The sequence below is a fragment of the Zootoca vivipara genome, chromosome 9, assembly GCF_963506605.1.
Source record: "Zootoca vivipara chromosome 9, rZooViv1.1, whole genome shotgun sequence".
NCBI lineage: Eukaryota > Metazoa > Chordata > Lepidosauria > Squamata > Lacertidae > Zootoca > Zootoca vivipara.
The window spans coordinates 67,694,223-68,847,655 of NC_083284.1; the positions used below are offsets into that span (position 1 = coordinate 67,694,223).

General features: G+C 43.4%; 5 protein-coding genes across 15 annotated transcripts; 3 read left to right on the top strand and 2 right to left on the bottom strand.

The window, feature by feature from the left end:
- The first annotated feature begins 691 nt into the window (after positions 1 to 691).
- On the top strand, positions 692 to 58,283 carry CCDC149 (coiled-coil domain containing 149). 4 transcript variants are annotated; one of them, XM_060278963.1, is made up of 13 exons: positions 692 to 849; positions 9,922 to 10,083; positions 10,685 to 10,723; positions 15,284 to 15,391; positions 28,699 to 28,815; positions 29,898 to 30,070; positions 31,670 to 31,742; positions 34,409 to 34,493; positions 34,862 to 35,006; positions 36,618 to 36,694; positions 45,969 to 46,073; positions 51,139 to 51,243; positions 51,478 to 58,283. In XM_060278963.1, the coding sequence occupies exons 1-13, from the start codon at positions 799 to 801 to the stop codon at positions 51,717 to 51,719; spliced, it is 1,482 nt and encodes a 493-aa protein (XP_060134946.1). In that variant the 5' UTR covers positions 692 to 798; the 3' UTR covers positions 51,720 to 58,283. The 4 variants fall into 4 exon arrangements, with proteins under 4 accessions (XP_060134946.1, XP_060134942.1, XP_060134944.1 ...); XM_060278959.1 differs by having other exon boundaries at positions 51,139 to 58,283; XM_060278961.1 differs by having other exon boundaries at positions 51,142 to 58,283.
- A 530-nt stretch (positions 58,284 to 58,813) lies between these two features.
- Positions 58,814 to 62,372, bottom strand: SOD3 (superoxide dismutase 3). Of its 2 annotated transcripts, none has more exons than XM_060278966.1 (2): positions 62,217 to 62,372; positions 58,814 to 59,725 (listed from the first exon to the last, which is right to left on the bottom strand). In XM_060278966.1, the coding sequence occupies exon 2, from the start codon at positions 59,691 to 59,693 to the stop codon at positions 58,953 to 58,955; it is 741 nt and encodes a 246-aa protein (XP_060134949.1). In that variant the 5' UTR covers positions 59,694 to 59,725; positions 62,217 to 62,372; the 3' UTR covers positions 58,814 to 58,952. The 2 variants fall into 2 exon arrangements, with proteins under 2 accessions (XP_060134949.1, XP_034969919.2); XM_035114028.2 differs by having other exon boundaries at positions 58,814 to 59,721; positions 62,217 to 62,371.
- A 35,895-nt stretch (positions 62,373 to 98,267) lies between these two features.
- On the bottom strand, positions 98,268 to 98,807 carry LOC118077397 (serine/arginine-rich splicing factor 7-like). Its single transcript, XM_035101019.1, has one exon. It carries the CDS (start codon positions 98,805 to 98,807, stop codon positions 98,268 to 98,270), a length of 540 nt encoding a protein of 179 aa, XP_034956910.1.
- Positions 98,808 to 142,357: 43,550 nt separating this feature from the next.
- DHX15 (DEAH-box helicase 15) lies at positions 142,358 to 188,506 on the top strand. The gene is made up of 14 exons (XM_060278958.1): positions 142,358 to 142,535; positions 152,886 to 153,228; positions 160,311 to 160,504; positions 162,815 to 162,974; positions 163,397 to 163,615; positions 169,980 to 170,147; positions 171,829 to 171,915; positions 172,561 to 172,710; positions 174,395 to 174,503; positions 175,449 to 175,640; positions 179,256 to 179,378; positions 183,773 to 183,963; positions 185,441 to 185,610; positions 187,927 to 188,506. The coding sequence occupies exons 1-14, from the start codon at positions 142,462 to 142,464 to the stop codon at positions 188,042 to 188,044; spliced, it is 2,298 nt and encodes a 765-aa protein (XP_060134941.1). The 5' UTR covers positions 142,358 to 142,461; the 3' UTR covers positions 188,045 to 188,506.
- Positions 185,477 to 789,793, top strand: PPARGC1A (PPARG coactivator 1 alpha). Of its 7 annotated transcripts, none has more exons than XM_060278954.1 (14): positions 185,477 to 185,610; positions 416,669 to 416,728; positions 688,568 to 688,747; positions 744,558 to 744,752; positions 749,555 to 749,680; positions 751,302 to 751,506; positions 760,261 to 760,306; positions 760,416 to 760,489; positions 775,176 to 776,091; positions 776,756 to 776,860; positions 777,013 to 777,133; positions 783,093 to 783,214; positions 783,801 to 783,952; positions 787,390 to 789,793. In XM_060278954.1, the coding sequence occupies exons 1-14, from the start codon at positions 185,608 to 185,610 to the stop codon at positions 787,491 to 787,493; spliced, it is 2,409 nt and encodes an 802-aa protein (XP_060134937.1). In that variant the 5' UTR covers positions 185,477 to 185,607; the 3' UTR covers positions 787,494 to 789,793. The 7 variants fall into 7 exon arrangements, with proteins under 7 accessions (XP_060134937.1, XP_060134935.1, XP_060134934.1 ...); XM_060278951.1 differs by lacking the exon at positions 185,477 to 185,610 and adding an exon at positions 200,884 to 201,599; XM_060278952.1 differs by lacking the exons at positions 185,477 to 185,610; positions 776,756 to 776,860 and adding an exon at positions 200,598 to 201,599.
- The last annotated feature ends 363,640 nt before the right edge of the window (positions 789,794 to 1,153,433 follow it).

Here is a 1,153,433-nt window from a genome sequence, read left to right on the forward strand (position 1 = left end):
GCAGGGTGTGTTGTCCTTCTGTCTGTTTGCTACAGTTTTGGGTTTTGTGCTTTTACGCTGTGAACCATCCTGTGATCTTCAGATGAAGGACGGTACAACAAATATAACAAATAATGATAATAATAATAATAGTTCAGCATTTCCCCCTGATTTTGTTGCTAACATCTACAGTCGCTTTGTCTCAGGCTACAGAAGAAGTGAACGTGAGGGGCGAGCATTTCAAACGTGTTAACGACCAACAGCAGGGCCGGCCCACCTGCCAGGCAAGGTGAGGCAACCGCCTTGGGCGGCAGATCCTGATGTAGATCACAGAATCCTAAAGCTGAAAATGGAACCCGAGGGTCATCTGGTCCACCGCCCTTGTTCCTCCTGACGTCCATCTTCACTCAGCCTTTCTTCCCTCAGAGAGAGGAGGCGGCATTTTGTGGTTCGCCTCAGGCGCCAAAAAGGCCTCGGGGTTCACCTCAGGCACCACCAAAATGCCTCAGGCCGACCTGCCCAACAGGCAAGCACGCCTTAGTTTCCCACACGCGGCTCAGAGGTTCCTTTTCTTCCTTCCTTTTTTTCTAAAGCGCAAAAGAGAGGCGTCGGAGCCCTGGAAAAACAGCAGGTGCAGGCGACGGGCGAGGCCGCCTCAGCGCGGGCCCCGCCTCTACGCGTGGCTCGGCCGCCGGCCTGTGTTCCCCGAAGCCCACGTCGCGCAAAAGCAGCCGGAGGAGGAGGAGCAGAGGCGGCGGCGGCGGCGCTGAGGAGACCCGGCTGCTCGCCGGCAGCTGCTGGAGCCGCCCAGCCGCCGCCATGAACTCCAACAACCGCACCGAGAGCGACTGGCAGGGACTAGTGAGCGAGGTGAGAGGGAGAAGGAACGAGGCCTTCCGCGGACTGGAAGGCGGAGCTGCCCTTTTCCCGCCATTACCCCCCCCCCCAAACAGAAGAAGGCCTGCAAAAACCCGCGTTGCTGGTGCAGTGGGGCTTTCCTGCGAGGGTCTCCCATCCCTCTCCTTCCTGGCGTTTCCGGCAGCCTTCTGTGCATATATGCGATCCGGAGAGGCTTGCTTCCTTTCCTCTCTTTAGTGCAATTAAGGTTTGCAGCCCCGCTTCCCCCAATGCGTGTTTACTGTGCAGCATGTCACTTGTGAATTCAAACCCCCTCCCCAGTTAAGCGTGCATAAGGGTTGCAGTGTGGTGGGTTTTTTTCCGGGGTGGTGGTGGCGGCGGCGTCTGGGGCAAACGGCCTCCCTGGCCCGCCAAAGCAGCTGCGCTAAGCTCAAAACTTGCCTCGGTTTTTTCCAGGTGTGGCCAATGCTAAAAGCTGGGTGGTTGCGTGTCACCGCAGGGATCGTTGGCCCTCCAAAGTGGGCTGTGTCTGTGCGCACACGCACTTGTTGCTTGGAGGGGTATGACGGATGTTACCTGTATGTCACTTATTCCTGTTAAGCTGAAAGCAGCAAACTTTTGCTATTCCCATCTCCCCATTTTAAATTTTTTTTTTAACTTAGTAGAGAGACCTTGTGAGTCAGGTATTCCCAAAACTGAGTTGCCAGGTCTTGGGGTGTGATCAGAGGTTTCTGCAGCGCTATTCACTCAACACAAACTTTTTTGGTGAATCAAAAAAAAAAAATTCCTTCAGTAGCACCTTAAAGACCAACTAAGTTTTTATTTTGGTATGAGCTTTCGTGTGCATGCACACACAGGTGTTCGGTTAAAAGTCTAAATGAAGTCTGTGAATATGCTCTTAGATTCATCAACATATCCAAGTAAATATATGTAGGTTGGGGGTGGACATCCACCACGATCCAGACGGATGCCAAGGGATTTTGCTGTCATTCTCCGCCTGTTACCGGTAAGTTGTCAGGCAATGTCCCCTACTCGGCAGGGAATAAATAAATAAATTATTATTATTATTATTACTGCATGCTAATGGGATCTGTCCATCCCCCATCAGTCTTCGCCGCCTTGATTCTCGCCCTCAAAAGACCTGGCCACTCTGGGCCAAACTAGATTTAATGTCCATTGCATGATTGCAACTACTAATGTGCTGTTGCTGTTGGGTTTTTTTTAAAAAAATGTACTGCTAAGTAGGCAGCTTATGCTATAGCTGCATAGCATATTTGCCCTGTGAAGGCTTTCCTCCTGATGTAAGTTGCAGCTTCAGGGGAATAATTTTCATAGAAACCACAATAGGTGAGACTAATGGGTTAAATTCTCCTCCACCCTCTGTGGTTCTGTTGCTGCTCCCCGCCCCACTCTTTTCTATTTTCCAATTTTAACTTGTGCCTATTAATTCATTCAGTTGTCAACTTACTATTTTTCTTCTGGCTAGGATTCTGTGTGTTTTTAACAGAATCTTTGCTGGTTGAATATGAGCCTATCATTTCCTTGTTAGAGGGAAGGAGAAATGACACATTCACCTGCTAAATTTTGACTACCCTGTGGCTTTTCAATGTACAAGAGGAGAAAAAAAGAAATTTGCAATCCCACTGTAAACTTCATAAAAATATCAGAGGTGATTGAAGTGTTGTTGGAACTAGTCAACTTTGGTAAACACTGTCTAATGCAGGCATCCCTAAACTGCGGCTCTCCAGATGTTTTGGCCTACAACTCCCATGATCCCTAGCTAACAGGACCAGTGGTCGGGGAAGATGGGAATTGTAGTCCAAAACATCTGGAGGGCCGAAGTTTGGGGATGCCTGGTCTAATGTTTGCCACAGTATCTCAAAATGGCTGCTTCTGTAGGTTTCAATTCTCTGCTGATGTTCTCAATAACATCTTCCTTCTGTAGTCATAGAACACTTTGATTCCTATATTATTGTACCAGCATCTTAAACCCACAGCTGAGTAACACAATATAAGATTATAAGAAAGGGTGTCAATCAGAGTGTAAGTAAGCTCTCTAAGCAGCTGTTGGGTCAGCAATGCTTCTATAAAGTGGGTACTGTATTGCCTTTCCATGGTTCTTTTAACTTCCATGATATTCATATTACTGTAATTTGGGCCAGGTTTGGGGTCCTAAAGAAATGCCAGGCAGCTGTGCTTTCTTTCAACCCCAGTCTTACTCCCTGCCCTTCCTCATGCCATGTTGCTTCTGCTCTGAGAAAATCTAAGAAATGACGGGAAATGTTGGCACAGGCAGTTATTGGCAATTATGAATGATTATGGTCACATATGGAGTACCAGCATTCTAATTCTTAGAATCATAGAATTGGAAGGAATCCCAAGGGTCTTTTAGCCCAGCCCCCTGCAATGCAGGAATAAAACAACAACAACAACTAATGATATGGCAAAAAAATGGTAGTGGTATTAAATGTTTTGTGGTGAGAAGGATGGTGACCTTATGAGACCAAGATGAAGACCACCTACAAGAGACTCCCTCCCCTTCCATGTTTTGTGAAGCTTTGTGCCAACCAGGGATGTGCTATGGTCTAAACCACTGAGCTTCTTGGGTGTGCCAATCAGAAGGTTGGCAGTTTGAATCTGTGTGACAGGGTGAGCTCCCGTTGCTCTATTCCAGGTTCTGCCAACCTAGCAGTTCGAAAGCATACCAGTGCAAGTAGATAAAAAGATACAGCTGCGGCAGGAAGGTAAATGTCATTTTCGTGTGCTTTGGCACTCGTCATGGTCCTCTGTGCACCAGTAGTGGTTTAGTCATGCTGCCTACGTGACTGGGAATGCTGTCTGTGGACAAAGGCTGGCTCCCTCGACCTGAAAAGCGAAATGAGTGCCGCACCCTTTGACTGGACTCAACCGTCCAGGGGTCCTGTACCTTTTACCTTCTCACTCTGGTGTGACAGTTCAATGTGCTCTGGTCTCTACATACCAGAGGATGAAGTAGGAAAGCCTTCATGTGTTGACCATGAGGATAGGGTAACTGCTGGTTGGAAGCTAAATATTTAAACATTCTTACATATTTGTAAGAAAAGCAACAATACACAATGAATTTGGATGTGTCTTTTCAAATAGGCCTTGCAATCTTGGCCTATTTGTGTAAGATGCTCTTTTACTTTAAAGGCCCCTAATCTTGAACCTATGCAAAATGTAGAACTAATAACCTGTTCAAGATGTACTTTTGGTTGTGAGGGCTGGAAAATAAATAGAGATAAGTTATTGGCAGCAGGTGATGGAAAGAGAGAAGAAAGGGTCTTTCCCCAACCCTCGCAAATCCACAATATTGTGCTCATCCTCACTTGTGGTGCTAAATTATGTACATTATTATATACATCTAAAGCTACCATATGATCCTGTTTGGTAACCTACCATTAGTTTTTAAGAAAAAGAGAAAACAGTTTCATATTATTAAGCAGAAAATTAGTCAAGTGTAATTATTTGAAAACATAGCAAACAAAAAACACAAAACAAAACTGAGGATAGGAAATGAGATGGAAAACTGGAACTGCACATTTTTATTGGGTTTCTTTGCCTGTTGGAAACTTTAAGGGTTATCATCCATAAAATAAAGACTTAAAACTTACCAATGTTTATTCAGAAGTAAGTCTTGCTGTGTTTAATGGGACATAACACCCAAGTAAGTGTGCACAGGGTTACATGGGAATGAACTCAGTTGTGCTAATTGGGATTTATTCCTGAATAAATGTGCATAAGATCATGCTGCCAGTTTCTTCCCATTACCTGTGTTCCTGTCTATTTGTACTGCTGGTCCAAAGACCTGGCACTTGATGTCACTGTGATAAAGCAAAACTTCCTGGAAACCAGCTCTGAAACTTGTTTTGCACTGGATGATTGGATTTTATGGGCTCTTTGAGGAAATGGTTCTTGTTTAAAGCTTAGATCTGCAGCTGCTTCTTAAGAAAGCGCCACACAAGGTTTCATATGCACTCACCTGTCTGCAGGGTTAGAAGCAATGGTTCAAATGATTCAATATAGTAAACGCTACAGTCCCCCTCTGCTTATGCAGTAGATGTTTATCACAGGCATCTTCTGAGGACTATTTCACACACTATGTTGCATAAAATCCTGGGTTTGCCACTAAATGGCCACTGTCTGTCTGACGAATATTCACATGCGAGACGTGTATGAAAACATTTGCATCTCACATTCAAATGTTACATTTTAAAAGGAGCGTGGGGTTTTTGTTTTGTTTTTTGAAGTGTGATGCAAACCTTATATTGGGTACAAGTGAGGAAAGGGTTGCTTTACAGATGGCTAACGCTCAGCTCTTGTTCTGTGATAACACAAATACAGTACCATATCTGTAATGCTCCCTTGCGGTTTAAAGGGCTGCCCTAAAGGGAATGAATTGGTGCTGGAGGACATCAATGCACACAAGCTGGTTTACACCCACATACCCACACCTTGATCTTCAAAAAAAAATTCCCCATTTATCTACCTATTACCTCATGCCAACAAACATTCAGCACTTCTTAGCTTGCACATTCAACCGCAAGTCACCAAGTGTTAAATGAACATGTGGTGTACGTCCATGTGTGAATCAGTCCTTAGCTATTCTGATATTAAAACTTTGAAAGCGCTGCATTTTTTTTGGCTGTTTAGGATTATTATTACCCAGACATTTTGCATATGAGAATAAAATAGTAACAAACTCACAGTACAAAGCAGGAAATAGATACAACATTTGTAGCCAGGAGTGGCACTGTATTCCACATCCTTCTATCTATCTATCTATCTATCTACAGTATCTATCAATCATCTATCTATCTATCGACTGCCCCGCATCAGAAAATATCAGGGTGGTTCACAGAATAAAATACATAATTAAAAAAAGAAAATAAGTAAAACAAAACAGCAAACAACTGCTGCCTTTGTTAGGTTCTGAGGGTCCTGAAACTTCAGCTTTTCTGTACATTTGATTTCAGACAAGCTGATACAAGGAGAAGGCAGAGACAGGTGACTGTGTGTGTGTGTGTGAGAGAGAAAAGAGTCCACAGGTGACAGAAAAAAGGAGGAATCTGTATGAAAGGGAGAGGATATCATTAGTTAATCTTAATTAAATTAATATGCAAATCCTTTATTTTAATGGGACTTACTCTTAAATAAATATGCCACTTTAATATTTCAGTGTTGATTTGGAATGAAATTTTGCAAACAAAGAAAAAAAACTTGATTTGGAACTAAAACCGTATGGTGCTTGAATGTGGAAGAATCGGGATTTTTTTCAAAGCATTATACTGCCAAGGGGCAAAAAAGAACAACTGCCACCTACAGTATACTAGGTTCGGAGGGTGATAAGTGCTGCTAACTTTGATTTCAGACCTGCTGATGTTAGAAGTGAACAAGAGTCACAGAGAAGTGAATCGAAGGTGGCAGAGAAGGTAAGGTGGAAGAAAGTGAGCAAAGGAAAGTGTGAAGGAGGCAGGCAATAATGAGCAGGTGAAATGAAGTAGTGGGAAGAAAGTATAGAAAAGTTTTAGAAGGTAAAGAGAATTGAGAAGATGGCATGAGCAGAGAGAGAGAAAGGATTGTGAAAGATGGTGAGATGGGAAAAAGTGATAACAGAGGAGGAACTGTGAGGTGCAAGGAGTAGCAAAGAGAATGTGGGAGGTAAAAAGAGAGAAGAGCAAAGGCAAGACAGGTGATGCAGGACCAGAAGGTAGGGAGAGAAAAAGACGGAAGCAGGTGGCAGAGACAGGAGCTGGTAAAATTGATAGGCCTTTTTGGTAACAAAACGCAAGCATAAATAGCGATGGTGACTTGCCCTCTTGTGCAATATCAACCACAGGTTTCAAGGAAGAGAAGAACCCCAGAAATAAAAGAGAAACTATATGTATTAAAAGGGTTCATAAGTTTGCCCAACAGTACATGAAATATTGGTTTACTTGCATTTAGAAAAATTGAATGCCACTACCTCTGTGTAATAGGTGGTGAGACGCTAGTACTATTAAGTATAAATCAAAAGTGAAAATGTAAAAGTGAGTCCTGTGTGCCTGGCAAGGAAGATATGGTGCACCTTGGGTCTAGAGTGGTTGAAGACCACTGCTCTAAATGAAGATGGGCCAAAGCTGATAAGTGACACTGTAATCTGAATTTCCGAGGTTTATAATGGTGTGTCTTTCACTTCTTAGATTTTCCCTCTCCAATAACTTGACAAATGTCCTGGCATTATCAGATTATGAGGTCATTTATGTTCAGGAGTTAATGAGATCAAAGCAGATTTGGCACTAAAAATAGCTATGGACAAATACGGATCATTTGATGGAGAGGAGAGCTGTTTCACCTCTGTAATGTTGTCTTTCTCATTCTGTTTGGTTTAAAGCAGTTAGCAGGTAGTAAGGCAGTTCAAGCAGTAATGTATTATATCAGTCTTTACTTAATATGATCTTGTAGCGATTATAGTCCACTTACAATGGTAAATTAGTGGTAGATAAAAGTCAATAGACAGTCATGAAAAATATTATTTTGAAGGTATTTAGAACAAGAGAAAAGCAGATGAAATTTGAATCAAACGACTATTTTCTCGAAAGCATTAAATGGTTCATTTTGGCAAAACATACATGAAAATGTGTTCAGAAGATTCACTTTAAAAAACAACAACCTGAAAACAAATAGCAGAAGCTATAACCATCTACAGTAAATGGTGGCTCTTTTTTAAAAAAAGAAATATAATAATAATAATTAATAATAATTTATTTACACCCCGCCCATCTGGCTGCAAATGGTTATTTGCATCTAAAAGTAAAAAACACTGTATTTCAGAAGCAGTATACCACAGTAGCACCATTTGCACATCATGGCAAGCCGCAGTTGGCTCCCACTTTATTTGTTTCATACAACTTTTATACCGCTTGATTGTAGAGAACCCTCAAAGCAGTTTTTCCACACTCCTCTCCTAGTGCAAGTGGGAGAAACAAAGCATAAAACCTGTCTTAATGTTTCGAACTTAACTGGGATTCATGCTTGGTTGTGATTTGCTTGGAGCTGAACAAACCACAGTCCTCAGTTTAGATGTAAATCTGAGCCAGGGTTTGTGGTTGTTTCTCCCACTCAATCTAGGGGAACAGTGAAGCCAAGGATTGTTCTTGGCATACCAGTTGTGGTTTGTTTGACTGAAAGAAACCAGGATCCCTGGTTTGGATTCAGCGCTAAGCCAGGGATTGGGGTTTATTTGATCCCACTTGTGCTAGGAGAGAAGTTGGAGCAATCGCCACATACACAGCGAACCATTACTCTTGGAAGTAGTAACAAGGTCTCCACAACCATATTTATTAACTGCCTATCTGCAAGTTTCATTGTTGTGTTTGGTTACTTCAAGTGTGAAATGAGGCTTGTGTTTCCGTTTCCTATTTAGCCCTAACCATAGTTAGTGTTTGCCCTCCAAATCAAAATAAAAAAAACTGTTTGAAATGGGTTTCTGATTTGGTTTTGGAGAACCTTGGATTACAACCATAATCCGTTCCGGAGGTCCGGTTGTAAACCAAAACAGGTTGTAACCCAAACCACGCTTTTGCCAATGGGGCCTCCCCCCCAATTGGTTTTAAACCCGCCCCCCAAAGGGTTGTAATCCAAAAAAGGGACACACATTTCCGGGTTTGATGTGGTTGTAATCCAAAATGGTCGTAATCCAAAGCGGTTGCAAACCAAGGTACCACTGTAAGTGCCAACTGGAGTTTGCCAATCCAAACTTAATGACTAATTGTGTGTAGGGCTAAGGAAACCAAAACAGAATTCCTGGATCTGTTATGTGTAGAATTCCATTTCTCCATGTTAAAGATGGAGGCTGAGGCTGAGAAAACAGTGACTTACTTGCCTAAGGCTACCGTCTAAGCTTGAACTGGGGCCATGTAGCTTAACCGCTCTTGTAGCTCTTAACCGCTTTAGCATATAGCAGCTTCCTATCCAGAGTTCATCATTATTCCAGGTTCCAATGTCATTTCAATGGTGCATAAAAAGGTACAGATTCCAGATGCCTTTTTAATCAGGGAATTGGCCACTCTTAAAGTGTCACTATATGTATAAGAACAATAATGTTGCTTTATTGAGGGTAGTGCCAAGGCATCATAACCCAGAAGGTTTATGGCAGAAATTCAACTTTGCTGCTGTCAGTAATAAAATTAATCCAAGGTGGAGGTGTCCTCTTCAAAGTTCATTACCCTAGAATGATTTCTCCTTCCCTTTAAAGGGCTCTTGAAAGGATGTGTTTGCTACTTTTGGGTAGCACTCAATGCATTATTATTTCTTCATGACCTGCAGGTATATTAATGCACCTTGACCAGTAAAAATAAGGGCTGTAAGGTTCAAGAAAGCCCTTCTCTACACACCCCCCCGTCTTCAAAAAAAGGGCAGAAGGGGTCTTTTGATCGCAGACCAAGTGTGAACAGAACAAATTCTGCAGCTTTTTACACATATGAAACACTAAAGCACATTACATATTTTAGGTGCATATAAATGTCTTTTTTAAAGGGATGTGCCTAAAAACCTCACATGCGAGTAAGATTATATTGCATTTGGAAGGCTGTAATGGAGTTTGTGAGTAGCTAGTAGAAAAAATATTGGGCTTCGTTGGATAAAAGGCTGTCATCAAAATGGAGGGAATATGATAGCTTTTTTTTACTTTTAGAGTAGTGAAAGAAAATGCATCTCTGCTAGCTGAATTAAACACTCTGTGGTTTGATACTTCAATTATGTGTGTGTTTATGAAGAAGGAATTCCCATTATGTTGAGTGGGGCTTCCTCTGAAGTAGGTACACATAGGATCACAGCCTAACTACAATCCTCAGTATGTTTACTTAGAAATAAATCTATTTTCAAGAATGTGGGCACTGGATTACATCCTAAAGGTTGTAATGTTAACCCAGAAACTGACACAGCCCATAGTTCCTTTAAAGCAGCTTAAACGTGTATGCCCCCACCTTTAAAGTAGCACTTTTGCACAACACCTGTCTGGTTTGGTTTGGTTTGGTTTGGTTTTCAAGCAGCATGTACAAACTTTTTGCCTTGATTTTCTTGCAGTATTTGGTGTGTAAAAGGAAGCTGGAAAGTAAGAAGGAAGCACTGCTAATTCTTTCCAAAGAGCTGGACACCTGTCAACAAGAGAGAGACCAGTACAAGCTTATGGCTAATCAGCTACGGGAGAAGCATCAATCACTGAAAAAGAAATACCGGGAACTGATTGTATGTAGCTGGGTTGATAACTGTCTGTTAATATCTGCTTATATTACATCTTTTGCTTCTTGTAATGCATTGTGCATTATGAATCATTTCCTTGTAATCCTTTTAGTTCTGTGTTTATGGTGCTGTTTTTGTTTATTTTTGTTTATTTTAATTTAATTCTTAATTATGTATTCACTATTATTTAAAGCACTAATAGGAACAGCTTCTACGTTACAGTCTAAACTATGGGTGGGCAAACTTAAGGCCCGGGAGCCGGAGCCGGCCCAATCGCCTTCTAAATCCGGCTCGCAGGCGGTCCGGGAGTCAGTGTGTTTTTACATGAGTAGAATATGGCCTTTTATTTAAAATGCATCTCTGGGTTATTTGTGGGGCATAGGAATTCGTTCATATTTTTTTTTCAAAATATAGTCCGGCCCCCCACAAGGTCTGAGGGACAGTAGACTGACCCCCTGCTGAAAAAGTTTGCTGACCCCTCATCTAAACCTCTTAGTGCTTTGATTGCAGTACTGCAGTGCTTCCTGACATTACTTTTTCAAACAAACTAGATTACTTTATAAAGTCCTGTTATTTTTCCAGTGACATGTAAACTCCCTTCTTGTAGGACGGGGACCCATCTCTTCCTCCTGAAAAAAGAAAGCAGGTAGGTTTCATTTCTGCCTGCATGCACATATAACTTATTGCTCTATGTTGTTGGTCTTTTTTTAAAAAAAAATATTGGTAAACTATGTTATTTTGATTCCACTAATTAATTTACTCACTTTATATTTCAAACCTGTATTCTATTGGACCCTCAAGGCAGTTTGGTAAAAATCCATATAAAGCAAAGTAAACCTGCATATCAACAATAAAAGTTCAAACAGATTCCTGTGACACCCGCTATCCAGTCAGTGGCCAGGATTGATTCAGCTTGATCAATCTGACTTGATGGGTGCTCTCTTCACTGCTCTGGTAGTTATGGTGTCCTTACAAACACCCTAGGTCAGGGGTAGGCAACCTAAGGCCCGGGGGCCAGATGCGGCCCAATCACCTTCTCAATCTGGCCGGTGGGCGGTCCGGGAGTCAGTGTGTTTTTACATGAGTAGAATGTGTCCTTTTATTTAAAATGTATCTCTGGGTTTTTTGTGGGGGCTGCCTGGTGTTTTTACATGAGTAGAATGTGACCTTTTATTTAAAAGGCATCTCTGGGTAATTTGTGGGGCATAGGAATTCGTTCATTCCCCCCCCCCCCAAATAGTCTGGACCACCACTGAGGGATGGTAGACTGGCCCACAGCTGAAAAAGGTTGCTGACCCCTGCCCTAGGTGATCCATCAAAGGAGGCCCTGGAGCACGTCATTGTTCCAGGAAGTGGGGAATGCAGAACAATAACTTGGGTCCATCCTCACTTTCATTCCTTTTTTTATTCTAGTCTTAAAACATTCTTAGAAAGTGTTCGGAGCTGGAAACTTGTTTTACAAAACTTTGCCTGGTTCTTCTTACTATGCAGCGCCTCCCTAGTTTTAGGAATACAGTATGTTGTTTGGGCACTTCGTTAAACAAAGTGTTAGTATTTCTTTGGTGAATCATATTTATTATAAAATCCAATGGTGAGCTTACTTTCCCTCCAATACACATCGGCTTGATTGTGCATTTTGTTGGAATTATCCTTGCTAGAGCTCCAAAAGCATTTTATTTGTGTGGAAAGACTGTGACAGGTATCCTTCATCACTTGAAAATTAATGCATGAAAGTTTGTTTCTACAACAAAAATGTAACGCTAGCAGATATCATCAATTTTTGTGGTTAGTGTTGAGCTCTAGGGTCTCTTACTAAGCAAAGCAGGTTTTACTGTATTAAGTTGGGTGCCACAATCATACAAAACCATTGAAGTAGAAATTGCAATAAAAATTGCTATCAATCACACTTCTGAAGTGTACTTGATGTTTCATCAGATTTTTCTACCTGTTCTCCTTTATTCCAGTTGTCTAACTTGAGATGTGAGCTTAAACACTGGAAAATAATTTAAGCTTCTAAGAGACTTGAGCATGGTTTGAACATTTCTGTCTAAATGGCTTTCATACTGTTGTCTCTCACATTTGCCCCTCTTGTTCCCCCCTTCATCCGAAAACCTAGTTTACAGGACACGTCTGTGCGATGGGATAACAACTTATGTGTGCTAACTGCGATTTATCTGCAGAGGACTGAAGGGTGCATTAAGTTTGTTACTATCCACCCTTCAGTAGTCTGAAGCAAAATAACTTGTACCAGGATTTCAAAAGCTGTGTTATGGAAATCGAATTTTAGGGTAGTGGGTGCTTTAGGGAGAATGTTACTTAGGTTACTGGCTTTTTTCCACTTGGGTTGGGTAACGAGAGAATGAATCAAATTGCCATATGGCAAATGTACTTTGGTTTATTTTGGTTTACACCCTCGCCAAAGTCTTCTGTTCATTGTGCTGACCGAAAACCCTTACATTTGAAGCTTTATGTGATGGTAGCCCTGCTTTGGGGGGGGGGCAGATATTGAGGCTGGTTCTGCTTATGTAAAGAGGCTTTCAAAGAGCAGCTGCTGCAGATGGCTCCATAGGTCCTCTTGCTTTTGGCAGCTTTTGTCCTGGTGACATTTTTGTTTGTGTAGGAACCCCTCCCATGTTCATCAGTATACAGTCGTACCTTGGAAGTCGGACGGAATCCATTCCGGAAGTCCGTTCGACTTCCAAAACGTTCGGAAACCAAAGCGCAGCTTCTGATTGGCACCAGGTTCCGAAAATCGTTTGAAAACCAGAACACTCACTTCCAGGTTTCAATCATTTGGGAGCCGATTTGTTCAGGAGCCATGGTGTTTGATCTCCAAGGTACGACTGTACTAACACTTTATACTGTTTCATTGGTAAGAGGAAAAATGACTACTGTATTACTCATACCTAAGTAACATTCTTCCTAAAGCACCCACTACCCTTATACTTAATCTAAACACAACCACAAGGGCTCTTGATTAGACATTTTATCTATGTGATATTAAATGTTACCTGTTAACTTTCTTCTATCCTGTTTCCTCGCTGCTACTGTTTTTATTTAAACAACTCCATGAACCAAGAACTTGTACATTGAATGCTAATAATGAACCATAAGTTGTAGATACTACTGCAAATTTCTTGTGCTATTTTTGAGATGTGCAAAGGATATGCGAATCTCTTGGAATCCCATAGAATTGTAGAGTGGGAAGGGACCCCAAGGGTCATCTAGCCCAACCCCCTGCAATGCAGGAATCCTGCCCACAACTGTCTCTGGTTATCATTTATTACTCCTATGATCCCTGCTTATAAAGCCCAATAAAAAGTTACTTAAATAAGAATAAATAAAAAGTAAAGGAAATGAAGGTTTTGCAGATGTGTCAGTGGAGAGCTGTTTCAGTGCTGCGCAAATCTCATAGTTTAATGTGATGTGCACAAAGTGGAACAAGGCTTGGCAAGCGATGGGTTTGAAATTTTTATTTTCAGGTTTTTTTTTTTTTAGTACAGCTTGTTTCATCTGAATTAACTGACTGGTTAGTAACGATGGTTTGTTTGAAGCAAGCCAACTTGAAGCCATGGTTGAAGTTCCCATTGACTCCTGTGGGTGCTTTCCCCCAAAGTCATATAGCAGATAAAGGCTGCACAAACCAGTTTGGAACCATAGCAGGAATTGTGTCACATTAGGTAGCTCCTTTATCAAAGCAGTTTCCAGGAAGTTATAATAGGCATTCTAAGGGAAAGCAACAGACAAATAGGTATTCCACCATCTATTATTTGTAAGTTGTTGTTGTTTTGTCGTTTAGTCGTGTCCGACTCTTCGTGACCCCATGGACCATAGCACGCCAGGCACTCCTGTCTTGCACTGCCTCCCGCAGTTTGGTCAAACTCATGTTCGTAGCTTTGAGAACACTGTCCAACCATCTCGTCCTCTGTCGTCCTCTTCTCCTAGTGCCCTCCATCTTTCCCAACATCAGGGTCTTTTCCAAGGATTCTTCTCTTCTCATGAGGTGGCCAAAGTATTGGAGCCTCAACTTCACGATCTGTCCTTCCAGTGAGCACTCAGGGCTGATTTCCTTCAGAATGGATAGGTTTGATCTTCTTGCAGTCCATGGGACTCTCAAGAGTCTCCTCCAGCACCATAATTCAAAAGCATCAATTCTTCGGCGATCAGCCTTCTTTATGGTCCAGCTCTCACTGTATTTGTATTTGTAAGTACAGTAGGTGTATGTGATAACTTTTCTAAATAACAGCTTTGTGACTTTCTTGCAAAGTTAATAACAGCTCTTCATACTTACTGCCAGCAATTGTTTATAAATGATAACAGGGTGACTAAATAACTGCAACTGAAAGGAAAATGGCAGTAAATACAACTCCATCCTTTCAGTTCTTGAATGAACACTGGTTAGCATATACGTTCCATTTTTGGTAACCATTGCCAGCTCCAAAGCAATAGAGGTTAGAAGCAGTTTTGCAAACTGCTATATGGGGTTAACCATGGTTAGCAATTCACCAGTGCAGATGGTTCACTCTGAAAATGAGAAAGTGGCTGAGATTTGCATGAGAAGCAAAAAGCTGTATAGTAGTCCTCATATATCCACTTATATAAGAGTTTGCACAAGTTGTTATTTTCTTGCACAATGCTCTAGGAGGCACAAGATGCCTTTTGCATGTAACAAGGCACGTTTGGCTCCAACCCAGTGAGCGAGAGCTGTGCAAGAACATGTTTAATGTTCTTGTGCAGCTCCCATTTACTTCATGGAGCTTTGCCCAGGATAAATTCCCATTGGATTGCACCAGTTGATAAGGTGCACTTGTAAGTGAGTGACGATGTAAATAATATTTCTTTTCATAAACTTCCTCATCTTAATTATGGCCTTGTGATATTTAACCACTGGTCTCAATCCCTTGTAGTAAACAAAGTGTGGCAGGATTTTTTCCCTGTGGTATCAAACGATATTTGTGCTGCCATCTGTCTTTGTTTATGTACAAGGTTTATGTGCACACATGATTGATTTATTTTATTTTTTTGCAGTAATTTTAGTTATAGGAATGGTGCTATTTGGCCTAATGAAGTGTTTGGTTACCCTCGCCACCAGTCAAACTATATACAAATGTCGCACTGCATAAAGCTTAATAATTTTTCTCAGCCACATCTTCATAATCCAGCTTTTGACTCACCCTTGTTTGATGAAACTTTGCAATTTTCCTAGGCTAATCTTGCCCAACTCCTGAGTGATTCTCGGAATCGAAATAAGCATCTGGGAGATGAAATCAAAGAACTTGAGCAGAGGCTGGGAGAAGTCCAAGGGGACAACAAGGTATTGTACAAGTTGCATTTGAAAGTAAAAAGGTTATAGCTTTTGAAATAATCTAGTCTCTCATTCAGTTTGCATAACCGCAACCAAAGACAGTTTTGCCTGCAGTTTTCCAGATTGTGATCTATTGCTATTTAAATTGGAAGTATCCAAAAAGAATTGATAACATCTATGCAACTTTTTGCGCTGTGCTGTGTATGTGTTTGTAGCAGTTGCTCCGTATTCAAAACTCATAAATCCCAGAATAAAAATAGCAGTTCCTTATATTACAAAAGAGGTTTAATATATTATATAATTATTATTCCACTTTTCTCTCAAAAGTGACCCAAAGCAACCTACAAAAACAATACAACTAGTGTGGAAAAAAACAACCAATATAAACTTAAAAACACAACTATACAGATAAAGACAACCCTTCCCCACTAACAGAGGTCACAAATACTTGAAACTCTTCAAATTAAGGGCCAAAAGCCCAGGTTAAAAGGAAAATGTTTGCTGTACTTGAGCTTTGATTCTTTAAGGTAGACCCTTCACATTTTGGTTTGTATGTGCATACGTTTCAGGAAGTCTTAAAACTTCATTCAAAAAATCATTACATTTTTTTCTAGAGTTTTTTCTGTTGACTCTCTTTAACAACTCATATCCAATTTGTAACCAAGTTCTTAATTGGCAGTTTTTCTACCCTAGTACTGTGTAGAATTCTCCCTCTTCAAGCTCCTATTTCCTTTTGCAGAATATCATTTTATAGTTGGAGAATTCAAACAGCAGAGCTAATACTTTTGTATATATGATTCTGTTTCAAATATTAAATGAGGAAAATATTAAAATGCAGTTTGTTCTGAGTGTCACAAACATTTCTGATGATACCTGAGAAAGGGTAATTGGGCTCCCTCCCCGGTTTGTTGTTTTCCTTCTCTCTTGAATGTAAGGAGCATTGGATCCTGGCTCCATCTAAAGCTAATCTAAGAACTGTAAAGTATAAACTCCCCCACCTGCTCCATTAATCCCCTACTGCAATTTGCAAAATAACTTTCTATATATTGTGATTTTAAAGCCAAATATTTAGAAGCTTGACATACCCTTTATGCTGCTGTTTTGAGTTAATCATTGCTGGCTTTCATAGTTTTAATTAGTGTTTCATAATAAATTATCACAAGAAGGAGAGGCAGATCACTTTCTGTTGTGATTTAGTATTTTCTTTTTCTAGAAAATTAGTATTTTCGGTAAGTGCAGACACCATTTTAAAAGGTCCATTATATAAGGAATACATTCACATTTTGCTGCTTAAATAGACAGATGGGAGGGTTCAGATATATACATATATATTACTTTTTTATTTTAAAACATTGCCTGCTAATCACCACTTTATAAATTCATTCCTGAATTTAGCAGTTTATATGGAACATTACTCTAATTCTGGAACTTGGTATTAAACAAATGCCGCTTGTCTGTGTTAACTAATATATATGAACTCAAATGCATTTAATAATCGTAGCTTTATCCATGTGCAAAGCGTTGAAAACCAGGATTTAATAGTGCAATCCAGAAAGTGCAAGACTAAGGAAAAGCAGGATTTTAAAGCAGAACAGCTGCCTTCATGGCTGGACTGACCAGGGCTGATGGGAATTGTAACCTGGAATAGCTGGGGGAAAGGCTTCACTAGTGCATAGGCAACATAAAGTTCAACAGTTTAATGCTCAAGTAGGGAAAGAGGTGAACATTGCTTCCAATCTTTCTGCAGAGGCTTCCCATCTAACCCCCCCCCCCCGGCAATGTTCCCTGAAGCACTATCTTTTAATTACATATATCAGCCACTGTCTCATCACCTTCACATCCATGTGATCAGAGCAGAGGCTTTGGCAGAGTTCTCAGCTGCAGGCTTCTATGCCAGGGAAGCAAATATAAGGCATATGGGACAAAGTACCTGTAAAGAGGAGACCATGCTCAAATTATTTTTTTTGATGCTGAGAAGGAGAAATGTAAAGAGCCCCTTGTGTCTCAACCTGCAGGGTAGAATGTGGCTGCTGAGCTTAGTTGAAAATACCCTCCTGTTTAAAATTCTTTGCTGCCATATATATATATTCCCAACAATATATGGAAGATTAGAGCCTGGTTCACACATAGTGAAACACTATGGTTTGATTCTGATTTGTTGTTTGAACAAAGCACAGTTTCTCATATTCAGTGTAGCAAGAAACCAGTTTGTACCAAACTGCAATAGGATGATTTAAACTTCCGCCCCTCGTGCATAAAGAAGGATGGTACAAGGTGGAGGCTCATTGTGATGCAGTTGCTTATCTCTGTGAGTTGTTTGAGGATAAAATTGCTTGTTTCTGCTGGGACCTCAGCCCCATTGTTATAGCAGATGAATTGCAAGAAGGGTCCAGATCACTGTCTAGTCCTGTTGTGTTTGATGTGAACAAGGCAGTTGGTTTGATCTGGGACACCACGTGTTCTTGATCTTTTCCCTTCCCTTTACGGCTGAATAAAACTAGTAAGGAAGGGATGGCTGGCTGGGCCAGGGAGGTGATGAATGTGTCCTTGCAGGGAGATGAGGTGCCTGTCTGCCTAAAGGAGGCAGTGGTAAGACCATAAGAAACCCTTGCAGAATCAAGAAAACCTAAATAACTATCAGCAGATTGCTAATGACCCTTCTTGAGTTCTTGAGCACTTGATTGTGGGCAGATCCCAGCTTTCTTGGAAAACTGATTTTCTAGATCCATTTCAATCAGGGTTTAGGCCTCGTTTTGTTTCCTCTCCGACTTGGATGACTGTTTTCAGAGGGTAGTGCTTGGGCAGTCTTATTTAGCCATGTGGAGCATTCAGTGTGGGGTGCCACAAGATTCCATTTTATCCCCCATGCTGCTTAACATCTACATGACACTACTGAGTGGAGTCATCAGGAGTTTGGGTGTGTATTATGAGCAATATGTGTGGCAATGGATGTGGTAAACCAACATCTGGCCTCAGCAGTGAGCCAACAAACTGAAGCTTATTCCAGATCAGACTGAGGCACTGATAAGTGGGTTGTTTCCTAGACCACATGGGCAGGGCAGGGCAGGGCCTGCTTTCAATGGGAGCTTATACTCCCTCTGAAGGTGCAGGTGCATAGTTTAGGAGTACTTAGGATTCACTACTATTGCAGTGGTGCAAAGTGCCTTTCATCATTCATTCATTCATTCATTCAGTCATTCATTCTATTTGTATGGTGCTTTTCTGCACAGAAAAAAAATTCTTGCAACAAAGAAAACAGGAATGAATTTCAAATGAACACTACAAAAACAATTTCGTAATAACAACAAAACAATAACGTAATAACAATTTCATAATAACATCCCCAAACAATAGCAAATATAATAATATACAAACAACCACATTTGGATACTATAAATATAACAAGATTGTATAAACAACATGCACCATCCATTAGCAACAATAACAAGGGAGGTTCCCAGTTTCACCTTATTCCTGGAAGCACTCCTCCCATGATGTTGCTGGTGGCCCAGCTATATCTGGACAGAGAGAGCCTAGCTTCTGTTGTTTATGCTCTGTAACCTCTAGTTAGATTATTGCAATGTGTTAAACATGGAGTTGCCTTTGAAGACAGTTTGGAAACAGCAGCTGGTGCAGAATTCAGTGGCCAGGTTGCTGAATGGGACAATACGACAGGAATCTATTGGCACTCAATTCAAAGTGTTGATTTTTACCTATAAAGACTCAAGGACTTTATACCACAAGGACCACCACAGTCCTTGAGAACCAACCCTGAACTTGTGATTCTCATCTGATGCCCTTCTACTTCTCCAAAGAAAGTGTGGAAGTTGGCAACATGAGAATGGTGTTCTCAGGGGTAACTTCCTGCTTGTGAATTGCTTTCCCATGGAGGCATGCCTGACTCACCGTTATCTATTTTTAGGACCCAGGAGAGAAAAAAATTATTCACTTAGGCTTTAGAGCCTTAATTTAGAGGATATTTGGTATATCTGTGGCCTCTTTTTTGCTCATCTTTTTAGTGAGGTAGGTTGAGTTAGATCTGCCCTTTTATATATATTACGAGTGGGCATCTTAGGTTCCTATTATTGTTTTTGTATTTAGTTTTAATGTTGCTTCTGTTTTTTTGTGAAAAAAGCAACTAATAAATAATACAACAACAACAATAGGAAACCACTGTTTCCCAATAGGTCTGAACAAGATTAATGTTTTAGCCTACAGTGGCTACATTTATCGTAGCCCTGGTGTGCAGCACTTTTATAGAATTAAAAGAAACATGTAATGTTCAGTAATGAATTGCTTTGTGTGGTGGTAGTTTTAATATTTGCCAGTATCTCACATGTGTATGATCTGTGCACATTCATATTTCTCTGCAGAGTGTTCTGTTTAGAAAATCTTTCAAACTGGAAGTCTCAGCATGAGTTAAAACCTTGTTTGTTTACACTGGCATTAATCCTCAAGCTGAAACACAGTGATGCCCCATTTGCATTCATGGATTCAACTCTAAGGATTGTAGCTAGGAGCTGGATCTGCACATCACAGTAAGCCATAAACCATGGCACTCATTACTGTGCATGAGTGAAGACTATCCACTTTGCTCCTTCCCACTCCATGATCTGCAGCCAACAAACAACAAACTGTAGCCAAGTTTTGTTCTTGTCTGACTGTACTGCTGATTGTAGTTTGTTGGAGCAAAAGAAATTACAACCCCTGGTTTGGATGTTGTATAACGTAGGGATCATTTCCTCCCAGCATACCAGCAGAGAGGAGACAAAAAGCTCAGATAGAAGTGTTCACAGCAAGCCATAGTTCTGTGCAAACTGGGCTGCATCTTGTTCTTTCTTTTCTGAACTATGTATAAGAACCCGAAGCCAGTAAACTTCAGAGGGGAAAGCAGTGTGGTCTTATGTCTTGGCACAAATCTTTTTATTTATTTACGTGTTTATAGACAGGAGGACAAATGGATGAGAAGCAGCTGTCACATCGGCAGTGCTTGCCCAAGGCAAAACCCACAAAGCTTTTAGACTTCCACAACCTCTGAATACTTGAGTGCTTCCAGCTTGTATAAAACTGCCTGTTTTATTTTCACCTTTAGCTTTTGCTATCTAATCTTAATTCATTTATTTGAGGCTTTGCAGATGAAAAAGTAAAAGGCTTTATTCTTAGTGATGAAATTTGATGTCAGTAGTGTGAAATCCCAGGGAGGGATAGCCTTTTGACTGCTTAAAATAATGATCAATGTGCTCATTTCCTGGGTTGGAAGGGCGCATACAGGCTCCAAAAAAGTAAAAGAATATTAAAGAAAAAAATCTGTTTCAGTGGAGGCCAGATATCTGCCTGAGCAGATGGGAGGCTACTGCCACCAATCTTCACACTCAGGTCAACTTGTTGAGAACCACAAAACAGGGTGCTAAGGTGGTAGAACTGGGCCATTTGCAGATCCACTGGATCCTATGCCATCCCATTGACAGATGAATGCCCAATTTGGACCCCTCTCCTGTGCTAGCCTGAGGTTTCTAGATGATGGCCGCGTTGTGCCTGGGAATTGCAAGTGTTCTGTATGTGAGCTTCCTGTGGACCTCTGGTTGCCCACTGTGAGCAGGATCCTTGACTAGATGGGCCATTGGCCTGATCCAGCAGGCTCTTCTTATGTTCTTACGGGGGAAGGCATTTTAAAATGTGTTCCTTGAACCATTGGGTTCAGCAAAACAAGCCCCGCTGCGCTGGCAGATTGTTAATTTTGTTGGAGTATCAGACAAAAGCACTGTAATAATAATTAAAGCATGCACACTCCCCAAAGAATAATTTCTGTATCGTTTTGATAGTTGTGCTTCTATCTGTTCCAAAGTGAATGCCCAGATGGTCTCTGCCAGTGTCACCTCTGGCAAGAGATGAGCAAGCAGCTGCTTTTGCAGCCTGAAAAGATGTTTATGGATGAACTCTGCCTGGATGTGTGATTCATACAGTTGTTTTTCCCCAAGCAAACTGGGCCATAGGGCCGGGAGGAGGAGGGGAAATATTTCAGCAGACATATCTATCAATAGGAGCAGAGGCATGGTTTTTACAGGGGTTTGGGGGATTTTAAGTTGTGCAGTTGCTTAAAAATACAGTGGAACCTCGGTTTATGAACACCTCGGTTTATGAATTTTCGGTTTATGAACGCTGTGGACCCATCTGGAACGGATTAATTCATTTTCCATTACTTTCAATGGGAAAGTTTGCTTCAGTTTATGAACGCTTCAGTTTATGAACAGACTTCCGGAACCAATTACACCCATGCTTCAGTTTATGAACGCTTCAGTTTAAGTACTCCGTGGACCCGTCTGGAACGGATTAATCCACTTTCCATTACTTTCAATGGGAAAGTTTGCTTCAGTTTATGTTTTTTTTTTTAAAAAAAATATTTTTATTAATTTTCCAATTAAAACCAATTATATCACATTCAATATTTCAAATTATACACATATATATATCAATCAAACCGAATGTTATGCCAAATCATCTAAAGAATTTTTTATTTGGGTTCCCATGCTTCAAGAAATTGGGAATTCCTCGCAACTGTCCACTGCCGTCTTTTTTCTAAAGTTCAAATCGTCCTCCAAGTTCATAATAATCCAGATCTTCCCCTTACAGTCACATAGATGTTTTCCACTTTCATCCGATTGTTTCCCAGCTGCTGAGATAAATATCAAACAAAGTTTCACAGATGTTCTTTCTCCTGTGTGAGTTAATCAGTCCAGCCTCCCCATAAATCTTCTTAATGGAGCTCCCTGTTGCGTCGAAGCAACTCGAAGCAGCACCATCTTAAAAAGCTCAAATCACTTTCGTTTTCTCTCATAGCCATGAAGATTTACGATCATTATAGAATTTACAGCTTTTCCAGGCAGGAGACCCAAACATCAAACCATAAACTCTTGGTAAATTAATGGATCTCCTTGCCCTATAGCTGAACTTAGCTTCAGGTCGCTGCTCCAATTTAAAGTGCGTCACAGCTCATAAATCCTCCGAACGCGTCCAGAACTCCTTCCGTCCGACTAGGGGGGGGCTTTTCTCATCGGCAACTCCACATCTTTAAAAAATATGCTCAGTAACAGCAGTTATAAAGTTCAACTCACACAGTCTTTTGCTTCTCTTTCACTCCAAACAAGCCAGGACATCGCGTCCGGGAAGGTACGAGGCAACAATATGAAGAAAAAAAAATAAAAACTCACTTCCCTTATCGCTCCGTCCCCCATCAATCCTTCTTCCAGATGCAGTACAGTCTTTGACTCCTCTCCCTCAGCAGCATAAATTTCTCAGCAGTAAACAGCACTTCTTCCCCTCCTTCTGAAGTATGTCCATAGATTTAAGCCTAATTATCTTCTTTAACCATGGAAATCCCCGCCATGCAGATTAGCGTCCGGGAGTCCTGGCCCTCGTAAGTGCTCAGCCCAAGCTCCCCCCACTCCAAAAACAGTCGGAGTGGGTCTGGGGGCATCGCGGGCCAGCGGCCCCTCTCCGTAACCCCCGGAGAGGGTAGGGGGTTGCCATTTACTCCCCTAGCAACCGCCAAATTCCTTACGAAGGTCAGAGAGATGGAAAACAGGTCCGCCATTCCTGCAGGCGGAAACCGGAACCTGTGGAAAGTTTGCTTCAGTTTATGAACGCTTACTCCGCGGACCGTCTGGAATGGATTAATTCACTTTCCATTACTTTCAATGGGAAAGTTCGCTTCAGTTTATGAACGCTTCAGTTTATGAACAGACTTCCGGAACCAATTGTGTTCATAAACCGAGGTACCACTGTACATGATAATAATAACTAACTGAGAACTGAGTGAGGAATGAACTTTTTGGTTGTGGCCAAAAAACCCAAGTTCAAGTGGATTAAGTACAAAAGCAAATAAATTACATAATGTTCTTTAAAAAAAACAACCTAGGCTTTTCATTTATTTGGTGATTCTCAAATGTTACAAAGCACCCAAAAACATTTTCTGGCAACCTCTTTGAAGAATTTGCAACAGCAGTTAACAGAATTGTGGTGACACACATACACTGCAGTTTGCAAGTTGAGTTCTAAGGCTGTTTATTTTTGTGACAGATCACAATCTCTTATCAAGCCTGACACACACCACCAGAACTGCTCCCAGGTGCAGCTTGCCTAAGGTTTAAAGGTATCTTTGTTTCATGCCACCACGGTCAATAAATGCCTTTTGGACAATAAATGCAAAATACTAAAGAAATAAAAGTGTTTCCACTATTTCTGGGCTAGAAGATAGGAAAATCTGGAGTTTTCTGGAAGAACTCCTCAATTGTTCTGAGTCACCAGTAGTGAAATATTATTTTGAGTAGGAGTGGCAGATTGGTTTTAGGGAGCGTGTTGTTGTTCCTTGCTTCATGAAGCAATGCTGGAAACATTAAATAATTTATTGTGCTTTAATACAAGAGAACTGCATTTTAGTTTACTTCCCAGCTTCTTTTCTCTGCTTCTAGACATATCTCTTCAGTTCTGGTGATTTTGTTTTTTCCTCTTCCCCATCTCTTAAAGGAGTCTTACCTTCACAGTGAGAGAAAAAGGTAAACAGAAAGCAGTGACCACAGCTTACTGGGGGAAGCTTACAAGGCTTCCCCTTTTAACTAGGATTTAAAACCACATGTTAACGTTGGCTTTTTTAAAAAATCTTGATCCATTTGGAGCCCTACCCCAAAAAGTTTTCTTTATCTGCAGTTAAGATGGACATTCACTTGAGGAAGGTGAAATGTGCAGGTAGGGGTTGCAGAATTCCATGGTTGACTCCTAACATCACCTTTGAAAATAATAGTAATGCTGCTGTGTTATGGACCGGTTGAAGTTTCTGAGTTATCTTCAAAGACACCTCCACGTAGAGCACATTGCAACAATCCAATCTGGAAGTTACTAGAGCAGGGGTCAGCAAACTTTTTCAGCAGGGGGCTGGTCCACTGTCCCTCAGACCTTTTGGGGGGCCGCACTATATTTTGAAAAAAAATATGAACGAATTCTTATGCCCCACAAATAACCCAGAGATGCATTTTAAACAAAAGGACACATTCTGCTCATGTAAAAACACCAGGCAGGCCCCACAAATAACCCAGAGATGCATTTTAAATAAAAAAACATATTCTACTTATGAAAAACATGTTGATTCCCAGACCGTCCGCGGGCCGGATTTAGAAGGTGATTGGGCCACATCCGGCCCCCGGGCCTTAGTTTGGGGACCCCTGTACTAGAGCATGGATTACAGCGACCAAAAGAGGGCCACTTCCCAGATGTGAGAACCTGGGTGCGCATAACACCCTTTGTCTTTTCAGGATTCAGCTTCAGTTTATTTGCCAACATTCAAGCCATCAGTGCCTCCAAGCACTGGTCTAACACCTCACCTGATTCAGATGAAACACACACACAGAGAAAGACCTCTCCCAATAAATGTCATCCAAATAGTCTACAAAGACAGTGCATGTGAGTGCATTGTGGTACTCCAGTCCAGATGTAACCAAGGCATGCAGGAATGTGGCTAGGCCTGTCCTATTCAGGAAAAGGTGCAGCTGGTTTACCAGTCTTGGCTTAGCAAAGACTCTCCTGGCTACACCTGCCACCTTGGAAATCCAGGAGGAGAGTGGGATCCAAAATCCTGGTTGTAGTTGCTTCATTTGTATGTCATTTCCCCACATACCTTACATTCAATCTGTTCACAATCGTGCATAAGAAAAAGAACCAGAAACACAAGTACTGTATCATATCTATAATAATTATGAACTCCATTTTCTGAGTGTTAGTCCATAGCTGAAACAGCACTGTGCATGTTCAGCGTTGGAAGAGCCCCAAGATTCGCATCGGTACAAAAATCTTAGGGAAAAACCCTAAGGGATGGACCGCCATGAGGTGGTAGGCTGTTGAAATGGGGGGGGGGGGTTGGACGTGGAAGAACAACACCAGATCTGATCCACAAACTGCTAAAGATATCACCTCACCAGAATTTCATCTGCAATACCAGCTACTTGTAAGGCTTCTGCTATCTGAAACTCAGGGGCTTCATTCTTTGCCCACCAGCTTCTCTTAGTTCTCTTTCCAAACCATCTTTCATTCATGTCTTTATTAGTAGTAAAAAAAATATTTTTAAAAAAATCGGTGCTTAAAAAAATACACATTTTAACATTTTCCTCCTCTTCCCCATTTTTGCTGGCTGGGAATGTGAAAACAGCCCAATTTGCCAAAATGAAAGCAACATGGGGGTCAATGCCTCATTGAGGCCTGCAAGTCAGTCACCCTGTGGAGCTTGTCAAATGAAGAATAGCAGCCACAGCAGCATGGGCTTAATGGGGCTGAAGCAGAGGATCGCGGGTCATTTGCATCAGCAATATTTTAATTGGCCCATAGGTACTTAAGTGATTGGCATTCTGAAATTGCTTTAGGTAGCCTTAATATGTGATGCTCAATTTCAGAAGAGTGATCTTCTATTTCATGAAATATAATGATGTGCATTAATTCTGTAGCGCAGCTGCAAAATGTTAAGTCATGGGAGTTTTCACTGCAGATTTCTCATGCCTCTGCGTCAATTCTACAAATTGGACCACTGAGATGTACGGTAATTCTTTCTCTCTCCCAGCTATGCAGAATGTGGAGGGGGAGGGTTGGAGTTAAACAGTTGCATACACTATGGCCTCATTTTGTAGGTAACTTGCGCACTTTATTTTGACTCCTCAAAACATTTTTGACGGTAGCTTTGAAAACGGTTGGCTCCGAATTGAGTTCATGCTAGTTTGAATACTTGCTATTGGAGATCACATAAACACTGGTGAAATATTTTGGTTTTTCATATTGGGCACATCTTGCCTAACACGGGCATTGATGAGGTTTTTTTTAACTGCAGTGGTATTTTAGAATTCTCATACTCTCATTGTAAATAAACAGATTGCTGTGTCTGAAGCATTGAACAAAGCTGTACAAAAGGCAATCCCAGATTGAGGACTGAAATTAGGTACTCGGTTCTGAGTTAAGGGTAGCGGGTGGTGCTGTGGTCTAAATCACTAAGCCTCTTGGGCTTGCTGATCGGAAGGTCGGTGGTTCGAATGCGCGCAATGGAGAGAGAGCTCCTGTTGCTCTGTCCCAGCTCCTGCCTAGCAGTTCACAAGCATACCAATGCAAGTGGGTAACTAGGTATCGCTGTGTAAGAAAGGTAAACGACATTTCCATTCTCTCTGGCACTCGTCATGGTGTCCCATTGTGCCAGAAGCGGTTTAGTCATGCTGGCCACATGATTCGGAAAGCCATCTGTGGACAAATGCCAGCTCCCTCGGCCTGAAGCGAGATAACCGTCCAGGGGTCCTTCACTTTTATATTTTAGGCTGTAGGTATTTTTAAAAAGCAGTAGTATGGATAGATTATATTTATTGCTACTATGGATAGGGAAGTTCAAGAAAATAATTATATGATCTAGATATGTGTTTAATTGTTATTCTCATAATTGTCCTCCAGCTAAAACTGAAAGAAAGCCTGAGGGCTATTTGAGACATAACACACTGACAAACACATAAGTGTTGATAAGTGTGTTCTAGATTCAGGTAGGTAGCTGTGTTGGTCTGACGCAGTCAAAATACATTTTTTTTAAAAAAGTCCAGTAGCACACAACTAAGCTTGTTCTTGGTATAAGCTTTCATGTGCATGCACACTTCTTCAGATACAGTGGTACCTCGGGTTATAAACACTTTGGGTTACAGGCTCCGCTAACCCAGAAATAGTACCTTGGGTTAAGAACTTTGCTTCGGGATGAGAACAGAAATTGCGCGGCGGCAGCAGGAGGCCCCATTAGCTAAAGTTGTACCTCAGGTTAAGTACGGTTTCAGGTTAAGAACAGACCTCTGGAACGAATTAAGTTCATAACTAGAGGTACCACTGTACCAGACCCTTATATATAGTGGGAGGGTGGGGTAGGGTTTTTCTCAGGAGGGTAGTAGGAGATGGGTGATTGTTGTTTAGAAACATTTGGAGAGCTGCAGGTTGCCATCTCTAGCCTAACCCTCAAACTGAATGCATTCTCCCCAAGTGCTTTACTTGTAGTCAGGCTTGCTTCGGTTACCATAACCCACCCAAGGGGAAAAGGAGGGGCAGGCAGGTAATATTTGAATAGGGAAGTTGTAAGTGGTGAGAAGATTGGCCCTCACATGTGCACACAGTTGTTATAAAACAGGACTCACCGACATACTGATCTGTATCATCAGCATCATATATTTCTATATCCTGTTCTTCTGTTGATGTACTCACATAACCTAATAGCACAAATAAAAGGAAGTCTAATAATAAAATACAAACTGATTTGTAAAAATGTTACGAGAGACATTGCATATATCTTTCTCAGTCAAGAAAATCTTTAAAATAATAATAATAATAATAATAATAATAATAATAATAAACAATAGAAATAAGTGCTTAAACAAAAACAACAATATTACACATGCTTTGTACATATTGGAGACAGATTTGGGTTTAAACATACGGTTCTGCTTCCACTACAACAGTGAGAAAAAGGAAAATTTAGGGGCAAAACTAAGTAGTTCATGCATGAATGTGCATTGATTCATCACAGTAGAACATATGAACTGTCACAATGGAAAAAGGATTTTGTATGAGACGATATTAAAGCTATTCCTTCGGTCTATGATTGATACTCTGCACATGGAAGCCATTGCTTTATGTTGCCTAATGGGACAGACTTAACCACCTAGCAGTCTTCTTTCTATGGTAGATGAACAGGTGAGCATACTCCTTCAGTATACCATATGCTAATCTATGAAGCTGTACCTGCATACACCTGATTTGCATCTAGGTTCTTCCATTCGAAGTGAGATAACTGCACCCAAGCCTCCACACATCACTTTTAGTGTGTAGTCAAAACAAAATAATTTTCCCCCCAGTAGCACCTTAGAGACCAACTAAGTTTGTCATTGGTATGAGCTTTCGTGTTGGTCTCTAAGGTGCTACTGAAATTTTGTTTTGTTTTGTTTCGACTACACCAGACCAACACGGCTACCTACCTGTAACTTAAGTGTGTAGTACAGTACAGAATTGTGCAATGCTCACTTACTCTTCTACCATCCAAAGAGGATAGCTGGCCAGGTAAATGTATCTGATGGCATATATGGATATTACACAGGTCAAGAGCTCATTTGAGGGGGGGGGCTGCAATTGGCTGCAATTACCTGTTAAATGCATAGTTGGTAAACCTAGGTTTATCTCTGTATATGTGAAGCACCCCTTATACTTCCTTCGTTAATCCCCATTGAACTGCCTCAATTCAAGCACTAACTTGCTGGTGTTCCTTTCAGCTCCTTAGGATGACGATTGCTAAACAAAGACTCGGAGATGAGGAGGTTGGGGCGCGCCACTTCGCACCACATGAACGTGAAGACCTTGTCCAGCAACTGGAGAAAGCACGAGAACAAGTAACTTTCCAATGATCATGGCTCATGGGCGTACCCAGGATCAAAACTAGGGGGGGGGCAAGGGGAGGGGCCACAAAGTGGGGGGGAACGGCGAACAGCGTTCCCGCCTGCCGCGCCGCGCTCTCTGGTTCCCCGCCGCGCTTGGCCTTGCCAGAGGGCGCGACGGGGAGCTGGAGGGAGGGCGCAGCGCGGCGGGCGGGAACGGCGAACTCGCGCTCCGCCGGGCTGTGCCCCTCCCTAGAAGCAGGGCTGGTGGGCGGAGGCGGAGCCCAGCCCAGCGGAGCGCGAGTTCGGCGTTCCCGCCCACCGCGCCGCGCTCTCTGGTTCCCCGCCGCGCTTGGCCTTGCCTGAGGGCCCGCCGGGGAGCTGGAGGGAGGGTGCGGCGCGGCGCGGCGCGGCGGGAATGGCGAACTCGCGCTCCGCCGGGCTGTGCTCCGCCTCTGCCCACCAGCCCTGCTTCTAGAGTAGGGCAGCTGCCCTAACTTGCCCCGTGGTGGGTACGCCCTTGTCATGGCTTATAATTGTGCATCTATTCCTGGTCCCTCCAGAATATATTTTTGGATCTTGAGTTGTTTGTAGGGCAGAAGTAAAAACATATAAAGAGACCTGCTGTATCAGGCTAGGCATCACCTCGTCTGACACTCAGTTACCTTACCTTTAGTTTGATGCTACCCAGAACCCCACAAGCAAAGCATGAAATCCAAAACCCTCTCCAAATTCCTAAGAGAATTTGTCTAGTTCCTTTCTAATGGCCATTGCTACACCCGGGCTTTGAATTTCATAAATAAATAAATAGTGTTGTGTGAAGAAGTATTTTTGGGGGGGACATAATCCAGTTTTAATAGTTAAACGGATATGGGGGTGAAATGCTGCCTAAATTCCCCTCCTGCCTTATTGCTTCTGCTCAGCCTCTTCCCTTGCCTCAGCCAGGCTCCCTACCATAAGGAGAGATGTAATTTGGTTAATTAACATCTCTTTTTTAAAGCTTTGCTTGCAGAAACAGGTTGTTTTGTACATAGGTTAATATAATATTCAACAGAATATAGTAATGCTCATTTGAGTTCTGGGTTTTTTTTTGTCAGATTGAGACTCTGCAGCATGATCTTCAAGCAGCATTGGATGAACTACAGGATGTAAAAGAGGAGCGCTCTTCTTACCAAGATAAGTCCGACAGATTAAACCAGGAGCTTAACCATGTTCTAGGAGGACATGTAAACCGCATTATCGATATTGATGCTCTTTGTATGGAGAACAGGTGAGTTTGTTTAGAAATTGTTACAACTCATCGGGAGAATAGCATTCACAAGGGTCACCTCAAAACCTAAGTCATTGCTAGTATTTTGCAGTTCTAAATTTTAGTTTGAAAGCAATAAGATACTCCATAATAATAATAATAATAAATAAATAAATAAATAAATAAATAAATAAATAAATAAATAATAATAATACTGGCTGGGTTTCCCCAGCCACTCTGGGCGGCTTCCAACAGAAAAATGAAATAAAATAATCTATTAAACATTAAAAGCCTCCCTAAACAGGGCTGCCTTCAGATGTCTTCTAAAAATCTAGTAGCTGTTTTTCTCTTTGACATCTGATGGGAGGGCGTTCCACAGGGCGGGCGCCACTACCGAGAAGGCCCTCTGCCTGGTTCCCTGCAACTTGGCTTCTCGCAACAAGGGAACCGCCAGAAGGCCCTTGGTACTAGACCTCAGTGTCCGGGCATAATGATGGGGGTGGAGATGCTCCTTCAGGTATACTGGGCCAAGGCCATTTAGGGCTTTAAAGGTCAGCACCAACACTTTGAACTGTGCTCGGAAACGTACTGGGAGCCAAAGACTTTGGAGCCAAATTTGCACTACAAAGAATTTTTAAAAATAAAGCCAGTAATATACCATCAAGTTTAAGAAGCTGTTAAATTCTGTCACTGCCCCACCCAGCTGTTTAAGTAAGTGGAAAAGGTGTTTGATAGATACTTTCAGGTTCTACAAAATATGGGGTTAGGTCCGAAGTTTATCTCCAGGATTAAATTGATTGTCACTAATCTGACTCCTTTCAGTTTGGGTCAGTAAAACAAGGCTAGAGAAATGCAGACTCCAGTGCGGTGATTGACAGAGTTTTGTCCACTGTCACCAATTTTAATCAACATTAAATTTTAGGGGGGGGGCTGGTTGGTGGCAAGACCATCATGAACTGAGCCAGGACTCTGGTGGGCTTCTTTTATAATGGGTTTCGCAAGGGGTGGGGTGAATCCTTCAATTCACTATTGCAGCATGAGTCTCCTCATTTTTTGAGCTGCTAATTTGTTCCAAGTTCAAGATGTTGCTTTTAGCGCATAAAACTTTTTAAAGCTTGCGCCCAGTTTACTTGAAGGATGACCTTCCCCCATATATTTCCATTTGGCTGCTTCGCTCTGCAAAACTGGGACTTTTACGAGTGCACTTAGAAGGAATTGATCCCTCCCCATTGATACTGTGCCCTGTATTGTTTCCTGTGTCTGCTAAAAAACATTTTTAGGCAAGCCTACCCATCCATATAAACTTGACATATACTTGATCATGATATTTTATTTTATTATGGTATTTTTTTAAGCTGCTGATTTTACTTACGCTTTGAAAATGTGTTTTTAAAATTTGGTTTTATTGATTTTTTTAATGTATATTTTATGTAAACAATTTAGAGATTGTTGATGCTTAACCAGTACATAAATCCTGCTAATTAATTAAATAAACTACTGTAATTACAAACTTCAGCTTTTTCACTATCTCTGCATTACGTTATGTTGTGAACCTTTTAAAATGGCTCAATGGATAAACAGCTTCATGAAAGTAATATAGTCTGTTTTCTGACTTTCCAGATATCTTCATGAGAGATTAAAGCAAATTCAAGAAGAGGTCAACATTCTCAAATCAAATATTGTAAAGTATAAGGTAGATTTTGTTTTTGTGATATAATATCCAATCAGTTTTGTTCATGTGTTTGTGGTGCGCACCTGCATTTGTTTTACATCTTGTTACACATTCAGAGAATTGATTAGAAAGTAGATTAATTCATTCACAAAAATACAGAGTGCCACGCCTTTTCTGTTTTCATAGAGACCTGCAGGGTGATTTTAGTACTGGTAATTTACCTATTTTCGTTTACATAAAGGTTTTCAACATTATACGTTCTGCTAGTATTGGAAGGCTTAATCACATACCCATAGTGATAAAAACATGTTTTATTTGCTTGTTAGAAAAGATAGATCTCAATTAGCTTTATCCCCCATGAGAATGCAATTGCTACAGAAGAAATTGCTGTAAAAAAATTCTGTACAATTCTTGAGCTGCCCAAATCTTTTTAGATTCCCCCCCCCCCCAACAATAAAATGATTTATCCATCATGTTCAGTTGCAAGGAACTATTAATATTGCTTATGTATTCTGAAAACGACACTTTTATTTATTATTATTTAATTTATATGCCACTCTTCGTCCAAGGATCACAGGGTGTTGTTGTTTAGTCGTTTAGTCGTGTCCGACTCTTCGTGACCCCATGGACCATAGCACGCCAGGCACTCCTGTCTTGCACTGCCTCCCGCAGTTTGGTCAAACTCATGTTCGTAGCTTCGAGAACACTGTCCAACCATCTTGTCCTCTGTCGTCCCCTTCTCCTAGTGCCCTCAATCTTTCCCAACATCAGGGTCTTTTCCAAGGATTCTTCTCTTCGCATGAGGTGGCCAAAGTATTGGAGCCTCAGCTTCACGATCTGTCCTTCCAGTGAGCACTCAGGGCTGATTTCCTTAAGAATGGATAGGTTTGATCTTCTTGCAGTCCATGGGACTCTCAAGAGGAGGAGTCTCCAGCACCATAATTCAAAAGCATCAATTCTTCGGCGATCAGCCTTCTTTATGGTCCAGCTCTCACTTCCATACATCGCTACTGGGAAAACCATAGCTTTAACTATACGGACCTTTGTCGGCAAGGTGATGTCTCTGCTTTTTAAGATGCTGTCTAGGTTTGTCATTGCTTTTCTCCCAAGAAGCAGACGTCTTTTAATTTCGTGACTGCTGTCACCATCTGCAGTGATCAAGGAGCCCAAGAAAGTAAAATCTCTCACTGCCTCCATTTCTTCCCCTTCTATTTGCCAGGAGGTGATCTTGGTTTTTTTGATGTTGAGCTTCAGACCATATTTTGCGCTCTCCTCTTTCACCCTCATTAAAAGGTTCTTTAATTCCTCCTCTCTTTCTGCCATCAAGGTTGTGTCATCTGCATATCTGAGATTGTTGATATTTCTTCCGGCAATCTTAATTCCGGCTTGGGATTCATCTAGTCCAGCCTTTCGCATGATGAATTCTGCATATAAGTTAAATAAGCAGGGAGACAATATACAACCTTGTCGTACTCCTTTCCCAATTTTGAACCAATCAGTTGTTCCATATCCAGTTCTAACTGTAGCTTCTTCTCCCACATAGAGATTTCTCAGGAGACAGATGAGGTGATCAGGCACTCCCATTTCTTTAAGAACTTGCCAAAGTTTGCTGTGGTCGACACAGTCAAAGGCTTTTGCATAGTCAATGAAGCAGAAGTAGACGTTTTTCTGGAACTCTCTAGCTTTCTCCATAATCCAGCGCATGTTTGCTATTTGGTCTCAGGTTCCTCTGCCCTTTCGAAATCCAGCTTGCACTTCTGGGGGTTCTCGGTCCACATACTGCCTAAGCCTGCCTTGTAGAATTTCAAGCATAACCTTGCTAGCGTGTGAAATGAGCGCAATTGTGCGGTAGTTGGAGCATTCTTTGGCACTGCCCTTCTTTGGAATTGGGATGTAGACTGATCTTCTCCAATCCTCTGGCCATTGCTGAGTTTTCCAAACTTGCTGGCATATTGGGTGTAGCACCTTAACAGCATCATCTTTTAAAATTTTAAATAGTTCAGCTGGAATATCATCACTTCCACTGGCCTTGTTATTAGCAGTGCTTTCTAAGGCCCATTTGACTTCACTCTCCAAGATGTCTGGCTCAAGGTCAGCAACCACACTACCTGGGGTGTACGAGACCTCCATATCTTTCTGGTATAATTCCTCTGTGTATTCTTGCCACCTCTTCTTGATGTCTTCTGACATCAAGAGGAAAACAATAGAATGGGGAAAACCAGAGATCTGTTCAAGAAAATTGGAGATATGAAAGGAACATTTCGTACAAAGATTACCATAATCAAGGACAAAAGTGGTAAGGATCACAGGGTAGTTTACAATATAAAAACACCCAAAATACTTTTTATTGTGATATAGTGGGATATTTATTTTAGACTAATATCGAGGATGCCTGAAATCTTTTCCTATGTACCTCTGTTTTCTACTTAAGTTGGGTGTGAATATGTAGCAAAATTACCTTCCATTTGGCGAAACCCTACAGACTACATGGATGCTTTGCTGGTGATTACATATCCACGCACAATTTTTTAAAAATAAATAAATAAATATGGACAGTTTGAGGGACCAAAGTTTGATTTCTTAACCTCTCAGTCTAATCAAAAGTTACGTCAACATTTTCTACTCAGAAAAAAACCTTTTTTTATATAATAAAACAAATTACCATTCTTGATTGCTGTTTGTTTTAGAATGCACTAGAGAGGAGGAAAAATTCCAAGTCTCACAGCAAGTCAAATAGCAGTGCACTAACTGGAGTCCTTTCTGCTAAGCAAGGTACTGCATTGGTTTTTGTCTTGCCTTTTCTCTCCAAAACTAAGAACTGCTATTCTGAGACTTCAGCAAAACAGCGAGAATTGTGTTCATGTACTCATGTAATCACTTTGGGAGACGGCAATAACTTTGAGCAATACAATGAACACCCTCAAAAGTCACCATTTCTGTGAGAGAAGCAAAGAACTGCTGTTCTGGGGCTTCAATGAAAACAGCTAAGATAGTGCTTTTATTTTGGTAGATCAAGGGGTTGCTGTAATAATGAATAGAATTTGATTCTTTCCCCGCCCCTGCTGTCTATTGATGTGTCATTTCCAGGCTTCTATCTCCATAAAACTAAGTTGGTATTTCTTTTGTTTTGATTTTTCCAGTCCAAGAGCTGTTATCAGAGGATCATGGATGCAGCCTACCAGCCACACCACAGTCCATTTATGACCTTAAATCTTTGGCTACTGCTTTACTGGAGACAATCCATGAGAAAAACATGGTCATTCAGCATCAAAGGCAAACCAACAAGTAGGCACTTTCACAGAAACGGAGCTTCATCTAGTCCAGTCCCTTCTGCAATGCAAGAATATGCAGTTGTCCCATACGGGGTTCGAACTTTCAGTTGACTTAGTTCAAAATCTGTTTTGCATTTTGTTTTAAAGGCTTTTATCTTGGGGTATAGAGAAAACACCAGATAATGTGAATGTGGGTGTGCATCTTTATGTAATTGTAAAAATGTAAGAAATTGTAGTTATTTTGCCGTTAACCCAGTGCATCAGTTTTGAGAGATACATATTGCTGACCTCACCAGCATTATTAGCACCATCCACGTCCATGGTGCTTTGCAAAGCACAAGAAGACAGGTCTGCACCCTAAAAAGCTTATGATCTAAAATCCATCATAGAGACACAGGAAGGACTCAGTGGCAGGGTTAATAAAGGAAAGAATATGCTGTTCTTTCAATGGAAGTGCTTAGTTACAGGCTAAGTCAAGAAGGATGCTGAAACTTAAGTGGTTCTGATGCAGCAGCATGGTTTCATAATATGTTACTGAAACCCTTGACGTTTAATTTTTAAAGTTACTCACAATTGTGGCTTGATAAACATGAAATGTGGCTTGATAAACGGCGTTTCCGTGTGCTGCTCTGGTTTGCCAGAAGCGGCTTTGTCATGCTGGCCACATGACCTGGAAGCTATACGCCGGCTCCCTCGGCCAATAATGCGAGATGAGCGCGCAACCCCAGAGTCGTCCGCGACTGGACCTAATGGTCAGGGGTACCTTTACCTTTACCTTTAAACATGAATGTGTACTCCTTCTTTAAGGCATACTGTACAGTTCCATTAGCATTACAGAGGGATTTTCTTTCAAAATACTCATTTTTAAAAACTCTTTTCTTTCAAAATACACAATTTTTAAACTATAGGGTTTTGGTTTTTTACTCTCGAGCTGCATTGAAACAATTTAGGAAGTGTAAAATCATGTTGCAGCGAGAAGTACACATTAGCACGAGAAGTATAGATTAGGTCAGGGCACACTGGAATTCACAAAAATTGAATTCTTCTAAACATCCTTAATTACAGTCACTCGTAAATACATATTGCAATAATACTACATATTCCTTGTTACCTAGTTAAGTCAAGTAAACTGCAGATTCCATAGGATTTGTTCATGCATAGACTGGATGTATGGTAACAAGAGATCAGTGGATTTGAGGCAAATATGGAGGAAGGCATTCTGATTAATTATGAAGGAGAAGTGAACCCATTACAGTAATGCTGCCTGCAAATGTGGTGCAGAATACAAGCAAGTCCTGAGACTGTACACCCATTTCAGGAGTGGGTGGATTGCATGGGCATATTACACACACACACACACACACACACACACACACACATAGTATATTTATAATTTCACAATAATTTATGAAATATTTCAGTATTTCACGTGAATTAATCTATTCCATGCGTTTAAATGTAAATTTGTGTATCACAAGCGGATGTCTTCTCTCACGACACTGAATATCACCTATCATTGGATATCACCCATCAAATATAAACAGGGCACATGCCCATCAGTGGTGTGTTCCCTGCTTACTGTACTTTTAATTACATTTCATGGAATATTTTATCTTTATTTCAGAATCTTAGGCAATCGTGTAGCAGAACTGGAGAAAAAGTTGAGGACTTTAGAAGTCTCTGGTTTGTGGAGTCTTCCAGGTAAGTCAAAATTCATAGTTGTACTTAATTTGGGGGTATCTGAACATAAGGACAATTTAAAATGTGTATTTCATAAGAAATCTGCTGTTTACATTAGAAAATACATTGTTTTCCTCATTTACTGCAGGGTTTGTTTGTTTTTAGTCTCTATAAGAAAAGTTATATCAAAATATTTTTACTGAACAAGAAATCTTTGTTTTCTTTCACACATAACAGTTAGATTTTTCTGAAATGGAAGCATTTTAAAGGTTCTTTGACAACATAATTAATGATGTGTTACATTTATCAATCATATCTTGCCACATATTTTTTTGTGAACATGTAGGCTAGTCAGACTTACGGAAACCTGGGAATGCCACCAGGAGATTTCTCTCTCTCTCTCTCTCTCTCTCTCTCTCTCTCTCTCTCTCTCTCTCTCTCTCTCTCTCTCTCTGTGTGTGTGTGTGTGTGTGTGTGTGTGTGTAGGTTGAAAATCTTGTCCTTCCAATAAAATCTTTCCAAGGATAAGGCCCTTTTTGGCACAGAAGCCTTCAAACATGCAATTTTGTAGGTGTTTAGTTGCAGGAGAGCTGTGAGTTAGGATTTACAGTCATACCTCGGTTTAAGTACACCTCAGTTTGAGTAATTTCAGTTTAAGTACTCCGCGGACCTGTCTGGAACGGATTAATCCACCTTCCATTACTTTCAATGGGAAAGTTCGCTTCAGGTTAAGTACGCTTCAGGTTAAGTACAGACTTCCGGAACCAATTACACTCATACCTCAAGTACGCTTCAGGTTGAGTACTCCGCGGACCCGTCTGGAACAGATTAATCGACTTTCCATTACTTTCCATGGCAAAGTTCGCTTCAGGTTCAGTACACTTCAGGTTAAGTACAGACTTCCGGAACCAATTGTGTTTGTAAACCGAGGTACCACTGTATTTTAATTTCTTAACATACAAATGTGCCTAAAGCATAGTAAGAACATGGGAAATGAAACCTAAAACGATTCTAACAATGCAATCCCTATGCATGTGCATTTAGAACTGAATCTCACTGGGTTGTGTCCCAACTAAGTGATATTCAAAGTAGAGCCATTGTAATCAGTAAGCTTTTCTCACTGAAGTCCATTGATTTCAGTGGCGCTGCTCTTAGGGCGATTTAATTGGACAAAGCCCATTGAGTTCAGTGAGACTTAACTCCCCAGCAGGTATTTACATCCTTGAGAATTGTCACGTCTATGGAGGGCATCGGCATTTTGAGGAGTGGAGTGAGCTGTGCTTAGTTCACATGACGGAACAGTTAACAAACTATTAATGGCTATGCTGAATGTTTGACTCTTGATTTTCAGCACAAAAGCAATGTTGGCAATGTGTGTGCAAATTTCTTCTTGGAAAGATCACACATAATCATTCACCTTTTGTGTTTGTAGCCATTTTCTCTGGTCAGCTACAGGTTCAGTCCATTTCTTTTAAAAAAAGAAAAACTACTTTCTGTTTTTTAGCATGACCCCAACCAACAGGGATCATAGAGAAGATGTGATAACATAACTCTATGTGCTTATCTCAGTGACAAAAGTGGCCTGGTCAGATAGCAATCTCAAACTGGCTGATCACAACTTCCCTCTATCGAGTTCATCGCCATGATGGTTGTCAAGCATAATGAATGGTCTAGAAATTTGCTTATGCACTATCTCAATGGACCTCAAAATCAAGAGCCTTGCTGTAATTGCCTCTTGGTTGACTATGTAAGAACACTCAAATTGATGGAATAGGGCATATAATGTAGCTATAATAAGGTATATAAAATATTATCAGCGTGGAACTGCTGAACTTTTCAGTCTGGAAACTATTGAAACTGACATTTTTCTCCAAGAAAGTGCTTTCACTAAACTGTAGACTCTTTGTAACTCCTAAATAGTTTTATCTGCCTTTATGGTATTTAATATCAAAAGTTAGCATATGACTAAGAATATCTTACCTAGCATATTTTATTGTATGCTTGAATGCATTTTGTTTTGTCCCTGGTCTATTCAGGAGCTCTGACATCCATAAATCCCTTCTGCCGCTTGTTCTCATAAATCCAAAAAAATGAACATTTAGATGAGGTTGAGAAGTGCAGATCCAGTAAATGAATTTTGTTTTACTGGGCTGACTGGTTGTTATCATTTCTGAACTATGTTCTCTCTTTTGCAAGCATAGATGCTCAGAGCAGGAGTAAGATTAAAATTAGGTGTAAGCAGCCTCCCCATAGTTAATTTGATGTGTGTTCAGTCACATAGAAGAAAGCGCAGGAAGCCATAGCAATCCTAAGCAACCTTACCCTGGAACTCAATGATAGGGTTAGCAGTGGCGCACAGCATGCAGTAGCTTGTCAGGCCACATGTTCCTTGGCAGGACCCAGCAGTGCTGCTTTCAACCCAACCAGCCTATTCAGTCTCCTGGCTATGAATTTACCTGGCAGCTGTGGTAATGCTCTAGTTCAAGGGTTGCCAAGGTTTACCTCTCTTGGGCCAGTTCACTCCAGTGGAGATCCCTCTGTGGGCCGGATCACACATGCACCTGAGCGCACTTGCCCACAATTTCCAGCATCTGCGCAGACGCAATTTTCTGCATCTGTGCAGACGTGATTTCCGGCGCCACAGAAGCGAGTTCCCATACTGCGCTGCACCAGTTTAGCGCAGCGCAGGGGGACTCACCAAGTGGGCGACTCGGTTTGGGGGCGGATCGTGGGCTGATTAAACAACCCCTTGGGGCCTTGGGTTGCTTACCCCTGCTCTAGTTTCCATCTGTCATTTTGAATTTCCCACAGTGCCCTGGTGCGGAACATTTTTGGCCTGGTGGACTAGATCTCTTATCTTCCCCGCCTTGGTGGTCCAACCGACAAGTGGGTGGGACCAGCCACCTGTCAAGCATCTGTTGTCATATTGACATTGGGGGATTGATAGGTGTGTGGGGGAGGGGTCCCATCCACCTGACAAAGCTGGACTGCTGGAGTAGAGAGGTGATAACCTACATAAAGCAGCATTGAACTCCCCCCACATCAGCCGATGCACAGGGAGTTCAGTCTCGATTTATGCAGGATTCAGGCACCTAGTTTCCAGCTACTGGATATGTACCCATAGCAAGCAGGATTGAATTGTAGTCTTCTGTGTGCATCTAGGGTACTGTTGCTGACGCTGCTGTTGCTTTAAAAAAAAAGTGAAAGAAACCACAACCAGCAACACCAAAACATAAATTCAGACCACACTCACACCTAAGATCTTCCCCTGAAGACTGAAATATACAGACCAGGAAATTTATATAGCCCACATGATCATTTTGAGTATATATTTCTGCTCTTCATGCTACTCCACTTGCTTTAATTATTTCTTTTCTGCTGCTATACTTCATTTTATAATTGATTACAGGGGGCATTATCTCCCTTCAGTAAACCAGAGTGCCACTCCTCTGGATAGCTTCATCTTTGTTCATAAACTCCATGTTTCCCTTTCTGTAGATTACAGCCCAGGTATTCTTGGTAGAAGCTCCTACAGGCCTTATGAAATTGCATTTCCTTGCAGCCAGAGTCTGGTGCCTTGCCACCTGCATCATCCATACTCTTGTTTCCGTTGCAAGATTGCCAGACTGAGCTTTGTGCATTGTTTGAGGCTTCCAGCTGGGCTAATTAGTGTGGGGTTGTGCTTGAGATTGGGATCAGGGCAATGACAGCCTTGCAATTAGGGCTGTACTTTGACTCGGTTCTAATGGCCACTCCTGCTTGCCCCTTTCTCTGCCCTAAGGCCAACGAAGTTAAGCTGGGCTCCTCTTGGGGAAAGGCAGGGTGCAAATTTAGCCATAACAACAACAGGTCAGGAAAGGGGAACACAGAACTGCTCAGTGACCGCAGCAGATCATCCCTTATTGCTGTGGACCAAGACTACATCCCAGAATGTTCAGCTGAAAACTGGCACTGTGTTTTCATTTCCTTTGGAGTCTTAACCTTGTTGAGACACATGGCATCAGTTTCCTCCTGAGGATTCTGGGATTTGAAGTTGAAATCTCTGGCCAGGAAAAAGATGTCCTGTACAGACTTTGTGAGAACACACCACCACTTTTGCCACCCCTCCCACGTGGTAACTGCCCCCTCTGATTCTGCCCAGACTGCTGCCTGTTTTGATACATGTTTGAACCCTTGTCTATTTTCATCTGCACAGTTGCTTCTGGCTTACTTGGTCTGACAAGTAGCTGACCCTGGGTTGCAGAACCTGTCTTCCTGAAGCTTGACCTTTTCCATGGCCCGACACCATTGTTCCTTGAATCTTGATTAAGATCCCAAACATGGATTGAAATCAAGATTGAGCTTGCTCACCTGCCCTGTTCCCACTGTATGTATAACGGGCAAACCAATGTCATCTTGCAAGCAGACAGGCAGGGGAAATGCCTTAACCATGGTTTGCTTGATAGAGATACAACTCTTAAACATGGTGACTGCAGAGCATGGTATGCAGACCCGCCTCAAACCATGGTTTTTCATCTCTTCTGTTTCAAGTAGCTCATAATCCACTAAATAGAGTGTTTTAGCCTTTAAAACAGAACACTAGCAAAAGACAGAGAATGATTTTAGAATACCTTGTTCTATTACTTCTGTTTAGGCATCAAATTAATATTTATATAATAACTTTTCTTTTCTTCCTTTTTTCCTTGCTGCCTGAAGGCCTGAGCTACAAGGTCTCAGTGGGATTTGGGAGTAGGTTCTGTTTGACATACGTATTTTTAGTAACTAATCTTAGCGGTGCATTAAATATTGTCACTGCATGTAAATAAATGGAAATGTTATCTGAATGTTTTCCTATATCTGTCAGATTAAGATGTTCAACCGAGTAAATTAGATGGCCACAAGAGAAATACAGAACACTGTAAAATTATTTTTAATTGGGAGAAATGGTAATAAGGAAGGATATGAGCTAGGTCTGAATATAATCACGGGTTGTGCAGAACGATGTGATTTTGAAGCTTTTTTTTTAATGACAAGCAGTAAGTTGAGACAACCCCCCCCCCTTTTAACTCAGCAATTATGAGAATGGATATCACTCAGTGTTGCTACTTACATTTTAATTCCACGAGTGTTGCTATCTAGTTTACGCATTCCAGATCCAGGCATCATGGAACACAAAGACGCTGATGGTAAATGGAGAAAGCGGACATGCCAAACCCATTCAGGGTTTCTACATCCCTCACGCATTGAAGGACAGCAGGGATGGTAGAGAACAAGAACAAGCTTTGCATGTAGAAAGTTCCAATATTTATCCCTCACACCCCCAATTAAATAACCAGAGCAGATAGACCAAAGGTGTGGCTCAATATAGTACACATTTTTAATGTACACATTTTTTTAATAGGAGCATTTCAAAACCTGTATAGGGAAGGTGGCAAAGTCACCCTTTTGGGGATGCCATTTTTGACAGTATCCCTGTGACAAGAACTTAATGTACAACAGATCATAGCAAAGATGAGATAAGAGGAACCTAATTTAATTAATACTTGAGTTAAAATGTTTCTTACTTTAGCCATTCAAAATACTGATTCATATATTTGGAGTGTGACACATACTAAGCAAGTATGCAGATAGAAACAAAGAGTCTCCTTTTATCCAAGTGTTTGAATCAAGTCAATTTAACTTTTTTATTTTTAAGATTCATGAGTTGGTTCCTGCTTTTCTCTTTGTTAGATCTTTAATTTTAATTAGGACCAGATTCTTGTATGTTCCTCCATCCAGTTTTGTAAAGGAAATGTGTTATGTAAGGTAAAGGTACCCCTGACCGTTAGGTCCAGTCGCGGATGACTCTGGGGCTGCGCGCTCATCTCACTCTATAGGCTGAGGGAGCTAGTGTTTGTCCGCAGACAGCTTCCGGGTCATGTGGCCAGCATGACTAAGCCACTTCTGGCAAACCAGAGCACACGGAAACACCGTTTACCTTCCTGCCAGAGTGGTACCTATTTATCTACTTGCTCTTTGACATGCTTTCGAACTGCTAGGTGGGCAGGAGCTGGGACCGAACAACGGGAGCTCACCCCATCGCGGGGATTCGAACTGCCGACCTTCTGATCGGCTAGCCCAAGAGGCTCTGTGGTTTAGACCGCAGTGCCACCCGCGTCCCTGTATAATGTGTTACGTAGTAAGGCTGAAAAACCTCCTTGTTAGTCTTTGGAGACCAGGATTAACACCTTCCCACATGCATAGGGAATTTCCCTCTAGATTTCTGATGAAGTTACCAAACTATGTTTCCATGCGCTAAACCACACAGAACAGACACACGTAATGAACGAGGCAACAGAAAAGTAAAGCTGCTCTTATTTTGAGGTGATAAATGAGAAGCCTGTATGACTCTACACCAGGGGTCCCCAGACTTACCGCGCGGCGGGCCGGAGGGTAGGGGAGTGCGCGCGCAGCGGGCCGGAGGGCGGGGGAGTGCGCGCCCGTGCGCATGCGCACACGCACACGGGCGGTAAAAAAATCACCGAAAATCGCTTGTGCGCATGCGTATGGGCCTCCCCCGACCCGGAAGTGCACCAGAAATGACCTCTTCCGGGTCGGGAGAGGCCCGTACGCATGCGCACAAGCGATTTTTGGCGATTTTTTGGCGATTTTTTAGATTGTCGCTGCGCCGCGCGCCGTGAGAGCGGGCGGCGGCAGCGGGCGGCGGGGGTCGTCGCGGGCCGGATTGGAAGGCCGATTGGGCCGCATCCGGCCCGGGGGCCGTAGTTTGGGGACCCCTGCTCTACACCATGCCAACATTGCCCCACTTTCAGGAAGGGGTGACACTTGCGCAGGGAAGGACCCTGGTATAGCAGCACACCCCCTCCCCACTGGAGTCAGTAAACATTGGCGGAGAGAGAGGGGATAATGCATTGTCAGGCAATAGCTCTCCCTAGAATACCTTTGTGGTCACTGTTTAATACCAAAACCGTAGTATAGCTATTCTGAGGGACTAGCTACGTGTTGCATGTAAACACATGAAACAGAGATTGTGCACTTTGTTCCTAAAAAAAAAAAAAGTAGCTTCCGCAGAGGAATGTATTAAAAAAAACCAAAACACTTTTGGCCTCCTAGTACAGTATCATGGTTAGAGGCATATGGAAGCAGGTTTTTTTAATGGTTTAAATCAGGGGTCAGCAAACTTTTCAGCAGGGGGCCGGTCCACTCCCTCAGACTTTCTGGGGGGCTGGACTATATTTTTTGGGGGGTGTGTGTGAACGAATTCCTATGCCCCACACATAACCCAGAGATGCATTTTAAATAAAAGGACACATTCTACTAATGTAAAAACATGCTGTTTCCTGGACCGTCCGTGGGCTGGATTTAGAAGGCGATTGGGCCGGATCCGGCTCCCGGCCCTTAGTTTGCCTACCCATGGTTTAAATGGTGCGTGCTTTAAGGGACCACAAAAGTACTTATTTGCAACATATTGGGAGACACATAGGAACAGTAACATTTTAAACGGTAAAACTGAATGTCATTTTTGGAGGGTCTTGGCAGGCTTCAAAAAGACTCTTGACCCATCCGTCCCAGCTGCATAGGCATTTGCTTGTTTCTCTATCAGAAAGCTTGGGAATGAAACGAGCTGATTTTTAAGAGGGCAAAGGCCAATACAGATTTAATGAAGGACTCATTCAGAATGCTCCAAGATAAAAGCAGAAGAAAACAAATTTTGGTTTTAGAAATCATGTCCTGCAAAAGCAAAAGTCAAACATCCTACAAAAATGAGGAGTTAAAAAGGTCCAAGTAATGCTGTAATAAGAATTTATCATTAATTGGACAGTGGGTCTAAATAAATAGGTGGTAGCAGTAAAATCACAATAGTTTTACAGCACCATTATCTCAGTAATCTCTTCAACAACCCAGAAAATTCATTATTGCCTAAGCCCACCCAGTGAGTTCAAAGGTGATATATTTGTACTCGAAACCCACAGCATATGCTGTTCCCCATCCACCCTCCACCCCTAGCTTGAATTTGCTAATCTATATTGCAGTTGTCAGATATCCATCGTCCGTTAAAATGATTTTTATAAATCCTGATAATATCTAGTATATTTCACCTAAGATTCTTGTATTAGTAGGTGCCGTGGTAGAAGTTTCCCAAAACGCTCTTGCAATATATTCTTACACAGATTGGTATCTTATTCTAATACTTCTGTAAATGCAAGTCTGGTTTTTCAGGCCTCTTCTGATAAACCAGCTTGTGCTCATTGTTTTGCTTTTTCAAAGTAGCCCCCTGGCTGAATACCCATTGAAATATACCCAGTGGAGGTATACCCAGATTACTCCTCCCGATTAAATGTTGCCTATTACCACTTTTTCTATTCCAGAAGGCTACATTTTTGTCCACTTCCCTCCCCCCACCCCATATGAACTATATACAAGCGTCTCAAGATGTGTAAATCATAGGTAGGTCAAAACAGGAGCAACCTCAAAGCAATATCTTTAATTGTCACAGGAAGGTTGCTTTTGCACCAGTTTCCTGTTCCATTTACAGGATGGTTGTAAGAAAATGATCCTAGATATATGTTTGTGTGCATTTGTATATGCGTGCATGAATTCCTGTCCATGGATCTGACTTCAAAAGACATTTGTTTTTCAGGAAAGCCATTCCTCTGTTCCTCTTCTGGCATTCCATAGACATGTTAAGTAAACGTGGGAGGGAGGCATTGAATGAGCACGTGAGCTCTGCCTCCCCAGCACCATTCTGATCAACCTCCAACTCAAGGAGGAACTCAGTGGGAGGAACTTTCTGTTTCTAATGGAGGTTCCCTGCATGCTTTAGAAACCTGGAGAATCAGAGCAGCAACTGAGAAGCAGAACTTGTGTGTTTGTTCCCACTCCCCACCCCCATGTTTACTTATCATGCCTGAAGAGGAATTCTGCGAACCTCAGATCTAAACAGAAATATTATCTGTATTAGTATTACTCTTTACACTGAGGATACTTGCATCATTTCCGATAAGGTTGGATTGCAGTTGAACGCACCTAGCTTGTGATTTATTCCTTTAAATTATTGTCAAATGAGGAAACCACATCTTTTAACCAGATGTGGTCATACAAAATGGTCTCATTGGGTTTAATGCAGTTGAACTCCGTTACATATTTTGGCTCATTGCATAGCTTTTCCTTTTCTATAGAGCAGAGCTACTGAAATATGCCTGTTGGGTGTATACGACGTGTTTATTTAAATGTAGCCTCACTGTTTAAAACGTTGCATTAGTAAACTCTTCAGTTGTGTTGGAGAGTTAATGCTTCCATGCCCTCTTACTCGCAGGTGGCAAGGATACCATTACATTCAGTGACCCCGCTATGCCTGTTATCCAGAGGTCTCAATCACCATTGCTATCTTTCGCAGATAGGCCACAGCAGAAGACAGAAGGTAAGCATCTGGAGTCATTACAAAAGGCTGGCATAGGGCGATTCATCTCTTGTGCCACCAAATTGAATGTGTAGGGGGAAGTAAAGATGAAGCTGTTTAGAGATACCTGCACTGTCTCATTTTTCCACCACCAGGATAGCATGGGAAGCAAGCCCATGGCCAGCCACGGGGCAGGAAACCATACTCAGTGGTGGCTGGTCGCTCTCGTGGCTTCCAATACTGGGTCACTGCCACTTACCAAGAGGGTGAGGTATGGCGCAGCATCTAGCTCCTCTCACCATGCACCACAGTGAGCTTCCCAAACTTTGCCCCTCCCTGTAAGCAGCAGAAAGTCACTGTGTTGGGAAGCTGGGAGAGCAACAGAGGGCCACCTGCGGCACCTCAATTCGCAGCGCTACTGCCCATACGACTTCTACTATCCTCCATCCTAGCATGATCCAATCCAGAATTTGGGTGATCACTTGCAAGAGCAGGAACTGCAGAACAGACTCCTCCCATGTGGGTTGGGGCTTTTCATGTTGCTCTGGTCGTAGCCGTACTGTAGTGTCATGGGCTTTGAAGACACTCGTGCTAAGAGGAAGGCACGCTTGGCAAATCCACACCGTGATCAACTCCCACCTGGAAACCAATGTCCCCACTGTGGAAGGACGTGTGGATCCAGAATTGGCATCCACAGTCACTTACGGACCCATTGTTAAAACCGTGTTTATGGAAGACAAATCTTCCATTTGGGGTAGAATTCTGAGTCATGCTGCTTTAGGCCAGAGGCAGAAAAGTCCCTGCACAAAGTAAGGAAGAAAGGTTTGGCATGGCCCTCCCCCAGATGTGGTAGCTTCTCCCAGAAGAAATTTTCTAATGTTGATAACTGTTAAAAATAATACCAGTAATTGACTCCCCATCTCTGGTCTGAGGTAGTGCAATCCAGAATCGTATCACCTCATTCTGTGCAAAGTGTAAAAGGGATGTGTTAACACAGGCTGAAATCCTATACGTGTTTACCTGGAATTGAGTCCCACTGAACACAGTGGTGCTTGCTTCTGACAAGAAATGTATAGGATGTCTTGCACTAGAAATCCATGTTTGGTCCAAAGGACTGGATTAGGCCAGATTAAAGAACAAGAATTTATCAGATTGTTTGAGGGGTGAGGTATTCTAGCTACTCCAAGTATGTAAATAAAGCAGTTTTTCATCCAACCGTACTTGCAATTTCATTGAATTTAAAATTGGCAATCGAGGAAGTCGAGACACATGGGTGCACATGGGCTCAAACAGGAAAACACTGGCATGGGGGTGATGGTTCCAATTTGACCAGGTTGGGCTCCTTGTCAGTGTTGGCTGATTGGCAGCTCAGCTTTTGTCTGTATGCCCCCTCTTCATGAGTCAAGGGAATGGGCAAGTCTGAATGGGAAAATACAAATATATACGGTATTTATATGTTGCCAACACTATTTAAAGTTCATACGATGTTGGCCTTCCTTTCTAATTCTTATTCACACAGGTCTGATGCACAGCATACAGTTCGTACTAGTTCCTCACAGTAATTAGAACATGGCCTTTCTTTGATTTTTTTTTAATTATTAATCTATTGCAATGTCAGATAAAATCTGACTCCAAGGTTGATTTAGTTCCATGAACCTGGCAAACTGATTTTCTTTTCTCCTCTAGTAGAAAATAAGTGTAATTTGAAGTAGCCTATTAACCATTCCATCATAAAATATTGCAAGCAGACTAACCCCAATTATCTAACAGGCTCCAGGGACAATCATTCCATCAAACTAACAAGTAAGCAAACTTTTCTCCACACCTTACTGCCCTCTCGGAGTCTGATCTGGAGGTCCCCCATGTATCTTAATGCATTTGGATCAGCTATAATCAAGGCTGTTTGTATATTAAGCACACATTTTGCACTAAGAAAATTAGAAATTCAGCAGTTAATATGAGCATGTGGTTACTTTGCATACTGCTATTCAGTTTTGCACAGTCCATTCTGATCACAGTATTGGAATTTGAAATGATATGGCAGGAAAGGTTTGGGATAGAATGCCTTTATATAAATAAATTCTAATTCCTGTTTTGTATGGCTTTATATCACTGCTTTATTTGTTTTAAGATGAATCTTCAAGGATACTTCTTACAGAATATTATACTGTAAACCGCTTAGAGAGTTTTAAAATATTAAGTATATTATGTTGTTGTTTAGTCGTGTCCGAGTCTTCGTGACCCCATGGACCAGAGCATGCTAAACACTCCTATCTTCCACTGCCTCCCACAGTTTGGTCAAACTCATGTTGAGAACACTGTCCAACCATCTCATCCTCTAGCATCCCCTTCTCCTTGTGCCTTCCATCTTTCCCAACATCAGGGTCTTTTCCAGGGAGTCTTCTCTTCTCATGAGGTGGCCAAGGTATTGGAGCCTCAGCTTCAGGATCTGTCCTTCCAGTGAGCACTCAGGACTGATTTCCTTAAGAATGGGTAGGTCTGATTTTCTTGCAGTCCATGGGACTCTCAAGAGTCTCCTCCTGCACCACAATTCAAAAGCATCAATTCTCCAGCGATAAGCCTTCTTTGTGGTCCAGCATAATAAGACTATATGTATAATTATAAGTAGATTGTAAATGTTTTAAAATAAATAGAAGAAACACAGAAATGGGAAGTGATGGTCCACAAGCACATACTTCCTATGCATTTCAGTGGCTGTTCTGATCTGATCAAAGTTACGCTTTTTTATTTTATTTTATTCTGTGAATGAGCTGGATTTTCATCTGAAAAGTGGTTAGGCTTGGCTATTCTTTTGGAGCCAAGTATGTAGTGGAAGACTTGTGGATAAAGAGATGATCCACAAACAGGCCAGCCGGTCAGCCTTTCTTTGCTCTTCCTCACATGATTCTAATCACATTGGGGAATTGAATGCCCAAATCGGTGTCATGTGTGCTGTGATTCTGCCGGAGTCCACAAGAGGTGTTGGATGTTGAATTCAGCTTGCTGAGAATCTCAGCAGCTTTCAGGCATCAGAACTTGTTGAGGGGGAACACGAAACCTGAGGGTTTAGGGATAAGCACAATTCTCATAAGACCTTCCCTGCTTCAGAATTGAGGGGACGGATCAGGTGTCAAAACTCCCCCCCTTCAAAATAGCTCTGCATATGGGAAATTAGAACTCTTCAGAGTTGGAGTTTGTTAGCTTTACACAGAGAGAGAGAGTTAATGCTGTAAGAGGGGGCTCAAAATGCAGGTCCTGCACTTGTTTTCTGTTTTCTTTGTTTCTACAGTGTGTGAGTTGATATCCTATGCCAGTGGTTTTCAGCCAGTGTGCCGTGGCACCCTGGGGTGCCTTGAATGATGGCCAGAGGTGCCACGGGCAACACTGGCCTCTGTCCCTCTTTCTTTCCCTCCCTCATCTGATGCCCTTTCAAGTCTCTGCCTCCCCAAGGTCTGCGCAGCTCTTTATTGCAGCAGCCCAGGCCATAAGCTCTGCAGGCGAACGGTGTCTCTGGGAGGCACCTCTCTTTGAGGGCGGCGGCGGGGGGGCATCTCAGAGAGGGTGTTTGAAAAAAGGTGAGAGGCTACCAGCTCTGCAGGCAAGGGGTGACATAAATGAGTTCCCGAGCCCCGCAGGGGTGCCACAGGAAGACTGTAGTTGGTTTAGGGAGCTGTGGACTCAGAAAGGTTGAAAACCTGTCCTACACTCTTTCTGAATTCTTGAGGTGTTTTGAAGAACAACACACAGAAAGTAGTGGCAGAAATAGAGCCTTCCCAACCACCTCATTACACTGTGGTGTTCTTTGCTATCCTTTGCTTATTATTTATTCAGTTGGTCTGTTCTGCAGCTAGCATTTCCAATGGGAAATAAAACTTTCTTCCCTTAATTTCTCATACTTTTTCTGTCCCTCTACTTTGTTTTTCCTTTTCCTTTTTTCCTCCACACTCCCCTGTTTTATCTGCCCCCAAATATTAAAAATACAGTACTTAAATGGTAGTCATACTAATTAATACTCAAGAGATTCAGACATCTTGACTGTAACTTCAGGCTGTCTCCAGACTCAATGTAATTGGGGTTTGTTTTTTAAAGAGTGTGTTACATGAATTGAAGTCAGTGTCAGTGTTAGTTCACCTCTTGAAAATTTAAGGTCTAGTCTAGTTCCTTCTCTCATCACTTCTTCCCACGCTTCTCGGGAATGGCAAGGCTGGGTATATGCTTCGCTTCCATGGGGTTGGTGTCCCAGCAGGACAGAGATCACAATTTAGTGGGATGAGGCACGAAATCATTGGCACATGTTTTCTATGGAGTACTTTGAAGGAGCCACATAGAAGATGCTTCTGAGAGTAATGTGCAAGTGGGAAAGTGAATTGAATGGGAAATCCTGTTGTGGAACGTGAGCCGCTGGGCTGGGTCAGATGTAGTGATAACTGCTCTAATAAACCATAGAGTCTTAGACTGAGAATTATATGCCCACCCACTTCTTCCTCCTTTCTCTTGCATGTCACAATTTAAAAATCCCTGGAGTTTGTCAAACCACAGTTTGTTAAACTGTTATTTTTGAACTGTGAAACTGTGGTTTAATCTCAAGACTACTTACCAGGATATGAAACCAGATGCTGATGCAGGAGCAGGAAATGAATGAACACAACACTTGTTCTTGTTACATCTGAACCGACCCATTGAGTGAAATAGCAACTAAGGCCTAGGTTAGCAACTAAGTACCGTAACTAACTAAATAGCAACTAAGGCCATGGAGACTTTTTTGGACATTCAAAGGCAGCAATAAGATTGAATAGTGTGTAACCCTCCTCATTCTTCTGAGTATTGTCTTAAGGGAGAGATCTTCAAATCCTCTGTGTTGAGATTTATACTCTTGCCCCTACACCCCATTGTGGATGATACCTTTTCTGCTTAGTTCAAAATATCTAAAGAGGGCTTTCATGAAAAGGGTGTGATGCCTAAGGACAGGCTTCAAGACAATTCACTGCCCTGTGTTATGGAGATGCCTGCTTCTTGTTCCCCTCCAAACCTGCAACTGTGCTTTATATCTACATAAATGTGATGCTTCCCCATTTTTCTCTTCTAGAAGAAACCAGAGAACAAGAGGAAACATGTGCTGTTAAAACAGAATTGACACTTCCAGAGAAAACGGCTGTAGTTTCTGATGATTCCTGCACAAACCAAAACAACGGTAACAAAACCAATCATTTTCATCCATCATTACCCCAGTTTCCTTCTGAGGAAGACGGTGCAAATGGGTTTGGGAATGAAATCATTAAGCTGACAGTGGAGCAGGCAGCTGCAGAGCTGGAAGGGAGCAGAGCAGAATGTTTGACAGAGAGCCAGGCAGCAGGTCAGCCAGAGCTCAGCAGCTCATCCGAAGGCGAATCCCCCTTGCCCAGCCCTCCTCCCTTTGACTCCACAGAGCCCTGCAACCTGGGGGAGAACAAACACGCCAACGAGAACCAGGCCGTGGAAGAAGAGACGGGAACCTCGGAAAGTGACACTGAGAATCTTTGTGACAAAAAGGATGAAAGCAGCGACACAGTGAATGCCGAGGAGGATGAAAAGCAAACTCTCCCAACTCCAGATTTCAGGGACAGTCCAGATAATGTACCTGCAGCTGTGACAGTTATAGACGGTGCTCCTGATCTGGGCTCACCGTGACTCTTTTTGACCGTGGCATTGTTTTCTGAAAGGATGTGTCCCCAGTCTCATCAAGCTTCTCCCAGCCGCCTCCTTGTTTGTCTGTCGAAAGATCCCCTAACACACACACACACACACACACACACACACACACACACACACACACACAATGCACCCAACACTTCGGTATGTTTGTACATACAGATCCTAGAGAAATGTGGGGGGGAAAGGAGCAGGACTAAAATGATGGCTTTCAGAATTTTGCCCTCTGCTATTTGCTGTGATTAACGTTATTTGATAGAGTGACATAATTGAGAATAATGGGACTCAGCACCCCATCATTATGCTTTATCACGTCAGTTACATCTCTGTCTCTTTAGTATGTATAATTTTTGGTGCAGTGCCTGTTTGAATGTATCTTAAGAGCCTGGAACATCAAGAGGGAGGGGGGGGGAGAGTTGCCTTTGGTGAAGCCGACAGAATCAGAAGTGGTAAAACAAAAAGGCTTCAATGAACGAGCTTTTGGTTTCTCAGGGTGGGGGTGGGTGATTATTCCTGGCACACACAGTTTAATACCAAAACAGAAAATTGCCTTGATATAACTGGTGGCTGTACAGACACAGTGTCTGGTCATCGGATTAATTACTTACAAACACATAGCCTATTTTGCTGTTTCTATTTTGAATAAGCTTTTTCCAGTAAGTACTAAGGCACAACAGCGTATTGACAAGGCTGGCCTTGCTGGCCATGTATGCACTAGCACCCCTCCTTCCCCCTGATCCTGTCCCATCTTCCTTGCAAACACCGAGCTCTCCCTCTCTTTCTGTCCCCCACCCCCTTCACTTCTCTCTACTCTGCTGCAACTTCAGTTCTTGACTTCCCGCATCTCTCTCATGGCTCATACTTTGGGTTGTATCAAATGGGAGTTCGTCTGGCCTAGAAATGGAAGTTGAACTCCTTCCATGTCAGAATGACGTCTTTTTGAGCTTAAACCAGGGAAAAGCTGGAAGCCGGATGCCTTCTCTGCTTTCGTTTGAGCAGCGTTTAAACTCCAAGTGTACACCTGTGCAGAAGGGAAGTATATATTTTTCTTTCCCTTCTGATCCATTAGCCTTGTGGATAATAGTTGAAATTACTCTTTTTCCGTAGCCATTTTCTCTCTTCAATTCTTCCCATGGTGGCAATCAATTAGCTTCCAGTGGGAGAGAGTCTTTAGGGCTTCCTGGGCCTGCTGAGCAAAGCTTTCCATAGCCTACTTCCACTGATTCTGAAGTGTTTCCTTGCAGTTCCTGGTAGGACAATGGCTGTGTAATATTTATTGTGGATATTTTGCAGCTGTGGAGCTAAAGGGAGGCCTGATTTTTTGTGTTTTTTGGTTTGCCCTCCCCTCCCCCCCCCAAATAAGAAACAATCTCAGCAGCTGTAGAGCTTGTCTGGGCCTCCAGCCGTAGAGGCAATTTTCCTGCTGGCTTGGGAACCTAATTGCCTGTAAATGTTCATTTCTCACTCCTAGAACTTAAAACCAATTGGAGAGGGGATTAATCCAAATTTAACAATGCTGCTCATAAGAAAGGAGGGAAATCCTTCCTGTATTGAGCCTTAGTTTTACAAAATAAATACCTGCCAGCTGCACATTGTTACTGGTTGCTTGTTAGCAGGTTGGTGCTGGAAGCAGTGGCAGACCCAACCTTTGAAAGTCAGCTGAGCTAGATAGCAAGTGTCGCTTCGACGACATGACTCCAAGTGGACAAGAAGATTGTACCCCAGGCTTGGAACCAAGAGGAACCCTGAAAAGATCTTCCAGATTCAGGATCCTCCAGCCAGCTGGAACAATTACTGGTTCTAACAAATGTTTGGCTGCTAGAGAAACCCCATTTGATCTCTCTCTCTCTCCCTCTCCCTCTTTCTTCTTCCAGTACAGCAAGGGAACAAGGTAGTCATTAGGCGTCTTATCTACAGTACAGTATGTGGAGACTCCTTTTAGGCCAAAGATTGTGGAACGGTTCCACATGGACACAGAACAAATGACAGCATTTTCAAAGCAGGAGAGTTTTGTTTCAATCTTTCTTTACTTTTTCAACCCGTTAGTTTCTCTGTTCCAAAAGGAAAGGGGGGAGGAGGAGGAGAGACTCTGCAGTATTCCTTTAATACTCCCTTGATCTTGGGCATTGCACCACTCTTCTATTTGCATCCCATTCTTTTTGAGCAACACTGGTTTATTCTAAATTAAATGCTTTTGTCTCTTGCATTAATATGAAAAAAAGTTGAACCATTTATTAGTTTGCATAATTTCATTCCTCATAGTGCAGTGGAAGAGAAGGGGGGGGATTACGTTATCTCTTGAATTTGTGGTACTGTTGCTTTTATTGATAGTAGCTGACAATGTTATCGACTCAGCACAGTGTTTGTGCTTTTATTGGTAAAATAACAGATAGCCTTATTGTCTCGATTTGTTGTTATAGGAATGACAAAACTGATGCAGTGGGAAGAGTAATGAATATGCACCAAACTTATGAATATGAAATTCTGGAATTTTGCTCATCATAAATAAGACATTCCACATCCCAATATTCATTTCAAAGATGTATATTTCTTTCTGGTTTTGTCACAGCCTTGATAAGGGCTACAGCTAATGCTGATGAAGTCCTAGTGCAGGAAAAAAAGCTTAACGTAAACAAGTTCACACCATAAATGACCAATGTTTTGCATTGCTTTAAGTTATGGAGTGAGGGCTGCCAGTTGCATTTTTTATGTAGCATCTAGTTTGGAGCCCAGCTGTGCTAGTGGAAATGTTTGCATTTGAGCTCAGTAGCTTCCGGTGAGCTGGAATGATGCTATCATAGGGAGAGATTGAATTAAGGTCATATATGTGTAAAAGCAAAATACAAGCCAGAAGAAGCAAGTCAGTTTTTAAACAATGCATGTAGCTATTAAGGTATTAGTAACAGATAGGCTGCTCCCTAAAAATAAACATTCCTCGGCCCCGTGATCTAAAAACTTCAGTAACCAAAGAGCAGGGGGTGATTCAGAGACTACTTTCGCAGTTGCAAAGAGCCACAGGGGGGTACAGCAGGTTAAGCGATAATTCCCAGACCCAGTCACTATCCAAATCTATGAAGTAGCAAACTTTTACAGCAGGGGGCCGGTCCACTGTCCCTCAGACCTTGTGGGGGGCCGGACTTTATTTTGAAAAATATATATATGAATGAATTCCTATGCCCCACAAATAACCCAGAGATGCATTTTAAATAAAAGGACACATTCTACTCATGTAAAAACATGCTGATTCCCGGACCATCCGCGGGCCGGATTTAGAAGGCGATTGGGCCGTATCCGGCCCCCAGGCCTTAGTTTGGGACCCCTGAAGTAGCCCCACTCTTTGCTTCACTTCCAGTGTTGCCACTCACTGTAACTATGTGTAATCTTATATCTAGACTTCTGGTGATGGCAGATTTTTGGGTTTTTTAAATCAGGCAATGTGTTATAGCTGAATTCTTGTCAATAACACTCTTCCTGGTTTACTTTCTCCCCGTTCTTCTGCTCCTCCAATTCCAATTTTTGATCTGCCAGCTTCCTTAACCATTTAAAGGTCCAGTGGGGCAGACTGATAAAAGTGTTGGTACATCCAATGACATCTAGTTTAGACCTAACTTTCAGTCCCACACATGTTTACTCAAGTAAGTCCCCCTGTGCTCTCTAGGGCTTACTCCCTACTGTGCTTACAGTAGCAGCCTTCAGCCTCAAAGATATTGGCTTGTTTATCTGAGAGCAGCACAGTTGATGCTATTTATTGCAGAGGCTCTTATGAGTATCAGTTGTGCTTCCTTGTTGGGACCTAACTCTTTGCTATCAAAAATCCTAGGGAGCTTTCCTGTTTGTTTTTGATTGCCATTTGCACAGGTTATAGTATTGCAGCTATATTCATTTAGCTCCTGGCTGAAACCAGTACGTGGCCCCATAAATTTGCACTTGCATCTATATATTTTTCAGTTGCAGAAAACAGTGAATGCCAATGGTAATGAAGCCCGGACGTCTGGGTACAAGAGCGCCCATTCCCCTTATCTTGTGGCATATAATTGCAGGTGGTTGGACTAGATGACCCCAGGGGCACCCTTCCAACGCTATGATAATCACCTTTGAACATGGAAGTGCACCACAGTGGATCTACATATTATTTATACATGCCAAGTTCCCAACGTCCCGTTGCAACCTAAGCTCTATTCCGGCATTTGTGCAATGAAGCCCTTCTCATACTGGAAGGGAGAGTTCCTGTACTTGTAAAAACCTCCCTGCACAATTTATAGCTTGCACTGGGAATTACAGCAGGCTCTCTGTTTGCAGGCCTTTGTCCTCCAGTGTGCGGTGTGGATGCAGTGAAGATACTGCATCCAGCTTGTGGGGGGGGGGGAGCTTTAGCCTGCTCCACCTTAACCTTCCTAGTGTGGCTGAATTTCTCCCATAAAATGAGTAGCTGCCATTCTCTTTCATGGGGGGGGATAAGCTCTTCACACGGGGGACATGGATACGATGAAGACTCTGAGAGTGTTCACTCAGTGGGGGCTGTGGGGTGAACACTGCCGTTCATGATAGAAAAAATTAAAATCCAGTTTCAAAGGTTCGGTCCAGTTCGACCAAGAAAGAGACAGAACCCGGCATAGGGTCTGCGATTATCAGGCTTCAGCTGTAAAATGAAATAAGTCTAGTCTTATGATTCTGAACAAGGGATCTGCTCTGTAAAGTTCTTCTTGGCTTTTTGTTTCTTTCTCTCACTAAGACTCGTTTTTCATTTTTATCAGTTCTGGAGGCTCTCAGAAATTAAGACTCCTTTCCTAAGTTCAGCCAGGTGTTTCTTTAAAGCTTTTCTTTTAAGGATTCCCTCGCATCCTTCTGCAAAAGGCAATGAACTCTGTAATGTCGGGGGGGGGACCCAAATGTTACATTTTAAGACTCTTTTATGTTAAAAAGGTGTTTGATAAATGATTCAGTAGTGCAAATTTTCAATGGTCATGGAAACAACCTCTGTTTTTGAAGGAAAAAACAGTCTTTGGGTAGTGGAGGCTAATTTTATGTTGTTGTTGTTGTTTAGTCGTGTCCGACTCTTCGTGACCCCATGGACCATAGCACACCAGGCACTCCTGTCTTCCACTGCCTCCCGCAGTTTGGTCAAACTCATGTTCGTAGCTTCGAGAATTTTATGTACAGGGTGTTTTATATAATGCATCAGAAGTTTTTTTTTTAAGTCAAGAGCTCCCAAGAATGTATTTTAATAAATCAGGTGGAAATGTTTTTTTAAAGAACCTTAAATACATTAATTGCTTTATAAAATTCTGCTGCTGATTAATAGTTTCCTTTAAAAATGTGTATTCTATTTATTTGCAGGCCTTGCTTTCATTGCAATCCTGTCCTCAAGTAATATATATATTTTGTCAATTGTAATAAAGACATTTCCTAATATATTTATCTATATTTTGTGTTGTTTTTAACTTCATTTTTATAACATGACTCACTTGGTCATAAACTCATGTGCAAGGCAGCTGCTGGTGTACTTTTCAAGGGCTTTGTCCAACTTCAGTACAAATAGCAAGGGGAGAGTATTATGAGGTGGGTATACATGTTGTCTTTTGACATTTACTCCACATGCTGAAGCATCAACCCAATTTTTAGTTGCCCTCGGCTCTCACTTGGTATATAGTTTGACTGCAGGATTGTGGCCACAAAAGATCCAGGCAACAGTGGGGTTTTAATTCAGAACCTATCCAAGCATCCTCACATATTTAGAAAATTGTGGTTCTGTTAAAATATATATATAGGAAGAAATGTAAGCCACAATAGCTTAGAACAGGCACGTCCAACAAGTAGATCGTGATCTACCGGTAGATCACTGGACATCTGTGGTAGATCACTGGTAGATCACTGGCTCCCCCAAAGAAGCTCAACAACTTTGGCTCCCCTAATAAAAGCTCAATTCTTTTGCCCTGCACCCCCAAATGACAGGGCTTCCCTTCTCCCTAAAAAATGCTCATCAACAACTTTGACCTGAATGCCTTAAATGGGGGCTTTCCTCCTCCCCAAAAAAGCTCAACAACTTTGACCTGAACCCCCCCCCAAAGGGGTAGATCACTGCCAGTTTTTAACTCTAAGTAGATCAAAGTCTCTTGGGAGTTGGCCACCCCTGGCTTAGAACAAAGTTTAAGAAGTGGTGTGTATTTGTCAGATCAATGGCCAAATGTTTTAAGAGAGAAACACGTACACCAGTACATACTAAAGTTAATATTTTTCCCAGTTTGCTTGTCCTTGAATTTGTCACTGGAAAAACTCGTTGATTTTTTATATATATATAAAAAGAACAAACCTTGATTTTTCCCTCTGAAGGCTTGTCAGAAACTTTTTTTCAGAACTGCAAAAACAACAACTTCTGGAGTGAAAAATATATTTTGCTCTATTTTATTAGTTCAGTACTCTCAACAGCTGCACAAAACTACAATGCTGTGCTTCTGTGGCATATTCATGGCATCTTTTTCACTGTTGAAAGCATGCAGAAAGAGATTCTCTCCCCCCCCCCTTGATTTATCAGCATTGCACAAACAGCATTACACAATTTAACCAGAAGTGATTCAAATCACACTTTCCCAAATATTTATTCAGTTACTAAGAAAAAAGTCAGGAATGTTTTCGGAAACACTTGCTTCAGATATAAACAGTGTGACACAGCTACAGGACTCTGGATAACTCAAACCAGCTAAGAAGCTTAAAAAGAGTTAGGAAGTAAAACCTGCAAATATAAGCAGAATGAAATAATGGATCTGAAGTTTTAAAATAGAAATAACACACAAACTCCTACCTGAGCTCTGGGGGGGAAAGCTGTTATCACTGTTTGCCAGCCCATCCTCAAAACAGTTGAAAGGGAAGTATTTTCTTTATGCGTTTCAGGTATATAGGAAAACAGAGCACATCATCTTAGTTGGAGACATTTATTTTTACCATTTGTTCCTCCAGCTTTCTTGTTCTTGATATTTTCCCCCTAAGAGATATGGCACACAATAAGCAGGGTTGCTCAAGATTTCAGTAGTGAAGCATACAGTCCTCCTTTCTATATCAAGGATAAACTTTAGAGCTTTTGGGGGGGGGGGAAGCAAGCCCGAACCTTTAAACAATATGCTGCTACTTTTTATTATTAATCTGCTTACGGAACGGAGCACTATGGCAGAGCAAAAGGCGTATCTTACACTTTCTCAAAAGAACCAAAAGGCTTTCCTATGGTTTAGCAGCAACGACATGTGAGCTGCTGCTTGCCTCTCTTGTCGTGAGCGTTTTCTTCCTCTTCTCCTTAACCTCGGGGTACTGCCTTTCCCACAGGTTTTTGGTGCACGTTCCGATGACACAGCAAGCCAGGCGCTTGCCCGCGTTGCCGTTCTCCAAACTGGCCTTGTTGTTCCCTTTCCCCAGGTCGTCTTCTTGCTCGTGGATCACAACCGATCTCCCTATGATGCTGTACGGGCCAAACAGAGTGGCCGCGAGATTGGCCTTGTATTTTTTAATCTTGCCTTCCTTAGAGTAGAAGTTCCCAAAGTCCCCAGGGTGACGAGGGTGGTTTTCTTTGAAAGGGTTGTAGTGTCCGCCTGCAGAGTCGCAGCCGTCGCTGAGGTCTCCGTATTGGTGGACATGAATCGCTCTCCCGGATAAGTTGGTGCCTGCCGGAAAGCCGTCCAAGTTGAAAATAGCTTCTGGCTTCCCATTTGGGTAGGCCTGCTTGAACAGAACGTGTCCTGTCACCTGTGGTTTGTCTGCACCTACTTTGGGGCTGGGTTTCACCAAGCAGGAGGCATAAGCAGTCCGGTTGGAGGCGACTATATCCTCGTATAGCTGCGGATAGAGCAAACTCAGCCACAGATCGTTGACTTTTTTCTGAATGTCTTGGAATGCATTTTCTTCATTAGGCTGGGCATCAGTTACACAAAGGGCCACGCCGGTGGCAAGAAACAGCAGCGAGAACATGGCGGAGTCACTCAGAACCTGCAAAGGGCTATCTATGGAGAGAGGCAGAGGAAAGTGGCGTCAATGGCTTTGATAAACGCACCAACACCAAAGGAAAAATAATAATAGCATTTTATAACATTGTTGTGCTGAGGAGGGCAACCCAGATGATCAAGGGTGTGGAAACCAAACCTTTTGAGAAATGGCCGCTAACATATTGAGGTTGAATCCTGACAAGACAGAAGTACTGTTTTTGGGGAACAGGGTGTGGGGGGGGGACTCCTTGGTCTTGAATGGGGCAACTGTGCTTCTGAAGGACCAGGTGCGCAGCCTGGGAGTCATTTTGGACTCACAGCTGTCCATGGAGGCACAGGTTAATTCTGTGTCCAGGGCGGCTGTCTACCCGCTCCATCTGGTACGCAGGCTGAGACCCTACCTGCCCGCAGACTGTCTCACCAGAGTGGTGCATGCTCTAGTTATCTCCCGCTTGGACTACTGCAATGCGCTCTACGTGGGGCTACCTTTGAAGGTTACCCGGAAACTGCAATTAATCCAGAATGTGGCAGCTAGACTGGTGACTGGGAGCGGCTGCCGAGACCACATAACACTGGTCCTAAGAGATCTACATTGGCTCCCAGTCCATTTCCAAGCACAATTCAAAGTGTTGGTGCTGACCTTTAAAGCCCTAAACGGCCTCGGTCCTATATACCTGAAGGAGCGTCTCCACCCCCCCATTGTTCGGCCCGGACACTGAGATCCAGCACCGAGGGCCTTCTGGCGGTTCCCTCACTGCGAGAAGCAAAGCTACAGGGAACCAGGCAGAGGGCCTTCTCGGTAGTGGCGCCCGCCCTGTGGAACGCCCTCCCATCGGAGGTCAAGGAGATAAACAACTACCTGACATTTAGAAAACACCTAAAGGCAGCCCTGTTTAGGGAAGTTTTTAATCTGTGATATTTTAATGTATTTTGGTATTTGTTGGAAGCCGCCAGATGGGCGGAGTATAAATAATAAATAATAATAATGGTGGAGGGAATTGGTCATGTTTAGTGTGGTAAAGAGGAGACGTGATAGCCATCTTCAGATATCTAAAGGGCTGTCGCGTGGAAGATGGAGCAAGCTTGTTTCCCCTTGCTCTGGAGGATAGGACTCAAACCAATAATCTGAAGAAGTGTGCATGCACACGAAAGCTCATACCAATAACAAACTTAGTTGGTCTCTAAGGTGCTACTGGAAGGAATTTTGTTTTGACAATGGAATCAAACTACAAGAAAGGAGATCCCAACGAAGCATTAGGAGGAACTTTCTGTCAGTAAGAGCTGTCTGGCAGTGGAACAGACTCCCACAAGAGTGGGAGTTTGGAGGTTTTTAAGCAGTTGGCCATCTGTCAGGTAGAATCTAGTTGAGATTCCTGCATTGCATGAGGTTGGAACTAGATGACCCTTGGGGTCCCTTCCAACTCTACGATTCTATGGTTCTATGAAACTTTCACATATGTGATCTCTGCACCTTGTTTAGGGAGACCCAGACAAGAATATTAATGACTGAGGTGAGATTTGAACTTGGAAGACTTTCTGGTTCACAGCCCAGCATTTTAGAGCTGTCTTTGGGCAATCTCAACAATGTCATGCTTATGTTAAAGCAACAAGGGGGTCTGGTTTTTAAACAGGGGTGAGGTTTTTTTTTAAAAAAAAAACAATTGTTTCTCCAATTCAAATCCCCCAGCCCCACAGCAGAAAACATATTAGATGGCTGTGTTATTATGCCCATGTCTTTCTGAGGTAATAACAAAAATATTCATTAGACCCAATGTCCATTCTTCCCTCATCTTGCCTGATTGGATCCTTCACCACCTCTCTATAGCAACCTAGTTACAGGAACACACATAGATTTTGTTGTAAAATTTATCACCACCTGATTGATTCCTGCGTTCCGGGGGGGGGGTTGGACTAGATGACCCTCCGAACCCATTCCAACTCTACAATTCTAACTAGGAATGTCCCATATTTTTATTTTATTTTTTAAAAACCACACACACAACCTCTCTTGAATATGGCTGGGAACATGTCACAACACTGGATCACCCCTTTTCCTCAGCATTACCCAAAATGGCATCAGTTTTCCCAAAAGTTGGAAAAAAAGAAGTCAGACTTTCCCAGTGGGATTTAATACTATCACAAGGTGAAGATGAGACAGACAGACCTAAGTGGAGTGGAAGAAGTCTTAACATGTGTTTGCTGCATTCAAAGCTACTTGCCTTTGAAGGCAGAGAATATATGTTCGTTACACTAATGCTGTGTGCATGTTATCGGCTTAAAATACTGCCAGAACCCTCTCTATCTTGATTCAGAATGAAGCTGGTTTTTGTGGGGAAACTCAATAAAAACTCAGTGTTTCATAAGAAATGATAGAATAGAGTCTGGATCGAATGTAAACTGCTTCCCAAACCAGTGGTGGGTGGGATTAAATGGGAGTGTGTACACAGCCTAAGAATGCATGTCTGTCTTCATCCTCAGCTGGTTCTAAAAGTAATTGCAATCGTCCTACCTTCAGCACAGGATTCCTTCTGCAAAGATTTGTTTTCCCGCAAACACTTTCCAGTTGGGTGCAGTCTCTTTGTGCAAAGTGTGACCAGCAAGCAAGTCTAGGTTCCAGGCAACTGTTGAGTTACTGCTTCCGAGCTCTGCTTGTTTATGTAAAAGTTAGGTAATAGTAGCTCAGGGGAGTGGTTAGGAGAAAAAATGAGGAGAGGAGGGGGGAAATGTCGTCTAAAATCAATCTAGAGGCAAAGCCTGCAGATTATTCAAAGAAAAAGAAATGCTTTAAAATTAATATTTCATCGCTTGATGCACTAAAGGAAATAAGATTCAACATGAAGTGACAGAGGAAAAATATTTAAATAAGACTTTGTTTAGTCAATTTGCTGATGAGTTCATTCAGAATCTGTCAACTAGGAGGCAATATTTTTCCTGTTATTAAGCCTCCTCGGAATCTGCTTTTAAGACGCATCTTAGCATTGAAACTTGATTTACCTATCCAAATTGCTGTAATTATATATATAAAAAAAATCAATCAAAGTAACTAGGTTTTGAAAGCTTTATGTGATAACTTCTATTGTTGGAGAGGAGGCGTGTGTTATCATTTGAAGTGAGAATTTTGAACAGTGGGGTGGTTGGTCTGGAAGCTAAAACTTCCCCTCTCCGTCGGTGGTTCTCGGGAGAGTTGCCTTAGTGCCAAGACTGCTCAGAGCGGACAAGCCAGATTGCAGGAAATTTATGGAGATTTGGTGTCCCAGCACACAAAAAAAGGGTAATAGATTCTGTACAGTGACACTTCATGGTGGGCAAAATTCTTGGGCAGTGAAACTCATGGACAGCCTGGCAGCCATAGATTTGCAGCCACTGGCTGAACCTCTCTCACACCTTTTTAGGGTAGCTGCTTGCTATTGAATGAGGTCAGACTCTGTTCCTGCCATTGACAGAGCTGCCTGGATGCTAGAGAGTTGCATCCAGGGAAGGGGTCAGGACAAGAAAGTAGCAGACCAAGGGACCAGGGAAGTCTGGTGTGTCTGAGCTAGGAAAGAAGGAATCCTCCAGAAGGCTCAAGAGAAGAAGAGGGAGAGAACAGAACAGGGGTAGGAAAGCAGGTGCTCAGATGTAAGGAATACAAACTAAAACAACCATTCATCGACATTCGTAAATGATAGCAGGTGAATTTTTAAGGCACTGCTCCACCTATTGTCAGTGGAATTTGCTGCCAAGAAGTGTGGTGGAGTCTCCTTATTTGGAGGTCTTTAAGCAGAGGCTTGACAGGCATATGTCAAGAATGCTTTGATGGTGTTTCCTGCTTGGCAGGGGGTTGCACTGGATGCCCCTTGTGGTCTCTTCCAACTCTATGATTCTATGATTCTATTCTTTTTGTTCACCAACATTCTGCTCCACTGTAAAAAAACTGCTTAACTCTCCTTGCTAACGTTCATCTGTGTTATTTTTTCCTTCCAGTGCTCAGAACCTTCCCTCAGCTTCCCTCTTTCAAAGCAGCAAATCCCTTTTTCTAGAGTGCATCTCCCTCCCTAAATAATGGTTTCTCTATCAGCTGGCATTCAGCATCTATTTTAATTTGAGGTTTCACATAACCCCCCCCCCCCCCGCATACATATAGTCTTCCAAGTATTTGGTGACTTCTTTTCTCTTGCAGCAGATTGCCTTGTTTCATTCTTGGGTTCCATTAGAACCCTTCGGAACATGTATAGCCTCTCCCCCCCCCTCTGTGGATCCTTTTAAAATGCAAAAACTAGACATGTTAACTGCAAATTAATCTGGCATCTAGTTTGGCTGCATTGGAATGTGCTGTTGTGGTGGCAAAGTGGGGAATTGTGTGAGCGGTGCATCGATCTTTGCAGATGCTTGCATGTAAAACATACACGAGTGCATATCTAGGGTTGCCACATTTCAAAAAGTGAAAATCCAGACACAAATGTTTCCCCAGCTTTGGGGGGCAAAGTTGTTGAGCTTTGAAGTTTTTGAGCTATTTCTAAGGAATTTCGCCCTAATCTACACTGTCGTCATGGGCTGCCAATATGTTTGGATTTTCCCAGACATCATCATCATTTATTATTTATACCCCGCTCCCAATCGAGTTTTAAAAACAATACAGTACATCATTAAATATTAAAAACTTCCCTAAACAAGCCTGCCTTCAGATGTCTTTCAAAAATAGGATAGCTGCTTATTTCCTTGACATCTGATGAGAGGGCATTTCACAGGGCAGGTGCCACTACCGAGAAGGCCCTCTGCCTAGTTCCCTGTAACCTCACATCTCGCAATGAGGGAAACACCAAAAGGCCCTCGGAACTGGATCTCAGTGTCCAGGCTGAACGATGGGGGTGGAGACGCTCCTTCAGGTATACAGGACTAAGGCTATTTAGGGCTTTAAAGGTGAGCACCAACACTTTGAATTGTACTCAGAAATGGACTGGGAGTCCCGGCGGCCGCCCCCAGTCACCAGTCTAGCTGCCGCAGAGTGCCGCAGTCTGGATTAATTGCAGTTTCCGGATCACCTTCAAAGGTAGCCCCATGTAGAGTGCATTGCAGTAGTCCAAGCAGGAGATAACTAGAGCATGCACCACTCTGGCGAGACAGTCTGCGGGCAGGTAGGGTATCAGCTTGTGTACCAGATGTAGCTGGTAGACAGCCACCCTGGACACAGAATTGACCTGCACCTCCATGGACAGATGTGAGTCCAAAATGACTCCCAGGCTGCACACCTGGTCCTTCATTCGCCATTCTAGCGATTTCCTCCCAGATGCTGTTGCTGATGACCGAATCCTGGCTATGCCTGGGAAATTCCAAACACATGGCAACTCAGAATGTGAACAGGGAATGTACTGTAGAGAAAAGGCACTTCTGGATTACTGAGGGTCTTCACTTACCATTTATGTAGGTGCCTAAAATGCTTGCTCAATAGTCCTCGCAACAATACCTTGTAAGACAGGTGAAGTGGACAGAGAGACAGAAACCTGTTTGGAATGGGAGACTTTATAGCTCAGAGTTCACATTCTTTTCGAATAGAAAAAGTCTGAGCAGTCCAGTTCAAAACATTCTTGAAATTCCTCTGCTTGGTAATGTAATTATAGGAACGGGAAAACTTTATTAACTACGAACCCCAAACTTTGAGATCCCCTCCAAACCTTTTGTAGGGCTTTCAACTGCAACACTACAAAAGGTTTGGAGGGCACCCCAGATTTCGATATTTTGTAGATCGTGGCGGCTCTAATATTTCCCTAGTCAACTACAGCCTAGTGCAAGCAAAGTTCAGTGTAAGTTCAGATTGACTTTGACTTCTATATCAGGGAACAAACTTTCACAGCCCAAAAATTATATTAGGAAAACATTAGATTTGCCGTAATACTGATTATCAAAAAGAGGTTTTTTTCCTCATACTGCACTGCCTTTCTCGAAAGCCAGTTTTCCTTTCTCTCTCTCTCCTAATGCTGAAAACTGAAAGGCCACTCTTTTGGTCCAACTCTGCTCCTATTTATTCAGAAGTAGTTATCAATGAAATTAACTGGATTGGTGGCGCTGTGGGTTAAAACAAAGAGCCTAAGGCATACCCTCCAAGATTTCTCTGATGAAAATAGGGACATCCTATTCTATAATCATAATTTTATTATTTGTACCCTGCCCATCTAACTCAGTTGCCCCAGCTTCCAAAAAAAACACAATACAAACATTAAAAAAACTTCCCTATACAGGGCTGCCTTCAGATGTCTTCTAAAAGTTGTATAGTTACTTATCTCCTTGGTTCAGGAGTCGTGTAATCCAATACCTTCCTCTGATGAAAATAAGGACATCCTAAAGAAAAGAGGGACATTCCAGGATCAAATAAGAAACCGGGATGGCTTCTGTAAATCCAGGACTCTCACTGGAAAATAGGGACATTTGGAGGTGTGTAAGTGGTGCGCAGAAAACACTATAACAGTATTATCAATATGCAGGTAACTTTCAGTCCAATTTAAAAACAGATACGCATAACTGTGTGATACATCCAGACTAGGCCTCACTTTATCAGATGCATGAAATGTTAGCCTGAGCTGAATGAAATACATTTAGCATAAAGAATGAGAGAGAGAAATTATTGCAAACAGTAGGTCCCCAAAACTCTGGAACGCAAGGGCAATACTCTGTGACATTCTGTCGATGATTAACTCATTGTTATCTCACATCCATCCGCATTCCTAACCCTTTTGCTTCCCTTTGAAGTTTATGTCCCTTTAATTCAACCTTTACCCATTAGAGAAATACTGGGCTGCCCTTTCTCACAAAGTAATTTTGGTGATACCTGCCGTACCAAACGGTTGCTGTTAACATTTTTCTCTCTCCCCCTTTCATCTCTGCTCAGCTATGTGTGTGATGTTTTATAACATAAGATTAGGGGGTAGTAGTCAAGATTGCATAGCTCAGTTAAAGGGGGCACCCGTCAGAGTAGGTGTTATAGAGACGTACATCTTTCATGAGTTACCTACTGTGATCGCATGGAAAGGGAACCCCTCCCTGCCCGCCCTCGCCCAGTGGCAGTCGTGCCCAACAGTTCCACATTAACAGACTATTGCCCTGAGATGCCTCACCCGGCATCTTCCTGACTCTCCTCACTCTCTGCTTTGGGCAAGGAGAAAGCCAGGGCAGCCACTACCATTGGTTTGCCCCCCGGTGTAGCACAGTGCCTTGCTGTTTCTTGCCAGAGAGAGAGAACAATAGGTGCACTATTTAAACTGCAGGATCTAAATGCTCAAGTGGGGAAAAAATAAACAAGGAAATCCTTGTTCCAATCCTCAAATCTGCCACATGCCACAAATGCTTCCATAGAGTAAGTCCCAACAGGAACATAGGAAGCTGCCATATCTCAATCAGGACCGAGTCTAGCTCAGTATTTGTCAACACTGAGCGCCTCTCCTAGCTTCCAGGCATCAGTCTCTCCTGGCTCTGCATGGAGATGCCAGAGGTTGGATCTGGGACCTGTTGCATGAACTACTTCCAAAGGTGGTGAAAAGTTCCAGGGGGCAGTTCTTACCTCGCTTTGATGTCCTTTAGAAGGATGGATTAGCAGAGGCTTATGGCATTGGGAAAGGGTAATATTTGGTTTTTTTTACAAATCTACAAGTTGAGCGTAAGTAGGAATGGTCTTCCTCGGGAGGTTGTGGACCAGGCTTCCTCAACCTCGGCCCTCCAGATGTTTTTGGCCTACAACTCCCATGATGCCTAGCTAGCAGGACCAGTGGTCAGGGACTTACCTTCCAAGTCCCGGACTGCAGAATCCGGGACCGGCAGCCGTGTGACACCGGAAGTTGCGTTGACGTAACTTCTGGTGTCGCTTTGCCCTTCTATGGGCACAAAAATGGCCGCCACCAGCTTCAAAAGTAGCTTCTACACATGACCGGAAGTGCGTCGATGCAACTTCCGGTGCCGCCCCGCCCATCTATGGGCACAAAAAATGGCCACCGCTGACACCGGAAGTCGCGTCTACGCACTTCCGGTCATGCATAGATGTGACTTTTGAAGCCGGCGGCGGCCATTTTTTGTGCCCATAGAAGGGCAAATCAGAAAAAAAAAGTCCACCGGCAGGACAAAATAACGACGAAAAACCAGAGACAAAGTGATACGGGGGACCACCAGGAAAAAGTAAGTAAAAATGGGGGTTTCCCGGGGAAAACGGGGTACTTGGCAGCTATGGTCAGGGATGATGGGAATTGTAGTCTCAAAATATCTGGAGGGCCAAGGTTGAGGAAGCCTGTTGTGGACTTTCCTTCATTGGAGATTTTTAGGCTCGATGATTAACTCATTGTTATCTCACATCCATCCGCATTCCTAACCCTTTTGCTTCCCTTTGAAGTTGATGTCCCTTTAATTCAACCTTTACCCATTAGAGAAATACTGGACTGCCCTTTCTCACAAAGTAATTTTGGTGATACCTGTCGTACCAAATGGTTGCTGTTTATATTTCTCTCTCTCCCCCTTTCATCTCTGCTCAGCTATGTGTGTGATGTTTTATAACATAAAATTAGGGGGTAATAGTCAAGATTCCATAGCTCAGTGTAAAGGGGGCACCCGTCAGAGTAGGTGTTACAGAGATTTTAAACCTCCAGCTGTTTTTGGACTATAACTCCCATCATCCCTAGCTAACATCAGGGATGATGGGAATTGTAGTCCCAAAACAGCTGGAGGGCCAAGTTTGGCCATCACTGCCCTAGGCCAACCCCAACCTCTCTCACCACCAAAGGAACACAAGCAAATAGCAAAGAGAACCAGCACAAGTGACGCTAACACAAAACCCCACACATACATCACGTAAAATCGAAACACCGCCAATCGACCCCACCCCCACTTACCATTCCCCCTTCCACCTCATTCCCCCTTTTCTTCCTAAGGTAACAGTAATGTCTCAGCAAATTAAACTGATCTGTAGAAAATGTAACTGGAATAAACAGGCATTGCTCATACTTTTGTAAGCCAAGAAATCTTTTAATAAAAATACATTAAAAAAGAAGGGAGTGGTGATCTGTAATTGTATAGGGACTATGTATATTGTCATCAGATTCTGTTTGATAACACTCTATTGTGCATAGTTTTGTATAACATTTATACAAAATTATGCACAATAATTTTGTATAAATGCAGAATCAATCTGCAATTAACTCCCCCCCCCCCCTAGAATGAAACCAGTTTCTTAACAAGTGTTTTTTCAGCGGTAAAAAACCCAAAATAAATAAAAATGCAGTAAATCTAGATTGCATGCAGACCACATAGGGAAAAAACCCTCTCCATTGATTCCAGACTGAAAAGGTGTTGTTTTTTTATGTAGCTGCAGACAAATGTGTACATTAATGTCTGAAGAAACTTTCAATGGGAGTTCTGCTATCAGAACAATATTCACTAGATATATCTTGAAGGCAATTATGCAGTAAGAAAGGGGCATTGTTCCCAGTGTGGAAGAAAACAAATTTTCATAGCAAAGTGGCTTCCCACCTTTTCAAACAGTATTCACTCTAATGTGTTGATGTTGCAAGCATAATTTAAACCCTGGGAGACTAATGAAGTTTAGCACTATGCGTTAATTATTTTTTGTTGTCTTGGTTAACGCAAGGTCTTAAATCCTATTTACAGCCTGAAACTTCAGAGGGTCCAGACCTCTCGTGCAACTTTAACATCTTTCGGCTTCACGTGGCTTTTTTCAAAGCCTTGGAACGTTTATTTAAATTCCCTTCCCCCCCCCCTTGCGTCCGCTTTTTTTAGATCCAAGGTGCAAAGATTCTAAACTGAAGACATTGCACGTAGCTGATTTTTTAAAACTTTTAAATAACATAACCAACCTTTGGAAAGGCATTGACGGATACATTAGATTTTATGGGCAGTTCAGTAATTGCATCTGTGTCACACTGTCTCAGTTGGCGCAAGAGCTGAAAACTTGCTGCATGCCCCCTTCCTTTCTTCCGCTGAAATGAGATCTGCAGGAGTTCAAGGCTGCTTTGTTATAGCACCCAGCCTTTTGAATTCCCTGCTCAGGGCAGCATGCCTGGCTAGCTCACGGCTGACCATTACGAGAATGGCAGGACTCTGAATTTAAGAAAGCTTATCCATGCAGCTGATTTTTATTTTTACACGTCATGTAGCTGGTGCAGTGGCTGCAACTATGGTATGTGAGATGGATTGCTTTGTTCTTTAGATTATCCTCTTGTTTTAGATTGTGTCTGGCTATAGATACAGTGGTACCTTGGTTCTCAAATGCCTTGGTACTCAAACATCTTGGAACCCAAACACTGCAAACCCGGAAGTAAGTGTTCCAGTTTGTGAACTTTTTTCGGAAGCCAAACATGCTCTATTTTGATTGTTACGCTTCCAATTTGAGTGCCACACTTCCGTTTTGACTGTTACACTGAGGTTTGTCTGTTTTTGCTATTTATTTTGTGGTTTTGTTTTTGCAGCTCATTTTTGTTGTTTTTGTGACTGTGTGGAACCCATTTCAGCTACTGATTGATTGATTGATTGATTGTGTGACTGCATTGTTTATTGCTTTCATTTTATGGCCTCGTTAGATAGTAAAATTCATGTTAAATTGCTGTTTTAGGGATTGTTTTTAAAAGTCTGGAATGGATTAATCCAGTTTGCGTGCCTTGGTTTTGGAACACTTTGGTTTTGGAACGGACTTCCGGAACGGATTAAGTTTGAGAACCAAGGTACCACTGTACAGTATATGGCTTTGCAATTGTACATTGTGTTAAGTGTCTGGGAGGAGGGCAATTCACATATATATATATATATATATATAATCTAAACTTCATGGATTTTGAAATGTCATTGAACAGTATCCCTCCTGTTACCTAGAGAAATGTTCTGCACAGAGAGACTTACTACAGTGCAACCATAACACAGGAAAAGCTTCGACTGGCCGGCAAACTATGTGAGGGTGGCTGATGGGTCTCAAACCTTTGGTGAGTTAGGAACTTCCCCTGCTTGCGAAGACAGACTCTGGTGGATTGAGCGGATGAGACCAGTAGTGGGTCCAACAGTAAAGAAGGCAAAATAAAAAAAATTCCTTCAGTAGCACCTTAAAGACCAACTAAGTTTATATTTTGGTATGAACTTTCATGTGCATGCACAAAAAAAGGCAGTTTCTGCACATGCTGCAGAGGGAAGTGAGGGGCAGGTGGGGCTCATCAACCTGGGTAAGGTCGCTCATCTAGGAGAAGGAAAATTCTGATCCTAAACCTCCAATACCTTGCGGCTATACTCATTCATGAGAATGGTTTGGGGGTTAAACCCCAAGGAACAATCCATACCTGCTGGCTTGTGGGACATCTTCAGAAGAGGAAAAGGCTAAGGAGTAAACCCTACACAAACCCTGAGTGGAGTCCCTAAGATTGAAGGGGGAGATTTGCCAATTGTGTTATTGAGATAAATCTGATCATATAGTTTGCATTGTATAATTCTGATTGCATGGCTTAGCCCCCCCCCCCAATATCCCTGGGATGCTTTCCTCCTAAAATGCTTTTTAAAATGCTTTCCTCTTTGCCTCTCTGTGTGCCAAAGTGTAATGTAAGTGAGACAGCTTCCTATCAAGGCCGAATAAACTGGCCTTGTCTGGAACACAGAGAAAGGCTTATCAGTGAATGAGCTTAACGCTGGAAGTTGCTAGCTTGACGCATAAACCAGTCTTACTGAAGGCTTTGTTGAGTCGGCATGTGTTTACAAGAAGGACCGGACACAGGAAGATCCTTATATGTACTTGTGACCCCCTTGCGTGCGCACATTTACAGAGGAGGGGGAAGGAGCCCAAGAAGTGCATAAGAATGTTTGCAAATTTGTGTTTCTTTACTCTTGTCGTGAGCTGATCACCAAGAGTCTCTTAAATTTAAGAATTAAGCTCTTTCTCTGAATGGAACTCAACCCCGGTGTCGTTATTGACTGTCTCTGTCCCTGCCTGGGCGCAACTTAAGAACCCTTATCAGCTAATAAGGCTACAAGATGGTCGGATAGCGTTTTGCACGCCTCTTTCTGGCAAACTCCTGCAGCCAAGCGTATTGCTCTGCTTTCCTTTGGACCACATCAGCGAGGCTGAGTCTTGTCGTAAGGCCAGCCCAGGACCTCCATACACACTGCCCAGGGTTGCCCCAAAGAGTTGTTTTGATGCTGCTAACAAAGTGGCCTGTCCTTGCCCCCAAAGGGGCACACTCCATTGTCTCCATTGTCTTTCTAATGAAAGGCACAAATACAGGATGGGTGACACCTGGCTTGAGAGCAGTACATGTGAAAAGGATCTAGGAGTCTTGGTAGACCACAAACTTGACATGAGTCAACAGTGTGATGCAGCAGCTAAAAAAGCCAATGCAATTCTGGGCTGCATCAATAGGAGTATAGCATCTAAATCAAGGGAAGTAATAGTACCACTGTAGTGTGCTCTGGTCAGACCTCACCAGGAGTACTGTGTCCAGTTCTGGGCACCACAGTTCAAGGAGGATACTGACAAGCTGGAACGTGTCCAGAAGAGGGCAACCAAAATGGTCAAAGGCCTGTAAACGATGCCTTATGAGGAACGGCTTAGCTGGGTATGTTTAGCCTGGAGAAGAGAAGGTTAAGGGGTGATATGATAGCCATGTTCAAATATATAAAAGAATGCCATATAGAGGAGGGAGAAAGGTTGTTTTCTGCTGCTCCAGAGAAGCGGACACGGAGCAATGGATTCAAACTACAAGAAAGAAGATTCCACCTAAACATTAGGAAGAACTTCTTGACAGCAGGAGCTGTTTGACAGTGGAATTTGCTGCCAAGGAGTGTGGTGGAGTCGCCTTCTTTGGAGGTCTTTAAGCAGAGGCTTGATAGGCATATGTCAGGAATGCTTTGATGGTGTTTCCTGCTTGGCAGGGGGTTGGACTGGATGGCCCTCCAACTCTATGATTCTATGTCTCTAGAGATAGATGAATGCCAACAAAAACAGTACGGCCTTATATCAACATCATCCTCACCTGAACTACTTAAACAGTTTACAGTTCTTGTACTTGCAAAGGTTATTGCTGAAAGTATCTCATTAGATACAGTGAGATCTGAAGGACTGCCACATTTCATCGGAACTGAACACACCTGCTTTTAGGAAACTGGGTTAATGCTGTGGTTTCTGCAAGTGCAGGGTTTTTTTTGGGGGGGGCACATTGTCTGCAAGTCTGGTTAAATAGGATGAAATGAGCTGTTCTGGAAAGCACACAGGAAAGAAGACTGGGACCATCTGCTACCAGGGACTTGTTACTGGAATGCCGGTGACAGAGAAAGTCGGCGAAGTGGGAGGTAGGCAGTAGCATAAGATCACAGGAGGGGGTGTTCTAATGAATCTGCAGAAGTTAAGGCCTTCGGCTTAGAATGCAGCCTAAAAATAGCTACAAAGAAGAATAAAAGCACTATCTTTTGAAGCTGTACTCTTGTTGGCTAGTAACAAAGTGAAATTTCATCCCCAACGTACACAGTTCTTTCTCTCCCATGAGCTGTCATGTATTTGTCACTCACTGGTTTGATACCCAAAAGCCTACTGATATTATTAAAACTGGGGATTATAAGGTTATAAAGTGCTCTGTAGAAACCAGATACGGATTGGATGTTTTTTATTAGAGGATTATTATTCATCTTTCCTCCCCTGTTTTGTCAACAGGAATGTGTCTGAATAATTCTTGCTGGAAGCTTCACTTGCACTAGTTACGCGATATTAAGGAAGCTAAAAAGCCTGCCTTTTCAAAGCCATGCCACTGAATGGGTGGCCATGTTTCCGGCGCGCATGAAGGTGAAATTCTGGTAAGCTGTTCCGTCTTGACCTCAAGCAGCAGAACATTATTTCCATGAAAGCTGGAGACCGGGTACTTCTTTTTAAAAAGGGCCTGTTCGTGGGACCCACCTCTTTTGTTGTATTTATGCTGTTCTGTTCCATTTGGAATGGTTTTTGACTTCTTGTTATAATTGCAGCGCTCGCTTTGGATAAAATCAGAGGCCCCTTCAAAAGCTAATAGAAAAGCTTTGACCTTGCACATCCTTAAATTTCATCCTTTGTTTGAAAAGCAAGCAAAACACAAAAAATTTAGACAGCTCTCAAGCTGAATGGAAAAGGAACAATTTCTGATGAGGAAGCCGTGATTTAATTTGTGCACAAGAATCTCGTAAAGAAACAGAAGGCATGCCATGTGGAGAAAGATGTATGGGAGAAAGGATGAGTTGGAGTTTGCATAAATCTGAGGGCAATCTCCTGATAGCTCCAGCCTTGGTACTTTCTTTCCTTTTGAGTTGCCATGATGGGAATATAAGTCTGGAATTAGTATAAAATTTGCACAGAGTAGAAAACAAATCATTTTTTTTCCTAGGCACTATTGAAAACTTGCCGGCCGGAACAAAATAAGAGTGCACATTATACGTGATCTATCCTTCAGGTACATTCATTACACGTTCCATTATTATAAGCATATAATATCTTCCAGACAAGCTAAACAATGTGTGCAATGTATTCTGAATGTTTAGCATTTGGTATGTCATTCTCATATTTTGAAAGCTACTATTAGTGGTTTCAGTAAAATGTTTTTATAGATTAAAAAAACAACAACCCAGAAGAGACCATTATAAAAAACTAGCACGATCTGCGGCAGAATGAAGCCCACTGACTTTTATCCAACATTTCTTTAACAAATCCAGAATGTTTGCTGAAGCTGTAGTGTATACCGCTATATAGATATTAGCTATATCAGTGTTTCCCAACCAGTGTGCCTCAAGATGTTTTGGGACTACCACTCCCATCATTCCTGACCACTGGTCTTGCTAGCTAGGGATGATGGGAGTTGTAGTCCCAAAACATCTGGAGGCACACTGGTTGGGAAACACTGAGCTATATGCTCAAGTGAGAGAGATTTGACTTGCTCTTGTGATTACTTTATTTGTAAGATTTGCATCTCATTTCTGATTTGTATTGGTCTATAGAATCATAGAGCTGGAAGGGATCCCGAGGGTCATCTAGTCCAACCCCCTGCAATGTAGGAATCTCAGCTAGATCATACATGACAAGTGGCCATTCAACCTCTGCTTAGAAACCTCCAAGGAAGGAGAGTCCACAACGTCCCGAGGGAGACCGTTCCGCTGTTGAACAGTTCTTACTGTGAGAAGGTTCTTCCTGATGTTTAGTCACAATCTCCTTTCTTGTAACTTGAATCTACTGCCTACTGCAGATTGGATCGTCTAAGCCAGAATTCTATTTCCCTAGATGACCATCATTTCATACAATGCCCCCAGAAACTCACAAGCATGGTAAAAAAATCACGACCACCCCCCTTTGATTTGCCTTTACTTATCCTCATGCTTTGCATACCAAGTTTTGTAGCTGCTATAAGTAATAGACACTGATACAACTGTCCTCTAAACCACTGAGCCTCTCGGGCTTGCCGATTGGAAGGTTGGTGGTTCGAATCCCCAAAAGTGTGAACTACCGTTGTTCTGCCCCAGCTCCTGCCAACCTAGCAGTTCAAAAGCACGCCAGTGCAAGTAGAGAAATAGGTATCCCTGCGGTGGAAAGGTAAATGGTGTTTCCGTGCACTCTGGTTTCCATCACGGTGTTCCATTGTGCCAGAAGCGGCTTAGTCATGCTGGCCACATGACCCAGAAGCTGTACACCGGCTCCCTCAGCCAGTAAAGTGAGATGAGCGCCGCAATCCCAGAGTCTTTCGCAACTGGACTTAACAGTCAGGGGTCCTTTAAAGGTGAAGGGAGCCCTGACCGTTAGGTCCAGTTGCAGATGACTCTGGGGTTGCGGCGCTCATCTCGCTTTACTGGCCGAGGGAGCCGGCATACAGCTTCTGGGTCATGTAGCCAGCATAACGAAGCTGCTTCTGGCGAAACCAGAGCAGCACACAGAAACGCCGTTTACCTTCCCGCTGTAGCGGCACCTATTAATCTACTTGCACTTTGACGTGCTTTCGAACTGCTAGGTTGGCAGGAGCCAGGACCAAGCAATGGGAGCTCACCCTGTCATGGAGATTCGAACCACCGACCTTCTGATCGGCAAGCCCTAGGCTCTGTGGTTTAGACAACCGCGCCACCCGTGTCCCACAGTGCCACCTGCACCCAGGGGTCCTTTACCTTTACCTTTATACCCAACCAAATCTACAGCTTTAAACTAATGCTTTTCCAAATGTGCTTGGATGCATGCCCATTTTTAAATGCCTTTGACATAATAAGGTGATTAATTTTCAACAAAAACAAGTTTAGCCACTGAAAGTAAAACATAAGGTTGAGTACAGGGGAGGGGGGAACATGGCCAGTCAGGTTTAGAACTTTGATAATTTGATAAACTTGACCCGTCATGCTTAAAGCTTTATTAATCCTGAGCAGAACAGAGAACCTTGTGAAAACAATAAACAACTTCTTCTCCCGATACGTTTGTTTGCCATTTCTATGCTGCATGGGATGTTTACAGTAGCTTGCTATCTCATTCTGGTACAACATATTCCAAAGCACCTCCCCCCCCCAATTTCCACACAGAATCCTTTCAGAGCGAGACAGTCATATCAGCAATATAATGCCATGTCTTTGTACACTAGAACAAAACAAAAATTATCTACCAACTGAACACTGTTTTTCTTGCTAGTTCTGTCAATAGAGGTCCCTAAAACATCAGTGCCTCAAACTTTAACGCAGACAATGGAAGAGGAGGAGGACAAACTAGACTCCTGTCTTTCTCAAACAAGCAAGGGGACAGAACACAAGTTATTAGTAAATCCCAGGGCTTAGTTTAGATTGAGTAAAAGCAGCAATCCAACAAATAAATGAACCATCAAGTTTGAATTTATGTAGCATAGAAAACACATTAAACCTGTTTGACCAAGACAAAGGCCTTTTCTGCTATGAATAATGAAGGCTACACATTGTAACGTTCCCTCAGATGAGACATTAAACCCAAGGTCCTTTCTGTTTGCCTCTGGTGGCTACCCAGGTGGAAGTTAAAGACTCCGTGGCATTTTACTCAGCAAGCACGCAAATTCTCCGGTGTCATGGTGAGGTTTAAAAAACAAGCCTCAAAGCTAAATGGCAACTGAACTCTTGATGAATACTAAATACCTGCTGGGTAACCTGTATGAAAGTTCTGGGGGCCTAGCACTGTTACAATTAAAATCAAGAGAAAATAAAATTCTGCCAACTAACAGCAAGTCCAGATGGCTGGAATTGCAGGGATCAGGTGTAATGGTTTAATACTTTCTGTCTAGGGAAGCCAGGTTTTGATTTAGAAAATACAGGCCCTCTGGGAGGGTTGGGGAGTGGGGACAGAGCAGGCCAAAACAGGGAAGGCCATAGGCAGTGTCAAGGCACACAATGGTAAGACAAGTTTGTGGGCCATGGGTGGAGCCTGGTTGTTGTTGTTTAGTCGTTTGGTCGTGTCCGACTCTTCGTGACCCCATGGACCATAGCACGCCAGACACTGCTGTCTTGCACTGCCTCCCGCAGTTTGGTCAAACTCATGTTCGTAGCTTCAGGAACACTGTCCAACCATCTCGTCCTCTGTCGTCCCCTTCTCCTAGTGCCCTCAAACTTTCCCAACATCAGGGTCTTTTCCAAGGATTCTTCTCTTCTCATGAGGTGGCCAAAGTATTGGAGCCTCAGCTTCAGGATCTGTCCTTCCAGTGAGCACTCAGGGCTGATTTCCTTAAGAATGGATAGGTTTGATCTTCTTGCAGTCCATGGGACTCTCAAGAGTCTCCTCCAGCACCATAATTCAGAAGCATAAATTCTTTGGCGATCAGCCTTCTTTATGGTCCAGCTCTCACTTCCATACATCACTACTGGAGCCTGCTAGAATCTACCAGATTCACCGCTAGAATCAGCAACAACACAGAGTGATTTTGAAGGACTTAAAAATCTACAAAACCTGAGAAAGTGCAAATGATATCCTCTGAGCAGACCCTTGAAATCAATGGATTTAAGAAACATTTTCATTGATTTTAGTTGAATTGCTGGCATCGGTCTGTCTCAAGAGTCAATGGAGTGCACCTCCAAGGGTGAAGTCAAACAGCTGTGTTAGTAGCACCAAAGTGACCTCTCCGGGGCGCAAACCTGGGAAGTGTATATGGAGGTTCTGGGCTGCTGCTGATGTCCAAAGGAAAGCAGAGCAATACGTTTGGCAACAGCTTGGCTGCAGGAGTTGCCAGAAGGAGGCGTACAAGGCGCCATCCAACTGCCTTAGGGACTTCCGGATTTGTGTAGGGTTTACTCCTGAGCCTTTTCTACTGTTGAAGATATCCCACAAGGCAGCAGAGGTTTAGGAACAGTTCTCCTTCCCCTAAATGAGTGATCTACCCAGGTCGATAAGTCCCATCTGCCCCTCACTTCCCTCTACAGCACGTGCAGAAACCGCCTTGAATGTTGGAGCCACTGGTCTCATCCGCTCAATCCACCAGAGCCTGTCTTCGCATGCAGGGGAAGTCCCTAACTCACCAAGGGTTTGAGACCCATCGGCTACCCTCACCTGGCTTAGCTGGCCAGTCGAAGCCATTTCCTGGGGCAACTGTGCCCCTGAAGGAGTAGGTGTGCAGCCTGGGAGTCATTTTGGACTCACAGCTGTCCATGGAGGCACAGGCCAATTCTGTGTCCAGGGCGGCTGTCTACCAGCTCCATCTGGTACGCAGGCTGAGACCCTACTTGCCTGCAAACTGTTTTGCCAGAGTGGTGCATGTTCTAGCTCAGGCATCGCCAAACTTCGGCCCTCCAGATGTTTTGGACCACAATTCCCATCATCCCTGACCACTGGTCCTCTTAGCTAGGGATCATGGGAGTTGTAGGCCAAAACATCTGGAGGGCCGCAGTTTGGGGGTGCCTGCTCTAGCTATTTCCCACTTGTTATCTACTGCAATGCACTCTATGTGGGGCTACCTTTGAAGGTGACCCAGAAACTACAACTAATTCAGAATGCAGCAGCTAAACTGGTGACTGGGAGCGGCTGCCGAGACCACATAACTCTGGTCTTGAAAGACCTACAATGGCTCCCGGTCCATTCTGAGCACAATTCAAAGTGTTGGTGCTGACCTTTAAAGCCCTAAACCGCCTCGGCACAGTATACTTGAAGGAGCGGCTCCTCCCCCCCCCATCATTCAGCCCGGACACTGAGGTCCAGCACCAAGGGCTTTCTGGTGGTTCCCTCACTGCAATAAGTGAAGTTACAGGGAACCAGGCAGAGGGCCTTCTCAGTAGTGGCGCCCACCCTGTGGAATGCCCTCCCATCGGATGTCAAGGAGATAAACAACTATCTGACGTTTAGAAGACATCTGAAGGCAGCCCTGGCTAGGGAAGTTTTTAATGACTGATGTTTTAATGTACTTTTAATCTTTTGTTGGAAGCCGCCCAGAGTGGTGTGGGAAACCAAGCCAGATGGGCAGGGTATAAATTTATTATTATTATTATTATTATTATTATTATTATTATTATTATTATGGCTGCTGACAGCTTCTTGGAGCCATAGGTAAGGAGTTGAGTGCAGGGTGGGAATGAAAGGTGGACAAACTGCCCCAGAAGGAGCACGATGTGTTCCACACCAGAGGTACTAAGTACCCTTTCCCCTAACACCCCATATACCACTATATATATATATATATATATATATATATATATATATATATGCCTGTTGTCTTTGTCCATGGAGTTTTCTTGGCAGGGATACTGGAGTGGCTTGCCAGTTCCTTCTCCAGGTGGATAACGTTTAGTCAAAACTCTCCACTATGACCTGTCCATCTTGGGTGGCCCTGCATGGCATAGCTCATAGCTTCTCTGAGTTATTCAAGCCCCTTCACCACGACAAGGCATTGATCCATGAAGGGGATGGCTCCCTGTCGGGGAATCGAACCCCGTTCTCCTGCGTGACAGGCGGGGATACTCACCACTGTACTAGGGCACTAGGAGAAGGGGACGACATAGGACGAGATGGTTGGACAGTGTTCTCGAAGCTACCAACATGAGTTTGACCAAACTGCGGGAGGCAGTGGAAGACAGGAGTGCCTGGCGTGCTATGGTCCATGGGGTCACAAAGAGTCGGACACGACTAAACGACTAAACAACAACAACCACATTTTTACCCCACATACGGTATATCTGAAATTTCTTTTCTACCCTTTCGCTGCCTGATGCACTTACTGCTCAGGGCAGCTTATAACAATTTAAAATCACAATACAATAAAAAAGATACTAAACTACAAAAAACAAAGTAAAGAATTAGAATAAGAAGCTAAGAAACACATTAGAAATAAAGGGCAACGATGGCCATCACACCAACTTCATACAAGTCCCTGAAAAACTATTGCTTGTAATAATAAAGGCATGCTTTGGACATAAATTTCCATGTATAATTTTAAACTGTCCAAGGGTCTTAGGGGGGGAAGACAGGCTTCTTCTACAACTGGCCACTGCTCTATATGCAGAAATTGATAGATGATTTTAAGAGCATGGAGCGACACAGCAAAGAAGAATGATTCCTCCCAAACAGAGACAGCTGGCTCCCTAGACAAGGACACACAACGGTCATGTTGATCTGCCAACCAAAAAGACTGATATAATAGCATCAGGGGTGGTGTGTACATTTCTCACTCCCCTTAATTGCAAGTTAATATGAAGGCTAATTATGGATGCTTTGTATATGTTAACTGCTTCATAGCTGAAGAGATACATCTTGACGCATTAAGTGGGCATGCTTGGCAATGCTAAGCTGCAGTTTATCTTGACTTGTGCATAATGATAACAATCCAGGTGTTATACAGGATTGGACCATCTGCATTATATTAATAACTTTCCCTAAGTGGTGGAGTTTGATTATTGCAGCCATCGTTGAGAGAATTAAAATAAAGGCAATAAAGTGCATTTTCTCTCTATTTAAGGCTGAATCTTTTTGCCACAGTATTTTCTTGTATTTTGTCACCAGCCTACCATCATTGCTACGGATGAGCCTTCGGTCGTTTTTGGCCAAGGAACCTGGGGTTCTGCTGTTTCCTATATATTCATAATCCCCATTTCTGGACTCTGCTGTTGGCACTGTTCAGAAAATCACTCCATTACGGTACATGCAACGTATTTTCCAGAAAACCCATGAAATAATTTGGACCGTGTTGCGCACCTGGTGAGGTCATTAAGTGCGCAATAAGATCCAAACTCCTTGTCCCAAACCCCATGAACCTCCAGTCTGCCCATGAGACCCTGGCACCTTGCCTTGCCTTCAGGACCAGCCTGGCCATCAGGTACACTGAATAAAGCTTCAGCTGCCAGGATAAGATCATCCTGATAAGATCTTCTTATTTACAGGACCACCTCTCCAGTTATGCCCCGCAGAGGACCTTAAGGTCCATGAATAACCATAGTTTAGAGGTCCCAAGCCCTAAGGAAGTCAGACTATCCTCCACCAGGGCCAGGGCCTTTTCAGTGATGGCTCTGACCTGGTGGAATGCTCTGTCCCCTGAGACTAGGGCCCTACAGGATTTAGCCTCCTGCCAGGCCTGTAAGACAGAGCTATTCCGCCTGGCCTTTAATTTGAACTCATCCTGATCTTTTATTTCCCTTCTCTTCACCCCCCCCCTTTTATTAAGATTACCCGCTCTGGGACCCCACAGCTAATTCTCCCCTGGCCACCTCGCTGGCCCAAGTAGGACTAATTTAGCCAGCTAGCCCTGGTGACTATCAAATCATGTTTATTGGATGGATTTCCCCCAAATTGATTTTTGAATTTTATTGTTATTCATGCTTTTATACTGTATTTTATGCTGCTTTTATGTTGTATTACAATTAAGTGTTTAAAATTTGTTGTTAGCCACCCTGAGCCCAAGTTTCTGAACCGGGAAGGGCGGGGTATAAATAAAAATTATTATTATTATTATTATTATTATTATTATTATTATTATCTCCAAGGAAGAGTGATAGGCTGAATAGCAAAAACAAAACAACACCCCCCCAATGTGTTTGATGATATTCTGCAGTATGTAATTGCTTCTTCTTCTTCTTTGCTGCTGTGCCTTCTAATACCTGGAAACATAGAGGAATAATGACATGGAGTCCAAAACAGATGGGATACCTGTTCCCTTGCTAACTGGAGCCCCTGTTTGTGTCTGCAAGTATTTTTTCTTGTTATTGTTATTAACAAGAAAATGTACAGACGTAAAACCAAGCAGTCCTTTATGAAGGAAACAAATTAGAATAATATCCAGACACCACAATAACGGGAATAACCGTCCGGGTGACCATAGTTCAGTGACTATTGTCCTTTCTCATTTTGGCTGCTTTCCTCCACAGAATGATCATGCTGAGAGAAGAAATGGGTCTAAAAATCAGAAGATGATTGTATCTGGAGACAGATCAGTTAAGACTGGTTTGCAAAATAACACAAAGGTGCGGGGAGACTCTGCCAAGGTTGTGGGTTTGATTCCCCATATGGGCCACCTGTATATTATTGCATTGCAGGGGGTTGGACTAGATGACCCACGGGTACCTTCCAACTCTACAATTCAAGGGGGAAAGAGAGAGTGCAGGAAGGATCTGACATAATAAGCAATGCATAAAACCCACTGAAAGTAGGTAGCTTTCAGGAAATGAGCTCCATATCTTTTCATAAGTTCCCAGAATGATGTTGTGCTCGAGTAGACTTTGAAACGATGGCTGTTGCAGTGTTTTCCCAGACAATGCTTAAATTGGCTTTTGCATTCCATTGGTTTTGATAAGGGGTGTTAAACTTTTGTCCTAGTCAGAAAGCCGAGGGAAAGCACCGCTTGTAGAATTTGTCAGAAATAAGAGAGATTCCAAACATTGCAATGTTAGGGTTTTTGCTGAAATACATAATGACAATTACTTGGATAACAGCTGCTCGGAGTTTTTCTGGAGGATACAGTTGTAACATTAAAAGAAGACTCAAAGTATATTCTTTCAAGACACAGTGTCAGCCTGTCTTCTCAGCTGACATGACAGACATACTGTACCATAAAATCAAATGCATGCTTGACTTGGCTCCGTATAAACGCAGAACTATACGAACCCAACATACTGAGTCAAGTACATCCCCTCTGCAGTGTGCATTAAAACTTACCTGTGCTGTACCATCACCATTCAGTGCATCAAACAATATTGTTTGGCCAATTGTACTTGTCAGGTGTACTTCTGGCCCAAGGCAGCTGCATCTGTTCGCAGAGGAAAATATGCTTAAGCCTCATTGATTTCAATTGAACCTAACATGTGCATAACTGGGAAAGTTGATAGTGGCCCTTTGCATGTGCTGTAGAAAAGCTGCGCATTGTCTATGGTTTCAGTCAATATTTCACTTTTCATGATCATTAAAGGAAACCGGGGCGGGGGGGGGGAGAGGAGAGAGAGAAGCAAGGGTGGGCCGGGGAGAAGACAAAACACAAACCCAATCCTGCCTATGCAATCAAAATAACTTTGATCAATAGGTCTATTCACAGCCTCACTTTATTTTGTTAGTTGCTTTTGAACAAATAAAGAATTGCTCTGTGATTTCTTTCCGAAGCTGAAACCCACCTTCCGAGAGCAAGATGAAAAGCTGGGACTGGTGCTGGAGCAGGAGCTGGGACTGGTGCTGGGCCAGGGGAAGACGTTTAAATTACAAAGCAAGACAAGATGGCGTTAAGAGTACTTTCATGGAATGTGAATGGACTAAATTCAAGCGTTAAAAGAAGGAAGATTTACCATGTAGTTAAAAAACAGAATTTGGATATTATTTGTTTACAAGAGACTCATGTAATTAGAACTCATAGAAAAATTCTGCAAAATAAGTTTTTGGGCCAAGAATTTATATCTGCTGATAAAGTTAAGAAGAGAGGGGTAGTCATCTATGTAAAGGAAAAATACAATCCTAAATTGTTGTTTAAGGATGAAACAGGGAGATATATTGCAGTGGAAATATCTTTGCAAGGCGAAAAATGTTTGATACTCGGAATTTATGCACCAAATGAAGCTAAATCAGACTTTTTCAAAAATATACATACTGCGTTGTTGGGTTATTTGGACTATAAGATCATAATGATGGGAGATTTTAATGGGGCTGTATCGACTATGATGGACAGAACTCAAAGACAAAAAATATCTAATGAGGGCAAACTTCCAAAAACATTTTTTGATTTGGTGGAGAATCTGGACTTAGTAGATGTTTGGAGGCTAAGAAACCCATTGGAAAAAGAGTTCACTTTTTTCTCGGACTCGCAAAAGTCAGGAAGTAGATTGGACTACATTTGGATTACAAAGGACTTATGTCCAAAAGTGACAAAAAGCGAGATATGCCCCAGAACTTATTCAGACCACAACGCAGTGTTAATGGAATTGAAACAGTATCTGCAGGGTTCTTTTAGATGGAGAATGAATGACTCTTTATTGAGAAATGAGCAGATAAATAATAAGGCCCAGAAGATGTTGAAAGATTATTTCGAATTAAATTTGAATAAAGGACAGAATATTACAGTGGTTTGGGATGCCAGCAAAGCAGTAATGAGAGGATTTTTGATTCAGCAGAATACAATTTGGAAGAAGAGGAGAAATGAAAAGAAGGAAAATATTTTGGACAAATTGAAAGAGAAGGGAAAAAAATTGAGAGATAATCCGAAAAGTCAGGAAGTTCAAAAAGAGATAAAAGCTTTGCAGGTGCAGTACTCCCAAATAATAAATGAAGAAATTGAATGGAAAATTAGAAGAATGAAGCAAAGATCGTTCGAATCGGCTAATAAATGTGGGAAATTGTTGGCCTGGCAATTGAAGAAAAGACAAAAAGAGAATACAATTATAAAGATCATGGATGAAGGAAAATCTATTGAGAACCCTGCAGAGATAAGGAAATGTTTTACAAAATATTACAAACAGTTATATAAAAGAGAAAAAGAAGATTTAGATGGAATAGAGAAGTTTATAAAAGAAAATGGACTGCAGAAAATTCCAGTACAACAAAAGAACCTACTGAATCGATTGATTACAAGACAAGAGGTTGAAATGGCAATTCAAGAACTGAAAAATGACAAAGCCCCAGGACCTGATGGACTTACCTCCAAGTATTATAAAACATTAAAAAACTGGTTGATACAACCATTAATGGAGGTAGCAAATGAGATTTTAGGGGGGGGGCAAAGCACCAGAGACTTGGAAAGAAGCTTTTATCTCTCTGATACCAAAACCGGATGTGGATAAGACTCAGGTTAAGAATTATAGACCAATCTCCTTATTAAATGTGGACTATAAGATATTTGCTAGTATTTTGGCGTCAAGACTGAAAAGGGTGTTGAAAGACTTAATTCATAAGGATCAGGCAGGATTTCTGCCTGGTAGACATATGAAAGACAATATAAGAATTATAATAGATATTTTGGAGAGGTTGGAAGTGAAAATAAACACCAAAGCAATGTTAATTTTTGTGGATGCCGAAAAAGCTTTTGATAATATTTCTTGGACTTTTATGAAAAGAAATTTTGAAAAAATGGAGGTTGGCCAAAATTTTGTTAATGGGATTAATGGTATTTACTCTGAGCAAAGAGCTAAGATCATTGTGAATAATGTGGTCTCAGAAGAGATAAGAATTGAGAAAGGAACAAGACAAGGGTGCCCACTCTCCCCCCTGCTATTTATTTCAGTTCTGGAGGTTTTGCTGAATATGATAAGGAGCGATGAAGGTGTCAAAGGAATTACAGTGGGTACAAAACAATATAAGTTAAAAGCCTTTGCAGACGATTTAGTATTGACTTTGCAGAACCCTGAACAGAGTGCGGTGAGAGCACTGCAGATAATTCAAGAATTTGGCAGGGTGGCAGGCTTTAAGTTAAATAAAGGGAAAACTAAAGTATTAGATAAGAACTTGACATTGCAAGAGAGACAGAATATAGAGGATTGCACAGGACTGAAGTGTGCAAAAAAGGTGAAATATCTGGGAGTTAATATGACGTCAAAAAATTTGAATTTGTATAAAGACAATTATGAGAAACTATGGAAAGAAATCCAAAGAGACTTGGAAGTATGGACAAGGTTGAACTTATCTTTAATGGGTAGAATAGCAACTGTTAAAATGAATGTATTGCCGAGAATGTTGTTTTTATTTCAGGCCCTACCGATAGTTGATAAAATGAAATGCTTTCAAGAGTGGCAGAAGACATTGTCTAAATTTGTCTGGCAGGGGAAGAAGCCAAGAATTAAATATAAACTTTTGACTGATGTAAAAGAAAGAGAAGGATTCTCCTTGCCAGACTTAAAGATTTATTTTGAAGCCGCAGCTTTTTGTTGGTTGAAGGAATGGTTCTTGTTGGATAATGATGATTTGCTGGATCTAGAGGGCCATGACAATGCATTTGGTTGGCATGCATATTTATGGTATGACAAAGTGAAATTGCATAAAGGTTTTAAAAGTCATATAATTAGGAAATCATTGTTCAATGTTTGGATGAGATATAAAGATTTGTTGGAAAGAAAAACTCCTAGGTGGATTTCACCACTTGAGGCAAAGAAACCTAAAAGGACAAATATGGATGAGAATAGGTTGAAATACAAAGATATTTTGATGGAGGTGGGAAACCACTTCAAGTTAAGACCATATGAACAACTGAAAGATAGGTTGAGCGATTGGTTTCAGTATGTGCAGATAAATGAAGCATTCAAGTTAGATAAAAAAATAGGATTTCAATCAGAAAAATCGAAATTAGAAACGGAATTATTAGAGACAGACCACAAGAATTTGTCCAGAATGTACAACTTGTTGTTAGAATGGCATTTGAAAGATGAGCAAACGAAATCAGTTATGATTGAATGGGCCAAGGATCTGGGTCATAATGTGATGATGTCGGAGTGGGAAAAATTGTGGAAGAAGGGTATGAAATTTACGGCTTGTATGGTGTTGAAGGAAAACTTGATGAAAATGATGTATAGATGGTATCTGACGCCGGTCAAGTTAGCTAAAATGTACCACAAAAGTGATAATAAATGTTGGAAATGTAAGCAGGATGTTGGCTCATTCTACCATATGTGGTGGACATGCCCAAAGATAAAAGGCTTCTGGGAAATGATTTATAATGAATTGAAAAAGATGTTTAAAAACACATTTTTGAAAAAACCGGAAGCCTTTTTGCTTGGAATAATTGGGGAAGAAATTCCCAAGGATGATGTTAATCTGTTTATGTATGCCACCACAGCTGCTAGGATTCTAATAGCAAAATATTGGAAAAAAGAGGAATTGCCTTCGATACAGGAATGGCAAATGAAAATGATGGACTATATGGAATTGGCAGAATTGACAGGAAGACTCCGGGACCAGACAAATGACAAAGTTTTAAAAGATTGGAAGAAATTTAAAAAGTATATAGGGAATGTATTTGACAATTAGAGTTTGAATATCCAGGAAAATAAAGAGGTTAAGGCATTAGGGAGATAATAGAAGATTGAAAGTTAGAAATTAGGGTAGATGATATGAAGATGAATTAACTTTGAAGTGTTAAAGGGATTACATGATGGATAAGGAAGATGATTTAGAAACTGCTATAGAAGTTTATAAAAATGAAAATCAGATAGTAGGGAATTGGGGAAGCCGGAAGACAATGAATATCAAAATGGTTGAGAAATGATATATATATTTTTGTTATATATTGTTTGATGTGTGTATTTTTGTATTTTGTATTTTGATGTTTTTTGTATGTTTGTATTTAGTATTTTGTATGTTTGTTGATAAAATTAATAAAAAATATATTAAAAAAAAAAGATGAAAAGCTAATTTTCTTGTAGTTTAACATATTTGTGTAAGCGTGTCAGGTAAAATAAATGACATTGATATTCAGCGAGAAGGTAGGTGGCACCAGCTCCCAAACTCTCTTTTTCATCTTACTGGAACATTAACTTAGGCTCCTGAGGGCTGTGCAGCATGCAAAAAAAGGAAAGCACAAAACGTATAGATGATTTATCATGGCTTTCACCCCATGTATCATGCTCTTTCCCCCCAAATTTTCCGTACCGAGGAATAAGCCAAAATAATTTCCCCTTTCCCCCTTTACTTTTACAAACTGTGCTTACTCTGAGCCATTTATTCAAATGGTCTAGGTACAACATTAGACCCTCCCCCGACTATGCAGCTTGGCTTGCTTTTTTGAGTCCTCTGGAATGATTTTATCTGTACAGCTTAAGGCACATTTCCATTCAGTTTTGAGTCAGATGGGCCTGCGGCATGGGCGTGGCCAAGGGGGGGCAGGGAGGGACAGCTGCTCCCCCCCAAAAATAAAAATAAATAGCTAACTGAGATTCTGCCCCCCCAACAAAAGGCCTACACCCATGGCCTGAGGAACGTGTTAAATTGTACAGTACAGTGGTACCTCGGTTTACAAACACAATGGTTCCAGAAGTCTGTATTTAACCTGAAGCGTACTTAACCTGAAGCGAACTTTCCCATTGAAAGTAATGGAAAGTGGATTAATCTGTTCCAGACAGGTCCACGGAGTACTTAAACTGAAAATACTCAAACCGAGGTGTACTTAAACCAAGGTATGACTGTATATGAAAAAGGGTGGGATATTTTGTTCCAGTTACTATTTTATACAATATTCTGAACAGTAGCTATGTTCTGAATAGCCTCCTGTTTTGAGTTTTGTTTTGTTGCTAGAAACTAGTGATTTTGTTGTAATTCTTCCACAAAATGCTGGGATGTACAAATATTTGCCTTTTCTTTCTGTTCTGTTTAGAGCTACTGTTCTCACTAATTACCACTGCATTTGCTGCTAGTGAGCCACTGAGTGCAATTCATTGTGTTAGTAGTAGCATGCAAGGCCCTAAATGGCTTGGTGCCCAAGGCCCTGAGGTAGTGCTTCTCTCAGAATCAACCATCTCTGGCCCTACCATCAGCAGGGGAAGCCTCGTTGGTGCCACTGCCTCTGGCTTCTGGTTGGCACTGACGCATGACAGAGCCTTTTTGGTGGTGGTACCCTAGTTTGTGGAATGCCCTTTCTGGAAATTTTTTAAAAACAATCCTGTGTTATCCAGGCATTTGATGATTAATACATACTGTCCATAGCAACTGTGAAAAAATTGTGAGGGTATGCAATTGCTTTTAAATTCAAAGTGCTGGTTTTGACCTATAAAGCCTTAAACTGCTCAGGACCGCAATACACCAAGCACTGCCTCTTTCCATATGAACCTACCCGAATCCTGATATCTTCTGAGGCCTTCCTTCATGTCCCTCCTCCTTGAGAGGTGAGGAGGGTGGCAACACGAGAACAGGGCCTTCTCTACATTGGCTCCCCGTCTGTGGAATGCTCTCCCCAGGGAAGATCGCCTGGCGCCTTCATTATACACCTTTAGGTGTCAGGCAAAAATGTTCCTTTTTAACCAGACCTTTGGTTGACCTGATCAACATCCTATACCCTTTTAAAATGTATTTTTTGGGGGGTGGGGGGCTCCTGGGTTGTTGTTTTTATTTTTATTATGTATTTTGTGGTTTTATATCTTGATTTTATTCTGTGAACCACCCTGAGATCCCCAGGTATAGGGCGGTATATCAATCAATCAATCAATCAATCAATCAATCAATCAATGTGTTGTTAATGGCTTGAAATTGCATTTAAATGTTTCAAAGTTCATTTTTAAATTGCACTCTTTTACCATTTCAATGTTTGCTGGCCTGGGCTCCTTTAGAAGGAATGGCAGGATACAACATTCAACAAACAAATAAAATGTCACTCCCAACTGGGGATTGGCCTAGTTGGCCTTTCAGGAATGCCCAGGCGCTCAGTCCTAGAAAAAGTAATAATAATAATAATAATAATAATAATAATAATAATAATAATAATAAGTATGCTTGTAGTACCAGTGCTAAACAGATGACTAGGCATCTTTTCACATGAAGGGCTGAGTGGGAAGGTTTAATAAATGGATTTCGGAACAGCGTTAAGCTTGAAAACAGAACAGAAAAATGTCTCCCAGCAGAAAGACATTTGACCTGGCAAACATTCGACGCTGCTGGCTTAATTATTCATGGAAAGGCAAAAGGCACTGATTCAAAATCTGACCTTAAAAAAAAAACCAACCAAAAAACAATGCAGGTAGGCAACATTTCTATTGGCTGCAATCCCCACAATGCATATATTTCAGAGAGGAGTTCCATTAAAGTTACTGGGGCTGCTGTGGAGTAAACGGACTGCAGTCAGTACCCATCAAGATCCACAATCTTTCCTTGCAAAGATCATCATATTTTGCTCTCATGCAGCACCTTTCACCTAAGCATTGAAAATCACACTAATTGGTTAAGCAACAATTATTGTGCCATGTTCTCAAGAACAACTTGTGCCCAGGGACAGAATGAACAGTTGGAGAAAGGAGGAAAGCGTTTGTCTTGCTTCACAGGGCAGGGCAGAGTTCTTTTCTGTCCTCAAGTAATATATTTTTTTACTCATTGAAATCAATGGGCTTCCACCTGTTTAGTGTTCCACTGGTGTTATAAAAGATGTTCTGAGGGCCCAGGGCCAGTGTGACTACTGCCTTTATCTGGGGTTGCTGTGGGTGCAATCTTGCCCGAGGCACCTGGGCCTGCTGTTAAAGAAAAGGAAAAGGAAAAATTGGAAGCTCGGCTGGGCACTGTGGCTGGCACGCCATTTTCACATAACTTCCTATGGAACGAATCGTCATCATGGCTTTTCATCAGCAACTAAAGTCAAGTGTCAGTTCATCAGTCTCAACTCCTCCTCAAGCTTGGAGGATGGCGTGGAAGGAGAGGTGGAACTTCTTGCTGCCAGATCTTACAAGATGGAATATATTGCTTTGTTGGACTCTTCAGACTCTGATGACACACATCACCCCCACTCTGTAGGAGCTAATGGCACAGAATTGGCTGATGTCCTTTAAAGAGCAAATATAGGTCCTTGAGGGTGAACCCTAGGTGGTGTCTGCAAGCTGCTGAGGCAACAGCTCTCCTTGTGTGGGTGAAAACTTGCCAGCCTACCCTTTTCATAGTGCTCTGTCCAGGGTCCTGAAAAGATTCTGGGCTTGTCACAATTGTGCGTTATTTAGCCTATTTGAATTAAACTGAAACAGTCCACATCTGCACATATTTGAATCTATATATGAGGAGCACCTTTCGCTTTCCCCATTCATTCACTTTTGCATTTGCCTTCTAATTTGCTGAGTCAATTACACCAATTAAGTACCGATGGGTCAGGTGGGCAAATAGCAAAAGCACAGTGTCAGGGAATTGTGTATGTGCCTGTGTAGCTTAAACGTTTCTTCGTAAATCTAAGGGATCAGATATAATATTTATTTATTTATACCCCACTTTGGCAGGGACTTTCCTCTCTAGCCTCTCACCCTGGAGACGGCGATGTGGGATTGAGCTCCCCTTCTGGGCCTGTCTGGCCTGTTGCTTGGCAACATGTAGGACTCTCTTAGAGTGGGGTGTGGGAGGAGGAGAGCCAGCAGGAATGAGACTGTCCTGGTGTGTGATGGCAAGTGTATCCTCTGATTCCTCTGTCTGCACTTACACAGACACTCAGCCTCCAGCCCAGTCCTGGAAGGGCCTCTTTCTTCTGACCCCCCCCCCCCCGATCTCTCCAACCTCCTGCTTCCAGCACCACCCAGCTTGTCCCTTCCCCAGCCTCTTCCCTGGTGTCCCACCATCAGGACCCCGGGGTCTAAGTGCTCATCTTCCCTGTCCTTCCTAGGGGACTCCTGGGTGGGAGGTCCTCACCACTCCTCCTCATCCAGCCAGTCCTTGACATAGAGACATAGGATTGGTGGACATGCTCTTTTCTAAGTGTACTTTGACATTAAAGAGTTAATTCCTCACTCTGGACATTCCTTACCTGACAGTGCAGTGAAACAAGCAATTGTCCCTAATTTTCATTCACGCTGCAACAAGGTTGACCTTGGCCACGGGGTCCAAGTTCACACCCCTTATTTGATCACTGCATGTTGCCAGAATTGCCTTGCTCTTCCGATGCAATTACTTACTCCAGATTATCCCAATTTCAAGTGTGGAGGTATTTATCAACACCTTGGTCCACGCCAGGATGGCAGAGGGATTACCTCGCTGGATGCCACGGGGGAGCATCGGTCCATGGAAAGCACCATTCTGTTCATGAACAGAAGGCAGTTGGCAACGTTTGTGGCAGGGAGATAGATGACTCCGAGTGTGGATTCAAAGGGATGCCAAGGAATATGGCTCGGTATCAAAAGTTGGCCATTTCCATCTGGAACTTTTTAGGAAGGGGGTCCTTTTGCCAGCTTGCACATTAAGGCCAAAAATATCAGCAAATCAACCTGTAGACAGCAGAACAATACAGACAATTGCTATTATATATGCACCTATAGGCTCTCAGGCTGGCGATCCATCCCTGACCTGCTTCGTGAGAGTGCTTCGCCAGAAGTCCCCTCTACTACTGAGATCTTGCTCTCTGTCTCTCTTCTGTTGGTGGGTCTTTCACCAAGGGGCCGAATACTGGAGATAGTGATGTCTGTCTCCTTTCTAGTGCTCTGGCCTGTTTCAGCCACATCCCAGGTATTACAAGCCTGTGTATGTTCCAAGAATAAATCGGCATCACTCTTTTCTGGAGAGTGGCCTGGAGTTCCACTCAGCCCACCAATCAGGAGATCATTCCCATACTTTGCTATTGCAGCAGCTGCCAGCTGCCAGATCTTCTCCCGGTACATCTGGGGTAATATACTTGGCACTGGCATCTGTCAATCATCATACTCTTCCCACCTCTCCGGGACATACCCGTGGGGCAGGTTCAGGGGGTGATTTTGGGGGGGAGGGGGCAGGTTCAGGGAAGGTATTTTATAGGGAAGGCTCAGAGGGCAAGGGGGCATGGTATTGAGACGTTTAAGGGAGGGACGGGGCACTTTTGGGGAGGGATTTGGAGGGGGAGGGGGCAGGTTCAGGGAGGGATTTGGAGGGGGAGGGGGTTGGTTCAGGGAGGGGTTTGGAGGGGGAGGGGGCGGGTTCAGGGAGGGGTTTGGAGGGGGAGGGGGCGGGTTCAGGGAGGGATTTGGAGGGGGAGGGGGTGGGTTCAGGGAGGGATTTGGAGGGGGAGGGGGCGGGTTCAGGGAGGGATTTGGAGGGGGCAGGTTCATGGAGGGTATTTTATAGGGAGGGCTCAGAGGGCAAGGGGGCATGACATTGCGACGTTTAAGGGAGGGACGGGGCACTTTTGGGGAGGGATTTGGAGGGGGAGGGGGCAGGTTCAGGGAGGGATTTGGAGGGGGAGGAGGCAGGTTCAGGGAGGGATTTGGAGGGGGAGGGGGTGGGTTCAGGGAGGGATTTGGAGGGGGAGGGGGTGGGTTCAGGGAGGGATTTGGAGGGGGAGGGGGTGGGTTCAGGGAGGGATTTGGAGGGGGAGGGGGCGGGTTCAGGGAGGGATTTGGAGGGGGAGGGGGCAAGGTGGAGGAGGGATTAAGTGAGAGGGAGCAGAGGAGGGGGATAAGTTCGGACGGGGAGTATGGGCGGAGGGGGGTGTTAGGGGGGAGGGGTGGGAGGTGCTGGCACTGGGAGGTGCTGGCAATTTCCTGTGAAAACAAAAGAACAAAGAAAAATTAAGGCCTCTTATATCGGTATTGGAGGTTTAGATGCCTGGGGGACCGCTCCCTTCTTGGCCTGCACCCACCAACACAGCTATAAAGCCTGCCTGCCTGCGGAGAGGCCTGGGACACGGCTGTTGTTCCTGCATATACTCTCAGCAGCAAGAAATGTTTTAAAATGCCTCATATGTTTGAATGTGTTTAATTTGGGTTTGTTTAATTTTACTTTGTAACTTTTTGTTTTTGGTTTGTATTGTTTTATTGTATTTGTATATATATAGGTTTTATTTTGTTTTTAAGGGGAGGGGTCAGACCATGTCATTACCGAGGAGGCAGGCTTAGTCGTTGTTTGAAGACTATCCCTGCCTCCGGGTCTGGTCCTGACCGGATGTATACTAGAATCAGCAAGGGATACCCACATGATCTGAAGGTGCTGCTGTGCAATGCCAGGTCAATGATGAATAAGACCACTGCCATCCATGACCTGATTGTGGATGGAGGATTTGACCTGGCATGTGTGACAGAGACCTGGTTGGATGAAGCCGATGGGCCCGTTCTTGGCGCTGCTTGTCCACCAGGTTTCTCTTACGCACAGCAACCCAGGCCATCTGGGCGGGGAGGGGGGGATTGCAGTGATTTTTAGGAAGTCATTAGTTTGCACCAGGCGTCCTATTGGTAAGACTGAGTTTTCTGAGTGCATGTTCTGGAAGTTGGGCAATAGGGGCAGTACAGGATTCCTTTTGGTGTACCGACCTCCCCGCTGCACCAAGGATTCCCTGCCCGAGCTGCTTCAGGTTGTGGCGGATGTGCTCCTGGAGACACCTAGCTTGGTTGTCTTAGGGGATTTTAACATCCATGCCGACACGACCTTACAAGGAGCCGCTCGGGACTTCGTGGAAAGCATGGCCACCATGGGGCTGTCCCTGAATAAGTCAGGCCCAACTCATAGCCGTGGACATACCTTGGACCTGGTGTTTACCTCTATGGATGTTGGTGATCTGACACTAAGTAAAAGCGAAACTAACGAAGTGCCATGGTCAGATCACTACCTGGTGCAACTGGACTTCTCTGCGACCCTTCCCCTCTGCAGGGAGGTGGGACCTATTCGGATGGTCCGCCCTCGCCAAGTGGTTTCCAGAGAGTGGTAGGGGATGCTTTATCCCATGTTGATGGCCTCTCAGCCGATTCCCTGGTGGCCCGCTGGAATGTGGAGTTAACCAGGGCTATTGACTGTTTGGCTCCGAAGCGCCCTCTCCGATTGCATGGAGCCCGGACAGCCCCGTGGTTTTCCCCGGAGCTGAGGGCAATGAAACAGTCGCTGAGACGGCTAGAGCGCCGGTGGCGGAAAACTCATTTTGAATCCGACCAAACACGGGCTAGAGCTCAACTTCGAGCCTACCAAGTGGCAATGGCGACGGCGAAGAGGACCTTATTCACCGTTTCTATCGCATCTGCAGAAAACAGCAGCAGGAGACAGTTCCAGGTGGTTTGCAATCTATCCGAACCACCTTCGTCATCGGGGCCTGATAGGGATCCCAATATCTCCTGCAATGCTTTTGCAAAGTTTTTTGCAGATAAAGTCGCTCAGATTCGGAGTGAGGTAGACTCCACCGTGGGAGCAGGGCCGGGGCGGGAGAGTGATGGAGCCCTGTCTAGTCATGTTTCATGGGATCAATTTCAATCTGTTACCTCTGAGGAAGTGGACAGGCTGCTTGGACGAGTGAAACCAACCACCTGTCTCCTTGACCCTTGCCCATCCTGGCTAATAAAAGCGAGCCGGGAAGGGCTGGGTGATGGGCTCCGCGGGGTGGTACATGCTTCCCTCTATGAGGGAGTATTCCCAGACCCACTGAAAGAGGCGGTCATTAAACCGCTTCTGAAAAAAACCATCTTTAGATGCGGCTAATATGGCCAACTATCGCCCAGTCTCAAATCTTCCATTCTTGGGCAAGGTGATTGAGCGAGTGGTTGCTGAACAACTCCAGGCACGCCTGGAAGAAGCAGACCATTTGGATCCCTTCCAGTCGGGATTCAGGCCTCATCATGGGACTGAAACTGCCCTAGTTGCACTGGTTGATGATCTCCGGTGGGTTAGGGACAAAGGTGAGAGCTGTTTCCTAGTCCTGCTGGATCTCTCAGCGGTTTTTGACACCATCGACCATAACATCCTTCTGGACCGTCTAGAGCAGGGGTCCCCAGACTTACCCGCCTTCGGCTGGAGGGTGGGGGAGTGCGCGCGCAGTGGGCCGGAGGGTGGGGGAGTGCGCACCAGTGGGCTCCATCAGGTATACTGGAGCGAGGCCGTTTAGGGCTTTAAAAGTCAGCACCAACACTTTGAATTGTGCTCAGAAACGTACTGGGAGCCAATGTAGATTTTCAAGACCGGTGTTATGTGGTCTCGGCGGCTGATCCCAGTCACCAGTCTAGCTGCCGCATTCTGGATTAGTTGTAGTTTCGGAGTCACCTTCAAAGGTACCCCCACACATAGAGCGCATTGCAGTAGTCCAAGCGGGAGATAACTAGAGCATGCACCACTCTGGCTAGACAGTCTGCAGGCAGGTAGGGTCTCAGCCTGCGTACCAGATGGAGCTGATAGACAGCTTCCCTGGACACAGAATTGACCTGCGCCTCCATGGACAGCTGTGAGTCCAAAATGACTCCCAGGCTGCGCACCTGGTCCTTCAGGGGCACAGTTACCCCATTCAGGACCAGGGAGTCCTCCACACCTGCCCGCCTCCTGTCCCCCACGAACAGTATTTCTGTCTTGTCAGGATTCAACCTCAATCTGTTAGCCACCATCCATCCTCCAACCGCCTCCAGGCACTCACACAGGACCTTCACCGCCTTCACTGGTTCTGATTTGAAAGAGAGGTAGAGCTGGGTATCACCTGCATATTTATGAACACCCAGCCCAAATCCCCTGATGATCTCTCCCAGCGGCTGCATATACATGTTAAAAAGCATGGGGGAGAGGACAGACCCCTGAGGCACCCCACAAGTGAGAGCCCAGGGGTCTGAACACTCATCCCCCACCACCACTTTCTGAACACGGCCCAAGAGGAAGGAGTGGAACCACTGTATAACAGTGCCCCCAGCTCCCAACCCCTCTAGACGGTCCAGAAGGATGTTATGGTCGATGGTGTCAAAAGTCGCTGAGAAATCCAGCAGGACTAGGAAACAGCTCTCACCTTTGTCTCTAGCCTGCCGGAGATCATCAACCAGTGCGACCAAGGCAGTTTCAGTCCCATCATGAGGCCTGAATCCCGACTGGAAGGGATCCAAATGGTTGGGCTAGATGACCGATGCAGCTGTTTGTGTGTTTGTGTGCGTGCACCTTGTGGGTCTCTAGTCCTCCCAGAGAACTTTGGAACTCACTGCCAAGGAAGCTAGCTGGGCTCCCTCCTTGCTGGCAGATGGGAACTGACTGTGTTTTGAGGAAAGAACAACAACAACGCCGTCGTTATGAAACAAAACCTCTCTCTGGCTATTTCCCTCTCAACCCCTTCTCCCTCCCTCCCTCCCTCCCTCCCTCCCTCCCTCCCTCCCTCCCTCCCTCCCTCCCCCCCCCTCCACCTTTGAAGGGCCACCTTTGCAAGGAAACACTTGCCCCAGCCCCTAACAGGACCCCCCAAGGCTCCTGCTTCAGCTCTTCCGCCCCCCAACTAGGGAAGTTAGCTGGGCTCCCTCCTTGCTGGCAGATGGGAACTGACTGCATTTTGAGGAAAGAACAACAACAACAACAACAACGTCGTCGTTATGAAACAAAACCTGCAGGCAGCCTCTAGGACTAGGTGGTTTCTGTGACATGCGCCCAGCGCCTGTGTACCTGTCAAGTCCTTCCCAGCTGCTGAGTGAAGGGAAGGTTGTGATTGATGGCTGAGCTGCTTGGACATCAGACTAGAGGGCTCTGGTGGCAGTGCAAACATGCCCAGAAATACTGGGAGGTGGCCTATGATGAGCTCAAAAGAATTCTTAAAATCACCTTTCAAAAAAAACAACAACCTAAAGCCTTTCTGTTAGCGATAATTGGTGAGGGGATCCCTATGAATCCCTATGAACAACTTATTTCTTTCTGCAACAGCAGTGGCCAAAATAGCATAAATTGGATAGAAAGAGAAAGCCCAACCAAAGAGAAACAACGGCTGCACAAATTGACAGAATTCACAGAATTTGCAAATATGGCAGCCCAAATAAGGAATCAGAATGGGGGGAAAGACAAAGGGGAAATAGTTACAGGTAGCTTGCTGTGTTGGTCTGTGGTATGAGCTTTCGTGTGCATGCACACTTCTTCAGGTACACGGGTGAGGAGGATAGTTTTGGGGAATATTTTAAAAAATATACTAAAATCAATTTACAAGCAGGGATATTCCTATGAACAACAGTTAAATACAGGGAGGGATTAGAAGAGGGAAAGTAGGGTGGACTAATAAACTTTATATGATGCAGCCACGCTAAAAATACCATGGAAGGTCAGGTTGGGAAGTCTGCACAGATAGCCCTTAAAAAAATGTCTATGAATTTTCCATTTTTCTTATTTACACCTTCTGCCCCCCCAATCATATTTCAAACACAGATGTATTTCACATCCAACCTGTTCCTTGTAACCATGATCTCTGCTACATGTTCCAAAACATGTCTCCCTCCCTCCCTCTCTTTTTCATCCCTTCCTTCCTTGTCTTCCTTCTCTCTCTCTTCCCCCTCCCTCCCCACCCTGCACTAATAATTCTGTGGTAGCAGGACTGCCACTGCTTTGGAACATGTAGCAGAGATCATGGTTACAAGGAACAGGTTGGATGTGAAATACATCTGTGTCTGAAATATGATTGGGGGGGGCAGAAGGTGATCTCGCCTAGGGCGCAAAAAACCCTCGCACCGGCCCTGGGCGCTCTTTCCGTGCCACTGAAAATGGCTGTGCGTGGTCACTGCTGACACAAGTGTCATAGGTTCGCCATCAGGGCCCTAAATCCTTACATTTGTCAATAACACCAAAGAAATCCCTTAAAATAACATAATCAAAATTCTTCCTATCATGTTCTTTGCAATTCTAATCCAGTCTTTCAAGACTCACACTCCTTCGTGGGCTTCCTGGTGGCAAACGACTCCGAGGGGAGAGTGATCTTGATGTCCTAGCAGAGACAGACCTGGATCTTTGGGCACGACTTCGGCTACGTGCGCGCGAATCTCTCCTTCCTCTGGATCTTGAATAAAATCGAGAGCGCGACCTGCTTTTTCTCTGACGCCTATAGCAATGCCAGTCATATGCATAATGGTATTTCTTGTCAAACTCATGGCATCTATTATTCGGATCAAATGGCCGGCGTGCTGGGGCTCTGTCATGGCGAAACTCCACTCTAACCCTAGAGCCACAGAACACTTTTCCATCTAGCCCACGAACTGCTTCTTCAGCATCTTTTGGGTCTTCAAAGTTAACAAATGCAAATCCTGGAGGATTTCGCGCAATCCATACTTTTTGTAATGGTCCGTAGTAGCTGAAAGCTCTCTCAAGTTCAGCTTTACCAGCACCAGTTCCTAGATTACCAACAAAAACTTTGGTTTCTCCACTGTAAAAGCCAGAATGCGGCATCTTTGCCTGACTGGGTGGAAAGCCCAACCGTCTTCCAACAGCTTGGCTTTTAAAGCATCACATCGGAATTCTCTGGCGTCTCCAGGGGTACCGGAACCCAGGCATTGTGACACACATGGCTGCAAATCCCAGGCAACCAAATGGGGATCCTTCAATTTGTGGGTCAAAGTAAATCTCTCCAGCGGTCTGTTTAACTTTGGCCCACAAGGCCATTTTCCCACCATCACACTCACCTGGTCCATGGGAGATGATGAATTGGGCAGGAGTTTTGGATCCCTCTTCATTTAGCTGCTTAGACTCAGTATCCGATCACTGTGTGCTTTCTCCAACTCCACTGATTCCCTCATAGATTTGGGGGCATTTGGGGATAGCACTCCAATGGTTCTCTTCCTCGGCCTTCATTTGTTCATTAGTTGAAATGTCAATTTGCTCAGAGCTCCCCACTCCACCCCCTTTTAAATCCTTTCCCCCCTGGATGCGAAAGGACAGAAGGGGGGGGGTGCTATCTCAACAAGAAGTCCCATTCCTTCCAAATGGAAGCAAAACAACCACCCCAGTTCCAAGGCTTCCTGTGCATACTGGTGGAACCAAAGCCTTTTGCTTCCACCCCTGGCAATCCCCCAGAATGGCTCCTTTATGCCCTCACTGCTAGCTGGGCAGCCAGAGCAAGAGGCCCTCTACCTTCAAGAGAGGGTCTCCATAGCAGGTGTCCCTCTTTGCAGGTCAACGTCCCTCTCCTGATAGGCTGGAGGAAGCAGATGCTACCTATTTTAAGGCCTGCCCTATTCTTCCGACTGTAAATTGTTCTAACTTATTTCAAGGCTGCGTTTTAATATTGTTGTAACCTCCCCTCGGACCACGTGGTGAAGGAAATAAATTTAACAAAGGTTGCCAAAATAAGAACAGAAAGAATCCTTCTACCCTGTTCTGTAAAATATAGTACAGGTAATGTGAAGTTATGTTTCCACCTCCATCGTTAAGGAGTTGGAATTGGAGTGCAAAGTAAACACAGGAGTTTTGAATAAGGAAATGGTGCTCATTTGAGGAGTATCAGAGATGTACGGTATGTGAGAGGAAGGTGAGAGAACAGCAGGGCTGGTCCTATCATTAGGTAGAGTGAAGCAATTGCCTCAGGCTGGCCCCGACATCAAAACACTTTGGGTAAGTCCTACTTTTTTTGTCCTTAAGTAGGCCTGCCCTGTGCTTGCAGCAAACTAATCATCTGAATATATGCAGTGGAATCTTTCAGTTTATACATTTAGTAGACTCATGGGTTTTCCTGGGTTCTCCCACTTCTGGGTACTGTTAAGGCTTTGTACATTTATGTACCCCTCCCCCCAATCTATCCTTCCCTGCAAATTCTTTCAACATGAAAAGAATAATACAGCTGAGAGAAAGTTCAATCCTATTCCCCTGCCCCCTCTCCCAACATTCAACTCTGGTTGCTGGAAGGTCTTGAGGAACTGTGTATGTATTTACACGCCTCGTCCTATTCTGCATGGGAAAGCAGGAAGGTGGCAAAATTTTAATAAATAGACCTCTTATTAAAACACGGCACCAATTTGTGTGCTTGCTCACCTGCAACTAAAGTGGGAAAAGGGGGGGATTCCTTCCAGCAGCACATGGAAGGATTTTTTTTATTTTGTTTTGACTACATCAGACCAACACGGCTATCTACCTGTAACCAGAACTACGGGCAAAAGGATGAGCTATGAAGAGTCGGACACGACTAAACAAGAAGTCCTGTTCTGCAGCTACCTTTCAGTGTGGCAATGAAGGATTCATAGCTGCCAAGTTTTCCCTTTTCTCACGAGGAAGCCTATTCAGCATAAGGGAATTTCCCTTAAAAAAGGGGAGAACTTGGCAGCTATGGAAGGATTGTGTGCCAAGGCTATGTCCTTACCCACAAAGTGGATAGCTATCTGCCACTCCTTCCACATATATAGTGAATTAGAAACTGACCAGAAGGTCTTCATCCCTCTCATCTCCACTCCCTCTGATGCTTCTGCAGCCACTTCTTGCTCTAAGGACCACAAATTGTGATCAGTACCGTACCGCCGCAGCAAAAAGAACACTCCTCCTTCGACTTTTTTTTTTTGGTAGGAGAGTACACACGGTCTTCCCTGTTCCCCTGGGGTCCCCCTCCCTCCAGATGCCAAGAGGTTGGATTTTAATACGATAGGACTAGGAGTCTTTAAGTCTGAGCCTAAAAGCTCTCAAGCCCTTCACAGGGGGGTCTTAACAGGCTTGTGCCTTTCAAATAAGAAGTGGATCTAGGCTTAAGTCGCTGCCCTCTAGGAAGTGCTGAGACAGTCCTAATTATAGCTGTGCAAATAGCATTGATATAATATCTGAAATAAATGGATACAGCAAAAAAAGAAAAGTCCTGAGATCTGTATTTCCTTACAACCATGTGATTATGAGCCGTCTGCGTCGGGAGGGTGGGGGAGGATAAAGCACTTGGATTATACAGCATGTGGTGGGGAAAGTCTTTGCTGACATTGGCAGAGTATATTGTGTTGCGCCAGCATTGTTAGGAGGAGCGTCTGAGAGTGAGAACATTGCAAAGTAATGAACTTTGGAGCACCGTGGAAAAAAAAGATTACATGCAGGTATGCATAAAGAGGGGAGGGTGGCAGAAAGACTATAGCTGTGTGCTGCGAAATTAATGTGCACTTAATAATAATAATAATAATCAACTCTCTTTTTAAAATGCTCTTCCTGTGCTTTCCAAGAGCAAAGCAGCTGGCAGAACATAAAAGCCTGGCAATATTCCATTGGGGCAAAAAAAAAAAAAATGGCATAGCCGCCCCATAGCATGGTGGAACTGCAACAATAGCCTGTGAATACTGTCTAATTGGCTGAAAGACCTCATCATAATGCTAGTTGAATCCATATCACCATTTGCTAAAGTCAAAACCAGTTATGGGTGATCTTTTAGGGCAATTACTGGGGCTGCAGAGAGACATATCAGGTTCTCCAATCAGCACTCCAATCCTAAGCACTCCTGGGAATAAGTCTCACTGGAATAAGTACTCACCTGGAGTTCTGGGCACCACAGTTCAAGAAGGATACTGACAAACTGGAACATGTCCAGAAGAGGGCAACCAAAATGGTCAAAGGCCTGGAAACGATGCCTTATGAGGAACGGCTTAGGGAGCTGGTTGTGTTTAGCCCGGAGAAGAGAAGGTTAAGGGGTGATATGATAGCCATGTTCAAATATATAAAAGGATGTCATATAGAGGAGGGTGAAAGGTTGTTTTCTGCTGCTCCAGAGAAGCGGACACGGAGCAATGGATTCAAACTACAAGAAAGAAGATTCCACCTAAACATTAGGAAGAACTTCCTGACACTAAGAGCTGTTCGACAGTGGAATTTGCTGCCAAGAAGTGTGATGGAGTCTCCTTCTTTGGAGGTCTTTAAGCAGAGGCTTGACAGCCATATGTCAAGAATGCTTTGATGGTGTTTCCTGCTTGGCAGGGGGTTGGACTGGATGGCCCTTGTGGTCTCTTCCAACTCTATGATTCTATGATTCTATGACTCACTGGGAATTATTCATAGGACTGTGCTGTGAAGCACAGAAAGAGATACACAGGGGGAAATATATAACTCTGACAAATTTCCTCAAAAATCAGATTGGGGGGTGGGCGGGAAGCTGAGGTAGAAGCAGGGTGTCTTTCAAGCTTCCATAGCTATTAACTGTATGTGACTAGAGCAGTGTTTCCCAACCAGTGTGCCTCCAGATGTTTTGGGACTACAACTCCCATCATTCCTGACCCCTGGTCTTGCTAGCTAGGGATGATGGGAGTTGTAGTCCCAAAACATCTGGAGGCACACTGGTTGGGAAACACTGGACTAGAGCACTTCAGGTGACCATGAAGATGGATAAGAGGCACTTAAGAGACTGTCTCCTTAGGTCCGATGCAGAAAGGGATCTAACCATGATTGCTTCTACCAAGAGCTCACCACGGTTCCCACTTACCAAAACGGAGCATGTCTGAGCCAGATAACTGACAAAGCTCCCACTTGCCGTACTAAGAATCGCTTTTACAGAACTACGGCAAAGTACCTTACGAAGAGAGACTCTGTCTGTGTGGACAACCCTGCGCCGAGGACCTGTGCCATTATTTATCGCAGTGCCCGTTATATACAGACCCATGAAACCGATTTATAAAACCCCTGTTTACGAATGGAACACATCTGAATAGGGTGGAAAGGGTCAAATGGCTGCTGAGCGACACCGACGACTTTGTTACTTATAAAGTCGCACTCTATGCGCTGGCAGCTAAAAAAATATCAGGAGGAAGGAACTAGACAAAATAGCGGTCAACTGCAAAGGGGATTCGGATATTTAATTTGGCACATCTTACCTGAGAATCTTTTGCTATTCTATTCTATTTAATGCAACAAATAATTTTAGTAGCCGTGACTGTTGTTTTATTGTATGTGTGGTGCCCGATGATTTTTATGCTTATTGGTTTTTGGGTTTTTTTGTTCTCCTTCTGAATGATGCCATGGCCTATGGCTAGTGCAATAAAAAGTTTAATTGGTCAAAATTGGACTAGAGTAGACTGAAATGAGCACTTTCCTAGCAACTGGTTGATGTTGCGGAATGTTTATCAACATTCCAGCTGCTCAGGAGTTGTGTGTGTGTGTGTGTGTGTGTGTGTGTGTGTGTGTGTGGAGAGAGAGAGGTTTGTGAATGGCATGCACAATGATGAAAGCAGGGAGACGCTTAGAGCACCCCAACTGTCACTGCAAGCATCACTTTTGTTAACACCACTCCTTCCACTTTTATATTGCTGCAGGCTCTAAAACTTCCTGGCTGTGTGCTATATCTGTTTGCTCTGCAATACCTCAGCAGCTTTCATGTGTCAACTGACAGTCTGCATTCTGCACGTCGGCTTAGTATTAATGCACATGCATTTACTTGCATGTGGGCTGAAAGCAAGAGGCATTCCTCAGTCTACTCAGATTTAACTTCTAGAAGACACCCTAGTGGGGAAGAAGCTGAATCATGAGAGCTGGCAATGCTAACACCTCACACTAACAACTTCCAATAAAAACAACAAAGAGTCCCGTGGCACCGTAAGACTAATATGTTTCATGGACCAAACCTAACTTGATCGGTTGCATCAGATGCAACCATTTAGTAAGGCATTCACCAAGTGCAAAACTAGGACAAAGACTGATATAAGAAGTCCTGGGAGCCATATAATCATATAATGAAGGGGTTCCATTAGATTCATTTAGGTGGGTCCATAGCATGTCCATATTACATAGTGACATTTATTTCTACCCCTTCATGGATGGATAGCTTGTCGTGGCGAAGGGGCTTGAATAACTCAGAGAAGCTATGAGCTATGCCATGCAGAGCCACCCAAGATGGACAGGTCATAGTGGAGAGTTTTGACTAAACGTGATCCACCTGGAGAAGGAACTGGCAAGCCACTCCTGTATCCCTGCCAAGAAAACTCCAGGCATATAAAAGTTATGACGCTGGAAGATGAGCCCCCTCAGGTCGGAAGGCATCCAACATGCTACTGAGGAAGAGCGGAGGACAAGTACAAGTAGATTCAGAGCTGATGAAGCGGCTGGGCCAAAGCCGAAAGGTCGCTCAGTTGCGGATATACCTGGAAGCAAAAGGAAAGTCCGATGCTGTAAAGAAAAATATTGCATAGGAACCTGGAATGTAAGAACCATGGATGGAGGTAAGCTGGATGTGGTCAAAAATGAGATGGCAAGAATAAATATTGACATCCTGGGCATCAGTGAACTAAAATGGAAGGGAATGGGCAAATTCAGTTCAGATGACTATCATAAGCCAAGGCTCCAATACTTTGGCCACCTCATGAGAAGAGAAGACTCCCTGGAAAAGACCCTGATGTTGGGAAAGATGGAGGGCACAAGGAGAAGGGGACGACAGAGGACGAGATGGTTGGACAGTGTTCTCGAAGCTACGAACATGAGTTTGACCAAGCTGTGGGAAGCAGTGGAAGACAGGAGTGCCTGGTGTGCTCTGGTCCATGGGGGTCACGAAGAGTTGGACACAACTAAACGACTAAACAACAACATCATTTATTTCTAATTGTATTTTATTGCTTCTTTTATTTCTTATACTGTCTTTTATTGTATTGCAAATTGAATTGCATGGAATGGAAATAGTAATGCAACAAATTGCACAATGGTCTGAGGACCTCACTGGCCTGGCTACTTTTGAACATATTTCATACGGGCGTCAAATTCATGCGGGCATCTGGAGAACTTACATTAACTTATATGTCTAACCTAAGACGTACTTGTCAAGGTTTATTGCACTGTGAACTGGTGGTGGCCTTTTTGTTACTATTGGCATTATTCACGTACTATTTTAAATTTTTTATTATCTTTAATTTTTCTCCCCGTTTTTTCCTTTGTGATAAATCTGCAAATAAAGAAATTATGAACTCAAGCGTAGAATTAAAAGAAGCAATTAAAATCATACAGCATCTAGCTCAGTGCATTACGATTGCTACAACAGGTAGAAAAAATAATTAATTGGTCTGAAAAGACCATCAACAATTTTCAGGTGCTGCATGTGTTGTTGCGGGACGGGGTGGGGGGGGGTGGGGAGGTTTCGGAACCACTGGGATAATGTGTGTGGATGTGCAAGTGGATGGATGTGTACACAACCATTTCAATGGAGAAGGCATGAGAAAGTTAAAGAGTGAATGCCCAATAGATCACTCACATTCAACCCCTACATATACCTGCTAATTTACTCCGCTGGTATTATGCATTCGACTCTTTATCTTGCAGATGTGCCAGAATCCTCTTCACAGAGGGGAACTTTCCATTGGTGCACTGAGATGATAAATGCAAAGAAGAGGTGTCTAACCGAGTGTGTGTGCTTTTATACACAATAAAATACTCCCCTTATGATGCTAATAGATCTTTTAAAAAATGAATAGCTCCGAGAAGCTAGAGCTTTAATATACAGATGCAAAATTATGTCCTCAAAAATGTATAAATCACTAAGACGCTGTAGCGCAATTAATTTTCATTGCTGCATTTGTGACCTACTTAGTCAGACCACAAACACTAATCTTGCTGGGTAATTAAAAGAGAGTAAATATCATTTGTTCAGGCCCCCAGTGATTTGTTTTAGATGCTGAACAAATTCTCTGCTGTAAGTTTGTCGATAAGAATTCCTTGGCTATGTACAGACTTTAATTTGCAGTTGCTACTAATGAACCTTAATATCTGGTTCTTCCGCACACATCTGGAAGATAGCTAACTGTACGTTAATGTGCAGTGGGAATATTTTACTCAGACGTAGTTCTTCAGTTTTTGGTTTTTATGAATGCATTATTCCAATTTCAATAAGGATTGGATGTATTGTACCAAAATGGCAAGCTTGTTGCAAGCTTTTATTTATAGCTGCGGCTAAACAAAATGCTCCACGCCACCCCCTCGCAGGCTGCAATCGCTTCAGTTGCTCACACCATAACAAACTCCTTTGCTTCAGTTTCATCCCACCTAAAGGAAGGTGAGCTGGGTAGAAGGAGGAGGGGAACTCTAAGTTAGTGCAATTAAAGTGAATTAAAGTGTTCTGGTGCAACAGATCACACACTCACCCCTTTAACACAGATTTCTTGGGGTTAGGAAACGCACTGAAAATTGTGGAATCAATGAATGATTAATAAGAAAATCTGTAAGCACCCCTCAAGAAAACCGGGATGAATGCAGGATGAATGTTCATTGGGGTATAACTGCCCTGTAAACAAATGAGAACGAATACTCAGTAATTACAAGATATAATCCAACCTCCACTTAAGCTTTGTGCGAGCAAATCAGGACGGATGCTGAATAGGGTGGAAGGATCTGTTGATTTGTTTTCTTAGTTTCTATTTTTTTAAAAAATCTTTAATTTGGTTATCCACATTTTGAAGCAATTTGCAATTTAAAAAAAATCCTCACAAAAATTAGCCAGAATTTTACTGTGAATTTCTCCCAATAAGCACATTTTTATATGCAGTTTTGACTAAGGTACATATTTTCTGCAATCAATTTTCCCTAATATAATCCATTTTTGGGGGATGCTTCATTTTTGCACAAACTTTCCCCTAATCTATGCACATTGTTTGGTTGGGAAACTGCATCACAGAATTTGGATATGTTCAAATTTCAAATGCTTATCTGTGTTTTGGTTTGCATATTGTGTTTTGGTTGGCTTATTGGCTTTGGAAAGTAGGGATTTGATTTAAATGCATACTGAATTTAGCTTTAAATGCATACTGAATCAAATTTCCTTGTTCCTTATTCTGAATAAACAGGTCACCTGGCAAAGCCCTAAGTGTTCTGATGAGCTGGGAAGAGCCACACCTCAATGGTATATACCAGGCATCCCCAAACTTCGGCCCTCCAGATGTTTTGAACTACAATTCCCATCTTCCCCGACCACTGGTCCTGTTAGCTAGGGATCATGGGAGTTGTAGGCCAAAACATCTGGAGGGCCGCATATTGGGGATGCCTGGTATAGACCATGGGTAGGCAAACTAAGGCCAGATCCGGCCCAATTGCCTTCTAAATCCGGCCCACGGACGGTCCGGGAATCAGCATGTTTTTACATGAGTAGAATGTGTGCTTTTATTTAAAATGCATCTCTGGGTTATTTGTGGGGCATAGGAATTTGTTCAACCCCCCCCCCCCCAATATAGTCCAGTCCCCCACAAGGTCTGAGGGACAGTGGACCGGCCCCCTGCTGAAAAAGTTTGCTGACCCCTGGTATAGACAGAGCAAATGCTTTTGTACTGACGCATCTCCAGTTAGAGGATCGCAAGTCGCAGGACTAGGGAAGATTGAAGCCCTGGAGGGTCATAGAAATTTGTACAGTACTGGGTGAAATGTGGGCCAGAGTTTTGATTCAATATGTTGGCTTCATATGTGGATTATATTCATGGAAGATAAATGACGGATTCATCACAATGGCTAAATGGAGCCTCTATTGGTGGTGCTGTGGTCTAAACCACATAGCCTAGAGCAGGCATGTCAAACATGCGGCCCTCCAGATGTTTTGGCCTACAACTCCCATGATCCCTAGCTAGCAGGACCAGTGGTTGGGGAAGATGGGAATTGTAGTCCAAAACATCTGGAGGGCCGCATGTTTGACATGCCTGGCCTAGAACTTGTCGATCAGAAGGTCGGCGGTTCGAATCCCTGCGACGGGGTGAGCTCCTGTTGCTCGGTCCCAGCTCCTGCCAACCTAACAGTTCGAAAGCACGTCAAAGTGCAAGTAGATAAATAGGTACCGCTCTGGCGGGAAGGTAAACGGTGTAAATGCCGGCTCCCTCGGCCAGTAAAGTGAGATGAGTGCCGCAACCCCAGAGTTGTCTGTGACTGGAGAGAGAGAGAACACTCTGAGGTCTACCAATTCATTTTACAGTGTGTGTAGGCCAGGCCTGAGTACTAGTTGCTGTAGGGGCAAAGAGGCCACTGCCTCCATGCCCTTCTTGTGGGCTTCTCAGAAACACTTACTGTCCACAGCTGGAAGCAGAATCAGGGCTAAATGGACTTTTAATCTGATCCGGAAACACACAAATTTGTTATGCGTATGTGAGTGCCAGATCACTATAATCCCTGGATCTAACTAGTGTTAGAATTTAATTAAGGTTTTGGGTGCTAAAATGTGTGCTAGGCACTTCTAATCCCTGGGTGCAGCAAAGTGTTTAAAGCTAATTAAACCAGGGCAGTTTCCTCTGGGTGACGGGTCATTAAGAGAACAAAGGATCAAACGGACTTAGTAAAAGGTAAAGGACCCCTGACCGTTAGGTCCAGTCGCGAACGACTCTGGGGTTGCAGCGCTCATCTCGCTTTACTGGCCGAGGGAGCCGGCGTACAGCTTCCAGGTCATGTGACCAGCATGACTAAGCCGCTTCTGGCGAACCAGAGCAGCACATGGAAACGCCATTTACCTTCCCTCCGGAGCGGTACCCCTACCCCTCAACAGATAAAGCCAGAGCTTAGAGCAGAGAGTTAGGAAAGCAGTAACGTGATCTATGAGAGTGAGGAGGAATTAAAGAACCTTTTAATGAGGGTGAAAGAGGAGAGCGCAAAATATGGTCTGAAGCTCAACATCAAAAAAAAAAAAAAACCAAGATCATGGCCACTGGTCCCATCACCTCCTGGCAAATAGAAGGGGAAGAAATGGAGGCAGTGAGAGATTTTACTTTCTTGTGTTCCATGATCACTGCAGATGGTGACAGCAGTCATGAAATTAAAAGACGCCTGCTTCTTGGGAGAAAAGCAATGACAAACCTAGACAGCATCTTAAAAAGCAGAGACATTACCTTGCCAACAAAGGTCTGTATAATTAAAACTATGGTTTTCCCAGTAGTGATGTATGGAAGTGAGAGCTGGACCATAAAGAAGGCTGATCACCAAAGAATTGATGCTTTTGAATTATGGTGCTGGAGGAGACTCTTGCGAGTCCCATGGACTGCAAGAAGATCAAACCTATCCATTCTGAAGGAAATCAGCCCTGAGTGCTCACTGGAAGGACAGATCCTGAAGCTGAGGCTCCCATACTTTGGCCACCTCATGAGAAGAGAAGACTCCCTGGAAAAGACCCTGATGTTGGGAAAGATGGAGGGCACAAGGAGAAGGGGATGACAGAGGATGAGATGGTTGGACAGCGTTCTCGAAGCTACCAACATGGGTCTGACCAAACTGTGGGAGGCAGCGGAAGACAGGAGTGCCTGGCGTGCTCTGGTCCATGGGGTCATGAAGAGTCGGACACAACTAAATGACTAAACAACAAACAACAACGTGATCTAGAGGTAAAGCAGGAAGCAGGAGAGGCAGAGAAGTCTGTGAGAGCAACATTTTATGTCTGTGTGAATCCAAGGCTGCAGCTATAGGAGAATCAATACCCTTTTTGGGTGCTGAATCTGTGAACTCCTCCATCTTAGTCTCAGGTTACATATATGTGTAAATAAACCATATATCATAAAGACACCACAATCGCCACTGTGCCTCACTCCCAAAGGAAACATGAACCCTGGGTAAGCACCTGAAATCTCACACCACTTGGAGATTGGGGTGGCATGCAACAATATTATAGCCAGAATTGCTTGCAAATACTGCTTGGAAGGAGACAAATTCTACAGATCTCTTGAAGAGCATTATCAGAGAGTTTGCCTCCTTGTGCTGTATCTTTAAAACATATTGAGCATGTTAGGAACTGACTCCCTTACTATTATAGCTGGACATAAATAAAACTGTGCTTTGTTCTTGTTTTGCCATTCTGATTAGCCATTTTGGGAACCACAAAGAAAGTACCTTGAAAACTGACTCTGTGCTTAAAAGAAAAGAAAAGAAAATGTTGGTTTAACGTGTATAGATGGTCTTTTGAAATATTTTGCCTGTTAAAATATGCAGATCCGGAATTATGCATTTGCCCACAACTTTTATTGCCTCCATAAATATATTTACACATTAAAGGTGCACAGAGGTAGCGCTGAAATTGTGAAGGAGAAAACACACACACACTAAAAGCTAGGAAATGGAAATTTAAGGGTGAACAGCACCATGGGGCTTTAATATGTAGTCACCATGGGAGCCATAAGGCAAGAGCGAATGTGTGGTCCTTCCATGCTGTGATTCGTTATTGAAAGACATGTAGCACATTTTAGTCCTTACTGGTACATTTTCATTCATTATAATTAGTGAAGCCACAGAATTAGAGAAAAACAAGTTGAGACTTGTGGGGGTGGTTGAAAGAGGCACTACGAGCAGTGGGGTTGCAACAGTGCTTGTTAAGCCTGGCACAATTGGCCTCTTCTGTTCGCTTTAGAAGGGAGCTGAAGCTAGGATTGCAACCTGGAGAGCCTACCTTTACTTTTCAGCTCTGCCAAACACTCATTAATTTTGACAATCACTTTCAAACTGGTATACTGACTGCAGCCAAACTAAATATATATTTTTTAAAAAACAAACCTGCTAATCTTACCAAATGTTTGTACCGTTTGGCACCTTTCCATTTCCCTTGGTGGAAGCTGTTGTCATTTGAGTTCCTTTTTGCCCTCACTGCCGCTTAATCCAATGGTTTGTGGCCCCCATGATGGTGTCAGTGACATCACAGCACCACATCTGATGTCACAGGTGCCTATCCACTAAAACACATGGGCCAATCAGATTTCTTTCTTCTTTCTTTCTTTGGCGATCACTCGTAGCCGAGTAAGATTGTCTTCCATAAACAGTTTTAACAGATCCACACGTCCTTCCACAGTGGGGACATTGGTTTCTGGGCGGGAGTTGATCACGGTGTGGATTTGCCAAGCATGTCTTCCTCTTAGCACGTTTCTCCCTTGCGTCCTGAGTTCCAGTGTCTTCAAAGCCCATGATACCTTTGGTGAAGGCTGTTCTCCAATTGGAGCGCTCGCAGGCCAGTGTTTCCCAATTGTTGGTGTTTATACTACCTTTTTAAAAAATGCATTGAAAGAGTCTTTTAAACCTCTTTTGTTGACCACCAGCATTACGCTTTCCATTTTAAAGTTCAGAATAGAGTACAGTGGTACCTCGGGTTATAAACGCTTCAGGTTACAAATGCTTCAGGTTACAAATGCTTCAGGTTACAAACTCTGCTAACCCAGAAATAGCACATCAGGTTAAGCACTTTGCTTCAGGATGAGAACAGAAATCGTAGGAAGGATGTTACTTTCTTTTTGTATGCCACAACAGCTGCAAGAATTCTACTTGCAAAGAACTGGAAGAATGAAGAATTACCAACAGTGGATGAATGGCAGAAGAAGCTGATAGAATTCATGGAACTGTCTGAGTTGACCAGGAGACTCCGGGATCGGAGTGAAGCAGCAGTGAAAGAAGATTGGAAGAAATTTAAAATATAAGCATATAATAGACTAGAATTAGTGGAAGTGAGGGAGATAAAATAGAGGTTGTAGTTAATATAATGGTGTGAAATCGGTATTGTTAGAAGTTAATGATACCGTAATTTAATTAAGAAGTAAGATATAGATAGAATATAAAGGGATAAGATGTAAAAGATAGAGAAATAAGGTAATATTAAACTAATAATTAGAAATTATATAAGATTTAGAGTTTACTACAGATGATATGTAAAGAATCGCAGAAGGAGGAGGAATGAGGAAGCCAATAGATTAGAAATAAGGGTTATAAATTAGAATTTTTGTTTTTATATTTTTTGTATTTTGTATTTTTTGTGTTTTGTATTTTTGTATGTTTTTGTTGTTTGAAAATCTTTAATAAATACATTTTAAAAAAGAAATTGTGCTCCAGTGGCGCAGCAGCAGCAGGAGCCCCCATTAGCTAAAGTGGTGCTTCAGGTTAAGAACAGTTTCAGGTTAAGAACGTACCTCCAGAATGAATTAAGTTCTATACCAGAGGTACCACTGTAGTTGCTTTGGAAAGTAGTGAGGACAAATGAGAACGAGGACGGCAAGGGCAGATAAGAAGGAAAATATGGAGAGAAGTGCAGAGAAGAAATATTAACAGGTGGGGTGGGGATGGGGATGGGGAGTGCTGAACATAATTGCAACAATGCAAATACGCTCACAGCGAGCATTGAAAAATCGCCCCAAACAGGAGGCATTCTTCAGCATTCATGAGAAGGAACCCAGAGCTAAACAGCCAGCTTCCACTCAGCCCTACCTTCAACTGTTCTGAAGCGGGGAGAGAGGTTGGCGCTGCTGTGCCTCCTGTTCCATTTCCCCCTGCCCGGTTCCATCACTCACCAAGCTCCTCCATCTGTTGCAAGGCAAAATTAAAAGTCCCTCTTGCATCGGTACGCGGGAGAGGAGGGTGAGTGATGTCAGCCATGGAAGACTGGGGTGGAGAAGCAGCTGCTGCTGCTGCTGTAGTTCTTTCTCTAGTCTTCTCTTGCTGCCATTTTATTGGTTTGACATATGTGTCTTGTTTTTGGTATGTGTGTGAGATCTTTAGGGACCCTTTTCAGACAGAATGGTGTTGGATGCTACTAGCCCAGAGATGGAAGGAAGAAACAGCCCTGACCAGAGAAGAATGGCAAACCAAGTTGATGGACTATGCTGAAATGGCAAAATTAACTGGGAAGCTCAGAAATCGAGAGGACATAGACTTTAAAAAAGAATGGGAAAAGTTTATACTCTATTTACGAGACCAATGTAAACAGGTTAAAACATTAGCAGGATTTTAATCCCTCTTGTAAAATAATGGAAAGTATGGATCGTTTGGATGGATAAAAATTTGGACAAGTATTGTAAATGTTATCATTAGGACCCATGGAAGGGATGGGGGGGGGGAAATCAGGTGATTCAGAGCAATCTCGATATTTGTATCTTGAATTGTTTTTTGCTATATGTTTATATTTTTAAAAATCAAATAAAAACGTATTTTTTTAAAATAGACAGAATGGTGTTATGGGAATTAAAAGGGGTGTGTGTGTGTCAATAGCCAACGAAGTCATGCACAGAGTAAACCCACTGAAATCAATAGGTCTGCTCTGAGTAGTACTCAGTTCAATGACGCCCAAGCTCCAGAATGAGCCCCTAGCTACATCATAAATGTTATGCAACTAAGAAGTTGTCAAGAAACTTCATAAGGGAACTTTCTCTTTGTGCCCGTCTGATACTCTTAGTAAGACAACACAGAGGCCCAAGTCTGCCATCATATTTTTCCTTCCTTCCCTTTTTTTGGCCTTAAAAGGAATCTGTGAATGCTTTCTCACCGCAGTGGTCCCAAAGCCACACATCCAGCTGGGCATGCTATCTGCTTAATCTCACCTTCTCCTGTTACCCAGAGTGACTCCTGAGGAAATGTATTTCAGCGGGTTATGTAGCCCTTTCATCCCCATCAAAGAGCTAAAGACGGTGGGCACCTCTTCCAAGGAGCACAGGTGTAGTGTGAGAAGAGCCCAACTGTCAGCAGTCAGAAAGGAGGCCGGCAATTTGTGGTTCCCCCCCCCCACTTGTTTGGATCTAAAAATTAGGAATTTTTTTAAAATACGTTGGGTGACCTGACAGCTCATCTTCAGTATGAAAGCATACAGCTATAGAGGGAATGGGAAACAATGTTTGTCCAATTCTTGACGGACAAACAATAATGTTAGGAATGAAACATAAGGAAACAAAATATATCAGACTAGAAGTAGCAAGTCAGACTAGAAGTTTTAGTTTGTTATTCTCCAGCCAAAGATAATCTCCTATAAAGTTTCACCGACTCCTGTGAGAGAGTGCTTAACTTTGGGAACATGTTGGATCACGCCCCTCCAAATTGAGATCGGAATTTGTAACAGAATTCTCAGTGCCCTTGCCAAGTCATGCACTCCTACAGCCTTAATTTACCAGGGATAGTCTCTGTTTGGCGATAATCACTGCCCCTAATTCTGCCTTTGATGGAGACTGGGGTGTATGCATTTTTTAATTACGTGCGCACCCATTGGAAGAGTTGCTGTTTAAGCATCCTGCCTCCGTGTCGTCTGAAGATAAATCTCCGAGTAGGGGGTGGATATACCGTGTGCTTGTGAAAACGCATGTACATTACAGGCACATGAGCACTACAGCACCACCTATGGCCTGACATTTCACGTGTTGGAGCTGGTGAACTGTTAAGTATGATAACAAACAAACAAACAAACAAATTGATCTTCTGCTTCTGTTCCTGCCTTTATCTAGAAAATAAAGGATGCTGAATGTTTGGGTTTCAGGTTCATTGTAAGTACTATTAGATCCACTGAAAAATTAGATGCTCTATTGCACATGGTTATTTTATTTTATTTTTTAAAGGAAACTGTTATGTGGGCAGGAAGGAGAAGCACATCACACACCCTCCACGTGATGGGCAGAAACAGGGGAAATGGGCAGCCGCTTGCTGCCCCACAGTAAATGAACACAGCATGCAGCAAGCGAAAAGAGATTCCAGCACTGTGCAAGAGAATGTTTGATGTAGCATACCTGCCAAGTTCCAGCCTGAGAAATAAGGGACCGGACCGGAAGTAGCAGACCGGAAGTCGTGCTGCGGCCATTTTGGAACTGGGCGGAGCATGCTCAGAAGTGACTTTTGATGCTGCTGTGCCCAGTTCCAAAATGGCCGCCGCACCAGAAGTCACGCTGCAGCCATTTTGGAACTGGGCAGAGCAGCATCAAAAGTCGCTTTTGAGCATGCTCCGGCCAGTTCCAAAATGGCCACCGCGCCAGAATAAACCGGGGGAAAACAAAAAAAATCCATTTTTTCGGCTGGGAACAGCTGGAAAAACGGGGGTTTCCCGGGGAATATGGGAAACTTAGCAGCTATGTGAGGTGGTGATGTGAGAATGGACATGTAACAAATATACAAGAGTTTCCCTATTTTCACATCTGAAGATGTGACGTTTATAACTAAAATACATTCCCAAGGATTGTTTGGGGCAGAAGCCATCACTGGTATAAGACCATATGCACTCAGGCTTGGAATTCTGCCCATACCTTTTTCTTTTTCTTTTGCCAACCTGGTTCCCAAACAGAATATTCCCTCCTTCCATAAATCAGCCAGACAATCCCATTCTCATTTTCATTCACGAAAAGTGGAATAGCAATGGAAACGCCACATGTATGGACTGCTGTTTTCCACCTAGGTGGTTTTTTCCATATAATATATATATATATATTCTGTCTTCTGCCATTCTGCTGTTACTACATTGTTGATTTCCCCCCATATTGTTGGGTTTTTTCATACATACACACACATGGAAAAACCCAACAATATAGGAGCAGCAGAATGGCAGAAGACAGAAGCCACTTTAGCCAGTGCCCTACAGTCTCAGGAAGGCAGACGAAAGATGAAGACTCAGTGCTAAAATAGCTCAGTCGGTAGAGCATGGGACTCTTAATCTCAGGGTCGTGGGTTCAAGTCCCAAGTTAGGCAAAAGGTTCTTGCTTTGCAGGGTGTTGGACTAGATGACCCTCGTGGGTCCCCTTCCAACTCTACAATTCTATGATTCTATGTCCTTTAACATATTCCATGAGTGGGCTCCTCCTGGTTTACACCTGATTAATTATATCCTCTTTCCATCACTGCTAATCTATTTGAACACCATATCAGAGAGAGTCTGTTCTCTCTCTCTCTCTCTCTCTCTCTCTCTCTCTCTCTCTCTCTCTCTCTCTCCTCTCTCTCTCTCTCTCTCTCTCTGTGTGTGTGTGTGTGTGTGTGGTGTGTGTGTGTGTGTGTGAGGAGAGAGAGAGAGAGAGAGAGAGAGAGAGAGAGAGAGAGAGACTAACTGTCTGAGACTACTCTGGCTTTAAAGAGGGAAGGAACTGCCGTTTCTGAAAGGGGGAACAGAATTTGAAAAATTATTTTTTCTCACAAAGAATGCACAGCCAGAGGAAAGTCACTCTACTGTCTCATGTTGGGAGGAGGGAACAACTTCTGGAAATGATAAGCAGCAACACAAGCAATCTGCTTCAATTAAAATTAGGCGACAAATTGAAGATATATGCAATAATTAGAAATGATTAAGCAGCCCCGAGGGCTTGGAAGAAAGAATGTAAGAAGAGAGCCGCTGGATCAGGCCAAAGGCTCACGTAGTCCAGCTTTCTCGTCTCACAGGGGCCAAAACAGTTGCCACTATGGAAAGGTCAGAAGCAGGGCCTGAGAGCAACAGCAGCAACTGTGGGGACAGAACACAAGCAGGGTGTGTATGAAAATGTATGAGGTACATGAGGACAACAGCACTCGTATTGCAGTATAAAATGGAAAGCAAGAGTCAGAGCTCACTCCGTCTGAAAAGCACCTTCTGGAAATTGCTGCTGAGGTGGGAGGGTTGAGGCTTACAGATGTATCAGCACCCTTACCAAACTACCATTCCCAGAATTCTTTGGGCATGGGGAGCCATTGCAGCAAAGTTATGAGTGAGGGGGGGCAGGTAAGTTGTATGCCCTGAAATCCTTCTAATTCCTGGATCCAGCACTGATTCAATTCCTAGAATAGCAAGGCTAGCTTCCTGGCGAGGTGATGGCCTTCTAAGTACAGGACATTAAGGTAACAAAGGATGTGACTCTGTGCCAGATAACAACTAGGTTAGGGCTAGAAAGACAAAGGCCAGAGTTGGGAGTGGGGAGAGAGAGGGAGAGAGGGAGAGAGGGAGAGGGAGAGGGAGAGGGAGAGAGAGAGAGAGAGAGAGAGAGAGAGAGAGAGAGAGAGAGAGAGAGAGAGAGAGCTGGAAGTGGGCAGGCTAGGATCTGTTGGAATCTAAGCAGAAACAAGACCCTCTTGGGGTGTTAATACTGTGAACCCTCCATTTTAGACTCAGGTTGCATATATGTGTGAATAAACCATATATCCTAAAGACACCAGTGTCTCCGTTGTGCCTTATTCCAATGAAACTGAACCATGGGTAAGCGCCTGAAATTTTGGAGATTGGGGAGGTGTGCAACGATAGCCATCTCTTTTAAGTTTAATGAGGCAAAGCCGTCTGGACCACCATTGTGCTAAAAGCTGGAGGGGGGGGGTTAAGGGAGAAAGCTCCTGTCCAACAAAGCTGTCATGTATAAGTTACACCTACAGGGTTAAGATTTGTTCCCCAAGTTCACCTTGTTCATATTGATGACAGTGAAGATGCATGCATATTCGATCCTCGAGCAGGATTTTTAAATGTATGTGTTTGCAGTCAATGTATCTTGCTGTACGGTAGTTTATGGACTTTAATATGCTATATATATCCACATAAAAAGTCGCAGGCACTGCTGCACCCATGTGATAAGTTTGCTTCTAAATGTTCCGAAGATTAGCATTTTTAGGATTGTTTACAGTTCAGCTGCAGGAATGCTGTAATTCATATTATATATAGTCAACTGTTTATCCATAATTTAAAACTGCAAACTCCAGTACAGTATTTCCACATACTGGGATTCTCTCCCCCCCCCAACCCCCCCCCACACATTCATTTGCCGCCAGATGGCACAGAGAAAATTATTCCAGCACTCACAGCAACTGAATTTTAAGCAGACAAATGTAACAGTCTGTAGCTATAAGTGTGCCTTGCTCGCTTTTATCAATGGCTGTAGTGCTGGCCTGTTTGATCACACGCAACAGAACAAACATGGCTCATTAATCAGCGCTTTGCCTCTTTTCATTCAGAGGCCCCTCTGAAAATTTATTTGGCACAGCCCTTGCTGTACAAAGAACGAAAATTTGTATAATGGCGAGGGGGAGTTATGTTCTGTAATTTAAGATAAGTTAGCTCTAGTAAAATGTGTCATGCAGCTACTCTGCAAAAAGAGTACTGTAGTTAGCTGTCTCTCAGTCCCAACTGGGGTGCTGTGGTAGCCAAGAGCACTGGGGGGTGGGGCAGCTTTTTACTGGGCTGAGCAGTACAACTGCGTCTTGTTAGGTATCCTGTGTTGAAGTCCAATAAGCTCTTAAAAATGTAGAAACTTCATAAATATAGTTGTTAATAAAGATCTTTCCTAAAAATTAATGTAACGAAAGTGAACTTTAAATTCTGCATAATTTGAGAAGGGCTTTGGATAACGTGTGGCAGAGTCTCTCTCTCTCTCTCTCTCTCTCTCTCTCTCTCTCTCACACACACACACACACACACACACACACACACACACACAAATAGGCAGTGGACATGAACACTTTCAAGCAACAAACAGCACACTCTGTTAATTTGACCCAGGAATGGAAGCTTGGCCATTAGAGCATTAGGAAATTTACTTCCAAGTTAACATGCACAGGATGGCACAGGGAGTAACTCAAGAATTTGAAGGTACCAAAATGGGATAAAAACAAAGAATTGCGTCCAAATCAGATGCGATGTTTGCCATGTTTGTCTTCCATTGCACACCTGGTTTTTGTTAAACACATAGCTTATATCCCATGGCAAGTTGGAGAAAACAGCTTTAACTCTTTGCCCCTGCTGCATTTCTCCCGATGCAAATAGCAGATGCAGAGGGGACAATTTTGGACTAGGGTGTGGGCAAAGGGTTTTAAAAAACCCAAGCCCTCTAACATACACCACAATCCCAATCCTGTTTAGGCTATTTGACAAAAAATAATAATCAATGCAATACCAAACTGCACACACAAAAATTACATCTAGTTTGGCCCTTACGTATACAGGGTCAGCCTCAGAGTCAGCTTGACCATTAGGCGGAGTGAGGCGGTTGCTTCAGGCGGCAGATTTTTGGGTGTCATGAAACTGCATAAACGCTTACTTTATTTATTACAGTTGTATTTTTACAATTGCTAGGGAGGGGAACTTGTGGGTTTTTATAACTTGTTCAGCAGGAGGAGGGATGGCATTTTACAGCTCTGCCTCAGGCAGCAAAATGTCTTGGATAGGTCCTGTATACTCTTCAGCATTTCTCAAAAGATACAGTATATGAATTTGAAATGCTGTTGCAATGCAGACTTCCTAATGCATGTTTCGCTATGCGGATGGTGGTTGTGGGTACTGTATATGCAATATTTATTAAGGAAAGAGATGTTGCACAATGATCTTTGCTGTTTTGGTTAATGTACTTTAAAGCAGAACTTTCAAATTTAACATATAAAATGAAAAAAATAAAAATAAAGAGATACTAAGGAAATTATAAGGAGCTATCCCAGACACGATGGAGAACCGATTCATAAAAATGTAGTCAGGGCCATAGCTGCCAAGTTATCCCTTTTTTAAAGGGATTTTCCCTTATGCTGAATAGGCTTTCTCGCGAGAAAAGGGAAAACTTGGCAGCTATGGTCAGGGCTGTGGGTGCTGTATACATGGCACCAATAAGAACCAGAGGGTTCCAGTAGGTAATTACCAGATCTGTATGGGAAAACATTCCCCTGTTCCATTACAAACACTACTTCTAGAATTACCAAGCAATTGTTAATTTCCCCCTTCCCAACACACCAACACACACACACACACACTGTTAACAGAGAAACTTGATGTTGCAATGAGTATGGTGTGTGGGTTGCCCAGGCATTTTTGAACATCGTCTATTCCTAATGCTCAGTGCAGGCTTCCCAGCTGAATCTAAGATGCCAGGTTAAAATGCATTAAGACAGCACATCTTTCCTCAATGTTTGCAATTCGTCTTTTTTGCAAAGATGGGTATTTTTCATATGTTTGGCAGGTCACGAGCCAAAAAAGCTCTGCACTGTTGACGTTCTTATTTATGCTCTGCAGCAACATTATCAATGATGTTGTCAGTGCCACTTTAGCATAAGGAACTGTTTAAAATTGTGTTGATATTGTTGACTGAATGAGTAACCCTATTGGACAAAACAGCACTGAAAATTCTTAGAAGAAATTTAGATGTTGGATCTACATTTCCTTAGCAGAGTTTGGATTTTAGCTATGTTCCGAGTTGCGAGTAACAGCAGAAGTAACTCAGGAAAGGAGTAGAACTCTAGCCTAAGATATAGCAGCAATTTAATCCTTTTAAAAAAGCATGTTCACTTCATCAAATCTGGCCCTCTTTGAAAAAAGTTTGGGCATTCCTAAAGGTCCTTCTCTTCACCACTGATGCCCTCACCTCTGCAAACATGGGCAGATGAGCTCAAAAAGTAACTTTTAACTTGCACTCACACATATGGCACTAATTGTAAAAAGTAAAATGTCACAGGTGGGAGGCAACCCTCAATATTGCAATGATCAGCTGTGCTGCTTTGCAAGGAGTTGTCATGACTACTGGTAATCTTTGGCATTTGAGGTAGAAAATCCAAATGGCACCCTCACTACTACTAATTAACTTCAGGACCAATGCACAAAGATGTTGCCTTGCACCTTCCTCCATGAAATGCATGTGAAGTGTTTGAGAGCATTACTTGAGCTTGATATAGGAGACCCTTCAGTAAGTATTAATTTATTAATTTAAGATTGTTTGTGTAATGCCCTTCCACTAAAAAAAAACACATGCCACTAAAGGCAGCTATTAACACCCAATAAAAATAGTAATCACAGTAGAATAAGCAGATCCACGCCATATATTGGAAACACATTCAACACATGTTTAAAGCACATGAGCCTCCCCCCCCCCACGAATCCTGGGAACTGTGGTTTCCCCCCTCCCCTCCCCTCACAGAACTACAGTTCTCAGCACCTTACAAAACTGAGCCAGAGTTATGGGTGGCACAAGAAAGCTGCTAGCAAAATAATAATAATAATAATAATAATAATAATAATAATAATAATAATAATTTTTTATTTATACCCCGCCCTCCCCAGTCAAAAACCGGGCTCAGGGCTGCTCACACAAACAATTACAATAAAACATAAAAACAATTAATTAAAATACAGATTAAAATACAGTATTAAAATTTAAAATGCAGCCTCATTTCAATATAGAAGAGACTGGACGCTGTAAATTGTGTTAGGATTTTGCATTTTCCCAATCGGTTGACGCTGGAGGCAGGAAATTCTGCATTGGATGTGATGGAATAACTCAGTCCTTCCAATGTTGATACGTGAAAGAATTACCTGCCCTCAGAAGAGGTAGGCCATTTTGCATTTGCTTACTACCCCTCAGAACAGTGATTCGCACAGAATCACAAAGGGGTGGGCACCCCAGAGAATTGTAGAGAAGTGCTATCTAGTCCGATATCCTTTTTCACCAGATGACCAGCCAGATGCTTCTGGGAAGGCCCTGAGCAGGACAGGAAGACAATAGACCTAGTCAATTGCTTGCAAGGATATGCAACATTGCACACAGTTCTCAACTATGGATGTAGGTAAAGGTAAAGGGACCCCTGACCATTAGGTCCAGTCATGATCGACTCTGGGGTTGCGGCGCTCATCTCGCTTTATTGGCCGAGGGAGCCAGCGTACAGCTTCCGGGTCATGTGGCCAGCATGACAAAGCCGCTTCTAGCGAACCAGAGCAGCACATGGAAACACCGTTTACCTTCCCGCTGTAGCGGTTCCTATTTATCTACTTGCATTTTGACGTGCTTTCGAACTGCTAGGTGGGCAGGAGCTGGGACCGAGCAACGGGAGCTCACCCCGTCGCAGGGATTTGAACCGCCGACGGGGTTCAAATCAGCAAGCCCTAGGCTCAGTGGTTTAACCACAGCGCCACCTGGGTCCCTTGGATGTAGAGAAGCAAATTAGCCATGAATCTGAAGTCTAGCAAACAATATTTATTTTCCCTTCATAAACTAATGGAGCGATTAGCCAATTACCAAGTATAACAATGAATAAAGGACAAGGAAAAAAAACAAATGCCTCGACCCAAACCGCAGCTGAGTATGTGGTAAGGTAGTAAACTGTTGTGAAAAAACTGAGTTTCAATCGTTCCTGTTGCTTGTGCGCCTCCTCTTCCTTAGTCCAAGTGTCTTCTGCCCTCTTTTTTCTTCAAGTATTTCTTCAGCACCTTCTCTTCACCTGCCCCCCTCACTCTAGCTGTCACCAACTGACTTCACTTGAACTGCATCCTCTGACCTCATAGGAGTCGGCATCGCAAAACTGTCTTTGCATACAGAATTCATTCAGCTAGCATGGCTGTCAACAATTCAGTCCTCTCTGAATCACCCACATCTTGGGGAGTGTGAATTCGACAAGTTTGTTACTGAGAAGTAAGGAGTGGGTTTTTTTTTCTTCTTCATCATGAATCTGCTGCCTACTGATGCGATTCTAGTTTTAGCATTAGTAGTTTATGAATTAGAAGGCGGGAGGAAAATTATCTTCATTTCCACGGCATTCACAATTTTGCAAAATCTCGATCATGCCTCACCCCTAGGTGATTTCAATTTAGAAAAAAAGACAACTAACATCCATCTCACTCTACAAAAATAGTTCTTGTTGTGGATGAGCAAATTGCATGGGGCAGGATTCTTCCCCCTTCCCATGTTATTTGCTCTGCCTAAGAACCAATGCTGGATCAGCTTTCAATTTATTTTTATTCCCCACTAGAGTATTTTCTTTTGAGCCATCATCCTGATCTGCGTTTTGTCCCACTGCTCTTCTTAAGCAACAGATTGTAAAGAGGTGCTTTTAATTCACTCCAGCAATCCAGACCTCAGAGGGCTAGATCCATTCAGCACATAGTAAGCAGAGCTCCTTCCTGGGTTACCTGCTTTGAGAAAGCAGGCACTGCTGTCGGTCCTCCAAAAGAGGGCAGGCTCCCTCCTCAGCTGGCAGCTTGACCTGCTGCTACAGATTAGGCACCGGAGAATGAATCTTCCTGCCAAGTTTTAAAAATAGCAACAGGCCACAGTACTGTACTGGGAAAGTGCCACTTTCTGGGGAAAGTTAGCTACCTGATTTTCCTGTCCTTTTGAGGTGCTCTAGGAAAAAGTATGCGATGAAAATGAACTTGCCGAAGACTGGGCTTATAAGGTAGAGGTTTTGCACGGCTTTTCTCATCAATTCAGACTTGTTTCATTTACTTGGTTTTAATCTGCGCGTACAGGAGACTGTGGCCTGGTTCTCATAAACAGTAAATGTATGTCTGGAGAGAACTACTCAGATTGCGAGTGTCTCTGTTCAAATGTCTCAGTGCTCCTCCATTCAACACCAAAGCAAACCAAAACCCTGCATATACTGTAGAAGAGTACCGGTACTAACCTTGGGGAGATGTTCTGTCCTTACCTTTTTCTTGACAGGTTAGTTTTCTATGTGCAGTTAATACTTTGGTTAAAAAAAGCATTAAATGTGAGTCTCCACTTGCAGTTTGAAATGAGTGGTACCAGGGCCGTCTTAAGCGCCCCTGGCGCTGTGGAGCGACGGATCCCTCCGGCGCCCCCCCACTCCATTTCCCAGCGCGGTGGGTGGGCGCCGCGCGCCGCGTGGCTGCCACAGGCGCTGCTGCGCGGTGGGCAGGCACAGCACGGTTGCTGTGGGCGCAGCTGCGCGCCGAACTGTTCTCCACATTTTCTCCACATTTTGCAGCAATTTACAGATTTATTTTTTTTAATCCCATGAAATTTCATCAGCATTTTAGTGCAAATTTTTCCGAATAAACACGTTTTTGCATGCCAAATGTATACATTTTTGCAAGCAACATTCCTTAATATAATGCATTTTTCTGTGTTACTTTCACCAATATCTTCATTTTTATGCACACTCCCCCCCCCCATATATTATTTTTGTAAATATTGTTTGGCCAAAGAACTGCACTGCAAAATTCCGGTAGGTTCCAATTTCAAAGGATAGCTGTTTTTCAGTTCACATACTGTGTGAATGTGATAGATTCGGCTTTAAACGCGTACCAAATCAGATTTCTCCTCCATCCCTAGTTTCCACGATGCTCACTTTTGTAAAATTATATTGTCAGTATCCTTTTAAGGCTACAGTGTCCAGAACTACACACAGCAGTCCAGGTGAGGTCTTACTAGATGTTGGAGCCCAGAGTCAGGGGTAGGTCAGCAATGAAACACCTAGTGAACTTAACTCTTTATTCAAAGAAACCAAAACAGCACACGCCTAGTGGTCACAGCAACTCTTCCCAGTAGATCTTTCCCCAATGAGGCAGCTGTGAGGGCTGAAGGTCCCCACCTTCTCATGGTTCTCTAAGACTCCTCCTGGTCCTTCCCCAGCAATTTTGTCTCCCTTTTCTCCACCCTCTTCATTCATCTTTGTGTTCTAGGAGACCAGGGGAAGGGGAGCTAGGAGACCAGGGGAAGGAGAGCAGAAGGGGGATATTCCTTGGCTTCTTTAGCAGCCTGCCTCCACTTGTCTCTTGACCTCCCTTTGCTTCTGTCTCTGTTTCTGCACTGCTCTCCACCACAGGCTCTCCCTGCTCACTAAACCCTGTTGCCTCTTCAGCTTCTGACTCCTCCTCCTCCTCCTCGCAGTCTGCTCCCTTTTCGTCCTCTGACACTCAGCGTTGTCCCACTACCAACCTCTTGGGCTCTGAGCCTCCTTCCTCTGGGGGTTCCCTTGGGGTGGGTGGGTTCTCCAGCTGTTGCCTCCCATCACTCCTCTGTATCCATCCAACCAGTCCATGACACTAAAACAGATAGAATGGCTTCTCAGGATGTGGGGATTGGATTTAGCCTTTTTTTAGCCACTGCATTGCACTGCTGACTCACATTGAGGTAATGTTCTACTAAAAGACCTACATTCTTTACTTATATTTATGCGTTCGATTTCCCCCCCTGCCTAAATGCTTAATTCACTGTTTAAATTTATTTTGTTTGGCTGAATCCATCCCCATTAAGGTAATACCGAATCATGTTTCTCAGGTATTAGCTATCTCTCCCAGTTTGGTGCCATCTGCAAATTTGATGAGCATTCTTCTTCCGTAACAAAGCTGAAAGACTACATTTCTATCTAAGAGGTATTTTAGCGGCTCAAAAGAGAAATTAGTTTATTTAATCGTTCTAAATAAATTCTTTTCTCCCCTTCCTCTTAGCTGCATCTCATTGTTTTTAAAGAGAGAGAGAGAGAGACTTGAGGCAGAAAAATGGCTGTAGTTCTCTTGAACCTGTTCAGAGGGTGGAGGAAAAACTTACACACCTATTTCTCTCTCTTTCTTATGGAGAAGGAAGAAGAGAAGGGGCAGGAGAGGCAGGGAGAGAAAGATAAAGGGAATGAGGTGCATATGCAAGAACAGGGCCGTCTTAAGCAGCGGCGCCCCTGGTGGCCTGGTGCCCTGGTGCCCCGCGCCACCGGACCCGGGCCTAGAGACGGCCCTGTGCAAGAATATGTTTATCTGTCATTTTTAGGGGACAGCTAGAGTTGTTAAGAGTTCCATGTATGATTTTGAGTAAGGCATCTGAGTACTGTACAGTCGAACCTTGGTTTTTGAACAGCTTAGTTCTCAAACATTTTGGCTCCTGAACACCGCAAACCCGGAAGTGACTGTTCCGGTTTGCAAACTATTTTTGGAAGCCAAACATCCGATGGGGCTTCCACAGCTTCCGATTGGCTGCAGGAGCTTCCTGCAGCCAATCAGAGGCTGCACTTTGGTTTACGAATGTTTTGGAAGTCAAACAGACTTCTGGAACGGATTCCTTCGATCTCCAGGGTACAACTGTATTTACAACAAGACCACACTTGCTGAGGTAGTTAAGAATGCTTTTTAGGTTTATACATTTAGCAAACTGGGACATTTATAATAACTTCACATATGACTTTCCTAAGTACAGCTGTTTTGTTTATTTATTTGTGAGATTTCTTATCTGCCCTTCAGGTCCAAGGGTGGGAAACAGCAATGCCGTTAGGGGAGCAGAATGGTGCCAAATCCAAATAATTCCTAAACCACTTTGGGGTCTTGAGCTACAGTGGGGAGTTGAGTAAAATTTTCAGAGATGCTTCTGCAGAAGAACGAGGTAAGGAGTGGCTTAGAGACTCTGTCCCATGATGCAGTGGGAGATAACTTGGCATGTTTTCAGTAGGTATGAGGCCAAGAGCTGGAACAAAATTTATCCTAAAATACCAGAGTGTAGAAGGCAGGGTAAAAGGCTTCGTTTTATCCCTGCTGCATATATGCTTGGAAATGCACCCATTTCCTGTAAGTCAGAGCAGCTACACAGTATTTTTGAAGGCAAAAAGCTGGTCAGTTGTATGCCTACAGCTTTATTGTCCATGCTTTGACAATGCTTTAAAGATTATATCAGTTGAATATCCCAGGGTTTTCCAACCCAAGGGTAGAACCCTATTATTAATTCACAGTGAGGGTGAGTCAGGGAAGGAATTTTACCCAGGACTAGTGACAGACTAAGGCAGGCTTCCTCAACCTCAGCCCTCCAGATGTTTTGAAACTACAATTCCCACCAACCCTGACCACTGGTCCTGCTAGCTAGGGATCATGGGAGTTGTAGGCCAAAAACATCTGGAGGCTCAAGGTTGAGGAAGCCTAGACCAGGCACCCCCAAACTTCAGCGCTCCAGATGTCTTGGACTACAATTCCCATCTTCCCCAACCACTAGTCCTGTTAGGTAGGGATCATGGGAGTTGTAGGCCAAAACATCTGGAGGGCCACGGTTTGGGGATGCCTGGCCTAGACTAAGGATACCCCCATTATAAAAAATGATGCAGTGTCTGTTTGCAAACAAGCAGCACCAGACCAGAAGTGACATTAGAAATATGAACAGGTTTAGTAAAACAAACCCATATGGCTTAAGCAATCATTTCCCCAGACACTGTGTTTGTAAATATCTGAATTCCTTCAGTAGCACCTTAAAGACCAACTAAGTTTATATTTTGGTATGAGCTTTCGTGTGCATGCACACTTCTTCAGATCACATGCACACGAAAGCTCATACCAAAATATAAACTTAGTTGGTCTTTAAGGTGCTACTGAAGGAATTTTTTTATTTTGCTTCGACTCAGACCAACACGGCTACCTACCTGTAACTGTAAATATCTGGTTTGTGATGAAATCTGTTCCCTTGCTCAAACTATATGATATTCAAAACCAAAGTATCGCCAGTGACTAGTTTGGAGCAAAGACTGCTATCTTTAAAAAGCCCGAGCTTTTCATATGCCTAGATTGATCTAACAACCTTTCCAAACTCATAAGTAAATAGCAGGTAGCTGCTATTGATGTAATATGCAAGAGTGGTTCCAGCTGATGCAGTGAGCCACTACCTGACACCAGGTGACAGGACCAGAATGCCCCCCCCTGCTACCCCTCCCCCCTTCTTCCCCAACCCTATGCTGTATACAACACTAATGTCTCATATCAAATGTAACTGATTTGTAGAAAATGCTTCATAATCTGAAAAAATGACACAATGCACATACTTTTGTAAACCAAGAAAACTTTTAATAAAAATTATTTTAAAAACTAAAAAAACAAAATAAAACCTGTGTATGGGGTCAGATCTTAGTTGGAAAATGCATGTATTTCATGCAAAAGAGTCTAGGTTCAGCCCTGGCATCTCCCAGGGTTGCTCTTAAGAAGACTTCTGTCCAAAATCCTAGAAAGCCACAGCTGACTGACAGCATTTGGGCTTTGCAGGCAGAAAGCCCCTGCAATAATATGGTTATTTTTTTTAACCAACTAGTATCTATTGATGTTTCCTTGATGTTTTCAATTACGGGTTTTTTAATACTTTTATTGTTTGTTTGTTTTTTGTATTTTGTATTATACCACCTTGATATACTTTAATGAACATGTGGATTATAAACATATGCAAACAAACAAACATGATGTTAGGCTCTGTCTTAGTTCCCCCCTTTCACCTGCTATTAAAAAACAACTCATAAATGTTAATTGCAATTAACATCACATTTAGTTTGGCCCTGACTTGCAACTATAGTACGGTATGTTTAATTTGTGTTTTAAGTTCTTGGATGTTCCAGAAGCAGAACTAAGTTATTTCCCGGAACAACCAATGTCTCAATCAGTTAAGAAGGCAGGGCAAGAGTGTTAAAATAAACAAACAACAATTACCAGTATAATGTAATATAAAATATAATATGGCTTAAAGCTGCTAATACTTCCATTTAGTTGAAATCTAACAAAGCACAGAGATTTCTTGTTATATGGGAGCCTGCTCCAGGCTTCTTATGATCACCCTCTGTTTTCCGCTGTTTCCTTCCTGAAATCACTACTTGTAAACAACAACAAGATGAGGCTCTGTTGCAGCAAGTCCCAGTCAATTAATTAAGCCGGAGACAACTTGAGAGAGGCCATAGGGAATCCAGAGCATCTCTTGTGCCGGATAAGTAGGAGACGGCAAGGGAGATGTGTTTGTTTCTCTAGTGCTGGCCCTCCCAAGGATAGGTTGCAAAACAACATCTCTTTTCTAAAAAAAATGGCCTTCTGTTTCGGTTTGTGTCAGATGCCATTTCGTTGCTGACTACCTCCCTACATGCTCCCTCCTTATGCTCTGTGTCTCTGTAATCCATGCTGCAGTCACAGTTTGTACTGAAAATAAACTAATTATGCCCATGTTTGCCAGTATAGGCACTTTAACTTGCAGGTATGTGCATGGGCGTAGGCAGGGGGCAGGAGGGGGCAATTGCCCCCCCTAGAAGCAGGGCCGCTGGCCAGCCTGCCCCGCTGCCCACCCGGTGCCGTCTCCCTTCTCCCTGGCTGGCTGTGGAGCGGGCGGAGGGAAAGCCAGGCAACTGCTTTGCGCGGCTCTGGGAGTTTCCCTCCACCTGCCCCGGCGATTGCAGAGGGGGAGGAGGGGATCGGAGCAGCCCGATTTCGGGCTGATCCTGGCTCCCCCTCGCCCCTGCCGATCGTGGAGGGGGAGAAGGGAGTCGGAGCAGCCTGTAGGCCAAAACATCTGGAGGGCTGCAGCTTGGGGATGCCTTCTCTAGGGCTTGCCGATCAGAAGGTCGGCAGCTCGAATCCCCGTGACGGGGTGAGCTCCTGTTGCTCAGTCCCGGCTCCTGGCAACCTATCAGTTCGAAAGCACGCCAAAAAGTGCAAGTAGATAAATAGGTGCTGCTCTGGCGGGGAGGCAAACAGCGTTTCTGTGCACTGCTCTGGTTCACCAGAAGCAGCTTAGTCATGCTGGCCACATGACCCGGAAGCTGTCTGTGGACAAACACCTGCTCCCTCGGCCAGTAAAATGAGATGAGCGCTGCAACCCCAGAGTCATCCGCAACTGGACTTAATGGTCAGGGGTCCCTTTACCTTTATACCTTGCCCATCTGGCTGGGTTCCCCCAGCCACTCTGGGCGGCTCCAAACAGAATATTAAAAGCACAATAAAATGTCAAAACATTAAAAACTTCCCTGAACAGGGCTGCCTTCAGATGTCTTCTAAAAGTCAGATAGTTGTTTTATTTCCTTGATATCTGATGGGAGGGCATTCCACAGGGCAGGCGCCACTACCGAGAAGGCCCTCTGCCTGGTTCTCTGTAACCTCACGTTCCGAAGTGAGGGAACTGCCAGAAGGCCCTCAGCGCTGGACCTCAGTGTCCAGGCTGAACGATGGGGGTGGAGATGCTCCTTCAGGTATACAGGGCCGAACCGTTTAGGACTTTAAAGGTCAGCACCAACCCTTTGAATTGTGCTCAGAAACGTACTGGGAGCCAACACTGGGACTGGTGTTATATGGTCCCAGTGGCCTCTCCCAGTCACCAGTCTAGCTGCCACTTTTTGGATTAGTTGTAGTTTCCAGGTTACCTTCAAAGGTAGCCCCACATTGCAGTAGTACAAGTGGGAGATAACTAGAGCATGCACCACCCTGGCGAGGCAGTCTGCAGGCAGGTAGGGTCTCAGCCTGCGTACCAGATGGAGCTCCATCTCCAATTGGAGAACAGCCTTTACCAAAGGTGTCATGGGCTTTGAAGAAACTCCATCTCAGGACGCAAGGGAGAAACGTGCTAAGAGGAAGGCACCCTTGGCAAATCCACACCGTGATCAACTCCCACCCAGAAACCAATGTCCCCACTGTGGAAGGACGTGTGGATCCAGAATTGGCTTCCACAGTCACTTACGGACCCATTGTTAAAACCGTGTTTATGGAAGACAATCTTACTCAGCTAGGAGTGATCACCAAAGAGAGAGAGGGAGGTACAGTAATAACTCTCAGTATCGTGTAAATGTTTTTGTCTATATATCAGCGTTGCATTTACTCAAGAATATTTGAGTTTTGATATTAATCTTTTTTTATTACTGCAATTCAGGTTGTATCAATTCTAGTGCAACTGTGGTCCATGGGTCAACTAAGACAACCTCCCCCATATTTCCATTGATATGGGGGTGACAGTGGGTTCCACCTCCATCGATGCTTAACCTGCATATTGGTAAATAAACTAAACTATTGCAAACTGCAGATATGCTTCCAGCGACCACCTCCTAAAAGAAGCCAAACCTGGCTAAGGAATCCATCTCTGGAACTTTTTGCTACTTGAGGGGTTTATGTAACAATACATTGCAGTCTTCCAGATCTTAATTGCTCTAAGAATGGAAGAAACCATTACATAAATTAGTCCCTTCCCCACAACCTGCAGAATATCTAGGACAAGTTATCAGATGTCCTCTAACATATATGTGTTACATTCCTTGCTGCTGGCCAGCGGCGTAGCGAGGCGCCGCGACACCCGGGGCAGCAAATTGGTTGCACCGGGGGGGGGGCCACGGCGTCACTACGCAACAACGCATGCGGGTTATGTGGCGGGGTAAAAAGCCTTCCTGCGCATGCGTGTTACGTAGCGGGGTATTGTCGCCCCCCCCACGCCTCCAAAGCCGCATGCCTCCAACTACAAAACTCCAGGTAGAAAGCCCGCTCAGCGTGGCGGGCTTTCTACCCAGAGTTTGTAGCTGGAGGCGCGCGGCTTTGGAGGCGCAGGGGAGCGATACCCCCGCCACCTAACGACGCATGTGTAGCATCCCGCTGCACATGCGTGTTACGTAGCAGGGTATCACCGCCCCCCCTGGCGACTCCAATCCGTGCGGTGCGGCGGGGGGGTGTCACGGTCCGGTCGGCGGGCGTCAGGACCAGAGGCAAGATGGTGGTGAAGAAGCAGGGTCGAAAGCAGAGGCGAAGGTCCACGGGGCACGAAGCAAGGCGAAGGCAAAGCGAGGGTCCAGGAACAAGAAGCAAAGCGAAGGTCCACGGGGCAGGAGCAAGGCAAAGGCGAGGCAGGGGTCCAAGAAGCACGGCAGCAACAAGGCAAGGGTCCAAGGAACAGGAGGCCAGATGCAACCAGGCAGGGATAGCGTTGCTGTGGCAAAGAGCTGAAGGGAAATGCTGGGCTTTTATCCCTCCCAGCTCCTGCCACCAGGTGCAGTGAGATCTCAAGTGGCCTCACCTGGGTGATTACTCCTTGCTTCTCCAGCACAAGCTGAGGACTTCACCTGTGTGGCCACGCCTTGCTTCTCCAGCACAAGTTGAGGCATGCCCCAGTCCTGCAAAGCACTACAGGCCCCAGAGCCTGACTCCTGCCCATACTCCTGACAGGGGGTGCCACTTGGCGCCCCCACCCCTGCGACTCCCAAGCCAAGCCTCCAGCCTCCCGGTAAAAAGTCTGCTGGAGGCTCGGCTTGGGAGTCGCGGGGGTGGGGGCGCCAAGTGGCACCCCCCCCAAGTGGAACCTGGGGTGTACCGCCCCCATCGCCCCCTCATTGTGGCGCCCCTGCTGCTGGCAAGGAAGTGCAAAGTGTAATGATGTCAGAACATGAGATAACTTGGGCTTGGTCTGTGCTAGAATGGTGCCAGAATGGGCTGCATCATTTCAGATGGGGATGACATTTCTGAATAACCGACTAGGTTATAAATTCCACGCAAGCAGAAAATCAACACAGTAGGCAAGGAGCTGCACTAGAACCTTTCCTCCTGACAATGTTAGTTTCCTGTTTGCAGGGTGATGTTTTGCTAGGGGAACGTTCAGAAATTATATCCCTCACCTGTGGTCTTTAAGTCCATTATATTGCCTCTGCATTCCTTGTTATTCTGCTGTATATGCAGAATTGGCCTACTATTAGATGTCAGGGGTGGTGAGCTGTTTTCAATAGCAGTCCCATGTTTCTTGTAGCATTTAATTCAGCCTTGGCCACTTATTAGCACTGATGAGTGTATGCTAATCTTCTCTCTTTGCGGTTTTTCGAGACCTTCAAAAATAAACCAGAGAGGAAGAGAATTTAAATGAAGGGTGGTTGCTATGAGCCAGTGCAATTTCCACTGAAAGCCTGTGGGAAAATAAGCCTATTTTTTTTAAGTGTCCAGAAAAAGCATATTTGCATGATAAATGGCTTCATATAAATGGTTGGCATTATTGATAGGTGTTGACCCTGCCCAAAATTAGGAACCATTAGTGTAAAACCAGCAGTCAGCTGAAAATACATTGTGTGAAGAAAGTATTGTGTTGGGATGAAAGATCTCGATTTTACATGAACTCCAGAAATGAGAATTCATCTCTCTGAAGTAAATCATTGGCCACTTACTCTGGGGTCACCCCACTGAAATTGTTGATATATGGAAATATTCTGTTACTGTATCTGTCACCTAGGATTCAGACTCAGAAGTGCAGCCTTATCTTATGGGTGCCTCTCCAGAGTGAATTCAGTGGGATTTACCCCTAGGTAACTCTGCATAGGTGTAGATTTACTTCAGCAAACAGCCCTACTCAGGATAATGGGACTACTTATATGGTAGAAAAATGAGGTCAAGTCTATGGCTGTGATCCAGATAATTGTGCGTTCCGCAGAAGGCTTTTCAATTGCTGCTGCATTTGCAGTTTTCAAAGTGTGATCAGGACTGGGAGAGCTGGAGCAAGCAGATAGGCTGGGAGCCTCCTTCCCCCTATTCATTTTTATTTTTTACTGATTTAGTAGAACACACACAAAAGCCTAAACATTTGTAGATTGGCCAGATCTCTCGAGGATCAAACCCTGAGATGCAGAAGGGTGGATTCTGGGAACTAAGAAGTGGCACCTGACAGAAGAAGGAGAGAATGGGCTTTGGTGAGACGGGGCCGATTCCAGTTTCTTGGGTCAGAGACTGCGGTTCAGGGAATAAGCCTGACTGTGCCAGGTTCCTGAGGCCAAAGCAGATGTCCCATGGGAGTTGCAAGATCTCTCAACGTTTTCTGTAACATTTAAAAGTAGTTGTAGGGGACCAAAAACTCAATCAGGCTGTGCGCCTAGAGAGAAGGACAGACCCCAATGTCTTTTCCATGACTCAAATTGCTTTTCCCAGGTGCTATTTGCTTTGCTTAAGGGGAAAAAAGACACACAACTTTTCCTTCTAGGCCAGGGCAGTCCAACACACAGGCCAAGGACCGCATGCAGCCCTCAAGGCCTTTTGGGGTGGCCCTCGGCAACATTTCACACACCCCACAGCCCTTGAGCTGCCTTCCTAGATAAGTCAGAGGCTAGGCTTTGGCGCTGTGGGTTAAACCACTGAGCCTAGGGCTTGCTGATCAGAAGGTCAGCGGTTTGAATCCCTGTGACAGGGTGAGCTCCCGTTGCTTGGTCCCAGCTCCTGCCAACCTAGCAGTTCGAAAGCACGTCAAAATGCAAGCAGATAAATAGGAACCGCTACAGCGGGAAGGTAAACGGCATTTCCATGTGCTGCTCTGGTTTGCCAGAAGCGGCTTTGTCATGCTGGCCACATGGCCTGGAAGCTATACGCCGGCTCCCTCGGCCAATAATGCGAGATGAGCGCGCAACCCCAGAGTCGGTCACGACTGGACCTAATGGTCAGGGGGCCCTTTACCTTTTTACCTAGGCTTTGGGAAGGAGGTATGGGGGCTCTGACAGGGTCCTAGAGTCCTCTTGCCTCCTCCCCAAAGCCTAATTAGCTCTTCCCCAGCTTTGGGAAGGAGGTGGGAGGATTCTAAGACCCTACCAGAGCCTCGCCCTTCCTCCCTAAAGCCCAGCACCTCACTTTGGTGGCTTTGGAAAGGCATCACGATGGCTGGGTGGGAGTAGCCTCGTCATGCCTCCGCACATGACAAGGCAGTGTGCGGCCCACAGGTACTGTGTCAAAGTACTCTTGCAGCCCACTTGTTATTGTTACAAAAATTGGGTGCCTCTCCCTCTCCCTCTCCCTTGCAAGTGGTAGAAACAGCCCATGGGTTTCCAAGCATTCGCTGTGTTCCTTTGGAGAATTGAGACATGGTGAAGACTGCCATCGTTTTAAGGAATATGGTTTAGTCATTTATTTACACCTTCTGTCTGCATGGGGGGAGTCCAGATCTTACAGCATGGTTGTTTCAAGAGGTGCTTATACCCCACAGCTGTGCAGCCATGGAGTCCAAGGCATCTCTCCCATCCAGCCTTCAGCCAGCCTGCCCAAGATGGATCCAAGTCTTTCTTCTCCCTCCTAGAACACATTGCTAAAAGGCTCCCTTCTCCTGTCACCTCACACCCAATTACTCTGGCAGACTTCCAGATCTGCAAATCTGCAGTCTCTGTTCACACTTCAGGGCAAGGAGGGTAGGATAGTTCTCTTGCATTTCCAATGGCTCTCAATGGCCCTGTATTGTTTCTTAATGGCCCTAGCTTGGCCAGGTCATTTTGCATAGGCTAGCCCAAGAATTCCTCTGTACTGTAGCTTGTATTCTCCCTTCATATTCCAAATATTAAAAATCCTACCATTTATTAATTTCTAAGGTTTAGGGGTGGTAGTAGTTTGGATGTAAACATTTTTATGTATACACATCATCCCTGGAATGTAAACCCTGCACAAGAAGTGATCGAACTGTATCCACTCCGACGAAGTGATCGAAATGTATCCACTCCGACAAGTAGAAGTGATCTGCATTCTAGTTTGATTGTCCATTAAATAGCACCCTTGTCCCTAGAAGCCAAGCTAACAAATTAACTTTGAAGATCAGTACATTACGCATAACACAGAGAGAATATTTCATATCATGTTAGTATATTGTTGAATTTATAGAATGATGCCACAGCGAACAAACATTGTCAAGCTTGCAGATGAAGCACTCAAAAGAGGGAGAGGCCAGAAAAAAAGCTAATCCTACCCAGTTGGGGGTATCTGTGATACATGAGCTTTATGATCTATAATTACAAGCAACGGAAAAAGCCGTTGCTTTATTTACACAGACGATTCTCTGTTGGGAGCTGTGCTGTAGGAGACTAGAGAATGATTGTTAACTGTTTTGTGCTGACATGAACAGCCTGGGCTTTTGAAAAACGCTGAAGCCGAACACTTACAGCTCCCATTGACTTTAATAGCAAAGGTATGGTTACTCAGCACCTGTGAAAACTAGGCCAATGGAATAGCATCGTATGCCTTGATGCTTGAAATAGAGAGCAGCATTCTTCATGAGCCACTTTCTACTTGAATCTATTCCCACAAATTAATAGCGAGGAAACTATCCCAAGGCTAATTGCACGATCCAAACCGTAGGGGAAACTGATAGCGGGAGTGATCGAGGACCAGTTGGGTAGAGTGAATTAAGGGCTGGACTTGTACTGGAGAGACTTGGGTTCAAATTCTCACCCACTACATTTTTTTAACGGGGTGTACCCCCCCTCAAAAAAAGCCATCCCCTCTCACCTTTCCCAGCTATTCTGCTAGCAAATAGGAAATATACACACTGCAAATGTATGAGCGGTGTTAGATTAGTTTTTCAGAAGGGTCGCCAAGTAATTAGGAGTGGCCTCCCCCTGTGCTTTTAATTAGCAACTTGATCTGAAGAAGCCAGGACATAAAACAGGGGTGTGGCTAGTGAAGGGCCCAAGGCACAGGACCATGACACAAATGTGCATTTATTTGTATTAGGGTGATGACTTTTTTACAACCTCATTTCCCTGTATCATAATTTGATGAGCTTTCATTAAAGATTAGATAAAATCTTACTTTCAAAGAGATTTGATAAAAAACCTCATGCACAAAATGATTTGAAAAATTTTATTTATCAGTTTTTTGACCATTTTTGAAGTCACTGTAAGCAGATAAGCTTTAGAGTCACATATATACAACATTATATAGGGTCATCAAACACACAAGGAAGCTTTTTTTAGCTGCAGTAACAGTATAGACGCCGCTAGAGGACGATGTTTTGCTACCTCTCCTGTAGGTTATTTTCCCAGCATGCCCGGCAGGGTCTGCTGGCTGAGTTTTGAGGTCCCAAAAAGGGGCTTTTACCTTGCGCAGGTGTGACATTTGTATACCCTATGTTGCTAAGAACACTCCCCATCGTGGAATGTGGTGTTGTGTCCAAATTTGATACGAAATATATATAGAATTGTTAATACAATCTTATGAAATGGTAAAATGGCATACAAAAAAAATTTAAAAACGGTTTGCGCGTCACCTTTTAAAAAATATTTCAATGGAATATACCTCATTTTAGTCATTAATAGGCAAAAGTTCATCCATTTGTGCTACAGGAAAAAATTCCTGAGGAAAAATATATGAAAAAGTCATCACCCTGATCTGTATACAGTATGTAGTTGTCTGTGGGCAAATTAAGATGGTGTGTGGTTTGCCAGCATTATGCCTTGCTCTGTAAGCAAAGTGGGTATGGAGGGAAAGGGGCAACAGATCTGGGAGTTGTGCGCAGTGTACACAGGAGCAAGGTCCCAGGAAGGCTTGTGGCAGGGAAATTATACTTCATAGAATCATAGGCTTATAGGGTTGGAAGGGACCCTGAGGATCATCTAGTCCAGGCACCCCCAAACTTCAGCCCTCCAGATGTTTTGGAGTACAATTCCCATCTTCCCCGACCACTGGTCCTGTTAGCTAGGGATCATGGGAGTTGTAGGCTAAAACATCTGGAGGGCCGCAGTTTGGGGGTGCCTGATCTAGTCCAACCCCCCCTGCAACGCAGGAATGAATATGCAGCTGAGCTGTCCCAAATGGGGATCAAACTTGCATCCTTGGCGTTATCAGCAGCATGCTGTAACTAACGGAGCCAGGCACACCCAAACTTCGGCCCTCCAGATGTTTTGGACTACAATTCCCATCATCCCTGACCACTGGTCTTCTTAGCTAGGGATCATGGGAGTTGTAGGCCAAAACATCTGGAGGGCCGCAGTTTGGGGGTGCCTGAACTGAGCTGTGCAAATCTAACTGAGCTACCTCTCTTCCAAAACACGTGTGTCAGGTTTCGGGACTAGTCACATGCCATAGCTTTTCCCGGTCCAGTTCAGGTACCAGCACTGTTAGCAATTTTTCTGGAGCAACCCTTCCCCTCCCTGCGCTGATGATGCTTCTGCAGATTGTGACCTGTTTCCTAGGACAGAGATAAGCATCATGACTTTCAAGTCAAACTGATATCATAAAGTATCTGAAGAAGTGTGCACACACACGAAAGCTGACAAACTTAGTTGGTCTCTAAGGTGCTACTGGAAGGAATTTTTTTATGTTGTTTTGATATTATAATGTCACAGAAGACTTTAATAAAAAAGTAAAGGATCCCCGGCAGTTAAGTCCAGTCGCAAACGACTCTGGGGTTGCGGCGCTCATCTCGCTTTACTGGCTGAGGGAGCCGATGTTTGCCCGCAGACAGTTTTTCTTGGTCATGTGGCCAGCATGACTAAGCCACTTCTGGTGAAACCAGAGCAGCGCATGGAAACGCTGTTTACCTTCCCGCCGGAGCAGTACCTATTTATCTACTTGCACTATGATGTGCTTTTGAACTGCTAGGTTGGCAGGAGCAGGGACCGAGCAACGGGAGCTCACCCCGTCACGGGGATTCGAACTGCCAACCTTCCGGTTGGCAATCCCAAGGCTCAGTGGCCACCCGCTATATAGAGTGAAGACACAGCTTTTTCTCTGGGCCTGTTGTGTTCAAGCTGTGTTTTAATTAAGCTTTGGGTTCCTCCATTAGATCAGAAATGTAAAGGAAAATATTATCTGAAAGACAGCTTGCCTACCAGTACTGGAATTCCTCTGCAATAAGAAGATGCTGGAGTACTGAGTGTGTAGGGGGATTTTATCTGTGATGGCATGGCTCAGGAAATAAGGTCAGGTCCATGCATTAACTGAGGTCATAGCCATGCCATATATTTCAAGAATCCCGAGAACTAGTTTGTTACTGTTGCTCTGTGAGGGATAAACGGATTCTAGCACTCGCTTAGGGATTATTTCCTGTTATGGTCAGTATCAGCTAATTAGTCACTCTTCCTGCATCAGAAAGATACCGACCAGCCTCCAGCACATTTGGCTTCATTAATCTACCAGGTGTTTCTAATTAGGTCACCTATTTGGCACTGTCTTAGTGTCACAACATACACACAGTGGTTACTAGCCAAGCAAGAAACCAAAGGACAGTTCAAATGAAACTTAATTTTAAGCCTGCCAGCAGGCTTAACATATTGGAGTCAAAGTACTCGTTCTTGCATTTGCAAAAAAACCACAAAACCAGGTTAATCACCTTAAACCACGGGTGACCAATCTCTGGCAGGGGATTGCAGAATACCTGTATGAGGTCCTTGCGGCATAGAGACACTCCTGCATGCCTCTGCTATGCTGTCTGTGCAAAAATCTAGCAGGGCATGAGAATCTGCATATACACTTTTGAGTGCATTGCTGTAGCACCGTCTCATAGTTTGGACCTGGCCTATGGCACATGCCCCAAAATAGTTACCTTTGCAGATTTCAGCAGTGGAATAGATGCTATACTAGGTTAAAAAAAAGGTAAAGGTAAATGACCCCTGGAGGGTTAAGTCCAGTCAAAGGCGATTATGGGGTTGCGGTGCTCATCTCGCTTTTCAGGCCAAGGGAGCCGGCGATTGTCCACAGACAGCTTTCCGGGTCATGTGACCAGCAGGACTTAAACCGCTCCTGGCACAACGTGACACCGTGATGAGTGCCAGATCGCACAGAAACACAATTTACCTTCCCACCTCAGCAGTACCTATATATCTACGTGCACTGGTGTGCTTGCGAACTGCTAGGTTGGCAGAATCTGGGACAGAGCAACGGGAGCTCACCCCGTCACCCGGATTTGAACCGCCGACCTTCCAATCCACAAGCCCAAGAGGCTCAGTGGTTTAGACCACAGCGTCACCCACATCCCTTTCTGACGAAGTGCGCATGCACACGAAAGTTCATACCAAAATAAAAACTTATTTGGTCTTTAAGGTGCTACTGAAGGAATTTTTTTATTATCCCTTTACCAAGCTACCGGTATACTAATTGTACTGCTAAAGACATAGTCAAATAACAGCCTGAGGAGTCATGTATTGTGTGCTTGGAGTAATTCTGTTTATAGTCTCTTTTCTCAGCCCTTGGTCATCATGACTAATTGCATTTTGCTGGGAAGATTGGCTGTCTGGTCATGGAGATAGTTAATCCCTGCCTAAGGGAATGGACAGTGTTCTTGAAGCCACGAACATGAGTTTGACCAAGCTGCGGGAGGAGTGCCTGGTGTGCTATGGTCCATGGGGTCACAACAACAAGGGAATGGGGGCATCTCAAAGAAGGCAATTTTGAAGCCACTCCTGGAGGGAGAATCATTAGTCTATCAGATGGTCAATATTATCTTTTTGGGTGTGTGATGGTCAATCAGCTCCAGGCATTCTCTAATTAATCTGATTATCTAAACCTCTTCAATCCAGTTTTTAGCTTGGAATTGAAACCAAAAGAGCCTACTTTGCCCTTTGTTCCCATAGATTACTTTGGTCAGGAAATGGACTAGGTCTTGTGTCCTTGCTTGTTCCGCTGGATTTCTTATATCTCATAACCAGTGGTTTTCTTCTAGAAAAAAAGGTGACAGTACTCAACATGAAATTGTTACAGTAAAAAAAATTCCTTCCAGTAGCACCTTAGAGACCAACTAAGTTTGTCATTGGTATGAGCTTTCATGTGCATGCACACTTCTTCAGATACACTGAAACCATGCACACGAAAGCTCATACCTATGACAAACTTAGTTGGTCTCTAAGCTGCTACTGGAAGGAATTTTTTTATTTTGTTTTGACTACATCAGACCAACACGGCTACCTACCTGTAACTTGTTACAGTAAGTGCCACATTTTTAACCAGTGCTTTTCTTCTAGAAAAAAAGGGCGCTGGTACTGCGTACACTTGAGTATCACCAGAAAAAAAGCACTGATCCTATCAAACTTCTTGTTTGCAATGGTAACTCAAGTGACTGCTCTGGAGTGGCTTGGTGCCTATCTCACTGCTCTATAGAGCTAGGAAAGTTCATTTTTTAACAGGAACTAGTTCTATTCAAGTTCAAGATGTCGAAAAAGTTCATGTTTCTCCCTTCACAAAACAGAATAGGAGATGAAGTAGTCTGGTTCATAATTCCGTTCAAGTTCATCCAAAGGATCCTCAGCAATTTCATTTTCAACAATCAGAATATTACAAGCTCCTTTGTGGACGTATAAAACATACTTATACTTAAGAAGACTAAGAAAACATCAAGCCACACACGCAGTGAATGTGAATTGTTTATTTTTCCTAACAATTATCATAGTTAAGCTTCAAGGCCAAAAGAGTCTAAGGAGTAAAAAATACATGCAAGAGAATGAAGCTGAAGCTGAACTAGAAAGCATTCAAAATTTTACCTCAAAATGAACTTAATTTACTTTCCATTCAGTTAGTAATTATGGAAAGCAGTTTTAGGTGAAGTTCAGATATTTTTGAACTAATTCAGTGAACTTCATTGAACTGAACTAGTTCATTCGAAGCACTGCTGCTCATTTCCAGCTGTCGCTCTGCTCTTTGGCCAGTCGGAAATGGACAATTTTGGTAACAACACCTCTTCTTTAGAACACTCTCCAGCTGTTCATTTTCCAGCCCTCTGCTGCTAACTTCCAGAGAGAATTTGAAGATGTCGTCCGTCTCTTTCGCTTGAATTTATAGTTTCTGAATTGTTTGTTGATTGTTTTATCTGTTGCTGCTTTAATATTTTATATTTGTCATCAACCTCGTGAATGCTTGCGATTAGCAGAGATATCAATATTTTAAATAAATATGATGACGTGGGAAGGCAATTCTATAAGAAATAGGTGCCACAAGATGCTTTCGCCTTTTTGGGCTGTTCCCAGAGATTAGAACTCCATCCCTAGAGAAGCTAGTCTGGCTTCCTCCTTGCTGTCCTTCCATCAGCAGGTGAAGACTTCCTTTTCCCAACAGGCTTTTTGGGAACAGACTGCTCTTTGTGAGGGGGCTGGTACCGTTTTATTTTTTATTGTAAATATATGTATGATTTGAATAGATTATGTATTCATAGAATCATAGCGTTGGAAGAGACCCTGATGATCATTTAGTCCACCCCCTGCAATGCAGTAAAATGCAGCTGTCCCATATGGGGATCGAACCTGCAACCTCGGTGTTATCAGCACCATGCTCTAACCAACTGAGCTATGCTGAAACATATATATAGTTTTAATTCTGTCTGTGTTTAATTGTTCAATTTTTTTATTTGTAAGCCGCCTTAAGTCCCTGTCAAAGTAAAAATTGGGTTATAAATAAACAAAATAATACTAATACTAATACTACTACTACTAATAATAATAATAATGGATACTTTCTATTTGTAGGTTAGATAAATGCCCCAGTTCTGGGGGCTTATCTGCTCCGCGAACATTGCCCATTAGACAAGACTATTACTCAGCAGCAGCAATTTGAAATACTGAACAGTAAGAGGTTTGCCCACAGCCTTTCCATTTAAGTCGTTGCCTGAGGTTTCATCTTTTGCCCAACGTGGCTCTCGAACCCACGACCCTGAGAGATGGAGAATCTGAAGGCAGCCCTGTTTAGGGGAGTTTTTAAATGTTTGGTGCTTTATCGTGTTTCTGATATTCTGTTGGGAGCTGCCCAGAGTGGCTGGGGAAACCCAGCCAGATGGGCGGCGTAGCCTATAAATAAGATGGTGGTGGTGGTGATGATGATGCCTCAACGGAGGCCTTGAGAGTTTTAAAAAATCCTGGACTTGAGAAGAATCTAACAATGAACCTAATATGGCACGAGGCGCGCAGCAAATAACAATTTTGAGGCGCCTCCAGGGTCCCCCCCTATTGCGCGCCCCTAGGCTTGGATGCGAACGCACAAGTATCTGCCTCGCGAATAAACGGAAAGTCATAGAGGGCTGGAGGATGGGGTTGGAGAAATGAAATAAAATGATGGTGATGATGCCTGTGTTAAGGACGCACCCCCCTTCATTCTATAGCGTCCTTTTATTTTATTTATTTGTTTAGAAAAAGGGAACCAATGCGCATACCGGAACCCCGGTGCTGCGGGGTGAGGTTTCCGGCCGGAGCTTTAGCCCCAGCCGTACCTCCTCCTCCTTTCCTCGCGGCTGCCGAGGCCGCTTCCTTCCTGACGCCATTTTAGCTTGATCTTTCCCTTGCCTCTCTCCCCGTCTCTCTCTCCGCGGCCTCCTCGCGGCCGCCTGCCCTCCCGCCCCCGGCCATGTCCAAGCGCCACCGCCTCGACCTCGGGGAGGACTACGGCTCCAACAAGAAGCGGCTCGCCGCCCCCGATGGGTAAGGAGGAGGAGGAGAAGAAACGGCGGAGGCGGAGGCGTCCCGCTCGTCGCCCGGAGAGCACATTCCTGCTCTCCGGCTCCCTCGGCGCCGTTGTTCGGCGAGGAGGCCGCGCTGGGCGGAGGGAGGGAAGGAAGCAGGAGGGGAGCCGGCGGCGCCGAAGGCAGGCGGGCCCTTTCTCCCACGCCGGACGCGCTTCGGCCTCCCTGGAGGAGGCTGGCCCGTAGCCAGGCCGGGCGGCCCCTTTGTGTCCCTCGGCCTCGGTCCTGCCAAGCCTCCTTTTCCGCGCGGGCTCCGAGCGCGCCCCCGGCGGCTCCCTGCCTGCTCGCTCTTAAAACCGCCAGTTCTTCGTTGCGTCTGCTGCCGCCGCTATTATTATTATTATTATTATTATTATTATTATTATTATTATTATTATCTCCCTCACGACGAAAAAATGCAAATGAGAATCGGCTAAAATATTGGGGGTGGGGGGGGAGAGACATAATCGATCTCAAGACTCTGCACACGCGCACCGTCTGAATGACCATCCACTTTAGGAGCACCCAGCCTCCTTAAATATTTTAATTTTTTTGGTGGGGGTGGGGTGGGGAAAGAAAGGGACCTCGGCCCTTAGGAGTTGGCTCTTATGATGAGAATATGAAATGCATAATAAAACGAAAGTTTTGTGTTCCCCACATTACCCCCCCCTCCACTGCCATATCTGCTTCAAGCACCAACGGCCAATTAAGACACCAGCAGGGTTTAAAAAAGCACATGGTTTTGTGTTTCTCTGTTGTGGGACTACAATTCCCATCATCCCTAACCAAGCAAGATCAGTGGTCGGGGGTGGGGTGGGGGGAGTTGTAGTCCCCACAACAGCTGGGCGTGGGCAAGTTTGAGATATAATGAATTGTAGGGGGTGTTGCGTACAGATTGCGCAAGTTTTATGGAGGAAGGCTGTCGTGGGAAGACCAGGGTTCAGCCTCTATTCCATATGCAGCTGGGAAATGTTTAAAAATCTGGAGAGCCACTTCCGTTTCAGTGGACACAACACTGACCGGGGTGGGGAATAGATTATTGTTCTAATAAAGGGTAGCTTTGTTTGGCTTTGTTTTTCTTTTTTGTGCTTTGGAGACAAGCACATTTTGTAGATAGGAGCCCACTTCACCCAGTATTTTAAGTTACGTTGTTGGGAGTGCAGCCATCATCGTCCCTGACCATTGGGCCATACTTGAATGGGTCTGATGGGAGCTGCTACCGTGTTTCCCCTTTTTAAAGACACCGTCTTATAACTTTTTTTTCATCAAAATACACAGGGTGGCTTATTTTCAGTGGGTGTCTTATTTTTTATTACCGGTACTTTTTATTACCTTATGGTCTCCTCGGCCGGGCCACGCCGCTGACTCGGGGCGCTGCTGGGCGCTGTGTGCAGCACTACTGGGCTCTGTGAGCACTCGGCGCTGCCTGCCTTGCCTGTCTCCCTGTTTCTGTTTAGGGCTGGAGGAGGGTGCCAGGTTTCTTCCACCAGCCCCATCTCTTCCAGATGTTGCGGCAGATGTGCCCGCAGCCAGGCTCTGTGGGCAAGCCAGTTTTGCGTGTGTGTGGGTATTTTAATGTGAAACGCAAACACAGTACAGTATGTCAGTAATTGCAGAGTCCTTTTATTGAAGGGGGGTGCAGGACTGCTGCTGCTGTTCCCCAAAAGCTGGGGGTGGGTGGGTGGAGACTCGGATTATAGCCTTGGGTTGCTTTTGAACTGGAGAGCCGTTTCTGGTGCAAAGCATTTGCCCTGCTGTGGGCAGTGCCTGGGTCTATTTCTTGCGTGCTGGGGGTGGGGCGGGGGTAGGCATAGGATTTTTGGGGAGCTGGCAGGGGGTAGGTTATGGGTACCTATAGGGCCAAGAAATAACAACAGCAACAGCCATCTTTTTTTGCCTGGGGCTTGCAACTCCCTTCCCCCATCCGCTCCAGGCGAAAGGATTTCTAGATGAAAGAATCAGGCTTATTTTAGAAAAAATATATCATATATCATATATCTATATCTATATATATATATAAGATTTCGTTTTTTCAAAAAAGTGGACATGGGCAAGAAATGTGTCTTTCGCTTGTATCCTCCCAAAAAGGTCGTTTCTTGACAAGACCTCAAGGAGCTCTAGTGCAGGTTAAGGCAGCTGGCCTGGGAGCGTTTTGCGCGAGGCGTCTCCTGCTTCCGCGCGATCCTCAAGCCAAGCCTTCCGTTCCAGCTGATCTTCTGGGCGGTCGCAGATCCACTATTTACACCCGGTCGGCCCTTTCGTCTCCTGCTCAAGAGCCTTATACCAGTAAATTAAGTCCCGGGGTTGGGGGCAGAGAGCAGCCCGTCAGGTTTTCGCGTAGCCTCCTAGAGAGAGGCGCTGGCGGCAGCCGCCGTCTCCGCGCGTTCCAGCAGCCGGCGCTGCGGGGTGCTCCTGAGCGCTCGCCGCGCTCCAGCAGTCGGTTCCAGGCGGCGGGGAGGCAGGCCTCCTCGGCCGGGCCAGGCGAAGGCCGCTGGCTCAGGTAGTCCGCCCGGCCCGGCAGGGCGCTCCAAGCGCTCGACGCTGCAGAGCGCTCTGCGCGCTCCACACTGCAGCCGCCAGTTCCGGGCGGCGGGGAGGCAGGCCTCCTCGGCCAGGCCAGGTGGAGGCCGCTGGCTCAGCTGTTCCGGCCAGCTTGGCAAGGCGCTCCAAGCGCTTGGCACTGCGGAGCGCTCGGAATGCTCCATGCTGCAGCTGCCGGTTCTGGGCGGTGGGCGGCAGGCCGCCTCGGCTGGGCCAGGCGGAGGCAAGACCGCTGGCTCGGGCGCTCTGCGCGCTTGCCGCTGCAGCAGCAGCCGGCTCCAGGCACCGAGCTGGCAGGCCTCCTGCTGCTGCCGCAGCCGGTGTTCTGAGTCCCACTGGCTGGCTGGGGCGCTCGGCGGTCTCGCTCCACACGGCATGGAGGTACGTCTTATTTTCGGGGTGTGTCTTATATTCGCAAATCTTTAAAAATCCTGCCATGGCTTACTTTATGACTACGTCTTAAAAAAGGGGAAACACGGTAATAGCTGCTATTACTGCTAAGTTCACTCAGGAACCTTTGGTGAGGGACTTTGTTGAAGTACTGTACAGGCTATGACTTTTATGTGCGTTCTCATGGTGGGCTTACATGTGGGCTCACCCGTGGGGGAGGGGGTCAGGATCGTTGCCTGTATTTAATGTCCACTGGATAACATCTGCAACACCGCCAGGATATGGATGTTATGTTGTTTTGTGTAGGTTTGTACGGCATATACTGGGCATTTTCCTTTTGAAGGTCACTTTATTCATGAACAGAAACATTTTCATATGTTGCAAAGCATTTGTTGCACAGATTTTGCACAGGACCATGGTTATGTCTGACACTGAAGTTTGATGTTGACGCCAGTCATCAGGGCTCTATGAATTCTTTTGAGGGAGGCTAGTAACACTGTGTCCTGGAAGCGTTGGGGGCAACCTTTAATAATAATAATTCTGCAAAGATCTTTTCATAAATGGAGAAAAGCTAGGGCAATGCCAATACAGATGGGGGTCTTTGTATTTCAACAGTGTGAGTATTCCATAACACTACTGCCCCCCCCAAAAGCTCACCTCTGCATCACCACAAGCCAAAAATCATTAGGTTGTGGCAAGGCTAATTGGGAACCATTTGATCTTAAACTTAATGTCCCTGACAAGCTATTGGGGGAGGAGGAGGATTCAGTCATTCAGGTAACCTGGTCCAGAATTGTTTAGGGCTTTTTAAGTATATAATATGATCTTGAAATCAGCTTAATGGCTAATAAGTAGTCATTCAGATCCCTGAGGACAAACATGATATATTTTCATAAGGACCATCTTTCAGACCCTGGCATTCTGGATCAGCTGCAGCCTGTGGATCATCCATAAGGAAAGCCCCATAAGGCTTTCACGGTAGTCTAAACATGGGGCATCCAGTAAATGTGTCCAGCAAAATGACACAGTTTATATACTGGGGGAAGCTGGCAATAGGCACTCTTTGCAATGGTGATCACTGTGTGTTTGTTCCATCAGAGGGAGTGCAATCCCATCTAGAACAGCCAAAATGCCTCATTCTCTGACCTGAGAACCACCACCGTGACTCTGACTTAGCAGTATTCAATTTCAGTTTATTAACATAAGTTGGATTGTCAGCTATTGTTCTTGAGTTGGGATAGCCTGGCTTCAGTTGTTCATGCTCTTGTGACCTCCCATCAGGACTGTTGCAGTGTGCTGCTAAGTTGGTAAGACCATGGGTCACCAATCTTGAAAGCGCTGCACTGGTTGCCATTGTGCTACCAGACCCAATTCTAGGTACTTAGCACTAAGGTAAAGGTAAAGGGCCCCCTGACCATCAGGTCCAGTCGTGTCCGACTCGGGTTGCGGCGCTCATCTCGCTCTATAGGCCGAAGGAGCCAGCGTTTGTCCGCAGACAACTTCCGGGTTTAACCCACCTGGGTCCCTAGCACTTGGGTAAAGGTAAAGGTAAAGGGGCCCCTGACCATCAGGTCCAGTCGTGTCTGACTCTGGGGTTGCAGCGCTCATCTCGCTCTATAGGCCGAGGGAGCCGGCGTTTGTCCACAGACAGCTTCCGGGTCATGTGCCAGCATGACTAAGCCGCTTCTGGCGAACCAGAGCAGCACATGGAAACGCCGTTTACCTTCCCGCCGGAGCGGTCCCTATTTATCTACTTGCACTTTGATGTGCTTTCGAACTGCTAGGTTGGCAGGAGCTGGGACCGAGCAACAGGAGCTCACCCTGTTGCAGGGATTCGAACCCCCGACCTTCTGATCAGCAAGCCCTAGACTCTGCGGATTAACCCACAGCGCCACCTGGGTCCCTAGCACTTGGGTACTAAGCCTTAGATGGGTCCAAGTACCTAAAAGAAACCCCCCCTGGAATTACTCGCATGAAATACATGCCCAACAGACTCTGCTGGAGCATATTCCATCCCCCATTGAAATATGGTTGATAATATGCTTGAGAATGTTGAGAGGCAGGTGGAATTTAAAATTCCATCTTGAACACTGATCGTATAGGTCTGCACAGTTTCAGTGATGTAGCTTAAATGTTGAGTTGTGTGTGTGAACTAGGTTGCCTGCCAGCCAGGTTCCTATTATAACTAGGATTGGTGTTTGTTTGGTAAAAAAAAAAAAAACTTGGTTAATGGACCAGTCATATATTCTGAAATATTTTTTTGACGGGGGGACAAGAAGCGTGAGTGGGGTGGGGTGGGGAAGCTGCCAGAGGGTGGTGCCCATGATACCCTCTTAAAATTCCTAGTGACCCGCAGCCCCCAAAGGATTGGGAATCCTTGCTTTTGTACACATACGTGTGTGCTGTGACATCAGAAGTGGTTTGGCTGGAACATTTTAGGCATTTCATCTTCCACTTCAGGCAACTGTCCAAGAGGGTAAAATTTTGACTGGCTAGTACAGGACATGCTGGGTAGCTGACTTGCCTAGACTTGCACCAGTTTGATGGCGGGTTGTATATGTTTTATGCTTCTCTGAATTTTGTATTGTTATTCCTGTTCAGAAATACATGTAGTGTTTGTTTTTTGCTATATTTTTATCCTTCTCCGCCCCCCCCCCGAGGTCAGGTGATAAATGAGCATTTGTCACAGGAAAGTCAGGGAATGTGGGCACATTAATGAGAAACTTATAAAGTTCTGAATGGTGCAGGGCTTGGGAACAAGGGGCTTTCCATTGTACTGTAGCTACCAGATGATACCACAAAAATGTTACTGGCCACTTAGCAAGGACATTCTTAATTTCAGGGAATATTTGATAGTACATACATGTGGCCATATAATAGATGGTTGATTGAATATTGACAACTGATCAGTTCCAACCATTCCACCATGCTATACGGGAGGGAGATGGAACCACAGGGCCTCTCTATCCACTGCTGAAAGACCAGCAGCTTTAGGTTCTTACCAAATAATTCTATTTCAGCTGGTCAGTACAAAAGTTGGTGCCTGAGCATGCTTCCCTCCCTCCCTCCCTCCCTCCCTCCCTCCCTCCCTCCCTCCCTCCCTCCCTCCCAATCCCTTTTCCATTTGTTTGGTGTCTTTTAGTAAGCCTTGGGACAGAGATGAGCAAATGGGCTATTTTGAGGATGCTACTTTCAGACCCACAAGCGGGGGGCAGAGAAAGGAAGAAAAGATGACCCCATCCACTTTTTATTCTGGTCTTGCACCCACTTCTACCTTGAGAGAATGCAGACCTCGACAGAAAAGTGTTTCCTCTCCCTAGTTTAGTGGCTAGCGAAAAGAGGCCAAAATCAAAGTGTGGTGTCAAATCCTCGTTTGGTCTCCAACCATAGTTTAAAAGAATCACACTTCCCCAAAGCTCACAGCTGTTCTTTGTGTTACTGAGAAACCATGATTTCCTATTCTGTTTCAACAGAACCAGTGGGTATGTAGAGGTGGGTAATTGACTCTTCACCTGCTTGTATTGCATGCGGCAATGCCATAGTTTTTGCAGTAGTTCATACTGATGTGGTAATGTTGATGTGCTGCTGTACTAATAGAACAGGGTTCCCAACCTGCGGCCCATGGGCCAGAAGCAGCCCACGGAGGCCGTTTAACTGGCCCATGAGCCGCTCCCGAACCGAGCTGCCTACTTGGCGAGTCCCCGCGCGCTGCGCTAAACTGATGCAGTGCGGGGACTCGTTTCCGTGGCACCGGAAATCGCGTCTGCTCATGCCCAGATGCCAAAAGCAATTTTCGGTGCTGCGGACATGCACAGATGCGATTTCTGGCATTGTGCTGCGCTGGCCTGGCCCACGGAGGATTTCCGCAGGAGTGATCCGGCCCATGCCCGGTAAGCCTTGCCAACCCCTTGTAATAGAACATCCTGAGTCTACTCATTTGAGTTGCACACAACCATACATACATAAACTGGTATAGGTGAAGCAGTTTCTGCAATTGGTCCTATATAGTTTGCTTATTTAAAATATTTCTATACCACTTGGCAGGTGGATCTCACAAAGTCGTTTTGTTTCCTACCAGTGGGGTCCCTTCTTGGACCCACAAGTCCAAATGTGCTTGGCATAGTGACCCATTGTTTTGTTGTCACATGAATTTTTGACCATCGGTCTTCAGCAGCCATTGATTGTGTGCATTTTAACTACAAGGTTGCCTACGGTATTTTATAACCATTACTTGAGGCATCCAAGAAAAAAAAAATACTGAACACCCTTATTAATGTGGAATTTTTTGAAATATTTATAGTGCTTACAAAATTATTCAGTTTTTTATAGGCGTGTAAGAACACCAAGCATCTGATAGCAAGATAATGCTTCATAAGCTTTAAAATATTCTTAAAACATACAGCTCCACAGGCAGTGCTAGATATAGCAAACTTAGAATAAACAGTTTTATTCACTATAAAGTCCATTTTGGCAAGTGTAAGTGGTATGGCTGTGCTTTCATTTTGCCAACAAGTAGGTCAGTGTGGGGTTTGATGATTGTGAGACATAGTCTCAGATCATTATTAATGTACTAAGATAAAGATATTATTTCTTATTTCAACTAAGCAAACTTCAGATTACCCTTGGCTTAACTATTGGCTAATCCTGGCAGTAGATCCAGTGACAGTTTGCCACAAGGTGCTTGTAGAGGGAGTTGTTTTGAGTGACAATAACAGCTTGCCTCTTACGGTGTGAGTATCTTGTGATGAATTGTTACTAGATCTGCTGCCAGTCACCAAGTATTAAAATATAAGACTCAAGCCTTTCTGCTGCACAGTTACAAGTGTTAACACAGCGTTATAATATGCCTTTACCTTTTTAAAAATAATATGCCAAGAAGCTATAAGAGGTATTCATCATACCAGATAAGGATTAAAAGCCATAATTATCTGGCTTATGCTTGTAAAGACTGCAACCCATTTGGAGAGGCATTGCAACCAGCTAGCAGGTTGTGACATACAGGTTGGAAATACTGCTTTAAATGGCTTCAGCAAACAGCTAGAGTGGACTTCATACTTCACATTTGTAACTGCGCACCACCTAAAAAGTAAGGAATAGCACTAACAATATTTTTATGTATGTATGTATGTATGTTATAGCATAAATCAAGGGAAGTTACAGCATCAGTTGATCAATAATATCAAGACTATACTATCACCAGTGTGATACACACTTGTATTTAAAGCAGGGTGGTCATCTTAGTCAGTTGGTTGAATTTGCATAGCAATATAAGCAGAATCTTGCCTTTAGATCATGTATATGTGAGTCTTGTAGTAGCATAATCTTAGGTAATTCCCTCTTTTGTCTGAGAGAATAGTAAAAGCCTCTTTTAAGAAGAAACTTCCCAAGAGAGAAGTTAAAACACCTGCTACCTAATTAATCAGATCAACTTTTTGGTTGGTCAAAATACTTGTGGTAAATTAAATGTTCCCATCTAAATTTAAAGGCATTTTCCTGGAAGTTAATGCCACATATAATATGCATCAGTGGTTTGAAGGAGGTGGGTTGAACTAGGTTGTGCCTCCATCATAGTTAGTTAACAGCAACCGATTCTTTGTTTCATCTACAGTACTTTGTTGAGCTTTTCTCACTTCCTGGCTCTCATTAAACATCTATGGAAAGAACTAAAAGTAGCCCTATTTGGAAAGATGAGGATAAAAACGTCCCCAGGTCTGACTGCTAAGATACACAGTGATATACTCACCACTCGTATTCAATTGCTGTTGATAATATGCTGGTCTATTATGGTGTACAGACTCCTAGTAAGATTTAACAACTTCTTTGTTTCTACCACTAGTCTGCTGTCAAAAACTGGTTGCTTATATGAATACTGTAGTATTTTTGCTTAGAAGCAGATACTCTTTTCCCCATTAGCAGAGAATACACAATACTACCATATACATAGAACATGGGGTTGTTGCAGAAGATGCTATCCCATATCCAGTTGATCTCCCTTGTTCCCATAGCTGGTAGGATTCCTTTTTCTGTGGCATTGTCATATTGTGTCTTCCCCTGACATCTTTGGCTTGAAGTGGGGACAGAGCCAAACACAAATCCTTAGTTTTACAGTTGCTCCCGTGTCTTTAAGCAAATCTGAGTGCAAAAGGCAGGTGGTATTCATTACGAGAATTCTTGGATTGTGGTGCTAGGTAGTATATAGGCTGTATGTCGTTGGATGTGGATGTTCTATTATAACAAATTTAGTATGCAGGAGTGTTCAAGAGATCTATGAATTGGAAAAAAATATCAAACTTGATTTATATCAATAATCTACATATCCACATGACAAGCTTGAATGCTTTTCAGTAGTTTTTCCAGTGATTGTAGACAGTTTCCCTTAAACACAAGACCACTGCAGATTGCCTCTTGAAACAGCCAATTTTGGGTGCATTATAGATGTGTGCTCCATTCATGTGGAGCAATGGTGAAGCCCAAGAACATGGCCAGTGCCCTGGTTGTGCACCCTAGAACACCTGTAGGAATCATGTGCCTTACCAAGGGGTTCAGTTGTAGGTATATGGAGGTTCCTTGGCAGATGTCAGTGTGGAAGGAATTTCCTGGGGTTGGGGAGTTTGAAACCCTGGAACTTACGGTAATTCCTTAGTGCTTATCTGCTTCAAATAAAAAGCTTTCATGCCCTGCATTGGCATTTTCAGACTTGCAAAGCAAGCCAGAACAGAAATTGAATACAATGGAACCTTGGTTTATGAACACCTCGGTTTACAAATTTTCGGTTTACGAACGCCGCAGACCCACCTGGAACGGATTAATTCACTTTCCATTACTTTCAATGGGAAAGTTCGCTTCAGTTTATGAACGCTTCAGTTTATGAACAGACTTCTGGAACCAATTACACCCATGCTTCGGGTTAAGTACGCTTCAGGTTGAGTACTCCGCGGACCCGTCTGGAACGGATTAATCCACTTTCCATTACTTTCAATGGGAAAGTTCGCTTCAGTTTATGAACGCTTCAGTTTAAGTACTCCGCGGACCGTCTGGAACAAATTAATCCACTTTCCATTACTTTCAATGGGAAAATTCGCTTCAGTTTATGAACGCTTCAGTTTATGAACAGACTTCCGGAACCAATTGTGTTCATAAACCGAGGTACCACTGTATCCTAATTTTTATTGGCTTAGTTCATGACAAAGCTGTTCTGAAAACCCAAAATGACTTGTCTGTCCTTGGTTATCATTATCATGGCCAGTCATTCTAGAATATCTTACATAGAGGGAAAGGTAATCTAGAACCAATAGAAACATGGGCTTGCTTATTTCCAATAAGGAAATTTTGTAATAGAGAGCCTTTACTGTGGTTATTTCAATATAACTTATCTTTCTTTGTCCTGGAAATCATTTAGGAAGGATCGAGATCGTGAACGGGATCGCGATGACCGGTCCAAAGACCGTGACAGGGATCGAGATAGAGACCGTGACAGGGAAAGAGATAAGGAAAAGGATTTACGCCCATCAACCAATTCTGCACTCCTTCCTGGTGTTGGGTTGCCACCTTTAAAGCCAGCTGTTCTTCCACAGGGTATTAACCCATTTACAAATCTACCACATACACCTCGTTACTATGAAATCTTAAAGAAACGACTTCAGCTCCCTGTCTGGGAATATAAGGAAAGATTTACTGATATTCTGATCAGACACCAGTCTTTCGTACTTGTTGGTGAGACAGGTTCTGGCAAAACAACACAGGTAAGTTATTTTTCCAACCTTTATTCATCTGTAAAGATTTTGTGGTGTGCGGCAAGTGTTAAATGTTTGGAAGGATTCTGTGAAAGTATTAAGTGTACTAGCAATATTTCAGTGTCCTTAACGAAATTCGTTGTGCAGTGACACATCACTGGTCTTACCCTTTTGAGCAAGATCTGTTTAATGAACCTTTCAGTTGCTTAATGACTAGAAAATGATGTAATGAGATTTCACTTTCCTCCCCCACCTCTGGTAGTCTGTCTGTCTCTTCAGGGTCTGTTACCTTTTCATAAAAGGTTCAGTGATGTTTGAATTGCTCAATACAAGCCTGTGTTAATCTACATATAACCGCTATTCTGGTTACTTGGATGTGGTGGACTTGTTACTGGTAAAGTATGGGAAGGCACTTATTCAAACCGTATTTTTATGAAACTGGCTACTGGCTTAATGGAAAAAACCAATGTATTCCAATTCTTATTCATTGATAGCAACTATATTGCTTTGTTTTATCTCCTTTGAACTTATAAAATGATTGTTCGTTGCCTATGTAGATTGCCATTTGGTTTGTAGTAGTGTTAGAACTAATCCTCTAGAAAGAATTATGTCACTGATACAGGTGTGGAGAACATATTGCTCTCAAAAGTCATAGGTGCAGGGCTCATTGTTCTCTGAGAATTCACATAAAGGACAGTATTTTAAATGCTACACAGAAACAGACTTGTTATAAGAACAAAATATTCTGGTGTATTTGCTCTTAATTTGCAGTGTGTGTGTGTGTGTGTGTGTGTCTCTGTGTGTATCCTCATTTCATCACCTTTGCAACCATTAGTCCTATAGGTATCAGTGAGTGAAGAATTTTCTGTGCTTGGGCCCTTTGTATGTCAAAGGGGGATATTAAGAATCAATGAATTGTAGAGTTGGAAGGAACTAAGAGGGTTATCTAGTCCAAATCTCTGCAAGGCAGGAATCTTAAGAAAACATCCTCATATGCTGGTAAAGGAATGCTTCAGTACTTCATATTCAGTACATTCAGAACTATCAGTTTTGGGGCATAGCCGTGAAGGAAAGAATATGGCCGCTTAAACTTTAAGCTCTACTCCAAGGCCCGGAAAAACAGCTTGGAGCAAGAGCCTGTTGTCCAAAAACACCAAACCTTGAAGAAAGGAGAGAGGAATGCAAAATGATTCAGAAAAGCCGAAAATGAAAGACCTCACTCAATTTTTTCTGCACATAGATAGGAAGCTCACTTCCCCAAGGACACTAATGCAGGCCGAAGCCAATATGGCACCTCCCTCGAAAGAGGTGTGCTCCTCACTGGAGAAAGAAAATGGTAACAATGTCTTAAGAGAAGAATTTGCAGCCCGACAAGAAGGCATAAAGGAGCTTACTAAAAATACTGTACAGTACTTAGAAATAACTAACGCTTCCAATGGAAACGAAACTGACAGAATGTAACAAGAGGCTTTACTCCTTAACAGAAACAACTGCAGCAACAAAATAAGGCAAATCTATGGTAAAAAGTTCAAAGAATTGCAAAAAGAAAATATAGATCTATGAAGGTGCAGAAAATCAAAATAGGAGAATTAATTCTTCTGAAGAGGGAGTGGAAGAGAATGCCTCTTGGCCTAAATCACTGCTTACAGACCTCATAATCTCTGCTGATTATTTTGAACGGGTACACAGAGCACTCGAACCGAAACTGAGAGAGGGAGCTCCCCTCATGATATAATTGTCTGCTTTGCACATTACAAGAAGGAGGAAATGTGGAATAAATTGAGGAACCTAATACCCATCACATATAAAAACAGCCCAGTTGCGGTGATGGAGGAACTGTATTTTGAAACACCCAAGAAAAGGAAAAACTCTCTGTGCTTGCACGATTAAACAAGAAGCTCGAATTAAATAATGCTTGGGCTTTTGAAAGGATCAGCACAGCGCACAGCAACAAATAGACTCGAAGCAACAGATCTCAACACTCTTAGAATCAACCTGCTTATGGAGTGGCAGCTAGGAGAGGCTGTGGAGGAAGAACACTCTGACCTTTCCAATGGAGGTTGGGAGGATGCAAACAGGAGAAAAAGATCTTGCAGAAGCCGGACACATAACAGCCGAGGAGACCACTACAACACACCAAGCAGATTCCTATGTCCTGCTTCCTGAGACAGACAGATGCCAACAACACTAACCGCTATCAGACCAAGAAATATGGACTAAACTAGCAAACTCACAACAATATTGGCTGCTCCACCACCAAATCTGCACTGTTTTGCCAAACCCAATTATCAGTACTGGCCACGAGACCAGTAGCCACATTTGAAAGACTTCTAAAGTCTTTCTGAGGATAAGGCCCATATGTAACACCCCCAATCTGTAAAGAATTCTACTCAATGCATTGGTGGGTTCACTTGACCCAATTAAACATCAATGTGAATGTTATATCGGCTATGAATTTGACCCAGGTCAGTGGAATAGACTTTGGACAAAAAAGCATTTAAGTCTCTTTTGGCAAGCTATGAGAATTAACCCTAAAACTCATATAGGTAGTACTAAACCCCTAGGAAACTGACAGTGATCCATCCCAGCGCCTCACCACGTAACTGCAGGGGCTGCCCCACACCCAGTATATATCCCCACATGTTGTGGGAATATACAGAAGTTCAACCTTTCTGGAATTTGATAATTCAATAAATTAATAAAATGACAAAAATAGAAGTTGAACTAGAATTATCTTTATTAAATGCATTTGAAGACAACAATCTGGATTTACATAATCAAGAATTAATAAGTCATTTATTATAAGTGGTGAGATGCAACATAACCAGATACTGGAAAGATATTTCTAGTAGAACGATAGACAATTGGTACAAAACAGTTTGGCAAAGAACCCTCCTTGAGACATTAAAAAATGAAATACAGTTGACATGTGGACAGATCAAGAAAGACGGCTTTCCTCTTATGTGGTTTAAAATTTCATAACATATGCTAGTATTTCAGAAAACGAACAATCCCCCTCATCAGCATTTGGCTCAATCTGGTTGATCTAAATTTAAATTTAAGCATAAATTACTGTATTATCTTAACTTTGAGTCAATATACCAGCACTTTATACTGTTTCATTGGTAACATATAGGAAAATGACTATTACTCATACTTAATTCCTCATGGGCATTTTAGCTACGTGGTATTGAATGTTACCTGTTCTATCTTGTTTCCCCCTTTGTTTTTTATTTTTATTTTAAACTGTTCACAAACCAATAACTTGGACATGGACTTTTTGAAACATATATTGTAGATATTACTGCAAATTTATTATGCTATTTTTGTGATATACAAATGTCTTTTTATTTGGATCTTTTATTATTCCTATGCTCCTTGCTTATGAATGCCAATAAAAAGTTATTCCAAAAAAAGTGAAGAATCAGTTTTGTAGGAAAGAACTCTGCTCTAAAACAAAGAGGAAAAGAATGATACAGTAAATATTTGTGTTCTTGTTAAAGAGTCATCAGGGGCTAACATCTTGGGTATCTAAAACACAGTACATATTTTATTATAGGCTAGGATGTTATGACTATCAATGTGACTATCAAAGCTATTACCAGTAGTCTTCTGCATTCTTTGATGAATTCAGAACAAATTAGCCTTTTTTTTTTCTTGTGGAGGCATCTAGCTCCCATGAAATAGAAATACAGCAAATAATCAGGGTCCAGATCAGGCATCCCCAAACTGTGGCCCTCCAGATGTTTTGGCCTACAACTCCCATGATTCTTATCTAACAGGACCAGTGGTCGGGGAAGATGGGAATTGAAGTCCAAAACATCTGGAGGGCCAAAGTTTGGGGGTGCCTGATCTGGACCCTGATTATTTGCTGTATTTCTATTTCATGGGAGCTAGATCCAGATGATGGTTTGCTGAGTGGTAACATGTGATGCAGGTTTTGTTAAGAGCGTGGGACGAAAAAATCTTAATGATCTTCATGGCAGAGTGAGGATTTGGGCCTGTTCCCCTGATCCTAGCCCAATACTCTTCTCACTAGACTGATGTTTTCTAGTGATGCTAAGTTTTGTGAGTAATTCCTTATGCTTGTCATATTTTTGTTTCAAGACTCATTGTGTGAGGATCGTGCCAGCTGCCTAGGCTGCCTCCAATGGGTGGCTACCAGAAGTATGCACTTTTTCAGTGTGTACATCACACTGTATGTTCTGTCCACACCATGACATTCTGCTGTAGAGCAGAACGTGCATGCTGGGTGCCACCCTCCCCCCTTTAATCAGTAATTAAATTGATTAAGTGTTCTTGCATCATAAATTACCATTATAGCAGCAGGGTATCATAGAACTGTACTTCTCTTTCATAAAGTGTTTTAGCAGAAATTTAAAAACTGTTTTTTAAAAAATAAAATGGCATGTTCTGAGCTAGATTCAGGTAGGTAGCCGTGTTGGTCTGACACAGTAGAAATATATTAAATATATATATATAAAATTGTCCAGTAGCACCTTAGACACCAACTACGTTTGTTCTTGCTATGAGCTTTCATGTGCATGCACACTTCTTCAGAGCTGTGATAGGTTTATTTCCGGAAATGTTACTTCCCACCTTCTAAACAGCCCCTTTGGAAAAGACAGAAGAGTAGCACTTAAAGGCATCTAGTGGAGATTGAAGTACTCTTCCATTCTTCTAAAAAAAGTCAGGCTTTCTTACAGTCTGAAAAAAGATAGAAGAACCTCGGGGGCAATACAGAATGACAGTGATTAGATAATACTGTTGTGTGGATATACAGTAAAAAGTGAATGAAGCTTGGGAATTCCACACAATAGATGCCTAAAGTGAAAGTAGTGTGGTAAGGTATATGATACCTTATGTGAAGTGCTTAGCAAGGTCTGGCTGAAAAGTGATGTATAAATTCTGTAAATTACAACAACAACAACAACAACAACAACAACAATTACAACAACAACAACAGCAGCAGCAGCAGCAGCAGCAATAATAGTTGGGATCCTTACACCATTATTTGGATTTTATTTTGACATATTAGTTTGACAGGGTATCTGTCCTAAAGTAATCTTCATGCAGTTCTGCGAAAACTCTTGCATAATTGCGCTAGACTAAACCGTTGCCGAAAACATATTCCTAATTGATATGATAGCTTTTGTTCTGGCTTGCTGTTTGTAGCTATGTCTTAAATAGCCAGCCTGTTGGTTTTAGGAACACACACCGCCTCAGTGAACTGACAGAGTATAACACCTTCTTTCATAATAGCCACATTTAAAGTTATTTTCAAATGCACAAACAACAAATATTGCAGATAGATCTTCCCCACAGGCCCTCATTCTTCTTTGTCACAGGTCAGGACTTCATTTTGTCAATAGTGCTTGCCTTATCCTTATCCAGGAGCATATAAGTACCGGTAATAAGACTAGAGTAATTCAGTCTCCTTCCTTAATCTTTATATGGGATAAGATTGTTTTTCCTCTCGAAAGAATCTAGAGGAAATGTGTGGAAAGTTGCATAGCTGAAAGTTCTCCTTAGCTTGCTAGGAAGAGGCTATAGCAGATTCCCCCCCCCCCCACTAGGGAAGATCCTGTTAATCAAAGGGTGGTAGCCAGGATGTTCTTAATGGTAAGATTAAGCATTCATTGGAATCCTCTTCAGTTTAACCAGGACATTTTCCAAGTACTTGCCAGCTGATTGAGTACCCAAGTTGCATTAAGTTACAGTGGTTCCTCTGGATACGAAAGGGATCCGTTCCGGAGCCCCATACACATCCAGAGCAGTACTTACCCTGAAACGCTGAATCTGCGCATGCTCCCCGCGCAATTTGGCACTTCTGCGCATGCACGAATAGTTGAACTCAGAAGTAACCCGTTCCGTTACTTCCATGTTCAGCGCATATGTATCCCATGTCGTTCGCAACCTGAAGCATACGTAACTAGAGGTGTGACTGTATTTTAGTTCACATTTTTCATCTTCCTTGCTCATGTATTGAAGCATTAGGAGTCATAAAAGGAAAATGTGTACCTTCTCTTCTTGAAGCACTTAAAGATCATGCCAGTTTATCTTTAGTTGTTGGTCCCTGTGGTTTAAGGCTACTTTGCTTAGTCCCCGCAGTACATCAATATGAACTCCATTGTTCTACTGTTTTATTAAACAGCTTAATTCAGGTAAAGCCTCAGATTCCTATCCCTGCATTTTTGCATAGTCAGGATAGATACAAGGTAGTTTATATGAAATTAGGGAATATGTCGTCTTCTTTTATTGCTGCTGCTCCTTTGGCTGTCTTAAATTGGAACTTAGCCCTGCATGCAGTCCTCTGCCTCTCGCCCCTCAGTTCAACAGCCTGTCTCAAAGATGAATGTATAATACTCTGTTTCTAAAAGCAGCTTTCAGAATGGCATTAAACATAACTTTCGCACCCCAAAACCTGCAGATTTTTGAGCCACATTGAGTTGAACCCATTATATTCCATTTGTATGTGAGAGAAGTTATGTGTTTTACATGCTGAAGCGTTGCATTCAATGGTTGGAAGATAAACAAAGTAGACACTGGAAAAAAATTAGTACTTTGCTTTTGAGTTCATTCAATTTGGTTAAAAAAAAATCTATGTCCCTTTTGCTACTGTGTAACGTAGTTTATCTCTTGCTAGGCTGTACTAAACCAGTTACCTTACTATTTTTTAAAATGTCTTATCTTTTGCCCTTTTACAGAAGCACTTCTTTTCATATTAGTGTACAACTTTTCACTGTAATATAATCCAAATTTTAAGCTATTGGAGTTGCAAATGGAATGCTTTGTCATAGATTTATACTTTCTTTGAATAGTAGCTGTCTGAAAGACTGATGTTTATCTTCAGTAAATATGGAGGCTAAGTGAAACACTTCAGCACTTAGTTTCATAGTCATTGGTGGCTATTGTATTTGGTCATTTTAATGTGCATTGAACACAAGTTCCTATGACTTTTGTCCCTTTCTTCCCTGCTTGTGTCAGTTTAATACAAGCTTCTTGAATAAGGGCCTATTTGTATTTATCATGTAAACAACTCTGATACATTTTAGAAATATAAATAATACAGTGAAGATTTTTCCTGATAGATTCCTCAGTGGTGCGTCGATTATATGCGGTCACTGCCAGGGCCAAAGAGAGGTGTTGCTTGTACCCAGCCCAGAAGAGTTGCCGCAATGAGTGTGGCCCAGCGTGTTGCTGATGAGATGGATGTCATGTTAGGACAAGAAGTTGGGTACTCTATTCGATTTGAAGACTGCAGTAGTGCAAAAACTATTCTGAAGTAAGTACTGAATCCCATCATTTCCTAAAATCAACCATCTTGGGAGGAGAGGCTTTGGAAATTGCTTGCTCGCTCGCTAGCTTATATTCCAGGGAGACATCTCAGCTTGGGAAGAGCTTTGAGCATTCATATGTCTGTTTCTACTATGCTGTAGTGTATATCACATTTATTTGACCATGGTGTCTTTCAGACAACCCAGTCTGTCTGTGGAAAGATAGGAATGTTTTATTTGGGTGATATGGGAGATACATGCAGTTCTTTTGTTACTTTCTCCCTGGGTTAATGTGGAGGAGCATGCAAATGCCTACATGTGTAATAGGTTATTTATTAGTTAAAAAATACATACTACTTTATTTTAGCAAAAGCTCTAAGTGGTTTACAAGAGAAATTTCTTCTTGGAATGTAATATGGACAAGTCCCTGAAGAGGAAACTGTGTAGTGTACCAAGTTTAACTTTGCTTAATTTCTTCATCCAAACAATCTTTTCAGAGGAGACTATTAATCAGGTGGTGTCACTAATAACATCACTGCAAATGGATCTAAAAGTACAAATCTGCTTCTTCTGCAGCTTAAGAATAATTAGAGAGTATGGTTGCCTTTAAAAATAACATGCAAGCTTGAATGGGTGTGACTATATTTTGTAAGGGTTTGAGCAGAGCTGTTATGGATCTCTAGTGTACTGCATTGCTAATAGGACAATGTATGCCAAGCAGTGTAGTATATACAGGGCTGAATGCATAATTATTTTGAATTTGAAAAAACCCATTTCAACTCACCAGATGAGAGTTACTGTTGTTGAATATTCTAAACGTGTGTTACAAATATGAAGCACTTAGCATAGCTGCCAAGTTATCCCTTTTTTTAAGGGATTTTCCCTTATGCTGAATAGGCTTCCTCGCGAGAAAAGGGATAACTTGGCAGCTATGGCACTTAGTTGTCCTTACATATGTTTATGTTTTTAGGGGCATCTCACTGATTCAATTTATGCAGATTTGAGCCCCCACTGAGTATCTAAATATGGAGTGAAAAACTGAATCCAATCAGTGGGCTGGACTGGTTGATAGCTGAACAATGCTGTCCACCTGTCAGTCACCCGCTTAACCCATTTTTGAAATCAAACTGTGTGGGCAAAGGCACTGCCTGCAAAGCACAGCTGAACATTGGGGTCTTGGAAAACAGTGTGTGGCTTTTGTAAGACCTGACAATCAGCTGGTTGTTGGCCCTTGCAGAGTGCTTCCCAAGTGTCTGCAAATCATACATGAGATCAGGTGTAGGGCAGCCCTGCTGCATCAGACCAAAGGCCCACGTAGCCTGGCACCCCGTTGTTCCTGCAGCCAACTAAAGTTCTATGAAGCTCTCAAGCAGAATGTGAGCACAGCAGCACTCTTCCCCACTTGTGCTCCACAGCATACTGCCTTGGTTCCTGGAGGTTCTCTGAACCTGTTCTCTGCTTCCATGGCTTTTATAGGGGAAAAGCTGCATTCAAAACCTGCATGTGTCCTTGTGTGAATGCAAAGAGATGAGGGTTATAAAAATAAAGAAATAAAGAAATGAGGCTAGAGTAGCAGTTCCCAAACACTGCGCTATGAGAGAACGGTGGGAGTGCAGTGAGGAAAAAACAAATTAGAGGTTTCTTTTGCGACCAATGTACCTATCCACAAAGGGAACTACTTGCTACATCTCTGTATGACTCATTGTTCTGGCCCAGAACAGATACACTTGCTGCAGCACAAGCAGGTAGGTTCCACTCAGCATAGATAATTTTACATTCTCCAAAAGCAGACAAGTATTGCCTGTCAGGCAAGTATTGCCCATTTTTGAGGGGTGCAGGGCAAAAGTGTTGAGCTTCTTTTAGGGGAGTCAAACTTGTTGAGCTTCTCTGGAGGGAGCCAGTGATCTACCACAGATGTCCAGTGATCTACCGGTAGATCACGATCTACCTGTTGGACGTGCCTGGTATATATACCAGAAATATGGTCGTGATGGAGAGGGATCTGTGTGGTATTTCTTGCTTTCATCACTCAAATAAACAGGAAAGCTGGGAATGACATTGCACTTCCCCTAAGCAGCTAGACATACCTTGCTGCCATTATTAACATTATTAACTCATGACTATAACAACCAGGATTTCAAGGGAAACGGAGTAAGTGTGGTGCCAACAGTGACAAATACATTGGACTGTGTACAGTTTAATCCTTCCAAGTTCAGGAAGAAGCAGATAGGAGAAAGTTAAGAGCATTTTCTGTATGAAGTAAGGGAAGAAGAAAAAACACCCAGTATCTGGGATTAAAATATTGCTTTCCTGTTCAGGTACATGACTGATGGTATGTTACTACGTGAAGCTATGAATGACCCTTTGCTGGAACGTTATGGAGTAATAATTCTTGACGAAGCCCATGAAAGAACACTGGCTACCGATATTTTGATGGGAGTTCTGAAGGAGGTTGTAAGGCAAAGATCTGATTTAAAGGTCAGTAGTATATATCAAATGTAGAATGTTGGAAAGCGCATTTGTAGAAGATGTTCTCACTACTGGATGGCTTTGCACATGGTTAAATAAGGTTTGCATTTGTATGTGTGCTTGAAATTTGTTCATAGTGGGAACTTTTATAATTCATGGAAAACCTTAGGTTCTAAGTAATATTTTAGCAACTTTGTTCACCCCTTTCTTCCCCAATGTTTGCTTTATTAAATACACAGTACAATCCTGTGTGTATTTATTCAAAAGCAAGTCTCAATGAATTCCCAAGTGAGTGTACATAGGATAGTAACAAGCAAATGTGAATGTGACGGTGTGATCGTATTGGTTTTGATATTCACGTTGCATTTTACCTGAGAATTGGTATGTGGGAGCCAACTTCCAAATAACACCTTTTCCCTTTAATATTGCAGGTTATAGTTATGAGTGCAACTCTTGATGCTGGCAAGTTTCAGATTTATTTTGACAACTGTCCTCTCCTCACTATTCCTGGCCGTACGCATCCTGTGGAGATCTTTTATACCCCAGAACCGGAAAGGGATTACCTTGAGGCAGCCATTCGTACAGTAATCCAGATTCATATGTGTGAAGAGGAGGAAGGAGATCTTCTACTTTTTCTTACTGGGCAAGAGGTATTTTTGAGATTTTTTTTTCTCATAAAGGTTGCACATGAGGTTATTGCACTATATTAAAAAAATATTTTCTCTTAGGAGTTCCTAACTGCTTATTTTTCAACAGTGGCAGAGTTTCATAAGAAAAGCTCTGTGTGGATTACAGTTGAAATACACTAAATGGACAAACAGTAGTTAAAATGTAGACTGAGAAAAATAGTACTTGCATCTCAAGGAGAATGCTTTCTCTTTATTAATTTTTGCATAATCTCATAGCTGGCACCTGTTCAGGACTTTATAATCAAGAGGGTTTTTAAAAATTATTTTAAAGGTTTCATTTAAAAAGGTTGCATTTACTGGAATCAAAGTCATAAGAGGCTATCTATGAATACCGCGTTTCCCCAAAAAGAAGACACGGTCTTATATTTATTTTTTTCTCAAGAAGACACACTATGGCTTATTTTCAGGGGATGTCTTATTTTTTTTATTACGCATCCAGCCTCGCCTCTTCCTTGGCGCCCTCCAGAACTGCACCTATCACTATGTCTTATTTTTGGGGTATGGCTTACCGTATTTTTCGCTCTATAAGACGCACCTGACCAAAAGACCCACCTAATTTTTAGAGGAGGAAAGGGGGAAAGCCCTTGTGTTTTTTGGATCAGCTCACAGTTGTGCAGCTTTTTTGCAAAGGGGGAAAGCTCCATTTTTTTGAGCATCAGCTCAAAGTTGTGCAGCTTCTTTTGCAAATGGGAAACGCCCCATTTTGGGGGGGATCAGCTCACAGTTGTGCAGTTTTTTTTTTTTGCAAAGGGGGAGAGCTCCATTTTTTACAGTTTTAACTGTGTGCTCAAATCTATAATGAAATTCCTTTTTCTTTCTGTTCCAACGAATACCAACTTAATACTTGAGGAATTCAAGTTGCTACTGTCTCTGCAACAAGATAGTAGGATGCAATTTAAGTGGGAAAACCTGTATGTTTTCTGCTTGACAAAATACCGTATATACTCAAGTATAAGCCAACCCAAACATAACCCGAGGCACCTAATTTTACCACAAAAAACTGGGAAGCCTTATTAACTCGAGTATAAGCCGGGTCACCACACCACAAATCGGAGGAGGAAGGAGCAGCCCGAAAGGGCTGTTTTCGGGCTGCTCGCTCCTCTGCCGACAGTGGCAAAGGCGGCGGAGGAGGAAGGAGCAGCCCAAAAGGGCTGCTTTAAGGTTGCTCGTTCCTCCTCCGCTTCTGTCAGAAATGCACTCAGGTGGGACCCTCACTCGAGTATAAGCCGAGGGGGGCTTTTTCAGCATAAAAATGCTGAAAAAGTCTGCTTATACACGAGTATATACCAGGCATCGCCAAACTGCGGCCCTCCAGATGTTTTGGCCTACAACTCCCATGATCCCTAGCTAAGAGGACCAGTGGTCTGGGAAGATGGAAATTGTAGTCCAAAACATCTGGAGGGTCGAAGTTTGGGGGTGCCCGGTATATACGGTATCTGTAATCCCTATCCACAGTCTTGGAATATTGAGGGGGGAGGTAGAGTGCTTTATGGTGGCAGTTGCTGGGTTTCTGTGGTTCACTGTGTGATTGTAGATAGTAGTGAATGTGCTGAGGTGTCCCTCCCCTACGGCTTTAATTAACTTAAGTCTCTTGCTGCATGCTGGCACATCTGGGAGCAGTCACCAGTGCCCTTAGTCATTTGATTCAGCAGTATGGTCCCCCCAGTTAAAAAACCTGTGTTCCTGACTGGCTGGACACATGAAACAGCAATTCAATTGCTCTCTCCGTGTGAGGTGAGCTGTATGCTTCTTTGTATATTCTTTTCATGTGAAAGAAGCTAAAGGGATAAAGAGCCTGGTGTGTGGAACTCCCATTTCTCTAACGTTTCAGGGATTGCAGAAACTAACGGGGACAAGGTGTAAAAGAAGATGTTGTTTTGGGGACTTGCATTCAGTACAGTATTAGTATTTCCCTCCCTGACTTGCCACCTTCTGCAGTTGTAGTTGCTGAAGAAGTTCTTGATCTGTTGTAGCCATTTCTTTTTGATTAGGAGGCTGTGCTCACCTTGATATAAAATGTCAGAAGGAATGAACAGATCCCTAGATCTTGTAGTCTGTTGCAGCTATTTCTGACCTAACTGTGCTAGAGATACGCAGTATAAAAAGCCGCACTAGCCTTTAATGTCCTGCAGATACTGGAAGAGCCCATGGAGCCGGTTTGGCTAGGGCCTTGGTTTGGAGCAATATCTGTAAACGTGCTAGTCTACATTTGAGAACCACATTTCTTTCTCCTGGATGAAATGGAACAGATTTACCTTAGCACAGTCAGCTGTATGATAGTAAAAATAAATTTCAATATACCGGTAACAGGTTGTACTTTGCCGGTAATACTTCACGACACAACCTGGAGGTGCAAGAAAATAGCTTTATTTTGTGTATTCTGCTGATTTTTGAATTAATAGACAGGATTGCTCTAATGTGCTACTGATAAAAACATATGCCCATGAGACATGTTGGCTTTGCTGCTTCAAACTTTAGGTGTGCAGTTGCCTCATTTGTCAAACATTGTAAGCATATATGTCAGAAGAGACTTTCAGAAAGACAGTTTAAAATTTGTAACATTTTTCTAAATTGCATGTGACTAGCAGCAAGACAAGAAACATCCTGCACAAACAACTACAGCAAAGACAAAGTAGGACCTGAGGAATAAATCTTTTTGTAAAAACATGTGTAGAAAGTGAATTGACCGTACAGCTTATGCACTGCTCTTTGATGTAAACCGCAAGAGAGATGGATATAATGCGAAGATTTCTTCCGTTGCTTTAAATTGCCTAGCAAATGACTTGCTTTCCATACTGCACCCTTGTGTACTCATTACAACTAGACACATAAGCAAGCCATTTCAGTTGTCCAAATGTTCAGTTGCATCTTCTCTTTTTTCAACTTTCCAAGGAAGCACCTGTACTAACACGGTAGCCCTAAGTATGTTTAGGACTAACACTAATGTGTTCTGACAGTTAACTAATGTATTCTGCTGCAGCTGAAGACAAAAGGCATTTGTTTGATGGCAGTTTGAAGTATCTATAGAAACCTTAACTATATTTCCATCCTTTGTGGAGTTGAAACCCAAGGAATTGCATATACACTACATAATAATTAATTCTCCATTGATTTTATGATCGATTTAGAGGTTAGGAGAGGCTAATTACTGTTATTAAAAGTAACCTTTAGTCCAGATAGTCTTAATCTTTTTATTATATTCTGAACCATTTTCCTATATAGATATTCTTTTATGTTATGACTGTCCTGTGGGAAGACAGCAGGAAAAAAAATCGGAATTAAAATTTGACTGTTTCTGCACTGTGGTATAGCTGGTATTATGTGTTTCAGCCAAAAGACAGAGCTCACAGTATGAAGAGAGGGAAGGCATTGTTAGATATCGTGTAGCAGTCAAATTACTACTAGTCCATTGATTCTTAAACTGCAACAGCCACGTGGTAGGTTGCTTCAAAGACCTTTGTGGCGGCCATTACATGAGACAGTTGCTCACAGTGTTAATTGCTCTGGTGGTGCCTTTTCAAAGACTTTACCCCCCAAAAAAACAACCCTGCTTTTCTGCATGTTCTTTCAGGTGGTTGGTAAGACAAGAGTATTATACTGCTTGTGGTCACTTGGGCTGCAGTTTAGGAAACACTGCTCTAGTTGTACTTGTTGTATTCTGTTACCTGTTAGGGGGCTTCTGCAGCAACACTTTCCACCTGGCTATACATATTCAAATGTATGCACATCGTGTCAGCTATGAAAGGCTATTATGTGTACATTTGCAACTTGTGCCTTTTACATGTGTGGAATTGGGATTTCTGTCACTGTTTCCATGCCTATCCTCAGGTGTATATCCAAGTACAGAATGTTGCATTAGAAACTATTCTTGATTAGCCAAATCCCTTTGGCAAAATGAATCTGGACAAAAAAATTAATGATATTTCGAAGGACTTCCAAAGATCTCCTTGTGAGAAACACCTTAGCTTTTTTAAAAAATAAGTCTCATATCCTACTGTGGTTTGTTGTTACTGCTTTGGTTTCTTAACATTTCCTGTCTTCCCATCCAATATAGTTGATAATATCTACTTCCGGGGTTGGAATTTTGAGCTACTATAGACTGGTGCTGCATATGTAAATGGGCCTTTTATTTATATGTCAGATACAAACCAACTATGTTCACATGTTGATGTGGAATAATGTGAATTACTTCAAGGCTGGGACTTCCTCAGCCTTGCTCTCCATAGTTGAGGGGTCGTGGAATTGGAAACTTTGTGGTTGCTGGTCAGCAGAGTAGAAGTACAGAGGCTCCTCAAAGTGGCACACAGGCAGAAAAGGCTGCTGAGCAAAATACTTCCCTTCCATTCTCCTTGGGGAGCCAACGCTTCAGCTCATTGGTGTGCCCAGAAGAAACAAATATCTTAAGAGTCTGTCACTGTTGCCTAGCAACCTTTCTTGGAAGTGCAGAGAGTCCTATCTCATAGCTTTGGTGGCCCTGTTTTCCACTCTGTGCTGTGGAAGAAAGATGCTTGTTCATAGAAGCACTTGCTATTCCAATAGTGCCTTTGCTCTTTTCTGTAGCAGCAATGGCAGGACCCAACCCTGGCAGTAATTGAGGGGGCTTGCTGTGACCTCTTATTTTTGTTTCCAAGCAGATTCTATGGCTATCCAAAAAACCAAACTGTAGAATCTTACTCTGATTCTAGCACATATTTGGAGAACTGAACTTACTATAAGATCATCTGGTCATTAACCACGAAACTACCTCCCTGCCCATTTTGAATTCATATTTTGTGTTCTTTTAATCTGACATATATAGGTTTTACAAACCTACTATGGTGATTTCCACATTCTAAAATGGAAAGTTCAAATTCTTCCGTTTTAATATTTTAAGTATTGACCATGTCTATTGAGTGAGCGCTTTTATAGAGAGTCTTGGGTTCCACGAAATAATCTTAACCACATTGTCTGATGCTTTTGAACTAATATGGTCACAGTATGCATTCACTGCAATTAGAACACACAATATACTCATTGTGAATATAAGCAGGAGATATTAGAATGCATGGTATTGTTTCTGATCTATAGCAAATTACTATGAGGCTAACAAACTTTGCATGTTACTGGATATATATCATAGGTTGGGTTTTGGCTTCACCTGTTTTGAAACTATTTTTGTGACATAACTAGAAAGTTGCCTGAACTTTTTAAACATCTCAGCAGCTCAAAATACCTAAATCATAGCTTTACAAAGTAAGTGTATATTTTTTGTTTCTAGTTTAGTAGACCAGTAGGGGGCATGCTAACCCAGAGTGATAGAGGTATTTCTTTTTACATTGAAATCATTTTTTCAAGAAAGCACTAAGAAACTAAAAACAAACAAAAAACCGTTTCTGATTTCAAAAAGATATTCATGCCGTTCCAGTTCCCCTCTTAATATTTGAGACTTTTTTGTAGCAAGTTCTATTGAAGTATAAAGTGATCAGTAGGTGGTGTGATACTAGATTGTTGAATAGAACTCGAAACAAAAGACAACTACATCTTCATTGAAGTCTGGATTAGAAAAGAAGTGGTAGAAGCATAATTTCTGTAGCAGCTCTCTGTATAAAGTGCATGGTTCATGCCTTCATCTGTTTTAGAATTAAATAAAGTGGTAATAATGTTGCAATTCATGTTATTCTGTATTTTCCACCATAGGATAAGTTAATGGGTGAGACTTGCTCAGAACTTTAGCAATACAGTATCTTAGCTTGTTGATAAATACCTTGAAGTTCAATAATACTGTAGCCTTCTACATAAGAAGATACAAAACAGTTTTTAGTAAGAGTTCTGAGGTCTTTCATAAACCGTGTTAACTTGGACTGAGAGGAGGCTGCTTCTTGAGCATCTATGTTTATACTGTAAAGGTGTTTGTTCTCATTAGATACAATGAAGCAAATCTTCCATATAATTGCATTAGTGATACGTGACATTAAAGCTTAATTGGCTTATTTAAAATATCTTGCACATCAATTTCTTTTAGATTCTGAAAATTGAAAAGGTCATGAGTGCAGTTTAATATTCCTGGGTGAGAGATTTCAATTTTAGTACAATTTGTAGAGAATTAATTAGGAAATACGACTAAAAGAAAAAGGGTGTTGAATGCAAATAAGGCTGTTATGCTCATTGGAGTAAAGACTATGAGGCATCTTGTAACTGCTGTGGAAGTCCCATTGAAAATTCAACAAATGTCCAAATTAGTTTAAAAATAACTTGTTTTGTAGCGAGTCTTCTTTTCCCCCAAAAGCCTTCACAGCCATTAAGCTGGAAAAAAGTTTAAAGTTTTCATGGACTCTTGTTTCTGTAGGAAATAGATGAAGCCTGTAAGAGGATAAAGCGTGAAATCGATGATCTGGGCCCTGAAGTTGGTGACATTAAAATCATTCCATTATATTCTACACTTCCGCCACAGCAGCAACAGAGGATTTTTGAGCCTCCCCCTCCCAAAAAAACAAATGGTGCAATAGGACGAAAGGTAAAGTTATTGACACTATTATCCTTATACCTGCTTACGTGAGAGTCACATTGAAATCAGTGAAACTTATTTCAGAGTAGACATGTATGGAATTACACTGTAAATATTTTATAGCTTGGCATATATTGCCGTAATCTGGTTACTGTGCATCGCAAAAGAACTTAACTTTGAGCTTCACATGTTCTACCGTAATGTTTGGGGAAAGACTTAACTTTGAGCTTCACACGTTCTACCATAATATTTGGGAAATATTCTTTCTCATCTCTCACCCTTTGTGTCTTTCCAGTTGATTTTAGGGTGCTGTGATGTTTAAGTTCATCATTTGTGATTTCTGCAATGTTCTTTTCTTCCACATGGAAATCAGAGCGTTTAGCTTTGTCCTGTAAACAGAAATGAATCATGTTGTTTAATTTTAAAAATAAAGAAATCAATGAACTTAATTTGTAATCATTAATGTATTAACTTTAAATGTATGATTTAAAAGATTTCAGTGAAATAGAATTTTAGAAAAATTTCAATAGAGGGGTGGGAAAAGGAGAATCTTAGTATGCAGTTTGAGAACTGGATCGACGTGTTATTTCTCAAACTGATGTTTCAAGGCACCATATGGTACCAAAGCAGCCTTGAGGTGATTTGGCAGACTTATAGTTGTGAGTGTTATAATTATAATGACACTTTATAGTTCTCTCTTAAGTTCAAAGTAGCCAGAAGCCAGAAACCTAACATTTTTTTAATATGATTAATCACCTGGTATGGTGATCTAGAACTGGTTTCTTCAACCTTTTCCGATCTGGGACCTGCTTTTAATCCAAACATGCTTTGGGGAACCCATTTCTTAATTGTTGACCATGGTGGTAGTGTTCCTGTTGTGACCCACCTTGGATCAGGGCTTGACCCACTAGTGGTTCCAGCAGCACCATTTGAAGACCTGTTATCTAGAATAAAGATATGAGATGTTCATATTTCTGAGCTGCATTCTTTCAAGGCCCTGCTTTGTCCTCCCAGCTTCAGCTGTTAGAAAGAGTGTGGGGCTTGGGATAACAACTAACAGAGTGGTCACAACTATAATTCTGCTCATGTTGGCATGCCCCAGATTGTTGTTCAGCAGTGGGCTGAAGGAAAGGTCTCCCTGAAAATAAGGTATGCTTGCTTGTGTTTGGAGACCTCACCCACGTTGAATGATGCAGCTGGGTTACATAATGTGGCAGTGCTTATATTGCAGGTGGCAACAGAATAACAGTGAAAGCTATTTTTGTTTGCAAGCAGAAACCCTTGTAGCATGACCTATTTGCATTGGCTTTCCCATTCAGGCTGCCAGGCCATTCTGGGGAAGCCACACACACTCTATAACTGATGTAATACATGGCATCAGAGGTGCGGCAATGGCAGAGGAAGGGAAGGGAGGGGGAGGAAAGGAGGATGATTCAGGCAAGAGCAGAAGAGGGGGGAGGGTGAAGCTGCGAATCACCTCTCCCCACCCTAGAGCTCTACTAAGGTACACACTGCTTGTTTAAACCTCTGAGGTTTGAAGGAGGTTACAATGAGCAGTGTGGGTGGGAAATCCTTTGCAGAGCTGATTGCAATGGGCTTTCAAGCAGCCCATGCTGGCTTTGAAATCCTGACAAAAAGGCTTCAAATTATATCGTTCAACAGGTATTATATCTATTATATCGTTCAACAGGTAGTTGTGTCAACCAATATTGCTGAGACATCATTGACAATAGATGGCGTTGTGTTTGTCATTGATCCTGGATTTGCCAAGCAAAAGGTAAACATAGATTCTTTCATACATGATAGATTATTTCCCCTGAAGTTAAGATGGAATTATTTAGAATTGACCTGTCTCTGGTGTTCTTTTCTACTTTTTATGGTTAATGGGGTTAATTGCGTGGATCCGTAAGTGGAAGGAAAAAGTAGGTACAAGTGCTGTGCAACAAGTAGACCAGTGCTATAAGAGTTCATGTTGTAGCAGCCCTCAGTTTCTGGAATAATATTTTTGATAGCACATGGTACTCATAACGCCAAGATTGCAGGTTTGTGTCCGGTGTGAGATAGCTGCATATTCCTGCACTGCAGTGGGTTGGACTGCTACATGATTTGCAGGGTCCCTTCGAGCTCTAAGATTCTCTGAGTCAATGAGGATTCAGTTACACTTAGTTACAAAACTCCAGTGCAGCATGTGGAAAGCCATTCTCTCTTGCTTTAAAAACCAACTGTGACACCAACCTGCTTAGTAGATTCTACTTCAAAAGTGAACAAAATAGTAGTAGATATTGGCAATAGATATGGCTTAGTTTCATTCCTTGTTTTAAAAGCCACCTATTGGAATGGATTTCTTCTTACATATTTCATGTTTTAACTTTGTGTGCAGTACTCATGCTAGTTTTCTGTACTTAACTCTTCCGTCAAATAGGTATACAATCCTCGTATAAGAGTAGAGTCTCTTTTGGTGACTGCAATAAGTAAAGCTTCTGCTCAGCAAAGAGCTGGTCGTGCTGGTCGTACTAGGCCAGGCAAGTGCTTCCGACTATATACGGAGAAGGCTTACAAAACCGAGATGCAGGTGCGTAAATTCCTTTTTTAAAGATTTGTTTTAGAAGCCAATTATTACACTAGAGTTTAATACAGGATGTCCAAAAATAAATGCATCATCAAAAGACGTAATAATAGTTTCCCTTTTGAGCTGCGAACTATGTATCATGCTAGAAGACTTGACTGTCAGCCTTGTTAGATTATTTTGGTTGTGGAAGGTTGTTGAGTGTGATATTACTCTTCTGATACTACTTCTGCTTCTCGGATTGAAGATGTTCAACATTTTCATTTGCCTTGATCTCAAGTACAGTGTAATTCTGAGTGCGTCTCAGGTGGGGACAAGGAAGCAAGTCAACTCCCACTGCCAAAGTCCTGCTAGTTTGTGCCAGCTGAGGTAGGAGGTTCAGGGAGGGACCCTGACTTGCCTCCCGCCTCCTTCTCCCATAGGGATACTTTTTGTGTGTGCAATTCTATCCCTTGGTTTTCAGTATGAGAAAGCTCCATGCTGGTATGAATGAGGGGCTTGATCCTGGGGCCTCCCCGATGAACCAGTCCCTGTCCTTCTGTCCCTAGAATACCCAATTCTGGTTTGAGGTATTTTAAGTTAAATGCTGGCTGCTGCTAATGGGAACATCACTGGTGGTAGATTTATGCCCATGGAACTTTACCATTGAATACTTAACCATTGCATACACACATACACAGATCTTTGCATAAACAATTGTGGCCATTGTTGTCAAGCAAGGTAGAAGTGCCTCTTTATGGATTTTGTAAATAGGAATATTAATAACAGTATAAAAGGGTCTTTATTCTTGATTGCCCTGTTAGACCAGTATTTCTTAGCAAAAGAACAAGCCAGCATAAATTGAAATAAAGTTCCCATTTCTTTTCTTCACATTTCCAGTATAGAATAACTTAAGTATGCATAATTTTGCATGGTTTTTGAGACGTGCTATGTAGTTTTGTCATTTTACTTCCAGATACTTTTCTAAAGATTAATTTTTTAAAAATGACCTAGGTCTTGTATCCATTTCATTGTAAAGTTTAACTTGCTCTGTTTTACAATGATATTCCAATCTTTTTAGCAGATATTGAACACAAAATGTTTTGCATTGCCAGATGTTATGTTTCTCTCCCCAATACACCCAGTACTTCAAAGGGAAATACTGTTTTGTAATTTCTTTATGTAATCTTGCGGGTTGATAAATTTGACATCATTGTCGTAACAATATAGATTAAATCTATTTTGACTTCTTTTTAAAGGGGTGCTTATTGTGTTTATATCTTCAGCATGATGGGTATACTTTTGTGTCATACAGTTTTCATTGCATCTATTATTATTTTAAATACCGGTATATAATTAAATTTCTATAATGCCCTTCATCTGAGAATTACAGAATAGTTTACAATTTAAAAACATAAAACTGCATAATTTAATAACAAGCAACAACAACGCCCTCTCCCCCCCCCCCCAGTCTAAGTCCTGTTCAATAAATGAACGTAAGTATATTAATGGACAGAGATCTATAGTTTAATTGTGTCTTGGGCCATTGGGACAGGTAAAACTACCACATTTACAACCCCGGGTATGGCCAACTGAGGCTGTCGTCTTCTGTGCCAGCTGTGGATGCAGTCTTCATGCTTTCTGATAATGGGAAAAATTACAGATACAATACTAAAGTGAAACCAAAATTAATAAAATATTTGTTTTCCAGGACAACACCTATCCTGAAATTCTAAGGTCCAACTTGGGTTCTGTGGTATTACAGCTGAAGAAACTAGGCATAGATGATTTGGTTCATTTTGATTTTATGGACCCACCAGGTATGTTTTTTTTTGTAAAAACTTAACATGCAGTAATATAATAAGCAATATCTAGATCGTTGTTTTGTCAGGAGCTTTGCTGTAGCCTGAAATAAATTCGTTCCCTAAAGAGAATATACCATATTATCAGTCTAAACAGAAAGATGAGTAGGAAGTCCAATAGTAACTAATCAGTATTCTTTTGTCACGCGTAAAAAATGGAAGCCACAATGCCTTTGCTAGCTTCCTGCTGAACTTGTGAATGTATGGCACATAAAATGCAAGATAGGTGTTCTGATGATGAACAGCATGAGGCAATGGTCACCATAATTTGCTTGGGCTGCAGCTTGTTTTGGAATGCAGTGTTGATCCTGTGTTACAAGGTATTGTAACAATTTGGCTTTTAAAGTGTTTAGGGAAGGGCCACATCTCAGTAGTAGAGCATATGGCATCAGGTTCAATCCCGAGATATGGCTGGAAGGGTCTCTAATCTGAAATCGTGGAGAGCCACTGCATTGCCAGACAGTGCATGCAATCTAGACGTAAATGGATTAATGGTCTAACTCAGTAAAAGGCAACTTCCTGTGTTCCTGTTGAGTAATGACTGAAGAAGGCTTGCGAGTGTTTTTTTATATATATATATAAAAAAGAAAGAAAGATAAGAACTTGCCATAGGTTTTGGCAAGTATTTTATGCCAAATACAATTTCATCAATATCCCTACTTAGAGAAATGGCTAATCCGAAAACAGATCTGATTCTTGTTGAACACAACCCTAAAGCAGATTTGAGTTTTATTTGATTCATTGGTGGCTAAATCTCAGTGACTTAATTTTCTGGTAGATTGTATTCTGGATTTTGTCAGCTACAAAAATGGAAAATGAGATTGCTTATAAAAGTGTACTTACATTTTTGCTTCCTAAAGGCAGATTAATTTATAAGAGTATATTGGTGTGTTTTTTTTGCAGCTCCAGAGACCTTGATGAGAGCACTTGAGCTTTTGAATTACCTAGCTGCTTTAAATGATGATGGAGACTTGACTGAACTGGGATCCATGATGGCAGAATTTCCTCTCGATCCACAGCTGGCTAAAATGGTTATAGCAAGTTGCGACTACAACTGTTCTAATGAGATTCTATCTATTACTGCCATGCTGTCAGGTAATAGCAGGGACAGAGATGCCAATCAAAACACAGATCTCCAGTTAGGGGAAGCTTGTATTATTGTTCCTGCAACAGGACTTATAACTTCTAAAAAGTTTGAACTGTGCCTTTCAAAGTTATTGTATAGTGTGATACATAATGGAGTAAAGTTTATAAATGAAATCAACACTGAAGCTAAAGAAGTCATTGTGTGTGAAATGGTCTAACTTCTCTCATGGCAGCAAAAAAAGTATACCTGCTAAGGATTCCAGATCATAGGAGTTCATTTCTGTCTCTTAAATTTTTAACTTATGCCCATTTTTTTTGTTACCAAGTGATTGATAGTAATAACAATCCACTTTATCTTCAGCCCTTTAACTTGTGGTCGCCACTTACATAGCTAGTATGTACCAGTTTTTCTGTAGAAGAATCCTAGCATAAACGTCTCAGGTTTTCATTGATAAAAGGGAATGCTAGGCAGAGAAAACATTTTCTTAGCATTAATGTGTCACAGTTTTTTTAAAAGGTGGCAGATGCAGAAATTGTAGTGTGGACTTGTCTGAACAGCAGTCTTTTGTTACAGTGGACAAGTTTTCATTAGGGCTGGAATCCAAAGAGTTGCCTGGATGGATCTGAGGACTTGGGCCTGCCTAGTGGGATTTTTAAAACTTTGAGAAGCATCCCCAGCCATATCGCATGCTGCTTTTGAAAGTTGACTTCAGTTTCAAAAGTGGTTTGCACAGGGATGCTGCTGTTTGAGAAGCTCAAGCCCGGAGCCCTGTTTGACATGTGGAACTAGTATTTTCTTTGGGTACCAGCCTAAATCTTTTTTAAAAACCTGCTCAGAATCTGTGCAGGTAAGGCAAGAAATACATATTTTGTATGTGCTTAAACCCTTCCCATAGTAACTTCTCACCGTATTGTACATTCAACAAGATCTCAACAAGATGGCAAGTAAGATAAAAGGTTTTGAGTAAGACAATCCATCACTTTATTATTGCAGCATATTAACAATATTTTTCGAAAAGCAAGCTACAATGTTTATTGCAGAATTTTGACAGTTCAGACTCAGAGCAGCTGGGCAGGGCAGAATCTAATTGTTTCATGTAAATTGTTGTCTTCTCTGCGGAGGTGGTGGTAGGTTGATGCCTGCCTTTTTATGCCATACATTTCCATCAAAGACTTGATGCGAGCTCTTGCTTCCAACTGCATAGTATTAATTTCTTTAACTGCATATGTCAGTATTTTGAAGGAAGACATTTTACTTTAACCTTGCCCTCTACAAATACTTTTCAAAATATTTATACCTTCATGCTTTTAAAATTAAGAACGGGTGCATTCATTATTTGTTACAGTATTTTATTACTAGCACACAATCTTAAAAAAAATTAATCTTATTCTGAGGGATAGCTATTTCCTTGGATGCAGTTAAGGTGCAGTATTCTAAAATCATGTTGCTTTCTAAAGTGTCACCAACAGAATCAATAAACATATTTGTGAAGGGAGCCATGACACCCTGGGTTTAGAGTACAGGACTATACCAGTCTACTCAGAAGTAAGTCTCCCTGAGTTTCAGGTGTGTGGGTATAGATGTGTGCAAAAAATTAAATGGACATAAATGTTAGATAAAATGAAAGAGGAAATAGTACTGCTTACCAAAGCTACCCAAACTGAAGTAATTTTGAATTTTTAAACTAAAGCCATAATAAGATGCCTTTAAGCAAATTATAAAAAGTACAGCTTTTCATTCTACAACTTACAGTAATAACACAACTAATTTTTATATGTAAATACTAGTTATTACACCAATGAATTAATGGATTTTTGCCATAATGATGAATGCTTTTTATTAGCCTTAGAGCCAAATAATTCAAAGAATTTCCTGTCTTTGGACTACTCTGTTTTGTAGAATGGACTTTGGTTCATTTTTTAAATTATGCACTGTAAACAGTGTGGTTCTTGCAGTACTTCTGTTGACATATTGCAGTTGTGCAGAATATTCAATTTTCATATTGTTATCAATCTTTTCCCAGTGTGTCTGTGCAGTTAGGAGGCTAAAAGACCAATGTAAAAGTTGTCTGTACAGTGGTAACTCGGGTTACGAACGCGATCTGTTCCAGGTCGCAGTTCGTAACCCGAAAAGGGCCCGAACCGCCGTTATGTGCAAAGCGCTATTTTCGCGCTTTGCGCATGCGCACGGGGCGAAAATACTTCCGTGTTTGCGAAGTTCGTAACCCGGGTTGTTCGTAACCCGAGGTGTTCGCAACCCGAGGTACGACTGTATTACTTATTTTTTAAAAATAGTGATAGGAGCCTCTTTAAACTTTGGTTGTGACCAAAGCAAAAATACCATGAAGTTTAAATGGCAGGTAGACATTCATTCTGTTCTTTCATCATCCATTATGTTTGGTTTTAGTTAAACACGTGTAGGTTTTAAGTGGAATATTTGCACAAAATTTCTAGGGGAAAGACTTAGAAGCATGTATGAAAGACATACACATAATTTCTATAAGTCAGAGAAGCTTGTGCTAGCATCAAATGAGCTGCTTTATGGAGTGTTTACCTACCATAAATAGTAAAATCACTACTTGTGGTTATTAATTATCCTTCAATTTGACATTTTTAATTAAATCAGGAAAAAATGCATTGTTTAAAGAGTTCAATGTGTAAAGAGCACTAGTAGAGTCAACAATGCACTAAATTCAGATTTGCTTGTTAAGGACTGAAAAAGCTGCTGAGCAGTCTACCTTCCACCACTGCCGCTAACTTCAGAGCCCTGGACTGCTATACACACGTACACACGTTTATATCTAAATATGCTTATTCACCTATGTTTCTGTCTGCCAGTGCTGATAGCAATGCCCGCTGTTGGTGACGGAGGAATAATGCATCTTAATATTCTCTATGATTAGATTAGGTGTTGGCATAACATTTTACAAGGGTTGCTGTGTATCTTGGTCATTTGCCATAGACTGCTTATTTAAATGTTCATTGGGTTGGATCCAGAGTTCCCATGGGACATTCCTGCTAGAAGGGTGGGAAGCAGTTTTCTCCCGTTCTTCCTTCTCCCTGCAGTCCTCTGTGACCACGGAAAAACCTTCTCCAGAGGCTTGGTGTTGGGGGCGGAGGGGGGCGGTGTCCTCTGGAACATGTGGGAACTGAAGGAGGTTGCAGAGAGAAGGGGGAATCAGTGAAAACCCTATCCCCCTTCCTCCATCTGGTACCAGTCCCTTCCACAAGTAGAAGCAGCTCTTCCATTTGAGGGAGGGGCGCTGGATCTAATTCACTGTCTCCACTGCAAGGCAGAGCTATCAGCACTTGGTTTTGTACGGGGGTCACATGATCTTTCCATTACCTAACTGGAGCTTTGATGGCCTTCAGATTTTCTTTTGATGCCTACTTCTAGTCAAAATAATCAGGCATTCTGTAGCTTTGAAACCCTCTTGTCTTGCAGATGTGGTTAGGTGTTGATGTACCAAATCAAGGTAGTAGACAGTCCAAGATGCAGTTGGAGGCCATCCTGCCCTGCCCTATGCTCTGTGAACTGACCTAGCTAGGCCTTATTCCTCTATCTGTGAATGCGTGACTCATCGATATGGGCGTTTGTGTTGGGCCCATACCAACCTTGTTTAGTCCCACAGTGTTTTGTTCGCCCCACGGAAGCCAAGAAAGCGGCGGATGAGGCCAAGATGAGGTTCGCCCACATAGATGGAGATCATTTGACGTTGCTGAATGTCTACCATGCTTTCAAACAAAGTAAGTATAAACTGGCTGGGCTGCTTGTATTATTTGCTGATATAGAGTGTTGACAATCTGATAGGTCGGTATTCACTCCTGCTGTAGATCTTCCTCTACTGCAGGCATCCCCAAACTGCGGCCCTCCAGATGTTTTGGCCTACAACTCCCATGATCCCTAGCTAACAGGACCAGTAGTCGGGGAAGATGGAAATTGTAGTCCAAAATATCTGGAGGGCCGAAGTTTGGGCATGCCTGCTCTACTGCATTGTTACACGCTACTGCTTATAAGAGAGATTATCTGTAAGATGAAATACTTTTAGCCAGTGTGGCATAGCACTGTGTACAAATCAGGAAGGCCATGATTATGATAAATAATAATAAATAATTCATAATAATAATAATAATAATAATAATAATAATAATAATGGTAGTTAGCAGTAGATTGTTGTTGTTGTTGTTGTTGTTGTTATTTATATGCCACCCATTTTACTGGGTTGCCCCAGCCACTTCGGCAGCTTCCAGAATACAGTAAAGCACCACACATTAAAAACTTCCCTCTGTCTCACAGTTTCAGCATAAGCTTTCCCTCTGCGCCAAAGGAATAACAAAACTTGAAAATAAGGCAAAACCTTAAAGTAATTGTAAAATATACCAGGTTGTTTGTGTGGTGACCAGGGTCCTAAATAATTGCTAAGTAAAAGTCGAAGGGACCTTGGCTCCTAGGAGTTTGAGTCAGGCACTTCTCTTTCACTGGCTCTGAGGCCTCTGTTAAACACGTGGCTTTTGAAGATGAACTGTGATGCCTGGAGCGATAGTTTTTCTATTCTCTATAATAAGGCCAATATGATAACTGGGGTTGGGAAAGAAACACTTTGCGCTGGGTTGGACATTACAACTTTTAGAGTATCTTGTGTGTGTGGCTTCGACTGCTTCAAAAAAATCTATTTCACACTTATTCTAAAGTTTTCATATACAGTGAGGGGGGAAAGTATTTGATCCCCTGCTAAATATTGCCAAGCAGCTTGGTGAGAAGGTGACAACAGTTGGTGCAATAATTCGCAAATGGAAGAAAGACAAAATAACTGCCCACCTCCCTCAGTCTGGGGCTCCATGCAAGATCTCATCTCGCGGAGTTGCAATGATCATGAGAACGGTGATGAAGCAGCCCAGAACTACACGGGGGGAACTTGTCAAGGATCTCAGGGCAGTTGGGACCATAGTCACCATGAAAACAGTTGGTAACACATTACGCTGTGAAGAACTGAGATCTTGCAGAGCCCGCAAGGTCCCCTTGCTCAAGACAGCCCATGTACAGGCCCATCTGCAGTTTGCCAATGCACATCTGAATGACCCAGAGGAGAACTGGGTGAAAGTGTTGTGGTCAGATGAGACCAAAATTGAGCTCTTTGGTATCAACTCAACTCACCGTGTTTGGAGGAGGAGGAATGCTGCCTATAACCCCAAGAACACCACCCCCACTGTCAAACATGGAGGCAGACATATTATGCTTTGGGGGTGTTTTTCTGCTAAGGGGACAGGACACCTTCACCGCATCGAAGGGGCGATGGACGGGACCATGTTTCATCAAATCTTGGGTGAGCACCTCCTTCCCTCAGCCAGTGCATTGAAAATGAGTCGAGGATGGGTATTCCAGCAAGACAATGACCCAAAACACACGGCCAAGGCAACAAAGGAGTGGCTCAAGAAGAAGCACATTAAGGTCCTGGAGTGGCCTAGCTAGTCTCCAGACCTTAATCCCATCGAAAAATCTGTGGAGGGCGCTGAAGGTTCGAGTAGCTACACATCAGCCTCGAAATCTTACTGACTTGGAGAGGATCTGCAAAGAGGAGTGGGACAAAATACCTCCTGAGATGTGTGCAAACCTGGTGGCCACCTACAAGAAACGTCTGACCTCTGTAATTGTCAACAAGGGTTTTGCCACCAAGTACTAAGTCATCTTTTGCAAAGGGATCAAATACTTATTTCACTCATTATAATGCACATCAATCTCTGACTTTTGTCTTCTGGGTTTCTGGGGGTTTTCCTGTTGTTATTCCATCTCTCACAGCTACAATAAACCTACCATTAAAATTATTGACTGGTCATTTCTTCGTCAGAGGGCAAACAGGCAAATTTAGCAGGGGATCAAATACTTATTCCCCTCACTGTAAATCCCATGTTTAACCCTAACTTCACTCTGGATAAATTGATACTTGTTTTGAAAATGCATATAAAACTGCTGTAATATCATAGTGTGATAGGACATCACATCTAGACAGTAGAAAATAAAATTTTGGCTGCCAGGGCCTGCCAGAATTTGAGGACCCCTGGCTATACTTGAAAGGAAATATTTAATGTATTTTTCTGCTCATGACTGAAATGAAATTAAGTCTGAGTGTTCTGTTAATAAGAGACCAATCAATCTCCATTATTTAGAGATCCTGGGTGCTAAATTGGTGAGGACATTAATGACTCAAAGTTGGAATTTTTGTTAGGGACATTCTGAAAATTTCTCAGTGGGGAGGGGGAAGGTGAACTGGAATTCTAGATTAAAATGCAGGCTCAAAACGTATTGCACTCCTGAATATGAGACCAGTCACAGCTAGCTGAAGTGCCTGAGTTTTGGAATGCTACAATTATTCTGAATGACACTGAGTAATGGGTAGATAGGTGTTCATTCAGAAGACAGAGTATTTGTGATAACTTTGTCACAGGGATATTGTTTGCTTCTTGAGTGTTGTCTGTACTAATGCATTCAATCTTCCAATAACATCACTCTTTAGTCAAGTCTATGTAAGAAGTAAGACCAAGATCACAGTGACAAGAGAAGATAAACCAATTCTCTCTTCCAAAGAATTACTTTGAATGACACCCTAGCTTTCAATTCTTATTTTCTATCAATAGCTTTCATGTCAAAACTGATCCCTATCTCTATGAAATAGTAAATTACTCTGCTTCCTGACACAGAATTTACCTGACACAGAGGTTGCACTTCCTTGCATAATCTGTAAATTAAAATTTGAAAATAGTGGCTTGGCAGATGGGAAAATAGCTCGAAATAGATTCGCTCTTCTCCCAAGTAGTTGAAATAAGCAAAGCAAAGAGCGTTTAATGTTAAAATGGAAGATCAGAAGTGTAATGGCAGGTACTAGTTGGCTGTGAGAATTCTGTGGTAGAAAATGTGTTCCTTATGGTTTGAAGTTTTATCGTTACAGGCTGCCTATTTTATTCATTTGTATCACAGCTGTTATGCACATTCTTCATCTATAGTTTGAATATCCCTATGTGCTCTCTGAAGAGCTCATAGATGGTCTTCAGGTTTCTTCAGCAGGGCAAATCTGTTCTATTTGGTAACACCAGCACATTTCCACATTGAAAGAATGTGAATGGCTGGTAAAATTGCAGCATTCCTCAGGCTTCATGGTACTTAGTGCTTGTGTTTCCTTCTGTGGGATCTTCCTCTTTGTGCATTCAAACGTTGTGCGATTAGAGTGAGAGGGGGAACATGAGAGTTGGCCCTCCTTCTCTGGCATATGCCCATCACCAGCTTCATTCATTGCCTTCCATGTTTTGGAAAGTGAAATTCTCCACATGAAAGGTTCTAAATTGTGTAGGGAGTCGGCAGGAATGCAGCAGACCCATCAAACAGGCTCATCTCTGCTCTCACTGTAATGCAATGGTGTGTGCTTGTTTCTAAAAGAATATCTGAAGAGGGATATTGTCCCATGTAATTCCACTGGTCAATCCAAGAGCCAAGGTTGTGTGCATGTAGCCCTCTTTAGAAAGTTGAAACAATACTAACTGGGTGTTTGTGTGCATTTGTGAATGCACGTTTTCCCAAGCTTCCTTTAGAAAGGACTAGGATTGCATAATTCCAGCTGCTGCACCTATGTGCTAATGGATCAGAATAAATGTTCTTTAGGAAAAAAAATTCCTAGAAAGTAGCAGCTGTCCATAGCCTGAAAACAGCTAGTTTGTTCATATATGGTACGACAAAATCATTTCTAGATGTATAGAACTTGTAAAAAAATAACCCATTGGTTGTACTACCCTATAATGACTTCCTACTGTTTACCTTTTCTCCCATCAGATTTCCTATTATCTCCTTGAGCTAATTTTTTTTTGAAAAACTTAGCAATTCAGTATTTTTTATTTTCTTTGTGCCCCCCCTAATTTCTAGCCACTTCAGTTCTTGTCCACTTGTCGTTGTAATCTTATTTACCGACAGCAGACGCAAATTAAGAGCAGCTGAAAAGGTGTAGCAGTTGCTGTTTAAATAAAACAGTGTCATTCGGTTTTTTTAATCGGTTCAGTGGGTTGACCATTCAGCTGGTTTCTCTTTGTGTACTTGTTTTAATTTGGTAAAATGTTCATTTTTAGATGATTCATGACTTTTTTTTTTAACATTGCAGATCATGAATCGGTTCAGTGGTGTTATGACAACTTCATTAACTACAGGTCCCTGATGTCTGCAGACAATGTACGCCAACAGCTGTCACGAATCATGGACAGATTTAATTTGCCGCGTAGAAGCACAGACTTCACAAGCAGGGACTATTACATCAATATTAGGAAGGCTTTGGTTACTGGTTACTTCATGCAGGTATGTTGCATATAAAATACATGGAAATCTGTAATTCTGCACCCCTTCGAAATGATTAAAAATGTGTTTAGTATTTAGCTATGATTTATACAACCTGATTATTGGGCAACTCTGACAGACAGGCAAATAGCATAGGGGAATTCTAACACGGCACATTTTGAAAAGTGCTCCTCTCTCTGTCTCTCCATCTGTTAAAATAGAGACACTGAGGCTCCTTAGGATTGGGACCTGTCTCTTTTCTCATGCAATTCTTTACATTGGTGGCACCATGCTGGTTAGTTTTTGCCTCTGGTAGTTGCCTCCTTGCAGAGTAGATACTCATTTTTTAAAAAATAAACATACATACTTTGTTTAATGAAAGATTTAAGAGATTATAAAAAACAGGCTGTCTTTTAAACTGCATAATTTTAGATATGTGACCTACCGGGGGTGGAGTGGGGGACTTCCAATTATATGTTATATATGGGTAAATTATTATAGCTGGGTGCTTTGTTTTAATGTTTGCTTACGTTTTGACCTATACTCTACAACTGAACTGTTGTGGAATAGCCAGGTCCCTCCTTTATTAAGTACAGGTTGGGCCATAGTGAATGAGAGCAGATTGTATTTTGAAAGTGGTCACTCGAGAACATAAGAACAGCCCTTCTGGATCAGACCAAAGCCCCAAAAGTCCACATTCCTGTTCTCACAGTGTCCAACCAAGACATCCATGGGAAGCCTACAAGTGGTTTATAATTAGTTTAATCCATGGTATGAGCTGCCGTTTTAATAGAATGCAGATTATCTAACCCAGTTACAGGGAGTTTAAAAGCAAGGGACTGTCCCATTTGCACAAGGACTTCTTCTGTTCCTGGGGGATCACACTTAATCCCCCAGAACAGAGTTAGGTGGAGACATGGTGAGGAGAGGAACTCTGCTGTACAAGCAAAAGCCATTGTATGAACGGGACACATTTTATAGATACAACCCTTAAGAATATACCTGAGATTTCTGGATTGGGGCAACTGGCAGATCTGCCTTGCACGGAATTGGTTACCAGTAACTCTTTTGGCTGATTACAAGGGTTGCATCTCTGTTTTCTAATGCTTAATTCTATTGCTCATATTTTCACACACCCCCCCCCACTTTTAATTGTTATTATAAATATGTGCCGCAGCGCTGCTTTGGGCTCTAAATAGCATTACATTTCAGATGATCTTCATATTATAATTTCACATTTCCAATTATTTTAGGAGATTTTTAATTTGTCCAGAATTCGAACCTGTGTTCCGAGTGTGGGAAATGCCCCTGTTGCCATGTATGGGTTTGAAGGTTGTTGCTCAGTTGGGGTTTGAGGTGGCTAAGCTTTGATAATAGAATAACTGGCGTAAGAACAGCCAAGTGCTGTTTTTCCATATTTTCCAAGAGGTTTAGTATCTTGGGAGAAGCACAGCAGGGCACCACATTTCTGATGTGAATGTGAATGTTGTCAATATAGGTGGCACATTTGGAACGGACAGGACACTATCTAACAGTGAAGGACAACCAGGTAGTGCAATTGCATCCTTCCACAGTTCTTGATCACAAGCCTGAGTGGGTACTTTACAACGAATTTGTTCTTACCACAAAGAACTACATCCGCACTTGTACAGACATCAAGCCAGAATGGTAAGCCGCCTTCTTCAAAACTCTCTCTTATTATGTGTCTTTTTCTCTCTCAACACATTACTGATTTTAAAAGTACATTTCATGTTTGTTTTTTATGAAAGTTTCCTGAGAGTTGTAAGGAAAAATTAAAAGGATTCTGGAGCCCTAGACCACCAACAAACATCTCCTTTCTGGACCTTTCTGCTTGAAACATCTCCTTTCTGGACCTTCAGTTTCAATTATTCTTATAAAAAAAACCTGTGTTGTCTCATTTTCCTTGTTCAAATGGCTGGTTTTATACATTTGCCAACCTGGAAGTTGGAAAGCATGGCCTTTATGCTGTAAACAGAAGTTAGGTTCCTTCTGTTTTGTTTTGATTTGTTTTGCAGCAGAAGCAAGCAAGCAGATTTTAAAAAAGAAACTTTTATTGAGGAGTGCTTGTATTATACTCTTGTTGCTACAGATAATGTGAGCTGGGGAGAGTTTCTGAATTTCAGAGCTTGATTTAAAACACTGCCAGCTTTTCTCACAGTGGTTAAGGGTATTTATTTGAGACACTAAGCAAATCATGCTGAAAGTGGTGGTGGTGTTACAAGAGAGCAAGTGTGCAATTGTGCAGTCCACTGCTTTACTTCTAGTTAAGGGACAAGCTCGCATTACACCCGCAAGTGCCCCTCCCCTCCTTTTTTTACATTTACAAATGTTTCCATGTTGCTGTTTTCCTATTTGTTTAATGTTTTGTCAGCAGCCACATGCATGCTACCTTTTGCACATGCAATTTTGAATTGGGTTGGCAATTAATACTTGAATACATATGGAATTTCAACTAACAATTGAATAGCGGCCAAATCTCAATGGAAAAAAGCAATTGTAACAAGACGTGTGTTCTGCTTTGATAGATAGTCTGGTCCCCGTGGAAGAGATCATGTTGCAGAAAGATCCAGAAGGGAATGAAAGCTTTGAAATAGGACTCACTTGTCACTTCTGCACCTGCTTCTTTAAATAATGCCACCTTCATTTCCCCCCATTTATTATCCTCGTTTCTTTCGTAGCTGCACCTAGGATGTGGCCTTAGATTGGGTCAGACCACTGGTCCATCTTTCTCAGTATTGCCTGTATTCACTGGCAGCAACTTTACTGGGTTTCTTGTAGGAATCTTTTCCAGCTCTGTTTGGAGATTCCAGGGACTTAAACCTGGAAACATTCGCATGCAAAGCATGTGCTCCACCATCAGCTATGGTCTTTTTCCTTAGGCGAGAAATAGCAGAAATGACCTCTGCTATTAGATTCACTGAGAGGTTATCATCATCAGCTTGGGCTTGCAGTTACCCATCCTGTTTACATCTGAATTGTACAAATGGTAGTTTGCCTGCAAACCAGAACTGGAAATTAATTGTGGTTTCTACATGGTTCCCAGTTATCCATATGTTCAGTTCATATGTAATGGCAGATTATAAAACCAGGAAAACAGGGTGGAAATTTGAGGGTTTGACAGAAGGGAGCATGAACGCTTGAGCCGCATTCTCAGTTCTCCAGCTGTATTTTCAAGGGTCGGCAATATTGCATCTAAACCAGCTCATAGAATTAGGCAATATTGAGACTTTTTGATAAATCACCTTTAAGGTTGATGCTCATAATTTTAGCCCCAAATGTGAAAAAATGGATAGAAAGAAGTGTATATTCCATTAAAGGCCCTGCGACAAGCCCCTTTTGCTTTTTAGTGAAGCCATAATGTTTGTTCCTATCAGTTCTAAAACATCTGAATGCAGTGTCATTGTTCCTGTATATTTTCGTCATGCATTTGTATTATTGCCTGGAACTTGACTTACAATCAGAGATTCCTCCTGTGATGCTGTACTCTTATCTATTATTTAATCTAGCTGTTGGTAACTAATGTCTACACTGTTTACAACTACATAATTGACTTTTGGTTGAAGTATCCAAATATTGTCTCCAACTTGCATATTATTCCGAGTCAATAAACGTTGACTTTTATTTTAATGCATGGTAAAAACGGCTTTCTTCGTATTATATATACACAAGATTTTTAAAAACCCTCCTGACAATCACTGCGTGTTTCAAGCTTTTTCTTTTGATTGTTTGAATTTTGTAAGTTTCAGAGTAGTAAGTATATTTACTGCTTGGAGATGCCTTTTATTTTGAATTGGTCCTTTCAGTAGCATTTTTTAAATACATAAACTGGATTTCCATATTTCCAGGCATTATTAAGGAGATTGATAATCTAATTATCATAAGTAGATACTAATTGGGCCACTGCTATCGCCTGCATGATATTCAGATCTGTGCACAAGTGACAAACCTTTCTTTCTTTGGCAGGTTGGTGAAAATTGCCCCTCAATATTATGACATGAGCAATTTCCCACAGTGTGAAGCAAAGAGACAGTTGGACCGCATCATTGCCAAACTTCAGTCCAAGGAATACTCGCAGTACTGAATTTATTATTTGAATTGAAGTTGTTCAAGAGGACAGCTTTAAACAATAAATGAACTCTTAAGTTCCAAGTTGTGCTCTTTGCTTTGGTTCAATAATGGCCTTTATTTGAAAGCTTTTTAATTTTTCTTTACAGTAAATATTTCATTCTGATTTCATAAATTAAACGCGTATGCCTCTCTTTTGTGTTCACACTGTAGCTCATACTGGAAAAGCTGATCAATGTTTTGCAGTTTATTGAAAGTAGTTCTCTATATAAATATAAATATATAACAATGTTATAAGCATTTCTTTAGAAATGGTTGAAAATGCTTCTAAAATGTGATTATCGACCATGGCATGCATGATCGTTGTAATTGTTGACATTCCTTTTAGAAGTTGTGAAATGTTACAACATGCTTATGTAGACACAATCTCCAGCTTCAGTACAGAGGTACTGACTTCAATAAAGTCTATTTATACTAACGTTTTGGCAAAGTAACTTCCTGTTTCTGTGCCCTTGGTGAAGAAATGTTGTTGACACATTCGGGTTGAAATCTTTCAATCTATTGAACATAGTTTTCAGATACGTCTGATAAGTAAGATTTGTTCTTATGTATAGAGAAGGCAAAGGCAACCTTGGCTCACCAGATGTTTTTGAACTACAACTCCCATGATCCCTAGCTAACAGGGCCAGTGGTCAGGGATGATGGGAGTTGTAGTTCCAAAACATCTGGAGAGCCAAGGTTGCCTGTGCCTGGTATAGAGCAATGCTAGTCAGCTCGTGCATATTGCTATTGTGCAGGCACCCCCAACCTTTGGCCCTCCAGATGTTTTGGACTACAATTCCCATCATCCCTGACCACTGGCCCTGTTCGCTAGGGATCATGGGAGTTGTAGGCCAAAACGTCTGGAGGGCCAAAGGTTGGGGGTGCCTGCTATTGTGTATCATATGTTATCCCATGCCAACTGCCCGAGTATTTGAAAAAGAACTCTAAACTTTCAACCAGTGTTAGAAACTCAGAAATATAAGCTAGGCACCAAATGGTCGCCAAAACGGAATGCCTAGCTGCCTTTTGGGGGCCAGGCTGCTCAAAAGTAGTATTTTTCAGGACAACTTTTTTGATCCTAAAATTCATTCTGATTGTGCAGATAAAACATAACGGATAGAATTCTACAGGATGTGTTGCTAGTGTGTGAAAATAGTCAAGATTCAAGGATTCCCCCGGGATGCACCTCCAGATGGTGGAGATGTCAGGCAGTATCCTAGTGCCTGGGCATCTTCACTAGTCACTCTTAGGCAATGTTTCAGTGCATTCTTTAGGAACATATCTGTAAAAGCTATTTTTGGGAGCCTCTTTCATGACCAAAGCACATACCAGTTGTGCTTCAGAAATTCAGATTTTGTTCAAAACTGGCTGTCGCTTTTAATAAGAAGTTTGGATTTTAACTGTCAGTGGACAAGGTTGTCTAATAATAAAAATCTGGGCTTCCTCTTCTGAAATGCCTATGGAAATACGTTCTATGCATAAAACAGTTTCCTCTCTTCAAATAAGTGTTACGTGTTCTAGTATCTGATGATGAAAGGGGGCTGATCCTTGGACTTAGGTGCATGATCCAGATGGCTTTGATTCTCCACTTCCTTTTGCAATGGACTGAACTTGGAAAAGATGCAAAGAAGGTCTCACCTTCTTTCCTTCTGTATAAACAATTAATTATGAGTAATTGCTTGCCCCCAGCAATATGAGTGTTTTAACATATTAATGTATTATATTTGAAATAGTATATAAAATATTTCGGTTTTGCTTAGGTAGAGCAGGTATAGGGAACTGAATTTTTGAAATGTGGGTTTATGAAATTGGGTGCTTTTGCTGTTGTTTTTAAACATTTTCGGTGTTAAAGTCTAGAAGAGCCACATTGTATGATAAACTTTTCATATTACCAGGCTAGCCAATAGGCTATATCTGACTTTGTTCCAACTTTCCCATTGGTTTTCAACATTTCTGTATGGAGAACGTTGCAGAGCCTTGACCGAGCCATTGGTTCACAAAGAGGAATGAGACAACCAGAGAGGGCCCCGTTGAGCACATCTAGTGGCCTTCCAGGGAGAGAACTCACTAATAAGGGGCAAACCTGTCTACTATTAAAGAGTCTCTAGTACAGGCATCCCCAAACTTTGGCCCTCCAGATGTTTTGGACTACAATTCCCATCTTTCCCAACCACTGGTCCTGTTAGCTAGGGATCATGGGAGTGGGCTTCAGGGCTGAAAGCCTGGTTTTTGAAATTGTTCTTTAGATTAGATTGGACGAAATTTAAGGAGACTCGAAAGGTTAGGAAAAGTTTTGTAAACCAACATTTCCTCCTTTGAACATCTCAGTCATATATTTAATAGCTTGCGTCCTCAGCTGTTTCTCACTCATGCATCTAATTTTTGTTTGTTTCTAGTGGGAATGTGACTTTTAGCGTCCATGGCTTGGAAAACTAAGGATTATAATTGTCCATGCTATAAATAATTACCAATTTTGATTGCATACAGTGCAACTGTGTGCAATTCTGTCCACAGCTTTCAGGTCTTTTTTTCCTTGGGAGAGCACTTTCTATGATGTGTGTTTATGTTCTCAGTTCAAAGTAAAAAAAAAAATGACTTCACAATAATGCATATGCAACAAGTGCCTCGCTAGAGATGCAAATGGCGAAACATCTGATTAATGCTAGTAATAAATATTTAAAGCTGTCAACCAGGTTTTAAAAAGTTGAATATTGATCTGCCTTTTAACCAGTTGAGACTGCAACCGTACATTGCCTGGGATCCTCCTTCCAAATTAGGATCGCACTGAATATTATCCCAACCTTGATAATAGGTGTGCTTGAGATGCTGAAGTAGGAGGTGTGAAAACATAACCTTTAATACATGGAAGATACTACTTTTGGATAGAAGGCTACCTATGATACTTGTAAAATTCATTCTCTTATTACAGCAGTACAGTGGAACTGTGAAATAGTTTCAGTAAGTGTTCACTCTTAAGATCCAGCAATTAAGTTTTAGCTGATTAATCTAATTAAACCAATTCATTTGTACCCTGGACTACCTCTTGTGGTTCTCTACTTGCCTGTTTTTGTGTTAATGCTTTTATGTAAAGCATGCATGCCTTTGCTATACATTTGAATTCTGTTTCTGTTCTTGTGTTCCTCTTCCTAACCTCATTGCTCGAAGCAGCACAAATACACACTTTAAACATCCTGCAATTACTAGGCTTTATGCAGTAAAGAGGTCCCTGTGTACCTGCCTATTTCATAAACGCTTTCGTCAATTCACATTTTCAACTGAGTGATATAAACAGCTTCTCATTTTATATTTGTAAATGGGTTTTACCTTCTTGCATGTCAACCTTTCCGGCTCTCCAGAGATTCTTGTTTTCAACATCCAAATTCATCAAAAGCAGTTTAAAATGCTACAACTTGAAACTAGGTTTTTGACATTCAGACCTCAGAATGATCTCGTTCACATAAAGTTGTTTTCCCTTTTCATGGGCCCTTCAGATATGTTAAGATCTCATGGCACAAGGTTAAAAGCTGGTGGATACACATATGTTTGTAGGTTATATCATAGGGCACTTTTTAAAAACCCTGAATAAATTAGGTTGCATCCACCGAAGTTAGTTGTCTATATAATTGATGCTTTTAGATACTTGTCATTTGATCACAATTTGGAGGACTAACAGGCTGGGGCCACTAATGGAAATCCAGAGAACCAGCATACCTTGCGAGTGTGCATGCAGACCAAAAATACTTCTGTATATGTCTGTTGCCCTGGGCAGCAGGAGCTACATTTTCCATGATGTACATTCAAGGCTGTGGACATGAATGAAAGCATGTAGGTCTCCCATGCATGCTGTAGTCTGCATGGCATGAGTTGAGTCTTGTCCATCATCCCATGCTCCTCCGATGATCCCATTCCTACCATGGAGGGTGTAGTCTCCAGCAGTCCCATATATTTTTGGTGAACGCCTGACAAGGGTGGTGATGAGTCTCATTAAAATGAAAGGCCACTGCAGTACCATCCTGCTTTCTATAACATTCCTGCCACAACTGAACCACAAAATGTAAGCAGAGTGGCTGGGGCAACCCAGTCAGATGGATGGCATATTATTAATATTATTATTATGCAATTTGGCAGCAAACCCCACTGGTGAGACCTCTGCTATCTTTTAGTAGTTTCAGTAGTTGCTTAGGCAAATGACAAATTGATTCGTGGATCACCATAATCAAGCAATTAACCAGGGTTTTATGTTAATAGTTATTACCGTTAAATAGAAAGCTGGCCATCACATTAATGTGATGGGTTCACTAAGACTCTTGGGCTATAGGTTTTGTAGCTCCAGGTGGTAGCTGCAATACTGCACAATCAATATGATTACTCCTGCTACTACCACCACTACTAGAAAGTTAATATGAAAGGCCTTTTGTGTGCTGACGGAGCAATCTTGGACCATACTGTTAACCTTCCCCTATCACAGCCCAATCCATTTGCAGAGCCCCAGGACAGCGGTGCCTCGCAAGACGAATTTAATTTGTTCCACGAGTCAATTCGTTTTGCAAAATAATTCGTCTTGCAAATCGCGGTTTCCCATAGGAATGCATTGAAATTTCTTTTCTTTTTTTTTTGCCCATAGGAACGCATTAATTAAATTTCAATGCATTCCTATGGGAAACTGCGATTCGCAATGCGTCTTGCGAAAAATTCGTCTTGCAGGGCATTCGTCTGGCGAGGTACCACTGTATAGAAAGTCCATTTGGATGGTGGTCTGAGAAGGAACAATGGTCTTGGGGAGGTAGGAAAATTAGGGGACTCGGGTGCTGTGCATCTTACATTTCTTGGTAAGGTGAACTTTTACATATGTTTGGGGGCGCTACTTCCTCATATAATGTCACCCAAAAATATACACACTTTCCCATTATCCCACCTTGCTTATTTTAACAGGAACTTTAGTGTGGGTGTAGACTTCCGATATACCTGTTTGGAGGGCACTTTAATACAAATTTCTAACAGTAAAGTATGCTATTTTGCTACCATATAAAGGGCTGCTGCTTAAGTAATGCGATTCGAGGCTTTGACTGCAAGTCTGCTTTAATGGCATAATTGTTCATTTTTGCCATTTATTGGGGTGCAAAGACTAACCATCAATTACGCTGATGGAGAAGAGCTGTTGAAAGGCCTGAGGAGGGCATTCAATTATCACTTCATTTTAATAACCACAGTAATGTTGAAAGTTTCTTATTACGGGTAGGTTGTTAGACTCATAATGTTTGCTTCCACTTGAACAGACAAGACGTTTATCCAGCTGCACACTTGATCATGTAGAATCCAAAGAGATCTTTATGTACCTTGAAAGAACGACGACAACAACAAAATCCATTTATCTTGTTCTCTTATCTCTTGGCAGTTTTCAATTTGCTTTCTAAGAATGTTTCCGTTACTTGTTTGCTTCCCACCACCTTAATTTTCAGTCAAGAGCAATTCATATGCTGCTATTCAGCTGAATAGTGAGTATTGATCAGCTGCTTTCAACAACACATCGGTGACATTTGGTATTAGATACAAATGCATGTTTCCATTTCTCCTGCAACACTTAAGATTCTGATATTTGAAGAGCACCAGATTTATACTAAAGGCTAAATATGTTTCTCTGCGCTCAGCAGGGTTGGAGAAAATGAAAGATCTTAGCTTTTATGTTAAATAATAGACATACCCTTTGAGAGAAACATGCCTTAGATGAGTAGAATCCCTATGAGAACAGTGCTTGCACAGATTTTAATAGATTTGTCTTCTAAATATGGCCTTGGGTTGTATCCAGTGAAGTTTTTCTGTTCACACAGCGACTTCTTGTACAACAGAATTTTCCCTCCTTTGCCATCTTCTCCAGAAGGTTGAGACAGGGCCAGCCCTACCATGAGGCATAATGAGGCAGCTGCCTAGGGCGTCAAATCCTGAAGGGCAGAGAAGGGCTGGAAAGGCATGCCATGTAGTCTGCCCTGCAGTCCCCAAGCTAGCTTGCTGCCCTAGCGTGGCCAGCACATCAATGAGGCAGCGTGAGGCGATCCACCTCAGGCGGCAGGCTCCAATAGGGCGAGAGATCCTGATATGGACTTCGCTGAAGGAGCGTCTCCACCCCCACCATTCAGCCCGGACACTGAGATGCAGCACCGAGGACCTTCTGGTGGTTCCCTCGTTGCGAGAAGCCAAGTTGCAGGGAACCAGACGGGGCCTTCTCGGTAGTGGCACCCACCCTGTGGAACGCCCTCCCAGGAGATGTCAAGGCAATAAGTAACTATTTTACTTTTAGAAGACAACTGAAGGCGGCCCTGATTAGGGAAGTTTTTAATGTTTGATGCTGTACTGTTTTTAATATTCGGTTGGAAGCCGCCCAAAGTGGCTGGGGAAACCCAGCCAGATGGGCGGGGTATAAATAAAAAAGTATTATTATTATTATTTGGGTTAGCCAAAGATGCAGCCAAAAACTGAAGATGGCGGAGAGCACTGGAAGCACCCCATTTCCACCTAAAATATTGACAAATAAGGGGGCACCCCTGCAGAGTGGCTGTGTTGTCACTGGTCTCTCGCCCTGCCAGGGCATGGGTCTGGATCAGGAAAAAGGAGCATTGGTTGCACACCTTGCCTCAGATGCTAAATGGAGTCAGGCTGGCCCTGGTCTGGGCGAACACAGAACAGATTTGGGGGGTGCACAGAGGAAGGAGAAGAAAGGAAACTTCAACTGCAGAAGCATGGCTACAAAACCTAGCCTTTCCAGTGAGTTCTTATCTCTTTTCTGTTCCCATTCAGAATATCACAAAATCATTTCCCCCTTAACTCTTTTAACTTAGAATATCTCAGCCAGAAGAGTTTGTCCTAACCTAGTTGATACACTGATCACACCTTAAACGTTATGTGGTAACTGGACTTCTCCGCTAAAACATAGTCATGGACATAGCAGGTGGACAGCTGTCCCCCCAATCAAGTAAATAAATAAAAATACTTAACTAAGTGTCCAATCGCCTTGCAGATAACTCTGTTCTGCCAACTTAAATCCTGCCTCCCAACACAAATACTGGTTAGGCCCATGAACATAGTCCACACTTAATTAGATGATTCCACAAGTTTCGAAATGCCTGGCCTAAAATATTTAGGTCCCAAGTCTTATAACGAACACCTGGAAATTGGTGGGAGGTGATGTTCCGAGCTCCTGTGTCCGTAAGCAAAAAATCACGAAATTGGGAAGCGGCATCTAAAAACTTCTAAATGCCTGCTTTTTCCTGCTCTCCAATCTCCTGCTCTCTCCACACTGCTCTTCAACAGTAGCTGAAACTTTGGGGCTGGCTGGAAGCTATTTCACCACTGCATTCTGTATGAGCTGCAACTTCCATGTCATCTTTAAGGGAAGCGCTCCCACTTAATTGCATTGAAGTAATCTAACCGGGAGGTTATTAGGGCATGGACTATTATGGTCTACCAGGAATGGTCACAGCTATCAAGTCAGCTGAAACTGGCCGAAAGCATTCTGAACCACAGGCACCAAACAAGGCTAGTTAAGCCTGTTCTCTTTGGTCACTTTTCATCTCTTGAGTCATCCTTCCATGCTTCTTTTTTTATGGGGACCCAATTAAGCAACTTCAGTAATTTTGTATAAGGGAAAGGGCTAAGCCAGGCACCCCCAAACTTCAGCCCTCCAGATGTTTTGGACTACAATTCCCATCTTCCCCGACCACTGGTCCTGTTAGCTGGGGATCATGGGAGTTACAGGCCAAAACATCTGGAGGGCCGCAGTTTGGGGATGCCTGGGCTAAGCTGACTTTCCCCTGACAACCAACCTGCAAAATCTACTTGTAAAATAATAATAATAAATAATAATAATAATAATAATAATAATAATAATAATAATAATAATAATAATATGGGGAGAGAACCACACAGCATGTAACACAGAGAGCTTTTGTTTGTTCCTCAGCTGTAAAATCTATTGCTATACAGAGGAACACGCAATGAAGAAAATAAAAATGGAATTGCAAACATTCTTAGGTAGGAATGTTCTTCAGTGGCACAGATGGTGCATGTACCTGTGGGCAAAAGACAAGAGTAAAATTTGCATGGTTAAGCAGAGATGTACTCAAGTTCATTAGGGATTGGAAGGAGGATAAAGGAGTATAAAGGCACATACGTCTCCAGCATATTTAAAAGCAAATTCTGCTTGGACGATGTAAACTAGAACATGCCCTATCCTAGAGGTACAAACAGAAAACCAAATAGAGGAAGACAGGATATGCAGATAAGATCATGCAACAATATCAAAAAGCATTAGCTTGAATATGTGCTGGAAGCATCAAGGGTACGAACTTGGCTGTTTCTCTTGCCCACAAATATCCAGTGTTCTGGTCTTCCAAGCTGTGTGTCCGAAAGATAACCCAGGGATTTGTGTGTGCATTTTTTTTGGGCGGGGGGGAGACTGAAAATGATTCAGGGTGCTGTTGAAACTCTGAGTGTGCATGGAGAGAATTTTGGTGGGGTAATGAAGCAGTGAAAGGGGTGTGAAAATTGCAGGAAGATGAATGGTTTATCATGGAAATTTAGAAGGGAGTGTGTCTAAGGCTGCAGTCCTTGTACTTAGAAGTCTAAATAAAATCGGATAGGACGGGACTGCATTTTTTTAGAAATCGTGGTTATGAGTTCTGCTTTGGTGTTTCCATTATATGCATATATTCAAATAAGCTTGGTGCCTTTGAATAAGCTGGGTGCTTTCAGAGGTTTTAAAGCATGGCCATCTGCCATGGACGCTGTAGTTGATATTTCTGCATTGTAGGGGGTTGTCCTAGATCAGGGGTCCCCAAACTTACCCGGCTTTGGGCCGGATGCCTGTCGTGCCGATTGCGTGGTGGGTCGGAGGGTGGGGGAGACCACGCGGCGGCGCGGGAGCGTGTGGCTGTGCGCACCCATGCACAAACGCTCTTTCTGGCACACTCCCGACCTGGAAAGCGCCGGAAATAGCTTGTGCGTATGTGCAGAAGCCTCCGCCGACCCGGAAGTACTCAGGAAATGACGTGCATGCGCACAAGCTATTTCCATCGCTTTTCTGGGTTGGAAGTCGGCAATAATAATAATAATAATAATAATAATAATAATAATAATAATAATAATGTATTTATACCCTGCCCATCTGGCTGGGTTTCCCCAGACACTCTGGGCGGCTTACAACAGAAAAATGAAATAAAACAATTAAACATTAAAAGCCTCCCTAAACAGGGCTGCCTTCAGATGTCTTCTAAAAATCTGGTAGCTGTTTTTCTCTTTGACATCTGATGGGAGGGCATTCCACAGGACAGGCGCCACCACCGAGAAGGCCCTCTGCCTGGTTCCCTGCCACGCTGCACCGCGCCAATAAGAGCGGCCTCGGGGGCCATATGTGGTCCCCGGGCCATAGTCTGGGGACCCCTGTACTAGATGACCCTGTGGGGTCATCAATTTTATGAATTGTAAATTTGAGATGCCCTTCTTGGTATCCTCTCATTCCTCACCCTCTTTTTCTTTAATTCTTAGAATTTATTAGGGCTCAGATTTAGCCATCACCTTTGCTCAGCTGCTGTTTCTCAGCTGCAGCTGGTACAGGGGCTGGGTGCTGCTGTTCATGTTGGCTGTCATTTTAAAATGCTGTGCTTTTAAAACCATAATGAAAAAATAAAAATAAAAAAGTTGGAAGTGACTTTTTGTCAGGGAACTTTCAAAAATTACAACACACAGCAAAGAAATACACTTTATTTTGCCTCTACGTGGAAATAGGAATGTATACAGGACAGCACATGGGGCTTAATGGAGAAGTGGAACAGATTATCATTTTCTTGGGAGAAAAGCAATGACAAACCTAGACAGCATCTTAAAAAGCAGAGACATCACCTTGCCTACAAAGGTCCGTATAGTTAAAGCTATGGTTTTCCCAGTAGTGATCTATGGAAGTGAGAGCTGGACCATAAAGAAGGCTGATCGCCAAAGAATTGATGCTTTTGAATTATGGTGCTGGAGGAGACTCTTGAGAGTCCCATGGACTGCAAGAAGATCAAACCTCTCCATTCTTAAGGAAATCAGCCCTGAGTGCTCACTGGAAGGACAGATCGTGAAGCTGAGGCTACAATACTTTGGCCACCTCATGAGAAGAGAAGTCTCCCTGGAAAAGACCTTGATGTTGGGAAAGATGGAGGGTACAAGGAGAAGGGGACGACAGAGGACGAGATGGCTGGACAGTGTTCTTGAAGCTACAAACATGAGTTTGACCAAACTGCAGGAGACAGTGGAAGACAGGAGTGCCTGGCGTGCTGTGGTCCATGGGGTCACGAAGAGTCGGACACGACCAAACGACTAAACAACAACAACAACAATCTACTCAGAAGCCAACCCCCCCCCCCAATTGAGTTTAATCAGAGTTAAGGTAAAGGTAAAGGGACCCCCAACCATTAGGTCCAGTCGTGACCGACTGGAGTTGCGCGCTCATCTCGCATTATTGGCTGAGGGAGCCGGCGTATAGCTTCCAGGTCATGTGGCCAGCATGACAAAGCCACTTCTGGCAAACCAGAGCAGCAGATCGAAACGCCGTTTACCTTCCCGCTGTAGCGGTTCCTATTTATCTACTTGCATTTTGACGTGCTTTCGAACTGCTAGGTTGGCAGGAGCTGGGACCAAGCAACGGGAGCTCACCCCGTCACAGGGATTCGAACCGCCGACCTTCTAATCAGCAAGCCCTAGGCTCAGTGGTTTAACCACAGCACCATCTGGGTCCCTTAATCAGAGTTATCTCAGCATAAATGTGGATAGGACTGCAGTCCTAGTTAGTGTGAGATAAGCCCCTATTCACCATTTGATCAAACCACCTCTTTCTCCAGCTGCATCTTAAGGTGAATAATCAGGCCGCCTTTATTCTTTTAGGTTTTCGTATAACAATTATTGCCTTTTACATTTACATGCAACATTTCTTATTATATGCTATATTTACTTGTGTCGTTATAATAATGTCCTTTATTTAGACCTTTCACCTTTAAAAAGTGCATCAAAGCAACGGTGGAGAACCACAAGGTTGTAAGCAGGATTTGTGACCTTAGTGCATGCTTGCAAGAAAACAGACGCATTGTGTGCCAAGTAAAAAGGTAGGCACCCGCTTTTCTATGGAGAGAGCTCTGAAGCAACCTAAGAAGAGTGCTCCATCTTTGGGCAATTGTGATTTGGCGTGGGGGAAAAGAACAAGGGCCATGCTATATACCGGTATGCAACAAGCAGCTCATTTTGAATGTCCCCTTTCCCGGGAGCCTACAGCTGCCTGTCGTGACCGCAATGAACTGCCTGCCAGGTGCTATCAATAAAGACGAGAAAGCCGGCTTGCAAACCAAATGTTTCTTATGATAACAGGTTGCAGGGAGGCTCTAAGCTTGACCTCTTGCTCTATTATTATAATATTTTAAGGGGGGGCGTGTCGCGCGAGGAAAACACGTACTCTGCCTTTGGAGGCTAAGTTCTTCTTTTGATGTACGTGTTTATCCTTGGAAAGGAACTCTGCCCCGAAGAGAATACCTGCCACTGACGCTGCGATCCTATTGTTGTTGTTTAGTCGTTTAGTCGTGTCCGACTCTTCGTGACCCCATGGACCATAGCACGCCAGGCACTCCTGTCTTCCACTGCCTCCCGCAGTTTGGTCAAACTCATGTTGGTAGCTTCGAGAACACTGTCCAACCATCTTGTCCTCTGACGTCCCCTTCTCCTAGTGCCCTCAATCTTTCCCAACATCAGGGTCTTTTCCAGGGAGTCTTCTCTTCTCATGAGGTGGCCAAAGTATTGGAGCCTCAGCTTCACGATCCTATTAGAAACGATAAAATCCACTGAACGCACTGGAACCTGCTTCTGAACGTCCATGCATAGGATTGTGCGCTATTAGCTTTGACAGAGAAGCAGCGTAAAGCCCTCCTTCCCAAACCTCTGGCTATTTTAAAATACATGTTTTCTTTAGCAGCTGCACATAGGTCCCACGGGCGTGGGATGGACCTCCCCACCCCTCGCTCCAGCCCTTTGCTGGACGTCCACGTCTGAGTCCCCCTTAAATCCCTCGATGGCGAGATGAAGGGGATCAGAGACGAGAAACGCGCAGAGAACATGCTCAGAATGCTCTCAGAGTCAGAACACGTTGCTCTTGGGGCGGAGAAGGGTTTTCTGGCTGTTGGCTTCAGACATCTATCCCGCGAAACCACCCGCCGAGCGTCACCCTCGGCTCTGGCCTTTCCTAGAATCGGAAGGAACCCGCAGGGTCATCTAGTCCAACCCCCTACAATGCAGGAATCTTTTTGCCCAACATGCGGCTCGAATTGGGTGAAGACTCCAGAGCAGCGCCATTGAGGCTCCCAGCAGATGCGCTCGCTTTTGTGTGTGTGTGTGCCAAACTGGGTATTTTATCCAGGTGAAATAAAGCCCAGTGTTTTATGGATGGTTCCCCCCCCTTTTTGGTTCCATTGTCTTAAATTATGCCAATAAAGAATGAATGAACGAAGCCTCGTTTCGCTCCTGAGGATGGCACCCTGTGCATGCTCAGGAAACCGCGTGGAGCCAGGTGGGCTGGGCCTAAGCTGCCCTGATGGCGCAAAATCAACTCAGCCCATGCTCAGACGGCTCTCTCTCTCAGAGCTCAGTCATTTGGTGGCGGTGGTGGTCGGGGGAAGAAGCGGGACCAGGCACTTTCGCGTGTGAGAGTGAGATGCACTTTGCACATGCACAGAAGTTCCCAGCAGCAGCGCCAAGTTGCAACCTGATGTTTTTTTTTGGGGGGGGGGTAAAGAAACACACCGGGCGCTCGGGCTGAAAACCTGCCAGCTGGCGGCAATTTCTCCAACTTGAGCTTGTGTCCTTCCTCTCTCTCTCTCTCTCTCCACCCCTCGTGGGCACCCCGACCCTCGGCAAGTCCGCCTCCCTCCTTCCCTCTCCCCAGTCCAAGCGCGCATCCCCAGCCCTTGGCGCAGTTGGGGCCAGCCGGCTCCTTTTTGCGCATCGCGCTCGCCCGGAAAGGAGGGAGCCCGGCTCGGCGGCGGGAACCGAGCACGGGGCGCTTCTCCGTGTCGCTTTCGCAGCGCCGGGCTGTTGGTCACACGCAGCCTGTGTGTGTCCCCAGCAGCGGCGGCGGAGTGAGCGCGCCCACGTGATTCCGGCGGTGGCTCCTGACGGCGCCTCTCCAAAGAGCCGCACACCAGAAGGAGAGCGTCCAGAGAGAGCCCCGCCGTTGCCGCTGCCGCTGCGCTCGCTCGCCAGCCTCTCCCTGCGCCTCCAGGACGCCGACGCCGCCGAAGAGTTTCGCCCAGGCTCTCCCGCGTCTCAATCTCTCCGTCTCTCTCTCGCTCTCTCTCTCTCACCGTGGGCAGCGAGAGGGAGGCATGGCTGGCTGCGGGCTCTCCGAAGATGCCGCCTTCTCCCTCTCCTCCTCCTCCACTGCCGCCGCCGCCGCCACCACCTCCTGCTCCTCCTTCTGCAACCTCGCCGCCTCTTGGGAAGCCCCCTTCAGCCACCAGGTAAAAGAAAGGGAGGGAAGGGAAACGCTCTCCTCCTGGGGTCGGAGGGCGGCGTGTGAAGGGGTGGGGGGAATAATGCCCGTGTTGCGCCTCGACTCGACGCCTGTTGGTCTCGCTCTCGGCGAAGCTCGGCTGGCTTCTTTTCCTTGGGTGGGCAGTTTCGTGCGCGTTTCCAAAGGGGGGGGCACGGGAGATCTTTTGGGGCGGTTTCACGCCCCCTTTTCCCCTCCAAGGTGCGCGAGAGAGGGAGAGCGCGCGCCCTTTCCCGAGGTAAAGGTGCGTTCGCCAGAAGCAACTCCAGAGCACACCAGGGGAACTCGAGCAGAACCTTCCCCAAATCTCTCTCTCTCTCTCTCTCTCTCTCTCTCTCTCTCTCTCTCTCTCTCTCTCTCTCTCTCTCTCTCTCTCTCTCTCTCTCTCTCTCCCTCCCTCCCTCCCTCCCTCCCTCCCTCCCTCTCTCCCTCCCTCCCCCCCAGTCTTTCCCCTTCAGAGTGGCCCAGGTGAATTTGCTGCTTGGGAGGTCCTCGACACTTTCTGCCCTTTCCTCCAAGGGGGGGGAGAAGTGCCCCCTTCCTCAGTTTCCTTCATCAATTTCGGCTTCCAGTGCTTTCTCTCCTGCAACTTCCCTAGGAAGGCTGAAGATGCCCACCACTTCCACATAAGAAGGCTGGGCCTCACTCTGATATCAAAAGCACCCCCATTCCCGTCTCTCTCTTTCCCCATCTCCCTTCTCCAACCCTCACACTTAACTTTGATGACTGTGCAATGCAGAGCTTGCAGCTAAACAAAGCCCTTTCCAGTTTCTTCTTTATCCCTACTCTGGTTTCTGAAGCGACAGAGTGTCCTTTTTAAAAACAACAACAACACAGCACTGGAGAGGAGGGAATAGTAATAATAGTATCATTTCTGTGGGAAATCTTGAATATTGGTAAAAGAGCTCCTCCAACGTCTCTGGAATTAGCTGATGTGGTGGGCTTTTGCTGCCCCTACTGCTTGTTTGGTGAAAGTCTTTGGGCGACCGAGTCATGTCAGAAACTATCGTGCAAGTGAGCTGGACCATTTTTTTTGGGTTGTGGAGGTTTGTCTGATGATGGGAGAAAAGTTGACTTGGTAGAGGGAGAGGCTTCTGGAGAAGGTGAGATGCCCCAGCAGGCAGAGGAGACAAAGCAATATCAGAGAGGGAACGGCATACAGACAACTCCTTCCGCCCCTTTTCCTTCCCTAGCCTAGTGGAAAGGATGGAACGGGGTGGAATCTCCTTGGCACTGTGCCCGCCTGTCAGGTGGTGGTGGTGATGGTGACCGGCTAGGCTTGTGCACTCCCTTTCCTTCTCTACTGGGGGCAGAAGTGTTGCTTAGCTCATGGAAAAACGGGCAGCTTGCAGCCCTGGTTTCCAGGAAACTAAAATCCCCAAACTAGCAGTTGCCAGTTTAAGGTTACATTTCACAGCGCAGGATCAAGAGACTGCACATTTCTCTCTCTCTCTCTGCCTCCAGGAGTTGTTAATACGGAAGGCTCCTTCTTCTGCAGCCAGTCTGAGAGCTTTAGACGTTGAGAGAGAGAGAGAGAGAGAGAGAGAAGGAAAAGGGAGCTCAGGGACACAGAGTATTATTATTGATGGGGGCTTTTGGAGCCCTGACAACTGTGTTGTGTTTCCCAGTAAGCAGTGGAATAAGTATCGAACTCTTTAGTGTGTCTCTGAGTGGGAGGAAATATTTATCAGCACCCAATGAAGAAGGCACCTGGTGTCAGGTCAGAGTGATGGATGACTGTTCAAGTCCACACTGGGGGGAAAAGGAAGGAGGGTTTCTAGGATGGGGATGGCAATCGCTATTGCTGATGTGTTTTACCTTCTATTTCCACTGGCCTGGCATTCAAAGCAAACGTTTTAAAAATGAACAGAAACCTAGCTGATTTCATGAAGTTAGCTTTTGCAACGATGGATGCATCGTACAAGTGAGCAGAACAATATAGTCCCTGCCCGTGAAAAGGGGTGGGGAAGGAATCCGTTCTGTGGGTCACACTGCCATCTTTTTGCTTTCTCAGGTTTGCCCCCATTGAAAGGGCTAAAATTGGCATTATTTAGCTGCCAAATACAAATGCTTACTACGGGCACTATTATTTGTATCTGTAATACAGTGTGATTTGTTGAGCACGTCTCAACATGTCTGTGCAGCAACAGTGTAGTTTATGAGAGACTTACTTGTGGTTTGTGCAAACAGAAAAAAAAATCATTAAGCTTGGAAAGGTGTTGGCAAAAATGGTTTCCCTAAATAGTTCCAAACTTACAGAAGTGGATAAATGTGAGATGTTATGTCCTCTCTAATGTGTATCTTTTTAAAGGATTTTCAGCTGTAAACGAGGAAAATTGCTGATAAATCTATAGCTGCTCACTTCATAGAACATCTGACTAATGCTGCATTTTATTTCGGGCAAGAATCAGAGAGATAATTTGGGAAGAGGATCTATTTTAGTAGGCCTGTAAACTCTTGAAATGCAGTATAGAAACTACAATTAAATATGTATAATGCAGGAAGTTGTCCCCTATTCTTCACAATCATATTATCTCATACCGGTATGGTCAGTTGCTGTATTTCATCCAGTAGAGAATAGCAGTGTGATGTTCACTAGCAATTTGCAATCAGAAACTAATTGTGAAAAGGTGCAAAATTACTTTTTGTATAAGTGATGTTTTTTCTGGCTGAAATATAGCACTAAATGTCAGACATGGTTTAGAATTAAATGTCAGACATCACTTTTTGCTTAAAGTGATGCTAAGAGTATACAAGCTATTATCTCTCCTCTCTAAATATAACAGCAGCAGTTACCCAGGAAAAAAAATGTCTTGTGTAGTAGTACAATTTTGTGTAGGGGAGGAAATCCTCAAATTTCAATATACCACAAAAAGGGCAGGCAAGCTATAGTGGGGGGAAACAGCTTTTTATTCCTGGATCAATATGATGCACTCTGTGAACATCTAATACCATATAAAAGCATCCTTTGTAAATATCAATAGAAGTTCAACAAGGACTTGCTAAATCTGTTCCTGGCATAGCAGGATATATATTGTAATAAAACTGTGCATAAACAAAAGCAACACTTGTGTTGTATAAACTCCCAAGTAGAAAGAATGAAGAGAAAATACTGTGCGGCTTTGAAGCCTTGCAACACAGAATAAATTGTTGTTCTGATTTCTAGCTGCTAATATCACACTATATGTTTATTTTTTGTTGTTGTTGTTGTTGTTGTTGTTGTTGTTGTTGTTGTTGTTGTTGTTATTTTGCATTTCCATGACATGAAAACTTCCTGTATCTTTCAGCATCCAGATGTAGAGCATGATTTGTTGAGAGTCTTCTTCAAGGAAACTACTCTTTGTAGTGTCACAGAAGAGCTGTAACTGGGAAATGGCATTTGATAATACAAGTGTCAAGCTGACTGTTCTAAATTAAAATCCTGGGCACCCAGCACTAAGAAAACCTCCTGTTGAACCTAGTCAGGATCAAAAGCACTTCTCTGGATATGCACAACAAGAACTTTCAGTTACCCAGTGAGGATTTTTAAGGCTCCCCTATCCCTGCCTTTCAGGGTGACTGAGGGGATTATAAGTGTACTTGATGGACTGAGCTTAAGCGCAGAATAAATTTCTTTTCTTTTTTTAAAAAGTGTCAATCCGTTGTAGAACAGGCAAGACAAAGCAAAATGTGCAGGGTACCAGTCTAACCAATCAGTTTGTGAGAAATCAGCTGACTCCTCCCTTTCAGTGATGTCACAGCTGTTTACAGAAGCTGTGCTGTAGAGGAAAAAATAGAATTGCGCCGGCACCTATTGTGGGGGGGCGGGGCGGTATTTTTGGAAAGCAGTTTCTCAGGTAATTCTTTCTGAGAAATCCAGGATTTTAGTGTAGCTATCATTTGGCAGTTTCATACCCACACCAAAGCCAAAGGCAGCTCTTTCTAATCCAAGTTTAATTTTATGCAGAAATGTTAGTTTTTGAGAGTTTGTAAACCTTTAAAAAATTCGCCCTTCTACTTTTTCATTTGCAAAGATCAAATAAGTCCATTGTTAGCATATGACTGCAGTGGGAAGAATGTTGTGATTGAAACAGTTATGTGAAGCAACTCGTTTTGCTGGGGAGTCAAAAAGTAGTTTACAACAGCCCTGTAGTGTAGTCCAGTGTTGTGATCTATTCTCTTGCAGGTATTTTTTTTCTTTAAGGGAAATGTAATGAGGGACTGTTGATTGTATCAGCAAAAACAGGGATGGGATGATTACCGTAATTGCATTCCCACCCATGGGGTGGGGTTCTTAATGTACAGGATGTTACTTCTGGAATAAATGTGCAGATTCTTTTTTTCTCAAAAATGAAAAGAAAAGGGTAGCTATTTGGCCTGTGTTAATAACAATGACTATAGTTAAAGCCTGAGCCCCTGTTCACTTTGCTTGCTAACCCTACCTATGCCCCACACCCAGCCCCTGGCTGGATTATTTTAGTTCATTGCAAGATGCCTGGAGTTAATAGAAAATGGTTACGGAAAGACTTCTTGAAATAGGAGCAGAGTCCCCATGCCCCCAGTGAATCCTCAGGGTCTTCACCCTCATCAACCTCTTTGCCTCCAAATTGAGTGTCTATCAAACTGGAAGTGGACTGGTGTCACCCAAAAGATTCGATGGATTCCCTAGGGGGAATGGGAATACATAAGTTTCTAAAAGAAGAGAGGTTTTATTTAAAAATTGAACAGCCTGTCAAGGACCTGTGAGCTTCAGGGATCTGAGTAATGTTGAAGATGTGAGTTGGGGAGGGGGCAAGTAATTTTGTGGTTTAAGCCCATGCCTACAAGTCCCTCCCCCAATTACATGGTTTAAATGTGTTAGGATTTCTTTTTCTTGCAAGGCCACACCCGCTCCCTCCAGGAAAATTCTCTACAGTGGTACCTCTACTTACATGCCCCTCTTGTTACGTATCCTTCAGGATACGCATGCGGCATACCTGGAAGTATATTTCCGGGTTTTGCCGTGTGCGCATGTGCAGAAGCGCTCTATCGCGCTGCGTGCGTGTGCAGAACAGGTGCCTCCGGTTGCGGAAACCTCGGGATCTGACTGGAGCTCTGGAACGGATCCCGCCCGCAACCGGAGGTACCACTGTGTTGCATTTTAAAACCCTGTGAGTAGTTATCGTGTCTGAGAACTAGTTGCCTACCATGTATGGGGTTGCACTCTGCCTGAATCATAGAATCATAGAGTTGGAAGAGACCACAAGGGCCATCCAGCCCAACCCCCTGCCAAGCAGGAAACACCAACAAAGCATTCCTGACAGATGGCTGTCAGGCCTCTGCTTAAAGACCTCCAAAGAAGGAGACTCCACCACACTCCTTGGCAGCAAATTCCACTGTCGAACAACTCTTACTGTCAGGAAGTTCTTCCTAATGTTTAGGTGGAATCTTCTTTCTTGTAGCTTGAATCCATTGCTCCATGTCTGCTTCTCTGGAGCAGCAGAATACAACCTTTCTCCCTCCTCTATATGACATCCTTTTATATATTTGAACATGGCTATCATATCACCCCTTAACCTTCTCTTCTCCAGGCTAAACATGCCCAGCTCCCTAAGCCAATCCTCATAAGGCATCATTTTCAGACCTTTGACCATTTTGGTTGCCCTCTTCTGGACACGTTCCAGCTTGTCAGTATCCTTCTTGAACTGTGGTGCCCAGAACTGCACACAGTACTCCAGGTGAGGTCTGACCAGAGCAGAATACAGTAGTACTATTACTTCCCTTGATCTAGATGCTATACTCCTGTTGATGCAGGCCAGAATTGCATTGTCTTTTTTAGCTGCTGCATCACACTGTTGACTCATGTCAAGTTTGTGGTCTACCAAGACTCCTAGATCCTTTCCCCGTGTACTGCTCTCAAGCCAGGTGTCTCCCATCCTGTATTTGTGCCTTTCATTTTTTTTTGCCCAAGTGTAGTACTTTACATTTCTCCCTGTTAAAATTCATCTTGTTTGCTTTACATTTCTCCCTGTTAAAATTCATCTTGTTTGCTTTGGCCCAGTTCTCTAATCTGTTAAGGTCATTTTGAAGTGTGATCCTGTCCTCTGGGGTATTAGCCACTCCTCCCAATTTGGTGTCATCTGCAAACTTGATCAGGATGCCCTCAAGCCCATCATCCAAGTCATTGATAAAGATGTTGAATAAGATTGGGCCCAAGACAGAAAACCCTGTGGCACCCCACTAGTCACTTCTCTCCAGGATGAAGAGGAGCCATTGATGAGCACCCTTTGGGTTCGGTCAGCCAGCCAGTTACAAATCCATTGGATGGTAGCATTGTCTAGCCCGCATTTTACTAGCTTCTTTACAAGAATATCATGGGGCACCTTGTCAAAGGCCTTGCTGAAATCAAGATATGCTACATCCACAGCGTTCCCTTCATCTACCAGGCTTGTGACTCTGTCAAAAAATGAGATCAGATTAGTCTGACATGACCTATTTTTCAGAAAACCCATGCTGACTTTTAGTGATCACAGCGTTCCTTTCTAGGTGCTCACAGACCGTTTGCTTAATGATCTGCCCTAGATCTTTCCTGGTATTGATGTCAGGCTGACTGGGCGGTAATTGTTTGGGTCCTCCCTTTCTCCCCTTTTGAATATAGGGACAACATTTGCCCTCCTCCAGTCTGCTGGGACTTCGCCTGTTCTCCAGGAATTCTCAAAGATAACTGCCAGTGGTTCTGAAATCACCTCTGCCAGTTCTTTTAATACTCTTGGATGTAGTTCATCTGGCCCTGGAGACCCGAATACATCTAAACTAGCCAAGTATTCTTGTACTACCTCCTTACAGGTAGTAAACCTCTATGGCCATTCCTGAACTGGGAAAGCCTTGCCACAGTACTTCATGCACTGCTTACCTCAGGACTGGATTACTGCAATGTGCTCTATGAGGGGAGCCTCCCTTGTGCTTGATCCGGAGGCTGTTAGACAGGAGTGAGGCCTTGTCGGCATGTAACACCTCTTTGCTCAGAGAGCTGCACTAGTTGCTGATCTGCTACTGGGTCAGGTTAGGTGTGTTGCGATTAGTATACAAAGCCCTTAATAACTTTGGTCCCAGCTTACTTACGAGATCAACTTGCCCCGAATGTCATGTGCCCAATCAGCCATTTTGATCCGCAGAATTGGCGGTACGACAGGTGCCACATAACATCTGCGCCACAACTGTATGTAAGAACTTGATTGATTAGTGTGGCAGCACTGAAACTTTGGAACTCCCTGCCTATTGATATCAAGCAGGTGGCTTCACTGTACAATTTTTGGCGCTTGCTAAAAGCATTCTTTTTTTTAGACAAGGCTACTCAGATGCTTAGAAAGTTGAGATAATTTTAATCTGTTTTAATTGAATCAGGGAACTGTAGAGTTGGAAAGGGACCCCGAGGATTTTCCAACCCCCTGCAATGCAGGAACATGCAGCTGTTGTAACATTTTAACTTTTATATGTTTAATTTAAAGGATGGTTGTGAATTTTTCTTGATTTTACTGTTGTATCTTTTGTAAACTGCTTTGGTTTTTTTAAAAAAACAAACAAACAGTGCATGAATGTTATGGAATAAATAAACTTTGTTGAGTTCGAGTAACACTCTGCCACACAGCAAGGGAATCCTATAAGTAACTGCACTGGAATTATTATTATTATTTAATTATTTTTAAAATTCATCTTTATTTCTTATTAAAAATAAAATCACAAATCCACACGAATCAACAGAACACAATATAACATAAGGTAACATAATCAAACATCTATAATCAACACGTAAAGAAAAAGAAAAGAACAAAAATGAAAAAATAAAGCAAAAGGAAAACAAAATAAAAAACAAAAATACAGGTTAAAATTTTTACTTCCAAACATTTAATATCAGTTCCCTTCTCATATGAAACTTCTACCAGGCTTCTCCCTTATCATTTTAATTCTGTACCATATCTTAATTTCCTTATATTATTTAATTGCTTTATCAACTTGTGCATTTTAATCTAAGCAAATCACCCACTTCGAGCTTATACCTTTATAAAAATAATCCTCCACATAACTCCACTCTGCTTTAATTTTTTGTTTGGGGACTCTCCTAATTATCACCGTCAATTTTGCTAAATTCATATATTCCGCCAATTTGATATACCATTCCTGTATAGATGGGACTTTTATCTCCTTTCCAATTTTGGGCTACCAACATTCTGGCCGCTGCACACGCGTATAAGAGGATCTTCCTTCTATCACTCGGCATACTTTCCGGGATCAGACTTAATAATAAAATTTCTGGGTTTTCCCCAAACGTACATCTTAGCATCTTTTTCATTTCATCATATACCTCAGACCAGAATGTGCTAATCTTTTTGCAACTCCACCAGCAATGAAAACTCCACTGGAATTGACAAGGGTCCTGCCGCCCATGGTTTGAGATCAATTTAGCATTAAAATGATAGTCAGGAATGGTTGCCCAGGTCAGGATTCCCAAGCCAGAGCACTGTCCCACCCCCCACCCCCAGTTCATCTGGGGCTTTGGTATATAATATCTTGTGTAGGTGCTGTGCAGTGCTAAATAGCAGCATTTTCATCCCAGCGCTCTCACAGGTGGGGAACTGGGTCGGTCTTTTGCCATTAGCATTGCCCCATGAAAAGAAATGCAGTGCAAAGGTGTTTTCTTCCCTGATTTCTGGTCTTCATCAGAAGACATGGAAGCAGCTGAGATGGGCTAGAGTGCCTCTAGAGCAGGCACCCCCAGACTTCGGCCCTCCAGATGTTTTGGACTACAATTCCCATCATCCCTGACCACTGGTCCTATTAGCTAGGGATCGTGGGAGTTGTAGGCTAAAACATCTGGAGGGCCACAGTTTGGGGATGCCTGCTCTAGAGTTAATGTTTGTGGCCAGGACACCCAGTCTCTTTGTTAGAGGGCAATTCTTCTGCTGTGTTTGTTGTTTCAGTAACGAGAGATTCCTTGGTCTCCTACAAGCAAATTTTACTTAGGTGAATATTAAATTAAGCCTAGGTCTAAAATTACTGAGACAAGAAAGCTAAGTTGCACAGGTCATAAAGGCTTTCTAGAAATATAATTTTGACCCTATGTCCCTATAAGAACTACCGGTATGTTTGAATGCTGCTATTAATTGTGTTAAGTGTGTTAGTTTGCCAGAGTTTCATACTGTATAGGAAGAGGTGGTGAGTGGTTTTTGTGTGTGTTTTGTTTTAGTGTTCATTCCTTATTGAGAATAGATCCACTGAAGTTTACTAGACAGCATAAATGTCTTGTGCCAATAGCCTGAAATGAAGCAAATACATAGAAAAGCTTGCATGTCTGGTAGCTTGGAGGTGATATTTTGTTGCCCTAGGCAATCAGGCAAACTACTATTTACAGGTCTGTGTGGGTTGTTCATTTCAATAAAACAATCCACATCTAGAACAGGATATGCATCTTTAAACTTAAGTGTAGAAAATGTATCTACGCTCCAGAAGAAACACTGGAAAGGTAATGCTGTATAAGAATACAATGCTGATTCACAATAAATATTTCAGTTTACTAAATTAAAAAGTAGCACCTCTCTTCCCACCAGTAGATGAATGCATTCTACACTACATACATACACAAATATATTTATTTGTATTCCACTTTTCCGAAGTTCGAACCATCTCAAGGAGGCTTACAACAGGGGGAAAAAATGCATAACCACAACATAACAAGTGAAGTCATAAACAATAAATAAAACATTAAAAACCTACACAACCAAACAGAACAATTTCCACACAAAGAAGAAGAGGAGTTTGGATTTGATATCCCGCTGTATCACTACCCAGAGGAGTCTCAAAGTGGCTAAGAATCTCCTTTCCCTTCCTCCCCCACAACAAACACTCTGTGAGGTGAGTGGGGCTGAGAGACTTCAGAGAAGTGTGACTAGCCCAAGGTCACCCAGCAGCTGCATGTGGAGGAGCGGAGACGCGAACCCAGTTCACCAGATTATGAGTTCACGGCTCTTAACCACTACACCACACTGGCTCTCAAAGCACAAGAAGATCTAAAATAAAGATACAAAAGGGCAGCAGCAGCAACAACAACCCTTCCCCAGACCGAGTCTGTTCAACAACACCAGCTTTTGTAGCTGGAGTCAGTCAGGGCCTCGCTCTCCCAAACCAGATGAAAAGGGCCTGCAAGGCAACAGAATTTCAGCGAGGCTTACTCCTTACTCCTTGAGTGGATTGGATACTTTTTGTACATAAGTAGAAATTCTAAGTTGAAATATGATGGTCTAAAAATGTTTTCATTATTTTATGTAGGCTAGAATCCAGAATTTTACATGCACGAGAAGGAAGGAATGTTAGTCGTAACAGTTATGTAACTAAATGAAGAGGGCAGAGATTTCTTAACTGGTCAAATGTTTAGGTGGGTTAGCAGAAATGTAAAAGTGCAGGTTTTGCATTGCAGTGAGAATGGGGTCACCCACCCTTTGTTCTCATCATCAGGGAAGCAGAACATTCTTCCAGCTTGACCATAGGAAATCAATGAGTATACTATGCTAGTGTAGAGATAAATGTGTACTGTTGAAAGGTATTAAATATAAAAGGGCAGGAGTGGAGTGATTTACTTACATTGTGGCAGAATGATTTGTTTTTGGTCAGCTGAGAGGATTTTTTTAAAGTTTTGGACCACAGTCATTATATTCCAAATATTTCAATGTTATGTCTCATTTTAAATGTAACTTGTTTACAGCTTAAGTCTCTGTGTTGATTATCAGTGGGAAAGAGTCTTTTGAAAATACAAAATGTATATGAGGAGTGATTGCTTCAATGGAAACAGTTGCCCATATTGTGTGTGTGTGTCCCCCCAACCACTTTGGTTTACTGTAGCATGATCTTTAGATTTGAAACATTTGCTATAAAGTGGCTGATAACAGAAAGTTAAGTTTCTCTGCGCAGTTTATAGGAAATGGACGCCAATGTTCTGAATATTATCCATGGTTTACAGGCAAAAACTGTGGTACCATGATCTATGATTCTGCTACTGTGTATAATGGGATATTCTTGATGGCTTTCAGTATTGCAGCAAGGGAGATCAAGAACGGTTTTTTATGCACCCATTCTTCATACAGTTTAATTAATATTTGGTGCTAAATTATGTTTATACCCCTACCAATCTTTTAAGTTAACCTTGCAAACTATTTGCTAACAAGCTTGAATTGGCACATTCATACGTTTGATAACTGAGTGCAATGCTTTCTTTCTGGGGGGACGCATACCCCTAAACATTTTGTGAATCTAAGTATGACTTCATTGAGGGACAGTATTTCAATATGAGTAGGAAAATGAGACATTTTTTTAAGGGGAAAAAAACAAAACACTGACCGAGGAATCTGATCAACTTACTTTGTTGTTGTTGCTTAGCAGAATCTAGGTGTCCGGGCCCCCTGCTGACTGTGGGCCCACGACATCTTTAGCCCAACCGCCTCTTGGGGGCCTTGATTGTGTGAGTGAGAGAGATGTTACCTGACTCTATTTATTAAAACACTGAGGACTACTTTGGCTCTAGATGCCAGGACTGGCCCCCACACAAATAAGAGTATTGCTGTAAGCATTTATTAACTGGTTCCCCAAATACTTCTGAGATGTAACTGTAAGTTTTGTTGTTGTTTAGTCGTTTAGTCATGTCCAACTCTTCGTGACCCCATGGACCAGAGCTCGCCAGGCACTCCTGTCTTCCACTGCCTCCTGCAGTTTGGTCAAACTCATGTTAGTAGCTTTCAGAACACTGTCCAACCACCTCGTCCTCTGTCGTCCCCTTCTCCTTGTGCTCTCAATCTCAGCGTCTTTTCCAGGGAGTCTTCTCTTCTCTTCGAGAGCCAGTGTGGTGTAGTGGTTAAGAGCGGTAGACTCGTAATCTGGGGAACCGGGTTCGCGTCTCCGCTTCTCCACATGCAGCTGCTGGGTGACCTTGGGCTAGTCACACTTCTTTGAAGTCTCTCAGCCCCACTCACCTCACAGAGTGTTTGTTGTGGGGGAGGAAGGGAAAGGAGAATGTTAGCCGCTTTGAGACTCCTTCGGGTAGTGCTAAAGCGGGATATCAAATCCAAACTCCTCCTCCTCCTCCTCCTCCTCCTCCTCCTCCTCCTCCTCCTCCTCCTCCTCCTCCTCCTCCTCCTCCTCCTCTTCTTCTTCTTCTTCTTCTTCTTCTTCTTCTTCTTCTTCTTCTTCTTCTTCTTCTTCTTCTTCTTCTTCTTCTTCTTCTTCTTCTTCTTCTTCTTCTTCTTCCCATGAGGTGGCCAAAGTATTGGAGCCTCAGCTTCAGGATCTGTCCTTCCAGTGAGCACTCGGGGCTGATTTCCTTCAGAATGGATAGGTTTGATCTTCTTTTATGTTTATTTTGTCTAAATGCAGAGATATATGTAGACCATGATTACTTCACACATCAGGGAAAGTAATAGTTTGAAGTGGGTCTGAGGCAACCTGGTTTATGTACAGCAGGCTTCCTCAAACTCGGCCCTCCAGATGTTTTGAGACTACAATTCCCATCATCCCTGACCACTGGTCCTGCTAGCTAGGGATCATGGGAGTTGTAGGCCAAAAACATCTGGAGGGCCAAGTTTGAGGAAGCCTGATGTACAGTATAGTTTGCATTAGTGCACTGTATTTTAGAAATTGGAGGCCCCTAGGCAGACCAGTGATACGCCCTCATATGAAATTCACTATTTAGGGCTGAGAATTCTAAGCACCTTAGGAAACCATGTCCCATTTCCTTTTTCAATTGGGAAACTGGAATTTGTATGTTTTTATTCATTGCATGTTTGGAAGATCCATGGGAGCACAAATAATAGAACAAAAGTCCTACGTACAGTACTTTACTCTTAAAAACTTTTCTTCCATCCCTCTCCTTGGCTTCATGAAAAACCAGTTTATTTCCTCACTTCTCAGATAACTCTTGTCTCATGCTTTTGCAATCTCCCCCCCCCCTTATTTAATCTATTTTATTATTTATTTGCAAGAGCAGTTTTAGTCCTTAATGTTAACAATGAATGATTATGATTCTCTATTTCCGTTTACAGCATAAATTAGCATTTTTGTTTTCCATTACAGCTTTTGAATGAGGAATTATAATGTATAATTTGCTGCAAATAGATGTTATCATCGTGCTGGAAGAGAACAGCCACATAAACTGGTACAAGTGATAAAAATGGAATCAATTACTTCTCAGATAGGAAGCAGTTTACAAACCTCCACATAGAAAAGTGGCAGTGATAGTGGTTGTATTGTGACAAATAATTAGATTTTTTAAAAACAACATTTATTGAATTCTGTTGACACTTCTAAAATTGTTCATAGGAGTCTGGAATCCTCCCCTTGATATAAAGAAATGAAACAGAGAAGATTTGCATTAGTTACCTCCAGGTTGAATTAATTTGAATTTATATTTATTTAAATGCATGGCCCTTTTAAAATACAGGGGTGCACAGAGCAGAATTTGCCCTAAGAATAGTTATTAGAAAAACTAATGATTCATGAGACATGTGTCCAGTTGAAACAGTTCGCTCAGAACAGTGGGAATCGTTCTGTTGGCTTGGCCTGTTACGTACGGTAAAGAACATGGGTAGGCAAACTAAGGCCCAGGGGCCGTATCCAGCTCAATCGCCTTTTACATGAGTAGAATGTGTGCCAGGGCCCGCTCTAGGCCCGCCCCCGGTGGTGCGAGGCGTCAGGGCGCCAGGCCACAAGGGGTGCCACTGTGTCCGCTGAAAGGCGCGGCTGAGGCTGCCCCAGGCACGCCTCTCAGCTGTTCAGCGGCTTCAGGCCACTCTCCGGAGGCGCACGCCTGGGGCCGCCTCCTCCGCAAGCAGGGGCGTCGCAACAGGGGGCGGGCAGCGCCCCCTGGCCCAGGGCCGGCCCTACAACAGGCTGGGAAACGGGGCGGGGCGCCAGAGGGATCTGTCGCACCACGGCACCAGGGTGCTGGGCATGCTTAAGACGGCCCTGTTTTGTGCTTTTATTTAAAATGCATCTCTGGGTTTTTTGTGGGGCATAGGAATTAATTCATCCCCCCCAAAAAATATAGTCTAGCCCCCCAAAAGGTCTGAGGGACAGTGGACTAGCCCCCTGCTGAAAAAGTTTGCTGACCCCTGGTAAAGAATATCCCAGAAGGGTGCAGTTCATCTTGATCATGTTAATTAGATTTATAGGCAAGTATAACATTTAGGCACTGACAATAAATAAAATAGAAACCTAGGTGGGTGTAAGGTCACTAACCTTAATATGCAGTTGTAAAGAATTAAGTCTCTGTTATGCTTGCTTGGGGAGCAGGAGAATTTTGAACACTCGAATGGCAGGATTAGCTGCTACTTTGAGCATCCTCTTATTAGCCTTGATTAGCTGATGCTTTTGAATGAAAACTGTTAACAGCATCAATTATGCACATTCATGGCACTGTGCAAATAAAGTTTGCATAACTGTGTAGTTTCTTTTAGTGGCCTGTCCAGGCCTCCCATATCCTCATTCAGCCCTCTGTGTATTGTTCAAATAACTCACGTTCCAGAGTTGTGTTGACCATGGAGAAACTCCTTTGTATACAGCCAGGGTGCCCACATTTGGCTGGGTTGAACCCTTATTATATATTGCCAGTCTTTCCTATAAATAGGGCAGGAGGAGGAGAAAGTAAAAGAGGCATTCAAGACAAAAAGCTTTAAATGTTGACGGTGGTATACTTTACTAATGAATATGCAGGAAGATGTTCAGAATTTCAGGATGACTTTATCTCCATCGGCGTGTGGTCCAGGTGATGAGATCAACAAAACAGCTCTGCACAGCTTCAGAAGCACAGCCTTAATGGCTTCACCATACAGCAAGGTTGGCCCTTAGCACTAAGGCAACTTACAGAATTTTGTCCTGATAAGCTCTGCCTCTTGTTAAGCCCTAACTGATGGGCATGGAAGATATTAAGAGACCAGGAATGTTTCCCTTGTGAAACTTCCATGGAGTTCTTCACTCTGTAGCATGAAATTAGACTTCTTGTGCATTTTTGCTTTACTAAATGTGCTAAAAAGCAATTAAACGGGGTTTTCACACATTGTATTTCTAAAGATATTGGGTGAGGTCCAATACAGTGACAGCAGATGTCTTCCCCCTCCCCTGTAATCTATCGGTGCCCCCCAAATCTGCTTCAGAGGGTGGAGGACTTCCAGTGTGCAAACGGGAGGGAAGACATACCTGTAATTGAATGTCGACTCTCAAGTGAGATAGCACAAACTATTGAAACTATTACAGTGGTACCTCTACTTACAAATAACTCTACTTACGAATGTTTCTACTTACGAATGGAGCTCCGCCCGCCATCTTGGATGCGGTTTAGATAGGATTTTTTCTACTTACAAATTTTTAGATAGGGTTGCTTCGACTTACGAATTTTTTCTCCCAATGCATTCCTATGGGATTCGACTTACATTTTTTTTCGACTTACAAATGTGCGTTCAGAATGCATTAAATTAGTAAGTAGAGGTACCACTGTATTGGTATTGGCTCTCTCTGTGTGTGTACTGTCAAAACAGTGAACGTGTGTGTGTGTACACACACACTGTCAGAGGGTTGTTGCGGCTGCTCCCGAGAAAAGAGGCTCCAGCCCCTTCTGTCTTTACAGGTTTTATTGTGCATGCTATTTACAGTGCAGAGATAGCAGAAAACATGACCTCCTAGTCACTTGCAGAATCTGGCAATGGCGCCCATCTGCTTTGGGGCCAGCATAATAACCTGGGCACCCTGAAACGCCGCCCTTAGCCCTGCTTTTGGGTGCGTGCCTCAATTCAGGTGCCGGAAGGAGCTGTGCCCCTTCTTCCCCTCGCTGGCTGGGGCAGTGCCTGGGCTCCGACGCCTCCCTGAGCAGTCCCTCCTCCACTTGTTGGTCAGAGTGGTGCAGCAGCTCTGATGCCTCGCTGAGCCTTCCGTCCTCCATTCCGCTTCCCCCTGACCCGCTGCTAGCGCTGTCACTGAACGAAGTGCTGGTCAGGATGATGGGGGGGGGGGAAGGCCCCTGGCACATAGATACATACATGAACGCACACACACACACAAAACACATATGCACTGTGATTTGTATGGATGAGCTCTAGCATTTACCGGTAGGTTGGTAGCCATAGTTTTGATCACATGCATTTGATACTATCCATTCTGTCTGGCCTCCGGTCATTTTTACACCTTTATATCCTTGCAGCTTTCTTCACTAAATGCTCTTTTATACTTTGTGGGCATAGCACAATGTGCACAATTGATATTCTCAGCACTGTGCAAATTTAATAATCTGACATGAAGGTATGATTGGTTTTGGAGTTGAGCAAATGGAGTTGAGTTGTGTGTTTTATTGTTGCTGTTTTTTAAAGGGAGGAGGGGGATAAAATATGTCTCTTGTGTTATGGGGTGCATCACTAATTTCCATCGTACATGAAGTGGTTTTTATTGTGGTTTCACCCTTTTATGTATGTTGCCGTAGGTACTTTGAGTTGGAAGGGAAATTAACAAAATAAATTCTTAAGCTTTGAACAGGAGAAGCAGTCAGGGGGTTATTTCCAAACCTGCTCATATGTGACTGGAATGGACTTCCATTTGCACAATGGGTTTTCTTCTTTTTTTCAGCCCCCCCTTCAGGATTAGGGGAATGGAAGGTTATATGAAGTAGTGTTGTGCAAATGGCAGTCTGCTTGCGTAATGCCGGTTATCTTTTAATGATGTATCTTGGGATAGTCTAGTCTAGATGAAAATGTATTTTTTTGCTTTGCTAATGAAAAGTGTAATTAGTAGAATTTCATTCTTGTAGATTACAGTGGTACCTCGGTTTATGAACACAATTGGTTCCGGAAGTCTGTTCATAAACTGAAGCGTTCATAAACTGAAGCGAACTTTCCCATTGAAAGTAATGGAAAGTGGATTAATCCGTTCCAGACAGTCCGCGGAGTACTTAAACTGAAGCGTTCATAAACTGAAGCAAACTTTCCCATTGAAAGTAATGGAAAGTGGATTAATCCGTTCCAGACAGGTCCGCGGAGTACTTAAACTGAAATGTTCATAAACTGAAGCATGGGTGTAATTGGTTCTGGAAGTCTGTTCATAAACTGAAGCGTTCATAAACTGAAGCGAACTTTCCCATTGAAAGTAATGGAAAATGAATTAATCCATTCCAGATGGGTCCGCAGCGTTCATAAACCGAAAATTCATAAACTGAGGTGTTCATAAACCGAGGTTCCACTGTATTTTGCTTTTTAAATAAATCTTGCAATGGCATTGTTGTGACGTGGGGTTCGTGATTTCAGCTCTCTTGACATAATATACTGGAGACAGTTCTTTATTGAAGCAAACAAAACTGAGCTCTGAGGAGAGGAAAGCTACATTTATAGGGACAGGGGACTAGCTAGAAAGGGGTACATTTTGGAGGGAACAATATCAGGCAATCACAGTGCTGCATTTTGGAGGAAACCAATAAGACAGAGGATCGAAATACAGCAGCTTAAATGAACCAATAGTAGCTGTACTTTCTGGAACCAAAATGCAGGTACTTTCCCCTAATGCATGAATACAGACAATAGTAATACAGATATAAAATCCTTTGACTCAATACACAACAGACATAATGTGTGGTTATTGATTTCAGGAAAACTTTAAAGGAGTGGAAGTTTTAAAAAGTGGTTCTTTCTCATTCCAGTCTTTTAGGCAGTATACTGCCCCTTGTTAAAAATGTTCATGTTCTTTTAAAACTCAAAACATTGGGTTTTTTAAGGAGCATAAGTAAGGTAATGCAAAATGCATCACTTTGTGGATTGTTCCTTATTTCTTGAAACCAAATTTGGTTGCTACATGGTCTACAAGCATGTTTAAATTTTAAGGGGAAAGGCCTGTATATAATTGCCACCAATAAAGAGAACTTTAATATGTCACATAATTAAATATTGTGTCTGTTTAGAACAATGAAGCCGTGAATTCCTTGCCAAATCCATTAGGCAAAACAAAAGTAACACTGCATTTGCTGTTATTTTTTTAAATTGGAGTCCAAAGGGTTTATAAATCTTTGAGGATTAAAACTTATATGGAAATGTACCCTAGCGATAAATAGGACCCACAGTATAGTGGAAAATTGGCTGTGGTTAAAAAGTGCTGTGAGACACACACACACACGTTGCTGGTCTTCGATGCTACTTTTGGATTTAAACAATATGCTGTATCACACACACACACAGACACTTTTTAGGAGTTATTAAAGGCCTTTTCTCTCTCTCTAAAGAGCCTTGGCAACTTTATTAATTGATTTCCTGACACTCATAGTAACAGTTGCACTGCAAATAAATTTATAAAGAGACTTTTATTATCAGAAGCAGAACCCCTGCAGAATTTGTTGTGAAGAAGTGGATAGAGAATGGATTAATTCTACATAAGCATTCTTAGAGAATTATAATCCCCTTGATTGGTAAAACTGCTCCTCTGCTCCTTTGTATATTTTTTTTAACTGTGCACTAATACCATCTCTATGTTGTGGCTTCTTTGTGCTATAAATAACTCTGGCTTTCCTCAGATGTTGCTGGGGCATATTTGGTCATGTTCCAGTTGTGATTGTGTAGTCTACATCTTTCAGAACTTTGTGCTGCCAGCCAGCGGGGAAGCCCCCTCTAGCTGTGAGTGCAGATGTGGTAATAGGGCAAATTTGTAAAATACTCCGCTGTTTAGAAGTTTTACTGGGGAATGAAGCAAATACTTGGAAGGCAGAGAAATAGGCTTGCAAATGAAAACATTGGGAGACAGCCTTGTTGATAAGACTGACTACTCTTGCCAGGAACTAGCAGCCCCCCCCGAACCCCCCCCCCAAGGTGCTTGCCTCCCTACTCACCCAAGTTGCTGGACTGTGTAATTAACATCTACTGTTATTTTTCTTTCAGAGATCTTAACATGCGGGACACAACTCACCCACCTAGAAATATATTTTGCCCCTTCTGTGCCTCCCCCCCCCCCAATGATATTTTTTCCTGGTGCAGCCACTCAACACTTCACACAGAGCTGTAGTAATCATGTTTGCAGTTGCCATTGCATCCAATAATAATAACAATAACAACAACAACAACAACAATATATTATTATTATTATTATTATTTATTTATACCCCGCCCATCTGGCTGGGTTTCCCCAGGCACTCTGGGCGGCTTCCAACAGAAAAATGAAATAAAATAATCTATTAAACATTAAAAGCCTCCCTAAACAGTAATTCACACAGTTGAAAATAATAATAATAATAATAATAATAATATTAATAATAAATTGATACCTCGCCCTTCCCGGTTTAAAAACTGGGCTCAGGGTGGCTAACAGCAAGTATGTGGTTTATTAAAAAGTACAGGTAATAGGGCAGATTTGTAAAATTTGTAAAACGGATTAAACTTCAAGAAAGAAGATTCCACCTAAACATTAGGAAGAACTTTCTGACAGTAAGAGCTGTTTGGCAGTGGAATTTGCTACCAAGGAGTGTGGTGGAGTCTCCTTCTTTGGAGGTCTTTAAGCAGAGGCTTGACAGGCATATGTCAAGAATGCTTTAATGGTGTTTCCTGCTTGGCAGGGGGTTGGACTGGATGGCCCTTGTGGTCTCTTCCAACTCTACGATTCTATGATTCTAAAACTGAATCTGCAGAAAGATAAGAAGAACTGCAAATCACTAAAGCACTGCTGGGAGGAAGAAAAAGAAGACTATAGTAGCAAGGAATACTTTAAAAGAAAATATGGGAGCAGGGTGAAATAAATGGATAATGGGGTCACATATTGTTTTTGAGGCAATGGGAGCTGCTAGTCATAAACTCATAATGGTATTAGTGTTAGATACTACTGGAACTGTTTCAAGTGTCTGATGCTGCGAATGATTTCCCTGCTGGGGTAAGTGAGTCATACTGTCCCTGTGGAGAGAAATGTATTAAAAATGTGGAAACTGGTAAATTATGCTGTTTGGGGTGAAATGCTGAAATATATCTTATCTTCCGTCTGCATTGTTGCATTTCAAGTAGATGCCTACCTGCAGCCTAAATAAATATGAGAGCAGAGTGATTTTCTTTCTAGATGTAGCTGGAGTGTGTAATCGGACATTTTCAGAAGATGGAGTGTGCAAGCAATAAAGGATAGAGGAGGGAAATGGGTAAATGATAAATTAAGCCTGCGCCTTCAGAAGTGATGTCATCCCTACAAGCTCAGGAAAGGGGAAGGGTATTATCTTCTCCCGCACTTTAGAAATGAGAATTGCAAAGCACGGGGTGGCAGGGGGGGGGCAATCATCTCAGTGCTCTAATACACCTGAGACCTTGAAGAGCGCCAGTACACTTCACTTCCAGAGTGCATGTTCGCTAAGGAAAGTTGTTTGTGCCAGAGAACATTTAAAGTTTCAATGTAGGCAAAGGTTGAAGGCTTGTGAGGTTCTGTTCTGTTGCAGATGGGAGGAATGAGTTGGTCTGTGATTAAGGTTCACAATTTGATGGTGCGCAAGGGCCTACAACCACTGAGCCTAGGGCTTGCTGATCAGAAGGTCGGCGGTTCGAATCCCTGTGACGGGGTGAGCTCCTGTTGCTTGGTCCCAGCTCCTGCCAACCTAGCAGTTCGAAAGCACGTCAAAATGCAAGTAGATAAATAGGAACTGCTACAGTGGGAAGGTAAAAGGCGTTTCCACGTGCTGCTCTGGTTCGCCAGAAGCAGCATTGTCATGCTGGCCACATGACCTGGAAGCTATACGCTGGCTCCCTCGGCCAATAATGCGAGATGAGCGCGCAACCCCAGAGTCGGTCATGACTGGACCTAATGGTCAGGGGTCCCTTTACCTTTTAAGGGCCTACAAATGATGGCTTTCAAAACTTTCCAACATTTTCGGACTATTTCCACACCCCAAAAGTTTTATATAAGCTCAGGTGTTAAATAATGTTTACACCTCTCTTTTTTAAAAATGCAAAATGTGTGAAAACGTGGATTTTGGCTAGTAAGATTCATATTCTCTCTCTCTCTCTCTCTCTCTCTCTCTCTCTCTCTCTCTCTCTCTCTCTCTCTCTCTCTCTGTGTGTGTGTGTGTGTGTGTGTGTGTGCCTACAATTGTACTACTAAAATAAATGAATGGCCAGCTTTTCAAGAATGAATGAGTTGTCCCAAGCCAGGGATCAGCAAACCTTTTCAGCAGGGGGCTGGTCCACTGTCCCTCAGACCTTGTGGGGGGCTGGACTATATTTTTTTGGGGGGGGGGAATGAATGAATTCCTATGCCCCACAAATAACCCAGAGATGCGTTTTAAATAAAAGCACACATTCTACTTATGTAAAAACATGCTGTTTCCCGGACCATCTGCAGGCCGGATTGAGAAGGCGATTGGGCCAGATCCGGACCCCTGGCCTTAGTTTGCCTACGCATGTCCCAAGCCTATTGCTTATATCAGTAACTGGCAGGATAGGTTAAACAATGGAAGATGGGACTATCCTCTGCTGTAATATTCGCAGTGCTGGGGCCAGGCTGTTTTGTGCCCTAGGCAAGGCTAACTACTTGTACCCACCCCCATTTTCCCTAACTTCAGTTTTCAAAAGCAGGTGTCTTGCAGAAATGATAAAATTATTCGTAATATAGAACAAAAGTGAAATATTATCAATCTGTATAAAATTGTGCCCCTTCAAAGGTCAGTACGGTCCCCCTCTGGGGTCTGTACCCTAGGCGGTTTCCTAGTTGGCCTAATGATAGCACCGGCCCTGAATGGTAGTGGGAGTAGCAGCCTGAGAATGTAGACAGGAAGTTTGTGTTGATGATGCTGACATCTTGTCCTCTCAATCCCTTCCTGTTGTAGCTGGTAAAATCTAGTAGGAGGGGACTGACTGGATGGGTCCTGGACCTGGTCAATGCTTCATCACGGGAGGGAGTTGTACCCACTGCCTTGAAAGAGGTGGAGGTTTGGCCGTCCTTGAAGAGGTCCTCACTGGATCCAGTGGTTTTAGAAAACCCATGTCCAGTCTTAAATGTTCCCTTCCTGGGCAAGGCAATTGAGAGTTGCAGCCAGCCAGCTGCAGGTATGCATGGAGGAAGGATAATAATAATAATAATAATAATAATAATAATAATAATGTAATAATAATTTATTATTTATACCCCACCCATCTGGCTGCGTTTCCCCAGCCACTCTGGGCGGCTTCCAACAAAATATTAAAATACAATAGTCTATTAAACATTAAAAGCTTCCCTAAACAGGGCTGCCTTCTCTTTGACATCTGGTGGGAGGGTGTTCCACAGGACGGGTGTCCTGATTATCTAGATTCATTCCAGCCTGGATTTCAAGCCCGGTTTTGGCCCTGAAACAGCCATGGTTGCCCTGATTGGGAGAGAAATGGGGAACGTGACACTGCTAGTTCTCCTTGATCTGTCAAAGGCTTTTGATACCGTTGACCATGACATCCTCCTGGAACAACTAAAGAAGGTGGGAGTTGGAAGTACTGCATTACAGTGGTTCTGCTCTCTTGGGAGAAAGGGCAGGACACACATTCTAAAACATGGCATAGGATGTGGTGCATGTGCAACCATGGCAATCGACGATTGCCCCACTTCTGAAGAATGTCAAAGCAAGTTTGGAAACAACCCGCCTATTTGATAGCTTGCAAAAAGGCAGCATGATAAGGTGCATCACGGCAGTGAGGAGGTGCTGAACTTAACTGATTTCAAGGATAAATTAGTTGCTTAATTATTTATATTTCAGTGCATTTGTAGGCCAGCGCATCCTCTTCTCTAAAAGGCATCCACAGAGACTTCGGCTGCATTCAGACAGCACTTTGTTGTGCTTTCCCGACCTTTAGTTACCTTGTATTTTTTGCTGTTCATGTGATCTTTTGCATGACTTAAAAGCCACTTCAGGAGTCTGGTGGAAGTTGAGCACTCCTAGGGTTTTCTGTTGCCTCCTTCCCCACCCCTTTCATTTAAAACTGTTTATCCAAACTGCCCATAGCCTGAGCGGCTGGTGTGTGATACCTGTTGCTGATGCGTAACGTGAATGAACATACAGTAGAACAAGCCCCCCTGGGAGCAATGGGGTTTGATGCTGGTCCCCAGTGCCATTTTTCTAGAAAAATGAGGTGCCGGAACTCACTGTGGTGAGATACACCGGTAAAGGGTCCCCGGATGTTTGACGGTCTATTGACCCAATACCTCCCTCGCCTATTTCTTCCCCTTGCTGCCACCAACCAGTAAATCTGTGTACTGGTACACAATTGATTTGAACTCAGTCAGATGAACAGTGAACCAAACAATTAAGTTTATTTGATGTGAAGATCTTACAAGCATATCAATTCTTATTGGTTTCTCAATTATGTTTACTTTAAGCTTAACAACCTTTAGTCTTAGTTCCCCCCCTTGTCCTCCCTGACTGAAATTCTCTTCTTAACGCTTATAGATTCTGCCCCACCGCTCACCTCACTAGCTTCTCTAACCCTCTATTTCAAAATCCTCTCTACCTCTTTCATCAAATCCACCTCAACTCAACTCCTTTTTCTCCCCCTCCTGTCTGCCTGCTTCTCCTTATATACCCCTGCTTCTGCCTGGAGAGCTCCCATTGGCCGTTTACCTCCCTGGCAACTTAACTCTTTCTAGACCCCTAGAGGTGAAACGCCACACTCACCACGAACACCCCCCTCGTTCTCCTAAAATGGAACTCACCTGAGAGGTACCAAAACTGGTGAATTCCCCCTGAAAAAAAAACCCTGACAAGTTTCCCTCAGCCAGGCACTGATCCTGGGAGGTAAACCGCGACTGGGTGAATGGTTCAACACTCTTCACTTTTGTATATCTTTAGCTCCTTTAACTGTAGCTGATTCTGATTGGTTGTCTTATTAGCCCTAATTGCAAGCTTGAAGAACACTTAAAAAGTATGATACAGGAAATGCCCCATATTAAATCTGTTTGGTTGCGATACATTTTAAAGATGCTGATTTACATGCTGTGATGGGAAAAAAGTTGGGTAGCTCACATAATGTATTTCAGCAGACACTAGAAGTCTGTGCAATTTGTTGTCAATGAATGGTAGCAATCAGAATAATCATGACTAAACTGCCTACTTCTTATCAAGTGAAGTGTTTTCTGCACACAGTGAACACACACAGTAAGAATTTTTTAAAAATGGCTGCCTCATATTAAGGAATTAAAAGTGTTTAGGGTTGGGAAAGGAAGCAGGAGAGGACTTGGAAACCAACAGGAAGAAAGCATGTAGTTAAGACTGGGTGATATGTCAATATATCGTCCAAAATTGGTTTGAAGTCCATATCGTGATATCAATTTCATAGTTTTTGACCTGGCATTATATTGTGAATCATGATGCGTGTGTGTGTGTGCAATGTAAAAATCACAGTGTGGGGAAATCCAGGAAGCCAGCCAATGCCGTCTCTACATATCTCTCGATCCTTATTTCAGACTTTGCGATGTATTACTATAAGCACGTCAAAGTGCAAGTAGATAAATAGGTACCACTCCGGCAGGAAGGTAAACGGCGTTTCCGTGCACTGCTCTGGTTTCGCCAGAAGCGGCTTAGTCATGCTGGCCACATGACCCGGAAGCTGTCTGCGGACAAACGGCGGCTCCCTTGGCCTATAGAACGAGATGAGCTCCGCAACCCCAGAGTTGTTCGTGACTGGACCTAATGGTCAGGGGTCCCTTTAACTTTACCTTGTTATGTTTAGCTGGTGATGTATCACAATGTTGAAAACCAGACACCGCCCAGCCCTAGTCAAGCGATGAGGGCCTCATAACTGCTTGCCCATGCACAACACTGTTACTAGGAGGCAGGGTGGATAAAATGCAAAAGATATACTGTCTATATAAAAGATTGTTAAAATTTAAATATAATCGCTGCGGACTAGATTATATAAACGTATGAGGGACAATGCACATGTGCTTAGTTTACCATTTGTGTGGCCCAGAGAAAAAAAGTTTTAGAACTACTGTTCTACCGGTAATATGTCAGAGGAAATAATCTCAGGACTTAGCTGCAACCCTAAAATGAATAATAATGGCTGTCTGAATCAGATATAAGACATAATTCCAGCACCCATCTATGTCAGCACTAATTTGGTAAGCATCATAGTAAGCCAAATAAACTCCGAAGGAGGTCATGGCACAGAGAGGGTAATAAGTGCTTCAGTTATACAAGAGAGTATAACTCTGGCAGTTGAAATGAATGTTGTGACTTGTAGTTACTGGCTACATTCTCTGGTGCAGAATAAGAGGCTCAAAGCAGTTGAATGCCAATGTGGTTTTGGTTTGTTTGACCTGCCACTTTGTAGCTTTAGCTTTCACACTCTTTTATGGATGCTGGCCTGAGCTTTATAAGGGTGCAGAAAATGAACTTGTTTGCTGAAGACACACTCCTTGTACCCAAGAAACACTCAATGGTCACACTTAGGGTCCAATGGCAACAGTGTCACTTGAAAGAATTTATTTACCCTAGAAGGCAAATATACCTATACAGTACTGTATCTACAATGCTTACTTCTATATCTACGTGTGTGTGTGTGTGTGTGTGTGTGTGTGTGTGTGACACACACTATAGCGCAGAATCAGAAGCATCATCTCTCTAAGGGGAGGGCCCTCATCTTACTGGTGGTTTCTCAGGAATATCTGGTTGGCCATGATGGGAAAGAGCCTCAAGGCTCTGTTTATTTCCTCTGTACTCCCTTGGAAGGTGATGGACTCTCCTTCATTGGCAGTTTCTAAACAGAGCTCGGATAAGATACTGCACAGACATACATTTACCATATATGCTGCCTGCTAGAGTTCACATTATTAACAATTGTTATGAATTCCAGACTAAAATATGATACCTTTCTTCAAACAAACAAACAAACAAACAAACAAACAAACAAACAGGCAAGTCAGTAAACATTTGGCATGGTTCTTGGCTAGTTGATACTTGCTGCTTCACAGTAACAAATGTCCACAATTCTTCAGCACCTTTGTATCTTCTACCGTGTACAGTTGGGTGCTTGTGCTGTCTTGCCCCTGTTGATACTGGTTAGACTTAAATGATTTCTGCGACCCCTTGCCAATATCCACAATGGAGTTTGTCCCTTATTCTGAGACATAGACTTATAGGGACAAGCAATAGCTCTAGTTACACTCTTTCTCTCATGCTCCTGTTCTGTATACAAGATTTGTTTGTACATTCAATGTACAGATTGGCAATTTAACTACTTTGAAATTACCAGAAAATTACTGTATTTGGACTTGATATTTTACACCAGGTTTAGTGAGCTCCCGTTGCTCGGTCCCTGCTCCTGCCAACCTAGCCAGTTCAAAAGCACGTCAAAGTGCAAGTAGATAAATAGGTACCGCTCCGGCGGGAAGGTCAACGGCGTTTCCGTGCGCTGCTCTGGTTCGCCAGAAGCGGCTTAGTCATGCTGGCCACATGACCCAGAAGCTGTATGCCGGCTCCCTCAGCCAATAAAGCGAGATGAGCTCTGCAACCCCAGAGTCGTCCGCGACTGGACCCAACTGTCAGGGGTCTCTTTACCTTTAAATGAGCCTTGGGCACAGCTGTGAGGATAAGGAAAGAAGCTTTTGCAACTTTCAAAAAGTAATCATTGTCAAATATGCCTTGTCCAGGCATCCCCAAACTGCGGCCCTCCAGATGTTTTGGCCTACAACTCCCATGATCCCTAGCTAAGAGGACCAGTGGTCAGGGATGATGGGAATTGTAGTCCAAAACTTCTGGAGGGCCGAAGTTTGGGGATGCCTGCCTTAGTCAAATATCTGCTATAGGGGTTGGCCATTTGGATATTGCAACACAAGCAATATCCTTCATAACTTTTGTTGACTCTTCTGTCTTTGTTTCTTGTTGGGTATCTATTGTAACTGAAACCTGACAGATCAACCATACCTGCTGATTGACTTGACAATACCTGCTGATTGACTTGACATATACCTGGAGAACTGCCATTTTAAAAGTTTTATTTTATTAAACATAGAATCCGCCCTTCCTCCAAAAGGAGTCCAGGGCAGCTTTCTTTGCTGGCTCAATTTTTCACTACGATATACCTGTTCAGAACCCAACCTGCTTCCTCTATATGGTTGACAAAGCATCGGAACTCATGGTACTAAAGCCTACTTTATATATTACTGGAACAGAGTGGCTGCTTCTTGTCCAGCAACATCTGTAGAGAGGATCATTGTAGGATAGCCCGGTTTATTAATTTATGTAATTTATCCATAGCCAACATTTTGCAGTCTGAATGAACTTGGTACCTCATATAAGGTGGCCCCTGCTCAGAACACAAGGGATGGCAGAAGAACCCACCAGGACCTGCTTATAAAATGGATGGAAATATAAGGGTAGCAGAATGGTGTGTGTGTGGGGGGGGGTGCAGAAGCTGGACCCCCTGACCCCCCTCTGTTTCTCTCCCTAAATAGCTTTTTAAAACCATTTTTGTTTGTGTGTGGTTGCTTCTAATCATGGAGACAACTTCAAAACTTTAAAACAAGGGGTTAGGTGATAAAAGCATTTGCTGGAGAAGGGTTGTGCTTCTACACCTTCCCATACGACATTTTAATTTTTTCTCCCTTTACCACATGCTAAAACATCGTTTCTTCAAATAATTCAATCTTCCTTCTCCAAGAATAATTATATAATTGGAAAGGGGGCAAAGTACTTCAGTCTGCGTTGCAGGATCAACTCCCCATATGGCTTCGTATGAATTTTACTTGACATCTGTGTCTTTGCAAATATTGTCTGCAGGTCTGGGAGATCTATTTCTTTCTTTCTTTTCATACTAGAACAGCAAGATTCATGAAACGGAGCCTTATGAAAAACAAACACACTTGGAAATAAAGAACCCAGGAATTGGTTCTGAGTACCAGAACCGCAGTTCATCATCCTTCCACACAAATCTCCCCTCCAGCTCTCCCAGCAGAGGGGCTGGGTTAATTTTGTTGTTGCCACTGCTAAACAATTGGGAGTCAGATTGACTGTTATTTCTGTCTTCTGCCCACCCTTGATTATGAGCACATACAGTACCAAGAGGTTCCTGCACATCCCATAGCTACAGATGGCACACAAATAATGTGGGCCAGGCAAGCGCCCTGCTTTTTCTTTTCAAGCTCATTCCCTGTCTGCTTTTGAAATGAGAGTTCAGACCCTTGACATTCCAGATTGGAGGCCGTGTTGCAAGGACTATAGTGGTGTCATTGCCATGCAGGTTCTCAGATTCCTTGGCCCTTGAGTGTTGTGCAGTTTTAGAATGACACAAGAAAGGCACAGATAGTTGGGGGTTGCCAAAAACTGGCATCTGACATCATCAAAAACTTTGTGTGGATAAAAATGTTAAAAAAAACAAAAACTGATACACTGCAATTTCTACACCCAAAGAAATAGAATTGGAATATCACATAGAAAAAGATAGCCATTTAATTAATGTGTGTTAAAGTGTCATTTAACAATAAAAAATTAAACATCACAGCATCCTTTAAACCGGTCGTGCCAGCAGACAAAAAAAATCACAGCTAGATGTCTGTCGCTTTACAGCTCTTAAAGCAGAGATTGACAATCTTATCCGAGGATGGGCCAGTCGATGCTCTGTCCGTCGGAGGATGGACCACAGTGTGTGTGCAAGCACGCTCTTCCAGCGCTCCTCCGACCCGGAAGTGCGCCAGAAATAGCATGTGCACATGCGCTTCTCTGTCCCGCATGCTATTTCCGGTGCACATCCAGGTCGGAGGAGCGCCCGTGCGCTGTTGATGATTCATTCCCCGTGTTTGCATTCATGGGATTGTTGTCTATCACATGACGGTGTATGTTTTCATTCCACAGAGTTGGACGTGACGGAAACAGGATGTTTGTGTTACTGTGTTTCCTGAAGTGGAACTATTGTCCTTTGTTCATTCTCTTTGCTGCCTGTTGCTAGAGAGAGAGGGAGCCATGTTGCAGTGCTCCGTGTGTGTTTATATGTAAATAAAATAGATTAACCAAATGCTGAGTTGCTGAGGTCTGTTACGCAGTTGCGCAAATTCTGCGGATCCGTAAGTGTGCTGATGTCAGTTGGCATCAGTCGCTGTGATGTTCGGGCTGGAGAAAGCTTTTGAAGCTCCCGAATGATCGACCAGGAGGGAGGGGACATGCCAGTTGGGCATGTGTCTCTGCCAGGGTCCTACTTGTGAGTAAGAGATCCTAAAGAGATGCGCACAGGTGCCACCAACCTGGAAGTCTGTTCCCATGCCGAGCTGGTAAGAGCGGGGGGCAGGGGTCACCATGGGCCAGTTAGATAAGCCTCGTGGGCCGCTACCGGCCCATGGGCCTTAGGTTGCCGACCCCTGTCTTAAAGCAAGGGAGCAAGAGAGACAAGCAGCTGCTGACCTCACCTGAAACTCATTCTGTGTCTTGGGGCCACTGAAGCAAGTACTCTGCTCTATGCCACTGATGCTTCTACTTCATACATGTAAAAGTTTAGGACTAATTCAAGCATGTAAAAATAGCCTATGGTGCATTTCTTCCTAGAGTATGCCATTTTAGATTGCAGCCATTTTGAATGCTTCCATGCTTCCATGGAAAACCCCACTTCCTGCATATGTAAAAGCGGCATGCCGATGAAATATGTTTTATTCTAGTCTTCTTCCTAATGCCTTTCCATGTGCAGCACACATTTTTGCCTTTTGTTTGTTTTAAACATATAACATTAAAAGATGCAGTTCCTCGCTTGCATGCCAAAGCTTTGCTATTTTGACTGTCCAGCTCCTCCTTTAGCTGTGCCTTTTCTTCATGTTGCAGTAGTCTCTAAGTTATAACTGGGAGGACAGAAAGGAAAGCACTTATCTTCAGCATTGTAGGATTTTCACCTACCTGAGCTTTTTTTTTGAGTATTGCATTCAAATCTTGCCTGAATGCCGTGATGGTTGCTTGAGGCAATGACAACAATAGACACTGACCTTAGTCATAAAGTGACCCAGTTAGGCCTTGAAGGGAATAAAAGTACTGAAGCAAGAATAAAAAGGTTGGGAATGGCAATGAGATTTCAAGAGAGCTTAGGTGGTACGATAGAGGCTTCATTGCTCATTTCCTTTGCCCCGTTATTGTTTCTGGTCAGTGTCTCTGAAGCAGTGCAAATCCTGTGAACGAAGATAACAGTGAGGTGATTCTGAAACCCACAGGCAACAATGCCTCTATCATACCACTTCCAAGTCTTTGGGAGGAAAAAAAATTGTATCATCTGTCTCTAGCCAAAGTTTCAGCTACAACAGATTGTGAGATCTGATGCCTGTTGTCTTAAGACGAGTATTTCTTGATGTGGGAAGCTGAATCAGCGAAAGCAGCAGCTGGCAAGACAAAATAGCAAGCATGCATCAATGCATTTGTCTTGTTTGTTTGGAAGAACGAGAAGAAAGCCACCATGTGAGGTCAGAATGGATGCAGCTATCCCCAAGAAATTCAGGAGCTGGCAACGAAGGCTTTCATTAAGAGAATAAAAATCATACACATTTGCATCCAGAGTGTGGCTGGCTCTGGTAGCGATCATGTGAAAGAGCTGAATACCTCTCCCTTGTGGAGGCTGTAGTGGTGGGGTGGTTCTAGAATCTACAGGCTTCCCCAAACTAAGGCCCGGGCCCCCAATGTGGCCCACAAGGCTCTTTTATGCGGCCCCCAGCGACCCCTGCCGCCCGCTGCTGCTGCCCGCTCTTAACTGCGCGGCATGGAACAGCTGCCCACTTCCGGGCCACCAGAGTGTCAGAAATAGCTTGTGCACATGCGAAAGCGTCATTTCCAGCGCACTTCTGGGCCAGAGGAAGCCCATGCACATGTGCACAAGCTATTTCCGGTGTTCCAGTGACCTGGAAGTGCGCCGGAAATTGCATGTGTGCACACATATGGGCGCGCATTCCCACGTGCTCTGGCCCACAACGCAATCTGCGCTGGCGGCACCGGCCCTCAGCGGCGGAAGTTTGGGGACCCCTGTTCTAGAAGCTATGGAGGGTTTCCGTGAGAAAGCAGCTTGCTCACCATTCTTTTCTTTTCCGGAATGCAAAGCCACAGGTGTATGTTGGGTGTATTTTACTTAGTTTATGCAAGGTGACAATAATAATAATAATAATACTGTAATAATAATAATAATAATAATAATAATAATAATAATAATAAATTTATTATTTATACCCCGCCCATCTGGCCGGGTTCCCCCAGCCACTCTGGGCGGCTTCCAACAAAATACTAAAATACAGAAATCCATCAAACATTAAAAGCTTCCCTAAACAGGGCTGCCTTGAGATGCCTTCTAAAGGTCTGGGAATTGTTGTTCTCTTTGACCTCTGGCGAGAGGGCATTCCACAGGGTGGGTGCCACTACCGAGAAGGCCCTCTGTTTGGTTCCCTGTAATTTGGCTTCTCGTAGTGAGGGAACCACCAGAAGGCCCTCGGTGCTGGATCTCAGTGTCCGAGCTGAACAGTGGGGGTGGAGACGCTTCTTCAGGTATACAGGACGGTATAGTTCAACAGGCCTGCCATTGCCCTGTGTGAAGTGCATGCTGGTGTGTTTGTGTGTCCTACAATCCTCTGCCAAGGCACATGGGAAATCTTCAGAAGAAAAGCCAATGCTTTGTTCCCACAATGAGATTAGGAACTTCTGCTTCCATTTTGGATTAACCACAGTTTTGCATTTAATATGTTGCCTGAACCCTAAACTGTGGCTAATGCTGTTGTTCATGGAAACAAGACAACTCCCAAAATCCTGGTTTGAGTAAGTGTATTCCTTGTTCAAAAGGAATAGACCTAACTGGAAGGTGGAGTAGAGTATGCAAAGGGTGTGCACACTGTGAATCTGAAAGTGGGAGCCCTGTTGAAAGCATCTGGAAATAGACAGGAGGAGAGGTAACAAATGTGATATTGTTGTGGCAGTCAGTTGAAATAGATCACAAAGCCTACACTAACATGAACATAGTAGTAAGGGGGAGAGGGGTTCAGCTGTCCTAACAATGCTGGAAAACTTACTTGTGCCAAGAAGCTACACACCAGTCATAGATACCTATCAATGTACTGATCAACAGATGTTGTTGATCTATAACCATCTTAAAAATAATGCTTTGATTCCTAGGAGAAAGCATGAATTTATCAATAAGGTCATCCCAGACCAACCTTACCCCCACCCCCTCTTTTAGTTACTAGTCTGGTAGATCATGGGACTGCCCTGAACATAGTATACCTTGATTTCAACAAACATTTGACAAGGTCTCCCATGTTATCCTTGTTGTGTTGACAATATTTTTAAAAAAGTGACATTGGACAATACTACTGTTAGGTGGTTCCACAGCTGGTTGAGCAACCCAGCCCAATTTGTGCTCATTAATGGCCCTATATCAAACTAGAGGGAGGTCTTGTGTGGAGAGTCACACTCCTAGGCCCCATATTCTTCAACATTTAACAATTTGTTTATATTTATTTCATGAAATTTATACACCGCTTGATTGTAGAAAAACCCCTCAAAATGGTCTTGACTTAGATGAGGGTTTAAAGGAGATGCATATTTACATAGAATCGTAGAGTTGGAAGAGACCACAAGGGCCATCCATTCCAACCCCCTGCCAAGCAGGAAACATCATCAAAGCATTATTGACATATGGCTGTCAAGCCTCTGCTTAAAGACCTCCAAAGAAGGTCTTTCAGATGACATAAAGCTGGAAGCAGTGGCGTGCAGTTCATGGACTAATGGGACTAGCATAGTCCCCTTAATGTTCCCAGCAGGACCTTTCCATGTACAGTGGTACCTTGGTTTGCATACGTCTTGGTTTGCATATGTTTTGGATTACAAACACGTCAAACCCAGAAGTGTGTGTCCTGGTTTGCAACCTTTTTTTGGATTACAACCCCCCCTTTTTTTTTGGATCGTGAACAATTTTTGGGGGGAGGCCCCATTGGCGAAAGCACGCCTTGGATTACAACCTGTTTTGTTTTACAAACGGACCTCTGGAACAGATTGTGGTTGTAAACCAAGGTACCACTGTACTTGCTTAGCCAGTGTCTCCAGGCTCTGTGTATGTGTGTGCATGCATGCACGTCTCTCTGTCTCTGTCTCTTTCTCTGTCTGTCTGATTACCTTGGTAAAAGCTGCAAAACTGCATGGCCATGCAGAACAATACACACGCAGGAGCAGGAAGTGGCTGACTGAAACAGAACTGCAGCCCCTTCTCCTTCATTTTTTAAGGAAGAGCAGTCGGAAAGCCTGACATGCCAATGGGGTCGGAGACAAGGTCCTTGCAACCTTAATACCTCACCTCCTCCTTCCTCACCTTCAGCCACTGTGTGTGTGTATGTGTTTGTTTTGAAAGCATTGGGTTTTAATAAAACAAACCCCCAGCCCCAATCTGCCAGAACCTGAAGGATCAGCAACAACATGCAACAACCGACAACATCACGATCATAGAAAGGGAGATGATGAACAAAGGGTGTGTGCGTTAAAAATTGGTTTTTTTCCGGGGGGTGGAATCCGCCCTTGCGCTTGGGGTTGTCTTTTTCAAAAAACAAACTTTTCTTCTTTTTGCAAGCTGCAGTAGGAATTGGCAAATTGATCTGCCGGGGAATGGACTTCATTGGGGGGCTGTGGACTCTCCTTCATTGAAGGTTTTTTGGCATCTGCCAGGGATGCTTGAATGGAGATTCCTGCCTTGGACTCGATGACCCTTGTGCTCCCCAACTCTAACTGTTCCCCTACGGAAAATTTCACCGCACGCCACTGGCTGGAAGGAAATAGCTAACATCGAAGAAGACAGAATCGAGTCCACAGTGATCTTGAGAGGCTTGAATGGTGGGTTGAAAACAACAATCAACAGGAAAAAAAAGTCTTGCATTTAGGTACCCAAATAAAAGAAAAGAGATCAAAGGCACAAGTACTGTATGGACAAGACCTGGTTTGGCAGCAATACAAAAGTGCACGAGCCTGCAAGCTTCTTGGAGTTGGTTCTTTTAAAGCTAAATCATATTTTAGTTTAGTGTTGTGTCTGAAGTGGTCAAATGTAGAAAGAATTATCTTGGAAAACTACTGTGCAAGTATATAGAAACAGGTTGGCTGACTAGGCTGGAGGAGACTCTTGGAATTCAGCTGACTACCTGCTGAGTCAGCTGGGACCCAGGTGGCACTGTGGGTTAAACCACAGAGTCTAGGGCTTGCTGATCAGAAGGTCGGCGGTTCGAATCCCCGCGACGGGATGAGCTCCCGTTGCTCGGTCCCAGCTCCTGCTCACCTAGCAGTTCGAAAGCACATCAAAGTGCAAGTAGATAAATAGGGACCGCTCCGGCGGGAAGGTAAACGCCGTTTCCGTGCGCTGCTCTGGTTCGCCAGAAGCAGCTTTGCCATGCTGGCCACATGACCCGGAAGCTGACTGCGGAAAAACGCTGGCTCCCTCGGCCTATAGAGCGAGATGAGCGCCGCAACCCCAGAGTCGGACACAACTGGACCTGATGGTCAGGGGCCCCTTTACCTGCTGAGTCAGCTGATAACTACCCATATGACTATATGACATACAGTAGTTAAAAAAGACGCAGCCTAATGCCTTGCTCCTGGAAACCCAGTTGAAGCACACTTTTCTGTGTCCACAGCAATAGAGCTGTTCTCCAATACCTGCTTGTAGCAGCCTTCATCTGGGAGCCTTTGGAGTTCCTACATCTCTTGGTGTAATTGCCAGAAGGGATATAACCATGGCAACTCTTCCTTTGGTGGGGTTATTCCCCCCATGTGGTGCTAGAGGGTAGCCCGGAGCATATCTTTGCTTGTACAATCCACACAGATCACCGAAGATGAGGCAGTAGTGAGAGGTAGATCAGAAGTTTAGAACGTGGGATAAATAAAATAAAATAAAATGCTTATTTTTTTCCACTATCATTTTGGAAAGCATTTATTTATTTATTTATTGGTAACCCTTGCCTTTCAGATTAATTAAAATAGAAACGTATTTGGTAGCTTGATGCAGCCAGCTTAAGTTTTCCAACAGTGTCCCACTTCTGCTTTCAGTAGCATGACAAAAATTTGTTCTGGAAAACGCTGCTGTTCCCTGCAGCAACTTAGTGAGCTCCTGGCTGAGTCAGATTTTGAATCAAAAGTGTCTTGGGTTACAGCTCACAGTCTTTATCCACAATTCTATCCCAGTTGTCAAGAAGATCAGGCAAGCCCATTTTTTAGTGGAATATTGTCTGGACAAAGGTATCTATCATATTAGTTTCTCTTGATTTCACAATGCCATATGCCGGTGTTCGTACTCCCACCCCAAGTGATCTGCACGTGTTCAAGTCATGTGTCGAGATAGAGATATCTATCTATCTCTATATATCTATATCTATTGATCTATCTATGATTTGTGATGATAGCAACAGAGTGGTTGGTTTTCATAGCACTTAATTTGCTGCGTGCAACATGCTTCAAACGTTACTGCGGATTTTATGCTTCATGCCTCAGAGGCAAAGGGAAGATATTGACAAGAAAATGCATTATTTTAATCTCCAGACAGTAGGCAGTTTATAGCACACAGCCTTTTATTCTTTTGCTGTGTTTCATTCAGCAAGAGAGTGAAAACAAATAGTTTTTAAAACATAGGAAGGTGACAGTGTACGCAGATCTAATTGAATAATTAACCTGCCATGCCTGAAAACAAAACTAAACTAAACAAAATGTGACTGATGTTCAAAGCTACATTGCCTACGATGCAGTGATCTCTGTAGATTCTGAACTGCATCACATGGAAACTGCTTTGATGGGATGACTTCTCCCCATCCTGGCTATAACGTGTCACCACTAGCTATCTTCAAGTACCTGGCAGAAAGAGAATAAATGTCAGCCTCCCTCACCTTTCGGAACTGGCAGTGTTGATGTGAAACCTTTCTGTACCAAGGCAGCAGAAGGAAAAGATGCCCTGTGCTTACACATTATGATAGCGGCCAGGAGAAGTCATCGCGTGGAGGCTGTTTTCAGCAATCTCCACAGGATGCAAGTAATGTGTTCTCTGGCCCTAAATGTCCATAATTGGACAGGAAAATGTCCTGGTGTTGCGGAACACTTTAAAAAGCCATCTGCGGCGCTCTATTTTTGGACTAACCTTTCTTGCATGTATAGCAAGAAACACAGCAATCTCTGTTTAAAATATATGTTCTTTTTTTCTGCGGCATATAGAAGCTTTCCGATTCCAGGACATGGTAGTGCTGGAATAGGTAGTGCTGGAATATTGCTAATTACTGTCATTATTCAGCACCGCCGTACGCTGACCACAACATTCGTATCGCAAACGTTAGTAAAGTTCTGTTGACTTCAGTGTTGCTAGTTTCATAGTAAGAATATCTAGGTATGCAGCTCAGGCTTAGTTCTCAAAAGCAGAAAATATATTCAGGGGTTCCCTATTCCTCAATCTGGAAACATTTCATCATGTGCAGGTCAACAGCACTTTTACTACCCCTTTGCTGTTAGTGTGGTAAGGTAAAGGTAAAGGGACCCCTGACCATTAGGTCCAGTCGTGACCGACTCTGGGGTTGTGCGCTCATCTCGCATTATTGGCCGAGGGAGCCGGCGTACAGCTTCCAGGTCATGTGGCCAGCATGACAAAGCCGCTTCTGGCGAACCAGAGCAGCACATGGAAACGCCGTTTACCTTCCCACTTGGAGCGGTACCTATTTATCTACTTGCACTTTGACGTGCTTTCGAACTGCTAGGTTGGCAGGAGCTGGGACCAAGCAACAGGAGCTCACCCCGTCACAGGGATTCAAACCGCCGACCTTCTGATCAGCAAGCCCTAGGCTCAGTGGTTTAACCACAGCGCCACCTGGGTCCCACTAGGTCCAAATTTCAAACACCTTTCTGAAAGGCAGACCTCCAGCTCTTCCTTTGTGACATACACCCAGGTGGTTTGTTCTTCTCATTCCTGCTCCTGCTTGGTTTGTTCCATGTGTGTCTCCTATTTTTTCATCCCTTCCTTTCTCTGCCCAGCTACAAGGTTTCACGCTCCTTTAATACAGGGGAAAAGCTGCCTCTGCTAAGTCCCTTTACCAAAAATAAATGTTCCTCTCTGTCCCCTGCTTGGTGCTTGTTTCAGGCTCCACCTGCTGTTGAGGAGCTGAAATGTTGCAAGTGGATTCTAGATGGAATAACTCTCATTTCTGGACCTCATTTCTGGACCTCAAGTCCTGGTAGAGACAGGACTTAGCCAGTTGAGGAGCAATGGACAGGGGTTCTAGTGCAAAAGTGAGGGAAAGAACTATAGCAAAGGCTAGATAGTTAATCAGAACTAGATCAGCTAGCTGTTGAAGTTGAACTTTATTAATTTGTTTATTCCAGCTGTAGAAATGAGTCTTGATATAAGTGACTTGCACAATACAAAAAAAAGGAAAGTCAAATATTTGAAATGAGCAGGGCCAATCTTGTTTTGTAGAATCATAACTTCTTTCCATATTTGCCACTCAGTGTAGGGGTTAGAGTGTTTGACAAGGAGCTGGGGGACCAGGGTTCAAACCCTCTGCCATGAAGCTCACACTGTCTCTTAAACTAACCTGCCTCATATGTTTGTTCTGATGATAAATTGGGAGGGAGATGAAACATGGGAAAGTGATCTACACCATCCTGAGCTCATTGGGTGAGAGGTGGGAGATATATCTAGTAATCTAGTGGGAGATATAGATAGTAAATAGACTTGTTTGAGTTATGAAGAGGTGTGTAAATAAACTAAACAATAAAATAATGAATAGTAAGATTTTTAAATGAATGGAAAATATGAATGATTAACACTTGCCCAGATCAGGACAGCAGCTTTCTTCAACTGCTCTCCGACACGCCACTTAGCAGCTCATTGGCACTTCAACATAGTGTCTTCTTCCTCCTCCCCTCAAAAACACACACACAATATATATAGCTTGTAGCAATCAATTAGATATTTTCATCCTTGTATGACTTCCATACAGTTGCTTAGCAGTGTGAGTCTTTGCAGCAGGGAAGAAAGAAAGCTTTTATTTCCCCCCCCCAATAGAAAATAAATATCACATTCACATACCATTTTAAGTATATTTAATTGGTGAGGAGGAGAGGAGAATGCAGCCAGTCAAGAGGCTCGATGCAGTGTTTGAAAGGTAAAATACAGCAACGTGTAAGACCAAACTAAAATAATTGCAACAGATTAAACTGAAAACAAAGCTGTAGTGCAGTTAACTATATATGGAGATTTTAATTACCGCCCTATAAAGGCAGGACTAAACACACACAGAGTGAGTTTATAATAGGCTCCAACATAGATGATAGTGAGAAAAGTAAAAATTAGATTTATTAGGGGAAGTCAGCTGAAAAAAATAGCACTGATTCAAAAGGAAAGCATAGTTAGCTTCATGCATACACAGTTAGATGTTCTAGCTGGTGGGTATTTAGTGCTTGATTGCAAAGAAAATTATCCAAAATGTAAGCCGTAAAATAAAATAAAATAAAATATGATAAAAGGTAAAGGAGAGACAGGCTGTCTACCATAAGCCCTTAGTGTTCTCACCCAAGACAAACAGAGGGCCCCTGACAGATCTCTCTTCTAAAAGATAACCAATTAAAAGACATTACTTCTATCCACAAATAAGGTTCCCTAGGAAAAGAAGGTGAGATAATCTTCATATACATTCATAAACCTGTGAAGAACCAGGAGTTATTACCAAGGCTACAGAGAGCTAGGATTTGCACTTGGCCATCAAGGGAAGTAAGCAGCCATTATGAAATTGCTAAACAGAACTTAACACAACAAAGCAAGGAATTTGGAGAGTTCTGCCAAGTAACATCCTCCCAAATATACAGATACGAGAGATTTGAGCTAATGCATGCACTTCGTGTCTGAATGAATGGCCCTTCAAAAAATTGGAGTCTTTTCAAACAAGCTTAGAAAAGATGTAAACCTGTGATAGAAAAGGTCGCCCCATTGAATTCAGGTGCCATACAGAGTTGATGATATATAAAATTTTGCCAACTAGAAAATCATTAAAGGAGTGCTCTGGAATGGGAATGCATAAGGCTGTGTGGAGATGGAGTAGGGTAACACTTGAGGATACAACGAAATGACAGATAAATATTCTTTGTGAAGGTGGATGCAGGAAGCACCAAATGGAATTGGTGGAGCTGCTTGGTAGCCAAAGAAGTCATGGAGGTGTGGCAAAGTTTTGTTTTTCTCCCCATCTTCCTCCCCTGTAGAGATACTGTATAATTCTTAATCATTGAAACTGTTTGCAAAATTATTTTATGCAGTAACAAGTGTCCCATTAGGTCCTTTGTACCATGCCATCCCCAATGATATATAAATATAGAATTAGTGGCCATGTTTGTTTGTTTATTTACCAAAAATGAAACCAGATCCAATGGTCTTCTTCTTCTTTGGTGATCACTTGTAGCCGAGTAGGATTGTCTTCTGGATCCACACGTCCTTCCACAGTGGGGACATAGGTTTCCAGGCAGGATTTGATCACGGTGAGGGTTTGCCAAGTGTGCTTTCCTCTTAGCTCATTCCTCCCTTTCGTCCTGAGTTCGAACGTCTTCAAAGTCCATGACACCTTTGGTAAAGGCTGTTCTGTAATTGGAGCACTTGTAGACCAGTCTTTCCCAATTGTCGGTGTTTATATTACATTTTTTAAAGATTTGCCTTGAGAGAGTCTTTAAGCCTCTTTTGTTGACCACCAGCATTACGCTTTTCATTTATAAGTTTGGAATAGAGTAGTTGCTTTGGAAGATGATCATCAGGCAACCTAAGGAGGATAAAATTATCCTCCTGGGTGATTTTAATGCAAGAGTTGGGCGAGATTTTGATCTGTGGCCTGGGACAACTGGGAAAGAAGGAATTGGCAACAGCAACCAGAACAGAATCTTACTTTTGCCTATATGTGCAGCACACAACCTTGTTATTACCAACACACTCTTTTGATAATACTGTAATAATAATAATATTAATAATAATAATCTTCCAATGGTAATACAACAGCAGCACTAAGCAACTGAAAACTAATGTATATGTGACCAGGAACATACCAGGTGGCACAGGCACACATTCCTGCTGCAATCCTGTAAACATTAATTGAGAGTAAGCCACATTGAACATAGTGGGATTTGCTTTTGAATAAACATTCATATGATCTGGTAGTAGTGATGGAAAAAGTTTTATCTGATCAATTTTTACTTACACAAGAGCAGTGTGTGTGTGTGTGTGTGTGTGTGTGTGTGTGTAGAAAGCAAACAGAAAGCAAATGAGGAGACTCTCCATTACTGGGAACCATGAAGCATAAGCTAAAATGCTTTCCTGTACTAATGTTCAAATGCATGAAGAGTAATCCTTAAAAGCTGACTGAGCAGCAGCAGCAGCAGCCAGGAGGAGCATGGCAGCCCGAAACACACACATAAGCTATTCACAGTCCTCCATTTATCCTCTCAATCCTTCTATAACCTGCTATAACACAGCCTATTCACAAAAACAAATGCAAATAATTTTAAATGTGAAAAATAGATAAATATTATAGAAAGAGGCTCCCACTGTGTCCACCATCCCTTACCCAACCAATAATTAGAGGAGAAGAAGCTGCTGAAACTTAACAACCACTTCCACCCGCCTGCCTACCAAAGAGCATGTGTAGGGAAGGAAAGCATGTGGCTTTGATGTTGGGGGGGAGGGGCTTAATCTTGGGCACCTCACTTTTGGTAGGGCTGAGTCCTGGTTGCCCTAATGGGCAAGCCTCAGTGGCATAGGCCAGTGTTTCCCAACCTTGTGCCTCCAGCTGTTTTCGGACTACAATTCCCATCATTCCTGACCACTGGTCTTGCTAGCTAGGGATGATGGGAATTGTAGTCCCAAAACATCTGGAGGCACAAGGTTGGGAAACACTGGCATAGGCCATATTCCCTAACGTGGATTGCCAGCTGTTTTTAGACTACAACTCACATCATCCCTAAGCTAACAGGACCAGCGGTCAGGGATGATGGGAATTGTAGTCCAAAAACAGCTGGAGACCCAAGTTTGCAAAAACCCTGCCTTAGAGTTTGAGGAGCACAGTGTCAGAGCAGAGTTATAAGCATCTATAACTCTTCTTCAACCTCGCCCCTCCAGATGTTTTGAGACTGCAATTCCCATCATCCCTGACCGCTGGTCCTGCTAGCTAGGGATCATGGGAGTTGTAGGCCAAAAACATCTGGAGGGCCGAGGTTGAGGAAGCCTGATCTAGAACAAGCTGCCCGAGACTTCTCACAACTCAGAGATTTTATTTCACTTCCTTCTGTGTTCAGGAAGTGTTGACCTGTTTATGGTGGTAGGAAGAAATCCAGCACTTGTGATTACCCTCGTGCTTCCAAATGTGGACCCCTTCCTACTAGCTCTGAACTGAGGCACCACTCAATTCCAGACTTCACACAGGTACATTGAATAGATGTGGCATAAAAACACATCTAAAGTTGCTTGTTGCTTGGTTCTTGGCTTGAACTACTGACCTAGAAGTGAAACACTTCATATTTCATTACTCTTCTCCTAAGCCAGCTGCTCCACTGATATAGCCGTTGATGTTGATAGCAATGAGTGGCATGCGGTGTCATTTCAAGATGACAGGCTACAGTGAACTGAAAAATAATCCCCTGGACATGAATTCCATGACACCAGAGCAGCAATTAACAGTCCTGTCTTTCGTCACCAGGAGATGATTAATGTTTAAATTATAGGCAAAGAATTGTGTTAAAAAGGGGGGGGGAGTAGCCGAACTGGGAAGGGTTCTTGGCAGTTTTGCATTATCTTCCTCCTTAGGTTTAGCACATGGAGGGTGTTTTTGGATAAAGAGAATAAAAATTTTCATTCTAGAAGGGCCAGAGATAACACTGAGAGGTGACCACGAGATGCAGAAATTTCCGCTTCCATCCATCAGCGAGATATTAAACCAGCATTTGACTGGCCACGTTTCTCATTGAGGATATGTCAATGGCTGGATGGGAGAGTCCTTACACAGATTACCTAGATTCTTTGTCATTTCGTCAATAAGAACTGTATAACAAAAAACAGTAGGAAGCCACCAGGACCTGGGATTTTCTAGGCTAAAGAGACACTTGTTGTTGTTTAGTCGTGTCCGACTCTTCGTGACCCCACTCTTAAGAGACACTTAATAGCGTATTAATAGACACTTAATAGCGTATTAAAATTTATCAGCAGTGTGGCAGGGGACTCAGCCATTTGCTCAGGAATCGTGGGTTTTCGGAGGCGGACTGAGGTGAAGAAGCCGCCCATTCTTTAGAGTTGGATTTTATGGATTTGACAAAGAATTTTCTGTGTATTGGCATTGTAGAATTGTTTTATTATATTTAAGTATATTGTATTGTTTTACAGTGGTACCTCTGGTTACAAACTGAATTCATTCCAGAGGTCTGTTCTTAACCTGAAACGGTTCTTAACCTGAGGTACCACTTCAGCTAATGGGGCCTCCCGCTGCCGCCGTGACGCTGGAACACGATTTCTGTTTTCATCCTGAGGTAAGGTTCTTAACCCGAGGTACTACTCCTAGGTTAGCGGAGTCTGTAACCCGAGGTGTTTGTAACCCGAGGTGTTTGTAACCCGAGGTACCACTGTATATTTTAATTGATGTAAACTGTTCTGGGGTCTGATTCTGAAGCAGTATATAGACTCTTAAATAAAACCTCTTAAACATCAAAATATTTTTGTGTTGCATATAAGGTACAATAAATGTGCATGGTTCTCAGGACATACTCATGATGGGGTCTGAGAAATTATTGCTGCTACGGATTCATCTGCAAGAAGAATGGTCAACTGGTGTGATGCTAGGACAGATGTAGTTCCAAGTCAATTTTTGTCTGCCACTCTACATATTATGCCAGTGGGATTTTTTTTTTTTGCAACAATATTCTTGTTGTTGTTTAGTCGTTTAGTCGTGTCCGACTCTTCGTGACCCCATGGACCATAGCACGCCAGGCACTCCTGTCTTCCACTGCCTCCCGCAGTTTGGTCAAACTCATGTTCGTAGCTTCGAGAACACTATCCAACCATCTCGTCCTCTGTCGTCCCCTTCTCCTTGTGCCCTCCATCTTTCCCAACATCAGGGTCTTTTCCAGGGAGTTTTCTCTTCTCATGAGGTGGCCAAAGTATTGAAGCCTCAGCTTCAAAATCTGTCCTTCCAGTGAGCACTCAGGGCTGATTTCCTTCAGAATGGATAGGTTTGATCTTCTAGCAGTCCATGGGACTCTCAAGTGTCTCCTCCAGCACCATAATTCAAAAGCATCAACTCTTCGGCGATCAGCCTTCTTTATGGTCCAGCTCTCACTTCCATACAACACTACTGGGAAAACCATAGCTTTAATTATATGGACCTTTGTGGGTCCCTTCTTACCCTCTGGTAAAAGAGAAGATGCTTGAAGGTTTGTTTCTGATCTTAAAAATCATGGTTTTGAAGTTGAAAAAAGTTACATATGAATGCAGCTGCATGGTCCATCTTTCAAACTTTAGATCTAACATATTCAGGTACTCCGCCACTGTATCATCTCCGGAGCAAGGTAACCATAGCTGCCAAGTTATCCCTTTTTTAAAGGGATTTTCCCTTATGCTGAATAGGCTTCCTCGCGAGAAAAGGGAAAACTTGGCAGCTATGAAGGTAACTCCTATCTTTCAACCATACTTTTAAACAGGGTTTCCCAAACTTAGGTCCCCAGCTGTTTTTGGACTACAGTTCCCATCATCCCTAGCTAACTGGACCAGTGGTCAGAGATGATGGGAGTCGTAGTTCAAAAACAGCTGGAGACTCAAATTTGGGAAACACGGCTTTAAAATACACAAAAGTTAAAATACTGAAGCAGATTAAAATTACTTCAACTTCCTAAGCATCTGGGTAAGCTTGTCTAAACGATAATGTTTTTAAGCAGGCCCCATTTCATGTTTATTCCATGGCTATCCCACTAAAATGGTAACCAGCATAATGGTAAGGGGAACATGCTCTTCAGCAACATTTTCAGCTTAATATGGCAAACTGATATAAGATGCACTCCACTTGCAGTTATAGCCAGTCTTATAATCTCTCTTAGCAGTGGTCATATTCTTGTCTTGTAAATGAGAAACACACTTATGGAATCCTTATTTTTGGTGTGAAAATGAACTATGCACAACCATGCAATAGCTTTTTATTTTGCCTGGAAAGAAAATGGCCGGCTATGCTTTCCTGAGGTCAGTTTCTACCTAGGCACCTGATTGAAACGATCAGACTTTGAAAATTGCTCAAGATCCAGCTGCTTTCATCATTCACAGTGGCCACAAAGCACTGTTTAAAAAACTCTGCCTTTATTATTTTAGCAGCTTTGATTAAGAGTCTGAGTGGTCTACTACAATGTTCTTAACAGGATGGCTTATAGGGAGATTATGAAACCATGGTGCTAAGTTAATACAAAAAAATTCAAGATTCATACCATGCCATGTAATAAAATACAGAGCACTTGAATATCTGGGTATTTAATACAGTTGCTCCCTTCTGCTGTGAAGGGAGATCCAGTAGAGAGTTGAGCAGATTCCACTACAGTGGAACCTCGGTTTATGAACACCTCGGTATACGAATCTTCGGTTTACAAATGCCGCGGACCCATCTGGAACGGATTAATTCACTTTCCATTACTTTCAATGGGAAAGTTCGCTTCAGTTTATGAACGCTTCAGTTTATGAACAGACTTTTGGAACCAATTACACCCATGCTTCGGGTTAAGTATGCTTCAGGTTGAGTACTCCGCGGACCCATCTGGAACGGATTAATCCATTTTCCAATACTTTCAATGGGAAAGTTCGCTTCAGTTTATGAACGCTTTAGTTTATGAACAGACTTCCGGAACCAATTGTGTTCATAAACCGAGGTACCACTGTAATTCAACTCTGAAGTGTTGATAGGCATACCATAGACTTCAGAAATCTTTCTTCCTCTGTGTTTTTAAAAATATCCTGATATGTTCACTCCTCACAGATTGTAATGGAAAGAAGAGAAAGACCCCATAAAACTTTGTTTTTGAGGTCTAACACTATACAAAAATCATGTAAAGTTCCTTATAAATGTTGCTGTTACCACACAGTGTTGGTCTTTTGGGTGGGAGTTGAGAGAATTTACTGCAAATTACTCTCTCGTATGAAAATGGACATAATGAAATCATAAAAGGAGGCTAAGAATATGAGATAAGCACTGAGAGAAACTGGCACCGTAATGTTATTATCATTGTTATTATCATTGCCTTATCTCAAGGCAAGTGTACAAAACACAATAAAAACAGAAGTAAAACAAAAACAACAATATATAAATTTTGACAAGAAGTACTAAGTAGACAGTAATGGAAGAGACCTATTCACCCCTCTGGGTAACTTCTATAAAGAAAAAAAAAGTGGGTGGGGGGAGGAAGCAAACATCAAGATTGCCCAAGCAACACTTCTAGAAGAAAACTGTGAAAAGTTAAAAGATGCAATGGAACACTGTTTTCAGTGAGCCAACAAAGATGTAAATATCTTGGAATAAAACAGACTTTGAAAACTTGGTGTGTTCACATGGAAAGAAATGACTATCAACATTTATATATGATTTTCAGAACATTCCAATTCAAATATAAATTTAATATGTCACTAAATAGAATAGATATACGGTGCGCTGAGTTCGCTTTTTTTCTGAAGAAATGCTTTTCAATGGCAATAAATTGTAAAGAAAATTGTTTTAAAATGGTCACATAGTGGTACTTAACTGTTTGGAAGAAATATAGAAAAGGGGAGGGACAGCACTGGGTGTACTGTACCAAGAATATAGAAAGACTTTATGCATATGCAGTGTGTGTGTGTGTGTGTGTGTGCGCGCGCGTCGGGGTGGGGTGGGGTTTAGAACAGCAGAAAAATACTGGTGTATGATGGTGCTGTTGATTTACAGAATTTGTCAGCTGAATTCGACACAAGATACAAATATGTGTTAATTAGATTTGTTCAAAATTTTGTATCTTCCAGAATACAACCTCCGGTTTTATATATTCTCACAACTGTGAGAACTGAGTAAAAAAAACTTGGAAAAGCCATTTTAAAAAAAGGTAAAAGACAATTAACAAGGCTGCAGTCTCATTCAGTCATACCTTGGTTTACAACCGCCTCCGTTTGCGAACACCGCGGACCCATTTGGAACGGATTAATCCACTTTCCATTACTTTCAATGGGAAAGTTCGCTTCAGGTTAAGTATGCTTCAGTTTAAGTACAGACTTCCGGAACCAATTGTGGTTGTAAACTGAGGTACCACTGTACTGTACTCGGTTACCCCAGAGTCCTACCATGTATAGAACACTGTAAGGAAACTGGGAACATATACAAATGGCTACCAGCTCTTGAGAAATGTTTACAGATACAGAATTAGACTGTGATATGTTTGAACCCGCATCTTGCTTTTTCTTTAGAATTGTCACATTTGTTTACTCACTTTTTACTCCCTGGTTCCTCACATGACTCGTGGTTTTGACCGATGATCAGTGCGGATGACCTAAATAAATAAAGTGATCAGTTATTTTAATTATGTTTCCCCCTTGTTTAGGGGGCAGCTACAGACATATCTGGCATGAAATGCCAATGTTTATAACATGACTGGGCTAAAAAAAAAAATAAATCTCTTAGCTGTTTCATCCATATTGGTCTGGATATTTTCCTTTGAAGTACAGTGCTATTACACAATTTCCCAGATAATTTTAGAAGATACCTGGTGGGATAACGCTGGAAAAACTAGAAGAAAGTGCATGCTGGTCTGCATTGTAACAGTTTGATCATTTATGGCGAGAGCACATTATTGACTTCGCAGCCACACACCAGCTGTTAGCACCAAACCATGCTTAACCTGTAATATGGGTTTTTAAGCTCACTGCTGGTCATTATCTGTTTGGTAATGCCTTAAGAAAAAAAACCTATATTTTATGGCTGTTATGAACAGTTCTTGTCCTATTTTCAAGTTCCTATTTTATAGAGTGGCCACTGACATTGTCAGCAAAGGATTATAGTGCTTGACAGGGCAATTTTGAGGGTGGGTGGGTGAGCACACAAGTATTTTGTGCGGCTTTGCATTGCTGTTTTGAAGACTGCCATCCCTTGTTTCTTGCATGGTGGCAAAAATAAAAATCGGTTATATTAAGAAATGATATGTTCTCTTACTTACGCCTTAAACCAGGAAGTCCCCTTTTTCTTTTTGTTTGTCTTTCATAATTTATTAGGGTTGTTATTTTTTTCTTGAATGAAGCTTTACTTTCAGTGACAGACAGTTTGGATTAATGTGGCTAAATTTTAACAGCACTTTTATTGTTTTGAATCAATGGAAACAATTTTGGTCTCTGTGAAAAAATACAGTAGTCAGGAATTGCAGAAGGCCTTTCTTCTGGCAACGGGGAACATAATTTATTTGCTACGTTTTACACCTAGTTCGATATCGAAAAAATGAAACCAATAAGCCAATATATGTTGAGGTTCTGGACCAGTCTGGAGATAATAATCCTGGCTTTATAAGCCCTGACAAAGCTAGAAAAAAGGATTTTGCCAGTTCTCATCCTTTCCTTGCTTGCTAGCTTCAATGCTTGTATTGTGACTTGTTCAACCCACAGTTTCCAAACTTTGCTTTAATCCTGGGCTCCAAACGATGATAAGAAATCAGGATGGCATTATGCAAAAGATAGAGGTTGCCACCTGCATTGTGCAGTTCTCCAGATGTAGGAACTTTTATAACAGAGCACCTTTATATTGTAAACCGCCCTGTGAGCTTTGAATGAAGGGCGGTTTTTATAGCCTTTGGGGTCTAAGTATAAAGCTTTGATAAGTATATCAAATGTTGATATATTTTAAGTGAACTGTCAATGTTTGTTGTTGTGATATTTTTTTGGAGCATATATTTATTGTACTAGTATTGTCTTTCATATTTTTTATTTTCCATGAACTGCTTTGATTTGAGCTCAAATAATTTGTAGAAAATGTAGCCCATACGTAGTGCAGATGGAAAGGGGAGGGATCGGAATTCCTGCAGCATAATGATTTGCTTCTAGATGGGACTCCCTTTCCTTCTAAAGGTGTAGAGATGCTATAGAACAGCAGAATAAAGAGCTCATGTTATGAAAAGTGGACTCCACATATAGCTGGACAATCTGCATTTTGGTTTGAGGTTTTCATTAGTATGTTAACACTCCTTGGAATCAATTAGGGAGATACCTGTATAAACACAATAAATCTCCTGCCAACTTAGCAGTTCGAAAGCACGAAGTGCAAGTAGATAAATAGGTACCACTCTGGCGGGAAGGTAAACGGTGTTTCCGTGTGCTGCTTTGGTTCGCCAGAAGCAGCTTAGTCATGCTGGCCACATGACCCAGAAGCTGTATGCCGGCTCCCTCAGTCAGTAAAACGAGATGAGTGCCGCAACCCCAGAGTCGTCCACGACTGGACCTAATGGTCAGGGGTCCCTTTACCTTTACCTTTAAACACAATAAATAGCCCTGCTGTATGAGACTAAAGATCTATCTACTGTTTCCCACCAAGGCAAATCAGCTGACTTTCGAAGCCTCTCTCCTGTTGCTGTTCTCCTGCAACTAGCATTAATAGGTATTAATAGGTAACATACAACCATCATGACTAATTGCCATTGATGGCCTTATATTCCATAAATTTGTAAATCCCCTTTTGAATGCTTTTGGTGGTAAATTCTGTTGTGTAACTATTTGCTGTGTAAAGAAGTCCTTCCTTTTGTCTGTCCAAAATCTCAAGTCCTGCGGGGTTATTGGATGATTCTGAGTTCTAGTTCTCTGAGAGATGTTCTGAAATGAGCTGCAGTCCTTCTGCAGGAACAGGTACATAGACTGGGTTTGCTCCTGGGGTCCTCCCCTTCTGGCAACAAGTGAAGTACTCTTTAGCAGCTAATAGGTGCGATTGTTGTTGTTGTTGTTTAGTCGTTTAGTCGTGTCTGACTCTTCGTGACCCCATGGACGAGAGCACGCCAGGCACTCCTGTCTTCCACTGCCTCCCGCAGTTTGGTCAAACTCATGTTCGTAGCTTCGAGAACACTGTCCAACCATCTCGTCCTCTGTCGTCCCCTTCTCCTAGTGCCCTCAATCTTTCCCAACATCAGGGTCTTTTCCAGGGAGTCTTCTCTTCTCATGAGGTGGCCAAAATATTGGAGCCTCAGCTTCACGATCTGTCCTTCCAGTGAGCACTCAGGGCTGATTTCCTTCAGAATGGTTACAGGTAGGTAGCCGTGTTGGTCTGGATCGAAGTAAAATAAAAAAATTCCTTCAGTAGCACCTTAAAGACCAACTAAGTTTTTATTTTGGTATGAGCTTTCGTGTGCATGCACACTTCTTCAGATACAGTGAAATGGAAGTTTCCAGGCACTTATGTAGAGAAGGGGTGGGGAGGGGTGGGGATGGGGAGGGGGGATCACTCAGAAGGGTGGTGGAAATGGGTGATTGACTGACTGATAGCTGTTGATGACCGCAAACGACTGCAAATGGTTTTGCATGAAAAAGCAAGGGTTGAGATGGCTGAAGATCGCTTATCATGTATAATGAGATAAGAACCCGATATCTCTGTTCAAACCAGGTCCCTCCATGGTTTTGAGCTTGGTGATAAGTTGCAATTCAGCAACTTCTCTTTCCAGTCTATTTCTGAAATTCTTTTGTAGTAAGACAGCTACTTTGAGATCTTGTATAGAATGTCCTGGGAGATTGAAGTGTTCTCCTACTGGTTTTTCTGTCTTCTGGTTCCTGATGTCAGATTTATGTCCATTTATCCTTTGGCGTAGGGTTTGGCCTGTTTGTCCAATATAGAGAGCTGAAGGGCACTGTTGGCATTTGATGGCATACACAATGTTATGCCAGTTATGAGCAATTAAATAGTCCTGAGATGGTATGTTGGATGTTGTTGGGGCCAGTAATGATGTTGTCCGGGTGTATGTGGCAGCAAAGTTGGCATCTGGGTTTATTGCAGGCTCTGGTACCAGTGTCCATGTTAAGTCTGGTGGTTTTTGTGTCACCCACAATAACACAACCACCAGACTTAACATGGACACTGGTACCAGAGCCTGCAATAAACCCAGATGCCAACTTTGCTGCCACATACACCCAGACAACACCATTACTGGCCCCAACAACATCCAACATACCATCTCAGGACTATTTAATTGCTCATCCTCTAACATTGTGTATGCCATCAAATGCCAACAGTGCCCTTCAGCTCTCTATATTGGACAAACAGGCCAAACCCTACGCCAAAGGATAAATGGACATAAATCTGACATCAGGAACCAGAAGACAGAAAAACCAGTAGGAGAACACTTCAATCTCCCAGGACATTCTATACAAGATCTCAAAGTAGCTGTCTTACTACAAAAGAATTTCAGAAATAGACTGGAAAGAGAAGTTGCTGAATTGCAACTTATCACCAAGCTCAAAACCATGGAGGGACCTGGTTTGAACAGAGATATCGGGTTCTTATCTCATTATACATGATAAGCGATCTTCAGCCATCTCAACCCTTGCTTTTTCATGCAAAACCATTTGCAGTCGTTTGCGGTCATCAACAGCTATCAGTCAGTCAATCACCCATTTCCACCACCCTTCTGAGTGATCCCCCCTCCCCATCCCCACCCCTCCCCACCCCTTCTCTACATAAGCGCCTGGAAACTTCCATTTCACTGTATCTGAAGAAGTGTGCATGCACACGAAAGCTCATACCAAAATAAAAACTTAGTTGGTCTTTAAGGTGCTACTGAAGGAATTTTTTTATTTTACTTCCTTCAGAATGGATAGGTTTGATCTTCTTGCAGTCCATGTGATTACTGCTTTTTAAAGAGGGCACTGCAAGCTAGATCAGGAAAAGCAATCTGATGAGAAGTGACTATTAAGATACTGGGGTTTGTTATCTAGTTGGAGATACGTGTTGGGAAGGAAAGACCACCTCCTCCACCTCTTCTTCTTCTTCTTCTTCTTCTTCTTCTTCTTCTTCTTCTTCTTCTTCTTCTTCTTCTTCTTCTTCTTCTTCTTCTTCTTCTTCTTCTTCTTCTTCTTCTATGGCTCCTAGCTATAGGTACAAGAATAGCACATAAATAATTATGCTTCTTGTTATGGAACATCCAACAATCTCTGTTATCATCCTGACATTTTTTTCTTCAGGAGAAAAATTAGACAGGAGATATGGCCATGGTGCTTTCTTAAGGAAATGTTAAATAAATGTTTGAAAGATGGCTGAATTTATTTACTTTACAATTAAGTACATAATCCCAGGGAAGTATTTTTAATGTATGTGTTAATTGGGAAGTGACATTATAATTATATGTATAACTGAGGAAATGTATAATCTACTTTATTTACTTGCTCTCAGGAAATTAATCTACAGAGATCATATATTAGATTGCCTGTTCATTAAATGGGACCTCCTGTAGTTAACGAACAACTGAATTAGGTATAAGCTGAACAAAACTGCCTTGTGATATCTCAGGTGTCAACAGTTCAAATCTTTGAGTGCTTATTGATCTGGATTCAAACACTTCATTAATCTAAGCACACATTATATGGATTTTTCAATGTGATTTTGAAAAGGTTGAAAAACTGTATTGAGGGATGAGAGGTGATAGTCAAATTATATCTTTATAGCATATCTCTCTTGGGTTTCTGACACATCTGTGTGGGAACAGTTTGCAAAGAATGACTGTGTAGATAGCATTTCCCCACCCCCCCTATTTGTACAGTATACCAATAAGATTTGTTAGTGTGAAAACCCTAAGGTATATTTTGAATGCTTTGTGAATCAAAAATTCAGAAAAAAGGGACAGGTTGTAAGTTTCTGAATTCAATCTGAAGAGAAAAGAGGACCTCACAGTATATCTGGAACCGTTAATTCTGGGGAGGAAGGATTTATAGCTCAGCATTCATCATGGTCATCTTTAGATATTGGCAGGAAGGAAAATGTATTGTAGAAGTGGACTTGGACAGAAGATAGATGATCAAAGGTTTAGGGTGGTTGAAGAGATGTGGAAACCACATAAAGATAGCAATTTCAGGTGCTGTATAAATAATAAATAAACTCATGGCCCACAAGACTTTGGAGAGATTGGCTCCCTGCCAGTTTCAAAGTGCAATTCAAAGAGCTGGTTTTAATAAGGAAAGATCAAGACAGCTTTGGACCAGGGGTGCTCAAGGGAATGTATTCTTTTGTAGGAATCTCCTTTAGTACTTCAAATTAGGCGCTGCTTTGCATACCTTAGACAACTGAAGCTGTGAAAAGCAGGGCCTTTTTACTCGTTGCATCCATTTTGTGAGAGTCTTTTATCAAGGAAGCCAAATTAACTCCCTCTTTGATTCCTCTCAGAAGATTGATACAAATGTTTTTATTCTGAAGAACCCGGATGGATGCTCCTTTTTCTCTCTCCTTTTTAAAATTTTTGTTGTTGTTTAGTCATTTAGTCGTGTCCGACTCTTCGTGACCCCATGGACCAGAGCATGCCAGGCACTCCTGTCTTCCACTGCCTCCCGCAGTTTGGTCAAACTCATGTTTGTAGCTTCAAGAACTTAGCTTAAAATATAAATATATGATCTTTATTAGTTTTACATACTTCATACTTCAAATACATATTACATTACATTATACATTTATAGTTTGCTCCTACGAGCTGACTTGCCTCCTTCCTCCTTCTGGCTTCTTTATGTCACTTCTAATTTTTCCCATTGTATTTATCCCTTCTATATATTGTTGTTCTGATTACACAATTGTCCATGAATTGTCTGTGAATATATAAACCCTTTTATGCATACAATTCTTATTTTTATATTGTTGTTGTCTGAACTGTTTGTAAATACAGTTCGTTACTTTAGTTACATTGTACTTATTATTATTCCAATACAAATATTTGTATTACACATTATGAGGTTTATTTCTATTCTGCTGGTTTCTCTATTTCATACAAATCTTTCCTATGTACAACATAAATTTCTTCCATTCTTTTTGAAATGTTTCATCGCCCTGTTGTCCGATTTCCCCAGTTAATTTAGCTATTTCTGAGTACTCCATTACCTTCTGTTGCCAATATTCCACTGTCGGCAGTTGCTGTTGTTTCCAAACCTGTGCTAACAATAGTGTCGCCGCTGTTGTTGCATGTAGGAAAAATTTCTGATCACTCTTTGCAATATCTTCTCCAACCAGAATGCTTTCGGGTTTTTTCTGAAACGTGTATCTAAAGATCTTCTTTAATTTGTTATATATGTTATCCCAGTAAGTTTTCACCTTTGGATACGTTAGACAACTGAAGCTGTGAAAAGCAGGGCCTTTTTACTCGTTGCATCCATTTTGTGAGAGTCTTTCATCATGGAAGCCAAATTAACTCCCTCTTTGATTCCTCTCAGAAGATTGATACAAATATTTTTGTTCTGAAGAGCCCTGGTGGATGCTCCTTCTTACTGTTCTAGTTTTTGTTTGTTATTCTTTTTGTGATTTTAGGTTTTACCGTATTTTTCGCTCCATAGGATGCACCTGACCATAGGACACACCAAGTTTTTAGAGGAGGAAAACAAGGAAAAAAATACTTTGCTTTCTTGAATTGTCCTAGGCATAGCAGCCAACTCCTAGAGGCCTGGGTGCCTTTGCCCCCCCATTAAATATTTGAGGAAGCTTCTTTTGCAAAGGGGGAAAGCTCCATTTTATAGGATCAGCTCAAAGTTGCTGAGTTTCCTTGCAAAGGGAAAAAAATCCTTTTTTATGGGGTTCAACTCACAGTTCTGCAGCTTCTTCTATGGGAAAGGAAAGGGACCCATTCCTACAGTTTCCAGACAGATAATCTAACCAGCCAGTCACATGTCTCCCTCTGCAGACAATTGAGGACTAGGCAAGGTGCAAGGAAGAGAGCTAGCTCTCTTATCACCCTCCCAGATCTCTTGCAATCAGCTGCTGAGCGGGTTCCTTTCAAAGGGCTCATTCCCTCTTGTTAGCCTTTAGTTCTTTCTTTCTTTCTTTTTTAAAAAGCACATCTGCCTTTAGCCCCTGGGCAATTTGGCTCCAGGGACCACACATTCGCTCCATAAGACACACAGCCATTTCCTCTTACTTTTTAGGATGCAAAAAGTGTGTCTTATGGAACAAAAAATAATATTAAATAAAATAAAATAAATACAATAGTAGCTGAATACGTGAAAATAGTTGAAAAGCACACAATTCAACAACAAGAGACAATTGGTTGAAAGGGTAGCAATCAAATGAGTATTTCCCAATAATTTTGACAATTAAGGCTTATGCCTCTACCACCCAGTATGATTCCAACTGTTTTGTACACAAACATGCAGATATTGCCATGTGCATTCGTATATGCTTATCATATGTGAAGGACTAGCTTGGGACATGACCTGTGCCAAAATTGACATGAGAAGAACAGAACAGTACCAATATGACATCATCAGAGCAAAGCAACACACTGCTTCCTTCAGGATTCCTGCTTCCCCAGTTATATATTACATGCCCAGCCTGTGATTTGAGAACCTGGGAAGCAGATAGCTTTTTGCTCTCTAACCTCTTGAAGAAATTTGCTACCCCAAATTGAAGCTACAAAGGCCCTGAAATTTGTGAACTGCTTACTCATATCTTTTAAATGTCATGCAAATCGCTTTGTCCTTGTTTTTATGCACATTCTATCCCAACAAATATATTTGTATGTTTCTGGTTTGGTTAGCAACCACTTTTATGAAATGAAAACTCTGAAAGTTCAAACTACATAAAACAAAGGGAATAAAGAGCAAAACTGTTTGAAGTGGCTTTTGAATTAGGGCATAGGTTTTTCAAGAAGGCTCAACTTGGCTCTCAGGATAATACAGATGGAATTTTATACATCTGCAGCAGAACACAAAATTTATTATGAATGAATTTGACACTGTTCATTATTTGCGCAATTTTATGATGCTTCAGTACTCCGGGAAAAATCAAATCAAATAAGTTGCCGTCCCAAATTCAATTTGTAACTGCATTTCATCTAGAAATACTAATGTATGTTAAATATCAATTAGAATGGAAATACTTTATAGCATAATCCGACTTTAGAATAAAGTTCAAGTGAGATAGAATGGTGATTGGAAATAATACCTCGGGTTGCAAACACTGTGGGTTGTGCGTTTTTGGGTTGCGGACCGCTCCAAACCTGGAAGTACAGGTACGGGTTACTTCCAGGTTTCGGTGCTCGCACATGCGCAGAAGTGCAAAATGACGTCACATGCATGCGCAGAAGCACTGAATTGCATCATGTGTATGCTTCTATGTGAGCACTCTTTTGTTATTTTGCTACCTACATTCCTAGCATGTTTGCACTCCTGTCCCAGCGGCATCTACACTGGCCTGGCCACGTCTACAGAATGGAAGATGGCAGGCTCCCCAAGGATGTGCTCTATGGGGAGCTGTCTTCAGGCACCAGGCCCGTTGGCTGACCAACTAACTCCATGTTACAAAGAAGCCTGCAAGCGAGACATGAAGGCTGGCAACATCAGTTCTGCTGTATGGGAATCCCTTATAGACGGCTGCAGTGCCTGGAGACAGGGTTGTATACCCAGAGTGACCAGAGGAGGAATGACCGCTGGGAGGAGGAGCACAGTGAGAAGAAACACCGTGGTGCATTTGCAACAGCACAACCGGATGCCTTCATCTGCCCCAGCTGCAACAAAACATGTCTTTCCTGTATCGGTCTCTACAGCCGCAGCAGGTTCTGTAACCTTCATACTGTTTGAGTTGGACTTCAGTTGGAAAGGCACACTTCTCCATTGTCTCCTGAGACAGATGGATGCCAACCAACTTTATAGCCAATGATAAGTCTCTCTTGCCTTAGTCATTTGTTTGAAGCATCTCTCCCTTGTTCTCTAGCACCATCCTCGCTCAGTGTTTGAAACTCCCATTGTTCTAGGCGCATTTTGCAACAGGGAATTTCATTACCGTGAGCAGTTTCTGAGCTCTGGGCGCAGTACTGCGCCTAAGATTTCAGATTAAAACTGCAGAGTGGAAGGAAAGGAGGGCCTTTTTCTGCCTCTCCACTTCCAGCTACTCTCTGAAGACTGGAGAAGAGACCCTCTTAAGAATATTAGGGGGGTGGGGCAGGGGAAGGACTAGACCATACGAAAAACAAACATAATATTTTAGCTGCAGTTCATTCATTTTCAGCTTTGTATTCTTGTTATTTAAAAAAGCGCACCTAGACTTTGCGTTGTTGGTGCTCATAACCTAGACTTAAGGTGCCATTTAGCTCCTAGCTTTCATTTCTCAGTTTCTAACACTGTCAATCGCTCCTTCATCTGCTTTCTCCTTCCCAATAATAAAACCCCCGATTTCTCCTCCACATATACCTTCAGCCTTTTTCATTGCCTAGTTATTCCTCTGAATGCATTGCAGGGGTTTGGCCTAGATGGCCTTTGGGCGTCTCTTCCAACTCTATGATTCTATGACATTTATTTCCTTTGAGGCCCATTTACTGCTCTTTCCTGTGTCTCCTTTTCTAGAATGTCACCACCCTCTTGTAGCAGGTCTTCTCCTAGCTGTTAGGAATGCTTGCTGAGTTTCCTTGTTTGCACTCTGCCTCCCCCACCCCACTCCTTTACTCTAACCGTTTTAAGGGCTGGCAGAGGCAAATGTTTTCAATGTCTGAAAAATTGCTTATGCCAAAATAGCCTGCATTTGCCTGGAGACAGATGTGCATGTGCATGAATAAAACTTGCAACATTTATTCCTCCTTTGGTGAGCATGCAGAACCTGGTTTTCTTAGTCACGGAACTGCATGGTTTGATACAGGGATGGTTGAGACATACCTGCCTATATGCTACTGTCAGAGTAGCACACTAGCTATATAAGTAGTACTGGAGCTAGGCAGCCGCAGGAAGTTCAATCCTGCAGCCCTTCCCTGTTCAATGTAGAGGGGGCAGCAGAACCCCCCCCTAGAGCCACAGGAGAGAACCAGGTGGACTTCCACTCCCACAGCTCCAGCCAATATCTCCAGTGAACAATATCTGGAGGTCCACCTGTGACCCTGAGTCTAATGCTCAAATAGCTGAGAACTAGTGCAGTCCATTGGGACCCAGGTGGCGCTGTGGTTAAACCACTGAGCCTAGGGCTTGCTGATCAGAAGGTCGGCGGTTCGAATCCCTGTGACGGGGTGAGCTCCCGTTGCTCGGTCCCAGCTCCTGCCAACCTAGCAGTTCGAAAGCACGTCAAAATGCAAGTAGATAAATAGGAACCGCAACAGCGGGAAGGTAAACGGTGTTTCCGTGTGCTGCTCTGGTTCACCAGAAGTGGCTTTGTCATGCTGGCCACATAACCTGGAAGCTGTACGTCGGCTCCCTCGGCCAATAATGCGAGATGAGCGCGCAACCCCAGAGTCGGTCATGACTGGACCTAATGGTCAGGGGTCCCTTTACCTTTACCTTAGTGCAGTCCATAGGCAAGCAAAGAGTCCAACCCAAAAAATTTGTCCATAAGTGAATGATACAGGTAGATGAGTGAGTTTAATGAGTAAGAGGGTTGTGAAGATTCCAACCATCTCTTGATATTTAGTAGGAAAAGAGCAGAGGGATGGTCTGATTTGTCATTTGGCTCCTTGGCTGGTGAGGTTCCCCCCGACAAATTTATGCTAGTTGCCCATATTTAGTTTCTCCCTCTCACTAGGTATGATGTAAGAAAGTAATCTGATCTTGACTCCCAAGGCCCAAGTTTGAGTACTGCAGCATTTGACACACTCTAAAAGCATCAGAATTAGGCCCGCAATATCCAGCCATTTAGATGAATCAATTAACCTTTTGATCAACTAGAAAGGTGCCCCCAATTAATTGGGCAGAACGTTTTTTTTTTGAAAATTATTATTAAGCAACAACTCATGCGTGCATCGTCTAAAACAAAGTGCATTTTGGTTACAAAGTTATTGTGTTATTAATATGCAAATTTATGCAAATTGAATTAATTGTTGAGTTGGCTGAACTTCATACAATGAACTGGCTGAGACTGCCGCCATGGGTTCATTTGCCTCATTGAGACTTTTCTTGTGATGTACCTGAATTTGTACTACAGTGCGTACTTCATTCTGGAATGAGCTAATGTGTGCGTTCCGTGTTTTGCAGCATTTGAGTTTATTTGAAAATATACAAATGTGAAGGCACAGCTTAAACAAAGGATGGGGGAACCACTGGTCTCTGGGCAGGATCCAGACTGTGGAGCCTTTTATCTGACCCTTGACCTCTCATCTAACAAAGAAATACCCAATAACTACTACCCTTTGCTTATGGAAAGTTCTGGATTCTTGTTAAGGTTTAGCATGAAGGTGCCTACATTGTGCCTCTCTCCCTCCTGGCGACGCAGCTGACAGAAGACCAGATGAGTGGCAGCAGCCCCTCTGCATTGCCCTGCTGTTAGGCAACCCTCCCCCTGTACTGGCACATTCCAAACCTGGCTGGTGCCCAAAGTGAATGCAAAGTGTGCACTTAGCATATGGCAGTGTTTCTCAACTGCTGTTCCGCGGCACACTAGTGTGCCGCGAGACGCTGGCTGGTGTGCCGCGACGTGCGGCGATGAGAAGGGCAATTTGCATTGTCATTGAATTGCATTGAAAGGAAGCCGGCCGGGTCACGACGCGGAGCGAGCGCAGCTCTCAACAGCCACCACCACAGGAGGGTGGTTTTAGACAAACTTAAAGAAGCTGGCTGGATGAGCTCAACCTGAAACTTGCTGAGCAAAGGATTGTGCTAGCAGAGAAATCAGCGGCTTGTGAAGCCTTATTACAGGAGATTGCAACCAACACAGCAATTGGCAAGTGTTTCTTACAGTCATAATTATATAGTCAATATAGGGCGGCACAGAGTTAAATTTTTTAACTTTTTTAATGGTGGTGTGCCTCGTGATTTTTTTCATGGAACAAGTGTGCCTTGGCCCAAAAAAGGTTGAGAAACACTGGCATATGGTCTAGGTTCCTTGAAAGAAAGACCAATGTGGAAAATATGCCCTAAAAGTAGGAGATCTGCTTCACAATACATTCCCTCAATATTCATTTGACACTTCCTTCTCATAGTTGTGTTGGATCTGGTTATGTAAGGGCTATCTTACTTCAGCTTAGACCAGGCATCCCCAAACTTCGGCCCTCCAGATGTTTTGGATTACAATTCCCAGCTTCCCCAACCACTGGTCCTGTTAGCTAAGGATCACGGGAGTTGTAGGCCAAAACATCTGGAGGGCCACAGTTTGGGGATGCCTGGCTTGGACTATATTTGCTACTAGATGCCACTCTTGTCCCACAGAAGAACTGACATGCTTCCATGCTTTAGTTCGTAGTATTAAACATGCACATTTCATTTTGTTAAGAGCATCCCTAGTGGTTTCTGAACTGTGAACCATAAACATATAAATGGCTGAAAATGAGGTATGGAGTAATTTAGGAGTTTAGGAACATTGTTAATGAGCCTGAGAGTACTGCATTTGTAACCATTCTAGAACAGAAGAATGTGTAATAATGTTTGTTTTGATGATCCGTAGAAGAGAAAGAAACAGAAGCATCTGGGCCAGCACCTGCAGAAAGCAGATAGGCAAACTTCATTGTACTCTGAAGGCTGATCTCATGAAAGTTGCTTAATACTATAACTTGAACTTCCCAACTTGGTGTTTCTTTTTTTGAACAAGTTTCCTGATGCTTTCTTAAGAACCACTTTGCAAACTATGTTGTGAGAATCATCTTCATCTTGGTATTACGATTTTATCTTGTGTAATAATAATAATAATAATAATAATAATAATAATAATAATAATAATAATAATAATGTATTATTTATACCCAGCCCATCTGGCTGGGTTTCCCCAGCCACTCTGGGCGACTTCCAACAGAAATATTAAAATACACTAATTTCTTAAAGATTAAAAGCTTCCCTAAACAGGGCTGCCTTCAGATGTCCTCTAAAAGTCTGGTAGTGGTTTTTCTTTTTGACGTCTGGTGGGAGGGCGTTCCACAGGGCGGGTGCCACTACCGAGAAGGCCCTCTGCCTGGTTCCCTGTAGCTTTGCTTCTCGCAGTGAGGGAACCGCCAGAAGGCCCTCGGCACTGGACCTCAGTGTCCGGGCAGAGCGATGGAGGTGGAGACGCTCCTTCATGTATACTGGACCGAGGCCATGTAAGCTGTGTACAGCTTAGAATTACTTTATAGATTTATAAACTGCGTAGAAGTTTTATTTACAATTTAGCCATATATAATTTTTGTTACTTTTTTGGATGTTTACTTGAAAATATTTCCCACTTTGTTGTAAGGGACTTATTCTCAACCAACCGTGCATAAGATTGCAGATGTCTAGCACATTTAGTCCCATTGAGTGCAATGAAATTTGTTCTCAGGTAAGTGTGTTTAGGATTACAGCCTTAGGTTGAAGTACTGAACCCACTTAAGGGACACGGGTGGCGCTGTGGTCTAAACCACTGAGCCTCTTGGACTTGCCGATCAGAAGGTTGCTGGTTTGAATCCCCGCGACAGGGTGAGCTCCCGTTGCTCTGTCCCAGCTCCTGCCAACCTAGCAGTTCAAAAGCACACCAGTGCAAGTAGATAAATAGGTTACCACTGTGGCAGGAAGGGGAACGGCATTTCCGTGCGCTCTGGTTTCCGTCACGCCAGAAGTGGTTTAGTCATGCTGGCCACATGACCCGGAAAGCTGCCTGTGGACGAACATCGTCTCCATCGGCCTGAAAGCGAGATGAGCGCCGCAACCCCATAGTCGCCTTTAACTAGATTTAACTGTCCAGGGGTCCTTTACCTCTCCCCCCCCTTGAACCCACTTACTTGGGAGTAAGTCCCATTTAAGTCAATGGGGCTTGTATTAGTATATAGCATTGTCCATTGAGAAGCATTGGTAAGAGGAAAAGGTAGGTAGACATTTCTAAATGGAATTGCCCACATGATTTCCCACCCGCAGAGAAGCAATTTAAGCCTATACAAAATGTGTGGGGCATTGCAATCAGAAATAATAATTCAATCTTACTTTGAGTTGCAGACAGATGTACCATTTTTAAGATGTACCTCAGGTAGCAAGTGCTGGGTCAGTAGTGATAGTCCCCACTGCCATTTCACATTCGATAGTCCCCTGGCCATTCCTTCAGCACCCAGCTGTTCTCATCCTCCAGAGCTGAGGGAAACAATGCCTGTTTGCTGCTGACCTATGCTATCAAGCCCTCTCGACTAGCTGAGATGGGCTTCCTCAGGAAATGGTGGACTCTCCTTCCTTGGAGGTTTGGAAGCAGAGTTTGGGTAGCCACATGCCATGGATGCTTCAGCTGAGATTCCAGCTTTGCAGGGGTTTGGACTAGATGACCCTTTGGGTCCCTTCCAACTCTACAATACTATGTTTCTGTGGTGGGGCCAGGATACCAGGGGAGGACCCCAGTGTCAGGGTTGAGACAGACGAGGAGGGGTGGTGGCTAGCTCCCCCTGACAAGCCCCCACAGAAGCAAGCCCCCACAGAGGAATCTGAGGAATTCACACCTGGGGAAGACTGGTGGCAGCACTCGGAAGAAGAGCAATCTGACAGGGAGGGGGGAAGATCAGAACTGCAGCAACAAGTCAATACAGAACCAGGCCCCAGTCAGGCAGGTTATCAGATGGCCCCTTCCCTCCTCCCTTCTCTTCAAAGGAACGCAGAGCTGAAAAACGCCGGCTGCAATTAGAAACAGCTGCAGCTCATAAAAAGCGGGGGAGGGAACCTGCTACTTAAGAGAGAGGTCGGCTGGCCACTCCTCAGCGTCTGCAACGTTGTACTGAAGTGCCTGGTTGCCTCGCTCATCTTGTCCTTGGTTCCTGTAATCTTGATCTGGCTTCCCTGACCCCGGCTTTTGGACTACTGGCTTTAACTGACCTTGGCTACTCTTGACTCCCACGTAACTCTCTGACTTCAACTGGCTCTGACCAGACTGTTGACCTTGGCTTATCCGACCCTGTCTGCTGCTCTTCAGTGTGCCTACTTGCTGGCGCCCTAACACCCAGGATGATAGTCCTAAGTGACTTCCGTTTCCACTGGGAGGCTGCTGCATGGCCTCCATGACAACTATGGGGCTGTCTCAGATGGTCAACAGTCCAGCACATCGAGCAGGATTCAGCCATGTTAAGAGATCCCTGTTTCCTTCACAAAGCTACATTTCTCTGTGGTCCCTGGAAGCAGGATGGACTGTAAAGCCCACTCTGGGAACTGTAGCTCTGTGAGGGAAATAGGGGTCTCCTCACAACTCCCTTAACAAACAACAACCACCAGGATTCTTTGAGGGGAAGCCATAGCTGTTTAATGCCTGTTGTCTTTGCCCATGGAGTTTTCTTGGCAGGGATACTGGAGTGGCTTGCCAGTTCCTTCTCCAGGTGGATCATGTTTAGTCAAAACTCTCCACTATGACCTGTCCATCTTGGGTGGCCCTGCATGGCATAGCTCATAGCTTCTCTGAGTTATTCAAGCCCCTTCGCCATGACAAGACATTGATCCATGAAGGGGATCAATGGACAGCATCTTAAAAAGCAGAGACATCACCTTGCCTCAAAGGTCCGTATAGTTAAAGCTATGGTTTTCCCAGTAGTGATGTATGGAAGTGAGAGCTGGACCATAAAGAAGGCTGATCGCCGAAGAATTGATGCTCTTGAATTATGGTGCTGGAGGAGACTCTTGAGAGTCCCATGGACTGCAAGAAGATCAAACCTATCCATTCTGAAGGAAATTAGCCCTGAGTGCTCACTGGAAGGACAGATCGTGAAGCTGAGGCTCCAATACTTTAGCCACCTCATGAGAAGAGAAGAATCCTTGGAAAAGACCCTGATGTTGAGAAAGATTGAGGGCACTAGGAGAAGGGGACGACAGAGGACAAGATGGTTGGACACTGTTCTCGAAGCTACGAACATGAGTCTGACCAAACTGCGGGAGGCAGTGCAAGACAGGAGTGCCTGGCGTGCTATGGTCCATGGGGTCACGAAGAGTCGGACACGACTAAACGACTAAACAACAACAACATAGCTGTTTAAAGTAGTACGATACTGCTTTAAATGTGTAGTGCTGATGTATCAAAGCACAGTCTTCTGCATGTATACTTGGAAGTAAGTCCCACTCAATTTAGTGAGGCTTACTCCCAGGTAAGTGTGCATAGGAATGCAGCCTCAGATTTTGTGCTTGAACCCTTGAATAACTTGAGTTCTTTTAGAGTAGAGTCTCCTGCTGCACTCGACTGGACTGAAATGTTAGCATTTGGTTTTTACATTTAGATTGTAAAACCTCCTCTGTGATTGTTAAACTGACACTAAAGTGGGCTTGGAACCCTTTTATGGTCTCTGGAAAGGGGCCACACGGGTGGCGGTGTCATAAATTATGTCTCCTTTTTAGCAAGATACTGCCTGCCAGCTGAGAAGGGTAGGAATAACTTGTTTTTATTTTTCAAATGTAATTTACAATTTGCCCAAGGAGAGAAATGGAAGCAGCTGTCTCTTAAATTAACCCCATAGAGCCACTGGGCTCAGAGCTCTCATTGAAGTGATAATGCATTTAGCATTATCTTTCCACGTCAGGAGATCCCAACTCTTTCAGGCATCTTTGGGTTAGGGGATGAGAAGTCTATGTGGATGTGCAGGTCACCATAGTGACAAACTCCTGAAAGAAAACAATGGCATAGCTCCTGGGGCAGCAACTCAGGAGGTGAATCAACTTGTTTTCACACTGCAGGGCTCCACTTGGTAAGGAAAAAAAGTGCACTTTTACAGAAGCGCTTACAAAATCAAATGCCTTTGTTTTTGAAGGTCTGATGTTTTGCCATGTGCAACCAACTTAAATTTTTGCTTTAAAACGTGTAACTTTAGTACAGTGGAACCTCGGTTTATGAACACCTCAGTTTACGAATTTTCGGTTTACGAACGCCGCGGACCCATCAATTTACTTTCCATTACTTTCAATGGGAAAGTTCGCTTCAGTTTATGAACGCTTCAGTTTATGAACAGACTTCCGGAACCAGTTACACCCATGCTTCGGGATAAGTACGCTTCAGGTTGAGTACTCCGCGGACCTGTCTGGAACGGATTAATCCACTTTCCATTACTTTCAATGGGAAAGTTCGCTTCAGTTTATGAACGCTTCAGTTTAAGTACTCTGCGGACCGTCTGGAACAGATTAATCCACTTTCCATTACTTTCAGTGGGAAAGTTTGCTTTAGTTTATGAATGCTTCAGTTTATGAACAGACTTTTGGAACCAATTGTGTTCATAAACTGAGGTACCGTTGTAATTGTTGGGAGCAGTGCTACAAAGTGTCTCCCAGCAGCTCCATTTTCTGCCTTGACCAAAAATGAAGAAAGAATGGTGGGGTGTTACCAGAGTAGAGCTGGCACTGGCTAGACTCATAGCTCCACTGCAAAGCGGGGCAAAGAGTTAGACCCCGTCTCCTGGTGCTTGGCCTTGATCTTCTATGGTTGCTTTTTTGGAAACAAAAATGCCACAGGGATTCCCAAATGCAGAGTAGAGCAGCCACATCTCCTCTAGCTTGATCCTTGAACATCTCATGCTTGAAGTATCTCATGCTTCCTCCTGAAACCAGCTTCTACTGTTTTTGTAGTTCTCATGGCTTCAGCACCTCTGTTGCTAAAAAGAAAATGTGTCTAGCTGCTGGAATCTTTCTTTCCCACTGGAATTCTCCCTTCTCCCTCCCTTGCCTTCCCCTTTTTTTGGCCATAACTTACTTCCAGTCACCATTTGAAAACTCTAAGTTCTAGCATTATTTTGGGGGCAGCGCGGCGGGGAGACAGTTCTGTCTTCCCCACATGGCATGAATAAGTCTACATTCCCTGTAATTATGTATGATTTTTGTTTTTTAAAATTGCGAGTTTTCATGTACAGTGGTGCCTCGCTTAACAAATGCCCTGCTTAACGAAATTTCAGTTTAACGAAAGGATTTTTCGAGCGGAGCTTGCCTCGCTAGACAAATGCGTTTTACGAAAAATTCGTCTAGCGAATTGCAGTTTCCCATAGGAATGCATTGAAATTCAATTAATGCGTTCCTATGGGCAAAAAAAAAGTTGGAAAAAATTCAGTGCATTCCTATGGGATTCGCTAGACGAATTTTTCACTATAAGAAAAGACCCGTGGAATGAATTAATTTTGTCTAGCGAGGCACCACTGTACTTAAATTTTCAAACCCATCACTCACACAGAAACTGACTACAAGGCATAGGACGCAGGAGACGGAATACTATACATATGAATAAATGAGGACGGGTAGTTTGGAAAACACTTGTCAGATGTAACGAGGAATCAGTCTTGCGCCTGTAAATTATTGTTTATTTACAGTATTGTTTCCTTTGATATAACAGCGGCAGAGGTGACTGTAAAACATTTTTGTTTTTAAGAAATGCAAACCTGTTCCGGCATACATGCAATTTCCCCTTTAATCCGCAGCTGCCTCATTAAAAGGCTGATGACATTTTACATGAAGAACTGCCGTGGTTGCTTACTTCTTAAAATACTTCTCTGAAGCATGTGCCTGTTTAATGTACGGAGAAAGCTCATATAACATTTCCGATGCCGGTGTCTTGTGACCTGGGAGCTGAGCCTGAAATGCAGCAGCAAGCAAAAACAAACACACTAAAACCCCACCTTGTGTAGCCTGAGAGGGTGTGTTCATTTAAAGCATAGTTGGCTAAATCTAACTGAATTGAGGTTTTTCTCCTCCCCCCTCCCTTATGGTCCTTGACTGCCGAAGGTTCTTAAAATTGGGGAATCATTGGAGCCAGTTAATTATCTCTATGCACATTAGTGATACAAGCCACGTGCTTAGGAAAGCAATACTAGTGATGTAATGGGAGTTTCTACCTCATGCTTGTATGTCATTCACCTGAAGAGAGCATCGTAGGAGCTGGCTGAGATTGATGTCCTCTCTAAGAATAGCACTGATTATAGAACAGATTTCCCCATATACAGAGCCATTTTTAATTCACTGCCTACTGCAGCTGCCAGCCTGCGGAGATAATTCCTTCTAGGAGAATAGCTCTAGATTATTATAGGGAAATCAAATTTGCATAAAAGCGTTTTATTTCTCTCCCCCCCCCCAACATTTTTTCCTTGTCATAAGTCTCGAAACATTCACTGTCAGTTACTTTTCAATCGGAGGAACTTTGTTGAATTGTATTACGTCTTAAAAAGGTAAAGGGACCCCTGACCATTAGGTCCAGTCATGACCGACTCTGGGGTTGCGCGCTCATCTCGCATTATTGGCCGAGGGAGCCGGCGTATAGCTTCAAGGTCATGTGGCCAGCATGACAAAGCCGCTTCTGGCAAACCAGAGCAGCACATGGAAACGCCGTTTACCTTCCTGCTGTAGCGGTTCCTATTTATCTACTTGCATTTTGACGTGCTTTCGAACTGCTAGGTTGGCAGGAGCTGGGACCGAGCAACGGGAGCTCACCCCGTCACAGGGATTCGAACCGCCGACCTTCTGATCAGCAAGCCCTAGGCTCAGTGGTTTAACCCACAGCGCCACCTGGGTCCCTTGTATTACGTCTTAGGCAAATGCTGTTTTGAGACCTCTCCTGTACTTTGTTGTTCTGTGGAGTAAGAAATCACATCTGAATGAGAATAAATATAACACTCCACTGCCAAACAGCTCTTATGATCAGAAAGTCCTTCCTGATGTTTAGTTGGGCACGGTACTCTAGGTGTGGTCTGAGCAAGGCAGAATAGAGTGGTACTGTGGATTCCTTTGATCTGCACACTATACTTCTGTTGATGCAGCCTAGAATTAGCTCCCCACCCCACCCCCGCTACATCACATTGTTGACTAATAATAAGCTTCTGGTCTACAGTCGTACCTTGTTTTGGGACTGGGATCCGTTCCGGAGCTCCGGCCGCTACCTGAAAAGGCCGCAGGGCAAAGCACACAGAGTAGTTTGCGCTTCTGCGCATGCGTGAGCAGCAAACCCGGAAGTAACCCTTTCCAGTACTTCCAGGTTTGCTGTGGACGTTCGCTGGAATGGACGCTAGATGAGGTAGATGTTGCGGAGGTATCACTGTACCAAGATAATTAGATCCTTTTCAGATGTTTTACTGGCAAGCCATGTGTCCCCCATCTTATATTTGTGCAGCTGCTTCTTCCTGCCTAAGTGTAGAGTCTGAAATTTGTCCCTATTGAACTTTATTTTGTTAGTTTGAGCCCAATTCTCCAATCTGTTAATCATCTTGAATCCCGATTCTGTCTGCTGTGGCATTAGCTACCCACCCACCCCCACAGTTTAGTGTCATCTGCAAATTTGATGAACTTTTCCTTAAGTCCTTCATGTTCCTTGGAATGTAATGCTAACATCACTTGACTTCAAAATAATATTTAAAGCTACTTATTGTTGCAATCACAAGTATGTGATTGGCTCGTTATTTAAAATTAAAATACAAAACTGGCAAACAATTATGCTGAATAAAAATTAGATGGAAGGATTAATTTAACTTCAATAGATTAAAAATCAAAAGTAATTATAAAATTACTCAGGATAAAATTGAATTGAAGTGTAAGCAAACTTCTTTGAAAACTTGATTAACATACTTGAAACACATTTTTATAATATCTAATAAAGGTGTATTATGATTTGGTGCAGATTTATATTGTGTTCCGTCCAATTTCCCTGTAGAACAGAAATGGGTAAGGCCGAGTAAAGCAGTAGGTTTCATGGCTGAACAGGTATCTGAATCTGTATCCTGTTTAGTATCCTGAACCATACCAAACCATAGATGGTATATAAATAGACTGTACTGCTCAACACCAAGTGAGGATCAGGTCAGGACTGTTAAGGCCACCAAATTATTATCATGTCTCCTCATTCCATACATTTATATTACAGTGGACGCTCGGGTTGCGAACGTGATGCGTGCGGGAGGCACGTTCGCAACCTGCAGTGCCACTGTGCACGCGCAGGTTGCGATTCGGTACTTCTGCGCATGCGCGAGTGCCGAAACCCAGAAGTAACCCGTTTGGGTACTTCTGGGTTCGGTGCGGGACGCAACCTGAAAAGACGCAACCTGAAGCGTCTGTAACCCGAGGTATGACTGTATTGAACAATCTGTGTATAAATAGGGAGAAGAATATGCTTTTCAGTGTTTTCATGTTACTTTTTTCAGAATTGGTTCCAGTTTAGCAATCTTAGACTTTGCTTTATGAGAGGAGCCTCAGTTTAGGAAATGTATCTTGCCATATAAGGGTTATAAACATTGGGCGATTATATCTAGTGTTAGTGTTACTTAAGTCCATTAAGTACTTAAGTCCATTAATTTCACTGGGTCTACTCTTGAGTATAGCTTAGTAAGATATCGCCACATTTGTTGTTTCAGGAGTAGTCTGTATTCTGGGCCAGGAGTTTTTTCAGAACCTGTTCTGGCAGGGTTGGAAGGTAGGTACCTTAGGTAGGCTGAGGCACATGGCCAGCAGGTTGGGAAAAAGTAAAATAAATGAACGATGAAAGGGTATTTAAATAGTGCTTTACAGAATTCCAGAAGCAAAATCCGCACATACATATATACCACCAACCTCCACCTCTTTAGAGTTTACAATCTAAATTTCTCTAGTAGGGGAAACAACAGAGGAATGTAACAGGAAGAGAATTCGTCACCTATGAACTTCCGCAGATGCAGTTCAACATACAATGGTTACAGCTGGGGGAAAGGTTTAAGGCAAAGGCTTGATGGTTGGAAAAGTAAATTTTACAGAAGGGTCTGAAAGATGTAGAAACAGGAGCCACCATGTATGTATTTACAGAGAGATTTGGGGGCATAAGGGGTAGCAAGAAAGAAACAGCTAGAAAAACAAGTTCCCGGTAATATTGCTCTCATCCTCAGGTTTTAGAGAAGGTGTGTATGTTCTTCCTGGTTTCTGTTAGAGCTTGCCGTTATCAGCAATTTACTGAAGCAGCTGCAGAAAGCACAAAAAAACGTTCTTCTGAATAAGCATTTTGTACAGTAAGGTTACAGGATCACCGATAGCCACTCAAAAGGAAACTAACCTTAGGCTAAGCAAAAGTGAGACTAGAAGTCTGTTATTTTTTTATTGATGATGCCCTAATCCATTGGGTTTCCAACTGCACTTTCTGGATGAATACTTTCCCCATTTGAAACTAGGAGGGGAACAAAACCTTCCTGGCCAAACATAGGCCACAACCACACCATTCATTTAATGCACATCGCTTCCCACGGAGAATGCTGGGATCTGTAGCTTAACCCTTCACAGAGCTACAACTCCCAGCACCCTTAACAAACTACAGTTATTTGGAGGAAGCCATGTATTTTAAGGAAATCAGCCCTGAGTGCTCACTGGAAGGACAGATCGTGAAGCTGAGGCGCCAATACTTTGGCCACCTCATGAGAAGAGAAGAATCCTTGGAAAAGACCTTGATGTTGGGAAAGATGGAGGGCACTAGGAGAAGGGGACGACAGAGGACGAGATGGTTGGACAGTGTTCTTGAAGCTACGAACATGAGTTTGACCAAACTGCGGGAGGCAGTGGAAGACAGGAGTGCCTGGCGTGCTATGGTCCATGGGGTCACGAAGAGTCGGACACGACTAAACAACTAAACAACAACAACAAATGTATTTTAAAGGTATGGTGTGGAAATGACCACAATGGCCATTAAAGCAGGAAGAGAGAATAAAAGATACATAGTTATTCATACTTGGAGACATTAGTTTTAAGGCTTGTTTGAGGGCCAAAGCAGACATGACCTGTGATTGGAGCTCTCACATTTTTAAAAAAATGTATCGGAGCCATAATGCTCAGGGCAGAGGAGGGGGCAACCATTTTCCTTGTGCAATTTCCACCTTCAAGTTTCTGTATTCATCAGCATAAGTACAACTTAAGGGTAAAGGTAAAGGGGACCCCTGACCATTAGGTCCAGTCGTGACCGACTCTGGGGTTGCGCGCTCATCTCGCATTATTGGCCGAGGGAGCCGGCATATAGCTTCCAGATCATGTGGCCAGCATGACAAAGCCGCTTCTGGCAAACCAGAGCAGCACACGGAAACCCCATTTACCTTCCCGTTTACCTTCCCCTATTTATCTACTTGCATTTTGACATGCTTTCGAACTGCTAGGTTGGCAGGAGCTGGGACCAAGCAATGGGAGCTCACCCCGCCACAGGGATTCAAACCACCGACCTTCTGATCAGCAAGCCCTAGGCTCAGTGGTTTAACCACAGCGCCACCTGGGTCCCATATACAACTTAAGGGTACAAGTTGGCAAAAAGTGACTGTGTTGTGGGGATGTTGGATTGGGACAACGGAACAATAAAAGAGTAACGCCCCCCCCCATTGCCCTGAAGCACTTCAGTCAAATCACACCATCACTCCTTCTACAGCAGGTTTTATCTTTTGAATGAAATGCAGGAGATCAACAGTATACTTTAGCTCTCTTAATTTGTACCGTGTACATTCTTGTTTTCGCTTTTTCTTACTGCCCGATGGCTTGAAGCGACGCGTGGCATTAATTCGTTCATTCAAAAACCAAAGAGCTGATGCTGGCCTTGGATGAGGAATGTTGCCCATTAAGCATCGCGACTGAAGGCTGGAGGAGCCTGCAGGATGGAGTACTTTTGTTTGAGCAAGAAATCAAACTTCTCCAGGTGTTGAACAATACGAATGGATCGAAAGTTGCAAAGCATCCATTTCAGTTGGTTTAATAGCATTCCAACTTGTTATTAATAAAGCAAACTAATTTGCTAATCATATCTCTTGTAAACAGAAAGGAAATTGAAGTGTACAATAAAATGCCCACTGAAGCACAACCAGCAGCTCAGAACATAAAATAGCCAATTTAGTCTCCTAGAGTTTTCTGCTCTCTGACCCTGTACATGCTTGGTACAGACATGGATGCCAATTTAAGGTACAGACTCCACAGAATCACTATCTGTTCGAACATCCCACAGACTATGAGGAAGAAAGGCATGATACTGCAAGGACAGAACATGAGAGAACAGGAGACTATAAAGCACCTTTTTGTATTCCTCTCCACCTTTTCATTTGAACACGTAACCGAATGATTTTAAATAACGATGAGCATGCATAACCAAAGCCTTGTAATGACCATGTCCACATGTAACACTAAACTATGGTCAGTGGTATGTGGTCAGTGGTATGTTGTTAGCTTCAACAAACGTGAGCAAAGTATTATGTTTTCATGCTTACCCAGGCATCCCCAAACTGCGGCTCTCCAGATGTTTTGGCCTACAACTCCCATGATCCCTAGCTAACAGGACCAGTGGTTGGGGAAGATGGGAATTGCAGTCCAAAACATCTGGAGGGCCGAAGTTTGGGGACGCCTGTGCTTACCCCTCCTTTAGTTTAATGTTTACAGAATTGTAGATCAATGTGTTGTTCAAACCAGTGATCTTGGGCTTTGGTTCATTTCAACTTATCCACATAGCACCAAACCATAGTTTTAGTATTACATGTGAACTCACATATGCGCTCTCTCTCTCTCTCTCTCTCTCTCTCTCTCTCTCTCTCACACACACACACACACACACACACACACAGAGTCTTAATATGTATCCATTTACTAAGAAGCACATCAGATATCTTTGAAAATGTACAAAAATTAGTATCATGACAACCAGGAAGAAACAGAAATCAAATGTAAGAATATAGACCTATCCTTTCACGCGTTTAGGCTATGTGTGGCGTAGAGAACAGAATTTTCCCCAAGGCCACCTAATACCATAGTTTGTCTGCTTTAGGCCTTTTCAGGAACCCCAATGGTGTGGTCACATTGAGGGTGGGTGCTGCAGGGTGGCTTGAGCACAATACAGTCTTGCCCCCCACCCCCACCCCAATATCTAGACTAAATGTATGGAGAGAGCTACTGAAAAGTCACAAATTATTATTCAAGGCCTGGTTTAATTTCTTGTGTTTTTAACCCGGGCCTAAATGGAAGCTTGCAAGCCCTTATTGCTATTGGAAATGCCCATTTTGTTCACATTGTAGAAAGCACCGTTTTGTCCTGGAAGGAGGCACAGCCCATGAATACTTTTTCAAGTTCATATTAATCTCAGCAAGGGGTTGCAGAGAATGCATTCATGGTGGTTTTTTCCCATTGTCATCAAATTTATCAGTTTTACACCCTACTACTAAAATGAGACACTGACTTAATTGATTGGGTTTTCATGCACAATTATTATTTTTTTGCAATCCCTACCTTCCATTTATTTTGCCTAGAAGTGGGCCTTCACCTACAGATTGGTTGAAGAATGTACATCTTATCTGTCTTGAAGTTCCCATAGAAAAATAATAATCTGTTATTCATTTGTTTAAATCCAGGGGCAGTTGGTTTCTGTCTTTGTGTACTGTTATTACATTGTCTGTGAAATAATTTTCTCTGATGAAAATGGGAAAAAGTTAAAATACGACAATTTACTGCTTCAGTCTACAGGGCAGCTGTTTTCTGCCTCTATCAGTATTCCAAAAAGTCTTTTAAATGAAGAGATTTATGAGATTATTTTAATTTTGATGTCCGTTTAATGCTTCATGCATTTTAAATACAACCTTTTAATAGTTTTTTTTTTGAGATTGAAAAATTTTATTTTATTTTATACTGCAGAAATAAATGTATACTCAGGAGACTGCACCATTATTAGGGCTTTTTGAAATTCAGCAGTTCTGCAATACACAGCACAAGTAATTCAGTTGCATGTGTATCAAGCAGATGAGCAGCAAAATGGCGTGCTGGAACACTGCACCTCTTGCAGAGTTTGCTGAGAAAGGGGGGCATTCTGTAAGACCTTGATTCTCTTCTTCTACACCCCAGGGATGGAGAGCACAACAGACTGAAACACTTTGAGCAACACCACACACTGGAACATTTCCGCCAGTGGCGGAAGCCACGGGGCACTGCCTCTCATACTTTCCTGCCTGAGGCAGCTGATTCACCCCGCCTCATGTGTGGGCCGGCTCTGCTTACCAGCTTTCCTGAGATCAGAACCAGAATTTCAGAGGGGAGAGAGTCTAGGAGACAAAGACTGGTGGTGAAGGGGCAGAGTTTACTAAAGTAGGGGACGTACTTGTTGGATTGGAAGCAGAGCATAATGACTCAGGGATTTGGAGCCTGATGGATTCTGGGAAAGACTAATAGCAACAGTCACTTAAGCCAAGCAGAAAATAGCATGCTTACTTGCATGTATCTCAGGCATCCCCAAACTTTGGCCCTCCAGATGTTTTGGACTACAATTCCCATCTTCCCCGACCACTGGTCCTGTTAGCTAGGGATCATGGGAGTTGTAGGCCAAAACATCTGGAGGGCCGCAGTTTGGGGATGCCTGCTCTATCTGATCACTGTTCTCTTTTCCTCCCAATTCTCTGAGAAAGAGACTGAAACTCCGAAAATTCATTCTGAAACCTGGGCAACTTTAGTTGTAACAGCCCAAGGAAAGATGCAAAAGGGATCTTCTCAGTCTGGGTCTTTCAATAGAGTATGTTCCGTAGGAAGCTAGTAGGGGAAAGATTAAGGATGAGGAAATGGGGAGTAAGAAGGATCAAGAAGGATTGGAGGAACATTTGGTGCTAGGTACATTTCAGCATAGCTGCCAAGTCTCCCGTATTCCCCGGGAAATCCCCGTTTTTCCAGCTGTTCCTAGCTGAAAAAACGGATTTTTTCCCCCTGGTTTATTCTGGCGTGGTGGCCATTTTGGAACTGGGCGGAGCATGCTCAGAAGCGACTTTTGATGCTGCTCTGCCCAGTTCCAAAATGGCGGCAGCGCTACTTCCGGTCTGTTACTTCCGCCCGGTCCCTTATTTCTCCGACAGCAACTTGGCAGGTATGACATTTCAGTGACAGACCAACTCTGTCCCTTTAGGTGCTTGTGATTGTGGTTCTACTGTATGATCAAATCATGCACTTCAGAGGATGAAATAATTGAGTGCAGAGGTGAATTCCTTTGGACCGCAGGGTGGTGTTTTTTTTTTAACCCATGTGCTTTTTTAACCACTATTGCTTATCTGAGAAGATTTCCCCTCCAAAGCAACTGAAACAACATGCCATGTGATTTATAGGTCCAAACACAAATGTGGTACGGTATAATTTTAGTGGGTATCTAAGCACAGGGCTAATGGTGATAGCCTTATTATATTAACTAACTAACTATAGAAATGCTGCTGTTATCACAGCTTGTATAGGATGGGGCTCTGCATATTGCAGAAATCTTGGGGACAGCGCAGATATATGACACCAGCCCAAAGGGTAATAAGAGATACCGGCATATGCACTGAGCCTGAAGCAATTTTTGCAGAGGCAATGCTGTTTCGGATAGACACTGCACAATGCAGTAGCAATTTGGGGGAAATGGAGAAGGTGAGGAGGGGAACTTTTCCTCTGCCTTACTGTAACCAATGCAAACAACAAAATGGAAGATTTTAAGATTGCAGTTCTGTGTGGATTACAAAGCATCAGAATCAAACAGCAACAGGCAGAATGTGCGTCGTCTTCTAACCAAGAAAATCTAAGCAGAATCCCTGTCTTCAAAGAGTACAGTAGAACATTGGTTCTTGAACTTAATATGTTCCGGGAGTCTGTTCGACTCCCGAAACCATTCGAAAACCAAGGCGCGGTTTCTGATTGGCTGCAGGAGCTTCCTGCACTCAAGCAGGAGCCACGTCGGACATTCAGCTTCTGAAAAACATTTGCAGACTGGAACACTTGCTTCCGGGTTTGCGCCGTTCAGGAGCCAATTTGTTCATCAACTAAGCTGAACCAAGGTACCACTGTTTTGTGAACCCAGGGAAAGCCCTGTGTTTGAACGTCACCTGTTTGGAGAGCTTAAATTTACTGATGCAGATGGAATTGATAGCTTTCTTACACAGCTAAGAAGCAAAGCTCAGGAATGTAAACTTAGAATCATAGAATCATAGAGTTGGAAGAGACCACAAGGGCCATCCTGTCCAACCCCCTGCCAAGCAGGAAAAACCATCAAAGCATTCCTGACAGATGGCTGTCAAGCCTCTGCTTAGAGACCTCCAAAGAAGAAGACTCCACCACACTCCTTGGTAGCAAATTCCACTGCCGAACAGCTCTTACTGTCAGGAAGTTCTTCCTAATGTTTAGGTGGAATCTTCTTTCTTCTTTCCGTGTCTGCTTCTATGGAGCAGCAGAAAACAACCTTTCACCCTCCTCTATATGACATCCTTTTATATATTTGAACATGGCTATCATATCACCCCTTAACCTTCTCTTCTCCAGGCTAAACATACCCAGCTCCCTAAGCCGTTCCTCATAAGGCGTCGTTTCCAGACTTTTGACCATTTTGGTTGCCCTCTTCTGGACACGTTCCAGCTTGTCAGTATCCTTCTTGAACTGTGGTGCCCAGAACTGGACACAGTACTCCAGGTGAAGTCTGACCAGAGCAGAATACAGTGGTACTATTACTTCCCTTGATCTAGATGCTATACTCCTATTGATGCAGCCCAGAATTGCATTGGCTTTTTTAGCTGCTGCATCACACTGCTGACTCATGACTTGGTGCTTCAGAAGATGTTTCCCCCTTGCTCCCATCACTATTTTCTTGCTTAGAGAGGCTATAGGTTTCCTCGGTTTGCTATGGAGTCCAGTGTTGGGTCTTGGCAGATGCCCAGTGATGCCCACTTTGAACACCTGCCCTGAGGGCCGGTCTCTTGCTTTGCACTGGTTTTTTGAGAAGTTCAGAAGTTGCACAAGCTTCTCAACACTTCTGTTCTTCTTCAATATCTGCTGTGAAGCAAGGTCCTGTTAACTGCATTTGTCAGAGGATTCACAAGGGAGGGGTGTTGGCCTCTCTGTCCCAGCATAAAATGTGAGATGAGTTCCCCACTGCATGTTCTTGTAGGTTGAGCTATAATGTTTAGCAAAATTGTTTAGCTTAAATCATTAAGGCTGCAATCCTACTCACATATAGGGAGTAACCCCACTGAACACAACAGGATTTATTTCCAATAAATATGCATAGTGTTTTGCAGTAAAACAGGGAACATGAACAGGCCAACCATATAAACAGTGAACAGTACTGTATAATTACACCATCCTTTGCCTATTTTCAACCTCCTTTTTCCGATATACCTTTTTCAATACCTTTCCTGATATCCTTTTTCAAGCTAAAGCAATGGTACTTCTCTGCATGCCTGTTAGATTTCAAGTATCACACTTTAGGTTTCTAATTAAGAAATTAATTAAAATACTACACAGTTTACTGCACAGTCTATCAAGAGTAGGGCAGTTTACAAGATTTTTCATGTTAGGTGTACTATAAACGCTACAGATGTACATAATCATATTCACACTGATATTAAAAGTTCTCCTTCAGGAACATATCTAAAAATTATTGAGAGGCATAAGTCGTGAAAGTAATTGTTTGAGCAGGAAACCTAGTGATAAGAAACTGAAATTTTAAGCACCAAAGACTGACAGTAAATCTGATATGAGCATAGAAAATGCCTACATAGAAAGGAGCAGATTAGAAAAGGTGATGTGCTAAATTTGCATGGAAGTTAAATAGGTTTCAAAGTACCTTTATCACTGGGGGGGGGGGAACCCTTTCTTTTTAAGCCTCAAAATGGCAACATCTGAGAACTCTAAAGAGCAGCCTGGACATTTTTCTTTAGTGCTCCGGTAGTTGATTAATGAGCTAAAATATTGGACCACAGGCAACTCCAGCGAGGCAGATTTAAGCAGATATAGATAAAAGTTGAGTTTTACTCAAAATATTTTTAAAGTACATTTTTTGCTAGAATTTGAACTAGGTTATGCATTCGCCGTCACACGAGATCCTATTTAACACTGTGGTCTTTCAATAGTCATGCAATGGGAGCTGCTTGTGTGCTGACTCTTTGGAAAGTTTGTACCCCAGGGTGGCAGAACATTTTCAATAGAGCCCCTTCTACATGCTCAGCCTATGTGAGAACAATTAGCATTGTGATGTAGCAGCGGCCTCCTTATCTGTTGAAATCTAGGACAGGATGGAAAAGATGACTAATTCTCCAGGGGGAGAATTCTATGGGGCATTTCCTCACATGTTATGTACTTGTTCAAGATCAATTGAAACATCACATCCCCCCCCATAGCCACTGTTGGGCCTACACATGTTGGACTCTATAAACAAACATGCCAATTATATCTCTGTCTTCTGAGTGGTAACGAGGTTGTTGTATGCATAGCCTCACTGCTGAACTAGTAAAGGTACCCCTGACCGTTAGGTCCAGTCGCGGACAACTCTGGGTTTGCGGCGCTCATCTCGCTTTACTAGCCGAGGGAGCCGGCATACAGCTTCCAGGTCATGTGGCCAGCATGACTAAGTTGCTTCTGGTGAACCAGAGCAGCACACGGAAACGGCGTTTACCTTCCCGCCAGAGCGGTACCTATTTATCTACTCGCATTGATTATTCTAAATTTCCCAGACCTGTTTGTGTTTTAGTCATTTCTGTGTGCCCACATTCTGACCCCAGTTGAATGTAGCACAGTATATTAATTAATTATATGAAGACTCTGACACATTGTTTTCCAATGTATCAACTGGAAATATTTTATTTATATCGTGCTTATGGCAACAAAGTCTCTAATATTGGTTGGTGGAGCTGGTTTGGCTTTGCGTGACCAGTCACTCAGGGGACTAAACGGTTTGTAGTTTAGCATCAGAGAACATGGAGAAGGTAGTTTGCTTGATTTGGATTAAAACAACACACAGGGACAGGCTTAGGCAGGCATCCCCAAACTGTGGCCCTCCAGATGTTTTGGCCTACAACTCCCATGATCCCTAGCTAACAGGACCCAGTGGTCAGGGATGATGGGAATTGTAGTCCAAAACACCTGGAGGGCCGAAGTTTGGGGATGCCTGGGCTTAGGGCTTGGAAGAGGGAGAGGGAGAGGGGAAGCTAAGGGATTAGGTACCTAAGAACTGATAAGATTGGTTAAGAGACAGGATGGATGAAAGGCAAATTAGACAATGGGCTGAAAAAGAAGAAACCTGAGTGAAAAAAAGGATGGTGAAATATGGAGTCAGTGGTGTAGCATTTGGAGGGGGCACAGGGGCTGTTGCCCCGGACGCAAAATTGTTAGGGGCGCAAAATTTCAACACCCAGTGCTGCTTCAATACAGCTGCACACTTCCATTGCTGCTCTCCATTGAAAATGGCTTATCCATGCGAACCAAGAAGTGACCTCTCCAGACAATGGAACGACTCTTATTTTCTTATTTCTGCAGCTGCCCTTCCTGGGTGACGCAGATAATGTTAGGCAGTTTAATACACATGCGTAGCCTGTCCCTTCCTTCCCTGCAGTGGCCTCGGGCTCTGGCAACCCATGCAACACTACTACATGGAGTTGGAGAAAGTAAATAATAATAATAATAATAATAATAATAATAATAATAATAATAATAATAATAGGACTGGAGCTATGTAATATTGCCAGGAAGAGAAATCTGCCAGTTCTGTCTTCTGCTGCCATTGCACCCCTCTGGCCTGGTGTGTGGATAATGCCATTATATAGTTTAGTCACTAGGTGGCACTGAAGTTAATTGCATCTGGGTGGAGTCAGGAGCTTCTTGCTATTCTGTGAGAAAGAGCAGTATGCGAGAGTTGAAAGGATGTTTTCTGCATGTGAGTGAGTGCATTTTTTTTACATGCACTATTCTAACATCAGTGGAGAAGAGGTACGTACATGGAACAGTAACTATATGAAATTTAGACAAACTCTTCTGTCATATTTGGTTTTATACCACCATGTCTGTGGTTGACTAAACAGGGCGGGTGACTCCTGTGGAAACAGGCTGTCTTGAGCAAAATATGAGAGAGAAAGCTAACAGATTGCTTTGGGAAATTTATGGGGTTTAAATCAGTTGTCAAAGATCTGTGTTGACATGCAGTTGGGAATCACACTGCACTCTGTATTTTTGTGACGTGGTTCGATGCTGCTCAGTTTCTGAAAAAGATCCACCATTGTGCTTGAAGAGCACATTACTTCCCCAACAGTTTCACATTCAGCAAGAGTAGAAGGTGCTGATAGGACTGGAGTATTACCTTTGTGCATTATTTTGCTGTTGAGATTAGAATGATATTTTTTTTTTTAAAAAAAACTCCTTTCATTGACATGTGATCTACCTTGATTTGCCAGTGCTCAAGGGTGATGGGAGTTGGGAAGGTCCACAGTTCCCCCAGCCCCCAATGTAAACAATATTCTGGGCCTGAATTTCCCATCCAACTTCCAGATAAATATTTTGACTAAATAGAGAACATTTGGTGTATAGCCCCATTTGGAATGACAATGAATATTTCTTTTTCTTGCTGTTCTGTGAGCAGCTTTTCCACACCATGTTGGGTGACCAGGAGGTCGCAAGATGTTTGTGGCCCATTTCAGATGTCCTACCTAAAACATGCAGGAGGGCAGCAGGAGCGAGCATGCTAGCTGCCCCAACCCCAGCAGCATTATTGTCACCCTCCACATGTTGTACTAATGAAGGCTCTCGTTTTGCTTTAGAACCCTGGAAAAAATCAGGGTTCCAACACTCATGGAGAGCCTCCAGAAGCATAGAAGGCTCCCCATTTGACAATTTTGCCCTCCATGAAGACTGGTGTATTTCGTGCAGCACAGCGCCCCCTCACGTGTTTTCTAAACCACATAGAATGCCTGGAGAGGGCTTACGTTGCTGCATATCTGGATATATTTGGATATATTTATAATGTTTATGGAAGATAAACCATTGCCCATGATAGCTAAATGACTAAACAAAATTTCCTCATTTGGAAGAATTATACATTTGAATACCTGTCAGAGGGTCGTCGTGGCTACTTGAGAGTAACTCCGCGTGAGTCCAGTTTGTCTTTATAGACTTTTATTGTGCAAAGTGTTTACAGTGCAGAGACAGCTTAAAACATGACCTCTCATTCCGAATCAGAATCCGGCAATGGTGTACGTCTGTTCTTACGCCAGCAAAGTAGTCAGGGCACCCCAAAACGCCTCCCCCTTGACCTGCGTGGTGGTGCTCTCCTTAACTCTTGCGCCGGAAGGAGCGATGCCCTCTCAGTCTCCTCCCTGTCAGGGCAGTGGAAGGGCTCTCCAGCATCATTGAGCCCTTGCCTGCATCTCTCCTCCCCTAAGCCTTCCCATTGTTCCTCACGCTGGTTTCTCTCTCCCTCTGAGTCTTTCCCCTCCCCCCCTGGCTGCTTCAGACCCACTGCTGCTCCCTGTGCTTGGCGAGGTGGACGTTAGGATGATGGGGGCTGGCTCCCTGTAGGGAGTCACCCTTACAATACCTTTGTATTACTGTTGCTCCTCAAGGTGCCTTTCTTTCTTCACATGATGTTGGGAAGAGACAAACAGTAGGGTAAAATAGATGCCTCCCATGATAACTACACAACCTTCCTGTGTTTTTCCTAGAAGCATCTGGCTGGCCAATGTAGGATGCTGGACTATATGGGCCTCCTGTTTTTTATTATTAAATTATTATTAAATTTTATTTATACCCCGCCCTCCCCAGCCAAGGCCGGGCTCAGGGCGGCTAACACTAGATATAAAACCACTGATTAAAATACAACTTAAGAACAAGATTAAATACATTAAAATTAAAATTCAGCCTCATATGGTAGGGAAAGGAAAATGAAAAATGGTGGAGGGGTAGTTCTACAACATATGAAATTCAAATACTTTCAAGCATGAAAGCTGTACACAGCATCACCTGGGACGAAAGTTTGTTGCTTTGATTTAGTGTGTCTGGCGATGTTACTTAGGGGTTATGCATGGTTTAAAACAGGGGTGTCCAACAGGTCGATCGCGATACCCACACCCACCCCAAAAAGAAAAAGCTCAACAGCTTTGGTAGATGACTGAAAGTTTTTTTTTTAGTGGGAGTAGATTGCTGCCTCTTGAAAGTTGGACATGCCTGGTTTAAAACATGAGAAAAACTTTGGCTTTAATTCTTCAGGTTTAATAGTCAGTGACTAATAGCAGCTCTTGCTGCAGATGTAAGTTGAATCCCCCCTTTTGCCCAAGTGATTTAGAGCAGAGGAAAGATTACTGCATTGTAATCTAATAGGTATGAAAGCTATATAATGGCAAGTTTCTCAATAGTGTAACTTATTGTTACTTACATTGGTATCAGAAGAGGGGTCTGGTTGATTGACGTAATATGAATGAATGGGTTTTGAAATGGTTAAGTATATTTAAAGCAGCACTTTGCACCTGAACATACACTTTTTGTGAAGGGAATTGCCATTTCAAATGTTATGCATGCAGCAGTTTACAAATCACGGCAGCGAGGAGATAGGGCAATTCACGCTGAGAGAACCTGTGTTCATGCAGATGCGTGTTAGTGTCTGTCTATTACAAATTTGAGTAATGAACATAGCATGGATGCAGAAATGCATAGACTTGTTCTGGAGATGTTTCTATTTGAAGCTTAATCTTATAAGAAAATCTTTAGCCAAGTCAGGTTTTTAATCACTATGTTAGTCATCCCAGTGATTACATAAGGAATACTGTAGGAGCATTTCAAATACCACCAGCCTTTGGCACTGGAATAGCAATGAGGATGAAGTATTAAAAATATGTACTCATAAAGACAAACTTGGCTAGGCTGTTGCACAGAGAGATCGTTTCTCTGTTCCTGAACCTATCTTTACATTAATTCAACTTGTTTCTGAGACAGTGCAACGGAAAAAGAGCTAATTTGTATTAATTATTTGCACATATGGTGTGCGGCTGATGTTAGCTAATGCTACACTAAGGATAGACAAGCTGGGCTGACATTAAATAATAGTATAAATATTTGCATTGTTTATGACAAACTGATTCCTCCTCCACATCTTCGTCAACTCTGCCACTGCTGGATTCATTTGGTATGTCTCGTGGGGTGCTATATGTCTAGAATTATAAAAGTGCCCCCTTAAATCTAAAGCCCTAATTTGTTTCAAGAGCAATTGAATATTTAGTAACACTTAAAAATAATAGCCAAATCATCATCATCATCATCATCATCATTATCACAGCAGAATGTCCTGTTCAATATTAATCATGAGAGCTTATTCTGTGTCAGAAATGCTCTAAAGGATTTCCACAGCAGTTCACGAGGAATGAACTGTTTTAAAGGTATTTACAAATATTTATAAACATGAAATGGGTTTTAAGCAAAACTATTTGCTTCCAAGGGACGCGGGTGGCGCTGTGGGTTAAACCACAGAACCTAGGGCTTGCCGATCAGAAGGTTGGCGGTTCGAATCCCTGCGACGGGGTGAGCTCCCATTGCTCGGTCCCAGCTCCTGCCAACCTAGCAGTTCGAAAGCACCTCAAAGTGCAAGTAGATAAATAGGTACTGCTACAGCGGGAAGGTAAACGGCGTTTCCATGCACTGCTCTGGTTCACCAGAAGTGGCTTAGTCATGCTGGCCACATGACCTGGAAGTTGTACGTCAGATCCCTCGGCCAATAAAGCGAGATGAGCGCTGCAACCCCAGAGTCGTCCTCGACTAGACCTAATGGGCAGGGTTCCCTTTACCTTTATCTATTTGCTTCCAAACAAAATTAAAAAAATCATTCCAGTCGCACCTTAGAGACCAACTAAGTTTGTCATTGGTATGCGCTTTCGTGTGCATGCACACTTATTCAGATATAGTGGTACCTCGGGTTAATAACTTAATTCGTTCTGGAGGTCTGTTCTTAACCTGCAACTGTTCTTAACCTGAGGTACAAGTTTAGCTAATGGGGGCCTCCTGCTGCTGCCGCACCACCAGAGCACGATTTCTGTTCTCATCCTGAAGCAAAGTTCTTAACCCGAGGTACTACTTCTGGGTTAGCGGAGTTTGTAACCTGAAGCGTCTGTAACCTGAGGTCCCACTGTACACTGAAATAGAAGTCATCAGACTTCCGAGGTGAGCTAACCTTGTTCAACAAATAGAAGGCAAAAAGACTGCAATAGGATTGAAGTCCCTCTGTGGGAATTTAAAGTTCCTCTGCTAGGAATAACAAAATTATAGGCATGAAGTGAAGGGTGGCCCCAGGGACCATTCTTTTTAATTCACAACTGAGCCACTGTATCTAAATATTCCTTGGCAGATGCTTGTCCAGTCTCCTTTCCAAAGACTTCCAACAAAGTATGAAACACTTCTTTTTCTAAGGCATTACTTCTTCGGTTGCTTTTTTCCATTTACTTAACCTCTCAGTGGCAACTGTATATACAGGGTGTTCAAGTATGTGGCTGCACAGTGGCCCAAAGGTTTTAGGGATCTGCCAAACCTATAAATTAATATTACATATAAACATGCGCCTATAATTTATATAACATTCTGCAGATACGTGCTTCATTTTTAATTAAATTTCCTCTTCTCGCCATAATGTTTCCTCTCCGTTCAGAAGGTATATAATTGGATACTGGTGTATCGTCACATTAAAGTGGGAGAGCCCCTCGGAATATTTTTGCACAAGGGTCTCTCTCACTTTAGTTTGATGACTTAACCAATGCAACTTATGCAAACCACATTGTCCTTTCGTGGATAAATAATAAAACACAATATTAGAAAATGTGTTTTCAAAGCACAGTAATAAGAAAAGCGAGGATATTCAGTACATAAGCTGCAAGTGACAGGAGTCTTTTCTTTCTTTCTTTCTTTCTTTCTTTCTTTCTTTCTTTCTTTCTTTCTTTCTTTCTTTCTTTCTTTCTTTCTTTTATTTTATTAAAGGTTCTCTTGGTTTACAAAGATATGCCCAGTGTCTCTCATAACATTTTCACAAATCAGTTTCATTTGTTGAGACATTGGGAAGAAAAGGGGAAGAGAGGTAGATGGGGGGGGTGGGGTCGGGTGACGATGTTTGCTTAATATGTGTGGGTTTTTTTGTCAGCGTCGCAAACAGTATGGGAAACAGCCTTACTAGGAAAATTAACCAATAAGTTGAAACTGGTAAAGGTAAAGGGGCCCCTGACCATCAGGTCCAGTCGTGTCCGACTCTGGGGTTGCGGTGCTCACCTCGCTCTATAGGCCGAGGGAGCCGGCGTTTGTCTGCAGACAGCTTCCGGGTCATGTGGCCAGCATGACAAAGCTGCTTCTAGCAAACCAGAGCAGCGCATGGAAACGCCGTTTACCTTCCCGCCGGAGCGGTCCCTATTTATCTACTTGCACTTTGATGTGCTTTCGAAATGCTAGGTGGGCAGGAGCTGGGACCGAGCAACGGGAGCTCACCCCGTCGCAGGGATCCGAACTGCCGACCTTCTGATCAGCAAGCCCTAGACTCTGTGGTTTAACCCACAGTGCCACCTGGGTCCAAGTTGAAACAGACACGGGGACAAATAGAAGAAGACGGCTTCACCCCGTTATGGTTCCCCTTCATCACATACACAGCCCAACAAGACAATGACAAAAATCCACCAACAGCATACAAATCAATATGGCTAACCTGATCCAAATCATGCACCCACCCCACTCACACACAAAACAAAGACCACCACAGCCAACCACCAAGGAACAACCATATCCGAGGCCAACCCCAACATCTCTCACCACCAAAGGAACACAAGCGGACAGGAGTCCTTTCTGAGATAATACAATGGTGGGGTTTTACAGCCAGAGATAACAAACCGTATCAGGCCTTCACTGTGGGGGTGGGGGTGGAACGTGGAAGAACAGCTGGGGATAGTTCACAGTAGGTCTCTCATAGCCAGGAGTTGCAGGATCTGTTGTTTCCTAAGATAGAGGAATCACAGAATCATAGAGTTGGAAGAGACCACAAGGGCCATCCAGTCCAACCCCCTGCCAAGCAGGAAACACCATCAAAACATTCTTGACATATGCCTGTCAAGCCTCTGCTTAAAGACCTCCAAAGAAGGAGGCTCCACCACACTCCTTGGTAGCAAATTCCACTGCCGAACAGCTCTTACTGTCAGGAAGTTCTTCCTAATGTTTAGGTGGAATCTTCTTTCTTGTAGTTTGAATCCATTGCTCCGTGTCCACTTCTCTGGAGCAGCAGAAAACAATCTTTCTCCCTCCTCCATATGACATGCTTTCATATATTTGAACATGGCTATCATATCACCCCTTAACCTTCTCTTCTCCAGGCTAAACATACCCAGCTCCCTAAGCCGTTCCTCATAAGGCATCATTTCCAGGCCTTTGACCATTTTGGTTGCCCTCTTCTGGACACGTTCCAGCTTGTCAGTATCCTTCTTGAACTGTGGTGCCCAGAACTGGACACAGTACTCCAGGTGAGGTCTGACCAGAGCAGAATACAGTGGTACTATTACTTCCCTTGATCTAGATGCTATACTCCTATTGATGCAGCCCAGAATTGCATTGGCTTTTTTAGCTGCTGCATCACACTGTTGACTCATGTCAAGTTTGTGGTCTACCAAAATGCCTTCCTTCCAATCCACATTCTGACTCCAGTCAGAGCCATAGTTGAATCTTACTTCAAGATTGGCAGTGGGGCAGCATCACCCACTGCATCCGAAGGCAAAAGGCTAGTTTAGGGGGTGCAGGGCAGCTCTCCTGGCACACAATAGCTCTGTCTCCCAATCCTTCATTGCCCCATTCCATGTCCCAACATTTGCTGCCTGAGGCAGCTGTCTATTTCATGGTAAAGCTGGCCCTGCTTGCAGAAGGCAAAAAGAACATGCTGAGAGACTAGCCATTCTTCCGTTTCGGGATGAAATGCTAAAATGCTGCACACCCAGTTATGAGTAGGAGGGCAGGTGCTGTGGGGAATGGCCTTGCTCATGAACTTACATTTTCCCAAGAGAAACATCCTGTCTAAAATGCTCTCCCGGCACATTCATGTCCTTTACTTGGATCTCTCTACCTAGGGAAGTCATGGGACAGCAGAATCTTGGTCAACATCAAAAGAATTTGCTTAAGTGATGGAGCTTTAGCTGCTTGTCGTCTCTCAGTTGCTCAATGATTATTTGCTTTAGTTTTATTGATGTCTATGGTAATATTCCGACTGACTTGAATGGACTCAGATTTTCAGCTTCATGATGTACAACATCCTATTTCAACTTGAGTGCTTGTGTTTGCATCTCCAGGAGGAAGCTGTCCAGGGGAACTGAATAAAGAATTGACTATTCAGCTTGTTAGGTAGTTCTACGGCCTCAATGTCTCTCATGTCTCCCGAGGTAAATCATATCACTGGATATTGGTAGAAGCTTGGTCAATTCCTTTGATTTCCAAGTCTGTTTGTAACAAAGGGAGATTTAACTTTTGAGCTTGAAAGGGAAACAATGCTTAGTATTTTTATACCACAATGTCTGAACATTCAAATAAATCATCAGGCAAATAAGGGAGTATTCTGAAATGTAAAAACCAGCTCAGGGCATTTCTACTTCTCATAACAAAAACTCTGTAGTATTGGTCTGCAAGGGCAATAAATATGTCAATGTGCTGATTCACTTGATAAAGCACTAGTGGCTATTGCCTCTGGTTTCTGATTTGGTTCACAGGCAGTTAGACACTGATTTAACTGTACAACTCCCTAGATCTGTTCCTTAATATTGCTCGCTAATCAGGAACATGGCATAGCCTGCAGAAGCAACACTTGAATCAGTTTGTAAAGTAATCTCTAGTTTGTTATTAGCAGAAGGGAGAGTAAACAAGATTTTTTGGTAATATATTGTCATTTTGGAAGAGTTTATGTACTGCAGACATTTGTTTGGATTTTTGGATTAGGTGTCTCAAGCAAGCTGCTTAAGCGTGCACAGGATTGTGTAATAAGTAGATGTTGGATTTGATTGATTGATTGATTGCATTTATATCCCCACCTTTTGTTGCAAGGAGCTCAAAGTGGTATGCGCAGTTTTCTCCTTCTTCATTTAATTCCTACAACAACCCTTTGAAGTAGGTTAGGCTGAGAGGCAATGACTGGCTCCCGAAGTCACCCTGTGAGCTTCATGGCCAAGTGGGGATCTGAACCCCAGTCTCCAAGGTAATAGTCTGACACTTTAAACACCAAACCACACTGGCTGAAGTAAAAATGCATGGTCTTGCAGAACACAGGAGTGTCATTTGCAACAATACGGTTTACTCATTGGCTCTTGGAGTTACAGGTAGGTACCGGTAGCTGTGTTGGTCTGCCATAGTCGAAACAAACAAACAAACAAAATCGTTCCAGTAGGACCTTAGAGCTCATACCAATGACAAGCTTAGTTGGTCTCTAAGGTGCTACTGGAAGGAATTCATTAGGCTCTTGGAGTGTTTATGATTGCATATTCTAGTTATCTTGCTGTAGATTTGCTGTTGTTGCACAAGATTCTAATAACTTTAAACTCATCAACTGCTCCTAAAGAGGTTCTGTACCTCTCTCTGAGCAGCATGCAGGTTAACCACTCAAGAAAATTGTGAAATAGTCATCAGGTACCATGCACCAAAGACAGAGCTGTCATATCGACTAATGTCGTTTCCTGCACAGGGCTTTTCAGCGCAGACAGTTCCCAGGTTCAGCTGTGAGCCGTATGTGACAGATTCAGAAGCTGCAAAAGGCTCCATGCGGCATGTCTCCCGTAGCCTCACGGAGGAGATCTGATATGATGCAGCCGCAGTGGCAGGGAGCAGCTTCCTGGGGGCCATTAGCTGAGCATGGCAGGCAAGAAATAATAAGAGCAGCTCCCACATTCAGGCAGCTTCCTGCTAGGAAGTGGTGCCTGTTTGCATGGTCGTGCTGAGTGAAAACATTTCTTCTTCCACATGCTAATGTAGACACAGACTCACAGTTGGCAGGATTTTAAAGCATCTGAACTGGGCACCTTGACCAATGTACATGTCTGTGTGGACCAAGTACTTTAATTAAAGAATTTTTCACATTTTGTGGCAATAGGCAACTTACCTACCTTGCTTAAAATGTATGGTTAAAAATGTTGTCAATATATTTCCTTGTTAAAGAACAAAGGAATCAATAATGGAAGTCTCACCTTTCTTTCTTTCTGAAATTCCATTATATCAGATGAGTTACTAGTCTTTGAAAGAACATAGGTTTGTACCCACCAGTTAATTTGCCTTAGTAGAAAGCGCTTCTACTCAAGTGTGTTGGAGCACCCAGTTTTTGCAAAACACCCCCCTGCCTACTCAGTCCTCCACACAGGGCCGGCCCACCCATGATTCAAGGTGAGGTGATTGCCCCAGGTGGCAGGATTTACAGGGGCAGCAAATCTGGCCTGCAATGAATGTTGATTTGGTTCCTGTGGAGATGCCTAGAGCATCATCTAGCCATGTCCTTTTATCACTTGCAACTGATTCATCAGCTGCATCAACAGGAGGAACTAGACTAGGCTACAGTCATTCATGCATTGGTTACATCCAGACTAGACTACTGTAACACACTATATGTGGGTTTGCCTTTAAAGACAGTTTGGAAAATTCAGCTGCTGCCAAATGCAGCAGTCCAGTTGCTTGCCAGAGGCTAGGATTACCTGAACCCATTTCTGTCCGCGTTCAGACCCATGTTTGGCATTGAGATGGTACCGGTCACCCTTAAGGATGACCTCTGACAGGAGACAAGGGGGATTGTGACCTTGTTGATTCTCACTGATCTCTCAGAGACTCTTGATGCCATCCGTCAAGGTATGTGACTGCATCAACTTGTGGGATGGAAGCTGGGGTTAGGGTGATATGGTGGTTCTGCTGCTACCAGCAGATCAGTTTCAGAAAGTGGTATGGGGACGGCAGTTCTGCTCAGCTCCATAGCATTTGTGTTGTGTGCCAAGACCCCCCCAGAAAATTCCCCCCAATAACTCAGACAGACACATTATTTTAGGTTTTGTTTTTGGCATAATTTTGGCCACAACTTTATTCAAAATTACAAATTAATTTGAGTGTTGGCCTTAGGCTTTGGTTATTCTTCTGCCCCACGGTGGGACAGGACCAGCTCTGACTACAGTAGGAAAGTCAAGTAAACACCCCATGGTGGAGGAGATAGCTGAGTCCAGGCCATCTCCCCCACCAGAAATGTTCCCCAAGGCTTGTGCTCTGTATTGGCCCCAGCCCCGCACCATTGCAGGGGTGTAAGGACTAGAGCCCCGGAGCCCCAGGATTCCTTTAACGGAATACTTCTATAAGAACAACAATGAGGGGCATGCACCTCCATGTGATGCCCCTCCCAAACTCATCAACCAAAGCCTAACCTGCCAACCTAACAAGTTGTGACTATTGCTAAGCAGTAGGCGAAAAACCAAATGGCAACCGCCAATCTTCCAAATGGGAAAAATTCCTACTGGCCCCTGAATACAGGCGGCGCCATAGCAAGGTCACTCTAAACCTGCGAAGAAAAGGAGGTGGGCGGGAGGGAGATTCAAATCACTAGCCAGGAATGAGCTTAACACAAAAAATGCTGAGTACTTAAGCACTCGCCCTGTCAATCAAAGAATGGATACATGCACTTTACCCCAGCAACACTCAGCCCTCCAATCATCTTCTCTCTTTGAGCTTAGACCCACCCCTTAACACACACACACACACACACACACAGTCTTTTCTGCTAGGTCCGGCCGCAACACTCATTATTCCCTATGGGGTTAATGAGCTTTGTGGATTAACACAGTGTTCCATCCTGTCCTCCCATGCTCTGCAACACCTGCATATGAAGCCACTGGGCACCAGAGGGTTCGAAGTGAGGGGGAGATATCAGTATGCTGATGACACCTACCTCTATTTCTCTTAGTCATCTGATGATATCTAGGTGTTAGGACAGTGCCTGGATTTCATAATGGGCCGAATAATTTGAATCCTGATAAGATGACAGTGTTGCAGGCAGGTGTGTCTGGGAACTTGGCGTATTGCCTGCTTTGTCCTTGAAAGAGTAGACACTCCTGGATGCTCCTGGATCCAGCATAGCCGCTAGAGACTCAGACACAGTAGTGTGAACTGCCTTTTTTTCTAGCATTGTCTGGCATGGACCATTCCTGGCAGCGATAGTCTTGCCACAGCGACCCACACTCTCAATTGGAATACTGCAATTCATTGTACGTGGGGCTGCCCTTGAAGATGACTTCTATTGGGGCAAAAATGCAGGTGGCTGAATTTTACTGGTTCAGCCAGATGGAATTTTATCATGTGGGTTCTGAAAGAGTTACATTGACTGCTTGTTTGCTTCTGAGCCTAATTCATGGCTTTAAATGGCTTGGGGCCCAAATATCCAAAGGAACACCTCTTCCCATACCATCCTGCCCATGCCTTAAGACCCCTATAGGGGACTCTTCTGCATGCCCCAATGATGGGGGAAGTTCACTACGTTGTGATGCCTGCAAGAGAGTCTTCTGTGTAGTGTCACTCTGTGGAATGTCATTCTCTTGGAAGTTTGCGTGGCACTGGAATTGTTACTCTGTCAGAGCTAGGTCAAGACTTGTTTGTTTTTTCCGCTTCCTTTATCTGTTTAGAGGAAGTGTTTTATTGCTCTGTAATTGATTGATGTGTTGTATTGTTTGTTTTAGCCTTACTCTGCCATGGTATATCTGTAGAGGAAGGGTGAGTTATAAATACTTTCCCACAAATAAATAACTAAGAGAATCAGCAAAGTTTGGGTCTCCTGATGTGGGCAAGTGAAAGTGCTTTCCACAAAGGCAAAATCACAATTACACGAGTGGCCTGTGAATTCTTTGCTGTAAGGTTTTCTGCAGACGGACTTAAAGCTGGCAATTTTATTAACTAGTTTATTATTATTATTGCTAGTTTTGTTTATTGCCAGTTGTTTATTATTATTATTATTATTGCTAGTTTATTATAATTATTGCTAGTTTACAGTATTGAATCCACACTGACTTCTTAGATTTTTGCAATAGGAAAAAACCCTAATCTTGCTCAGTAATTATATACCATAGTTAATTAATCATATAATGTAATAAAGTGAGACCATTATTTATTTTTTTTAAAAAGAGATGTGCCAAATGATCGTGATAATTCTCAGTAATTATGTTTAATAAGATTGATTAAAAATGACTTTCGCTTGGGTTTTAGGAATGCAATACATGTGATGGAGATAATGCCTGACCCCTCAACTAGTTCCATAATGATCCGGTCAACATGTGGGAGAAATCATACCCACTGGGGATATAATCTGTTGCCACCAAAGAGCTTTCCCCAGATTTTGGAGACTATTCTAACCACTGAGTCATTACTGCATGCATTGTGCACCCAAGGAACCAGCCTAGTTATTTTCAATGGTTATTTATTAAATTTTTATACCGCCCGTCATTTGGAGATCACAGGACAGTTAAGAACATTTAGGTGCACTGAGTTGAGAGGAGGAGGCACATGCTACCAGCAGATTTAATTTCAGTTGTAGAATTTAATTGCTGCAAGATGTTTGGTGTATTCTGGTGGGCATATCTCTATTAGATAAGACATAAAGAGCAAAGGGAAAGAGTTTGAAGTAGTATCATGTCTGTCGTCTGTCAGTCTTGCAAATAATGAAAGGCCCATACTGCATTTTTATTAGTCTACATGACCCCCTCAACGCCTATGTTACTTGTTTGTGTCACATTGTCAGGGTGAAAATAAATGCAAAATTCTTTGCCCTGTGACCAGGTAAGCAGTTATTATGGCAAGCCTGTTATGCTGACAATGTATTCTTAATAGGGAAGGGGGCATAACACAGCGATAAAGGTAAAGGTGAAGGGACCTCTGACCATTAGGTCCAGTCGTGACCGACTCTGGGATTGCGGCACTCATCTCGCGTTATTGGCCGAGGGAGCTGGTGTACAGCTTCCAGGTCATGTGGCCAGCATGACAAAGCCACTTCTGGTGAACCAGAGCAGCACATGGAAACGCCGTTTACCTTCCCGCTATAGCGGTCCCTATTTATCTACTTGCACTTTGATGTGCTTTTGAACTGCTAGGTTAGCAGGAGCTGGGACCGAACAACGGGAGCTCACCCTGTCGCAGGGATTCGAACCGCCACCCTTCTGATCAGCAAGCCCTAGGCTCTGTGGTTTAACCCACAGCGCCACCTGCGTCCCACAGCGATAGAGCACATTATTTCCATGACAAAGGCTTCAGTTTCAGGCCTTGGTATTTCCAATGTACAGGATCTTGGATAGCAGGATCTCAAAATACATCTTGCTTAAGACTTTGGGGAGGTTTTCCAGTGAGACAATATAGCTACAATGCAACCATCGGTTCAGCAACGCCCCACAATAGCAAGGACAACACTTATAAGAATGTTTATAAACATTTTTAAATCAATGGATTCAGTTACTGGTATAAAGTTGATTGATTAATCTTAAGGCTTCAATTAAAACATTTAAGCCAAATTCCATGGCAATTTGTATCTTTAAATGAATTTATAAACTACACTTAAGCTTATATTTCTTTTGGTCTTTTGACATTAAAGGTGATTTTCTTTGGGGCGCGTGCAGAATAATAGCTATCGGAAGGATTTGTCTTGTTTGTCATGTTATTTAATCTTTATAATGGTATTGGTCACCTAGTATGAAAATCCTTGGTCCTCTTGTAAGATCATTACTCAGAAACAGACGTAGCTCTTTCTACCTGGTGCTGGCTTCTTGCTTTACAACTGTGAAGTCATTCAAAACATTTAGGTAAAAGATGGAATGGAAAGGAAACTCTACCTGCTTCGGAAGCACCCTATTTTTCATGTTTATATAAAATTCTATCTGCCACAAGGATTGTGTGCACATAATATTCTCACTCTTGGTTTGGTGGACCACCTTGATTGTTCATCTCCCAATTTTTTTGTACTTAATTTTCATATGTACCACTGCTTTAAAGAAAAGCTGCTGCTATGCATAATCTTGTTGGAAGAGGACTCAATAAAATCAAGTTTGTAATACTAATTTTGTCACCTTAGGCTTTATTAGTGAATGTAATAGTCATTTTAAAAATCTTTGCAGCCGTAAGTGTTTTATCTCTCTTACAGTCTCATATGCTGTGTTTAATAAGTGTCATTAAGGAAAGATAATTAAATTTAGCACCACTTACTTTTTTGAATCTCAGCCCTCATTAATAAGTTTGGAAAAAACCTGTATCCAAACACATCTTACAGACAGAACCCACAATCTACCCCAACTTTCTTTAGAAACAGTTACCGTATATTCCACAAAGTACACCTTCTGGTTTAGTGTGACATGCATGAACACTGGGCCAGCCAAAATTAGATTACCCTTGCTTGCAGTAATTAATTGTAGCCTAAAAGAAGAAAAAGAAAACATTTTAATTTTTATTTGTTGATAGAGCTTTCCTGGCCTGTTGACTAGAGGCCAGTCTTACCATCTCTAGATGACCAGACAACTGGTTACAATCCTAGCAACATTATTTCGATCAGCTGCTTGTGCCCATAGGAAATTTGTTCAGGGTTACACACACAATGAAATACTCTTAACCACTCCATGTGGTCATTGAATAATCTCATTAATTCACCAAGCTTGAAACTAGTTTCTGCCACAAAAGCCTTTCACTTAGTAGGGGCTAGCATGTGGCACACTACTTCAAAGAGCTTTCTGCAGAAAAACCTAGCACTCTATTAATAATATTTATGTTTCATTTTTATTATTTTCAATTACTCCATTAAAAGAAATAATATTCAATCACCTTAAATAATTACACAGTCATTTCTGTGCAGATCGTTTTCCTTGATCACATATTAGAAAAGGAATGTCTAATGAGCATGTCTAAAATCATTTGCCGAAGTATGTGACTAAACACACTTCTTACCAAATCAATCAACAGATTTCTTAAGATGGAGGCCTCTTGAGTATTTTGGGTTCGCTTGTCATAACTAAGATATCAGTCAAGCTTTCAATCTCGACAAATGTTTCTTAATTAACTTTTTATGCTTTAAGTAGAAGGGAAGTATATTAATCCAGAGCATTAGTGCTGAGTAAAACTGACACTAACCCTATATCTATCAATTTCAGAATGTCTCCAGTAAGGCAGCTGGGTTCATGGTTATGTATTAGTTCAGGTATGTACCTGTCACCTTGAGATGAAGTGTCCTCCTGCTGGACCAGGCCAATGGCCCATCTAGCCTAGTATTCTGTTCTCAAAGTGCCAACAAGATGCCCATGGGAAGCCCAAAAGCAGGATCAGAGCACAACAGCATTCTCCCCAACTGCAGTGAGTGCCACACCCCATAGTCGCCTTTGACTGGACTTAACCATCAAGGGGTCCTTTTACCTTTAGCTCTCAAAGTGTGCATGGTTAGAGTCAGGGAGTGATGTCCCCTATCACCTGAGTAACTGGCAATCTGTTAGCGATTGCTGTGACTGGATGCAGAGGTAAGAGTTACATCCATTGACTTCTGTTGGCATCCGTCTGTCTTGGGAGACAATGGAGGTGTGTGCCTTTATGGGTGAAGTCAAACAGCTGGAGAGTTACAGCGCCTGCTGTGGCTGTAGAAACCAATGCAGTGCATGTTTTGTTGCAGTTGGAGCAGATGAAGGTGTCTGGTTGTGCTGCTGCAGGTGCACCAAGGCATTTCTTCTCTCTGTGCTCCTCCCTGTTGTCATTCCTCCTCTGGTCACTGCTGTGGATACACACACCTGTTTCCAGGCACTGCAGTCACCTGCAAGGGATTCCCACACGGGGGCAGGGGGAGGTTTAATGTTGCCAGCCTTCATGTCCCGCAGACATCCTTGTAACACAAAATCAGTCTGCCAACAGGCCTGGTGCCTGAAGCCAGCTCCCCGTAGAGCACATCCTTGGGGAATCTGCCATCTTCCATTCTGTTGACGTGACCAAGCCAGCGTAGATGTCGCAGAGACAGGAGTGTGAGCATGCTAGGAATGTTGGCTTGGGAGAGCACATCTTTGTTTGAGACTCTGTCCTGCCATGTGATGCCCAAAATCTTCCCAAGGCATTGACTTCAGTGCTTCAATTTACATCACTTATTTTGCTGGCATAGTGAGGAGCAGAGGGAATTTAGGAGGCAGACTAAGCCTACTTCAATCACGGCAGACACCCAACACTACTCATTTCTTGCTTCTATGCTGGTAAACTTGTGTTGGCAGTGGAAATATGCTGGCATAATGTTCTTCTGGCATCACATCCCAGTGGTAGTGGAGCTCCAAGATTTTCCCACACAGGAAGACTTCCATAGAATCATTAATTTTTCCAGCCAGTACAACTTGAGTGTACGAATTTGTGCCTTAGAATTAATTATTGGACATTCTATACAGTGGAACCTCAGTTTATGAACACCTCGGTTTACGAATTTTCGGTTTACGAACGCTGCGGACCCATCTGGAACGGATTAATTCACTTTCCATTACTTTCAATCGGAAAGTTCGCTTCAGTTTATGAACGCTTCAATTTATGAACAGACTTCCGGAACCAATTACACCCATGCTTCGGGTTAAGTACGCTTCAGTTTGAGTACTCCGTGGACCCGTCTGGAACGGATTAATCCACTTTCCATTACTTTCAATGGGAAAGTTCGCTTCAGTTTAGGAACGCTTCAGTTTAAGTACTCCGCGGACCATCTGGAACAGATTAATCCACTTTCCATTACTTTCAATGGGAAAGTTCGCTTCAGTTTATGAACGCTTCAATTTATGAACAGACTTCCAGAACCAATTGTGTTCATAAACCGAGGTACCACTGTACAATATTCAGGACTTGTTTAAGGCTTGGGAACTGTATCTTCTGAGGTTATTCTGTGGGCCTGTACTATAAATGGGTATATTCAAAATATATTTCTGGGAGCTTTGTGTGATGATACATATATAGATATAGTTCTCTCTCTCTCTCTCTCTCTCTCTCTCTCTCTCTCTCTCTCTCTCTCTCTCTCTCTCTCTCACACACACACACACACACACACCACTTTTAAAAATGGGTCCAGAATTTTTTTGATACAACCATCTGAATAAAAAGTATTTTCAGGCTCAAGTTAGTTTTGGATTTCCACTTGGGAGGAAATTGTAGCTCCTATTAGAATACTTGCCTCTGGTTATACCTGGGAGAGAAATGAATCAATTCATTGTGCAATCACTATATTTGTCATCATGGAGCTTATGTGTTACATTGGGACACAGACTCCATAAGGCAGTGGATTGACAAATCAAATACTAGTTGCCTTTTCTTTTAGAAACGTTACAAATTCCAGACTCAAATACTTCTTAAAGTAGTTTCTATCAACCCTGCTGCACTGCTCATATTTCTTCTCCTTCTTCTTCTATGGTAATTTTCTCCAAATGTGTGTATTTTTATATTTGGAAGATTTGCTTCATTGCTGTCAAACCTGGCCTTCAGAATTTAGGATTGCATTCATCCAAACTTTGTGTGCAGACTGATGCAACATTTTAAAGCCATAGTTTTGTTTGCTCCTACCGTACCTGACAGCACACTCCATTATATAAAGAGATATTTACTTCTGAGTAAACTTACATAATATTGCATTACATGAACAGCATAGCTGATTTGAAAATGCCCTCACCACATTCTGTGCAAATGCACATTTTCCCCCCTGCCCCAGCTGAGCTTTGGAAATCAAGAATTCAAGTTTATATCACGATTATTATATGAACAGGGGAAAGCTGGCGCTTTGACAAATACCATGGCATAAACAACCATCACCCCAAGTTGCAACTTTCCCTACATTTTTCAACCATATAAAAGGTTGAATATATTTGTGTGTGAATACGTTTATACACCTCTAAACTTGTGTATACTCTTTTCAAATAATAATAAAAGAAAAAAAGGTGAACCACTTGCCTGAAGCATGGAGGGAGGAGTAATATTGATGGCTAAAGCACTGTTCTACATGTTAGGATGTGTTGTGTGAGAAGCATGTTCTGAAGGCTGAATCACAAAAACCTGCTCTGAAATCAGAATCATAGTGACCACTCTTAAAACACTATGGGATTACTCTAGAAGGCAGTTGCGTATCATCTTCCATTCTTTAATTTCAAAGGAAAAATTGCTATTAAGATCTACATTGGCTCCCAGTACGTTTCCGAGCACAGTTCAAAGTGTTGGTGCTGAGCTTTAAAGCCCTAAATGGCCTCAGTCCAGTATACCTGAAGGAGCGTCTCCACCTCCATCGTTCTGCCCGGACACTGAGGTCCAGTACCGAGGGCCTTCTGGCGGTTCCCTCGTTGCGAGGAGCCAAGTTGCAGGGAACCAGGCAGAGGGCCTTCTTGGTGGTGGTGCCCGCGCTGTGGAACGCCCTTCCATCAGATGTCAAAGAGAAAAACAGCTACCAGATTTTTAGAAGACATCTGAAGGCAGCCCTGTTTAGGGAGGCTTTTAATGTTTAATAAATTATTTTATTTCATTTTTCTGTTGGAAGCCACCCAGAGTGGCTGGGGAAACCCAGCCAGATGGGCGGGGTATAAATAATAAATTATTATTATTAATATTATTATTAATTATTATTATTATGAATTAAATGTCCTGTAGTTTGATTTGCTGCTTTACAAATACATGTAGAGGTTTGTGAACGGACAAAGGTCTGTATAGTTAAAGCTATGGTTTTCCCAGTAATGATGTATGGAAGTGAGAGCTGGACGATAAAGAAGGCTGATCGCCGAAGAATTGATGCTTTTGAATTTTGGTGCTGGAGGAGACTCTTGAGAGTCCCATGGACTGCAAGAAGATCAAACCTATCCATTCTGCAGGAAATCAGCCCCGAGTGCTCACTGGAAGGACAGATCGTGAAGCTGAGGCAACAATACTTTGGCCACCTCATGAGAAGAAAAGTCTCCCTGGAAAAGACCTTGATGTTGGGAAAGATGGAGGGTACAAGGAGAAGGGGATGACAGAGGACAAGATGGCTGGACAGTGTTCTTGAAGCTACAAACATGAGTTTGACCAAACTGCGGGAGGCAGTGGAAGACAGGAGTGCCTGGCGTGCTCTGGTCCATGGGGTCACGAAGAGTCGGACACGACTAAACGACTAAACAACAACAAATGTTTGTTTGTATAGATGCTTCACATATAATGATGACGCCCAAAGGCAATATTTTTTATTTCATGATTATTTATTATTACATTGAAATGAGATACATGTCTGAGAGTATTTTCAGTCTTAGGATTTGAAGGATAGCATGGGGAGGAAGAGAGGGGAGAGAACATGGAATGAACGATGTGAAAGAGGATAATAAAAGGAAATTGAGAGGGGGGGGACTAGAAAATGCTGAATTTACCCAAACAGTGCATTTCCCCGTTGGATGATACTGAATGTAACCTTATAACACAGAAAATGGAGAACAAGAATCATCTACATAATCCCGTTGAGGACTAAGAAAAGGGACTCAGCTATTTGTTTTTAAATGACCTTTAGTTAATATACAAAGTCAGCAATTAGGTTTAACCTCCTCTTCAGTCCTTGTGCTGAACTCACATTCATGATATTTTTTCCTGTATACTTGAAGTTGAAAATAAAACTCCACTATGAAAGTTCCTCCTTGGAAAAGACCCTGATGTTGGGAAAGATTGAGGGCACTAGGAGAAGGGGACGACAGAGGACAAGATGGTTGGACAGTGTTCTCGAAGCTACGAACATGAGTTTGACCAAACTGCGGGAGGCAGTGCAAGACAGGAGTGCCTGGCGTGCTATGGTCCATGGGGTCACGAAGAGTCGGACACGACTAAACGACTAAACAACAACAACATGAAAGTTCCACTGTGAAAATAGTAATGTGTTGTTTACAAAGTCTTCCTTTCTATTTTCTAGGCTTTTTTTCTGACTGAAACACAAATATAGTTATGCATGTACAGTATCTTCCCATTGTCAGCAACATCATTACTATGTCGGAGAGTTTTCTAAATGTTCAGAGGATTTTCAAGAAGAAGAAGAAAAACATTCATCGAACAGTAATACTTGCTTGTCCACTTGTCCTCTCCTACGGCGAGTAACAAAAAGGCGCAGCCAGCTTAAAACGGAAGTTGCATCCTAACTTCTGCTAACAGCAGAAGTGTAACAGCTTCCTCACACTTTAGCACCTTCCAGATTAATAATAATAATAATAATAATAATAATAATAATAATAATTTTATTTATACCCCACCCCCCAGTCAAAACCAGGCTCAGGGCGGCTAACACCAATAAAATTACAATAAGACATAAAAGAAAAGAAAACAATTAATTAAAATACAGATTAAAATACAATATTAAAATGTAAAATGCAGCCTCATTTTAAGTAGTCCATAAATCCAAACCATGAGGGAGGAAAACATAGCGGTCAGACTGAATCCAACCCAAAGGCCAGGCAGAACAGCTCTGTCTTGCAGACCCTGCGGAAAGATGACAAATCCCTGTGATGTTGGGCGAAATGGACGCAAGCGGAGGTGGACAAATCTCCTGTGAAAGAGCGTTCCACCAAGTTGGGGCCAATACTGAAAAGGCCCCATCCCTAGTTGAGGCCAATCTAGCCACCTTATGGCTCGGGATCTCCAGAATATTGTTGTTTGTGGACGTTAAGGTCCTCCGCGGGGCATACCAGGAGAGGCGGTCCCGTAGGTACGAGGGTTCCAAGCCGCAATTTTCACAGGATAGAATGTGTGTGTGTGAAAGAGTAACCGGGGCAGCTAAAAAGCTGACTGGAAGACAATCTCCAGCCCTGCCATACTGTTCCCATTCTCTCCTGACATGTGATATTACAACTGTTCCACTAACACACATTGGTATTCTCCCTGCAGTTTATTTGAAAGTGGAATACAGAAAATGCTACAGATGAATTGTGTTGCTTGGCATTTTCAGCAATAACTAGAGTTTCAAGGTTCCTGAATTTTGAGTTGTTTTACAGATGTGGCTGGTTTTTAGAGACTGTCCAGATAAGTTACAGTAAGGCACAGGTAGGCAATGCGATTCCCTTCCAGATGTTGCAACTCTCATCAGCTCCGGCTAGCACAGCCGATGGTTAGAGACGATGGGTGAGTTGTGGTCTGGAGGGCACTATGTTGGCTAGCCCTGCAGTAAGGCGATACCTAAATCAGGTCTATCTGCATTCTTGCCACATAGAGAGAATGCTTTCAAGTTCTTTTGGCTGGATATTAAGCAGAAAGCAAGCAGCCACTCCGAAACAAAATGAAACAGAACACAAGCAAAAACAGGGATGGGAGAAAAAGGCAGAACGTGGCGATAAAGCCCAAAGTCTGCAGATCCTAGATGCCCCATGAAGCAGAGACTCCTCTTGGGTGGCTCACAAAAGGCAAGCAAGCAAGCAAGCAAGCAAGCAAGCAAACAAACAAACAAACAAACAAACAAGGGATTTAAAGGTTTAGGTCTAAGTGAAAAAAGATCTTTATTTAGAACCAAGGAGCCCATAAGGATGGCACCATACAAGGCTTTTAACTTTTGTACACATAAAACAGTTTTAAGTTTCATACACAAAACATCTCTCTTTTTTGCAATAATTTTAATTAAATTTTCCATTTCTATGTTCATTACATTATATTCATTACATCTATCATGGCTTTAAATTCTTAAATTTCCAATCAGATAGAAAGAAAAGAAAAGGAGAAAAGAAAAGACAGGGAAGGAGAAACATAAAGCTAGAAACAAAAACCAAAAATATTATTAAGTCCTATTTCTATTCAACTTTATATGTTGGACTTCCATTCTTCTTTCTTCTGTCTTCATTCTGTCATCTTTCCCTTTTTCGCAGATATTTTCACAGTTCGTTTTAATTTTCTTCTCTCTTTCACAAATTATAAACATAACATTGAATATACATACAGTATATACTGTAACTGACTTTTAATCAATCATGTATTTACTATACCAAATTAATGAATTGTGTCCTATGTTATGTTTTAATATTCATACCCTGTTATCTTATTGTAATAAAGTATTTTATAACATCTAGTTATGAGATTGAATTCATTTTGCTAGTATTAATACGTTCAACACATCTTAGTGATATATTTTTACATATTTCTTTTCATAGTGTTTCTTCGCCCTACTGTCAAGTTTTTGCTGCTGATTTTGCTTTTTCCTTGTATCCAATTTTTACTATCACCATTCATCCACTAATAAAATTTGCTACAATTTCCAAACCTAAAAACAACAACAACAAAACAAACAAACAAACAACAAAACTAAACTAACCATTTCAATAAAGGGACCCCGTTAGAGTCTCCCATCGTTGGTATTTATTGTCCATATAATCTATTAATTTTTTTTCTAATTTTCAAGGAGTTTCCACTTTCTTCTCAATCTTGGCATGAGTACCTGCTAAGCTTAATTTTCCATCTTAAATTTTTCATCCTTGTAATAAAATAATACACCTTCAGGGTACATACACAAAACATCTCAATGAACAGGTTATGCCTCCCATGAATCAGTGGGTACCATTCCCCTTTCTCTTCCTTCTCTCTCTCTGAAGTAGGCATTTGCCCATACAACCAGTATATATGCAGTTTTAATTGGCCAGACATCTTTTCTTAATCTGGTCTGTTCTCAATACAGTGGAACCTCTACCTGCGACCATAATCCGTTCCGGAGGTCCTCCCGGAGGTCGGAACGGGTCTCTGGGAGAGGCGCCGTTGTGCGCAGGCGCTGCGGCGAGTGTCCACTTCTGTGCAGGCGCAAACGGCGGCAAACCCGCCGGTTACTTCCGGGTTTGCCGCAGACGTTGGGCGAAATGGACGCAAGCGGAGGTGGACATAAGAAGAGGTTTGACTGTAATTTTGTTCAAGCTATTTTCAAGTTTTCTCTTAAGACAAAAGGAAGAAAAACTTTGAAGCCCGTGTATTCTCTTAGCTGGATAGCTGCTTCAGCTAGACTAGTATCTTACACCTAAGAGTAGCCAGTAAAAGCTGAATGAGTGAATGGTGCATAAACTCTGCAGAAAGCAATTACAAAATAAGCTGCCCAAAGGAGAATGTACTCCTAGTCCTCATTGCTCAAGGGGCTGGCTCATCGCCTGAAGACATGAGGGTTTATATCTTTTTTCTTCATTGGACACACACACACTCTCTCTCTGTTTAATTTCCTCAGTGTCCTTCCTCAGATAAGGTGAAAACCTAAACAGACATTCAAGGTGAGGATGTACCAATTACATGTATAAATGGCAATGCAAGCAGATATTCTGCAAATGCTCACATTCCCTTCTTAGTATAACCTAATGCAGTGTCACACTTCACACCTACAGAGCTCTGATCCCACAGCATTTTGTCTGCCAAAGACCAACTGCACATCTGTCATGGAACTCCTACATATCACAAAGGATTCTGGGGTGTGTTCAGGTTTTTAGAAGCATCAGGTGCACTAGTATTTGCTTGGACATTGAGAAGGCCTGCTAAATAACCAGAACATCCAAGCAATCTGCCTAAGTTCTAAATGATCAGGAAGAAAGTGCTTCAGAGTGTTGAAGCACCTCACACACATATATTAACTTGTCTTCATTAAATGTTCAGCTACACGGTACAATAGTATTGTTATGCATTCCCTGCTTCTGTTCCATGGACTTCTTAAATGGGTTTGTTTAATTATTTTTAATGTTGCCCTGTTTCTCAGTCCAAGAATTCCCAGAGTAATTTGCCATAAAAAATAGTTTACAATAAGTAGACTGAAGCAGCTTAACCAATGGAGGTAGTGTTAGAATTAACAGACCCAAAAGCCCTGGGAGAATAAAGTAAAAAAGGCTGTCATTTTATAGGGAACCAGGCAGAGGGCCTTCTCAGTAGTGGCACCCGCCCTCCCACCAGATGTCAAGGAAACAAACAATTATCTGACTTTTAGAAGACATCTGAAGGCAGCCCTGTTTGACGGACTATTGTATTTTAAAATTCTGTTGGAAGCCGCCCAGAGTGGCTGGGGAACAAACAAACAAACAAACAAACAAACAATTTCCTTTCCTTTCCATGTGTATTTGATTTATTTTAAAATACTACGGGCTCCATTCCTCCTCAGCAGTCTTGCCCCCGGACAAACTACCTGTCATAAGAAGCACACCTCCTAGACCTCAGCAGCTCCCCCTCACTTTCTTGGCTCCCACCCACTGGGGTAACATTTATAGGTGGGTAGGACAACTGGTGTGTCAGTCACAAGACGTAACTGTGATGTTACGTGATTGGCAGGTGGGTTACGCCACTGACTTGTCCAAATCCCAACATCGGGGTGGGTGGGTGCAGGAAGTGTTACAAAGGCCGCCTTGTGCTGATCCTGTCAGCTTTTTGTGATCCTCCCTTGACTTTCCTTTGGCCCCTGATGCCAGAGGTACAAAGGAAGGCCAGCCCGCCTACCTTTCCACCGACTTGCCAAAGTCCCCACAATCCCCTAGACCTCACCAGACCCTCTCACCTTCCTCCTGGATGGTCCCATACCTGCCAAGTTGCTGTCAGAGAAATAAGGGACCAGGCCGGAAATAGCAGACCGGAAGTAGCACTGCCGCCATTTTGGAACTGGGCGGAGCATGCTCAGAAGTGACTTTTGATGCTGCTTTGCCCAGTTCCAAAATGGCCGCCGCGCCAGAAGTCGCACTGCAGCCATTTTGGAACTGGGCAGAGCAGCATCAAAAGTTGCTTCTGAGCATGCTCCACCCAGTTCCAAAATGGCCGCCGTGCCAGAATAAACCGGGGAAAAACAAAAAAAATCTGTTTTTTCAGCTAGGAACAGCTGGAAAAACGGGGATTTCCCGGGGAAAATGGGAGACTTGGCAGCTATGCAGCCTAGACCTTGGCAAACCCTCTCCTCATCACCCCAGACCTCACCAAGCCCCCCCACTCCCCATAGCTGCCAAGTTTTCCCTTTTCTCGCGAGGAAGCCTATTCAGTATAATGAAAAATCCCTTTAAAAAAGGGATAACTTGGCAGCTATGCCACTCCCTTCAAACATTCCATCCAGCTTAGATCTTTTCCTGCAGAGACGAGGTAGCAGGAAGCCCAGGGGTGCTAGGGAGCAACAGCCACAACAGGCTGGGCAGCTCCCCATCCTGCTCTCCCAGTGCTTCCTCCTTGTTTTCTACTGCTAAGGCTGAAACCTTAGTGAAGTGGGCAGCAGTGGTGGTAGCCGAGTAGTTGTTGAGACGTTGTTCCGGCCTGTCGTGGCTGTTCCTCCCTAGCTTGCCTGAGTGGCTGACTGTCGGTGGCCACCACTGCCCTCCAACACTGCTGCCATGGCCCGAGCTGCTGCCAGAAGACTAATCACACTGTAGTTTGCAGCACCATCTTTTGGCAGCTAAGTGAACTGACGCATGATGTAAGCCTTAAGCTAATATATAATGGGGGAGATATAACAAGTCAAACATATTGGAGGCAGGCAGGTACTCCTTCAGCAAGAGGGACTCTTCTGTGTGCTCCTCATCTTGAATGCATTCCCAATGCCACCTAGAAATTCTATGTCTTTGCCCAATTCAAAAACTCTAAAATGCCTACACTCCTCACTCTCAGGAGTACAGTGGTGCCTCGCTAGACAAATTTAATTCATTCCACAGGTCTTTTCTTATAATGAAAAATTCGTCTAGCAAATCCCATAGGAATGCATTGAATTTTTTTTGAAATTTTTTTTTGCCCATAGGAACGCATTAATTGAATTTCAATGCATTCCTATGGGAAACCGTGATTCGCTAGACGAATTTTTCGTAAAATGAATTCGTCTAGCGAGGCAACCTCCACTAGAAAAAAACCTTTCGTTAAGCGGAAATTTCGTTAAGCAGGGCATTCGTTAAGCGAGGCACCACTGTATCCTGATATGAATTGCTCATTCAGGAAACATCTGAAACCATTAAAGGAGCATGAAGGTTCTTTCGTGAAACCCCTGACTGCCATCAGGTTACACATCTCATCGAGTACAATACACTTCTCACACCACTGTTACGTTCCCCATATTTCAAACACGGACCTGAAACAGTGTGTGTGTGTGCGGCTTTGCTAAGGTCACCTGGGGAATTTATAGCAAAGGTGATATTGAAACTGGAGGTTTCCTGATCCGTGGCTCGGTCTCTTAACCACTATACTGCACAGGCTCTCTAACCAAAGCAAAGAGTCAACAGATCTTGACATTAACATTTTAGGTTCTCTGCATGCTGATTCCCTATTTTGTTTTGTTGCCCTGTTGTGGTGGCCTGATGAGCACCCATTTGGCACTGTTGCCTCTTTTACTTCATTCAAGTTTAATTAAAGAAGCTCTTAACTGCCTTGATAAATTTAACTGGGCTTTTTTTTTTTTAAAAAAAAGGTTTTCTACTTAGTCACCACAGTTTCCCTTTTGTCTTTCTGCTAATGTCAGTTTGTTTGTTTTTTCAGCTAGTGTCAAATAAAGTAGGTTTCCATTTGTAAAGGTCAAATCGCTGGCCCGAATAAAGTCTTGTACTTTTTGTTATTTAATCATTCTGTTTTACTTACTATTTTTGTTCTGAGGTATTCAAACCTGCTGTGACTCTAATAAGGTATTATTTTAGCTGCTTCCATGCTGTTTTGCATGGATTTTAATTTCTTAACCACCCCTTCAGGCTGTATAACTACATTCTGCATTTAGAACAATAACAACAGCATAGCTCTGAAAAAGAATTTCTAGTCTCTAATAATTGTCAACTTTCTGTAGACATAACAATGAACTCTCTCATGCCTGTTTTTCTTGTGACCCCTTCACAATTTGAAACATGGGTGTACAGTTAAAACGTAAGGTGTGAACGTAATAAATACATGTATCATACAACTACATTTGCCAAGAAAATGTGGTGATGGACTGCAGGTACTGCTTGACTGGCAAACATGAGTGGTTGACTCGGATCAAGCCTGGCAAGTTTATCCTTCTGATCCACCTCCTGAAGTTTTATCATAACTTCCTTTTTATTCCTTTCATCTCCTCTCCAAGTCTTGACTTGGCCTTGAATAAGACTGATTATGCTTTAGGTGGGTTTGAACTTCTTTCTCTATAGTGTGCTTTCAGACACTGGTTTCTTGTTTTCAGAGGAGTGTTTTTGTAGCTTTGTACGATCACGCAAAACATAGTCCCTTTGATTTTAAATGCATTACTAGATTGACAGTGGCGTGAAGCAAAAATAAAGCTCATTTTTTTGAAGTTGTTGCTTTTAAGGTAAAGGTAAAGGGGCCCCTGACCATCAGGTCCAGTCGTGTCCGACTCTGGGGTTGCGGCACTCATCTCGCTCTATAGGCCGAGGGAGCCAGCGTTTGTCCACAGACAGCTTCCAGGTCATGTGGCCAGCATGACAAAGCTGCTTCTGGCGAACCAGAGCAGTGCACGGAAATGCCGTTTACCTTCCCGCCGGAGCGGTCCCTATTTATCTACTTGCACTTTGATGTGCTTTCGAACTGCTAGGTGGGCAGGAGCTGGGTCCGAGCAATGGGAGCTCACCCCGTTGTAGGGATTCGAACCGCCGACCTTCTGATCAGCAAGCCCTAGACTCTGTGGTTTAACCCACAGTGCCACCTGGGTCTCATTTTTTGAAGTTGTTGCTTTTAATGGCTTCTTATTCCCACTTTCTAATGTTGTTTTGCTAAACTAATAACGCAAGGGAAAGCTGAAAGATGGAAAACACAGGTAGATAGATATCTTCAACCTCCACCTTAAAATTATAATAATAATAATAATAATAATAATAATAATAATAATAATAATAATAAAACCCAGCCATCACTAGTGTCGTATTTGCTTCCTTGCATCAGGTCTGCACAATGTCTGGCCTACGAAAGCCAAAAACTGCCAATAAGGGGTTGATATTACCTCATTAGGAATGAATAACTGAGTTTTTCAAGTCCCTGGCAGGCCGCAATACATGGCCTGTAAGTAGCATTTTGACCATGATGGTCACAACTTGTGCAGACTTGCACAATAGAATATACAAAGTTGGGTAGTATATTTGGAAATGCAGTTTCTTTCTTTCTTTCTTTCCAAAATCCAAAAGGGAAGAATTGTGATTACAGTTGATTTTTTGTTGGAGAGCTGCTAATGCAAATGGTTACCTGCTCATTTGTGAAACAGATTTTTAGACTGTTGACATGATGGAGGCTTGTTTGAAAAGTAATTGAATTTCTGTTACCTAATGGAAAGTGACAGTTAACAGTATTTATTTTCCATTTACGTCTCAGCAGATAACATAATACAATTTTGATTTGTCATTAGCTTTGGAATCTGATATTCTTCTTTTGCTGTAATTTAAGAGTTGGGAGGGCGATGGCATAATAACAATAGCTTTCTGTTTTCATACAAGTAAACCAGTCATTTGCAGGCTGAATGGATTCTGTTCTATTATAGTCAGATGTTATTGTTTGCATTGTTTTTCTTAGGCTCTCACATATAATAGCCCTGAATTGTTACTTTTTACATTTTTACCACAAAAACTTGGCAAATAATCATTTTCCACTGTCTTCCTTGTTCTCTTTCAGGAAGCATATTTGTTATTCTTTAAAGTTTACTTCTCAGATTTGTATCCTTCCTTAATTCCTCCTTCTGAGGTAATGCAGGGCAGCATACATGCTGGGATTCCTATTGCCACCTCACCCAAAGTGGCTGCTGCAGGGATTATACTTTCAAAAGGAAACCATCTTTCTGGCCTACATTCAGGTACTGCTGGCTGCTGTTTGCAGTCCAGTAGGTGGGGTTTTTTTTGCCCCTCAGCTGATTGGCCTTGCTAGCTGGGTCCCTGCCCCTCTTTGTCTACCCATGGGCAGGCAAACTAAGGCTCGGGGGCAGGATCTGGCCCAATTGCCTTCTAAAACCGGCCCACGGACGGTCTGGGAATCAGCGTGTTTTTACATGAGTAGAATGCGCCCTTTTATTTAAAATGCATCTCTGGGTTATTTGTGGGGCCTGCCTGGTGTTTTTACATGAGTAGAATGTGTGCTTTATTAAAAATGCATCTCTGGGTTATTTGTGGGGCCTGCCTGGTGTTTTTACATGAGTAGAATGTGTGCTTTTATTTAAAATGCATCTCTGGGTTATTTGTGGGGCCTGCCTGGTGTTTTTACATGAGTAGAATGTGTGCTTTATTTAAAATGCATCTCTGGGTTACGTATTTGTGGGGCCTGCCTGGTGTTTTTACATTAGTAGAATGTGCCCTTTTATTTAAGATGCATCTCTGGGTTATTTGTGGGGCCTGCCCGGTGTTTTTACATGAGTAGAATGTGTCTTTTTATTAAAAATACATCTCTGGGTTATTTGTGGGGCCTGCCTGGTGCTTTTACATGAGTAGAATGTGTGCTTTTATTTAAAATGCATCTCTGGGTTATTTGTGGGGCAGAGGAATTCCTTCTTCTTCTTCTTCTTCTTCTTCTTCTTCTTCTTCTTCTTCTTCTTCTTCTTCTTCTTCTTCTTCTTCTTCTTCTTCTTTCAAAATATAGTATGGCCCGGCCCCCCACAAGGTCTGCAGGACAGTGGACCGGCCCCCTGCTGAAAAAGTTTGCTGACCCCACTCTGTACTGCTTTGGTGGTTGGTTGGTACATAGCATGAGGTAGCCATTAAATAGGTTAAATGACCACAATGGCAGGAAGCTGTGGCAAGATAACAGGTAGTTAAGGTTTGGTGAGCACTCATGTCACCTTTAAGGGTGAAGAATGTAGCCCTGAGACTTATGTATTCTGTTTGTGAGTTGCTTTATACAAAAAAAGAGCCTTAAAGTGACATAACAAGATAAAATACAAACAGTAAAAAACAGTGAAAAGATGGAGAATTAAAAACCAGTATATTTCCTGTCCAGTGCCGTAGCACTCAGTCCATGATAACTTGGAATAAATACAGGCTTTGCTGTTTTCAGAAGTAAACAGAGAGGATGCTCTTTATTTTCACTTAAAAAGAGAGAGCTAAGAGTCGGGAGCCTTGCTGGCATTTACCCACATCAGCAGCCCTAATCTGGAGCAAGAGGCCTTTTTTTTAAAAAAAAATTACTATCGGTATGTTTGCACCCGGTGTTTCAATTTGACATTCCACAAGGCAGCTATTAAAAGACATTAAAGGAACACATTGCATATTTTAAAACATTATCAAATACACCAGCAAAATGAAAGCAGTAGGAAGTGCTCTGCCCTTGAAGACGATCCAAAAAGAGCAGCTGGGGTCAGAATATGGCAGGCAAGTGGGACCTGCTCTTAAGGATTAGTGCAGGTTGCCTGTTTGCTTCTGAGCCCACTTTAAAGTGCTGGCCTTGTTTAGGCATTTAAGATCCAAGTATCTGAAAAAATGACTTCCCTATTACCTGCCACCCCATGCCTTAAAATACGCAAGGGAAGCCCTCCTCATACATAGCTCACACAGCAGAGCCTTCTGTGTTGTGGCACCTCAGATGTAGAACTCCCCAGAGAAATCCATCTAACCGCTATATGATTAAGAAGCATTGATATTCCCAGGTTTAGGGCTTTGACTGATGTCAGAGAGATCGCTGCTGGATTTTTTTAAATTTCAGAGATTGCAGAAAAGGCTGAACAGATATTCACACCTTAAATGATTGTATTCACGGAGGGTGCATGGAGAAATGAGTCAGATAAGATGTGGCAAGAAAGGAAGAAGACCTATGGCTAATTTACAGCTTCAAAATTAACAAGCCACCAGGTGGTCTACACCTGAGAGGTCTTGTGAGGTCTTAAGGAATTCAGATATGAAATTGCAGACCTCCTAACAAAAATATGTAAGGTCATTAAAACTTGCCTCCTTATCAGATGATTGGAAAGTTGCCAACAGGATTCTATTAAAAAAATTGATTGGGGGGGTCCAGTTCAGATAGTCTAATGTCTGTTTCAGGTAATTTTGTAGAAAGCATGATTAAAGAGAGAATGATTAAAAACAAGTTTTCCTTAGGAAGAACAGGCAAAGGGAAGACCTGCCCCATAAAACTTTCAGAGCTCATTGAGAATGACAGCATTCAGTAGGGATAAATCAGTAGACATACCTACTTGAACTTCCAATTGACTTTTGACAAATGAGAAAATTTTGGGATAAAATGATGGGTCCTTATAAATCAAGAATGCTATTATAATGGAATGACGTGATTAATCGGATCCCCTAAGGATCTATATTGGAGCCGGTGCTACTTGGATGGTTCATAAAAATTATCTGGAGTTGGGATTAGCAGTGAGGTGGCCAAGTGTAGATGGCACCAAATTATTCAGGATTCTGAAAACCTGAATGGAATGCGAAGAGCTCTAAAAGGATATTTCCAAGCTGGGTGAATGGGCAACAAAATGGTAAATGAAATTCAGTGTCGGTAAATGTAAAGCGATGTATATTTGGAATAAAACATCCAAACACACCATATGCCCTGGTGGTATATGAACTGACAGTGACTGTCCAAGAGAGAAACTCTATAAAACACACACTCAGCGTGTCACAGCAACCAAAAAATATATAGATTCTATGCTAGGGATTATCAGGAAAGAGACTGAAAGGTACTTTACAGATAGTATCATAAAATCTTTGAGTATTATGTGCAGTTTTGGTTGCCCCATCTCAAAAAGTATATCATAGAACTGTAAAAGAGCAATAAAATGCAGAAAGAGAAATAAAATACTACTAATAATGAATGCCCACTAACTTAATGTAAAATGAGTGGGTATTAGGCATGGATGTGTGGGCAAGGGGTGTGAGTATTCTGATTTTATTGTGCCAGTTCTATATGATTTGCCTTGGCTGCTTATTAGTTTCCAGTGTCTGTTCAAGGTGTTGGTCTTCAAAACGTTAATTACTTGGTATCTGAGTGCTTTAGGAATACAGTAATCATTGTCTATATCAGGCATCCCCAAACTGCGGCCCTCCAGATGTTTTTGCCTACAACTCCCATGATCCCTAGCTAACAGGACCAGTGGTCGGGGAAGATGGGAACTGTAGTCCAAAGCATCTGGAGGGCCGAAGTTTGGGGATGCCTGGTCTATATGTTCCTTCTTGATTTGAGGTCCTGGTCCAAACCCTTCAACTTCAGGAAAAGAAGTTGCCATCCATTGGGGCAGGGCCTTTTCTGGTGCTGCACCTTCTCTATGGAATGCTTTGCAGATTGAGGCCAATTAGGCTCCATCACTTTACTTTTTCAGGTGGTTGATGATAAAGTTCATTTTGAAAACAAAAATGGCCTTGGATTAATTGTGTAGGTTTGTGTATTAGTTCTATTGTGTATTGTGTATTAGTTTTATATTGCTTTGTGCTGCTGGGACTTTATTTAACGGGCTGAATATTGGCAACTTATTTCTCTAAATGCATTTTGGATTGTCATTTTTTTGAGGCATTTTGTTTGTTTTACTCTGTTTTATTACTACTTCTTAGGTACCTTTAGTCTCTTTGAAGAAATAGGCAGCATAGATATTTGTAAAGTGAAGTGAAGGTTCGGAAGGAAGAATTGTTTGTTGCCCACAAATGTCAGATGCCCATGACATCCTATGCTTCTTATGGATTTCCTGAAGGCACCTAGATATCTATTGTGGATCGTTCATCTTATCCAGCAGGGCTCTTTGGATACTCTTAGTAGTGACGAAACTAAAAACCCAATTAACATTGTGGATTATAGCGAACAAAGGGTAATTCAGTAACAACAAAACCAGTGCAAAGCAATATGTTGATTTGGTATGTGTGCACAATAGGGAAGGACGGGGGACCTGGTGTAGTGATTTTTAAAGCAACAGAACAGAACACTAGCAGCTGGACCCTTGGATTTTTGCAAGTCTGTTGAATATACACAGTAGAATTTCTTCATTTGAGGCCATTTTTCCATCGCCTAAATCAGCACACAGGTTCTTATAACTGCCCTGCCACCAGTTTATACTGCTAGTCTCAAGAGCTACCATTTTAAATTACCTAGTCATTATGCTGTAGCAAGAGAACAGCTATTATATCGAACACATTTTTAGCAATTCTTACAGTTATGAGCTCATGAAATGGAGCTTTTTATACTGCATCAAATATCATAACTATTAATTATTCTAGCATTAGAGCTTCGTATGGCTCATGCTAATGAGTGAATCAGCAGGAAGTGAGATTTATATGAGCTGGTCTGGCTCCTGAATGATGGAGGAATATTTTCTCATACACAGAAATTGCGGTGAATGCAATAGTTTGAGCAAATCTAAGACGTAGGTCAATGTAACCATTTAACAGACGGAAATTATGTTTTTTGTATTGTTATGCTATGGTATTTTGTAACTAGAAGGGGTGTAACATAGATTCTAAAGAAATAAAACTCACTTATATAAACTCTCAGTAATTTTCTATATGACATCCCACCCACCCCTGCTTTTAGCATCATTTGTTTTGGAAGCTTAGCGTGTGGTTCAAGTTTGAGAAGTACAAAAAATATTTAGGGAGGAAAACAAACACAACATTAATTTCAGTGGGTCTATGGTGACTAAAACTTAGTTAAATACCACCCTCTGGTGAGATAGGGAGTGTAATACTCTTAAGTTTTTATCAGCCTGGCTGAAACCAACTTTTAGGTTTTGGTGTATTTCTATATCTATATATCTATATCTAATCTATATCTATATATCTGGGAAGGTCATAGCTGCCAAGTACCCCGTTTCCCCCGGGAAACCCCCATTTTTACTTACCTTTTCCCAGTGGTCCCCCGTATCACTTCGTCTCCCGTTTTTCTCCGTTATTTTCTCCTGCTGGCGGCCATTTTTTTCTTTCCGATTTGCCCTTCTATGGGCACCAAAAATGGCCGCCGCCGGCTTCAAAAGTCGCATCTACGCATGTCCGGATGTGCATAGACGCGACTTCTGGTGTCGGCGGCGGCCATTTTTGGTGCCCATAGATGGGCGAAGCAACACCGGAAGTTGCGTCGACGCACTTCCTGACATGCGTTCAAGCGACTTTCGAAGCCAGTGGCGGCCATTTTTGGTGCCCATAGAAGGGCAAAGCGACACCGGAAGTTACTTCGACGCAACTTCCGGTGTCACACGGCTGCCAGTCCCGGATTCTGCAGTCCGGGACTTGGAAGGTAAGGGGAAGGTCCCTCATCTAGGAGAAGGAAAACTCTGACCCTAAACCTCCACTGCTTTGCTAAGGATCCTACAAAAATCCGGGCTGGAGTCCCTAAGATGGTTGGGTGGTGCCTTGTACACTGCCTTCCAGCAATTCCAGTGTATTTGCTTTGCTTTCCTTTGGACCACATCAGTGAAGCCGAGAGACGGGTCTTGTCAATTGGGCAGCCCAGGACCTCCATACACACTGCCCAGGCTTGCACTTTGGGGAGGTCACTTCGGTGCTGCTAATGTAGTGGTTTGACTTCACCCCCTGAGGCACACTCCTTTGTCTCTCGAGACAGATGGATGCTAAGAACATCAGCCTACCAAAAACAGCAAGTAAAAAATGCAATGTTAAAATCACTGAAGCATTAAGAAAATATAACAGTACAGTATCATATCATTAAAGGTAAAGGTAAAAGGTACCCCTGACCATTAGGTCCAGTCGCGTTTGTCCGCAGACAGCTTCCGAGTCATGTGGTCAGCATGACTAAGCCGCTTCTGGAGAAACCAGAGCAGCGCACGGAAACACCGTTTACCTTGGAGCGGTACCTATGTATCTACTTGCACTTGACGTGCATTCAAACTGCTAGGTTGGCAGGAGCTGGGACTGAACAATGGGAGCTCACCCCATTGCAGGGATTCAAACTGCTGACCTTCTGATCGGCAAGCCCTAGGCCAATCCCTAAGCCACCCATGTCCCCTCATATCATTAGAACTGCACAAATGCCTGAGAGAACAAAACCGTCAGCCTGGCACTGAAATGATGATGAGGTCTACTTGGGAAGAGCATTCCATAAACTGGGGAACAGTGTATTGTCTACCACAGAAAAGGCCTGTTTTCTCATCATCATCATCATCATTCTCCAGTGCTTCTTTTGAAGGTGGCATGCAGAGAAGCCCTTCAGATAACGATCTCAACATCTGGGGGCAGTTTCATATGGGTAAATGCAGTTCCTTAGGTATAGTGGTGAATTGTTTTAGATGTTTCTGGATTGTGTCCATTCTTTGTCAATATAGGGACACAGTGCGATGTCCAGTATTAGTTGCAGGGTACTTCAGTTGAAATAATTGGGAGTTAACATAAGTCCATTGGTTTCAGTAGGCCTACTCTGAGTATGATTTAGCTGAATATCACCCACAGAACTGTTTAATTGTACTGTTTAATTTAAGAAGGCGATATTAATAAGAGAAGACATATTGATGATATGTGGAACAATGAATCTTGAAGATACCATTTTCCCTTTTGTCTCTTGCTGTTCTCATCACACAAACTCTGCTGGATTCTCTGTAGCTAGTTCATTGATTTAGACAGAATATAAGCATCCATCAGTTTTTGTATTGTTTAGATTTATTCTAAAACACTTCCCTACATTACAGCAATTAATTAAACGGATGCGACTTCTAAGGCAGTAATAACTGTGTGGCAATTCTGCAATCTTCAAAATAATGTAAAAATAAAGTAAAAACTGCAAATTTACAGGATTCTGAGCTGAACAGACTCTTGTCAACTAGTTGTGAATTTAGATCAGGCATCCCCAAACTGTGGTCCTCCAGATGTTTTGGCCTACAACTCCCATGATCCCTAGCTAAAAGGACCAATGGTCGGGGAAGATGGGAATTGTAGTCCAAAACATCTGGAGGGCCGAAGTTTGGGGATGCCTGATGTAGATGGTTACGATAACAGAGCACTGTTAAGTGGTTCCATTATGAAGATGACTGGAATTCAACTTGTGATGGAGTAGGTCTCACTCTGTTTCAAATATCAACTATGTTTGTGGGTGTTCTTGGATCAATCAATATCATTAGAGGCTCAAGTGATATTAGCTTAGACTGGCTTCCCAGCTACGACCCCACCTGCAGGTATATAACCTAGTTGCAGTGATCTATGCTTTGCAACGTCCAGTTCAGGTTAATATCATGTTTTGCACCTGAGCAAACTACAAAAAGGATGCCTCACTCCCAGCCAGGGAAGAAGGGTTGAGTGAAGATCTCCATCAAGACCAAGGTGGGAATAAAGATTCATATTGGGGACAAGTGGGTTAGTGAAGATCTGCATCGGACCTGGGGTGGGGTGGGGTGGGGATTACATGCGAAAAGGATCTAGGAGTCCTGGTAGACCACAAACTTGACATGAGTCAGCAGTGTGATGCAGCAGCTAAAAAAGCCAATGCAATTCTGGGCTGCATCAATAGGAGTATAGTGTCTAGATCAAGGGAAGTAATAGTACCACTGTATTCTGCTCTGGTCAGACCTCACCTGGAGTACTGTGTCCAGTTCTTCTACTGACAAGCTGGAATGTGTCCAGAAGAGGGCAACCAAAATGGTCAAAGGCCTGGAAACGACGCCTTATGAGGAACGGCTTAGGGAGCTGGGTATGTTTAGCCTGGAGAAGAGAAGGTTAAGGGGTGATATGATAGCCATGTTGAAATATATAAAAGGATGTCATATAGAGGAGGGAGAAAGGTTGTTTTCTGCTGCTCCATAGAAGCGGACATGGAGCAATGGATTCAAACTACAAGAAAGAACATTCCACCTAAACATTAGGAAGAACTTCCTGACAGTAAGAGCTGTTTGGCAGTGGAATTTGCTACCAAGGAGTGTAGTGGAGTCTCCTTCTTTGGAGGTCTTTAAGCAGAGGCTTGACAGGCATATGGCAGGAATGCTTTGATGGTGTTTCCTGCTCGGCAGGGGGTTGGACTGGATGGCCCTTGTGGTCTCTTCCAACTCTATGATTCTAACCTTATCTGCTGGGAGAAGTGGGAATCAAAGGCCACTGTGGGGGTGGGCATTCTGAATCACGCCGAGCAGGTGAAGAGCAGTCACCCCACCTTACCTCATTGGTGGGCCAGGTGAATTTTACTTCAACATTGGCAGTTGCATAGTCTCCTGCAGTGTACCTGAGTGGCCTCCACCGAATCTTCTAAATAGGTCTAGAGAAGGGGTTGCCAACACGGTGCTTCTGCTCATGCCCTCAAAGACTTTGAGCCCCCACTTACTGCCTTGTTGGCTAGGAGGTGCTGCGAGTGGTTCTGTTTCCCCTCCCCCCCTCAAAAGTACATCTAGCTCAGGCATCCCCAAACTGCGGCCCTCCAGATGTTTTTGCCTACAACTCCCATGATCCCTAGCTAACAGGACCAGTGGTCGTGGAAGATGGGAACTGTAGTCCAAAGCATCTGGAGGGCTGAAGTTTGGGGATGCCTGATCTAGCTGAAGAAGACTTGGAAGACTGATGCTCTTTCCCACTTCCTCTTTCAGCTCAATGCACTTTTCAAGGCTCAGAGTAATTCTTGCAAAGCGGCCAGAGGGGATGGGTTCCCACGGTACTTGGTCAAAAATCTAAATGTGCCCACAGTCCTGGCTTGGAGGGCAAAGGGCAGACTGTGGGCATACAGCAATGTCTTCCAACATCTCACTGCTGCTTAAAGATAGGACTGGCCCTGCTTGAGAAAAAGAGACATTGATCAAAGACAACAACAAACAAACCCTGCTCACATACCTTGAACGATAACTGGGTTGTTCTCTTGCAACGCATCATGCACGTACAAGACAAATGAAGAAAAGTCATTAGCGATGTGAGAGAGGGCAGATAATGCAAATGAAAGCACCCCATAAGCAATACAACACAAACATGCACAAAATTATACCTAGTATGCCTTGCAGTCACAGTCGGACTGGGGCACCCAGCCTTGAGATGTAGATGTTTTAATGAGCCAAAGAAATAAATGGAACTGATAAAAGAAGGGCTGTTAAGATCAGATTCACCTTTCCATCAGATCCCTTCTGCTTGGCATCCTGGTGTTGGGATGAGTGATTATTCCAAGGTTTAGAGTCATTATAATAATAAAATTTCTAATCTCCCCCCACCTCTTCTGTATCTACCATTACTTCTTATGCCAAAGGAAGCAGATGGAGAATGCCCGTGAAAAACAACTGTCTTACATCACAGCCTGTGCTGGTTCTCTGCACTTGCTGCCCACGCTGGCTTCCTAGCTATATTTCAGTAAATAATAGTAGGAAATGGCTCCTCATGTACCGTAAGCCCCTCTGTTTAATATTCACACCTTCTCCTCCTCTAGAACATCTTCAGGATATTTTCCAGGAATCAAAGTTTCAGGCCAGTGATCAGTAGGATATCAAGCTAGAGTGAAATGCAGATAGCTAATTTCTGTCTTGTAGCAGGGGTGGCCAACTTCCAAGAGACTGTGATCTACTCAGAGTTAAAAACTGGTAGTGATCTACCCCCTTTTGGGGGGGTTCAGGTCAAACTTGTTGAGCTTTTTTTATGAAGGAAAGCCCTGTTTTTTTGGGTTCATGTAAAAGTTGTTGAGCTTCTTTAGTTTAGGAAGGAAGCAACACTGAGCTTTTTTTAGGAAGAAAAGCCCTGTTTTTGGTGGTTCAGGTCATTTTAGGGGTGCAGGGCAAAGTTGTTGAGGTTTTTTTAGGGGAGCCAAAGTTGTTTAGCTTCTTTGGGGGGGGGAGCCACTGATCTACTGGTGATCTACCACAGACATCCAGTGATCTACCGGTAGATCACGATCTACCTGTTGTACATGCCTGTCTTATAGTAACAGTCCTGTGTTTCATCCTGTGTTTGAATCCAGGGGGCTACTTGCAAATTGGTGCAGGGGTCAACTGCTAAGGCTGATAGGAGGAATAGGACCAAGGGCTTGTTCACCACTAGGTTGATGGGAGTTAAAGGCAAAACATCTGGACAGCACCAGGTTGGTGAAGGCTGGTGTATAGGTCTATATTTTGAATGAATATGGAACAGACTGAAGGTAATCCGCAGAAAAATGCGCCGCTGTTCGTCGTTCTTCTTTTCTTGGTGTAGTCTAAATGAAGTGCAAGTTCTGTTAGTAGACCAAGGGTGCTCATGGCAAACTGCTTTTAAAACTACCCTCATTTTCAAAAGCAGTTTGTAATATGGCAAGTGGGCCAGGGTAAGACCAGACAAACCCAACAACCACTTGGCTAGCTCAAGTCCCTTTGCGTGACCCCAAGCAGCTTTCGAATTCCTGACTAAATATGTAACTGCCATGCTAAATATATAACATGATTGCTGGCATGCAAGAATGGAAATTAGTAGAGCATGAAAATTATAAATATCTCATGAAATGCATATGTCTTAGGGGTTCAGGGAGCCGTATAGAAATGCACTTTGAGGGGATATTTCAGTGCAATCATGACTTCATACCAAAATAAAAACTTAGTTGGTCTTTAAGGTGCTACTGAAGGAATTTTTTTATTTTACTTCGATCCAGACCAACACGGCTACCTACCTGTAATCATGACTTCAGTTTGCAATAGAAACCATTTGCTCTCCTGCTTAGAAGGGGAGACATTCCCATGCCTTTCCCTGTTCCTGCATAAATGCATCATATCACTTCTGATATGAGTCCTGAGCTGCAGGTGTGCAGCAAGTGAGAGTATAATAAATGTAGGCTACACAAGCAATATGTGTGGGAGATCTTAGCATAGATGCTAGTTAGTACATGAAGGGGTTAAGGACCACAGAATTCTAATTGCTAGATAGGCTTGGTGAGGTCACAGCCCTTCTTCTCCTGAGAGGCAGGAAATAAAGCCTATTTCTTGTTCATTTCCCTCCCTCCACACTGCACACAATGAGGGCAGACATGCCTTGACTTAGCTCCCAGACTGAGGCTGCTTTGCTGTATTTCAACTAAGAATATTTTGCATGCATTATTTTATTGCTGTTGCATAACAAAAACGCCAAGTCTGAGACTTAGTAATTGTAAGTAAATCATTTTAAAAGTTACTTTGTAGTCTGTGGTCTGTTTCACTGAAAAAGTAGTGGGGCAGCTGCTTCATGCAGCTGAACATATTAATAAGGTTTAATAGCCTATTCCTATCTTCATTAATATGCCTAACGATGGGACAATACTCTGCTGCTGGAACTCGCTGTGTGCTAGCCGCACCTTTTACAAACAGGCACCAGCTTTCCCCCTCCCCTTTGTTTGTTAACCCACACACATTGGTGTGTAGAGGATTAAATACAATCAATACTAATTCCCATCAAGATGAACAAAAATTGGTTTTATCTCTTGGTTTCCATTGTACAACTTGTACTCTTGCATCCATCTTGGAACCACTCCCAAGAACAAAGGTCAGGAGCGTGCTCAGTTCCAATAATTTTCTCAAGAGAACACTTTTGCTTTTTGGCCACTGGGTGGCAACCACATAAACATATATTTCTGGGAGAACTGTGCATCATCTCAAAGAACAGGAAGGCAGAGGAAATTCTATACAGCCAAAAGAATATTGACAATCTCTTCACTCAGTTTTCAAAATAAATTCAAAATGTGGGGAACACCCACTCATGTAACAGCAATTTACATGACCTGGAAGCTATACGCCGGCTCCCTCGGCCAATAATGCGAGATGAGCGCGCAACCCCAGAGTTGGTCATGACTGGACCTAATGGTTAGGGGTCCCTTTACCTTTAACCTATAGGTAGCCAGAGCATAGACAACAGTAGTTAGGTTGTCCCTGTCCAGATGGTGCGGCCGGGCCACTAGCCAAAGCTAATGGGAGGCACTCCACACCACCGAGGCCATTTAGCCTCAAGTGACAGCAATGGATTCAGAATTACCCAAAAGCTGCCACCTGCTCCTTCAGAGGGAGTGTAACTAGAATCGACTGGTGCAACCCAATGTAGAGCAGGGCACATTCCACTCATCCAATCTTGGGAACCATCCCATTAGCAATGCCTCAGTCTTGTCTGGATTGAGCTTCAGTTTATTCTCCCATTCTCCCATTACCCAGGCAAACTACCCCACCTGTGGATGTAATTGAAAAGTAGAACTGTGTGTCATCAGCATAAGAGTAGGTTCTCTTGGCTAGATTTATCTTCTTTGCCCTTTGAGAGGAAGGTATATGTTGAAAGCATATGTATACAGTATGTTGAAAGTCGTTCCATTGTCCGGAGAGGTCACTGGAGCCCAGGGATGGAAGTGCGCAGCTGCATTGGGGCAGCACTTGGTGTTGAAATTTTGTGCCTGTGACAATTTTGCCCCATTGGCAACTGCCACTGTGCCGCCCCCCCCCCGGCACAGCGTCATTGTCTGAAAGCGTGTGTTATGGAAATTAGCTCAACTAAACATGACTGAAGTTGAGAATCTGTTCTCTGGACAACAGACAGCTCAACTCCCCCCCCCCCAAAAGAAAGACTCAATAACTTTTGTGTCCGGATTTTCACTTTTTGAAATATGGCAGCCTTAGTTGATTGAAATATCAGGTTTACTGTTGCAAGCGCAGTTAATAATTAACAGATAGACGTCTAACTCTGTGTTGCTTTATCCAGAATTGCCCAACATTTTGCAGTTGTTTTCTGAAGTTGTAGAGCTTTAGCACAACAGAAAGACTGCCTGAGTCATCAAAGTCATTGTGGGGGCCAGGAATTGCCCATGTTAAAAAGAATCTGGCTTCTGGGAGACCTTGATTATATGCTCTGTTTCCATCTCTCCTACTGTTAGAGTGGTGCTATGTACCATTGCGCATATGCTGAAGAACTGATTTATAATTGGGAGCATCTGGCCATTCTGCTGTCTAGAGTAATTTTCCTTGTGTCCTAAACAAAGCATAAGTTTGAAGGCAGTTCTTACCAAGTACGCATAGGGAAAGGCAATATATCAGGGATGTTCTGCTGGCCTAGTAAAATCAGAGTTGCCTAATTTTTTCAGTTTACAACTGTGACCAGGGGCGTCTTGCCCATAGAGGCAAGTGGCACAATGCGCCAGAGGTGCCAAGTTCTGGAGGGCGCCAGGGAAGAGATGGAGGCTGTGCGCGGCACCTCCCGGCATCAGCTTGCTGCCCTCACCTGCCTTGCTGAAGCAGCGCCGCGCCCGGAGCCTCCACCTCTTCCCCGCCAGAGGAGCCACCCTCCAGCTGCTCCCCACCTCCTCCAGCCCCGCAAAAAGGTTGGCAACTCTGGGAAACGGGGTGGGTGGGTGTGTGCACCGGAGGGATCTTTGCACCACGGCGCCGGATATACTTAAGACGGCCCCGAATGTCACCATCAGTTTAGATGACTAACCTTACCAACGTTGATGCAACTGAACTATACAATGGTTAGGAAACAAGACAAATAGTCTCAGTTTTGCCCATGTTAACTTTAAGATGTCACTGAGACATTTACATGCATCATAAGACGTTAACCCCTTAAGAGTTCCATGGGAATGGTCGCAGAATTATCTATAAACGGACTAAGCATGACTGAGCATCAAACTGACTTGTAATTCACCTGTCTTCTTGCCACGAGACTACCGTATTTTTCGCTCCATAAGACGCACTTTTCTCTCCCAAAAAGGAAGGGGGAAAAGTCTGTGTGTCCTATGGAGCGAATGCGAGAGCCAGAGCCCGTACAGAGCCAGAGCCCTGCCAAAAGCCAGAGCCCGCCCAGAGCCAGAGCCCGCACAAAACCAGAGCCCGAGCCCGAGCCCGAGCCACACCTAGGACAATTAAAGAAAGCAAAATATTTTTTCTTGTTTTCCTCCTCTCAAAACTAGGTGTGTCCTATGGTCAGGTGCGTCCTATGGAGCGAAAAAATACGGTAGTTTGCTGCTGTTGTTATTTTAAAGAAATGTTTCAAATATGACAACTGTTTGTTCCAGTAAGATATAATCATTTACCACCAGAATCAGCATTTGATCTTAACTGTCTGCAAACTGGGTGCAGCTGAAATGTGTATGCACTTTAACTTCTACCTCATTGATTCACTGCTGAGGGGATTATGTTAGCCATTAACCACTCTGGGCGGCTTCCAACAAGTACCAAAATACATTAAAATATCACAGATTAAAAACTTCCCTAAACAGGGCTGCCTTTAGGTGTTTTCTAAATGCCAGGTAGCTGTTTATCTCCTTGACCTCCGGTGGAAGGGCGTTCCACAGGGCGGGCGCCACTACCGAGAAGGCCCTCTGCCTGGTTCCCTGTAGCTTTGCTTCTCGCAGTGAGGGAACCACCAGAAGGCCCTCGGCGCTGGATCTCTCATATGAATCTGCCTGGGCTCTGAGATCTTTTGGGAGAGACCTGGGGAAAAGGTGGGATGTAACATCAACAGCAACAACAACAACAGGTCTTTAGGTTGGGATGGAATAATAAATGCACAACAACTGAATTGTAGAATGTAGTTTTTATTTATTTATTTCAGGGGACTCATCTCAACTATTCGAAGGTACCTAAGACCTTTATGAAAGTTGAACAAGTGTATAATGAGTTTGAATGATAGATGTTTTCTGGGTGACCTCTAGCAATAGCCAAAGGATCTTGGTCTGAAGCTATCTTTGGTTTCCTGGATGGCAGGTGCAGACTGAAAATGGTCAAGCAATAAGGTTAAGCATTTAATGTAACATGATTTACACTGAGCCTCTAAGGTGGCAATGAAGTTGGCTAGGAACTGGAGCGGTTCCGTTTTCTGGGCACCGAGCTCTGCCATATAAATAGGCAGTTGCCGTCTGCTGAATTTTTATAAAATGCCATCTCTCTGCCAACTGGCTAAGTAGGCTTATCAAACAGTGACACTTCAATTACATTTCTCCTATGTATTTTGTGATGATTTTAGTCAATTTTCTGTTGTCGTTCTGGCATTACGTTGTAAATAACAGTATATATATCACTTTGTGAAGATAAGCAAAACCATAGGTAAAATTTCATATTTAGTGGAATGGCCCGCTTCATTAAATTGGAATTTAAGAATATACATATATAGCTGCATCTGTATTGCAGACACGTCCTTGCAAAAATGGTATAAAGCACTGTTCTTCAATCTAAGAGGAAAATCGAGTTGTTAGACATTTGATGGGACAACATCTGTTTGGCACATAGTCTTATGTGCCCGCAGCTTGGAGCAGATAGCATTAATACGAAAAGCATTTCAAAGTTGTAAATTTAATGTAAAATAAGAAATTCATCAATAATTGAATTATAAATCAAACAGTTCTGTTATAAAGGGATTGTAGTTTGGGTAGCAGAAGGAATCTTCTATTGTAACCTGCCCCAAACAATTATTACTGTGTTTATTTATATTATACTTTTCTTCTCCTGCTACTCTCCCCTCCTCTTTTTAAGCAACTGCATTATGATGTGACATATCTTTTCTGGGTATTTTGCTTGAATAAATAAATAGGATATTGTATTCAACTGGGATATTAGTATATAAATTAGTTCTGTAACAGACATCATAATGTTATTTAGATTTTTGGTTTACACAGACATGGTAGGAACTCCCCAGAGCTATAGCACAGAATTAGAAGAAGATGCGAGTTGATGTAGGAAAATTGCTTTTTGCAATGCGCCAATGTCAGTAGGCTCTTGCTGTGTGGAAACTGGAAACATATTTAAATTAAAGCTTCTGCTTGCTCTGTCATAGGGACTAAAGATTAGTAATGGTTTCAGATTACTTACTGGCTGGTATGTGGGCTTGGCCTACAATGACAATAGATGCCTCTTCCTTTGTCAGGATCTATTTATACAAAGAGAGCAACAAAAGAAAGACACATCCCAAGTGTGCAGAAATTTCACCTCCTGTCACTGAATTTATGTTTTACACATTTAACTGAGAAGTGTCCCTATGCATTTGTAGTCTTAGTGCTTGATCACCGTCCGGCTGGTGCACAGCCTTGGAATGAGAAGGGGAAGAGAAAACTGGACTGTAATAAATGTCCTGTGTGGATCATCTGTGAAATACAAGTCTGCTTGGTGAATGCTGCTGTGGTGGATGATCGTCTCATGCACTTGCTAATCATCCACCAAGCATCATTTACACCAAGCAACTGCCCCCTCTAGCAGTTGCCAGCAATGCAGAAAGAGTGGGGAGACCCGTTAGGCATTGATTCCAGTTTTATCAGTGCGTACAGCGATGCTTTGCTTTATAGCTGGAGTGCTGGTGCCTTCTAGATGTTTTGCACCAAAACACCTGTAATTCCTGACTTTCACCATACTGGTTATGGCTGGTGGGGGTTATACCGCGTTGGCTAAAGGTAAAGGACCCCTGACCATTAGGTCCAATCATGACCGACCCTGGGGTTGTGGCGCTCATCTCACATTATTGGCCGAGGGAGCCGCCGTACAGCTTCCAGGTCATGTGGCCAGCATGACAAAGCCGCTTCTGGTGAACCAGAGCAGCACACGGAAACATCGTTTACCTTCCCGCTGTAGCGGTCCCTATTTATCTACTTGCACTTTGACATGCTTTCGAACTGCTAGGTTGGCAGGAGCTGGAACCGAGCAACGGGAGCTCACCCCGTCGCGGGGATTCAAACCGCTCTGTGGTTTAACCCACAGCACCACCTGCATCCCTTTTGTGTTGGTTACTCCTGTTCTGTTGTCTCTCTGCTACTCCACCCCAAGTCTGTCACCTTCCCTGACTGCTTGACTTCTTTTCTGTTTGCTCACACCCTTGTTTCAGTTTCAGTTTCTGGATGGATGGATATTTTCAGTTCAGAGCCTGGCAAACCTGATTCTATTCCGTACTAATCCTTTTGAGCAGGTAGCTTTGGCCCTGTAGATGTTGCTGAATTACAGCCCACGACAACATCTGGAAGGCCAAAGGCTCCTCATACCTGTTTTTGAGGACCTGCCCCAGTGGTTCATCCAGCTCCAGCCCCAGACCTACTTTGACTTGTACTTCATATCCCACATACACTGGTATCTCTAGAGCGTCCACATTAGAATTATGTAGAAGATGCTAGGCTAGTTTCCACGAAGATTGACCTTTGCAAGGATTGGATGTCTATGTTAAAAATAAATAAATCCCTTGGAATTTGCCAAAAGATAAATTGGAACACAACTTCATTTAGGAAGAAATAAATGTTATACCTTCTTTTAATTTATTTTTTAATTGATTTAACATACACTTTCACTTGGTTAATAAGGAATAGTATATCTGAGGCAATGTAATCACTCATCCAAGTTAGATCTGCAGCATTTAAGAACATTCCTTTATCCGACAGAAACTAATTTCATGAAGGGGCTGTCCTTGTTTACTGGACTGCTTCAGATAATGTGTCCTGAATATTTTCTGATTAGTTTTGCAGTGTTCCTTGCAGATAAATATAGATTATTAGATAAATTGAATGTAATAACATGCGCCTTGATTGCACGCTGTAACAACTTTCAATTTCATGTGTTAAACTCCATCAGGTCTACTTGTAGCTGGTAAGTAAATAGGGTGGGGATAAAGCAAAAGCTGCAAAACAGGGGGACTGGAAGTTATATACAAATAACTTCAGCAATGAGGACATCCCATTCTCTAGGCAAAGATAGGTAATACACTAAAGGGTTTTTGTTATGATGGTAGTGAAACATCTGGCAACTGTTGGGATTTATGAACATACCGCATTCCATTCTGATATTCACTTTCACTTTCACCTGATATTTTCTGTTCTAGTGTCATTGTTATATTTTGCACAAGTCCTTCCGTTTTGCAAACAGTATTTTTTATTTTATGTGTATATCGGAGTGCTTGAATATCTCAGCCATCACCAGAGATTTACAAATCAGTTACCTTGCATTTCAAAGTTGGTGAATTTCCAGAGGGGTAGCCCTGTTTATCTTCTGCAACAGAAAAAAAACAAAAACAAATAACACTGAGCAGTCTTAAAGGCAAGTCAAAGAAGTGCCTAATGTTGTTGTTGTTTAGTCATTTAGTCGTGTCCGACTCTTCGTGACCCCATGGACCATAGCACGCCAGGCACTCCTGTCTTGCACTGCCTCCCGCAGTTTGGTCAAACTCATGTTCGTAGCTTCGAGAACACTGTCCAACCATCTTGTCCTCTGTCGTCCCCTTCTCCTAGTGCCCTCAATCTTTCCCAACATCAGGGTCTTTTCCAAGGATTCTTCTCTTCTCATGAGAAGAGAAGAATCATGAGAAGTGCTTAATGGCCCCTCCCAAGGCCTTCTATGGCTGCAACCCTATCTTGATTTTGCAGTTCAGTATATAGTTTACTATTTTTCCTCACTTGGGCACCAGGGAAGGGCAGTTTAGATTTCTGTTGATATTTTGCTCTTCGTGCCCTGGATTATATGAATTCTGTGGGAATAAATATTAAAATATTTAACAGACACTCGCCTTTGCTCAGTGTAATGCCACTTATGCAAGTCCTCTTTATAATGCGACGTTCTATGTCATAAATGCACATTTTCATATACAGAAAAGAGTCATGTGCTTGCAACCGCTGAAACATAATGCTCAAAGTAATGCATGTTTAAAATGCTTGTAGTAAACATTTTTTTGTTTGACAGCTTGCAATCCTCAAACTTTAACTGAGGAGCACAGAGAACGTCAGCAGGTAACAATAGAGACCACAGATTTTCACGTGAAAACAGCAATAATGAATTATTCATTTGATCAGTTTTTAAAATCTGCAGTGGAAAACAGATTAAGGCTATATAGTTATAACTCTGTTTACTAGGAAGTATGCCCCATTGGATTCAATTTACTTCTAAATATACATGGTTAGGATTTCAGCCTTAGTGCTTATGAGCTTCCTTCAGAAACAAACAACTCATTTACACACAGTGTCAACAATCAACACTTCAGGAAAAATAAAAGCCACGAGGTCTGCAAATTTACATATAATGTTTTTGTTTTAAAAAACTTTTGTTGTAGAGAACTAAGACGAAAAGTGTTTATAGCAAGATGGGGGTTAAATATGTAGGTGGATGAAAGGAAATCTTGACAGTCCATTTTCAATTAATCCTTTCGACACCTCTTGTTGTAGCTGTGAGGTCCTATTGGTAGTCATTAGCTGAACTGTTCAGACCCTAAATGGGGCTGGGCAGAGAGAAGAGCTGAGGGAAGGATGATAATAGAATCATGGGTCTAGGGAAGTAGCATGTTGTAGAGGCTATGAGAAGTCAAGGAGGTCAAGGAAAGGAAGGTGGAAAAAGAGAGTGGTATTGAGGAGGAGAGAGAGCAGGGGCATACCCAGGATCAAAACTAGAAGGGGCAAGGGGCGGGGCCAAGGCATGGGAGGGGCACAAAGTGGGAACGTGGGCGGGGCTACGGAGCCCAGGTGAAACTGACTCCGGTCCCACCTAGGCGCTGCGAAGCGGTGGCCGCAGCACACCCCCAAAAGCACATGTTATTACCTAAGCATTTCTATATGTTCAAGTATGCATATCACCGCCATCCCCACCCCAGTGAGGGCTTCCGTGCTCTGGGCAACTGCGCGGCAGGCAGGCATTCAAGAGGTATAGCCTTGGCTCAGCCTAGCGGTGCTGCGACAAGAAACGCTTCGCCCATCATCTGGCCAGCTCATGGAGGGTCCATGAAACCTTCCCTGGCAGAAAAGAGGCAACCTGATCCTAAGACAGGAACCGTCGCTGGATCAAAGCGCCCCCTTACAATAAAGCCCCGGCAAGACTGGGGCAAGTGTCCCTCCCTCCCCTCCAACATCGCACCTTCCCAAGCCCGCCTGGCCCGCCTCTCAGCCCTTCTTAAACAGCAGGTCGCCGGAGGTCGCGAAAGAGCAGCTGCGCGGGACCGAGAAGGTCGGGGATCTGCAGCACCGCCCACCGCACCTACCTTCGCCACTCAGCAGGCCGCTGGCACCATCTGCGCTTGAAGCCGCTCTAGGAGCGCCTTCCGAGGCTCCTCCTCCTCCTCCTGCTGCTTCTTCTCGGTGCGCCGGGTGGCTGGCTGCAAGTTGCGCTACTGCTCCGCCTTGGAGAGAGAGCCGCTTGTCGTCATTCACTGGGCTCTCCCGTGCGCAGCAGAGAGTTCCGGGCCGGCTTCCTGGGGGGCAGCTGCCCCCCTGCCCCGCGTTGGGTACGCCTATGGGAGAGAGGCCAGAGGGAGGAACTTGTAAAGGAAAGCAAATCTGGGAGAGAGAATGAATAAAGTGAAGAGGGTACAACAAGACCAAGAGATGCTAACTTAACTCCTGCAGAAGTTCACATACTGATAGTGAAATAAACAGCTAAAGGTCTATAATTTTGATTGCATTTTTTACTAGCCTTTCACCGTGAGATATGACCTTGCCAGAGTAGAGTTTTATATGGTGGCAACATTCCCTGGCAGAACCATGTGAACACTGAATGCATTATTGTTGAACGAGTTTACAAAAACGATATGGACAAATGGCACCGTTGACTGCCACAGGAGGGTTAGAGAACACACCAGTCAGGAAATTACTCAAAGAACTGTAAGAACAGAGCAGGACTGGTGAGGTGTGTGGCCTTGGAAGAGTCATAGAATTGCAGAATTGGAAGGGACATGGGTCACCTCATCCAACTCCTGCAATGCAGGAATCCTTTGCCCAACATGGGGCTCGAACCCAAGACTCTGAGAGTAAGAGTCTGCTGCTCTACCACCTGAGCTGAGGGCCAGGTGGAAAGGCCTTGAAGGCTGCTTTTGGCCCCAAGGCCTGAGGTTTCGTTTTCATACAAGGTGGTTGATATATTACTATTTTAATATTCTTTAATAGTGCTTTGAATTTTTTAAGCAAAATAAAAAAAATTCCTTCAGTAGCACCTTAAAGACCAACTAAGTTTTTATTTTGGTATGAGCTTTCGTGTGCATGCACACTTCTTCAGATACACTTGAGACAGAAGAGTCAGACCCTTATGTATATACAGAGGGTGGTGGGGGTGGGTGGGAATGGGTGATGGGCTGATGGGAGTGGTAAACCTGTAGATGGCTGTTAATGACTGCTGATGACTGCAATTGGTCCTGCAGGAAAAAAGCAAGGGCTGAGGCGCTAAAGAAAGCTTGATCATGCATAATGAGATAAGAATCCTACATCTTTGTTCATCCCAGGTGGCTCCATGGTTTTAAGCTTGGTATGAGTTCCAATTCAGCAACTTCTCTTTCCAGTCTGTTCCTGAAATTTTTCTGTAATAAAACAGCTGCTTTGAGATCTTCTATAGAATGTCCTGGGAGATTGAAGTGTTCTCCTACTGGTTTCTCTGACTTGTGATTCCTGATGTCAGATTTATGTCCATTTATCCTTTGGCGTAGGGTTTGGCCTGTTTGTCCAATATAGAGAGCTGAAGGGCACTGTTGGAATTTGATGGCATACACAATTTTAGGAGATGAGCAATTAAATAGTCCTGAGATGGTATGTCGGATGTTGTTGGGGCCAGTAATGGTGTTTTCCGGGTGTATGTGGCAGCAAAGTTGGCATCTGGGTTTATTGCCGGCTCTGGTACCAGTGTCCATGTTAAGTCTGGTGGTTGTGTTATTGTGTGTGAGGAGTTGTTTAAGATTGGGTGAATTCTTAAAGTAAAAGTAGTTAACAAACGACAGATCTGGGATCTGAAAGTCACCAGGCTGCTGATGCAGCTTCCATTGCCAATGAATGTGATTTCAATAACTGCTCACCAACCATTGTTGGAACCGGGGAGGTGGGCCTCCCCAGGTCTTCAAGGAACACGGAACCCAGGCCATTAATGGTAAAAACTTGGGTACCTTGCATTGGGCCTGGAAGGCTGTGCATTTCAGCAAGAAATGGGGGCAGGCTGTAAAATGGGGTATGGCCAAGTGTAAGCATCCCCAAACTGCGGCCCTCCAGATATTTTAGCCTACAACTCCCATGATCCTTAGCTAACAGGACCAGTGATCAGGGAAGATGGGAAATGTAGTCCAAAACATCTGGAGGGCTGAAGTTTGGGGATGCCTGGCCAAGAGGCATAAAGCCACATTCTGTTGTAACTTCTGTACTTATAAATGATCAAAAGCAGAACGATTAGCAAAGGATATGGTTCTTATTGTTAATTTATTAATTTGAGTGTATATTGGCATGCTTTTGTTTTGTTTTAATGCTGTATGTACTACTGTTTGTTAGCCACCTTGAGACTCTTTGGAGTGACAGGCAGGATATTATTTTCTATAGATAGATAGATAGATAGATAGATAGATAGATAGATAGATAGATAGATAGATAGATAGATAGATGATAGATAGATGATAGGAGCATCCCCATGAGGATCAGATTGCATTAATCCAAGGTTGAGATAACCAGTGCATGCAAGCGGTGCTCCTAAATCCCACTAAGAAGACAATACGGGAAGCTTCTGTGAGTCCCAAGGGTTGGCTTCCTTCCTTCCTTCCTACTTGAAGTGAAAGATTCAAAAGTCTCACTGCCATACCACCAAATCATTGTATGGCAAATATTTGCATAATTTTAATTATCGCACATTACAATTATTTCTAATTTATTTCAGCATACAAATCACTATTTTATATATGTAATGTTGTTAATGTTTACAAGTATAATTACTAATTTGCTATACGAGGCAGCAATTTAATAGTTATTGAGTTACATATAATTATTATGTCAAATAGGAGATGGCAATTAACACCAAAATATATTACAAATTATTGAACCAAAATTATTCTGCATATATTTGAAACTTAATTGTCATATAAATATAAGCCTCTATTTATTTCCTGTCCTTTTGCTTTGCTTTGTGGTGTTTAGGAAATAATCTTCAAAAGAGCTTCCTATTAAGATATCTCCCCCAAAAGCAGTAAGTTGGACTAATGCATAGAGATTCAAGAGTTGTTCCTGTACAGCAGCTAAAAATCGGGGGGATGAAAGTTGAATATGCAGGAGTAAGTGGACATGCCCCTGGCTGTACTGTTACTTCTTGACTCTCTATGAATCATGTAATTCCTCTGTTCTTCAGTTTTCAGTCTCTGTAAAAGTCCTGCTAAAGACAGGAAGTTGTGTGATTGAATACAATAACAAATAAGGGTGCAATTTTATGTACGCTTGCATGGAAATAGGGTAAACCACATCGAAATCAGTAGAAATCCTAGGTAAAAAGCCATAGGAGAAGATGGTCAAGACTGTTGGCATCAGTCCGTCTCAAGAGACAATGGGGTGCACCTTCAGGGGTGAACTCCTACTGCTGTGTTAGCAGCCCCTAAACCTGAGCAGTCCTGGGTTGCCGAGATGCCAAGATCCCACCCCCCATCATCCTCGCTGATGTAGTCCAAAGGAAAGCAGAGCAATATGTTTGGCACCAGCTTGGCTGTGGGAGTTGCCAGAAGGAGGCATGCAAGGCACCACCCAACCGTTTTAGGGACTCCACTCCAGATTTGCGTATGGTGACTATATTTTGTGGTTTTTCCCCTTTCAGCCCTCCATCTCTCCTACATTATGCAATATACCTGGAGTGGCTGTGTGGTGGAGCCATCAGTTGGGAACCACTATGAGCTAAGCTTAACCACTGAGAATTGCCATCAGGTTCACCCAATCAACAGTTGGTTTAGACCACACTCAATTTAGGAAGCATGCAACCTCAAGATGTGATGATCTTTTGAAAGCATCACAAAATTTGAATTTTGAAAGACTGAGACACAACTCGCGGAGGATGGGTCTGTTATTGGTTATTGGCCATAGTGGCAAAGTGGAACCTTCACGTTCAGGGGAAGTGGTTTTCTGAGTCCCAAATTCTACAGGCAAACGTTTTGGAGAGATTGTTTCCCTCCTGCACTTCTGGTAGGTTTCCAGATGTAGCTGGTTGGACACTGTGGGAGTGCTGCTCCAGATGGACCTTGAATCAAATTTTAAGAATCCTTAGGTCCTTGTGTGCAAGTAGATTCACAAGTACAGTATATAGCAATAAAATCAGAAAATACTGTATCTCAACAACAATATGTCACAAAAGCACACTGGAAAAATAGCCTGGACCATTGGTACTACAGAGGCACGTCACGTGGTAACAAATGGGATAGAACTTTCTCCATTGTCAGGCCCTGATTATGGAATACCCTCACTCAGAAGTATGACTGGACATGATATCTGTATGCCTAGACCTTTGCTGGATGCCAGGATTGGGTGCTGCTGCAATTGAGTATGGTGGGTTTTTGTTTTTTGGCATAGATTATAATTTGTAATTATTTGACTTAAAAGTAAAGGTAAAGGGACCCCTGACCATTAGGTCCAGTCGTGACCGACTGGGGTTGCGGCGCTCATCTCGCGTTAATTGGCCGAGGGAGCCGGCATGCAGCTTCCAGGTCATGTGGCCAGCATGACAAAGCCGCTTCTGGTGAACCAGAGCAGCTCACGGAAACACCGTTTACCTTCCCACTTGGAGCGGTACCTATTTATCTACTTGCACTTTGACGTGCTTTCGAACTGCTAGGTTGGCAGGAGCTGGGACCGAGCAACGGATGCTCACCCCGTCGCGGGGATTCGAACCGCCGACCTTCTGATCTGCAAGCCCTAGGCTCTGTGGTTTAACCCACAGCGCCACCTGCGTCCCTGCAATTATTTGACTTCCTACTTTTAATTTATGCTTTTATTTGTATGCTTGGGGGCATTTTTTTTTAATGGTGCCTTAGCATCCTGTGATGAAGGGCAGGAAAAGGTACCCAAACAGGACTATCTTCCTGCCCTGCTTATGACTGGGAGGGCAGGCAGTTGGGTTGGCGTGTAAAACATCTGAAGGGCAGGAGGTTTAAAATGCTCCGTAAGAGAAGGTGACAGCCTTTAATGTTTGTTTGTTTGTTTGAAATTTGTGAGGCAATAAAACTCCTTTCCACCATAAATGTGTGTGGCAGCTCATCTTAATTAATCTAAGTACTTTTAATATTGGGCTACATAAGGCATACTTTCCTGTATGTGCAAAGCTGAGATAAGTTCATCCTGCACTGGAAGATGTGAGCCAGAGTCTGCCTTGTGTTAACATAAGCATGTTGACTTATATCAGTCCTTTTGCCTGGTTTAAAATTGATCCCATAAGAAAAAGTTAAATATCACCTATGTTTGTACATTGCTCGACAGCTATTAAGATAATTCTTTTATAAATACAGATGGTGCCCTTATCAAAATTACATGGCAGTAAATAGATGCCAGGAGAAGCAATATGACACTTGATTAGCTAATAAAATGGAGCGCAAAGGAAACCGGGATGCTAAGTTGCTCTGACAGTTCGCGTGCTGTCTTATTTATTGCTCATGTAAATGTTTCTAAAGTGCCATCGCTGTTTCTGTTTAACTGGTTTTCGTGGTTTAATTTTTTTAAAAAAGATCACCTGCTCATTAGATCTGAGATGTAAAATACTCATTACCAATAAAGCCTTCATCCTGACAGCAATTGATTTTTCATTCTTCTGGTGTGTGTTTTTTTTTAAAAGCACTGAATTGATGAAAGAAATAGCATGCCAGACATCGTGAAAACAAAAGGGACGATGTGTGCCAATTAATACGTTATGTGAACATTATCGATTTGAGCAAATAATTGCCAGGAATTTGCCAAGTTACCATTTGTTCATTCATGAGGCTACAGTTCTCTAGTCTTGAAAGAATGGCTGATCATTAGTTTTGCACAAACGAGAGAGAGAGAGAGAGAGAGAGAGAGAGAGAGAGAGAGAGAGAGAGAGAGAGAGAGAGAGAAATATGCAAGTGGATATTTATATTTTATTGAAGAAAATACCTAAATATAATCCATATAATTAGCATAGGCTGACTAGCCTTTTGTCAGCAAGAATCAAAGGGTAGGCTGGGATGAAAATATAGCTGTTTGGTTTTTTCCTCGCTAGAGATAGCAATGTGATCCAAGAGATCCGTTTGGGCTTTTTATTGGCGTGTAACAAAGATTCACTTGCAATCCTTAAAGCAGGCCACTGTAGAAATATTACAAGTTCTAAACATTATAGCCGAAGTACTCTAGAATTGTAAGATTTGTAAAGTGCCTGAAAGAAGCTCAGTACATCTTTTATGGACTCTGTAAGCTTCTAGTTAAAATCTCAGTTACAACAAATCATAGTAGGCAACGTTATGTACTTTAAATTTGAACTTGTTAAATTTAACTACAGCATGTTCCTTTAAATTTAAACATAAACTACCTAGAGATCCTGCCCTATAGAGCCATCCTATTGATTTGATGTTCTGTCTAAGGCATGCTTGGTGCATAGCCTACTCATTGGCAGTTGACTGGAGCAAAACATCTCCATCCCTTCTTCTAGTGGCAGCAGATGAAGTGCCCTCAGTTCAGTTTGCAAAGCAGTCACTCATTAGAAGCTGTTGTTCTAAGCGATTCTGCTTCTGTTGTTTAGTGGGCTAGGACGCTTCTCCAGAGCTCAGTGCGACAAACGCTGGGGACTGCGTAGATCTTTTTCTGGGAGTCTCTTTTCGCATTCAGAGCTGAAGAATAACTTTGAGGGCATGTTTTTCTCGTCTTCTTTCATAGCATTATGGGACCAGACAAATTAAGGCCGCCCACCCATGAGACAAGGAGAGGTGCCCCCCTCAAGTAGTGCAAGCCCATGAGATGGCACCCCAATGAGCATCTTGGGGCCCAGCAGAGAAGCAGCTTTGGGAGCAGCCCCATATTCAACGTGCACCGATCTACACACATAAAACAAATTCACGCACAGGCGACTTCCCAAAACCCAACCCACGTGTTTATGGAAGACAATCTTACTCGGCTGCGAGTGATCACCAAAGAAGAAGAAGAAGGATATTCTGTTGACCTTGTCAAAATCTCACAGAGTACAAGGGATCTGGTGGGATCTCGGTGAGATCTTGCTGAAATTCAGGCAAGGCTTGGGCGGTGGTGACAGAAGAGTGAGGCGTTCCCTTAAGCAATGAAACACTATGCGCCAACTCCGAGACAAATAAATATGTCAAATGAAGTAACGGGAGCCTGCCTGTAATGACAAACTTGCCCAACATCTTTAGTCCCATGTCTAGAAGTCAACATTGTTCATGGCAAATCACGCCTTGCTTTAGGTGTGCTTGACCCCTGCTTGCTGAGCTTGGGTTAAAACAAGCAAACAAAATTGGATTTAATTTGACCTCCAGGCTCCTTTTGCTGTGTTATAAAACACATGGATACATGGTTTTATTAGCATGAGTAGAGGAAGTGGGGGTGCTGATCTGAACCTTAAACCCCTGTATATTGTACATCTGTATGGGGATTGAGTAGATTTCCCCCAAAGGGTTAGTGAGGAAGTTTAATCCTTCTGTTGTAAACTGCTGACTATTACTATAGCTAACACAGATAGGTCAGTTACTTCCCTTCAACAATAGCTGAGAAGATAAGGTGAATTTTTCTTTATTTTATTATATGGATATCATAAAACCCAAGGCAGTGTACTTATTTACACCTTTAAATTACTTAAAATTAAAAACATTCTTCTTTTGAAAAAAGCAGCCACCACTAAGCCCTAGAAGCACATTCTGATTTCCAATCCTCTGTGACTACAGTGTCAACGTGATGCATGAGACTTTAGCTGTATAAATCCTTTTAATGCTAGTGAAAATTGTACAGCTAAAACCTTGCACACTACTTCAAGATAATATTCCTTCACCTTTTATTTTTTTAAGCCCTTTTATTGATTTTACCCATTTTCTCTTTTTGCTTTTTTAATGAAAATGCAGACTAACTTAATGCTTTTGTCAGATAGCACAAAGGCCTGAACATTTGGGAGTTTCTGTTTCTTAGCACATTGTTAGATGGCCCTATTCGAAGGAAGTCCTTCCAATAGTTAATAGAGTACTAATTAAGGATGAAGAACCTATGGCTTGCAATTGTGCCTCTGGATATGAATGTAGCACAACTGATGATTGTACTTGAAGTGACAAGCTGTTTTTGATTGCGGTTTATTTTGCTTTTCCTGTGTGCAGCTGAATTTTCCTTCTCTCAGAAATGGTGCGTTTGACTTGACCAAATATATACAGTATACAGAATCCCAGGTATAGATGACTGGACATAATTTTAATTATATTTTTGTGTGTGAGCTAGAAGCATAATTCAAATGTTCCAAGTAACACGCACCATGTTGCTTGTGCTTTTCAATTGAACACGTAGCTTTAAAGGTAAACAATGCATTCAGTCTCAGTGGGCAACAATCAAGCTATACCTGAGTTCTTTAGGTCTGTAAAAAAAAATAATGAACATGTTTATATATATATATATATATATATATATATATATATATATATGTGTGTGTGTGTGTGTGTGTGTGTGTGTGTGTGTGTGTCTTTCTCTCCCCAAGTGTCCTGGTGGCGCTGTGGTTAAACCACTGAGCCTAGGGCTTGCTGATCAGAAGGTCAGCGGTTCAAATCCCTGTGACGGGGTGAGCTCCCGTTGCTTGGTCCCAGCTCCTGCCAACCAAGCAGTTCGAAAGCACATCAAAATGCAAGTAGATAAATAGGAACCGCTACAGTGAGAAGGTAAACGGTGTTTCCATGTGCCTCTCTGGTTTGCCAGAAGTGGCTTTGTCATGCTGGCCACATGACCTGGAAGCTATACGCCGGCTCCCTTGGCCAATAATGCAAGATGAGTGCGCAACCCCAGAGTCGGTCACGACTGGACTTAATGGTCAGGGGTCCCTTTACCTTTACGTTTACTTTCTCTCCCCAAGTGTCCTGTTAGACAATTTTCAGGGCTGCTTACTAAACTACCGTAATCATGAAGACTAGAAGTAGAAAACGTTTATTTCATTTTTATTATTTATTAAATTTGTATACCATCCTATTCCTTGTAGTTCTCAGGGTGGTTCACAACATAAAATCACAATATTAAAAACAGACATGAAAATTATGACAGAGTTTTCCTCCTTTCCTGGTATAAGTTACGTGACGTGATCTCATCCCAATGTGCGCTTTCTTCCCCATATCTTATGGTAAGGTAGGGGAAGGCACTGTTGTTGTTACACTAATAAATAGCTATTAACGAGAATAGTCGTGTCAGCTCAATGTATCTTGTAACATCTAGTACTGACTGGCGGTTTTGTGTTGGTTCTTCCTTGTGCTGTTGGTCACGTAGGGGAAGGGCCTTTGCCTGCAGATGGTCTTTGGTTTAATCTCCAAGTTGGATCAGGAAAGACGTTCTGCCTGAAACCCTGGAAAGCTGCTGCCTGTCAGTGTAGAACAGGCACCCCCAAACTTCGGCCCTCCAGATGTTTTGGACTACAATTTCCATCTTCCCCAACCACTGGTCCTGTTAGCTAGGGATCGTGGGAGTTGTAGGCCAAAACATCTGGAGGGCCGCAGTTTGGGGATGCTGGTGTAGAAGAAGGATTTCCAATGTGCCCTCCAGGTTGTTGCTGTTCTCCAGATCCTTTCAGCTCCAACCAACATGGCTCATGGCAAGGGTTGATGGCAGCCGTAGTCCGCAATGTCTGGAGGGCGCCATGTTGGCCAGTCCTGTTGTAGACAGTCGTATGCCAACTGGACCAATGGTTTTACTTCATATAAGTTAGCTTCCTATGTTCCCAGGCAGTCAGATTTGCATTCTTTGATGTTCGAGACCAATAAGAGTTTTATAGGAATTTGAAGGTGGTATGATACAGACATTGTCTTCCATGATGTATACGTTTGTTTCTTTTACCCCACTTATTCTCTCTGCTAAAACAAGTTTTATAGTTTTTTGAAGGACTAAACCAGGCCTTTGGCTGTTTTTTTTTTAAAAAAATACATTATTTTAATGCATTTTTGTTTTGATGTCTCTATGTGGGCTTTAGTTTATTTGGTTGTAAGTCCCTTTGAGTTGCCTTTGGCACAAAAAAGTAACCAATAAACCAACAAATAAAATGCTGCAAATGATATTTTCTTAAATGGTTTGGCAAACTTGAAAATAATAATTCTTAATCCAACATTCTCTTGTTGTTCTGCATGTCATCTGATATATCTGTGCAAATTTGCCAACTTTTCAATTTAGTGGGCAGACTCATATATAGAAATGATGGTTATGTTGATGTGACAGCAGCCATGGGTTCAGCTATTGGAAACAGACCATTACTCTCCCTCTGCAGAATTAACACCATAACCTTGTGTCAGTAGCTCTCTATTACCATAATATCTGATTTTGGATTCTGTCCAGTCCCATTAGATATCCCCATGTTGATTGCTCTGTTACTGGTGAATGTTAATTGCCTCCAAATCTCTTTGGAGTTCAAATGCTTGTGAATAGAAAAAACAACAACACACAAAACTCACTGCTTAGTAAAGCTGCCACTTTTACTGACAATCATTCTGTTTAGGGAAGAGATTTGAGTGAAGTGCTAGAGACCAGAGACAGAAACACTGAATCTTGCATTTCTTTAAGTGTCTCTCATCCCATGCAAGCAGGTAGAAGAAAGAGTCGTGTTTATATTTAGCATTAACATAAATGATACCACTGTTCTCATGCATAAACACAACAGTGGTGCCTTAAAGACTTGTTGTTGCATCTGTTTTCATCGACGTATGCCATAATAAACATATTAGCTGCCAAGGTACCACAGTAATTTTGTTGCTTTGCTGCAATAAACATGGCTGCTCCTCTAGAAACTGCATGAAAGCAAAGTACTTTGGTGGGTTTTGCTTTGAGTGGGGTGAATAATATGAAGTGGGGCTACTTTTAGGATGAGCAGAAGTTTATCGGACTAATCAAATAGTGAGATTTATTGGGTTTTAATTTTATTTCAAAGGCTGTCATCCCTTACACTGACAATGAAGGCCCCCATCCACAGTCCAGTGTCACGCTACTCTCTGTCTACTGCATCATATCCCAGCTATGCATGTAAAATAATTTCTATATCACCTTTCGTTTCCAAAAGAAATACCAAGATGGTTCACAAACAACCAAAACAACCAAAATAAAACTAGCTCTGTAAAACAAAGTTAAAACATTAGTCGGTAACAAGGAATAAAAGGAATTGATTGAGCTCTAAATAATCTCCAATGATTTAATATAATAAATAAATAAATTTAAATTGTGGAACAGCCTATATAGTAGCATCAGGGTGATCTAGTTTTGTCTTTCCCCCTAAACCTAGTGCTAATCAAAGCCTATCTGTTCTCATATAAGCTTATGTATAATGGAATGAAAAGTATAATCTCTCTATCTCTCTATTTGGTTGGATTTAAGTACCACCAGGTCATCAATTAATCCTGAAGCTTTCCTACTTATCTGAGTATTTTCGGCAATGTAAACACATCTTTATTTATTTTCTTATACTTACCCATCATGGAGTCTAGCAACCCATTGATATCTTCCTGTCACAAAAATTATCCTTTGGAAAAGAAAGTGAGAATCTTGAGGAAGTATTTCTGATGCACCTTCTCCTGCCCTCCACTAGGGAATAAACTGTTCTTAAAGTAACTTTGGCAAAGATCCCATCTGCTAGCAGCAGAAAACCACCCTCTGAGTCTTATCAATTGTTCTTCAATTTCCACCCTAAATGAACAGCAGTGTTTGCGTCTTTTGCCACCATATGCCAAATGCATTTCATATCGTTTTTTATTTCCTAAATGTTTTACATATTCTCTGGTAACATTTTACTTATGTCCCTCTGTTTCTTTTAAATAAGCTCAGAAAATTATATTTACTGTCAGACGTTTAATTGTAACCATTTGAGAGGAGAGGGAGAAGCCCTCTTTTATTCAGCTACTTCATTTAATTTTCTCCATCCTTTCTTGATGGGATCTACAGTGGTACCTCTGGTTACGTACTTAATTCATTCCGGAGGTCCGTTCTTAACCCGAAACCATTCTTAACCTGAGGTACCACTTTAGCTAATGGGGCCTCCCGCTGCTGCTGTGCGATTTTTGAAGCTTTTATCGTGGGGGAAAATTCTTAACCTGAGGTACTACTTCCGGGTTAGCGGAGTTTGTAACCCGAAGTGTTTGTAACCTGAGGTGTTTGTAACCCAAGGTTCCACTGTACAATGTCCTTTCTGTTGTAATTTCCCCCCAGTTTTTTCTTCCTATCTTTTCAATCTTTCTATATTATTTCTGCTAGCTCTAAACACTCTTCCAGTGCCTGAACCAAAATCGTTTTCCTCTTAAAGTCACAAATAATTTAAAAGGAAATCCCTACTGATAAGTAATTCTCTGTTCTTGTAGTTGCTTCGTATATAGCTTAAGATTTCTGAAGACCTAAGTGTAAGACTTCAGGATATCTTTATCTTTTTTCTCATTCTGCCATGGTGTATTTTATACTATCTGTTGTATCCTAAAACTAGAAGACCTTAGAATAACATCACCGACATCACAATCCTATGTATGTTCAGTCCATGCAAGTAAATCCTCCTGTTGTTCTGTAGAGCTTACTTCCTGGTACGTATGTTAAGGGTTGCAGCCTTACAAAGCAATCTTATACATTTCTATTTAGTAGAAACACCCATTGAGTTCAATGGGACTTATTTCTAGGTAAATGCTTATAGGACTGCAGCTTAAGTCCTGGCTTATAGGACTGCAGCAAGATGAATTTTTCTCAAGACGAATGCATTTTGCGATCTGATGGTGACTCGCAAGACGAATTCGTTTTGTGAAAAATTCGTCTTGCGAATTGCGGTTTCCCATAGGAATGCATTGAAATTTAATTAATGCATTCCTATGGGCAAATAATAATAATAATAATAAATCAATGCATTCCTATGGGTAACTGTGATTCGCAAGACAAATTTTTCGCAAAACTCGTGGAACAAATTAAATTCGTCTTGCGAGGCACCACTGTATGTAATATAATTTATGAAAAATCCAGTCCTAATAGGGTTTTATTATATTTATTATTTCTCGTGTATACGCCAACAAATCTTTATCTGTTATGTTTGGGATTCTTTGCAAAATTAAATTACCCCCCCCTTTACATTTTCTACATGTCTTTCTGCTTGCTTATTCATCTCTTCCCTTCTTCTGTTGTAAATCTTCTACTTTTTGTTTGCGCCTCTTAACTTCTTCCTTTAGCTTGTTTTCTTGGCCTGTGGCACATCCGTCTCCCTTTCCAAACTGAATAACTCTTCGCTGGCATACATTAAAGCAGGCACCCCCAAACTTTGGCCCTCCAGCTGTTTTGGACTACGATTCCCATCTTCCCCGACCACTGGTCCTGTTAGCTTGGGATCATGGGAGTTGTAGGCCAAAACATCTGGAGGGCCGCAATTTGGGGATGCCTGCATTAAAGTTATAGGAAATTCCTTCTTGTGCTCCCTATCACCCAGTTGCCTTCACCAGAACTGATGGTAGCATTTATGTAATATAGAAATTAATATAACATAGTGGTTTGATTTGCATGTCACACCAAACCAAACCAAACCAAACCAACCCAACCAAACCAAACCATGGCTTAGTATAAATGCATGAGCATGGGCTTTGGGAGAAGAGATTGCAGGAACTTCTCTACTCCCCAGTCATTTGGCTGTTGCACTGTGCTGAGCGAAGCCATGGTTTCCCATGGCATGTTGTCCAAAACTGTACTAATGGTTTCACTTTCCCAAGCAATCTATGAGCTGTAAACCATAGGACAAACCTCAGTTGCAGCTTGTGGTCAGTCCAGGTTTAGATGTTTGCTCATTCATACAAACCACAAATCAGGCTTAGTTCACCATCAGCACGGGTGTATAGTGTCACAGAAGGCTTGCAGATGCCTTAACAGCCCAGAAGATGAGGGGGAAAAGGTCTACATATTTGTGAGGGGTGGGGCAACTTGAGGATCTAATCACTAAGCCATCTTTCTGGTCAGTTTAAGGATATGCTTGCTTCATGGGTAGCTTTTTCTATGATCATGGATGCTTTCCATTTGCCTGTTTGTATTTATTTCTTAAAATCTTCTGATCTTGTCGGCCTTGTAAATAAGCAAAAAAAGAGGCAAACGTATGTACTAGCCAACTTGGAGCTATCAGGAGAGGCATAGGGAGTTCTGTCTCTCCTGCAGCAGCCTGCTGGGTTCCTCTGCTGGGTAGAATTTTCAGTTTGTCCCAATGGTGCTACCATGTGTGCATACCCACCCACTTGTGGGAGCCAGGTTTTCCCTGGCCTAGCACACATGACACACCACTCTGTGTCCAGGGCAGCTGTTTACCAGCTCCATTTGGTACGCAGGCTGAGACCCTACCTGTCTGCAGACTGTCTCGCCAGAGTGGTGCATGCTCTAGTTATCTTCCGCTTGGACTACTGCAACACGCTCTACGTGGGGCCACCTTTGAAGGTGACCCAGAAACTACAACTAATCCAGAATGCAGCAGCTAGACTGGTGACTGGGAGCAGCTGCCAAGACCAGATAACACTGGTCTTGAAAGACCTACATTGGCTCCCAGTACGTTTCCGAGTACAGTTCAAAGTGTTGGTGCTGACCTTTAAAGCCCTAAACGGCCTCGGCCCAGTATACCTGAAGGAGCGTCTCCACCCCCATCATTCTGCCCGGACACTGAGTTCCAGCGCCGAGGGCCTTCTGGAGGTTCCCTCGCTACGAGAAGCCAAGTTACAGGCAACCAGGCAGAGAGCCTCTCGGTAGTGGCTCCTGCCCTGTGGAATGCCCTCCCACCAGATGTCAAAGAGAAAAACAACTACCAGACTTTTAGAAGACATCTGAAGGCAGCCCCGTTTAGGGAAGCTTTTAATGTTTAACAGACAATTGTATTTTAATATTTTGTTGGAAGCCGCCGAGAGAGGCTGGGGAAACTAGCCAGATGGGCGGGGTATAAATAATACATTATTATTATTATTATTATTATTATTATTATTATTATTATTATTAAAAAGTGGGCAGAAGCAAGAAAACCAACTTTTGCTCATTCGCCCAGCAATGTGAGGTGGTAGAGGTGTGTGTGTGTGTGTAGAACTGCCAGGTGTAATCATGCTGGTAGCTGATAGTGAGGGAACAAAAAAGCAGGATGGTGATTAGAGAGGAACATGATGCTGGATGGAAACCAATGAGGACGGATGAATTTTGCATCCTGATTCAAAAACACCCAACCAGAATGCATTTCAAAAACAAAAAACCAGACTGCCTAGGTTTCCAATACACCAAATAATCAAGAGTTCTCTACTAATCTTTTATTAATATTTTGAAAATCTTGGCCAAGGCTGTCTATAGGCAGCACATTATGAAGACGCCCTAATCAAGACTATTCTGTTCCTTTTCTACATGGCTATTCACATTTATGAGCCAAGCAGAAATGCTTTTGCATGTTAAATTCCAGAAACAGTCTTACATTTCCTTTTTTTTCATTTTAGAATTCACGATAACACAAATCAGATGCAACCATCAAATAAAGCGAGGGGATGAATAAAAGATGGTTTATGTTTATTTGGCTTTATGAGGTTTGAATTTTCCCCGTGATATCTCTGTTAAATGTATTCATGATTTATTGCAATGAAATGAATTTGGATTTACAGCCTTGTCCCACAATGTTTCCACTTTCCACATAAAAGTGTCTTGGGGTGCTTTTGTAACCAAGCTCTGTAGCATCTGGTTAGAGTAGCTTGTGCTACAAGAGCAAAGTTAAGTGGTGCAGATCAGTTTACTCCAAGCACTCCCTGTGAGTCAGAGGAGGGTTCTCAATAACCCAGTTGCTTCTTTTAGGTCATCATTTTGCCAAACTGGCATAGACACCAGGATCATGATCTTCCATTGGCTGCTATTGTGTATACTTGCTATGCTTACCCTGATAAACTTTCTGATACTACTCATGGCACTCCAACTGAGATCACCTAGATCAGGGGTTCACCTGGTCCTTACTGCCCACTAGTGGGCATTTCAGGATTCTAGGTGGGCGGTAGGGGGTTCTACGGCACAAGCTGAATCCTCCTTCCACCCAGCACTGGTGGGTGGTAAGGAAATCTTACCATCAAGAAAGATGCATTAGTGGGCAGTAGGTATAAAAAGGTTGACTACCCCTGACCTCTGGGGACCCAGGTGGCGCTGTGGTTAAACCACTGAGCCTAGGGCTTGCTGATCAGAAGGTTGGCGGTTCGAATCCCTGTGACGGGATGAGCTCCCGTTGCTTGGTCCCAGCTCCTGCCAACCTAGCAGTTTGAAAGCACGTCAAAATGCAAGTAGATAAATAGGAATCGCTACAGCGCGGAAGGTAAACGGCATTTCCATGTGCTGCTCTGGTTTGCCAGAAGCGGCTTTGTCATGCTGGCCACATGACCTGGAAGCTATACGCTGGCTACCTCGGCCAATAATGCGAGATGAGCGCGCAACCCCAGAGTCGGTCACGACTGGACCAAATGGTCAGGGGTCCCTTTACCTTTACCTTTACCCCTGACCTAGATGCAGATGGCAGAAAATGCATAGGTTGTAGACGTTTTCAATCATCTGTTCACAGCTATTTGATTTGCTGAGTAGCGTAATGTCAAAGAGAGAGACAAAGTGGGCAGTGTTGTGGCAAGTCCCCAACCCCAGCTCAGCCAATAATGTGCCAGCTGACTGAGATGAAGCCAGTGTAAGTCCCCAAAAAGGGATGGGGTGGACCAGAGATGAGATACTTAAGATGGTTCATCTCAGTTATGTGTCCTGGCACTCCCTTGTCTCTGGAGACAGATGGGTGGCAACAGCATTAAAAATCCCATGGCAGTTTACTACACATGAACATCGATATAGGGCTTGCAGATCAGAAGGTCGGCAGTTCAAATCCCCGCAATGGGGTGAGCTCCCATTGTTTGGTCCCAGCTCCTGCCCACCTAGCAGTTTGAAAGCATGTCAAAGTGCAAGTAGATAAATAGGAACCATTCTGGTAAATGACATTTCCGTGTGCTGCCCTGGTTCACCAGAAGCGGCTTAGTCATGCTGGCCACATGACCCGGAAGCTGTCTGCAGACAAACGCCTGCTGCCACGGCCTATAAAGCAAGATGAGCACAACTCCAGAGTTGTCCATGACTGGACCTAACAGTCAGGGGTACCTTTAAAATCCAATAAATACGGTAACTACAGCAACAAGAGCTGTAGCTGGACAATTATCGGTAATTTAGTTAGTAGGGCCGCCATACACCTGGATTTTCCTGGACATATTTGGAAGACCGCAGTCGGCAGCAGTGTATGGGCGGAAATTGGGAAGATGTCCTGGAAAATCTGGACATACGGCAGCCCACGTTGGCAGTTCCGTTTTTCCATAAAAATATGGCAGCCCTAGTTTCAGTGAGCAGCAAAGTCCATACCCATGAGTACTGGAACAATGTTGGTGGAAGTTTTGGAGCATTCTAAAATGCTATATAAGTATTGTTGTAGTTGCTAAATGTTTTTTTTCAAATGTTTGTTTTATGTTTAAAATAGTGTTAAGGTAATCAACTAACATGAATGGTGCTGACCTTTTCCATTTTATGTTGGTATTTTATTATAACCCACCCTGCAAGCTGTATGATGAAGGGCATATTTATAAATGGAAGTAAGTTATTGTTGTTGATTTGCTTTCACCATGATTTTTCAGTAAAAGACTCCATGGTATGTAATATCACAGAGTAGTCAGTTATTGAAAATGTAATCACAGGCCATGTGTTTTAGTGCCCTTGTGAATAGTTAGCTAGCTCCCTTTAGGTACATGTGCTAGAAATAGGGTGCATGCTTTGAGCTGAATTCTTCCCTGTCATTGAGGTAGCACAAGCTTCCTCACATTGACATATTCTTGTTTCTGAAATGCACATAAGATCCAGTTTACCCCTGTTCCCAATAACAACAGCATTGGCCAGGTGTGGAGACTGTGATAAAGAGCCATACAATCTGCTGGAAGAACATTGTTAGCAATCTTGCACATGACAGAAGCAGCAGGAGAATAACCACACTACTCATGTAGCTGAGTCAAGATGAAACAAGCAGAGAATCTCAAGGGAACTAATTGCATATAAATGCTAAAATTCATAGTGAGCAATGTAAGTGAAGTTAATGCTAGGTTTGTGAGCAAAAAGTGCTATTCTTTAAAACAGGCATCCCCAAACTGCAGCCCTCCAGATGTTTTGGCCTACAACTCCCATGATCCCTAGCTAACAGGACCAGTTGTCGGGGAAGATGGGAATTGTAGTCCAAAACATCTGGAGGTCCAAAGTTTGGGGATGCCTGCTCTAAAACATTGAAAATAGCTCTGAGGAGGTGATGAAAGTTCTGTCTGTTGTATTTGATCTGTGATCATGGGTGGAAATCACTGCGTTGGTCAAGTCATGACCATGTACATATGGACCTCCTCAAAGGGAATCCTAAGCACATTTACAAGGAAGCGAGTTCCAGTAACTCAAAGAGGCTTACTTATGAGTAAACATATTTGGAATTAGGCTGAGAAGCTGACTCCTTGAAAGCTGAACTCAATATTTGTGTGGCCTCTTACATTGCAATTTTAGGCGAACATTCAGCAGGAGGAAATCGTACAGAGCCGTTTACAAATGTTGACTAGAGATGAGGGGAAAATTCAATTTAAACCCGAAGTCACACTTTCTGAAACAACATGCAAGCAAAAGACAGCTATTTTTTTCAAAATTCACACGTATCTGAATTTTGCTATGCAGTTCTCCAACCAAACACCTTTTACGAAAATGCATATATTAGGGGAAAGTGTGCATAAAATTGAATATATTTGTGTAAATAACACACAAATGCATTATATTAAGGGAAATTGCTTGCAAAAAGTGTGCACAGTCTAAACTGCATATAAAATTGTGTTTACGAAGAGAAATTCTCACTAAAATGCTGATAGATTTAGAGAGTGGAATTATAGATTCGAAGAAATAGAAACAGAGAACCAACATTGACAGATCCTTTCCACCCCTAGTTGCCACCAGCTCGGTAGTTGCTTTGGTGTAAGTTTTCGTATGTGCAAAGTCTTCTGCCCTGCTGGTTCCTCCTGACAGAATGCTCTCATAACATGTAAGTGGCACATCAGCCAAATAGTTTGAGGTCTTTGCATTATCTCAGACTGGTATGGAAGCAACTACACAAAAGGCAGTGCTTACACTTGTAAATAGGTCATAGTACCAAGCTTATTGACTGCAAATGCAAATGAAACAGATTGTCCTGTATAAATAAAGGACATATTTGAAGTGGCATATGTAGTTCAAGGTTGCTGTTGGGCTTCCTCTTTACAGTATTTTAAAGGAATGCTGTGGATTTGAATTTTCAATAACATAATCAGATTTGATTAGAATATGAGGTTGAGGAATAAGCAAACCACAGCTGTTAAACAGTGTTAAAACTCCTCTTGAAACCAGTAGAAGGTTCCCCCTACCAATTATTTGACATATAATGGAAATGAAAGAATGACTGGAATGAAAAAAATATGGCTTTTAATATGGACATGCAATGCTTAAAGTGTCCTGCATACTCAGGAATAAAATATCAAGCTTCAGAAGGACGTTGCTCTACTGGTGATATTCTCGCAGTTGTCCGTGACAGTCATAAAAAGTCCCTTCCGCCGTAGAAGGAGGGGAGATTGTGGGCATCGCGAGCCCGAGCACGTGCTGGGGGGATGGTTGCCATCCTCCCAGCCCATTGGCTGGCTCCCAGACGCGGCGCTCCCTTGGCGCGTCCAATCCGGACGCTCCAGGGGGGGGCGTGGCTCGCCGATTTAATCGAGCACGCGGCCGGGGGTTAAGCCTTTCTTCCCTGAACCCAGCCGCTTCAGTTCCTCCACCCACCCTCCCTTTAGGGAGGGTTCTCCTCTTGACATTGCTATGGACCTTGGTTGGTTGCCGTTGAGGGGCCTGGTAGGAATTTTCCCACTTGGCAAATTGGCTCCGGCCTGGTGGTTTTCACCTACCTCGAAGCAACTCGTCACAACTTTGGTTTTTGGTGGTAGGCATTGGATTATATCTGAAAGGGTACAGGTGGAGGGGGGAGGTTGCTGCCATCACCTCCCCCAAAATGCTGAAGGGTACTCCCTTAAGGAGTCCAGGGGCGTGGCCATGTCTGAAGCCGTGGTAGGTGAGGGCCTAAGGCACGCCCCTAGTGGTGGCCCCAGGGTGAGTTCCTAGTTGATCTGCATCGCAGGGCTCACCCAACGGTGGTTAACCCTTCACAGACTGCCAGCACAACGGGCTAGAGTCGGATATAGACGGTTAGATCCAATTCCTAAGCCAATACCTCTCTACATCCGTAATCAATAAAGTTGTGGCCTTCTACGCCCATTAACCTTATGCAATGTGTCCTGTGTCTTTATTTATTCTGGGAGGGATCGGGGTATCGCCACACAAAAGCTCTCCCATCCCCTATCTACTTCGTTTTCCCTCTTTCTTCTTAGTGTCTTAACAAATGAAACTCTTTTGCAACAATGATACATGTTAAAATATGAGCGACACTGCACACACCTTTGTAATTCAAGAAATCTTTAATAAAAAATATTTTTTTAAAAAAAGGTAATCAAGCTTGCATTGCTATATATTTCATAGGCAAACTTTCATTATTATTATTATTAATTTTAAAATTATCTTTATTTAATATTAAACATATTAACCATAAAATCAACATAATTCAACATAAATCAATAGAAATCAACATAACACAAATACAAACTTTCATTATTAAGATTACTCCCCAAATTCTACTAATATTTACCCAGCCGTAGCTTCCCAAAGTTTAGTCTTGGAACTGACAAACTATAATATGGATTAGAAAATTGGAGGTGGCTTACCTTTCTTTCTCACCAGCATGTTTTCTAGGGAGCTTCTGGGTGAGTGACAGTATGATTGCTGCCTGTCAAATGTGACAAGCAAAAAATCTAGCTGTTATTCTCTCCCGTATATTCCCCAAAGGTTATTTAAATCCCACAGGTCACTATTGGGATTTATTTTTAGGAAGGAAGCACTTCAGGAGGGGTTTAGAGGCACAGCTGCAGCGCTCTGACAGGCCCTAGGTAAAGCTGTACGGATTTCAGATACACAGAAACGCAGGTTGTTCTGTGATGGGCATTTCTGAACTTCTTATGACATGGATTTACAGCTTTCTCGGAGATTTCCTTGTGGCTGTCAGTGATACCACGTGCCTGCCAATAATAGTCCTGATGCTGTATCTTTTTCAGGTGTGGAACACACTCTTTCGTTGAGTAATGCCCAAGAAAGGGATAAGGCAGTAGGCACCCAGCTGCCAGCAGATATGGGTGCAACAGGAGGTTTGCACGGGGGAATTCAGCCTCAAATTCAGTGAGTGTGTGCTTCAGGATCAGTAATATGCATCAGGTTCAGAGCACTTGTATCTCTGCAGCAATATTTATTCTCAAGGGCTTGGGCTGTAACATCACCTTATGTTGATGAAGGCTGTTTTATGCACTGTTGTGTATCAGTCTGAAAAAAAGATCCTAAAACTAAATAGCTTTTTATAAGTGACAGTGGTAATACCCCTCCCCACCCTCTCACTATATATAAGGACCTGGTGACTTCTGTTTCAGTGTATCTGAAGAAGTGTGCATGCACACGAAAGCTCATACCAATGACAAACCTTAGTTGGTCTCTAAGGTGCTACTGGAAGGAATTTTTTCATTTTGTTTCGACTACGCAAGACCAACACGGCTACCTACCTGTAACTAGAATTAAAGGCTTTGCTTTCACATAAACTCCAGGCAAGGACAAGCTTCATGGTCCCCAAGATCACCCTCCATATCTGAGGACTGGAAGTTGACCGCTGTAAAAAAAAGGAGCTGGGATTATCTGGCAAATTGCATTATGGTAAGCTTAAGGTCTGTTCTAAGAAAAACGAATTGCCAAGCATGTAGAACAAGTCTTGCTGAAGCAGACCCAGCACAGTTTCAGTGTGGGTATGTCCTGTCTCACTGTTCTTGTTGAGGGGTTCAACAAGCATACCGATACAGGTGCTCCAGTCAACATTGTGTACTTAAGATTTTTTAAAAAATGCTTTTGATAAAGTTCCTCACCAAAGACTCCTGAATATGTTTAGTGGTGGTGAGAAAAAAAGGTCCTCTTATCCTGCCAACCTAGCAGTTCGAAAGCACGTCAAAATGCAAGTAGATAAATAGGAACCGCTACAGCGGGAAGGTAAACGACATTTCCATGTGCTGCTCTGGTTTGCCAGAAGCGGCTTTGTCATGCTGGCCACATGACCTGGAAGCTATACGCCGGCTCCCTCGGCCAATAATGCGAGATGAGCGCGCAACCCCAGAGTCGGTCACGACTGGACTTAATGGTCAGGGGTCCCTTTACCTTTACCTTTTATGCGTCAGTAACTAGTTAAGGAACAGAGAGCAGGACAGTATAGATAAACAGACTGTTCTGCAAATGGGGGAATGTGGACTCCCCCAACGATTGGTATCAACTTGTTCATAAAGTTAGGGGTGAGAAATGAGATAGCCAAGTTTTCTGCTGATACCCAATTGCCACAGGACTCATATTCTTATACCTCCCCCCTCCCCCAGCAAGGGGAAAGACATTTACCATTCCAGGTATAATGCTAACTAATATAACTAAGCTTATTATAGAAAATGAGAATGTGATAGCTCTTGCTCATAGCAGAGATTCCTGCTCCTCCCCCCCCCCGAGATACAGTGCAAAGTCTTCTTTTCCTTAATGGTAAAGTTGTTTGAACTATTGCTGCTTGTGGCCATCAGGGAGCACTGCACAAGCGTGGTTCCAAGTTGCTGCCCCACTGCCCCCTTGTTCTACAGCGCAACATCACGTTTCTTGCCACATAACCTTGTTAAGGTCACGCTTAAGAGCTCCAAAATAAAAGGCTTAGCAAATATGCCCTGAAAACACTTGCCTGGGTGGAAACCTCACTTTGCATAATTTGAAACCCAATCTCCACGACATGCTTCCATTGCAACAGCTGAGTCGAAGGAGATGGAAAACGAAAAGAGATTGGATCAGGAGGAGGCCCTCGCCGGCTTCGAACTCGGTGTGCTTGTGTGAGTGAAATGTCACATTCCAGAAGGTCCTGGAATTAATAGTCTTGGTGTCGCATCACACATGACAGACTCTGGTCACATGATGCACTGCCCTGCTTCCCTGCTGGACAGGGCCTAAAATAAGAAAGGCATATGCTTCGTTTAGGAGCATTGTGGCGCAGTTGCCAAGATGTGCATAACCTTGGGGGAGTGCTATAATATGTTCAGTTTGGATTCACACCCAACTATCTGCTTCTAAATAGGAAGAGGAAAGTGGTTCCCCCCCCCCCCCAGGGTGCTGTGTTATTCTTGAGGAAACAAAAAGAAGGCTGTTGTCCTGTCTGTGGGCTACATAACACATAATGCAATCTTGGTGTCGAACTTTTCTGTTTTTCTGTTTCTAAAAGTAAGAGGTTTTCTTCTTTGTCAAAGGAAGGAAGGAAGGAAGGAAGGAAGGAAGGAAGGAAGGAAGGAAGGAAGGAAGGAAGGAAGGAAGGAAGGAAGGAAGGAAGGAAGGAAGGAAGGAAACATATGTCTGTAATAGGTAGTTTGAATTTTTTCCTGGAAGCTAGGCATGCAAAGATACTCCTACTTTGAGCATTGTAGAAATTCTCATAATGTGATTACCCAATTGTATAGTACTTTTCAGAATTGCAGTTCTCAGAATTGTCCCCATTGTGACTGCAGGTAAGGCCATGAAATAATCGCATTCCACATTTAGAAATTTCTGGTGGCTTCATATGCGACCAAATTAGCCACATTTGGAAATCCCTACATTATATGAATTTTTTTTAAAGGTTTGGGAGGTGAAACGACTGAAGATGTTGTTTTTATGCTCTGCCTTGTAATTTTTTTAAAAAAATCAACACCTCTAGGGATGACATCCAGCTTCAACATGCACAAAGGGATTTCCCCCTTCTCTCCTCCCCCTGAACCCCCTGCCTGCTACCCAAATCTGCTCTGAGGAGTTGAGGGATGACATGCTGGGGAGCTGCAGGGGGCAGGAAAATAAGAAGTCCTATTGCATGAGCAGAAGTCTGTTTGTGTGACATTGGAGTTCACCCTAGCAGTAGTTCCAACAGGATTAGAAATACATTTCAAGTAGAAGTGATTTTGCATAGCTGAATTTCTGATTGCCATCTGGACACAGGAATCTACCTATTCTGATTCAGGCCAGTCGTCATCTAGTTCAATATGGTCTAATGTCAACTCTGACTGGCAGGAACTACTCAGGATTTCCCAGAGAGGTTTCCCCACGACCTGCTTACTATATGACCATTGAACTGATGATGCGGAGGGTGAAACTTACTTGTTAACTTGCGAACCATATGCTCCACTACTGAGTTATAGCCCTTCGGTTAATGAATTGAAGTTGGCATATTATATTTACTTTGTGGCAAAACAAGCATAAATACCTTGCATAATTGGTCAGCATGTTCTACATTTTTATAAACCATAATATTAGAAGTGCTGAGAGACTTTCAGATAACCCTGTTAATTGACTTACAGAAAATATATATTTATCTCTCCTTCTCTTTGTTTCCATTTTGTCTCTGATTATTCATTCAGATTTACTACTGCTGTGAAGCTCTTTGCTTTATTTTTATAATGCATTTAGAAGTAAAACTTGCAGAGAGATCTCCCCCCCCCCCACTGCCCAGAGAGTTTAGGAAGTAACAGCACATCAGGAGGCAAACATTTGTATTTATTTATTAATTTTTAAAAACACAAATTTATATACTGCTGTATCATGCAGCTTTTGAATCCAATGATGAGCTACAAATATAGGCTATAAATATAGATTTAGTCCTACTTTCAAAGAATCTCAGCTTACTGCTACGCAGGAGTCAGGAACTCTAGGTCGGGGTTGCCAAACTAAGGCCCGGGGGCTGGATGAGGCCCAATTGCCTTCTAAATCCAGCCCGCGGACGGTCCGGGAATCAGCATTTTTTTTTTTTTTTACATTAGTAGAATGTGTTCTTTTATTTACAATGCATCTCTGGGTTATTTGTGGGGCATAGGAATTCATTCATATTTCCCCCCCAAAATATAGTCCGGCCCCCCACAAGGTCTGAGGGACAGTGGACCGGGCCCCTGCTGAAAAAGTTTGCTGACCCCTGCCCTAGGTTAAAGGAAACGAAAAGCTAAATGGCTTGAAGTTGCCTTATTTAGACACTAAATGGCTAATGGTGCTGAACACTGAGCTCCTATCTGTTACTGTTTGTTTACGGGAAAGTAAGAGCTGTAGACTTCTTTTTGTGAATGGAACCTTCATCTCTCTGTATAATTTTCTTAAAAATAATTAAATAATAATTAAATAAATTTAGATATAACCCACACTACAAGATACGCACCTGGGCAGAACCGAGTAATAATTCCAGTACTTTTACATTTCTCTTGCATCTGGGATTTCGGCTTCCGTCACTGTACTGCGATCTTATACTTTTTGTGTTGCTAAATCAAGATGAGTTATGTCACTTACAGCTTGCTTTTTGTATTTTCACAAAATTATAGTTCAAGGCTTGTGATTAAGTTATTACCAGATCCATACGTCTTTGGCAGTATATTCAGATCGACTTTTAATGGGATTCAGATAGAAATTATTGAGCTTTCTTTGTTGAGCTTTCAGAGAGAGAGAGGGAGGGGGAGGGGGAGGAGGGGGAGAAAATAACTTTGAACTAGCTCAGGAAATAAAGCTATACTGTCCATTAAGCTTAAATGGATAATCCCCCCCCCCCAAAAAATCCTAGTTTGTCAACAACCATCCTATTTAGAAAATGAACAGCAATTTGATTAATAAAAAAAATGCAATAGCTTATTAGAAGGCCATTATATTATATATTTTACAATATATAAAGCATCGATGGGACAAGTGAACAGTTCTTTGTTACTTTTATTACTACTGACCTATGTTCGTAGGTGGCACTGTGGTTAAACCACTGAGCCTAGGGCTTGCTGATCAGAAGGTCAGCGGTTCAAATCCCTGTGGCGGGGTGAGCTCCCGTTGCTCGGTCCCAGCTCCTGCCAACCTAGCAGTTCGAAAGCACGTCAAAATGCAAGTAGATAAATAGGAACCGCTACAGCGGGAAGGTAAATGGCGTTTCCATGTGCTGCTCTGGTTTGCCAGAAGTGGCTTTGTCATGCTGGCCACATGACCTGGAAGCTATACGCCGGCTCCCTTGGCCAATAATGCGAGATGAGCGTGCAACCCCAGAGTCGGTCACGACTGGACCTAATGGTCAGGGGTCCCTTTACCTTTACCTTTTATGTTCGTAAAGCAGTTTGTTAACTTCTGAAGGCTTATCCACACTTTGCCTTGTCCCATCCCTTTCTCCTGGGGAAAACTATTCTTTTGTGCTTAGTTTTTGCAATTGCGAAGGACGGTCGGGTTTTCTGCATATTGCCTTTTGTTCTGATTTAAAGCTAGCTGTTTTTGGGTGATGGCATATCGCTGAGCACCTCCTGTAGCTTTTTAGATAGCAAGAGGGGAAATAGTCCCAAATTAATAAGCCTGCCTGTATGTATGTATGTATTTTGATGCCAGTTTTTTTTAGATTTAGAGACCACCGGCCTTTCCAAGTGGGAACATTTTGGATTTAGAGACATTGCTGTGGGCACTAGTAATAAAATTCTAGCCATGGGGAGCTATGGGGAGAAGTCATTGCTACGTCTCCCCAAGCAAGACAACCTAATGTTTACCATGGGAGTTCAGCTACCGTATGTCCTGCTGTTGCTGATTACAGTACTGTGATGGAGCTGTTAAAAGGCACAAGAACCCCATTTCCACCAGCGCCAACCCTAAACTAAAGCCTAGGCTGCCACACCTTGCCCGGTTACCTGGGAGTAAGTTCCATTAAACACAAATACTTACGGGTGGCGCCCGCCCTGTGGAACGCCCTCCCCTCAAATGTCAAAGAGAAAAACAGCTACCAGATTTTTAGAAGACATCTGAAGGCAGCCCTGTTTAGGGAGGCTTTTAATGTTTAATCGATTATTTTATTTTATTTTTCTGTTGGAAGCCGCCCAGAGTGGCTGGGGAAACCCAGCCAGATGGGTGGGGTATAAATAATAATAAATTATTTGTCTCCTTTCCATTTTTGAGACAAATTACTGACCATCCAGGCTTGGCATATCAGATTGGTAGAGTTTATGAACCTGGCGAGACTAACAGCGATAGTCAGGAAAGTCCCTAAACAAAAATGGGGAAAAGAATGGAAATATGTAAAAGATTACCTTTGTAATGAAGGAATAGATTCCAGATGGGTGATCTGCTTCGAATAAGTCCGTACAAGTCTATTGGATTTATTATGTGTATAGGAAAAATTGAATTATGTTACTTTTGTTGCTTTGTATTTTACGTTTGGTATTAAATAAAGATATTTTTAAAATTTAAAATAATAATAAATTTATTATTATTATTATTATTATTATTATTATTATTATTATTATTGTCTGAGCAGACACTTATATTGTTGCATGGTAAGTTAACCATATAAAGGTAAAGGTACCCCTGACCATTTGGTCCAGTCGCGGATGACTCTGGGGTTGTGGCGCTCATCTCGGTTTACTGGCTGAGGAAGCTGGCGTTTGTCCACAGACAGCTTCCGGAGGTCATGTGGCCAGCATGACTAAGCTGCTTCTGGTGAACCAGAGCAGCACACGGAAATGCTGTTTACCTTCCCACTATAGCGGTACCTATTTATCTACTTGCACTTTGATGTGCTTTCGAACTGCTAGGTGGGCAGGAGCTGGGACCAAACAACGGGAGCTCACCCCGTTGCGGGGATTCGAACCGCCGACCCTCTGACTGGCAAGCCCTAGGCTCTGTGGCTTAGACCACAGCGCCACCCGCGTCCCTTTTAAGTGAATTCTTAATGATCGCTTGGACATTCATTAAGCCTCTTAGCAAAGTTTTCACATTCCGCAAGGGGGTTCGTTAACGCCCACCTGCACTTATTGTGGCATCCAACTTTTTGACTCAAAATAGACCTTGTACAAGCAATGGACCCGGCTTAATCACACACTTTCATTTCAGTGGGTCTGCTCAGAGTCAAGCTTAGTTGAATGCCACCCAATAACTTAGAGGGAGTACCTGATCTCAGATGAAAGGTGCTATGTGCCGAAAGAGAGTGTTGGTGGGGTAAACTCTGAGGGATTCTGAAGTACCTGGACTATCAAGAACAAAACATCGAAAGTGAAAACTTGATGAAACACATTGTTCTTTAATTGGATGGACGAAAGAAGTGAAATGTACCTATTCCAACATTATCTTAAAGTGCAGAGACAATATTCAATTGGAGTAGAGGAGTGGTGGGACAGTGGCTGAGATGAGTGAAATAAGTTGAGATGAGTTGCTTGAATCAGGCAGTTGGCCTTTGTGCCTCAGTCTCATCTGCTGAAAATTTTGCTGTTTTTCCAGTTCTACAGGCAGGAGTCTTTTCCAGCCCTGCTACCTGGGGTTGTTTCAAATGGAGATTTCTTTTCTTTTTTTATTAAAGACTAGCTGGCCCTTCACGCGTTGCTGTGTGTTAGTCTGTCAAATGGAGGGTAATAGCCCCCCTTCAGATCCCCCTGAGTCTCAGAGTCCCCCTGTTTCACAGGATCTTGTGGCGGAGGCGGGGTTTGTGGGTGTGGGCTAGACTCCATGGGGAGGGAGGAGGAGGTGGAGGAGGAGGAGCTGTGGGAATAACGCCACTTGAGGGAGCTGCATGGGCGTAGGCAGGGGGGCAGGAGGGGGCAGCTGCCCCCCTAGAAGCAAAAAAATTAATGTATTTTACAGACCATAACCAGCACTTTTCCCCTCCAAAAACTGAAGTGGAAAGGGCTTTGCTTTAGCAAGAGCAGCTAAGTCTCCGCTTGCTGGGGGGGGGGGGGGCGGGGGACACAGCAGTAACAAAAACACATCAAATAAATAAAGCAAAGTGGCTACCAGTAGTTAAGCAGTTAAGACAATGGAGCATATATCCCCAGGCAAGATTCGATAGCTGACCATTTCACCCTATTGTTCTTAAGTGGGAGTTGTTAATGAGCATTCAGGAGCATTAAGAGTTCTATTGGCGATTTAATGAGGGTGCAGACTCAGAGGATTCAATTTGACTAAGGTGGCTCTGCAAGGCTAAAAAGAAGTGAATAAGAAAGGGGGGAGGCTGTAGCTTTGACAGACACAGTGATGTTTCTAAAAAGCATTGGTGTTCCAGTCTGCCCCTCCTCCTGCATCTGTATACTGTAAATCAGGGGTGGCCACCTCCCAAGAGACTCTGATCTACTCAGAGTTTAAAACTGGGGGTGATCTACCCCCTTTTGGGGGGTTCAGGTCAAAGCTGTTGAGTTTTTTTTAAAGGAAGGGAAGCCCTGTTTTTTGGGGTTTAGGTCAAACTTGTTGAGCTTCTTTTAGGAGGGAGGGAGGCCCATTTTTGTTTAGGGCTTCAGGTCATAGTTCAACTTTTTTGAGGGAGGAGGAAAATTTTGGGTGAGCTTTTTTAGGGGTGCCAGTGACCTACCAGTGATCTACCACAGACATCCAGTGATCTACTGGTAGATCACAATCTACCTGTTGGACGTGCCTGCTGTAAATCAAGCAGAGAGAAAGCTGCTTACAAGGCTCCTGTACATGCAGAGTTCCAGCATCACAGCGTCACCAAGAGGCACCCACAAATATGAGTTATCCCTCTCTCTATTTCTTCCTTCCTTCCCTCCCTCTTCCATCCTTAATAAAATAGGGGGGGCAGATAAGCCCCACATAGAAAGCCCATCAACATGGGGGGATGACTCTTTCAAATACGGTATTTACCAGTAATTGGGGGGGGGGGAGAGGCACCTAGGCCTCTAGGAGTTGGCTGCTATGCCTAGGAGTAGGACAATTCAAGAAAGCAGAATGATGCATATGCTATGGTAATATATCAATAGAATCATAGAATTGTAGTCGGAAGGGACCACAAGGGTCATCTAGTCCAACCCCCTGCAATGCAGGATTTTTTCCCTAAGGTGGGGCTTGAACCATGGTTGAAATATTATGCTGATATGCAGCAACGCCTCAGAGCCGTCGTGGCTGCGGCCGTGTCTTGCCTCGCCCTCGCCCGCCCTGCCACCCCCTCTCGCCTGCCCGACCCTCCCGTCCTCTCCAGCCAAGCAGGGTAGCCGCCAACGCTACCAGCCCCAGAAGCACAAGGTGGCCGCTGCTGCCACCGCCACAATGTCATCAGGCCCGCTGGCCCTTTAGCCCCACCCACTTTGTGGCCCCTCCCCTTCCGTGCCTTGGCCCCGCCCCTGAACGACCATGGCTTGCCCCCCCCCCTAGTTTTGATCCTGGCTACGCCCCTGGGGAGCTGTTTTAGTTTGTGGAAAAGTAGGTTTTTACCTGCGCAGGTATTAGATATGAGCAATCTGAGGTTGTGCAAACACTCGGGAAGTGGCAGGGATCATTGGGTCCAAATTTCAGGGCGATCGGTCAAGCGGTTACTGAGAAAAGTGGAGCCCACACTTTCACCATTTTTACATATATATATATATATATATATATATATATATATATATATATTCGACTTCCTGCATGCAATGCCTGTGATCTGCCACCGAGTTCCGGCTCCTTTAGGTATGAACTCGCAAACAGTGGCTGGAACAGACAACTAAACTGTGCTCATGAAAAGTCATGAATGTGCCTTGCTGGGAGCTTAAAAAAATTGAATGCCTGTCACCTCATAGTCTTTAATCAATCAATGCAAAATTGCTTTATTTCCATTTTTGATGAAATTAGCAAATAACTTGTAAACAGAAAATGAAATTAATAGTGTGCTGTTCAATAATAATAATAATAAAACCCCCATCATGCTTACCTCAGCCTTGTAGCTATTTTGCCCTCCTGCAGGGGCTATTTTAATTAGCAGCGTGAGTTTTTGGATAGTTTAATTTATTTTATGATTGTGCTTCTTTCTTTTTTTGTTACATAAAAAAAATTCTCTTATGGAAGGGGAGTTTATAAGCTGCCTGGGGAATCAGCAATAATATTTCAACAATGGCTGTTAAAGCAGGATGTCCTGTGTGATGTATCATATCACACTTTTAGCAGGATGGTTCCCCTCCCCCACTTCCATATTGCTTTCTGCTGAAAACAGCAAAGGTGGACATTATGAAGACCAGGTCATTAAAAGAGTAAACAAACATTTAATTAATCCCCCACTCTTTTATGATTTCGTAGATCTCATGAAATCCAAGGTTATTAAAGGACCCTCTGATTACAGTAACTGGGATGCTCCATTTGCATAAGGGAGACCAAGCTCCATTTTATAAAAGCCTAAGCTAAGCAGTGATGCTTTTCCTGGTCTGCAGTCTTGAGCAGGGCTTGGGAACCTCGGTCCCAGGGACCAAATAAGCTATGGCTGGTGGCTGATGCAAATAAAGATTCATTCATTCATTCATTCATTCATTCAAATAAGGTCTGCCAAGTTTCTCTTTCTGGCCTTTAGGGCTCTTCCCAGGCCATGTCCCTCCTGGCAGTGCTCTGCACCAACCTTTGATGACTTTATGTAGCTGGAATGTGACCTTGAACTATGTTAATGCCCCCTTGCTTGCCTGTATGGAGAATGGTCTGCATCTGGCCACACCCACTTCTACCATTTCCACCATTGGTATGCAGCCCCCCAGCTCATGAGGAAGTGTAGTCCTTGGGCTGCTTAAGAGGTTCCCATCCGCTACACTTGAACATGCAGGTATGTGTGTGAGAGAGCATAGGAGCACGAGTATTGGAAGCACATTTGAAAGCTTCCTCAGGAAAAACCCCATCCATGCATGTGACTGGGTCACTCACCTCTTTAAAAACTTCAGAACACTTCCCACTCTGTGGAATGAAAAACATACACCATCATGTGATAGACAACAATCCCATGACTGCAGACACTGGGAATGAATCCCCAACACAAACATCAATGAAAGACCTTCATGCCCAGTTTATGGGCTTCCCAGACTTCCTGGACTTAGCTAGCGAGAAACAGAATGCCTAGAGTAGATTGGCCCTTGGTTTGACACTTAACATTTATTACATTAAATATACAGCACAAATGGTGCTCAAGTGAAATGTTGCCACGAGCTTATTTATTTAATTAAATGTTGTGTTTGTTTTTAAATTGTATTTGGACCCATCTGACGCAGTGACTTATATTCGCCTCTTCTTCTGTCGTCGTGTGTTTAGAGTGTCTTGTATTACTCATATCCATTTTTAAGAAGCCCGTATCTGTAAATGTTAATGCAGGGTTTGCACGCCTCGCTGTGCATCTGTGAGAGTGCAGAGGATGCTAATGTAGCATATTGCAGTTGCTTTGACCTAAGCACCAACCACGAAAGTTTAATGTAATCTTCTCTAGTGCAACCCGACAGTCACACAGGTGTAAGCAAAAGTCAGTGTTCACACAGTGACCTGTGCAAAATGGATGCAGATATATTTTATCTGACACTGAGGCGTCATTTTACAGAGGCAGCCCAGCTGAATAATAAGTAAGATACTTCTTTATTCCTGAAAACAGTAGTCAGTGAAAGACAGTGTTTTAGCATTACGGCATCAAAGCTAAATTAGAGTTCTGCAGCCAAACACATTTGACACAAAACATGTTCATTCCTAGTACCCAGGTCTGTGCAGTTTCTGCCTGGCACCTTTTCTCCCTGTCCTCTTTTTGACAGACTCACTCAGCCTCTCAAATCACTGGATGAGAGTGCAGATCTTTCACCTCTGTTTTCTCCCCTTATTGTGACATTGTAATGGATATGGAAAAACAAGAAGCTTAGAATGTTGCAAATGTTAGCAGTGACATTTATGAATGGTGACAATCATGGCGCTTAACTTCCAGATGCAAAGTTGAGACCTGTTAGTTGTTGCCAGTTATGTGTGTATGATAAGGGAACACCTAGCTACTTTAAATGAATTCAAATTTCCAGGGCCTGATGAGCTGCACCCAGAGTACCAAAGAAGCTTGTGGGTGTAATCACAAAGGCTCTGTCTATGCTATTTGATAATCTGTGGTTGAACAGGTGAGGTTCCTGCAGACTGGAGATGGGCAAATATTGTCCCCATCTTCAAAAAGGGGGGGGGGAGAAGACCCAGGTAACTACCAGCCAGTCAGCTTGATGTCGGTACCAGGAAAGATCCTAGAACAGATATTTAACAGTTGGTCTGTGAATTGCTGTGATTACCAAGACATAGCATTGGTTTCTCAAAAACAAGTCATGCCAGAAAAAACACTTTTTTTTCTTTTTTCTTTTTGATAAAGTTACAATTGGTGGATGAGGGGAATGCTATGGATGAAGTGTATGTTGGCTTTTGACATAGTCCCCCATGATAGTCAGTAGAGGACTTCTTGCGGAGAAGCTGGTAAAATATGGGTTGGACAAGGTAACTGTTAGGTGGATTAGCATCTGGTTGTCTGACCAAACCTAAAAAGTACTCACTAATGGTTCCTCATATGACAAATGAGGTGCTGCAGGGTTCTGTCTTGGGCCATTGTTGTTTGACCTCTTTATAAATGACTTGGGTGAAGGAATTGAGGGGATGTTAATCAACTTTGCATATGACACCAAACTGGGAGGGGTAGCTAATGCTGTAAAGTATAGAATTGGGATTCAAGATGACTTTAACACAGGCATCCCCAAACTGCAGCCCCCAAACTCCAGATGTTTTGGCCTACAACTCCCATGATCCCTAGCTAACAGGACCAGTGGTCAGGGATGTTGGGAATTGTAGTCCAAAACATCTGGAGGGCTGAAGTTTGGGGATGCCTGCTTTAACAGACTGGAGAACTGGTCCCAAACTAACAAAATGAATTTCAATAGAGATGAATGTAAGGTTCTGCACTTAGGCAGGAAGAGTTGTGAATTTCAAAGCATGACTGTATTTCAGTTCACATATTACTTTGGAAAGTGCAAGTTAGGTACACTTGTCTTTAAATGCAAACTAAATCAAAATTCTTCCCCATCCCTACCCTGACATTTATAGCTACACTGAGCATGTAAGTTTAACATGCGCAGTAGAGTAGTCATTGCAGACCTATACACCATGACTTTTTCTTGTTACCATCTAAAAGCAACTAAGCCAGTGCCCATCACCATATCTTATGGCAGTGAATTCCATAAGTTACTAAAGAGAGGAGTTGCCTTGCACTCTCGGTGGTCCTAAAGTTAATTCCAATCAGTTTCATTGTACAGTACTACTTTGAGTTCTATTGCCACACCATCAACCATTAAAATAGTGGTTAGAAACCGGCAGCCTCTGGGGCAAATTCAGCTCCCAAAGAATGCTATGTTGTCCACAGAGAAAGTTGAAAATAAAGTGGTACCTGTGTCAACAGAGCTTGGAGGCAACCTAATTTGGATGTTGTTTATTAAGATACAGCACACCTAGCTCCTCAAAGTGCTCCCCCTGAAAATCTAGTTGCTGACTAGGATTTTAGCACTATCTCTAGTTAAGAGAGACTTGTTGTTTAGTCGTTTAGTCGTGTCCGACTCTTCGTGACCCCATGGACCAGAGCACGCCAGACACTCCTGTCTTCCACTGCCTCCTGCAGTTTGGTCAAACTCATGTTCATAGCTTCGAGAACACTGTCCAACCATCTCGTCCTCTGTCGTCCCCTTCTCCTAGTGCCCTCAATCTTTCCCAACATCAGGGTCTTTTCCAGGGAGTCTTCTCTTCTCATGAGGTGGCCAAAGTATTGGAGCCTCAGCTTCACGATCTGTCCTTCCAATGAGCGCTCAGGGCTGAATGATAGGTTTGATCTTCTTGCAGTCCATGGGACTCTCAAGAGTCTCCTCCAGCACCATAATTCAAAAGCATCAATTCTTCGGCGATCAGCCTTCTTTATGGTCCAGCTCTCACTGGGCCAAAGCCGAAAGGTCGCTCAGTTGCGGATATGCCTGGAAGTAATTAAGAGAGACTTACTGGATGTTTTAGGTCACCCAGTTATGCCCTAATGTGGACGACTGCAAGCAGTGCTATTTTTCTAGAAAAAGAGGTGCTGGAACTTACCATGAACACTTGCCCCATTCTCTTAAAATGGCAGTGGTGTTGGAACCTACCTGAGAGGTGCTGGAATGGAGTTCCTGTGAGTTCCCCCTGAAAAAAGCCCTGCCAACAAGGTTTAAGATGGAATAACGTATCTCTTCTGCTACCCCAGATAATGAAATCTAAGCTTAGTCTGCTTTAGTATATCCAGATTCTCAACACCTAGTTTCCATTTCTCTTTTTGGCTACCTCTACCTCTCCAGTGATTGAAGGTATGGAGCCTTGTAATTCACTTTGTTCCACCATTATTGATTTGGTGGCACTGGTCCAAATGCTGAAAAAAATATTTCCTAGCGTCTTGTTGCCCTTCGCCTACATTGTGTCAAGTGAAGAGTGAAGCTGAAGTATCAGTAGCAGCAGAGGGGCTTTTGAAGGTTCATTTTCCATTGTGAAAGCAGCTTATGTTTAATTATAGGTATTTCCAAGGGCACTGTGCTCTTCTGTGGCGTCTCTTTTTCTTATCTGAAAATGTTTTGCCAACACCTTCGCATACACATATCCAGAATTTATTCCCCTGCAAACAGAATGTTTCATGTGTTTTGCTGAAGATTTGTATTAAATGCTTAAGTACATCTTTATCCCCTCCATTCTACTTGAGCATTTACTTTCTGCTTCTTGAGAATCTTGCTACACCACAAGCTTAGGATTACTTAGCATCACTAGCAACCATATTATTAAGGCATTTGGCTTTTTCTATAGTTTTTGTAGTATTGGATTGAGAGGATGTAAGAGACCCTGGCCAGGAGGACATTTCTGTACTAGGTATAAGAGGGAAGAGAGACTGTGTTCTTGAGGGAGGATAATTTTGAATTTAATACAGTGGTAAAAGGTAAAGGTACCCCTGACCGTTAGGTCCATTCGTGGACGACTCGGGGGTTGCGTTTTCATCTCGCTCTATAGGCCGAGGGAGCCGGCGTTTGTCTGCAGACAGATTCCAGGTCATGTGGTCAGCATGACTAAGTTGCTTCTGGCGAACCAGAGCAGCGCACGGAAACGCCATTTACCTTCCCTCTGTAGCGGTACCTATTTATCTACTTGCACTTTGGCGTGCTTTCGAACTGCTAGGTGGGCAGGAGCTGGGACTGAACAACAGGAGCTCACCCCGTCGCAGGGATTTGAACTGCCCACCTTCCGTTCGGAAAGCCCTAGGCTCAGTGGTTTAGACCACAGCGCCACCTGCATCCCTAATACAGGGGTACCTTGATTTAAGAGCAGCTTAGTTTATAAACAACTTGGATTAAGAACACTGCAAACCCGGAAGTAGGTGTTTTGGTTTGTGAACTTTGCCTTGGAATAAAAACATGTTTCGCTTCCTGTTGAGTGTGTTCCATTTGTAAATTGAGTCCCCCGCTGCTATGGGAAAGCACGCCTTGGTTTAAGAACGCGTTGGTTTAAGAATGGACTTCCGGAACGGATTAAGTTCGTAAACCAAGGTACCACTGTATTGGATATGTTTAATATCAGGTCTTTGAAGCTTGCATTTTTAAAATCTCTTCTAGGGAGATATTGTTACTTCCCTAACAAAACCTGAAATATAACTTGATTACTCAGGTATATAGTAATATTCAGACTTGGCTGTCAGAGGAGGGATCAAGTTTTTCCTCAACCCTCTTCCCATGCATTCCTGTTTGTTCTAATCCTTGATAGTCTTATACAACCCTGAGTGTTCATCAGGCCACCATAGATGCACTTTAACGCCACTCCTTCTAATAGTGAACCAAAGTGATAGGTGCCAAAATTGCAAAACCTGCTTTCAAATCCCTGCTCTGTCATGAAGCTCATTGAGTGAACTTGAGTGAACACTTCCAGCCTAATGAACCTCACAGGGTTGTTCTGAAGAAGAAGAAGAAGAAGAAGAAGAAGAAGAAGAAGAAGAAGAAGAAGAAGAAGATTGCCACTGTGACATTATTAATGGAGGAAGAATGAAATTTCAGATGTAGTAGATATATTTACCACTTTTTGTATTAGATCTACAGTGGATGTTCACATCTAATGCCAAGGTTCTTCAGTGGAAACGCTGAGGTTTCTCACTTCGACTTTAACAACAACAACCCTTAAAATATTTTAATTTGCAACTCTGCACTGTACTATTATATGCTTGACATTTGCAAATACTGACTTCTATAGAAACATCTTCTGCGATATCTTAATGCCCTTGACATCACTTTCTTTAATGGAACAGTGTGGCTGGTGTATTCTTGGTAATAAGCCAAGCCACTGCTCCCCATCCCATCCCAAGATCAGGTAGTGTGAAAACAGAGTACTTGTGAACACCAAATGGTTGCACGAATATTTTTCAAGTCATTTCAGGGAGAAAAATGCTATATTATATAAGTGCTAGCTTACTTATACCTGAATACAGAAAAGGCCCTTAGGTATGTGAATAACCCACAGGGGAGAGGACATTTTCTGTAGTAGTATCATGACTTTGGGATGTCTTCCCAAAGCATTTGTCTAGGCATTTTAGATGATTTTTTGGGGGGAATCTTTTGCTTTTCAGGTTTCTCAGGTTTGCCTCTTGTTTTTATTGTATTTTCCTGTGTTTATTTATTGGTTCTATTCACACTTTCGTGCACCACCCTGTAAACTTCTGATGAATGCTTTAAACAAATAAGAGTAAAATGAAAACAACCCATAATTCTGAAATTTATGATCCTTCATGTTATTTCTGCTCCTGCATGTTATTGTTTCATAAACTAATTAATTTCTCAATGCCTCACTTGAAGTTTTCTTGCAATAGATGTCAATAGATTTATTTTCCTGCTTACTAAGTTGAAATACAATATTTCTGGTGTGTGTGTAAATGCATCCCTGCGCTCCTTTGATTCAACTCCCACATCTCGTACCACAACATTGCCAACCTTATGGATGCCATTCATAAAGCAGAATGAAGCTGTTCTATAGAGCTCCAGGAGCAGTTTCTCCAGTGCCCCTTAAAACAAGGCTTATATCTGCAGAGTTATATGTGCATATACACACACAGCCTTCGTGTATTTGCACTAAGCAAGTTTTGTTACTCAAACATTCCTTTTTGCTTCAGCTTTACCGTGGACCAGATTTGTCATGTTTGTGTTCGGGTTCAGCTGCTTTCGGTTGTGAGACCAGGCAGCATGTCCGAAATGGGTTTAAGGTGTTAACAGTGGAGGAGCAATACACCACATCATTTCTTAGCCAAGCATTGTTTCCCATCTGAATCTATCAAAGTGGATCTGCCGAGTGGTCTATTGATTATTGCAGCTGCTGAATTTTTATAGGCCGTTTATGCATGTTCACGTAGTCAAGCGTTCAAGGATAATTTGGCTAATTTTCTTTCTTTCTTTCTTTCTTTCTTTCTTTCTTTCTTTCTTTCTTTCTTTCTTTCTTTCTTTCTTTCTTTCTTTCTTTCTTTCTTTTTGTTTTTTGAAAAAGCCAGTGGATGCTTTTGCTGTCCTGCAGTGAAATCATCCTAAGAGACTTTCTTTTGTGGACTGAAGAGAGAGAATGGTGGTGATGAAATGCCAGTAGGGGGTCACGTATGTGGCACTGGCAACTGGAAGACCCCAAAGACAGATGGACAATTCCACTGTTTTCATTACTTGTCAATCACACCAGCGCCTTTGCTTGCACTTGACAGTTTAGCTCTTACTAGAATTTTTCATCCCTCCTTCCTCACCCCCCGCCCACCCCCACATTTTGAAATTCACTGGCTTTAAACTAAAGGTCAAAAACAGCTCTTTGAATTATGCCTAGAAGCAAAAAGGCAGCCTGTGCAGTTAAAACAGATTAAGGAGTTGCATTTTCTGTGACTCAGGAGGCTAAGGCTGCATTCTGCACCAGCTGCAACTTCTGTGTGATCTTCCTAGATAACCCTTCGTTGTGTACATTGCAGTAGTCCAAATGGGACATTACTGTAGCATCTCCCCCCACTCCATAGCCACAGATTATGCTGATAACTACCATTTTTTTTCTGGCTCTACATGGATAAAAGTCTTCTTAGGCTTTGTAGGTGTGTTCATCACCTGGCATTTAAAATGAATTTCAGTAAATTGAGTTAGATGTTCAGTGGCCAATTGTGTTAAAAGGTAAAGGTAAAGGACCCCTGACAGTTAAGTCCAGTCGCGAACGACTCTGGGGTTGCGGCACTCATCTTGCTTTACTGGCCGAGGGAGCCGACGTTTGTCTGCAGACAGTTTTTCCGGGTCATGTGGCCAGCATGACTAAGCCGCTTCTGGCAAAACCAGAGCAGCGCACGGAAACGCCATTTACCTTCCCGCCGGAGTGGTACCTATCTATCTACTTGCACTTTGACGTGCTTTCAAATTGCTAGGTTGGCAGGAGCTGGGACTGAGCAACGGGAGCTCACCCCGTCACGGGGATTTGAACCACCGATCTTCCAATCGGCAAGCCCTAGGCTCAGTGGTTTAGACCACAGCGCCACCCGTGTCCCAGCCCATTGTGTTAGTCCTTACCTAATCCCCAACCTCCATGCCCTTTGTTTACTATTTCCCTTTCTTTCAACTTGCTTATTCCTATGCAAGTCTTTGCAAACAATCGTAAATTCTTTGAAACCCTTAATTTAGGAAGCAGATTGAATTATGCAAAGTAAGTGGATACATGCAAATTATTTATCTTGCCTTGTTTATTCAGGATGTTCCGGAGGCTGTTGACTGAGGATTGTAATCCTGAATCAACAAGCCCTGTTCTATGCAGATAAGAAACTGTAGGGTGTTTCAGATACATTCCGTTGCTCTCTTTCTTGTCACTTTGTGCTTACAAATAATTTAGTATTTTATACACCTTTGATACCAGCAACAACACTGCTGCTATTGTTTACAGTGGAGATGACCACCATCTGTATTCTGCGGGGACCACTCCTTTCCCCATACACTGTGCTTGCTGCACAACTGGGCTCCTTATGAGTTGGCTCAGTATAACCTGCAGTAAAGAATGTATGTGTTAAATGCGTGCATTTGGAAACTAGGAAATCATCGATGATGATCCGCAGCAGAGGAAAAAACAAATATGGTTCCCAACAGGTCCCTGTCATGCATAGCTGCCAAGTACCCCGTTTTCCCCGGGAAACCCCTGTTTTTACTTACCTTTTCCCGGTGGTCCCCCGTATCACTCTGTCTCCTGTTTTTCTCCATTATTTTCTCCTGCTGGCGGCCATTTTTTCTGATTTGCCCTTCTATGGGCACCAAAAATGGCCGCTGCCGGCTTCAAAAGTCACATCTACGCATGTCCGGAAGTGCATAACGCGACTTCCAGTGTCGGCGGCAGCCATTTTTGGTGCCCATAGATGGGCAGAGCGATACCGGAAGTTGCGTCGACGCACTTCCTGACATGCGTAGAAGTGACTTTCGAAGCCGGCGGCAGCCATTTTTGGTGCCCATAGAAGGGCAAAGCGACACCGGAAGTTACGTTGATGCAACTTCTGATGTCACACGGCTGCCGGTCCCGGATTCTGCAGTCCGGGACTTGGAAGGTAAGCTGTCATGAGACAGATGGCCTAGTAGTTATTTGCCTTTCTGGAATGCACAAGAGGCAGCAATATCAGCAGCACCTGGTTCCTCTCTTCCTGTTCTCTCCAGACTCTGGTTCACATACTGAATCTATGAACAAGCCAGAGCTTCAGATAACTGATAATGATGCAGCTGTATTGGTGAAGCTAAGCATGTTTCACCTTGTAAGCTTCCCCAATGGGAAACCCACCTCAAGACCAAATGTAAGCTGCTCAGAAATTTTCAAAGGGAGGTTGGGCAGGGTATAAATGTGATGAATGAATAGAATAATATTAATACAATGAGCGTGGGGAGAGGACAGCAAACTGAGGACTTGGGAAAGTCCTTACGTCACTGGTAGATAATGTGTTTTGCATACATATTCACATTTTTCAATCTTCAGGTTTTGTATCTAGTAAAGGTAAAGGGACCCCTGACCATAAGGTCCAGTTGTAGACGACTCTGGGGTTGCGGCGCTCATCTCGCTCTATAGGCCGAGGGAGCCGGCGTTTGTCTGCAGACAGCTTCCGGGTCATGTGGCCAGCATGACAAAGCCGCTTCTGGTGAACCAGAGCAGCGCATGGAAACGCCGTTTACCTTCCCACTGTAGCGGTACCTGTTCATCTACTTGCACTTTGATGTGCTTTCGAACTGCTAGGTTGGCAGGAGCAGAGACCGAGCAACGGGAGCTCACCCCGTTGCGGGGATTCAAACCACCGACCTTCTGATCGGCAAGCCCTAGGCTCTGTGGTTTAGACCACAGCGCCACCCGCGTCCCTTTGTATCTAGTAAAGACTCATAAAAACCTCCTTCATGAAGCCCTGAGTAATCAGAGTGAGATGGATCAACGGAGTGACTATGAATAAGGTGGCTTCTATATTGATTTCTAGGTGCCATTTGTCCACTGTTAAATTGGCATTACTGTGTTTCCTTATTGTCCTGTGAATATTTAAAAATTGTGACTTGAAAGCTAGATACTCCAAATTTTAAAATTTGATATTGAAATAAGATAGCCAATGCCAATTAGCAACTGCCTTAAAAAATAGTACAGTTGACTAGCCTGTCTTTATGAATTTTTATTTCTGGTATCATTTGAAAATAGAATGGCAGTTATTTTTTTTGTGTGTGTCTTTTGTAGTTACCAAAATGTAACCTTTTGGATATATTTTTATTTGTTCCAAAACATTTCGCACCATAGCTAAGTATCACTAACCTTTAAATAATGGCTTCAGTTGTTTTCAAGGTTTAATACATTGTTGGCTATGTATGAATCACAATAAGGAACAGTAAATGTCTATACTAAAAATCTTTGAACCACACTAAGCATTACAAAAACCTCTCTCATGAACAAAGACATGGGTTATTAAGGAGTTTGACATCAAGTCATTATACTTTTATTTTAATTTAATCCATGCTTCCTTTCTAGTGTTACGTACTAATTGAAATGGCTGAGCTTGCCCATAAGCAGGTAGTCATGCAAGAATGACCAAGGGTGATAAAAGTGGAATAAGTGATGCTAAGTGCAACATTGCAGTCAATAGGGCTGCAATAGCAATAACCTGAGTAGATCTAGCTAAAGAGATTTAAATCGATCATAATCTGAATGAAGGTTAGAACCACAGAGATGTAAGCTGCTTCTAGCTCAGAAGTAAACCTAATATATCTGAACCTTCTCAGAGCCGTGGCACATATTTAGCTGTCTCAAAACATCCTTGGCATTTGGGAGCTGCATCTACCCTGTTTCCCCGAAAATAAGACATACCCATAAAATAAGCCGTAGCAGGATTTCTACGCATTTCCGCAATATAAGCCATACCCCGAAAATAAGACATGGATGCGGCACCTCCTGGCAGCAGCTCAGCCATGCAGAGCCCTTCCCGCTGGAATAAGATCCCCCCTGAAAATAAGCCATAGTGTGTCTTCTTGTCAGGAGTATGGGCAGGAGTCAGGCTCTGGGGCCTGTAGTGCTTTGCAGGACTGGGGCCTGCCTCAGCTTGTGCTGGAGAAGCAAGGAGTGGCCACTCAGGTGAGGCCTCAGCTTGTGCTGGAGAAGCAAGGAGTGACCACTCAGGTGAGGCCTCAGCTTGTGCTGGAGAAGCAAGGAGTGGTCACTCAGGTGAGGCCATTTGATACCTCACTGCACCTGGTGGCAGGAGCTGGGAGGGATAAAAGCTCAGCATTTCCCTTCAGCTCTTTGCCACAGCAACGCTATCCCTGCCTGGTTGCATCTGGCCTCTTGCTCCCTTGCCTTGCTCCTTGCAAAGTGTGGCTGACTAGTGAGTGATGGGAGAACTTCACTTGGCCCACCTTGGAAAAGCATTTCATTTTTTGTGCTTTCCTTAGAAATAAAGCATTTGGCAGCAAAAAAACCTCAAAAACATGTATGTGTGCCATGAAGTTCTGATTGTTTGTGGGTGCCTGGTTTGTGTATATGCCGCATGTTTAATGGCATGTACCTGCCTCTTGCACTTTTATGTATTTCCTGTGGGAAACACCAGTGTAACACCGTTCTAGCAGCAACATTAAAAAAAGAATCTTCATAATAAAGTTGTTTTTGCATAGGTTTTGTGCATATTAAGCTTTGGAGTTCTGTATTAGAATGCAATACTTTCACTTTTCGGATTGCTTAGAAATATAATTACACTAAATATACTGCAAAGTGTGAACTATTGTAGTCCAATATTTGGGAAGCAGTAACCTTTAAGAGACGAATAAGCAAGCTCAGCTTCAACCCCCAAAACGGCATTGACAAATATTTGAACATTTGGAATGTGTGGCTTTTAATGGAGACCCTTTTAAACGATTAGCAATTGTCGGTGTAGGTTCCCCCCCAAAACAAATTAAAATAAAATCTAGAGTGTTATGTCGCTTCCTTGTATCGAGGGCCAATTCATATGTTTTTAGCCACTGATACGAACATTTGAGAACTTGCAAAAGTGTGCTTAAGCACAAAGAGGAAAACACTGGTGCAATATTGTAACAGGAGCTTACATCTGTAGGGGGCGGGTAAGCGCCTGAAAAATGGTCTCCCCTACTTATGAAAGTTAACTGAATATATTGGTAGGGTTGCCAGACTCAGTAGAGGGCAGGACTTCTGTGCCTTTAATTGCCCTGCTCTCTTTTGAGTCTGGAAACCTTAAAGAGAAACCAGCAGACCCTTTGCTTGGAAATTAAACTTGGAAATAGAACTTTCAGTGGCTGTATCCAAACCAAGACTAGAACAGCTGTAGGGTGAGTTTTTCTGCTCCAGAGTCCCCAACATCGGTTTCTTAAGCTGAAGACTTTAAAAGCTACTCAGAAAAAAAGCTTGAACCTGAATTGCAACATGTAAATAAAGTGTTGCTTTTTTTACCAGGAAGTAGCAAGAAGTTAATACTCTGGACAACATAGAAGCTTCATTCAGTAATACCTTTCATGTTGGTTGGCAAGGAAAAAACACACAAACATGTATATAAAGGAGATTTTTTGGATGCCAAGTTCCAGGTTTGGGGCAAGTTCTCTTTTGTGAGAACATCCCAGCAGAGATTTAAAATCGCAAAACAAGCAGCAAAGTAAAGTGTGGAAATATAGGCTATTAGACCTTTAAAATATGCTCTTGTGAGTTCCTTACGAAGTTTCCTACTTCCACGAGCATAGAAGAAAGGCCACACATTTAGTAAGTTAAAAATGGTTCCCCACCCCACCCCAGGTCAGATTCATGTGCTTTTCCATATAGCAGTAAGAAAACACAGGCAGTGAAACTTGGCTTAGTAACAGTGGCAAAAGTTCTTAAATGATTGGTATAGGAACACAAGAATGGCTTGTAAAAGCCATGTGGCCCGAGCTTCTTATGGGGAAAAGCAACACTGTGGCAATATTTCAGCATTTTACATGTAAATCCTATTCTTACAAGCTCTTGTTTGGTGGTATTGCATTTTAGGTATAGGTATAGGTATAGGGGCGCAGGTGGCGCTGTGGGTTAAACCACTGAGCCTAGGGCTTGCTGATCAGAAGGTCAGTGGTTCAAGTCCCTGGGACGGGGTGAGCTCCCATTGCTCGGTCCCAGCTCCTGCCAACCTAGCAGTTCGAAAGCACGTCAAAATGCAAGTAGATAAACAGCGTTTCCATGTGCTGCTCTGGTTTGCCAGAAGCCGCGTTGTCATGCTGGCCACATGACCTGGAAGCTGTACGCCGGCTCCCTCGGCCAATAATGCGAGATGAGCGCGCAACCCCAGAGTCAGTCACGACTGGACCTAATGGTCAGGGGTCCCTTTACCGTTACTTTATCCTAAGAGGAGGTGTGGTCGGTTGCTGGAGAAATTCATGTTGCAACATTTTGTCAAGATGAGCGCGCAACCCCAGAGTCAGTCATGACTGGACTTAATGGTCTTTACCTTTACCTTTACATATCCTTGGGCTCAGGGGCCAAATGCAATCCTCCCAGCCTCACTATCTGGCTGTAGAGACTCACAGTCTTCCCCCAGGCAAATTCCCATTTAACTGATAAGGAAATCAATCCATTGAAACTTCAAAGCAATTGCCATCATTATATTCTGAATAAACCACATCAGAGAAATATATAAGAAAACGAAACTGGGGAAGCTCTTCAAGAAAATGTAACCCCTTCCTGACACTGTCCTTTTAAAAAAAAGCCACACACACACACACACATTCTGATTTGTGTTTTGTTTGTTATAAGAATTGCATAATTTCCTTCTGGGGATTTAAAATATTTAACTTCCATATATAAAGTGGGGTGCTTGGTGAATATGGAGATTCAGCCCACCCTTCCAGCAATGTGCTATAGCCTCACAGCAAAGTGGCAGAAGTCAAGTATCACCACTTTGCTTAGTCAAGTGTGGTCTAAAACACTGAGCCTCTTAGGCTTGCTGATCAACAGTTCGAATCCGCACGATGAATCATAGAATCATAGAGTTGGAAGAGACCACAAGGGCCATCCAGTCCAAACCCCTGCCAAGCAGGAAACACCATCAAAGCATTCCTGATATATGGCTGTCAAGCCTCTGCTTAAAGACCTCCAAAGAAGGAGACCCCACCACACGCCTTGGCAGCAAATTCCACTGCCAAACAGCTCTTACTGTCAGGAAGATCTTCCTAATGTTTAGGTGGAATCTTCTTTCTTGTAGTTTGAATCCATTGTTCCATGTCCGCTTCTCTGGAGCAGCAGAAAACAACCTTTCTCCCTCCTCTATATGACATCCTTTTATATATTTGAACATGGCTATCATATCACCCCTTAACCTTCTCTTCTCCAGGCTAAACATACCCAGCTCCTGAGGTGAGCGCCTGTTGCTCTTGGCAAGTGGGGCACTTTGTACCCTTCAAACCCTCAATTTCACTCCAAATATTTGGGTGGACAGTGCTTTGACCCATCATAAATGGATAACATTACATGGGAGTGCTGATCAAGCAGCCAAGCTCTTGATATTCACACTGATATGGAGAGCCAGAACAATCAGAACAATATGGAACTGAGTTTTCTCCCTTCACACCATGGTCAATTTGTTCAGTTTCTGTTAATTGGTTCTCATGGGAAACTTACAGATTCTTGCTTCATACAATTAACTCAAGGCAGTGTCAATTTACTCTTGGCAGAAAGCCAAGGTCTGCCTGACCTGGAAACTACTCTCTGATTGGTTAACGACCAGCACTGAACTCTGTTATCTAGGAATGCTAGCACAGTTGTTTCTTGTTGGGTGTTAGGAGTAGGAGTGCTGTGTATGGTTGGAGAGAGAGAGACAGAGAGGATTTATTTTGCTTTGCTTTGTATGGAGAAACTCTGCTGCTTTTATTTTCTTTTAATAAATCCTGTAAATAGTTATTCTGCATCTAGCCGACTAGTCATTTCCACCTCAACTAGCTTCTGCGCTGTGCAGGAAAACTCTGCTACGTTTGGGCTAAAGCTACTAGAGCTATGCCTGACACTTCAAAATTCTAAGACAATTTACTTACCTTCTTGGGGTATTTATACCTGTTATGTTACCTAAACTGTGGAATTATTATTATTAGCTGTATTTGTGGAATTTTTCATGTTGACCTTTTTGTCGAGTTATGTAAATTCCACAGAGAATTCTGATGAAACATGAAGCAGTAGCCTATATAAGTCAAATAAATAGGTGCTAAGCAATCAGGAGGAAACATAAGGAAGAACTTTCTGACAGTAAGAGCTGTTCAACAGTAGAACAGAATCTCTTGGGAGGTTATGGACTAACCTTTCTTGGAGGTTGGATGGCTGTCTGCCATGGATGTTTTGAGGGAAATTCCTCCATTGCCAGGGGTTGGACAAGATGAGGCTTGGGGTCCCTTCCAACTCTACAATTCTCTGAATATAGCAAAAGAAAAACGTTGAGATCGTGGAACTCAGTGATACAGGGGCAATTGTATCACAGAGCACATAACCTGCTTGCTTTTATTTGTGAGCTCTCAACCATGAATGCAGAAATACCACACAGTGATCATTGATCAGCTTTGTCCTGTGATATTTTGCCATTAGAAAGAGCTTCACTTAAACTACTGCCAGAGAAACAACATCCAAAGTTGATGCTTCAGGAAACATGGCTTATGTATTACATGCTCAGTGAGGTAGAATATTGTATTTTTCTTTGCAAGTCCTCTTATATCTCACAAATTATAAGTAAGGCAAATGCAAAAATCTGCGGCTTGACAGGCTTACTGTGTAACAGCTATTTTATGCTATCTGCATGGGGAAACTTGATAGCAAACTCGGAATCTCATTTTGACTCTTAAGAAAAACAACGCAAGCCATTATGTTAATTGCCCGCAGGAAATGTCTACCTGTAGACGATGTTTTATTTCCCCTCCCCCCTTAGTTATGGTTTAGCATCACTCCTGGTACAACTTGCTTTGAAGTTATTAAAGCTTCCCAAGTGTAACAATAAGGGATTGCTGGGTTGCCATGTGAAGATACATTGCATTTGCAAGCAAGGTGCAGAGCTGTGAGAGGCAAGGTATAGCTGTGGTTGCTTCTGCCCTGTTCCCCAGTAGGTTGCTGAACCTCACCCATTAACTCACCTCTGCTGCATGTGAATCTTCCAGCTGTGCCCTGCAGCAGGTGTCAAGAGGAGGTGCAAGGGTACTGATGAAGGTGGCTAATATTTTTTGGCCCAATCCCCTTTGGAATCCAGGGGCACATCGGATGAAATCATGGTTGTTGGCCCCTCTCTGCTCATCCATCTGAGAACCAGGGACTGGGGCGATTTGCATTCCCACCAGGGTGTTGCGTTTAGCACTGTGTCATGGAATCATAGAGTTGGAAGAGACCATGAGGGCCATCCAGTCCAACCCCCTGCCAAGCAGGCAACACCATCAAAGCATTCTTGACATATGCCTGTCAAGCCTCTGCTTAAAGACCTCCAAAGAAGGAGACTCCACCACACTCCTTGGTAGCAAATTCCACTGCCGAACAGCTCTTACTGTCAGGAAGTTCTTCCCAATGTTTAGGTGGAATCTTCTTTCTTGTAGTTTGAATCCATTGCTCCGTGTCTGCTTCTCTGGAGCAGCAGAAAACAACCTTTCTTCCTCCTCTATATGACTTCCTTTTATATATTTGAACATGGCTATCATATCACCCCTTAACCTTCTCATCTCCAGGCTACTTTACCTCCCTCTCCTTTTGCCAAAAATGGTTGGGTGGGGTTGGGCTGGGTGGGAGGGCAAACCAGCCTCTCAATATTCAAAGCACACACCCCCAAAGAATCATGGGAACTGTAGTTTGCTAAGGGTGCTGGGAGTTGTAGCTCCATGAAGAATAAACTCCTAGGATTTTTACAAAAATTCGCTGGTGTTTTTGGGTGGGGGGTTGGGGAACGAATTTAATGCGTTCCGAACGCACATTCGTAAGTCGGAAAAAATTGTAGGTCGAATCCCATAGGAATGCATTGGGAGAAAAAATTTGTAAGTCAAAGCAACCCTATCTATAAATATGTAAAGTAGAAAAAATCTAAGAAAAGAAAAATCCAAGATGGTGGACGGAGCTCTGTTCGTAAGTAGAAACATTCGTAAGTAGAGGTACCTGTATGGTGTGCAAGCAGCCTTTGACTGTGGTATCTGTCATGACCTTGTAACTTTCTAAGATGAAAGTTGCAACCCGACAACCCAGCCATGAACTGGTCCATAATACCTCTTAAACCCCCCCCTTTGCCCCTCACCCCAGCTGAAACCAAGCGTAACTATACGTAACTCCGTTTGTGCATACTAAAAGGTAAAGGGACCCCTGACCATTAGGTCCAGTCGTGACCGACTCTGGGGTTGCGCGCTCATCTCGCATTATTGGCCGAGGGAGACGGCGTATAGCTTCCAGGTCATGTGGCCAGCATGACAAAGCCGCTTCTGGCAAACCAGAGCAGCACATGGAAACGCCGTTTACCTTCCCGCTGTAGTGGTTCCTATTTATCTACTTGCACTTTGACGTGCTTTCGAACTGCTAGGTTGGCAGGAGCTGGGACCGAGCAACGGGAGCTCACCCCGTCACAGGGATTCGAACCGCTGACCTTCTGATCAGCAAGCCCTAGGCTCAGTGGTTTAACCACAGCGCAACCTGGGTCCCTTTGTGCATACTAATTCCCCCCTTAACTCTTACCACAAAGGTCCTTGGTGATCTTGCCAACATTTAGAGCACAATCTCCTCTTGTGGACCTGCACGTGAGTGTTTTTGTGTTTCTTTTTGTAAGGCATCATATACATTAATGTTACTATACCAATGAACAAGACCCAAGTTACAGGTTGCTCTCACCCCATGAGAGTTCATTCTAGTTGAGGATTGAGGGTTATGTAGGGAAGGCTTCTATAGCGATAGGCATAGAAAATTCTGGGTGTTTGGCGTAAAAAGTTTAGGGAAGCAGGAGTTTGCTCCCTTTCCTTTCCTTGGTGCCTAACTTTTATTGCTCTTCTCCTTCCCAGCTCATAGGGGAAATGAGTCACTAAGGAGAGAGATAGGTGAAGATAAGGAGATCAGCCATCAGCTCTCTGTTCTCTCCTGCCGTGAGCATACTGTGTAGGCTCAGTTAAAGAGATACAATCTTCCTTTACAGTCAGGACTGTTGAAATAGCTTGTTTCTGTTTTTCTCTTAATTGCCACCTCAATAACTCTAAACAGATGTTTAAATTAGAGTTGCCTAACTGCTGCAGCAATGCTAACTGTTTGATGCGGCCATACGGGCCTCCAGCACCACTGCCACATGCTTGCAATGCTAGCAATGCGATGCCGTCGTGTTTCGGTGGCACAACAGTTGGTGCAACCCATTTTAAGCACGTACTGCATCTGCAGTCTCAGCAAATCTGGAGTGGCCGTAAGCCCAGCGGTTTGCGAGCAGTGCATGCCTCAGAGGTCACCAATGCATGTCGAGCCTTTGCAGCAGCCTTTATATATTTCTAAAAGCTGAGCATAACTCCATTTTAAAGCCTCCTCTCTCTGCATAGTAGTCAGTATGTCCCCGTCTTCAGAGAAATCGGAATAATGCCGTTGTTTTCTGACAAGCATGTCATTTGTTTTACCGGTCTGCAGTTGATTAATTTGCAAATGATATTCCAATAAAGTACTTAGAAGTAGATAATTACAACTATATTAACAGTTACCGGAGAAGCAGATGGTATTCTGAGGAGCTGCCATGTAGAATTAGTGCTGATGCTCCGCTGTAATGTACCATATACCCCAGCAGCCCACAAACAATGAACTAAAATCCTGCTGATACTCCAGATTGCAACAAAACTGTGCTATTTTGCTTCATGCTCAGCCTTATCTGAATTGCTATGTGCCTTTTCTACTGCTCAGCAAGTTGGCACTTTTTATGGCCAGCTCCGTAACTCTGGAGTCCAGTACTTCTCAGTATTGAAAACACACTTTTCACATAGCAGCCAGGTGCCATTTCTGCGCCAATTCATCCCATATAAACATGGCCGTTCTAAACTATTTCACACTCCACAATGAGACAAATCTGTGCTTGTTGGAAAGTGTACAGTCAACTGAAAGCTGCAGCCAGTCATGGCTCTTTGAAAAGAGTAGCAATAAGTGGAGTTCCGTGATTCTTTCCTCCATTTTTTAAACCCAAAGCAGTTTGTGCAAGAGTGGAGAAAGAGCACTGGGCAGAGGCTGCTTTAACACTTATTCTCCGGTTCTGTTTCAACTAAAAATCACCCTCCACAAGTTGATTTTCCACTGTGTGTGTATGTGTAGAAATTGGTGCCTTGTATCTTTCCTTGCTGCATATAGATTAAATAGAATTTGTCTGTGTTAGCAGTGCAAAAAGCAGGAGGATTTCAGTAGGAGCAAATGTAAGGTTCTACAGTCACTTAGGCAGGAATAACCAGGAATGCACACATATAAGATTGGGGACACCTGTCTTACTAGCAGTACATGTGAAAAGGATCTAGGGGTCTTAGTAGACCACAAGCTTAACATGAGTCGACAGTGTGGTGCAGCAGTAAAAATGAAATTAAAAATGAATGCTATTCTAGGCTGCACCGACAGAAGTATAGTGTCCAGATCAAGGGAAGTAATAGCACCACTCTGTGACGTTGTGGGTTAAACTACAGAGTCTAGGGCTTGCTGATCAGAAGGTCGGCGGTTCGAATCCCTGCGACGGGGTGAGCTCCCGTTGCTCGGTCCCAGCTCCTGCCAACCTAGCAGTTCGAAAGCACGTCAAAGTGCAAGTAGATAAATAGGGACTGCTACAGCGGGAAGGTAAACGGTGTTTCCGTGTGCTGCTCTGGTTTGCCAGAAGCGGCTTTGTCATGCTGGCCACATGACCTGGAAGCTGTATGCCGGCTCCCTCGGCCAATAATGCGAGATGAGCGTGCAACCCCAGAGTCGGTCACGACTGGACCTAATGGTCAGGGGTCCCTTTACCTTTTTAATTCCGCCTTAGTCAGACCACACCTGGAATACTGTGTCCAGTTCTGGGCACCACAGTTTAATAAGGATATTGACAAGCTAGAATGTGTACAGATGAGGGTGACCAAGATGATCAAAGGCCTGGAAACCAAGCCCAATGAGGAACAGTTGAAGGAGCTGGGTATGTTTCGCTTGGAAAAGAGGAGAGTGAGAGGAGATTTTATGATAACCATCTTCAAATATATCAAGGGCCTGGAAGATGGCCCTTCCAACATGGAAGATGGAGCAAGCTTGGTTTCTCCTGCTCTGGGTGGTAGGGCCTGAACCAACGGCTTCAAGTTACAAGAAAAGAGATTCTGACTGAACATCAGAAAGATCTTTCTGACAGTAAGAGCTGTTTGATAGTGGAATGGACTCCCTCAGAAAGTGGCAGGGTCCCCTTCCCTGGAGTTTTTAAAGCAGAGGTTGAATGGCCATCTGCCATGGATGCTTTAGTTGAGATTCCTGTTTTCCAGAGGGTGGAACTAGATGACCCTTCCAACTCTACAGTCCTGTGATGGAGAGTGATATCATTCTTTGGTATTATGGATAACAGTGTGTCAAGCCTGGAAGGAAAATTGGATAGGTGGGTACATTTAGAAAGCATGGCACCTGCTTTTTGGTGCCGCACTGTTACTGAGGGGTCACTACAGTTTTGTCAATCTGCATGCATCCATCAATGATATTTCCATAGAGTTGTAGAATTGGAAGGGACCCTCAGGATCATCTAGTCCAAAAGGCTGCAATGCATTTTGTAGCTGGTAGGTCAGAAGGTCAGAAAGAGGGATTTGCTTGGGCCCTAGAAAAGCTGAGTGTAACATTAATGCTGATGCAGAAGGATTTTTGCACACCTTTAGAACTGAACTGGGCAATTTTATAAGATAAAGGCATAGAAGATTTATTATTATTATTATTTTCAAATAATACTTTTAATGGGCTTTTCTTTGTAATATGTAGAAAGCACATTTGAAACTATTTTAGGTAGATCAGACTAATATTACTGAAAAACAAACAGAGCAAGATAAATGTTCAATCATGCCAGGTGGACAAATCCCTCAGACGAACAGCATCCTGAGATTTGCTTTCTGAGTTTAACCACAATACTAAGCACTATTCTGCTAGTACATCTTCTCTCCTTTTCTGCATGAACCACAAGTGTGAGAGGTTGTCTAGCAGAATATTTGGATCTATAATTGTAGTAGTAGCAATATAATGATGATGATGATGATGTAAATAAGAGCTTCTCTATTTTATCTGAGAATTTACACTACCTTTCCACTATTAGTAATTGCTTTCCTTAATTTTCCTTAATTTCCTTAATTTTCTGCTGCTTAAAAATAATAATCTCATTGTTCCCTAAGAAGCCGGAAGAATTTTATTAGGTATGGTGGAAAAAGAGCTAAACAAAAAGGATCAAAGATTTTTCTTATATGCTACCACAGCAGCCAGAATAATGTTAGCACAGAAATGGAAAACAATGATTGAGGAATGGAGAATGAAATTAATAGAATATATGGAGTTAGCAAAATTGACCGCAAGGATAAGAGATCAAAAGTTTTGGATGGACTGGAGTAAATTGATTGAATATGTAAAAAAGTATGGTAAAGATTTGAAAATACTGACAGGTTGTACATAATGCCGGCAATCATCAACATAAAAAATTCTCTGACCATAATAATTATAGGGAGAGTATAAGGCAAAAGGAACAGAGGTAAACGTAGGAAAGCAAAACAAAGAGGATATAGAAAAAAAACCAATGTAGAGAAGGAAAGAAGTCACAGGCTCGGCAGAGCATCAGTCTAGGTTGACAAACTGTAAAAATATAAGCTGTATATATGTATTTCTGTATTTATTTTGTTTTTTTCTTTGTTTATGTCTGTTATTTTTCTTTCTTTTCCCCCTTTTATCTATTGTTTTGTCCCTATATTATTGCAAAATAAAAATATTTTTTAAAAATAATAATAATCTCATATTCTTTTTAAAAAAAGCATATGGGTAACAATATTTTTCATGCATCTTAAAAATGTTATTGGAATCCAACTGTGCTATAGTGCTTTGGTGTTTCCATCTTTGGAGCTTAATTCTTTCAGTTAAATGGCAGTGGAATCCAGAAACCAAGCTGCATCTGTGCAAACTTTGCTGGCGCAGTGTGTTTAGAGCACATTACAGCACCAGCGGGACCTTTTCCATGCAAATAAAAATCAAATACACAGAGAAACGGATCTCTGGATTGGTTGTTTGGGTGTTTACATTTGGTCTAATAAATAACACTCAGGAAAAGCTGAGCTATAAAAAACAATTGTTAGAAATGTCTTTGAATTTTCTCTCGTGACTGGAGACTTTGTAATTTCTGCTTTTCTGATCCCGATTGGTCCGTGCAGCCAAAAGTGCTGCAAAGGAACAATTATTTCTTTTTTTTCTTTTTATAATAATTTTTTATTGATTTTAATATAAACAAAGACAAAACACAACATGATATATATATTCCATCCCTCCATCCTCCCTCCCCCCACCAGTCCACTTCTGCCACCACTAGGACCCGTAGGTGTTGGGAGCCAAAGGCGGTCCATTTTAGGGCTGAGTTTGTCCTCCCCCCCCCTCCACTCCAGGAGGTCAGGGGTGGAGTAGTAGTAAGGTTTGGATTTCCCCCAGCTGCTCCTTCAACACACACACATAAAACAAACAAATAAATTTTTCAATTCTTATTTCTTAACATTGTATTTGTGACTTCCTCGAATCTCTTCTTCCTGGTTTTCTTAGTATCTTATATGATTATGGCGGATTTTCTGATCTTAACTCAAAGTCTTTTCCTTCAAATATTCACTTTATCCTCCTCCTTCTTCATGCCACGAGAGGAACCCGTGAGGTGCGGCCTTCCAATTATTTCTATGGAAGCAGCACAATGTAGGTGCACAGAACAGCAGTGGACCGTGTAGATCTTTTGTTAAATAGTGGTAGTTGCACACAACTGAATGCCTTGCAAATAGTCTTATGAGATCAGAGACTGAAATATACTCAGAGTCAAGTAGTAATTTCATGCTCTTTATTTCAGCTCATAGGAACAGTGATTGAATTCCCCCCCGAACCTCAGAGCCAGTGTGGTGTAGTGGTTAAGAGCGGTAGCCTTGTAATCTGGTGAACCAGGTTCGCGTCTCCGCTCCTCCACTTGCAACTGCTGGGTGACCTTGGGCTAGTCACACTTCTCTGAAGTCTCTCAGCCTCACTCACCTCACAGAATGTTTGCTGTGGGGGAGGAAGAGAAAGGAGAATGTTAGCCACATTGAGACTCCTTAAAAGGTAAAGGACCCCTGATAGTTAAGTCCAGTCATGAACGACTCTGGGGTTGCGGCGCTCATCTCACTTTACTGGCCGAGGGAGCCAATATTTGTCCACAGACAGTTTTTCCAGGTCATGTGGCCAGCATGACTAAGCCACTTCTGGCGAACCAGAGCAGCGCACGGAAGCGCCGTTTACCTTCCCGCCAGAGCGGTACCTGTTTATCTACTTGCACTTTGATATGCTTTCGAACTGGTAGGTTGGCAGGAGCAGGGTCCGAGCAACAGGAGCTCACCCCATCATGGGGATTCGAACCGCCGACCTTCCGATCGGCAAGCCCTAGGCTCAGTGGTTTAGACCACAGCGCCTCCCGCATCCCTACTCCTTAGGGATAAAGCGGGATATCAAATCCAAACTCCTCTTCCTCCTCCTCCTCTTCTCAGGCTTTATATACATTATTTACACAATGAGTACTGTCTGATTGGTTGATTATGTTTCTCTCCTGGAGCCTGATTGGGCTGCTGCTGCACTGTGCACTGTGGTTTGCAGGCTGTGGTGACTGGTGAAAATTGGGTGCCCCCACCTTGGTCTGGCATAAACACTTTCTGCTAGTATAAAGGAACTGATGGGTGCAGCCCAGTGTGAGGAGATACCATTGAACATACACATATATTATTCCATAGGGGAAGAAATACATCACATATACTGCATTTTTGTTGTTGTTCCTGCTTTAAAACAGCTACCCAGGAGATTTTCAGTTACTTTAGAATACTGAACGCAAGTGTTAGAGCTATTGCTGCTTCAAGAATTGAAATTTGTATTCCTCATTTTTGTACTTCCTTTTATTTGAACATCCTGACCATGCGCCTTGTGATCCAATTTGTATTTTTGGAAAATTCTGCTGGAAGCAAAGCTGTAGTTATCTCCTGAAGTTCTTAGCTACGCATTGCTCCAGCTGTTTTGTGATGATAGCTGACTTTTGATGCATCATACAAGTATGTAGATCGTTGCTAATTTTATCTCTGTGCGGTTTGTGAAAGTTGGACTGTTGGCAGCTGTATAAAACAGTTGATAGCTTGAATGTTCTGCTTGTATGTTTTTTCTCTTGTATCAAATGCAATTCCACCTGTTGTTTCCCCTGGTTCTGCTGATACGTTTAACAAACAGAAAGTTAAAAAAAAGCACACACAGCAAAAAAGCTCATCAGAGCAATAACATTATTTATACACAGGAAAATTTGTTGGAGAAGGAACCCCAAAAACGATTTAATGGGGCCAAACACTGTGGTCTTCTGATATTTCTATTGGTAAGTTGAAATTTGAGGTGTATGGGGTGTTAGAGGAGGAAAGGTGAGGGACATGCCATGCTCCTTCTGTGTTAGTTTGTCCACCTTTGGTCCCTACCCTGCACTCAACTCTCACCTGTGGCTCCTAGAAGCTTTCAGCATGTGAAGGCAGTCACACCCTGAGGGGGGTGGGACTTTGACTGGCTGGCTAATACAGGTGAGGATAGCCAATACGGTAGGTCTTAAATCCTTGGTGAGTTAGGGACTTCTGCTGCATGCAAAGACTGGCTTGGGCGTATGAGACCAATAGTGGGTCCAGCAGTCAAGGAGGTGGTTGCAGCACATGCCATAGAGCAGGCACCCCCAAACTGCGCCCCTCCAGATGTTTTGGCCTACAACTCCCATGATCCCTCGCTAACAGGACCAGTGATCAGGGAATATCTGGAGGGCCGAAGTTTGGGGATGCCTGCCGTAGAGGAAAGTGAGCGGAAGATGGTGTTCCGCTGTCTTTTGGGGTTGTTGTTGTTTAGTCGTTTAATCGTGTCTGACTCTTCGTGACCCCATGGACCAGAGCACGCCAGGCACTCCTGTCTTCCACTGCCTCCCGCAGTTTGGTCAAACTCATGTTCGTAGCTTCGAGAACACTGTCCAACCACCTCGTCCTCTGTCGTCCCCTTCTCCTAGTGCCCTCAATCTTTCCCAACATCAGGGTCTTTTCCAGGGAGTCTTCTCTTCTCATGAGGTGGCCAAAGTATTGGAGCCTCAGCTTCACGATCTGTCCTTCCAGTGAGCCTTTTGGGGTTATCCTCAGGCTAAAGAGTAAAACCCACACAAAGCTGGAGTGGAGTTCCTCCCTGGGGAGGTTACTGCTACTACAGTTTGACTTCACCCCCAGAGGTGTACTCCATTGTCTCTTGAGACAGAAGGATGCCAACAAAACTGAATTTCCTTGTTTTTATTGAGCCTTCCAATCCACACCCCTAAGTGCTTTCAGGAAGTAGGGGAAATTTTCCAGTCTTTTTCTGAACAGGAGGTGGGTTCAGCACTGCTTGCTTTGGTTAAAACATTACAAGTGTCTTTTATTTTCCTTTCTAAGCCTCAACTGCTCATACTCTCCTGAGGCAAGACTACATTTCCTGGGGGCTGAGCTACAATGTGGGGATGGACGGCAGTTCCCAGGGGCAGTTTAAAAGCATTCTTCTGACTTCTATTGAACTTCCCACATGCAGCTATAGATAGGGATTGCTATCCCCATCCAGTGAATTTGACTGCTGACTCTATGCTATCTACCCTTAGCATTTATTTTCAGTGCCAAAGCTCAAAGCAGTTTTCACATGCTTGCCATAAATGACACGGCTACTTAGACCAAATCTGGATCTGGCAAACCTGGAGCAGGATAGTAATTTATACAGTACTTCCCAGTGATACTTCCTTGTTTATTTCCTAGGACAGTGTTTCTCAACCTTTTTTGGGCCAAGGCACACTTGTTCCATGAAAAAATTCACGAGGCACACCACCATTAAAAAAGTTAAAAAATTTAACTCTGTGCCGCCCTATATTGATTATATAATTATGACTGTAAGAAACACTTGCCCATTGCTGTGTTGGTTGCAATCTCCTGTAATAAGGCTTCACAAGCCGCTGATTTCTCTGCCAGCACAATCCTTTGCTCAGCAAGTTTCAGGTTGAGCTCATCCAGCCAGCTTCTTTAAGTTTGTCTAAAACCACCCTCCCGTGGTGGTGGCTGTTGAGAGCTGTGCTCGCCCCGCGTCGTGACCTGGCCGGCTTCCTTTCCGGCGGGTTAGTGCTGTTTATTGGCGGTCGCCAGACACGTGACAATGCAAATCGCCCTTCTCGTCGCCGCACGTCGCGACACACCAGCCAGCGTCTCGCGGCACACTAGTGTGCCGCGGAACAGCGGTTGAGAAACGCTGTCCTAGGACACAATTTCTGAAACGCTACATGGATATATTCTGTGTGTGTTACGCTTTTCCTGTATCCCAATATACCTCTCCTTCCAATAGTACTCTGCGGAGTTATGTTCCATAGACAGTTCCTGTTTAACAAGATTATTTTCTCTTGTGCTCTGAAAATCCAGCAAACCTTGCAAAACCGTCTGATCCTTAGCACCATTCCTCCTCCAGGGACTTTACAAAAAACTCCTCTCTTCATTGTACCTCTACAGGAGACTAGTTCAGTCTCCAAAGGATTTAGACTGAAAATGGGCCTGCTGAGAATAGAAGGTGCAGCAGAGAAATGTCTTGCTCTCTGTGATGATGTTTAGTTTAGAAATCTTCACTTCAAAAGCATCAGGTCCTTTACAGCCTTCTGCGTAATTGAGCCTGAATGGCATGAAGGAGACGAGTTAAGCAATAAAGAGGAAATGCCCTGTGTGAGGTCTCTGGGACCAAAATCTCTTGATGCTGCTATGAAAATAAACCCAGAGTCTGAAATAAATGCAAAGTACGACACTACAGAGAACGTGCATTTATTCCGTTTGGCCTGGCTGAATTAGGGATCCTTGCCTTTTCTTTTTAACATCTTTTGTATTCTTCCAGTGTTAGTTTACGTGCTGCGAGAATGAATTAGGATTTTGTTACATAGAGTTGGAAGAAGAATGTACTAATTCATAGAATCATAGACTTGGAAGAGACCACAAGGGCCATCCAGCCCAACCCCCTGCCAAGCAGGAAACACCATCAAAGCATTCTTGACATATGCCTGTCAAGCCTCTGCTTAAAGACCTCCAAAGAAGGAGACTCCACCACACTCCTTGGTAGCAAATTCCACTGCCGAACAGCTCTTACTGTCAGGAAATTCTTCCTAATGTTAGGTGGAATCATCTTTCTTGTAGTTTGAATCCATTGCTCCATGTCCGCTTCTCTGGAGCAGCAGAAAATAACCTTTCTCCCTCCTCTATATGACATCCTTTTATATATTTGAACATGGCTATCATATCACCCCTTAACCTTCTCTTCTCCAGGCTAAACATACCCAGCTCCCTAAGCTGTTCCTCATAAGGCATTGTTTCCAGGCCTTTGACCATTTTGGTTGCCCTCCTCTGGACACGTTCCAGCTTGTCAGTATCCTTCTTGAGCTGTGGTGCCCAGAACTGGACACAGTACTCCAGGTGAGGTCTGACCAGAGCAGAATACAGTCACGATTCACAAATGAGCACACTGGCATGTCCCAGGAGAGGAGGCAGGGGCTGCTTTCTCTTTCCTGGTCATTTTGCTGCTTCACTGAGCTTAGTGTGGTACCCAAACCTGGGGTCATGGATTAGCGCTCTCCGGACAAAACATGTACTGCAACCAACATGTGTCCTATGGTTTACAGGTAATGGTTTGTCTGGATTCAAATGACATGCTAAGCCAGTGATGGGCAACCTTTTGAGCTTGGTGTGTCAAAATTTGCCAAAAAAACTGAGCATAACTCAGGTGGTGTGTCACTTCGAGAGAAAAAACCCATAATTTCACGATATTTATAGTTTAAATAACAAAAATGTATAATTGTAATATATAACTGTATGCTGACCAAAGTTTTGAAGGTTTTTTTTGGGGGGGTGCAAAATTTGCTTTGTTTTTTTTTGGGGGGGATGCCCCAAAGCTGCTGCGCTTTTTGGGGGGAAAGAGAACATAAATAAAGGACAAATAATACCTTTGCTGGAACTAACACGCAGCACCGACATAGTCTGCCAAAACGCCAAAAAACCCAGCACAGAACAGGTTAAAAAATGAACGCTGTTACACCCAATCATAGTCTGCCAAAGCGCCAGAAAAAACAGCACAGAAAGGGTTAAAAAAACCAATCTCTGGCTACCAGCAGCAACAACAACAACAAAAAGGATTTGGGTTTTAACAGCGGAGACAAGCTGTAGCGTGAGGAGGAGCAGGAGAACAAATTGGGGGGGGGGGGACAACAGCGCGAATGGGCCGATGGGGCGTGTGCCAGCAGTGAGAGCTCTGCGTGTCACAACTGACATGCGTGTCATAGGTTCGCCATCACTGTGCTAAGCCATGGGTAGGCAAACTAGGGCCCGGATGTGGCTCAATCGCCTTCTAAATCTGGCCCACGGACAGTCCGGGAATCAGCGTGTTTTTACATGAGTAGAATGTGGCCTTTAATTTAAAATGCATCTCTGGGTTATTTGTGGGGCATAGGAATTTGTTCATCCCCCCCCCCCCAAAAAAATAGTCCGGCCCTCCACAATGTCTAAGGGACAGTGGACCAGCCCCCTGCTGAAAAAGTTTGCCGACCCCTGTGCTAAGCAAAGCCACGGCTTACTGCATTACAGAAGAACAAAGCCGCTGCAATCTCCTCTGTGAGATCCTGTTCATGTGCTCATGTGCACTAAGCCATGGTTTGCCTCCGTGCTACACGTGGATGAGCGTGTTAAGAGCTTGCTGTGCTCATAAAGCAGGAGTTGCCCTCCAGATATTGTCTGCCATCTTGGCTGGAGCTGGTGGGAGTTGGAGCCCAATATTTGCAAGTCCCCTACTCCTGACGCGAGGGCTGGAAGCTGGTACACTTATTATTAAAATAAAGAAAGTAATTCTTGGAAGTATTAAAAGTTTTATTATTTCTTTTTAATTTATACAGTGCCACTTTCCTTTGATTAATCTCTCTTTCTGCTCTTTCTGGGGCTCTGCATTACTTTGATACCAGCCTCTCATTTAAAGCCGAGATTGCATCTGTTGTCTCATTCCTCTGCCCTTATCATTTCGAAATTAATTGCCCTCGGACATTTATACAGTCGAGTCCATCCCTGAAGAAGTGCCTTAAGTCATATTTATGTTGCTGTGCCTTGTCTAATTAATTGAAGTATGTGTGCTACTTCTTGTTCCCTTCCCCTTCTCCTTTCGTTCTCCTTGTTTACTTTATTTTACTGTTTACTTTATTTTACTCCTTGTGTGTCCGTTTACTGCAGGAGAAACTTTTGTTGTGCTCATTCCATTGTATCAAATCTTCTCTGGTTGCTTCTGATGCCTCATTGGGCTTGCATACTACCTTGAAATCTCCCCCCACCCACCCACTGAGCTTTCTTCCTGAGACCCTTTCACCTTCCCAGACACACCTCAGTCTCTTCCCCCTTCCTCCTCCTCCACCCCAGTTCCTGCATTCCCTTTCTCCCATTAAGGCTTCATCTCCATTTTGAAGGCACTGGGTCCTCTTCAGTCCTTGGGAACTTTCTTTTAGTGAATTGCAGGTCACATGGAAACCCTGATTTCTTGTCCAAAAGGTATAAAAGTCCCCCCCCCTTCATTCCAGTTGGTGCATTGTCCCTCCTCCATTCCTCCCCTCCCCCAGTTTGTGAAAATTGTGTATTCTCCCAATTAATACCAGTCTGGATTTACTGGGTTTTTTAATAATTGTAATAATAATAATAATAATAATAATAATAATAATAATAATAAATATATTATTTATACCCCGCCCATCTGGCTGGGCTTCCCCTGCCACTCTGGGCGGCTTCCAACAAACATTAAAATACATCAAATATCACAGATTAAAAACTTCCCTAAACAGGGCTGCCTTTAGGTATTTTCTAAATTTCAGGTAGTTGTTTATCTCTCTGACCTCTGATGGGAGGGTGTTCCACAGGGCGGGTGCCACTACCGAGAAGGCCCTCTGCCTGGTTCCCTGTAGCTTTGCTTCCCTCAGTGAGGGAACCGCCAGAAGGCCCTCGGTGATGGACCTCAGTGTCCGGGCAGAACGATGGGGGTGGAGACGCTCCTTCAGGTATACTGGACCGAGGCCGTTTAGGGCTTTAAAGGTCAGCACCAACACTTTGAACTGTGCTCGGAAACGTACTGGGAGCCAATGTAGGTCTTTCAAGACCGGTGTTATGTGGTCTCGGCGGCTACTCCCAGTCACCAGTCTAGCTGCCGCATTCTGGATCAGTTGTAGTTTCCGAGTCACCTTCAAGGGTAGCCCCACATAGAGCGCATTGCAGTAGTCCAAGCGGGAGATAACCAGAGCATGCACCACACTGGTGAGACAGTCTGCAGGCAGGTAGGGTCTCAGCCTGCGTACCAGATGGAGCTGCCCTGGACACAGAATTGACCTGAGTCTTTCAGGGGCACAGTTACCCCGTTTAGGACCAGGGAGTCCTCCACACCTGCCCGCCTCCTGTCCCCCACAAACAGTACTTCTGTCTTGTTGGGATTCAACCTCAATCTGTTAGCTGCCATCCATCCTCCATATAGTGTAGTTGCTCTTGCTGTAATGTTTATACCACTTTGTGGATTTTAAATGAAAAGTGGTGTAAAATTATTTTTGAACAAACAAGACAAACCACGAATGATGCCGTTTTTATCATGAAGTAGAAGTAATGACTCTCTAGCCTTGTTTTCAAAATCTTTCTTTTATTGATGCTTCCTTCTTAAACAAAGCGTATAACTTGGTTACCGCAACAGCAGCAGCATAATCCTGACTTCCGCTTCTCCCTCTGTGGTTTGTGCAATTCATGCTGAGAACTACAGAGCTGTTCGATGTCTGCTAGGGCAATGATAGCAATGAAAGGTTGAGCAGACATGTTATAAGGCTGGTTGATTTGAGGAAGTTCCTGCACCCCCAGTAAACTTTGCAACTGCCTTATCTCTTTTTGTGGGAAAAGGTGGAGTTATCCTGTCAGGATCACTGCCACACAACAAGAGGCTGAGGGACAGGCCAAGCACAGATTGCTCTAAGAGTGCTTATATCCCTTGTTCAATAGTTCCTTATCTCTCCAATAGTCCCTTCACAGCTGACTAACCATTTCCACAGATCTGTGCATTTGTCCCTGGTATCTTTTCTCTTCTATATGTCTCCCGACTTTGAGGAACAAAACTGATAATTGGTGGCATAATCCATCTATATATTTATGTAACACTGTTCATACACATGGCATGTTATGAAAGAAGGCAGGGCCCTCTTCCAATGAAGCTTGTGTTCTTAACATTTCGACAGTAGGAGAAGCAGCAAAAAGAGGGAAAGGAGTGATGAGGTTTTTGCACATATTCAGGCTTCATATTAGGTGGGTGGGGGGTGAGGGGTAAGGGCTTGAGCCTAAGGATTCATGGCAAACAAGGGTTTTGAAGATGGCTGCTTGTAGACCCTCCAACATTTATCTGATGAAAATAGGGACATCCTATTCTCCATCAGGAAGCTTCTCCTGCATTTGATCTCACTGCACACATAGACATCATATACACATCTACATCAGTCACCTTCAGCTAATTACAACAACTCTGCTGAACCAACCAATAATAATAGAAACATAAATCCTATTGAACTCAGTGGGACGTAGTTATGAGTAAAAAGCTTCAGATCACAGTGGAAGGCTGTCCAGTCTTTACCCAGTTACCTGGGAGTAAGCTCCATTGAATACTATGGGATTTACTTCTGAGTAGACGCTGGGTGGGTGGCGCTGTGGTCTAAACCACAGAGCCTAGGGTTTGCCGTTCAGAAGGTCAGCGGTTTGAATCCCTGCAATGTGGTGAGCTCTCTTTGTTTGGTCCCAGCTCCTGCCCAGGGACCCTAGTGGTGTAGGGCGCGAGGGTGCTGAGGGGTGCTGAGGGGCACCCCAGCAAGTGGGGGAGCTGCGCAGCGGCCTCCCTTTCCCTCCTCCTGGACGCCCGCCAGCCGCGCCGCTCGGAGGAGAGAGGTAAACGAGCGGAGCAGAGGCACTAGGACCCTGTTCCGCTCTGCAGCGGAGCTTTCCTTTTTTTTTTAAGAGGGGAGGGCACCTGAGGGATCTGCACCAGGGTGCCTGATGACCTTAAGATGCTACTGCTCCTGCCCACCTAGTAGTTTGAAAGCACGTCAAAGTGCAAGTAGATAAATAGGTACTGCTCCTGCGGGAAGGTAAACAGCGTTTCCGTGCGCTGCTCTGGTTCGCCAGAAGCGGTTTAGTCATGCTGGCCACATGACCCGGAAGCTGTCTGTGGACAAACACCTGCTCCCTCGGTCTATAGAGCGAGATGAGCGCCGGCAACCCCAGAGTCGTCCGCGACTGGACCTAACGGTCAGGGGTCTCTTGACCTTTACCTTTAGACAAGTTTCAGGCTCCATTTACAGTAAATGAATCAACACTCCCCATGCTTGTTAAGAAATTGCTGGCTGCTGAAGCATTGGAATTAAATAATTTAAAGTGGATTGGTGACCTTTTCCTTCAAAATTACAGAAAGGGCTTCGTATGACAGCATCACCATTTCCTTCACTTGGTGCAGGTATTTTATTTTCAGGATAAACAGGGCTCAGTTTATGCAGCTACACACATCACTTTTAATTGTTCTCCAAGAAGTGAAGGGGAGGAAAAGGGAAAATCAGGACATTCTGGGATGAAATCAGAACCTGGGACGGCTTCTGTAACTCCAGAACTCTCCATGGGAAATTGGGACACTAGGAAGATATGCACTTTCTTGTCTTTTAGATATCTGCCAGCATAGGTTAATCTCCCTTACTGGTGAGGGTTCATGTGGACATGCTGGAAACATGCGCGTACGAAAACAGATACCCATGGTATATGCTTTGTCCCTGGCTAGAGGTAGTAAATAAAAGTGGAAGTAAAATAGATTAGGAGGACAGATGTTCCTCTTACAACCCATATGCCCCGTACACAATAGTAATAAAGAAATATATTCACTGTTGTTCTCGCCGGTGCTAAATTTCCTCCAGTGGGGCAATGCGCTCTAATAATAAAAACACATTTTCTTAAGCAAGGGAGCCTAAGATTTACATTGGCAGTAAGTCACTACTTCCAAACGCCGTCAGGCGGAATGTCAAAGATAACTGGGAGTCTCCCTAGGATGGCTGACTCTGCACGTAAACTGTAGCCAGGTGGAACCTATGTGCTATTCATCTTCATTTTCTATTTCCGTTGAAGCATTTGTATTAATGGCAATGCGATCTTTTATTTCAAGGACTTGTTTTATATAAGCAGACTGCAGAGAAACTTTACAGCATTTTAGTTATTTCTCCCCTTCTTCAGTGAAATAGCAGGTGCTCTGTATACAGTTCTTTGCTATTATTGCATCACTATTTCTTCAGTCTCCATGCCGGTGTGTGTTTTTTTATTTTGATATCATCCTCTTTGTTCTAGGATCACACTTCGCAAGCAGGGGGACAACTCGAAGCATATTCACACATGCATGCTTATCACATGGTGACATGCACGTATGAATGAGGATATAGACATGCAGAAGAATGGAATGGGAAACTGGGAATGAAGTGATTGAAGTCTTGAGGGTCTACAGTGGTATATACAGGGCTGCTGGTCACCTTCTTGCGAGGTAGGGTGTGACGGATTGGGCTGGCTTGGATAGAACTCCAGGGTGTTAAGTGTTAAACCCAGCCTCTTAGTTGATTGACACATTCCATTCCTGAGGGACGGGACTGCCACGAGTTTAAAGGGGATGGGGAGCAGTTTATTCAGTTGAGAGAGGAGAGAGTTGAGAGAGGGTTTGGGGAGCGGGAGCGTGTGGGTGGTAGTGGAGAGTAGAGTGTTTTGAGAAGTTTAATGGAACTATATTAACTAGCCTGATTTATTTGTAACTAAGATAATGAACTAAGAGTTTATACGAATGAAACCATACAGACTTTTACATGTCCTCCAGTTAAATAAAGCTTTCTTAAATGTTGTGTTAAAATCGGATGTTCCTCCTGATTCCAGCAACGTATCTGAACTCAAAAGGGTGGTGACTGAAGAGAGGAGGCAAAACTAAACCTGAGGAGCAGGAGAATAGTTTATACCTCAAGGTCACGCACAGGGGAGGCGAGTGCCAGGGAAAGGGTGTCACAAAGTAGTAAGGGTTGCTAGGGCAAACAGCTGCTGAGGTGAACCTGAGGTGAAAGGGAATCCTTATTGTGGACACAAGTTTGTTCCTGTAACACTTGCCTGGAGTTATTAAGGATACTGAGCCACGTTATTGTGAGAGCTGGAACTGCACTTCATTTACTAGCAAACCCCATATATAAACAGGGAGTTTATTTGGGAGGAAGAAGGAATAGTGGGTTGTTTGTAAAATAACTGAATTTCTTCGACACACTGCTAGTGATAGATAAGGCAGGTACATCGCTAATTTGGTGGGATCCGCACATTTTCGGTGGGACCGTCGCAAATTTAGTGATAGCGGCAGCGGGATCGTTGCATAGGGCTTCCTGTAAGACAGCAGGGAGAGAGCTGGGCTAGAACATTTCTCTCTGATGTGTTAGCTTTCTTCTTGCAATGAATTTTCATGGGTCACCTTTCCAAAATGACATACGCCACCTGCTGTATGAAGTAGTATGGTTTTAATCACATCGAAATTCTGTTGCCTCATTCTGGTAGGAACTCAAGAAGAACCTCCTGGATTAGGCCTGTGGCCCATCTAGTTAATCACCCTGCTCTCAACAGTGGCTGGCCTGTGGGGGACCTGAAAGCAGGACTCTCCTTTCATGAACTTTCCACCAAATGGTATTTGGCAGCACTGCCACATCCAGCTATGGAGGCAGAACATAGCCATCATAGCTGGTAGCCATTGATAGCCTGATCCTCTGTGAATTTGTCTAATCCTCTTTTAGCCTCATCCCACTTGATGGCCATCGCTGCCTCCTGTAGGAGCGAGTTCTATAGTATAACTATGTGCTGCAGGAAGAAGCAGTATCTTATATCTGCCCTGAATCTCCCAACATTCAAGTTTCATTGAGTCCCCATGAGTTCCAGTGTTAAGGAAGCAGGAGAAAAAAAAACTTTTCTCCATGCAGTGCATAATTTCACAAACTTCTATCATATTGCCACTTACTCGCCTTTTCTCTTAAACTAAGAAGTCCCTGATGCCACAACCTTTCCTGATAAGGGGGTTGCTCCTTTTCATGGATCATTTGGGTTGCCACAGATGGGAATTCCAAATCAGTTCATTGAATGACGGTGCTTTTTAATGGAATTTAGTGGTGAACATTTAGCAATTTCAGAAGTCCTGGGGAGAGCTCCCATGCAGCGGTCCCAGTTCTCACAAATGAGAGAAGGCTGTTGGGCTGCAAACCTTATGGCTGCCCTGCATGGTCCCATTGTGATAGGCTGGGGGTTGCTGTTATCTCTGAACTGGAAATGACAAGGTCAAAAAGGGGAGTACTTGGAATATGGAACTTTACTTCCCTCTATTTGACTCTATATTTGCCTTTATGTGCCAACATACCATATGAAGTAGCATATAAAGTCTTCTTCCTTTATTAACTACCTTGGGTCACTCCTTTCAAGAGCATGCTGATGGACTCGGCTCCATTGCCATGTGCTAGTCTCAGGAATCAAATGCAAAGTAACTCCAATTAAATTCCAGGAAGTCCAGGCAATAGGGTTGCCAGACTCAATAGAGGACAGGACTTCTGTGCCTTTAATTGCCCTGCTCTCTTTTGAGTCTGGAAACCTTAAAGAGAAACCAGCAGACCCTTTGCTTGGAAATTAAACAAAGGGTTTCTCTTTAAGGTTTCCAGACTCAAAAGAGAGCAGGGCAATTAAAGGCACAGAAGTCCTGTCCTCTATTGAGTCTGGCAACCCTACCAGGCAACCAAACAAAACCAGGGCTGTGGGGAGCAATGAGATGGATGCTACTACAGTGCATAGCTGCCAAGTTTTCCCTTTTCTCACGAGGAAGCCTATTCAGCATAAGGGAAAATCCCTTTAAAAAAGGGATAACTTGGCAGCTATGCTACAGTGGGACCTCGGTTTATGAACACAATTGGTTCCGGAAGTCTGTTCATAAACTGAAGCGAACTTTCCCATTGAAAGTAATGGAAAGTGGATTAATCTGTTCCAGACGGTCCGCGGAGTACTTAAACTGAAGCGTTCATAAACTGAAGCAAACTTTCCCATTGAAAGTAATGGAAAGTGAATTAATCCGTTCCAGACGGGTACACGGAGTACTCAACCTGAAGCGTATTTAACCCTAAGCATGGGTGTAATTGGTTCCGGAAGTCTGTTCATAAACTGAAGCGTTCACAGACTGAAGCGAACTTTCCCATTGAAAGTAATGGAAAGTGAATTAATCCGTTCCAGATGGGTCCGCGGCGTTCATAAACCGAAAATTCATAAACCGAGGTGTTCATAAACCAAGGCTCCACTGTATAGTTCTATCACAGGTGAGCAGCACAAGCCACAAGTTCTGGCACCTGGCTCTCTGTGCCACTGAGACAACTTGTAGGATAATTGGACTAATCTCTGCTGCAATGTCCATCTTGCAGATTGTCAGACTGAGTACTGTAGCCTCAAAGAGTCAGGAGACCTAAGACGCCATTTGGCCTTATATAAATGCTGACTCTGGACTGGCACTCGAGCACAAGACAAATAGAATAGTCGGGCAGGGAGGCAGGTGGATGGATGGAGTTGGAAGAAGGAAGGAGCATTAAAGAGCCGGACAAACAAAAGCAGCCAGGAGGGCTAAATAGAAGCCCCAGCATTTGAGAAACACAATTCCTACACAAAGCCTGCCTGGCTGTATTTGCCAAGAGGCTTGTTAAAAAGCCAGAGCAACTTGTGGCGGTGGTGGTAAGAAATCTCATTAGCTATGTAGGGCCAAAAAAGGCCAACCTGAGGACTCGATCCTGATAAAACCTAAGCTACCGCGTTCCCTTATGGAAACTGTAAACTCCAAAGATGAAAGCACAGCTCTTGTTACATGATTATGTACATGTTTATATGTTCATTCCTGACCTGGAGAGTTTATGAAAAGAAATAAAATGACCCACAAAAGGTAGGCGGCGATTTGTTAATTCATCTGCTAATTTAATCGGTCATATGAGAAAATCTGCTGACGTATTTGCCTCTATCGATCTTAATTGCTAAATTAAAAATTAGCCTTTCAGAAGGCAGGGAAAGAATGACACATTGGATGCAATGAAAAATGTGAAGAGATCTATACCTGCACTAACTCTGCATGGGTTTGGTATTCTACCAGGTGTATCCCATTCATCCAGCCAATCTGCCTTGAATTTATCATCAGCAGAGCAGCTGGAAGATGGAGGTCAAACTTCATTTTGGCCTGCAACTTGTTAAAGACAACTTGTGCAAAAGGTAGCTGACAGGTTGTTATTTTTATGCATTGGAAAACAGAAAAGATAAGGTGCTCTCCTCAATATGTTCTCTGCCCCCCACCTGTTGCTGCGGGTCTGACATGAGTACCGTACTCTGCTTTGGTTGTGTTTAGGTTTTTAGAAGGCTCATTAAAGCTAAAAACAAGATAGATTTTCTTCAGATGGGCAGCTTCAGTTCAGCACGGTCTGCTGAGAATCTTCTTTCAGCATCTGAGGTTCCAAATTTATCACTAACTATTCATTTCTTTTGGAAAGGGGGGGGGGAAGCCCCACCTGCAAACACGACATTTTTGACATGCTCTTTCTTTTGATTTTAGTTCAACTTATCTTGAAAGTCATCTGTTAATGGGGATTAATGATTCTTCAAGAATTTTGATAGTTCAACAACTTTGGGGAGATAGGAAGAAATCCTTTTTTTTAATGCTAAATTTTATTTTATTTTATTAAAGGAAAATATTGAAAAGTTAATACACAATTTATAATTTTAATTATTTTATTTTATTTTACTCCTATCTCCTTCCTCTATTCTTCCTGCTTTGTTATTTTTTTAAAAAATGACATTAGTTTTTTTTTAATCTACCTTACTCATCTTATATGTTTAAGAAAAATGAAAACCATAACAACTATAGTGTAAAAATATCCATAGAGAATGAAATTTGTTCTCTAGTTACATCCCTCTGTGGTCACATACACTTTGTTAAGAAAGATTTCCACCTTGTCTTCCTCCAAAGAGCAGACATCCAGAATGAAGATCAGAGATTTTCTCCTCAGCCCACGAGAAAATCCACGAGCAGTCTCCCACTGACTTGTGTGAGGCAAATCTAGTGTAGCACACTGCATGCCTGCTGCTTGAAGTAAATCTGAATTTTCAGGGTAACACACAGGCAGGAGGGCAACATCTATAGCTGTGTCACAATCCATTCCGACAATAGTCACTTGATAGTATTCATAAGGACAGGCATACTCAGTTTGAGCTTCTCCAGTTGGTACATCTTTGTATTTGGCTGCTTGGAGACTGTACAGTTGCATGAGAAAATCTGAATTTTCATAATTAAATTTCAAAGGAAAGCTTTCCGGGAAAACGCTGCTGTAATGCAAGTGCTGCTCCAAGTTGTTTTTTTATTCTAGCCCAGAGGCTATTTTCCCAATAACTTGGTGGAAGATTTGCAGACTCACAGTACTTCTTTTTGTTTTTTGTTTTTTTTTATAATATTTTTATTAATTTTACAATTAGAGAAATAACAAAAACATACAGAAAATACATTGAATAACAGAAAAATAGAAAAATAGAAAAAAATAAAAGGATAAAAAACAAAAAGGATCCAAATATAAATCCTCATTTCTTTAACAATGTATATAGGGACCTCCTCGGGTTCCATCAGTCTGCGTTTCATTTCATTTTTATCTTTAGCAATTTCTTATACATTTTTATATAAATTTCATAATACTCCAATTCTATCGTCCCTCTAACTACTTTACATATTCTCTGAATCCACAGCTTCTAGACAATCTTTTTTATTATTAAAAAGCTTTATTTAAATTATTACATAATGATACAAACACATATTGTTATTATTAAAAAGAAGATACAACTATAACAATGTTGTTACAGTTATCTCATTTTACAGTCCATCTTACTTCCCCCCCGCCCCCACCTCCCCTTTCCCTCCTTATGTGACTTCTCAGCTGGTACTGTGTTTCTCCCTTCTTGATCTTTATACAACCTCTACGTGCTTTCCCCCCCTCCTTACTTCTAAATATAATTTATTGTTTACATTACTTAAATCTATAAAATAATTCAAATTACTTTTCCTATTTGTAACTCTCGCAGCTGCGACAGCATAGCTTACACAACATCTGTCTTGGGGCTTAATGTCCTCTGGCATCATTCCTAATAAAAAAAAGCTCCGGGGATTTATTAAACGAATATTTCAGCATTTTCTTTAGCTCCTTATAGATTGTTTCCCAATACATCTTGGTTTTATTGCAATTCCACCACATGTGTATGAAAGTACCAACTTCCTTGTTACATTTCCAGCATAAATTGTTTTCATCCAGAATGAAGATCAGATATTTTCTCCTCAGCCCACGAGAAAATCCACGAGCAGTCTCCCGCTGACTTGTGTGAGGCAAATCCAGTGTAGCACACTGCATGCCTGCTGCTTGAAGTAAATCTTAATTTTCAGGGTAACACGCAGGAAGGAGGGCAACATCTATAGCTGTGTCATAATCCATTCCGACAATAGTCACTTGATAGTATTCATAAGGACAGGCATACTCAGTTTGAGCTTCTCCAGTTGCTACATCTTTGTATTTGGCTGCTTGGAGATTGTACAGTTGCATGAGAAATCTGAATTTTCATAATTAAATTTCAAAGGAAAGCTTTCTGGGAAAACGCTGCTGTAATGCAAGTGCTGCTCCAAGTTGTTTTTTATTCTAGCCCAGAGGCTATTTTCCCAATAACTTGGTGGAAGATTTGCAGACTCACAGTACTTCTTTTTGTTTTTTTATAATAATTTTTATTAATTTTACAATTAGAGAAATAACAAAAACATACAGAAAATACATTGAATACAGTAATACCTCGGGTTACGAACGCGATCCGTTCCGGATCGCAGTTCGTAACCCGAATAGTTCGTAAACCGAACGCGATGGGCGCCGCCATTTTGCGCATGCGCAAAGCGCAATTTTTGCGATTTTCGCGCTTTGCGCATGCGCAGATTGCGTGATCGCGCGCGCGCCGCTTCTGCGCACGCACGGCGAAAACACTTCCGGGTTTGCGCAGTTCGTAACCCGAACTGTTCGCAAACCGAGGTGGTCGTAACCCGAGGTACAACTGTAACAGAAAAATAGAAAAAAAGGAAAAAATAGAAAAAAGGATAAAAAACAAAAAAGATCCAAATATAAATCCTCATTCCTTTAACAATGTATATAGGGACCTCCTCGGGTTCCATCAGTCTGCGTTTCATTTCATTTTTATCTTTAGCAATTTCTTATACATTTTTATATAAATTTCATAATACTTCAATTCTCTCGTCCCTCTAACTACTTCACATATTCTCCGAATCCACAGCTTCTAGTCAATCTTAAATCTTAATATAAAGCATATTTTTTCAAATATATTTTAAATTCTTTCCAATCTTCTTCAATCGCTTCTTCTCCCCGGTCACGGATTCTCCCGCTCATCTCAGCCATCTCCATATACTCCATCATCTTCATTTGCGAATCGTCAATTGTTGGTAGTTCCTGAGACTTCCAGTTCTTAGCTAGTAGTACTCTTGCCGCTGTTGTAGCATACATAAAGAAATTTACATTTTTCTTAGAAATCTCTCTTCCGACTATACCCAATAGAAAGGATTCTGGTTTCTTAATAAATGTGTTTTTCTTTTTCATGAAAAACCAAGAAATGTTGTCAAAGGCTTTCTCAGCATCTATAAACATTAATATAACTTTTGTATTTATCTTCTGTTCCAACATCTCCAAAATATCCACCACATTCCTAATATTATCTTTCATATGTCTCCCGGGTAGAAAGCCCACTTGGTCGTGGTGAATAATGTCTTTAAGAACTCTTTTCAATCTAGAAGCCAAAATGTTTGCAAATATTTTGTAATCCACATTTAATAAGGAAATTGGACGATAGTTCTTGACTTGAGTTTTATCCGTATCTGGTTTGGGTATCAGAGTGATGTAGGCCTCTTTCCAAGACTCCGGTGCCTCCCCACCATTCAATATTTGGTTGCTTAAATCCATTAATGGCTGAATCAGCCAATCTTTCATCACTCTATAATATTTAGCTGTTAATCCATCAGGTCCTGGTGCTTTACCCAATTGCATTTGCATTATTGCTTGTTCAACTTCTTGTCTCGAAATTTGTTGACTGAGTAGGGATTTTTTATCTTCGGGGATTTTCTGCAAACCATTTTTGTCCAGGAATTGCTCTATATTATCCTTATCTTCCTTTTCTCTTTTGTACAACTGCTTATAATACTTTTGAAAACATTTCCTGATCTCAGTCAGGTGTTCCAGATTTTTCCCTTCTTGAACGAGATTTGTGATGGTATTCTGTTTCTGTCTCTTTCTCAATTGCCAAGCAAGTAATTTCCCACATTTATTTGCCGCATCAAACGATTTTTGTTTCATCCATTTAATTTTCCATTCAATCTCTTGGTTAACCAATTGGGAGAACTGTACTTGTAATGCTTTAATTTCTTTTTGTACCTGCTTGTTCTTAGGATTACTTCTTAATTTCTTTTCTTTTTCTTTATTTGGTTTAAAATGTTCTCTTTCTTTGCATTTTGTTCTTTTTTCTTGATTGCATTTTGTTGAATCAAAAATCCTCTCATAACAGCTTTACTTGCACCCCAAATTGTCTTTCTTTTAAGTGTCGTTTTCAAGTTTATCTCAAAGTAGTCTTTCAGAGTTTTTTGAGCTTTCTCCACGATTTTCTCATTTCTAAACAATGCATCGTTCCTTCTCCATCTGAAAGTACCCTGCAGAGATGTTTTCAAATCCAGTAATACTGCATTGTGATCCGAGCAAGTTCTTGGACATATTTCCACATTGTTTATCCTTGGGGCTAACTCTCTTGTAATCCAGATGTAATCGAAGCGACTCCAAGATTATTTTGCATCAGAGAAAAAAGTTTGGTCTTTTTCCAATGGGTTTTTCAACCTCCAAGTATCAATTAAGTCCAAATTGTCGATCAATTAAAAAAAAAGACTTTGGAAGTCTTCCTTCGTTTGTGTTTTTCTGTCTTTGTGATCTGTCCATTAATGTTGAAATAACCCCATTCAAGTCCCCCAACAAGCATAATTTGTAATCCAAATAGTCCCAAAGGACCTCCTGGAGTCTTTGAAAAAAGTCCGATTTTCCATCATTTGGTGCATAAATTCCCAGAATTAGGATTTTTTCGCCTTGTGATGTTATTTGTACAGCAACATATCTCCCTTCTTCATCTTTGAAGACTAGTTTTGGATTCAACTTCTCTTTGGCATAAATTACTACTCTGCGCTTTTTGACTTCATCTGATGATATAAATTCTTCTCCCAGTTTTTTATTTTGTAGAATTCTTCTATGTAATCTTGTGACATGGGTCTCTTGTAGGCAAATTATGTCCAATTTTTGTTTCGATAAAATATGGTAAACCTGATTTCTCTTACGCCGAGAGTTCAAACCGTTGGAATTCCACGATAAGATTCTTAATGACATCTTGATTTACTTGGCAGCACCTGCACCCTCTCCCAAATCTGAATCCGAATCAAGGTCTATTGGTTCCTTAGATAGGAAGAAATCCTATCACTAAATGAGTGCTATGTGATTGTGTAAATCCCGAAACATGCAGGAGATAGAATTCAAACATCCAAACAAATGTTCTTCTAACACTCAGTGTATTATGAAATGCAAGATCAAATAGAAAAATGAAAAGGATTAGTCTAGGATTAAGAATCCTTTAAACATATGAAGTGCATAACCTTCAGCATGTCCGCTCCTTTCAGTGTTTGTAATTTTAGTCCCATCACTTCTGGTAGCACATTGATAACTGCTGCATTGCAGCCTTCTTCACGTTTGGTCTTTTACGATTCAATGCTACTTTTGGTTTGGTTCGTGAATATTGCTATGAGACCTTATCTTGTCTAATTGTTATTACTGCCATCTGCATTACAGTATAATTACTTTTCAAAAAGAGCATCTCTCTCCAGCTAACAGTTAAAGACACTTCCTAAGCCACTGAATTGCAAGCTTATAGCACAAGTCAAAACATAAGCTTATAAATATGAGCTAATATTGTAGCCTATATTTCTTGTATTTAACCCCCCATAAAAATATTAAAGGAAGATTCATATTTCAGTCTTTTCCTCCCTCCCTTCAGTGGACCAGTCTGGTATAGACATAGGCCCCATGAATGCTCTCCAGGGCAAATTCCCCCTCAATTCTGTTGTCACCCGAAGCAACTTCATTTAACACTTTGCTTGCAGATATAACAATACCAGAATTCCCATCTTTAGCATCAGTTGCAAATCAACTTCAAACCTGGATAAGATATGAACAAAAAGGTATTTGACTGGTACTGATCAGACAACAAAGTAGGTGCCAAGCAGTTTCTCTGGGGAGCGTATTCTATAACACATAAGCACAGATAGAGAAAGCAGTCCTTCCGCTACTCACCAAGGGGATTTGAAAGTAAAATCAAGTATTTTGAACTGGGCCTAGGACCTTGGATTTTATAATGCAGGTGGCCTTTTACTTAGCTTTCTGATTTGTTCTTGATTCTCTTCTGTTAATGTATTCTGATCAAATGGCTAAATAGACACACCAGGTTTCTTTGAAGCTATGTTATGTTAAATAGAGGTGTGAAGAAACAATATTCAACTCAATGACAAGCTGGCATGAAGAATAAGTAAAAAGAAGAAGATAAATATTGACGCAACCTTGTGAACATAATCAGTTAACTAAGCTTAGAAGACTTTGAAAAAAATATTTTAGAATATCTAGGTATCTAACGTTCTGTTTTGAAGACATAGAATGCCCTTAGGGTCATGCTCAAGTGCAATAATATCTTTAAGCTTTCCAGTAATTATGTATCACAAATTAGAGCTGTTCTAGTTATTCTCTAGTTACATATGTATGATTTTGAGGGGCAGAGGGATCAAGATGTTCTTGTCAAATCCTATATTACCTTAAAGAGTAAAATAACAGAGAGAAGGATGTTAAAAAGGCACCCAGAAAATGCAGATGACAGGGAGGGAAAATGGAAAGCAACAGAGGGGAAGTACCATGGCTAAAATGATAAGGCAATGTAGTAAAGCATGACAAAACTATGATGGTTTGCATAAGTAATGAGAATAGGATTTGTGGTTTATAAATTGCTGTTAAAAATCCTATTTGCATGTTTATCAGAAATCTCATTTGCTTAAATAAAGTTAGCTTATATAAGCATACATTTTAATCTATGTACATCACTTATTTAGCATAGATGTGTGATCATAGTTATACTGATTCAAGATACTGCTGCGCTGTAAAGCCAGTTAGAGGATGCTGTACATTGCCCAGGGCCAGTCCTACCATTAGGCAGAATGAGACAGCAGCTTCAAGCAGCTGGCTTTGAATGTCATGAAAGGGCAGTAAATATTTATTCATTTATAATTGTATTTTTACTATCTGGGAGGGGTGGAGCTCCTGTGGAACTTTTTACTATGGTACTATGCAAGTTGACTTGGTGTGTGTGATTTGCTGTTTTGTTTCAGGCAACGAAACATGTTAGGCCATCCATTACGCTTCTTTTAGAAGACTTTATCAAGTACTGTACGGAGGACTGGACCAAAACTAGCAAAACAAATTTCAGCAGAGATGAATGTAAAATTGTGCATTGAGATAGGAATAATAAGATGCGCAGATACAGGATGGCTGGCACCTAGCTTGACAGTACTACATGTCAAAAGAGTCTAGGGGCTTCAGCAGACAAAAAGCTAAATAGAAGTCAGCACTGTGATGTAGTGGCTAAAAAGACTGTTTCAATTCTAGGTTGCGTCGACCACCTAGTGTCTAGATCACAAGAAGGAATGGCGCCACTCTGTAATTTAAAAAGGCAATACAATAGCGATCTTCAAATATTTTAAAGGCTGTTACATAGATGATGGAGCAATGTGGTGCATTTCAGATGTTGTTGGACTATAGCTGTCGTCAATGTAAGCCAGCATGGCTCATAGGGATGATGAGATTTGCATTCCAACGGTACAGAGAGGGTATCGTGTTGGCTGCCCTTTCTCTGGAGGGTGGGACCTGAACCAACAGCTTCAAATTGCAAGAAAAGGGATTTAGACAAAAGATCAGGAAGAACATTTTATTGGTATGTATGGGAAGGGCCCTAGCTTAGTGGCATAGCATATGCCTTACATGTAGGAGCTCCCAACTTCAATCTAGGCAGGGCTAGGAATGTCTCTCTGTCTGAAACCCTGGAAAGCCACTTTCAAGCAATGTTGGCAATAGTGAGTTTCCTATCCTAGGTACACAGCATCAACCAGAACAGAAACATGTTGGATCTTAAGTGAAATAGATTAGTGGCTTTGCTTTAGTGGTGATTAGCCATCACGAAAGGTGAACATCCATAGGCAAATTAGTACATAGGCATATTGATGGCTGTCTGTAACGTTAGGTCATGTGGCACAGTCAGACATAAAGGTTTGAAAGTGACTCAGTCTAAGTGAGAACACCTTTAGCTCAACATCTCCTTGAAGAGTTTGCTTTATATGTACAGGGAAATTTAATAGGGGAGTAGGGTGGAGTTGCTCTCATACAATTTATCTCCCATTGCAGATCTGTGGTGGCACAGATCCTTTGCCTAGCTGAAATCTGGATTTGCTCTTCTGTTACGGTTTTGGGGTATAATGTTCCTAAGATAAAAAAAGCAATAGCCTTTAGTGATTTCTGTTATAAACTTACTTTTCTTAATACGTGGGAGCACATTTGCATGATAGAAACTAGCCAAATGTGCTTGAATTTCTATCTCTGCAGGAAACACCTATTGCATTTTCAAATTAACAATCACTGCAATTAATCTAAACAATCGCTCCTACACATTGGTACTATTGAAAGTCATATTTCTAATTTACATGTCCAAATTAGTTTCAACTTACTTATATTGAAGGATAATAGATTTCTTTTTCATATAATTAATGTAGTCTGCAAATGTACTGTGGATTAAATTTATCATTGTAAGGATCTTAAGATTCTAATATTTTTGCAGAGGCATAAAAAAGAGTAGCTATAATTATTTCATTATGTATGTATAAAAATAGGATGCGGGGAAGAGTGCATGCTTTCCTTCACTGATTACTCTTAATGTCTCCCAAATTTCCTGATTTACAGTATTCTCCAAGGATGCAGGTTTTTCTAATTGAAGTGCAGCAATTTGCATATTTTTAGACCTTGTGAAACAGTTAATTGATATATCATACTTATACAGTACTTAATATATTTTATGCATTTTCAGTAGGGGGAGATGACTTCTATAAGGCTATCACGTTTTGCAAATAATCTTAAATTTACAAATATGAGATTTCCCCCCCCCATTTGTCCTTTCCTCTTAGAATGAAGTAAAAATGTGATGAGGAAGCAATTGGTACAGCACAAAATTTAATCCTATCGGTACCTTGACTTGTTCTGTGCTGGCAGCAGTCCTCAATTATGCAGAGGTGGTCAGGCTGTTCTAGCGATCAGGGTGTGTTGCACTATTCCTGCACCAAATTCCAGCTCTTTTTCTGTTGCAGACATACCCTTTACCATTCTGATGTGTGTGTGCCAATTCTTCAAGTATACATACACCTTCCTAGCTGGTCCTAGCAGTCTCCTTTCCTTGGATAATAGTCTGGCAGAAGCATATAGGGAGGCAGCAGAACTCCCCAAAGAATGCCACAAGCACTGATATGCTGTGGGCATATTGATATGCTGTGGCCAACATGTTGACGATTATCAACATTTTGAAAATCCTGTTTTTGGATTTTCTTGGTAGTCTGGATTTTCTGGAACTATGCATGCACCAGACTAGGTCAGCTTCCTAGTTGATATGGGAGTGTGTTGGCTCCTTGTTTCTGTGAAGAGACTTGCATGCGTCCTGCAGCCCAAGCAAGTAGTGTGTGTGTGTGTGTGTGTGTGTGTGTGTGTACACGCGCACAGCACACTTTTGCCTGCCTTGCCTGCTCCTTTCCTGCTTCTGATCAGATGGCAGTGCACTCCCAGTTCTGCATGTTGGCATCATTGAGAAGAGAGCACTACCAGTCCGATCATCTAGACCAGGCACCCCCAAACTGCGGCCCTCCAGATGTTTTGGCCTACAACTCCCATGATCCCTAGCTAACAGGACCAGTGGTCAGGGATGATGGGAATTGTAGTCCAGAACATCTGGAGGGCCGAAGTTTGGGGGTGCCTGACTTAATCCCTTAGCTCTGGTACTGGAACTGATAGTGGGTGGGACAGCTAAGACTTGCCATAGAGATTATTTAGCATCATCCATCTAGTTCTAGTGTAATACTTCACAGGTAAAAGCACTGTGATAAGGACCTTTTAGAAGCAAACATCACAGAGAGATATGGCTCTGCCCAGCTTTCCAGGCAGCTTCAGCCGTTGCAGTATAAGCTATGCCTTGCTCCATGACAGCTAAAATGACTGCACATACGTTTTGATTCGGAGGATTATGACTGAATGTTAAGATGCATTGTTTCAGGGGTCAGCAAACTTTTTCAGCAGGGAGCCGGTCCACTGTCCCTCAGACTATATTTTGAAAATAAAAACGAACAAATTCCTATGCCCCACAAATAACCCAGAGAGATGCATTTTAAATAAAAGGACACATTCTACAGTACTCATGTAAAAATACGCTGATTCCCGAACCGTCCGTGGGCCGGATTTAGAAGGCGATTGGGCCCCATCCAACCCCTGGGCCTTAGTTTGTCTACCCATGCATTGTTTGAATAAATGACAGAAAAGCTGGGAGGAAACGGGCTAAGAATAATGATGAATGAGAATGCTGAACCGATTCTCCATGGCAGGACTGGCTGAAGACATTGAGCAGCTTGAGGTGAAGCTGATCAATTGAATTTTACTTTAGCACTGGTGACAGGACAGAGTTTTTCACACCTGAGGGCAGAAGGCTAGCATGGAAGGCACACGGCAAACATGTGGCGCAAGCAGCTCTGTCTCCCAGCACCTTGCAATTTTCCACCCCCAGCATCTTCTGCCTGGTGTGCCCACTCCATTCTGCCTAATTAAGGGTTGCCAACTTGGCACTTGCAGATGCCATGGTGCCCGTGAAGGCTTTTACTGGTGCCGCAGACTCTGAGCTTTCGTTTTCTTTCTATACTGAGTCAGAGGGGTGACTCAGTATAGAAAAAGCCTAGGATTGGGAGGTTGATGTAGTACGCTCCAAAGATGCTCTGACATATCTCCAGAGGCAAGCTCACTTAGCGTGGAGTGTAGCATCCTGGTATTTCAGGTGTTGGATACAGTGGAGATCTTGCCTATGTCATTGGTGTGCTGCTGAAGAAAAGAATTCATCATTGATCTGGCTGAGTTGGTCCTGGAAAGTGGTTTTTCCAAGTGGCTGGGGGCACTGGAGACAGACTACTGCTGGCACATAACACTGTTGCTTAAAGTTTACATTGGTGCCCATATGTTACCAGCTTGTATTAATTCACAAGCCACTAAACAACTTGGGTCCAGGATACCGTGGGTCCAGGATATCTTAAGGATTGGCTGATATATTGGTCTGATCACTGATATCTTTGGGGGAGTCGTTGTTAGTGGCTCAGATGCACAACTCATAAATGCTAGAAGAGCAGGAGGAGGAGGAGGAGAGAAGGAGAAGAAGAAATAGCAGAGTAGGAGGAGTAGGAGTAGGAGTTTGGATTTGATATTCCGCTTTATCACTATCCTAAGGAGTCTCAAAGCAGCTAACAATCTCCTTTCCCTTCCTCCCCCACAACAAACACTCTGTGAGGTGAGTGGGGCTGAGAGACTTCAGAGAAGTGTGAGTAGCCCAAGGTCACCCAGCAGCTGCATGTGGAAGAGCGGGGAAGCGAACCCGGTTCACCAGATTACGAGTCCACTGCTCTTAACCACTACACCACACTGGCTCAGAAACCCTGCGTTCTGTGTAGTGGGCCCAAGATTAGGAAGTCAGCCGCCGTTCTGAACTTCCAGCTCTTGATGAAAATGTTATTGTTCCTTCAGGCATTCTAATGCTGCAGCTTTATTGTTTAATTTTGGGTGGACTGTTTTTATGTACATCATTTAGAAATACTAACGATTGAGCAGTATATAAACAAAACAAAACAAAACAAACAAACAAACAATGTTGCACATTGTCCAAGATCCTTTATAGATACTGAACATGAATAATTTCTCTTTGGAGCACCTTTGGAGCTGAATGATGTTCAGGCGGGTTATCTTGTACCCACATCTCAGTGAATAAAGGCTTATTGTCAGCAGGTGTTCGGAAGTGTTTTTTGAGAAATTTATTCTTCCATTCATTTTTGAAGCTTCTGCCTCTTATAATGAAAGGGGGAGCAGACAATTATAAGTTGTAAATGTAGATATTAGGTTACCTGATTGCCTTTTAAAAATAAAACAAAAGAATTATAAATGCCAAGTGAGTCAATTTTAAGATGAGTCCTATATTGCATGAGCTTTTAGAATGATCTATCTTACTTCATGTGGGATAACCAGCTTCATCTAACCAACATGCTTAAGTCTAATTAATGCATGAAGGGGTTAAGACCATAGAGTAAGCTGTCTTAGCAATGTCCCTTCCCTTCACCTTGGAAGGAAAGTAATCAAGCCTATTGTTGTACCTCAGTCTACCTAAGAACCTCAAAGTGTGAAGAGGAATTTAGCAACTTTCACCACTGTATCTAAGCCAAGTTTGACTGCCTGTGCAACCTTTTCTGAATGCTTTATGGAAAAGCACATGAACCTAACCTTTGGAGAGTTTGTAAGGAAACCATTTTAAACTTACCAAACTTGTGGTCTTTTACTAGGCTAGGGGAAGAGGGAACTTTGGAACTAACAATGACATTTTAAAGATCTAACAGCCTATATGTCCACACTTTGCTACTTTGTGATATTATATCTCCACTGGGATTCTCTCACCAAAGAGTACTTGCCCCAAGCCTGAATCTCGGCACCCCAAAATTCTTCCTTTATATAGCTATTTTTTCATTGCACCAACACTTTTTTCATTGCACCAACACAAAGCTTTCAGATTTGTTCCTGAACTATTTATCTGTTATCAGACATCAGTTTTATACCAGGTTTACTTTCCAGTGGACAGGTTAGGAAGTCCACCTGGCTCTCTTAGCCTGGGAATTTCCCCAGTCTCCCTTACAGAGACGTACGTGTGTGTGTGTGTGTGTGTGTGTGTGTGTGCGCGCGTGTGTGCGTGTGTGCGTGTGTGTGTGTGCATATATGTGCATTTCAGCAAAGGAGTAAAAGACTATACCAATTATCTCACACCCTGCAGCTGCGCCAGCAGCCATCTCAAGAGAATAGTCGTCTGTTAGGGGTTAACTTGAAATCCTGATATTGAAGGATTTGGAATATCTTGGTGTAAAGCAGTGTAATCACAGTGCTGTAATTTGAAGCTTGATCATATATAGAGAACTAAGATACTTTTTCCTAATCAGTTCTTACTGACTTGATGTGAAGGAAATGTTTATTGCGGGGAGAAGAATAGCCATGAAAACAAGAACATCATTTTTTTAAAAACTGTAATATGTAGATCAGAGCCTTGAAATGTATTTTTCCCAATCTTTTTTTAAATACCAACCACTAACGCTACATTTCTTTGGTATCTAATAGTCATTAGTTTTGTAATTTGCTTTCAGATGGGCCGTTCACTAATCATTAAAATATATAGTTAACTATAAAACTGGATATTGAAAAGGATTAGACAAAATCATTAGATTTGCAGTCCTTGGAAGTTTTTATCTCATATCATCAGGGGTTGCAATGGCCTGCTTGCAATGTCCAAGCGTCATTTCTCTTGAACCAGTAGAAATTTGTGACTCTAAGGGTTAAAAAAAAATAAACTTCTGCAAGGTTTGAAGAACATGAATGGCGAAAGCTTTCATTTCATATCTCCTTCAAACAAATACTGAGATCCCCAAATCCTTAACTAAGCAAAACTCCTGCTGGCAAGACTCTGAGTTTAGTCACTCCAAGTAAAGCTGAAGAAGATTCATTTTTATCTTCAAACACACAAAGGTTTATACAATCTGCTAAGATTCTGAATTCTGGATTACAGCTAAATCTACATTCCTGTTCATCTACAAATATGTGCACAACCACAATGGCTTTCTGGACAAACATGTTTCTTGCATATCCATGAAATATATGCCAGAATAGTCATCAGATTATCAAAGAAATAAAAGAATGTGTACAGACTCTCCAAATGCCCCTATTTTCCAGGGATAGTCCCGGATATACAGAAGCCATCCCGGTTTCTGATTTGATTCTGGAATGTCCTACTTTTCCTCAGGACATCCCTACATAGCTGCCAAGTACCCCGTTTTCCCCGGAAACCCCTCGTATTTTCTTACCATTTCCTGCAGGTGTCCCGAATGGCAAAATACCCCGTATTTCCCCAGATTACGGAGCTCCTGCCGGCGGCCATTTTGTTCTGGTGCCACGCTGGCACCAGAAGTTGCTTCTACGCACTTCTGGACATGCGTAGAAGCAAATTCCGATGCTGCTGTGCCCATTTCCAAAATGTCCGTAGCGCCAGAGGTCGCTTCTACGCATGTCCAGAAGTACATAGAAGCGACTTCCGGTGCAGCGGCACTGCTGATCCCGGATTTTTCAATCCGGAACTTGGCACCTATGCATCCCTATTTTCATCAGAGAAATGTTGGAAGGTATGTAATCACATAAACTGCACGACCTTCACCTGGGTGTTTTCCTTTGCCTATTCCAGAGGCAAAAACACGTTACCTATTTTAGGAAAGAGAGCCAAGAGTTCAGGCCATGGGCCACCCCCTGGGTAATAAAGACACAATGACACATGAATTAAGTTTAAATGTTAATGGGCAAATTTTGGCCACAACTTTATTGAATACAGAATGTGAGCGGCATTGGCTTAGGCATTGGAATCCAAAACTATAACTGACTCCTGTCTGCCTTGCAGGGAGTCTGGTAAGAGTAACCACACGAAGAGGGAGCTCGGTCAATGGCAGTCAACTCGAGCTCTACCCCGGGGCTCCCGGTGGGTCTTGGCATGGCCCTCACCCCTCTGCGGGCTTTGGACGAAATCCAACCCCCCCGGATTCCTTTAATGGAATACCCTAGATTGTGGAGGGGCAGGTGAGGACTGCACATTCCCCCCCCCCCACATCACTAGTCCAGTGCCTAACCACCAAACCTTGCAAAGTTGTGACGATGGCTATGAGGTAGGTGAAAACCAAGAGGCCAGTGCCAATCTGCCAAATGGAAAAAATTCCTACCATGCCCCCGATCCAAAACGGGCGACCAACCAAAGTCCATAGCAAGGCCAAAGACACACTTAAAAAAGAGGGCGGGCGGGCGGGTGTGCCGCAACTCGAGGCAAAGAAGGCTCCCAGCGTCGGGCCTTGGTTTAAATTGGTCCCACCGCCACACACCCTGCACTCCCATTGGAGCACCTCCTTGGGGTGACCGTGGTGCCATACCCCAGCGCGGAACAGAGCACTGCTCCGTGTTAAAGAGGGGGTTTTGTGCTCCCAGCGCACAACCCAGTTCCTCAGTTAAGAGCAGGCATCCCCAAACTTTGGCCCTCCAGATGCTTTGGACTACAATTCCCATCTTCCCCAACCACTGGTCCTGTTAGCTAGGGATCATGGGAGTTGTAGGCCAAAACATCTGGCGGGCCACAGTTTGGGGATGCCTGGTTAAGAGGATCCGATTTGCACCTTAAATACTAACAAAGATTTTGTGAAAGGCAATAGTGTAAGTGGGGGAGGAGCTCATCATGACCACCTAAAGATAGCCTAAACATGCAGGCAGTTGGGTTGGTCCATTATTTATATCTGTCTACACACATGGACCTCTTCAAGAGCATAGCAACTTGTTAGGATCAGCAGACAGTCACAGAATAGTGAGCTGGCAAAGGATGGTATTCACATTAGTCTTTTTTGTTGCCTGTTACATACCAGAGCCTTGTTAAACACAACAAACAAACAATTGTGCCCTAACCCTCAGTGTTCAAAATAGGCTCCTACCAATAAATCAATGAAACATGTTTAGTCAGAAGTAAGTCCCACCAGGTCCAGTTAGAATTGTTCCTTAGTATTGCAGCCTTAGGGACGTGGGTGGCACTGTGGTGTAAACCACTGAGCCTAGGGCTGGCCGGTTGGAAGGTTCGGCAGTTCGAGTCCCTGCGATGGGGTGAGCTCCCATTGTTCAGTCCCAGCTCCTGCCAACCTAGCAGTTCGAAAGCACACAAAAAGTGCAAGAAGATAAATAGAAGATCCGGCGGGAAGGGAAACTGTGTTTCCGTGCGCTGCTCTGGTTTCGCCAGAAGCGGCTTAGTCATGCTGGCCACATGACCCAGAAAAACTGTCTGCGGACAAACGCCGGCTCCCTCGGCCTGTAAAGCGAGATGAGCGCTGCAACCCAAGTGTCATCTGCGACTGGACTTAACTGTCAGGGGTCATTTACCTTTACCTTTTTGTATTTTGAGGAACCAGAGACACAAAGTGGTTGTTGCGTTAGGTATGAGGAAGGGAAAGGAGATTGTTAGCCGCTTTGAGACCCCTTAGGGTAGTGATAAAGCGGGGTATCAAATCCAAACTCCTCCTCCTCCTCCTCCTCCTCCTCCTCCTCCTCCTCCTCCTCCTCCTCCTCCTCCTAGCATATTTTGTATCTTGCTGTAGTGCTGCCAAGAGCGGGGACAATCTCAGAGTAAAATGGTCCAGTTTGTGCTTCTCTCCTGTATTGTGGGGCAGGCTGGAGATTGTGCTGGATGAGTAGCTTTTATAGGTTATGTTTCAACTTATTAATTGAGGACATCTCAAACTTTATTGAAAAATGAACTCAATAAACATATCGATCTTACAGAGGATTGCATTTATAGATAAATGTGCATTGTAACTGACAAAAACTAATCAACTGAGTCACTTTAGTGTTTTGCCAGCCTGTTTGCCTGCATACTAAGGGGAATAATATTTATAGTGTACCGCTTGGAGGTATAACGCTAAAGGGGCAGACCAGATTAAGTGCAATCAGGGAGAAGGGAGGCAACTTCCAGAATCCCCTCCCCAGCCACTGGCAACTATTTCTGTGCACAGTAACAGCTGTGTGAACGAATACCTCTGCATTTTATTCCATGTGAAATTAAGTCTCATTGATTTCAGTGGGTCTCATGGCCACGTAAAGTGCTTTCAGATTGAAGGTGATGGATTGAGGATACTGGAATTTCACGGGCTTGCTTCTTTTGAAGATACATGGCTAATAGTTCATATTGCACACTCTCTGTAGCTCTGCTATGCTGAGTCTAGCTCATGTCCTAGATCTTTGCAGAACTGGAGCTGTTTCTTATTAACTGACACATTTCCATGTATCCTTTTGTTCTTTGTTACCAGCATATATTGCTTCTTGTGAGGAGCAATCTTCTACATATTTTATATGTGTTATTTTTTTTCCCTTTTAAAATAACCTGCTATGCTTTTTTGATGCAGAGTTACATTATTACAAAAAGTTCAAGTGTAGCTAACACCACAATCCTTTTTGTGTCTACTCAGAAGTAAACCCCATTGTGTTGAGTGAGATAGGTACCGGTAAGTGTGTACCTTGGATCCCGAACACCTTGGTACTCAGATGTTTTGGCTCTCGAATGCCGCAAACCTGGAAGTGAATGTTCTGGTTTGCGAACGTTCTTTCGAACCCGAATGTCCAATAGGGCTTCCACGGCTTCCAATTGGCTGCAGGAGTTTCCTGCAGCCAATCAGAAGTTGTGCTTTGGTTTCCAAATGTCTTGGAAGTTGAACGGACTTCTGGAATAGATTCCGTTCGACTTCCAAGGTAGGACTGTATAAGACTTCAGTCTAGAACTGCAATCTTAAACAAGCTTATTAGAAAGTAAGTCCCACTGAATTTCTGGGTGAATGTGAAATTGGATTGTGAGCTGAACCACAGTGCTCCCATTATGAAGACTGGGGCTGTTCCAGCTTAGGCTTAGCTGAGATCATGGAAGTAGCACTAAACCATGGTTTAGCATTACATGTGAACAAAATCTTTAACTCTAGAAGAGAATCATAGAGTTGGAAGAGACCACAAGGGCCATCCAGTGCAACCCCTTGCCAAGCAGGAAACACCATCAAAGCATTCTTGACATATGCCTGTCAAGCTTCTGCTTAAAGACCTCCAAAGAAGGAGACTCCACCACACTCCTTGGCAGCAAATTCCACTGTCGAACAGTTCTTACTGTCAGGAAGTTCTTCCTAAGGTTTAGGTAGAATCTTCTTTCTTGTAGTTTGAATCCATTGCTCTGTGTCCGCTTCTCTGGAGCAGCAGAAAACAACCTTTCACCCTTGGAGAAACATCCAAGCTCCTTCACCTTTGCTTGATCTTCATGAGGATTCCACAGCTATCTAACAGAATTCAAGAAAATTGTGCACATGCTGGTTACCTCAATTAAGACATTTTTCAAGATAGCAAACAAAGATCTTCATGAGAAAGTAGACATAGGGTAGGTGCAAATTTAGATCACAAAATGGATTGGGCGTAAGGGTTTTAAACTTCGCTAAGAGTACATTTCCCATCATCTTCAAAGCCCTTAGGACTGCTAAGTAGTAAGAAGAGAATCCTAATCTTGCAACCTATGTCATGTCTAATTTGGTCTTAAGACAAAGATCCATAGGTACCTCAGTGAACAACCTTCAGTGGCCCTAAACAACAGGTATCTCTGCCACATTGATTTATAACAAAATATTTGTATATTACTATTCATTAAAAAAAATCAGAGGGGCAGTTTATGTCAGTCGTACAATGCAATACAATAAAACCATATTTAAAAGTTAAGATCAGAAATCAGTTCAGTATTGTGGAAAGGTATATTCTTAATTGCCTGAATAAGCCTGGCAGAATAGAGACGTTTTCAGCAGGTGTTTAAAAGTTGAAACAGAAGGCACCGGCTGAATCTCTGTTGGTGGAGTATTCCAGGTTCCAACATTTCAGACTCAAGTTCAAATCTGTTAATGCTAGCTGTCATTCAGTTGATATACCTTTGTCCTGATTTTTTGCTTTTGTTTTTTGCAGGCTCTTTCCAGTGCTGATCTCCCGATGAAGGAATGCAACATTCTTTTCAACAGTGCACAGGTAAAAAAAAAAAAAAACCACCTTTAAATTGCTGGATAATTTATGAACGCAATACAGCTAGAACAGTGGGTACGTAGAAAAACTTGGTTAAAGAATTAGAGCTGCACCTGTGTGTGTTGGGTAATATGCATAAGCAGATTTCTGTTGGCAGATTGTAGGAAGTGCCTCCACAGACTTTGTCCCTAAAGCACACTTCAGAGGCTACAGCCCTGGTCTGACCAAGGAGCCTCTAGGGACCCAGATATGTTTGCTATGGAAGCAAGTACTCTGCTCACCACTGGTGTGGATATAACAATGTCTGCTTGTTCCAAGTTCTAGTTTTCTGGCACTGACTTGGAGTGAAGCTGAATGTCTCAGTAAGGAAGGCAAGGGTCTTCTCTATCGGAGATCCTTCAGAGTAGTGGGTCAGATTGCAGGAGAAATTGTTTGACAGACTTTGAGGTTTTTTGTTTTTTGTTTAGTTGAACCTCTGCATCCCCCACTCTTGCTTCCGGTGTCCACTCTTGTAAGGGAGTTGCCAGGTGTTCCACAACTGTGTGGAACCTCATGTAGATATTCAATCTGTTGGTCACTTTTCCAGTGTGGCCGCTTCTAAAAGGAAACATTTGCAAAATACTTAAAAGACATGAAATGGGTTTCTTCCCTCATTGGGTTTTCTTAAAAAAATTACTCATGTATTCAATAAATTTCTTTACTGCCCTTTGTCATAAGTTACTCCAGGGCAGTTTTAAGTAGAGATGTCAGACTTTTAGGGTAATTCCAAGGGCCACCACACTTAACATATTTGAGGTGGACATTTTAAGATGCTTTAAATGTACATAAAGAATGGAAAGTGGGAATGTTGACAAAGATGTGTCCAGGTGGTATATACTCATCACAGAGTTCTGATTAACTGCAGTGCCTATTGAGTATATTTTCAGTGACAAATCCAGATTTGTCTCTGTGTAGTGTGTGAAATGGTCCTAACTATGTTTGATCAAAGGCATTGAAATCAAAATACTTTGCCAGCTGGATGAATTTTTGTGGAGCAGAATGCAAAATGTCCATGGTATTGTTGATCCTTCTTGTGTGTTGTGTTTATTGCATATAATCTTGGGGGGGGGCAATCCAGGTTTCTAACCGAGTGTACTCTCAAACGCTCAGTAGATCATTGAACATTTAGCACAGCACTGGACAGCTCAGCTGATGGGAAGCATTTGTGCTGTGTTTGTGTTTTTCGTTTGAATGCATTGACTTCAGCTTCCTAAGGCACCTTTACAGGTTCTATCAGAAGTATTGAAATATTTAGTGCATGTCTCAGCCTCAATTCCTTATGGCGCTAAGTTGCTTACTTTTTAATGCATTTGAAGAAGACTTTCTCTGACGAGTTTTTCCTGTTAAAACACACACACACAAACCTCCCCCTTATGATGTGCTGCTGAGCAAAATTCACAGCCCTGCAACCTGTGCTCTTGGTGTGGCACTGTTGCTGAGTTGCACAGGAGATCCCAATGGCGAATGAGATAGTTATGTTTATCTGTCCTATGTACAGTTCGGCTCGTGCTAGTATATTAAACTCCATGATCCAGCCTATGGCTGACAAACCAATTGACCTACAGCTTGCCTGGGTTCTTCAAGATGTGGATCCTTATATTACTCTACAGGTTGCTAAATTCCTAACAGCCATCCTCTCGTACAAGAGACGGAATGGGATGTTAGCTGATTATTTATAGTTATAAGAATTTTCTATAATGACACCAGATATTGATTTTAGCGTAGTGTCTAAATTGTTAATCATAATCTTAAACTTTTCTTTTTGAATTGTTAATATTTGTCCTTGTGAGCTGTGAATTGTGTTATATTATTTGTGGCTTGTACGAGTCCGCTGTTTTATTTGATTTATTTTGTTGTGTTGTGTTTTATGATGGGCGTAAAGCCAAATAAACATCTTTTGGAGATCCCAATGGAAAAGCTATGGTTGCATGTAGTAAATGTAGTATGAAATGCAAAATCCTTTCTTACCTGGGGCACAGATAGCAAAGATGGAGAGAAAAATTGCCTTCTGAACTGCTATTAGCTGGGATTTTAGGTTCAAGGGGGAAAAATACTCCAGAACTGAAGACTATATATCCTCTCCCCCCCCCCCCCCGCTGCCATTGCTGCCCAGACATGCATATATACCCTCTCTTACTGCTGAGTATGTTTTGCTACCAAAATTGGCTGGCTGGAAAACTCAGCTGTTGTCTGTCTGACTGGACTTTTAAAAAAGCAACCGCTATGTTTCATATCAGCTACAGCACCTGCTCGAATCTATTTATCTTTTCTTTTAATTAAGAGATAATGTCAATGGGAGGAAAATAAAACCTGACAAGATGAAAATCTTTCACCGTACCATTAAAAACAGAACAACAACAACAAAAGTGAACCAGCTTTTTTTTGTTTTGAAAGTGAGAGAAGAGGAAATCTTCATTAGGTTGCAACATCCTCTTACATATAGCGTGCTGTGCTATACTAATGAATTAGAAATACGAACAATGAAAGGAAGAATAGGAGATCTGATCAGACAGACCAAAACCAAAGCTATCCACTGAGACCAGTGTAACAGAGTTTAATGCTTCTCTGCTATTTTTAAACAACCCGATTCAGTTTGGCTCAGAGATACTTTTGCTGATTGACTCACGGAAAGAGGACAGTGAATCCTGATCACTAATGCTGTTGTGTGTGTGTTTGAATCTCCGAAGTGCTGTACATCTCACCAATCCTTTCACATATGGAAAGGATTTTGATGTATATGAGGCTGTTACGTGCTAAAAATCATGTCACTGTCTGAAAATCATGAAATATTATTTGTAAGGGACATTGATGGTGGATTGGTTGGTAGGTTTGTAGCATGAGTTCTAAGGTCACATTTTGACCATGGCTTTGCTGTTCCCCTTTCTCCTGCAAATATGTGGTTTGGAAACTTAAAGCAAGGCATCATTGTTTGTGGGAAAGACTTGTGGATGTAAGACAGGCATAGGCAAACTCGGCCCTCCAGATGTTTTGGGACTACAACTCCCATCATCCCTAGCTAACAGGACCGGTGGTCAGGGATGATGTGAGTTGTAGTCCCAAAACATCTGGAGGGCCGAGTTTGCCTATGTCTGATGTAAGATGTTCAGATAATTGGAATGAAACTATTGGTAGCGTTTGAGTCCCATAGAATAAAAAAACTCCTTCAGTAGCACCTTAAAGACCAACTAAGTTTATATTTTGGTATGAGCTTTCGTGTGCATGCACACTTCTTCAGAGTCCCATAGAGAGAGGCTATTTCTTGAAGTGACGTTACCTCTTTCGATGTGCACTTCCCATAGGCAAATGCAGCGCATTTAATTAGAGTGTGCCAGGGGGCCAGGTATGCTCAAGACGGCCCTGCTGGCATGTGTAGGTATAAGCCAGTATTGCACCAAAATCTGCCCAATGTCTTGGAAAAGAGGCTTCCATTCTTCTGCCTCATTCTCATTTTATAATGTATTGGTGAATGCTGGGATTTGAGTTTGTAGTAGTAGTAGTAGTAGTAGCAGCAGCAGCAGCAGCAGCAGCAGCAGCAGCAGCAGCAGCAGCAATAGTAGTTAAAAAGCTGGAGGTATGTTGGTAAGCCCATGGCAAATGCTAATAATTATGACATCCCCAGATCATTGGTGTATCTCCTAAGAACTTTGTTGCACTGTTGCTTTGCATAATATTGCTGAATTTTTATTATTGGATAACCAAAGTAATACAGTCTCATATTGGCATGGCTAATCACTCTTCTGTTTGCAAATAACTAGCACCACATTTTTGTCATTTTACATACAGGTTAGCATCCCTCACCCCCTGCCCAATGGATGCTTAGACCGATTCCTTTTAATGTCAGTCCGGTTTTGTGAATACATGCTATTATAATATAGAAGTGCTGATATTTGAAATGCAGCCAGTCACTCCCAATCACAGCATAATTGTTTGTGCTTTCTTCTTCCACAAGGCCGGATTAGTCATTCGGTACTAATGTTGAATTTTTGTTGTCTGATTCCTGCCAGCAACTGAAACCTGACAACTAATTCTGGATAAGCACGATCAAAATTGATAAACCCTGCTCTACATAGGAGCCAAAAATTGGAAGTGGCTGTTATTTCAAATACAATCTCTTATCTCATATGGCACAGTGGCATTTAGTGGAAACATACAAACAAATCTAGTCTTGGATTGCCCTGGAGATAGAGGTTTGGATGCAATTCAAATAAGTAGTTCTTTATTCTGCATAACTTTGGGATGTACTAAGACATTTCAGCTGCACCTGATATCATTAAATTTGGCAGCCACCGCCTAAGCTTCCTGCTTTTCATTTGTACAAAACGCCACATTAAGGAGTGGAAATATGAGAAAATTCGTGTTTGTCCTCCTTTTGCATATGCTCACAGTGACACTGTAAATTATAAGAGCTGAAAGGAGTCTAAAAGCTAATCTGTATCCCACATTTTTATGATGGATGGCATGCAGTAGAGGAAAGGACCGCTGGATTTAAAAATAAACAAAATCCATTGCAAGTTTATTTGAAAGCAAATGTGGCCCAAGCATGACAGCTTTCTTCAGAATACTTATGTCATGGGAATATATTTGAAGCAAGCATTTAAGAGATAATTTTATTAGGAGAGGTTGATGGTCTCCGGACTGGTTCTTCTCTTCAGATGGAATTATTGTTTCTCTACAATTAAATTAGAAAGTATGTATAAGGCAGCTTCCAAGGTTTAATGGGAAGGGGAGTAGCCCTTTATTATCATAGTCATATTTTTGAGTAGGCCTTGACCTATATATCGTCAAATAACTAACAAGTGCCTTCCTGTACGGTTAAGGTATTTTTTATCAACCAAAGCATGGAACACAATGGCTACTTTTGTGTATGCTCCAACATTCCTCAGATGAGAATAGAGATATTTCTCAACCCCCCAACTGACCTTACCCCATTTCCTGACCCCCTCCCTAAGCATTTCCTGTCGTAAGAAGATTGAGTGCCGCCGCCACTACACTAAAGCCCTCAATCCCGATTTTATTTTTATTTCATTCTTTGGTAGATTTACAAAAAGGAAAACACACACCAATAAATGAATTTTACAAAGGGGCAATATTAGACACCTCACCTGCTCTCCGGCAGCTGCTATGAGCTGCCCAAGGGAGGAGGCTGGAAGCAGCGGCCATGGAGAGGCCACCACAGCCTCACAGCCCCTACTCCAATGCCGCCATCGCTCAGGGCAAGCGCCAACTTATCCTCTTCCCCGAGCTCAGTGGTGGCGAGGGAAATAGAGACATTCTGGAATCAAGTCAGAAGCTGGGATGGCATTCAAAATTCTGGGACTGTCCCTGGAAAATAGGGACACTTGGAGGGTATGTTTCTTCTGCCAAATATCTACTTCTTTGGGTTAGCCTTTAATAAAGTTTATCTCACACACACACACACACACACACACAGAGAGAGAGAGAGAGAGAGAGAGAGAGAGAGAGAGAGAGAGAGAGAGAGAGAGAGACAGAGAGACAGAGAGACAGAGAGAGAGACAGAGACAACTTTGTGATCCTTTCTGGTGCCAACTTGTCATCTGGAAGGGGTGGGCTTCCTGTCCAGAAACGTCTTTCATAACTTTCAGTTTAGTAGGCCAATCTGTTTACACTCTGAATAAACCTAAAAAGTTCATTAAGAGCTGAACATTCAAAGTAATCTCCTGCTGCTTTATCTCACCTTTGCTGTTTTGGTTATATCCACTCCTCAACTATGTATACATTCAACGGTCCCTCAATTCATATTCATAATAATAAAAAATCTATTTTGTCCCTTTCAGACTCTTAGCAATGACTAATCTCGGTGGGATTTGTTGTTGTTGTTTAGTCGTTTAATCGTGTCCGACTCTTCGTGACCCCATGCACCAGAGCATGCCAGGCACTCCTGTCTTCCACTGCCTCCCGCAGTTTGGTCAAACTCATGTTCGTGGTTTCAAGAACACTGTCTAACCATCTCGTACTCTGTTGTCCCCTTCTCCTTGTGCCCTCAATCTTTCCCAACATCAGGGTCTTTTCCAGGGAGTCTTCTCTCCTCATGAGGTGGCCAAAGTACTGGAGCCTCAGCTTCAGGATCTGTCCTTCCAGTGAGCACTCAGGGCTGATTTACTGGGATTTACTTCTACATAAACATGCACAGCCCTAACTAAGCCTAGACACACACTTACCGAAGAATACCAATGAATTCAGTGGTATTTAATTTCAAGCTGAACTTGTCTAGAATTCCTGTTTAATTTTCATTCCTCGCCACAAATTTCTTCCAGTGTTTAGAATTTTCTTCATTGATTGCATCATCAGTTCCTGCCTGTGCTTCAATCCTGGCCTGCTTTGACTACCACAACTATTCTGATCTTGTATCCTCCTCTTATGTTGCCCTTCCTCCTGAAGGGCTCAGCAGGAAGACAGGAAAACTGAGAATGAATTTATTGGGTTATGAAGTACAACCTAAGCACACCAAATTTTTTATCTTCATGTCAGGCATTTGCATCACAATTCCATCTCGCAGAAAATGTCAAATGTGAAGCCACATTTTCACCCCTTCTGTGAGTCTTTCCAAAAGTGTATAGTGGAAACAGCCTCTCTCACAATAGACCTTTCTCACAATATAGAATTGTCTTTACTATTGATTAGAGGTACTGATTAGCTGCAAACTGTGAAGGCAGACCACCTATAGTTTCAAATCCTGACTTTTTAAAGTTGTTGCCTTCCGCCTGCTACGTCTGTCACCCATGCCAGCTTTGTTGCTTTTGCCAACAATCACGACTTGCCTTTCAGGATTTATGCATTTAAAAAGCAGAGGTAATTTGTTTACTGTGTCCTTGTACAATGCCTAGCTCAGCGTAATCTGGTTGAGTTAAAGTACCAAGTTCATTGCAATGATTAAGAACAATAATCAGCCCTCTTTCGCACCACACACTAAGGGGGCCGCTTGGAAGACCTTGGCGCTCAGTGTGGTATATCCCATCATTCCTGGCATTTCAATGAAGATTAATATTTATTAACAAATTAACACATTTTATATCTACCCACCTATGAGCTCATACATGCAAAAGAGCAAGGAAACCTTCATAAGTCTCCACTGTTAACTCTTCAAAATAAAAGCGATGGACATGCCTATTGTTATCATTACTTCTTAAATATATTAGTTGCTTTTTTGCCATGACAACTCAAAGCCACTTAAAACATTGTAAGCAAAAAACCCCAGACACATATATACATTAAAACCAGAATATTTTATCCCAACATTGAGAGTTTTCCACAAGCAGGGAGATGTTGACACAAGGGGACATTAAATAATGCAGTCCCCCATCTGAAATGGCATGTGCAAAAAGACAAATGCATTGCAACGGAAAAGTAAAAAGATGACCATTAGGTCCAGTTGTGGACAACTCTGGGGTTGTGGCGCTCATCTCGCTCTATAGGCCGAGGGAGCTGGCGTTTGTCTGCAGACATGTGGCCAGCATGAATAAGCCACTTCTGGCGAACCAGAGCAATGCACAGAAATGTCATTTCCCTTCCCGCCTATTTATCTACTTGCACTTTGATGTGCTTTTGAACCGCTAGGTTGGCAGGAGCTGGGACCGAGCAACAGGAGTTCACCCCATCGCGGGGATTCAAACCGCCAACCTTCTGATCGGCAAGCCCTAGGCTCTGTGGTTTAGACCACAGCGCCACCCGCGTCCCTAATGGAAAAGTGCCCAACAAGTATTGGCATGTATCTTCTTCAGGGACAATTGTAAATGTCAGCAAAATAAAGTTTGCCTCCGAGTAACCCAATATCCTTTTGCATGACATTTTGTTCTCCCATGTAATAATTGCCCATCACTTTACTCTGTAGACAGGATTCAACTTCATGCCCTTTAAAATCTTTGCCCCGTCCTAGTAAGTATTGTGTGTGCCAAACATGTGAGCAGAAGTGCCACTGGAAGGATCCCCACTGGCGGTAGCCAGCACCCTGAAATGGATGTTTTGGGCAGCGGCTCAGGCAACCCAGGACGGCTTTGGCTCCAACTACAGTGGTACCTCTACTTACGAATTTAATGCGTTCCGAACACACATTTGTAAGTCGAAAAAAATTGTAAGTTGAATCCCATAGGAATGCATTGGGAGAAAAAATTCGTAAGTCGAAGCAACCCTATCTAAAAATTCGTAAGTAGAAAAAATCCTATCTGAACCGCATCTAAGATGTCGGACGGAGCTCCATTCGTAAGTAGAAACATTCGTAAGTAGAGTTATTCGTAAGTAGAGGTGCCACTGTACTGAACTGGCTAACTAGGCTCCCAGACTAACTTGTGGATAGGAACTGAAAAAATTCAAACGTCATTTTTAGCAAAATATCAAAATACACTTAGACATGCTATACTGAGGATCAAGATAGTCGGCTTCCTTTGAACACGTCTGAAGAATGGGTGAATATGAGGAGTGAACATGCATGAAAGGAATACACCATAAATAGACTGATGTCCTGGCCCCAGATTGGTCCTTGCCTATAGAAAAACCAGGGGTAGCTAGCTGTATGTCCTGTGATCAGAGGCGGAGCGAGCTATGAGCGTCCCGGGGGTGGGGCAGTGATGTCACCCCCCTCAGGGATGACACCTAGGGAAGACTGCACCCATCGCACCCCCTTCCTCCGCCAGTGCCTGTGATGTCACATATTTTTAGTAGACTGGGCAAGACAGGATTGGGTGCATAAGTGAAGAGTTCAAGTTTCATTTTCAGCTTCACTTTCCCTGCTTCAGTCATTCTCTTTCGTTCTCTCTCTGTCCTCCCCGCCCCAAGCAATTGCCAAGGTTCTGCCCCAGAGTAAATTTTTATAGCTCAGTCACAAAAGCCTTCACAATTTGGGATTCATACTGGGCCTGACAACAGCCCTAACAAGAGCCGTGCAAATGGCAGAGTTTTGGAAACAAAAGGTTATCAAGCCTGTAATTTATTTGTTTAGACCACTTGCTGTACAAAAGAGTCCTCTTATCTTTTCGGTTCCCTGAGTATATAGCAACGAGCGTGGGTTCTTCCAGAGCAATGTCTCACTTTCTCTGTCAGTCCTTTTCTGCAACGTTTTGCAAGGAGTTGATATATCAGGCAGGTGGATATTATTTTTCAAGAAGAGAGTTTTGCTTGCCGTCTCCCCTTCTTCCTTCTCATCCTCACATTCTGTACCAGATAACTGTTTCTTCCGTTCTCTTTCAGGTTGCAGAGGACAAAAAATAATAATAGATGGGCAGTGAATTCTATTCACATCTTATTAGGCAAAAAGATCTTGAACTAGCAAAGTGGCAAACTTAATCTGATAAAGCGGTGAAGGAAGGGGAGCTCATGGAAAGCACTTAAATAAGAATCTTTGTATTAATGTACCTCTTGGATTTTTAGAAAATTGATGCCACTGCTTGTTCAAAAGATGGAATCTACTTGTCATCCCTTTAGAATTATACTTTAATGGTGTGCTGAATAATGTGTACCATTTTTTGTGAGACCATTTTTATTGAGCCACTGTCAGCAGTTATTTATTTATTACATCATATTCAGCCCCCCCCCAAAAAAAACTCTTGGTGGTGTGAATAGCATGTCCAGCGGCCTCTGCTAGGAGCTGACTAGATAGACCTGGACATAATTAGCTTTGATAAGGCTGCTACACTATTTAGCTCCAGACCAGACCTTTGGATGGATGAATATCTGTCCGTTGTTCCCAAATATCCACTCATACAAGATGTTCATGCTGTCTTGTATTTAGTGAAGCTTCCAGTTGCAATTCCAGTGACCCGCTTGCAAGAGTGGGCATTTGTGGCTGTGGGTCCTTGAGGATAAATTTCAGAGCTCCGCTTGCACATGGATCCACACAAAGAATGATACATTTCAGAAGTTTCATTGATGAACTACAGAAGAAAGCTGTCCTGGTTTATGTAGGTTTCCGCATTTCTGCATAAATTCTCAGGAGGAGGTTTCCCATCTCTACTTAGATCAATCTGAGATGGTTGGAGAATTTGATTGCTATTCCAGTTATTCTCTGATGAGGCTAAGTTACTTTTTCTGGAAACATTAGGCAAAATGGGTCTCTTATGCTTGGCTGATTCAACTTTGTTACTAATACTTTTCCCCACAGTACCTTCCTCTGAAATGGAATGCGTGTCCTGTACTGACACCTTCTTATAACAGTTGAATATTGAAATAACCAAGCCTAATTTCTCCCTTATTACTCCTAATTCCTCACAGATAGACTGCACTATACTGTCAATCAGAAAAGCCTAGTCTCCTGCAAAGTTAGAAATTTACTCATGGAGAAATGTGGCTGGGTTTTATTGGGGAGGGGCTGTGTTACTAATAGTTTCTCCCCCCCCCCAAAAAAAATCCAAGCCATCAGGATCTAGGGCACCACATCTGTTTGAGACATTATATATTATATTTCCTCTCCTCCTTATTTTTTTTAAAGAAAACCATCAATTTTAATCTGCATGCCCTATTGCTTACCCACTCCCTTGGTTGCTTTCTACCACCCAGTTAGGGTGGTTAGGATACAAAAAAAAAACTTCTTAAAAAATGTTACTGTAACCAGCAATAAAACCAGCAGGGTAAAACAAACAGTCGGGGTCAGGAATCAGAATGGCCACTGCTCAGTTGTCTCTTGGAGTAGTATCCAACAAAGTTTCACTCAGTTGAAATTAATGGACCCAACTCAAGGTCCTAACTCTGGATCTGCCAGGATGAGAGAAACAACAACAATATTCCTTCCAGTAGCACCTTAGAGACCAACTAAGTTTGTCATAGGTATGAGCTTTCGTGTGCATGCACACTTCTTCAGATACTTTGAGTACCATGTATAGGGAACAAACCTTTTTTGCGAAGCAGTATTTCTTTTTCTCTGTCCTGACTCTCCCAACATTCAGCATCATTGCATGACCTTAATGGGATCTGGCATTGTGAGAGAGGGACAAAAAGCTTCTCCCTCCCTATCCACATTTTCCCACATCATGGAATGGTTTCTATGACTCCCACGGGTATTATAGTATAATGATGCAAGGTACTCCATTTAATCAGTTGTTATAATTGTTGCTACATTATTATCCTGTTCTTCCTCCAAGGAAATGTGTGCTCCTTGCAATCCCATTTCATTCTCAGCAACCATGAGGGAAAAGTTAGGCTGGGAGATGGCAACTAGCTTAGGGCCAATCATTAGGAAGAACTTCCTGACAGTAAGAGCTTGTTCGACAGTGGAATTTGCTGCCAAGGAATGTGGTGGAGTCTCCTTCTTTGGAGGTCTTTAAGCGGAGGCTTGACAGCCATATGTCAAGAATGCTTTGATGGTGTTTCCTGCTTGGCAGGGGGTTGGACAGGATGGCCTTTGTGGTCTCTTCCAACTCTATGATTCTATGTGCTGAACATCACAGCTAACATGCGGTTTCTACCTGGTTTTCCCTGGGCCTCGTCTGATCACTGCATTACACTGGCTCACTTAAGATGCATTCAGCATTCCTCATTACCAATGTTATTAATGATATCACACAAGGATATCAATACTATAATACTAGGGGCTGCACCCCTGTTCACCAGCCCCACCACTCATCCCACATTATGCACCCCTCATTTTCACCATCACTCCCTTTCCCTTCATCCCTCCTCCTTCCTTTTCTCAGTCCCCACTTTGCACACATTCCCACGCCGCCTCCTCCCTCCCATTGCGCAACACCTTTTGGGTGTTCATGAACATGTGCACACATGCATTGACAATATATGTTACTGTCAGTTAGCTTGCCAGATTTCTCCATTCATCTTTACCTTAAATAAACAACAACATTTTGAAACACTTACACAACTATCCTGGTGACTGAGGACGTAGTATGTCCCTGACGTCACAGGTGATAGTCAACTGGTGCCCTCCATGACCAGCTTTCCCCTCAGTTCAAACTGAATTTCTTTTTCAGAGCTTTCCATGGGAAGAGTTACTGAATGAGGTATGGACCCTTCTAAAGAGAGAGCCAGTGTGGTGTAGTGGTTAAGAGCAGTAGACTCGTAATCTGGTGAACCGGGTTCGCTTCCCCGCTCCTCCACATGCAGCTGCTGGGTGACCTTGGGCTAGTCACACTTCTCTGAAGTCTCTCAGCCTCACTCACCTCACAGAGTGTTTGTTGTGGGGGAGGAAGGGAAAGGAGAATGTTAGCCGCTTTGAGACTCCTTCGGGTAGTGATAAAGCGGGATATCAAATCCAAACTCTTCTTCTAAAGCACCCCCATGAACTGAAATCACATTGCAGTGTGATGTTGGCCAGTCGTGTACCATAGAACTCGTTCTTTTTGTGGCTTGCATAGTGCTTAAATATTTCAGTCCACTGTTTTCTTTATTGATTAAAGTCAAGAAAGTGCAGGATTCAAGAGTCTGTTTAAATCAAGAGTGCAATTTGTACTGTTTCCTATGGCTGAGGCTTAGGGGGTCTAGCAGAAGAATTTGGTTTCCAAATCCTCCTGCAGCACAGTTGCCCATCAAAATATAGCCAATTGATTCCCCCCCCCCCCCGGTTTTGAACAAACACTGCTTCATCTTTCCTAAAAATTGAGTTCCAAGCCTTCTCTTTAACTTGCAGATCCACATTTCTGTAGGCATATAACCTGAAAAAAGTATGAAATGCAAAGACCAAATAAGCTTCCCTTCATTCCCATATCTCTCATGTCACATCTTGTTTTATCTAGCATAAACTGCAAGTGGCTTGAGGCAGAGACTGTGCTTTCTACTTATCTACAGATCTCTCTATAACAAAACACTAAATTCTGATAGCCTTACTCGGAATGAGTGCTGTTTCATTCTGCTAAGAAGTTCTGAGTGATCGTTCTCACACACAATACACAGGCTAGGCAAGGATGGAATAAATCAATGTTGCCGCAGGTTTCTGACGTGAACCAGAATGTAAGAAGAATTCTGCTAGATTGGACCAGCTTCAGAAATGGATATGACCCTGAGATTGCCTCTTCTTTTTTAGGGTTAAATGATCTCACCATTCCCTTACCTTTAAGTTGTGCATTAAAATGTCCCAATGCCCAAATCACTGTGCTATGCAGTGGCATGGAAAATACTCAATTCTGCTAATATTAAAGAGCCTCCAAACATAGGCATGGAGATGCAGCAGGAGGTGGAGGAAGAGAGCGGGGGCATGGTAATTCATTTTTCCTATGTGCCTGAGGACAAAGGGGCATAGGAAAAATGGATCATTCTGCAAGGCTTTGAGTGTAAGGGTGCTGAAACAGACTTGGGAGCTTGTGCGTGTGTGTTGTCCAACTGAGGTCAGTTGAGCACACAGCAGTACCTCTGGTTAAGAACTTCATTCATTCTGGAGGCCCGTTCTTAACCTGAAACTGTTCTTAACCCGAGGTTCCACTTTAGCTAATGGGGCCTCCCGCTGCCGCCGCAGGATTTCTGTTCTCACCCTGAAGCAAAGTTCTTAACCCGAGGTACTGTTTCTGGGTTAGCGGAGTCTGTAACCTAAAGCGTCTGTAAACTGAAGTGTCTGTAACCCGAGGTACCACTGTACATTGTACCTGAGCTATGGGTAAGTTGCCCATGTTAATCCCCTTCTAGCAGGTGTGTACCTGTGCCATCATCGTGTGTGTGTGTGTACACACACACACAGGTAACCTTGGCCATATAGACTGGCACCAGTCCCAACGCCCTGGCAGGAGTTAGTGTCCCTTTAACTGGCAGAAATTCAGCAGTTCAGATCCAGCATTTTCAGTGCTATTCTTTGGAAGCCTATGGGATTCATGTTTCCACTTTTAACAGTTTAAAACGGTTGCCGATCTTTTTGGGTGCTCTCACTGACATGACTGGGGCAACACGTGCATAATATTTGAGACTTGAACGCACTCATATTTGAACTTAGTGGAGCTTCTTGTAACCTGCTCTGGGACCTTTGGGTTAATAATAAGTTTCTAGTGTTTTTAAAATAAACGTTATATGCTATCTAAATATATACGCTGTCTATGCCAATTGTTTGCTTTCAGTGTAAAAGTGCATTTTCTAGGGAAATGAATAGGTTTGTTTTAAACCTAGGAAACTGTTGCTATGCGAATCTGGTAGCAGAATGTTGCTCAAGCCGTGTGCACTCCAAAATCTACTTTTTTTTTCAAGCAGACGCACAACTACCACTACTAGTTTCCATTTAGAATATGGGTACATTGGCCTTATCGACCAAGTGGCTTATTGCTATGTGTCAAAACGCTTGACACATACACAAACACTCCTACACAAACTACATTAATAATAAAAGGGGCTTTTAAAAACCCTCAACACTTTTAGAAAAATGGGAACATTTGAAATATGACAAGTACCAGCCACTTATTTTTCCCCCCTAACAGAATGACAAATGTGTCTAGTTTAAAAGGGCAATTGGGGAATGTAGAGTACAATAATATCCGAGCTCCCTCCCATTTTCCTTAAATGAAGTACTTGTAGCAGGCAATTGTGCTCATTAAAACTACAAATACGGATTCTAAGCATATTTGCAGCCAGTTCCCTGTTCCTAGTTCCCAGTTATGGGTGGGTGTTTGTGGGTGGGGCATAAATTTGGCTAACTAAAAAAAAAAAGCCCTAATCTTAGTAGAGTGGTTTTTGTGAAGAAAACAGGTCATGATGGCTACATATCTATGTTTATGTAGAAATAATCAGAGTTCTGTAAGATCTTTTATGATGGTGAATAAGATTGCTGCAAGTATAGTTGCTGGTGTTGAGACCTTATGAGGATTTGTGCTTGACTTAATATATGCATGGATACAAGGAGCCAGCAAGCAAAATGCAGTCCATGGGACTCTCAAGAGTCTCCTCCAGCACCATAATTCCAGAGCATCACATTATACTCATGTAAAAACACGCTGATTCCTGGACTGTACACAGGCTGGATTTAGAAGGCGATTGGGCCAGATCAGCCCTCCGGGCCTTAGTTTCCTACCCATGACCTAAACATTTGGGCTTTAATTTTTTGCTTATCTTTTATTGGGGTGGGGTTGACTTTGATCTACTCTTTTTGTGGGATGTTAAACAGGTGCAGTCAAATCACAACTGTTCCTAGAGTGTCCACTTGGAGGACTACATGGAGGAACACCTGTGGAGGAACACCTGACTAGCTTGGTTTCCTGTTCCTCCACATGCAAATGAGATGGGGGAAGGCGGCAGATAAATTCACTAGCCAGTGAATTTCCCTCTCTTGGACCACTTCACTTCAAGGACTCAACATCTAGTGAGGATTCTCTCTCTAGGCTTCCAGCCAGGAGAGAGAGCTGAGATGGAGTCTCACTTCCTATAAGTGAACTTCACATGTATATATTACCTTTACCTAAGCCAGTCTACCTCTTGAGTGTGCTGTATCTCGAGATGCCTGTAACTAAACTACTTTTATACTTTTAAGAGCATTGTGTCGTGTCTTTTCTTTTAAGAGCGACAAAAGGGATTAAACCAGGAAAATACACTTTATTTTTACAGGCTTAAATCAAGCCTGCGCAAACGCTTTTCTGCTGTGCATTTGCAAAAGGGAATGTTACTCTGCTAACTTTTGGAGCTTGCTAGCACAAGCTGGGATAGGATATAGTTAACAATATTTCCTCATCCACATTCCTGAACATTCCCACACTTTTATTATTGCTGAGCATTTTAGATTGTTTTTACTCTTGTTTTTAATGTTCGTATTTGTAAGTCACTTTGAGTTCACCTTTCTGAAAAAGTTGCTGATAAAGATAGATGATCATAATTGCCCTGACATACATCCTACATTCCTAGATTTGTTGTATGAGAAGGAATGGTGTCTAGGGATACTGACTGGGATGGGGAATTGCAGTGGCAGGTCTTGTAGCACGGACAAATCTTATGGTCTTCTCTAGTGTTATGCCTGAAGGTTCTCTAGGAGGTGTGCTGGTGGAAAAGCAGGTTTGGGTGAAAGGAGGACCTTGGCTTAATGCTTCAAGAAATGCTCCCATAAAACACAATTCTACAGTCACCAGGTTAAAGCGGTTGTTGCAAAAAGATAATGTCTCATTTGCCAACAGTGTTGTTCAGGGCTCATTTCAGTAGTTCAATCAATGCTAAATCTGTAAAAAAAACACCTGACCATTTGTTTAGGATTAATGACTAATACATTTAATTGTGCGTATGTGATATAATGGTACACCCACTCCCTAAATTTGCTAGCAGAAGGCAGTTACAACTGTGCATCAGGGTGGCCATAGAAATTTATTTTTGCTTAATATATTTTCTTTTATGTCTCAGCCAAAGGAAGTGTAGCATGGATGCTTGAATGCACCTCGAGCTCTTATGTGTTTTGGTCTTGCTCAGGTGAGCTGAAATTAATGCCAGTTTTCTTCCTCACAACTTTAGGTTCCAAAGGAAGATATAGGCCCTAAGAGCTCAGGTGCAGCAACAGATTTTGCCTCTGAGGAAGAAAGAGATACTATTAAGCAAACAGGGATGTTTCCGGACTGCTAGTTAACTTAACGTTTTCTTTTTGTGTGATGGTCATTAAAATAAAGTTCTCCCAAGGGATTACTTCCTTCCTCCCTTTCCATGAGTTTGTCCACTTTAGCGAAGTTTAGCCATGCTAAGAATTCCGACATCCATAGCATCTGGTTAGCTGGTGCTGGTAAGAGAACGCTGAAGCAGGTGGGTCTGGCCCTTGGCAGCTCCAGCTCCAGAGGGTGGTGGCAGCTGGCATTTGCTGAGTCGCCAAGAATGGTGAAAAGCCCCTCCACTCTCTTTGCCTGCCATTCCCACATAGCATTGGGCATCCAGGAAGCTGAGAGGTAGCATTGGAGACTTTTGGCTTTGCACGTGCTGCTTATTTCAGATGAAGGTGTCTTTCCTAAAGGTAAAGGGACCCCTGACCATTAGGTCCAGTCGTGACCGACTCTGGGGTTGCGCACTCATCTCGCATTATTGGCCGAGGGAGCCGGCGTGTAGCTTCCAGGTCATGTGGCCAGCATGACAAAGCCACTTCTGGCAAACCAGAGCAGCACACGGAAACGCCGTTTACCTTCCCGCTGTAGCGGTTCCTATTTATCTACTTGCATTTTGACGTGCTTTCGAACTGCTAGGTGGGCAGGAGCTGGGACCGAGCAACAGGAGCTCACCCCATCGCTGGGATTCGAACCGCCGACCTTCTGATCAGCAAGCCCTAGACTCTGTGGTTTTCCTAAGGGCTCCCAAAATCCTAGAGCCAGCACGGGACCTTGGTTTGATGGACATACAAATGCTCTGAGTCTATCTGGATGAGCATCTATGCTGCCTGGTTCTTGTTCTTGCTTTCCAGAGTTTCAAACCAGGTTCTTTCCCAGCCCTAATTGGTAATCCAAGGGTTCTGAACCTGGGATCACCTGTACACAAAGCATCCAGTGCAATTCTTTTTGGGTTTAGCTTCCTGGAGTTTCTCTCTTGTTTCCCTTAGATGTGGCAGAAGCCTCCTGAACCAAGAGCACAATTTGATTATGTTGGCCAAATCGCATTGCCATTGACTTGAGCTACTTTGACATTGACCACTTTGGGCCACTTTTGCCTAACCATGAGCCAAGTTGAACCAAGGGATTTTGGGTTCTGTAGTTGCTTTCCAGTTCCAGTGAAAGTGGAAACCCATTTTTAAAGTGCCATCTTGGTATAATATAAAATAATATAATATAATAATATAAAATATACAAAACCGTAGAGCACTGTCAGAGAGTTAATTCAAGAATGAGCATCTTAATAAAAATCTATAGCAAGGGTGGACAGTTCAAAATAACAGCAAGAACTATGTTTTCTAAGTCAATGAGGTCATATCTCTCTCTCTCTCTCTCTCTCTCTCTCTCTCTCTCTCTCTCTCTCTCTCTCTCTCTCTGTGCACTTTTTACTCCAAGTCACCTATTTTGTCTTTCTCCTCCTCTCTGCTCAATTCTCTTTCCCCCAGTACATCTCTCTTTCAATTACTCCTCTACTCTCTTTACTTCAGGGCTTGCTCTTTCTCTTTCTGCACTGCCACAGATCTTTGCCCCATCTGTTCCTCCCATTTCTCAGTTTCCCTGCCCATAGATCTTTTTGTAAGCTTATTATTATTATTATTATTCTATTTATTAATACCCCGCCCATCTGGCTGGGTTTCCCCTACCACTCTGGGCGGCTTCCAACAACACATTAAAATATCACAGATTAAAAACTTCCCTAAAAAGGGCTGCCTTTAGGTGTTTTCTAAATGTCAGGTAGTTGTTTATCTCCTTGACCTCCGATGGGAGGGCGTTCCACAGGGCGGGCATCACTACCGAAAAGGCCCTCTGCCTGGTTCCCTGTAGCTTTGCTTCTCGCAGTGAGGGAACCGCCAGAAGGCCCTCGGCGCTGGATCTCAGTGTCCGGGCTAAACGATGGGGGTGGAGACACTCCTTCAGGTATACAGGACCGAGGCCGTTTAGGGCTTTAAAGGTCAGCACCAACACTTTGAATTGTGCTCAGAAACATACTGGGAGCCAATGAAGGTCTCTTAGGACCGGTGTTATGTGGTCTCGGCGGCCGCTCCCAGTCACCAGTCTAGCTGCCGCTTTCTGGATTAGTTGTAGTTTCCGGGTCACCTTCAAAGGTAACCCCACATAGGTAGCCCCACATTGCAGTAGTCCAAGCGGGAGATAACTAGAGCATGCACCGCTCTGGTGAGACAGTCTGCAGGCAGGTAGGGTCTCAGCCTGCGTACCAGATGTAGCTGGTAGACAGCCGCCCTGGACACAGAACTGACCTCCGCCTCCATGGACAGCTGTGAGTCCAAAATGACTCCCAGGCTGCGCACCTGGTCCTTCAGGGGCACAGTGACCCCATTCAGGACCAGGGAGTCCCCCACACCCGCCCGCCCCATCCCCCCAAACAGTACTTCATTCCTACCCCACCACCCTCCTCAGCTTGCACTACCACAGATCCCTCTGCAACCCAATTTCTCTGATTCCCAACTCTGCAACAGAGTTCTTTCTTTGCTGTTTTCCAACCATCACATCACTCCTCAGACACAGGTAAAGGTAAAGGTAAAGGGGCCCTTGACCATCAGGTCCAGTTGTGTCCGACTCTGGGGTTGCGGCAATCATCTCGCTCTATATTCCGAGGGAGCCGGCGTTTGTCCGCAGACAGCTTCCAGGTCATGTGGCCAGCATGACAAAGCTGCTTCTGGCGAACCAGAGCAGCACACGGAAACGCCGTTTACCTTCCTGCTGGAGCGGCACCTATTTATCTACTTGCACTTTGACGTGGTTTCGAACTGCTAGGTGGGCAGGAGCTGGGACCAAGCAACGGGAGCTCACCCCGTTGCAGGGATTCGAACCACCGACCTTCTGATCAGCAAGCCCTAGGCTCTGTGGTTTAACCCACAGCGCCACCTGGGTCCCTCCTCAGACACAGACACACCCTTTAAAAAATATCTCTCTTTCCGCATCACCATAGGTCTCTTTGTACTTCCTTGCCCCATTTCTGCTATTCCCTTTTGGGAGCAGGTCTTGGAGATTTCTACAAAAGTGTGGGGAAAAGCGCACAGTGGATAGTAGGAATTCGTATTATGTAATCTGTGAGCCTCAGGTTGTGCAGGCCCGACGCCCTACAAATGCACCACCCCTCTCTTTAACACCCCCCCACACACACCCGGCCCAACACGTACCATCATCCAAACTGAATTTCTTCAAAGAAGATAGAATTCCATTGAGTATGAGCTCTGGCTCTCATAATTCTCAAAAGTTAACTTTGGAACAAGTCAGATATTTCCCCGAGCAGGGCCAAGAGAGCTCCCAGGAACATTAAAGATAATGCTAGACAAAGGTCATGGAGTACCTTGTAGGTTTAAAGAGCAGTTGTAAAATTGGTACTTTGGTTTAATTGACAGACATAGCAGCCATTGTGGAATATGTTAAATTAAATCAGGCCTCTTTTCAACTAAGAACATCCTGGTTGTGTAACCTTTCTTGTGCGATATTATGCAGTTAAGCACGTAAGTAACTATAGACTTGCAAATAATCTAATCTTGATGCTACAAAAGCATGAATAATCATCTTGAAAACCTGGCAGAGATTGAACTAGCTGTAATTTAGCGATTTACAATTTACAAAAAAAGATAGTTTTCCTCTCACTATTTGAAAAATGAAAATAACATCTTACTCAGATTTTAACTTCTGAACACCACGGGGCTCATTTTCAGACTAAATGAAGACGCTAAACATGATGGATCCTGAATACAAAAAAGAGCAAGTTTAGATAGCTGTGTGTGTGAAAGAGAGATTAGGAAGTAATCCTACACACACTTACCTAGGAGTAAGTCTCACTGAACTCATAGAGTTGCACAGTTTGTCAAGTAAAATCCAGTTGAACACTTAAAGAGCATTTAACAATAGAATGCTAACTATTAGGAATGAATGGATCAGTTTGGTGCAATGAACCGCGAAGCCAAGTGATGAAGTTTCCGTGAAGACACCTACGCAATGAAAATACCCACCACCGGATTTCCCACATGCAGAAGTCCCCAGGCTAAACCATTAATAAACCTTGGTTACAGCTCATGTTAGCTGGGAGAGAGCCAAGTCATGGGCCTGGGTTTAGATGACATGATAAGCCAAACTTGGACATAGAACAGCATGGCACTGCAGTATAAAGAACCAAGTACAGTGGTACCTCGGTTTACAAACACAATTGGTTCCGGAAGTCTGTACTTGACCTGAAGCGTACTTAACCTGAAGCGAACTTTCCCATTGAAAGTAATGGAAAGTGGATTAATCTGTTCCAGATGGGTCCGCGGGGTACTCAACCTGAAGCGTACTTAACCCGAGGTATGAGTGTAATTGGTTCCGGAAGTCCTTACTTAACCTGAAGCGTACTTAACCTGAAGCGAACTTTCCCATTGAAAGTAATGGAAAGTGGATTAATCCGTTCCAGACAGGTCCGCGGAGTACTTAAACTGAAAATACTCAAACCGAGGCATACTTAAACCGAGGTATGACTGTAGGGACAAAGTAGGCGTGAGTTCCTCTCCAGGAACCTGCATGCTTGCAAATTCACACTAAACCATGTTTTGCCTGACATGCAGACCAGGCCAGTGTGTGGCTCAGTTCCCTAGGGGGCAGAGGAGTCACATTAACACCATGCCTCACGCTGAGCAAAGGTCAGGCTACTTAAACTGGTCTTACCACCTCCCAGCCCAAATCCAGTACTCAGTTCCACCTTGCCCTAAGCTCCATTGAGTTGCCTAAGTCCATGGTGTGCCTTTGCCTCAAGCAACAATGCCCTGTTCTTACCTCCAAAGTGCCCCCATTCAAAATCTGTGCAAATGAGACTCTGCAGGCTCATAGCTGCATGTAACTTCATGGACTTTATCTTGATCACTGTGCACACAGTCTTTGTTAGTTCTCCTTTTAAATTTGTTGCGCTCAACCACCTAGTTCCTTTCACAAACATTTGGCATTCTGGAGGTAAACCAATTTGACAAAATATTCAGTGAGCACCAGAAAATGCTGGTTGAGACTTGCTTTCTGCATTTGTGGCTTGAGATTGTATCGTGGGTGACTGAATCTTAGGTAGGCTTCCGTTGTTTTTTAATATTTATTTTCTATGACTTTGTTGGAAGGTTATCCTAGGGGTTTGTTTAAGACAGCGAGGTATAGGCCCAAGAAATAATTGCCTCGAATCCTTTTCCTTTTTGTCTGTTTTGTAAGCCTCCCCAAATTTACCTCCATTCTCTCGGCTCAGCTCTGCTGTCAATGCCCAGGATTGCTACTTAGCTCACAAGTTATTTACAGTAATAGGAAACTGCAAAATGCTGTGACTCTTTCCCAGAAAAAACCCGAGCATAGACTTAAATCACTTACATGGACAATCAGCCCATCATTTTGGCCAGTGTTTACCATGTTCAGATGTCATAATACCCACTCATGCAATTTCTTTGCTTGGGTGATTCTTTGTCCTTGTTACCTTGAGCTCAGTTACCTTTACCTTTTTCCTTCTGTTTGCACAAGAGGCCTATGAGGCAAAGGCCAGTACTCTGCCCCCCAGCTGAAGTTTGGTAAGCTTACATTATATCTGAGGCCTACCTCAGAACCTGTTCAGAATTTATCCCAGCACCTACCAGTTTCCACAGTCTTAGATATGAGATGAAAAATTAGAGTTTCTAACCATTTCTTTATAAAACCCCAGCCACACTTCAGACATGATAACAAAAGATATATATATATATATATATATATATATATATATATATATATATATATATTTGAACAAATTTAACCAACCAGATTATCAATCAATATAACCAATTGCATTTCCCCCCTTTTCATACCCTCCCTCTCCCACCCTCCAGAGACTTCCCTCAGCTGCCCCCCTCTGATTTGTTTACACATGTTATTCTCTGCATGCTACAAAAGATCAATATATGAATCCTTTGTAAAAAAAATTCCTTCAGTAGCACCTTAAAGACCAACTAAGTTTTTATTTTGGTATGAGCTTTCATGTGCATGCACACTTCATCAGATCATTAATCCTTTGTGTTATACTAAACTTAAAATGCTAAATCCAAACACTGAAGATAAATTTACTAGAAACTTAGAATCACAGAATCACAGAATTTTGGAGTTGGAAGGGATCATGATCCTTTGCCCAACATGGGGCTTGAAAAAGTCCAGATACAAACACCCAACAAAACAAAGGCAAGACACCCCATGCTGGTGAGCAAAGCATTGTGGTGCTCAAAGGGAGGGTACCGTGCTTCATTGAATTACACCCACCTAGGGTTTAACTCAAAACTACCAAAATGAGTTTGACCAAACTGTGGCAGGCAGTGGAAGACAGGAGTGCCTGGCATGCTCTGATCCATGGCGTCACAAAGAGTCGGACACGACTAAATGACTAAACAACAAGGGTTTAACTAGGGGAAGAAATGGAGGCAGTGAGAGATTTTACTTTCTTGGGCTCCATGATCACTGCAGATGGTGACAGCAGTCACGAAATTCAAAGACGCCTGCTTCTTGGGAGAAAAGCAATGACAAACCTAGACAGCATCTTAAAAAGCAGAGACATCACCTTGCCGACAAAGGTCCGTATAGTTAAAGCTATGGTTTTCCCAGTACAGTGGTATCTCTAGTTACGAACTTACTTAGTTCCGGAGGTCCGTTCTTAACCTGAAACTGTTCTTAACTAGAGGCATGCTTTCGCTAATGGGGCATCTTGCTGCTGCTGCGCCGCCAGCACACGATTTCCATTCTCATCCTGGGACAAAGTTCTCAACTCGAGGTAACTCTTCCAGGTTAGTGGAGTTTGTAACCTGAGGTGTTTGCAACTCGAAGTACCACTGTAGTGATGTATGGAAGTGAGAGCTGGATCATAAAGAAGGCTGATCGCTGAAGAATTGATGCTTTTGAATTATGGTGCTGGAGGAGACTCTTGAGAGTCCCATGGACTGCAAGAAGATCAAACCTATCCATTCTGAAGAAAATCAGCCCTGAGTGCTCACTGGAAGGACAGATCCTGAAGCTGAGGCTCCAATACTTTGGCCACCTCATGAGAAGGGAAGACTCCCTGGAAAAGACCCTGATGTTGGGAAAGATGGAGGGCACAAGGAGAAGGGGACGACAGAGGACGAGATGGTTGGACAGTGTTCTTGAAACCACGAACATGATTTTGACCAAACTACGGGAGGCAGTGGAAGACAGGAGTGCCTGGCGTGCTCTCGTTCATGGGGTCACATGGAGTCGGACACAACTAAACAACAACAACAACAACAACAAGGGCTTAACTGCACGTTTTGTTAAATCTGAAGGCAGCCCTGTTTAGGGAGGCTTTTAATGTTTAATCAATTATTTTATTTTATTTTTCTGCTGGAAGCCGGCCAGAGTGGCTGGGGAAACCCAGCCAGATGGGCGGGGTATAAATAATAAATTATTATTATTATTATTATTATTATTATTATTATTATTATTATTATTATTATATCTACAGCATGTCATCTGAAGGTTTAAGTTTCTAAAATAGCAAGAGTAGGAGCCTTCCATTCATTTCAGGAATGCAGCAAGTGGGGAGGGCAGCATCTTGCCTTGGAAGGCAGAGGCAGAGAGAGAGATGAGGGCAATGTGAAGTTGACTAGGTGACAGCATTTTGCCTCTCCATCGGTTGCTCACAAACACCTAATTGTTTATGTCCCTGCATCTGTCTTGCCCTCCACAGACAACCCCCCAAACAGCTGTAGAGGCAAGGACATTCACCACTTGCTGTGCCATGCAGAACACAAGTCAGGCTTACAGCAAGACCAGGAGCAATCAACAGTGAGAAGTATCAACAGTGAGAAGTTTACAATGAGAAGTAAAATGCAGGCCATTTTACTTCTCATTGTACAAGCTCCTTGACTGACAGTTCATGTAACAAAAGCAGTCATACCCAGCATGGTAAAAGAACACAGGGATAAACGCTGGTTACTCTGTTGTCTGCTGTGCAACTTTCGAAGGCAAACGAACCCTGCTGGGGCATCCCTCCCCTCATCTTTCTTTAAGAAACACCTTCATCTCTGATGCTGTTCAACGGAATCTCTCATTTATTTACAGCTGCTGATACATGGTTAATGGGGGTGGCTCCCTTTCTGCTTTTCACAGGCCTCTGGCTGAGACTGTTGCAGCAATAGTCAACAGGCCGAGGCTGTCAAGCAGATGACTAGGCGTGACTGATACAACTTTACAATTCTGCCACTATTCTACCCGAAAGGGGTCCCAACGAACTATCCTTTCAGGATACAACTTTACCCGAAAGGTAAAATTACCCGCCACAATTCTACCCGAAAGGGGTCCCAACGAACTATCCTTTCAGGAAATAGACAGGGCTTAGCAGAATATCCAAATGAACACGACCATAGTGTGAGCTTATAACCCTTGATAGCTTCACCCTTGTCCTTTTAATTCTTCCGGTTACTTGAAATGTTTTATACTGTGATGCCAATAAAGGTATTTGATTGAGTGAGTGATTGATTGATTGATATACAAGACAACCTGGACTACGTGACAGGCAGGCAGTTAGCTAATTGGGGAAGCTCTGCCAGGATGGCTGGTAGAGCACTCTTGGGTGGATCTCCAACCCTTGCCTTTTGTGTGAAACCTGTCCTGTCCTGTCCTTTGTGGCTAGGCTTCTGTTTGAAACCTGTGCAGTCGCAGTGTTTGTGTGTGGGCAGCTGTCTCCTGTCTCTTGCTATGCATAGTGTCACGGTCCGGTCGGCGGGCGGTTGAAGCCCTGACTGAGGACGTCAGGACCAGAGGCAAGATGGTGATGTAGAAGCAGGAACAGGTGCAGGGCTGAGGGTCCAGCAGCAGGCAGTTGCAGGGTCAAGGAGCAAGGCAGAGGCGAAGGTCTGGGAGTCAAGGAGCAAGGCGTCGGCAAGGCAAGGGTCCAAGGAGCAAGGTGTCGGCAAGGCAAGGGTCCAAGGAGCCAGAGGCAACCAGGCAGGAATAGTGTTGCTGTGGCAAAGAGCTGAAGGGAAATGCTGAGCTTTTATCCCTCCCAGCTCCTGCCACCAAGTGCAGTGAGGTATCAAGTGGCCTCACCTGAATGACCACTCCTTGCCTCTCCAGCACAAGCTGAGGTCTTCACCTGAGTGGCCACTCCTTGCTTCTCCAGCACAAGCTGAGGCAGGCCCCAGTCCTGCAAAGCACTACAGGCCCCAGAGCCTGACTCCTGCCCATACTCCTGACACATAGTTTGCAGCAATGGTGAGCTCTGATCCTCCTGCCTGCTTCATTTCTTTTGCCTTTTGACATGGCTCTTGCTGGCCACGTAGGCAAAAGATGAGTGGAGGCTTTCTTTCTATCATTTCCTAAGGCTGGCTATGAGCTTGCCTATCCTCTTTCCTATCTCCATGTTCTTTGTAGTGCCTTAGCTTCCCTTGTTGCTTGTCTTAATGCCCCTCTCTGTCAAAAGCTTCCTTCTCCGCTTCAGATGAGTTTCTCTCCTGCAGTGGGCCTTGGACCCTGGTCCCAACAAGGCCTGTGTGTATGCTTACTATATGACTCCTCCGAAGGACAGCTATTTAGGTATTCTGCTGGACTGAATGACCTTCAACCCCCTTGCAGCTAAACAGAAGCACTGGCAGACTTCGTGAGATACCTTCTCCTCCCTGCACCAGCTTGGCTACCCTCCTGGTAGGGCTGGCATATTGACTAGTTGGCAGGATTTTACCTGGCTTCTAACCATAAAGGGGGGTGGTGGAACCAAGGCAAGAGAGAACTTGCCCTCTCCTGTCTCTCACAAGCAGCTAGACCAATCTTCCCTCTCCAAGGCATTTACATGACAAGGTGTTGGATGTGTGAGATTGAGGGCAAGCTGAAGATGTAACTAGAGCTGTGTCTGTGACAAACTAATTTGTGCAACACAAAGAGTGCAGAATACAATGGTTGGGCACAGAACACATATTCTGGAAAACCCAAGGCAAATTTCAATGAAAAGCAAGTTTCTTCCTGCTCTTTTGGTTATGCTTAATGGTCTGTAGTGGCCAATGCTAAAGTGAGACTTCTGTTGCTGCATAGAAGGCAAGTGTTGTTGAGCCACAACTCTCATCATCATCTCTGTTCATCGGCCAAGAAGCTGATGGGAGCTACAGCACCATAGCAACTCAAGGGCCACAGTTTTTCCATCCTTAATGCATAAGGTTTCTTTTTAAGTAGACGGGGTGGAGCCTCACATAGCAGAAGCCGAATATTTTATGCAAAACAAGGGAAATTGTCTAATATACCGTACTTAACTTGCTTAATTTACACAGGTGGCAGAAATGAGCTTTTCTTGAAACAAAACAGTGAAAAACTGTTTCACTGGGTTTGAAGAAACCTTGCATAATATGATGGCGCTCTCCCCCCCCTCTCTTTAATGAGTTCATATAAACCTGAATATAGTTCAGTTTTTTAGTACTAACGTATCTCCAAAATTTCATCTTGGTGTATGCTGAAGTGTCCCTGTTTTCTTGCCAGTGCATATTGGGTGGGGAGGAGAAACATTATCTAACCTTGCAACAGCTGGAATATGGTTATCTAATTGTTGTTTGAATAGCATTGCAATAACAGAAATGTCAAATTCACTGTCGGAATGTCAAAAAGGCAGCTACCAAAGTGAGCCCTCGTCTTTTTCCAAACGAAGAAACAATAAACCAATTTGTAAGCATCTCTTTTTAAGAGCATTCGGTCTCCCTGCCCCTCTTTACTAACAAGAGGGTGAGAGGGGGTTGGTGGAGAGAGGATTTAATGCAATGTGATGAATCTGTCTACATAAAATAGGAGCTGGAAGGATAGGAAGATTGTATTGCCTATAAAATCCACTTAAGATGCATCATGGGTTCATTCAAAATATTTATGATGCCATTGTAAAAATAAAAATAAAAATGTATTTGTTTTCAAGGATCAGAAAGTGGCAAGTCCTTCTTTTGAGTCTCGCCGCAAAACTTTAAACCGGAACATTCACAGAGCACAGGCATATGGTGGCCCGTGAAGCGGTGCTTGCTTTCATTTACAAGCCTATGCTTTTTCCTACTGCTGCAGTTTATATACGGTGTTGTCAGTTTCAATGCCTGTGTTTACTCTTGCTGCCGTTATTGACCACAGCCCTGTTGAAGTCTCCGTTCTAGGGGTTATCAAGATTTAGACTGAGTGACCTGGCAGTCCTGTACAATTCTAAGAACTAATTCGTTCGAGGGGAAAGTGTTTGTTCAGCCTGATTGTGTTCTGAAAGAACAAATTATAATTTAAAGGTACAATTTGAAACCCCTTCTTTTATCATCCCTGGTGCTCCAGCTGACTATTAACTAGCTAAGAGGTGCTGGAAACCCAGATGCCCAGTATTAGCTTGATTTGATCATAATTCAACTGCACACTGGTTTTGTCTACCCACTGTGTACAATGAAGTTCCTATATATATGCTATATCAATAAAATCATTAAGATCTTCTGAGACATAGCACAATACTTTCTTCTCTCCTGTAGCACACACAAACTTCTGCATGTCCAAATCTGTGTTCCTGCTTCCAGAAGGTCATACAGATAGCACGATCTGCTCGTTTTCAATGGATGTGGGACCATTTTCACATAGACCTCCCATTCCATGAAATAGTCTGTTGTGATGCTGTGCCCATGCCCATCCACAAATGCCAGGCAGAAGGAAACAGGACTCCCGTCTCTTTTCACCTGAGTAACCCATAAGATGTTAATATGCAAGGCTGTAGGATAAAACCCCAGCTGTTGAAAGTGTGCTTAAGTGATATGGTGCCACGGAAAGTAATAGGACTTGCTTGCGAGTAAAGGTATTCAGGATCCATTAAATGCTAGGCCAGGTAGGAAATGTGGCACTGTGGGTTAAACCACTGAGCCTAGGGCTTGCTGATCAGAAGGTCAGCGGTTCGAATCCCTGTGACGGGGTGAGCTCCCGTTGCTCGGTCCCAGCTCCTGCCAACCTAGCAGTTTAAAAGCATGTCAAAAATGCAAGTAGATGAATAGGAACCGCTACAGCGGGAAGGTAAATGGCGTTTCCGTGTGCTGCTCTGGCTCACCAGAAGCGGCTTAGTCATGCTGGTCACATGACCTGGAAGCTGTACGCCGGCTCCCTCGGCCAATAATGCGAGATGAGCGCGCAACCCCAGAGTCGGTCACGACTGGACCTAACGGTCAGGGGTCCCTTTACCTTTACCTAAAGGTATCCAGGATCCATTAAATGCTAGGCCAGGTAGGAAATGTACCAAATTCTGCCTGTTGCGCGCAATGGCAAACCCTCTAATCAGGATTTCTGATGAAGAAATTTATTTGTTTGAGAAGGAACTTCACTTTTCACCAAGCCGATATATTTGTAAGAATTTTTACTATACTGTGCTTGCAAATAACGTTCATTTCTGTTGTGTAAATATGCAATGGTTCATTTTAATAAAATGTAAGCCCTAAAATAAGATAAACCCCATGACTAGAAGTGCATTGAAGATTTAAAGTGCATTCTTCTGCTCTTTTTCTATATAAATATTCATTGGTTCAGTGTTCTCAGGTGCTGGAACTTTTAATCTGCATTCAGATGGAGGTGCTTTAATCAGGGAGTTCATAAAAATCTAACTTTTTCCATAAAAAAACATAGTAAGGTATATCACAGGGTCACTAGAGCTTAAAAAAAAAGAAATAAAATGGGTAAACTGCATCTTGAAAAGGAGGGAAATGCAAGCAGCGATGGCATTCTGCACCATAATATCAATATTCTATTAAAAATAAATCTCTCACTGTTATACTGAAGTGCCTCAAACAGCCTGTCACTTTACTGCAGTCTTCAAAGATGACTGATAATGGGTGGAAAGAAATATAAAAATAAAAATCCCATAGCATCTGTTTACCATGCACTCTCAGAAACAGTTAAGATTTTTTTTTTTTAATGTCAGCAGTAATATGTGCATGTATTAGCTATCATAGAGAGATCAGCTGAACGAAGACAGGCTCACTACATGCTGGGAATGGGGCAGGGAACTGTTATAAATTAGGAGGGTCAAGCACTGGGAGGCAAGGGGAGTAATTTAAAAAGGCACCTTGCCTTTGTTTCATATTTTTTTGTTTCTACATTTTGTTTATTAATTATTTATTAAGGGCTGGGACAGAACTATTTAGTTGGAGTTATATATTTGCCACATAGCTCCGCAGAGCCTTCTGGGCAGCTTGCCTTGTTTTGCAGTTTGTTTTTAGTGTTTAACTCCCCCTCTCATTTTCAGCCTTTTTTTCAGGGGGGAGGTGCATTTCTTGCTAACACATTTGCACTATTTCGTCGTTGTCTTCCTCTTGCTTTACCTTCTCAGTCACTGGCCTCATTCATTTGCCCACAATGCCATTGAATCTTTTGGCTGAGGCAGCCCATGCAATCTTGTTGATATTGTCTTGATCATACATATGATATGATGATTTCAACAAAAAAATGTGGAGGTCAGGCTTTATCTCAGGCATCCCCAAACTTCGGCCCTCCAGATGTTTTGGACAACAATTCCCATCATCCCTGACCACTGGTCCTGTTAGCTAGGGATCATGGGAGTTGTAGGCAAAAACATCTGGAGGGCCGCAGTTCGGGGATGCCTGAGATAAAGCAACACTTTATAACATGGAGGTCCAACGCCCAATAGACTGCGATCTACTCACAGTATTAAAAAACTGCCAGTGATCTACCCATTGTTGTTGAATGAACCAAAGTTTTTGAGCTTTTTTAAGGAAGCCACTTGTCCCCACTTTTTTTTGGGGGGGGAAGAGATCACTGAGGTGCCAAAGATCTACCAGGATCACCAGGAATACCCCATGATCTACCAGTAGATCAAGATCTACCTGTTGGACATGCCTGCTTTATAACACAGATTCCTTTCCTCACCTCTCAACCCGGGCTGAAAACCATATGTTTCTTCCCCCCGCCCCTGCTATACCTTTAACAGTTCTAAATTTGATCTATTCACTTCTAAATGACTGCAATATCCTTGGATGTCAAATGAATTTAAGTCAAGGTTGGTCATGATAAGGTCCATTGAAATCAACGTGACTGAAGTTAGATGTGGCAGAATCCCATTCCGTTGCTTTCAGTGGGACTGTGTTGCAGCTAATTGCAACGTCCTTCGTGCCCAGTGCACAACTGATGACGACGACAGGTGGAGGTGAGTGTGTTTTAATTTTTAGCGATGCAGATTTTAACAGCAAGGAGTAAGTAAACGATCTCTGTGAAAGAGAATAGCAGCTCCTATCCTTTATTCAGCAGCGTAGGTTGCTAGGCTTTGGGCATGCCCTGGAATTGAACTGAGAAGCTGAAAGTGGCAAATGTTCCAGTTGTAGGAAGGTTAACCACAAAAGGCACTATGTTTGAGGTCAGTAGAAAGGAGGGGAGGGAAGCAATGCGTACATGACTTAGACTGGATTTTGCATTAGCCAAGCCATTTGGTAACCTGAGCATTCATCAAGTACAGAAAGTCATATAGGTGCAACTGCTGACTACACAAAGTTTGCTTGACAGCCTTGTTAGCAACTGCTATATTACTTGACAATTCTGCACTATTTAAGTACTTAGATATGAAACAGGGTATGTTGTCCTGGCAAAGTCATTGTATTACAAGCCACTTTTCAAACTCAAATTCATAAATCAGCGAGGGATTCCCCCCACCTTCCCTCTCAGAAGCACTGTGTTTAAAAGGCGACCTGCTTCCTCCGCCTGCTTCCCCGCTCCCTTTTATATGGATAAAAAAAGGGGGGGGGAATACTGAACCAAGAGTTAAGAAATGATACTGTAATATTCAGTGCTTCATTTCTCTATTTTTGAAACAGCTTAATTATTTCCCTACAAGGGTATTTAGTATCAAGGGTATATTGGCAGAAAATATATCTGACAGTTTCAGCAGAAAAAAAAATTCAAATTACTGGTACACAGCAAAGGAAAATCCCTAAAGTCCATGGAGAAGATTGTATTGATTTTTTTATGGAAGTAGAAGTCAGGACAGGACCAGCACAACTACAGATTGTCCACGGCATCAGTTGCACAGCTCGAGCCATAGAATGGGAGTTTATGTGTTCAGATTGCTAGCATCCATCACCATTTGGTGAGTTATTACAGATCATTGCCTCCCAACACCTCCAAGCTTGGATCCCATAATGGTTGAGGTCAGTGGAAACAGTTAAAAGCTTCTAGCATGCCCATTAACATCTCAATCTTTTCATTTAATTTAAAAGTTTATAAGTTGTAGGATCCTGAGACAGGGAGTGGGATTCAAATGTGTATATGAACACAGTAGCAGTAGCTCAAAATAAAATAAGAGGAATCTGGAACATAGGTAAGGTCTGCTTCATACTTTTTGTGGCTGTTCCTAAGCGTGCAACACCCACCCACCTGGGTTTAGCTAGGGAATGGAGAAAGCTGATGAATCAGAGAGGAAAAAATGGGATATAATTATCCAGGAGTATAGATGGACAGAGTGGTGCATGCTCTAGTTATCTCTCGCTTGGACTACTGCAACACGCTCTATGTGGGGCTACCTTTGAAGGTGACCCGGAAACTACAATTAATCCAGAATGCAGCAGCTAGACTGGTGACTGGGAGTGGCCGCCGAGACCACATAACACTGGTCTTGAAAGACCTACATTGGGTCCCAGTATGTTTCCGAGCACAATTCAAAGTGTTGGTGCTGACCTTTAAAGCCCTAAACGGCCTCGGTCCAGTATACCTGAAGGAGCGTCTTCACCTCCATCGCTCTGCCCGGACACTGAGGTCCAGTGCCGAGGGCCTTCTCGCAGTTCCCTCACTGTGAGAAGCCAAGTTACAGGCAGGGCCATTTCAAGCAGGTCGGGCGCCCCCGCCCCGGCAGCATGGTTTCTGCACGGCTTCGACGCACAGCGCCCCCTGCCAGCCCGGCGCCCTGGCACCCCACGCCACCGGGGCCACACCTAGAGCCGGGCCTGGTTACAGGGGGCCAGGCAGAAGGCCTTCTCGGTAGTGGCACCTGCCCTGTGGAACGCCCACCCACCAGATGTCAAAAAGAAAAATAACTACCAGACTTTTAGAGGACATCTGAAGGCAGCCCTGTTTAGGGGAGCTTTTAATCTTTAAGAAATTAGTGTATTCTAATATTTCTGTTGGAAGCCGCCAGAGTGATTGGGGAAACCCAGCCAGATTGGCGGGGTATAAATAATAAATTATTATTATTATTGTAAACCTTTAAAAGTGTACAGTATTTCTCGGTTAATCAAATGTTCTTCTGCATAGAAACCACTTGGTTAGGTATTATTATTATAACTATTATTATTATTGCTGCTATTACTATTTATTGAATTTGTATGCAGTTGTCTAAAATGTCCTTAGAGTAATAAGTCATTTTAATGGTTGCTTTGTATGGCCTTTAAAAGTCTGTATGTTGTACACCACCCTGATGTTTTGCAAGAGGGCAGTATATTCTTTTATGAAGAAATACATAGATGAAGTCTAGCAGTGTATGCCCTGATTATGGCACTTAACATCAGTGAATAATTGTAGCATAGTATTTGCAAAGAAATAGTCCCATGTCTAGTCCCATGGGTTGTGGGGCCTTTCGGAACATTGGCTGGGAATGAAATTAGCAACTTAAATTAGTTCGCCCCCTAGAAGCCAATTGGGCTGGTGCACCAAATTACCCCCCCCTTTTCTTCTAAATATCTCATCTTGCTCATAGTGCACCAATTCTAAAAGATCTCCTTTGGTTATTTATCCACTTATGAGCCCAGGTCAAGATGCTAACTTGTGCTTGTCTTCAAATTACTTGAGACCCAAGAACCTGAAGGGGTGTCTACTCCCATATCAACCTGTCCATACCTCAGAATCATTTGCTATAACGTTTCTCCGTGTGTATTTTCCATCTGAGGCGAGGCTGACATTGATGAGAAGGAGTGTTTTTTTCATGTGTTTTGGGCAAGTGTCTCAAAGCTTGTAACTTGGCTTGTCTAAGATTTTGAGAAAAAGAAGATAATTTTTTTTGGGGGGGGGAGGTGTCACTGGATGTGTGGTTTGTTTTTCTTGATTTCATTTTAACACAACCAGTCTATAATGGAAAGGCTAATTTATTAGATCCATAAATATTTTATATTTAATCATGAAATATATACTTTTGGGGGCTATCTGGCATGAAATATACAGCCTTTTATCATAAAACAAGCAATTGTGGACTGCAAAAAGCAAATATTCCCTATTGCCACGATACAGGCCATTAGTGAAGCTGTATTTTCTTTATTTATTACAGTAAACATTTTCTTGATAATAAATAAGTTGCATATTTTACAGCATGCAATAATCCCTGTTGTTTTGTGACATGATTTCCATTTACTCTGAGTTCTGTGATTGCACTTTGTCAGGATTAGTTCTTTTTTTAATGCTTCGTTCTAGTACTTTAAAGTGATTCAAAAGCAATTTAACTTCAATCAGATAATTGTGGCATGGTTGTAGTGTAAAGGACTTCCCTGCAAGTAGATAACAGGTGGGGGGAATTTAAAGTGAAAAAGCGGTGAGGGGAAGGCATGCTTAACCCATTTCCCTGCCTGCCAGTTCTATATTCCTAGTTGCCCGCTTCCAACAACAAATGCAAAACCCACGTTTGAGTACTATGGGATAAAAAATTCCTCTTGGGATGGGGACAGGGCCAGCCCACCCATGAGGCAAGGTGAGGCAACCGCCGCAGATGGCAGGATCCACAGGAGCAGCAGATCCCAGCCTAGAGCTTTATTGCCCCCTTGTTTCTGATATAGGTCTTGACTCACCCCTTCTTTTCCTGGTGGGCAAGGAGGTGACATTTTGTAGTTTGCCCCAGGTGCCAAAATGTCTTGGATTGCCCCTGAATGGGCACAACGTCAAGTGAAGAAAGTGTTAAGTGTGTGTGTGTGTGTGTGTGTGCACGCACGCACGCACAAACACACACATCACTCCAAATGATCTATTCTTGAAATTGATCTATTCTTGAAATTGGTAAAGGATCCCTGAGAGTTAAGTCCAGTCGCAGACGACTCTGGGGTTGCTGTGCTCATCTCGCTTTACAGGCCGATGTTTACAGCCAGTGTTTGTCCACGGACAGTTTTCCCGGGTCATGTGGCCAGCATGACTAAGCCGCTCCTGGCAAAACCAGAGCAGTGCATGGAAATGCCGTTTCCCTTCCCGCCGGAGTGGTACCTATTTATCTACTTGCACTTTGACGTGCTTTCGGACTGCTAGGTTGGCAAGAGCTGGGACAGAGCAACGGGAGCTCACCCCATCGCGGGTATTCGAACTGCCGACCTTCTGATCGGCAAGCCCAAGAGGCTCAGTGGTTTAGGCCACAGCGCCACCTGCATCCCTATTCACTTGCATTAGCTTGTAATAAATAGTAATATCTCCAAATTGAATGCCTCATTATGGGCCTGTTCAGCCATTGCTTAGCTCAGGCATCCCCAAACTTCGGCCCTCCAGATGTTTTGGACTACAATTCCCAGCTTCCCCAACCACTGGTCCTGTTAGCTAAGGATCATGGGAGTTGTAGGCCAAAACATCTGGAGGGCCACAGTTTGGGGATGCCTGGCTTAGCTCTTTGTGGTTCCGTCTCTCAGCATGAGGGACATCCCACATTCAAAAGACTTTCTTTCCTTTTAAAAACATTTGTACTTTACCTTTCCATTTCAAACATCAATGCTCCAGGTAGTTTGCATTAAAAAGAGAGTCACACATCTGTTGCGCTGAAGACCTTCAATGGAATTCCATTTCCACTGGGGCCAAATGGAATTCCTTGGTCAACCAGGAAGTCAATTACTTGAACTCTGCTCTTCCCGGTTCTGTTCCAGCAGTCTTCTCTATTAGGCCGCATTGGCTAATTGACTAGGACCAAGCTTTCCCAGGGGTCAAGTGACATATAATTTGAGATGTTTGTGCTTGTGGGAATAAAAGGTATTTACAGGCAATACTAAGTTCCCATCTTCTGGAAATCAAGTTGTTTTAAAGAGACCAAAGGCAGGTCACAAATATGAGATAGACTCTTCTGAAACGGGTCAGCAACCTCATCTTTAGAGCACTGCACCAATTTAATCCGGATTGAAATGTGAAATGAATGGAGCTTGAAGTTGGTGCATATATATAGTTTTCAGTGCTCTTGAGACATTGGCACTCCTAAATTCCTGGAGCACTTTGGAAAATGAGATTCAGAGCATCGGGTTTCGCCCCAAGTAAAAGGACAGGCAATTCAAGGGCAATCTGTGCCTTTAATTTTTCTCTCTCCGATAGCTCCTATCATTGTACTATCTAATCATTGATCTCACATTGTCAGTTGCTGAGACTCAGAGCGGAGTCCACCATTCATCTGTTTTCTCCTTCAGGATAAGCATGATCTTCAGAATTGAGCCTCTGGCTTCACCTTCTTTCCCCTGCTGCTCTGGAGGTAGAATTGTTACAAGAAAATATGAAGACAAATCTCTTATCTGCTTTTTGGTATCATGTGATACATCTGATCATGAAAGGTTGGATGAGAACAACCATTCAAAATAAAAAGGAGCCAAAGAATGCCCTTGAAGGTGTGAGCAATGTACCAATTTACACAAAATATCTCCTAAACTAGAGAGAAAATGCATTCAAAATACGGAGACGGGGCTGTTTCACACATTACACAAGCAACAAAACTAGGTGTGTACTCCACAGAGAACTTTCCAATATCATATGTGTAAGGGTGACTCCCTACAGGGAGCCAGCTCCCATCATCCTGACGTCCACCTTGTCATATACAGAGAGCACCAGTGGTCCTGAAGCAGCCAGAGGAGGAGGGAGAGACTCGGAGGAGGAGAGAAATCAGAGGGAGGAACAATGGGAAAGCTCGGGGGCCGAGGGATGCAGGCAGACGCTTAGGGATGCTGCAGAGCCAGGGCACTGACCACTGAGGGAGGAAGCTGAAAGGGCATCACTCCTTCCGGCACCCGAAGTAAGGAGAGCGCCACAACGCAGGTCAAGGGGGCAGCGTTTGGGGGTGCCCAGACTACTTTGCTGGCGTAGGAACAGATGTACGCCATTGCCGGATTCTGATTCGGGATGAGAGGTCATGTTTTAAGCTGCCTCTACACTGTAAATAAATAGCACAATAAACGTATTTGAAGACAAACTGGACTCAGGCGGAGTTACTCTAGAGTAGCCACGACGACCCTCGGTGACAATATGCATGCTTCCAAACCCTTGCTCATTGTTTTAAGATTATCAACCTTAACAATTTTAGCGACACAACAACGAAGATTTTATATATGCTCATTGTTTTAAGATTTTATATTTTTGGATTAACCTTAACAATTTTAGAGACACAACGACGACAAGGCCCTAAGAGAGTGCAAGGTTTAACAGATAGGCATTTGCTTTCTTGCTTCAGAGCACCCGAGGCAAATCATGATATTTTCCTCGTTCAGTTACTTTACTGTTTTGGAATTTAGCTCCCCCCCCGCTTAATTCCAATTTTAAATAGGGATGATGGGGAAGAGTGAAAGTTGGGAAAGGCTGTTCTATTTCCTCTGTTTACCAGCTCAGAGAGTTGTACATCAGGTTATCACATTGCATCATCCTAAGAACCCAATGAGGTCAGTGAAATGAAGAGAGTCCTAAAGAGGCTTTTGACCTGTTCAGTTATATTCAAGGAGCTCCATAGAACAGCAGGGTTTCTTGGTCCAATCAGAGCATCTGGTCCAAAGTGCATCACAAGCGCCGTTCCTGACTCAGAACTGTTGGAACTGCTGCAGTCAGTCACAGGAGCAGATTTCACCTGGCCACCTGACCTTGCAGTGTCTGCAGGATTTTAAGCATGACTTTGGTTTGCTGCACTTGGCTTCCTGCAAGAGTGGGCGGTGAGGAGTGGGTTAGACACACCAGCGTAGCAGGTTGGATTGGTGGACTGTGCCCACCAATCTGTAACTCTGAAAGAACTATTTCTGTTTGCATGCTTGGCTAAATAGCCTGTGTACCAATCCAAAATGCTCGTTTTGTGCATTTCTTTAAAGGGCTAAAGGAGAAGGTTCAGGTGGAACAATATTCCTCCTACAATAATAATAATGAACTCCTGCTAGGTTCTGTATACCACTTTATTCAACTACGTTTTAATCAGAGTAGACCTGCTGAAATGACTAATTCCAGTAGGTCTTGTCTAACTAAAACTTAGCTGCATATGGCCATAATTTTGTACAGCTCCTCCTGCACTCCACCTTAAACCTGATACACACTTCAAAACATGGTGCTTTAACACAGTGCCTTATTTCTCCCTCTTTTCTGCCTTCCTACTCTCTCTGTCTTGTTTGACTTCCAGCCAGAAGCAGACTTCTATAGAACTCTAAAGCAGGCATCCCCAAACTTCGGCCCTCCAGATGTTTTGGACTACAATTCCCATCTTCCCCGACCACTGGTCCTGTTAGCTAGGGATCATGGGAATTGTAGGCCAAAACATCTGGAGGGCTGCAGTTTTGGGATGCCTGCTCTAAAGCTTGCTCACCAGTTTGTGACATTTTCCTTGGCTCCAATAATGCAATATTGCCATACTGCAGCTTTAAGACTTTTTGCCTGATTGACTTTACAATGATGGAACAGAGTACTGTGGATTTTTTGTTTGTTAGGGTTCTAAAGGCATAACTTTTAAAGAACATCATTTCAACTAACCTTTACTTGGAGTAGACTCATTGAAACAAATGGCTGTTATTACATAGGTCTACTAGTTTCAGTGGGTCTATTCTAAGTAAAATTACTTGACTACAACCCTAGGGCTGTGAATATTGAAGTTTCCTATGGTCATCTATGGAGAGGAAAATATCAACTCAGGGTCTTCAGAAGTGCAGGCAATATTGGCTTCAAAGAGCAGTGGGTCTAGAAATGGATCTGCTTATGTTTCTGTCTGTATATCGTAGCTTAATAGCTTAAAGTTTAGCTAACACTCAAGATCATTAATTTAAGAGAGGCGCTGGCTGCAGTCCACCTGCTGGGATCAATGAATACAAGCCAGACCTACTGTTGGTTATGAACAGGAAAACTATGAACTATGTATTTCTGGAGTTCCATCTACCAACACCACAAGGATTCTGGGGACAAGGGCGGGGAGAAAATTAATCAGTTTGCATTTGAAGGTGAACCAAGCTATGTTGCACTTCCAAGAACATGAGAAGCAAAACATAGCTATCTCTTGAAATTTGCATTTCCCTGAATTTTGCGATGTGTACAAAAATGCATATACTGAGATAAATGTGCCAAAAAATGCATACATTGGTGAAAAGAGCATACAAGCTTCACTTTGCAAAAATGTATATATTAGGCAAAATTGCACACAGGAGAATTTACTCTAAACTGATGATGAATTTTCTCAAGGACTTAAAAAAAAATACTGGTGTGGAAATGTGGGTAACTGAACTTAAAACTTGAAAAATTGAGAGAAACCAAAATTGACAGAGAATTTAGGGCATCATTTGGTCTGATTTGGACATCATGCTAAACTATGGTTTAGACTAGGTTTTGTGCATGAGCAGCAATGAGTCATTTGATCCTGACTTGCAGAACAAACTAGGGTTTAAACTAGCCAGTTCCCCCCAGTATGGATATGATGAGAAGCTCTGGTTAGCGTAAAAGTGACAGTGAATGCTATGGATTTCCTCATAGCCACAATGAGGGATGGTGTGTGCGTGGAGAGGGAGCCTGAGGGTCACTGCAATTTTATGTTGTGAATCACTCTGTCTTTATCTTCGGAGGAAGGGCAGTATACAAAACACAAACAAACAAACAAAATGCTAGTTTTGCTGCCTTTTTATATGAGAAAACAAGGCAAATCCAGCAGGAAATAGCACATTAATTATGGGGGGATGCTAGGTGGGCCTTTAATAAAACCCACAAACTCTCCACAATTCTTGCCAAATCATAACATGCACCCCTCTAAAAACAATAGCTAAGGTAGTTGGGGCCTCTTTCCCCCTCTGCAATTTTAGCACTGCCAGGAAGTTCTCCTGAAGTTCTCCTGAACAAGCCCTTTTTGCTTGTGTCCACCCCCTTTGATTAAATGTAAATGTAAGTTGCTGTTTTTCCGTAACTGTTGTATTATTTGCATAGAAGATGGCTGTTCTTAATTGGATTGCCTTGCCCATCTTGTGCAGGAAACATTACTTTGTTTTTTAGCTTCTCCAGTCCCCCCCCCCCCCGCCTTGTAATCCTCGGTGCTGAATTCTACTGAACAGTGATTTACAGTTTATAAATGTCTCCCTTAATTCCACATTATTTATAAATCAATACTTAATTTGAATTGATTATGTTTCTGGGCCCTTAGATCTTTTATTAAGAAAAGGGCTGACTCTGTTCCTGGCAGCTGAACATCAAGTTTCTCTCCTTAACGACGACTAAAGAAATAAATAAAAAAGTCTTGGAAGTCATTCTGTTAATTGGAATGCACAGTCTTTGCCTTGTTGTAAAATATGAGTGTTTCTCCTAATTACTACCAGAGAATCCCATCTGATTTCATTGAAACAGGTTTAACACTTACATGTAAGAAAGAAAAATCAGAGGAAAGCAACAGTGTCAAAAATTTTATGAATCCCTAAATGCTTAGACTCACATATTTAAAATGCAAGGAGAACGAAGTGCTTCTTTGGAAACATAAATCAGTTGCTAGCTCCAACACTGACTTTGACCGAGTTGCTTAGGTTCCTTGCCTTAGCTTCCCAGTTTTGCATAATAAAAGTGATACAATTATGATTGCTATGGTAGAAAGATGACAAGATGGGATAATATTTGTAGTAGAACGCATGTTGTATAAGCAGAAGATCTCAGATTCAATCCTCAGCCTCTCCACGTACGGCTAGTAGGGACTTCTGTCGGAGATCCAGGAGAGCTGCAGCTCGTCCTTGGAGACAGCACTGAGATAGATGGACCGATGGTCCAACTCAGTCTAACTCCTTTTATTCACAATTGCAGTTCATTTTTCCTTGGAGCTCAGAATATGTGTGTATGTCACAATCCCTCACAAAAAAATCCAAGGTTTAGGGATGCTCGAGGAATTTGATCTTTGTGAATTTTAATATGAACTGACCTCATCCTCACCTTCTGGACTAACATGATTTTGCACTTCCCAAATGTTCAGTCACAGGTCTCGGCTCAAAAATACAGTGCTACCTCTGGTTATGAACTTAATTCGTTCCGGAGGTCCATTCTTAAGCTGACACTGTTGTTTTATTATTATTATTATTATTATTATTAAATTTTTATTCACTTTTCTTTTTCTATCATTACATGCATCTCATATCAATAACATTTATGTTACATCGCCTCTCCTCTCCCCTCCCCTCCTGGGCTCCCCCCAACTTCCACTTTTGGTTTGTTTCCCCCTTATTGCAGGGACCCAGGTGGCGCTGTGGGTTAAACTACAGAGTCTAGGGCTTGCTGATCAGAAGGTCGGTGGTTCGAATCCCTGCAACGGGGTGAGCTCCCGTTGTTCGGTCCCAGCTCCTGCCAACCTAGCAGTTTGAAAGCACATCAAAGTGCAAGTAGATAAATAGGGACCGCTCCGGCGGGAAGGTAAACGGCGTTTCCGTGTGCTGCTCTGGTTCGCCAGAAGCAGCTTTGTCATGCTGGCCACATGACCCGGAAGCTGTCTGCGGACAAACGGCGGCTCCCATGGCCTATAGAGCGAGATGAGCGCCGCAACCCCAGAGTCGGACACGACTGGACCTGATGGTCAGGGGCCCCTATTGCATACTGCTGTTTCTTAAAAATCCACTATATCCTTTCTTTGTCATTCTAAATGTTCTTTGTTAATAACAATGTCAGTGTTTACCGCTGAAACTGTTCTTACACTAATGGGGTCTCCCGCTGCATGCTCATGCCTCTGGCATGCAATTTCCATTCGCATCCTGGGGCAAAGTTCATAACCAGGAGCAGCTAGTTCCGGGTTAGCGGAGCTCGTAACCTGAAGCGTTCGTAACCAGAGGTACCACTGTAGTAAAGGTAAAGGTAAAGGGACCCCTGACCATTAGGTCCAGTCGTGCACGACTCTGGGGTTGCGCGCTCATCTCGCATTATTGGCCGAGGGAGCCGGCGCATAGCTTCCAGGTCATCTGGCCAGCATGACAAAGCCGCTTCTGGCAAACCAGAGCAGCACATGGAAACGCTGTTTACCTTCCCGCTGTAGTGGTTCCTATTTATCTACTTGCATTTTGACGTGCTTTCGAACTGCTAGGTTGGCAGGAGCTGGGACCAAGCAACGGGAGCTCACCCCGTCATAGGGATTCGAACCGCCGACCTTCTGATCAGCAAGCCCTAGGCTCAGTGGTTTAACCACAGTGCCACCTGGGTCCCTAAGGTGTACTGTAGTACCCAAAGGCTATTAGAAATGCTTATTTCCAAAAGAAAACATGTTTACAAGCGTGTATGATTACATCAAAGTTTTTTCAAAACGGATGCTTACATGCAGTTTATATATATATATTTTAAAAATTCAGATCAGAGGGGAAATGGGAAAGTACAGTCATGGGTGAACACATGCAAAATCAACACAAACTGGAAATAGTGCAGTTTGCTGAACTGCAGATAACTTATATTAGAGGGAGAGAAAAAATGAACTAACCTATTGACTCATTGTGAGCTCTGTGGCAAGACTTTGAGCCCAGGTCTCTGTGCTCTAAATTTTGCATTTGTTACACCATGCTGATGCATGAAGTATTGAATTCAGCTGAATTCAGCTCAGCTTGTAATATGATACTCTTCACTATAAAACAGGAATAAAATAATGTACTTCTTTCAAATTGCTAAAATATTTTTAATATAGCAAAAAAAGTCTAATAGAGGACATAATTCAGGCTAACGTGCAAAATATATATTAAAAAGGAAGGAAATTCAGAATGCAGCAAACTGGTTAGAAGTGCACATGCGCAAAATACACATATAAAAGATTCTCACCTCACTAGTTTCAAACATTATCAGAAATATTTTGTATGGCCATAGGTTGAGAGAGAGGGGGGGGGCGGAACCTCTGTAATCTATATGTTTGCATCTGAGTTAATTTTGGGTGCAGGCTTGTCATCTGAATTTGACTCTTACACAGCTACACAGGAGAATTTTCCAGTTTGTTCCCTTTGTGGTTCTGCATTTCCCATGGTTTTCTCTTATATGACATGAGTTTCTTTCTAGTGTTTATCTCCACAATTAAAATGTAAACATTGGGAAGTCTAGATTACATTTTAGGAATAATCTCAACATTTTTTAAGTATAATGCTACTTGGATCCCCCCCTCCAATATGAGAGAAATCAGTTATCTGATTTTGCCTTTTCTGTCCACAAGGAGCTATCTATATTAGGGATTTTCAATATTAATTTGGCTACACTGTATAAGAAAGTAACTGTCGGAGAAAGCATACAGTATATTGCTTCATACAAATTTTAACTTGGAATGTAGCTCATGTGTCCTGTCATTTCCTACTCGTTTATACTTTTTTAACACCCTTGAAAAGTGTGCAAAAATACAATCTGTTTGTGACAGTGTTACCCCCTGATTTCCCCCTTGCATTTAGCCTACAACAAAATTAGAATCCGAAAGGCCCTAAGGTATACTGCTTTTTACTTCCACCGGCCTCATATTTATACACTTCAAGGTTACGGTTGTGCTCAAATACTTCAGGAAAAACTGATCTTCCGGTATTTCCTGCTTGAATGAAAGCTGTAAGTGTCAAATATTTTACAAGATCGCAATTATTATGGAATTTCCAGAAAGTTTTTGCTGATTTGCAGGGCTTGGTTTGTTCAGAGAGGTAGGCACACTTTGGTATTGCGAAAAGCATGATGACGTCTCACTTGATAAAATATAAGGATTACTATTGCAGATTTTCTGTTCCCTTATTCCAAATGCTGTTCCTGTATTTGGAATGTTTTGAATACCCCAGTACATTCTTGAGGCATTAGTGAAGGAGGCAGGCAGCGGCAGATTTTGCTGAGATGCGGATGGGTTTTACCTGGTTATTATACCAGCCTACAAGTGTATTTGGGAGAAAAGTGTATCTTCAGAGAAAAGCAATGACAAACCTAGACAGCATCTTAAAAAGCAAAGACATCACCTTGCCTACAAAGGTCCGTATAGTTAAAGCTATGGTTTTCCCAGTAGTGATGTATGGAAGTGAGAGCTGGACCATAAAGAAGGCTGATCGCCGAAGAATTGATGCTTTTGAATTATGGTGCTGGAGGAGACTCTTGAGAGTCCCATGGACTGCAAGAAGATCAAACCTATCCATTCTGAAGGAAATCAGCCCTGAGTGCTCCCTGGAAGGACAGATCGTGAAGCTGAGGCTCCAATACTTGGGCCACCTCATGAGAAGGGAAGACTCCCTGGAAAAGACCCTGATGCTGGGAAAGATGGAGGGCACTAGGAGAAGGGGACGACAGAGGATGAGATGGTTGAACAGTGTTCTCGAAGCTACGAACATGAGTTTGACCAAACTGCGGGAGGCAGTGGAAGACAGGAGTGCCTGGCGTGCTATGGTCCATGGGGTCACGAAGAGTCGGACACGACTAAACAACTAAACAACAACAACAACAAGTGTATTTACTGTCTCATGTGTCTTCATATATTGGTACATTTACCGGTATGTCCTAAACAAAAGCTAAAAAAGGTTTCTCTTCTGCTTCACAAGACCTCTTCTGCATGATCACCTTGAGATGGTTTTTACATACCACTGGTGTGTGATTTATTTACGAGGCTCAGCTTACAATGAGCTCCTTGGCCATTTCATTGCTGAGGCCAAACATAGCCACGCCTGCATTTCTTATGTTTCACTGGGCTTGGAAACAACAAGGTATGTACGGTATACCAGGAAGACAGTGTGAGATGTCTTGGAGCAGGCATCCCCAAACTTCGGCCCTCCAGATGTTTTGGACTACAATCCCCATCATCCCTGACCACTGGTCCTGTTAGCTAGGGATCATGGTAGTTGTAGGCCAAAACATCTGGAGGGCCACAGTTTGGGGATGCCTGTCTTGGTGTTTCAAATACAGTATTAGAGCAGGGGGATTGAGGCAAAGTCACTCTTTGAAGCCTGCTAAATGAGGGACCCAGGTGGCGCTGTGGTTAAACCAAAGAGCCTAGGGCTTGCTGATCAGAAGGTCAGCGGTTTGAATCCCTGTGACGGGGTGAGCTCCCGTTGCTTGGTCCCAGCTCCTGCCAACCTAGCAGTTCGAAAGCACATCAAAATGCAAGTAGATAAATAGGAACCGCTCCAGTGGGAAGGTAAACGGCATTTCCATGTGCTGTTCCGGTTCGCCAGAAGTGGCTTTGTCATGCTGGCCACATGACCTGGAAGCTATACGCCGGCTCCCTCGGCCAATAATGCGAGATGAGCGCACTACCCCAGAGTCGGTCACGACTGGACCTAATGGTCAGGGGTCTCTTTATCTTTACCTTTAAATCTCCGTTCTGAGATGGACTTCTCAGTTGAAGTGATGTGTGCAGCATCAGATACTTGCTGCACTTGAATTTTCAGCCCTGATGGGAAAAGATGCTTTCCCCATGACCTGAAAGTATCCACAGCGGCCTCTCCTACCTTACTTACTCAAGGTGCAAGGAGAAGAGGAAGGGACCGACAACAATGTCATATCACCAAAGAGCTGGTTCTGAGCACTGTGTACCGATGATGTAATCAGCTAGTGCTTGCAGTGGGAATTGAAGGGTAGGGATGACTTCCCAACAAAGGAACAAAAGTGAAAATGTGCTGCAGTGCACCTGTTTATGCTCAAGTGGCATGCCCAAATACCTCATAAAGGAATAAATTGACTGTACAAGGTTATGCTCTTGACAGGTCACTGCTGTTGCCACATTAGAGATGCCTTGTATTAAGTATGGGATCAGGGTGAATACGTCCATGGGAGCTACCAGAGCTATTCCAAAGTAGAGCTGGAAAGGGCTTCTCATCCCTCTTCCTTTCTGCTGCAATGAAATTGGATGATACAAAAGGGGAGAGCATAGCTATTCATTTCATTTCTGTCTTACTACCCTCTTACTGCCTTGAACTTAGAGAATGCCTCATTCCTGTATTCCTTGAAATAATTTACGAATACATTTTCCCTCTATGAAACACTCTTCCCCTCCAGTGGATGCAAAGCAGAAGGAGCCATAACTACGTGTTCTTGCATTATCCAATTCTTTCTTTCTTCCTTACTGTCAAACTTATTGGTTTATCCTGCAGGACAGAAATTTAATAAGTAAGTAGGTGATAGACCAGGCATCCCCAAACTGCGGCCCTCCAGATGTTTTAGCCTACAACTCCCATGATCCCTAGCTAACAGGACCAGTGGTTGGGGAAGATGGGAATTGTAGTCCAAAACATCTGGAGGACTGAAGTTTGGGAATGCCTGTGATAGACAGATGATTCATGAGCCTATTAATTATCAAACATAATGTTATCAATGCACATCTGCATTTTTAAAACAACAAACAACAACAGAATATATAACACTTTCCAAAGCATTTTACTGGCAGAGCAATCCAAAAGTGGTGTTGGCAGAAAGATTCCCTGGCAGAGAAACTTCCGATTCCAAAGGCTTGCTGGCTCTCAACAATTAGGCAGAGAGGTAGCATACGTATGCACAGGGGGTGTGCTGAGGCACACCCTAACGGTTAAGAAAAACACGAGGGATCAAGGAATGCAGAAAGAAAAAGGCTGGAATGGATCTGCAGATTCGGCTTGTGTCTGTCTCTGGAAGTGGTGGTGGAGTGATTGGCTCAAAAAGAAGCTGCAGATCACTTCCAGCCTTTTTTCTCCTGCCTGCTTCTGTCTCATGGCTCCATTTCTGTCCCAATCCTGCTGGCAACCTTTTGTGGAGAAAGATATGCTTTTGTAGTGCACAAGCAAGAAGGGGAAGGACCTGCCTGTCACTCCAGATTTGTCCTGCCTTTGATCAGCCTGGCATTAGACTTTTTCTTTGCGGGGGGGGGGGGACACAAAACCTCATGTTTTGGCTCCTTGACCACTCCTGTTATGGTTATTTTGTCAGGTTTTTACCTCTTTTTTGTCCTTATTTGTTTGTCTTGTCATCTCTCCCCACCTCCTCCTTTCTCTGAAATAAATAAAAAAATAAGCCCTGGGTGCACACTCTAGAGAAATGTGCTGCGCAAGCCTGCACATTTTCATTTGCTATTTTTCTTATCCTCGTTCTTCTCCCAGAATTTCCCTTTTTCCAGGCCAACCTCTGGCATAGCTGCCAAGTACCCCATTTCCCCCGGGAAACCCCCATTTTTACTTACCTTTTCCTGGTGGTCCCCCGTATCACTTCGTCTCCCGTTTTTCTCCATTATTTTCTCCTGCCGGCGGCCATTTTTTTCTTTCCGATTTGCCCTTCTATGGGCACCAAAAATGGCTGCCGCCAAAAGTCGCATCTACGCATGCCCGGAAGTGCATAGACGCGACTTCCGGTGTCGGTGGCGGCCATTTTTGGTGCCCATAGATTGGCGGAGCGACACCGGAAGTTACGTCGACGCAACTTCCGGTGTCACACGGCTGCCGGTCCCGGATTCTGCAGTCTGGGACTTGGAAGGTAAGACCTCTGGTGGTACAGGATAACAGCAGAGCTTTCTTCTGCTATACCAGGAAGGCCCATAGCACCCAACAACCCCTCAGTTGCCCTCCTGAGAAATCAAGATTTCTCCTTTAATATGTTTACTTTGAACACAAAAATGTGAACATGTGTATCAGTTTAAAAACCTAATAATGAAATAGCCACCTTTCATAATCTTAGGTGGGATTTTCAGCTTCAACATTGCCCTTAAATACACACAACACAGCGGCCACACATACTTCTTCCATTTAAAAAGTATTTATTTAATCTCACTCTTCATTTTACTTAGCCAAGTGTCACATTTGAATTAGTGAAAGTTTGCTATCTGCAGTGCCTGGTGGATTGTGTCCATTTCACAAAAGAAATAAACCCAACTTCCACTACATTAGCAGATGCAAAATTTACCTAGGGATAAATTGTTCCTTTGCATCACTCTTAGCCACAATGATGTTTGTTTAAATATTATCTCATTTCCTCAGCACTTTATTATTTACCGATTCAAAAAAGGCATAATTACTTTTCTTCTGATTTTTCTCTCTCTCCAAATGACAATAGTGCAATTAAATTACTGAATTCATTTATATTTAATTGTGTGCTTGGTTTTTATATTTAATTGTGTGCTTGGTTTTTAATGTGCCATTGGAAGGCATTTCTGGTGACTGCTTGTTTTCTACACAACATGAGAAAATCTAAAGCTATATTAGGGAAATATATTATATGGGCAACACTGGGTCTCATTAATGTTATTTATTGTACGGTGAAACCTCATTAGAAGGTATCCTGGATTCAAAAACGCATTACCAGGAATGCTCATTCCCTCTCTCTTTTTAATTTTTCTTGTAAGAGAGAAATTGCTTTTATTGTGTTTCTTTATCACACACAAAATGGCTACTGCGTTTTTTTTAAAAGGTATTAAATAAATTAGGGGAGGAGAGAACAATTAATCTGCTAACAAGTACAACCCTATTACAACATGTGATCAAAAAGGGATTTTGTGTTTACTATTCACCTTCGTATCTCAGCTAACCATTAATTCTTAACTTCTTTCACCAGAGTTAAGAACCACTATTTTTCAGTGCAGCTGTTTGCATCTTAAGCACCAATAATGTGCTTTTAGTGCATTTGAGATCAGGGTTGAGTGAAACCTGAGGTGCAGAGCCACAAATAGCCCAATTTAGGAAGTAGTATTTGCTCTAATGAGAGCAATATATCCAGTCCTGCGTAAATATTGTTTGGTAAGCCATACAAAGAACCATTATTTGCAAGGAAACGAGAACAAAGCGGAGTCCCTGAATTGTCAGTCCTGGAGAGGGAAGTCGTTTTCAGAAGGCAAATATCCTTTGCCAAGTTTGTGTTGCAGCCATTACTTAACTTACACTGACTACTGCAAACTGCTCTTTATTTCCCCCAAAAAATAAATGAATAAAAAATAAAGATAAAAAATAAATTCCTCTACCCTGCCAGACCTTGATCCTTGATGCTGCCGGTACAAAAACAACTGCAAATGCTTCATTCTCCCTTTCATTTTGCTTCCCACTGCAGTTGGTCACTGTCAACAGTGCTCCACAGCTGACAAACTCTTTTGCATTAGTGCTTCACAAGGCTGCCTCCTGACAGCGCTGCTACCTGGTAGCTGCATTCATTGTTTTGACTTATTGTGCCGCATCCACTTTGTGCTAACTCGACACACAACTGCTTTGATGGCGCTTGCATGCATCAGAACCTTGTGCTAAAATGCTTGGTCCCCGTTGATCAAGGAAATGCTGCTGACCACCGCAACTTCCTTGTGGTCAGCACTCCAGATGCGACCTCCATGGTTGCTGCTGTAACCTTTATGGGTGAAATACTCTGTGAGTTTATAATGGACGTCAAAGGATACAGATGAAAAACTAACTGTTGGGTTTCTTCAACGGAAAAACAAACTGACTCTAAAGGCTTTAAACTAAAGATAAATACTTTCTCCCACATCAAAAACCTCCCACAAAAACCCTCATTAAACTACCCGAGAACTATCAGCAAACAAAGTAATTATACTAAGGTTTTACTAAAGGGATCTCTTAAACTAAGAACAAACAGAGAGTGATCCATAACGAGATGTATCAAACTGCAAGATCTAGCAAAGAGATGAGGAAGGCTTTCTGGCAGAGCCTTATATACAAAAAACAGAGCCCACGCCTGTGAGCAATTAAGAGAAACGCTTGCACCTGTTTCTCTTAAACAGACAGTGTTTACATTAGACCGGCACTAAAGTAATGACTATTCAAAACAAAATCCAACAGGAGGAAGGGAGATTGTTAGCCACTTTGAGACTCCTTCGGGTAGTGATAAAGCGGAATATCAAATCCAAACTCTTCTTAAGCAGGAATATCAAGGATCAGGCATAAGGTGACCAAGATCCAAGTTCTTAAGAGCCTTATAAATTAATACCAGAACTCTGAACCTGCCCTAGTAACACATATGCAATCAGTAGATGCTTTTAAGCATTGGTGTTATGTTTTGGTCTGTCTCCATTGACGGTCAGACTGCAAGTTACTAGTGAGTACTTAGCAAGAAACTTTCCCTAAAGGCAAAGAAATATTTTATGGCACTTCAACTTTAAAAGAAGGAAGAGAGGGAGGGTTTGGGTTTTTGTTTTGTTTTAAAAAAGGACAATGGATCTGATTACTTCCCCTTTCATTAAATGGTTCTCACTCCTACTTAAATATCAAAGGAGTTAGAAGAGCTTCCATCTGTCACTATCTAATCTGTCTGGCACTCCAGTATAATATATTACTTTAAAGATTTATGCCATTCTCCCTCTCTCTCCATCCTCAACACTACTGTGTTGTACATTGTTAGTGTTACTAATCTGCTAACATGGGAGATAGAGCAGACAATTTGTTGCTCAAGCACCCGTGATGATTTGTGAGAAATTAAACTAAAGGCATTTAAGTTCTCTACCACTTGATAATATGGAGAAGCTAAAATATTATTCATTTGCAAGGATGTTGGCTTTTCACTCTATACAGGAGCAGGAGAGAGAGAGAGAAAGAAAGAAAGAGAGAGAGGGAATGTTACCGAAAACATACAAGAATAAAAAATGCTTTCTTATTATTAGGGACCCAGGTGGCGCTGTGGTTAAACCATTGAGCCTAGGGCTTGCTGATCAGAAGGTCGGCAGTTCGAATCCCTGTGACGGGGTGAGCTCCCGTTGCTCGGTCCCAGCTCCTGCCAACCTAGCAGTTCGAAAGCACGTCAAAGTGCAAGTAGATAAATAGGAACCGCTACAGCGGGAAGGTAAATGGCATTTCCATGTGCTGCTCTGGTTTGCCAGAAGCGGCTTTGTCATGCTGGCCACATGACCTGGAAGCTATACACCAGCTCCCTCGTCCAATAATGCGAGATGAGCGCGCAACCCCAGAGTCGGTCACAACTGGACCTAATGGTCAGGGGTCCCTTTACCTTTTATTATAAGCTTGAAATAGGAGCATAACAGGACTCAAGCTTGATAACATGCTTCAGCATCTTAAACAGTGCATATTGTCTTAGAGGTTTGGTAGTATGAATAACTGTGATGGAGGTCAGGTGCCATTTCTTATATCCATCATTATTTTAATGGAATCGTAAGGAGTTCCAGTATTTGCAAGACATAGTGCAGTATACCCCTGTTCATAGCCTTTTCCTCCATTATTCCAGTGTCTCACACAAACCTGGTTAATTGTTTGAACCACTGACCAGTTCTGTGTCTGAAATCCAGAGATCCAGGGCACACTTTCTGGGAAAAGTTTAAAGTCCCGTACTTTTGTTGCAGGGTGGGTGGGTTGCAGTTTTCACTAGAGAGTGTGTCAGCTGTGTAACCTACAATAGTCTTTTTCTTCTTCTGATTGTGAGCACTAGTGGAAACTGGCCTAGGTTGAACTAACTTGTGCATGCACGTCGCAAGGTAACGGAATGACTCACTTTCTCAGAATGATTGTTCTTGACGGTGCCTTTATAGATTTTACTTATATAGCATAGCGGCTAAAAGTGGGGGCAGTGAGGTTTGAAGTGTCTACTTGAAGCCTTACCACTGCTATGCATTCACTAGGCAACCTTTGGTGAGGCACCATTATCCATAGCTGCCAAGTCTCCCGTATTCCCCAGGAAATCCCCGTTTTTCTAGCTACTCCTAGCTGAAAAAACTGATTTTTTTGTTTCCCCCCGGTTTATTCTGGTGCGGCGGCCATTTTGGAACTGGGCGGAGCATGCTCAGAAGCGACTTTTGATGCTGCTCTGCCCAGTTCCAAAATGGCTGCAGTGCGACTTCTGGCGCGACAGCCATTTTGGAACTGGGCAAAGCAGCATCAAAAGTCACTTCTGAGCATGCTCCACCCAGTTCCAAAATGGCGGCAGCGCTACTTCTGGTCTGCTACTTCCGGCCTGGTCCCTTATTTCTCCGACAGCAACTTGGCAGGTATGCCATTATCTCTGCCTCAGTCTACAAGATTACTAAAAAATTTGCTACGCTGATGCACATGGCATGATTTGAACATTCTAAAGTGCGACAAAGGTGCGTTGATTACATGTAAACGTTGATTACATGTGAAACTCCTCCCCAATGTATTTTTCCACGATCCCATAATTGTTATGTGTGCCCATAATGAACTCACAATATCATATTCAATATGGAAAGTATTCTGAACTAAATGCTCGTTCTAAGCGTCGCTCCCACATTTCATTGTGCGCACTTTTCACAACATATGGATTGTGTCGGAAAACCTAACCTAAGACGACAACTCTCCATACTGATTCTGTTTTGCTTTAAGTTTGGGAAGTCAGCCTGCCCTATCTCCTCCTAATGTATGCCCAACACTGAAATTCAGTTCCAAGCTGAAGGATTGGTCCAAACTAAACTCCCTGTAGGTCCCAGGTGGTTGAAGACAGGGAGTTGAACATCTCACATGAAAGAGATTGCCAAGGGTTTCCCAAAAACTGTATGTCTGGGTCCAGGATTTTTGTTTCTTTTATGAAACGCAGAATTTAAGCCTCAGATCGGCTTCCAAGCGGAGGGAAAATGTACCAGGTAGATCATTCAACAGGATTTATGTGTGTTTTATTTTTTCTGAAGAAGTTAAAACCATGAAGTAAAAATACCCTTTGTGGTGTTAAGCTTCTAATCCTTAATTACTTGGCTAGCAAGATGGCAGAGTGAAAATCCACTAGCAGTATGAAGACACAAGACTACGTCTCTGCAGACACTTCAGTTTTCTTGGAATAATTAGTATCAGGAATTGTATATGTTAGCTCTTCCTCCAGTAAAAGCAGTATCTCTTAATTTAGGACTTTGGGGGACAACAGCAGTGAAATAAACCAGGGTTGGTCAACTGGCAGCCCCTGGGCGTGATCCAGTCCCCGTCAAATTCTAATCAAGGTGTGTGTTAAAAAAGAGGGGGCACTTCCTCTAGATGGACTGATTACAGCATGACAACAGTCTGAAGTGGTGTGGCCTGGGCTTGGGAATTTGCCCAAATGTAGGACTGAGGGAGATGAAACAAAGTGGGCTTGAAAGATGGGGCTGGGGTGATTTAGGGCTGTTGAGAAGAAAAGTGGGAGATCAGGTTGAGGTGATGCTTGGAGTTTGAGGTGAAGATGGGGGTTGGTGAGCAGAGTGAAGAGGAGGGCACTCCCTGGCAAGGGGTATGAGCATGCCACTTCATGTGCATTTCATATATAAGTGCTATTGTATTGTTCTCTTTTCCTTTAGAAACCCAAAGGATAATTGCTAACCTGCAGTTTTGAGGGTATTTTTCAGGAAGTGTATTGAGTTCCGATGGATATTGGGGTAGCTGAAGTCTCTCCTTTTTGAAAATTTTGTAATTTGCTCTAGGAAGGCATCATCCAAGTCCTCAGCCTGGCTTGGAGGTCTATAGCAGACACCCACACAGGCCCGTCCTAGCCATAGAGGCTAGCGGCGCGGAAAACCATGGCACCGGGTGCTGGAGGGCGCTGGAGGGCGCTGGAAGGGCGCCAAGTGAACACAGGATTCCGGCGATCTGGCCAGGACTGCGCTCCTTCTCCAAGGACTCCGCGCTGTGCCTCCTTGTTTCCCCAGCACCGGGTTCCGCTCAGTCAAGCTTCGCCACCAGCGCGTGCACAGCACCCAAGCAGTTCTTGCTGGTCCTGCGGTGCGTGCGCTGGTGGCGAAGCTTGACTGAGCGGAACCCAGCGCTGGGGAAACGAGAAGGAGGCGCAGCGCGGAGTCCTCTGAGGTGGCCTCCCGCTGCTGCCGCGGTCCGCTTGACACTCCCGGGCCCTTGGAGAGGCTCTGAAGGGGGGCGCTGGAGGGACCTAGCGTCAGGGCGCTGGATGGGCTTAAGACGGCCCTGCACCCACGGTAAGGTCGCTGATGTTTTCCCACTCCTACAGTTTTTACCCATATACTTTCAATTGGTCTTCCAGGCCATGGGTATCTTCACAAGTGTATACATAAGCTGTTAGGTTTTATCTGCATGTGTTTGTGCTCTTTCAAGCACCATGTAGCTGTACCATTGCTACTAATGCCACCAGTTCTGCTATTATAATAAAAGGAGGTATGTTAGGTAATTCCATTTTTAGCTGGATCAACAAAGTCAAACTGACTTGTGTTGAAGGCTGGCATTCAAGTGCCGGGGGGATTGTGTTATATTTCTCCAGACTTGGGTCTGCAGTAGGTCAGCAGACCTGGTTGCCGTAACACTGAGTATTTTACCCAGGGAAGTCACACTATTTCCCTGGATTCTTTTGTGTAAACTTGACCTGCCTTTGCTGTATGAAATGTGAAAGTCAGTGTTTGAATTTTCTCAACGCCATAGGATTTTAAATACATGTTGTGGCGGGTGGGAGGGGGAATCACTTGCAAGATCTATGGGTTTGCAAAATCTGATGCTTAAGCAGTTGTTAGTAATGTGTTAAATCTTCTTTTCACAGCCTTTGGCTTACTAAAATGTGCAAACATCTGTTTAGCATTAGTTAATAGATGTTACTGCGATAAATAAAATTGCTCAGGTACCAAGTTCTAAAAGCAATTTCTGAAGCTTTTCATTAGCCAAATGCCATGTTTATATAAATAATTATTCTGTTGACTGGGTGATGTGCTAACTGACTTTATCTGCAAATCTGGTCGTAAACATATTCTGAAGAGACTATTTGCATATGCGAAGATCTGATCACACTTGCAGAAGCTAGCTTGGACAGCTGAGGCAAAATCTGACATTTGACATTGCAGGTCATGGAGTGGTTGAGACCCAAAGACAGAGGAGACAACACAATTTGATATTTACATAACTACTTGAGATTTACCACATTTGTTTATGAATAAGTATGAGGACCTTTAATACAAAGTACTGTATTTATGTAAATACTTCTTCAGATAACCTATCGCACAATGATATTTTTTCAGTTGTGGTGCTGTGGTCTAAACCACTGAGCCTCTTGGGCTTGCCAATGGGAAGGTCAGCAGTTCGAATCCCCGCGACGGGGTGAGCTCCCATTGTTTGGTCCCTGCTCCTGCCAACCTAGCAGTTCGAATGCACGTCAAAGTGCAAGTAGATAAATAGGTACCGCTCCGGCAGGAAGGTAAACAGTGTTTCCGTGCGCTGCTCTGGTTTCGCCAGAAGTGGCTTAGTCATGCTGGCCACATGACCTGGAAAAACTGTCTGTGGACAAACGTTGGCTCCCTTGGCCAGTAAAGCAAGATGAGCACCACAACCCTAGAGAACTGTCAGGGGTTCTTTACCTTTACCTTTTATTGTGGGTGGTAGTCAACTACTGCTATTATTAATTGATTACCAACTTATACTGATTCCATAGGGAAAGCCCTGATAATATTTGGCTAGGCCACTGTTTTCCAGACGTCTGATAGCTAACATCCACTTTTTTCCTGAACTAAAATTGGAATTGCATTGTACTACTTTTAGAGTAGAGGTAATTTGTAACTTGCACACATTTAAGGTGTGCATTCAGCTTTACGTGCTTGGCCAGATAAAGAAATAAATAGGAGGAAAGTTGTATAAAAACTCCATTTCCCAAGAACATATGTAATGCAGAACGCTACTTAGTTTAAAACCCAAAGTGGACATATTTAATATCTCAGGCACAAAGAGGAAAATGAGGAAGGGGGAGCAAGTGATCTGAATCATGCAATCTCAGTTTCCATTTGCATCTGGACCAGCCATGTAAGTTAATTATATATTATGTGGATCATATGGCTTATCACAGGGATAGGTACTCAGATGTTGTGGTCCTAGGGCAAATATTGGGTATTTCTTCAAACAAGGGATATGCACGTGCGTGTGTGCTGTCTAGTTTATCTAACTGGTAAGGAATATTAATCACTCCCTTAATTCAAAGGGTATTTATTGATTCTTTTCCCCTCATTTGATATTTTCTGACATTTTATAACACTCAGTATTGATTTATACAAAATCCGTAGCCTGCTTTATTCACTTGTCATTTTTTGTTTTCTTCCTTAATAAATATAAGAACCATGCATACGCACTCTGTTAAGATCTTGAGGCTCTGCTCTCAAAGAAATGACAATCTGCCACTAAGAAATGTGAAATTCATTGAGAAGCTTCGAAGTTGCAGGAAATAGAGAAAAAGGCTACTTTTTCTGATGACTTGCTGGAAAGACAGAGAAAGGACTTCATGTTGGTAAAGGCCAGCTGGGTTGAGACAGGAGAAATGTAGCTCAGGTGTAACCACTCTTTCCTCTATTGGAGAAAACCGATTTTCCAGATCCATTTCAATCAGGATTTATGCCTGGTTTTGGCACAGAAACTGCTTCGATCTCGCCTCTGCTGGGAAAGACACAGGGGAAATGCGTCCCTCTTAATTCTCACCAACCTCGCCGCAGCTTTAGATACCATTGGCCATGGTGTCCTTTTGGAGTGGTTGTCTGAGTTAAGGGTGTGTGTGTGGCACCACTTTGTGATGGTTCTGTTCCTACTTGAATGGTTCTTTCCAGAGGATGATGCTTGAGGAGTGCTTTTCAGCGCCATAGAGCCTTCTATGAGGTGTTCCCCAGGGTTTTATCTTCTCCGCCATGCTGTGTAACATCGACATGAAACTGCTGAGTGGGGTCATCTGGAGTTTTGGAGTACGCTATCAGCAGTATGGTTTTCCCAGTAGTGATGTATGGAAGTGAGAGCTGGACCATAAAGAAGGCTGATCGCCAAAGAATTGATGCTTTTGAATTATGGTGCTGGAGGAGCCTCTTGAGCAGGCATCCCCAAACTTTGGCCCTCCAGGTGTTTTGGACTACAATTCCCATCATCCCTGACCACTGGTCCTGTTAGCTAGGGATCATGGGAGTTGTAGGCCAAAACATCTGGAGGGCCGCAATTTGGGGATGCCTGCTTTTGAGAGTCCCATGGACTGCAAGAAGATCAACCCTATCCATTCTGAAGGAAATCAGCCCTGAGGGCTCACTGGAAGGACAGATCGTGAAGCCGAGGCTCCAATACTTTGGCCGCCTCATGAGAAGAGAAGACTCCCTGGAAAAGACCCTGATGTTGGGAAAGATGGAGGGCACAAGGAGAAGGGGACGACAGAGGACGAGATGGTTGGACAGTGTTCTCGAAGCTACGTACTTGAGTCTGACCAAACTGTGGGAGGCAGTGGAAGACAGGAGTACCTGGCGTGCTCTGGTCCATGGGGTCATGAAGAGTCGGACACGACTACATGACTAAACAATCAGCAGTATGCTGATGACACACAACTCTACTTCTCTTTTATGTCTGCAGGTGTGACAGTGGTTATGCTGGACCGTTGTCTTACCTCAATAATGGACTGGTTGGGAGCCAATATACCAAAGCTCAATTCAGATAAGATTGAGGCACTGTTAGTGGGTGGTTCCTGAGACCCCCTGGATGGGAGGCTGCCCACTCTTGATAAGCGGTAGTACTTGTAGATCCATCGCTGTTTGCTTGAGGCTCAGGTGGCCTTGATGGTGTGCAGTACCTTCTATTGGCTTTGACTGGTGACTCAGCTATACCCATAGCTGGACAGGGATAGCCTCACTTGTGTTGTCTATGCTCTGATGACTTCAAGGTTAGATTGCTGCAATGATTATATGTGGGGCTCTCTCTGAAGATAGTTTGGAAACTTAAGCTAGTGCAGAATTCAGTAGACAGTGCACTCATTGGGGCAAGATGGCTTGAGCATGGAACACCAATCCTGGCCTGATTGCATTGTCTGCCAATTTATTTCTGGGTCCAATTCAAAGTCTCTCCCCATATGAGCTGACTTGGACCCTGCAATCATCTTCTAAGGGCCTTCTTTGTGTGCCCCACTTCATGAAAGGTCATGGGATGGCAACACGAGAATGGGCCTTTTCTGTGCTGGCACCCCATTGGTGAAATGCTCTCCCTTGGAAGGCTCACCTGGCATCTTTATCACATAAGCATTCCTCTTAAACCAGGCCTTTAGTGATCAAACAATCGGTAGCAGGGATGCCAACTTGAATAAAATAATGGGGGGGGGAGTAAGTCCCACCCTGCATAATTGATAGTGTGGAGCATGCACACCATTTGTTTTTTTGTTTGTTTTTTAATATATTTATTGAGATTTTTATAATAAAAAATAAAGTGCAGAAAATACAAAAACAAAGAAAAAATCCAAAGACAAAAAAGAAAAAGACAAAAAAGAGAAAAATACATAAAATAAAAACATATAGTTAACTAAAACTTGTTAATATCTTACCATCGACTTCCTCGTCCCTCCCTTTCCCGATTCTTATCCTTAACTTATTCGCAGCAATCTTATTACATGTAAAAATTACTCAACAATTTCATATTCTTCATAGAATCCTATTTCTTTTAAACTTTAAGCTTTAAATTCCTTTTAACTTCTTCCAATTAGATCCTTTAGCCTCTATTTACTCCCTAAAGAATATCCTCTATTTACTCCCTAAAGAATATCCTTATTTCACATAAATTTTCACAGATCATTCTTTTATTTTTCCCCTCCCTCTCCTGGGTAACAATTCCCTCACCACCACCACCAGGTCCGTAATCCTTAATCCTTAATCTTTAATCCTTGCCATTTCTCAAACGTCAAAAACCGTCCTTTAGTTGGTATTTTATAAAAAGTTTTCACCCCACTCCCACCCTTGCACACTCTATCCCATGCCATTCCCCCCTTCTCTCCTTTTGTTGCACACCATTTGAATGACGATGCCCATCAACTTTGACCCCCCCTGGAACCCTCAAATATTTTATTGGGGAGGGGGGCTGAAGGGACCTCAACCCCCAAGAGTTTGCTCCTATGATCTATAGCCTTTTAAATGTGCCTCTGGGGGGGGGGCATATTGTTTTTAAATATTATGTTACGTATTTTGTGTTGCTATGCTGTAAATGGTCCTGTGATCTTTGGATGAAGGGCAGTATATTTATTTATTTAAATGTAATAACCTCCTGAGTGCCACACTGTACTAAGTAAAAATTATAACTCGAGTGCATATAAAATGCCTCAAAGTAGTCTGAAACTTGGGACAAGCTTTCTGCCAAGTCATATGTGGAGTAACCTATAGTAACCTAGAGGCTAAAGCCCTAAGCAGGCAACATTTCTCTTTATTTAGATATATTTATCCTGCCTTTCCTCTTCAGAGTGAAGCACTCAAGGTGGCTATCATCATAAATTCAGAAAGCCAGTTGTGTAATGTAATACTTTAAAAACACAACAAAACAGGCAGCCATAAATTCACAATACTACATTTCTGCCTCTAGAATTGAAGCAAAAATGTATTTAAATGGTAATAGAAAACTAATGCTGAAGGAGATAAATGAGGTTCGTGTTTTGCGCGCTGCAACAGAGAAGGCCCTTATCCTTTCTCCACCAACTTCTGATGTTGCTTGGGCTTTCAGAAGGGTCTTCCTGCCTCAAAAGATGAGCCAGAAGTTCTAGGTGCCAGTCCTAAATAAGTTAGGACTTAGAAGATAATATGAATCCAGTAATTTGAGTTCCCCTTGAAAATGAACTGCTAGGCAGTGACCTTGGTTAACAATGGAGTAAAGTGATTAAAACACTCACTCTTGTTAGGAATCTTGCCACTGCATTCTGAAATACATGAAGATTTGTTCAAAACGGAATTAAGAAATTTGGAGAGAGTTGTCATCAATAAGCTGCTGATACCTAATCTCCGTAACATCTGAATTGGAAATGGCTGAAATGGCCCTGGAATGGTGTCTGGACGCAATGGTGGGCTGGATGAGGGATGATAAACTGAGATTGAATACTGGCAAGATGAAGGGTTGTGAAGGAGTGGTACCCGGGTCTGATAAGTCGTGAAGTTGCCTGCCTTTAAAAGGGTTGCACTCTGCCTGAATATGCCATCTGATGGAGCTCCTAGTTCCAGCTCTCTCATTGGAGGTGCACTTCTTTTGGTGGCAAGACAACGACAGCCATTCCTGGATCAGAATAGTTTGGCCACAGTTGTCCATACATTGGATTATTGCAGTGCACTCTATGTTGTTGTTTAGTCATTTAGTCGTGTCCAACTCTTCGTGACCCCATGGACCATAGCACGCCAGGCACTCCTGTCTTCCACTGCCTCTTGCAGTTTGGTCAAACTCCTGTTCGTAGCTTCGAGAATAATAATAATAATAATTTATTATTTATACCCCACCCATCTGGCCGGGTTCCCCCAGCCACTCTGGGCAGCTTCCAACAGAATATTAAAATACAGAAATCCATCAAACATTAAAAGCTTCCCTAAACAGGGCTGCCTTGAGATGCTTACTAAAGGTATGGTAATTTTTATTCTCTTTGACCTCTGATGGGAGGGCATTCCACAGGGTGGGTGCCACTACTGAGAAGGCCCTCTGCCTGGTTCCCTGTCATTTGGCTTCTCGTAGCGAGGGAACCGCCAGAAGGCTCTCGGCGCTGGACCTCAGTGTCCGGGCAGAACGATGGGGGAGGAGACGCTCCTTCGGGTATACTGGATACTGTCCAACCATCTCATCCTCTGTCGTCCCCTTCTCCTTGTGCCCTCCATCTTTCCCAACATCAGGGTCTTTTCCAGGGAGTCTTCACTTCTCATGAGGTGGCCAAAGTATTGGAGCCTCAGCTTCAGGATCTGTCCTTCCAGTGAGCGCGCTCTATGTAGAGCTGCCATTGAGATTGGTCCAGAGCCTGCGAATAGTGCATTGACATCTTGTTTATAGGACTCTCACTGACTGCCTTTCTGCCCCGTACAGCTCATTGTCAGATTACTTATCTCTTATATACCCAGTAGCTCACTGCTTTCTGCAGAAGAGCTATCTGAAGCCCACTCCACGAACACTGAACATGGCTTTTAATATGGCTCCCCCTTTTCTGTGGAACAGCATTCCCGTAGAGATATGACCAACACCTAGTATTAGTACTTTCTGGAGGCAATTGAAGGCTTTTTTTTTTTGTTTGACAAGCTTTTCCAGCTGGCTGTTCATTTTGTATTGTTTTTTAACCCACTGCCTGTTATTTCTGCACTATTTTAAAACTATGTTTAACTGTTTTATTATATGTTTGCAAATTGGCTTCATAAATAAAATAACATATCTTATTCATTACTCATACCTTCCTCTGAGCAGCAGCTTTTATATCACTCTCCAGCAACCCTGTTCCAATAAGTTTGTAGGGCTCACCAACCTGGGTATCTTTAGTGATTGTGATTATTAAACTGTATTATATAACTTCAGACTGTCCGCAAAGAACAACTGCTAAGCAGATCTGTTTTCCTTGGGTGTGTACGCACACATTTGAGTGATATATGAAACCTCTTTAACTGCGTTGAATTAGATTTGATTCTTGGCAAATAAGTGACAGCTTCGAAAGAGGGAAATTGCTGTTTCCCTTCATATGATGTTTTTTAATGTGTTTTCTTTGCTTCGGGCTCTCACATTTCAAAATAATTCAAGCACTCTTTGAGTGAAAAAGTTTGCTGATTTCCATCAATAAATGTTTTCATATTCGGCACAATTTGCACAGCACCTTTGTTGAGAGAGAGAGAGAGAGAGAGAGAGAGCATGAAATAATTACATGAAAATATTTGAAGTCCAGTGTGCCATAGATTTAAACAATTGCTGAAACCTATGGCCCCAACTTAAGTGTTCCCCTTCTGTTCAGTTTGTCATTTGGCTTGGATAACCCTCATTCAGTCAAGATGTATCAGATGTACTGTCATGCTACACAGACGTGAGCCTGGGTTTGCCACTAAGTGTACACTCACCAGGAAATTGCAACCCGTCATCATTCCCTGAGACTTTAGCTTTACACTTAAAATTGTCGTTGTTGGCACCTGTCCATCTTGAGAGACAATGGAGTGCACCTCCGGGGTGGAAGTCAAAACACTAACTCATAACTTCTGCCTCCTGCATTGTTTGTTGTGACCTCTCTGGGTGGTATGTTTGGAGGTCCTGGGCTGCCCAGACAACAAGACTCCACCCCCTCACCCAGTCTTGCTGGTGTGCTCCAAAGGAAGCAATACGTTTGGCACCAGCCTGAATGCAGGAGTTGCTGGCAGGAGGCATACAAGAAGCCATCCAAGCAAACTTGTGTAGGATTTACTTCTTTGCCTTTTCTTCTCCTGTCTGGTCTTTGACCACAATAAAATTTGATTCATACCTGCCAAGTTGCTGTCGGAGAAATAAGGGACCAGGCCGGAAGTAGCAGACCAGAAGTAGCGCTGCCGCCATTTTGGAATTGGGCGGAGCATGCTCAGAAGTGACTTTTGATGCTGCTTTGCCCAGTTCCAAAATGGCCGCCACGCAAGAAGTTGCACTGCAGCCATTTTGGAACTGGGCAGAGCAGCATCAAAAGTCGCTTCTGAGCATGCTCCGCCCAGTTCCAAAATGGCCGCCGCACCAGAATAAACCGGGAAAAAACAAAAAAATCCGTTTTTTTCAGCTAGGAACAGCTGGAAAAATGGGGATTTCCTGGGGAATACGGGAGACTTGGCAGCTATGGTTTGGTTTGATTTGACTTTTCTTTTCCTGAAGATGTCTCTCAAGGCAGTGGGTACGGAGTTTTCCTCGGTGTTTACTTCTGAAGCCTTTCTCATGAATGAGTATAGCTGCAAGGCAGCAGAGGTTTATGATCAGAGTTTTTCTTCTCCTACGTGGGCTACCTTCCCAGGTTGACGAGCCCTATCTGCCTCGTTTCCTTCTACAACACATGCAGTAAACTGCCTTCTTGACCACTGGACCCACCATTGGTCTTGTCTGTTCAATCGGCTGGAGCTTTAAAATTAGAGGACATTTAAAAACATAATCTGTGAAGTGGCCTGCAGTAGAGGTGGCCAAGTTCCTCAATTCAACTTGGATTCATCAAATGAGTGAAACTGGAGGATCCTAGGGGGGGGGGAGTACTGGGTAATCAGTTTATAATTGCAGTTCTAAATCTGTAGTTGTTGGCCCTTTCTCCTGTGAACACTATATTGTTATTTTTATTCCAGTGGTGGAGGCCTCTGTCTAATCTTCTCTGTTGTGGTTGCTATGGCCACAGCAGGATTGTGGGAGGTTGGGGTCCCTTCCTCTTCTTTCCTCCTCTTCACTTGCTATCCCACTTTATTTCTATTCCCAGTGCCTGGAGTAGTAGTAATCTGGATGCCAGGAGCCTTGGAAACTGTAATTGTTTCAGGTTATCTGAAGATAATGATGGGAGAGAAATTTTCCTCTCTGCTTCCACAATAAGCACTGCAGCAACCACCTGTGTGACTGGGATAAGTTCTTCTCCGGCTTAGATTAAAAAAAAACTGAGCTGGAAAAGAGCTTAAGGGAAGGTTGAAGGTGAGCATTACAAATCTAGGAATCATGAATGTCAAAAACATGACTAGTTTTCAATAGGATTGTTTGTATCCATCTGTATTTATCATATAGATTGGAAAGCAACAATGATGGCCCTATTCATGTATTAGTGTCCTGTCGCCCATATATGCACAAAAGTTACTTTCCTAAGCTTTTCATTGTTAGGCTATGGCGGTATATAAGCCCCTTACACACTTCAGGCAATACACGTTGCTAATCCCTTATTCATTACTATACAATGCAGACGTCCCATTTAACTCAGAGCCGTAAGTACATAAGTAGAGAAGGGTCTGCGTGGTGGGCACTTCTGCAGGCACTCATTATACTGCACATGCTGTACCCTCTCTGTGCTTTTCTCTTCTGGCTCCTCCTGGACCTGGGAGGCAGAGAGGGAGGTGTCTCCAACTCTTGCAAAGAGAGTGGCCCCTCCCCTTGTTGGGTGCCAGAACCACTGCCAGCCCCTTTCTGCATCAGGACATTTTCGCTCACCTTTCCATTCAGGAGGAGGATGTAGGGGCCAGGCGGGTTCGCTATGAGGAAGACAGGGATGGAGGAGCAGATTGGACACCTTCTGCTCTGGGGACCACCCACCCACCCCGCCTCCAGATCTCTGCTGGCCAATTCCCTCACTTTTTGTGGTGGTGGGGACAACAACAACAACAACAATAATATAATTTATTATTTGTACCCCACCCATCTGGCCGGGTTTCCCCAGCCACTCTGGGCGGCTTCCAACAAAACATTAAAATACAGAAATCAAACATTAAAAGCTTCCCTAAACAGGCCTGCCTTGAGATGCCTTCTAAAGGTCTGGTAATTGCTGTTCTCTTTGACCTCTGGTGGGAGGGCATTCCACAGGGTGGGTGCCACTACCGAGAAAGCCCTCTGCCTGGTTCCCTGTAACTTGGCTTCTCGTAGCGAGGGAACCGCCAGAAGGCCCTCGGCGCTGGACCTCAGTGTCCGGGCAGAACGACGGGGGTGGAGACACTCCTTCGCTGGAGTCCTCCCTGGGATTGTCCTCATTCTGACTCAACCAGCCCCTTGCAAGTATGGATAAGAGAGAGCAAAGCCACTCCAACACAGACATCATTCCTGTTAGATCAGGCTTCCTCAACCTCGGCCCTCCAGGTGTTTTTGGCCTACAACTCCCATGATCCCTAGCTAATAGGACCAGTGGTCAGGGGTGATGGGAACTGTAGTCTCAAAACATCTGGAGGGCCGAGGTTGAGGAAGCCTGTGTTAGATGAAGGTTTGCAGCGGGAGTTGGCTGCAGGCGTCTCCCCGTGATTAGGAACCCTGATTTTGCAGGGCTTCCAGCTGTGCAGTGCCCAGATCCCCCTTCACATCTTTGCCTAATAATCAGAGGGAGGGAGGGAGGGAGGGGCAGAGCCAGGTGGGTATGCAGCACATTGGGCACGATCTTTCTGGCAGGGGTGGAGGAAGGGGATATGGTGGGGGCGGGTCACCCCTGGGTGTCACCCCTGGGGTGTCACTTCCTGCGGGGCCTGCAGTGTGGTCACACCACTTTTTTCCACATCTATGTATTTGCCTTCCATGTGGAGGAATAATGTATGCTGGGGGCTGATACGCTGGCACAATCCAGCCCAAGTAAAACTGTGAACCTACCTAATTGGAACTTAAGGCCCATTAACACTAGTTGTATAAATTTTTCATCAAAGTGCTGCTAATTCTAGTAAAAGGGGTTTAAACATTTTTTTAAAAAGCTATTGGACTTCATTTTGTTGAGAATGTTTATTCTATCATTGGCTTCATTAACACAAATCCAGCCCTATACTATCAACTCTAGATAGTTTATTCTGCACGATGAGCAATGGAGAAACCAACAATTCTCTCGTTCGATTTATTTCTATTTATTCTCCATATTGCCGTGTAACAAAGTCTGCAGGCTGGCTTACAGTGAGGAAGAACTCCACTTTTGAAACATCATTACCAAGTTAGCATATCTGGAAAACAGCTAACGTGATCACAAACTTTCTTATCTCTTTCTGTTGCTTGCTTGTCTGGTGTGTCTCATTGTGTCTGTCTGTCTGTCTGTCTGTCTATCGTCTGTCTATCGTCTGTCTATCTATCATCTATCTATCTATCTATCTATCATCTATCTATCTATCTATCTATCTATCTATCTATCTATCTATCTATCTATCTATCATCATCTATCTATCGTATTCTTCCTGTGTTCATATTGGTGTACTGCTTGCTCTCTTGATCTAAAAATAAAGTACCCCATACAGTACGTGTATCAGATTATCATGTTCCTGAGATCTAAAGTCAAACCATGCTCTGGCAGAGGGAAAATTTGCTTTTTAGACCACATTATGCATTGTTTCAGGAACCTATTTATTTATTTTGAAGCTGTGGTTGGTCGTGATATGTGTCACACGATGCAGATGTGCTTTTGCCAAAAGCAAAGCCCCAGAAGAGCCCAAAGTGCAGAGCTTTAATTTGTCTCACATCTAAAATTGCCAATGGTTGTAGTTCTGAGGACTCCTCGGCGACAGATTCCATCCAATCCTTGGTTTTGACCCTAACTCACTCCATTATTACTTGCCCTTCTCAGATATAGGATCAGGTTCTACCTCTCACCCCTGCTTACTTCCCTTTGCCTGACCTCAATTAGTTCAGATTTCTATTTAACCCTCCTCCTTCTTCTGTGTGTATTCACTTCTTTTGTCCTGTACTTTTACTCCACATACCGAAATTGTGCATTTGTATTCCATGTAAAAGGGACCCAGGTGGCGCTGTGGGTTAAACCACTGAGCCTAGGGGTTGCCAATCAGAAGGTCGGCGGTTCGAATCCCTGTGACGGGGTGAGCTCCCGTTGCTTGGTCCCAGCTCCTGCCAACCTAGCAGTTCGAAAGCACATCAAAATGCAAGTAGATAAATAGGAACCGCTACAGCGGGAAGGTAAACGATGTTTCCATGTGCTGCTCTGGTTTGCCAGAAGCGGCTTTGTCATGCTGGCCACATGACCTGGAAGCTGTACGCCGGCTCCCTCGGCCAATAATGCGAGATGAGCGCCGCAACCCCAGAGTTGGTCACGACTGGACCTAATGGTCAGGGGTCCCTTTACCTTTTATTCCATGTAAATAAATGGAAATCACTCCTGATTGATGCGCATGCACTGAAACCCTTGTATATGTGTGCTGAGGAATTCACCACTTTCCTCATATACTTACTGTATTTATTAATAATAGGGGGAAAGGTCATTTACTGTACTTTTTATTTATTGTATTTATTAGTCACCCAACAACGGACGTTACATACACTGGGTGACATGCAGCATATAATAAAAACCATCAAAACACAAAATGAAGTTCAAAATTGCAGTATTAAAATTGCTATTGCTTCCCCACCTCTCCCCACAAATGGATGGCAGCCATATACTTTGCGCAAAACAGAAAAAGTGTGGCTGGGGGAACAACTAGACCTTCCAAGTGTTCCTATTTCCCAGGGACAGTCCCAGATTTACAGAAGCCGCTTCGGTTTCTGATTTGATTCTAGAATGTCCCACTTTCCCTTAGGATGTCCCTATTTTCATCTAAGAAATGTTGGACGGTGTGGAGTTATGCGACCCATAAGGCAAAGAGATAAGCAACTATGCAATGTTTAGAAGACAACTGAAGGCAGCCCTGGATAGGGAAGGTTTTTTTTAATGTTTAATGTTTCATTATGTTTTATACATGTTTGAAGCTGTCCAGAGTGGCTAGGGCAACCCATTCAGTTGGGCAGGGTATAAAATTATTATTATTATTATTATTATTATTATTATTATTATTATTATTATTATTATTTCTACTACTACTATGGCATAGGATGTCCCTATGTTCAAATCCCCGTGACGGGGTGAGCTCCCGTTACTCTGTCCCTGCTCCTGCCAACCCAGCAGTTCTAAAGCACCCCCAAAAGTGCAAGTACATAAATATATACTTCTCCGGCAGGAAGGTTAACAGCATTTCCGTGCGCTGCTCTGGTTCCCCAGAAGCGGCTTAGTCATGCTGGCCACATGACCTGGAAAAACTCTCTGCAGACAAATGTTGGCTCCTTCGGCCAGTAAAGTGAGATGAGTGCCGCAACCCCAGAGTCATTTGCGACTGGACTTAACTGTCAGGAGATCCGTTACCTTTTTTTATTTCCATTGGAGAAATGTTGGAGGCTATCAACAACTGGGGTGGAGGGTAAACTTTGGTGATTCCAAAAATAAAAAAAATTCCTTCAGTAGCACCTTAAAGACCAACTAAGTTTTTATTTTGGTATGCAAATATTTTGGGGGAAAAAACAAGGGCTGAGGCGCTAAAGAAAGCTTTTCCCCCCAGGACCAATTGCAGCCATCAGCAGTCGTTAACAGCCATCTACAGGTTTACCACTCCCATCACCCATTCCCATCACCCCCACCCTCTGAATATATATAAGGGTTTGGTGGATTCTGTTTCAGTGTATCTGACGAAGTGTGCATGCACACGAAAGCTCATACCAAAATAAAAACTTAGTTGGTCTTTAAGGTGCTACTGAAGGAATTTTTTTATTTTTGCTTCGACTCAGACCAACACGGCTACCTACCTGCAACTAGAACTTTGGTGATTCCAGTCATCAGAATATAGCCTGCTCCTATCTGAATAGCCATATTCTGTGTATTGTTTCTTGTAAAGTGCGACAGAATGATGGGATCATGTATACTTGTCAAAACTGAGTATCCTATAAGCGGATTCTGTAGTTATTTATGGATTATTTATTGACTCCCTTCTCTCTCCCACCCCCATCGTATTTTATTAAGAATCTGGGGCAGGGGAAATGCTTTGAAATTATTTTGTTAGCATCACATTCTCCTTTTGCATCCACATGGGTTTTTTTAATTTATAAATTTGCCATATAATCTCTCTCCCCCCCCCCCCGCTAAGCTGTCATGAACTCCCTAGCTATAGATCTGGCACACTTGTGGGGCCTTTCAGCACATGTTGGAGAGCACTCCCACGTTTTTGCGATGTGGCTCTCCCCACCCCCCCCCCCCACCCCCCAGAAAGCAGGCTCTTCATGTCAAAAGGAGAAGGGAAAAAAAACCATTTTGAGGCATGACATTTTCCTCATGACAGCCTGCCTCCGAACTGCACTTTGCTGCTGCGGTGGTTAAAAGGCTTACAAAGAGAGCCTAACAGCCAGTGGCCAATCGAGATTGTTCAAGCCACATCTGCTATGGATGAAACACGCACGAGGGAGAATAAGGACTTGGAGGAAGACTGGATAAAAGGGCTACGACGGGAGCCTAGCTGGCAGGTCAGTGATATTAAAGGTGTCTGTGAATGCTTGAAAGTATGCTGTTATGTCTTAAGCGCCAGTAATCTCTAAACTTTGCCGGCTAAGTACAAATGAAATATGCTTCCTTGATTTGCAGCTCAGCAGTTTGCGGAAGCAGATTCGCAGGGAATCAGCGATCATTATGTTTTCATTGTCTTGGGAAGAATGGCTAGGCGATTCCAAATCTGTTTAGTTCAAATTGCAAGGGGGGTGGGGTGAGAATAAGCAAGGTTTTGAAAATCTGTAGATATTTCTAAATTTATACTTCCCTGAATAATGGTACTTGCATTAACAAGCTGCAGGTGTGCTCTCTGCACTGTTAAAGGAAATGCACGGGGCTTTTTCCTCTCTCTTCTTGTGTAGATGCAAGTTTATTGCATTATAAAAACAGAAAGCAACACCTGTCACCCTTTTGCTCCCATGGTGTCACAGTAATTTGTAACAATGAGTTTTGTTTTGTTTTCTTTTAACCTCATTTAATGATGTGACCCTTCCTTTTAAAGCATGCTACATGCCTGCCTTATTATACTGGGCTAATAGCAGGTTTGCATACATTCATTCCCTCCCTCAAGGCAAAGGCAGTTTTCATTTAGGCGAGCATTGCAAGGCAGTACTGTTTGCACTCTGAAATACCTGTTTTTCGATTTTGCGGAATTAGATATTTCCATTTTGTAAGCCGATAAATGAAATCCTCTGCTAAGCGCCACTGAGTGGCTTTTGATTGCTCTTTACATTACATCCTACACAGCATATCTGCACTTTCCCCCCCCCCCTGCTCTGATGCATTTTAATTAGACAATCAACAATATTGAAGAGATATGTCACACGGTAGTTTCTCCCTCCTTTTGGCACTCCTCACAAGCTGTGTTTTGGGGGGGTTGCTGTTGTTAACGGATTCTGATAAAGTGCTAACACAATCTCTTTCTGTCACGAGAAATTGCTCAAAAGTACAGGGCTAGTAAAGATTGCCACACACGACAAAATACTCCCCCTTCCCCACGTGAAGGAAATGTATATATTTCAAATGTACCAGATCTCTCCCCCCCCCCGATTTCACACTGAGAAAGAGAACCATAACAGTAATCGGTGCTACTGCAGAATGACCTTGGTTGTACTGGGGCGGGTCATCCAACACTTTGGTATGATTCAGAGAACAGAACTTAACGTTCATATAGTGCTGTGAGAGAAATGCTTGGTGGATTTTAGCTACTTGGAGATTTGGATAATCAAAAATATATATATGAATGTTTTGATTTCACTTTATATAAGGTCATGCACCAGTGTCCTAGAGGTCAAGGGCACATCTTCTGAGAATTGTTGAGAGAGTGCTCTTTAGTGCTGTGCTGAAAATGTATCCTGTCCTCTCCCCCCCCCCCCAACCATTCTCCATCCATTAATGAAAAAAGAAATGGTGTTTTAAAATGATCAGATTTGGTGAAATTCTTGTGGGTGGGTTCAGGGTTGATGTTACACTTGCTCTACTTTAGAGGTGCTTGTGAGTGCCATGACTTCCACAGAACATTTCACCAGTAGTCTGAACTGCATTCCACCAGTTGGGTTTTAATACCCAAGAGGAAGACATCCCCTGGGCCTTTTTCTGGTCAGGGTGAACAGGCAAGGAGGTTGCAGAGCACTAAATAGATGTTTACTGGATAGGAATAAAGAAGCACCTCTCTTACGACCTAATCCCTGCACCAGCCAACCATAATTCTAAAGACACTCTCGGGTGCCCCCCAAATGAGGCAGAGAAAAAATGGAAACCTTTCACAAAGCAATAAAACTTTTGCAAAATTGGAGGGCAGGTTTCAGCACAGCACGTGCATTGCAAGAATTCTCTAAATACAGAGATTTTTTAAAAAAACTTACTGGAGCATGATAATTGCCTCTCACTGGTGGTTTTATCTCACGACAATCCTGTACCATCTAAATCCACTAACCAACATATCACTGATGGGGACCAGGCTGGCATTTGCCAGCATTTTATTTTATTATATTTTTATTTATTAAATTGGTCTACTGCCCTTCATCTGAAGATCTCGGGGCAGTTCACGGTACGTCTCATGTGATCAGTCTATGCCATGTGAGCACTGGATTTGGGCATTACTGGAGCATTATGGGATGACACATGGGGATGTCATGTAGCAGTTAAGATCAGGAGCTGGGAAGTTTTCTTTTTAAAAAAACATGCTTCTTCTATTATCTTATTTGATAGCCCCAAGCAACCTTAGGCCACCACACCATCTTTCACACCCCCACACGCAACTGAAATAGTATTGATTCACCATACCAGCTTGTTAAAATAATGTATAAGAAGCACCCTAAGAGCACTATCTCTTAGTGGGGATAGGAGTGGCCAGTTGTGGGAATGTTAGGGATGTGGATTAGGATATATTATTAGATAGATCCTATCCAAGCTTGTGTTAGCAAGCTTCCAATATCAGCAGAGTGACATTCCCCTTTTTGTGCGCAGCAAAGCGTGTGCGCTCAGGTTTGCTAAAACCTGTACAATATTATACTTCCCGGCAAAGTCCCCTTTGTCCCTCTTAAAAGAAATACACAACACAGTGTTTATAAAATAGCATAGAGTTTACTCACAGTTTGATCCTGGGTTAACAGCATAATCTCAGAAAGGCAGGCTTGCTTAGAAAAGTTACAGTTATATACATGTGGAGACTACTTGGTAAAGTAAGGCTCCATTTGGTCTCTGTCTTGGCTGCAGGCCAAGATGGAGAACCATCCTAACTGGAGATTCTCTGGAGATGTGTTCCCATCGAAGGAGAGAAGGCTAAGAGAGAGAAAATGACTGCTGGCTAGGGGCTTTTGTCCCAGCTAGTCCATCTCATTTGCATGTCTTTAGGAACAGGAACTTAATCAGGTGTCCCTCCAGGTAAGTTCCTGTTAGTGGACACTCTAGGAACTGTTGTGACTTGTCTGCCCCAGTGTTCCATCCCACACCAGTGAGGAGGGGTGGAGCTGCAAAGCTAGCCTTGCGACAACAGAGTTACTACTGTTTACAGTGGGGTGAGTGGCAGGTAGGTCAGCACTGCCATTGCTTTCACAGCACTGACCTCCTCTCTCCCTTGGTAAGCAGCAGTGATTCCTCAGCCAGGAGCATCCCTCCTCATCGACTGCTCCTGGTGATACTATTGCTATTGTTGCAGTTCTTGTTATTATCTGATGCGTATGGGGTGTTAGGGGAAGGGTAGTACTTGTTGGGGGGCACATCATACTCCTCCTGGGGTCGTTTTTCCACCTTTGGTCCCCACCCTGCACTCATCACTCCCTTGTGGCCCCTAGATGTGGCCTCTAGACAGCAGCCACATCCTGGGAAACAGCTTTGAATGGCCAGCTAAACCAAGTTAGGGTAGCCAATGGGTCTCAAACCCTTGCTGAGTTAGGGACTTCCCCTGCATGCAAAGACAGTCTTCGGCAGATTGAGCAGACAAGACCAATAGTGGGTCCAGTGGTCAATAAGATGGTTTCTACATGTGCTCTAGAGAGAGAAGGAAAACTCTGATCCTAAACCTCCACTGCCCTGCGGATATCTCTGGGAGAAGGAAAGGACAATGAGTAAACGCTAGACACATCCAGAGTTGGTGTCCCTAAGACGGTTGGGTGGCACCTTGTATGCCTCCTTCCGGCAACACCTGCAGCCAAGCTGGTGCCAAACCTATTGCTCTGCTTTCCTTTGGACAACATCAGCGAGGCCGAGAGGGTGGTCTTGTCATCTGGGCATCCCAGGATCTCTATGTACACTGCCCAGGCTTTGCTCCAGAGAGGCCACTTTGGAGCTTCTACTGCAGTGGTTTGACTTCACAAGCTGACACAAAACAACTCTTATTGGGCCAATATTTTTAGTCTGTCTGTCTGTCTGTCTGTCTGTCTGTCTGTCTGTCTGTCTGTCTGTCTGTCTATCATCTATCTATCTATCTATCTATCTATCTATCTATCTATCATCTATCTATCTATCTATCTATCTATCATCTATCTATCATCTATCTATCATCTATCTATCATATCTCTCTCTCTCTCTCTCTCTCTCTCTCTCTCATCTCTCTCTCTCTCTCTCTCTCTCTCTCTCTCTCTCTCTCTCTCTCTCTCTCTCTCTCTCTATCATCTCTATGTGTGTCTTTTTCAGGTGGCAAAAAAGGCAGAATATATTTTTCTTCCCACCTTGCACATACAAGGTCAATTTCTGTTAAAAGTCCCCAAATATGTCAGTCTGACTCTAGATGATGCAAAATGTGAGAATCACTTACCTAAATAGGATTGGAAAATATATAGGTCAAAAAGTCCCAAGAGATGAGAAACATCCTAATCGCAGTGGCTTGTCAGTGCAGCAATTTCTCCTGCTGACATGCTGGGATCTCGAATACTTGCAGTTTTCTTCCCAGGTCATGTTTCAGTTTGTTATCTGCTTCTGGACCACTTGTGCCCTTGGTTCATTTCTTAGTTTCTGTGTAACTCTAAAAATGGTTTCCATAGAGAATGACAGAAACAAATGAAATCTAAAATATTAATTATACATTTTGGATAATTAATTACAGCACGAACACACTGGATAAACTTTTGTTTTGTAGGTTTCAGCCATTCAGTTATTTTGAAAAGTTGCTTTTCCCTTTTACAGTTGTTGTTGTTGTTGTTTAGTCATTTAGTGTCCGACTCTTCGTGACCCCATGGACCAGAGCACGCCAGCACTCCCATCTTCCTCTGCCTCCCGCAGTTTGGTCAAACTCATGTTCATAGCTTTGAGAACACTGTCCAACCATCTCGTCCTCTGTCATCCCCTTCTCCTTGTGCCCTCCATCTTTCCCAACATCAGGGTCTTTTCCTCTTCTCATGAGGTGGCAAAGTATTGTAGCCTCAGCTTCACGATCTGTCCTTCCAGTAACTATGCTGTATTTGAAATTAATTAATCACCCTTACATTATATTTAGTGTTGCGCTGAACCTGCCCCATTCCCAAGAAATCTCACCAGTTTTGTTGTGCTTTCTCTTGAAATTTCCCAGATATTTAAAATGAGAAGGAGCCCTCAGATTCACCTCAAATTTCAATTCCTGAATTTTTTTTTACCACAGATCCTAACTGGAAAGTTTTGTGACCAAAAAGAGCTGAGATAGAATCCTGTGAGCATCAAGGATGTTTAAATCCAATTTACCTCAGTGGGATTTAAAACAGTCCAAGCCTATGCTGTGTTGCAGCCCTTACATGTCAAAGATGAAATTAGTTGGCTCCCAGCTCGCTGGCAACCTTTTATCTTATGTGAAAAAGTACTAATTTGATAGTACTACAAATATGTTTGCTTATATATGTGAAATTATCCTGTTATACAACACTATCATTTTTTATATAGAAGTTATATAAACCATTCAACTAAAGTAATGTGTAAACTCACTGGTTCTGTCGTCTTCATAATCTCTCCTAAAGCTTATAAAATTTCTGTTCTTAAATTAATAAGCATTTAGACTAAAGGAACTCTTCTGCCGTATTAAGCATGATTAAACAAATAAACGCAAAAAAACTTTAAGCTACTAAAGTTTGAATTTAAGACAAGTTGGTTTTCTTTCCCTCAAGAAAGCAAATGGCACTTTCATTTGAAAGAAATGAAAGCAACGAATGAAGAAACTCTGTAAACAATTCAGTCTAAGGTGAAGCACTTTTAAGTAGAACTGAATTCAGTGGAATAATATACTAAACTCTCCTTGAAATGAATGGGATTTTAGATCATTACCTATCAAGTTTGTTAGCAATAACCGTATACTTTAAGAACAAATTCAGTCTTCCTGGTAGTTCAACAGGTTGCTTCGTAGTCAATATTTCATATATGTAATACTGTACAGATATTCACATAATATATTTTACCTTACCATATAACCAAAGGATTCAAAATTCAGATTATTATTAGTAGAGCATCACATTTTGGTGGGTGCACAGGAGGAGGAAGGGAAGAGGAAATCCCATTGCACAGGTAGAAGTCCTTGCACTAATGCAGCCTTTCTCAAACTTGGGCCCCCAGATGTTGTTGGACTACAACTCCCATCATCCTTGACCACTGGTCCTGGTAGCTAAGGAGGATGGGAATTGTAGTCCAACAACCTGGGGGGGGGGAGTTTGAGGAAGCCTGCACCCATGGGATGACTTGGTGAGATACAACCATAGGTTAGTTTCAGTTGAAATAAATAGGACTTAACTCACCTAACTTGTTCCATGGATTTCAATAGGACCCAAGTTCCCGCTAACTTAACTCTGGTTGCAACCAAATATGTCTTATACTCCTTCTTGGCCTAAACCAAATCTTGTTAGAATTGTCATCCATCCCCATCTACTCTTCTACAGTATTTCCCCCACCCACACATCTCATTACATGGTTCATTAGCTTAATGCGCCTGCCGTTTCTGCAATCTTGGATATCCCCATTGTTCTTAAAAAGTGAGACTACAGAAATAGCTTCTCAATGTGCCTGGCGTCCTTTGCATAGCTGCCAAGTTATCCCTTTTTTTAAGGGATTTTCCATTATGCTGAATAGGCTTCCTCGCGAGAAAAGGGAAAACTTGGCAGCTATGGTCCTTTGTTAGGGCTGGATTCTGGTTTTCTATATCAGCTAGTTAAAATATAAGAGCTCCATCCTTAAATGAACAAAAATGATGGGCATCCTCTAGAACACTGAAACTCTCTTCACCACCAGCCCAAACCATATGAATACTGAAGGAAGGAAGTAACTGCAGAATTACTTACATGCGTATTTTTGTATGTCTTTCAATATATTCATTTCTCTTTTCATTTTCCGTCAAATGGGAGTTGCATCTGTTTAATGCAACTCAGATAACAATATGGCATCACATGCTCCCTGATGAAGATGTAAAAAAACCCCCTACCCTATTGCTATAAGATGTGTCACAGATGTTTTCATCTTTAGTGCGGTGACGAGACATTTGATAATAAGGGTACATTCAGACAGCATTTCCTTCCATTTTCCTGCTGCTTCCTTACCTGATAATTTCTGCTCTTTCACACGATGTAAAAGCCAGTTCTGGAAATCTAGTGGAAGTTTAGCACTTATTTCCCTGGAAAAAACCCTGTTTGCAGCCCCATTCACCCCTCAAATCATGGAGGTTTGGGGGTGGCATCCGGACATACAGTTTTTTCCTGCCATTTTCATGAGGAGAATCATGGGGGAACAGAGTCACACATATGCGTTAAAAGGTGGCAACATGTCTAGTGATGTTGTCTGTGGTTGTTTCACACCACGCCCACTGATGCAAATGAAATTTAGCATGAAAATGGCAGCATATCAATAAGAAAGCCACAGTTCCTTAACACAACAGGTAATGAAACCGGGATATAAGTGTTCACATAACCAGGAAAATGAATGCAACAATCCACACATCTGAATATACCCTAAGAGATGTAGATAATTCAGTACTGGTAAAGTGGGGTGGTACAAAATGGCATGAACAAGTTTTCTCTTATGATCCCTGTTTTTGGGAGGTTTTCATTGGTTTGTTTTTCGTTTTAAAGCAAAACCCCGGGACAGCCTTGTGAATCGCACAATCCTTGCTCTGTGCTCTCAAGCCTGTTGTAGCAGTTGTGATCTAAATATATTTATTCTTTTGAAAGGGACAAGGTCAATTATTCTTAATATATTGCCAGCTGCAGAAGCATTTGTGCAGTTTTTATTTATGCTATTGATTTATAAGGTGGGTTTTTAGTTAAACTAGTAGAGAAGTCAGATTGGGGTCTTTTATTTTGAAATGTCTTACGCTGGGACTTGGCTATAAAACATCACTTTACTCTCATATGAACATATACATACAACCACCCCAGCCCTCAGAGCAATTCATTTCATCACATCATTTTCAAAAGTGATCACAGTTGACTGTCTTTGGGAATGCTCAGGGCTTTTGCTATGTAGTCACATTTTTTTATATTAGCAAAAATACACAATATTAAAATGATTTTCCAATCCTTCCAAACAGGGCTGTGTTAAGCGGGTCTGGCGCCGTGGTGCGCGGATTGCTCCGATGCCCCCGCCCCGCCCTGTTTCTTCCCGCGGCTGGTGGGCGGGTGCAGCGTGGTTTCCACGCGGCTTCGCCGTGCAGTGCCCCCCTGCCGACCCGGCGCCCCGCGCCACCCAGCCTACCCCTAGAGCCAGCCCTGCCCTGCCCTGCTTCCAAACCAAGTTCCATTTAAGAGTCAGATGGTTATTACAATTAATTGCAACCAACCAGATAGGTAATAATTTGTGAGTCTAACAGGTGGCAGTTCATTTTGATGTTTTCACCAGGACCTTATGTGAGCTACATATGGGCGCACTGTTCCACGTGCAACATCTTCTTTGGAGGTTACAAAGTGTGTTGCCAGCAGAATGCACACGATGCTGGATATTTGGTTGATAGGGTTTGTTTGTGAGGTTTAAGTGAGACTTGGAGTGCTGTGAGACATCGGCTGCTAATCTGCAGTGGAACAATCTTTCCTATTAGGCTACCTTTCTGTCTTGATAAATTGCACTCCGGATAGCAGCATTTACTGTAAGCATGTACTAGCAACAGAACTGGGCACATAGTTATTTAAGGAGAAGTCCCTGTTATAATGCAGTTGAAAGTTAAGGGCACTCAGGCCCAATTTCACTTTCATTACTTGCTCAGGCACCACATATTCACACTTCCTCAATTATCATCTTGACTTCTTTTGCCTTCCATAGGACTGTGTTGTCAGGGGCAGGCATGTATTCCAGGGAACAAGAGGGCTCCCAAATGGACCTTTATTGGGTGGAATTGGTGTTGCTGCATGCAATTTTTTTCATCCTGCCCACCTGATACCATCATTATCATCATCATCAAAATGTGCGCCTATACTTTTTAAAAATGTTTAATTCAGATTTTCTCTGGATTTTTATTTTTTTTATAAATGATTTTTATTGGTTTTATATATGCATCAACATCACTTATACAACAAATATTACAAAAAATTAAAAAAAAACAAATAACAGAAAAGAGAAAAGAAAAAAAGGTAGAGAAAGTACAAAAATACATGAAAACAAGAAAACATTCAAACAAATATCAACTTATTTCTACTTTTACAACCATTATTTCTTGAACTTCCCCAGATCCCTTCTAACTGATTTTCCTTTTCAAATCATCTTTAGCAGTTTCTTACTCATTACTTCAATTATTAACCATCATATTATTATTCCTTCCATTTTTACCTCAATCCTTTAAGTTTAATTCATTTGTCTATTTTCCTCCCATCTTTTTCTTCCCTAATGCCTTAACAACAAAATATTCCCATAGATATTCAGTCTTTTATGTTCTAAAATATTTCCCTAAATATACTTTGAATTTTTTCCAAGCTTCCTCCACCATCTCATCTGCTTGGTCCTGGAGTCTTCCTGTCAGTTCTGCGAGCTCCATAAAGTCCATCATCTTCATTTGCCATTCTTCCATAGTAGGCAATTCATTTTTCTTCCAGTATTTCACAATTAGGATCCTTGCTGCCGTAGTAGCATACATAAAGAAATTAACATCTTTTCTTGGGATTTCATCCCTTTCCCTGGATTTTTAAAGGTGTAGCCCAGAGGTGCAGAAATCCCTGCAACATGCCCAGAATGGGCAGAAAGGTACCAGAGGGCAGGGCACTTGTGACTGAGCAGAGGGGACCGAAAACATAAAATGGGATGGTTCCATCAAAGCCGATCACCTGTGTCCCGGAAACAGCAGGGTGCTGTGTGGGTGGTCATGTTCCAGCTGTGACATGGAAAGGATCTGCTTCCACTTCTTTCTATCAGATTCCCCTCCTGCTCCCCCCACCAACACATTCTAGGTTCATGTGAGAACAGGACACTTGCAACAAGTCTCTTTCTCCCTTTCCCCATGCCACTACTTCCAATATTAGTTAGGTACAAGGGTGTTGTAGGTAGGACAAAACACTGTCACGTCGTTCGCAAAATGAATGGAAAAACATAACAGCAACGCAAACGGCATAATTTCACCACAGCAGACAGTGAGATTAACAGCATAGTTTTGGGTTGTAAGAGGAGATGCAGTGAAGCAGAAACAGTGTTGCGTACAGGGAACTCAAGCAAAATGGAAAGTGATGCCTCCTTGCACCCATAGCCACAAGAGAGAAGGCCCTGCTCCTTGCCTTTCTTACCATTGGTACACCTTTTCCATTTAGAGGGTTGTGAATAAACTCCAGGGGAAGTGATGCTTAGGTTCTCTCGTTCCATATGCAATACTGTCACCTGCCTAACGCTTGCGATCCCTAGGATCTCTTGGAAAGAGCCAGGGCCGGCCCTACGGCCAGGCTGGGCGGCGCAGGGTGCCATGGCGCCAGCCCGCCAGGGGGGCGCATCGCAGCTGTGCCCGCCCGCCAGCCGCTCTTCCGCACAGCAGTGCCCTCGGCAGTAGCGCTGCGTGCTGAGCCCGCCCACCCGTTGCGTAGCAGCGCCCTCAGCAGCCGTGCTGTGCCTGCCTGCCCATCGCACTGGGAAACGGGGCAGGGGGGCGCCGGAGGAATCCGTCGCACCACGGCGCCAGGGCGCCAGAGGTGCTGAAGACGGCCCTGGAAAGAGCACATGCAGGGGCGTAGCAAGGGGGTGCGTTGGGGGCGGTCCTCCCCAGGTGCCACCCTTGAGGGGGGGGTGAGACTCAGCGCCCCCGTGACTCCCAAGCCAAGCCCTGCCGCCCGGTAAAAAGCCTCGCTCCGCAGCTTGCTCGCTCACCTGCTTGGCATGCGCTTTGCTTGTTCCTGCTTGGGCGAAGGCGAGGGGTGGGCCAAGGAGGGGCGTCAGGGACAAGCAAAGCGCGTGCCAAGCAGGTGAGCGAACAAGCTGCGGAGCGAGGCTTTTTACTGGGCGGCAGGGCAACAGCGGCTCCCAAGCCACCTGGTAAAAAACCTTGTTCTGTGGCTTGCTCGTAGTTTGCCGGTGGCGGCACTCCAGCGCCGTAGGGACAGTGCCAGGATCCTCTGCTTGCAGCTGCAGCCGTGAGCAGAGGATCACGGCACTGGCGCACCACCACTGGCAATCCGCTACGCAGTGCGCATGCGCAGTGTCGCTACGTAGTGACGCATGCATCGTACGTAGTGACGCTGCGCATGTGTGCTACATACAATGCCCGCCCCCGGCTGCACATCAGAGCGGCTTCCTACGCCAGTGAGCATGAGCTGCACTCCAGACTTTCAGCAGGTTTGGTTTTTGTGTGTCAATTTTTATATCCTGCTTTAAAGCCCATATATAGTTTTCCTGTTATAACAGGATAACGACACAAGAATTACAACAAGCAATAGGGAGAATGAAACAAGGTAAAGCTCCAGGACCAGATGGTTTAACGGCGAAATATTATAAAGTACTGAATGAACTGTTGGTTCCAGTTTTAGAGGAAATGATGAATGATATTCTGTTGGGGGGAAAGATCCCAAATACATGGAAAGAGGCATATATAACATTGATCCCAAAGCCGGATACGGATGGCTTAGAAGTCAAAAATTATAGACCAATCTCATTATTGAATAATGATTATAAACTTTTCGCAGATATAATGTCCAAGAGATTGAAAGAAGTTTTAAATCAAATAATACATAAGGATCAGGCTGGTTTTCTTCCTGGTAGACAGTTAAAGGATAATGTAAGACACATAATAGACGTAATAGAATATCTGGAGACCAAGATAGATAAACCAGCTGTTTTGATGTTTGTAGATGCTGAGAAAGCTTTTGACAATATATCTTGGCAATTTATGAAGAGGAATTTGGAATCAATGGTTGGGAAGAATACATTCGTGAATGGGATCGAGGCAATTTATTCAGAGCAAAAGGCAAGATTGATAATTAATAACACCCTAACAGAATATTTTGAAATCACAAAAGGAACTAGACAGGGCTGCCCTTTATCACCGTTATTGTTCATCATGGTCCTGGAAATATTATTGATCAGATTAAGAGACCTATCTACAATTAGAGGTATTAAGGTAGGTGCAAAGCAATTTAAAGTGAAAGCCTTTGCAGACGATTTAGTTTTAACATTGGAAAATCCAAAGGAAAGTGTTGCAGAAGCTATAGAAGTAATGGAGAAATTTGGCCAATTGGCAGGATTCAAATTAAATAGACAAAAAACCAAGGTTATGGCAATGAATATGACGAAAGAAGAAAAACAGGAATTACAGTTAAAACATGGACTCGACGTGGCTAAAAAGGTAAAATATCTGGGAATATGGATGACAGCAAAGAATATTAATCTTTATAGTGATAATTACGAACAAGTATGGAAGGAAATAAAGAAAGACCTGGAAAGATGGACTAATATGAAAATGTCATTCTTAGGAAGAATCGCAACAATAAAGATGAATGTATTACCTAAGATGTTATTCCTATTTCAAACTATACCTGTGGTTAAAGGTACGAGGCAATTCCAAGAGTGGCAAAAGATTTTATCAAGATTTGTCTGGCAGGGGAAAAAACCTAGAATAAAACATAAAATTTTGGTAGATAAGAAAGAAAGAGGTGGATTCGCCCTGCCAGACTTGAGACTTTATTATGAAGCGTCTTGTATCTGTTGGATAAAAGAATGGATAACTCTAGAGAATACGGACTTGTTAGATTTAGAAGGTTTTAACAATAGATTTGGATGGCATGCATATTTATGTTATGACAAAAAGAAATCACATACCGGGTTTACGAATCATGTGATAAGAAGATCTCTGTACGAGGTGTGGGAAAGAAATAAAAGGCTGTTAGAGACTAAAACACCCTGGTGGGTCTCACCAGCAGAGGTATTAACAGTTAAGAAAGTAAATATGGAGAAGAGGCGGGCCACGTATGAGGAAATCTTGACGAAAACTGAAAAAGGATGGAGTTTAAAACCTTTTGAGGACATTAAAGGAGTGTTAACAGGATGGATAGAATACCATCAAATAAATGATGTGCTTAAAGAAGATAGAAAAATAGGTTTTGAGGATAAAAGATCCAAATTCCAAATAGAAGTGCTAGAAGGCAAAACAAAGCTTTTGGCAAAGATGTATGATTTGTTGTTGGAGTGGTATACAAAAGATGAGTTGACAAAAGAAGTGATGATTAAATGGGCAAAAGATTTGGGGCATAATATTGAATATGATGCGTGGTTGAAATTATGGAATCAAACTTTAAGATTTACAGCATGTACTGCCTTGAAAGAAAATGTATATAAGATGATGTACAGATGGTATTTAACTCCAGTTAAATTAGCTAAAATGTATAGAATGAGTGACAAAAGTTGCTGGAAATGTAAAGAGAAAGATGGTGAATTTTATCATATGTGGTGGACATGCGAAAAAGTTAAAAGATTTTGGGAAAGTTTATATAACGAATTGAAAAAGATGTTTAGATATACTTTTCCAAAAAAACCAGAAGCATTTTTGTTAGGAATAATGGGAGGAGAGATTAGAAAGAAGATCAAACACTGTTTATGTATGCAACAACCGCGGCTAGGACTTTGTTAGCCCAAAAATGGAAATTACAGGAATTACCTACAATTGTGGAGTGGCAGATAAAAATGATGGACTATGCTGAACTTGCTAGATTGACATGCAAGATTCGTGACCAGGGGGAGACAAGGTTTCAAAAGGACTGGAGTAAATATGTGGACTATATGGAGAAAAACTGTAGATCATTAAAAACTCTCGCAGGATTAAAATAAACCTTACGAATTGACCAATATGTCAAAAAAGGAACTGCAAAAAAGGGAATTAACAAGAAACCCGCATGAAGGGAGGGGGGGAAGTCATAGCTCGGCGGAGCAAGGTAAAAGATGTGAATATAAGATTTTGTATAAAAGATTGGTTTTGTTAATTTGTTGAATTTGGAAAATTGGAATAAAATGTATTTTTTTAAAAAAAATTAAAGCCCATATATAGTTTTCCTGTTTTTTAAAAAATCCCCACAGTAAAATTAAATTCATAAGACCAATGGCAGGAAAAGAAGCAACATAGCTTTCACAAGGCACCTTCATCAAAAAGCCCTGCTCTTGTCCTTGCACATCCTTTGGTATCACTCATAGGCCAAGGCAGCAGTTCTTCTTGAGAAGATCTGGGGATAGGGTGCGAGGGATGAGGAGGGTGTTTTCCCAATTTTTCTGGGATCTGCATTTCCCCCCAAAAGAAATGTAAACAAGCCTGTAAAATGAAAGCAGGTTGGATTCCCTGATTGCTGCAGATGCTTTATTACTAATCTGGTTTTGTGTGTGTGTGTGTGTGTGTGTGTGTGTGTGTGTGTGTGTGTGTGTGTGTTTGTTATAATTGATCATATAGGCACATTCATGTATTGCATCTACTCCAAAAAACGTTATATGTATATATCAAATGTTCCGCCTCTTTGTAGCTTGATTTAGAAATGGCCCTAAAATGAATATTTGTTTGTTTGTTTTTTAATTGAGGCACTTCTTTCCATATAATATATTTGCTTTTCTTATCATATTAAAACAATATTTGAGGAAAATTGATTTTTAAACTTAATAGCATGGATTGTAGGAACTGATAAATCTAAAATTAATAGCTAAGAAAGCAGTCGCTTCAGATGGGATAATTTAGATTTTTTTTATCATTTATTAATCATAAAAAGTAAACCTGCTGTATTGCTAATTTTAGTTTTTATCAAGAAGATGAATTGTTTGGGCTAATGAATGTATAGATATTCAATGCCAAAGGCATTTGTGGGAATCTGTTAATCATTTAACTGTGTCAAGGCATATGCTTTGTCTTCATAAACCAATTAAAAGACAAAACTTCATCCACTAAAATATCTGCTGGTCTTTGTTGCCTAAAGCAAATTAAAACAGCATTTGTTTCAGAATGTGCTCCAATCCAGAGTTAATATCTTTAGGTAAATAATTAAAATGGAGATAGTAATATACAATATATATTTTTTTACATCAAGATTTACAATGTATGCGAGCTTTGGAACTGCATAGAACTCTTCCTAAACTAAGAATGAATTGATTTCTGTCTTTGCTTTATGTTTGTTATAATCATTCAGAGTGATCCATTAACCTGTTTACTCAGAATAAAAGTTTTGTGTACAATGGGATTTATTCTCCAGGAAGTGCTATTTGGATTTCAGCCTTAAAATGGTAATAGAAGAAGCCCTTTCTAGTTAGAACTCAGCAAACATTTCAGGGTCAGAGAGAGGAATGCTAGGTTTGGGGAAGCAATAGCAGCTCTCCCTTTGAAAATGCAAAACAAAAACAAAAAACCCCAAAACAATAACAGACAGTTATGCAGCCGAGTCTCTCTCTCTGGCACTAATTGGAACTCACATGTACAGGACTTTTTCAGATAAAGAAAAACTAATATGGCATCTCCATTCTCACTTAAATATAAGGGAAAGTAGAAGATCAGTTTCCCCTTTCCCCCCTCGCAGTGTGGGAGTTTCAAATTTAAAGTTCTAGACCTGACAACGGGGGTGCATATTTGCCTCTTAAAAGATTAGCAGCCTTTTGAAAGTGGAGGTGAAATATGCAAGAGTATAGGGGAAAGTCTAGAAATGCCTCAGGCACCCAAATGAGCTAGAAAATCTCCCTGAGTCTTATAAACATCATCACACATGGTTCTGTGATACTCTTCCTGCATTGGGAGCAGGTGTAAGAGAGGTAGTGGTGAGGTGTTTTGGAGATGGAAGTCTTGTATTGTGTTCCTGCGCCTGTAAAGTTTAGATGTAAAGGAGGAAGTGGTGAGATTTTTCTTCCTGTTCAGGAGTTGCTTTTGTCCATTGTTATAGAACAATAGAGTTGGTACGAGACCCTAGACAACATGGGAGAGAAGGAAGGGATCTGGAATGATTAAGAAAGTTTCTCCTGCAATTAAAACCTGTGGTTATTTAGATCAGTAGTTTAGATTAGACCCGGGATCCACTTTTAACCAAAACTTGCATCTCTTAATCTTTTACGCCAAAGAATTGATGCTTTTGAATTATGGTGCTGGAGGAGACTCTTGAGAGTCCCATGGACTGCAAGAAGATCAAACCTATCCATTCTGAAGGAAATCAGCCCTGAGTGCTCACTGGAAGGACAGGTCATGAAGCTGAGGCTCCAATACTTTGGCCAGCTCCTGAGAAGAGAAGACTCCCTGGAAAAGACCCTGATGTTGGGAAAGATGGAGGGCACTAGGAGAAGGGGATGATAGAGGACGAGATGGTTGGACAGTGTTCTCAAAGCTATGAACATGAGTTTGACCAAACTGCGGGAGGCAGTGGAAGACGGGAGTGCCTGGCGTGCTCTGGTCCATGGGGTCACAAAGAGTCTGACACGACTAAACTAAACAACAACAATCTTTTACCATATATGTGCATGGTGGTAGTGCTCCTGCTGCGACCCATCTTGGATCAGGCCATGGCCCACTGATGGGTCCTCACCTACCAGTTGAAGACCAATGGTTTAGATGTGTCACCTAGATAAGGGATGGGGAACTTGTGCTCCCATCAGACCTACCTACCATGGACAGTAGTCAGGGATGATGTGAACTGTTGTCCAACAACACCTAGAGAGGACAGTTTCCACATCCCTAATCCAGATTTAACTAAAGTCAATATTAGCGATCAGCAGCTGGAGTAGTATGTCCTCTGCAGGCTGCCACCTGCCACCACAGTATCTAATCCAGAGGGTGGATGTGGAAGGCATAGTCTACATAGTACTGTCATTCCGTGATCCCCAGCTCTCTAAAATTGCTGCCTATTAGAAGATGCTGAAGAAAAGACAGCAGAGACTTGCAATCTAAATGAGGGGTTGTTGCTGTTGGACTCTGAACTCCCACCAGCTGCAGCCAGCATAGTCAGTGGTCAGGGATAACTGGTGTTGTAGTCCAACAACATTGTGTGGAATGGCAAAGGTTTCCCCATCTCTGGTCTATATGACAAAACTAGTCAGCAGACCACCAGAGGAGGAGGGGGGCAGAAGTGAGGTGATTGGCCTACTGCCCAGCACTCTTGTAATGTCAAAGCCTGATTGGTGATCAGGATTCAATACATGCCTTATGTTTTGTCTCTATACTGGATGCTCTAATATCTCATTCCAGTCATCCTTGTGCATTACAATCTTTTTTGGTATTTGAATATGTGGGAAATAATTGTTTTTCAAATAAGGAGCTGACAATAAAAGCTCTAAAACCTTCTAGCAACAAAATAAACATTTCTTAAATATTTGTGGGAATTTCCCATCTATAAGTTAGCTGTATAAGTGGTATCAAAAGAGCAAAAACATTTGAAGCGATGTACAGTCATACCTCAGTTTAAGTACGCCTCGATTTGAGTATTTTCAGTTTAAGTGCTCCGTGGACCCGTCTGGAACGGATTAATCCACTTTCCATTACTTTTAATGGGAAAGTTTGCTTCAGGTTAAGTACACTTCAGGTTAAGTACGGACTTCCAGAACCAATTACACTCATACTTCGGGTTAAATACGCTTCAGGTTGAGTACTCCGCGGACCCGTCTGGAACGGATTAATCCACTTTCCATTACTTTCAATGGGAAAGTTCACTTCAGGTTAAGTACGCTTCAGTTTAAGTACTCCACGGACCGTCTGGAACAGATTAATCCACTTTCCATTACTTTCAATGGGAAAGTTCACTTCAGGTTAAGTACGCTTCAGTTTAAGTACTCCACGGTCTGTCTGGAACAGATTAATCCACTTTCCATTACTTTCAATGGGAAAGTTTGCTTCAGGTTAAGTACAGACTTCCAGAACCAATTGTGTTTGTAAACCGAGGTACCACTGCAATGGTTACCATTGTGAAGAAAACAGCCATCTGCAATGGCAAATCACATTTGGAGCATTTTTTAAAAAAATTATTTTAAAGTCACATCCGCTTTTCACCTGCATGTTTTCTTAGAAAAGAACAGTCTTATCAGATTCAGATTTTTTGGAGTTTGGAGTCTTGTGGGACTTGATGCTTCATGTTAGGTCAAGAGTTTTGTCTTTCCAAAAGTGTTCTTGGGTGTATAAAACAACCATAAGGAATAGGAGCGTGTCTTGTAACAAGTTACGCTCCCAGTGCTGGCTTGAGCTATCACTCTCTTCTAAAGAGAAAAACACAAAAGCTTTAGGGTTGTGTTTTTTTCTGGGACTTAAATAATTTTTCAGGACATATTGCCCTAGATTTAACTCACTTCTGGGAATAAGGAAGGGGGAATGGATCCTTCTAACGGCTGTGAGAATGCTGTTGATGTGGAGAGAAGGGAACCAGGTCGTTATGGAGCAATGAACTTGGTTCTAAATGGAGTGTGGAAATTTAAGCCATGGTATACTTCTAAATATGGGAGTCTGGTTGTACACAGAAAGCTTGAAAAGAGAGAACAGCATGCAAGGGCAGAGAAATCACAAACTTTGCTCAAAGTCAGGCTTCCCAAGTAAAGAGCGAAACTATCTAAACATGTCCAAAAGTTGGCAAAGTAACTTAAAGGTCATGTTTTTATTATACTTAAAAAGAGGGAAAGGAGTGGAGTTAGAGAGGTGGGAAATTAGATTCCTGAGATGAAAGTTCACAAAGGAACACTTTTTGCTCAAATCTGAGAGTGTGTCCCCCAAAATAGGAGTCCCTGAAATAGAAGCCTCTTCTCCAGACCTTTTTTAATATATAAAGGGGACATGGTATTCACCATAAGGAAGGGTGGTATTCAACTGCTACCCCTTCACCAGTTCCTGAAGCATAATGTGACTGTAACTGAGGAATCCTGCAGGGAACAAAATTGCAAAATGCTAAAGGAAGAGCTCCCAAGTTACTGCAAGGGGTTAATCCCTTTGTTCAATTTGGGCTGAGCACAAATGCATGATACAAATACAGTGTGTGGGCGTGGGCGCGCGTACATGTTCAAAATAGCAACTGCCAGGGGAGGGGAGTGGCCTGGACTGGGATCATGGTGTAGGGAAAAAAATGGCTGAACTCTCCATGTCATTTCCTTGCCCCAAAGCCCCCTGAAGTTTCTATTTGCTCCTGAAGCTGCCATTAGCTGCAGTGAGCTCTTTGGGGCATAATCAGTTTTAATTGGGGACATGATCCAGGCCTTATCTACTCTAAGCTTTTGCCCCACTCTTTCAACGCAAAGGTCTACACTTTAAAGATCTGTGTCCACGTGCTCCCCGCCCTCTTTTTATTTTGCCCTGGAGCTTTCCTTGCGAAAACCTGTTCTTTAAAGCTGAATTGGAGCAAATGGACATTTGGGTTTTCTGTGGGTTGCCGTTTTCTCCGATTGAGCTGTAAAGAGTGAGTTTTCGTGGGGAAAGTTCAGAAGCAAAAGAAAGGGTGCTTGGACATGGAGTTATAAAGCACAGACCATGCCTGAAAAGAGCAGAGGAAAGGTAAGTGTGGGTTAGCCCTCGTGGAAGGGGTTAACTGGTTCTCCTGACCTTGATTAGCTCTGCCTGGGCCTGTTAAGTAAAACAAAAAAAGAATTATGGGAGAGATGATTATGTGATTAACATTGCATCTAGTTTGAGGTGTAGAATAAGGACTGCGTACGAGGCACGTAATGAGGGACCAATCCTTCTGTTTCTTGGCAACACTGGAAGCCACTTGGGAAGTCTCAGAGGAACAGATTGAATTCCCATGGCTGCCAGTTGCCTATCCTTATCTTTCTGATTAGTTGGACTGCCTTCAGTGCACGCAGAGTGATGAATAGTGCCATGGAGAACAGTAGTGAGAAATCCAAAAGAAACAGTGGGTTATAGAGAATAAATGAAATCACCTTTTGCTCTCCTGAACAGAACGCCCGCTCCACACCTTGTTCCATATCAGCAAGCAGCAACGCCTTGAAACATCTCTGCTTTGTGTTTATATTAACATTTAAGAACAACTCCTTCCTTTTTTGGTCAGAGCAATGCATTCACAGATAGCTTTTCATCACTCCGTGGAGAACCTTTAGCAACCCAGGCCCTCCCCACTCCCCCCAAGATACTTTGTATAAATTCTGAGTGAATACCTATATACCACGAATAAGGTTAGGAGATCTGCAGCTACTTAAAGGTCAGGAAAACATTGAATTAAGCGGCACATTTTATGCTCCCAGACACGTAGCCATGATAAATTTTCTGCAGTACATTCCTGCAACTTCAATAGACCCCATTTCTTCAATAATTCACTACCCTTTAAAAGCTTTATTTTTCTTCTGGTTTTGACAGTCTTTTGCAGGACCTGCGCTGGACTTCCAAGATCAGTTGAATTGAAGAACAAATGGTGCTAAAGCTTTTATGAAAGCCAAGAAGGAAGCTGTTTTCAGGATTTCACCTTTCCTGAAGCCTGTGGCATACAGGCTGGCTCTTAGTATCATTCTGGCCTTTAGCTCTTTGCTTGTCTCATTTTTATCCAAGGTTTCCCGTGCCCACCCACCCACCCTTAAACCCCTTCAAATCAAATGTTTAAGTGTGAAACCAACGTGGAGAGATTCTCAACCTTTATTAGCCCGAGTATTCACTGAGAAAATGTCATCCGTACCACGTGGCTCCTCATCACACATTGACCTCCCAGCTTTTGTTTGTTGGAGCAAAGTCGGCAGAAGCAAATTGGCTGGCACTTTTCAATGGAGACTTGTTTCCAGTGGCTTCTGCCAGATATTGTGTGGGTTGCCAAATTAGAATTGATTTCTCAATAAAATGGACTTCAACATTCCCCAGCATAATCTGAGGCAGAAATGACAAAACCTTCCTCATTCAGTTTTTCACTCTGTTTTGGTCTTGGATATTTTTCTGTGGCTGTTTGGTGCTCTCTTCCTAGTATCACTACCCTACTCCACAGGGTGGGAAATTGCTGTTGCTCCCTATTACTATCATCTCTCCTGTAAACAGGCCAGCTCCCAGAGTAAAAATAAATGGCAGGAACCTCTCGTGAGGAACTTACAGTCTAAAATTCGACAGTATTTGTTGGCTTGTTTTATTAGATCTCTTACCCACCCTTTATGATATGGTTCCAGGGCAGGATACAACAGTTTTTTTAAAAAATACAATTATAAAACAAATGAAGCAGTTTCAACAACAGATTTTTTAAATAAATAAATAAATAAATACATTCCTATATAGAAAAACCATACAAATATTTAAAACCTATTCCACATATAACAGTTAAAACAGTTCCAATAGAGAAAAGTGGGAGCAGGAGAAGCCAGTATAACAAGATATGAATATCTTGCCTGCAGACTGTATCGCCAGAGTGGTGCATGCTCTAGTTATCTCCCGCTTGGACTACTGCAATGCGCTCTACGTGGGGCTACCTTTGAAGGTGACTTGAAAACTACAACTAATCCAGAATGCGGCAGCTAGACTGGTGACTGGGAGCGGCCGCCGAGACCACATAACACCGGTCTTGAAAGATCTACATTGGCTCCCAGTACGTTTCCGAACACAATTCAAAGTGTTGGTGCTGACCTATAAAGCCCTAAAGGGCCTCGGCCCAGTATACCTGAAGGAGCGTCTCCACCACTGAGGTCCAGCTCCGAGGGCCTTCTGGCGGTTCCCTCGTTGCGAGAAGCCAAGTTGCAGGGAACTAGGCAGAGGGCCTTCTCGGTGGTGGCGCCTACCCTTTGGAATGCCCTCCCAATAGATGTCAAAAAGGTAAACAACTACCAGACTTTTAGAACACATCTGAAGGCAGCCCTGTTCAGGGAGGCTTTTAATGTTTAATAGATTACTGTGTTTTATTTTTCTGTTGGAAGCCGCCCAGAGTGGCTGGGGAAACCCAGCCAGATGGTCGGGGTATAAATAATAAATTATTATTATATTATTATTATACGTGTTTTCATGTACTTGAGCGTAGCTTTATTTCTTATGGACTTTCTCCTTCCTCACAACCAGGCCACGCTACAACCCTGTGAGGTGCATTAAACTGAGAGGTGGCTGTTTCCTGGCCCAGTGCATTTTGTGTCTTAGTGATGGGGATTTGAACATGAGTCAGATTCACTCTGTTGTACTGGGTTTCTAGTGAGGATTATGGGTTTAATGCAATAGCTTCGCAGAGAATGTGGTTTTGACAAAGAAAAGAGTTGTAGAAAGACAAACGATTAAACTGCAAAGCTAATTCTGAGTTTAGGGTGCAGCAAGGATGGGTAGCAAGAGTCACGTAATGGAATAAGAAATATTTGGGGAACTGAGGATGGTGGAGTTGGAGGAGTAAGCAGGTAGAAAAGTTCTTCTTTTGTTTCTAGAGTTTTGTTCGTAGAATTCCAGGTTGTTATAGGGAATGGGAGATTCATGCACATTCCCTGTGCCGCCATCCAGCTCTATTTGAGTGATGTGTGCCAAGGGGTAGAATAGGGAAAAAAGACCCCATTTACTTTCTACTAGAGATGTAAAACTGATGTGAAGCAAACTATACAACTTTCATTGATTTCTCACTTTAATTTCACATTGATCATGTTCATGTTTCTCTTCAATTCTTTCCCGTTTCCCCATTAGTTTCATATAAGAGGCCTTTCCTTTGCAAATTGATACTTTTCTGGACCACATTACACAAAGTCCAAAGGGAAGGGAAAACTGGAAGAGGTGGTAAAGGGGTAAAGGGACCCCTGACCATTAGGTCCAGTCGTGACCGACTGTGGGGTTGCGGCTCTCATCTCGTGTTATTGGCTGAGGGAGCCGGCGTATAGCTTCCAGGTCATGTGGCCAGCATGACAAAGCCATTTCTGGCAAACCAGAGCAGCACACAGAAACGCTGTTTTATCAGACCCCTGATAAAAAGCAAAGTTATAGGCAGCGGAAGATAGGCTATGTTTCTATTGAAATCAATGTGAAAACTAAAAAGTGGAACCAAAACAAAGGGACAGCAACAAATGTGAAACTAAATTAATGCCAATGAAACAAAAAGAAAGGTGACATTTAGAAGCTGAACTGAAACCTCCCAGCCCAGACGTACATTCCTTCCCTATGCTGAGCCTTCAATGTCCAGATGGCTGCGCCAGAGTCAAGATGAATTGTTCCTTATTTTGAAGAGAGGAGGCCCTGTCACAGGCTCACAACTGAGGAAGAGGCAAAGCATAAAAAAGAACTTTACTTGCTTGTTGCCATATGTCATGGTGAATTCTTAATTTAGCTTAAGTTCCTTTGACATCTGATTCTATGGTACAAGTTCATTATCTGCACATCCAACTTTCTCTCTCAACCTTCCAACTCTTCCCACACAACACATTGCTTTGGGAGCTACCAACCACCCTAATTAGAATCCCCTTCTTTTCCTTTCTGCAGTAATGGAAGTAATTCTGCTGCGCTCTACTTTATTGGGTGTTATGCTATCTCCGTCAATTTCCAAACATGAGATTAAAACCCCGTGAAGCTATTGAATTGAAAACGTTCCCGTCCAGTAAATGATAGCTGGTGGGGCTGCTTTGGGGGCCAGAAAGGTCACACAGATGAGGCCAGATAAGTCTAGTCCTCCACCTCTGCCCATCTTCTTCCCTTGCGCAGAATCAGTGGACACGTAAATATTGTGATTGTACAAATACTTTGTTTTGGTCGATGGTATAATTTAGACTGGTAGCTCAATCTGCTACCCTGTGCACCTTTACTTTGGAGCATGTTCCACTGAACTGATTGGTGCTTACTTATGAGTAGACATGGCTGTCATGCATTAATATAATCTAGAAAATGCATGTCTCAAAAGTAAACCACCAGAATAAATGTTAGCCTGTCTCCTGCGGTCAGAACTATAATATCATTTCTATGCATTGCAACAAAGAAGAGCTATTTGTGGAACCTTTAAGACCATCATATTAGATTAACACATAACTCCCTTACCCCCTACCCACATTGTTTCAGAATTTCCAGAAAAGTATATTTCTCTATGTCTGACAGCACATTCCTTTCGGAGGTAGAATTTAATCTGCAGTTGTATACACTTACCCATTTAACTCAATGAGATTTAATTTTGAGTAGACATGTATAGAGTTACACTCCACTAGAAAATACTACACCAGGGACTGAACTTCTGTCTATTAAAGCTACACTAACTGCAACAACAAACAAACACATATATTGTAATATTATATGTGCAGCAGTGGGTTGATGCCACAGTAATTGAACACTCCTTTCCATGTCCACTCTGAAGTAACCCCCACTGAATTCTCCGGGGCTTACTCCCTGACACTGGTAAGCATGTATAAGATTACATCTCCAAAGGGCAGTTAACCGGGAGACCAGCCCTAGGGAAGAAGATTATCCCTTACTGTTGTCCTCTATTACAACATGGAGTAAGGTAGAAAGATATGAAGTTGACCAGGACCTGGGAGACCGGGGTTCAAATCCCTACTCATCCTTGAAGCTCACTAGGTGACCTTGGGCAAGTCACTGTTTCTCAGCCTAACCCACCTCTCTGCATTGTGGTGGGGATAAAATGGATAAGAGGAGAATCAGAAATGCTACCTTTTGCTCCTCGGAGCAATGGTGGGATATAAATGCAATATTAAATAAAAGTTCTATCTCCAGCCTGTCTGACCCTTACTGAATGCGTGTTGTGCATGCATGTTGTGCGGCTTGTGTGTGCAGATGGCTGGGTTTGGAATGAGGAAAGGAATAGATATTGCTAACACTAGTAGAATGCCAATTTTTCAGTTGGTTCTTCAGCCTGGATATGGTTCAAAGGGACCTGCTGACCATAACCATAATTTTGGATTAGGATTGGCTGTAAGGTGATTGGCCGGAGAATGGGAGATTGACGGAGATGCCTCCAGGGGTCTCTGCAGTTTGAAATGGGAGGATATGATGGTGCTTGGGACACAATGTGGTTTTGACATTTTGGAGTGAACTTTTCAATTTTTTTACTTTCAATGTACAAGTCTCCGCTGAACCCAAGGCAAGAATCACAACCATGCTTAGTTTGCTAAGTAGCATGGTTTACTAGCTACATGGCAAAAGTCTGTTAAAATAATAATCATCTCTAATTCTTTTGGTTACGTTTAAGGTTCCCCCTTGCTGTTCTGGGTGATATTGATGCCAATGTCATGTCAAAAGTTCTCCATGACGGGATCCATAACAGTTGCCCTCTCCCTCCTCTCTTTGAAGCTTCAGCCTGAATGTCTGATACTGCCAAGGCTACTGAGAACTCTGTGGCCAGTATGCAGTCTGGCCTTAGAAAAGAGTGATAGGCTCAGTTTACAAGGGGGTGGGGGGGTGGGAAGTTTCAAAAGCGTAGTTGTGAAATGCAATACCTCACTATTACAGACCGGAGCTCCAGCTGTTTTAAATTGGCACTTGCCACAAGTTGACATAAAGTTGTCCCAGCAGACACTCTGACCCTATGTTTTCATTAGTACTAAAATACCTCCTTCGCCACCTCCATCCTGCTCTGCGACATACTCTAGTGCAATTTGTCCCTTCCTTTACTCATCTAAGGTGAAGAGAAGCATAGGAAAGCTTTCGAAACAGCACAACTGAAGCTTTTAAAGGCCATCTGTTTGTAGCTGTTCTTGAGAAGGTTTATCTATTTAGCCCATGATGTTGGAACTAAACACATGAAAACAGTTTACATGGCACGGCATCATTATTTTGAACAACACAGTCCTTATGCTTGCATAAGGTAAGCATAAGGTAGTACACACCACATAACTCTTTCCTCCCATTTCAAAACTACAACACAATCCCCTTACAACTGGGGATCCGTGCTTTGGTCTCCTACTCAGATTGCCTCCCCCAATGAAAGCTTTCCTTTCAGCCCTTTGCTTGACAGCTTCATGTACTAAAATGTCACCATGCTTTTTTGCCAGTTCATATGCTCGTCCAGTTCAGGAGTGAATCACAGGCTCACATATTCTACTCTCTCACCTATTGATTGTGTTGTATGATTAGATGCAGGCATCCTTGTGTGTGTACATCTCACCTAACCACTCTGCCCACCCCCCTTTTTTGAAAAAGAAGATTATGTGAGCGGAGTGTGCCCATCTCTTTATATGTTTTATTGATGGGGTGGGCAAAGGAGACACGTGGCTCAAGTCTTGCCCTTGCGTTCCCTAATGTGTGCACTGCGGTGCTACCCTGGTCAGCTCCATGCTCTGCTCACCCTTCTCTCCAACCTTAGGTTCTCAGGGTGTATATAGATCAGAATGGCAGAGGATGCACTTTCTGTGCAGAATGTCTCAGGTCCAATCCCTGGTGTCTTCACAGGAAGGAAGGAAGGAAGGAAGGAAGGAAGGAAGGAAGGAAGGAAGGAAGGAAGGAAGGAAGGAAGGAAGGAAGGATCAGGTTATAATAAATGATCTTTACCTAAGATCCTGGAGAACTTCATGATCCAGTCAGACTACGTGATACTGGGCTTGATGAGCTGTATTTACAATTTCCTGTGATCTCATTTCCAGGATCTCCCCTGCTCCTCTGTATCAAATAACTTCCCCCATAATCTTTAATAATTGGATATTTGACCTTTCCCATTGTGCTGTGCCCATGGACAGCCTTTTGCTGGTTTTCAGAAGAGATGGGTGTGCCTTGCTTCCACTCCACTTCAGGATTTACTGAAAGTATTCAGACAGCTTCCCTGCCCCTCCCATTTCTTCTAGATTTCGTGCATTGATACATGTAGAAGAGATGCCAAAGTAGAAGAGATGGGCAGTTTTCTGATCCAAGGTATCCTTCTCAAAGTGGGTGTGCCCACCTGATCTGCATGTGCACGCCATATGGCTGGGGTTTTGCCATCAATCTCTGATCCTTATCATAAATTGCCTCGTGTATTACTTACCTTCCATTCTCCTTTGCCTGAAGCCAGGCTGACAACTCAGCATAGGAGCTGTCTCAGCACCTGGAAGCCAGCCAGGAACTGGGAAGGACCTTGTCAGTAGCCCTGCCTGGCACCCTTGGAAGTTGACTAAGAACTTCCACAACTCCTGAGCTTATTGGTACAGCCTGACATCATTGATAGGCTGCATCGTTCTATACGTGTCTCGAGTTTGCGAGATTCCCTCTCAGGCAATTGAGGATAGGACTGCAGCCTGAGATGCTGAAAAGTGACGTGGAATGAAACACATAAAACGTAATAATAATTGAATAGTCACTGTTCTGAAGGCTTTCACTGCAGTCACAGCAGAGTGATCTCTATCATTGTCGCTGTTATTCTATGAACTGAAATTAGCCATGTTGTCATCTGGCTTGAGTTTCATTGGTCACGAGAGCTTGGGAACATTATCTTTCTGCGTTAAAGGACTGCCTTGCATGTCTTTTGAGGGTGTTTATTAGGGGCATGTGGGGGGGGGGATTGAAACATAGAAACTGGAGAATGATAAGTCATCTTGCTGCCTTCTTTCCATAATCCTAGGTCATCTGGTGCATTCCACTGACAGTGCAGATTCCATGCCTTCAAAACATATACAACACAAAATCATGGGCATTTCATACAGAATAGTGGCGCTGTGGGCTAAACCACTGAGCCTAGGGCTTGCTGATCAGAAGGTCGGCGGTTCGAATCCCTGTGATGGGGTGAGCTCCCGTTGCTTGGTCCCAGCTCCTGCCAACCTAGCAGTTCGAAAGCACGTCAAAATGCAAGTAGATAAATAGGAACCGCTACAGCGAGAAGGTAAACAGCGTTTCCATGTGCTGCTCTGGTTTGCCAGAAGTGGCTTTGTCATGCTGGCCACATGACCTGGAAGCTATACGCCGGCTCCCTCGGCCAATAATGCGAGATGAGCGCGCAACCCCAGAGTCAGTCACGACTGGACCTAATGGTCAGGGGTCCCTTTACCTTTACCTTAGTCTGATCTTCATGCACAGCAATTAATATTGAGAGCTGACTTGGAAATTCACTTTGTATAATATGTTGCATTACTTAGTTCTTTATTATTTTAAAGCAATAAAACTCTTACTATGGAAGGTCGTTCTATAGCGTTTATTGACATTCTGCAACCCCCCCTCCCTTTATTTTTAATCGCCACTCGTTACTTCTACTTATGACTCTGTGTTCTGCAATTATAAATGGCTCAGCATCAATTTAGAAGATAATCAATGGGGAAGGGGTGTCACCGGAGTCGGCCCTGGTCACAGTGCTGCATAATGTATTTCTCTTCCCTAAATAATATACACCCAATGATGAAATTTGCAGATGATACCAAATTAGGAGGGATCATAAAACCATGGAAGACAGAGAGAGAGATAACAAAAGGATCTGGAGAGTTTAAAGAACTGTGTGAAAATTAACAAGATGAGATTTAATTTAGATAAAATGCAAGGTCGTAAACTAAGAGCAAAAATTCCAAGTACAAATGAGAGGAGGCTAGTTAGGAAAACAGACATAATAGTGATGTATTTTGCAGTTTATACAGCAGCTTATTTTCCCAAGGGATGCCAGACTGTTTCGCTGATCAAAATTACGGCGCATTGAAATGCAGCAACCTCTATTGCAGAACACGGACACTGCTGGAATGGCACAAAGTGTCAGAACTAGGGCAGTGAAACCGCCAGAGGCAAACTCTAGTTTCAGGCCTCATCCTTTATTTCCCTTCTGCTGTTCACTCTCAGGCACACAGCTCACAAGCCACAATCTCCTGAGTTTCATCAAGGTAATCTTTATTAGAATGGATTCCAAAGTACTTCAGTTTTGTATGTCTCCGAGTCAAGGAACCCCTTTATTTGTGGATGGTTCCACCTTTTTGCATGCTGGCATTACATGTTCAGAACACTGTTTGAACTATTGGTGCAGCTCACTTGCACATCATTCTCCTCAGTTGACTTTGTTGTGCCCATGTTCACTATTCAAAAGCACACACAGCAGTATAATGCAGAATTGAATCATTGGCATGCATCACTCATACAAATTGCTATAATTTTGCAACAGCATGCCATCCAGAGATATCAGCTGAGGCAGTCATAATCCTTTGCAACAAATTCAGGAGTATTTTCTATTGGGGGGGGGATGCATATTTTGAACAAAGTCAGCCTTGCTAACCGTGGGCCCTTTCATTTACCATTGCAGTTCACCACGCAAATGTATTTATCAGGAATAGCATCTGGGGAATTATGGTTCGGTCAGTAGACTTTTGCAACTTTCTCTTCCTACTAGAATGCCTGTTTCGTATTCGAGTGCCTAAACGAATATCTTAAAAGTGAAGGTTCGAGGAAAGAAATCTGACTGAGTCTGCAATAACCTTGTGAAGTGAAAGGATAAGAAAAAGGGATGTATATCTAGATGTTAGGATTGAGATGATAAGGAAAACAGGAAGATGCAATGAGAGGTAAAGGAGGTGCTGTGGGAATGGTGGAAGTCAAGGTTTGTTTTCTTCTTAAGTGTTTATGTTATTAATTTGTAAGACTTTGGATTTGTTTTTCATATGTGTGTTTTTGTATTTTGTGTATTGTTATTTTTTGCTTTTTATGTGGAAAATATTAATATTTTTTAAAAATATTATTCTAAAGGCATAGTGGCAAAAGGAAATACAATATGAAGACCCAAGCATTATGGTGATCGAAGTAAAGGAGCAAAGCTTTTAGAGGGGCGGGGGAATGGGGTGCCAAGTGCTTTAGCTATTTCTTCCACTCTTTCCCCCCCACCCCAACCCCCAACCCTTTATTTGCTATGTTCCTCAACCATATTTTGGGAGCTACTCAGATAAGGAGGATTGGAGATTCCTCCAAATGGGATTTGGGTTCTTTTGATCATCCTTGCTTTCCTGAGGCAGCTGCCAGCTGACATTGAAGCTACCGCAAGGATAGTATCACAGCAGGAAGCCCATGCCATGATGAGAGGGCAGGTGGTCATCCCTGGCTGGATGTTATTGCATAGGTGTAAAATCTTTTCTAATATTTGTAATATTGCATCCCATATTTTTAATATCTCAAGTTTTGTGTTTTGAAATTGTTACTATTCACCCTGAAACTGAAGGAAGGGTTGGAAGTGAAATGTAGAATGTGATATTGTAATACAGTGGTACCTCGGTTTATGAACACAATTGGTTCCAGAAGTCTGCTCATAAACTGAAGCGTTCATAAACTGAAGCGAACTTTCCCATTGAAAGTAATGGAAAGTGGATTAATCCGTTCCAGACGGGTCCGCGGAGTACTCAACCTGAAGCGTACTTAACCCGAAGCATGGGTGTAATTGGTTCCAGAAGTCTGTTCATAAACTGAAGCGTTCATAAACTGAAGCGAACTTTCCCATTGAAAGTAATGGAAAGTGAATTAATTCGTTCCAGATGGGTCTGCGGCGTTCATAAACCGAAAATTCGTAAACCGAGGTGTTCATAAACCGAGGTTCCACTGTACTATATAAAGGTAAAGGTAAAGGACCCCTGGCAGTTAAGTCCAGTCGTGAACGACTCTGGGGTTGCGGCACTCATCTCACTTTACTGGCCGAGGGAGCTGGCGTTTGACCGCAGACAGTTTTCCCGGGTCATGTGGCCAGCATGACTAAGCCGCTTCTGGCAAAACCAGAGCAGCGCACGGAAACGTCATTTACCTTCCCGCCGGGGCGGTACCTATTTATCTACTTGCACTTTGACGTGCTTCCGAACTGCTAGGTTGGCAGGAGCTGGGACCGAGCAATGGGAGCTCACCCTGTCATGGGGATTTGAACCGCCAACCTTCCGATTGCCAAGCCCAAGGCTCAGTGGTTTACACCGCAGCGCCACCCGCGTCCCATATATATATAAACAAGATTGGCATATGCGATTTTTCTGTTTGAATGACAGCAGGCTGAAGGAGATATCCTATACTATGGGAGAACATGCTTTTTGCAGCAACACTGTCAGCTGTGATTCTGTGGTTACATGCTAGTGGGAAATACTCAGAGGAGATTCATTGTGTGGTTTAAAGAACTTAGCCCCAAGCAATAAAATGTTCACTGGACTCGCTCAGTAAGTATCCTAATAATGAAAAGAAGCTGCAGCATAGTAGCAGTGGAGCAATGTGCTTGTTAAAGATTTTTCTGTTCTCACCCGTGCCCTTGAAGATGAATGGTTGTTACTAGAAAGGAGAGGTTAAAGGCTGGCTCTCAGAGACCACAACCTCACTGTTTTATCATGGCTAGAAAGAGAGAGAGAGAGAGAGAGAGAGAGAGAGAGAGAGAGAGAGAGAGAGAGAGAGAGAGAGAGAACACCAGGCACTGGAGAACACATTTAATAGAGTGACTGGTTAGTCACTTATCTGTTGTTCAGGAACCCATTTATGGTCTATCCAGGTGTTTATAGACCCTGACATCATGATAACATCAGGATATGCTTGGTCTATGAACAACTGTTGTGCCAGCCTAAAAGTCTGGGTATAAATCATAATATAAAAATCATCTCACTACACAGTGGGCACTTCAGACAATTGTTGTTGTTTAGTCGTTTAGTCATGTCCGACTCTTCGTGACCCCATGGACCATAGCACGCCAGGCACTCCTGTCTTGCACCGCCTCCCGCAGTTTGGTCAGACTCATGTTCGTAGCTTCGAGAACACTGTCCAACCATCTTGTCCTCTGTCATCCCCTTCTCCTAGTGCCCTCAATCTTTCCCAACATCAGGGTCTTTTCCAAGGATTCTTCTCTTCTCATGAGGTGGCCAAAGTATTGGAGCCTCAGCTTCACGATCTGTCCTTCCAGTGAGCGCACTCTATGTAGAGCTGCCATTGACATTGGTCCAGAGCCTGCTGATTTCCTTAAGAATGGATAGGTTTGATCTTCTTGCAGTCCATGTATTAGCAATACATGTTGCTAATTCATTACTACACAATGTAGATGCCCTCATAAGCTAAAAGTAATAGAAGCCGATCCGATCCTTGGCAAACATTCTTTCTGGCTTAAGTGGAGAAGGGGCTGGGTGGGAGGTGATTCTGCGGGCACTCACTTTTCCTAACAGGTTGCATTCCCTGTTCTCATCTCTTCTGGCTCCTCCTCAACCTGGGAGGGATGTGTGTGGGTCCACAACTCCTGCGAAGAGGGCAGAGTTGGAAACCCTCCCCTTGTGGACTGACAGCATTTGGCACCTGAAGGCAGCCCTGTTTAGGGAAGTTTTTAATGACTGATGTTTTAATGTATTTTTAATCTTTTGCTGGAAGCTGCCCAGAGTGGCTGGAGATGGGCGGGGTAGAAATAATAATAATAAGTTGTTGTTGTTGTTATTTGGCTGTGCCAGGGCAAACTCACCCGTGCGCAACTCATCCCTGTTGGGAGGATCTGCCAGCGGCTGAGGAGATGATGGGGATAGAGGGACTTATTGGGCCTCTCCCAGGAGCTTCCTAGCCCAGATTTCTGCTGGCTGACCCCTTCACCTCTGGCAGAGGGGCCCCCCAATCTACTGGGGCCCTCCCCTGCGTTGTCGTTAGCCTCACTCAGCCCATAGCTATCAAGTTCTCCCTTTTTTAAAGGAAAATTCCCCTATGCTGAATAGGCTTCCTCGCGAGAAAAGGGAAAACTTGACAGCTATGACTCAGCCCCTGACACCAGAGCCCTCGTCTCCAGGTCAGCCCAGCACCACAGACAATGTAGTTGGTGGGGAAGAGTGCTAGTCTCCAAGACAGAGGCCTGTCCCTTTAAGGCCCTCCATTTCATCCTGGGCAGGGGACCTGTGTTGGATTTTTTAAATAGTCAAGTTACTTTTGAGCCGGTCTAATGTAAATACTGTCTGTTTAAGAGAAACAGGTGCAGGTGATTTCTGTTAATTGCCCACAGGCGTGGGCTCTGCTCCTTGTATATAAGGCTCTGCCAGAAAGCCTTCTGTATCTCTTAGTTAGATCTTTCAGTTTGAGTCATCTCGTACTAGATCACTCTCTCAGTTGTTCTCAGTTTAAGTGATTCCTTAGTTGAATCTTAGTATGAGAGTTGCTTAGTTATAAAGCTAGCTTGCTGTTAATTCTTGGGTAGTTTAATGGGAGTTATGTGGGAGTTTGTGGGAGGTTTGGAATGGGTTGAAGGTTGGAATGTTGCTAAGAAAGAAAGCATTTATCTTTACTTTAAAGTCTCTTTAGAGTCAGTTTGTATTTCAGTTAAAGAAACCCAATCGTTTATATTTTCATCTGCATACTTTTACAAGTGTGCAGCTAGTAAGGGGTTTCATATAAGGGAGATAATTCCCTACGCTCTTGGTGGTGTTTTCTTAGCCAGGTCAACTTCTGACTGCGTATACTCTGCGTGAAGCGTACTTTAAAGGGCCGCTGTAAAACTGGGATATATGATTTAGGTTAAGCAGGTTTCAATATCCAGTTTTCTCCAATATTATTCTTATCATATATATATATAGGCTATTTTCCAATAAGCTGGCCCCGGAAGCAGAAAAAGGCTTCAGTCCACGCTAAGGCTTTGTTGGAACAAGTTGATTCTAGGTGCTGCAATGGCGCCTGGGCCCGTTTTGACACATGTTCTCCGTCCGCGTCAAAGCCAGGCCAGACAAGGCCAAGTATATACTGCCTGGATCCGGCTGCCATCTTGCTTGAAAGAGATTGAATTATGGTGACATCTATTAGAATTCCATTAGCAGTAGCTCAGTGACCCAAATGAATATTCTTTGTTAATTCAAGCCAATGTTCTAGGCATTCTGTTCTCTGGCCAAACAAACCTGCATGAATCTCAGGCTCCTGGAAAAGCCTCTGCAACTGGCTTCAGAGCTCAAAGCTTATATAATAAAGGGCACACTGCTTTGATCCGGCTAATATTAATGCACATATGGCACATGGTTAAAACAGTTTAGATTTTGAATAGGAAATGAGAAAAGGAACAGAGCAGGAGATATCATGAAGTCTTTGGGGGGGGGTATTTTCTCTTCTTTGAACTATGGTGGCTGCAGTCAGTTGTTTAAATAAATATAATCCACATTTCTGAGGATCTTCCTCATTTTTCCTGGGTGGGAAAATAACACTCCACAACCTAGTTATTTAAAATAGAGAAATGGGGTTCTTTGTAGCAAAACATAACAACCGGTACATCTGTAGGCAGAACCTGACATGAAGGTAATTTTACCACTCTTTCTTGGAAGTAAGTGTAAGTGTGTTCTTTTGAGGAATTTGAAAAGAACCATTGAAAAACCAAAGGAGAATCAGAAAACAGAAGCAACATTTTACTCTGTTTTGAGGATGCAAGTAACGAAGGAGAAATTATTATTGAGGATTCAAGCAGTATTTTCAATATAATTCTTTCTCCTTTAAAAGTGAGCTTGTATTTCTTGCTTCATAAATTACTAGTTTTGAGTGTTTGCTAATTTCTTGTGCTACTTCAGTAATGGTTGATGGACATAATCCCACGGGTATTATTTCTGCCTATGCCCCTTTAAAGGCCGCACAACATTTTTCTTTTGTTATTCTTGTGAAATATTAGCCTATGCCAGGCACCCCCAAACTTCGGCCCTCCAGATGTTTTGGACTACAATTCCCATCATCCCTGACCACTGGTCCTGTTAGCTAGGGATCATGGGAGCTGTAGTTCCAAAACATCTGGAGGGCTGCAGTTTGGGGATGCCTGGCCTATGCATACAATAAAAAGTCATAGTCATAGGTACCAACATCAGACTAGGTCCACTTTCAGTTTAAATTGATGAATCAAATTCATACAGGGCAGGTGTTGCACGTTGCTTATACTTGAAATATTTCTTCATTTGTGCAGGTTTCCCAAATAGCATCTCAGTTAAATGTTCATACACTAATTTAACAAGTTTAATATCCTAGCATTTACAGAAGGGGGAAAAGTTGGCCTGAACACATCTTAACAACCACAAAGGATATATATTTTGATGCTGACTGTGCCTGGTGGAAGGAAAGCCTCAAAAAATCTGTTTCCAACATACTTGCACACATTTACTTATCAGCAGCACAGATGGTACTTGAAATGCTGAATAATGATTGTAAGCAGCTGAGGGAAATGGCAATAAGAAGTTAAGCATGGCCACTGGAGTTATAAGATCCTGCACTTGTAGGGGGAAAAAAGTGATAAGAGTTAATAAATGTTGAAGCACATATCATAAGCAGCAGGCCTTTTTTTAACATACTTGCCAATTACTGTGGATATTGGGCAGAGAACAGCAGTAAAGGATTTGATTCATTGTCAGTGAAGTAAAGTAAAGGCAAACTAGTGACTATTTACTGTCTTTGATGCAAAATTAATACTCACCACGGCTTTAACAGGGTCTATAATAGTGTCCCAGTTAGTATCACCCACCTGATCATAGGCTTTATGGGATACACATATTTTGGGTGCTGTATCATAAACGTATTACTGATAGGATTTGTTCAAACCTTTTGTGAAGGAGGCAGAATTGCATTCCTGTGCAAGTCTGCGTCATAAAAGGGTATATAAGCGAAAGCCGCTTCTGAAGACAGCAAAGAGCAAGTCTGCTTTAAAATAATAATTTAAAAACTAATAAGGGTAAGATGGTTTGCAGAAATATAATGTAAACTATTACTCAGTTTGAAAACAGAAATTGCTGTGTAGGCTAATGAGAGGCTATAATGATTAGGCATCAGTGTCTGGCTTCCCACCTCTATATTTAAGAATGGAAATTATGTGACTCAATAGCTGTGATTATATTGTGGTCCCAATAACCTCCTTTATATCTTTCTAGTTTTGCTCCACTGATGCGATGAATGGGTAGGTTTTCCATCATTTGCCACTCAAACATGGCAGCACTAGGTCCCCCCCCCCACACCCAGTGATGAAGTGGTAAATTCAACCTCCCATACCCTCAAGCAGAGTCCAAAAAATGCAGGCATGTTATTGTTCCAATGCACACATGTTCCAATGCACACGAAGAACAGCAGTACTTAGCAAAATGCCTTGCCTTCCTTCAATGCTCTGCACAGGTTTGTCAGAGAAAACTCAGTGGTACTTAATTCTGACTGCATAGGTTCCACATGTGAAACACAGTGGACTTTACCAAACCTTTTAATTATAAAAAAATTAATATACCTGAAGGAGCGTCTCCACCTGCATCATTCTGCCCGGACACTGAGGTCCAGCTCCAAGGGCCTTCAGGCGATTCCCTCATTGTGAGAAGCAAAGTTACAGGGAAGTGAAGTTACAGGGAACCAGGCAGAAGGCCTTCTCAGTAGTGCATAGCTGCCAAGTTATCCCTTTTTTAAAGGGATTTTCCCTTATGCTGAATAGGCTTCCTCGCGAGAAAAGGGAAAACTTGGCAGCTATGGTAGTGGCGCCTCCCCTGTGGAATGCCCTCCCATCAGAAGTCAAGTCAATAAGCAACTATCTGACTTTTAGAAGACATCTGAAGGCAGCCCTGTTTAGGGAAGTTGGTAATGTTTGATGAATTGTTGCATTTTAATCTTTTGTTGGAAGCCACCCAGAGTGGCTGGGGAAACCCAGGCAGATGGGCGGGGTATAAATAATAATAAAATTATTATTATTATTAGTGCAAACAATCCTCCAAAAAAGTGTTACCACTTAACTGTAAACATGACATAGGAATACCCATAAAAAAAACTGAAAGAAGTCCAGCCTCTGTTTTATTCCTGCTCCACCCCCATCCCTTTCTAGCATGTAGCACCTTTTTTTGTCTGGCTACTGCCAGGTTCTACAGAGTACTGAGAAACTCAGAATTCAAGCCATCTGTTCCACCAAGGCAAACCCCACAATAGATGCCTGAATTTGAGGATGGGGTGGCTTTTTGGAATCAGTCATGAGGTCATTTGATTTCCCCGCCATCCTTAGACCTTGTTAAGCTTTAGCAGAGACTTCTTGCTGCCAGGATCACAGTATCTGAAGAAGTGTGCATGCACACGAAAGCTCAGACCTCTGACAAACTTAGTTGGTCTCTAAGGTGCTACTGGAAGGATTTTTTAAATTTTGTTTTGACTGCGTCAGACCAACACGGCTACCTACCTGTAACTAGGATCGCAGATGACAGTGCAGTAGAGTATAAGATCTTGTTTGACATACTGTATTGTACTTGTGTACACTGACAAAGCTCTATTACCGGTAGCTTGTGCTGTCACCTCCAGGCCTTTTGGATATGGTTGCTTCTAGAATCGGTTAGTTCTCTCCATTTTGGGGAACAGTCCAGCCAGAAACCCATTCCCTAAATTGGGACCAGAGACAAATTTATCTATACCCTCTGACACTCACCAAAGTCACCTACACATCCCAATTATTTATACACTATTAATAAATGTTATTTTTTTGGGGGGGGGTGTTTGATTGGAGGGGGTTTCCTATTTGGGGGGGCAACATCACTTGCTTGTTTGTTTTTCATGTGTCCGGGGCAGGGGCAGCGTAGGAGTTTGGCTATTGAGGGCATCACCGGTTTTCTTCTGTTGCAGTGGACATTATTTTTTTTTGTTTCTTAGATTTCCAAATGTTTTGTGGATTCCATACATTGTAAGCACTCCGTGGTTCCCTTCATATAGTGAAGGAGCAAATGGAAATCTGTGGAAAATCCAAATTGACATTTGCTCCAACTGAGTGCTAAAGAGTGAGGGTTTGTGGGGAAAGCTCCAGTGAAAGAAAGAAAGGAAGGAAGGAAGATGCTTGAATATTCGGTTTTTAAGCATGGAAAGTACAGAACAATAGGGAAGTATTGATAAGCTCTCACAGTTGACTGGTATTCAGAGGCATTAATAGCATCTAAGCCAATGGTCCTCACCACATGTTGCGGCAGTGAAGTCCATAAATTAATTTTGCCCCGTGTGAGGAAGTATATTCTGGTGTGTGTCCTGAACCAACCAGCTTCATTGGATGCAAACAGCTGCTTTTAGTTTCCTGAAGTATAGAAGTATCCACATAGAAGTATTGTGACCTGTTTTGAGCATAGCTGCCAAGTCTCCCGTATTCCCCGGGAAACCCCCGTTTTTCCAGCCGTTTCCCGCTGGCAGCCCGGATTTTTTTTTAAAAAAACCCGTAAATCCCTCAGATTCTTTCCGGCCTGGGGAGGCTCCTTCTGCGCATGTCTGGAGTCTCTGGACAGGCACAGAAGCAATTGCTGGCACTGCAGCCATTTTGGAAATGGGCAGAGCATGCGTAGAAGTGACTTCTGGTGCTACTCTGCCCAGTTCCAAAATGGCCGCAGCGCGACTTCCGGCGCTGTGGCCATTTTGGAAATGGGCAGAGCATGCGTAGAAGCAACTTCAGGTGCTACTCTGCCCAGTTCCAAAATGGCCACAGCGCGACTTCCAGTCGCAGCGCGACTCCCGATCCTGGATTTTTCAATCTGGGAGTTGGCACCTATGGCTTTGAGGGACCAGTTTAGCCAAAAAGTGACTATAAATCTAAAACTAAATAAATGCACACATATTTGGAAATAGATGGTAGCTGAATATCCAACATATGCTAAACAAGAGCTATTTCACCATACAATGTCTCCTTTATGAAACTAAAACCTGCTTTCTCCCTCAATAGTTTCAAGTATTGGCCCGATTTGCTAGCACAACTATTTTCGGAATATTGGAATTGTGAAGGGCTGGCTAATACAAAGAAGAGAGAGCGAAATAGAGAGAATTGATGTTTGTATCAAATTCAATAATATATAAAATAGCCCAAGGAGGGTTTGTTTAAGTTTTATATTAAATTCAATAAAACAACGACAACAGCCCGACTCTCTTTTTGTTTTGAAGCAATTGCAGAAATGTCAGAGTGCCATGGAGTTCACTTCTGCCGGTCTACTGAAATCAAAGGGACATGTTGAGAAAAACAACAACCCCCAAATTTTCCTTTCTGCAGGGAGCCACCCAGAGTGGCTGGGGAAACCCAGCCAGATGAGCAGGGTATAAATAAGATGATGATGATGATGATGATGATGATGATGATGGTGATGTACACAAGGTATCTAGTTTAGGGGTGAAATTCACCACTTTGCAGTCAGCCAAAAGCTACTGTCATTTTGTCCTCCTTGGGTGGATATAAAATGCATTTAGAGCTTTTAAGATCAAATGTCTATGTTGGAGTAACCATAATTGTGCCCCAAGAAATGCCAAACTCTGCAATTTGCATTCATCATTAAAACTTAGGTAAATTTCTTTATTTAAAAATAAATAAATTATTTTGACTCCCGCCAGCGAAAAGAACTTAAATCACTGACACCCCACTCCCTGGCATATGGCAGTCTTGTTCAGCAAGGTCTCTGGATCCTGAGATTTGTGCAGGTTAATATGAATGTTGGAGCTGAATGTTGGAAGATTTGGGACGGATTTGTGACTTCAAAAGAGGATTGGACAAATTCATGGAGGAGAGGGCTATTGATGGCTACTAGCCATGGTGGTTGTCCTCTGCTTCCTCGGTTGGAGGCAGTATTGCTTCCGAATATCAGTTTCTGGAAAGCATGGGAGGGGAGAGTGCTCTTGCACTCATGTTCTGTTCCGTGGTTTCCCACAGGCACCTGGCTGGCCACTGTGAGAACAGGATGGCCCGATCCATTGGCCTGATCCAGCAGTCAAGGCTTCTGTTCTTATGAAAGAGCCACTAGATTCAGTCTGAGTGTGTCGGGGTTCCTGGAAGGTACCAGAAACTGTTGGGCAACAGCCATTTCTTGGGGAACCGTAAAGTGAGATCTGTAAAGCTGAGCTTGGTAAAACCTATAAGTGGACACGATTCCACTCCTCACCCCTCCCCATGCATTCAGTTCCTGCAATTTAGAAGGTGAGAAAGGGGCTACAGTCTTGTGTATTGATGCATACCTGTGAGCTCTACTGATATAGTTATGACAATACCCAAATTAGGATGGGGTAGACCACATAGGGTCCTTGTGTTATGCTGAATCCACACTACTTAGTCTTAGAGATTTGCATCAAAATTTTCAGTAAAAAGATAAGCAATAAGATTTCTATAAAATTTCAGATTTTTAAAATAGGCTTACTACTTAACTGTGTTACAGGTAGGTAGCCGTGTTGGTATCTGAAGAAGTGTGCATGCACACGAAATCTATCTTTGTGATGAAACATGCACACTTGGTTAGCGATATTATTCTTATGTGTCTGTTTTGCTAGAGGGGCACAGAAATCCTTCCAGGGAATGCATCCAGCAGAGAGAGGATTCTCATTGCCACATGGTTTTTAGAGCAGAAAATGGAGGGAGGGAATTGGGAAATTTGTGATGTAAAATAAAGGGTGAGTGCTTTAAGGTCCACCAGAAGGTGAACCAGAAGGGTGAAGGGAGCAAGCTGTGATATGAAATGTGTGACTGTTGCAAGCTGGGCCTCCCAAGGAAGAATCAGGGTAGAAATTGCACACAGGTTCCTGGTAGGAGCTAATTTTTAATAATGAACATCTCTGCTTCAAAGAGATACCTCCTACTATTACCTTTTGGAGACGTAGAGAAGGATTAGGTTGGTGGTGTTAGTTGACCCAGTTGATCCTCATTGGACAGACCCCAAGGGAATATGATCACATTGGCACTTATAACATCTAACTGTTTCTCCCATCTATTTCTCAACACAAAGTATATAAAGGTTTTAAGGGGGTAAAGTGACCCCAGCAAATGGAACTGGATATTTGCCATTTCCTACAAAATGTGGCTGCCTTATACGCTTCAACAAATCTCCTGTATCATAGCTCAGAAATAGTAGTCTTGTGTGCAGAGTCAATGTTGGTATGGTGTAGGTGTGGTAGGCAGCCAACTTTACATGCCCAAGCTCCACAGGTTTGAGGCTCACATGCATATATATACACCTCTGTGCCTGATCTCTCTCATGGTCCTAGCAAAATGGAAGGCACAGATTTGTGTAGAGAACCTATGTGCTTCTATGGATATCTGACCTTGAGTGTATGCAGGGTGGGAGAACCAAAACAATAGGGGCACTAGTCATTTGTGTAACTTTAGTTCCAAATTATTTCTCATAAATTCAACCCAAATCCAAATATTTGTACTTAAGATACAGTATCCTGGATCAGACAATACTGTTTTACATCACCATGCAAGTCAGAAAATAACTGCGAGTGTTTCGAGATGGTCTCCGGAGACAAAAAAGAGGTAACAGCTTTTAGAAAATAAGCTGCATTAGCATTATACTTTAATGCATGGCTGTTACTAGCATCTGTTACAACGCACCCCCCTCCCCAAATTAAATAGTTGAAACTAGCAACTTGGAAATGGAAGTTTGGCTTCTTTGTATCTTAATCGTTTGTAAAGTACCGTGTTTCTCATATTATAAGACATGTCTTATATTTATTTTTTCCTCAAAAAAACACACTATGGCTTATTTTCAGGGGATGTCTTATATTTTTCCTCCTCCTCCTGCCATGGCCGGCATTGCTGCTGCGCCTATCACTATGTCTTATTTTCGGGGGTGTGGCTTATATTCCTTGAATGCTTAAAAATCCTGCTATGGCTTATTTTATGGGTATGTCTTAAAATATGAGAAACAGGGTATATGCATGTTGCCTCTTCCATATTGTACTTCAGAAAGGTTCATCCATCTGTGTGCTCTGTTGAAAAAACTATGCTGCACCCGCTTTGAAATGGAATATGGTACTTCGCTGGTTGCATTGCCTTTAGAGATCAGTGCAGAATGACATTTGTTCTATCATGCAGGAAATGATCCATCAAGCACAAGGGGAATGCTACAGGCATCTGTAACCTACACAGCCAAAAAATAAGAAGGCAAGGAAAGTCCATCTGACTAGCAAAGAGGTGTTTTTGTGCAGCACTTGGTGAGGACACCCAATAAGAAAGGAATTGGAAATGAGACAACTCTAACATGAAGTTAAAGAGGGCTGCCTGGTGCCTGGATAGGACATTTCCTGGGAGTCCTTGTGAGAACTGAGCCAATTTTTTTTCCAGAGTCTATGTTATCCTCACCCTCTTAGAAAAATAAGGATGCCACAGAAGTTTCTCCCAATATTCTGCACCATTTTTTTGGTGGCAGCCCACCGCCCTGAATAATTATGGAGGATGCAAAATGGTGACTGTGCAGTTGCTCCTGTTGCCAGTTGCACTAGCAGCGCACACAAAGGAGGGGAAAAAAGCTTAGGAAAAAGAAAGAAGCTGAGTAGCTCCCAAAATATGGTTGAAGAACTTTCTCTCTTCCTGGAGAAATTCGGTGAAATGGTATCTGCCCACAGAGCAGTTGCGAAACTTCCAGAAGCTATTTCTACACAGCTGTATTGAAGCTTTTTTTCTGAGCTTGCTGGAGGAAAACACAGGTTGAGAGAGAGATAGAAGGGAAAACTAGGTTTTGGAAAGTGAAGTTAGTTGTAAAGACTTCATTTTCTCACTCTTACTTTTAAGGAGTGTTCTCTGATGCATAGAAGCCCCTGAATTTGCAGGGCTCTTATGGTTGTAAAAATGTGGTGCTATGCAACCAGAAAGCAGCTAATCCCCCTTTAATACAGACTTGGCAAGCGGTGTTGAGCTGATATGACAAGGGTACTAATACTTCTCAATAAAAGAGAGAAGCAAAATCTCGACAAGGAAATATGGGGCTCATTCCTTTAGTATGTTGGATGAAACTGCACTTTCCACAGTGCCCTTAGTATTTTCCCATATGCACACACACACTTTTTAATTTTGTTTTTATTTTTAGCACAATCTGACCATAGTTAACGCAATATAAGTCTCATTGATTTTGGCTGGAGTGTTCCTCACATGCCAGAATCTCCACCATTTGTACAAGTAGAATTTGAAAGGGTATTAGCTTTCACTAGATCTTGCCCCATCTGTACTATTTTTTAAAAAACCATTTTCTTGCTTCCCCTGGTAGAAGATATCTGAGTTTCACTTTGTGCAGCCAGATGTGTGAAAAGTGGGAGCAGGGATTAGATAGACTCACCGGTGCACTGAGAATGTAACTTCCTTCTATATAAAAAAAATGAAAATGAAAGTGGAGGTTAATGCGAATGGGGGAAATAGTCTGGGATTGAGATTTGTCCCATTGTATGATAGTATTAGGACTAAATTCCCAGGTCACAACATCACATTAATGCTGTGTATTGAACTCATTAAAGTAATTAGAGTGTATTTTAAGTTTATTAGTGAACTGACTAATGTACTCTTAAAAAGGTTGATTTGGAAGGAAGTCAATAGATAAAGCCAATAGCGCTCTTGAGAGTTTGTGCCACATGCAAACTCTCTCACAGAAAATCGTGTTATCAATTTTCATGTGGCTTTTAATCAATTACAGTGACAAAGAGATGATTTGAAGCCAATCTTCTGTTGGCTGGTTGCAAATTTAGCTTTTGCTTGCGCATATGCTTGTGATGGGTTTGTTTTGTTTTTGTTTTTAAGAAGAGTGCATGGTTAGCTTGCAGTGGTTGGCAACCTCATGAAGATCTGACAGCAGTTTTTGGTTTTGGTATGTTCTGTGACCTGACTCCACTGGGAAGATTTTTCTTGGAAAGATGTGAGGTGAAAATATGTGTTGTGAGGGAAGGAGGCTTGCTGTGCACCTTAGTAGGCCACAGCCTGAGTGGGGTCCCAGGGTATTGCAGTATAGGTAAAGGGCCCCCTGACCATCAGGTCCAGTCGTGTCTGACTCTGGGGTTGCGGCGCTCATCTCACTCTATAGGCCGAGGGAGCCAGCGTTTGTCCGCAGACAGCTTCCGGGTCATGTGGCCAGCATGACAAAGCTGCTTCTGGCGAACCAGAGCAGCACACAGAAACGCCGTTTACCTTCCCGCTGGAGCGGTCCCTATTTATCTACTTGCACTTTTGATGTGCTTTCAAACTGCTAGGTGGGCAGGAGCTGGGACCGAGCAACGGGAGGTCACCCCGTTGCAGGGATTCGAACCGCCGACCTTCTGATCAGCAAGCCCTAGGCTCCACTTGGGGGGGGGGGTTGCCTGCTGTTTTACCACAGGTGAATTCATGCATTCATTTTATTTGTTTGCCACTATCGCACAAAAGAAATCATGCTCGAGGCGGCTTACAACAAAGAAAACAGGAAAATGTTTCAAGCAAACACTGCAAAAGCAATTTCATAATAACATATCAAAACAAACAACAATTATAATAATGTACAAAAAACCACATTTAAATACTAGAAATATAACAAGATTATTTAAAGAACATGCAGCATCCAGTAGCAAAAGTAACAAGGCAACTTCACAGATACCCCTTAGTCCTCAAAACATCATCCCCCCCCCAATGACGATGCTCAACAGCCACTGCCCTGCAGCATCTTATGGAGGAGAGGGCTATCGAAGGCTACTGGCCATGATGACTATGTTTGCCTTCGCTGGTAGTACTGCTTCTGAATAACTTATAAGACTTCCAAGGGCAAAGGGTGCAGTACAGTGGCTGGAAGCACCCCTCCCATTGATGTTCCTCCACCCCATGTTGTTGTTGACTCTTTGCTTGATATTTTGTCACAAGCAAGTCTCTACTGCCCAAAGGTAATGCTGGTTGTCTTTTTGTGATCATGAACTACAACGAAAAGACATCAAACCACACTTTGTCTACCACTTTGTGAGTTTCTCATCCCCATTACACCTTGCTGTTTCTCTGCCTCATGTCCTACATATGTCTGTACAATTGAAATTGTGATCGGTCAGGCTGGCCTTCATTGATTATCATAAGGAAAAGGGAACCTTTAAAATAAACTGGTTTTGTTTTATTTTCACTATAAATATATATATAGGAGTGACCCAGGTGGCACTGTGGGTTAAACCACTGAGCCTAGGGCTTGCTGATCAGAAGGTCGGCGGTTCGAATTCCTGTGACGGGGTGAGCTCCCGTTGCTCGGTCCCAGCTCCTGCCAACCTAGCAGTTCGAAAGCACGTCAAAATGCAAGTAGATAAATAGGAACCGCTACAGCGGGAAGGTAAACGGCGTTTCCGTGTGCTGCTCTGGTTTGCCAGAAGCGGCTTTGTCATGCTGGCCACATGACCTGGAAGCTATACGCCGGCTCCCTCGGCCAATAATGTGAGATGAGCGCGCAACCCCAGAGTCGGTCACGACTGGACCTAATGGTCAGGGGTCCCTTTACCTTTACCTATATATATATATACAACCACACATTTGAAGGGGATGTGTTCCTAGATAGCTGAGCAAAAGTTTCTAAGATTTCAAATACACACCAGCAAATTATTTATGAGGCTGCAGTACCTCAGAAAAAAAAGAAATTGTGTATGGTGTTCTGACTCCAACTTTTTAGATAACTTCAAATTGGGTAGCTTTTACTATTTACCACAAATGAAGCTCTGCGTAAATGGTTCCCTTATTCTGTGCCATCTGCCCTCGATTTTCTTGCTGCGTCGCCTACAAAGATGTGCAGCAGGAAAATGCCCATCTGCTGAGGGCTGAGGTATTAGACAGAGGTGACAGCACTAAATAGGTATTAGAGACATGTCAAACTGAGTTAAACAGAAAAAGATTAAGAGGTAGATGTCCCAGGAAGATGTGGGTAGTGAGCAAAAGCATTTTATCCATCATAATATTGTGCAGGGAGGGAGGAAGAAGAAGAAGAAATTGCGCGGAGAGGAGAGGGCTTTCAACTTCACAAAGATGCCTTGGTTTGTTGTACTTCTTCGATATCTTTGAAATGTAATGCTGGGACTATGGCAGGCATCCCCAAACTTCGGCCCTCCAGGTGTTTTGGACTACAATTCCCATCATCCCTGACCACTGGTCCTGTTAGCTAGGGATTATTGCATTAAGACAATGCTGAGCACTGGGCAGTATCCATTAGTACTGTCCAAGTTGTTTATAGTTGCTAAGGGTTTGTGCAAAAGTTGCTGTTGGGGGTGAAGTGAAGTTGACAATGAAATATAAGCCACTCCTAGCAAAAAACAAATATTTATTATTATTATTATTATTATTATTACTATTATTACTGGAGTAAACAATGCATAATGTGATGCCTAACCTTTCCTTGTAAAATGATGCAAGTATTTTCACCCATCCTTACCCATCCTTTTCAAGAGGAGTTGAAGGTTTTCACAAAACCGAGTCTACTGGTTTGCATTGACTCCTCCTGAGAGCCAATGTGTCAGAGGCTAGCTAGGTCAGGTGAAGCCAGTATTGTCCCTAGATATTGCTGACCTATGACTTCCATCAGCTCAAATCAATATGGCCAATAGTCAGAGATGATGACAGATGTAGTACAGCAACACTTGCCTGGCACCACATGGGCCATCCCTCACTTAGATAGGCAGACTACATTTGAAAAGACCCATGTTCAAAGACCCATGTTCAAAGACCCATGTTTTCCAGGTAGGAAATTCATTGAGTGAATGGGGCAGGCACTATCTCTTGGGGTTGTTTGGGGGGTACAGCTGGGTGTGGGAGACACAGTGTAGGCCTCCTTGAATTCCTTGGAAGAGAGGCAGGATATATCCAAAGGCCTGTATATTTTGAGTGCATTGCTAATGAAATTCACAGCCACATTCACTGCCTCCCACCATTCTAAGCCTCAGCTGTCATAATACTTTCTGCTGAACCTGACCATTATTGTGCATACATTGGCGATTGCCAGATTAAGCCACAGTAATGTGTTCAATGTTGTCCTCCTTTTGAAATTGTTCAGAAATGTCAGCAGATGAAGAACATGGTTTCAGCTAATTTGCTGCAGTGGGTGAATCAGTGTTCTCATAGTTCATCTATTTTGAGACAGGTACATTGGCCTCCAATTCATCCATGCTGAAGTGTTGGTTTTTAATACATGATCACAAGACCAAACCTCAAAAGCCCTACATGTCTGCTCCTATATGACGCCCCTGCCCTAGTAATTGAGATCATCTGAAGAACTCATATAACGGAAAGGCAACTTTAGTCTCTAAAACAGGTAAGGGACCTTTGGCCCTCCAGATGTTGCTAAACTACACCTCCCATCACCCCTGGGCATTGGCCATCTTTGCTGGGGCTGATGGGAGTTGAAGTTCAGCAACATCTGGAAGGCAGAAGAGGAAGAGGAGGAGGAGGAATAATAATAATAATAATAATAATAATAATAAGTAGTAGTAGTAGAAGTAGAAGTAGAAGTGGTGGATAGTTGGAGAATGGTGTAATGGGAAGGGAACATGCACACAACCGCTTTGCACCAATTAAGTAACCTCAGTTCCCACCCATGGTGTAAGGAATTATAAAGAAAATGTAAAGCATCCTGAGAAAGAGGCAGAAAAATGGAAGCACCTTTCACAATTAAATAAACCGGTTGAAAAATTGAGGTGGGGGAGGTTTTGGCATAGGATTTGTGGTAGCAACCCAAGGTTTCAGGCAAAGGTTGTTCCTGATCTTTGGTTTACCTTGAGAGGCCATGGGTTGAAGTTGAACCGTGGGGCTGCTGCACACAGAGCTTGAACTCTACCATTGAGCTAAAGGTGAGCAGGGGACCTGCTGTTGTTCAAGAAACGTCATATGGATATGTGGAACAAGTGGCTTGGTCCTGGGCCTCTATTTCCGAGAGTCTATTCTGGGCCTCCCTTTTTGAGAGTCCATTCCAGAGCATTCATTCCATGGAAGCATAACTTTAAAAGGTTAAATGACCATTTTGGCCTTGGGAAAGAGCAGAGGGGAGAAACTTTCATGCATATCCGTAGTCTGATAGATTAAACTTTTCTGTTGCAAAGGGCTGAATTCATCATGATTATAAATACTAAGAAATATGTCATTACCCTTGCAGCAGTAGGAGTTAATTGCATGCTGCTTGCTTCAAGGAAACAAATGAGAGGGGGAAGACTGTTTATAATAAGACCATGTATAGATGCACTACCTCTGACCTTCTTAAACAATGACGCTAGGCAAATGCATGCAGAAATACATTGACGTGATTTTGGTCCTTTGCTGTGTCCATGTCTCTGCTTGAGTGAGATTCTGTGGGCCTTTCCAGGTGGTATCTTTTAAAAGCAATAATTGCAGAGTTGCCTCAGTTACTGCTTGACATCCAGATGCATATCCTGAGGGCAGATTTCCTGTTGCGGGGTGGGTGGGTTATGGTTAAAACTCAGCCATTTTTCGTTGAACTTTTTCTAAACTTAGGAAAGGTTCTTTGATTCGGCTGGTTGTTGACAGCTAAACTAGCAGAGGAGTATGGGTTGAACATATTGCATTTATCAATTTTAATTGTTATTTTATACATGTCTTTATTGAGAATGGGAAAATACTACTTATCGGCACTTCCCCGCAGGCACACCATTCAAGCAAGTACGAGACTCAGATTTGTAATTCAGGGAATAGGCAAATCCAAGGGCTCGTTCTGAAGGGTCAGAATCCAAGTGGGAAATGGACAGGATCAGGCCTTTTTAAAGTCATCATCAGGACATATTAACGGTGGCCTGCCAGGAAAGGATAGGCAGAGGAAAGAGAAGAAAGTGGCAGAGGGGTGTAGTGTCTGTCACCCACTAAGCAGGATGGAGTTGAGACACCTTTTCTGCAAGACAGAATCCAGAGCAAAGAGTTCCCGCCCACCTTTGGAAAGCAATCATGTTCACTTGAACGTGCATCCTGGTGAACTTTGACGTGCACCACAATTTTACCGCAAACTACTAATCACCCTACTACTTAGGGACCCAGGTGGCTCTGTGGGTTAAACCACTGAGCCTAGGGCTTGCTGATCAGAAGGTCAGCAGTTCGAATCCCTGTAGCGGGGTGAGCTCCCGTTGCTCGGTCCCAGCTCCTGCCAACCTAGCAGTTCGAAAGCACGTCAAAATGCAAGTAGATAAATAGGAACCGCTACAGCGGGAAGGTAAACGGCGTTTCCATGTGCTGCTCTGGTTCGCCAGAAGTGGCTTTGTCATGCTGGCCACATGACCTGGAAACTATACGCTGGCTCCCTCGGCCAATAATGCGAGATGAGCGCGCAACCCCAGAGTCGGTCACGACTGGACCTAATGGTCAGGGGTCCCTTTACCTTTACCTTCATCCAACAAACAACTAATGAAAACAGCTTTCCGATTCAGCAGAATTTGCACACACGTAATCCTGCTTGCCAGCGTTGACCTCCTTAGCTGGATCAAGGTACAAGTGGCTTCTCTTTTAAAAGTTCATTTGTAAGGAAAACAAACACGACTTGACAAGTAGCATATAAATAAGTGCTATAGATAATTAAAGGGCTTTCTTTGAGCGATGCCGTTTGAAGGTTTCAGCATGTGTCCATATATCATGCCATAGCTGCTGACACTATTATGCAGTGGCAGAGCTGTTGAAGTGGTTGGTATTTTTCAGTGTTCTATCGTTAGAAGGACTGAGCATTCTACTTGTTATGAAATGGTTTGTCTTATCAGTATTAAATTCAGCATGGAGAATCTTAGAAGAGTTATAATCAGGCTTGATTAAAAATACAGGTTTTTTTTTAAAATGAATGGTGAATTTTATCATAGAATTGAAGAGTTGGAAGGGACTCTGAGGGTCATCTGGTATAGTAATAAAGTCCTGCCACACTGTCTCCTAGTTGAAGACTAGTAAAATGCTTGAGCAGAGGATCTGAAAATTGCAGAACCCAATCCCCGACCCTGTCCCTGGATTGTAGGCAGGGCCAGTGCTAGGGGTTTTTGCGCCCTAGGTGAGATCACCACCTGGACCACCCCCCGGGCGTCTGCCTCCTCCCTGCAGGCCTGGCCCAGCCTTCACCCCCTTCCCAGTGCCCCTCCTGCTTACCTGCAACGTCGATGGCTGGGTTGCTCTGGCCGCCCTTGGGCTTCAGCCACGGACCCCCGGGCGCAACAGCAGCTGCTCCCATCTGCCCGAGAAGTAGAGCGCAGTGACGGCGGCAGGAGCCGAAGGCCCAGCTATGGCGCGCGTGCACCATGGGAGGGGGCTGCTCTCGCCCCACGTGTCCTTCACACGCTGCTGCCCTCGGCGCTCCGGGCATGCCTGGGCTGCACTGGCACCGCTGCTGCTGCCCGCCCTGGACACGGGTAGGTGGCGTCAGGGTGCAGCGGCAACGCGGCAGAGCGAGTCCTGCGAAGCCAGCAGCGCTCCCCATCTTGCCAGTGCCCCCTCCATTTGGGCACCCTAGGCAACTGCCTAATTCGCCTTAATGGACGCGCCGGCCCTGAGTGTAGGCCTCCTTGTAGCAGAGGTTTGTTTCAGGTTCACACAAATGCACACATGTGCAGACAAAGCGATGGGGTGGATGGCTGCATTCTGTTACCACCTGCCACAAAAAATGATGACAGCCATCTGCTTCTGACCCTCCTTCATCTCATCATTTACTTAAGATAGCATTCTCGTCCTCCTCCTCCTTTTCCAGTAGTATAGTTTTTGTTTTTTTTAAAAAAAAGCACAACTGTGCACAAAGTGGGTATATCACTTTGGGCAGGGTTATTCATTCCATGGTTGTTTCATTAGCTGTCAAAATGCGTTGTCCTCTCCCTTTCATTGTAGTAGCCAATTTTTGTAGTTTGGAATAAGGACCTGCACCACGATCTTCTGAGAGAGAGAGAGAGAGAGAGAGAGAGAGAGAGAGAGAGAGAGAGGAAATAAAATACCCTTTGAAGCCATTGTAAACATATTTTGATGGTGCTTTCATTGGGATTTGAAAACTGACAGTTTGGTGCATTTGACTGAATTAAATTACCCTTATAGTTGTGTTATATGCTGTGGAGAGAGGGATACACACATCCAGAGGTACTTGTGTTCTTCCACTGCCTCAAAGGAAACAGAAACATGAGGAAACAAATGACAGTGAAAAATTTAGCTACCGAGGCATGAAACGAGAGGGTGGAGGTAAAATGCTGTTAGTCTGGTAAGCAAACTTGCGGGAATACTGACATTGTGGCCTTTCCTCACTGCATCATGAACCTGCCAAAGGACATAGCCCAGAAACTTCCTTGTAAGCGTTGACAATTCCATCATACAATAAGTGGCTCAGTTAAACCTGCTAAAAGAGATTTTGCAAGGTCAAAGATCACCGAGCATTTTAAACGTTTTATCATAAAAGTTTTTTAAAAATGTAATTAAGAGTTCACAACTTAAGTAATCTTGTTTACTCAAGATTAGTGAATAAATTCAAGGGGATTTCAAAAGGTAAGCTTGTGTAAGCTTGCTGCTAGGCTTTCCTGCTTGCGTTGCCCCAATGAAATATACAGAGACACTATTGGTTTTTAGATGTTATGCCCAGTGATCTTAGGCAAAAATTCTCACCCCCTCCCTTTAAAAAAGAACAATGTGATGTCTCTTTTCCCAGCCTAGTATTGAGCCCTATTCCGCTTCCCTCAAAATAGCACAGAGTACTCTACAGAAAAAAGCATTTCCTTACCTGTGCTAATGGCAAAGTGTGATAAAGATCTTTGAATAATAGGGCTTAGAAATATCTGCTGCTGGGGCCTTACAGTAAGAGTTCCTAGTCAATACAGCAGCTTTCCTTTCGAGAGGAAGCAAGCTGGCTCTGGCGTGTGCAAGGAGTACATGTTATCCAATATTTCCAACAGAATACTTTTGCATCTCAGATGAATTATTAAATGCAAATTCAGCAATGTGAGGGAGGAAAAAACAGATTATTTTTCCTTTTGAGTTTGCTGATTAGTCAATTGCTTAGTTCATGGAGGATGCCACTTGTGTCAAGTTTCTGTACACTTTCATAGAACTGGAGCATGATACTTACCATATCTCAAGTGAATGATTTTTCAATTAGTCTGCAGTTCCTTGGCTGCATTTCCTTTGCAGTCCCACACGAGTGATGTAGAGCAAAGGTTTAAGAGGTTTTGGACAATTTATGGCATTGGGAGAGACAATTTGTCAAGAAACAATATCTGCAGCAACTTTTTTCCATCTTGGGTCTTCTATTTATTTTCATAGCACACTTTTCTGAGGTGTTAAAACTAGCTTTAAGGTATTGCTAAAATGTGGAGTGGAGACGGGGACTTAGTGCAATGGGATCGAGATATTACGAGGCAAACAACGGTTCTGCAATGTAAGTGGGAACACACTTGGAATTTGTTTTATTTTACCCTGCTAGGTGTTAGAGAAAGGAAGGAAAGATCAGAAACATTTGAAAATGAGATCATACAGTATGTGAACTATACAGACATCTTGCCCATGTTTTTTTTATGAGAAGTCTTTCTGACATTTGAAAAGCAGAGCCCCGTTCCATAGTCTTAAGGTTGACTGACATTTAAGGGCAGCAGAAGGCTTGGTTTTCTCTCCACTCCTTTTAAATTGAAGTTTTCATAAATCAGTGCAAGGGGAGAGAACTGGTTACATCTTACAAAATGCGACTATCTGGATAGGAATATGAAAATGTCACCTGTGACATTTTAAAGACATTGCTGACTCTCGATACATCTTATATACTGTGCCTAGCAAAAGAAGAAGAAGAAAGGAAGGGGGGGGAGAGAAAAAAATATATATGAAAGAATAGAAAATGGTATCATTTCAAGTCTTTGTCTTTAAAGCTTGGGCTCTCTCCTAAAGAGTTTCCTAATTAGAATTGAAATACCTTGGGGTAGGATAGAGAGATCACAAGAAAAGGTGCTATATTGTGAGGCTTAGCCTCTGGTAGGTTATCATCAGTTTAACATCCCACCGCACAGAAGAGCAGGAGATTCGGAAACAATCTACTCTCTTCTCACCATGTAGTGTTATTAGGCTCCAAGAACCGATAATGTCGCAAATAGTTCCAGCAGTGGACCGATAAAGACTTCCAATTCTCTTGGCCTGTGAATTAAACACGTATTGTGTCTTTCACATATGCACATTTTGTTGCTCCCTCCAAATAGTAAAGCAGGAATCACAATGCTGTCCCCAGTAACACAAGACGGGGAAGGACACTGTGATATAGGATTACGGATTCCTCCTGAATCCTCCGGAGATTTTCCAATCAGTATCGCTCCTGTCAAGGCCCATGTCTCTTTTTTTTGATTGATTGATTGATATTTATTACGGCCATTGGCCCATCACACAACAATTCCCATACCAACATATATGTACTTAAACCTCCAAATTTAAAACAGCCAAAAACAAAACAAAAACAAAACAAAAACAAAAACAAAAAACCAACAACATACAATACAATAAATTTGCAACTTAACCATCGCCCTCTGCTCATAAATTAATAAAAGACATCAATGATGATATCACCTAATTACATCCTAAAACATAAATCATGGTTTAAAAGGGTTATCCGAGCTGCACAGGAGTCCGTTTTTCTTCTTTAGGGGTAGGACGTTGATCAAGAATCTGGCAACCGTGAGTGATCTTGAGGGGTCTTCATCATTTAGTAGATATCTCAGTTTGGCTTCATTCGAATAATCGGCGATGCCCTTTAGATATGGAGCAAGGAATTGCTCCTGGCCGATGAGTGAAGAGGACAATCAAGAATTATGTGACGCAACGATTCCGGTGCCCCACAATTACAATCACATAAGAGTGATATCTGTCCATTGGAAAATCTATTTCTCAGCACGTTCGATGGGAAGGTGTTGGATCTTGCCTTTATAAAGGCATATCTATGAGCTGAAGTAGTTAAGGAATTCAAATAATTTGGGCAAGGCCCATGTCTCATTATGGAATGGTGAGATGGTGACCGTTGACATGACTGTTCCCGGGTGCCCTCTTCAGGTCCATGGAGTCCAGAAAGCTCCTTCGTTTTCCAACAAACGTCAGGCTGTGAAACAGATTGGAAGATAGCTGGAGTGCAGGTGGTGCAAAACTAGGAGCAAATACAACTAACAGAGCAGCTGTGTTGCAGCGAAGAAGGCTCACAATGCTCCCACCATTTTGTCCTTGATGAACCACGCAGTAGAGCTCTCCTAGATAGTGAAGAGGTTGATGAACTCAGGCTCTGAGTTTTGTGAAGAATTTTGAATTCAAAGTTGCTTGTACAGTGGAACCTCTACTCGCGACCATAATCTGTTCCGGAGGCCCGTCCGGAAGTCGAAATGGGTCGCTGGGAAAGGTGCCGTTGTGCACAGGCATGGGCGGCAATTGCCTGCTTCTGCGCATGTGCAAACGGTGATCGCCGCTCCTGCGCATGCATGAACGGCGGCAAACCCGTCGGTTACTTCTGGGTTTGCCACAGACCTTGGGCGAAATGGACGCGAGCGGAGGCAGGCGTAAGAAGAGGTTTGACTGTATATGGTCTGAATTGGAGGTCACAGTTGGAGCAAATCTGAAGAAGATTTTCAGAGCACCATCTGGTCAAATATTATGGGATCCATTTCAATTTGCTCTAGCCTGATGATTTGGACAAGACACTTGCAGGGATCAGGCTATGTGCCATCTTGACCCTTGTCCATCCTGGCTAATAATAATAATAATAATAATAATAATAATAATAATAATAATAATAAATATATTATTTATACCCCGCCCATCTGGCTGGGTTTCCCCAGCCACTCTGGGCGGCTTCCAACAGAAACATTAAAATACACTAATTTCTTAAACATTATAAGCCTCCCTAAGCATGGCTGCCTTCAGATGTCTTCTAAAAATCTGGTACTGTAGTTGTTTTTCTCTTTGACATCTGGTGGGAGGGCGTTCCACAGGGCAGGTGCCACTACCAAAATCAAGCAAAATATCAGAGAAATTTTGAGGGAAAGAAAGAGACTTTTGATCAGACCAGAACATTTATTGAGGATTGTTGTTTAGTCGTGTCCGACTCTTCGTGACCCCATGGACCATAGCACGCCAGGTATTCCTGTCTTCCATTGCCTCCCGCAGTTTGGTCAAACTCATGTTCGTAGCTTCGAGAACACTGTCCAACCATCTCATCCTCTGTTGTCCCCTTCTCCTAGTGCCCTCAATCTTTCCCAGCATCAGGGTCTTTTCCAGGGAGTCTTCTCTTCTCATGAGGTGGCCAAAGTATTGGAGCCCCAGCTTCAGGATCTGTCCTTCCAGTGAGCACTCAGGGCTGATTTCCTTCAGAATGGATAGGTTTGATCTTCTTGCAGTCCATGGGACTCTCAAGAGGAGGAGACTCCAGCACCACAATTCAAAAGCATCAATTCTTCGGCGATCAGCCTTCTTTATGGTCCAGCTCTCACTTCCATACATCACTACTGGGAAAGCATAGCTTTAACTATACGGACCTTTTTCGCAAGGTGATGTCTCTGCTTTGCAAACCTCTTGGCTGAGAAGGAATTAATTCAAATCCCTACTCAGTCAAGTTCATTGGGTGGCTTTTGATCTCTCATGAGAGGATAATATTCAAGGATCCCACCTTCTCATCTCTGGGCAGCCTGGGAAGAAAGCATGTCAAAATATTCTAGCTGCTTCTTAGATGGCCTCCGCTGATAAGGAGGCGTGTTGCTGGTAGGGTGGAGGCCCCAGTTGTGTCCAAGCAGGCATAAATCATGTGCCAGTCCTGCAATGGGGCAGTTCAGGGCAGGTTGTGGGCAGGTCAACAGCAGCTTTAGATCAACTGAATCCAAAGCCATGAGGATCTCCCAAGGAGCCACAAAGCTACATTACCTGGGGGGGGGGGGAGGACGAACATCTACCACCCATCTTCTACTCTGGCCAGTTCAAGTCAGCAGGGACTGGAATTTGGTGAGGGATCTGCTGTTCCCCTTTAGCCTGTATCTATTAGGATAGTTCTGCACGGCAGGCTTTAAGGTATTCAGTCCTTCACAGTAGCTAGATGCACTATGAAGCTGATGTAGCTTGAAAAATTGCATCTGCAAAGTAGAGCCTGTCCTTTGAAAATTCATGCCACGAAAGAGTTGTTAGTCTTTTAAGTGCCATAGGACTCCTGCTTCATGAAAACTTGTCATTATTTCTTCACTTTTTGTAATAGAATGCTTTGGACAGGAAATAAAATAGAAGCCCTAGTAGCTAAAACTCACAGCTTCCCTGCATTTTGGATTTTGTACTAAAAAAAAATGCAAATGTTCTTCAACAATAAAAATAATGCATTTGCAAAGGGAAGGTCAGCTTTAAAAATCGGAAATAAAAAAGATCAAAGGTCAGAAAATGAATCTTATATACATATATATATTTAAGATCATGTGTATGTTAACCTAGACAAAGCTGGAGATCAAGCCAAACTTTATATAGTCTGATGAAACTAAGCTCTGTTGAAGAAGCATACACTATTGCTGCAGTATTCTGACTGGATTAGACTTAACAGCCAGGTAATGAAAAATAAGGACTGGCTACTTTGGCTAGCAAGTATGTATATCACTGGCTGCAACTGCAAAGCGAGGCTGTTGATCCTCACTTACATCTAGCTCACAGTATGGATTTGCTTAGGTAGCAATTGTTTTGTTGGTTGGCATCCATCTGTCTCAAGAGACAATGGAGGAGTGTGCCTTTTGGGTTGAATTCAAACCATTGGTGAGTTAAAGCAGTTGCCTATACAGTACCAACTTACTATGCCAAGATCTTAATGGAATAGCTCACTTGAGAATCACTTGCGATTTAAAACCGACATTCACCCAAAGTGGTGACAAAACTATTGCCAGAACCATGTGCCCTGAAGTTCATTTTAAATCTGGTCTCTCACTATAGCTTCAGTCGGGGGGGGGGGATAGTGGAGGATTCTACACCTACAGTTTTCATTCATAAATGTAATTTTACACTGCCAGGACTTCGTTTGTGGGAGCCATTGCTAATCACATGCTGATCAACATCCCTCCCACTTCAAAGCCTACACGGCAAACCCTTTCTTGCGTGATGTTTACAAAGCCATTTTTTAAAGCAAATATGGAGGGCAAGATCTTAAAAGGATCCCAGTGTCTTGGGAAGCGTATGTTGCCAACCCCAGTGCTTGGTTTATTTGCTGGATAACTCATCACCTTAAAAACAGAATACGAATGCAAATTATAACCTTTGTTATTACCGCAGTTCGGATGCTAACTTGGCAGTTTACCCACAGTTCTTTTATAAACCACTAACCTGAAGAATAAATTATAAATGATACATAATTGTCTTTTTTTAAAAAAAGCAACCATTGTTCTAAATTTCTAAAAGGCGGGCTTGGCTTTATTTCTCTTGAGATGTGTCCGCTACTAAGCTGGAAACTTTTATCCATGCTCGCCTCTCTGAGGTATTGTAGATGCCTGGTCAGGGCTGATAAAGGTACCACTTCCAAAAAGGAACTCCCTGCCCGCTGCCCCCGCCCTTGAGGTGCCATGGCTCTCTTGCAAAGGACATGCTTTGCATGTGTAAGACCTCTGAGACAACCCCTGGCATCTCCAGTTAAAAGGTTCCTTGGTAGCAGACTTGGGAGATACATTGGCTGACGTCTTTGATGTCCCCACGGTGGAAGGACGTGTGGATCCAGAATTGGCTTCCACAGTCACTTACGGACCCACTGTTAAAACCGTGTTTATGGAAGACCATCTTACTCGGATACGAGTGACTGCCAAAGAAGAAGAAGAAGAAGAAGAAGAAGAAGAAGAAGAAGAAGAAGAAGAAGAAGAAGAAGAAGAAGAAGAAGAAGAAGACCGGTAGATACAACACGCATGGCGTTTCCATCCAGACACCCTCTCCTCCCTGCAGATGTTGATGGCAGTTTATGGAGGAGATGGGCACACACATACCTTTCTGTGTCTCTTCTTTCTCACCTGCACATGTTGCCTTGTTATTTCCTTCCACTGGGATTCAAGCCTGGAAGCAGACCTAGCTGGGAAAGAACATCAGCAAAACAAACAATTGAAACACTTTCATACATGGAACAATTAAAACAATTTCACATATAAAAACAATTTCTCTTAACAACAGAGATGGCTCCTGTCTGGTATATAATGGGAGGGAGTTTCAAAGGGTGTGTAGCACCACTCTAAAGCTGGGTTAAGCATACTATTCCTGTGTGTGACTGTCAGGGTGGATTTGATTTAAATCAAATCGATATAATTAAATCACAATTTAAGTCACAGTTTAAATCACTAGTCAGTAAGACTTGATTTAAATCACTAGTCAGTAAGACTTGATTTAAATCTCTCCCCCCCCCCCCCGAAAAAAATTGCTGGTATAATCTCAGAATTTACAACCAGATGAAGGTTTCATTTTTGGAATAATAAATTTTCAGAGTTGTTTTTACAGTTACATCAAAAATTACTGATTTGGTTATACTATTAGAAATACATTGACAGATAATTATGAAATTATTGTGAGGTTTAATAAGTTAAACAATTTATTTAACTAAAACAATAACATTATAGCATATGTATCCATGTTTGTTAACTGATGGGTTAAACAATTTTTTTTTAAAAAAAACCACAACAACAACCTTAGACTGAGTTTTAGCACACATGGGAAACTTAAAACAAATCCTCATTTCCTGATGATTAGCCTTTGGAGTATAATGTAACTTAAATAGAAAAGTATCTTTAGAAAGATTTTTCCTCCAAAAGCATTTTATTTTAAAAATCTGATTTAAATAAAAAAATCTGATTTAAATAAATAATAGTACAGTGGAACCTCGGTTTATGAACACCTCGGTTTACGAATTTTCGGTTTACGAACACCGCGGACCCATCTGGAACGGATTAATTTACTTTCCATTAATTTCAATGGGAAAGTTTGCTTCAGTTTATGAACGCTTCAGTTTATGAACAGATTTTCAGAACCAATTACACCCATGCTTCGGGTTAAGTACGCTTCAGGTTGAGTACTCCGCAGACCCGTCTGGAACTGATTAATCCACTTTCCATTACTTTCAATGGGAAAGTTCGCTTCAGTTTATGAACGCTTCAGTTTATGAACAGACTTCCAGAACCAATTGTGTTCATGAACCGAGGTACCACTGTAATGCATTTTTTTTCATTTTTTTTTAAAAATCAACCCTGATGATTGTTCTCTCTCTCCTTGCAAGGGAAAAGGTGCAGGAAGCTCTCTCTCTCTCTCTCTCTCTCTCTCTCTCTCTCTCTCTCTCTCTCTCTCTCTCTCTCGTACATTTTGTGTAATTTAGAAGAGAAAAATGGCAGAAGGGAGGGGTTGGTTCTTTTTTTTCATTCCAAGTTGCCCTCATGCATTCAAAAACAACTTGAGGTGTGGGTGTCTGTGTGATTTTGAACAGAAAAAAATGTCACAAGGGGGGAAAAAATGTCACAAGGGAAGGGATTAATCTTCCTCTCTCTTTTCTCCACAGCTCCTCTAATGCTGCTTTTCAGTTTGGAAAGAGTTCCTTTGGAATTCATTTCACTTGTGTTTCACATATCATCTAATTTGCCCCCCCCCCCGATATGCCTATTCTCAAGAGAGCGTTTCTGTATCGGGACACTGCAGTTTCCCAGTACTGAAACAGCAGTCTTTTTCCCACCCTTGTGGCCACAGACAAAATGTGATTCTTCCTCCCAGGAAGCACATGTATTACTATTGCGCGTGCCCTGTGGATTCACGAATGTCCTGGAAGTTGGGCTGCGACATCAACCATCAGAGATTAGAAGGTGCTCTCTCTCTCTCTCTCTCTCTCTCTCTCTCTCTCTCTCTCTCTCTCTCTCTCTCTCTCTCTCTCTCTCTCCATCCTCCCTCCCCCCCCACATATTTTCCCCAATATGGTGTACCTTTCTGTGGATTGTAATTGTTGGCCTCCTTGGCTAAGAAAGAAGGTATGAATAAAGAGGTCGCTAATGGATCATGCTTGTGACATTAGAGGGATTACATTTCCACATTCTCTCAGTTTTGTAAAAGTATGCTGCTTGTAAAAAAATAACTTCCTTCCCTTATCTTTGTTGAGGACCACCATTTTATCTGGCCACTGTGTTCTGTACAGAAAACCTTATTGTTTCCCTGTGTGACAGAGTGCAGTTAAGCAGTTGATTGGTTCACCAGTGACCTTCGTGATAATGCTATGGAGCTTTGACTCCCTGTGGCTCAATTTTTTTAACAGAGCAAAGCATTGTGGGTGGGTCATCAGTTCTGACACATCCTTCCTCCCGTGGGTCATTCCTGGGATGCCAAGCATTCATTCCCGCTTCTACCCTCCAGCAAGATCAATTGAGTTCCATGTAGTTTATTCTTTTAGAAGATCTTTTTGGAGAAAACTTCTCACTCCTGTTTGCTTTGCATGAACATGAAGCGTATGGCAACACTATCCTTGGCAGAAATAAAATGTACCTGCTTGTTCGCATTCAGGATAGTGCATAGTGTTCCATGTTGTGCACATCCCTCCAAAGCAAAAAAATATTCTTAGAATTAAAAGTATTGTGTACACTTTAAAAACTGCTGGTATGATTATATACCGTGTTTCCCACATTTTAAGACACCGTCTTATATTAATTTTACTCAAGAAAATAAGCCTATGGCTTATTTTCGGGTGTGTGTGTGTGTCTTTTTATTATTATTACTGTAAGTACCTCCTTACGACTAGTAAGAACTGTACACTGCTTTAAGAAAGCAGCGCTACAAATGAAGGCAGGAAAGAGGAAAGGCTTTTCTCCCGCCCTGCTTTCTCCCTCTTTGGCTCCCCTCCTTCCCTTTCAGGCGTGCTGACCCAGACACGAGAAACCCACTCACACAAGCCGCCCGCAGCAACGAGCTGAGCCAGGTGGCGAGCGGAGCAGCGCCTTGCCTTGGACTGCATCCACCGCCTCCTCCTGGCGCCGTTAATGCTGCCACCACCACGGTTGCCCCTGCCATTTTTCTGCCAGAAAGGGGCCTGCGGGAACCAGGGCGAACCAACACGCAAGTGTTGAGCTCTTTTGCCCGGCTCTGCCCTTTACTTCCCGCTTCCTCCCACCGCCGCTCTGCCTTGGGCCATGCGGCCCCAGAACGTTTCGGCGGCGTGGCTCCTCCCGCCGCCTGTCACCCGCCGCCGCTCTGCTTCGGGCCATGCGGCCCCAGAACGTTTCGGCAGCACGACTCCTCCCGCCGCCTGTCACCCGCCGCCGCTCTCCTTCGGACCATGCGGCCCCAGAACTTTTCGGCGGCGCGGCTCCTCCCGCCGCCTGTCACCCGCCGCCGCTCTCCTTCGGACCATGCGGCCCCAGAACTTTTCGGCGGAGCGGCTCCTCCCGCCGCCTGTCACCCGCCGCCGCTCTGCTTCGGGCCATGCGGCCCCAGAACGTTTCGGCAGCACGACTCCTCCCGCCGCCTGTCACCCGCCGCCGCTCTCCTTCGGGCCATGCGGCCCCAGAACGTTTCGGCAGCACGACTCCTCCCGCCGCCTGTCACCCGCCGCCGCTCTCCTTCGGACCATGCGGCCCCAGAACTTTTCGGCGGCGCGGCTCCTCCCGCTGCCTGTCACCCGCCGCCGCTCTCCTTCGGGCCATGCGGCCCCAGAATGTTTCGGCGGCGTGGCTCCTCCCGCCGCCTGTCACCCGCCGCCGCTCTCCTTCGGACCATGCGGCCCCAGAACTTTTCGGCGGAGCGGCTCCTCCCGCTGCCTGTCACCCGCCGCCGCTCTCCTTCGGACCATGCGGCCCCAGAATGTTTCGGCGGCGCGGCTCCTCCCGCCGCCTGTCACCCGCCGCCGCTCTCCTTCGGACCATGCGGCCCCAGAATGTTTCGGCGGCGTGGCTCCTCCCGCCGCCTGTCACCCGCCGCCGCTCTCCTTCGGGCCATGCGGCCCCAGAACTTTTCGGCAGCACGACTCCTCCCGCCGCCTGTCACCCGCCGCCGCTCTCCTTCGGACCATGCGGCCCCAGAACTTTTCGGCGGAGCGGCTCCTCCCGCTGCCTGTCACCCGCTGCCGCTCTCCTTCGGGCCATGCGGCCCCAGAATGTTTCGGCGGCGTGGCTCCTCCCGCCGCCTGTCACCCGCCGCCGCTCTCCTTCGGACCATGCGGCCCCAGAACTTTTCGGCGGAGCGGCTCCTCCCGCTGCCTGTCACCCGCCGTCGCTCTCCTTCGGACCATGCGGCCCCAGAATGTTTCGGCGGCGCGGCTCCTCCCGCCGCCTGTCACCCGCCGCCGCTCTCCTTCGGACCATGCGACCCCAGAATGTTTCGGCGGCGTGGCTCCTCCCGCCGCCTGTCACCCGCCGCCGCTCTCCTTCGGGCCATGCGGCCCCAGAACTTTTCGGCAGCACGACTCCTCCCGCCGCCTGTCACCCGCCGCCGCTCTCCTTCGGACCATGCGGCCCCAGAACTTTTCGGCGGAGCGGCTCCTCCCGCTGCCTGTCACCCGCCGCCGCTCTCCTTCGGACCATGCGGCCCCAGAATGTTTCGGCGGCGTGGCTCCTCCCGCCGCCTGTCACCCGCCGCCGCTCTCCTTCGGACCATGCTGCCCCAGAACTTTTCGGCGGAGCGGCTCCTCCCGCTGCCTGTCACCCGCCGCCGCTCTCCTTCGGACCATGCGGCCCCAGAATGTTTCGGCGGCGCGGCTCCTCCCGCCGCCTGTCACCCGCCGCCGCTCTCCTTCGGACCATGCGGCCCCAGAATGTTTCGGCGGCGTGGCTCCTCCCGCCGCCTGTCACCCGCCGCCGCTCTCCTTCGGGCCATGCGGCCCCAGAACTTTTCGGCGGCGCGGCTCCTGCCGCTGCCTGTCACCCGCCGCCGCTCTGCTTCGGGCCATGCGGCCCCACAACATTCCGGCGGCGCGGAAGGGGCCAGCAGGGCTCCCGACGCCAAGGGGTTTTCCCGTCCGGGCGCTCGGCCCAAGTGGGAAAAAAGTCCTGGGAAGAGCGGGAAGGCTCCCAGCGTGGCTCGCCTGGTGACGCGCTCAATTCATGCACCCCCTCCCAACTGGTTTCAAGCCTCTCGAGGCTCTAAAGGAAAGCAAGAAGGTACGTCTTATTTTCGGGGTATGTCTTATATTTCGCGAATGCATAAAAACCCTGCCATGGCTTACTTTATGACTACGTATTAAAAAAGGGGAAACACGGTACATGTTTATTTAAGTGCACTTGTTTAAAAAGATTTCTGTATTTTTTCCTCTTTAATGAGCTGATTAGGTATTCATTTCTTTTGATTTAGAACTATGTAATTTTGCTGTCACTCAGATGGCACTTCATAACTAATACTCAATACATGTACATTTTGCTCAGAATATGTTGCGCAAGCAGGATCTGCCCTTCCACCATCACCACCTGCAAAGACACTTTGAGCTGCCACTCTCCCAAATCATAGAATCATAGAATCGTAGTTGGAAGAGACCACAAGGGCCATCCAGTCCAACCCCCTGCCGAGCAGGAAACACCATCAAAGCATTCTTGACATATGCCTGTCAAGCCTTTTATATTTGAACATGGCTATCACCCCTTAACTTTCTCTTCTCCAGGCTAAACATACCCAGCTCCCTAAGCCGTTCCTCATAAGACATCGTTTCCAGGCCTTTGACCATTTTGGTTGCCCTCTTCTGGACACGTTCCAGCTTGTCAGTATCCTTCTTGAACTGTGGTGCCCAGAACTGGACACAGTACTCCAGGTGAGGTCTGACCAGAGCAGAATACAGTGGTACTATTACTTCCCTTGATCTAGATACTATACTCCTATTGATGCAGCCCAGAATTGCATTGGCTTTTTTAGCTGCCAATGATTACTACAGGAATGATTATTTCCTCCCCCCATTACTGGGTAACTTTTCTCATACCTGTTTTTTTTTTTAAATAAATATTAATAGTAGCTCCTTACAGCAAGGCTGACTATCAGAGTCCTTGTACGCCCAACCCCGTGCCCCCAGCCAGACTCTCAATTAATTTTGTTTGCTTGTTAGATACCCTTGTAAAGTGGACAGCATAAATGTTAGACATACTTTGTCTTCTGTGTCCTTTTTTCTTCTGGCTTGCGAGATACATTGCAGAAAACATTTCACACGGGAATGTATGTGTCACTATAATAATTGATACTAGAAAGTTATGTGAAGGTCTTTTCATTATTAAATAAAATAGCCTTTTCTAACAATGGAAAGATAGATGGTGGGAGAGTGAGGAAGAAAGTGGCTCTAAAAATGACCCGAGAGTTAAGATATATAAACTACAGGGGAAAAACTCACATGTTTTTATCCCGGGCTCAGAAAGGTCACTATTTTTCTACAGCGGTAACAGAATAATGACATCTTCAGTTAACAAATAATTGCACAACAGCACAATCTCAAGCGCCGATAGATGTTGCAAGTAAAGTGCAGCGAAGTCTGTACTTCCAGTCTTTGTTTGCTGCTCTTCCAGTGATTAGAGACTGTCAGTCAAAAAGCTGGATTCCTATATAAAAGCTAAATAGGAGCAAGATCTTTTGTATTTCTGAAGGGTAACCATACCTGAATGCCAGCACCAGCAAGACAGTGGTTGCTTTCATACTCTTGACGTTTTACAGCGTCAATACTGCATCTGATGCAGCAATTCAACTGCAAAGTGTCTCAGATGAGATTTTAAAATGAAATTTACCCTTAAGAATATTGTGGCAAGAATTGGAAATTCGATGTGCACTTTTTAGACTTCTTTTCTAGTACTTGTGCATGGTGCCCTGTCTGCCTTATCATTTTTGATTTAATGTTTCGGTGAACAAACATGATTCCCCCCCCCCTTAAAATAAAAATAAATCTAATGCTTCCTGCTTAAAGTGAGCAGTAAAATGAAGTCACAGGATGGCTTATCAATTGTACTGTGCATGAAATGAGCCTGACTGGAAGGAGTGTGCTTTTTATGGTGCCAGGATTGGACTTGTATGTTTGGGCAAGTTCTGTGGTATTCTGGCCTTGGTATATAGCAGGCATCCCCAAACTTCGGCCCTCCAGATGTTTTGGACTACAATTCCCATCTTCCCCGACCACTGGTCCCGTTAGCTAGGGATGATGGGAGTTGTAGGCCAAAGCATCTGGAGGGCCGCAGTTTGGGGATGCCTGGTATATAGCCTAGTGCTCTCTGTGTTTTATTTGGCTGTGTGGCACAAGATATATATTGCAATGCCAAGCAGAACATTATTGTTACGTGTTTGTGGGGGGTTCAGATCCCCCTAAGTCTCTGGATTCAAGGAAGGGTTAGAATTTAAGCAACCCCCTAAATTCCTGGATCTAGCAATGGCTGGAAATAAGATAGGCCAGCTTCTTCATGAGGTAATCCCTTGATAATGGCAAAGTTGCTGACCTAACCAAAGGTTGACAGTTGGGCCATTGGGAGATTCAGTACCAGATAGCCCAGGCTTCCTCAAACTCGGCCCTCCAGATGTTTTGAGACTACAATTCCCATCATCCCTCACCACTGATCCTGCTAGCTACGGATCATGGAAGTTGTAGGTCAAAAACATCTGGAGGGCTGAGTTTGAGGAAGCCTGAGTTAGCCCAATGGGTAAAGCCACTTCCCGAGTCCTGTTTTTAGTTAGTAAGACAAAATGTCAGCACGGGTGGGTTTATTTTTAGCATTGCCGTTAGTAGTGATGTGCTAGCAAAGCTGTGACAGGTTGGAAAAGAAGACAGAGAGCATGGAGACACGATAGACCCTTTTTGGGTGTTAGCGATGTGAACCCCTCCATCGCAGGTTCAGGTTGTGTGTGTGTGTGTGTGTGTGTGTAAAGAAACCATATGTCACAAAGATACCACAGTCTCCGCTGTGCCTCATTTGCAAAAGGAAACATGAACCTTGTGTAAATGCCTGGAACCCTGGACCCTCACATTGCTGGGAGATTGAGGCGGTGTGTAACATTGTACAGGAGGAAATGACAGAGGCTGTGTTCCGAATGCTATAAAATGTGCCAATTTCTGATGTATTCATTGTCACCAAACAAAGCTAGCGCTACTGCCAAACACCTTGGTCCGCCTCCAAACTTATAAAGACGATATTGACTTCTGAGTGCATATAAAAAGAACCATAATGTCGTAGCTGTGGTTATGATTTAGTTGAAGAGCCCTGGATTGCTTCTTCTAGGAAGGCAAGGGATCTTATTAGATGATCTTAGTGTCCTTTCTGATGCAAAAATGGACGACTCTGTGGGCTTAGTTAGACATTACTTTAACTGGAAAACAGGTCCTGCTTCTCAGAACAGGATGTTGGACTAGATGGGCCTTTGGCCTAATCCCAGCAGGCTCTTCTTAAATTCTTAAGGAGGGAGAAATTGGAGCAATTAGCAGGTGTTCCAGCACCCTCCTTGCATCCTTCTTACCATGCATAGGAAGGCAATTTTAGGGATGGATCCTTGCATAGCTGCCAAGTTATCCCTTTTTTAAAGGGATTTTCCATTATGCTGAATAGGCTTCCTCGCGAGAAAAGGGAAAACTTGGCAGCTATGGATCCTTGCCAGAATTACCTAGGGAGGAGAATATTGCTTCTTCCCTCTTCCTTCTTTATCTTGGAATGATACAAACACACACACAGAGCCAAGGTATCAAGCCAACAGCATGCAAGTTCTTGGGTCATGTCTGGCTCTGTTGGGCTGATGGTTCTCAGCACATCAATTCCCTTTCAACAGACTCCAGGGGAACATTTATTTTTATTTTTGCTTATGGTAGGGATAACCGGTGTAGTGCCATCCAGATGTTAGTGACCAGTGGGTATTCTGGCCTGGGGCAGATGAGAGTTGCGAGTCCAGCAACATCTGTTGTTGGCTACCCCTGGCTTGTAAGGATCTGCTGACAATTCCGAATGGGGAAATTCCTTTTTCTGTTGACATCCATCTGTCTTGGAAGACATTGGAATAATGTGCCTCTGGGGATGAAGCCAAGCCACTGGAGAGTTACATCACCTGGTGTTGCTGTAGAGACATGTTTTATTGCAGGTGGGGCAGATGAAAGCATCTGGTTTTGCTGCTTTGGGTACACCATGGCATTTCTTCTCTCTTCACTCCTTCCAGCAGTCTGGTCACTGCTCCTACCAGCTCCTCCTATCCGTTAATGTTACAATCAGGGAGTTTTACAGCCAGAACTCCCTGAAAGGCAGTTCTGACTGGCACCTCTCAAGTGGGTGCCATTGCCACTATCATAGCTGCCAAGTCTCCCGTTTTCCTCGGGAAATCCCCGTTTTTCCAGCTGTTCCTAGCTGGAAAAAAACGGATTTTTTTTGTTTTTCCCCAGCTTATTTTGGCGCGGCGGCCATTTTGGAACTGGGCGGAGCATGTTCAGAAGCGACTTGATGCTGCTCTGCCCAGTTCCAAAATGGCTGCAGTGCGACTTCTGGCACGGCGGCCATTTTGGAACTGGGCAAAGCAGCATCAAAAGTCACTTCTGAGCATGCTCTGCCCAGTTCCAAAATGGCGGCAGCTACTTCCGGTCTGCTATTTCCGGCCCGGTCCCTTATTTCTCTGACAGCATCTTGGCAGGTATGCACTATAAGAGAACCAGGGGAGCGTTCATGGTGAGTTCTGGCATCTCTTTTTCTAGAAAAATAGCACTAGCTACAATTAATATATGAATAAATATATATATATATATATTTGCTCAAGAATTTAACTTTTTATGCTTTCCTCTCCTTTCTAATTACTGAAGAGTTCAAACTGCTCACCCAGCAAACCTGAAGGTAAAAAGTGCTTTCATTTCCCCCGGTAAGGCTCTTGTAAGCTTAAGAATTCAGAAAAAGTTTTAATTCAGGTGGAGGCTGTCCCAGTACTTGGAGCAAGATAAACATGAAACAATTCTCAATTTGAGTGAATGAGGACTCATGGATTCTTATTGTGCGAGGAATCCCAATATAACAGGGAAAAGTTACGAGGTGTATGAGCTGTTCTTTTGTTTGTGTTCTACTTTATGTGGAGAACTTGCCAACTCGATATTACAACAGTTCCTTTCTGCTTTTGTGGGAAATGAAACTCGGGATGGTGTGTATTTGTGTGCAGGGGGTGGGGGAAGAGTCATGGGTGTTGGAAATAAGAAGTGTTTACGATCTAAACTGGAACATGCCAGATTTCCCCACTTCCTTTGACTTTACCATACTTTTTCCTTGGAGTAAACTGTGTAGAATAAAGTTTAGACTTAGAAAGAAATAGGGTTATTTGGAGACACATCTCCAGAATGAAAACAGAGATGTGTTAAGGCAGTCGAACGGACTCCCGGAAGGGATTACGCTCGAGAACCAAGGTACCACTGTATACCAGGAGGAGAGGTGGTGTTCAATCTTGTCTTCTTCAGTGGCTTCAAAACTGGTTTTATTGATAGCTCTGGCCATTCCTACAGAATTGGTTTCAGAAGGTTGTGCTGTGGACTTCTGTCCCACCACTTTGGCCTATGGGATGCCAAGAAGGTTCAGTTCTGTCCTACATACTGTTTAACAGCTACATGGAGTCACTTGGAGAAGCGAATGTGTAATTATCATTCAATCAATCAATCAATCCGTAAACGTGTATTGTTTTAGCCTTAGGAACAAAGAGCAAAAATAGAGTGAGGGCATTAATGCAGTGTGATAACCTTTGCACTTTTAGATCAACATGGCAATCAAAAGTATTAGTTTTGTCAGAAGCTGTCCTTCACGTTGGCCAACTTCCCATTACAACCGAAGACGAGCATTAGTTTTTATAAGAGCTGAAGGTGGTACAACAGAGCCAAAGATAGCTGAGTTTTTGACATTCTTTTGTTTATTCCCACTAATATTTCTAGTCAAACAAGTTTTGCAGATTTTTGAATGGCTCGGGATGAGGGTACACATCACATGTACCTTCAACTCATAGCTGTTGTCAGTTTCTAGCCTAAGTAAAAACTAGAACAGGGAGCAAAATTTCATCCCTGACACTTCTGTAAAATAAGGTTATCTGCTAAACTATATACACATAAACTTCTAGTTCAACATTATTTTCCTAGTCCTCTGAAACCAAAAATAGTGTGTGTCCCCCCCCCCCCCGAACATTAGCATGAAAAATGCCTTCCTTGGATTAGTAGAGCCTAACAGGTTTTTTTAAAAATATGTTTCCCTTTTATGTGGATATTTATAAATATACAAAAAGAAGACAAAACTTACCAGGATGAATCGTCAAGTCATCTATATTTTTAAATGTGTATTTCTCATTTTAATCTGGGAATGCTTCATTTCTGCAAATTTATTCATCGCAGATAGAACGTAATAAAACCAGCTAAAACTGATTTGAAGCTTTCAACAAATAATACATTATTCCATAAGCTGCTTCCTTTCTAATCTTTTTGTTACCCAAGGTGAATGAAAAGGTCTCCATCAGCCTATAAATAATTGCAAGTGAGCCAGGTTGACAAGCTGTTTCCAGCAAGCTGTCTTCAACGTGGTGAGGGTGGTCCTAAGTGGAAAGCCCTGCAACTCATAGTAACATGCTTACTCTCTGACAGTGGTGCACTTGGAGCAGGATCTCACCAAATGTTCATGGATCACATAGCAGAACATGGGACAAGGCCTTCCTTTGAAGTATTCCATAGAGTTCAATGTAACATCCATGGTGTTACTCATAGCCTTGTAAGGTTAGCCAAAGGGTGAAGCCCGTCCCAGAGTTTTGATTTGAACCTATGGCTGTGTCATCACTTTCATTTGCTGTGCTCTCACTGGGTTTTTAATCCCTGTTCACATGACATTATCCATAATAATAATAATAATAATAATAACCCATCTGGCTGGGTTTCCCCAGCCAATCTGGACAGCTTCCAACAGAATATTAAAACACAATAATTTATTAAACATTAAAAGCTTCCCTAAACAGGGCTGCCTTCAGATGTCGCCTAAAAGTCTGGTAGTTTATTTTTCTCTTTGACATCTGGTGGGAGGGCGTTCCACAGGGCGGGTGCCACTACCGAGAAGGCCCTCTGCCTGGTTCCCTGTAACTTGGCTTCTCGCAGCGAGGGAACAGCCAGAAGGCCCTCGGCGCTGGACCTCAGTGTCCGGGCAGAACTATGAGGGTGGAGATGCTCCTTCAAGTATACTGGGCCGAGGCCGGTATATGCATACATATATATCGTACTTTGCGATAAGATACTACTGCTTGATGTGTAAGCCAGCTTCATAACCATTGGAGTCCTTAAGCTATTCTTAATTTGTCTCTAGGCAAAGTGTCGACAACTTTACAGGTCAATGCCCCCTGGTGTCACAAGCAGAAACTAATATGACACTATTGAAGCTATGCTGATGTGAACAGCTGGGGTGGGGGAAAGATCTGTGAAATGCATGATTGGGTGGGGGCCACACTCAGGCGGTAATGTTCACACATCCAGCACCCTAAGTTTCCTCAGTTCAAGTCCAACACACTGTGGCACCACATCAGTCCTCCTACTTCACATGGGGTACGATCCTCTCTTCCAGATAAACCCATGGAGGGCCATATGGGATTGAGTCCTCCTCTAAATTTGCCTAAAACCCATTATACATACAACAGCATCAAGAAAAACATGCAGGCAGCATTTCATTTTCCTTGTTTAGGGACAGATTGTTGAGCAATTGACTTTTTCTGAACTGAAAACAGCTTTCATAGACGTCAAACAAACCGACACTTTCTGTTTTACTTAACATCTTATTTATGATTAAATTAAATTAAGTGAATGTAAGCAGATTATACAACTCCTGTGCAGGATTCTGGTGTTTTAATGTGGGTTTAAGGTGCCCCTCAACCAAGGTATCTTGAGAGTTGGCACCCTTAACTTTAGTAACTTACCTCTTCCCACCAGATTCTGTATTAATCTTTGCAGGACATTAGTTTTATTGGTCTATTTTTCTCTTATAACCACCTTCCACTTTTTTGCTGTTAAAATCAATACCTTTAAGGCTATCTCCCTCCTCCAAGGAAACATTACTGCTTCTGCCTTGTGGCTTCAAGATAGCTTCTCTTTGTATTAAAGAGTCCAGCTTTACAGATTATATCTCTCCCTTCTTAGACTAATAGATTTATTATATCTTTTTCCCTGTTACATGAAGATGCCTATGTTTGTGCACTACACTCTAATTAAGGGCTGATATCCAGCTGTAGTGGTTTACATTTCTCTAACAGCTTTTATGGTGTTGTCACATGGAGTTAGCTCCATCTGAAGACAGCCAGATTTTACAGCAGTTAAAGGTTTTGAAGGAGATTACCATAATTACAAGTGATCAACATTCAGTGCTTTTGTGCCCTTCCTTTTCCAGCACCCCCTTCGCCCTTTGCACAGCTTATCACATTGCAAGGAAACGTAGAAAGGAAATTCACTGAAAGGGACTTCCTAGGGGATAATGCTTTGTTAGAGTGGAATTTTAAGATTTATGGAATGAGTTTTAAAAGATGCTGCTCTGTTTAATTTTAATAGTTCCCTGCTACTCTTTCACTGTGTCATGGAAAAATGGGTTTCATCTTTTTGGCATTGGCTTTGCCTTCCGATGGCTTGCCACCTGCCCCCTCCTCTGCTGTGGTTCCCATCCACCTCTTTTTCCTACATTCTCTAGGGTTGCCGGACTCAATAGAGGACAGGACCTCTGTGCCTTTAATTGCCCTGCTCTCTAAACCAGCAGACCCTTTGCTTGGAAATTAGAGGCACAGAAGTCCTGTCCTCTATTGAGTCTGGCAACCCTAACATTCTCACAAACTTAACTTAGGTAGAAGGGGTAGACAGAAACCATCATCTGAGGCTAAAAAAAGGCTTCAAGGTTGAATGGAACTCTTTGGATTTTATTCCTCTGAATATAAACCCCACCCAAGTGTACAAAGGTAACCTGAGGTCTGTTTCTCAGGCTTTTACCCTGCTTTATAGCAAGGGTGTGGAAGCTTTCTGAGCCTAAGAGACAAGTTAGCTTATTGCTAACCCACCCACCCCCACCCCCGTCAAGGCCCAGATACAAGCAGTAGGTGGGGGCAAATTTGGCAGTGGGTGGAACCACTCACACACATTCATGCACTGTATACACAAACCACAAACATGCATGGCCCATTCACACATGCAGACAGAAAAGTCACTCTCCTCTCCAGTTCTTCAATTGATCTGTGCAGTTCTTCTAAGAAGATGGGGCAGGTATTTTAATTCCCATGGCAGCATTGGGATCGCCCCACACGCTGCCCAGCCCAGTGCCATTATGCATAGCTGCCAAGTACCCTGTTTTCCCCGGGAAACCCCCGTTTTTACTTACCTTTTCCCAGTGGTCCCCTGTATCACTTAGTCTCCCATTTTTCTCCATTATTTTCTCCTGCCAGTGACATTTTTTTCTTCCTGATTTGCCCTTCTATGGGCATCAACAATGGCCGCCGGTGGCTTCAAAATTCGCATCTACGCATGTCTGGAAGTACATAGACGCTACTTCCGGCGACGGCCATTTTTTGGTGCCCATAGATGGGCAGAGCGACACCGGAAGTTGCGTCAATGCACTTCTGGACATGCGTAGAAGCGACTTTCGAAGCCGACGGCGGCCATTTTTGGTGCCCAAAGAAGGGCAAAGCGACACCGGAAGTTACATCGACGCAACTTCCGGTGTCACACAGCTGCCAGTCCCGGATTCTGCAGTCCGGGACTTGGAAGGTAAGCCATTATGAGGATGAAAACCACACTCATTGTTCAGATAATTTGAAGAGCAGGGAGGGAGCAGTTGGGGGCACTGAGGTGGGTTGGGAGATATAAGCCTTTTCTGCCCAGACTAGGTCCACAGTGGGGAAGAACTGCCTATGGCAGTAGCAGGAGGAAACTGCAAAGCAGCTGTAGAACTAGGAGGACACTGTTCCTCCTCCTCCCTGTAGAAAGCACTCTGTTGCATGTGGAGACCATGTAACCCAAGCCTAGAAATATATTCAGACATGACTCATATTTTTGGTTTGGCTTTTGGCAGAATTTGGGACACAACTTTATTGATTACAAATCAAGTGAGTGGCTGCATAGGCTCTGGTTCCAAAAGCTACCTACGGTAGCGCTGACTTAGGATGCACCTAGAGTCAGCAAGAGGTCCACACCTGAGATGGGGGTCCTGATTGATGCTTGCCAGCCAGGCCCTGATTCCCCCAAGTGTGCCCAGAACCGTGGAGAGGGCAACTCTGCTTGGGGGAATACCAACCAGAAGTCCAATGGATTCTTTTAGGAGGAATACCTGTGGATAGGGTGGTAAGGGCTCATTCCTCCCCTATCAGTGTAAACCAGAACCTATCCGCCAACCTTACAAGTTGTGCCGAATTGCTACGCGGCACACGAAACCCAAGTGGCAACAGCCAATCAGCCAAGTGGGGAAAATTCCTGCCGTGCCCCTGCAACAACGGCAGACGACACACGACGGCATAGCAAGGTCAGGTGCAAGCCCTAAAATTAGGGAGAGGTGGGCGGGTGTTCCAATGCACTGTGTCGGAGAAGGAAGCTATCTATGGCACGTGCAGCGCTTATAAATAGTGGTCCATCTGACTCCTTGATTGGCATGCCCTCAGCCCAATTGCACCCCGTCAGATGGACCACAAATAGGGTGTTGTGGCTGCTCCAATTGTCCCCACCCCAACACCTAGACCTGGTTGTCAAGACCCACCGCAGCGTGTGCCCTCTCTTGCATGGAGGACCCGATTAACTGCAGAAGCAGTTCTAATTGCGTGTCCAGACCTTTAAAAGGTAAAGGGACCCCTGATCATTAGGTCCAGTCATGACTGACTCTGGGGTTGCGGCGCTCATCTTGCTCTATTGGCCGAGCGAGCTGGCGTACAGCCTCCAGGTCATGTGCCAGCATGACAAAGCCGCTTCTGGCAAACCAGAGCAGCACATGGAAATGGTACCTATTTATCTACTTGCACTGGTGTACCTTCGAACTGCTAGGTGGGCAGGAGCTAGAAGCAGCTTTGTCATGACCTGGAAGCTGTCTGCGGACAAACTCTGGCTCCCTCGGCCTATAGAGCGAGATGAGCGCTGCAACCCCAGAGTCGGACACGACTGGACCTGATGGTCAGGGGCCCCTTTACCTTTACCATAGGCACAACACTTGAAGAATGAAATTAATACTAATAATAAACAACTTTTTGGGGCTGAGCTGATTCATGGTGAGCAATGACAACAACAAACTTCCTTTAATTAAGCTTGCTGTTAAGCTCCCATTCCTGGTTGTATTATGGCTTTTATTTTTAAGAAATTATATACAAGTAGATCGTTTAAGATCTGCTGTCCCCATTCAATTGCACCATAGTTTTTGGCCGGGAAAATTTTGATTTAAAAAGGGTTAAAAAGCCAGCCATAACAAGAACATCTTGGATAGATGAATCCATTTATCCACTAATTAATAGCATACTTCTAACAATGGAAAGCCATTAAAACGTGAAATCATGTTTTCTGAGTCACATTTATCAAACACTGAACATACTGAAGTCCTATTATTTATTTGGTTTTTTTTTTACGGATCATATGGATTTTTTCATTCACTATAAAAGCAGCAACAAAAACATATTTTTATCTCCTTTTTTGATTTTTTTAAAGGTAGCCAAGCTAAAATATTAAATAAGGCTGGAATGTTTTATGTCAACAGTAACCTTTATTCTATGCTCTTTAGATAAAACTATGAATATTGGGGAATGGGGGAGGGGAGATAAGTACCTCCCTTATTCATCTTAGTCCAAAATCTATTTTACCCGCTGCTGCTTGCTGGCATTGTTTGATGATATGACACGGTAGTAGAGTATCAGATTATAAGTAAAGGAGATTCCCAATTTAATACTTACTCACAGAAATCAAAGTATTTTCCCCCCTTTTATCTCAGCATCTCCCCCAAAAGTAGCTGTTAAATTTCAAATTATGCAGTCCTCCCGATTTATCATCATATCATGGTTACACTTAGCTGTCTAGCATCAGGAAATCCAATAAGTCCTGTCATATAAGAAGAAAAGAGAAAACCCTATTGGATAATGGTTTGCATTCTTTTCCTACAGTGATTTATTTCTGTCGCAAGGCTTAATTTTATCACAAGGCAGATGCTCCGTCTATATCAATGCAATGCCAGCTCTGCATCCATTTATTTTGCATGATACCTGATGTTATTTTCAGATACTTTTTGTTGCTGTTGCTCTTTCAGTGTGTGGAGTGATTAGCTGGTGTTTAATCGCATATGTAATTTTCGGTTTTCCTAATTCTCCAGCATGATAAAGGAAGCCGGCTGAAAAGAGGCATAATATTAGATTAAATTGCACACAGTAGCAGTTACAGATGCGGCTGGTGTCAACATTTTTCGATCTCTGGTCCTTGTCAGGGCGGAGCATGTCAGATAGAATAAGGAGAGCGTGCTCAGGTTATCAGGTGACCCCACTGGTACGAACACACTCAACTTTGCCTGAAATAAGTTACCATTGATATTATCGCGTAATAAAAAGTGTGGTGGTTTTGTTTCATTGCATAGCATGTAATATGTTTCACTTTCTTTCTTTCTTTCTTTTTTGGAAAACACTTAAAAACAAAATCCAGCCAAATTGGAGCTATAATGATCATCTTGCACCCCGTGAACATTTCCCTCCCTTCAGTCTGGCATTTAATACAGATTATACTCTTCTGAATAATCGCCTTTATTCAGTCGGGCAGCCGAGGTCCACAGGTTGAGATGCTCCGCCAACTGTCATTAGACTGTGGGAGCATACTGCATCTGTTTATACTCAATGCTTCTATGTAGATGCTCTCCAGTGGCGCTGTGTGTGTGTGTGTGTGTGTGTGTGTGTGTGTGAGGGAGAGAGAGAGAGACTGTATTTTCCTTCGTATGTAAAAAGAGCTCTCAGTGAAAGACTTGTCAGCTTGCTCAACTTTTCAATCAGCTCAGGATATTTGTGATTTCCATTTTGACGTTCTGCCTGGAGGAGTATCTATTGTCAGCTGCCATTGACAAGTGACAGAGGAGCTGTGACTTCTAGGAAGTTTATTTTCTTCTGCTGATGCTTCTTCTTTCCTCTAAATCTCCTATATTATTTTCCATTTCTGTTTCTTCATTTGTTTGTTTGTTTGTTTGTTTTTAAAAAACAACCTGTCCTTGACCAGCTATTTCGGTATGGAGTATGAGCAAGGAAAGGTAGGTCTGCAACAGAACCTTCCCAAAGTTGCAATTTGGAGCTATTTCTACAAGTAAGTTAATAGACAGGAAAGGAGACCAAGTTAATGACAATTCTCTAAACAGCTGTTGTATGATTCAGCTCCACTACCTCAGTTAATTAATCAGCACCTTGCTGGCAACTCTAGGGGAGATACTCGTTAGATACTGGTAGCAAACAGACAATGCTTTCATATCGAATCTGTTCAGCAACATCTAATACAGTGATAACTTCCTTAGAACAGGGCAGGGGATACTGTAAGTCATAAAGGTGCTGAAGAGGAGGCGTTTGATATTCTACTATATAGAGGAGCAGTTCGCGAATTACATACGTTGTTTTCTCTATCATCTCTTTAAATCTGGTTTACTAAAACGGGAGCTTGAAAAGCAGCTCAGAGCTGTTTTCTTAGGCATGCATGTAGTTTTATTACTCCTCTGGGGACAAATGCCTAGGTCTGTATCCAAACGCATTTCTTTCAGTGGGTCTACTCTTAGTATGGTGGGCAATCAGATACAAACCATAAAAGAGAGAGAATCATAGCATTGTAGAGTTGCAAGGGGCCCTGAGGATCGTGCTGGTGCATTGTTAAATTTCTCAATATGGAATAAATTAAAGCCTTCATTTTTCTTATTCCAGGAAGCATAATTGGCAGCTGTTACTTTTTAAAATGATGTCACTGTAGGTAATGCATGCAGTGACAACATAATTTGCTTCTGATAGCAGGCCCTTTAGAGAGAGGAGAGCTACCACAATGCCCCCCCCTCTTCGGTTTTTAAACAGGAGATGCTTCGAATCGCACCTAGTGGTTCAATAAAGCATCAATGTTTTATGAGCAATAATGCATAGAAACCTTAAACCAATGAAATTACATCTGGATATTTTCAGTATAGGGTATATTTTGGTACTGCTCTCAGATGGATGTTGGTTTCAAATTCAAAGCAAAGCTTGCTTTTTCAACATATCTCCATTTGCTAAGATTATATACCCCAGCTTCCTATTATCATCGTCTTGCTCTTTATTTGCTTTTCAGATTTAACCCTGTTCTTGTACAGCTAGAAAACTGTAATTAAGTTAGGCTTTGGAATGCATTTCCCATCAAGTTGGTCTATGGTTATTCAATTCGAAATATGGCTTTTTAAATGTGTTTGTGGGAAGGGGAGGTTATTGGTTTGTTTTATTATGTATTTTGTATTCTCATTTTGCATTTTTTTTGTTGTGAATTGCCCTGGGCTCTTTGGATGAAGGGTGGTCTACAAATTTAATAAATAGAATAAAACAATAAAACAATAAAAATAAGTCCATTGTTAATATCATTTTACTCACAAATTAAGAATGAAAAAGCCTCCATAATAATTTTTACATGCATTTGACATACTTTGTGTATCATAGTCCCATTGGATAATGTTTACAACTTGGTGTCCATGAAGTTTAGAGAGTATGGGTGAGATCCAGCATAGTGTATGTGGACATTCATGCAATGGTGTTTCTCCTTCTCTCTTCCCTGCTTGCAGTCTTCTGCACCTCCAAAAAGAATATGTTCTGGAGATTTGGGAACTCTCTGGAGCAGTTTTGACAGGTCCTGGAGAGGGGAGAAAAATAAGTCTTCTTGTGGCAAGCTGTTGTGCAGCCATTGTGAAATGCACATTTAAGGCACATCCAGTGTATATTTAAAACACATTACTCCTCCCAAATAATCATGGGATCTGTAGTTTGTTAAGGGTGATGGACATTTGTGGATCTGTGAGGAGGAAACTGCAGTTCCCAGGATCCTTTGGGGGAAGTTACCGTATTTTTCCGTGTATAACACGCCCCCATGTATAAAATGCCCCCCTTTTTGTGGGACTCAAAATTAAGAATATGGGGGGAATTGCCCACAGTTGTTGAGTTTTTTAAAGGGGAGATTTCCGAAAACCGCTCAGCATAGCTGACAAGTCTCCTGTATTCCCCGGGAAACCCCCGTTTTTCCAGCTGCCCCCAGCCGAAAAAACGGATTTTTTTGTTCCCCCCCCCCCCCGGTTTATTCTGGCGTGATGGCCATTTTGGAACTGGGCAGAGCATGCTCAGAAGCGACTTTTGATGCTGCTTTGCCCAGTTCAAAAATGGCCGCAGCGCGACTTCTGGTGCGGTGGCCATTTTGGAACAGGGCAGAGCAGCATCAAAAGTAGCTTCTGAGCATGTTCCGCCCAGTTCCAAAATGGCAGCAGCGCTACTTCCGGTCTGCTACTTCCGGTCCAGTCCCTTATTTCTCAGGCCGGAACTTGGCAGCTATGCTCAGCCGCCTGACCAACGCTGCCGCTCACGCGCATCACAGAAGCCAACAATCGCAAGCACGATTGACGCAGTGACATAGATGTCAAGTTCTCTCCCCCCCTTTTAAAGGGCAATTCCCTTATGCTGAATAGGCTTCCTCGCGAGAAAATGGAAAACTTGACAGCTATGTGCAGCGACAGCCAATCAGCACCAGCCCTTGACGCAGCCACCAAAAACACACCCAATAGCCACTGACAATCTCTGGCTCGTGGCAAAAAAAAAACTGCACGTCGACACCACACACTATCCATGTATAAGATGACCCCCCTATTTTTAACATACTTTTAGAATAAAAAAAGGCCGTCTTATACACTGAAAACTATGGTACTGTATTTGCTTTAAATGTGCTTTTGATATGCTTGAAATATGTGGTGTGGATCATGCTATTGATTGATCATCTGTGATATACAGCATCTTGCTGTGATAATATTGGTATTGTGCAAGTCTATGATAACTGACACGCCTTCTGCACTTGGGATTCTACCAGACACTGTCTGACTGGGTCAGCAGGTTGCCATTTAAAGTTGGCAGATGGACAGCAATCCAAATGGTGCCAATCCAGAACACTGTTTATTGCTGTATGAGAATAAAATGCTGCTGTACTGGTTTCTAACCAGTAAGAAGTGGAAGAATAGTCTCTTACTACCATCTTAGATTCTTGATTCCAACAGAGTTAGATCCCATTTTGTGGACTGACAGTGGTCCATTAATTAACACAATGAGTTAGTTACCTAGGGACCTGGAATTCTAGAGGTCAGGATGATGCCCTATTGAATCTAATTTCTGTACAAATTTATGCCAGCATCTGTTGTAGACAATGTTAGCATCAGCTCTGCAAAGAAAGAAAGTATCATAGTATCTGGGAAAGAACATAATAAATTAAATTAAATTGAATAAAATAAAATAAAATAAATTGAACTTTCTAACACTGTGGTTTTATGTGGTTACTTACAATTGTATACTTGTTTTGAATATCACTGGTATTACATGTATGTTTGTGTGTGTCATTTTTAAAATAAAAATGTTGTTATACAGTAATTACATGTTAACAGAACCGGCCTTAAACTGCAATTTTGTAGTTGTTCATGTTATACATTCTCAATCCTGCTTAATCTGCAGCTCTCCCACCCCTTTTAAACAAACGTTGAGATAAAAATGACTTGCTACTCCGAGCAACCCACAATCTGAAATTTGACTCTGTTTCAGATTTGCACCATTTAAAATCCCCCCCCTGCCTTTCTTCTTCCAAAATATATGTTGTTGAAAAGAAAGCATGGGTTCATTCTTGACCAAAAAAAATATATGTATGTGTAATTTAGAAGACAGAAAAGAGGTATAAAATCTTTTTCATGCTTCCTGTATTCAAGAAAAAAAGTCACCCAGTGCTATAATTCTGCATATAATTCTAAAATGCATTTAAGTCTAGAAGTATGGAATGTCCACTGCTGCTTTGTGGCACAACAGTCTAAATTGAAAGGCATTCCAGCATCTGTTTTCAGGGAGTTAAGACATAATGTGCTGGCATTTTTTCCTGATAGATCAGGGAATAAAGAGGTCTGTAAGACTTGCTTGTGAAGGTGTGTATTGCAGATAAGGAGGACCTTCTTTTCCCAAGAATTTATACGCTTTTAAATCCCCCCTTCTCATCCCTCCTTTGCCTTTTTGTTCCTGAGATACATGGGTATATATGCCTCCAAAAAATCCCCACTAGCTGCTCTGTTGCAAATTGAAAAGTCCTGTTGTTGCTATTTCTGGAAGTTTTCCCACTATGTTTAGATGGGGAGATGAGGATAAACAGGTAATTTGGGAAATATAATTTGCTCTCTCTTGATACCCTGTGTTTTATGTAGGGATAGAAGAGAAGAGGAGAATTATGGTTAGAGTTGGTGCCTGTTGTACACACCACACATTGAAAACACATTATTTCCCCCAAAGAATCTTGGGAGTTTACACAGCTGCAATCCTCAGCACCCTTAACAAACTACAGTCCCCAGGATTCTTTGCGAGAAATAATGTGCTTTCAAAGTTTGTTGTGTGTGTTGCCATAGTTTGTCTCTGCATGTGTATTCTTCCCTATTTGAAATAGCAACTACAAGGTGGCCTGATCAGGATCGGGACCATGGCATGCACTGAAGGTTATTTTCCTCCCTGCCCATGGTCCTGGGAAAACACACACACACACACACACACACACACACACACACACCCCAAATTTTAAAGCTGAAATTTCCCTTGGGTGGGTAGCTGCTATTTGTGTTTCTCTCCCAAGGCAAATTACAACCTGAGAAAGGTGTTGTTGTTTGTGCTGTTGTTGAGACTGTAGGGGAGAGGAAAGGATTAAATGCCCAGGATAGGGATACTTCAGTAAATTATAGAATCATAGAGTTGGAAGAGACCACAAGGGCCATCCAGTCCAACACCCTGCCAAGCAGGAAACACCATCAAAGCATTATTGACATATGGCTGTCAAGCCTCTGCTTAAAGACCTCCAAAGAAGGAGACTCCACCACACTCCTTGCTAGCAAATTCCACTGCCGAACAGCTCTTACTGTCAGGAAGTTCTTCCTAATGTTTAGGTGGAATCTTCTTTCTTGAAGTTTGAATCCATTGCTCCGTGTCCGCTTCTCTGGAGCAGCAGAAAACAACCTTTCTCCCTCCTCTATATGACATCCTTTTATATATTTGAACATGGCTATCATATCACCCCTTAACCTTCTCTTCTCCAGGCTAAACATACCCAGCTCCCTAAGCCGTTCCTCATAAGGCATCGTTTCCAGGCCTTTGACCATTTTGGTTGCCCTCTTCTGGACACATTCCAGCTTGTCAGTATCCTTCTTGAACTGTGGTGCCCAGAATACCTTCAAACCTTCCATTGAGCGCTCTGTGAGGTCTTGGCCCAAGAAGCAAGTTTTGTAATTGCAATGTGTTGGGCTTGTTTAGTTGTGGCACTTGTCTCTTTCAAGTGAGGTCTGCTAGGTTCAATAGTTTTACCTCATTTGCTTTTGTTACCAATCTGCAGCCGGTGTTATTTTGCTCTTCTTATAGTTTTAGACTGATAAATGTAAACTTGCACTTAATGAATTATGCAGATGTGGTGGTTATTGTGTTGTGTCCCACTTAGCTCTTCAACTAAACGCCGTTCCCCCAAGATGACATACACGCTATATAAATATATAGCAAAAACAAAATCTGCAGCACTGTGCAAATACACCCAGCTTGTGCTTTAAAGGTCACCTCTCTAGGTAAAAAGTGCATCAGTTTATTTCCCCTTTCAAACGCGTCTACTCAATTGAGATGAATAGCAATAATATTTACTTGCTTCCATTGTGTGAGGTCATTGTACATAATAGGCCCATTTTCTGCTTCCTATGGAATTGCCAATATTCATGTGCTAGAGAACGTCTGCACCAGAAACAGAGAACCAGGTATTATTGGTCTACAAATCCCATCACTCACAGCCAACATGGTCATGGGTGATGGGAGTTACAGTTGAACAACTTATGGAAAGCCTTGTGTTCCCCATCACCACAAGCATGGTCTGCTTCCACAATGGGCATTTAGCTTGGAAAAGCTCTATTTTGCTCACTCCTTAAAGAGTATCTGTGCATCGTCTCTCATGTTTCTGCTGTTCAGCTTCCACTTTTTTTTCAGAACTCAGAAAACCCACCTTTTAAAAATTCCGTGAAAGACATAGCTGCCAAGTTATCCCTTTTTAAAAGGGATTTTCCCTTATGCTGAATAGGCTTCCTCGCGAGAAAAGGGAAAACTTGGCAGCTATGGTGAAAGAGCTGCACAGTTTCCCTAGATGTAGATGGCCTGCCATACTGTTGTATTGGCTGGTTATGGCCTGTATAGGTGATTCAACTCTTTTCTTCTCTATGGGTGTGTGTTTCTTCCTTAGGAATCAATTATATCACTTTAATTCCCCCCCTTCTAAACAGCACTGCCTGTATATCCACACCCACACCCATTTTGCAGAGGTGGAAAGCAGTCAATGATTGAGAGTACGGTGAGAGGAGAAGCATGTAATCTTTTAGCAATGTACAATAATTCTGGTGAAATTGCCTCTCCTCCAACATTTGGGCCTGGGAAAAGAATGGCTGTCCACTTGGCTCTAGTTTTAGATGTCTGGAAGCAGAATTGCTGCTTTGCTTCCCCTTAAAGTAGACAGCAATGATTGGGCACTGCCAAGTTGTCCACATCCGAAAGCATCTTTAAACTTGATTAAGTGTAAATCCCTTTCACCTGGAATCTCTGGGAACTGCAATTCTCCGAAGAATCCTAAGGATCTCAAACAGAGAAGTCCCAGACCCGTGCTTTGGGGGGGAAGTCACGGCAATTACATTAGTAGAAAACTGATATAAGTTTGTAGAGTAGACATGTCTTGAGGCTTTTGAACTTTTAGAGATTAGTTTTGCTTGTATTCGGACTGGATGTTATCAATTTCAAGAGATTGCAGGAAAGGTAATTGTTCTTTGGGTGGAAGTACATATTCGGTAATTCTTTTCCTTGAGGACTCTCTTTTATCAGGTCAAGCAGATGCTGGTGGCTTCAAATTGAGTGGGGAACCATTGGAGGGAGAAAGAGAAGTACTGCTTAACCTTCTCCTTCCCAGCAATTTGTCCACTTACAATTCTTCTCCCTCAGCTACTTTTCACCTTAAGTGACAAATGATAGAGCTTCCTGTACATTCTGTCTCTCAAGGAGTTGGAGAAAGACAATGTTGAGAAGACAACAGTCCTCAATTCAGGCAGGACCACCCATATCTGCTTTATCTTAGGGGGAAAGAATGAAGAAATGATGTATAATTTGTAGCTTTGCCCTTTGTCTTTGAGACAATTATATTAAGAAACTTCCTCGTTTGCAATATTGACACTTCTGGCACATTCCTGCTTCACATCTCCCTACCATCTTTTCTTAGTCAGAAAGAAAAGTGCATTGTAAATTGCATTGGATCCTTAATGGAACTAGGGCAATTTAGACAGATTTGGGATCTGTGTGAGCCAAATCCGAATCTCTCTTAGGGACCGTGAAGCAAAGAGGGGCATCTGAAGTGATTTGGGGTGTTTCAGAGATTCAGACATTAAAGTGCCAACAGTGTGTCTGCAAAAATTTATCCCAAAGATCAACATACAGTGGAACCTCAGTTTACGAATTTTCGGTTTACGAACACCGCAGACCCATCTGGAACGGATTAATTCACTTTCCATTACTTTCAATGGGAAAGTTCGCTTCAGTTTATGAACGCTTCAGTTTATGAACAGACTTCCGGAACCAATTACACCCATGCTTTGGGTTAAGTACGTTTCAGGTTGAGTACTCCGCGGACCCGTCTGGAATGGATTAATCCACTTTCCATTACTTTCAATGGGAAAGTTCGCTTCAGTTTATGAACGCTTCAGTTTATGAACAGACTTCTGGAACCAATTGTGTTAATAAACCGAGGTAGCAAAATGCTGAGGGGTGGGGCTCTTTTGTGGCAGACAGGTCTTGCTTCCAATCGGAGGGAATTATTTTATCATAGCTTTTTGCCCGCCTTTTTTCCTACCAGTATGTGCTTGTAAATGCTGGACATTCAAGTCCTTCTACACATCCACTTTTGACAAATCAACTTTACAGTTAGGTTCTGCAATTTTGGGTGCCAATGGAGTAGAACACAACCCAGAAGCTTCCCCCCCTCCATTCACCACAATTCCCTAGCCTCTGCACACATCTTTCTGAAATGAGTTATTTTTTTCTAAGGGCACCTCTATGATGCATGCCATTTTAATAATAAACTCATTGCACACTACACCACAGGGAGGGAAACAAATCCCTTCTAGTTTTCTACCCTCCAAAACATCTTTGAAGGTGCTAATACAATTAATAAGTAAATCCCTGACTCTATTTGTCTGTAATTAACAAGGTTTCTTATCAAGGGGATCCTCTATCATGTGTTCTGTTTTGATATAAATTGTCCATAAAACAATACAGAAGACAAAATGAATCCCTTTTTAACTACCACGTCTGCAAATTTTATCCAGTTCTCCTCAGAACAGTAAGTTATATATGGTTCCTATTGGGGGCGGACGGACTTTAAAGTGCCCTATACAAAAACCCTGGACCATAAAGAAGGCTGATCGCTGAATAATTGATGCTTTTTAATTATGGTGCTGGAGGAGACTCTTGAGAGTCCCATGGACTGCAAGAAGATCAAACCTATCCATTCTGAAGGAAATCAGCCCTGAGTGCTCACTGGAAGGACAGATCGTGAAGCTGAGGCTCCAATACTTTGGCCACCTCACGAGAAGAGAAGACTCCCTGGAAAAGACCCTGATGTTGGGAAAGATTGAGGGCACTAGGAGAAGGGGACGACAGAGGATGAGATGGTTGGACAGTGTTCTCGAAGCTACGGACATGAGTTTGACCAAACTGCGGGAGGCAGTGCAAGACAGGAGTGCCTGGCGTGCTATGGTCCATGGGGTCGTGAAGAGTCGGACACGACTAAATGACTAAACAACAACAATACAAAAACCCTAGACCTCTTTGTTTATAATTGGGGGAGCTTTGTCCACTCCACAGGAGCTACCATGCCTATAAATTTCACCCTCTTCTGTCAAAAGGAGGGAAAAGGTATAGCCACTTAAAAAGTTATACATATCAGTGCATGTGCAAGACATAAAACTTTGTTTTCCAAATCTGGATTTGGCTAAGTACTTTGAATTGAATCAGAGAGCTTCCTAAGCAGGCTATTTGCCAAAGTGCTGAACTGGGGTACAAATAAATCTTGTGGTTGAGACTATCTATTGTCATACTTATATGTTTTTCCAATTCTGCTGCTTCCTTGAATCAACTTTCTCCTTAATATGGTTAAATGCTGTGACAGAAAGTTACATTGGGTAAACTTTGGATGCCTGAGGAGTTATATTTTTGATAAATCCTATATGAACTGAACTGATCCTCATCTTGCAAACTAATATGCAGATTGGAAATTAGCTATCCACTGCTTTTTAACTTTCTGACTGTACAGATGCGGTTCTCAGCTCAAAAAGCATATAACAAGACCTTTTTAAAAATGTAAAGAATCTTAAGGCATCTTCAACAAATTTTAATTTCCATTCTTTATAGTATATCAGACTGGAATGTCTATCATTTAGGAAATCAAATCAAAAATGCATATTTTGAGATAATAAGGGTTGTAACCAATGTTAGTCACACTCAGGTTAAACCCACTAAAATTAAATTATTGCAAGTAAAAGTTAGGATGGATCTAATCCATAGTGCTTAAAATGCATATTTAAATATGTGTTTAATGATAATTTCCATGTGGGTTAAAATGCACAGGGAAATGCAGAAATGGAACAGAAGGTGCTTGTTATGTACTGAGCTGAATCATAGAACAATAGGATCCAGAATCAGCAGTCTGATTGGTCCGCAGGAGCCACCCAATCCAACTCCAGGGGGAAGTGAATCCACAACCTGATTGGCCTGCAGGAGCAGCCAATCAGGCGGATTTCAGTGCTCATGGATTGACATATGCAAAAGTAGTATGAACCAGAAGTAGAACGATTTGGTCATCCTTATGCTAAGCGCATGCCCAGTTGAAGAGTGCGAAGGTGAAGGAAAAGTTTAGGCTTCCACAGATCTGATATTTTCCTTCATCCTCCAGGTTGTGTTGGGCATCAGTATTGCATGAATATATTTCCTTGTGGAAAACTGTGGCTCACAAGCTATGTAAGTTGCAGTCTAGAAAAGAGCCATAATAACCAGATGGCTGGAATCTACAAATCCACATTACATCATGGCAGCTCTGCACTGCACCTGCTTTGCTTTTTGTTTGTTGCAAATCCCCATTTCCAGCAGAGAATGTTGGTTTTGGACACGGTTTCAGAACCTCAAGAGAAGCGCATAAATGTTACCATGGTGGAATGATTTACCAAGCCCACCTGTGTTCCACTTTATCTTCAAGCTTCTGTTCCATGTGGAGTTCAAAGCCTAAGAACCAGGTTTAGATGGATGGGCAAATCTGTATTTGAGCAACCTTCCTCATTTGGTCCATCACCATAATTTTGCAGTTGTTGGGTACTGAGTCGTCATTACTAAGACATCCTTCTCCTGCATTGCTCTGATTGCCATTTTGCAGCATGGGAAGATGCTTCCTCCGATTATGCCAGCAGAGAGAATTGTCAATAATGTGCTTGGCTGAATCCTGCTGAAGAAGAAAGCTCTCACTTCATTCTCCCTGTGAAGACAGCTCACAGATGGTGTCCTGACCTAGTCTCCTTAGGATAATCCTCGGCATCTGGATATTTTGACTCCTTTTTGCCAAAGTCACTTTTCTCTTTCCGTGGCACGAATTTCGGGAAATGCCGCCCTCCTGTAACAAACCAAAAGGAAACCAGGTCTAGTGTAGGGCTGCCATAGTGTTAAAATGATGATGTTTGTACACATATGGTGTTTGCTCGGAATCTGCTTCCCTAAACGAGACTTTTAGAACAATTCTGAATTATAAGAAATGAAGCGCACATCTCTTTGTCTGTGCAGTTTTTTTTTATCCTGCTGCATAACTGACCACAAAGGGAACTAAAAATGTAAGTAAATCTTTCCCCTCTAACCTATACCACTTTATACTCCATGTATTTATATAATAAAAGGCTTGAATTTTTCCATGATTCTGCGTCCCCCTCCCCCAAACGAGTGCTCTCAATTGTAGTCTGTCTCAGTGTTTCCGATTGACACAGTGGGCTTTGCTTGATAAGATAGATTCACACTATGTATTGTCCCCTCCACTCAATTAGTAGCTCCTCACCCGCCCTGAGTTCTGGAAACCTGAAGGCTTTTGTGGTTGTGTATGCAGGCATTTGTTTATCTATGCATGTGCCCTTTTTATTTTTGACATAAAAGTTTCTGACATACCAGATTTCCACAAAGCAGCAAATAATAAAGTGTGTGTGTGTGTGTGTGTGTGTGTGTGTGTGTGTGTGTGTTGCCCCACCCCACCAGCAGCCCACTGAGGCATGTCTCATCAACGGAAGTAAGGATTGTAGTAATAGATGCTTATCACTTTGGTGGCTGAGAAGGTGGGGCAGGAGTGGTACCTTAAATGTTCACTTGGTTCAAGTGATGGGGTGGGATGGTTAAAGTGGCTAAAGCCTATTAGCATAGCTGCCAAGTTATCCCTTTTTTTAAGGGAAATTCCCTTATGCTGAATAGGCTTCCTCTTGAGAAAAGGGAAAACTTGGCAGCTATGATGCCACCCAGCAAAACATAGAATCATAGAATCATAGAGTTGGAAGAGACCACAAGGGCCATCCAGTCCAACCCCCTGCCAAGCAGGAAACACCATCAAAGCATTCTTGGCAGATGGCTGTCAAGTCTCTGCTTAAAGACCTCCAAAGAAGGAGACTCCACCACACTTCTTGACAGAAAATTCCACTGTCGAACAGCTCTTACTCTCAGGAGGTTCTTCCTAATGTTTAGGTGGAATCTTCTTTCTTGTAGTTTGAATCCATTGCTCTGTGTCTGCTTCTCTGGAGCAGCAGAAAACAACCTTTCACCCTCCTCTATATGACATCCTTTTATATATTTGAACATGGCTATCATATCACCCTTTAACCTTCTCTTCTCCAGGCTAAACATACCCAGCTCCCTAAGCCGTTCCTCATAAGGCATCGTTTCCAGGCCTTTGACCATTTTGGTTGCCCTCCTCTGGACACGTTCCAGCTTGTCAGTATCCTTCTTGAACTGTGGTGCCCAGAACTGGACACAGTACTCCAGGTGAGGTCTGACCAGAGCAGAATACAGTAGTACTATTACTTCCCTTGATCTAGACGCTATACTCCTATTGATGCAGCCCAGAATTGCATAGGCTTTTTTAGCTGCTGCATCGCACTGTTGACTCATGTCAAGTTTGTGGTCTACCAAGACTCTTAGATCCTTTTTCACATGTACTGCTCTCAAGCCAGGTGTCTCCCATCCAACATCACACACAGCCCCCCCCCATTCACAAAATAAAGCTCAGCATGCCCGCAATCAGGGAACATGCAGGATTTATGTAGTGTGTGTGTGTGTGTGTTAGAAAAAATATATGCACATTTGAAGTATTGGGGATCAAAACAGCGCAGGTTTTTACAGACCCCCTGGACACCATCCTTGTATAGTTGTACATTAGTGTGATGAAAAAAAATCTTTAATACAATTTATTATTTTTGCATTAAACTAGAGCGGCTGATGAATCTCTCTTTAGAAATGCTACAGCCGATGATTTCACTTGGATCTGTCTGACAGAGATATGAGATTAGTAAACTGCTTTTTTTTTAGAAAGGGTTGGAAGGCTGACATGCATGACTGTACCTCACACCTGCAGGAAATCTGTTCTTCCTTTTTTTTTTTTTGCGGACTCCTCTGTCCCTGAGACTCTAACTAATTATGGCAACATTAGTTGAATGAGACCCAGTGTCTTCTCGCACAGTGTAAGTATTCAAAGGCACTGTCTCAGCTCAGAGGTGTGTGCTTCAAAGGAGGTTATACATATGTACTTATATTCTGACTGGAAACTAATCACAACGAGTGCACAGTTAAATCTGCAATTTTGTGCACTTATTTAGGCAGAGGCTGCATTGAAATAAGCGGGTTGTGCTTCTGAGTGAGCCCGTGAAAGATTGTGCTGTAAGTTTCATTGATTTCTATGGGACACCTTGCTTCCTCTACACTGCTTCTTTAACAGACTATTCAAACACAATGTAACTGAGTTCTAACTTTGTTTAAATAAAAAGTTTCTCGAGGAGAGGGGAATTCAGAGTGGAGAAATAGCAAAAGAGTTCCTAATCTTTTCTGCTGTTTCTTCATGTTAAATTGCCCTCTCAAGTAGCATTTTCCTCTTTCGAGTTCCAAAGGCATATTTACAATGTCTTCATTCATCTTCTTTCCCCAGAATTACATTATAAATGTCCCAATCTCAGCACCCAAGGCTGTTTCAACCATAGATGTTTCCTGCAGGGGAAGAAAAAAAAAACCAATTTCCACGCACATCAAATTAAATTTCAAAATGCTTACGTGATAAATCAGGTCACATATCTCTTGTCCTTGTGGGTATATTTTAGTCAGGAATGTGGGAAGGAATTGCTCGGACTTAGTGTGCTTACTAGCGTAATTGATTAGGAGCATCCCAATGTAGGTGGGCTGCCATGAACCCAGTGGGTGAGACTACACCAAGTGCCACGACAAGGCAAAGCAGGAGTTAAAAAGTACGAGTCTTCAGTAGCCAGAAATAAATGCAGAAAGAAAAGGGGCCTGTTGGATCAATGGTGGAATAGCGTTCCAGGCATATAGTATTTTCCTGGTGGGTGTGCTTTATCAGAAAATGAAGTGCTTCCAGCAGCAAACAGTTAAAACTGTAACTAAAATGAACAGCTCCAAATCTTGTTAAAAGTATTTCCTTCCAAAACTTGCCCAGAGTAGCACATTTGTTTGCGGCTACCTGTTGTTGTTTAGTCGTTTAGTCGTGTCCGACTCTTCGTGACCCCATGGACCATAGCACGCCAGGCACTCCTGTCTTCCACTGCCTCCCGCAGTTTGGTCAAACTCATGTTTGTAGCTTCGAGAACACTGTCCAACCGTCTCGTCCTCTGTCGTCCCCTTCTCCTTGTGCCCTCCATCTTTCCCAACATCAGGGTCTTTTCCAGGGAGTCTTCTCTTCTCATGAGGTGGCCCAAGTATTGGAGCCTCAGCTTCACGATCTGTCCTTAAAGTGAGCATTCAGGGCTGATTTCCTTAAGAATGGATAGGTTTGATCTTCTTGCAGTCCATTGGACTCTCAAGAGTCTCCTCCAGCACCATAATTCAATTCACACAATTCAGCACCATAATTTTTACACACTGGCTACCTACCAGTGTGTAAAAAGGTGGTTCAGTTATGCTTCCCCCCCCCATAGGAAGGGCAGCAGCTCTTTGCATATTTAGTATCTTTAAAACTTCTCTGCAACCATGTAATTGGGGGGTCATAGGTGAGGAGGGCTGTAAAAGAAAATCAGCCTGAGATCCGGGAAAGGTAGATTTGAAATCCAATGATAGATAACCATAAGCAAAGGTAATAATTTTTTCACACACCTTTGTGAGAAATGTCACTACTAACATTTTGAGAAATCTCCATGTTAGCGTGGTATTAAAAACTGGTAGCTGCTTCTGTTACATGCCAAGAGAAACAGTATGGAAATGGTACGTTGGAGACTCACACGGAGCAGTATTTGGGTGAAAAAAAGAAGTTTATTATTGTATGACTGCAGCAACTTTTCATGTCACGAACATTTCTGTCTCCAAGCACTCAAAAAGGCTAGTGTTGTAATATAAATCACTAGTGTCCATGATACGTGTTGTGGTTCTCAGCAGGAGTTTCATCTTAAAAGACATTGGCTGCGTTCTTAGTGCTTTGAAACAGCAAATAGATGGTATTATTTATATTTCTTGAAGGCAGATGGCAGTTTCTTATGGTTAACATAGTATTGTAGTAATTACTGCTGGAACACAATCTAACCTAATGTGTATTAGTTTTGCTCTCTATAATCTAATATGCATTAATACTTCAGCGGGCTGTGCTTACTAATGACTGCATTAATACATACCATGTGCATATTATAGTACATTGTTTTATTTATACTGAGGAATTTTTTTTTGCAATGTGTACAGTGCTGGCAATCGAAACCCATGGTAAATTATGAAACAAAGTGGACTGGCTTCATGCTGGAGCAAATGGTATATTTCCTGGCCCACCATAAATGAACTGAAAGGTTGCTGTATAAAGTTATTTATGTAGCTTAAGATTATCAACACAAGCTTTATGAATAATAAAAATTAATGCTGATGTTTCATGTGTGAAGTCACTGAAAGAATATTAGGCTTATGGCTCTTTATTTGTTAACACACTGAAGTGGACACTGGCGATTTAAATGAAGGGGGGGGAAACCATGCATAATGTTTATTATAAATCACATTGTCCAGGAGTGGCCAACTCCCAAGAGACTCCGATCTACTCACAGAGTAGTGGCAGTGATCTGCTCCCCCTTTTTTAGGAAGGAGGAAGGCCCTTTTTTCAGGGGTTGGGGTCAAAGTTGTTGAGTTTTTTCAGGGAGGAGGTAAAATGTCGAGCTTTTTTTAGGGGAGCCACAGTTGTTCAGCTTCTTTTGGGGGGAGCCAGTGATCTACCAGTGATCTACCGGTAGATCACGATCTACCTGTTGGACGTGCCTGATCATAGTCCATGATCACATTGTCACCAAATGTTACCTAGAGTGTTATTAGAGGTGGATATGTAAGTTCAAGCTTCAGCAAAAGGTCTACAGAATTTAGAAGGAAAGCAAAATAATTTAAATTTAAATCAGACTAGTGGAACATGAAGGAGGCACATCCCTAGTTAAGGCATAGACATTTTGATGGGGCCCACATTGGCTGGAACTGCACATTTTTTGAAGCATGCAGCTGCCAGAGAAAACTGCCACTGCACGCCTCCCTCTCCTTGGCTCCCCTTTCATATTTAGTACAAGACATGTGATGGCGGTGGATGTTTCTGTGCACCTGCTCCACATCATATGCTGGTGTCGGGCAGTGAAATACATAGCATTGTCAAATCACTACATGGAATAAGTTGCACAAGACATTACAAAGCAGACTGGGGCGGGGAGAGACCTGTGGCTGTTGCTTTTGTCAGTAATCACATGTTCCTCTTTTAGGCAGTGGTTCCCAACAGGTGGTCCGCGGACCACAGGGGTCCGCGAGCTATGCCAGAGGGGTCCGCAAGATGCTATTAGAATAAAAAATATATTAAATATATTTCGTATGATAACAGATTTTTTGTTTTGGCCGCTTCCTGCATGAGCAGAGTCTAGCGCAAAACTAGAATTAGATAGAGGCAGTAGTTCTGCTGTATGCTGTTAGGTGACGCTTTACAAACACTACTGTTTTGCAAAGAGGCAGTGCGCGCATTCTACTAACGCTCACCTCCCCAAGATGCTTTGCGCACGTCGGCTTCATTAGTGCGCTACTGCGCAGGTACCCTGTCTTCTCCATTCCCCTCCCTCCTCCCAGGCGCGTGCTGCCTCTTTGCAAAACAGTAGTGTTTGTAAACAAAGCGTTGTTTTTCGCAGAAGCTACAGTTCGCGTAGTTAAAAATGGACCATTGGTTAAAAAGTGGTTCGTTAAAACGACAATGGCCTACAGATGAAGAGGAAGATAATGCATTTGATGTTCAACCAAGTAAGTCAGTGACTCTCGAACCGATCTTGTCAGTGTCCATTGAACCTAAATCGTCGGCGTCCCTTGAACCTAACCCTTCCAAGATCAGTGTTAAGCTTACTGGAAAAAATAGATTAGGAATTAGGAATTAGATTTAGGATTAGGAATTAATGGGGGTCTTGTCACAATTGCGGCTCTATGAGGGGTCCTTGAGAAAATTTTGTTGGGAACCCCTGAGCTATGGTATTGTTCCAGCAGTAGGATCTGTGGTTATTCCATACCATGGGTCCGCTTTTACAGTTGCAAGGAGAAGGAGAAGGCATCTAGTATGAGAGACAGTCATAGAATCATGGAACCATAAAATTGTAGAGTTGGGAGGGAATTGGAGGGTCATTTAACCCAGCCCCTGCAATGCAACAACCTCGACTAAAGCACCCATGACAGATGGCCAGCCAACCTCTGCTTAAAAACCTGCAAGGAAGGAAAGTCCACCAAGACTTGTGGGAGTCTGTTCCACTGTTGAACATTTTTCACTGTCAGAAAGTTCTTCCTGGTGATTATTCGTAATCTCCATTCTCGTAACTTGAATCCATTGGCTGGGATCCTAGCCTCTGGAGCAGGAGAAAGCTAGCTTGTTCCCTCTTCCATGTGGCAGCCCTTTAGATATTTGAAGGTGTCTATCATATCTCCTCTCAGTCTCCTCTTCTCAGGGCTAAACATGCCCAACTCCCTCAACCATTCTTCATAAGGCATTCCAGACCCTTGATCACCTTGGTTGCACTTTTCTGCACACTTCCAGCATAGGAGCCAACTCCTAGTGGCTGAGGTCCCTTCGCCCCCCCCCAAAAAAATATTTCAGGGGCCAGACCTAAGAGCCATTTTCAAGGGGGAATCTGTTGGTCAGAAACAGGTCAAGCAGATCTCTTCCTGCTAACTCTCTCCTAACACGCCCTGCCTATTTGCACATTCATGTTATTTTTTGGGCATATATGGCTTTGGAAACTCATACTTGCTTAGCCAACATGCCGTTCCTTCCTCTGGGTTTTGTTTTGCTTCAAAACGGGTGTTTTCTGGTGCAATCTAGCATCCACGGCTTTTATTTGTGGGTATCATTCAGCTGATTCTTGTCTGCTTTTCAGCAGCCAGTGTGGAATTTCGGCCAGTGTTCCAAACGTAAACTAAGGAACTGGGAAACCCAGCCAGATGGGTGGTGTATGAATTTATTATTGTTGTTGTTTAGTCGTTTAGTCGTGTCCGACTCTTCGTGACCCCATGGACCATAGCACGCCAGGCACTCCTGTCTTGCACTGCCTCCCGCAGTTTGGTCAAACTCATGTTCGTAGCTTCAAGAACACTGTCCAACCATCTCGTCCTCTGTCGTCCCCTTCTCCTTGTGCCCTCCATCTTTCCCAACATCAAGGTCTTTTCCAAGGATTCTTCTCTTCTCATGAGGTGGCCAAAGTATTGGAGCCTCAGCTTCAGGATCTGTCCTTCCAGTGAGCACCCAGGGCTGATTTCCTTCAGAATGGATAGGTTTGATCTTCTTGCAGTCCATGGGACTCTCAAGAGTCTCCTCCAGCACCACAACTAAAAAAATTATTATTATTATTATTATTATTATTATTATTATTATTATTATTATTACCCTACTTTATTTTGAAAGGATGGGTAACTGAGAAGTACTTATAAGAGCTTTGCAAGGAAAAGTATGATGCAGTGTGATGAATGAAATATATTAATCAGCATTCTGGTCATCTTTAACAACCTTGAAGTCATCCATAAACAAATTAACCTTGATTTATCTTTGTCGAGCATTATTTACACATTAATGTAAAGAGAAAAGAGGGAAAGGTAATACTGCCAAGACTAGTAGGAGCTACGTACAGTTGAATGGTGAAAAAAAAGAGAGCTTCTTTATTTCAGGGAGAACTTAAGTAGTGTTTGAAAGCAATATTTTATTTCAAGTTCTTGCTGGTAGCAGCCATTTTTGACACAGTGGGTCTGCCCTATTAAAAAAACCCTCCATCATGCTTGTTCGCGATTTAGCACTCATAAAAAGCAGCACATCAGGAGGAATCACATCCATCCATTATTGTTATTGCACTTTCCTGATCTCTCATTTTATATTTCCCCCCTCTCTTATCTAGGACTATATTGCTTATTTCAAGCCATAAGACTGATGAGATCAGCTTAAAAACAATTAAAATGCAAAATTTAAGGTTCCAAAAGAACATAATTTTACATGATTTACTGTTTGGCTTTTTCCTAAGCACTCCACAATACCACTCATAACATTTGGTAAATAACTGAATTGGAAGGTTTCGTTCTTTTTATGCAAGCCAATATAGCTCTTTCCCTCCTTCCTTCTTTCCTTGTTCTGAATGTTGAGCGCGATTTTTTTGTTGTTACTAAACTGAATGCTACCAACCACTTTTTCTGTTTAAAAATTAAACGTTTTGTTTAGATATTAAACATTTAGAGTTTTCTACTAATTGCTAAATATATTATATGAAATTTGAAACTGTTTAAACATACATTGGCAGAAAAAAACCCAGCAGAATTAAAATGGAATTGGAAAGCCTTAAATGGTTTCATGCTATGTAGCCATGTGGGGATATACTAGCCAACATATGAAAGGCACATCACCAATATCACTTCTCACCCCATCTTCAGTGGTATTTGTGAGCAATTCCAGCATAGGTAAAGGTAAAGGGACCCCTGACCATTAGGTCCAGTCGTGACCGACTCTGGGGTTGCGCGCTCATCTCTCATTATTGGCTGAGGGAGCCGGCGTATAGCTTCCAGGTCATGTGGCCAGCATGACAAAGCCGCTTCTGGAAAACCAGAGCAGCACATGGAAACGCTGTTTACCTTCTCGCTGTAGCGGTTCCTATTTATCTACTTGCATTTTGACGTGCTTTCGAACTGCTAGGTTGGCAGGAGCTGGGACAGAGCAACGGGAGCTCACCCCGTCACAGGGATTCGAACATAGCCAAGGTGATGGATGGATATGCCTATTCCTGACCCTTGCAGGTTTACCATGTACTCAGTCCGTTCTGTTCCGCTCTCTTTTCCCCAGATTAAATAAAATCCATACAAAATTTCAAATGTAAATAGCACTTATTTTATAGATGTTTTATGCATTATATATATATATATATATATATATATATATATATATATATATATATATATATCATAAAATGCAGATTTTGCATGTTTTCCAATGCATTTTCCTCCTAAAAACACATTTGGAACCAAACTCCATTTTGAAATGAAACTCTGTCAAAATATTCAGACAAATATGCCCTCCAATTGACAGATGATGTAATTCTTATATAAGGCAAGGATTGGCCAATTAGGTCAGTTTGTCTTAAAATGTAGACCAAACTAATTTTGCCTCCATTCCTAGTGAAAGCCAGAAATTCTTAAACTAGACCCTAGTGTGACATGAGAGAACCGCTGATGCGCTATAAGAAATACAATAAAGTTTCTGTGAGCTCGTAGTATCCACTCAGTTGTTATAGTGGGTGTAAACAGACCAGTTAAAAGAGTCTGCTGTGATTTAAGGGGAGTGGATGTAGATACTTTGCTGCTTCAAGAAATTCACATTAACCAACAACATGGACATTTTAAAAAGTCACTTATATGAGCTAAGATATATTTTGCACAATGTTCATTGAAAGCTGGGTTTTCTGCTCTGGTTAATGGCTCAAGTAGGCTGTGTGTGGCATGGCATTCAGCAATTTATAAGCCCAGATTTATAAATTTATAAGCCCAGACTGAGCCTTAAATAAGGCTGTGGCTTAGTCTGAATGGGATAGGGCTTTGATCATTTTGGCAGCTACAGTGTCCCATGACATAGGTAATGGTGGTTCTGTTGGAGCTTCTACTGGAGGTCTCAGAAACTGGGGATGGTGGACTCCTGTGCTCTGTGGCAGTGGAGAGTATTATAACCACCTCCCATCTATTGATTTTCCCAGTAGTGATGTATGGAAGTGAGAGCTGGACCACAATTAAGGCTGATCGCTGAAGAATTGATGCTTTTGAATTATGGTGCTGGAGGAGACTCTTGAGAGTCCCATGGACTGCAAGAAGATCAAACCTCTCCATTCTGAAGGAAATCAGCCCTGCGTGCTCACTGGAAGGACAGATCGTGAAGCTGAGGCTCCAATACTTTGGCCACCTCATGAGAAGAGAAGACTCCCTGGAAAAGACCTTGATGTTGGGAAAGATTGAGGGCACTAGGAGAAGGGGACGACATTTGGTTCCCTGGCCCAAGTGGTTTTAGAGCTCTGGTGTCAGAAGGGACAGAAAGTGTTCATGTTGGGGAAAAGTTAGACAGGAAGCAGCTTGGATCAGAACATGTCCCCAAACCTAGGAGAGATTATTTATATCAGCCCAGGAATTGGTTTCTATCTCTCCCTCTTCTTCCCCTCTTATTGTTCCCAGTAGTGTAAAAATGCAAAATGAATAGATGAGTTCAAGAGCTCCCTTCTGCCTTCATTGCTAGCAAGAGTCTGGAAGGACTTAGAATAAGGCAGTTGGAATATATTCAGTTCCACCTCCCCTTCCCACTTTAGGACTGCAGCATAAATGCATGCAAAGGCTTGAGCAAGGTAATTCTAGGGTACAAGGAATGGCCACTTCTCAAACCCTGCACCAGCCAAGCCAGAAGATGAGGTGTGTTTTCCTTCTTTGACTCCAAGGCCTTCCCTGATCAGCCTCAATATGCTCACCCCTTTCAAGCTCTGTTCTTTCAGAGCACCTATGACAAAGGAGCGACAGTGGTGAAGCTTCCTGCTGGTACAATGAGAAGGCCTCTAGCAGCAGACCGTACTCCACAACATCCAAAGGTTGTGGAGAAATCTCGAAGGAAGATTGTGGTAGTGGGTTTGTGGGATGGTAGGGAGGGAGAGGGTAGCCTGAACGCCATCTGATGAGGTTCTCAGGCTCATAGGTTCAAGAAGCAGAGACCAAGGGCAGCTCTAAGCCACATCCCATAGCATAAGAGGGTCTGAGTGTTATGTATTAAGTTAACTGCAGTACTCCTTCTGGCCACCGTGGCTGCAGTTCTTACCCTGCTCACTGTGGCTGCAGTTCTCACTCAGGTCCACAATGGGTGTTATGTATTAAGTTAACTGCAGTACTCCTTCTGCCCACTGTGGCTGCAGTTCTCACTCAGGTCCACAACATGCAAATGAAGGATTGAGAGTGCTGTTCACGGATTGGGTAGCTAGGGGAAATTTGTTACTGTTGCAAGTTACTGAGTACTATATAAGCCAGTTGGCTAAGTTACTGTTCAGTCTGGACTCAGAGCTAGAATAAAGAGCTGGTTGTTTTGAGAGCTGTGTCTTCATCCTTCTTACCCCACTATTCAACACTGAGAACACATTGTGGTTTTGTAAAGAATACCATATCCTCATCCCCCTTCGTGGATCAATGCCTTGTTTTCAAGTGTCTTTCCGATCATTTTGTCTTCTCTAAAAAGTTGTGAAGGAATTGGGAAACTTTTGGGCCATGAATGAATCCCAAATAGAATGTAAACCTTGAAGATGAAATGTTTGTTTGTTGCTGTGAGATACAGAAGTGGCTGCAGCTATGTTTGATGAAAATAGCACCAAAGATCCAAGATTAGCGTCAGCGTTGGAGGCAGGAAATGGCAGTGATGAGGGGCCACTTCATTAGTGTAGCATCACTGCAGAAATGAACAAAGAAAAGATCAAAGTGCCTAAAATTATAAGATCTGGAAAGGGAACATAAAAACCTTAAAGCTAAAGAATCCTCTGATGGATTAGAAGTAGCTACGGGTAGGTTAATGTTGACAGAAGCATATAAAATTGAACAATTATACGTTTTTTTTTTGGGGGGGGAGGTCAGAATCATTTTGAGAAAACGTGCTGCTAACCCGATCAATTGCTGGTCTCCTGTGAAGATTCAAAAAGAATTTGCTTCCTGTTTTAAAGAGTTTGCCTTTGGAAGACAAACTAAAAAAACCACACACACACACAAAACCAAAAAACCAAATAGCAAGATGGTACAAAATACAGATTTTGTGGGCGGGGGTGAGCAGCCTTAATCAAATGTTCCTGTCTAAATTAATGAAGGATGGGTCATATTGGTTTTGAAATTGTTATTAATTAATTAATTAAGGATATTTACATTCCACCCTTCAATAAGTTACGGAAAAGCTAACAATGAAATATCAACAGTTAAAAGATACAAAAGTTGCAGAATACAAGATACTCCTCCATAAAATACATGGTTAAATTAAACACCCACCAATTATATGTTTTACAATGAAAGCTTTGTAAACAATACATGCTGGCAATATAGTTCAGCTGTGTGTTGTTGCATCTACCTTGGGGGACTTTGCAAAAGCCTTTTTATTTTGAGATTCAGACTCGGGGAGTCATTGTGTAGTAGTAGATAGCCAAGAAGCTACCCGGTGAAGAGCCTCTTCCATCCTTGTCCTCTGTGTCCTACTCTACTTATCTCATTTAAATGTATCATAAGTATTTAAACTCTTGCCTTAGGCTATTCAGTTAATGCTCAGATCCATTCCTGTAGAAGGCTTACCTTCTGGTTGTTTGCTTGGAATTCTACTGTCCTCGGCGATGCGGCAAAAAGGATATCAATAAGTAGCGAAAAAACAAAACCCTAACCTAAAAAAGTAAGCAAAAATATTTTATTCTCCCTTGACAGATTTTCCCATTTCACACTTTGTTTAAGGTGGCTGTGCTCCTTCCAGGAAATGTATTGCTAACCAAGAAAAGTCTCTGTTGCCGGAGACTTAACAGGTTTAACCACAAGAGTATTGCCCTGCCTGGAGTTTGCTTGTGGTTATTCCCAGACTGAAGTCTATGTTTTTAGTGACATGGTAGTTCTCAGCAGCAAGCTAAAGGACAGCATTATTCTTTACAGTGGTACCTTGGTTTATGAACACAATTGGTTCCGGAAGTCTGTTCATAAACTGAAGCGTTCATAAACTGAAGCGAACTTTCCCATTGAAAGTAATGGAAAGTGGATTAATCCGTTCCAGACGGGTCCGTGGAGTACTTAAACTTAAGCGTTCATAAATTGAAACATGGGTGTAATTGGTTCCGGAAGTCTGTTCATAAACTGAAGCGTTCATAAACTGAAGCGAACTTTCCCATTAAAAGTAATGGAAAGTGAATTAATCCGTTCCAGATGGGTCCGCGGCGTTCATAAACCGAAAATTCATAAACCGAGGTGTTCATAAACCGAGGTTCCACTGTACTTGCTACTGTTTTCCTGTGTTGGTACAGGTCTAAAATGTTCGTGAATATGTATTGGGAATGTGGAAGTATGCGGCCTTTATATTCCACCATTGCCACAGAACTGGAGGTTCTGGCTTATCAATTCTACCTCAGAAAATATTTCTTAAATATACTGCAATTCTCTCCCTCTCTCTCTCTCTCTCTCTCCCCTTAAAATTTCTGCTGCCACCAGAGACATTCTAATAAAACCTTATCCCCTTAGTGACACAATAGTGGGGTATTGGTTTTATAGGTATGGAATGAGAAGACACAAATAATTATTTAAGGAATAAATAAATATATTTACATTGATTTAAAAAACTTAGTTAAATATAATGTATATTAATAATGTATGTTCAGAAGTTAATCAATATGCTTCAATAGTTACTTAAATTTGTGCTGCTTTTTTAAAGGAGGCTGTTCTATCCATATCAAGTTCATTTCCCTAATTAACCCCCCCCCATCAATTACCCTTTCCCCAACTCCACCCTAGTTAGCTGTCCCAGAATGACTCACAGGACAAAACCTGGAGTTTTCCCCCTGGGCAGAGATACACAGGGTGCAGGATTGGACAGTGTCTCAGCTGTCAGTCACAACGAATTCAGCTTCCTGAGAAGACAGTCTTTATCTGGCAGGCTCACTTGAGCGACTGCAGCAAAGGAGATGCCTTACCGTAGTTGACTCCTCTGAAGTCTTCATGTTTTCTGAGGCCAGCTGCTTTCTGTTGCCTCTCCGGCCAGAATCTTTCCTGGAGAACAGTCTCCGGAGTCTTCCTCCCTTTCTAGCTGTCACAGATCCTCTTACAGTGATTTCAGCCAATATTCAGCTTGAGCTTCTGATTCCCGTAAGGCTGCATGCACACCAAACATTTAAAGCACACCAAACATTTAAAGCACATGCGCGAAGAATCCTGGGAGTTGGAATTTGTTATGGTTGCTGGGAATTCTAGTTCTGTGATGGTAAACTGCAGTTTGCGGGATTCATTTCGTGTGGGATAAGAGGGGATGTGCTTAAAAAGTCTGGCAGACTTTTCCCTGCTAGAACTGCTACCGACAACGGCCTACACAGACAACACGTTCCTGGACCAAACGGTGACTGTCTTTTTATACAATCTCAGTCAGGACCCTCCTGCCATTTACCTTCAGTCACTTCTGTATCCACTTGTTGACATCTGTCTGTCTGGAGTGACAATGGAGTGCGCCTCTGGGGTTGAAGTCAGTGCACTGGAGAATCGCAGCACCTCCTGTGGCTGCAGAAACCAGTAAACTGTAACTACTGCTTCCTATGTTGTTTTTGCTGCGCTAGCAGCACTGAAGTGACTTCTCCAAGGCGCAAGCCTGGGCAGCATGTATGGATGTCCTGGGCTGCCCAGATGACAAGGCTCCATATCTTGGCCTTGCTGATGTGGCCCAGCTGCTCCTAGAGGCCGTTAGCGGCATGTGACAGTAGCCACACCCCAGGAATAGCTTTGAGTGGCTGGGCAAATCAGGTGAAGGTAACCGGAGGATCTCAAACCCTCGGTGAGTTAGGGACTTCCCCTGCATGCAAAGACAGGCTTCAGCAGGTGGTTACTGCATGTGCTGTAGGGGGAAGTGAGGGGCAAATGGGGCTTGTCAACCTATTTTGATGTGTGTTTGGTTCATCAAGTAAAGTCAATAGGCACCACAGAGCCTAGGGCTTGCCGATCAGAAGGTCGGCGGTTCGAATCCCCGCGACGGGATGAGCTCCCGTTGCTGTGTTCCAGCTCCTGGCAACCTAGCAGTTCGAAAGCACGTCAAAGTGCAAGTAGATAAATAGGTACCGCTTCAGCGGGAAGGTAAACAGTGTTTCCGTGCGCTGCTCTGGTTCTCCAGAAGCGGCTTAGTCATGCTAGCCACATGACCCGGAAGCTGTACGCCGGCTCTCTTGGCCAGTAAAGCGAGATGAGCGCCGCAACCCCAGAGTCGTCTGCGACTGGACCTAATGGTAAGGGGTCCCTTTACCTTTAATAGCATAGCTGCCAAGTTTTCGCTTTTCTCGCGAGGAAGCCTATTCAGCATAAGGGAAAATCCCTGTAAAAAAGGGATAACTTGGCAGCTATGTTAATAGACAGGTAAATTTTCTGAGAAATCATAAGGTGGTGGGGAGAGAGATTCTGTTAGTTGAGGAATTATGACTTCTTAAGGCCTGCTGACTCACTCCAGCCAGGGTTGCATGAGGTTGTTTTTTTAATTTGCCTCAGTTTTGCTTCCCCACCTCATTTTCCCTCATTTTCCCATGGAATGCTCAGTGCAGGACTTGACTCATTGTGCAACGGAGTAAAATAAAGCATAATGTTATGTTGCTTAATAAGTTAAATAACACTGAATTTACAGTAATTATATAAATTCACAGTTCGCCACCAGTTCATACGGTAGTATAGCTTAACCCTTAGATAGTTCAGTTTTCTAAAGAAATTGACAAATGCTCTTTAACTGCAGTTTGATTTTCTGGGTTGACCTTCTTACTTTGCCAACTTAATTTCTTGATCTCACAATGCAGTGCATAGAAGGAACTCCCACTCAGGACTTGGGTTGCTTTTCAAATGTCGGCCGTGTGGCCAAAGGCAGGATTGTATTTTGCCAAAATGGAAGCATGTTCTTTTTTGTAGCAAGGTGATGACAGAACTCGCCTCCTTAGAAGCTAACTGAAAATATTGGGCTTATTTGCTTTGCAAATAAAATATTTATTTTTTTGAAATGGAAACACGCTCAGAAGACAGAAACAGAGTTACTGTACTGTTCTGTGAGTTTCGTAATACAAGAACAAGGAGACATTCAACAAACTTGAAAGGCGTCCAGTTAGACCTTATTGCTGAAAGGAAATAACATTTTAACACAATGGATTGTCACACAGACCGGCAGTGGAAGTCATTGCCACAGAATATGCCTGAGGCGAGGTGTCTGGCAGGAATGAAGGGGAGAATGGAAAGTCTTTTTGGATGGGTTTATTAAGTGCAGTAGTTAATGACAGAGAATATTTCTACTACTGAGCCAAAGCCAATCTACAAATAGATGGTTTTGGAATAAAAATTTCCACAGCACAAGTGTTTCCATACTTATGCTGCCTTTATCCTCTCAGAGTTGTGACCTCCATCAGTGACAGATTGCTAGATCTGATATGTTACTAATTTGGCCCTTGTTTTGAGAAGTGAGTTTAGGTTAGCATTTATTTTTTATTTATTAAGTTTGTATACCACCCTGCATTTGTACATCTCATGGCAGTTCACAACATACAAATACAGAATAAAACCACAAAGTACATAATAACAACAAGAACAGAAGCAAAACAAACACATTTAAAAGGCCATAGACTGTTAATCAGCCAAGGTCTGGTTAAAGAGGAACATTTTCACCTGGTCCCTAACGATGTATAATGAAGGCACCTGGCGAGCCTCTCTGGGGAGAGGATTCCACAAATGGGGAGCCACTGCGGAAAAGGCCCATTCTCATGTTGACACCCTCCAGACCTCTTGAGGAAGAGGCACACAAAGAAGGTCTGCAGAAGATGATCTCAGGATCCAGGTAGGTTCATCGAGAGAGAGAGAGGCGTTCCTTGAGGTATGAGCTGTTTAAGCCTTTGTAGATCAAAACCAGCACTTTGAATTGGGCAGAAAGAGGGGAAATGAATTGGGTTTCAGTAGCTCTTGTTCATCAAGTATGTGACTGTGAGGTACTGTATAATTTCAACATATTGTTTATCTCTCTTCCTTGCTTAAACTCTCCTTTGCAGAATTGCAACAGACTTTGTAGGAATGAGCAAGAGAGTATAGTCCACAAACCCCTCCCTCTCCTCTTTGTAGCTACCAGACCTGCCAAGTTGCTGTCGGAGAAATAAGGGACCGGGCCAGAAGTAGCAGACCGGAAGTAGCGCTGCCGCCATTTTGGAACTGGGCAGAGCATGCTCAAAAGTGACTTTTGATGCTGCTTTGCCCAGTTCCAAAATGGCCACCGTGCCAGAAGTCGCACTGCAGCCATTTTGGAACTGGGCAGAGCAGAATCAAAAGTCGCTTCTGAACATGCTCCGCCCAGTTCCAAAATGGCTGCCACACCAGAATAAACCTGGAAAAAACAAAAAAAACCCATTTTTTTCAGCTAGGGACAGCTGGAAAAACAGGGATTTCCCAGGGAATACGGGAGACTTGGCAGCTATAGTAGCTACCGTATGTCAGAGGCTTCCAGCTGGACACTCTTGGAAATAGATGGTTGGACTAGAACAGCCTTTGCAAACATCTGGCACTCTCCAAATATTTTGGACTACAACCCCCATCAAGCGCAAGCTAGGAATCCAGTCTACTAGAAAGATCCTTAGTCTGATTTGGCAAGGCAGTTTGGGGTGTGCAGTTCCACATGGCAGATGAGTAGGAGATCATTGTCAAGATGTTGTTATGAGTGGAAAGTCAATGGACCAGTTGCTTGTATTATTACATCAGACACTGTTTCAGGCACCTTTGAAAGTGCTTAATTTGCGTAACTTTGCTTTAGTCCCCTTTTCCTTTTTGAGGCACGTTTTGGAAGAGCAAAGTGGAATTATGTAGATGCAGAAACCATTAAGGTTTCTGGTGCCCTGTGGTAGGAAGAAATATATTAAAAATTGATTTTGGGTTTTGCCTTTGTCTTGGTAACATTTATAATAAGGAACACAGTGGAAAGTATCATTTGAAATTGACATTCAAAGCTTTTTAGTGTTAAAATATGCTACACTAAAATGTTTATGTAGCTAAGTAAAATGGTCAGCATCTGAGTAAGATGTTTTAAATGGTCCATTAAAAAGTGACATTAGCGTTCTTGAATTATTTAAATAAGAACCAAGATATTTGCCACTTACATTAGGATATAGTAAGCATTACCATTGGAAGTAGTTTAGAAAATACAATCCCATATGATTCTAACTTGGAAACAATGCAAGGAAATTGGTAGCATTAATTCTCTCTTTTCTTTTGGCCTAGTAGTGCTCTATCCTGTTGCAATATAAGTCTACCTTGCATGAGGTTGGTACTGAGATGTAACTATACATTTTGTTCTTTTGTTGCTTGGATTTAGTATGTTACCACTTCTACAATTAGAGGAGCCACTGTTCTTCCTTGAATAATGAACTGTGCTTCTGATTCAGTAAATGCTGTACTATATCAAGCAACCCATACTGAACATCAACGTTCTTCATAAAAACCCTCATACCGGTAGCTCAGGTCTAGTTCTTAGAATCATAGAGTTGCCTCCCACTGTGTTTCAGTTCTTCAAAGGAACACACACCCTGGGTGAATGTCTGGAAGCCCGTAGGTTGTTTCAAATGCTTGGCAGAGAGAGGGGCAGGCACCCAACTTTTGTAACCACCTGATGTGGATCGGGGGATCTATAAGTGTGTGTCTGGTATTTTTCAGTAGTGGGTGATCCAAAGGTGATTCCTCTACCTTATCTGTCAAGTGTAGGTGACAGAATTCCCTCCCTTCTTTTAAAGAAAGCGAATAGCTGTAGCTTCTTCCTCGGCATTAAGTTCCATGTCATCATCATACTGCCTCCCCATCCTGGCTACTACTTATATTAATTTAACTGAAGGACTGTTTAGTTTGCAGTCCATTTATTATAAATATTTCGTTTGCATGTAAGATTTACAGTGTTTATTAATCCATCACCCAACTCTCTAAAATATGATGGATTATGCTGCACAAAATGACATTCTTTATACACTTTAGGTGGTTTGGCAATTAACACTTCAAACCATCAGAGCTATATTGAATCAAATGGTTTTCTTTTCCTTTTTGCCGTTTTTTTTTTAAAATACTAGTCTAGGTCCCTGAAGACTTCTGTTGAATTTTAAAATGCATGATAAATCTAAACATGTTGACAGCATTATTCTATCAAGCTGTTTCAAAAGTTCTTTATTTGCAAAGTTACAAAACGAGAAATCAAAGAAAACAAAACGTCTGATTTACAAAATTGTAGTAGAAGCTGCACCGTGCCATTTCCCCCCCACTACAAGTCACATCCTATCCAGATTCATTTGCAGTCTAAAGGACACTTGTAACTGTAATCCGAAGAACTTGATCCTGAACTCATGGATCTAATTCAAAAACAAAGTGAGCAGCTCTCTGCTATGAATGAGACTGTGCACACAGGTTGCCTACTGCATACGAGGACATTTATATGCTGAAAACAGTAACACCCTGGGTGCCCAACGCTCCAGCTACAAAGAGGTGCTGCTGGATTGCAGCCTTCAAGGATGTGTCAATCCAAGTTACGGTATTTCAATGGGCCTTATTTCTACAGGAATATTTGGAGTCAACTCTTCATGAGCTTTGCCTTAGCTAGATAATGGAGCATGTCTAAGCACATAAGGGAAGCCCAGCTAGATCAGATGAAGAAACCCTTTCGTCCAGCATCCCATTGCTAACATTAGCCAACCAGATGCCTACAATTGAGCCACCAACAGGGCACAAAAGCAATAACCTTTGTTTGCCCCTCAGAACATTGAGGTTTAGGCTGTTATTCGGCAATGAACTGCACTGAAATTAACACAACTTAGCTCATGTAATTGGTATTTTCTGGGCTTCCACATTTGTGGGTTTAAGGCTGCGGTCTAATTCTTCCTGAGGGTAAGCCTGTATGAGAGAGCTATGGAACTTTATACTGCAGATAAGAGACTGGATGTTCATCTGAATAAAACTTTAAGAAATTCTTGCACACAAAACACTCTATTCTCAGGAAAATGGGCTAGAACCCTTCTTGCAGACATGTCAGTTTTCAGTGTTCAATGAAGGTTTTTGTCCCCCCATAACAAAACATTCCGTCTTGTGAGGCCTACCTTCAGTTTAAAGTGGTACAACCCAGACACTGGTTTACCACCCCAGTAGGCTACTGTCTCCAGTTCTGGGCACCACAGTTCAAGAAGGATACTGACAAGCTGGAACATGTCCAGAGGAGGGCAACCAAAATGGTCCATTAGGTCCAGTCGTGACCGACTCTGGGGTTGCGGCGCTCATCTCGCGTTATTGGCCGAGGGAGCCGGCGTACAGCTTCCAGGTTATGTGGCCAGCATGACAAAGCTGCTTCTGGATAACCAGAGCAGCACACGGAAATGCCATTTACCTTCCCGCCAGAGCGGTCCCTATTTATCTACTTGCACTTTGATGTGCTTTCGAACTGCTAGGTGGGCAGGAGCTGGGACCGAGCAACGGGAGCTCAACCCGTCACGGGGATTCGAACCGCCGACCTTCTGATCAGCAAGCCCTAGGCTCAGTGGTTTAACCCACAGCGCCACCTGGGCCCCAATCAGGTGCAATGGTCCACAGTATAGTGGAGAGAGGGTAATTTGCTAAGTGTTTTGTCTGGTAAACGTAAGGTTGGATACCTTTTTTCTGGGCATCCATGTGTCATGATGGGAACTTTTAATACACTGAAACACTTCAGACATCTACTACTTTTGACCTTTGTAAGCTCTCAATCAATGTGTCAAGCCCTGGGTGAGCCACTGGGATACCTAGAGAAGCTCATTGGTGTGGAAAGTGGACTTCATCTATTCAAAACCAGGCAGGACCCAACGCAAGTACACTGCATCTGCTCCTCTTTTGTTTTCATCTCTAATCATTCCGATAGAAGATCGCCCCCCCCCATCAATTCCAAGACTTTTGCGGTGCCACTCCATTATGTAACACTGAACTTTTAAAAGTCACCACACGTTTCATTTTCGTGAAGTGCATGAGTGCATTGGTGGTGGTACTACTGCTTAGAATTCAATTAGCCCAGAATATTTTATGCTTATGAGTGGCTATTTTTCATCCAGGTGGTGTGACTGAAACCCTAAATTGCATAGGAATGAAGACTGCGTAGTGCGAACCTCCTTGTGCTAAACATAGAAAGAGATGCATGAAATCCTAGTGCGCAAAGTTTGCTTTATCTTTAAGGAACATTAAAATTGGACATCAAATAATGTAGCACTGTCGTGAAGGATGTTTATTTTAATTCGGCAAGAAGCAAGCAAATTTGTGTGACAACCAATTTCAAAGCGGAAACTTTGCAAGGGGAAAAAATATGTATGTCCAACACTGATAAGACATTGTGCATTTGCAAGTTTGGAGGCATCTTTCTATTAGTGTTCCCCTGCAACACAATACACTTTCTTCAGCAGCTAGTCCATACTCACAATTTCCTGGTTCACGTATGTTTTTTTTCTGTGCAGATGTACTCAGGGCAGCTGGGAATGCCCACAGAGAGAGAAAATAATAATGGTGTAAGCCAGGGTCTAGAAGAACATCTAACGTTCTGAAAAACTCTGTATGTAGCCTATAATAAGCCTGTCTCAGATTGATACCACTTCAGAGTGCAGGTGGGACTCTTATAAACAAACAACAGATTCCCTACATGTAGAAGATTAGCATGTCTCAGAAACGACTACAATAAATGCCTTCATCTGGCACCTAATTTCCTCTGTGCATTTCACAGAAGAACATTCCATTGCATGAGCCACAATTGTTGTCTGAAGTGGTACAGTCTCCTCTATCTGGTGTTTTTCCACCTTTGTTGGGGACAGGGCCCCTGAAAGCATTGCGTTCATTAACTTAGAACCAAACATTTCAGAACTCTATATTTGAGCAGGGATGTGCAAAAATAGCCGACAATTTTTTTATTTTTTTGCATATATTTCAACCTGCTTGGATTCTATACTGCATTGTTACCAAGGAGCACTTCATTCATGGTTACTCAGAAATAAGTCTAAATGTATGACAGATGGGTGTGCAGAGGACTTTAAAATGTCAGCTGGATGCCCAAGGGAAGGAGCCTTGAAAATCCCAGAAGGGAGCACCCCATTCGATCCTTGGAGCTAATGGCTCTGCAGTGCACACAATCCTTATGCCTATTTGTGAGGATAAAAAGTACGTGGATTGGCATTTTCTGGTATTTGCTCGAGTGCCTTCCCCTTTTGCTTCTGCCTCTTTCCATGCATGCAGGTGCATCTGAATCAATTTGTGTGTGGGTCTGTGTGCTTGCACACTGGTTAGCGTTGCCCAGCACTGTGTGACTGCAGTCTCTTGCTCAAGACTCTAGACTTTTTTAAGTCTGAGAGTTTGTCACTTGCTCTCCCTATCTTCACACTTTCCCCATCTTCACACACTGGGTACGCTTGCAGCAAGAGGAGCAATGATAACAAATGGTCTAGAGCAGACACATCCAACTTCCAAGAGACTGCGATCTACTCCCACTATATATATATAAAAAAAACTGGCAGTAATCTACCCATTGGAAAGACCAGTGTTGTTGAGTTTTTTGGGGGAGGGAAGCTTCATCAAAGTTGTTGAGCTTTGGGGGGGATTCCTTTTTTGGGGGGAATCAGTCGGGATGCAGTGATCGACCAGGGACACCCCACAATCGGCCGGTAGATCACGATCCACCGGTTGGACATCACTGGTCTACAGCTTCTAGAGGAGCCCAACACTACTTGAACTTCTTCCATCTTAGAGCTTTCTCTGACATGGGTTGAAATGCAGCTCAGCTCCGCCAAGCTCCAACAGTAGGTTGGGTGGTTGAGGTGCGAGTGGTGATTTGGGATGAATGACCATCCAGGAGAGGCAACAGCTGCAAGGCACAGCTCAGCAGTGGTGGCTGGGAGGATAAGCAGGGGTCCAGTGGCAGTGGCAAACCCTTGTGTGCTCAATCTTCCATCCTCAAAACCTGCTGCCTGAGACAAAAGCTTTAGTTAAACTCCAGTGCCAAAGATGTGACTGGCAGGACTAAGCAGATAACAGCAGCAGCGATACAACCAAGTCTGAAAAAAACCCATTTATGGTCATGTTCAGCTACCTTCTGATGATGGGGTATTCTAAGCATGAGTAAATCTGGAGGGGTTGATGAAACTCAGGGGTGCTAACACTGCCAAGCCCAAATGCTCAAGCATTCATTGGTCACATTTTCTACCCCTTCAGCTACCACAATATTGCCTTAAAAACGAATGAAATTTAAACTAAGCAGATGCAATTTTCTAAAATGTTATTAAGCTGTTCTCCACAAAGATATAGGGACCCAGGTGGCGCTGTGGTTAAACCACTGAGCCTAGGGCTTGCTGATCAGAAGGTCGGCGGTTCGAATCCCTGTGACGGGGTGAGCTCCCGTTGCTTGGTCCCAGCTCCTGCCAACCTAGCAGTTCGAAAGCACGTCAAAATGCAAGTAGATAAATAGGAACCGCTACAGCGGGAAGGTAAACGGTGTTTCCATGTGCTGCTCTGGTTTGCCAGAAGCGGCTTTGTCATGCTGGCCACATGACCTGGAAGCTATACGCCGGCTCCCTCGGCCAATAATGCGAGATGAGTGCGCAACCCCAGAGTCGGTCACGACTGGACCTAATGGTCAGGGGTCCCTTTACCTTTACCACAAAGATGTAACTTGGAGTTTTGCATGTACCATTTAAAGCCTTTACAACTGGCATACTTTACAGTGGTATGAGATTTAAAAATATATATATAATAGTTTAATGACTGGGCAAGTTATGTGTTCTTTCTCCCTGGAACAGTTATTTGACTTGTATGTGTGTGAACAGGTTTTTGCCATTGTGCTGGAACTAAATAATGTTTCTGTGAAAAAGCCACCATATTGTGGTACCAACAGCCACAATGTTAGTAGTTTCTAGCTAAAACCTTCCACAATGAGTTTTTGTTGTGTATTGCTTCAGTTCCTGAAAAACAAGGCAAAAGGAGTATAACACCAAGATGACTTTCCCTGTTCCAAGTACTCTAGTATTCTCTTGGGCCTTGGCAAAAGAAGGTGAAGGCATTTATTACCTGTGTGTAGATGTAATATTTGCTGTAAACTTTGTAAAAATGATGTCACAGGAGACTGAAGCGTGGAACAAACTTTACACTGTGCAACAATTATAATAAAATAAAAATGCTCAGTTTAATGGAAGAAGACACTTAGAAATTCATTCATGCATCGAAACGCATGAAAATTGTAAGTTAATACACCTGTCACCCAGCTTGACCTCTGTGCCATGTAAGCAGTAAACACATTTTACAGTCTCATATATTGCACTCTCTTACAACTTAGCTTCCATAACCCTCGTTTCCCATGGTCTTTGAACCCCAATTCAGTTTTGTTGCTTTCAGTGGGATGTAGTTACAACTTTCTTTTGCTGGATTGTTTTTTCCCCCAACACACTTCCGTATTTTAATGAAAAGCTCTTCTTTGAATTCTACTTTAACTAAGATGAGAGTTTATGAGCAACTGGCATTCACTATAGAACCTCATTGACTGGGAAGCGGATGGCTTTAGCATTCACAGCACCACTTACAGCTTTTAAATTTCCCCCGCCATAGAATTAGCTGTGATATTTTGTTTTATGAGGACGAAGAAGTATTGCATTGCTTGAGAAGCACTTTCAACAATGCTAAGCGGCATAATTAAGAGATCTTGTTGTCCATGAAAGGATGTCATATAGAGGAGGGTGAAAGGTTGTTTTCTGCTGCTCCAGAGAAGCGGACACGGAGCAATGGATTCAAACTACAAGAAAGAAGATTCCACCTAAACATTAGGAAGAACTTCCTGACAGTAGGAGCTGTTTGACAGTGGAATTTGCTGCCAAGAAGTGTGGTAGAATCTCCTTCTTTGGAGGTCTTTAAGCAGAGGCTTGACAGCCATCTGTCAAGAATGCTCTGATGGTGTTTCCTGCTTGGCAGGGGGTTGGACTGGATGGCCTTGTGGTCTCTTCCAACTCTATGATTCTATTATTTCTGTTTCTTTAGTGTGTGTTTTTTAAATGTGGAAAGATTTCCAGTGCCTGGCATATATGCAAGTTGTCCTCTTGTCCAAAACCATTTCAGTCTATACTGTCAATAATCTGCAGATTTAAAAAAATGTAACAAACAGTTGGATATTTTTTTTAAAAACAAAACAAAACAAAAACAAATACCCTACACTTCCAATTCACATCCCTGCTTCCAGGCCTTTCTGCTTTTGTGCTGGGAAAGAGGCATGCTGAGAGGCTCTGGTCCCCCAAGGGAATTGTGACACATTTTCTTATGCCTCTAACCATACTGAGTTTGCCTAGTCAGATTACATTTGCAGAGCTAGATTGTGTAGGCAGCCGAGATTTAAAATCGAAAGGTGGAAAAGAAAGCACCGTGGTGGATTTAAATCAGCAGACACAGTTCAATTCATTTATATACTTCCCTTCTCCCCACCCACTCAAATACACCCAAGCTCTTTGTGTAAAGAGATTTATTTCCCCTTCCCTCTCCAAAAAAATACCCAGGACCTCGACATCACAGGGGCAGCACCGTTTTAAAGTTCAGTGGGAAAGAGGCAAAATGTTCTGCAAAGTCTAAAGGGCAGTTCTTCATGATTAAAAAGAAAAGCAGTGCATTTTAAAAGTACCTGAGGACGAGATGGTTGGACAGTGTTCTCAAAGCTACGAACATGAGTCTAACCAAACTGCGGGAGGCAGTGGAAGACAGGAGTGCCTGGCGTGCTCTGGTCCATGGGGTCACAAAGAGTCAGACACGACTAAACGACTAAGCAACAATGCTTATCGGTTTATAGCAATGGTCACTCAGTGTATAGAAGCAGTGAGAAAAAGAGTTCCTTCTGAGAAATAAGCACATTCTTGAAACCAAGAAGAGGGTGGTCATTGCACTTTGGAAAGGCATGAAGGAGCGTCTCCACCCCCATCGTTCTGCCTGGACACTGAGGTCCAGTACCGAGGGCCTTCTGGCGGTTCCCCCGTTGCGAGAAGCCAAGTTGCAGGGAACCAGGCAGAGGGCCTTCTCGGTGGTGGCGCCCGCCCTGTGGAACGCCCTCCCATCAGATGTCAAAGAGAAAAACAGCTACCAGATTTTTAGAAGACATCTAAAGGCAGCCCTGTTTAGGGAGGCTTTTAATGTTTAATAGATTATTTTATTTCATTTTTCTGTTGGAAGCCGCCCAGAGTGGCTGGGGAAACCCAGCCAGATGGGCGGGGTATAAATAAATTATTATTATTATTATTATTATTATTATTATTATTATTATTATTATTTAATGCATATTTTCCTATAAAGTGTGCAACTTGGAGGCACAGCAGTACTGCCAGAAAGGACTCCTACCAAATCCTCAGCATCATTTCTGTATCATCCTAACATGTTCCAGGCCAGTGTTTCTCAAATTCTGAGCAGCCGAGGCACACTTTTTTTCCTGAAGAATTGGAGGCATGCCTCACTTTGAGGAGTATTTCTAAACCTCCAACATGTTAAGAAGATTGTGGTAGTGTACAATAAAAGCATTAAAAGTTCATAAAATGCAGAACAAATCACCAAAAGTGAATCAAATTCAATATCTGAATATGCTTGGCAGGGCAGAAATCTTTTTAGCAAAAATATCAAAACTGAAGGTGCTTGTCTGGTTTCAGTAGGAAGAGTGTTCTAAATTATTGGCAGTACGTATGTGGTAGTTGTTGTTGTTTAGTCGTTTAGTCGTGTCCGACTCTTCATGACCCCATGGACCAGAACACGCCAGGCACTCCTGTCTTGCACTGCCTCCCACAGTTTGGTCAAACTCATGTTCGTAGCTTCGAGAACACTGTCCAACCATCTCGTCCTCTGTCGTCCCCTTCTCCTAGTGCCCTCCATCTTTCCCAACATCAGGGTCTTTTCCAGGGAGTCTTCTCTTCTCATGAGGTGGCCAAAGTATTGGAGCCTCAGCTTCACGATCTGTCCTTCCAGGGAGCACTCAGGGCTGATTTCCTTCAGAATGGATAGGTTTGATCTTCTTGCAGTCCATGGGACTCTCAAGAGTCTCCTCCAGCACCATAATTCAAAAGCATCAATTCTTCGGCGATCAGCCTTCTTTATGGTCCATGTAGTAGTTAGTGATAGTTAAAGAAGGGGCATTCTCTGCATGGTTCCTGATTGGCTACGAGTGCTCTGGGAAGAAATACAGAGGTAGCTGTATAAGCATGTTGCAGCAAAAATAACAAATACTCCTGTAGTACATTAAAGACTAATAAAGATATGATATCATAAGCGTTTGGGGGCCAGAGCCCACTTCATCAGATGCCCAAAGTATTATCTTCTATTGGCAGGTTTATGTGCATATGAGTAAAGTGGGGTGGGATATGCAAATGATAAGGTTAGACGGTAATGAAAAGCAAAAATACAGCCTGTGACAATTCAATTAGAGCTTAAATGTATGCAGAATAACCCCAGTAACCATTTGCAACAGCAGTAACTGGTAGCTGAGCATATCAACACCTGTAGCGGGACAGGAAACCATTGAGTCTATTTGTTGTGCGTATTCAGAATCAAACTGATAGCATCAAACTTTGTTGTTGGTTCTAATTCAGCTAATTCATGCTAGAGTCCCCCTTTCAAATTCCTTCGTGGCAGAATGCCAGCAGAGCCGAAACGCGTCATTTAAACTCCTTTTTCAGTCCAAGAATCAAAACGGGCAAGGATCTGATGCAATCCTTAGTACTGTACCTTCTCTGGGTAGTTCCCTATTGGAGCAGCATGGGAAGAGGACTCCCCTTATTGTGAATGGACATAGCCACGAGCTGATCTATTTTTCATACATTTGTATGCTGTTTACTACATATATTGTCTATTTTCCATATTGTACCTCCAGATTCAGTATCACATACCGTCCAACTTTTTAAGCCCCAAACCCAAGATCTGCCTCTTCCAGGATGTGTCCCCTGGGGAGTCATGTTACCCGCGCTGCGATCTCACACTGAAAAAAGTGGGGTTTTTTGAGGGTGAGATCAAAATAGCTGCTCTGCGATCTCTCACAAAAAAGAGTTGTCCCGTTTTCTCTGGGACACTCGGCGGGTATGGAGTCACCATCGCTTTTGTATTTCCCAGTGCCAACTGACTGGCTACTTGCAATACAGGGCATATTTGACTTGTTAGACTTTTAGGGCTATTCTATATAAACATACCTTGCATTTTGTACAATTTATGGGGGGGGGAATATTGTGTCTAAAATTATATGAATCTTGTCTATAGTAAGCGGTAAAAACAAGCAAGTCAACACCCGATGTTGCAGCCATCGAATGATAAACATTTATGTGTGAGCAGTACTTGGACTGTTCTCCCCAGGGCGGCTCACCTGGCACCATTATTATATATCTTCAGGTTCCAGGCAAAAACTTTTCTCTATAACCAGGGCTTTGGCCTTTAAATATCTGTGTGGCCTTTTAGTAGTGGGTGGGATGCTTTAATGTATTTCCTTTTCCTCTGGGTTTTAATGTATCTATGTGGGATTTTTGGCTATTGGTTGTTTGGTTGTAAGTCACTTTGTATTGCCCTGTGCAAGATAAAGCAAGTAACTAATTCAATCAACATCATCATCATCAACAACAGCAACAACCACCTAGTTTGATAAATAAGGGTTGTCCATCTCCTCAGGGAACCAGACAGAGGGCCTTCTCGGTAGTGGCACCCGCCCTCCCAGCAGATGTCAAGGCAATAAGCAACTATATTACTTTTAGAAGACAACTGAAGGCGGCCCTGTTTAGGGAAGTTTTTAATGTTTGATGCTGTACTGTTTTTAATATTCGGTTGAAAGCCGCCCAGAGCGGCTGGGGAGACTCAGCCAGATGGGCCAGGTACAAATAAATTATTATTATTATTATAATAATAATAATTATCATTATCATTATCATTCTCTATAGTGGCATTCCTGTCTATACAATGCCCTCCTGTCACAATTTCAGCTAGTTTTAGTCCCCTCGCAAAAAAACATTTTGTTTATTTCGGCCTGTAGTTCTCAACCAGTGTGCTGTGGCACCCTGGGGTAACTTGAATGATGGCCGGGGGTATCGCGGGCACCACTGGCCTCTGTCCCCTTTCCTTCCCTCCCATCTCTGATGCCCTCTCAGATCTCTGCCTCCCAAAGGCTTGCACAGCTGTTTCTTGCAGCAGCCCTGGCTACAAGCTTCCCAGGCAAATGGTGCCTGTGGGGCTGGCCAGGGGGTGTTTTTCCCAGGTCCCCGGGGGCAGTGGGAGGAGCACTTCTCCTTGGGGCGGGAGGGGGGAGCAGCTTAGAGGCCAGAGGACTCCCAAGGAGAGGGGAGGGGAGAGGAGGCTGAGGGATGGTGTTCGGGGAAAAAAAAGGGGTGAGAGGCTGCCAGCTCTGCAGGCAATGGGTGACATAAGTGGGTTCCCGAGTCCCTCCGGGGTGCCGCAAAAAGAATGCAGTTGGTCAAGCCATTTGGTTAGTTGACTGAAGAAGATGTTTTATCGTTCTTTCACTGCTGAGATGTAAGTTTGATTTATTGTTGATTTTTAAAGGTTGTTTTAGTTTATTATGTATTGCATATAGGCTGTACCCTGCCCTTGGATTGATTTTTAATGAAGAGCAGGTTATAAATTACCTAAATAAATAAGCAATTAACACCATGCAGCCTCAGTGGGGTGAAGTACCAATATTTTCAGTGTGTTTCCCCTGTTTTGCTTTGATGGTGTTTCCTGCTTGGCAGGGGGTTGGACTGGATGGCCAGTGTGGTCTCTTCCAACTCTATGATTCTATGATTCTTTCTAACACCTCACTCCAGGCATGGTGCTGCTAATTGCACAATTAAAAGTAGCATCTAATTTGTGGTGGAATCTCTTCCTCTGTATCCTTCCTTACGGCCTTTCTTTGGAGTACAGTAGAGCCATTTGAGGACTAAGAGCTCTCTCCTCTGTAACTGTTGCAGTAGCCATTTTAGGTTCAGTTTGAGGTGAAAGACTAGCTTGCTCGCCAATGACAAAAGATAATATTTTAGTGTTTTTGCCTTACCTGCAGTGGCGGAAGTTCATGCTCTGGCACCAGGGGGCGTGGGGCAGGTGGGTTTGGGGCTGGCGCGCATCCCGGGGATCACGCTGCCAGGGGCAGGGAGCTCCCCCCCCCACTCCTTCCTCCACCAGTGCTCACCTGCCGGCACCTTGGCACTTAAAGGGCTTGGTCTTGCCTTTTGAGCCCAGAAAATTGCTCTTTAGGATGTGGTCTAGTGTAAGGTTACCAGATTTTTTTTCAATGAACCGGGAACAATGAATCTTTTTTCAATGAAAAGGGGACACTTTTCAACTTCGATGGATTTTGTATGGGGACTGGTTTGTAAATCCGGGGACTGTCCCCGGGAAACGGGGACATCTGGTAACCTTAGTCTAGTGCGCATCCTGCCAGAATACAGCACTTAAACAGCCATCCTAGTTGAAAACATCATTGATGAATGCCCCCCCTGCCCCCTGTCTTTTTAAACAAAAACTCTCCTTCCTATTATCACAGGTAGTTAGAAATGACCATATGGTGTATAATACCTCGCCTTCAATCTGGCACAATACCTTTTGCTTTTATTTTCTGATCAGGCATTGACAGAATATTCATCTTGTAAATCTTGTTTTCCTATAGGCTGTCATATTTGAACCATATGGTAATTTTTGTGTGTTGGACAGTATCTTTTCCTGGGTATAATTTCAACTCAGTTACACATGTTAGTTTCTGTGCATCAAGATAAGACTTAGTACTAGATTGGCATTTCACAGCCAATATTGGCTCTTTCCTAAAACATATTTGAAGTAGTCCAACGTAAGTTAACATCTTTCTTATAAATACTTATATATCAAACCACGCCTCTCTCACCTTTTAAAGTCAAGTGTAAATGTATTGCTTCAGCTTCAAAGGGGAAAACTCAGCATGATAGACTACCTATTAATTATGGGGATTATGTTTAGGCTGCAGCTTTTGGGGTTTATCTTTGAACTAGAAATCTCTCTTCTTTTCTTTGGGATTTTTTAAAAATAAAAAACCCCTCTCTATATATTTAAATGATAGGCTTCATCCATAGTGACCTTGATTTCCCCCCCCCCATGGTCCTACTGATACATTTTTAAAATCATATTATTTGAATGGCTGTGAATTGCACCCGCTGTGTAATGGCAAGGTGGAACCAAAAACCTGTTTAAATTAATGGAACAATTCCCACCAACTTCCAAGTGCTCTTAAGCAAGCCTAATGAATGAAAATGTGAACAGTTTTATTTTTCCTTACAGCACGACTATTTATGTAGTAATAATAATGACTATTAACCTACATTATTTTTTCGATAGCTCCGTGAGCTTTAATAAAATACTGGTTGTAATTTGGTTTGATATTTTTATGCCACCATAATGAATTTGTTTGTTATTCATTGTAGCACCACTCTCTGCACATAAATCAATTTTGCTTAGTATTCAGCTCAGATAACACACATGTATTTCTAGAGGTTTTCTGGGGGGTAGGGGAGAGTTGCATATATTAATAAAACATAAGCAAAACCCAGTGTTTTAGATGCAATTAGAAAATACCAGACAATCTTTCTCTAGAATTTGTTTCTTGTTTCGAACAGCTCCTGTTGAAGACTTAGAATCTGGCTTCTACTGAACTTTCTTGATAATAATACTAGGGAGATGACTGCAATTTATGACAGACAAGACCAGCTCTGCACACAGTGTCATGTTGCACCCAGGGCCGGCATGTCCATTTAGGCGAACTAGGCAGCTGCCTAGGGCGCCAAAATGGAGGGGGCGCTGGCCAGCCTGCCTGCCTGCCGCCGCCGCCCGGTCCTGCCTAGGGCCATTTCCACTGCGCCTGTCACCTGTTGAGCGGCTTTAGGCCGCTATCCCGAGGCGTGTGCGTGCCTCCGGAGAGCGGCACCCTCATGGGGACCAAGGTGGTGTACACACTGCAATGTTGTTTCCAAGTGTGCATGTGTGAGCAGAAGCCCTTCCTTTAATGAGTGCACTGGGGACACCACTGGATTGTGGTCCCATCTGCCTTCATCCTCAGTCACCTCGATATCTTGAATGAAGGGCATGTCCCTAATTGTTTATGCTGTTCTTTGGAACATTTGACCTTTTTGGTGTTGACCTTTAAAGCCCTGAAGTTTAAACAGTTCAGGACTGCCGGAGCTAAAGAACAGTCTCTTCCCATATGAACCTGTCCAGTCATTTATAATCTGAGGTCCTTCTCTGTGTCCCACCTCCAAAAGAAGCACAGAAAGTGACCATCAGAGAACGGCCCTCCTCTGTAAAAGCCCCCTTGAAACACTCCCCTGTGTCACCTTTTCTGTCATTTTGGCACCAGATAAAAATTTCTTTATTCTCCCAAGTATACCAATAGGGCAGTTACTCAATCTGTGTGTTTCTATAGTTGTTACTTCATTGATACTGTGCATGGCCCAACAGGTTATTATTATGCTTTCTTGTATTATGAACATTGTAAATTGCTTAGAGCCTTTTTTTTTGTTGTTGTTGAAAAGTGTAAAGCGATATACAAGTCTAAATCACATCAAAATGGATAGGAGCTATTGAGAACCAAACTAGGCCCCATTTGTGTGGCCTCATCTCTTCATCTGCGTATTCTTAACCTGGGTATAGTTTCTTCATTTGAATACCACAGAATGCTTGGGCCCTGGGAGACTGGGGAGGATTGAACCCTGTGTGTTTGTGAGAGTGTGTGCGTGCATAAGAGAGGCACACAGAGAGCATTTGCTTTATGGTTACAGGTTGCAATGATGGCTGAACCTTTTCTCACACTGTGGGAAGAAAAGAACTATTACATTCCAGAGCATATGCCACCATTTCCCCCTTGTTAGCTGTGCTCTTATTTCCACTTGTAGCTAACGCTGATCTACAGTGACACTTAGTGAAAGCAGCACGATGGCATCAAAACTGTAATCTTCTTTGACGCTGATGCCTCTTTGTTGGGAATACAACTCATGGCTTTCTTGGCACGTTAACCAAATACTGAAGTGGTTTTAAGAATCACAAAGACTGCTAGGATTTTAATGGTAAAAAAAAAAAAAGTCTGTGATTAACTGAACTTTAAAAGCCCCGACAAGCACAACCTGATCTTGAAATCCTGTTACTCACAGGCCTTAAACCATCTTCATGTGCGGATAGATCCCCAATATTCAAAGTGAAAGTAGAGCAAAATTCAGCTTTGCTGGAAGACCTCACTAATTAGAAAGAAGCATAATTATTCTATGTACTAAGCGTGGAATTTCTGTCCCCCCCCCCCATCCTAGCCGCCTTCTCTAGACTTTTTTCTGTACAGGTTGTGTCCATGTTCTCTGACATACTCAACAAGGGTTAATGTATAATTAGGAGGACTGTATGTGCTCAATATGAAAAAGCAAACAAATTAAATACCTGCACAAGGCAGTTCATAAAGGTAAAGGTAAAGGGACCCCTGACCATTGGGTCCAGTCGTGACCGACTCTGGGGTTGCGCACTCATCTCGCATTATTGGCCGAGGGAGCCGGCGTATAGCTTCCAGGTCATGTGGCCAGCTTCTGGCGAACCAGAGCAGCACACGGAAATGCTGTTTACCTTCCCGCTGTAGCGGTTCCTATTTATCTACTTGCATTTTGACGTGCTTTTGAACTGCTAGGTTGGCAGGAGCTGGGACCGAGCAACGAGAGCTCACCCCGTTGCAGGGATTCGAACTGCTGACCTTCTGATCAGCAAGCCCTAGACTCTGTGGTTTAACCCACAGCGCCACCTGGTTCCCTTTAAGGCAGTTCATATTCTTCATCAAAAAAAGAACCCCCCCCCCCGCTTCCATGATTTCTTCTGTTCTTGTGATGTCTATTGCAAGCTTTATAATTAGAATGATTATTTTCTGTCCCGGCAGTTATGGAGAAGGGCACAATGGACATATCATTAAGGCCTGGCCAAAAATCTACCCCATTTTTTTTTTACACGAATACTCATCCTATGCAAAGATCAGGGCGGGGCACATGTGGAATATTGGTGACTTTCAGGGTGTGAGCAAATTATCAGCGCTTCCAATGGAAGGAGAGGCCTTACCTTTAAAGATGAGGAGCCTGAGTTTCCCCCTCTATTTTTTCCTCCTTAGTAGATGCACACACACACACACAAAGATTTGCTTTTGCACCAAGCAATGGCTAGACTGCCCTGATAAGCCAAAACAGCATTCCCTTCTAATTTCAAACAAAACGCTTCATGGGGACAATGCTACGTAATGACAAAGGCTTAGTTCCTGTCGGGGTGTTGTACTCTGAATGCGGAAGGAATATTGCTGGGCCACTCCTCTGCTTCTTCAAGTATCTGCAATGTCTTTATGCTGAAAAAAGAGGGGTGAACCCTGACACACTCCTTTCCAGAATGGTTTTGCACCCCACCTGGAAAGTATGCAATTTTAGCAAGACTCGCCCTTTAAAGATTGCAGACCCCTACCCTTTGGGGATAAAGGAACCTGTGATGGGGGAGATGTTTGTTACTCCTCTCATCTCATATCATCTCTGTCTCTTTCTCTCACTCCTGGAAAAAAAAACTGTATCAGCGGTATGGACAGACTACCCTACAGATGGCTGTCTCAGACCCACAGACCAGCTTGACTAGCAGACGTGTTTGCTCAGCGTAATTCTTCATTGTTGCTATTGGCATCTTTCCCTGCCACAGTAAATGCCGTAAATAATGCACCAGCACAAAAAAAAGACAACCCTCCAGAGTTTTAAAACGGGAAAATATGGTAGATGTATTAAGTGAAAATTGCAAATGTGACACAATTAGTAAAAAAAAAAAGTCATTAAAGAAATTACTAATACTAAAAACAAATATGCATTATGGTATACTAGCATATGCCTGGGACCACCCTATTAACAGAAGTACAATACATGAAAATTGTTTTTAAAAATCCCCATACATAACTAAACTGCTAGAGTGGAAAAAAAAATTAAACTTCCTTCTTCCCCTGACCATAAACAGTCAGTTAACTTGCCTCCTTTCCTCCTTTTTCCCTGTATAGTACTAACAGCTTGCAGAATGCAATCCAAAAATGCACATATTGTCTCTGTTACTCTAGTAGTAAACAGACCATTGCCATGGGGGAAATAACACACAGTGTTTAGTAATGAGGTCCATGTTTATTTCTATTGATCCGACACAGTGTTCCTTATAGTATAAAAGTAGGGAACTGGTGTTGTTTAGTCCCGTTCCCCCCAATGTTTGTTTTTAGGAATTGAGTTTGCCCAGGGTCCTACTGCTGGGAGCTGAGGGATATCAGCAGCCTGATATGCTTTAGCTGCCTAAAGCAGAATTCAAATGGTTCCACCCAACACAGATGGTCATTTGTTCTGATTTAGGGCAAAAGAGCAGGTTTTCCTTGGAAAAGGAGTGTGGCAAACTGAAAACCGCGCAGACCTACTGTTTCTAGGTGTGGGAGAAGTGGAAGTGTGTACGAGAGCCAACCAATACTCTAAACAGTCTTGCTGCATCTTTCAGATGCCAATTTCTGGATTCATGTTGTTGTTGTTGTTGTTTAGTCGTCTAGTCGTGTCCGACTCTTCGTGACCCCATGGACCATAGCACGCCAGGCACTCCTGTCTTCCACTGCCTCCCGCAGTTTGGTCAAACTCATGTTGGTAGCTTCAAGAACACTGTCCAACCATCTCATCCTCTGCCGTCCCCTTCTCCTTGTGCCCCTCCATCTTTCCCAACATCAGGGTCTTTTCCAGGGAGTCTACTCTTCTCATGAGGTGGCCAAAGTATTGGAGCCTCAGCTTCAGGATCTGTCCTTCCAGTGAGTACTCAGGGCTGATATCCTTCAGAATGGATAGGTTTGATCTTCTTGCAGTCCATGGGACTCTCAAGAGTCTCCTCCAGCACCATAATTCAAAAGCATCAATTCTTCGGCAATCAGCCTTCTTTATGGTCCAGCTCTATGGATTCGTCTATCCCTCTCTTATTAATTGCATTTGAAACAGGCTGATTCACCTTGTTGCATGGCAGGGCTACCCCTGGATGTCAGGTGCAGATCAGCCTTTGCACTGCCAACCAGTTCTGGCCAAAGAAGGGAAGGCTGCCAGACTGGCAAGCTGGCCTTATAGCAACAGGTTGTGCGATACCTCTGGGTCAGGTTCATTCCTTAATGGGGACAGGAAGAGGATTCTACTGCCATGTTGTGATATATTGCCTCCTCTTCTGGGTCTGACCTCTGTAAACACAAAAATGTAACTCTAAATGAATCTTCAGCTATGACACTCAGGTCATATAGTGCACATCAGATACAACAAACAGCTATCAGAGGGAAGAAATGTCATTTATTGTAATATTCTCTCTCTCTCTCTCCCCCCCCCTCTCTCTCTGTGTGTGTGTGTGTGTGTACCAAAGGATATTGACGAGGAGTTACAGTACATTTTCCCTTTTAAATCCAGCACTGTTGTGGTTTGATGAAGTCTCCTTTGAATACGATCTGTTGTAGAGTCATGAAAGTCTGTCTCCTGGGTTTCTCTGTTGGTTGGCCATTGTGGCCTTCATGGATGGTATATTTATGGTGTTGAGAATGCCGTGTCAGCAAACCTGCTGCATAATGATCCCCATTTCATTGTTATACTGTAAGTGGTTAATGCCAAGTGTATATGAATATGTAATGTCCTCCTCCAGCTCCGTAGCCTCGAAATGCATTATACTGGTGAGCTGCGGAGGCATTTATTCCAAAGCAAGTTCAGGGAGTGATTTAGAAATGCCAATAGCAATAATGCAATTACAGTTGCAAAACATCTCAGTTGACCAAACAAATCTTTTCTAAAATGCACCTGCAATATTTCTTTAGCACATTTTAATTAAGCATATATTCAGCATATTTAGTTTGAGACTCAATTAAGCACCAGCAGCATCAAGGAATGAAATACGGCACTTGGTACTTGGTAATTCTTGTTTAAATTCAGCAGTGGTTTTGTTCAGAGCTGCTGCAGAGGTACTTAGAAGTCTGGGGCCATATTGGTAAATGCCATTGGTTCCCTTCAATAGCAGTTACGGTCCTTCAGGCTGCAGCTACGAAACAGAAGAATTTGTAATGTTAGAAGTTTATACCTTTACAACATGCTTTCAAGCACATTATTATGCCACTTTCTTTTCTCTGTTGATGTCTTAGTTGCCCATTTCCTTTTTTCTCATGTGTGTGTACACACACACTACCATGTTATATTCTTTTGATCTATTTAGAAACAGATCACTGTGTGGTATTTACAGCTCTGCTTTAGTCTCCATTGTAGTTTATATATCAAGGTGTCAACATATCTCCCAGCCAAGCAGCAGAACACATACAGTGAAAGTGACAGTGAGATGAGGTTACAGCGTTCCAACCAGTAAATCACAATGCTGCAGAGAAGCCATAAGACATTGACAACAAGGGGTAGACAGGAGACCATTTTAACCTGCAGCATGCTAGATTAATGACTAGGATAACAGTTTCAGTTATCAGTAGTTAAAACAACTCTCCGGCTGATATTATTTGTCTAAATAGTTACATACAAAGCAGATAAATACATTCTGCCACAGGCATACCGGTACTAAAGGAGGCAGAACCAGGGAAACTTATTATGTAAGATGCAAACAATGCTTAGTATATAGGGCCACTTGAGAAGGCTTTTCCGGAAACTTATTTTGCAGATCAATTTCATTTGTAAAAGTGGAATAACAAGGTATAGGCAGTTTTAACACATCAGGGCTTGACAGGGTGAAGCCTGCAAGAGGTGAGCAGGAGATCCAGAATAATATGAATCCAAATCAGGTCAAACCTAGGATCCAGGGTACTGAATGAAGATCAAAAAGTCCAGAAGTCGATAGGTAGCCACTATTAAAAGAGGTTGATCAGATTGAGGAAGCAGGCCTGAAGCGATGATTTATACAAGGCAAGACCAGCCCCTACTTACTGGCTTTCCTGCGCATGTGGTCAAGTTGTGCTGATAAACTGCAGAGTCCCTCTCTGGCCGTTATCTGTGTGGCACTGTAGTACAACAGAGACCAAGCCAATAGCTTCCTCTGCCTGAGAGTTGCCTCAGCAAGGAGTACTACACGAATACAGGATGGGTGACACCTGGCTTGAGAGCAGTACATGTGAAAAGGATCTAGGAGTCTTGGTAGACCACAAACTTGACATGAGTCAGCAGTGTGATGCAGCAGCTAAAAAAGCCAATGCAATTCTGGGCTGCATCAATGGAGTATAGTGTCTAGATCAAGGGAAGTAATAGTACCACTGTATTCTGCTCTGGTCAGACCTCACCTGGAGTACTGTGTCCAGTTCTGGGCACCACAGTTCAAGAAGGATACTGACAAGCTGGAACGTGTCCAGAAGATGGCAACCAAAATGGTCAAAGGCCTGGAAACGATGCCTTATGAGGAATGGCTTAGGGAGCTGGGTATGTTTAGCCTGGAGAAGAGAAGGTTAAGGGGTGATATGATAGCCATGTTCAAATATATAAAAGGATGTCATATAGAGGAGAGAGAAAGGTTGTTTTCTGCTGCTCCAGAGAAGCAGACCCAGAGCAATGGATTCAAACTACAAGAAAGAAGATTCCACCTAAACATTAGGAAGAACTTCCTGACAGTAAGAGCTGTTCGACAGTGGAATTTGCTACCAAGGAGTGTGGTGGAGTCTCCTTCTTTGGAGGTCTTTAAGCAGAGGCTTGACAGGCATATGTCAAGAATGCTTTGATGGTGTTTCCTGCTCGGCAGGGGGTTGGACTGGATGGCCCTTGTGGTCTCTTCCAACTCTACGATTCTATGGTTCTAAGGGCAAAACTACATGTTACACTTAATGCGCTTATGACTCCACACAACCAAAAAGAGAGAGAATTAGGTGACTCGAGGAATGAGAGTTGTTATGGAGATCACAGTGATAGAAAGAGGTGGTTTATCCCTTTCCTTCTCAGTCACAGCTACTGGGAACACATGGACTTGATGGTGTAATCCAGTGGATTGGGCAGTGTTTAAGGTAAAATGAACCAAAGTCTCGTAGGCTGATATATATTTACTGAGTCCCATTGAACTCAGAATAGTTTATTTCTGGGCAGACTTGTATAGGATTTCATTACTACTATAGACCAAAACCTACACCCCTCACTCCATGCTCCCCCCCCCTTTGTAGTCCTGCTTTACTCTTCCATCTTCTTTCTGTGCCCACTTGGAATTAATATATCTCAGCCACTACTGATCTCATACTTTGCTATGCTAATGCCCTGTTCTGGTGTTCATTGTCCTTGGATGAGAGTAGAGAGTTGCAAGCTGTGCTCCTCATCTATGCACATTCGGTCATATATATGTAAGGGTCCCCTGCATGACTATGTGACGGGCTCTTAATGTGTGATTAAGATGGAACCCTCTGTACATACAGATGCATCAATAGGAGAATAGCATCTAGATCAAGGGAAGTAATAGTACCACTGTATTCTGCTCTGGTCAGACCTCACCTGGAGTACTGTGTCCAGTGTCCAGTTCTGGGCACCACAGTTCAAGAAGGATACTGACAAGCTGGAACGTGTCCAGAAGAGGGCAACCAAAATGGTCAAAGGCCTGGAAACGATGCCTTATGAGGAACGGCTTAGGGAGCTGGGTATGTTTAGCCCGGAGAAGAGAAGGTTAAGGGGTGATATGATAGCCATGTTCACATATATAAAAGGATGTCATATGGAGGAGGGAGAAAGATTGTTTTCTGCTGCTCCAGAGAAGCGGACACGGAGCAATGGATTCAAACTTCAAGAAAGAAGATTCCACCTAAACATTAGGAAGAACTTCCTGACAGTAAGAGCTGTTCTGCAGTGGAATTTGCTACCAAGTAGTGTGGCGGAGTCTCCTTCTTTGGAGGTCTTTAAGCAGAGGCTTGACAGGCATATGCCAAGAATGTTTTGACGGTGTTTCCTGCTTGGCAGGGGGTTGGACTGGATGGCCCTTGTGGTCTCTTCCAACTCTATGATTCTATGATTCTATATTCCTGGGAGCTACATTCAGGCAGATCTTGGCACCCTTGCTCTGTGCATGTTTGCAGATACTGAAGGCCTAAATCAGAGTACAGTGGTACCTCTGGTTATGAACTTAATTCGTTCCAGAGGTCTGTGCTTAACCTGAAACCGTTCTTAACCTGAGATACCACTTTAGCTAATGGGGCCTCCTGCTGCCACCGCGCCGCTGGCGTGCGATTTCTGTTCTCATCCTGAGGTAAAGTTCTTAACCCGAGGTACTACTTCTGGCTTAGCGGACTCTGTAACCTGAAGTGTTTGTAACCCGAGGTGTTTGTAACCTGAGACACCACTGTACTTATTCCCATCCATGCTTAGGTTGCCCAGAGCCAGCTATGTACCCATATTGGTCTTCTTTGTATGCTTTCAAGAACTCTGAAAAGGTGTCCATGTGGTAAGCAGAAGCATGAAAACCACTGGTAGGTAATACTTCTTGAATGCTGACATCTGGTAGCTTGTCATGAAGACGTTCTTCTGAGGGCACATTGCTCCTCTTTGCGCTTTGGAATAATTCAGCATCTTGGTTTCCATGCCACAAGGGAAATTGCGTGTGGTTCTCGAGCGTTCTCATAAGGATGTGTTTTCAAAAGTTAGCTCAGCAAGCATTGTTGTGAAGATAGTTTCCTTGGGAAGGGCATGTCTTGAAGTAACAGCATATGTGTCAGGACTGGGAGTGTAAATTAGGGGAAAGAATGAATCCAGGCCAAAGGATGAGAGGAGAGGGAATCCTTCTGTTGTGTGTTTCCTTGCCCTTGAAAAAGTGCTGGGCTGTTCATCTAGTTTTTGTGGCGGTGCTTCCAAGTACAGATGGAACACCTGAGACACATGAGTGATGGGCTGGGGCTGCTGCAAAATAAGTATCTTCTTCTTCAACGTGGTGTCTTGTAAATGTACTGGATTAACCTTGGAATATTCTGATAACAGATGGAATAAAAGATCACATGGCACCGTTTAAATAGTCAAAGCCTGACCCCCAATGTCCTGGTCAGTGTTCCTTCTCCAGTTTAATGACATTGCTAATTAATTGGCACAAGTGTTGCTAGCTAGCCTTATGTGGGTTGCTGCTGAAAGCCTGCTGGGGACTGGCATTCATATATGCTGCAATCACTATCTGGCCAGAATGCCACAGTTTGACCCCACCCCCACCCCCATCTAATTGCGGCAACAAGAGGGATGAATGCAAACTTTGGAAAGTTGTTTCCATGATTGCCTGTTTTTTTAATATATTTTCATCTCTCTTTATAAATCAGTAGAGGAGATTGCTTCTTCAGAAGGTTAGCATATAGGTCTGACTGAAGGGTTTGCAGACAGGCACCAGTGGATTCCATCTTAGCAAACTTGCCAGTGATACATAGGTAAAGGGTAAAGGGATCCCTGACCATTAGGTCCAGTCGTGACCGACTCTGGGGTTGTGGTGCTCATCTCGCATTATTGGCCGAGGGAGCCGGCGTATAGCTTCCAGGTCATGTGGCCAGCATGACAAAGCCACTTCTGGCGAACCAGAGCAGCGCACAGAAAAGCCGTTTACCTTCCCGCTGTAGCGGTTCCTATTTATCTAACTTGCATTTTGACGTGCTTTCGAACTGCTAGGTTGGCAGGAGCTGGGACTGAGCAACGGGAGCTCACCCCGTCACAGGGATTTGAACCGCTGACCTTCTGATCAGCAAGCCCTAAGCTCAGTGGTTTAACCCACAGCGCCACCTGGGTCCCTGATACATAAGGTAGTAATGGCAAATATCTGGTGTAGCAGCTAGTATGGGGAGACTGAGGCTCTCATAACCATTTAGTCCTGAAGCTCACAATGTGTTTTATCTAAAATGATTGTTGTAAGGATTAGAGTGGGATAACTATGTAAAAAGATCTATCCCTCTCTCCCTCTCTCTCCTATATTTTCCCTATATTGATACCACACAGCGCCCATTGGAGCATTTGTAGTCCTGCGTCACAATTCTGGATTTGCATGAAGTCAAGGCAGGATAGGGGAGCAAACGAGAAGACAGGTTGCACAACAGCAGTAGCTGCAGCATAGGAGTGAAAAAATGAGGAGCATTGAGAGAGAGTGAAAAATGCAAGAGCAAGCTGGGAGTGGGGGAAAACAGAGGAGGAGGAGGGGGTAGTAGAAAAGGAATGGAGATGAAAAGAGGGTGCAAAGATGGAGACTTGCAAAAAGAAGAAGAAGAAGAAGAAGAAGAAGAAGAAGAAGAAGAAGAAGAAGAAGAAGAAGAAGAAGAAGAAGAAGAAGAAGAAGAAGAAGAAGAAGGGGGAATTGAAGGCATGGGAATGGGGGCGAAGATGAAAAAGTTGCTTGTGAGTTGCAATGTTTGGGAGTGGGAAGATGCATTGGGGGTGCAGGGGGAGGGGTGCAGAAAAGGAGGAAGAGGCATGGACATGGGGGTGAAGGTGAAAACAGGGTTGTTAAGTGTGCCTGTAGAACAGAAGAGAGAAGGTGGGATGATTTCTTGGTTGGTCAGACAATTTAGCAGGTAGAGTGCCTTATATGGGGTTGGTTAGGGGGTAGAGTGAGCGGGGGGGGGAAAGGGGCGCAGAGCCCCCATAATATATGATGCACACACTATATACTGTATTTTCCACACACTGGTTAGAATGCAGAACTGACCTAAAAGTTGCAAACGAAATAAAATGGTTCAATTTGTATCCTCTCAACTGCTCGCAAAGTTTATCCTCTAAACGTGGGGATTTCACAAAGAATTCTAGATGTTCCTCATGAAAGCAATATCAGTGTTGGATCTCTGTGATAAGGAGATGCGGGACTATTGCCAAAGCTACCAGCTCATATCTCCTCCTCTCTCTTCTGACAATGTCTAGTAAGCCATAACTACACATTCTGACTCGTTTCCTCACTCTGTATGCAGCAGTCAATGAAGCAGAGCAGGGACAGCAAAATTTGGAGTGTGGTGGCATTGCATCCTATCTTTTTGTATTACTAGATATTACTGGGGGCTGCTCCTTTTGCTTGCCTCTATAATCTCATTCTGATATCACTGCTGAATAAATGGAAAACAGTTTTTTGGAAATGTTCTGCATAGTGGTTTTGAAAGATACCTGTGCGCTGCAATCGCATGCATATATTCAGAGGTTCTGCTCTGCTCGATGGGGCTTACAGCCTTGTAAGTGTGCAGCGTAGGTTTGTAACCCTAAATGCTCTTACCAGGGAGTAAGTGACTGAACATAGCGGGGCTTAAAAGGTAAAGGTAAAGGCGCCCCTGACCATCAGGTCCAGTCGTGTCCGACTCTGGGGTTGCGGCGCTCATCTCACTCTATAGGCCGAGGGAGCCGGCGTTTGTCCACAGACAGCTTCCGGGTCATGTGGCCAGCATGACTAAGCTGCTTCTGGCAAACCAGAGCAGCACACGGAAACGCTGTTTACCTTCCCGCCGGAGCGGTCCCTATTTATCTACTTGCACTTTGATATGCTTTTGAACTGCTAGGTTGGCAGGAGCTGGGACCGAGCAATGGGAGCTCACCCCATTGCAGGGATTCGAACCACCAACCTTCTGATCAGCAAGCCCCAGGCTCTGTGGTTTAACCCACAGCGCCACCTGGGCTTACATCTGAGTAAATGTGCATAGATTGCACCGGTGCCACATTTGTTATGTAGCTCTTTACTCTGCTAGTTTTCTGGGTGGAATCCATTTACTAACTAGTAGACAGGGGTGCCAACTTGAATTTTAAAAAATGGGGGGGGAGGGCAGGTAAGGCCAGCCCTGCATAATCACAAGGTTGGTGCGCACACACCATTGAATGGCAATGCCCACTGACTGGGGTTGGCCCCCTCAAATTTTTAATGGGGGGGGGGGCGACAAAGGGATCTTGGATCCTGGGAGTTGGCTCCTGAGCTAGTAGTTCTTGTAGTTCTTCCTTCATTTTTCACACCTATGTGATTTCACGTGGATCTGGAGTGGGAAAGGGGAAGAGCTGTCAAAATTTTGTGAAACCGAGGTCTTGTTTTTTCCCTCCTCTTCTCTCTTTTTTGCTCATCCTCCCCCATCTAGATTAACCCAAATTAAATTTCCCACAGTCATGCCAGAGGCAGTTAACGATTCATTTGCTTGTAAGGGATTTGGGCTGATTGTGGGGGAAAATGATGATTGCCTTCATTGCAAAATGTGTGAAATCTAGGAGAATAATTGTGGAGCAAAAATACCAACATTTATTGTACAATTAAACCTGTGCAAAATAATAACCAACAGAATTACTGAAATTGCAGGGTAAAAGTAATCATGAATGAAAGGGAATACAATTGTGCCAGAGAATTGAGTACACACTTCATTCGTGTGTTGAAACCATAGTGACTGTACAGGAGGGGGGGAAGGGGGGGGAGAATAGCAACAATGTAGGAGGATAAAATGATTAAGTAAACCAAGTGGTTCCGCTCCTTCCTCCTGGGCCGTATTCAGAAAGTGGTGGGGGGGATGAGTGTTCAGACCCCTGGGCTCTCACTTGTGGGGTGCCTCGGGGTTCCGTTCTCTCCCCCGTGCTTTTTAACATCTACATGCAGCCGCTGGGAGAGATCATCAGGGAGTTTGGGCTGGGTGTTCATCAGTATGCGGATGATACCCAGCTCTACCTCTCTTTCAAATCAGAACCAGTGAAGGCGGTGAAGGTCCTGTGTAAGTGCCTGGAGGCGGTTGGAGGATGGATGGCGGCTAACAGATTGAGGTTGAATCCTGACAAGACAGAAGTACTGTTTGTGGGGGACAGGAGGCGGGCAGGAGTGGAGGACTCCCTGGTCCTGAATGGGGTAACTGTGCCCCTGAAGGACCAGGTGTGCAGCCTGGGAGTCATTTTGGACTCACAGCTGTCCATGGAGGCGCAGGTCAATTCTGTGTCCAGGGCAGCTATCAGCTCCATCTGGTACGCAAGCTGAGACCCTACCTGCCTGCAGATTGTCTCGCCAGAGTGGTGCATGCTCTAGTTATCTCCCGCTTGGACTACTGCAATGCGCTCTACGTGGGGCTACCTTTGAAGGTGACCCGGAAACTACAACTAATCCAGAATGCGGCAGCTAGACTGGTGACTGGGAGCGGCCGCCGAGACCACATAACACCAGTCTTGAAAGATCTGCATTGGCTCCCAGTACGTTTCCGAGCACAGTTCAAAGTGTTGGTGCTGACCTTTAAAGCCCTAAACGGCCTCGGTTCAGTATACCTAAAGGAGTGTCTCCACCCCCATCGTTTAGCCCGGACACTGAGGTCCAGCTCCGAGGGCCTTCTGGCGGTTCCCCCATTGCAAGAAGCCAAGTTGCAGGGAACCAGGCAGAGGGCCTTCTCGGTGGTGGCGCCTACCCTGTGGAACGCCCTCCCATCAGATGTCAAAGAGAAAAACAGCTACCAGATTTTTAGAAGACATCTGAAAGCAGCCCTGTTTAGGGAGGCTTTTAATGTTTAAGAAATTAGTGTATTTTAATGTTTCTGTTGGAAGCCGCCCAGAGTGGCTGGGGAAACCCAGCCAGATGGGTGGGGTATAAATAATAAATTATTATTATTATTATTATTATTATTAGATTACAAGATAGACACAACCTAAGCGCAAGAACTCTGTACAGTCATACCTCGGTTTAAGTAAGCCTCGGTTTGAGTATTTTCAGTTTAAGTACTCCGTGAACCCATCTGGAACGGATTAATCCACTTTCCATTACTTTCAGTGGGAAAGTTCGCTTCAGGTTAAGTGTGCTTCAGGTTAAGTACAGACTTCCGGAACCAATTGTGTTTGTATACCGAGGTTTCACTTTACATTCTGAACTTAACTGAGGTGGCAGAAAACCCAAACAAATTATACAGTTGTGTAGTTCTATTGAGCAAATGAACATACATTTCAAGCTGTCTTAAGGCTCGTCAGACATGCCAACTCTAAGACCATTGGTCTATTTAGCTTAGTGCACGCATCCCCAAACTGCGGCCCTCCAGATGTTTTGGCCTACAGCTCCCATGATCCCTAGCTAACAAGACCAGTGGTCAGGGATGATGGGAACTGTAGTCCAAAACATCTGGAGGGCCGAAGTTTCGGGATGCCTGGCTTAGTGCCATCTTTTCAACTAGTAAAAGGTCTTTTCCATCCAGGAAGCTACCTGGCTTATATTCTAACACTTGCTAGTTGCCAGGTTAGAACAGCCTACTCTCCCCCCTCCCACCCACTGCTTCAAGCTCATATATCCATTTCAACTAGGTTTTTGGCACAGAAACTGTTTTGGTCACCCTGTATGACGACCTCTGTCAGGAGAGGAATAGGGGAAATGTGTCCCTGTTAATTCTCCTTGACCTCTCAGTGGCTTTCAATACCATTGACAATGGTATCCTTCTGGAGCAGCTTCTCTCTGCTGTGGTTCCAGAACTACTTGGACAGATGTTTCCAGAGGATGATGCTTGGAGAATGTTCTTGAGCCCCATGTGGGTTCAATTTTATGCTCTATGCTGTTTAACATCTACATGAAACTGTTGAGTGAGAATGAAGAGTGGCATACAAATTTAATAATAATAATAATAATAATAATAATAATAATAATAATAATAATATGCATTTATATTTGGCTATTTGGATGGCATGATCTAGTGAGCCAACTTGTGTAGGCTTCCCATAGCACCCACAAGTTTGATATTTGAATAATTGATTGAACATGTGGCTTCCACAAGCTTGTGGCAGGTAATAGTATGCTAATGAGTCTACCATATCCTTGGCAACAACAAAAATAACATTTGAAAATAATTTACTCCGCTTACAGAATATGTTTTTGTAAGTCTCCCGGAGAGAAGAATTCTGAAGGTGAGAGAATGCACCTCTCTGCAACTCTGAATTCTTCATTCGCTCAGAGATATTTAACAAAATTCCTGGTTGATCTTAAAAGCACAGTATCACACAAGGGTGGAGGAGGTCTAAATGTTATGGTTATAAGCTGTTTGGAGCTTTAATGGTGGAAACCAGTAAGCTTAGGAGGCAACAGAAATCCAACGAAGACCCTGGAACACTGTGGCAGTACACTGTCAATGACTTACCTGCATCAAAAAGTAGACCACTATGTCCTATAGATTTGTTGTTGTTTAGTCGTTTAGTCGTGTCCAACTCTTCGTGACCCCATGGACCAGAGCACGCCAGGCACTCCTGTCTTCCACTGCCTCCCGCAGTTTGGTCAAACTCATGTCCTATAGATACTGGGAGTTAAATGTTACTGAGTTACTGAGTTAAATTCCCTTCTGTTTGATGCTATCATTGTCATTGCCATCCTCATAATTCCATCTATCTTAGTTCATACACCATACAAACAAGATAGCTACCCCAGAACCATTTTGAAAGATAGCCTTTGGCTTTCATGTAAAGTGTTGCATTATTTTTCTCTGTATCTTAAATCACTTCTAAGTGGTTTTCAGGCTGACCTGCTGGGGCTCTTGTGCAGAAAATTGTACAGATTACCTGAAGTGAAAACTGTAACACACAAATGTATTCAACTTTATTGCCTGTGACTTAAAAGAACTTCATCTGTTGAAAGGGTTATATGAGCTTGAATGGACTTGCACTCCAGACATAAATTGTTTATGTAAATACTAGATTCTCACAGTAAATCTTCACTGAGTAATGCTCCCTTTTTGGAGTTCAAAGAACAAAATAAGAGGCGATCATGACAGAATTGTGGTTTTCAACTGGTATTATTATATATGCTTAAGTCTGGGATTCCCAACGGGACCAATTTGCAAACACTAAACATGCTCATTTCAAATAGGATGCAGTGAATCCATAGTTGTCCCGTCCCCCTCCCCCCCCCCCCAGTTTACAGCTTAATTTCCTGTCTCTCTTAGTAGCCCTGGAGTTCCAAATTAGTGGAACTTTCCCCTAACCCTCTTATTAATTAGGAATTATCCGAAGGTGAAATATCGACATTAGCTTGCCAGAGGCGGAATAAAGATTGATGTATTGTGGTACCCGAAAGCTCGTGGTGGTGATAACGCAGAGCAGAAAACTTATAATAAACTAGGAATGACTTTGATGAACTTGACAACAGACAATTAATGTAAATCCTCTTTCCCAGGAGATGCTTTTTGCTGTCTTTCTTTCTTTCTTTTTTGTTAGTACCGTTGCTGGGGATTCTCCTTTTCCTGTTGGTTTCATGCATCAACCAATAATAGAGTATATATAGCATTAACTGGTCGGTTGCCTCTTTAAAAAGAGATTATTTTTGGATGGGGAACAGAATTGCAGGTAAAATTGCCAGCTTTGGATTTCAAAAAAATACTGTTCTCCCGAGTGTGGTCAGCTGACAGACCTGGGACAAAGAGAAGTAGGAAAGAATTAGAATGAGTCAGAAGAAGGAATAGAAAACTCCTTGAGTGTGCTGAAGGCTGAAATGTCCTTAGGGATTCAGGGTCTCTCTCTTCCTCTGAAAATCTGATGCAGGGTTTGTGAATTTCCTGCTTTCTAAAGAAGTCACTATTTGTTTCCAATATGCTCTGCTCACATCTTTGTAAAAAAAAGCAAAACAAATTCACATCAGTTTCCAATGCTCTTTCATTCAATGAAAACTAGACATTTTAGTTATTCCCTTTGGAACTTCTCACTTCATGGAGAAATGGAGATGTTCTCAAATATGTTTTTATTGTTCTATCGCTTTTGGGTTGACGCCCTGCATGCCTTTGAAAGTAAGGCTGGGCTATAAATCAAATAAATAAACAAACAGCATTATCTGCATAAGTGTATGGTTCTTTAGAGAACAGCATATTCCTCCCTATTGTTTTAAGAGCAGGTGCAGAAGGGACATCAATCTGTGAGTTTAAAATGTGTGAGTATTCAAGCCAGAACAGCTTCATTTCCCAGAAAGCCTTGTCAGGGAACATCACTACTCAGATGTGAACACCAGAATGCCTGCTGAGTCCAGCTCACAAATATCTCTCTTCAAAAAGGGCACAGATAACATAACACTTTTTTAATATGGTTAAAAGCAGCTGCTACTTTGCACACTTAACAAGGATCATGTCCATTACTGTGATACAAGATGGAGGCATTATTTGTATATGGTTTATTGGTTCCAAAAATGGTGGCCATCCTTTTCTGATGGGCTTATATTTCTCCTCCCTGAAAAGATCAGGCTTTTTTAGCTGCTGCATCACACAGTGTGTTAACATTCTCCTCAACACCTGACAGGAGGCCACAAAGGACCAAGCCACTACATACAGAGCAAACTCTTTCATTCTGAATGGTTTGGCCATCTGCATGAACTCTGTTTTGTTTCCAATTGAGGGCTAAATGATTTCAGATTTAAAATATCTCTGTCACAACCAACTCTCACCCTCCTTCCCCTCATGGTTTTTCTCTTCTCACTTACCCATCCTTGTTCCTGGCATCTTCTCTCTTCAGACACACCTATAGGACTGTGCCATTTGCCTGTGTTTGAATTCACTGCCTTTTATTTGAGAAATGCAAGTTCTATTAAAATTCATGGGTGGCTGTCACCATTGATTTTAGTAGTAAAAATAATGGACAGTCATATTTTGTTTTATTATATGATATAACATTACATGCGAACATAAAGCAGTCAGTTGCCCTGACTTGTATGTGATATGTGGGTGTGATAAAATCATTGCTATGCTTCTACAGGCATCTGAGATGCTGCGCTTCACCTTGGCTCCCAGCATCTCTGAGTGTAGTCAGAGTGGGTGACTTCCTTTTCTCTGGATATACAGTGGTACCTCTAGTTACGAACTTAATTTGTTCTGGAGGTCCGTTCTTAACCTGAAACTGTTCTTAACTAGAGGCGTGCCTTCACTAATGGGGCCTCTTGCTGCCGTTGCGCCGCTGGCACACAATTTCTGTTCTCATCCTGGGGCAAAGTTCTCAATTCGAGGTAACTCTTCCAGGTTAGCAGAGTTTGTAATCTGAGGCGTTTGTAACTCGAGGTACCACTGTAATCTCACTGTCCTATCACCCCTCGCCCCAAGCTGAGGACTAGGCCCCAGCCCAACTCTTGTTCGTTCACGCAGGTCGTGAGTGTAGTCAACATTGGGTGAATATAAGCAGACACTTGAATGGATAATGCAAGTGGTTTGAATACACCCTTTCTTCATTCTGAAGCATTAGTTTTCTAGGCAAAGATCTTGGATGATCTAGCAGTACCCAATCACTGCTGTTTTAAGCTGGATGTGGAATGACAATTCTGCTTACATAATTCTGGAATCCAAATGGTATTCTGTTGCCAAGTGGACAGCTGCTCTTTCCCCAACTTTAACATTGGGGCTGGGGGTGGGTTTTCATTGGAACCATTGTGTGGTGAGAAAGGATTAAATAGTCCTTCCATCACCATGGGAGTCCCAGTCAAGATTGCCATCCTGCTGCAATTTGAGGGAAAACAAACTGCTATTCTAGAAGATCATAGACAAGTGGGAATTTCTGCACCTATCGTTTACCATGCGAGCTATACTCCTGAAATTTCCTCTTCTACACAGCTGTAAAAGATGCAGGAGCCCTGCCTATTAAGTAACATCAGGTGCAACCCCAGTGCGAGAGTCTTCAGTGGGGTCAGCAAAGGATGTGTAGGGCAGAGCAGCACCTTCCGGTTTCACATCAGGCGACCAGCAGGTGTCCACAGATTGTGGCTTTGATAGCCAACCCCCTCCCCTGAGTCCTCTGGAAAAGAGCAGGAGCTTTGTTGGGAGAGTTTGGGGGGGTGGGCTCTGTCACTTTGCACCATTCTTTATAAAAAGAAAGAAGCAGAAGGAATATCTCTCATTCTTTCCCTACTCCCCAGGACAGGTAGGTGTGAAGTGAGAGTGAATCACTTTTTTTTTTCTTTAAACACACCATGAAATTGAAGAGGTCATCTCTAAATGGGCATGGTTAATGAAGGCGGCCACAAGACCAAGATTCAGCGGCCCTTGCAAGAGTTTTCCTTTCCGCTTATGCAGTGAACTTTTTTTTAACAGTCACTCTGGGGTTAGTGGTCTTCTGAAACCTCCCATTATTTGGACAGATGCTATTCGAGCTCATCTGACGTTGTGTTCCATGCTGCAGCTGCCTCTTCTTACTTCAGCCCACTGCCTTTTGGTTTGAAATTGAAATTCACGGTGTATCGGGTATCAGTTTGTTGGTGTGGGCTGTTGCCACCAACCTCTTTTCTGCTAAGGCCCTGAATAGTCAGAATCTGAATGCCAACTTCCACTGATAAAGAGCTAAATTATGAACTGCTAATCTCCCCTATGCACCAAACATCATAAAGTATGTAAGAATGCCCACTGTTCTGAGACCCCCTAATAGCCCAAGCCTTTAATGTTATTTTTACATTTTTTAAAAAAAATTAATCTTGTATGCTCTAGTTGAGTTACATGAATGGATTAGTATACAGCATCAGCCAAGGCGAATTCCAGTACAATAGATCGAGGGTTGGGTGGACAGACAGACAGATGCAAGTTTAAAGCACCAGAGGATTTGCATATTTAGTTCTACTTTTACAGCCTGTTTTAGAAGAGTGGGATTAATGATCTGCTAAATTATCAGAGTCCTCTTCACTGGTATGAATTTCTACCCGGCTTCTTTCTGCAGGGCCCATTTTGCAACTTCCTTTGAATGAAAGCAGAAACCGAACTCAGGCACGATGGCTGATAACATTGCAAGAGCAGGTTCTCATCATTAGAAGCTATTGCATTCATCCCTGCTTCTTATGACCAGTTGCCAAACACATTGGCTAAGAGAGCTCCCAGGCTTGTCCTGACTAATGAGATTACTCTGAAGGTTAAGGAGATTCTGGGCAGTGCAAGCTTGGAAAACTCTTTGAGGCTGCTCATAGCTCCCAGCCTCATGCAGCCTAATGAGGCTTCCCATGAAACAGCATTGCTGTGAATTGCTCCTTGGAGCAGGTCTCAACCTCTGAACTCAGATGTTTGGGTATCCACGTTTAGAAGGCTCAGTAAAGCTTCTGAGGAGAGGGAGCTGTCCATGAAGCATTTCCCAAATAACGTGGCCCTCTCTGGCACCCTATTTTGTATACAGTGGGCCATTTTGATGTTGACCTGTAAGACAGTGTACAATGAGGCAATTTCAGACTGGGGTACTCAGATAAAGCCACTTGGTTTAGGGAGGATATCTGTTCATTCCTGATTTTCGCTGGACGGCCTAACTTGGCTGGCCCCTGTTCCTCAGCCTAGTTCCTAGATTATCACATATTTGTGAGGATAGAGTGGGGAAACCCCCTTGCATGTTGCCTTAAACTCTGGGAGATGGATGGAATACAAATGCAATATGTTTTTCCAAGGATGGGCCTACGAGCAATCCTTGAATTCCTGTTGAGTCCGTCTGTCTCATCAAAAATTACATAGGTAACAACGATAGCACTTTTAAATGTCATTTAAAAGCAGGTGTTACATTGCAGCTGCAGTACTATATACACTTAACTGGGAGTGTGTCCAACAGAACTTAGTGGAGCTTATTTTTGAGTAGGCATGCAAAGATTTTCACTACAAACTTTCAGTTAACAATACATGCATTTCCCCAGCACCTCATCCTCGAACCAGTGGTGATGATACAAAATTGACATTTGGCATGCTTCTCAAGGTTGCAGAAAGGTGTTATAGGAGCAGTCATTGTAGTCCTGGCTTCAGGAGCTGCTCGCTGCCATGGTGCCTGCCATTTTGCCTCGTCGAAAGTCCCCATATGATATGTCTTGTGCCGTTGAACAATCACACAACAATCACTCCCTATTAATAAATCTACAACACTTAAAATATAAATCCGGGGACATTTAATGAAATCCGGGGACATTCCGGGGACGGATTTTGTCCGGGGACAGATTTGTCAAATCGGGGATCTGAAGAAAAGGGAGAAAATGCCCTCAGTAGAGCATAGTGAGGTGGCTCCTGTATCTACAGAGGTTGTTTTTACACCCGTTTCACTGCACTTCTCTTCTATCCTATGCTATAAACAAAATGCAGTCTCTCAGTACACCGTACCTGCCAGCCATCACAGGAGAAAGCGATCCCTTTTAGCTGTGCCAATGGCCTACCAGGTTTTCAGGATTTTGTTCCCCACCTGTAGACCTTGAGATCCTCATTCGGTGATCAGGTCCCAAGTACCAAAATGAAAAGCTGGCAAGTCAAAGTAGAAATACACTTGTTCTGCTTGGTCTGAATAAGGGCTGTAGCGGATGCTTCATCTTACCGGGGTTCGCCTCCCAATCACAGATGCACATTCGCATCCAGACTCTGCCTGGTCTTCCCAAACCAGCAAGGAAATCCACATGTGCAAGCTTCCGAGGGCAGAAAAGGCATTTTCTGCAACGTGCCAGACTTTGTTCACTTTTTTTCCATTGCTTTTCATTTTTTAACTGCAATTTGTGAATTAATTTTCTTATCTCCACTCTACAGTTAGTTCCCTTCTTTGGAGTTATTCTCTAAACAGTGTGCCTCAATTTCTCTCTCTCTCTCTCTCTCTCTCTCTCTCTCTCTGACTCTCTCTCTCTCTCATTTCACAAATATATATATTCATTGATTTCACCACTGTCCCCTCCTTAATTCTTTCCAGGGTTACCTGGGAGGGAGAAACTCCTCTTCCCCTGCCCCCCCTTCCCAACTGCATGTAACTATTCCTCATGTCATGCTATAAGCTATGAAAGGAAAGTTGGGATAATATGTATTCTCTCATGAACAGGCCTGCTTTTTAATTGACCACTGGCCAAAGGTGAGTCAATTAAAGGTGAGTCAGTGAAAGGACTTAACCTTAAGGCTTAGTTGGGCATGCTCTGGAAGACCTTTCATGTTGGGGTGCATAGGAATTGTAGTTTCAAAGACCGGCTAGTTGGAGGGGGAAACACTGAATACGCAAGCTGGCAAGACAGGGGAGTTGGGCACACTCTGCAAAGCCTCCTCTATTAGCAGGCAGCCATTCCCACGACTAGTTCATCTTGCTTCAGAGAGGTATATTTGCTTGGGAAATGAGGGACTAGCAAGGGTGAATGGGTTGTGGCGGCGGGGGCTGCCCTAGGCTTGAACTGTAGCCAATTACAAGCCACAGGGGTTAGGGGAAATCACTAATATAAAGAAGTCAATGGACCTAATCTATAATATTTGCCAAAGGCAGGGCACCTTCATTTTGAAAGTGACTCTTTTTTGAGTTGTGTCTCTGGGAGTTTTCATCCACCACCTGAACATTCAGTAAATGTGTGATGAGGGAGGGGGATTATTTCTGCTCTTTGCACCACTAAACCTGCTAGCAACGCACCCACACTTCATACCCCCAGCAGGCACACATCCATCCTTTAGCAGGTAGAGGGTCTACCTTCTGGGATAGCTCAGTCAATAGACGGTGAGGCTCAGGGTTGCTGGGTTTAAGCCCCATGTTGGGCAAAAGATTCCTGCATCGCAGGGGGTTGGACTAGATGAGCCTTGTGGTCCCGTCCAACTGTTCCATTCTGTGATTCTATGAGATCTACATGCGTGGGGTTTTTCCATGCAAGTGGAAGCCCTGCTCAGTCAGAAGCCCTGGCTATTTGAGGGCACAACAGGCATGTTGTCATCAGGAGGCATGACTTGCAGGACTCCTTCCTATGGGCATCACCAAGACTGCCTTTTATCATCTCCAGGCAGATGTTGAAGACATGTTATTCTGCAAGTTACTTTATGAGTACAGTGGTACTTAATTCGTTCCAGAAGACCGTTCTTAGCCTGAAACTGTTCTTAACCAGAGGCATGCTTTTGCTCATGGGGCTTCTTGGCTGCCGCTGTGTCGCCAGCACACAATTTCCGTTCTCATCCTGGGGCAAAGTTCTCAACTCAAGGTAACTCTTCCAGGTTGGCAGAGTTTGTAACTTGAAGCGTTTGTAACTCGAGGTACCACTGTAAATGTTGTGCTGGTTTTATGTATTTTTATGCCGAGGTATATTAAAAAAGGGTATTTTAAAAAGGGGATGCAGGTGGCGGTGTGGTCTAAACCACAGAGCCTCTTGGGCTTGCCGATCAGAAGGTAGGTGGTTCGAATCCCCGCCATGGGGTGAGCTCCCGTTGCTCGGTCCCAGCTCCTGCCCACCTAGCAGTTTGAAAGCATGTCAAAGTGGAAGTAGATAAATACGTACCGCCCTGGCGGGAAGGTAAACAGCATTTCCGTGTGCTGCTCTGGTTCGCCAGAAGCAGCTTAATCATGCTGGCCACATGACCCTTAAGAGAGATGAGCGCCGCAACCACAGAGTCGTCCGCGACTGGACCTAACAGTCCAGGGTCCCTTTACCTTTAACTTTACTATTTTACAAAAAACATTGGGTGGGGTAGATTTTGTTTGCATTATTATTGTGTTGGTTGTGTGTTTTTTTTTTTTTTTTAAATATATTGTAAGCCACTCTGGACAAATGTTTTATTCTGAAAGACTGGATACTGGTGACTTAACCAAAATAATCTCCACTCACCTCTCCATGAAATCTCATTCCCTTTCCTATCTAAAATTCTTTTGCTCACCGCATCTAAGCTGGGACTTAGCGGCAGCTTTGTGTTACTACTGGAATGTGGATGTACCGATGCACTAAAGACAGCTGAGGTCCTGCTATGGTGTTTACAGCTCCCATTCTCTTGCCGTTGGGGACTAGGTATAAAAGATGTCACACTATGAAAGCAAAGTTGGGACAATCTGTATTCTCTCATGAGCTGGAGTGCCTTTTGATCGACCGATGCCAAAGCTGGCAAAGCTACATACACTCTCATCCTATTTCACAGGGAATATTTACTCATAATTCTCCTAATGTCTTACAGTCTCACATGACTCCAATGTGCTCTGCTGTATTCCTTCCATTGGCATTCAACGCTCCTTATCCGTTTCCAGAGCTGTTTTGAACAGCAGTCATTGAATGACAGAAGTCATGATATCCTTTTCAGATTCCACCATTACCTTATGAAATTATGGGTGCTTCCAAAAGGAAACCTTAAAGGACATAAATTATGTCTCTCATTTCAGAGTTCACAGTGTCTTCAAACATGCAGCTTTGTTATTATAGTTTATTATTACTGCCATTTATATAGCATTTTGTATAGTGGTTTTGTTTTGTTTTTACTATTTTCTTGTCTTGTCTGCACAACTTCCTGGTGCAAAAAAAGCCATTGTCATCTACCTTTGGCATATGGTGAAGGGAGGCAAAGAGAAAGTAATTTGGCCAAGGTAAAAAAATTAGTCAACTTCAGAGGTGGATCCAGATCGCAACATAGCTCTTACTGCAGTGGGCCGTATCTGCTAGATTGAGGGTAATTTTCCCCCCTGCCCCCACTTCTGTGTATCTTTTCTGATACTCTGTTCCTGCCTCTGAGTTGGTTCACACCTGCAATACTTGCTTGTTTGCTTCACGTTACTAGATATATGTGAATTGGGTAGCACATGGGACTGCAGTGATCCCCTACAAACAGAGGTCAATGGATTCCAGCTGTCTTCTTATATTGTCCGGCCATTTCCAGACTATCTCTGTTTTGGGGTCTGATTCTGTCACATACTGGCAAATTCAGGGTCCGCTATTAAAGTTGATTTGGGACTTTGGTGCAAAGTTCCCCCTTTCCCCCACGAAACCTGACTCTGCAAACCTCCCCTCCCTGCAAACCTTGTGCGAGCAAATCAGGGCGAATGCTCAATTGGCAGAACATGTGCAAGAAACCTCAGGTCATATTTCTCAACGTGACCTGTGTATAGCTGCAGTTTGTGCAAATATTCACCTCCCTCAAAGTTTGCATCAATGCCACTTCCCTCCCTTGCTCCCCCCCCCTTCCTGGCCTTCATCTTTCTCTTGAGTGACACCAGTGGATATATACCTTCATTATGGCAAGCCTGGAGTGTTATTCAGTGGCGTAGCAAGGGGGGGTGTTGGGGGCAGTCCGCCCCAGGTGGAATGTGGAGGGGGGTGACACTCCGCACACACCCCGTGACTCCCAAGCTGAGCCCCGCCACCTGGTAAAAAGCCTCGCCCAGCGCAGCGGCGGCCGGCTTGCTTGCTTGCTTGCTTGCTCACCTGCTTGACTTCTTCCTTCCTGCTGGGCAGAGCCGTGGAGGCGAGGCCTCCCTGGCCCACCCCTCGCCTCCGCGGCTCCGCCCAGCAGGAAGGAAGAAGCAAAGCATGCGCCAGCCAAGCAGGTGAGTGAGCAAGTCAGCCGCTGCCGCGCCAAGTGAGGCTTTTTACCGGGATGCTGGAGGCTGGTGGGGAGAAGCGTCCCCTCCCACTTACCCACTGCTTCCAGCTCCGTCTTTTGGGGGGGCAGCGTGAACGCCGCCGCCGGCACCTCGCTATGTAGCACGGCCTCGGTCCTATATACCTGAAGGAGCGTCTCCACCCCCATCATTCAGCCCGGACACTGAGGTCCAGCGCCGAGGGCCTTCTGGCGGTTCCCTCACTGCGAGAAGCCAAGTTACAGGGAACCAGGCAGAGGGCCTTCTCGGTAGTGGCGCCCGCCCTTTGGAATGCCCTTCCATTGGAGGTCAAGGAGATAAACAGCTACCTGGCATTTAGAAAACACCTAAAGGCAGCCCTGTTTAGGGAAGTTTTTAATCTGTGATGTTTTAATGTATTTTGGTATTTGTTGGAAGCCGCCCAGAGTGGCAGGGGAAACCCAGCCAGATGGGCGGGGTATAAATAATAAAGAATAATGCGCAGCATCGCTATGTAGTGATGCATGAGTCATACGTAGCGACACATGCATTGACACGTTGTATGTAGCGACGCTGTGCATGCGCGCTATGTAGCGACACCCCGCCCCCAGGTGCGTGTCATGTTTGCCACTCCGGGTGCCCGAGCGACTTCCTACGCCAGTGGTGTTATTTCATTATTTCTCTCCCCCCCCAACCCACAATTGAACAGCAAAAATCAAAGGCCTGCTCTTGGGTAAATTCAAGTTTAAATAATAACAACAACAACAACAACAACAACAACGTCCCAGCATGCTTTACTTGTGTTTGTTGTTGTTGTGTATATGTTCCATAAAGAAAACCCAAAGCATGCTCTCCAGGAATAATCCCATGTTGTCTGAAACACTGTGCATATGTGCCACGATAGCATCCTTGTGCCACTCTGTTGCCTTTTCTGCTTCACGCTAGTCTCTGTTATAAAGGCACACATTATTCTCTGGAATCGTGGAGGAGTGAAGAGTTGGTATTCAGAAAACAGGGATTTCTCTATGATAATCCCTGCTCCTGCATCTTTTCTTAAAGCTGGATCTCATTTCATTGCCTGAAGGAAACTTTCTCTCCCCCCCCCCCCGCGCCAACTACTGTTATGTTTCATCATCAGTAAGTGGGAGTTGCCAATAAGGGCAGGGCCTTTGGGTTCCTGCATTTAGTTTAAGACCATCTACGAATATCTAAGCCAAAGTTCAGATGAAGGGCAGAGTTTCAGCCAGAAAGTCATGCAGCTCACATGTTGGTTAGTATGTCACTTTGAACAGCCCTTATCTGATATTATTATGACTAACCCTGTGCTGACAGCATGGAACAGATTGCAGAAGCCATGTGATGATTATTTAAGGCCTCGCTGGGTACGTGTTGCTAATATTAACCCATTCTTTCCGGAATAGCTTTATGTGTAAATTACACCCTCGGAGGGAGACTGCAGTAAGGGAACACTGGGCAATTACACCAAGGTTTTTTTTTCCCCCTATGAAAACTAATTGCCAGCAGTAATATATTTATAGCCTGACTCTTCTGGCCTGCCCTACACATTACAGCTTAAAGCAGGGAATAAAGGTTTGCAGATTGCAGCTATGGGTCTAAGGTTTGCTTTTTGCTTCTTCTTTTTTTAAAAAAGAAAAATTAAAAAAAGAAAAAGAAATAGGAAACTATTACTTCTGGTGGATGTAGGACTTTTTTCCAAACACTGCATGCCAATAAAATGTGGACTTTGGTTTGGTCCTTTTGATGGCTGATCTTTAAAGTTTATTGCAAAGTGCGTCGAAGTCACAGGCTGCAGAAACAGTCTCTCAGCGCAGTACAGAAATGTCACAGTAAGAAGGCAATACAAACAACAGAGGTAATGATTTGTGCATAGTGTGAGGTCATGGGGCAAGCACACATATTGAACCCTTAATAAAGTCTCCTACCAGTACATGGGCATTTCAAAACACCACCAGATGTAATGTTATATGAAGTGTAAATAATGGTCGGAAAGAACAGAGTTGGGACAAGAGGAGATGCTGATCTTCACCTCATTGCACCCCCTTTTTTTGGAGATGCATTTGGGAAAGAGGCTGTCCTCGTGGAAGGAGGCCACTCGCACAACAATTTGGGAGAGGGGCAAAGCAAAATGTCAAAAAGTGCTTCCATTGATGCTGGAAAGAAGTTTGGGGGAAGTGTCCTCACGTGGGAGGCATAGGAATAAAAGCAAGTTGTTATGTACTGAGCTTGGATCCTAGAACAATAGGCAAGCAGGATCCTAGGAGACAGCAACCTGATTGGCTTGCAGGAGCCGCCCAATCCGGCTCCAGGAGGAAGTGAATCAGCAACCTGATTGGCCTGCAGGAACAGTCCAATCAGGCTCCAGGAGGGGAGTTGAATCAGCCAAGACCGTTGTGTAAATAATGTATATATAGCCAGAGGTTTTGGGGGAAAGCACTCACTCCCTGTTTACCATGAGCTGAAGTATACTCTGAGTATATTTCATAAGTAATTGCAGCAAATGGTTTGGGGACAATAAGAAGAGAAGCCTCTATCTCCTAGGATTGTCTGTGGCACTCTGGGTGCTGTGTAGTCGGTGCTGCTCCTGAAGTCTCAGGCCACAAAGTGCCGTGCTGAGAGGGCATGATGGGTTTTCTCTATTTAGCCCCTGCCCCCCCTCCGCCTTTTAACCATGCCCATTCATTTAGTCAAGGGGTGGAAGGTCACACTGCCCTCAGATTGATGTCCTTGTCCCAAGGCAACGTCTGGCCTTTTAAATATTCTACCACTAAACTGTGCATATTCCACGAGGCACTTTCCCGTGGTGTGAGAGAGATTATATTCTCACTGGAGAGTTCGGTGGTGTTGCTTTTTGGAACAGCTGCTGAGTCAGGTCTACAGGCACCCTGTGAATCGAAACCACATCATTCTTCCTTCATGGTCTTTTCGGTGGTAGTGCCCTGGCTTTGGAATCGCCTCCTGAATAAAATAGGACTATATTCTTTTTGGCACCTGGTTAATAATGGTAATTTTTATTTTGGGGGGGGGGGACCCCACCCTGTCCAGCCAGAGCCAGGCTCAGAGCGGCTAACATCATATAAGTAATACAATATGCATAAAAGCAATCAATCAATCAATTAAAATGCATCCCAGGCCTTTAAATTTTACTTACTGTATTTTCTTAGCTGACTTAGATTTTTTTTTAAATGGTTGCTATAACATTGTATTGATGTTTCAATTTTATGTACATTGTCCTGGAATCCATATTTTGAATGAGGGTGCTACAAACAAATTCAAAATGCATATGGTATATACACTAATGGCATGCTATAAATCAGGTATATCCAACAGGTAGATCGTGATCTACCGGTAGATCACTGGATGTCTGTGGTAGACCACTGGTTCCCCCCAAAGAAGCTCAACAACTTTGGCTCCCTTTAAAAATGCTCAACATTTTAGCCCTTCAGCCCCCCAAAACAGGGCTTTCCTCCCGTCTCAGAAAAGCTCAACAACTCTGACCACAACCCCTAAAAATGGGCCTTCCTCCTTCCTAAAAAAATCTCAACAACTTTGACCTGAACCCCTGAAAAACGGGGCTTTCCTCCTCCCTAAAAAAGCTTAACAACTTTTACCTGAAACCCCCCCCCCCCAAAAAAGGTGGTAGATCACTGCCAGTTTTTACCTCTGTAAGTAGATCACAGACTCTTCAGAGTTGGGCACCCCTGCTATAAATAAATTGATGCTAATGCTTTGCATGGTTACCCTTAGAGACAGTCGATTGACTTGTGCTGCATAAGCACTATGATGGACAGGGGCCATTCATAGCACTGAAGAGATGGTGTTGCCATCTACCAGAACACACAAAGTCTGTGTGCTGTACCTACTTCAGAGGTTGCCTACGGTATGGGGGGGGGGGAGGCATTTCCAATGTGAAGAGACGGCCGGGCTGCTTCTGCGGCATTTCTACCTCCTGCAGACCAGAATGGAGAAAATTAATTGGATTCCTACTAGCATGGAGAGGAGTAGCTCTTCAAAGGAATGAGGCAGTTTAAGCCTTTTTGTGTTCAGATTATTTTTATTCCTGCTATGACATTGTAGTCTGAACTCTCATCGCACCATGCAAGAGAAGTTCAAAATTCTTTCTTGCTACTTATCCAAATGTCCTTATACCGCACACCATTTAAGCATAAATCTATGTAAATAATAAGAGCAGTGGCCATTTCAGAATTGACCCTTCCTTTACTTTGCACAGGGACGCGGGTGGAGCTGAGGTCTAAACCACTGAGCCTAGGGCTTGCTGATCAGAAGGTCGGCGGTTCAAATCCCCGCGAAGGGGTGAGCTCCCGTTGCTCGGTCCCAGCTCCTGCCAACCTAGCAGTTTAAAAGCACGTCAAAGTGCAAGTAGATAAATAGGTACTGCTGCGGCGGGAAGGTAAACGGCGTTTCCATGTGCTGCTCTGGTTCGCCAGAAGCGGTTTAGTCCTGCTGGCCACATGACCCAGAAGCTGTCTGCGGACAAACGCTGGCTCCCTCGGCCTGTAGAGCCAGATGAGCGCCGCAACCCCAGAGTCATCCACGACTGGACCTAACGGTCAGAGGTACCTTTACCTTTATGTCTCATTGAAAACCAAACTCTTTAAATGTGCACATAATCATCAGCTTCCAAAACATGCTAGGTCACAGATTGTTCACCTCTGGAGTAGACTCTATGCATAAAGTTTATGTAATGATAAATCTGCTAAGTTTTTAAGGTTCCACAACATGGGCGTAGCCAAGGGGGGCCGGGGGTAGCTGCCCCCCTAAATCAAGTAAATCAATAAAAACACTTAACTAACTGAGGTTCTTCTCCCCCCCCCAACATGAAGCCTGCTCCCCTAACATAAATCCTGTCAATGCCCATGTTCCACAAGACTCTCACTTGTTTGTTTGTTTTGTTTTTGCTGCAACGGAGTAACATAATTATCCCTCTTGAATATGAATGTAGTTTAGTTACTCCTTGAGTTGCTTTACTGGGGGAGGGCGTTCTATGCTCTATTCGCAGGCAGGGATTTCTTCCTCTCACCCTTTCAATGCATGCTTTTGGGTGAAGTGGGGATTCTTTTTTAATATGTACTAGGTGATTGTCAGTGTGTGACCAGCTGTGTATGTTAATTATTCTGGATTAATTAAATTGATTGTATAGTTTTTTTGCTTTTTTACGGATTGGCAAGCAAAATTATTTTGGCACAAGTAGTGTAGCAGGGTAGAAATTTCTTTCCTGATAAAGAAGAAGAAGAGTTTGGCCTTTCACTACCCTAAGTAGTCTCAAAGGGCTAACAATCTCCTTTCGCTTCCTCCCCCACAACAAACACTCTGTGAGGTGAGTGAGGCTGAGAGACTTCAGAGAAGTGTGACTGGTCCAAGGTCACCCAGAAGCTGCATGTGGAGGAGCGGGGAAGTGAACCCGGTTCACCAGATTACGAGTCCACCGCTCTTAACCACTACAGCAGGCATCCCCAACCTGCGGCCCTCCAGATGTTTTGGCCCTCAACTCCCATGATCCCTAGCTAACAGGACCAGTGGTTGGGGAAGATGGGAATTGTAGTCCAGAACATCTGGAGAGCCGAAGTTTGGGGATGCCTGCACTACACCATGCTGGATGAGCAAAACCTGCCTCTTTCTTTTTGAGAATTTTTCCACTTTCCCTAGCACTGGAATTGCATGGTAGGGACATGTTTCAGAAGCCTTGCTGTGTATCGCATACATATTCACGCCCACAATATTGAACTATTGCTTATTATTTCTCTTTGTGTTTCCTCTTCTCATCTCCGAGTTCCCTCTTTTTACCTTCTCTGTTGGAAAAGAAAGTGTATAAGCAGCACTCCCCTTCTCTCCTGATTTCTAGAGCGGGGCTTGGTATTCTAGTCCTGTGTGCCCCTTGGTTTGTGTGCTTCCTCTTTCCTTCCTGGCTCGTACAATTGAGCATCCTCTGTGGCAAGGCGACAGCTGGACCTTCCTTTTGCTTCCATCGGGATGTCCTGCCAAGTTGGAGTATTTGTGTAGTTCCCCTGGGGCTGTGGTGCCTGAGCTGAGGCGTTTTCCTAGAAGTGCTTGGACACCCTGGTGTTTGTGTCCCATCCCCGTGATCTCCTTTTTCGGTTCTCTTATTCAGAGTTGTTGTGGGATTGTTGTCCGCTGCGCTGTTTCTCTTTTCTTTGACGGACTGAGTCTGTGTCTGCCTGTCGGTTAATGATGAGTAGCTCTCTGGTGCAGGTATAGTTATGCCAGTGTATTGCTGTGACCCAGGCTGCTTGTTATAATTATTTCTCCCCCATCCCAACAGATCCCAGTTTTTGTCACTGCTTGGAGACAGAGAGTCAGGTCGTGTGTCCACAGCAGTGACTACTACAGGTAGGGTTGCCAGACTCAATAGAGGACAGGACTTCTGTGCCTTTAATTGCCCTGCTCTCTTTTTGAGTCTGGAAACCTCAAAGAGAAACCAGCAGACCCTTTGCTAGGAAATTAAACAAAGTGTCTGCTGGTTTCTCTTTAAGGTTTCCAGACTCAAAAGAGAGCAGGGCAATTAAAGGCACAGAGGTCCTGTCTTCTACTGAGTCTGGCAACCCTAACTACAGGGCAAATGACCACTGTGAGGAACGCAGAGAGAAGAAATGCTACGCTGCACCTGTAGCAGCAAAATTAGAAGCCTTCATCTGCCCCAACTGCAATAAAACATGTCTGTCCTGCATCGGTCTCTACAGCCACAGCAGGCGCTGTAACTCTCCAGTGGTTTGACTTTACCCCCCAAGGGGGCACTCCTCTATTGTCTCCCAAAAAGACTGCCAAACATATATTTTGTGCATGGCTCCCCCAATAGAGGTTATTATCTTTATATCTTAACCGTGGGTGCTGAATTGTTCGCTCCCATAACAGGTGTATCCCACTTTCCCCTTTTTCAAACTGTTGACTTAAGAGCACACGGCCTGCAGCGACTCTTGAGCAGCCAATTTACTGTTTTAAAGATTTATGCTTATATTGCTGTTTTCCGCCTTTGGTACAAGAATTTGCAGAGTACAAGACACGATGGGAAGCAGCACTGGATTAGTAAAAAAGAAACCAGCCTGCTGATAAGTTTCATTTATTTATTTTATACTGCCTAGAGATTAAAATACCGGCAGACACTTCCCCACTTGAGTGAGGGACAATGGGGCTTTTGGATGGAAACTTGTGGTGCCTTTGTAGTATTTGCCGCTTTTGCAAATGCACAAGGAGAGCATCGTGGAGACCACAGGCAAAGCATCTGCCAACACTGTGCCTGATTCCCAAAGAGAACCTTACCTTTCTCAGTCCCAAGGTGCTTCACATTTAGGCAGCACTCAGACCTGGGGGTTCTTGCATTAGTTTTACTAGTTATAATGCTAGCACCCCGTCCCGCTTTATAATATTCCTTTTTCACTGCGGTACCCTGTGCGGCTTGGGACCCTCGTACCTATGGGACCGCCTCTCCTGGTATGCCCCGCGGAGGACCTTAAGGTCCACAAACAGCAATACTCTGGAGATCCCAAGCCATAAGGTGGCTAGATTGGCCTCTACTAGGGCCAGGGCCTTTTCAGTATTGGCCCCAACTTGGTGGAATGCTCTTTCACAGAAGACCAGGCCCTGCGGGATTTGTCATCTTTCCGCAGGGCCTGCAAGACAGAGTTGTTCCGCCTGGCCTTTGGGTTGGACTTAGTCTGACCCCTGTGTTTTCCTCCCTCATGGCTTGGATTTATGGACTACTTAAAATGAGGCTGCATTTTAAAATTTTAATGCTGTATTTTAATCACTTGCTTTTCATGTTTTATTGTAATTTTATTGGTGTGAGCCGCCCTGAGCCCGGTTTTGACTGGGGAGGGCAGGGTATAAATAAATAAATTATTATTATTATTATTATTATTATTATTATTATTATTATTATTACCTGTTGCACTATGGAACTGCGGCTTTTTACTGATATACTACCATGTCATGTGGAATTTTAAGGGGTGGGAAAGAACTGAATGCCATAATACCACCCCAAAGTTTATCGTGTGAATGGCATGATTTAAAAAAACAACCAACAGCCATGAAGGAATTATAATGCAAATCTCCTGCGGTTTTCTGAGATAAGAAAGTTGCAAATGGGTATTTTTCTGGAAACGAGTACTAAACATCTGCTAGATCTGCTATACTTCCAGGAGTGGCTTTTGCATCATAGGAAAGATATAAAACACAAAAATGATCAGGTAAGGGAATGTCGAGAAGATGGAATAAAGTGCCGTCTGAAGGCAGCCTTAGCATAGTTGCAGCTCCCTACCCTCTTCCGTCTACCAACTCAGCCTGCAAAATGTCTGGAACCTGCTTCTGTCCCTGCTCCCAAACTGTGATGGACATTGCCCTGTAAGGGTCAAACCATAAAGGAGCCTTAGGACTTTCCTATTGGTGCTTCTGGTGCTGCTGTCAAAGCCCTGGTCATGTGATGCCGTGCTAAACTGACCCAACCTGCTTTCCAGAATATTCCTAAACCAGGGGTAGGCAACTTAAGGCCCGTGGGCCAGATGCGGCCCAATCACCTTCTAAATCCGGCCCGCGGACGGTCGGGGAATCAGCGTGTTTTTACATGAGTAGAATGTGCCCTTTTATTTAAAATGCATCTCTGGGTTATTTGTGGGGCCTGCCTGGTGTTTTTACATGAGTAGAATGTGTGCTTTTATTTAATATGCATCTCTGGGTTATTTGTGGGGCATAGGAATTCATTCATTTTTTTCCCAAAATACAATCCGGCCCACCACATGGTCTGAGGGACAGTGGACTGGCCCACGGCTGAGAAAGGTTGCTGACCCCTGCTCCTAAGCACCCTTTCCAGACTAAAAGCACCAGACTTTTAGAAGACATCTGAAGGCAGCCCTGTTTAGGGAAGCTTTTAATGTTTAATAGATTATCGTATTTTAATATCCTGTTGGAAGCCGCCCAGAGTGGCTGGGGAAACCCAGCCAGATGGGCGGGGTATAAATATTAATAATAATAATAATAATAATAATAATAATAATAATAATAATAATAATTCCCCCTCAACAGAAACCGCACACTTACCGAATATATCCAGGCAATGGACACTGCGAAGTAGCAGGGATGATGGCTAGAACACCAGTGGAGGAAGGCTCTGTCTGAATATGACAGAACATAAGTTTACAGCTCTTGTCTGAGCCTGCTGAGTGGCATTAATGGCCCAAAGGAGGGATGCTTTTCTGTAACCCCTGTGTCCACTTAATGCTGTTCAACAAAGTGCTGTTTTGAATAGTTCGGGGATTCCTTTAGTCAGGTCACCAGGGTGAACTCAGAGAATTCGTAGGCCTGCTGTGATACATTTGCAAAGCACTTTGATAAAATCACTCATATCCATTTCAATTTGGAGTCCACAGTTAAAGCAGTTCAGTCGCCGAGTGTGTCTAGGGAACCGCAGCTGGCAACCTAAGTATTTAGAGGGGGGTCCGAAGGGGTTTAGTCTACTATCTCTTTATTTGCCACCTGTCTATCTTGGCTAAACATCTGTCAGGGGGCTGACTGGATAGATCTGTGAAGTGATAAATTAAGAGGTCCTGGCTGCTGGCCTGAAGAAGGTGGCCATGCAGCCACTTTTAATTTTTTTTTAAAAAAAGAAGAAGTATTCCCTCGACCCAGAGGATTGCTTCAACCATCACTTGGTTGCAGATATATTTCCTTCCTAAGCATGTTGCTTAAGGATCTGTTAGCTAGGAAACTCCAGTCATTTTTGGATGGCATCGATTTTTGGATCTATTTCCATTTGGCTTCAGTCCTGGATTTTGCCAGAAACTGCTTTGGTCACCCTGATGGATGACCTCTTCCTGGGGAAGGATAGGGCTTGGAACATGTCCTCAGGAGGGTGACAAAGGTAGACCAGTTCCTATGAGAAACGATTGAAAGATTTGGATATGTTGAAGGAAGTTATTAAGAGGCAACATGGTAGTCATCTTCAAATATTTGGAGGGCTGTCACATAGACGAAGGAGAATGTTTGCTTCCTGTTTCTCCCAAGGGAAAGACCTAATCCAACGAGTTTAAATTACAAGGAAAATGATTCAGGCTAAACATTAGGAAGAACTTCCTGCTTGTATGGGTCATTTGACAGATTGCCTTAGAAGGCAGTGGAGTCTCCATTACTGGTAGTTTTAAACAGAGGCTGGATGGGCACATATCTGGAACGCTGTATTAGTGGGTTTCCAGCATTGGTAGAGAATTAGATGGCATTTGATTCTGAATCCTGAACCAGTGTCTGTGGGTGGTAAAGGACTGGATGAAAGCCAATCAATCAATGCTCAATTCAGACAAGATGCAAGTGCTGTTAGCTGATGGGTCTGTCTGACCAACCTGTTCTGAACAAGGATATGCCCCCCCTCCCTTAAGGATCAGAGTAACAGTTTGGTTTTTACTTCGAATGCCTAAAAGAGGTGTCGGTGGTATGTCACGCTTTCCACTGCCAGGTTGGTGCACCAGAATTCCTCCTGGACAGAGAGAGGCTGAGAGCAGTTATCCAAATCTAAGTGATCCATGCCCAAATAATATGCAGTATTGACTACTGCAGTGTGTTGTGTGTTGGAGGGTTCCTTTGAAAACCTCTCTGAAGCTACAGTGGATGGGCAAAGCTGCAGCAATCCTACTAACTTAGGCAGAGCATGTCTCCCCAGTTTTAAAACAGCTGCACTTGGTTTCTGTGTGTTCCCCTGCACAATTCAGAGTGTTTTAATCAATGAAGCTTCAAACAGCTTGACACTGGGGGAATCTCAAGGATGTCCTGTTCCCATACAAAACTGATTGAGGTCATCAGGTGAGGCATTGCTGCAGGTACCCATTCAGACCCGGTGTATGGTGGTTGAGACTGGGCCTTCTCAGTAGTGACACCATTGCAAGGGAACTTGTACTCAGTTTCCTTATAATCAGAGTCCAGCAAGGGTTTTAGGTGTTAGGAAAATATGGCTTCATTTGCCCAGGCTTATAAATCCCCCCCTGCTGCTACATTGAGTTTTTTATTTGAGTTTTATATGCTCCTTCAAGGGTTTTTATGGTGAGTGCACTGTATTTTATTGCCATATGCTTTGACGGTCTGCTACTATTTTCCCATCTTCTTATTTTGTTTTTACACTTATTTATGTATTTTAAAATGTTGATGATGAGAAGCTGCCTTGAAAGATATTACATGATGTAAGGAGCATTGTTGTTGTTTAGTTGTTAGTCGTGTCCGACTCTTCGTGACCCCATGGACCAGAGCACGCCAGGCACTCCTGTCTTCCACTGCCTCCTACAGTTTGGTCAAACTCATGTTCGTAGCTTCGAGAACACTGTCCGACCATCTCATCCTCTGTCGTCCCCTTCTCCTAGTGCCCTCCATCTTTCCCAACATCAGGGTCTTTTCCAGGGAGTCTTCTCTTCTCATGAGGTGGCCAAAGTATTGGAGCCTCAGCTTCAGGATCTGTCCTTCCAGTGAGCACTCAGGGCTGATTTCCTTCAGAATGGAGAGGTTTGATCTTCTTGCAGTCCATGGGACTCTCAAGAGTCTCCTCCAGCACCATAATTCAAAAGCATAAATTCTTTGGCGATCAGCCTTAATTGTGGTCCAGCTCTCACTTCCATACATCACTACTGGGAAAACCATAGCTTTAACTATACGGACCTTTGTTGGCAAGGTGATGTCTCTGCTTTTTAAGATGCTGTCTAGGTTTGTCATCACTTTTCTCCCAAGAAGCAGGCATCTTTTAATTTCGTGACTGCTGTCACTTCTGCAGTGATCATGGAACCCAAGAAAGTAAAATCTCTCACTGCCTCCATTTCTTCCCCTTCTATTTGCCAGGAGGTGATGGGACCAGTGGCCATGATCTTAGGTTTTTTTTTTATGTTGAGCTTCATATAAACAAACAAACAAACATTCTGTATGGGGTGGGGTTGTGCTCTTCTGAAGCAGCAGGTGTGTAGTTTGTGGGTGCTGCTACAGAATGATAGAATTGTAGGGTTGGAAGGGACCCCAAGGGTCATGTAGTCCAACTTCCTGCAATTCAGGAACATAGGAGTTTTGACAATCAAGTATATGACTCACAATTGTTTTCACTGCCACTTTCACAGTTTATAGCAGGACTATCCAACTTCTAAGAGACTGCGATCTACAACCACTATTTTTTTTAAAAAAAAAACTGGCAGTGATCTACCCATTGGATTGATCAGAGTGGTTGAGCTTTTGGGGTGAAAGCTTCATCAAACTTCTTAAGCTTTTTTTTTAGGGAACCCAAAGTTCTTGAGCTTTTTCTTTTTTATAGCAATGCTTCACAGCAGAAAGAACCGCCTTTTGCACTGATTTTCCTATTGGGGCTGACATTAAGACTGATCCCTTTTAAAGAGCAAGTCAGGTTACTTATTCCAATGTGCACATGTTGCATAATTCTAAGGCTCTGCTTAAAAACCTGAGTTGTATTTCCAGAAGCATTGGATGTGTCGTTGTCATTGGAGGCATAGCTGGCCTGTTTCTAACTAGGACTGGCTCACCAGCTAGAGCCACACCTGGGCCAAGATAGAACAGGATCAGTCGCTCATGCTCTGGTGACCCCACATTTGGATTATTGCAATGTACTCTACATGGGGCTACCCTTGAGAATGGTCTAGAAACTGCAGCTAGTGCAGAATGCAGCTTCCATAGTGTTAGCTTGGCCAACAAGATGGAAGAACGCAATGCCACTCCTTAAAACACTATACCTGGCTACTTGTAAACTACTGGACCCAATTCAAGGTTATTAATTCTGTGTCCAGGGCGGCTGTCTATCAGCTCCATCTGGTACGCAGGCTGAGACCCTACCTGCCCGCGGACTGTCTCGTCAGAGTGGTGCATGCTCTGGTTATCTCCCGCTTGGACTACTGCAATGCACTCTACGTGGGGCTACCTTTGAAGGTGACCCGGAAACTGCAACTCATCCAGAATGCGGCAGCTAGACTGGTGACTGGGAGTGGCCGCCGGGACCACATAACACCGGTCCTCAGAGATCTACACTGGCTCCCAGTACGTTTCCGAGCACAATTCAAAGTGTTGGTACTGACCTTTAAAGCCCTAAATGGCTTTGGTCCTGTATACCTGAAGGAGCGTCTCCACCCCCACCATTCAGCCCAGACACTGAAATCCAGCACCTAGGGCCTTCTGGCGGTTCCCTCATTGCGAGAAGTGAGGTTACAGGGAACCAGACAGAGGGCCTTCTCGGTAGTGGCACCCGCCCTGTGGAACGCCCTCCCAGCAGATGTCAAGGCAATAAGTAACTATTCTACTTTCAGAAGACAACTGAAGGCAGCCCTGTTTAGTGAAGTTTTTAATGTTTGATGCTGTACTGTTTTTAATATTCGGATGGAAGCTGCCCAGAGTGGCTGGGGAAACCCAGCCAGATGGGCGGGGTATAAATAATAAATTATTATTATTATTATTGATAATGGTCTGTAAAACTCTAAATGGCTTAGGGATCAAGTATCTGCAGGAGTGCCTCTTCCACTTGAACCTTAAGTGGCAGGTGGGGAGATCTGCTTGTAGTCCCTATAAGAGAACTTGTACAAGCAATTTCAGCTCTGGAATGATCTGTCCTTGTCACTGTTTAAATGTTGACTAAATATTTTTCACCCACATCTTTGCAGTCTGATAGGTTAGTTAGTATGTGTCATGAACAGCAGCGTGTGGACTTGTGTTTCGAATCACTGTAGCTTCTGTATATTTTAGTCCTATATTTGTTTTTACAGTATTCCTTGATTTGTTGTACAAGACCCTTGGCTCTGTTGTAGGAAATGCAATTAAGTAACAGCACATTTGTGTGATTTCTCAAATCTTGGAACAGCCATACTCCTTTAAAAAAGAAAAAAGAAAATCTTTGCATAATGTATTCTGCTTCTGGACTATGCAGGGCACTGAAGCCCATCCAGGACCACTGGCAATCTATTCAAGCACAGCCCCTCTAGCTTCCGAGATTTCACCAGGCGTACTTGCAAGCTGAGTTTTAAAAAACAGGAAGGCCGGGATTCTCAGAAAGGCCCATTCTGTGTCCAGTATTAGTATTATTGTATTAAATTTGTATACTGACCTACATCCATGGATCTCAGGGAGGTTCACAAGATAAAATCATAACAGAAAAACTAAAAACACACAATCAAAATAGAAACAATAGGAAACCAATAACCGCCCCCCTCTTCTTAAGAGGGCATTGGATTTTACTCAGCCAAAGGCCTGGTTAAAAAGGAACGTTTTTGCCTGGCGCCTAAAGGTGTATAGCGAAGAATCCCTGGGGAGAGCATTCCACAAACCTCCCTGGGGAGCCACCACAGAAAAGACCTGTTCTCGTTTTGCTACCCTACGGACCTCTTGTGGAGGAGGCACACAAAGAAGGGCCTCGGAGGATGATCTGAGGGTCCAAGTAGGTTCATATGGAGAGAAACGGTCCTTGAGGTATTGCACTCTACTTTGTGTTGCATCCTAGCATACAGAGAGAACCCTGGGAACTCCCACAAAAAGATTTTGTGGGAGAAGCTCTTAGGAAATGGTAGCCAGGGGGACATCTTCCTGCCCTCCTGTGGTCACAGACTTAATTTTCATGAAAGCCTTACAGTAGGACTGGCCTGTAACACTTCAGACTTCAAGCAGAGAATCACAAGATCCAATGTTTCTCCATTCAGAAACAACACACCCCTCCACAAAAAGGCTTATTGACAGGTTGAAATTGCTTGACTGAAGGGAAAGTATTATTCTTTATTTTTAAAAAATGCGGAAAATGCTTGTTGCTTTTTGTGTTGTTTTTGTACAGATGTGTATTCAGACATATGAACTTCAACCTGCAATCTGAAGTGCTAGACTGCAGGCATCCCCAAACTGCGGCCCTCCAGATTGTTTTGGCCTACAACTCCCATGATCCCTAGCTAACAGGACCAGTGGTCAGGGATGATGGGAATTGTAGTCCAAAACATCTGGAGGGCCGAAGTTTGGGGATGCCTGTGCTAGAGGTCACACAACTTTGGTGACAACAGTGCCTGATGCGTAGTATTTCTCCCCCCTTTTCTCTTCTTCCAAAAACTGTTATGCATCACCCTCCCCTCTCCTCAACAAGTTATCTTGAAATGTGTGATCTTCTAAGGCATTAGATTCCTCTCAAATATAGACCCATTGCAAAAACTCCACACATGGCACTCTCTTCAACCACAAACTCTGCGCTGCCTGGCAAGCCAACAGCCGGAGCCAGCAGAAGCTCAGCCACTTGAATGTAGGTTGTGTAATTGCTAGAATATAAATGGCAACAGCCTTGCGAACTCCCTTTTATGTTGGTAGAAGGGCAAAGAATTCCTGTGGGCAGCCGTGTGACCGGGTCCTGCATGAATGAGAAGCCAACACCTCCCTTTCCCCATTGTGCTGCCACACAGAAACTTGGGTAACCAAGAGGAGGTAAATTCTTCCAGTGCCTTGTGACTCAATCCCTAACTGGGGGGAGCAGCAGCATAAAGAGCTATTATTTGAGCACTGGTTTGCAATCAGCAGGCTGTGTGAATGTCAGAACGAAGATTTTCTCACTAGCAAACTGCCTCTCCTTACGATGGGAGTGTGTGTGTGTGAGAGAGAGAGAGTGTGCGTGCGCACACGCGCTGTTGTAAGGACCCTGGGGTTAGAGGGGAGGTGCATCTCTCACATAGCGACACATTGAAAACATACCCTGTGAAATCCCTGCCAGCAAAACGCCAGCCTCCTAGTATCAGATTTTGCCTTACCACAACATACTCCCTACAGGAGAAAAGAAAAGGGGTGTCAGAGTGGCTATCTGCAGAGCTCCGTCGAGGGTTTGGTCAAGGATTTGCTGGGAACTGAGATAGATAAACAATGGACCACGGAACAGAGTAGAAAAACTGATATTTTAAATATTGCGTCCACTATTGAAAAAGGCTGTGTTGGACCTTCAGCTTGAAATTTATGAAGGCAAGATATTCAGAGTCTGTAAGGACTAGTTCATGGGTAGGCAAACTAAGGCCTGGAGGCCAGATCCGGCACACGGACGGTCTGGGAATCAGTGTGTTTTTACATGAGTAGAATGTGACCTTTTATTTAAAATGCATCTCTGGGTTATTTGTGGGGCATAGGAATTCATTCACCCCCCCCCAAAAAAAATATAGTCCGTCCGTCCCCACAAGGTCTGAGGGACAGTGGACCGACCCCCTGCTGAAAAATTTGCTGACTCCTGGACTAGTTAATGACAGTAAGAATCGAGGGCAGGTATACAGGTTTCACAAGTAAATCCATATACTATTGTCAGTGTGGGTGACATTCTCCTCAAATCTGTTTTGGAGTCCAGCTGGGTTGCTGCATGAAAAAGAGCTTGATGGTGTTGGGTCAATCCCTTGTGAATTATTCTCAACGTAAAGTGGTTTGTCAGTGATTCACCATGTCCTGGTATTATTTTCATGCTGAACCCAGGAGGGGCCAGAAATGACCTAGCATGAAAACAGAATTGAGTTTGCTTCCTTCCCTTGTCCTACCCTAAACGGTCAGGGTTAAGGTCATGAACAAATTCCATGAGTGAGAAGGTTACTACACCTTCCCTTTACACGTTGAATAATAAGGCAATGCCACAAAGTTATATTCGTGTTTTAATCCTATAAGTGATTGCTTTTATTTTTGAGTAATTCTGAGCTACCCCCTTCAAGATGTAAGTGCTTATCGGCAAACTGCCAAATACATTAAACTTCTGTAGGAGTTAGGTGGGTGTTTTTTTTATTGTCCCCTGCCTCTTATCAGGGTGTTCATACTGAGTATTTCTTCTGAAATTCATCATGGTGAAAGCAAAGTTTGAGCTCATCCTCTCGTTTTTGACCTGCTCCTTTCTCGGGTACACTCCTTAACTCTGTACTAGGACATGAATGAGTGTGATTGCTCATGCAAGAGAGAGAGAGAAGAGAGAGACAGAAGAAGAAGAAGAAGAAGAAGAAGAAGAAGAAGAAGAAGAAGAAGAAGAAGAAGAAGAAGAAGAAGAAGAAGAAGAAGAAGAAGCAGCTGCTACAACCTGAGTGTTGTAGCCACAGTTCATTCAGAAGCCTGGGGTAGTTCAAATGACCTTCCTTTTGCATTTACAAAGACAGGTGGTGGGGAGTAATTATTATTATTATTATTATTATTATTATTATTATTTATTCCCCACCCATCTGGCTGGGTTTCCCCAGCCACTCTGGGCGGCTTCCAACCGAATATTAAAAACAGTACAGCATCAAACATTAAAAACTTCCCTAAACAGCTGTCTTCTGAAACTAGAATAGTTACTTATTGCCTTGACATCTGCTGGGAGGGCGTTCCACAGGGCGGGTGCCACTACCGAGTGCCATTGGAGTGCCATTGCCAGCTGGCTACCTCCTTGCACCCTCATGACTCACCACGTAATAGGTCTCTTGAGCACAAGAGGAGATCCTGGGATAATCAGGGTCCTCCTCTCTTTCATCACGGAATCCTATGTGTGTCCAGCCCATTCACACTGATGCAGAATGTGTGGCCTGCAAGGGACATCGTCAGCACACAGGTGGCCTTCTCTCCTGTATTAATAAGCACGTGAGTTGGGCGGTGTGAATCCGTCTCCAGGTGGAAAGGAGATGCTGACACAATCTGTTCATTCTGCAAGTTTCTAGCTCTCCCTCAGTTTTGCCAGCCCTCCCACTCAAGGGGGTTTGGAACTTGCTCGGGGTTTAACTCATGTGCGCATTGAAACTTGTGTGGGATAGTTCCTACTCCACATTGTTCCTTTCGCATCATTCCCATTTTTAGCCTATTATTTCTCCCAATAATTCGTGAGGTTTGAGGCTCACGGCACGTGGGAGAAGCCATTTCAAATCCCCAAATGGCTAGGGACTAAGAATGGAAGAGAATGGGTGCATTTTAAGTGGTCTGACCTATTGCACATTTTGTGGTCCGATACACAGCTTGGAACATAGTTATCCTTCTCAGCTCAGAAACATGCGGGAAAAGGTAGATATGATGAATAAAATACATTTAGAAATACATACTGAAATAGGTATTTAGTGATTAAATATGTTTTGAACATTACATAATACATTTTTCTTTAAAATGAGTTCACATATTGATGCACAGATTGACAGAATGCATTTGCGAACAAGCATATGCAATATTGTATTGACATGGTCTTGAAATAGGTTGATCCATCCATGGATACTTGAGACCAGTGAACCTTGAGGTCTATTAACCATTAATTCCATATGAACCTGCCCAGATTTAAGACCCGGCCCTTCTTAGGATCCTCCTGCTTTCAGAGACAAGCCAAGTGGTGACCTGAGAGAGGGCCTTTTTGGTGGTGGCGCCCTCTCTCTGGAATGCCCTCTCCAGGGAGGCTCCCTTGAAACCAGCTGAATAGCTTTTCATTTTATTTTTTTCAGTTCCTTTTGATTGTCTGCTTAATTGGTCTTTTAAATCCCAGTACTGCTCAGGTTTTATAATAGTTTAATTCCTCTTCTGCTGTTCTGGTAATCCCTTTTGGTGTTTATGAGAGGGATAGAACTTGTTCAAAGGAAGGAAGGAATGAAAGGAATGGGCATTTAAAAATACCGTACTGTTTTCCACTTTATATGTGTTACTGCTGAATTTGAGGTGGGTATAGCTCTTCTCTAGCAAGGCAACCATTTTGTCTCTTGTGGTTTCATTCTGCTGACTCAATACCTACAACATAAGCTTTTATGCTATCTCTGTGTGTATGTTTTATTTATTTATTTATTTAAAAAACTGTTCCTCTGTGAGTATGAAGAGTCTGCGAAATAGCTTCATCAGCACCACAAGAAAAAGGTGAAAACCTGTTGTCAATCGCTAGACATTTAATCTAGTAGGATCCCAGCAAATTACTGTTATCAGTCAATTCTAATTTTTTTTATTGTGTGCAAACATCAGTGGGTGTGTTTTTATTACTAGTTGTGGTACATACAGAGATGATCCATTTATTTATAGGATTAGGGAGTTATAGGTGATTGTGAAATAAGCTTGCCCCTCTGTCAAATTCTGCTCTCAGTTGGAAGATTTCCCCATTTTTACAGGGTGAGATGCAGTTCATCTTGTCTAGTACATGACATTCTTCCCTTTCTTACTTAATACCACTTTTGTGTCATATCGCTCTAATTACCCGGCTTGTGTCAGCTTGGCAAATTTAGAAATTAAATTGCATTGATCTCTTGATATAGTGTGACTCCAAAATACTTTACACTGAGAGGTTAATAGTGAACTTTCGGAGGTCAAGAGCCCATGCTTTATCCAGCAAAGCACCTTGTCTACTCCGAAACTATTTCAAAGAGTCCTTCTGCCGTATGTCTCAATGAACAGAACTATTGTATTCAGTGAGATTCTTATCAGCGGGGTCCTCTGTTTCCTACCATGCACATTTGCTCTGAGTCACAAAATTAATTAATGGAGAAAAATTTATTTCAAAATGAAGCAGAGAAGCTGATTGAGTGCTCTTCTCTTCATTTATAAATGTCTCTACCCCTATGGCTACGAGTTACATTAGTTATTTTTCTTTTCTCTTCAATCTATGTACAATGTGGTGTAATGAGTTGAGATATCAAGGCGCTTGCAAAGAGCCATGTGCATTCCTTCAAACGCAGTTCATTTTAGTTTTATAGTTGTCTTTTTCCCCTTCATTAATAGCTTCGTCAAGACAGCATGCCAAGATAACAGAGTGGCCTGGTAGGTGCAACTCTTCTGGGCATGGAGGTGTGTGGTGGCGAAGAAAGGATGAACTCTTGGGGCATCTGCCTGTCAAACAGTTGTTTAAAAACAAAGGAACTAAGGACTGGATTAACATGAATGAATTTGTTGTTGTTTAGTCGTGTCCGACTCTTCGTGACCCCATGGACTCTGGTCTTCCTGTCTTCCACTGCCTCTCACAGTTTGGTCAGACTCATGTTGGTAGCTTCGAGAACACTGTCCGACCATCTCGTCCTCTGTCATCCCCTTCTCCTTGTGCCCTCCATCTTTCCCAACATCAGGGTCTTTTCCAGGGAGTCTTCTCTTCTCATGAGGTGGCCAAAGTATTGGAGCCTCAGCTTCAGGATTTGTCCTTCCAGTGAGCACTGAGGGCTGATTTCCTTCAAAATGGATAGGTTTGATCTTCTTGCAATCCATGGGACTCTCAAGAGTCTCCTCCAGCACCATAATTCAAAAGCATCAATTCTTTGTTGATCAGCCTTCTTTATGGTCCAGCTCTCACTTCAATACATCACTACAGTCATACCTCCGTTTACGACCACAATTGGTTCTGGGGAGCCGGGTGTTCCCAAATTTGTCACTGCAGAACTCAGATGTAAACCCTTCTGCGTCCGCGGTGGTTGGAAACCGAAGTGGTCACAAACGGAGGCAGTCACAAACCAAGGTTTGACTGTACTGGGGAAAACCATAGCTTTAACTATACGGTCCTTTGTCGGCAAGATGATGTCTCTGCTTTTTAAGGTGCTGTCTAGGTTTGTCATTGCTTTTCTCCCAAGAAGCAGGCGTCTTTTAATTTTGTGACTGCTGTCACTATTTGCAGTGATCATGGAACACAAGGAAGTAAAATCTCTCACTTCCTCCATTTCTTCCCCTTCTATTGGCCAGGAGGTGATGGGACCAGTGGCCATGATCTTAGTTTAACATGAATGATACTGGAACACTATTACTTAGGAAGCTGCCATATCCTGAATAAGATCACTGGCCCATCTATCTCAGAGCTCTCTCCAAGATTTCAGACTGTGGACAGTTCCTCCTGTAAATGCCAGGGGTTGAAGCTGAGGCCATCTGTATGAAATGTAGAAGCTCCACCAATGAGCTATTGCTCTTCCTTCCTCTTGGATGTCTAGCACTCTTCTCATAATTGCCTCTGCTCTTGGTAAAGAAAAATGTCTCCCCCGTTATTATTATTTTTAAAATGTGTTTTGCAAATAAAAGCTAGAATGTCATTTCAGACATAGTAGCGGTCTGTTTACTAGGGTGACACTTTGGGTTCTGTACTGCAGGGTCAAGTGTTCAAGTAAACTTGCTGGTTTCTTCCTGCCTGCCAGATAGCAGCAGAACTGCCAAATTTGTGTGCCTCCAGCTCCCGTTCTGGACAGGCAATCCCGATTCCAAGATGCATTGGTTGATGGAGCTGAAGGCAATTTCAACCTCCCCGCCTCCACTCTCTACTCTAGCCCTGAAACTGCACTCTTGAAGGTTGTCTAGGATGGCATGTGATGTCACATGGAGGGCTGGTGGTCAAGGTGAGGGAGTTTACAGAAATCCATGGCCCTCATGTCCAAGTGGAAGATCCTTTAGGTTCAAGCACATATATCTGTCTGTCATTGGATTAGGAATGCCCAATGGCCACAAGTGATTCATACTTAGCCATTGTATACGGTCCTCACTTGATACCTTTTGTGTTGACCACTGGTACAGCTTTTTGGCAGCTAGGGTATCAGATTTATCCATGTATTTTTGCGTGGACAGGCGGAGTCCCCCCCCCCAACCCCAGGCGACCCCTGAGTGGAATAATGACTCAAGACAACGTGCTATGGGATTAAAATTGGCCACAACTTTATTAAGTTTCAGGTGTAGGGAGGCCTTGGCTCAGGCATTGGGCAGTTATCCTTCCCTGTCCCCAGTTGGGGATCCGGGGGACATCAGTGTTATTCAGAATGTGTGGGGATTGGGCTGGCTCTGGAGAACATATGTTCAAGCAGAGAGCACGTTCCCCATTTCACCGCCATCACAGGGGAGAGCAATGACAACCTCTCCGTGTATGGCCTCCCCTCAAGACCCCTTTAACGGGGAACCCTGGGATCACCGCCGCAAGGGGGTGTGGGTCACCACTTCAACCCCCCCCCTTTAGGGAAGATAAACTAAAGGATTCTGCCCAAGGCCTGAAACCACCAAAGTTGTGACGTTTTGCTACAGGAAAGGCAAAACCTGCCAATGTAGGAAAATTCATTTCCAGCCGTTCAACAGTAACCATGACGTAGCAGCCCCCACGTACCTGTGGAGAAGAGGTTAACCTGCAAAAGAAGGCTTAACTGAGGGAGGGCAAGGTGGGAGAAGCTCTGGAGCCGACTGTCGCTTCGCAGGTAAGATTCACCTTCTGTTGTGTGGGCAGGGCGGTCCCTCCCCCTACCTGGCCGATCCCCTGGCAACGCCTCCCCAGGCAGGATTGGGCGATTGGCTGAGGTAGGCGGAGACCTCCAGGTATCCAGCCTGGGGAGGGCGACACCACCCTGTACTACCAGGAGCCGCTTTGGATCCAGGGGTCTGCGCGCGACCACACAAAAGACGCCCCCCATTTGATGTGGGGAGCGGTCATTTTCGATGTAGCTGCATCTTGTATTGTGGATCCCAGTCTAATGACCTCCAAGGTTGCTTCCAAAGTTATCACACAAGCGGAATTTGGATGGGGGAATGGGGAAGCCAGGAAGACACTGAATTGCTGTGATAGCTCCCTTACCTTTCATAGTACACCAGAACAGCAGCTTATACAGTAGGTCTTGCAATAAAGAACCTGCAGCTCCCATTCTCAATGTTCATACTTCATCATGGAGGCTTATTGCCCCAGTCCAATCTAGTCACACTTTGAAAAGGCATTTACTGTATGTACTACTGGTTGCACTAGAATGCATATTTCAATGCAGAAGCAATGTATTTCAATGCAGTTCCTGATCTTGCTATGTAAATGAGTCTTAGAAATAAATGTGATCCTTGGTTTCAATGTGAATTTTCTTCCAAGGTTTTCCAAATGCTTAACAGATATTTGTGCCGGATAACAGCTGGCATTTAAACTTGCATATCGGAAATGATTTTTGTATGTATTTGGTAGTTTATAGCTGACAATGTTTGATAGACAGCCTGCAGTGGTATTTGGGTTTTTGACAGCATTTGACAGCTGATATTTGGCGTTTGTTACTTGATACCTTCGCACAAACCAAAGAAGCGAGAGTTTGGAGTGGTCAGGTTTGTCTGTTTGCCAAAGTGACATATTCTGTCCCTTGCATATTATGAGCTGAGAGGCTGGAGTGGAAATAAAGGATGAAAGCAAGCAAATCAAGTATAGAGGGACCCAAAAAATAACAACACAAAAACACAAAACAAAAAGGCCCCCGAACCCTAACCTGGCGGTCTAAATGCATATAGTCCATTGTCCTTGGGATTAATGGAAAACTTGATCATCCAGTTATAAAGACTGTAACTGTAAACCCTGTGAATGATCCCACTGTTTCATGTGCAGTTAGTTACCTGCTTGTATGTTTTGTGCTGAGGGACCATGGGAGGATTATCTCTGTTCTATTTGTTTTATTAAACTAATTAAAGTATTTCAGACTTGGAAGTACTTTTCCAGTTATTATGAAAACACTCAAGGGATAAACAACGAAGAAACAGGAAAGGGTGCTGTATAGGTTTTGCAAATGCACAATTAATGCAGTGTTGTAAAATCCTCTGAAAATTAACAGCATCATCCAGCCAAAGTTAAGATTTTTTTTTTTAATTTCCATTGATTTCAGCGGGAGAGGGAAGCATGTACTTAACTTTGTGAAACTGGCCATGACTTAACAGGCTGATCTGCTTCACTGTGAATTTACAGCTAAATCTCTGGGTATTTGTGAGCAGGAGAGAAATAAGAGAGCTCTACCCTTTTACTGCTTCGTAATGCTACAGTGCCGTCATAATAACTATAAGAAAGGGAGCGAGATTTTGTTCTGGCTCATGCATAGCCAATAAAATTGCTAATTAAGGGACAGATTCTGCCCTCTGGTACTTGGGTGAAACTCTCATTAGTGTGAAATAATGGTGTTGTGTGTTTTAATTCAGGTCAGAATCTGAATCTGATGTGCCAATCTGTTAAGATGTATTCTCTGGGTTGAAAGGGGGGGGGGGTATCAGTGGAACAAATTTTGTCGAAAGTGGCTAAAAACAAGACTGCAAAATAGTTATTAAAATGTCCATTTATTTGAAGGCTGTGTGTTCACCTTTCAGTTGGAAACCAATAGAATATTTGCAGTATTGAGACAGCTCCTCTCTTCCACTATAAACTAAGTGAGATTGATTGCTTAATGGCACCTGAAAATCCCAGTTCTGCCGCACTGGGGATGTCCCACGTAAGCCTCCCATGTGGAGGGAGACACAGCTCCTTGGTAGAGCACGTTCCTTGCACATAGATGGTCCCAGCCTTAATAATTTAATTATTCCAATTAAAAGGCGTCTGCCAGTCAGAGTAAGCAGTCTTGTATGAGAAGGATCCGTGATCTGACTTGGTAGAAGACATTCCATATGCTGACATATGTTGCGAGCGCAACAGGCACCCTACAATGTGATTGTGCCCCACACCAATTTTGAGGTCTTCCCGTCACCCGTCTGCTCTTGAGTGTTTCTGTGTGGAACCATTCGTAGCCAACATCTTCCTCATTGGTTCCTCTACAGAAAAGTTGTGCCAAGTGATCACTGACATATGCCAGCCTAAAAACCTGAATATCCACTTTGGAGATGGACTTGTTGCTAAGGATGCCCAAATTGCCATAGCTAGTTTACATATGGGCCCATCCTAAATAATAACCGCTCCACCCAAGACACCTGATGTGACACATTTGATGTTTTTCACTGCTCTTGGAACAGGTAACTTTAGTAAGCTTTCTGACAGTCTCGTGGCTCAATAATAATAATAATAATAATTTATTATTTATACCCCGCCCATCTGGCTGGGTTTCCCCAGCCACTCTGGGCAGCTTCCAACAGAAAAATAAAATAATTGATTAAACATTAAAAGCCTCCCTAAACAGGGCTGCCTTCAGATGTCCTCTAAAAGTCTGGTAGTTATTTTTCTTTTTGGCATCTGGTGGGAGGGCGTTCCACAGGGCGGGTGCCACCACCGAGAAGGCCCTCTGCCTGGGTCACTGTAACTTGGCTTCTCGCAGCGAGGGAACCGCCAGAAGGCCCTTGGCACTGGACCTCAGTGTCCAGGCAGAGCGATGGAGGTGGAGAAGCTCCTTCAGGTATACTGGACTGAGGCCGTTTAGGGCTTTAAAGGTCAGCACCAACACTTTGAATTGTGCTCGGAAACGTACTGGGAGCCAATGCAGGTCTTTCAAGACCGGTGTTATGTGGTTTCGGCGGCTGCTCCCAGTCACCAGTCTAGCTGCCGCATTCTGGATTAGTTGTAGTTTCCGGGTCACCTTCAAAGGTAGCCCCACATAGAGTGCATTGCAGTAGTCTAAGCGATAGATAACTAGAGCATGCAGCACTCTGGCGAGACAGTCCGCGGGCAGGTAGGGACTCAGCCTGCGTACCAGATGGAGCTGATAAACAGCTGCCCTGGATACAGAATTAACCTATGCCTCCATGGACAGCTGTAAGTCCAAAATGACTCCCAGGCTGCGCACCTGGTCCTTCAGGGGCACAGTTACCCCATTCAGGACCAGGGAGTCCCCCACACCTGCCCGCCTCCTGTCCCCCACGAACCGTACTTCTGTCTTGTCAGGATTCACCCTCAATCTGTTAGCCGCCATCCATCCTCCAATCGCCTCCAGACACTCACACAACAAATGTGGACTCCTGTGCTTCCACCACAGTTGCCTTTGAATGCCTGAGTACACCTTGCAATTCGCCAGGCTAAACACATCATTACAGCTATGTCTGGTAGCCTACCCAGGAGACACTTATTCATTCATTCATTCTACCCTGGGGTAACTCAAATCTGTGCCAAGAGAAGCTAAATTCTCCTTTGCAACCTATATAAAATACACGTTTGCATATTGTACCTTAATTAGCGTAGATTGCACTTCTGTTACTCAGGAGGAGGGACAGGAAGTTCCGCACAGTTCCTGATGCTCTCTGCCCCTGACCACTGCATGATCCCCCTTCTGGTTTAAATGATTTCAGTGGGCACTTCTCTTGTAATTGTTTAAATGCTGTATTATCTTCATAGTTTACAAAATGAAAACCAAGATTGTCAGGATGCCAAATTCTCCAGCTTTGGCCCAATATGCACAGCTTCAGTTCTTTTTCATTCTGGTGGCAGCCCTCTAGTATTCTTCCTTAGCCAAATCACGTGTGAAAGCACTACCACCAACACACACACACACATGCACGCACCTTCCCTAGAAGAGATTTCTTAGGTAACCCCTGACAGTTAAGTCCATTCGCGAATGACTCTGGGGTTATGGCGCTCATCTTGCTTTACAGGCCGAGGGAGCCAGCGTTTGTCCGCTTCTGCAGACAGTTTTTCCAAGTCATGTGGCCAGCATGACTAAGCCGCTTCTGGCAAAGCCAGAGCAGCGCACGGAAACTTATTTATCTACTTGCACTTTGACATGCTTTCGAACTGCTAGGTTGGCAGGAGCAGGGACTGAACAATGGGAGCTCACCCCACCACGGGGCCTCGAACCGCCGACCTTCCGATCGGCAAGTCCAAGCAGCGCAGTGGTTTAAACCACAGCACCACCCACGTCCCAGAATAGATTTCTTATTAGGCATTAAATATTAGCTTCTTTTTATGTTAGTGCTTTCAGGTTTAGATGCAAGCGGTATCTAGCCTTTGTCATCCCACAAACCCTTCCTTTTTCATTCAGTGTGTTTTGTGTTAAGTGCACAATAGGGACATGAAGAACTCAAGGTAAGAAACATGGTGTATTTATTATTATTATTATTATTATTATTATTATTATTATTATTATTATTATTTACAAAGGACGGTGGCTCTCAAGTATAGCAGCAGACAGGTTGGAAGTGAGTTTTCCCCCTTCTTCCATGTTCTGACCTCCTTTCTCGCCACCTACTGTGAATTAAATCTGTGAGTGAGAACCAGTTTGGGCATGTGAAGCAGCGCTCGCATCCATTGCTGCCCAATAATAAGATTTATGTTTCCAAGGAACTGCGGCAAAGAAAAACGGGGGTAAGAGGGAGGGGTTAAGAGCCAGTCGCTGTCACTGCGTAGAAGTATGTATGTTTGGATAGGGAGCTGGGGCGAAGCTTGGATTAGATCATCTCGTATCCTGTTTGCCGTGTGCTCCCCTTTCTGAAAGTTCAGAATGAAACAGCTGTGAGTGTGTGTGTGGGGGGGGGGTTAGCACATCTCATGCCATTATAGCTTTCAAAAGTCAAATGGGATAAAATCAGTTGTGACCTGCTCAAGACATGTGATTGCGCGAATGGCATGACTGTTGTTTGTTGTTCCCTTGGGAATGATTAGTAACGGCAAACTAACTCGTGAAAGGGATACACTGAAGGCAGAAAAAGAAAGATCTCCCCCACCACCACCCGCCTTCTTCATAGCTTCAAACATGCATAACTTTTCATCCACACTGAGCCCAGCTCTGCCAAACAGTGTAATCCACGCCCCCCGCAACCTTTAGGTTATAAATAACTTTGGAAGGAGGCACAGGCATACCCACAGTTGTAGCAAGGATGTCATGAAAAGGATTGTTTGTGCAACAAAGCATCTTCAAGGGACGAAGAGGCATAGACTGAAACCCCAAAGGAAACATTTAATAATTGAAACATTTCTTTTTCCTCTCCCTTCACACCTTGGACAGGGAGCCTACCTATCCCTGCTTGCTGCTATCTAACACCCAGGGGATCTAAATCTCTTGGGAAAGTCCATAGAACCGTATGTGCATTTTCTCCACCTCTCTCCCCAATTAGAACCCACGAGTTCATAGGAAAGAATCGAGCCTTAAAGACTATATATAAAACAGCATTTGCTCTCCTGGGCTGGCACCCACTTTGTCAGATGGAAGCCCATGAAACACATGCTTCAACTTAAGCTTGGAAAGTGTGTGATCCGATGATAGGCACCTTCTTTTATGCAATAGCTAACAGATCAGTCCCCAAGCCTTCCTCCGTGCAAATGCCAGAGAAAGCTGCCTTTCATATTAAGGAGAGGAATGTCCTCTGTAACAAGCTCCTGTTTTTAAAATAACCAATATTTGTATGTATCTCAAATTGCCCAGAAGATATTTTTGTCTGCTTATTTGCATGATATGGAAACAATTTTCGGCAGCGAGTGTTTTAAGCTATTTTGGTGTTGCTTTTTCTTTTGGAGCGATCAGAAGGGTATACATTTAGGAACGTGTTTCTCTCTCTTCCCTTTTGAAGTCAGCAAAGTGTCTAATTTGCAGCAGAAGAGAGGGAAAGTTGGAAATAGTACATAGACGTACGTTTGAACTTGGGAAAAACTTTAAGGAGTTTTGAGAACCCATGTTTGAAAACAGTTGCTTGCAAATTCTCTCCCCCCCCCCAGCTTTTCTTCTTCTTTTGGAGGAACTTGAATAGCTCTGAGCTGAGCATTCATTTCCCCATGTACAATCTAGAATGCTGCCCATTCCACTTCCTGCCAAGTTGGGTGGTGTGAAAGGGGAAAGGAAAGCAGGCTGCAGCCAGGTAAGGCAGAGGCAAAGCTGAAGGAAGCCTGTCACTGGGAGCAGCAAGAGTAAATGCGGAAGCAGCCTCCCCTGTTCTTCAAAACAGTCAGCAGGCTTGATAGAGAGGCCTTTATATGGGGTCGGGCAATTGCATATACCTATTGTGATCCGCTCTACTAAGAGGCATTGATTCTGGTCTGGTCAGGTCTTGCTGATCAGAAGGTCGGCGGTTCGAATCCCTGTGACGGGGTGAGCTCCCGTTGCTTGGTCCCAGCTCCTGCCAACCTAGCAGTTTGAAAGCACATCAAAATGCAAGTAGATAAATAGCGGGAAGGTAAACGACGTTTCCATGTGCTGCTCTGGTTTGCCAGAAGCGGCTTTGTCATGCTGGCCACATGACCTGGAAGCTGTACGCCGGCTCCCTCGGCCAATAATGCGAGATGAGCGCGCAACCCCAGAGTCGGTCACGACTGGACCTAATGGTCAGGGGTCCCTTTACCCTTTACCTTTATTGTGATCCGCTCTACTAAGAGGCATTGATTCTGGTCTGGTCAGGTCCCCTCCAGCCTTTGGCCAGAAATAGATTGATGGTTCAGAAGCTGATTCGCCACCTTAGGTAAAACCAGAGTCAGGATCCGGCGCCGTCTCGTGTCCACAAATGTAGAATCCAGGAGAAATTTCCACATGGGAAGAGAATAACACATTGAATGTATTTCTGCTTGCGGCATCACTTTTCAGGAGACACAGATAGCAATATTAGCATGTAAATAGTGCACACAGCAAGTTGTTTCGGATACACTGATCTCCATAATCCTTATGAAACCACACACAAACACCTTCCCTGTGATAGATCATCTCATTTGTCCTCATATTCTTTATGTGCTCCCTAATTCTTCAAGCAGCGTAATTTTCCAGGGGTGCAGTGCTCACCTGGGTTTGGTTCCCACCGGGAGGTCACGGGAGGTTTGCGTAATGTGTGCAACTATTTACAAATGTAGTGCAAATATTGAAAATAAATAAGTGAAAAAGTAAATACTGGTTGAACACAGTTGAAAAATATCTATTTGAACACTCAAAGAGACAATAAGAACCCACAGCTCCCACGCCAGATTTTGAGGGAGGCTGCCAGGCGCTCAAAAATGCTGTTAGCTTTTTCAGCGCCCCCCCCCCCCAAACTCAGCTCCCTGACTCTGTCTGGCTCAAAGGTGCAGTCTGCACACACACAGCTTCACCTATTGGCTCCCATGGCAACCTGTCACCCATTGAAAATAACATAAGAGATGTGATGGGCTTGACTTTAGCTGTCCTCATCTAGTCCTTACCCCAATATCTTTATTCAGTGTTGTATATCGGGGACAAAGAGCATGTCTCCATTTGCATGTCCCACCCCCCAAGATCCCAGGCATACAAGCTACCCTTTAGATCTTGGTTTCAGTAGTGAGAAAGCCTATAGAAAGTTCTGAGCATGTTTGGTTGACTTTTAGGTTGGGCAAATTTGTCAGCTTTGGTTTCTCTCCGTTTCTCGTTTTCCAAATTTTCAGGGTGGCTCCCCACCTTTCCACATGAGCCTGCAAAATGTTGGGGTTTTTTTCATGAAAATTGACCCCTCCCCCTCCCCACCCCTCCCCCCACCTACCTCTCTCCCCCTTTCCTCCCCAATGTCTCAACAAAGGAAACGGATTTGTAAAAATGTTATGAGAGACATTGCACATATCTTTGTAAACCAAGAAAACCTTTAATAATAAAAAAATCCACCAGCATTTTAGTGATACATTTTTGCATTCTATTTTAACGAACACACACACTTTTTTGCAATGAAATTTGCCTTAATACAATGCATTTTTTGGTATGTTATTCTCATGAATATATGTATTTTTGTGCATGGTTCACTCTACCAGAAAACTGAAAAGTTAGGAGAACTGTGAATGGCAAAGGATGGCTGAGTTTTGGTTCATGTGTTTCAAAGAAGCAAGGAGGATAGGAAAAAAAGTCATTCGTGTTTCCTTGCGAATGTTTCTTATGCTCTTCCACAAGCCATAGTGTTTGAAGACATTCTCAGTGTAATACTTACTAGGTTGTAAGGCCCACTGAACACAGTATGACTTGCTTCTAAGAAAACATACATACGATTGTGCTGGCTGAAGAGGGATTCAAATTTGAATCTTAAGCATTCATATTCTAATATATATCCATTACACTAGCCTGGAGTTTTGAGGGAACTAGACATTCATGTCGAGAGACAAATCCTGCCAACTTCCCTGTGTTGTGTACTAGATGCACTTTATTTTCCTTTGTGTGAACATTCACCCTGTAACCCCCAACATGCTGTGTGGGATTTTGGATCGGGTTCAAGGAAACACTGTTCATCGATGGCACTGATCAGACCTGTTGGGCTTCATAGGAACCTTGCTTGAACTTTGTCTCCTGGAACATATTCAACATTCTTCAGCTTCACATTGCGGCAGCAGGTCAGTTGGCTTTCAAGGAAGCATGCCTGCCATTTCAGATCATATCTCTGAGGTATCTCTCTTATAAATATCGAATGAACCATAGGGTACCTGGGGGAAATAATTTGAAAATGACCATGGAGGGTTCATAGGCCCCAGCCCCTAAAAAGAGCAAAGGGTGTTGACTAATTGACAACTGGCAAGTTGACTGTAAGGGGGACTCCCTACAGGGAACCAGCCCCCATCATTCTAACGTCCACCTCATCAAGTACAGAGAGCACCAGTGGTTCTGAAGCAGCCAGAGGGGGGAGGAAGAGACTCGGAGGGGGAGAGAAATCAGAGTGAGGAACAATAGGAAAGCTCGGAGGCGGAGGGATGCAGGCAGACTCTTGGGGATACTGCAGAGCCGGGGAACCGACTGCTGAGGGAGGAAACTGAAAGGGCATCGCTCCTTCCGGCACCAGAAATGAGGAGAGCACCGCAACGAAGCTCAGGGGGTGGTGTTTTGGGGTGCCCAGACTACTTTGCTGGTGTAGGAACAGACGTACGCCATTGCCAGATTCTGATTAGGGATGAGAGGTCATGTTTTAAGCTGTCTCTACACTGTAAATATAAGGGACCCAGGTGGTGCTGTGGGTTAAACCACTGAGCCTAGGGCTTGCTGATCAGAAGGTCGGCGGTTCGAATCCCTGTGACGGGGTAAGCTCCCATTGCTTGGTCCCAGCTCCTGCCAACCTAGCAGTTCGAAAGCACGTCAAAATGCAAGCAGATAAATGGGAACCGCTACAGCGGGAAGGTAAATGCCGTTTCCATGTGCTGCTCTGGTTTGCCAGAAGCAGCTTTGTCATGCTGGCCACATGACCTGGAAGCTATACGCCGGCTCCCTCGGCCAATAATGCGAGATGAGCGCGCAACCCCAGAGTCGGTCATGACTGGACCTAATGGTCAGGGGTCCCTTTACCTTTTACACTGTAAATAGATAGCACAATAAACTTCTTTGAAGACAAACTGGACACAGGCGGAGTTACTCTAGAGTAGCCACGATGACCCTCTGACATTGACAAATGCCTTTTTTCCCCAACTTTCTTCACATCACATGCAGAAACCACCAGCTCCCAGCTCCACACACCAGGGGGCGGGATTCCTTGCATGCTCAAGCCCTCCATATTGTAATGTATGATTGATATTAATTAGGTTTTTGCAAAGTACCATGCTCCTCAACTTGAGCTGAACCAGAAATAAATAGGTAGCCATATATTAAAGCTTTATTAGTTGAAGAGAAGGAGACGGTGAAGGCACCTATATGAAACTCAAGGTATGTTGGCTTCTGCTTGTATTAATGTTGGCAGCGCCTTGAGATTAATTTGGTGACCACCATGGGTAAAGAATAAGAAACAGCACACCGTAATATAACTATGTTTACTGATTCATTTCTGGGATTAAAACTTATTGCCGCATTATATATGCAAGAGCAGACTCCCCTCCCCTGCCCATTCCTTTGGGAGATGAAGGGAGGCACATTTTGGTAATTAAAGTGAATGTTGCCCTCTAAAGAGTCAGACATAGAAAACTTGTCGTTCAGGCTCTCATTACACGAGATTGGGGAGCAAATCTTTGGGATATCAGCATTCTGTACCCTCTTGTTTCTGTTTTGTGATGTGATAACATCTATTTAATATGCCATTCAACAGCGCAGGTCAAATGTCATTTTCTAACATCATGTTACTTCCTGTCTCATCAGTATGTACAAGACAGGACGAGCCTTGCATCTTAAAACATTAGAAAGCAAGGGTCATAATGAAATAACACAACAGAAATATCGCATGGATCCTAAAAGCAATTATATTAAAGGGCTTTCCATTTTGACACATTTAGATTAAGAAGTCTTTCCTGTTTCATGCGCCTGCTGTCAAGAACGTTGTTAAAACAAGGAAACTACCTCCAAAGAGAATAACTTTTATACACCAAAATGCAAAAGGGATAAGCACTAAATATATGGGCAGATATATTATGCTGTAACGTCGATTTGTGGTGTTCTTAATACAAAGCACAGTAGGGCTTAATTAAAAAGTGATTGTACCGATCTATCACAAACCTGCATTAAGGATATAGATGCCAAGAAAATTAAGTTGAATAGGTGGTAGTAATGAAATTGATTTTTTATTGAATAGTTTTTATTTCTCCAGCTTTGTTTTCTAATCCGGCCTCTTCATCAGTTAAGTGTGAGACATTCTTCAGCCAGATTCTTTTTAACTTCAGCATGCAGCTGGTTTTTGATACCAGAATTTGCATTTCCATTAATCCTTTGTATTTTTATTTTATTTTTTAATGTTTGAAACTGCTGATAAAGACTTGAAGACTTAATCATGGCAGTAAATGAAGAAGAACAAACCCTTTCAGCCTTTTTCATTCCCTTCTGCTTCCTTCAGCCGAATGCTCAGGTTGCTACCAGAGCAAAGCTGTTTTGCTGGATTTTTTTTATTTCATGTAAGCAAAAGTCTGAGACACGCTAAGAAGGCTCCAGGCAGTCCCATAACTGTACTTTATTCCTTCATAGACAAATCCCCAGCAAACAGCCACGTGTTTTCTGAACCCAATATGTTTAATGTTCCACTGATATAACACTGCACAGGAGACAAAATGGACACAACTCACTAACTACTTCTTGTGTGTAAAGGTAAAGGGGCCCCTGGCCATTAGGTCCAGTCGTGACCGACTCGGGTTGCGCGCTCATCTCGCTTTATTGGCCAAGGGAGCCGGCGTACAGCTTCCGGGTCATGTGGCCAGCATGACTAAGCCGCTTCTGGCAAACCAGAGCAGCACACGGAAACGCCGTTTACCTTCCCGCTTGGAGCGGTACCTATTTATCTACTTGCACTTTGACGTGCTTTCGAACTGCTAGGTTGGCAGGAGCTGGGACCGAGCAACGGGAGCTCATCCCGTTGCAGGGATTTGAACCACTGACCTTCTGATCAGCAAGCCCTAGGCTCTGTGGTTTAACCCACAGCGCCACCTTTAAATAACTGTGAGCACGTTCTGCAAATCCATGAGCACAATCCAGCCACGGTTAAGCACACAGAAGGGGAAGGGATTTTAAAACGCTGAAATTTGCCCACCTGTTCTCCTTCTCCCCCCCCCCCCCGTCTTTTTTGCCCTCAAGAAAAAATAACCGAAGGAGGGTTCTGTGGCTACCTTGACACTCTCTTGACTGCTACTTTTAAAGGCAAACACATACTTTGTAGGCTGAAGTCTGGTAATTCTACCCCCAAAGAAACAGGTACATAATGCCATTCATAATGAGAGTCTACAGAAAGCAAAGCCAGAGGCGTTACACTGAGAAAGGCCAAGCAGAGTTACCCTATAAAGAATGAAATGCTTGGACACTGTGCTTAGGAAACCCTTCCCCCAACTCCCAACATGGAAACATCCTTGATATAACCCACTAGCAGCCCTCCGTTGTAGCCTGCAGGAGCATTTGATCAGGGGCGTAGCGAGCCTCTGCGACACCCGGGGCGGCAAATTGCCATGCACCCGGGGGGGGGGAGTCGCTATGTGAGTGCATGCAAACACTTCTCACTGCCTTCAGCCTTTTCTTCAGTTGATTGATAGACTTCTTGTAATAGGTGTTTACCTTTAAACATACACACCCCACTAACACCACCAGGGCACACAAAGGAGACTGGGTATTATTATTTTAAAAAAAAATATGTTCCATGGCTGATGTTTAGTGAAGGAAGGGTTAGGGGAAGCTGGATCCACCGCACATAGGAAGAAATTCAAAAGGAGAATGTGTTTACCTCTGTTGGTGAGCGGCAAATCTATTCACAACGGGAGAAATTAACAAAAGGAAAGCATAGCTGTCAAGTTATCCCTTTTTTAAAGGGATTTTCCCTTATGCTGAATAGGCTTCCTCGCGAGAAAAGGGAAAACTTGGCAGCTATGAAGGAAAGATTTTCTACATAGGGGGGAAAGGGTTCGGGGAGTGAGTATAAATTTGGCCTTCCAAATTGCTCCAAAGGCAACCTGTCTGGGAACTGGGATAAGCACAACTTCAATGTTATGTGCAATTACCTGCAAATAGCATGCCCCACAGAACTTAGTGGACTTATGGCTGGGGAAACACGCATAGGATCAGTGTGCACAAGAGAATTTTTACCACTTGGCAGCAGATTGCAGAAGGGCAGCAGAAATACAAAGGGGAAAGAAAGTGGGTCGCCCCCCCCCAATCCTCTTAGGTGTATATAGTGTGTGCAAAACCTGAATAGAACAGCATGGGAATGGGGGCAAGCTAGAAGCAGGTGCAAGATACTGAACCGAGAAGCAAGGCCTACACTCAACTGTTGGGCCTGATTTGGAAGCATTTATAGCTAAGCACAGATCAGAGCCAAGAATTTGCTGGTTGGGGTGGACAACACCCTGAGCTGAAGAGAACATTATCTCTTGTGAGAGTTATTTGGATCCTGTGCAGAGTCTGAACCAATAAGCTCTCTGCACTGAGAGAGAGTCACAACATGTTATTTTTAATAATAATGATTAATAATAATAATAATAATAATAATAATAATAATAATTTATTATTTATACCCCGCCCATCTGGCTGGGTTTCCCCAGCCACTTTGGGCGGCTTCCAACCGAATATTAAAAACAGTACAGCATCAAACATTAAAAACTTCCCTAAACAGGGCCGCCTTCAGTTGTCTTCTAAATTTTATTTACTTATTTATTGAATTGGTATTCTGCCCTATACCCACAGGTCTCCGGGCAGTTTACAGAGTAACTGCAAACGGCCTTTAAACTTGTTACAAAAAAGGTTGTAAATACAAATCAACACATTGCTTTTAAACAACTTAGCAAGGCTGCCCAGTTCTCTGAGGTCCTCACAGTACTTGTTAATATTGTCTGGTAGCTATTCTCTTTGGTTCCAGAGAGAGAGAGAGAGAGAGAGAGAGAGAGAGAGAGAGAGAGAGAGAGAGAGAGAGAGAGAGAGAGAGAGAGAGAGTCAGATAAGCAAGTTGCTTCCTCAATAAGCTGGAAGATTCTGAGAGAGACCCAGACTCCAAAGAATGAGGTAGGTAGCTGTGTTGGTCTGAGTCGAAACCAAATAAAATTTAAAAATTCCTTCAGTAGCACCTTAAAGACCAACTACTGTAAGTTTTTATTTTGGTATGAGCTTTCGTGTGCATGCATGGGTATCTGAAGAAGTGTGCATGCAAATGAAAGCTCATACCAAAATAAAAACTTAGTTGGTCTTTAAGGTGCTACTGAAGGATTTTTTGTTATTTTATTTGGTTCCAAAGAATGAGTTATCGATTAACATATGCATTGAAATAAAAACCACTCCATTCCCTTGTTCAGCTTTAGCCACAAAAGCACCTTTTGCACTTGCTGCAGTCATTGGCAAAACATACATTCTGCAAATGAAAACTTCTACTAAGTTCTATACACCATAGCTATCAAGTTCTCCCTTTTTTTAAAGGGAAATTCCCTTATGCTGAATAGGCTTCCTCGCGAGAAAAGGGAAAACTTGACAGCTATGCATACACAATGAACACTCCCCACTGCACCTGCAACTTGTTGGTCCTGGCTGGTTCTTTTTAGTTGAGCTAGTTGAAAGCCTTGGATTTCTTCAGTTTAATGTGAAACCAGGGAGAGGGCACAGAGGATGGAGAGACTTGGTAGGGCACAGCCCTGCCTTTCCACGTTAAGATTAGCATTTGAACAAGTGTGTATTCAGTTGTTCCTGGGTGATTGGGCAATCTATCCATTAATCAAGATGTTGTGTAGCTCCCAGAGTTTCTTTGTGCTCATAGCTACAAATCTTATTTGCAGTTGGTTAGAGATTGGTGCTGATAATGCCAAGTTTGTAGGTTTGATCCCCCCGTATGGGACAGCTGCGTATTCTTGCACTGCAGGAGGTTGGACTAGATGATCCTCAGGGTCCCTTCCAACTCTACAATTCTATGTTTCTGAGATCTGTGGCTCCACCCCTGTCAATATGCAACCATAGAAAATATAATCCCAGGGCTCACCCCACAAATTCACAAGGTGGATGTTCTCCTATGTGGCGGTATAATATTTGAAAGAAATGCTGGTAGTTATAGCTTGGGACTGGTCATCAAAAAAGGGTGATGGGTAAATCATTGATATGTTAGGAATTCTGAGCACCAACAGTAAAAGATCGTGTTTTCTATCAGCGTGTCATTTTTCAAAAGTGCCTCTGTATTTATGAGGCGGACCTTGTTCTCAATGATTAAAATGTTTTCAAGTTGTTTGTGTCTTTTCTATATCAGCATTTTTGGGTTTTAGAAAAAGTTGTAAGAACTATGACTTTCCTACTTGCTGTTTGGGAAGATTTACTCATTTATATAATTTTTTTTTAAAGGAAATGAATTTGGCAATACCTTTCTCCCCCATATAAAAATGTCTGGCAGTAGATTGTCATTTGGTAGTTTAACAATCAGCTGCCATTAAATGACCCAAATGTTTGCCATTTGCTCCCTTGCACACATTTTGCAGGAGACAAAATGTAAATACTGTATATTTACCGGACAAGAATTAATATCCACTACAGTATAGTTTATGGCATAAGAACTAATAAAGGATTACCATTTACCATCGTTTTTCCATCTACCTTAAGGCTATCTCACTACTCTGCCCCCAACGAATATGTCTGCAGTTTGCACTGCATACTCCCATTCAGTGTTAAAAGGAAATCTGCAAACAATGTAATATTATATTGAGCTGGAGCGCAAACACCATTTTCATTTTCTTTGTAAACAGGGACACGTGAGAATGAAACAGCTGGAGATATACCTCCAGAAGATCCCCTGGGGTATTTCACAGTCATTTCTTTTTTGTATGCAGCCTTGGTGTAATAAATTGATAATAATATGATGATGATGAAGTGTTCTCGTTTTCTCTTTGTTTGCTGGGTTGTTATTTTTGATATTATTATCTTAAGAACTGGAGCCTTGCAGGGTGTGCCTGAAATTTCAGAAGCTGAAACAATCAAAAAGTGAAGTTTCCTGTGAGTAAGAACCAGCCCATCTACTGCACCAGGCCAGCAACCCATCTGATGATTCTTGTGCAATGCTGGCTGGCAATAGCATTTCAAAGTCTCAGGCAGAGATCTTTCCAGCCCTGTTCCCTGAGATCAAATCAACCAAACATGCTGGAAACTGAACTCGAGATCATCTATCTGCATGGAAAGCCGAAGCAGTTTCACTGAGTTATGGCATGGCATGAACTATTTTGTACCTCTAGCTCACACCGGTGTGGTGTCTGAATGAGAATGTTATGACAGCTTGCAACGTCTGTACACTGGTTTTATTGGCATTTGGAAAGAATGCCACACACATGCCATTACAGCAAATGGCACGTAAAATAATATTGCATCCTTGGTCATCTCCTGCTTTTGCTAATATTGGTAAGGTGGTGAACTGCTTGAATCAAATCAAGGAGGAATGAGTGTAGGAGAGGTTTTCAGCAGGACAGGTAGCATGTGGATTCCCTTGCTGTTCAGACTAGTGAAGAAGCCTGACTTGCAAGCTTTTGTAGGGGCCAGGCCTTATCTCATAATCTGTTCCGACCTGTCATTGTTCATGAGGATCCCCCTACCCCCCCCCGCCCCAGGTCTAGCTTCTGCAATTCCATCTTTTGGCCAAGTCATGATGGCCAAATCTCTCAGGCTAGGAGTTGCGACCAGCTGGTGATTTAAATAAAATAAAATAAAATTCAGTGACATTCAACTGCTCCCAGTTCTTTCCTCACAATCACAAACGAATCTTCCATGCTCAACCATCCCTGTGCACTTTTAAAAGTGGAGAAGTTGGCGGAAAGCCTACATCCTGCCATTTTTCCCAGTCGCCTTGATTTTGAATATGTTTATCTCAGGGGTAGCCAAAGTGGTGCGCTCTACATTTTCATAGAATCATAGAATTGTAGAGTTGGAAGGGACTGCTAGGATCATCTGGTTCATCTTTTGCCCAACATGGGACTTGAACCCACAACCCTCAGTTGCTCTACCAACTGAGCTGTAGCCCAACAACTGTAGCCAACATGGCCAGGGACAAGACATGATGGGAGTTTCAGTGCAACCTTGTCAGTATTGTAATGTCTCATTCTCACATTGCACAATGTTTCGGGTTACCTTTAATTACTTAATTGATGTATGAGTATGGGAACTATTTAAATGTCTCCTCCCTCTCTCTGTTCCTCTGCTGAAGAAGATGGATGTGAGCGTTGTCTTGCTGTTTTGTTATTTGCTTTATAAATAAAACCTTTGATGTTACTATTCCAACCACAGTTGCTTCTGCTGCATTCTGCTGTAAAGGACTTAGTTTACTATCTGCAAAAGGGCGTTTAACGCTCACACAACCATGGTAACAGGGCACCACATTGGCGAGTTGAAAAGTGTTCATGGAATATGTGCCCTAAAATAATGGATTAGTTCTGGCATTATTATGAGGTTCCTTTTCCTGCAAATAAATCCTGTGACTAAGCTGTTGTTTCGGGTCTGGGGTTTTCCTCAACGGGGGTCTGCAGATATTCTTAAATTGCATCAGATTGCCTGAGAGTTTTGGTTGTGGGTTGCAGAAAGAGCAAGCATATTTGGCAATCTAATTTCAATTGTAGCCTGACATAACATTTAACCTGGAGGTACAATTGCCCTTAGAAGCTAGGATTCTTTAAAATGATTGTCTTTGAAATGATGCTAATTCACTCACAGCTGCATTCCAGAAAGACTTGGGTGTGCTGCCCCCCCTCTCTCTGTGTGTTTGTTTGTTTGTAAAGCAACTGTTAAAATTCACTTTGAGAATAACCAGTTTTTATGGATGAGAAAAAGTTTTGGAAGTTGAGCAATAAATATTACTAGATAGAAAAATAATTACAGGTGTTATAGGGGGGGAACCCTTTTCACATGTTCACTGAGAGTTGGCAACAGGATTGTGTGGGCTTTGTTCAGTCAAAGGTTAGAGCAGAATCTCTCTCGGGGGGGGGGGGTTTCTCAGCACAATCTGGAATCCATGATCACTTGACAAACTTAGTTGGTCTCTAAGGAATCAAACAGGGCACAATCCACTAAAACGTACACCTATGCCAACCTCACCGACACGACTAGAAGTTTGGCAGGACCGGAACATAGTTCCTATTATTTCAGTGTCCAGTAGAACATCCCAGAGGATTGCACTTAAAGTTTGGGAAAGCCTTATGCTATTTGAAATATTTTATTGCATTTTTTTAAAAAAAGTTGCTTGCTGTTCATTTGGCTACTCAGAGAATACAAGCCAGTCAAAGATCTTAAACAAAAATGGGCCTCTTTCTAGTAAACAGAAAATTTATGTCATGCATCAGACTGCTTTAATATGAGAAAAGCCAAGCACAGGGGCCAAGTTCAAAAGAGAACAGGCTGATTCAAATAAAGTGAAGATCTATCAATGGGCAGATTTCATTTGAAGATGAGAAATGCTTTGCTAAGGCTGGCTGTCGGCTACCACTAGTTCATTTAAAACGAAATTCTCCCAGGCAATACAGTTGCCTATTGTCTTTTCCCTCTGTTCCTTTATTCAAAGGCACTTTGTTCAGGTGGGAGTTACCATACAGTGTGTGTTTAAAATAAATGGTATCATTTAAGGGATATAGTACTTAAATTTCAGTACCGCGTTGCTGACTATGTACCATCGGCCACATTGTGAATAACGATGAAGTAATGTGATTCCTTTGTGATCCCCTTCTCCCAATAGCTTTTGTTGCACCCACACTCTACTTTAAAAGGTTCTGTTAGAGAAAATGTATCCTAGTAATAAAATCAGGGTAGCTGAAGTGGATGTTTTCATACTGATCATTTCTTCCCCAACAGGTGATAATGAGGCCAGATGTGATTTATTCCTTGGTGTCGGCTTGCATAAGAACCTGTGAAGGAGACTTTGCATCCTCCAGTTGGTTATAGTGATTATTGGCTGCGGCAGCAGCTACAGACAGTCGGAGAGCTTTGTTGTAGTCCTCTTTTGGCAGCACTTTTTATTGCTGCTTCAGAGGGTAGAATGGAAGGACAAGGAAGTTGTAGTGAACGACAAGTAATGGCAGCCGTTCTACTAAACAGGGCTAGAGTGGAACAATGGTTAGTCATTGCTCTCCCTTGTTCGAATACAATTTTCTTTCACAAAGTAATCTTCTTGGGTTGGTTCAGACATGATGTTCTCAGACGTAAAAAAAAATATATACTTTGGAGAACTGGGAATGTGTCAAAGATCCTGTCACCTTCCCCTCTGTGATGTGCTCCCTGCTTCCCTCATTTCAGCAAACCAATGTTGGAATATTTGTGAATATTCCAACATGCCAGGGAAAGCTTCATTTGCTCAGATTTCTGCATGTGCTTCCAGGCAATCTCTTTATTGAGCAGGGAGATTAGATGATGTTGGCTATTACCTCTGGGTATAGGGCGGTATATAAATTCAATAAATAATGAGAAGAAATAATGACCACTCTTTCTGTTTGCAGGAAGGTTAGATGGTTGTTACATTGTTACACAGGGCTATCTTAAGCATATGTGGCACCGGGGTGCAAATATCCGCCCGACACCCGCCCTCCAGGTTGCCCAGTCCCAGGCACACAGGAGGGCGGAGCCGGCTGGCCCCCTCAGCGTCTCGCTGGCTTGGTCGCCCCAAACCCGCTGCGCAGAAGAGCCCGCTCTGACTGACAGGCGGGCTCTTCCCCAGACTCAACTCTCAGGCCCCAGACTCTTGGCCTGGCGCCCCTGTAGAGCCCAGTGCCTGGGTGCCCCGCACCCCTAGCCTTGCACCTATGGGTAAAACGGCCCTGTTGTTACATTGGTGCATGTTTTCCAGTGGTTTTGCTATCAGTGTCTTTGTTCCAAAAAGTCTGATCTTTTATTGCACAGGAGCTCCCAATCAACTTGAATTCCGCGCTCTGAACTTGCCAGTATATGACTGAATCCCACTTGAAATTAGTGACTGTCTGTAAGTTTCCCGTGTTTGGCTGTTGCCTGAAACAAAAATGGAAGAAGAAATGCACAAAAAAAGTTACACCCCTAAAAACTGTTGTAAATGACTAATATAATATGACAATTCCTCTCTTACCTGATCCTCTTTCAATCAGATTATTCTTTTACTAGTAAGAGAAAATAAAATAAAATCCACTTCTACGTGGATTAATAGAAGATCAAATATACAAACCTGAAAGTTTGGGTTTTCTCTCCTATTTATAGGAAACTTAAAAGAAGGAGAACATGTGTTGGCAAAATATGATGAGCAAATATTAATGTAACATTGTGGGCTGCAAATGCAAGTTTTAATACTGTTTATTAATAACAATAATAGGAGGATTGCATTTTTTTAAAAAAAATAAGGGATGGACCAAAACACATTTAGAAAAACAACCACCACAATGAATTCTTTGAAAAATAACAAGACCCACTCTGAAGGTTTTGTGCAGGTTGATGATTCCAACCCAGGGATCCCCAAACTTCAGCCCTCCAGATGTTTTGGACTACAGTTCCCATCATCCCTGACCACTGGTCCTGTTAGCTAGGGATCATGGGAGTTGTAGGCCAAAACATCTGGAGGGCTGCAGTTTGGGGATGCCTGTTCCAACCCATCATGCTGTTTCATATATTTTATTCTTGCTGAGAGATGAAGTATGTGCCTTAACGAGGTGCTTACATGTGTCTCAAGACTGCAAGAATTTTGCAGGATGGATTCAAGCATATAGTAAAAAAGTTAGGTTTGTGCAATTAAAGTGGATTAAAGAGCTCTGTCACCTTAGCATAATAAATCCACTTTAAAAAAAAAAGGGGGGGGGAAACATATTTTTGTGGTTAGTAAAGTGATGGGAGGGAAAGCATTGAAAAGTGTGGAATGATTAAACACCCAGTAAGCAAGTAAGGATGAATGCTCATTCTCCATACAACAAGAGACTCACATTACTGTTTTGAAAATACACCGTGCTGTCACCAGTCAAATCCCAACATTGCATGAACCACCTTCCACTTGCACAATGGAACGTTGCCTTCGTTTCCTTCCCTCTCCAGCTCCCCAAGCATTCCTGGAATCTGCCCCTCAACTTTCCAGATTAGATCTCGAGAGTGGGAAGAGGGTTGCAAAGGGGAAATGAAGCCCCGTTGTGCAACTGGAAGTCTGTTCTGCTGGCACACAGACAATATTGAAAACAACATTGGCCAGCCCAACGTAGCAGTCTTATCCTCTCTGATTTGGGAATAGATCTACAACCTGCTCCTATTTCAAGGAACAGTTCCTTATTTGGTAACCTTGAAATAAGGAATGGATAGGAAACCTCACTGGGAGTCCTGCCAATGAACACTTACTACTGAGTTCAGATGATCTAGGATCACAATGCACGGATACGTACCATGTGACCATTCATGTACTGTACTGATTTGGTGTTGATTTCATTTCACTTTCTCATCTTTCTGTCATTTTTGGTTTGTCCATGGTTGGACGTCTAAGAAAAAAGGAGTGCACTTTGATCATGGAAAGTCTGTTTTTTAAAGAAAATGCCAATTTCAGCTTGCTTAATCAATGATACCTAATCAAGCTCTTTTCTCGACAATGTTAAGGAAGTCAAACCAATTGAATTAAATGAATGCCAGGCTATTATATAAACACTCTAAAGGTGTTAAATTGAATGTGATGGTTTGTTAATGGAAACAAAGAATAGCTTTCAATTTGTTTCAGTATTTCTTCTAATCTATATTATGGCAGTAAACGCCTGAAAAATATGGTAAAGGCAGGAGGAAGCATTATAACAGTGCTTTCATGAAAACCAGTATCATTTTAGTAAGTGTTAACTGACATTGGCCAGGATCCAAAGTATCACAGATCCAGTTCCTTGCACCCAAGGAGGCTTTGAGCTTGTTTCTTGACTATCACAGCTCTGTTGTCCCCATGCTATAGGGCAAACCACTTTTGCTAACAAGAGTTTCAAAAACAGTTTGGCTGGTAGCTGTTGTCCAAGTGAAATTCCCACTAGGCATGCCCAATTCCTTGGATATTCCCATGGAAGTTCCTGGGAGCCTAGCCCATGTATCCCTCTCAAAGCCCTGCAGTTTTTGAATCTGCATTTTTGCACAGCATGAACACAAAATGGTACTGGACTATACCAAACGGTACTTGCCAAAAAGGAGGACAAAAGATGGACACAGCTCTGCATAAAATGTGCATGTGCTAATTGCTATGTATAGATGCACATCTAGAAACGATTGCTGCAATTTAATTTAAAAATATTGCCCATTTCGCTATAGTGGGGAACACTGTAACCGGATGACCCACACATGTCTGCTAATGGCCAGCTTCAAGCCTCTTATTATGGTAGTTTTTTATCTTAAAATTGGACTCGGACCAGGCCACCCGTCAAAGAGTTGTACAGAATGGCACTTGACCACATTACAAAGCAATTTCAAAATTTCCATGGGCTACAGTTTGAAATTAGAAAGCCATAGCCATACAGAGCAAAAAGGTGTCTAAGGAGGAGGCAATGTGTTTTGAGTAGTTTTCTCTTCTGTTTTGTGATAGCAGCCGTGGGGCTTTAACAACTAACTGTGGGACTTTCAGAAATCTAACAGGTACAGTTCTCACCAGAATGGGGGAAACTTCATTTGCTGAATTTCTACTTAATACACTAAGCACCAGCAGAAGGGGGAAGTGGAAATGGCGGTGGTTATAGCCTCAGGGAGAGACGCAGGTGGTGCTGTGGTCTAAACCACTGAGCCTTGGGCGGCGGTTTGAATCCCCACGACGGAATGAGCTACCGTTGCTCGGTCCCTGTTCCTGCCAGCCAAGCAGTTCAAAAGCAAGTAGATCAATAGGTACCGCTCCGGCGGGAAGGTAAATGGCGTTTCCATGCACTGCTCTGGTTCACCAGAAGCGGCTTAGTCTTGCTGGCCACATGACCCGGAAGCTGTCTGCGGACAAACGCCGGCACCCTTGGCCTATAGAGCGAGATGAGTGCCGCAACCCCAGAGTCGTTTGTGACTGGACCTAACAGTCAGGTACCTTTACCTTTACCTTTATAGCCTCAGGGCATTACTGATGTTAGAAAATATTCCATCAGTAAGAACATTTGGAAAAACCACTGAAGTATTCTTTAGGCCTTCAGTTAGTGGCATTGCTTATAGCATAGAGAATTGCAAGTGTTTTTTGTTGTTAATGGTAACATTTAGATTACCGGTATTAGTATTATTTATTAAATGTGTTAATTGCTTTATCAACACAAAGCAACTTGCAACCAAGCAAGCAAGCAAAAACAATGCATTAAAACCACAAGGATTACTTAAGTAATTGATTTCTATACTTGTTGGCATCAATGGCATTGGGAAATGTAGACCTGAAATCCAGAAAGCAAACGATAGATGGCTAGATATGAAGCTGAAAGACTGGACGTTTTCTCTGAAATACCAGTAGAATGGAACCAACCAGATTGCCATTAAAATTCAAAAGATGACAGAGCAGCTTTGAAACTGATTGGCAAGGGAAAGCTAATAAGAGCTGAGGGGCATCTAGTTTGGGGCAAATCATCTCTAAGAGATGAGCATGAAAATATTCAAGGTTGTCCAGATGGGCGCAGGCTAGAACTAGGCAATGAAACTACAGTGGGACATGGTGGCGATTCCTAGTGCCATAGAGAAAAACAAAGTTAACAAACATATGTGGAGAGGCACTGGGTATAGACTTTTACTGTATATGTAAATGCAAAGCCTTGAAGCCAAGATGAGTAACACCGCAGACCCATCTGGAACGGATTAATTCACTTTCCATTACTTTCAATGGGAAAGTTCGCTTCAGTTTATGAACGCTTCAGTTTAAGTACAGACTTCCAGAACCAATTACACTCATACTTCGGGTTAAGTACGCTTCAGGTTGAGTACTCCGCGGACCCATCTGGAACGGATTAATCCACTTTCCATTACTTTCAATGGGAAAGTTCGCTTCAGGTTAAGTACGCTTCAGGTTAAGTACAGACTTCCGGAACCAATTGTGGTTGTAAACCGAGGTGCCACTGTATTGATACACTAAAATGACTGTTTCCTAGAACTACTGGTCAAAGAACGGACATGAGGGAAAGTGAGTGTGGATGTAATCCTAAGTGTCACATAGGATGTGGTGCAAGACTTAAGTTTTCTTGAGCCAGTTGGAAACACTGTGTTGTTGGCTTCAACATATACTTAAGTGAACAATTGCCAAGGAAGTCAAAAACAGCCACGTTTGACTTCAGAAGATGAAACTTAAAAAATTGGGGGGTGGGGTGGATTTTGTAGAAAGGAAGTTGAAAGGGAAAGTCAAGAGGTCAAATCTCTCCAGAATGCTGGAGGGCTATTCAAAACCACGGTAATAGAAGCTCAGCTCGAATGTATACTGCCGATCAGGAAAGGTTAACAAGCAGAGTCAGGGAAGCTATTGGAGGCAAAAAGGCTTCTTTTGGAAAATGAAAGTCTTGTCCAAATGAGGAGAACAAAAAGGAACACAAACTTTGGCAAAATAAATTTGAGAAAACAATAAGGCAGGCATAGGCAAACTCCGGCCTTCCAGATGTTTGGGACTACAATTCCCATCATCCCTAGCTAACAGGACCAGTGGTCAGGGGTGATGGGAATTGTAGTCCTAAACATCTGGAGGGCCAGAGTTTGCCTATGCCTGCAATAAGGGATGTGGGTGCGGGGTATAGGTAACCAAAAAATATCAAAAGATATGCTATGGTCCATGGGGTCACGAAGAGTTGGACACGACTAAACGACTAAACAACAATACATTATTGGCAGAATTAGAATGATATCTGGAAAGATAAAGAACCAAAAAGGAAAAAAGTGAAGAAATACAGTAATCAAAATCAATAATAAGAAACCTGTGAGAAGCAACAGTAAAAAAAACCCAGATATAATGGAAAAGGTTGGAAGTGCTATTTATTAGTGGAACTTAGAACATCTTTTAAGACATCATTTGGAGGTATATGATTTCAGTTTTGTTTTGTACATTCCATTATGTTTGTGTTTGTGAAGACTTGATGTAATTTTTAAAATTTTGAAATAAAGATTTTGTATAAAATAAAAAATAAAAAAAGAAAATGCAATGCTCCTCTCTTGCCATCTTCATGTCTCAGTTTTCTACTCAGACCTTCTGTTGTGTCTCTGAGCTCTTCCCGCCCCCCACATCCCAGTCAGGCACAACCAGGCACCATACCTCCTCTGGCCAAACCACCGTCTTTGCACTCCCTCCCACTCACGCAGAACATGAGCCTGTGCTTTGCAGTGCTGGCCAGGCTGAGATGCATAAAGCTGCCTGCACAGTTTGTCAGCATTGGAGAAACAAAATGCTGCTGGCTGCCACATGCAATATTTTCTCCCCCTTACACCAGTATCTCAAGCTGTAACATAAACCAAATGGTTTGAGTAGCAGACTCCAGATGCAACTCATATCCTTTCTGTGGTATATGAGCATCATGATATTTGCAGTTTTATTTTCAAACCCTCTCCTAACAATCTCCAATATGGGATTCACCCTTTCATAACTGCCACACACAAGGTTGGCATTTTCATCAAGCTATTCCGCACGACTCCAAGATCTCTTTGGTGACCAGTCACCAACGGTTCAGAGCCCGTTTGCATGCATTTGAAGGTAAGGCTTCTTGCCTTACAATCACCAGTTTTGTAACTACTGTATAGCGATTTTAAAGGTCCCTGCATGTGGGAGATATGCTGGCATTGGCTGGAGAAACAGGAGCTGGAGAGAAATTGACCTTAGCTGGATGGAAAAGACAGCAGCGGATATTTCCACACTAGCCTGTGAGTCATGTGAACATGGCAAGATCCCTTCTGTGTCAAATACAGCATGAGAAGGAGTAAGCTGCAATGATTTAATCAGGGACCTGCTTAATAAATGGGATAAAAATTGTTCTTTTCCCATTATTGGCTAAGTTCCTATAGTAGCTAGGCACTGCACAAAATAGTTTTTAAAACCCATGCCCCGACCTGAAAACTTATTGTATAGCAGGGAAAGTAAAGGCAGAGGTAAATTAAAAGAGCGACTGCCCCATTAGTTGGGTCTTTTACAAGTATGGAAATTCCTTTTGCTGTTCTTTTAATCGGATCGCCTATCATATTGCAGAGTTACATAAAAGCAACAGTGCCACCTCATGGACAGTTAAAGAACAAGTGCATAATGTACTGCAGTGTAGTCAAATGATGCTCAGTTAATTTTCATAGTCTTTTAGTGGCGAAGAAGCTGCTATCTGAAAGGAAGTAGGTCCTAATGGTTTCTGCAAGGGCACTGCAATGTGGAGTGGAAAAGCAGAGGGGCACAATAAGCCTTCCTTTCCCTGACACATGAATTGCTCTGTATACTTGTTCCTCACTGGTATCACAAGTGTTGGGACACTTCCAAAAACGTTTAGCTATGCCTGTATAAATGCTGCGCAGATTATTGACAGGATATTTCTGTTTATTGAAAGACCTAGTAGGCTCTGGAAAAGAGAGGCTGGGAAGTGGGAACAGAGAGGCGAGGCTGCAGAAATGTGCCTCGGAACAGCAAATAATTCAGCATTACAAACAACCTCCCTTTTGAAAGTTCTGAACTAGGGAGGCAGTTACTCTTGAAGTAAGAAACAGAGGAGCATTGTTATATGCTGTGTGCATTTAACTTTAATTTACAGCAATGTTTTAATACCACCCACATAAAAGTGAAGACTCCTAATCCCTAGGTAGATCTCCCCCTGGCAAGCACTCTGCTACTTCCATAAATTGACATTCTTACCCGTGTGTGTGTGTGTGTGTGTGTGTGTGTGTGTAGGTGTGTAGCCTGTATCTATTCTTGTTTATACATCAGGTTTTCCTCACATGCATTTTCATCACTCTGTGAGTCAAGATCAAGTAATGGTTTGTATGTATGAATGGGTCATCTCCAATAGAATATAAAATACGTACCACATACAGTGGAACCTCGGTTTATGAACACCTCGGTTTACGAATTTTCAGTTTACGAACGCCGCGGACCCATCTGGAACGGATTAATTCACTTTCCATTACTTTCAATGGGAAAGTTCGCTTCAGTTTATGAACGCTTCAGTTTATGAACAGACTTCCGGAACCAATTACACCCATGCTTCAGGTTAAGTACGGTTCAGGTTGAGTACTCCGCGGACCCGTCTGGAATGGATTAATCCACTTTCCATTACTTTCAATGGGAAATTTCGCTTCAGTTTATGAACGCTTCAGTTTATGAACAGACTTCCGGAACCAATTGTGTTCATAAACCAAGATACCACTGTACTGTACTGAACTTTCATATCAAAATGTAATGTTTTTAATGTGATTATATCTACCCCCGATCATTTTGTTCGCTGCTGTTGTGTAGATGTTTTATTGTTTTGCTTGTTTTTTAATGAGTTGTAAACTTACTGTTTTATTGACTAATTGCAAACTGCCTGGGGGTGTATGTAACTAATCCCGAAAGGCAGCTTAAAAATACATCAAACACATAAATGAGATTCACCCCAAAGAGGAGCTACTGCGCTGTAGTGGTTAGAATAGGGTATGTGAGAGAGACCAACCCTTTGGGGGGAATAAGCACATTTTCTAACTGGAGAAACTCTTAATCATAGAATTGCAGAGTTGCGGGGGACTCTGCAGATCATCTAGTCCAACCCCTTGAAAAGCAGGAATAGGCAGCTGTCCCATAGGGGAATCGAACTTCCTACCTTGGTGTGATCAGCACCATGCTCTAACCAACTGAGCTATGTGAGCTGTTGTGGGCTGTGCACTGGCATCACTTTTCTCTCTCATTCCCTCCATTCCTTCCTGCTTTTTATTATTAGATCTACAAGTGTTACAAACTACATTTAGGAAGTGTGATAAAGTAAAGGTAAAGGGACCCCTGACCATGAGGTCCAGTCGTGACCGACTCTGGGGTTGCGCGCTCATCTCGCATTATTGGCCGAGGGAGCCGGCGTATAGCTTCCAGGTCATGCGGCCAGCATGACAAAGCCACTTCTGGCGAACCAGAGCAGCACATGGAAACGCCGTTTACCTTCCCGCTGTAGCGGTTCCTATTTATCTACTTGCACTTTGACGTGCTTTCGAACTGCTAGGTTGGCAGGAGCTGGGACTGAGCAATGGGAGCTCACCCCGTCACGGGGATTCGAACCACTGACCTTCTGATCGGCAAGCCCTAGGCTCTGTGGTTTAACCCACAGTGCCACCCGCGTTCCAGGAAGTGTGATAGAAACTCCCTAATGAAGCTATTTATAGTAATCACTTATGAGCCAGGCAGTTGTTAAAAACCGTGGTGGGGGTGGGAGGAGGTGGAAGCCTTTCTTTTGGAAACCCTTGCTGGAGTGAGTTCACTGATATTTCTAGAAGTATAAGGTACTTTTTGATGTAAATTCTCATAAACTACTGTTGCAAATGCAGTTCTGTAGGCCTGTCTCAGTAGAAAAATTCCCCAATACTTTCAACCATTGTTCCATGTAGGAAGACTTCGAAATGCATGTGCCAGGAAAGCCCCCCCCCCAAATCATTTCTGAACCGCTGCTTAAGTTCGTAGTTATCTATTTGTCAGTTAACTTGCTAATTTGACAGAAAAGCAGTGAAATGGAATTGTAGAAAATACAAACAATGCGGGCAGGTTGAAATATGCTTCTCCTTCCCTCTGCAGTCTAAGATGTTGCAGTATAAATATGATTCTATAAAAGGTGTGAATGGAACATAAACATAAAAGTGATGGATTTGGTACAGTCAGTGAACGCAATTATAAGTAGGTATGGCAGAAGACTATTTCATCAAGCATGGATCCACTGATTAATACAAATCTACTCCATTTCTGCCAGTCAGCCGCTGTACTTCACAGATGAGTTTTCTAAGGGCAGAGGTAAATAACCTTTGCCCCTTGTCCCAATAATTTGCTGTCATTCCCCCCCCCCAATTAAATTAGCATATATTTTGGAAGAAGTTCACTCTGTGGTTTTCTCTCTCTTCATGGTAAGAGCAAAATCGTACCATCCAATCCTTTATGAATGGCTTCTTTCAATTCGCGGTGCATTTTGCTTTAAAGAAATGAGTAAAATGCAATCTGTGGGTGATACACAACTTGGTTTTATTCAGAGAAGACTCATTGAAAGTAGTGGACATGAGTTCCTACTGAAGTCCATAGATTTCATTGGGTCTGTACCCTTTTTATCATTTAGAGGGTTTGGGGAGTGGGAGTTTGCTATGTAAAACAAAAGCAATAGGCTTTTTACATTGCCTAACTTCCTTTCTACATTTGTCAGCAAAGTGAGAGAGGCAAGAAATAGTTAAACATTTACTTGCAGCTTGATTCATATTTTGAATGGACGTAGAATCCGGGGGAAAATGACTGTTTCAAGAATCGCCGCTTCCTGTCTGTCAATTCAATTCTGTCTCTGGATAATAATTGTATTCATTTAGCATTTAGAATACTCAAATTTGCAAATGACAACCCAAATGAATATTTCATAACAAAGAGGCATGATCCATTATGGTAGTGTGACTCTAACTAGTAGCGCAGCATGACTGATCTCACATTTAGAATTTGTGTGAGAGGCTGTGGCACACGGCTAATTAAAAGTACAGCTTTTAATCTTTTTTAAAAAAACAAAGACAAGAAAAGAAATTTAAGACTCGGTTGGAGGGGAAAGTCCTGTTTTTCCCGTTGTGGGAGAGGTGTGCTGGGTTTGTTGTGAGTTCGTTCCGTTGTGTTGTCATAAAACAGATGCACCTGTAAAAGTCTGGAAAGGGAAAACAGTCGTCGGAGTTGCCATCTGGGAGTATGTTTTGTGCCCTCCCAAGAAAACACATAGCCTAGGCCAGCAACAGGGTTAGTGTGCAATTTGGTTTATACAAAAATATGCCCCAAGGCAACAGTGGAGAACCTTTCCTGATCATGGAATTTGTGCAAACAGGAATTTGAGTTGTTTGGGTTAAAAACAACAGCAGCAACAACCCACTACGGTAGTTGTGTATCACAATATTGCATAAAACAGACACACAAAGGTTCAGGGCCTGCTTTCTTCCTTTCAGTTAGTTCAGCCTGTGCAATTTAACATAGCATAAATGTCGAAAAAGTTGTTTTAGAAATATTGATATTCTTAGTAGCAATGGGTTTTTTTTTGTTTTTGTTTCTTTAAATCATGCTTAGGAGGTTCAGAGCCACCGAATGAGTCATAGAGGATCTATGGCTATCAGTAGCTGTTAGCTGTGATGGTTAAATGGAGTCTCCATGTATGATTGCAATGCACCTGACCAATGGGAAAAACAGTACAGGAAGGCAGTGCGTTTCCAGAGCTGCCTTCCTACTCGAGAGTAAGCTTTTGTGGGAGTTGGGCTTCCCTAAACATGTACATGATTATAGAGCTTTCTGCTTGAGGTATCCGGCTGGAAAGAGAATACGCCTACAGTTCCCCCCCCCCCTTGCTTGCACAAATCTACAGCCCTGCAAATCGTTCAGCACCAACCTTCAAAAGTTTAGGATTTTAAAAGGCAAGCGGCCTCCAAATCAAGGCTCTTATTTCTGCCTTCTTCCAAACTTCGAAAACCAACAGCCTTGGTTTGGAAACGGGGGGAAAAAACAGAACGAAAAAGCTTGGTGGACAAGAAGAGAAAGGATTTTATTTTTTTTAAGCCCATGGCAAATGGATTGAGTTTATTGGATATCGGCACAGCACAGTTCTGGAGGTGTGGCACGGGGTGTGTGTGTGTGTGGAGCGGGAGGGAATCTGCTTTTTAAAAAAATAAATAAATCCCAACCCCGCCGCCAGTGCAATGTTTTCGCCTGGGAGAGATGCGCGCGCGCGCGCGCGTGTGTGTGTGTGTGCGCGCCCGCGCGCGTGTACACTGGGCTTGACTCCGCTCCAGCCTGGGTCTGCCTCTGAGCGTGACGTCACTTGGCTTTAGCACACAGCGGCACAAGAGCAGGCGGCTGGGTGAGTGACAGGCCAGCCTACTTTTTAATAGCTTTGTCATGTGACTGGAACAGTAGTAAGACAGGTGCCTTCGGTTCACTCTCAGTAAGGGGCTGCTTGGCTGCGCGCGAGTATATTTGCTCTCTCTATCTCTCTCCCTCTCTCGCCCTGGCTGTGGATTGTAGTTTCAAAGCTTTGCTGCCGTCATTCAGGAGCTGGATGGCGTGGGACATGTGCAATCAGGACTCTGTTTGGAGTGACATCGAGGTGAGCTTTTCGGGGACGGTGTCTCTCTCCTTTTTTTTTGCGTGCAAATTCTCCCAGCTGGAGGGCTTCTTTCCTTGTATGCTGTTCTTTCTTTCCCTCTTTTTCCCCCTCCTCCCTTTTTATTTTCCGCTTGTGCTTTGAACCTTTTCCACCCCTCCCTTACCGGAAAGTAGCTAGAAGAAGAACCCTTTTGGAATGGAAGCAAGGGGGCATCTTATCTTTAATCCTGTAAGTTTTTCTTTTCTCTTAGCCGCCTCCCGCCCCCCCCCGCCGGTTTTCTATTTTAAGATTACGCTCCGGTTCCTTGAGCAAATTTTTTTAAAAAGCAAGTGGCTCCTGTCATCGGGATCTCCTGCAGTTGGAAACTATTTTTATGTGCCTTTGACTCCCTTTCCAGTCATATGCAATATTTATGCACAGAGATATTGATATGAATCGATGTCTGAAGTCTTTCCATGGGCATTTAGTGGCATCTGGTTTGGGGGGGGGGGGGCTACCTCTTTTTCTGTGTGCGTGAGGCAGATAAAATGCTGTTGTTCACCTTTTAAAACTTGTTTTTAAAAAAAGTAGTTTTATTTTATATGGGGTTATCGGCTGCAGAGCAGAGATGTTTGTGCATGGAGAGAGACGAGCTTCATATTGGTTGCTGTGTTGTGGGAATGTGGCTTCTGCTCTGTACTGTGGTTTTTTGGGAAGAGATGCCCTGTCGCTTCTGCTGGAATGCTTGGGCTAAGGAGTCTTGTTCCTTTAGATGGTTCTGCGCCGCTGAGACAACAGGATGGAGCGTGAGAATAGAGTTTATGCAGGATCTCGCTGATGCTGCCTCCACTGCTTGAGTAAAAATAGATGGCAATACATCAAACTCGCAGCTTCTTCTGGCTACAATTCATAAAGGGGAGGGGGGAACGGAGGCAGGGGTGGGGGAAGAAAATAAGCAGCAAATTGGGAGTCTCTGGAGTATAGGAACAGAGGCTTGAGGGTGTCTAAATGCTTGCAATCAGGAAAAGCAAACCAAAATAAATATCCAAGTTCAAAATGGTGTAGTGTCTGAAAGTTCCTGCAACTTGGGGAAAACTTTCCCCCTCCCCAGTTATCCCAAAACAGAAGCCTCAAATGATAGCTACTTTTACAGGCCATTCCTTATGCATCTCCATTCAGTCTTTTGATGGGGATTCCAGGATTCCAGCCTTAAATGCTTCCTTTGGCAGGAGAGAAAGCTACTGGTGATTCCCTTCTCCGCAACCCCCCCCCTTTAAAAAAACAAACCTGAAGATGTTGTTTTAGTGCATGGACACATATTACAGTATTGGGTACAACCCTTTAATGCTTTCTACATATATGTATTCCTGGCAGGAAGCAAATATAATAGCATATTCCCATTATTACTAATAATTATCAACATCAAAAATCATGTTTAGAATATTTGCATCTGCCAACTTCTGTTTGCATATCGTAATTTTTCATCTCTTGTTTTGACTCAGTAAAGTGGAAGAGATATGGATAATTCATATGTCCTGTAGCTATTATGAGTCAAAGTGGTAAGCGAGTGACTTGCTGGCTCCAGAAGTCCTAATTTGTTTCTGAGCAGCTGGAAGCATCCAGTGGATTAGAATCAGAGATTGCCGTCTTGGTTTTTGTTGCACGGGTCTCGGCTGCTGCCGTGGCTTCGTTTTTTCCATCATGCATTATTCCTAACGCTGCTAGGAGCTTATTTGAGGAACCAATGTCTGTGGAAATGGCGATGATCTATTTTAATCACCAGTGTTCCTGCAGAAATTTCAGGCTGGTAACAAGAAAATATAATTTATGCCAGTGAGCCATTTATTTGCTTTTGGGCTTGGGTTCCTCTTCTTGTTGTTTTTACTTGTTTAGAGGAAGGGAAGGGGTCTGTGTGAGTTGTATCACAGATAAGGTGGCTTCTTAGTTCCACCTTTCAAAGTGGCATGCGCTTTGACCCTATGTGCAGACAGTTTGGTTACTGGCTATAAACTCTTCCTGCTCCTCTGGGGAATCGCCTTTCCTCTTAAAAGTATCAAGTACGATAGGCAGCTCTCCCCCCCTTCTTTTTTTTTTTTTGAGGCCCTCCAAATTCACTTCTGATATAAAATACTTGAGATCCCCTTGCTCATAACCAGGCGATTCCCTGCTCTTTAATAAAGGCCTGTGCATCCCAGTAGCTGATCAGCGTCCCACAGCATTTCTCTGTTTAATGAAGGTAATGTACGACGAGGCTGCAAAGATTGATAAAGAGGATGCACATGGCGTATGTTTGCTTTAAGCATATAGTCCGTGTTTGGGATTTTTTCTCTCTCTCTCTCCTCCCTCTCCCTCCCTCGACTCTCTTTAACAACCTTGTTAAATACAGATTATTGTTTTCACTAATGCAATTTAAATGGCACACATCCAGCCCTACACCACCACCCCCCCTCACACACACTGGCCATCATTTAGTTTTAAAAATTACCTTCGAAAAGCACACGAGCCTCCAAAAAGGTTAACGGAGAATGATGCTTAATTATGATGATTCATTATCATTGATGCAGTTACGCTAATTTATTGTTTGCTCTTTAACTAAGCGTTTGGAGGGTTGGGCGAGAATGATCTGGGGGCAAAAGAAAGGCACAATAATTAGCCTTTGTGTTTAGTGACTGCTTTATCCTCTTAAAGCTTATTACAGAACTAAGGGTATAGTTGTGTAATAAGTGCCGTAAGCTGTTGGCTGTATTTTTTTTAAAAAAAGGGGGGGTGGAGAGACATTGCTTGTAAGGTGCACCTGTTAGAGATATATAGACAAACGCCAGATATCTGCGATGAGGACAGTCAGATGAGGACAGTTGCAGGACTCAGAGTGTTAAACCTGGCATCATTCAAAGGCCAAATATAAATTAATAACAGGAACACTTGCTACTAATGTGTCTCAGATTAGAAGTGTGGTGCCATATCTAGAAGCATTGATTTTATTATCAGGTCAACATTGGCAAGAGTCGGCGTACTTCAGATATTCCATTTGTTTTTGTTTTTTTAAAAAGTGACACTCCAGTCATTAGAGATAAATGAAAACTGCGAAAAGAAGACTTTCTTTGTTTTAACCCCCCCTCCCCCGCCCCAAATAGAACAGTTATTTCTTATATTGCTTCAAAATGGCCACCGCAGGCCTTTTTGAAAAATGTGTACCTATTGAGAGAACCCATCCAGTTTTAACTAGGCAGTGCAGAGGGATGGCGGAGAGAATGAGAATCTATTTTTACAAATGAAAAGTAGTAAAGCGATCAGCACGGTACCTTGGAAGTCTGTGGCATCAGTTTTAAGCCACTGACCTCCACAACACAAAACTGGGGTTGGGGGGGTGGGGTGATGCTGAGAATCTACCTTTTCAGGCAAAGACCTAGATTATCCTTTAATGAGATCACAGATTTCATTTGGGCATCAAGAAAAGGTCATTTCTGCATTATAACATTTGCCAACTTTAGAGGGTGGGGGAGCTTTTTCCCCCCTAAGGGGGGCAGTTTTTATTGCCACTCTTGCTGTGCAGTTTTCTTTGTGTGTTCCTTCCACCTTTTCTTCAAGTTTGTCATATACTACATATGTGTATGTATAACTCAGGTAGGCCTCGAACTGCTACAGCTTTGTACTCGTTCAAAGAATAGTAATAAAGAACAGAGACTCTCCCTCCAGCCCTTAAGTTTCCTTTTCTATGCACCTTTTGTCTGATTCCCTGCATCGTCCTGCTTGACCAGTGAAAGTGGGATGGTAAATTGTAGCCTTTGCCAGCTGCTCCAAGTCTATTGACCCTGTTTCTCTATTCCAAAGCATGCCTTGCAATTAGGTTGCCCCACGTAAAGACAGAATATACAGTGCTGGAATTGCTCTTTCAGGGATTGCCTGTCAAATGTTTCAGGAAGTTTATTTTTCTGAAGTCCAACTTTAGCAAGAAGCCTGCACTTAGCTGTTGAAGTGTGACAAGACATGCATTGAATTCCTATGTTTGCTGGGGGAAGGGTGCCTTGAGGTTACTGATAAATTCACCTTAATTGACCTCATTCAAGCAAGATTATAAATAAGGAAAACTATGCCATCTTTGAGGGTGATTGACAGGCCGTGGCATCTGAAATCCACGTGCATTTTTCACAGGGGTTTTGGGCTGCTGCATTTGAAACAGATAAATCCAGGGAATGGAAAGTGGGAGGCTGGAAACCTTCATTCTTAAACTGACTACCTTTTGTCACCTTTTAACAACATAATCAGAAGATCAAACCTATCAATTCTTAAGGAAATCAGCCCTGAGTGCTCCCTGGAAGGACAGATCGTGAAGCTGAGGCTCCAATACTTTGGCCACCTCATGAGAAGAGAAGAATCCTTGGAAAAGACCCTGATGTTGGGAAAGATTGAGGGCACTAGGAGAAGGGGACGACAGAGGACAAGATGGTTGGACAGTGTTCTCGAAGCTACGAACATGAGTTTGACCAAACTACGGGAGGCAGTGCAAGACAGGAGTGCCTGGCGTGCTATGGTCCATGGGGTCACGAAGAGTCGGACACGACTAAACGACTAAACAACAACAACAACAACATAATTGGTAATTCATATAGGTGCCAACACAGGGGAGTTCCGGCTTATGCAGGAGAAAAAAATATAAAAGCTGAAGATACTATGGACACAATGCAGCAAAAGTTAAGCACTATAGAGTCACAACTAGTTCAGTTGCAAAGTTTAGCACCATGTTTAGTTTTGTGCCATTAAACTCTGTAGGATTTGTGTTTGTGGCTATGTAGTTAAAAACAAATTTTCACAAGGCTGGAGCTGTAGCCTTACCCACATTGTAACTGCTGTACAATTGTGGATACGTTGTAAAAAGACATGTATCTTCGGTTAGCCTGATACCTAAATTAAATGATGCTGAGACGTCTACAGAATATACGCTGCCTAAACGTATTAGTGGGATGTGCTGTAATATTAGTAAAAGGTTTGCTTTGCAATGATTCTCCATATGTAACAGTTACCTAGCAAAACTTGCCAGAGCCAAATGTCAGTCCCTACAAGATCAGAATGGAAGTGATAAGAATATTTTAAAAATACAATTGCACGTTCAGGCATCTCTCTGAAACGGAGTTCTAACAGTTTAGCAATATGTTCTCAGAACAAGAATGAGTTTCATGCGTAGTGAAATCAATCCATGATCCCGGGGTAGATTTCAGCATAAACTATCAATATTGTAAAACCCAAAACAATTGAATCAATGAAATCATACATATGCCTTACATTGAGCCGTCACTGGTCCACCTTGCTCCTTCTTGTCCAGTTTGGTGGCCCCTCTCCAGGTCTCATACAGAGGTCTTTCCTAGCTCTCTGGACTCTTCATGTCAGGGAATGTATGTATGCAGCACATACACACTACAACCAAGCTATGGGCTAGGTAACATTAAACATCCTTTTCCACACTGCAGCTCAAACACGGGCTGTTGATTCCATGTTGCAGAAGTTGTGCTACTGTCATCTCATGGTTGCTCCTGCATAATCCCAGTGACATTTGCAACTGTCACGCACTAAGACAACATACAGTGACAACTACACTAGCCTCCAGTGGCAATGCTTTCCCTTGTATGGTAAATAATGGCACCATGTTCATTTAACAGAAGATGCGTACATTGCTGGAAGTGTTGCGGGCGCAACCGTTAGATGATTATCTGATAGCCAGCACCACTTCAAGTAATGTATGACACAGCCATTGCAGGATTGGCTGGCCCAGCTTTTGGACAAATGGGATACATGCCACAGGATCCTATCCTGCATAGGACACCCTGGTGTTCTTAGTATCATTGCCAGGACACATAGCTACTCAGTCCTGGCCAGGACTAGCTGGATTACCATAGCAACAAAAATGATTGCTTGAGATGGTAATGGTTCTAGGGGTGTTGAAGAAGCTGTTTGCAACCCCTACATTGTCCCTTACCACATGGCAAGAAGCCAGTTCATATTTTTGGGGGGGGGGAGCAAAGGGGCAAATGCAGTTCACAGCAAATGTACAGGCCCACTCGTGGATACATCCATGATCAAAATTTCAGAAGAAGTGGTGCATTTTAGAAATCTTTTTGAGGTTGATTATGTGAATATGGGGTGCACATACAGGCCTCTCTAAATAGTGCCCTGTTTGCATTTCAATAATCCTGGATGCAGAACACTCTCTTGACTTAGTGTGAATAAGTAGCTGTATGTCCCAGAAGGAAAGAGGCATATCAATGGTGTGCAATGGGTGTGGATCTAGTAGAGGTAGGAGTTCAAATAATGGAGGGGAAAGGTGTCATCCTTGCTTGCAGGCTTGCAAATGGGCAAGGCGGAGTTGGGTTGCCATCTCCCAAACCTGGGGGTAGTCTTATTAGTCTCATTGTCATTTCCCTATTCTGGTTCTCAGTCCTCAAAAGAGGACGACCTACCTCCCAAGACTGTTGTGAAGATGAGGCTATGTTTTTCCTATCTCTGGCATGGGATACACTATGAAAAGCCAATTAGTGGTGCTGTTAAGTTTGGCCTGTGAATTGCAGGATGTTAGCCAATGAGACTGTGCTCGTAGCCGGAAAGCGAAGCTATAGATTGGGAGACTCCATAAATGGAATGTGACATTTATAGATATTTGGTCATTACTTGGCAGGTGCCTGGCTTTTTTTTGTGTGTGTCATGAGAAATATTTCAAAATCTGCTTATTATGAGGCTGTTGTAGCTTAGCTTATAGTAGTTTACCCAGAGTTTTGTTACGGCTAATAATTCTGGAACCATTTGGCAGGTTGATGCGTGAGAGGCCAACAGAGATGGGTAATTTCACGTTGCTGTCTTTCCTGCTGGTTTTTGCATCATAGTTTCTGCTGCGGATTCTACGATTTCTGGGCCTTCCGTATGCTAAGTCCAGAGCTTGCTGGAATGGCATGTCTGCTGCTGGAAATGGCAGCCCCAGATCTCTCCTCCTTTCCTGGTGGATACTGTATGTAGTTTAAAGAGGAACAAATGCATGACAGCCAGCTCCTTGCTCTCTTCATTGCCTTCCTTGTATAGGGGTGGGGAACCTCAGAATTCAACATGTTTACTCCTAGGTAAGTCCAACTGAATTCCATGGGGCTTACCTCCGAGCCAACATCCGTAGCATGGCCCTGTCAGTGTGCAATGTTATACCTTAAGAATAAACTAGGAGTTACCAAGGGAGAGAGGCACGGGTTTACTATTTTCGGTTGCTGCTGTGAATCTTCTAATACAGTAATGCCTCATTCTGGCTTAACTGAGAGATCAGAAATCGTGGCCTCCCCTCTTTGCTTTTTAAACGACTTCTGCACTGGGGGCTGTGAATAAAGAGACAGTGGCTGTTCCCAGCGCGCAGGGGGGGGGGGATGGTTTAGAAGGCAAAGGTCAGCCTTTCTCCAACAAGCAAGCCGGCACACACACGAACACGCTCTGTTGCTCACCTGTGCCAAGCTCCTTGATACAAGTCAGCATTTTCTCCCCCAAAATGAAGTTAACTCCAGTGACCTGCTGGGTGGTATAAGTGAGTTAACGGAGATATAATTCTTCTCATGTGCTGCTGTTCTTCACAGTTTCCTCTAATTAATGAAAGCATTTCTGTATCTTTCCTTCCCCTCTTTTTTCAGTGTGCTGCTCTGGTTGGTGAAGACCAGCCTCTTTGCCCAGATCTTCCAGAACTTGACCTCTCTGAATTAGATGTGAATGACTTGGATGCCGACAGCTTTCTGGGAGGGCTCAAGTGGTACAGTGACCAATCGGAAATCATTTCCAATCAGTATGCCAATGAGTCATCAAACATATTTGAGGTAAGGAAGAGCTGTGCCATGTAAGCATCTCTTTTTTTTAATGACACGGATGGTGGTCTTTATCTGCTCTGATTTCTAATGTTTTCAAGCTGCAGTGCTTGCAGCTATTTTTCCCGATTCCTTGGATATGGCTTCGGATTAGTGGGCACTAATCCTGTAAGGAAATGGCAAAAATACCAAGATATTTAGGTGCCAGTATGAGTATTTCAAATGCCCAAACCAAGGGTCTTAGGGATGACATTTTGGATTTCTAAAATTCTGGATCACTGGATTGAAGCTGGGGAATAACTCAGGGGTGAAATTTTGTGGCTTAGGGGTGGAGCCAGAACGGAATCTGGCATATTTTGGCAAAATGCTGGCAAAGTCTAGGAGGCGATTGTCAGAGTAGGACAAAAGGGGAAGTTTTCTGACCCTGCTAGTGGTGGTATATTGGTTTTGTTTATCAGACTGGTAAAACACTGGTTGGATGGCAACTCTAGGGTGAAATGCAGATCAGGAGTGCTTGAGCTGCAAAGTTTGTTTACAAGGCTGTTCAGGGGGCCAGGGTGTAGCCCTGCCTAGATCCTGTCTGCCCCCACCCCATGAAGTTAACCTGAGCATGAAATTGCAGCACATTCAGCAACACAGTATACAACAGTCCTGCCAGCTATTCCCTAACAGCACCCACTGACTCCCACAAATCGTGGAGTGCTGTATTGGCAAAGAAGGAGCAAACAGAAGTGTGTGGCAAGTGGGCACCCTCTTGCATTGTCACCCTGCCTCACAGATGCAGTAGGCCTGCTGTGGTGACTTCAAGCACTCGAGCATCTGTGGTGAAGGCGGGAAGAGTACAGAAGTCAATATGCCCCGTGGATCTACAAACATTGCCAATCAACACTCCTTTGACTGGCCAATTCCCAGATGGAGGACCTAGAAAGCTTGTAGTTTTATCGTTAGGAGGCTCGCCAAGGGAACCCACGGGCCACCTTCCCCATGATTACCCTCCCTTCCTGTTTTTTGTTCTTTCACTGGCAGAATTATGTCAGAAGCAGAGCTATGCCAGCATAAAATAATATGGGTAGGAGACCTGGATCTACGTAAATCCAAAAGCAGAGGTAGAGTTGGAGCTGTTAATTTTGAAAGTTCCCCACCACCCCTTTTTTCTGCATTCTGGTGCAACTAGTCATGTGGAAATTCCTCCACCTTCTTTATAAAAATTGCAACCAGCACCGGAGTAGCATGTTCTATATCATCTGGCAGTGCGACGTGAAATAGACAAATTTTATTTATTTGCTTGAAACACTTTCTGTCCTGCTCTTTGGCCAAAAAAGGCTCCCAGAGCAGCTTCCATGCAATTAATAAAAACGAGACAGCCCTTGCCTGCGAGCTTTTCATTTGTGTCTTTGTCTTTTAGACTGTAAAAGACACAGGGGGAAAGAAGAAAACTGGAAAACTCAGACAGCAGTTCTGGGTTACATAATAGTTCTTATGACCAGCTAGAATGGAAACAGTTTAGGGAGGGGAAGGATCCATATGGAACTAGCCTTGCAGGAGATGCAATGGACTGCTCCTGCTTCTCATCTTTCCCTCTGCCGCCGACTGATGGAAGGGCTGCTGCCAGGTGAGAAGCCAGATGGAGAAGGTCTTTCAGCAGAGCCAATGGAGTCATCCTGCTTCCACCCGCATACCTCTACGACTAAACAAAGAAAAGCAAGCCCGATATGAACCAATGGAGTTAAGACCCTCTTTTTTTTGGGGGGGGGGTGGAAAGAAAACAAATCCCAAAGTACCCCAATATCCTTTCATGTCATGGTACTGTTGGCGTATTGCTCATTCAGTGGCGTGGTGGTCTGTTCCTGAGCTGGTGGACATTGTCTTGGGTATATGTTGAGGACCTATCGTTTTCCTGACTGATTTCAATCATCCTTTGATCTAGTTAAGAAGAGGGGTAGACTTTAGTTCTTTTGGCAAATCCTTACCTGGTGGCTGGGGTTACAGGGCTTCCAAAAATCTCCAAGACTTGTTAGAATGGCTTCCCAGAGGCTGGCTAAATGGGTTCCTGATTTTTTTGGGGGGGGGATTTTTGTCAAAGCCTTGCCTGCCCCCTGGAATGCGGAAATGGCTTATTTGGTTGACATGATGTTTTCTAGGGACTCTTTGATGCTGACTAGGGCATCAGTGGAGAAAGACTCAGGTTAATGCAATAGGACAGGATGTAGAACATGCTTTGGAGCCGCCTTTGTCACCCTGCCTGCAACATGGTATGTGTTTCCCCACCATTCTTGTGTCGGTACAGTGCTGGCCAGTGGAGGCTTTCTGGGTGGTGATGGGACTTATATATTATGGCAACCAAGGTGTGCCATTGGTAGCCAGTTTGCAAAGTGCTTCGCAGATTGTTTGCATTTTGACTTTACATTAATTGCAGATAGGGTTCTGGATGTTCTTGCGCTGGTCACTTGCGCTGGTCACTTCCAATTTCTGCAGCCTGAGGATGTGGACACGTTGCCTGGTGTGTGTTTGCCTCTCCTGGCTGTGGGGTCCTGGCAAGTGGAGATTGTTTGTGCCACCTTGAAGAAAGGGGAATTCCCTGTGGCTTTGGGAGTGGTTGTGGCAGGCGCCCTTCAGATTCCACTGAGAACTTTTGCCCAGTCTCTGAAGTGTTGTCTTTTGGCAAAGTGATCCAGTGTGTGGCAGCCCAACTTCAAGCCGTCATTGCTAACTATGATAATCTAGGATCCTGTATCAGTCTGGTTTATAACCTGTTTGCAACAGATGTTTGCACTGCACTTGGTAGTTGACCTCCATTGCAAGATAATCATGGTCCCCTCTATGGCATTTAGTATCATGAACCGTGGTATCCTTCTAATCTATCTTGCTGACTTGCGACTAGGGAGTCTCTATCTATCTATCTATCTATCTATCTATCTCTTTTCTGGTCCTTTTTTGGTCTCACTTTTCTGGCCCCAACCTGGTGGAACGCTCTGTTGCAATATACCAGGGCCCTGCAGGATCTGACATCTTTCCACAGTGCCTGCAAGATGGAGCTGTTCTGCCAGGACTTTGGTCCGGGCCCAGTCTGGCCACCTTCTTTCTTTCCTCTTTCTATGGGACCCTGTATGTAAGTGGCCTCTTGGCTCCTTCTGTCGGCCCACATGGGACCAGCACAGGTGGTTGGGCCTGGTGAACATTTAATATTCCTTACCCCTACGGTTGTGATTCGTGGGTTCCCACCTAATTTTATTTTGATTTTAAATGTGATTTTGAACTGTATTTTAATCAATTGTTTGATTTTGTGTTTTTAATGTATTATATATTTGGTGTTAGCCACCCTGAGGGGAGGGTGGGGTATAAATTTATTATTATTATTATTATTATTATTATTATGGAGCATTGGTCTTGGAAGGTGGTACTCAAACTGTTGCTCTACCCCAGGCATCCCCAAACTGCGGCCCTCCAGATGTTTTGGCCTACAACTCCCATGATCCCTAGCTAACAGGACCAGTGGCTGGGGAATTGTAGTCCAAAACATCTGGAGGGCCGAAGTCTGGGGATGCCTGCTCTACCCTGTAGTCATTGCTGTAAGGCAGGCATCCCCAAACTTCGGCCCTCCAGATGTTTTGGACTACAGTTCCCATCTTCCCCGACCACTGGTCCTGTTAGCTAGGGATCATGGGAGTTGTAGGCCAAAACATCTGGAGGCCAAAACTGGGGTGCAGTTTGGGGTGCCTGCTGTAAGGCTTCACCTTGCATCTTTTGCTATTTAACAGCTATGCAGAACCAGGAGGTGAGATAATCTCTGGCTTTTTGGTACCGTTGATGGCACCTAGTTCTATTTCTGCTTTTCATCAAGCACCATGGTGACAGGCAGAGGGTTGAGAATGAGTGTTTGGAATTAGAAGCAGTTTGCTGGATGTGGCGAACAGGTATTCCTGGTTAGGATGCCAGGTGGTCCAGGAACAAGCATACAACCTTTCCTAGGTGGGGTTGCATTCTGTCAACCTCAACTAGCATGGGCAATGGTCAGGGATATTGGGACTTGTAGGCCAGGAACTTTGAGAGGGCAATAGATTCCCCACCCCTGTTCTAAAGGAAATATTTATTTATTTGTCCTTCCTACTTAGGTAGGGCTGGGTAAAAAACCCCGCCCCACAAAGTTTGCAACCTTTTTTTGTGGGCTGTGATGCTGGGGTTCCCTTTGGTTAGTTTTGTTGTTGTTGGGGGAGGCTGTGGACATGGGGAAGTTTGCCCATTGTGATGAGTGAGAAGGGGAGGTGTAGCTATGGTTTCCCTGCATAATATGGACAAGCCTGATTTTTCCACTGCTGTGCTGGGACCCACAGGAATAGCGGCAGCTTGCTTTAGCTCCCTTGGTCCTTTAGAAGTAAAACTCGGCTAAAGTCTTGGGTCTATTTTTAACACCTCGTATTGAGTCAACTTGAATTAATTTATACGGAGACAACTGAAAAATGATGATTTATTATATTATTTTATTATATTTTATTTAGTAATCAGGATGTCATTTGAGTTTATATTTTATTTGATGATCACTGGAGATGCCTATTTAACTATACAGAATTGGGAGTGCAGTACTAGAGAATAACACTTAAAGAAATCTGAGATAGAGATAAGTGGAAGTCTTTTGTGGGAGAAGTATAGGTAGGGGATCGGGATTACGGAACTGTCTGATAGGATATAGTTACAGGTAGGTAGCCGTGTTGGTCTGAGTCAAAGCAAAATAAAAAAATTCCTTCAGTAGCACCTTAAAGACCAACTAAGTTTTTATTTTGGTATGAGCTTTCGTGTGCATGCACACTTCGTCAGATACACTGAAACAGAATCCACCAAACCCTTATGTATATTCAGAGGGTGGGGGTGATGGGAATGGGTGATGGGCTGATGGGAGTGGTAAACCTGTAGATGGCTGTTAATGACTGCTGATGACTGCAATTGGTCCTGGGGGGAAAAGCAAGGGCTGAGGCGCCCTGATAGGATATAGTTGTTGTTTCTTTGGGTACGAATGACGAGTCGAATGTATGCTTCCTCCCCCCCCCCTTTCTTTTCTCTTTTTTTCTCTTTTTTCATTCTTTATTGTTTATGCACCATTGGTAATTTTTATGTTTATGAATATTATGATTATTAATATTTATATTACATTATGAAGTTATAGATTATTTTATTATTATTTCTATATTATTTTGTATATTATTTTGTATATTATTATTTTTATATTATTGTTTGTTTGGTATGCTTGTGTTTTTGAACATGTGTTGAATGTATTTTAACCCAGATTTAAATAAAGCTTATTTTAAAATTAAAAAAAGAAAAATAGAAGAAGTAAAACTCAGCTACCTTTTGGGAAGCATTTTGTTCCCCATTCCCAAATTTGTGCCTTAATGATACTTTGGCTGTGCGAGTGAGAGAGAAGGGGCAGGGAGAGAATGGCAGCTCAGCGAGGTGTTCAAATGAAGGGATGTGTCTGTTCCTGTATTGCTTATTTTGGTTGCCTTCCTGATCAGTTGATTCCTTTCTTTTCTGACCCAGGAGGCAAGATGCTGCAGCCTCAGCAATTTTGGGCATATGCTCCCTCCAAATTGTTCCTCCAGCAAATATTAGGGGGCTGGCAAGCAAATTCCCTTTCGGCTGGGGTGAAATCTCTGTGCCTTGCTTGTGCCACGTTACCATCAGTATGTGGCAAAGCTGTTTTGAAAGAATCCCTTATTTATTCAAAATAATTTATATCCTGATCTTCCTCCCTCAGGAGTCCAGAGCAGTGTACACTAAACACAGCAAAACTATATGAAAAACAGTAGCACAACAATAAAACGAAGAGCAGCCAAAATCTCCAGATGGACTCAAACTAATTTAAAAAATTGTGTGTGTGTGTGTAAGTAATTGACTTAAGCACAAGCACTGAAAGAGCCAAATGAATATCCACTGGAGGTGGAGGGGGCACTACTGGAAAGTCCCTCTTGGACATTGTCACCTTATAAATACCTGAAGCCCTTTCGGTGGTTTCCAGACTTCCTAAATTCAGGATGTTGTGCTGTGTGTGTGTGTGTGTTTGTGTGTGTGTGTCCAGGACTTGAAGCAGGAAGTCTTTGATCTGATGCTGAGGCTGTATTTTGCTCATCCCTCAGAGCCCTCATTAAACGCCAAGGGAGTTATTGACTTTCTGTTAGGGTTCTGATGAAAATTTGGACCCTTGAAGTGGATCAAAGCAGAGGTGAATCTAGAAGTGGCTCTTCTATGCAAACCTCTGGATTCTGTTGGATCAAAGGTAAAGGTAAAGGACCCCTGGACTGTTAAGTCCAGTCAAAGGTGACTATGGGGGTGTCGCGCTCATATCGCTTTCAGGCTGAGGGAGCCAGCGTTTGTCCACAGACAGCTTTCCAGGTCATGTGGCCAGAATGACTAAACCGTTTCTGGTGCAATGGGATACTGTGATGGAAAACAGAGTGCCGTTTACCTTCCTGCCGCAATGGTACCTATTTATCTACTTGCACTGGCATGCTTTTGAACTGTTAGGTTGGCAGGAGCTGGGACAGAGCAACGGGAGCTCACTCCGTCTGGGGGATTCGAACTGCCGACCTTCTAATTGGCAAGCCCAAGAGGCTCAGAGGTTTAGACCACAGTGATGACCATATTGCCTCCACAGAACCAATCTATGCAGGCAGGTGAATCATGTGGTAATACTCGCACCATTTTTGATTGCAGAACAGGGATCACTTGTTTGAGGTTTTGGGACTTGTCTACCCCCCCCCATTGCAATCTAACACCACCCTGCGTAGGTTGATATTTTTTTGGGAGGGGGGAGTTTTATTTTTTAAAGCAACCCAACCCTGATCAAATTTGCATGCTGCTTCAAAGTTAAAAGTGCAACAAAAACCATTGGGAGGTGCAATCATAGATGGCTTGCATCATAATGCACTTTGGCACCTCGGCTAAGCAGACTGATCCCACTCGGCTCCCATCCGTTCTCCCAAAGCATCAGCTCTCCAAAAGCAAACAGCATGCCTTTGGGAAGCCCCCCCCCCTCCCTCAGCCCCTGCTTGCCTCCTCCTTATTGCCAGTCAGCTGTGAAGCTCCCACTTTCCTTCTTTCTCCATGCCAAGCTTTCCCTCTCACAGCACCTCCTTGGGATGGGAGCTGTGTCCAGAAGCTCATTGCTGCTGGTAGAGTGCAATTGGATTTACTTCCCGGTAAGTGTGATTACAGTTTCAGACTTAATCTTCTTCTAACGATTAAGAGTCTGGCCAAAGAACCTTTTTTTTTTTTTACTGTTGAGCAGGGGAAAAGTTCAGCCATTCCCGAAAGGTTCTGTTTAGGAATTGGGTGCATATGGGAAATCGAGCAGCCAACATGAAGCGATGTGTGTGTTCTTGACCACCAGGTTTATCCTCTATCTAGCGCCTTGTGACGTACACTGTCACTGTTTTGCCAGCTTTTCTTTTAAATTAAGGTACAATTAAGCCTTGTCATTTCATTAGAGAAATTTATAGAGATGGATGTATGCAGTAGCTACGCAAGCTACTACTGTTCGTGTCTTTGAACAGAGATGCATATTCTGTATTCTCATACTTGGCAGATTTAGATTGCGGGAGTGGGGGAATCAAATGCTTCAAAGCTCCTACTTTTTTTTTTTTTAAAAAAATACTTCTGCATAATTGAAAGAGGGATTTACCTTGACATGCTTCTAAATGGAGTGAATCCTCTATTTTAAAAATTATGTCCTATTTTAAATTTACATAAATACCATGTAAACATTATCTGTCTCAAACTTAAGGCCATCAGAATTACCAATACACCTGTTCTGTACTGATTCTAATACAAGACAGACAGTGCCCAGATTTGTTTAAAAGTCATATTGGCTGGGTTATAATTGTTCCTACCTAGCAGTTTTGTGCATGACTATTATCTTCCAGAACCTCTGCTTGAAGATATGAGCGAATAAAAGTATTTGATGGATCAGCTTACTGCAGGAAGGCATCTTTGTTTAGCCATAGAACATGACCACCATTTTGTAAAAAAACAAAACAAAACAAAACCTACCAAGAATATAGCAGAATATCCTGTCTCTGTATCACCATAAGTAGTGGAGTCCAAGCGGAGCCAAGTGGAGTCCACTATAGAAATCAAAACAGTATTTTAAAACGTTTGCCATTGTATAAAACAACAATATATGAAATACTGATAAATGTAGGTCATACAAAATCTGGCCATATCATTGCATAATGCCAAACAACATTCTAAATTGCCTCTGACATTGGAGGAATCCAAGTCATGTTATTTATTGATGATCTATTTATTTTATTTAACAAATTTATATACTACTTGGTGGTAGAGAAAACCCTCAAAGCAGTTTACAAGGAAGATAAAACCATGAAATAATCATGAAACGTTTTACAACCATAATTTAAAACGTACAAGAGCTTAGAACGGCAATAGAATAGACTAAAACAAATTACAAATTCCTACAGACTCTCTGGGTAAGCTTGTCTAAATCAGAATGTCTTCAGCAGGCACCGAACAGAGTATAGTGAGGGCACCTGCCTGATATCAATTTTAACGTTTAACATAACATTGATGATCATGATAATACACACTGCCTACGGTCTGAAGTGTTTGACTCGCAGCAACTGATACATTGTGCAAGTCTGCTGGTCATCCAGTTTGGTTCCAAGAGTGGAATTTGCCTGTTAAAAAGTAGAGAGGCTACATTTTTTTCTCCACAATGTGTGGGTTTGTTGAGCTGTAGCTGTTTCTGTCCAGTGTGGATTGTGAAATATTGCTTGAAGCACTGGTAGATACTTTGCATCCTATTTGAGGCAAAACAAGCACACATTCTTCTTTGCCCTCGTGCAGGTAACTCCAGAGCCAACAGTTTATACGTTCCTGCCTCACCTCTGAATTTGTGACCAGACAGGGTTAGTTTGATCTGGCATGGATATTAGAGAAACAGGATGATATTCCTCTAGATTCTGGCCACATGCTCTAAGGTCTCTCAAGATTTGATAACTTGGCTAACTTTTGGAGGACTGAAGGAAGGAAAATAAACCAACAGCTCTCTTAAAACACAAGTTTATGTATGGCTGCCGGTGATGCTGTAAGTTGCATTCCCCGCTCCGATCTTCACAATTTCCCTCCATGTTTTCTTTGTCTTAACACTTTCACTGCATGCAGGTAAAAAAAGGTAAAGGTAAAGGTCCCCTGGACGGTTACATCCAGTCAAAGGCATCTATGGGGTTGCGGTGCTCATCTCACTTTCAGGCCAAGGGGGCTGGCATTTGTCCACAGACAGCTTTCCGGGTCATGTGGACTAAACTGCTTCTGGCCTGGCACAACGGAACACCGTAACAGAAGCCAGAGCGCACGGAAATGCCGTTTACCTTCCCACCACAGCAGTGCCTGTTTATTGACTTGCACTGGCATGCTTTCGAACTGCTAGGTTGGCAGAAGCTGGGACAGAGCAACAGGAGCTCACCCCGTCACATGAATTCCAACTGCCGACCTTCCAATTGGCAAGTCCAAGAGGCTCAGTGGTTTACACAGCGCCACCTTTCCATGTATGCAACTGTTGCTTTTTATGACTAGGGGTGGGGTGGGGGCTCAAGAACCAGATTCCCCAAATGCTGGATTATTCCTCCATGCTGCTTTCAAGAGAGATTTTGCCACAAGGTTTCACCTTTGTTAAATTTTATGTTCTTTTCCTGCATATTGATTAAATACCTCAGGTTTTATAGTTTACCCAGAGCTGGCCAAAGACACCTTGCTGCTTAAGGCAGGGAATCCACTCCCCTGTCCCCCAGGCCTTTGGGAATTTAGGTATTCTGCAATGGTAATGAGGGAGGGGACCTGCAGCAATAAATGACAAGTAGTCTCTGATGTACCACAATTAGGGTTGCCAGACTCAATAGAGGACAGGACTTCTGTGCCTTTAATTGCCCTGCTCTCTTTTGCGTCTGGAAACCTTAAAGAGAAACCAGCAGACCCTTTGCTTGGAAATTAAACAAAGGGTCTGCTGGTTTCTCTTTAAGGTTTCCAGACGCAAAAGAGAGCAGGGCAATTAAAGGCACAGAAGTCCTGTCCTCTATTGAGTCTGGCAACCCTAACCACAATTTATAACTGGCAATATCTGTCTGATCAGAGCTAAATTGTGTATTGTGTCTCAGCCCCCCCCATCTGTTTTCATGGCAAAACAACATACCACGTTGAGTAAAGAGCGCAGGAAAAGAGCATTTCTTTGCCACTATAGTCTGTCCCCTGCATGCACATGACCCTCAGGTGGGCTTGCTTTAATAGAGTTGCCTTTTTACTTCTGCCGTGAGGCAGTGTTTGCTGTTTTATACCTTTTGTGTAGGGAGAAACATCGAGTCACATGAGCTTCTACCTGCAGTCTGAAGTTGTGCAGTCTAGATGCAGGTTTCCCATCTCGATGAGAGCTAGGCCAAAGTATTTGAGCAACTTACCTGTATAGAGCAGTCAAGAACCATTCTGTCCTAGCTGGGTGGCGGGTGGGACTATTCTATGCTTCTCGGAAATCTTGGATTGCCTTCCTGTCTACCTAACTGTGCACCTATTTGCAATAATATTTAAAGCCAGGAAAAGATGTGATAAACACCTGGTGTCCTATGGAGCTAGCTTTGGATACTAATATATGCATGGATGTTTTATATACGTATACGCATAGGGACCCAGGTGGCACTGTGGGTTAAACCACAGAGTCTAGGGCTTGCTGATCAAAAGGTCGGCGGTTTGAATCCCTGCAACGGGGTGAGCTCCCGTTGCTTGGTCCCAGCTCCTGCCCACCTAGCAGTTCGAAAGCACATCAAAGTGCAAGTAGATAAATAGGGACCGCTCCGGCGGGAAGGTAAACAGCGTTTCCGTGTGCTGCTCTGGTTCACCAGAAGCAGCTTTGTCATGCTGGCCACATGACCCGGAAGCTGTCTGCGGATAAACGCCGGCTCCCTCGGCCTATAGAGCGAGATGAGCGCCGCAACCCCAGAGTCGGACACGACTGGACCTGATGGTCAGGGGCCCCTTTACCTTTACCTTTACACGCATACAATCAATGTTGAGGTGAAAATATCATTTATATTTTCTTCTTAAAAAGAGAAGCCAATATGGTTCCCCTTCATCACTTATACAGCCCAACAGGACAATGACAAAATCTTACCGTCAGCATACAAATCAATATGGCTAACCTAATCAAAACACCCTCCCTCCCCACTCACACAAGAAACTAAGGATCATCACAGCCAACCACAAATGAACAATCACATCCAAAGACAAATCCTGACCTCTCTCACCAACAAAGAAGCACAAACAAACAACAGAGAACCCGCACAAACGACGCTGACGCCGAACCCCTAGACATATCAAGAAAAACAGAAACATTGGCAATCCGCCACACCCAACTCCCCATCCCACCCACCTCTTTCCCCCCTTCCTCATAATGTCTCAACAAGTAAAAATGATGTGTAAAAATGATACATGGGAGGGGAAAAAATGAGACATTGCACTACCTTTGTAACCCAAGAAAATCCTTAATAAAAAATAATTACAAAAAGAGAGAGAGAGAGAGAAGGCATATGCTTGCTGATCAGGAATAAGTCCCATTGAGATGAGTGGGACTTACACAAGAGCGATTTAAGGGGGTGACAACCGCCAGTCTCCAGCAATGCTAGAAACAGTGATGACATTTGCAAAAGTAGCATACATTGATGGGGTGCAAATTTTACCTATTTAAAAAGACTTTCCCCTGAATTTCTTCCCTATTCTTTCAGTGAACCGAGATTTCAGCTGCCACACTGTCATTATTATTGCAGTGAACAATCGTGTGTGTGTGTGTGTGTGTGTGTGTGTGTGTGTGTGTGTGTGTGTGTGTTCAGCTCAGTCCGAGGTACTTCCAGGACTGTGGTGCATGTAAGGTATTTGGAAAACAAAATATAAGCTACTGTGCTTCTCTGTGGGCAGCCAAAGAAGTTTATTACAAGCCGTAAGGATGAGGGGGGAACAAAAGGGATTCACAATGGAAGCATACACAGTGTGTCGTTCTTGGCAAAGAGGAAATTTTACAAAGATAAATGACTTCGTATCCATTTGGAATGGTTTTGCATGGCGAAGGCGATGGGGGCTTTTTATAGTCATCTGGGTAATTTGCATAGATTCATACCATAAAGCTCCAATATTCTGTTGGGGGCTCTGCTACTCCTGCAAAGTTATTCATTCAATGTTTGCAGCCAGATTGATTAATGAATTACCAGATCTTGCATAAAACGACTTGGCCTGACTTTTAAACAGCCCCTGATGTTTTCTTTGCAGAGTCTTGTGACTGGCGTCAATGGGTTTCTAGGGGTCTAAGCCTCCTGTGGAGCTTTCTAAACTGGTCTATTCCGGTATATATGGATAGATATGTATACGTGTGTGTGCATGCACGTGTTTTTTAATTCCACTTTTCGATTTTCTCCAAAACGAGTAGCCCAAGGCAGGCTGCTTAAGCAGATAAAATCTTGTGGGAGGGGGGGCTCGTAGTAACGCCCTCCACGGCTGCTACCCTTCAGTGCCAACTTGGCATGATTTATCATAGCCATCTATTCGGCACCATAGTCTGTAAGGTGAGTTGCCTGGTGTTAGTAGCACAAAAATGTGTTGCCGGCTCTCTGAACTTTGAAGGAAAGCCTCTGAGCTATTTGCAAAGTGCTGGTGCTTAGTGAATACTAAATTACATTTAGGAAATAGTCTAGAGCCACCAGTTATACTTCATTTTTATTCTTGACACAGACACCTAAATCAGAGAACAGTAACATTTCAGAGATTATGGAAGCAGTTTGGGTATGTTCCAACGCTATAATAGGATCAGAATTTTAAGGCCCTTTTTTATTATTACCAATAGTCACTTAGTTTCTACTGCAGTGTACTTTGTAGGGAATTACAGCTTTTACTAAAAAGATTAAAATGCTATTATGCAAATGATTGCAGTATGTTATTATGTTTACAAATTAACATCCATGGCTCAACACACAAATTAACTAACTATTCTATCTATATTATTAAGGATTTAATAAAGTAAGTGTTGATAAAAAGGGAGAGACGCTTCAGATTGTTAATAGGAGCTGATTGTGATTTAACGGTGGACTTAAAAAACTCACACACTTTGTGCTTAATGTTCTAGATGGGGCAATGGCCGAATGAAGCTCATCATTGTACTTAAAGGAGCTGAGGGTGGAATGAAGAGCAAGTCTAAATGCCCTGAGGTCTTGGCGAACATAAAATAGATTTCTCAAGGCCATATGACAAAACAGGCAGCGTATCTGTAAATCTGAGGGAGACATAAGTGGCTATCCCCAACAAACCCACAAGTTTGTTGAACTTTATAAGTAGGTTATTGGAATTCTAATGACTCCGTGTTTAAATGTTTTATATGTCTTTCAAAATGCACCCCACGTACCTAACAGCTTGCATCCCTCCAAAAATGCACCTTTTATTATGGAATTTTTGTTACAGCAAATGGGATTTGGCGTGCATGGTATTGCAGTGAGACGAAAGAGGATGTGGTCGAGTTTAGACCGAGATGGCTTTTCCAAGAGCCCCTGCAAAATGGCTTGTTCCGGCATTTCAGCGGAGATTGTAAAAAACAAAAAGGCAACCAGTTAATAGCCACAGAGGTCCTAGAGAAATGAATGCATGGAATGTGGCTTTTGGATAGACTTTGAGAAGCGCAGACAGTGCTGTGGGTTTAGGGTGCAGATTTCGGATAAGGCAGTTCAGAAGAATAAGCAACTGTAATATTGTTGTGACTTATTCAGTTTGTTCTTTATTGATAAGAGCATTATTATCTGTGAGGTGCTCCATCCTCTCCCCCCATGCTTTTAACATCTATATTAAACCACTGGGAGAGATCATCAGGGGGTTTGGGCTGGATGTTCTTCAGTATGTGGACGATACCCAGCTCTATCTCTCTTTCAAATCAGAACCAGTGAAGGCGGTGAATGTCTGTGTGAGTATCTGGAGGCAGTTGGAGGATGGATGGTGGTTAATGGATTGAGGTTGAATCCTGACAAGACAGAAGCACTCTTTCTTGGGGGGGGGCAGTGGGTGGGTGGGCAGGTGTGGGGGACTCCCTGGTCCTGAATGGAGTATATGTGTCCCTAAAGGACCAAGTGTGCAGCCTCGGGGTCATTTTGGACTCACAGCTGACCATGGAGGCCCAGGTCAACTCTGTGCCCAAGGCAACTGTTTACCAGCTCCATCTGGAATGCCAGCTGAGACGCTACTTGCCTGCTCGCTATCTCAACAGAGTGGTACATGCTCTGTTTATCTCATGCTTAGACTACTGCAATGTTCCCTATGTGGGACTCCCTTTGACTCGGAAACTACAATTAATCTAGAATGTGACTGCTGGTCTGGTCACTAGGAGCAGCTTCCAGGACCATATAACACCACTCCTGAAAGATCTGCATTGGCTCCCAGGATGTTTCCAAGCACAATTCAAAGTGTTGGTGTTGACCTTTAAAGCCCTAACAGCTTTAAGGAGGAGCATCTCCGTCCCCATCCTTTGGCCCAGACCCTGAGGTCAAGCTCTGAGGGCCCTCTGGTGGTTCCCTCACTGCGAGAAGTGAAGTTACAGGTAACAAGGCAGAGGGCCTTCTCGGTAGTGGTGTCCAACTGTGGAACATCTTCCTATCAGGTGTTGAAGAGATAAATAACTACAGTGGTACCTCTACTTACGCATTTAATGCGTTCCAAATGCACATTTGTAAGTAGAAAAAATTTGTAAGTCGAATCCCATAGGAATGCATTGGGAGAAAAAATTCGTAAGTAGAAAAAATCCTATCTAAAAATTCGTAAGTAGAAAAAATCCTATCTAAACCGCATCCAAGATGGCGGGCGGAGCTCCATTCGTAAGTAGAAACATTCGTAAGTAGAGTTATTCGTAAGTAGAGGTACCACTGTATACAACTTTTAGAAGACATCTGGAGGCAGCCCTGTATAGGGAAGTTTTTAAAATGTTTTATTGTGTTGGAAGCCACCTAGAGTAACTGGGGAACCCTGTCTGATGGGTGGGGGTACCAACAACAACAACAACAACAACAACAACAACAACAAGCAAGCAAGCAAGCAAACAAACAAACAATTTCATTAAAGAAAAAGAGGCAGTTGGGATCTCTGAGACTAACTGATTTAGATTTGGGTGGTGTGGGTTGGTGTGGCATAGTGAGGTCCCTGAATCTAATCTCATGTCTTCCAAGAACTCACAAGATGGGCCCTTGGACATGCCACAATATCTCGTCTCTCACCTGTACTATAGATGTCATCCCCATTTGCAGATCTGGCAGTTGAGAGAAAAGTGGCTGGGTTAGGTCACCAAATGAGTTCATCACTGACTTATTTGAACTAGAGTCTTACTGCCTTACACACGTAGCTGACCTAGAAGGGGAGTAGGGTAAGCGGCATCTTTTGGCAACGCGAGTTGCAGACCAGACAGTGTTGGACAGTAGTCCATTTCCCATGGATTCTCTATGACAGAATTCATAAGGAGGTCTTGCTCAGAGGCACAATTCCTTGCCTAACTAAGATCACGCTGTTCTGTATCAAGGTATCTCTAGAGCAAGGTATCTTCCAGATCAGTTGTATAAATCAGCTAAGCTGTATATCCTAAGGGAAACCAAACAATATACGTATTTCTTTTCCATCAACTGGAGAAATTCTATTCCGTGAGGTAACGGCCAACTCTTGCTTCCAGTCATTCCTGGACAAATTTCACCCTAATCTTTGCATGTTTTCTAATGAATTTGAGCTCCAGTTTCCTCTTTAAGCTTCCAGTTAGGCTCTTACTGTGTATACATACATGTATGTCTGTAGAAGCAAGTAGATATCTCTACTCAGATATAATTAATTCAGTACTGCATATAGGATAATGCTTCTAAACTGAAAAGGGATTCTTTTGTTGTAGCAATCAGTTAGCATACATGCTTGATCAGGAAATACCTCAATTTCAGAATGGGAAACTTGTTTAACTTGGTCTATTTGTGATTTAAATAAATGATTGAAATGGCCTTCCTTTAAGTTAAATCAAACCAATTTGCCCCATTAATGTGATGTTGGGGTAAAATGCACTTTGTGCCCCAAATCTAGCATTTAGCTATAGTAATTCTGTGTATGCGACAAGCCCCACATAATCATATGTTTAGCTGCAACGACTGTTCTGTTGTGTACTTTGAAGCATCAAGGTTTACTAAATAAAGGGGATGGGTGGAGATACTGTGTCTCCAAAAACATTGTTAAAAAAATATGCAGGGGCAGCTGTGCCTAAACTCTTGTGCCATCAAGTTAGATCTGCACATTGCTGAAACCATTCTCAAGCAACTGCTCGCTATGTTTCGAGCCAGGAATGTACAGTGTGGAAATATTTATACATTTTCCCCCCTATCTAGCTTTTGCAAGGTGTGTTTTGTTTCTTCATTCTGTTTCCCGAATTGGAGGAAAGGTGCAATTCAGTGTTAGACTGAATCTGTTGAAGCGAGTCCATGAAAGTTGTTCTCTTTCCATTCACCCCCTGACATTTCTCAGCCAAGTGAGCTTGATGTGGCTTCTTTCGAAGCTTATGGTGGGGTGGGGCGTGTCTGGTTCACAGATAAAAAGATGCTGCAGTGCAGTGATGGGCAACCTTTTGAGCTTGGTGTGTCAAAATTTGCCAAAATACTGAGCATAACTCGGGTGGTGTGTCACTTCGAGAAAAAATACCATAATTTCATAATATTTATAGTCTAAATAACAAAAATGTATAATTGCAATCTGTAACTGTATTTAATAAACCAAAACCTAATTATTTAACCAAACCAAACCAAAAAAACCCTTATTTATCACAAAGTGCCCAGAGGTGTTGAGCTTTTTGGGGGGAGCTGCTGACCAAAGTTTTGGAGGTTTTTTTTGGGGGGGTGCAAAAGTTGCTTTGCTTTTTCTGAGGGGATGCCCCAAAGCTACTGCGCTTTTTTTGGGGGGGGGGGAAGAGAACAGAAATAAATGACAAATAATACCTTCGCTGGAACTAACACGCAGCACCAACATAGTCTGCCAAAGCGACAAAAAACCCAGCACAGAACAGGTTAAAAAACCGAACGCTGTTACACCCAATCATAGTCTGCCAAAGCGCCAGGAAAACAGCACAGAAAGGGTTAAAAAACCAATCTCTGGCTACCAACAACAACAACAACAACAAAGGATCCGGGTTTTAACAGCGGAGGCAAGCTGTAGTGGAGACAAGCTCTAGCTCCGGTGGAGGTGTGGCACAGGTATTAATGCTCGTTTCAGTTGAGACCACGCCAATCTCCAGTGAAATCTCATCAAAATGGTGTGAGATCTCACGTGCGCCACAAGATCTAGCGCCATTTCGGTGAGATGTTGCTAGAAATCAATGAGATCTCACCTGAAGTTACTGCTGGTGCTTGTTCCACTTTTCCACCAGAAGTGGTGGGGGAGGCAGTGAGCTTCCCTGAAATATACTCGGAGTCAAGAGTGAATTTCATGCTCTTTATTCAGCTCGTAGTCATCAAAGGAAAAGAAGAGATGAATGGCTCTTTTCCAAAAAAAAATCTGCTTATATACATTATTTACACCAGGGGTTCCCAACAAAATTTTCTTGAGGACCCCTCATCGAGCCGCTATTGTGACAAGGACCCCCATTTATTCCTAATCCTAAATCTTAATTAATTCCTAATCCTAAATCTTTGTTTTGCAAAGAGGCAGCACGCGCCAGGGAGGAGGGAGGGGAATGAAGAAGACAGGGTACCTGCGCAGTAGCGCACAAATGAAGCCGACGCGCGCAAAGCATCTTGGGGAGGTGAGCATTAGTAGAATACGTGCGCTGCCTCTTTGCAAAACAGTAGTGTTTGTAAAGCGCCACCTAATGGCATACAGCAGAACTACTGCCTTTATCTAATTCTAGTTTTGCGCTAGACTCTGCTCATGCAGGAAGCGGCCAAAACAAAAAAATCTGTTATCATATGAAATATATTTAATATATTTTTTATTCTAATAGCATCTTGCGGACCAATCTGGCATAGCTCGCGGACCCCTGGGGGTCCGCGGACCACCTGTTGGGAACCACTGATTTACACAATGGGCCTTGCGTGATTGGGCCAATCAGTTTGTGGATTGACTTCTGCCAGCAGCCTGATTGGCTGCTCGTGCAGGCCAATCAAGTTGCGGATTCACTTCCACCTGGAGTTGGATTGGGTGGCTCCTGCGGACCAATCAGACTGCTGATTCTGGATCCTATTGTTCTAGGATTCAGCTCAGTACATAACATTCCACCTTCCTAATGGCTATGCCGACCCTGCACAGTCATAACTTATCATCCAACACGATCCTGTCAAACATGGGCATTGTTGAAGGTGTTCTGGGGAAATATGTGTATTTGCGAGCCCACGCGCTAAACCCTGTCTCTGGATGAGACTTGACAACAATGTATGGGTTTAAATTAGGCCACAACTTTATTGAATTTCAGGTGCAGGAACCTTGGCATCTGGTACGCAGGCTGAGACCCTACCTGCCCGCAGGCTGTCTTGCCAGAGTGGTGCTTGCTCTGGTTATTTCTCGCTTAGACTACTGCAATGCGCTCTACGTGGGGCTACTTTTGAAGGTGACCCAGAAACTACAACTAATCCAGAATGTGGCAGCTAGACTGGTGGCTGGGAGTGGCCGCCGAGACCACATAACACCGGTCTTGAAAGACCGACATTGGCTTCCAGTATGTTTCCAAGCACAATTCAAAGTGTTGGTGCTGACCTTTAAAGCCCTAAGTGGCCTCGGCCCAGTATATCGGAAGGAGCGTCTCCACCCCCATCATTCTACCCAGACACTGAAATCCAGCGCCGAGGGCCTTCTGGCGGTTCCCCTGCTGCGAGAAGCCAAGTTACAGGGAACCAGACAGAGGGCCTTTTCTTGGTAGTGTTACCCTCCTTTGGAACGCCCTTCCACCAGATGTCAAAGAGAACAACAACTACCAGACTTTTAGAAGACATCTGAAGGCAGCCCTGTTTAGGGAAGCTTTTAATGGATTACTGTATTTTAATATTTTCATGGAAGCTGCCCAGAGTGGCTGGGGAAGCCCAGCCAGATGGGCGGGGTATAAATAATAAATAAATAAATAAATAAATAAATAAATAAATAAAATAAATAAAATAATTGGCACATGCCTTGGAAGGCATCCCTCTCAACCCAGCAGGGTCTGAGGATGTGCAGGGCAGTCAGGTGCAGTGGGAGGGGACCATAAAGTGTGAACTTACACAGCGTACCCTCCCACTTCACCAAAGCCGGAAGTTTGACCTATATGCCGCCGCTCTAGGGCCAGTGAATCCCGTGACCAACCCTTTAATGGGCCCTGCAAACGCCGCTGCTTGGGGGTGCATGAAGATGTTACCCCCCCACTCAAAGATAGACGTAGGGGTGGCCAGCTCCCAAGAGACTGTGATCTACTCACACAGTTAAAAACTGGCAGTGATCTACCCCCTTTTGCGGGGTTCAGGTCAAAGTTGAGCTTTATTTTTAGGAAGGAAAGGCCTTTTTTTAAGGGGTTCGGGTCAAAGTTGTTGAGATTTTTTTAGGGGTGATGGGGAAAGTTGTTGAGCTTTTTTTTTAGGGGAGCCAAAGTTGATGAGTTTCTTTGGGGAGAGCCAGTGATCTACTGGTGATCTACCAAAGACGTCCAGTAATCTACCGGTAGATCACGATCTACCTGTTGGACGTGCCTGGACTATAGGATACCGACCAAGGCCTAAAACCACCAAAGTTGTGACAAATTGCTACAGGGAAGGCAAAACCTGCCAAAGTAGGGAGATTCCTTCCTGGTTCTGAATACAGCAACCATCTTACGACCATCGCAGTGCCCGCTGACCAAGGAAGCAAGTGGTTAGCCTGCAAATGAAGACCATGTTATATTTTAGGGAGGGGTGGGTGGGTGAATCTAGCAGGAAAACAAAGTGACCTGGGCCGAAGAGCATTGGCCCTTTTCCTAGCCCTCACAGCTCTTTGTCCTGCCGAGATGGGGGCAAGGGGACAACCACCCTGTAGCAAGATGGGTGGCACCTGGCCAGGTAAGCCCGCATGGTGTCGCAAGCCCCACCCACCTCTTGGAGGGGGTGAGCGGAAATTGTGTGTGCAAGCAATTATGTGTGGGAAGTGTCGGAGACCATAGTCCCAAGTTCTGCTGAGGACCATGTTCCCTGGCCACAGATGTGACAGGTACGAGGCATGGCAGCACTCTGAAAATTCAGAAGGCTCACCTAGTAGGTTCCTCCATGGCAATAGCCGAGACCAGCCATCCCCAAACTCGGCCCTCCGGCTGTTTTGGGACTACAACTCCCATCATCCCTTGCTAACAGGACCAGTGGTCAGGGATGATGGGAGTTGTAGTCCCAAAACAACTGGAGGACCGAGTTTGGGGGGGAGGCCTGGCCCAGACTGAGAAAGTTCAGCAGGTCTTGCAGCTTCACAGGGCAATGTGGCCAGGGATTGCCTTGTGGCTCAGGATTACATCATGCTGAGAATGATTTTGACCTGCATTCATATCCTGGCTTGAACCTCCTGCAGTTCTGCCTTCCAGCCACAGTGCTGTTCATAGCTGCCAAGTTATCCCTTTTTTACAGGGATTTTCCCTTATGCTGAATAGGCTTCCTCGCGAGAAAAGCGAAAACTTGGCAGCTATGGTGCTGTTGTTTCAGGGAGTCAGGAATCCGTTCATGACCTGCACTGTTCCTGGTTCAAGACCCGTGCGTGACAGCTAGAAGAGAAATGTTCATCCAGGACAAGGCAGCTAAGCTAAAGTAAATGGGTGAACATAATGTCTTGGCTCATGTGTTTAAAACAAACCCCTTGAGGACACTGTGTTCTTGCAAGTCAGATATCTAAATACAAACTGGAGTCAGCTGCCATACAAGCAAAAAAATGTATTAGCCTCCCTCCTCATAGGTCATTGCAAATCCACTTCGGTCACCGTCGCTCTGCACATCTGTTTTAGTGAGATGCAGCTCCTTAGGTGGCGTTTGGGACTTCACAAGCACACAAACAACCCAGCTATAAATTGCTGCTGCTGGAGTTATTTTGAATAAGTGTATACTGTTTCATATTTATAATGGCGAAGCTTCATAATATTCACAGTGAATATGTAACACAGATCAGTTCAACAAGCATGAAATTGTATGTTGTCAGGTTGTCACATAAATAGAGCCATATTCCATGTTACAATAATATTGGACTAAATATTTTTCTTCTCCTTAGAAACTCTACACAGAGCCATGCAAAGGAAGAGGGGGGCAAGCTGCTGCTTTTTCTCAAGATTAATGCTATTTTAAAAAGAAACAATTCCTGGTTGTTTTTAAAAAGGATTCCCTCCCCCAGCCCATTTGTAGGGGAGAAAATATTTACTTGGACAAATGCTAATTGGTTAAAATGCCTACATTTTTCTTTTTTTGCTCCCTAATGCTTCATTTCTGAAGTATCCATTTTTAAAGGATTGTTTCCATTTTTGAATTTCACATCGGTACTAATTGCTAATAAATGCTGCAACTGAACCCAGGCATGCGGTCTCCCTCCTGACCCATCCCACTTAGCACTAATTTATGGCAATGCCATTATGGAATGATAAAAGATCACAGTCAAGTCTAATTTAACGCTCTCCACCACTCTTGTTTTGCTTGCATATTGTGTAGGGTGGTATGGATCAGGAGGAAGTAATGTTGCTTATATGCAAAACAAAATCCACAGTAAGTGCTCCATATTCATCAAGTTTCGTGCTGTGGTTAGAATGTCAGGTCAGAGCCAGCTTCAACTCTCTACCCAGCCATGATGTGTTACTTGACAAGAGGTCAAATGGGGAGGAGAACCACACTGCCTTGTACTTGTTGGAGGAATAACTGATTTATAAATATCACAAGTCTGGCTAGTACCTGGATAGCTCAGTTGGTTAGAACATGGTGCTAATGATGGCAAGGTTGCAGGTTTGACCCCCCCCCATATAAGGCTTCTGCATATTTCTGCATTGCAGGAGGTTGGATTTAAACGATCCTCGCGGTCCCTTCCAACTCCACGATTCCATGATTCTGAAATTCCCATTCAGGTAAAAAACTGAGATTGCCACCAAGCAATGCTATCCACAAATTATTCTGCCTATGCTCCCACAGAACGCCACATGATCGAAACTACAACTGTGCCACAGTCAAAGTAGGATAGACTTTTTAAAAAAGATAAGTGAAGTGACATAGCCCAAGCCAAGAATATGGCCGAGAAATTAACCTAGCTGCTATCTTTCATCCTATGGCAGTGGACGGAGAATGCAAGATAGTTTCAGGACTTTTCAGAACAGGAGCAATAACAGCCTTCGCACATGGTAGTTGACATCCCCTTGCTTGAGCGAATGAATGAGATGAAAAGTGTGTTTGTGAAAGATTAGCCTAAAGAAAAACTGAGAATGAGGGAAATAATCGAGCAGAGGCTGGATACATATTTCCTTTTCTTAAATGGAGTTCCTACTTCATGCTAGCAGTTTAAACAGTTAAACTTCTTTGCAAGATCATTTGCATTACTCAGCGAAAGCTCAAAGTTGCCTTTTGTCTGGCTGAAGATCTTTTGTTAAAGCTCAATGTGTTTTCCAAGTTGAATCTATGTGTTCAAAAGAAAGTACTACTGAGTTCAGTGGAGCTTGCTACCAAGAAACTATCCCTAGGATTGCAGTTATGCTAATCCTAATAACTGGATAGTCTTCTATTGTACCACTGCTCTTTAGTATGCATGGATGAGAAACCCACGCGGGTGGCGCTGTGGGTTAAACCACTGAGCCTAGGGCTTGCTGATCAGAAGGTCGGCAGTTTGAATCCCCACGACGGGGTGAGCTTCCGTTGCTCGGTTCCTACTCCTGCCAACCTAGCAGTCTGAAAGCACGTCAAAGTGCAAGTAGATAAATAGGTATAGCTCTGGCGGGAAGGTAAACGGTGTTTCCGTGCACTGCTCTGGTTCGCCAGAAGCGGCTTAGTCATCCTGGCCACATGACCCAGAAGCTGTATGCCGGCTCCCTCGGCCAGTCAAGCGAGTTGAGCGCTACAACCCCAGAGTCGTCCGCGACTGGACCTAATGGTCAGGGGTCCCTTTACCTTTATGAGAAATATATAATGGGTCACTGCTACTGCCCACATTTTCCTTCAGGTTTTGGTTATGGGGGCTGTCACGATCAGCTCCTGCACTTCAAGATTTGCCACAACACCACTGATCCTGTGTGCACACTTATAGGAAATAAGACCTATTATTCCCTCTCGGTGTTGCTCCTCTCCCGCTTTACGCAAACTCCGACTGTCGTTTAAAGCAGCCACTTTTCTCTTTCAGTGGTTCTTCCTTCCCGCTGTACTTTGACTTCTTCCTCTTCTGTTCCTCAGCTGCCTCATGCGAAAGAGAGAGAGCAGATATTTCATTAAGAAGCAAACTTACATGCATGTACAACACTCAACGACTGAACTTAACCTTCTGTAACTGAACAAGCCAACTGGCAAATTTGCTCTTAAGGTTCTATTCACCTCAAAGATACAATAGCATATATCGCCATGGGACATGTATGCAAAGAGAACTGCAGAATTTCAGAAAGAGGAAAAGGCATGGAAATGGAGGAGAGCTGAAAAAAAAGGAGGAAGTAGGGGAAAGGTTGTGGAGTTAATGTGTGTTTGCAAAGGCGGTTGCACAATAGGCATTAACTTGGGGAGATATGTGGGAAGGGAGAGTTGAGAAAAGGGGAATATTATGATAATGATAATATATTTATAGTTCACATTTTTATCTGACAGGGACTCAAAGCAGTTTACAGATGAATTTAAGGACAGCTTAAAAGGGAACAAAACAAAACATTCATAGAATTGTAGAGTTGGAAGGGACCATGATGGCACGAATATTTCAAAAAAAGTAGGTTAACATTGATAGACTTATATAGACTTATGAAGAAGAAAAGGGGGAAGGGAAAAAAAGAAAAGGAGAAAAGGTGAGAAGGAAAAAGGAAAGAAAAGGAAAAAAGAAAAGGGGGGGGAGAAGAAAACCACTTCCTATTGTTTGAATACCGCTTTCCTTTAAATAATTTCTTTTATCTCGCTTTAGCTCAACTGTTATTTACACATATTCTCCAACTTTCCCTTTATATCTTTCAATCTAGACAAATAACCAAATCTACATTCATCCCTTCTCTCTTCAAAAAGTCTCTCTTCAAAAAGGTGAACTTGCAGGTTTAGGAATTGCAATGTGTGGCAGGAGGTTACCAAGGGGTGTTTCGTGTGCAGGGGGAGGATTGTACAGAAGGATGGGAAAGAAGGTGAAGGTGAAGAAGGGTGCAAAGTTTGCTGCAGAACACAAGAAAGAACTGGCTTTGGAAATGGGGACAGGAAAGTGGAAAGCTAGTTACTGGCTGTAGCGGAAGCTCTAGGATGATAGTGTGGGAGGAATGGCAGCAGGAGCAAGCCAGGATGCAGCCCTATGTTTTCCCATAAGTCTTGCTGTGGTCCATGAGCTTCCCTGGGAATGCTATACTGGAGTTTCTGCCAGTTAGTGTGAAAGTGGTACCTTCCTGCCTCCAAATTGCTGCCTTTAGCTGTAAGTTTCTATGTCCATGGAAGTTTTACAAATCATTCAGGAGACATTCTCTCTTGCACAGCCCTGATTTGAGAGAAGCCCCATTGACGTCAGCTGGTTACAGTTGCTCCCTCTCAACATAGTTAAATGGATGCTGGTAGTATTGTGGTATTCTATGGTTCTTTTTTTCCACAATGTACTTTGCTTTTTGTATACTACTGCTTTAAGTATTATATTGAAGGTTCCAACACTCCAACGAAAAAATACAGCAAATCCATGATCTCTTCCTGGTGTCCTTTTTTCTTTAAATCTTTGTAAATATAAAAGCCCTCAGTTAGGGATTAGGGTGCATGTACTATATTCTCAGTATAGCGCCAAGCCCATACATTAATAAGCTTTTTCAAGGGGCAAGCTGAAGAGAACCAAGGTTATATTTAGCCAGTTTGGTCTCTTTGGGCAATAGGGAGTGATAAAGCCAGTTCTATTCTTATTGGAGTGCTTCTTTTTTAATGCAGTCGATTTGGATGTTGTGATTATCTCAGGTTTCCTGTAAACCTTGAAGAGTGTTAATAAGATTTAGTCACTCTTTTATCTGTATAAACTCGGACTGCTAGGATTTATTATGGATATCCTAGAACGGGGTTTTAGTAGTGTGCTAAAGTGAAAGGGAAGAAGAAGTAATTTTTAAAATCTAAGCAAAATAAAAAAATTCCTTCAGTAGCACCTTAAAGACCAACTAAGTTTATATTTTGGTATGAGCTTTCGTGTGCATGCACACTTCTTCAGACGTAGAAGCTGTGCTGTTTTTGCTGATGTCTGTCTATAGGAATTGGAATACATCTGTGCAGAAGTCCTGAGGCCCAGTTAATATGTCGTCTTCTTTGACGATCACTCGTAGCTGAGTAAGATTGTCTTCCATAAACACGGTTTTAACAGTGAGTCCGTAAGTGACTGTGGAGGCCAAGTCTGGATCCACACGTCCTTCCACAGTGGGGACATAGGTTTCCGGGTGGGAGTTGATCACGGTAAGGATTTGCCAAGCATGCCTTCCTCTTAGCACGTTTCTCCCTTGCGTCCTGAGTTCGAGCGTCTTCAAAGCCCATGACACCTTTGGTAAAGGCTGTTCTCCAATTGGAGCATTCGCCGGCCAGTGTTTCCCAGTTGTTGGTGTTTATACTACATTTTTTAAGATTTGCCTTGAGACAGTCTTTAAACCTCTTTTGTTGACCACCAGCATTAAGCTTTCAATTTTTAAGTTCGGAATAGAGTAGTTGCTTTGGAAGATGATAATCGGGCATCCACACAACATGACCAGTCCAACAAAGTTGATGTTGAAGAATCATTGCTTTGACACTGGTGATCTTTGCTTCTTCCAGTACACTGGCAATAGTTCGCCTGTCTTCCCAAGTCATGTGTAAAAAAAATTCGGAGACACCATTGATGGAATCTTTCGAGGAGTTAACATGTAACACCAAGCCAAACCTTTACTTAATGTGAATGAGCAAATGTGTGGATTCCTGGAGAGAAGACAGGCCATGGCTTGGTTTAGCATTGCATCTGAACCTGGGCTTGTGGTTTGTACAGTATTTTATTTTTCTTCTTTCCCTTTGCCAGTGATTTGTTGGTTCATTATCCCTAACTTGCCTTTGGTTAGTTAATTTGCTCTACAGAGGTGTGAAAGTGCCTGGTTCCAGGGGTGGGGTGGGGGCAAACACTGCTAACAAATTGAAATGGAAGCTTGGAGATTCCTTAGCCATATCAGAAATGGTAAGAAATAATCTCTGATTCACAGTTTGTATGGGATGTTGTTGTTGTTTTTCTTGATTAGAATACCATTGGTGAAATACGAGTTCTCTTTGGGGATGTAGCATTTATAGCTCTATAGTTGCAATTTGTTCCTAATGTTTTGGAGCAAAATTGTAGTGGACTGTCCACACCGTTTGGTTGCATATCACTGTTTTTCAGAGAGTGACTTCACTTTTCCCCATCCACACAAATGATGGAATGTTTTCTGTTTGAGAAAAGTTATCCATCTTTAGTCACACCTCTTCAGTTTTCCTGTTCCTCCAACCAGTAAATGTTGGAATTCTGATAGCCCCTCGGTGGGGCGTCTCCACATTGGTATTTAACACCTGGTAATTTGGAATTCTGGTTGTGAGGGAGATTAGTTGGCAGGAACTTCCCATTTTAATAATACAAAACGCAATCTGTGATTGTATAGCACTTAAACATCTTCAGAGAAATTAGAATGATAAGGTAAAAACACTATTTCACCTTATTATTTTAACTTTGATTTTGGTACCGAAACATTTTCTGTCTCTTTAACGGATATTTAAGTTGCACCTATGATTCTGATTGCTTTCAGTCTCCGTTGATGTACTGATTGCCACTCTTGAGAGCATTAACACTATAGCTCTGTTTTTGAGAACAAGGGTTCAGCAATAGTAATAATAATAGTCACTGTTACACTATCCTTAGCCCCACCCCACCCCCACCCCCAATCCATGCTCTGAAGCAGGGTTGACTGCCCCCGTCACAAAAGCCATTTGTGGTTTTTGGGGCTTTTTCTCCCCATTTCCACCCTGCACTAAAACTGCTTTGCATTATTTGCTCAAGCTAAGAACACCTCCCTCCCCAAAAATATGCTCTTGCTCACATTGACGCCCAAACAGATTTCCTTTTTTTAGATGCACTTGGATGCTGCCTGTACCTGACTGATACCTGGGCACATTTGCAGAGTGATCCATGCCCTTTTAAGATTTGCCTTTGAGTGACAAACGTGAATCTCCACTGAGTCAGCAAAAGAGAGATGATCTCCTGCAAGAGCGGTCCTAGACTTCTCATCGGAGACAGCCAAGTGGGCTGGCCTTGAGTCATTGCCTCATCTCTTAAAATAGTATTTGGAAGCCAAATTAAGATAAGCATAGCTGAGACACTTATGTGTGCTTGTCTAGGGTTGCTGGGTGATCAAGGATTGGCTATATCCCACTCACACACACACACACCCAAAAAAACCCCAAGCTGGTTTATCTCCGTGAACCATGATGAACTCTCAACAGTGGCGAAACCCTGATAATTCTGCAGTAACAAGTGCAATGGGTAACTATTACAGCTTGTGTACAGTCTTAGCTCATATCTTCCTGCACTCTTGCTAGAAGACCCTCAACTAGCAAACCCCCCCCCAAAAAAAACACCTTTTCCCTCATATTGCCCTAAACTTGCAGAATGCTTTTAAATAAAGATCTGGGTTTTTTCCTCCCAGGGTGCCTTCTGGTTTTTGAGGTTTATGGACACTAGAATGATGACTTTTTCATTTTGTTTTCTCAAAAATTATTTCCTGTAGCACAAATGGGTGAACTTTTGCCTATTAATGACTAAAATGAGGTATATTCCATTGAAATATTTAAAAAGGTAATGCACAAACCGTTTTTTAAAAAATTGTATGCCATTTTACCATTTCATAAAATTGTATTAACAATTCTATATATATTTCGTATCAAATTTGGACACAACACCACATTCCACAATGGGGAGTGTTCTTAGCAACATAGGGTATACAAATGTCACACCTGCGCAATTTAAAAGCCCCTTTTTGGGACCTCAAAACTCAGCCAGCAGACCCTGCCGGGCATGCTGGGAAAAGAACGTACAGGAGAGGTAGCAAAACATCATCCTCTAGCGGCGTCTATGCTGTTATTGCAGCTAAAAAAAGCTTCCTTGTGTGTTTGATGGCCCTATATAATGTTGTATATACAGTGGTACCTCGGTTTATAAACACAATTGGTTCTGGAAGTCTGTTCATAAACTGAAGCGTTCATAAACTGAAGCAAACTTTCCCATTGAAAGTAATGGAAAGTGGATTCATCCGTTCCAGACGGGTCCGCGGAGTACTTAAACTGAAGCGTTCATAAACTGAAGCGAACTGTCCCATTGAAAGTAATGGAAAGTGGATTCATCCGTTCCAGATGGGTCCGCGGAGTACTCAGCCTGAAGCGTACTTAACCCGAAGCATGGGTGTAATTGGTTCCGGAAGCCTGTTCCTAAACTGAAGCCTTCATAAACTGAAGCGAACTTTCCCATTGAAAGTAATGGAAAGTGAATTAATCCATTCCAGATGGATCCGCGGCGTTCGTAAACTGAAAATTCGTAAACCGAGGTGTTCATAAACCGAGGTTCCACTGTATGTGACTCTAAAGCTTGGGTTCAATTTTATATCTGCTTACAGTGACTTCAGAAATGGTAAAAAAAACTGATATTTTTTTTAAAATCGTTTTGTGTGTGAGGTTTTTCTATCAAATCTCTTTGAAAGTAAGATTTTATCTAATCTTTAATGAAAGCTCATCAAGTTATGATACAGGGAAATGAGGTTGTAAAAAAGTCATCACCCTACTGGACACACTGCCATCACATTTTCAAGAAAGAGGCCAAGCTGTTTATCCCGTTAAGAGGGTTTCCCTTTTAAAGTCCAGTCACTGCACCAATCGTGATGGTGGTGATGGTTATTGCATAGCACCCTTAATGCGCCATTCCTCACTTGTGGGGGAAATGCTAATGATTGTATGTCTCTAAAAGAACCCGGGGCACGTGTTGTATTTTTGCAATTAGAGCTTTTGTGCAAAATTTTGTCAAACCCCCAGTCCTTGTCAAGTTGAGGAAAATACGAGGTTGGACTGAGGTGAGATAGCTGTGTAGCGTAAATTGCTGTGTTGTTTAGACCAGCCAGCCTTTAAGTGGAGCAGGGGACAGCCTCCCGCATTGCTTGCTGCGACCTACTGCTTTCTGCTCTGATTCAGCATCCATCCAAGCCCAAATCCTGATACATTTCTTTTTAGGAACTCCTTCCTGCTGCTTTAAACATATTCACTTTATATTTAGCAGCATATTGATCTTTATGGGACGTGCTGGTGACATCTAAGAAGCAATGCAGTTTGAGAATTGGGGACGAAGAGTAAAGTTGCAGTGATTAGTTAAGCACGTTAAGAATTCTTGAAATAATACTCAGTAGTTATTACTGAATGTTTGGCACAAATTAAAATTATGGGTTTTTTTGGGTGTGTGTGTGTGTGTGTGTGTGTGTGTGTGCTAACGAATTATTCAAATAATCAAATGCTGTAGCCCATTTCATCTCATTTTAATTGTTTTTCTTATAGTCCAAGATAGAAAAAAATTAAGAATCTGGGCTTGCTGAAATCTGTGAATCCTTCACTTCCAGCAGCCGTAACCCTGAGCATCTCCCCCAATTGCAATCTATGATTCACCTAGATTGCATCTTATCTCTCATTTTCTTGCTCCAATAAACACTAAGTATCTAGTCTGTCTTCTGACTTCCTCTTGCCAACAGGATTCAATCTGCTGTCTGTACTTGTAGCATTATTCCTATAATGTTCAACATTGGCAGCAAGTTGTTTGTTGCAAGTTTTCACCTTCTGGATAAAAGGCTGTGGCCGAGTTGCTGTAATTTAGGATGGCTTCTGTTTTCTTTTCCAGTTGTGGTCCCTAGTTGCATCTTGAGGAAGTAATCTGTATTTCAAGGCAGTGCTAAAATACAGTGTTTGGTTTCCCTGGACTGGATACTTAATACTATTTAAAGATAAATAACAGAGCTGTTAAGAACTGTGGGATTTTATATAAAATACTCTTTCTTTTGGCTGAGTTCATGAGTGCCTCTATAGACATTTCTGCTGCTGCATACGCCCTTGCTGCATATTTGGTGTCTGTTTTCTTTTCACTTTTAATTATTGGCTGCTTCATGAATGGTGAGCCAGCATATTGATAGTCCACAGTATGACACTGACACTCAAGGCTAGCCCACTGATAGTCCAGCCAAGGCAGTGTTGTATGCACACTGCCTTAAAATATAAAATAACATTATGTGCTTGGCAAGCCAAATTGTGTATCCAAGAAAAGCTGGATTTTGTAACCTGTTTAAACGGAACAGATTTGCATGATGTTACCTTACTTTGCACAATTTAATGTGTTTTTCACCCCTGTAGTTCTTGCTACAAAGTGTTTCCATTCATTTCTGAATTGTAGGGTGCTTTCTCAAGTGCACAAATACTTTTTACGAGGACAAATAGGCTGAAAAGAAGCATGCGAACCAGCCCTTAAAACCCAAACCATTGTTCCTCTGCTGTTGCGTGATACTATTACAGCTTTTTTTCACTTTTCATCTTGTACCACACATTTTCTCCCATTGTTTTGAGTAAGTTCATGTGTACCTTTGTGTTTATTAGAGTAAAGCTAAGCAGTGCCATTTATGTGGTCTCATAGAAGTCCCGGCCAGGTTGTTTTGCAGTGAGCTTGACAGGTAGAAAAGAATTATTGACTTGCTAGAGGCCTTCCACACAGATCAGGAAGTAGCAGTTGGGACTCTTGAATGTGAAACAGCCATGACAACATTCCTTCCATCTTTGTATCGGAATCCACAGTGCGTAAACCAGGGGTAGGCAAACTAAGGCCCGGGGGCTGGATCAGGCCCAATCACCTTCTAAATCCGGCCCACGGACGGTCCGGGAATCAGCGTGGTTTTACATGAGTAGAATGTGTCCTTTTATTCAAAATGCATCTCTGAGTTATTTGTGGGGCATAGGAATTCATTCATTTTTTCCCTCCAGAATATAGTCCAGCCAACCACATGGTCTGAGGGATGGTGGACCGGCCCACGACTGACAGAGGTTGCTGACCCCTGGTGTAAACACAGAACACTACTTAATTTTGTTGTTGTAACTCCTTATTGGTCTTGAAGCAATTTCCTTTCACCCAGGGACGTAGTGGGGAGGGGGGCATGTCCCCGGGTGCACAATTTTGATGGGTCATGAATCAGGCATCCTCACGCACAGGGCCGGCTCGCCCATTGACTCCAGTGGCGCGGGGCGCCTGGGCGCTCAGGGGGGTGCTGAGGGGCGCCCCAGCAAGTGGAGGAGCTGCGCGGCGGGCTCCCTTTTCCCTCCGCCAGCCGCTCCGCTCAGGTTCTCCGCTCAGGGAGGTAAGCGAGTGGAGCAGGGGCACTAGGACCCTGTTCCGCTCTGCAGCGCCAGGGTCATCCCTCACCCCGGTGCTGCGTTTCATTGGCGTTCCTGTTGGTGGGAAGGCTCGGATGCCTTCCCACAGTCTAGGACTCTCCCCGCTGCCCTGCTGGCTCCGCGGGGCCGGGACGCCGGGCCTCTCTGCAGGCCGCACTCTCCCTTGTGGCTCTTGGCTCAGCCGAGGCATCGCCCCAAGGCCTTCCGGCTTGGGGGAGAAGGCGCGCTCCTCCAGGGAAGGTAAGAGCTTTCCTTTTTTTTAAAATGGAGGGGAAGAGCTGGAGGTGCAGAGTTTTTTTTTTAAAAAAAAAGAGTGGGGGTGGGGGGTGCCCGAGGGATCCCTGCACCAGGGCGCCTGATGTGCTAAAGATGGCCCTGCTCACGCAGGTGCCAACTTCTGTGGCACCTGTCCCAATCAGGTGTGCCTTACGGACCCCGCCCCTGGCTCTCCATCCTTCCTTGCCTGCCACTGAGGGGCTCTTGGCCCCAGAATCCAGCCTAGCTTTGCCACTGCATCCCTGGCCCCCTTGCTGAATGGCCACCCAGCCAGCACTTGCTCACTCCTTGTTTGGTGCGCTCCCCAGACAATGAACGGGCATGGATTGAGGGAGGCGGGCAAGGAGCGAGCACAACACTGCCCAGTGTTCCTCTCTCAGGCATTGGTGGAATTTGCCTTCCAAGGACTGAGTTGGCCAGTTGGGCTACCCACTGCACAAGCAGGCAGGCAGCACAGTGTGGCTCTGCTTGGCTGTGGGGGGCGGGGTGGGGAATTGCTCCATCAGTGGCAAGAGCTGGGCTGGTGCGGGAGGCTCCTTTCACCCTCTGCCCCCCACCTCAGGTGCTGCCAAACCACAATAGGCCACTGCTTTCACCTCTTAACATACAAATTTTGGGGGAAGGTGTACTGGTGTAAACAACTGGCATGCTTGCCCAGACTAATGGTAGTTCAGAAGTGATATAATATAATAATAATAATAATAATAATAATAATAATAATAATAATAATAATAATGGTAAAGAGACTCCTGAGCATTAGGTCCAGTCGTGACAGACTCTGGGGTTGCACGCTCATCTCGCATTATTGGCTGAGGGAGCCGGCGTACAGCTTCCAGGTCATGTGTCCAGCATGACAAAGCCGCTTCTGGCAAACCAGAGCAGCACATGGAAACGCCGTTTACCTTCCCGCTGTAGCGGTTCCTATTTATCTACTTGCATTTTTGACATGCTTTCGAACTGCTAGGTTGGCAGGAGCTGGGACCAAGCAACGGGAGCTCACCCCATCACAGGGATTCAAACCGCCGACCTTCTGATCAGCAAGCCCTAGGCTCAGTGGTTTAACCCACAGCGCCACCTGGATCCCTAATAATAATAATAATAATAATAAATAATTTATTTATACCCTGCCCATCTGGCTGAGTCTCCCCAGCCACTCTGGGTGGCTCCCAATCGGATATTAAAACAATACAGCATTAAATATTGAAAAATTCCCTAAACAGGGCTGTCTACTTGTGATATCAAATTGATGTCTCCCCACCCCCACCCCCACCCCAAAGGCTGTTAAAATTGTTGGCATCTCATGAAAATGTGTTCTATGGGTTAACCTTGAAGAAATTCTGTATCTGTTGGCTTTCAATTTGTAGCCAAACATTCAATAGTGAATTAACCCAAGAGTTTGACGTTAGAGAGTGATGCTTCACGCATATGAGTCATGATTGTAAAGTGGTCTCAATATAATGAGTGTGAATCATTTCCATCGAAGGATGGTGGGGTTTGACTAGGTGTCTCTTAGACTTTCCATTTTCTCAAGCACTGGGTTTGTTCAGCATCCCCAGAGCAATGAACATTGTGTTTGTTTTTTCAAAGCAGGGCTGTGAATTTCTGGTTGGCTAAGGAAAGGCACTTTCCAAATGAAGACATATGGAGGATTTTAATGGCAATTGTGAAACATGTGGCCCTGTTACGGCATTGTGCTTTTTAGCATAGAGAGGCAGGGGAGATATATCTCTTCTGAAGAATCTGTGATTTCTAGTACTGCTTAAGATTGCATTCTTCACCCTTAGAGGTGAGCAAAGGACAAGTGAGATCTTAGCTAGTGGAAGTGCAATGAATGACACAAGGTGCATGATGAAAAGGAGCATATATGGTTCCTTCCAGGGGGGAGGGGAAACCCTTCCACAGCTCCCAGGACAACAGAACTTCTTTTAACTTTGCATAGTTAACCTTTTTGGATCATTTAGCTCCTGGGCACAATTAAGAGTGCCCTTTGGCCCAAGGACATCATATGCACAAGGGCAACACTACTAGTATTTTGAAGAAACCCTGTTGCATGGTCCATCTACAGGGAAGATGCATTCACTGACTGTCAATAGAGGGCCTTCTTAGTGCCTCTATCAAAACTCTGGAATTCCCTTGCTAAGGGACTCTGGCCACCACATCCGCCTCTTGATTGGGTTTTGCAGGCAAGAAGAGGCATGTTCATGTTTATTCCGCCAAGTACCCGATGCTGTCTGTGTGACAAAGCTTGAATTTTGTCTGGATTCCCTGCTATACTCTGGTAGTTTGTAGCCTCCTATGAGGGGACCCAGGTGGCGCTGTGGGTTAAACCACAGAGCCTAGGGCTTGCTGATCAGAAGGTCGGCGGTTCGAATCCCTGTGACGGGGTAAGCTCCCATTGCTTGGTCCCAGCTCCTGCCAACCTAGCAGTTCGAAAGCACGTCAAAATGCAAGTAGATAAATGGGAACCGCTACAGCGGGAAGATAAATGGCGTTTCCATGTGCTGCTCTGGTTTGCCAGAAACAGCTTTGTCATGCTGGCCACATGACCTGGAAGCTATACGCTGGCTCCCTCAGCCAATAATGCGAGATGAGCGCGCAACCCCAGAGTCGGTCACGACTGGACGTAATGGTCAGGGGTCCCTTTACCTTTACCTTTACCCGATGCTGTCTGTGTGACAAAGCTTGAATTTTGTCTGGATTCCCTGCTATACTCTGGTAATTTGTAGCCGCCTATGAGGGGAATGTACCTGCTTCAAATCTTACCTGTGCCATGACTTTTCTAGGTGATAAGTTCCTATCTCTCAGATGCTGTCTCTCATTCTGCAATACTGGGAGTACAGTACTGACCTTCATGGGTTCTTTGCAAGGACTACTGAGAAAGTTTGTAGCAATCCTTGCCTGCCCTAAAGCCATATAAGAATAACAATTATTATGATATAGCCTTTTAAAACTGTAGCCATATAGACTCTTTGGAATCTTTGTATTCGTTCTGTATCCTTTTTTAAAAAAAGAAAGAAAGAAATGCAGTTGGTGAGTGATATTTTCTGAAAAAGGAAATAACATTTTTTTTTTAAAAAAGCATAATGTTAAAATTTTAATATGTAAGTAGAAAATCCATCAAAAAGGCAAATGTACCCTGCCGTTGCAATTACACTAGTTTAGCCCTCTACAAGCAAAGCATGGTAAAATACATGTTTGAATGGGGATCCACAGTAATCACTATGGTGCTGTCTCTCTGTTTTAAGACCTGAAAGCTCCAGGGGAAGAAAAAGAATAGATGGAAGTATCTTGCAGAGACTAGAGTCTTGATTTGCTCATGTGCCATGACTGCTAATGACACTTGGGTGTAGAACTATGTCCAGAGGTGTTGAAAGGTGGTACAACAACAGGAGAGATTCTGAGCCATTAAATTCTGCCCACCTTCTGTGTGTTTTGATTAATAACTCTGAGGCTTTCTGTGGTTATGAGCTAAATGGACTAGGATTTCAGGCAGCTGACACGGTCGCTCATGTTACACGATTTTTAAAAGTCAGTTGCAGTCTTTGGAGCTAAAAGTAAGAGAACGGCTTTCTCAGAAACATTGGACTGTGTCGCCACAGACTACAAGTGTGGGTGCCATTTTTGAATGCTTTTTTCTATAATAGGAACTCTTTCGGTGAAAAGGAAATGCTAGGCATTATTTCTAAATTTTCAGGTATGCATATGATCTTTGTGTCCTCCTCTCTCCATTTTCCAGGTGTGCCTCTTCTCTCTTTTTTGGCATTGTGCAAGTGGCTACCCTCTATTTCTTTTCTTTTTTTGAACTTTCTTTGGTTTCGTGCCAGGTTTTGAACTATTCTGGCTTCCCCCAAAGAATCATGGGAAATTGGTCTTGCTGCAGTGGTGGCTGGTGCCCACTGGAACTGGTAGGGCAGAGAGGTGAGCCGCCGGTGGAGCCCAGTGGCAGGGAAACCTGACCAGTTGTCCCATTCCTCCTTCCTGCAGAGTTGTCCAATGGCACTAGTCAGATTCGGGAAGAGGAGACTGAGAGCCAGTGCCACTTGGACTGGATGTAAGTAAGAAGGCGGATAGGTGGAAGCTTGCTGAGGTTGGCAGGGCAGTGTCCCATGTGCCCTAATGGGTCAGTCTCCACTGGGTTGCTGAGGCATTCACTATTGGCAATCCATACACTTTCTCCAACCAAAGACATATTGTTCCTTTGGGTAGGGTGGGGCAGTGATAGCTTTGTAGAGTAGATAAACCTTTAGACATTAAATATGGGAAATAAGCCATGAGATTCTCCACAAAAAACATGGATAGTTGTTTTTAAATTCCCAGTGCATAGTACTGAATGATTTGAAATTGTACAGTTGACAGGTGGCCATCCAACCTCTGCTGTAGAAGTCTCCAAAATTGAGAATGCACAATGCACAACGGCCTCGGTCCTATATACCTGAAGGAGCGTCTCCACCCCCCATTGTTCGGCCCGGACACAGAGATCCAGCGCCGAGGGCCTTCTGGCTGTTCCCTCACTGCGAGAAGCAAAGCTACAGGGAACCAGGCAGAGGGCCTTCTCGGTAGTGGCGCCCGCCCTGTGGAACACCCTTCCATAGGAGGTCAAGGAGATAAACAACTACTTGACATTTAGAAAACACCTAAAGGCAGCCCTGTGTTTAGGGAAGTTTTTAATCTGTGATGTTTTAATGTATTTTGGTATTTGTTGGAAGCCGCCCAGAGTGGCGGGGGAGACCCAGCCAGATGGGCGGGGTATAAATAAATAAATAAATAAATAAATAAATAAATAATAACCTCCGAAGAGAATCCATTCCACTGTCCAACAGCTTTTACCGTCAGAAAGTTCTTCCTGGTGTTTAGTCGGAATCTCCTTTCTTGTAACGTGAAGCCATTGGTTTAAGTCAGGCATCCCCAAACTTCGACCCTCCAGGTGTTTTGGACTACAGTCCCCATCATCCCTGACCACTGGTCCTGTTAGCTAGGGATCATGGGAGTTGTAGGCCAAAACATCTGGAGGGCTGCAGTTTGGGGATGCCTGGTTTAAGTCCTACCCTCCAGAGCAGGAGAAAACAAGCTTGCTCCATCTTCCATGTGACAACCCTTTAGACCAGGCATAGGCAAACTCGGCCCTCCAGATATTTTGGGACTACAATTCCCATCATCCTTGACCACTGTTCCTGTTAGCTAGGGATAATGGGAGTTGTAGTCCCAAAACACCTGGAGGGCCGAGTTTGCCTATTGCCTACATTAAATATTTGAAGATGGCTATCATATCTCCTCCCAGTCTCCTCTTTTCCAGGCTAAACATACCCAGCACTTCAACTGTTCCTCATAACTGTTGCCCTCCTCTGCACACTTTTCACCTTGTCAATATCCTTCCTAAATTGTGACACACAGAACTGGACACAGTACTCCATGTGTGGTTTGACTAACAAACCAGTAACCTCAAAGTCTTGAGACTGAGACCTAACTCTGTGAGGTAATGTGGACTCTGCTCAGATTTCTAGGCACAGAGCAAAATAGAGGCAGAAAATAATAATAATAATAAAATTATTATTTGTACGCCACCCATCTGGCTGGGTTTCCCCAGCTACTCTGGGTGGCTTCTCACAGAACATTAAAATACAATAATCTATTAAACATTAAAAGCTTCCCTAAACAGGGCTGCCTTCAGATGTCTTCTAAAAGTCTGGTAGTTGTTTTTCTCTTTGACATCTGGTGAGAGGGTGTTCCACAGGGTGGGTGCCACTGCCGAGAAGGCTCTCTGCTGGTTCCCTGTAATTTGGCTTCTCACAGCGAGGGAACCGCCAGAAGGCCCTCAGGACTGGTCTTCAGCATTCAGGCAGAACGATGGGGGTGGAGATGCTCCTTCAGGTATACTGGACCGAGGCCATTTAGGGATTTAAAGGTCAACACCAACAGTTTGAATTGTGCTTGGAAACATACTGGGAGCCAATGTAGGTCTTTCATGAATCCCTCAGATTGGTCAGGCATGATAGAAATACTAGGAGTCTGGCAATCTATCTCTTGTTCAATAGAACAGCACATTATGTACTTCAGGTTCCAGTTTCAAGTTTGGACCACTGACCTCGCATGCTCTGAGCTAAGGGCATACCTTCCAAGGTTTAGCTTTAGGTACTCAGGGCCTTGGCAAAACAGAAAAAGCTAGTTTCCTAAATCCTGCTATTAGTAGAGGGGAGAACAAGAGAAGGGAAAGCCAGTCTTTGCTGCAGGCTGCTTTTGACATTAATATTCCAGAGGGACTCTTGCCTAACCTGAGTGTTTGGAGGTCTAACAGCTCATTAGAATATTAACAGTAGGACCAAGCTAAATAAGAAGGGTTTTGTGGGTGGGTGTCCTCTGGCTGTGTTTTTTGAAAGGTGGGGTGGGGGGGAAGTGGCAAACAGAATCAGAAACTAATTAAACAGTCGGCTAAAGCAAGCATATTTAAAAAGCTCCGAAAACTTCCAAAAAAGGAAACATATTACAGTTATCTGCATTCACAGCACAGAACAAGTTTGGTAGTATTTAAGATAATTCTCTAGTGCTTGCTATTTTTAGCCTAGGAGTAAGCTTCTGTAAGAGCTTTTTCAGCAATGCATCCCTTTAACCTGGCCTAACAAGCTAAGCGAATAAGCTGTCTGATTTCCGTCTTACATGAGGAAGAGAGATAGCTGAAACAAACCATTTGCGGTGAAAATGTTCCAGCCTATCTTTGTATTAAGAGAGTCCCACCCCCTCCCACCCCTGCTATGGATTTCCCCCCCAAGCATCCTAATATTAAGTGTAGCTTGTCAGAGACCAAAATGTCAAGCTCCAGTGTTTTGAAATTGTAGAAGCAGATAAATAAAAACAGTAGGATTTTTATAGAAGCAGCATAATATGGGGGGCAAGGATAGGGGAGGGGGGTCACAGGCAGGCATTACAACTTCATAGCTGGCAAAACAGAACCTCTGTTCTTTCAGCTGCTATTAGTGATTTGTAGAGATTCGTAACTTTTTGCAGAATTCTGGTGTGTGTGTGTGTGTGTTTGTGTGCACAGAAGAGGCCAGTCTAAAAGTAAAAGAGTAATTTCAGTTGTACTGCAAATAATATATTTACCATACTCCCTCTTCCCTTACTTGCAACATGAGTTACAAACCAAAAGTTGCAACTTTGTTTTTCAGTTGTTTGATTCCTTTGCAATTTTTTTTTGTATCAGATGAAAATTAATAAACATTTAAATAAACAAAACAAAAAAACAGTAGCCTGGCTGCCCATTTTATAACATGGCAGAGGAAGGAAGGAACGCTTGATTCGTTGCTTGCATGCTGTTTCTCCTCTTCTCTCCCGAGTTTCAAATGCATGCCATGAAAAGGCTCCATAGCTGCTGCTGAATACATTTTTGGGGAGCTGCAGATTTTCAATGGTGAGCATTGAGAAACTGATCCCCAATCCACCCACTTCCATTGTATCATTATAATGTGGATATGCTGCGGCTCCTGGGACAGGGCTGGAGAATCACCAGTTATTGGATTCCAGTTCCCATCAGCCTTGGTCATCATGACTGCTATAGTCAGTGGATGATAGGAGATGTGGCCCTTCAGAGTTGATGGACTAGGGATGCTACATCCCTGATTGGGAGCCAGTGTTTTTTAGTCTGCCACCAGTTTCCCCAATCCCTCATTATAGGGGCCATTCACCTTCTGATGCAAGTGGGTCTGCTACATTTCTAGTGGAGTATTCCGCACCTCCATTTACTGTTTGATGAAAAACTAAAATACGGTGGTCCCACAAGGATATCGCATACACTGAGATGTGTCGCACTTCAATTTCAGGAATTCAAAAGAGCAGTTTATAGTCATGTTTGCCATCAGTCTGCAACCTTCAGTTGGTGCTAAAGCTGAAGATAAACTTTCATGCGCCTCTTTTGCACTGAGTGGCGGTGAGCAAATGGCACTCGATTTTTAAAAGGCTATCAGAGAATGAGCAGTCTGTTCAGTTTTGTCCATAAATGTAATCTCTGAATGCAAGGAATGCAGCTCTGCCATGTCTCCCAACACTGCGCTGCTACATCAAGCGCTCCAGTCCTGTTGTCACTGAAAGAACAGCAGGAGCAAACCAGCAAAACTCTGGTTAGTACCAAGGCGAATTTCATCAACCGTGATTGTAAAGCCTAAAAACGTTACAGAGAAATGGGATAAGACTGTGCAGATGGGCTGCACTCAAGGAATCTTTGTTAAGTGAGAACTTTGTATGTCACACCCTCCAAGTGTCCCAGTTTTCCAGAGGCAGTCCTGGATTTATGAAAGCCATATGAAAGAATGATGGCTTCTGATTTGATCCTGGAATGCCCCTATTTTTCCCACCAGTTGTGCCACTGCTGCTGAATTTGGGGAAGAGGATGAGCTAGAGCTTGTTTAACAAAGAAACGTTTTCTGTGTCCGCATCGAATCTTGCCCCTTTCTAAAGCGTATTTATCGGTGTGTGCTTTTCTGTTTGTAAAATGTACCAAATAATAAACTAAAATGAAATCGGGATTAAGGGGTTTTCTGAAGAAAACTTCCCTAAACAGGGCTGCCCTTCTCATAGGAAATGCTCTGGGTGTGTGTTGAATGGGGGGCAGGGCCATCTCAAACCCATCCAGCGCCCTGGAGCTAGATCCCTCCAGCACCCCCCTTCAGAGCATCTCCAAGGGCCCGGGAGTGCCAAGCGGACCGCGGCAGCAGTGGGAGGCCACCTCCGAGGACTCCGCGCTGCACCTCCTTCTCGTTTCCCCAGCGCTGGGTTCCGCTCAGTCAAGCTTCGCCACCAGCATGCGCACCGCGGGACCAGGAAGAGCTGCTTGGGCGCTGTGCACGCGCTAGTGGCGAAGCTCGACTGAGAGGAACCCAGCGCTGGGGAAACAAGGAGGCACAGCGTGGAGTCCTCGGAGAAGGAGTGCAGTCCTGGCCAGATCGCCGGAACCCTGCGCTCACTTGGCGCCCTTCCAGCGCCCTCCAGCGCCTGGCGTCGTGGTTCTCCACGCCACTAGCCTCTATGGCTTTGACGGGCCTGATGTGGGGGTCAGAAAGGATCAGTTGCGGTGAGGGGAGAGTGAGAAATGCCCCTGTTTTCATCTGAGGAATGTTGGAGGTTATGGTATGTTACTCTGTATACTTCTACATGTGTTGCTATTTATAATCCTTGGTCTGTCTCTCTTCCACCTCCTCACTGCTGGCGTGTGACCCAGGCCCACGAAACATGTGACCCACCAGCCTTCCAGTACTTGGCAGCTTTCCTTGCAGATGCAGGCAGGTGGCAAAATCAGGAGAGGTTGTGTTGTTAGGTTGTTAGGTTGTGTTTTATCTTGGTATGTCACAAATCCTGTAGGTTTGGTGGTTGCGTGCAAATCAAGTACACTTGCTTGAGTCGTGTGAAAGCAGACCCACCTATTAGTCAAGGGGCAAGCTAACCAACTGAGGGGCTGTATATACAAAATTGTTATGTGGCAGCTTGAACTGTGGTTTTTTATGATATTGTTTTGTTTTGTTTTGTTTTGTTTGGGGTGAAGGCAGGGATAGTCCTCAGACAGCGACAACTGAGAGATCTACACTGGCTCCCAGTACATTTCCGAGCACAATTCAAAGTGTTGGTGCTGACCTTTAAAGCCCTAAACGGCCTCGGTCCTGTATACCTGAAGGAGCGTCTCCACTCCCACCATTCAGCCCGGACACTGAGATCCAGCACCGAGGGCCTTCTGGCGGTTCCCTCATTGCGAGAAGTGAGGTTACAGGGAACTAGACAGAGGGCCTTCTCGGTAGTGGCACCCGTCCTGTGGAATGCCCTCCCAGCAGATGTCAAGGCAAAAAGTAACTATTTTACTTTTAGATGACAACTGAAGGCGGCCCTGTTTAGGGAAGTTTTTAATGTTTAATGCTGTACTGTTTTAATATTCGGTTGGAAGCCACCCAGAGTGGCTGGGGAAACCCAGCCAGATGGGCGGGGTATAAATAATATATTATTATTATTATTATTATTATTATTATTATTATTGGATCGTTCATTTTGGCTTGAACATTTGCACAGCTTTCTTTGGAAGGAGGCTTTCGATTAGTGTAGTTAAATAATAAAAATAATACCAAACACTTAAACGGCATCACTATGTGATCAAAGCACTTTGCATATGTTTCCTTGGACTATTTATAGCATTGGTGGGAATTCTGCAGCCTGTGGGCCTCGTTGACGTCAGGTGTGAGGCGGGTAAAGATGCAGCTGCAAAGGAACAACCAGGAGTTTTAAAATCCCCTTCTGATCCATGTCAAGCAGGGCTTCTATTTGGCACCACATGCAAGGCCCAGTTTAATTGGTTCCACTTGGAAGCTTCCAATCAGAGCTCCTCTAAGTGTAGCCAATCCCTGCAGAAAGCAGGACTCAGAAGTCCATGCCACTCGTGCGATTGATGGCGATGTCAAGCCCTGCTGGGATTGGCTACTCTCTGGCATTTCCGATCAAGCTGTGGCTGATCCATGCAGAAAGCGAGGCTTGGAGACAGGGCTGATCAACAGTTATTTGCAAGCCCTACTTGGATTGGCTGGGATCTCCTTTGAAGTACAGCTTGAGTTCAAACTGTGCCGCAAAGGAAATTGGGCTTCCTGCAGAAATCAAGGGTAGATTTGGAGGTGTGCCTGCATTTGCAGAGGTAGCTGCCTTTTATTTTATTCTGTAAACCAAATCAATCGTTTTTAATGAAAGTGAATATATAAATATGTTTAAAAGGGAATAGTTTAAACAGAGTAGAAATGGTGCAGAAGCTAAGCAGGGTCGGTCTGGTATGGTTTCAAATTGGGTGGGAGACTGTGTGTTGAGATTCCTGCATTGCAGGGGATTAGATGACCCTTAGAGTCCCTTCCAGCTCTACAATTCTATTATTCTGTGGTCAGGTGATTGACAGGTTGGCTGCTCCATCTATCTGCCTATGGGTGGGTGAGCTCAGCATCTGGCCGGACGTACAGAAAAGCTGTTCCTGATCTAGAAGATCTGTGTACATTTGCTTACAGCTCTGGCCGATCCCTGATAACATGTAAAAATGATAGGTGTTGAATTGAGTACAACTCAGGGTAGACCCACTGAAATTATTATTATTATTATTATTATTATTATTATTATTATTATTATTATTATTAATTTATTGTTTATACCCCACCCATCTGGCTGGGTTTCCCACAGAAAAATGAAATAAAATAATCTGTTAAATATTAAAAGCCTCCCTAAACAGGGCTGCCTTCAGATGTGTTCTAAAAATCTGGTAGCTGTTTTTCTCTTTGACATCTGAAGGGAGGGCGTTCCACAGGGCGGGCGCCACCACCGAAAAGGCCCTCTGCCTGGTTCCCTGCAACTTGGCTTCTCGTAACGAGGGAACCGCCAGAAGGCCCTCGGTGCTGGACCTCGGTGTCCGGGCAGAACGATGGGGGTGGAGACGCTCCTTCAGTTATACTGGACCAAGGCCATTTAGGGCTTTAAAGGTCAGCACCAACACTTTGAACTGTGCTCGGAAACATACTGGGAGCCAATGTAGATCCTTCAAGACCGGTGTTATGTGGTCTCGGTGGCCGCTCCCAGTCACCAGTCTAGCTGCCGCATTCTGGATTAGTTGTAGTTTCCAGGTCACCTTCAAAGGTAGCCCCACGTAGAGCGCATTGCAGTAGTCCAAGTGGGAGATAACCAGAGCATGCACCACTCTGGCGAGACAGTCTGCAGGCAGGCAGGGTCTCAGCCTGCGTACCAGATGGAGCTAATAGACAGCTGCCCTGGACACAGAATTGACCTGTGCCTCCATGGACAGCTGTGAGTCCAGATGCACCCAAGTTGTGACTATTAACTTCAGTGGGCCTGCCCATGAGTTGAATACTACCTAAAATGTTTCACAGCTACCACAGCACATTTGCCCATTCAATGTGTGGAGGACTGAGTTCAGGAGATACAACTGGCTGAGGTGTGGCATGTGCTGGTTGTTCCTCGGTTGTAACCCAGCAAAAACAGTTGTTGCAGATGTGCCCAAAGAGATTTTCTCTTCCCTTGTGTCTCATTGATAGCTTAGTGTAGGGAACCCTTTTCAGCCAAAGGAATATATTCCCTAGTGAGCAGAACTTTGGGGAGTTGCATCCCAGGGTTGGTGAGGCCGCAGGCCAAAAGTGCAGGAGACCGCAGGTGAACTCCACTCTGTGATTGAGCCCGTTATGTAGTTAAATAAGAGCAACTGAAATGGCCTTTAAAAAGAGGGAGGGTGGAAATAGCCCCCATTATTCTACACAAATTGAGGCACACCTGAACCCACAAGCATTCAGCAACTTGTAGGCATGTGAGAGTGATATCTGTGCAGTTCATTTCTATTTTAGTCTTCTGGCTGGGCAAGGCATGACACCGGCCGGCCTATGAGGAAGGAAATATGGCAAGGCCCCAGAACCTAGAGAGGAAGAAGCTACCCTGCAGCGTTGATATCTGTGTGCGTAATAAGAATAGTACTTGGCACATTTAAAGTGTTCAGTGTGCTACACAGTGCGTTTCCCGCAGTAATCCTTAATAACAACTCTGTGCACTAGGTGCTACACAATATGCAGAGATACCATCCGATTCTAACACCTTTTTACGAGTAGCTGAATATTTGCAGGTTCTTGAGTTTCATGGAGCTCTAACCTGGGCAGACTGAGCCAGAGTTTAATGGTACCTATTTGAGGACTGCGTGTGAACTGTTTTGGTCCCAGGTGACTGGAGAAGAGCAAATGGAGTACAAAATAGGGAACAGAGACCCAGGGATATACAGACCTATGAGCCTGACCCTTTTTAACTTGATAGTGTTAAATTGTGTACTAAAACAATACCGTCCTAAGCACCTGTAGGGGGGAAAGGGGGCAAAGAAAGGAAGGACAGGCTGACCTCACAAAAGAGAGAGTGTTGCTAAATATTATTGAGTTGAAATAGAAAGATTTAAAAAGCCCAAGTCTTCATTGAGAGCATTGAGTGACTCCAGTCATTTCTTAATTAAGCATATCAACATGTTTCCACAAGGCATTTTGGATTATCTTAAGTAATTAAAGTCATTCCTTGGTGTGGTAAACAATGGTTGAGTCTTGCTAGGCCTCTGGCATCAACACAAGCTGGCTGTGTAATTGGATTGCCTTGGAGACTTGATAGCCAGATGGATTTATGGAAGGACCATAGGAGGAAGAATGCTGCCCATATCCCTTCTTGTTTGTGGCGATGACAGAGTGCTAGGCCTTTCTGGGGCTGGGCAATGTCCTCAAGGATTAGCTTGGGTTGTTGATGTCACTGTTCCAAGTAACCAGGCTTTTAGCTTCAGTCACAGGAGAATGGGGCTGGAATGCTTGGTTTGCTGTTCTTCTTTTTTGCAGAGCATCCCCAGCTTGCAAGAACCATCTCAAGAAGAGTAAAAATTAGACTCAGAATGTAAAATTCACTTTCCAAGAACAACCAGCTGCTAAACGCCTGGGGAAACAAACCCATTTCAACTTGCCTATATGACAGAGTAGTGGATGTTTCTGTGGAGATAATTCTGTAATGAGGTTTGTTGTTGTTTAGTCGTTTAGTCGTGTCCGACTCTTCGTGACCCCATGGACGAGAGCACGCCAGGCACTCCTGTCTTGCACTGCCTCCCACAGTTTGGTCAAACTCATGTTCGTAGCTTCGAGAACACTGTCCAACCATCTTGTCCTCTGTCGTCCCCTTCTCCTAGTGCCCTCAATCTTTCCCAACATCAGGGTCTTTTCCAAGGATTCTTCTCTTTTCATGAGGTGGCCAAAGTATTGGAGCCTCAGCTTCACGATCTGTCCTTCCAGGGAGCACTCAGGGCTGATTTCCTTAAGAATGGATAGGTTTGATCTTCTAGCAGTCCATGGGACTCTCAAGAGTCTCCTCCAGCACCATAATTCAAAAGCATCAATTCTTCGGCGATCAGCCTTCTTTATGGTCCAGCTCTCACTTCCATACATCACTACTGGGAAAACCATAGCTTTAACTATACGGACCTTTGTAGGCAAGGTGATGTCTCTGCTTTTTAAAATGCTGTCTAGGTTTGATATTGCTTTTCTCCCAAGAAGCAGGCGTCTTTTAATTTCGTGACTGCTGTCACCATCTGCAGTGATCAAGGAGCCCAAGAAAGTAAAATCTCTCACTGCCTCCATTTCTTCCCCTTCTGTTTGCCAGGAGGTGATGGGACCAGTGGCCATGATCTTGGTTTTTTTGATGTTGAGCTTCAGACCATATTTTGCGCTCTCCTCTTTCACCACAGAGAAGGCCCTATTTCCACTTACCACCTGTTTATCATTTGAATCCAAGGTTGGAAGAGTGTTACATTTCCAACCATTTGCTTCTTTTTAAATAATAAAGTTTTATTTCCTGATGTTAGCTACCTAGGTTGAGCTGCGGGATTGTGTGGCAGTATGGTCAGAAGACTTGAATGCCACAAAATGACAGGCTAGCTCCCTCCTACTTCTTCCCACTACCATTTTTCCACGGACCTTCACATTTCCACTTTTTCAGCTGAGTAGCTGAAGTGGTATGTGTGTAGCACATAAGTGCTGATGGACTGGCAGCCCGAAGTGCTGTGGTGATGGATAGAGACTGATGAGCCATAGAGTTCCTTACAGCTACAGGAGTATCAGAATCTGAAGTGGGCAAAGATCTGGTGCTCCTCAGGTAGCAGAGTCTGTGTAACAGGACTCCTTGAGCTAAAGTCAAAGATAATTACAGAGACCAGGTGAGGGTGCAAGTGGCCTGGTTTCCTCTGACATGTTAAAACACCGTCTGCCGTAGCAACCATCCTACACCCTGTGTGAGTGTTTTGGTCATTTCCCCCTCTAGTGGGTTTGCCCTGCTATGTACAAAAGAGAGCCTTCCTTGTTCTTGCCCCGTCAGCCCAATTGTGGAATTCCCTTCTTCATGAGACACAGGTAATAAAAATTCTAAGGGGTTTCCACTGCCGAGTGAAAACATTTTTATTCTCCTAGCCTTTCGGTGTAAATCAGTGATTTCCGCTTACTCGGTTTTATATTTTCATGCTGTGTTTTAATGATTGGGTCTCAATAAACTGCTCTCAAGTAATGTGTACATCGTAGGTTTGTTTGTACGTTTTGTAACACGTTGGAAACAACCCTGGGATCAGAATGATCCAAATTGGGAAAATAAAAGCGTGAACAGATTTGTTTTGGGAGCATCCTGCTTTCACCTAAGACACCAAGTTTTGCAATCCTACAAGATTGCTTACAACAACAATCTAAAGGTCTGCTTGTTCTCCAGTGATGGCCTGAGGATGTCTCTAGGTAAGATTATTTGTCAGCAGAATGACAGTATCCAAAGTAATAGTTTTCTTGCTGTAGTTGCCATCCCCTGCTTCTGACTACGGCCAAACTAAGGGCCAAACTAGATGTGGCATTTTACTTTGTAGCTTGCCCCAGAGTATAAGCTTTGGATCCCCCCCCCAAAAAGGGGGGAAGCCAAGCTGGTGCCCCTGGTCCAGATGAAGAAGATGAAGATTATAATAAGGGGGAGAGGTAGTGGCATAGCATGGGGCTGTTGCACCAGGGGCAACATTTTTAGGGATGCAAAATTTCAATCCCCAGTGCTGCTTCAGTACAGCTGCATGCTTCCATTGCTGGGCTCCATTGAAAGCAGCTTCTCCATGCAAACCAGGAAATGACCTCTCCAGACACTGAAATGACTCTTCTTATCTCTGAGGCTGTGATCTCCTGGGTGATGCTGGTGCCATCAGGCAGTTGAATGTGCATGCATACTCTGCCCGTTTCCCTCCCTCCCACCCCCTTGCGAGGCACCGGCAACCCATGCTATGCCACTGGGGAGAGGAAGACATTAATCCACTGTGGATCTGATTTACACAGAGAGAGAGAGATCAAGACCACAGTGGGTCTGCAATAAACTTTCATTTTACCATCATGTTTAGCTTGACCCTGCGGCAGCAATTGTTTGCTGCAGAGTGGTGCGTTGAGTGTGTTCTCATGCCCACTTCACAGAAGGAGCTTCATCCAGGCTTCCTCCTTTTTCTGCTCACTTTGCACATGGACAAATGTGCTGGGATCATCCCTATTCATAAGTCAGGCCCAGTGTAAGGTGTTGCCCTGATTTGTGTTGCGTGATGAGGATTGATTTTGCAGAGACTGGAAGGGGAACCCACCATGTTTCTTGGCATTATAAAAATGCACTTAATATGCTAATGGTAAGGTAGCTGGCAATGAATCTGCCACCATCAAGTTCTGGACACATTTAAACATCCCTCGTGTGCAAAACACAGTTAATGCATTTATTTAGTAATCAGCATATTATCTCATGTAGTCAGTAAACGTTGAGGCCCAAACTGCTGATAAGATCGTTTGCTTTCAGGTGTTTTTCAATATTGTGCTCAGCGTCAACTATAAATTGAGTTGAGTGACCTTTTGGTTCTGAATCAAATAAGACTGCATTTCTGTGGTTTCAATTACACACACATATATATAATAGGGACCACAACAATTGCACCAGTATCTTATCGTTCTGGTTCTGTTAGCGCAGTCAAGAGTCTGATAGCTCATTGTCCTTTTCATTCTCTGCATTCAAAATCAAAGCCTTGGTGCCAACGAGAGGGAAGATAGGCAGTTTACACAACTGAAATCTAATCATTTAGCAGCTTGCAACAACTGTGAATGATTTCTGGTCAAAGGATGTAAAATGTGTCGCTACAGGTTGCTAGCAAGGTAGTGTATTTGTGAGACAAGTCAATTAGTAGCTCCCCCATTTATTAGAAACTTAATTGTCAGCTCGGAATGGAAACTTCTGAACTGCAACAGCTCATTAGAAGCAAGAAAACATGCAAGAGTATTCCCCCTCAGCTTTTAGTAGAGTTTTGGAAATGTGTTAATGCCAGAAAAGCTTGAATTTATACCGAAACAATGCATCAGCTTGAGGAGGGTGGAGGGTATTTTGTGAAAATTTACTTACGGTAGTTGTTGGCGTTTATACTACTTTTTTTAGATTTGCCTTGAGACAGTCTTTAAACCTCTTTTGCTGACCCCCAGCATTACGCTTTCCATTTTTAAGTTCGGAATAGAGTAGTTGCTTTGGAAGACGATCATCAGGCATCCACACAACGTGACCAGTCCAACGAAGTTGATGTTGAAAAATCATTGCTTCAACACTGGAAATCTTTGCTTCTTCCAGTACAGTGGTATTAGTTTGCCTGATCCAGCGAGTAGGATACATTTGGCACCGAATGTAGGAGTTACAGCTGAAAGGAGTTACTGGTTTGTCTGAAGGAGGCTAAACTTCAGTTTGGATGAAAACACTAAGTGGAACTTACAGCTTCTCAGGTAAAGGTAAAGGGACCCCTGACCATTAGGTCCAGTCGTGACCTACTCTGGGGTTGCGCGCTCATCTTGCATTATTGGCCAAGGGAGCCGGCGTATAGCTTCCAGGTCATGTGGCCAGCATGACAAAGCCGCTTCTGGCAAACCAGAGCAGCACATGGAAACGCCGTTTACCTTCCCGCTGTAGCGGTTCCTATTTATCTACTTGCATTTTTGACGTGCTTTCAAACTGCTAGGTTGGCAGGAGCTGGGACCAAGCAACGGGAGCTCACCCCATCACAGGGATTCAAACCGCCGACCTTCTGATCAGCAAGCCCTAGGCTCAGTGGTTTAACCACAGCGCCACCTGGGTCCCTTCTCAGAGCAGCAGCAAAATGATGGGGAAGGAACAAAGTGACTGTGATCTCTGCTCCACGAGCCCAAGCATTTGCTTGTTCACAAAAAAGCCATGGTTTGTCTTGCAGAAGGTGATTGCAGCAGGGAGCCTTTTGTATCTGTGGCGGTTTCCATGCTTTTTAGAACCCTGCTTATGCAGCGTTCTAAAATGGGAAAGGAATCTCCATGGAAGCATGTCTGCCTGCTGCAGACCGTCACTTCCTGTAAGCTGGACTGCAGTGGAATGGGCAGAGTGCTTGTTCCTGCCGCCGCCTCCTCACATGCTAATTAACGCTTCAGAAGTAATATCTGACTAAGGTTATTGATGCAATGAATTTAGAGAGGCACCTTTGTACTTAACTGACCAAGAATGCAGCCATAAGCACCATCTGTAGCTTATGCTTCCAAAAGTGATTCCCATATCCATAACGTATTGTCAGTATTTTGTGATCGTGTCCGAGGAAGATAATTGGGTGATACTGTTCCTTTCTAGCCTATTTCCTACATAAACCATAGCTGCCAAGTTTTCCCTTTTCTCGCGAGGAAGCCCATTCAGCATAAGAGAATTTCCCTTTTAAAAAGGGAGAACTCGGCAGCTATGCATAAACACCCTTTCTCGCTGAAATGCTACCTTCGGTTTGAGTTCTGCATAGATCTTGTCACAAAATACTCAGTTTATTTTAATATTTTGGGGTCAAATGTTCTGACAGTGCCAAAGAACAGTACTGGGATTTCTAATTGAGTGGGCTTCATTGAAAGAATTAAAGCATAGTGTGGTTGTATAGTATTTCAAACAATTTTGTTTGGGGGTTTCTTCCGTTACATAGAAAACGGGAAAGGCAGGTCGTGTTGAAAAATGACCATGAAAACAGAAGGGGAAGTAAACTTTGAGCTGACACTGGATAGAGAAAAAACTGAACAAAAAATGCTCAGGGAACTTGACAAACAAGGAGAGTCCTCTTCATGAACAGGAGCTGTATGTTCTTTTTCAAAAAGAGTCTAGGTTCTAAAAAATAAAATAAAAAATTCATCTGGTGCCAGTTTGAGGTTCTTTTTGGTTAATTATTATCCATGATGATAACTATTAGCTGTAATAATAAGTTTTACATCAATGAATAATGTGCCTCCTCTGTTTTTCATACTAGACAACACTAGGTGTGAGACTGCCGCACGACTTGTGTTGTGAATCAATGTAGGGGGAAACTTGAGATTTTTAATACTAATTAATGTAATTTTTTTACTGTTGAAAATATGGACAAATTCATTTTGGCAAAAAAAACACCACTGCTTGGAAAGTTGTTGTTGTTTTCTGCTCAAGTATTTAGGAAATCTCTATATGGCACACATTCACAGTGCCATCCAGACTATTTATGGGATCGTTTCAGCAGGGTGCTGAGTGCGGCGCTCTCGCTCATTGATCCTCCTGCTCAGCACCTGTCTGGAACTGCTCAGCCCTCTTCAGGATGAGGCCACCTCATATAATTGCTGGAATGTCCCATGTGGAAGATGAGCTTCATAAGTAGCAATGCTGGAATAGTGAAATTTACAGCTTTTGGCTGCAGCAAAGCTTTCTCCCTGCGCTGTCAACACCAGCGCTCACACCACAAGCACAAAGCAGGGAGCCGACACTTTAATGAACGTTACTCGGAGACGGATCTGTTACGATAATAATTGCAATCACACTTTTTGGTTATGCAAAATGACCTTCTCTGAGTTTCTTTTGCTAGCTGAAATTATCGTCTTTGATGTGCTGTGGGTACTAGCTACTGGATTTTGGTGACATATTTTGGGATAGTAGCTGGGGAAAAACTGATTTGCTGTTGGATTGGGTTGAGCAAAAGTGATGATGCGGGACAAGAACTGATATGGTTTTAAAGACAACTCCTTTTAGTCAGGTGAGCAAGTCTCACATTCCACCTGTGCAGTCCCTTAAACCTGGGGTAGGCCAGCCCACCTGATGCAGCAGATCCAGCTTCAAATCCACTTCCCCACAAATTCCTTAGCACAATCCCTTAGTTTCCAAGCTCCATATGCTACTGTAACCAAGCAACAAATGCATTTTCTCTCCCCGCCTCCCTTCCCTTCCTCTGTTGTCTCCCCGTGCCTAATAATAGATTGTAAGTTCCTCAAGGCAGAGACTTCTACACACAGCAAGAAATGCTTCCACTGGCTAGAATGGGGAATCTCTCTCTCTCCATTTTACTTGCATGAGTGAGGACACTACAGAATAGATAATAATAATGATGATGATAATTTATTACTTATACCGGGTCTCCCCAACCACCTTGGCCGGCTCCCAACAGAATATTAAAAACACAATAAAACTTCAGACATTAAAAAACTTATCTAAACAGGGCTGCCTTCAGATGGCTTCTAAAAGTCAGATAGTTGTTTATTTCCTTGACATCTGATGGGAGGCGAGGAGGCATGAGCCTGAGGAGGCATCAGCGTAATGGCTATGGCTATTTAACGCCCCTTCCCGCTCTTATTTCTATACTTGTAAATACACCCATTTCACAGACCATCAATACACTCATTTCTCAAGAGAATGAATGGACCCTGTAAAAGGCTGGCCCTGCAACTTCCTATTGCTCTGGGAGAAGGAGAGCAAAACAAGACCCTTTCCTTCTTACTACCTTTTCTCAGCGCTGCTTTGGCTACTAATAAAAATGTTTCCGTATAAAACAGTGTTTTCGGCGCCAGCAACATGGCGAAGCTTCGCAAAGGTTATCTCCCGACGTCATTTGTGAACAGACATGTGTTGGCTGGGTAGCGTACCACCGTCTGTGGTGACTTTGATTTATTTGCTCTGTAAATTGGGACTGGAGCAATAATGGAAAGTGACATTAATTGTTCTAACAGAGTCCTCTTTGTCACATCATTTGCTTTCCTCTGAGGGGTGTTTGATTGTTTGAAACTTGTACAAAAAACTAATGGAAATTGCTATGATGAGGGCCAGTGTCCACTCCACACTCCGACTTTGAATGTCGGGGCGCTTCAGTGTCTGTTTGAAAGCGCAGATGCCAAGCGCTGGGACAGCAAATGCTGGAGTTTCTGCGAGGGTCCGTATTATCAAAGAAAGAATGCTGACCTGGAAAGGATTTTTTTTAAAGACAAAGTTCTGCTGTGGGGGCTGGAAAGCAGCTGGCTGAGGGGAGGACACAGCAGAAGTGGATCCACTCCAGTCATACATGCCCAAGATATTCTGCTTGTAGAACGAGTGGCATGAAGGACTCCCATAGTTCTTTAAGTTGTAGTTCTTGGTTATGGTTCTCTCCTTTAGGGGAGTTGGACCACCCAGGGCCAGCCCACTCATGAGGTAAACTGGGGCGACTGCCTCTGGCAGCGGGATCCACAGGGGCAGCAGATTCCGATGTAGAACTTTCCATCCGCCTTGTTCCTGATGTCGATCTTTCCCCATCCCTTCTTCCCTGGTGGCGGTGGGTACCATTTTGTGGTTTGCCTTAGGGGCCAAAATGTCTTGGGCTGGTCCTGTGATCACTATCCCAGATAGAATTAGGCATACAAATCATTCATAAAGGCTTCTTCCTATTTAGTTCTTCTAATTCCTTGTTTATGTGCAGAGTCTTCCAAGAGAGGTTTGCGCTTCCTTTTAAATTCCACAAATGTTTCTGGACGAGGCGGGACCGTTTCATCTGATGGCAACCTAATGATGTGTGGAAACTTCCCACTGGGTCATTTCATTAGGCTCTTAACAAAACTTGCCTCGAAATCCTCACAGCTTATTTTTACTTGAGGAGGAACCTCAACATTTGCTTCACATTTCATCTTTATGCTAAATTCTGGTGCCTACTTGAAACCCCCAAGGGGTTGAGAATCATTTGCCTTGCATATACAATACATTGCTAGAGTTTGGGGCCCTGGCAAAATCCCATAAATGGCCCCTGACCAGAGTGGATACAACTGTGAAGGCCGTGGCAACCATCCCAGTGAAGCCAGAGTGGGTCTTAGGGAAGGAATCTGATTATAAGCCCCATTTAGACATCATGAAAAGTGTATAGTATAACTGTGGGCTGAATTAGCAGAGTCACACACCACTAGGCCCTCGCGTCACTGACTTCATGTGTGTGTGCTGTATGTGCATGTGCTGTAATTAGCAATGTGTGAATTGGGATGGGGGAGGGAAGTCTCTTACTCCTTGTTACTTATCAAACTGTCTTAACAATTTAGTCCTGGTTTTCTGATGTACCGGTAGTCCCCATTGCCTTAACAGCAAGGGAGACCATAGGATAAGAGAGGGGCAGAGAGAATGGGGAAAATTCAAGTTTATTGGGTATATTATTATTATTGCTATTATTGTTGTTGTTAAAATTAAGATTTGTATACCACTCTTCATCCATAGATCTTAGGGTGGTTTATTGAAAGAATGATATAACATCTTCAAAGAAGTATATGTTGTTTTATTTGTTGAAACTTTACTCATCCCCAATAAAGAGCAAAATGTCCAGGGCTGAAGTTTTTTTGTGATCAGACCCAACATGCGTTGGATTTTAGGTGCACTTAAACCGATTAAGTGTTGCGTCCAGCACACGCCGGTGGGACACCCATTTATTCTGCACACTTGGGTGATGGAAATAGGGCTGTAAACTCTACTTTGTCTTGAAATAACAAAACGATCAAACGTTATAATTGTATGCATGTGTAATTGTTTCCTGTACTGCTCTGTTGCCAAAAGGAAGATTTAACTGAACAGGAGTTAATTCGGTTAAGATCAATCTAAGCTAATCTCTATGGAGAAAAACCTTTATTTTGAGGTTTGCCCTGTGATTCAGGTACTACGCCTTTGCCCGTTCCTGGGTGGTATTAAACTACTTAAGTGTGACATCTGTGGAGAATATCTAGCCTGCTTCCCTTTTCTATCTCGTACTGAGAATTGTATTTGGCTGCCAGCAAAGTCTTTGCATGGGCTCCACAGGGAGTTTTCCCAAGCCCTAAGTCATTAATAATTGCTGCGACAAATCTCTAAAATATAATAAGTGCTTTTATTTTTTTCCCCACCCTGCCTTCCAAATATATGGATGATAATTAGAACATGTTGCATTGAGAAATGCAAGGATATTAAATATATTTGATTTGACACAAACAAGTCGCTGGTACTGAAATAAGATATCTAGTACAAATTAACGTTGCAGCCACATCTGATTAGGAATTAATCTACTTTTTTATAATTGCAGCCTGAATTAGATAAATGCATACAGTAGTTGTATTGAGCACTCAAACTACATAACAGGAAAGGACAACTTCAAAGGCAACCTGCGGAATACATTTATTTTAAAAAGAAACCAGGAGTTTTCCATTAATAATAAGAGCATTGATTGCTTTTCTTCGAAAAGCATATAAATGAGAAGTTTCCCATTTCTGCTAGTGGGAGAAGGCATCTAGAGAACCATAATGCTGTTTGACTTTCCTCCTTGTACAGCTCTCCTCATTAGCTGTCTTGCTTCATCATCCTTGTAGTTTTGTTAGATCAGTTAGTTTCAGTGGTGGTGAGTTGTTGCAGCGACATCTTGGGTGTAGTTCATAGGAAACACAGGTATCGACTGAGCTAAATATATTCATGTTGGATTAAGAATAGGGAAAGGGATGAGGAAATGTTGCAAAGCATAATGTGGAGCACCGGTTGCAAAAAGTGCGTGCTACCCCGAAATTCAAACTGAGTTACCGTACTTTTCCGTGTTTAAGACGAGGATTTTTTAATTCAAAAATTATGTCTAAAATTGGGCATTGTCTTATACATGGATAGTGCATAGGGAGGACGTGGGGTTGGTTCTTGCTGCAAGCCGGAGATTGTCAGCGGTTATGCACCGTGTTATTGGTGGCTGCGGCACGGGCTGTTGTTGATTGGCTGCCGCTGCTGCAAATGGGCGGGTGATTGGCTGCTTCTGCTGGCAGACAATAGGTGGCTTTTGTGACGCGTGTGAGAGGCAGTGGGGGATTTTCGGCAGTTCCCCCCCCAAAATAGCTCAACAACCTCCCTCACAAAAGCTCAACAACTCTGGGCAATCTCCCTCCATTTTCTAAATTTGGAGTCCCCCAAAATAGGGGGCATTTTATACACGGGGGCATGTTACACACAGAAAAGTACGGTAGTTAGTTAGCACTCTGCGCCCTCAAAAATCAATTGGGCCGAAACATGTGTTATAATAAGGCTATGTAAGTCCTACAACCCCTTTCCCGACTCACCTTTTTTCCTCCCCTGTTTTCCTGCTTCCGCAGAAGATAGACGAAGAGAATGAGGCAAATTTGCTAGCCGTTCTCACGGAGACATTGGACAGTATTCCTGTGGATGAGGATGGACTGCCTTCATTTGATGCACTGACGGATGCAGATGTGACCAACGAAAATGATGCCAGCCCTTCACCGATGCCCGACGGCACCCCTCCACCTCTGGAGGCAGAAGAGCCGTCTCTAGTAAGAATCTACCTTCCTAGTCTTTAACGGGAAATGGAGGTGCTCTCTCACTATCCACTGCATGGGTATGATGTAGTCACAGTAAGGTTTGGTCTTTTCGTTTTTAGACTGGAAACCCAAAGAAAGCTTAATCGCACCTGGGCGTTTCAGACAGAAAGCCCAGGATAAACATGTTTGTTGGAGAAACTAGGGTATTGCCTGAATGTTTTTCTTCCAATAATGCACAAACTTGCTGATTCAGAAAGGGAATATTTTGAATATGTGTTTTCTCATTAGGAGATCTCTGGTATGTGTGTACAAGTTTCACTTTTAATAATGTGTTACCAAGGTAGCTCATTGATAATGGCTGGATCAGGCATCCCCATAACTGCGGCCCTCCAGACGTTTTGGCCTACAATTCCCATGATCCCTAGCTAACAGGACCAGTGGTCAGGGATGATGGGATTGGTAGTCCAAAACATCTGGAGGGCCGAAGTTTGGGGATGCCTGGGCTGGATTCACGTTTGGCTCACATCAGTTAACAACTCTTTGGATTGTGTTAGTAAGCAGATGAAAGGAAGAGAATTCTTTTCATATGGGAATCGGCAACTGAAAACGCCTGTGCCAAATCTGAGGGATAAGAGTTGGCTCTCCGTTTGCCAAGCCGGAAAGAAGATGAAGTGGTGGCTCCTCAGAATGGGCCTCCTATAAAACTAGCCGCAGACTAGGACCCTATCAAATGGCCAGCCTCTTGCTCAATGAACTGAAAAGATTTACTGATACTCAGTAAAACGCCTCCAAATTTCTAAGGCCACAGCTACGCTACCAACTTTTAACAGGTTCAGGTTATTGTAATAAATAAGCTACATCTCTGTTAGGGTGCCCAGAGTTTATAGTGTTTAACACTGCTGTCAAACTACAGTTCTCTAAAGTCTTTGAGGGAAACCACGACAGTGTTTATGCTTTGCATTTTTAGACACAAGTTAGATGTGCAGCTAAAAAATGTAATGTGTGAAGGAGCCCATGGCAGCAATATCATAGTTCCAGATCAGTATTCTGCAGCAGAAGCAAGGGTTAGAAGGAGAAGGGAGAGGAGAAAAAATGAAGTCCCAGAATCTTTCTTTTTTTGGCACACACAGGGTCCAGTGTGATGCCTCCTCATGCTCCCTTTCAGATGTGCTAAGGGCCCCTCAAGAAATGTGTTAGGACAAACCCTATAGTTTGCTTTGTATAGGCGGAGACCTCCAGGTATCCAGCCTGGGGAGGATGAGGCCAGCCCAAACTACCAGGAGTCGCATTGGGATCTGGGGGGCTGCGCACGACCATGCAAAAGGCGCCCCCCCATTTGATGTGGGGCGCGGTCATTGTCTTGAGAGAATAGTACCCTCATTAATAGCAAATACCCATTGCTGTCAGAACTGTCACTTCAAAAGTGACTGCTAAGATTTTCAAAAACAAACAAACACCAACACCTAACTTTACAAAAACCAATTCTGCTGCCAGAGGACTCTTTTATCTTTTAGTCATAATGGAATCGAGAAGTTCAGCATCTTATAGTTTTGACTATCAAGATGGCTTGCAATGTACATTTCCTGAACGATTTTATCAGCTACCAAGAAGATTTGTGTTACTTCACTCTGCCTGGCAGAAAAACTAGCTAGTTGTCAGGCATTGTTTACATTGAGATGTAGTATTGTCCTTCATATTGTGCATTTGTATCCCTATGATAGAGTTTCCCCTGCTGTAGGCAAAAGTTGTCTTTTGACAAGTGAATTCCACTTTGTCGGAATAGAAGATGTCAGAACCATGCAAAAAACAATCACTTCAGTCAAATCACTTTACATTTTACTTCTCTTTGTTCATCTGTGGTCCATGTTAATGTGCACCACCTTTGCAAGGTGTGTTGCAAAGAAGGCTTGGCTCCAGGGATGGCTAGATTTTGTTGGCACCTGAGCACCATTCTGTACATGGGTCCTTGAGCTTGCCATCCCTGCTCAGGTAAAAGCAAGTGGCTGGCAGTCATGCTTATGACTGATGTTCTGCAGCCTTGTTCATGTGTCAGAGCATTCATATAAAGCTTTTTTTATTAAAAAATGGTTGAGTTTGACTTGAATTTCAAGGACTCGGGTTGGCTGTGGATGCTGATAGGTGTTTACTACTGACTCTTGGTATGCTTGGCTCAAGTGAATTTCTCACATGGAAGGAAGACATTGTGGAGAACTGGAATCTCCTTTCCCCTCTCTGCTTCCTATATTTTCCTTCCGCTTCATACTTCTCTCCATTCCCTGGTTCCAGCCAAACAGGTTGTGATGAAGGAGAGAATGTGCATCCCTGTGCAGATGCATATAAAATAAAGTGCGTAGTTATGTCCCTGTGTGATATGGCAACATACGGTCATGACTCTTATGAATCTGAAAGTCTTTGCCTATGTTCTTGGGCACAATCTGCATTGGAAATTGGTTGTGTAGTTGGTTCCCCAGGCAAAACAGTGCCCACCCCCCAGGCTGTTGTTTGTAAAATCATGAATGTAATGCAGCATACCTTTTTTGGGGAAAAACAACCATCATTTTTGACCTAGGGATAAGTACTAATATATCACTTATTAGTGTGTAAAATGATTTTGTAAATCTTGCGTTGCTCGTATTTTTGACAACTCTGTGAAGCAGGCTTTTTATCTTTTCCATTCCGTGGTATCTAAGGCTAGAAGCACAGAAGCCAGATTCCTTCCATTTACTGTAGGAACTAATGCAGAACTCTTGTGTCGCTCATTATGCTTGACAATCCTGGTAAAGGTTCAGGGTGAGAGTAGAAGTGCCCTTCCCCTTAAAAAGCTCATGAAACAACTGGTGACTCAACTCTAGTTTTGAGGAGCCAGGTGGGCAATTTTGAATCATAGAATCAAAGAATTGTGGAGTTGGAAGGGACCCTGAGGATCATCTAGTCTAATGCCCTGCAATGCAGACCTCACCTGGAGTATTGTGTCCAGTTCTGGGCACCACAGTTCAAGAAGGATACTGACAAGCTGGAACGTGTCCAAAAGGGGGCAATGGCTTAGGGAGGTGGGTATGTTTAGCCTGGAGAAGAGAAGGTTAAGGGGTGACATGATAGCCATGTTCAAATATATAAAAGGATGTCATATAGAGGAGGGTGAAAGCTTGTTTTCTGCTGCTCCAGAGAAGTGGACACGGAGCAATGGATTCAAACTACAAGAAAGAAGATTCCACCTAAACATTAGGAAGAACTTCCTGACAGTAAGAGCTGTTCAACGGTGGAATTTGCTGCCAAGAAGTGTGGTGGAGTCTCCTTCTTTGGAGGTCTTTAAGCGGAGGCTTGACAGCCATATGTCAAGAGTGCTTTGATGGTGTTTCCTGCTTGGCAGGGGGTTGGACTGGATGGCCCTTGTGGTCTCTTCCAACTCTATGATTCTATGAATGCAGGAATATGTGTTCTGTCCCACAAGGGGATCAAACCTGTAACCTTGGTGTTACCAGCACCACACTCTAACCAACTGAGCTATGCAACTTCTCATATGATCCTCACAATATATAAAGTCAGGGTACTTCTGCCTGTGCTTTGGACCCTGTCAGCCCACTTAGCCAACTACATCCAGTGTGTACTGTGCAGTTTGCATGACTGACTTCTGCCTTGATTGCAGGGGATGGCCTGGGCCATGGGCCATGCCCAGCGATGCTTTCTGCACTTCTGGTTGCACTACAGTGCACAAGTGGGAGCATGCAGGAGCCATGATTTTTTAGCACTGTAATTAATGCCTCCAGAACCACCTCTCCCCAAGAATAGGCCTTTCCTGCAATGGTTCCCCATTTCTGGAATGCTTTCCCCAGGGAGGGCTTCCTGGTGCCTTCAGTACACATCTTTAGGCACCAGGTGAAAGCATTTCTCTCCAACCAGGCCCTTGGCTGATTGGGGGGGGGGTTATTGGTGGAGTTTTTTGTTTGTTTATTAAATATTTTGTGTTCTCAGTGTGCATTTCTAGACTCTAGGCCTGCAGGACATTTATGTATGAAGCAGAATGTGTTAGGCATAGACAGGAATAGTCCGGCGTTTATAGGCTTAAACCAGGGGTTCCCAAACTAAGGCCCGGGGGCCAGATGTGGCCCAATCGTCTTCTCAATCCGGCCCGTGGACGGTCCGGGAATCAGCATGTTTTTACATGAGTAGAATGTGTCCTTTTATTTAAAATGCATCTCTGGGTTATTTGTGGGGCCTGCCTGGTGTTTTTACATGAGTAGAATGTGTCCTTATATTTAAAATGCATCTCTGGGTTATTTGTGGGGCATAGGAATTCATTCGTATTTTTTTTTTCAAAATATAGTCCAGCCCACCACAAGGTCTGAGGGACAGTGGACCGGCCCCCTGCTGAAAAAGTTTAATGCATCTCTGGGTTATTTGTGGGGCATAGGAATTCATTCGTATTTTTTGTTCAAAATATAGTCCGGCCCCCCACAAGGTCTGAGGGACAGTGGACCGGCCCCCTGCTGAAAAAGTTTGCCGACCCCTGGCTTAAACCATATGAGCATTTCCCAGATTTTACTGGCTTGAATGACTTTATGGTTTTGCCACCTATGGAGGCCCTGTACAAATGTTTCTTCCACGTGTGGACTTCCAGGAGTCATGGGGCAAGGCAGGCTGTTCAAAGTCCTACTTTTCCGTCTTGCATAGCCTCTATACATGTTGATATTTGTCTGAACTGGACCTGAGACTCATCAATTCAGATGAAACCTGAGGGACGGAGATGCATAACCTTATTTCTTTTTCTTCCCAACCTTTCCCCTTCCCAACCTTTCCCCTTGTTATCCTTGCAGCTTAAGAAACTCCTGTTGGCTCCAGCTAACACCCAGCTAAATTACAATGAATGCAGTGGCCTCAGCACACACAACCACACAAACCATGCCAATCACAGGATCAGAACAAGCCCTGTGGTGGTTAAGGTACAGTGCAATGCATATAAAGATGGTTTTAAATGGTTTCCTTTTCCCCCACTACTGCTCAGACATTTACCCGGCCAGTGCACAAAGAGTGGGATATGTCTCAAAGTTTCGCCTGACTCCGCAAGCAGTGTTGGATGAGGGCACTCTCTGCAGAGGTCCATATGCACAATGGCCCAGTTTCCATGATCACACGCGCCCTTTGTGAGAAAGCAAAGAATCTTAAAACTGGGCCATTGCACATAAGACCTGCGGAGAGAGAAAAGGAGAGATGTGCATCTACTCCTTCTGAATGGTCAACTCAATAACTGCACCCAGGGCCGGTGCGTCCATTTAGGCAGACTAGGCAGTCGCCTAGGGCGCGTAAATGGAGGGGGCGCTGGCCAGCCTGCCCCGCAAACCCCTGCGCCGCCGCCACCCTCCCACGGCGCGCGCTCGCGCTCCTCCTGCCTATGGAGGGGACGCTGTGAGCTCCTCAGCGGCTGCAGCAAGTGAGCGGCGGCAGCACCCATAGCTGAAGCCTTCAGCTATGGGTGCTGCTGTTGCCACCGCTGCCCGCTCGCTGCAGCCGCTGAGGAGCTCACAGCGTCCCTTCCATAGGTGGGAGGGCGCTGAGCTCTCCTTTTGGCTTGCGCTCCTCCCGCCTATGGAGGGGACGCAGGGGCGTCAGCGGCGTTGTGCGTGGGGCAGGACGCATGTGTCATGACACATGTGCCGGGGGGCGCCAGAAGGTGATTTTGCCTAGGGTGCAAAAGGCCCTAGCACTGGCCCTGACTGCACCAACATCCCCACAACATCTCAAATTGTGGGGCTGGGGCAGAAGCGGTGGGGTTTTGTTCATATGTGGGGGTGAGGGGGATATCCTAAACATAAAGAGAAGCTGCTTCTGTTCATTTTTTCATTCTGAATAATTCATGTTATGCCCCCCCCCCCAATTCTTGGCAGCATTAACACATTTTCACAGTCTGCTCTGCTTTCCCCATCCACAGAATTGTAGGCAGTGCCATTAAAATATTACTGATGGGCTGATGTGTTGACGTGCAACTCCAGGCCACCACTTCACTTGCGGCCCAACTTAGAAAAAGATTATGCTGGAACCTCAGTAGAAAGGTCTATGTCAGCCATTAATTGGCTCCGATGCTGGCAGTGGTGTAATTCTGTTAGCAGGCTGTATTAAACAATGTTTGTCTTGCCATTGACTGTAACCGAAAACAGAGCGTTTAGGGGTACTTAAGAGAGTTGTGAGCGCTGGGCTTGAGCAATCAGCAGCAAATTAAGGTTTAAGCCAGCTTATTCCCCCCCCCCCGGTTCATAGTAAAGGCGCTGTTGGGTCTTGTTAGTTATATGTTGCTGAGTAGGAACATTGAAACATAAGAGAAATGAAATAAAAGAGCCGCATAAATGTCATTTAGGAATTTTAAATGTAATTTTCTTTCCTTGTTCTGCAAACAATTATTCACAGCTCATAGATCTAGTGCTCTTATAAGGAACACTTCACTGAAAATCTCATCTCTTCAGAAATCCTATATCCATTCTGATAAGGTTCGCTTCACTAATTTCAGCTTTCTTTTTCTTCCTTCCTTCCTTTTATTACTTTTCCTTTTATTGTGACTTGTTTCTTAAGACTGAAAATTCATGGAGCAATAAAGCGAAGAGCATTTGTCAACCACAAAAGCCACAAAGACGTCCCTGCTCAGAGCTTCTCAAGTATCTGACTACAAACGATGACCCTCCTCAGACCAAACCAACAGAGAACAGGAGCAGCAACAGAGACAAATTCACCTCTAAAAAGAAGGCGCTTTTGCACTCTCAGGCGCATCATTTGCAAGGTAGGCTTGGGATCAAAGAATAGGTTTTGGCCAATGATTGTCATTGTTGGAAGTGATCAGACCCTGGTTGGGGTGTGTGTGTGTGAAGGGAACCTGTAGCTTCCTGGAGAACATTTCCTAGCAGCTCAGACCATCTCTAAAAGTTTCCAGGAGCCAGGAAGCATTGGCTGACCCTCTCTGGGTCAGCCAAAATCCTCCACAGCAGCTTCTCTTCTTTTGTGGGCAACTTGCCTGAACATGACGTACAGTGCAGAGGGGTCCCTATGGAAGTTACCTGCAAAATTTTGGAAGGATAGGTGCAGAAGATACAATGAATGAAACATTGTTTGAGTAGGGCGTATTGAATTTTTCAACTTTCCAATTGCGTAGGAATTATTTAAAATGATTGCCAAGCACTTGCAGTTCAGTAATAATAATAATAATAATAATCTGACATTTTCAGAAAGTTGAATTCAAAATTCTTTGGTTTTCTGAACCAGTTTATTTCCTTCTTAATCAAATGTAGACTTAGCAAGCTAAAAGTTGACCAATCACAAAAATAAAAAACCAGATTTGAACTCCTCACACCCCCAAACCCATATTTTTAATGCCCCCTCACTGAAGAAATTTGCAAAAAAAATTAAATTTCACCTCCTAAAACAACAAGCTCTACTGTTTGAGACTTTTTGATCCTTGCTCAGCACACCTCTGTACCCTTGGCAAAGTGAATGGGTGGCACTTCATTGAGAAGGATGCTTCTTTGACAAAATATGTGACAGTACCTTATGTAGTTTGTGTTTGTGTGTGTGTGTGTGTGTGTGTGTGTGTGTGTGTGTGACCACAAACACAGAGTCAGTCAGCCAGCCAGATACTATATTCCGTATCCACATGTCAGTCAGTTGTACACGGGCCTTATGAATAACTGGGGCCCCAGCATCACTGCTGTTTACCAGGTGAGGTCAGGGTGGCTACCCCCCCCCCAATATTGCCCCACTATGCATCAGTTTAACAGTGGCCCTCCTCTCCTCCGGCGACTCCTGATAACACTGAAACAAAATCAAATGCTACTGTGGCCACAATGGAGTGACATGCCTGGTAGTAACTGAAAACAGTCACAAGCAGAACAGCAAAACAGCAACCAGTGTAAGTTTTTATAGGAAGCATACAATAAATGGGATTTCAGGAAAGAATTAGCCTAGGTTGGAATAAGGGAAGACTTGGGTCACATAGTGAAAGCACAACTATCCACAATGCCATTCTTTCAGTGTTTCTGCCCCTAAGAGAGTCGGTTTGCAAAAAAAACTTCTGATGTGCTTCTTCAGAGACCTTTTTGAAAGCACTGATTGGAGAGACCTGTTAAATCCATTCTCTGATTGGAACCTGGAGCTGCCAGTCACAAAACTACACTCTCTTCCTGTAACCCCCCCCCTTGGTTATTTTCCTTTTATGGAGAACTTGCCTGAGGGAAGTCTGTAATGTTATTAATTTGGGGCTTACAAAGCTGAAACTAAAAGCCACTCTCTCAGGTAGAAGCTTCTGGGAGGACCCACCGCACTTCAGACAAGAGCTACTTTGCTTCAGAATGCCTTTAAAATTTGTAGCTTCCGTTCGGCATTCTGACGACGTGTGAGCTATGCTCACATCAACAGCTCGGACATTTTCTCTTTGTGAGTGTGGCAAGGCAACCTTGTCATAATGTTCAAAGCCACACTTAATCATGTTGGAAACCTGATTTCCAACCAGAAGCTGGTGCATAAGAATGCATCCATTCTAGGCCAAGTCTCACAGTATCCCAGGAAGTGGAACACAGGTGAGAGCATAGCTGTGGGGGCATGTGTTTAACCCTGTCCTTCAGGGTTGTGTGGTTCCTTTGTGCCCCTTGTGTGATTATAGTGAACTTCTATAGAGGGGATTCTTAATTTTATTTGTTGCATTCTTATCCAACTTTTTTCCACAATGCTCAAGGTGGCTTCCACAGCTCTCCCACTCCTCATTTAATCCCAGCAACAACCCTGTGAGGTAGATTAGGCTGAGAGGTAGTGACTGGCCCAGAGTCACCCAGTGAGCTTCATGGGGAATCAAACCCTGGTTTCCCAGGTCCTAGTACAAAACTCTAACCACTGCACCACTGCTGGCTGTATGGCGCAACTGTGTTTCCTTGGAGGCTCACCAGCCTAGAGGAGTCGTGCTTCTTGAGGCTAAACCCATGTAGCTCTCAGCCCAGCTCTGCCTGGGCTCCCTGTTAATTGCTTAGCATAAATTGGAACATGAGCTGTGCACGTTTGTGCATGCACACAGATGCAAAGATGCATTTTTAACTAGCATAGCTCCTCTTCCTCTTGTTGTTGTTAATAACAACATGCATTTAGAACACATTCTGTGTGCAAAGAGCTTAGGGGCAAAGGGTTTAAGATTTCTCAAGTAAAGAGTCTCTTCACACACAATGGTTTTTAAGCGAGCACCTAAGGGCTGTTAAGAATATGTGAGAATACACTCAGCCTCTTGGGCTCGCCGATCAGAAGGTCGGCGGTTCGAATCCCCACAACGGAGTGAGCTCCCATTGCTCTGTTCCAGCTCCTGCCAACCTAGCATTTCTAAAGCATACCAGTGCAAGTAGATAAATAGGTACTGCTGCGGTGGGAAGGTAAATGGTGTTTCTGTGCGCTCTGGCACTCGTCACAGTGTTCCGTTGTGCCTGAAGCGGTCTAGTCCTGCTGGCCACATGCCCCGGAAAGCTGTCTGTGGACAAACACCGGCTCCCTTGGCTTGAAAAGTGAGATGAGCGGCGTAACCCCATAGTCACCTTTGAGTGGACTTAACCATCCATGGGTCCTTTACCTTAACCTTTTCCTTCCAAGGCCTAATGTGAATGTGGTATGTGTGTGCTTGCAAATGTAGGCCCTTGAAAGAGGAGTCGTAAGGGAGCCAGGACTGGCTGTGTTTCTGACATACATTGGGGAATGCCACCCATGGCCCATATGTAATACAGTGGTACCTCGGTTTATGAACACAATTTGTTCTGGAAGTCTGTTCATAAACTGAAGCGAACTTTCCCATTGAAAGTAATGGAAAGTGGATTAATCCATTCCAGACGGGTCCGCAGAGTACTCAATGTGAAGCGTACTTAACCCAAAGCATGGGTGTAATTGGTTCCGGAAGTCTGTTCATAAACTGAAGTGTTCATAAACTGAAGCGAACTTTCCCATTGAAAGAAATGGAAAGTGAATTAATCCGTTCCAGATGGGTCCGCAGCGTTCATAAACCGAAAATTCGTAAACTGAGGTGTTCATAAACCGAGATTCCACTGTAGTCCTAAGGTGAAGATAAAGACAATTGGGAAGAAGGAACCTCAGTATGGATTTGTAGCCATGGGCGAGTTGAGGGTTAACTGGATTCCAACAGCACAAAAGTAGTGATGCGTTCCTGGGAAATAATTACTGTCTGGACAAGCTGGGCTAGCCAGTTCATTAGGGAGCCTCTTTTATTTTCACCCGACTAAAATGAAGACATTGTTAACTTGCAATATATTCCTTAAGAGACAATAAAAACAGCTTTCTTGCAGCTTCTGAATAGGCAATAAATGTGTCAGCCCTATTATATCTTTAAAAAAAAACACCCCACCATTTTATTGTTTTATTCTCTAAACAGTGTCAAGTGTAGGAACCATCCTGACCCCTCTTGCTCACTTACCAAACAAGAAACTTTATGGCCAACTAAGCATCCGTAATGACGTTTAGCATCCTCCAGTGTATTAAGAGAGGATTTTGGTCCTATACTAACTGCTACAGCTGGGTTGGAAAAATGCAAATGCCCTTCTCTTTCTCAGCTGAGTTGTTCCTTTTCTTGCTTTCTCCTGGTGCCACTTTTGAAAGGCTTATAGGCCCAAGTCGGCTTTATTTAAAGATCCTGCTATTTTTTTTAAAAAAAAGTCATCTACTGCCTTTGTCTCCAAAGGTAAGAAACCAAGACTCGGTTACATCAGCAAGCATCTGTAGCTGCAATGTCAATGAGCGAGAGAATTCGGTTGTAGAACTTGGTTATAAGCAGAGTTGGAAACAAGCATTAATTTCTCCCCCCTACCCCAAGTTTTTTTGTTCCCAAATGGTAATGCCAGTTGAGCAGCCCAGGAAAGAGGGCTGCCTTCTCTTATCTGCAGTGCAAGAAGCAATTAAATGTTGTGAATTGTACGTTTCCGAGCACAATTCAAAGTGTTGGTGCTGACCGTTAAAGCCCTAAATGGCCTCGGCCCAGTATGCCTGCATCTCCACCCCCATCGTTCTGCCCGGACACTGAGGTCCAGTACCGAGGGCCTTCTGGCGGTTCCCTCGTTGCGAGAAGCCAAGTTGCAGGGAACCAGGCAGAGGGCCTTCTCGGTAGTGGCGCCCTCCCTGTGGAACGCCCTCCCATCAGATGTCAAAGAGAAAAACAGCTACCAGATTTTTAGAAGACATCTGAAGGCAGCCCTGTTTAGGGAGGCTTTTAATCTTTAATCGATTAAGTTATTCTTCTGTTGGAAGCCGCCCAGAGTGGCTGGAGAAACCCAGACGGATGGGCGGAGTATAAATAATAAATTTTGTTGTTGTTGTTGTTGTTGTTGTTGTTGTTCTGCCATGCTAAGGCTCAGTTAAGCCACTGCCACCTTTGTCCCTGCCTCCTGCAGTGAGCACTTGTATCTACTTGTGGTCTGGCCAAGTGGCACTCCTTGTTTTATCTACTTGAAGGCAATTTTTGAGCACAGAAGCAGGGCTTGAATTTTTAGGGAGCTGCTGTAAGCAGAGTCCCAGGCCCCTTTAACTGGTTATTGTCTATAGCAGGCACCTTTGGCCCTCCAGAAAGGACTATAACGCCCATCACTCCTGACTATCGGCCATGCTGGCTGGGGTTGATGGGAGATGTAGTTCAGCAACATCTGGAAGGCCAAAGGTTCCCCACCCCGATCCACAATGTAGACTCTACACTACTGGAAGCAACTCTTCCAAGGTTTCCGGCAGTGGCTTTTCCCAGCCCAGCCTGGAGATGTTGTGGATGGAAGTAAAGACCTTCTGCATGCAAAGCAGGGGTGAAGGGTGAAATCTGCAATCCCTACTCCCCGATCCCCTCCAAACGCAGCCAAATCTTGTAGATATTCTTGCATCATGCAGCTCCTTTCTGTTGCTGAAAATGCAGATAGGATGCACCTGGGGAAAACCGAAAGATGCTTCATGCAGGCAGTGTTTTTACTATTGCCTCTATTGTAGAAAATGCTGCAGCATTTCACACATCCCAAAGCCAGTGATTGAGAAAAAGCCAAGCTAGGTGAGATGATCTCCCATCTGTGATCAGATATCCTGGCCCTTTGAATGTTGGCCAGTCAGAGGTGTGTTTGTGGATCTAGATTGGGACCATGTTGTCGGGGGAAAGGCCATTAACGCTTTCCCACCGCACTATTTCCCCCTGTGAATTCAGCTGCTGTTTGCCCTGCTAGAGGCAATTAAACAGCACGCAAATAGCAAGGAAACAGTCCCAGGTCCCAATCCAGATCCACACCAGCTCACCTGAGGGAGATGTGGGAGGGGAAGGGTTTAAAGGCAACGGTGGTGGATCAGGGGCCGAGTGCTGGTAGGATAAAGCTTGGGTCTGGTGATGGCAAAGAGTGGCACCTGGCAGGTCAGGAGAAAAGCGAGTCCTTGGCAGTTGACTCAAGGGATAGAACCTAATGGATATTGCTTGGTGTGAACTGCACAACCTCTCAAGCCAAGCAAAAAATTGCCTGCTGGCAAAATTAAACTCCTGCTTCTGGAAACCCTGAAAAAAAAACAGGCTGAAGTCCAGAGACAGTACAACCCCAATTCAGGATCACACATAAGGTGGAGCAGGCATTTTCCCTGTTACTCCAGAGAGCAGGACTAGAACCAGTGGGTGGAAATTTCAGGTACACAACAGTAGAATAGTCTGCTTGGTGGTAGACTCTCCCTTCCTGGCAGTCCTTAAGCGGAGGCTGGGTAGCCATCTGCTGTAGTTGCCTTCTGCATTGAGCAGGGTCTAGATCAGGCACCACCAAACTGCGGCCCTCCAGATGTTTTGGCCTACAACTACCATGATCCCTAGCTAACAGGATCAGTGGTTGGGGAAGATGGGAAATGCAGTCCAAAACTTCTGGAGGGCCAAAGTTTGGGGATGCCTGCTCTATGATACCTGAGATCCCTCCCAACTCTATTTATTATTACTTTCCCTGGCCAAGTAAAGGCTGCTCCATGGTGAGGAGTTTGTGTGTGTGTGTGTGTGTGTGTGTGTGTGTGTGTGTGTGTGTGTGTGTGTGGAGGGGCAGCAAAAGATTGGTCTCACAATTGTTTTCTATCAAAAGGGCTGCAGAAGGTTTAACTGCTAAAAGTGCTGTTGTTCATTCATGTCAGGGTTTTAGCATGGAGGAGTTAAGCCCCAATTTAAGCCATCTGCGACTCTCTTCCCCCCTATTTGCAGAATAATTTGCAAGCGCTTGGATCATATTTGCTTGGGTCTTGGCCTCACAGAAACAACCTATTTTCCGAGTGCTGTATATAAAACTGTATATTGTACAAGTGAAATCAACTGAATATTCATAGAGTTCTGTTGCTTTGTGTCATATCCAAGTGAAACGTGAACTGTAGTCTAAATTAAATGTGAGGGAAGCACATTTTCACACTCTGTTCTGTGCATTTTGGGTGTGTGTTTCTGTAGTTTTCTAAGGTCTCAGGTCTGTATTGCAGGTGTAGAGCAGTTGGCATAAATCAATCGTGCAACCTGTTTAAGGTTCCAGAGGAGTTTAGATCTCTTTATCTATAAAATATGTGTGGCTGCTGGAATTAAACATAATGCGTGATGTGTGGTTGCTGCTGCAAACAGCCTTGCATCCCTTCTCCTTCTTCCACAGTAGCTGGTACTATAAAGTACAAGTCAGAACTAGGGTGGAGAAGAATGTCATTGGTCTGCATTTTAAAGCAGGCTTACCTAATGTGTGCCTTTCAGACTAATATATTGATTGGGACATAGGTAATTATCCTGTGGATTTTGCACTTCTCCAAATGTTGTGATACAGGTCTTGGCTTAAGAAAAAAGTACCAAAATGCATCTTTAGAGACCAAGTGCCCAAACTGCAAACCAAAACCCACTTATTTATCACAAATTGCCCAAACTTTTTGAGCTTTTTTTGGGGGGGGGGGGCTCACCAAAGTTGTTGAGCTTTTTTTGGAGATTCAGAGCAGAAAAATCGCCGCGGTTCTCGCCATCTCCCTCCCTCTTCACCGCTCCCACCAGGCCGCTCCCCAGCTAGCTGGCTGGCTGGCTCGCTCTTGGGCTCCTGCAATGGAGAGGATGGAGCAGTCCTGAGGCCAGGTGATTGGTGGCGACCAGGAGGAGAGGGAGAGCCCCCACCCCAGCCAGCCAGCCCAACAGCCGCGCCTGCCTGCTTCCCGCCCTCGATCCCGGTGTGGTCTTCCCCATCTTCCTCTCTCCCTCCGGCAACGTCGCCATGGCAAAGGGGTGAGGATGGGTTGGGCCAGGTGTGCAGAGAGGCGGCGGGCGCAGGTGTCCTCCTAGCCCAGGCAGGTCAGGGTCACGGGAGGCAAGGGGCCTGCGGAGGATTGGAGCTGGTGGGTGGGCAGAAGGGAATGGGCAAGGCCTGGCTTGGAGGAGGAAGCTGGGAATTACCACGCAGCACCAAAAAATGTGCAGGGGAAAAATCATGAGGGTCAAATAACAAACGCTGTTACGCCCAATCAGAAACAGCCGCTGCCACAGCCAATTGAAAAACAGACCAATTGCTGAACACAATCACCTGCTACCAGCCAAAAAAAAAAATGTTCTGGGTTTAAGCAGTGGATGCACGCGGTAACGTGGGGAGGATCGGGAGCACAGGTGGAAGAAACAACAAAACAACAGTGTGGATGGGCCAATGGCACGCATGCCAGCAGTGTGGGCTTTGCGTGCCCACTCTGGCACGCCTGCCATAGGTTCGCCACTGCTGTTTTAGGATAAAATGTGCTTAGAAATGTGTATGTTATTTAACACGCATTTAAATATACATGATTAAATACATATCTCCATACATGTTTATCTTTTGGGGGGGGGAATCCCAGAGTAATGCTGAAACAGGACACAACATTCTGATGAATAAACACATGTGAAACTAGCATGACTGGATATTCCTAGTCGGCGTAAGAACAGCTGTGAATTTCTCTGCTCCCACAAGTAGCAGCCTATATATAGTAGGGAAATTGACAGTTGGGGTGGCACAAAGGTAAAGGTACCCCTGACCGTTAGGTCCAGTCGCAGATGACTCTGGGGTTGCAGCGCTCATCTTGCTCTATAGGCCGTGGGAGCCAGCGTTTGTCCGCAGACAGCTTCCGGGTCATGTGGCCAGCATGACTAAGCCGCTTCTGGAAACACCATTTACCTTCCCGCCAGAGCGGTACCTATTTATCTACTTGCACTTGACGTGCTTTTGAACTGCTATGTGGGCAGGAGCTGGGATCGAACAACGGGAGCTCACCCCGTCACAGGGATTCGAACTGCTGACCTTCCAATTGGCAGGCCCTAGGTTTAGACCACAGCACCACCTGCGTCCCTGGGGTGGCATCAAAGTATTTGCTTAATGCAAAGTTTTAGGAATGAAGAAGTTATGGGGCTGTTTTTCAAAAAGCAGCCGTGCATTTTCTATCAGGTCTGTTTCCAAACTAATTCAAGACAGCACAGAGTTCTCAATTTCTTTCACCATATTTTACACCTGGTTTTCCTTCTTTTTCGCCCTCCCTTTTTCAGCCAAACCAATGAGTTTATCGCTTCCTTTGACGCCCGAGTCACCAAAGTAAGTATCAAGAACTGTAAATATTTACAACAGGGAAGGGGTTTTAAATACATTTTGGCTACAGCAACTCCATTTCAGCTTGTTTTTATAAATGTGCCCTGTCTTCCAGTGATCCCAAGGGTTCCCCATTTGAGAACAAGACTATTGAACAAACTTTAAGTGTGGAACTCTCTGGAACTGCAGGTGAGAAGTGCATTGTCAGATATGTATATAGATATAGATGTTTTGTGTGGGTTTTTTTATTGCTAGCTTGACATTATGAAGTGCACAGCAATATGTTACTGTGGTCTCTTAAGAGATTAATTGTAATGTACTTTTAACAACAATTTCCCCCCACACGGTTCCTGAAGATGAGATTTGCTTTAGAATTATGATTCCACCGTTACACAGCTTAGTATAATGTCTGGGGAGGAAAGAAGAATGAAATAATTTATCTGGAATAAATTCCCAGTCCCCTGACGTATATATTGCTAAATTTCAGTTGCATTTCCCTTTCTCCCACCTTCTCTTACCTGAAAGGACTGATTCACACATGGCTGGCTGTTCATTACTTGATGACTGCAGCCATCAGTTGATGGCTTGCATTTATACAAAAATAATCAGGAAGAGCTTTTATATTATCTCAAACTTGATGCTTTCCATTTGAAATATTTTGCACATTTAGGTGGAAGTAATTGAAGACTTGAGTGTTCAAGGGTTGTAAACGTATATGTGAACTGGTGCACAACAGAAGATTTATACCATCTGATCAGTGTTTTAGAATTTGGTTCCTTCCTGTTTAAATTAGAGGATAAAACTTTGGCAAACAACATTTTTTGCTGGGTAACAGGAAAGGGACCATCTAGCCTAGTATTGGATTGCAGTCGGTGACCTTCTCTTGATGACGTTTGCAGACCACAGAGCAGTAATGGAATAATCAATTCCCTTGTTTTTCTCTAACTTTAGAAAGTATGAGCTTTGAGGATAGCTTGAGTATATGTAGACCTCGGCAGCCTTGCCTGAAAGCCATAGTATTGCACCTGCCATGAACTTGTCCTCTCTCAAGTTAAGGGCACTCCACAACTTAAAAAAAAATACCACTTATAATGAAATCTAGTCTTATTATGGCCCTCTGCCTTGTACCTTCATTTTACACTCCTAACCTATTCTTGATCCTTTCATGCTTCAAATGCTAGTGCATTTTTTTAAATGTAGCTTTCCGTAGCTTGATTAAATTATACTTATTGAAAACGTCTGACTATTGGGTAGTTAACAGATCAGTCCTATCTATGTTTACCTGCAAGAATGTTTACTTCCAAAGAAAATGCACCTAAATGTGTTGTTTTCCTTTGAGATATCTTCTGCTCGCTCCTGGAGTCCGCAAAGGGTGAAAGGAGTGGTTTCACTGACTCTTCACAGGTTAATATTCTTTAGTGCAGAATAAATTAGGCCTATGTGGACACATTTAAAGCATATGACTTACCCCCCACCCCCAGAGAATCCTGGCATATTTACTGGGTTCCATGTACAGTGGTACCTCTACTTACGAATAACTCTACTCACAAATGTTTCTACTTACGAATGGAGCTCCGTCCACCATCTTGGATGCGGTTTAGATAGGATATTTTCTACTTACGAATTTTTAGATAGGGTTGCTTCGACTTACGAATTTTTTCTCCCAATGCATTCCTATGGGATTCGACTTACAATTTTTTTCTACTTACGAATGTGTGTTCGGAACACATTAAATTCGTAAGTAGAGGTACCACTGTAATAACTTTTAAACAAGTGATGTTCTGATTTTATATACATTTGTTTGTTATATATTTTTTAAATCTTAATAAAGCATTTGGGGGAAAAAACCTTTTAAACAAGTGACAAGCGGGGTGCCACAGGGTTCTGTCCAGGGCCCCTTGTTGTTCAACGTCTCTATAAATGACTTGGATGAAGGAATTGAGGAGACGCTCATCAAATTTGCAGATGGCACCAAACTGAGATGTCCCCTCCAGCATTTCTCCAATGACAATAGGGACGTCCTTTTCCATACTGTCAGAGATGGCTGCGGCTACTCTTGAGTAAAGACGCTCCACGCCGTCTTGTCTTTCAGAGTTTTATTGTGCATACTATTTACAGTGCAAGAACATCAGCAAACATGACTGCTCAGTCCGTGTCAGAACCCCGTGTCAGAACTTCTTGCGGGTTTTCTCCCAGCATAAAAGCCTGGGCACCCCAAAGCGCTGCCTCCTGGCCCTGGTGGGCGTGTGCCTCAATTCGGGCGTCAGAGGGAAGGGCTGCCTTCCTGGCTGCCCTGTGTCCGAAAGCTCTCCGTGCTCCTCCTCCCCTATCCCTCTTTTAGCTGGGGCTCTGGTACATGAGATAGCCCTCTCTCCACTCCTCATTCCTTTCTCCTGACTCGCTACTTGTGCTGACGCTGGGCAAGGAGCTGGTGAGGATGACTGGTGGGGGCTCTCTGTAGAGAGAGACCCTGACACATACCCTCCAACATTTCTCCAATGGAAATAGGGACGTCCTAAGGAAAAGCGGGACATTCTGGAATCAAATCAGAAACCAGAAGATCCTTTGTAAATCTGGGACTGTCCCGGAAAAATAGGGACACTTACGGTCTCTGGTGGTATAGAAATAGTAGTAGTAGTAGTAGTAGTAGTAGTAGTAATTTTGTCATTAACAGAGATGGGCCCATTTAATTCCAACCTATAGTAGACAGCACTGTTGTGTCTTCTGCCTGGATGCTGTCTTTAATGTTACCCTGGCATTGTTTATAACAGTTAATAGTGGTTGCAATGATCCCATCATGGCAAAAGATGCAAAATAGGCAGTGTAAGCATGCATGGAATAAATCCTGTTTTTCAGGTTTTCCTTAAGGGGGGAAAATAGCCTCTAGAGCCTCCATTTACCTTGCTGCAGAAGCTATGCAGCAATCAGACAACGCAATACGAGATTAGAATTGTTAGGGCAAAACATAACCTGCCCCCACTTTGTACTACCAGTGGCAATATTCACACGATATGTTGTGTGCATGCTGCATTTTTCACTCAATTTTCGTCTCCCATATAAAGCAGAGTCAGTCCATGGACATTTCAGAATAATTTATTTAAGAATGATGGCTACTGCATGTTTGTTTGTTTTTCCCTGTGAGGAAAATCATCGTATTTTCCTTGTTTAGCAGCATTAAAGAAATTTTGTGTACACAAAGCTAATGAAAACAAATTTAACTTGTCCAAACTGTCTAACAGGGCAGAGGTATCCATGAGGATAGTTTCACTGAGGATAAATCATCCAGGAAAAATGCAATGCTTGCAATGTATATAGCTTTTTTTACATTTTAGCTTATATTTTAATAAATATTCCCTGAAAGAAAATCTGTTTTAATTCCACCATATTAAAATCAGAACATCCTAGTCAAAGTCAGGCTCTTTGGTCTCAGTTGCATAATTATACAACTTTTGCTCATTGTTCCTACATTGGTGGCATGTATGCCAATCGGGGGCGAGGCAAGGCAGGAACAATAAAATCCCTTTCTTCCTGCTTGTTTCCCCCTTGATTTTCTTAGCTTTTTTAGTATTTTCACCTCTTTCTATGTAGTTTCAGAACAAATAGAACAGAATTGTTTTGATGAAGATAAATTGATGTTGGCCTTTAAAACGGTTTCCCCATCATATTTCCTTTCTCCCCAGCTGTCTGAAAACAAATGGGTGTGTTTCTGTTGTGTGTATAGCATACTAAAGTCAGAAAGGAGTTGCTTTCATTTGCTTTTCTGAGCTGTATTGGTCAGTTGTATTATTATTTTTCAATAAATATTTATATACTTATTTGACAGTAACCCCATAACACCTACAGTGGTGCCTTGCTAGACGAATTTAATTCATTCCATGGGTCTTTTCTTATAACAAAAAATTCATCTAGCGAATCCCATAGGAATGCATTGAAAATTTTTTGAATTTTTTTTTTGCCCATAGGAACGCATTAATTGAATTTCAATGCATTCCTATGGGAAACCGCGGTTTGCTAGATGAATTTTTCGTAAAATGAATTCGTCTAGTGAGGCAACCTCCACTAGAAAAAGCCTTTCATTAAGCGGAAATTTCGTTAAGCAGGGCATTTGTTAAGCGAGGCACCACTGTATTAGATATTACTTCTGAGTAGATTGGCCTTTGATTGGAAATTTTAATCTAAGGAAATGGTCACAGTTAAATTTGAAGCAAGGCGGTCTTTGTTCTCATTTACTTAAGCCTCTGGGCTCCACCTCCCATAGACCCTAGCTGTGCCCACCACTGACATACAGTTCCAGTAGATTATCCTTGAGGAAATATGGTCCCTGACAGAATAAAGCTTGATTAAGAAGTAGCTTCCCAAATGCACCTTTCCACCAAAGATGGATCAAAAAAGTAAAGGAGCATTCATCTTGTGAAATGTCAAACACTTCATTAAAGCATCTTGATAGTTCGCACTTCTGTTCTGCTGGTGTGAGATGTTCTGGTGGCATATTCTGCTCAAGAAATTAGATGATGCTTTTCTGAGTATCCTTCATGAGACATCATTAATATTTGTTGATGAAGCTTGGTCATATAGGTGACACAGAAATTATTCAAGCACAAGACAGATGGATTTATTGTAGTATGAAGTCTTTCTCAGGATCAAGAAAATGCTCATCCTCACATGCCACAGCAGAAGCTTCCCCAACCGCCCCCTTTCCTTTACCACTTGTTGAATCACACCTTTTAAATGTATGGAACCCCGTGAGAGATGGGTATACTTTGTGGACCAGAACTACAGTGGCATTTTGCAAATCATGGCTTCTTGCATCTGCAGTGGAAAAGTAGCAACTGTGACTTGGGACCAGTGAGTGCTAGTCAACACTAGTCCTATTCAGAGCAGAGCCACTGAAGTTAATGGACACAACTAACTTGGGCAGCATAAAAAGAACATATTGCATCAAGTGGGCAGTGTGCTATTGTACTTGAGCCATTTCCACAGACCTCTGGTTGGCCACTGTGAGAACAGGATGCTGGACTAGGTAAACCACTGGCCTGATCCAGTAGGCTCCATATTGTCCTTTATTTCTTTTGTTTTCTGAAAAATTTGCCATCTAAAAAAGAAGCTCCAACCCTGAGATGGGTGTACATTTGTTTCCTTCCCACCCCAGTCCCACTCCTTCAGTACTGCATGTTGCCTCAAAGCTGAAGGGAGTAGTGGACTGTGAAAATGCTAGTTCCCCCAAAAGTGCATATCAATTCAACTTTGCCTCATATTGAAATCTTATCAGGCAGGGAAGTATTCATTAATTTATTTGACGTGGTTCTAAAGCTTGCGTCCTGCCTTCAAAAAAGAAAGGAAGGGGCTGTTTTAGAGTTGTTTCTTGGTTCTCTTTTGTAGGCTATCTTGACAATCTAGATTCATAAAATTATGTTTTTTAAAAAAGGAAAGAAGAGAAAGAGGCACACAAGGTTCTAACACAGTGCATGATACATGTAAGCAGGTATCACTGACTGTTTTGGAAATGCTGGAAAAAAGTAAACTGGGATTTCCTCATTCTTGGGCCATATTTTAAGCAGTTACCAAGAGTCACTGGTATACAGTGGTGCCTCGCAAGATGAATTTAATTCGTTACGTGAGTCAATTCGTTTTGCGAAAAATTCGTCTTGCGAATCGAGGTTTCCCATAGGAATGCTTTGAAATTTCTTTTTTGCCCATAGGAATGCATTAATTAAATTTCAATGCATTCCTATGGGAAACTGCGATTCGCAAGATGAATTTTTCGCAAAACGAATTCGTTTTGCGAGTCACCATCAGATTGCAAGACGCATTAATCTTGCAGGGCATTCGTCTCGCGAGGTACCACTGTATTGCTTAGCTTTTCAAACGTACCCAAACCTGGTCTGGGTTTGTTAGTATTCACATGTGAATGTTGACAGTCACCAAATTCCACATGTTCAATGTAGTAACACACACACACACACACACACACACACAAAACAAGCACAAGTCCCAGTATCTGAAGTGTCCCCTACCCCCTGTTGCCACTCTGAATTGCAGCCTGGCCACCCCTGTGCCTGGTGTTTGGGTTGTCTACCCACAAAGCGATAAAGTGATATGAGCAAGAATGGGTGGCGGAAGGTTCGACTGGGGGAATGCCATCTAGTAAATTATTAGATCTTTCCAGAGGTCTATATTTATCCTCTGCTGCACTGACAACAAGATTAAACTGACTGCTCAACAGACATGTAGCCCTTTATTATATGATGGCTATTTAATTTTATTATCCATTCCCAGCTTCTGCCGTTTTGTGTCGTACAGAAGCCCTGCTGATTCTTTTACTGAATCAGGCCATTATCTTGTGTTCAGTGCCTTAAGTGGCTTTAAATAATGTTTCCCTTGATAATCCCATTTCCAAACTCATAAGATGTAAAAGAATCTGTGTGTGTGTGTGTGTGTGTGTGTGTGTGTGTGTGTGTGTGTGTTTTTAATAATGCTGATACTCACAGCATGTCTCCAGGAAGGTTCAGCTCTCTACAGCCCGCCAATATGCATCCACAAACGAGACGCATTATCAGATGTTTGTACGTTAACACTGAAGTACTCTCAGTCACGTTAAATTTTGACAGGAAAATTGCCATCAGTGTAAACCTGTGTTGTAAAGGGGTAAGAGTTTTAGAATAAATTTCAAAAGCACATTGACATTAATCTTAGGTGGGAGCTGGCGTTCTGCAATGGCTAAAGCGGGCCTGCACAATTTGTGGCCGACCTCAGTGGACACAGCCCACTAGCCAGGTAGTGTTGCCTTCCAGGTGGAAGCGACAATAAACACCTTGTGGTTTGGATTCAGTTTGGTGGGTTGAAATATGCGCAAGCCTAGGCTAAAATGGTTACATTCAGGTCTAGGTGAATCTAACCCATTTTGGTCAAATCTGTGAGGGAGCAGACTGAATTTCCACAAGCTGCTAAGAGCAGTTATATTTACTCAAGCTTTCCTTGGCCTCAAATACCAGTCGAACGATTCCTGATTCCTGTAAATGTGGTAAGTTGCTTTTATTGGCTTTTTAAAATTGTACATTGAATTATTTGTATTGGATTGTTTTATTGAATAGTATGCTATTGTATAATACAATACAATACAATACACAGTATTGTATATACAGTGGTACCTCAACTAATGAACGACTCAACAACCGAATTTTTCGACCTACGAATGGGGGTAATGGTCGCGCACTTACGAATGTCTAGACATCCGGGGGGGGGGAACTGCAGCAGTTTTAGATAGGGATTTTCGACTTACGAAATTTTAGATAGGGTTGTTTCGACTTGCGAATTTTTCCGTTTCCAATGCATTCCTATGGGAAATCGCGTTTCCAATGGCGTTTTTCGGCTCTACGAATTTTTCGACTTACGTTGGTGCCTTCGGAACGGATTAAATTCATAAGTTGAGGCGCCATTGTAGTACAATACTATCACAGTACAGTATCGCAGTACAGCCTATAGTAGAGTGCAGTAGATTGACTTATTTATTTATATCTACTTTGAGGACCTTATTTTGGATCAAATGTAGAAGCATGTATAGAATTCTTCTAGATTGGTCAGAGCAGTTCACATACATACATACATACATACATACATACATACATACATACACTAAGTGCATGGGTAGGCAAACTAAGGCCTGGGGGCCAGATCCAGTCCAATCGCCTTCTAAATCCGGCTCGCAGACGGTCCGGGAATCAGCGTGTTTTTACATGACTGGAATGTGTCCTTTTATTTAAAATACATCTCTGGGTTATTTGTGGGGCATAGGAATTCATTCATTACACCACCACCCCCAAAAATAGTCTGACCCCCCACAAGGTCTGTGGGACAGCAGACTGGTCCCCTGTTGGAAAAGTTTGCTGAGCCCTGGCTAAGTGCATTCCATGGAACATTTGATTTCTCTTTCCATTCCAAAAATGGAAAAACACTTCCGCATCCCATGGAGGTGGTGTTGTGGGCTTGCCCCGACCGAACTCTCGTGATGGGGGCTGAGAGCTCAGCCCCCTTGCAAGGTGGGAGTTCCCGCCTCCATCAGACCCGGGCCGACCAATAGGGTCGGCCGGGAGGCGGGGCTTCATTTCTTTTAAAAAAGCTGGAGGCGGGAACTCAGCCTCTTTGCCCCCTTGCTACCATTCCAAAACACCTAATGAGTTTGTGGCTAAAGTGGTTTTTGGATGAAGGACCTTCAGGCTCACACAAATTTTCCTATTCAAATGACTGTCCAAGAGGGGCGTCTACACATGGATAACTTCTTTTTAAAAACAAAACATAACTGTGCTAAATGTTTGTACTAGTGATGCATGCAGTACTCGATTGTGCCATGTGCATGTTTTCCAGGAGTGCAGGGAAAAGGTGGTGCGTTTTAAAATGGGAAATATCAAGGCAGAGAGGGGAAGGCAGTTTAAGCAGCCCTTGCATGCCAAGACGGCACTGCAGTTGGGGGGATCCTTCTCGGGGAGCAGAGGTAGAAGCAGGGAGAGGAGGAGACAGAGCTAGAGCTATTGGATTGTCCTTGTAACATTTGCAAAGGCCATTCAATTTAAGGGAAGACCTTTTAAAGAAAACTTTAAAAAAGGTGGCCTTGAAAGTTTGCTTTAGGCAAAACTTGGTTGCAAATTAGAGGTGCGACTTGACCTGCGACCTCCATATTTATTCGGATGCTTTCCATTATACAGAAGAGTTCTGTGGCATTGCAGCCGAGGACGAGGTTGTGGGGAAGGGAAGGGATATCGTCAAAGCAAAACAAAACAAAATTTAAAAGGCTGGTGTTTGAAGGGAAGCATTGTTGTGGAGCATGTACCACTTCTGCTGTGCAGAAGTACATAAGTGTGAGTGATGTAGAGGTACTTGTTTATTATAGAGCACATTTCAATGCAGTAATCATAAATATTGCTAAGGTTGTGCTCTGTTGAAATATGACCTACATACTCTTGATTGTTTGTGTTACGTGATTTGTCTGACACCCATTACATCCCGGGTAATGGCAGCCATTTGTTGCTGTGCACAGCAGGCGCTTTTGACAAAGGAAAATAGGCAGCAATAAAAAAGCTATAGTCTGAATTACATTCTGCACAGTGCCGCACTGCTGAGAGTTTGTGCAAGTGTGTTAACAATGCTCTGAACTGCCTCTTGTCAGCCTTCAGCCTGTAATGGCCATCTGTCCTCACATAAATCTGTCAAAACCTGCTAAGTTCAAGAGAGAGCACGGAATATACCTTGCACTGTCAACGCGAAAATGTACACATTTGGCAGAGAGAAAATCAGCCGGCGTGAAATAATCCAAAAGGGTGCAGAATGTTTTAGCACTATTGATTTAGGATCATGGCATGAGATGGAACTCAGATCACTGTGATTAGAGGAAAGGCAAAGCAGACGGGATACTCGCTGTGAATAAATATGGCGCTAATTTTTCTCAAAGTTTATATACAGGGGAAAGTAGGCAGAGTTTGGTCCTGGGTAGAAAAGAAGAAGAACCAATGCAAAACTTTTCTCCTCCTTACTTAAATAAATATTGCACCTCCCCCCTCTTCGCTGGTGACATTTAAAAGTCTTTTCTCTTGTTACAGTGCTTGTTGAAAGAGGTGTTCCTAGGGGTTGGTGAAACCAGTCCCCCCGCCACGGGGGATACAAAATTCACGCTAGAAATTTATCTATGTAAATGTATGTAAAGTCCCTTGGAGGCAGGTCTAATTTTGAATGCTCCCCTATGTGAAAAGTTTCCTGCAAACAGAAAACCAGCACAGCCGGCAAAACCTTATGCTAGCTTTCTGTCAGAAAGGGACAAGCTCTCAAAAGTGTTATTCCCCACATGCACATTCTGTTTCCTCAGAACCATATGATTTCATACCCATCTTATTTTCTTGTTGAGGGTGGGTGGGGATTAATTTGTTTAGCTTTCATTTTGCTTATGTGTGCATTTATAACTTCATTTCAACTTAAAAGGCGTCTAATATACATGAGTTGTTTAGTTTCTGTGCTTAGTTCCTAGTCCTTATTTTTAAGGCTCCCCAACTCTCTCACACTCTCTCTCTCCTTAAACATACAATAGTGCTTCTCATCTCATCTTATTCCTTTTTGCACATTTTACTAATGATATGGAAGTATTTTTATTTTAGGAGAAATTCAGTGGTGATTGATTTTTTTTAAAAAAAAAAATCAGACACTTGCAAGCCCTTTTGTGCAGCAGCCTCGCCAACTTTACCATACATACCCTTCTATACTCCATTGGCTAGAACAGGTAGTCATTATCATTTGGGGTGAATAAATGAGGCAGCCTTTTTTTTTTCATAAAGCTTATGACTCTAATAAAATTATTGGCCATATTGGCCTTCATCAACAAGTAGCTTTCCCCCAAACACCACATTACCTATGTAAAAGAAAAAAAAAGCCAAATAAACAAAAATATACCAGGAAAGATTCTAGAGCAGATCATTAAGCAAACGGTCTGTGAGCACCTAGAAAGGAATGCTGTGATCACTAAAAGTCGGCATGGGTGTCTAAAAAATAAGTCATGTCAGACTAATCTGATCTCATTTTTTGGCAGAATTACAAGCCTGGTAGATGAAGGGAATGCTGTGGATGTAGCCTATCTTGATTTCAGCAAGGCCTTAGCCAAGGTGCCCCATGATATTCTTGTAAAGAAGCTGGTAAAGTGTCGGCTAGACAATGCTACCATTCAGTGGTTTTGTAACTGGCTGACTGACCGAACCCAACGGGTGCTCATCAGTGGCTCCATCCTGGAGAGAAGTGACTAGTGGGGTGCCACAGGGTTCTGTCTTGGGCCCACTCTTATTAAACATCTTTATCAATGACTTGGATGATGGGCTTGAGGGCATCCTGATCAAGTTAGCAGATGACACCAAATTGGGAGGGGTGGCTAATACCCCAGAGGAAAGGATCACACTTCTAATTGACCTTAACAGATTAGAGAACTGGGCCAAAGCAAACAAGATGAATTTTAACAAGGAGAAATGTAAAGTACTACACTTGGGCAAAAAAATAAAATAAAAATAAAAATGGAAGGCACAAATACAGGATGCGTGACACCTGGCTTGAGAGCAGTACATGTAAAAAGGATCTAAGAGTCAACAGTGTGATGCAGCAGCTAAAAAAAGCCAATGCAATTATGGGCTGCATCAATAGGAGTATAGTATCTAGATTAAGTAATAGTACCACTGTATTCTGCTCTGGTCAGACCTCACCTGGAGTACTGTGTCCAGTTCTGGGCACCACAGTTCAAGAAGGATACTGGCAAGCTGGAACGTGTCCAGAGGAGGGCAACCAAAATGGTCAAAGGCCTGGAAATCATGCCTTATGAGGAACGGTTTAGGGAGCTGGGTATGTTTAGCCTGGAGAAGAGAAGGTTAAGGGGTGATATGATAGCCATGTTCAAATATATTAAAGGATGTCATATAGATGAGGGAGAAAGGTTGTTTTCTGCTGCTCCAGAGAAGCGGACACGGAGCAATGGATTCAAACTACAAGAAAGAAGATTCCACCTAAACATTAGGAAGAACTTCCTGACAGTAAGAGCTGTTCGACAGTGGAATTTGCTGCCAAGAAGTGTGGTGGAGTCTCCTTCTTTGGAGGTCTTTAAGTGGAGGCTTGACAGCCGTATGTCAGGAATGCTTTGATGATGTTTCCTGCTTGGCAGGGGGTTGGACTGGATGGCCCTTGTGGTCTCTTCCAACTCTATGATTCTATGTAATCATATTGCAGGAGCTATAGGTTTCACATATTTTGCCCAGTTCCCAGTTTGGCTCAAACTGACCAGCAAAAACATCTATAATATATTTAAATGTTTTGGGGGAGTATCGGCAAAAAAATTAGAAAAAGAAGAACCAGTTCTTTCACTGAAGGATAAAAGAGTTCCTTTGGAGTGAAGAGTGCTCTTCTGCAGATTATACACATTTCTCGCCGTCTCTCTTTTGGCCTGACACTGATCAATGGTTGATCATACCTCTGTTGAGGTAACATTCCTGATGCAATACAATATTGTTCCCTCCATTTGTCAGCACAGTTCCTTTTGCAGACCTTAAAATTGCATCTTGAGGGATTAAACTAGACCCCCTTGTCCCTGATGTAGGACATAAGTCCCCACTTCTTTTGTGGCAGGGGGACTCCATTTTGTGGTTTGCCTCAGGTGCCAAAATGTCTTCCGCTGGTCACACTACCTGCATCAGTGACAACATGGCTGTGCAGTTTGCTGGATTATTGTTAGGGACCCATAAAGGCCTTGGGCTGTTACGTGGTGGCTTGGTGTATTGAGACACACCTTGGATGCCTCTGGTGAGATGCTTATGTGTTGTTCCTTAAGCGGAACATTTCTAAGAGCTGGGCTGTGTGTTACTGGCCATTGGAATGCTGTAGGTTATGGTTGAGGTCTGTCCGGTTTTTGTCGTCTTGTTTTTCCAAAGTAACACCTCCGTTCCTCTTTGAATTGGCTTGTCTGGCATAGAGATCTTCAGTTTCCACATTGTAAAACTAAAACAGCAGAGTTAAATACAATTCTGCACAGCTTTATTTAAGCCAGTCCTGTGCTGTTGGTAGAAAGAACCAGACTTAAATCACCCCTGAACAATATTTGACTGTTCAGTGAAGATTTCCACCCATGCAAATTTCTGAACCTCCTTTAAAAAGAAAGAAAAACAACTTGTTTCATTACCTGGCTTAGCTCTCGGTTAACTTGCCTCTCAGCTAGGAAGATGTACTTCCCAACATTTTGGTTTTTTAAAAAATCATTCGATTAACATAATCTTTTATAGAACCTGAAAGAAACTCAAAAAGAGTTGCAGACATCCACTACACAAAACTATCAACAGTGGGATGAAAGCTTTGCCTTCTTTCATTCTAGGTAGTTCAGCGTGGCTGTGTGTGATCTTCCATCTCTGCAAAGAGATCTGGCATAGTAAATGCACATCATAGTGTGTGGGGAGAGAGCGGGGGAACCTGGTAGTTATTGATCTGACATTTGTCTCCTCTTTATTTACTTAATCCTCTATTTGCTCAACACAAAGTAAATTTCAGTCTCTCCTTTGTAATGTTCATTTGTAATGTTCATTTGCCCTTTCAGTTTCACTATTGTTCTGTTCCTCCCATCTCTCTCTCCCCCCCCCCCCCCGGCAAAAAACAATGTTATAGAACAGGCATCCCCAAACTGCGGCCCTCCAGATGTTTTGGCCTGCAACTCCCATGATCCCTAGCTAACAGGACCAGTGGTCAGGGGTTGATGGGAATTGTAGTCCAAAACATCTGGAGGGCCGAAGTTTGGGGATGCCTGTTTTAGAAGAACCTTGTTGTTTTGTTTTCAATATTTTTTTGTTTGTTTGTATATTAGCAAGGGTTTCTTGAATTATTGAGCTCTGCAGACCTGAATCATTGCTACAAATTGTATGCTAATTTTAGGTCTTGCATCTCTTTGTGTTGTCTGTTACTGAAGTACTGCACGTTTCTGTCATCTAGATTGTTTTAGCTTTAAAAATAGTTGGATTGGGTGGAGATGACTGTGACAGTGTTTTCAATTTACAGTCTAAATCTACCATTTTCAGTATCAGCTTTGTATAATGAATGCCACCGAAATTAGTTCAAACTCCCTAGCTATTGAGAGGACACCCAAATAGTCCAAAAACCTGATAAGAAAATAAATTCATAAAATCAAAATCCCCCCCCTGCCAATAGTGTTTGATGTTTGAAGGAATAAACATTCCTTTAGACGTTATTTTAGTTGTGTGGTTACCAATCACATCTGCTGTTGTTTTCTTAAATAATACTATGCGTGTGGGCCCCAATTCTCAGTGCATCTGTGTCATACAGAGAAGAGAGGGTTGCCCCTTCACCCCCAACCACAATCTTGATGAAAATTGATTTCCCCTATGTGGCAATAAGGGGGGAAAGCTTCCATTGATACCCATGTTAGGTTTTTTGAAGGTTTTGATTTTTTGGAGGGTGTTATTTGCAGTATTGGGGTGATTTTCATTGTGATTGAGGCTGGGGGAGGGAAGAGTTAAGGATCTCTTCCCCATGTGCAGTTAAAGAAGCTTCTGGTTTGTCCTGTGCTGATATACACCCAGAAGCCCTTTTTAGAGCACTTCTTTTAGCAGCTTTGGAGCCGTAGGAATGCATGCCCCTCCCACATCACTGTGGTAGTATTGAAGACCAAGGCCAAGTGGGAGGAGCCCATGATTTGGTTCTTCTCATGCCAGTATTTATCCAATTACTTGGGGGTACAATGCTGGTGTGGAAAGGAACCACAACATTCGCTTCTGCCTTGTGATCTAGGACTTCGTGACATTACCAAGTGGTGCAAACAGGATCCATGCTGCAGCTATTCCACACCACTAAAGGTAATAACAGAAGGGACTTTTAGTAACATCAGCATCACTTTTTATGTTGCAAGGGGTAAATAAAAACATTGTTTCATTTTTAGGGGTTTTTTTTGTGTGTGTGTGTTTCTTTGCTTGCTTCATTCATTCATTCATTTCAATTAACATGATTTCTTTATGTATATAGCACCCTCAATGTTCATAACACATTATAGAGTAGCAACAAGAAGATAAATCTTTTCCTCTGAGATCCTGAGCATCTAAATTTCAACTTGGGGAAGTCGATGGCGGGAGGTGAGAAAGATGGATGCCAGTGTGAACTAGAGAAGACTGTGTGTTCGGTTTAGATGCATGCACATAAAATAGGTGAATAAAGGTTTTGGCAAAGGTTTTGTGGAAAAGATGGGTTTTGAGGATATATTTCAGGGAAGCGACAGAAGGGGGCCTCATGAAGGTGTTTGGGGGAAAAGTTAGGGTAGAACCCACATGCTAACCAACTTGGGTTGGTTTTTGCTTTGCTTTCCTCTTAGGCCTAACTCCGCCTACAACCCCTCCTCACAAAGCCAACCAAGACAACCCTTTTCGGACTTCACCAAAGCCAAAGTCGCCATGCAAGACTGTTATGCCACCTTCCAAAAAACCGCGCTGCAGTGAGTCTTCCAGCTCTCAAGGACATAACTTAGTTCGGAAGGGTCCAGAACGGTCAGAGCTGTATGCGCAGCTTAGTAAAACAACTGTGCTGTCTGCCGGTCATGAGGAGAGGAAGACAAAGCGGCCCGGTTTGCGGCTGTTTGGTGACCATGACTACTGTCAGTCTGTTAATTCGAAAACAGAAATACACATCAACCTATCCCAGGAGCTTGAGGAGTCCAGACAAGTCCAATTGAAAGGCTGCTTGCCTGAGCGGTGGTGCCATATCTGTTCTTCTTTCGAACAAAGTGACCAGTATAAGAGAGAAATTTCACAGGCGAACAGGCAGGATTTGCAATGCAACGGCCGGAAACAGCTCCAAGACCAGGAAATCCGGGCCGAACTCAATAAGCATTTTGGTCCCCCTAGCCAAGCTGTTTTTGAGGAGGAGACCACTAAAACCAGTGCACTGAGGGACAACGGTAATTATAGTGACGAACAATTCTCCAAGCTACCTATGTTTATAAATTCAGGACTAACAATGGAAGGTCTTTTCGATGACAGCGAAGATGAAAGTGACAAACTGTGCTGGTCGTGGGATGGGACGCAAGCCTACTCCTTGTTTGACCTGTCGGCTTCTTGCTCATCTCTTAACTCTCCATGCAGAGATTCAGCGTCTCCACCCAAATCCTTCCTTTCTCAAAGATTCCAAAGGATGCGTTCTCGATCAAGGTCCTTTCCTCAGCACCGGTCTTGTTCCCGCTCTCCATATTCCCGATCGAGATCAAGGTCGCCGTGCAGTAGATCCTCCTCAAGGTACTGTACTGGAAGAAAGATGCTGAGCAGTAACAAGCGGCATGATGGGATGTGACTGCCCGCTTGCAGGAAGTTGCTGTGCTAACCTTTTATCAGCAACCTCTCCGATGCAAAGCTAGTTACAGTTCATATGAAACGAGGCCGACAGTCGCTAACTCAGTCATCTATTCTTATCTCAGTAAAGAATTTGCAGAGAGAAAATAAATCACTTGGGCAGACAAAAGGAAACACTTTCCCACACAACACACAATTATGGAATTCATTCCCGTAACATGTGCTGATGGCCAACTAACTTAGAGGTTGTTGGGTTATTATTATTTTTTAAAGGATCAGTTGAAATTTGTGGAAGTGAAGCCTCTTAAAGGATAGGAGCTCTGATAAACTAAGTGGAGTCCCCATGATCTCTCAATATGCAGAGCCTGACTTGTACGTCAAAATGGAGCCACATAGCTTGCCATTGCTGGAGTCAGAATCCTAGACAAGTTGGACCCTTGAGCCAGCAAGGCAATGCATCTTTTGTTGTTAGGTGGCTAAGAAATGCACATATTATGACAAAACCTTATCAGCAGATAGAAAGAAGCTATAGATGTGAGCCGTAGGAAGCAGGGGGATAACTCATCCTTTACAATCAGTGACAAATGTTCTTTTTTATTTCTTCTAACAGATCTTCCTACTATCATGAGTCCAGTCACTGTAGACCCCTGGCATATAGAAGTTCTCCCTTGTATTCAAGATCCCGATCCCGATCGCCATATAGCCATAGACCCAGGTAGTGTAGCATCCCCTATTTATACGTCTCACATTTTTAACATATATTTCTTTATGCATGTGTCAAAGGAACAACACACCCAATCTTTATTATTCATTGTTCCTCTGGGAAATTCAGGCACTTGATTTTAATGATTAAGTTATCTCTCCTAGATATGACAGCTATGAGGAATATCAGCATGAAAGGCTGAAGAGGGAAGAATATCGCAAAGAGTATGAAAAACGGGAAACTGAAAGGGCCAAACAAAGAGAGAGACAGAGGCAGAAAGCAATTGTAAGCACTATGCAGATAACTTTCATTTTGGAAGAGATTTGTTTTATACTCCTTTTCTCTGTCTTTTTTCTCCTTAAAGGGAACAAACAAAACACACCCATGCTAATCTCTTCACATGCATTTCTCAGTAATTCTGATCTCCTGTGCTCCAGTGTGCTTTCATTTCAATGCTCACTTTGCCTTTAAAATGTAATATTTTAAAGCTACTGTAAATCATCACTTTCTACATTCGGTAGCCACTAGAAGACGTATTAGAAAAGGGCTTTGTCATGGATAGTAAGCAGCAAAGTAGCTTAAATTTTCGTAGCATATGGGATGTATAGAAATATATAAATCTGCCATAGAAGCAGGAACTTCAGTGATGCAGACAAAAATGTGCTTTGTCCTAAAATGTCCGTCTTGGAGCATATGTGTGCTACAAAGTTAAGGCAATTGTGCTCTGATTTCAATGCCATTGCATCTCCTGAAGAATCAGTGACTCTTAACTTTGTTACAGACCCTTTGCTCCCTCGCAGAACTAAAGTTCCCCAAGAAAAGGAATAACTTTTTCAACCAGTTTCAGTCTTTGTGTAAATTTGCCCCCGCCAGTGAAAGTAATTGGATAAATGCAGAGTATTGGCATACGGTTTAGTGGTGACACAAAAGCTATACATTAGTTTTAAAACAGGACTTGTTAGGGGTATGTGTGTGCTGGGACTTGTTATTGCTGAAAATAGTTGGCTGACTGCGTGAGGCCAGAGAAATATCACTCTAAAGAGTTACAACATGCCCTTGTATGACCTCTTGTCCCATACGCTCCCCCACCGAGATGTTGACATTCCTGCAATGACCTTGTGTTCCTTTTTCAAGCAATAGTACAATAGCTCTGATTTTTCCTAATGGCTTGAGCAAAGCCTGGGTCCATTTATTTCTGGTCAGAAGTTTTGGGAATACTCAATTTGAGCTACATTGTTGGGCTATGGGGTCAAATCCCCATATTTCCACATGCAAGGGATTGGACTAGATGATCCTTGGGGTCCCTTCCAGCTCTGCATTTCTATGATTCTAAGAAATAATACAAGTCACCTAGGCACTGGCAGATAGACTATAGCAGCAACATGCAGATTGTGAAAGCTTTCACATATACGCCTTCAAAAATGTGTTCGAAAAATATTTCAACTGTCATTCCATGTGTAAAGTAAGGTCTAAGGTATTCAGACAGAGAGCATATGCCGTTGTTTTAATTTTCTTTTGGCAATTTAACATTACCCTATAAAAGAATGAATCCCCAGGCATCCCCAAACTTCTGCCCTCCAGATGTTTTGGAATACAGTTCCCATCTTCCCCGACCACTGGTCCTGTTAGCTAGGGTTCATGGGAGTTGTAGGCCAAAACATCTGGAGGGCCGCAGTTTGGGGGTGCCTGATCAAGACCATTTCCAACTCCAGACAGTGTGCTCACTGCTCGTTATCAGGAGGGAGAGGTGGAGATGTGAAGTGGCGAGCTCAGCGCAGGGCAAACACACCAGCAGGAGCAATGGACTGGCTGCACCAATGCCTTTGCACTGCGCTGACCTTCCTGCCACTTTCCCCTCTCTGGATAAGCATCAGTGGCTCAGCTCTTGGGAAGTCAGGTGAGCAGGAAGGACTGTAGCTCACAGGCAGAGAATCTCCTTTGTGTAGAGGAGGTCCCAGGTTCAATCCCTGGAATCTCCAGGTAGAGATTTGCCTGAAGCCCTGGACAGCTACTGTCAATCTTTGTAGGCAGTGCTTTGACTCAGTATAAGACAGCATTCTATGTTCCTCTGCCTCACACTACTGACTTCAGCTGAAGGTTGACCGAAACAGCATTAGGCAGTCAAAAATGTTTTGGGAAATAACAGAATTGCTATGATTAAATTCCTTCCAGCAGCACCTTAGAGACCAACTAAGTTTGTCATTGGTATGAGCTTTCGTGTGCATGCACACTTCTTCAGATAACTAGGATTGCTATGCTTATTCACTAACGAATGAAACAGAAATTGGTAGATTCTTAAGCATAAAGACAAACCCCAAAATTTTGCCTACATCCCTTTCTTCCTGGTTACTTCCCGTACTCATATCCCTGCATGCAGGCATGGAAACATTACTTGTCCCTCCTGCACAATTCCTCCCCCCTCCCACTCCAGCATTACTCCACAGTAACTTAAAGCAGGACTTTGAGTGTGGCAGCCCCTGTTCTGTGGAACAGAATTACTGCCAAGATACGACAGGCTCCTACAGCTTACACCAGGCATAGGCAAACTCAGCCCTTCAGATGTTTTGGAACTACAACTCCCATCACCCCTAGCTAACAGGGCCAGTGGTAAGGGATGATGGGAGTTGTAGTCCCAAAACATCTGGAGGGCAAAGTTTGCCTATGCCTGACCTACACTTTCTGGAAACAATTGAAGACGTTTTTGTTCTGACAAACCTTCCCAGCTTAGATAAACAGGTCTTTGCCACAAGTGTCTAATTTGTGTGGTTTTTGTTTTGTTGTAAATGTATCTGCATTTTTAACTATTTGTGTGTATGTGATTTTGTATAAGGCAATTAATAGATTCGTGATGATGATGATTACCAGAGCAGGGTGATGTGGACCAATGCAGAGTGAGACCATACTTCTCCTACTGTTAGAATTATGTTACCAGCTCTTCAGAGTATGCACTCTTAAGAGCCCAGATAAGAGGTGCCTGCATTTTTTCATTTGCTAAAAGCAGCAGTGTGTGGATGCTGGGATAGGGGGTCTGGATAATCTCTTGGAAACATGCATGGCCATCAAACATTGGCAGATGCATGCAAGATAACCTTAAAACTTGTTTGAAGTTGGAAAGAGAGCTTCTTTGCTGAAAAATAGGATCGCCCCCTGCATTTACAATTTTTTAACAATAATTTCTAGAACAACTACAAAAGAGAGCATGATATTGAAGTGACACAATGCAGCAACTTTGTTGAAGCTAAGATACAGTGGTACCTCGGGTTACAAACTTAATTTGTTCTAGAGGTCCTTTCTTAACCCGAAACGGTTCTTAACCTGAGGTGCGCTTTCGCTAATGCCCCCCCCTACCGCCGGCACGCGATATCCATTCTCATCCTGGGGCAAAGTTCTCAACCTGAGGTACTACTTCCGGGTTAGCAGAGTTTGCAAAGTGTTTGTAACCCGAGGTACCACTGTACTTTCATCTGAACAGTGCCTGGACAGGAAACGTCCTGGAAACTCTATGCACATTACCTTGATTTCTTGGGGTTTTTTTGGGGGGCGGGCAGGAATGTTCACAGCCACTATATGTTATGATGTTATGATATTATGTGGCCTTAAAAGAGAGTCAGACATATTCATGGACGATAGGGCTACCAAAGGCTATTAGCTAGGAATTAAATGGAACCTCCATCGTCAGCTAGCGTATATTACTAGTTTACTAAGAACAAGCAGTGGGGCCACACTGTTTGCTGCTTAACCATGTATTGCTTCTATTCACCCTTGCACATTTATGGCCCCGTATCAGAGAAACTGCAAAGAAAGCTACTGTATCGCTCTTGGAATTATGAAAAAGCCATGTAAGCCTGTACCCAATCTGTGGACACAATGGCATGCCGTTTAAGGGAATAGTTAGTGGAATCTTTTGCCGCTCTTGCATACTGGAGGACATATGGTACATTTCAGTTTCAAATTTGAATTTCTGTGCCTTGGTCGTTTTTACTTATTCCCTTAATTGTACTTCACCAAGCCTTTTTTTTTTTAATGGTTCAGTTTTAGCAGGGTTATCTCTCGCAGCCTAAATAAAGAGAAGAAGGGGAAATAGAAGCCAAGAATAATCACACTCGTGACAAATCTCGTGGAGCATATGCAGTATTTATTCCCATCACATAGCTCTATTACGTTTTCAATGTTGGTGCATGAAACATTATGGTTCCCCCCCCCCTCCCCTTCCAATCCAGATATATTATCTGAAATGAAGTGTATTAGAAAGTCTGCTCCATGTTATGCTCCATCTGGTCAGTCATTTTGGTTCAATAGCTAGTGTCAACCAAATTGTTTCTTATCAAGTGGTTCAGCGCAGTTAAGTTTTGTTTTGTTAAGACATTTGCGTGTGATGGGGGGAGGAATATTGCAGAGCATGTGCAAATCTTTACTGTTCCCAGATTTATGAGCTGAATCCTCCTATTCCAAGGCAAGGCCATTAGGAGCAAACACAACCTAAAATAAAGTCAAGGAGTATGAAATGGAAATAGAGACCATGCTTACATGTTCCTGACACATTATACCATACGTTGGTAATTCTTCTGAGACTTACCCCTCAATATGATGTCGCCATTGTTGCCTCTCTCCATGAATTCTACACATGGACTGAGTGCACTGTTGCGCTCCGTGAACTGGGAAGTGGAGACTCCTTGTGCTATCTAGAACCTTAGAACAGGTTTTCTCAAACTTGGGTCTCCAGATGTTGTTGGACTACAGCTCCCATAAGGCTTGGCCACTGGTCCCGATAGCTAGGGGATGATCAGAGTTCTAAATTAGTGAACACTTGCACATAGATTTTCTGATACCCCACACCCCATGGGGTTTGTTTTACTTCACACTGCGTCGGGAAGGTTTTGGCATCACATGGCACAGCAGAGTCTCAAACAAAGATGGGTTCTCCCAAGCCCACATTCCCATCATGTTTGAAGTCCCAATGACATCTATGCTGGCTTCGTCATGTCCACAGACTGGAAGATGGCAGGATCCCCAAAGATATTCTCTATGGGGAGCTGGCTTCAGGAACCAGGCTGGCCTGTTGGCAGGCCAACTCTGCATTACAAAATTATCTGCAAGTGTGACTTGAGGCTGGCAATATCAACTACATTGTGTGGGAACCCCTTGCAGAAAAACACAGCGTCTGGAGACAATCAGGTTGTGTATCCACAGCAGTGACAAGAGGAGGAATGACCATTAGAAGGAATTCAGATAGAACAAACACCACCTGCAGTAAAACAGGTGTCTGTCCTGTACAGTCTCTACAGCCGCTGGAGGAGCTGTAAAACTCTCCAGCAGTTTGACTTCACCCCTGAAGGCACACTCTTCCATTGTCTCCTGAGACAGAAGGATGCCAACAAAACATGTCCATGGAGCGTTAAAGTCAGACCAAACTTGCTCAACGTACAGTTCATTCCATTTCTTAGGAGTGTACAAATCTGCTACAATTTCTGCAGCCCATTTTTTTTCTAGACAAAGGGATTTAGCACTTTAAAATTTATATATTATTTAATTTTTATATAAGAAGAATTTATACACAGCCTTTCAGTGTCTTGCAGCACAGATAAAAGTTGGTTAAAAAATGCAAAATCGCTAAAAATCAAAGAGAGATAAGTGGGAGTCTTTAATGGGAGGAATATAGGTACGAGATCATGATCTTTGATGAATTTAGAGGATACTGTTATTGGTTGTTTTTGGACGTGAATGATGAGATAAATGTATGTTTTCTCTTTCTTTCTTTTTTATTCTTTTTTTCTTTCTCTTTTTCTTTTTTTCTTTATGCTCTGGAATATTATGTTTATCATTACTTTCAATGCACCATGATTGTCTTAATTATTATTATTTAGAGATGAAAGTTTCAGTTTCTTTTTAGTAGTATTTTTTTCTTTTTATTATTATTATATGATTTATATGATTTTGTATATTATGATTTATATATGAATTTGGTTTGGTTTGGTATGACTGTGGTCTTCGAGTATGTATGGATTGTATTTTAATCTAAATCTAAAGTTTATTTTAAAAAAAAAAATCAAAGACCTGATCCCTACAAAAAATAATAAAGACAACAGAGAATTTAGTGCTATTGCCAAACCACCCCAAAACAGATAAAAGGTGGACCTGCTCTTTCAAATTAGGTGGTCTTAAACTAAAGTATTAGAATTATATAACACCTCAATTTTATATATGTATTTTCAAATAAGCTATTTCATGTGCTCCTCTCCAACAGGAAGAACGACGTGTAATTTATGTGGGCAAAATTGGGCCTGACACGACCCGAACAGAACTGAGAGACCGGTTTGAAGTTTTTGGTGAAATTGAGGAGTGCACCGTAAATCTACAGGATGATGGGTGAGATTAGCCTTTAAGATTATTTCTTGTTAGGAAGTGTGTACAGTGGTACGTCAGGTTAAGAACTTAATTAGTTCTGGAGGTCCGTTCATAACCTGAAACCGTTCTTAACCCAAGGTACCACTTTAGCTAATGGAGCCTCCCGCCGCCGCCGCCGCACGATTCCTGTTCTCATCCTGAAGCAAAGTTCTTAACCCGAGGTACTATTTCTGGGTTAGGGGAGTCTGCAACCTGAAGCGTCTGTAACCCGAGGTACCACTGTACACTTAAAAAGAAAGAAAGATGCCCATAGGTTTGTGGCAACAAGAAAGTACTGTGTCAGAAGTCAAGCTAAAGTTTTAAAAAAACCTTCCCCCCACTTTCTCCCTTATTTATTAATCCCGCTATAGTTGAGATTTCATGTCCCAGAAAAAAGTATTTAGCTGGCTGACAGGACAATTGTGCTGATGAATGGACGCAGTGGTGTTGGCATTTACGCTAGGTGAGCCCCCGTAGAGTTCTTGCTTCTTAGGAAATGGTGACGTTGGGCGTGCATTAATACTTTTTAATTGCAATTCTCAACAGCATGTTTTCTTTTCAATTACAGAGATAGCTATGGTTTCATCACTTACCGCTACACTTGTGATGCCTTTGCCGCTCTAGAAAATGGGTACACGCTGCGCAGAGCCAACGAACCTGACTTCGAACTGTATTTTTGTGGACAAAAGCAATTTTGCAAGTCAAACTATGCAGACCTAGGTATGGCATTTACTTGGGGGGGGGGTTGGCGGGGAGGGGCTGAATGTAGGGTCTGCAATTTCAGTTTACCCGAGGTCTTTCTATTATTTTTCAAGCTGGAACGAACAATAAAAATTAAATTTAGAGCACCTTGTTTGAAAAGTAGCTGCAGTTGTTTCATAAGTGCTTTCTAAACCAAATTCAGGTCTGTTTTTGCCAATGTGGAAAATTGCCATTTCGACGTTCTCCGCATGTGGGAACAGCAAAGGGAGCCCTGCTCTGCTTGTGGTAAAGTGTTGTGAAGTTGCTTCCTTGCCACCACAGATTTCAGTTGTGCCTGCATTCTATGTGCCTCTGCAGAACTGCACTTGGGCAGTTAGTGGACTTCAGAAAGCAGCATTGCACTAGGGATGAAACACATGTGCTAATCCTCACTCCCTCTGCTCATATTCTCACCACCTTCAAATTGTGATAAAGCCACTTTTTTTAAAATTAATTAAAGCATGTCTGTTCCAGCTCCTGCCAACCTAGCAGTTCGAAAGCACACCAGTGCAAGTAGATAAATAGGTACCGCTGCGGCAGGAAGGTAAACAGTGTTTCTGTGTGCTCTGGTTTCTGTCACAGTGTCCCATTGCACCAGAAACTGTTTAGTCATGCTGGCCAGCCACCCAGAAAGCTGTCTGTGGACAAACGCCGGCTCCCTCAGCCTGAAAGCGAGATGAGCGCCAGAACCCCATAGTCGCCTTTGACTGGACCTAACCATCCAGGGGTCCCTCACCCTTTACCTACCTAGCATCCTGGACCTTAGCCATTTTATACATCACCACAGCAGCACCCATACATAAGGCAGCTAGGACTTTCATGATAAATGGCTTCGGTGTTTATCCAAAGACCCTTTTTCTTATAATGAATTCTCTTAACTATATATTTGAATATTAAAGGTTAAGCAGGAGGACAGGAAATGTTTCTCTTTTACCAAAAATAGGATTAAGTGTGATGACACTTGTAGCTGTCCTTAGTAGTCTAATTATGTGGGGATTTTTTTAAATATTAAATTAATGACTGAGATCATTAAGATTTCAGCATACTGCTATTCCTCTGTCTGAAATCTTGTACACCCTCCCTCTGCTTTGTGTAATGCGGGAAGTGAATACAAAACAATATTTCCCCATGCCAATTGATGTCTTCTCCGAGTCTAAATGATAAAGGCGATATGCATTGTTCAAAGTGAATATGCTATAATTCACTTCACTGGCTAAATAGATAGTGTAAAGCCGCAGAAAGGCAGCTGACTGCTGGAGAGATAGAGGCCCAGTGATGAAAATATAAAAGGTGGCAAATCATTTGTTCAAACACTGGCTGATAAAACCAGTAAAGACAGATTGAAGTCTTGTCTTGACTTATTTTCCACATTGATGAAGTCAGGGGTGTTTTTTAGTATCGCAAAACATCTAGGGTATAAAATAAGCTGCCTTAAAGAGACCTCCTTGAACATTATCCATCACTGGGGGGTGAGTTCTGGAAGAGCTATCATGTTTTCAGTGTGTCCTCAAATCTTTTCCTCATCAGAACTCCAGTATGCCTCTCCGAGGTTTTTGTTTTAAAGATTGCTGTCTTTTCCTTTAAGGGGGGGGGGGAGAGAATGAGTCAAATGTAGAATTGCAAAACCCTGAACACGAATAACTAATTTATTATCTATTTTAAACTAATCTGTTTTCTAAAAGGTGGTTGTAGTCAGGGGAACTACCGGAATAGTGCATCCCACAATGTGTGTTCAAAATGGCTTGTAACATTCTGCAAGGAATAACTGGGACCCATTAAGAAGTGGGAAACAGCCTAATATGTTGGGAAATAAATGCAGCACTAAAGCTAAGAGGGTTTTTTGGTTTTTTGTTTTAAAAAGGGGGCTTGTAGTAAGCATTTGCTTACATATCCAGAACCCATCTCACTAGGGTAAGAGCCCTTTATGAGTAGCCCTGGAGAGAGAGAGAGAGAGAGAGAGAGAGAGAGAGAGAGAGAGAGAGAGAGAGAGAGAGAGAGAGAGAGAGAGAGTAAAAATAGCCCCTTCTAATGCTTCTTGTAGTGGTAGTGGAGTCTCCTTCCATTGGCCTCTGTGTCATTACAGGGGTCAGCAAACCTTTTCAGCAGGGGGCCGGTCCACTGTCCCTCAGACCTTGTGGGGGGCCGGACTATATTTTGGGGTGGGAAATGAATGAATTCCTATGCCACACAAATAACCCAGAGATGCATTCTAATTAAAAGAACACATTCTACTCATGTAAAAACACGCTGATTCCTGAACCAGCTGTGGGCCGGATTTAGAAGGCGATTGGGCCACATCCAGCCCCCAGGCCTTAGTTTGCCTACCCATGGACTAGAAGATTGAGGTAATAAGGGAGAACTGGATGCTGCCCCCCTCCCATAGCAGTGTCACCCCTTCTGGGAACTGGTACCAAATGGTCCCCTGCAAAATGGCTTTAATGTCAAGTGATGTGGAAGGAGCCACCTTCCACACAGCAGTGAAGATAAGGTTGGAAGGAAGCCATGTCACTAAAAATAATGTTGGCTGGACCTGTGGATAAGTAGCATGAAGAATGCAAATGGAAGGGGGTAATTTTTAAAAAATCAAGATGGAAAACTATGACAAATACAACAGGAAATGGAAACGGAAGATATGGAACTGGATGCGAATTAATGAATGCATAATTTTTAAAAAAACAATTATGGAGTATCATTTAATATATCATCACAGAGAGACTCTAGTATAGACAGAGGTGGAAATATTAGTGCTTAATATGGAGGAATGGTTGTGGAAGTAACTGGAGATAACGTTGATATGTTTGATTAGAGGAAAGCTGTTGTTGAAATTTATCAATAACCATAACTAGAGAACCCCTTTTGGATTTTTTTGTGTAAAACGGAAAACAATTTAAGCTGAATTATTTGGTTTGGAAGACTGGGAAAATATTTCCTAACAAAAAAGTAGATCAATGGGATGTCATTCTAGAGTGAATATTTTGAATAATTTATTTTATGTAACTGACAGACAATCAGATATCCTTTTTATTTTCCCTCTTTTTTTCCTTTTCATCTATTTTTCCCCTTTGCTGTTTTGTTTGTTTTTATTTAGATTAGTTTATTATGTCTTATTGTATTATGAAAAATATTTAATAAAATCTTTTAAAAAACAAAACAAACAAACAAACAAACAGATAAATAGCATGAAGAATGTGTGATAGTGGCGTGGCTACTACTCAAATAGGTAGCCAAATTAGTTATTGTTATCCATTGCAGATTGGACTCTAGTCTTGATTAATCCTAGTGCAATTTGCATTCCCAAAGTTGCATGCAAACCAGCCAGTACTATCACGTCAAGGAGACTCTCTCTCTCTATATATATATATATAAAACCATAGTCACAATAGTCAAGACTCTAACCTACCTATCTCTTCTTCTAGATTCAAACTCAGACGATTTTGATCCTGCTTCTACGAAGAGCAAGTATGACTCCATGGATTTTGACAGCTTACTCAAAGAGGCACAGCGAAGCTTGCGGAGGTAACGTGCATCATGGCCAAGGAAAATGGAGGGATGGCGAATACCTCATGGACGGCAAGTCCTTCAATAATGAACAATGAAGAAGTCATGCTTACAAATTTCTCCCTAACTCCACACACTCTCCATATACAAAAAAAACATAGTTTACATGGACAGCTGCTTAAGGAATGAAGAGGCAAAATGGGTCTGGTGTGAGCGTTTGTGTACCCCCTGAGTCTCAACTTTGCTTTTCCAGGGTGAAGAGGGCGAGGGTTTCGATCTTTGTAGAGTGCCAAGTGAGAACCATTTGACATGGCAGCAGTTCCATAGAGATACGTTTTAAAATATATATATATATATATATATATATATATATATATATATATATATATATGCGAACTCCAAAATTGTGTACATAGGACATTTTCAAAATGAAGCAAATTCAAACTTCCGCTGCTGACACCTGAGACACACTGCAGGTTTGGGGATTTTGTTTGTTTGTTTGTTTCATTAAAGAAGCTTCTTCTCACGCCATGTTGTTTTAAAATGACGACAATCCTGAAGAAATCTACAGGTCCACAAAGCCCGCCATCTTTCATTGTGCTTCTCTCATGAAGGCAAGGGAAGGGCAGAAAATGGTGGAAGGATTAACAACTTCCATAGCGTTTTAAAGTTCTGTCTTTTTAATTGTGACATCCAAAACATTTATCTTACATAGAGAAATTTTGAGACCCTCATTAACAGCCAGCTTCTTGGGTGTTTTTTCCCCCCTTCGATGAGCCGACATGGTGTTACGCTACAAAAACATTGAGGGCAAATCTTCAGAGGGGGGGGGTTGGAGGGGGGTGTACAGTTAGATTATTTACTACATTCATGAATGTAGTTAAGTATTTACAGATGCTAAATGGAGTATTTTTATTTTGTGTACATACCGTATGACAAGACGATGCTCTTTTTTTGTTACAGCTATGCACTGTAAATGCAGCGTTCTTTTAAGAAGGAGAAAAAAAAACCCGCTGAAATTTTTCTTAATCAAGAATATTCAAATGTAATTATATGGGGCAAAACAATATTGTACACTAACATATTTAGAAAGCTGAACTTAATGCTTATATATATTTGATTGTAAAAGAAAAAGAAAAAGTGTGTGTGGGTGCGTGTTGAGTGCAAAAATATTGATGCTATACGCACATCATCCATCCCTTCTTTGAGTAGCTTATCAAATAACATTGACCAGAATTCAGCCAAAGTTAAAAACAAAAGTTATTGATTAGCTAGACTGGCGTAATTGTGTCTAATCCTTTGCCATGCCACAAAATGTCTACCCGCGGTATTTCACAGTATGCCAGTGTAGGGATCTGGATATATATATTTCCATATATTTGTATTACATTTGATATTAAAGTCCTGGGCCCTCCAGATGGATGTCCTATTTAGGACATAAAGTCAAGAGGAGGTTGCAACGTTTAGCAGAGAAGCAACCGGCAGGAGTTTGCCTCTCTGCATCTCTTAAGTCCTATTCATTTCATTGGAGGAGTTAGGCACATACTTAAATTTCTCAGTTGAGTTTGGTTGAGACTGCAGTACTATCCATACTTAATTGCACTGCAAAAAGTACTTAACTTTGGCTGGATCATACCTTTGTCAAGAACTTACCTTGGGCAACAAGGCATTAACCTCCTTTGCAATATTTTTTCCCACATTTTTGGGGGGTGCCTCTTTCTTTAGCTGTTTTATATAAACAAAATTTATTAATGGGGGGGGCGGGATATTTTTCTCATTTAAAAGTTTTTTCTAGAAGATGCCATAATTTTATGTGAAGCTTCTCAAATGGGAAATCATTAAGAAGTGTTTTTATTTTATGTATCGATGATAGCTTTGGAACTAGAAGTCACAAATCTTTTTAAAAATGATACTTTGTTTTAATCGTTGTGACTTTAATTTGATAAAGAAAATTTGCTGTGGTACAGAGCGCAGTTATGGTTTTTACAATAATCCCGTGTGTCTGAACACTGTTCTTGAAGCCAGTAATCTGTTCATTGGCAGAGTTCAATGATTATCTATGATTTTGAAATGTACGCATCCTCTGTATAAACACTAATTCTTCATTCCTTTGTTTACTTAAAGATGCATATTTATCGGTTGTGATTAACCTATTTATTATAAATTATGAGGTGACTAAAATAATAAAAAGGCCAGTGGACATTTTTATGTAGGATGCACACCGGTTGTCAGGTTGCTAAATGTATTATTTTCATTTGGTGGAGGGGGAAATCTAGCTCTTTTTTTCTTCAGAAGCAGTGATTCTTCTTCCTTCTTCTTCTTCTTCTTTTCTTCTTCTTCTTCTTCTTCTTCTTCTTCTTCTTCTTCTTCTTCTTCTTCTTCTTCTTCTTCTTCTTCTCTTTTCTTTAACTATGCACTAATATGGCCTTAGAGGTGCCCATGACATTGTGGGAGCCTTCAGATCGTATCAGGATCGTAGAATCCATTTGCAAGTTTATGGGCTGGCACAATGCAAGGAGCTAAAATAGACTAACTTGTGCAGCCGTCATATGACTGATGTCTTGTCCATTCAAGTCATTCCTGTCAATTATCCTATTGGATTTCAAGTCAAACCCCCCATCGCAAGGTTGTTACTCCTGTTAAGTTTCCTCTTTAGGGCATTCACTGCTTGTTTACAGAATAAACGAAAGTTTCCCCAGAGAGTTTATGGCTCTAAGAATGTATACAGACCTGCCCAAACCATTGGGCCAACACACGAGTGCACACAGAGGATCCCAATATGGTTCAGTAGATCCCTGTTTTCCGTTTAGAGATCCATAGGCAACCCAAGGGGCTACCGTGGTGGATGGAAGGCATTGTGTGCCCGCCCAGCCCTAAGAAAATGAGTAACTTCACCAAGTGAAGAGAATGGATTCAGTGGGGATTTGAGAGTCGTGCGCAGACCTCCCATTGACTCAAGTGGCTCATTGTGCCAACCTGCAGTCGATTATAGAGGCAGGCAAAAGGGAAAGCCGTGCTCAGTTGAATTTTATCTAGATCGTGTGCACCTGGCTGCTGCAACCACAGAGCCCTTGAACATCCCCACTCCATAGTGTGGTGGCAGTGAGATGGTGGGCAGCCATTTGCCTGCTTGAGCCACCTAGTAGGCATACATTAACTAGGGTCCTTTGGCAAGATGTTTAGCACTTGGGTATGAGGAGGTCCTACAGTTGGAAGGGACCACGAGGGTCATCTAGTCCAACCCCCTACAATGCAGGAATCTTTTGCCCGATGCGGGGCTCGAACCCACGGCCATGATAATTAAGAGCCCCATGCTCTACCAACCCAGTTCCTGTTCACATGCATATTCAAGTGGGAAAAGGCACATTGAAACATATCCCATGTTTTTCAGTACTGAGATATTAACACCTCAGCACCAAAAATATGGTAATAACTGGTTGTTACTTAATCTTGGAAGTGGAAGTGGTTTCTGAATTTTAACCAACTGTGCCCACTTCCTACGTGCACACAGCATAGGGGAGCCACTTCCGCTCCATGTGACCTGACACGTACGATAGACATGTGAATGGAACCATTTGGGTCAGGTTCCTCCCTTGATTGTCCCCAAGGGAGGCGGGGCAGCCTTGCTTTGGGGGGGAGGGGCCCTAGGTGGCAAAACAGAACAGGTTCTTTGGTTGCAAATAGGCATCATTTCCTGCTGTGGATCATGAAACTTGATTCCAAGCCTCATTATCCCTAGTGCAAAAGTGTGGGATCTCATTTGTCCTGGAGGAATGAATGGGAGAGTGGTGGAGGCAAAATATTTTGAAAGGGTAGGTTGAGCATTTTGGCTGTTCAAAAGCATTTGATTTGATCTGAACATTTAAAAAGTCAACTGATGGAGGGGAGAGAGCTGGATAAAACTCTCCCATCCTTATGTTCTACACCAGGCACCCCCAAACTTTGGCCCTCCAGATGTTTTGGACTACAGTTCCCATCTTCCCCGACCACTGGTCCTGTTAGCTAGGGATCATGGGAGTTGTAGGCCAAAACATCTGGAGGGACGCAGTTTGGGGGTGCCTGCTCTACACTCTGAACCTGGAGGCATCATTTAATTACCATGGACAGTAGCCACTGATAGGGTACTGACTAAGGACCTAGGACCCCTGCTGTATCAGAGAGAAGCCTTGCCTAGTTCAGCTTGGATCCTGCTTGCCACAACCATTAAAAAAGAATCCTGCAAGGAGGATGTGAAAGCAATAGCTGCCTTCTGCCCTTGTCCTCCAGTGACTGGTATGCTATCACAGATAGCAATTGATAGCCTTAAGTTCCTTCAATTTGTCCCCCTTTAAAGCTGTCTGGGTTCGCGGCCAGCACCACACCTTTCAGTAACCAGTTTCATAGTTTTAACTATGCACTATGTGGCATAGTGACATGGGGTAGGAAATATCCATGGGCGAGGCTCTTGCCTACACCGTTCCCTGTCACCCCTATATACATTTAAAACAGGGATTGGTCTCAGTGGAGCACTTAACCATTGTTTAGCAGTGACTGCTTCTGAAGATACAACATACCTACCTATTTATTCCCCCCCCTTCCCTAAAGTGCAGGGGAAACGATTTTGTCCCATGATTAGTGCAGCTGAGTCTGACAGCTGTCCTCATTTTTATCACCAGCATATTGTTTTCCAGTAGATTCCACTGTGTCCTGTTCTATGCCTGCCCTTTTTCGTCTTTGTATTCCTCAGTAGGTAGATAGCAATAAAAAGAGAACTTTCTCACATGTTCTGTTTTGCACCCTGTCAATCTGCGTAATCCTTGCCATCCATTGCTTTGTAGGTTGAAGATACAGGTATTTTAACTTTTGATTGTGTGAATGCCAAACTAAACGTTTACAGCTTTTTTTTCTTTCTGGATTTTGAGTGTCTTCTGTTGTAAAGGAAAAAAAATTAAAGCAATAAATTATTTTTTAAGAAATCAATATTTAGTATATCATGTGTTCAAGGACGAGACGCATTGCCGATTTTTGCCTTTCAATTTTAGGGATTCAATTTTTAAATACATTCTGTTTGGCCCTGGATTGCTGACATAAAGAAAAACGTGTGTGTGTGTGCTTATGTTTCCAGGTAGCTGCTATGTCAACAGTTCAGGGTTTCCTTTCTTTCTGGCCTGATAAATAACTTGTTCTTGAAGATGGTTCTTCCTTTGCCGGTATCAAAGCACATATGGAATTAATGCGATTGTGTGGTTGAAGAGCAATCTAGTCCAATCTCTGCATAGGAAGCACGCTGCCATACACAAATATCTTGTTGAACAGGGAACTGCAGGTGCCTATCTCAATTCAGATGCCATCTATCCTCATTGCATCGCATCCACATCCACATTTGTGGCACAAATAGTCATGCATTACTGCAAGCAACTACAGGCCGGGACATATATTGTTGTACAATCTCTGTGGGTAGCCCATCAAGTGCGTCTTCCAAAAGGCGTTTCATATTTGCACATGTCCTACGTTGCCAAATTGTAGCATAGATCTGTATGTCTTTTAGATGAAGATGTTTTGCCTCTGCTTCCATGCTGTGGTAAGTACCGTATCTGGTAAGAGAACCAGTACTTAGAAACAATGGCCTTTCTAAGCGATATAACAAAGTAATTCCTCCGTAACACAAAAATGATCAGAATCCAAACAGAGGGAGTCCAAAATCGGGGGAGAAAAATAGCAATTGGTGCAAAATGGCTCCAAACCACTGCTGTCCTGCCATCAAAGATCATAATGCGGGAGGGGTGGTTTTTGCTGTTAGTGTGTAATGAGCTGGGTCAGTTTGGAAAAAAATAAAATAAAGCCTTTTTATATCCCTTTAGATGTGAGCTTCCAGTAGGCAATGATTATGTGTCCTTTTAGGATGGCTGTAATGGAACTTCAATCACTGTAGTATAAGATCTGATCTATCAATGACCTAGACTAGCCATGTAATGTGATGATTCTAAATTTGTACCTATGTGACAGACATTTTCAATAATGTGAAAACTACTGATCTGATGCAACTACTGTAAAATGTGTACAGTAGGAAGAAAGTGGTAAAAACTATACTGAACAAAGGAGAGCGAGCTATTAGATGGGCCCTCCTTGGGCACCCCCTTGTTCTCTATATGTACTGTTGTAGTTTTTAAACTTGCTGTATGACAATTTCCTGTGATGTCCCAATCCCACCCACCCCTTTAAAAACAAAAACAAAACATGCAGTACAAGCAGCCTCAATGAGCAAAATAAAGGGAATTGAATGTTTCAACCCCACTTGTTGATTTTTCCCTTATTTGTCCTGGGCAAGCAAGGTCTGTCTTTCCAAGCTAGCTTTGGACAGGATTCTGAATGTATGGATCAGGGTGGGAGTGGGGGGTGACACAGACTTTGGAGCACGAAATTGGACAGAATTTCTGCTTTCGTCTGAAAGTTTTCTTAATCTTCTGGTTTGAATCTGTGCAAAGGAATGGCTCTTGAAATAGACGCTAGTTTGGGGCAGAGGCGAGGTTCTGGGTGTCTGCATTGCGTTCCCCAGAATAAATTGTATAAATAATTTAATTGTATTTGTGTAATTGGCACAGGTAATGGAACTCGCCTCTTCTTGTTAGAGGGTTTAGATTATTTTGGATGTTCAGTCCATTTCCTTAGGGGGAAAGTGCCACTGGGCTTACTGCCCTCACTCCCCGTCGCATCCCCATCAGCCTGTCCTTGTTGCAGTCCTCACGTTGAGAGTAGCATTGAACTGCAGAGCCTCCCGTATACATGTAGACTCCCTGTGTCATGTAGCAAGGAGCTCATGTACCTTCAGCAGGTTCCCAACTTCAAAATGGCAGCAAGGAGGAGAGGTGGGGAGGCTCTTCCTGGCCACACATTTGTAACTGCATGGGCCTCTTAGAATTTTGAAGTGTCAGGCATAGCTCTAGTGGCTTTAGCCCAAACGTAGCAGAGTTTTCCTGCACAGCGCAGAAGCTAGTTGAGGTGGAAATGACTAGTCGGCTAGACGCAGAATAACTATTTACAGGATTTATTAAAAGAAAATAAAAGCAGCAGAGTTTCTGCATACAAAGCAAAGCAAAATAAATCCTCTCTGTCTCTCTCTCTCTCCAACCATACACAGTACTCCTACTCCTAACACCCAACAAGAAACAACTGTGCTAGCATTCCTAGATAACAGAGTTCAGTGCTGGTCATTAACCAATCAGAGAGCTGTTGCCAGGTCAGGCAGGCCTTGGCTTTCTGCCAAGAGTAAATCGACACTGCCTTGAGTTAATTGTGTGAAGCAAGAATCTGTAAGTTTCCCATGAGAACCAATTATCAGAAACCGAACAGGACCACAGTATCTAAAGAGGGCTAGAGCATCAGGTACATTTTGTAGCCAAGTGTGCGCAGCAATGGCATGCAGTTCTTTTCTTGGTTTTAATAGCAATTTGCATCTCCAAGATGGCTCTATTTTTTCTGAACCTAAAGGGCAAGCGTTAGAAATAAAATGTGTCAAAGGAAAGCTAGTATGGTTACAGAGATTTTTTTTTGCATTTAATATATAAAATCACACAGCTAGTGTGGTGGCCTCCAGAAGTTCTAGGCTACAATGTCCATCAATTGGATGGCCAAGGGAACTCCCAGGGGAAGAAGGCTCAGATCCAGGGTATTGGTGGTGGGATGACGATAAGAGGGCGGAGGGATCAGACTAGGAGGTGGTGTCGGAAACTGAAGAGGTAGCAGGGTTTAGTGAGCAAGAAGAGGCTGTGGCAGAGAGCAGTCCAGACTCGGAGACAGGAGAGGGGTGGGGCCAAGAGATGAGATGAGGCAGATTGTGGAGGAATCCAGGGGGTCTCCCCCTCCTGCTATGACCAGCTCCTCTCCCTCCTTTACTTCTCTGCATGTTCTGGAAGACTGGAGGGTGGAGCAATGAGAGAGAAGATGGTGGAGCCTTAGGCAGGGGCGTAGCCAGGATCAAAACTAGGGGGGGGGCAAGCCATGGTCGTTCAGGGGCGGGGCCAAGGCACGGAAGGGGAGGGGCCACAAAGTGGGCGGGGCTAAAGGGCCAACGGGCCTGATGACATCGTGGCGGTGGCAGCAGCGGCCACCTTGTGCTTCTGGGGCTGGTAGCGTTGGCGGCTACCCTGCTTGGCTGGAGAGGACGGGAGGGTCGGGCAGGCGAGAGGGGGTGGCAGGGCGGGCGAGGGCGAGGCAAGACACGGCCGCAGCCACGACGGCTCCGAGGCGTTGCTGCATATCAGCATAATATTTCAACCATGGTTCAAGCCCCACCTTAGGAAAAAAATCCTGCATTGCAGGGGGTTGGACTAGATGACCCTTGTGGTCCCTTCCGACTACAATTCTATGATTCTATTGATATATTACCATAGCATATGCATCATTCTGCTTTCTTGAATTGTCCTACTCCTAGGCATAGCATCCAACTCCTAGAGGCCTAGGTGCCCCCCCCCAATTACTGGTAAATACCGTATTTGAAAGAGTCATCCCCCCATGTTGATGGGCTTTCTATGTGGGGCTTATCTGCCCCCCCCTATTTTATTAAGGATGGAAGAGGGAGGGAAGGAAGGAAGAAATAGAGAGAGAGATAACTCATATTTGTGGGTGTCTCTGGATGACGCTGTGATGCTGGAACTCTGCAGCAAGATGACAGGAGGGTCGGGCAGGCGAGAGGGGGTGGAAGGGCGGGCGAGGGCGGGGCAAGGCATGGCCGCAGCCACGATGGTTCCGAGGCGTTGCAGCATATCAGCATAATATTTCAACCATGGTTCAAGCCCCACCTTAGGAAAAAAATCCTGCATTGCAGCGGGTTGGACTAGATGACCCTTGTGGTCCCTTCCGACTACAATTCTACGATTCTATTGATATATTACCATACCATATGCATCGTTCTGCTTTCTTGAATTGTCCTACTCCTAGGCATAGCAGCCAACTCCTAGAGGCCTAGGTGCCTCCCCCCCCCAATTACTGGTAAATACCGTATTTGAAAGAGTCATCCCCCCATGTTGATGGGCTTTCTATGTGGGGCTTATCTGCCCCCCCCCGTATTTTATTAAGGATGGAAGAGGGAGGGAAGGAAGGAAGAAATAGAGAGAGGGATAACTCATATTTGTGGGTGCCTCTGGGTGACGCTGTGATGCTGGGTGACGCTGTGATGCATGTACAGGAGCCTTGTAAGCAGCTTTCTCTCTGCTTAATTTACAGCAGGCACGTCCAACAGGTAGATTGTGATCTACCAGTAGATCACTGGATGTCTGTGGTAGATCACTGGTAGGTCACTGGCACCCCTAAAAAAAGCTCACCCAAAATTTTCCTCCTCCCTCAAAAAAGTTGAACTATGACCTGAAGCCCTAAACAAAAATGGGCCTCCCTCCCTCCTAAAAGAAGCTCAACAAGTTTGACCTAAACCCCCAAAAAAGGGCTTTCCTTCCTTTAAAAAAAACTCAACAGCTTTGACCTGAACCCCCCAAAAGGGGGTAGATCACCCCCAGTTTTAAACTCTGAGTAGATCAGAGTCTCTTGGGAGGTGGCCACCCCTGATTTACAGTATACAGATGCAGGAGGAGGGGCAGACTGGAACACCAATGCTTTTTATAAACATCACTGTCAAAGCTACAGCCTCCCCCCTTTCTTATTCACTTCTTTTTAGCCTTGCAGAGCCACCTTAGTCAAATTGAATCCTCTGAGTCTGCACCCTCATTAAATCGCCAATAGAACTCTTAATGCTCCTGAATGCTCATTAACAACTCCCACTTAAGAACAATAGGGTGAAATGGTCAGCTATCGAATCTTGCCTGGGGATATATGCTCCATTGTCTTAACTGCTTAACTACTGGTAGCCACTTTGCTTTATTTATTTGATGTGTTTTTGTTACTACTGTGTCCCCCCCCCCCCCAGCAAGCGGAGACTTAGCTGCTCTTGCTAAAGCAAAGCCCTTTCCACTTCAGTTTTTGGAGGGGAAAAGTGCTGGTTATGGTCTGTAAAATACATTAATTTTTTTGCTTCTAGGGGGTGGCAGCTGCCCCCTCCTGCCCCCCTGCCTACGCCCATGGCCTTAGGATGTTGGAGAAAGAACTGGAGGAAGAGAGAGCAGTGGGAAGGCCTTCAGTTCTCACAACAGCTTCATTGGGGCAAGACCTACTGGGAATGGTTGCTGCGACTGTGTTGTTTTGTTTCTTGAAATAAAAAGAGTTAGCTTCATTGACATCGGGTGCTCTGTGGTTTTTTTATTTGCTGATCTACGCCTGACTCCAGCTCCTAACATCAAGAGTAAAAATCCACCCTTTAAAGAATTGCATTGGAGAAGCAGGTAAGGAGGGGGGAAATCACTTTCACTTCCTAATGTACCTGATCAGGTTATAGAACATCATCGCCATCTGAGTGGCTAAGACCCTCAACCCATTTCTTGGTGGGCGCCATTGGACTTGGCAGGAGCGCCTCCAAAAGAGAAGAGCGATGAGAAATGATGCAACCTGGATCCAGTAAAATTTTAATTGGAACATTGCCATTGTCAAAAAAATGAAGAGGGGGAGGCAGGCTTGAATTCACAAGGGAAATTCTGACAGCTGAAGGTTTTGTTGTCATTTGGGCATTGTGACCTGGCAATCTAAGATGGGAAGAAGAACTAAGAAGTATAAGCATTTGTTGATGGGGATGATTCCACATATTGATTTCAGCTAATTAGCCAATTATGTGATTGTAAGCTTCTATGGAACATAAACAGGAACTATTGAAATTAATATTCCATTGCAATTTGTCCCACAGCATGGTTCCTAGATATTATGCTAGGCAAATAGCCAATATTCTTATATATTATCAACAATTGGGGGGGGGTACTTAACATTACCACCTACTACATTCTTGTTGGCTGAAATTAGTTGGCTGAAATTAGACACAGTATCTGAGCTCAGAATACATTATGGATTGGGATCTATGCTGCATTGTTAATTTGTTTTTTTAAGGAATTATAAGACTCTGTATTTTATCCTATTGTTCAAAAAGCAATCTCTTAATACTGTTATTACTATTTACATGTACTGTATCTAGTGTGACCAGATATTACAGAAGTTAGGGTGTGCTCAACTCTCACTGTAACTGAATTATGTATGACATAGCTTACATTCTGCCCACTTTTTAAAAAAGATGTTCGTGGGGATATCCCCACGAACATCTTTTTAAAAAGTGGGCAGAATGCAAGCTACGTTGAGGCTTAATTGCAGATTTAACATTAAGAAGCACAATTGTCATAATTTCTTAGCATTAATTAATTTTCCTGCATTGCATTCTATGGATGCAAGCTGATATTGTCAACTTGTACTCAACATTGATATTCTAGGTTCACAAGCACCACTGCGCAGTGTTACAAATCAATTTTCTCTACTTTATCAAACAGCAGAAAGTAATAAAGAAGGTCACAAACAGTACACTAGTTCCTTGGAGGTTTGTAACTTCATGATTTAATTTAAACCTCACAAGATTGAATCAAAAGTTGAATTAATCCCTTAGGGGAATGGTTCTATACAGATTCTGTTGATAGACACCAAGTAACCCATCCTCACTGGGATGTAGCATATCTGTTAATACGCCGCGACAAAGGGAATACGCCTCCAGGGAAAAGAAACAGCAAAGATCCTGTGCAGTCATATCCCACCTTCGGAATCTGCTTGCTGTCCTTTTTCACTGGGGAAAAAATGCTTGGCATGCCAGGTTTCCTCTTGAAATGCATGTGTTTTCTAAAGATAAAGTCAACATTAGGGGGACCCCAGGGTGGGATGGGGCTGCAAGCAAGGCTAGGGTTACCAGGCATCCCCAGTTCCCGGGGACAGTCCCTGGATTTCATAGCTGCCAAGTCTCCTGTATTCCCCGGGAAACCCGTTTTTCCAGCTGTTCCCAGCCGGAAAAAACCCCGGATTGTTTTGTTTTTTCCTGGTTTATTCTGGTGTGGCGGCCATTTTGGAACTGGGCGGAGCATGCTCAGAAGCGACTTTTGATGCTGCTCTGCCCAGTTCCAAAATGGCTGCAGCGCGACTTCTGGTGCGGCGGCCACTTTGGAACTGGGCAGAGCAGCATCAAAAGTCACTTCTGAGCATGCTCCGCCCAGTTCCAAAATGGCGGCAGTGCTACTTCCGGTCTGCTACTTCCGGTCCGACCCCTTATTTTTCAGGCAGGAACTTGGCAGATATGCCGGATTTGCACATTTGTCCCCAGGAAACGTGGCAGCGGTAGCCTCAGCAGCCCGGAGCCAGCCTGGTAGTGCAGTTGGCTCTGGCTGGCTCCAGGCTGCTGACTTCTGGTGCCACTGCCAAAGAAGAACTGGGGATGTCCGGCGGCACAGATCTCCTGCCCCCCTTCCCTTCTTTGGGGGAGGCTCAGGAGTTGTGGGCAGACGGCCGTTGCCCAGGCACGCGGTTTCTCTGCCGGGCAAGGTGCAAAGCCCTTCTTTCGCACCCTGTGAAACATAATGCGCAGAGTTTTATAAAAACTGGGCAACGGCGCATGGCCCGTCCGTGACTCCTGAACCTCCCCCGATCTCCTGCCGTCTTCCCCCTTTGTTTTGACAGATCAAGGGAGGCTCAGGAGCCATGGGTGGGCAGCCATTGCCCAGTGTTTTTTTTAAAAAAAACCACTGCATTTATGTTTCACAGGGTGCTAAAGAAGGGCTTTGCACCTTTATACAATGTGCATGTGTGCTTGGGCCCAGGGTCTTTTGGCTCACCATCATAGCTGCCAAGTCTCCCGTTTTTCCCGGGAAATCCCCGTTTTTCCAGCTGTTCCTAGCTGAAACAACAGATTTTTTTTGTTTTTCCCCGCTTTATTCTGGTGCGGCGGCCATTTTGGAACTGGGCAAAGCAGCATCAAAAGTCACTTCTGAGCATGCTCCGCCCAGTTCCAAAATGGCGGCAGCGCTACTTCCGGTCTGCTATTTCCGGCCCGGTCTCTTATTTCTCTGACAGCAACTTGGCAGGTATGCTCACCATCCCCACTACTGATCCCCTGTTGCTACTCAGCTTCAAAAAAAAAAAAAAGTTCCCGGATTCATTGGGGGGAAATCTGATAACCATAAGCAAGGGGTCTGTATGCTCTGCTGTACACACAGCAAGGGAACCCCCTCACACACTGAAAGAACTTGGGTGAGAGCTTTGCAGACCCATTCACACTGCAGACATGTGCACCAGCCAGTCCGCAGCATATTTGGCAGCTGCATGAAGGAGCCCTGTGGAAACACAGATCTACATCTTCCCAGACAATAATGCCCACTTCACATCACAAAGAGCACAAAGCCCACCTACTCTCAGCAGCTAGAAGTATCATGGTCAGACACTGGAGAGACCAGTCAGGAGTAAACATAGACCAATGGTACCAAATAGTATGGGAATAGTAAAGAGAACCCACAAAGTGATGCTGATGCAAAACGCCATACACTAAGTAGAATAGAAGCATTTCCACCTGACCCCCCTCCACCTCTTTCCCCCTTTTCTTCCTAATGCAACACTAATGTCTCACAACAAATGAAACTGATCTGTAGAAAACGCAACTTGGAAAAAAAGACATTGCAATACTTTTGTAAACTAAGAAATTTTACAGAGAGAGAGAGAGAGAGAGAGAGAGAGAGAGAGAGAGAGAGAGAGAGAGAGAGCTGTAGGGCTCCCCTCATGCTGACAGTGCACATGGATGTGCGATGGCCAAGGCCACAGAATGTGACCCTTTTGCTCATTCAGCACATGAGGGTGGTTGCACCCCCAATGTCAGGAGTGATGGGCAGGTTGTATTCCAACAACATTGCCTGAAGTTTAGCACTTATTCTCATGGCAGTGAAGCTTGCAGAAGATAAACAAGTGTGCATGTATCTGAAGAAATGTGCATGTATCTGAAGAAGTGTGCATGCACACGAAAGCTCATACCAATGACAAACTTAGTTGTTCTCTAAGGTGCTGCTGGAAGGATTTTTTTCATTTTGTTTCGACTACGTCAGACCAACACGGCTACCTACCTGTAAAGATAAACATCTAACCCTTCCACGTGTGACTCTGGTGTCTTGAGCCAGGAAGAGGTTTTGCCTTATCTCAACTGAGTCTCAGCATTTGTTCCATAGAGTTCAGTGGGAAATGGTGGGTACTGAGCCAGCCCATCTCTGTAACATTCCCCCAATCGCTTCGCCCAGGTATTCCAGGTTGTCGGTGTGATGCTAGAATGGGAACAAGGTTTTCTATTCACAGGTGATTTCTGTAGTCCTTCCTGGTTTGCAAATGCATAATGACTCCACTTGCAGACAAGAAAGACACTGTGACAATAGTGGAGACCCCCTAACAGAACCACAACTCATTATTTGTTGCCTATTCATTTATCTGCCGGAGCCAGTCCAAATAAATGCCCAGGTTAAATAAATACTCTTCCAAAGAAGGTAGGGTTAATGGGTGTAATCATCTGTCTATTTGCTGATTTATAGGTCTTAGGAGACTTGTTTTGGCCACTGAACAGCCCGTCTCATTTGGATTCATAAGAGACCTATGCATCTGTTTGGGGCTACCTAAATGGTTGCATTTGTTTAAGTCTGGCTGTGCTAAAACTCACTGTGCAAAAGAAGAAGAAGAAAAGTTTGGATTTGATATCCCGCTTTATCACTACCCTAAGGAGTCTCAAAGCGGCTAACAATCTCATTTCCCTTCCTCCCCCACAACAAACACTCTGTGAGGTGAGTGAGGCTGAGAAACTTCAGAGAAGTGTGACTAGCCCAAGGTCACCCAGCAGCTGCATGTGGAGGAACAGAGACATGAACCCAGTTCCCCAAATTACGAGTCTACCACTCTTTACCACTACACCATACTGGCTCTACAAGGGAGAAACACAATGTCACAGTCATAACCTGCAGTGCTGTGAGCCTGGCGAGCCATGCATGGCCAAGGTTCTCTACCATAGGCACTGCATATGTCTTTAAAAAGATGTGGTGTGCGAAGACATATTTTATGGGATGTGGCTGCAAAGGGCAGCCTCACGCATTTACATGTATCTTACAGAAAAATAGCAAGCACTCTTATTACTGTCTTCGTTTGACTAACTTTAGCATCAAGAGAATGGCATTTCAAAGGAACGCATTTCAGTTTTCAGGAGGAGGTGATAAATAGACTGCAGCAGAGATGGGCAGTGCGTGCAAAAAACAGCAAGACCTGAAGCCTGTGCTCGGTTGCCTATACAGCAGAGTGTTGTGAGCCTATTGAGTAGTTCTTTTTCGGTTTAAAATTTGGAAGAAGCATGGTAACGTCAGTCACATGGGGCCTTGAAGAGAGGGCTTTAGTGCCTTTCCCTGTTGAGTTCTTGGGCATTGCAATAGGGAAATAGGTTAGGATCTCTCACACAGGGCATGAAGAGGTAAACTTGTGTTGGCAGGCATGGCTATTGGCAGTTGGGACCCAGATGCTCAAATGCTATTCTGTACAGAAGGACACATTCTGTATCCCTTGGTGCCAAGGAAGCATTTCCCTCTGACACATCCATGAAGGATTCCCCTGCTGACTTTCTTTCATGGGGAAACTCTCACTTCATTTCATTTCACTTTTAATTTGTATGCCACTTTTCAATATTACTCTACACAAGGCGGCTCACAAGCTGAAGAATCAACAAAAATAGACAGCAAAGATCACACAAGTCATAACAATCTGAACAAATGTGACAAAAAAGTCACATTTAAAATAAACTACTTGTATCAAATAAAGCAATATTCAACAATCCATTAGAATGCAATGGTAAACACCAAAATTAAACACCAGCAAATCATAATTAAGCAGTTTACCCTTATCAGTTACAATCAATCAATAAAAATAAAAAGAAGTCACAAATACCAGGTAAAATGATCAAATTGAGAAACAAGGACACACAACTTCTAGAAATATCTGTTGTTGTTTTTTTAAAAAAACACCCCTGAACTCCTCTCTTCCCAGCTGCTTCTGCTGTTCTCAAAGTCATGGTCTGGGAAAAGCTCCTAGGGCTGGAGGGCGGAGCAAGGCAGGTGGGAAAAGCCATTCCATCATGTGAGCATCCCTTTCAGTCCAAGACAGTGCAACTGAAACACAGCTTTTGCAACTCATCCGCCAAATGCATGCACAAGGCCTCAGTGTGTGGAACCAGTGAGCTTACCAGAACTAGAGGTGCACCTGAGGACCAGTGAAAAACAGGGAGATGGGAACTTGTCCCCGATGCCTTCCGTAAGTGCTGCCTGCTTCGATCCCCTCCTAATGCAGCCTTTTGACCTTTGCCACTAAGTCCTCTGTTTGCCTATGGGCAACGAGAACACCAACCACTTGCCTGAAAAAAGGGGGGGGGTCCTTTCCTTTTCCAAGAGACCTTGCCATTGTAACTGTAGCTTTCTGTGGCATGAATAATGTACCATATTAGTTAGACATGCTCTCGGTTGTGCACTCCAGCCAGCAAGTAGCGGAGGGTAGAAGCTATCACTGAATAATGATTAATTACTCTCCCTTCTGGCCAATCTCAGCTTAGTAAACTGGTCACACAGCATGTTACATGGGCTGTGTCAGCTCCATATGAGATTACTCCCTCAACGATGCACATCGCAACCATTGTTTGCTTCCAGTTTGTGCTGAATGAGAGTTTAGATGGAAACTCATTTATCTACTTATCTCGGCTGCCAGTCAGAACTACTAAACCCAGCGGTCCCTACTGCAAACTAAGCATAGGCAGGCTATATAGAACAGTACCTGCTCCAAGAGATTCTGTTTGTGTCCTCTGTAAGGAGGGTGGGGCAAACAGTTCAGCACTCTTGAGCAATAGTTTTCAAACTGCGCCAGAGACTAGTCGTGGAGGGTGAGAGCCCGTAAAAGGCAACTTACCCTTCTGCCGCTGCAAAATGCAGCGGCAGAAGGGTGTCGGGCACGTTCTGGAACCAGGAAGGCTTGGAGACTAGAGTGTGCCCTTTAAAAGGTAAAGGGACCCCTGACCATTAGGTCCAGTCATGACCGACTCTGGGGTTGCGGCGCTCATCTCACGTTATTGGCCGAGGGAGCCGGCATACAGCTTCCAGGTCATGTGGCCAGCATGACAAAGCTGCTTCTGGCAAACCAGAGCAGCACACGGAAACGCCGTTTACCTTCCCGCTGTAGCAGTATCTATTTATCTACTTGCACTTTGACTTGCTTTCGAACTGCTAGGTTGGCAGGAGCAGGGACCGAGCAACGGGAGCTCACCCCATCGCAGGGATTCGAACCTCTGACCTTCTGATCGGCAAGCCCTAGGCTCTGTGGTTTAACCCACAGCGCCACCTGCATCCCACAGTGTACCCTTTACCATTCTCCAAATCTGCTGACATCCCTATTTTCGTCAGAAAATGTTGGGAGTACTGTATTTTTTGTGTGTGTATAATATGCCCCCATGTATAATACGCAAATGGGAGACGATCGCCCAGAGTTGTTGGGCTATTTTTTAAGGAGGATATGCTGAAAATTGCTCACCCACCTGACCTACAAAGCCACTTGCACGCATCACATATGCCACCAATCCACTGTCCACAGAAGACGCCAAACACCCACCCAATTGCCGCAGCAACAGCTGATCAAGCCCAGACCTTGACGCTGCCACCAATAACACGCCCAATAGCTATGGACTCTTGCTGGGTCCCGGTACCAACATATAACATGTCCCCCTGATGAACTACCTGTGTATAAGACGAGCCCCAAATTTTTACATGATATTTTAATTTTTTTAAAAAATAAAACCTCGTCTTATACACGGTACAGTGGTACGTCGGGTTACAAACACCTTGGGTTACAAACGCTTCAGGTTACAGACTCTGCTAACCCAGAAGTAGTACCTTGGGTTAATAATTTTACCTTAGAAAATTGTACTGGGAAATGATATACAATGAATTGAAGAAAATGTTGAAAATAACATTTGTTAAACAACCAGAAACTTTCTTGTTAGGCTTTTAAGGCCAAGATATACCAAAAGAGAAGAGGACGCTATTTATGTACAGCGGCGAGAATCTTGATAGCACAAAATTGGAAGACTGGAGAAGTACCAACTAATGAACAAAGGCAGGAAAAAACTGATGAACTATGCAGAAATGGCAAAATTGACAGACAGACTTCGGGGAAAAGACAACAGTGACTCTGAAAGAGACTGGGAACCATTTATGATATACTTGCAGAAACAGAGGAAGACTATTGACTTGATGGCAGGATTTAAATAAACACTCACACTTTTATCGCAAAAATATGTAGAAAATAAAGAAATAATATAGTGGATTTATTTTTTTTTAGAAACAGCAGTGTGTAATAGGTGAAAAATAAATCAGAAGTGGAAGTTGAGGGAAGCCCAAGAGGGGTAGGAAGAGGGAATGTAATATGAATGTTATGGATATGTGATGTTTGTAATAATTGAAAAAGAAAATTGTGTCTGATCCAGAAGAGAGAGAAAAAGAAACACCAGCTTTTGGAAGGAGTTGTGTGTGCATGCACACAAACCAAAGCAACAGCTGAGAAAAGCCCCATCACATGGTATTTTGAGGAAAATATTGCTGTCTTCCAAATTCACCGTATTTGACCTGAAAATCTGAACTGGGGCTGAAAGATCCTACTTCAAATTGCTGATGTTGACAATGAAATTATGTTGGATGCCTTTCCACATGTGCTTCATTTGCTTGACTAGCTTTTAGTGTTTTGTTTTGCCATTTTTTCATTGTCCCTGTCTATTATTAAAGCAGGCCTCCCCCCCCCTTTCTGATTTTGTTTTCCTTCATTATTATGTCCAGCACAGGTAGGCTGCAATCTTATACCTGGGATGAACCCCATTGAATTTAATGAATTTAATTCTGAGAAGACAGAAAAGGACTGCACTGTTAAGTTGGTCATAGTTTGATTTGTTGTAATAGGTTTTCTCCAGAATAAGGTGTAATCATTGTTTTCAGGAATTGGGTTGGAACTGTATCTGTAGTTAAGACGGACGGGGCTGATTTTGAAGTGCTCAGTTGACGCAGCAGAGTCCAGGTGATGGCAAATGATTTTATCAATGTGATTGTGTTTGGCAAGACTTTCTTTGCTGCGTGAGATGGAGCAGTCAGCTCTTGCATGTTTTATGTAATATATTTTCTCGCTCTCAAAGTCCCCAATACAAGAAAGTGCAAGTCCATTACTTCCTAAATCAACACACAGTCTGTGACATGATGTCTCATAGGAAAATGGTGGTCAGACACTATGTTATCTCGGAGAGAGGGAGGAACAGTTGGCATGGTTGTATATAACTCACCTGTCTGCTGTTCGCTCAAAAAGTGGACAATGATGGGGAAATGATGAGACATGAGATATGAACCCAAATAAACAATTCTTGCTTCAGCCTGTGTACATAGCTGCCTATCCTCTGACAGATTCCCTCAATTTCCATTATACATTGGGCAACAGCTCTATCACTTTTTATCTCTGATTGGAGATGGAAAATTATGAAGCCACAGATGAGAGCAGCTACAACAAAGACTACAAAAAGCAGAGGAAGAGAAATGGGTTTGTCCTAGGATAGCGTCAACCAATCACAAACAAACAACCACACCCTAGGCCAACCCCAACCTCTCTCACCACCAAAGGAACACAAGCCAATAGTAAAGAGAACCCGCACAAGCGACACTGACACAAAACCCCACACATACATCAAGTAGAATAGAAACATTTCTACCCAACCCCAACCCCCATGCCCCTTTCCCCCTTTTTGTCCTAATGCAACACTAATGTCTCAACAAATGAAACTGATCTGTAGAAAATGCAACTTGAAAAAAGAGACACTGTGCATACTTTTGTAATCCAAGAAATCTAATTAAAAAAATAATTTTTTTAAAAAAGCCCATGCTGGTCAGAGCTAAATTCAGATCTGTTTGCTGGTACCACATTTGCACAAACCTGCCTATTTTCCTTTTCCAGTCTTATCAGAAGCATTTCTCTCTCTGGGTTGCTTCAAATGAAACCTCCCCCCCCCCCAACCACCAGTGGGTTTTGCAGTGTAATGAGTTATGTGAAGGCAGGTTAAGAATACAATAAACGACTTACTAGATTAGACCAGATTCAGTACATGGTGTTGACTCCAACTGTTGGCCAAACCAGTTGCCTGAAGTGGTTCTTCATATTGTGTTTTAGACCCTTTTCACCACCACTCCCTTGTTCAAATTGGTTTGTGTAATCTTGCTCAACAAGCCACAGCTGCAGACACTGTGATTATTGAAGGCCTGTTTCCTTTGATTTTGCCTGGTGATGGCAAAGGGAAGAAGTGTGCTGTCTGAATCTACTCATGATTGGGGCAGGGGGCAGATGCTGTAGCATGGCTAGTCATTAGCCGGACATGTTTTGAAAATCTATCTTGTTTAATGTGAGAAAATGGAATGTTATGTGGTATTGGCTTAATTTAAGGGATAAGGGAGTAATGTGTTTGGTTTGCATTGGGATGTGAACCTACCTACCAACTTCACACTTCCTGAATCAAGGTTGAAACTGAAGTGCAGCTATCATTTGATTTTTGCCCACCCCCAAATGCAGATCCCCAAGCAAGAAAATGTTTACCAAAATACAAAAAATTATATGGAAAGTGTGGACAAGCATACAGGAAAAGATTGTGCCTATTTTTTAAAAAAGGCTAGTCTGAATGAACAGTGAAAGAGATAATAATTTCCCCCTCCCTATACCATTTCTGGGGACCCAGGTGGTGTTGTGGGTTAAACCACAGAGTCTAGGGCTTGCCGATCAGAAGGTCGGTGGTTCGAATCCCTGCGACGGGGTGAGCTCCCATTGCTCAGTCCCAGCTCCTGCCCACCTGGCAGTTCGAAAGCACATCAAAGTGCAAGTGGATAAATAGGGACCGCTCCGGCGGGAAGGTAAACAGCGTTTCCGTGCGCTGCTCTGGTTCGCCAGAAGCAGCTTTGTCATGCTGGCCACATGACCTGGAAGCTGTCTGCGGACAAACACCGGCTCCCTCAGCCTATAGAGTGAGATGAGCGCCGCAACCCCAGAGTCGGACACAACTGGACCTGATGGTCAGGGGCCCCTTTACTTTTATACCACTTCTATGGGACGCGGGTGGCTTGCTGTGGTCTAAACCAATGGCTTGCTGATCTGAAGGTTGGTGGTTCAAATCCCCGCAATAGGGTGAGCTACCGTTGGTTGGTCCCAGCTCCTGCCCACCTAGCAGTTTGAATGCACATCAAGTGCAAGTAGATAAACAGGTACCGCTCCAGTGGGAAGGTAAACGCCATTTCTGTGCGCTGCTCTGTTTTTGCCAGAAGCGACTTAGCCATGCTGGCCACATAACCCGGAAGCTGTCCGCGGTACGAACGCCGGCTCCCTCGGCCTATAGAGCGAGATGAGTGCGCAACCCCAGAGTTGTCTGCAAGTGGACCTAAGGGTCAGGGGTACCCTTATACCACTTCTGACTGCAAGTAGGGAGATCACATGACTGGATGCTCCTCAGTGTCATTAAAGAAACCAACAGCTTTCACTTTGTAGGCAACTAGAGATGTAAGGGAGAAGCATTGTAGAGGTCTTCTTCACAATGTCCCATGGCAGAGCCATGTAAACCCAAATGTGCTGTCTATGTTGATACAGCCCACGATCAGTTTTACTACCTCACCAGTTCTTACCTTGGTAGTTTGTTCTTCATTGGGATTTCTTTGGTTTGGCTGCCATTTCTTCTCTCTGCTAAATCTCTCTCAGTGAAACTATACAGACCTGCATTTTAGGAGAAGAACATTCATTGAGCACAAAGACCCCAGCCTACTGCATAGGACTGAACTAAATAATGCAGTGTCTATGGGGATGCAGTGATAGATACTGGGAAGTTGACAGCCTGGGAAGACAGAATGAGATCTTTGGATTGCCTTCTAATGAATGTGGACAGAGAATGTGCTCTGAGCGTGAACCCAGCTCTTTTATAAAATAGTGCAGAGTTTTGAAAATCAGAAACGAATCGCCTGCAAGAGTCTTAGGTAGCTTGACTAATCATACAGAGCAAGCATAACAGTGCTAAATACGGTAGTGGGTCTACCAAGTTGTGGTTTTTTTTTAAAGCAAGATTCAACCTTCCTTGTAACAGATATAGCTTCCTTCAGGAAGGGGAGTTGAGACTGGGCAGAGAACAGATATTTGTGCACTGATGTCCACCTGTCTTATTCTGTGAGATTCCTTTTTAAATCTCAACATGGAGGGGGGAAGTTGCAACAACAGATAATTATAGTAAAATGGGGCATTTGTAGCAAAGTTTCAAGTCACATGAAAAACCCCTTACAGCAAAGGTCTAAATGGGCAAATGTTTTCTTTGTAAATATTAAAACTAGTTATAAGGTGTGAATTTCCCTCTATCTGGATCTCTTTAGAAGCATTTGTCTGTAGGAGGAGAAGGGGGATGATGACGATGATGACGATGATGATGATGATAAAACTTTCCCCAGCCACTCTGGGCAGCTTCCAACAAAATATTAAAATACAATAGTCCTTCAGATATTAAAAGCTTCCCTAAACAGGGCTGCCTTCAGATGCCTTCAGGATGACAAAAAGGTCACCCTTGCTTTGCCCACCCCATTCATTAGGGGAGGATATGGGGCAGCCATGTTGTTTTCATTCCAAAGGGTCCAATTCCCCACCCAACAGCTTTAAAAACATTTAAAATTCCAAAGGGGGACTTCCAAAGAGAGAAAACAAAAAGTGGGACACCCGCCTGCAATGATAGACCCACACCGTGAATCATTTCACCCCTGTTACCTGTTACTTGTATTTCGTTTCAGGGGATTGATTCAAAGTTGCTGTGTTGGAGAGTGCCAAAGGACAGCAGGAACCGACTTTGATCGATAGATAAACCGAACATGGAATAAGCAGCACGACACTGTGGCAAGACAAGCACAAAGGCCCTTTTAAGACTGTATAAATTCTAGAACACCAGCCATAACTCACGAGGAGAAAAGTGAAGGTGCATAGAGAATTGCTAACCACTATCAGATATGTCAGGTAGTGAGGACGGAAAAGAGCAATTGATCACTTTCCAATGATTGGGGCAGTAGGTTTAAATTACCCAAAGGTTGCCTTTTTAAACTTTTTGTAAGACTGTGCCCGTAACAACCTATCCAGATACTAAATTGTTGCTGAATGTGTCGGAGTTGCAACTATTCTGTAATACATCCAGCCGGTTTCTAAGCATTCTGAAACCACTATGGGATAGGATGTTGCAAGGTGATGGCAGATGGCAAGCCAAGAAGAGCTTTGTGTATGTGTGTGTTTGTGTACGTGTGTGTGCAGTTATCCTGGGTTTAGAATAATCTAAAAGAGAGAAGTGACCCTATTTTCCTTTGTGGCGTGTTGGATACAAGTGATGTCAACAAGCTACCTTGCTCTCAATGGCCGAATAGGTGAAACTTCAGTTTTGCAGATTTATTCAGTGAGTGGTCTTAAAAATAGGTTCTTGGGGGATGTGAGAAATTCAAATCTGCTGGTATGGTTTTTGTGATTGGCCAACATATTGCTTGGGGTGTCTATGTTTGATGAAAAAGTGCATAAACTGCTTTTGGAAAAGCAAAGAATTTTAATTTTTTTTCCTTCAGAAAATGTCCGGTAATGCTAAATAATCATAACAATAGATATTAATATCAATATATAACATAACGGCAAGTGCTTTGCGATCATTTTTAATGGTTTATGTGCCGTTTTAGGCACATTTCACTTACCAAGCAAAACTAAATTATATTAACTTAACCAAAATACCTTTTGAATTCCCAAGTCATGTTACAACTTTAGAGTACCCCCTCATTTTGCAAATTTGAAAGTTGGAAAAAAATTAACATGCTCTAATATCCAAATGCTTAGAACAAGTGTAGATGTTGACTCAACACCAACCAGGGGCGTAGGAAGAGGGGTGTGGGGTGTGTGTGTGTTTGCAGCTCATGCCAGGTGTCATCCTTGAGGGAGGTGACAAATGGCACATCGCGGGGCCTGGCCTGCAGCACGCCCAAGCCACGCGTCTCTCCTGGGAGTGATGCGGTGGCTTGGGGCCCCGCATTGCCCGAAATGCATAGCTGCCAAGTCTCCCATATTCCCCGGGAAACCCCTGTTTTTCCAGCTGTTCCCAGCTGAAAAAACGGATTTTTTTGTTTTTTCCCGGCGCGGTGGCCATTTTGGAACTGGGCGGAGCATGCTCAGAAGCGACTTTTGATGCTGTTTTGCCCAGTTCCAAAATGGCTGCAGCACGACTTCTGGTGCGGCGGCCATTTTGGAACAGGGCAGAGCAGCATCAAAAGTAGCTTCTGAGCATGCTCCGCCCAGTTCCAAAATGGCGGCAGCGCTACTTCCGGCCTGCTACTTCCGGTCCAGTCCCTTATTTCTCAGGCCAGAACTTGGCAGCTATGCCGAAATGGCAGCGTGGGGCTTGTATCTGCCAGGCAGACTCTGTGGGCAGCTCCCCGTGCCGCCACCATGCACGGATCGCTGTGGCACCCCGGTGGGTGACTCGCCCTGCCCTGCCGCTCCAAGTGTCAGGGCAGCTAGCTACACCCCTGACCCCAACCTACTTAGATGAAGATCATGCAAAACGTCTTACACATTCAGATGCCGCTCATGGGGAACATCAACTTTAACAGCTTCCGAACATGTGTGCTTCACTTCCAATGCACACATTGCTTGCAAACCAGCACCAGCGCTGTCAAGAACACATAGTATTGCATGCATATTTGCTTCCAAGTTGGGAAGGGCTGAGGAAGTGCATGGGGCCCCAAGGTGCTCTTACACATCTCAGCATGAGTAAAGGAATGATGGGAGCCTTGACTGATATGTTCCCTTGCTTTCCCCATGGGACAGGATGGGTCCTAGTTTGTCTGTTTCCATGAAAGGAGAAGCAGACATGGAAGCCAGCTCCAAGCTTCTTTCCTAATTAATGGGGCTGATTCTTTGGTACTGCTAGTTTTAAAGGGGACAGATATGCATATATGTACCTTTCAGCTGCGGGGAGTAGATAATAGAAAGCTGGCGACTAGTTTCAAAACTGGAAGCAATGCACAAGTCAGGTCCATGCGTTTGAATGGAGAATCATGTGCAATTTTGCTAAGATCTGAAAACACACCCATGGCAATCCCATCCCACCCTCACAAACACTGCATATCCACTTTTAAGGTTAGGTTAGGTGACCTGAAAAAAAGGATGCAATGTTTTGGTGTAGTGGAGCTATTCACTGTAATAAGTGGGAAAATTTCACACAACCCCAAGCTAGGGTCTGCTTGCTCTCTGTTGGCTCTCTCCCCCCCCCCTGTTTTGGCAGCTTTTTATACTGGATTGCCTGATGAAAACTCGCATTTGGCTATAGTCCTGTAGATGTCATTTCCAATCCCCCATCATAAAACAGACATCTTGGCTCATTCTGTTCATTCCCTTCACGCTGTTGACATTGCAAGGATTTACTCCAGCTTATAGATTTATTCCATTAATTCCATTTATTTATTTATTTTGGACATTTATCTAGCCTCACTCACCATTATGTCTGGGCACATGTACTTTAAATGATAAGCAAAACAAGTTAAGGACAGGTGCCAAAAACTCCTCAGACCATTAGGGGGGGGGGAGAGACGCCTTTGCTTATAGGTTGAATATTATTATAATTATGTAGCTAAACCCTAAATAGAATGGATTTTATAATGATGAGGTTTCTATTTGGGAAAAAATCAATGTTGTTTATTAGCCTTCAACAGTTTTCTGTAATTCCTCTCGCTAAAGTGTATTATTTTTCAGAACTGTAAGCATGTGCGGTATGCAACTGGGGTTGCTGTGTTGCATCAACATCTGACAAGGAGAACTGATACAGCTGTGAGGGTGGAAACATTCAAAGCAGGGGGGCTCAATTTGTCTCATACCCATTTGCACCTACCTGCCACATCCCCATACCACCTTCCCATTGCTGAGGGAGGAAAAACTGACCCCGGGGAAGGAAAAGGAGGTAGAAGCACCATCATTCCTGGTGAGATCTGATGCACTGATCTTCAGTTCCAGTAAATCCCGATTCACTTCCAGCTTTTCATTGGTTGGAACTGAATCTCAGAATATCAAAGTTCCCAATAAGGATTGTGTGTGTGTTGTACACTGGCTTCATCATGCCCTGTGGGAAAAGGAGCAGCAGTTCCCACTGGAAGAGAGGCCCTCTGCCACCACAAAAGAGCTCTTCCACCCCCTACCTATTTCCCCTACACTTTCCTTGGGGAGGACGGTGGGCATTGTAGTGGCAACTGGGACATTTTGACTTGGAGGTTCAAAGAGCCCCTCCAGGTTCCATGCCTTTGCTGAAGAAGTCTCCACTGTTTTCGTGACAGTAGCTTCAGCTTTCCATTTCAGGCTGCATCTTCTGGGGACACAGGAAAGTGCTTCATGGTCCAGGCCCAGGCATAGGCAAACTTCCGCCCTGCAGATGTTTGGGACTACAATTCCCATCATCCCTGACCACTGGTCCTGTTAGCTAGGGAAGATGGGAATTGTAGTCCCAAACACCTGGAAGGCCAGAGTTTGCCTGTGCCTGGTCCAGACCATTGCTTCATCTAAGCCCAGCATTTTCTGCCACCACCACCAGAGTCTCTCCAGTGTCTTGGGCAAGCGCATCTCCCACCAGAAAGACATCCTTTCAGCCGGAAATGCCTGGGATGTCCCTGGAGCTTCTGCATGCAAAGCCTTTGATCTCCTGCTGAACGAAGCCCCTCCCTTTTCTCATTCATGCATGCCCCTCCACATTAGAAGAAACTCCCTGTGCATAAAAACAAGCATGTCAAGGAGAGAGCGAGGCTAGAATCCTCCTCCCGAAAATGATATTTTTGTATGCACAGTTATTTGGGAAGCATGCAATCCCCCACCTGCCGTTTGAAGTGGTACAGCAAAGCAAGAGATAATATCATGTGAGGCTGCTGATTACATTGTAAAAACAGCATTGTAAGAGCAGCAAAACACTCTGGAGACACTTCTGTGATAAGCCAATGAGAACTGGGTGTTGCAATTAAAATCCTGCCCAGGCATTTCCTTCCACATATTTTCTACCCACAACACCCTTGAATGGGAAACGATGAAGGGAGAATTGTCACATTTCTGGTGGTTGCCTGCAACTGTAATAACTTGTAGATCCAGTCAGAGAGAGGGGTGAAAATTTCTTGTCTCAGTACAGTTCCTAATGATATTGGCTCTCCATCATGTTTCCCCTTAGTTGTTTTTGGTGGTTAAACTGAAACAGTGCAAATCCTTTTCAGAAGGGACTATTTTCATGGCAGCAGTATGACCTCAGGGCATTTGTTGCATATGTGAATGCAGGGACATGCATTCTCCAAAGCGAGCTCTCGGTAGCTGTTGGCATTTGGGGGTTGTGTAGGGCATTTGTTGAATACTCTCCTTGTAACAGTAACAGATTAAACGAGCTCCTACGAAAGAGGCATGTTTCAGCACTTAAGTTAATTGAAGTGTTACAAACTAAATATGATTCTCAATTGCTTCTGTATTCCAGATCACTTCATGCATGCAGATAAAAACGACAAAAATTACCAAATGGCTTTGGAAATGTGCAAATCGGGCGTACAATAGTGACATTTAGATCTGTGACCTGATTGCCGTCTTTGCAAGAGTACTTTGAAAAACTTTGGGTTTCCTTAAAGCTGTCATGCCAAACCTTTGAACTGTAGATTAATGCAGGTCAAGGCAGGGAAGTCGAGCTCCATTCAAATGGCAGAAGCTATTTGAATGCACCAAGAGGCTTACACCTAAATTATTTTCCCCCTGATTATTTTCATGGGCCGCAGAAGAAGGTATTTGCTTTTATTTATACAGTGGTACCTTGGTTTAAGAACAGCTTAGTTTATGAACAACTTGGATTAAGAATGCTGCAAACCCGGAAGTAGGTGTTTTGGTTTGTGAACTTTGCCTTAGAATAAAAACATGTGTGCTCCATTTGTAAATTGAGTCCCCCCCGCTGCTATGGGAAAGCACGCCTTGGTTTTTAGAACTCTTTGGTTTAAGAACGGACTTCCGGAACGGATTAAGTTTGTAAACCAAGGTACCACTGTACTTGCTATTGAATAGGTTTTAGGTTTCATAACCCACTTCACAATACTTACTAATAAAATTTCAGTAATAATTAAACAAAATTCCCTCCTCTTGGATGTTATGCAGCCCCTCATTGCGAGAAGTGAGGTTACAGGGAACCAGACAGAGGGCCTTCTCGGTAGTGGCACCTGCCCTGTGGAACGCCCTCCCAGCAGATGTCAAGGCAATAAGTAACTATTCTACTTTCAGAAGACAGCTGAAGGCAGCCCTGTTTAGGGAAGTTTTTAATGTTTGATGCTGTACTGTTTTTAATATTTGGTTGGAAGCCCCCCAGAGTGGCTGGGGAAACCCAGCCAGATGGGCGGGGTATAAATAATATATTATTATTATTATTATTATTATTATTATTATTATCATCATCATCATCATTATTATTATTATCATTATCATCATCATCCCTGTTGTCTTTTTGGCACCCAAGGAAGACCTTCTTTTTTTCAAATAGACTTTTAAGATGAGATCTCACCCTGTCTGCATTTGTTTTGGGCTTGTCACATTGTTTGCCGTCTTGGGCTACTTTGGGAGGAAGGGTGGGATATTAATCTAATTAATAAATAAAAGTGTGGTGGGACAAGGAAAGGGTGCTGGGCAGTTAATAGGCAAGGAAACCGGGGTGGGGGTGGGGCTGTGGCACCCAGTTCCTGCTCACCATCAAGAGGGAGGTGTTTTTCTAGCTCTGTTTTTACCTGTCATAATAAAGGGTACAAAAGTATTTCCACCCTTGTTGAAATGTCTTTGGCTATTTTCAGTCCCAAGTATTCAGTCATTATTTGTCATCTCGAATAAAAGGCCTGTGAGGAATTAGTCCTATAAGAATCAATTCTGATCCCCCCCCAATTTGCAGAATATCCAGAAAACTGTCAAAATTATTTGATCAAAGCAGGTAGCGATTGATCAGGTTAACCAAAGAATAGGGGGGTATCACCTGCATACATACCCATTGTCTGCAACACAAGGCCTTCTTTGTGGATGGTAGGGATTTAGTTTGAGTTCATTATTGGCTTAACTAAAATGAGCAGTTCATTTCTCAGTGAATAGCAGTCTATGCTGTTCAACCATCTTGTACAATTACATAGAATTGGCTGCCTCTCCGTAAAAGAAGTAGAAGTCTCAATTTAGCATGGGCGCTAATCACTTCTCTCAGCTATAAAGAAAGATAGACCTTCCTGGGACTGGCTGACAAATAATAAACATAGTTTATTTTCAGCAAGTCCCTGGGACAAGGTAAATAAGAAATGGCAAAATGCATATTCTCTCATAACATAAAAGCCAGATGGCACCTCTAGCTTGCAATTATTTCTTTTGATTAAGAAGCTACCAAGAACCATAACAGGCAAACAGTATTTTTCTGTAGAAATTACAAAAAAATGGAAACTGTGGGGCACTGGCAGAACAAATATCATTTTTTCAGAGCAAGCCAGTTGCATATCCCTGGTTTACAACCTTTCTAACGCCCAGCAAGTTTCACTTTCACTGCCATTCTCTGTTCATCTCTCGGCATGGATGTAGTGGCATTTGAGGAGCACTGGCCGCAGCAGACAGTGAATTAAAAGGAGCAATAATGTTAATGGACCCCATAACTGAGGGATGGGTAAGCTGGAGGTGGTGAGAGATGAAAAGCCAAAGATGACTTCTTTCAGGTGAAAGGAGGAGATGGATTTGAGAGGCACCCCCAAACCAGTGCAGAACTCTGTTGTTGGGCCTGGTCATACAATATTTATAAATGACAGTGTATGGAGCAATAAAATGGACATTTGACCCATGAACTGTTTGCCGTGATTAATAGTTCATACATTCCCCTGAAGTGGTCTTTATTGCAGATACTAATATTGTGCAGCTTGAAGGAATTGGGTGCATAAACCTGACTCGTCTTGAAATAAAAATTCCCCAGACCCATCAATATGATCCAAAGCTTTACTAACCAGAACTTCTCCAAAACAGGTACAAAAATAAATCAATGATACATCCAAATAAGACATATGCTTGCCAAAGCATAGACATAGCATCTTCTTAGAAATACTATAATTCTAAACAGAACTAGAATCAAAGGTCTCTCTCTCTCTCTTCCTACACAAACTCCATTAGCCTGCATTCCAGCCTGAGGCAGTCCCTCCTGCAGAGGCATCAATAGCACACCCTTCACTGAATGTGCTTGGGAACAAAAGACCAAAAGGCAACTCCCTTCAAAATGACCTTTTGCAACTGAATACCTTAATGTCATGATGTAAGGTTAAACACTCAGGTGAAAGAGCAGACAACACCAACACTTAATTATTAACCCAGCTAAAAGTTCAGAAAGTTCTCTTCTAGTTTTCGTATACCACATTTTCCAATGTTAAACCTTTCAGCAATATACATGCAGGCATTCTCAATTCCAGAGTACAATTAAACGATTATAGTTAACAGTCTCTTCACGGGCATGGTGGGAAAGTGTCAACACTCAAGTCCTCCTGCCACACTTACAACATAGTGTGTAATGTAGCTATACCCACTGACAATTCTCCACCGCCCCCTCCAAAACCGTTTGGGATATTATGTGAATTACATCCACTTACAGCCATTGCACACATTATTTATATTGTAGGCATGCTTGCAATGTGTTTAGGGTGACAGCTTCTTCCTTGGTCTGCACCTTGGGAAGAGTAGAGTGCTCTAGTGCTCCCTGGAAGAGGATGTTTGAGGTAGGAAGGAAAAGGAACGGAATCTGAACTGCAGTGGATCGCTAAAAGGTAAAGGTAAAAGACCCCTGACAGTTAAGTCCAGTCACAGATGACTCTGGGGTTGTGGCGCTCATCTCGCTTTACAGGCCGAGGGAGCCGGCGTTTGTCCCCAGACAGTTTTTCCGGGTCATGTGGTCAGCATGACTAGGCCGCTTCTGGTGCAAAGGAACACCGAAACCAGAGCAGCGCACAGAAACGCTTCCCGCTGGAGCGGTACCTATTTATCTACTTGCACTTTTTGGGGTGCTTTCAAACTGCTAGGTGGGCAGGAGCAGGGACAGAGCAACAGGAGTTCACCCCGTCGCAGTGATTCGAACCACCAACCTTCTGATCAGCAAGCCCAAGAAGCTCAGTGGTTTAGACCACAGCGCCATCGCTAGGAGTGGTTGAAAGTGAAAACCTATTTTCAGTGCTTGAAAAGATCCTGAGGAAAGAGGAGACAATAAGTCTACAGGTGCAATTGTCTGCATACTCACTCAGGTGTAAGTCCTCTTTATTTAAACTTGGCTTAAGCCCAAGTCAATGCGTCAATATTCAGTATGCCAGATGCAAGGAACCTATATCAGTGAAATGAAGCAAGTATGAAATTGCAGGGACATTGTTGCCATTTGACTCAGGGTAGTCCAGATAGGATGTTCCTCACTGAGAAAATGTCCTGACAGGGGTATGTTTGATTCACAGTTTCTTCCTGTGAATCAAATAGATCAATAGCAGACTGTGTAACTTTTCAAGGCAAGGAAAGCTTAGAGACCCCTACCCTAATTCTATGTACATTCCATGTACATTTCCCCATGTGGGAAAGAAAAAGAATATTTAGAAGACTGTTTTTAGCGGGCAAATGACACTTCTCCCTGAACCTTCTGTGACATTGATGTTTATTTTATTTAAAAACACTCACTACATCTGGAGACACTTCACATGATTCCTGCACCATGTCTTGTTTTCACCTGAAAATATCCTACCGGTAAGTGTTCAGTTCCACATTAACATCCTGAAGGGGACTAAAAAAAATAAATTAAACAAACAGGAGAGGAATATTCTCTCTCTTTTTTAATGGTCAACCACACTGCCCTTTTTTTCTTTTTTGCAGTCACTCCACAAAATGTCAAATGTGTGGCAGGGGAGACACAGAAATAAAAAAGAGAGGTGAAATTAGATTTAAATTACTCATTTAGAATTGCTAGTTTCAATCAATGACAATTTTAAGACATTAAATACATTCCAGAGCAACTTGTCAAAAGGGGGGGGGAATATTGCAGTAGCTGGCATTCCTTGAGGTTTTTTAATAAGATCAGGGTCAGCGATGGGAAATAAGCAGGAAGATGAATAGGATGTCAGAATTAAATTGAGTTCCAGAAGAGTTATCTCAAGTTCCGTAACAAAAAGATCTCACAGAACTTTGCCTCAGACGGGATGGTTAGCACATGATTCAGCGTTGCAGGGCAGTTGGAAGGCTGACAATCCTCCCCAGAAGAATTAGCCAGCTGATTTTTTTTTTATCAGCTTGAAAAACACCTTGTTCCTTTGAATTCTGAGGAAAGGGAAGGTGCTTCTCGTTTGCAGTCTTAATGATTTCTGATGCACCAAGTGCTTTCCTTCTTTCTTTTCCTTTTTTTTAAATACAAGAAACCAGATTAATTGTCTGAGCCATCTGACTAACCATTACTATCTTGCTCAAGTTTTAGAACTGTGGTGGAAAACAAAGTTTTAACAAACCATATGTCTCTTTCTTTCCCTTTTTTGTTGTAAAATATTCAAATGTGTTTATCTCCTACAGTAAGGACTGAAATGTATTAAACACACTGTTCTTTCTGTGACTAATGACCACAATCCAAAGCTTCACTAGGGCTGTGTGTGAACAGCGTTGCTGACATTTTGCTAGTCTTTGCCATTTTGGTTTTCTTTGAATTCTTCAGATGCTCTACCTAAGATGTTACCTCCACATTTGCTTCAGGAAAAACCTAGGGATGTCCCTACCTGTTCCAAGAAATTTTGTTCTTAGCCAATCTCTACCATCTTCCAGCCAAATTCAATTCAACTTGACTTTAGGCCAAATTTTGACAGCAACTCCAACAAAGGGTCTAATGCAGGCACCCCCAAACTGCGGCCCTCCAGATGTTTTGGCCTACAACTCCCATGACCCCGAGCTAACAGGACCAGTGGTCAGGGAAGATGGGAATTGTAGTCCAAAACATCTGGAGGGCCAAGGTTTGGGGATGCCTGGTCTAATGCAAGTAGGAATTTTTGTGCAGGCAGAGGGTGCTTCACCAAGTTCAGTGCTGGGGCTGGATGATGTTCCCCAACAGTGCAAAATTGAGTCTGCAGACTGGACAATCTACACATGGCTCAGTCGCCTGGGCATGAGACAAAAAAACTTTTTCATTGCTATGAAAAATGGCTCAAGAAAAGGCCACAATGAAAGACTTCCAAATAGCTGGGATTGCCTCTGGCTTCTGCCCCACATGCTCAGGCATCCACACAGCCACTTGGGCTGGTATAATTACTGGTGCAACAAAGCACCATGCCAGACACTGCAAAGAACCCCGAGTGTACCTCTCGGGTACCTCCTGGATGTAATCAGAATTTGTAAAAAAAGCAATTCTGGAAGCCATGAAAGATTCAAATATCTTACAGGGATGAAAATGCACTTCTGACCAGAAACAGGAAAAGAAGCATGAGTCACATTTTGTGGTTCTTCAAAATATCCCCTTCCCCCTTTTTTTTCCTTTTGAGACTGGCACTTGAAGGTGGGAAATAGTTGCCTGATTAATGACTTTTGATGGCAGGTGGCTATTCCAATCCACTGTAATTTGCATCATATTCGACCTGCAAGAATGGGAGCTTTAAGAGCAGCTTTTGCATTCTTAAATTTGGCCAGAGGGAGGGAAAGAATCTGAGATTTGGAGTTGGCTGGGAAAGGGTGCTAAGGCTGCAGTCCTAAGGGCTGCTTGTGTGCTTGTGTGTGGTCCTTTCTGATATATCCTGTGGTCCCTGGGAAGGCGTCCCAGGGACAACTGAATAGCCCTCTAAGAGCTCTTACAATACTTTAGTGCTGGACTGATGTTGCCCGCAGACTAGTACTACATGTACGTGCTATGAATTGCTAATAAGTCAACCTCTCAGTGGTGTTGTTGTTGTTTAGTCATTTAGTCGTGTCCAACTCTTCATGACCCCATGGACCAGAACACACCAGGCACTCCTGTCTTCCACTGCCTCCCACAGTTTGGTCAAACTCGTGTTGGTAGCTTCAAGAACACTGTCCAACCATCTCGTCCTCTGTCGTCCCCTTCTCCTTGTGCCCTCAATCTTTCCCAACATCAGGGTCCTTTCTAGGGAGTCTTCTCTTCTCATGTGGTGGCCAAAGTATTGGAGCCTCAGCTTCAGGATCTGTCCTTCCAGTGAGCACTCAGGGCTGATTTCCTTCAGAATGGATAGGTTTGATCTTCTTGCAGTCCATGGGACTCTCAAGAGTCTCCTCCAGCACCATATTTCAAAAGCATCAAATCTTCGGCGATCAGCCTTCTTTATGGTCCAGCCTTCTTTATGGTGATCAGCCTTCTTTATGGTCCAACCTCTCAATAAATGGCTTATTTCAAAAGGCAGGCACCAGACATTGCTGGCACTGCCTTCTTCACAAGGAAACTGACCTTGTAACATGGTCCTTTGTAACCTCTTACCACTTAGGGAGGTAAAGTAGCCAAATGGCCCGAACCTCGTATTGCAGATAGGCTTCTCCCAGATAATGGGATGACGGTGGCCGCTGCTTGGCTTACGTACGTTGCCCAAACTGCATGACCCTGACAGAACCAAGTCTATCAGTTCAACCCACTGAACTGGAGACTGAACTATCGAGGGCGGTAATTAGTCCGGGGCCTGTTGGAATCATGCATTGCTAACTGCTGATAAATGTTCCTGTGTTAACAAGATTTCAAGAAAAGTCAGATATTCTGCGTGGCTGCTCAGGAAGTTTGTTATTTACTCTGGCAATTTAAAATCTAATCACTCTCATGGGTAATCCTGTTTCCTTTGGAGCCGCTTTATCTCTTTTGATAATAATGTAAGCTGCACATGTGATAAGTAAACTTGGATCTAAGTGTGAAGGGCATATGGGTATATCTAGAAAATTGCTAGTAGTAGGATCCTCTATGGCTGAGCTGAAGCCTGCATGATCAAAAAGACCTCAATCTGAGAGCATTTGCGCCTCCTATTTCAAAACCGCAAGATTATCGTTTCCAGAAATAAACAGGGTTTCTTTCTAGTCACCTCTAGCACTTCAGGACAGCAATTTCATGGGGGCAGAGAGGATCCATTGCACATGCCCAGTTCCCTCATCCTTAAGGGCTTCTGCCTTTACTTTAATGGAGCTCAGGGATGCCTAGAGATGTGTGCCTGGGAAACTGGTTCCTCCACTGAACTGACGGGAGATTCTTCCTCACATAATATCTTCCAGATTGAACTACAAGGCTTCCTTTTCTTGAGGCTATAGGTAAAGAGGTGTGAAACACATCTTAAGGTATTTCATGAATCAGTTCTTTTGCCTTTGCTTCGACTTCCTACAGACGTCTCCTCTTTGCAGGACTTTCTAAATTTGCTTCAAATTTTATTTTTTGATGAAATTTGGTGCCAAAAAAACAGCTTTCCAAGTAATTTGCCTCCTTGATTCTATGATCACAGCTGAAAATCCCTTTTAACCCTCTGTCCATCATTTGTTGGGGCAGGGAGAAGGCTCATGGCTGACAACTAATGTGTCTGTTGAGTTTGGCTGAAATGCCTCTCTAAATATTATTTCTCAGGTGCTAATGCTTGATTTATACAAAATCCAAAAGGAATTGCAAGCTCCAGTGTTATGGAAGGCCCTCTCTATGGAACTACAAGAGGCACCAACTGTTTGCTCAGGCAGTCCATTGATTTCTCGACCCAAATCTCCTGTCTTTTAATTGCTTTATTTTTTATGTTTACTGGGTTTTTTTGGGGGGGGGTCTGGGTATTTCAGCTATATTTTAAAAGCTTTGTGTATCTTGATTTCATTGATCTTCTGTCCCATGAGAAATAAAATTGTAGAGTTGGAAGGGACCCTGAGGGTCATCTAGTCCAACCCCCTGCATTGCTGGAATGTGTAGTTGTCTCATACAAGCATCAAACCTGCAACCTTGGCATTATCAGCACCATGCTCTTGCCAACTGAGCTCTGCTTAAAACTGCTCAGAACTCAGAGCTGCTCAGATTAAGCAGTATCTATTAATGAAACAAATAATGATTATGGAGTGGATAAAGATGGTCTGAACCTGGAAAGTTTTAAGGAGCTAGCTGAAATCTCTGGAGAACCGATTCCAAGGGAAGGGGGGTTGAATTAGGCTAAAGATGGGATCAAAGAAGAAGATATAGAAAAGGATGTATGGATATTTTGGGGTAGCGAATAATGATTTTGAATTGTATAAAAGTTAAGAGAATGATGTAATATAGGAATGGGAATTAAAAGAGGATAAATGCTTAAGATTAGTAAGGATAAATATTTAAGGTTAGGATTAAGTGATAAATCAGGATGTAAAATTAAGATATATGAATACTGCAAATCTAGTTATCAGGACGAACTCAAGAGGGGGAAGCGGGGAAGTCCATAATGCTAAGAATCAGTATTGGATAATGGAGATTGAAATTTTTCTCTTTTTCTTTTTGTTCTGTTTTCTTTTTTGTATTTTTTTATAAAATAAAAAAAAATTATTTCAAAAAAAATTATATACTGCTTGATTATTTTTTATGATTTTTTTTTTAAATAAGAAAACAAGCCTCTCTAATAATCTCTTGTGTCACCACTTTGAGACAACGCAGCCACCTGTGGCAGAGGATGCTGTAATAGTAAGGCAGGCTATGGATCACATCCCAGCTGAATGTAGCCAGTCAGCAATCAAACAAACAGTCCCACTCACTGCAATCAGCATAAACACTCTCTTACCTGTAGGCCCATATATCACAGGAGACACAAACCAATGCAGACAAAAAACATGCATGCACTCTTGCTGCCTGGGGGAGCCAACCAGGATGCTGCTAAGCAGCCCTTCCCTGCTTAGTCCTCTCCCTATGACAATAGAAAGGAAATTCTAGTTATTTTGGGCACTCAAGACAAGGACAAGGACCCCTGGCAGTTAAATCCGGTCACGAATGACTCTGGGGTTGTGGCACTCATCTCGCTTTACTGGCCGAGGGAGCCGACGTTTGTCCGCAAACAGTTTCCCCGGGTCATGTGGCCAGCATGACTAAGCCGCTTCTGGCGAAACCAGAGCAGCGCATGGAAATGCCGTTTACCTTCCCACCAGGGCATTTATTTATCTACTTGCACTTTGACGTGCTTTTGAACTGCTAGGTGGGCAGGAGCTGGGACCGAGCAATGGGAGCTCACCCCGTCGCGGGGATTCGAAAACGCCGACCTTCTGATCGGCAAGCCCAAGAGGCTCAGTGGTTTAGACCACAGCGCTACCTGCGTCCCCCTCAGGTGCCCTCAAATGTATCTGAGAACCATTCACTGCCTTCTTGTGGCCCAAATGTATGGTCGTTCTTGACTGATTGTGAATGAACAATGGAGCAGAACCGACAAAACCAAAACACAATACATCACTATTCACATCAAGTTAATATTCTCTCTCTCTCTCTCTCTCTCTCTCATGCATCACATGAGTGGAATTACAAACAGAGAAAGACAAATCGCAGCTGCAGTAAATACTGAAACTTCCAAATTTCTGTAGAAAGCTAAAGAGAGAGAAGTCTCATTTCCCCATCTGCTTAATAACTAACATGCAAATGAATAGAGTGCCATTTTTTCCCTTTGCATTCTCTATTGAATTAAATCTTCCTTCGTTCTAAAAGACTCATCTTATTCTGTCAGCCTTTTCAGTAGGCTATTCAGCAGCCGATCAACACAACTGTTTGCCTAGATGCTGCTTGTTCTTTCTTCATCTCGCTTCTCCCTCACCCTTTTCCAATGCACCCCCTTATCTTTTTATAGTCTTTCTGCCAGCATAGCTTTAGGCAGGTGCATGCTCTAAAACCTGTTTTATTGTTAACATATTTATAACCAGGCTTTTCTAATAGAGACAATTAGAAAGGAGCTAGAAATAATCTCTAAACTGATCCCTCCCTGCAACTATTTCCTAAAAACGTGTCTCAGTTCAGTAAGGGTCATGCAAACGTATTGGGGTCCCAGTCATAGCATCCCCCATCCCCGTGCAGTGACTCTAGCTAAGGTGTAGTGAACAAACTCAGACAGACAATGATCTGGGATAAAAAGGGCCACAACTTTATTGATTCCAGATCAGGGGCGCCGACTATGCACGGCCCTGGCTGCCCCAGCACCCACCATTTTTAAATGAAACTCCCCCCCCCACCCGATTCCACTTGCACACACTATCATCTGTGAGTGACATCAGCACACCCACGAGATGTGCAAGAATTATGTCAGCAGGCTGTGGGCACCCAATGGTTGATCAATCGATGGGCACAATCCATCCCAAATGAAGTAAAACATGCGGAACACATTTACTTGGGGCAAAGCACCATTTTGTTGTAGAAAAGGATAATAATTATTTTAAGTAGCAATGACCAAATGAGCTGGTTGGCTGCTCTCCTTTAAAATGTAAAATAATAATACGATGATAGGAGGAAGAGGAGGAGGGGGGAGGGGAGGGGGAGGAGGAGTTTGAACTTGATATCCCACCTTTCACTCCCCATAAGGAGTCTCAAAGCGGCTAACATTCTCCTTTCCCGTCCTCTCCCACAACAAACACTCTGTGAGGTGAATGAGGCTGAGAGACTTCAGAGAAGTGTGACTAGCCCAAGGTCACCCAGCAGCTGCATGTGGAGGAGTGGGAAAGTGAACCCTGCTCACCAGATTACAAGTCCACTGCTCTTAACCACTACACCACGCTGGCTGGAGAAGAAGAAGAAGAAGAAGAAGAAGAAGAAGAAGAAGAAGAAGAAGAAGAAGAAGAAGAAGAAGAAGAAGAAGAAGAAGAAGAAGAATGGATGCTGTGGTGACTAGCAGGTCACCAGCATTGGCCTTCACTGACCTAGGTGGTGATGTAGATCGTGTTTGCCACTAGCTATCATCTGTCACTTTCCATGTGGTCACTTGGAGGGGGGGCTGGGCTGTGGGGCCCAGGACTTGGCCCAGAAGTCCAGGCTTAGCTGTACCACTTCTTAGATCAACACTAGTGTTTGTGTCTTCATCCTCCACACAGCAGCAAGTTAACTGTCACCCCCATAATTTCATCAATAGGTGGCAGTTCAGGATCCAGTTCAACCAGGGTCCGGAATAGTTATTCCCATTAGAATGATCTCAGTTGTAAGGATATCTGAGCAGATTTGAAGCTGATCAATCAAATTGGATCACTATTAGTCTCTTTTTCTTCCGTTGGACTAATTGACTTAAACCTAAATACAGTAGCTTAATTGATTCATGGAGTGCAGCCTTTGATACTCAAGAATCCAATGCAGTGATTAAGTATCATCTTGGCAAGATTGCCGTTCTTATTTATTTTTACATATATCACTATTTCCATTTATGTCCCATACATCATTTTTAATATTCAGTGTATGGATAAATCCTGTATTTCAATGAGCTACATTTTCTGCTCCACGTTAATAGCCAACACTGTTTTACATTAGCTGTTCCTGTTTCTTACCACTTGGTAATGTTCATCAATCAAGATCTTTCTCCATTGTCTACCTTTTTTAGTTGGCACCAGTGAAAAATGGTATGAGGCTGGAGCTCACAATGTATTTTTATTTATTTATATTCAACATCTTGAAATTTAACTCTGTGATGGAATACATCCGGTTTTACATGGCAGATTGTACAACCAAATGGCGTGAGCCAGCCAATATTCGTAATTTCTTATTCATGTTGAAAGCAGTGGGATGAAATTTACAATCTCACGTAGTAAACATGTTTCTGGGCTGTACCACTTCAGACATAGGGATAGAGCCCTTTTTAAAAATCTGAGAGGGTCAGGGGAAGAACGTTCAATTCAGTCACCTTATCACCTTCAGTAAAGGGACCCAGGTGGCGCTGTGGTTAAACCACTGAGCCTAGGGCTTGCTGATCAGAAGGTCGGCGGTTCGAATCCCTGTGACGGGGTGAGCTCCCGTTGCTTGGTCCCAGCTCCTGCCAACCTAGCAGTTCGAAAGCACGTCAAAATGCAAGTAGATAAATGGGAACCGCTACAGTGGGAAGGTAAACGGTGTTTCCATGTGCTGCTCTGGTTTGCCAGAAGTGGCTTTGTCATGCTGGCCACATGACCTGGAAGCTACACACCGGCTCCCTCGGCCAATAGTGCGAGATGAGCATCACAACCCCAGACTCGGTCATGAATGGACCTAATGGTGAAGGGTCCCTTTACCTTTTATCATCTTCAGTATAGCATGCCACATAAGAATGCTATTTATCCCCCGTCCGAACAAACTAATTATGCATATAATCATTTCCAAAAGCATCTATATCGGAAACAGAACCTTAAGGTTTTATGTCTCTAAAACTCAAAGACAAAAAAGTATATTTCATTTGCAATGTTTTTTCTTCAGTCCTTCTGCATATGGATTTCACGTTTCATCAATTAATATAAAAAATAAACGAAGAAAATATTTACACATAACACCAAGATACTTCCATATTAATGCAAAAGTTATGCAGTTATATAAGTTATATCTTATATCTACATTTCTTGGCAGCAAATTCAAAAATTAGATTATCAAAGACATTTCCCTCATTAGATCGTATTCTGTAGAGAGAAGAGATAATGGTGATAGTCTTGACTGCAGCATTGTTGACCATAATTTATTTTTAATAAAAGATAATTTGGAGAATCCTCTTTCTCCTTCACAATTTGAAATGGGCAGAGTGAGATAAAGGAGGAAAGCTATGGTAACATTTGGAAAAAGGCTTCTGCTGGGTCTTTACTGTAAATTATCTTCAAACCCCGCTGTGCTGTAGTCTCAGATCCATCACATTCTTCTGCAGCATCTAGGAAATGAGTGAAATGTTTTAGCTCAGAGAGCAGAAGAAATTAGAAGCCATCCCCAAAGCTTCTGCATCCCTTTCTGTGGGAATGTGCAGGGTGGCAGTAGAGGGTATATTGCTTATTAATATCCTTCCTAAATTTCACTAGCAAGTTCCTTTACTTAGCAGAGTGCATTCCCCTTTACACAGCAGAAATCTAGTTGCAAACTCGTGTGAGTTTCTTAAGACAATATGCAATTCAATCGGGCTTGTCCAGATTGAAATGTGTTCTAATATTTTCCTGGTAAGACCCCTTGTATCCCTCCTAAAAGAATAAAGACACCACAGTCTTATTCATAAGCAATACAGTGGTACCTCGGGTTAAGAACTTAATTCGTTCTGCAGGTCCGTTCTTAATCTGAAACTTTTCTTAACCTGAGGTACCACTTTAGCTAATGGGGCCTCCTGCTACCGCTGCACCGCCGTCACGCAATTTCTATTCCCGTCCTGAAGCAAAGTTCTTAACCTGAGGTACTATTTCTGGGTTAGCGGAGTCTGTAACCTGAAGCGTCTGTAACCCGAAGCATCTGTAACCACTGTAAAAAGAAAATTTACTCACGATCAGGCAGAGCACAGTGTGATCCCTGAAGGCAGGCTTTAGGCTTAAAGTTTCAAGTATATACAAGCAGGTTTACCCCATATGTGGGTTGACCTAATGTCTGCAGATAGCAGTCTGGGAAGTTCGCAGGACAAAAGGAAGATGTTAAAGAGAGAGAGAGTAGCAGCATGCCTTGGCCTTTTACCAGGTCTGAAAAGGTCACGCCCACCCGCTAGTCACATGCAAGGAAGGATGCTCCAGGCCAGGAGGAACAGGAAGTTTCGACTGACTGGACCAAACATTTCCTTGCATGTCCACTCTAGCAAAACAAGGAATGTTGTATTTGACTGCTCCCAGTGGATTAGATTCCACACTTTCCGGTGCACCATGATTTTGCAGAAGAATGGTCCAAACGTACCAGGAATCCAAATAAATCCACAACATCTGGGTAAATGCATGAGTACCTCTCTAGTTCCATTTGCAACTTATCTAAAATATTGTAGTATGTTTCCACGCTCAATTAGCTTGCAATAACTTTTTGTTTTCCATTTGGGAAAACTGATTTGTGTATCCATGATGTTGATCTTTCATCTGAGTATATGGCTTCCACTTGTCGCTTCTTTTCTTTGTATCTTCTTCAGTTCTTCAAAGTTGTCCCACACACGATCTGAACAGAAACCAGAGTTGTCCTACATGTTATTGACAAAGATGATGAGGGAATAATACAAATTTCCTCTGGACATAGCATTCTTGTTGGATTTTTGATTACAGAGGCAAATCTGCGGGGATCTTATGCCTTAATGTCCTTAAAACATATATATATTTCAAATGATTTCAGCATTTTTATTTTATTTAACCAAAGAATGTGCTTCTTACTTAACCACCGCTTTCTCTTTGGAATCAATGGCAATCTTTATTAAGGTGTCCAAAATACTACAGTGGTACCTCGGTTTATGAACACAATTGGTTCCGGAAGTCTGTTCATAAACTGAAGCGTTCATAAACTGAAGCGAACTTTCCCATTGAAAGTAATGGAAAGTGGATTAATCCATTCCAGATGGGTCCGCGGAGTACTTAAACTGAAGCGTTCATAAACTGAAGCATGGGTGTAATTGGTTCCGGAAGTCTGTTCATAAACTGAAGCGTTCATAAACTGAAGCGAACTGTCCCATTGAAAGTAATGGAAAGTGGATTAATCCATTCCAGATGGGTCCGCGGAGTACTTAAACTGAAGCGTTCATAAACTGAAGCATGGGTGTAATTGGTTCCGGAAGTTTGTTCATAAACTGAAGCGTTCATAAACTGAAGTGAACTTTCCCATTGAAAGTAATGGAAAATGAATTAATCCGTTCCAGATGGGTCCGCGGTGTTCATAAACCGAAAATTCATAAACCGAGGTGTTCATAAACCGAGGTTCCACTGTACAATAATTAAGAACAAGCGTTTGTGTGGCATTGTCTCAAAAGGCCTACCTTGATGGTGACATGTTTTTCAAGGTTTTCTTTTGTGTATTATTTGGGAAGGCCAGTGATCAATATCAGTTTGAAACAATTTCAATCTATTGGTAGGTCTGACTGTGGGAAACAGCCTGTAGGTCTGATTATGATTGAGTTTACAACACAGGTTGGCAAATTTTTTTAGCCGTGGGCTGGTCCACTGTCCCTCAGACCTTGTGGTGGGCTGGAGAAGCAGCACTGGGGGGGGGGGGAGCTGGAAGAAGAGGTGAGGGAGGCAAGTAGTGGTGTAGTGGTTTAGAGCAGCAGACTCGTAATCTGGTGAACCGGGTTTGCTTCCCCACTCCTCCACATGCAGCTGCTGGGTGACCTTGGGCTAGTCACACTTCTCTGAAGTCTCTCAGCCCCACCCACCTCACAGAGTGTTTGTTGTAGGGGAGGAAGCGAAAGGAGATTGTTAGCTGCTTTGAAACTTCTTAGGGTAGTGATGAAGCAGGATATCAAATCCAAAATCATCATCTTCCTCCTCCTCCTCCCACCCCCAGCCGCTGCGCTTACCTTCCCAGGGGCTGCCACCGCTGCCACCACCACTGCCCTCTGGCCCACAGGAGCACCAGGGCAGTGGTGGTGGGAAGATGAGTGGCGTGAAAGGGCTGGCTCCGGAGAGGGGCTGCTTTCTCCTCTAGGCAAAGCGGGGAGAAGCCAGGAGGAGGCACCGCCACTGTGTGTGTGAGGTAGAGGGGGGAAATGGAATGGCGCAGGGGAGGAAATGGTGCAGCCTGAACAAACAGAATCCCCACGCTGATCCACAGACCGTCTACGGGCCGGATCCTGAAGGCAATTGGGCCTGATTCAGCCCCCAGGCCTTAGTTTGCCGACCCCTGGTTTACAACCTCATAAAGAACTAGGAACACGTTGCAACTAACTTTTGTGGATTGTGCCCTTTAAGGAGTTTTTCCTCTCATTTCCTTCACCACTCTGATTTCATAGAAATAAAAGAAAAGGAGGTGAGTTGATTATCATACAATTATAGAAATGGAAATGAAACACCTAATCAAGGATGAATAGCTTGTGTAACTATTAACCAGTGCATGACAAACCTTTATGTTGCTCCGCATTAAATGATCCACCAGGAGTATCATGGCAGCTACTTGGCTAATGTTTTAAACCATTCCACAGCAATTTTAACTTGAAGTTAATGGCAGTCTTTTAACTATACATTCACATTCAGGGGCTTTCCCAAATGACAGGGCTATTTGCATAATAAGTACACCACTGTCACTAATTGGTTGTTGGGAATCTGGATGCCCTCCTTTAACAGCAATAGCCAAAACAACAACCAATCATACCTCTCGGAATGAGGCATTATGCAAAATCTAAAGTGATAAAACTTTGAAGGACTCTGGTAAGTTTTTCCCCACCCTACCCCACCCTGAAAAAATCACACTCTCCACCTCCAAGAAACTGAAAGGAGAAAAGTGTTTTTGCAATCTCAGGATTTGGCAAATTCAGAAAAGAATGCAGAGGATCCTGGGATGGCCAAAGATCTGGGGACTAGCAAAATTATTGCAGGGAGAACTTGCACTGAATTTCATTTAAAGCCCCCTTTGAAGCATTCTGCTTGGGCAAAACCTGGGCAATTTTTTTGAGAGAAGCTCAAATAATTTTGATAAGAGAAGAAACGTGTTTCCATGCTTGGCTTGGGACACATGTCTTTAAACAAATTTGTAATGTATATAGAGATGTGTCTCTGAACACATCTGCAAACTACTGCTCTGCAACATGAATGACAGGGGAGGGCAAGATGAGTTAGCTTAATGCAGACCTTTCCCCATTAGAGCAGGCAATGCTATGCCAAAACCCACCTCCCAAGTTCTCAAAAGTTTTCTTCTGCTGTGAAAGAGACTTCCTTTTTTATGCCTCATTTTCAGGGCACTTTAGAGAGTTTTGTTTAGTTAAGGGGTATCACTGCGGTGTGTGTGTTTATTTCCAGTAAATATTCATTCAGCATTTTGCAAGTTCACTGGCTACCTGCTGTCTTTGATTTGAAACCCCCCCCCCGGAGATGTTACATCATGCTGTCTTTCCCTGGGCTTTCGTTGAAGCATGGGCACCTAGAACACTGCAGAGTGCAGACCCCCGCCCCATGGTATGGTTTGGGCACCTCAGCAGTGAGGCAAATGCAACAAAAACCCTGTGCTGCACCTCTCAGAATTTAACTGAAAACTTCTCTCCTGTTCAATAATATTCGAATGCAATTTCTTCTCCCATTGACTGATAGAGAATGCTGGGGGGGGGGGGGGGCGCAGGAGGCCATAGCTGCCAAGTCTCCCGTTTTTCACAGGAAACCCCTGTATTTTGTTACCGTTTCCCGCTGTTATCCCGAATGGGTTTATATCCTGTAAATCCCCGGATTTGGAATGCAGCTCCTGGACATGTGTAGAAGCGACTTCCGGTGCCACTCTGCCCATGTCTGGGCACCGGAAACATAGCTGCCAAGTTATCCCTTTTTAAAAGGGATTTTCCCTTATGCTGAATAGGCTTCCTCGCGAGAAAAGGGAAAAATTGGCAGCTATGACCGGAAACCGGGCAGCGCCGGCACTGGAAGCCGCTTCTACGCATGTCTGGACATGCGTAGAAGCGACTTCCGGTGCCGCGCCACTGCTGATCCCGTATTTTTCAATCCGGAAGTTGGCAGCTATGCAGGAGGCATTTCAACACAGCACCCGCTGCAGGGAAAGGGAGACCACAGTTTTCCTGCTTAATAAAAAAGGTGTGTGTGTGTGTGTGTGTTTCACTTTTGATGGCTTGTATAGCACTCCTTATAATGGTACTCAAAATTTCAATAGCCAATTGATAGGGGATACAGTATTTGGGTCAAATTAGGGAACTAGAAGGAGATTCAGCATGAATGATCTCAGGTTTTGTTCCATAAAGAAAACATTGCCATGCTGTGCAGCTTGCATTGGCTTGCCACTGCCTCACTATTACCGGCATCTAGGAGTTGATCTGCAAATTGCCCTTTCTCTTACATTCTCAATAAAATCGCAAATGTATGCTGTCCTAGCTTAAAACACACACACACACACCAGCTAACACAGTGGGTCTGTTCAGAATTTTGAGAAAGTGCTGTGGGCACCAGTCACAAAATGGCTACTATGGGCATATACGTTGGCTGCCATGGGGGTGTTTAGAGTGTGAGAGACAATGGAAACCAGAAGTGCTTTGTGGCTTTAAGGGGATAAAGGCTTTCATGGGTGCCATAGGTTCTACTGGTGGGTGGTCGTGGGCTCTGTGTTGGCAATCACTGAGATAACCTTTCCAGACAAAATGGAATGCTGTGCACCTGGGGGCGGGGCTAGCCACCCACGGGGGCACTGCCCATGATGAGTGTCCCAGGGGGGTGTTGCAGCAATGTCACACACACACATCCCCAGGGATAACACCTCCGCCACCTCCAAGATAGGGTGGGGACACAAAATGGATGTAAGATTGTTTTTTTCTGGCAACAAACAGTTAAGGTGGGGAGCTCATCCTTACTCTTCCTGCCATTCCATCACCAATGAATTACAGAATATTGCAGAAAAAAGTATCTTACTTTTAGCAAAGCTGCTAGGCGTCACAGCTGTTGTTATCCTTCAAAGCCTTATCATTAAGCATTCATCGATGGCTTTAGCATACATATTTACAAATGACAAGCAGAAATATTATTGCACTTATTAGGAGCATTGCCATTGATTTTGATGGAGGCAAAACCTCGCCTTATCCCACCCACCCACCCACCCCACCCCCGGGTAAAAACAGAGGCTGTCATGGAAAATATGTACCAAACAATGGAAAGGATCCAACTAAATTCTCCATTCTTTAAGAATGCTTACTATCAAAGGGATTTGCTAATTAGCTTTTTTATGGTAGATAGCAGGCTATTGTTTGTGCTAGTCAATTTCAATCCGTGGACTATGTTTTCAGATCCTGAAAGAGACTTTCCATATTGTTTGCTTTAATACTATTATTTTCTCCTTGCCTACACTGTTCCAATAATTGTGAAATTGGAAATACACTAGAAGGTGTAAGTGAACTGGATCTAATAGCTCTTATTAATGAACTCTTCTAGGAAATACATGAGGGTTATGACCTCTCTCAGAATGGGAATGATGTTTTTATGAAGAGCATATATTTGAACAATACTAGCCTGGCAATTTGATTGAATGAAGAGAGGTTACAGAAATGGAGCACTGGAAAAGTTGATGATGAAACCTTAGGAGGGTACTTCTTGGCGTTCCTTCATTTTCTGAAATCATAAAACAGTATTGTAATGGGTTTTAAATTGTCGACTGCCCCCAAATTAAGAGGATTTGGGGGGTAAGAAAATAGGCATAGAAAAGTCAATTGCATTTTCTACCCTTTTTTGATAACCTCTTGATGCCTAGATGGAATTATGCAAAGGCAAACAGTGTTTCTGCCTATAAGATGAATAAACTCATTATTTTATTTTTTTGCTGCTGAATATTTTCTTATGTTTTATCAACTGCAATGCTAGATGTGCATCAGTAATATGATTTTCTGTTCAGAGAGATGAACTTCTATTATTCAGTTTTATACCACACAAAGAATGCAGAAAATTAAGCAAAATCTTATTTAATAGTCATAGAGTGGATAATCGTGGTGGCTCTTTGGTAAACAAAACATATATAGATTTCCCCCCTTCATAGGCATCATCTTGTTCTAATATAATTTTGTATGTTTCTGTTATTTTTTTTCTGGGTGATTTCAGAATTTCAAGAGTGGGGGGAACAAACCAAAGGAGTGCCATGCTTCTTGTACAGTGTGTGGAATGGGATGAGCAGAGGACTCTTAGGGCCCTCTTATGCTATTGCAACATCCATGTATCTTAGTTGGGATTCTGTACACTCCCAGCAGAGCATGAATTGCTTTGTGCAACCTGAATCGGGGCACATGACACACAACCAGTTTTTGGTCCTTGCTTGAGTGCCTCATTCCCTCTTTCCCATATGTCAAGATGATTGCCTTGTTCATCAGGGTAGAAATGACTGATCAACCATAATCTATGACAAGTTCCTCTGACTGAGGCGCAAGTGGCCAGAGGATGGAGATGATGGAGACCCTGAGTTCGGGTAGCAGGGAAGTCCCTTGAGCACCCCACTCCCCCAGCCCATACTAAGGCTTGCTGAGGTCAGTCAGATGCAAGGTAAGAAATCCATCTGACATTCCTGTTCATCAAGGAATTGCCGCAGAAAAGTGAAAACTTCAACTAGGTGGTATCAAAGATGGAGAAGGCCCTGGAAGAATGTTTGGTGATAATGGCTGGAGTGGAGGGCTTGGTCTTCACAAGAGAGAGAGATGGTGCTTCATGGGCACCAGTCACTGATATTCTTCATCCTACATACTTACACTGTGTCTCCTCTTTGAATCTGCAGACGCTGCTACTAGATGTTGATGAATGGTTGGCTAGCCAACAGAGCAGCCCTTCCCCAACCCAACGCCTTAGATGTTTTGAGTATGACATAAGAACGTAAGGAGATCCTGCTGGATCAAGCCAATGGCCCATCTAGTCCAGCTTCCTGCTCTCACTCTGGCCAAGCCAGATGCCTGAAGGAATCCAGAAGAGCACTGTCTCTTCCTGTGGTTCCCAGCACCAAGGTAATCAAAAGCATATTGCCTACAACAGTGGAGGTAGATCATAGCCATCAGGATTAGTAGGCACTGATAGCCTTATCCTCCGTGCATTTGTCAGATGATGATGATGGCATGGAGACAATGGAGTGCACCTCCCAGGATTAAGTCAAACCACTGCATCAGCAGCACCGAAATGACCTCCCTTTTTAAAGCCATCCAAGTTGGCGGCCATCCTACCTGGAACTGATGCTGACTTGGTCCAACATCTGGAGGGCACCAGGCTGAAGATAGGTGCAGCACAGTTTAGCCAAGAGCAATTTGACAATACTCAAGGACAGGCAGAAGGAGACATAGGACATATTTTCTGGGGTATTGGAAAGTGCATATGTAAAATAAGGGAAAGGGGTACAGAGTGGTTTTCAACACACACACACACACACACACACACAGAGAGAGAGAGAGAGAGAGAGAGAGAGAGAGAGAGACAGACAGACACAGACAGACAGACAGACAGACAGACAGACAGACAGACAGACAGACCTTCTGTACCATTATTCCTTACTTGTTTCACACACTTCCGTGCCAATGTTACATGCAGAGAGAGATTAACACAATTCTAACAATAATATTGGCAGATGTATAATGAAGCTTAATTTCTCGGAATTAAAAAGCTCTTTCCCCAGTGGTGAACCAATACTATTTTCACTTAAAATGGCAGTTTGCAAATCAACAAACACATACGCATCGAACAGAAGCAACGTAATGTGACAGTTCTGTTTTTCACCTATCTGTCCAGTCTGCTTTGCCTAAATATGTACAAATGATTGCTCAAGCTCCTGCCTTTTCAAGTTTCTTTTCTTTTCTTTTTAAAGTTCCACATCCGAGGCGACTCCACGGTGTGTTTTATAGGAGAGATGTCTGCTCTGTGAATTGCAAGAAAAACACAAAATTTCGACTTCCAGATGGAAAGGTCCTTCCGGCCATCCCAGAAGTTTCTACTAGTGCTGCAGTACTAATGAGATGTGCAGTGATATCCCAAACCTCTGCATCACAGAAAAAGACTGGGCTTAGCATTGCTGCCTGACCATAACCTTGCTAGGGTCAGGGGAAAAAGCTTTTTGTTACATGTTGAAGACAAAAGGCTTGGATAAGCATTTAAAAATGAATGGAAAATATAGGTTTGGGACAGGGTAATGGCTCTCTAGCCTCTCATTTTCAGAACAGTGCATATAGGCAGGAGAAGGAGCTGTGAATGTACTTTTATGAATAGAGTACCACAGAGTGAGGGTCCAAGCCTCAGGTCTAGGGTCCGTATGTGTAATGTTGCTGGTTGCTTCCTCATGAGTAATCCGCTCCAAACTCTGGGCCCAGTCTTATTCAACATCTTCATCAATGACTTGGATGATGGGCTTGAGGGCATCCTGAGCAAGTTTGCAGATGGCACCAAAGTGGGAGGGGTGGCTAATACCCCAGAGGACAGAATCACACTCCAGAATGACCTTAACAGATTAGACAACTGGGCCAAAGCAAACAAGATGAATTTTAACAAGGAGAAGTGTAAAGTACTACACTTGGGCAAAAAAAAAAAAAATGAAAGGCACAAATACAGGATGGGAGACACCTGGCTTGAGAGCAGTACATGTGAAAAGGATCTAGGAGTCCTGGTAGACCACAAACTTGACATGAGTCAACAGTGTGATGCAGCAGCTAAAAAAGCCAATGCAATTCTGGGCTGCATCAATAGGAGTATAGTGTTTAGATCAAGGGAAGTAATAGTACCACTGTATTCTCCTCTGGTCAGACCTCACCTGGAGTACTGTGTCTAGTTCTGGGCACCACAGTTCAAGAAGGATACTGACAAGCTGGAACGTGTCCAGAAGAGGGCAACCAAAATGGTCAAAGGCTTGGAAACAATGCCTTATGAGGAACGGCTTAGGGAGCTGGGTATGTTTAGCCTGGAGAAGAGAAGGTTAAGGGGTGATATGATAGCCATGTTCAAATATATAAAAGGATGTCATATAGAGGAGGGTGAAAGATTGTTTTCTGCTGCTCCAGAGAAGGGGACACAGAGCAATGGATTCAAACTACAAGAAAGAAGATTCCACCTAAACATTAGGAAGAACTTCCTGACAGTAAGAGCTGTTCGGCAGTGGAATTTGCTGCTAAGAAGTGTGGTGGAGTCTCCTTCTTTGGAGGTCTTTAAGCAGAGGCTTGACAGGCATATGTCAAGAATGCTTTGGGGAAGGGAGGAAGGCGGAAAAGGGGGGACAGAGAGAGGGCCCCCTCAGGGAGTCTTTCGTGCCTGCACACTGGCAGCTTACTGGGCCATGGCATGGCTAACTAGCCTTGGACCTGCCATTCGATCATGAGCCCCATCCTAGCATGTTACATGAGGGCGCATTCATAGAGATAGGAAAAGGTTAAGAGTGATCCACGCATGCACACTTCCTGGCCGTGTTTGCAAAACCCCGGACATTTTGGCAAATTCAAAATACCATCCGGAGTGAAATTTTACCCCTGAAAAAGAGGACGGGTCCAGGAAAATCCAGACATAGGCTCACAAATTCATTGGGAAGTCCTCACCCAGGCTCACATAGGCTCAAATATGGTTCCCTTCTAAAGCAATTTAAGTGTGAATTCTCCTGGAGACAATTCATGGGCCTGATCCTCTGCATGTTTACTCTGAATTAAGTCCTATTATATTCAGTAGTGCTTACTCCCTAGTAAGTGTGATTGGAGTTGCAGCCTTAGTGCCCTATGTAAACTAGAAAGATTGTCAAATTTAGGTATGTCTCACATGCAGGAACAGACGATTGACAGAAAAAGGAACAGGATATTGAAAATCAGGATAGTTTTGACTGTGCAATTCATTCAATAATAAGTGTTTGAAGCAAGTCAAATACTTCTAAGCAGTTGTTCTATACTGAGTCATGTAGGAGAGAAAAAGAACAAAAACAAAAAAACACCAGGCACATTTCTAATCAGTATCCAACCAATTTCCCAGGTGTGACAATTTCCTCCAAAGACTCAGAGAACATCCTGAATCATTCTTCCTCCTGTGCTAGAAATATTAACTTCATCTACCCTTTGTTGCCCTAAATGGGTACACATTTTCTGCAAGACTGACACTCAACAGTGTTTCCTGGTAGGACATACTTACAGTGGCGAGTTCACACATCTATGACTCATGATTAAGGTGTAATTCCAAAATGGCTGAATTACTTCCCTGCCACAGAGTGAGGAGGACTGTGGTAGATATAAAACAATTGACTTTGGGCCTCTGTGAGAACCTAGGCTTGCCATATTTCAAACAGTGACAATCCGGACAGAAAAGTTGTTGAGCTTTTATGGCAAAATTGAAAAAAAGAAGACTTTTTTGAGCCATTTTTATGGAAAATTGGCAAAAAAACCGACTACTGCTGACATGTTTTGCCATACGTCTGCATTTTCCTGGACACTTTGCCGATTTTGGCCTGGACACTGCTGCCAACTGCAGTATTCTGGATGCATTCTGACCCTATGAGAACCACATACAGTGGTAGCTCGGTTGCCGAACGTAATCCGTTCCGGAAGACCTTTCGACTTCTGAAATGTTCAACAACCAATGCACAAAGGGCGGTCAGCAAAGTCTATAGAGAAAATAGGAAAAAACTCAGCAGAAGCTGTTTGACTTCCAAGGTGCATTTGAAAACAGAGGCATTTAATTCCGGGTTTTCAACTTTCAAAAACTGAAATGTTTGGCAATGGAGATGTCCGAAAACCGAGGTACAACTGTATATGAATTTTAGAGCTGTAGGCATTCATATGTGTCCTTGGTACCTCGGGTACATCGGGTTACGTATCCCTCTGGATAAGTAATCTTCGGGTTGCGAACACTGCAAACCCAGAAGTGTATACTTCTGGGTTTCAGTGCGCACACATGCGCAGAACCAGTCTGCATGCAGCGCGCAGAAGTGCTCAATCGCGCTGTGCGTGTGCATAGAAGGACACCTCCGTTTGCGGACTTTTCGGGATACGGCTGGGCCTCCAGAACGGATCCTGTCCGTAACCAGAGGTACCACTGTATTCCAGCCTGATTCCACCCCTACACAGTTTTCTCAAAATATCTGCAGCATGATTTACTTCCATACCTTTCCTCCATACCTTTTCTTTCCTCTCTACTTCAGAAGGATACTTCTGACTCTTGCTTAACCAGCCTCTGGAGACAAAGTGATGGCCATAATGTCAGTGGGTCAACTCAGACAGTATGCCAAACCAGAGTTAGCACAAACTAAGTAACTTAACAACTGTTAGCTATCCCCCTGTGTTTTAAAAGCCTGACTAACTCAAATTAGAAGATGGGCATTTAGCGTTGCTGCTTCCATGCTGTGAGAAATTCTTCCATCAGAGATTCAACAGGTTCCCTCAATGCTAACCTTCAAAGCTGGTGCAAATACTTTGATCACAACAGTTAAACTTGTTTAACTTCTTTTAAGATGAGCCAGTCATTTTTACGATTATTCTGCTTTTTGTAAATTTTAGCTGTGCCCTCCCCTGATATTTTATATTGGGGCAGTCTATTAATATTTTTATACCTAAAAATTAATAAATCCATTTCTGGTTCCCATTTGTCTGTTGATCGCAAACCATGATTTGTCCATTCAGACATTGCACCAAACTTATCTAAGTTCCTTAATCATGAGTTTGCTATGATGACTGACCTGCTATATCAGACAGTTGCTGGTGTAAGAAAAAAAGGGGGGGAATTAAATGAAACAATTAAACTCATTTAATTTCTGTAATTCTTAAGGGGAAATAAATGTGTGCGTGTGTGGTCTGGAAGAGAGAGGAAATCTGTATTCTGTGCTTTAGTCTGATGCAATTTTGCACAAGTTGTTAAACACTGAAAATCAGGGTTCATGAGGGAAATGCCTACTAAGCTGATTGCAGTGCAACTGGTGCAGCTATAATGAGCTCCAGACACTCTTAGATTAGCAGATCTCCATGTATGTCTACAAAGGAGTAGACAAGAAAGACAAGCCAGATGGTGTACTTAGCTGCACTTAAAATCTGATTGCTAGTGTCAATAATGAGTGTTCAGATAGGATGATCCATAAAAGCTAAAAACGCATAAACAAAACTTGAACAAATCCAACCCTTACAGGGGGAAAAGGAGGGCTGGGTTGGTATCCTGGCCTTCCATGATAATTTTACTGTAATCAATTTCTTTGTGGTTTCATCAGGTGCATTTACAATATATAAACAACGCTAGCAGTGATGGGAAAGTTTGCATTTCTTTGCAATGCAGGTGGTTACATTTCTTGTCCATACAGCCTGCGATACTCCAAGCCAAAACTCCCAGGTGCTTAACATTCTGCCTCCCCACACCAATTTTTGAGGGACCCACCAGGGGTTTGAAAATTGCCCAATTTTTTCCTGCATGTTTGGGACTGGGTGTGCAAATAGTTGATTAAGCACCTTGAGAGTCATAGAGTCTACTTGCGCCTTATTAGGTGAAAGCTACGAAGACCTTTAGCTATATGGTTCCCTTTAGTTATATGGTTCCATGGGCGTAGGCAGGGGGGGCAGGAGGGCCCTAGAAGCAGGGCCGCTGGCCAGCCTGCCCCGCTGCCCGCCCGGTGCCGTCTCCCTTCTCCCTGGCTGGCTGTGGAGCGGGCGGAGGGGAAGCCAGGCAACCGCTTTCGGGCTGATCCTGGCTCCCCCTCGCCCCTGCTGATCGCAGAGGGGGAGAAGGGAGTCGGAGCAGCCCAATTTCGGGCTGATCCTGGCTCCTCCTCGCCCCTGCCGATCGTGGAGGGGGAGGAGGGAGTCGGAGCAGCCCGATTTCGGGCTGATCCTGGCGCCCCCTCGCCCCTGCCGATCGCGGAGGGGGAGGAGGGAGTCAGAGCAGCCCGAAATCGGGCTGATCCTGGCTCCCCCTCGTGCCTGCCGATCGCGGAGGGGGAGGAGGGAGTCAGAGCAGCCCGATTTCGGGCTGCTCCGATCCCCTCCTCCCCCTCCGCGATCGCCGGGGCAGGAGGAGAGAAAGCTGGCAAGGGAGAAGGGAGCTTTCCTTGCCCCGCTGTGGCCCCTCCCCCGCCCCTTGGCCCCTCCCCTTGCCCCACCCCTTGCCCCCTGATTTTCATCCTGGCTACGCCCCTGTATGGTTCCCATATAGGTCCACAGAGTTGTATGCAGGAGCACAGGCCATTCTCTCACAAAAACTCTTCTTGACATATACCTGCCCCCTCAGGCATGTAGGTATAGGTTCAAACAAGCTGTGACATTGTTCAAGGTGCTCCTATAGTTGTCAGTTCTGGAGGATTCGGTCCTGCACATCCTAGTATGTGGAAATAGGGGCTGGATATTTCTTGACTCTATTGACCTAGCCAAATCTTTCCCAGTTCTGCTTGCTTACCTGCCTCTTTCCCACTATGCTCTTGGTTTGGTCAAGTTATGTCCTGCAGTGAATCAGAAGCTGTGCACACGCCATATGTTTAAAGAACCCTCAAGAATTCTGAGAATTGTTTTGTTGCGTTCGGGGAATTGCAACTCTGAGAGAGGTAGCTCTGAGATTCTTGGGGGTGGGGTGCTTTAACTGAAGGAAGAATCGGTCATGGACTGGCTGGATGGTTGGAGGAACCAGCTGGACAACCAACAAGGGAAGAAGGCTCAGAGTCCAGAAAGTGATGGTGGGACAATGACGAGTGGTCACAGGAAGAAGAGGGAGAAGACTGGGAAGAGGGTGTTGGAAGCTTACAGGATATAACATGGTTTAGTGAGTTGGGAGAGTCTATGGCTGAGAGCAGTTCAGAATCAGAGGTATAAGCTGAAGCAGGAGAGTGGGAGACCAAGAGGCAGAGAGAAATCAGGCTGGTGAATAGCCATGGGTGTCTCCAGCCCTGCTGTGACAAGTTCCCCTTCTCCCTCGTGTCCCAGAACCAGAAGAGGCATGAAGCTGGAGGAGCAACGAGACACACCCAGGCACAGTCTCTGATTGCTTGGGGAAGCCCTGAAGAAGAGGGGACTTAGGCAGCTGTGAGGAGGGGGTCCTCAGCAACTGCTTCATGGGGGGGGGCAAGACCAACCAAGTCTGAGTTGCTGCGCTCATCAGGCCTGTCACTCCACCAGGTCCTTGCAGATGATGATTTTGCTAATAAAGAGTTAACTCCAATGTGTGTGGTGTGATTTACTGCTGGCTTGCTTCTGAAAGTTATCTGCCTAGTGAGCAGTTGTGCCATTGCATTTCACACCAGCTTCAACTTCCAGACCAGCTTCAAGGGCAGCCCCACATGCAGCAGCGGGTGGGTGGAGAGACTCCATGTGATTAACCAGAAGCGGAGTCATGCTGTTGCCCTCTGCCTGATGTTTTGTGGCATTCCTACCCCTAGCATCCATGTCTTGAGTATGGATACCTAATGCAGGAAAGCCATGCATGTAGATGCCTATGCACATAGTCTTCCACCTGAGCTGGAAGCCTCACAGCCCTGGGTTCTAGCTCACATGGAAGTCTGTGCCTGTAGAAGTCTATGCACAGACGCTCACCTGTTGCTTGAAATCCACCTGTTCAATGTGTGGATGTTGAGGCAGGAGCTAGGAAAGCTCAGTGACACTGTGGCTGGGGACAGAGGCAAGGTTCCATTTCCTTCCATTTGTGTGAAGCTGATTAATATATAACAGAGACAGGGGACACTCACTATAGGGCATTTGTCACATGGGTATAATTAATATATAAAAATGCCATATACACGCACACCAATAAAGCAGGCTGAAAGCCAAAGAGCTTAAACAAAAGTGCATTAAGGACACAGATCAGCCCTCTGATTTATCAAAACAGCCATGGCCCTTTCACAAGGAAGGGGCCTGTGTTGCAGGTTTTTGCTTGGAGCAGAGGAGTGATGCCCAGGCACTTGGTTAAAGAAACACGTATATCTCACATACAAGAACGCCATGGGAACAGACAGGAAGTACCCCAAAGATGAGAGTGAGCTCTGAAGACAAAGTCCCCATCGATCAGCAAGCCATAAGTAAATTGGACCTGGCACCTTAAGTGCCTTAAACATTAGAAGTTAAGCCTTAAATGGTATCCTGATTCTTAAAGGAAGCTAGCAAATTGCTTGCCGAACAAATAGGTGACATGATCAACATGAGCCACGCTGCTGACTCCTGAACAGAGGGCAGAACTGTAAGAAGAGGAAGTGGGAAGCAGGGGACCTGCATTTCTGAGCAATAGGTTGCTCAACACGGAGGGATGATTCACACATACACGATGGTTGCCGTAAGGAGAGCCCTGATGGAATAGGACATTTAAAAGCATGTGGCTTCCTGCAAAGAATCTGGGAACTGCAGCAACTACAGGAGCCAGGATCCCGGTGTGATGGCCTGGGACTCGGGCTCGGAACCAGAGGAGTCTCATTCTGCACCGGATCCTCTGCCTCGGACATCAGTTGAACCAAGTCTGGGGCCTGATTCTGAGGAGCCTCAGCCTGCATAGATTCCCCTGCGACAAGCACCAGTTGAGGCGAGTCAGGGGCCTGAGCCTGTCCTGGCTCCAGATGCGGGGAATACCTTGTTGCCGTCAGTTAGGTCATCACTGACAGCTGACCCACTACCTGAGGCTGAGGTGGCACCTGGGTCTAGTAACCCATTGGCGTTTTCTGAGCTGCAGAGACTCGGGACTGAGAGAAGGAGAGACCTGAGTACTCGCAGGCGGAGTGCTCGTCTTCAGGCAAGACAGGGTGGTGAGTCGTCAGGGGATTGGGACTAGCCATTACCCCGTCAGAGATAAAAAGGCGGTCAGACCGTGCCCCAGGTTGCGGGAGCAACATTGCTGTTTGCCAGATTCTGCCTGTGTTCCTGTTCCTGCCCTGCTTTGGCTACATTGGACTGATTCTGCGTTGGCTTTTTGGACTGTGGACCTTGCTTCTTGGATTACGCATGGGACCAGCACACCCTCATGGGAAACCATATGCTTTAAATGTATGCTGTGGATGTGAAACTTTCTGAAAAACTATTTGAAAACCTTCTTAGGGTCTGGAAACCGAGCCTTATGAGGAATAGTTGAGGCAGGAAAAGAGGAGGCTGAGATGAGATATGGTAGCCATCTTCAAATATCCCAAGGGCTGTCACATGGAAGAGGGAACAAGCTTGTTTTCCCCTGCTCTGGAGTGTAAGACTCGAACCAATGACTTCAAGTTACAAGAAAGGAGATTCTGACTAAACATCTGGAAGAACCTTCTGACAGTTAAGAGCTGATTGGCAGTGGAATGACAGTGGGAGGTTGTGGACTCTCCTTCCATAGAAGTTTCTAAGCAGAGGTTGGATGGCCATCTGTCATGGATGCTTTAGTTAAGATTCCTGCATTTCACGGGGGTTGGACTAGATGACCCTCAGGGTCTCTTCCAACTCTACAGTTCTATGATCTATAGGTCAGCAACCTTGCTTTCAAGAGAACAATTTTCAAGTGTGAGGAGCAAATTACACCACACTCACATGTGACAGTGACATACTGCAAAATTCACTGCATAGTCTAGGCCAGGCTTCCTCAACCTCAGCTCTCCAGAGGTTTTGAGACTACAATTCCCATCATCCCTGACTGCTGGTCCTGCTAGCTAGGGATCATGGGAGTTGTAGGCCAAAAACATTTGGAGGGCTGAGGCTGAGGAAGCCTAGTCTAGGCACCCTCGCTGGCTTTCTACCTGCACACCTACTATTGCTGTTTGAGTTAATTTATTTGGAAGATGGAATTTGCTAGATTCAAAAGTTGGGTTAGTGCCCTAGCCTTCTTTCCCTGATGCTGAACTCATGCAACTGCCTAACTTGCTTGCTGCATTGTCACTGGAGCCAAGATGCTACATCCGCGAAGGTTCCCTTGCTAGGTTGCCCTACATTTATTGCGGCGACTGGATTTTCTACAGGTGCTGTGTAAGCCAATTAGATCAGAAGGGCCTTGTTTGAAAAGCACAAAGGGGTGAGTAGAAATTTGAAACAGGGATGGATCTAGGTCAATTTATCCCCCTGTGAATTGAGGTTTTTGTCAGGGGAGTGGAAAACGGGTAGTAATTAAGTGGGGATTTAAGGTGAGGATGTGGGAAGTTAAAGCCCCTCAAGGGATGTGTGAGTCTGACTCCTAGTGGAAGGTTGCAAACTAGACTAGTTTTTAAATGATTTTGAAACTAAATAAAGCACTGAGATTTAACTTGGACTGTGACAAAAAGAAATTTAGCCTCATCCTTCTGTTTATATGCTGCATTTAATTAATCTTAAACCCATCTTTAACCAAGGTTTGTTAACATGCAAGTTAGCTTCTAGTTTTAATAACTCAACCAGATGTAGCCAGATTTAGCCAACTGAACTGAAAGTTGAAACTTTTAAATTGGACTGAGGTTTATCCTAACACATAGCTTTTAGCTCAAGTTCAGTGTAATATTCAGTTTAGATTGTAAAGGACAGCACATAGGCTAAGTCCACACTTCATTTTAAGTTGCCTTTTCTACTAGCTAGGTCAGTGGTATGTCAAACTATATTTTAGGGTGGTGGGTTTCTTTTAACCTCCTCTCCAAAAATGGGATATTGTCTAAGGTTCTGGTTGCCGTTTACTGTCACGTCTCAAGAGTGCCTGGCTAGGGCAGAGCTGAAAACCAAGTTTCTGCTGCTAAGCTATCAGTTTTTAAAAGGATTTGCCCAACTGAGATTTAGTTTCTGGTACACAATGCTTTGGGTGTCCTTTACCTTTACTTTGCTTTTGGTGTCCCACTGTTAAAGTTTTAGCTAATGCTTAAATGAAAGAAATAAAGTTTCTTACAGAGCTGCCTAGTGCCTAACTTGCTTGTAACCTTGGCATTTTGTCACTGGGGCAGAAATGCTTTGTCAATTGGAGTTGCCCTCTTGCCTGACGATACAACCATGTTGCAGTTCTTGCTTGGTTCTTCCACAGCATACAGTGCCGGATTTACGTATAAGCTAAACAAGCTATAAATCAAAGGGAAAAAAACCTGGATGTACATTTCCAAGTTATAAGATTAAAAGCAAATAAAATAAAAACTACGTTAAGCAACAGTGTTTTGTGTTGTATTGGCTCCTATGATGTAAGTCATGGGCCTTGCCTGCTAGCCTGCTCCCTAAAATATCACTGGTTTGCCCATTTCTATATACAGTATAGGGTGCCTACGCTATTAATCTACTTCTTCTTAATGGTATTTCAGTTCAACAATTACTTTCATAAAATCCACATTTATGGATACCTATTAGGTCCATAAATTACCATATAGCATATATTCAACACAAAAAAACAGCGACAATTTGTTGTCGACAAAGGACAACTGGATATATAAAGGGCCCCATTACCTTCAGTAGTTTAGGGCCTCATCAAACCTAAATCTGGCCCTAATAACATACTTCATTTGTGAGGAAGCATGTGTAAATGCTCCTGAACACATTTTGGGGTGTGTGGAACATATTGTGCATCAAACAAGCATGACAGGGAGAAGTATGTCTGTACCTCATCCCCTGGAACTCCTGGAACTTTTTTTTTTTAACTCATAGGAGTATTAGAACTGTTTTACTGTATAGGACCAGAGGACCACCCTGAATTCTGTCCCCATCAGTGATCAGTCAATACGTTTGGCATTTGACTTCCCTTCTCCCCAATAAGCAATTGCACATAATTTCCTTCTTCTCCCCAGACTCTGATCCTCTTTCTTCTCCTACATTTTCACTTCTGGTAGGTACAGCATTTAAGAATTAATACATTTCATTATTGATCTATGCAGCTATATCTGGCATACGCAATGGTGAAGTGAAAGGTGTTCTCCATTTTTTTTTTTATTACCCTCCCCTGCTTTGCATCTAAATTCTCCTCTTACACGTATTTTTAGATACTAGTATGATGTGAAATATTATTGCTTTGGAAATGACAGGCAGGTCTATTTTGCTCGTTCGAGTGATGCACCAAGACAGAGAACCTGCTCTGTCATCCAACTTTGGCAGAGTACAAATACAGGATGGCAGAGCATGTATTTTAAGGTTTAAACAAAAGTGCTGAGAGCTGACTTTGCTAATTTATCAAAAGTGTCTCCTGCCCCCTCTTGGGATTTTTGTGGCTGGCAGTGCCTTTTCTGATACAAGCAGAAGTTTTGGGACCCAGACCATTTCATCATTTTGAAGTCCGCATTCGAGATGGTTCCAACTCTGCCTGCAGAGGCACACCACTTTAGGTTTCAGTAGTGGGGAGGAGGGAATTGGTTTCATTGTGGGACGGACAAAACTCACAGCAAGATTCTAAGGGGTGCGGTGCTCTTGAATAATTAAAATTAGTCTCCTCCCACCCCCTGGAGGTTATTTTAGCTGTTTTTGCTATAATTATTTTTATGTTACCAACAACGATTCCCTACGAACGCATGTAGTCTAAAACACTGAATGTGCTTAGATAGCAAGATTCTCTATTGGGAGCAGGAAGCTTTCCCAAAAACACAGGGAACACAATAGGCTAGAACCCTTCTCCCTAACTAGAGATGGGTGAATTTGTTTGTTTAGGTTCTCTCAGTTTCTCATTTTTCCAATTTCAAGTTCAGTTCTCCACATCTCCATATCGGTTTGAGGGTTCTTCTTTTTAAAAGTCCTCGCGAAAATTCATTAGCCTTTTAGTGCGAATTTCCCCTGATCCTCATATTTTCCTATTCAGTTTTGTTTAACATATACACTTTTGCAAAGTGTTTTCCCTAAATATATGCATCTGTGCATGCAATTTTCATTCATACTTTACCATGGTATGTGCATTTTTTTGGAGAGCTGCATTGCAAAATTCAAAAAAGAGTGAATTTTGAGGCTGTCTGAATTTCAGTACATATCTTGTTTCGGGAAGTGTAAGGTAAATTTCACTAAAATGTAACCTCAAATAAATTCATTCCCCCCCCCCACCTACCTCTAACATATATTATATTTTTATGTGTGGAGAGAAACTTTGTTTATGCATGGAGGAACATTCACATCTACCTGCAGTCTGATTTGGTACTGCCCAGAGACCTCTTCAGCTTCATTAGCACTGCATTAGGCCACAGGGGCCAAAATGGTGCGGGAACCACTTCCCTAAGAGTCCACTTCTCTTAGCCTCTTCTGAAGCAGTGTACAGGACCACCATGCAATAAACCCAATCCTTCTAAAAACCCCTGTACAACAGCAGGTCTGAACTAGCATGTGGTCATCGCTTGGCAAATGCCTCTGTGCTAAGTTTAGCTTCATATTGATTGCAATTTGCCTTGGGATGTTTTGCATGGAGAAAGAGCCTGGAAATGGAAGATTATAATGTATTATTGCATTTGCAGCATTGATAATATTGAAAATCATTTCCTAATTTCCACAGGAATATTTTGGACACATTTTTCTGAGCTAAATGGAAATATTAAGACGGGCACATTGGTTCCATTACAAGGGGGAAAGTGAAGGATGTCGGTGTATCGGTATTGCAAAATAGTCAATTTGCTTCTTAAATTGGAAACTGTGAAGGCTCTGTAGAAATTAAACTTGTTTTTAGCTAGATTTTAAGATTAGATTAGTCCTCACTGCCTGCATACTTGAAGTAAAATCATAAATGAATGCTGGATATAAACTGAAGATGATATATAAGAGCACCCACTTCAAGTTGTTTGCTAAAGTGTTTAACTTTTTATTAAATGAAGAACAAAGTTTCCAAGGTGCAGCAAAGAGAGGGGGGGGGGAGAAAACAACTGGTTAAGTGCTTCCAGAGAGCTCTCCATCTAGAAGACTGTGACACAGCTCTCTCTTTGCACAGAGGAAAGAGCATCACTGCTCAAACAGTGCAGTGTGACCTATATAAAGTCTAGGGTGGTAATCTAGCTCCCTCAGAATTAACTGGGGTTTTGCCATGGTAGGTAGAAAATGGGTGGTGTGGGAAACAAATCAGCCTGAAACAAAAGAGAAGGTCTGATCCCACTTCATCCTAAACACATTTGGGCACAATCCAATGTAAGTTAAGCACTAAGGTAAAGGTAAAGGGACCCCTGACCATTAGGTCCAGTCGTGTCTGACTCTGGGGTTGCACGCTCATCTCGCATTATTGCCTGAGGGAGCCGGCGTATAGCTTCCAGGTCATGTGGCCAGCATGACAAAGCCGCTTCTGGCAAACCAGAGCAGCACACGGAAACGCCATTTACCTTCCTGCTATAAAGGTAAAGGTAAAGGGACCCCTGACCATTAGGTCCAGTCGTGACCGACTCTGGGGTTGCGCGCTCATCTCGCATTATTGGCCGAGGGAGCCGGCGTATAGCTTCCAGGTCATGTGGCCAGCATGACAAAGCTGCTTCTGGCAAACCAGAGCAGCACATGGAAATGCCATTTACCTTCCCGCTATAGCGGTTCCTATTTATCTACTTTCATTTTGATGTGCTTTCGAACTGCTAGGTGGGCAGGAGCTGGGACCAAGCAACAGGAGCTCACCCCATTGCATGGATTCGAAACGCCGACCTTCTGATCAGCAAGCCCTAGGCTCAGTGGTTTAGACCACAGCGCCACCTGGGTCCCTAAGTTAAGCACTAGGGTCAGTGAAAACTCTCACCTGAAGCCCTGAACAGCCACTGACAGTCAGAGTAGACATTACTGAGCTGGGCAGCCAATTGTCTGACACAGCATGAGTCATGGGCGTAGCCAGGATTTATGTTAGTGGGGCAGGAAACCGAGCTATCTGCCAGATGATTGGTCAGTTAGTTAAGTTTTTTTATTGATTTACTTGATTGGGGGGTAGCTGCCCCCTGCCCCCCCCCGGCTATGCTATAAATCTCAGGAGCAGAGGAAGTTGCCTTTTTACTGGTTCAAACCTTGGTGAATCTAGCTCTATGCTGGCTGTCATAGGCTCTCCAAGATTCTCTCCATTAGGGTTCTCTCTCAAGACTGAGGGGGTTTGGCGTTTGCCCCCAAGCTCCCCCCTGGAAAACACACTTTTATACCGCTGAATCGCAGCAAATGGCGACGTGTGGAAAATCCGATGGCTCTTTTGTCTGATTCAGCCCTGAATGAAAGGTTGATACCAAACCGTGCATTTAAAAAAACAACAGCACAGGGAGGTAGGGTAATTATTTTGCATTGGAAAGCAATCTGGAGTAGAATGTTGCAGTTTGATAGATCCCATCCTTGAGCTCCCAGGTTTTGCTGCCACTATCACCACCTGAGTGTTAGGAGAAAGTGGCAACACTATATTATGGATAGGCATGAAGAAAGGGAATCTGTGGTGCAATGGGTTAGTGTGTCTGGCTGCCGACCGAAAGGTTGGTGGTTCAAGCCCACCCAGGGACGGCTGTGGGCTGGATTCCTGCATCCACAGGGGTTTAGAGTAGATGGCCCTCGAGGTCCCTTCCAACTCTACAATTCTCCGATTCTTTGATCCCACCAGCATTAACTTGGATGAAGTCTGGACAAATGCTGTCTTTGCCTACAGCATATGGCGTGGCTTGATGCTTAAACTGCTGATTGTAAAGATCTGAGCTGTCAGGTGTCAAGGCTAGAATTCTCGGAGTGCCTCTGCATCAAAGTCAATAATCAGTGAACGGAAGCAAGTCTGGGGGAGGTGAAGCAAAGCAGGCACTGGGCAGGTGGACAGGTATGTCCAGAAGCAGGGATAAGCAACTGCAGGTCAGGTTTAGACTTCAGCCCAAGGAAGCAAGCACTGGTCTAAGGCTTTAATTTAGTGGGCAGTATATAATGTTGCATACATGGAGTTCCACTCAAGCAATGTGACTTGCTCTCCCCCTCCCTGAGCCCTCTCTGCGCCAACCCCCTGAAATGGATATTGAGGGTGTGCATGAGGTTTCAGGGTTGAGGAAATGCATTTTCCGTTTTGGAAGTTTGCTGGGCTGGATGCAGCCCTATGTGTCTATACAAGACTGTCCCAACTAGGCCTCACTGCATGTGTTTTATGACTGTGAAGCCTTTGCTGCTGTGTGGTACCAGCTTTGATATGGAGCCTTGAGATTATGAGGTTCCAGTCATTCCTTCTGTATCTGGAGCATAGCTGCCAAGTCTCCCGTTTTCCCCGGGAAACCCCCGTTTTTCCGGCAGTCCCCAGCCGAAAAAACGTATTTTTTTTTTTTTGTTTTCCCCCGGTTTATTCTGGCACGGCGGCCATTTTGGAACTGGGCGGAGCATGCTCAGAAGCGACTTTTGATGCTGCTCTGCCCAGTTCCAAAATGGCTGCAGCGCGACTTCTGGTGCGGCAGCCATTTTGGAACTGGGCACAGCAGCGGGTTCCGGTTTCCGCCTGCAGGAATGGCGGACCTGTTTTCCATCTCTCTGACCTTCGTAAGGAATTTGGCGGTTGCTAGGGGAGTAAATGGCAACCCCCTACCCTCTCCGGGGGTTACGGAGAGGGGCCGCTGGCCCGCGATGCCCCCAGACCCACTTCGACTGTTTTTGGAGTGGGGGGAGCTTGGGCTGAGCACTTACGACGGCCAGGACTCCCGGACGCTAATCTGCATGGCGGGGATTTCCATGGTTAAAGAAGATAATTAGGCTTAAATCTATGGACATACTTCAGAAGGAGGGGAAGAAGCGCTGTTTACTGCTGAGAATTTTATGCTGCTGAGCGAGAGGAGTCAAAGAATGTACGGCATCTGGAAGAAGGATTGATGGGGACGGAGCGATAAGGGAAGCAAGTTTTTATTTTTTCTTCATATTGTTGCCTCGTATCTTCCCGGACGCGATGTCCTGGCTTGTTTGGAGTGAAAGAGAAGCAAAAGACTGTGTGAGTTGAACTTTATAGCTGTTGTTACTGAGCATATTTCTTAAAGATGTGAAGTTGCCGATGAGAAAAGCCCCCCCCTAGTCAGACGGAAGGAGTTCTGGACGCGTTCGGAGGATTTATGAGCTGTGACGCACTTTAAATTGGAGCAGCGACCTGAAGCTAAGTTCAGCTATAGGGCAAGGAGATCCATTAATTTACCAAGAGTTCATGGTTGGATGTTTGGGTCTCCTGCCTGAAAAAGCTGTAAATTCTATAAAGATAAATAAATCGTAAATCTTCATGGCTATGAGAGAAAATGAAAGTGATTTGAGCCTTTTAAGATGGCGCTGCTACTCCGTCGCAACAGGGAGCTCCACTAAGAAGATTTATGGGGAGGCTGGACTGATTAACTCACACAGGAGAAAGAACATCTGTGAAACTTCGTTTGACATTTATCTCAGCAGCTGGAACAATCGGATGAAAGTGGAAAACATCTAGGTGACTGTAAGGGGAAGATTTGGAATATTATGAGCTTGGAGGACGATTTGAACTTTAGAAATAAGACGGCAGTGGACAGTTGCGAGGAATTCCCAATTTCTTGAAGCATGGGAACCCAAAAATAAATTATTTAGACGATTTGGCATAACATTCGGTTTGATTGATATATATATGTGTATAATTTGAAATATTGAATGTGATATAATTGGTTTTAATTGGAAAATTAATAAAAATATTTAAAAAAAAAAAAAAAAAAAGGAACTGGGCACAGCAGCATCAAAAGTCACTTCTGAGCATGCTCCGCCCAGTTCCGAAATGGCCGCCGCACTACTTCCGGTATGCTACTTTTGATCCGGTCCCTTATTTTTCAGAGAGGAATTTGGCAGGTATGATCTGGAGAGCGGGGCTGCCCCCCACCGAGGAGAACAGTTGACCCTGGTTTACAGCAGCGGGTTTTTCCCGAGGAAACTTGAGACTTCCTCGAAGCTTATTTCATACCGTCCAACATTTCTCTGATGAAAATAGGGATGTCCTCTTCCACACCCTGCAACGTTTCTCCAATGAAAATAGGGGCACCCTAAGGAAAAGCGGGACATTCCAGGATCAAATCAGAAACTGGGACAGCTTCTGTAATTCCGGGACTGTCCCTGGAAAGTAGGGACACTTGGAAGGCCTGTCATTGAGGTGCTTTAGTGTGAGGGTTTATAATGCCGGACCAACTTTCCTGAAATATAGCTCACTCATTACGACCAGTGAAACATGCTGAGGCTTCTCTGTGCCCTGTGTGACATGAAAGTGACCCCAGAATCATCTGCAGTGCATCAGGCAAAAATGTCAATGGAGAAATGGGGTTCCTTCAAAATTTTAAGCGGATTCTGTGGGTTGGTTCCCAGGCAGGGTTACATGTCTTAGGGTGGATGAAAGAGCCAAGAGTCCCTCATTTTGCCTGAGATTGCAGATCTCTCATTTCCATCCTCTGTAAATCACTCCTTGAATATGGAAACAAAGATGAATGAGTGAATCAAGGAGCTGTTATCCCAACATACTTGATTGTGTAGATTGTCCAAAATAACACACAGTTCTGCTCATTACAGAGAAAGCAGGACATAATCGCCAGGCATCAAAATCAAATCACGTGTAATAAGATCACAATCCTATGCCTATTTACCTGGGGGTAAACACCACTGAACCCAGTGGGATTTACTTCTGAGTAGAAGTGTAGAGGGCTGCGCTATTAAAATATCTAATTGTCTTAAGAAAAATTATAATTATTTGAATAACCCCCCACCCCCCAAGGCAGGTTTCTGCTGCCTCCTTGCAGTATCTGACAGCACAAAAAAGAGAAGAAAACACAAATCCGGCCACATAATGTAAATGCTTTAAGGTACAATTCTCTCATCTTTTAGAAGATTATTAGCTTATATGAAAGGGGCCATAGCAATATACATACAGAGTGATATTGAAAAGACAATGATGTGATTTGAGGGAGTGAGAGAGAGGGGAGGGGGGAGCCCAACCCTCTGATCTCAAAAGCAGCCGATGAGACAGATAAAGTGCAGACCTTAATGGCAAACCTAGCAGGGAACTTTTATGCATATATAAAAGCAATTATAAAGGTGTTTGATATATTTGGGGGGCATTAAAGCAAGCCAATTAGTCTAGTTTTTCTTTTCTTTTCTTTTCAAAAATCCTATACATAACACTGAGCAAACGACCTAAAATGAAGTTCAGGGAAAGCAAGCAAGCAAGCAAACAAAAACAGGGCAAAGTGGGAGGGTGAGTGTGTGTATCTCCTTTAAAATGTGCTGGAGCAGGATAGCTGAGATGGCAAAAAACCCAAGCTTCCCTCTCGATTCTTTCACAACTTGTGACAGCTTTCGAATGCAGTTGACACAGACACCCAGCGCTGGAAAATTCCTTGAGGGCCTAGGGTAGAAGCTGAGCTTGTATCTCATTGTAAGGCCAAGGCACAGGCTCGTTGGGCTGCTGTTAAGGGATGGGGTGTCAGTCCTGGATGCATCCCCGTGCTTTAGGGTTACAGCTGAGCTATGCTGTTTGTTTGGACTAGACATTTGTTTCTGTCCGGAACCAGGAGAGTTCAAGGGAACACAAACATACCAGAGGATGTTAGACTCTCTTTAGTTTGCCCTGTTGCTGTCATGCACACATGACAGACAACAGGCTCCCCACCCCATAACTGCCTTTGCTGTCGTCACCCCCTCCCCCTTAAACCTTGCCTCAGAGGGCAGTTTGCACTCTTGGTTCCATTCAGAACATCCATTAAATCTGGATGTTTTCCTGTCACTGTTTAAATCCGGAACCCCCTTTAAAAATATGGGCTGATTTCCATACATGCTTATCTGATCTTTCTGCCCCGCCTTGGTCTCAGCTTCATTCTGAACCATATGAGGTAAAGGAAGAGGAAAGCATATTTTTTCAGGAGGTGCAATGTGAATTTCACCACTAACTCGTTAAATTAAACAATTGATCTCAGGGGTTTCCCTTCACACATGCACTTAAGCCACAATCACCCTGCCCAAACAAGGACTCATCCCAACTCAGGGAATCCTTTTCAGGATTCTCTAGTGTTGCACATAAAAGGTAAAGGGACCCCTGACCATTAGGTCCAGTCGTGACCGACTCTGGGGTTGCGCGCTCATCTCGCATTCTTGGCCGAGGGAGCCGGCGTATAGCTTCCAGGTCATGTGGCCAGCATGACAAAGCCGCTTCTGGCAAACCAGAGCAGCACATGGAAACGCCGTTTACCTTCCCGCTGTAGCGGTTCCTATTTATCTACTTGCATTTTGACGTGCTTTCAAACTGCTAGGTTGGCAGGAGCTGGGACCGAGCAACGGTAGCTCACCCCGTCACAGGGATTCGAACCGCCGACCTTCTGATCAGCAAGCCCTAGGTTCAGTGGTTTAACCACAGTGCCACCTGGGTCCCTCAGTGTTGCACATACCTTACTCCTATTCCCTGCATTTAACTGTAAAGTTTCCTAGTGTTTAATCTCAAAAGGGGGGAGCTGGTGATTGTCTGAAAAACATGGCTAGCAGCCCTGGTGAGACTTGAATTCCAGATCCCTAAAGCCCAAGTGTCTCTGGCTGTTAACCAGAAGGTTGGTGGTTCGAGCCCACACAAGGACGGCTGTGGGCAGGATGCCTGCATTGCAGGGGGTTGGACCCTACAATTCTATGATTCTGTGTTTGATGAGGATTTCAAATGCCAGAATATAAACTGGCTTATCCAGGTTGAAGGAATCTAATATATTAAAAAAGGTAAAGCTTAAGTCCAGTCAAAGGCGACTATGGGGTTGCAGTGCTCATCTCACTTTCAGGCCGAGGGAGCTGGTGTTTGTCCACATTACTAAACCACTTCTGGCACAATGGGACACCATGACCACAGAAGCCAGAGTGCACAGAAACACCATTTACGTTCCCGCTGCAGTGGTACCTATTTATCTACTTGCACTGGTATGCTTTCGAACTGCTAGGTTGGCAGGAGCTGGGACAGAGCAACAGGTGCTCACCCTGTCACAGGGATTTGAACCGTCAGCCTTCTGATCGGCAATCCCTAGAGGCTCAGTGGTTTAGACCACAGTGCCACCTGCATCCCTATATATATATATATATATATATATATATATATAGAGAGAGAGAGAGAGAGAGAGAGAGAGAGAGAGAGAGAGAGAGAGAGAGAGAGAGAGAGAATGGTGTTACAGGCTATATTTACAGAGGACTACTGAGTCTTGGGCTTGCCAATCAGAAGGTCGGCAGTCCAAATCCCTGTGACGGGGTGAGCTCCCGTTGCTCGGTCCCAGCTCCTCCTAACCTAACAGTTTGAAAGCATGTCAAAGTGCAAGTATATAAATAACTATTTTTCAGTGTTAAGGTATAGCTTGTGAATTGTAGTTTCAGAGATTGTTGAGATCTCTTGCCTAACCGATTCTTATGCTAGTTACAGGAATACCATCTCCAGGGCTTACGAGGGATAGGAAATGACTACGAACTCAGCTTGTCTGTGGTGCAATATGTCCTTGACGTTCCAGTAAATACAAATTATGGGCAAAATTCAGACAGACCTAATTGCTTTTCTGTCCCATTGATTCCAGCTGGAGGGCGGGAGGCAAGGCAGGGGAGAAGGAGAGTTCTTTCCCCCTCACCCGTGCCCCCTTATTGCGTATAATTTGCCCTCATGCCTCGCTTTTAGCTAAATAAATAAACATTGTTGTGCCTCCATCTCAGCTTGCTCATTCCTGAGCATCTTGGAGGGAGGGTGGGGTGTGTATGGAGGACATTATTATTATTTTGCTTGAAAAATACTTCAAATGTGCACACTGGCACTTTCCTCATTTGAAGTTGCCTTTGAAATACTCATTTAGGGGTCTAATAATTTCTACACCTCATTTGCTGGAAACATGAAGAGCAGCTAAGGCACAATCAGATGCTCACACTCACTGTGCAGTGCTAATCTTAACTGGCCGAGGGGAAGTATTTTATAGAGTAGCTAATCATCTCCTTCCAGAGACAGTTGTAGTTCAGGGAGAGCTGGTCCTTCTCTCTCTCTCTCTCTCTCTCTCTCTCTCTCTCTCTCTCTCTCTCTCTCTCTCTCTCTCTCTCCTATAAATTGATCCCTGATCCTTTCATCCCTCAGTACATTGAACTTGTAGAGAGCAGAGAGGCCCCACTGGACTAATGTGTAATGAAACACTCAACAGGGTTTACTTTGCCACAGTTCCTCTGTTAGGTATGCTTCCATAATCTACGTGGTGGAAATCTTGCTCAGTAAACGGTGCAGTACAAACAAGCGGGCTGTTTGCTGATTTAGAATGTGCTGTCCCAACCGTTGTCTCTGTGATGCTTCCCGCCCGCCCCCCGCCCCCCGCTGCCAATGCTTACATGCCCACATGGAGTCGTGTCCTGATCTTTGGACTTCTGACTGATCGCTAGCCAAACAGTGTTGTGTTGATGTGAACCCTGGCATACTTTCTAAAGGATTCCAAAGAAATCCATCCGAGTTTCCTAATAGGAAATCAAAATGGGCTTTCGTCATAGGAAATTGAACCAAGCTCCAAATGGGAAGATTTAAGAAAGGATAACAAAAAAAAGCATTGCATCATTTTAATTGTTTATTAATGTGTGAGCAACAGATAGGGGTGTGTGGGGTGTTAGAGGAGGGGGAGTACCTCTGGTGGGGGACATGTTGTGCCAGTTCTGGGGTAGTTTGGTCCCCAGCCTGCACTCAACTCTCACCTGTAGCTCCTAGTTGTTGTCATGAGCAGGTTGCTGCTTACCTTCCATGTGTGTGTGTGTGTGTGTGTGTGTGTGTGTGTGTGTGTGTGTGTGTGTGTGTGTGTACCAGTGAAGGTTTATAATATTTTACTTTATTGTAAATGTATGTTTATTTTAAAATCATCCATGATGATTGTGGTATGCGATATGACATTCTGTTGATGTATCTATTTTGTAAAAGTTTGTCATCGATGTGACATCTGAAGGCAACCCTGTTTAGGGAAACTTTTATTGTTTGATGTTTTATCATGTTTTTAATATTCTGTTGGGAGAGCTGCCCAGAGTGGCTTGAAGGAAACCCAGCCAGATGGGCGGGGTATAAATAATATTTCTTCCTCTTCTTCTTCTTCTTCTTCTTCTTCTTCTTCTTCTTCTTCTTCTTCTTCTTCTTCTTCTTCTTCTTCTTCTTCTTCACTTTAGTGCAAGGTTCTCTTCACAGTTTCCCACCAGACACACTTCCTTTAATGCCTGAGGAGCAATGCCACACACCACATGGCACCATTTCCAAGAATTGAGGGATGCATGACCAACAGGACACTGTGCAAATCTCTCTGCACATCTTCCTGCTGACTGCAATTCCTGAGAAGGCCCAGGACAAGGTAAGAAGCATCCGGCTGCCCAAAATTTCAGAGGAGTTTCTCCCCTCACTCCTGGAAGCAGAAGAATGGCCCTCATTTTGTCTGAGTTAGACTATTCTAAGGATATCAAGGGGGTTTGTCCCAGGCTTATTCTGCACAACGTACAAGACAATTCATGGTTGCTAGCTCATATGCTTCCAGGAGTGGCTTCCCAGGCTTGTTGTTGTTGTTTAGTTATTTAGTTGTGTTTGACTCTCCGTGACGACCCCATGGACCAGAGCACACCAGGCACTCCTGTCTTCCACTGCCTCCCAAAGTTGGTCAAACTCATGTTAGTAGCTTCAAGAACACTGTCCAACCATCTCATCCTCTGTCGTCCTCTTCTCCTAGTGCCCTCAATCTTTCCCAACATCAGGGTCTTTTCCAGGGAGTCTTCTCTTCTCATGAGGTGGCCAAAGTATTGGAGCCTCAGCTTCAGGATCTGTCCTGATTTTCTTCAGAATGGATAGGCTTGATCTTCTTGCAGTCCATGGGACTCTCAAGAGTCTCCTCTAGCACCATAATTCAGGCTTGTAGCTTCTGAAAAAATGGGTGCCTTGGGCGCCATTTCATACTCCCAGCCCTGCTAATTTACCTGGAGGTGAATGAATGGTTTGGCACGTCAAGTCTTTTCTCTGCTTTGTAATGGCCCACCTGAAGAGCACATTTCATTTATGCTCTGCCTTTGTTGCATCCATTCACCAAGTGTAAAGGACCCAAAGGTTTTAATGAAAACTCCAATATTTCACCAAAGCCTTAAAAACAACAACAATGCTGCAATGCATACATTGCGAGGCTGGAATAAAAAGAATGCCTGGCTATAAAAACTCTGATAGCTTTAAGGCCAATGTGATTGTTAGAGGCGTTATTCACTGTCACCCTGTTTAGTAGGATGAAGGCATGAGTTTTTAGTTCTGTGGCATTTTGCTGACTTTACAGTAAAATTGGGTTTTCCTCCTCAGATTTTAATGTGCTATGTCAGGAGTAAATTCTATAATAGATGCCTGGGACTTTCTGTCTTATGGACTGATTTTATAACAAATTCCCCCCTTCTTTTCCTCAGAGAGGGTAATTAATGGGGTGTGCCATTATTTCCTTATGAGATAATGTTCATGGAAGTTTGTCCGTTGATGTTATGTAGCTTCGCAAATCCTCTCCCTCTCCCTCTCCCCTTGCCCTTTTTCTTTTTAGGAAGACAGCCAAGATCTTAAAGTGACACAGACTCAAGGAAGAGATCCAACTTTATTCTGTAGTACAATGAAAATTTCTTTTTCTTGTCACAAATACCATGATGCTAGATGCAAGTGTGGTGGAAGTGTGGTAGGGACTATACCATACCCGCCAAAATGTTGCAACCCAAAACTGAGCCACGTCTGCCAGGCATAGCTGCCAAGTTCCGGCCTGAGAAATAAGGGACTGGACCGGAAGTAGCAGGCTGGAAGTAGCGCTGCCGCCATTTTGGAACTGGGCGGAGCATGCTCAGAAGCTACTTTTGATGCTGCTCTGCCCTGTTCCAAAATGGCCGCTGCACCAGAAGTCGTGCTGCAGCCATTTTGGAACTGGGCAAAGCAGCATCAAAGGTCGCTTCTGAGCATGCTCCACCCAGTTCCAAAATGGTCGCAGCGCCAGAATAAACCGGGAAAAAACAAAAAAATCTGTTTTTTTGGCTGGGAACAGCTGGAAAAACGGGGGTTTCCCAGGGAATACGGGAGACTTGGCAGCTATGCTGCCAGGCCGCACTCTCTGGAACATCACATGACTTGTATGAGAATATGGAGCCCAAAAGTGGGATGTTCCTAATAATAATAATAATAATAATAATAATAATAATAATAATAATAATTTATTATTTATACCCCGCCCATCTGGCTGGGTTTCCCCAGCCACTCGGGCGGCTTCCAGCAAAATATTAAAATACAATAATTCATCAAATATTAAAAGCTCCCCTAAACAGGGCTGCCATCATCAGATGTCTTCTAAAAGTCAGATAGTTGTTTATTTCATTGACATCTGGTGGGAGAGCGTTCCACAGGGTGGGCGCCACAACCAAGAAGGCCCTCTGCCTGGTTCCCTGTAACGTCACTTCTCACAGTGAGGGAACCGCCAAAAGGCCCTTGGAGCTGGACCTCAGTGTCCGGACCGAATGATGGAAGCGGAGACGCTCCTTTAGGTATACTAGGCCGAGGCCATTTAGGGCTTTAAAGGTCAGCACCAACTTTGAATTGTGCCCGGAAACGTACTGGGAGCCAATGTAGGTCTTTCAGGACCAGTGTTATGTGGTCTCGGCAGGGCAGTTGAGGGGTACGCTCTGCAGGAAATAGTGAGATAACCTGCATTTTCACAATTGAACAGGCATTTGTAGCCACAGCAACATTGATAATTATGGTGTGTGTGTGTGTGTGTGTGTGTGTGTGTGTGTGTGTGTGTGTGTGAGAGAGAGAGAGAGAGAGAGAGAGAGAGAGAGAGAGAGAGAGAGAGAGAGCATGCAAAGGAAGTTTGTGGGAGAAGATGCAGGACGTGGCCTGTGTGCAAGAGGGATTGCACAAATGTGGGGAGGCATGGGGTGAAGGTGGAAACAGGGGTGCAAAGTGGGGCTGCAGAATAGAAGAGAGAAGTGGCTTCAGAAAGGGTTCTGGGAAAGGTGAAAAGGAAGCTTAGTAGTTGCGTGAATTGTGAAGATATTGGGGTTAACGTGGGGACAGTGACGGGGTGTCTGGCAAGTGGGGCAAGCAGGGGTGCAGCTCCTAGTACAGTCAATACAAACACAAGATTAATAATATTCAGAATAGTCGTGAGTTATGAATACTCATTTCTTAATATTTCAACTTACGCATTAGTAGTTCATTTTAAATACAACATTTAGTTCAAATGCCATTAAAAAATATCATAACCTGCTCCATTAAATAAATTCCTCATCCTTTAACACTCATTGTTATCCAATTAAGATTCCCGGCACCAGTGAAAGACATGGGTTTGAATCATGAGATCCTCTTGAGAGGAACTCCATTCATCCCCACTGGTAGAAGAGAGGACCTTGATTTTTGGCCAATTCCCTTCCTGGAAGCCTGCAGCAGAAAGGCAACATCAGTGAAAATTGTCTATAACCTCTTCTACCAGTGGGAATTTTGACAGACTGAAGGGATATTCCTTCTGATTGATGAATCCAAGTCATGTGACTTCAGAAAATAGTATAAGCAAAAAAGACAGAAATGTGGGACCCTATGAGAAAACTGAAGTTTAAATGTTGACTGTGAAGGAGACAAAAGGGAGGAGAAGGAGAAGGAAAGATGAAAAAGGGTGAAAACAATATTGCACCATATGTACCTCAGCTTCATTTTTATGAATAGAGCATGCCAGAAACATCACCATCCTAAGACTTGGGGTTGGGTTTTCAGCTCTGTAGTAAACCTTGCCATGTGTGTTTGTGTGTGTGAACTCTAGAAAGATATTGTATGGAAGAACCATAATCTGTGAATAAAGGTGAAAGGTAAAGGTACCCCTGACCGTTAGGTCCAGTGGAGGATGACTCTGGGGTTGCAGCGCTCATCTCGCTCTATAGCCCGAGGGAGCCAGTGTTCGTCCGCAGACAGCTTCCAGGTCATGTAGCCAGCATGCCAGAGCACTGCACGGAAACAGTGTTTACCTTCCCACCGGAGCGGTACCTATTTATCTACTTGCACTCGACGTGCTTTTGAACTGCTAGGTTGGCAGGAGCTGGGACTGAGCAACGGGAGCTCACCCTGTCGCAGGGATTCGAACCGCCGACCTTCTGATTGGCAAGCCCTAGGCTCTGTGGTTTAGACCACAGTGCCACCCACATCTGTGAATAATTGCTCCCTGATCCCTTTCTCATCTAGATATGCTAAAATGCTTGAGATGGCAATAGCTGATTGTACAAGCTTTCAGGCCTTGGAAAGACCAGGTCCTGAGACCCCCGAAAGCAAAGTGTAAGACTTGTTGACACCACAGAGCTACAAGGGCTTGTAATAACCTAATGTTGTGCATTTCAAAGATCCCTAGTTTATCAGAACCTGCACAGTGCTCATAAAACGTCATCTGCAGGATTCAAACCGTCTTCGCTTCTCAATTACTGTAGTTTTCCATGGCTTCCGAGGACGGCCTATTAAGTATTCAGTGTCAAGGCACACCATGCTGTTTCTTGTGCCGACTTCTGACACACTCATTAGCTTAGACTCTTGGAGTTACTGATTATGTCCCTGATAGTCAGAAAAGCCACTAATAGGAGGTAATGAAAAGGAATAAAAACAGCCCATCAGTGTGTAGGAATTCCATTTCGGAAGACACTCTGCATTCACCTATGATGTCCTGTGGTCATTTTAGTTTGGACACGGCATACCACCGGGCTGCCAGGTTCAATATACATGGAGTCCAGTTGCAAGTGGCTGAAATGAGGGCTCCATGATTTGATCATTTAGACAAGAAAGCAAATTGTCACTTTCATTTCAGAATAATGGCTTTTGAATAACAGAACTGCCTATTATTTCCAACCCCCACCCCAATCCAATCTATACACCCTTAACCAAGTAGAAGAAGTGTGAGCAAAGACAATCAACAAATCTGAATGGTCTATATGGACTATTCAGGCTGGTCCAAAGCCCTTTCAATGAGAATTTCGAGCAGTTTAATGCCCACCACACACCCAAAAAAATCTCAAGGCCACATACTCCTTCCCATTTCTCACACACATTACACTTCAATTTGAACTCAGAGAAGACCTGCAGATGTTTCCGTTAATCTGCTGTTCTCTGGCAAATCAGGTTTTTTGGATTAGGATTGGCTAATCCAAAAGGTAGGGATCCAGGTGGCGCTGTGGGTTAAACCACAGAGTCTAGGGCTTGCTGATCAGAAGGTTGGTGGTTCGAATCCCTGCAATGGGGTGAGCTCCCGTTACTCGGTCCCAGCTCCTGCCCAACTAGCAGTTTGAATGCACATCAAAGTGCAAGTAGATAAATAGGGACTGCTCCGACGGGAAGGTAAACGGCATTTCCGTGCGCTGCTCTGGTTCACCAGAAGCAGCTTTTTCATGCTGGCCACATGACCCGGAAGCTGTCTGCGGACAAACACTGGCTCCCTTGGCCTATAGAGCGAGATGAGCGCCGCAACCCCAGAGTTGGGCACAACTGGACCTGATGGTCAGGGGGCGCTTTACCTTTACCTTTAATCCAAAAAGGTAGCTATGACAAAATGCCCCTTTCCATATATCTCTGGGCAGAAAAAAATATGTGAAATTTGAGAAATAGTAGGACTGCCAGGTCTTCGGCCCTGGTTGTACTGATTTCCCATCCCTTTTGTTGTTATAAGGCAAGTCCAGTCTTTGTGTTGGATGAGGCAGGCTGCTTTAACAGCAGTCCTGAGCAAGGTATGGTGAGGAAATGAGAAGAATTTAGCCACACCTCTTTGACTCCTTTGGTCACATGCTCTCCTACATAGCAGCCCCACCAGGGCTAAGAGGGCACCAGCCACCATTGGGACTGTTTGCAGCACAAAATTGTTATCAATAATCAAACAGAGGGCAGCTAAGACTAAACTGATGAGTCAATGGTTCTTCTTCTTTTTTACCAAAACTAACATTGAGCAAAGTTGTGCCAAAGTTAAGCATGTTTGATTTCTTGGAACAAATAGAAAAAGGTGTTTAGTTTTGCCTAGATTCCACCCATTAAAAAAAACCCTAACAGCAATGTGTTAAAATGCCTGGGAACTGTATACAGTCATACCTCGGTTTAAGTACACCTCGGTTTGAGTATTTTCAGTTTAAGTACTCCATGGACCCGTCTGGAACGGATTAATCCACTTTCCATTACTTTCAATGGGAAAGTTCGCTTCAGGTTAAGTACATTTCAGGTTAAGTACGGGCTTCCGGAACCAACTACACTCATACTTCGGGTTAAGTATGCTTCAGGCTGAGTACTCCGTGGACCTATCTGGAACGGATTAATCCACTTTCCATTGCTTTCAATGAGAAAATTCGCTTCAGGTTAAGTACGCTTCAGTTTAAGTACTCCGCGCACTCGTCTGGAACAGATTAATCCACTTTCCATTACTTTCAATGAGAAAGTTCGCTTCAGGTTAAGTACGCTTCAGTTTAAGTACAGACTTCCGGAACCAATTGCGTTTGTAAACCAAGGTACCACTGTACAAAATGACTACCTTTCCCATTTAAAAAAGGGGGCAAAAGCACTGACTTGTTGGATCAAAGCAATCTAACTCCAGCGTTCATTTTCAACAGCAGACAGCTAGATGCTCCTTAATAATAGCATCTATTATTAATATTAAAGTGATGATGAGCACAGTTCCAACAGGAGAAGTAAATGACGGAGGGCACAGAGGTGTATGGGCATTAAATTCAAACTAGGACGGAGAGCAGGCAAGTGTGTCATGAAATATGTGCCAGGCGATTGGCTAAATTCTGGGCATCTTGGGATGCTTCATACAAGGCTTCAGAGAGCAGAGCTGGTTCCAAAGCTGTCCATTAATACAGTCTACACCTGTAAGAGCAGTAACTTTATTGTGCTTCTGTTTCTGCAGGTTTATCATTAACTATGAGGGACCATGGGATTGCTGCTGAAGAGCGCTCCCTCCCCCACCCCCTCCCCGGATATATTACTAAGCCACCATTAATGGCCAATTCGCTGGAGTGTAAACCACTCACTGCTTTGCCTTGGGCTGTCTGGTTTGTTCAAGTTAACCATGGAACAAAAATAACTGTTCTTTTGGCAAGCATCATCTCTGCTTTACTGTGGGGAACTCACTGCTCTTGAGCGCTCAGCATTTTCAAATGCAAACAGCCCTCCAAATTAGGGATGTCCTGCTTCTTCTAGCCACTGCTAAGCAACCACCTGCACATGCTCCTATTCAGAAGCAGGACCACTCCTCATCCCATATGCAATTCCTCTGGCATTTTATTCGTCAATCTGTCTCAGCTTTGCGAGGGAGCTAGCAAATTATGTATTGCTCGTTTTGTCAGTCATCACTGATGACAATTCCGGAGTCAAGAGGCTCATTTTATCCTGCAGATGTTGGGTTTCTTTAACAACACCCCCCCCCCCCCGAGATAAATACATCACACACACACACACACACACACACACACACACACACACACGTGCATGTGATATACATCTTGGAATAAGAGATCTCAGCTGCACACACACCAATTGCACAGTGGGAAATAAAGAAAGAAGTGTATCTTTTCGAAAACTTAAGAAACTCTCCACTTCAGATCTGCAGAGCACACCAGTGGGCGTGTTAGTGTTAGAAGAGGCTAGGATGAGTTGTGGGGAAACACTGAGCTTTTTATAGTAAGCAAATGGTCTTCTCTCAGTCGCTCTTGGATAGCAGCCCAAATTTCAGTAGACCACAATGATGCCATTTCTCCTGCTGTATCTGTTTGCAACAGTTATTTCAGATGTCATTTTAGTCTTAAAATTTTAGTGTTTAGTCATTTTAGTGGTACACGGACCCCTGACCATTAGGTCCAGTCGTGACCGATTCTGGGGTTGCAGCGCTCATCTCGCGTTATTGGCCAAGGGAGCCGGCATACAGCTTCTGGGTCATGTGGCCAGCGTGACTAAGGCACTTCTGGCAAACCAGAGCAGCACACGGAAATGCCCTTTACCTTCCTGCCAGAGCAGTACCTATTTATCTACTTGCACTTTGACGTGATTTCGAACTGCTAGGTTGGCAGGAGCTGGGACAGAGCAACGGGAGCTCACCCCGTCACGGGGATTCAAACTGCCAACCTTCTGATCGGCAAGCCCTAGGCTCTGTGGTTTAACCCACAGCACCACCCGCATTTTAGTGTTACTTCCATATTAAAGCAAAAACAGAGCCAGTTATTGAGATATTAAGCTAAACCTAATGTATAAACTCGCCATGAGGTTCTTTGCTTGATAGGCCAGGACCCAGCATCTTTCCTCCATAATGGAACTGAAAGCAGTGTACAGTGGTACAGTGGTACCTCTACTTACGAATTTAATGCGTTCCGAACACACATTTGTAAGTCGAATCCCATAGGAATGCATTGGGAGAAAAAAATTGTAAGTAGAAGCAACCCTGTCTAAAAATTCGTAAGTAGAAAAAAAATCCTATCTAAACCGCATCCAAGATGGCGGACGGAGCTCCATTTGTAAGTAGAAAAATTCGTAAGTAGAGTTATTTGTAAGTAGAGGTACCACTGTACCTTGGTTTTAGAACAGCTTAGTTTATGAACAACTTGGAAATAGAACACTGCAAACCGTAAGTAGGTGTTCTGGTTTGTGAACTTTGCCTTGGAAGCTTCCTGTTGAGTCTGTTCCATTTGTAAATTGAGTCCCCCACTGCTAATCAGAGGCTTCCTGTTGAGTCTGTCGACTGTTGAGTCCCGAGCACCCATGCAACACAGTGATGATATTTGGAGCTTTGGTTTTTGCTATTTTTATTGCATTTTTGTTTGTGTGGCTTTTTGGTGTTGTTGTTGTTGTTTTACTGTGACTTGTTCATCGTTTTATGGGACTGACTTGTGACTGTGGCTTGTGACTTCGTTTTTGTGACTTGTTTTTGTGACTGTGTGGAACCCAGTTCAGCTACTGGTTGATTGATTGATTGATTGACTGCAGAAATGGATTAAAAAAACCCATCCAAACAATGACTATCATCAGTGCACGTAAGAATTTTTTTAAAAATTTTTTATCAACTACAATTCTGTCTTATTCAATTTATAGTACAGCACATTGATTGTTGCTTTCATTTTATGGATCAATGGTCTCATTAGATAGTTAAATTCATGTTAAATTGCTGTTTTGTGGGTTGTTTTTAAAAGTCTGGAACAGATAAATCAATTTTGCATTACTTTCTATGGGAAAGTGCACCTTGGTTTTAGAACACTTTGGTTTTGGAAGAGACTTCTGGAACGGACTAAGTTTGGGAACCAAGGTACCACTGTACTTGTTCCTGGCACATCCCCATGCAGTTGCTGACCAGACCTGGAATTGCTTAGCTTTAGGTGCCTTCAGACATGCTCAAGTACCTGTGTAGCAGATATATTCTTCCCTTCCAGCAGGGCGAGTAGCAATTTAGGTTGGGGGGAAATTGAAAGGACAAAGAGTTAAATGCCCCCCCTCCTCATTGCACTGATCACAATCCAAACTCCCCACTGTGATTTCTTTTCTCTTCTTTTTTTAAAGTGGGGAAATCCAGTCACAGATTTTGCCTCATCCCATCTGTTTTGTACCTCAAAATAAAGCTTTGTTGTGTTAAATACCAGCACATCTCAACTGACACAGGCAGGAGTTTCTTATTTTGGTAATCAGCAACGGGAAGCCAGCTAAACCCATTAAATCTCTCAGGACGAAGGGATTAAGTGGCTTTGGGAATTGCCACTGGGCATTGAGCTCAATAGTTTTTGAGAAACAGAAAACCCTTAAATGGCTGCGCAGTATTTTGCAGATATTAAAGAGCTTATTCTAGTCAGAATTCTACACAGTCAAAGTTATGGGAAAGGATCACATTGTTTTTACCCTCAAGTATGGTTTTAAAAAGCAGAGACGTCACCTTGCTGACAAAGGTCCGTATACAGTAGTTAAAGCTATGGTTTTCCCAGTAGTGATGTATGGAAGTGAGAGCTGGACCATAAAGGCGGCTGATCGCCGAAGAATTGATGCTTTTGAATTATGGTGCTGGAGGAGACTCTTGAGAGTCCCATGGACTGCAAGAAGATCAAACCTATCCATTCTGAAGGAAATCAGCCCTGAGTGCTCACTGGAAGGACAGATCGTGAAGCTGAGGCTCCAATACTTTGGCCACCTCATGAGAAGAGAAGACACCCTGGAAAAGATCCTGATGTTGGGAAAGATGGAGGGCACTAGGAGAAGGGGACGACAGAGGACGAGATGGTTGGACAGTGTTCTTGAAGTTACTAACATGAGTTTGACCAAACTGCAGGAGGCAGTGCAAGACAGGAGTGCCTGGCATGCTCTGGTCCATGGGGTCACGAAGAGTCGGACATGACTAAACAACAAACAAACAAACATGGTTCTGTATGGCATCTTATGTCACATAGAAAATACTAGAACAGCCAACAACACAGGGTAAGAGCCAGCACGTCATTTTGCTTTTGGAGGGAGCATCATGTGACCTGCAAGAATGCATAATTCACTGAAACATTTGATGGGTAGGTTGACATTAACATCTTATTAAAATGGGGACATTTTAATAAATAGAAAATATGAAACACATATATTAAGTTTTCCCCCTTATAAAGGGTTCTAATTCTATGCATGGGAAAAGTTTTTACTCTGTAAAATATTTCAGCTGCAATCCTAACCCCAACCTCATTGGATTAAATAGGATTTAGTTCTGAGTATTATTTATTAAATTTCTATGCTTGCCTTTCTCCCAAAGGAGCTCAGGGTGGCAAACACCACAGTGATATAACAGTACTATTTGAAAAATAAAAACAAAGCAATTTTAAATATTTTAAAACAGTTTTAAATAATTTTTAAAGTTAAGAACCTCTAAAAATATCTTAGTAGACACTATTAGGCTGTTCAATGACATGAAAACTGGAAACATTAAGATGGGACTCCTAACTGTAAAACTAACCAATAGATCAAACTAGATGATTGACTAATGTGGAGAAACATCTATCTCGCTTTTCCAGTCCTTGAGATGGCTTGTATCAGGAAAAAAAATGAAATAAGATAATTACAGCATAAAAAAATGAAAGGACTGAACAAATGGAAAAGTGACAGATAAGCAATTAGTGGACTAGTTTGGTGATTTTAGATTCCGTGGTTAACAGCCTTATTGGGGCTCCCCTCTACCTCTGAGCAACAGTCCGATTTGTCTCCATAGATAGTGCAAGCTTGGCACCGAACAATGCGGCAGTTCCCAGGCAAATCTTTACCATTATTGACTGTTAAAGTCATTATTGACTTCTAAAGTACACTCATTCTACTAAACCTCCATGCCATTGTTGGCAACGGAACCACTGCTTCGATACACAGCAGTCTGGATCATAGCCAGTGTCTGGACCACAAGTCCAAAACCTTACTTAACCAATCTCCTTTCTGCTAGAAATTTTCAGATCTTACCCACTGGATACTTCATGCCTACTATTTAAAGAGGTGCTTCCAGCCGACTCCCACATCAAAACTAAATTTTTAACACTGGGACACCACAGATGTTGTTGTTGTTGTTGTCTTAAATGTGAATTTCCTCTGTTTACCTTAGCTTCCATGTGATTTACCATTGAATGTTTAGGGGTGAATAAAAATGCAGTAACACAAAAGAAGTTTTAACAAGCTTGCATGAGGCTGACAACAAGAGATGGGGACTCAAAAACATGGAAATAATAAGCAATGAGGATGCCAGCAAGCACTAGCCTCAAACAGGCACAAAATATAAAAATACACACACACACACACACACACACACACACACACACACACACACATTCTGTAGTCTGGTTTTGCTTTAACTATTTAGAGTGTTTCAGATTTATTTGCACCAGAAATCTTCAGATTCCAATAATGTGAATGTTGATTCTCCCCTTCTTTGAAAATTACTGCATGAAATGTCCTGTTTTGGCACTTTTGGACTAATGTGTGGGTCTGAACTTAGCTATGCAACAGGTTTCATGCTTATTGAAATATTGATTGAAATACCATTTTGGTACAATTAAAAAAAATCTTTTAACAGATTAAAGCAGAAATGGAATGGAACTGTGGGCGATGTTTCATGGGTGAATTGTGTAGCACTTCAGAATAACATGCTATTCACATGGAAAACACCAATGTTATAAATGTAAGAAAACAGGCTGGATGTCCACTGTAATCAATATAGAACTGAAATTATGGGGTGGGGGGGAGAGTGTATTGAAAGAGACATGAGACAAATGATACAATAAGAAAAGGAAGCTGAAACTAACGGACCTGCCTTAAACGAAACAAATAATGAAGTTAACCAAGTGAGCACCTCTACAGTTAGGCCTGTTCAAATAGGTCAAGCTACGGCCATTGTTTAACTCAGTCTTGAAACACAACAGTCCTGTGTTTGAGAAATGGTAACTTCCTAGATACATTTGTCTATTAATGATTGTGTGAGGTTAATGGACACTCGCAGGAGGTGTATGACCCTTGCCCCTAGCCCTGAAGCTACCTGAAACAATTAGGCTAAGCTGCATAACTTGGGAGAGGCAAGGTATCAACCAGTTGTCAGGACAACCAGAACACACACTAGACCAATGGTGGTTTTTGTACGGTTGGATGTGCCAGAAGAAATCTACTATACTCAAGCTGAAATCTTGAATTTTTGAACATTTGGCTTGAAATTAGGGAGCAGGGGCAAACATGGGGAACAAAATTGTGTGCAACTGTTTTTCATGGAGTAGCATGATTAGGGGCAGAATTGAGGGGATTATCTGTTGGTGCAATAGATAGATAGATAGATAGATAGATAGATAGATAGATAGATAGATAGATAGATAGATGCCCAGACTGAAGTTTGGGGCAAGTACTCCTTAGTGAGATACCCCCAACAGAGATTTAAAACCACAACATATGCTACAAAGTAAAGTGTGGAAATATAGGCTGTCGAATATGCCCTTCCAAATGAATTCCAAAATTTCCCCCTTCCTCCCGAATAGGAAAAGATCACCTATTTGGTAATTTAAAAAATGGCTTACTTACCTTTCAAAGGCCTCGTTGATGTGTTTTTCCATACATCAGTCAGAAAAGTTGCACCGGCAGTAAAACATAGCTTCGTGAAAGTTCCTAAAATATTTGTATAGGAACTCAAGAGTGGCTAGTCAGAGCCTTGCGGCTGAGCTGAGCAACAAACCTCTTCACAGGCTGAGTATCTCAGGTAGACTGGTGGGGGCCAATTGGCTTACCTATTTCCTTCTAAGGTAGGGGAAGAGACATAGCTAAGCCTGACAGGACAGCTTACTCGATGGTATTAACCCCTTCAGGAATTAATTAGACCTAAGCATGTTGGTTATATGAGGCTTGTTATCCAACAGTTATCAGTGGCTTGTGGCAGCGGTTCTGTTTTTCTTCTTTCTCTTTTGCTGCCACTCCATGTTGTCCTGTTGTAGGTGATAGCGAAAATTTGGAGAAATGGTGGTTGGCATGAATGGTAAGAGGGTTGGCCATTTCCCCCACAATGTTATGCTCTGGTGTATTCTGGGCAACTAGGAGAGCAGAATGCCAAGAGGCTAACTGGAATCTGTTCCCATTGCTAGGAAAATGTCTGATTGGAGCTCCTTGAGAAAATACCCACCTTTTTTGCAAATACTCTGGGGACTGGAGCATAAGGGTGTATGTATCTGATGAGGTGGGACGCAGGTGGTGCTGTGGATTAAACCACTGAGACTAGGGCTTGCTGATCAGAAGGTTGGCGGTTTGAATCCCTGTGATGGAGTGAGCTCCTGTTGCTCGGTCCCAGCTCCTGCCAACCTAGCAGTTTGAAAGCACGTCAAAGTGTAAGTAGATAAATAGGTACCGCTCCAAGTGGGAAGGTAAACGGTGTTTCCGTGCGCTGCTCTGGTTCGCCAGAAGCGGCTTTGTCATGCTGGCCACATGACCTGGAAGCTGTATGCCGGCTCCCTCGGCCAATAATGTGAGATGAGCACCGCAACCCCAGAGTCGGTCACTACTGGACCAAATGGTATGGGGGTCCCTTTACCTTTACCTATCTGATGAGGTAGTATCAGCCTCCATACTTTTGAGAAGAAAGGCTACCATGACAGTAAAAGTATCATTGAGGCAGGACTAAGCCCTGTTTTTTTTTTCCCATTGGAGAAAGGAAGTATTGCCTTGAAAAGTTTCGTTGTAATGTTTACCTCCTTCACCCCCAACATCTCTCTCCCTCTCTCCTTTTAAATCTCCTTTTCGTTCCTATTTCCAGAAACAGTTTAGTCTTCCCTACAAATTGTACAAATCATGGAGCTAGCAGTTAGAGTTATTGTAGGAGCACAAATAGCTGAAGACAGATCGCAACGTCCCCAGTGATCAAGGAACTATATAATGCTGACGTGCACGAGCAACGGCAGCAAAAATTATATAAGCCAGCTGCTTAGATTTCAGCAACTCACCCCCTTCATCTCTTTCTCTCTTTCCCTCCCTCTGATAACAACAAACCAAACCCACCCTTGTTACTTCCATAACAAATATAGCCCAGACTGGAGCGGAAGGCGGCAGCGGGGAGGGGGGGAGAGGATCACTGAATTCCTCATTGCTTTGTGATCATTTTTTTTGCATTTAAAAATGAACTTCTAGGGGATGCTGATATGCCTGGAGATAAAAGAGCCCCTCTCCTTGTGAGTGTAGATTTCAGGTTGTTAATCTGAAGAGGCAGCTTCCATCTCAGTACTCATTCCCAGTGTGGCCAGAAGCCCATAGTCAAAGAACATAGTCAAAGAATTGGCCATTTAATTCAAGCTAATGAGTGCAAAGCAGCAAGCTCTCCTCCCTGTTTCTTGGCTTGTTTAGGTTGTCCATTTCACAATACCTCGACACATAATAATAATAATAATAATAATAATAATAATAATAATAATAATAATTTTTATTTATACCCCGCCCTTCCCAGTCAAGACCGGGCTCAGGGCGGCTAACAACAAATAATATCAACACAAGTATAAAAGAAACAATTCGGTTAAAACGCAGATTAATACAATGTTAAAATTCAATTTTAAAATTAAAAAATCTACGAATAAGATAAAACCATTATGAAATAAAACCTTAGGGGAGGGTAACCGTGGGGTCAGACTGCGTCAGTCCAAAGGCCAAATGGAACAGCTCTGTCTTGCAGGCCCCACGAAAAGATGACAAATCCCGCAGGGCCCTAGTCTCCTGGGACAGAGCGTTCCACCAGGTCGGGGCCAGTACTGAGAAGGCCCTGGTCCTGCCGGGTCGAGGCCAGCCTAACCACCTTGTGACTCGGGATCTCCAATATGTTATTACTTGTGGACCTTAATGTCCTCTGTGGGTCATACCAGGAGAGGCGGTCCCGTAGGTACGAGGGTCCTAAGCTTATGTGTGAAAGGAGTCCATGAGATTTAAAAGGTTGGAAAGCAGCTCTGCTAGACCTGCCTCAAAAAATACACAGCTTCCCCAAGACCTCCATCCAACAGCCACAAGTTGTTTTAATGATTATTTATTTGATTATTTTGTATACCCCACCAGCAAATGGTGCTCAAGGTGGCAGTAGTAAAAATACAATTAAATAAAGACGTTAAAAACATACCAACAGCACAGGTAAAACAGCATTAAAAACCATCACTTAAAGCCATATGATACTATATTTACAAGTCATTTTAGGGGCCAAAGGTCTGTGTAAATGAAAACGGAGGAATGTCATTCCACCCTTGACAAGGAGCTTGAAAGCCTGGCAGCAGCCACTAAAAATGCCTTCTTTTGAATTCCAACCAAATAATAAAACAACAACAATTTATTATTTCTACCCCGTCCACCTGGCTGGGTTTCCCCAGCCACTCTGGGCGGCTCCCAACAGAATATGAAATACACGATAAAACATCAAACATTAATTGCATATATTTCTGTAAATCAAGAAAACCTTTAATAATAATAATAATAATAATAATAATAATAATAATAATAATAAACTTCCCTAAACAGGGCTGCCATCAGATGTTGGCAGAAAAGAAAGGATGTTAAAACCCATGTAGGCTTCTATGGGAGAACATGGTCTTTCCCATAACCTGGTCCCAGGTCATTAGAGCTTTCTGCATCATAACCAACACTTTGAATCCAGAAATGGACTGATAGCAGGTGCACCAACTCGGGGGGGGCAGGTATCATTGGTCCCCATAATACAGGGGTTCCCAACAAATTTTTCTCGAGGACCCCTCATCGAGCCGCTATTGTGACAAGGACCCCCATTAATTCCTAATCCTAAAATTAAAAAGTGAGAGCCAAATTAAGAGTCTTTTTATATTTTATATTTATACGTTTTTTTACAGTTCTTCCTCTTCATCTGTAGGCCTCTGTCGTTTTAACGAACCACTTTTTAACCAACGGTCCATTTTTAACTACGCGAACTGTAGCTTCCGCGAAAAACAACGCTTTGTTTACAAACACTACTGTTTTGCAAAGAGGCAGCACGCGCCAGGGAGGAGGGAGGGGAATGGAGAAGACAGGGTACCTGCGCAGTAGCGCACAAATGAAGCCGACGCACGCAAAGCATCTTGGGGAGGTGAGCGTTAGTAGAATGCGCGCGCTGCCTCTTTGCAAAACAGGAGTGTTTGTAAAGCGCCACCTAACGGCATACAGCAAAACTACTGCCTCTATCTAATTCTAGTTTTGCGCTAGACTCTGCTCATGCAGGAAGCGGCCAAAACAAAAAATCTGTTATCATACGAAATATATTTAATATATTTTTTATTCTAATAGCATCTTGCGGACCCCTCTGGCATAGCTCGCGGACCCCTGGGGGTCCCCGGACCACCTGTTGGGAACCACTGCCATAATATTTGTTGGAATGGAGCTGGGCTGCCGCAATGTTGAGGGGGCAAAGGAAGCTGAGCACAGAGCTGAGTGTGATGCAGCTTCAGTGGCTGGCTCCTCCAGAGCGCTCAGCCTCCTCCAGACGTTGTGATGTCATGCACAATGCCCCCCCCCAATCTTGGGGGCAACTTGGCACCTCCGACTGGTAGCCAGTGAAGGTGTTGTAATATGGGAGTGAGATGTTCCCCGTAACTGGACCCAGACAGGGTCTGTTTGAAGTTTTAATCCAAGCCAAACTGGAAATATTCTTACCCAGCCATAGATGCCAAGTCTCCCATATTCCCCGCAAAAAACCCGTTTTTCCAGCCGTTCCCAGCTGGAAAAACAGATTTTTTTTTTGTTTTTCCCCGGTTTACTTACCGGCCGGGGGAGGCTCCTTCTGCGCATGTCTGGAGTCTCTGGACATGCGCAGAAGCGATTTCTGTCGCGGTGGCCACTTTGGAACTGGGCGGAGCATGCTCAGAAGTGACTTTCGATGCTGCTCTGCCCAGTTCCAAAATGGTCGCAACGTGACTTCTGGCGTGGTGGCCATTTTGGAACTGGGCAGAGCAGCATCGAAAGTCGCTTTTGAGCATGCTCCACCCAGTTCCAAAATGGCGGCAGTGCTACTTACGGTCTGTGGATCCCTTATTTTTCCGGCAGGAACTTGGCAGGTATGTTCCCAGCACACACACACACAACTACAAATATGCTGACACCTCTGCTCCCTGCATGCTGAGAATGTTCAAGTTGTGAGCTTACCATGGGATAATTCCTGCTAATTTTGTGTCTGTGGCTTGCCTGCTACAATGCGGTATATCTTACAATGGTCTTGCAGTCTGAGCATTGTACACTTGTGGTGTGAGAGCTGGTCCAGTTCAACATTTTCCCATGCCACTCAGACAATGGGAAAAGGCCAAGGCAACTTCTCCCCATTCAAGGGATGCTGCCATTTCTGGGGGAGGTGGTGCTGGTGGCACAGGCTACTCCCACACATCCCGGGACATCTCACTTTACCCAGTGGTGTGAGAAGCAATGACCACCAATTCTTGTAAAAGCAGGAATTCTTGATACTTGAGGCAGAGGTCTCCCCCCCCCCCCAACCCAGTATAAAACTAGAGGCACACTTACACTCAGTACATATTGTCTCCACCAGCATTCAGAACTCTTTTATGTGCAAAAATATACATGCTTATTTTTTTTCCTGTCAGCTATCAGGCATCCTCCTTGTGATTGTAGGCTAGACTGGTTAATATCGATTCCTAGCATCCTGCCTTCCTCTTTGTTCCAATCAGTTAAAGGTTCAGGGTGCTTTCTGCATAAGTTCCAAGAGGCATGGGGTGGTGGATGCATCCAACCTCATGGATTAATTCATGCGTAGGCAAAGTCCGGATCCGGCCCAATCACCTTCTAAATCTGGCCCACGGACGGTCTGGGAATCAGCGTGTTTTTACATGACTAGAATGTGTACTTTTATATAAAATGCATCTCTGGGTTATTTGTGGGGCGTAGGAATTTGTTCACCCCCTATATATATATATATATTGGTACCTTCATTTATGAACACAATTGGTTCCGGAAATCTGTTCATAAACTGAAGCCTTCATAAACTGAAGCGAACTTTCCCATTGAAAGTACAGTGGAATCTCGGTTTACGAATTTTCGGTTTACGGACGCCGTGGACCCATCTGGAACGAATTAATTCACTTTCCATTACTTTCAATGGGAAAGATCGCTTCAGGTTATGAACGCTTCAGTTTATGAACAGACTTCTGGAACCAATTGTGTTCATAAACCGATGTACCACTGTAATGGAAAGTGGATTAATCTGTTCCAGACAGGTCCGCAGAGTACTCAACCTGAAGCGTACTTAACCCGAAGCATGGGTGTAATTGGTTCCGGAAGTTTGTTCACAAACTGAAGCGTTCATAAACTGAAGCGAACTTTCCCATCGAAAGTAATGGAAAGTGAATTAATTAGTTCCAGATGGGTCCACGGCGTTCGTAAACCGAAAATTTGTAAACCGAGGTTCCACTGTACAGTATATAGTTCGGCCCCCCACAAGGTCTGAGGGAGAGTGGACCGGCCCCCTGCTGAAAAAGTTTGCTGTCCCCTTGCTTAATTCTTTAAGGCATACCAGTTCCCTTCAAGACACACTAGTGTTTTCCAGCACGTATGTTGGGAATCATATAAAAAGTTATTTTGATGATCACCTCTCTCCCAAAATAATGAACAGGCTTTTGTACACATATATCACAGAGCCCTTGCAGAATAAGCCTGATTAAAATTCCGTTCGGTGGGTAAGATTTTTGAAGGTGCCTTTGAAAGCCTGTCCATAAATGATATCCTTTCCTAACCACTCTGTCACTGAATTGCTCTAGTGGTACAAAGATCCAAAGTAGTGAATCAGGATTGTGCTGGTCAAGCATCAAGGATCAGAGCTCATCAGTAGTTTCACAGTAACTGCACAATGATCCATATTCAAACATGGCTTGGATATGTTGGCTGCAACCTGCACACCATTTATTCCTTAGTAGCTCTACAAGGTCAAGGTGGGACTGCTCCTATTGAGGCAGCTGTGCTTTCATTATTAAATTTGCAGCTCCTCTTGACTGCTTGGAAGAAAAGGAGAAAAGATACCAAGAGATCCAAAACATGTAGCTTCTCTGACAATGTTTGCTTTTAGGTAGCATCACCGCCATTCCAGTGTTCTACCCAGTGCCAAGCTCAGCTTCCATAAAAGGAATTAAAGTAGTAAACATTGATATTATATTAGAGATTTTACTTTCTTGGGTTCCATGATCACTGCAGATGGTGACAGCAGTCACCAAATTAAAAGACACCTGCTTCTTGGGAGAAAAGCAATGACAAACCTAGACAGCACCTTAAAAAGCAGAGACATCACCTTGCCGACCAAGTTCCGTATAGTTAAAGCTATGGTTTTCCCAGTAGTGATGTATGGAAGTGAGAGCTGGACCATAAAGAAGGCTGATCGCCGAAGAATTGATGCTTTTGAATTATGGTGCTGGAGGAGACTCTTGAGAGTCCCATGGACTGCAAGAAGATCAAACCTATCCATTCTTCAGGAAATCAGCCCTGAGTGCTCACTGGAAGGACAGATCCTGAAGCTGGGGCTCCAATACTTTGGCCACCTGATGAGAAGAGAAAAGACCCTGATGTTGGGAAAGATTGAGGGCACAAGGAGAAGGGGACGACAGAGGACAAGATGGTTGGGCAGTGTTCTTGAAGCTACGAACATGAGTCTGACCAAACGGCGGGAGGCAGCGGAAGGCAGGAGTGCCTGGCGTGCTCTGGTCCATGGGGTCACGAAGAGTCGGACACGACTAAACAACTAAACAACAACAACAACAAGAGTAAACTGATGTCTGGGCCTGTACCATTTTAGGCTGCAGATAATATGTGTTCTGCAAATATTATGCACATCAACAATTAATGTGTGGTAGAATTCCTCGTATCACTCAACAGGAATATACACAAACTATTCTGCAATGAGCATATTGTCTCTATGGTTTGGTCATAGTTATGGATGAAACATGATGACAATCTGGTAGATACAGTATTTGGAAACTGAATATACAGTAGCACTTTCTTTCTTTCTTTCTTTCTTTCTTTCTTTCTTTCTTTCTTTCTTTCTTTCTTTCTTTTCTAGTCCACCCTCCCAGATTGACTACATCCCTTGCAATAAACTTTGCTGTTCCTACAAAATGCGTGTAAAAACAAAAGAGCCTTGTTCCTTGCCAACTTCTGTTTTCCATACCTGAACAAGAGGGGGAAGTTCCAGCTGGCTACCTGAACCAAAAAGAAAGAGGATAGGACCATTGTTTTCAGTGGCCTGAGTCTCCTGAGGTCTTTGCATGCCAGCCTTGCTCTCCTTCCAAAAGGTTTTGTGCTAGTGTACCAGTTCCAGCCCATTCTTTCTTCTCCATGGTGACAGCAGAGGCCAGCGAACAAAGCCTTTGACATTTGTTGCCTACCTGCAAAGAAACCACTATGGGACCCCTAAAGCTTGAATATACTTTCCCTTGGGACCTCATTGTTTTTTAAAAATATATATAATGGATGGCCCTGAAACTGCACAACCTTTGCCCGAGAGCTGGCAAGCTATATTGCTAACAAGAGGGATTGTACTGGCCAGAAGGAAGTGTATACATAGAGAGAAGAAAACAGACCAACAGGCAGAGCAGCTGGCCTCCCCTTCACAAGACAGATTTTTAAAAGGCAGTACTGCACACCACAAAGGTCCGTATAGTTAAAGCTATGGTTTTCCCAGTAGTGATGTATGGAAGTGAGAGCTGGACTACAAAGAAGGCTGATCGCCGAAGAATTGATGCTTTTGAATTATGGTGCTGGAGGAGACTCTTGAGAGTCCCATGGACTGCTAGAAGATCAAACCTATCCATCCTGAAGGAAATCAACCCTGGGTGCTCCCTGGAAGGACAGATCGTGAAGCTGAGGCTCCAATACTTTGGCCACCTCATGAGAAGAGAAGACTCCCTGGAAAAGACCCAGATGTTGGGAAAGATGGAGGGCACTAGGAGAAGGGGACGACAGAGGACGAGATAGTTGGACAGTGTTCTCGAAGCTACGAACATGAGTTTGACCAAACTGCGGGAGGCAGTGGAAGACAGGAGTGCCTGGTGTACTCTGGTCCATGGGGTCACGAAGAGTCGGACACGACTAAACGACTAAACAACAACAACAACACTGCACACCACAGTACTTCTTATCCAGGGGTCAGCAAACTTTTTCAGCAGGGGGCTGGTCTACTGTCCCTCAGACCTTGTGGGGGGGGCCGTACTATATTTTTTTGAGGGGGGATGAATGAATTCCTATGCCCCACAAATAACCCAGAGATGCATTTTAACTAAAAGGACACATTCTACTACTACTACTACTACTAATAATAATAATAATAATAATAATAATAAGTTATTATTTATACCCCGCCCATCTGGCCGGGTTTCCCCAAGCTTCCAACAGAAAAATAAGATACAGTAATCTATTAAACATTAAAAGCCTCCCTGAACAGGGCTGCCTTCAGATGTCTACTAAAAGTCTGGTAGTTGTTTTCCTCTTTGACATCTGTTGGGAGGGCGTTCCACAGGGCAGGCGCCACCACCGAGAAGGCCCTCTGCCTAGTTCCCTGCAACTTGGCTTCTCGCAACAAGGGAACTGCAAGAAGGCCCTCGGTGCTGGACCTCAGTGTCTGGGCAGAACGATGGGGGTGGAGATGCTCCTTCAGGTATACTGGGCCGATGACATTTAGGGCTTTAAAGGTCAGCACCAACACTTTGAATTGTGCTCACATAAAAACACGCTGATTCCTGGACCATCCGTGGGCCAGATTTAAAAGGTGATTGGGCCGGATCTGGCCCCCGGGCCTTAGTTTGCCTACCCATGTTTTATGATGGCCATTGCAAATTGCTAAACCATGATCCAGGGAAAGGAACACAGAAGGTTCCTTATACATTCTATTGCTCATGTTCATCTCACCCAACATTAAAACACATGGCACAACAACCAGCACCAGCAATTTACTCCACATTCAACCACCATCCTATAATGATTGCATCCCTAATGTGGCAATGTATGTAGTGGTGCATTGGTCCCTCAGGGTGTGTTGGGTGTTTGGGGAGGGGGAGTACCTCTGGCGGGGGACACACCATGCTCATTCTGGGGCAGTTTGTCTACCTTTGATCCCCACCTTGCACTCAGCTCTCACCTGTGGCTCCTAGAAGCTGCCAGTGTGCAAATGCGGCCACACCCTGGGAAACAGCTTTGCCTGGCCGGCTAAACCAGGTGAGGGTAGTCAACGAGTCTCAAACCCTCAGTGAGTTAGGGTCTTCCCCTACAGGTGAAAACAGGCTTTGGCAGATTGAGCGGACATGACCAATAGTGGGCTCAACAGTCAAGAAGGCAGTCATTGCACATGCTGTAAAGGAAAATGAGGAGCAGGTGGGGCTCATCAACCTGGGAAGGTAGCCCATCTAGGAGAAGGAAAACTCTGCTCCTAAACCTCTGCTGCCTTGTAGGATTTCTTCAGGAGAAGAAAAGGCTAAGGAGTAAACTCTACACAAATCTGGAGTGGAGTCCCCAATACAGTTGGGTGGTGCTTTTTACGCCTCCTTCCGGCAACTCCTGCAGCCAAGCTGGTGCCAAACATATTGCTCTGCTTTACTTTGAACAACATCAGTGAGTCCGAGAGGGGGGTGTTGTCTGGGCAACTCAGGACCTCCATGCACACTGTCCAGGCTTGCGCCCCAGGGTGGTCACTTTGGTAGTTTGACTTCACCCCTGGAGCCACAGGGGTGTTGACAGACAGATGTCAACAACAATTGGTCTCCCATTCAACCCACTGAATTGTCAGCCGACCCTCTCCCACAGTTTTGCCCTGAAATGAACAAATAGATGTCTTCTGAGCAATGGAATGGTTGCTTTGATGGGCATATAACAAGCCAGTAAATATACCTTTGAGATCTTCCTTCCATCACAACATTGGGAGAAGCACGTTCCCTTTCAGTCCCGGCGTTACTTTGTGCTAAATCCACTGCAAATTAAGCTAGTTTGTCTAGAGACTATTGCAGTTGCTCAGAGCTTGCGCAAGACAAGAGACAATGTAATGATCTGTGACTGCATACCATTCACGTAGGCTGCAACCATCACTCAACTGCATGATCCTCAGCATCAAGATTCATTAAAGTCGGTGGGAGCCACCAAGCTAAAACTGTGCGTGTCACTTCGAAAATGTAGAGGTTAGTATTTGTGAATGAGAGGCTGAGATGAGAGAGAAAAGAATGAAAGCGAAATCAGAACAGCTGCAGATAAAGGCAAAGTTGAGCCTTTGTGGTTGTAGATTACTCTTTGGGACAATCACAACCCAAAAGAAAATAAACTGAAGCATTTCTAGAGGAAATGATATGACAATATATCATTTCTCACACAACAAAATGCTCCCCCCCCTTCCCTTCCTTGCCACACTTATCTAAATTGCTTTCCGTTTTCCATCGGCTTAAGAAACGTTACATATCAGCGCAACAACTTGAGTGCGCACCAGCAAATTATAGCATCCTTTCCCTTTCTCAAACAGCTCTGACAGTAATAAAGTGGCTCCTTGGAGTTTTGAAAGTGTTAAAAAGAAAGTTAAACCGTAATTACAGGCGGCGAGATGCTAAAGGGAGAACAACGCTGAATTGTAGCAGTGACATCTGGACTAGGAGAAGTGTGCACAATGTGTATCTGTCACTGACAACTCACTGGGCTACATTTAATTCAAAATCATCACTCATGTTGTCGTATTCCACAAGCACCAAAAGAAGCAACTGCGGCTTTGGAGGTAGGAAAGAGGCCTTTGCACAAAGGGCGAGTTAACATGGCGGATTCCAGAAGATGACCTTATGGATGTTAACACAGTGGACAGAATCAGTGTCAATGAATTTACAGTGGTACCTAGGTTTATGAACTTAATCCATTCCCGAAGTCCGTTCTTAAACCAAAACCGTTCTTAAACTGAGGTGCGCTTTCCCTAAAGAGGCCTCCTGCCGCCGGTGCCCTTCCACCGAGTTTGTTAACCCAATTGTTCTTAAACCGGACTGTTCTTAAACTGAGGTACCACTGTATTTCAAAGGGTGTGAAAGTCTGCCACCAAGTCCATTCAAATGCTACCTCTCCTGTTGCTACTAAGTATCTCTTTCTCCCTTAGTTCTAGTGCTACAACATATAATTTGAATTTCCCATTTTGGTGTTAGGCTACACCTGTGGAGGCATCCACCTTCTGGCTAGTGCCCTTGGCACCTTCCCAACATTCCAAATGTTATTGATCCCTGTCCTGGAGCTATAATTGTCACTGGAGTGCTGCAGTCTCTTACCATTCCTGGATCAGAATAGCTTGTCCACAGTGATTTATATAAATGGCCTCGGTCCAGTATACCTGAAGGAGCGTCTCTGCCCCCATCGTTCAGCCCAGATACTGAGCTCCAGAGTCAAGGGCCTTCTGGCGGTTCCCTCACTGTGAGATGTGAGGCTACAGGGAACCAGGCAGAAGGCCTTCTCGGTAGTGGCACGTGCCCTGTGGAACACCCTCCCACCAGATGTCAAACAGATCAACAATTGTCTAACTTTTAGAAGGCATCTGAAGGCAGCCCTGTTTAGGGAAGTTTTTAATGTTTGATGTTTTATCATGTTTTAAATATTCTATTGGGAGCTGCCCAGAGTGGGTGGGGAAACCCAGCCAGATGGGTGGGGTATAAATTATTATTATTATTATTATTATTATTATTATTATTATTATTATTATTGGATATAATCCAGGGCAGGATTTAGGTTTGATGAGGCCCTAAGTTACTGAAGGTAATGGGGTCCTTTATATGTCCAGCTGTCCTTTGTCAACAACAAATTGTCAGGGTTTTTGGCTTCCGGTTGACCACGCCATCTTGCTCAGACGGGGGTCCGCACAGCGGAGCGGACCTCGGCGCTTCAGAGGTGGAGGGAATCGTTCCAGCGAAACGAAACCTCCTTAAAAGCCCCAAATCGAGCTTTTTGGGGACAGATTTTGCCTGGCGGCGCCAAAAGCAGGCTCTCTCCTCCCCGGATCGGCTTTGTTTAAGCCCCCGAGAGCGAGGAGGTGAACCGCGGCGGACAGGCTGACATTGCTGCTCTGAGAGTGCGAAGCTGCGAGTCTGGGAAGTGGAGGTGGCCAATTCTTCAAAGAACACTCAGCAAATGAATAGACTGTGAGTAATTTGGATTCTTTGGAATGTAAATTAAGGCAACAATTTGGACCTGGGAGAGAGGGGAAAAGAGGAAGCCACCCCCCCCCCCACGGTAACATAAGAGACAGTAAACAGAAACCCGAAGCCGTAAACAGAAGATTTTAACTTAAAAGGATTCCTCAAAGGCATCAAAGAGAATCTCCCCTAAATGCAGGGTAAAAGGGGAGAGAGACTGTTGTGATTGCCCTGCAGAATGAAGTTAAGACTAAGAAATACCTTTCTTTTTCTCGGGAGCCGGCAGCCCAGAAAACCCAGTGAGCTGACCAGGATTTATAGTTAAATTTTATTTCTATCTTTATCTCTGGACTTTTTGGAAATTCTTTTTTGGTTTATATGCTTTTGAAATGTGAGTTCGAACTTTATTTTTAAGAATGCAGCCAGCTTGTTAAAATGGAGTCGAGAAAATAGACTGCGATCATATTCCACCCCATGTGACAAGTTTTGACCTTGACAGGACTGAACTATGTCAACAAAAAGGTACCCGCCTGAGTTTCAGCGGACTGTTTTGACCTTAATGTGGGAAGCAAGAATAGAACTATGTCAAGAGGAGACACAACGGCTAGTGTTACAGCAACAATTCCAGATTGTGATGACAGAATATGATTTCCTAGAAGATGAAGCTTTTGAAACTGAGGAGGATGAATGTGGGAATGACAATGATGAGGACTGTGATGATTTAACACAGGATGAAGCCCATCACGAAAAAAATGATGATTTTACTCTACAAAAAGTTGGATGGAGTGCCTCCCCTTCGAGGGGGGCACGACTGGACTTACTGGAACTCCAGAATGACCACAGGGAAGAAGGAAAAATTAAGCAGAGAAGAGAAGAAGCTCAGGGGTCTGATATGGAGGCCTGGATGGCAAAAGACTGCAAACAGGGGGTGGGGTGAAGGGAAAGTGAAGTGGTGATTGTAAGGATGGGTTAATAGGACTATAACTGGACTGCTGACTATGGAACTTGCTGGATTGGTGGGGTGGAGCCGGTACTCGGGGGGTGTAAGGTTAGTTTGGGAATAGTTATAGGTTTAAAAAGTGAATTGATTCTGGAAAAAGGTGAAAATATGGAGGCCTATAGAGGGGTAAAAATTAGGCACGGGAAGAAAAAATGGGAGTTTGATTTCTCAGTGATTGGACAATAGGCGAAAATGATAATAGTTTAAAAGTGGTACAAGATATAAAGGTGTATGTTATAAAATATGAACTATGAAACTGTTGAAGATGATAAATAAGGGAGGAAAACCGGGGAAGGGTGGGAGGGTGGGGAAGCCCACAAAATATGGTTTAACAATTATGAATTTAACAATTATGATGAATTTTTATTTTTATTTTGTCTTTTTTCCTTTTTGTCTTTTTTTTTCTTCTTCTCTTTTTTTTCTTTTTCTCTTTTTGTATTTCCTTTTTTTTTTTTTGGTATGACAATAGATGGTTGGATGGATGAACTCCTGCGTACTGCCCTGGTTCACTGGAGCTCCCTGGTGGCAGGGGGGGGCTTGGGGGGCAGGGGAGGGGGAGGAGGACAGAAACCCAATCATAAAATGGACCACTTCCGACTGATCACCTGCGTGGGATACTTCTGTGGCAGGGGAGGACCCATGGAGGGGGGTGGGAAGAAGGTGGAAAAGATGTTTATGTATGTACCATCTTTTGTAATTTGTAAAAATCAATAAAAATTATGTTTAAAAAAAAAAAAAACAAATTGTCAGGGTTTTTTGTGTTGAATATATGCTATATGGTAATTTATGGACCTAATAATAATTATAATAATAATAATTTATTCTTTATACCCCGTCCATCTGGCCAGGTTCCCCCAGAGACTCTGGGCGGCTTTCAACAAAATATTAAAATACAGAAATCCATCAAACATTAAAAGCTTCCCTAAACAGGGCTGCCTTAAGATGCCTTCTAAAGGTCTGGTAATTGTTGTTCTCTTTGACTTCTGGTGGGAGGGTATTCCACAGGGTGGGTGCCACTACCGAGAAGGCCCTCTGCCTGGTTCCCTGTAACTTGGCTTCTCGTAGCGAGGGAACCACCAGAAGGCCCTCGGCGCTGGATCTCAGTGTCCGGGCAGAATAGTGGGGGGTGGAGACGCTCCTTCAGGTATACTGGACCGAGGCCATTTAAGGCTTTAAAGGTCAGCACCAACACTTTGAATTGTGCTCGGAAACATCCTGGGAGTATCTAAAGCCATTTGCACATAACAAAATATGTATTTTATCAAAGTAATTGTTGAACTGAAATACAATTAAGAAGAAGTATGTTAATAATGAATTCCCTGCTTTAAACTCCTTTTACCAGTTTGATCATTAAACTCATTACTTCAATAACATCTTCGTGCTTTAGATCTATGCTCTTCCTATTCTTCTTGAGATACATCTTCTCCAGATACTTTTTCTTGCTACAGTTTGAAGCAAGCACAACAACAAGCATCAAAAACACAATCTGTTCCAACCTATCAAATAATTCTAAATTTGACTCAACTATGAACTCCACTAATAACTAATAGCTATTTCTCCAGTCATGAGATCCATTGATCCTTCATCTAAGGATAAATTCTAAATCAAATTACAATTTAAAAAGTCAGTCTTAATGTTGGTTCAAAAATCAACTCAATGCAAATATTACCGTAAGAGTTAATCCAAATTCAAATAACCCATTGTTTTCATAAAGTAAAACTGGGGAAAGACCATAAATTACTAAGTGACTCAATAGTGATGCACCAAAATAGAAACAATATTTAAATTAGTAAGCCTGTTAATTCACCACATGCCATCATGACCACTAATCTTCAATTAATTTTAATCATTCCTGAGAATGTGTATTGTTTTTGTTTGAATATTGCAATTACCAAAACAATTGGGACAATGTGCTACTACAACAGTTAAGTAACTAGAGAAAAATTCTTTACCAACAATTAATTCATTAATGAACCAGGAATTAATTTATGTGCGCATTTGCAGTTATATTACAAGCATCAGCACCTACGTTGATGCTGTAGTAACCACTGTAGAGAGCAAAAAAATTGGTAGATATCATTGAAACATTTAAAGTTAATTAATTGTAATTAGAGAAATATCAGCCTTTGATCTTTGTAGAAGTTCTCTTAGATTTGGATATGACATACATGATGAAGCTGATGCATTTGGTTAGAGTGAAAATAAATTTATTGAGAATTGGAATCTGTTTATTCCTTATTTGAATAAGAAAGTACAAGACTTTACAAATTGATATTCCTTGTGGGGAGGAAGTTAAATGTAATACAACCACTAGAAAACCAAGATTATACATTGAGAATTAACTTAGGGAAGTTTAAAGTATATTTAGAGAGGGAAATATCAATAATACTTGAATAAGAATAGTAAAAAAGACATGCTAGTTTTGTGTGGGTTTTTATATTCTACTCATCAAAATATTTATTATGCTCATTAATTGTATTACATTTATAGAACTATTCGTTACCTGCATTTATATTTTATAATAACAATGTTCATAATAAATAAATAGTATCAGCAGTTAGTTCCTTGAAATATTAGCGATTGCTTTTTCCTTCCTTAAAAATATGAGCTGTAACTTACTTTGCAATACTAGCCTTTTTGAATTGCAGGTATCAACAAAGAGTTAATTTTAAAAAATGCATTCGAGCTACAGTGCTCTTGGGATACTCTTGCTGAAGAAAGGGAAGAGGCTTTTTCAGATTCTTCCTCCCCGTTACAGCCCGCTGTACTCCCTGAAAAACTGCTCTGAAAATTTGGGAGAGCTCCCAGAACCATTACTTTAAGGATAGCAGTACAGTCATACCTCGGTTTACAACCACCTCGGTTTACAAACCCCGCGGACCCGTCTGGAACGGATTAATCCACTTTCCATTACTTTCAATGGGAAAGTTCGCTTCAGGTTAAGTACGCTTCAGTTTAAGTACTCCACGGACCATCTGGAACAGATTAATCCACTTTCCATTACTTTCAATGGAAAAGTTCGCTTCAGGTTAAGTACACTTCAGGTTAAGTACAGACTTCCAGAACCAATCGTGGTTATAAGCCGAGGTACCACTGTAGTAGATTTACTGAAGAAATTGGTGGTTAAATTAATAAAGATATCCCAGATTAGTGCAATTAATGCACTGATTCAAGCCATTGGTTCATTCAAACCTTCAGCATATCAGAGTCTGTGGCCTCAGCCTCTATTTTAGCCGATGTAGCTTACCAAAGTGAACTAGACAAGCCCCTGAGTGACTGTTGACTTTTCCGAACAAGCCTGATAACTTGTGTCTAAGACCCAATGTCATTTTCCTTTACAGAAATCAAATGTGGGTAAAGGGGTAATCTTTTCTGTTGAAATTCACCTTCATATCCTTTTGTAACTGGGGAAAATAACAACTTCTAGAATCACCAGGAACCAGTACGCTTGGAAAATGTTCAAAACCACCACTCCTGGGGCAACATCATTGTTCTGGTGTGAGACCCATTGTGACTACTTTTGGTAAAATAAAAACAAACAAACCAGGAATTCTAGCCATAGAACTCCCTCGTCACATCTAATTTTATTCTCAGGATAGTCTCCCTGCGGACCTTTTACTCTCGTTTTTCCAGAGTGTGGCACCTTAGTTGCTGTTGTGGAAGCTGGATCCTACCAGCTTTGCGACTCTTGCATCATTTACTCCTGGCTTAGGGCTGTAAACTGATTAAAGGATTTTGAGTTGGCTTAATTATCTGTCTTTTAACTGATTATTCCGTTCATTCATTGATTACATTTAAATACATTTGTTGCATTCTCAAAACTTCAACACAGGTGGCTTTTTGAGAAAGTGATGAAAGTATAAGATAATTGACCATTTAATAAACAGAAGCCATCACTCACTGTTAGAAGGCTGAGTGATACATTTTGAAGTTTGGCAAATGTTTGAGGCTTCTCTTATCTCAGTAGATGACCTGTACATCGGCCATTGGCCATTGACCATGCTGGCCAGGGCTGATGGGAATTGTCATCCAGAAACATCTGGAGAATTACAGATTCCCCATCACATTTTAAGAGATGAGTGGATGAATTTGTCTTTGGATCAGTTAATATATTCAGCAAAAGCAAGCGATAGTAACTGCTTACCCATGGGAATCTGAGGTGGGGGTGGGGGTGGTGATCACCCAGCCAGAGGGGGAACATTGGGGCTTCCTTTCCTCAGTGGCAGACTTCGGTCTATAGCACCCTGTGCAAGGCTAAAATTTGGCTCCCACCCCCAGCCTGCCTTCCCAAAGGCAGGTTTGGAGGTGCTCACCTTTGGGAAGTTGGCATGAGAGCTCTGGCAGGGTCTTAGAGCTTTCCCACCTCCTTCTCAAAGCTGGGAAAGTACTAACTGCAGGTAGGCTTTGGGAAGGAGGCAGGTAGACTCTAGATCCTGTCAGATCCTCATGCCTTCTTCCCAAAACCTAGTGCCCCACTGACTGGGCTTTGAGATGATGCCCCCTCAGCTCAGTGCCCCATATGTGCACCTCTTGCAATGCTATTTACCGCTCTTTAATGTACAGTCATACCCTGTGTTGCGTTAGGTTCATGTTGTGTCTTTTTGGCTTGTATAGACTTCCGGGTTTCGCCGTGCATGCATGCATGCACAGAAGCGTTCTGCGCACTTCGAGCATGCACAGAAGCGTTCTGCGTGCTTCACACATGTGCAGAAGTGCTCTACTGCACCGCGTGCATGCGCAGAAGTGCCACTCTAGTTGCGGATTTTTGGGGGTGCAAACAACACCCCGGAATGGATTGAGTCCATAACTAGAGGTACCACTGTACTACATTAGCAACCCTGGAATTAATTCACAAACACGCAGAAGAGCAAACCATATTCACAATGTCAGTAGGTTCTACAGGAACCTGTGGGGAACCTGATGCCCTTCAGAATTTGCTGGACTGCAACTCCCATAATCTCTACCATTGGCCAATATGGCTGGGGATTATGGAACCTGCAGAACAATATCCGGAGAGCCACAGTTTCTCTACCTACAGCCTGCTGTGGTCACACAGTTGATATCTTTGTCCGAGATCACTCCTTCGGCAGTCTTATGAATAATAGCCGTTCACATCAAGTAACATATGTGTCTTATGCTACACTAACATATGTACATAGCTGCCAAGTTTGGGCCTGAGAAATAAGGGACTGGACCGGAAGTAGCAGACAGGAAGTAGCGCTGCCGCCATTTTGGAACTGGGCGGAGTATGCTCAGAAGCTACTTTTGATGCTGCTCTGCCCTGTTCCAAAATGGCTGCCGCACCAGAAGTCACGCTGCAGCCATTTTGGAAATGGGCAAAGCAGCATCGAAAGTTGCTTCTGAGCATGCTCCGCCCAGTTCCAAAATGGCCACTGCGCCAGAATAAACTGGGGAAAAACAAAAAAAAATCAGTTTTTTTGGCTGGGGACAGCTGGAAAAACGGGGGTTTCCCGGGGAATATGGGAGACTTGGCAGCTATGCATATGTATCGTTTATGTTTCCTGTAAGATGTTCAAAGGATGAAGTTGCACAACTCCTCTATAATGATACATGTGAACTCTACAAAGATCTCATCGATGGCATCCCATTGATTTGTTTTTTTATTTACATGGATATTGCTGCCCTCTTTTACCCACATTAACGTCATATGCTCTGTAAATTTATCCATAAGTACGGCTGTGCAATTTGCACAATGCAGGTCTGAATTCTTGTTGCCTGTTCCACGAGCCTTTTCATCTACAGGTGACTCAATAGCACGCCATGTGCCCCATTCAACATCACACAATCATCTGCATAATTTGTATGGTTATGATCATGCAGAGTAACTGCTGTAGACTGCGTGCACAATTGACTGACTTACACAGCACCTTCCACCTTCAGTTGTTACTTGATTTCATCTCAGAATTAAGGATCATACTTTCAAACCTTCTGCATGTTTAATAAACGTTCCCTCGACTTTGTGTTCCCCGTTTTCACATTCACAGGTCAGCCGCATCACACAATATCAAACAGTCTGCCCAGTCTCTAGGGTGCAATGAAGGATCCATGTTTGGGGCATTGGTCTGGCGATGTGCCACTGTTTGCAACTGGAAAGCTGCTTTGAGAATTACGAACACTCCAGAATTACTAACACTCTTTGTTCCCGTGTAGTTTATAACTCTAACATTTATGGCATTTGTTTCTGTAACTCTTCACCCTAACAGTGTTTCGTGTGATATAGAATTAATGGCTATATTTCCTAGCAGCAGACCATTTATATTTTTATTGTTTTATTGTTTTTAAGGATCTCTGTTTTGAGAAGAAACCCACATAATAGCCTTTTCTATACAGCCGCTTTTTTATTCACCTGTTGGGAAATGGGTTCTGGGTTTTAAAAAAATATACAAGTACCAATAAACACTAGCTTAAAATATGATACTGTTTCTAAGAAGTACTGGTATGTCATTTTCTTCTATGCAGTACATTCCCATATAAATTAGACATAGGTGCATTTTTACTGAGATCTGTGGCAGGTCTCTTTTAGTATTCATAGGTGTTCCAGCATAATACAATTCATTTAGGAATATGACACAACTGTGTAATTTGTAGGTGTTGACTGTCTAACCTTCAGACAACTTGATGGAAAAAAAATAATTCACCCATAACAGAGACCTTTATTTTTCCATCCATAACATTCTATTTAATGTGTTAGAACTACATGAGCAAAATTGAAAAGCTAGACAAATAGAACAACATGGGGGAAATCCTTATTGTACAGATTTTCATTGCCAAATATGAAGACAGATGCTATCCTTGTATAATGCAAAACATACTCTATGGCGCATGTTCCCTAAATCTTTGCACAGGTTTGTCTTGGGAGCTTGTGTGAGCACTAGAAATTTTGCAATGGATCAAAACTAGGGGAGGGGGTAGACGTGACCCCAGTCTTGTTTGCATTCAACACGTTTTATTTTATTTATTTATATCTGGGGTGGGTAGGGCGTGGGAAGCATGAAGGGATGGATTGTAGAGTTCACCCTTCCACTCTCAATTTCCCAATAGCAATTCAACCACCATTAAAAATGTGCACACCACTAGTTTTTGCACTTTTGTAGGAAGTGATGCAGTTAAGTAAGCCAACATCTGGACACCACTTCCATTTGCTCCTCTTGGTCTTGCCTCCAGGTGGCAAACTGCTTATTTGTTCTGACTCACCAAGAACACTGCGGAGAGGGTCCCTAGAAAGTGGTGCTGGATCTGGGAGATACCGGTAGCTGCTCCAACCGATTGCCAATGGGTTATGAGGATGTCACATTATCTCTTATGCTGCTTTTTTTATATAAAAAAAACCTTTACATGATATTTACATTAAATCACTGGGGAACGTTGTACAGGAAGGTGGCTTGAGGTGTTATCAGGATTCTCATCACTCTTTTCCTTTCCATCTACCTCTCTTTCTGATCATAAGGAGGCAACTGGAGTGTGCTTCATGTTCATAACGGAATGCGTGTAGCCATTTCTGGTGCCCTCCATATGTTCTGGAGCACAATTCCCATCATTCCTGACCATTAAAACTAAATTCAGACAAGACCTTCTGGGGAATTCTAGGAGAAAGTGGCAGCCACCCCACAAAATAACAAATGCCAATAGGAACCACTATTTTTTGGGGAGTGGGGGGTCTCTATTATCCATCTAGACCAGTGTTTCCCAACTGCAGGCCATAGGGCCCCCCTCAGAGGTCCCAGGATATTCCAAAGGAGCCACAGGTGGAAAATGTGTAAAGGGGGGGAGAGACAGCACGAGGCTAGGGGGCCACAGAGGGAAGTGAGAAGTGAAGAAAAAAATCATTTTAAAAAATCCTGATTGGCTGGGTATCCACTTGGCCAATCACAAGTGGGAAAGGGGGTGGCCCACCAGGACAGGGAGCTCCTTTTTGCCATGAGCATTTCCTTGGAGCAGTCTGGTTTGTTTCCAGTAGGAGAGGGATGCTTTAGCTGAGTTTCCTACATTGCAGGGGATTGCACTAGAAAGATGACCCTTGGCTCTACGGTTCTATGTTTTTCTGCTTCAACAATATTTCATTATATTCCTATCATTTTATGTAATTGTATTTTGTATGAAATTATAAAAATTATAAATAAAACAGGTTCTATTTGCAAACAAGACATTTAAATAGCTACCTTTCTACCGGTACGACGGGAATCGGGGGGCATAGACATAGTCAGGATTTTTGTTGTGGAGGGCAGAACCTCAGATTGGTATTAATTTTTATTTATTTTTACTTATTTGGGTGGCAGCTGTCCCCCCTGCCCCACCTTGGCTATGCCCATGGGGGGCACAGGAAGGAAACAAGTTTGGAAGGGGACCATGGTCAGAAAAAGGTTGGGAAACGCTGATCTAGAATGCCTCGGAACAATGCTCTGTTTGAGGCATTCTGTTGAAAATCTGGTGATCTGTGAGAACTCTGCCTACACTTTTCTGCCAGCACCACTAAAGAGCTTGTTGTTGTTGTTTAGTCGTTTAGTCGTGTCCAACTCTTCATAACCCCATGGACCATAGCACGCCAGGCACTCCTGTCTTGCACTGCCTCCCGCAGTTTGGTCAAACTCATGTTCGTAGCTTCGAGAACACTGTCCAACCATCTCGTCCTCTGTTGTCCCCTTCTCCTTGTGCCCTCCATCTTTCCCAACATCAGGGTCTTTTCCAGGGAGTCTTCTCTTCTCATGAGGTAGCCAAAGTATTGGAGCCTCAGCTTCAGGATCTGTCCTTCCAGTGAGCACTCAGGGCTGATTTCCTTCAGAATGGATAGGTTTGATCTTCTTGCAGTCCATGGGACTCTCAAGAGTCTCCCCCAGCACCATAATTCAAAAGCATCAATTCTTCGGTGATCAGCCCTCTTTATGGTCCAGCTCTCACTTCCATACATCACTACTGGGGAAAACATACTGGCAAAACATACTGAAGTAAAAGACTGCCACTACCACCCAGTTAATAAATCACACTGAACCTTTGGTCCAATTTCACTATTCTCTGAAATGGTCCCCATTTTCACCTCTGACACCAAGCTGGACGTTCCACCATTCAAACTTGGTTTTTGTGGGTTTTGCACTGTTTCATCAATATAACATAATTAAGTCACTTTGGCATTTTATGGTATAATGCAACTAAGAGATGTAAATAAAATGATGGTGATGGTGATGATGGTGATGATGTTCCTTTGGCTTCAAGATTCTTGTGCTCCCAAAATGCTGTTTAATACAGCGGCAGACTATTCTAGGATTTTGGTCTTTCTAGCAACATATTCATGTCCCTCTAGCAACATATTTCATCAGCGGAGAGCTTCATTGTAATGTCCTTTTCTGGAGACAAGATGCAGAAAGAATTTAAATGTATAAGCACTGAAAACAGTAGGAAAAGGGGGGAATGACAAAGATGCCCCGAAACAAGTATACAACGAGCACTAGAGCAACTATGGAGGTCTAGTTCTCCTTGTGGTGGAAACCCTGGCTTTTATCACTCCAGGTTGCAGATGGGAGCTCAAAGAATAGAATGCTCTCTGTCGATATTCTCACACATAGAAAGCTATCTTACAGGTGAGGGTACCTTCTTTTATATGTTGTGGACCTGTAAAAGGGTAAAAGGGTATTGGGAAATAATTCATAATGAATTGGAAAAAATGTTTAAAAGCACTTAAAACCCCCCCAAAAAAACAACCAGAGTCCTTTTTGTTGGGGATAATTCAGAAATAAATTCCCAGGTGTGTGTGTGTGTGTGTGTGTGTGTGTGTGTGTGTGTGTGTGTGTGTGTGTATATATATATGGTTATTTATGTGGCCCGTGTTTTGTTAGCCCCTAAATGGAAAATGAGCGAAGTCCCAACTAAAGAAGAATGGGAACTTAAACTGATGGACTATGTGCAGCTTGCAGAACTAACTTATAGAATATGATAAGTGGTAAACAGGTTTACCACTCCTATCAGCCCATCACCCATTCCCATCACCCCCATCCCCACCCTCTGAATATACATAAGGGTCTGGCTACTTCTGTTTCAGTGTATCTGATGAAGCTCATACCAAAATAAAAACTTAGTTGGTCTTTAAGGTGCTACTGAAGGAATTTTTTTTATTTTATAGAATAAGAGAACAAGAAGAACATACGTTTAAAAAAGATTGGAAAATGTTTATTGAATATATGGGGGGGGGAATTGTGTACATGTGAAAACGCTGGCAGCATTAACATAAATTCAACAGTGTAAATAAGTTTTGGTGGCTGTAATAATGGAATATTGAATGGTCTAGTTTATATAAAATATGCAGGATTTATGTTACAGAAAATGAACCCTGGAAAGTGAAGATTCAAAATGAATATTCAAAAATGTAAAACAGAAAATTCAATAAAAATTATACAAAGAAAGAAAAAAGAAGAAGGAAGGAAGGAAGCTACAGTGGTGCCTCGCTAGACGAATGCCCTGCTAGACGAAAACACCGCTTAACGAAAGGATTTTCTGATCGGAGGTTGCCTCGCTATACGACAAGATTTTCTATGGCCACCGCTTCGTCTTGCGAAGCGTGGCCATAAAAACCTCCAATCATAAAATCAGGGCATTCATCTAGCGAAAGGGGAACCAGCTGTAGCAAGGAAAGAAGGCAAAGGAAGCTCAGCTGAGAGGCGCTGACAGCTGTCACCGCCTCTCAGCTGATCTCCCTTTGCCTTCTTTCTCTGCTGCAGCTGGTTCCCCTTTGTGTTCCGCTGGTCTCTGCCCCGGCAGAGACCAACGGAACTCAAAGAGGAACTAGCGGGGAAGGAACTAGGTGTCCGCCCGCTTGCCTTCGCCGAGGCGGCGCTTTCTTTGTGAAGGCAAGGGGGCGGGCTAAGTAGGTGTCCCCTGCTTGCCGGCATGGAGCGCGGTTTCGGAGGTCTCCCGAAGCCGCGCTCCATGTCGGGGGAGGCAGGCAAGACACGGCGGAGGGGGAAGGTCTTCCCCCGTTGCCGTTTCTCGACGCTTCTCGCTGGCATGGGTCTTGGCAGAGGTGGGGGAAAGGCGTAGGATCGTTCCTTCGCCTTTCCCCCACCCCGCCTGACAGAGCCAGATCCAACAAAGCTTCTGAAGCTTCGTCCGATCCAGCTCTATCGTTGGCAGCAGCGGCGCTTGTTCTCTTGGCTCGGGGAAGCGCCTGCCTGCCTTCCCCGAGCCAAGAGAACAAGCGCCGCCGCCGCCACCACCAGTTCCCCCCAGAGCCTATAGGAACGCATTAATTGACTTTTAATGCATTCCTATGGGAAACGGTGCCTCGCTAGATGAAATTTTCGTAGGACGAATTGAGTCCTGGAACGAATTAATTTCGTCTAGCGAGGCACCACTGTATCTTATAGGAGGCGGTTGTGTGGAGGGATGTTCCATCTGGTGCACCCTTGGCTCCCACCTGCCTGCAGTGATGGAGGTCAAGGAGAAACAGGTTTGCCAGCTGAGTCAAAACTAAGCCAGAGAGCCCCTACATATCCGAGATTGGTTGGGGACGGGAGCAGGCATCAGAGAGTGGTGCCTGAAGTCAGGTTTCTTCCACCCCAACATTCCTTCTTCTGCAAATTAAGCAGCGGTGTCTCCCTAAGCTTCTTATCTGTACAAGTTTCTTGTTTGTCCACAGCAAGTCCCTCTGCATCGCGGCAAAACAGCCCGCCATATCACAAGCTGCCTCACACCTTTCTTGGAACTGTTACATTGCAGTAGCGAGTGCTACTCCTTCCTTCCCTCTCTCTTTCTCTCCCCCTCTTTGGGTAATAATGAATTTTATGCCCATGTTGTTTCTGTTCTTTTGTCTATTTTTAATTCAAATATGTAAAGGCTTTTTAAATACAGACTCCCAGGTGTCAGTTGCTGCCTCAAGTCCCTTTTCTATCCTCTATTGTTCTCTTAATTGTTACTTCAAAACAATTAGCTGGGCATTCATATGCAAATGAATGCAAATGAACAGGGGGATTGGGTGGTGGAGAATACCACCACTTGTTAATTTCCACTTCAAGGTCTGCTGGTAGAAACAAGAAAATTGCTTAACAATGTCTTTTTCCCTGGGCTCTAAAGGGTGCACACTTGACGAAAGCAGCCTTCCTGCTGGCTGGGCAATTGCTGGGAGCCTGCTATTCAACTTGACCAGAATCGTTCTCCTCTTTTGTCATGTGCTAAACTTTTCCATGTTTATTGACCTTGCCCTTGCTCCAGAAAATGCCTGCACAACTTGGGTGCACCGCTGGCAGAGGCTAATAAAATAATAATCGCAATATTCATCAGGAAAATGCTCATTATACAGGGACCCCTCGCCTTCCCACAGCCAAATCATAAACTTCCATAATTTATGAAAAGATCATCTCTTTCCCTTGCATTTTTGTGCCACAGAAGAAAAAGACATAATGACTGATGAGCTGCATGTCTGTGAATGAAATTCTAGGGAGATTTTCTCAGTTGCCGAGATAAATCGGATCTCTTTCAGAGGGGTTGCAGCCTATTGTGCTAAGATGAATACTATTTTAGGCTGTGCATAGTCTAACATCGTATGAAAAGCAATAGATTAACGTGGCATTCAAAAGGTATTTCAGAAGTAAACAATATAGCTTAAAAAATGTATAATCAAGGGTACAATCATGGTCCGTGCAAAGGGAGAGACAATCCTGGCCATCAGAGTCCAGGGCTTTGACCCCATCATGCTTTAGCTGTGATTCAAAGTGAATGCTCTAAATTTGTATTTTAAAAATGCTACGCTGTTCTTGCAAGCCTCCATCAGGCTTGAATCGGATTACAGTGGTACCTCTACTTACGAATTTAATGCGTTCCGAACACACATTTGTAAGTCGAAAAAAAATTGTAAGTCGAATCCCATAAGAATGCATTGGGAGAAAAAATTTGTAAGTAGAAGCAACCCTATCTAAAAATTCGTAAGTAGAAAAAATCCTATCTAAACCGCATCCAAGATGGCAGACGGAGCTCCATTCGTAAGTAGAAATATTCGTAAGTAGAGGTACCACTGTACCTGGCTTGCTTCATATCCAGCTTTGAACATTCTGGAGGAAAACTTCTCATAATCTGACCAAGGACCTTGACTCACCAGGGCTGGACACATTATTCAGAGCTCACCTCAGCCATCAGGCACTGCCATATCTAGAGTTTTGTTATTACTGTGAGTCAGCTGTGGGCCTGAGTCAGGGATAGGGACCACGAAAGAAGGCAGAGGGCAGTGGGGAAGGCTGTTCGGAAGGGGTTGTTTCTTCCTCCTCAGCTTTGGAGTGGGGAAACACATGGAAGGAGATGAGGAACACTGACAAATCTTTTCCTTTCACTTGGCAGGACAGTGTGGTCACAAAGAACCAACATCAGAGTGGGTTGCACAGCCATCACTCCTAATAGCAAGCTCAGGTGCATAGCTGCCAAGTACCCCGTATTCCCCAGGAAACCCCCGTTTTTACTTACCTTTTCCCGGTGGTCCCCCGTATCACTTCGTCTCCCGTTTTTCTCCGTTATTTTCTCCTGCTGGCGGCCATTTTTTTCTTTCTGATTTGTCCTCCTATGGGCACCAAAAATGACCACCGCCGGCCTCAAAAGTCGCATCTACGCATGCCCGGAAGTGCATAGACGCAACTTCCGGTGTCAGTGGCGGCCATTTTTGGTGCCCATAGATGGGCGGAGCGACACCGGAAGTTGCGTCGACGTACTTCCTGACATGTGTAGAAGTGACTTTTGAAGCAGGCAGTGGCCATTTTTGGTGCCCATAGAAGGGCAAAGTGACACTGGAAGTTACGTTAACGCAACTTCCGGTGTCACACGGCTGCCAGTCCCGGATTCTGCAGTCCGGGACTTGGAAGGTAAGCTCAGGTGATGTAGCCAGAGTGGCACCAATGAGAAAGAAGGTGGAAGTTTCATTATGGTTGAGAGAATAACGGGGTTTGTAGAAATAAAAGCCTATGGCGGCAAGTGCCGTATTTCTAGCAGCAAAATACAGGACGCAAAGGTTCTTGAGCTTTTTAAAGGCAACTCTAGACTAAGAGAAGGAAAAGAAAAACCAGTGCTTGGGAGTTGGGGAAAAGACAGTCTGAAATCCTGAGCAATGAACATTAGTTTTAAAGGGAGGAAACACACTGTAACATTTTTGGTAAGTTCTACTTCTTAGGTCCTGCTTGTTAACAGCTATGGTTGCACACAAGGAAAATGAAATGAAATATGTTGCTTTAATGTTTTTGTAGCCGAGATGGAAATTGCATTATTATTAGTATTATTTGCAATAATGTGCATGGCACACTTTGTCCTTTATCTTATCTCATTTATCTTCATAATTCTGCCTTGAGGACATTGTGGCAGAACATTTTCTTTTCTTTTCCAAACACCAGTTAGCTCCATCTGGAATTGCTACCTCATCAGCTCCTGTGATGACACAACCTTGATGGCAGAAAGTGAGGAGGAATTAAAGAACCTTTTAATGAGGGTGAAAGAGGAGAGCGCAAAATATGGTCTGAAGCTCAACATAAAAAAAAACCAAGATCATGGCCACTGGTCCCATCACCTCCTGGCAAATAGAAGGGGAAGAAATGGAGGCAGTGAGAGATTTTACTTTCTTGGGCTCCTTGATCACTGCAGATGGTGACAGCAGTCACAAAATTAAAAGACGCCTGCTTCTTGGGAGAAAAGCAATGACAAACCTAGACAACATCTTAAAAAGCAGAGACATCACCTTGCCGACAAAGGTCCGTATAGTTAAAGCTATGGTTTTCCCAGTAGTGATGTACGGAAGTGAGAGCTGGACCATAAAGAAGGCTGATCGCCGAAGAATTGATGCTTTTGAATTATGGTGCTGGAGGAGACTCTTGAGAGTCCCATGGACTGCAAGAAGATCAAACCTATCCATTCTGAAGGAAATCAGCCCTGAGTGCTCACTGGAAGGACAGATCCTGAAGCTGAGGCTCCAATACTTTGGCCACCTCATGAGAAGAGAATAATCCTTGGAAAAGACCCTGATGTTGGGAAAGATTGAGGGCACTAGGAGAAGGGGACGGCAGAGGACGAGATGGTTGGACAGTGTTCTCGAAGCTGCGAACATGAGTTTGACCAAACTGCGGGAGGCAGTGCAAGACAGGAGTGCCTGGCGTGCTATGGTCCGTGGGGTCACGAAGAGTCGGACACGACTAAACGACTAAACAACAACAGCTCCTGTGTTGTATTTTAGGCGTATTTCTGCTCATGCAACACTTCTGCAGGGTTTATCCAGTGCAAGATACTCCCTCTGAAGGCGGCTGCAGAGATATGAAATACTGGGCTGTCAACCCTGGCCTGCTATATTTCTGAGAGTTGTATCCCCACCCTCTTACCTAATGGAAGGAGACTAAAGGGGTGTTCTCACCTTATGCCATACCTGAGTACATGCCATCTGTACTTGGGTCCAGCTACCTGTGAGAAATAGCCCACACATAGTGAATCGAAAGCACACTGTATGTGGTTGTTCCCCGTGAACACCACTTAATATCAGTGCACAGAGGAGTCAGGAAGGAAGAGAGAGAAAAACAGGTAGAAGAATTAATACCCTTGGCCCATTATGTTAGCAAACCTCATAAGCTTTCTTCCATTTGTTTTCTTTCTTTTCCCCCCAAATAATTTTTATTCAATTTTCCAAATAAACAAACAACACATAAACAAAAAAACACAATTTCAATTCCTCTTATATCCCCTCATCTCAGTTCAATTCACTCCGCCGAGCTGTGACTTCCCTCCCTCCCACCTTTCGGCTTTATTGCTCACTCTTATCTCGCAGTTCCTTTTTACCCACATTTTAAACCAGTTCGTAGGATTTATTTCAATCCTGCAAGTGTCTTTAAGCTTCTACAGTTCTTCTCCATATAGTCAATGAATTTACTCCATTCCCTTTGGTACTTTGTCTCTCCCTGGTCACGAATCCCACAGGTCAACTTTGCTAACTCTGCATAGTCTATCATTTTCGTTTGCCACTCCTCGATCGTCGGTATCTCTTGTAATTTCCATTTTTGGGCTAATAAATTCCTTGCCGCAGTTGTGGCATACATAAATAGTCTCTGATCTCTTTTTGCTATTTCCTCTCCCATTAATCCCAATAGAAAAGCTTCTGGGTTTTTTGGGGGGAAAGTATACCTAAACATCTTTTTCAACTCATTATACAGTGGAACCTCGGTTTATGAACACCTCGGTTTACGAATTTTCAGTTTATGAATGCCGCGGACCCATCTGGAATGGATTAATTCACTTTCCATTACTTTCAATGGGAAAGTTTGCTTCAGTTTATGAACGCTTCAGTTTATGAACAGACTTCCGGAACCAATTACACCCATGCTTCAGGTTAAGTATGCTTCAGGTTGAGTACTCTGCCGACCCATCTGGAATGGATTAATCCACTTTCCATTACTTTCAATGGGAAAGTTTGCTTTAGTTTATGAAAGCTTCAGTTTATGAACAGACTTCCAGAACCAATTGTGTTCATAAACCGAGGTACCAGTATATATTATTTCCCAAAATCTTTAAACTTTTTCGCATGTCCACCACATATGGTAAAATTCACCATCTTCCATTTGTTTTCCTCTGTTTGTCCTTTCATCAGTAAACACTGGCTCAGTCAGTTCACCCTGTACTGTTGTGGCAGGTCTCAGACAAATTCTGCACAGAGAGGGGAATCTCACATGTCCAGGGCTGCTGCCCATTTGCTTGTTCGTTCTTTTTGTGGTCAACCTGCACTAGTGAGAGAGGTATGGGTGGACAAACCTATAGATTTCAGTTCACTGAGATTCTCTTCTTTCCAATCTTAAAGTCATTCCTCCAGTTTCTGCAGCTATTTGCAATTTAAAAATGAAATAAAAGGACCCCCATGAAAATTCGTAAGCACTGTTGTGCAAATGAACTACTAACAGATTCATTTTTGTAAGCAATTTGGCACATTTTTGCAAGCACTTTCCCTTAACACAAGACATTTCTGTATATTATTTTCACTGCTAAATGCATTTTTGTAAAAACTGGTTAAAGAACTGCATCGCAAAATTCAGACAAGTGCAAATTTCAAAGACTGTATCGGTTTGTGCATTGGTTCAAGAATTGTGAACTGGGGAGTTTCTCATACAAACAAAATTATTTTTCCCCCCTCTATTCCCAGAGAGAAGGCAAGGAAAGCAAAGGCTCCTCTTCCTCCTCCTTGCTCATTTCCCCACCTTGTGCTGTCTCCGGAAAGGAATGGAAACGACTTTTAGAAGACACCTGAAGGCAGCCCTGTTTAGGGAAGCTTTTAATGTTTAATAGATTATAGTATTTTAATATCCTGTTGGAAACTGCCCAGAGTGGCTGAGGAAACCTAGCCAGATGGTCGGGGTATAAATAAATTATTATTATTATTATTATTATTATTATTATTATTATTATTATTATTATTATTTCTCTTGTGCAAGCAAGGAGTACCAATTCACACAATGCTGGCATAGCAGCAAGAAGTTGGCTTCTGGCTTGTCTTTAGATAAAAGGAAGGAAGGAATGAAACATCATCCACCAGCCACTTTTTCTCATCCTGTATATTTGGTACAGAAAGTTGACACTTTCCTTGGCAGACCTTAAAATGCTGGGTTTTCTGTTAGGAAAGAGAACACCAGGACATCCTAGGAAACTATCTTTTTCAAGAGTGAGAGAGAAGAGTGAGCATAAATGTTTCTTTAACTCAGAGGTTGGGATCCTCCAGCCTGCAGCTCAAATCAGGCCTCTAACTTGCAACCAACAATTCCATTCTATTCCAAACACCTAGTAAAATATTGTCCATTTTCAATAGCATTATTTTGTTTAGTCTTAGAAGAAGAAGAGCTTGGATTTGATATCCTGCTTTATCACTATCCAAAGGAGTCTCAAAACGGGTAACATTCTCCTTTCCCTTCCTCGCCCACAACAAGCACTCTGTGAGGTGAGTGGGGCTGAGAGACTTCAAAGAAGTGTCACCCAGCAACTGGATGAGAAGGAGCGGAGACGCGAACCCGGTTCACCAGATTACGAGTCTACCGCTCTTAACCACTACACCACACTGGCTCTTGGTGCAACGGGAGACTTTTGATTTGTGATTTGGTTTGGCTTAAAAAAAAAAAGACTCAAGATTCATGAAATGTTTTTGGAGGAAGAGGTCTTCCTGAGACAAACAAAAAAGAAGTTTCAAGCCAGTGCTGAGAGAAAAGGTTGAACTAACAAAATAAAGAAATATGTGTCTTTTATAAACATTTTGATTTTTTAAAGATTTATTGGGGACTCTATTTATTTAAAGATTTATTCAAGGAATCTATGGGATCCTTTCTTTAGTAGGTGGCCCTTCTTCAGAGGCATCTTGCATTCATCTCAGTCTCTTCATCATCCATGAATTGAAGCTGAATCCAGATAAGACAAATGTGGTATCTGTTCCGAGTCATCAGGTCCCTGAGGTGGCCTGTTCTGGATGAGCTTGCACTCAACTAGAAGGAATACCCATAAGAGTGCCCCCACCCCTGTGTGCCAGTCAGGGTATTATGATCTGTCACAAAAGCTTTTCTTCTGCTGCTGTTTCCCTCAGGGTGTGTGTGTGTGTGTGTGTGTGTGTGTGTGTGTGTGTGTTGCTAAGGGTGTTATAGCCTGTAAGAGACCCTTCTCTGTAATGGTCCCCAAACTGTGGAGCTCACTCCGTATAGAGGTGAGACAAGTGCATGTCTTTCCAACTTTAGGCAGTCATTGAAGGTACACCTCTTTTCTGTAACTTTTGGCAGGTTATCTAGTGTTGTTAACATTTCCCTATATATCCTCTTGTTGATATGCACTTTATTGCATGAGATTTTAGGGTGGTTTTTACTGCATTGTATTATATTTTTCCAGATGTTACCTATTGTGGGACCTTATAGTCTTCTTCTTCTTCTTTCTTCTTCTTCTTTGGCAATCACTCCTAGCCGAGTAAGATTGTTTCCATAAACACGGTTTTAACAGTGAGTCTGTAAGTGACTGTGGAGGCCAATTCTGGATCCACACGTCCTTCCACAGTGGGGACATTGGTTTCTGGGTAGGAGTTGATCATGGTGAGGGTTTGCCAAGCGTGCCTTCCTCTTCGCACGCTTCTCCTTTTAGTCCTGAGTTTGAGCGTCTTCAAAGCCCATGACACCTTTGGTCAAGGCTGTTCTGTCATTGGAGCACTTGCAAGCCAGGGTTTTCCAATTATCGGTGTTTATACTACTCTTTTTCTTTGCCTTGAGAGAGTCTTTAAACCTCTTTTGTTGACCACCGGCATTACGCTTTCCATTTTTAAGTTTGGAATAGAGTAGTTGTGGTGATTAAAAATACAAAAGCATTTGTCTTCGCAGTAGTATTTTGTATTCCACAAGTTATGTATTTTAAAGGTGCAGAGATCTGTGTCTCTGTGTGCACTCTATATACTCCTCTCCCTTAATACAGGCATAATGTGCAGCGATTTTGACCTTGAACGAATAGTCCAGGATGTGGTTGAAAGGTAATATACAAATAAATGCCAGAAGGGATCTTTAATTGTAATAGCTCTATTTTTACCTTCCTTAAAACCTGGAGAAATAAATGGATATATTTGTCTTCATTACAACACAAGCACCTGTGAAAGGTTGGGAGGTACTGGATGAGCGAATGTATCATGCCGGCAGCCGGTGTCCTTACTGTAGCCTTGTCATAGCTCACCAACCAATATATTTTATCTTCATATCAAGCTGAAACAGGGCAGATTTCTGCGATTTAAAAGGGAAAATAAAACACATCCATCTTCCAGAGATTATGAATGGATGTCCATTGGTAATACTTGAGCAAAGATGAACATTGTCACACTGATCCAAGCAAGGGAAATGTGTGGATGTGAAAGCAGATTCCAAGCATAGATTCCTTCCTGGATGGGAAACGATGAATGTTTGTATGGATATGAAGCTCTGTAGATGTAAATAAACTGATGCAGTTCCATTCACGGTACTCGGTGTGACTTGCGGCGTGAATGCATTACACCTCAATGCCATTCTTTGTTGGAAGATCTCAAAGCAACTTAAAAATGGTTCTCATGAAGCCACCTCCTCTGCTTACCAGCCCACACGTGCTTAGCTTCACCAGTAACTAGACATTATGCATCTCTGCAAGAAACAGAATCCCATGCTTGAATGACATGATTTGGCACATGGGTGATTTACAAAGTCTTAAGCTTTGTGGCAGAACACAGGAGGAAAAACAAACTCTTAAACATGCTCCCTGTAACTTCTAGTTTAGACTGTCCTTCAGGAGAATGGGCAAACTTGTTTTTGGCCAGTGGCTGTCAGAGACCTTTCCATTATGATACTTTTCCTGACACCCTTCTTACTGCAAGTTTCCTGCTTTATAAGAAGACCCTGAGGAGTTAGACTAACTGGGACGCGGGTGGCACTGTGGTTTAAACCATTGTGCTGCTTGGACTTGCCAATCGGAAGATCGGCGGTTCGAATCCCTGCGATGGGGTGAGCTCCTGTTGCTCGGTCCCTGCTCCTGCCCACCTAGCAGTTCGAAAGCACATCAAAGTGCAAGTAGTTAAATAGGTACCGCTCCGGTGTGAAGGTAAACGGTGCTTCCGTGTGCTGCTCTGGCTTTGCCAGAAGCGGCTTAGTCATGCTGGCCACATGACCAGGAAAAACTGTCTGCAGAAGCGGACAAACGCCAGCTCCTGCAGCCTGTAAAGCGAAATGAGCGCCACAACCCCAGAGTCATCCACAACTGGACTTAACTGTCAGGGGTCCCTTTACCTTTACCTTTTAAGGAGTTAGACCAGATCCAATGGAAGGGGGCTGAGTAGCATTTTGCTTTCCTGCAGTATGGCTTGAAGTTTTATCCCTCACATTTCTTTTTAGTGTATGTTGATTTTAGGATCTCTAATTGTGATCTGAGTTGTGATTCAATTATGTCCACTACATTGTAAGTCATTTGTTTTATTTTTAAAAGGGGCTATAAATGTGATTAATCAGTCAACATAAATGGACTCTGCATACACAGAGCCCTAGAGTCATCTGGCTCACATGCCTGCACTCAAGAGATAAACAAGAGGATTATTATTTAATATTTATTTCAGGCATTTGCAAGGGGCACTGTCTGCCAAAGAGCACTCAAAGGAGCACGCAAGAAAAGAAATAAGAGCACAATGCAAACACTTTAAATTCTATTTCTGATCTTTTAGGCGAGAGTGCAAGCACTTATATAGCCACAACAGCACGTGCACACATGCACATACACACACAAAAGGGAGTTATCAACAGACTCAGGGAAAACGCCAGAAGTGTAAAGTAGGTAACCCCCCCAAAACAGCACAATGAGGACAGAATTCATTTAGTGGGCTTGAATTGTTTGCTTGGCTGACTGTTGGGGAACACAAAGCTGGTAGGAGGGGGAACATAGTGGATTGGCTGGAAAAGAAGGCATGTCGGTATATAGAAAAAGGTTGACATAGCCATTTCATTGTCTAGATAGGCTATTTTTCTGGTTTACACTGAATGGCCATTTAAAAATGTATCCAGGACTAAAGAGATAGCTGCCCATAGAAGTCAATTGAGAAATCCATGATCTTAAGAGAAGCTGGGATTGGCTGCCAATCCCCAACACTCACAAAAACAAAACTGAATGGAGGAGAGAAGAACCTGAACAGCCCAATGGAGACTGAGCATATTCTGTGCATATGGGATGCTGAACGATTGTTGCAGAAAACTGGATGGAATAGCAGGCTTTAAAATCTCAACAGCCGCACTCCATTCTGTAACGCTTTGCTTCACAGCCCCACTTGTTAAACCTTTAAAGCAATCCTAAAGCCCTAAAAAGTCAGCTAGATTAACAGCAATCAATTTAAAACCTTATATAGCACATCCATAGAGAGATGGAAATATCGGCTTAAAAATGCACACATCCCCAACACAAAAGTTTAACGACTAGCGATCTGTAGCAAGGGAGATTGAAACCAGAAGAATGGTAACTCTAGTTTACCACAATCCCAACATTTTGCAAGGGCAGATCAGGCTCTGCAGCTCACTAAAGACATGCCATAGAACAGGACTAGGTAAAGGTAAAGGGACCCCTGACCATTAGGTCCAGTCGTGACTGACTCTGGGGTTGCGGCACTCATCTTGAGTTAGTGGCCAAAGGAGCCGGCGTACAGCTTCCAGGTCATGTGACCAGCATGACAAAACTACTTCTGGCGAACCTATTTATCTACTTGCACTTTGACGTGCTTTTGAACTGCTAGGTTGGCAGGAGCAGGGACCGAGCAACGGGAGCTCACCCCGTTGCGGGGATTCGAACCACCGACCTTCTGATTGGCAAGCCCTAGGCTCTGTGGTTTAACCCACAGCACCACCCACATCCCTAGAACATGACTATTCCAGATAAATAGGGACAACTGAAATTATGCACCATTTTATCAATGGGAGGATACTAGAAGACAAGCATTTGAGTCATGCAGGCTATATTAACACAAGAGCATATAATATTCTTCTCACCTATGAGAAGGTTTGCATCTTTGATTCACATTTCAATACACACACACCCCCATTTCTGAAATCTGGATGCTTTGATGTAATTGATGAGGTTAGGCCTACCCTGTTTCTCATATTTTAAGGCATACCCATAAAATAAGCCATAGCAGGATTTTTAAGCATTCAAGGAATATAAGCCATACCCCGAAAATAAGACATAGTGATAGGCACAGCAGCAATGCCGGCCGCGGCAGGAGGAGGAGGAAAAAAATAAGACATCCCTTGAAAATAAGCCATAGTGTGTTTTTTTGAGGAAAAAATAAATATAAGACATGTCTTATAATATGAGAAACACGGTATTTGTGCTCTTTCTCTTTTCTTTTGATGCATAGAACGTATTAGGTGGTGTCCGTAAGTCAGATAACACAGATGCACTCTCCCTTTTCAATTATATCCATCCTTTCTAGTCATTTAGAGCAGCATTACAACCACATAATTATACGTTTCTCTGTGCTATCTTAAGAACAAGCAAAATGCCTATCATGATGATGGCTCAGGGTTACCTAGAGGGAGGACCTCTTTTTGCAAAGACACCTGGTGGCATAGATCAGGGATGAGGAACTTGTGACCCTTCAGATGTTGTTGGAATACAACTCCATCGTCCTCGACCATTGGTTATGCTGGCTGGGGCTGATGGAAGTTGGAGCACAGCAATCACAGGGCTGCAGCTTCCCCTTCTCTGATGTAGACACATATGGTCACACCTACGGGGTTCCTTGCAGTTGAGGTTGGGAACTAGGAAGGCATTTCCAGCATTATAAGATTGTTGTGAGTTTGTGGGGTGGTCTGTCTGCATGGCCTCCTAAGCCCCTTCTTCCTGTGCCCAGTAGGAGTTAAGATCTAAGGGAGGATTCCATTGTTGAACTAGTCAGGCAAGTTTCTTTGTGAGATAATGATCATGGTTGCCACCTAAGCACCACCATTAGTATACCAAAAGAAGTTGCGCTATGCCAGAGGGCAAATATACCAAAAGAAGTTGCGCTATGCCATTGGCTTACTCTCCTCTCAATTCTACAATTCTATGACTTTGCCTGACTGGAAAGTATCCTCGGAATCTGATCATGCTCTCTGCTTCTCCTGATGGATGATAGGGGTGTGTGTGTGTGTGTGTGTGTGTGTGTGTGTGTGTGTGTGTGTGTGTGTGTAAAGGTACAATTTACATTAATTGCTCTGCCCACCTTTGCCTTTGCCCCCACCATGATTGGCATGCTGTCCTTGGAAGGTTGCTCAGAAGGGACTGTGACCCTCAGGTGGAAGGTTTCCCAATTCTGAACTAGGTTACAATGGCATGCCCATTACGAGGTAACAGAAGAAAGTCAAATTCCTGGGTTCTCTAACTTTCTGGCACCACAGGAAGGAAGGAACTGTTTATTCCAGCCACAGACCAGTAACCAGGGAGAGGGGTTATCTCCAACCCTGGCATCACAGTTTATTCTGAAAAGAAATGCCATGAGCACGAGGGGGCAAGGCAAGACAGGTAGGAGCCACCTTGGTCCTATGACAAAGTAAATGACAGCATGGAGAAAGGGAAATGGCAATAAAATGAGGATGTCTGCTGGGGGAGGGCTGAAATTGTGAAAACCAGGGGAGGTTGTTGGGTTTGGACCCATCCCAGCAATCTCCCACAATACTCATATTTACTTTAATATAATTCATATAAGTGATTAGCTGCCATTGGCTCCTTTAGGGAATATGTGGTGGAAAGCAACTTGAGGAAAGTCTGGATCAGAAAAAAACTGTGTGTGGGACAAGGCAATGCCACATTCTCCCTATGGGTCCACTACAAATTTCCTCATGCCAAAGTGGCTTTTCTTGTGGCAGGGAGAGAGAAAGAAGCTTCAGGTCACAACATTACAGTTTGCCCCCTGGGTATGGAGGAGGCTAGCAAACCGGGGGGGGGGGGGGAGGACCTTTGTCAAATTCTATTCTGCATCTTGAGCTTCATCCAGATGCAACGGCAAGCCAATGAAGACTGCCGGAGAACTCTCTAATGAGTTGCAATTGGCTACAGAGAGCAGAGCAGAGCAGCCAATCACATTGCATATGAATGCCTTTCTACAAATGACTGCTGCATGGTGCCAGCAGCTTGAGCTAGCCAAATACAGCGAAGGAATTGAATAAGCAATCCTGCCTGCCCACCCTCCAGTTCCTATGGACTAAAGCCCAGAGGAAGGAAGCTGGGGACCTCTAGTACTGCCAAGGGCAAGGGACACTGGCCTCGGAAGCCCACTAATGAGCTGTATTGTACTCCACTCACTGTATTCAGAGTCTTTCTTCAGCGTCGCCTCTAATTATTCTTTTTAAGCTTGCCCCATCGATTGCTGTCGATCTGGACACACATTGACAGTCCATTACATTAGCTGGCTGGTTCCCAGGTCCAGGCGACTTATTCATGCTGGGTGACCCTCGAAGCTGTCAGCTGCGCCAAGACTCTAGGCAGGAAAAGAGCACAAGGAGGGGAAGGATCCGTACATGGGTTTCCATCTGGTTTTATGAACATAAACCACCTTCTCTGTAATTAGCCGTTCGGATGAAATACATGGAAGGCAACCTTTCCACTCCACAAGACTAACTTTTAGAGGCTTCATTAAAAACACTGGAAACTGTGAGGTAAAAGGACACTGTCCCATTTTTCTCTAAATGAAATAACTAAGGGTTGCATGATGGGAGTCAGACACCAGTGAATGGAATTCATGCCGCTGGAAAGTCTGAACTATGGGTTTTGTGTTAAAGGAGTTTAATTGATTTTCTTTGGCAAACTATAAATTTGGAGGTGACTTTTGGTTTTGCAGGACCATAGGCTGAAGCAATAGGGATGGGGGTGTCACTTAAAGCAGCATCTCTCGGGGTGTGTGTGTGTTCACAACCCCCCCTATTGAATGTATGAAGAGGGGTTGTATATGCCAGTCATGGCGTGTGCTTGGTGCCACCATGGAGAAGGCCCTGCTTCTTGTTGCCATCAGTCTACCCTCTGGTGGCTGTTGTCCTCGATGGAAGATCTCATAAGATGCCTCAGAACTTCCCAGAGCCAAAGCACATGGGAGATGCTAACTAGCAAGATGGGTTGAACAGTAGAAACCATTCCTTTGTGTATTGCAAGCCATTTCATCTGTAAAGGTAGGAACCTTGAATTGTGCCTAAAAACCAATTGGCTACCAGTTCTCAATGCTTTTTTTTCTGGGGGTACTGTAACAACTTCATGGTGAGTTCTGGCACCCTTTCGCCTTAAAAAAAAAAACACACTGCGTGTTCCTATAATCTTATACACTGCCCATCAAGTTTTCCCTCCCGAAATGTGTGCATTGAGGACAGCGAGCTTACACTTGACCTTTTAGAAATTCTGCCATTTTCCACAGCAGGTACTTAAAAAACCATCCAATCCCTGTTTTTCAAAGGGAGTGGGGTAGGGAGGAATTGTGATGGTACACACCCTCTACCTCACTACAATGATTCACCATATTTTGGTCCCCATCCCAACACACACACACACACCTTTATGGATTTATATCATTGCCTTTCTAATTTGAGAGGAGCCTCAAGCCAGCCCAGGTAAGGGCTAATCTTGATCAACAGCAGAGCTTCCATATTTTGAACCTGTTAGCATTCCCAAATAGTATTCAAGGACAACCCCGCATAGATCATAGCACATAGATTGCGCTTCCAACCCTACCCATTCAGTCACATGCTTGCTGTTCGGTTCACATCCTCGGTCACTTCCGCACCTTTTGTGTGCTATAAAAGTAATGTCTGCAGTGGGGATCCTGCTGTAAGATTTAGATCCATGGAATTAAATGGGGCATACATGCTTACAGTAGACTCTCTATTGCTGAAATTACCCTTATAGCATGTGAGAGATGCACAAATAGGCGTTCAAGTAAGGAGGAGATGAGCAAAGAACCACAATTGTGTGAGGGGGGCTGTAGAACTGGTCACAGCTTCTACCCAGGCACCAAAATGTAAAACTGGGCCCAACAAAACCACATCTTCACTGCTTCCATCTTCTCCACTTTCATGGTGCGATGGGTGAAAAGGATAGGAGAGAAAATTGAAGATAAAGAATTGTGGCTCAGGCAAAGAAGGGGAAAAAGCTGGAAGATATTTTTGCATTCCTAGAATGATAGTGATAACAACCAAAATAATTCAGAGCTAATTATATTTGTTATCAGTCAACATAATTTCCTCCCATTCTACGCCTAACATCATTTTCCTCTTCTCTCAGACAGTCTGAACAAACGTTTTCCCCTTGTCATTATTTTAGCAAGAAGCAAAGTAATGTTGATTGAACTAATAGTGTAAACAGAAGGATATCACTTAAAATGCCCAAAGATGTGGTGCTATTTTTCATTCTACTGCAGCACTGACATATTTGCTGACAGTGAACATCTCCCTCGAGGATTTGGTCCACACAGTTGGGCTTGTAATTCAAATTCTGTCGGTAGAAGATGCAACTGAGGCCTTGCTCTCATGGAGGTGGCAAGCCTTGGCCTTGCCAGGTTGGAGTTCACATGACTGAATGTTCTGCCACACAGAAACCTCCACATAGCTTTTAGGTAAAACAAACCCTCAGGGAGAAGGAGACAAAATAATTTCTCCACACAAATGAAGTGATAGAGGCTTGCAGACTAAAAGCAGAAGCTTATTTAACTGGATATATGAACTGAACTTCAGCCTTCCTGTTGTTATCCCTGCCCTGTTTAGCTTTCAATTTCCCTTTTCCTCTCAGACTCCCCCTTTTGTCAAAAATGTTCATCTCTGCCCCTCAGCCTTTCTAGGGGTAGACGACCTTATCTTTTAACACGTGGTAAATGCTCTCACTATATGGCATATGCCCTACACCACAGAACATAATTGATAGTACTGCAGGTGTACTTCTGGAAGTGCTGTGGCAGAAGGAGAAAGAAGAGTGGGTGACATCAGGGGGGCAAAGGTTAGAGAGCCTCTTTTGGTTCTGGTTTTTGGTTTGGTTCTTAGTGAGAGCCAGCTAACTTGCACCACAGTACGGAACCAAAAAAAGTGCATCTTTCGGTCCAGCGCTCTGCTGCAGGAGCCAAAATAGGACATTCCGGATTGAGCTCAGAAACCAGGGCGGCTTCTGTCAATCTGGGATGTCTCGCTTAAAATGGGACACTTGAAGGGAATGGTGTGTGCGCGCGCACTCTTATGCCAAAGCACCACAAAAGCAGGGCAAAAAACGACAACAACTAGAGCATTTGTCATATAAAAAGTTGCAGGTTTTCAGCAGGGTGTTATGGGTCATGCAGCGATAAAGGAAGCTGCTTGGGCGCCTGGGGAGGCAAGGCTGCTTGGGCGCCATAGGGGAAAGGCGAGGGTGGGGCCTCCAGAGTCTGCCTGCCTCCTCCCACTCAGCCGCCCTACAGCTGGGGACCGTTTGGGCAGTATGGAGCCATACCTGCCAAGATGCTGTCAGAGAAATAAGGGACTGGGCAGAAGTAGCAGACCGGAAATAGCGCTGCCGCCATTTTGGAACTGGGCGGAGCATGCTCAGAAGCGACTTTTGATGCTGCTTTGCCCAAAATGGCCGCCGCACCAGAAGTCGCACTGCAGCCATTTTGGAACTGGGCAGAGCAGCATCAAAAGTCGCTTCTGAGCATGCTCCGCCCAGTTCCAAAATGGCTGCTGCGCCAGAATAAACCGGGGAAAAACAAAAAAAATCTGTTTTTCCAGCTAGGAACATCTGGAAAAACGGGGATTTCCCAGGGAATACGGGAGACTTGGCAGCTATGCATGGAGCCTGCACACGCCCGAGCCACCACATGGCTCAGGCATGCTGCAGGCCCCATGGTGAGTGCTGCCTGGTATTTTGTCACCCCTCTCAGTGGTGACACCCGGGGCAGATCGCCCCCACAGCACACCATTCCTCCACCCCTTGGGACATGTACTGTCTGCAAAAGAAGCCGATGACTGACCCAAAACCTTCACAGGTCACAAAAGGTATGGAAAGTGTGGTTGTGCCTTACTGCCCTGATACCACCATGAGTGCAAATTATCATGAATGTACAAGATCACTTTCTCTCCTTAGAAGGATATCATGACGTCGTCATGGCTGTGTTGCTGCAAGTGGGTACTGCAGCTAGAGGAACAGTGGCGCTCCAGCTGGGCTTTGATCCATCTCTGATAACAGGATAACCAGATTGCAAATTAGATCTTGTCCTACTCAGTTCAGTTATGTCTGTTCACTTTTATTTGTTTTAGCCATAGGCCATAACAAATGCAGAATACACAATACAACTGTCGTCCTAATCACAGGGCAGTAAGCTAGAATCTGAACAGCAACCAAGCACCATGGAAGTACAATAATAAAATGTCAGTAGTCCAGTTTCCTGTCTGCAGCATAAGCATCCAAATAACTCTGGCGAGAGCTTGTACCGCCGAGCCATAGTTGGCTACATTCTCTGTTATCTCCACATTCAGTTTCAGTTTTAATTGTTTAGCCGTGGAGTGTGACTACAACTAATAACCGCCAAAATAAATCATATTAATAGTAACATTTAAGATTGAAAAAAATCAACTGGTTTCCACTTTATCCTAGAAATGAATTTGTTTATCTGGATATCATAAATACAATCTGTATATCTCACATGTACATCCCTTTATCAAGGGGACAAATAGTATCGAAATACATTCGATTCTGCTTTGATACTGACAGGGCAAGTATAACTATTTGCCCTGTTTGCCTCCTTGTGATCAATAGCAAATAGGAATTCAGCATTTTCGCCCTGTTTGTGCATGTTAGGGAGCAATCTCTTAAATATGGGAAGCCAAATTTCATGGAAATTCATGCCAGCTTAAATTAAGCTGATGCAAAGCACACCAAATCCAAGCTCCATTTAGGCTGAGCTGGTCTAAACTTGGCAGAACGGAAACAAGCCATTACAATACAGCTTGACTCGGACTACCCTTTTTTGCTGCCAGGCATTCCACTAGGTTGTCAGGTCATGTGACTGATCATGGACTAAGGATCCAGTGGAAGCTCATGCTGCCCGCCCCACCCTGCCCCAGAACGTCTACTTTTTCGGGTTCTATGCTTGTGTAAGTTCTAGCCATCTCAGTTGATCCAGCTTGGTTCCAACCTGGGAATATCTTCAGGTAAGCCACTGTAGCCTGGCTGAGCTAGGAACCCTGCTGGCTGAGCTGAAGATACACCACATTCTAACTTGTTTATTCTGTGGGAATGTTAGGGATGTGGATTAGGATATATTATTAGATAGATCCTATCCAAGCTTGTGTTAGCAAGCTTCCAATATCAGCAGAGTGACATTCCCCTTTTGTGCGCAGCAAAGCGTGTGCGTTCAGGTTTGCTAAAACCTGTATAATATTATACTTCCTGGCAAAGTCCCCTTTGTCCCTCTTAAAAGAAATACACAACACAGTGTTTATAAAATAAGATAGAGTTTACTTACAGTTTCATCCTGAGTTAACAGCATAATCTCAGAAAGGCAGGCTTACGTAGAAAAGTTACAGATATATACATGTGGAGACTACTTGGTAAAGTAAGGCTCCATTTGGTCTCTCTCTTGGCTGCAGGCCAAGAGGGAGAACCATCCTAACTGGAGATTCTCTGGAGATGTGTTCCCATCGAAGGAGAAAAGGCTAAGAGAGAGAATGGCTGCTGGCTAGGGGCTTTTGTCCCAGCTAATCCATCTCATCTGCATATCTGGAGGAACAGGAACTTAGTCAGGTGTCGCTCCAGGTGAGTTCCTGTTAGTGGACACTCTAGGAACTGTTGTGACTTGTCTGCCCCAGTGTTCCATCCCACATATTCCAGCAGATCTAGGGATGACTTTTTCGTGTATGCTGTCAAAATTGGACAGTCCAATCAATAACAGAATATTCTCATGAGCTCACTCAGGGTATGCACTGTGTGAAGCTTCTATTTTGTAGAATCAGAGACTTTGAAGGGAGCTCTAGACTAACCCACCCAAAAGAATAAACTTGGCTGAGTATAACAAAGCAGTATTTGCTGCAGCAGCAAAAACCAGCTACAACCCTTGTGAAAAAGGGCAGAAGCTGTGCTCTTGCCATTACTAATGCTGAGCCACATCCCCAAGAAACTGGTGGATAAATTCCTGCTTGATGGGAGATGTTTGGTGAATGGTTCTCCCAGTTTCTCTGCTCACAAATGAGAACTTCAAGAGGCCATCTGTGAATAACTCTAGTTCAAGGCTGTCGTATCTTCATAGGGTGCTAAATGGCCAGGATACTTTAAAAAAAAAAAGATTTTATTGGAATTTAGAAAAAAAGGTATACAAAACTTATTAACTGTAAGGGGAAGGGCTTATAGAGAACAGCCCCCTCTCATCAGAAGCAGCCCATCTCCAAGCAGTCATGAAAGCGAAGGGGCGGGTGAGGAAAGTCAGGAGGCGGAAAGGGAGTGCCAGGCCTCTGGCAACATCCAGGAGCCCCTGCTCCACAGCCAGGAAGAGAGGGAGAGGGAAAGAGAGGAGAGGACACAGGCAGAACGCAGACCCTTCCCCCGACTCCGGAATTGAGAAGGAGGAGAAAGGGGAGGAGATTCGCTGTCCCGAGGCTTTTATGTTGGTCCAAATCGCGGAAGGGGGCAGTGCCGGGTTCTGATTCGGAATGAGAAGACATGAAACCGACAACTCACTACACTGTAAATAATGTGCACTAATAAAGACTTTTGAAAGACAAGTATGTGGAAGGTAGTAGTCACAATAATCCCTGACATTAACAAATATCTTTTTTATCAAAAGTAGAAAGTTAATGTAGATAAAAGCACAAACCACAACAAAAACAGAAACACACTGCAGCCTCTCCCCAGATACACCACCTCTCCCCAGCCAATACATCTCACTGGTCTTGCTTCACATCCTCCAGGTTTGTTGTGATGACAAGGTTCTTGTGGGCAACTTGAATTTCCTCGGCGACAGAGAAACCATTTATAGCTTTCATTGGGCACGTTTAGATGCCCAGCTAGCTTGAAAAGGAGCTTTCGCATCCTGCTGATAATCCTGCCCTCCTCAAACAGATAGAAAGTGGGCTCAGATTAATTGTCCATATCTATGCAGCTACAATACTTGAATCAGAATCAAACCTTCTGGATGACCACAGCACTAAATAGCAGCTCTTCAGGAGAAATGAAGTTGTACCTGTGGCAATCATTTACTGCAAGACCAGCTACACTGGGTGTTTTTTCTTCCCCATACGCTATTTTTAGCTCTTTTACAATAAGTGCAAAGAACTACTGACAGTCTATTAGGAGATCTGTTTCAGTTTGAGGCAAAAGCACTGTGTTATCTGCATAAATAAAATATTGATAGATAATTCCACCCCCTTCTGGCAAGCAGAGATGATCTCTGCTAAGGTCTGCCCCAATATCATTTATAGAAAAAGCCAAGAATACACAGCCTCCTTAGTTTTGCTAGAATACGATTTGTCAGAAATCTGGAGGAAGATGTTAAAATCTGAGGTTGGTATCTCTCTGACGTGTTTTTACTAGCAGCAGCAAGTGGTGGGCCAGAATTGCATTTGCCAATTCCCCCCCATAATTGTTGTCAGTCATATCCAAAGAAGCTTTTAAATTAACAAGACCTGCAGGCAAAGGAGCATTCACTAACTTAACATATTTAGGGATCCAGATGTTTGAGGACTAAGCAGCTGCCTACCGCAGAGTAAAGATAAAGGACCCCTGGACGGTTAAGTCCAGTCGAATTCGGCCATGGGGTGCGATGCTCATTTCCGTTTTAAGACTGGGTCATGTGGCCAGCAGGACTAAACCGCTTCTGGTGCAATGGGACACTGTGCCAGAAGCCAGAGCGCACGGAAATGCCATTTACCTTCCCATTGCAGTGGTACCTATTTATCTACTCGCGCTGGTATGCTTTCGAACTGCTAGGTTGGCAGGAGCTGGGACAGAGCAACGGGAGCTCATCCCACTGAGCAGATTCGAACTGCTGACCTTCTGATCGGCAAGCCCAAGAGGCTCAGTGGTTTAGATCACAGCACCAACTGCATCCCTGTTGAGTAACCAGAGCTAAATCCTGATTGTGCTTCACACAACATGTAGACACACAGAACTTGCCTTATACTGACTTGACCACTAAGCCATCAAGTTCACTCTCTCCATTGTTCCAGGCATAGGTCTCTCCTACCCCTATCTGAAGCTACTTGGGATTGAACTTGGACATTCTGTTTGCAAAGCAGTTATTCTGCTATTGAGCTGCATCCCTAGGGCCATTAAGTACTGCCCAATCCTCCATAAAGGTAAAGGTAAAGGGACCCCTGACCATTAGGTCCAGTCGTGACCGACTCTGGGGTTGCGCGCTCATCTCGCATTATTGGCCGAGGGAGCCGGCGTACAGCTTCCAGGTCATGTGGCCAGCATGACAAAGCACAGCAGCACACGGAAACGCTGTTTACCTTCCCGCTATAGCGGTTCCTATTTATCTACTTGCATTTTTATTAGCTTTCGAACTGCTAGGTTGGCAGAAGCTGGGACCAAGCAATGGGAGCTCACCCCGTCACAGGGATTCGAACTGCCGACCTTCTGATCAGCAAGCCCTAGGCTTTGTGGTTTAGCCCACAGCGCCACCTGGGTCACCTAGGGCCATTAAGTACTGCCCAATGCTCCATATATGTGTTATTACCGGTATTGTTGTTGCTTTTATTATTATTATTATTATTCCCATCTGACTGGGTTGCCCAAGCCACTCAGCGTGGTTTCCAACAATTAAAACATTAAGCACAGTAAACACCATACATTAAAAACTTCTCTATACAGGGCTGCCTTCAGATGTCTTCTAAAAGTCAGATAGTTGTTTATTTCCTTGACATCTGCTGGGAAGGCGTTCCACAGGGAGGGCGCCACTACTGAGAATGCCCTTTGCCAGGTTCCCTGTAACTTCACTGCTCGCCAGAAGGCCCTCGGTGCTGGATCTGAGTGTCTGGGAAAATAAGAATGATGGGGTTGGAGATGCTCAAGTTTACTTAACAAATATCTGGCATAAAATTGAACCAAGTTGTCACTCGTAGGCCTGCTATTGGAAAGTTTACTACTGCCGCTCATATAAACAATGGCATTTGTGTTCCATGCAGGGAAAAGCAACTTTCTAAACTGATTGAATCAAGGCACTGACCATAAGAGGTGGATCCCATCAGACTAGACTACATTAAAAAACTTCACAAGGAATACCGTCCTTACCTGGAAACGTATCATTAGTCAGTTACAAAATTAGATTCTCTACTGCCTTAATAGTAACTGTGGGACCATGATTAATTTCCAGTTTGTCATTAGTGCTCTGACCTTCTGAGCTGATTACCTTGTTAAAGACTTCATACAAGTTTTGCTCCTGAACACTATTAGTTACGTTTATCAGCATATGATTATTAGAGAATAAGCATGAGGGCAGTTGTTCATTCATTCCAAAACTAAATGCTGTAGTTCAACTTGGTGGTTAAATTCTATATAAGTTATTTAAAAACTTGCATCCTTCCCAATAATCATTTGTATTCCCTGTTCAGACCAATCCACACTTGGACTGCATGTTCAGAAAAATGTTGGAAATTAAACAAAGGGTCTGCTGGTTTCTCTTTAAGGTTTCCAGACTCAAAAGAGAGCAGGGCAATTAAAGGCACAGAAGTCCTGTCCTCTATTGAGTCTGGCAACCCTATCCATGGAAACCTCCAAGAACTTCCCATGGTTTCCCAGTGATCTCTCAACCAAACACCAAACAGGTCCACAGCTGCTTACTTTCAACAATCCTTACACCATCAGGTGTTCCCAGACTTCACCAAATGATATCCACTGTATATGAAGGGTGGAAAAAACTGCTGTTGTGGATGTTGGTTTTTTGCTGTGCTGCTCATTTTTAAAAACATCTTACCTGAGTTAATGGATAGATCTCAAGTTAATGGGATGTGGGTGGCGCTGTGGTCCAAACCACTGAACCTCTTGGACTCGCCGATGAGAAGGTCGGTGGTTTGAATCCCCACGACGCCAACCTAGTAGTTTGAAAGCACCCCCCCCCCCAAAAAGTGCAAGTAGATAAATAGGTATCGCTGCGGTCGGAAGGTAAATGGCATTTCCATGCACTCTGCTTTCCATCACGGTGTTCCATTGCGCCAGAAGCAGTTTAGTCATGCTAGCCACATGACCTGGAAAGCTGTCTGTGGACAAACGGTGGCACCCTCAACCTGAAAGCGAGATGAGCGCCGCAACCCCAGGGGTCCTTTACCTTTTCCTTTTCTCAAGTTAATGCAGACAAGAAGAAAAGGTGACATCCTTTGAGGCCAATTATGTTTTTTGCCTCTTGGCTTCTTGTATCCCAGTTTGCACCGTGCAATATTTAACATCAAGTTTGATTAATACAATTAACACTTGAAGCGGGGGACCTTTAACTCAAGAGAAAGCAGGACGCTTTCGAAATTGTCAGCTGCATTCACCGGATGAATCCCTGTTATTGTCTCCTTACCCCCATCTCTGAGTTCAGTTGGGCTGCTGGAGCAAGAAGTCAGAGCAAGTTCACCAGGAATGGGCAGACTGCCAAAGGAACAGAGCTCTGTCCAGCAGGACCAATAGACCTAGCACAATTTATGAAAGCAATTTGTTGTTTCAGCACCAAAATCTCTGGAAGACTCGGGCATAGGACACCTGTAGTTCACAGACAGATGCTGGGAAATGTGGAAGTTGCTAAGCAAGTAAAAAAGTTAAAAGGTGACAGTGACAAGGAAGCGTGATGATGACTAAGCCTCTGGAACGGTGTTTCCGGCTGATAGCTGAGGCACACGTTTTCTGAATTAAAATTAGAGAAACGCTTCACTCTTTCATACCCCCAATAAGTTTACTTTTTGAGTGCATAACAGAGAGAATTACCTACCTGCAGTACTGCTTATCCTAAATGTTTCTGCGTGTCCTTGTGCCAGGCATGTTTGTTGGCTGGAAGGTGGAAAACTCAGAGCAGTGATGTAGGCAGTGATGCAATGGGTAGCCTCTAATGTTCTAATCCCATCTCATGCCCAGGCGCAGCAGAATTAGGAACATAGAAAACAGCCTCATGGCAAATAAATGACTCATTTGGCTCCAAATAATTTTTTCTATTTTGCTGGAAGCCGCCCAGAGTGGCTGGAGAAACCCAAGCAGATGGGTGGGGTATAAGCAATAAAAATTATTATTATTATTTATAAACAATACACGGACAAGCAAAGGTTATCTAGGGTTTCAGGTAGACATCTTTCTCAATGCAAGCTGGGGAAGCCGAGGACTGAACTCGGAGCCTTTCTGGCAAGGCCAGAGCAGTGAATCAAGCACAAGTGGGTACTTTGGGCTCAAAGTCACACAAGCCTTTCAATTATTTAATATATTTATTTCTCCTGGTACGCTACGGTCCTCCCTTGGTAAATGACTGAGCCCTGGAACACTGCTCTAGAAACCTGAAGGGACGTGAGCTGAACAGGATTTTAGGGAAGAATCGCTGGGGCAACAAAGCACACTTCCCTTAAATGAGAAATCAAGGGACTCCCCCTCCCCCAGCCCCACCGGAGTCTCGCCTTTGATATATGAATACGACTCCCCAGCTCCAGCTCCCTTGTGTCTCTTGTAGCTCTTGATAATTTAAGATTATTTTTATAATGTGCTTGGCTGCTGCATGCAAATCACATCGCCTTGCCCAGAATTGCATTATACAACACAGCAAGGACCATCTGAACTGAATAAAGACGCAGCATTAAATCAGGTACTTAATCGCTCATTTTGCTTTGATTTACTGAATCTATTGTCTTCCGGTTTTATGTTACAGGGAAAAACCCCAGCCCAGCCCCAAGAAGAAGAAGAAGAAAACATAGCAAGAAACAACTTGATATGACAGGCCCCAATATGCAGTGTCAGATTAGGAAACAATATATTAAGATCCTAGTGGTTACGGAAAATCAATACAGACATGCTTATTCAAGTGACTAGTAATGTCACAGGGGCCATTAAAAGGGCAATTGAGGATTGACCCACAAATATGCTACCTAGAGGGTTAGTTGCTGTTTTTGTGTTATTAACATGGATGAAAATTACAATACTCCACTTGTGGCTTTGTGGAATTGAATGTCAGCCTGGAAACAGACAATAGCTTTTTCAGAGTATTGAAACTATGACAGCCATCATTGTCCATGGCATGCATGGCACTGCACAAAAACCTGCACAAAATCTGTGGAAATGTTCAGGGATGCAGGAGAGCATATATTGTTTGATTATATCCTTTCCAACTTGTGTTAACAAGTTCTACAATTTAGCAGAGTAACACCCCCCCCCTTTTAAACTTGCACAGTGGATGTGTTTGCTCAGGCTTGCTAAAGCAAAAGATAGACACGGCAGAGTTTTCTATAAAAGTATTAAAAAAGAGTTTACTCACTCATTCTGTTCACAGATGGATCCCAGAAGGCAGGCTTAAGTTGCAAAAGTAATATACACCTGGAAACTATCACATAAGGAGACAGTCCCTTTGTCCTCTCTTGGCTGGAAGCTGGAAGCCAAGAGAGCATCTTAGGCTAAGCAGATGTTGCTTCTTCAGCAAATGTGGTCAGAGAGAGAGATGGCGGCCTCCACTGAGCTATCTTGTTACCTGCACAGGTGAGGCCATGCCTGGTCACATGTAGAGGAAGTCTGCCCCAGCCTAAGAGGAAACAGGAAGCTCTGACATCCCCTTTTAATGTCCACTCTAGGGATGTTGTACTTGACTGCTCTGTGTCTCACATCCCACAAAATCATCTGACCAGAGACAACAGCTGGACAAAATGCACAAGTGTGTATGCCAGAGGAGACAATGCTTTCATCATGCCACCTCCCACTTTTGAGCGTCATGCTGTCAATCACATGTTCACATAATAAAGGTGATCTAGGGATGATGGAGGAGGGTTTTTGTGTGTGTGTGAATGCTCAGATGACCAGTCAGATACAATGAGTTTTCATTGTCTTTATTTATTTCCTGTATTTGTAGGGCACTTTTCAGGATCGTCCCTCTTTCCCTTCCTAGGATGGGTCTCTGCAGCCAAAACATCAGACATTGGGAGCAATTGATATGCAAGGTCCAAATAACATGTTTAACCAATATTTTCCCCGCCCAGCACACCATCATGTATCTATGCATGGGTGACAACCATTTTGCATGGGGGTTCCATTCCTGGACCCCACAAGTGTCAGTGGAGCATGCATAGGCCTGCCATGTTCTGCCCTCTTTTGGGTCCAAAAGGACCCATGTGTTAGCAGTTGCATGTCAATTGGAAGTGTGCAAAATGATCACCGCATGTACTAACTGTTCAGGATAACACTTCATGAATCTGATGAAGTGGACTGTAGTGCCCAAAAGCCTATGCCATGGGTTGGCAAACAAAGGCCCGGAGGCCAGATCCGGCCCAATTGCCTTCTAAATCCGGCCCGCAGATGGTCTGGGAATCAGCGTATTTTTACATGAGTAGAATATGTCCTTTTATTTAAAATGCACCTCTGGGTTATTTGTGGGGCCTGTCTGGTGTTTTTACATGAGTAGAATGTGTGCTTTTCTTTAAAATGCATCTCTGGGTTATTTGTGGGGCATAGGAATTAGTTCATTTTATTTTTTTCCAAAATATAGTCCAGCCCCCCACAAGGTCTGAGGGACAGTGGACCGGCCCCTTGCTGGAAAGGTTTGCTGACCACTCGCCTATGCCATAATAAATGTGTTATTCTTGAAGGTGCTGCAAGATTCTATGTTTTTGGAAACAAGGCTACCCCTTGGGAGGTTTAACCATTGGAGTTTTGTCCATCTCCATTATCAGTAGTGGGTAGTGGAGTGGAATGATGCTACTCACTTGACCTCTGGCCAGCCGTACCGAAAGTACAGCATGGTGCAAATGCATCAGCAGATCCAATCTGGCACTCCTACTGATGAGTTTGCCCTGTGCCAACCTCCTTGCCACCTTCCCCCTCCCACTCTACCTCCTGGTAAGCAGCACCAACACTACTGAATGGAGGCACCTTGCTGATAGAACATTTCCTCCAACTGCTTGGTAAAGATATCCAAATTGGCATCTACTGACTTTTTACCTAATATACCACCTAAAATGAAGCTCTGTTGTGATTTTAAAGGGGGAATGTGTTCAGTTTTAAATCAATGGGCTATGACTGCATAACTGAAAAGAATATTGTAATACCCCAGCTTTCCACTTCTAGTGTGGGTTTATGGCAAAATTGCCATGACCATGTTTTTGTAGGCTTTTAAAAATAGTTAAGGAATCTTTCACTCTTCATATCAAGGTGTGTGTGTGTGTGTGTGTGTGTGTGTGTGTGTGTGTGTGTGTGCATATGTGCTGTAGGAATTACTGCCTGCATAAATTTCAATTTTGCTCTCTCAAGCAGCATTTATATACTCTGTCATTTTTATATCATGTAATAAACCAAGCTTTCTTTATTCCTCTGTGTAAGAGCTTTCCGTGGGCATAGGGTTAAGGGTAAAATATAATCATAGACAAGCATGTGCTACAATTCCAGCAGAAGTTCCTAAAACTCTCAGCAGTGTGTTTCTCAACATACATGAGTGCTGGTTGTGCACATGTAAATCCAGGTGCACACTTGTAAAACTCCTTTTGCTAACATAATGTCCTCCTAGTTTCTATTGGTTCCTGTTTTCCACCTACTAGGAAACCCTTGTATTTCACTTAAGGATGGAAACAGACATTGGTAACAGCCAATTCATTTGTCTCCAAGATGGCGACTCAGCTACTGTTATGTTTCCTGATCTCAACGGGTGTTGGTACAACCTGATACCTACATAGCACCTGAACAGCCAAATTTGAATGTTTGTGACCCTCCCACCCACAATTATATTTAGGGCTCCTGCTAGTGAAACAAGGCTTCCCTCCTTCTCCTGTGCCTCCTCCAAATCTGCTCTGGAAACTCTGGCAACCAACCTCACATCAGAGCAGTGCACTGAGAGAGGAAAAGGGGGACAAGCAGATGTTGTTGTGCTGGTGGAAAGTTCAGAAGAGTGTGATGTTCAACTCCTCCCCATGACCTCAACATTAAAGGTAAAGGGACCCCTGACCATTAGGTCCAGTCGTGACCGACTCTGGGGTTGCGCGCTCATCTCGCATTATTGGCCGAGGGAGCCGGCGTATAGCTTCCAGGTCATGTGGCCAACATGACAAAGCCGCTTCTGGCAAACCAGAGCAGCACATGGAAACACCGTTTACCTTCCCGCTGTAGCGGTTCCTATTTATCTACTTGCATTTTGACGTGCTTTCAAACTGCTAGGTTGGCAGGAGCTGGGACCAAGCAACGGGAGCTCACCCCGTCACAGGGATTCAAACCGCCGACCTTCTGACCAGCAAGCCCTAGGCTCAGTGGTTTAACCACAGCGCCACCTGGGTCCCTTGTTTTTTCACTCCATCCTGCCCATCACCTCTTGTTCTGTTTACCAACTAATCTGATAAAGAGTTCTGGAAAACTCGAAATCTCACACACTAGATTCGTGGTATTTTGGTTTGCTTAATACAGGAGTTGTTAAGAAACCAGAAGCATTCCTCCTAGGAATTTTAGACCAAGATGTAAAGAAAGAAAATGGGAAATTATTTATGTATGCAACAACAGCAGCAAGAATTATATTAGCACAAACTTGGAAGACAGAAGAAATACCAATGAAAGAACAATGGCAAGGGAAAGTTATGGAATATGCAGAACTGCCAGAACTAGCAGATAAACTACATGAAAAGGACAACAAAGACTTTAAATGAGAATGGGAACCATTTACAACATATATGAAGAGGCAACATAAAGAAATGGACTCATTGGCAGGGTTTGAGTAAACAATCACAACTGTATACAACAAAAAACAAGACTATTGGAAAATTTTTGAGGAAACAATACACAGGGTGATCAATATGGAAATAGAACAAAACGGGAGTATGAGGGAAGTCCAGGGGAGGAGGGTGGAAATATGAAAAATTGTTAAAGATATATTGTTAGAAGAAGTATACATGAAAAAAAACAATAAATATTTTTTTAATAATAATAATAATAATACAGGCGTTGCTCTACTTTGGAACTTGTAAATGTGTCATCACAAGGACCCTCTTCTTTAATTGGTAGGCTATTCTGCTTATGCAGAATGACAAACCTAGACAGCATCTTAAAAAGCAGAGACATCACCTTGCCTACAAAGGTCCGTATAGTTAAAGCTATGGTTTTCCCAGTAGTGATGTAGGGAAGTGAGAGCTGGACCATAAAGAAGGCTGGCGATCATTGGAGAATTGATGCTTTTGAATTATGGTGCTGGAGGAGACTCTTGAGAGTCCCATGGACTGCAAGAAGATCAAACCTATCCATTCTGAAGGAAATCAGCCCTGAGTGCTCACTGGAATGACAGATCGTGAAGCTGAGGCTCCAATACTTTGGCCACCTCATGAGAAGAGAAGAATCCTTGGAAAAGACCCTGATGTTGGGAAAGATGGAGGGCACTAGGAGAAGGGGACAACAGAGGACGAGATGGTTGGACAGTGTTCTCGAAGCTACAAACATGAGTTTGACCAAACTGCGGGAGGCAGTGCAAGACAGGAGTGCCTGGCGTGCTATGGTCCATGGGGTCATGAAGAGTCGGACACGACTAAACGACTAAACAACATTCTGCTTATGCAATACAGTGGTACCTCGACTCGACAACTGAATTTTTCGACTTATGAATGGGGCAAATGGCCACACGCTTACGAATTTCTCAACATCCGAACAGAAACTGCAGCGGTTTTAGATAGGTTTTTTTTTTTACTTACGAATTTTTAGATGGGGTTGCTTCAAATTACGAATTTTTCCGTTTCCAATGCATTCTTATGGGAAATCGCGTTTCCAATGGCATTTTTCGACTAATGAATTTTTCGACCTACCAAGGTGCCTTCGGAACGGATTAAATTCGTAAGTCGAGGCACCACTGTATTATGAAATTAAATTATGTCCAAATTCTTGAAACTACTGGGCTCAATCCAAGCAAAGTCAAATGCTTTCAATGAAAAAGATGGGAAAAAGGTGTAACCCTATGTCTACTTACCTAAGTGAGCCCTGTTGTTCTCGGTGGGGCTTTTTTTCTGTGTAGGCATGCACAGGCCTGATTGAAATCAAGGGACCTGAATTGTGCCTAACCTTGGCTAGATTGAGCCCAAGTGTCTGTGGTTTAATAAAGGTGAGGGGGGGGAATCAAAAAACAGAAATCCTTTGGGATTTAATTTTTACTGTGTTTGGCAAACATGAAGGAATAAGAGCATTTTCTTTGCATCATGTTATTAATCATATTAAAAATTATGCTGTCCCCAAATTAAACTGCAGCACCACTTATTAAATTCCAGGGACTGTGAGATACATGGAATTATTGCTTCAGTGGTTTCAGTTCAAAATTATTTCCCAAACCTTATGTTAATTAAATTAAGTACTTAAATTAACTGATGTTCAAGTGATCGTTTGTGTATGCTGTGGGTGGAAAGCCAAGGTTCAGTGCTGTGTTTGCTCTAACTTGCAGTAATGTCATCTTGGTAAAATGGGGGAAAGCAACCCTTGCTAGTGTAATGAAAAACTTGGAGATCACCATGTTAAACTGTGCCTATTTTAAATTTCTGTTTGTGCAAATTAAAATTCTGGGAGGTTTCTTAATTATACTAAAATTCATTATTATATTTTACATGAATGTAACATAATTCCCCCCCTTTTACCTGTATTTTGAACACTACCAATTTACACCTGTCTCTTTACGGGAAACAGGTGGCGCTGTGGTCTAAACCACAGAGCCTAGGGCTTGCCGATCGGAAGGTCGGCGGTTTGAATCCCCGCGACGGGGTGAGCTCCCGTTGTTCTGTCCCAGCACCTGCCAACCTAGCAGTTTGAAAGCACGTCAAAGTGCAAGTAGATAAATGTGTACTGCTCCGGCGGGAAGGTAAAGGGCATTTACGTGTGCTGCTCTGCTTTCACCAGAAACAGCTTAGTCATGCTGGCCACATGACCCGGAAAACCTGTCTGCGGACAAAGGTCAGCTCTCTTGGCCTGTAAAGCGAGATGAGCGCCACCACCCCAGAGTGGTTCACGGCTGGACAGGGAACAACTGGAGATTCCAACTCCTGTTGGCCATTTTGGGAGGGGCTGACGTAAACTAGAGTCCAGCAACATCTGGGAGGACATGGATTCCCCATCCCTGATTTAAATAATCATGGGGCTTTAAGTTTGGTCGTAGTCCTGAGGATCTATTGTTAGGGGTTGCTATATCAGAACCACTGTACTGAAACAAACTACCAGCATATTTAGACAGCATATGACCTCATTTGTCTTTGCACCAGGCAAGCCAATTACTGGCAATAAACAAACCAGGCCCAAAAACGTTTCTCTCCATTCCTAATGATCAAATTTCCCATCTACACTTAATCCCAGAGTTGTCCTTCATTTATGAAAACAACAAATAAAGTTTATTGTGAGGACCAAGCCTTTACACAACATTTATGAAAACGTAGAACCTTCAGCAGAGAGATGTCTCTCAGCCCGTGGAATTGATTCCCCTGTGCGATGTCTTCTAGCCTCAGGATTCTCATTCTACCCGACAGCTAAGAAGAAGTTAGTAGAGTGTTCTGCAATGTCTTTGAAATGTGGCAGACCTTGGGTTTTCAAATTCCAGTGGCACCCTGTGCTGCGCTAAAATTTGGCATCTCCCACCCCCCCTCCATTCTACACAGGGCCGCCTTAAGCGCCCCTGGTGCCGTGGAGCGACGGATCCCTCCAGCGCCCCCACCCCGTTTCCCAGCATAGTAGGCGGGCAGGCGCAGCGCGGCTGCCACAGGCGCTGCTGCGCGGCGGGTGGGCAGGCACAGCGTGGTTGCCATGGGCGCAGCTGCGCGGAGAACTGATGGACCGGCCAGCCAGCGAGCGGGCGCAGCTCGCGGCGCCCTCCTGGCGGGCCGGCGCCGTGGTGCCCTGTGCCACCCAGCCTGGCCATAGGGCCAGCCCTGATTCTACATCATTGTTCCAGCACCCCGTGTGGTGCTGGTGCCCAGTGCAGCCAAATGTAAATATAAAACAGAAAAAGGTGTCCTTGCGCCACCTCATTGTCAGAAGTGCATGCAGGAGCCAGGCCCCGTGACTGGTAGGGCCTTGTAGGACTGGGGCCTTCCTGAGTTTGGCCTGGAAGGGCAAGGCCCAGTTGCACAGGTGAGGCTTGACAGAAGACTCATAGCACCTGGTGGGCAAGGGTCGGGAGGGGTATATAAGACCAGCATTTCCCTCTGCCTCTTTGCCACAGCAACATGCTACCTGCCTAGCTGTGCTTCAGCTTCCTGACTCCTGGTATCCTGACTCTCGGAGCCTTGACTTCCTGACTCCTGGTTTCCTGACCCTCAGACTCTTGGCTTCCTGACATCTGGTTTCCTGATTCGTGGACTCTTGGCTTCCTGACCCCTGGACTGCTGATTCCTGCTTCCCAACCTCTACCCTGGTCCTGATGTACTGAGCCGGGACTCCGACTTCCTGTAACCCAGACTGTTACACTCATAAGCCAAGTTTGGAGACTTCCACAGAAAATTATGTTTAGCCTGGAAAAGAGGAGACTGAAAAGAGATAAGATAGCCATCTTCAAATATGTACAGGGCTGTGACATGGAAGATGGAAAAAGCTTTTATTCTCCTGCTCCAGAGGCTAGAACTCAAAACAATGGACTCAAGCTACAAGAAAGGAGATTTTGATTAAGTATTAGGAAGAACTTTCTGACAGTAAGAGCTGTTTGACGGTGAAACAGACTCCTTCAGATGGTTGTGGACTCTCCTTCTTTGGAAGTTTGCAAGCAGAGGTTGGATGGCCATCTTTCATGGATACTTCAGTTGAGACTCCTGCATTGCAGGGGGCTGACACTACATTTCTACGATTCTATGAGTGTACTTCCATCTACTTTCAAGTCTGAGCACCAGTTGTGGAGAGGTGACCCCTCACCCATTCCTATCCATGCAGGGATGGAACAGGAAAGACCCATTTCCCCATGCTGTCTCAGCCATGCAGCGCAATTGCTGTGGTGGTGCATGTACTTGGGAGAACTAGAGGGACAGAAGACTGAAGGGAGATTAAGATAATCCCCTCACATATTCAAATCATGCAAAGCTGCATCAGCTAGACCCGATTCTTCCTTGTAATGCATACTCTGGCCATGAGCAAGCATGAGAAAGGACCCTTCTTGTCTACTGGCTATTCATGTAGACCTCTTCCACATGACGGAGGAACCTGGGACAATCAGGTGACTGTTTGTATGCAGGACCTCTACATGTGTGTAAACTCATAGTCTCTCCATGCTTGCAGAATGTGTAGCCAGAGAGGCTGTGATCAGCAAGCTACATCAGGATGGTCACTGGGCTGAATTCCCCTCTTTCTCTTCCTCTCAGCACATGCTAAAGACGTCATGGGGGCTTCTCTCTGCTATCATAACAATAAAGGACCAGGTAATTTATGCAAAATTCAAAGAGAGTTCAGGCAACAAAGTTTCCATGATAAAACCTGCAGGGTAAATATATGGGAACTCAGTTGAAGTATTTTCCTATAGAAAATTTCCCTCTTATGTCTGTAAAGGCTATGTATTTTTCAATAATTAAAAAAGTGATTTTGTAGTACTGTATGTTAATTGAAATGCATAGGTTGCCTCATTCCTAAATGTCATTGTGTAATGCAAATAGCTTTATGGTTGTGCCACGTTAATCTCCATCACCCCACCACCAAAAAAAAAAAAAAATCCAGCAAAGTAAATATTAATTATTCCTTTTTCATAGGTGGAGGAGCAGGAAATAGAGGTCAGAAACCAAAGGACTCCTTGACTAGATCTGTGCACCAAATGGTGGGTTTTTGTTTTTGTTTCTTGATGGACCAATATTGCTTTAATGAAACACAGCTCCCTTCCTTTCTCCTAAAAGACGAACGTATATGTGAAAGAAAGTCCTCTAACATTCTCACCCAATGACACTCGGTTAATGTCTAAAAGGATATTTCAGTCAAGATGTGTTGGGTCCAAATCTAGAAAACTACTTTGCCTTAGCAGCTCATTAAAACACTGCATATCATATACTGGCCCTTCCTTCCTTCCTTCCTTCCCATTGGTCAGCAAAAAAGGCTCTCAAGGTCATTTAAGATTGACATTATGTCAAATCTGTCTGAAAATTTCACCTAGCTCTGAAATATGTCAATTCCTCACTTTTCATTTTTCCCACATTGCCACATCAATTTGCAATCATATTTATATTTAAAAAGTCCCCATGAAATTCACCAACATTTTTGCGTGAATGCCTCCGAGTATATTTATGTGCAATTTTACCTAATTTGCATGTCCGTAAAGCAATTTTTCCTAACACAATGCGTTTTTGCATGCTGCTTTCACTAGCGTGTACATTTCAACACACACTTATCATTAGTATATTCATTTTTCGTGCACATTACTTGGATGGAGAGCTGCACTACAACATCAGGAGAAGTGTGAATTTTAAAGGATGGCAGTGTTTTCGGTGCACGTATTGTTTTGGACAGCACAATCCAGGTAGGTTTGCCTTTAAATGTGAACTGAATCTAATTTCCCTCTCATCCCTAGATGCACTACATAACAAATTCAAATCTCTAAGCATAGATCCTAATGCTGCCCAAACATAACCATTTATGCCATAAGAGAGATGTCAGTAAGAACTGAGAATGCTCCACGGCCATAGAATGCTAACTTACTGATGGACAGCGGCGAGACAGAATAGAATGGAATATCCTCAAAGTGGGCATGGCTGGTTGGAATCCTGTACAGGAGTGCTACACGTTGCAACATTTTGTGGTAGGTTCATTTTTTAATATTTTGATGCGATAGCCTGTGGCAGCCCTCACATGCACATGGGAGGAATATAGATAGAAGATGGGAGGAAAATCCCAGGAAGGTGATAAAGTGGATTGTCTCCATGTTTCCCCTTTACATTATTTGCTAGGCTGGTTTTTAGGCTAAATACAGCGGGTGGTGCTGTGGTCTAAACCACAGAGCCTAGGGCTTGCCAATCAGAAGGTTGGCGGTTCGTATCCCCGCGACGGGGTGAGCTCCCATTGCTCAGTCCCAGCTCCTGCCGACCTAGCAGTTTGAAAGCCCGTCTGGCGGGAAGGTAAACGGTGTTTCCGTGCGCTGCTCTGGTTCGCCAGAAGCGGCTTAGTCATGCTGGCCACATGACCTGGAAGATGTCTGCGTACAAACGCTGGCTCCCTCGGCCTATAGAGTGAGATGAGCGCGGAAACCCAGAGTCGTCCTCGGCTGGACCTAACTGCATAGCTGCCAAGTTATCCCTTTTTTTAAAGGGATTTTCCCTTATGCTGAATAGGCTTCCTCGCGAGAAAAGGGAAAACTTGCCTAACTGTCAGGGGTACCTTTACCTTTACAGCTCCTTCGGCTCCTTTAATATGTACCAATATAGTTCTAGTTGACTTTAATAGCTGTTGAGGCGCTAACATGAGCTGGGATTTTCACTGACACATTTAAGGCCTTAAAAACAAAAGCAAAAAGCAAAAGCCCTGCTTTTTTTGGTTTGGATTTCGAATAAAATGCAGGGCATGGAGAGGCAAGCGCCTGTTGTTTCCTCTCATTTTCCTGTTCTTCAGCACATAATGATTCTTCTGTCATTAATGGTGCTTTAATTGAGTGGGATTAAGGGTAGATTAAAGGATCTCTCATTAGAGCACAACCTCCCTACATTCACTTCCTGTTGGGACCTCTCAACAGGAGAGCTTTCGATATAGGAAAGTGGAAAACACTTAAAACATAGGAAGAGAGTGGGGGGAAGCATATTTGAAATTTAATCTACTTGTGAAGTGTAAAATATAAATGTCAGTGGTAGATGATAAAAGCTCTAGATTGGAGCAGCCCAACAGCAAGAAGTTTTGTGGGGGGGGGAGTGGGTGTATATGCTTGGAAAATTACCCTAAGTCAATGGAAGGGAATAGAAAACAGCATCTAAATATGTTTACATTAATGTCATGTACAGTGCAGCCCTATAGATGTGTACACTGGAACCTTGGTTCTCAAATGCCTCGGTACTCAAACGCCTTGGTTTCCAAATGCCGAAAACCCGGAAGTGTTCTGGTTTTCAAACGTTTTTCAGAAGCCAAACGTCCAATGTGGCTGTTGACTATTGTTTTTGGGGCACCTGCACCAATCAGAAGCTGTGCCTTGGTTTTCCAACATTTTGGAAGTCAAACGAACTTCCAGAACTGATTAAGTTTGGCACTTTTTGTTTTGCTTTTTATTTTGCGGGTATTTTTTTTAAAGGCTTTTTCAGTTAATTTGTTTTTGTGACTGTATGGAACCTAATTCATTGATTGGTTGGTTGATTGATTGTGTGATTGCGGAAATGGATGAACAACCAATGACTATCATCAGTGCAGGTAAGAAAAAATAACAATTTTAATTTTTATCATCTACAAGATTGTCTTATTTATTATATAGTACAGTACATTGATTATTGCTTTCATTTTATGGATCAATGGTCTCATTAGATCAGGCTTCCTCAACCACGGCCCTCCAGATGTTTTGAGACTACAATTCCCATCATCCCTGACCTCTGGTTCTGCTAGCTAGGGATCATGGGAGTTGTAGGCCAAAAACATCTGGAGGGCCGAGGTTGAGGAAGCCTGCATTAGATAGTAAAATTCATGTTAAATTGCTGTTTTAGGGGTTGTTTTTAAAAGCCTGGAATGGATTAATTCGTTTTGCATTACTTTCCATGGGAAAGTGTGCCTTGGTTTTGGAACACTTTGGTTTTGGAATGGACTTCCGGAACGGATTAAGTTTGAGAACAAAGGTACCACTGTGCTCTTAGTGGTAAGTCCTGGAAGACCTGTTCCCTGCCTTGCAGGCCATTTCCCACCTGGCAGGGCCTGACTGACTACAGCTACAAAAGCTGAGGTTGCTGAATAAGCCAGAGACCACCTTGGCCGTGAGTCCTGGAAGATCACTGTGCCTGTGCACATTGATAATGCAGAAGAGGAGGGTGAAAGGAAGCAAAGGGTGCACGGAGGGACTAGTGCTGCACACACAGGTACATTTCAAGGTTGCTGCTAGTGCATGCACCATGGATCTGCTGCCTCTTGCAGTGCAAACAGATGGCATAACTAGAATCCACAGCCAGCTCAGAGGTAGACCTGCCAGCAAAGGTCTCCCTCCCCATTCTCTCCACCCTGGTATTTTCTTTATAAGGTTTTGCTTTTAACATACACCTGCCTGTAGCATTTTGGTCAAAAAGGACCAGTTGGAGATGTGGTGAAATACATTGCAGACTTTACATCTGCAGAAGGAAGAGGCAAACACCTTAGGGCACGGCCCAGGCAAAATAAAACACTTTTGATTTCAGCTCACAGCACAATCCTATACATGTGTACTCGGAAGCAAATCCCAGAGGGGTCTCCTAGGCAAATGTGCATAGGATTACACAGATAAATCCTTCTCATACGTAGCAGAGGTGCTTTACCTTGAATGGATGTGTTCTGCTTGTACTGTATCACGGATTCATTCCGCTCGACATTAATAAGAGAAGTATAAGCAGCGAACGCACAGCCTCGATCTCGTGCGTAAAGGTCGATGAAGGCCAATGGAACAACTCAAAGGTGCCCAAACCAGGGGATTGACGTCGCGTTGCTCCATCCCCTCCCTGGTCATCTTAGCGGGCTATTTGGTGGAATTGTAGCATAGGCTACCTGTTGTTACATGTGGAACCAAAGGGCACAGGGCAAACACACGGGTGGTGCTGTGGGTTAAACCACTGAGCCTAGGGCTTGCCTATCAGAAGGTCGGCGATTTGAATCCCTGTGACGGGGTGAGCTCCCGTTGCTCAGTCCCAGCTCCTGCCAACCTAGCAGTTCGAAAGCATGTCAAAGTGCAAGTAGATAAATAGGTACCACTCCAGTGGGAAGGTAAACGGCATTTCCGTGTGCTGCTCTAGTTCGCCAGAAGCGGCTTTGTCATGCTGGCCACATGACCCAGAAGCTGTCTGTGGACAAACGCCGGCTCCCTCGGCCTATAGAGCGAGATGAGCGCCGCAACCCCAGAGTCGGACACGATTGGACCTAATGGTCAGGGGTCTCTTTACCTTTACCTTTATCCTTTGGCATAGAGTTTGGCCTGTTTGTCCAATATAGAGAGATGAAGGGCACATCTTACAAAACTTCTTACAGTGCATATGTGTGTGTAGCTCTGAGGGAATCTGAATAAATTTAGATGGCATACCAATGTGGTGGTGTGTTCTGCTTCTTTTTAAAGCAGAAATCTGTATACAAAAAGAAGCGTTGCGGATCGAGGCTTTGTAATGAGCTGGATTTTCACTAACGTGGGTTTATAAAGCATCAATTCTGCTAGAGAGTATGGGAGCAATAAAATATTACGTTGCTGAAGCTCTCTCTCTCCTCTCCCCCACTTCCCGCTGATCACTGAAGAGAAGCACTCTCTGATTTGAATCGTGTTTAATTAATTCTATGCATAGGTGCCCAACAAAAGCCCAATACTCTGCACAGAGGTTCCTTTGTGCCACCCTGGGCTCCTTTGGGAAGAAGGGCGGGATATAAATTTAATACGCAGGACAAAGCTTCCTCCTTAAGAAATTACAGGATACATGCATCTCGTATTTTTGAAATTATGTGACAGTGCTCTGGGTAATTACTGTGTTCAGTACTGAGTACTAGCATCATGCTAGTATATATATATATCTGAGAAATCGCATCCTCCCTAAAAGAGGGCACGTGTTGCGGTGAGACCTGGAGACTGACCTCCTATGTTGTGGGTGGGTAAGATTGGTCAGCCACAACACCCAATTGGTAGGTCCCTCGATGTTGGGTTCAATCTGGCCAATGGGGCACAGTCCAAATGGATCGAGGGACCTATATATACCCATGCATGTGACCCAGAGCTTCCTTTTTTGGCTCCTGCATTTGGAACATCCACCCACCTCTCCCTACTTTTAGGGCATTTTTGCGATTGACCTTGCTATGCCGTTGTGTGTCGTCTGTCGTTGGGACAGGGGCATGGCAGGAATTTTCCCCACTTGGCTAATTGGCTGTTGCCATTTGGGTTCTGCCTGCCGCGTAGGAAATCATCATGACTTGTAAGGTTGCGTATAGGCACTGGTTCAGGCAATAGGGATGGGAGAACGGTCTCGCCAACCCTATGTGAAGGGTATTCCATTAAAGGAATTCAGGGACTCAACTTGGTTTGGTCAACCCCCGAAAAGGGGTTGTGCCCATGCCTGAGTCCAAGGGAGCATGTGGGAAGTGAACAGAGTCTGTTCCCAGGCTTCTCACCTGCCTCAGGTGTTCACCCTTGGCTGACCTATGATGGAGCTCTGGGTCAGCGCTACCTGCAGAGCAGGGAACTAGTCAAACCAGAGCCTATGCAACCACTCGCTTTCTGTAATCAATAAAGTTGTGGCATAAATTCTGCCAAAAACCAAAACTAAAATTTGGGTCAAGTGGGAATTTATTTAGGGGGGAGGTCTCTGGGTCTGAACATGCAACAGTGGGAACATATACAGCCGTATCTTGGATCCTAAATACTTTGGTACTCGGATGGTTTGCCTCCCAAACACCACAATTCCGGGAGTGATTGTTTCGGTTTGTGAACGTTCTTTGGAATCCGAATGCCCGACGGGGTTCTGCAGCTTCTGATTGGCTGCAGGAACTTCCTGCAGCCAATCAGAAGCCGTGCTTTGGTTTCTGAATGTTTTGGAAGTCGAAAGGACTTCTGGAACAGATTCTGTCCGACTTCCGAGGTACCACTGTATATGGAAAAGCAGACATATAAATGGGTCACAGGCAGCTCAATCATCTTCAGTTTCTCATCTCAAGTGGCCCTGCCCTACTTACTTTCCTTTCTCCAGTGTCTCATTCTATGACCTAGGCCTAACTCTGACTGTGATGGGAAACCCACTACCTGTTCGGGTATCACACTCTCTTCCATATGGAACACAAAATTCTCTCTAGATAGAAAACTAGTTTGTCTGGGAGAAGGATACTAGATCTCCTTCCTTACTTGCAAGTTTTCCATGTATAAGTGTTTTGTTTTTTTTGGTCTGTTGTAATGAGGAATGTGGAGTATGTGGGTTGTGTGGAGAGGGGTAGTACCTCTAGTGGGGGACATGTCGTGCTCCTTCTGGGTTAGTTTGTCCACCTTTGGTCCCCACCCTCCACTCAGCTCTCACCTGTGGCTGCTAGAACCTGTCATACAGCTTCATAGTAGTGTTATTGACGATTGCACTCATGAATTGGAAAACAGGTTCAAGAAGAGAAGTTTGCAAGCCTGTGAATGAGCACAATTTGAATTCACTATGAGAAGTATTGAAACACAACTCAGATAACCATAAAAAGGTAAAAGACTTAGAACCAGAGGTTGCGTTGGCAAAACCCCTTTGAAAGAAAAACCACAGTAAGTGGTTTTTTTTGCAGGTGAGCTCACAAAATGTGGACTGCATTTCCCAGACTTGGTCTTTTGCTTGAGGCTGCATTGACAATTTCAGGCAGTACTTCAACAGTTGGGATGCAGGTGGTGCTGTGGGCTAAACCACTGAGCCTAGGGCTTGCTGATCAGAAGGTCGGCGGTTCGAATCCCTGCGATGGGGTGAGCTCCCGTTGCTCGGTCCCAGCTCCTGCCAACCTAGCAGTTCGAAAGCACGTCAAAGTGCAAGTAGATAAATAGGGACCGCTCCAAGCAGGAAGGTAAACGGCGTTTCCGTGTGCTGCTCTGCTTCGCCAGAAGTGGCTTTGTCATGCTGGCCACATGACCCGGAAGCTGTACGCCAGCTCCCTTGGCCAATAACACGAGATGAGCACCGCAACCCCAGAGTCGGTCACGACTGGACCTAATGGTCAGGGGTCCCTTTACCTTTTGCTTCAACAGTTGAAATCTGCTTTTCTCATTTAACTTCAGTTTTAGGTCCAGTTCATGAATGCAAAGTTGAAATGGTTTGTTTTGAGTTATAATAAGGACATTACTAAAGCATTGAATTTGGATAAACTTGTACTACACTTTGCAGCATCTAAGACAATAAATCTTTGTTATAAACTATCGGAATACTCCTGTTGTAGCTTATTCTTGATTTTCTACTAGTGGGTTACTGTTATTTTCTACGTTTTTGTTGGCAGCAATTGCTGGAGGGAAATGAACAAGGTTTAAATAAAGATAGTTTACAATTTTGTCTTAAAAGGGCCTACAGAGCAGATAAACACCCCCCTCTATTTTTTTGATGCCACCCCAGAACTTTTAGGCTGGCCATGAGCCTGGGGTGCAGCCTGAAACAATTCTGGTTTCTGGCTTACATAGTCATAGAAGTCACCATGAGACATGCCAAAATTTAATTTGCTCTGATGCTCTCCCTCCACTACATCAAAATGAAGACCGTTTTGTTCATTTGTCCAAATATTGGCCATTATGGAGAACACACGCTTCATTAAGCTGTTGCTAACAGGCACTGACAGTTCATAATGTACAACCTTGCAAAAGTTTCGTGGAACCAGTTGTACGTTTTCCTCAAACAATAGCTTCTTCCATGTATTTTCACATGGAGTTGAAGTTGTGAATATGATGGACATTGTGGTTTTTTTAAAAAACAGATGCAAACTCTGAATACAACAACAAGACACTTCTTCCACTTTTTATCACTGCCATGAAGTGAAAATTCAAGAGTGGTTTTACCTTGTGATGTTCAGAAAGGTAGGAATGAGCCAACTTCTTCCTTAATCCTACCCTTCACTAGCTTTTTGCTACTCTTTACAACCACTTCACCCCTCCTTTTGCTGATTCTTCAGTGACTACATGTTGTTTTCTGTTTCATTCTTCCTGAAGTGATCCCAGACCAACATTGGAATTGATGCTATCACATTGCTATGAAGCGGATATAGAATACATGGGGAAATCCTGACCATTCAGCGCTCACAATCAATTGGGAAGCCAAACAGTTTCACACTTTTACTATGCTACTCTTCACTTATTTTGGATCAGCCATTTTACAAAGTCCTAAAAAAAGAGGTTACAATCCTCCACACACTTAACTTGGTAGTGACTCCCACTGAATGTACTAAGACCTATCTTAAGTGCATAGGATTGTACTGTCAACTACTTTATTGTACCATTTGCATCACAATAAATCTATGGGACATTGAATGTTGAAAGTATTTTTGCATCAACTGGGAACGTAATAATCTTCTACTTCTTGGCAATTTTTCATGTCAAGGTCATAACTGATGTGATCTGGAATTCACTAAAATCTTATGGAACATGTTTGAGTGATGCTGAAAATCCTAGCATGCAATACATCAAATTTATTCCTAGCCTCTCTGAATAAGTAAATAAATACCGGGGGGGGGGAAATGTTCACAGCATGTTGTAAGCATGGATTTATATGCCACTTGAATTTCTTACCTATCCACATATATCTGCGGTTGCAATTAGTGATGAGGCGATGCTTTTATGCTCCTTAATAGGTCAAAGACCTATCGGCTAAGAAATGTAACTCCTAGAATCTCAGCATGGATTATATACACCAGGCATTCCCAAACTTGGCCCTCCAGATGTTTTGGGACTACAATTCCCACCATCCCTGACCACGGGTCCTCTTAGCTAGGGTTGATGGGAGTTGTAGTCCCAAAACATCTGGAGGGCCGAGTTTGCCTGTGCCTGATATACACCTTTCTCCATTGTCAAGCTCCTGGTGATGAGTTCCAAATGCTGGAAATCATCAGGCAGGAAGACAGAAGGCAGGCCTAGAGAAATAGCCACTCTACACGAGTGTTGTTCAGATGTTCAACCACAACCATACATTTAGAATCATATGAAAGAAAAATATTGGCCCTGCCCATTTCCATCATGTTCCTGTCTCTCAGCACCATAGCTGCCAAGTCTCCCGTATTCCCCGGGAAACCCCCGTTTTTCCGGCTGTCCCCAGCCGGAAAAAATGATTTTTTTTTGTTTTTCCCCGGTTTATTCTGGTGCGGCGGCCATTTTGGAACAGGGCAGAGCAGCATCAAAAGTCGCTTCTGAGCATGCTCCGCCCAGTTCCAAATGGCGGCAGCGCTACTTCCGGTCTGCTACTTCCGGTCCAGTCCCTTATTTCTCAGGCCGGAACTTGGCAGGTATGCTCAGCACTGTCGTCTTCCATGCATTGAAAGGGTAAGGGGTAAGGGAAAGGGAAACACTGGCCTGCGAGCGCTCCAGTTGGAGAACAGCCTTTACCAAAGGTGTCACGGGCTTTGAAGAAACTTGAAATGTGCTAAAAGGGAGGCACGCTTGGCAAATCCACACAGTGATCAGCTCCTGCCTAGAAACCAATGTCCCCACTGTGGAAGGACATGTGGATCCAGAATTGGCCTCCACAGTCACTTACGGACCCATTGTTAAAATCGTGTTTATGGAAGACAATCTTACTCGGCTACGAGTGATCGTCAACGAAGAAGGGAGTGAGGAGCCTGATTTACTCACACAAGCTTCCCCTTGTGATTTAGAGCCCTGCACACACAGTCAGGGTGCCAAGTTTCACTGTTACTGCTTGTAATCTGAAGGAGTTCATTTTGGGAACTCCTTCAGAGGTCACCGACAATGGCACCTCGCAACCATCTCCTCGCACAGCTCCGTTTTGAATGCTACAGGTTAGGCCAAATCAATTTAAGCAACAGCTCTCCGAGAGCTGCTCAGAAATGTCATGAAACAATTATAGCAACCGCCGATGGATGCGGAATAATAAAAACGTACCCTTTGCACAGAGGATTGTGGCAAATATTACCCGTTAAAATGCCAACTAACTTGGGTAATTAAAAGAACTTGTGTTGAAAGTTTAAACATATGTGCTGGTGCACCGTCCAGGAATGCTCAAAATAAAAGGCTGATTTATAACATACTGACATAGGAGGTTCATTCAAAACACACGTCCGATTGCATCTAGCCCAATGGTGGTGGTTGTTAGCACCTGTCTGTCTCAGGATACAATGGAGTGTGCCTCCGGGGGTGAAGTCAAACACTACATTTGCAGCACTGGTGACCTCCATGGGGCGCAAGCCTGGGCAGTGTGTATGGAGGTCCTGGGCTGCCCAGATGACAACCCCCCACCCTTCGGCCTTGCTGATATGGTACAAAGGAAAGCAGAGCAATACGTTTGTGACCAGCTTGGCTGCAGGAGTTGCTGGAAGGAGGCACAGGGCCTATCAATATAGAGAGGGAGAGGCAGAAAGAGAAGGGGTTGCTTAGGCCCAGCTCCTGTGTAGTCAACGACAGGTGTTTTAGTCCACCTGTGGCCGTCCAGATGGTGAACTATAACTCCCAGTTTCCCTGACTACTGGTTATGGTGACTGGGAGTGTGAGTCAAACAATACTGGAGGACCACAGATGTCACATTCCTGGGTTAACCCTGCCCCCCAACATCCACCTGTTGAATGCAAAATATCAGAAGAGAATTCTCTACATCTGAAAAGCTGCTTCAGTGTATGGGTTTCCTACAAGCAATTAACACATGGACAGGGGATCAAGTTTTAAATGGTTCCTGTTTAAATGCTGTAGGTCAGCTGTGACCTTCTCTAGATTGAGTTTCACATTAACCAAAGAAGCCTAATGCAGAAGCAAACTCTTGAACGCTTCTTTTTTTTTTTCGCCAGTCCCATAAAATGAATCCCTTTCTGCAGTTCTGTATTTCATCACCAATTTTGATCTCTTTGGATATGGGGGAAAGTAGGTTTAGGACAGCTTAGAAGTGTTTAAATTTTAATATGGCAAATCATGTTAAATTGTGAAAAGGGCACTTAGACAGACAGAGTCAGAGTGAGAGGGAAGGTGTCAAGAATTAGTAATTTTTCCTTGTCAAGTTGATAATTCCTTTGTAACAAATGTCAAAATGTATTAAAAATGGGCTGGCAAGAAATTCGCTTTGTCATTACAGTTGAAAACTCAGCAGTTGGGGCGGCCAGTGGTGTAGTCTTAAGCCACACAACTAATTCTCGCTCGTTCCATTCTCTCTCTCTGTGTGTGCTTGCTTATTTACTTATCACATTTATAGCCCAACGTACACCATCAACAAAAGTTCTCAAAGCAGCTTACAACACAAAACAAGTTACAAATTCAGTAACTAGGACAGTAACAATTGTAAGAAAGTATGATGCAGCATAAAACTAAAGAAGAGGAGAACGAAAAGTGAACTGAGGCTGTGTATACATGGCACATTCAAAGCACATTTAAAGCATGGTGCCCCAAAGAATCTTGGGTACAATTCCTAGCACACTTAAGAAACTACTGTCCCCATTATCCTTGGGGGTGTGCACTTTAAATATACTTTAAGGCAGCACATTAAAAAGGCCTTGGAAACTAAAAAAAAGAGTGCTTACCTGGCACCAGAATTACAAGAAAGTAAACATCAAGGAGATAGGTATGGTTTTCAGGGATGCAGGTAGTGCTGTGGTCTAAACCACTGAGCCTCTTGGGCTTGCTGATCAGAAGGTCAGCAATTCAAATCCATGTGATGGGGTGAGCCGATTAGAAGGTCGGCTGTTCAAATCCATGATATGGGAGTGAGCTCCCATTGCTCTGTCCCAGCTCCTGCCAACCTAGCAGTTCGAAAGCATACCAGTGCAAGTAGATAAATAGGTGGTTTTTTTGTTTGTTTTTTAATAAAAAAAGGTAAAGTTAAAGGACCCCTGGACGGTTAAGTTCATCTACAGCCAGCTTTCCGGGTCATGTGGCCAGCATGACTAAACTGCTTCTGGCGCAACGGAACACAGTGACGGAAACCAGAGCATATGGGAGCACCGTTTACCTTCCCACCACAGCGGTACCTATTTTTCTACTTGCACTGGCATGCTTTCGAACTGCTAGGTTGCCAGAAGCTGGGGCAGAGCAACAGGCGCTCCATCATGGGGATTCAAACCACTGACCTGATCAGCAAGGCCAAGAGGCTCAGTGGTTTAGACCACAGCGCCACCCACATCCCTGCCAGATAAATAGGCACCACTGTGGTGGGAAGGTAAATGGCATTTCAATGCACTCTGGCTTCTGTCACAGAGTTCCATTGCACCAGAAGCAGTTTAGTCATGCTGGCCACATGACCTGGAAAGCTGTCTGTGGACAAACAACGGCTCCCTCAGCCTGAAAGCGAGATGAGTGTCACAACCCCATAGTTGCCTTTAACTGGACTTAATTGTCCAGGGGGGTCCTTTACCTTTACCTGTTACCACATTTTGAAGCAAGTGTAGTAATACACATTACCCACCCACCTTGCTTTATGACCCTGAAGTCAAGGGTCATCAATACCATAAGCACACCACTGCTTCTTTTCCTGCCAGGTCCCCATAACAGGAAAAATGAGAACTAAAACGGGTATGACACATCTGTTAAAACAAGGGAAGGGGTGCCCCAGGAGGAAGTTCAGGAGGAAAGCTGCAAACACAGAAAAGCCCCACACCCCTAGTGGACATTACTGGAGTCACTTTTGGCTGCAGCTCCACCAGGAGGGTCTCAACAGATAACAGCAGTGACTCTATTGGGCAATAAGAGAGAAGACAATCCCATATGTCCCAAGTTGGGTTTTGTAGAGGAAGACTTGAAACCTTGGATCTGCCTTGGTAGATTGTTGGCAGCCACCGTTACACCCAGTTGATGGGTGGAACATGGGTATGGTAAGGCACTCTGGTGTGCAACCTAGCCAGGGCATTTGGCGCCAACCTCACCCCTGGGAAAACACTCTCTCTGGCCTTTCCCAAAGCAACATTCTGCACTTAGTCATTGCAGTAACATGGCTTCCATACACGCTTCTTTCTATCTCTTGAAAAGCAAAAGCACATTTTAACAAATGTGTCTTCCGAAAAAGCAGAGATGTTTCAGTTGGATCATTTCTCTCTCTCTCACCCTGCAATGTCTTCTTCATGACGGTTTGTCATATCATTATCCAAATCTTAGTTAATTTAAGGAAAATGTTACCCATGGTCCTTGGAGGGGTGTGCTCCTGGCTTAACCTTTGGTGGTTTCCTCATTCTTGAGGAAAGAAGTGAGCTAAGTATGATGTCAGAGCTCCCTTGATTATTTGCTTCATACCTTAACATTTGATACTACTCCTCTGAGACCTTGATGTCAATGGTTAAGGAAATGAACCGTGAGCAGGAATTCTCCAGTTGAAATTGTAGCTCAGTCACTGCATGGCCTTAAATATTCCACAAGAGGAAGAAGCTTGGAAGAAGGCCAACAGAGGTAGAATCATGGACAGAGCAGCAGAATCATGTAGTTAGAATGAACCTCAAAGGTTATCAAGTTCTTGTTCCCTGTCCCCATCTCTGCTAGGTAAAGGGGCCCCTGACCATCAGGTCCAGTCATGTCCGACTCTGGGGTTGCGGCGCTCATCTCACTCTATAGGCCGAGGGAGCCGGTGTTTGTCCACAGACAGCTTCCGGGTCATGTGGCCAGCATGACAAAGCTGCTTCTGGCGAACCAGAGCAGCACACGGAAATGCCATTTACCTTCCTGCTGGAGCGGTCCCTATTTATCTACTTGCACTTTGATGTGCTTTCGAACTGCTAGGTGAGCAGGAGCTGGGACCGAGCAATGGGAGCTCACCCCATTGCAGGGATTCGAACCGCCGACCTTCTGATCAGCAAGCCCTAGACTCTGTGGTTTAACCCACAGCACCACCTGGGTCCCTTAAATACTCCACAAGAGGAAGAAGCTTGGAAGAAGGCCAACAGAGGTAGAATCATGGACAGAGCAGCAGAATCATGTAGTTAGAATGAACATCAAAGGTTATCAAGTTCTTGTCCCCTGTCCCCATCTCTGCTAGGTGACCACAAAGCCTCTGCTTACAAAATCTCTAACAAAGGAGTGGGCCACCACCTTGCAAGGCAGTCTTGTGTTCCACTGTCAAACAGCTTGTACAACCAGGAAGTTCTTTCCAATGTTTTGTCAGGTGCACACGAAAGCTCATACCAATGAGAAACTTAGTTGGTCTCTAAGGTGCTGCCGGAAGGAATTTTTAAATTTTGTTTTGAATACATCAGCTTGGGTCCTGCCCTACGGAGTCACAGAGAACCATTTTGCTCCAGCAAACCTTCAAGCCTTTGAAGATGGCAACACTAGCTGAATGGTCTATGGCCTGGGGGTGCAGGAGAACTTAACACTGATGTTGCTTCAAATGATAAGATCACCCCCTGCTTCAGTGGCCATTTTGCTTCAGAGGAAAGATGTGGTTCCTTTCCTATGAATAAATGTATAAGAGTCCCTGAGGCTGGAATCAGGGCAAAAGCAAAAAGTGACATTTTACCTTGATGTCCTGGACTTGATTATTAACGTGAGGCAGGTACAGGCTCTACAAACCATGGCAATTCTGTGAAGTAAATCAGACATCCACAACTGTTCACGTCTTGCATTCCCATGGCCCCGAGCAAGTCTTCCCCCCTCTCCAATCGCACACACTTGTTCTTCTGACCTTCTGAATATCTAAATGATATAGCTATATTTCACCCTATTAAGATAAAGAGATTATAATGCATGTGGAGTTTTCTAAATATTTTAGGTAATTGTTTTATCAATATTGTTAAATTTGAAGACCTTAATGTGGCAGATTTGGGGGATATGGGAATAATAAGAAACCTGAATCTATTAGAAAATGTATTGCAATTTTTCTTTCCTGCCAACCTTTATGGCAGCTCTCTCAAAGAATCATCCTGTGTTTTCATTATAAAACAATGCTTTATCAGGGGTTTAAATTGGAAAAATATTGATTAGGGAGGGGAAACTGACATGGTTAATTTAGAAGATATTAGTTTTGGCCTTTCTCCTATTTTAATATGTCTAGAAGTAAATAAATAACTGCTGTACTAGGAAATATGGCTTTTTGACATAAAAGCAGCATTCCAAAGAGGTTTCATGAGAATTTTACACTGCTAGTTGGTATATAATCATATAAAATCTAGGCATTGTATAACAATTAATTTAACAAACTATGGAATTTGCTCCCACAGGAGGCAGTGATGCCCACAAACCTAAATAGCTTTAAAAGAGGATTAAACAAATTCATAGAGGAGAAGTTTATCGATGACTGCTAGCCAGGATGGCTATTCTCTGCCACCACATCATGGCTAGCAGGCATTGATAAACTTCTCCTCTATGAATTTAGACATAGAAATAATTCTAAGAGCAACTAAATAATTTTCAGTCGGACTAGTGAACTTCCACAGGACACTTTTCACATTCCTAGAAAGCCAACACTAAATCAAAATTTGTATTAATTTGGAAAGTTCCTCTTCAGATAGAACATCTAAGAAAAGGAATAAAAGTGTTCAATAATATTGCGTGGACAGGCGGAGCCCCCCCCCCAACCCCAGGCGAATAATGGAATAATGACTCAAGATTAAAATTGGACACCAATCTATTAAGTTTCAGATGTAGGGAGACCTTGGCTCAAGCATTGGGCACTTATCCTTCCTAGTCCCCAGCCGGGGATCTGGGAGACAGCAGGGTTATCCAGAATGTGTGGGGATTGGGCTGGCTCTGGAGAACGTATGTTCAAGCAGAGAGCCTGCCCCCCATTTCGCCGCCGTCACAGGTGAGAGCAACGACAACCTCTCGGCGTATAGCCAATGCCTCCCCTCAAGACTCCTTTAACGGGGAACCCTGGGATCACTGCCGCAAGGAGGGACGTGGGTCACCGCTTCATGCCCCCCCCCCCATTTAGGAAGATAGACTAAAGGATTCTGCCCAAGGCCTAAAAACTGCCAAAGTTGTGACGTTTTGCTACGGGGAAGGCAAAACCTGCCAATGCAGGAAAATTCCTTTCCAGCCCTTCAATAGCGACCATGACGTAGCAGCTCCCACGTACCTGTGGAGAAGAGGTTAACCTGCAAAAGAAGACTTAACTGAGGGAGGGCAGGGTGGAGCCAACTGACGCTTTGCAGGTAAGATTCACCTTCTGTTGTGTGGGCAGGGTGGTCCATCCCCCTACCTGGCCAATCCCCTGGCAACGCCTCCCCAGGCGGGATTGGGCGATTGGCTGAGGTAGGCGGAGACCTCCAGGTATCCAGCCTGGGGAGGGCGAAGCCAGCCTGTACTACCAGGAGCCGCACTGGGATCCGGGGGGCTGCACGCGACCACGCAAAAGGCACCCCTACAAAATGTAACTGACTGATAGTACATTATTGCTGGATTTTTGTCTAGTCCAGCTAGAGCCCCACTTTGATCATGTTTCTTTCCCTCCTGTGGAGAATGTCTGCATTTCATCATCCACCCCTGGCCATGTGATAAAACCAAACGGTCAGATAGGACTAACAATATTGGTAATCAGTGCTATTTTTCTGGGGAAAGAGGTGCCAGAACTCACAATGAACACCTTGCTCCTTGTAGAATGGCAATGGCACCCACCTGAGAAGTGCAGGAACTGAGTTCCCCTGAGTTCCTGCTTTAAAAAAGTCCTGTTGGTAACTTAGAATAACATGCTTCAGGGTTACCCATAGGGTCTAATTTCACTGTTCAGCAAACTTCAACACCAGCCCACATGTTTTCAACAGAGACACACCTGGGTCTACCCCACAACTCTTTGCCTTTCACGCCTCTCTTGACCCAACAGGTTCCACACATAATTTGCCATGACAGAATCCCATCAGTTATTCCAGTCAGGCAGTCAGTATTTTTATATCAACCACTGATGCTACTCCAAGTTGGCTTCTGTACAATACAGTACTAGCATATACAATACTAGCATACAATATTTCTATACCAGGCACGTCCAACAGGTAGATCACTGGCCACCTGTGGTAGATCACTGGTAGATCACTGGCTCCCCCCCCCCAAAGAAGCTCAACAACTTTGGCTCCCCTAAAAAATGCTCAACATTTTAGCCCTTCACCTCCCAAAAAGAGGGCTTTCCTCCCACCTCAGAAAAGCTCAACAACTCTGACCTGAACCCCTAAAAATGGGCCTTCCTCCTCCCTAAAAAAAGCTTAACAACTTTGACCAGAAGGGGGTAGATCACTGCCAGTTTTTAACTCTGTGAGTAGATTGCAGTCTCTTCGGAGTTGGCTACCCCTGTTCTAAACAATACTAGCATAAAATACTAGCATATGAAAATAGTTATTCCCTTTACCAATGCTGGTGCCTTAATGGCAGCAGGGAAAGAACATTTTTTAGCATGGTATCAAGTGGTACAAACCTCCACTTGTTTCAAGTATTCTTAGCAGCAAAATATATGTCATAGATTATTCTGTATGCTATCACATTCTGTATGTCATAGATTATTCTGAATTTGCATCATGATCCCACCTCCACTAATTATCTCAATGTTTCCCCCAGCTGTTACTTACGGAGGCTCATCTAGTCCAACCCCCTGCCATGCAGGAATCTCAACTGAAGCATCCATGACAGATGGCCATCCAACCTCTGCTTAAAAAAACTCCCATGAAGGAGAGCCTTCTGAGGGAGCCCGTTCCACTGTTGAATAGCTCTTACCTGATGTTTAGTCAGGAATGTTACTCTCAGCTTGATTGCTTGTAGTTTTGTGGTGACCAATGGTTTTTAGGAAATGGTTTGGTTGATTGACTGTCTCCAGCTTCCTCCAGCTTCCTCATCTATATAATATGGCAAATGCTTACTAAAGTGGGGGGCAGTTTACAAGAACAGTTAAAACTGCTTGTTGCAGTAGATCCATATAGATCCTTCTGGGCTAATCCAGACCATCAAACTGATGATCTGCTAGTTAAAAATATTCCGAGGAGAGCCTGATTCAATAAATCCCTGAAGAACTCCTACTGCTGTTAGTGTCTGGTAAATGAGCAGTGCTTGCTTTTCTCCATCGGATCATAATGACTCCATTACAGTTTATCAGATCATTGATCTACAAAGTAAAGTGCATTTAAATATTCCATGACTTGATAGACTATGGTGTATGATCTCCTGAGTCATCTGCTCTTTCATTGAACCAATATAGAGGAGAAGCCATTATGTCATTTCTTCAGCCACTGATCTAGAAGATCGTTAAAGAAACCTTTCCATCGGCAGTAAGCAATAGGCCTTGAGTGCTTGGTTTTTTAGCACTCTGGTAGGAATTACATGGGCACTGCCAATAGAATTTTCATTGATATTCATAATAGTTCTAAGTGGAGTGCTGAAAGATCCAATTTTTCTACCATTTCACATAATGAAACGACATAAGATCATTTGAGGCTGTAATAGTTCTTTGCTCTTGATTCAGTACACAAAAGACCCAAATCCCAGCCAGGTAATTTACACACAAATGGAACTACATGCACATCATTTATTGACTTGTTTTATCTTTTGCAGTCCTACCTTGGGTGGTAGGAATATTCTGAAGAACAAGCTTCTTGTGAGCATAGAATACCGAACAGATAGAAAGATAGACAGACAGGTGTTTTTCCTTTGTTTTTAAATTGTGTATCTGTTCATTGCCATTGGCTCTTCTGGGAAGAAAGTGGGATATACATTGTATAAATATATAAAATTTATATCCCACTTTCTTCCCAAAGGAGCCAATGGCAATGAAACAAAAACAAAGTGGGAACATTCTGAAACAGACAAAGCATTCTCAAAACAATTACAATGAAAAACATCTAAAAGCAGGTACAGCTAAAAATATTTTAAAAGCAATTAAAAACATCCATGCATCCAATGATCTCCCCCCTGTGTCATGTGATCGATCATGTGGGGCAGGGCTTACCTCCCCCCGCCCAATATTTTATTCAAGTTGGCACTCCAAACACCAGCAGAAAATGGCTGAAAGTCCTACTGATTTATAGCCCCTGACAGATGAGATACAATGGGTGGGCAAAAGGCTTTTTTTCTGATGGCTCCCCAGGTGTAGAGTTCCCTTCGCGGTCTAGAATATGGGAGTCATGGCAGGAATACACAGAGGAATTATACCAGAAAGATATGGAGGTCTCGTACACCCCAGGTAGTGTGGTTGCTGACCTTGAGCCAGACATCTTGGAGAGTGAAGTCAAATGGGCCTTAGAAAGCACTGCTAATAACAAGGCCAGTGGAAGTGATGATATTCCAGCTGAACTATTTAAAATTTTAAAAGATGATGCTGTTAAGGTGCTACACCCAATATGCCAGCAAGTTTGGAAAACTCAGCAATGGCCAGAGGATTGGAGAAGATCAGTCTACATCCCAATTCCAAAGAAGGGCAGTGCCAAAGAATGCTCCAACTACCGCACAATTGCGCTCATTTCACACGCTAGCAAGGTTATGCTTAAAATTCTACAAGGCAGGTTTAGGCAGTATGTGGACTGAGAACTCCCAGAAGTGCAAACTGGATTTCGAAAGGGCAGAGGAACCAGAGACCAAATAGCAAATATGCGCTGGATTATGGAGAAAGCTAGAGAGTTCCAGAAAAACGTCTACTTCTGCTTCATTGACTATGCAAAAGCCTTTGACTGTGTCGACCACAGCAAACTATGGCAAGTTTTTAAAGAAATGGGAGTGCCTGATCACCTCATCTGTCTCCTGAGAAATCTCTATGTGGGACAAGAAGCTACAGTTAGAACTGGATATGGAACAACTGATTGGTTCAAAATTGGGAAAGGAGTACGACAAGGTTGTATATTGTCTCCCTGCTTATTTAACTTATATGCAGAATTCATCATGCGAAAGGCTGGACTAGATGAATCCCAAGCCGGAATTAAGATTGCCGGAAGAAATATCAACAACCTCAGATATGCAGATGACACAACCTTGATGGCAGAAAGCGAGGAGGAATTAAAGAACCTTTTAATGAGGGTGAAAGAGGAGAGCGCAAAATATGGTCTGAAGCTCAACATCAAAAAAACCAATATCATGGCCACTGGTCCCATCACCTCCTGGCAAATAGAAGGGGAGGAAATGGAGGCAGTGAGAGATTTTACTTTCTTGGGCTCCTTGATCACTGCAGATGGTGACAGCAGTCACGAAATTAAAAGACGCCTGCTTCTTGGGAGAAAAGCAATGACAAACCTAGACAGCATCTTAAAAAGCAGAGACATCACCTTGCCGACAAAGGTCCGTATAGTTAAAGCTATGGTTTTCCCAGTAGTGATGTATGGAAGTGAGAGCTGGACCATAAAGAAGGCTGATCGCCGAAGAATTGATGCTTTTGAATTATGGTGCTGGAGGAGACTCTTGAGAGTCCCATGGACTGCAAGAAGATCAAACCTATCCATTCTTAAGGAAATCAGCCCTGAGTGCTCCCTGGAAGGACAGATCGTGAAGCTGAGGCTCCAATACTTTGGCTACCTCATGAGAAGAGAAAAATCCTTGGAAAAGACCCTGATGTTGGGAAAGATTGAGGGCACTAGGAGAAGGGGACGACAGAGGACGAGATGGTTGGACAGTGTTCTCGAAGCTACGAACATGAGTTTGACCAAACTGTGGGAGGCAGTGCAAGACAGGAGTGCCTGGCGTGCTATGGTCCATGGGGTCACGAAGAGTCGGACACGACTAAACGACTAAACAACAACAACAAGTCCGCCCACAGGTTGCCCCCCCCCGGTGCACACTTCCAAGCAGTGATCTTTCAGGGTTCCAGACAGGGGATCTATCAAGCCTTACCCTAAACGCCTCGGTCCTGTATACCTGAAGGAGCGTCTCCACCCCCATCATTCAGCCCAGACACTGAGATCCAGCACCAAGGGCCTTCTGGCAGTTCCCTCATTGCGAGAAGTGAGGTTACAGGGAACCAGACAGATGGCCTTCTCGGTAGTGGCACCCACCCTGTGGAATGCCCTCCCAGCAGATGTCAAGGCAATAAGCAATTATTTTACTTTTGGAAGACAACTGTTTAGGGAAGTTTTTAATGTTTGATGCTGTACTGTTTTTAATATTCGGTTGGAAGCCGCCCAAAGTGGCTGGGGTATAAATAATAAATTATTATTATTATTATTATTATTATTATTATTATTATCTAGGAAGTAAACCTGGGACCTTATATATGCATAACATTTCTTTGACTACTGGGTACTATCAGTTACAGCCCTTTCGTAGCCCCTATAATCCCCATTCAGGGAACAGGATCAGTTTGAGTAGAGCAGTGCATTAGTCAAACTACAATACAGGTGTCCTGAGGAAGTAAAAAAACAAAACACTGCAATGAAGTGGAGGGGTAAAGGCTCACTAGGTTTCAGTATGAACACAGACCATGAAAGCAAGGCCTCATGATGTCACGGTCCGGTTGGCAGGCGGTTGAAGCCCTGGCTGAGGACGTCAGGACCAGAGGCAAGATGGTGGTGTAGAAGCAGGAACAGGTACAGGGCTGAGGGTCCAGCAGCAGGCAGTCGCAGGGTCAAGGAGCAAGGCAGAGGCGAAGGTCTGGGAGTCAAGGAGCAAGGCATCGGCAAGGCAAAGGTCCAAGGGTCGAGGATCAAGGCATCGGCAAGGCAAGGGCCCAAGGAGCAAGGCGTCGGCAAGGCAAGGGCCCAAGGAGCAAGAGGCCAGATGCAACCAGGCAGGGATAGCGTTGCTGTGGCAAAGAGCTGAAGGGAAATGCTGAGCTTTTATCCCTCCCAGCTCCTGCCACCAGGTGCAGTGAGGTATCAAATGGCCTCACCTGAGTGGCCACTCTTTGCTTCTCCAGCACAAGCTGAGGCAGGCCCCAGTCCTGCAAAGCACTACAGGCCCCAGAGCCTGACTCCTGCCCATACTCCTGACACATGATCTTTCTGAATTTGAGGTTTTAAGGAGTAAGTGCCTCAAACATTAATACAGGGACTGCATTTGTGTGGTGTTCAGCTGCCCGTGATAAAATTGTATCGTCCCGAAAACAGCATAGTTCCCTGGTTGAATTGACCTTAAAAAACGCAACCCACTTTGACCTTAATTACTCATTATTAGTATCTGCCAGTAATCAAATAATGTGATCTTTTTAGAGAACTTTGGGGGGGGGGGTATTATCGCCCTCAGATGAAAACACTAGCTTTTAAGAGAAATGAAGCCATATTTTGCAAACTGAACCAAGTGGTACTAATCCCCTAACAAGCAACAAATTATACATTCTGTGTTGACGCAAGTGAAGTCGACAGGGTATAATCTTAATTTGTACGTACAAGATTTAGAGGCAAGCTAATGGATGGGTTGTGAACCGCTGAGCCTTTTGAAAGGTGCTTCTACCATCTAGCAATGAAGCTTGGGGTCATGCACAGTGTGTGAATACACATAAGTTTTTTTATGGACTGTCTGCTCTGTGTACATCCCCAGAGAACTTAAAGCCATACTTCCTTGCTTTATGGCCTGGGATTTGTACAGCACGTATAATCATTTTCTTAACATAAGAAATCTGGTCATGCATTCAAGGTTCCTCTTGGTAGAAAACGATATTGCACCAAGGGAGGAATGAAGATCTCTGTACTGAGGTGTGTGAGCCACCCCAATACACCCCCCCGCCGCCAGACATTTGGAGAAAAGAACATGAGGCGTGAATCCCTTGTGCTTCCTGTCCCCTCTGCTTCTCCATCATATCCAAAATACAATGTTCGTATTTGTCCCCTTCATTGAAATGTGCAAGCTGTCATCCCTACAGCAGAGCACGCATATCTCACAATGTGCATGCCTTTTGGGGGAGCAAGGAAGGAGAAAGAAGCTTTTTTCCAGTATTACAGGGAAAGTCAAGAGGTTCCTGATGACTAGGCACTGCGAGGGGGCTTCAGGTTTGGGGGTACAGAACTATGGGGCTTGGGGGAGTTAATTCCTTATTGTATACCACTTCCTGCCTTTTCTGCAAGCAGCAATGAGGAGTATTTCTGTGTTTTGGAGGAAGGCCTCAAGCAGCAACATGTCTTCCGTTGCTACACAAAACCATAGGAGTGGCGGGGGTGGAAGAAAAGGGCAGCAGATTGCTCTTGGAACGGCGTACAAAAGACGAACAGGTTAAATCTGTAATGATACACTGGGCAAGGGAATTGGGGCATAATATTCAGATTTCAAATTGGGAAAGGTTATGGAAAACGGATTTGAAATTCACGGCATTTTGTACGCTGAAAGAAAATTATTTGAAAATGATGTCCCGGTGGTATTTAACTCCTAGTAAATTAGCAAAAATGTATAAAACAAGTGCAAATACCCGCTGGAAATGTAAAGAAAAAGAAGGTACCTTTTATCATATGTGATAGCCATGTAAGGTAATAATGGTTTTCTGGGAAATGATATATAACGAACTGAAACAAATGTTTAAAATAACTTTTGTAAAATAAAAATAAAAACCCAGAAGCCTTTCTATTAGGAATTATAGGTACCGATATTCCAAAGGAACAGAAAAGACTGTTTATGTATACGACAACAGTAGCATGGAGGCTACTAGCCCAGAGATGGAAAGAAGAAAGAGTGCCTACCAGAGAGGAATGGCAAACTAAGCTGTTAGAGTACACTGAAATGGCAGAACTGACCGGGAAACTCAGAGATCAAGAAGACAAGAAATTCAAGAAATAATGGGGAAAGTTTGTAATTTATTTAGGAGACCACTGTAAGCAGATGGAAACATTAGCAGGACAATATGGACAATATGGATAGATACAAAACATAGACTATGAAATAATATGTAGTGACAATACGACCCATGGAGGGGATGGGGGGAAGTTTCAAGATTCGTAGAAATCTCATTTTTATGGATATGCATTTGGTATTGTAATTAATTTACATTTGTAAAACCAAATAATAATGATTTCAAGAGAAGAGAAGAGAAGGGAAGGGAAGGGAAGGGAAGGGAAGGGAAGGGAAGGGAAGGGAAGGGAAGGGAAGGGAAGGGAAGGGAAGGGCAGCAGTTTTGCAAATTGAATATTTACTTGTCCATGCTAAGCATTCCTGTTTTGGTTTTCAGAGTGAAATTAGCAGTTTTGATGGAGTAGAAATCTCCTTGGAGAGCCCTTTCTATGAATACCCACTTTTTAAATTCCAATTCTGCACCATTGTTTGCTTCAGTTACTGCTTCTGCAGCAACATCCCCCTCCACATACCCAGTTATTGCTTCCTCCAGGTGGTTAAGTCTGGTCAAAGGTGACTATGGGGTTGTAGCGCTCATCTCGTTTTCAGGCCGAGGGAGCCGGCGTTTGTTCACAGACAGCTTTCTGGGTCATGTGGCCAGCAGGACTAAGCTGCATCTGGCGCAACGGAACACTGTGCCAGCCAGAGTGCACGGAAACGCCATTTACCTTCCCACCGCAGTGGTACCTATTTATTTACTTGCACTGGCATGCTTTTGAACTGCTAGGTTGGCAGGAGCTGGGACAGAGCAATGGGAGCTCATTCTGTTGCACGGATTCGAACTGTCAACCTTCTGATCAGGAAGAGGCTCAGTGGTTTAGATCACAGTGTTACCCACATCCCTTCCTGGATAAGACACAGGGGTGATCCCACCCAACTAGAGATCATCAAATGAGTAGGATCAAATCACAACACCATGTAGCCAATAAGATTCAGTTATGTGTGATGTCAGTGAAGGCAAATGACATCAATACGTAAGAATGTGCCAATATTTATTAAGTCATTATTTGTACAATGAATGCTGGGAGTGGGAGGGTGAGGAAGAGTTTTTAATTTAAAACACTGGAAATGTTTGCAAAAACAACAACAACCTGAGTTGCTTTGGCTCAACTCAAGTTTTTAATATCCATTCTTACAGATCCAGAAAACTTTGCACATAGCAGCAAGCTGCACATCATTGCACACCAAACAGGTGGTGGTGATAGGACAGTCATTGAACAGAACACAGAAAAAAAGGAAAGAAAACATGACCAAAAATGATCTAAATTGTCTAAGAGAGAGGCCAGATATCCAATATCGCACAATCCATTGGGCTTATGCGTGGTAAATTCATACCATTAGAGCGCAAAAATAATTGAGTTTTCATTTTTCAAGGCCTAATGCTCTTATCTTTAGCTCATCACATTGTTATCCAATTTTTTTTAAAAAAAATCTGCTTGCTCATCAGGTGAGCTTTGATAATCTTCCCTAGTCCTAGTATTTATTCATATATTTTTAGATTAAATTAAAAGAATAGAAAACCTTAGCACTGAACCCAATTAAAAACGAAGTGATTAGCTATGAATAACTGTAAAAGTGACCCAAAAAAAGAGACCAAAAGGAAAGGCAATCAGTGCTCTTTAATTGACACAACAACTTTGGTGTGAAATTTGAAATGAATAAAGGAGCTGATCAGAGAGCCCATTACAATATGCCTCCCCTCCCCTCCCCTCCTTCCCCATTTTTAATAGCTAAGACTCCATCACATGCCAGGCTTTGACAAGTAAAATGTGTTGTTTTTTTAATTAGCTAGCTTATGAGCTTATATCAAAAACTATGATGCACCTGTATTTGGAGTACAGTTCTTGGCACCCCATCCCCAAAAGGATATCGTAGAGATTGAATAGGTGCAGAAAAGAGAACTCCAAATGATTGAAATGCTGAAGAAACTTACAGGTGATGAAAGGCAAAAGCGTGTGAGGTCTTTTAGTTTAGAAAAAGGCAACTATGGAAGGGACATGATAGAATTGTATAAAGTTATGAAACGGATTAGCAGGGGATTGAGGAATAGAGTACTACTTCATTCAATGCACGATCAATGTACAAAATTTGCTGTCATAAAATATGGGGATGACCGCTGGCTTAGATGACTTTAAAAATAATTGGACAATTCATAGAGGACAGGTCCATCGGTGGCTAATAGCCATGAAAGCTAAACAAAGCCTCCAGACTCGGAGGAAGCAAAGTTCTCAATGCCACTTGTTGGGCTGGGAAATAGCAGGGGATACCAGTTCGGCATAACTGTTCAATTAGAATTCTAGAAATGGAGAAATTCAACACATTTCATTTAAAGGAATGTCAGCTTGTTCTCCCTTTTAATCCGAGAAAATAGTTGCAACCAAGGATCAGAGTAAATGAAGGAGAAAGAATCATGAATCTCAGAATCTTTCCACTGCCACCTATTTTGACAGTTTCCTAGGAAAGCTTTGGGTTTGGGGCAGAGGGAGGGTATTAGCCATCACACAACCAGGAGTAACCAAGGCCTAGCAAATCTTGAGGACCAAGCTTGTCTATGAGCTGGCAGAGTAGCTAGGCAAGAGGTTGTTGCTCCTCTCCAGCCTCCATCTAAAAATGAGAACAAAATGAGCAAGGCTGCTATTCTGTACCTACTTTCCTGGGAGTAAATCCCATTGAGCTTACTTGGACATTCTTGCGAGTAGAACCTGTGTAAGATTTGTAGCCATGGAAAGGATGCTATTATTCCCACATTTGGAGGACCCCATGAGATGAAAGAAAAACTCCCCTTACTCTGATATTGGTTGAGACACATCTTCCCAGCACACACCCTCGAATGATCTATGGCAAGATGCCCAATTCTGTTGCTTGAAAAAGCGCTTTATATCATTAAATATAAAGAGGGTTGTGGTAGGGCTGGTAAGAAATCTAATAAGGGTTTGGCTGGGGCCCAGGCCACAGCTCTTGGTGAGTAATGGGGGTGTGGTTATTTAAATGCGTGTAATGGGATTGGTGGAGGGGGGCCCCCCATATAAACTCAGTTCCTCCATTTTCTTATCACCCTTGCCTTGGCGTTTGAATCTCCCTCCCACCCGCCGCTTTCTTTTACAGGTTTTAGCCTGACATTGCTTTGCCTTTCAAGGGGTCGCCTGTATTCAGGGGCCCAGTAGGAATTTTCCCAATTGGCTGATTGGCTTTGCCTCTTGGTTTTCGCCTACTGCTTAGCAAATTGTCACAACTTGTTAGGTTGGCAGTTAGGCTTTTGGTTATTGAATCGGTTGGAAGAGGGGTGTGGCATCCAGATGCCTAACCCCCCCCCCCACATTTTGTTGCTCCACATAGAAGTATTCCATTAAAGGAATCCCGGGGCTTACGCTCTCGTCCTTACATCCCCGCCATAGGCGGGGCTGGAGGGGCCAATTATAAGAGAACAAGCCTTGGGGAACATTCTTGGAAAAAGAGAGGAGAGAATGTCTGGCCTCAGCTACCTCCTCTCCCAGGGGTGTTCACTTGACTTCCCTTTACCCTTGGGGAAGTCGGAGCTGGTACTGTCCAAGTGGACAGTGGTGAGTCCTGTCCCAAGTGGACAGATGATGTGAGTCCTGTCCCAAGGGGACAGATGAGTTGAGTCCTGTCCAAAGTGGACAGATGGAGATGGTCCTTCTTAAGGAAGGACAAATGGTTAACCAAAAGCCTAAGCCAACACTCGGATTAAAAATTGTATTTAAATAAAGTTGTGGCCAAAATTAATGCCAAAAACCAAACCTAAATTATTGTGTCTGTTGTGAGTTATTTAAGGGTGATTTCTGGTAAGCCTTGACACACAAATTTACAGTTGTACCTCGGAGGTCGAACGGAATCCATTCCGGAAGTCCGTTCGACTTCCAAAATGTTTGGAAACCAAGGTGAGGCTTCCGATTGGCTGCAGGAAGCTCCTGCAGCCAATCGGAAGCCGTGGAAACCCTGTTGGACAGTCAGGTTCCAAAGAACATTCACAAACCGGAACACTCACTTCCGGGTTTGCGCTGTTCAGGAGCTAAAACATTTGACTCACAAGGCGTTTGTCAATCAAGGTACAACTGTATATAGGCTGGTAGAGTATTGTGCATATTCAAGCTGATATTTCAATACACATTCGGGGCAGCATGACACCTGGTGCTATAGAAGTTGTTCATTCATGGGTTGTGAGTGGCGAATGTTTAACATTAACATTATAGCCATTTTCATCTTTTGTAGGCTAGAAGCTATGGACAGGGCCAGTACATTACAGTACAAGCTGGCTCTTCTCAGTCCACCTTCATTCAGGTAGTTCCCATTCATTTTGCATAGTGCCTGGGGCTACAAGGACAAGAGAGGGAAATTGGTAGCAGAACAGTGAAAGAAAGAGCTGACAATTTAACATGGAAAGCAGAAATCGGAGGTTTTTATGTCCCTCTTAGAAGTACTTGTGCAGCTCTGAGCTCAGTGAAGAGGAAGAGAGAGTCTGTAAGCTGAGCAGAATGTCTTTCGCATAAAGTGGGTCTCACTACTAAGCGTGTGAGAGGCGAGAGAAATTATTCTGAAAGGAGAGTAGAAAAGCCTGCCATTCCTTCTGTTCATCAAAGGGAAGGAAGAAGCAAATGAATCAGAAATCAAAGATTGAATATCATCGGTCTTGCTGACAAAGAAATCAGCAATCCCCTCACAGCAAGTGCAGGAGTTGGGGAAAAATGCTAAAAGGACATAGAAGCCTTGAACAAAAATGGGTCTTTCCATTTATAACAGTAATTTTAAAACAACATTTTGATTTAGTAGCTGCAAAGATTCGTTGAACTGTAGTGTGTGTGTGTGTGTGTGTGTGTGTGCGCGCGTGTGTGTGTCTATAGGACAAAAATCTGGCCATTTTATACACTTCAAACTTGGAAGTGTATAAAAAGTTTAAAGTCCCTGTGAATCGATAGGAGAGTTAAGCATCTGCTTAAAATATCTCATATTGAAATGAGTGGAACTTAAAAATATTCACATTATCTGGATATATCTTATAAAGTAAATGTTAGAAACGCAGTGAATGTTAACTCTTTCCATTTGCCAATTGGGAAATTTACTGTTATTTACTGAACACTAAATCTCATCTAGGCAAGTGCTCTCGACAAGTTACAAACATTTATCTGTTTGCCATTGTTTAGTAGACAAAGAGGGCACTTTGCCTGGCCCAGCTAACCAAATTTTATCCCCATGTCCTTCATTTACTGGTAAAGAACTATGTATGCCATGACACAGGGAGAAATATTGAAAACATCCTTGTTACGCAATGATTTATGACGGGTGCCTTTTTATAAATGACTTAAGTTTACCCTCATTTCTGTCAATTACTGGTGAATGTCAAAACTTACCAGAATGGAGGCGATGCCCAGAACGGTGAAAAGGTAATTGCTTTTTTATTAATTTTATTTTGTGTATTCTGATTTTACGGCTGTGTTCAGGGAGAAGAAGAAGAAGAAGAAGAAGAAGAAGAAGAAGAAGAAGAAGAAGAAGAAGAAGAAGAAGAAGAAGGGAGGAGGAGGAGGAGGAGGAGGAGGAGGAGGAGGAGGAGGAGGAGGAGGAGTTTGGATTTGATATCCCACTTTATCACTACCCGAAGGAGTCTCAAAGCGGCTAACAATCTACTTTCCCTTTCCTCTCCCACAACAAACACTCTGTGAGGTGAGTGAGGCTGAGAAACTTCAGAGAAGTGTGACTAGCCCAAGGTTACCCAGCAGCTGCATGTGGAGGAGCAGGGATGCGAACCCGGTTCACCAGATTATGAGTACACCACACTGGCTCTCATGTATAGTGTCAAGGGGCCACACTCAAGCTCTATCATGACATCGCTGGGGCTGCAGGATATTCTTTGTGTGATTGCCATGAAGGCATGAAGAGGGATTTTAAGTTCATTTGGTTGAAAATGCTTCAAAACTCTCCTTGTGCTTGAGAACCCTGATAAGGCAGACTTCCCTCTAACACAGTTGCTACAACAATTTCCTTAGCTTGCACTAGGGTGAAGCTGAGGCTGCTCTCATTGTTTTTGAGATGTGATGCCAAAGACCAAAAGCAGGAAGGAATTTTTGGAATATGGAATATACATCACAATTGGAACTATTTCCAAAAAACAACAACAACAAACCAAAACAATATACCAACATTGTCCGATATAGATAAGCCATTTTTACCAAATTCATGTAAGGCAATAAATGACATTCTTCTTATGCAGCTATGCCTTGGAATTTTGACTGCAGCAATGGAAATAAGGAACAAAACCAGCAACGGCTGCTTTCATGAAATGGCAAATTATTCAGTGGTGAAAGCCAAGTTTCTGTTAAACATCTCATGTTATCTTAGGTACCAGTCACATAATCCCTTATCAGCTAAACTTTTTTTTATTATTATAAAAAATAAAAAATAAGGAACTTATATTCAAAAGGCCAAAGAAGAATTTCTAATGAGAAAGGATGTGCCAGCTTTTGGGGAAATTAACTGCTCCAGTGAATTGCAGAGATAAAGCGGAAGAAATTATCCCAATGATTCGTCTATTGTAATTAGAGATGGGCCTCAGCTTCTGAGGTTCACAGCCAGATCCAAACTTCTCTCAAACTGGAAAGGTGTGTGTGTGTGTGTGTGTGTGTTTACTTTGCCTTGAGTCTTTCTCTTATAAATAGCAAATACAAAAGCAGTCAATCGAAACACCAATCACTTCTTTTTCCTGCCAAATGGCATCTGTTGGTGTTAATGTTAGTCGATCCAGTAGTGTGCAAGAGAAAGGAATATGTGGCTTTGACGGTGCACTAACATCTTGTTATCTAGCCACAAAGATCCAAATTGGAAGATTAAAACCACCTGCAGTAGTTTTTTTTTCTGCAGCGTTCAAAGTCGAAGGTTGGCTTCTTCAGGAGTAAAAGCTTACTCCAAGATGGTACTGGCTTTAATCTGTGGACAATGACTTTTTCTTCATCAGCCTAACTTTAATTCAGCTGATAAACAGCTTTGGGTAAATCTGGTTGATGGTCAATCCAGGATTCATAGTCTTAATATAGGGCACCACCCATAGCTGCCAAGTTATCCCTTTTTTACAGGGATTTTCCTTTATGCTGAATAGGCTTCCTCACGAGAAAAGGGAAAACTTGGCAGCTATGGCACCACCCTGGAACAAGGCTGGTGCAAAGGACCAACACAGTCAGGTATCTACTACAGGCCCCTACTCCAGCAGGCAATCCACTGGCAAGGACCTCCTGGACCCATAGGAGCCATAGGGGTCAGCTCCCCCAGTTGATGGGCATTGCCATTCAAATGGTGTGTGTGTACCACATCATGTGATCGATTTTATTCAAGTTGGCACCCTTGCCTGGTCCTGTTGTAGTGAGGATGGAAACTTACTGAGGAAGGCACTGCTGAATCACACTCCATTGTCTCTTGAGACAAGAAGAAGAAGAAGAAGAAGAAGAAGAAGAAGAAGAAGAAGAAGAAGAAGAAGAAGAAGAAGAAGAAGAAGAAGAAGAAGAAGAAGAAGAAGAAGAAGAAGAGTTTGGATTTGATATCCCGCTTTATCACTACCCGAAGGAGTCTCAAAGCAGCTAACATTCTCCTTTCCCTTCCTCCCCCACAACAAACACTCTGTGAGGTGAGTGGGGCTGAGAGACTTCAGAGAAGTGTGACTAGCCCAAGGTCACCCAGCAGCTGCATGTGGAGGAGCGGAGACGCGAACCCGGTTCCCCAGATTACGAGTCTACCGCTCTTAACCACTACACTACACTACACCACACCACAAGCAGATGCCAACAAACAAACAACGAAACCCCTGTCCCAATGACCCTACCAACCAGAGGGAAAGATGAGCGACACCAGCGGTTCCCTCTCCTCCTCCCTGTTGTAATTTCTCATTGATTTAGAAAAGCAGGCAGAGGGAAGCAACAAGAAGGCTAAGATGTGACAGGGCTGATGGGTGCAGGTGTGCCAGTCAGCACCTTTGCTGGGGGGGACGGGGAAGGGCCCAGCAAAGTCATTCTTTGACCCAGCCCCGCCCCTGTGTCAGAACTGTAACTGGTGATGTGGGACAGCTCTGGAAGTGATCGAGTCTGACTATTATTATCAGTGTACCACTTCCAAGCCAAAATAGCTTCTCAGTGGTTTGCAACTATTTAATCAATACATAATTAAACACGCGATAGCAATTCCATTGGGGCATTAAAACTTCCTTAAGTGAAATGTACAATGGGACAATTGGGAGGAAAGCAATGGTAAACCTAGACAGCATCTTAAAAAGCAGAGACATCACCTTGCCCACAAAGGTCCATATATAAAAAAATTCCTTCAGTAGCACCTTAAAGACCAACTAAGTTTATATTTAGGTATGAGCTTTCGTGTGCATGCACACTTCTTCAGATACACTGGTCCATGGGGTCACAAAGTGTGCATGCACACGAAAGCTCATACCTAAATATAAACTTAGTTGGTCTTTAAGGTGCTACTGAAGGAATTTTTTTATTTTGCTTCGACTCAGACCAACACGGCTACCTACCTGTAACTAGAACAAAGGTCCATATAGTTAAAGATATGGTTTTCCCAGTAGTGATGTATGGAAGTGAGAGCTGGACCATGAAGAAGGCTGATCGCCGAAGAATTGATGCTTTTGAATTATGGTGCTGGAGGAGACTCTTGAGCAGGCATCCCCAAACTGCAGCCCTCCAGTTGTTTTGGCCTACAACTCCCATGATACCTAGCTAACAGGACCAGTGGTCGGGGAAGATGGGAGTTGTAGTCCAAAACATCTGGAGGGCTGCAGTTTGGGGATGCCTGCTTTTGAAAGTCCCATGGACTGCAAGAAGATCAAACCTATCCATTCTGAAGGAAATCAGCCCTGAGTGCTCACTGGAAGGACAGATCGTGAAGCTGAGGCTCCAATACTTTGGCCACCTCATGAGAAGAGAAGACTCCCTGGAAAAGACCCTGGTGTTGGGAAAGATGGAGGGCACAAGGAGAAGGGGACGGCAGAGGACGAGATGGTTGAACAGTGTTCTCAAAGCTACCAACATGGGTTTGACCAAGCTGCGGGAGGCAGTGGAAGACAGGAGTGCCTGGCGTGCTCTGGTCCATGGGGTCACGAAGAGTCGGACACGACTAAACGACTAAACAACAACAACAATGGGACAAAAAAATAGAATTCAAAGCAAATTTGTTTTTTGTTTTTTTAAAAAATACAGTTAAAACAATAAAACCAGATGTTCAGTTCATGAGATTGTTTGCCATAACAGTTGTGTCTCCAGGAGCTGGCAGAATGTCAACACTGATGGGGCTTCTCATATTTTTCTTTTGGTGGGAGGTTGCATTCCACAGCACTGGTGCCACCAGTGAAAAGACCCACCTTTGGTTTTCCGCAAGACAATAAAGATCCGGTTGAGGCAAAACTAATCAGGTTCCATTAGCCCTCACCCTAATCTGCCCTTGGTTAGTCCATCAGTCCTTATTGCACAAGCGGTAGGGATTTCAGCATAGCACTGGCTAGGCACTCGATACTTTTGAATAAGGACTCTTTCTGCACTGCCTTTACTAAGAAATAAGAAGCTCGTGAGCAACTAAAGGATATAGAAACACACCATAAGAAAAAGCGAAACGCAAGAAGAACTAATGGACAATGTGCTCATCTTTAACTGCCGGGTAATAGCAAGCTTTGTTAACAGCGTTTTATAGATTGTAATTGTTTCACTGGTGGTTTGTTAATTATTCAATATGATTTATGCTGTGTTTGTGATATTCTATTACGTTCTATCATATTATCACTATTTATTGTTTGTAAGCAACTTTGGGGCTCATTTGAATGAAAAGTGGCATAGTGCAATATTGAATGCGAAGGATCCAACCAGAACACTCACTTCTGAGCCCACTCTTCCCTGAGTTCTGGAGCTGCTCTGCACCACAGCAGAACTTAAGTAGGACAGCATGAAGTTACCGCTCTTGACATGTTCCCAAAAGGAGGCTTCTCTTGGGAGGGTGCAGCTGTCGGAGCAGTTTGAAGAACTAAGAAATGCCCCGCTGCATTAGACCAAAGGCCACTGTAGCCTTCCCTTCTAGTCTCCCCACAGTGGCCAATCAAATGCCTAAGGTAAGTTTGCGAGCAGACCATGAGCATAATTGCACTCGCCCACTCACATTGCCCATCAGAGGATATTCAGTGAGACATACTGCCTGCGATACTGGAGGTAATATACAGCCATCAGATTGGTATAAAGGCATCAGGACATTGACAGTTTTATTTTTAATCCCCTTTCTAATGAATCCCTAACATGGAATTTGCCTTTATTGGGGTTGCCATCTCCTGTTGAGGATTAAATTGTCACATTTAACGTTTGTAAAGGACTAGCATGGGCTGATTTCATTAATATTAATGTAAATACTCAATTCTGAAATCTGAATTGGTGCTTTAAAACACACACACACACACAGCATATCTTCAAGGGATATTCATTTCTGGCCATTGCTTGTCTCTGAATTAGGGCCTCATATTGGGCATTGTGCAGAGGCACTGGGTGCTAGATTCAGGTAGGTGGCCGTGTTGATCTGACGCAGTCGAAATATATAAAAAAATTAGCTGGCCCTGCACATGTTGCTGTGCGTTAGTCTGTCAAATGGAGGGTAATAGGCCCCCTTCAGATCCCCCTGAGCCTCAGAGTCCCCCTGTTTTACAGGATCTCATGGCAGAGGCGGGGTTTGTGGGTGTGGCGCGTTGTTGTGGCTAATCCCTGTGACTGCCCCCACGTGTCCCGATCCATGATCTATTCTGTTTGTTCCACCCCTCTCCGTGACCGGCATATCTTATGACATTTTGAAGGATGGTATTTATTTTTGTCTTGTGGTTATTTGGTGGGGGATTTGGGGGGGGTAGTGGTGCTAAATTTTCAAGTAAAAACCCATTGCCGTGCCCCCAAGTGCGTTTCTGTGGGTTATCCCCCCCCCGGGCCTAGTGGGGGCCTGGCAGGGACCTACAGAAAACAAAGGCCGTGCTGCGGCCTGCGATCCGGGCGCTCACCCTCTCTCCCCCCCCCAGGCCTAGTGGGGGCCTGGCAGGGGCCTAGGGGTCTGATAATGGCCGCCTTGGTGGTTTCAGTTGCTTGGTTGATGATGTCATTATTTGGTTTGTGGGTGTGGTGTAGATTTCACAGGAAGGGAGGGGGTGTACTGTGGGAGGAATTCCACCTGAGGGCGCTGTTTTACTTTGTGGAAAAGCAGGTTTATACCTGCCCAGGTGTGAGATTTGAGGGGTTTTCTTTTCCAACAACGCTCAGGGAGTGGCCTGGGTCATTGTGTCAAAATTTCAGGACGACCGGTCAAGCGGTTACGGAGAAAAGTGGAACACACACTTTCACAATTTTTATATTATATATATTTCACACCAAGATGCATTTCACACCAACGAATGCACACATTTTCAAACATGAGGCAAACATGTATGTCTTCTTTGAATTTAAAACAAAAATAAAAAAAATCCTTCCAGTAGCACCTTAGAGACCAACTAAGTTTGTTCTTGGTATAAGCTTTTGTGTGCATGCACACTTCTTCAGATACCTTCAGATATTGGGTGCTCACAGTCAAACAGTCACAGCTGCGAAGGGCCACATTTCATCGCAAGTATGTGCAAGTAGATAAATAGGTACCGCTCCAGCAGGAAGGTAAACAGTGTTTCCATGCGCTGCTCTGGTTCGCCAGAAGCGGCTTAGTCATGCTGGCCACATGACCCGGAAGCTGTACGCCGGCTCCCTCGGCCAGTAATGCGACATGAGCACCGCAACCCCAGAGTCGTCCACGACTGGACTTAACAGTCAGGGGTCCCTTTACATCTGGCTGGGGTTTGGCAGAGAGAAATAAGCAGCCATATTTGGAATGGGGTGGCCAAATGTTTATTTTAATGAAAAGCATATGGATGAGTTGTAATGCCTATATTAAGGAGCATCACATGAGGCATATATATGCATGGAAGAAGAAGAAGAAAAAGTCACCCAAATCCAACTGAACGCTGGGGCTGGGAGGAACAATTGGAGAACTTTCTCCAGTTCCTCCTTCCTGGTTAACATTTTTGCAATTTCCTCTTGGGGCACACTGGGAATTGATGCCTCATACACTCTTATCATTCATATTTTACCTGTTGATCTTGCCCAGATGATGATAGAGACCTTGCCTATTGTCTCTGGGCCACCATCCCTTGTATTTTGCTCAGTGCTTGCTGTTTACCACCTAAGATATCAACATCACATGAATTCGGGTCTTCCAGGTGGTTGGGGCAGGGGTGGGATAAAGTTTTATCTCCCTAAGTTCAAGTCCAGGAATGGCACTCCCTGGATATCCATTGCTGTCGTGGGAAGCAAGTAAAATCCAGAGTGCAGCTTGGCTAACAACCCGTAGTAATGTTTTCTACAGTTTGCGAAAAGGAAAAATGAAGCACCTCCACGCAGACACAAACGCGGTTGCTACATTGATCAAATGTTGCTGGAGCGATCAAATCTCTTTCTTCCCTCAAAAGCAGAATCCTCAAATTGGCCTTGAACTTTCACTGGAGAGGAAGTTTGGTCACAAAAGAGACAATCAAAGATATTGTGGTTGCCTGAGGCAGAAAAATCAAAATGGCACTTTCCCATGCTGGTAAGAATATAACAATAAACTCAATAATAGACAATTTGCTGCTCTCAAACGGCACCCCAGAGTCTGCCACCTGAGGAGGTCTGCCCCATCCTGCCTCATAACAGAGCTGGCCTGGCAATTCTAGTCAATGCCAATATTCCAGCTGCCACAGCCATAGAAACAGGGCACCCTGAGCCAATTCCAGGCAGCAGAAGGTAAAATTGCATTATGGAACCGATTTGCTGAAAGTTGGGGGGCAGGGAATAGAATGAAAGAAGCATGCTATCAACATAAGCATATTCCTACTAATTAAGCAAAAACTTTTTTCCCCCAAAAAGAAAACAATTATCAAGCAAATAAGCCAAAAATCGCCCCAAACCCTATAACATCTAGAGGAAAAAAATGCAGATAAAAAAAACACCCAGGCTAAAGCAGACCTCAAAGCAGAGCAGCCATCTGTGCGAGCCACGATTTCGTAATAATCCAACTCCTAATAGCATTGCGAATAATAACAGTAAAAATGGCAAGAGTTGCTATGTTTTCCCAGCAGTAATTATAGAACCTTTCTGTGGTGTCTGATCTTTGCTTATGGATCGTTACAACTGTGCTTAACGCTTTCAGAAATGCAGCATTTCTCTCCTTACAATACTCTCAACCCCCGCTCCCATCCGTTCCCATTACAAAATAGAGGAGCAATCTCTCTGTAGTGATTTCCTGGAAATGTTCGCCCTGTATCCACCAGTGAAATTCTAGACAGCCATGGCTTTAAAAAAGGGGGGAAATGTTTCTGCTTATCTGTCAATCAGCTGCTAAAATAATAGGTCATATAAGGAAGACCATCTACAGACTTTTTCACACGGCTTCATTTTTTAACCACCTGATTCCTCAACACTCAGTGATTCATAGCTGGTTGTGTGAACAACACTGATGGAAAAGACTTGTGTTTGTGGTGAAAGGAAGTGATTAGGAAGGTGGGGCTTCGTCTCTAAGCAGATCTGGATTGGACAGTTGTTTGGATAGAAGACTGCTCATTTACACTCCCCTTGGCTCTCTGGGGGAAAGGTACAATATACAGTCATACCTCGGTTTAAGTACTTTCAGTTTAAGTACTCCGCGGACCCGTCTGGAACGGATTAACCCACTTTCCATTACTTTCAATGCGAAAGTTCACTTCAGGTTAAGCACACTTCAGGTTAAGTAATCTGTGGACCATTACTACTACTACTACTACTACTACTACTACTACGTAGGGCATCCCTATGTTCATCAGAGAAATGTTGGAGGGTGTGTAATGTTTAAAATGTTTAAACATTTTATTCTTTTTGTAAACCACTCTGAGGTTTTATTTTTTTAAAAAATAATAATCATCAAGTGGTATATAGATTTTATGAAATAAATAATAAAATAAGTACATTTCGGTGAAATTCTCAGGGGTGAGGTGCAGGATTTTTTATGTCCTTACTTTTGAGCTGGTTAAGGATTGCTTCTCCTTTCTTTCCTTCTACACATCATTCCCACCACTGTTCTTCACTCAGCAGCCTTCCTGGGTGACATCATGAGATAGCTCCTCCCATGAGGCTTTACCAGCTCTGGAAGTGTCAGCAGCTAGGGAGACTGCAGAGTTCTGGGGAAATGTTTCCCCCTTGGGCCAAGATTAGTTCAAAACCTGTACAGCCAATAATGGCTCAGATTCTGCTATTGCACTAAGCACCATGCCTTCAAGATTCAAGAGGCCAAGACTCTGAGCTTCCTTCCTTAATTTTATTTGCTTAATGAAAAAAAACCATTCTTCATCATCCATTAGTACAAAAGATAAGATAAATCAACTGTAAAAAAAAAGTCTAATCTAATAGAATAAAGAAGGTCTTACTTTACATACAACTTCCCATCCGCTCCATATTAACTTGTGGCCAAAACTTGTCAGATGGTTATCAAAACAGAAAATATAAATAAATATTTAATTGTCTGTGGTCTTGATTCTTACTACCAACTGCTGATGTTATTCGAATGCTACAACAGAGTTTAGACGGCGACAACTATTTTTCAAACATATTTTAACTACTGTGTGAGTGCCTGGAGGCGGTTGGAGGATGGATGGCGGCTAACAGATTGAGATTGAATCCTGACAAGACAGAAGTACTGTTCGTGGGGGGCAGGAGGCGGGCAGGTGTGGAAGATTCCCTGGTTCTGAATGGGGTAACTGTGCCCCTGAAAGACCAGGTGCGCAGCCTGGGAGTCATTTTGGACTCACAGCTGTCCATGGAGGCGCAGGTCAATTCTGTGTCCAGGGCAGCTGTCTATCAGCGCCATCTGGTACGCAGGCTGAGACCCTACCTGCCTGCAGACTGTCTAGCCAGAGTGGTGCATGCTCTAGTTATCTCCCGCTTGGACTACTGCGATGCGCTCTAGGTGGGGCTACCTTTGAAGGTGACTCGGAAACTACAACTAATCCAGAATGCGGCAGCTAGACTGGTGACTGGGAGCGGCCGCCGAGACCACATAACACCGGTCTTGAAAGATCTACATTGGCTCCCAGTACGTTTCCGAGCACAATTCAAAGTGTTGGTGCTGACCTTTAAAGCCCTAAATGGCCTCGGTCCAGTATACCTGAAGGAGCGTCTCCACCCCCATCATTCTGCCCGGACACTGAGGTCCAGCACCGAGGGCCTTCTGGCAGTTCCCTCGTTGCGAGAAGCCAAGTTGCAGGGAACTAGGCAGAGGGCCTTCTCGGTGGTGGCGCCTACCCTGTGGAACGCCCTCCCAACAGATGTCAAAAAGGAAAACAACTACCAGACTTTTAGAAGACATCTGAAGGCAGCCCTGTTCAGGGAGGCTTTTAATGTTTAATAGATTATTGTGTTTTATTCTTCTGTTGGAAGCCGCCCAGAGTGGCTGGGGAGACCCAGCCAGATAGGCGGGGTATAAATAATAAATTATTATTACTTCCCACTTTGAAATAAATACATGTTTTGGTTTGTTTTTCATTTTTTCCAGCTAGATTATCCAACTCTGAGCTTTCTTTCTTTTTTTAAAAAAAAAGTAAGCCTCTAGCTGTACGGGCAGTGAAGTTATGAAGCAAAATGCACAGAGCATCCTTCTAGTTGATTTCTGGGAGATAAGTCAGCAGCTCAGTGTTTTTAGCCAATGAGTGAAGTCTGAACTGTGATTGAAGAGCGAGTTATTTGAACACCAGCCTATAGGAATACACACATGCAAAAAACACAATTTTGGATTGTTTTGTTCACAGTTCCTGAAAATAAATATTATGATTATGGGTGATGCAGGGGTAGTGATATTTTAAAATTACTAAACATACAAAAGAGCTAAAGGATTCTTAAATATACTCTCTTGTCTGCTGGCCCTATTTCAGCAGGCCCTTGGGACCATTGCCCTCTTTGCCACTGCCACTGCTTCCAGAAAAAGACAATTCACAATGAACACCTCCCTCGTTTTCTTAGAATGGCTATGGTGCCCACCTGAGAGGGGCCGGAACTGGGTTCCATAGAGGTCCAGCTGGAAAAGAAAGCCCTGATGGCCATTCATACTGTCCTCTTCAACACCACAGAGAGATGCATCTCCATCTCCTCAGTCTTGTCACAGACTACATGCTCAGAGATGACAAGCAGACAGGCAGCATCAGCAAAGGCCAGAAGACTCTGGGCGACAGCAGCAAGGCCCCTAAAAGAGTGTGGCCTTGGCAGGTGGCCATTGATGCCAGCTCTGTCATGGAAGAAAAGCAGAATGCAAATGTAACCATTTCAATTGATCAATCAGTCAGTCAGTCATAGTACTACAACGAATTTATCCCACATCACCACAATAGCTTGGGGTAAATTATACTAGATCAGGCATCCCCAAACTTCGGCCCTCCAGATGTTTTAGACTACAATTCCCATCTTCCCCAACAATTGGTCCTGTTTGCTAGGGATCATGGGAGTTGTTGGCCAAAACATCTGGAGGGCCACAGTTTGGGGGTGCCTGTACTAGATATTAGTGTTGGGAGAACTCAAAGCATCACCCTTGTGCTCTCAGTACTGCGTGGTTCAACCTGGGTATTTTATTGAGGAAAGTATCCATAAACGAATCTCGTAGAGAGATTGCTCTCACGTCAAGAGGCATGCCTAAGCCACTCTTACAAAGCATTGTGCTAAACTACTCTGCAGAAAATCTTTCTTTGCAATTTGTATACAAGCCTGGGTAAGGGCGTTGAATCAAGGAAAACTTAATTTTGACAGGCCTGATATATAGTCTATTTTGGTTAACCAAAAGGAACACATACATTTTCTACATTAGAGAAATTTCCATTATTTTCCTCTCAGCCATGAAAATCGATTCTGATGTGATTACACTCGGAGGCCGCTTGATGTGCCTCTGACAGTACAAAATGGATAGAAACGGTGGGTGGTGTTGAATCAAGGATACTGTGGTTAGCTGAACTCTTGTCACAAAGTCAAAATGGTGAGATTAGAATGCACACCATCCATTTGTCTCATGCCAGGAACTGAGTCTCTGCGTGCCTGGGAGCAAGGTATAGGGGGAGTGTGGTACCAATATTCTGATGTTTGATGATCAGAAGCACTTACATAATTTTCTGTTTGTTGTAAACAGTGCTTTTTACAGAAGTAGGAGGAAGTTACGGCTGCTCATGGCCCAAGTATCTCCTAATACTACATAATGGAATGTAGTTTAATTGATATAAACAATACTTTGGTCACCTCATGAGAAGAGAAGACTCCCTGGAAAAGACCCTGATGTTGGGAAAGATGGAGGGCACAAGGAGAAGGGGATGACAGAGGACGAGATGGTTGGACAGTGTTCTCGAAGCTATCAACATGAGTCTGACCAAACTGCAGGAGGCAGTGGAAGACAGGAGTGCCTGGCGTGCTCTGGTCCATGGGGTCCTGGAGAGTCGGACATGACTAAATGACTACAACAGTTTATTGGTTAGTTTTTCTAATAAGGCTGTTTCCCATACTATTTGGTACCATTGGTCTATACTTACTCCTGACAGGTCTCTCCAGTGTCTGGTTATGGTGTTTCTGGCTGCTGAGAGTAGGTGGGCTATGAGTTCTTTGTGATGTGAGTGGGCATTATTATCTTGGAGGATGTTTAGTCTCCCTGGTATGGCTCCCCTTTATCACATACACAGCTCAACAAGACGACAAGAATCCACCAACAGCATGCAAATCAATATGGCTAACCTGATTCAAAAAATACCCACCCACCTCACTCACACATGAAAACAAAGTTCACCACAGCCAATCACAAACAAACAACCACACCCTAGGCCAGGCATCCCCAAACTGCGGCCCTCCAGATGTTTTGGCCTACAACTCCCATGATCCCTAGCTAACAGGACCAGTGGTCAGCGATGAAGGGGATTGTAGTCCAAAACATCTGGAGGGCCGAAGTTTGGGGATGCCTGCCCTAGGCCAACCCCAACCTCTCTCACCACCAAAGGAACACAAGCGAGTAGTAAAGAGAACCCGCACAAGCGATGCTGACACAAAACCCCACACATACATTGCCACCCCACCCCACCCCCACTCACCATTCCCCCCTCCCCCTCTTTTCTTCCTAATGTAACACTAATGTCTCAGCAAATGAAACTGATATGTAGAAACTGTAACTTGAAAAAAGAGACATTGCACATACTTTGGTAAACCAAGAAATCTTTAATAAAAAATATGTTAAAAAAATAAAATAAAACAATAATGGAATGTAGTTAAATGTAGACACAGTTACACAGGCAAAGTTGAAATCTACCCTGCTGGCATGTGAACTGGCTATGGGTCTAGCCACACTCACTGGCAGAGCTCTCTCAAATTTCCAGGAAGAGTCTTTCACAGCCATAGACCAGGGGTCCTTTAACTGGAGATGTCAGATTCTGAGGGTGGCCCTATCTGCATGATCCCTGGACCCTCCTCATGTAAAGAATCGTGCATGCTATTGTAGTTATGAAACGGCTTTTTATGGAGCCAGATTATTAGTCTAGTGAGTGCAGTATTTTCTACTCTCAATGACAGCGGTTTTCTAAGACCTCCAGTGGAAATATTTTCCCCAGGACTTGCTGTCTAAGATGCTTTTAACAGGGAGATACTAGGATTGGAAGTGTGTGCCTTACCACTGAGCTATGGCCCCTCTCCCCAAGCTATTCTTGATTATCAAGGCAAGCTTAGAAGAACAGAAAAGACATACAGAATATCTTCTGCATGCTTCCTGATGTCTTGTGAAGGAAAGATGATGTGAACGTTTAGTCTGCAAGAGAGGTTTGGGATTAAGGATGTGACAGCTAGCTGTGGGTTTGTTTTTTTCTGGAGCCAAAACCACACACTTGAAGCTGCAAATCAACTTCTCCGCTGGAGCAGGTTAGCGACAGATTTTTGAAAGGTTGTAACTTAGGATGTCTTAAGGTTTTGATCCAGTGTGTTTGAAAAGGTCAGCACCCCAGTCTTGCTCACTGGTCTGTGCATGCCCTGACCCTACAAACTGCCTCCAGCTCCTCCTGCCCAAACACACCCACCCTGAAATATACCTTTGAACAGGATGAAGGCATTCAGTTGTCCACATTGGGTGGCTAGACTGGACTTACAAGTCTCAGCATGCCCAGGAGGAAAACGGGTATGCTGTTCCCACTGGGGAGCCTGGAACCCTATTCATTGATTCTTGGGAAGGCCTAGGGCAAAGAGAGACCATTCACAGCATCAGGGCAAGGATAGCCTTATAAACAAGACTGCAACCCCACCCCCACCCGTTGTTGTTTAGTCGTTTAGTCGTGTCCAACTCTTCGTGACCCCATGGACCAGAGCACGCCAGGCACTCCTGTCTTGCACTGCCTCCCACAGTTTGGTCAAACTCATGTTCATAGCTTCGAGAACACTGTCCAACCATCTCGTCCTCTGTCGTCCCCTTCTCCTTGTGCCCTCCATCTTTCCCAACATCAGGGTCTTTTCCAGGGAGTCTTCTCTTCTCATGAGGTGGCCAAAGTATTGGAGCCTCAGCTTCAGGATCTGTCCTTCCAGTGAGCACTCAGGGCTGATTTCCTTCAGAATGGATAGGTTTGATCTTCTTGCAGTCCATGGGACTCTCAAGAGGAGGAGACTCCAGCACCACAATTCAAAAGCATCAATTCTTCGGCGATCAGCCTTCTTTATGGTCCAGCTCTCACTTCCATACATCACTACTGGGAAAACCATAGCTTTAACTATACGGACCTTTGATGGCAAGGTAATGTCTCTGCTTTTTAAGATGCTGTCTAGGTTTACCATTGCTTTTCTCCCAAGAAGCAGGCATCTTTTAATTTTATGACTGCTGTCACCATCTACAGTGATCAAGGAGCCCAGGAAAGTAAAATCTCTCACTGCCTCCATTTCTTCCCCTTCTATTTGCCAGGAAGTGATGGGACCAGTGGCCATGATCTTAGTTTTTTTGATGGACCCCCCCCCCCAATCCTTGATTAAACACCCAATAATTTCTTAGTTCAAACCATTTCTGCCACACTTAGCAGAGAATGACATTTGTTCTGAAATGAAATGATTTGAACACATCCTAAGGCATGTGTTTCCTAAGTAGATACTAAGGGTTTTTCCAAATGACCTGTTTAATGCGCGCTCATCCTGATTTGTTTGAGTGGAAGTTAGATCGCATTGCATCAAAGCAAGTGATGTCCTATGTTTTCCAGTACATTCCCCCATCATGTTCCTCTAAATCCAATCTTTTGGGGGAAGTAGGTTTATTGCACCAGACCCCACTAATTCCCTATTACTGCAAGTCCCGAATTTGCCAGATTCATCTCACTCTGAAATAGTGACTGTCTGGAATTACCCTGCAAGTTCCACCTCACTTGGAATGAATGTGCGTCTTCACCCCGTCATAGTCTTTACCCTAACACAGGGCTGAGCAGACTCTGGACTATGGGCCATATGTAGTCTGAATCATGTCTGGCAGGCTCTGCCCTAGCTTCCCCCTTCCCTTTAAAAGTACAGATCCAGCCAGATCTCTGTGTGAGAGCTATTTCTGTGTGAGAGGAAAATGCTGTGGGGCGTGGGGTGAGGTGCAGGGCATGGGGCTGTGGTATAGCCACTGACAAATTTCCTTTGAGGGAAAGAAGTGTTTGAAAGAAAGAAGCTTGTCCATCTCTGCCCTAACACACCTTCACCATAGTAAAAGCTCTGCAGGTAAAACAAAAGGAGAAAAATCAAGTAGACAGAGTGTCTCTTTCAAGGAAACTTTCCTCTGTTAATCCTTCCAAGGGCCTTTACTTTATCCATCCATTTGGTAGCAGACAGGACGGCGAGATTCTGAACAATGCTGCTTGTGGTATTTATACTTTTTTAAGCATGAATGGGAAGACGTATTGTATCAGCTAAATGTATCTGCGGACGGTAATTTGGGCCATTTATATGCTTTGAGTTCATGCTTACTCCCCATACATTGTTGAGAAGGTTGCTCTTCTCGTGAGAATAAGGGAGCCAATTAGGGTGTCAAGAATGAACTTGTCCATCCTGTGAGCTTTGACAGAGTAGTTAGGCTAAGGCTGATTAGCATCATGGCTATCAGGGTTTAACATTTACACCAAGGACAATAACTTCTTCCAAGTGCCCTTTAGAGTATTTTCATGATCATGAACTGCATCTGTTTTGGGTGTATATTACTGCTGTTGTGCTTATATTACTGTGCGATTTACTATCTGTTTTTCTGTTGGGCTCTAAATGCCTGTCACTTGCTACAGCTCCTTCGGTCCAATCCTACATGCATTTACTCAGATGCCAGTCCCACTGAGTTCAGTGGGACTTATTCCCACATAAGTGTGCATTAGACTGAAGTGCAAGACGCTACAGTCTGTGTATACTGATCAGATGGACTCCAGTCCAGGTCACAAGCCACATTAAATCGTACATAAAGATTTGTCCATGACAAACTATCTCATGGAAACAGTGCTGCATGCAATGAATACAGGAGAGAATGGAAGATCATATCATGTGACAGACCTTTCTGCAGCCTGAGGGAAACTGTGGAGAGATCCTCACACCACTTTGAGCAGTGCTTACCTTCCAAGTTCCGGACTGCAGAATCCGGGACCGGCAGCCATTTTACACCGGAAGTTGCGCCGATGTAACTTCCGGTGTTGCTTTGCCCTTCTATGGGCACCAAAATGGCCGCCGCCAACACCAGAAGTTACGTCTATGCACTTCCGGACATGCGTAGATGCGACTTTTGAAGCTGGCGCCAGCCATTTTTGGTGCCCATAGAAGGGCAAATCGGAAAGAAAAAAAATGGTCGCCGGCAGGAGAAAATAATGGAGAAAAACGGGAGACGAAGTGATATGGGGGACCACCGGGAAAAGGTAAGTAAAAAATGGGTTTTCCCGGGGAAAACGGGAGACTTGGCAGCTATGGAGCAGTGCAGGGTTTTTACAAAGTTTTAAAAGAAAGAAAACAGAAAAACTTCATGCACCTTGCAAGGTTAAGAAAGGTAAAGGAACACCACCCCCAACCCAAAAATCTTAGAGTAATTTCTTCCTGATTTTTATAGGAGGCTTCATTTTGCCCCCACCCACCCAAAAAAGTGTTTGGCTCAGTTCTAGTTTTGCAAGAGAACCTTACCTTTGCTCCTTGCTGTTATCAAGCTGTAATAGAACCAAATGACCTTACCTGAATTCTCTGAAATATATAATGAATATCATATGATAATACCTGCCCATTTGAGGTATGCATGGGGCTTATACATAGCTGTGAAGTTGCCTCTTCCACCTTGAGTGGCCATTGTTCTTTAAATATCAGACAGACCTAGTAGTCCTCCCCAGCTCATAAAGAAGATCTTAAATTTTTAAAATTAGAATGCAGAGTGTCAAAAGGCACATTCCCTGCAAAATGTCAAATATTCACTCAGCAGGGATATCAGTTCTCAATGAACTTTCTTATATATTCTCCTCCTTTCTCTCTTTCATCTGAATGTTCTTTCAACACACCTCTGGCATTACTGCATTAAAAAGAAAACCCTAGCTATAGCATGCTTTTTATTATTATTGTGATTCAGTCTACCCTTACTCCGCCACAACACTCTTTGCAAGCATTTTTAGGATTTAAGGTTTATTTAAGAACGAAAAGGAAACTTTGGATTATTTATCTGGTAGTGATTTTAGCCATATAGAAACAAGATGCATAAACTAGCTAAAGTGATGTCCTGTTTATTGGACCATCTTCTCTCCAAATAAAAGTAAGCAAGAGTTCTATGTAACATGGGTAAATTTAGAGCAAAACCAGCTATCCCATGTTCAATGGGATATACTCCCATGTGTGGTCCTCTTCAGGCATTCAATTTGAATATGTGAGGGCAGAGGTATGTAGAGGGATGAGGGTCCACCCATTGGTCACACCTCTAGCATCATCAGTCGTGCTGGGTCACACCCCTGACCTTCACCTATTTAGTGTAAAGGTCTGGAGGTTTGCTTGATCATGCTTCCAACTCTGCCTATCATCATTCCTGATTGCAAGCAGATTTGTAACCACATTCAGGCAACGATGCTTAGAAGCACCTTTCAGACCTTCATGCTAAATAGGTTTGAAGACAGAGGTTGACCGCCCCTGCCATAGACCAAAGATCAGTGAGAAGAACAGGAATACCCAAGAACCATGTTGTGGAATTTAGCAGTGGCTCCCAGCCCTAAGCTGGTCAACTGATCCAAGAGGATATCACAATGAATTGAATCAATAGCTTCAGAGAGGTTCAGCAGAAGCAATGGAGAGACACTGCCATCTGCTTCCCAGCGTCGGTTCAAGACAGTCTCTGACCAAATGCCAGGCAGTTGCAGCCTCCAAACCGTACATAAGAAAAAGGTCAGTTTACAACTTTACGTATGTTCTGACAGTGGGGAGGCAATACAGGGAAAAGGAAGGGATGAACAGATGCTTTTACGATGTAGTCTTACTCCCCACCCCCACACCTGATTGTTATCTTTTCCTCTCTCACACCTATATTATGTGGATGGTGTTGATGTTCTGTTTCAATATCAAGCATCTGCTTTTCTTTCATTTGGCTATTTACTTTTGAAATTACATTATTAATTGAAAAACTTGTAAATATTTGTAAAGTTGCCACTCAAGGTAATTGCCACCACATTCTCAATTCAACCCTGAGCCCTGTTTCTGAATAGCTTGTGCATAAAGCTGTGGAAAGGAGGAAGCACCAGACATTATAGAAAATATCAATTACATCCAGAGATCTGTAGGCTCTCCGATCGCGCACACATGCCTGGATTTTGACAGATGGAATGGAATACAAGTGTTGCCTCAGAGGTCAGCAGAAGCATCAATAAATGCACTTTAGAGACAGTGTGCTTCAGTGGACACAGTGTTGCATTTGAGGCAGGCAAGCCTGGGTTCAAATACCTGCTCAGTAATGAAGCTCACTAGACAGTTTCTCTCACCCTAACCCAATTGGCTGACTACAACTAATTGTGCAGGAGGAGAGGCATAAATATTGCAGTGGGCCAAATGTCCATGCTGGGGGAGGGCAGGGAAAACTGGTCTAAAGTAGAAGATATTAGGCAGAAGAGTGAAGCAGCAAGAAACAGGAAACAGATAAAATAAAAAAATTCCTTCAGTAGCACCTTAAAGACCAACTAAGTTTTTATTTTGGTATGAGCTTTCGTGTGCATGCACACTTCTTCAGATACAGTGAAATAGGAGTCCCCAGGCACTTATGTAGAGAAGGGGTGGGGAGGGGGTGGGGATGGGGACGGGAGGGGGGATCACTCAGAAGGGTGGTGGAAGTGGGTGATTATCACCCACTTCCACCACCCTTCTGAGTGATTATCACCCACTTCCACCACCCTTCTGAGTGATCCCCCTCCCCTCCCCCTCCCCTCCCCCTCCCCACCCCTTCTCTACATAAGTGCCTGGGGACTCCTATTTCACTGTATCTGAAGAAGTGTGCATGCACACGAAAGCTCATACCAAAATAAAAACTTAGTTGGTCTTTAAGGTGCTACTGAAGGAATTTTTTTATTTTACTTCGACCCAGACCAACACGGCTACCTACCTGTAAAGGAAACAGATAGTTGAATACCTATAATTGTTTGTATCGGAACAGTTCAGCACCTCGGATAGCTCCAGGGGCAAAGAGAGTGGGTAGTTGATCCAAGAAGTCCAAAATCCATTATGTAGTATACTTCTCTGTGCATCTACATGTGCTCTCTCTTACATAGCATTTTACCCCCACCCATCTCAAACAGTTTCTTTTTTTATAAAAAAAGTACCTCCAAAAGGAAGAGAAATTATCATTGCCAGCTCTACGGCTGCTGTAGATCACCTCCCACCCCGACCCCCGTTCTAGAACTTTATGTACCCCAGCAGAGTTTGAAGACTCAAGTGAGGCTGCAAGAGGATTAGGTTTGGTATTCTGGTTTGGCGCCTTGCATGGTGGGCACCACTGAAAAGCTTTGATTTGCATCTTTTTCTTTCTCCAGCATAAACATTTCTTTTAGAATTGTGGTAATGATGTTTAAGTTTGCGTCTATACATATAAATTAGCATATGGGTTTTCCATGCAACACTGTGGCATCTTGACCCTCCTTTTTGGCAAAGTCTGCCTGGTTTTCGGGTGATGTACAAGTGATCCCTCTGGTTTCAGCTCACAGTTGCTTGGTCAACACAATATAGGAGAGAGGTACCCTCTTTTTGTGGGACACGGGTGGCGCTGTGGGTTAAACCACAGAGCCTAGGGCTTGCCGATCAGAAGGTCAGTGGTTCGAATCCCCGTGACGGCATGAGCCGGTCTCTGCTCCTGCCAACCTAGCAGTTCAAAAGCACATCAAAGTGCAAGTAGATAAATAGGTACTGCTCCAAGCGGGAAGGTAAACGGTGTTTCTGTGTGCTGCTCTGGTTCGCCAGAAGCAGCTTTGTCATGCTGGCCACATGACCTGGAAGCTGTATGCCGGCTCCCTCGGCCAATAACGCGAGATGAGTGCCGCAACCCCAGAGTCAGTCATGACTGGACCTAATGGTACCTTATTATCTTCTTTATTTAAAAAATACAGAAGAAAGGGTAATGCATATTTAAAATGTGTAGCCTAACTGTGATAGCTTAGCCAATGTTATCAGGAGGTCAGGACAGAAGGATTGCAGAATAAAGTCCATAGAATGCTAGCAAGGTAAGGAAGAGGAATTTGGAAGAGATTGCAAGAGGTTTTTGTAGATGCAGGGACGGAAAATATGGCTCACATGTAACTTATCTGTAGGGATTTCAGGAAAGCTTTAAAACTGACATCAAAACAGGCATTCACAAAGAATCACTAGGCGGGGATTAGTGTTAGCAAGCACACTCCTCTGCTAGATTCAGTTAATATACTGATTAAAAAGGCAGCTCAGCGTAAGTTTCCCCAAGTAAAGTAAAATGTTTCACTTCTATCCACTCCACACAACCGCACACAGACTGAGCCAAATTGATTCCCTGCTTCCTGGAAGAGATACGTTGTTTTAACTGCAGAACCTACTGGTTAAATGAAAGGATCTTTTCTACCCTTAAGAACTACAAAGCGGACTGATAAAATGGAACTTCTCTATGAAACAAACAAAAATATTTTTTTTAAAAAAATAACAAAATACAAATCCGTCTTTATAAATAAATTAAAATTCTTTTGGAAAAAAAGCTAATTATAGGGGTATTTGTTTTGTTTGAGGTAAAGCACATCTATTATCATAAAGATAATTAACTCAGCCTGACAGATCTAATAAAAGGAGAAGTTTAGCACTGGCTTAGCTAGAAGCCCAAGGCAAGCAATTTTTATAATTACTAGTTATTGTAACTGGGCTCTGAGAAAATGGTCTGTGATATTTAAACAGTAATGTTAATTTGCATTTAGACCTGTTTTTTTTTTCTTGGGCAAGATCTATTTAACTGGAATAAGTGAACGAAACTCAAATAACTTTACAAAAATCAGAACGGCTCTCTTCAACAACGTACTGCTTTTTATGCCCAGATAATTAATATCCTTATGAGGTAAGTAGCATAATCACAAAACAATTCAACAGCTTAACATAGTTTTAACATGCAGAAAATGTTGAATTTTCAGCTTCGGCCAATGTGTCCAAATTGCGTGTGTCTGGAGGCAATCTTATTTACTTATTCACAGATGTGCTAGCATGCGCTGCATCGTATAGCCTCAATTGTGTTTACTAGAGTTAAAGTTGATCAAGAGAATTGTAGAACAGGGATTAAGCATAAAGGCATTCTAAACTCATGTCAGCAAACAGAACCTATGAGCAAGGTGGAAAGGGAGAACAATAAAGTTTAGAAATAGGTGGAATCACAGTAAGTGGTTCCTTTTGAAATGCAGTGCTAGACGATTCACAAGTCTTTACACCATAGCACTGTTGTTTGTAAGAAGAAAAGAAAGCAATTCGAGTTTCCCAAGGAAGAGAGATTTTTAAAATCTAAAGCTAGCCTGGATCTTTTGAAATTACATTGGTGGAACTGTACAATTGAGAACACTAAGCATTTGACATTCTGCTATGAATTTCTCTGTGCGGAAGAAATATGTAATCTCCAAGTGTTTACTGTTTTCTTTTTCTTTTTTGAAATAATTTTTATTAATTTTTCACTTTAACCACAAAAAACATTTATCAACACATCTCTTTCGCCACCACTCTGCCGAGCTGTTGACTTCTCTCCATCCCGCCATCAGGCTTTCCCTCTTCCAATCTGAGTCTCGCAATCTCTTATATATCCAATCCATGTCGTAGGATTTATTTCAATCCTGCTAGTGTCTTCAACCCTCTACAGTTTTTATTCATATAGTCAATAAATTCACTCCAGTCTCTTTGGAATTTTGCTTCATCCTGGTTTCGGATCCTGTAGGTCAGTTTTGCTAGTTCCGCATAGTCTATCATTTTGGCCTGCCACTCCGCTAATTTTGGTAATTCTTGTAATTTTCACTTTTGGACTATTAATGTTCTCGCCGCTGTGTTGCATACATAGCCTTTGGTCTGCCTTAGCAATTTCCTCTCCCATGAAGCCCAGCAAAGTGTTTACTGTTTTCATTGCATGTCGCCAGTGGTGCATAGCTGCCAAGTCTCCCATATTCCCTGGGAAACCCCCGTTTTTCCAGCTGTTCCCAGTCGAAAAAACGGATTTTTTGTTTCCCCCCGGTTCATTCTGGCGCGGCGGCTATTTTGGAACTGGGCACAGCAGCATCAAAAGTCACTTCGGAGCATGCTCCGCCCAGTTCCAAAATGGCCACCGCGCTACTTCTGGTCTGCTACTTCTGGTCCGATCCCTTGTTTTTCAGGCAGGAACTTGGCAGGTATGCAGTGGTGTAAAGTACTGAAAATACTAGGACTGTATACCAGCTCCAGGTTGATTTGGCCAGTGTGGGTTGAGGCAGCCCCAGATCACCCTGAATTGGATCAGGTCCACCTGGAGTAATCCAGGACTCTCAAAAGGGGAGCAGACAGACAATGCCAGCAAAGAAGCCATTGTTCGATTGACCAAACTCAGGTTCTAGGACAATCACTGCTAGTGTCACCTTCTTCTCTGTCATCTCCTCCTCCCTCCTTCCTTACAGAATTTCAGTGCACATGATGAGAAGTGTACTTTTTTGCTGAGAAGCATCCTTTGAAGCCATGCCTACCTTGAACATTGTTCTTCATGGCAGAGCCCACTGTCCAAGCAAAATAACACCTTTCATCCGTAACCATTTGCCATGCTGTCTGTGGCTGATTAGAGATGGGGTTCAACATCATATGGGGGTTCCCCATCCCCACCTTAAAGCACAATGTAAAGGTGTATTTCATAGAATCGTAGAGTTGGAAGAGACCACAAGGGCCATCCAGTCCAACCCCCTGCCAAGCAGGAAATACCATCAAAGCATTCTTGACATATGCCTGTCAAGCCTCTGCTTAAAGACCCCAAAAGAAGGAGACTCCACCACACTCCTTGGTAGCAAATTCCACAGCTCTTACTGTTTGGAGAATTTTGCTTGTGTGAAACATCTAAGAGAATTTAGGGAAAGCAAGCAAGAGTTTTAATAGTCTGTGATACCCAGTAGTGATGTATGGAAGTGAGAGCTGGACCATAAAGAAGGCTGATCGCTGAAGAATTGATGCTTTTGAATTTTGGTGCTGGAGGAGACTCTTGAGAGTCCCATGGACAGCAAGAAGATCAAACCTATCCATCCTGAAGGAAGGACAGATCGTGAAGCTGAGGCTACAATACTTTGGCCACCTCATGAGAAGAGAAGACTCCCTGGAAAAGACCCTGGTGTTGGGAAATATGGAGGGCACAAGGAGAAGGGGACGACAGAGGATGAGATGGTTGAACAGTGTTCTCGAAGCTACCAACATGAGTTTGACAAAACTGCGGGAGGCAATGGAAGACAGGAGTGCCTGGCGTGCTATGGTCCATGGGGTCACGAAGAGTCGGACACGACTAAACAACTAAACAACAACAATGCTCCTTTATTCTGATGTAGCTCAACAATGCCATCCAGAGTATCTGTGATCAAGACACTGTTGGGGGAAGTTCACAACAGGTTTCTGACTTTGGCTCTTCAATAAACATTTGTAGGCCAATCCTTTTTAAACAATGCCTAAACTAGTTGAAACTGGCCAACTCTAAGTGCAGATTAGTTTGGAAACAGATGGAAACAGCCTTTAAATTATAATTTTTTTGGGGGGGAGGGAGAGCACATAGACCACTGACATCCGAGATATAGTCTATCTCAAGCACTGTACCAAACAGTCCTGTCTCCATCAAGGGGCCTCAGATTCCTGGACTCAGATTCCCATGAAAATGTGAGCCTATACTCTGAGTCCTTGTCTTCCTGGAAAGATCTGAACCTCTTTTCTGTAAGGAACTCTGCACATGTTCTGAATCCCAAGCCTCTGCTCAAGCAGGTAATAGGGATCAAGCTAAGCTACATGGATTTAGATGGAGTTTTTGTTTTCTTTCGTGAGTGGTGCCTGGTGGTTCCTCCCCTCCTTTACCCCACATAAACTTCTTTTTAAAGCACTTCTGGCTTAATTGGCTTAAAGAGGAATTTTTCACTAGAAGCTGCTTCCATGTACCTGTACGGTGAGGGCACTTCTTGTATTCTAAGGCTATTTCACAGGGGTTTGTTAAATTCTGTGTTCAATGGGCTTTGAGAAAGTGAAACCCAAACTTCTCTTTGAGATTCTCTTAATTACCAGTATCTCTTCTCTTAATTCCCCACCTTTCTGCAGCTGTGCTAAAAAGAATAGGGATCAGAAACTGCTCAATTAGTAGAACAGCCATGGGGTTTTGAGGCAGACTTAGTCTGCAGTAGTGGTTGTTGGCATTTGTCTGCCTCGAGAGACAATGGAGTGCAACTCCCGGGGTGAATTCAAACTGCTGCAGAATCACAGCACCTGTTGTGGCCGCAGAGACCAGTAACTCATAACTGCTACCTCCTGTATTATTTTTGCAACATTAGCGGCACCAAAGTGACTTCTTCGGGGTGCAAGACTAGGCAGTATGTATAGAGATCCTGGGATGCCCAGACAACAACCCCCCCCCCAATAATTAACGGAGGAAGGGGTTGACCAGTAAGGAAAAGTCCCCACGCCTTAGATGGGTCACCTAGCCCAATTGATATTTTTTGGGGGGGGGGGAGGAGAGCATGTTTATACATACATTACCATAGACTAAGGCAAACATCAGAAGTGTTTCAAGGAAAACAGGGGGAGGGGGATAAATCTGAAAACATCTCACTGGATGGGAGCTTGCCTAACCCAACTCAGAAATATAGCACATTTGAGCATAACACGAATCCAGTAGACTAAAAAGCATATGCCAACATTTTGGGTAAGTTTGGGCTCTAATACGAACAGAATTGTTTTTTCATGTGCTGACAAGCTTTACCCTGCCTGTAGGAATGGTCATTTGAGAATGAAGGAATTTTGTTATTCCTTGCCCAAGCTCATCCTTGGAGCAGTTCTTTTAGCAAAAGACTGTAACTAAGACCTTTCTCGGTGGCATATCACCTGCTAAGTAGATGGTTGGAATCAGGAAGGCAATTCAGCTGGAACTTTTCTATTTAATGGTTGACAAAGCCTCTCCACTGCCTTCTCTGGGGGGTTTTCAACATCTGTATCGTATTTTTAGTTTGTATCAAACATATGAGCGAGAGAATTGCCTTGATGGATTAGAACAAGGACTTGGCATTTGGGGTTCTAACACAGTACTCCTGCAAACCTTGGGGCTCCTCAAAGCCTGCTGATCCTTCTCAAGTATGTGTGGGGTCGTTTTGGCTACCTTAGCAATGTCACTCCCTGAAAATAGGATCTGGAGCATGGAGTGGCCAGCTCAGGATTCCACACACTTCATTCCATTCCTCCCCTCTATTTTTTTCATCCCTTCCTCTAACAGTCAGTCAGCATTCTATGCCTGCTGGGTATGTTCAGTACTCACTGGACTGTTTTCTAGGACTCCCTTTTTTCTAAAAGAGAGAAAGAGAAAGAGAAAGAGAAAGAGAAAGAGAAGGAGGAGGAGGAGGAGGAGGAGGAGGAGGAGGAGGAGGAAGGAAGGAGAGAGAGAAAGAGAAGGAAGGGAGGGAGGGAGAAGAGAGGGAGGAAGGAAATAAAGAAGGGAAGGGGAAGATCGTAACACAGAGTTGAATACACTATATTTTAAAAAAAAATGTTTTTATTTTGAAGGTAAGAAATGGCCATGATATAGGGATGTAGGTGGTGGTCATCACCCCTCATCCATGCATTGTTTCTTGTGCTGTACGGTACTAAGATTTCCCTCCCCCACCTTCCCCTTTCTATAGGATTGGGGCTGTGCTATGCATTAAACATGTGGACTTCTGCCGCCACCACACATTAATTCTGCCTCTAAGCCTTCTGGTGGTTCCCTCACTGTGAGAAGTGAGTTTATAGGGAACCAGGCAGAGGGCCTTCTTGGTAGTGGTGCCCGCCCTGTGGAATGCCCTCTTGCCAGATGCCAAGGAGCTAAGTAACTCAAGTAGATAAATAGGAACCGCTACAGCGGGAAGGTAAACAGCGTTTCCGTGTGCTGCTCTGGTTTGCCAGAAGCGGCTTTGTCATGCTGGCTCCATGACCTGGAAGCTGTACGCCGGCTCCCTCGGCCAATAATGCGAGTTGAGCGCGCAACCCCAGAGTCGGTCACGACTGGACCTCATGGTCAGGGGCCCCTTTACCCTTTAGAAGCCTTTTAATTTGTAATGTTTATTGTATTTTTATATGTGTTGGAAGGCACCCAGAGTGGCTGTGGCAACCCAGCCAGATGGGTGGGGTATAGAATTTATTATTATTATTATTATTATTATTATTATTATTATTATTATTATTATTATTAGGCTTGGACAACCCACCTTTGTGCTGGATTGTGGCCACTCCCTTTAACAATGTAAAGTGGGTCAAATATAAAGTCTCCTTATATTGATGGACACCCTGTTGAATATACTCCCTTGGTAGCATGTTCTTAATCACTGCAGTAAGCATAAAATTATAGCACCAGTTCCTTGCTGAGGAAGGCATGTTTTTATTTGCTTATGAATTGATCCCTGCAACATTCCTCATGGGAATGGTTTTTTTCCTTCTCTCTCTCCCTACTGCAAACTGGCTTTCAACTACAGATGTGCTAATCTGTGAGAGAGTCCTGAATTCATTGATTTAGGGGCAGCACAGATATTCATCTACCTTAGTAGGAAGAAAGAAGGAACAATTAATTAAGCTCCCAGGGTTATTTTTTTTTCAAAACATCAGTGTAAGTAGCAAGGAGGAAATCTCCCAAGGCTCAAAAAGTGTCTTGACTGGAAATAAGACCCTTGATTATTATTTTTCAAAAAAAAGAAGCCATTTCAGAGAGTGTTAAGGAAAATTAAGCAACTTAGGCTCATTTTTTGAGATTGTGACTTTGTGCGGTTGCGGGGTTTTCTGGGGAGGGGGACCTGGATATATTTTTGTTTGTTTGCTTAGGTTTCCTGGAGGCATCTGCCTAGCCATTGACAGAAGCAAGATGCTGAATAACTAAATGGACATAGTGAGGCTCTTGCATCTTATTACAAAAATATGAATACTTTTAAGTTGCCAAATTCAGCTCTAGGAGTTCAGAAGCGTTTAAGCCAGGCATCCCCAAACTGCGGCCCTCCAGATGTTTTGGACTTCAATTTCCACCATCCCTGACCACTGGTCCTGTTAGCTAGGGATCATGGGAGTTGTAGGCCAAAACATCTGGAAGGCCGCAGTTTGGGGGTGCCTGGTTTAACCATTCACTCTCAGGGAAGGGGCACTTTCAAGATTGTGTGTGTGTGTCTGTGTGTGTGTGTGTGTTATAGCTGCCTATATACACTTTGAGGACCAACTGGCTATGTCTTCCAAAATGGAGTCACCCAAAAAACCAAAGTGCTGCAGCAGCAAGTACAAAATAACCCCTCTGCAGCGCCACAAATCCAACTCAATGGTGTAATGTTGGGAAATGTTGATCACTTCTCCTACCTAGGCAGTTCCACAAGGGTGGAAATATACTGATGACAAAATTCAGCATCGCCTGAGCGCTGTGAGTGTGGCTTTCTCCCAATTGAAGTGCAGAGTGTTTGAGGACCGGGACATTCGCAGGGAAACCAAAATGCTTGTTTACAAAGCTATTGTACTACCAACATTACCGTACGCTTGTGAAACATGGACCACTTATAAACGCCATCTCCAACTCCTCGAAAGATTCCATCAACGGTATCTCCGAAAAATTTTACACATCACCTGGGAAGACAGGCGAGCTAATATCAGTGTCCTGGAAGAAGCAAAGATCACCAGTGTTGAAGCAATGATTCTTCAACATCAACTTCGTTGGACTGGTCATGTTGTGCGGATGCCTGATGATCGTCTTCCAAAGCAACTACTCTATTCCAAACTTAAAAATGGAAAACGTAATGCTGGTGGTCAACAAAAGAGGTTTAAAGACTGTCTCAAGGCAAATCTAAAAAAAAGAGTAGTATAAACACTGACAACTGGGAAACACTGGCCTGCGAGCGCTCCAGTTGGAGAACAGCCTTTACCAAAGGTGTCATGGGCTTTGAAGACACTTGAACTCAGGATGCAAGGGAGAAACGTGCTAAGAGGAAGGCACGCTTGGCAAATCTACACCATGATCAACTCTCGCCTGGAAACTAATGTCCCCACTGTGGAAGGATGTGTGCATCCAGAATTGGCCTCCACAGTCACTTATGGACTCATTGTTAAAACCGTGTTTATGGAAGACAATCTTACTCGGCTATGAGTGATTGCCAAAGAAGAAGTAGTATTCATTTGGTACTTCTTAGTTATAATAGAGATAATACCCATGTTTGGCTGATGAGGAATACTTTTCCACATCAATCTATGAGGCACTTTGCAAACTAATATAAGCAACAACAATTTCAGATTCTCGCTCCATGGACTTTCCAATCAATATCTAGTGTATATCATAGTTCTGGCCCTCCAAAATTCACCTTGCTATTTGTGGAGAGCAAAATTGTGGGGGGGGGGGGGGGACGACATATTTTACTGAATATTCTTGAGGGAAAATGGCGAATTCTCCAACTCTTTTTTCTCAGAAAGTCATTTAATGAAATTTCAGCTCAAGTATTGCTGTGTGAAACTCTAGTATTAGTTCATATTGGTGGGTGACAGAAGGAATAGGCTAAATTAGAAAGCTTGGGAGGAGTAGGGACAAAGCCTGTTGCTTCCTTCAGCAATATTAAAATATTTACATGGTTAGAATATTTAAATGGTTAGAATGGATCCACAGTTATACGCAAAGTTCATGGAAACTATTTTACCAAATATTCTCAATGGGAGGACTGAACTTCTCCAAAAGTTCAGCAGGAGCTCAAGAAAGATTTTCCTTTTCAAAAAATTGTCAGAAAATAATCCGAGAAATTTTAGCCTACATAGTGCACCCCTTGCTTCTTCTTTTTTCGCATAGTCCCCACCCCCTAAATACTTTGGCAAGCATTCTGTCTCTCGCATTTTAGACATATTTTCTAGATCCAGCAATAGCCAGATGGTCAGCAGTTGTGAACTGCTTTTTCAACTGCTCTTGATGCTCTGCCAAACTCTCCGAATGTGTGTGTGTTCCTCATGCAAGCAAGTGCAATAAGGTCACGAGAATAATAAGGTCACAAGCGATTCAGCTAGTGCAACAGACGTGCACGCCTGTTGGACCTAACCAATCACACATAGTTAAAGCATGCTTAGGAAACCACAAACAGAGAAAGCAGGCTGGCAGCCTTTCACCTTCTCGGATGATTTGCCTTTCTTAGCATTTGCAAATTATCCACAAAATCCTAGCATGTTTTGCAATAAACTTGATTATTCAGAATTATTTGCTGACAAAGGTAGCAGGAGCCTCGTAAGCGAAGCAGAGGAGGAACTGCCCAGTTGGGGCCTCTATTAATTCTTTTTAGGCAAGATGATGAATGGGGACCTCCAGATGTAGAAGATACTCATATTTCAAGATCTCCTAGAGAGCTTTGGTGGCACAATACACTTAGTAACTCCAGGCATTCCAGCACCTCCTATATGGTGATGTTCAATGTTCTTCTATTAAATTTCTTCTAAATTTTCTCTATTGTGCCTCCTATGTGTTCTGGGCATCGTTGGACTTATGACCAGGAAGAGCAAAGCAGTTCCCATCTCATTGACCTTAATATCACTAATGTCTATACGACACAGGTTGAATTGAAGGGGAAAGGCAGCAGGAGGAAGTTGGTTCACATGCACCTTTCCTAGATTCTATTTGTTTTCACAGCAGTGAATGTGTGTTCAGTTACTTACTCCTCAGATATCTGTTCCTGCCTTTATTTGCTTAGAATTTTTGCTTGTTGTCTGTCCTGTAGCTGCCACTGTCTCCTTCCCCCCCCCCCCAGTGGTCTAGCAACTTTGATTTGTCTATGTGAGTTTTTGACCCATCAAGTCTAATGCAGCTCACCTTCTGTGCACAATGTTCTATCTGGGGCTCAAAAAAAGCCTCCTGTTTTCACAGTTCACCTGGGGAACAGCAGAACCTGTGGCCAGGAGGAAGGTGGACCACACACAATACATGGCTGATGGGTCATGTTTTCCTTGATTGGTCAGAGGTCGTGCCTAACACTTAGTTTCAAAAAAGCATTCAACACATCTGTGGGAAATAGATCTAATAATGGCAACTACCGAAATGGGTCTTTCGTGGAAAGTGTCCCTTGTTTTGTTTGAGGCAAGGGAAGTGATGTTTCAAAAAGGATTTGGAATTCCCAACCAGAGATGATTATTATTATTTTTTTGCATTTTAAGGTAAGTGACGAAGAATTGATGCTTTTGAATTATGGTACTGGAGGAGACTCTTGAGAGTCCCATGGACTGCAAGAAGATCAAACCTATCCATTCTGAATGAAATCAGCCCTGAGTGCTCACTGGAAGGACAGATCATGAAGCTGAGGCTCCAGTACTTTGGTCACCTCATGAGAAGAGAAGAATCCTTGGAGAAGACCCTAATGTTGGGAAAATTGAGGGCACTAGGAGAAGGGGACAACAGAGGACGAGATGGTTGGACAGTGTTCTCGAAGCTACGAACATGAGTTTGACCAAACTGCGGGAGGCAGTGCAGGACAGGGGTCATGAAGAGTCGGTCACGACTAAACGACTAAACAACAACAAAGGTAAGTGACATGATTTTCAGTAAGAGCAGGACATGTTCTTAGCGATGAAGATCTTCAAATTCATATCTGGGGCCCACCATCTATCTTAATGTGGATTGCTAGTGAAGCTGTCCTGCTTTGGGTGTCATCCTCTGCCTCTCAATAGCATTAGATGGGTGTCCTACTGGGAATCTGGATGTGGGGGAAGAAAAGCTTCCCAAATGGTGAGTGAAGTTATCATGATCTGAGACTAGCACTGCCACTGAATGTTGCCTAAAGAGGAATTTTGAAGTGAATTTAGAGATACATTCTCAGGAGGAACAGTTGAGTAATTTCAAGGAACTCAAAATGTGATTTAATAAGACTAGCGAAATGATTTGGGGGTGAGGGGATTCCAGACGTCACAGGACAACACTGATGGTTCCAAACATTAGCTTCCCATAACTACTTTCTGGAAATGGCCCTGGAGATAGGAGCAGAACTAAGGAAGCACAGTGCCCCCCCCACCTCTTCTTCCCTGAGATGCTACAGGAGGATACCATGGTCAACAGTATGAAAAGCTGCCCAAATATCAAGGACAAGGCATACACATTTAAGGCATTAGACACAAAAGAAAAATCCCAGCCCAATGACCTGAAAGCTTGGCAATGGGGAGGGATAAAGGACCAGGGGGAATGGGAGAAACCAGGGTCACAGGGGATGAATGTATTATTGAGATCTACTTCAGTAGTTGAAAGGAATTTCCAGGCAAGGGTAAGGGGCTGATATTACCAAGAACAGAAGGAAACTTCCTCCATCCCATTCTTTAGCAAATTTCTGAATGTTCATTTAGACTGAAAAATCTATTTATATTGCCATGAGTGGAATCTTCTTCAACTCTTTCCTTTCAGCTTTTGACTTTCCTTGCTGTGCTATTTATTCACAGAGAGGTGGGTTTCCAATGCCAAAAATAACACTTGGCACCTAAGTGCTCGTCTTGTCTTTGAAACTCTACTCCAGAGAACTCGATTTTGTACCACAGGGACCTACAGCGAAAGGAGAGCCTTGCCCAGAAAGGATGGTGGTCAAAATAGAAAAACAAAGAGGAGGGGGGGGGAGAGGCAAAGTGCCCTTCTCACAACATGCTGTTGTTGTGTCAGTTTTATTTCATTTGTCCCTCCCTCTTTACATTTTTTCCAGAAATTAAATTTAGCTGCATGCCTTCAGGCTCAGGCTGTTATGCCATGCTTCATTAAGACCCTAATCTTTCAATTGGATCTTTATGCTTACTGCTTGATGTTTGTTTGGTTGTGTGTGTCGGGAGGGGTGATGGTTAGGTTTACAAGGACTACCCCCATTTTAGTGTGGAGAAAAAGGAGAAATTCTCACACACTCAGCTCTGAAAATCATGTCAGGCTTGACCTGCTTGATGGCACAAGCAAAAATATTGGGATACAGGTACAGGGTGGTGGGGTTTTTTGTTTTTGTTTTTTGGTACCAGTGAAGCAGTGCACTATTAGAGAGGTGAATTTGCAATGGATTCCTTCCAATGGCAAAGCAGACAATTGGCTAGTAGGCCAGAAGCCTATATTTTCCTTGCAAGAGCTGGCCCAAGGGTGTGGGAGCAGGGAAAACAGGGTGGCATGAGTTTCCCCAAAACACACACACACACATGCTTCATTTATTCTAGCAGCTAGAATAAAGACTTTGTGGGGGTGCTGGAGGATGAGGAAGAGCTTCAGCCTTAATGTCTTAAAGGGTAGGGCTGCGAGCCCTGAGGGAGCCCAGGACCAAGCAGAAATGGTCACAATGCTCACAACCCTCAAGGATTTCCTCCAAGCATTCAACCACAAGACTTAAGGCTCTGTGTGTGCGCGCGCATGTGCCTCACCTTGAGGAAGAGGATAGCCGGCAGGAGACACAACTTGGGCAAAGATGAGGGGATTTCGGTAGGGTTACTTCAGTGGGCATCATGTTTTGGGTACTTTTTCTTACCCTTGTAGTCCAGCCCCACAATCACTTACAGAAAAAGTTATGCTTTACAAAATAGCACTAATATACCATTAGTGGTGAGTTGGGAGGGGAGCGGAGGTAGTGGCCGGGAGTGCGGTGTTGTGTTCATCAGGATGGGGCAGGACATGGCGGCAGCAAGATCAAGAAGCACAGCGGCTGCCACTGCTTCTTTCCCAACTCAGAGATGGCAGCGCCATCACTGCCAGGAGGATGTATGTGTCTCCACCACCACCACCGCTCGAGAGATAATAAAAAGGAAATTAGTAGATAAGGACATGACCCTTTGCAGGGAATAGGAACTGACTAGTTAAAGATCTATTAACAGGCAATTCATCAGTAATGACACCTCAGAACATGTCGAGCGGGAAGACCTTAGAACAGGCATCCCCAAACTGCAGCCCTCCAGATGTTTTGGCCTACAACTCCCATGATCCCTCGCTAACAGGACCAGTGGTCAGGGATGATGGGAATTGTAGTCCAAAACATCTGGAGGGCCGAAGTTTGGGGGTGCCTGCCTTAGAAGTAGCAGTGAGAAGGAGGCTCCTAAGTAAACTTGCAGAGAGCCTTTGCGTAACTTATGAGTCAACTTTATAAAAAGGTCTTGGCCATAGAAACAAGGAGGTTTTCAGATTAGCATATATAGCTCATTAGTCAATTTCAGTTCTGTGAATTTATAATAAAGGAAGGGGATCATCTACCCCTTTACAGTTAACCCACCTCCTCTCCTTGGACAAATGCCATGACTTTGCAGATTAAAAATGTGCTTCAGTGGAGCAAAGGACTGTGATTCAGCGGTTGCCACTGGTTTGTAAAAAAAAACTCCAAATCAAAATGCTAAAGGTAAGAGGTCTAGAAAGGGCTGTGCATTCTCAGAAGGGCAAATTAATATAAACCATCCATGCCCAGTCTTTACAAGCTGATGGCACGTAGGAGACTTTTTAATCTCTAATTTGTTAATTCTTCAATGCAGATGCCCCCATTTGATATAAATATTTACAAAGCAGCTCACAGAACAGAAAGAATAATATCTGAAATGTCATGTGAAAGGAAACAACAAAACAGTCGAGACAAAAATTATAAGAGCTGAGATAGCTCAGTCAGTAGAGGATGAGGCTCTTAACCTCAGCATTGTAGCTTCGAGCCTCACATTGGACAAAAGATTCTTGCATTGCTGGGGGTTGGACTAGATGATCCTTGTGGTCCCTTTTCAACTCTACAGTTCTATGAAAATAAAAGAAAAAGGGCTCCACCTGGCACCACAGAGACATCAGAGGAGGCTTCTGGTGAGCCTCCCTAGAGAAATTATTCCTAAATAGAATACCACCGGCGTTTCCGTGTGCTGCTCTGGTTCGCCAGAAGCGGCTTAGTCATGCTGGCTACATGACCTGGAAGCTGTACGCCGGCTCCCTCGGCCAATAGAGTGAGATGAGTGCCACAAGCACTGTTTTCGCTTGAGTTCCCCCCTGAAAAAAAGCACTGAATACCACCACTGAGAAGGGTCTCTCCCCAGTCACTACCCACTTCAACTCAGAGAGTGGGAGCACCTTGGAAGGTCTCTGAAGGTGACTCCAGTGTGTAGGCAAGCTCATGTTGGAGCAGGCGACCCTTTGGTCACATGCCTTCCTAGCCGATTGTCTAGCTGAGTTTATACACTACTTTATAAGCTTTGTTTCCATAGTGGCAATTGAGATTGTAATCCAAACCCCAAACCTTGGGACCAGAGGTAGGTAATAGTTAATAGGGTAGTCAAATTTTCAGTGGTACAGTAATTATTGGTATGGTCATGGTGTACACCGTCATTTGTTTTGCATCACGATTGTCTTTGGTCCAGCAGATTTTGCAGATGTTGGGAGAACAAAACCCCCATGCAAACCTCAAATGAGCGTGTAAGATAAATGTGTACAGCATGAACAATTACGGCTCTGCCATGCTATCTTCAGCTCTTGGGGGTGGGGGTGGGGGATGAATGCCTTTCTGTCTTTTAGTGTGTCTCTTTCAGGACATGTAGAAAGATGAGTCTCAAGCACTGGAACAACAGGGCCACAACTCTATTCATTATTTCAAACTTGGTCTACAGTAAGACAGTGCTCTTCCCCAACCTAACAGGTGCTGCTTTATGGCATGTGGGTGAGCTCCATCCTGGCTCTGAGGTAGAACCGGTTGGGTTCCTGATCTTGTCCCATTATCACTCTGTGATGTGTTGAGGAAGATGTTGCCAGAGCCTTCCACCACTGGTGAACTCTTGGTGGGTGAGTCAAGCAGGCCTCAGAGGGGGTTGTGTCTACCTACTAGTCCAGGCAGGCTGACTTGAGGAATCCTCTTGCATCCTGCACTTGATGCTTCCAGGAATGTTTTTACCTCTACTGTCCCTGCTTGCTGTAACCGGCTTATTCAACTCTCAGCCACCTCTAACTCTGTCCCTCCCTGGTTACCTAGCAGTACAGAGTACTGTAGGCAAAATAAACTCTGTTCCAAGGCCCATACTAGTGTGTGTGTGTGTGTGTGTGAGAGAGAGAGAGAGAGAGAGAGAGAGGGAGGGAGGGAGAGGGAGGGGGGAGAGGGAGGTGTGGGAATTATGACTCACCAAGTAGGCAAACATCTAGTATAGATGAGTGTCAAGTGACTTGTGAAGCGCACCTCGGAGACAGGACTTCTGGATTATTTAGCCACCTATACTCTGCTGTTGCCCAAGGACAAGTGGCTGTTCATCACAGTCTTCCTTCCTTCCTTCCTTCCTTCCACCCACCCACCTGAACCACAGACCACCCACCCTGCCCTGCTGCATGTTAAAAGTGTAGGAGCAACATCCTTTATTTCTGGAAAGGAAGAACGGAGGCTGAAGCTACATATTATGGCTCTGTGTGGCCATGCTTCAAGCAGCTTCTCTCCTTTGCCCTCCATAAGGTTTAGGAAGTGAGAGGCCAGGATGTGGAAGTTCTCAAATCAATGATGTCACATGATGTGTTTTAGTCTGCAAAACCTATTTTTAAGGGGTGGAAAGAAGATGATGAAGCCTGTGGCTGGTGCCTGTAGTCCCAGCTTCCACTGGTGGAGCTTTGTTTGAACCTGGGGGAAGCATCCTCTATCTGTCAAATGCATGTCACTGCATCCTACAGAATCCAAACCTTTAGACTCTCTGAAAAGGACAGAATCCAAGTTGGGTGGCTTCATATTTCTTGAGCTTTTATGCTTCCTTATTAACTTCCATTCTCAACACCTGAGAATCTGTCTTGGCCCTTAATTAAGTCTCTGCAATTTCCCCCTCCTTTGTCTCTGCTTGAGAAGCAGCTGGAAACCATTCTTCTGCCTGCTTTCTCAGATCTCAGGCTAGCTTCCTATCTTTGAAGAAGTTTACATGCTTCCCCCCCACCCCCCACCCCCCACCCCCACCTTGATGGAAAACTGCAGTGGCAAGATGTAGTTCCCGACACCAGACTACACACGTAGTTCAATATTAAATAACATCAGGATAGGGTAGCTGCTATCTGCCACGACTTACTGTGTGCATCTTAAAGAGAACACAAGTCATCCTCATTCCAGAGACCAAGGTTTTGCAACGGCAGAGCTACTGGAGTGAGACATGACTTCCTTGCTCCATGGGTTATCTTATCAGCTTCTGCTCCTGATCCCTAGGATGCAAGGGAATTGTCGGCATAAACCTTAAGCACTTCCACAAGCAACTGCATCAGCTTAAAAGCAGAAATTATTAAGCTTCTTAATTTAGTCATTTTATTCCTTAAACCTGAATCTCTCTCATTCTTCAGAAAGTGAAGGAGAAAAGTCAAACCTTTATTAGCGTTAAAGCCAGATATCACTTTATCTGACTCAGCCCAGCACTCTGAAAATAACTTCTTTCCCCATGGCATGTGCTTGTTACTTAAAGGGACATCTACTGTCCCAGTTAGTATGCAATTGCAAAGAGGGCGGGGGGAGCACAGAGACTAGTAGTTTTGCCTTGGGCCTTCCAGTTGCTCTCTGGGTCAATTGTTCAACACTGATAACACGGGATAGCTCAGTCGGTAGAGCACAAGACTCTTAATCTTAGGGCCATGGGTTCAAGCCCCATGCTGGGCAAAAGATTCATGCATTGCAAGGGGTAGGGGTAGATGACCCTCATGGTATCTTCCAACTCTACAATTCTATGATCCTATGATCACTCTCAGCACAGTGGCCCCTAACAAACTTCACAGTGGTATCACTAAAACCTAAAATCAACAAGATGGGTCTTGCAAGGTATGTCCTACCACTTTCAGAAGTAACAGCTATGAAGTATATATATCTACAGTATAGGACATTGCAACGCAGAAGCAATAGCTATAAACTCTATAAACTTACTGTATACTTCAAATAAACCTACAAAGAACACTGACAGCCATGAGTAAGGTGGGTTCTCAAAATAAATGATTAACACATTCCATTCTTCCAAAAAGATACCAGTATTTTGTTTCTCAGATTAGGCTCTGCTCATCTGAAAAGTCAGCTTCACCATTTTGCAATCCCCCCAAACCTTTGAAATCCTTTGTTTCCTTATCCCCACCCACTACTTTGGTGTGTGCTTTTTTGTTTTGTTTTTTTTAATCTGTTGCGTGGACATTTCAGCTGCAGTAGTAGAACAACTTCCTATGTTTATAAATTGTTTCTCAAAACGATTTAGTAACAAGAAGGCAAGATCAAGACTCATAACTATATAACATGTCCTGACAACTTGCTTCCAAAAACATTGAATTATATCACATTCACACCATAACTAATCTTATGTTCCAGCTTGCCTGTCCAATTTGTAACTGTCCCTCCTGCTGTTGTTTTTACAAATATCCTCCATTATGGTTTTTTTGTTTTTAATTTGTTTGTGCATTGCTTTGCGGATTTCACAAACAGAACAGTGACCAGCACATACATATGTAAATACGAACCTGCTCATTTAAGGCATTTGAGCTAACTGCCGCCAGTGCCCTAACCTTTTCTGAAATCCAAAGAAGGGTGGTGGTGAATGTGTAGAATGTCCTGAACTTTATATAGCTTTGTTTGACAATAGCCCTAACTGTGTGAGTTGAAATAATTTAGCAAGAGTCTTACATATATGGAGGAAAAGGCAAAATACTGTGTTTATTGGATCAAGCTCACAAAACGCATGTGAGCTCTCTCATACACATACCTTAGTGTGCAGAATACACACACACACACACACACACACATTTTAATAAACTCACACTTCAACACAAACTCTCCAGGAATATAGCCACTAGAGTTTGGTTCCCTGATGGGTGGATGTCCAGTCCAGAACTTGAGTGTGATAAGGAAGATGGAGACAGAAAGTCCAGAGTTGATGTGTCAGAGGTGTCATCCTGCTACAGGTGGGAACTAATTCTTCTTCTTCTTCTTCTTCTTCTTCTTCTTCTTCTTCTTCTTCTTCTTCTTCTTCTTCTTCTTCCTCTTCTTCTTCTTCTTCTTCTTCTCATAGAGTTGGAAGAGACCACAAGGGCCATCCAGTCCAACCCCCTGCCAAGCAGGAAACACCATCAAAGCATTCTTGACATATGCCTGTCAAGCCTCTGCTTAAAGACCTCCAGAGAAGGAGACTCCACCACACTCATTGGCAGCAAATTTCACTGCTGAACAGCTCTTACTGTCAGGAAGTTCTTCCTAATGTTGAGGTGGAATCTTCTTTCTTGTAGTTTGAATCCATTGCTCCGTGTCCGCTTCTCTGCAGCAGAAAATATATGACATCCTTTTATATATTTGAACATGGTTATCATACCACCCCTTATCATATCATATCACCCCCTCTTCTTCTTCTTCTTCTTCTTCTTCTTCTTCTTCTTCTTCTTCGTTTTTATTAAATATGCTCTTGGGTTACAAAAGTACATACATTGTCTCTATTTTCAGATCATAAAGTCCTTTCTACAGATCAGTTACATTCTGAACTCAATCCTTACTCACCCCTTTCATGACTTAATTTGTATTACATTTGAGGGCATTAAAGACTAGTATAGCGCTGAGGATTGCTGAAATGTATAGGCAGTTTATAGAGAATGAGGATTGCTGAAATGTATAGGTAGTTTATAAAGAAAATGTATAGAGTTTACATTTAGAAACCTGCCTGGAAGCTTTAAAGGTATTGTATAAATGAAGAGCATGCATGAGCACAAAGCTCATAACAAAATGTAACACTAAAATGTCTAGGGCTTGCTGATCTGAAGGTCGGCGGTTCGAATCCGTGCAACGGGGTGAGCTCCCGTTGCTCGGTCCCAGCTCCTGCCCACCTAGCAGTTTGAAAGCACATCAAAGTGCAAGTAGATAAATAGGGACCGCTCCGTCGGGAAGGTAAACAGCGTTTCCATGCACTGCTATGGTTCGCCAGAAGCAGCTTTGTCATGCTGGCCACATGACCCAGAAGCTGTCTGCGGACAAACGCCGGCTCCCTCGGCCTATAGAGCGAGATGAGCGCCGCAACCCCAGAGTCGGACACAACTGGACCTGATGGTCAGGGGCCCTTTACCTTTACCTAAAATGTGTAACACCTAACTAAATGCTCATGCGTAATTGTCTCTCTGCTACTTTTGGGGTCTAATAGCTCCAGCCAGAACAGTATTTTTACCAGACACCTGAGGGAAATTAATTCCTCTAGATTTGGATAAGCAACTGACAGTCTGAGGACTCAATTCTGCCCCCAGTGCAATTCTGCCTGGTCTGCAAGGCAGCTGTGGAACCCTCGCAATCTCTTCAATATGTACCTGAACCAAGACCCAGGTAAGAGGCGCTTTAACACACTCTTTGACAGTGTGAAGAGCAACAGAGCTGCTGACAGAGTTTCCCCATTTGCCTGGCTCTCGACTCTTGCAAGACCGAGAGCGGCTAAGGGGAAACCATGCAAAACACACACACACACACACACACACACACACAGGCCTATGTTACCATTTACCCTGGAGAGAATTATGAAGCCCTCTGGAGTGAGTGGTGGAATGCAGCCAATGCTACAGGCCCATTGAATATGACCTATGGTTTAAACTATGGAACCAATATATGAAGTTTACGGCATGCACAGTACTAAAAGAAAATATCATGAAAATGATGTACTGTTGGTACCTAACCCCAGTTAAGTTAGCAAAAATCTATAAATTGAAAGATAAAAAAATGTTGGAAATGTAAACCAAAGGAGGGAGAATTATACCACATGTGGTGGCTATGTGAAAAGGTGAAAAGATACTGGGAGCAAATATATAATGAAATAAAGAAGATGCTAAAATATACTTTCCCCAAGAAACCCGAAGCCTTCTTGCTAGGGCTGATGGGAAATGAAATTAATAAGAATGGTCGAAAAATATTCATGTATGCCACCACAGCAGCAAGAGTGGTTTTAGCTCAAAGGTGGAAACCGATAGAAATCCCGACAATAGATGAGTGGCAGGCTAAACTAATGGAATACGCAGAGTTGGCAAGGATGAACGGGACGAATAAGAGATCAAAAAGACCAAAGGTTTCAAAAGGATTGGAATAAATTTGTGGAGTACTTAAAGGAATATTGTACAAATGTGAAGACGCTGGTAGGATTAACATAAAAAAACTGCAAGAAAAAGAATAGATACCTGGGTCTGTGAATAAGATAAAATGGAAAATATTAAAGGGAAAGACAGGGGGGAAATGGGGGAAACACATAAAAATAAGAGAAGAAACTGGAAAAGCAAATGAGGGGAAGAAGGGAAGTCAGGTTTGGCAAAACACTAGTATGTATGAAAAGGCTGTATAAATATGATCATAGATGTATGAAATGTATAAAATAGAGGTTTGTATTAATATGATAACCGATGTTTATTAGAGGCGTATCAATATGGAAAATTTGGATTAAGGTTACTTTGGATATATTTGTTTTGTTTATGAGAAAAGTAATAAAAATCAATTAAAAATATATGCTACAGGCCCATCAGCCTTTCTTCAGTTCAAAATATGTCCCCCATTAAAAATTAGTTGGGGCATGTTCTGGATATTTTTGGGAAAGAAACCATGGACCACTAGCAGGGCAACAGTTGCGGAGTCATACAACAGTCGGCCAGGCAATGATGGTGTGAGGAAGTCTTTAAAAGCTCATTAACCCCCATATGGAATAGTGAGGGTTGCGACCAGGCCTAGCAGAAATGACTGTGAGGGGTGGGGTGGGGTGGGGTTTAAGATAATTGGGAGAAGATGATTGGAGGGCTGGCTGTCGCTGGGGAGAATTGCATGTATCCAATTCTTGATTGACAAGGGGAATCCTTAAATACTCAGCGTTTTTGGGGTTGAGCTCCTTCCTGCTAGTGATTTCAATCTCCCTCCCACCCACCTCCTTTTTTCTTTGCTGGTTTAGGTTGACCTTGCTATGGCGCCGCCTGTATTCAGGGGCCAGTAGGAATTTTTTCCATTTGGCTGATTGGCTGTGCCATTTGGTTTTTCGCCTACTGCTTAGCAATAGTCACAACTTGTTAGGTTGGCAGGTTAGGCTTTGGTTGATGAGTTTGGGAGGGGCATCGCATGGAGGTGCATGCCCCTCAGTGTTGCTCTTACAGAAGTATTCCGTTAAAAGAATCCTGGGGCTCCGGGGCTCTAGTCCTTACACCCCCGCAATGGTGCAGGGCTGGGGCCTATACAGAGCACGAGCCTTGGGGAACATTTCTGGTGGGGGAGATTGCCTGTGCTCAGCTATCTCCTCCATGCGGTGTTTACTTGACTTTCCTATTGCAGGAAGTCAGAGCTGGTCCTGTCCCACCGTGGGGCAGATTAACCAAAGCCTAAGGCCAACACTCAAATTAATTTGTAATTTTTGAATAAAGTTGTGGTCAAAATTATGCCAAAAACAAAACCAAAATTAATGTGTGGGTCTGAGTTATTGGTGGGGAATTTCTGGGGGTTCTTGGCTCGCAAACAATCAGAACCACTGAACAAAAAGTACATTGGGAGATTTTGCTTCAGTATATTTCAGTCCAAGTTTTGGCACATGAAAACAGTCAGGTAACTCCTCCAGACAACTATTTGTTCCTGCTACTGATATTTTTGTTTGCCTTGTTCTGTCTTCTTTGTCCTTCATTGATTTCATCGCTCTTCATTTGCTCACCCCCTTTCTCTTCTTCATTTAATTCCTACTTGCTTGAATAATCACCTGAGAGAGGGCTTTGTGTTATCTTTTCCAAGCCAGAGTCATTTAAGAGGCGCCACCTTCCCAGTTGCCCTTCCATGACAGTTGAAGTCTGCTGGGGTATCTTAGCTGTTGATGCCTGAAATTAGAATTTCTAGGGTCGGTGGTAGGGCATGTCCTTTGGAGGCCAATATCTTTGGAACTTGCTCCATAGGTTTGTCCAGTATAGAAAAAAGCCTAGCAAGCTTTGGAGCACATTGAAAAGACCCCTGATGAATATATGAAGGTGTCTTATCCTGAGTTAGGCAATTGGTCCATATAGCTCTGAGCCAAGTCTACACCAAATGACAAAAATAATGCACACATGAAACTTTCTTGCCTTGGAATAAACTACTGGCCCATTCCATTAGACTGCGGAAGAGGGAAAGGAAGGAAGCAGAGCCATTCCATTGGCTCTGCTGAGCAACCAGCAACTTTTGATTCCTCGTCTTGAACAGTTTCCATTCCAGCCAGTCACTATTAAAACTGAATTTATTTTTTCTTCCCCTCTCTCAATCCTTTCCCCGCTTTGTGCCATGACTTTAGATTGTAAGCCTCATTACTGTCTTATTACTGATAATTTAAACATGTGTATCATTCGTGCATTTTAGGTTGTTTTAGCATGGTTTTTATATTTGTATCTAATGCTCATCTTTGTAAGTTGCTTTGGGTTTCATTTTTTTAATGGGATTAATAAATACTACCAACAACCAAAGAAAACCCCACATACTTCCTAAAATTGGAAACAGTCTATGGACCATATATGAACAACTATGTGTTCTCTGCACACACAGAGAAATCCCCAAGGGGGATATAAAGGAAACAAACAAACAAACAACTGTTGGGAAATAACTGGGGAATACCAGTTAATTCAGAAGTCCCATGTGTGTGGGAAACGTCAAGAAAACAACAACAGCTGCCTGCCTGAATTCAAAAAAACTAGCCAAAAGAACCCCTAGCAGAGTTTAAAACAGAAATACATCCGGCATTTGCAAAGCCAGGAAATATAGGTTGCTAGACCCTTAAATGCATTAAGCATTTTTAATTGTGGTTCCCCACCTCTGCCCCTTTCAGAGTGAACAGCATAGCTGCCAAGTATCCCGTATCCGCCAGGAAAACCCCTTTTTTCTTACCGTTTCCTGGCGGTCTCCCGTTTGGTGAAAAATCCTGGTATTGTCCCTTAAATTGGCTTCTGCCCAGCGGCCATTTTTCTGGTGCCGCTTTGCCCTTCTATGGGCACCAGAAAATGGTGGCGCCGGCGCCGGAAGTCGCTTCCGCGCATGACCGAAAGTTGCGTGACGTGACTTCCGGTGGCGCTTTGCCCTTCTATGGGCATCAGAAAATGGCGGCGGCGGCGCCGGAAGTCGCTTTTACGTGTTTCCGGTCATGCGCGGAAGCGACTTCCGGCGCCGCCATTTTCTGGTGCCCATAGAAGGGCGAAGTGCCACCGGAAGTTGCGTCACGCAACTTCCGGTCATGCGCGCGCTGCCGATCCCGGATCTTTACGACCCGGACTTGGCAGCTATGGTGAACAGAGTACAACATTAAGTAAGTTGAAATGCTTTACTCACAGTAATCAAAGATCTCACTTATGCATTGTTCAAATGCTACAAGGTATTCTGGGCTGCAAAATACAAAAGTTAATCTCAAACACACATTTTAAGTCTGGAGTCCCAGCCTAAGATGTTTGACTCAGTTACATGGTTCAAAGAGAAGAGAGGAACAGGAAATAACCCTTATTTCCTCCCTCACCAAATGTGAGGGGAGACTGACCTAGTCTTCTCTAGAAATTTAGAGCTCTGTGGCATAGCTGCCAAGTTATCCCTTTTTTAAAGGGATTTTCCCTTATGCTGAATAGGCTTCCTCGCGAGAAAAGGGAAAACTTGGCAGCTATGCTCTGTGGTCCTTAACCCTTTCATTTACTAACTAGCATAGATATGCATTGTTAGGTTCAATTGCAAAAATCTCCCACTAGGGTTGCCAGACTCAGTAGAGGGCAGGACGTCTGTGCCTTTAATTGCCCTGCTCTCTTTTGCGTCTGGAAACCTTAATAAGAAACCAGCAGACCCTTTGCTTGGAAATTAAACAAAGGGTCTGCTGGTTTCTCTTTAAAGTTTCCAGACTCAAAAGAGAGCAGGGCAATTAAAGGCACAGAAGTCCTGTCCTCTATTGAGTCTGGCAACCCTATTTCCCACAATAACCACCAAGGTGTAGTATTAAGACAAGGCCTGTTGTACCCCGATCTTCTCTTTCCAATAGTCAGCAACTTTCTGAGAGTTATTCCTACTATGAAAGACTCTCTCCTGATGAAAAATTTCTTCTACAGGTGTCTCCATGTTCCTGAGGTGGAACACACAAACTTCTGCCGATGCAGGTTCGACATTTCCCCCCTCAGTTTTTGCTCAAGAAAGGTATCAGATCAATCTTGGCCTCCTTGAGGCTCAAGTCTATAATTAAGTTGTCTCAATGCAGGATTCCTCCCCCCACTCCAGTTATTTTCAGTGATTGAAAGAGGGAGAGTGCTCCTCAAGGCCTTGTATTGCCTCACCGGCTCTAACTTGTTTCTTCCCGATTCTGAACCTGTCTATTTATAGTTATTTTAATTGTTGTGTGTTCTTAATACTTAGGGGTACATTTGCAGCATACCACATGGGGATTGAGCTTTGTGAATCCTACAAATGTTAATGGAGGTCACACAGTTAAATCTCAGTGCTCCATGCAGGAAACTTACCCCCAAATGTCCTTCTCATATATCCTCCCTCATTCTATTCCTTACTGCCATGAGCCGTATCCTCACCTGAATTCTCAACCTGCCAAATTATGTACACAAAACTCCATTTGATTGTACCATCAGAACTCTGAGTCCTTTGCCTGAGTCCTGTGTTTTTAACTGAAATTCTCCTGCTGCCTCTTTATTCCATATTCTACTATAAACATGAAAACTAACCATGTCTATTCAGAAGAAAGGCCGCTGATTTCAAGACAACCTACTCCCACAAGACTACAGGAATGCAGCCTTCCAGAGGAACTGAAAGAGGGATTTTGCCTCAGGCTGGTACACCAGAGGGCCTTACTGTGTTTCCCTGTTCCCAGATGCTCCATTTTGGAGCTTTCCATTAGTGGTAGTTTACTGACCACTTAGGCAGAGATCAGACCTCCAGCACAGATCAGGCTTGTCTCAGACAGTGGCACTGCTCTTCATTGGCAGAGGCTAATGGAGGGGCAACTATACTCACACACCCTAGCCATCAACATTAGAGTGTTAGGATTGTAGCCTTCGCGTAGTCCTTGAAGAAATTTCCAGTTGTAATAAGGTGGTAGGAATAAAATTGATAAATTCAACATGTCCCCCTTATCAAAATTGCTAATATAAACCATTAAACACATTTCCCATTCGAATATATCTTGTCTATATATTTTTTTCTATTTTTGATTATTTGCTAGTATATGTCAGACTATATTACACAATCAAAAACACCTAATTTAAACCAAACATATCAGAAGTGCAGTTAACCAGCGGTAAGAGATCACTCTTTCTTCTAACCTAATCCTGCCAGGGGATTTGCTGCAATGCCATAATCAAACCAGTATAAAACTTGTTTGCCTTCCAATGCCCGTAACATCCACAGTCCTTACATATTATTGTAGCCATCAGTAAGAAGTTGCCTTTTCTCCATTTCTTTTATTCAAAAAATTAAACATGTTTCTGAAATTGGTTCCGATGGCTGGAATATACCGTACTTGCTTAAATGAATGTTCCCATCTACAGGGTAGATACCTGCCCAATCAATGTGTGCCATATGTATGTATAATACTTACAGGAATTGATGCTGCAAAGTGATTGCTTCTGAAACTTTCTCCTACTTAGAATAAAAAAAATACATTGTCTTCTCAGCAATTTGGGGTCCATGTTAAAACTATGTTCTTCTGATGAGAGAAAGCATGACTTGCATGCTCAGCCTGACTTCCAAAGAGGTTTGGAGTCCCCATAGCTTCTCCTGCTGCTTCAGTGCAGTTTCCTGGATTCTCTTGGGCAGGAAGAACTGGTGACTTGAACAAGCCAGCAATTCAAACTCGCTTTGGGAAAGACGTGTATTTGGTACCATCTTTTATTTTTCGAGCCCAATTTTATAGTCCAGCTTTCTTCCACAGACTGGACATTTTGGTGGTCTTACTGCAAAGGCTCCTAGAAGCTGCCAGCACGTGACAGCGGCCACACCCTGGCAATGGCTTCAACTGGCTGGCTAAACCAGGTGAGGGTAGCCAATGGGTCTCAAACCCTTGGTGAGTTAGGGACTTGCATGCAAAGACAGGCTGCAGAAAATGGAGTGGGTCAGACGAATAATGGCTTCAACAGTCAAGAAGGTGGCTTCTGCACATGCTGTAGAGGGAAGTGAAAACTCTGGTCCTAAACCTCTGCTGCCTTGTGGGATATCTTCTGGAGAAGAAAAGGCTAATGAGTAAATGCTACACAAATCCAGAGTAGAGTCCCTAAGGTAGTTAAGATGGCACCTTGTATGCCTCCTTCCGGCTACTCCTGCAGCCAGGGTGGTGCCAAATGTACAAAATAACCCCTCTGCAGCGCCACAATCCCAAATCCCAACGTGGTGTAACGTTGGGAAATGTTGATCACTGCTCCTAGCTAGGCAGTTACCTGTCCACAAGGCTCAACATGGATGCCGAAATCCAGCATCGCCTGAGCTCTACAAGTGTGGCTTTCTGCCGATTGAAGTGCAGAGTGTTTGAGGACTGGGACATTCGCAGGGAAACCGAAATGCTTGTTTACAAAGCTATTTTACTACCAACATTACTGTACGCTTGTGAAACATGGACCACTTATGAACGCCATCTCCAACTCCTCGAAAGATTCCATCAACGGTGTCTCCGAAAAATTTTACACATCACTTGGGAAGACAGGCGAACTAATATCAGTGTACTGGAAGAAGCAAAGATCACCAGTGTTGAAGCAATGATTCTTCAACATCAACTTCGTTGGACTGGTCATGTTGTGCAGATGCCTGGTCATCATCTTCTAAAGCAACTACTCTATTCCGAACTTAAAAATGGAAAGCGTAATGCTGGTGGTCAACAAAAGAGATTTAAAGACTGTCTCAAGGCAAATCTAAAAAAAAAAAAGTAGTATAAATACTGAGAACTGGGAAACACTGGCCTGCGAGTGCTCCAGTTGGAGAACAGCCTTTACCAAAGGTGTCATAGGCTTTGAAGACACTTGAACTCAGGATGCAAGGGAGAAACATGCTAAGAGGAAGGCACGCTTGGCAAATCTACACCATTATCAACTCCTGCCTGGAAACTAATGTCCCCACTGTGGAAGGGCGTGTGGGTCCAGAATTGGCCTCCACAGTCACTTACGGACTCATTGTTAAAACCGTGGTTATGGAAGACAATCTTACTCAGCTATGAGTGATCACCAAAGAAAGAAAGACACATTGTCCAGGCTTGCGCCCCAGGGTTGCTGCTAACACACGGTTGGACTTCAACCCCAGAGGCGCACTGCGTTGTCTCTTGAGACAGATGGATTCCAACAGCAACAACTGCAATGATTACAGTTCCCAAGAAGAGGAAGAAGACTGTCAAGGGAAGAAAAGCGGAGGGGGGATACCAGTCACAAGAGTTTGGAAAGGGCCATAGCTCAGTCATTGAGCTTTACATGCAGAAGTTGTCGTGTTCAAGCCCTTGTGTTTTCAGGTAGGGCCAGGAGAGAATCCTGTCTGTAATCCTGTTTATTTTGGTGTGTGTCAAAGCATGACCAACGCTGCAGGAGGCAAATATATATGTTGCAAGATAGGCATGCATGGAGAAATGTAACCAGCAAAAAATGGTAAGCTCAAATATACTTCAACAGACCGTTCCAATGCATTTTGAAACTATATAATAAAAAATATTTTAATGCCTCATTTCTTTTACAAAACACAAACAAATGCCATGTCAAATGTAATATTGTATGAATATATTTAAAATGTACAACTATGAGAGGAAAGCCAATGTGCAAACAAAATGGTTAACAAAAATAAAGGGCCAAGCTCCTAGGAATTTTCAAATCCATTCTTGTCATTTAATAGCAAACACTCTCTTCTTGCTAAATTAGTATGACAAGGAAAATATTACTAAAATGAAAAAATAGAGAAACTAGTTAGCAACCGAGTTGCTAAGCAATTAAAAGAAAAGCTCATAAATTTGTAAATAGTTAGGCTTGTGACCCAATTAAAAATAAAAATGAAACAGTTTAAGTGATTAAGAAGTGTAGGTCCAAACCATCAAAAGTGAAATTATTTGATCGTTTCATGCGACAGCAGGATTTGAAAATGAAAGTGAGGTCCCTTCTAATTTGGGCTCGTTGCCAGATGTGCGTGGCCAAGGACCATGGGGAGCAAAAGTATACCATAACAGGTTAAGAGAAAAAGTTGATTAATCACCAGTCTTGACAGATCAATCAACTGATTAAATTTAAATGAATGTGCTTATAACCAAAACCTTAATAAAAGAGTATTTTTGAGGTATTGAAGGAAGATTGAGATAAATCTTAAAATTTAATAAAGCTAGCACTCGTGCCAAGAAGGAAAGGTCATATTTAATATTTCCCTTTTCATTCCTTATTAGAGGAGCATTAGCGCAAAAACAACCTCGAAAGGCAAACACGTGTGTCCTTAAACCACCATCCTGCAGGTTCACATTTGCCCATTGTAAGTTAAGTAGGGCCCACAATCAACTGCAGCCAGTGGCATGGCATGGGTTGCCAGAGCCCGGGGCCATGTTGAGGTGGGAATGAGGGAAACAGATGGAGAACGCATGCACATTCAACTGCCTAACGCAGTGATGGTCAAACTAGGCCCTCCAGCTGTTTTGGGACTACAACACCCATCATCCCTAGCTAACAGGAGCAGTAATCAGGGATGTTGGGAATTGTAGTCCCAAAACAGCTGTAGGGCGTCCACATCACCCAGGAAATCGCAGCCAGAGAGATACGTGTCTGGAGAGGCCACTTCCTGGTTCACACGGAGCAGCCGTTTTCAATAAAGCTCAGCCATGGAAGCACACAACTATACTGAGGAAATGCCGGGTGTTGAAATTTTGCATCCCTAACCATTTTGTACCCAGGGTAACTGCCCCTGTGCTCCCCCCCCACTACATCTGAATGCAGTAAGCTGTTTTCCTTACTGAATCAACCTACAATTCTGTATTTTAAACTGGCCCAGCATACCTATAAACTCCCGTAACTGACCTCTCCCACAGTTCCTTGATTAAAGCCTGCTCTTACGAGACCAGAGATAAGATGCCGTTTTTTTTTCTCCTGACCACCCAGGAAACAGCATTGTTAACACCTCATTTACATTGGCTACTACTTAGCAGCTGTTTGTGGGGAAGCTGTGCCTGCAGAGTATCTGTGAAGTATTGCAAGGAAGTGAGAAATTAATTGCTGAGCAGTAAGTTCCCTCATCATCATTAGCAGCAGCACCCCCACAAACACTTGTTCATAGCAGCCAGTGTTTAATGAGGCTCTAACAAGGCAGATTGCTGGGAGTTCAGCAAAATTTATATTACTCAGCATTCCAGGAGGCTCAGTATGTGATATCAGTGTTGAGAAATCACCAGCAGTTAAGGCTAAGCCAAAACTATTCCATGGCTCCCCTTTTGAAGTTTTAAGCGCTTCTAGTGGGAAATATCCACTTTTTGTCTAAATTGCCTTCATTTCCCCTCATTCACAGAAGAAAAGCTCTGCTGGATCAGGCCACGGGCCCATCTAGTACAGCATCCTGTTCTTACAGTGGCCAAGCAGATGCCTATGGGAATCACAGACCCTCCAACTGCCACTCTTTTCCAGGGACGGTCCCCAATTGACAGAAGCCATCCCGGTTTCTGATCTTGGAATGCCCCACTTTTCCTTAGGATGCCCCTATTTTCATCGGATAAATCTTGAAGGGTATGGAGCCATGTGGTCCTCAATCCATCTGAAGGGAACCCTAGCATAGGAATTTTTAAAAATGTTTAATGTTTTATTATGATTTTATATGTTGGAAGCTGCCCAGAGTGGCTGGGGCAACCCAGTCAGATGGGCAGGGTATAAATAGAATGAGGAGGAGGAGGAGGAGGAGGAGGAGGAGGAGGAGGAGGAGGAGAAGAAGAAGAAGAAGAAGAAGAAGAAGAAGAAGAAGAAGAAGAAGAAGAAGAAGAAGAAGAAGAAGAATGGAATAGGACAGGCATCCCCAAACTTCGGCCCTCCAGATGTTTTGGACTACAATTCCCATCTTCCCCGACCACTGGTCCTGTTAGCTAGGGATTAAGGGAGTTGTAGGCCAAAACATCTGGAGGGCCGCGGTTTGGGGATGCCTGGAATAGGATGTCCCTATTTTCATTGGGGAAATGTTGGAGAGTATGGAATCAGTGCAACCACACTGCTCCCAGTAGTATTATCATGCAACCAAATCTGCTTTAGCTCTATTGTTTGATGGAAGAATCCAGGAAGGATTCATCATTTGGAAGGAGCAATGGTGCTGAACAGTATTCAGGAGAAAATGGTAACTAATTCCACCTCACTGAAACTGTGAATCTCCCAAACTGCAGAAAAGGTGTGTCATTTTCCTACCACTCACCAGTGAAAATCAGATACTTCAACTTACTAAAGGTGCCCCCCCCCGGCAGCAGTGATTCACAGCTTGGATCACATCTTATTCATGAGCGCTGATGTTCCCTAGATGGAGAGAAATCCAGCCACTGTCATTCATGGCTGTGTAACATTACGGAGGATTTACGCGGAGCTGCTCCTGAAGGGTTCAGAAGTTGGCTCAGAATTTGGCAGCCTGCCTTCTTAGTGACAGCAGAGTTGAGAAGACATGGAATGAGTGCTCTCTATGCTGCACAAAGACAGCTGCTTAAGGACACCGGAACCCAACTCAAGCTGCTGCTTTGGACTAGGGCCTGGCCTCAAAGTATCTGAGACAGCATCTCTTCCCATTACAAAATGTGCTGTGAATTGAGATGGTCTACAATACTTCAACAGGTGGGTCACAGAAGTACTATCACCGCCATTTTGTTTTGTGATGATGAGGGGCCTTGAGAAATGAGCTCATGCTACTGGAGCACTGCTTTGCCGCCTCTTCACTTCACTTCACTTCACTTCACTTTTAATTAATCTATCACCTTGTTTTCTGCTGCTCCAGAGAAGCGGACATGGAGCAATGGATTCAAACTTCAAGAAAGAAGATTCCACCTAAACATTAGGAAGAACTTCCTGACAGTAAGAGCTGTTCGGCAGTGGAATTTGCTACCAAGGAGTGTGGTGGAGTCTCCTTCTTTGGAGGTCTTTAAGCAGAGGCTTGACAGGCATATGTCAAGAATGCTTTGATGGTGTTTCCTGCTTGGCAGGGGGTTGGACTGGATGGCCCTTGTGGTCTCTTCCAACTCTATGATTCTATGATTCTATGACCTTTCTATATTGCTTGACACGAGGCGGTTTACAAGCTGAAAAAACAACAGAATAGACAGCAAAGATCACACACGTAATAACAATTTTTGTGTGTGGCCAAAATGTGTCGCAATAGCTTTCAGATAAACAACTTATATCAAACAAAGCAATATTCAATAATCCATTAGAATATAATAGTAAACAGTAAAATTAAAACCAGCAAATAATAATAAACAGTTTACACTTTACAGTTACAATAAAAAATTACTAAACTATAATCAATAAAAATAACGGCAAGTCACAATGCATAAAACACCACAAAACATACAAAACCATGCAAAAGGGGTCAAATTGAGGAACAAGAACACATAACTTATTAAATTATGGATCCAGAGGAAAAGGAGGAGGTGAGGCAGAACAGCACACGGTGGATGAAGAGAAGACTGAGCAGCCATCTTTGGGTCAGTTCAGATTATATTGCAATATCAGTAGTTGCAGCAGCAGGCTGATTTGTCTGCCTGCCTGCACACCTACCCAAGCATGGAAAGTTAAAGGGAGTCTAAGTGCAAATATAAAGACATAAGTAGACTATAAATCGATCTTGCACAGTGGCGGTATTTGGGGTTAAGAATATAAGAAAGCCCATTGTGCTGTTCTCACAATTGGGCCATTGGAAAGCATGCAAGCTCAACAGCATTTTGCCTTATAAAACTAACTACATTGGCCACTCATAGAATAATAGTGTTGGAAATGACCCTGAGGATCATCTAGTAGTCCAACCCCTACAATGCAGGAATATGCAGCTGGCCTGCACAAGGATCGAACCCATGACCTTGGCACTATCAGCACCATGCTCTAACCAACTAAACAAATGCTGCAAACATCTTACAGCTATCATAGGGTCCCCCTGTACTGTCTTTCAGAGCTTATACAGTCAAACCTCAGCTCCTGAATTCTGAAAACCCGGAAGCAAATTGAACGTTTTTTGGAAGCTGAACATGCGATGCGGCTTCTGCTCGAGTGCAGGAAGCTTCTGCAACCAATCAGAAGCCATGCCTCGGTTGTTGAACATTTCGGAAACCGAACGGGCTTTCGGAATGGATTATGTTCAAGAACCAAGGTTTGACTGTATGATGTATTCCTCAGATGTGTGGCAAATTAAAGGAGCCCTACTCTGTCCCATTCTCCACAAAGGGCCGAGTCCTGATTCCGCAATTCATTTCCAGGCATTCCAGAGGTCAGGTATTCACCTTCTCATTGGTGGGTCTCCTTCTTTCAGTATTCAAGATGTTCCTTTTCACCTTGGATCCAGCCACTTCTAACAATGCAAACCTCTCTTCTCCTGCTGTTCCCCCCAAAAGTGCCTCAATCCACCTCTGAACTCTTCGCCAACTTACCCAGTCCTGGGGAGATCATTATTTCCCCCAAGAGCATATATGGGTTGCTCACAAGTTGATGATACAACATCTCTTCTGCCTTGGGTAGGTTTAAGCCAGCCAGGCTGAGGAATTGTCTTGTGTCATGACAACTGGAATACATTGGTTGTGCCTACTGAACTGCCGTTATTAACACAACCAGTTAAATGGGCCAACTTGTCAGTTATAGCAATTGACAGCATAGCATTATGCCAGCTAAAGGCCATAAGCAAGGTCTGGGGTAGCTTAGCATTTGGCATAAGCCCACTGTTCCCTCCAATGCCACCCCTTTTTGGCCCCTCCATCGGCACTGATGCACCAGTGGCAGGGATATACTGGTATAACATGGCACCAACATACCAATGATGTTATGCTGGCACAGGGTTTCTGCTGGTGATATGTGTCAAAGTACACCAGAGTGGGGGGACTAACAGTACAATTCTAACTCCATTTACCTGGAAGTAAGCCCATCTGAATTCAATAGGTAGACCTGGTTGGGATTGCTGGGCAAATTTCACACAACCTTAATCAACCATGTCTTTATATTAATGATGAAATAATACTATCTATTTTCTCTAATTAACTTTATTAGGAAGAAATTTTATGTGCCTGTTTTTTAATAAATGAAATTCTATCTTATTCCAAATCCTATGGCACTCTAGCTCATGAAAAGTTAGCACAGAATTGTGCTCTGAGGCATATTTACTATATGCAGAAAATGCAGGTTTACAGATCGGTGATATGCAGAATATTCACAGCTTTCCTGGAGCCAACGCATTGTCTTCAGAATAAAATTTTTCCCCTTTATCTCAAAGAATTCTTTCCTTTTCAAACATTTTTATGGATATCAATAAAGCTTTTGTTCACCCAAAAACATCTTTAAAAATCATACAATTTTTGCTTGAGCAAATACTGTTTTTTTCAGAGTCAAGCACCATTTAATCTAACCAACATTTACTCAAATCAATACATTTTAATTGAAACTAATGGCAGTTAGCTTAAACCAACAGATTTTTTCACTGAACTAAGTTCATTAAATCAATACATTTATTTAAGAAATGGCTATAGCTTATGTAACAAAGTATTATTTTAAGTTCTTGTCCAAATTCACTCTTATTCAAACATATATGTGAATAATAAGAGCAAGTAAAACACTATACAGTATTGCACTAATGCATCAGAGGAACATTGCTGCCAATTACCACATTTTCTCCGGGAAAACCCCGATTTTACTTACATTTTCCCGGTGGCCCCCCGTATCACTTCGTCTCCCGTTTTTCTCCGTTTTTTTCTCCTGCCAGCGGCCTTTTTTTCCGATTTGCCCTTCTATGGGCACCAAAAATGGCCGCCGCCGGCTTCAAAAGTCGCATCTACACATGTCCGGAAGTGCATAGACGCGACTTCCGGTGTCGGCGGCGGCCATTTTTGGTGCCCATAGAAGGGCAAAGCGACACCGGAAGTTACGTCGACGCAACTTCCGGTGTCACACGGCTGCCGGTCCCGGATTCTGCAGTCCGGGACTTGGAAGGTAAGCAGAGGAACCTTCTTTGCTCCAACAGAATTTGTAAGGTTGAGGACCTTTTCAAGGCAACACCATCATACAAATAAGGGTAGTCACATGACTACCCACCACAGGGAAGTGCTGCTTTTTACCACTAGTTAGAAAGCTCACTGGCAACCATACACTCTGTCATGGCTTCCTTGGCTCTGTCAGGATCTAACATTGTTTGGCAACTGTAGATGCAGAAGGAGGAGAGAGAAAGAAGGAGCGGATGAGGCACCGAGTAGAAGGTTGACACCCAGGGACAGAAGTGCCAACTTGAATATTGGGGGGGGGGCAGGTCAACCCTGTCGGAAGCACCGGGTTTGAGATCGAGACAAATCTCTCCGGGCGTCTTCCTTTGGAACACAGCATGGGACGGTCATAACTCTTCAGTCCCGTCACGCAGCAGCAATACATATCTGAAAATATGTGCACACTCAGACACCAGAGTAAAGCTGGAAGTTGAGGCTATGAGGTATGGCATCCAAGTAATTTATTAAGCAATATGTACAGGACAAAGCAATCATGGCGTCCTCTCACATCTTCTCCAAGACAGAGGGGGGGGGGAGTACAAAAGTACAATCCAACGGAAGAGATAGGACTGGCTTCCGTTCCAACATTTTCCAAGCATGGAATGTAAACACATACATGTTATGTAACAATCACACATCCAGCAACGGGAGAGAATGAAAATGCTGACAAACCCCGCCACGCATAATCGATTGCATTATGTGGCACACACACCATTTGAATGACAATGTCCACCAACTTTGGGGCATGGCCCCCTCAAATATTTTGTGGGGTGTGTGGAAGGAGTTGGCTCCTATGCCCAGTGTGATCCTACCCTTGTGACTTTAGATGTCAGGTGAGGGAACCAGTTATGCCAGCAATAGGCAAACTCGGCCCTCCAGATGTTTTGGGACTACAACTCCCATCATCCCTAGCTAACAGGACCAGTGGTCAGGGATGATGGGAATCGTAGTCCCCAAACATCTGGAGGGCCGAATTTGCCTATGCCTGAGCTATGCCATCTCGTTCTCCTGCCTCCCCCCCCCAAGTGGAGCACAAGACTTTGACCAGCCAGGGGGAAGAGCTGAACAGGAGAAGGTGGCAGCAAAGCAGCAGAGGGTCATAAAACAGTGCCTGAGAAACAGGCACCAGCTTTGTCATAGCTGCCAAGTCTCCCGTATTCCCCGGGAAACCCCCGTTTTTCCAGCTGTCCCCAGCCGAAAAAACGGATTTTTTCCCCCAGTTTATTCTGGTGCGGCGGCCATTTTGGAACTGGGCGGAGCATGCTCAGAAGCGACTTTTGATGCTGCTTTGCCCAGTTCCAAAATGGCCGCAGCGCGACTTCTGGTGCGGTGGCCATTTTGGAACAGGGCAGAGCAGCATCAAAAGTAGCTTCTGAGCATGCTCCGCCCAGTTCCAAAATGGCGGCAGTGCTACTTCCGGCCTGCTACTTCTGGTCCAGTCCCTTATTTCTCAGGCCGGAACTTGGCAGGTATGCAGCTTTGTAGGTAGGATCAGATCAGATGCAACTGCTCTGATGACTCCATGGCGTGGGAAATTGCAGTCTAACATAACTATGCATGAGTGCTAGTTAGTCTATGGAGGGTTTAAGATCATAGAGCTGTATTCCTAGACTCAGCTAAGACACTCCCCCTTCTCCCTCTCTCTTCAGCAACTTCCTGATGAGCAAGGTGTCATCCAATCTGTAGTCATCATTGGGGGGGTTTCTTCCTCCCCCCCCCCTGCGAAGTTTGAACTGCTAAGCTTTTTACCCATGTGCACAGCAAAAGGAAATAAACTAGCGAAAGCAAGAGAAGCGTTGACTGCATGCACAACAACAAAAAATATCTAGGACTGGGAAAGATTATGTTTAAAAGGAGCATCTAAAGAAACCCATATTTACATTTATGTGCTTTCCTATTTGTACCATAGATAAGGAAACATCTGTGTATGAAGTAGGATACCTCGTCTTGCTAGGTGAGGGACTGTGGTTGGCATATGGTCATCTGTTAAGCATTTAATTACAATCACAACCTAATTAGACAGTCCCTTTAATTGCGAGTCCAAATTTGGGTGGGAAATTTGTATGTGTAGTTATGATTTACTGTGTTTTTAGTAACTGGCTCACCGTTCCTTTCCAGTTCGATTAGTGAAAGGTTTTGTCTTCTGTGCCCCCTTGTTTTTCAAAATGGCTTCAAAAACACAAAGTAAGGTCCTTGGGCTTTTAAACAGATGGTCACCGACCAACTTCAGCACATTTTCTGGACTCTCATAAAAAGCCCTGATCTTGCAATCTGATTTGTACAGAAGGTTTAGGGGAACATTCATAAACTTAGGGATACTAAGAAACCAGCTTCTGAGGCTTGCAAATCATTTTGTCCAGGTCAAATCTGACCTGAAGGGTTGCAGGCATTTAAAGAACAAATAGCTTCTGCAGAACTTCACCAGAACTACAAAAGAACCAGCATAGCCATTGCAGTGCTAAAATGGTAAACCAGGCTGCAATGAACAACATGAGCCTTCCTCGTTACTTCTTTCTGAAAAAAGGGTGAAGTTCGTTTATTGTTTGCTTGCTTGTTTGTTTGTTTCAGGCTCCGTCATAGTGCCACTCCACCACCACCCCAGGCAGTGGCTAAATGTAAGATGTAATTAACAAACTTAAGCAGAACATAATCTGTATTAGAAATAATAATAATGATGATAATGATAATAATAACTTTTTATTTATACCCCGCCCTCCCCAGTCAAAACCGGGCTCAGGGTGGCTCACACCAATAAAATTACAATAAAACATAAAAAGCAATTAATTAAAATACAGATTAAAATACAATATTAAAATTTAAAATGCAGCTCATTTTAAGTAGTCCATAAATCCAAACCATGAGGGAGGAAAAACACAGGGGTCAGACTAAGTCCAGCCCAAAGGCCAGGCGGAACAGTTCTGTCTTGCAGGCCCTGCGGAGAGATGACAAATCCCACAGGGCCCTGGTCTCCTGTGAAAGAGCGTTCCACCAAGTTGGGGCCAATATTGAAAAGGCCCTGGCCCTAGTAGAGGCCAGTCTAGCCACCTTATGGCTTGGGATCTCCAGAATATTGTTGTTTGTGGACCTTAAGGTCCTCCACGGGGCATACCAGGAGAGGCGGTCCCGTAGGTACGAGGGTCCCAAGCCGCATAGGGCTTTAAAGGTCAAAACCAGCACCTTAAACCTGATCCTGTACTCCACCGGGAGCCAGTGCAGCTGGTAAAGCACTGGATGAATGTGATCCCATGGCCGGGACCCCGTAAGGAGCCTCGCCGCGGCATTCTGCACCCACTGGAGTTTCTGGGTCAGATTCAAGGGCAGCCCCGCGTAGAGCGAGTTACAGTAATCAAGCCTGGAGGTGACCGTCGCATGGCCACAGAAATGGCCACAGCTTGATTGATTACAGAGATAGGGGGATGTTTGGCTCAAGCATTGGGTGTCTGTCTGATCTAGCCACTGCCCCCAATCATATATATAAAATTATTTAATTTCAAAAAAAGTAAGGGAACTCAGTTTCCCTGATTTCCTGCTCAGAAAAACCTGTGGCCTTCCTTGAGAACACTGGTTTTCAACTGGTGGCCTGCAACTCACATTTTGGTTGCTGGCTGCCAAATAGCAGCGATGTGTGAACTCTCCAAAGCTGTATTTGGATTAACTCAGAGTTCTCTCTTCTACCTGCAAAACAAATGAAACCCCACCACTGTATAACTCACATCCTTTCTCCAGTCTGAGCATGGAAAACTATGCTTGGCTTTGATGTTCCCAGAAGCCATTCCACCAATCCCCCCCCCCTTTAAAACCTATTCCCCTTTTATTACCGGTCAACTGGAAGCAGGAAGGATATTTTGCAAATTAGTAGGGTGTCCATGGGTCTGACTTTACAGAGGGCAGTTCTCCATTTGAAGGGCAGTCTGCTCCAAGCCAGGTTTATAAATAAGGAGCCATAAGACGGAAGAGCAGCAGGGACTCTTGAAGTTGTCCATCAACAGTTTTTAGCACCTGCACAGCAGACTGAGCAGAAACACAGGTCACCTGTTCACATTCTTCCCCACTATGGTGTGATGTATTATATTTCGGTCCATAGCAATAATTTCTAAATATGCATCAGCACGTGCAAATCTGTATCCTCTCTTGACCTTTCGTTCTTCCGGTGACTGAGGCCACATCTGCACTATACGTTTAAAGCGGTATCATACCGCTTTAAACAGTCGTAGCTTTCCCCCAAGAATCCCAAGAAGTGTAGAGTGTTGGGTATTGTTAGGAGAACCCATCCCCCTCATTATTTTTTACATTACTAAACTATTTCAATTCTTTACAAATGCATCCCCCCCAAAAAAATGCTTTTATAAAACCATCTTTGCAATCCTCTCCCCCTCCACACACACTTTAATTGGGTCAAACGCTGGCATGTATGGAAGTGGCGAGGCAAGAGTATCTCTCTCTTCCCCCTCCTTTTCCCTTTCCTTATCTTATTCCTCCCTGTCCTTTGCTGTCAGATATATCCCCAACAGCCCACAGTTAAATCCCTCATTTAATATACAGGTGAAGCAAGGAAAGGGGAAATCAATTCATTCCCTGAAACTTGCCAGGTTTTGGTGCCCTTCAAAATCCTGCAGGCACATTGCACAATGCTTACCCTTCTTGGCAAAGGAAAGGGTTAACCCCATTTCTATCAGCCTCCAGAAACTAGTTGATATCTGACTGACTGTTCCATAAGCAATGATGGCTTAAATCATCTGTTCCACAGTAGTAGCAATGGCAGGGCTGCAAACAAGTCACAATTGCAGCAGTGAGCACACAATTCAGCTTCCTCAGCATATCTGCCTTACATTCTTCTTTAAAAATGCTGGTTTCTAGTCCTTATTGTTGTTCAGATATACCAGAAGTCAAATGTGTGTGGGCATAGCATGGTTGAAGTTCAGATGCCAGGAAAAACAACAACACACTAAATAAGGTTTCCAGGAATGAGGGGATGGGTTTCCAAGTTCCATGCCCGCTTCCTTCCCCCATGAATACCAGAAGCTGAATTAATTATGCAAAGTAAAAGAAGTTATGCAAATGTGTTTGATTTGCATCATGTGTGCCTTTTGCAGAATTTGGCTTTCCTCCGCACAGAATATTAGTTATCTTGGCACATAAGGTCTTTTGTTCCAGTCTTGCACAGAGGAAGACTGGGAGACCAAGAGACAGGCGTTTTCACCCTGTGGATATGATCTCAGCTTCTACAGGATGAGGAGAGATCTCAGCAGCTCAAACAGTGTTCGGCTGAAACTCTATCCATCTTAACACAGAAACCTTTTTCTTCCTCCCTGTACTTAAACATCTGCATGGGAACAGGACTGTTGGACTCACTTTATGGGGTCAGGAAGGAGAAGCTTGGTTAGGATGTGCCATCAGTACTGAAAGAAAGGAGACAGGCTCACATTGACTCTTTAACCTGGTCACAGTGCAGTTTGTTCCAAATCCACAGAAGAGAAGTGCCAAGAGGGAACCAACCCACAGGAAGGGAAGTTGGCATTTATGACAGTCCCTGAGGGCTCAGACTTACCATAAAGGTAAAGGTAAAGGGACCCCTGAACATTAGGTCCAGTCGTGACCGACTCTGGGGTTGCGCACTAATCTCACATTATTGGCCAAGGGAGCCAGCGTACAGCTTCCAGGTCATGTGGCCAGCATGACAAAGCCGCTTCTGGCGAACCAGAGCAGCACACGGAAACGCCGTTTACCTTCCTGCTGTAGCGGTCCCTATTTATCTACTTGCACTTTGACGTGCTTTCGAACTGCTAGGTTGGCAGGAGCTGGGACCGAGCAATGGGAGCTCACCCTGTCGCAGGGATTCGAACCGCCGACCTTCTGATCAGCAAGCCCTAGGCTCTGTGGTTTAACCCACAGGGCCACCTGCGTCCACTTACCACCTGCGTCAGACTTACCATACTTTGCCTTTTTTCCAGACAGCCAGAGGTGATTTGCACTGGCCTCCTTGTGGGGGAGAATGCACAAGCTCCAGGCATCATGGCTATTCCAATGATCACTATTGCCACCTAGAGGGAAGTTGGTGCTTGCCCTCTTCTGCCACTCTTTTCACCAGACTGTCAATGGAACCAAACAAAGGAGAGCCTCTGCCATTTCAGAGGGAAGTCCCGTCCCTCCTCTTTCTGATCCTGCACCTTTGAGCCATTTGGGTCCCTGCAGCAGGCTCTGGCCCCACTGGAACTATAGAGAGCGGGAGCACCCAAACATCCAAATCTGCTTAGATACATCTATGGGATTAGTAGTTGGGAGAGTCCCTGCAACTTTGGGGGCCCCAATCTTGGGGGTGGGGGTGGAAACCAGCAGAGTTTTAGAGACCATGGGGCTAATTCCAAGAGCAGAGACTTTTGGTGCTACCAGCCATCCCATAATATCTTAAGTGAACATATTAGACAGGAGTAGAGGGCTGCCACAGCTGGGATAGGTGTGGGCTGAGTCCTATCACAGTAAGGAGGAGAAGCTGAGGCCTTCCTTTCACATCTTCAAATACAAATATCACACATGCCCAATGATAAGATCCGAATGGTTTGTGACTACTCAGGAATGAGATACGGGGTTTGTGGTGGCTAGCTTCATCAGCAAGCACCTCAATCTCGTGTGCAGCACCAATGAAAATGAAAGAATTCTGTGCCTGTTATAATTAAGAAAGGTCTTGAAAATACAGTAGCCAATATAATGCAAAATTCAATTTATATGGGTTTATTGTGCTTCCATATTTGGAACATGTGTCCCGCTTGCCCCGTCGCAGAAGGCCCACATTCTGCAAGAGCTGAGAACTCCTGTGTCTGAAATGAGAAGCAAATCTCCTACTGTGCCCTGAGCAGCATCTTATTTACCCCATCCACGAAACCAGAGGGAGTCACTGAGAAGACATAATGGCACAAAAAGGCCCCGTTGGATCAGACGAATAGTCTAGCTAATCCAACATCCTGTTTCCCACAAGTGTCACCCTGAAGCCTCAGTGAAGCGAGACACAAATACAAACAAGCCTCTCCCACTGTTGCTCTGCATCCACAGATATCCAGTAACGTCGTATCTCTGAAAAGGCAGGGTATCGCCAGCCATCATGCCTATTGGCCATTGCTTGGTTCATCCTCCATTAAGTCAGACACCCACCCACCATCTGCCTAGCACAGCCCAAAATTCTCTCTCTCTCTACAACAGGGATAGTCAACATAGCGATCCCTGGATGTTGGTGGACTAAAACTCTCACCAGCCCCAGCCAGCATGTAAGAGATTATGGGAGATGTAGTCCAACAGGGTCTGGTAGTCATCCACTGCTCTGCAATGTGACCATGTCTGGAAGGTGGGACAGAATATTGGGAACTGGCTTTTTTCTATAGGATTAATATTCCTCTTGCAGGAGTTTTATTCTGGCAAACTTTATGTATCTTGTATCTTTTAAGACTTCCCAGAAGATACAAGTTTTCATACTTGTATTTGGTATACTGGATGGTGGAAGAGGAGAAACTTATTCCTAGATCAAAACATCAGCACTTTTTAATTACACTGTTATGTGGCAAAAAGACCTGTGAGATGACCTACAGAAAGAAGTCAGCAATTTTTAAAGTACGAACCAGCATTTTTTAAAAAATATTTTGCTTCCTTTCAGACCGCTCTTCTCTTTTAAATGGATCAAGTTCCCCTTCTTTGGATCTTTAGCCTATGTCCATTAGTACCTCCCCAGAGACTATTTCATCAAACAAAGCCCAACACTTGGAGATGATTTTAAGTTTGTCGAAGAGTTATAGCCAGTGCTTTGTTTATGTATAGTGAGCATTTACTGAGTTAGCACTCCCCAAAGGAAAATCGGAGGAGATACCAAGAAAAAAAATGTTGTAGATAATTGCTACTTGGTTTGATCTCCTGATATTTCAAGGTATTTTATACCATCTTAATGGTTTCACCTGAGAGTGTTGGGCTCAACTTATACTTTTAAACGATGGTCCCAAACAAACTGTAAATGAATGACTTCTGATGCCTCTGCAGTAAGCCACCACAACAGAAATATCCAAGATGCTTTTCTTTGTGTGCTGTGTACGTTGCTAAGAACCTTCCACCAATGAGAAAGTCTAGGATTGTGTACAATATTCTAACTGTCCTTCTCTTTCCCACTAATTGATTTTGAAAATAGGGATTAAGTTGCACCTCCTAACTTTTCATAATGATTTCAGCAGGACCTAACTGCTAAGGGTGTGCAGCCAATCTGTGCTGGGGCTGAATAATGGGGGCAATAAGGGAGATTCAGTGTGATCTGATCTCTCTATAAGTCAATTTGTGGTGTCAACAAAGAGCAGTGAATCACTTCAGGGGTGCCACAAAGCCTCATGTTACTCTGTTTTTCTGTTCTCTCTATTCTTCAGTAAAACTATATATCTATGTTTCTGTATGGTAGGTCCACAGACTATGCAAGGAGAGCTCTTGGTGATTTCTTCTTTTTGTTCTATTGTTAAAGCTTATTTGCTATGGCTTTTAATATTGCATAGCAAGTATTTTCTCTTGCTTAGCCCTGGACTTAGCACAACACGGCGTCATTGATTCTATATTTCCATGGTCAGTGTTAACAAATATAAATAGCATTGTGAGGACCACTCTTCCAACACTGTATATGGAGAATTAAGAAACAGGACAGAGAGGCCGACAGAAGCCGGCAGTATGTTGGACAAGTGATGGTTCTAGGTCCACAGGCCAGGAGATGGAACTGAGAACATTTAGTAACTTTGCCCAAGAGTATATGCTATGATGACATACATTCCAGAGGAGGAACAATCCATGCTGGGGCCTATGAATCATAATTGACCCTTTTTGTGAAAAGGGGCCTAACATTACGCAATTTAGTCCTGGATTGTGGCCTCCTAGCTCAGCAGCCAGGTGAGGTTTTTTACATGCAGTCACCTGCAAGATTTCTCCTTAAAAGATGAATATGGGAACTTTTGCTAACACTTCTAAGCCCATGTAATTACCATTTTTAATATGGAACCAGTAGCATAGTATACAAAAATCACTGAACATTTTGATAGAAATGAACATTGATTCAGTCGATGATTTTTAATTACTCTGAATTCTATAGACCCATTTCTGGATCATTGACAATAATGTAACATGAACTGAATTTCCAAAAGCTTCAGTTCTACGATGTTATTTTCTCCCAAATATCACATCGCTCAGCCTGCTGTCCTTAAAAAAAGAAAAGAAAAAACTTTACCCAGTTATTGTTATATTTAATATTTGGGTTTAATTCTCCAATATACCAACCACAGGACAGTAACCTTCTCTGCATGTTGAGAATCGACTAAAAAAAGATCCAAACAGTGATTGATGAAACTTCCATCCTTATGCCCTGGTGTCATGGACTTGTTGGACGCAGAGGAATGGTGGGAGGCACCAGCTGGGGAACCCCCAAAGGGGAAAAGGCTCAAAGGATGGTGATGGTGGTCAGAGGGAGAAGAGGGTGCAGACTGGGAGGAGGAGCTGTCAGAAGCTGAAGAGGTAACAGGGTTTAGTGAACAGGGAGAGTCTGTGGCAGAGAGAAGTCCAGAAGCAGAGGCAGAAGCAGAAGCAGGGGAGGAAGAAAGCCAAGAGGCTGAGATGCGTCAGGCTGGTGAAGAAGCCAGGGGGTCTCCCTCTCTAGCTGTGACAATCTCCCCTCCCCTCTGTTCTCCAGGACCAGAAGATGTCTGAAGGAGAAGGAGCAGAGACAGGCGTGTCAACATAGTCTCAGATTGCTTGGGAAGGACCCGTGGACGAGGATATTTAAACAGCTGCCTCACAGGGGAAAGACTTACTGAGAAGAGTTGCTATGTTCATTAGGCCTGGCACTCCTGAGCAGACCTTGTTTCTTTTAATGAAGAGTTAACTTCACAAAAGCTGTGCAAATTGTATAGAAGAGCAGGTGGCCAAACTATACCTGCTGAAATTCCCTTCTCTATCCAGGACCCCTATACTGTTTTTCCCCTGGCTATCCTCGGACAACCAGTGTGTGTGTCTTTGCCGTACCAGTGGAATTCTTTGGAATGCCATCACTCCTCTCTATATTTAGTTGCTTTCCTTATCTTCTCTTTTATCACTAGGTGCCAGCTGTAAGCATTTATCCATACGAAAGCTAACACACATGCTGTCTTGTCAAGATATAAAGATAAAGGTACCCCTGACCGTTAGGTCCAGTCACGAACGACTCTGGGGTTGCGGCACTCATCTCGCTATATAGGCCAAGCCAGCGTTTGTCTACAGACAGCTTCTGAGTCATGTGGCCAGCATGACTAAGCTGCTTCTGGTGAACCAGAGCAGCGTGTGAAAATGCCATTTACCTTCCTGCCAGAGCAGTACCTATTTATCTACTTGCACTTCGTACTTTCGAACTGCTAGGTTGGCAGAAGCAGGGACCGAGCAATGGGAGCTCACCCCGTCTGGGGATTCGAACCACCGATCTTCCGATCAGCAAGCCCTAGGCTCAGTGGTTTAGACCACAGCGCCATCTGCGTCCCAGTCAAGATATAGGGCAGGCATCCCCAAACTTCGGCCCTCCAGATGTTTTGGACTACAATTACCACCTTCCCTTACCACTGGTCCTGTTAGCTAGGGATCATGGGAGTTGTAGGCCAAAACATCTGGAGGGCCGCAGGTTGGGGATGCCTGACATAGGAACTAGCAAAAAGCACCAAATTATTTTTCCACAGAGAGAATTGTTACATCATTTCCCAAGCAGCCAATCACGTGTTTAACCCAGTTTGTTTTTTAGCTACTTATCAACAAGTTCCTCACTTCTGCAGACATTTCCCCAGTTATGACAGTATCTATTTTCAAGATCAGGTTTGGTTAACATGTGGCTCTTCAGATGTTAACCTTCCTTTTAGCATAACGTTAAGTGTTTATATAGTACATTTTATATAAAGCACTTCACTCTCATTAATACTAGCAAAAGTCCTCTAGAGCAGTGTTTCCCAACCTTTTGCCTCCAGATGTTTTGAGACTACAATTCCCATCATCCCTAGCTAGCAAGACCAGTGGTCAGGAATGATGGGAATTGTAGTGGAATTGGGAATTGTAGTCCGAAAACAGCTGGAGGCACAAGGTTGGGAAACACTGCTCTAGAGTAGACCAGTATTATTATTATTATTATTATTATTATTATTGTTATTATTATTATTATTATTATTATTATTATTATTATTATTATCTGTGGCTTGGGGTGACAGGTATTCCCAGGACTGAGGCAAGATTTGAGATCCAGTTCACTGTGGTCCTATTCCAACTTTTGTGAACTAGTAGAGAAGGTTTAAGGATTTCTAGAGTTTAGGAGTGGCTCCTTATAAACCTTGGGCATTCAGCATACAACATTCTAAAGAATGTCAAGGATACTATGCACTATTCAAAAGTCCAGCACAAGCTTTGAGAATGATTTTACTTGTCAGACCATTGATGAAGAACAAAAAACAAACCAAAAAAACAGGTCAGACTAAAGGACTAACTACCGTGTTTCCCCTTTTTTAAGACGTAGTCATAAAGTAAGCCAGGGCAGCAATTTTAAACATTTGTAAAATGTAAGACATACCCCGAAAATAAGACATACCTCCGTGCCTGCCAGCTCAGGGCCTGGAACTGGTGGCTGCTGCAGCAGCAAGCGTGCGGAGCACCCAAGCCAGCGGCTGGTCCACTGCCGAGCCTGTCCGAGGAGCCTTACACCCCGCCGCCTGGAACCGGCTGCTGCTGCAGCGCCGAGCACGCGACATCGGCGAGCACTTGGAGTGCGCGGCAGTGCCGAGCGGAGCCCCTGAAACAGCGGCCGGGCATCTGCTGAGCCCGGCCGAGGAGCCTTCCACCCCGCCGCCTGCAACCGGCGGCTGCTGCAGTGCCGAGCGCGCGGCATCGCCGAGCACTCAGAGCGCGCGGCATCGCCGAGCGGAGCCCCTGAGCCTGTGGCCAGGCCTCTGCCGAGCCTGGCCGAGGAACCTTCCACCCCGCCGCCCGGAACTGGCGGCTGCTGCAGAGCCGAGCGCGCGGCAGCGCCGAGCACTCAGAGCGCGCGGCAGCGCCGAGCGGAGCCCCTGAGCCTGGCCGAGGAGCCTTCCACCCCGCCGCCCAGAACTGGCGGCTGCTGCAGTGCCGAGCGCGCGGCAGCGCCGAGCGGAGCCCCTGAGCCCCGAGGAGCCTTCCACCCCACCGCCCGGAACCGGCGGCTGCGGCAGCGCTGAGTACTCAGAGCGCGCGGCAGCGCCAAGCGGAGCCCTAGAACCAGCGGCCGGGCCTCTGCCGAGCCCGGCCGAGGAGCCTTCCTCCCTGCTGCCCAGAACCGCCGCTGCTGCATCGCCGAGCGTGCGGCATCGCCGAGCGTGCGGCATCGCCGAGCGCGCAGCAGCGCCAGGCGAAGCGCCAGGCGGAGCGGCCCACCACCCTGAACCAGCTGCTGGAGCGCACCGAGTGCTCAGCAGCTCGGAGCACCCTTGCCCCTTTCTTCTTCTTCTTCTTCACTCTCTTTTTTTCCCCATACGCCCATCCTGTCAACAGCATATCCTCTGCTTTACCGGTAGGTGATAGAAATAAATGAGAGAAAAGCTACATCAGCAGAAAATAGACAGATTTCTGTCTGATCTTTATTTCCTAGGAAAGTCTTCCCACTGCAAAAGTAGACTGCAGCATTAACTCAGATCTCATGCACATTTAAAGAACTTGCTTTCCCTCAAAGAATTCTGGGCATTATACAGTAGTTTACTCCTCATAAATTTACAGTTCCCAGCCAACCCTTAACAAACTACATTTTTGCATACATTGTATTGTTCTAATACATACAACAGCCTTGTCAGGTAGGACAGAGCCCAGCAGCGCTGTGTGCAGCGCCCTGAGCCAGCGGCCTGGCCCGGCCAAGGAGACCGTAAGGTAATAAAAACCATAATAAAAAAATAAGACATCCCACCAAAAATAAGCCGCCCTGTGTTTTTTTGAGGAAAAAAAGTTATAAGACGGTGTCTTAAAAAAGGGGAAACACGGTAAACCTAAGATGGGCAAAAGAATGGATGTTGTCAACTGAGGTACTACTGGTCAAGTACAAGAATTATTGCAAGGAATATTGGAGTATGTGAACCTGAATCCAGAAAAGGCACTTTAAATTCTTGAGCAAGAGTGCATATTTAACATAGATCAGATTGGCCTTAATTTTGAGAGCTCTTGAGTATGCTTTATACATTCAAAACACATTGGTTTAAACTCTTCTTCCTGTGAAACTTTTATGGGTGAGCTGAGAGTTTGTTTGGACAATGGCCATAGGCTGAGAGGGAAGGTGTATCAGAAGGAAAATGAATTGATTTTTATTTTTATCTATTAGTAACTTTGTATTGATGTAACATTTTATACGTAACTGTGTACTTTTGTAATATTTTGTTTAAGTTGTCTGTTGTGGCTTCAGTTTTTTGTACACTACTTAGATATATATTTTTAATATAATTGCAGAAATTAAATCATCATCAGCATTGGTGGTCCACGGAGATGCTAATATTTCTTTGCTATTGTTTAGTCATTTAGTCGTGTTTGACTCTTCGTAACCCCATGGACCAGAGCACACCAGGCACTCCTGTCTTCCACTGCCTCCCGCAGTTTGGTCAGACTCATGTTGGTGGCTTCGAGAACACTGTCCAACCATCTCATCCTCTGTCGTCCCCTTCTTCTTGTGCTCTCCATCTTTCCCAGCATCAGGGTCTTTTCCAGGGAGTCTTCTCTTCTCATGAGGTGGCCAAAGTACTGGAGCCTCAGCTTCACGATCTGTCCTTCCAGTGAGCACTCAGGGCTGATTTCCTTAAGAATGGATAGGTTTGAGCTTCTTGCAGTCCATGGGACTCTCAAGAGTCTCCTCCAGCACCATAATTCAAAAGCATCAATTCTTCGACAATCAGCCTTCTTTATGGTCCCGCTCTTTAGAAAGGCTGAATAAATCAGTTCAAATTACCTTAAATAAATCAAGTTCATCAGAAGTGTGGAAACATTTGTGGTAGGATTGTTTTTCCAGGAAATAATTTAAATATTTATACTGGGGTATCTCAGTAGTCAGGGTTACCTCTACTGAGTGATCTCTGCTGAGTGGAGAAGACAAAATTGAATGGGAATATGGGCATGTGAGGCCGGGTTCCCCACTCCCAGTAATGGCCTGGTTGTGTGCAATGCATGGACATTGCAACCATGAATCATGAATGCCCCAAGGTTGTGATTCCTTCACATGATAATGCTATGGCCAAACAGGGAAGAATAATTCCCCCTCTATCTAGGCTGACAGATATACCTTTTTAGTGTTAGTAGGACAATCATTCATACTAATTGCTAATTGCAATTAAAACAAGAGCTTGAAATTCTCTGATGTGCTCATAACCTGGGATTTTGAATTAGTTCAGAGGGGCTCGGGGATTTGTAATAGGCTATACTGTGAGCTCATTCTGTTCCTGGAAAAAAAAATCTGTTTGTTCATTGTCAGGTGTAGTCTGATTTCTTTTTTAAAAAATAATAAATAATAATAAAAATGAACGCTGTGCAAACATAGGCTGACTCCTTTCTAATCTGTCAGCACATTCTTTACATCTGTGCATAAACATTATTATTGCAAACTCAGTCTGTTGCTGACTGCAAAAAGGATCAGAGTCCTCAAAATAGAAGGAGACTTTGGTACATTAAGATAAAAACAAGCAAGCATGAATGTGTGTGTGTGTTTTTGGAGAGGGGGGAGGTAACCATTTTGTAGGAAATTGGCCAGTATTTTTCTTTGGCATCACATGTACATGCAGGGTAAATCTTTTGATTCAAGGACAACAATATTGCCTTCCTTGGCCCCCGACAACAATTTCCATTATATTCATATACAGTATTAAATGTCGATGAAAAGACAGAGTCAAGTCTAGTGAGAGACCAGAGTGGCACACATTCAGAGATTCTTCAAGATCATTTGGTAGATTTGTGTGTTGGGGGAAAAGCAGTGTGCTCTTTTCCATGTTTATAGCAGGGGTGGCATCTAAGGAGAACAGTTCCCCTTGATTCTAAAGCAATGGGATTTTCCCCCTTCTCCTCTTTAATGGGCTTTTGGGTTTTGCTTCATCTTGTTCCACTCCAACCCCTGTAACTTTTTCTGCCAAGCTTTGAAGCAGAGTTGTTGTTGTTGTTGTTGTTGTTGTTGTTGTTGTTTGTTGTTGTTGTTGTTGTTATTTGTTGTTGTTGTTGTTGTTGTTTGTTGTTTAATTGCTTTCTAAAGTTAACTGAGGCTATTCGGTGTCTTGTTTTGTTATAAGTACATATATTTGGTAAGTGAACCTTTTGGGTTAAATGTGAATTTGGAATTGCAGAAACGTTTCGATTTGGGGGGGGGTTCCTTTCCCCTTCCTGTCAGTATTCCTGTATACCTAATGAGGTGACAGAAAGAATTAAAAATGACAGATTGTTTTGGCTGCAATGGAGCCATCGGAGATATATTTCCCTGTAATACAGCTCAATAAGCTCAGCTTGTGTGAAGTCCTCTGTGTATGATTCATTGCTGCAGCAAGGGTACTCGTGGCGTTTTTTTAACGAGAGATGGTCATGAGCTGGGCAGCAGGGAGATGGAATTGCTGTCAGAAGACAATGGTGACAACTGTCTGCCAGCACTGCTACATGAATTCGCCGAGGTTGGCCAGACTACAAAGTAATAGACTATTACTCTGTAACACACCTAATTAGGAGCTGCACAGACTGGCTGACACACACAAAACACATGCCTAGCCAATCACCTCAGGGAAGGGGAAGGGGGTGGGCTGCGAATGCGCTGCTCCAAATCCGTAATGTCTGCAGAGCTGTGCTCGCCCCGTCTGCAGGCCAGTCCCCAAAGCCTTGGAGTTAACTCAGGGAGATTAGAATCAGGATTTGGGTCCGCAGTAATAAACCTCTTAACACCCATGCACCATTACTCTGCCAAGTGTCTGGCGGAACAATAAAACATATCAAAAGGGATTCTGCGAGACAGAATGGTTAAGTACAGGTGTTAGACTGATAGCCGGCGTAATTAAGAAAAAAGATCTGTCATTTCACAACCAGCGTGGAATAAATTCCAGATATCTCTCCATAATCTTTCAAAGTACCTTTATCTCCAGAGTCAGCGAGGGTGACCATGGAACACCCTGAACCCAATTATGTGGCTCTCTGATTAACATATCTTTATTTCTCAAGGCACAAGGCTAGAGCGCATGCTTTTTTCTTTTCTTTTTTCTTTCCTTTTTGGAAAGTTTGAACTGTAGTCATTCCAAATATCAAGTACTAGTCATGCTTCCAACCAGCTCCCAGGGCTCGGTAGTATAAGCTCTTCAGCGTGATTCCTCTGGAGAAGTGGAATGCGCGGCTGGCGAATTCAAAACAAATTTGTCCTATAGAAGCAACCTGTGCTGTTGAGGGCTTTCAGGTGAATAGAGCTGGCTGAGGTTTTATTATTAATCTGAGGCAGACGAAACATCTGTAGGAGGTGCAGCAGACAAAAACCAGGGCAGGGGGGAGACCTACTTTCCCTAAAAGCATTGGCCTCAACAAATAACCCCAAAATAGATAAACTAGATAGATGATGACAGGTACCCTCACACACTAGAAATTGCCTGTCATCCGAAAAAATAGGTTTTGAAGATAAAAGGCCCAAATTTCAAATAGAATTGTTGGAAGGCAGAGTGAAATTGTTGTCAAAATGTATAATTTTTTGTTAGAGTGGTTTACGAAAGATGAAATGACAAAAGATGTGATGATAAAATGGGCAAGAGATTTTGGGTACAATATTGAATATGATGCGTGGTTGAAACTGTGGAATCAAACATTGAAATCTACTGCAGGTACCACTCTGAAAGAAAATGTAATGAAAATGATGTATAGATGGTACCTAACACCAGTAAAATTAGCTAAAATGTATAGAATGAGTAGTAAATCAAGCTGGAAATGTAAAGCTAAAGATGGTGAATTTTATCATATGTGGTGGACATGCGAAAAAGTAAAAAGATTTTGGGAAATGATATATAATGAATTGAAGAAGATGTTTAGGTATACCTTTCCCAAAAAGCCTGAAGCTTTTCTATTGGGACTAATGGGAGAGGAGATAGCAAAAGGAGACCAGAGACTATTTATGTATGCCACAACCGCGGCAAGGACTTTATTAGCCCAAAAATGGAAACTACAAGAGATCCCGACAATTGAAGAGTGGCAGACGAAAATGATTAACTATGCAGAGTTAGCAAAGTTGACCTGTGGGATCCATAACCAGGAAGAGACAAAGTTCCAAAGGGAATGGAGTAAATTCATGGACTATATAGAGAAGTACTGTAGAAGTTTAAAGACACTTGCGGGACTGAAATAAAGCCTACGAACTGATTTAAAATGTGGGTAAAAAGGAACAGCGAGATAAGAGTGGGAAAGAAAACCGAATGATGGGAGGGAGGGAAGTCAAAGCTCGGCAGAGCAAATTGAACTGAGATATGTGAATATAAGATAAAATGCAAAAAAAATGAATAATTGTTTTTGTTAGATGTTGTTGTTACTTGTAGTGTTTGTTGTTGTTTGGTGTTGTTCATTTGGAAAATTTAATAAAAATTATCTGTAAAAAAAGAAAAGAAATTGCCTGTCATCTAATCGGTGTGCCACCCCGCAGCATGCTGGCTGATGTAAATCTTCCCCACCCCAAACCGGTCCTTTTTTCAGCTTCCATTCCCCCATCTCCCACCCTACTGCAGGCATTCAGTATTTTGCTGCTTGTTTTGGGTCTGGGTAGGAATCTTTTTTCCCCCCTTACACCTTTACTTCTTTGCACCTGGCTGGTAAAGTTTTTCATCTATTCTGCTGGAGGGTATTGGGATAATTTGCAGATTTGTAGAGCAGATTAGGGCCCTATCGCAAGCAAGCCCTCCCTGCTACCTGCCTTATCAAGGGGGAGCAGAGAGGGTCACTCTAGACGGTGTGGCTGGTATGGATGGAATTAAGATTGAGCCCAGTTGCTGCAGACATCCATTTCCTTTCCTAGTTGGATCTGTGAGCAGGGAGGCTTCTAGTGCTGAAACTGCCTTACAGTGAATTTCACTGCATGGCTAAGTATGTTGCATAATCACTAAATGGGCAGGTTACTCAAGACAGCTAATGAACCCACGCAAAATATCAAGAGCAGAATCCAGCCGTGGTTAAGCATTTTAAAGTCCCATTGATTTCAGTGGGAGAGAGATTTGAACATGTACTTAACTTTCCCGTTAAAATCAATGGGACTGACAAGTCCTTCCCTTTGGCTGGACATCACCGTGCATTTATTTGTTTTATTACTGCAAGGAGAGAAGAGAGGGAAGTTTGGTGGATCTGAGAAGTGGATTGCTGTGTGGAGGAGGACATAATTAGATTTTGTCTGGTTGTACATTTCAGGCAAGGGAAGTGGAGCCGGTGCTTAAATTGTAAAGAGAGAGGTGCTGGGGCTTAAATCTGTGTGGCAAGTATGCTGTAAGTCCCATTCCTGGATATTTCTTTATTAAATTTATATCCTGCCCTTTCTTTCCAGATGAGCTCGGGGCGATAAACACACACCACATCTCCGATAAAAACAGATTTATTTATTGAAGATAAACTAAAAACAATTGAAAGCACCGAGAACAATGCAAATAAACACAATTGAAATAAATTTTAAAACAGATGTAGCTAAATCATGCAACCGATTGGGCTCACTGAAACAAAAGTAAAGGCATGGATGCAACCAGAAATCCATAGGGGGAGGCTCCAATTGCTCAGAGATGGGGGAAAAACACGCTGCATATGTTCATATATGTGCACAGAGATGCCCCCTTTACTGTTACTTAACTACAGTTTCGGTTTAAGAATTCTAGCACATTGACTGATCGTTTAACCGGCCCATGGATCCCCGCTGCCCGCTCAGTCGGCTCCTGTGCGCCACGCTAAACTGGCGTGGAGGAGAGTGGGGACCGCCTTCTGCCACGCTGGCCGGCTTCCCATTGGCTGCAGGAAGCTCCTGCAGCCAATGGGAAGCTGCACACACCTCCTCCACATCAGAAGGAGTGCCGGAAACAGCGCTTGCGCATGCACGCACGCACACACACTCTCCAGCTCAATGTGGCGTCTGTGGGACCGTTAACTGGCCCAAGCCACAAAAACTTTGCCGACCCCTGTCTTAGGCCAATCACTTATTGCTGAGCCTCAGCTCTAAATGCAATATACAGTGGTACCTCAACATCCGAATAACTCGACTTCCGAAGGTTTCGACTTACGAAGTTGACAACCCCGGAAGTCTTTTCGCCACGCGCACGTTCTGCGCCTGTGCAGAAGTGCAAAATTACACTTCACGCATGTGCAAAACGGGCGCTTTGACAACCAAAGACTTTGACTTACGAAGAGCGCCGCGGAACGGATCGCCTTCGTAAGTCGAGGCACCACTGTAGTTCCTATATGGGTGATATTTTCCTTGCCACTGAATGCCCGTTTCTGGGAATCACAAGTGGGCAGCGCACTGTGGCACACAGCTTCTGCTTGTAGGCAACCCATAGGCCCTCCGGTTGGCCACTGTGAGAACAGGATGCTGGACTAGACAGACCACTGGCCTGGTCCAGCAGACTCTTGTTATGTTCTTGTGTCATTTGTAGCCAGAGGCATCTGCCTGCATGCACTTTATTTCTTCCTTTCAACTTTTAGCACTTTTGAGTCTGGACTGGGTTGGCTCCACCATTGACCAGCAAGCCATGCTGCTAGACTCGGCCCCTAATCCCACTCACTTATACAAAGAGTGGAGTGTCTTTTCTTGTCATATGTTAAAAGTTGGCCAGTGCGAGGTCCTGATCCCATTATCTCTTAGGTTGCCGACACTTTGTGACCGAAATGCTCTTGCAATTGATTTTTGTCCGCAGATGAAAACCTGGCTTTTTCAGGAAGCTTCTCCTCCACAGGCTCTTAGTACAAAGGATGCATGACACATTTAGCTGCTTGGTTATCTGCTGTTTTATTGGAGAGTTGTTATGGGGTTGGGGTTTTTTTTCTTCTTTTTGCTTTTATTTATTCCAGGAGCCATGTGATTGTTAGACAATGAAGCATTTAAATATTCAAATAAAAACTACACACAGGTGCTGAGATCAGCTAAAGGTGCATTTCACACCAACGAATGCACACATTTTCAAACATGAGGCAAACATGTATGTTTGCTATGAATTTAAAACAAAATAAAAAATCCTTCCAGTAGCACCTTAGAGACCAACTAAGTTTGTCATAGGTATGAGCTTTCGTGTGCATGCACGAAAGCTCATACCTATGACAAACTTAGTTGGTCTCTAAGGTGCTACTGGAAGGATTTTTTTTATTTTGTTTTGACTGCGTCAGACCAACACGGCTACCTACCTGTAACTAGTTCTTTGAATTTGTTAGCTGCTTTTCTACTTAAACGTTAAATCTCACAGTAGGCAAAGTGAGTTATGGGTTTCTGCCAACCAATATGACTATGTATGTTGTTAATGAGAAAACCCAACAATGCTCTAGAATGGACTTTTGTCTAAATGGAGGTGATGTTTATGCATTCCCTTTGTGTTCACTAGAGCTTCAACTGTGCAGCTTTTGCTGTTGATATGTGTATACCATTGATTTGCTGACTAGTCTTTTTATCTGATCATTATAGACTGCAACTTTTCGTCTATAATCTTTACACAGCCTGCTATTGTAGCAAGGGGGGGAAAGGTGGGATGTAGAATAATTAACAGGTTCCCCATATTGATATTTCCTGCCTAGCAAAGGTAAGGTGTACCATTTGACAAGTGGGAGCCGTATTTTTGAGAGAAAAGTGTAAATAGGAGATGAATATACAATATTTAGTTCCTTAATATAAATTACTCGAGAAGAAATAGTATATTGCCTTGGGGAAATCAGCAGCTTCTTCAATTGGATTGCTTCTGTCACCGCGTGGACGCAGTCTTGTTTGATGTCCTCCCACCATTCGTCTTGTATGGAGTCTTTTATCTAAATCCAAAGCAATGCAGTCATCACCCGGGCAATTCAATAATGGCTCCACAGGAGCTGTCATCCACAGTTTGCTATTCATCTTGTAAAGCCTTTTGAGTTTTCAAAGTGCCAACTAAGGTTGGTATTTCAATCACTTAAGGCTCTTTTGTATGTTCAAAACAGGTCTAAATTGAGGGTGAACAGATATTACTGAAATATTCAAACTCATTGTGCTTTGGAGGTACCAGAGGGCTAGTGCGGAAATGTCAAGAGGTAATTGGGCAGCCTGACCTTCCTTCAGTCTCAACAGCTTGACTAGCAGAACTTGAATCAACTTGGGCTCTAGTCTGTGGTACAGGACACGTCCCATGGCAACCTGGGAATCCCACAAATACCTAGAGAAAATGAAAGCAACAATAACTATGGGTAGACCATGGAGGTGACAATCAGCAAGATGTCACCCCACCCCCCAAAAAAACCCTTAGCTATTTGAAGTTTTAAGGCACATGCAAGATTTCTTCAGCACAATGTTATCCAGCACATACGATAACACACATGGTCATGGAAATTCTAGCTGCATTTATCTGTTCCGGGGGGGGAAATGATTGAAGTGGCTTGTCGCATCTTAATGACTGGTGCATTTTTGATGGCAAAAGTCTATCACGCCGGTTAGATAAAGTGGGAAATGAATATGACAGATGTCTCTCACACAAGAGAGATGGGGGAAGATTTGAATCAAATGCAGTAAAAAAAAACTTCTAGGTTTACATGGGTTCAGGCATATTCAGTTCATAAGGCCACATACAAAAAACATTGTTTGCTGTGACTTTGCCAAAACAGGTTGCATCTCATCCCAAGATACTGTGTCATTTCTATCAATGGACACATGCTGAGAACCACCATTCCATAGATATAAATACACTCCATATTCACATATACAAGAAAATGAAGCATCTACCAATCAGGGCCCCAAGACCGAATCTATTTCAAGTACTGAAGATGGCGATGAGTCCTCAGCAATGGGATGGAGGCCAGTCCCTATGGTTTCTCCTCCTCCAGTTTCACAGCCTTCCCTCCTTCCTGGTCTAACCCCTCCCCCATTGCTAGGGAATCTCTCTGCTCCATGAAAGGGGCATGAACAGGGAGCCAACAGGACGTCTTCCTCTTCCTTGGTCTCTAAAAGCACTGGAGTTGGGGGCCTGTTCTCCCTCTCAGGCCACTTCCCACCCTCTCTTCTTTCTCATTTGATGGCAGCTGTCACTCAGCCCCAAGCCGGTCGGGATTGCAGGGTTCACAACAGAAAAATGAATAAAACAGAGGGAAAGAGGCAGGATAAAAAGAGAATAAAGGGGGGGCGAGGAAGAGCGTGATCCATCCCAGTCCAGTCACATGGATGGATTAGTGCTCAACGAAACCACTTGTCCCCCAGCGCTCCTTGGGGGCACACATACATGCACAGGGTAGGCAGACCAATTTGGGGCCTTGGAGGTCTGTCTGTATCTCCCATTTCTCCATCCAGCTCCCCCAGGGTTCAAATTCGACACTATGCAAGGCCATTTGATGCCCTCTCCTCAGCCCCTGCTGCTCTGGCTAAAGGCGAGCTTTGGGAAGGAGGCACAAGGCTCTGGCAGGGTTCAAAAGCCCTCCTATCTCTCCCTAAAAGCCTTGTAAGTGCTTGCCAAGCTTTGGGAAGGAGGACTCTAGGACCCTGTTCAGATCCCTCACACCTCCTTCCCAAAGTTGGGCAAGGGCTTACCGGGCTGTGAGAAGGTGCCCTTCTCGGCTGTGCGCCCAGTGCAGCTGCACCACTTGCGCTGCCCTAAAGCCGCCTCTGCTCTCCCTCTTGGCATGGCTCAAGGAAAATTGCTCAAGATTGGAAATGTGCACAGGCCTTCCAGTCTCTGAGATTTATTCATTCATTCACTACAGTTATTGATATCCCACCTTTCAGGAGTCCCTAAGGGGGCTGGATAGCGTTTTGTATGCCTCCTTCCAGCAACTCCTGCAGCCAAACTGGTGCCAAATGTATTGTTCTGCTTTCCTTTGGGCCACATCAGCGAGGCTGAGAGGGGGGTCTTGACATCTGGGCAGCACAGGATCATCATCATCATCATCATCATCATCATCATCATCATCATTTGTATACCACTGCCCAGCCTTGTACCCCGGAGAGATCACTTTGGTGCAACTAACACAGGTATATTATCTTAAAAGGTAAAGGTACCCCTGACTGTTAGGTCCAGTCGCGGACGACTCTGGGGTTGTGCACTCATCTTGCTTTAACAGCCAAGGGAGCCAGTGTTTGTCTGCAGACAACTTCCAGGTCATGTGGCCAGCATGACTAAGCTGCTTCTGGTGAACCAGAGCAGTGCACAGAAACGCCGTTTACCTTCCTGCTGGAGTGGTACCTATTTATCTACTTGCACTTTGATGTGCTTTCAAACTGCTAGGTGGGCAGGAGCTGGGACCGAACAACGGGAGCTCGCCCTGTCATGGGGATTCGAACCGCCAACCTTCTGATTGGCAAGCCCTAGGCTCTGTGGTTTAAACCACAGCGCCACCCGCATCCCCCAGATTAATTTAGGCGTACTGAAAATTATTCAATTTGTTGCAGCTGTATTTTACTCAGAGGGAGATACTTTTTGTGGTCAGCCTTGGGTATGATGCAACTTATCATTTGCTATTCTGTCAATATTACCCTATTACCTCAGAATCCCATGTTAATGTTTGAGATTAAAGGTAGGTCTCAGGTTTAGAAAGGTGAACCACCGTTTTAGCATATCGGGAAGCTCAAGTATATTCCAAACAAATTTATCCCCAATAAACATTTATATATAAATATATCTCCCACTGTTTTGTTCTTTTGTTGGCTGTGACACTTTTCTTAGTCTAATTAAGAACAATGAAAATGTAATACAAAGAAGATGTATTTCCTTTTAATAAACACAGAAAGAAAGGAAGACATTTACAGCCTTTTAAAATACAAGAGAGAGCGCGCTAAACATTAAAATGTAAGATACACATATAAAATTATTCAGGCTGAGTCGTATAAAACGGAATCTAAATTGAGCATATTTCAGTAGCATTGGGAAACCTCACCCCAGAGCTAATACCCTGTTTCTCATATTTTAAGACATACCCATAAAATAAGCCATAGCAGGATTTTTAAGCATTCAAGGAATATAAGCCATACCCTGAAAATAAGACATAGTGATAGGCGCAGCAGCAATGCCGGCTGCGGCAGGAGGAGGAGGAAAAAAATAAGACATCCCTTGAAAATAAGCCATAGTGTGTTTTTTTGAGGAAAAAATAAATATAAGACATGTCTTATAATATGAGAAACACGGTAATATAGTTGCAACAGAGTTTTATACACAAAGGAGCATTCTGTGGCCTACTTTATTAAATACCTTGGAGGACTTTGTATGTATCCGTACATCTGAACAATGCAATTTATTAAGATGTCTTTCTCTTCTTTCTCTTCTGATGCCTGAATGAATTTTAGTTCTCTTTGTATCAAAAATAGTTATAAATAATGCAAATAGTATAAATACATCTTATTCAAAATGCCAGGCCTTCATATCACTCACCAGAAAAGAAAAGACGCAATCATTGATTTTTCCATTGTGATTAGTTATATCTGTTTCTCTTACTTTTCCCTTTCTCCTGATGAATAAGGCAATTTCATTGACTGCTATTATTTGCTGACTTGTAGACATTTTTAAAAGTGTGGAAGAGAACATAAGAAATCATCCAGGATACATCTATTGGCCATTTTAGCTGGAACATTTAATGTTTTCCTATTTCCTACACCTCTGGTAGCTGAGACTTTCCCCCTTCAGTTAAAATGAGAGGCACATTACACACTTGTACCCCCAAAAATGTTTACTTTTACAGTGTTTAAGAGTATAAGAATCACTCACTCCAGAGGAGCCCATTCCTTTGATAACTTCATGGGATGCTATTTACGGCATGCTTTGTGGCTGGGATGAACCAGAGAAGTAACTCCTGGAGAACCACAAAAAGTAGCTTACTCTGTGTGCAAATATCTGATGTTATCTCTGTCCCCTCCAACTACAAAGAAACTTCACAAACACGGCTAACCCAAGACACACTGTTGTCCGTATGCCCCTGCCCCAACGAGGGCCACCAAAACATCTTGTTTTAACACAACAATTCCTGTCAATCACTCCATCCTTACGGCTGCATATCAGGGTCTGATCTTTGACCTTCCTATGTCATTGGCTATGCTTGCAGGGGCTGGCGGGAGTTCTGGTTCAGCAAAATATTGGGAGGGCCAACTGATCCCCACACCTGACAACAGAGAAGGAGGAGGAGGAGGAGGAGGAGGAGGAGGAGGAGGAGGAGGAGGAGGAGGAGGAGAAGAAGAAGAAGAAGAAGAAGAAGAAGAAGAAGAAGAAGAAGAAGAAGAAGAAGAAGAAGAAGAAGAAGAAAGAATTGTATCAAGGCTCAATTTTGCCAAAGTTCTGATTTTCTGGTTGTGTAGTCAGCAAAACCTCAATGGAGTTAGTTCAACGTTTCAGTTGCACAGTGCAGTCCAATATATATTGATGCTAGTTTAGTGTGGTGTTATGTGCTACAGTTTTGTCACCTGGGGAACATCAAGCAGCAGCAAAGGGAAAGCCAAGACCAGCCCTCCGCTTATCCTTTTTGCTGGTACATGAAGCACTAACTACCAGCAGAAGATGGTGGGGCAAGACCAAGACATCCTTTTCAGCTCTGCAGAGCCCCCCGGGCAAGAACAACTTCCAACAGCTACCTTGCTTCAGCTGATAAGGTCTGATTTATACAGGGCCATCTCAAGCATGTCGGTGGGCGGGCGCAGTGTGCAGAATGGCTTCTGCACGGCTTTGCCGCGCGGCGCCCCCCTGCCAGCCTGGCGCCTTAGCGCCCTGCACCACCCAGCCTACCCCTAAAGCCGGCCCTGGATTTATACAGGATATGGGCCACAAATAAAGCCCTTATCAGTGCATATCCGATTAGGCGTGTATCATGTTTCTCCTTTCATACTTAATCGTGTGCACTGGCCCACTGTCTTGCAGCATCAGTGCGCCAACAGGGTCATGCCCACTCTGGATGCCAACTGCTAGCAGTCTCATGTTACCTCTGAATAGGTCAACACTAAGACTGGGCTCTCTTTGTTCAGCTCCACAGTTCATGTGACTTGAGCTGGGGGCAACTTCACAAAAACACACAGTTGGAGTCTAAAGGAATAAAACTGTTTCTGAAGACCGAGACAGTTACCCTCAATGCAAGGCTGGAGATTTAGGTTTGATGAGGCCCTAAGCTACTGAAGGTAATGGGGCCCTTTATATGTCCAGCTGTCCTTTGTCAATGACAAATTGTCACTGTTTTTGTGTGTTGAATATATGCTATATGGTAATTTATGGAGCTAATAGGTCTCTAAAGCCATTTGCACATAACGAAGTATGTATTTTATCAAAGTAATTGTTGAATTACCAAAATGCTCCTCCCATATTTACTTCCCACAAATGGTGTGGGTGTGACATGATGTGACGGCCAGATCCACAAAACAATCTAAAGCAGGCTTCCTCAACCTTGGCTCTCCAGATGTTTTGAGACTACAATTCCCAGCATCCCTGACCACTGGTCCTGCTAGCTAGGGATCATGGGAGTTGTAGGCCACAAACACCTGGAGGGCCAAGGTTGAGGAAGCCTGATTTAAAGAAAAACCAAGGAAGAAGTACTAGCACTTAAATTAATTTAGACCCGTTGAGATCCATTGGACTAATCAACTTAGAATTAGGTACACATGCATTAAGCGGCTTAGTCTTCTTTTATATAACGAATCACATTATACTCATGAATTAAAGACCTAGGGTAGTAAGATTTAGGAATCTATGAGACTGACAGTGCAATCATATGCATGTCTACTCAGAAGCAAGTGCCCACTGAGTTTAATGGGACTTACTGTCAGCAACATGTGTAAAGGATTTCCAACTCAAAGAACAAAGAACCAAAATGCAAGGTTATAGAGATGTCTTAAATTCTGTAGGTTATAATTCAGAAGGTTGCATGGGGATAGGGTTGAATCCCGCTTAAATTTAACAGATGCCAAAATATGGACACAGATGACTGAGTTGCCTTGATAACATAAATGTCTAATGAACTTGGGAAGAAAAAAAAGCAATTCATTCCCAACTTATGAAGTGCTAATGCAGTCAAGGGCTATGTCATTAAAAGTAAATGGAACAGATTTAATTTCCATGGAATTATTGTTAAAGGCAATCTGATCTGTTCTTAAATGATACTTCTATTAGAAAAGACATAAATAACACCCATTTGTCACTGCAGATGAACGATGGGTTAAAAAAGAAGGAAGGAATGGAAGGTAGGAGTTCTTGAAGAGTGAAATATGCGCCACTGAAGAAAATGCTAATTAGAATCTGGAATAAATTATATTGCATCCCAAACCACATGGGTAAATTGGTTTGAGAGATAATAGAAACGGTTGGAACTGCACTGGAAGTAGGAGACGATTAGAAACATCTGTTGTAGAAGTGCAAGGCAGTTTAAATATTGTGTTGAAAAATATCAATACCGAATGAAACAATCAAAGGTGAAGTCGAGGTCAGATTCTGAGACTCAGGATCATGACACTAAACATGAGAGAGCGAAGCAAATGGTAATATAGTCTTGCCCTAGAATAAGACTTGATTTCTACACCAAGCAAAATGGCTTGCCAAAACCTGAAGGAAGTGGGAGTTTTGCAATTTAGGGATGTACAAAACCCAGCTAAGAAATTATGCTGCTATTGTGCTTGGGTCTCCCTTGATGTGTTTTGTCTGAGCAGGAACTCCCAACATGACTTCAGGATTGGTGGCCACCTTCTGCAGAACTTCCCAGAAAGAGTCCACACCGGCTCCCTCGGCCTGAAAGCGAGATTAGTGCTGCATCCCATAGTCAAATTCAACTGGACTTAACCGTCCAGGGGTCTTTTACTTTACCTTTACCCTGTACCCCTCTGTACCATATCTCACACTGTTTGGGAAGGTCTTCAAACCTTCTGGAGCAGGGAGAAGGGGAACTGGCAAAAGAACATTTCTCCTTCATGCAGTAGAGCAGGGTCCCCAGACTACGGCCCATGGGCCAGATGCGGCCCCCGCCGCCCGCTGCCGCTGCCCGCTCTTACGGCGCACAGCGTGGCGGCACACTTCCAGATCGGAAAAAACACCGAAAATCGTTCGTTTGCATGCGTATGGGCCTCTCCCAACCCAGAAGAGGTCATTTCCGGTGCACTTCCGGGTCGGGGGAGGCCCATACGCATGCACACAAATGATTTTCGGCGATTTTCCCGACCTGGAAGCGCGCCATCACGCCAGTAAGTGTGTGTGCGCATGCGCACGGGCACGCACTCCCCTGCCCTTTGCCCCGCTGTGCGCGCACTCCCCTGCCCTTCGGCCCGCCACGCAATCGGCGCAGCGGGCACCGGCCCAAAGCCGGGTAAGTCTGGGGACCCCTGCATAGAGCAACTCATAGGCCAAGTTCCACAGAAGCAGAATCTGGAAACAATCCCTTGTATTTTATTGCCTATGGAATTTCAGCTCTTGGAAAGGTGGCCTAAGACTTTTGTTGTTGTTATTTCTTTTCTTTTTTAAAAACATTTAGTAGAGTCAATTAACATTTTTCTTAGGTTTTACCACTTTGGATTCAAGTAGAGAAACTCGTTTTTTAAAATGTTCCTCCATGAAAAAATCATTCTTGTACATGAAGGGGGGGATTAATAGTATTTTGGCAAGTACAGTTGACAGAACCTTCCACTCTGACATGCTGATTTTCTGGGTGCAGGGAGCTTTGGAGAGGAGTACTTGAACATTAAAGCCCTTTATATTAGCAGCCTGAAGCGGTAAAGTCAAGGCAAAGTGTTTATTATGGATTGGTGAATCTGTCAATTTCACTTCCTCATTTCCCCCATTCTTCATATTTCCAGTTCTGCACGTTTTCACATCAGTTTACAAATTATTTTTTAGGTCCTCCTGACAATTTGTTGACATTTTAGCACAGTTTCCCCAAATATCCACATCTCCCTATAGAATTTTGCCAAACATCCACACTTTTGCAAGCAGTTTCCCTGAATACAATGATACAATGCATATTTGAATGTTATTTTCATGAACATATGTTTCTTTATGCACACATTTGCATTTTTGTACACATTGCTTGGTTGGAAAATAGCACTGCAAAATTCACAAACGTATGAACCTTGAAGCATGACTCTGTTTTGGTTCACATGTTTTGGTTCAGGAACTTTGAATTAGGGAGGTTCACCTTTCAATTCAAATAAAATAAAATTTATCCACCACTCTACCACTAATGGACTTGCATGTTCCCATGTCGGCTGATGAGGACAAACTGAATAATACAGTTATTTCTCAAAAACATTATCACCACTGTTTTACAATATAATAAAATAGGTAGAATTCCTCACACAAATGAAAAGACTGTAATGACCAGTCTGTGGATTTTCTTGTTCTTCCTTGCACTGTTATCTTTGAATTATGAGTTTGGAATCCTAACTTCAACCAGGTTGTTTTGCACAAGAGTAAGTTCCCCTGAATATGGTCTATGGTTTTCAAGGTCTAGGGAGCACTTTCTATAATAATAAATCTTACAGACTTTTCTAAGAGCAGTAAAACTGCACTAAGAGAAGGGGGCTAGAACTTCTGCAAGGGAGAGGTCAACCATAATAGTGGCCTTGGGACCAGACGCAATGTTCCATATACTTCATCCAGCACACCAAGAAAATAAAAGGAGCATGGAGCAGGCTAGGGTTCAGTAGCAATCACCTCCCTTAACAATCATGCATTAGCTGGTGAAAATCCAAAATACTTATTTCACCATATGGATACATCCTACCCACACCATATGTAGAATGTATGAATTTCGCCATATGTACACATCCTACACAAACTAAACGGCCTTGATCCAGTATACCTGAAGGAGCGTCTCCACCCCCATTGTTCTGCCAGGACTCTGAGGTCCAGCGCCGAGGGCCTTCTGGCGGTTCCCTCGCTGCGAGAAGCCAAGTTACAGGGAATCAGGCAGAGGGCCTTCTCGGTAGTGGCGCCCGCCCTGTGGAACGCCCTCCCACCAGACGTCAAAGAGAAAAACAACTACCAGACTTTTAGAAGACATCTGAAGACAGCCCTGTTTAGGGAAGCTTTTAATGTTTGATGGACTATTGTATTTTAATATTTTGTTGGAAGCCGCCCAGAGTGGCTGGGGAAACCCAGCCAGATGGACAGGGTATAAATAATAAATTATTATTATTATTATTATTATTATTAAACTTCACCTTCAAAATTTAAGCACAGATATATAATTTGGCTAGGGTTAGTGGCTCTGAGCCAGGCCTACATAACTTGTGACCCATCAAATTAGGCACAGTTCAGCAGCTGTATGTTGTGGCCTGCCAGGTGCTCAGCAAGTCATAGGGGGCAGGAATGTATCTCTTGCTGCTGCTGGAATGTGGCAGGTGGGTGCCATTAAGTCATACAGGGCTGGCCTAAACTGATGCAGGCCTAACCCCTGTAGTTCTCCTCCACCTCCCCTCCCAAAAGAAATTCTGTTCAGCTTTGGGTTGTCTCAGAATCAAGGAGCCCTGATTCCAAACCTCACCACTCCTGTGCATAGCTGCCAAGTTATCCCTTTTTTTAAGGGATTTTCCCTTATGCTGAATAGGCTTCCTCGCGAGAAAAGGGAAAACTTGGCAGCTATGCTCCTGTGTAGTCAATTAAGTGGCCTTGGGCAAACTGCAGTCTTTTGCTCTCTTGAATTTGGGAACCATACTATGAGGAGCTGTTGTCAGGACTTTACTGAGCTGAAGTATGTTAAATGCTTTGGAGACTCTGAAACAGGATTTCCAAAACTACTGAGTTCATTGACCCCTTGATATATAGTTGTCATCAAGCCCAAGCCATATTCTTAGCATAGTTCTAGAACTACATGCATCGTTCCGCTGGTGCAGTAGAACTCTTCCATTTCCTCTCCTCCTTCTGAACGGCCACAAAAATCTGCTTCACAGGGTTCCCCAACACCCTCAGTCCCCCCCCCCCCTCCCCAGGCTGAGCAGCTACACCATTGGATATGTCTTTTAGGAAGGCAGATAAAGTCAAGAAATGTCAATATATAATCAACAATAATCAATGGCCATTACTAGGAATCATAAAATGTAAAACAGAAGGAAGCAAAGCAACTGAAAATCATAACAGTATCATACTTTTCATCTTCTCTAATGAGATGGATGGGCCTGTGGGCTTGAGCAAGCATGTTAATACTGGGCAGTAGGTTTGTGAGTATGAGTCTCAAATCACTGCATTCTTTGATGTTCAGCCTGTTTTTGCTTGTTTAGAAGAGCACTAAACATGGCTGAATCCAACTTCGAACCTGTACAAGCTTGGAAATGCCAGCAATAACGGATAATACTGCCAGCAATCTGGGACCCAGGTGGCGCTGTGGGTTAAACCACAGAGTCTAGGGCTTGCTGATCAGAAGGCCGGCGGTTCGAATCCCTGCAACGGGGTGAGCTCCCGTTGCTCAGTCCCAGCTCCTGCCCAGCTAGCAGTTTGAAAGCACATCAAAGTGCAAGTAGATAAATAGGGACCGCTCCGGCGGGAAGGTAAACAGCGTTTCCGTGCGCTCCTGTGGTTCGCCAGAAGCAGCTTTGTCATGCTGACCACATGACCCGGAAGCTGTCTGCGGACAAACGCCGGCTCCCTCGGCCTATAGAGCGAGATGAGCGCCGCAACCCCAGAGTTGGACACGACTGGACCTAACGGTCAGGGGCCCCTTTACCTTTACCTTTTACTGCCAGCAATACTAAGCTTCCTTGTCGATATGAGAGGTGTGCTCTGTTTATGCCCCTGCCCTTTATGTCTGACACTCATAATTCCCAATTAAATTTTTGTAAGGTAAAGGGTAAAGGTAAAGGGACCCCTGACCATAAGGTCCAGTCGTGACCGACTCTGGGGTTGCGCGCTCATCTCGCATTATTGGCCAAGGGAGCCGGCGTATAGCTTCCAGGTCATGTGGCCAGCATGACAAAGCCGCTTCTGGCAAACCAGAGCAGCACATGGAAACACCGTTTACCTTCCCGCTGTAGCGGTTCCTATTTATCTACTTGCATTTTGATGTGCTTTCGAACTGCTAGGTTGGCAGGATTTTTGTACTATATCACTATTCATATGTACTACCGGTATATCATTTGTACTATATCATTTGTACTATATCAGGATTTTTGTACTATATCACTATTCACTATATCACTATTCAATTTTTGTACTATATCACTATTCATGCCTTGCACAGCCCTGTTGGCCCCAAGGAGTCAGTATCAGCTACTTCAGGAACCCCTACTCTAAAGGGCTATCAAATGCTACCGGTAGGTGGCCTTGGTGTTGTAAATAAAAGGGCACTGCATCTTTTGGATTTTCATAGGTTTCGGCTACCACATTAATTTCCTATCAGCAGCAAAAGCGGCTAACTGTTTAATTAGGGACACAAAAGTTAAGGCTAAGATGTACCCCTGAGGAGGACAATTGCTTCGCACTTGAGGCTCACAATGTTCCGTGCATTTGGGGCCAGAACTTATTTCTCCCCACCCCTGCGACCAATAACTTGACTGCTCCTTCATTTTTGTTCCTATATTTAGCATGCAGCATATGAGAGATCTGATGTTACCTGTGGTGCTCATGGGGTGGCCATATGTCCTACTTTACGTTGGTCAGTCCTCAGTTTGAAGGGCTTTCAGAGGACAGTCCTCTCTTTGAAGGTGCTATCTATTTGAAGAGCTGTCCAGTCCAAATCCTGCTGAAAGATGAAGTGCCCTAAGAAGGGAGAGTGGGGACCTAGAAGTTACCTATCAGCAGCTGTGGTGAATGTACTGCTGTTGGTATCCATCTGTCTCAAGAGACAATGGGGTGTGCCTCTAGTCAAGCCTGTGCAGGGTGTACGGAGGTTCTGGGCTGCCAGGCAACAAGACACCCTCTGCTTCTCAGCCTTGCTGATGTGGTCCAAAGGAAAGCAGGGCGATTTGTTTGGCACCAGCTTGGCTGCAGGAGATGCCAGAAAGAGGTATACAAGACACCATTTGTGTAGCATTTATTCCTTAGCCTTTTCTTCTCCCAAAGATATTCCTCAAGGCAGTGGAGGCTTAGGATCACAGTTTTCCTTCTAGATGGCCTATCTTCCTAGGTTGACGAGCCCCAACTGCCCCTCACTTCCCTCTACAGCACATGCAGAAACTGCCTTTTTGACCATTGGACCTCATCCAAATCCTACCTTTACATGTAGGGGAAGTCCATGACTCACCAAGGGTTTGAGACCAATCGGCTACCCTCGCCTCATTTAGCCAACCAGTTGAACCTATTCCCGGCCTGTGGCTGTTGTCACATGCTAACAGCTTCTAGGAGCCACAGGTGAAAACTGAGTGCAGGCTGGGGACCATAGGTGGGCAAACTACAGCAGAAGCATGATGTACCCCCTACAAGAGGTATTACCCCTCCCCATGTACCCCATAAACCCTTGTACTTCATTGTAAATTACAGCAATTATTATTTCTAAAATATGAATATATACCTATGAATTAGCATATGCAGATTCTGTGGAAATCTGTGTCGTCCTTTGTCCTCTTTTTTAGTGACACTTTCCCTCTTTTTTTTGGTAATGCATACACAACCGCCCTAGGTGCTCGTTCTTTACTCCTGTTATATAATTATGGCACACTGCGGCTCCAATTGTGCAGGTTAATTTGAGGTGGAGAAGGGGGAAGGAGAAGGTTCAAGGATCACAGCAAATTATTTGTCAAACAATCATAGAGGATTAATGTTTGCGTTTGAATTTAAAAAGTTAAAGCTACCTTCAGGCTTTTCAAAATTTTAAGTGTCTCTCTCTCTCCCTCCCTCCTCCAACTTGCAAACAGGAGGGATGGAACTTTCCAGTTAGTAGGCCTGAGCCGAGAGAGAGAGAGAGAGAGAGAGAGAGAGAGAGAGAGAGAGAGAGAGAGAGAGAGAGAAGGAGAGAGTGAGAGAAGGAGAGAGAGAGAGAGAGAGAGAGAGAGAGAGAGAGAGAGAGAGAGAGAGAGAGAGAGAGAGAGAGAGAGAGAGAGAGAGAGCGCTGCCTGACCAGGACCAGTAGCAATAGCAGCTCTGCTAATAATGGCTCTCTTAAATGAATTATTCTAGAGTTCTCTTTTTTGGCAACTCAACAAGCATTAATAACTCTGTTGTTGTCGTCTAAGGGCAAGAGCGACAGTTACAGTGCCCCTTGCCTATGGCTCATCAGTCAGAGTCAAAATTGTTGGTTGTTGTGGACTTTTGGGGTGTATAGGAGTGGTGGGAGGCACCAGCTGGGGAACTCCTAAAGGTTCAAAGCCAGGGGACTGGTGGTGGGACAATGATGAGTGGTCAGAGGGAGAAGAGGGAGCAGACTGGAGGAGGAAGTGTCGGAAGCTGGAGAGACAACAGGGTTTAGCAAGCAGGAAGAGGCTATGACAGAGATCAGCCCAGAATCAGAGAAAGAAGTGGAGGCTGGAGAGGTGGGGGCCCAAGAGGCAGAGATGAGGTAGGTTGCTGAAGAGGTCAGGGAGTTTCCCCGTCCTGCTGTGGCCAGCTACCCTTCCCCCTGGTCTCCCAGAACACACAGAGCAAAGAGAGACAAGGCGAATGAGCCTTGGGCTGCCGGTGGAGGAACCAGCTTTAAACAGTGGGGGGAAGGTGGGGACTTTCAGTCCTTACAACTGCCTCGATGGGGCAAGACCTACTGGGGAGAGTTGCTAGGCCTGCACTGTTTTGGGTTCTTTGAATAAAGAGTTAACTTCATTGACGCTTGGTGTTTTATTGCTGACCTCTCCCTGACTCTGGCTCCTGACATTGGTGTTTGTAAAATTCAAAATAGAGCCACTGTCAAAAATTAGTTGCCGGCCGGGGATCTACATTGGGAGGCCGCCTTACAGTTTCCAGCTTGTTCTCTTGTACAGATAAATGGCACAATGACTGTCATGTTGTTCTATCTAGCCTTCAGGCACCAGCCATGCCTGCAACCCTGGAATCCCATGGGTTTAGATTTGACCAATTCTGCAAAGGGTGTGGTCAGATTGAGAATATCAGGCTGGTTCTACACTGAACATCTTTGCAAACTTCCATTCTGCTGAGTATCAGCAGCATTTGAGGAACAGCGTCTGTGAAGCAATGTAATGCTTTCTTGCATCATTTATAAATGCGCCTTATTCAAACCACTTAGTGTTAATTTTGATTTTCATTTCATCTCTTTCATCTACTGGATGTCAAGATGATGTCTCTATTTCTGGTGCATAAAGCAAATGTGGAAAGTTTCTCTGTGGATACCTTTTAAATAAATTCTCTCTTTTGCCTGAAGAGAATTAGACGTTGGCTTTTGACCTCTATTAATTTTTTTAATTTAATAGTTCTCTGCATGCATTAATAAATATTATTACCCATACTTTGTACTCCTGCATTTCCATTTCCTCTTTCCCAAAGCTTTCTCATCCACTGCAGCAGGTACCCAGTTGGAGAGAAGATTAGCAAAAGCAGAGCGAATAAATATAGAGAGATTCAAGACCAGGAGTTCACCTCCTCATCAAAAACAAACACAGAGATCTTAGTAAGTCTCTATCTTTTTATAATTGACGACTTTGCAAAAAAGAGAGAAAGTAATTATAAATGAAATTACTCTCTAAAAGGCTTGTTGTGCAAAATAACATTGTTTTCAAATAATTTATTCCCTTCGGAAGGCTGTTTAAAGGCAATTCCCATGAAACATTGTTGTGTGATTACAGACTCAAACATGCAATTACAACGGTCATGTGAAGTTTAATCATGTAATTGCAGGAATCATGTGATGAATCTGTAACCCGGAGCCAAGATTCAGGTCACATAGCTTTTACCTGAAAAGATGACTGTCCTTCCTTCAGAATACAACTCAAGTCCCACAGGGTTCAGCCTTCATGGAAGCACTCATACAGAGACACAGACAAACAAGTGGCCCAGATGCCTGCAGGTGTAGGTCCAAAGTGCTGAGCAGCCACAGTTCTTTGTAAGAGTGATGTCATCAAGTGAGCCATTGAGAAATATAAACCATAGCTTGAAACCGAGCAGATCTATACTCTGCAATGATTTGCATCACGTTTTCCACCCATACTTTCTCTGTGCAATCTTACGGGTACCCAGCTCTCTCTGCTTAAAGACATATGGGCCTCCTCCCATAGAATGTGGTGTTTTTATACTGTAAATATTAAAAGGGTCTGCTCCTCCTCATACTCAACAAACAAGTGTCGGAATTCCCATTCACAGCCCATCTACATATGCCATTTGACCAGGGCCCCTGTGGGTGTTTGCATGAACGAGCGAGTGCAGAACTGGAGCAGAAACTGCCTCCTCTGTGCATTCCTTGAACACATGGAGCAACGACACCTTAACATCATGAGAAGAATCCTCCTGGATCACTGCAACATCCTGTTTCCCACAATGGTCAAACAGATACCAATGGGAAGCTCACAAGACGGCAAAAGGACCCTTAAAAATGTTCACTGTGGATGACTACTATGACTGGCTCTGATCCATTCAGAAATAACACCCATGTATCCAATCAACAGGTGAGCAGGGGACAGGCCTGGGTGATATTGGCTTGGGGTGGGAGCGAGATGCTTTCTTCCTTCTTCATCTTTATCCATGGCACGTGGAGCAACTCTGCAGAATGTGAAACAGAGCCCCCAAAACGAGTAATCAAGTGGAATCCACATATTCAGATGAAAGATCAATAGTTTGGAGATACAAATCAGCTCCACTTAACAGTGGGGAGGAGTTGAGGTGGACCACATGGCCATCCACTCCCCTCCGGGGGCGGGGGACAGAGTCCTGCGTTACCCAGAGGCTCCCAGCCATGTCGTTATCCTGCTAGCCAATCCGCTAGCTGGGGAGGCATGGCTGGGCCCAATTTAAACAGAGGAGTGAACCGGAGAGCTTTCTCTTGGCTCGCTTCCTCAATTTCCCACCTGTCCTCCCTAGTTTGCAGGTTTTGACATTGGCCTTGCTATGGACTGCAGTTGGTTGCTGTTGAGGGGCCTGGTAGGATTTTTTTCCACTTGGCAAATTGGCATGGGCCATTTGGTTTTCGCCTACCTCGTAGCAATCGTCACAACTTTGTAAGGTTTGGCGGTTAGGCATTAGTTGACCTTATGATGGGGGAGGGGAGGTGTGGCCATCACGTGCCCCTCCAAGCTTAAGGGTATTCCGTTAAAGGAATCCGGGGGTGTGAATCTTGTCCAAAGTCCAGGGCTGGGCTAGGGCCATGCCATGACCCGTCGGGAACCCTGGGGGGGCTTGAGTTGGTTTGCATCGATGTGGCTCCCCCTACCGGTGGTTGACCCTTGCCAGACTCCCTGCGTGACGGGCAGGAGTCTGATATAGTTGGGTCAATTCCAATGCCTAAGCCAATACTGCTCACATTCTGTAACCAATAAAGTTGTGGCCTAAATTTGCCCAATAACATTAACCTAATATCCGTGTCCTTGTGTCTCATTCTTCGATGAGGGGGTGGTTTTGGGGTCTCAGCACACAAATCACTTTTCCCAGATGGAAAGTGACTGCAAACTAACAAGTAGAGGCAAATTCAGGGTGGAACCACCCTACAATGTCTTGGTATAAAATTCAACTGGATCCTAAAAATGGAAACAAACATTTCCTGCAAAAGAGACACAAAATCTTTGATTCCTAAGTATGCTAAAACTATTCACAGAAGTTGGATCCAGTAAGCTAAAGCTATCCACAGAGTATGCTAAAGCTTACAATTAATTTGTGATTCTATTTGGATTCCTGGCAAGACTGAACCATTCTTCTCAAAATTATGGTACACTGGAAAAGAGTGCAGAATTTTAGTAAGATCTGCACATTTATATAATTTCTCAGGTACTGCAGGGGGGGTGTGTGCAATGGATCTGAGACTACAGCACACAGCAGTTTGAAGAAAATTTACAGGATGGACCTGGTTGAAGCTTTCCCAAATGTTACCATAGTTGCCCACCTTTATCTAGCTCTGCCAATTCCAAATTGTGAAGGAGAAAGAGCATTCTCCAAATTAGCCTTTATTAAAAAACAAGCTACATTCTGCAGTGAAAGTGAAAATCTGTTAGATCCATAGAAGAGGATCTTCTAAGAGAAATGTCTTTTGATAGTCTCGTCTCTGAATTTGCTGACAATAAAAGTAGAAAAGAAGATAGCTTTTTTCAAATATTCTTAATGCAGTTGGTCATTGTAGCTTTTCTAACTGTAGACATAAAATATTAACATTCTGATGTCACATATGGCTTTTTAAAAAAGTATTATATGCATATTTGCTTTGCGTATAATGCAAAGAAATATGCATGTAATGACACTTGACACGAGGTGCTGTGAGGGCCCTCGAATGAACATCCTAACCCCAGGCTCTCCCTGCAAGTAGGAGAGCTCATTGAGAGAGTTGGGATGGAAGAGGTGAACCAAGGACACTAGCAGGGTAACTTGGAGGCCAAGGCTATAGGCATTAGGGAAGAGGGGTGAACTCCATGTTGTCGGGAGATGACAGAAAGATCACTAGCAGGAATGGACCCAAGAAACATGGGTAAGAAAAGGACATTGTGTCCATCACTTTCTTTTGCAACATGAGGCCTGAATTGTCAGGATGAGTCTTCTTGACTTAACGCTGGTGCTTGGAAGGATCTATCTGCTTGTTCTCTCCTTGTATAAGAGCCATGAGTAGATGCCTTTGAGACAGGAAGGTGGGTTAGCTACCTTCAGACTCTACGGTCCTATAAGCAAACTTAGGAAGATGTCTTCTGTAACGGTTTGCCTTCCGTGTCAAAAGGCCTAACATCTGTCCATAAGTAACAAGAACCTGTTATCCAAAGTTAGGAGTTCGTTCCCCAGTCAGAGATTCTGAAGCCATTTGAATGAGATATATCCTTGCCATTTCCACCTGCATGATGATCATTTTACAACGGCAATATCAAGTGATCACTGTTTATTTTCCCCCCACCTATTTTAAGAATGCTTATATCACTCGCCAATATAAATATTCTTAGGGTAGCTCACACAATAAAAAAAAAAGAGTGATATAACAAGTTCGTGGCAAAATAACGAAGCAGGGAAAACATTCAATGCTCACCTACAGATGTGAATGGGCCATCACAGAACTAACACCACAGGCAGAAAAGCATAAGCATTATTTATTACTACCTTGTTCCATTAATTTTAATGGGATTTAAGCATGACCAACCTTCTCTGTGTTAGGGTCTTTATAATTCATTGTTCCTGTGCACCATGGCTATTAGCTATGGACAATATCTATAGCATTAGTAATGTCGCCACTATGTAGTTGACTCTATGTGGTGGCTGTAATATATAAATCTATGATTGCACTAAGGACTGTTTCACACAAATAAAAATTTGGCCCTGGCTGTGTAGAATTTGATACATGTTGAAGTGAAGTGGGCAGCAAAGCAATTGTTCAACCTGCAATGAGATACTGGAGGAAGGGAATACTCCCCTGGGAGGTTATCGGACCAAGTAATGAGGGCTACTTCACAGTTTATGAATGCAACAAGTACAAATTTGCAAATGCGTAACCCACGGTGGTGCTGTGGGTTAAACCACTGAGCCTAGGGCTTACTGATCAGAAGGTCAGCGGTTCGAATCCCTGCGACAGGGTGAGCTCCCGTTGCTCGGTCCCAGCTCCTGCCAACCTAGGAGTTCGAAAGCACGTCAAAATGCAAGTAGATAAATAGGAACCGCTACAGCGGGAAGGTAAACGGCGTTTCCATGTGCGCTGCTCTGGTTCGCCAGAAGTGGCTTTGTTATGCTGGCCACATGACCTGGAAGCTATACGCCGGCTCCCTCGGCCAATAATGCGAGATGAGCGCGCAACCCCAGAGTCGGTCACGACTGGACTTAATGGTCAGGGGTCCCTTTACCTTTACCTTTAACCCACGGATACAGTACAGTTGGCAAGGGGCTGGGATTGGATGCAGATCTGTGGTGATCAGGACTAACCAGATGCTGTTGCTGTTCTATTATTATGAGTGCTTTTTTTTTCTTTAAAAAAATGTTTAGGTGTACTCTCATTTTGACTCAAGAAAATCACCATTTTATAGTTCAAATCGGGGGAAATAAATACAGCAAATGGACGAAAGTACAATGATTCACAAAATGTTTAGGGGTATGCATACGTCTGTGTACCCCCAGAAAAGGCACTGGTTGTTGTTGTTGTTGTTGTTGTTGGTTATACATGATTCTAAAAAATACAGTGACATCAAATAATAATAAAATTTAATAAAATGTATGCATCTTCTCACATTACATGCTGTAGGTATACATGTAAGGTGTGTTAAATGTACACTTAAAATATCAGGCACAAATAAGACAAAGAGATGGTTGAAAGCAGGTTGCTCCTACCTCACTCATCAGGAAGTCAAGACTGGCTGCGGTTCCCCACTGAGTGTATGCATGGAATCAATCCAGACCTGTTGCTGTGCATGTAGAAAATAAGGTCAACTGAATGCTCCTTCAGCTCAGGGCTGGCCCAAGACATTTTGGCACCTGAGCAGAACCACAAAATAGTATTCCCTCTGCCTGGGAAGAAGGGGTGAGTGAAGATCTGCTGCCCCTATGGGTCCTGCCTCACCTTGCCTTGCCTCATGGGTGGGCCAGCTCTGACCATAGGTGTCAAGTCTCCCATTTTTCGTGGGAAACCCCCGTATTTAAATCCGTTTCCCGCTGTTATCCGGAATTGAAAAATATCCTGTAAATCCCCGGGATTTCCGAATGCTGCCCCAAATCACCTCTGCGCATGCCTGGGCAGGGCCGTCTTAAGCATATCTGGGCCCCTGGGGCCGTGGTGCGAAATATCCCTCCTGCGCCCCCCTTTTCGAGTGCGCTGGGCGTAGCGCGGCATTTGTGGGCGTCGCAGCACGGCGCCCCCCTGGTGGCCCGATGCCCTGCGCCACCCAGCCTTGCCTTAGGGCCAGCCCTGCGCCCAGGCATGCACAGAAGCGATTTCTGGTGCCCAGACATGCGAAAATAGGGCAGAGCCAGCACCGGAAGTCGCTTCTGCTTATGTCTGGACATACGCAGAAGCAACTTCCGGTGCCGCGCCGCTGCTGTTCCCTTATTTTCCAATCCGGAAGTTGACAGCTATGGCTCTGACTACCCCATCAGAACTCTTAAGGTTGCAATCCTATGTATATAGGACGATATTGTACTAAATTTGCAGGGATTTACTTCAGGGTAAACAATGCATGCAATGGGACTAATTGGGTGACATATTTACCATTCATTCTGATTTTTGTTGCTTCTAAACAATTGTGCATGTTAATAATAAGAATCCAAACAGCTGCTGGGTAATTTATTAACAACTGCTAATATTGATTCACTTTTGTTCGCAGCCTCCAGTGTTGCGACATCGAAGAAGTAAAGAAGTCTACACTGGAAGCCAACAACAAGGCAAAAACATTGATCATACAGGAACAATTGAACCCTCTAGTGGAATCAACCCCACATTGCAATTGTCTGTTTATGGTGGCTTCGAATTAGCAATGCAAAAATAAATACAAATATCTTAGGTGTACTGTATAGCACAGCAGTTTGGGTTTTTTGCAAGACAACAAAGGTGTGCAATTTGGATGTTCTTAACTTGCTTTCTTAAGGGACAGATTCGCTCCTTTCAAAATGACGACAGAAAGGAAGTCATGCAAACTCCTTCCAAAACTTGCTTAATGCTACTTCTACACTTCCCAGCTGGGTTTGTTTGTTGTGCATCTGTTTCTAGGCTCCTCCTTGCATAGCTGTCAAGTTTTCCCTTTTCTCGCGAGGAAGCCTATTCAGCATAAGGGATTTTCCTTTTAAAAAGAGAGAACTTGACAGCTATGCCTCCTTGGCCAAGTAGCCCTTTTTGCGTATTCTGTGGCATTTCACTGTTTTCTGAAAATAAATATATGCCCTACATCATGAAACAGTCGAGTTATGCTTTGGCCATGCTTGTGGGCATCCCACAAGCATCTGGTTGGCCACTGTGAAAATAGGATGCACGATACTATACTATACTATGCTATACTATGCTATGCTATGCTATGCTACACTGGAATATGCAAATGTTTCTTGGATTGTCCTTAAATTGTCCAACTACACTTGCCATCCTTTGAGAACCACCACAGTAGAAGGAGAATCGAATACACTCTTGATTTGCAATGGATTTTAAAAAATTATTATTTTTAAACAATTACCTTCGTAAGTCGAAGCTTGCTAGAATGCTGTAAAATCCTTTCTCAACCTCGGGTCCCCAGCTGTTGTTGGACTACAACTCCCATCATCCCTAGCTGGCAGGACCAGTGGTCAGGGAGGGTAGGAATTGTAGTCCCACTGCATCTGGGGACCCAAGGTTGAGAAAGACTGAATTTGTGTGGGCTGCTTCACACATAAGGGAGCGGCTATGGCTTTTTAATTGCAGCTTTGATGTATGGGCTCGGGAAACACATTTATCAGGCAGCTACATGCATCTCAAACCTAAACGAGACAAGATGAATCTCCCTCGTGATTGGATTTCATGTGTGTTTCAAAGTTAAAAGTTGCTGCTGGGATCCTCGGGATCCTCTGAAATGGACTGAGACCCTGGATCCTTGAGAGAGTGATTAAAACACTCATCCTGTGCTGGGAGAGGTTATGGAAGGAAGGTATCCATTTTACTGCATGCAGTATGCTTAAAGAAAATGTCATGAAAATGATGTATAGGTGGTATTTTACACCAGTTAAATTGGCCAAAATGTATAGGGGGGAAAAGGACTGTTGAAAATGTAAGGAAATGTAAGGAAATGTTTTTACCACATGTGGTGGACATGTAAAGAGGTAAAAGCTTTCTGGGAGATGATATTAAATGAGTTAAAGAAAATGTTAAAAAACACTTTTGTTAAAAAAAACTAGAAGCTTTCCTACTGGGTATAGTGGGTAAGTCTCGGGTACCGAGACAAGATAAAAAATTATTCTTGCATGCAACAACTGCAGCAAGAATTTTATTAGCCCAGCAATGGAAACAGCATGAAGTACCAACAAAAGAAGAGTGGCAGATGAAAATGATGGACTTTGCAGAACTGGCGAAACTGATGGGAAGAATCCGGAACCAGAGAGGTCAAGTATTCCGAAAAGACTGGAACAAATTTATATTATATTTGAAAGACAACTGTAAGCAAATAACATCATTAGCAGGGTTATCTGAAGATTTGTAAGATGAATTAGTTACCTGTTGATGTTGAGTAATTTAATATGTTAGGTATGAGAAGATTAGGAAAGGAAGTGAAATGCAAAAATGCAAAATTTAATTTTTGTAAACCATTAGGCAGGAGGGAGGTTGTTTAGGCTCAGCTGAGCCAAGAGATTTAATAAGAGGATATGATGTTACATATTGTGATCCTATGTAAAATTAATAATAATAATAATAATAATAATAATAAACTTTCACCCTGTGCTATTTCTCCCCATTGAATCTGTCCTGACTTTCCTCACAAGGGAAAGCACAGTTACCACATGGAAGGCAGGATTCCATGGATGCGGCCCAATCGCCTTCTAAATCCAGCCCGCAGATGGTCCAGGAATCAGCATGTTTTTACATGAGTAGAATGTGTGCTTTTATTTAAAATGCATCTCTGGGTTATTTGTGGGGCCTGCCTGGTGTTTTTACATGAGTAGAATGTGTGCTTTTATTTAAAATGCATCTCTGGGTTATTTGTGGGACATAGGAAATCGTTCATTTTTATTATTATTTTTGAAAATATGGTCCGGCCCACCACATGGTCTGAGGCACGGTGGACCGGCCCACGGCTGAAAAAGGTTGCTGACCTCTGCTCTAAGCCTTTGAAGAATCACTTCTCCTTTTTTGGCAGCGTCTTTAGTATATGCAGAAAGTTGACACGGCTGTTCGCTTCTGACCCAAATATGGCTCTTTATTTTTTAAGAGCTGTATAGATGATCGACTCAGCAGCTGCAGGTTCTTCTTTTGCGGTCGCGGTAAAAAGCTGCCCTTCCTTCCTGAACGCCCCCCCCCCACCAAATCAATGCTGAAAATTCAGAGCATCAAAAGAACTTTTCTAAGAAAGATGGCAATGAAAAATAGCACACTTGAATGAAACAGAATTAAGAAAGAAGTCATAGATCACAGAGCTGGCATAAAGCTCTATTACTTTCAATCCTTCCTTAAATCCCATTTCTTGCACAAGCAATTCCTCTTTTCCTACCCTGGGACCAGCAATGTTGCTTGCAGTCTGAACTGTCCATGTGAAAACATTATTTCCAAGTGGTGGTTGTTGTTTTTTTAAAGCGCATGGCAGAATTTACCCAAACAGGCCCTTCCAATTTGACAAGAGGGACGTGTGTTTTGTACCTGGATTTTCTTACCCAATTTTATTGCTAGGGCATACGTTTGAAAAGCAAATATGTTGCACAAACTCATTTTCAGTGTCCTGGTGCTAATTTATTGCATGTACATGTAAAAATGAACTCTGTGTGTGTGTGTGTGTTTTCCCCCACAGCATTCAAAACCTTCTGAATGGTGTAGCCACAACTGTATTAATCTTTACTTCATATGCCAGATTCCCTGATCCTGGGCCTTATTCGGTGATTCACCATGCCATTTTCTGTATATTTTTGTCATTGGGGGTTTTTTTATCATTAAAAATGTCATTAGAAATTAGCAACTTTTTTAAAAGTTCGAATATTTTGACCAGAGAACCGAATCCTTGTAATTTGCCACTCACCTGCTCACCTTGGTGAGTAACCACTGCAGATTTCATACCTGTCAATATTTCTCCAATGAAAATTGGGATGCCCTATTCCATTATTATTATTATTATTCCCCACCTATCTGACTCGGTTGCTCCATGCTCCAGCCACTCTGGGTGGCTTCCAACATACATAAAAACATAAGAAAACATATTTTATTTTTATTTTATAATATATTTACTGAAGATTTTTACATAAACAAAAAGAAATACACAAAAAGCCAAAAAGAAAACAAGAAAAAGAACACACACAAAAACCCAAATCTTATTAATATCATAACGTCGACTTCCTCGTCCCTCCCTTCCCGAGTCTATTTTAAATTCCTTAAACATAAGAAAACATTAAAAACCTTCCCTATACAGGGCTGCCTTCAGGTGTATTCTAAAGGATGTATAGTTAGTTATCTGCTTGGCTTGGGGGTCGCATAACTCCATACCCTCCGATGAAATTAGGGACATCCTAAGGCAGGGTCCCCAAACTAAGGCCCGGGGGCCGGATGCGGCCCAATCGCCTTATAAATCCGGCCCGTGGATGGTCCAGAAATCAGCATGTTTTTACATGAGTAGAATGTGCCCTTTTATTTAAAATGCATCTCTGGGTTATTTGTGGGGCATAGGAATTCGTTCATATTTTCCCCAAAAAATATAGTCCAGCCCCCCACAAGGTGTGAGGGACAGTGGACTGGCCCCCTGCTGAAAAAGTTTGCTGATCCCTGTCCTAAGGAAAAGCAGGACATTCCGGGATCAAAGCAGAAACTGGGATAGCTTCTGTAAATCCAGGGCTGGAAAATAGGGACACTTGGAGGGTCTGAGATTTTCTAGTGGGGATGTTGCTCTTGTGTGTAAGAAGATTTCAGTGGAAGGCATCAGACTTTCATGTGTATAACAGAATTGGAATTGGTAGCAGGCAGTGTGTGGTGTTTCTAGTGGGGAGATGACTGGATTTTGAAACCATCCCTCAGCGTTATCACCCCAGAATCAGGCAAAACATTTGTTTTTAAAAAAATTGTCACACTAACTTAGAATGCAAACTTTTCCAACTGGCATTTGAGTTTATATTTTGAATATGAATGCTTATCGTGACCTTTGGGTGCCTTGGCACCTCTGTTAGAGCTTTGGTTCTGCTAAGCATCATCAACCAGGAGAGCCAAGGCAGGGCAGTGATTAAAGTGTTGGCTTTGGACTGGAGAGACTTGGCTTCAGTTTCTCACTCAGATTCAAAACTCACTAGGTGACCTTGGGTAGCCAAACCTACCTGGAAGGGTTTTCTCCCAGGAAGATACAACAGGAGAGAAACCTACATATTCAGCTTTGAGTCAAGTTTTGTAGGCTCAAAATGGATGCCTGTACTTCTTCAGCTTCAATAGTACTGTAATCTGATTGAAAGGGCAGCGTCTCTTTCCCATTCCCATTCATTTAAACTCTTGCTGCCAAACAGAAAACACCATTGCTGTCCAATACTAGGAGCTGTTACTTATCGCTTATCAAGTATTGACATCTATATTTCAAGTCAAGCATCCAACAAAATGAAATATCATTAGATGTCAAGTACACAAATCAAATATTTGATAAATATTTTAATATTCAGAGAATGGCTGGAGAAATTTGGTAAGAATTTTGGAAAACAAATTCCTTTCATCTCCAAGTCTGATGGTGTTAGGAAATGGTCAAAGGCCAGGTGATAATTACATCCTTTTTTAATGCCTGTTTCAGTAACAAGAGACTGCTGTGAAATTGTACTTATTCTATGTGCTAACAAGTCTGCCTCTCTTATCAACTCTAGTTGTTGCCACTGACATAATTTCTGAGCACCCAACCAGAACAGCGGGAGTTAAAGATTTAATAAAAGCTTCACTGATGCCTATGAATAATTGTATTTGTTCAAATAGGTTTGTAGCACATTTTAAATCATCTTTATCTTAAGTTAACAGTAGTGTGTTCAGGCTACTTCTGAGCTTTTTTAAAAAAAAGTCCATAGGTTTTCATGAATCTGTCAACACTGCCACAAATCTCCCCTTAATAGCTTTTTTAGAGAGCAAGGGGGCAAAGCATCCTTGTCAAAATATACTTTGTTTGATCATTTACTCTGCCCTTAGTGATGTCATCATTACATAGCCAGAACTGATTGGCTACATAGCCTTGTGACACAATCCCTGATTGGCTCAGATTACCCACATGGCTAATCCAGACAAAAGGAAGGCGGGGGGTTGCATGGAAGCAGAAACAGCAGCATCAAAATGTTGTTAAAAAGTAAATATTCAGAGAAAGTGCTGTAGTTTTCCATGAAAAGGTTCTACCACACTGAAAGTATTAATTTCTATCACCCAAAGCTGAAATTGTAGAGATCTAGCACAGCTCTTGTTCAGACATGAAAGCATATTACTTAACTTGTACCTACATTGATCAGGGCTTTGTAAATTATTACAAGGACCTAGAAAATGGCTTGGTGGTAGTAGATGAGCAGAGAGTGCAGATGTTTTAGCAATGATGTCACATGTTGACACTAAGTGTGACGCAGAGGAGTGGAGGGGGGCACCAGCTGGGGAACCCCAAGGGAAGAGGGCTCAGTGCCAGGGGACTTGAGGGGGGATATTGATGAGCGGTCTGCGGGAGAAGAGGGAGCAGACTGGGAGAAGGAGGTGTCGGAAGCTCATGACGTTAACAGGGCTTAGTGTGTGGAAAGAGGCTGTAGCAAAGAGCAGTCCAGAGTAAGAAGCAGGAGAGGAGGGTGGCCAGAAGACAGAGATGAGACAGGCTGGTGAAGAAGCCAGAGATCTCCCCTTTCTGCTGTAACCTGTTCCCCTTCCCGCTGGTCTCCCAGAACCCACAGAGGTATGAAGAGGGTGGAGCAACAACGCACAAGGCAATGGAGCTTCAGTTTGCTTGGGAAGGACCCATGGGAAGAGGGAGCTTAGAGAACTGTTGGAAGACCTTCAGTCCTCGCAACTCCCTCACTGGAGCAAGATCTACTGGGAAGAGTTGCTGTGATCACTAGGCCTGCACTGTTGTGTGTTTAGACCTTTAAACCTCCCCCTATAAATAAATTCGGACAGGACTCAAATTTTGGTTTTGGCTTTTGGCAGAATTTAGGCCACAACTTTATTGATTACATCTGGTGAGTGGTTGCATAGGTTCAACCTGCTCCCTACACCCTTGCAGGTAGCGCTGACTCAGGGCACCAGCATAGGTCAGCCAAGGGTGAACACCTGGAATGTTGGAAAGCTGGGGACATGCTATGTCCACCACCCAGATGTCCCCCTGGACTCAGGCACGGGCACAACCCCCTCACAGGGTTGACCAAACCATTGAGTCCCTGGATTCCTTTAACGGAATACCCTTCACATCGGAATAGCGAGAGCATTCTCCCATCCCTATCACCTGAACCAGAGCCTAACCACAACCTTACAAGTTGTGACGATTTGCTACGCGGCAGGCGAAACCCAAATGGCACCAGCCAATCAGCCAAGTGGCAAAAATTCCTGCCATGCCCCTGTCCCAACGACAGGCGACACACGATGGCATAGCAAGGCCTTGAATGCAAGCCCTAAATATAGGTAGAGGTGGGCGGGTATTCCCATGCACTGACCAAGAGAGAAAGCTCTGAGTCATGTGCATGGGCATATAGAGGTCCCTTGATTGGTTTGGCTAGTGTCCCATTGGCCTGATTCAACCCAGCAACAAGGGACCTACCAATCGGGTGTTGTGGCTATCCAATCGTACCCACCCACAACACAGGGTTCGGTTGCCAGGTCGCACTGCAACACATGCCCTCTTTGAGGGAGGACACGATTTTCGGTTTCCTTGACTAATGAGTTAACTTCACTGACACCTTGTGACACCTATGTATCTGAAGAAGTGTGCATGCACATGAAGGCTTATACCAGAACAAAGTTAGTTGGTCTATAAGGTGCTACTGGACAATTATTATTATTTTTTGACACCTTGTGAGTTATTGCCGACCTGCTCCCAACCCCTTCCTTGGCAGTCAGGTGCCCCCATCAGCCACGGCATTCTGTACCAGCTGCTGGAGCTTCTAAACCAGGCCCAAAGGCTTCCCCACATGGAGCACCTTGAAGTAAGCCAGCCTTCAGGTCACCATCACATGGACTTCAGTGGTCAGGCTAGCTTGGGTTGTGCTGTAAGCTGGAGTGGGCACTATGAGGTCACAGTACTACGCAGATTTCAGATTGCATCTGGAAAATATCTGTGTTCTTTGCAGATTCACATCAAGAGAAAAACCTCTCCATGTAAATTATTCTAATAAAAGTAGATAGCTGAGTTAAATAGTAGCAATTTCTCAGGTCCCCCGATCTAAATGTGCAATATAAGAAAAAAATAATTGCAGTATATGTGTGTGCGTGTGCAGTTCTAGAGCTAAGAAAAAGCCTGACATCGGATCCAGATCAATTTAGTGATAACACCAGGACATATAAAAATACAAAACCTTGAAGGGCAGTTAAGAATTGGATAATGCAAGATCTTGTTGGATGGAGAGAAGGGAAATAACATTCACAACAAGATCTAAATAGCACTATATTGCACTCAAGTGTTGCTTAAAGTAAAAGCCAAAGTGTGGAACTCACAATAGATTAGGTACTAGTATTCAAAGTAAAGAAAATAAATTAGAAATTCAAATAAAAAATGCAAAAATTAAAGGTAGTTGGAAAAAGACCAGAAAAGGGGTGGGTGTGGGTATTCAATATCATTCATTCTTAAGCACGGGAATGTGGAGAGGAGGAGGGAAAGGGTGTCATTATCTTACTTGTGAAAATGAACAAAGAAAATCTGGCTTTTGGGTGTCCCATCAAAGTCAATTCTAGGGATCTCACACAGCTGTGAAACCAAGTGCCATGTGACTGCAAGTCTTTCCACTTGTGTGTCTGGAAGTAGCAAATTCATTTACAACTCGGAACAGTAAGTTAAAGAAGCCAATAAGACAGAAGCCTGGAACTACAAATAAAATATAATAAATCAGTTTTGTTAGCCTCTAACAGATTGAAATCCTGGCAGGGTAGGAGAAAGGCAAAGGGCCCTGCTGTGAGGCAGAGGCAGACACCGTAGTTCTGTGATGAAGGTAAATGCTGATTTACTAATGAACCATTTGTGCCTCAAGGACTGATGAGGTTGGAAAAACAAAGCTGCTTATTATGTGTTGGGAAATTCTGCTTGAGCTGAATTTTGGGCACCTAGTGGATGTACAAGGAAGTCTCCAGTTCAATTTTTGTCCTACCCCAAACTGACTAGGCAAAGTGACTAGCTTGTCACCAGCAAGTAGGGTGTGTGTTTGCAATCATAGTTGTTGCTGTTGTTGGCATCCGTCTGTCTTGAGAGGCAATGGAGCACACCTCCAGAGGTGAAGTCAAACTACTGGAGAATCACAGCACCTGCTGTGGCTGCGGAGACCAGTAACTCATAACTGCTGCCCCCCTCATTGGTTTTGCTGTGTTAATAACAGCAAAGTGACCTCTCTGGGGCATAATAATAATAATAATAATAATAATAATAATAATAATAATATATTATTTATACCCTGCCCATCTGGCTGGGTTTCCCCAGGCACTCTGAGCGGCTTCCTTTTTTATATAAACAATTTTTATTAAATTTTCCAATTACAAACTAATTATATCACATCAATTATTTCAAGTTATACAAATACAATCAATTAAACCGAATATTATGCCAAATCATACAATTTTTTGACTTCCCATGCTTCAGAATCTGGGGATTAAAATAATCTATTAAATATTAAAAAGCTTCCCTAAACAGGGCTGCCTTCAGATGTCTCCTAAAAGTCTGGTAGTTGTTTTTCTCTTTGAGATCTGATGGGAGTGTGTTCCACAGGGCGGGTGCCACTACCGAGAAGGCCCTCTGCCTGGTTCCCTGTAACTTGGCTTGTCGCAATGAGGGAACCACCAGAAGGCCCTCGGCACTGGACCTCAGTGTCCGGGCAGAACAATGGGGTGGAGACGCTCCTTCAAGCCTGGGTGGAGTGTGTTGAGGTCCTGAGCTGCCCAGATGACAAGAAGGGATAGCACCTCTGGTGGGGTACACTTTGTGCTCATTTTAAGATAGTTTGTCCACCTTTGGCCCCCACCCTGCATTCAGCTCTCACCTGTGGCTCCTAGAAGCTGTCAGTTGCAATCATAACACTGACTTTTCAGCAATGTAAGGATTCCTGAGATACAATACATCAAGGGTGGGGGTGCAGGTGTTGTTAACCAACTCCCATAAGCTCCAGAGAGCATGGCCTAATGGACAAGGATTGGAGGAGTTGTAGACCAACCTCTGAATGGTCACAGGTCCCCCGTCCCTTCTATGCATGAGCACTTTGAACACCTTAGAATTGTGACAGTACCAAGTCTTGTAATTGAAGGGTGTGTAACTGTGAACTCAACCTTCCCCTCCCCACAAGCCCACTTCAAGACCACTTCACTGGTGCCCAGTCAAAGGTCTGTGAGCTGAAAGAGCGCAATGTGTGTTCCAATCCACAAGTAAGTTGGAGCATGTTGAATTAGGTCAGTTTGCCATGAAAACGGGGACCAAAAGACAGTAATTCCTCTTCCAACCCTAGTTCTGAGTTTGGAGCCCCCAAGGCTTAATGAGCTTGCCTCAGTGCCAGAACTCTGAATGCCTTGGATTAATCATACCCGTGTGTGTGTGTGTGTGTGTGTGTGTGTGTGTGTGTGTGTCGGGCAATGTGCTCACTCCTGCTCCTTGCCTTTATTAATCTGTAGATAGTCTGATGGAAGAGGCTCGCTCTTAATTTGCATCTCCTTGACCTTTCGTTTCCTCATTTGACAAAATGAAACGGACAGTTGCGGGGTGAATGGAGTGGGATTAAATGGGGATCCGTGGGTGGTGGGGGAAGAAAAAGATGATCTTGGGGTGAAGTGTGCATGAGAGAGAAATCAAGAATGGGAGAATCGAAGCATTCTGCAAAATTAGAATTCTAGGGAGAAGTAAATCCCACCCATGGCAAAGGACTGGTGTTGGATTCATGCTGGCCGGCCAGTGGGATCCTTGGTTGTAGCATCTTCCACATCAATTTAGCTGGCAGCCACTTTCATTTCTTTCTGACCAGAGCTGCTGCTTCCATCTGCTACGCTGGACAAATATGGATTGTGGTGCCCTTATGGAGCATGATCTACAGGAGGATGCAGGAGGAGGGAGGGCTATATTTGGATGGTTATGATTCATTTTATTATGGTGTGTGTATGATGTCTATGAGGACAGCCCTTCTAGAAAGAAGTTAGTTTCAATGGGGCCCAGCATCAAAAAAGAGGTAGAAGTGAAGAAAGGAAAGAGTGGATACATGGGAGAAAAGTTGTGATAACGGGGGGGGGGGGGGACAAACAAACCCACCCTCCTAGAAATGCAAAAAAGGAGGATATTCCTGCTGTTTGCCCCCTGCAGATGAGAAAATGCAAAATGCAACATGAGTGCATGCAAATGTGTGCAAATGATATGCAGATTTTTATCTCATAGTTTTGATGGCCTAGAATTACCACCTCTGTAGCTAGCAATCCGGAAGGAATCAGTTTTGCTTTTTCCTACCAAAGCAAAAAAAAAATGTTTGGGAATAGACTGGGGTGAGACTTGTTTTCTTTCCAACTCGGCTCTTAGAAATGAATGAAATAACTGAACACAAATTTCAAGCTGTATATTAGACCAGACATTGTGCTAAGCGCATCATAAAGACACAAGGTCATGGTCCTTTCTAGAAGAGGTGAATGGGCTATGACTTGTCAATGTATAAGATGAGGAAGCAGAGCAGGCAAATTCCTGGACAAGCAGTTATCAATTCCCCAAAAGAAACAGCCCATGTCGATGGCTCCACAAAGCCCGCATCTTGCCAACTAGGTGAGAAACTCTGATTTCTTTTTTCTTTCCCTGGACAGAATCAATTTGCAAAAGTGTTTCCTTCAGCCCCCACCAAGGCTGGTGGCATGTGACACAAATCCCAGTGGCTCAGAGTAGCCAGCAGCCATCAAACGGTATTAAGCAAACAACTTCAGCTTTAAAGCGATACCAAACCATAGAAAGAAAGCCATTTCTCTCAACAGAGTGTTTTAAAACAATCCAGCTTTTCAAAATTTTATCTCAATCTACGAGAGCACAATTGTACTTTTCTTACAGGAATGTCTGCTTAATCGACTCTTCTTTGGAGGTCTTTAAGCAGAGGCTTGACAGGCATATGTCAAGAATGCTTTGATGGTGTTTCTTGTTTGGCAGGGGGTTGGACTGGATGGCCCTTGTGGTCTCTTCCAACTCTATGATTCTATGACTCACTAGAATAGAGAAAGAATGCAAAGAAGGAGAAGGTGTTATATTAAAGCGTGGCTGTGAATGTAAAATGGCTTGAATCACAAAAAGTGTTGCATTCAGACTTGCCCGCAGCAGAACTCCGATAAATTGGGTCCTCCCTTAAAGAGGGCACATGTTGCGGTGAGACCTGGCAACCAAACCCTTGTGTTGTGGGTGGGTACAATTGGTCAGCCACAACACCCTTGGTAGGTCCCTTGATGCTGGGTTCATTCTGACCAATGGAGACGCTAGCCAAAATGGATCAAGGGACCTATATATGCCAATGCGCTTGACCCTGAGCTTTCTCTTTTGGTCAGGGCATCACAACACCTGCCCACCTTTCCCTATATTCAGGGCTTGCGCGCTTGACCTTGCTATGCCATTGTGTGTCGCTGGGACAGGGGCACGGCAGGAATTTTCGCCACTTGGCTGATTGGCTGGTGCCATTTGGGTTTCGCCTGCCGCATAGCAAATCATCACAACTTGTAAGGTTGTGGTTAGGCTCTGGTTCAGGTGATAGGGATGGGAGAACGCTCTCGCCATCCCGATGTGAAGGGTATTCCGTTAAAGGAATCCAGGGACTCAATGGTTTGGTCAACCCTGTGAGGGGGTTGTGCCCATGCCTGAGTCCAGGGGGACATCTGGGTGGTGGACATAGCATGTCCCCGGCTTTCACTTTCAGTCCATGTGAAAGTCCTCCATAGGTCCTTGGCTGACCTATGATGGAGCTCTGGGTCAGCGCTACCTGCAACGGTGCAGGGAGCTAGTCGAACCAGAGCCTATGCAACCACTCACTTGCTGTAATCAATAAAGTGGTGGCCTAAATTCTTCCAAAAACCAAACCAAAATTTGAGCCTTGTGTGAATTTATTTAAGGGGGAGGTTTAAAGGTCTTCACATGCAACTGGATGCTCCTGTGGCCATTTTGGGCTATTCTACTTTTCCCCTGCAGATTGCAGTAGTTTCCAAAAATCTGCTACAGGGCCGAGGACTCTCTAGAACAGTGTTTCCCAAGCTTGTGCCTCCAGCTGTTTTCGGACTACAATTCCCATCATTCCTGACCACTGGTCTTGCTAGCTAGGGATGATGGGAGTTGTAGTCCCAAAACATCTGGAGGCACAAGGTTGGGAAACACTGCTCTAGAACAGGCATAAGCCACCTCCGGCCCTCCAGATGTTCTGGCCTACAACTCCCATGATCCCTAGCTAACAGTGGTCAGGGATGGTGGGAATTGTAGTCCAAAACATCTGGAGGGCCAAAGGTTGCCTATGCCTGCTCTAGAACATCATGAGAAGCTGCAGCAGAGAGAAGGGGAAATTAGCAAAACTTTCTTCCTTTCCTCTAGCAGACGCTACCAAGGACTTTGTGATCCATTCTGTAAATGAAGGACCCCCTTCTATTTGCAGAATGGACAATCCTCATCCAACTGACAGTCTTTGTTGTGGGTCCATTTTCTTCTGAATGATCAGGCAAACGATGCTGCTCTGGGCCACTCCCAGCCGCATAGCATGTTTGCAGGTGCAAACAGAGCCCTGCTGTGTTCGCCCAGCCCTTGCCAGAGACATGAAACCAGTCCTGAGCCACTTTCACAAAGTGGCTTGGGGCTGGCAGGATGGCATGAGAAGGATGCAACAACCATGTGCCCTTTGATCCCAGCCTCGCCCTTGCTTTGTAAAGCTGAGATCAAATGGTACAGGGCTATTGCATCCTCCTAACGCAGCTCTGCCAGGACCGTGTCACTTTGCGATGCTGGGATTCAGATCGGATCCCAGCCTCGCAAAGTGGAGCAGGGCTGGCAGGGCAGCGTGAGTAGCTCCCCACCCCAAAAAATGCACCCGGGGCTATCACCCTGGCAGTGCCCCCATGCTATGCCCTTGGCCGCCCCTCAGATATTATTCATGCATAAAGTCCCCAATTCAGTCTCTAGTGTTATAGCTAAGGCAGGGGCCAGCAACCTATTCCAGACGCGGGTAGATTTCCTTACATTGTGCTACACACTCCCCCTCCCCTTTCTGTTCTTGTTTTATTACTTTTCCCCATCTAAACCTGGCAGCATCCCACAAAGATAGATTGAAATAACGTGGGGAAATCAGACCCGGTTGTGTGCCCTGATAAATCTGAGTTCTTGAGCAATTTTTTATTTCATATGCACAAAAGAATAATGTAGTCATGTTGCTCTTTAAACCACATATTAGGCACTATGATCTTTTCAATGCTTAGACCTCTAAAGGTCTTAAGCCAACTCTGATGGTCAGCAAAAGCTATGGCCTTTGAATTTCTGGTTGTCATAACCTGTTAAACGCTTACAGGGGTCAGCAAACTTTTTCAGCCGCGGGCCAGTCCACCGTCCCTCAGACCTTGGGGGGGGGGACTATATTTTGAAGGGAAAAAATGAATTCCTATGCCCCGCAAATAACCCAGAGATGCATTTTAAATAAAAAGGACACATTCTACTCAGGTAAAAACACCAGGCAGGTCCCACAAATAACACAGAGATGCATTTTAAATAAAAGGACACATTCTACTAATGTAAAAACATGCTGATTCCCGGACCGTCCGCAGGCCGGGTTGAGAAGGCGATTGGGCCGCATCCATCCCCCAGGCCTTAGGTTGCCTACCCCTGAGCTAAGGAGTCTCAGGACGTGGCTGCTGCTGTGGTGTAAGCCATTGAGCCTTGGGTTTGCTGATCGGAAGGTCGGTGGTTCGAATCCCTGAGACGGAGTGAGCTCCTGTTGTTCAGTCCCAGCTCCTGCCAACCTAGCAGTTCGAAAGCATGTCAAAGTACAAGTAGATAAATAGGTAAAACTCTGGTGGGAAGGTAAATGGCGTTTCCGTGCACTGCTCTGGTTTTACCAGAAGCGGCTTAGTCATGCTGGCCACATGACCCTGAAAAACTGTCTGCAGACAAACGTCAGCTCCCTCGGCCAGTAAAGCAAGATGAGCGCCACAAACCCAGAGTCGTTCGCAACTGGACTTAACTGTCAGGGGTCCTTTACCTTTACCTCAGGTTACAGGGAAATACTATTGTCTGGGCACTTGGAGAGCAGCAGTCAGAATACTGGACTAAATTGACCAATCATCTGACTTGATATGAAGCAAGCAAAGGCTATGGTTCACTGCCGGGGGCTTTCTGAGTACCACCACCACAATTCAAATAAAAGTATTAAATTGTGCCCCAACTCCTCTTCAGATTTGGAGTTTCTTTCGGCATTGGATTTTACATTTTATTTTTAAAAAAACCCAAAGCAAATAAATGGGGACTGAGCCAGGAAATATTATTTGCGTGATAATCACTGTGTATTCCAGCCAGCACTCAGGTCTTTGCACAGAACTGTGAATAGGAGGGCTGACAGAACAGCCTTAATTATATGCAATGTTTCACATTTTGCAACCTCAGCAAGCCATGAGTGATTCTGTCTCCAGAACCTCGTGAGCAATCTCTCCCCATTTTGCGCCAATAATCTTGCAAGCCAGTCTAATTTGCAAGACTATTCTTTTGCAGCATTGTAATTACATCTGTCTCAAATGGCAACAAGCGGAAGCATTTCCTTGTGTGTTCAGTCGTTTTTCCTAATACTAGCGGAACACCCTACCTTAGAGCGAGTTTACTTAAGGATCCACATTAGATTAATGGAAGGAAAATATTTTTAAAGGAATATTGACACACTTTTTACTATTTTCATTAAACGTTGCACACAACAAATGTAACCATGCAAAGTTTGTTTGTTTTTCATTTAAAAGCCTTCACAAAGCAAAACACACAGCTTTAAGGTAGGTTGGCCACAAAATACTGCAATTATATATTGAGATGTCTTCATCTAGCAAATGATTTAATACTGGTAGTTTAACAGAAATATTTCAGCACTGGCTTCAAAAAAAGCCTAAGGCGACCACTTGTGAAGGCTCTGTGACACCAAGGTAGTCTCAGTTAAGCTGTAATATACCACCTTGGCTAAAACTTATCCATCCTTATCTCTAACAGAACGGCCCCCATCAAAAACCTAAGATTCAAAAATGAGGAATATGAAAAAAGTTATTCTGGGACACTGTTGACACTGCTTAAGCTTATTAGACCCCTGACCATTAGGTCCAGTCGTGACCGACTCTGGGGTTGCGGTGCTCATCTCGCTTTACTGGCCGAGGGAGCTGGCGTACAGCTTCCGGGTCATGTGGCCAGCATGACTAAGCTGCGTCTGGCGAACCAGAGTAGCACATCGAAACGCTGTTTACCTTCCCGCTGTAGCGGTACCTATTTATCTACTTGCACTTTGACGTGCTTTCGAACTGCTAGGTGGGCAGAAGCTGGGACCGAGCGATGGAAGCTCACCCCATCTCAAGGATTCGAACCGCCAACCTTCTGATCAGCAAGCCCTAGGCTCTGTGGTTTAGACCACAGCGCCACCTGGGTCTCTGCTTAAGTTTATTAGAGGAGTGTAAATATGAATTTCAAATGGGGTTGACATTTAATATTTTGAGAACTGACTCTTGTATGGACAACTGGAAACCATGCACATTTTCTTCTTCTTTTGTTAGTGTAAATGCACATTTCCCATGGGAAGTGGTGTCATGCTTACAGATGTTGCGAAGTTCCCATTTTTGGCTACTCCTCCCTGCTGCTCCCTGCTTAAAGGTAAAGGGACCCCTGACTGTTAGGTCCAGTTGCGGACGACTCTGGGGTTGCGTTGCTCATCTCGCTTTATTGGCCGAGGGAGCCGGCGTACAGCTTCCAGGTCATGTGGCCAGCATGGCTAAGCTGCTTCTGGTGAACCAGAGCAGCACACAGAAAAGCCGCTTACCTTCCTGCTGGAGCGGTACCTATTTATCTACTTGCACTTTGAGGTGCTTTTGAACTGCTAGGTTGGCAGGAGCTGCGACCAAGCAACAGGAACTCACCCCGTCGCGGGGATTCGAACCGCCGACCTTCTGATCGGCAAGCCCTAGGCTCAGTAGTTTAGACCACAGCGCCACCCGCTTACCTCTCTCTTTATTCTAGCTAACCCTCAGAGGACTTTGTCCAGAAAGTCAGATGGGCCGGAACAGGATAGTCTTCCTTGGATGTTATACTCTGACACCACCAGTACATTAACTCGCACAATGGGGTTATAATATCTATAGCCACTCTCATCATCTCCCACCTATTCACAGTGCCGTATACCACTTTAAATGGTTGTTTGAATGGGTTCTTCATTGCCTGATCCCAGACAATGAGGGATCACAGAAGACACATAATCGTGATTACAGCACCACAGAATCACACAGAAGTAGCTGCATTACAACTTCACCAGGAACAAATGAAGTCACCCACACAATTGATAGGAAAAGATGGAATATGTTCCCATTGCCCATGCACAATCAGGCCCAACAGTCCCTCTCACCATGTCATTAGTCACCATCACTTTATAGACCTGAAACTGGAATTACTCTGAAAATTCTCTCCCCTCCCCTCTTTTAGGTTGCTTTCTTTTTGCCTCTCCTCACCTCTCTCTCATGAAGTGACAAAAAAAAAACCTAGCTTGGTGGAAATATCAGCACAGTACAGTACTACTTTCTATGCATATTAGTCTGGGCTGGAGTATATGGGGTGTTAGGGAAGTAGTAGTTCCTCTGGGAGGAACATGTTGTGTACCTTCTGGGGTTTTCTGTCCCCACCCTGCACTCAGTTCTCACCTGTGGCTCCTAGAAGCGGTTAGCATGCGACAGCGGCCACACCGCGGTAATGGCTTTGACTGGCTGCTTAAACCAGATGAGGGTACCGGTAGCTGATGGGTCTTAAACGCTCAGTATCAGTCAATATCCTCGCATGTGAAGACAGGCTCTGGCAGATTGAGCAGACAAGACCAATAGTAGCTCTGACTGTCAAGATGTTGGTTTCTGTATGTTCTGTCAAGGGAAGTGAGGGACAGATACGGCTCGTCAACCTGGGACAGTACTCCATCTAGGAGAAGGAAACCTCTGATCCTAACCTTCTGCTGCCTTGTGGGATATCATCAGGAGAAAAAAAGTGCAAGGAGTAAACCCTACACAAATCCAGAGTGGAGTCCCAAAGATGGTTGGATATTTTACCTCAGGGGCCAAAATGTCTTGGGAGTGTCTTTTAGCGAGAGCTGATCCATATAGCATACCTGCCGAGTCCTGGACTGCAGAATCCGGGACCGGCAGCCGCGTGACACCGGAAGTTGCGTAGACGCAACTTCCGGTGTCGCTTTGCCCATCTATGGGCACCAAAAATGGCCAGTGCCAGCAACGGAGGTTGCGTCTACGCATGTCCAGAAGTGCGTCGACACAAATTCCGGTGTCACTTTGCCCATTTATGGGCACCAAAAATGGCCGCTGATGACACTGGAAGTTGTGTCTACGCACTTCCGGACATGCGTAGACGCGACTTTCGGCGCCGGCGCCGGCCATTTTCGGTGCCCATAGATGGGCAAAGCAGGAAAAAATGGCCACCAGCAGGAGAATATAAGGGGGAATAACGGGAGATGAAGTGATACGGAGGACTGCCAGAAAAAGGTATGAAAAAACGGGGGTTTCCCGGGGGAAACGGGGTACTTGGCAGCTATGCCACACAGAGGTCATTATATCTTTCATAGGTGGAGGGGAGCATAACGAGGCATGGTTCAAGGGGATCTGCAGATGGCCACCACTGCTGAGCATTCAGGGAAGAAGGTGAGGGAAAGGACATTTTCTTACTTATTTCTCAATCACTGTGAGTGTGCCATTTCAGGGAAAGTTCTAATGCCTTGCAGGATATCTTCAGGAGGAGGAAGGGTTAAGGAGTAAACTCTACATAAATCCAGAGTGGAGTCCCAAAGATGGTTGGATAGTGTGGGGTACACCTCCTTCTGGCAACTCCTGCAGCCAAGCTGGTGCCAAACATATTGCTCTGCTTTCCTTTGGACCACATCAGCGATGCCGGCAGGGGGGGGGGCGTCTTGACATCTGGGCAGTCCAGGACCTCCATACACACTGCCCAGGCTTACGCCCTGGAGAAGTCACTTTGGTACTGCCAACACAGCAGTTTGACGTCACCCCTGGAGGTGCACTCCATTGTTTCTTGAGACAGATGGATGCCAACAGCAACAAGCCTGGACTTCAGATTGCAAGTATCAAGACTAGCTAAGTTGCAGCTAGTGCTGAACAAAACCTCTCTCTCATTTTCATCTAACCACTGACTTTCAGACTTCCTGAATTCAGGAAACCTTTTCCACATCATCGTTCTCAAGAACCAAAAGGGAATCCCTGAGATTCTCCTACAAAGTCCCTGTGTGTTGCAGAGAATACTCAGACATCTTTTAAGGCCCCCAGATGTTTTTTGGACTACAACTTCCACTAGCCCTGGCCAGCACAGCTGTACTGGTTGGGGCTGGTGCAACTTGTCCTCCGACAACAACATATGAAGGGCAAAGGTTGGCAAAGATTGCTCTAACGCCTTCTCATCAGAACTCATGAATCAAGGCATGATTCAGTGGCAACACAATGCAAGGGAGGATCAATGGAGGGCAAAAATTCCTTTCAGCAAAACTTGGGCACTATTCTTCATGAAGGAACTTCTTAAAAATACCTCTAGGATTCTGCAGGATTTAATGTTTAAAAAAATGCTGGTCCAGTGCATCATTTTTTGAATAATACTACTACATTTTATTATATCTATAAAAACAGGGGGGGGGGAATGATATGGATGGGAAAGGGGGAGGGAGAAGGGGATTTACATCTGGCTTAAAACCAAACTAATCTCTTCTTACCAAGGATTACTATTAGGTGTTTGTTTATCTAGTACTAACTTTATGTGCAAACTAATTCAATGTGCTCAGCCTCCATTGCTGAAATATTTTACCTCCTTTCTATGCAGTTTTCCTTGGGTATTTGCATTTAGATACTATCCATCTAAAATGAGAAATCCAAATAGGAAACAAAAATCTTATAAAAAAGTAAGATTAAAAGAAGAAGAAATAGGATGTCTGAGAGAACAAAGGCAGGAGATGAAGTAGGAATATATCTTTAGGACCAAACTATACAGTGAAGGGGGCATTAATCTCTGGGGAGAAGGTGAACGAGGCAATTCAAAAAGGGGGGAATGGCGACAGAAGGGCAGAGATATTTAAATAGCGTGAATTGTTAATACTTCAGCTTGCAATGTTTTTCTTTGGAAATTCCGAGACAATGAAATTGGTCCATATTTATTTGAGTCTAGGAGTGGGAGCAAAGATATTTGTAGCATAAAAAAGAGAATTTGCTGCGTGGAGAACATGATGCAGTTGTGCACGTCCGCAACTGAACTGGATAAAGGAGCCTGCTCTCTCCCAGCTTGGCCTCCTGTTGTTTCTTCCTCCGCCTCCTTCTGCTCCTGTTGGCAAGCATGAAGAAAGCTCCCTGCAAGCAGGCACCTCAAACGGGTCTCTCCCCATCTCACACCAATTGCTGAAGGGAGTTTTGTTTCGTTTTCCACAGATGGAACTCAAGGAACGAAGAGGCAGCAAAGCAGGTGAGGGCCAAAACTGCCAGCGTTCATTATGCTAATATGTTTGCCTGCCCAGTGAGTTGGAAAGACAGGCTCGCACCACGGCGGAAAAGTATGCCCTGGTCTCCCTTTTACCGTTATGTCTCTCTTCCACATGAACCTGTCCAGGTATTAAGGACTTCAGGAGAGGCCTTTCTCTGAGGAGCCTTGGTGAGGACATGAGAGTGGATCGTCCCAGGAATTGAAACTCCATCCCAAGGAAGCCCCCTCCTCTTCTAGCTTTCTGGTGGTAAGTGAAGACCTTTCTGATTACAATACAATACAAAAGCAGGAATCACATCCATTGCTCTGCCCACTTTAGCATCTGGGCACCCATATAGCACCCATACCAGGATGTGGCTCCCTGGAAGCTGGCCCATGGGGCAACGCAGACTGAAAAATGTTCAGAAACTATATTACACTCAAGATAAAAGAATTCTTGTTTTTCCTTTGTCAAATGATGGAGGTTGTTGCAACAACAGTGATAGTAGGAACTAAAACGTTCCACAAGTTCTGGGGGACACCAAGCAAGGGACAATGGTATCGAACATCCTCCACCACAATTCTTTAGCCTCGTCAGAATTGCACTGTTCAAATAAAATTAATTTGGTCGCACACTCCAGTCTCTTGCTGCATCATTTATAAAGGATGCCCTATCAAAAATCACAGGAATCTTCTTATGAGATGAAAAGTTTGAGAAACACTGGCTTTGGGTATGCAAAACACTTTGCATCCTCTTCAGAGACTTGACCACAAGCATCTGCCCTGCAGTTTTAGAGTCCAGCCTGTTTGCTACTAAAGCATTGCCCTTCAGACTTCACATCAAGGGGTGGGGGTGGGGGTGAACGTTTCAGCTTTCTAGCATAAATGGATAGGACTGCAGGGCACGTCATTGACAAGTGTTCTTGTTTGGATCAAACCGTAGGAAGTCCATTTTAAAAACGCCACGTCATCTTTCACTTTCAGTATCAAAATGGAATTGTTCAGGGGAGATGAAGTACAAAAGGAGTAGGTCCTACCTCCGCAGGTACAATTTTTCATGTTGCCCTTCATCTGCTCAACCAGAACTTCTTGCCAGTAGCCTTAGGAGAATGTAAGACAAATGCCCATATTCAAGAAGATCTACAGAATCATCAGTTTCTGAAGTGCGACGAATCCTTTGTGACAGCCCCATTCGCTGCCACATAATCCTGACAAAGGCTGGGCTTTCCCAGCTGCTTCTGGACAAAGTGTAAACAGCTACAAGTTGATAATAGCAAAAAAAAATCCTCTTCTTATTATTCATCCTCATTAATGCACCTGCCACTTTACTGACCAACACAAACAGATGACACAGGTCTCTGACCTTAGGAAATTACAATCTAAATATCTGCAGCAGTGAGACAAGAGTGAGCCGAGGAAAGAGAGAGTTGAGTATAATCAGGAAGGGATGTGAGCAGAAATAATTTTCAATTTTGCATGTAAGAATTATTGTTGTTAACATAAATTTGTTGCATACCTAACAATATACATTTCCTACTATCACATTTAGGTGATATACAGTTCAGTAGAAAAGATAGCGCACATATCAGAATGCTGTATTCCAGGAATAAGTGAGATTGAGTAATAAGAAAAGAGTCTCTTGAAGAATTTGGGATGCTAGCAAGGTACATATTTATATAAATTATGTGCAGAGTTCCCAGGACTATGCCGTTTTGAGACTATGGGTAGGGGGAAAGGTTTCTGTTTCTTTCCTCACATCAACATTGTTGTCCGTGGGAAACCAGCATAACAGAGAAACTGACTGCCCCTCCAAAATTAGGGGAGGGAACATGGTCTTTAAATTTCTTTCCTGAAACAGTAGATCATGCTCTTATGGGAAGCCCACTGTGCCTATCGTTCAAAAATTTGGCATGCCTGACCCCACCAGAAAGGACAGCCATGCCTGCTATTTGCATCTAATTCTGGCACAATATTGGATCATTGTTTTGTTTGCTCTGGTAACCTCTAGGCTGGATTGCTGCAATGCATTATACATGGTTCTCCCTCTGAAAATGGTTCAGAAAGTTCAGCTGATGCAGAACTTGGCCGCCAGGTTGCTCACGGGTCAAGATGGTTTGAGTCCAACTGCACTGGCTACCAATTAGTTTCCGGGCCCAATTCAAAGCTTTAAACGGCTCTGGGCCACAATACATCAAGGACCGCCTCTCCCTATATAAACCGACCTGGAATCTGCAATCGTTCTCTGAGACCCTTGTTCATGTGCCTCCTCCACGTGAAGTCTGGATGGTAGAGACACAAGAACAGGCCTTTTCTTTTGGTGGCTTCCCATTTGTGGAATGCTCTCCCCAGGGAGGTTCGTCTGGCAACTTTCATTATACATCTTTAGATGCCAGGCAAAAATGTTCCACTTCAACCAGGCCTCTGGCTGATTAATATTCTACAGCCTTTTATATGGTTTGTGTGTGTGTGTGTGTGTGTGTGGAAGGGGGGATTATTGTTGCTTGTTTGTTTTTAGCCCCCATGTTATGTGTTTTGGCACTCCAAAGTCAGTTTTATTATTATTTGAATCTGATTTTCTATGGGTTGTTAGTCATCTTAGGGATGCAGAAAAAGGTGGAAATTCATGACAGAAATGTAGACAATTAAATATGTCTTCCAAACCATCTCCTGGTGTCCATTAGGGTTGCCACATTATTATTTTCTGGAATGGCTCCCATACTTTCCCACAGCTGCACAACAGGCAGAAATTTGGAAGCACTCCAAATCACAGCCTCGTTGAAAACTGCTAGAGGGAATATACCTACTCTAGGGTCAATTAACATTTAGGTGAATGAATACCTGATGATGTTATGCTGCATCCTATGCATATTTATTTGGATGTTGGCCCCACTGTTTTCAGTGGGAGTTACCTCCTAGCAAGTGTGTATAGGATTTGCAGCCTTGAGCATGCACATCAAACTGTAAAATGTGAAGAAGTGGACTCAAATATAGCCCTCTTCACATGTTGAAAGTGATCAGCGCATAGTGCTCCAAATCGATCCAAGTCCATTGCATAGTGCTCCAAATCATTTTCTCACATTACTGATATGCAGCTATGCTTGGATGGGTTGGTTTTCATTGCACGGCATTTTATTTTGTTTAATAACAGAAATGAAAAGGGAGAAGGGAGATCTGCATAATCAGAGGTGCCAAGTTGCAACCAACATTTTGTGTGTGTGTGTCACACACGTATGACATCACACACGCATGGCGCCGGTGCGCTTGGCTCCTCAAGGGGATGAACCAGAGCGTTGGACCTTTGGCACTGACAAGCCCAGAATGTGTGGAGGAGGTCAACGGTTGAGAAGGCCAACCACTGGGAGCCTCCCCCACCCCCTCAACATTAAGGGGGCCCAGCCTCTTGCCCAAATACTCCATGGGAGGCAAAGACACCTCAGCCCCCTGTAGTTGCCGTGCCTGAGCGGTAGCATGGCTTGTGTGTGCAAGTGCTGCTCTGCACATCCCCGCAGGAGACCTTTGTGTGTTGAGCATGAAGTCTGAAAGGGGCATCTAACTGTGTTGATTGAACCTGAATGCAGTTAGAAGCCCGTGTTTGACTGTGAACCCTGATCACACTGCAATGTCTAAGCCCATTCATCTGAATGTGCTTCATTCAACACAGGGCAGGTGGGCGGGGGGGGGGGGGGGTCCACCTGCCTCCAAGCACCCTACCAGTGCTCTTTTTCTAGAAAAAGAGGTGCCAGAACTCACCATGAATGCCTCCTTCGTTCTCCTAGAATGGCAGTGGTGCCCATTTGAAAGGTGCTGAAGCAAAGACCTGCCCCCCCCACTCTTCCCCTGGTCACAAACACAGAGATAGGTTGAATGGACACTCCAAATAGGACCTGTGAGCACAGAAGAATCATAGAGCTGTAGAGTTGGAAGGGAATCCAAGGAATCTCGACTAAAGCATCCAGGACAGATGGCCATCCAACCTCTGCCTAATATCCTCCAAGGAAGGAGAGTCCACCACCTCTCACGAGAGGCTGAAATGGCCGTGGTTCCCTTTCTTAATGTACTCGCAGCAGCAACCCAGGCTTCCCCTGCAAAGATTTGTAAAAAGGCTCTTAAACACAGAGAAATAAGTTGTATTTCTGCCGGCCCTATTTGGGTCTCGCTGTTTTCCTTTGCAAGTTGTTTTCTGAGATGTGTCACCCTGGACAACTTTATAATGATGTAGGCCATGTTGACAAATAGTTACACCCATAATGTACCAAAGGGGGAGGGGAAGCAAGGGAGAAAATTCCCTTCCCCCCCCTTCTCAAAGTAAAGAGCATTAGATTTCCTGAGTGTTGTATCATGCTGATGACATATCTGGAGACTCGGAAATGATTAATTGTTCCCCGGGGGCCTATGTAATATTCTATTTTCGACAAAAATATCTTTTAAAACATATATAAGCGCTTGCAATAGCGAGTGAGGTTTGGGACCCATAAGCGTGAGCTGGTTCTCTCTCTGTTCCTTTTTTTTAAGTACCTGCCAGCAACTGAAAGATGGAGCTTGGGAGAGCATTTTGTGCCAGCAAGCAGAATGCAGCAACTTTTCAGGATAAATTCTATCTGCCGCGAACAGTTTTGTCTAGTAAGAAGCCATGAATCTAGTAATCTGTTCTCCAGGACAATAGATTGCGACAAGCCATCAGCTCTGTAGGACTCATCGCTCCCTGGCTTTCTCTAACCAGAGAAGGGTTTGTGCCCTTCAAACCCATTCTGTTCACACTGTCAGCAACCCTGACTTAAAACAAATATCAGAGGTCTTTATCACCCACAGCTTTATTACCGGTAGTTTTGAGAATTTTACTGCTCACCCTCTAGTATTTTGTTCTGCTTTATGTCTCTTTATGGTTGTTGGTTTGGGTTTTTTTAAAAAAATTGTTTCATTTTTAAGCTGCTGTATAATGACTTTGAGAACTGCCTTCTGGACCCTGTTATTGGCTTAATGGAGACGGTAATCATCAAACAAACCTTTGATGTGTAACAGAGCTGAAAGTAATTTGCTCCAAAAGTTTGTCACATTTACATCCCTGCTAATTTTGATGTCCAACATTCGTGGGAACTTTTCCGAGCTCTTACATATTTTCTGAGTATTGACAAAAGTTGCTACCCATATTTCACCTTCAATTGCAATGGATTGAAATATTTGAAATAAACCTTAACCTTTGCTTGACTTGATTGGAATATTTTAGTGTGAACTTAGGTCTCCCATCCAAATGAATGGGACTTCCAAGTCCTTTCTTTTGGCTGGAACATGATTAAAGGATTTTGATTTCTGTATTGAACATTCTACAAAATAAAAAAATTCCTTCAGTAGCACCTTAAAGACCAACTAAGTTTTTATTTTGGTATGAGCTTTCGTGTGCATGCACACTTCTTCAGATACACTGAAACAGAAGTAACCAGACCCTTATGTATATTCAGAGGGAGGGGGGGTGATGGGAATGGGTGATGGGCTGATAGGAGTGGTAAACCTGTTGATGACTGTTAATGACTGTCAACGACTGCAATTGGTCTTGTGGGAAAAAGCAAGGGCTGAGGTGCTAAGGAAAGCTTGGTCATGTATAATGAGATAAGAATCCTATGTCTCTGTTCATGCCAAGTGTCTCCATTGTTTTAAGCTTGGTAATGAGTTGCAATTCAGCGACTTCTCTTTCCAGTCTGTTTCTGAAATTTTTCTGTAATAAAACAGCTGCTTTGAGATCTTGTATAGAATGTCCTGGGAGATTGAAGTGTTCTCCTACTGTTTCAGTGTATCTGAAGAAGTGTGCATGCATATGAAAGCTCATACCAAAATAAAAAGGTGCTACTGAAGGAATTTTTTTATTTTGTTTCGACTCAGACCAACACGGCTACCTACCTGTAACTAGAACATTCTACAGTATTTGATGCTAGACGTGCAAATATGCTAGACCCCAAATACAGTGGTACCTCTACTTACGAATAACTCTACTTACGAATGTTTCTACTTACGAATGGAGCTCCATCCGCCATCTTCAATGCGGTTTAGATAGGATTTTTTCTACTTACGAATTTTTAGATAGGGTTGCTTCGACTTACAATTTTTTTCTCCCAATGCATTCCTATGGGATTCGACTTACAAATTTTTTCGACTTACGAATGTGCGTTCGGAATGCATTAAATTCGTAAGTAGAGGTACCACTGTATGTCAGTATTTGGTGACAAACTATAGTATTTATGGTTTTGCTGTGTTTTATAGCTATCGTGCGCTGTGATATGTGATATTATCTGACAGCTGATCACTTGAGATTTTATATTTCAAGCCACAAAAGAATGAGGATATGCCACAGTTCAAAGCACTTGTAATTAGGAGAAGGGGAGGACTTTACATGAGGAATAAGCCATTTCATGGTTTATATGTGAAACAAAGCAAAATAAAGGAAGGAGACTCTTATGGTACATTACAGGATATCTTATGCCTCAAAAGTGAGCACAAATGAAGTGGGAAGAGAATAAGAACATGATGTCCTTGTGGAAGAGTGGGCACAAATGGAGCTGCAAATAGAGACCAGTAATGAGAATGGAGTGTTCAGGATAAGTAAATATATAGAAAGAGGTCATGGCATAAATATAATAGCACCATGAATATTGGGGAAAGGGGCCCAGAACTAGCAAACTAAGAACTTTCATAGCTCGGTCTGAGTATTTGTCATCTTTTCGTAGGGCCTGCAAGACAGAGCTGTTTTGTTTGGCCTTCGGACTGACGCAGTCTGACCCCACGGTTACCCTCCCCTAAGGTTTTATTTATAATGGTTTTATCTTATTCGTAGATTTTTAATTTTAAAATTGAATTTTAACATTGTATTATTATGTTGTTTTAACTGAATTGTTTCTTTTATATTTGTGTTGATATTATTTGTTGTTAGCCGCCCTGAGCCCGGTCTTGACTGGGAAGGGCAGGGTATAAATAAAAATTATTATTATTATTATTATTATTATTATTATTATTATTATTATTATTATTATTATATTGTGTCTATTTCTGGTTTGCATCATACAAAAAACCATTAAACATTTGCAGTTCTAACCCAGCCCTTTTCTAGGGCAGGTGTGATGATGAAGAAACCTATTCACAGTTTCCTTTCCAGCTAACTTGAGGCAAGGTTTGGTTAACCTCTACAAGGAGTCAGAATGGCTCATTTTCTCATGCAAGGAGAGCAATTTGCTTTGTAGACTGGTCATCTCTCACCTTGAGCTCTTGGGAAGAAAATTGGGAGCTCAATGGAATAGATAGATAGATAGATAGATAGATAGATAGATAGATAGATAGATGATAGATAGATAGATGATAGATAGATAGATAAATAAATTCAGATGACCAAGGGGGAAACTACATGTTACATTAACCACCTATTTTTGGAAGTGTGCTAAACAGCACCTTTAAGAGAAACAGAAGCTGTGAGGGGGAGGGGGGGTTGAGATAAGCCTCTGCCTTTTAGTGCCAAAGAGCAAGCTAAGGCTTATCTCTGATCTCAGCACCATAGTCCCAGAGGCAGCGCTAAGATTGGAGACAAGCTTCTTCTTGCTATTTGATAGTAAAAGGCATCTGTTGAGGCTTATCTCTGGTGTTAGTGTTGAGCACTACTGCACTAAGATCAGATATAAGCTTATCTTTAATCTTAGCGCTGTGGTGTTTAGCACTAGGATGGGAGAGAAGACATCCCTTATTTTATTTTTTGCTTACCGTGTTTTGGTTTTGAGTAGCTACCTTGAGTGCTATGAAGGCAAGATCTAAATACAGCATGTGAACAGCATGAAACCAAGTTTGGTAAATAAATGGCAAGTTGACCGGCCAACCTGCATGGTACTGGTGAATACAGGGATCACAATGTTTTCCTAATGGATTTATATTGAAATTATAACTAAACTTACGTCAGCTTTATGGACTGGTCCAAAAACACTTGAGGCTGTGCAGAATGTTACTAGCTCAAAGATGGAAACAATATGATTTACCAACGAAAGAAGAGTGGCAGATGAAACTATTGGACTATGCCTAATTGGCAAAACTGACGGGGGAAATCTGGGACCACCAGGATCAGACTATACACCATAAAATAAAAATTTTATTTTTTGAAATGAAACAAAACCTGCAGTAAGATGGAAAATAATGTTTATTTTTTGTAGACTTCCACATTTTCTTCTACTTTTTCTAATTGCAAAGGCTTTGATCAGATCCTCGAAACTAATCTTACGCTACACATCTGCTTCTATATTTAGCAGAGATCAGGCACCCAGCATGCCTTGTTGCATAGTTGCTCTGTTGGGATTTTTTAAACATACTTTGACTGAGAAAATGAACACTCAATTAAGCATTTTGTGACAATTGTTATAAGCAAAAAATCTGCCCTTATTCCCTTATGGGGTACACAAGAGCCCTTATTGGGTTCTCCATCGGTCGGAGAATATAACAGAGGCCAACCAGAGAATTTTGAGAAGCAAAGCCTTTATTTTTGCTGTTGCAACAGGGTCCTTCCCCTCACGCAGAAGAACAAGGAAGGAACCCCAAACAAAGGTGCCCTGCCCTTAAATAGAAATTTGAAATTGGTTTCAGCCCACCCCCCAGAAGCATCACCCATACATCACAGAAGGGGTGTAGCCCAAGCCCTCCCTAAATCATCATAGATACATCATGAAAGGGGAGGTCTGGTGGCAGTAATCCGAGCATCCTGGACCCTGCCCCCTGCCCCCAAAACCAAATCAAGTAAAAAAGAGAGATATTTACATTTCCCTGTTTCCCAGCCAAGTTAATCACACCCTTTTGTCTGGCACTCGGGTATCAGGATGCCAGGGATTATCACTTCAATTCCCGAGACAATGAGAAGGTTTTCCCCACCCCCCTTCTTCCTTGCAGAGGAACACCTGGTCAGAGAGAGTCAAAATGGTGTCAGTCAGGACTGTCTTCCTGTGCTGCTTCAGACATGTGTCTGAACATTCATGTGCATGTTTATGAACAATTATTATATATATAAAACCTTAAAATTCTTACAACACAATTAATGTTAAAAGTTCAGCAGTGGGAAATTTCTGTGGTGCCCACCTGCCCTTGATGCCCTAAGCACATGCTTATTTTGCTTCATGGTTAGTCCAGCCCTGGTGACCCACCTCGGGCCAGGCCAGTTGAATAAAGGTAAAGGTAAAGGGGCCCCTGACCATCAGGTCCAGTCGTGTCCGACTCTGGGGTTGCGACGCTCATTTCGCTCTATAGGCCGAGGGAGCCGGCGTTTGTCCGCAGACAGCTTCTGGGTCATGTGGCCAGCATGACAAAGCTGCTTCTGGCAAACCAGAGCAGCGCACGGAAACGCCGTTTACCTTCCCGCCGGAGCGGTCCCTATTTATCTACTTGCACTTTGATGTGCTTTCGAACTGCTAGGTGGACAGGAGCTGGGACTGAGCAACAGGAGCTCACCCCATTGCAGGGATACGAACCGCCGACCTTCTGACCAGCAAGCCCAAGACTCTGTGCTTTAACCCACAGCGCCACCTGGGCCCCTAGGCCAGTTGAATACCAGAGGTCTAACTTGATATTCTTTTCCAGCTTGCAAGTATGAGATCTGTTAGCAGATGTGTACGTTAACACCTGAGGCTGTCTATATGGAAGGAGTCCAGCTTTGCCTGTTGCAGATATTAAGCATTGCACAATTTGAAGTGACTGGAAGCATAAGAACTGACTCCATTGGGAATGAAGCATCGTCCGGGCCCAAGGAAATATTATTCAAACTTTTACCAGCAGAACTTTATTCAAAACAGAAAACATTAAAAAATACCCATGCAATATCTTGTGCTGTCCAGCACAGGCTCAGCATCTTACAAAATATGGGAAAGTAGGTGGAAATGGAGGGAAAGAAGAAGGTGGGATGGGGGAAAGGGGGAATTTTCTTTTTCTGGCATCTTTTTTCTTTTTCTTTCTTCTTATTTTTTTCTTTTTTCTGCTTTTTGTCTTGTTCTATTTTGGTTAAATTGATGTTGTTTTGCTTTGTAAGATTGGGTGTGATTTTGATTTGTAAATCTTGTCTTCTGTAACATTTTATATACATTAATAAAGAATATACAATTTTTTTAAAAAAAGGAAATATTATTCAAACTTTTACCAGCAGAACTTTATTCAAAACAGAAAACATCAAAAATATCCATGCAATATCTTGTGCTGTCCAGCACAGGCTCAGCATCTTACAAAATATGAAATAATCCAAACAGACCTTAAGAGCAAGGCCTGTTGCTCTCTCTCTCCAGCCTGCATTCCAGCCTCCAGGCTGTTTGCTCTTACTTCAGGGGAGCCATTTACACCCCCTAGCATTCAGAGAGACACCTCTATTTGCATCTTCCCTCCATTAAGTTTGGGAGGAAAAGAACAAAGACAACTCCTTTGGAAATGGAGATTGCAACCCCATATCTCTCACATGATCCCAGGTTACAACCCTCACATGTTAGCTACCAGAGAACAACAATCAGTTAGTTAATCATTAATTCTGTAAGGAGCTCAGAGTCCTTTGAGGGTGGCGGAACTTCTTTGTGGGAAAACCCCAGTGTCAGCAATACACATTTAGCCATTTTACATTTTAAACATTAATTTTAAACACATACAGTATGTGCGTGTGTGTGTGTGTGTGTACATTTTTCATTTCTTTGTGAATTAAACCATTACAGTGGAACCTCGTGTTACGGACGGATCCGTTCTGGAGGCCTGTCCATAACGTGAAATGCCCCAACTCGAAGCGTTGTGTCTGCGCAGGCGCAAAGCGCCATTTGGTGTTTCTGCGCACATGTGAAGCGCGATTTAGTATTTCTGCGCAGGCGCGAGCGGCGAAACCCGAAGTAACCCATTCCGGTACTTCCGGGTTGCCACGGGACATTTAACGCGAAAAGACGCAAGATGAAGCGGACACAACACGAGGTATGACTGTATACTTAACATTGCCTTACTCTGAGTGACAGCAGCTCTCCGGGGTTTCAGGCAATTGGTCTTCACATTACTTGCCACCTGATCCTTTTAATGGGAAATGCCAAGTGTTTAGCATGGGACCTTTCTGTGCAAATCAGATCCTTTGGTACTGAACCTGGCTAGGTTTCAGCTCCTGATTGCCAGGTTTCCATTCATTCCCCACAGCAATGTGCCACAGTTCTGTGCTTTCTCTTGCCCCAAATGCTGCTATTTTGTAAAACGAATAGATCATAGGATTGTAGAGTTGGGAAAGACCCATGGGTCATCTAGTTCAACCCCCTGCAATGCAGGACTCTCAACACGTGGCTCTCTGTCCAACAGATGGTGACTTTGCTTCTTTTGCTCCTATACCTGAGGAAACAGAACAAAAATATGACACCATGTGAATTAGTAAATTTTGTCTAAGCTTCATTTTTATTCTTCCAGAGTCTTGGGGCACTGGCTGTAATGGTCTTTGTCTTCCCTTAAAGTACCAAAAAGACCCTCTACTGCATTTAAGGTGAGTAATTACCCAAACCCAGGTGGCGCTGTGGGTTAAACCACTGAGCCTAGGGCTTGCTGATCAGAAGGTCAGCGGTTCGAATCCCTGTGACGGGGTGACCTAGCAGTTCGAAAGCACATCAAAATGCAAGTAGATAAATAGGAACCGCTACAGCGGGAAGGTAAACGGCGTTTCCGTGTGCTGCTCTGGTTTGCCAGAAGTGGCTTTGTCATGCTGGCCACATGACCTGGAAGCTATACGCCGGCTCCCTCGGCCAATAATGCGAGATGAGCGCGCAACCCCAGAGTCGGTCACGACTGGACCTAATGGTCAGGGGCCCCTTTACCTAATTACCCAAACAGAAAATAAAAATAAAAATACTCCAAAATCTGAATCATACATTTTGAATACACTATCTATTTTGGAAAGATTTGTTGTTGTTTAGTCGTTTAGTTGTGTCCGACTCTTCATGACCCCATGGACCAGAGCACGCCAGGCACTCCTGTCTTCCACTGCCTCTTGCAGTTTGGTCAAACTCATGTTCGTAGCTTCGAGAACACTGTCCAACCATATTGTCCTCTGTCGTCCCCTTCTCCTAGTGCCCTCCATCTTTCCCAACATCAGGGTCTTTTCCAGGGAGTCTTCTCTTCTCATGAAGTGGCCAAAGTATTGGAGCCTCAGCTTCAGGATCTGTCCTTCCAGTGAGCACTCAGGAAAAGATAGAGATTGGCTAATAAAATGCAGTAGGCAATTTTTGTATTGGTCTCCACAAAGACGAATTCAGGTAGTATCCCCAAATCTCTCAAAAAGTCGAAACAAAGCTGAGATGGCATTTCTAATTCAGATGATGGCATCTTTTTGTTCTTTTTCCTCTAGCATGGGTGGAAAGGACAATATTGGTGGTAATCTGGAACTTCCTGTCTTTTATCAGTATGTGGCACAGCCCCAATGTTATTTAAGCATCACTCCTGGAAACTCATGGATTTAAGCAGCCGGATGAGTCAGATCTGGAAGTCAATAAAGCTTATAGGACTATGTAATTGGTTGGCCTGAGGTGAATGGAAGCAAAAGGTTCTGACTACTGGCACTTGAGTAATGAGCTCAGCATTAGCTTGAACTTTTGAGTGTAAAATATATACGGTACATAGGAATTTAGCTGCAGTGACTCTTTTTGTGGAAGGGTTCGCTCTGGGTCTAAAGATCCACATAAAAGGTTTTTTTATTAAAAAAATAACAAAAAGCCAAACGCTATTCATACAGAAAAAAATTGTGATATAATGCATGATCTGACGCATTATACTACCAGTGGTGCCAATAAGGAGAGGAGACTGGAGAGCAGCATTGCACCCATGTTTTAAGTCATAGGTAGGCAAACTAAGGCCTGGGGGCCGGATCTGGGCCAATCGCCTTCTAAATCCGGCCTGTGGGCGGTCCGAGAATCCTTGTGTTTTTACATGCATCTCTGGGTTATTTGTGGAGCATAGGAATTTGTTCATTTCCCCCCCCCCTCACAATATAGTCCGGGCCCCCACAAAGTCTGAGGGACAGTGGACTGGCCCCCAGCTGAAAAAGTTTGCTGACCCCTGTTTTAAGTCTTAAGTGAAGGCTCTCTAGATTAGGGACATCGATGTCTTTAGAAGAATTCCAGACTGGTTTTTAATACTGCAAATGTTTTGCTTTGTTTTTTAGTCACCAGATTTCTCCCTGAAAGGATAGATCTGGATTAAATGGGGTGAAAATATGGGCTGGCATTTTGATGCCAATGACCACAGTGTGGGTGTTTCCAAAAATCTGGGTGCACAAGGAGCACCCACCCCACAATAAACACCCATGGGGAAGTCCTGCTGCTTGTTCTGCACTTATGGGTGAGAGCCATACCTGCCAAGTTCCTCTCTGAAAAATAAGGGACCGGACCGAAAGTAGCATGCCGGAAGTAGTGCAGCGGCCATTTTGGAACTGGGCGGAGCATGCTCAGAAGTGACTTTTGATGCTGCTGTGCCCAGTTCCAAAATGGCTGCCGCACCAGAAGTTGCGCTGCAGCCATTTTGGAACTGGGCAGAGCAGCATCAAAAGTCGCTTCTGAGCATGCTCTGCCCAGTTCCAAAATGGCTGCCGCGCCAGAATAAACCGGGGGAAAACAAAAAATCTGTTTTTTCCACTGGGGACAGCTGGGAAAATGGAGGTTTCCCGGGGAAAACGGGAGACTTGGCAGCTATGGTGAGAGCTGGTGAAGCATAAGAGCGTAAACCATGAGTTTTAAAGTCCCCACTTCAAATTCGTCTTACTCACAAACTCCCTGGGCAAGCCATTCTCTCTCTACATCATCTTCCCAAGAGCCATGTGGAAACAATAACCCCTACCTTAAAAGTTTGTTGTAACGATGATAACATTCTGCATGATTCTCAAAGCTGGTCAAATGACCACTTGCGATAAATGTGCTTTAAGTATATCGTTTGGATGTGGCCCTCATGTGCCCCTAGAAATCCCTACATTTTCAGGCTCTCCTTCCACACACGGACATCGTAAGTTTGACTAGTGAGGTATAAAAGAAAGGATCCAAGCATGAGAAATGTTCTTAAGTTCTGCTTCCTTTGAATTCCCCCTCCCTTACAGTCTGAAATCACATTGCCTCCCTGTTCATATTGAAAACATAAACGATGCCCCCTGCATATTACTCCAATAATACAATTAAAGCAGTTTCAGTCTTGCAAATACATATTACCTGCTGCCTGCTAGTAGATAAATGCATGCTACCTAACAACCTTAAAAACAATAAACCATAAAGCTAAATTATTGTAGAAGTCAATTAGTATGCCAATTAGTCTATACTGCGAGCAATTCACATGGAGATAAAAGAAATTCCCTATATTGTTTGCTGTCATACAAGGTGTCAATAAATGAACTCTTGTCATTTCAGATTCGCTAATAATTATAAGAGGGAATTTGACAAAGTATGATATGACTCCATAAAGCAGAGACATAAAATAGCTAACCACCAAAATGGTAAAAGCTTTTATATTCCAGAAGCTTTTAAAAGGGTACACGTGGTAGTAGAGGTTCACATTGCAATAAGATAAATAAATCTAGAAATGCATATGCTTGATGGCAGTTTCATGTGGGTTCCTAAACAGGATTTTTACTGGAAATGTTTTTAGCGCTGAGAGAGAGAGAGAGAAAGATAATAATGTAATGGAGTAAAAGAGAAAGAAAAGGATGATCCATCAAGAACGAAAAACAAATGCAAAGTCTCACATTATTCTTGAGAGGATAAACAAAACAAAATAAAAACAAAACACATGCAATAATAATCCATTCAAATCCATAAAGTTCACCACCTCAAAATAGAATTTACAACAAAAGGAGAGCAAACACTTTCAAACAATACTATGCAAATGCTGTGTGCTTCAGCAGCCATAACAGCTCACTGTGTCCGTCTGAGGCATGGGTAGGCAAACTAAGGCATCGGTAGGCATACTAAAATGCATTTCTGTGTTATTTGTGGGGCCTGCCTGGTGTTTTTACATGGGTAGAATGTGTCCTTTTTATTTAAAATGCATCTCTGGGTTATTTGTGGGGCCTGCCTGGTGTTTTCACATGAGTAGAATGTGTGCTTTTATTTAAAATGCATCTCTGGGTTATTTGTGGGGCCTGCCTGGTGTTTTCACATGAGTAGAATGTGTGCTTTTATTTAAAATGCATCTCTGGGTTATTTGTGGGGCATAGGAATTTGTCATTCCCCCCCCCAAAAAAAATATAGTTTGGCCCCCCACAAGGTCTGAGGGACAGTGGACTGGCCCTCTGCTGAAAAAGTTTGCTGACCCCTGGTCTAAGGCTACGTGGCTCTCTGTATGTACCATGAAACGCAGCATATTTTCCCTTCACGGTGGCTGGTCAGATGCTCCCCCAAAATCTACCGGTACAAGCAACTCTTCCCCACTGGCTGCTCCACAGACTCTGCTATGCAGCTGTACCTTCCTTATGGCTGAGTCCTAGCCTTGCCACATTTTCCTTCACTTCCAGTCTGGGCCTTTGAAGAGACCCGTAGATTCAACTTTGTAATAATAACAGAGTTGGGCAACTCCCTACTCTATACCCTCCAACACCTCCTAGAAAACAAAAATCCAGGACACAATCTCATACCCTTCAACATTTCTCCGATGAAAACAGGGACGTCCTAAGGAAAATCGGGACATTCTGGGATCAAATCAGAAACTGGGGTGGCATTAGTAAATCTGGAAGGTCTGAGCTCTGCACCCCGTGTGAAAGAGATGGTGAATGCTGATATCTTCCACCAGCCTTACATCCTTTCCCAAAAGCATTGTTCCTGCCCACTCCCTTTGAATTTTCTCTCTCCCTAGAGTTCTGCATAGTGTGAGACCTCGTACTTTGTTTTGTGAAAGTTTGTTTGTCCTAATAAAGATATTGGTTTTCCTGTCATATTCCCAATTTGTTTAGGTTTCCACAAAAATTTGAGAGAAAAGCAGATGCTTACAGAAGTGGGATACAGATCTTCAGATTCATAATATAAGCATGTATATGTAAAAAAAATAAAATGTTCATTGCAAGAAGTTTTTGAATTATTAAAATGTCATTTGATAAAAAGTTCATGTGCTGTTCTAAAAAGTTCCCCTTGCTTGATGGGAGAACAGGGAAAATATATTAAATAAAGGCAGTTTATAGCAAAGTTTGGCACACTTCTAAACTAATATTGAAAACTGCATGTGCTACTGAAATTACTGAGATTCTAAAACTTATATTCTGCGTAATCATACCAACCTTGATGATACTGTCTGCATCTTTTTCGACAAGCTTTTCAGATAAGTTTTTTCAGTTTGATTTTTGTCTGTTGTTGTCCTCTGTATTGATTGCTGATTTTTTTCTTTTAATTTTAATATATTGCTGATGTTTTAAGATTTTTTTGTTATTTGTTGCCTTGAATTAGGGAAAAATGCTAAGCTGTTTGAATTTGCGTGGTTTATGTTTGATTTTGATAGATTTCATAAATATACAAAATATTGTGAGCTGTCAACTGTCAAATACTACTTATCGTTGCATGTTATTCATCAAATGCTGTCAGATTATTTTAAAAAGTACTATTATGTGTCGATTGTGAAATATTGTCAGACTCTACTGCAGTAGATCAAACCCTGTCAAGTGATTGTCAATAAGGTCAGTAATGGCAGACAAGCTTTCTGAAAATGCAGGATTCCCCCCACCAAGGATATCCCTTTGCATTTCACAGCCATTAAATGGGAACAACAATAAGGACTATGTCAGAGGGCACACTCTCAATCCACAATGGGTGCTGTTTAAGCAAAGCAGTGCCCTTCATGGACCGATTGTGCATCCCATAAAATTATCCAGGAACCTCCACAAAGGGCAGAGATTCTGTGGAAGACCAGTGGGTGTGGAATTAGGAATTAGAAAGCCAGAGAACCATTTGTTATCACAGCCATCAAAATGGCCAAATACTTCACAGCACTGCATGCTGACTTTTAAACGCCATCAAATATCATCTGCCCAGTATCAAGCATTGACTTCATTCGATGCCATATATATAAATATTGGATATCCAGCAAATGTTCAATACTCTGAGAATACCTGGGGGATATTTGACACAAGAATTCCCAGGCCACAATATTGAGGAGAATTCTTCAGAGCAAATGGATGCAAGATCTAAGCCTTCTAAAAGTGTTCCTTTATTGACATGATTCACATGATGATGACGACGATTGTTTGTTTGTTTATACCCCACCCATCTGGCTGAGTTTCCCCAGCCACTCCGGGCGGCTCCCAATCGAGTGTTAAAAACAATACAGCATTAAATATTAAAAACTTCCCTAAACAGGGCTGCCTTCAGATGTCTTTTTAAAAATAGGATAGTTGTTTATTTCCTTGACATCTGATGGGAGGGCGTTCCACAGGGTGGGCGCCACTACCGAGAAGGCCCTCTGTCTGGTTCCCTGTAACCTCGCAATGAGGAAACTGCCAGAAGGCCCTTGGTGCTGGTTCTCAGTGTCCAGGTAGAACAATGGGGGTGGAGACAGTCCTTCAGGTATACAGGACCGAGGCCGTTTAGGGCTTTAAAGGTCAGCAGCAACACTTTGAATTGTGCTTGGAAACATACTGAGGGAGCCAATGCAAATCTCTCAGGACCGGTGTTATGTGGTCTCGGTGGCCGCCCCCAGTCACCAGTCTAGCTGCCGCATTCTGGATTAATTGCAGTTTCTGGGTCACCTTCAAAGGTAGCCCCACATAGATCGCATTGCAGTAGTCCATGCGGGAGATAACTAGAGCATGCACCACTCTGGCAAGACAGTCTGCAGGCAAGTAGGGTCTCAGCCTGCGTACCAGATGGAGCTGATAGACAGCTGCCCTGGATACAGAATTGACCTGCGCCTCCATGGACAGCTGTGAGTCCAGAATGACTCCCAGGCTGCGCACCTGGTCCTTCAGGGGCACAGTTACCCCATTCAGGACTAGGGAGTCCCCAACACCCGCCCACCCCCTGTCCCCCCAAAATAGTACTTCTGTCTTGTCAGGATTCAACCTCAATCTGTTAGCCACCATCCATCCTCCAACCGCCTCCAGGCACTCACACAGGACCTTCACCGCCTTCACTGGTTCTGATTTAAAAGAGAGGTAGAGCTGGGTGTCATGATTCGAGGGGAAGCAGAGATAGGCGATTTCTCCCCATCCCTTACATCTCCATGGCTCAAAATTGTCTGGAGTAGGGGGCAGGCTCTTCTCTCATGAGTCCCTATGGGTCCCCATCATAGGCTCCCCATCATAGCTGCCAAGTTCTCCCTTTTTTAGGGAAATTTCCTTATGCTGAATAGGCTTCCTCGCGAGAAAAGGGAAAACTTGGCAGCTATGCTCTCCATGCATTTCATAGTTCTGGAAAATTAGGTTTCTAAAATGAAAGGAGGGTGGAGCATGCATGCTCATCCCTGCTTCCTTCTCCATGCAGCAGCATTAAGGATGTAGACAATGAAATGTCTAATATAAAGTAGCACATGAGGTATAAAACGCAGTAGGGTGAATCCCAAACCCCTTTTATAAAGCAAGATTGGATCGGAAGCCAAGCACGCAGTCTCTTGTTTGGAACAGGTTAAACAGCTTGGTTATTTTTGAAGACTAATCTGTTATAAGGAAATGCAGGATGACAAAAAGAACCTGCTAGAAAAAGTGTTTCATCCCATCCCTTTGAGATTCAAAGATGTAACTCAAGGGGAAGAAATCATATTCTTAGGTGGATGAAAGATATAATCGGGAACAGAATACTCTTCATAAATTATTTCCCTATGTTATTCACTCAGTTGGTGCATGACAGAAAGGACCCTTTATGGAAAGGCGACTCTTATCAGTTCTAATATTTATAACTGCCTATTGATGACATACAGTGTCCCATAATGACAGTGCTAAAATTGGCTTTTACTTCCTTAAAGCATCATTGTATTGAGCCATGTAACCAGAAAATCACAATGCACTGATCTTTCTCTCCACTAATCCTTCTACGAGAGCTTAATGACTTGTCTGTTCATCTTGAAGATAATAAACTTCACAATGGAAGCAATAGCTGTCTTGGTGACTTTGCATAAATCATTATTTGGGAAAGAAAGAAAGAAAGAAAGAAAGAAAGAAAGAAAGAAAGAAAGAAAGAAAGAAAGAAAGAAAGAAAGAAAGAGGATGTGGCAGTCAGGGTGTGTGTGTGTGTGTGTGTGTGCATAGAGAGAGAGGGAGAATGTGTACACAGAAATCAAACCAATGCATTGTTGTTTTTTAAAAGTATTGATGTCGGCGGCAATTATTTAAAAGAACAACAACTAGCGGAGTCACTAACACAAATCATATTCCTTACCCGCTTTATGGAGCAGGTCCACAATCCAACCAGATTTTAAGAAGTAAAATTCCCATTGATTTTGATGTGAGAGGCTTGAGCATGTGTTTAACTTTCCAATTAGGCTTAAAGTGGCTTAGTTTGGCTGGTGACCTATTCCCTCCCCGCCCCCACCCCCGGCTGCCGCCTTTTTTTATGAAGAAAGTAGCAAGCCTCTCATTTATGCATTTATGTTCTGTCCATCTTCCAAAAAGCTTAGGTTAAGGTTTCCAGACGTCCCCGTTTCCCGGGGACAGTCCCCGGATTTACAAATCAGTTCCCATACAAAATCCATTGAAGTTGAAAAGTGTCCCCGGATTCATTGAAAAAAATCTGGTAACCTTAGCTTAGGTTAGTGTCATGGAATATCCTCCTATTTCATTTTTATATCCTCCTATTTTATTTTCTACATAACAACCCCATAAGGTAAAGTTAATTAAACAGAGAAACAGTGCAATCCAATACTCTTTCCACTACATCCAGTACAATCCACTACAATACATCACTACATCCAACATTTATCTGATGAAAACAAGGATGTTCTGTTCAGTTGTTGTTGTTTTTGTTTCTATTTTTTAAAAAGTGTTTCTGAGCTATTTTTAATGAAATTCGCCAAAATCTACACTATCGACATGGGCCGCCGTATGTCCAGATTTTCCCGGACATTTAAGAGATTTCTGCCCAGACGCTGTTTACGAGGGCTGAATACCGGGTATGTCTGGGAAATTCTGGACATATGACAACCCTAGGGGGAGGGGTCTTACATGTCTACTCAAAAGTAAGTTCCACTGAGTTCAGTGGGATTTGCTTTCTGGAAAGGTTGCATAACAACGCAGCCATAGATTCCTGCTTCCAGACTTTAAACACATCCTTTCAATAGAACTCGTGCATATTTCACTAGTTGTGTATGTGCTAGGGGAGATTTCCACAAGTGCCGCACGGGTGAACGAAGCTGTGCCTGTCCAAATTCATTTCTTCCCCCAAAGCATCTCTTAAACAGACAACTGTCACTGATTCGTATTGAATTTGCCAGAGCATTTGTTGCCACTCAGAGTAATGTGTAAGGGAAAGCACTTGCTGCTCCTCAGCACTTGCCTGAGCAAATCAATGCACACCACAATTGCCTAATCACGTAAATCATGTTTAGAACACCACAACACACACGTAACTGGCTGTAAGTAACATAACATTATATGTAATACAACTCTAATCGTCATATCAAAAAATTGCAGAGTTCCTGATGGCAATAACATACAGTGTATCATATTACTATTCACCTTCTATGTATTATTGTCATAAAGTGCAAGGACTGTCAAGTCCAATGATTACAACGTACAGTTCCTGTTGCCAATGCCATTTCATACTGATATCTTCCTTCTGCGTCGTCCCGTGTCTTAAAAGTGTAACAAACAAAACTTCCTTCTGCATCGTGCAGGGTCATTGATACAAAGCGTTTCTGACTGGCAACTTCTGCATTCCTGTGGGCTCCTTTCGGCTGAAAAAAACCTACTGAAAAATCTCCTGAAAACCTTGTCACTGAAGAAGCCCAATGGGCGGAACAAGGGTGTATCCTGAGAGCTGGTCTATCACATACCTGCCAAGTTGCTGTCAGAGAAATAAGGGACCGCTGCCGCCATTTTGGAACTGGGTGGAACATGCTCAGAAGTGACTTTTGATGCTGCTTTGCCCAGTTCCAAAACGGCCGCTGCGCCAGAAGTCACACTGCAGCCATTTTGGAACTGGGCAGAGCAGCATCAAAAGTCGCTTCTGAGCATGCTCCGCCCAGTTCCAAAATGGCCGCTGCACTAGAATAAACGGGGGGGAACAAAAAAACCATTTTTCCAGCTAGGAACAGCTGGAAAAATGGGGATTTCCCGGGGAAAACGGGAGACTTGGCAGCTATGGTCTATCATCAGCTGCCTTGTTGTTAGTAAGTAGTTCTGTTTGTTACACTCTCAAGACATAGGATGATGCAGAAGGAAGTTTCGTTTGTTACACCTTTAAGACATAGGACGATGCAGAAGGAAGATATCAGTATGAAATGGCATTGCCAACAGGAACTGTACGTTGTAATCGTTGGACTTGACAATCTTTGGACTTTACAATCCTTGGGCTTTAAGACAATAATACATAGGTTAATAGTAATGTGATATGTTATTGCCATCAGGAACTGTGCTTTGTAATTTTTTGATATGACAATTAAATTACAGTTTTATTACAGATAATGTTATGTTACTTACAGCCAGTTACGTGTGTGTTGTGGTGTTCTGAGCAAATCAATGGGCAAAGCCCATTTGCTCTTCAGGACTTCTCCATTTCAATATACGGTCCCAGTCAAAAAGTAGGCTCTGACCAGGGGTGCAAATTTAGGACTGCCAGCACTCTGAGGAGTTGGGGGGAATGTCCTGAAAATTCTGTACTTTTAACAGCAACATATTCTGCAGACATTGGGTGGCATTCAACTCAATTTTATTCAAAGTAGACATACTGAGCTTAAAGGGCCTAAGTAAATCATGTTCATTAATCTCAATGGGTGCACTCTGAGTAAAATCACCCTATATCTTGTGAAAATTTCCATAGCCTTAACAGAAGCATGATCACCTACTAATGTTTGCAGATTAAGCTGCTGTTAAAGGATCAAGGGCTAGTAGCAATAAATATAAGGTACACTTGCATAGAATTATGTTCCTCTGAAAATCTGAGAAAATGAGTAAATCTGAGTAAATACACTTGCATAGAATTATGTTCCTCCAAAAATCTGAGTACCGGTAAATGTTTAGGGTTGGGATGCAAGTATCAAAACATATGGAAGGAGACATTTAATAATTCCATAGCAGACCCCCAAGGTGCTTGTTAAATTTTATTGCTATACAGTATTAAACTGTGCTGGGACACTTCAACGGAAAAACACTAAGAACGGTGGATTAAAGGAGTCTGATTTATAGGGAGGCTACAGCAGTTACATAAAAAGAGGACTTAAGAGGTCCCCACTCCCAAAGAAATCCCTATAATTAAGTGGTGGAAAAATTCTGAAAAAAGGAGTTCTAATTTCCAGCAGTAAGAATAAAGATCCTTAAAGACAGTGTGGCAAGATAAAAATGACCCTTGGGAATACTACTGTTCTAGATCAGTGATTCTGAAACACAGTTATCAATTGAGGACCACTATTCTGGTCTGTTTCTTTGTGGTTCTCCAGTGGCTCCTGCTGGCAGTCCGAGTGAGGGGAAATAAGGTGAAAATTGAGGACCAGCAAAGAGAGGCAGATGAAATGGGTATGTAAGGAAGAAACAGGCAGCAGGACTGACTAGATGAGGGAAGCCAAGAAGCAGAGATGGGAAACATCCAAAACGAACAGCAGGATCTGTAAACTGAGGCACGAGTGGCTTTGGGCATAGACAAAAGTTCTATTCAAGGTGTTCAAGTCTCACACAATGAGTGGAAGAGTGGGGGAAATCTTCCTCTTTTGTCTAATCCCCATTATTGGCTTCATTGCACACCACCCCAATCTCTGAGCGGTGAGAGATTCCAGGGCTTCCAGAAGCATACCTAGGGTTTGTGTTTCCTTTTGGGAATGAGGCATATTGGAGACCATGGTTTCTTTATGATATGTGGTTTATTTACACATATATACAACCTGAGCCTAAGGGGCGCAGGTGGCGCTGTGGGTTAAACCACAGAGCCTAAGGTTTTGCCAATCAGAAGGTCGGCATTTCGAATCCCCGTGACGGGGTGAGCTCCTGTTGTTCGGTCCCTGCTCCTGCCAACCTAGCAGTTCAAAAGCATGTCAAAGTGCAAGTAGATAAATAGGTACCGCTCCAGCGGGAAGGTAAACTGTGTTTCCGGGTGCTGCTCTGGTTCACCAGAAGTGGCTTAGTCATGCTGGCCACATGACCTGGAAGCTGTACGCCGGCTCCCTCGGCCAATAAAGCGAGATGAGCACCGCAACCCCCGAGTCGGTCATGACTGGACTTAATGGTCAGGGGTCCCATTACCTTTACCTTTTACAACCTGAGCCTACGATGACTCACTGCATTAACCCCCCAAGGGGATTTTGCTTCTTCCATAGACACAGCTTTGGATTCCAGTAGGAATCAAGGATGGCTTTGTTTCTCAGATTCTCACTATCGCACACAACTCTGGCCTTTTGTCCTTCTAACTACCAGACAGTTGAGGGGGGGGGCAACCATTTGTCCTCTGGCACAGAGCCGCTTCCTTCCTTAACAATCCATACACAGGAGACATTACCTAGAAACTTGTCTGGCTAGTCCAGCAATTGGACCCTTGTTGGATCCAGGAATTAGAAGGGACCCTGGCATACAGCCTACCGCCACCCCAACTCACAACACTTATTACTTTAGGCTGTGTTGTTAAACAGAATAGCAAAGGGGGGGGAGAGAATAGAGTGTTTGGGGGCATGGTAGGAAACCTCCATTGTGGTTCTGCTCTGAAGGCACTGCTGAAGGGCATCTTTCTCTTTGCAGAAATCTAACATAAAATTATGACTGAAATGTCCTCCACTTTTCATAGCGCTCTACCATCCTTTCAGACCAAGCTTGGATGTCATTAATGCTATCATACTCCTTCAGTTTGGTTTTGTCAGTCATTTTTGTTACAGAAAAATATAAGATGCTCAATAAATAATTCTTAAAGAAACATTTTGCCCTTTCAAAAAAGCATTTCATTTCCCCTTCAGCAGTATTCAGCTTCAACTTTGCTTTGCAAGGTCTCAGCTGGGAGCTATTTAACACTCTCAAGTTAGTGTTTACAAGTGAAACTAAGTTTAAATTGGCTGTTTCAGAAGAAATGACTGCTCTGTTGAGGCACAATGGAAAAAAAGGTATCACAACCTCACGACCGCTAGTACATAAGGTGCAGTTGGCAGTTTTTAGCAAAGTCGGCATCGTTGCCCTTCCGGCATCCTTTGCTATCAGTAAATCAAACAGTGTAATAGAATCATACAACTGTGCAGCTGGAAGCGGTCTGCACTGAGGAAGGATTTTATTACTCAAACATTGCTAAAAGATTAGGCAGCACAAGAGAAGAATAAAGTCCACGGTCATCCGGATTATGTCGGCTACAATCCACCACCCATTTCCTCCAGAAAGTTGCACAGGGAGAGGAAGGAGGGAGCAGCAACTGGGCGCAAAGGCTGATGTACACTTAACTTGGTAGATCATGCAATATAATGCACAAGTCGATGCACGATTAAGCGAGTTGATAATGCTAACAACAAAACCTGCACCGTACAGATGACAGAAAGTGCTCTGTTCTTTTGGGTGGGGAATATGAAACACAGTGAAGCCAACACAGGTGGACATTATGCATGTGAGTAGCTATGTTTAGGATTGCAGCCTAAAACTAAAACAAAAGACAGGTGTAAGCCCAAGGCATAAATCTCTCAAAATAGTCAGAATATAATCACCGCTACTGATGCACTCATCACTCTCCTACAGCAGCCATTTGTCCTCAGCTGGAGGTTCACAAATCCAGATTTAAGGTGGCTCACCATAGCACTACCACCATTTTCTCTGTGGTTGTTAGGGTCTCTTTCCTTTCCCTTTTTAAGAGAAGGGGTGAAATGATAGGTGGAAAATGAGGGGAGAAACAAGGGAGTAGGAAAAAGGAAGGAAAGCAGGGTGGAGCATAACACACCTATGTGGCATAAAACTGAATGTCTCACTGTGTTTTGGGGTTTGGGCTGAAGATGAGTTCCTGGAAATGTGGAAAGCTATGGTCAAAGTGCAGGTGGCGCTGTGGGACACGGGTGGCACTGTGGTCTAAACCACTGAGCCTCTTGGGCTTGCCAATCAGAAGGTCGGTGGTTCGAATCCCTGCGATGGGGTGAGCTCTTGTTGCTTGGTCTCTGCTCCTGCCAACCTAGCAGTTCGAAAGCACATCAAAGTGCAAGTAGATAAATAGGTACCGCTCCGGCAGGAAGGTAAACGGCGTTTCCGTGCGCTGCTCTGGTTTCAGTGTTCCGTTGCGCCAGAAGCAGCTTAGTCGTGCTGGCCACATGACCTGGAAAAACTGTCTGTGGACAAACGCCGGTTCCCTTGGCCTGTAAAGCGAGATGAGCGCCGTGACCCCAGAGTCGTCAGCAACTGGACTTAACTGTCAGGGGTCCTTTACCTTTATAGTCAAGGAACAGTCCGATGATATTATTCCAAGCCACCAAAGTAAAGGTAATTTACAATGAGCATGAATTAGTTCTATGTTCACTAAGATGAGCTTCAAACATAAGATTAATGCCTGTATAAATTTGTTAAATTGGCTTTTTGCATTTCCATGTGGATCCCATTATTCGTCGAAGGGGGGGGGGGGGAATCAGGACATTTTACTTTTTGCTATGACTCTCACAACCTCTCTTATCTCTGAAGCTGGGTTTCCCAGCTGTTGGATTGGAGAAGGCTCTTTTCTTATTACACTGTTCTGGCAGTAAACGATAAGAACGACAACAACGGCGTATTTTAAATAGCTGTACCAATGAAAAGCTTCCATTGTTATGCAGGGGAACGCCAGTTGTAAATATTAATCTCACAGAATCTAATAACTTAATGAAATCATCTTCATCGTGGGCTATTTTGTATGCCTCGGCATACAGCGGGCTGCTTGCAAGATGAATAACAACTTTATTTTTCACGATTTCCAAGTGTCTCCCAATTCGGAGTGCCAAACATGTGTAATTGATCGATTTTTTTTTTTACAGCCCCAAATATTACAGCTGATGCTACTATAAAATCAGGACCACCGTATCCTCAAAGCAAACTGCTGACAGCACTCACTTCACTGGAGCAGAGATTGTATTACTGAGACCCTTTGAGGATTATGCTATCTGTTTCTGATGACCTTAAACGGAGCTGGCCAACTGATAAACACACTCAGCAATCATATTTTAGCCTTTTGGAGCCCTGCCCCCATTTGAATGAAGATGTGATCAAAGTTCTCCCTTAAAGTCAGACTTGTAAGGAGCAAGCGTCATTGCTCAATTCATTCCTGTAGATTCAGGAAGAACTTCCTGGTGTTGCAAGCTATTTGGCAATGGATCAGTTCTGCTGTGAAAGGTGGTCTTCTTCAGTAGAGGTATTCAAGCAGAGGCTGGGTGGCTGCCTATCAGGGATGCTGTAGCACATTATATGGAGACCCTGCTGGATTGGGCCCATCTAGTCTAGCATCCTGTTCTCATAGTAACCAACAGATGCCTGTGAGAAACCTACAAGCAGGATCCAAGCACAAGAATACTCTTCCCTCCTGTGGTTTCCAGCAACAGGTATGGAGAAAGATACAGTGGTAATAATAATAATAATAATAATAATAATAATAATAATAATAATAATAATAATAATAATTTATTATTTATACCCCGCCCATCTGGCCGGGTCTCCCCAGCCACTCTGGGCGGCTTCCAACAAAAGAATAAAACACAATAATCTATTAAACATTAAAAGCCTCCCTGAACAGGGCTGCCTTCAGATGTCTTCTAAAAGTCTGGTAGTTGTTTTCCTTTTTGACATCTGTTGGGAGGGCGTTCCAAAGGGTAGGCACCACCACCGAGAAGGCCCTCTGCCTAGTTCCCTGCAACTTGGCTTCTCGCAACGAGGGAACCGCCAGAAGGCCCTCGGAGCTGGACCTCAGTGTCCGGGTAGAACGATGGAGGTGGAGACGCTCCTTCAGGTATACTGGACCGAGGCCATTTAGGGCTTTAAAGGTCAGCACCAACACCTTGAATTGTGCTCGGAAATGTACTGGGAGCCAATTTAGATCTTTCAAGACCGGTGTTATGTGGTCTCGGCGGCTGCTCCCAGTCACCAGTCTAGCTGCCGCGTTCTGGATTAGTTGTAGTTTCCGAGTCACCTTCAAAGGTAGCCCCACGTAGAGCGCATAGCAGTAGTCCAAGCAGGAGATAACTAGAGCATGCACCACTCTGGCTAGAGTACCTTGGTTCTCAAACTTAATCCGTTCCGGAAGTCTGTTCCAAACAAAAGTGTTCCAAAACCAAGCCATGCCTTCCCATAGAAAGTAATGCAAAACAGATTAATCCTTTCCAGGCTGTTGCAAAACTACCCCTAAAACAGCAATTTACCATGAATTTTACTGTCTAACGAGACCATTGATCCATAAAAATCCATAAAATGAAAGCAACAGACCTGGCTGCAATCTACTACCCAGTATAAAAAACTGACAGTGATTTACCCATTGCCATTGGAGGAACGAGCACACAGGGTACGTGAAGGGGGAGCTCAAGGGGGGGGGGGAAGGGAGGCAAAAGTTCTCTCTCTGAGGAGCCAGTCAGCTTCTCTCCCTCCCTCCCCCCCCCCCCGGCCAGCCTTTCTGGATCCCCCCCACACCCAGCACCCCTTTCTCACCTTCTTCAGGGCTGGCACAAGCAGTGCCCCCCCCCAAACGGAGTACGTTCAGATTCCCCCCAAAAAAGCTCAAAGACCGAAACACTCATTTCCGGGTTTGAAGCATTCAGGTTCCAAGTAGTTCATGAACTAAGCTGTTCGAAAACTGAGGTACCACTGTACTGCCTCCAGAGAGAGCATAGTATCCATTATCCTCCATGAATTTGTCTAAACTTTTTTAAAAAACTGTTCAAGTTGGCAGGGCCGTCTTAAGCGCCCCTGGCGCCCTCCCGCCCCGTTTCCCAGCGCAGTGGGCGGGTGGGCGCAGCGCGGCTGCCACAGGCGCAGTTGCGCGGCAGACCGGCCGGCCAGCGCAGCTCGCAGCGCCCTCCTGCGGGCCGGCGCCGTGGTACCCTGCGCCACCCAACCTGGCCGTAGGGCCGGCCCTGCAAGGTGGTGGGCCATAGCAGTGGATTGCCTGCATCAGCTGGCGGTTGGACATTTTGGTCCCTAAATGTTGACTGGCTAGAACTCTCATCCAGGGCCGTCTTAAGCATATCCGGCGCCATGGTGTAAAGCTCCCTCCGGCAGCAGCACCCCGTTTCCCAGAGTTGTCGTCAACCTTTTTTTAGGGAGGACAGCGCTGCTGGCGGGGCTGGAGGAGGTGGGTAGCAGGTGGAGGGTGGCTCCTCCGGTGGGGAAGAGGCGGAGGCTGGACACAGCGCCTCCCAGCTCAGCTGGCCTCTTCGTGCCGTGGTGGCCACGGCAGACAGAGGCTCTGGGCACGGCGCTGCTTTGGCACGACACGGTGGAGGTGGGTGAGGGCGGCAAGCTGATGCCGGGAGGCGCCGCATCCAGCCTCCACCTCTTCTCTGGTGCCCTCCAGAACTTGGTGCCCTGGCGCCCCGCACCACTAGCCTCTATGGGTAAGACGCCCCTGCTCCCATCATCCCTAGTTCAGTTTAGACTATGGTCCGGGAGGGCAGGATTTGTATACCATTGACATCTGGGGACCCAAGATTGAAGAGCACAGGGCTAAATGACACCTGAGGTTCTTTGAATCTATAATGGATTTGTTGTATTTTGATATGGTGTTAGGTGATGTGCAATATGTTGTGTTGTAGTAACTTTCTTTGTAATATCTTGTGTTGTGTCTGTTTTGCTGCTAACTACACTGGGCCTCCAGGAAAGGAAAGCATGATTTAAGTCATAAATGAAATGAACATTACAATGTTGGAATAACCACATATTGCCACTTTTAAGGAAGGGTAGTATATGAATGTGACAAATTAATTAAAAAAATAATTATTAGCCATTAGGTACCTCTGTTTATTTTTGACCTCTGCTAGATGCATTTAGCAGGAAGCTTTCAAGCGTGATTTCAAACACACAGAGTTGATAGGCAAAATCAGTTAAGGGGAGACTATATCCTAATATTGAACAGAACAAAGAAACTAACGACGGAAAATATTCTAACTTTGTGTTTTATTATCTCATTCCCATTTGCTTACAGCTCACAAGACCTCAACAGCACATTTTGACTTTGAAATATTTATCCACTGAAATGTGCCTTTGAATCACTACCTCCACTCATTCCAGCCAAGACATTATGGGGAGTTTAAAGTGCTGTTTATATAGAGTCTTGTATCACCCTCAAACATAGTTATCACCCTACAAGCCATGCATATATATATATACATATACAGTACATGTATTTATATTTGGAATTGAGCGCCACTTGAATAGCATTCCTATCATGGCGATTATGACAGGACTTGTACAAGCCGCCCATAGCTGATATGGAAAGATTAAAGAAAATAGCTATCTAATAATTTCAGGAGTATCAAAAATGTAAATACAAGCTTGACACAACTGTTCCTTTTTAAAATCCTTGCTCACGTCTGCCACTCTGCTACTCTTGCTACTTTTGCAATCGCATTTTTCAATGAACGCTCAATAGCTTTTAAGTCAACTTTTGTTTAATGCCTGCACCCCACATTTCGGGCAGGGTGTGTGTGATGAAGAAGAATAGAATATTTTTGTAGAAGGGAGAATTCAAATGATTTCCATTGTGGGTTATATGAAAGATATTGTAGGCTTAAGATGCATGCCTGTTTTTGTTCTTAAAAACCACATACCTTCCAATATTTCTCTGATGAAAATAGGGGTGTCCTATTCCATTATTGGGGACGTGGGTGGCACTGTGGGTTCAACCACAGAGCCTAGGGCTTGCTGATCGGAAGGTCGGCGGTTCAAATCCCCTTGACAGGGTGAGCTCCCATTGCTTGGTCCCAGCTCCCGCCAACCTAGCAGTTCGAAAGCATGTCAAAGTGCAAGTAGATAAATAGGTACCGCTACAGCAGGAAGGTAAACGGTGTTTCCATGTGCTGCTCTGGTTCGCCAGAAGTGGCTTTGTCATGCTGGCCACATGACCTGGAAGCTATACGCCGGCTCCCTCGGCCAATAATGCGAGATGAGCGCTGCAACCCCAGAGTCGGTATGGGGTTCCTTTACCTTTACCTATTCCAATATTATTAATTATTATTATTATTATTATTATTATTATTATTATTATTATTATTATTATTATTACCCCGCCCATCTGACTGGGTTGCCCCAGCCACCCTGGGCAGCTTAACATAATATATAAAAACATAATAAAACATTAAACATTTAAAAAAAACTTCCCTATACAGAGCTGCCTTCAGATGCCTTCTAAATGTTCTCTAGTTACTTATCTTCTTGCCTTAGGGGTCATATAACTTCATATCCTCTAACATTTCTCTGATGGAAATAGGGACACACTAAGGAAAAGTGGGACATTCTGGGATCAAATCAGAAACTGGGACAGCTTCTGTCAATCCGGGACTGTCCCTGGAAAACAGGGACACTTGGAGGGTCGGAAACCATTTTGCAGGAATAACTTGCCAAGAAAATCCAGGTTAATATTAATCAACCTATAGTACAGATTCAGAAAGCTGCTAATATTTACCTGGACACCTGTCCCAATGAACTCTTCCCCATGACTCTCCAAACCTTCTGGGTTGAGAAAATTATCAAAACCATGATTTCAAATCTAATTGCATAATCCACCCACCCTTCTGTATTTCAGGATTGCCTCAGCCCTAGGTGTGCAGAAATATGCACGCAGAGGAGGAAATGTCTGTATTCGAATACTAGACTTTCAGAGTTGGCAACCCTACAAAGATCCTCTCTCACACACACGTCTTGACCTTGATCAGGGCTGTCTTAAGCGCCCCTGGCGCCGTGGAGCGACGGATCCCTCCGGCTGCCACAGGCGCTACTGTGCGGCGGGCGGGCAGGCACAGCGCGGTTGCCATGGGCGCAGCTGCGCGTTGAACCGGCGGACCGGCCAGCCAGCGAGCGGGCGCAGCTCGTGGCGCCCTCCTGGTGGGCCGGCGCCGTGGTGCCCTGCGCCACCGGGGGTCTACCTAGAGCCGGCCCTGACCTTGATAAAAGTAAATTGGGGTAGGTATTTTCATTTAGCAATGTGACATAGTGACTAGAGTGTTGATTTTGAACTGAGAGAAAATGAATTCCATTGAGAGCCAGTGTGGTACATATAGCAGTTAGAGAACTGGGCTAGAACTGGAGAGAGGAGGGTTCAACATTCATTCATAAACCTCACTGCGTGGGCCTATATCTCAGCCTAATGTACCTCACAGGTTTGTGCTGAGGGTAAGTTAGGGGGAAGAGGAACCACGTAGGCTGCCTTGCATTTTCCCCGAAGAGAAATGTGGGAATGTTCAGGGAGAGGATATATTGTTTATTAATATATTCCTAACTTGCACTGAGGGAGGCGGGTGGCGCTGCGGTGTAAACCACTGAGCCTTGCGATTGCCGATCGGAAGGATGGTCAGTCATCTGCTGTATATATGGGGACTGGTTTTTAAAATCCGGGGACTGTCCCTGGGAAACGGGGATGTCTGGTAACCTTACATTAGACTGCCCTGTAAGAATTAATATAAATGGTTTTTTTTTAATTTTTAAATTTTTTTATTTTAAATCATGGCTGTGTGTGTGTCCTCCTCCTACCTCTCAACCTGACACAGTTGTTGCGGGGGTGAAATGAGATGATCCAGTTTGTGCTGCCTTCAGTTCCAAGGAGAAGGGACAATATCTAAATGTGATTAGCAAATATGGAAGTATCCTTAACGAATTTCACGTGGATTGACTTTTCAGTGCTTCAGGACGACTCCCGAGCATTGCAAGTTCAAAAGAAAATGCAAGCAAGACTGATCGGAAGGCATTAAACCACTAAAATTAACTTCATTCTTTCGTACTGCAGGTGCCACGAGTTGACAAAACACCCTGATGTTTCGTGACTTGCAGAAATCATTACTGTTGTAAGAAGGTGCCTGGTGACAGCAAGGCTAAATGTAACAATAGCTTCTGAAAAATGAGAGCTCTGTGTACTCATACAAAGAGCAAAATATCAAGGAATGTTCAATCTTCTGAAAACAGCAGTGGGCTATTGGGCTTATTTCATGATAATGAAAGGCTCATAATCTATGGTTGCTGCAGGCAAAAGTGATTTATTGGAGTACTCTCACATATAGGAGATAAACCTATAACTTGCTGGCAGCCATTTTTTAAAGAGAGTGTTTTACTGGAGGGGGGGGTTGGGGAGGGGTGCATCGTTCTGACTTTGTAGCCCAAGAAACTGGTGATCTGTGTCTCTGAAATATCAGTTTTGACAAATAGTTGTTATGAAATTATAACTGTTGTTCTATCGTGAGATAAACCTCCATGAAGAAAATATAGATTAAAAAAAGAGAAGAGAAGAGAAGAAAAAGATTATAAACTATCAAGATAGTATATTCTTCTTTGCAAGCTGAAAGATGTTGGAAGATTTTGCCTTTTCCAGCAAATGCATTAATAACATTTAGCTACCAGGAATCTATGGAAAGGAACAGTAAGATGTTTTTACAGTTGTTAATTCAGGCTACAATCTAAAATACACATTTGAGAGCGAAGAAAGTCTCGTTCAGCTCTGTCAGATTTACTTCCAAGAAAACACACCCAGACTGTGCTGCTAAGTGATGAATGCATCAGCTGAGTAAAGATTTTAAAAAACTGGGTTAACAGTGTACAGATTCTGTCTGGATATTTGTATACTGTATTCATGTACATTGTTTAATACAAACACATAAAAATGTTAACAGGCACATAGATGTGTAGTTTTCTTGCCTGTGGAAGGTTCCCAAAAGTAGATTAACAATCATAAAAAAAAAATCGGGATATGGAAAGATCAGGCAGCTCAGAAGAGATGGAGCCTTTAGTGAAGTATTAAGCTTATATACTAACAAAAAACATGCAAATATTATTGTTTTATATCCTGCCTTTCAGCCACAAAGTCTCAAGGCAGCTCATGGCAAACAGTAATAATCCATGGGAAATTACTCAGCTACAATGAAGCAAGCCAGTTAAACTATAAAGCCAGTAAAACATCAGTAGAAACATTTGTCCTATTCAGATATGCTGTTTGTATGTAAAAGGGCAGCTGAATTCTGCCCACCCCTTTCACCAGATTGGATTGCTGCAGTGTGCTGTACGTGGGGCTCCCCTTGAAGATTACTCGGAAACGAGCTGCTCTGGTTGCCAATTCATTTCTGGTGCCAATTCAAGTTGCCCATGTTAGTGCTTAAACCCCCTCAATGACTCAAGACCGAAATACCTGAAAGAACACCTCCTTCCCTACAGCCCCTCACAGATGTTAAGATCAGCAGAGGGGGCCCTTTTGGTTATTCCACTACCCTCAGAAGTTAGGAAGTGGTGGCAGGAGAGAGGGAATCTTCTATACAGCCTCTAAGTTGTGGAACTATCTCCCCACAGAGAAGCTTCTGGCATCTTCATTATACAGCTTTTTCATAGCATGCTGAAAATTCTCCTCTTTACATGTGGCACATGAGACTTATATCTTTAGTACCCACCATGTTTCTGTGAATGTGTTGTTGTTGTTGTTGTTCTTGTTTAGTCATTTAGTCGTTTCTGACCTTCGGACCCCATGGACCAGAGCACGCCAGGCACTCCCGTCTTCCACTGCCTCCCGCAGTTTGCTCAAACTCATGTTCGCAGCTTTGAGAACACTGTGCAACCATCTCGTCCTCTGCCGTCCCCTTTTCCTTGTGCCCTCAACCTTTCCCAACATCAGGGTCCTTTCCAGGGAGTCTTCTCTTCTCATGAGGTGGCCAAAGTATTAGAGCCTCAACTTCAGGATCTGTCCTTCCAGTGAGCACCCAGGGCTGATTTCCTTCAGAATGGATAGGTTTGATCTTCTTGCAGTCCTTGGGGCTCTCAAGAGTCTCCTCCAGCACCATAATTCAAAAGCATCAATTCTTCGGCGATCAGCCTTCTTCATGGTCCAGCTCTCACTTCCATACATCACTACTGGGAAAACCATAGCTTTAACTATACGGACCTTTGTAGGCAAGGTGATGTCTCTGCTTTTTAAGATGCTGTCTAGGTTTGTCATTGCTTTTCTCCCAAGAAGCAGGCGTCTTTTAATTTCGTGACTGCTGTCACCATCTGCAATGATCATGGAACCCAAGAAAGTAAAATCTCTCACTGCCTCCATTTCTTCCCCTTCTATTTGCCAGGAGGTGATGGGACCAGTGGCCATGATCTTTGTTTTTTTGATGTTGAGCTTCAGACCATATTTTGCGCTCTCCTCTTTCACCCTCATTAAAAGGTTCTTTAATTCCTCCTCACTTTCTGCCATCAAGGTTGTGTCATCAGCATATCTGAGGTTGTTGATATTTCTTCTGACAATCTTAATTCCAGTTTCGCATGATGAATTCTGCATATAACTTAAATAAGCAGGGAGACAATATACAGCCTTCTTGTACTCCTTTCCTAATTTCGAACCAATCAGTTATTCCATATCCAGTTCTAACTGTAGCTTCTTGTCCCACAGAGGGATTTCTCAGGAGACAGAGGTTGTTTTAAATTGTTTTAATTGTTGCAACTCAATCTGGGTCCTTGGGGTAAAGCAGTGATGGCCAAACATGGCCCTCCAGCTGCTTTGTGACTACCACTCCCAGCATCCCTAGCTAACAGGACCAGTGGTCAGGGATGATGGGAATTTTAGTCCCCAAAACAGCTGGAGGGCCAAGTTTGGCCATCACTGGGGTAAAGGGAAAGTAAAAATATTCAACATGGAATCATAGAATTGTAAGGGACCCCATCTGGTCAAACCCTCTGCAGTGCAGGAATCTCAACATGCAGCCCCCCATGCGGCTTTGAAAATGTGCTAGCAGTTTATTGCTGCACCCTATGAGGTTAAATTTAATAATATGCTTTCATGTTTGAACAGGAGCTGTGCTAGAGAAACAAAAAAATACAAGGTTTACTCACAACAAAGTCTTACCAGGTTTCAACAATTCCAGTGGAGAAAATCAGGCAGGAATAATCCTTAAATGTTACAAATATCCATAGTCTGTCTTCCCCCGTCTCAGGTAGGAAACAGAGTATGTAGTGACAGGAAGAAATAGAGATTAAGCTTCTATTGTTCCCCTTTCTGCCCCCCAAAATTAGAGGATATGACATCATAGAGTCCTCTGTCTGTAACTATTTAGCCATTATCTGTGATTTGGCTGCAAATCCTCCCACAGCTTGGAGATATTTGTTCATTTATGAGCTTCCAAAAGAGAGAGAAAAAGAACATTTTTTTTTTAAAAAAGTGCCATTTGCTCTTGGGGTTTGACAGAGGAAGAGAAGTTTATGTACAATTGTACAGATGATAGCCCATCAAATACCCACACTGTGAGTTAGAAATTTGAAGAAGTGCTTTCTTTTCTCCAAGGGGTCACTCCAGGATATTATGACGGCAGTCCTATACATGTTTACCTGGTAATAAATTCCACTGAACTCAATGGGACATACTTCTGAGTAGACTGCATAGGACGGCATTGCAAATCAATGGGTCTTTTCATAGCAGCAAATGCACCTTCAAACTAGCTTTGCCATGCTTAAAGCGCCGCATCTGCTTTTACCCAAACATTATTTACAAAGGAAAACAACATGGATTAATTGATTTCTTTTTAAGATGGTGTCACATTTTGTCACCTGCATGATAAGAGTTTGATGTAAATAAAATAATGACAGTAGTGCTTCTATGTCTTACACAAGCCTTCCTTTTCAGATTTTATTGGGTATAGAGCACACTTCATTGTCACCAAGCCTTAAAAACCACAACTCACATGACCCTCTATATGCCTTTTGTGGCAGTGCAGTACGGCTACCGAGCACAATCGTTTATTTGTGATACAACAAAACCATAATAAATAATGCTGTTTTCCAAAGAGAGAGATTTCCAGTTGCGTTTTAAATGACATGTCTAAATAAAGGATTTAATTTAGAGTGTATGAGAGAGTTATTATATGTTAATTAAATACTCACTGATTGCTATGAATATCTGTTGAAGGGTAATGACAGTTTGTATGAAGACAAATATCACACAATTAAATCTCAGTAAATACATTCTCAATAATAATTTAACACACACTAACAGCCTGATCCACAATCCAGCTAAATTGAAGTACTCAGTTTTAAATCAATTTAGTCTCGTTGTCCTCAATAAGAATAAATCAACTTTAGTCCAAATATGTTAGCTTAACTGGGTCATAGACTGGGTGGGGATTATGTATCTGGCTGTTTGGGGTTGGGTTTTTTTTTTACTTCAGGCTTGTGACCAGCAAGCCTACCACTTATATCTTGTCACCTTCAAGGTATTTAATACGAGGAGGAGTTCAATGAGTCCTTTATGGATCACCATAAATGGTTGATGGGCTGTGTTTAACTTGGCAGGACTCAGTTGATAATACAGATTCATCCTTTTTTCAATTACACCTCAGATTAGAGGTACCAGATTACCACCCAGAATCTCCCTTTGTACTTTTAAATGGAAGGTGAGGCAGTGACAACTTTCCCCTGTCCTTTCCTCATTCCTTCCAGCAGGCAAGGAAGGTTATGTGTGTGAAAAGGATCAGGGGGAAAGCAGGCAGGGAACCTACCAGAGCCCCCTAACATTCTACGGTGAATGTCCATGTAGAAGAGGAATCGTGTCAGGGCACGATGGCAACCCTAGCTCTCATCAGGTGGAACTGTGCTGTACCACTGATAGCCAAATTTAGAACCATTAATCTCCGATTAAGAAAATGTGCCAAAACTGAAGCAACAGTGTGATTGATTGTTGCATTTTTTAAACCATCCTTTTCAGCAATGGTAGACCGTGAAGTAACTTGGTGAGCATAGCTGCCAAGTCTCCCGTATTTCCCAGGAAACCCCCGTTTTTCCAGCCGTTCCCAGCTGGAAAAACAGGGGGTTTTTTTTGTTTTTTCCCGGTTTTACTTACCGGCCGGGGGAGGTTCCTTCTGTGCATGTCTGGAGTCTCTGGACATGCGCAGAAGCGATTTCTGGCGCGGCGGCCATTTTGGAAATGGGCAGAGCATGCTCAGAAGCGACTTCCGGTGCTGCTCTACCCAGTTCCAAAATGGCGGCGGCACTACTTCCGGTCTGCCGATCCTTTATTTTTCCGGCAGGAATTTGGCAGGTATGTTGGTGAGTGGACAGCAAGGTTGCTGGCAGAGGCAAACACACGATCCTTTCTTCTGAACAAACTCATAGCAAGGAAAGTGCAAAGGTTTACCACACCACCCAGAGGCAGAGCTAGCTACTTCGGCACCCGGAGCGGCGCACATGTTGTGCACCTGGGGGCGGGGCTAGCTGCCCATGATGAGCGCCCCAGGGGGGCGGGGGTGATGTCACGCCCCTTCAGGGATGACACCCAGGGCAGGCCACCCCCACAGCACCCCCTTCCTCTGCCAGTGACGCCACCTATACCAAGGATGGGGGGGCCTGTGGTCCTCCAGATGTTGTTGCCCCAGCCAGCAAGGCCAATGATTGAGGATAATGTGAGGTTGAGTCCAAGAATCCGGGGTGGTCACAGTTTCCCCTCCCCCAGCCTACATGTGCCCTGTTGTCTCTGTGCCACAGTCACTGTGGCACATGCACTGGGTCATGGTATCAAAACCCAAGACCCAATCTCTCCCCCCTACACACACACAACAAACAACTGGTAAAATCTGGTAAGCATGGCTCTAGTAACTCAGGGCCATACTACTCATGAGGCAAGGTGAAGATCCACAGGGGGCAGCAGATGTGGCCTCCAATAATGTGCCGCCCGCTACTGCTGCAATGGTGGCAGCGATGGCTGTGGCATGCTCTTTGGGGGCCAAATCTGCCACCTCTTCGGCAGACCCCCCACATGCCACCTTTTGGCAAATAGGAGGTGCTGCTGGTCCTCTCTTACTCTTGTTCTTGATGTAGATCTTTCCTGGTGTAGAACTTCAACCATTTGCCAAAATGTCTTGGGACTGCCCTGATGCTGTCATAGTGAGAGCTGATCCACACAGAGGCCATTATATCTTTCATAGGTGGAGGGGAGCATAGCGAGCCATGGTTCAAGGGGCTCTGCGGATGGCCACCACTGCTGAGCATTCAGGGAAGAAGGTGAGGGAAAGGACATTTTCTCACTTATTTCTCAATCACTGTGAGTGCCCCATTTCAGGGAAAGCTCTGGTGCCTTGCAGGATATCTTCAGGAGAATGAAAGGTTAAGGAGTAAACTCTACACAGTTCCAGAGTGGAGTCCCTAAGATGGTTGGGTGATGTTTTGTATGCCTTCTTCCGGCAACTCCTGCAGCCAAGCTGGTGCCAGATGTATTGTTCTGCTTTCCTTTGGACCACATCAGTGGGGCCAAGAGCAAGGTCTTGTCATCTGGGCAGCCCAGGACCTCCATACACATTGCCCAGACTTGCATCCCAGAGAGGTCACTTCAGTACTACTAAAGCAGTCGCTGGACTCCACTCCCAGGGGTGTGTCTCGAGACAGATGGATGCCAACAACAACAACAACAACAACAACAACAACAACAACAACAACAACAACAACAACAACATGACAGCTTGATCATGTCCTAAAATTCCTAAAAGGTGGAGGAGATCTTTCTTTCAATGTACCTTTTAATGTCCACATGTTTATTCTTCCCTGATATATACCGTGTTTCCCCCTTTTTAATACGTAGTCAAAAAGTAAGCCAGGGCAGCCATTTTAAGCATTTGAGAAATATAAGACATACCCCGAAAATAAGACATACCTCCATGCCTGCCAGCTGGGGGCCTGGAACCAGCTGCTGCAGCGTGGAACGCTCAGCAGCGGCGGGCAAAGCAAGGAAGCAGAGCGCGGAGATACAGATAAGTTGTAGCGGGGAAATCAGCTGTTCCTGGTTCAGTTGTAGCACGCGCCTAGCGAAGTCAGCCCTGAGGGAAAATGGCGTTTAAAAACGCCTTTCGAAGTGATTTCAGCTTGCCTCCCTGCCACCCGGAACCGGCTGCTGCAGCGCGGAGCGCTCAGCAGCGCCGGGCGGAGCACCCAGCAGCGCCCAGGTGGAGCGCCCAGCAACACGGACGGAGCACTCAGCAGCACCAGGAGGAGTGCCCCACCGTGCCGGGCGGCGGGGTGGCAGGCTTCCTTGGCAGGGCCAGGAAAAGATGAGGCCGCTGGCTCGGGCGCTCCTGAGTCCTGACCCCAGCCGCTTCCACACGGCAGCAGCATAAGAGCCGTGCGGCCACATGGAGAGGCGAGCGCCTGAGCAGGAAACGCGCTCTCTGCAAAGCTCTGCACTCACTTCATCCGCCGGAAGGGAAAGCGAAGTGGGGAAGAGAAAAAGAGAAAAAACCGAAGCGGCTCTTTTTCTCTTCCCCACTTCGCTTTCCCGTCGGGCGGATGAAGTGAGTGCAGAGCTTTGCAGAGCGCGCGTCTCCCACTCGGGCGCTCGCCTCTCCAAGCTCTGCACTCGCTTCATCCGCCCGACGGGAAAGCGAAGTGGGGAAGAGAAAAAGAGCCGCTTCGGTTTTTTCTCTTTTTCTCTTCCCCACTTCGCTTTCCCATCGGGCGGATGAAATGAGTGCAGAGCTTTGCAGAGAGCGCGTTTCCCACTCGGGCGCTCGCCTCTCCATGTGGCCGCACGGCTCTTTTGCTGCTGCCGTGTGGAAGCGGCTGGGGTCAAGACTCAGGAGCGCCCGAGCCAGCGGCCTCGTCTCTTCCTGGCCCTGCCAAGGAAGCCTGCCACCCCGCCGCCCGGCACGGTGGGGCACTCCTCCTGGTGCTGCTGAGCGCTCCGTCCGTGTTGCTGGGCGCTCCGCCCGGCGCTGCTGAGCACTCCACGCTGTAGCAGCTGGTTCCGGGCGGCGGGGAGGCAGGCTGAAATCACTTCAAACAGCATTTTAAAATGCCATTTTCCCTTCTCAGGGCTGACTTCGCTAGGCGCCAAGCCTTAAGACATCCCCTGAAAATAAGACACCGTGGTTTTTTTTGACAAAAAAAAGTTATAAGACGGTGTCTTAAAAAGGGGGAAACACGGTATTTCTGAAGCTATTCAAGCCAGTTCCCTCACTCAGTCTCTCCACTCCATGTACACCAGGCCTTTCTCTTTACAGTACTTGTTAAAGACCTGCCTTTATATGCAGCCCAGACTATTTTGAAAATGTAGCAGAATCCCCTTTACCAAAGAACAGGGTGGATAAAACCTCCTCCTCCTCCTCCTCCTCCTCCTCCTCCTCCTCCTCCTCCTCCTCCTCCTCCTCCTTCTTCTTCTTCCTGGTATTATTATTATCAGCTGCAAATCTTTTCCAGTCTTGCTGCCCACTTGCTTCCTAATCTCTTTGCCTTTTAGGTCCTTATTGATTTCTTCCTGTAAATATTTGCTCCATTCTTCATTAGCAACAGAAATTAGACTCATGAAACGGTACTTGCTTATTTCAAAATTATTTCATCTTAAAGGAAACCCACACCCCTGTCTGTAGAATATATAAATGCATTCAGAAGTCAGAATCTATACAGGGACATGGAAGGACCCTCCCTCCCTCCAGACCTTCTCTGGGCATACAGGAGGGGGGGAGCTGTGCATCCTGGTCCCACCCCTGTAGTTGGGTACCCTGCTCATCCTGCTCCAAACATTCCTGCACAGAGCCAAAGTTCTATAAAGGGCTTCATAGATAGGTAGATATTTCATGTAGCAGGCTCAATACAGTAAGGTCAGGGCATCCATCATGTACAGTCCCACTCCCTTCTCCTTCTTATCTCTAATCCCTATATCAAGAAGGTCCAAATGGGGATGGAATTCTGGAGTTTTGGCACCATAACACAGAAGGTTCTGCTCCAGGTGTTTACATACCTAACCACTCAATTACCTGGAGCATGGCTTTGCCAGCAGGGCCAACCCACACATGTCCTTTGGCTGGCCATGGTTTATAGGAAACCATAATAACGCCTAGGAGATGGGCCCCAGCACCCGCTGCAACATTGCCACACCTTTCAGGTCATGCAAAATGTCCTTCTCAGGCCTGGTTCACCAGACAGATTTGATAGAACTAGACCAGGGGCAGACTTTAGCAATCTTTCGTAACAGAGTGCCCTGTGCGAGGCCAAACTTTGGCATGCCCAAATGGATCTTCCCAATTATAGATCCCAATTTTGTGCCTTCATTGACTCGGCACCCTTTGCCCGCGCCACCCGAAGTGTGGCGCTGACTAGACCAGGCATCCCCAAACCTCAGCCCTCCAGATGTTTTGGACTACAATTCCCATCTTCCCCAACCACTGATCCTGTTAGCTAGGGATCATGGGAATTGTAGGCCAAAACATCTGGAGGGCCACAGTTTGGGGATGCCTGGACTAGACTAATATAGCATTTATTTTATTTTTATATATACATTTAAACCTGACCGCCCTGGTGCCCCCACGGGTGGCTTTCAACAATTTAAACTCGCTAAACAACCAAATGTATTAAAATACAAAGAACAAAATAATAAAACACACAATACAGTGTAAGAGGCCAGCCCATCATTTCAAAACTACAAATTCACACTTGCACTTTTTGCCCATCGATCCTCACATTCTCTTTGAATACTTTCACTGATACTCATAAATTTATTTCTGAATGCTGAATGTTTGCAGTCTGATCTAGCTGGAGCAGGATTTCAAAATAAAAAATTTATAAAATTCAATTCCTCCCCCTCCTCTGCTTTAATCATTAACCCAGTATAACCATCTGTTCCACAGGTTGGGACAGCCTTCACCAAACTGCTGTCCTCCAGTTGTCCTGGAACACAACTCCTATCAATCTGAGCCAGCAAAGCCATGCTGATTGTAGTCCAAAACATCTGGAAAGACAACAGGTTGGTGAACACAGTGTGAACATGTAGAGAGCACTGTGCATGCAGCTTGATGCGAAAGGTATCTCTATATCAAGGTCCTCATCCAATGCTGGCATTAAAAGAGGAATACCTCAGCGTCCTCATCTCTCACCCTTTCCAGAAACCATGCATACATTGGACTCAAACAGCAGCTTTTATTTCCATAATTGGTTGAGATTACGGTCCAGGGAAGAAGACCTTGGTGCCAGTTGCCCACACTGATTTCAAGTGCACCACTGAGAATTCTCTGCCATGAGACATTCAGTCAAGCTGAGTGAGAAGCATCCCACCTTCCTTCATCTCCATCCCCCGATTTTTGCACCCCCTTCACCTGTCCTGCACTCCACTGTTTAGAACCATGGGGAGAGGAGGAAGAAGGGGCACACATAGCTTCTGCTTGTGTGCCATCAGCTGGACGAGGGAGTCCAGATCTAGCTAATGGAACTGCAGGCAAACTGCCCTTTCAGAAGATCAGTGATAATGTTATCAGCTGTTCAGGAAGGAAGTTGGAATTGAAGGAATTAAATCTAATCCCTTAGTTCCACTTTCAACTAATTAGCACTCTCCTTGATCTTCTGAAAGGCCTTTGATACTGCCAATCAGCTGGATGAGAGGTGAGGTAGTGGATTGGATTTAGTCCTTGAGATCCTGCCTGCGAAAGGGCGATGGGGGTGGAGAAATGAAGGCCTTAAGCTTCAGTCAAGAGAGCAGGGAACAAGATTTGTTATTTAGTTTGTTTTGGAGGGGGGTTTCAGTGGCTCCTAGACAGAACACTGAACTAAGATGCTCCTTTGTGACCATACCTGTCTTGAGTTTTTGTTTCACTCGGTCTACTGACTGCCAGGCTCTTACATGCCAATTTAAACAGTGTTACAGTACTATCAAAAGTGGCTGCTCAGTTAGATTGGCAAGGATTGTTTGGGCTCTAATAAGCAAAAATCTGCTCTTATTCCCTTATGGGGTACACAAGAGCCCTTATTGGGTTCTCCATCGGTCGGAGAATATAACAGAGGCCAACCAGAGAATTTTGAGAAGCAAAGCCTTTTTTTTTTTGCTGTTGCAACAGGGTCCTTCCCCTCACGCAGGAGAACAAGGAAGGAACCCAGAACAAAAGAGAACCTCCACTTTTATCAGTTTTCCCATCACCAAGAAACACCCCCAAAATACATCATTCCTACATCACAGCTTCGTAAACAATACCTCACAAAAAGAGAGGGTTCAAGGTAGAAATCTGAGCAACTTTGACACCTCTCCTAGTCCTCCTCTTACCCCTCCCAGGTGTGAATTCCTAAACACAAAGAGAAATTAACAGTTTCTTAAAAGTTGATCACTATCTTTTGTTTGGAGGAGTCTTCCATTGTGAATGAGATGGCTAGTAGTCTGGCACCATTTATGGGGAAATGTCCAGTTGGCAGAGCCTCTGGCTTACAGGATTATGGCTCCCAAGTTGATAGTCATGTGGAAATGTGTGTGTGATTCTGGTCAGAGAGAGTCAAAATGGTGTCAATCAGGCCTGTCTTCCTGTGCTGTTTCAGATATGTGCCTGTACATTCATGTACATGTTTATGAACAATTATTATTATATATATATATATAATATACAACAGGGCGAAACAGAAGCTTTTGCCAACTCCCCTCCCCCTTCCCCAACACAAAAAAACACCTGTTAGCAATAAAGTGTAAATTGCCATCCATATTAAATGGTCAAGATTTACTCATGACTTCCCTCATATAATGTGGGAGTCTCACGTGGGGTGGAAGAATAAAACAAAGACAGAGACAGGGCTTGACCAGCATAGCCCGTTGGAGTAAGTGCGATCCCGCCTTTACCCCTCAGGTCATTTTTATTACAATCAGAAAACATCACAGATTTCAAACGCTCCAATGACAATTCATTCAGCTTTCCCCAGCTCCTACCAAACATAGCTGCCAAGTTATCCCTTTTTTTAAGGGAAATTCCCTTATGCTGAATAGGCTTCCTCGTGAGAAAAGGGAAAACTTGGCAGCTATGCTCCCAAAGGTTCCCATATGGCAGGAAGGTGAGATACCAAGAAATCTCATGAGGCTGGGTGAGGTGCGATCTTCTATCTACATATCTATCAGTACTACAGAAGGATCATGCATACTTGGTAAGAGGAAGTAGGAGCAGTAAAAGTTCCTGAAAGGATTAGGCAGGGGGAACATCAGGAAACAGGTTTACCATCTCTAGGATCTACTTCAAAGGATGTTTACAAAGGGGAGAAATGCAAAATGCTTCTTTGCCTGATTTGCACCAAATGCTTAGACAAATGTTTTAAACAAAATGGGTTGTGCCTGCTCAAACCAAAATGGTTGTGCTTGCCTGAAACTATCTCAGGTTGAAACGTGATTCTCCAAGTATAGAGAAATGGAGACTTAAGCATCCTGTGGACTTTATATCGCAAATCATACATTCTATAACCCAGGTGGAAAAAGTCTGACATAATGAATTATAAAATTCAAGTCATCCTCTTCAACCACACACATGATCATAAATCTATGATTTCTTTCAATAAATCCCTGGGATGCTACTGCTACAATATAAGATCTAGCTTTGCACCCACCTTTTCGTTAACCAACAAACTTAATATTGGTGAATTGTCCATGTGATATGCTGTGCACCAGCTTGGGCACAGCTTTGTGGCAAAGTGGCATGCAACTAAACACAGGATTGTGGCAATTTGAGAAAGCTGTGGTGCATTTCCAAAAGCAGGAAATTGAAAAGGGATGAGCACAGGAAGTTACCATGCTGGCACAGTCTCCAGTTGCATGTGTGCAGAAGGTCGGGGGAAGGTATTTAAAATGGGAGGGGGGGAGAGTGATCCCCTGTTACTGCAACTGCTCCACAGTGTATGGACCTGGGGACAGCTAGCTAGACGTTAGGTTGGTGTGCATAGGACTCCAGAGCTGTAGAAGCAGCTGCAAGTGTTATCTTTGACAATAAAAAGTTAACTCTCTGCCGTGTGCATTCCTTTGGCTAGAAAGTACCCTTGACCCTACCCAGTCTGAACCATCATGTGTTATTCTGTACAGTGGTACCTCGGTTTATGAACACAATTGGTTCCGGAAGTCTGTTCATAAACTGAAGCATTCATAAACTGAAGCAAACTTTCCCATTGAAAGTAATGGAAAACGGATTAATCTGTTCCAGATGGGTCCGCGGAGTACTCAACCTGAAGCGTACTTAACCCGAAGCATGGGTGTAATTGGTTCCGGAAGTCTGTTCATAAACTGAAGCGAACTTTCCCATTGAAAGTAATGAAAAGTGGATTAATCCGTTCCAGACGGGTCCGCAGAGTACTCAACCTGAAGCGTACTTAACCCAAAGCATGGGTGTAATTGGTTCCAGAAGTCTGTTCATAAACTGAAGCGTTCATAAACTGAAGCGAACTTTCCCATTGAAAGTAATGGAAAGTGAATTAATCCGTTCCAGATGGGACCGTTGCGTTCGTAAACCGAAAATTCGTAAACCGAGGTGTTCGTAACCCGAGGTTCCACTGTATGCTTAAAATGGGAGGGGTGATGTGTTTCCGATCTTGATCAAATTTACTATTTGGTGCCTAACAGTGTAATCCTAATATCCTCAAGTTCATAATTGCCTAATAGTGGGGCCACGTAGTTACTCAGTGAAGCAAAGTGACTATGGCATGGTGATATAGTTATGCTTTCATCAGTTTAAGACAACACAAATACCACTCTGCCAGAACTATAGTTAATAGTCACAAATTCTCCCTTGCAGTATTTTTTTAAAAAGTGCTCTGGCTTAACAAACTTCCTTAGTGAATAGATATTGGCAATGTTTTCCCACTAAAATGATGCAGGTGAATGCCTATCAGATGCTCAGAAAGTCTGTCAAAATAGGGCAACCTCCATTTTTCTCTCCCCATGAAGAAGGAGGCTATATAGCAGGCATGTCCAAAATCTATTTCGGGGGCCTAATTTGGCCCGCTGGTCGGTTTAATCTGGCCCCTGTGGCAGTTTATTTTCTGGGGTAAAATCCTAAAAACAAAACAAAACTCAACTTCAATCCTAAAAAAAGAGCTCAACAACCCTAAAAAAAGCTCAACAACTTAACTTCAATCCTAAAAATGGTTGGCTCCAATAAGACCTAGAGGGCCTCAGGTTGCCCATCCCTGTTGTGGTGGCTGCTCTGGGAAATATCTGTAGCCAACAATATTTTGCAGGTGGCACACTTTCTGTGGTTTGCCTACCATAACAGCAAATACACAAATAGCCAATAAAAGGTGTTTGGTGGTAGTGATGGGAAGCTAGTGTCTAGAATAATTGTGAGCAGAAAGAAATGGCTGCATTTGACTGGTGTAGAGCACAGGGCTCAAAAAAACGAAAGTAACCAATGCTTTGTCTTCCTTCTGTGAAATTAGCTCAGTACCTGCTGAAAAACACCATTAATTGCAATGTAATTAAGACACTCCGGGAGTGTATGTTGCAGAGAGATAATGTCAGCCCTTGGGTGTGACCTATGCTCTGATCTTATCACAGCGAAACCTGTGTGGTTTGCACGCCTGCTCAGCTACATAAATGGTGTGTGTTTGTTTAATTTAAAATGTACTTTGTTAACTTTTCAGTGCAGATTTAATCCACATATTACAATCAACCTCTCTTCTCAGGGACCCCCCACAAACTCTTGGAGGGGAATCCTAACACTTGGCTCCCTTAACAAACTAGGATTCTTCAGGAGATGCTATGACTGTTTAAAGTTGCATCATAGTGCTTTATATGCATAGTGTGGTTTCTTAGTTTTTAAATCTGTGTTTTGGTTTGGGGAGTATGGTGAGTTCTGTTTCTGTTGCATATGTGTTGCATTTGATTCTATGGGTTTTTTGGTCTTATTTTGCATTTGTTTTCATATTGACATCTTTCCGCAGGGCCTGCAAGACGGAGCTGTTCCGCCAGGCCTTTGGCCAAGGCACAGTCTGACCCCCCCTCTCCTTCTGTAATCCTCATAGAACTCTAACCCAATGGTTGCCATTAATTTGATTCTGAAATGATTTTAGAATGTATTTTAATTAATTGACTGTGTGATTTTATGTACACTGTACTATCTTTACTTGTTGTTAGCCACTCTGAGCCCGGCTTTGGCTGGGGAAGGCGAGATACAAATATTATTATTATTATTATTATTATTAGCCACCAATATAACTTTATGGGGCAACATACCAGTGCTATAGATCAATGAAAACTTATGTGACACCCCCCCCTTTTCTTTGGCACAACACAAATAAACCAACTGCGCAAAATGAGCAAGGTTTCCATTCAAAGCACACCTGTGTGAAGGTGTGTTCCACTGAAATTAGTTATTCAATGGCAGCGACAGTGTTTGGTGCATTAAATTAGATCCAGGGTAAAACAAGGACTAAGCCCTGCATAACATTTTAAGAACTGTGGGGCTGTTTTCAAAGCTTTTGGGGGGGGGGGCTGCATTTGTGCACATGTTTCCCTTCATGTGTTTGCACAGAGCATTTCTCACCCTTTCACCAGTACCAAATTCTTGGGGAAGGGGTTAAAAATGAGTTAGTCTCTAAGTGGCCAAAGCCAAAAACTCGAGAAAATCTGCTCAGGTTTCATCAGCCCTTGTTTTGGGTTTCAACATACACACAAAACTCAAAATGAATGTTTTTGTTTTCTTTTTAAAGAGGCACATTTTTTTAAAAAAAGATGCTCATATGGATTCCATTACTTTTACCCATTCAGCCTGCCTGCCAAAATGATTTTAATATAATATTTATTCATCCATATAAGCATAATAATTGATATTTGCAATTCAATAATGCTACTTAACATTTTTTTTATTTGTTTCTGATATTCCTTCCCTTCTTGCTTTCAGATCAACAATCCTCATGTCAGCATATCCACTGCGCTAATGACCCTTTCAAGCATCAAAAGGAAATATTAATCATGAATCTAATTCTTCAAGTTTTATTTTTCTTCAATTTTTTTTATAGAAGAAAGGTCAAATATTTAGTCAGGAGCATTAAACTATTATTAGAGTTATTTATGTGTTCTCATTATAGAGCTATGGGAATGATACTGTGTTGTGCCAAGTGGAGAGAGGGTTGTTTGCAGGTTCCTGTATGGCAAACAGCTGGAGATGTTTCTTGTGAGCATCAATAGGTGAGAAATGCTTGTTTAAATGAGCATTAATGCCTGCTAAGATCATGGCCACTGGTCCCATCACCTCCTGGCAAATAGAAGGGGAGGAAATGGAGGCAGTGAAAGATTTTACTTTCTTGGGCTCCATGATCACTGCAGATGGTGACAGCAGCCACGAAATTAAAAGACGCCTGCTTCTTGGGAGAAAAGCAATGACAAACCTAGACAGCATCTTAAAAAGCAGAGACAGCACCTTGCCAACAAAGGTCCGTATAGTTAAAGCTATGGGTTTCCCAGTAGTGATGTATGGAAGTGAGAGCTGGACCATAAAGAAGGCTGATTGCCAAAGAATTGAGGCTTTTGAATTTTGGTGCTGGAGGAGACTCTTGAGAGTCCCATGGACTGCAAGAAGATCAAACCTATCCATTCTGAAGGAAATCAGCCCTGAGTGCTCACTGGAAGGACAGATCCTGAAGCTGAGGCTCCAATACTTTGGCCACCTCATGAGAAGAGAAGACTCCCTGGAAAAGACCCTGATGCTGGGAAAGATTGAGGGCATGAGAAGAAGGGGACGACAGAGGACGAGATGGTTGGACAGTGTTATTGAAGCTACCAACCTGAGTTTGACCAAACTGCAGGAGGCAGTGGAAGACAGGAGTGCTTGGCATGCTCTGATCCATGGGGTCACGATGAGTCGGACACGACTAAACGGCAATAACAACAAGCTACCTGCAAGCGTGGGTTGTCAGTGCCCAGGGCCGTGCAGAGTGGGGTGTAGGAGGAAGGGAAACAGAGAGAGTATGCATGTGCATTCAACTGTCTAACGATATCTGTGTCACTCTGGAGCAGTGGTTCCCAACAGGTGGTCCGGGGACCCCCAGGGGTCCGCGACCTATGCCAGAGGGGTCCGCAAGATGCTATTAGAATACAAAATATATTAAATTTATTTCGTATGATAACAGATTTTTTGTTTTGGCCGCTTCCTGCATGAGCAGAGTCTAGCACAAAACTAGATAGAGGCAGTAGTTCTGCTGCATGCCGTTAGGTGGCGCTTTACAAACACTATTGTTTTGCAAAGAGGCAGCGCGCGCATTCTAAACGCTCACCTCCCCAAGATGCTTTGCGCGCGTTGGCTTCATTTGTGCGCTACTGCGCAGGTACCCTGTCTTCTCCATTCCTCTCCCTCCTCCCTGGCGCGCGCTGCCTCTTTGCAAAACAGTAGTGTTTGTAAACAAAGCGTTGTTTTTCGCGGAAAAGCTACAGTTCTTGTAGTTAAAAATGGACCGTTGGTTAAAAAGTGGTTCGTTAAAACGACAAAGGCCTACAGATGAAGAGGAAGATAATGCATTTGATGTTCAAGCAAGTAAGTCAATTAATGGGGGTCCTTGTCACAATAGCGGCTTCATGAGGAGTCCTCAAGAAAATTTTGTTGGGAACCCCTGCTCTGGAGATCCAAACAATGGAATGACTCTTCTTATCTCTGCAGCTGCAAGCTCCTGGGTGACACACCCTTAGACAGTTGAATGTGCATGCGTACTCTGTCCATTTCCCTCCCACTCACCCACCTCTTTGCATGGCCCCGGGGCACCGGCAACCCACGCTACACCACTGCAACCTGTCATAGATGTCTTCATGCAAACAAGACTATGCAACCAATCAGATGTGCCTATATGGTGTTATTTATGAGGACAAGTGATGAATTCCCTTACTCTCTAGGATCAAAATATTTGATCCCTTTTCAAAGCAATACTTTGTGGGGGGGGGGGGAACACTGGCAGAGAGGTTGCTTTTCGGCACTGCTGAAAATGTTAATGAAAAATCCACCTCACAGCCATAATGTAAAGGTTGCAACACTTTATTAGTTGCCCTATAGCGGCCCTGGAACTCTTTCAACAGTCACGTCCTAGGTGACTACCTGCATCCCTTCATCATCTAGAACCGTCTCTGTTAATATGGTTCTGCTGTTTTTCCACGTTTTTATTCTTCGGTTAGAAAAAGCTATAGCCTGGCAGCCATATAGAGGTGGGAGAATGGAGTTGTGCTTGGTAAGAAAGATTTTTCAGACCGCCGACACAGAAATAGCTATAATTTAGAACTTGGAAAATACCTTTATCAGTGAACTTCTAATGTGTCACTAACAAGTGTGAAAGCTCTGCAGAATTCATTACACAATAGAGTGCCCCCATTTGAAGGAGAAGTCAGTTTGCTAAAATAAATTCAATTGACAGATTACTGTAGCAGCTCTGGGGGCTCTCCTAGGTGATAAGTCAACCCTGTAAGTATTGTGAACAGTGGATTTTTCCCTTTAAAGTTCTAGAAGATACCATGCATGGTATTCAGTTATGTTGCATCATTTAGCACAAAGACCTCTTTTCACCTTCCTCCTTCAATGCAACATCTGTCTCTGACTCTAACCAGGCAGCAAAAATGACTAATTGCATTTTTATTGCCAGAAAAATTCAACTTTTTTCTTTCTCTCTTTCAGCTCATATTACTTGCCCATGCAGGCTTGGTTTGGAAATGGTGAAGCCAAGGCTAAAACCAGAAATAGATGCTGTCCCCACCCTCTCTTCCACAGATTTCAGGTATACTTAGGCAGTGTTATAGTTATGGGGACAGGGCTAGCTGGGGGGGTTGCCCCAGGTGAAGCCTCCAGAGTGATGCCGTTGAGGCTCCCAGTTTGTGTGTGCGTGTATATGCAAATGTAATGGGGCAGAGCCAAACTGGGCCTTTGACCCGGGTGAAATAAAGCCTAGTTTTGCCCCTGACCTAGGCATAAGATAAGATATCTTTATTGTCATTGTCCCCTTGCGGGAACAACGAAATTACTCGGTTGCTACATCCACTCAGATAAAGCATCCCGCATAATCCAAAATTACAAAACCTAATTAAAAACAGTAAATATAATACAAATAACAAGTAAAATAAGATGACTTCAAAGTCCAGGCTTTCCATTTAAGGCCAAAATCGCTCTAGAGAAGAAACTGTTCCTGAGACGGCTCGTTCTTGCCTGCATAGTTCTATATCTCCGTCCCGATGGCAGGAGCTGAAAGAAATGGTGACCAGGGTGCGTTGGATCTCTTGATATGTCTAGTGCTTTTCTATGGCACCTGGTGGTATAGATTTGTTCTAAGGTGGAGAGTGAGCAGCTAATAATGCTCTCTGCTGTTTTAATAATTCTACACAGCCCTGCTCTGTCCTGAGAAGTACAGCTTCCGTACCACACACATAAACCGTACGTGAGCACGCTTTGTATGGCACAGTGATAAAAGGCAAGCAGCAGCTTTTGTGGAAGATGGTTTTTCCTTAAAATTCTCAAAAAATACAGTCTCTGCTGCGCCTTCTTCACAAGCCCCCTTGTATTAACACTCCAGGACAGATCCTCCTGTAACTCAATGCCTAGAAATCTAAACGTTGTTACCCTCTCCACACAAATTCCATCAATCAAAAGTGGCTGGACCTCCATGCCATCATGTATTTATCAGCCCCACATCATTAGTTCACCACTGGCAGAGGGGAAGAAATGCAGAGGTGCATCAAGTGTTGTGGGGAGAGGGGAGAGAATTAAATATGGGGCAGTTCCACCCCAGAAAACAAGTGAAATATGAATTCTTTTAATATAACAGTGCAGAAATACAGTGTGTCATGCGTCATGTCCACCACACTGGGTTATGTGTGGAAGTAAACCACACAGGGCGTGTTGTGCACAGCGAAACATGGCTGCCTATAAGGTCAGTGATCACTAGGCTAGTTAGCATTGGGACAGGTTTTGAACTGTTGAGAACTGAACAAGTCCCCCTCAGCATAACCCTTGGTGTGATGTCAAAGTCTGGCAAAGCAAGAACATGGTGGGTTGCTTAGCATCTCTGACCCAAAGGGGAAAAGGAAAGATGTGATTTCTAGAAAGCAGGTGATGAGGAGAGCTTCTTAACTCTTCCCTTGCAGACACTTTCCCTCTTCAAATCCTGCACATCCCCACCTTAACCAGGATTGTGTATTGGCTGCCCCGGCCTGCCGAGTGGGGGACAGCGACCCATAGAGGGCAGTGAGGCCCCATTGCTCTCCCAGCTTCCAAACAAAGCGGGTCACTGGTGCTTACCGAGAAGGAGAGGCAGAGGCAGAGGGAGCGTGTTGTGGGGATGTTCAGGGAGGCAGGAGAGGATATATTGTTTATATCCTCTTTCCTTACTTGCGCTGGTTGCAGGCTTGCTTGGGCCTCTCAATATTAGATTCCTGGTAAGTTCCCTTATATCCCTCTTAAAAGAATAAACACGCCACAGTCTTGTGTAAAGTATATAAACGATGTTTACTCACATCATCAGTTCACAGTTGGATCCCTGAAGGCAGACTTAGTTACATAGTATATGCATGTGGAGCTATCCCATATGGAGATTGTCCCAGTGTCCTCTGTTGGCTGCTGCTCCAACAACGGAGGAAGTCAAAGAGAGAGATGGTGTTGCGTGCCTTGTCCTTTTTGTTACCTGGACACGTAAGGTCACACCCATCTCTAGTCACATGCAAAGGAAGTATGTCCCAGCCAGAAGGAAAGAGGAAGTTTTCGACTGGCTGGACCAAACATTCCCTGTCATGTCCATATTGAAAAATAATATATATATATATATATATATATATATATATATATATATATATATATATGATAAGAATAATATTGGAAAAAACTGGGTATTGAAACCTGCTTAATGTAAATCATATATCCCAGTTTCCAGCGGCCCTTTAAAGTACGCTTCACGCAGAGTATACGCAGTCAGAAGTTGACCTGGCTAAGAAAACACCACAAAGAGCATAGGGAATTAATCTCCCTTATATGAAACCCCTTACTAGCTGCACACTTGTAAAAGTATGCAGATGAAAATACAAACTGTTGGGTTTCTTTAACTGAAAAACAAACTGACTTTAAACTAAAGATAAATGCTTTCTCTCTTAGCAATGTTATCTACCCACTTTCCAAACCTCCCACAAAACTCCCATTAAACTACCCGAGAATTAACAGCAAACTAGCATTATAACTAAACAACTCTCATACTAAGATTCAACTGGGAATCTCTTAAACTGAGAACAACTGAGAGAGTGATCTACTTAGAGATGAATCAAACTGAAAGATCTAACTAAGAGATACAGAAGGCTTTCTGGCAGAGCCTTATATACAAGAAGCAGAGTCCACGCCTGTGGGCAATTAACAGAAACACCGGCACCTGTTTCTCTTAAACAGACAGTATTTACATTAGACCGGCTCTAAAGTAACTTGACTATTCAAAAAATCCAACAGTCCACTCTAGGAAAACAAGGAATTTTGTACTTGATGGCTACTTATGTATCACATCCCAACACATGTCCCAGAGTGGCTTTGTTGCCACGTGATGCACCAGGTGAGCTCCTTGGATCTGGGCCTACCCTTCTCAGTCAGCAATAGCCACCTGTTCTGTTGGGAAATGCTGGAGCAATGGTGCCCCACCTTCTACACCTCACTGGCTGCTACTGGTAGTGACTGAAGATGTGTGTGGGCTGGATTGGAAAACTGGCAAATGGGGGTGGGGAGTACATCAGGCCCCAGAAGCAAAATTCACCAGCGGTTCTCACTGGTGTGGCAGGAGGGGATGGCAAGCGCGGTGGGAAGATTCAAGGTCAATCAGTATTATATTTTAGGAATGATTCCTGTCCTTATGTAGCTGCATTATTTTATTCTTTATGGATGTCCCCTGATTATATTAAAGTAGTTGTGTTCTGTGTTATAAATCAAGCTCTGCTAGTTGTTGTTTCTTTTTGTTTTCCAATGTATTTCTTCTCAATTAAAAATCCAGTGTAGGGCTTTGTGTTTATTTCCTCTTCGTTCTCTCTTTCTTCTTCTTTATTTTATTCCGTTGCTTATTCTTGCTTCTTTCCTATTTATCTTCTTTAGATTAGTTTTGGCTTTTATTGCATTTTATGTTGAAAACTCTTAATAAAAATGGATTTTAAAAACATCGGTGTGGTGCAAGCAAATTTTTATTCTGGAAGTGTAGCCCAGAGAAAAAAGTTTGCGAACTACCGTCTCCGAGAGACTGTGGAGAAAAGTGGGGTGGGGGAGGGGGGGAAACAATGGCAAAGGGGGATGAATGTGAGCAAATGCATTTTTACACATCATCCTAGCTGCAAAAATAATGTGACGGAGGGTTGAAACTAATCCTCAGAAGCATATTATTAATGGAGAGGAAATCTAAACCTCACACACTTGTAATTATGCCTACAGTTTTGTGCCTGTACTTGCACATAATGCAATCCCCAAATGCCTCTCTGCACCTGTTAACACAGAGTGCTGGATTTGCTGGGTGAGCAATACTCAGGCGTGGGTGGAAATTTGAAGCCGGCGGTGTGCTGTTCTTTTCACAGCACATGTAAAAATAAATAGCTGCTGCTCAAAATAACTCACAGTCTAATTTTAGATCAAATATGAATGGGAGGCAAAGCAGAATAGAAGGGACTGGTGTTGGAAATGATTGGAGGTTGCAACAGTTAATTCAGTTTCTAGTTGAGTCATATGCACATCATATTGGCTGAATAGGATACCTATTTATATGTCTATAGAGCTATAAATAGCAAACTATGGATAATTAGATAGATAGTGCCCCCGTAACCTTTCACATAATTAAATGTATGTATGGACAGATAAATAAATCCAAGACATTCATCAGATTATGAAATTTTGCTTGAAATGCACTCGAGAGAAGCTTTTAAGGGGCTCGAGCAACACAATTTACTGTCAAAAACAGTCCACAAATGTCGAAATGACATTGCTTTGAAATTTACATAGAGAAATTGCTCAACAACAGCGAGGGGAGAGCAAGCAGCCAATAAACAGTGTTCAGCTTGGAGGCAATCAAGCTACTGCATTTAAAGACCAGTAGCATCCCACAGAAAATGACAATTTTCTCAAGTGGACAACCGTCACCTGCTCTAGAAGTTAACACTTGGGGAACATGGATTATTTTGAGATGTTCTCGAATGGTTGAAAAAGATTAATCCAAGCTAAGCTACACATTATGCTCCCCACATCAAAAGAAGACGCAAGTAAACCAGACACTCGTCATATTTGGGTGGTCTGCACATATGAAAACCTGCTTATGCTGGGTTTAAAATTGCACATGGAACCTATTTTTTTTATTTAAAAAATACCAGGTGCTCTCCACTTCACACACTCGCCCTACAAGAATTGGAGGGCGATGGAGATTGCAACGTGTGGAGCTTAACACACACTTCCACTCCTGTGTAAGATTGACATGTGATCAGAATGACCACGCAGGAATCCTGTGGGTTGAGAATTTCAAAGCGCCCCTTTCTCCTCTTGTTTATCTCTTTCTCTTCACTCTCATTTCTGGCATCCCACCGTCGAGTCCCAAACGGATTCTCAAAACGGCTCACCCCTCCCCAAAAAAGGGGGGGAGAAAGAGAGATGAAAAATTCATATGGAAAACCAATTAAGTTAAAAACAAGAGCACAAGAGAGAGACTGCCAGCATGAAACAGACTTAAAAACTAACAGGTGCAGGGAAATATTTAAAAGGTCTTCACCTGACACGTAAAGATATGTCAGTCAGCGCCAGGCAAGTCTCCCTGGGGAAAGAATTCTATAACCAGGATTTTGTCTCCAGTTAATTGTCCCTCCACCTCCATCCTGAACCCCTAACTAAAGCACTAAAGGAGAGGTTAAACAGAGATAAACAACAATCAGGAGCCTTCTGCCTCCTGTGTGTTTTCCTACTATCTCCTCCAACCTGCTTTAACTCTGGGTCTCCCCCCCCCCACTCAGCTCTGGGGTTGCTTTAATACAGTGATGGGCAACCTTTTGAGCTTGGTGTGTCAAAATTCGCCAAAAAACCGAGCATAACTCGGGTGGTGTGTCACTTCAAGAAAAAAACCATAATTTCGTGATATTTATAGTTTAAATAACAAAAATGTTTAATTGTAATATATAACTGTATTTAATAAACCAAAAACTAATTATTTAACCAAACCAAACCAAAAACTCCTTATTTATTACAAAGTGCCCAGAGTTGTTGAGCTTTTGGAGGGGAGCTGCTGACCAAAGTTTTGGAGGTTTTTTTTGGGGGGGTGCAAAAGTTGCTTTGCTTTTGGGGGGGTGCCCCAAAGCTGCTGCGCTTGGGGGGGGGAGAGAACAGAAATAAATGACAAATAATACCTTTGTTGGAACTAAAATGCAGCACCGAAATAGTCTGCCAAAGCACCAAAAAAACCCAGCACAGAATGGGTTAAAAAACGAACGCTGTTACACCCAATCATAGTCTGCCAAAGCGCCAGAAAAAAACAGCACAGAAAGGGTTAAAAAACCAATCTCTGGCTACCAACAACAACAAGGTTTTAACAGCAGAGACAAGCTGTAGCAGAGACAAGCTCTTATACGATCTGGTATAAGAAAAAGCTGTAGGAGGAGCAGGAGAACAAATTGGGGGGGGGGACACAACAACAGCACAAATGGGCCAATAGGGCGCGTGCCAGCAGTGAGGGCTCTGCGTGTCACGTCTGACATGCGTGTCATAGGTTCACCATCACTGCTTTAATATCTTATCCACTAGACGCTGGCTTATACATCCTACATACTTTTTAAAAATCGGTTGGATGCTTATTGAAATTTTCCATTACCTTTAACAATAAAATAGAGAAAATAATGACATCCCTTGAAATTCGGAAACACAAGCACATGGGAAATGTGAATACAGCAAAAGGTTGTGAATACAGCAAACACTTATTTGCTGGGCTATTCAGGAGTCATACTTGCAATAAAAGCTACACACCAAAGGGGCTATGCTGAGCAGCCACAAAAAACTGCTGTCATGGCATCAGTGATTCAGCAGCAGTCAAGACTCAGAGTTTGAGGCTGCATCTAGAGAGCCAGACTGAGGTTCTGGGCTCTGCGTCTCCTGCAGGACACCAGGAGACCACTAAGCCTGAGACTGGAAACCAGGGCCGTCTTTACCCGGGGGTGCAAGTGGTGCGAGGCACCCGGGCGCCAAATTCTGCAGGGCACCCGGCGTACTGTATTGAACTGCTATGCGGCAGCGGGGTCAGCAGCACCTTTGACACGACTGATCTTGCGCCGCCTGCCTGCTAATGCTGCTGCAGGGAGAGAGCTCTCTGGAAAGTCTCGCTGACCAAAGCCGGGAGGAGGGGGAGTGACAGGAAAGAGGGAGAGACAGACGGGAAGAGAATGTGCCTATCTAGTGACAGGAGCACGCACAGGCTCCGGAAGAACTCATATACGCACAGTCGCAAGAACCCTCCCAGCTGCTCCAGAAATAAGGTTGCTCCCACAATGAAAGGCTGCCCGAGATGGCTCTCCCGCACATGCGCACAATGCCCACCCATCTCATCTTTCAGACACCTCGTCAGCACATGCGTGGAGTCTTTACACCGACTCCCAGTGTGTTCTTGGTCTTCTTTAGAAAAGCTGGTTTTAAACAAAAACACACACACACACACACACACACACACACACAAATGCTCATTTTGGAGCCGCGCAGGCGTGAGCGCTATTTATCAAATGATAATAGTGGCATAAGCATAATAAAAGTTAATTTGGGAGTTAAACTAAATGTGGGGGTGCTGGGCAGATCTTTGCACCCCGGCAGCACATATGCTAAAGACGTCTCCGCTGACAACAGCCCCCCAGAAGACCACCAGGGCCTATAGAATCAAAGCCAGGACCCTTGTGAGTGCCTTTCACAATCACCTATCAAATTTGATCCTCCAGGGTTAGGGAGATTAAGGATCTGGCCCACTGGACAGAAAACGTTTCCCACTCTTGATCTAAGTTGATACATACAACAGAGGTTGCTCATCTCTACAGTACGGCAACACGTACATTTTTAAATTGCTCCATGGTTTTGTCCCCTAACCCACATACGATATACATGAGAATATTGTCTCGCACTGGTCTAGCTTTTTGAACCAACCCAGGGCTGGTCCACCAATGAGGCAGAGTGAAGCAGCCACCTTGGGCAGCAGAAGCCCCTGAAGCAGACACCTCCACTGCTGGTGAAGAAGCAGTGAATTCTAGCGAGATCTCCCCAAAATCTTGCCAGAACCTGCCACCTCGCAGCCTGCCTAAGAGATGCTTCAGTGAGGGTGGTACAGCAATGCAGCGCTTCTCATTTCACCTGAAGTAACCACCCCTGCACCTACCTGTGGTGCTCACCTGCTCCTCAAAGCCCAGTTTTATTTCCCTTTGCTGCCCTTTCCCCCTTTTAATAACCAATTTTATTCATTGAAGGATAGTTCTGCTGGCTTCTTAACTGTAAAGGGTTAGAAATCAAGGCTTGTAGGGAGGGCCAGCAAAGACATTTTGGCACCCGAGGCAAACCACCAAATGGCGCCCTTCTCCCCAGAGCCGTAGCTAGGTGATCTTGTGCCCCTGGCAGAACCGTCCCGATTGCGTCCCTTAGCCACAGACAAATTTGCTCTTCTTTCTGCCTCTCCTCCAACCCATTCAATTCACCCTCTATTTAAAACCATTTATTATGAGACAATAATCAATGTTTATATTTATGGACATGTTCTTAAGCCAATTTTGTGCCCCCCCCAAACGCCTGAACCCCTGGTGGGGGCCCACCTCACCACCCCTGAGCTACAGCCCTGCTTCTCCCAAGCTACGTTTAGTGAGATGTAGGTGATGGTGTGGGAGAAGGTCTGTTTCATCTGAAAAAACAAACACACACCAAGCCTGACTTATAACCAAAGTTCCAAAACACACCCCTTTGTAACCCCCACAAAATGAAGCACAGGAAAAATCTAGATGTGGTGTCTTGTGCCCACCAGAACTCTCAAGATGTTGCCTGCTTTTAGCATTCCAATTCCAATACTAAGGATCGTTGTGTGACCTCTGCATTGCCCCCACCTGCCAGTGGTATCACACTCGGATATCATGCTCTTATCCCAGTTTCCCTGCAAAGCTCACATGGTCACTTTGAGCCAATTACAACATCTCAGGCTAACCTACCTCATGTAATAATAATAATAATAATAATAATAATAATAATAATAATAATAATAATATATTATTTCTACCCCACCCGTCTGGCCGGGTCCCCCCACTCTGGGCAGCTTCCAACACACATTAAAATACATTAAAATATCACAGATTAAAAACTTCCCTAAACAGGGCTGCCTTTAGGTATTTTCTAAACATCAGGTAGTTGTTTATCTCTCTCTGACCTCTGATGGGAGGGCGTTCCACAGGGCGGGTGCCACTACCGAGAAGGCCCTCTGCCTGGTTCCCTGTAGCTTTGCTTCTCGCAGTGAGGGAACCGCCAGAGGGAACCTCAGCGCTGGATCTCAGTGCCTGGGCTGAACGATGGGGGTAGAGACGCCCCTTCAGGTATACAGGATCGAGGCCGTTTGGGGCTTTAAAGGTCAGCACCAACACTTTGAACTGTGCTCGGAAACGTACTGGGAGCCAATGTAGACCTTTCAAGACCGGTGTTATGTGGTCTCGGCGGCCACTCCCAGTCACCAGTCTAGCTGCCGCATTCTGGATTAGTTGTAGTTTCTGGGTCACCTTCAAAGGTAGCCCCACGTAGAGCACATTGCAGTAGTCCAAGCGGGAGATAACCAGAGCATGTACAATCATGTACAGCACCTTTATCTCTGACAGATAAATGGAATGAAATAAAATTAAAAATATAGTTCAGAAAGCCACGGTAGCCTTACAATATGCAGCTCCAAGCAAGCAATCCTACTCTGGCATGCGAGATGATCACCTTCACATTGCATAGTGCCTTGCGATGGGCACAGATCAGCACACGTACACACAGAGATAAGATGCATCCGATACTCTGGTCTCTGTGGGTCGTAATGAGTTGTTTTCAGTTTTTCCCTCTGTGTCACATCTTTACCTTTAGATTCTCTCACTCCCTTGATGAATAAAGTAAAAGAGAGAGAGCCCCCTTTAAGCCTTTGTTGCTTCCCCAGCCCTTCTTCTCAGCTCCATATTGGGATTAGTCCAAGAACATTGGTCAATGGTTTTAGTAATGCTTGACTTATCCTTCTATGCAGTACCCAACACATTGTTAGCGTGCAATAAATCTATAATAGCTGCCCCACTTGCCGGTGTAATTGAAGGAAGCAAGACTCTATTTAGTTAACCCTTTAGCCATACTAATCAATCAGGGGAGCAGGGCAAGACAGGTTCTGACTGGACAGAATTTTTTTCCGGAAACAAGATCCCACATGTTTTGTCACGATCTTGCTGGAAAGTGGTTCTGCTAGTGGCTGACCTTCTTGGGGACAACATGGGGGCTCTGCCTCTTTCACTTCCACTAATCAATTAATCAATTCAATTAATCAATTCAATTAATCAATTAATCAATTTAAACCCCAATTTAAACCCCACTAATCAAGGCTGCTGCTTCACCCTGCCTCACCCTCTCAGGGCTGCTCCCTTGCTTACCTGGCCAATAGTCCTCATCCCCTGATGTTACTTATTCTAAGGATCGGTGCAGGTACTCTGCACAGAAGCAAGAGAGCTTTTCTTGCCTTTTCCAAAACTGGGAAGAAATACTTTGCTGATCGTGACCGTGTCTGTCTGTATCACACATTGTTTACCTGGTGGGGGAGATATGGCAGAGGATCACCAGCTGGGTAAGCATATGAAATGGTCCACGGAGTGGGCGTGTGGTTACTAAACTGTTAACATCGATGAAGACTGCGTCTCTGAAATTCCAGTGTCCAGACGTCCTCCAAACCTACAAGAAGTTTTCAGGTTAGAGCTGGGTTAGAGCTGGGATGAGAAAGCTGGAAGCCAAGAGAGCCTCTTAGGCTAAGCAGATGTTGCTTCTTTGACGAATGTGGTCAGAGAGAGAGAGAGAAATGGCTGACCAGTCCTGCTCTTTTGTTACCTGGGCAGGTGAGGACACGCCCACCTCTAGTCACATGCAGAGGAAGTCTGTCCCAGCCTAGGAGAAACTGGAAGTTCCAACTGGCTGGTCCAGACACCCCCTTTTATGTCCACTCTAGGGATGTCGTACTTGACTGCTCTTGTGTTTCACATCGCACAATTAGGTGTCGTTTTTTGGTAGACCTAAAGACAGGCAAAAGTACAGCAGTGAAATTGCAGAAGCATATTTGCCAATCAGGTCCATAGCATGCATATTTAAGATTTTAGCACCAGTGCATTAAAGAAAACCCATTAGAATAATTGAGGGTATACATTAAACACAGGCCACTTCCAAATCCCCACAGCCGGAGCATTGAAACAGTGACATGATGAGTTAACAGTCTGTCAATCTGGCACAGTTTCAAGTGGCAGCAGCTGAGGTGTGCTTTAAAATAGGGATTTTTTAATTGGATTCAAAATCAATTAAAACCCCATTAGAAACATAATTGTAGTAATACAAATCATAAAATAATCTCTTTTACAATAAACCATAAAACCGAGGAAGCTTGCATAATTAATACTATGTATTACATGGGCAGAACGGTACCTTTCAACTCTCGAGATGTAGCGAGGAACCACACCTTCCCCTCTTCAGTGTGTTCCAAGACAATCATCAAATTGGATAGGGCCATATGCAGACATTACATTTCTAAGCAATTTGGGAGGTTCCTGCATGAGAAAAACACAACATTAATTTCAGTGGAGGCCAAAAGGGTGGAAGGCCAGAGGGTTCTCCACAATGAGGCTTGGGGATTCAAGAAAATATTAGTTCAGGTTGTTGAGAGTAAGTCCTGCTCCGCTGGAACATCTGAGTAGTTTTGAGGGAACCAAAAAGTGAAATTTCCCAAAGTGCTTCCATGTATCCCTGTGCAGCTTCTGCAAGATATCTTGTGGAACTGTTACAGAATTCTTTGCTCTTCTCTAACACTACATAGGTATTGCTCATAAGGAAACAAAAAGTTTTCAAATCATACAACAATTTACTGGGTGACTCATCCACCCGGTAAAGTAAGAGAGAGTTTGTGGCACAAATATAGCCACCATAGCTGCCAAGTTATCCCTTTTTTTAAGGGATTTTCCCTTATGCTGAATAGGCTTCCTCGCGAGAAAAGGGAAAACTTGGCAGCTATGATAGCCACCCGTTTTTCTTAAGGTGAAATGTATAGGTTGGTTCCTTCATAAACGAGAAATGCTTTTCAGCGGAGACAGTTCACACCTCTGTAGTGGTGACAAGAGCTTTACCACGCAACAGCATTTAATTTATAAAAATCGGGGAAACAAGGCAATAGTAAAATTCTCACCACTTGGCCAGGACAATGCAAACAAATATTTAAAAGTTTGTAAAAGTGCATGCATGGTAAATAGTTGCATGCAATCACCCATAAGCAATTTCACATCTTCATAACCCTTTTTCAAATATAAATGATACATTTCCCCAATAAATGCTTTGTGCTCCTCAGTTGAAATCTTAAATTTCGGTGTATTCATGAAATTCATGAAATTGGCAAGTGTCATTTAAGGCCAATTCATGTTTACCCACAGTAGCATAAGAACACTTTCCCCATGATGTAACACCCCCCCAGTACTTTATGGATGTGTGTATAAAGGAATTGGGACAGGGGTGGCACTGTGGGTCATAGCTGCCAAGTTTTCGCTTTTCTCGCGAGGAAGCCTATTCAGCATAAGGGAAAATCCCTGTAAAAAAGGGATAACTTGGCAGCTATGCTGTGGGTTAAACCACAGAGCCTAGGGCTTGCCAATCAGAAGGTCGGTGGTTCGAATCCCTGCAATGGGGTGAGCTCCTGTTGTTCTGTCCCAGCTCCTGCCAACCTAGCAGTTCAAAAGCATGTCAAAGTGCAAGTAGATAAATAGGTACCGCTCCGGTGGGAAGGTAAACGGCGTTTCCGTGTGCTGCTCTGGTTTGCCAGAAGTGGCTTTGTCGTGCTGGCCACATGACCTGGAAGCTGTATGCCGGCTCCCTCGGCCAATAATGCGAGATGAGCGTGCAACCCCAGAGTCAGTCATGACTGGACCTAATGGTCAGGGGTCCCTTTACCTTTACCTTTACCTTTATAAAGGAATCAGGTTGGGAAAATGAATGATGTTGCATATTCCCATATGAGCATCACCCAGCAGGGACCTTCTTCAAAAATCCAATGACTTCTGAGCCAGAATATATTCTGAACATGGTAAAACTATTTGCAGAACAAATTTGCAGAAATAGTGGAAGGAGGAAGAGAGTGAAAAGCAAGTTTATGTTGGTTTTATCTATCTTTGATTTTCAAATACACCATTGTGCAAATTAATTGAAACAAACAATGAATTTAGTAGTTTCCTGGACAAAACTCACATTAGTAACGGGTATGGCCCCCGCTATTTTTAGGCAGCATTTGAACACGGTTTGGCATGGAGTCTACTAGTTTCGAACAGTCACTGTTGATGTTCAGATCCCTGTACCCCACTTGAATCAGCATCTGAATGAGCTTCTCCATAGTCGTACAGTCTACAGCACGAAGGTGACTTTTGCATATAGCCCACAAATTCTCAATGGGATTTATGTCCGGTGAATTCTCTGGCCAATCAAATACCTGTATTTGCTGCTCTGTCATGAATTTCTTCACCACTTTCAATGTGTGACAGTGGGCTAGGTCCTGCTGCAATATCCCAGTACCGTCAGGATACCTCTTTTCCACCTCTGGAATAACTCTCTTTCGTAGAACCTCAATGGTGAGCGCATCATTCCTTCTATTGCCTGCAGGCTTCCAACACCATAATAACTGAAGCATCCCCCCAAATACCTTCTTTTGTGGGTGCTTGTTTTGAGTACAGGATTATGAGTAAGATAGAAAACATGCTTTGTTTCAATTAATTTGCAAAAGGGTGTATCTCCCCCAGCCCATCCTGCAAAAATATTATCAGAATTTGTTTTGGTCTGATGCTAAGAAATCTCTTTTAATGGCCTCTGCCATAGAACTCCATAGAACAACAACTGCCAAGGTTGCCTTGTGATTTATTTGAACCAGTAAGTCTGCCATTTAGAGACATACCCCAAGAAGACAGAGGAGGAAGAAAAACAGAGGTGCTATTGCTATGTAACAATCCACACTAGTCCTTTAGAGCTCCTGGGGCACTGCATCTCTATAATTAGCTAGAAGTGGAATTAAAATAGTGATTCAGCCTGAGTGCAACTATAACAGTAAACTAATTAACAGTGCCCTTTAAAAGGTAAAGATACCCCTGACCGTTAGGTCCAGTTGCGGACGACTCTGAGGTTGCATGCTCATCTCACTCTGTAGGCTGAGGGAGCCGGTGTTTGTCCGCAGACAGCTTCCAGGTCATGTGGCCAGCATGACTAAGCCGCTTCTGCCAAACCAGAGCAGCGCACAGAAACGCTGTTTACCTTTCCACCTACTTGCACTTTGACATGCTTTTGAACTGCTAGGTGGGCAGCAGCTGGGACCGAGCAATGGGAGCTCACCACGTTGTGGGGATTTGAACCACTGACCTTCTGATCGGCAAACCCTAGGTTCTGTGTGAGCCAGTGTGGTGTAGTGGTTAAGAGTTGTAATCTCGTGGGGACTTCCGGTCTGTCGCGGCGGAGAGAAGGACGCAGGGACTTCGCGCGCCGAAGTCCCTGGCTTCGCGGAGGGGGGGGGGAAGTCCGCAGAGCGAGCGGACTCCCCGTAAAAGCACCGGGTAGAGAGTCCCGGTGACTCACGCGCCCAGCGGCTGCTCCGTTTTGCGGATCCCCCGCTGCCCGAGAGCTCAGTAGAGCGATCGAGAGCCGGTGGGGTGGAACCGCAGGAGCCATTTTGGGCTTAATCTTACCTCCGAGAAGTGAAGCTCCGAGTCCTGACCCGGCAAGCGGCGGATTCTTCCGAACAAAGTTAAAGGTTTCCATAAAGTAAGTGGAACTTTGATTACGGACTCTAAATTTAACAATTGGAAAAATAGGAGAGACTTTAAAGTAACGGAAGTCGGTCTCTTCCTAATGGAAAACTGGGAGGCGCTTTAAAAAATCTTAAGCCGAACGACGAAAAGCATTTGGAATTGTGGACCCGAGAGAAAGAAAGACTTTTTCGAACCCTCTCAACTCCCGAGTCCGGCACCCCTTGAGGTACAGCATTAAAAAGGGGGAGAGTGTTTTGACAGCTGTCAAAAGCTGTCAAACTGTCAAAAGACCGGGTGGATTTATTGCACTGTTGTGATCAGTAAAAATTGACTGAAAATGTGTTAGAACTATTTAACATTGGAACCAAGAATGGATTTGTGATTGAATCAAAAGACAAAGGAAAAGAGCAGCCAAAATGGAGTCGATCGTCTAAGGAAGGAATTTTCCAGCACCCTTTGTTCTCCACCTCCTGTTTGTCTGCGGTTAGGAAAAGTATGAAAACAAAGTACTCTCGAGCCTTCCAGGAGGCTGTGCTAAACTATCTACAAACATGGGAAGACATTTACAAGGAACGGCAACATCCCAATTTACCAGCAGCTGAGGTTGAAGTCCAAGTCCAGGACTTAGAGGAAAATTTGAATTTGGAGACTGTGGAGATTGAGACTGGTTGCCAGGAGAAACAATTTGATGAAAACTTTAAAGAGGACTTGGGCTATAAAAAATATGCTTGGGATGAAGCAAAGCATGGACTTCAAAAGGAAGAAAAACAAGCAGAGCAAGAAAATGTGAAGCAAAGGAACTTGAGGTTTAATGGACTTGAAGATCCTGGAGGGGTTGGAATGTGGGGTGATGTCAGTGAGGAATGGGAAAGACAGGGGCAGAGGGGGACAAGGGCCTGGAGACGGACATGGGAAAGAATGGGTGTGGGATGAAAATTTTAGTTAAAAGTTTTACTTTTAGTTTTTGAAAGACGGTTTTCAAAATTTTGGCCTGTTAACGGAAATGCTGATCCAATTGGGGGAAAAGACTTAGGGAGAGGAGATGGAGTGTAAAAATGAAAGAAAATAAGCTGGGTTCTCTGGAGGGAGACATAAGAACGGCTTAGGAAAGTATTTAAGCTAATGTAAATTTTTGTAAGTTAAGTTAGGTTTTTAGGCAGAAAGCTGCCTACTCTCCTCTCCTTACTCTGAGCTACTCAGTGGCAGGGAGTGCTCGGAGGGGTGAGGAGGGGATATAATGGAACCTTGGAAATGCTGTGCCCTACAGGTTCCTCTTGTGGCAGGAGGGGGCCTGTGGGAGGGCAGCACGGAAAAGGAGGAGGATTGAGTTAATATTATAAGAAAAGGATTTTAAACTGAAATAGAAAACCCGCCATAAGCTTTTAGATTTTGTTTAGGGAAAACCAGGAGGAAGACTATCGAGGAAGTCACAATTATAAGGTTAAGATAATAAGAATTGGGGAGTTAAAATTCTCCCCTACTATTGTTATGTGTATATTTGTTTAAGTATGTTTATGAAAGAGCTGGGGGAAACCAATCCTCAGAGCTCCTCCATTCCTGTCCCTTCAGTGGCAGGGGGGGGAAGAGGGGGGAGGAGGGAGGGGGGAGGTCAAACCCAGCTCACAATGGACCCCCTTTGATTCTCAAAGCGCACGGGTTTCACTGGTGGCAGAGGTGGACCAGTGGGTGGAGGGAAAACGAAGGGACAGTGTTGTATTGTATGTTTGTGTAGTTGTGTAGTTTGTTTAGTTTTGTTTGAAAATTAATAAAAAATTATTATAAAAAAAAGAGTTGTAATCTCGTAATCTGGTGAACTGGGTTCGCGTCTCCGCTCCTCCACATGCAGCTGCTGGGTGACCTTGGGCTAGTCACACTTCTCTGAAGTCTCTCAGGCCCACTCACCTCACAGAGTGTTTGTTGTGGGGGAGGAAGGGAAAGGAGAATGTTAGCTGCTTTGAGACTCCTTAGGGTATTGATAAAGTGGGGTATCAAATCCAAACTACTCTTCTTCTTCTTCTTCTTCTTCTTCTTCTTCTTCTTCTTCTTCTTCTTCTTCTTCTTCTTCTTCTTCTTCTTTGGTTTAAACCACAGTGCCACCTACATCCCCTAACAGTGCCCTTTACCATGGCCCAAACCACTCTGGAAAGTTTACTCACTTGTGATCAGCAAAGATGTCGAGCAATGTTATTTGAAAGTTCCCCCCTTTTATAGGGTTGCCAGACTCAATAGTGGACAGGGCTTCTGTGCCTTTAATTGCCCTGCTCTCTTTTGAGTCTGGAAACCTTAAAGAGAAACCAGCAGACCCTTTGTTTAATTTCCAAGCAAAGGGTCTGCTGGTTTCTCTTTAAGGTTTCCAGACTCAAAAGAGAGCAGGGCAGTTAAAGGCACAGAAGTCCTGTCCACTATTGAGTCTGGCAACCCTACCCTTTTAGGTTGAGCCCATTTTATTGCTTCCTGATGAGCACAGCTGAGACTGTGGTGAATAGCTAGAGTGCAGAGCTCTTCACTAATTGTCCCGATGTCTTTTTCTGCAGGTGGATTACCTAAATTACTGGTTTTCTCTCCTTTGTGTTTTTTTATATATAGCAAAATAGTGCTAGTTCACTCTTAAAATAAAAAAGAGGAAATCTGTAATAAGAGTCCTCCGCAGTGCCGGATATACATATAAGCTAAACAAGCTATAGCTTAGGGCCCCACTCTCTTGGGGACCCCCCAAAAAAAAATTAAAGGAAAAAAACCTGGATGTACATTTCCAAAATATAAGATAAAAAAAACCCTATTAATATACTTCTTAAAGCACCCTCTACTTACTTGAGATGGCGGGGTGCAGCACCTGCTCCCCATTACACCTGAACCTCCCAATGTGTAGAGACTTTAAAGGGGGATATATGGCAAACTTGAAGAGTCAGGAAGGGTGCAGGCTCTTCATGTTGGCTAGATTCAACGTGTTCCCCTCTATGGAGACAGAAGGAAGATATCTAGCTCTCCCAAAAGCCGAACATTTATGTAAATGCGGGAAGAATGAACCAGATACATTGGACCACATTTTCTTTTCCTGTAATTACAGTATTAATGCGAGAAGACGATTGCTGGATGCTTTGCAGGTGGATGCATCGATCGCAGCAATGCCAACTATTCAGGGGTTATTGTCAGATAATAATGATGGAGTTACTTTAGTGGTGGCTGAGTTTTTGTGCTCGGTTCTCGCAGAGAGATTGGGCCACTGTGGAGAGGACCAGGGGATGCTAATTGAAAATTGATATATTGCTCTAAAATACTAAATCAATTAATATGTATTTTATTTCATGAAGTTTATAATGTGAATGTTTTACTCATAATTTTGTTCTGAAGCTTCTGAATTTGTCATGCCTAATAAAGGTTATTGATTTGATTTGAAAATATACTTCTTAATTGTATTTCAGTTCAACAATTACTTTGATAAAATACATATTTTGTTATGTGCAAATGGCTTTAGATACCTATTAAGGCCATAAATTAACATATAACATATATTCAACACAAAAACAGCGGGAATTTGTTTTTGACAATGTAGCTTAGGGCCCCATCAAACCTAAATCCGGCCCTGGTCCTCCGTCAAAGGAGTCAGAAACAAACAGTGGGGCATGTAGGATAGACTATTCTGGCTGTTAATAGGTTCACTATGCTTGCTTCCCAAACCATGCTCATCGGGAAGCAATAGCAACTGGCCCAATTTGCCAATGGAAAGTGTTTGTTTAAAGGCACAGGTGTCCTTAAGTAAAGGTCAATGGCTCTTTATATGTCTGCTCTAGACAGGTTGGTGCTACAAATGCATTTTACCAGCAAAAACCTAATGATCACTCAGAAGACAACAATGTCATCTGAATGACTAGTAAAAGAAGGGGGTGGGGGAGTGTGAACAAAGGATGGTAATTCGAGCCCAACGGGCTACATTTGGAAGCAACTTGGATCTCAGCTTACAGACTTGGATCAAAAGGCAGGGCCTGGGTCTGAAATGGTTAGTGATTTCTGCTCAGCACTACTGTGGGGCGTTTGAGTGGATCTTAACTTGCTTTAGCTAGAATACTAGTCTAATTTTCCTGATATTTCCACTACCACTCATGTTTAATGTCACATTTTTCTTTATGGCAATGTGTTGTTAGAAACATTCGTTCCAAGCAAGGCATCCTTTTCCAATATATTCTTCTTTTTTGCCAATGATACTTGAAATAAGTGTCCCTGTAAAGATTAAGTGCATAATTTAATTGTCCTTGTATCTGATGGAGAAAAAAATGATTCCCCACAGCAGCCTATTGACTCCTTCAACCTTGCCTCTTGAAACCTTCCTGAATGCAGGAGCTGATACTGCAGGTTTTGTATTTATAATGATTAATTAATTCTGTGCTAAGCAATGTTCCTGACTGCACGAACAAAATCCACTTTAGAAAACATAAATGACAGGCTGCCTAAAATAATTAACACCAGCGCTGATAGAATTGGGGATGTTTTCTCTCTCCGCTGTATTGCTGGTGTGTTTCGAGAGACGGTAATTACAAAATATTTCTTACAAGCAAAAATGATGGCATTAAAGAAGAGGCATGATTCTTATAAAGAATATATGTTACAGGCGCAAAGGATCAAAGAGAAAAATGCTGGCTTAAAACGGAGATATAACACAAGGGTGCCTAGTAATTGACTGAAAAGCTTTTCTTTTTTTAGCAAGACAAACATGCCTGTGCTATTCATCTCCTTGGAACTGGAGTTCTCATATTTGGTCTGCAATCAAAATCAAGTTCCAAGCATCAAGCTGCACTTGAACCAGCCTTTGGATGAAGATACAGTGGTACCTCAGGTTACGAACTTAATTCGTTCCGGAGGTCCGTTCTTAACCCGAAACCGTTCTTAACCTGAGGTGCGCTTTCGCTAATGGGGCCTTCCGCTGCCGCTGTGCCACCTGCGCACAATTTTCGTTCTCATCATTGGGCAAAGTTCTCAAGCCGAGGTACTACTTCTGGGTTAGCGGAGTTTGTAACCAGGGCCGACCCTAAGGCAAGGCTGGGTGGCGCAATGCGCCTGGGCGCTGGGCCGCCAGGGGGGCACCATGCTGCTGTGCCCGTGTCAGCCGTGCTACGCGCTGAGAAACGGGGTGGGGGGTGCCGGAGGGATCGCCGCACCACGGCGCCAGGGCGCCTGATATGCTTAAGACGGCCCTGTTTGTAACCTGAAGTATTTGTAACCCGAAGCGTTTGTAACCCGAGGTACCACACTGTACATCAAAAGACTCATCCAACCAGCCTAGTGGGGCTCAGTTGAGTATTGTGGTGGGGACGCATAGGTGCATCTGCTTTGGCCTCAAGTGCAGGAAGCCTGCTGCCACACATATATCACCCGTGCTGGATCAGGGCATTTCTCTTAGGGTGACCCATGTGTATCCATCTCTTGGTGACTCCAGTAATGCTTTTCAGCAGCACACACATTCAGTTGCAAATTTTTCGGCCTGCCTTTTGTGATTTTAAGTTGCTTATAATGTTGCAACCTGCCCTGGTACTTTAGGCTTAAGGGCAAGTAAACAACAACAACAACAACAACAACAACAACATTAACGAAGTAATAAGTTCTCTGAAGTGACACTGGGCCAGTTCACATGGGAGCTGTCTCCAGAGGACAGGTCTGCTGAGCTTACATTAAGATGGCATGGGTGTAAAACAATGCCTCTATATGGGTAACGTCTACATCAGGGGTAGGCAACCTAAGGCCCAGGGGCTGGATGCGCCCAATCACCTTCTAAATCCGGCCCGTGGACGGTCCGGGAATTAGCGTGTTTTTACATGAGTAGAATTATTTAAAATGCATCTCTGGGTTATTTGTGGGGCATAGGAATTCGTTCATCCCCCCCCCTCCAAAATATAGTCTGTCCCACCACATGGTCTGAGGGATGATGGTCCTTGTAAATAAGGATGAAAAGATACCATGTTTGCCCCACAGCAATAGAATTGAAAAACACTACAGGTGTTCCAGCAACCCAGTCCATTAATAGATCATAGAATCACAGAATTGTAGATTCTGACCCCAAGGATCATCTAGTCCCTGAAATGCATGCTATGTTGAACTGAAGTGCAGGGGATTATTTTGTGTGGGTTTTTCTACCTCAAATAAAAAGGGTGGTGAGGGGATCTTGAGAATCAGGCCAATGCACATAAATAGTACATGTGTTTTATTGCACATTATTTTATGTTCCTGACGGGGGGGGGTGTATACACCATCACTTCTGCTAGGGAAAGCACACCATAGACAGTGTGTGTGTGTGTGTGTGTGTGTGTGTGTGTGTGTACTGATCCTTGCAGTGTAATCCTATATTGCAGAAACCCTTACCTTCCAAGTCCCGGACTGCAGAATCCGGGACCGGCAGCCGTGTGACACCGGAAGTTGCGTCGACGTAACTTCCGGTGTCGCTTTTCCCTTCTATGGGCACCAAAAATGGCCGCCGCCAGCTTCAAAAGTAGCTTCTACGCATGACCGGAAGTGCGTTGACGCAACTTTCGGTGTTGCCCCGCCCATCTATGGGCACCAAAAATGGCCGCCATCGACACCGGAAGTCGTGTCTATGCACTTCTGGTCATGCGTAGATGCGACTTATGAAGCCGGTGGCGGCCATTTTTTGTGCCCATAGAAGGGCAAATCAGAAAGAAAAAAAATGGCCGCCGGCAGGAGAAAATAACGGAGAAAAACGGGAGACGAAGTGATACGGGGGACCACCGGGAAAAGGTAAGTAAAAACGCGGGTTTCCCGGGGAAAACGGGGTACTTGGCAGCTATGCAGAAACCTCTACTAAGAAATGTCCTGTTGAGTTCAATGAGACTTACTCTCAGGCAAGGGTATACAGCAGCATGCTTCTACTTTTCATGAATTCTCAAATGTACCAGAAGGCATCCTGTAATCAGAGACATAATACAAGAATTCAGTCTCACATTTTGACAGGTCCACCCACTATGTCTCCAGATCTCAGAAAACATCCTTCCAGTTTGTTTAGAAACATTATTATATATTCATTTTAAGGCCAAGCACATGATCTTTCCCCTGCTTTCCAAATGGCAGTACCTGTCTGTGGATGAGTAAAAAGAAAGAAAGAAAGAAATGCACTCATTTAGTGTTTAAATGCTCAGATGACCCAACTCATGCAATATAAATAAATGTGACAAGAGCATAGAATGTGAATGTTGAATTTTCCCATGAATATCTAAGCAGATTATACAAAATTACACTACAAGTAGATGCTGACAGCTGGAGAACACGCAACACAGAGAAGCTGTCAGACCATGTCTCTATAAAGCATTTCCTTTTGTGTATAAAATTATTTGATACTGTCACCACAGTTCCCTCAGTTGGAATAACCATGGTCTAGTTTACTATGATATTCAGCACTGTGCAAACCAACACAGAGCGTGACTTATCCGAATTCTGTGAATTCTTCATTAAATGTGACACATTCCCCAACTACAAACAAACAGCAAGTTCTGCTATTAAAGTGCATTACAAGTGGGGCCACTAATAAATTGTTGCAGATTTACACCCACCACCTAACAGAAGAGCTCCTGAACAACTTGAGGCCAGGTTGCCTGAAAGACCACCAGCCCCTGTATAGACCTGTAGGATATCTTAGCATCCAAATACTTCAAATAAATCTGAATAATAATAATAATAATAATAATAATAATAATAATAATAATCCCCTGCCCTCCCCAGCGAGAACCAGGCTCAGGGCAACTGACAAGATCACGACAAAATGTAAAAGAAAGAAAAAGAATAGATTAAAATGTGGATTAAAATACAATCCAGATTTTAATTTTTTTTTTAAAAAAATGCAGCCTCATTTTAAAATGGCCCAAATCAAAACCATAAGGGAGGAAAAACACAGTGGTCAGGCTGAGTCCAGCCCAAAGGCCAGGCGGAACAGCTCCATCTTGCAGGCCCTGTGGAAAGATGTCAAATCCTGCAGGGCCCTGGTCTCCTGTGAGAGAGCATTCCACCAAATCGGGGCCAATACTGAAAAGGCCCTGGCCCTAGTTGAGACCAATCTAGCCACCTTATGGCTCGGGATCTCCACAGTAGTGTTATTTGTGGACCTTAAGGTCCTCCGCAGGGCATGAAGTAGCATCACTCTGGGCATTCTTGGAAAACAAAAATGGAAGCTGCAAGCACAAGAGGTGTGTTGAGGAGCACTGGCGAGTTTTGCTCCCATTCCTGAAATCTGTACCTACGCCCCAAAACATGGAAGAGAACAAAGGCCATTTCTCGCATGCATGCAGACAATTCAACACCTCCTTCCAGTGTTAGCCGAACATTCTCCCACCGATAAAACACCCTCAACATTTTTTAAAAAAAACATTTTACTGCAGGAAAGGTTTTACCTAGCCTCCCTGACACAAAAGTTTCCTATGTGAGTATAGTTTCTTGTGGGGCAGCATTCTGACAATACCCCAAGTAGCCTGTAGTAGTATAATCTTGAGGAAACATCCCCTCAATACAGTGCTGAAGAGTTCTGCTTCTTTCCCACATAAAGGTAAAAAGGTAAAGGTAAAGGACCCCTGGACAGTTAAGTCCAGTTGGTTTTGACTATGGGGTGCAGTACTCATCTCCGCTTTTCAGGCCAAGGGAGCTGGCATTTGTCCACAGACAGCTTTTCCTCTCCAGGTCATGTGGCCAGCATGACTAAACCACTTCTGGTGCACGGAAATGCCATTTGCCTTCCTGCTACCGCAGTATCTATTTACTGTATCTGCTCACAGTGGAGTGCTTTCAAGCTGCTAGGTTGGCTGGGACAGAGCAATGGGAGCTCACCCCGTCGCAGGGATTCAAACTGCCAACCTTCCAATTGGCAAGCCCCAGAGGCTCAGTGATGGTGGTCTAGACCACAGCACCTTCCCACATCCAGTGACATAGGCATGCTCAAGAAGTGTGAATAGTATGAATAGCCTGTGCTTGTGAGGAACTGCTGATGGGGTTGGCAAGCGAGAGCTTCATCATGGTGTCTTCTGCTCTAATGAGACCAAAATTTGGGCCCTTCACTCAGAATCATATGTGTCAGGAATTGGACTCAGAATGGTGGAGATCACACACACACACACACACACACACACACACACACACACACACACCGTTCTGCTGACACTGCAGGAGAAGAGGAATGCAGTATTCATTTACAGCCAGGATTTGAGGAGTTTGAGGAAGGTCACAGCTCAGAGATAGACAAACAGTTGGTAAGTGTTAGAAGAAGGGGGAGGGGAAACAGAGGCAGGGCAGCCCGCTGACATGTCGTCACTGGGGAGTATTTCTGACCCCCTCCCCTTCTCCCAGAACTTGGCATTTGTTAAGAGTACAGGAACAAAGGACTCAGAGACAATTGGCCATGAATAGGGTTGCCAGACTCAATAGAGGACAGGACGTCTGTGCCTTTAATTGCCCTGCTCTCTTTTGAGTCTGGAAACCTTAAAGAGAAACCAGCAGACCCTTTGTTTAATTTCCAAGCAAAGGGTCTGCTGGTTTCTCTTTAAGGTTTCCAGACTCAAAAGAGAGCAGGGCAATTAAAGGCACAGAAGTCCTGTCCTCTATTGAGTCTAGCAACCCTCGCTATGAATGGCCACCATAAGGGGAGGCGCTGTTGCTAAGAAGCAGGGAGTAGGAGCCTAGCTGGAGCAACACCATTGTCAGGGCTTGCTGCGTTCTGTTGTCTCTCACTATTATAAATGAATAAACTCATTAGAAAAGACTGTATCTTGTTTTCTCTGCTCTTGCTGCAACTGGGGGAGGAATAGCTTTCCCGAAGCCTTGACAATATGTGTGCTGATTCTACCTCTCCCAGAGTTGCTTGTTTTCTTTCTGATGTGGCTTATTATTATTATTATTATTATTATTATTATTATTATTATTATGGTTGAGTTTTAACCGGGTTTTTAAAAACTGCGTGTGCATATTTCCTGAGAGTTGATTTGTGCACAGAGAGCATAGAACTTTTAGTATACAGTGGCATTTCTACTTACGAATTTAATGCGTTCTGAACACACATTTGTAAGTTGAAAAAATTGTAAGTCAAATCCCATAGGAATGCATTGGGAGAAAAAATTCGTAAGTAGAAGCAACCCTATCTAAAAATTCGTAAGTAGAAAAAATCCTATCTAAACTGCATCCAAGATGGCGGACGGAGCTCCATTCGTAAGTAGAAACATTCATAAGTAGAGTTATTCGTAAGTAGAGCTACCACTGTATGTATAAACAAAGAAATGTATGCAAACTGAGACCATGTTGGCCTGATACATACCTAACCTATTCAGCACCAAACTCAGCATCAAGCTAAATGTGCAGCTGCTACCACAAATGGTGGACACCTGTGTAGTTCTCCCTTCTGTAATGTCTACTAGAATGCACCTGTGCCCTGACATTACAAATTCAATAGATCCTTTCACCACTGAAGGTGAAGGAGTGTCCGCAGGATGAATGGCATACGTAGGTTCTCTAAATATTACAAAGACGTGGTTGCCATATTTGTTGGTGTCACTTGTTTATTATAGTTTTTTCTAACACCTAGGGTGGCTCACAACTACAGCCTCCCACTATGGCCACAGTTCCACGCACAACCCCATCATTTAGCGGATCCTGAGCACGAATATTCTGCCTTCCTCGTGAGAAGTACTGTTGGAGCATGGCACAGCTATGTCATTAATGGATCCTGGTGAAGGCGGTCGTTTTGCATCCTCTTCATTCCATAATAAGGGAACAATTAAGATGAAATCGATCAACTAACTTTTGCAGAGTCCCTAATGCCTGCAGATAACAAATAGCATCGCTCACCGACCTTAAATGGGATGTTTAAGAGCAGCATAACTCAGCTGGATTGCAGCTGATATTTTTTTAAAGGTAATTAATTTTTGCATCCAAAATAAACTTGATTGTTTTCGCATCTTGGAAATAAAGCACAATGGGAAGGATGTCCCTAATTCTCTGGCAATAATCGGGTTCCCTTCAGCCATGTCACAGATACATGCAGGGACTATATTATCAGCTATTAAAGAGAGAAAGAGAGAGAGCACAGCTCTCTTGAAGCAGCAGTAAGTCTGGGAAGAAAATGGTTACAATGATCTATGGAGTTCAAGACAGATGCCAGCTAAATCACTTTTGGGGGAAGCCAGACAGGCAAAATGAAACTGTTTGAAAGCATCAATTGAAGTGAGTCTACAGCCGGTTATCAAATAACTGTTGTTATAATTTGGTCAGGTAATCTGCTCCCAGTCAATCATATATTTTCATTTGTAGAAGACGAGTAGACAAGGTACTGTTCAACTGAACGGAGAAAGTCACAAGCTCATTTGTCATTCTCTCCACGCCCTTGTTTTTGCCCATCCTCAGACTCAGTCCATTTCCCTGCTGCTGACACTCGCACAGACTCCTAAGGCTCAAGGAAGGCTATCAAGTTGCAGCGGAAGCAAGAACGCCCACTCTAGGGGGCCGAGGTGTCTTCAGTCCGCCCCCCAACAATATCCTTTGGAAGGGGGGCAGCACCTCTCAATGTTGAGGGGATGCAAAAGGCTGACAGCGGAGCTGAGCATGGTGCAGTTTCAGTGGCCAGCTCCTCCTGAGCACAAGAGAGCAGGAGGAGCCAGTCACTGAAGCTGTGCCATGCTGGGCTCCATGCTCAGCCTCCTCCTGATGATGCAACATTGCATGTGTGTGGTTCCATTATTATCATTATCATTAGCATTAGCAGTGCTTTTTTTCTTTTAAAAAATGTTTAGGTCCAGCACTGAGGGCCTCCTGCCGGTTCCCTCGCTACGAGAAGCCAAGTTACAGGGAACCAGGCAGAGGGCCTTCTCGGTAGTGGCACCCGCCCTGTGGAACGCCCTCCCACCAGAGGTCAAAGAGAACAACAATTACCAGACCTTTAGAAGGCATCTCAAGGCAGCCCTGTTTAGGGAAGCTTTTAATGTTTGGTGGATTTCTGTATTTTAATATTTTGTTGGAAGCCGCCCAGAGTGGCTGGGGGAACCCGGCCAGATGGGCGGGGTAGGCTTGGGAGTCACAGGTGGGCAGCACACCAAATGCACCCCCCTCAGCGAAGACACCCGGGCGGTCCACCCCAACCACACACCCCTTCTTCTGCCCCTGATGCCAGGCCCCCTCAATTTTGGGCAAAGGCAGCATCTCTGTGTTGAAGTAATTATTGCCATTTTCTATAGAGGAAATGGGGGCGCGGGTAGCGCTTTGGTCTAAACCACAGAGCCTAGGGCTTGCTGATCAGAAGTTTGGCGGTTCGAATCCCCGCAACAGGGTGAGCTCCCATTGCTCGGTCCCAGCTCCTGCCAACCTAGCAGTTCGAAAGCACGTCAAAGTGCAAGTAGATAAATAGGAACCGCTACAGCGGGAAGGTAAACAGCGTTTCTGTGTGCTGCTTTGGTTCACCAGAAGCAGCTTCGTCATGCTGGCCACACGACCTGGAAGCTGTACGCCGGCTCCCTCGGCCAATAATGCGAGATGAGTGCCGCAACCCCAGAGTTGGTCACGACTGGACCTAATGGTCAGGGGTCCCTTTACTTTTTAAAGAGGAAATGGGGGTGTGACTGAACTAGCTGCCATTGTTCCTCTGGCTGTTGGCAGAGTCCAGAGTGTGCTTCTCTGCTGCTAGGCTTGTCTATGCGCACCTTGCCAGAACACTACCAAGGTACAGGGTGTCTGCTTATTTAAAACAACCTAAAGTGCATGATAGCATATGGACTTGCCTTCACCTCCCTGCTTTAACAAG

Bases quoted from the DNA above. Each gene is read 5' to 3' on its own strand.
- SOD3 (XM_060278966.1), bottom strand. From the start codon at position 59,693: ATGTTCTCGCTGCTGTTTCTTGCCACCGGCGTGGCCCTTTGTGTAACT.
- LOC118077397 (XM_035101019.1), bottom strand. From the start codon at position 98,807: ATGCCGCATTCTGGCTTTTACAGTGGAGAAACCAAAGTTTTTGTTGGT.
- CCDC149 (XM_060278959.1), top strand. From the start codon at position 799: ATGAACTCCAACAACCGCACCGAGAGCGACTGGCAGGGACTAGTGAGC. The intron at 36,695-45,968 runs GTAAGTCAAAAT...TCTTACTCGCAG, and splicing joins TGGTTTGTGGAGTCTTCCAG to GTGGCAAGGATACCATTACA. The intron at 46,074-51,138 runs GTAAGCATCTGG...TTTCTCTTCTAG, and splicing joins GCCACAGCAGAAGACAGAAG to AAGAAACCAGAGAACAAGAG.
- PPARGC1A (XM_060278951.1), top strand. From the start codon at position 201,465: ATGGCTGGCTGCGGGCTCTCCGAAGATGCCGCCTTCTCCCTCTCCTCC. The intron at 201,600-416,668 runs GTAAAAGAAAGG...TGTTTTTTGCAG, and splicing joins AAGCCCCCTTCAGCCACCAG to GCTCTTTCCAGTGCTGATCT. The intron at 749,681-751,301 runs GTACAGTGCAAT...TTGTTTCTTAAG, and splicing joins CAAGCCCTGTGGTGGTTAAG to ACTGAAAATTCATGGAGCAA.
- DHX15 (XM_060278958.1), top strand. From the start codon at position 142,462: ATGTCCAAGCGCCACCGCCTCGACCTCGGGGAGGACTACGGCTCCAAC. The intron at 170,148-171,828 runs GTAAAGTTATTG...ATCGTTCAACAG, and splicing joins ATGGTGCAATAGGACGAAAG to GTAGTTGTGTCAACCAATAT. The intron at 174,504-175,448 runs GTATGTTTTTTT...TTTTTTTTGCAG, and splicing joins TGATTTTATGGACCCACCAG to CTCCAGAGACCTTGATGAGA.